We start from the raw sequence: 1,153,433 nt of genomic DNA, 5'->3' as shown, positions 1-1,153,433 counted from the left end.
CTTGCTTGTGGAACCATGTCCATCGTTTGGCCCACTCTTTGTTTCAAAGTCCCTCTGCATCACGGGACAGCGCATATCTGCCCAGACCTCCTCCGAAAGGGCAGCCTCAGAGGTAATTCCACAGCCAGGTCCCGACCACGGGAGTTCCCTTTAACCGTGGGATACCTCATCTGAGGATGAAGGAGTGAGCCGGCCATATTACCAAACGTGTATTTGGAGAACTCGTGATGGTCAGAGCCGCCAATTTCGGTGCAGAGAACTCCATCCATAATAGCCACCGACATCACTGCAAACCAGGGCCTTGCAGGTCAATGGTCACCCCGTGATAATGGGAATGGACACTGGATTTGCTGTCTCCATCCCGGACCATCGCCCATTCCGATGACTCCACGCAGAGATCATGCTGCTGATATTGTGCGACACCAAAGCGAGGTTAGCGACCTATACCAGTGAGCATTTGGATATCATGGGGAACACCATGATTGCTGTAATGCACGGGGAGCAATCGGTCCTACTTCCCTTGGTTGTGCTGCAGGGACCAGGGCCCAATTTGTTGGGCCAAGGTTGGTTGCGAGTCCTCCGTTTCAACTGAAAACAGGTTTTTCAGATGGGCACCGGGAATCTGTACAACAAGCTGGACAAATACTCCCAAGTGTTTCAGAAGGGCCTGGGCAGGATAAAGGGGGCCAATGCCCATATCTACATAGATTCTGATGCTCAGCTCTGGTATTTTAGGGAGAGACCTGTCCTTTACACATTGCTTGCCAAGATTGACGCGGAGCTTCAGCACCTGCAGGATCTGGGAGTCATATGCCCGGTGCAGCTTGCAGAATGGGCCTTACCTGTGGCGCCGTTAATGAAGCACAACATACTGTCCAAATCTGCGGGATTCTAAGCTTAATGTGAACATAGCTTCTCGCCTGGACCGGTGCCCAATGCCAAGGGTGGAGGATTTGTACACAAAACTGGCTGGAGGATGTTCCTTCGCAGAGCTTGACATGAGCCATGTTCATTTACAGGTGGAGCTAGACCCAGAGTCCAGGAAATTTGCAACCATAAGCATTCCATTGGTGTTGCTTGAATACACCCACCTCCTGTCCGGGGTGTCATCAGCCCTGGCAATTTTTCAGCGGGCATTGGAGAATATCTTGCCGAGGGCCAGCCGAGGGTGGCTGTCTATCTAAACGACCGTGCTCATCACAGACACCACAGAGGAGCATATGGACTATCTTCGAGAAGGGAGGGAATACCTGACAGAAGAGGCGGTTTTCCCAAGTAGACACCCAACTAAAGAGGAACAAGTGCGTTTTCCACACTAGAGTGGTGACCTATTTAGGCTACAGGATGGGCAGGGATGGTCTACACCTGGTGGAAGATAAGGTTTGGGCTGTAAAAGGAGCCCAAAGCCCAAAGAACGCCACTGAGCTCTGGTCGTTCCTAGGCCTGTTTAACTATTATGGGAAGTTCATTGCAAACCTGGCCACTTTGTTAGCTCCACTCCACATACTATTGAGGAAGAACCAGGAGTGGTTCTGTGGTTCTTTACAGGACAAAGCATTTGCTGGAGTAAAAAAGCGCCTGTCGTCCATGCGGCTCCTCATGCACCATGATCCGACTTGACCTCTAATCTTAACATGTGATGCCTCCCCCTGAGGCATTTGGGCGGTGCTGGCACACAGATGGGACAAAAGCATGGAAAGCCCCATTTTGTTCACTTCACGGACCCTGGCAGACGCAGAGTGATGTTACGCTCAAATCGAGAAGGAGGGCTTGGCGGTAACCTTTGGTGTTAAGAAGTTCCACCAGTATGTTTATAGGTAGTGCTTCTCCCTGCTCGGCCTTTTTAGCGAGGAAAAGGGAATCGCACATATCGCAACGGCTCGAATTCAGTGTTGGACCCTTCTGCTCGCCGCAGATGAATACTCATTTCAACACCGCCCGAACGCAGATTGCCCATGCCGATGCCCTCAGTTATCTACCGCTGCCCGTGAGTGCCCCGTCCAACCAGCGGCGGATGAAGTGATTGCAACTCTCAACTTTATGGATAGTTTTCCAGTGACGGCTACTCAGGGGACAGGACGCAGAGGGATCTGGGACTGGGGAAACGTCACCTCATGCTGTTGTGCAGAGGAGATAAGGGAGACCGTCATGTAGCTCTCCGGCTTTTTACCCAGAGGTTCTCAGAACAGCATAAAAGGCGGCATCATATTGTGGGGAGCTTCCGTGGTCATCCCGCTGCAGGGTCAGGAATTCCTGCTACAGGACCTGCATAGTGGCCACCCGGGCGCTTCTAAGATGAAGATTTTGACCCGTAGCCATGTCTGGTGGCCCGGCATCAATGGGGCCATTGAGAGAGTTGTGCACAGCTGCCCGAAGTGCCAGGAGCATCAGAAGCTCCGGCCTCCAGCCTCCCTTCATCCTTGGAATGGCCAGGGTGCCCATGGGTGCCTCTACATGCAGATTTCACAGGAGCATTCATGTGGTCCATGTTTCTCATTATCGTGGATGCCCACTCAAAGTGGCTAGAGGTGTACAGGGTGACCTCAACTTGTCCAGGGCCATGATTGTTTAGCACCCATGGGATCCCTGAGGTCCTGGTAACAGATGATGGGATGCCATTCACTAGGGAAGAATTTACTGGGTTCACGAAGTGAAACGTCATTCGGCATTTTAAAATCACCCCCTATCATCCCCGTTCTAACGGCCTGGCGGAAAGGGCAGTCCAGTCCTTCAAAAGGGGCATAAAAAACAAACCATGTGTACCATGGGCACGCAGCTGGCTCAGTCCTTTTTTAATTATCACACATCACATGTGACGATGGGAATTGCCCCTGCGGAACTATTGATGGGCCAATGCTTCAAACCCAGTTGAGTCTCACATTTCCGAGCCTCAGCAGAAAAGTGGAGGTGCAGCAGGAGGCTCGAAAAGGCACCACGGCTTGAGGACACCATGGTGGCAATTTCACGCAGGGGAAGCAATTTATGCCCGCAATAATGGTGATGGGGCACTTTGGCTCCGAGGCATGGTGCGGGAGAGAACGGGTCCAGTCTCGTACAAAGACCAGGTTCAGGGGAAGAGTTCAGCGAAAGCACTTGGACTGCACCTGAAGAAGCGAGAACCCGCACTTCACGATGCAGTATTGGCATCTCCTCCGTGCCAGGAACCACCATTCAGCATGGGGACCCAGCAGTCTGGATCGCAGCACCCAGTCCAGCAGGAGGAGGATAACTCCGGATCAGAGATGGACACCGAAGCGGACGCATTGTGTCCAGGACTGAGGTCCCGGCAATAACTCTTCAGGGGTCGGCGAGGAAACGGCGGTTAACCAACCGATACACTCTGCCCAAGCCAGGGCCCCCGCAGGCGGAAGCATGGCCACGGGCAAAGCAGCACAGAAGGCCCCCACCATTGGCGGCTGAAGGGAGACTTTTGAACTTTGGGGGGAGGAATATTATAACCTCCGTGAGGACCAGGGGGAAACCATTGTTGATCTCCCCGTCGGACCCATGGAGTGTGAGTTTCCCAGATAAGGGACAGAGGCCATCCAGATGGAGCTTGTTATGAACGAACGTAAAAACCGGCCCAAAGCAGGGCCTGATGTGGTTAGTTCTCCCAGTAAGGACTGTATTTGGAGTGAGATGCTGCCTTGAGCAGAAAATTGTAGATGGTTAAATAAACCTCTGTTCTCTAACTGCTGTCTTCCTCGGGTTATTAAAGGAGCACAATGTAAGGGGTCTTGTATCACATACAGGCATCAAGTGGAAGCACAACGGTAAGACGTTGGAAGTGCTTTCAGCTTTGGGGGTTACTTTAAAGTATTGGTCACACTATATGCACGTTATGTGTACTATGCCCAAAGACAAGTCCCTGGTTCATTGGCTGCTGGTGCTTCGTACTGTGCTGTTCCCTTGCCACATTTTATCAGAGGTGGTCTGCCATTGCCTCCCACTCTTAAGGACAGGATGAGTAGACAGGTCCCACATCTACTTCAATTGTCAGCCGGAATGGAGAACCCACGGTGTTGCCATCATTCGGAATCACATGCTAACCATCTAGCCAGCTGGTCCCCCACATCATATTACCCCTGTAAAACTTGGAAGACACTTTCACCTCATAGGATGAGTGGGCACTTTGCGACTTCTTACACGGTTCTGTAAATTATAGTCGTCAGCCGATTGTTAAAAAAAGATCCCCTGTGTCACCCTGGCATGAACGCATTTTGCAGTTAACAAAGAATTTTCCTATACATTCTCAGTAGGCAGTTTCTACAGCTCCTTGGGCAAACCAAGATGGGAATATCTCCAGCTTGTACCACTGGTGGTGCTGGGAAAGGGGTTTTACTAGCTGGCAATGTGTCATGTATCCGCGGGTAATAGGTCATCCCCGCTGCTGACTATCCATCCACAGGATCCCCACCCCCCACCATCCCCCACAACTCCTTCAACTCCCGACCCCACACAGGAGACCCCCATTAACGCCCTGACTAGCCTCCCCGAAACGCAACCCACCATCTCCCCCTCCAGGCCTGAACCGACCCAACCCGGCCCGACCTCCGCCCACCATCCCGAGACCAACCCCTACCCCAACACCCAACCCCACCCAAAGGCTCAACCGGATATCCCCCACCCCACCTAGAATCATAGTCATAGATGTTTACAGCATGGAAACAGGCCCTTCGGTCCATCTTGTCCATATCGTCCAGTTTCTATCACTATGCTAGTCCCACTTGCCCGCATTTGGCCCATATCCCTCGGGCCTACCCTGTCCCTGGAACTGTCTAACTGCTTTTTAAAGGAAAAAAATTGTACCCGCCTCTACCACTGCCTCTGGCAGCCCATTCCAGATGCTCACAACCCTTTGTGTGAAGAAATTTCTCCTCTGGTCTCTGTTGTATCTATCCCCTCTCACCTTAAACCTGTGCTCTCTAGTTCTAGACTCTTCTACTTTGGAAAAGATGTTTACTATCTACCTCCAACCAAAGAGAAAATGCTGGAAAATCTCAGCAGATCTGGCAACAGCTGCAGGGAGAGAAAAGAGCTAATGTTTTGAATCCAGATGACCCTTTGTCAAAGTTACTGTCATAATATACACATCAGTATATGATGGTGCAGAGACACACACTGACTGACACACTGCAAGACCAATCAACACACACAACACAGCAGCCAATCACCAGTTAGGGCACGGTCACTATAAAGACAGAGGGCACTAGTTTTCCCGTTGATTCGGGATGCAGCCTCTGAGACAGACAGAGCCCGCAGTCAGTAGCACAAACATCCACCATGTGCTAGCAGTATAGGCTGGTCAGGTTAGGCATAGGTCTTCAGTCAATCTAACATAGTGTCAACCCACAGTGCAAGTATGTTTAACAGCTCTTAGTTAAATAAAATAGAGTTGTACTATTACAAGTGTTGGTAGCCTGTCTATGTTACTGCTAAGGTAAACGCAGTCTCCACAGATCCAGAGTACGCAACACATCAGTTACCTTTGACTATCTACCTTATCTATGTTCCTCAGGCTCAACCTGACACCCTCCCATGCCCCACACCCCTCCCTACCCAAAGGTTCGACCTCACCGCCCCCACACCTGGCCTGACCCAAGACATGACCCAGGCCTGACCCGGCCCCACCAAATCCTCCCTATTTACCTCACACAATTACCTTCGCCCTGGCTTGTCAAAGTGGCTGCACCTTTAAACTTACCAGTTTGCAGTAGTCATTGCCATAAAAAAGGGGTGATTCCTATACCTCTGGTGCTGCAGACCTGGACAGAAGGCCTCGAGCACCCGTTGCACGACACAGATCTCGCCCTGCCTGAGTCGGAGGCTCAGGAGAGATAGGAATGGTTGGATTTCATTGTAAGTAACTTTGAGCGGAATGGCAAACCCACTCTATTGCCACTCTACCGGAGGTTATGAGCCACGGAGTCTGCAAAACTTAAGAATATCTGTCCCTGGCTCTATAAGTTAACTTCTGCCTTTTCACCAACACTTAATTGGCTACTTTATACCGATGTGATTGTTGTGGAGCCCAAATAAAACAAAAATGACATAAGCTAGGACAGATGGCGTCAATGTGGCTCATTACTTTTGAACTTTCACTCTTTGATGAAATAAGACAACGTGGAAAGATTAGAAATCTTGCGATGTAAATTATGCAAAGGGAGTTTTGTGCGAATACAATAAATTCCATTGTTTGACAATGTTCCATTATCTTGTACGTCAATAAGCATGAGTACAAAGGAAAGAAAACATGACAGAACACAATTTTTTACTCCTTCGCAGGGTCACCCTGCATAGCAGTCTGGCTTGATCTCAATCATGCACATAAAACTAACTAATGAGTGAAATGGACTGGTAACTTCCACTGGGGTGACTGTTAACACTTGGTTGCCGTGTCAGTGAGTTCCAGCCAGGCTTGAAAAAGAATGCGGACAAAATTATTCTGTGCACTTTTAAGATGGAACCTGTTGAGGCAAGCAGGGAAAAGAAATGTAGTTGAGAACATCAGAATACGGTATAAAATCCCATTGAACCACTCTTTTTGATGGAATGGCATATAGTCTGTGTGGTATTATCAGGTATTGCAGTACCCGAGAGGCTGAAGACCATTGGTTAAACCTAGGAGTTTACCATTGGCTGTTTGGTATGTAGCTCCGCCCTGACAGGCAGGGTATAAGAACCGGTGCCGTCCCAGCAGCCCTCATTCTGTACCAAAGCTGCTGGGGAACAGTTCTAGTCTATTAATGCCTTCAGTTATGTTACTACCTCGTCTTTAATTGTAATTGATCGTGCATCAATTTAATAGACTACACTTAAGCTGAAAGGATGGACCTCCGAATCAAGCCGGAGTGTCTACAACTCAGCCCCCACGCGGAGAACTCGGCGGCGATATTTAAGCACTGGCTGGCGTGCTTTAAAGGCTACCTCGAGACGGCCGAAGGCACCCCCTCAGGAGAACAGAAACTGCATCTCCTGCACTCAAGGGTAAGCCCTGGGATCTACACCCTCATCGAGGAGGCGGAGGACTTCGATGCTGCGATCGGACTGTTAAAAGGACATTATTTCCGCCCTGTAAATCAGGCCTACGCACGTCACCTGCTTGCAACTAGACAGCAAAGCCCCGGGGAATCGTTGGAGGAGTTCTACCGTGCGCTACTGGTGCTGGGCAGAAACTGTGACTGCCCGCAAGTTTCGGGGAGCGAGCACATGGAACTCCTAATCCGGGATGCCTTCGTAGCAGGTATGAGCTCCTCAGAGATCCGCCAAAGACTCTTAGAAAAAGACACCCTGGGACTTAGAGAGGCACGGGCCCTGGCAGGATCCATGGACGTTGCCTCCAGAAACGCGCAGTCATATGCGCCTGACCGCGCGGTGGCCCCCCTGGGCAGCCTGGCATCCCGCAGCGGCAGCCCCACAGACCTTCCCCGTGTCCTCGCAGGCCTGCACTGTAAGACGGCCTGCTAACTCCGTCGGGCCCCGCTGTTTCTTCTGCGGGCAGGCGAAGCACCCCCACCAGCGCTGCACGGCCCACACCTCCACCTGCAAAGGTTGTGGCAAGAAGGGCCATTTTGTGGTGGTCTGCCAGGCACAAGCTGTGGCCGTGGTCTCCAGCGGCTCCAGAACGCCACGGCAATCTTCACTTCCGGCCCCAGATGGCCAGCACTCACCGCCACCCCCTATCCTAGGGCCACGTGCGACCCAGGGGCGCGGCCATCTTGCCCCTCGGACACCACGCTGGACGGATGAGCACTGCCATTTTGTCCATCCCGCCGCCATTTTGTCCATCCCCGACCACCATGTGCGACCCCTGGGAGACGCCATCTTGGATGGGGCCCCAGGCCCCCAGCACGGCCGACTACATGCTGCCCTATCAAAACCTGCAACTACTTCATCTGGCCTCGGTGACTCTGGACCAAAATCGACCTCGGACACTCGCAAAAGCAACGGCGACGGTCTTCATCAACGGCCACGAGACGTCCTGCCGGATCGACTCTGGGAGCTCAGAAACCTTTATACACCCCGACTCGGTAAGGCGCTGTTCACTTGTTACCCACCCTGTAAACCAAAGAATCTCCCTGACCTTCGGGTCACACTCGGTGGAAATAAAGGGGTTCTGCCTAGCAAACCTCACTGTCCAAGGCAGGAAATTCAACAAGTTCCGCCTTTATGTCCTGCCGCACCTCTGCGCGGCTACACTCCTGGGGTTGGACTTCCAATGTAATTTGCAAAGCCTGACCTTCAAATTTGGCGGCCCTATACCCCCCCTTACTGTCTGCGGCCTCGCGGCCTCGCGGCCCTTAAGGTCGACCCGCCTTCCCTGTTTGCGAACCTCACCCCGGATTGCAAACCCGTCGCCACCAGGAGCAGACGGTACAGTGCCCAGGACCGGACCTTCATCAGGTCAGAGATCCAAAGGCTACTGAGGGAAGGGGTCATTGAAGCGACCAACAGCCCCTGGAGAGTTCATGTAGTGGTGGTAAAGACCGGGGAGAAACATAGGATGGTCATTGACTACAGTCAGACCATCAACAGGTTTACGAAGCTGGAGGCGTACCCTCTCCCCCGCATATCCAACCTGGTGAACAGGATCGCGCAATATAAGGTCTTCTCCACTGTGGATCTCAAGCCCGCCTACCATCAGCTACCCCACCGTACTAGCGACCGAAAATTTCTCCAGACCGCGAAAATCCTTACCTTAACGTATAATAAGGATAAATGCGTATTTAGCACCGACCGTCTAGCCATCCTCTGCTACGTAGTGCGAAATGGAGTTATAGGCCCCGACCCTGAACGCATGCGCCCCCTGATGGAGTTCCCCCTCCCTCACTGCCCCAAGGCCCTGAAGCGCTGCCTCGGGTTTTTCAGTTATTACGCCCAGTTGGTCCCTAACTACGCAGAGAAAGCCCGACCCCTAATCCAGTCCACAACCTTCCCCCTGTCGACGGAGGCCTGCCAGGCCTTCAGCCGCATCAAAGCAGACAATGCAAAGGCTACGATGCGCGCCATCGACGAGTCCCTCCCCTTCCAGGTCGAGAGCGATGTGTCTGACGTAGCTCTGGCCGCCACCCTCAACCAAGCGGGCAGACCCGTGGCCTTCTTCTCCCGTACCCTCCATGCTTCCGAAATTGGCCATTCCTCGGCCGAAAAAGAGGCACAAGCCATAGTAGAAGCTGTGCGACATTGGAGGCATTACCTGGCCGGCAGGAGATTCACTCTCCTCACTGACCAACGGTCGGTTGCTTTTATGTTAGATAATGCACAGCGGGGCAAGGTAAAAAACGACAAGATCTTGCGGTGGAGGATCGAACTCTCTACCTACAACTACGAGATCTTGTATCGTCCCGGGAAGCTAAACGAGCCTCCTGATGCCCTGTCCCGCGGCACATGTGCCACCGCACAAGTGGGCCGCCTCCGAGCCCTCCACGAGGACCTCTGCCACCCGGGGGTCACTCATTTTTTCCACTTCATTAAGACCCGCAACCTGCCCTACTCCATCGGGGAGGTCAGGACAGTAACGAGGGACTGCCAAATCTGCGCGGAGTGCAAACCGCACTTCTACCGGCCAGAGAGGGCGCACCTGATAAAGGCTTCCCGTCCCTTTGAACACCTCAGCATGGATTTCAAAGGCCCCCTCCCCTCCACCGACCGCAACACGTACTTCCTGAACGTGATTGACGAGTACTCCCGGTTCCCATTCGCCATCCCCTGCCCAGACATGACCGCGACCACCGTCATCAAGGCTCTCCAGGGTATCTTTACACTGTTCGGTTTCCCCGCGTACATACACAGTGATAGGGGGTCCTCCTTTATGAGCGACGAACTGCGTCAATTCCTGCTCAACAGGGGCATTGCCTCAAGCAGGACGACAAGTTACAACCCCCGGGGAAATGGGCAGGTAGAGAGGGAGAACGGAACGGTCTGGAAGACCGTCCTACTGGCCCTACGATCCAGGAATCTCCCAGTCTCCCGCTGGCAAGAAGTCCTCCCAGAGGCCCTCCACGCCATCCGGTCTCTGCTCTGTACAACTACCAAGCAGACACCTCATGAACGTCTCCTTGTCTTCCCCAGGAAGTCCTCTTCCGGGCCCTCGCTCCCAACCTGGCTAGCAACACCCGGACCCATCCTGCTTCGGAAGAACGTGCGGGCGCACAAATCGGACCCGTTGGTTGAGAGGGTCCACCTGCTGCACGCTAACCCCCAGTACGCCTACGTGGCGTTCCCTGACGGCCGGCAAGATACAATCTCCCTTCGGGACCTGGCGCCCCCCGGAACCCCACGTGCACCCGAACCATTACCACCCCCCCCCCCCTCCACAGCACCTCACAGGAGGGTCAGTCCTCCCGCCGGCCCTGCCTCGGCCCTTCCACCCACCGACGCCCCCGAAAGGCGCCCCCCTCTCGTGTCAGCTGTTTGCCCCACCAGCGCCGTCTAGGGGTGACGAAGCTGCCATGGAGGCCGAAGCCATGCTCCCGGAGTCGCAGACGCCCGGACCCCCACCAGAATCACCACCGAAGCTCAGACAATCCAGGAGGACGACGAGGCCAGCCGACCGACTGATTGCTTCACTGTAACTGTAAACGAATACTGAATGTATATATCTTCCACGCTTGTAAATATTCTCGACAACCCTGTAAGGCGGTATCACGGTACCTCCATATCTGATCATACCATGTTAGATGCAATTGTAACCACTGGCCACCACCCCCACCGAACTCTTTTTTTAAGCAGGGGGTGAATGTGGTATTATCAGGTAATGCAGTACCCGAGAGGCTGAAGACCATTGGTTAAACCTGGGAGTTTACCATTGGCTGTTTGGTATGTAGCTCCGCCCTGACAGGCGGGGTATAAGAACCGGTGCCGTCCCAGCAGCCCTCATTCTGTACCGAAGCTGCTGGGGAACAGTTCTAGTCAATTAAAGCCCTCAGTTATGTTACTACCTCATCTTTAATTGTAATTGATCGTGCATCAGTCTGCACTGCTGAAGACACATTGAATCTGAAGGAAGTAGGGTTGAGTTTTACAAGGAGGGCAGTGGTCTCAACACCCGATGTAAAAAATGGGGTTAACCCTGCCTACATTTAGTCAGCTCGCCCTGCAGCCATATCATGGCTGTCTGGCCTTAATTGGTTTGAGGTGGGCCTTCTGCCTCTATCAGAGAGGAATTCCCACGTCCGAGGGTGGGCTGCTCACCAGTCAAATTGTTGGAAGTTCTCTTGTGCCAGCAGCACCACTGGAGAGGTGGCCACATTCAGGACTATGGACGAGCAGCATGGACTTTCAGGTTAGTTTAGGGTCACGGCACCAGACTAGCAGGTCCTGGTGAGAGGATGGGATCCAGGATCAACAGGCCAGGGGGTGAGAGGCAATGGGAAATGTTGGAGGGGAATACACAGGGGAGGATTCTTGTGGCCAAACAGGAGGCACCCACCTTGACCCGGTCACTTGACAGCCTGGACAATTAGTACCAACCTCCCGCACCATGGGTGAAATCCCAGCGGCAGTGGAAAGAACCCTTTAATTGGTCATTAATTGACAATGTGAGGGCCTCTATTAACGTACAGTCAAGCAGACCAGCTGCACCTCCCCCGCCATGGGTAAACTACCCAAGGGGGCGGCCGGGGAGCAGGCAAACAACAACCAGTGAAATATTACCATGATGGCAACTATACCCCCACCCCTCCCCCACACCCTCCTGCCATCCTGCTGCTGGTGTAACATCAACACATGTGGACAAAAGCATCTTGGGCGGGATTGTCCATTGGCCGATGCCAGAATCGGGAAACGTGATTGGGCGGAGAATCGGTTCTGATGCCAAAATCGTGGCGGGCACCGGTTTCACGCCAAATCACAATTCATCATCACCTCGACAGCGGCTTCAATGCATTCCAGAACACACATACAGTAAACACCCTTGGCATATCATTAGGGGCCCGACCCAGTTTTCACTGGGGCCTCTGCGATTCTCCGCCTCCATTGCGGTGAATTCCTGACAGTGAATTGCTGCTGGTGCTCACCCCTCCACGGTCACTGAATCGGTCCAGAGGTGGCGCCAGTTTTGCTGTTGTGGAAATCCACGGATCCTGACCCGGCGTCAACACCTAGTCTCAGGAAGGAGAATCCAGCCGCCTGTCTTTGATCCCTGACTACAGGAGCCACAGTGGGACATTACATTTGGGTCTTTCTGAGAATAAACTGCCAAGCCTAATTTTCATGAGGCTACATTTAGACTTTCATGGCTTTTGGGGACTCCTTTTCCATTCTCACTAACACCTTTATTGGGTGATGCAGTCTCATTTTGACTTTACCTTATGTATTTGTGTTAATTTTCTTTTAGGGCTTCCTTCTTTATATAGATAAGATAACAAAAATAGCAAACAGTAAGTCTCTACATACAGGCAAATGTTTCACAAAATGACCATTTTCAGCACAAAATCAAGAGAAATCTCACATACGGACAAAATTGCAATTATACAGCACTTGTCTCAATCTCAGGAAGCCCCCAAACACATTGGCTGGGATTCTCTGAAAATGGAGCTAAGTCCCCATGCCCGCTGGAAAACGAGCGCGAATCACTCCAGACTTTTTTCAAAAAGTCCGGAGTGATTCTCCGACTTCAAGAGGGATAGCAGGGCCCCGGCGTGCACCGCGCAGCTCCTGCTGCCGATATGGGGTGCTGCAATTCCAGCCGTGGGTCCGTTTTTGCGCCGGCCCCCGCGCAACATGGCGGAGCCACAAAAAGGGCCGGCTTGGAAGAAGATAGGCCTCCCCTGGATCGCGCGCGCCCGTCGATCAGTAGCCCCCAATCGCGGGCCTGGCCGTGGTGGAGGCCCCCCCCCGGAATCTAATTCCCCCGTCCCCCCACCAGGATGGCCACCGCGGCTGCGAGTCCGAGCTCCCGCTGGGTGAAACCATACGGGAACCACGCCGGTGGAACTTGCCGGGAACGCGGCCGGTCGACCGCAGTGAATCGCCGCGGGGGCCTCTTTCAACAGCCCCCGACCGGCCCTCGTCGACCGCGCGCGATTGCCGCCAATTTTCCGGTCGCCAGAAAATCGCATCCCGGCGGCGGAGCCGATTGCGGATCTGAGACCCCATTCTCCGTCCCCGCGCCGAGCACAATTTTGGCACAGAGGCTCGGAGAATCCCGGCCATTATATCCAATGCAGTGCTTTTAAATTGGAGTCACTATTGTAACACATCAGCCAATTTGATGTTGCTCCTCTGAGTGTGATGGTAAGGAGGAGGGAGGCAAGGGAATAAAATTTAGCAGGAAATTAGTGATGACACTGCCCTTTGCCACTGTGGCGCACAAAGACTCCGTGAGACGAATAGAGTGAAGTCGATGAGGCTTTATTAAGCGTGTCTGTTCCCCAGCAGCCCGATAGTAAACTGGCCTGCGGGGGAAGGCACCGGCTTCTGATACTTCGCCTTCAGGGCGGAGTATGAGGTCAATGGCCAACCAGGACCCGGGATCTGTCAGCCAATGACATTAGGGCTTCCAGTCCCACATGACCCCCAATACATACTACCACAGCCACTTTCACCTTATAAACTATGTTTAAACCCAGCCATGGCTAATGGGAGAGATGCTCTCCATTCCTTCCTTGAAAGAGACTGCATTGTACAATTTTTGAACAATCTTAAACCAATATCTCATTGAGCTTGGGTAGTACCAGGCCTACAAATATACCCTCAGATTGCCAACTTCAATCTGATAGGTTACGTGAAATGCTGGTGTGGGAAATGGAAAGGTCTCAAAATGCCAATAGTTATCTCAATTTGGGACAGGAAAAATGGCGTTTAGTTGCTTGTTGCACCTTCATACCAGCCTGAAATGAGAAAAGGTTCCATTCACTTAATACTGAAACACTTACAATGGACACAGCAAAGAAGTGTCAGAAATTTTCTTTGGAAAATTTCTCTTCAAATAAAAATTGTGAAGTCAAGCATGACTTTTGGGAGCTTTAGTTCCTTCATAGATATGGAAAGGTAAGAATCGCATTCACAGAGGAAAGTTTTCTGAGGAGCTTTTGACTGAGGGGGTCGCGATCGACTGGTCAGTAACTGATTGTGTTCTCTGAGCCTCAATACTGAGATTCCGGTTGCCTCCTGATGGTGCAGCCGAAGATCTCCTACATGGCAGTGGCTTCAAGACGCCTTTTCCCCCTGAGCAGTCGAGGATAACTGCTCCTCAACGTCCAAGCACAGGTTCCCTCCTTTAATAAGGACACGGGGAATCCACACCGAGTAAAATAAAGAACTTTGATTTATTTTCAATTACAGTATGTACACTTCCCGGTAGATTCCTACCAGGTCTCTCTCTGGTTGGTGCCTTACTCGCCGACATTTTATACAATGCTAAATGGAGTTCCCCTGCCCTTCAGTGGGGAAGCCCGTACTCCGCGCGAACCACGTTAGTCCCGTGCAGGAGATTACACCTCTCTCCTGCACCTGCCTCTCCTCCATTCATAGAAGCTGGGTCTGGAGGAACAGCACGAGCAGGAGGGAGAGGGCCTGTGGATGGAGGAGCTGGAGCAGCCAGCAGAGGTGAAATTGAATCTCCAAGAGGAGATTTACCTTGGCAGCAACGTCCACATCCATTGTCTGGTTCCCATGATGTAATGATATCGATTACATGGATTATATAGTCTGTGCAAAACTATTTAGTTGTTGGACAAGGGATCATAATTCATTTATGGAAAAGCAGCCAAGCACTAAAGTCTTTTTTGTGGTAAAGGTGCCAAGAAAAGCTTTGCGAGTTTCTAAACACAGGCATGAAGAACAGTCCTGTTGGCGAGGTAATGGACTGCTGTTGACACCCCCAATAGACTTTGCTCCAGTTCAGGTGGAAAGGAGAAATTGGGAGAAACAAAAGTATCTGGAACAACAGTGTGGTGTGCTACTCACTGATAGCCCCACTTGCTGAATGAGAGATAGACTGTGGGCCCTGGTCTCAGCAAAGCCACTCAAAGAAACAGTAGCAGGTAATACAAATTGCCTATTAGGATCAAAGGTAAATAATAATGACTGGCAGAGAATTACCTACAGAGACCTGGGGCGAAGGTGAGCTCCTCAACCTCTCAGTGCAAGACTGAAAAATGGAATCTAAACAGATTTAGAATGTGAAGAAATTTATTAAATCTAGATAAGCCTTATTAAATTTATCCAATTTTGCTGATATGATTTTCTGTCAGTGTAGCTGAGACTTTAGTGTACTTGCTGCGCAAAATTCAACACAAAGTCAAATATAGCAGCCATTTTCCCGCTTGTTCGACAATCTAACACATGTGGTAAGATCATCAGACAGAAAATGTTCCTGTAAAAAGTCTCCACACAACCCATGACCCAAAATAGCCCCATGTCTGCAGAACATATTAACCACCTAGAACACACTGTACAGTTAAACAAAATCATTACTTCCCATTTTACACACCATAAACCAAAATGGTAAGAAAAACAACTGCAAATAAAAGTCACAGATCAGCGCACCTCAGCTGCCCTCATTAACCGACACAGGTTGACAAATAACAGTTTTAAAGGCTTTGTATATTTGGCCATTTCTTATACTGTTCAAATGTCGATATAAGTGGAGTGCATCTCCATTATCACGACTTGATTTGCCTCATCACGGTTAGAGACCTGTGCCTGTGCTGAGTACTTTCAAAATCGTTGTGAAATCAGTTGAGATTTTAGGTGAATGATTTTCATTTGCATTATTCCCATTGAAGTAGCCAGTTACAGTTCAACTCACTGGAATTGAGAATCATAAACTCACCAGCTTGTAAGATCTCGGGTGCGATCTAACCAAGTTCGTTCTAAGTGTGGTAGCGAGTGGGAAATGTCGGGTGTTTCCCGACAGCCAACCTGGCGAGGCCGTCACCTGTATCCAACGTTATTTGGTCCACTAATGAGGCCCCAGGATGTTCACTCCACAAATGACTGTCCTGCCGGCTGATTCGCCAGGACCGTTGATAGTTCCCACCTAACGAGGGGGAGCAGCACTTAAACCGATTCCGCATATTTAGATTTAGATTTTTAGTCACGGTACAGTGGATGTACTGTTCATAGAATAGAATAGAATCACGACAGTGCAGAAGGAGGCCATTCGGCCCATTTCTGCTTACAGGTAGATCATTCCATACATGAAAAAACATAGGACACACAATAAGTGCACACTGTAAATACATAGACATAGACATTGGGTGAAGCATATGGAATGCAGTACTATTCAGTAGAGAACATGCATGGAGAGATCAGTTCAGCCATAAGAGGGTCATTCAGGAGTCTGATAGCAGCGGGGAAGAAGCTGTTTTTATTATTAATAATAATAATAATAATCTTTATTGTCACAAGTAGGCTTACATTAACACGACAATGAAGTTACCGTGAAAAGCCCCTAGTCGCCACATTCTGGCGCCTGTTCGGGTACACAGAGGGAGAATTCAGAGGGTCCAAATGATCTAACAGCACACCTTTCGGGCTTGTGGGAGGAAACCGGAGTACCCGGAGGAAACCCACGCTGACACGGGGAGAACGTGCAGACTCTGCACAGACAGTGACCCAGCGGGGAATCGAACCTTGGACCCTGGCGCTGTGAAGCAACAGTGCGAACCACTGTGCTATCGTGCCGCCCAGAATCTGTTTTGAATCTGTTAGTGCGTGATCTCAGACTTTAGTATCTCCTGCCCGATGGAAGAGGTTGGAAGAGAGACTAACCCGAGTGGGAGGGGTCTTTGACTATGCTGCGTACTTTCCCAGGGCAGCGGGAGGTGTGGACAGAGTCAATGGATGGGAGGCGGGTTTGTGTGATGGACTCCATGCAGCCATGCCGCCGCGTAGACCAACTCCAAGACTCGGAGATGCCGACCAGGCCAGACTGATGGACTTGGTGAAACCCAGACTGGATGCCATGCCTTCCCCGAGGGGCTCAGAGGGTTATCCCCAGGATAGCCAGTGCTGCCTGGAACGATGTGGCAGCAGCCGTCAGCTCAGGGAGAGTCACCAGGAGGACTGCCACCCAGTGCTGTAAGAGGCTTTACGACCTCCACCGGGTTGCTCGAGTGAGTTGGCATCGGCCCCCTGGCACTGGTCACTCCTGTCACCCCCCTCCCGGGATGACCATGCGCCTGGCACTGCCCTGCCCAGCACCATACCCACCCATGCCCAGAAGTGGTGCCCACACCTGTCCACCCTCATTGCCCATCCTCCTGCGATGCATGAGGCATACTGCTCACGATGCCGTCTCTGTGTCCCTGCAGGAGAAGTCGGCCACAACAGACAGGAGACTCCTCAGGCAGGCGGCAGGGTCCTCAAGAGTCCTCACCCCCAATGAGGAACAAGCCCTGGAGGTTGCGGGGGTGGCTGAGGACAGATAGGTCACCGACGGCCGAGTTCGGCCTCGTGCCAGCTCATCTGGGATGGTTCCCCCCACTGTCTCCCATTCGAACACCTCGGAGGTGAGCTCCGAGGATGCCACCATAATCACGTCACAGCTGTCATCACCACCCTCCACCAGTGCAGAGACACACACCTCGGTGGACTATAGTGGACAGGCTTCTGGGGCACAATCTGGTGAGCACCACACAGTTGCTGATGCACATCAGATGGAGGCGGGAATTTCCAGGCAAGATAGCAGTCAGAGGTCAGCCGCCTCCCAGGACCCAGCTAAGTCCCAATCTGATGCTGAGTCTCTGGACCAGCTTTACCCGGAGTTGATAGGTCATGGCCGAGAGATCCAGAGGGGAATGTCAGCGACACTCCAGCACGTCAATAGCCAATTGGAGGAGTTCTAAATGCTGCGGGTGCAGGAGATGGCGGCAGCAATGCGTGGCATCGAGGCCAACACTGCTAGGGTGGCGACCACAGTGGAGAGCCTGGAGCATGACGTCAGCAGCATGATTGGAGATGTCCAGGTTTTCCTCAGTCAGTGGCGGTCGTAGCTGAGCACCTCAGCAACATGTCCCAATCTCAGGTGGACCTTTACGAGACACTGCGGAGCATGTCCCAGTTGCTGGGTGATGTGTCCCAGTCTCAGGTGGACCTTGCTGGGTCGCTGTGGAGAATGTCCCAGTCTCAGATGGGCATTGCTGAGAGCATGTCCCAGAGCATGTCCCTGTCACTGAGGGCTATGTCCCAGGTGCAGGTGGACATTGGCGAGGCACTGTATCATTGAATTTACAGTGCAGAAGGAGGCCATTCGGCCCATTGAGTCTGCACTGGCCCTTACAAAGAGCACCTTACTCAAGCCCACATCTCTACCCTATCCCCGTAACCTAGTAACCCCCACTTAACCTTTTTGGACACTAAGGGCAATTTACCATGACCAATCCACCTAACCTGCACATCTTTGGACTGTGGGACGAAAGCGGAGCACCCGCAGGAAACCCACGCACACACGGGGAGAATGTGCAGACTCCGCACAGACAGTGACCCAAGCCTGGAATCAAACCTGGGACCCTGGAGCTGTGAAGCAACTGTGCTAACCACTATGCTACCGTACTGCCCATTGCCTGCTCACAGTGGGGCATCACTGAGGGCATCAACATGATGGTGCAGACAAAGCCGCCAGGGCTGGCAGAGCCAGGTGACACAGGAGCATCCGGAGCTGAATTCATCTGCATCTCCATCCCAAGGAGACCTCCCAGGGCCCTACAGGCAAGATGGGACCTCTCCACAGGGTGGCGGCAGCTGCCAGCTCCCCGGAGTCGCCCCGGCGCCCAACAATCGCGCGTCTTGGAGATAGAGTCCAGAACATGGTGGTACAGCAAAGCATGTGCCGCCACCAAGTGGGCCGAGACCCTCTGGCCCCAAACCCTGCAGAGGATGCCCGCCAGGGGCATCAAAGGCCACGGGACATGGTAAGCAACAGGCTGCCTCCACCGCTGATGTGCTTTCTGGGGACACACCGAGATGTAGCAATAGATCACAAAGGGCTAAGCAGATAGAGGATCACTGAGAGGGTACTGGGGTGGAGTGAGGGAAGGGTGCGGAGAAGGGGGTGGGCAGGAGGGGTGGGGAAGGGAGTGGCACCACCAGGCACTAGGGGCAATTGGGGTCACAATTTTACAACAATAAAATACGTTGCAACCAAGCTATATGAAACCCTGGCACGTTATTCCGCAATGCGGGTCAACCTCTAAACCTCTACCCTCGCCCCCGACCATGGTGGTCCTGGATTTGCCTCCCACCCCTACCCAAGGCATACCACATGCATGCAGTTAGCAGACAGACAGGAGTCAGACTATGACATTGATTCAAGAGCACCAGAGCTCAGCTCAGTAATCATCACCCTGCTGCCTTTGACACAGGCCCATCACCCTGGAGTGATGCACTCAGACCCTGGGAGGATGGAACAGGGTGTTTGGGGGGGGGATGGGTTTGGGTTGGGGTGGCAGGGGAAAGGTGAGGTGGTCTGGGTGAAGTCTAGGGGCACAAGTGTAATGTGATGGTGGGTGGAAAGGGGGGGAGAGGGTTAGATGATAGACTTAGCCATGTCTTATGTGAAGCGGGCAAGGATGAGGGACTTCCTGGCCTTCCGGGCATGCCGGACCCTCTGCTGCCTGTCCTCCTGGTCCGGTGCTCCCCGTCCTCGGTAGCTGCATATTCCTCCCCCTCCTCCACCTCCAGCACGTCGCCCCGCTGCTGTACCAGGTTGTGGAGGGCACAGCAGGCCACCACAAAGCATGCAACCCTCCTGGGGGGTGCACCATCAGAGCGGTCGAGGCATCTGAACCACATCTTCAGCAGTCTGATGCATCGTTCAATGACAGCTTGGGTGGCCACATGGGCCTACTTATATCAGGTCTTCGCGACAGTCTCCAGCCTCTGTACTGGCATCATTAGCCAGGTCCTAAGCGGGTACCCCTTATCCCCCAAGAGCCAACCGGTCACACTGGGGGTGTCCCTTGAAGAGTCTGGAGATGTCCGACTGTCCCAGGATGTAGCTGTCATGCACACTCCTGGGGAAGAGAGCATAAACATGCATGATCTTCATGCGATAGTCACACACAAGTTCAACATTCAGGGAGTGGAACCCTTTCCTGTTCATGAAGGGCATTCCCTTATGCCCTGGTGCGTGCAAGGCAACATACGTGCCATCTATTACCTCCCTGGACCGGAGACAAGCCAGTGATAGCGAAGAATGCTTCTGCCCGGGATTCTTGCTGGGCTTGGTCCAGGTCAAAGTTTATATAGTTAGCTGCCTGGGCAAATAGGGCACCCGTGACTTCACAGATGCGCTTGTGGCTGTTGGTTGGAATACGCCACACAAGTACCCACTCGAGCCCTGGAATGACCCTGAGGGTTAAAGTTCAGGGCTGCGGTGATCTTGACAGCCACCGCGAGCAGGTATCCTCCTCTTCCACTTTGTGCCATGCCCACAAGGACATGGCACAGGGTCCGCACCGTCGCCTTCTTTTTATGTTTTTTTGATAAATTTAGAGTACCCAATTCATTTTTTCCAATTAAGGGGCAATTTTAGCATGGCCAATCCATCTACCCTGCACATCTTTAGGTTATGGGGGCGAAACCCAAGCAAACACGGGGAGAATGTGCAAACTCCACACGGACAGTGACCCAGAGCCAGGATCGAGCCTGGGACCTTGGCGCCGTGAGGTAGCGGTGCTAAACACTGCGCCACCGTGCTGCCCTCCTTGTTGAGGTGGAACCTCCTGCGGCACATGCTGTCCGTCATCTGTTCGAACGACCAGTGACCCCTGTACACCTTGAACCAACTCCGGCCTCCCCCTCTGGGTCCCTCCCTGGCCTGATGGGTGGCCGGGTCCTCAGGGTGTGGGGCGGGGCTCTGCACATGGACCGATGCCTCAAGCGTCTGCCAACACTGCTGTGACCACCTTCTCTGGTATCTGCCCACCTGGCCAGCCGCCAGCACCAGGAGGGAGGCTTCTGTGGGGTCCAAGATATCATCCATCTCCTGTCATATCTGTAAGGAATTGACATGGGTGAGGGATAGCCAATCAGCTGTGGCTTACAACACGGTACCCTCCAGTCCCCCATTGCTCCCCCTGCCCCCCCTCCCTTCACATCCTCTGCCATCACTCAGGATGCTATCCAACATGCCCTGCACACGTACCCCGACCACAGTGTGAGCCCCTGGGCACTGGAACCCGGACCCCAGACATCCACTAGTGACGTTACCTGGACAGGGTGCTTGTTCCCTCCCTGGTCCACACGCGCACCCTCTGGTTCTGCAGAGTCACACCGGTCGCATGGTTGCTCCCACCCCGCACCTCAGCCCCCACTCTCCCACCCCACCACCCCCGTACCCCAACCTACGCCATACCCCCCACTCTACAGGCCACTCTATACAAACCGAAAGATGATCCACTCGATGAAAATGCAGCTGCTGTGTGACCATCAGCTGCACAACATGCTCTTCTCCACCTGATACCAGGGCGGTGTGCACAACGCCTTCATCCTGGCACACTCAATGAATCCCAGCCTCTTTAAGGCGCACCCCCCATTCTGGGGGGTTGGCTCTTGGACAACAGGGATTATTCGCTGGGGTCGTGGCTGATGATGCCTATCCAGAGACCACAGACTTATGTGGAAACCTGCCACAATGAAGCCAATGCAGCGACTAGGAGCGTGATCGAGCGTTTCAGGTGCCTCGATTGCTCTGAAGGGTCCCTGCAGTATGACGTTGGGAGGCACGCCCGCATCGTGGCGGCCTGCTGCGTCCTCCACAGCATCGTGCAGCAGAGGGGAGACGTGCTGGAGGAGGAGGATGAACACCAGTCCTCATCTAGGGAGGGTGCAGGGATGGCGAGGATGGGCAGGATATGAGGCCCGGGAAGGCACAGGTCGCTCTGATTGGCTCCAGGTTCACCGGAGTGGTGAGCGCTGGCTGAACTGCAATCCCTGAGCCAACAAGCCCACCCATAACACCCGCCCATTCCCCCCCCCCGCCCCCCCCCCCCCCCGCCCCCCCACATCCCCTCTGCAGCCAGCCAAGACCAGCCCACCTCTCACACCCACCTGACAGAACACCGAGGCAGGTTGTAACATTGTGCACAGCTGTTTATTGTGAAAACATATGTACAGATACGTGACCTAGCCCCTATAACTAAACTGTGCCCTGCACCCGTGCCAACTTAACTGGGGTTAAACTTTCTGGCCTTACGGGCCTTAAAGTTACGTCTAGATGGATCGCCAGACGGTACATCAGGAGTGGACGTTGCCTGCTGTGATTCCCTGGGTCCCCGTTGGCGGGCGTCTTCTCGGTCAACTGGGTATGGATGGTCCCGGCTGCTGCTTGGGTGTCCCAAGTGACGTGGTGCTGCCCTGGTCTGCCCGCTGCCCACCAGATATGCTTGGGGGGTGGGGTTTGCAAAGCTGTGGTGAGAAATCCGTGTCATCCCCGGACTCGAGCTCTGGGTGTCCTGAGTCTTGGGTACATGGCTCCCGTCCGTGTCTGTGCCGTCGCCAATTCTTGGAACAGCAAGTTCAACACAGTAAAAAAACTCCAACATAGTTGTGGTTGTGTGATATAGCCTGAACTATAATTGCAGAGATGATTGGCGAAATTCTCCGTTCCTGAGACTAAGTGTTGACACCGGGGTAGGATTTGTCGACTTCCACGACAATGAAAACCGGCGTCGTACCTGAACAAATTCAGCTATTCCCATCAAGGTGATCAGCATTCCTGCCATTTCCGTGAACACCAGCATGATGCTACCATGAAACATATCTTTCCCTCACCCCCTCCCCTGTCAGCATTCCACAGGGAACCCCCCCCCCCCCCCCCCGTGACACTCTGGTCCACTCCTCCATCACACCCAGCTCCCCATCCCCTTCTCACGGCACTTTCCAATCGCAGAAGGTGCAACAGTTGCCCCTTTACCTCCTCCCTCCTCACCATTCAAGGCCTCAAACACTCCTTTCACATTGCACAGCATTTCACTTGCACCTCCTTCAATTCGGTCTGTTGTATTCGCTGTTCCCAATGCGGTCTGTTTTACACTGGGGAGACTAAACACAGACTGGGTGACTGCTTTGCAGAACACCTCTGGTCAGTCCGCAAACATTTAAAAAAAAAAAATTTAGAGTACCCAATTATTTTTTTCACCAATTAAGGGGCAATTTAGCGTAGCCAATCCACCTAGCCTGCACATCTTTGGGTTGTGGGGGTAAAACCCACGCAGACACGGGAAGAATGTGTAAACTCCACACGGACAGTGACCCAGGGCCGGGATTCGAACACGGGTCCTCACCGCTAACACACTCTCCCTCTCTTGACGAAGGATTTGAAATGTTAACTCTGTTTCTCGCCTAGATGCTGGCAGACTTGCTGAGGTTTTCTTCTCTTCTTGCTTCAGATTCCAGCATCCGCAGTATTTTGCTTATTTTAAGCTGATCAGCATTATTGGCACCATTATTGGTATCATTTCCCTACATTTGTCACACGGAGTAAATGATTCTTCCTCCAATAATGTTATAGGCCCAACTGCAGGAAAATCCCCACTGCAGCAACATTGTATTTTCCTTTCCAAACCAGTCAGATTTACAGCCACATCTTTTAGACATCAGCCAAGGTAACACTACCACCTCTGGATCTTAACAAAATTCCAGGCTGACATTTCAATGCAGTATTGAGGGAGTGCTGCACTGTGGGAGTGATTGAGGCATTAAACCAAGACCCCATCTAACCAATGTAGCTCATGCATAGTAAGGATTTTCAAGAGGAAAGATTTAAAGAAAACTCAAGAATCTTTTTGATATGCCATATCAATAGGGTGTTAGATAACAATGTTAACAGGATGGTGGATTATATTGTAAAATCAGTCGAGTTTAAATCTCGTGAAGCCAGGTTGAATCTACACAAGGCGGGAAATACCTGGAATAATAGTACAATTCTCAGTCCTGCAACTGAAAAGGTCACGCAGGTCCCCGAGAAAGTACAGACAAAAACAGGAAAGATTGGTAACAAATGAGCTATGAGAAAAGACTTGGGAAGCTGTCCTCTTCAGCCTTGAAAAGGGGTGGCCTTGGATACCTTATGAAATTATATAAGGGATTTAACTGGTGATGCACCGTCAATTACCACGAGACGAGAATGGTGGAACAATCGAGGCTTTATTGAACAAGATGTTGTGCCTCCTGTAGCTGGAACCAGAATGGCTGCAGCGCAGGAGAGCACGCACTTTTATACGCCGCCTGCTGGGGTGGAGCCAGCAGGCAGGGATTTACCATTGTACCTCTAATATATGGGCAGTGCCGTAATACATATAATATACCAGTAGTGGTGACTACCACAACTGGATTGAGAAAGTAAGTCAGAAACAATACTTTCTAAAATGCCAAAACTGCAGGATAAGAGGGCACAGGTTCAGAGATGTGAATGGCCAAGGTTAACACGGTAAGTGTTATCTTATTAATAGAAGAATCGGCAGCTGGAATGGTTTGTCAGAAGCTGTGACATGTGTCAGTACATTGGGCTCACTTAAGAAAAGTACTGGGAAGGCGATACGGTTGGTAATGGGGAAATAGAATAAATTGTTCATTGTAAAATATCGTCAAATGAAAGAAAGTGAGATATTTTGAGTCCACACTGTCTGCTGACTGCATAAAGTCTGCAATTTCAAAAACATGTTTAAAAAGAATTCAGCCAAATAACAATTTCTTTCATTATCTTGCTTCATTGCAGAAAGTACTGTTCGTTTTTAAAATAGACCTCACATAAACAGTAATCCAAAATAACCCTTGAGAATTGCCTGGAAAAAATGTTCCATCGTTCATAAACTAAAATATAGACAAGTACCCTGGGGGGGTCAGGGTGAGGCTAAAACGTCCTCCAGTTCAGCTAGTTCTGAGAATTTCCAAGCCTGGGATGAAGATTACACGACTGCTTGATTGTGGCAATGGTGTGATCAAGGAGTGAGATTTACATGCCCCCTTAACAGGGGAGAATACAGCAATGCAAGATGAAAGTGATTTCTTTATATTTTAAATCCCTTTACGTCTTTACGAACATTCAATAAAATCTGGAACAGAACTCGTAGCCAATTAGTAAGGTGCAGGATGGTCTTTTTGAAAATGCATAGATTAATTGTGTGCAGGTTCTGGCAGTAAGAAATATGAGCAGGATGAGGCCATTCAGCCCACCGAGCCTGCTCTGTCATTCAATAAGATTGTGGCTGACCTGTCGTGATCTTAACTCCATTTTCCGCCTGTACCCAATAACCCTGGACTCCCTTGTCAATCAAAAATCTGTCTAATTCGGCCTTCAATTACCCAGCTTCCATCGCTCTCTGTGAGAGAGAATTCCAAAGATTAATGAGAGAATAAATTCCTCCTCATCCCAGTCGTAAATGGTGATTTGTTATGTTGTAGGTGTAACATAAGCGGCTTCCTTGTGGTACACTTGACAAAGGAAGGTTCAGACGTGGAGGTAACTTCAACACGTTTATTAAACTATTTACACTTCTATTACTCGGGTTCGACACTACTGTTAATCCTACTATAGCTACCCAGACTGACTAACCAGTTGCTGCAATCCACGTGGTGGGTGTAATATTGAATCAACCCTGTGTCTCTACTCACTGACTGTCTCCACTGGAAAGAGGCAGATCATGTGTGTGGTGTCCTTTATATGAAATGAAATGAAAATGAAAAATGAAATGAAATGAAAATCGCTTATTGTCACAAGTAGGCTTCAAATGAAGTTACTGTGAAAAGCCCCTAGTCGCCACATTCCGGCGCCTGTTCGGGGAGGCTGTTATGGGAATTGAACCGTGCTGCTGGCCTGCCTTGGTCTGCTTTCAAAGCCAGCGATTTAGCCCTGTGCTAAACAGCCCCTATGAAAATCGCTTATTGTCACAAGTAGCTTCAAATGTAGTGACTGTGAAAAGCCCCTAGTCGCCACATTCCGAACGCCGCTGTCAACCCTCTCCCGCCAGCGTGGATTCAACCACCTTTTGAACGGCGGGAGCAGGCGGCGCGGGTGGGCTCTGGGGTCCTGGGGGGGGGCGCGGGGTGATATGGCCACAGGGGATGCCCCCACGGTGGCCTGGCCCACGATCGGGGCCCACCGATCCATGGGCGGGCCTGTGCCGTGGGGGCACTCTTTTTCTTCCGCCTACGCCATGGTCTTCACTATGGCGGAGGCGGAAGAGACCCCCTCCCCTGCGCATGCGCGGGGATGCCGTGAGTGGCCGCTGACGCTCCCGCGCATGCGTCGCCTGGCGAAGACCTTTCGGCGCCGGCTGGCGTGGCGCCAAAGGCCTTTCCCGCCAGCCGGCGGGGCGGAAATCACTCTGGCGCGGGCCTAGCCCGTCAAGGTGAGGGCTTGGCCCCTAAAGGTGCGGAGAATTCCACACCTTTGTGGCGGCCCGACGCCGGAGTGGTTCCTGCCACTCCATTACGTCGGAACCCCCCGCCCCGCCGGGTAGGGGAGAATCGCGCCCCTTATTCACAACAAGAAACCACATTACCCTCATCAATCATTTCTGTTACCTTACCAAAAAATTCAATCAAGTCGTTCCAACGTAATAAGCTTTTAATAAATCCAAGCAGATTTTCCATAATTAATCCACATTTGTCCCGAGTTTTCCGTTCTAAAAGCTCTTCCGCCTCAGAAGTTAAGCTGAATGGCCTATATTTGTTGGGTTTATCCTTGCACCCTTTCCTGGACAAGGGTGTAACACGTGCAGTTCTTAGTCCTCAAGCACCACTCTGTATCTAAGGAGGATTGGCAGAGACCTGGTTGAGGGAAGGACAGGATTAGCAGCTAAACATTCCAGGATTTATATGTTTCAGGCTGGATAGAGGGGAAGGTAAAAGGGGCGGAGGAGTTGCGCTACTGGTTAGGGAGAATATCACAGCTGTCCTGCGGAAGGACACCTCAGAGGGCAGCGAGGCTATATGGGTGGAGATCAGGAATAAGAAAGGTGCAGTCACAATGTTGGGGATTTACGACAGGCCACCCAACAGCCAGCGGGAGATAGAGAAACAGATAGTTAGACAGATTTTGGAAAGGAGTAAAGGTAACAGGGTTGTTGTGATGGGAGACCTTAACTTCCCCAATATTGACTGGGACTTACTTAGTTCTAGGGGCTTGGACGGGGCAAAGTTTGTGAGGAGGGCTTCTTAAAACAATACGTATGTAATCCAACTAGGGAAGGGGCGGTACTGGACCTGGTATTGGGGAATGAGCCCGGCCAGATGGTAGAAGTTTCAGTAGGGGAGCATTTCTGGAACAGTGACCACAATTCAGTAAGTTTTAAAGTGCTGGTGGACAAGGATAAGAGTGGTCCTCGGGTGAATGTGCTAAATTGGGGGAAGGCTAATTATAACAATATCAGGCGGGAACTGAAGAACGTAGATTGGGGGCGGATGTTTGAGGGTAAATGTGGGAGGCTTTCAAATGTCAGTTGAAAGGAATTCAGGAGCGGCATGTTTCTGTGAGGAAGAAGGATAAATATGGCAAATTTCGCAATCCTTGGATAACGAGAGATATTGTAGGCCTCGTCAAAAAGAAAAAGGAGGCATTTGTCAGGGCTAGAAGGCTGGAAACAGACGAAGCCTATGTGGAATATAAGGAAAGTAGGAAGGAACTTAAGCAAGGAATCAGGAGAGCTAAAAGGGGTCACGAAACGTCATTGGCAAATAGGGTTAAGGAAAATCTCAAGGCTTTTTACACGTACATAAAAAGCAAGAGGGTAGCCAGGAAAAGGGTTGGCCCACTGAAGGACAGGGGAGGGAATCTATGTGTGGAGCCGGAGGAAGTGGGCGAGGTACTAAATGAATACTTTGCATCAGTATTCACCAAAGAGAAGGAATTGGTGGATGTTGAGTTTGACGAAGGGTGTGTAGATAGCCTGGGTCACATTCAGATCCAAAAAGACGAGGTGTTGGGCGTCTTGAAAAATATTAAGGTGGATAAGTCCCCAGGGCCTGATGGATCTACCCCAGAATACTGAAGGAGGCAAGAGAGGAAATTGCTGAGGCCTTGACAGAAATCTTTGGATCCTCACTGTCTTCAGGTGATGTCCCGGAGGACTGGAGAATAGCCAATGTTGTTCCTTTGTTTAAGAAGGGTAGCAAGGATAACCCAGGGAACTACAGGCCAATGAGCCTTACTTCAGTGGTAGGGAAATTACTGGAGAGAATTCTTCGAGACAGGATCTACTCCCATTTGGAAGCAAGGGGTCGTATTAGCGAGAGGCAGCACGGTTTTGTGAAGGGGAGGTCATGTCTCACTAACTTGATAGAGTTTTTCGAGGAGATCACAAAGATGATTGATGCAGGTAGGGCAGTGGATGTTGTCTATATGGACTTCAGTAAGGCCTTTGACAAGGTCCCTCATGGCAGACTGGTACAAAAGGTGAAGTCACATGGGATCAGAGGTGAGCTGGCAAGATGGATACAGAACTGGTTAGGTCATAGAAGGCAGAGAGTAGCAATGGAAGGGTGTTTTTCTGATTGGAGGGCTGTGACTAGTGGTGTTCCACAGGGATCAGTGCTGGGACCTTTGCTGTTCGTAGTATATATAAATGCTTTGGAGGAAAATGTAACTGGTCTGATTAGTAAGTTTGCGGACGACACAAAGGTTGGTGGAATTGCGGATAGCGATGAGGACTGTCAGAAGATACAGCAGGATTTAGATTGTTTGGAGACTTGGGCGGCGAGATGGCAGATAGAGTTTAATTCGGACAAATGTGAGGTAATGCATTTTGGAAGGTCTAATGCAGGTAGGGAATATACAGTGAATGGTAGAACCGTCAAGAGTAGTGACAGTCAGAGAGATCTTGGTGTACAGGTCCACAGGTCATTGAAAGGGGCAACACAAGTGGAGAAGGTAGTCAGTAAGGCTAGTGGGCAGCACGATAGCACAAGTGGCTAGCACTGTGGCTTCACAGCGCCATGGTCCCAGGTTCGACTCACGGCTTGGGTCACTGTCTGTGCGGAGTCCGCATGTTCTGCCCGTGTCTGCGTGGGTTTCCTCCGAGTGCTCTGGTTTCCTCCCAGTGTCCAAAAATGTGCAGGTTAGGTGGATTGGCCATGTTAAGTTGTCCTTAGGATCCAAAAAGGTTAGAAGGGGTTATTGGATTACCGGAATGGGGTGGAAGTGAGGGCTGAAGTGGGTCGGTCCAACTTGATGGGCCGAATGGCCTACTTCTACACTGCATGTTCTATGTTCTAAAAAGTTTGAAGGCGGATGTTTTTTTCTAGCGGGAAACACGTCTGAGAGTTCGGGTGTGGGTGGGGTAGGTGTTTCATTTGAGTTATGATGCAAGCACGAGGGGGGCTGCCGTGCTGATTAATAGGAGGGCATCTTTCTCAGTGGGTAATATAATGATGGATTCAGGGGGGAGATATGTGATCGTGGGTAGGGTTTTGGCTGGCGCCTAGGTGGTCTTGGTAAATGTATACGTGCCGCACTGGGAGGATACAGATCTCGAGGGTGCTGGTGGCCATCCCCGACCTGAACTCACATCAGCTGATCATGGGTGCAGATTTTTTTTTAAATAAATATTTTTATTCTCCATTTTCACATTTTCTTCAGAATTTACACCCCACCAACAAACAGTAAACGGTAACAAATGCAATGTCAATCCCCTTATTAACAACAACAATCCCATCCTCCCACATACCCCCCAAACAACGGCCCACCTGACAATATAAGCATCAAATGAAACAAACCCTCCCAAGGTGGAAAAATAAAGAAAAAAGAAAAAGGAATCGGGATTCGCCTATGGTCACCATTGACACTTACGGTCCACCACCCAACCACCCCCCCTAATATTCAACGCCATCCAATCCCCGAAAGAGTACCGTGAATGACACCCATGAATTGTAGATCCCCCCACCCCCCTCCCAGACTCCTCCCCTCCACTTCCTCTTGTAAACTCCTCCCCCCAACCTCGGTTCCTTCCCCCAACTTTTCACCCCGGCTAGACTTACCGAAACCTGTTCTGCCAGGCTCCGATGGCCGCAGCCCCTCCCCCCACCTCACTCCCATTCACTGGCCGGCTTAAAACAGCCAGCATGGAGGCAACCGCCCGGGTCTCCTTTCCCTTTGCCTGGTCCCAGGAAAACCAAGAAATCCCCTTTAGCACACAAACTCAACATGCACACCCAAGCCCCAAAGAACCATCATTGCAAATGAAAGTCCCATCTCTTCCCTTGTCCAAATATATACAGCGTCGATTAATTTAGTACATACACCCGCCGCAGTGAAAAAATACAGTTACATGAGGCTCCATTGGGCACACGACCATTTCTCAATTCTGCCAGTCCTTCCGCCTTCGCAAACTCCTCTGCTGCTTCCGCCGTCCCAAAATAAAGTCCTTGGATTTGTAGGTCACCCTCAACTTAGCTGGATATACTATGCCGCACTGCACCTTGCTGATGTACAGTGCCTTCTTCACCCGGCTGAAGGCAGCCCGCCTCCTCGCCAGCTCCACCGTAAAGTCCTGGTATATGCATATACAAGCTCCAGCTACTGCACCACCCGCTTCTGCTTTGCCCAGCACAGGACCTTCTCCTTCACACTGTACCTACGGAAACACACAGTTACTACTCTTGGCGGCTCACTCTCCTTTGGTATAGGCCTCCATGACTGATAAGCCGGATCCACTTCATATCAGGAGGGATTGTCCCCCTCCCCCAATAGCTTCGCCAACATCATGGCAAAATACTCCGTCGGCCTCGGGCCTTCCATCCCTTCGGGTAGACCCACAATCCTCAGATTCTGTCGCCTGGATCTGTTTTCCAGGTCTTCCATTTTGGCTCGCAGACCCTTGTTGGTCTCTATCACCCTCTGCAACTCCTTCTCCATCGAGGTGAGTTGATCACTGCGCTGCGATAATGCCTCTTTCACTTCCTTCAGTGTCTCACCGTGCTCCCGCACTCCGCCGCTGCGCTTGATACCGCCGCCCTCACCGGGGCAATCGCCTCCTCCACCAGCATTTTCAATACCACCCCCATCTCCTTCTTCATCGCTTCCATGTGTTTCGTGAACTGTTTTTCAAGTTCCACGACCATCACCTTGATCATTTTTTCTGCTGTGAGCGATGCGGCCTCCCCTGGTGCCCCAGCCTCCACTTTCCTTACAGTTCCTGCGCTGACTTTTTCACTCCCCGGCACACTTCCGTTAACCCCCTTTTTCACGGCATTTTCTCTCCCAAACTTGGACATTTTGCCTCCCTGTGCCTTCTTACAGCTTTTTCAGCCTCCGTTGCCCCTGGGACCGGGCGTTAAAACTCCGAAGTTCCTATTTCCCGAGTGGGAGCCCTCCAGTGTGCGGCTGCCTCCCGCCCGCTGTCACCGTAAGTCCCATGGGTGGAGACTTTAATTGTGTGCTGGATCCCAAATCCCTTCAGTCATCGGGGGTGGGGACAGAGCGGCTAGTGTTTATGGAGTAGATGGGGGGAGCAGATCCATGTAGATTCAGAAACCCGAGGAAGAAGGAATTTTCCTTCTTTTCACATGTGGTCTACTCCCATATTGACTTCTTTGTAGTGGGTAAGCCGTTACTTCCCGGGGTGGTGGGGATGGGTACTCGCCGATTGTCGTATCTGACCATGCTGCGCATTATGTGGATTTGTGTTTGGAGGAGGGCGGCGCTCAGCGACCCCCGTGGAAGTTGTATACGGTGTTGCTCGCGGACAAGAGGGGGTGTGAGCGAAGATAGGTTCCGCTATAGGGAGCTATGTGGAGTTTAAGAAGAACGAGGAGGTCTCACCTCCACATTCTGGGAGGCATTAAAGCTGGTCATCGGGGGGAGTTAATTTCGATTAAATCGCACTGAGATAAGTCTGGTAGGGTGGAGAGGCAGAGGTTGGTGGAGTCAATCCTTGCAATGGGCCGTCAATACTCTGCTGCCCAGCAACAGAGTTGTTAGCGGAGAGGTAGAGGCCCCAGATGGAGTTTGAGTTAGTGTTGACGGGGAAAGCGGTTAGACAGCTTTGTCGTGCGAGAGGAATGTTTCATGAGTATGGGAAGAAGGCCAGTCGTTTGTTGGCTCAACAGCTGAGGTGGCAGGCGGCCTCTCGGAAGGTAGTGCAGGTTAAGGGCTTGGGGGGGATGGCTGGATTCCGATTTGGAAAAGGTCAACTTGAGACCTTTTACCAGGGGCTATACGGGTCAGAGCCTCTGGAGGAAGACTCAACAATAGTACAGTTTCTGGATGAGTTGGTATTCCCTGTGGTTGAGAGGGAAAGAAGGCAGGAGCTGGAGACTCCACCACTGGAGGAAATTATGAAATGTATCTGGTCTATGCAGTCAGGGAAGGCACCAGGCCCCGAAGGATTCCATGTGGAATTTTATAAAAGATTTGCGACAGAGTTCGGGTCACACCTTTTGGACATTTTAATGATTCTCTGTCCTGGTGGGTGTTGCCGGCTACACTGGCTCATGCATCCAATTCCTTAATCCTGAAGGAGGATTAAGATCCCTTGGAGTGTGAGTCATATTGGCCCATTTACCTGAACTTAGAACTGAAGCCAAACTGCCCCTGTACCTCAAAAAGGTACCCCACTCCATCCAGTTGAATACTGATCCAAAGCTGTTGGCGAAGGTGTTGGCAACTCATTTCGAAGGGTGCCTGCTGCGTACAGTTTCCAAGGATCAGATGGAATTTTTCAAGGGCTGGCAATTATCGGCCAAATATTAGGAAACATCTGAATGTGGTTCTGTCGCCCTCATTGGGGGTCGAACCAGAGGTAATCAGCTCCATGAACACAGAGAAAGCTTTCAATCGTGTGGAGTGGAGGTACTTTTCTGAGGTACTGGGCCAGTTTGGCTTCGGGCCTTGTGTGTGTTTCAGTGTCTTCCAATCTTTCTGTCTAAATCGTTTTTTTCAGTTGGATTAACAAGATAATCTCGACCTTTGTGTGGGTGGGTAAGACTCCCCAGGTTCGGAGGGTGTTCCTGCAGAGGGATAGACAGTCGGTGGGTTTGGCATTACCAAATTTGATGAATTATTACTGGATGACAAACATCGAGAAAGTGCGGGGTGGTTTGTGGGCTCGGGGTTGGTTTGAGGGCTAATGGAGGAGGCTTATTGTACAGGTTCAAGTTTGAGGGCACATGTTACTACTCCTCTTCTGGTCTTGCTGGCAAGGACTCTACGAGCCCAGTGGTAACAGCCAACCAATTTGGACAGCACTTTATACTGGGATCTTTGTCACTAATCGCGCCTATCTGTAGGAACCATAAATTCATACTGGCTGGGAAGGATTCTTGTCACAAGATCTGGGAGAGCGAAGGGTCGAGAAGTTTGGGGATTTCTTTGTGGAGGGTAGGTTCACTAGACTGGAGGAGCTGGTGTAGAAGTTCCAGCTCCCGGGGGGGGGGGGGGGGGGGGGGGGGGGGGTGTATGTTTAGATATTTACAAGGAATATTGTCCGCAAGGAACTTTCTACATTTCCTTAGTGCCGGCCCCCTCCCTTATGGACAAGGTGCTGTCCCTGGATGAGATGTTATTTTTAAATTTTAGTGTACCCAATTCATTTTTTCCAATTCAGGGACAATTTAGCGTGGCCAATCCACCTAGCCTGCACATCTTTTGGGTTGTGGGGGCGAAACCCACAGAAACACGGGGAGAATGTGCAAACTCCACGCTGTGAGGCAGCAATGCTAATCACTGCACAACCGTGCTTCCCTGGATGAGATAAGGGAAGGGCGGCTATCAGTTATTTATGGGCAGTTGATGGAAAGGCTTTGCTGGAGGAAGTAAAGGGAAAATGTGAGGAAGAGTTGGGTTGAGCTTTTGAGGTGGGGGGAGTGTGGAGTGAGGTTCTGCCCAGGGTTAATTCTATCTCCTTGTGCACACGACCGAGTCTGGTTCAGTTTAAAGTGGGCGCACATGACCACGGTGCGGACGTGCGGGTTCTTTCCAGGGGTGGAGGATAGATGCGAGCGTTGTTCAACGGGGCCAGCGAATCACTCGCGTATGTTTTGGTCCTGCCTGAAGTTGGTCAAGTTCCGGGCTTCCTTCTTCAAAACTATGCCGGAGATTTGGGGGGTGAAAGTGGAGCCGTGCCCATGGGTGATGATCTTTGGGGTGACGGACTTGGCGGGGCGGCAGGACGGGGTTAAGGCTGATGTCCTGGCCTTCACTTCTCTGATAGCCTGGAGGCGGGTTTTGCTCAGGTGGAGGACATCGGCTCTGCCTAAAGCAAAGGCATAGGTGGGGGCCTGTCCGAGTCCTTGCAATTGGAAAAAGTCAAATCCGCCATCAGAGGGTCGGAGGAGGGGTTCTATTCGAGGTAGGTGCCATTTATTACCTTCTTTAAGGATCTGGTTGTCGTCAGCAAATAGGGTGGTGGATAGGTGCGGGAGGGGGGGTGGAAGGGGGGGGGATTGGGGGCTTGGATTAATAAGGGAAATGTGGGACTGGGTTGAGGGGAAGGTTTTTTAAAATTGTATAACTTTGTTTGTCTTTTATGTAGGTTGTATAATTGAAAAGTTCCTGAATAATAATATTCTTTTTTTAATGAATTTAGAGAACCCAATTATTTTTTTCCAGTTAAGGGCAATATAGTGTGGCCGATCTACGTACGCTGCACATCTTTGGGTTTGTGGGGGTGAGACCCTCGCAGACATGGGGAGAATGTGCAAACTCCATATGGACAGTGAGCCGGGGTCGGGATCAAACCCGTCAGGCAGTAGTGCTAACCACTGCGCCTCTGTGTCGCCCCAAATAAAAATATTCTTAATTTTAAAAAGATGTATCCGACCTGGTCCTGGTGACTTTAAGTACTGCCAGCCTTTCTAATGCCTTCGCTTTCTAAATGTTCAGATCATCCAGTATCTCAACTATCCCTCTTCCACTCTGACTTTGACATCATTTTCTTCCTTGGTAAAGAAAGATACAGATTACTGATTTGGTCCCTCAGCCCTGCTGTCAGCCTCCATGTAAAGATCCTCTTTGGAAGACTGGCCCCACTGCTCCTATGGATACCCTTTTACTATTTATATGGTTATGGAAGACTTCTGGGTTCCCGTTTGTGTTAGCTGCCTGTCTCTTCTCATACTCTCACTTGTTGCCTCTGATTTCCTTTTTCACTTCCCCTCTGAAATTTGTAAACTCAGCCTATCTGTCAGTTGTATTTTCAACCCGATATTGACCAGGTCAGCAACAGTTCAAGAGAGTCCATCACCATCTACTCAGGGCAGTGGAGAGTGTGAAATCACTGTGACTGTATCAGGGTCGCTCACGTCTAATGACCACATGGAAAGAGAAAAGGTGACGGGGGAGCCTAGGTAAATGTTCAAATTGCTTTTGGTCATTATGTTGCCAGACTAATTTAGAGCAGTGCTGCAGGCAGTGGTTACGCCCCTCTGTCTGTCATCTTCATGCATAGATTTATAGGCTGAAAACCAGTTTAAATAAATAATCCAAACACTGTATCTAAATCTGAGGCAAATTCTCACCCATATAACTGGGAGGGCCTGGGTTTGAATTCACCCCTGGCGGATAATCTCCTCTTGTTAAAAAAAACCTGAAAATGTTCAGCAGGTCGGGCAGTATTTGAGGAGAGAAAAGACAAAGCTAACCTTTCAGGTTAGTTCCCCATCGTCAGAACCAAATCACTTTTTAAAATTCCTTTCATGGGATGATAGCATCCCTAGCAAGGCTGGCCTTGGTTGTCCGTCTCTAATTGCCCCCAAGTGGCAGTTAAGAGCCAACCACATTGCTGTGGGTCTGGAGTCACATGTCGGCCAGACTAGATAACGATCTTCTTCCCTAAAGGCTATTCGTGAACCAGATGTTTTTTTTTTACTACAATTGACAATGGTTTCATGGTCATCACTTGACTTCTAATTCCAGGCTTTTTACTGAATTTACCATCTGCCGCAGTGGGATTCGAACCCGGGTCCCCAGAGCAGTATGCAGGGTTTCTGGATTACTAGTCCTGTGATCCATAGAATAGAAATCCTGCAGTGCAGAAGGGGGCAATTCGGCCCATTGAGTCAATGCTGACCCTCTGAAAGAGCACCAGAACTAGACCCACTCCCCAGTCCTAGCCCCGTAACCCACCTAACCTGCGCATCCCTGGACACTGAGGGGCAATTTAGCTTGGCCAACCCATGTAACCCGCACATCTTTGGACTGTGGGAGGAAACCACAGGCAGGGTGAATCTGTGTAACTCTTTGCCGCTGAAGGCTGTGGAGGCCAAATCACTGTCTCGTTAAGACAGAAATAGATAGGCTCTTGGTCAATAAGGGAATCAGGGGTTCTGGGGAGAAGGCAGGAGAATGAAGATGAGAAAAATATCAGCCATGATTGAATGGCGGAGCAGACTCAATGGGCCGAGTGGCCTAAATTCTGCTCCTATGTCTTGTGCTCTTATGGTCTAAACCGGAGCACCCGGAGGAAACCTACACAGACACTGGGAGAAAGTGCAAACTCCACACAGACAGTCACCCAGGGCCGGAATTGAACCCGGGTCCCTAGCGCTGTGAGGCAGCAGTGCTAACCACTGTGCCACTGTGCCGTCCCGTACCTGCTGAAAACCTTTACCTGAGTATGTATTGTTCCAAATCAAATCAAGCAATATAAATTCAGTGCAAAGACTCTGAGTAGTCAAACTGTAAACTATTCAGTTGCTCTCCCTCCACCTGATACTCAGCCACGTGAATGTCAGTGCAAATGGTTCAGTATCAGTTCCAATCCAAGTGCCAAAGTATTCAAAGCCACTGGTTGTTATGGTGCAGAGTGAAAGCAGCCTGCAAACTGACCTTTAGGTTGCTAGGCTGTATTGTTAAGCGTGTGACATAAAGTGAAAAAAGATCCTGAGTGACTGACATTCCTAGCATTAATGGGCGTCTAAACCTCACATGAATCCCTCATGCACATATTAAGCTTATGAACACATGAAGCCCCATGTGTTTAGGAACAGCACATGGAGCTTGTGTTATTTATGAACACGTGAAGTTGCGTGTTTAGGAATAGTGCACGAGGCTCAGTATGCGTTAAGGGATTATGACTGCTTAGGAACACCATGCAAATTTCTGTGGGTTGATTCTCATTAATTCCACAAAAGATTTAAATTCTACACGGATGCTATTTGCATCAAAACAGCTTTGTTTTGTAATCTCCCAGTCTAGCCTCAGCATAAAGAGTAAACAATGTGCACATGTACAAACTGCATGCAAGCCGTTTCAATGTGCACACTGAGGGGCTGGTGGAAACAGTTGATAATCTATAAAGAAGCCCTATTAAGACTGGGTGAGAATGGGGAGAGTAAACAGAAAGCTGGGAGTGGGGTTCATAATTGGGATGGTGCAGGTCCAGAATGGTAGCTCCAACTCCTTCAGAGCACACAATAATCATTCGGCACATACTTTGTGGAGATTCTTTGGTTCCATCACCCATGCACTGCGTAACTCTGACCTGGTACAGCCCCAAATGGTAATTGGGATACCATTTACATCACAGGTCCCAAATTAGGAAACAATCTTGACACCCAGCAGTTGGCCCCTTTCAAAATGGAGCCATTCGCATTGCCAGTGTTGATGGGGTTAACCGCGAATGCTAACCCCATCTGCGGCAAAGGGCGGCGCTGAAAATGAACCCTCCTGCCGTGGAATCTTTGGGTGCAGTTTAGCCCCAGCCAAGCAGAAAGAGATAGGTCCCCCATGGGGAAAGTTGGAGCCAGCGGCCAAACCAGCTCAGGCTGCTTTCCGCACTTGTCCTTGAAACTGGTTCGAAAATAACATGGGCAAAGACCCAAGATTGGGTTCCTGCTTCTACCGTCAACTGAGTAGGCCATTAATTACATTGAGGCCAGGGAAGGGGCCATTTTTAGTTGAATATTAAACTGTACTTAAAATTGGCTCTAAAGGAGACAGACTATAGGGGAGTGAAAACACTTTGAGTATTATTTCTCCTCATTTGCAAAGCAGTAAAATATCGTGCAAAGGTTGCCCTCCTCAGGTGAACTACCTTTATTTATTTCGAATTATCTGACATCTTCCCTGGGGAAGATGTGGCACTTGATTTGCATCAGGAAGTTGATTGAGAAATCAATCCCAAAGACATCAGGAATCGCTGAATGTTTTAAGGATTACACTGATTGAAAGGATTCACTGCCTTCTCGATCGGCTATTTCTTAACAGGAATTAATACAAAGTGGGACTTCCGGTGGTGGTGGTGTGCAGAACAGTTACATGAAAGGGGGCAACACGGTAGCATAGTGGTTAGCACAATTGCTTCACAGCTCCAGGGTCCCAGGTTCGATTCCGGCTTGGGTCACTGTCTGTGTGGAGTCTGCATGTTCTCCCCGTGTGTGCATGGGTTTCCTCCGGGTGCTCCGGTTTCCTCCCACAGTCCAAAGATGTGCAGGTTAGGTGGATTGGCCATGCTAAATTGCCCTTAGTGTCCAAAATTGCCCTTAGTGTTGGGTGGGGTTACTGGGTTATGGGGATAAGGTGGAAGTGTGGGCTTGGGTAGGGTGCTCTTTCCAAGAGCCGGTGCAGACTCGATGGGCCGAATGGCCTCCTTCTGCACTGTAAATTCTTTGAAAGGTGGCTCTCCCCCAGAAACTGCAACTTCGGATCTTTAACTTGAAAAGCGGCCACTAAACCAACATTAAACCTCTCCACATTGCCCCAAAACGAACCACCACCTGAGGAAATGCCCTGAAGCCAGCAGAAAAGCCAAAAGGACAACAAAAGCAGCAAGAGCCAGGAAAGGGAAGCCCAAACCTCGGACATGAGTGAAGCAGGGCAGGACATTGTGGATCAAGAGGAAGCGCCAACACAAGCAGGGGCAGCACGGTAGCATTGTGGTTAGCACAATTGCGTCACAGCTCCAGGGTCCCAGGTTCGATTCCGGCTTGCGTCACTGTCTGTGCGGAGTCTGCACATCCTCTCCATGTGTGCGTGGGTTTCCTCCGGGTGCTCCGGTTTCCTCCCACAGTCCAAAGTTATGCGGGTTAGGTGGATTGGCCATGATAAATTACCCTTAGTGTCCAAAATTGCCCTTAGTGTTGGGTGGAGTTACTGGGTTAGGGTGGAGGCGTGGACCTTGGGTGGGGAGCTCTTTCTAAGAGCCCGTGCAGACTCGATGGGCCGAATGGCCTACTTCTGCACTGTAAATTCTATGATAAGCGTCTGCCCATCCACTGGCAGGACAGCTGATGGAGCTCAGAACACAAGAGTTCCTGAAGCATAAGGGCACCATCAAGGAGGACCTCATGATAACTGTGCAGGCAGCCATGGTGATTGCGATTGCCCCCATCAAGGAGGCACTGGAGAGGAGGAATGGCGATTGGAGGCCCAAGAAGCGACGGTCCGGGAACTGGAGAAAGTGGCCACTGATTGGAGTGACAGGATCGACTCGTTCGAGACATAAGTGTCAAAGTTGGTAGCGGCCCAGGGAGTGCTCAAGGGGAAGGTAGAAGACAACAGGTCCCGCTCCAAAATCTCAGGCTAGTCGGGTTACCGGAGGGTGTGGAGGGCACAAACCCAACAGTGTAGGCAGCACAGATTCTGGTGAAGCTGATTGGGGGAGAAAACTTCCCCAAGCCCCCAGAGGCAGACAGGGCCCACAGGTCACTTCACCAGAGGCCCAAAGCAGGAGAACCACCAAGTGCGATCATTGCGAAGCTCCACAGGTTCCAGGATAAGGAGCGAATCCTGACTTGGGCGAGGAACACATGGTCCTGCACATGGGAAAGGCACATGATCAGATTTATCAGGACATTGGGGCCGGCCTGGCCAAGCGCCGTGCCGAGTTCAACGGGGCCAAAGCAGCCTTATTTTAGAACAAGGTACGATTCAAGATGCTGTACCCGGCAAAACTTTGGATGACACATGCCAACAAAGAACACTAATGGGATGGGGCGGTTGTGGGGGCAGGGGGTGTGGGGGGGGGGGGTGGAGCCACCGTGTTGGTACGTGAAAGCAAGAGGAAGGGGGGGGTCGTGATGCTGCTCCAGAAAGGGAGGGACCACCTGGCAAAAGGGGGGACAGGACAACTGTCCAAGGGGAACGGGGTGGGAGAGGGGCAAGGGGGTGCATGGCGGAAGAACCCATAGGAACACAGGCAGAGGGTGTGGCAAGAGCAGGTGAGTGCTTGGGGGGGAATCGGATAATAGGTGGGGGGGGGGAGGGGGGGAGAGGAGGGAGGGTGGAATTTTTGTTGCAAAGGTCGCACATGGAGGTGGCTGGGACAAAGAAGGCAACGGCAGCCATCTTGGATGGTCCCCAAACAAAGGGAAACCCCGCAATGCAGGGGCACATCCAAAGGGTAAGTATGGCTGATCCCACATGAAGGGGGGGACAAAAGCCCCCCAACAGATTAGTCACCTGGAATGTCAGGGGACACAACGGCTGGTGAAAAGATCCAGAGTCTTCGCCCATTTGAAAAGCCTGAGGGCTGACATAATCTTCCTCCAAGAGACACTTCTCCTGAGGGAGAAGGACAAACTGAGGGTAAGAAAATGTTGGATAGGACAGAACTGCCAGGCAAGCTCTGGGGTGAGGGCAAGGGGATGGCCAAACTGTTTAATAAGACGACAACCTTTATGGCGGCCACTAAGGTGGTAGACCCATGGGGATGGGACACGGATCCACAAATGGAACCTGTCGAGTCTGATGGAGGAGAGAAAGAGAGACTCACAGATGTGGGACTCACTCCCATTCTCCCTGGAGGGGAGAGTGCAGACGATCAAGATGAACATGCTGCCCCGATTTTTCTTCCTATTCAGATCCCTCCCGATCTTCATCCCCAAGACCTTCTTCACTAAACTAGACAAACTGATCATGGCGTTCGTGTGTTTGCGTATTGTGTGTGGGGAGGCTGGGGGCGGGGGGAGAGGAAGAGCCCTGGGATCTGAAGAGCGTACTGGAAAAAAGAAGTTATGATACAGCTAAGGAACTTCTTCCATTAGGAGACAACACCTTCCTCGACTACCAGGACACACCCTACTGGACAGACTCCTGACCGCGGGCATACTAGGGGACAACAACTGCGCGGACAAGTGCAGATGACTACTGGAAGAACTGCGCTCACCACTGGTCAAAACACGGGAGAAATAAGTGGAAGAGTTAGGCATAGAGATAGGGGAAGACTCTGGAGTGAAGCACAGCACAGGGTGAACTCCACCACCTCATGCGCAGGGCTGAGCCTAGCGCAGCTGAAAATAGTGCACAGGGCACACTTCATGAGAACACGCATGAGTGGGTTCTTTCAGGAGGTGGAGGATAAATGTGAAAGGTACCAAGGAGGCCCGGCCAACCACACTCACATGCTCTGGTCCTGTCCCAGACTGTTCGGGTACTGGACATGTCCAAGATTGTGGGAGTAAGAGCTGTGCCCACTAGTGGCGGCTTTCAAGGTCTCAGAACAGCCAGAATTGTTCTCGGGGAGGGCAGGCGCCCTAGCCATTGCCTCCCTGATCAGCCGCCGGAACCTCCTGCTCAGTTGGAAATCAGCAGTGCCACCCATGGCCGCAGGCTGGCTTTCCAACTCAGCAGAATTCCTTGAATTTGAAAAAATAAAATTCACAATACAAGGGGGGTGATCAATTACGACGAGACAAGAGTAGAATGTAATGGAGGCTTTTTTACACTGAGATGTGTGGCCTCCTACAGCAGCTTGCAAAATGCTGCTGTTCGGAGAGCACACACATTTATACTCCACCTCCTGGGCGGAGCCAGCAGGCAGGGATCTATCCCCGTACCTGTAGTACAGGGGCCTTACCGTAATACCCATATATACAATATAATACAATAGTGGTGACTACCACATTCACCCCCTGTTAAAAATGAGTCCAGCGGGGGGGGTGGAAAACTATATACATACAGATTAGTTTTAAAATTACAGAGAAGGTTACAAATTTAGACGATCAGGCGCCTTGATCTTTCGTTGAGAGCGCCGCAGTGCTGGTGGCAACTCAGGCGTTGGCTTGGTCTTCGGTGACTCCGGGAGCGTGTCAAAATTCTCTTCATCCCTGGGTGGGAGCAAGGGGAGGACGGATTGTCCTGGAGCGGGGGCTGCGGTGGGTGTACCGGGGGAGGGGAGGATGGTGCCGGGGCAGGGGGTGCGGAGGATAATGGGTCCTGGAGCTGCCAGCCACGTTGGGAGTGAAACCCCGGAGGTGGACTTCCTGGGGAAGGCAAAGAGATGTTCATGGGGGGTTTCATTGGTCGTGGTGCACAGGAGCGACCGAATGGCGTGAAGTGCGTCGGAGAGGACCTCCTGCCAAGGGAGGCCGGGAGATTTCTGGACCGTAGGGCCAGCTGGACGGCCCTCCAGACCGTCCCAGTCTCACGCTCCACCTGCCCATTTCCCCTGGGGTTGTAGCTGGTTGTCCTGCTCGAGGCAATGCCCCTGTTGAGCAGGTTCTGGCGCAGCTCCTCGCTCTTAAATGAGGATCCTGGGTCGCTGTGGACATAGGCGGGGAAACCGAACAGAGCGAAGATGGTGTTGAGGGCTTTGATGACGGTGGCAGACGTCATATCGGGGCATGGGACAGCAAAGGGGAATCTGGAGTACTCATCGACCACATTAAGAAAGTATGTGTTGCAGTAGGTGGTGGGGAGGGACCTTTGAAGTCCACGCTGAGGCGTTCAAAGGGGCGGGAGGCCTTCACCAGGCGCGCACAGCCTGGCCAGTAGAAGTGTGGTTTACACTCCGCGCAGACATGGCAGTCTCTGGTGATAGCCCTGACTTCCTCGATGGGGTAGGGCAGATTGCGGGTCTTAATTAAGTGGTAAAAGCGGGTGACTCCCGGGTGACAGAGATCATCGTGCAGGGTCCGGAGTCGGTCCACTTGTGCGCTGGCACATGTATCTCGGGACAGGCCTTCGGGGGGGGGGGGTCGTTGAGTTTGCCGGGGCGATACAAAATCTCGTAATTGTAGGTGGAGAGCTCGATCCTCCACTTCAAGATTTTTTCATTTTTGATCTTACCCCGCTGTGTGTTGTTAAACATGAAGGCAACCGACCATTGGTCAGTGAGGAGAGTGAATCTCCTGCTGGCCAGGTAATGCCTCCAATGCCGCACAGCTTCAACGATCGCTTGGGCCTCCTTTTCGACGGAGGAGTGCCGAATTTCGGAGGCATGGAGGGTGCGGGAAAAGAATGCCATGGGCCTGCCTGGTTGAGGGTGGCGGCCAGAGCGACGTCTGATGCATCGCTCTCGACTTGGAAGGGGAGCGTCTTGTCGACTGGATGCATCGAGGCCTTGTCGATGTCGGCCTTGATACGATTGAAAGCCTGGTGAGCCTCGGCCATCAGCGGGAAAGTGGTGGATTGAATTAGTGGGCGGGCCTTGTCTACATAGCTAGGGACCCACTGGGCGGAATACGAAAAGAACCCCAGGCATCGTCTGAGGGCCTTGGGGCAGTGGGGGAGGGGGAGTTCCATGAGGGGGCGCATGCAATCGGGGTCGGGCCCTAGAACTTCGTTCTGAACCACATAGCCGAGGATGGCTAATCAGTTTGTGCTAAACACACACTTCTCCTTGTTGTAAGTTAGGTTAAGGAGTGTGGCGGTGTGGTGAAATTTGGAAAGGTTAGCGTCGTGGTCCTGCTGGTTGTGGCCGCAGATGGTTGTCCAGTTACGGGAAAGTGTCCCGCAGCCTGTACCGGTCAACCATTCGGTCCATCTCCCGTTGGAAGACCGAGACCCCGTTGGTGACGACGAAGGGAACCCTAAAGAAATGGTAAAGGCGGCCGTCTGCTTCAGACGCAGTGTATGAGCGGTCCGCCTTAATGATGGGGAGCTGGTGGTAGTCAAATTTCAGATCCACTATCGAGAAGACCCGGTACTGTGCAATCTGATTGACCATATCAGGTATGCGTGGGAGGGGGTACGCGTCGAGCTGCATGTACTGATTTTTGGTCTGACTGTAGTCAACGACCATCCTGTTTTTCGCCCCGGTTTTCACCACTACCACTTGGGCTCTCCAGGGGCTGTTGCTGGCATCGATGATACCTTCCCGTAGCAGCATCTGGACCTCAGACCTGATGAAGGTCCTGGGCGCTGTACCGTCTGCCCCTGGTGGCGACCAAACAGTATGGGGTGGTAGGGGCCCACCAAATTTCAGGGTTAGGCTCTGGAGGTTGCACTGGAAGTCCAGGCCGAGTAGCAAGGCAGCGCAGAGGTTGGGGAGGACGTAGAGCCGGAAGCCGCTAAACTCTACGCCCTGGATGGTGAGGGTGGCGATGCAGAACCCCCGGATCGCCACTGAGTGGGATCCGGAGGCCAGGGAGATTCTTTGGTTAATGGGGTATACCGCGAGGGAGCAGCGCCTTAACGTATCGGGGTGGATGAAGCTCTGTGCTCCCGGAGTCCAGAAGGCAGGATATCTCGTGCCCGTCGACTTTCACCTTTGCCGAAGCGGTCGCGAAGTTGTGCGGTCGAGTCTGGTCAATCGTGACAGAGGCGAGACGCGGCTGGTTGTCGGCGGTTGCAGGCAATGAGCGGCCCGATGAGGTGCCCGACGGGCTGGGGTTATGAGGTGAGTAAGATGGCTGTGCCCATTGGTTCTGAGGCAAGCAAGATGGCGGCGCCCTCTGGCCGCACGTGTCGTGGGGCAGGCAAGATGGCTGTGCCCATTGGTTCTGAGGCAAGCAAGATGGCGGCGCCCACGGGCCGCACGTGTTGTGAGTGGAGCAAGATGGCGGCCCCCACGGGCCGCACGTGGGGGTGCCGGGGCAATAGCGGCAATTGAGCGGGCCTGGCACACTGCAGCGAAATGTCCCTTCTTGCCACAGGCCTTGCAGAGCGCGCTCCGCGCCAGGCAGCGCTGCCAGGGGTGTTTTGTCTGTCCGCGGAAGTAGCACCTGGGTCCCTTGCGGTTGGTTGGCTGAAGGCGGTCACTGATGGGGTCCGCGATGGGGTGGCCGCTGGCGGGGTCCATGATGCACAGGGTGAGGGGGGGGCCGTGCAGTCAGGGACATAAGCCTGTATGTTGCGTGAGGCGACCGTGAGCGAGAGCGCTAGTTTCTTGGTCACCGCGAGATCAAGCGTGGCCCCTTCTAAGAGGCGCTGGTGGATGTACTCAGACTCTATGCGCGTAACGAACGATTCTCTCATTAGCAGATTCGAATGTTCAGTGGCTGAAACGGCCTGGCAGTCACAGTCTCTCACCAGGACGAGCAGGGCACGCCAGAAATCTTCCACAGACTCGCCGGGAAGTTGGTGCCACGTGGATAGGAGGTGCCTGGCGTAGATCTTGTTGGTCTGCTGAGCGCAATTCTCCTTCAGTAGCGCCATGGCTTCTGCGTCGGTACGCGCGTCCTGGACGAGGGGAAAAACGTTGGAGCTCAGCCGCGTGTACAGAATCTGGAGCTTCTGTGCTTCTGAGATTGTGTCTGGCGCAGACCCGATGTAAGCTTCAAAACAGGCTAGGCAATGTTCGAAGTCCTTTTTGGCGTTGTCTGCTTGAGGATGCAGCTGCAGGAGATCCGGCTTGATGCGGAGGTCCATCTTTGTAAAATCTCTGTGTAATAAATTGATGCACTATCAATTACGATGAGACGAGAGTAGAATGTAATGGAGGCATTTTTACACAGAGATGTGTGGTCTCCTACAGCAGCTTACAAAATGGCTGCTGTTCGGAGAGCACACACATTTATACTCCACCTCCTGGGAGGAGCCAGCAGGCAGGGATCTACCCCCGTACCTGTAGTACAGGGGCCTTACCGTAATACCCATATATACAATATAATACAACAGTGGTGACTACCACAGGGGGGTGAACAGAAGAAAAAGAAGGGGGTAGGAAGATGGGGGCGGGGGATAAAAGGCAGGGGGCATGCCGTTGAATACTCCAGCTGAGCAGAGAGATAGTCCGACATATCTGCCAGATGATCGCATACCTGGCACCGCGGGGGTATGGGGGAGGACACCAGGTCACTGTGGCCATCACGGTGACAGTTGCCCTGAACCTTTACGCAACGGGGTCCTTCCAGGCGCCAAGTGGGGACCCGCGCGCAATCTCACAGACCTCAGTGCACTGATGCATCCGCGCAGTCACGGAGGCCCTGGACTGGATTCTCGGATTTTGCGGCTAAGTGCCAACGTCGGCATGGGAACTTCGGCGTTTTACAACACCAAACCCGGCGCCGAACCCTCACCGATTCCGGGACCAGTGAGGGGCTAGCAGTGGCGCCGGATAAAGCTCCTGGCTCCAGCACCAAAACCAGCTGGAGAGTGGCCAGGCCTGTGGCCATGCATGCCGACGGCCTGCAGCGGTCGGACCGTCCAATATGGCACCGACCGCGCCCGGACCCGACCAGCCAGATAGTGCTCCCCTGGAACCTCCCTCGCCACCCCGGAACACCCTCCACCAGTCCCATCAGCCTTCACTGAAGCCACCCCGGCCAGCGTCACGGCTCCCCTCCTGCCCCCCGACTGTGGCGGCGCCATACACAGTCCGCAGCCGCCCCGCGAGGTCTATGAAAACTGAGAGCACAAGTGATCCACGCCGTCGTGAGCTTGGCCCATCGGGGGGGGATGCATCGGGGGAGGGCCTTCAGGTGATGCCCTGAGGCGTCCCAACGACGTGCGGCGTACTCCCCCATTATGATATTGCGTCTGGCAACGGAGAATTCCGCCCCCTATATGCCCAGGAAGATCAATACATCCACTTCAATGTGGACCGACCCCACCAAGATGCCCAGGCAGCAGGGTTCACCGCCATTGATGGGATGCCCCGGATCCAGGGGCTGATCGATGGGATGCATATCCCCCAACGAGCACTGGCTGATGACAGGCTGCTCTAATCCAGCCGAAAGGGGTACCACTCGATGAACGTGGAGCTGATATGTGACCATCAGCTGCGCATCATACAGGTATGTGCCCGGTACCAGGGCAGTGTGCAAAACCCCTTCATCCTGGCATACTCGACGATTCCTGACATTTTCAAGCGCCCCCCCCCCACCCACCGGCTGAGGGGTTGGCTCCCTCGTAACAAGGGTTATCCGCTGCGGTCGTGGCTGATGACACCTATCCAGAGGCCACAGACCGAGGCAGAGGCCCGCTACAACGATGTCCATGCAGTGACCAGGGGCATGACACCGCATCCCAACACCCCCACCCCGGCCACCCCCGCCTGCAACCCCCTCCGTGATACATACCTGTCCCAATACAGGTTATGGGCCCTGGGTTGGCAGTAACAGCGGTTCTGGTCCATGGGATGGAGGATGATGACAACACGCTCTGCGATGAGCTCTGGTGCTCCGCATCGTACAACAACATCTGACTCCTGCCCACGGAGCACTTTCCACCGTCCACCTAAGTGATCCCTGTATGCGAGCTGGTCATTCCATCACACGGTCCCAACGGATCCCTGGGGTGGCGGTGGTGGGGACGGCTGAGGGGAGGAGGGGAAGCATGGGCCACCCACAGGATCGGCCCATTTCCCCGCCCACCCTGATCAAGCCAGACCCATCAGACTGAGCACCAAAGCTGACTGCAACACTGGTAACAGGTGTTTAATGTGAACAAATATGTACAGGTTTGTGCCCTTGCCCCTATAACCCATAAACTGTACCCTGCACCCATGATGACTTAACTGGTGTCTACTTTTCTGGCCTTACGGACAAATGGTTAATCTAGGTCGATCCCCAGGCGGTACAGCAGGAGTGGAGGTGACCTGTGGTGCCACACTGTTCTGCCCACTGCCCACCAAATCTGCCAGGGACAGGAAGGGGGGGGGGGAGTCCGAGGTGCTACGGTGTTCTGGTGTTCCGGCACCTCCCCTGCGTGAGTCACCGGCACGGGCCCCATCACCTCCTCCACCCTCTGGATGCCCGATGGTCCCCGGGCTACTCCATGGGACAGGGTGCGAGCGGAGCTATCCCCTGAGGCTCCCACGGCGCCTGGTGCGGCCTGTCCTGGAGGCCCACACTGGTCTCGACCAGGGTCTGCACGCTCGCATAGGGAGTGGACCATCACCGGCCGGGGTTGCACCACATCACCCAATGACTATGTCACCACCGTTTGGGCCTGTGTCACATCAGCCAGTGACTACGCCAGCTCCCTCTGAGACTGGGTCACCTCCTCTGTGTCTGCCTCACATTGGCCAGAGCCTGGTCAATGCCGCTGACGTTCCCAGCCAGGGCCTGCTGTGACTGGGCCACGCTCAGAAGCGCCGCTGCGATTTCCAGGTGGCTCCGGGACATCGTCGCCTGTGAGGCGGTAACCCTGTCCTGGGCCTCGGTCAGCATCTGCACAGAATGCCCCAGGCCTTGGACTTGCTGATCCATAACCAAAGTCATCCCCCCAATGTCTCCACCATGGATGCCACCCGTGAGGTGTTGGCCTAGGTGGCTCGCATGGTCAGCACAACCTCCTGCTGCTGCCAACCGCACCTGCAGGTGCTGGATTCTCGCCGACAACCCCTCGTGTAGGCCCTGGCTCTCCGACTGCATCTCCACTATAGATGGGACTGTACGTTCCAGAAGCCCGCGAACGGTCTGGACGGAAGCTAGTTCCTCGGGTCAACCTGCCCTCGACTGTCCGCCCCCTCGGGTGTTCCCACCTCCACCTGCTGTACCGGAGCAGATGTGTGGTGCGGACAAGAGAGTGTCCCAGGAGTCGCTTCACTAAAGTGCCCAACCGAGGTGAGCGTCTCTGGGATGGTGAAGGGTGTTGGTGACAGCTGTGATGGGCAGTCAGTGTCATCCTTCGGCCCGAGCTCCGGGGTGTCCTGAGTTTCGGTCAGATTGCTGGGTGTCCGACTTGCTCTCGTCGTCAGTGTTCGGCTCACCGGGGCGGTGGGGGGGGGGGGGGGGCTCCGGCTGTGGCACTGGCTGGGGGCAGGGGATGCCAGCTGGACTGGATCCGCCCCATCTCCAACAGGTCTTGCAAGACAAGATGCATGATTAGACCGCCGGCCGAAGGTGGGGGTTGGCATGGGGGTGGCTGGTGGTTGTGTGGGGGTGGTTAAGGGGTGAGGATCATATGGGGGGTGGTGTTGGGTCGGGGGGAGGGGTTGACACACGTGTCACAGGAAACCACACCTCAGCAGTGTCTCACTTCCTCAGCACGGCCAAACTCCACCTTGGCGACCTCCCTTCCCTCCGGGCTGCCAACCATGTCCAGGACACTCTGCTTGCCACGGTGAGGGCCCACAGGTCCGGCGGCCTCCCCTCCTGTCCTCATGCACTCCCGGTGGTTGTGCGTGGCCTTCTCCTGGGTGGTGGGGGGGCGGGGGGGGGGGGGGGATGGAGTGAACATACAAAACGACAGTGTTAGACAATCCGACGCATGCAGCCCAGGGGGTGGGTAGGCCATGGCAGCCTGTATGTGTACCCGAATGTTGTTCAGTATGGGGGTTTGGCCGCCCTCGGGGGGGGGAGGGGGGGGGGCTGGTGTTAGTGCCAGGGGCACACTGCTGCCTACTCACCCTGGCCGCCCTGAGGAGGTTGTGCAGTTTTATCCAGCACTGCTGGCCTCTCCGGATGGTGTTGCCCATGGCGTTCATGGCCTCTGCCACCTGCGCCCAGGCACAGCCAACTTCGGTGGCTGGCAGCCTCCATCCTGGGCCGGGGCGCGGGGCACCCTCCTCTCCGCCACCACGTCCAAGAGCGTCTCCAGCTTGCCGTCCGTGAATCTCGGGGTTGATCTCCTTGCTGCCATCTTATTGGCTGGGATAGTGTGTGTGGGGGGAGAATTGTTTATATGCAGCTGCAGCTCGTCAGTCTTTGGGTGCCAATTGCGAAACTGGCACCGTTTCTCATTGGAATCGATTGTGTTCCACATGGCGCCAGTGCTAGCCCCTTAACAGTAGTGAAATTGGTCCAGGTACAGCGCCAGTTTTTCTGTCGTGAAAGTCCACGAATTCTGCGTTGGCCTCAACACTTATCCTCATAAACAGAGATCCCGCCCATTGACTATTGTACATGTTGAACTTGTTTTGAACATGTTGAGGATGTTCAATTTAAGGGGAGAAGAAATTTGTATTAATTCTTCTTAGCTCCAGTGAAGCGCTGTTGTATTAATGTATTCACTGGAAGTGACGTTAGAAGTCCTAGCGCGGGAAGCAGAGAGAGAAGATCACACACTGTAAATAAATCTCCACTGATTTAAAATTGACAAGCTCCCCAGTATCACACCTCCAAAACACAGCAGTGTTTAAAGGCCTTAAGATCTGTGCGTGAAGCACCTGCCATCTGGTGGCTACTTCACTTCATTACATGTAAAGTCAGAAGGTTGTACCACTTTTGAATAAAAATTCCGTCTTGGAAAGTAGAACTGAAAGATTCCATAAATAGTTTGCCTCAGCTTTGTGTTTGTTCTTTTGTAAAATGATTTTCACGCGAACGAATGCTGAAAAGTACAACACTAGACATGTCTCCATGTTTGAGAATAACTATAAAGATCCAGGAGGCCGAGAAGGTAAATTAACTGAATTTTTATTTGAGCTTAAGAAAATGGCCGCTACACCGCATGCAACATAATAGGTCCTGGTTGGGACAATCAGAATTGCCAGTCCCAGTATAGACCGGCTTTTAAAATCTAAGGTAACGGGCTCCAGCTGGGCGGGCCTCCGCCCACTGGCGGGGAAGCTCGTATTCTGCGAGCCCCACATGGAGATTGATTAGTGTATTCCCGTGGGCCTTGTAAGTGTTATTACATCCCCTACTGCCTTCCTATAAGTCCGAAGGTTCCCCTCTAGTGGCCAGCTGAGGAGGCCTTCTTTGCCGCTTCGCATGTGGCTGCGCCTCTCCCAGTGGTGGGGCTGGGTCGTATATCGAGTCAGTGATCGCCTCTTCCATGTAGAATGACAGAGGGTTACTGCCGAGGGCTCGGCTCTAGTTGCGACATTGTCCAGAAGTACTGGTTGTCCATGTCCAAAGCCGAGTAATCATCGTACTGCTGGCCCGGACCCTGGTCCATGGTGGGCTTTGCCTCCAGACTGTAGGGCAGCATGAAAGGCGATCAAGATAGATATATCCATCGTGGTTTCCTCCGAGGCGGGTTCCCTGCCCTTGAAGTGGTCCACATACATCTGTACGGTCTTCTCCTTGGTTCCGACCTTGTATGAAACCAGCCCCATATTCTCCATCATGGCACCTAGGACCCACTGGGCACCATCCCTGAAACTGCGGACATGTACGGCGTCCCCTGGTTTGAAATGTCTGCCAGATGTCAAGTGGCACAGGTATTTTCTCTGGAGGTCTTGCTTCATCTCTACTTTCCCGCCAAGACACTGGAATGTTTGGCTCAGGTGGGTCCAGAGCCCCGGCCTATCCTCCGTTGTGACATGTGGCAAGATAGTAGAATAGGAACCGCGCAGCTTTGTTTTGAGGGAGCCCGTATTTCATTAAATTTAGATTTATTGTCACGTGTACCGAGGTACAGGAAAAAGTATTGTTCTGCGTACAGTCCAGGCAGATCCATACATGAAAAACATCGAGCATACGATAAACACACAATGTAAATACATAGGCACAGACATTGGGGGAAGCATACGGAGTATAGTACTCGTCAGTAGAGAAGATGTGTGGAGAAATCAGTTCAGGTCATAAGAAGGCCCCTCAGGAGCCTGGTAACAGCGGGGAAGAAGCTGGTTTTGAATCTGTTTGTGCGTGTTCTCAGACTTTTGTATCACCTACCTGATGGAAGAGACTGGAAGAGGGAATAACCCTGGTGGGAGGGGTCTTTGATTATGCTGTTCCCTTTCCCAAGGCAGTGGGAAGTATAGACAGAGTCAATGGATGGGAAGGGGGTTTACGTGATGGAGTGGGCTGTTTATGCCTCTGTAGTTTCTTTTCAAAAAAATTATTTTTATTCAGATTTTTGTCAAAAACATAATTTTTTTGCATAACCGTTCGCAACAATTAACATAACAAAGTAAATGTTAACCATATATACAGAGGAAAGAACAATACTACGTAATGATTCCCCCCCTCCCCCACCGCCCCCCAGGATGCTGCTGCTGCTGACCTTTACTGCTCTCCTAGAAAGTCGAGGAACGGCTGCCACCTCCGAGAGAACCCCGTCATGGACTCTCTCAAGGCAAACTTTATTTTCTCGAGACTGAGAAAACCAGCCACGTCACTAACCCAGGTCTCTACACTCGGGGGCTTCGAGTCCGTCCACATTAACAGGATCCGTCTCCGGGCTACCAGAGAGGCAAAGGCCAATACATCGGCCTCTTTCGCTTCCTGAACTCCCGGATCGTCTGACACACCAAAGATCGCTATCTCTGGACTCGGCACCATCCGCGTGTCTAAGATCTTGGACATTGCCTGAGCAAATCCCTGCCAGAATCCCTTAAGAGCCGGGCATGCCCAGAACATATGGACATGATCTGCAGGGCTTCCCGCTCACTCGCACATTTATCCTCAACCCCAAAGAGCTTGCTCATCCTGGTTGCCGTCATGTGTGCCCGGTGGACCACCTTAAACTGGATTAAGCTAAACCTGGCACATGATGAAGAGGAGTTGACCCTGTTTAGGGCGTCCGCCCACAGGCCTGCATCCAGCTCCCCACCTAGCTCCTCCTCCCATTTTCCCTTAAGTTCCTCCACTGGGGCTTCCTCCGCCTCCTGAAGTTCCTGGTAGATGTCCAATACCTTCCCCTCCCCTACCCAGGTGCCGGAGACCACCCTATCCTGTATCCTGCGTGGGGGTAGCAACAGAAATGATACCACCTGTTTTTTGAGAAAGGCGCGTACCTGAAGGTATCTGAAAGCATTTCCAGGGAGCAAACCAAATTTCTCCTCCAGCGCTTTCAGGCTGGGAAAGGTCCCGTTTATGAACAGGTCCCCCATCCTTTTAATGCCTGCCCTGTGCCAGCTTTGAAACCCTCTGTCAATCTTGCCCGGGACAAATCTGTGATTGTTGCGTATCGGGGTACAGACTGAGGCTCCCTCCACCCCTCTGTGCCTTCTCCACTGACCCCAGATCTTTAATGCTGCCACCACCAACGGACTGGAGGAGTAGAGGGCCAGCAAGAACAGCAGAGGTGCCGTTACAAGTGCCCCTAGGCTGGTACCTTTGCATGAGGCCGCTTCTAACCGCTCTCACGTCGACCCCTCCCCCAATACCCATTTCCTAATCATGGCTATGTTACCCACCCAATAGTAGCTGCAAAAGTTCAGCAGCGCCAACCCCCCCGCTGACTGCGCTCCAGGTACAGTCTCTTTACTCGCAGGGTCTAATTTGCCCATACGAATCCCGAGATGATCTTGTTCACCCGCTGAAAGAAGGACTTAGGGATGAAGATGGGAAGGCACTGGAAGATGAACAGGAATCTGTGGAGAACCGTCATCTTAAAGGTCTGCACCCTCCCCGCTAAAGATAGCGGGAGCACATCCCACCTTTTGAAGTCCCCCTCCATCTCCTTTACCAGCCGAGATAAATTAAGCTTGTGGAGGGCATCCCAATTTTGAGCCACCTGTATCCCTAGGTACCGAAAGCTCTTCTCAACCATCTTCAGCGGAAGCTCTCCCAGTCTCTTTTCCTGCCCCTTAGCTTGGATCACGAACATCTCGCTTTTCTTCTCGTTCAATTTGTACCCCGAGAAATTGCCAAAGTCCCTCAAAATCTGCATGACCTCCCCCATCCCCTCTAGTGGGTCCGCGATGTACAGGAGCAGATCATCCGCATAATGCGAGACCCGATGTTCCTCCCCCCCCAACCAACCCCTGCCAGTTCTTAGAGGTCCGCAGCGCTATAGCCAGCAGCTCTATCACAAGGGTGAATAATAACGGGGAGAAGGGCACCCCTGCCTCATCCCCCGGTGGAGCCTAAAGTATTCCAACCTCACCCTGTTCGTGCACGCACTTGCCACGGGGGCCTGGTAGAGTAGCTGGACCCAACCTATGAACTCCTCACCGAATCCGAACCTTCTTAGAGCTTCCCACAGGTACACCCATTCTACCCGATCACAGGCTTTCTCTGCGTCCATCATGAACATCTCGCTTTTCTTCTCGTTCAATTTGTACCCCGAGAAATTGTACCCCGCCACTACCTCTGCCTCCTCTCCCACTGAGGGCATCATGATGATGTTTAAGAGCCTCCGTACATTGGAGTTCAATTGCCTACCCTTGACGAAGCCTGTCTGATCCTCCCCTATCACCCCAGGGACACAGTCCTCAATTCTAGCAGCCAATATCTTGGCCAGCAGTTTGGCGTCTACGTTCAAGAGCGATATCGGTCTATAAGATCCACACTGTCGCGGATCTTTCTCTCGTTTGAGGATGAGTGAAATTGAAGCCTGTGACATTGTTGGGGGAGGGTCCCTCTCTCTTTGGCCTCATTATAGGTCCTTAGTAGGAGTGGGCACAGCAGTTCCGAAAATTCCTTGTAGAATTCTATAGGGTAGCCGTCCGGCCCCGGGGCTTTGCGTAACTGCATGTTCCCTAGACCCTTTACCATCTCCTCCAGCTCTATCTGGGTCCCCAGTCCCTCCACCAGATCCTCTTCCACCTTTGGAAACCTCAGTTGGTCCATGAATTGCTTCATCCCCTCCCCTCCCGGCGGGGGCTCTGACTCATACAATTTACCGTAAAATGCCCTAAAGACTTTATTCACCCCCTCTGGGTCTATGACTGTGTTGCCCTCCTTATCCCGTACTTCCCCAATTTCCCTGGCTGCCTCCCTCTTGCGAAGTTGGTGCACCAGCATTCTACTCGCTTTCTCCCCGTATTCGTAGACAGCCCCTTTGGCCTTCCTCAGCTGTGAAACCGCCTTCCCAGTGGTCAGCAGATCGAATTCCACCTGTAGCCTCCGGTGCTCTTTCAGTAGCCCCATCTCGAGGGTCTCCGCGTAGGTCCTGTCTACTCTGAGTATCTCATCGACTAATCTTTCTCTCTCCGCTCTTTCTTTCTTCTCTCTATGGGATCTGATAGAGATTAACTCCCCTCTGATAACTGCCTTCAGGGCCTCCTACACCGTGGACGCCGCTCCCTCCCCGTATTGTTAGTATCCAGGTAATTTTTTATGTTCCTTCTTATCCGCCCACAAACCTCATCGTCTGCTAGCAGCCCCATATCTAGCCTCCATAGTGGGGGCTGACCTCTCTCCTCCCCAAGACACAAATCCACCCAGTGTGGAGCATGATCGGAGACTGCAATGTCCAAGTATTCTGTCCCCTCCATTGTAGCCACTTAAAATGGCCAACTCCCGATTCAAAATGGCGAACGGCAAAGTCTGATGGGAAAGTCAGCCAACAAGACAAAAACCAGCAGCTGCAGGCTGGCTGTGTACTTACCTCTGGAAAGGCCAGACAATATTGATACCAGCAACCATCAGCGTAACAAAACACCAGCCATCTGCATACTAATGAGCAATCCCCGGGAACAATAAGCAACATTTAGACACACAAAGCAAAACCAGACTCTTCGGCGCCAGCAGGAGCCTACACAAAAGGAGGTGAACGAGCACCTCAAGACCGCCCATCGATCAGGGAACCGCTCCAGCATTGGAGAAAATCGAACCAAGTGATTGGGACAAAGTCCAATCACTTGGGACCAGGTACAGGGTCCGCTCCGAAAGGCGGGAAGCCCCTGGGGACTATAAGAATTGAGCCCCAAGTTCAAATCGCTCTCTTCTCTTCCTCTCCACCACTTCGCGCACTTCGTCCTGCCGGGGTCACCCAGCAACAACGAACCAATATTGACCGTGACCGGTGCAGTGACTCCAGTGAAGATCAAACTCGTAAGTCTTAATTCAACGCTCGCTACGAGATAGGCGCTCCTAGCTACCAATCCGTACCAACTTCGAATCCCGCAGGCTCAGAACCCGAACGAAAGGCCATTTGTTTCCCTGACCTGGTGGGCCAGTTCTAAGTTAAGTATAGGCCTGTTAGTTGTAGAAGTAGCTTAGACGTAGAATTTGTGCATGAGTAGCGATTACTGTGTATAATAAATGTGCTTTGATTTAAACCTTACTAATCGGTGTATTGGATTATTGATCATTACTCGGACTTGAACCTCGTGGCGGTATCATAAAGATACCTGGCGACTCAAGAGCAAAGGTAATAAACAGAGCAATTGAACTAAGGCAAAGTCAGCAACATTATTTGGCGACTGTGGTGGGACCTGATCTAGAAGTGGAAAACCACTCCGGGAGAACCCAGAATTTGAATTAGAGATCCAATTGGAAACAGAAAACCACAAGTGTTCAAGCAGTTCTGAACAATACTCATAATTCGGAAGTGTGTGTATGCATGCGTAACTAACAGGGCGATAACGTAAAACTGATAGATTTTTTGTTGCGACAAAACTGTCGGAAGTTTGTATATCGGAAAGTAGCGAAAGCCGTACCCGTATTTACAGCACCACCTTAATACCCCTGTCCCAAATTTGAAGAGCAGCATTCGGATTAATACCCCTGTCCCAAAATTTGAAGAGCAGCATTCGGGATAGGAAAGATGGCAATGCAGGCAATGCAGCGCCTCATGAACCCAGAGGAATTTGCGGTTGCAATGACCAGCAGCAGTAGAGTGGGACAATGTCCCATTTGGGAGGAAGAGATCAGGAAATATCTCAAAGGGAAAGGATGGCCCCTTTGGAATGAATTCTGTGACAACGAGGAATCAGGCCCCGGGAGTATAGGACATACTTGGTGGGAGAACCTGAGCGAGGAAACATGTGCGCAGGGAAAGCCACAAAAAAGGAAAGCGCCCCAACCCCCCACAGAGCAGATGGTCACGCTCCAATGAACCCAGTAACCACCCGCCGCACAGCCATAGTGGACGATGCGGAATTTCTATACTCCACCCCCTTAACAGTGACCCAATTACGGGACGCGTGTGATAAGATCACACCGTTCCTCCCCACCTCAGACCCCCACCATTTCTTTGCCACAGTAAAACATCAGGCAACCATGTACGGCCTGGATGAGCGAGAGCATGTAAAGCTCACAGATTTAAGTTTAGATCCTTCAGTAGCAGCAGCCCTTCCCGACCCACAGAATGTAGGAGGAGGCACCCTTGCAGAAATGCATACCGCGATCCTGGATGCGATCGGGTATAACCGGGGTGACCCCATAGATGACCTCAACAAATGTAGGCAAAAAGAAATCCGAGCACCCCACAGCGTTTGCTGGACGCCTGTGGATCCACTTTGCAGCAGTCTTTGGAGACATAGACCGCGCCCATTTGTCCCCAGACAACATGACCAAATGGACCCGCACCCTTATCTCCCATGCCACAGAAACAGGACAGAAAGCTTGCGCGAGTTATGATCCCTCAGAGGAGGCCCATAACGAGAAGTGGGTAGTGAAAAGATTGTCCCGCACTTGGGAGCAATCTATACAAAGTAAACCCGCAGTCAAGAATCTCGAGGAAAAGCAGGCCGGAGCAGATATGCAGGCAGTAAAAACACACCAGAACCCCGCATGGGTGAATGAGGGAAAGAACAGCCCCCCACCCAAGTCACAGGAGTGTTACAACTGCGGACAGTTGGGACACTTCGCAAGAGAGTGCAATGCCCCTAAAAAGCACAGTGAGCCCAGCAGACGGGCACTCTCAGTAAGAAGACAGAGCCCATTCATAGCGTTAGCGCCCATTCAGATCAGACGGACTTGACCGGAACGGACTGACGGTGTACGGGCTCCCCCAGTTGGGTCTGCGACACCCTTTGGGATAGGTCCGGACGACCGGTAGTTGCAGCAAAAATATGGGGACAGCCCATCGAGTTTCTCTGGGACACAGGAGGGTCCCGCACCACAATAAATTCCTCCACCATGTTCCAAAAGGACACGTGGCACACTACAGCCACTATCACCCTCAGCGGCTTTACAGGCCACTCACAGCAGGGACACATCACAGCCCCTGTACCCATTCAAATCGGCAACATCACCACCAAGCACCCCATAGTTTTAGTTGACCTGCCCCACATAGCAGAACACATTCTGGGAATCGATTTCATGAATTCCCATAATCTTTCATTCGATCCAGTCAACCAGTGTGTCTGGAAAATGGCAAAATCCGCAAGAGCCCCCGCAATGCTCAACATAGGAGAGTACGCGAACAAAATTAGCGCCGTAGGCGAATTTTGGTTCAACCCGACCACGCTTAGTACGGACAAGCAGGTTAGGGCAGTTCTGCAAAAGAACAGGGCAGCATTCGCGACCCACAAGCACGACTGTGGACGGATGACTGGCTCCGTACAAATAACAGGACCTGACCCTAGACCCCAAAAACAGTATGGATTTCCCCAAGAGGCAGAGGGAGAAATCTCAAAGGTAACAGGAAGCTTATTAGAGCAGGGCGTACTTAGATCAATAAGTAGCCTCCACTAATAATGCCCCGATTTGGCCAGTGAGAAAGCCCGATGGATCATGGCGACTGACCATCGATTACCGGGAACTCAACAAAGTCACCTCCGCAGCAGCCCCCACAGTAGCAACAAGTCCCGAGACAATGCTCAGGCAGGGACTCAATTCCCGATTCTTTACAGTTTTGGACATCAGTAATGGATTCTGGTCCATTCCATTGGCGAAGGCGTGCCAGTACAAATTTGCCTTCACCTTTAAAGCACAGCAGTACACGGGGACATGCCTGCCACAAGGCTTCCACAACTCCCCCTCCATTTTCCACCGACAGCTGGCAAATGGTTTAGCCAAATTCTCTCGCCCCGAATGTCTGGTTCAGTATGTAGACGACCTACTACTGCAGACAGACACCAAGGAAGAGCACATTGAGCTTCTGTCCGAACTCCTGGAACTCTTACACTCAATCGGTTGTAAAGTCAACCCCATAAAGGCCCAGATTTTGGAAGATAAGGTGATATATTTGGGAACAATTAATTATCACACATGGTAAACGCGAGATCGAGCATAAAAGGATTGACTCGATTGCTAAATTGCCCCTTCCCCAGAACGTTTCAGCCCTCCGGTCGTTTTTAGGACTGGTTGGCTACTGCCGAAACCACATTGACGGTTTCACCAGCAAGGCAGCACCCCTCTCAGACCTTCTAAAGAAAGGAGCCCCCTGGGAATGGCTTCCGCAGCATATGGATGCTGTGGACTCTTTAAAACAGGCACTCATAGCAGCCCCCGCACTACAAGTTCCAGACCCGCTTTCCCCTTACGCCATAGAGGTAGCGACCACAGACCACACCCTTCCGGCCGTGCTCCTCCAGGAACGGCATGACCAGTTAAGGCCCGTAGCTTACGCCTCCAGAATTTTAGATGCTGTGGAGCAGGGATTTTCAGCCTGTGAGAGGCACCTGCTCGCAATATTTTGGGCAGTTCAGTACTTTTCGTATATTACCGGACTGAACCCCATCACAATTCTCACCGAACACACCCCCACCCAACTTTTACTGGACGGATGACTCAACGACGCTACAGTAAGCCAGATTAGAGCATCTAGATGGACCCTTCTCTTACAGGGACGGGAGATCACTGTTAAACGGACAAAGACGCACAACTTTTTAGCACATCTTTTTAGCCGACAACTTACGGTACCCCAGAAACCCCGTGAATGTGAGATTATCTCTCCACACCACAACACAAGCCCCTTTACTGCTAAAACATCCCCCAGAAAGATAGGTAGTTCAACCCAGAGCCCCCAGCACACAGACACGTGTGAGCCCATAAAGATCTATGTGGATGGATCTTCCACAGTCTTGGATGGGAAGCGCATAACAGTTTGCGGTATCTATGTCGAGGACGTGCAGGGACACGCCCTTGAGGAAATATCGTTAAAACTTCAAGGCCACTGAGGCGTGCAGGCAGCAAAACTTGCGGCCATCGCATATATAGTGGAAAACCCAGATTCCTTCCCCAGCCCAGCAGACATATATTCGGACAGCCTCTATGTCTGCAACAGCCTCACGGAATTTCTGCCCCTGTGGAAAGCAAGAGGATTTGTTTCCGCAGACGGAAAACCCCTCCCCTCAGCCCCATTGCTCCATCATATTTTACAGAGAGCCCAGAACAGGACTTATGGGATAAACAAAGTCTGCAGCCACCATCGTTCCTCCCCCCCTGGAAATGTGAAAGCCGACGCAAAGCAGGTTCCAGACACAGATATTTTTGGACACCCCCCGAAAGCGCACCAGTGAGTGCAGTTCAGGTCTCACAAACAAAGATCAAGGATCTAGTGGAGGCCCAGAAGCAGGACAGCAATCTCAGGGAGATTGGAAAAGGAAAATATCCAGCACCCTATGAGAGATTTTAAAATGACCACACATGACGGTGTGGTGTAAAAAGACACCCTTTATGTGGTTCCTGAACAGGACAGGAATCAACTGATTTGTTTGTTCCATGACGGTCATGGACATCAGGGAATCCATCCCACTACAGCCCACCTCAAGCAGCTTTGTTGGTGGCCGAATTTAAAGGAAGATGTAAACCACTACATCGAGAATTGTCTTATCTGCGCCCAGAATAATCCGGACAGATATGCCAAAAAGGCTCAACTCAGCCACACCCGACCCGTTAACGGCCCCTGGACTAACCTCCAGATTGATTTTATAGGACCATTGCCCCCTTGCAGGAATGGCTCTAAATATGTACTTGTGGTAATTGACACATTTACAAAATGGGTGGAAGCATTCCAAGCCCACACAAACACGGCAAAAACCACAGCCAAGATTTTGACCCACCACATCTTTACAAGATGGGGACTCCCCGCAGCATTGAATCTGACCAAGGCTCCCATTTTACAGGACGTGTCATGCAGAACGTCCTCACGATATTTGGCATCACTCAAAAATTCCATATAGCATACCACCCACAGTCGAGTGGTATCGTGGAGCGCATGAATCGGACCCTAAAATCCACCCTCAGAAAAATGGTCCAGCAGAACAACACCACTTGGGACTCAGTCCTCCCTTTTGCGCTGATGTTTTTGCGTAACACAATTTCTACTTCCACAGGTTACACCCCACACACTCTCATGACCGGACGCCCCATGACAGGCACAGAATTTTTATTAGGTTTAGACTTGACCAGCCCCGAGGTGACGGCCCTCACACACGAGAAAGCAGTAGAGCAATTAGTTGCAAATGTTAAAACGGCTCAGCTAGCAGCCGCAGTAAAATTGGGCACCAAAAAGAAACAGAGCAAGGCTTGTTTCGACAAGACAGTGCATGCGACTGAGTACAGTATAGGACAGCAAGTCATGCTCTCCGTATATAACCCCAGCTCATTCCTGTCACCAAAATACTCGGGTCCGTACTCCATTGCGGACAAAGTAAGCCCTTCCGTATATAAAATAAAGTATCCCAACGGTAAGACTGCGTGGTTCCATATCAACCAGCTGAAGGCATATGGAACACAGTCTAACCACGCACACCACATCATGCTCGACACAGCACACCGCGCCCCGCCCACAGCCAACGTAACCCTGCCATCCCCCAACACGTCTAGCCCAGCCACGGACTCGACCTCGACTCGACCGCCAAAATATACACTCCGCCCCGGAACGCCCACCGACTGCAGCAGCAGAGACAGTGACTGTGACTCGGACGATAGCCACAGCACGCCTCCCTACTATCCCCATGCACCAGGACGCACACCCAGCGAATCGGACTACGATCCACGTGATCCCTTCATGATCACTTTCCTAAACAAACCCCACCACCGACCACCGAACTACACTGACGATCCCGATTCCGTCCCCACACAGCTAGACACCCACTATTGGCACCGAGATAACTCGTTCCGACTCATCCGCAATGATGAGAGCGACCCCACCTCACACCATGCAGCCCTTTCAGCCTTGATACACTCAAGAGTTTGGCACCCGGGAGAAGATGACGACCTTGGGTCTGACTCCCAAACCGAGAACCCCTTTGCGACCCTGTTCGCCACCGAGAACTGAGGTGTCCAGATGATGTTTTAAAAGGAGCCGCTTGGGAGAAGTGGTATCCTTTCTGATGGAACCTGCCCCACGCCTTTTCGGCCGAAACCTCTGTGGACTTGCCCACAGAGACTCACTATTGCCAGACACTAGTTCAGCGGAACTAGCTTGTCTGCAGAGACTGGTTAAGGTACCAGACGCCCGTTCGTAACTGCCCTTCTGTTTCAAAGGAAAGAACCACTACGGCAGCCCCACCACGATGACTACATTTCTTGCCCATTCTTGTCGGTTGCTCAGGCAGTGGAGAAATGCCTTGGGACCCGCCCTGCCTGGGGACCCCCCCTCTGGTCAACTACGCTCGAGTAGGAGAGACACGGCATTGGTAGCCATCCTACCCGGGGACTCCACCCAACTCTTACCCGTCGCGGCCCATACGCACCTCATTTTGGCACTTTTAGTTCAAAAAGTTTTGTTTTGTTTCAGGTAACCCTTAGGTTGCCAACCACATGCTATTTACATCCTGAAACATTTGGATGGTAAATTGCGCAGTCTGCGAGACGGCTCGCGCTGGTTCATTATTTGGAAGTGTGTCTTGTCCTAAAATTCGGTTTTTGGAAATAAAAAAAAAAACGAGGGAGTCACACATAGTGACCAATTATAAAGGGAGTAATTGGCACTAAAGGACAGACGGACTATCGTACGAGATGTTAAACAAAGATAGTTACAGACACTATGCTTGTTTCCACAGAACTCCAGAAGCTCCAGGACCGGAGAAGAAAAGAAAAGAGAAGAGCCATGAGGACTTCCTCCACATGGATCAGCATCATACTAATGGACATTTGGTTGCGAGTGAACGCGAACCCCATGACCTCAGCCCCCCAGCCGTTAATGTTTCACTTCCCCACAGTACCCAGAGCCCAGTCACCAGCGACACCGCGCCATCTTGGTGTGCCAGGTTTATAACCTGGTACTCTCTGTCATATGTAATAGAAACCTTACTGGTATTGGCGATACTCTGCTGCATCGTGCAGACTATGCGTCTAAGAAAATGGAGAAGGAGAGCCCACCGCGCTCGAACCCCGGTGTATAGGATCAGATCCCCTATTTTCTAATACGACCAGACCCCCGCGATCTATAATAAAGAGCATTCATTTGCGGTTTTATTGTAAATAAAGAAATGTAAAGAACTGTTCATGAGCAAATTATACGATCCTGTGCTTGACTGCCAAGCCAGGAAAAATGTGTATAAACTGCTATGATTTTGTTGTATGGTTGAGGAAGGTAGAATGATGAAATGTTTAAGTGAGTGTAGTGTATTAAGAATAGTTAGAGGTTCCCAGTTTATTGTTTTGTAATGCATGTCCCTGTTTGCCATAGCGCCCTTAGAATTGTCATTTAAAAAATGTTTTTGCATAGTTATGGCCAGTGCAGCGGCCATGAAGGAAGTGCCCCCCCCCCCCCCCCCAGGTCAGGGAATGGAAAGCAACATAGTTATGTGATCCTTCACGCTTCGCGTTAGGATGCCAAGGAGGGCGTATAGCCACTTAAAATGGCCAACTCCCGATTCAAAATGGCAAATGGCAAAAGGTGATGGGAAAGTCAGCCAACAAGACAAAAACCAGCAGCTGCAGGTTGGCTGTGTACTTACCTCTGGAAAGGCCAGAATATATCGATACCAGCAAACATCAGCATAACAAAACAACAGCCATCTGCATACTAATGAGCAATCCCCGGGAACAATAAGCAACATTTAGACACACAAAGCAAAACCAGACTCTTCTGCGCCAGCAGAAGCCTACGCAAAAGGAGGTGAACAAGCACCTCAAGACCGCCCATCGATCAGGGAATCGCTCCAGCATTGGAGAAAATCGAACCAAGCGATTGGGACAAAGTCCAATCACTTGGGATCAGGTACAGGGTCCGCCCCAAAATGTGGGAAGCCCCTGGGGACTATAAGAATTGAGCCCCAAGTTCAAATCGCTCTCTTCTCTTCCTCTCCACCACTTTGCGCTCTTCGTCCTGCCCGGGTCACCCAGCAACAACGAACCAACATTGACCGTGACCGGTGCAGTGACTCCAGTGAAGATCGAACTTGTAAATCTTAATTCAACGCTCGCTACGAGATAGGCGCTCCTAGCTACCAATCTGCACCAACTTCGAATCCCGTAGGCTCAGAACCCGAATGAAAGGCCATTTGTTTCCCTGACCTGGTGGGCCAGTTCCAAGTTAAGTATAGGCCTGTTAGTTGAAGAAGTAGCTTAGATGTAGAATTTGTGCATGAGTAGTGATTACTGTGTATAATAAATGTGCCTTGATTTAAAACTTACTAATCGGTGTATTGGATTATTGATCATTACTCGGACTTGAACCTCGTGGCGGTATCATAAAGATACCTGACGACTCAAGAGCAAAGGTAATAAACAGAGCAATTGAACTGAAGCAAAGTTAGCAACACCATCCTAGGTATTAACGCCCTGCTCATCACAAAGAAATCTGCCGGGAGTAAACTTTGTGGACATGGGAAAAGAAAGAGAACTCCTTCGCCCTCAGTCCTCTCTGTAGTTTCTTATGGTCTTGGGCCAAACAGTTGCCATACCAGGCTGTGATGCAGCTAAATAGGATGCTTTCTATGGTGCATCTGTAAAAGTTTGCGAGTTTATGTGGATCTGCCGAATTTCCTTGGTTTCCTGAGGAAGTATAGGCGCTGTTATACTTTCTTGGTGGTAGCGTCGACATGGGTGGACCAGGACAGATTGTTAGTGATGTGCACACCTAGGAATTTGAACTTGTCAACTATCTCCACCTCGGCACCATTGATGCAGACAGGGGTGTGTACAATACTTAGCTTCCAGAAGTCAATGACCAGCTTCTTAGTTTTGTTGACATAGAGGGAGAGATTTTTGTCGCTACACCATGCCACTAGGTTCTCTATCTCTCTCCTGCACTCTAAGTATCGTTTTTTGAGAACTGGCCGACTACGGCCGTGTCTTCAGCAAACTTGTAGATGGAGTTGGAGCCATATTTTGCCACACAGTCTTGTGTGTATAGAGAGTATATTAGGGGGCTAAGTACACAGGCTTGCAGGGACTCGGTATTGAGGACTATCGTGGAGAAGGTGTTGTTGTTTATCCTTACTGATTACGGTCTATGGGTCAGGAAGTCGCGGATCAAGTTGCAGAGGGAGGAGCCAAGTCCTAGGTTTTGGAGTTTTTATATGAGCTTGGCTGGGATTATGGTGTTGAAGGCAGAGCTATAGTCAATGAATAGGTGTCTGACATTTGAGTCCTTGTTGTCGAGATGCTCCAGGGATGAGTGTAGGGCCAGGGAGATAGCGTCTGATGTGGAATGGTTGTGGTGGTACGTGAATTGCAGTGGATCAAGGCATTCTGGGACTTTGGAGTTGATATGTCTCGTGACCAACTCCTCGAAGCACTTCATAATTATAGATGCCAAGGTCACCAGATGGTAGTTGTTGAAACACGTTGCCTGGTTCTTCTTTGGCACCAGTATGGTGATGGCCTTCTCGAAGCAGGTGGGTACCTTGGAATGGAGAAGGGAGAGGTTGAAGATGTCTGCGAACACATCGGCCAGTTGGTCCATGCAGGATCTGAGTGCACAGCCAGGGACTCCATCAGGACCCGTTGCTTTCCGAGGGTTCACTTACAAGAAGGCCGGTCTGACTTCAGAGCTGTGACGGCAGGCAGGGTGTGCCCATTCATAAGAGGGTCAACAGTTTATAGTTTCCTTTCTTTATTTTTATTAGAATTTTCTAATTTTAATAATTTAACAATTAGACATATAAAACACATAATATTTACAGCATAATAGGGCGACACAGTGGTTAGCACGGCTGCCTTAAGGCACCGAGGACCCGAGTTCTATCCTGGCCCCAAGTCACTGTCCATGTGTAGTTTGCACATTCTCCCCGTGTCTGATTGGGTCCCACTCCGACAACCCAAAGATGTGCAGGGTAGATGAATTGGTCATGCTAAATTGCCCCTTAATTGGATAAAAAAGAATTGGGTGCTCTAAATTTATTTGAAAAAAGGCTGCTGAGTTCTTGAATATGGACCAGTCCACTGACTCCAAGCAGTCGTGTCGTAGCTCTTCTGTTGCCTTGGATCAGCTTTGCACGACCTTCTTAGCCGGGTCCTCCCGCTTAAGTTTCTGCTTGAATGCTGGGAGAAGGAGCACCGTCTTGTGATCCGATTTTTATGAAATGCAGTTGGGGAATGGATCGGTAGACGCCTTTGATTTTTGTGTAGCAGTGGTCAAGGATATTGGGTCCCCTGGTGGGACAGGAGATGTGCTGGTGGAATTTTGGCAGAACACTCTTTGAGGTTGACCTGGTTGAAGTCCCCAGCCACGATGTACAAGGCCTCCGGGTGTTCTGTTTCATTGTTATTTATAGTGGTGTACAATTCATCAAGCGCCTTCACTTCCGCCTGGGATGGGATGTAGACCACACGCAGAAGTGAACTCCCGCGGAAGGTAGTATGGTCGGCACTTCACAGTCAGGTATTCCAGGTCCGGGGAACAGTAGTTCGCCAGGGTCGTCACGTCCGATTCTCCAACCTCATGCCTTGCTTTCATGCTTGAACCACCCGCTCTGCCAACCCATTTGAGGACGGATGGTATGGAGCAGTTCGGAGGTGCTTTACCACATTGGGAAGCATGAACGTCTGGAACTAATTCACTGGTGTATGGTGTCCCACTGTCTGTGACAAGTACGTCTGGCATACCATGGCTGCTAAATGATTGGCGTAGTTTCTCCATGGTGACCCCCAAAGTAGTAGTGGGCATCTGGTGTACGTCCAGCCATTTTGGGTGGGTGCCCACGAGGACCAGAAACATCGACCCTATAAAATGCCCAGGGGTGGAGTGAGATCGATGAAAGGAGCTTCTGGTGTTCCTGCCATGCCGAGCACTGTTTTACCACACTCTCGATTCCAGGCCACCACTACACATGTCCTCGCAAGCACTTTCATCTTCGAGATACCAGGGTGTCCACTAAGTTGATCCTTCAGGATCGTGTGTCGGCCCAGCTGCGGATGATCATGTGGGCTCTCCACAGGAGGATACCATCCTCCATGCTTAGCTCCTGTTACTTTGTGAGATAAGGCTGCAGCTTCTCTGGAGCGTTTCCTTGCAACCCGCCATGCAGCACAATGTGGTGTAGTTTTGTCAGTGTGGTGTCTCTCTGAATCCATGTGTGGATCTGCTCAGCTGTCATGGGCAGAGTGTCCATAAAGTTCAGAGCTGCCATGACTTCCTCTGTTACTGAAAAGGGGGGACTCACAAGCAGTGGGAGTCGACAGGGCATCTGCATTTGCTATCTGTACTCCCGTGCATCGCTGGAGCGTATACTCGTAAACCGCTAATAGAAATGCCCAATATTGGATCCGGGGCGAGACGATCGGAAGAATCCCCTTGTCCTCCTTGAGAGACCCAGTCGGGGCTTCTGAGCAGTGATAATTTTAAAATGGCGCTTGTGGATGAACTGGTGGAACTTTTTTACCACGTACATATCGGCCAATCCTTCTTTCTCTGTTTGGGCACAACGGTCATTGGCCAGGGTCCTGGATGTTCCATGCTGTCGTCCCACCAGTGGGACAACGCTGCCCCAATGCCACATGGGAGGCATCGCATGTGAGGACAAGCAATCATGAAGGGTCATAAGGTGTTAACAGCTGAGAGGACAGCAGCTGCCTCTTTACTCTGGCAAATGCTTCCTCTTGTAGTGCTCCCCTTGCCCATTTTTGGTTTGTTTTCAGCAGCCCATACAGGGGTGCCAATAGAGTGTCAGGTTTGGGATGAACTTCCCATAGCAGTTCATGAGCCCCCAAAACATCTTCAGCTCAGTTCTGCTTACAGGTGTCGGAGCTCCCTTTATGGCCTGAACCTTTGCGTCTACTGGGTCTAAGTCATCCTTATCCATGCGGTATCTCAGGTATGTAACCTTTGGAGAACCACCTGAGGACCTCTTCCAGGTTGTCCAGGTGTTCCTTCTCAGTGTCTCCTGAAATAAGCACATCGCTCAGTTATACCGCTACTCGGGTCAGTCCCTGGAGGATGCCTTACATTACTGTCTGAAAAATCACACATGCGGATGAAACCCTGAAAGGGAACTGAGTATATTCATACAAACCCCTGTGGGTATTGATGGTAACGTACTTCCACAATGTTGTGTCCAGCTCCAGTTGAAGGTACTGCATTGCTCATGTTGAGCTCTGTGAATGAGTGGCCCCCGGCTAGCTTCACATACAGGTCTTCCACATGCGGCATGGGATACCGGTCCAGGCAAAAGGCCCTGTTCGCTGTCAACTTGTAGTCACCGCAATGATGGACCGACTTATCCGGCTTTGCCACCGGGACCACTGGTGCTGCCCATTCTACACATTGTATGATACCCAAACTTTCCAGACATTGTTTCTACCATCACAAGTAGGGCATAAGGAACCGATCATGCCCAGAGATATTTAGGCGGGGCCTCCTGGTCGACGTAGATTTTCATCCTCGCCCCTTTTATTTTTCCTAGGCCCTCCTGGAAAACCTCCAGATATTTCCCGAAGACCTCATGCAGACTGCCGGTGCCCATCGGAAGATTTGCTGCCAGTCCGGATGAGTGTCTGTAGCCAATCGCGGCCTAACAGGTTGAGTCTGGCTCTTGTACTATTATCTGCGGAAGCCTGACTGTCTGTTGTCCATAAATGACCAGAGTCACGGTGGTGACTCTGATGTTCAACAGCTCTGCTCCCTCTACATATTGCCAGCCAGGCTTTGGTTTCTTATGAGCCCAAGAGCAGAATGCCCATGTGGAGCTGATGAAAGGTTTGTGACCGATGGTGGATAAAGCAGCCCCCGTGTCAAATTCCATTACCAGGGGGTGACTGGTAATTTGGAGACCAATGTGAATCAGGGCCACTTTACGGGCCGTGATGCAATGCGGCTGCATCAGGTCGTCCTTCTTGGGTTGGGCAACGTGCAAAGACCTAGAATCAGGGGATTTGGCCAGGGGTGAGGTCTCTGGTGCTTATGGCGGCCTTTGCTGCCATGCATTCTGCGACAACAAATGCAGCAACGTGAAGTGTACTCCCCACAATCCTCCGGGGAGGTATCCTGTTGGTCAGTAGTGGCCCTCAGCCACTGAGTCCGGACACGATGCTGTGAAGTTGGCCTTTGCTTTGGTGGCAATCGGGTTACATGAGCACTGTCCTTAGAGGGCACTGTTACCAGGGCTGTGCAGCACTATGGACGCTCTAATCAATGGAATCCGAGAGCTCCTGGATCCCCTTCTCAGCATTCTCGCTTGATAGGGCCAATTCAATGGCTCTTTTCAGGTCCAAGGCTGGCTCTGCCAATAACTTCCTCTGGGTGGCCTACTTGTTGATCCTGCACTCCAAAAGGTCCAAAAGCATCTTGGCGAGAGATGGACCAACTCTAAATGTTATGCCAGCTTTTGGAGTCACATCAAGAAATCTGTCATCAACTCTCCGGACGTCCCTGTCGTCGTGTTTAACCAATACTTTTCCATTATCACTGACAGTTTTGGGTCACTGTGATTCGTCACGAACTCCACGAGTTCACCGAAGGATTTCAAGTCCGGGGCTACCGGGTAAGTAAGACTCTTGATTATGTCGGTCAGGAGAATTACTTTTCATCAGTCTTCTCCACTGATACCATTTACCTGAAAGATATATCGCGTCCGCTCGGTATTTTGGGGCCAATCTTCCCAACCTGCACTAAAGGCCACTAATTTCCCAAAAAGCAGCATTTTTAAAATTCCTTTGAACTTGTTCCAGTGCGGGATTATTCCAGTGTGGCCAAGACATCCAGAATCGCAGGCGTCATTTTTACCTCATCATCATAAAGATCCAATGGCCGAGAAGGTAAGTTGGCTGGAGTTTTATTTGAGTTTAAGGGAATGGCCGCTATGGTGGCATACAACACAATAGTTCCTGGTTGGGACTAAGGGAAGTACTGGTCCTAGTCCGGCATTTAAAGTGTCAGGTAACAAGCCCCAGCTGGGCAGGCCTCTGCCCAATAGCGGGGACATTCGTATTCTATGAGGCCCACGGGAGATCAATTAGTGTATCTCCGTATGTCTCGTAAGGGTGATTACAATAACCATTGTCTGTTGCTGAAAAGATGTATGTTGCTGAAGCCATTCATCTTGGACTTATTAAGACAAACAGAAGATTGCCAATTTTCAAACAATTATGACCAGTCAACTCTGATCAGCTGAGGCTTTGCCATGGAGACAGCAATAGGAAACTGTCGGCTTCCTGTGTTTCCAAATAATTCCAAAAAAGGCACAAGACCTGGTCATATTCCTTTTGTTTGCAGAGAATTGGTCCTGTGTATGAATGTATGTCATTTCCAGCAAGCTTGTATGAGCTTATATTAGCACACTCAGGGTTGTTTGGCAAGTTCAGTCCAATTGCAGAATCACATCTAACAGTAGATGTTTTGTTTTGGGCTTTGCAAATATGGGCTGGTTCAGTGCGGTCTGTACTCTACCTATCACAAAAAGTGGTTTGAATCCATCAGCTGCTATTGTGTTATATTTCTGGGGGGGGGATTTTAAAGATGCATTGGGGAATTCCCTTCGTTTGACAGCAATTGGCCACACGTGCAAACTTCTCCTGTAGGAACCATCTGGAAAACACAATTTAAATAATGGTTTTGACCGGGTTACACCAATAGTTAACCAGAAAAGGTTAGAAGAATGAAAATCACTTCTCACTTCTGGGTAACTATTGCATAAACCCACAGATCCACAACCCTGTCCCCATAGGGCTATCCCCTACTCCCAAGGGACTCTTCTCACAGAATGTCCCCATCCTCACGACATCCCCTGGGCTTCCCCCTCCTCATCCCCCCCCCCCCCCCCCCCCCCCCCACAATCATCTCAAAACTCCACACCCCAACTACCCCAGCTGCCCCATTGGGCTCCAACCATCCCCAAGGGATTACATTAGCTGACAGGAACTCTCCTTCTGCACTGTAAAACAAATTCTAAGTTCGTTCAGAACTGGTCACTGAGGAATCTGGTTGAGGGCTGTGGGGTTGACGGTAGATGGTCTGTTCACCATGCTGCTGAAGTGTTCTGCCCATCTGTCTCTTATTTCATAGAATCACAACAGTGTAGAAGGAGGCCATTCAGCCCATCAAGTCAGCACCGACCCTCTGAAAGAGCACCCTACTTATCCCCATTAGAGATAGGAGAATTATTGCACAGGAGCAATCCCGCTCTCAGCAGTAGAAGCCGGAGTACAGTGACAGAGAAAACTGTTATGACTAAAAACCTCATCATAGAATCCCCACAGGACCTTCAGCATTCCACCCAAGCCTACTCACCTGCCCTATCCGCATAACCCGGATCTCTGATGCTGTAAGGCAGCAGTGCTAACCACTCTACCATCCCCTTCTTTGGCTGCAGTGGATGACCATTACATCTTTAGTGTCTTGTCACGCTGCACAGCACGATGCTGGACCACTTTTTTGACCTCTGAACAAGTCAAGTGATTTCTTTTGCCCAGTCTGCCGGAACAGTCTTTACATGCTGGAGATAGACAAATCCCAAACTCACCTGGTTTCGTCCGCCTGTCAAAGTGGTTGCTTTTGGTGTGGTCGTTTACCACATGCAAGCACCTTCTAGGAACCAAAGCGGGCAAACTAATCAGGTACTCTGAGACAAGTATTGCCATCAGAGATACCAACCCTCCCTGGGAGCTGGTTCGTGATGCTCAGCAAGACCAGCAGTGCAGGTTAAATTCCCGCACCGGCTGAGGTTATTCATGAAGGCCCCACCTTGCCTCTCGCCTGAGGTGTGGTGATCGTCAGCTCTCTCCCTCAAAGGGGAAAGCAGCCTATGGTCATCTGTCACTATGGCGACTTTACCTTTACCAACCCTCCGTGAGCATCCCATACACCAACAGGGGATGTTTAGGAACCTGAGAATACACTGCCATGACAACTGAACTCTCAGGCCATCGCTAAGAAGGAGTAAAATCCAACTGCGTTTAAAGGAAATGCTTATGATGAAGGCGTGGAAGACGGGTGACAGGAGCCAAAATTGCCAACTGCTTCCACCACGCTGGTTTCAAACAGGTTACAGTTGTACAAAATGTCAAAAAAGAGGAGTGACAGAGTGAGTTCAACCAACACTATATGACAAAGCACTTCTTGTCCGTCATGGAAAGTTTGGCAGAGACAATTAACCATGGAAACATAGGCAGAGGCGAACAATGCCATACTTTGTATGACTGAGTTGCAGTGCGTTCTTCAACCAAGGAGGCTGATGCCCCTGAACAATTTGTTGAATGACCTCCCGTTTCCCTAGCTGATGGCACAAGGGTGTAGCAGTGCTCTGAGATTTCACACAGCATGGAAACAGCAAAAACATGTTTGACTGCATTGATGACATGGTGGCACTGTATTACATAGGTCCGAAAACAGCAAACCAACCAGGGGGATGTTACGAAATTGTTCCAGAGCTAACGCCTGACATTTTTCAATGCAAAGCTCCGGTTTTTACAAGCTTGGCCATTGAATAAAGGCTTTTTCACACGTTTGCTATCTTACCATGTTTTCATTTAGTATTGGAATCTGTTGTTTTTGACATAGTTCTTGTTGGCAAGCATACTGGGTGATATAGTTTGATTCATGTGGAAATAGAGCCACCTCAGACTCACAAAGTTCCACTTTACTCGGAATCTATGGGCGGATCACCTGGTACCTGACTCGTCAGGATATTACTGCAGTTCCTTTTCTCGAGCTTATGACTCGTCTCCATGGTAGTGCCAATAATTTTTGTATTAAGCAACCAGAACTCCCCCATCAAATACTGGGAGATGTTATTGGTCCTCTGCCCCAATCACCACCCCATGCAATTCAATACAGCTCAAAGCACAACTGGGCAGAGAGGACTCAACAATGGTTTTGTCCCTTGGTGATCAACACAACACTCCACAATCTCAAGATTTGCAACGGTTTTCTAAACAGAAAAAAAATCTACGGTGCTGATTGGAAAAATTGCCTTTTGTTATCATTGAGAATCATAAATGTCACAATAATATTTCTTACACATGACAACAATAAATTATAGCAAAGTGGAAGAAAAAAATTAAATATTCCTGAATGACAAAATCTTTTTTTTAAACTTAGAGTACCCAATTCATTTTTTCCAATTAAGGGGCAATTTAGCGTCGCCAATCCACCTACCCTGCACATCTTTAGGTTGTGGGGGCGAAACCCACGCAAACACGGGGAGAATGTGCAAACTCCACACAGACTGTGACCCAGGGCCAGGATTGAACCTGGGATCTCGGCGCCATGAGGCAGCAGCACTTACCACTGCGCCACCATGCTGCCCCGACAAAATGAGATAATGCAGATTACAAATTTTAAGGAAATGATACGGAGAAAAAAAAAGTAGATTAATCACCCATTATGCATGTGTCTGGTGCTTTTTAAGAATCTTCTCATTTTATGTAAATAGTCCATTTTATGCCCAAAAAACAGGAAACCGGGTCACGATTTCACCTCCAGATGCCTGAAACACAAAACTGCACGACTTCTTAGCATTTTACGATTCCCGTAGGGCAACCATAACCCAAAATAACATTTACCAAATGAACCACAAAGAAGAAAATACCAACAAGATCTGACTTGTAACTTTTACTTTAATACAAATCCAAGTCACCACAAATTAACAAGCAAATTACTCTTCAGATAAAGAGCTAAAATTCATTTTAAATAATCAATATAACAAAGATACATCTTATACAAATATTTGCATCAGTCCCCACACAAATATGGCAATACAAAGTGTTGCCTTTTTTACCTACTGTAAATAGGGCAATCAATAAGGTTGCCCTTCTTTCTTTGGATATGGATATTATATTGCTCAGAGTCGCCAGGTATCAAATGATACCATCACAAGGTTCAACCGGTTATCGATCAAAGAGCCAAACACCAGTTAGTTAGTTCAAGGTCAAGGGTACTTTATTTACACACACAATTAACCATGCAACATAGACACTACTAGTTAAACTACACCTATCGACTAAGACAACCTGTAATTAACTTCAGGCTTAGGTCAGAGGAACAGTGGCCTTTGTTCGAATCTGGATCTACTGTGTCTGGAGGAGTAACTGCTGCTCAGCTGGGCTCATCCGTCTGGTAGCGGGTGTTGAACTTGAACTTGCTTCTGGTGGTGCTGCACTTGGGAGGTGGACGTTGCCGGAGCGCCAGGTCCAAGAGAGAGCGAACGCATGGTGGACTCTCTCTTTATCCTTGGCGAGTTTCGCGCTCTTTTGGGCAGTCCTTCAGTTTGGACCCCACTAATTGGGTCATTCTTGATCACTGTGTTCGATTTGAGCCAATAAAGGGGCGGGTGCCTTGATGGCCGGGCGTGTCCTAGGCGGTCATTGACCCTGTTGTTTACGCTTTCTGAGTCCAGGGAGTGGCGCCGAAATGTCTGGTATTGTATCGGTCCCTCAAGTATCAGTCTTTTGTCTGACGGAGATGGGCCATCAAAATGCTAATCGGTTGGGGGTTTAGATACCGTCTGGATTCTTCGCTCACAAATACATTCAGGCTCTGAGCCTGCCTGAACCTTGCATTGTCCATTTTTCCTGTTATGCTTTGCGACTGTCCATGTTCCTTATTGTAAGTGGCTATCCCAGATGGCTACAAAAGGTACACAGTTCCAAGATGAACTGCTTTTTATTCTCTCTGGATAGATCAGGAGTCCTATCTGACAACAACTTTTACCTTCGAGTTTCACAGATACAATCACCAGCAATCCCTCTCCCTCTCAGGTCACAAACATCCTGATGGTTTTCCAGTGTTCCCTTTCAACTCACCTACCAACCACCCAGCTCTTTACAGTCTTCAAAGTTATTCTCAGGGCTTTCCAGGTTTTAGACCTTTTTGACCAACTCGCGCAGTATCTCCAAGAGCACCAGTCTCCTTTGCTGCTGAACCAGGAAAATTGACCTCTTCATAAACTCAAAAGATATAGGAGCAGAATTAGGCCATTTGACCCATCCAGTCTGCTCCGCCATTCGATCATGGCCGATCTCATCCTGGCCTCAACTCCACTGTCCTGACTGTTCTCCATAACCCTTCAACCCATTACCAATTAAAAATCTAACTCCTCCTTAAATTTACTCATTGTCCCAGCATCCACCACTCTCTGGGGTAGCGAATTCCAGATTCACAACCCAGTCTCTCCACAACCCTTTTAAATTTGCTGCCTCTTATCTGAAGACTATGGCCTCTCATTCTAGAATGCCCAAGAGGAAGCATCCGCTCCACGTGTAGTTTATCATACCTTTTATCATCTTATGTACCTCAATTTGATCTCCCATTCTTATAGGCCTAAACTGTTCAATCTCTCTTCAAAAAACTAACTCCATATCTCTGGAATCAACCTAGCGAACCTCTTCCCGAGTGATTTGTTTCCCCTTCCAGGAATTCTATGCTCCTCTTTGGCGCTGTCTGCTTTCTCATTGTGTCTGCATCCATACCTTTACCCTTCCGCTCCTTTGTTTGTAGCTCTCCTTCATGCCTGCAGCTCTTCTTTGCAAGAGATGCTCTGAGAATTGCAAACTTAGTCCTTTTCAAACAATTTTTAAAAACGATTCCAGATTCTATGGACATTTTAAAGAATTTACAAAATTTCCTTCCTGTCCTGCCCCCCACCCAACTGACAAAATAATTCCTTGACCTTTGCTGAAATATTGTGGTCAAATAATGTACATGAGAACAGGTGACCCAGAGTATTTGTAATTGTGCTCAATCAGTACACTCACAGAGCCCGAACATGCTTTGTGACAGCGTCAAGTTGCAGATTCCTCCTCCTCCTGTTTCCTATAGTGAGCTTCTAGTCGCAGCCAGGCTAATGAGCAAAACACACTTTCCCAGAGAAAGGATAATCAGATGACAGTTTAACATGTGCATGCACAATTGCCGCTTTCTGTGCTGTATCATTTCATGAATCCAATTTGCACTACACTCCTGGAGCTCAGCAGAAGAGCAAGAATGCTGATTATTGGAAAAAATTAGCTACCCAATCACTGTAAGGGAATCTCATTGGATGCATAATGACAGCATTTTCCAGCCTTCTCTCAGTCCATAGAGCAATACTCCCATCTCAGAGGGAGAAGGTTGTATGGTAAAGAGGCCAGGAAAGGTGGAAATAAACAAGAGGCGAGGCCACGTTGGATTTGGTTTTGGGTAATGAACCAGGCCAGGTGTTGGATTTGGAGGTAGGAGAGCACTTTGGGGACAGTGACCACAATTCGGTGACGTTTACGTTAATGATGGAAAGGGATAAGTATACACCGCAGGGCAAGAGTTATAGCTGGGGGAAGGGCAATTATGATGCCATTAGACGTGACTTGGGGGGGATAAGGTGGAGAAGTAGGCTGCAAGTGTTGGGCACACTGGATAAGTGGGGCTTGTTCAAGGATCAGCTACTGCGTGTTCTTGATAAGTATGTACCGGTCAGACAGGGAGGAAGGCGTCGAGCGAGGGAACCGTGGTTTACCAAGGAAGTGGAATCTCTTGTTAAGAGGAAGAAGGAGGCCTATGTGAAGATGAAGTGTGAAGTTTCGGTTGGGGCGATGGATAGTTACAAGGTAGCGAGGAAGGATCTAAAGAGAGAGCTAAGACGAGCAAGGAGGGGACATGAGAAGTATTTGGCAGGAAGGATCAAGGAAAACCCAAAAGCTTTCTATAGGTATGTCAGGAATAAGCGAATGACTAGGGAAAGAGTAGGACCAGTCAAGGACAGGGATGGGAAATTGTGTGTGGAGTCTGAAGAGATAGGCGAGATACTAAATGAATATTTTTCGTCAGTATTCACTCAGGAAAAAGATAATGTTGTGGAGGAGAATGCTGAGTCCCAGGCTAATAGAATAGATGGCATTGAGGTACGTAGGGAAGAGGTGTTGGCAATTCTGGACAGGCTGAAAATAGATAAGTCCCCGGGACCTGATGGGATTTATCCTAGGATTCTATGGGAGGCCAGGGAAGAGATTGCTGGACCTTTGGCTTTGATTTTTATGTCATCATTGGCTACAGGAATAGTGCCAGAGGACTGGAGGACAGCAAATGTGGTCCCTTTGTTCAAAAAGGGGAGCAGAGACAACCCCGGCAACTATAGGCCGGTGAGCCTCACGTCTGTAGTGGGTAAAGTCTTGGAGGGGATTATAAGAGACAAGATTTATAATCATCTAGATAGGAATAATATGATCAGGGATAGTCAGCATGGCTTTGTGAAGGGGAGGTCATGCCTCACAAACCTTATTGAGTTCTTTGAGAAGGTGACTGAACAGGTAGACGAGGGTAGAGCAGTTGATGTGGTGTATATGGATTTCAGCAAAGCGTTTGATAAGGTTCCCCACGGTAGGCTATTGCAAAAAATACGGAGGCTGGGGATTGAGGGTGATTTAGAGATGTGGATCAGAAATTGGCTAGCTGAAAGAAGACAGAGGGTGGTGGTTGATGGGAAATGTTCAGAATGGAGTACAGTCACAAGTGGAGTACCACAAGGATCTGTTCTGGGGCCGTTGCTGTTTGTCATTTTTATCAATGACCTAGAGGAAGGCGCAGAAGGGTGGGTGAGTAAATTTGCAGGCGATACTAAAGTCGGTGGTGTTGTCGATAGTGTGGAAGGATGTAGCAGATTACAGAGGGATATAGATAAGCTGCAGAGCTGGGCCGAGAGGTGGCAAATGGAGTTTAATGTAGAGAAGTGTGAGGTGATTCACTTTGGAAGGAATAACAGGAATGCGGAATATTTGGCTAATGGTAAAGTTCTTGAAAGTGTGGATGAGCAGAGGGATCTAGGTGTCCATGTACATAGATCCCTGAAAGTTGCCACCCAGGTTGATAGGGTTGTGAAGAAGGCCTATGGAGTGTTGGCCTTTATTGGTAGAGGGATTGAGTTCCGGAGTCGGGAGGTCATGTTGCAGCTGTACAGAACTCTGGTACGGCCGCATTTGGAGTATTGCGTACAGTTCTGGTCACCGCATTATAGGAAGGACGTGGAGGCTTTGGAGCGGGTGCAGAGGAGATTTACCAGGATGTTGCCTGGTATGGAGGGAAAATCTTATGAGGAAAGGCTGATGGACTTGAGGTTGTTTTCGTTGGAGAGAAGAAGGTTAAGAGGAGACTTAATAGAGGCATACAAAATGATCAGGGGGTTGGATAGGGTGGACAGTGAGAGCCTTCTCCCGCGGATGGATATGGCTGGCACGAGGGGACATAACTTTAAACTGAGGGGTAATAGATATAGGACAGAGGTCAGAGGTAGGTTCTTTACGCAAAGAGTAGTGAGGCCGTGGAATGCCCTACCTGCTACAGTGGTGAACTCGCCAACATTGAGGGCATTTAAAAGTTTATTGGATAAACATATGGATGATAATGGCATAGTGTAGGTTGGATGGCTTTTGTTTCGGTGCAACATCGTGGGCCGAAGGGCCTGTACTGCGCTGTATTGTTCTATGTTCTATAATCTTCCTTCTACATGGTGAGCACATAAAAACCATAAATCATTCACTCGATCCTAACTTTGTCTGTATGCACGTGGTCTGAATTTGATGGATTTAAAACGGCAAATACAGAACCACCACGTTGATTCAGATACATCCAGCACAAAAGCATTGTATAATCATATTAAATTTTCTGGGCTGCTAGGCAGGGATGTAGAATGAGCAAAACAATTGTTTTACAAGAGGTTTTGGTCAGTTTTGATAGTGTACTTTCAATAATACAACAACCAATGTCCTGAGGAGCAAAAGTAATCCAAATTCCAGATTTCTGAAACCATGTCCCCTACCCCCCACCTATCGCATGGATAGAAGTCTCCCCATCTGGGCACAAGAAACAGAGGCACGGTAAACTTTAAGTCAGATAGATTGTTTCATCTCATTGCTGCTATTCCTGAAAATGCGGGTGGCAATTTGTTGCTTACAAAAAAATAATTTCTACCACTAGAATCAAACTTCTGCTTTTCCCCAGGGTATTGTGCACTCACAGGATTCAAACTTGTAATCGCCAAGCTTAACTTGACGTGTAGAATGAACAAAATCAAATAGTGACAAGCAGCAAATAATTTTTTTTAAATAATTTTATTTAGCATTTATTACCTTATCATGCACCTAGTTAATTCCATTACTCAACACAAGACAGAGAAATCTTTTGAAGTTGGGACTGTAAAGTGTCAGCAGCACTTGAACAACTTTTATGGGGAGAAAACGATATATTTAAAAACAAACTTTTTGTATTAAACATGGTACATAGTGCATGCATGTGATGCAAATAGGGAACATTTAACAATCTTGTATGTGATGTATAATTACAAATGAGAGTGCTTTGCACTCGTTAGCTATCTGAAAAGTCCACTGGTTATAGGTCAGATTTCACTTCTTAAAACAGAATTATCAGCAGCAAATGGTCACAAAGTTATTGGTGGGAGTTTCACTTGGCTTCTTGAACTTTCTTGGCGTTCTGCTTTTCTTTAGCCTGTGTTGAAGAGTAAATACATTAGTCATGTGAATCCAGCAAAATGTAGTCAACTTTATTTTCTTTCTCCATAATTTTGAATGGGATTCTGTAATTGAGTAGAGTTGGTATATGAGGAATCCGGGAATGATCCATCCTCCCAATGTTCAACAGTTTCCAGCCTAAGACCTATTGCATGGGGCATTATTGGGATTTATGCAGAAGAAAATCACACAAATTTGGTTCTTCACTATGCTGTCAAAACTCTAATCGCACACATTCTTTGAAATTCCTAATGGTGCTCATCAGGTGGGCCGAGCTACAAACTTTTCAATCTCAATCTGTATTTAAATTGCTTTTAACTTTGTTGAAATTTTGCATTATATAAAATATATATGCACATATACTCTTAAACATACAAATACACTAATCACATATATACTTCCCTGAACTTGGCCTGCTGTCACATGGTCGAAGCTGCTGGCAGACGGAGAACATACTCTGTCAAGATAGAATTCTTTGGTCTGATCATTTGTGATGAGATTTGTGGGAGCTTGTCTACACTTGTTTCTGTCTAAAATAAACTCTCATCCCTTTCCACAATGCCTTTTACTTCCCACAAATTCTAAACCTCCATTGCTACCTAATGTTGGGATGTGTTGACCATATCAAACCCTGTAACAAAGTACAGGGCAGTGGGCTACACTTCTCATAGCATAAATGCACAATTCCAGGTTACCAGATTCACAGAGATAGAATCTGGCTATTGTGCAGATCAACAATTTTTAGTCTGACATTTTTCTTTTGCCTCCTTAAGTTCTTCCGAATAAGGGCAACTCTCCCACCCAAGTGTGCACAGGAGACCTGCTCCCAGATCTACACACATCTGACTCTTCGAACAGGCAGTTGAAAGAGCATACTCATAATATAGTTGGCTTTGCTTTTCCTTTCTAACCACTCCACCCCAGCTAAGTAGTTCACTGGTACTTCAGAATTCCTTAATCAACTCTCATCAAATCACCAAATCGGAATGTAGAATTCACGTCCTACCATGCAATTAAAACACATTCGCAAAGTCGCCATAGTCCCAGGGGCTGCTATCCCCTTCGAGGGGCAGAGCTGACTGGTGGTGACTTAACCGGAGGATCACCACACCTCAGGCGAGGGACAAGGTTGAGAAGGCGGGGCCTTCACAAATACCTCAGCCAGTATGGGAATTAAACCCACGGTGTTGGCCACGCTCTGCATCATGAGCCAGCTGTCCAGCCAACTGAGTTAAACCAACACCCAAAAATACATTACGCCCTTGGTCATCACTTACTTCACATCTCCAACACAACAGCTGGGCACAAAATCTACAATCATTTAATTATTTAAGCTGACCACTTTAATAAAATTGGATAGAGAGGAAGCATGTTGCTTTACCTCCAATATCAATAAGTCAATAATGTGTGACTAAGTTACTGAGAAACCTGACTGCACTGTGGGTATATCCAGACTACAAGCACTGCAGCAGTTGAAGGGGGCTCATATTCTCAAAATCAATTAGGGATGGGCACTAAATGCTTGTTGCCAGCAACACTTACACCCTTTGAATGAATTATAAATAAAGATACACTTGCCTTCTCTACCAGTGGTATTAACTGCTGGTGCTCTGCCAGAGTCTTCAAAAGTTCCATAATAAAGGGCAAATAATTGTGTTTTCTTCTGACGTTTTCAATCTGAAACAAGACCAACAGAATAAAGTTAACACATATACTGTAATATACATATTATATATATATAAAAACATACCGTCTAACATATCTAACACAGCCACCCAACAGACTTATCTATAATTTGCAGGTTCCACGTCTTGGGGATCTCAGATTCAGGAGCCGAACTCTCAATATTCAAAACTTGCATTCCTATAGATTTTTTTTTAAATATGGAAAAAAGCTACAGCGGCAGTCAGCAAAAATGTGATGAGTTAAAGAATGAGGTATTATATATAGATTCTCCGTTCCTGCCTCTAAGTACTGACGCCAACAGAGGATCCGTGGAATTCCACGACGGGAAAATCGGCGGCACACCCGCACCGATTCAGCTTGCGGTGAGGGGCTAGCACCGGCGCACTTGGAACACCCGCAGAACACGCGGAAAACAGTGGGGGAAATCGGCGGATCCGTGATGGACACGCGCAGGGCTGACAAGCTGCAGCCGCATGTACACTATAAACGCCCCACACTCACACCGATGGCACCTGTTGTGCTCGACCGCGTATGTGTCTGCCCCGACCCCACAGCCCACCTTCTGGCCACCCCCCACTACTCCCCCCGGTACTGGCAGAAGCCCCCCGGCCAGCGGCACGGCTGTCAGCGAAGTATGGCGGTGCGGGACACGGTCCGCATGCCCTCTCGATAATGAGATGTGATTGTGGTTGCAACTGTGCACGTCACAATGATGCCGATTTGGGGGGGGGGGGGGGGTGAGCATCGCGATCCGGCGTAAAACTGCCACGATTTCGACGTCGGGAGCTATTCTCCGCCCGATCGTCGTACCCGATTTCAGCGTCGGACAACGGAGAATCCCGCCCAGGGTAACCAAAAGCTTGGTCAAAGAAATTGGCTTTAAAGAAGATCTTACAGCATGGGATGGAGATAATAATAATAATCTTTATTGTCACAAGTAGGCTTACATTAACACTGCAATGAAGTTACTGTGAAAATCCCCTAGTCGCCACACTCCGGTGCCTGTTCGGGTACACTGAGGGAGAACTCAGAATGCCCAATTCACCCGAAAAGCACGTCTTTTGGGACTTTGCAGGAGGAAACCAGAGCACCCGGAGGAAACCCACGCAGACACAGGGAGAACATGACATGCAGACTCCGCACAGACAGTGACCCAAGCAGGAATTGAACCTCGGCACCTGGTGCTGTGAAGCAACAGTGCTAACCACTGTGCTAGGAAAGATGGGGAAGTTTCGGGCGAGAATTCCAGAGCATGGGTTCTAGGTGTTTGAAGACACAACTGCCAATGGCAGGACGAAGGAACGGAAAGGCCCACAAGAGGCCAGAGTCAGAGTAAACACAGAGCTCTGGCGGTGGTGGTGGTGGGAGGGGGGATTGTGGGAAGAAGAGGTTCAACCAATAAATCTGACTAAAATGTACACATGTGCATAGTACTTCTACTGGATGTTTCTTTCTTCCAAATTACACCTGCCTTTCCAACAGCTTATGGTTTTATTTTGCTTTCTTATTGATACAAGCTAAAATGGTTTGAATAGAGAAGTGCACTATACAACAATCCATTTCTGTACAACCCACCTTATACCGTTTTAATTTCTGATTTTCTTCTTCAATCAGCATCTGATATTTAGCTACTTCTGACTGAATAGAGTTTATGATACTGCTGTTCTGATCTGTATCCATGGGTTCTTCCTGCACAAAGAAAACATAGATAGAAAGAACCTTTTCAGTATGTTTTCAGTATGCGATCTCCTTCTCAGCATCAAAACGCACAGCCATTTTTAAATCATCAATGATTTCTTAGGTTTACAGTTTTCTAGCATTTTCAGATAGGAACACAAGGTATTTTGAAATTAAGTTAAAATAATTAAAAGGTTAAATAATAAAAGGAGCAAATGGTTGCTGCTCCACTTGGTGCCCCCCCACTTTCTCTGACTGTGTCTTATAATGGAATTCAGTCAACTACTTTAAATCCAATTGTTGCTTAATTTAAATAAACTAATCATTTACACACTTTTAAGACTAAATTCCAATTTTCTCTGGACTTACGTTATTTAATTCAGATTATTAATAGTTCACTTTATTTTTAAGCACAAAATTGACAGTTATCAATGGCGGCCAGTGTGTGGGAGCTGTGTCAGGAAATTCTACGACAGCCAAGCGCTCAGTTTAAAACTGTTAGTAAAGAGGGCAGAGGAGATTCAAGAGAAATAGGCTAAAAGTTAACATAGGATAGAGCTTGAACAAACAAACTGAAACTAACTGAAAAAGGGGTACAGAAAAAAAGAGGAAACTGGAAGGCAGAAATAAGGGCGGCATGGTGTCTAGCACTGCTACCTCACTGCGCCATGTTTTCTGCCCTTGGGTGACTGTGTGGAGTTTGCTCTTTCTCCCCGTGCCTGAGTCGGTTTTTTCCGGGTGCTCCGGTTTCCTCCCACGGTCCAAAGACGTGCAGGTTAGGTGGAATGGCCATGATAAAATTGCCCCATGGTGTCCAGGGATGTGCAGGTTAGGTGGGGCTATGGGGATAGAGCGGGGGAGTGGGGCTAGGATGGGTGCTCACTCAATGCATTGTAGGGATTCTATGATTCTATTTTTTAAAAAAGACAAGTGGCTTGTTAATGCAGTACATTGAAGAGTTTGTGGAGAGGAGCAACATGTACATTTACTTCAAAGATTAGTCACACAACAAATGGTTTAGTCATTCTGAAAAGGCACAGGCCAGACACATCTACAAGGGGAGGAAAAAAGGAAAATACTTCTGGTCGCTTGTGCACACACCTTCAGTAGTTATGAGTTTAAATCCAGACAGTTTTATTATGCAGCAATGAAGACAGATAAAATGAAAAGGAAATAAAAGTACATCACCAAAGGAGAAAAAGGTCCATACAAAAAGATAACATTAAAAAACACAAATTGAAAGAACAAATATAAAATATAAGTTCCAACTGAGTCGCAAATACACAGCAGACAAATGGCCATGATTCCAAAGAATCTAACAAAATGTGTAACAGAAATCAAAAAGGGTACAACTTTCAGCTTGTGCCCATGTTAGCTACCCATGTTACAAAGAGGAACTGAAAACATGTGGAAGTTTAGTGTACATCCACTTTTTGAACTTTAGATAGTTTTATAAGAGTTCAGTACCAAATTATTCAGAAGGCCGAGAAATGCTTTTATCATGCAGCCTGGTATGAATCCTGGAACCTAAAGATCTTTATTTTTGGACTTGATACAGGTTTTGATTTTTAAAAATAAAAACATTGTCATTACTCAGCATTAGACAGTGTATCGCTATGAGTTATAATTGAAATGTGTGCGTTTGTTTGGGTTTATAGTTGGGGACTCATTTTAGACATGGATTATATCCTCCCTGAGCATACCCTCTGGTTTTCCTCCTAATGAAACAATTTCACTGAATACTACTGACCAAAGTGCACACGGTAGCAGTACAAAGTCTGCCAATGCTTCATTCTGCCATTCCAGAGCACTGAATTGACAACTTTTCCTTCCAAGCTCACTCCTAGTTTCTAATGCTCATTTAAAACCAGCGACAACCCATTTGTGTAGTCAGGGAGAAAGATTTAAAATCAGCAGTAGCTAGGAACTTAAGATTGAAATGAAAAAGAATAGAAAGAAAAATCATTCATGAAGGTCAGTTGATAAGAAATTGAGAATTTTGTAGGCAGAATTTGCAACGTTATCAGTGCCTTATAAGAGTCATAATCTTTCCGAATGGATGTCAAGGGAAGGGGAAAAGACATTGCTTTACATGTGAGTATATAAAATATATTAAAAAGAGTATCGAAGGGGACAATGCTGAAAGCAGCTTTTCAAGCATAGCCAACAGCAACACAGGGAAAGCTAACCAAGACATGGAAAATATAGTGATGAATGTCAAGAATATCAATCAAGTTGGAGACACTCAAATGAAGACTGATTGCAAAGACTGACATTCCAACAAAGTGGTCAACAAGTAGATGAAGCAATATGAATCCGAGATAATCAGCACCAAACTTTCACAGGAAAGATTTGAACAATTAAGGATAACTAAGCTGAAGATATAGTAAATCAAGCAGCAGTTAAAATCAGGTGACAGCTAACCTATTAAATGTTACAAATCTCCACAGCCAGAGGCAACAAAATGGCCCAGAAGTTGGGAGGTTAGAGGGAAAGATGGATCAAACAGTAAGGCACAGAAGATCAGGGAAAACAGGAAGCCGATGAAGTAGATGTGATCTAATCAGTAACATTGCAACTGTCAGGATGTGGAGACCCATCTCCACAAATAAATCATCACCAGAGCTTACCCATAAACGTGAGAAGGAACCAGTGGCACCCAGCAGTCCATAGAAGATGACCAAACTCAACGTCACCTTCCCTGGAAATATCACAGAGACAGAAGGGAAGCCACTGTTTAAGTTTACTTTTCCAATGTATTGAGGCCCAAAGGATGACCAAGATACCATTACATTTGTCCCCCAGTGCAAAGTTCACTTTGTCTTACATTCTTTAGGTAATAGAATTCTCCTTGTCCTCCAAAATATGCTAGATGCTATTGAAAACTTGCTTCACAGCCAGTAGAGCTGGGTTCCAGAAGAAATTTCATTCTGCAATCCTGTTAAGGGGAGGCAAAACTAACCAACAAACGGATAATAAGCCCAAAACAGCAACATACCTCAACAAATGAGTTCATTTTCAAAAGGCTGACTCTGCTGAAAACGGTCCTCAAAAAAGCTGATCAGCGAGTGGGCAAAGGGAGCACCCAGAAGATCCTAGAAATAATATATGTATTCTGTCCAGAATTAATTGACATGAGGCAGAGCAGCAATTGAGGTGCTTCGATTGGCTAGTTTCACATTTTCTCCTCTTCCAAAGGTCTGGAGTCAATGGGTTTCTTCCTGTCCTTCATTCAAATGGCCATTCTTCATATTAAGCCCTGTGCTACCAAGATATGCTCCAATTGAATCATCATAGTAGAATCCCATGCTGTCTTTCATCTAATGTTTACTTTTTCGACAATGGGAGCATTATCCATTTTTTCCTTCGCTAAGTCAGGGATGCTGTGGCCAACAAAGATATACCAGCTGCCACCTAAACTGGAGTCAGCTCAAGCACAGACCAGGAATTGAACAAGGGACCTTCTGGCCTGTTTGACCCTGTTGCAGCTTTTATACCAATCGAACCTGTGCCAGTCTCAGATTTCCCATAAATTAGATGGTCAAAACAACAACTGGAGCCAGGGAATCCACACCACTAAATTGTGTCTTAAGAGTTAGCAATGCTTATTTAGAGTACAAGTGACTGGGGAAGGGACGGGCACCAAAGACCCAAACCTTTGCCAAAAAATCTTGACTTCACTAGGTGAGACTTTATGAACTGGGATGCATTGCAAACAAAGGCTTCCCTTTCAAATTACAAAGAGAGAAAGAATATAGGACATATCCGTAAAATCTCAGTATTACTCACTTATCATCTAGAGTTTAAAAACTGAAGAAACGTCTACTGATGCCAACATTTCAGGAAAATTCTTCAATGCAGGCAATGTTTTAATCTCTCTATCAGCATGATAAAATATGTCAAGCAAGAGTGCGAACTGCAGTTTTTAATATTTCATCATCAAGTTGCTTCAAAACTACATTCAGCTGAAGTGGATGATAATACCTTACAAAAAAGTAGTTCCCACTTACCAACTGCCCAAGTTACTTTGCCTACATTACATACTTCTTTTATACCATTTAGTTAGAGGATATTCTCCACATTTAATACAGATCAAAACAATGATCCACAGACTCCACAAGTAAATTGAGAACACTCTAATATTATGACTTTATTTAGTTAATACCAACAGTAAATAGTTGAAGCATCTCCAAAGGCTGCACGTTAAATTAAATCTTGAAAACTGGATATCCAGAGAAGACAAAGCTCATGTTAACCATGAAAAAATGAAAGCAACCTATTAGACATGCAGAAAACTTCAATGGCAGGACTACATATTCCAAAAGTGAACTGGACATACATGAAAAGGAGGAAATTGTGGTGCCAAGGGGGAAGGAACAAGGGATTGGGAATAATTGGATAGCTTACAAATCCTGGAAATGGCACAATCGGTTAAGTGACTTCTTTGTGTTCAGGGAATCCTTACAGTGCAGAATGATGCCATTCGGCCCATCGAGTCTGCATCGACCCTCTGAACGAGCACCCTACCTTGGCCCAAACCCCCCCCCCCCCCCCACCTAACTGTTGGACACCAAGTGGCGATTTAGCATGCCCAATGCACCTAATCTTTGGGCTGTGGGAGGAAACCAGAGCTCCCGGAGAAAACTCACGCCGACACAGGGAGAATGTGCAAATCTAGTCACTCGAGGTCGGAATCGGACCAGGTCCCTGGCAACGTGAGGCAGCAGTGCTAACCATTGTGCCACCTTGCCATGTTGTATGATTATAGAAATATTCTGCAAATTAACCAAATGCTGACTCAGTTCCTTTTCAGTGGCCAAGAATTGCAGTTTCCTAAAGTCGCAGCAATATGTGAAGGCGAGAACTGTATTGGCAACAGAAAAGACAACAAATTAACACATATATACGAAAAAAGTAGTAAACGAAAGCAAAGGCAAGTATCAGAATGTGAGTTGGGTTGGGTAGCACGGTGGTGGTGGTTAGCACTGCTGCCTCATGGCAGACGAGGACCCAGGTTCGATCGTGGCTCTGGGTCACTGTCTCTGTGGAGTTTGCACATTCTCCCTGTGTTTGCATGGGTTTCGCCCCCACAATCCAAAGGTGTGCAGGGTAGGTGGATTAGCCATGCTAAATTGACCCTTAATTGGAAAAAATGAATTGGGTACTCAAAATTTAAAAAAGGAATGGGAGTTGGGAAAAATAAAAATCAGCAAAGATCAAGCTGACTGAAGATAGCAAAAAGATGAACACAAAAAATGAAGAAATAAAAATCAGGAAAATAAGGAATCCTTAAAACACAAGACAATAAGTGGCATTTTTTTAAAAAGCAAGCTAACTGGGGCAGCAAGGTGGTGCAGTGGGTAACACTGCTGCCTCACAGCGCCGAGGTCCCAGGTTCGATTCCGGCTCTGGGTCACTGTCCGTGCGGCATTTGCACATTCTCCCCATGTTTGCGTGGGTTTTGCCCCCACAAGCCAAGGATGTGCAGGCTAGGTGGACTGGCCATGCTAAATTGCCCCTTAATTGGAAAAAATAATTGGGTACTTAAAAAAAGCAAGCTAATAATAATAACAGCATCTGAAGCTGCTGACTACCATATAAATCTAACCCAGTAAAAGGGAGCCTGAACTGCCCAGGATTGCTAATTATCTTTTGACATATTAAACGCACATTATCTAAATAGAATAGACAGAAGACCAAGAGGTCTCACCTTGGACAGGAATGATGTCCTTAGTTACCCAGGCAACCTGTCACTGAAAAACAAGTCAGCGACTCAAAGTACATATTGCGAAGTTGGTAATACTACACATTATCACCAGTAGATTTCTTCTCGACTAAGTAATTTTTTGCTCTCATCATTAGATATATTTTGTGAGGTTATTGATCCTGGTAAGTAAAACTAGGCTAATGTGAGCGGCACGGCGGCGCAGTGGTTAATAGCACTGTTGCCAATGGCACTGAGGACCCGGGTTCGATCCTGGCCCCAGGTCACTGTCCGTGTGGGGTTTGCATTATCCCCGTGCCTGCGTGGGTTTCACCCCCACAACCCAAAGGTGTGCAGGGTAGGTGGATTGACCATGCTAAATTGCCCCTTAATTGGAAAAAAAATGATTGGGTACTCTAAATTTATTTTTTAAAAACACGGCTAATGTAGTGCCATAAATGCAGTTCAGGGACTTCCAGTGGCGGCTATGAAGGAGTACGTCGCACATTTGGTGGCTCCCGCTCGGGTCGGACTTTTGGGCCATTCCCCCCCCCCCCTTTTTCTACCGGACTTGAACTGTAAAACTGAAGACAGAGGTGATTGTGTACTGAATTCCCACATCAGTGCATGGAGAGGAGGACGAGAAGTGCTCGTAAAGGCAGAAACAGAAAGACAGAGAAGGCTTGGGCTAAAGCTGCAGCGGGAGACAGCATGGCGGAAGACCGGACCTCTGGTTTGTCGACCCAGCAGTCAACGGAGCAGCTGATGCAAGTTATTCAGGAAGGCTTTGCTCTGCAGAAACGGGACTGCTTGGACCGATAAGAGTCGATTGAGCGGCTGGAGCTTAGATTGGACGCCCAAGATCGGGCGATCCAGAAGGTGGAGAAGGCGCTGGCTGAGCAGGAAGAACATCAAACTGCGGTGGAGTTGGAGATGGGGGTGCTGAGAGACCAGCAGAAGAAGCTCCTGGAGAAGGCGGAGGACCTAGAGAATAGATCCCGCTGGCAGAACTTGAGAATCGTTGGGCTCCCGGAGGGTTCCGAAAGAGCGGACGCTGGGGCATACATCGCAGATATGTTTGAGAAGCTGCTGGGGGATGGGGCATTCTCCCGCGAACGGGAGACCCCCCCCCCCCCCCCGAGGCAATGGTGGTGAGATTACACAGGTGCTTGGATAAGGAGCGCATTCTACAGTGGGCCAAGCAGACATGGAGCTGTAAGTGGGACAATAGTATCCTGCGGGTCAACCAAGACCTGAGTGTGGAGGTGGCCAGAAGAGCAGGCTTCAACCAAATTAAGTCGATCCTTTTTAAGAAAAAGGTGAAGTTCGGACTGTTGTATCCGGCCCGTCTCTGGGTCACGTACGAGGAACAGCTCTTTTATTTTGAGTCACCTGAGGACACGCTGGACTTCGTGAAAAGGAAAGGACTGGTGGTGGACTGCAAACTTTTGAACTTTGCTGCAACGTTCATGTTTTTTTTTCTTTTTGTTTCTCTGTTCTTTAAAAAAAAGTTTCTTGTTTTTCGTTTTGTGGAAGCTGTTTGTAATGCCTTCTGTATTGAATTGGGACCAGTGGCAGAGCTGAGTGAGTTAAGGTTTTCATTTGCACTGTTGGGGGATTGAGGTGTGCTTGTTTAGATTTTGGTGTTTTACTGTCGGGCAATTGTGTGGGGATTGTTTGATGCTGGAGTTTGTTTGCATGAGTGGGGGAGGGGGAGGGTGGGGAGGGAACAATAGGTGGGAGACTATCCGGCGCCAGGGATGGGGGCCACCAAGCTAGCTGGGTGGGCTAGCTCATGGAAGCGCAGTGGGGGGTGTGCATATATTTGGTTTATCAAAGGGGTTGGGTTACAGAGTGTTGTTACTGGGGGGGGGGGGGGGGGGGATGTTTTGCTGACGAGGGAGGGACCTGGGCCAAGGGACAGAGAGGAGGTTGGGGGCGGAGGCTGTTGGGGGCGGAGGCTGCCTGGGGCGGGCTGGTGGAGGCGCAGAGCATGGGCTGGAGGCGGGCCCAAAAAAGGGGATGGCTGATCGTCGGAGGGGAGGGCAATGAGCCCCCCCAACTAGACTGATCACCTGGAATGTTCGAGGATTAAATGGGCCGGTCAAGAGAGCACATGTGTTCGCGCATCCTAGGGGACTGAAGGCGGACGTGGTAATGTTGCAGGAGATGCACCTTAGAGTAATTGATCAGATTAGATTGAGGAAAGGCTGGGTCGTCAGGTCTTTCACTCGGGACTGGATTCAAAGACTAGAGGGGTCGCGATCCTGATCAATAAGCGGGTGGTGTTTGAGGCGGGTAGAATAGTTTCGGATGTGGGAGGTCGGTACATTAAGGTCAATGGGAAACTGGAGGGGGTGCAAGTGGTATTATTAATTGTATATGCACCAAATTGGGATGATGTGGAGTTTATAAAGAGGATGCTGGGGAAGATACCAGACCTGGACTCGCACAGGTTGGTCACGGGAGGGGACTTTAACACAGTTATTGGCCCTGGCTTGGACCGGTCAAGCTCGAAAACGGGCAAGGTGCCAGCAGTGGCAAGGGAACTAGGGGGTTCATGGAGCAGATGGGGGAGGTGGATCCATGGAGATTTGGGCGGCTGAGGGTGAAGGAGTTCTCCTTCTACTCACACGTGCATAAAGTGTACTCCCGGATAGATTTCTTCATTTTGAGCAGGGCCTTCCTGGAAGGGGTGGTGGACACGGGTTACTCGCCGATCACAATCTCAGACCATGCTCCGCACTGGGTTGACCTGCAGGTTAGTAAAGACAGTAACCAACACCCGCACTGGAGGTTAGATGTTGTACTTTTGGCTGACGAAGGGGTGTGCAAGCGGCTGAGGAAATGTATTCAGAACTACCTGCAGGTCAACGACATGGGGGAAATTTCAGCAGCGATGGTCTGGGAAGCACTGAAGGCAGTGGTCCGAGTGGAGCTGATCTCGATACGGGCCCATAGGCAGAAGGTGGACAGGGCAGAGACGGACCGACTGGTTAAGGAGATACTACAGATCGATAGGAGGTATGCAGAGACCCCAGAGGCAGGACTTGTAAGGGAATGGTGGAGGCTACAGGCGGAGTTTGGTTTGTTAAACACAGGGAGGGTGGTGGAGCAGCTGAGAAAGGCGAGGGGGGGCGATCTAGGAGTATGGAGAGAAGGCCAGCAAAATGTTTGCACAGCAGCTTAGAAAGAGGGAGGCAGCCAGGGAGATAGGGAAAGTAAATGACGGAGATGGGAACCTGGTTGGAGATTCAGCAGGGGTGAATAAGGTGTTTAGGGATTTCTACAGTAGGCTGTATAGGTTGGAACCCCCGACAGGGCCGGAGGGAATGAGGCACTTGGGGGGCTGAATTTCCCAAAGGTGGACGGGGAGCTGGTAGAAGGACTGGGGGCCCCCATCGGGTCGGAAGAGATAGTGGAGAGTCTGAAGGCCATGCAGGCAGGTAAAGCCCCGGGGCTGGACGGGTACCCAGTGGAGTTTTATAAAAGGTTCTCTGGGATATTGAGGCCTGTGTTGATGAGGATGTTCAATGAGGCAAGGTAAAGAGGGGTGCTGCCCCCGACGATGTCACAGGCCATGATTTCGCTGATTCTGAAACGGGACAGGAACCCGGAGCTGTGTGGGTCTTACAGGCTGATATCCCTGTTGAATGTGGATGCCAAACTGCTGGCCAAAATTTTGTCCTCCAGGGTTGAGGATTGTGTTCCGGACGTTATTGGGGAGAACCATTGGGTTTGTTAAGGGTAGGCAGTTGGCGGTCAATGTGAGAAGGTTGTTAAATGTGATCATGATGCCCCCGGAAGGTAGGGAGGTGAAGGTAGTGATCAAAATGGACGCAGAAAAGGCTTTTTATCGGGTAGAATGGGATTATCTGTGGGAGGTACAGGGACGGTTCAGATTTGGGCGGGACTTTATTGACTGGGTCAGGTTGCTGTATCAGGCTCCTGTGGCAAGTGTACGGACGAATAGGACTACATTGGACTATTTTAGACTGCACCGGGGGACGAGACAGGGATGCCCCCTTTCTCCACTGTTGTTCGCACTAGCTATAGAGCCGTTGGCAATTGCTCTGACAGCCTCAAGGGGCTGGTCCCGGGGGGGGGGGGGGGGGGGGGGGGGGGGGGGGGGGGGGGGGGCGGCGGCACAGAGTCTCGCTCTATGCAGACGACCTGCTTCTGTATGTATCGGACCCAGAGGGGATGGAAGAAATCATGAGGATTCTAGGGGAATTTGGCCGGTTTTCGGGGTATAAGCTAAATATGGGGAAAAGTGAGATGTTTCCGGTCCAGGCGAGGGGACAGGAGAGGCGATTGGGGGAGCTGCCATTTAGATTAGTAGGGGGAAGCTTTAGGTCCCTAGGCATTCAAGTGGCACGGGAATGGGACCAGCTGCATAAATTAAATCTGGCCCGGCCAGTAGACCAAATGAAGGACGATTTTCGGAGATGGTATGCGCTCCCGTTGTCATTAGCTGGGAGGGTACAGACGGTGAAGATGACGGTCCTCACAAGATTCCTGTTCGTGTTTCAATGTCTCCCCATCTTTATTCCGCGGTCCTTTTTTAAACGGGTCAACAAAGTGATCTCTGGCTTTGTTTGGACGGGCATCACCCCACGGGTAAGGAAAGTAATGCTTGAGTGGAGTCGGGGAGAGGGCGGGCTGGCGCTGTCAAATTTTAGTAACTATTACTGGGCGGCGAATATAGCCATGATCAGGAAGTGGGTGGTGGGGAGGGGTCGGCATGGGAGCGTATGGAGGCGGCTTCATGCAAGAGCACCAGTTTGGGGGCGTTGGTAACTGCGCCTCTGCCGTTCCCGCCGGCACGGTATTCCACCAGCCCCGTGGTGGTGGCAGCCCTGAGAGTCTGGGGGCAATGGAGGAGACATGTGGGAGCGGAGGGAGCATCGATCTGGTCCCCAATCTGTAATAATCACCGGTTTGCCCCGGGAAGTATGGATGGGGGGTTCTGGATATGGCGGAGAGCAGGGATTGAGAGGATGGGGGATATGTCTATAGAGGGGAGCTTTCCGATTTTGAGGGCGCTGGAGGAGAAGTTTGGGTTTGGCGAGGGGAAACAAATTCAGGTATCTGCAGGTGCGGGACTTCCTACATAAACAGGTGTCAACCTTCCCGCCCCTACCGCTAAGGGGGATTCAGGACAGGGTAGTTTCCAGAGGGTGGGTGGGTGGGAGAAGGGAGCGTCTCGGACATTTACAAGGAACTTATAGGGTCAGAGGAGACACAGACCGAGGAGCTGAAGAGCACGTGGGAGGAGGAGCTGGGAGGAGAGATAGAGGATGGTCTATGGGTGGACGCATTGAGTAGAGTCAACGCGTCCGCAACATGTGCCAGGCTCAGCCTGATACAATTTAAGGTCGTTCACCAGGCTCACATGACAGCGGCCCGCACGAGCAGATGCTTTGGGGTGGAAGACAGTGTGCAAAATGTGCAGGAGGACCAGCGAGCCATGTCCACATGTTCTGGGCATGTCCGAAGCTTAGGGGATTTTGGCAGGGGTTTGCAGATGTCATGTCCACGGTGTTAAAAACAAGGGTGGCGCTGAGTCCAGAGGTGGCGATTTTTGGGGTGTCGGAAGACCCGGAAATCCAGGAGGAGAAAGAGGCAGACGTTCTGGCCTTTGCTTCCCTGGTAGCCCGGAGATGGATACGATTAGCTTGGAGGGACTCAAAGCCCCCGAAGTCGGAGACCTGGCTATCGGACATGGCTAGCTTTCTCTGTTTGGAGAAAATCAAGTTCGCCTTGAGAGGGTCACTGTTAGGGTTTGCCTGAAGGTGGCAACCGTTCGTCGACTTCTTCGCGGAAAATTAATTGCCAGCAGAAGGTTAGTTTAGCTTAGAGCAGGGGGTTAATAAAGGTGGGACCTGTAAAAGAGGGAGAAGGCTTTTGAATTATGTTTATAGTTTCATGTACATTGTTTGTGTTGTTATAATACCTTAATAAAATACCTCAATAAAATTTTTTTTTTAAATGCCGTTCAGTATTATTTCTGTTTTCAGATTTGAAATTTTGTTGGCAGTTTTAAAATTCAATCATTTTCCTCGTCAATATTTTTGCTGCAAGCAAAGATTCAATAGTGTGATGCCTAGATACTAGCTCAGACAACATTTGCTACTGGCTGAGTAGGTGATGAAAAAAAAACTGGCACACATATTAGCATTTTGGGAACTTTTATACTTACTTTCTGCTGTGATCCTGAGATATTGCAACAGTAGTAATAATGTACACTATTGCATAACAACAATGGCAACACCAAGTGCAGATTTTAGAATATAGAGTAAAATACAAGCCGTTTTTCATATAGTTACACCATAGGATTAATTGTCACATTTTTGAAGCACGAGTTTCTGTGCAAAAGTTCCATTCTGGCACAAAGAAGCTGTATTCCAGGTAGCACAGTCTACCTCCAATATATCAATGTCATATTCTGCGGTAAAGAAACATGAATAAACCATGTGTGCAGTCAATAAATTAATCTAGAAGTTCTCTCAAATACAAGTGGAGAACTGAAATTTCCTAATACTAGCAGGTCTCTTGTGGTATTGCTCAGTGAATTGGATGATGCATTTTGTTGAAAGGAAAAGAGCAATGCTTCATGTGCAAGGTATTATTCTGCTAAAGTGAGGTTTGAATGAACATACTAATTAGGAAGGCGGCCACTTGGCCACTTGCTCTGCTATTCAATTAGATCATGGTTGATCTGACTGTAACCCCCATCATACATTCCTACTGACACACGATGATGTTTCACCCCTTGTTAATGAAGAATCTCCCTAACCCTTGGATTCCCGTACTGATTAAAAATCTGTTTATCTCAGCCTTGAACATATTTAGCGACCCAGCCTCCGCACTCACTGCGATAAAGGATTCCACAGATTCACTACCCTGTGTTGAATGTAGGAATTTCAGATCTATTGCATTTGATGTAGTTGGTGCTGTAAGGGTCAAAAGCCTGGGTTAGCATGAGACTGCTACAAAAGTTCCTCCACAAGGAGACAACATCATACCCACAGACATCAATGATAGAGGAATTGTTAGACACAGGTGACCTAGGTGTGTGTGTGTGTGTGTGTGGGGGGGGGGGGGGGGGGGGGGGGGGGAGAGAGAGAGAGAGAGAGAGAGAGAGAGGGGGAGAGAGAGAGAGAGAGAGAGAGAGAGAGAGAGAGAGAGAGAGAGAGAGAGAGAGAGAGAAGAGAGCTGTGGGGGCCTGTATGAGCGACTGTTACAGGGGACACACTTCCAGCTGGACGAGACATGGGAAAAATAAGAGTAAGAACTAGGGACATAAATATAAATAGGGGCCGGCTAAACAGCTGGCTTGTAGTGCAGAGCAAGACCAGCAGCGCGGGTTCAATTCCCGTACCGGCCTCCCCGGACAGGCGCCAGAATGTGGCGATTAGGGGCTTTTCACAGTAACTTCATTGAAGCCTACTTGTGACAATAAGCGAATGTTATTACTATTATTATTAAATAGGGTGGGGGCTCTGGAGCGATGCAATGAACAGGGCCAACTCCACCACCACATGCCTAATGCAACTGAAAGTGGTGCACAGAGCGCACCTAACTAGAAACTGAATGAGCAAGTCTTCCCAAAGGTGGAGGACAAATGTGAACGGTGTCAGGGAGGCCCGACCAACCACACCCACATGTCTTGGTCATGCCTCAGACTTGTTGGGTTCTGGACAGCCTTCTTTGAAGCAATGACCCAGGTTGTGGGGGTGAGGGTGGAGCCAAGCCTGTAAGTGGCAGTCTTTGGGGTATCAGACCAGCCAGATCTATGTATGGGGAGAGGGGCTGACGCTCTTGCCTTTGCCTCCCTAATCGGCCGAAGGATTTTCCTCGGCTGGCGATCAGCAGCACCACCCAAAGCTGCCAGTCTGGCCGACCTGTCAGAATTTCCCCACCTGGAGAAAATCAAATTCCCCTTCCGTTGTTGGAAGAGAGCTTCCACAAGACGTGGAAGCCATTCACCAACTTGTTCCTGGGCTTGTTTGAAGCCAACAGCCAAGCGAGCTGGAGGCTGGGGGGGGAAGAACAGAAACTGCCGAAGCACATGACAGGGGGGGGGGGGCGCGGCAAGGGGAAGGCCACAAAGAGAGAAAACGCAGCAGCAGGGTGGAGGGGTCCCAGGTCAGAACGGGGGAAAGCACATGCTGAACTAACCCTTGCATGCAGGGGGGCACCCCCCCCGCCCGCCCTGATGGAAACGTAAATAAAACCGGCGGACACGATGAGCCAATGTACATCTAAAAGAGGGACAGGGATAGAGGTGTGGCTATCTGTACCACCTCCCTCTCCCATTTCCAGATGGTGCTGTCACATGTAAATAACTAAAAATAACTAAAAACGCTAAAAATATGTAACATAAAATGCGAAACCAATAAAATACTTCGGGAAGGGGGTTATTCCCATTACTATGTTATTGTATGATTTATCTTTTTTCTTGTAAACTTCGTAAAAAATAGTTAAAATTTCAATAAAAATAATATATTTTTTAAAGTGAATGTTACTCAACCATACAGGCCAGAAATGTCCTCGGGTCAATCACAGGTAAGTGCTCATTACCCTTTGCGTATGCTTGTATCAACATTGGTTGAAGATATGATGAACTATGATGCTTCCATAACAGAATTGACATGCACGTGGAGAACAACCATGCACACAAAGCATCAGAGAGTCTAGCAGTTGTGGAGTTATACAACAGCAAAAGCAAAATACTGCAGATGATGCAAATTTTAAATAAAAACAGAAAATGTTGGAAACACTCAGGTCAGGGAGTAAGGAGTGAGAACCAGAGCCAATGTTTCAGGTTAATGTGATGAAAGGTCATCAACCCGAAATATTGACTTGGTTTCTCTCCCCACGTGCGTGTTTACAGCATTTTTGTTTTTATACAGGAGCAATTGCCAGCACCATCAATATAAGGTAGATGTAGAACAAATCTAGTGAGGGCACACTATATTTATATATCTTGCCAGTGGAATTATTAACCACAATAGATGAGGAGATCCTCTTGGTGATAACTGAGGAGCCCCAAAATGTGGTCTTGCATATGATATTGCAGAGCGCCATACATAGAAATAAAGACAGTACTCCACAAATAACAAGAAGAGCCTCGCATAGATTTAATTGTCGAGATGGGTTGAAATGTAAATAGCAAAATGAATTTCAACTGGATGCGCAATGAAGGAAGCTGCAGCTCCAAGTTTTGCCATGTAACATTCCGATTGTTTAATTAGAACGCAGTCATCTGAATGTCTGAAGGTTATGTTTAGAATTTTAGTGATACAAGTAAACACGCAGACACTACTGTCTATGCAGAGTGGTTTCAGACTATAGACTATTTGATTACAGTGCCAGTCAAATTGACATGTAGCTAGACTCATGGGAGATGAAGCAGTTATATACTCTTTTAAAGTACAACAGTGAGAAATAAAAGTCTGCCTCACATACTATTTTGCTTAAAGATGGTATAAAGAGTTGTATGTAAATTAAATTCATAAAATACTTTGCTAAACCAGAAGGCTGGCTACATAATTGGTTACGAGTCCCACAGTGTTTTCGGTTATGTATTTTACAGAAAAAGATTAAATCTGCAAAGTATTTTGCAAAAACAAACGATTAAATCTACCAGAAAACATGAAAGAACCAAAAATCAAACAGCAACAGATATATGTTGATACATTTCGTGCCATTAAATAACTCACCTCCGACAGCTGTCTCTGTAGGTCCCTAATCTTTCTTTCATATATCATCTTCCTGTCTGACACGATTGCCATAAGGTTAAACCTTATCTCTCCCTCACTGTACCTAGAGCAAAACAACAACACCAGGTTTGTATCATGACGACTAAAACAAACAATGACATTTAGAGAATAAAACAAAACAAGTAATCTTCATTTCCAACATGGTAAAACGAATCCAATACGTTTCTGGCGTGCTGCATCTGTTCTTGGCATTCCCAAAATGCTCCACAACAAGTGCCAAATAGGACATTTAAAATGGGCATTGCCAGGTCCCTCAAATTGTAAATCAAAAGAAGAGTAAATTTGATTAGTGGAGGACATCCCCAAATAACTCAGGCTCTATTATGAGAAATGCCAATGGGACCATTACGTCCAACTGAAAACACATATCTCCGTTTTACTACAATCTCCAACAATACAACACTCCTTCAGGACTATAATGCAAGATCACTAACTTTCAGCCAAATCTATCAATATACATATTCATACTGTGTGTGTTTAACGGTTTAACATGGAAACCAACCACAGCCAACAAAGACTTTAAAATGGTCTGGTCATTGATTTTAATTTTGAAGAGCAGAGACCAGAATGGGAAAAGGCTGTTCAGTCTGCCAGTCTGTGTACAATTATGTTAACGTGGAGTTGGTCCTTAGTGCAAGGTGTGGATCCTTGACTTTGTAAGAAAAACAAATTCCAAACCTCCTTGGAAAAAATTTAATGAAGCAGTTCTAAAATCAACATCTCTATAGCCCTCAATTCTTTCTCTAACCTTGCTCAAGATTTGTGAATGTTGTGCCTGCCTCCTCTACCTCGATGTTCATTACCAAAGAGATTGCTTACATCAAATTTATTAGTGCCAGTCATTTTAAAGACATGCTGCCCATATTTTCTATCACTCGCAAAAAGCAGTTTAGTTGTTTGATCACTTTGCCATAACATTGTACCATTTTTGTCATTATTTTCTGAAGTCTTTCTAGTGCATCCATTCATTTTGCTATACAACCACCAAAATCACATGCCATACCTCAGAAATGAATCATTTAGGATGCGCAGTATTACCATGTTTTATTCCAATACCCACCAAGCACAATAAGAACAATTTGAAATGACAAAATGCCTCAGCACCCAATCGCTGCTTCAACGACTGATCAGATGCTTTCAGGGTATGATCATTTGTCTCCCCCAATCTTTTGCAGCTTCGTCAGTAGAAACCTCTCCGCTTTACTTTCAGTGATTCATGGTGCTAAGGATTATTGGCCAACATTATTCTGACGGCTTTTGCCCAAGTTTCAAGCAATTGCTTATATGCAATTGTGTCATACGATGTCTATCTTCATCTATTTGCATAATCAATGTATGGCTGAAGATGATAAGCACCTAACTATTATTCAGTTGTCCACATGGCTTCACTTGATCAACAAATTTATTGCCTTAATCCTCAGACTTTGTGTGATCCTGGGAGCGGGGTTAGGCTCCAGCATCAAGGCGGGAGGGGGTGTGCTCAAATTAGTGGGAACTGAAGGTTTTTTGTTTTTTTGCTTTTTTGAATCGAGCACCTCCATTTTCGCAGTTTTTTGCTGCTGCAGCAAACAGGCTGCAAAGGTTTGTTGGACTACGCTCACCAATAAGAAAACGCGAGACTTGAAGCTGTTTGCATTCAGCTGAACTCCACGGCAGCCATCGATGCCTTGGTGCTCGTGACCTCAAAATCCCATCTCACGACGCCCAGCCCACAGTCTAGGAAGCCTTAATCTATGTGCTTAGCTTTCCCAACTGCTTTACATGAGAAACTCTGTTGAACATGCTTTGAAAATTCAAGTGAACTACAGTTAAAGAATTAACCTTGTCCATGAATACAGAATACACACCAAAATTATTTCCAGTTTTGCATTTTCGTTCCCCTTTTCCTGAAGGAGATAACTCTCAAATGGCTCACAGTTCTACAGGTTACAAAGGTCCTTCAGTATTATTCTCAAGTGATCATTTTCCATATGTTGGGTAGTGTCAGGTTAGTTTAACCACGTTTTCACCTCATGTCTACACATACAAACTCCCTCTCTAGAAAGTGGTTGGTAAGCAGGAACGAGAACCATGTTTGCTTTACCCCTAGTCCAGGGTGTTGAAGCTAACCTTTGCATTCTTATCACCATCCTGGTCAAATCACAGTATAAAAGAAATATAAAAGGCCAGGCATTCAATTGGGGCTATTCCTCACGGATCCAAATTTCCCCATCATAATGTTCAATGGTATTTTCAATAACAGCGAGGAACCACTTTCAGCATTCTAAACTTTTAGCTACGTGCAGAGAATTGTCAAGAATATTTTTATCTTAAGTCACAATGTGCCTGTGCAACAAAGTAGCTGTAGAATATGTATTTACACACGGAATGAAAAGGGAAGGTCAGACTTACTTTTGTATTCGCTTCTCTATGACTGGTCGCACTGCACTGACCCAGTCATCTTGATTGCACGTCCCTGAGAAAAGGGAAGCACATTGCAGATATGGAAGTAATACGATACAAAGGACATTTATAAATAGAAACATTTGTTGAAAACCGAAAGATTTCCCACAGTGTTCCTCTGGGAGAATATATTGTTTTACAATAATGATGTTCCACCATGGCAGGGCATCATAATAGAATCACAGAACATGACAGCAGAGAAGGCCATTCAGCCTATCACGTCCACCCAGGAAGACATAGGAACAGGAGTGTGCCATTCAGCCCCTCGAGCCTGTCCTGCCATTCAATGAGATCATGGCTGATGTGTGGCCTAACTCCATATACCTGCTTTTGGCCCATATCCCTTTTATTCTGCTTAACAAAAACCTATCTATCTCAGATTTAAAATTAACAACTGTTGTAGTTTCAACTGCTATTCGTAGGAGAGAGTCCCAAACCTCTACCACCCTTTTCGTGAAGAAGTGCTTCCTAACATCTCTCCTGAATGGTCTAGCCCTAATTTCTTGGCTGTGCACCCTAGTTTTTGAATCTCCAACCAGTGGAAACCATTTATCTTTCTAAACCCTGTCTTTTCCTGTTAATATCTTGAAGACTGCGATCAGATCACCCCATAACCTTATAAATTCTAGTGAAAACAGGCCTAATTTGTCTTCCAACTTATTTACACTTCCCAGCTCTTGGTCTGTAGCCCTGCAGATCATGCCATTTCCAGTCCATATCGAAGTGCATTTCAAATGTTGAGAGTTTCTGCCTCCAGCACCCTTTTAGGCAGTGAGTTCCAAAATGTCACCATTCTTGGGCAATAGGATTTTCCCTCAAATCCCATCTTAACTTCCTATTTATTGCACTATGCCCCCTCGTTATGGATCTCTCAACCAAGGAGAGTTGGGCCTTACGATCCACTCTAGCTAAATCCATCATAATTTTATACACTTCAATTAGGTCCAAAACAATCTTAGTCAATCCAATCTTCCCTCATGCTCCAGTTCAGCAACATCCTCATAAATCTCCTCTGTTCCCTCTCTAGCCTATTTAAGCTCATTAGGAAAGGCTCATCTGGATACAAACAAACCCTTCATTATAATATAACACATTGCGTGTACATAGCAAATGCATATAGTAAAAAGCTTTTATGATTCGAACACAATGGGCTGCAACTTTCTCAGAGTGGCAAGCAGTGCCCATTCACTTTTGCCGAATTCCTTCTGTGCCAATCTCACCCGACCTTCCAACTCCAGCTGGGTGAGATTCAGGCAGAACAGCTGTATCCAAAGTGGAGCTTCACTGTCCAGTGGACTTGGATTGAAGGAGAACATGTCCCCTTTTCTACAGCTGTTGTAAGCCAGATAAGTTTACAGGTCCCATTGAAATCGACGGGCCGAGAAAGCAAGTGCCTAAGGACCAGAGGTGACCAATGTCAAGTTGGGCCTGCTTTGGGGGGGTGGGGGGGGGAAAGAGACAGGTGGTCCAAGAAGTTAGTATCAGCCTGCAGGGTAAGATGGGTGTTGTCTGCTGCAATCAGCACTCTACCCTCCCCCCCACCTTCCATTTCTCCCCCCCCTACCCTTGTGATCCCCCCCCATTGCTCCTTGGCTTTACCCCCTTCTCTACCTCCCCCAATCCTCCCTTCTTTTTGTCCTTTGTTTCCCCCTGATGTTCTGTTTTTCCTTTCACCTCTGCCAGGCGCTCCCTCCCTCCTGGGAGGCATGCCGTGGCTTCCGTACACCAGGCTGCTTGCTACTGTAGTCGCTCCCCTAACAGTCGATTCCCCTATTTGACCCCCTTCTCCCTCTGCCACCTTTCCCCCTCTCTCTGCACCTCTGCCTGTGGTCACCCCTGCCCTTCGCGAATTCTTACAGCCCACGTTCTAGCCATTGCACTCTATCATTGATCACCCAGTCCATTTTTCTGGCAAACTTGTTGGTTTCCTCCGGGGCATGAAAGTAGTGTTCGTCACCCTGGTACATGCCCCACAGCTTGGCAGGGTAGAGCATGCCAAACCGCACCCCACTTTTGTACAGTGCGGATTTGGCACCGATGAATTCTGCCTGACGCTTGGCCAGGTCGGCACCAATGTCCTGGTACAGGTAGATGGAACGCCCTTCCCACTTACACCCTCTCGCATTCTTCACGCACCTCAGGATCCACTCTTTGTCCTGGTACCTGTACCACCTCACGATTATCGGCCGCAGTGGTTCCCCAGTCCTGGGCCGCTGCCAAAGCAACCTCGGGTTTGGCGAAGTTCTCCTCGCCGCGCAGCTTCCCGAGCATCGCTGCTACGTATTCTGTGGGATTTCTCCCCTCCGTTCCCTCCGGTAGCCCCACGATTCTCAGGTTTTGCTGAGACGATCGGTTCTTCTGGTCATCGACTTTATCCTTAAAGCCCTTCTGGTACTTTACCAGGCTCGCCACCTCGGCCTCGGCTGCCGCAATCCGGTTCCCTTGGTTTGTGGCGGCTTTTTCGAGGTCCCTCGTCGTCGTCTCCTAGGCCTCTGCTCCATATTGTCCATTGCCTCGCTCATGGAGGCCGTCATTTGAATTTCCAAAATGCACTAGGTAAGGTGCCACACAAAAGGTTAAGATGCACGATATCGGCATATGAGGTCAGGGGTTAGCATGGGTGGAAGATTAAATAATGGACAGGGAGCCGAGGATAGGAGTAAACGGAGCACTTTCACTATGTGCCTGGTTATAATTTTACATCATGACTACATAATCATAGACGCTGTGAAAGGAACTGGTTGATCATTTCTGTAATCCAGCAAGCAAAACCACAGGAAAAATAATGGAGATGTGCAATTTTACTATCAATACAGTGGACAATGAAATTATGGAATGAATACAGAAAAAACATTACGATGTGAAGTATCTTTTGCATTTCATGGAGTACAAGTAAATGTCAGCAATGAGTTTACATCATCAAACCTATCCTGGGTAATTTAGCAAAATAACTCCTGTAAAAATGAAAAATTTGCATCTAGCACTTATCATTGCTTTTCTAGTTTCTTTTCTAGGGTGGCACAAACAGGATGCAGTTTGTGACAATGTGGGATACAATCTTCATTGCAATCAGGATGCTAAGTAGTACACACTTGTGAATTTGTTGAGGAGTATGAGGGGCATAGACAGGTGGATAGTCAGAGACTTTTTCCCGTGGTAGAGGGGTCAATTACTAGGGGGCATAGGTTTAAGGTGCGAGGGGCAAGGTTTAGAGGAGATGTACGAGGCAAGTGGTTTTTACACAGAGGGTAGTGGATGCCTGGAACTCGCTGCCGGAGGAGGTGGTGGAAGCAGAGACGATCGTGACGTTTAAGGGGCATCTTGACAAATACATGAATAGGATGGGAATAGAGGGATACGGACCCCGGAAATGTAGAAGATTTTAGCTTCAACGGGCAGCATGGTCGGCGCAGGCTTGGAGGGCCGAAGGGCCTGTTCCTGTGCTGTACTTTTCTTTGTTCTTTGTTCCTTTTCAGTCCAACAGTATGATACAAATCCTATTCCAGAGTATCTTCTATATCCCGCATTATTCATTCTGATTCAACACCGCTCACCAGTACCACCAACTGCAGGAAATATTATGTATATAAGCCACTCATTCAATCAATTTAGAATTTATTTTTAAATTTCATTAGCAAACTGCTTGGTTAGAGGAAAGAAATAGGTTACTACTTGCTAAGAAATGATGGAAAACAAGTTTCATCCACTTTGCAAGGATCATCTCAACCATGCTGTGATTGAGGGTGGAAGGAGGGTGGTGACGAAAGAGGGTGTTACAAAACAAAAACCAAGAAGCTCCACTAGCTCACTGTCACATGTTGCCCTTGCGCCAGCGATAGGCCAAGAGCAAGCTATCTGATTAGTTGATCTCAGTCAGGTTGTGGTTGAGGCCAAAACAGATTTGTTTCTTTATATTTGAGGTACAAACAAAAAAAGCAGACAATACTCCCACAACAAATTGCTACCAGGTAATTCTGCTGGAAAACACTATTATTGACATGAGATGACAATAGAATTGGGTTCAACTGCACTGATATTTACAACCCATTCCGGAGACAAACACACAACCTGGGCTGACTCCAGTGCAATACTGCAGGAGTGCTGCATTGTTGGAGTTGTGTCTTTTGGATGAGAGGTTAAATTGACATCTGTATCTGCTCAGGTGGGCGGAAAATACCCCATAGCACCAGCAGTAGAAGAGCTGATGCATTATGCCGATGTTTTGGGCAACATCTGTCCCTCAACCAACACCATTAAACCGCTCACCTGGTCATTTTACCTTGTTGCTACAAAAGAGACTGTACTTCAGAAGTAATGAATTTACAAAGAGCACTTTAGGTCATGAAAGTAATACAAAAATCCAAGTCTTTTCTTTCTAAGCTGGCACATGAGGAATGGCTCACAAAATGGCTAACAGGGCTGTCAAATCATCACCGAATGAACATCACCCCCTTCAGGTGGGAAGGAAGGTGGGAACAGACAATTAAATAAGCCGATTTTGAAAGCTAAATTGCCTCAAAGGAACAAACTTGATTATGCACAAGAACAAAAAAAAACGTCTTACATGAAGGTTTTCTGAGAAGTGGTCCTCATTGTTCTAACAAAGTTAATTACCCAAGTCCTATTTAGCTTGAATTGAGCTACTGGTGTACAAAACACGACAAAGGTGGTAAACAGTTCATGTTAAATATCGGAATCATCATTACCCAAGTCAATCGGTCCTTCTCTTAATCCATCTAGCTCATACAATCTTCCATGGACGGGAAAGTAACTAACAAAATGGAATGCATCTTCTTCCTTTCCTGCAGTCTTGGCATCAAACTCAAACATCTGCTGCCTGGTAAGGAAAGTGGCAGATTAGGTTAAGAGCAACTTTGGAGAAAGCTGGTTTGTAATTCAAGGATATGGTATAGGTTTCCTCATACCTGGCAAAGCCATTGTGAACTTGTCGAATGACTTCGGAGTTGCTCAATGCCAAGCCTTTCATCTGTTTTAATGATCAAAGACAGTCAGTACAAGAGTACTTTATTCTTATGTTATAAAAAAGTTAATGTTAAACATTTGTTTCATGTGACTTGGAATTAAATAGAGTGATGATTTGCACTCTGATGTCTACTCAGGTGGAATAAGTTAGAAAAATGTCACATCAGGAATTCAAAAATTGAGCAAAATGGCTATTTTTAAAGTGTATTTAAAAAGTATTAATACAATTTTTCTTTTGCTTTCTCCCTCTCTCTCTCTTCAGTTCTACGGGAACTGAAGAGTTTCCCAATGAAATGAGTCAGTCGAATCCTTATTTCAAGGTCTATGTCTGAATGTCAAGAGATGCAAAAATGGCTGGACAATTCATTCCTTCTCTCGCATTCAGAAAAGCATGCTCTGCAGTCATCCAGTGTCGCAACTAAGAAACGGAACTTGCTGTGCGGGAACTACAGCTGTGAATCTACATCCAATGGTTCTAAAATGCATAACTTCCAAAAGATCTGAGAGAAACAACTGCGTCATGAGATCTGGTTTAAGAGCCAATATGAAGATGAAAATGTCCCTTTTTGCGAGGTCATATAATTTATATATATATTTTTATTTTTTTTTAAATCTGCAGTACACACGTTACCAGCTCAGATTAGCTTTACTGCAAAGTTTCTCATCTAAAAGAAAAAAGGTTGCATTTTTAATCTGAAGTGTAGTAATATTTTAGCATACAATTACAGAAGAAATGCACCTGTTACTTTGGTACATCAGTCCACATGTAAGGAAATAAGCAATGTCAGGTTATACTTACAGCCGCATCAAAGCTTTGTGAAAATTCTTTAAATTCTCCAAGAGTTTCCCCTAGTTCTATATCTGGATGGACACAGTTCAGCAACACACTAATAATGGCTTGGGTGGCACAGGCATTATTGATTACCTCAAGAGAAAGAGGAATAATGGAAAAGTCAGACAATGAGGAGATACCTTCCTACATTTGCATCAAAATGAATTTTTTACCAAATGGAATAAAAATACAAAAAATATTGTATTCGTATCGACGCAAATACTTGGGTAAGGAAAAGGAGAAAAAAAAAACCATATCAGCCAGGGTAGTCCATTCTTGATTATCCAGAAACGTATAAAGTACTCACAGCACAGAAACAGGTCATTTGGCGTAACAGCTCTATGCCAGTGTTTATGCTCCACATAAACCTCCTCCTCCGCTAACCCTACTACATCTAAACTCATCAACACATCCTTCAATGGATTTCTCCATCGTACGAATCTAACATACTCTGAAACGTATTGATGCTATTTGCCTCAACTCATGGTGATGGGCAAAGAAGCTTCTCCTGAATTCCTTATTAGATTTATTAGAGGATTCACCCGAGGAAGGAGCTGTGCTCCGAAAGCTAGTGATTCCAAATAAACCTGCTGGACTTTAACTTGGTGTTGTAAGACTTCTTACTGTGCCCAACCCAGTCCAATGCCGGCATCTCCACATCAGATTTATTAGAGACCATCTTATATTTGTAGGGCCCAGTTCTGGTTTTGCCCGCAGGTGGAATTATTTTCCTACACATATACCCAAACCGAACTATTTCACAATCTTAAAAAGATTTTTGCTGGCAAGTACATGTCTAGAATCATAGAATTTACAGTGCAGAAGGAGGCCCTTTGGCCCATCGAGTCTGCACCAGCCCTTGGAAAGAGCACCTCACTTAAGCATATTCCATCCCTGTAACCCAGTCACCCCACCTAACATTTTTTGGACAATGTCATGGCTATTCCACCTAACCTGCACATCTTTGGACTGTGGGAGGAATCCAGAGCACCCGGAGGAAACCCACGCAGACACGGGGAGAATGTGCAGACTCCACACAGACAGTGACCGAAGCCGGGAATCGAATCAGAAGACATAGGAGCAGAATTAGGCCACTCGGCCCATCAAATCTGCTCCGCCATTCAATCATGGCTGATATTTTTCTCATCTCCATTGTCCTGCCTTCTCCCCATAACCCCTGAACCCCTTATTGATCAAAAACCTATCTATCTGTTTTAAAGAACCAGGAACCCTGGAGCTGTGAAGCAACTGTGCTAACCACAGTGCTGCCCTAGAGAAAATAAGGCTCAGCTATTAATAATAATAATCTTTATTAGTGTCACAAGTAGGTTTACATTAACACTATAAAACAAAGTTACTGCGAACATCCACTGGTCACCACATTCCGGCGCCTGTTCGGGTACACTGAGGGAGAATTCAGAATGTCCAATTCACCTATCCGCACGTCTTTCAGGACTTGTGGGAGGAAACCGGAGCACCCAGAGGAAACCCACGCAGACACGGGGAGAACGTGACAGTGACCCCAAGCTGTGAACCGACGCGGGTCCCTGGCGCTGTGAAGCAGCAGTGCTAATCACTGTGCTACTGTGCCGCCCTCATTATTACATCCTCAGTCAAACAAACTGATGCCTGTGCTCTCATTCGCGAAAGTATTCCTATGTAGGCATAGTAAAACTACAGATACAGATCCTTTATCAGTCACAACAACTGCAATTTCTATTCTACGGTGTCAGACATCCATCAGAGATCAGAATTCATCTAATCTTATGCATCAGTGAAATGTGCAATCCTTTCTTACAAAATTATTTGGTTTATATTCACAACTTAAAGCAAAAATCAGCAGAAAACGTCAAAAGAAAAGGTCCTACAACCTGTCAAAATTTGATTGCTCTGAATTAATATTTTGGTGACAAGATTGTACTGTTGAGCAATCTTAACTCAATAGCACACAGCCTGCGTTGTGTTACTAGATGCCATGGGTACTAAACTCTGTATGGTACCCATAAAAACTGTTAGGCATCATCCAGCGGCATTACTTTAAACTATTCATATGTGTAGAAAAGAAAATTACATGTAAAGACAATCCCTCACTCTATAGAAAGGGAAAATGATGATTGTGTTAATATTTACATTAAAGCAACACAATATAAAAGAGAAGGGCTCATATCCAATATCCCATTGTTTGGTGTTCCTGGTCTCATGCTACTGGGGGAGAAACCACAACAAAGATTTGGGATCTTCCCACATTGGAGGGAAAATTGGAGATTAATCTCCAAGCAAAAGTCCATGTGGAAATCCTACATATTCATCTAAAATGGCACTGGTGGACAATTAATTGACTACCTAGTGAGAAAAAGTCTAAATAAATTATACATAATTTAGAACTCTCAGTGAACCAGTAGCCAAGCAACTGATATGCAGTTTTCATAGAAAAATGCGCAAGACGTCAGAATATGATACTCAAAACACTGGCAAAAATCTCACAATCCAATAAAAGGGGCTGGTTTAGCTGGCTTGCAATGCAGAACAATGCCAGCAGCGCGGGTTCAATTCCCGTATCAGCCTCCCCGAACAGGCGCCGGAATGTGGCGACTCAGGGCTTTTCACAGTAACTTCATTGAAGCCTACTTGTGACAATAAGCGATTATTATTATTAAAAGTGTACTTATTTGATTTATTATACCACCATAAACTCGTGGAAATCAGTAAAAGCCATAAAGATCAACCTTTTATGCAGACATCAGTTTTGCCAATCTCTATTCTCAAAGGAGGCAGGAAGTCTACCATTTCCTGCCTGCACGTATGCACTCAGTAACATCTGACGGTACTCACCTGTTCACATAGGCTTGGGAATAAACAAAAGTTTTCTGTCAAATACTCACGTGGACACAACTACACCACTTCAGCCTTAGCACCAAGCTACTTTTTCTTTGCGCACTATGGATACTTCAAAATCAAGGGCATAGATTTGGAGCTCCAGCATCACCGGGAACAGCTGGAAAGTTGCCAAACATCAGGCTGTATGATTTTTTTTCTCTATCCAATTATAGTACTGGGGACATACAATGAAAATTAAAACCTCAGCTTCATTCATGGGAGTTTCTGACTTTTGCAGTAAGGATTTCATGAACTGCCAACTGAAGAATAAGCCTTCATTCAGGACTATGAAATGAAGCAGGACAAGAGGACCCTCAGAGATTGCATACATTCTATTTTTGGCTTATTCCTATATCTATGTGAACATGCGAGTACCTTCAGCTGTTGCAGAGTGCATACGTATAGCCCAGAAAACAACAGACTACTCGGAGCCTACACAAACAGCCCAGACAAGTACTTCAATCGGTATGTTTTTGGACAAATAGTGGACAGGTCGGCATTAAACGAAAGTGAGATTAATCATGCAGCGAAAGCATAGTGAAGAACCAACGCTTTCCATATGGGCAATCAGCATTTCTAGCTCTCGCTTTCACTGACGGCCAGAAAACTATAGGGATAAAAGCCTATTGCCATGGATATTATCCAATCATCAGGGAAAATGGCAGAAAACCATCAATCCATTTTCCATTGAGATGTCAGTATTCTATGCTATTTATTCCCAGTTTCATGCTCGCTGACTGACCACTGGCTCCCAACTAAGTGTGACTTTGATTTAAAAATTCTCATCCTTGTTTTCAAATCCCATCACATCCTTGTCCCCACCTCCCACTTCTGTAGCCTTCACCAACCGTACAAAATATCTCCATTCCTCCAATTCTGGCCTCTTAAGCATCCAGATTCAGATTTGCCTTCAGCCACTTAGGTCCTAGGCTCTGGAATTCCCTCTGCCTCTCATTGCTCCTTTAAGATGACCAAGCTTTTTATCATTCGCCCTAACACCTCAAGTGATTCAATGCCAAATATTGCTTGATAACCCTCCTATAAAGCATTATAAGATATTGCATTACATTAAAAGCAAAATGAAAGTTGTCCTTGCTGTTGAGAGGATGCTCATTCAGATTATTTTTACAAAGCTAAACCCGCTCATCACTGGTATCTGCGGGAGCAATGAATTCAATCCAGCCACACGCTTTATTGTGTAAATTAATTTTCCTTTCAGCCTCTACAAGTTTTCCTCAAATTCTTTTGTCCCTCGTGAAGCTCCTTTATTCCCAGTAATTGAAAATGCCATTGCAAAATACTTCTGGTTTCCTGTTTTAGGAATGAATTTATAGCATTTTCCACCTAAATTGTAATTGTCTTTTGTTTCAGACTTATTAATATCTGTTTTTCAGGCTTACCTGTTTCGCAAAGAAGATCTTCTCAAGTCTTGAATCTTGGACAATGGACCCTGCTGGTTCTTCTCCTGGCTGCCACTTGAATAGGAATATTAGGCCATGAACTGGTCTAGAAAGAAAGAGGACTACTGAAGCTACCACAGTTAGTTTTGTAGATCTTCATTACATGACCCGCCATTACATACACTAATAGAAAATATGCACCTATCTACCTCTGTTACAACATTGTTGTGAACACTACGATCATACACAATGGTTATTTGTGGATTGTCTACTAGATTGAACAAATTATTGTTTGAGGACAATGAAATTGTTTGAGGACTTTGTAATATCTAATATCTGAAAAATGCAAGCTCCTTTTACTAGTAGAAGCATGTTTGAAGAATTGAAGCGAATACCAGGACTGAGCAGCAAGACATATAATTTTAATTTCTGTAACTCTTTAGCACCGGTAAATTGATAAAGTACTACTTTCCTCTCCATTAAAACTTTGAGAATCTGAATGCATTTCTGTCCCATCATCTTAAACGTTGAATCAAGACAAACAGTGGGCGAGATTCTCTGGCCTCCCCATGGCACGTTTCTTGGTCCACCGCTGGCTAGTGGCGGGATCTTCTGGTCCCAACATGGTGAGCGAGATTTCCCATTGAATCCGCCAGATGTTGCCGCAAAACTTGCGGCGAGGATGCGCCACCGGCATGAACGTCCGGAAGACTTTGCCCAGTATGCTTCCTATTTAAGTCCTATACTGTTGTAACACGTCATTTTTAAGTACCATTTGGCATCACATAGTAATTCTCATACACAGGCATTTGTAGAAGTTATTTTTGTCATAAGGTTTTTGTAGACTGAGTTCAAAAGATTGGATCTTTCTATTGTTTCATACACAAATCACATTTTTGTCAGCTACTTTCAAAATATTCAACTGTTTCAAAAATGGGTACTCCGGTCCTTAAATAATATCTGTGACCTTTCAGATTTCTCCCCCATCACTGAACAGGGTTGACAAATTGGATGTCTTGAAATGTTTATTTAAGATCTATTTTTAACAATTGACAATAAAGACAGCACAAGCCAGTTATACATCATGACTTCCTGCATCACTGTTGTATCCAATTTAAGGTGACAACACTAAGCTGCATTTTATAAGTTTAAATTACTATATGTGATTAAGAACATTGGTGAATTCGGAGAGCTATAGCCCTCTGCTGGCTGAGCCACTTCTTTCAGGAATGATAAAGGTAAGCTCTGGGAATGGAATAAAGTCAAGCCCAGGAATTCGAGCATATAACGGGTGGGATTCTCCAGTTCCCCAGCTGCGTGTTTCTCAGCAGCACGCCGCTTGCTGGTGGCGAAAATCTGATGTGCTTCCTAGAATGTGCACCTCTTATGTTTAAGATCCTAAGTTTTAGAAGATTTTCCTATCTAGTCTGAATTGCTTGCCTTTCCTGGAAGCCATTTTCCACCATTCAAGCAGGTGGGTGCAGTCAGAAATTATAGTGCAAGATGTCACTGGCTGCGGCAAGGCAAACCCAAGCTGGAGCCCACAACAGGGTGCCGCTGGTCAGGCTCAAGACCCGGCCGCCCACCAGGCCGAGGAGTGGGCCAGGAGACAGCGGAGAAGGCAACCTCGGGTGTACAGGACTTGTGTCTACAATGTGGTGTCGGACACCATATGCTGCCGAAGACTTTGCCTCACCAGGGAGACAGTGCTGCATTGTGCCACGTCCTCGCAGACCTGGCACCACATGGAGAACACCCGCTCCCACTGGCCTTGAAGGTCACGGCAAACCTGATCTTTTTCGCCACCGTGTCATTCCAGGGCTCGAGCGGGGACTAGTGCGGCATTTCACAATCATCAGCCCATAAATGCACCCGGGAGGTCATGGATGCGCTGCATGCCCGTGTATTCCACTACATTGGAAGCACGGTAGCACAGTGGTTCGTACAGTTACTTCACAGTTCCAGGGTCCCAGGTTTGATTCCCGGCTTGGGTCACAGTCTGTGCGGAGTCTGCACGTTCTCCCCGTGTCTGCGTGGGATTCCTCTGGGTGCTCCAGTTTCCTCCCACAGTCCAAAGATGTGCGGGTTAGGTGGATTGGCCATAATAAATTGCCCTTAAGTGTCCAAAAGGGTTGGGTGGTGTTACTGGGTTACGGAGATAGGGTGGAGGCGTGGCCTTAAGTGGGGTGCTCTTTCCGGGGGCTGGTGCAGACTTGATGGGCCAGATGGCTTCCTTCTGCACTGTAAATTCTATGATTCACTTTGACCTGGACCAGGCTGACCAAGATGACCAGGCTGCAGGATTTGCCATCATCGCCAGGATGCCTCGGGACCAAGGGGCATGTCGCCATGAGAGTACCATGGCATCAAGACATGCCCTTCATCAATCGGAAGAGGTTCCACTCCCTGGATGTACTAATAGTGTGCGACCACTGCCTCAACATCATGCACGGCTGTGGACGCTACCAAGGGGGGTGCATGATAGCTACACCCTGGGACACTCGAAGATCCTAGAGGTCTTCAAGAACCACCCAGGCTGATGGATTGGCTCGTGGGGGTACATGGGTTACTGGCTGTGGTCATGGCTGATGACGGTAGTGTGGAGGCCTCAGACTGAGACAAAGTCCCATTATAAAGAGGCCCACGCGGCCACCCGGACTGTCATGAGTGGTGCACAGGATTACTAAATATGCAATTTTACTGCCTCAGCCGCACTGGCGGTGCTCTGCAGAACACCCCTCAGAGGGTCGCACACATTGCTACGGTCTGCTGTGTCCTCCACAACCTGGCACAGCAGCAGGGTGACATTCTGGAGGAAGAGGAACATGCAGCTTCCTCTGAGGAGGCAGACAGGCAGTAGCAAAGGCCCAACATGCCCCCCCCGAGAATATGTTTTTCCCCACCCTTCTTTCCGGCTCCCAGAAAACCCCTTTCCACCCTCTTTCCCCGCTCCCAGAACCATCTCCTGCACCTAAAGGTTTTTGGACTCCTCCAATCGGCCTTGCAGTTGCTGGAACGTCGCTGATACCCCCTCAGGAATTTCCCGGCTCGGCCGTTGCATCTCCAGCAGCTCAGGGAGAATCTTTTCCAGAGGCCCGGCATCTGGCTGGGGGCCAACTATGTCCTGGGGTCCAGCAGACCTCCAGCTGCCCCATCTCTTGAAATTTCCTGCCTCCTCCTGATGTGCACCAGCAGCTGTGTGGTGCTCACCAGATAGTGACCCAGTAGCCAAGGGAGGGAGAGAGAGAGAGAGAGAGAGAGAGAGAGAGAGAGAGAGAGAGAGAGAGAAAGAGAAAGAGGCCCTTTGGCCCATCGTGTTCCCGCCGACCCATCAAGTACCTAACTATTCTAATCCTATTTTCCAGCACTTGGCCCGTAACCTTGTATGCAATGGCATCTCAAGTGCTGATCAAAATACTTCTTAAATGTTGAGGGTTTCTGGCTCCACCACCTTTTCAGTCAGTGAGTTTCACATTCCAACCACCCTTTGGGTGAAAAAGTTTTTCCTCACATCTCCTGCCCATTACCTTAAATTTATGCCCCCTGGTTATTGACCCCTCCACTAAGGGGAAAAGGGACCTTCCTGTCCACCCCATCAATGCCGTCATAATATTATACATCTCAATCATGTCTCCCAAAGCCTTCTCTGCTCTAGGGAAAACAATGCCAGCCTATCCAGTCTCTCTCTTCATAGCTGAAATGATCCAGCCCTGGCAACATCCTGGTGAATCTCCTCTGCACCCTCTTCAGTGCAATCACTTCTTTTCTAAAGTGTGGGTGACCAAAACTGCACACAGCACTCCAGCTGGGGCCTAACCAGTGTTTTATACAGCTCCAGCTTGCTTTGATATTCACTGCCTCGATTAATAAAGACAAGAATCCCATAGGCCTTCTTTACCACCTTATCAACCTGCCCGGTCTTCAGAGATCTGTGGACATGCACACCAAGGTCCTTTTGATCCTCAGCACTTCCTAGGGTCCGACCATTCATTGTATATTACCTTGCTTTGTTAGTACTCACAAAATGCATTACCTCACACTTTTCATGGTTAAATTTTATTTGCCAGTCTTTTGCCCATCGAACCAGCCCGTTTATATTGTTCTGTAATCTAAGGCCTCACTCCTCATTATTTACCACATCATCGATTTTTGTGGCATCTGCAAACTTACTTATCATATCTCCTATATTCACATCCAGATCATTAATGTACACAACAAACTAAAAGGGACCCAGCACCGATCACCACTGGAAACAGGCTTCCAGTCACCAAAACAACCTTCAACAATCACCCTCTGCCTCGCACCATTAAGTTAGTTTTGTATTCAGTTTGCGAAATTGTTCTGGATCCCATGGGCTCTTACCGTCTTCATCTGCCTCTCATGTGGGACCTTGTCAAAAGCCTTATTAGAGTCCATGAAGATTATATCAACCACATTACCCTCATCTACACACCTAATCACCTCCTCAAAAAATTTAATCCACCGACCAGGGCGAGCAGATTGCCTCACTCGAGGCAGCAAGGTTGGTACAACCCAGAAAGCACACAAGAAGAAAGTCAACGATCAGGAGACTAGGTCCCACTGGCAGAACAGAGAATTGTCGGGCTACCAGAGGGCAGGAACCCAAAAGAATACGTTGCGAGGATGCTCGGGAAACAGGTCAGAGAGGAGGACTTTGCCAAACCCTCAAAGGTAGACCGGGCCCACAGGTCATTCCATCAAAGGCCCACGCCAGGAGAGCCGCCATGGGCAATAAATCGCAAAACTGCCAAGTTTCAAGATAGAGTGGGCGCTCAACAGGGCGAGAAGCATGCGGTTGTGTAGGTGTGAATGACAAACAATCCCCATCTACTAAGACATTGGAGCTGACATGGCCAAGCAGCGAGCAGAGTTTAACGAGGCCAAAGCTGCTATATTTAAAAGTAAGGTGCAGTTTAGAATGTTGTTGGAGCGACTATGGGTCACGTTCAACAGTACAGAACATTACTTTAGTACTCTGGAGGAAGCAACCAAGTTCATCCAAAAGAACGGGTTCTGAAGGGAATAAGGGACAATCAGGAGCTTTGTTTTTAAATTGAGAGTACGCAATTATTTTTTTCCAATTAAGGGCCAATTTAACATGCAGTTGTTAATATGGCTGTTATAGCCAACCACTCGGGAGGTCACTGTTAATATGCCTCAGGTTTATGCATGTTTCTTGCGTGTTCTTACCTTTTTTGTCCTGTTATAAATACAAACAAAAATCAATAATTTTTTTTCAAATTAAATTTGTAAGACATGATCTCCCTTTGACAAAACCATACTGACGGTCCTTGATTAATTATTGCCTCTCCAAGTGGAGATTAATTCTGTTCCTCAGAAGTTTTTCCAGTAGATTCCCTACCACTGAAGCCAGACTCACTGGCTATCCTGGTTCGTCCCTATTTCCCTTCTTGAATAATGGCACCACATAAGCTGTCCTCAGGCACCTTTCCTGTGGCCAGAGATTTGAAATTTTTTGTCAGAGCCACTGCAATCTCCTCCCTTAGTTCCCACAGCATCCTGGGATGCATCTCATCTGGCCACGCGGATTTATCCATTTATAGGACAGTTAAAACTGTTAATACCTTCGCCCTCTCAATGTTAAGTCCTTCAAGTAAATCATAATGCGCCGCCCTGATTTCTATACCTCCATCATCATTCCCCTTAGTGAATACAGATGCAAAGTACTCATTTAAAATCTCACCTCGATCTTCCGGTTCCACGCATATATTGCCACGTTGGTCCCTAATGGGCCCTACTCTCTCTTTGGTCAACTTCCTGCCCATAATATATGGGATAGAACACCTTTGGAAATTCCCTTATTTTACCCACCAGTGCTTTTTCATGCCCCCTGTTGCTAACTTTGGTTGGTTCTTAATTTGTTGCCCGTTGTATCTTTACTTAATTTGCTGTTTCTATAACCTTTGCTCTAGAGTCGCCAGCTATCTTTACGATACCATCACGAGGTTCAAGTTCAAGTAATGATCAATAACTCAACACACCAATTAGTAAGATTCAAATCAAAACACATTTATTATACAGTAAATCACTACTCATGCATAAACTCTACTTTCTAGACTATTCTCTATCACTAAAAGGCCTATACTTAGCTTTGGACTGGCCCACCAGGTCAGGGGAACAAATGGCCTTTCGTTCGATCGGAGTCTGCAGGATTCAAAAGCTGGTATGGACTGGTAGCTAGGAGCGCCTGTCTCGTAGCGTGCGTTGACTGGAGACTTACTTGGTTGATGCGGCAGCTTAGGCAGTTCACTCTCAAGGGTTGATTCGAGTTGCTGAGTGACCCTGCCAAGAAGAACAAATTGAACTTGGGGACTCTATTTTATAGCCCCCAGGGGCTTCACGCCCCTTTGGGCATACCCCGTATCTGGTTCCAAGTGATTGGACTACGTTCCGATCATTTGGATCGATTTCTCCAATACTGGAGTTGTTCCCTGATCGCTGGGCGGTCCCTAAGCGTCCGTTGGCCTTCCTTTGTCTTGGCTCCTGCTGGAGCCAAGGAGTCTGGCTTGGCCTTAATCACTTTACATGTTTCGATTGTTCCCGTGGATCGCTCATTAGTATGCAGATGGCTGTGAGTTTCAGTGCTGTCTGGGCTTTTGCAAGTTCTAATACACAGGATTTCTGCACTTGATAGTTTTTGCCTGTGTTGGCTGAATTTCCCTGTAGACTTTGCGGACCTCCATTTTAAGTCAGGAAGTGGCCAACACAGGTGGCTACACTCCCTCCTTGTGATCCCTAACGCGAAGCGTGAAGGATCACATAACTGCGTTGTCTTCACTTCCTGACCCAGCGAGCACTCTTCCATGGCCTCTACACTGACCATAACTATGTATGAAAATTTTTAACTAACAATTCTAAGTGGCGCTATGTCACAACAGGGACATGCATTACAACAGAACAAAGAAACGGTACCTCTAACTATCCTCAATAAACTATCCTCACTCAAACAATCAAAAAGAATCAACAACACTTTAAATGTACAAATAGCAGCAACACAAGTTTGTCTGGTTTGGCAGTCAAGCACAGAGGTTTACATGCTTTATTGAACAAAATGACGCCGAAGGAATGTCCTTTATTGTAGACCGAAAATAGGGGATTCATCCTGTATACCAGGGTGCTAAATCGGTAGGCTCTCCTTCGCCATTTTCTCATGCAGATAGTCTGCACGATGCTGCAGAATATTGCCAATACTAGGAGGGATTCAATTACGTATGATAGTGAATACCAGGTTATAAACGTATCACACCATGATGGTATGTTACTTGTCACTGGGCTCTGGCTGCTATGGGGAAGTGAATCATTGACGGCCGGGGGTTTGGAGTCAGGGGGTTCGCATTCGCGCGGAACCGGATACAAATTACAATAACGACAGAAAACACGTATGACGTCTTCATTGTTGTCTTCTTTTCCTTTCTTGTCTTCCTCGCGAGTTCCTGAGGTTCCAGAGTTCTATGGACACAAGCATAGCATCTGTTACTATCTTGTGTAATATCTTGAATGTTAGCATGTCTGTCTTTTAGTGCCAATTTACCTTTATAATTGGTCACCATGTGTGACTCCCTCATTTAAAAAAAAACGAAAATTTGGACAAGACATCTAAGAACATACTGCCGTACTGCGAGCCATCTCGCAGCCCGTGTCATTTACCATCCTAGTGTTTGAGGATGTAAATAGCAGAGGGAAGCAACCATAGGTTGCCAAAAGCAAACAAAAAGAATTTTGAAATGAGCCACAAATGGGGTGCGTACAGGCCGCGGCGGGTAAGAATGTGGTTGTCGTGGGGGCTGCCTCTCGTGATTACCTTCAAATCAGGAGAGTAGTTATGATTGTTGTCTGCCGACAGACTAGTTCCTCTGCTATTGTCTGGGACAAACTTGCACCTATAACAGCCGGGGGGCGTTAAAGGAGTGGTGACGTAGGGTCGTGAAAACTTTCGAGTTTACACACAACACTTAACGATAACATTAACGAACAAACATGCTGCACGTTTCATCAGAAAGGACATCGTAAATCACATTTGGACTGGGGTGTAACTAGCATATGGAGGCAGTGTAGTGTGGCCGAAGAAGAGAGAAAGGAGGAGTGAAACAAAAATGAAGTGGCCTTGCTGAGGTGTCCCTGCCAGGAGAAGTGGTGGGTAAGCGCTCACAGTTTGCATGGGGCAGCTGGGACCTTGTAGCTGCAGTGGGTGGTGTTCTCTTTCATATCTGGGGGCTAGTCTAGCTGGTGGGGGTCTCCTGCAATCTCGGGCGAAGTGTCCTGACTGCCAACAGTTGTAACATGACCCCTGGGGCACATAAGGTGGAGCAGGCTCTCTGGTGCATTGTTCCCTTGGGTATGGTTCCCTGGGTGGAGGGTCGGGGCTGTTGGTGTCTTTGCTGGTTCGGGGGCATTTGTGGGCTGATTCCGTTGCTGTTTCAGGGGGGGGCTTCACATTCTCGTGCGTAATGTCCTAATTGTCCACAATTGTAACATTCTTGAGCTTTGGGCTGGGGTTGGCTGTTCCTGCCCTCATTTACCTATGCGGGGTTCTGGTGTGCTTTAACTGGGTTCATTTCTACCTGCACTTCATCGGGTGCTGTAAATGCGGTTTTGTTTTGGACAGATTGCTCTCAGGTGCGGGACAATCTTTTTAAAGCCCACTTTTCGTTTGTGCGCCTCTTCCGAGGGGTCATAATTGGTACAGGCTTTTTGTACTGCCTCTGTGGCATGGGAGATAAGGGTGCGGGTCCATTTGACCATGTTGCCTTGGGACAAATGGGCGCGGTCTAAATTGCCGAAAACGGCTGTGAAATGGATCAACAGGCGTCCAGCAAACGCTGTGGGGTGTTCTGTCTTTTTCTGCCTGCACTTATTCAGGCCTTCTACTGGGTCACCTGTTGTAACCGATCGCGTCTAGGATCGCTGTGTGCATCTCTGCAAGGGTGCCTCCTCCTACATTCTGTGGGTCGGGAGGGGCTGCTACAACCGAAGGGTCTAAACTCAAAACTGTGAGCTTCACTTGCTCACGCTCATCCAGGCCGTACATGGTTGCCTGCTGCTTCACTCTAGCAAAGAAGTGGTGGGGGTCTGAGGTGGGGAGGAACGGTGTGATCTTTTCGCACTCGTCCCGTAATTGGGTCACGGTTAGTGGGGTGGTGTACAGGAATTCTGCTTCTCCTTCCGATGTGACTGTGCGGTGGGTGGTTACTGGATTCATGGGTGCCTGATCTATCTACTCTGTGGGGGATTGGGGTGCTTTTCTCTTTTGGGGCTTTCCTTGCGCACATGTTCCCTGAACATACCTATGCACAGTTTTGTTTATTCTTGCCAATCAGGGCCGTCTTCCTCGTCTAATTGGGATCCAAAGGTGCTCTGAAACCCATTTTGCACTGAAAGCAAAGACTGCAGTTCTGCAATCTGCTTCCTGCATTTCGCATGATCTAATGAGCTTTGTCTGTGCTCCGTGGTAGCAGCATGGAGTGCTCTTAAATCGCTGACTGCCTTTGCAATGCCTCTACCTGTTTCTGTCTCTTCTCTTACCAGGACTGCATGTTGCGTGTCCTGATAGGCCTTCTCATATTGAGTTTGGAAGCTACTCAGATGCGCTAGACAAGACTGGTGTGCCCACTTGGCATCATCCACCTCTCCGTCCTTTGCTGCCAACTTCCTTCTTAAATCTATATTCTCTCTCTCGTTCTCACTAACATCGACCTTGCTCATTCGATGTCTCTCTTCTATCTCTTTGTGGAGCGTCCGAGCGACCTCCTCTGTGCCTCGCAATTGTGCCAGACAGGACACGATTGCCATCGGCTTGCGAGCTTTCCCCAAGCTTTTCTTATGGATCTCTGACAGGTTCTCCCACCAAGAATGTCCTATACTCCCGGGTCCTGTTTCCTCATTATCACAGAATTAACTCCAAAGGGGCCATCCTTTCCCTTTGAGATATTTTCTGATCTCTTCTTCCCAAACGGGACACTGTCCTACTCTGCTGCTGGTCACTGCGACCTCGAATTCCTGGGGGTTCATAAGGCGTTCCATTGCCTTCAATGCCATTTTCCCTATCTGAATGCTCTTTTAAAATTTGGAACAAGGGGTGCTAAGGCGGTGCTGTAATCACGGGTACGCCGTTCGCTAGTTTCCGGAATACAAACACCCGACAGTTTTTCGCAACAAAAATCTATCAGTTTTACCTTATAGCCCTGTTAGTTACGCATGCATTAACACGCTTCCGAATTATGAGGATTGATCAGAACTGCTTGAACACTTGTGGTTTTTCTGTTCCCAATTGGATTCTAATTCAAATTTTGGGTTCTCCCGGAGTGGTTAGGCCACTTCTAAGTCGGGTCCCACCAGAGTTGCCACTAAATGTTGCTAAGTTTGGTTGGCTCTTAATTCGTTGCCCGTTGTATCTTTACTTAATTTGCTCTATTTCTATAACCTTTGCTCTAGAGTCACCAAGTATCTTTATGATACCGCCACAAGGTTCAAATTCAAGTACTGATCAATAACTCAACACACCAATTAGTAAGATTCAAATCAAAACACATTTATTATACACAGTAAATCACTACTCATGCATAAACTCTACTTTCTAGACTATTCTCTATCACTAAAAGGCCTATACTTAGCTTCGGAATTGGCCCACCAGGTCAGGGGAACAAATGGCCTTTCGTTCGATCTGAGTCTGCAGGATTCAAAAGCTGGTATGGACTGGTAGCTAGGAGCGCCTGTCTCGTAGCGTGCGTTGACTGGAGACTTACTTGGTTGATGCGGTAGCTTAGGCAGTTCACTCTGAAGGGTTGATTCGAGTTGCTGAGTGACCTTGCCAAGAAGAATGAATTGAACTTGGGGACTTTATTTTATAGCCCCCAGGGGCTTCACGCCCCTTTGGGCGGACATCATATCTGGTTCCAAGTGATTGGACTACATTTCGATCCAAGTGATTGGACTACGTTCCGATCACTTGGATCAATTTCTACAATACTGGAGTTATTCCCTGATCGCTGGGCGGTCCCTAAGCGTCCGTTGGCCTTCCTTTGTCTTGGCTCCTGCTGGCACCGAGGAGTCTGGCTTGGCCTTATTCACCTTACATGTTTCGATTGTTCCCGGGGATCGCTCATTAGTATGCAGATGGCTGTGAGTTTCAGTGCTGTCTGGGCTTTTGCAAGTTCTAATTAATACACAGGATTTCTGCACTTGCTAGTTTTTGCCTGTGTTGGCTGAATTTCCCTGTAGTCTTTGCGGATCTCCATTTTAAGTCGGGAAGTGGCCAACACAGGTGGCTACACCCCTCTTTGCTCTCCAAATGTTTTTCTTAAGTAACCCCTGCACTTTCTACATTCCTCTCGGACTTCTGCTGTTTTGAACCCTTTGTATCTGCCATAAGCCTTTTTTCCTTATCCAACTTGGAATATCCCTTGACATCCAGGGTTCTCAAGATTATTGCTCCCCCCTTCACTATCCTGGGAACATGTTGGCCTTGTACTCTCTCCATTTACTTTTTGAATGAATCCCACTGCTCTAATGTAGATTTTCCGACAAGTAGCTGCTCCCAGTTAATTTTGGACAGATCCAGGGTGGCATGGTGGCGCAGTGGTTAGCATGGCTGCCTCACGCGGCTGAGGTCCCGGGTTCGATCCCAGACCTGGGTCACTGTCCGTGTTTAGTTTGCACATTCTCCCAGTGTCTGCGGGGGTCTCACCCCCACAAACCAAAGATGTGCAGGATAGGTGGATTGGCCACACTAAATTGCTCCTTAATTGGAAAATAAAATTTAAAAAAATAATTTTGGACAGATCTTGTCTTATTTTATTAAAAGTGGGACTTCCAGTTGCGGCTATGCCGAGATAGGTCGCACGTTCGGCAGCTCCCGCCAGGAATGGACTTTTGGGCTCTTTAGAGGGGCCCCAACGGCAATTGTTCGACAGCTCCCAGTGTGAGGAGACAGTAAGGTTCCCCCGGCACTGTATGGATTGGACCAGGAGTGGAGCGGTTAAGAAAGTGATTATGGTGCAGCGGAAAGTGCGAGGGAGGAGAAGCAAGATGGCGGCGGGTGAAGACCAGGCAGCGTGGGCGCAGTGGTCACAGGAGCAGCCGGAGTTCCTCAAACGCTGCTTTGCGGAGCTGAAGGCAGAAATGCTGGCGCCAATTAAGGCGTCGATTGAGAAGCTTGTAGAGACCCAGAAGGCCCAAGGGGCGGCAAAGGCGTTCCAGGACGTGCGGCAAAAAGCCTCAGAGAATGAGGACAAGATCTTGGGCCTGGCGGTGAAGGTGGAGGCGCACGAGGCACTGCACAAGAGGTGGCAGGAAACATTTGAGGACCTGGAGAATAGGTCGAGGAGGAAGAATCTTCGGATTCTGGGTCTCCCTGAAGGAGTGGAGGGGCCCGATGTCGGGGCATATGTGGTCACGATGCTCAATTCGCTGATGGGTGCGGGAGCTTTCCCGAGGCCCATCGGGTCCTGGCAAGGAGACCAAAAACCAACAAGCCGCCAAGGGCTGTAGTGGTGAGGTTCCACCGCTTTATGGACAGAGAGTGCGTCCTGAGATGGGCCAAAAAAGAACGGAGCAGCAGGTGGGAGAACATGGAGATCTGAATCGACCAGGACTGGAGTGTGGAGGTGGCTAAGAAGAGGGCTGGTTTCAATCGGGCTAAGGCGGTTCTCCATCGGAAGGGGGTGAAGCTCGGGATGCTGCAGCCAGCGCGATTGTGGGTCACGTTCCAAAATCGGCACCACTATTTTGAGATGCCTGATGAGACGTGGAACTTTATCCAGTCTGAAAAGTTGGACTCGAACTGAGGGTTTGTCGCGGGGGGAGATGTTTGCTGTGTTTACTGCGTTTTGGGAATGTTCTTTTTGTTTTGATGCTGGGTGGGGATGGGTGCATGGATTTGATGTGGGGGCTGTGGGAGAGTGTGGGCATCGGTGTTGAAGGGGCAGGGCCCCGCGGAGGAAGAGGGCGGGTGGAGGCCCAGGGATGGGGAGTTGGGGTAAGGCCGCAAAAAGGAGCTGTGCCAGAGGGGGCGGGGCCGGCTCAGATGGAAAGCGTGGGCTTTTTCCCGCGCTAGGGATGGGGGCGGGGCCAGATGGGGGGGGGGGGGGAGAAGAGCGGAGCTGGAGATGTGCACACACTGATTGCCTAGGGGAGGTGGGGGGATTCTCACACTGGGGGGATCGATGGAATGGCGGGAGAGGCTGGGGTCAGCTGACTTACAGGAGTGTCATGGGAGGAGCAAAATGGCTAGATGAGGATCTAGCGGGGGGAACTGGGTTCCTGCTCCATTGGCCAAAGGGGAGCTGGAGGTAGGAGAGGTAGTCGGGGCGGGGGTCCGCCGCCTGGGGGACTGGAGGGTGCGGGCACGTGGCTGGACTAAAAAAGGAGATGGATAGCCGGCCCGGGGGGGGGGGGGGGGGGGGCGCCGCGGCAAGTAGCCCCCGATCCGGCTGATAACTTGCAATGCGAGAGGCCTGAACGGGCCGGTCAAGAGGGCCCGGGTATTCACGCACTCAAAGGGACTGAAGGCAGACGTGGTTATGCTCCAGGAGACGCATCTGAAGGTGGCAGATCAGATTAAGCTGAGAAAGGGATAGGTAGGGCAGGACTTTCATTCAGGGCTGGATGCGAAGAACAGAGGGGTTGCAATACTGGTGGGGAAGCAGGTGTCATTCGAGGCGCTGAATATTGTGGCGGATAATGGAGGTCGATATGTGATGGTGAGTGGTAGGTTGCAGGGGATGCGGGTGGGTCGTTTGTGCCCCGAATTGGGATGATGCCGGATTTATGAAACGCATGCTGGGTCGGATTCCGGATCTGGAGGTAGGAAGCTTGATAATGGGGGGGGGGGGGGGGGGGGGGGGGGGGGGGGGGGTCCACAAAGCCTACTCCCGGATGGATTTTTTCATCTTGAGTAGGGCGCTAATCCCGAAAGTGGAGGGAACGGAATATTCGGCCATAGCCATCTCGGATCATGCCCCGCATTGGGTGGAGCTGGAGTTGGGGGAGGAGGGACCAGTGCCCGTTGTGGCGCCTCGATGTGGGACTGTTGGCAGATGAGGTGTGCGGGTGGGTTCGGGGGTGTATTGAAAGATACTCGGAGGCCAACGACAATGGGGCGGTGCACGTGGGGGTAGTCTGGGAGGAGTTGAAGGCGGTGGTCAGGGGAGAGGGAGAGGTTGGTGGGGGGGATTTTAAGGGTGGACAGGAGCTATGCAGAGGCCCCTGAGGAGGGGCTACTTAGGGAGCGACGGAACCTCCAGATGGAATTCGACCTGATGACTACAGGGAAAGCAGAGGCACAGTGGAAGAAAGCGCAAGGGGCGGCGTATGAGTATGGGGAGAAGGCGAGTCGGATGCTGGCACATCAGCTTCGTAAGAGGGAGGCAGCGAGGGAGATTGGTGGAGTTAGGGATAGAGGGGGGAATACGGTGCGGAGTGCGGTGAGAACAAACAGGGTATTTAGGGACTTCTATGGGGATCTGTACAGGTCTGAGCCCCCGGCGGGGGAGAAGGGGATGCAACGATTCCTAGATCAGCTGAGGTACCCGAGGGTGGAAGAGGAGCAGGTGGTTGGGCTGGGGCGCCGATTGGGCTGGAGGAGCTGCTTAAAGGATTGGGGAGCATGCAGGCGGGGGGTTCTTTTGGGATTGCGTTTGGGTTAAGTTGGGTTGTTTCCCCATTTGTGTTTTCTACAGTTATATGGGGGTTATTGTATCTGGGGGAAATCCTATGTATAATTTCTGCTTGTTGTGTTTTTGTTTCTTTTTCTTGTTGGGGGGGGGGGGGGGGGGGGTTTGTTGAAAAATTTGAATAAATATATATATTTTTTTTAATGTTTATTAAAAGTAGCCCTCCCTCAATTAAGAACCTTAATTTCCCATCTATCTTTGTCCCTTTCCATAACTAATTTAAAGTCTACTGAGTTATGGTCACGGTTTCCAAAATGCTCCCTAACTGAAACTTCATCCACTTGCCCAGCTTCATTTCCTAAAACTAGATCCAGCACCAGCACCGCCCCCTCCCTTGTCGGACCTTCTACATACTGGCATAAAAAGCTCTCCTGGATGCATTTTAAGAATTCCACGCCCTCTAAGACTTTCACCCCTTGACTAACCCAGTTATTGTTGGGGAAGTTGAAATACCCTACTATTACCCAATTTTTCTTATAATTCTCAGAGTTTTGCCTACACATCTGCCCTTCTATCTCTCCCTGGCTGTTTGGGGGCCTATAATATACCCCAGAAATGTGATCGCCCTCTTTTGGTTTCTAAGTTCTACCCATATGGATTCATTTGAGGAACCTGCTAAGATATTGTCCCCAAGCACTGTCATAATGTTCTTCCTGATTAATAAGGCAATTCCTCCCCCTCTTTTACCTCCCCTTCTATCACACCTGAAACTTCTATCCCCTGGAGCCTTCGGCTGCCAATCCTGCCCTTTCAACCAAGTTTCTGTGATTCCAATAATGTTATAATTCCATGTGTTAATCAATACTCGGAATTCATCAGTCTTACCCATCAGGCTTCTTGCATTGAAATAAATGCAGATTAACCTACCAATCCTCCCATGTGCCTCATCATACCCCTATCTGCTCTGCCCCGGGTCACTGTCTGTGTGGAGTTTGCACATTCTCCCCGTGTCTGCGTGGGTCTCACCCCACAACACTGCCACCAGATATAGTGTAGCACCTCCTGCTCCGCTCGTCGAACTCTTGAATCTCGATCAATTGCATGCCATTTTAGATCTTTCCCACTATAGTAAATTTATGCTATGTTTCTACTGTCAATCACATTGACTTTTTGGGGGTAGATTTTGTTGCATATCTATTCAATTTTCATGCCTCTTGTTCTCGCCTCCACTAGTTTGCCAGCTGACTGCACTCGAGGATTTATGTACTTCCAAAGCCACATAATTTTAGCCACACATATTAATACTGGCCCTGTCTGCTTTACTGGCCTCACTGCCCTTCCCTCACTTTTTCTGAGCTTGATTGAAGTACTACACTGATTCTGCTGTTACCACTATCACCTTGGAAACAGAGCCTTATCCCCTCACCTACAATCTAAATTGGTTACTACTACCCTCAAACATAGTCTGTGCCAGAACACACATTAAGAACTGCAACAACAATTCCAGCTGTGCAATAAACTCTCCCTCGTTAAGGGGTTTTATGAGTTGCAAAATTAAAATTGAAGGTCAATGGTACAACAAATGAAAGAGCAGCCACAGGCTTGGTCATAACGACATTAATTATTTTCATAGATGGAATCCACTCCATCTCAGAAACTCTGTAACAAATATTCAAAAAACAGCAAAGCCCTCTAAGTAGGACCACTGTTTCCCCAGACATCGGTCACCTACCACCAAATGTCAAAAAGAACAGAAAAGGCATTTATACAAATTTGATGAATGTCAAAGCTCATATTAGGAACAGGTGAGGCTGAAGCAAACAGTCAAGCTTACTTTATTCATAACACTGATAATTCATTACCATTAGATTATTCAGGTTCACAATCCTGCATTCATCTAATCAAAAATGAATTTTCACAAAAACTATTCATGCTATCAAGAGTAGGAGTTGGAGAAAAGTTAAATGTTCAATTACTGACGTCAGGAAATCAATTCTGACAAGTACACCAACAATTTAATTCCTGTAGCTGGTAATGTCATACAATGACACAGCGTCATAGCACTGTGCCTTTGAAAGGGTTATCCAATTAGTCCCATTCTCCTACCCCTTCCCCACAGTCCCACACATTTTTCCACTTCCATCTTTATCCAATTATCTTTTTAAAAATTGTTGAATCTGCTTCCACCAGTCTGTCAAACAGTGCATTTCAGATCATAAAATTCAACTCTGTTGTTTTGCCAATTTCCTTAAACTTGTGTCTTCTGCTTACTGGTCTTTTTGTCACTGGGAACATTTGCTCCATTTAATCTATCAAAAATCTTCATGCGTTTGAAGATCTCTATGAACTCACCCTTTAACCTTTTGTGTTCAAAGGAGAATAAGATTCTATTTCTCCATGCAACTGAAATCCCTCGTCCATTCTAGTTCAATCTCCTCTCCATCCTTTTCAAGGCTTCCCATCCTTCCTGAGATGTGTGGTGAAATTGGCACAATGCTCCAGCTCCAATGAACCAGTACTTCAGAAGGGTTTAGCATAGCTTCCATGCTTATGTAGTCTATTCCTCTGAATAAAGTAAAGAATCCCATTTCTTTAAATCAGTCTTAACTTGTTCTGCCACCTTCACAAAGATTTGTATACATACACCACCAGGTCACTCTGTTCCTGCACCCCATTAGAATTGTACCACTTAATATCGATTGTCTCTCCTCAATCTTGCTACCAAAACACACGCTTCACTCTTCTCTATGTTAATCTGCATCTGCAATGTGTCTGCCGATTTCCTATCTGTCCATGTCTTCATGGCGTCTGTTGCTATCCTCCATGCTGTTTACCATGAATACTAGTAATACTGACCATCTCTTAACCCAATGTGTTGATTTCGTTTTTGCATGTGAAGATAAAACCAGAACTGAAAAATTACCAAGTTTTTCAACTTAATACTGCAGTTTTACAGGCTGCATTTTACTCAGAACTGGTTACTTACTTTAATTTATCAAAGTGTTCTGGTTCTAGGCTCCATATTTCTTCCACCTGAACACCTTTACACCCTGGAAAAAAAAAGTATTGAGGTTGAATGCTGGTACACTTTCAGACTACTCCGAGGTTTATTTTATGCATGCCATACTATTTGCTTCATGTTCCATGTGAAAATGATAGGCAGGAAGAGATCGACTAGTCCATCAAGACTGTTCCACATTCATGATGCCTGAACATACCTGCCCTTAATGCAAGCTTTACCAGACAGGTTCATGGAATGAGGGGATGGACCCATGAGGAGAGAACGAGTAGACTAGGCCTATATTGACTGGAGTTCAGAAGAATGAGAGATGATCTAATTAAACATGTTAAAAATCCTGAAGGCCTTGGCACGGGAGATGCTGAGAAGATTCTTCCCTCGATTGGGATATCAAAAACAGAATAAGTGGCTGGTCCTTTAGAACTAAGAGAAGGATAAACGTCTTCACTCAAAAGGTTGCAAATCTTTTGAATTTTTACCCCAAAGAGCTGTTGATGCTCAGTTGTTCGATATGTACATGTTAATAGGTACACCCATAGTGCAGTTCGGGAGGAAGTTCAAGAACTTTGTCCCAGTGACAGTGAAGGAGCATGGATAGACCTCCAATTCAGGATTGTGTGTGTGATTTCTCGTCATGGCCTGCTCTGGCATTCACCCGGTTTTTAAATGGCTGGTCTGGTCAATGGCATACTGAGGATGTTGATGGTGGGGGAGTCAGTGATGGTGATGCCATGTTGATTGGTCCCCTACTTAATGGCAATGATTGAGTGAGAAATTTGTAGGCCATGAGGTTACAAATTGTGATTGATTACAATTCTGCTGCTGCTGCCAACACATCATGGTTACCCAGTTTTGAACTGCCTAATCAATCCTGATTCTATCCCAAATAGCATAGTAATAGAGCCAAGCACCAAACAGCATGGTGGAGGGTGCATTTTGTGCGAAGGCAGGACTTTGTCTCCAAACGGACTATGCAGTGATTATTCCTACCAACACTGTCATAGGCAAATGCATCTGCGACAGGTAGGAGCAAGACCAAGGAGGTTTTCTTCTTGTTAGCTCTCAACACGTCTCGTGGATTCTTGACTTTCTGTTGCATACAGTAAAAACATAATTTGTCTATATACCAATAACTGCACTAAAAAAGTGATTCACTGCGTGAAGCACCAGAACATTTCACCAGACTAAGACACTATGTCATTACATATAGTACAGCATGTTTAACGATGCTGGCTTAATGATAAATCAACTGGCTATTTATTTATTTTTCAACTAAAAGTTTCAATCAATCAATTCATCTGGGTAACACTTAAAATTGTTTGCACTTTCAGTCAAAATATACAAAACACAAAAACTTATCAAACTTTGTCTTACTGTGGCCTTGAAGTCGCAGTGGGATATTACAATATTAAAGTCCAGTGCATCCCAGAAAAAATGTCTGCTATCTCCAAAGCTTACTGTCGAGAAAAAGATTAATATTTGGCCTACCCTGATGTGTTCCAACGCTAGCAACTGCAAAGAAGGGCAAACAAATGACAATCAAAAGAAGCAAATGACCCAGGAGGAAAGATAAAATCAGGATGCTGCTGTCACTAGATTGAATATTCAAGCGATGGCCACTTATTTTCCTCTGACAGGTTGCAATAGCAACGAGCATGAGTGGACCTCCAGCCAGCAACCAAAGCTCCTCACAGCCTGGCTGCAGCCAGTCCCAGGCTCAGGGGCTGCAGCAAGCAGGGCCAAAGGCGGCGGCTGTAGCAGCTCCGTCCTCAACGGCCCGCCACAGCAAAAGCACACGAAGAGAGGGGAAAGTTTTTGGCCGTACCGAAGCCCTTGATCAGCTCTGTAAAAACTCCGGGATCACTTTCCATCAGGCACCATTCCCCGGCGCTCCCCGCCATTTCTGCAGTAGCGTGCGCTTCTGACTGGCACAGCCGTGGAGTGCGGGAGGACCACGCACCCTTCCCGGCAGACCCCGCGCCTCGACCGGGCCGTCTGCGCATGCGCGCGCTGTTTCCCGGGCAACCGGCAGAAAGCTGTGTCTGCGGAGGGAGATGAGGTGAAGGGTGCTGGAGACCTGATGAACAACATCCCATCCAATCCCATAATTATCAACCCTCCAGGATCGAATTAAAGAGTAATCTCCTGGACATTGCTGTGAGCCACCCAGGAGATAAGGGGGGTTTACAAAAAATATGTTTAATTCTCTTTGAGCGTCATCATTAATTCCTTTTTAAAATATTGGAGATGGGAAGAGAGGGTCTGTCGAGACTTTTAGTTCATAAATATATTCAACACTGAATTGCCAAAAATACTTCGAACAATGTTGTTGCATGCTTGTTTATGTTTTGAGATAATTGATCAATCTCTTATGTAAAATGTGCAATTAAGTAAATGTCTTATCAAAAACTAATTTTATTTTGTCAATAAATCATAATTATAACAAGGAGGATTTCCTGAGTAATGAGTCTATGCAACGAAAAAATCTCTTCACAATGCTTGTTTCCAAATTTGTCAATACGATTCTTATTTTAAACAGCCATTGGCTAGGGAGGTACAGTAGCACAGTGGTTAGCACTGTTGCTTCAAAACGCCAGGGGCCCGGGTTTGATTCCCGGCTTGGGTCACTGTCTGGGCAGAGTCTGCATCTTCTTCCTGTGACTGCATGGGTTCATTCCGGGTGCTCCGGTTTCCTCCCACAAGTCCTGAAAGACATGCTTGTTAGATGAATAGGACATAGAACATCTACTGTAATCCATGTACCTATCCAATAGCTGCTTGAAGGTCCCCAATGTTTCCGACTCAACTACTTCCATAGGCAGTGCATTCCATGCCCCCACTACTCTCTGGGTAAAGAACTTACCTCTGACATCCCCCTATATCTTCCACCAGGCATTCAGTGTATCCAAACAGGCGCTGGAGTGTGATGGCAAGGGGACTTTCACAGTAACTTCATTGAAGTGTTAATGTAAGCCTACTTTTGACACTAATAAAGATAATTATTATTTTTTTTTTTAAATAATTTTTATTAAAGGTTTTCATAAAATATCAATAACAAAATGAGAAAGAAAAAAAGATCCCAACAGGGTTAAGTACAAAACACAATCTAAAAAAGCAACCCCCCAAACCCCTTCCCCCCCCCCCCGTACCTAAATAATAAATTAACATTAACACCCCGACTTAAGACAACAGGTGTATACACCCCCTCAGACCCTTCCAGTGTAAAGGATAATTATTATTAACACACGTGGTTACATAGTAAAAAATATCTTGGGGTATTTCCAACTATAGGTCCTGGACCTTTGAACGTGCTGCGGGATCCATCGGTGACATTGAATTTTGTGACCAACTACATAGTTATGTTATTTGAGTCTCGGTTCTGATACCCAGAGACCTAATTTTCTAAAGACTCTCAAGCAACATTTTATCATTAGCTTTTTAGAAGTTTAGATACACCGTGCAATATGGCTTTCCATGGACAATTTGGGATGAACTTCTAAAAATATTGGGTTTGGCCAAGAAAAATGCAGCTCCTCTGTTGATGAAGGTGTGGTTATGTTGTTCCTTGCTAGTTTCTAGTCTGTCATAACCACCCTAATATTCATTTATTCCTTCTGTTACATTCAGGAATTCAGACATTGCCACTGCTGGGAGAATCTGAGTGCAGTACATTTTAAAAATGCTATTATTGAACTAAATGTGGATCTCAAGGGGCTAACTTCACATGATGTTTGGTCTGTTAGCCATAGATTAGAATTCGAATGGTAGCTTCTGGACCAGCCTCCTGAAAACAATAAACGATGATTTTTCATTCTAGTCATCATTCAGACCCATGGCTGTTGTGATAATCTTATCAATTTCAACCCAGCAAAAGTTATGTCAAGTTAAAGTGGTGGATTTTTTGGATTGGGAAAATAGTCACTTTGGACCAAAAGACAAGCTTTGTAAAAAGAAAAGCTACTTGTTGGGGGTTATGCCCTGGACTGCAAGACAGAATCCAGAGGTTAAGTAAGATGGCCGACATAAGTGGGGAAATGTGGCGTGTCTGCTATTTTTATATTGTTACTGAAGATAATTTTTACAAATGGAACAAAACAAATTTCATAAATACTGTTTCATAATAACTAATTAACCTATCAGAGCAGAGGCTAGACTAGTAAAATAAGCCAACATAGGAAGGTAGGACCAGCAATGATAGGTCAGTATCACATCAGAACAGTATCCAAAGATGGAGACAAAAGGTTCCATTAGCAATGCAGAGAACAGTTGTTCTTGGCAGATCACACATAAACCAAGTTGGTAAATGTGAAAAATTGGCCACTTTCCACAAGGGAGAGAAGAAGCAGAAGCTCGAAGACCGCATGACATGATAGAAAGGAGGAACTAAGGGATAAAGGTGGGGTTTTAAAATAGATTTTATGTATGAAAAATGTATTTTTAGTTTCCTTTCTGGACTCTTAATTCTCTAATTGCTTTAACTTTTAGTTAATGCAGCAGGACATCTTAATATATAGGATAGAATCCAACAAAGCTGAGCTAAATTGATGCATTGAGAAGGGGTTGGTGTGGCCTGAGTGTAGAGTTGGCATCAGGGAAAATAAACCAGCCGAGAGCAGCTGATGTCAGAGCAGAGCCTAGCTTACAGAATTCATATGCAGTATTGGAGACAGCTGCATTAGGTCGAAAAGAGCCGATTGCACTTTTAAGAGCTGGCAATGTAAAGGAGAGGCTTTGAGCATTTAGAGGTAAGATTTATTTTGAGGTTGGGATGAGCAATAGTAGAAACAAACTCACTTCTCTCTGCTTCCTGCAGTCTCACAATCACACACACATACCTCCATCGTAGATGTTAAAGTCCAGCCAGTTGTGTTCGTTCCAAATGAAATTAAGAAGCAGATTGTTGTCTTGGAGAAAATGGAGGCTATAATTAGACAACATTCCAGTGGTCATGAAAGAAATCTCTGCATCTGCCATAGCCAGCACTCCAACCTAGCCAGTGCAGAAAAGATAGTCATCTACCAAGCAATGTTGAAAATTAATAAGTACTTCTTATTCTCAGAAAGAAAAACAATCAAATCATGGTTGGATAGATCTACCAAAGAACATTGAAAGCAAAAGGTTAATGTCACAGAAAGGTGCAAATATTAAGGCTGCATTTAGCTTAATATGGCACAGGGCAATGTTAGAAAAAATGTGGTAAATGACAGATAGTGTGAAGGCCCACCAGAGGCTGGGGATACACATGACACACAGAAAGACGGTCATGGTTGTCAGGGGCAATTATCACCAAACAAAAAACAGCACAAGTGGTCTTTTATACATAGAACATTACAGCACAGTACAGGCCCTTCAGCCCACGATGTTGTGCCGACCATTTATCCTAATCTAAGATCAACCTATCCTACACCCCTTCAATTTACTGCTGTCCATGTGCCTGTCTAAGAGCCGCTTAAATGTCGCTAATGACTCTGACTCCACCACCTCTGCTGGCAGTGCATTCCACACACCCACCATTCTCTGTGTAAAGAACCTACCTCTGACATCTCCCCATACCTTCCTCCAATCACCTTAAAATTATGTCCCCTCGTGACAGCCATTTCCACCCTGGGGAAAAGCTATCCACTCTACCCATGCCTCTCATCACCTTGTACACCTCTATCAAGTCACCTCTCTGCCTTCTTCGTTCCAGTGAGAAAAGCCCCAGCTCCCTCAACCTTTCTTCATAAGACATGCCCTCCAGTCCAGGCAGCATCCTGGTAAATCTCCTCTGTACCCTCTCCAAAGCATCCACATCCTTCCTATAATGAGGCGACCAGAACTGGACAAAATATTCCAAGTGTGATCTAACAAGAGTTTTATGAAGCTGCAACAAAACCTCGCAGCTCTTAAACTCAATCCCCTGTTAATGAAAGCCAACACACCAGACACCTTCTGAACAACCCTATCAACCTGGGTGGCAACTTTGAGGGATCTATGTCCGTGGACCCCAAGATTCCTCTGTTCCTCCACACTTCCAAGAATCCTGCCTTCAACCCTCTATTCAGCATTCAAATTTGACATTCCAAAATGAATCACTTCACATTTATCAAGGTGGAACTCCATCTGCCACTTCTCAGCCCAGCTCTGCATCCTGTCAATGTCCTGTTGTAACCAGCAATAACCCTCAACACTATCTACCACTCCACCAACCTTCGTGTCATCGGCAAACTTACTAACCCACCCTTCCACTTCCTCATCCAAGTCATTTATGAAAACCACAAAGAGCAGAGGTCCCAGAATAGATCCTTGCAGGACACTACTGGTCACCAACCTCCAGGCGGAATACTTTCCATCCACTACCACTCGCTGTCTTCTTTTGGCCAGCCAATTCTGTATCCAGACAGACAAATGTCCCTGTATCTCATGCCCCCTAACTTTCTGAATGAGCCTACCATGAGGAAGCTTATCAAATTCCTTACTGAAATTATCCCGTCAGGCCCAGGGGACTTATCCTGATGCTTTTCAAAATTTCCAGCACATCCTCCTTCTTAACATCAACCTGTTCGAGTCTATTAACCTGGTTCACACTGTTCTCATGGGCAACAAGGTCCCTCTCTCTAGTGAATACTGAAGCAAAGTATTCATTTAGGGCCTCCCCATCTCTTCAGACTCTAGGCACAAGTTCCCTCCACTACCCCTGATCGTCCCTACTCTCACTCTGATCATCCTCTTATTTCTCACATAAGTGTAGAACGCCTTGGGGTTTTGCCTAATCCTTCCCGCCAGGGCTTTTTCATGCCCCCTTCCAGCTCTCCTCAGACCATTTTTGAGTTCCTTCCTGGCTACCTTGTAACCCTCTAGAGCAGAGTCAGATTCTTGCTTCCTCAACCTTACGTAAGCTTCCTTCTTCCTCTTGACTAGAAGCTCCACTTCTCTTGTCATCCCAGGTTCCTTCACCTTACCATTCCTTCCTCGTCTCAGTGGGACAAAACTATTTAGCACTTGCAGCAAGTGCTCCTTTAACAATCCCCACATTACTTCTGTGGATTTCCCCAAGAACAATTATTCCCACTTTATGCTCCTCAGCTCCTGTCTAACAGCAAACAGCAGTATAATATCCCCTCCCCCAATTAAATACCTTCCCATAATGTGTGTTCCAATCCCTCTCCATGACTATGGTAAAGGTCAAGGAGTTGTGGTCACTGTCACCGAAATGCTCTCCCACCGAGACATCTGACACCTGGCCTGGTTTGTTGCTGAGCACCAAGTCCAATATGGCCTCCCCCCTAGTCGGCCTATCTACATATTGAGTCAGGAATCCTTCCTGTACACACCTGACAAAATCTGCTCCATCCAAACCATTTGCACTAAGGAGGTTCCAGTCAATATTAGGAAAGTTGAAGTCACCCATGACATTAACTCTGTTACTTCTTCACTTTTCCAAGATCTGCCACCCAATCTGTTCCTCTAACTCTCTGCTGCTATTGGGGGGTCTATAGAAAACTCCCAATAAAGTGACTGCTTCTTTCTTGTTCCTGACTTCCACCCACACTGATTCAGTAGACAAACCCTCCTCAACTACCTCCTTTTCTGCAGCTGTCGTGCACTCCCTAAATAACAGTGCCACCCCCCCCCCCTCCTCTTTTACCTCCCTCCCTATTCTTCTGAAAACATCTAAACCCCAGAACATCTAACAACCATTCCGGCCCCTGTGAAATCCATGTCTCCGTAACTGCCACAACATCGTAGTTCCAAGTACTGATCCATGCTCTAAGTTCATCTCCCTTATTCCTGACACTCCTTGCATTGAAACAGACATACTTTAACCCATTCCACTGAGTGCAACTTTGCCCTATCAACAGCTACTCTATCCTCTGATCCATTGCTCTGGTTCCCATCCCCCTGCCAAACTAGTTTAACCCCTCCCGAAGAGCTCTAGCAAACCTCCCACCCAGGATATTGGTGCCCCTCCAGTTTAGGTGCAATCCGTCCTTCATGTACAGGTCCCACCTTTCCCAGAAGATATCCCAATGAGCCACATATCTGAAGCATTCCCCCCTGCACCAGTCCTGTAGCCATGTGTTCAGCTGCACTCGCTCTCTGTTCCTTGCCTCACTTCCACGTGGCACTGGTAGCAATCCTGAGATCACTACTCTGCTTGTCCTGCTCTTTAGTTTCCAACCTAACTCCCTAAAATCACTTTTTAGATCCTCATCCCTTTTCTTAGCTATGTTGTTGGTGCCTATGTGCACCATGACTTCTGGTTGCTCCCCCTCCCCCTTAAGAATCCTGTAGACTCGATCCGAGACATCCCTGGCCCTGGCACCCGGGAGGCAGCATACCTTCTGAGAGTCTCGCTCACGGCCACAGAATCTCCTATCTATTCCCCTAACTATTGAGTCTCCTATCACTATTGCTTTTCTATTCTCCCCCCTTCCCTTCTGAGCCACAGAGCCAGACTCAGTGGCAGAGACCTGGCCGCTAGGGCCTTCCCCCAGTAGGTCACCACCCCCCCCCCCCCCCAACAACATCCACAACGGTATACTTGTTTTGAAGGGGAATGACCACGAGGGATCCCTGCACTGTTTGCCCATTCGTTTTCCTTCCCCTGACTGTAACCCAGCTACTCTTGTCCTGTACCTTGGGTGTGGCTACCTCCCTGTAACTCTTCTCTATTACCCCCTCTGCCTCCCGGATGATCCGAAGTTCATCCAGCTCCAGTTCCCTAACACGGTCTCTGAGGAGCTGGAGTTGGGTGCACTTCCCGCAGGTATAGTCAACGGGAACACCGGTGGTATCCCTCACCATCCACATCCTACAGGAGGAGCATGCAACTGCCCTCGCCTCCATCCCCTCTTACCTTACAGAATATAGCTGCCCTGTGGACCAACTGGAACTCCGCCCTCCGACTCTGCTCCCAGTCAGCTGCACTCTCTGTAAACTCCCGGTTCCCTTCACGCTCTTTGAGGAAATGTAGGAAACGAAATGAATGGGGAGGAGCACCTTGCTCCCTCCTCACCTAACTCCCTCAGTCACCAAACTCTCATGATAGCACTCAAATGTACCCAAATGGTCACCACTAATATAAGCAAAGGGTCAAATTAAACTAAGATGCTTAAAATTCAAGTGATGAAGGAGCTGCACTCCGAAAGCTAGTGATTCAAAACAAACCTGTTGGACTTTAACCTGGTGTTGTAACGGTGCTCTTACAGAGAAATGAAGGCAGCCAGGAAAACCCTCCTCCATGGACCAAACCCATTCTGAACCTGCAAAATACAGTCTCGGTTGGACCATGATGTATTTGGGGAACTGCTGTGAATGTGAAAAGTACAAACGCTGGTTTCATTTAAAATCCAGGACTTGGGGGTGAGGGGGGGACGGATATATATGCCCTGCCTCAGAGGGGTGATGGAGAGGCACATAAACTCTTTCTGGATGAATAAGTCAATGTGAGCCCTGTGGTCTCTTTCACTGCATTGATCCTGCTGCGCCCACTGGGAGACGTGTGGAAGGCGAAGCCTGCGGCCGTTCCCACAGTGGCCGCGGGAGGCGCTGCGGTGCCTCCCCCCCTCCCCTCCCTGGCCCCCGAGAGCGAAGAAGTTGATTGGTTGGCGATGACGTCAGCGAGGCGATGGAAGCCCGGATGTTGCTGTGGCAACGGGTGGCTGTGGGAGTGGAGAGTCTGAGTGAGGGTAACAAGGGAGAAGAGCGAGGAGGTCACCGGGAGCTGTGTATGCACCATACCCGTGGCATGTCCAATGATAGGGATTGCAGCATGGAGGTAATCCGTATATCTTGTTTTCTGGGTGTCACTGGGAATACGCGGTCTGTTTAACCGGGGGTTTAAACTGCCCCCGCCCAGGACCAGGACGACCCAAGTGGTTGTCGTGATTCATTCGCTGCTGACCGGGAGCAGACAGGCCTCTGGCGCTCCAGGGGACTGAACGATGTTAACGTTTTCTTATCACCTTTATCTAGGCGCTGTATCATATATCAAATATTCACCATAAACGGTAATGATGAGACTTAATGCTTGAAACTTTTGTTAAGGTCAGGAACCCGGCAACCTCCCCCGGGTTTTCAGAGAGCGAAATCTCCCCACTGCCCCCTTCGCCTGGCAATAGCGATCAGAACATTGGACCATTTACATCGCTGCTTGCTTCGTATATCCATCAAATATGCCATCAAGCTGTGTGTTTTAATTTTCATTAATGTTGTGCATTTTATAACCCTATTAGCATTAGGGTTAGGGCAGCACAATAGCACAAGTGGATAGCACTGTGGCTTCACAGCGCCAGGGTCCCAGGTTTGATTCCCCGCTGGGTCACTGTCGGTGCAGAGTCTGCACGTTCTCCCCGTGTGTGCGTGGGTTTCCTCCGGGTGCTCTGGTTTCCTCCCACAGTCCAAAGACGTGCAGGGTAGGCGGATTGGCCATGATAAATTGCCCTCAGTGACCAAAAAGGTTAGGAAGGGTTATTGGATTACAGGGGATAGGGTGGAAGTGGGCCGGTGCAGACTCGATGGGCCAAACAGCCTCCTTGCATTGTATGTTCTATGTTCTAAATACAGAGCAAGTTTTCCAGTTGATTTGACCAAATAATTTTCCAGTTGATTTGACCAAATAATTTTACACCCCAGTTTCAAAAGTGTTCTTGGTGTGTGCAGTTTGCTTATTATGTTACTGTAAATCTTTTATCATCCTTCAGTTGTTTATGTATGAAAGGTATATACAGATTATTCTGCACGCTGAATCATTCATAATGTAATGCAAATTACATTATTTTATATTGAAGACAAACATTTCCAAGTGCAAAAAATAAAGACTTGCAATTATATAGCACCTTTCATGACAATTGGACGTCTTAAAGTGCTTTATAGTCAATGAAGTACTTTTGAAGTGTACTCACTGTTGCAATATAGGAAACATGGATGGCAAGTTCCCACAAACAACAATGTGATAATGACTAGATAATCTGCTTTTTTGGTGCTGCTCATCGAGGGATAATCATGGTCAAGATAACAGGGATGACCTCCTGTTCATCTTTGAAATAGTGCAACAGGATTTTTTACATCCATCAGAGAGGGTCTCAGTTTAACATTTCATCTGAAAGGCAGCAGATCCTATCTTCAGTGTCAGCCCAAATTTGTGTGCTCCTATCCTAAAGAAGCTTTGATTCAGAAGTGAGGGTGCCAACAACTGTACCATGGCTGACACAATAGAAAGTGTCCTTATGGGGGACTCCTAGTCATTTTGTGAATCTACTGGAAATCTAGTCATAAAAATGGGGCTGACAAGAAATGAAGAACTGGTAATATTGGCGGGAATGCGGCAACAATGGTAGTGACTACAATAGCTGTCGGCTTGAAAATGTATCACCAAATTCTTATTACGGGGAATCCCCGTAAACAAAAGTGTTGAACAATATTTGGTACTCTGTGGGACCCATGTATATAATTAGTCCTTATTGTTTTTCTTGGATAGCCAAGAAATATTTCTCATTGTGACAAAGTGACAACAGAAGGCAATCTCAATTGTTCTTGGGCATCTTATTTAGTTAAAATTATTTTGGTTAAACTGAAGAATTACATTTTTTTGGGATCTTATAGCATCAAACTTGAAATTGCTTCGTAGTGCATTAACAAGTAAATCAGTTAATCTTTGCGGTAATGCATTTGAGGTAGACATGTTGGCCAGAACCTGCCTGGCTCTTCTCGTGCACAACCAAAGCATGAGAACCTGCCAATGGGGGTCAGTTCAACAATTTACCTGGAGAAGGGAGTATTCATAATCCACAATACTGTTGCAATGTACTGTTAGTCCAGAATAGATGATGCAGTCAGGTGCTGGGTCGTGAACCCACAGTCTCCGTGATTCTGATGTGATTGTTGCAAACTGTCACATTGGCATTGCATTTATTGTAAGCAGTGGTGTTGAAAAGGAAATTGTTCTTGTAACACATGCTTTTCTTTGTTGGAGCTCTTGGAATATAATTTTGTTTAGTAGAAGAGCTAAACAAATAACAGTTTGTGTGTACTATCTGATCTTTATATATTTCTGATTCTCAGAAGGATAATAAATGTAACATTTATACTATTACTCTTGCATCAGATTTGGACATCTATCAACATAAGTTTAGTGAACTTACTCAGAGCCAGATCCTGTTCCGAATCACCAGTGCATCAATTTTGAGCAGTGTGAGACCACATTCGGAGACCAGTTCTCACTGGCCTGAGCGTATACATGGTGTAGCCTATTCTTTTGTAGTACCTCCTGGAATCTCTCTCAACTGTGCGTGAACACTCTTTAATATTATTAGAAAGCAGACCTTCCCAACATTAAAAACAAATTGCTCAGTAGGTAATGCTCCATAATGCATGAACACTGACATGAGCAAAGCACAGTTGGCATTGCAGTTTTGCTCTTAATGCCCTTGCCACTCCATGAATGTAATTTGAGGCTGGTAACTTCAGTATAGTTACAACTTACTTTCCTCGGGGATCCTCCATAATTAAGGATTCAACTTTAAATTTTGTGCAAAACTCTAATGTTATCAATTAATTACCCTTAGTAATTTTGCAATGAATCAAAGAGAGAAATGAAACCCCACGTTAATCCGCTAATCCTACAGAAATCCTGGTTTATCTTCTTGGAATCTGTCACAGTTTTTCAGGGACAGTTTTGTTTTTTTAAAGGGGATTTCAGCATCAATTGTTTTGATTTGTTCTTAGCACTGTATTTTTAGTGCTCAAGTTTAGATGGCCAGATAACCAAATAATGGTTTACATAAAGTCATGCATGCTACAATGAAGGCAAATAGCATGTGCTTTGGAAGGGAACTGAGATACGTACATGAAGGAGATGAGAATATACTGATTAGTTTAGATGGTTGCATGGGAGGCGAAATGTGTGATTATAGACCAGTTAAGGATAATGTCTGTTACTGTCCTGTAAATTTTACGTTACTTGCTCCAACAATAGAAAAATAAATAAATGTTTTTTTTTAAAGGTATTGGTATTCATAAAGTATATATTTTTCCATTTAACAGTGTATCACAGATGGACTCAAAGTTGTTCGAATGTCATCAGAGTCCGAAGTGCACGAAACTGAGCTATTGAATGACCAGCATGCACAAAAGTCTGAAGGTGGTTCTGTGTGGCAAGTGACTGACATGGTCCGCCTGCGCCGGTTTCTCTGTTTTGGTTCTGAGGGTGGGACATACTATATCAATGAGGAAAAGCTTAAGAAAGAAAATGCTGAAGCCATATTGAGATTGATAGAAGAAGGTAAAGGGGCTGAAGTTGTCCAGGAAATAAAGACATTCGGTGTTGAAGGAAGAGCGGCCACACAAGATCCTACTTTGTTCGCTTTGGCTCTTTGCACACAGTGCTCAGATACTTCCACAAAACAAGCTGCATACAAAGTTCTGGCTGAAGTCTGTCACATACCGACTCACCTATTTACATATATACAGTTTCGAAAGGATCTCAGCGGAGGGATGAAATGTGGTATATGGGGAAGAGCGCTGAGGAAAGCAGTGACAAACTGGTACAACAGTAAAGATGGGATGGCTATTGCAATGGCAGTTACAAAGTACAAGCGAAGAGCAGGATGGTCGCACAAAGATTTGCTTCGGTTGTCACATCTGAAGCCAGCTAATGAAGGTGAATAACAAAATATTGCGTAGCACTGATTTTTAACCCCCCCCCCCCCCCCTAACATTTTCAGCACCTCTTGTGAAACTGAGAATTCTCACTGGGGTACAGTTCCATGGGTATCAGCAAGTTATTCTGTGGTAAACTTGAGGCCAGTCTTATTCCCATCTAATGTTCATTTATCACCATTTTCCAGATGCAATGTTTAGACCGCTGTCCTAGCTGAGACCAGTTAACTTGGTATAAGCTGGGTATTGCGTTTGAGTCTTTGATATCAGTGTTACACTTAACAAACGCTGTCTCGGTCTCTGAGAGACTTTGGGTGAATGTGATTGAAGTATTTTCCAAAATAATTATTTATGCTTAAGATATTGCAGTGTAAGCTGATTTGGGAGATAAAGGTCTGGCAAAAGCTACCTGTTCATTAAATCAGTGGTCCTTAATGACCTTCTGCATGCTACAATATTTAGATTCATCTTATTGAAAGTGCATGCTTGCGAGTTGGGACCTTGCCATTTCCTGTAGTCTTAATTGTTCTAGCAGTATCAGATGTTGTCAAGTTCAGTTTTCCTCCCATGTGTCTATGACAGGTGTTCTTTTAAAATGACTTGCTTTGTACTTTTCTGCTATTTTTTAATACATGTTAACTTTCTATAAATATTGTGGAGTTGTGTTTGCTGTTTCCATTTTTACCTTTGTAAGTTCTGATTCATTGTGCTTTCAACTTCTACACGTCTTTGATTTTTTTTTTCTTCCCTTTTTCATTAAAAGCAGTAGTTTTTACTCCATGAATTTAAATTTGATGTTCACTTTCCCACCTTTTTTTTTCAATCTTTGTGTTCCAGCCATTTTCTGGTTAAAGATATCCAAGTAGTGTGTCCTTATGTTTTTTAATGAATTGTTCTCTTCAATATCTCAAATTGGCTAGGGTGACTGACCAACTAATAATTAAAATGTTCTTCCCTTTTGCAATTGTGCCGTAGATGGGCAAAATCGTGGATTTTCAAATTGCAGTGGGTCCTATCATTCATTGATCGAGGAGTTGAATGACTGTATTCTTACCTTGCAAATGAAAATTGATATATGGAGGAGGGCAGACACAAACTCTTGTATCTTGTGTTTCAGTTTGTTAATTGACTAGTTTGCAATAAGCTTGTTTTTGTTATTTGAATATGCCTTTGGCGCCACAATTAAATAACCATGAAAATAACTTTAAAAGTTTTAAATAAAACTTGATGGTTCTGGTACTCAAGTACTCTTTTGGACCATGCAACTATGACTGATGCTAGGGGGGGGAGGGGAAACAAACAATTGCAGACTCTTTGCAACCTCAGCCAATACAGTTACTTCTGTCATGGTTAAATTGTTAGATTTTCTGAGACACGATCTACAGGCATTTAGACAGGCGAGGGCTAATTAGGGAAATTCAGCATGGCTTTGTAAGGAGAAAGTCATGTCTCACGAATTTGATTTGAGTTTTTTGAAGGGATAACCAAGAAGGTAGATGAGGGCAGTGCAGTCGACATTGTCTACATGGACTTTAGCAAGGCCTTTGACAAGGTACCGCATGATAGGTTGTTGCAAAAGGTTAAATCTCACGGAATCCAGGGTGAGGTAGCCAATTGGATACAAAATTAGCTTGGCGACCGAAGCCAAAGGGTGGTTGTGGAGGGTTGTTTTTCAAACTGAAGGCCTGTGACCAACGGTATGCCTCAGGGATCGGTGCTGTGTCCACTGTTATTTGTTATATTATTAATGATTTTGATGAGAATGTAGAGGCATGGTTAGCAAGTTTGTAGATGATACCAAGATTGGTGGCATAGTGGATAGTGAAGAAGGTGATATAAGATTGCAACAGGATCTTGACCAATTGGGCCAGTGGACCAATGAATGGCAGATGGAGTTTAATTTGGATAAATGTAAGGTGATGTATTTTGGCAGATCAAGTCAGAGCAGGACTTACTCAATTAATGGTAGTGAGTTGGGGAGAGTTACAGAACAAAGAGATCTAGGAGTACAGGTTCATAGCTACTTGAAGGCAGAGTCACAGGTGGACAGGGTGGTGAAGAAGGCATTCAGCATGCCAGGTTTTATTGGTCAGAATATTGAATTCAAGAATTGGGACATCTTGTTAAAGTTGTACAAGACATTGGTAAGACCACACATGGAATACTGTGTTCAGTTCTGGTTACCTTATTATAGGAAGGATATTGTTAAATTAGAAAGAGTGCAGAAGAATTTTACGAGGATGCTACCAGGACTTGATTGTCTGAGTTATAAGGAGAGGCTGGATAGGTTGGAACTTTTTTCCCTGGAGCGTAGGAGGCTTATGGGTGATCTTATAGAGGTCTATAAAATAATGAGAGCATAGATAAGATAGACAGTCAACATCTTTTCCCAAAGTTAGAGGAGTCTAGATCTGGAGGGCATAGGTTTAAGGTGAGAGGGGAGAGATACAAAAGAGACCAGAGGGGAAATGTTTTCACACACAGGGTGGTGAGCATCAGGAATGAGCTGCCAGAAGCACTGGTAGAGGTGGGTACAATTTTTTCCTTTAAAAAAGTTAGACAGTTACATGGACAGGGTGGGCATAGAGGGATGTGGGCCAAATGCAGCCAAGTGGGACTATTTAGTGATAGAAACTGGGCGGCATGGGCAAGCTGGGCCGAAGGGCCTGTTTTTATGCTGTAAACATCCAGAACATCTATGAGTTGTGTGACTAGACTGCATACATAAGACCTAAGGCCTGCATTTGTCCTTCTTATTGGAGTGCATGAACTGATCAGGATCGCATCAGTTTATCATCCAGGAGAAGTCAAGGCTGTGTACCTTTAAACCGAAGTGTGTGACAATTGGAACATTTTGGGAATATTGACTTCTAAATATGGACACTATTTAAGGGTTAAAAGCCTGGGGTTAGAATGTGCTTGTTTGCAGTGGTCGAGGTTTAAAATATAATACTGATCTGCAGGATCTGGATCATTTGTAGCAGCCAGCAGGAGCAATTGACGAAGGAATATGTTTTTAAGTCTGAGCTAATGCATAGTAGTTTGCCTGGGGAGGTCCCTGGAGAATTAGAGTGCTTTGCAGCCTGCAGAGAGAATTTGTTTTTTAAGCTTGGAGAGATGAAGCCATTATTGGATGGAGCCAGGGATTGCAGGTAGACATTTTGAGAAGCTGTGGAGAGAGGCAGTTTTGGAGAAAATTGTGGAGAGAGACAGGGTTTTGGAGAAAAGGCTTTTGGAAATGAAGTCTGATCTGGCAGCCCTTGTGTTTTTAGACCACAGATAAAGGCGGTTTTCTTTCTCAGTAGGATAAGGGGAAAATGTAATGATTTGAAAGTTGAAGGCAAGGAAGAGGCTGAAATTACTAAGTTGAAGCAGCTATTTGAAGATATTCAGCCAGAGTCTGAAAGGGTTCTAACAAGAGCCTGAATCTGTTCTGTACCACAAGAATTACTCTACGCCCTGATAATTTCAAACTGGATTAAGAGGTGTATGATTCTTTTCTTGTTGTTTAATGGAAAATTGTATAGTTGTGTTAAGGGGCAATTGGAAGCTGTTCTTTTTTGGGTTTGAAGTTAAAAGTTTAATATTATATTTATAATAAAGGTTTTGTTTTAGAAATACCAAAGCCCGATCTTCTTTTTTTTTTTTTTTTTTTTTTTTGTTCATGCATTCTCTCCTGGAGCAAATTTGCACAGTCTTAAAAAATAATAATCTTGTGCGAGGTGTGCGGGAAGCCCAGCAAACCATGTCCACATGTTTTGGGCATGCCCGAACCTTAAAGGGTTTTGGCAGGGTTTTGCTAAAGCAATGTCCAGAGTGCTAGACATGCGGGTGGTGCCGAGTCCGGAGGTAGCAATCTTTGGAGTGCCAGAAGATCTGGCAGTTCAGGGAGTGAAAGAGGCCGACGTCCTGGCCTTTGCCTCCCTGGTAGCCCGGAGGTGGATCCTTTTAATGTGGAGGGACTCGAAGCCCTCGAGTGTGGAGACTTGGATCAGGGACATGGCTGGGTTTCTCAGGCTGTAGAAAATAAAGTTTGCCTTGAGAGGGTCAATGCTGGGGTTCTCTCGCAGGTGGCAGCCATTCGTCGACTTTCTCGAGGAAAATTAAAATGTCGGCAGAAGCAGCATCCCGGGGCAGGTAGGTGCAATATGGTTGAGGGATGTATAGAAGGGGTAGGGTGGGAAATGTCTTTTTTTACCATGTTGATGTTTATGTTATTATTATTGCGTTTGTTATTGTTATAAACATTTTGCAAATAATTCAATAATATATATATTTTTTAAATAATAATCTTTATTAATGTCACAAGTATGCTTACAATAAAACTGCAATGAAGCCACTGTGAAAATCCCCTGGTCACCACACCACAGCGCCTGTTCGGATACACTGAGGGAGAATTCAGAATGTCTAATTCAATTAACAAGCACGTCTTTTGGGACTTTGCGGGACGCATCCGGAGGTAACCCACGCAGACACTGGGAGAACGTGCAGACTCCACACAGACGGTGACCAAAGCCGGGAATCGAACCCAAGTCCCTGGCAATGTGAAGCAACAGTGCTAACCACTGTGCTATTGTGCCAACTAAAATATTGTGATTTTGATCCAGCATCCTAGCCACTGTTGTGGTCTGGTCTGGGATCCTATTACACGTGGGGGCTCGCTACCGGATTCTTAAATATAATTATTTGTTTGGCTTGGGGTTATTGAACTTAAAGACAATGAGTGTGTGTGGTGATGTGTTGGGTAGGCTGGGTCGATGTGGACTGCACTTGATGCAATGTAGCGAGAGACAGACCTCCAACACTTGATAAGATGCAACACTATTTTATTTAACATCTAAACTATTATACATGTTCAACTGTGGGTTGACACTATGCTGACTTGACTGGAGACCTGATACTAGCCTAACCAGACTTACTAGCTACCACATGGTGTTTGCACTGGCCAGCTCACTAACTCTGACTGTCTCAGAGGCTAGGTCCCGAGAGAGCGGGAAAACTGGTGCCCTCTGGCTTTATAGTGGCCGTGTCCTGTCTGGTGATTGGCTGCTCTGTTCTGTGTGCTTACTGGTCATCCTGTGTGTCAATCACTGCCTGTCTGTACTCCATTATATACATAGATGTATATTATGACATCTCGCCCCCCTTTTTTTTGTATCGTGTGTGTTGAGATAATAAATATTAAGGTGCATGTGCGTGTGGATGTGTATATGTGCGTGACTATATACAGAATATGCTAAAATGACCTTATGTACACAGGAAGGTGTCGCTAGTGCAGATATAGGGCAGATGAAACAGTAAAAAATGATATTTACAGAGGTCCAAACGATAAGGTAACACAGTTGTGCAAAAGTTCAGTCTATAAGTTTAGTCTCTGCGGCGCGCGATGAATTCTGGTTGACTGCCTCAAGGGTGGATCAGGGGCCGCCTGCACCTGGATTAGGTGGGACCGCCGCCAATGCGGTGGTCGCAGAGGTCGGCAGGATTGCTGGTAGATTGGTGACCTCGTGGTAGGGCACATCCGGAGGAGGCATTGTGTGAGGCGGGACATCATGGTTAGGTGGCGGGCGTGGAACTCTGCGCAGCGCCCATCTGTTGCGTCGAAGGAAGGAGCCACCAGCCATGCGGACGAGGCACGATCCCGGGGCCACCTGCTTGACCACCACAGCTGTGGCGGACCAGCCGCCGTCAGGCAACTGCACACGAATATGATCAGTTGGGACCAGCTCGGGGAGATCCGTGGCATGAGCGTTGTATGCTGATTTCTGTTGGGCCCGAGACTGCTGCATCTTTTGTATGACCATGAGGTGGTCAAGGTCTGGAACATGGATGGCTGGAACCGTGGTTTGCAGAGGGCGATTCATGAGCATCTGCGCGGGAGACAACCCAGTGGACAGCGGGGATGCTCTGTATGCCAGCAACGCCAAGTTGAAGTCGGAGCCGGAGCCTGAGTCTGCAGCCTTGCATAGTAATCTCTTGACGATATGGACCCCTTTTTCGGCCTTCCCATTTGACTGCGGGTAGTGAGGGCTGGAGGTTACGTGACGAAAGTTGTATCGGCGGGCAAAATCGGACCATTCCTGGCTGTAAAAACAGGGACCGTTGTCACTCATCACCGTGAGCGGTATCCCATGTCTGGCAAACGTTTCTTTGCATGCTTTAATCACCGCCTTTGACGTGAGGTCGGACAGTTTCTCCACCTCTGGGTAATTGGAGAAGTAGCCGACCAGGAGGGCATAGTCACGCCCCTTGGCGTGGAAAAGGTCGACACCGATTTTGGACCATGGGGAGGTCACTAACTCATGTTGCTACAGAGTTTCTTTGGGTTGAGCTGGCGGGAAATTCTGACATGTGGGGCAGTTGAGGACCGTGTTGGCAACGTCCTGGCTATGCCCGGCCAATAGACTGCCTCTCGAGCTCTGCGTCGACATTTCGCGACCCCCAGGTGACCCTCATGGAGTTGGCCGAGCACCATGGCTCGCAGGCTCTGTGGAATCACAATCCTATCGAGCTTCATGAGGATGCCGTCCACCACCGTCAGGTCGTCCTTGACGTTGTAAAACTGGGGACACTGTCCCTTCTGCAAGCCATTCGTGAGGTGCTGCATCACTCGCTGTAGCAGAGGATCCTTGGCCGTTTCCTCACGAGTTTGGATGACTCTCATCAGGGGCCGGAAGGTTGGAGGCACACAATTGCACCTGCGCATCGATTTGGCACACAAAGTCAGTTTGTTCACACGGTGTGGTGATAGACCTGGAAAGGGGATCTGCAACAATGAGTTCTATGCCTGGCGTGTAGACCAGTTCAAAGTCATAGTGGCGTAGCTTGAGAAGGATGCGTTGTGACCGAGGCGTCATGTCATTCAAATCCTTCTGGATTATGTAGACCAATGGCCTGTGGTCCGTCTCAACCGTGAATTTTGGGAGGCCGTACACATAGTCGTGAAATTTGTCGATTCCCATTAGGAGGCCCAGGCATTCCTTCTCAATCTGAGTGTACCGTTGCTCAGTGGGCGTCATGGCTCTGGAGGCGTACGCAACTGGGGCCCATGAAGAGGAGTCATCCCATTGGAGGAGCACCACCCCAATACCGTCCTGGCTCGCGTCAGTGGATATTTTGGTCTCTTTGGTAGAGTTGAAGAACGCCAGAACCAGGGCTGTGGTGAGTTTTGCCCTCCGCTCACGCCATTCGTTCTCATGAGCGGGCAGCCATTGGAATTCCGTCAACTTTTTGAGGAGATGGCAGGGGGCTGTGGTATGTGCCGCCATGTTGGGAATGAACTTCCCGAGGAAGTTGACCATCCCTAGAAAGCGGAGGACGCCTTCTTGTCCTCTGGGGTCTTCATGGCGTTGATCGCCGAGACCTTGTCAGCATCTGGCCACACGCCTTGCTGCAAGATGTGGTCACCAAGGAATTTGATTTCTGATTGACCGAACGAGCACTTGGCTCTGTTGAGTCGGAGGCCATGCTCATGGATTCTGTGGAATACCGGCTTGAGGCGATCGATGTGTTCTTGAGGAGTTGTGGACCAGATTATGACATCGTCAACATGCATGCGCACCCCCTCGATACCCTCCATCATCTGTTCCATGATGCGGTGAAATACCTCTGAGGCAGAGATGGTGCCAAAAGGCATCCGGTTGTAGCAGTAGCGACCGAATGGGGTATTGAATGTGCACAGCTTGCGACTGGATGCATCCAGCTGTATTTGCCAGAACCCCTTTGAGGCGTCCAGCTTCATAAAGTGTTTGGCATGAGCCATCTCGCTGGTCAACTCTTCTCGTTTTGGTACCGGGTAATGTTCCCTCATGATGTTGCGGTTTAAATCCTTGGGGTCAATGCAGATTCGAAGCTCCCCTGACGGCTTCTTGACGCAGACCATGGAGCTGACCCAGTCCGTGGGTTCTATGACCTTTGATATGATGCTCTGGTCCTGGAGGTCCTGTAACTGCTGCTGGAGGTCCTGTAACTGCTGCTTGAGGCGGTCCTTGAGGGGTGCCGGCACCCGACGTGGTGCGTGGATCACAGGGGTGGCGTTTGGTTTGAGCAGGATTTTGTATCGATATGGGAGTGTGCCCATTCTGTCGAACACGCTGTGGTACTGTGTGATGATGTCATCAATTTCAGCCTGGAAATTCTCATCAGGTGAGGCCGTCGCCGGTGATGATGACATGGTGTGGACTCGCTGAACCAGGTTCAGGAGTTTGCAGGCCCGAGCAGGGACGCTCTGTCAGGTCCCACGATCTCAAATCGCAGTGTCGCTTTAAATGACTTATTGGAAACTCCGAGTTGGCATGAGCCACTGGCAGCTATGGCATTGCCATTGGAGTCAAGGAGCTGGCAGGCCGGTGGAAGAATGCTTGGTCTGACGCGGATGGTGTCGAGATCGGATTTGGAGATGAGGTTCGCCGATGCGCCAGTGTCCAGTTTGAACCGGATGCGAGCCTTGTTGACTGTGAGGACAGCACACCACTCATCGTCGGGATCCACGCTGAGGATCAGGAGGTGCTTCGCTGTCTTGGGGAAAGGCAGCGCATGCTTCGTAATGATGCCCACCCGGTATGGAGATGTGAGGCACGCAGCATCAGGATCTGTTGGGCTGTCGGGGTCGGAGTCTGGCATGGCCTGCTGTATTGAACGGATGCTTCTGCGCCGCGGCTGGGATCGCTGGATGCTGGGCAGTGGAACAGATCCGCAAAGGGCTGTGTAATGGCCAAGCTTGCCACACTGTAGACATCGTCGTGATTCTGCAGGACATTGACGCTTTAAATGGGCGGAGCCACAATTCGGACACGTCATGACGCCAACGTCAGCGCGTTCCGTGCACCATCGCGCATGCGCAGTGCGGTCGAACGACGTACGCACCTGCGCAGTCAGGTCGTCGGTCTCGCCGTCCCCTCGGTCATGGCGTGCATGCGCAGGAGCCCGGGGAAAGCGCGCGGAATGGCCACTCTCGTCGATACTTAGGTCCTGCATTTGTGCGATAGCCTGCACCCGTTCCGCCTCGTGGGAGGTTAGCTTTGCCATTTCTGCCGCCATGATGTGGGAGTACCGATTGTTAGCATGTTCGTGGAGAACGCACGTTTCGATGGCGATGGTGAGGGTGAGCTGCTTGACTTTCAGGAGCTGCTGGTGAAGGGAATCGGAGTGGACCCCAAAAACGATCTGATCCCGGATCATGGAATCAGTGGTCGAGTCATAGTTAGATGACTGCGCGAGGATGGGAGATGGGTCAGAAAGGATTGAAAAGGTTCATCCTTACCCTGAAGCCTCTGCTGGAAAAGGTACCGTTCAAAGCTCTCATTCACCCCAATGTCTCAGTTGCTGTCGAACGTCAGTCGGACTGTTTTAAATTTTGTCTTGTCTTCGCCTTCAGCGAATGTAAGGGAGTTGTAGATGTGAATGGCGTGGTCCCCGGCTGTGGAGAGGAATAGTGCGATCTTCCTGGCGTCCGATGCGGCCTCGAGGTCGGTGGCTTCTAGATAGAGTTGGAACTTTTGTTTGAAGATCTTGCAATTTGCACCGAGGTTGCTGGCGCTGCGGATGAGGGCGGATGTTTTCCATGCCACCGGATGGGTGTTTGCTGGTCAACGCTGATTCACTCAAGGTAGGTCTGTCAATTTTCAGCATCACTCACTGGTACCATGATGTGTTGGGTAGGCTGGGTCGATGTGGACTGCATTTGATGCAGTGTAGCGAGAGACAGACCTCCAATACTTGATAAGATGCAACACGATTTTATTTAACATCTAAACTATTATACATGTTCAACTGTGGGTTGACACTATGCTGACTTGACTGGAGACCTGATACTAGCCTAACCAGACTTACTAGCTACCACATGGTGTTTGCACTGGCCAGCTCACTAACTCTGACTGTCTCAGAGGCTAGGTCCCGAGAGAGCAGGAAAACTGGTGCCCTCTGGCTTTATAGTGGTCGTGTCCTGTATGGTGATTGGCTGCTCAGTTCAGTGTGCTTACCGGTCATCCTGTGTGTCAATCACTGCCTGTTTGCACTCCCATATATACATAGATGTATATTATGACATGTGGAATGATTGCATTCTTGAAATTTAAAGAGGGAGTGACTTGGGATGGTTCTTTCAGTTGTAAAAATGTTCCTGGTGTGCAAGCTATTACTTGGAACGGTTTGCAAAGGGAGACTAAAGCAAAACTATTGGGTTTGGTGGAGAAGCTGTAGCTAATCTTATCAAAAGGGGTGAGTCAGGTCGTGATAAATAAGAAGTCTTACAACACCAGGTTAAAGACCAACAGGTTTGTTTCGATGTCACTAGCTTTCGGAGCGCTGCTCCTTCCTCAGGTGACTGAAGAGGTATGTTCCAGAAACATATATAGACAGATTCACAGATGCCAGACAATGCTTGGAATGCGAGCATTATCAGGTGATTAAATCTTTACAGATCCAGAGATGGGGTAACCCCAGGTTAAAGAGGTGTTAATTGTGTCAAGCCAGGACAGTTGGTAGGATTTTGCAGGCCAGATGGTGGGGGATGAATGTAATGCGACATGAATCCCAGGTCCCGGTTGAGGCCGCACTCATGTGTGCGGATCTTGGCTATAAGCTTCTGCTTGGCGATTCTGCGTTGTCGCGCGTCCTGAAGGCCGCCTTGGAGAACGCTTACCCGGAGATCAGAGGCTGAATGCCCTTGACTGCTGAAGTGTTCCCCGACTGGACGGGAACATTCCTGCCTGGTGATTGTCGTGCGATGTCCGTTCATTCGTTGTCGTAGCGTCTGCATGGTCTCGCCAATGTACCACGCTTCGGGGCCTCCTTTCCTGCAGCGTATGAGGTAGACAACATTGGCCGAGTCGCACGAGTATGTACCGCGTACCTGGTGGGTGGTGTTCTCACGTGTAATGGTGGTATCCATGTCGATGATCTGGCACGTCTTGCAGAGATTGCTATGGCAGGGTTGTGTGGTCTCGTGGTCAATGTTCTGAAGGCTGGGTTGTTTGCAGCAAACTTGTATGTATATATGGGAGTGCAAACAATCCTTTCATCAACAGAGAAAGCTTCTCTCTACCCTGCCTCGATAGCTCATTATTTTAAACAACTCAATCAAATTTCTCTTCTCCAAGGGAAATAGTCCTAACTTCTCCAGTCTTATTCATTTTAACTAAGGTACCTCATCACTGGAAGCATTCTCCTTTCTGCACAATCTCTAACATCTTCACATCATTCCTAAAGTGTGGTGCCCAGAATTGAACATAATTTTACCACCGACTTCGAGACACTTGCTTCAGGGCAAAAGACATCCCGATTCTGTACTTGTTGGCAGTGGAATTGACTTGGTAATTTTACTGGAGGCAGCCTCCTACGTGACTGCCTCTGGGTCCACCATCCAGTCAAGGAGAGGTTGCCAATGCCCCCCGTCCAAACAGAAGATCGGCAGCTCTAAAACTCAGCAACATTACCAGAAGAGAGAACTCAGGCAAGTAAGTCAAAACTGAAGTTCAGGATGGCCGAGGGTTGTAGGCATCCATAGGGCAACATTCTCATGATGATTGTTCGGTCTGCAGGGGCAGCCTTTTCTGCCCGCAAATCCCTCTTTGGACCATGGAGGTTTCAATAGCCCCTTCGGCCGCTGCAATGAGGCAGCATCCCCCAACCGGTGGGGTGGGGGGGGGGGGGCGGTCCTGGGTCCTGTAAAATGTCCCTTAATTATGAAGATTGACTATTTTTCCAGGGACCCGGGTTTGAGTCCTGGCTTGGGTCCCTGTACTGCGCTGTAATGTTCTATGTTCTGTCTGTGCGGAGTCTGCACGTTCTCCCCGTGTCTATGTGGGTTTCTTCCGGGCGCTCCTGTTTCATCCCACAAGACCCGAAAGACGTGCTTTTTAGGTGAATTGAACATTCTGAATTGTCCCTTGGTGTACCCGAACAGGTGCCGTAGTGTGGCGACTAGGGGATTTTCCCAGTAACATCATTGCAGTGTTAATGTAAGCCTACTTGTGACAGTAATAAAGATTATTAGTGATACACTAGGGATGAAGTCAACAAAATCAATATAGGGATGAAGTCAACAAAATCAATATATAGTTAGATATGCCCTGTTTTAAACTTAGGCAAAAATATGGGTTTTATTTTCCTTGATTGTTGGAAACTTTGGCTTGAAGAAAATAAAGTGACTAGAATTTAATGTGACTATAGTACTGTTTTATTTCAGAATACATAAGTGTATATTGAATAAATCCGAAAGCATTGTCTCGCATTAGATTTGGAGAATGGTATTTTGAGTCAATTTGTTTTGTCTTTTCTAGATCTCACTTTGGTCACCAAGTATATTATGAAAGGTTGGAAGGAGGTTGAAGAAGCCTACAAGGATAAAGACAACTCTGATGGAATCCAGAGGCTATTGAAGTACTTTGAAGCTCTGGAGAGAGTGAAAATCACCCGAGATGAACATGAGGTTGCTCAGCTTATTGAGGAGTACAGGCTGGTCAAGGAACACCTATTGACTAATCACCTGAAATCACAAGAGGTGAGTGAATAAATGCATTGACCGTTGTTCACGAGATAGTGCATAAAACTATTGAAACCAACATATTATTTATTAACCATTGCTACTTGAACAGCATCTAATAAAGTATTTGTGGATCAAACTAGGAGGAGAAAAAAAACTTATTTCCATTCCACCAAATGGGCATTTTCTAATTGACCAAAAAGAAACCCACTACACTGCCATTGAGCTGGTTGCCAACATGTATGATAATATCCCAAATCATAGAATCATAGAATTTGCAGTGCAGAAGAAGGCCATTTGGCCCATCGAGCCTGCACCGGCCCTTGGAAAGAGCGCCCGACCTATACCCACACCTCCACCCTATCCCCGTAACCCCACCTAACTTTTTTGGACACTATGGTCAAGTTAGCATGGCCAATTGACCTAACCTGCACATCTTTGGACTGTGGGAGGAAACCGGAGCACCCGGAGGAAACCCACGCACACTGGGAGAACGTGCAGACTCCGAACAGGCAGTGACCCAAGCTGGGAATCGAACCTGGGACCCTGGAGCTGTGAAGCAATTGTGCTAACCACTATGCTACCGTGCTGCCCCACTCATAAACACTCATGCTGATCTTTACTTGCCCCATACCTTCGCCTACTTCACCTATATTTGAATCTTGCTAATTTGCTAACTTTCAACAAATACTGAAAACAGCCCTTAACCATGATTGTTTCTGAACTCAATTTAACTGTGATTACTTTGACACAAATGTTACTCTAGGATGCTGCTCGGATGGTGTTATTAGAAAAAAATCGGATGGTATATTTGTTCTCTTAAAAAGAATGCATTATTGAAAAATGCTTTCTCTCATTTAGTTATTAGATGGATTTTGACAGTGACTTTCTGAGATGCCTTCGTACTGGTTATATAGATGAGGTTCTGTTTTTAAACTTTTCATGGGATATACATGTCTCTAGTTAGGCCAGCATTTATTGCCCAATCCTAATTACTGTTGCGAAGATGATGGTGAGCCACCTTCTTGAACCGCTACATTCCACGTGGTGTAGGTACAAGCACAGTGCTGTTAAGAAGGAATTTTGACTCCGCGACAGGGAAGGAATGAATGCAAGTCAGGATGTTGTGTAGCTTGAAGGGGACCTTGCCGGGGTTGGTATTCCCGTGCGTCTTCTACCCTTGTCCTTTTAGGTGGTTGAGGTCGGAAATGTAGAAAGCGCTGGTGAGGAGACTTGATGAATTGCTGCAGTGCATCTTGAAGGTGGTACACATTGCTGCCACTGTGCATCAGTGATGAAGGAAGTGAATGTTGAAGGTGGTGGATTGTGCACCAATCAAGCAAGCTGCTTTGTCCTGGATGGTGTGGAGCTTATTGACTTTTGGAGCTCCACTCATCCAGGCAAGTGGAGAGTATTCCATCGCACTTCTGGCTTGTGTCTTGTAGATGGTGGAAGATTTTGGGGAGTCAAGAGGTAAATTAGTCACCACAGAATTTCCAGTCTCTGACCTGCTCTTGTAGCCACAGTATTTATATGGCTAGTACAGTTCAGTTTCTGATGCATGGTAACCCCCAGGATGTTGATAGTGGGGAACTCCGCAATGGTAATCTCATTGAATGTCATGGGGCAATTGTTGGATTCTTTCTTGTTGGAAATGGCCATTGCCTGGCACTTGCATGGTGTGAATGATACTTTCACTTGTCAGCCGAGATCTGAATGTTATTGCGGTCTTGCTGCATATGGGCATAGACTGCTTCAGTGTGTGAAGAGTCACTATTGGTGCTGAAAGTAACATGTGTGTTATCACTGAAGGTTCAGCATGTTGTCAATAATTTTCTGTTGAAAAATCATACATAAAACAATGATTTTTCACTGCCATGTAATATTGTTCTTGTGCGACACTCTCAATTCATCATCTCAAACTGCAACGGATCTGTCCCACCAGAACATCAAAATGGTGTAAAATTGCTTCCAGTTCAGACAAACTCAATAATTTCCGAATTAAAGTGGATATTGTATGAAAAATAACATTAGGCTTTACTGAACTAGAGAACCTTTGTGATCATCTCTCCTCTTTTGCCTTTACTTTCCTCTCTTGCCTTTACTATCCTCTCTTGCCTTCACTCTTGTTCATGGTATATTACTTGTACTTGATCTTATGCAGATGGCTGGCTTTAACAGGGGATACAATTATGCCCTTATAAAGAGTAATAGACAAACTGTGGTGGTTTGGGTAAGGAGGTGCACGATTGTAATACGTATCTCTATAATGTCATGTGAGAGTACCTTTAAGAAATGGGTGTTTATAAATGGGTATGTATATACATATCTGTAGTGAGAATACCTTTAAGAAATGGGTGTTTACTACTGCAGTGATGTCACAGTCTGGGTGGAGCTGGGCTGTCTGTCAGCTTTTTACTTTCGTTTTAGGCTGTTTGCGGCAGGGTGTGTTTTAGTTTCGTTTTCAGAGCTGGATAGCTGCAGTCACAGACAGAAAGTGCATGAGTCTCTCTCTCTGTAATCTAAAGACTGTAAATCGATCCTTTGGTGATTTAAAACTAATAACTGCTCTCAGTAGTGACTTTAACCTGATGTGCTTCTGTTTAAAGGTTTTTTTTCAGTCTTATGGATGTTAAAAGGACAGCTTAAGGATTACTTAGTGTTGTATTCTTTGGGGGTTATATTTGAATTGATGGTTGCTAACATGGTCACTGTATATTTTTAAAAGGTTAACTTGAGTTCATAGAATAAACATTGTTTTGCTTTCAAAAATACTTTTCCATTTCTGCTGTACCACGCCTGTAGAGTGGGCCGTGTGCTCCCCATACCACAATCTATTAAACGTTGTGGGTCAGGTTAATTCCATAATACATTTTGGGGTTCTCTAAACCCTGGCCCATAACAAATTGGGGGCTCATCCGGGATAAAAGTCTATCTATTGGATTGGCTTGGTGAACTTAAAGACAGTGAGGGGTGAGCATATTGTGGTTGCTTTTCAGGTATGGTATTCTAGTTTAAGTAGGGAGTGTGTTGTGGACAATGGCTCTTTCAGAGGCTCTGAAATTTCTGGGGGTGGAGACGGTCACACGCAGTACTTATGGACAGAGACTAAAAGCAGACTGTTAGATTTGGCAAAACCATTGCAGTTAACATTACCTGACAAAATGCGAAAAGATGAGGTAATTATGGCGGTGGCTACGCACGTAAAGTTGCCTGAGATACAGTTTGACTCATTGGAAATGGCAAAAATTCAGTTACAAATTCAACAAATGGAACATGAAAAAGAATTAAAGCAGCTAGAATACAAAAGAGAGGAAAAAGAAAGAGAGAGAGCGGAAAAAGAAAGAGAGAGAGAGGAAAAAGAAAAGGAGAGAGAAGAAAGGAGAAAAGAAAGAATAGCCCGAGCAGAACAAAAAGAAAGAGAATGGGAGATACAGATCAGGGAAAAAGATAAAGAGGGAGAGTTTGAACTTCAGAAAATGGCCATGAAACATGACAGTCAGTTAAAATTGGCAGGCGTAAAGGGAAACTTACAGTTGGATTATAGTGATGAGGATAGTGAGAAAGAGCGTCAAAGTCGAAGGCTTGCTGGCGATCTATTTAAGTATGTCCAAGCATTGCCAAGGTTTGATGAGAAGAAGGTAGAAGCCTTTTTTATTTAATTTGAGAAGGTAGCTAAACAAATGAAATGGCCAAAGGACATGTGGGTATTACTGATTCAAACAAAGCTGATCGGTCGGGCTAGTGAAGTGCTTGCATCACTACCGGTGGAGGTTTCTGGGACGTATGAGGAGGTGAAGAAATCCATCTTAGGTGCATATGAACTGGTGCCTGAAGCCTACAGACAAAGGTTTAGAAATTTAAGGAAAGAATTTGGTCAAACATACATGGAGTTTGAAAAGCTCAAACAGAGTAATTTTGATAGGTGGATAAGGGCTTTGAAAATAGACCAAACGTATGAAGCTCTCGGAGAAATTATACTTTTGGAGGAGTTTAAAAATTCAATTCCTGATGTAGTGAGAGCTCATGTGGAAGAGCAGAGGGTTAAAACTGCGAGATTAGCAGCAAAAATGGCAGATGATTATGAATTAGTTCATAAATCAAAGCTTAGTTTCCGACATCAGTTTCCGCCTGTGAGGGATAGAAACTGGGGACATGAGAAATATTCAAGTGGTAAAGGTAAAGGTGATCTGATGGGAGATAATAAGGAGAGTGTACCTCAGATTAAGAAAGAAATCCAGGAGGGTGCAAAAGAAATGAAAAGTTTCAAATGTTTTCACTGTAATAAACTAGGCCATGTAAAGTCACAGTGTTGGTGGTTGAAGAAAAGCACTGGGAAGGCTGATGTGAGAAAGCAGGATAAGACAGTGGAGTTTGTTAAAGTGGAAAAACGAAGGAGGGGCAAAAGATTGTACAGCCTGATCAAGAGGTGATTGACAAGAAGGTGCCAGATCTCTTTAAAGAATTTAGTTGTATGGGTAAAGTTCACTCGTGTATCAGGAGGAACAGGTAAAGAAGTCACAATTTTAAGAGATACGGGAGCTAGTCAATCTTTAATGGTAAGAGATGAGGAGTTATGTAGTTTGGGAAGAATGTTGCGAGAAAAGGCGGTAATATGTGGAATTCAGGGTGAGAGGAGTAGTATTCCATTATATAAGGTAAGGTTGGAAAGTGAAGAGTGGCGAAGTGGTAGTAGGAGTAATAGGGAAACTATCTTGTCCAGGAATACAGTTTATCTTCGGTAATGATATAGCTGAATCACAGGTGGGAGTGATGCCTTCTGTGCTTGATAAGCCAGACAACTGAAGTGTTGAAGGACGAATATCCTGGGATTTTTCCGGATTGTGTAGTAACAAGGACGCAAAGTCACAGGTTAAGAAAGGAGGAGAAATGAAAGACAGGAGGAGAGATGAAGTTGAAGAGCAATTATCAGAAACTATTTTTGATCAGACGGTTGAAAAAGAACAAGAAAAGGTGGAGGATGGGGGCGGATATTTTTAGTTAACGAAAATTGGCGGAGTTACAACAGAAAGATGTAGAAATAAAACAAATGTATCAGAAAGCATACACGGAAGAGGGATCTGAGTGTATACCAGAGTGTTATTACCGTAAAAGTAATGACTTGATGAGAAAATGAAGATCTGTACGTATGCAGGTGGATGAAAGGTGGGCAGACATTCATCAAGTAGTATTGCCGGTCGGGTACAGAAAGGAGGTGTTGCGAGTTGCACATGAGGTACCAGTGGGAGATCATTTGGGAATAAGGAAAACTCAAGCTAAAATCCAGAAACATTTTTATTGGCCTGGACTACATAAAGATGTAGTTAAATTTTGTCAATCATGTCACCCATGTCAAGTGATAGGGAAACCCCAAGCAGTGATAAAACCAGCACCCTTAATACCCATTCCAGCATTTGAGGAACCTTTTACAAGGGTCCTAATTGATTGCATCGGACCACTTCCTAAAACAAAAAGTGGGAATCAATATCTTTTGACGATAATGGATGTGTCTACTAGAACATAAAACATTAGAACATTGCAGCGCAGTACAGGCCCTTCGGTCCTCGATGTTGCGCCGACCCGTGAAACCAATTTAAAGCCCATCTACACTATTCCCTTATCATTCATATGTTTATCCAATGACCATTTAAATGCCTTTAATGTTGGTGAGTCCACTACTATTGCAGGCAGGGCATTCCACGCCCTTCCTACTCTCTGAGTAAATAACCTACCCCTGACATCTGTCCTATATCTATCTCCCCTCAATTTAAAGTTATGTCCCCTCGTGCTAGCCATCACCATCCGAGGAAAAAGTCTATCACCGTCCACCCGATCTAATCCTCTGATCATCTTGTATGCCTCAATTAAGTCAGCTGTTAACCTTCTTCTCTCCAACGAAAACAGCCTCAAGTCCCTCCGCCTTTCCTCATAAGATCTTCCCTCCATACCAGGCAACATCCTGGTAAATCTGTTCTGCACTCTTTCCAATGCTTCCACATCCTTCCTATAATGCGGCAACCAGAACTGCACGCAATACTCCAAATGCGGCCGCACCAGAGTTTTGTACAGCTGTAACATGACCTCATGGCTCTGAAACTTAATCCCTCTACCAATAAAAGCTAACACACTGTATGCCTTCTTAACAACCCTATCAACCTGGGTGGCATCTTTCAGGGATCTATGTACATGGACACCGAGATCTCTCTGCTCATCCACACTACCAAGAATCTTACCATTAGCCCATAACTCTGTATCCCTGTTACTCCTTCCAAAATGAATCACCTCACACTTTTCTGCATTAAACTCCATTTGCCACCTCTCAGACCAGCTCTGCAGCTTATCTATGTCCCTCTTTAACCTGCAACATCCTTCCGCACTGTCCACAACTCCACCAACTTTAGTGTCATCTACAAATTTACTCACCCATCCTTCTACACCCTCCTCCAGGTCATTTATAAAAATGACAAAAAGCAGTGGCCCCAAAACAGAATCTTGTGGTACACCACTAGTAACTGAACTCCAGGCTGAATATTTCCCATCAACCAGCACCCTTTGTCTTCTTCCAGCTAGCCAATTTCTGATCCAAACTGCTAAATCACCCTGAATCCCATGCCTTCGTATTTTCTGCAATAGCCTACTGTGGGGAACCTTATCAAACACTTTACTGAAATCCATATATACCACATCAACTGCTTTACCCTCGTCCACCTTTTTGGTCACCTTCTCAAAGAACTCAATAAGGGTAGGCACGACCACCTAGGCAAAACCGTGTTGACTATCCCTAATTAAATTATTCCTTTCTAGATGATTATAAATCCTATCTCTTATAAACCTTTCCAAGACTTTGCCCATGAAGTAAGGCTCACTGGTCTATAGTTACTGGGGTTGTCTCCACTCCCCTTCTTGAACAAGGGGACAACGTTTGCTATCCTCCAGTCTTCTGGCGCTATTCCTGTAGACAATTACGACATAAAGATCAAAGCCAAAGGCTCAGCAATCTCCTCCCTAGCTTCCCAGAGAATCCTGGGATAAATCCCATCCGGAATAGGGGACTTATCTATTTTCACACTTTCCAGAATTGCTAACACCTCCTCCTTATGAACCTCAAGCCCTTCTTGTCTTGTAGCCTGTATCTCAGTGTACTCCTCGACAACATTGTCTTTTTCCTGTGTGAATACTGATGAACAATATTCATTTAGCACCTCTCCTATCTCCTCGGACTCCACGCACAACTTCCCACTACTGTCCTTGACTGGCCCTACTTTTGCCCTAGTCATTCTTTTATTCCTGACACACCTATAGAAAGCTTTTGGGCTATCCTTGATCATACCTGCCAAAGATTTCTCATGTCCCCGCATGGCTCTTCTTAGCTCTCTAGGTCCTTCCGAGCTGACTTGTAACTCTCGAGCGCCCTAACTGAACCTTCACATCTCATCTTTACATAAGCCTCCTTCTTCCTCTTGACAAGTGATTCAACTACTTGAGTAAACCACCGTTCCCTCGCTCGACCATTTCCTCCCTGCCTGATAGGTACATACTTACCAAGGACACGCAGTAGCTGTTCCTTGAACAAGCTCCACATTTCAATTGTGCCTATCCCCTGCAGTTTCCTTCCCCATCCTATGCATCCTAAGTCTTGCCTCATCGCATCATAATTGCCTTTCCCCCAGCTATAACTCTTGCCCTGTGGTTTCAAAGAATTTACAGTGTAGAAGGAGGCCATTCGGCCCATCGAGTCTGCACCGGCTCTTGGAAAGAGCACCCTACCCAAGGTCAACACCTCCACCCTATCCCCATAACCCTGTAACCCCACCCAACACTAAGGGCAATTTTGGACACTAAGGGCAATTTATCACGGCCAATCCACCTAACCTGCACATCTTTGGACTGTGGGAGGAAACCGGAGCACCCGGAGGAAACCCACGCACACACGGGGAGAACGTGCAGACTCCGCACAGACAGTGACCCAAGCCGGAATCGAACCTGGGACCCTGGAGCTGTGAAGCAATTGTGCTATCCACAGTGCTACCGTGCTGCCCGTGGTATATACCTATCCCTTTCCAGCATTATAGTAAACGTAACCAAATTGTGGTAACTATCACCAAAGTGCTTACCTACCTCCAAATCTAATACCTTTCCTGGTTCATTACCCAGTACCAAATCCAATGTTGCCTCGCCTCTTGTTGGCCCATCTACATACTGTGTCAGGAAACCCTCCTGCACACATTGGACAAAAACTGACCCATCTAAAGTACTCTAACTATAGCGTTTCCAGTCAATATTTGGAAAGTTAAAGTCCCCCATAACAACTACCCTGTTACTTTCGCTCCTATCCAGAATCACCTTTGCAATCCTTTCCTCTATATCTCTGGAAATTTTTGGAGACCTATAGAAAACTCCCAACAGGGTGACCTCTCCTTTCCTGTTTCTAACCTCGGCCCATACTACCTCAGTAGACGGGTCCTCATCAAACGTACTTTCTGCCACCGTAATACTGTCCTTGACTAACAATGCCACCCCTCCCCCTCTTTTCCCACCTTCCCTGAGCTTACTGAAATATCTAAACCCCGGAACCTGCAACAACCATTCCTGTCCCTGCGCTATCCATATCTCCGAAATGGCCACAACATCGAAGTCCCAGGTACGAACCCATGCTGCAAGTACACCCACCTTATTCCGGATGCTCCTAGCGTTGAAGTAGACACACTTTAAACCACCCTGCCTGCCTACGGTACACTCCTGCAAACTTGAAACCTTAACTCATGACCTCATGACTAGGTTTCCAGAGGCCATTCCAGTACGTAACATTATAGCTAAAAAGATTGTTGAGGAGTTACTTCAATTCTTTACGAGATATGGACTAACCACAGAAATACAATCGGATCAAGGATCAAATTTTACCTCTAGGCTATTCAAAGAAGTTATGGATAGCTTAGGAATAAAACAATTTAAATCAACTGCGCACCATCCAGAATCACAGGGTGCGTTAGAAAGGTGGCATCAGACATAAAAGACAATGTTGAGGGCTTATTGTCAAGATTACCCAGAGGATTACGATAAAGGAATTCTCTTCATACTTTTTGCAATTAGGGATGCACCCAATGAGTCAACCAAATTTAGTCCTTTTGAACAAATTTTTGGTCATGAGGTAAGAGGACCACTTAAATTGGTTAAGGAAAAATTAGTGAGTGAGAAATCAGAAATTACATTATTGGATTACATGTCAAATTTTAGGGAACAATTAAATAGAGCAGGTGAATTGGCTAGACAACATTTAAAAGTTGCACAAAATGTGATGAAACGGGTAGCGGACAAGAAATCCAAAGTTCGTAGTTTTGCCAGTGGAGATAAAGTTTCAGTATTGTTACCAGTGGTAGGTGAACCTTTAAAAGCAAGGTTTTGTGGACCTTATCAGATTGAAAGGAAATTAAATGAGGTGAATTACGTGGTAAAAACACCAGATAGAAGTAAGACTCACTGAGTGTGTCATGCGAATATGCTTAAAAGGTACTTTGAAAGGGAAGGAGAGAAAAAGGAGGAGGTTTTAGTGATTCTAACTTAATGTGACAAACCAAATCCAGATGATTGAATTTGACATACCTCAAACTAAATTGGAAAATGAGGATGTTCTTAAAAATTGGGGCAAATTGTTGAGTTATCTTCCAGAGGAAAAACAAACTGATCTGAAAGAGTTATTGATATCACGTGGGAAAGTTTGTAGAGATAAATTGGGAAGTACTAAAATGGCTATACATGATGTAAATGTGGGAATTGCTGTTCCAATCAAACAACATCCATATAGACTTAACCCTTTAAAATTGGCACAGGTTAACAAAGAGATTGAGAGTATGCTTAAAAATGGCATAATTGAAGTCGGTTGAAGCCAATGGAGCTCACCCATAGTGATGGTACCAAAACCAGACGGTACCCAACAGTTGTGTGTGGACTATAGAAAGATTAATGCAGGTACAAGACCGGCTCTTATCCTATCCCACGTTTGGAGGATTGCATTGAGAAAGTGGGACAATCAGCTATTAGGGGATTGGAGAGTGGCGAATGTCGTGCCCCTGTTCAAAAAAGGGACTAGGGAAAACCCTGGGAATTACAGGCCAGTTAGTCTTACTTCGGTGGTAGGCAAAGTAATGGAAAGGGTACTGAAGGATAGGATTTCTGAGCATCTGGAAAGACACTGCTTGATTAGGGATAGTCAGCACGGATTTGTGAGGGGTAGGTCTTGCCTTACAAGTCTTATTGAATTCTTTGAGGAGGTGACCAAGCATGTGGATGAAGGTAAAGCAGTGGATGTAGTGTACATGGATTTTAGTAAGGCATTTGATAAGGTTCCCCATTGTAGGCTTATGCAGAAAGTAAGGAGGCATGGGATAGTGGGAAATTTGGCCAGTTGGATAACGAACTGGCTAACCGATAGAAGTCAGAGAGTGGTGGTGGATGGCAAATATTCAGCCTGGATCCCAGTTACCAATGGCGTACCGCAGGGATCAGTTCTGGGTCCTCTGCTGTCTGTGATTTTCATTAATGACTTGGATCAGGGAGTTGAAGGGTGGGTCAGTAAATTTGCAGACGATACGAAGATTGGTGGAGTTGTGGATAGTGAGGAGGGCTGTTGTCGGCTGCAAAGAGACCTAGATAGGGTGCAGAGCTGGGCTGAGAAGTGGCAGATGGAGTTTAACCCTGAAAAGTGTGAGGTTGTCCATTTTGGAAGGACAAATATGAATGCGGAATACAGGGTTAACGGTAGAGTTCTTGGCAATGTGGAGGAACAGAGAGATCTTGGGGTCTATGTTCATACATCTTTGAAAGTTGCCACTCAAGTGGATAGAGCTGTGAAGAAGGCCTATGGTGTGCTAGCGTTCATTAACAGAGGGATTGAATTTCAGAGCCGTGAGGTGATCATGTAGCTGTACAAAACTTTGGTAAGGCCACGTTTGGAGTACTGTGTACAGTTCTGGTCGCCTCATTTTAGGAAGGATGTGGAAGCTTTGGAAAAGGTGAAAAGGAGATTTACCAGGATGTTGCCTGGAATGGAGAGTAGGTCATACGAGGAAAGGTTGAGGGTGCTAGGCCTTTTCTCATTAGAACGGAGAAGGATGAGGGGCGACTTGATAGAGGATTATAAGATGATCAGGGGAATAGATAGAGTAGACAGTCAGAGACTTTTTCCCCCAAGTGGAACAAACCATTACAAGGGGACATAAATTTAAGGTGAATGGTGGAAGATATAGGGGGGTTGTCAGAGGTAGGTTCTTTACCCAGAGAGTAGTGGGGGCATGGAATGCACTGCCTGTGGAAGTAGTTGAGTCGGAAACATTAGGGACCTTCAAGCAGCTATTGGATAGGTACATGGATTACGGTAAAATGATATAGTGTAGATTTATTTGTTCTTAAGGGCAGCACGGTAGCGTTGCGGATAGCACAATTGCTTCACAGCTCCAGGGTCCCAGGTTCGATTCCGGCTTGGGTCACTGTCTGTGCGGAGTCTGCACATCCTCCCTGTGTCTGCATGGGTTTCCTCCGGGTGCTCCGGTTTCCACCCACAGTCCAAAGATGTGTAGGTTAGGTGGATTGGCCATGATAAATTGCCCTTAGTGACCAAAATTGCCCTTAGTGTTGGGTGGAGGTGTTGACTTTGGGTAGGGTGCTCTTTCCAAGAGCCGGTGCAGACTCAATGGGCCGAATGGTCTCCTTCTGCACTGTAAATTCAATGATAATCTATGATTAATCTAGGACAAAGCTTCGGCACAACATCGTGGGCCGAAGGGCCTGTTCTGTGCTGTATTTTTCTATGTTCTATGTTCTAAAGTTATGCCATTTGTCATGAAAACGCCCCAGCTACATTTCACCAGTTAACTAACAAAGTCGTTTCAGGATTACCCAATTGTGCGGTATACATCGTCAATCTGGTAATTTTCAGCCACACGTGGAAAGAACATTAAAAATATCTGATGGACTTATTCGATCGACTTCAGGGGCGGGTTTGGTGATAAACCTAGCCAAAAGTGAATTTGGAAAAGCCCAAGTCACTTTCCTTGGCCAAACAATTGGACAGGGTCGAATGGTCACACGGGATGTGAAACCAATAGTTATTGAGGAGTTTCCGACACCCTCAAGACAAAGGGAAATAATGCGATTAATTGGCATGAGTGGTTTTGATTGAACATTTGTGCAAAGGTTTTGTAACGTGATTGCTCCACTGATGGACTTGCTGAAGAAACGTCAAAAATTTCAGTGGACAGTGGACTTTCAACAGGCATTTGACGGCCTGTAAGCTGTGATAACCAATGCTCCCGTGTTGGAGAATTACAAGGACCCTGTGATCAGATTGAACTGAAGTATCTGACTTTAAAGAGAAATGCCGAGGCACAGAGAAATGGACGGATCGTGCAGAGACCCTCTTGTTCAAAGAGACTTTCAGTCGAGAAGGAGTCCAGCTGGAGGAAAAACAAAAAATGGACTATATTGTTGTACCTGTTTGCGTGTGTTGTTTTTTGAAACGGAACAGTATATTTACTGTGTGCATCTCTTTAACGGATGGTGAAAAATGAAACCATCTTGAAGTTGATGGTTTCTTTTTTTTTTCTTGGGTGGAGGTGTCATGTGAGAGTACCTTTAAGAAATGGGTGTTTAAGAAATGTACCTTTTGCGAAATGGGTGTTTATCAGTGATGTCAGAGTGTGGGTGGAGCTGGGCTGTCTGTCAACTTTTTACTTTTGTTTTAGGCTGTTTGTTGCAGGGTGTGTTTTAGTTTCATTTTCAGTGTTGGAGCTGAAGCCAGACCAAGCAGGTGTACTGCTGTTCGCTCTGCCATCAAAAGACTATCTCTTGATGATTTGGTGAATTCAGAATTATAAGTGTTCTCAGTAGTGAATGTAAACCTAATGCGCTTCTGTTGAAAGGTGTTTCTTCTGTCTTGATGTTGTTTGGGAAGTTATTAAGGATTACTTTAGTGTTGTATTCTTTGGGGGTTGTATTTGAATTAATGGTTGCTAAGATGTTCACTATGTTTCAAAAAGGTTAACTTGAGTTCATAGAATAAACATTGTTTTGCTTTAAGAAATACTTTTCCATTTCTGCTGTACCACACCTGTAGAGTGGGCCGTGTGCTCCCCATACCACAATCTATTAAAAGTTGTGGGTCAGGTGAACTCCATGATACACTTTGGGGTTCTCTAAACCCTGGCCCATAACAAGTGTCATAATGTGGTGAACTCACCAAAGCGAAGAGGTGGGATCTTCAAAATGACACGACTCAGAAACTCCTGCGGAAGAGGATGAAGATAATGTTGAATCTGAACACATTATACTGGTCACCAGTTGCAGAAACTCTGCAGTACTCGACAGTACTTGTACTTAAATAGTGTTTGGCACTGATGGGCTAAAATGTCATCTTGATTTACTAAGTAGTGAATGTCGACTCGAGATCAAGGAATATAAAAGTGCTACTTGCTTTAGGTTTAGTGATGGCAATACATTGAAGTAATCAAAGGCAGCTGTAATTCCATGGAAAGTAGTTAATAAGCAGTTTTATAAATACCAATGTAATCTCTTAGAAGGTGGTGAAAAAGGACAAAATGAAACTCGACATGGAACATGATAAGACAATTATTTTTGGAACGTCAACCAATCTGCAGTTTATGCAGTCAGGTCATTATTGTAAGTAAAGTAATGTATCTTCTTAACAAAATCTGATATTTCTCATTAGGTTGTCAGGCAAGTATTCGTGACATTAGATGGTAAGAATAGAAGAGGAAAAAATCTAATCGTCTTAAAAGTATATAGACCATTTGGTCACCCTATTTGTCAGAGATCAGGAATCCCACCAAATGATGCAAGAGGTGTCGATGAAGGAAAGAAAAGGAAGCAAATCCAGCACTCCAGATCCCTGAACTTGTGCAATACCCGACCCCATGTGCCCCAAGATCTGTGGGTCGAGAATCAGCCTGTTTGATTACATGAAGATCCACAATAGAACCTCAGAACCATGAGTGAATGTCATCCTCGAATTGAGGAACTGCCGACAATGGCTATGTTTGATGAAAAGTATATAAGGCTATTAGAAGAGATTAGAAGTGTTAAATCTGTGAAAAGAATTGGAGGAAGCCTCCACATTCTTTAATCCTTCTGTTGAAAAATTACTTCAATAAGTTGTTCTATTGACCTGGGAGATATGGGACAAAAACATAAATATTTTCTTTCTATATTTTACAAACCTGGTGACTAAATTTAGTCTGCTTATGTAGAAAATCTTAATGACAAAAAGGTCATTTGAGACAGAATAATGGAGAAATGGATGGGACCTAGATTTGCGACAGCAGCAAAGTTTCTGACTGATAATGATGAGGAATTTGCCGTCAAAGGTATTGGCGAAAAAGTGAACTTCATGCTCATGACTACAACAGCAGAAAGTCCATTCAAAAATGGACTTTGTGAAACAGTGATTGATGAAATGCTGCATAAAATGTTATTTGATCAACCAGACTTCAAATTGACACCTACTCCGGTATGGGCAGTTCATTCAGAAAATTACTTCAGATCAGGGCAGCACGGTGGCACAGTGGTTAGCACTGCTGCCTCATGGCGCCGAGGTCCCAGGTTCGATCCCGGCTCTGGGTCACTGTCTGTGTGGAGTTTGCATATTCTCCCCATGTCTGCGTGGGTTTCTCCCCCACAACCCAAAAATTTGCAGGCGAGGTGGATTGAACACGCTAGAATTGCCCATTAATTGGAAAAAATTAATTGGGTACTCTAAATTTATTTTTAAAAGCAACAAAAAAAAAGAAAATTACTTCATGTGGCTGAAGGGTCCTTATCAGTTAGTCTATAGGTGAAATTCAGATGCCATTCATCGAGCCACAGATCGCAAGTATCGTATAAGACTACCTGAGGGAGATTTAATATATTATAAAAGAGAGGGTCCTGGGACTGAAAAAGCCCTGGTATGGTAATAAGTCATGATAAGATAATACTTATCAAACAGGGCAAAAGGGTAATTCTTCATGACTAATCAGAATTAATTACAAAATCTCAGATTCTGAACAGCTGATCAAAGTAAATGTGGCTCTTCACACTTCAAATGCTGGTGTGTTTTGTGTTAAAAGTCCTAAGGAACAAAATGCACATACATACAAACATGCATACAAATTTGGAGCAGGAGTAGACATTTGATCCCTTAAACCCACTCTGCCATTTTGTTGGACTTGATTGTGGCCTCATCTCCACATTCCTGGTTGCCCCTTATACCCTTTGACTCTCTTGTCAGTCAATCATTTATCTAATTCAGCCTTTAAAATATTCAATGACTCTGTCTCCACAGAATTCCATAGACTAATGACCCTCCAAGAAAAAAGTTCTCTCCATCTCTGTCTTTCATGGGTGAGCCCTTATTTTTAAACTGTCCCATAGTTCTAGTCTTTCCACTAAGGCCCAACCTGTTCAACCTTTTTCGTAAGACAAGCTTTCATCCCAGGAATCATTCAAGTAAACCTTCTCAGAGATGCTTCTAATGCTATTATATCCTTTCTTAAGTAAGCAGACCGTACTTTAGATGTGGTCTCACCAACACTCTACACAACTAGATCAAAACTCTCCTACCTTTCATATTCCACTCCCTTTGCAATAAGTGACAACATTCCATTTGCTTTCCTAATCACTTTCTGCACCTGTGTATTAACATTTTGTACCAGGACCTCTAGATCCCTCTATATCAGAGAGTTTCCTGTTCGCTGATCAATCATCTATCCATGCTAATTTGTTATCCACTACACCTTCAAAAAATGTTTTATTAGTTTTTCATTTTATACACAACAAAAGTAAAAATAAGCAAGTCTGTACAATCCACTTTACCAAAACCCCGCATTGGAGTTAGCCTCCAACACCCCACTCGCCTTGCTCTCCCAACCACACCCTCCCATTCCTTTTTATTTAAAAAAAAACATTTTTTATACTCCTTTTTCGCATTTTCTCCCATATTTACACCAAACAATAAGCAGTAACGAATATAATGTCAATCACCATATCAATAACAACAATCCCATCCTCCCACCATCCCCCAAACAGTAGCCTGCATGTTAACATAAATAAATAACAAAAAGGAATCAGGAATCACCCATAGTCACCATTAACACATACATTCCCCCCCTGCCCCACACGCAGTAATGTTCGATGTTATCCAATTCTTGAAAGCGCATAATGAATAACACCCATGAATTGTAGAACCCCTTCATCCTTCCCCTCAGTTCAAACTTAACCTTCTCAAGAGTCAAGAATTCCAACAGGCCCCCCCGCCACGCCAGGGCACAGGGTGTGACAAAATACAAATTTCTTTACCCGTCAGTCTGGCCTCAATAAAAGTCGAGATGGATTTGCAGGTACAGCATTAGTTATTTTATTTGGCTTGCAAGCCTGATTCATTTCACAGAGGCATAGGACACATCCAGTCTCCTACACTCCGGAAAGCGAATGAACAAAGAGACAAAGGGATTTCTACAAATAAATTCAAATGGTATCAAGTTTCACATACACGATTCCCATAGGTCATCCTATACCCCTCCTGACCTGGTCATACATTCTGATTAGCTCACTTGTCATCCCTTCCTCTGGACCCCTTATTACCCAGCATCCTTTTCTCCTCCTTTGGTGGACACACCTCCTCCTTGCTTTGCCATGCGGTCTGAAATCCTATGTCTGTGAACTCACCAGAATGAGACTGGCCTATCTCTACATTACAGTAACTAATATCTCTAAAGTAACTATTTTATATCACATTCGTCATTCCCTCCTTTTATCATTCCATGATAACCGAACTATCCAATCCATAGCTACGGTCCCTCATCGAAAAAGATCCGTCGCTGCATTTCCAATTCCTGGCGTAGCCCCCCTTCATCTGCTGCACCCTCGTGGATTTTGACAGCCAAGATTTTAGGGGCGTTGATCTGTTCCAGTGTACCCCGCATTCTACCCATCACACATTTAAGGATGGCTGGGCCCACAAAGATGCAGCCAATAGCCACTGCTAAATACATGGCAATATTTATCAGCCAGTCCTTCCAACCTCCAAATCCCCAGTTACCCCAAGAGCCAGGATCCTGCATTCCGTCCAGGTGATCCCGTATGCGATCCATAAATTTAGTGATGTTAGCGGTTAAGTCTTGAACTCCCATGATATACTTGCCCTGTACTATGGCGCATACCCCACCCTCACGGGCCAGAAGATAGTCAAGAGCATACCGGTTCTGCATTGCAAACAACCGCAGCTGAGACAATTCCTTGGTTATTGCCCCGAGGGCTCCCAAGGTTTCATTTCCCAAGATGGTAAGGCCACAAATAAAATAATTCCTATCACTGACAGCCAAGGAACCCCCCACACCTCCCAGTGTCAAGACGCTCCGAATTCCCCACCGGGCTGAGGGGCCCCGGTTGGGTGCGAGAACCTGAGGTTTTTTCCAGTTCTCGCAGAATTCAGCTGAGACTGCCCGGCGTGCTAACTGATTATGCAGCATCCACGCCGAGGGGCAGGGGACTGTGGTAGGGACTAGAGTCCCAATAGCAATTTGGCGGGGAAATGGGGGTGACAAAACATTAGTTGCTGTACCATTTGTTTTTTAAAAAAGTAGTATCCTTGTTCCGTGTACAGGTGAGCATCACTATCAGTAAATCGGTTGCGTAGGGATCCCCCAGTAGCCCAGTTTATCCAGCTTTGGAACGCCCATTCGGGCCGCCTAGCAATGCGGAAAGCCCTAGTCCCAACAGTGATATGAGAAACATTCGCCCAGCCACAAAGGAGCTGGAGGCTGGCGTTCAATAGAACGCCAGTGGTGTTGTAACAAACGCATTGGCCAGACGCCTGGGTGATATGACACCTCCTGTCCATACAGGTGGGGAACAGACCTGTTATATTCGTTTCCACCTCAACCAGCAAACAGCCGTTTCCTTCACTGCTGAAACAATTCTCGTACGACCGGGAATCCCTATTGGGAGTGAAGTGGCTAGGTATATACGCCCTCCACCGTTGCAGCCTATCATACTGTGAGTGGGAATTATCCCGAGGAAGGGGAAGGCAAATAGCCGGTGGTGCTGAACCCAGATCGTAAGGAAGAGTGACTTGCTCGGGCGGTGACTTGGAACGCTGACAATGAACCACCGTTTGGGGAGTGCCCCAAAGCGGTGAAACAGAAAATAACCTAGACACCGCTGCGGGGTTCGGGTAGCAGACAACCCGTCCGTGGCCATACAAGCGGTGGTAAATCTGGTAGAAGAGATTCATACTACCCGGGTTTTCCTCAGTGTGGCCTTTAACTAAATAAAGTGTATCTCCTGATAACCTACGTTCTAGCTGTACTCCCCTTCTCACACGCTCCGTCCTCTCTCTAGTCCCCCTATCTCTCTCACAACCTCTTCCTACCTTCTGACGGTCTGATGTTACCTTTATCGCACCAATCTTAACACATCCCAAATCAAATTTACATGTACTCCAAAAACAAGGCAATGTCCATATAATGTTTCCTTCCCATCGCCGGGACCGGTGCAATTGCTTCATGAGTCCTGCATTTTCCTTTAATTTGGTGACCTTCCATGAGTCGATACTATGTCCTCGTATATGGGGGCAGCGAAGAACATCACCTTTGCATAAATGAAATGTCCTTGTAGCTTGGTTGGGGTTACAAATGTAGATAATATTTCCCTTTTCCATGTCCGTCGCCAATAACACTCCAAGCGAGGTGAGGCCGAATATCACACAGACGGTGCGTAGCCACCCCATCATGCTCCACACCTGTAAAATAGCACTGGGGAAGGGAGGCAGGTTAATCTGTCCAAGAAAATGAGGCCCGTTATCAGAACTCAACTGAGCTGGTATACTGTACCGGGGAATGATTTCCCGCATCAGAACTTTAACCACAGTAGCAGCTTTATTATCGGTAGTCGGATACGCCTCAACCCATCTGCTGAACACATCCACAATGACCAAAACATATTTATAACATTGACACCTTTCCAACTCAATGTAATCCATTTGGAGCGTCTCAAAGGGACCACTGGGCAACGGGGTTTGCCCCATCCCACAAGGGATACCTTTGCCGGTGTTATATTGCTGACAAATCAAACACCGATTACTGATACTCTGGGCCAACTCCTGCATTTCAGGGTGCCACCAAGTGTCCAGCAACATATCACTAGTCCCTCGAGCCCCACAATGAGTTGCAAAGTGTACACATTCAGTGACCCATAAAGCCAGTACATCAGACATACAAGTCTGATGTGCTGGCGTGGTCCATAAAGAGGAAACAGAATCATATGTACAACCTAACCTTTTCCACATTTGTTTATCACTCTCAGGAGCATCTCCTGTAACCTTATGACGTCTTGGATGGTTGGCATTGACTTGTCAGAAGCAGACATATTTATAGTAGATCGTTTAGTCTGACTTAACATCTTAGGCACCATCTCTTGCTGAATTTGCGCGGCTGTCCGCGCTGCACAATCTGCTTGTTCATTACCAACGTCAACTGGGGTCTTACCATTTCTGTGGGCAGCGCATTTAATGACGAAAATCTGCGTGGGCATAAGGAGGGCCTGCAGTAAGTCATTAAGTAAACCCCGGTGGGATATTTGACCACACATAATCATGTCAGGTTGTTCTGACGAAATATCACTCAAATCGTCCCTTATTGTGGTAGTTTCCTGAATCAAGGCTAAACAGTCGTGGCCAGGTGCGTCTTCATGGACAGGGGGACCACTAAGAAAACAGGCTGGATTGATAGTGGTACAGTGTTTAAATGTCAGACATGGATTGTTCAAAAGGTATATCTCATACCTATTCTGACGAGCTGCGGTAAGATGCTGAGTCATCTGCAGTTGCCTCAGTAGTGCGATGACCGAGTGGAAGCTATACACCGTAATATCCTGTTGGAGAGTGAGAGCATGTAACGGCTGTGCGATGGCATTGACTGAACGTAAATCCTGTACTAATCAGTACTGGTCTGGCTTGGCTGGTTTAGGCACAGCAAGTATGGGGGTGTTACATTCTGATTGGTAAGGGACCAAAATACCCTGTTGCAACAGCTCTCGGATTAATTTGTCCATAGACGGGGCTGCAGCCGAGTGTTAATCGTTTCAGGGACCTCAAAATAGTTTATGGCAATGCCGTCTGGCGTGACTTGAAGTGCGTACTCTGTGCGTACTCAGATCCCTGGCATGGTACTGGTCGTGGACCTGACGTGTAATATGAGGGCTTACCGAAGCTGACTGTGGCCATAAATGTGTTGGTATTGTAACAAAATCGGCTGTACCTTCTTTTCCCGTGACTGTGGCTGTAACTTTGACTGGCCATTCGGTCCCAATTAATGGCCGGTATTTGTCCTCCAACTCCCTGTTTTGTCCGGTTCTGTCATAGGCCAGGGTAACGTGATGCAGTGAATGTTCAATGTCTAACGTCCACCACTGGGGGATGATAAAAATATAGCACTGTTGTCTCATCCTCCATGATTTAACCGTTACCCCCTCGTATCCGCACTCTAGCTGTAGCTGGAAGATACACAGTAAATCTCGGGCCAACAGGTTACAGTCCAATCCAGTAGTCACTACAAACTGATGATCTGCAGACTTATTCTCGTAAGTGACTGTCACAGGTTCAGAAATAGGATACTCATACACCTGTCCTTGGAACCCCGGCAAATGCTGGGTGTGGTCAGATAGTGGTAGGCGAAGTTCTGATTGCAGAGAAGACATGGCTGCTCCAGTGTCGATTACAAATGGGTGATGTTCATCTCCTATCTGCAGAGAGATAATAGGTTCCCTGTCCGATTGGAGAGTCCTTATGACTAAATTAGCTAGTCAATCCTGTGTTGGGAAAGGGTTTGCCTAGGAGAAGTCAGTGTATCTCGTCTGTCCTCCCCTTGGTGGGTACCCCCTCCTTCTGCTGCCTGTCTTTTAAAGGGGCATTCCTGTTGCCAGTGATCTGCACGGCCGCAATTAAAACATGCATTGCTCCCTCTATATCTGCCCCGTCCTCTTCTCCCAGTAGACCAATGGCCCCTCAGAGGGGGCGGCGGTTGTAAAGCTGTTGGTGCATACGGTGGGCCATAAAAAGGAGCTGAGGGTCCCTTTGGGTGGGTTTGATATCCTCCCCCTCGCTGATCCACCCACCCAAAGTCACAATATTGGGGCTCCAGCTGGTAAGCTACCATTTCTGCCGCTTGTTGGGGTCGCAGATCATCCTTTTTCATTACATACTCAGTCTTAATCTTTGTAACTGAGCCTCCTTCCTGGCCTACACCCTCCTTCCAATAAAATCTGACTGCCCTTGCCATCTGGGAAGGGTCGTTCTCTGTCCACTTCATGTTATTACATTTCACAGCAGCAGCCACGGAAGGTGGTAGGCAATGCATTAACATAGCACAATATTGAGGGGAATTCTGACCATTTTGATATGGCAAGTCGCCTGACTGCCCACGGTAGATTTCATTAAAACGTTCCAGAAATTCATCTGGCTCTTCAATCTTCTTAGGTTTTAGGTCTAAGATAGCAGAAATATTTATGGGCTTTTGAAATGTGCTATTCAACGCATTCAGGATTTGTGTCCCTCTATCGTAGTCTAACGCATAGGCTTGCTGAAGTGCGGCGTGGCTAGCATAATTCAAGTGATTAAGATGATTGCGGTACTCTGCTGGGGTTAAAACCTGCTGGACTAGGGCCCAGAGGTCCCTAGAATCAGCTTGATAAATTGAGATGGTAGTTCTCAGGGAATCCACGAAAGCAGCAGGAGATTTTTTTCTATCTGGGATTGTAGCCATAATAGCCATCATCTCACTGGGTGTCCATGGGAAATAAACGTCTATCGTGGGCTGGGCCCCGGCAGTCACTGCGTCAAGGTTTGGTATCTTCCTAATCGGCAACTGTCTCCGAGTCTCACCAGGGGGCACTCTAGCTATTTCCTCTGGTTCTTCCAAGACTTCGACGTCCCTCCCTGTCACTAGAGGGAGTTCTTTCTCTTTCAATCCTGGCATCTCCCTTTATTCTCGAAATTTGCTGTTTCCCCTTGGTCTGAAGGGATTTAGGTGGTTTGCTTAATTGTTTCTGGTTAGGATCAAGCCCTTCTCTCGCTGTCCGAGATCGGGTCCTAGAGCTAACTGGGCTTGTGGAACAGAGCTCCTCCTCCCCCACTGATCGTGAAGATGGCAAATCGGGACCCACTCTATCAACCAAAAGGGCTGGAGTGACTGGCATGATTGGGATCTGGGGAGCAGTGACTGGATATAAATTATTATACTCTGGTGGTTCTGGAATTAGTGCAGACAATGCTACAGGTGCAGTCAAAATCCTTTGCTGACATTTTCAAATTATCGAATTGGTCATTTTCTGTCAATTCAAGGCCAGCCATTGAACTACGTAGCCCATCTTTTGTTTGACCCGAGCCTTTCCTGTCTTTACTTGCGCGTTTTTTTTTGAATGCACATTCCTTTTTCAAGACCTGTAATGTTTATTTTGGTTACCCTGTTCACTAATTGGAATTCCCATTTTAAGGGCATTGTCCTGACAACTGGATAACATGATCCTATCTCTTTCCTCTTGACAATATTGTCTCCATAATCTAATTAACTCTTTAGCTTTCATACTTCGGCTCGCTCTTTTTTTTTATTATATATATTTTTTTTTTTGCTTATTTATAACCAATGGCAATTTTTGCTCCTTGGCAAAATGATTGAAAAGGTTCTAACAGTGTTCTTTTAAAACTTAAAATGTTTGAAAATTCAAATTGAATTACTGCAACTTGCAAGCTTAGCTCTGATCTCAACTCAGAACTAAATTTACGATTTGCTTAACACAAACTTGTATAACATTTACAACTTAATTAATTCTTTATCTTAACAATTTTTCTTTTAACAAGTTTTTCTTACATTCTCAAAAATGTTGGCTGCTGTCAATGAGGGAGCAGTTAGCTGCGGTGATGTATACCGGAGCAAAGTCAACCGTCATCTCCAGATTTACACTTTTTAAAATGGTGTCAGTGAGTTTCTTTAAGTTTCTATTAATTCACAAATAAAATGAGATAAACATTATTTCAAGTAAGTAAAACTTAAGATTCTGGCAATATCAATCAATTGCTTTCGAAAATAATAACTTTTATCAAAGAGGTGGAGAAACCCACTGGTTTCCTTTAATTAATTCAAAACGTAACTTTGCTGGAGTTCACTGACTCAAAGGAAAGGTATCCGATTACACTACAGGCTGCTGCTGTTATCTCAAGGCCTGAGTGAGAAGCACTGTCTGTCGTCTTTAACTTTGGCTGCTGCTGTTAACCCTTTGAGAGACTTCTGCTTCAAACAACATGCAGCATCCAGCTCTATGGATGTTCTTTGTCTTGAAATTTATCCAAGCAATGCCCCACAATCTCAACTAGTCCTCAGAACTGCGCCCTTCGCCACCACAGTCCAAGGGTACAATTTTAGCTTAATCAACTATAGATTTAAAACACTCACACATGGAATTGAATCATCTGTTTTAGATGTCGCATCAACCCATAACCTAACCCAAGCCGAATCAGAACTCACACATGGAGTTGGACCATCTGTTTTAGATGTCGCATCAACCCATAACCTAACCCAAGCCGAATCAGAACTCACACATGGAGTTGAACCACCTTCAGATTTAAAAACACTTATTTAACTGAACCTTCATCTGCTGAAGTCACATCAGTTCATCAACAACACAATTAACCCAAAACTGAACTATCAATTATGATATCCCATCAGTTTAATTTTCTAATCCCCAGACTGACCTTTGATTTCGTCGAGACGATCTTTCCGTACCAACCGCGAGTGACCAGACTAATCAGACGATAAGAAGAGGGGGAAAAGCAATGCGCGGTCATTTTCCAGCTATACATTGTGGGCCCCTTCTTCCCACTCTCCCTGTTCATAATCAGTCCAATTCTGATTTCGCGGTTGGTCAGAACCGTCTTGAGAAATCCCGGGTTTCGGCACCAAATGACAAAATACAAATTTCTTTACCCATCAGTCTGGCCTCAATAAAAGTCGAGATGGATTTGCAGGTACAGCATTAGTTATTTTATTTGGCTTCCAAGCCTGATTCATTTCACAGAGGCATAGGACACATCCAGTCTCCTACACCCCGGAAAGCGAATGAACAAAGAGACAAAGGGATTTCTGCAAATAAATTCAAATGGTATCAAGTTTCACATACACGATTCCCATAGGTCATCCTATACCCCTCCTGACCTGGTCATACATCCTGATTGGCTCACTTCACATCCCTTCCTCTGGCCCCCTTATTACCCAGCATCCTTTTCTCCACCTTTGGTGGACACGCGTCCTCCTTGTTTTGCCATGCAGTCTGAAATCTTTGTCTGTGAACTCACCAGAATGAGACTGGCCTATCTCTATATTACAGTAACTAATATCTCTAAAGTAACTATTTTATATCACATTCGTCAGGTGGAGAGGTGGCTGTCCAACCTATCAGATCCGCCTTCGGGCGATCAACGAGGCGGAGGCTACAACATCTGCCTCCGCACCTATTTCCAACCCAGGCTGGTCCGACACCCCGAATATGGCCTCCCGAGGGCCCGGGTCCAGTTTCCCGTGCACCACTTTAGCAATTACCCTAAAACCCTCCTTCCAGTAATCCTCCAGCTTTGGACAGGACCAAAACATATGAATATGATTGCGGGGTCTCCCCCGCAATGTTCACACACATCTTCTACCCCCTCAAAGAGCCGGCTCATCCTCGTCCTCATGAGGTGTGCTCTGTATACCACCTTCAGCTGTATCAGCCCCAACCTCGCGCCCGAGGTGGAGGCGTTCACTCTCCGGAGCACCTCGCACCTGAACCCCTCCTCCATACCCTCTCCCAACTCTTCCTCCCACTTTGCTGTGATCCCTTCCAGTGGTGCCTTCTCCTCTTCCAAAATGGCCCTGTAAACAGCCAACATGACCCCCTTCTCCAATCCCCCTGTCGTCAGCACCTCCAGCAATGTGGGGGCAAGCTCCACCGGGATGCTCTGTATCTCCTTCCTGGCAAAATCTCGAACCTGCACATATCTAAACATTTCCCCCTGCTCCAGCCCATACTTCGCTCCCACCGGCTTCAATCCTGCAAACTGACCCCCAAGAAACAAATCTTTTTGATCCCTTTTTATTATATAGTATGTTTTTCTTTATTGCTTTTCATTTGCACACATAATACGGTCGTATAGTAGCACAGATATTACGTCATGATAGGTTTCCTGTCTTTACGAACTTTCGGTCCGAGGTGGGGGGGGAATCGACATATGTGCCTCCTTATTCTCTTTCTCCCCTCCCCTCCCTCCCTTTTCGTTGATGTTTGTGGTCCCTCTGTGGGCCCCCTCTTCCCTTTGCTCTATTGGCTGTTGGCTACAAACATCTCCTGGAACAGGTTGAAGAATGACCTCCACGTCTTGTGAAAGCCCTCTTCCGATCCCTGGATGGTGAATTAGATTTTCTCCAGTTGGAGAAATTCCGAAAGGTCTGCCAGCCAGTTTGCAGCTTTGGGTGGTGCTGCCGATCGCCATCCAAGCAGGATTCTTCGGCAGACGTTAGGGCATTGCCCCTCCTCCCCATAAAGAGTTCTGGCTGGTCCGATACCCCGAAGACTGCCACTTTTCGACACTAATCCACCCTCACCCCTACAACCTTGGACATTGCCTCGAAGAAAGCTGTCCAGAACCCGACTAGTCTGGTGAAGGCCCAGAACATGTGGGTGTGGTTGGATGGGCCTCCCTAGCAGAGTTCATATTTGTCCTCCACCTCCGGGAAGAACCTGCTCATTCGGGTTCTGGTTCAGTGTGCTTTTATACCACTTTCAGCTCCATTAGGCTTAGCCTTGCACATGTGGAGGTGGAGTTGACCTTGTTCAGTGCTTCGCTCTAGAATCCCCACCCTATTTCAATCCCTAGCTCTTCCTCCTATTTTTCTCTAGTCTCTGGTGGGGAGCGTGCTTTTCCCAACAGTCACCTGTACAAGTCTCTGCAGTTCCCCTCCCTAAGTTGCCCGCGTCTAATAGTTCTTCTAGTAGTGATTTTCCTGGCGCCTGTGGGTATGCCATTGTTTCCCTATGGAGGAAGTTTTTGACTTGCATGTGTTGTAACCCATTCCCCCTCGTCAGTTCTTCTAGCGTCATCATGCTGTTGTCTGTGGAGAAGTCACTAACTGTCAATGTCTCCCCATCCTGTCTCCACCTTTTGAAGGTGGCAGCCATTTTGGCTGGCGAGAGCATGTGATTGTGACATTCCGGTCAGGCCGAAGTGTTGGTCCCATGTCGGGAGCGTGGCTACTACCACTGGGCTTGTAGAGTGCTTGACTGGTGGGGATCAGAATGTTGCTGTGGCCAGGGCACAAGGGACATTTCTGAACAGGACGTTGTCTCCATTTTTACCCATTCAGTTTCTGTTCCGCTGTGGCTGCCCAGTGGTAGTATTGCAGGTTTGGGAGGGCTAGGCCCCCCATGCTTGTTGTTCTTTGCAAGACGTTTTGGGGGAATTCTTGGATTCCCTCCCCGTCGCCCTCTTCTGTCACCCGTCACACAAACAGCATCATTTTTTTCTACAGTGTGTAAGAAAGCCTTGGGGATGCAGATCGTAATGGATCTGAAGGGTAAGAGGAACCTGGGAAGGTTATCCGCTACATTGAGTGCTTCTTTTATGTAGTAAATTTGATGTGAAATCTTATCAAATGCCTTTTGAAAATCCAAGTACACCACAACTACAGGTTTCCCTCTTATCCATGTTGCTTGTTACCTCCTCAAAGAACTCCGATAAATTAGTCAAACACTATTTCCCTTTCACCAAACCATGTTGACTCTACCTGATTATATTAAGATTTTCTAAGTGCCTTGCTATAACCTCCTCAATCGATCCTCTCATTTTTCCGATGACAGAGGTTAAGCAAACTACCCTGTAGTTTCCTGTGTTCTGTCTCCCTCATTTTCTTAAATAGAAGCATTACCGTTGCTATTTTCCAATCTAAAGGGATCTTTCCAGAATCAAGGGCTGGACAGTGATAATATCAGTGTTGGCAGAGCTATCACAGCCCCAGGCCTATGGCCCAGAGTGGACACTCGGGTGGTATACCTACCAGAAATGTCTATTAAATGTAAAGATGACAATAATTGTGGAACAGAAAGCTTAAGTATTCATTGAATATTCAGCATTATGGACAAGAATTGCGATCCATAGACTAGCAGAATGAGATGAAACAATGGAAAGCAAGAAAGGGCAGTGCAAATACTGATAGTGGACTGGGAAGTGACTTTTGCATCATAAAACGAACCAAACCTTCAACAGTGCAAAAGGGAGATCTCACAGTTCTGATAGACATAAATGTGTAAATTGAGGCAAGAATATGGAGCTCTTCATTAGCATCGATACTTCTGATGCTAATCTTCCTGATGGCTATTCTAGTGCAGCTGGTTTCATAATATTTCTGATGGATAAGAATGGCAAATGTTGTCCTTTAACTTGGGAAGTGAAGAAAATAAAGGGGATTCTTAAAGGTACTTTGGCTTCCAAAACACTACCTCTTGTGCAGACATTGATATGGGTTCTATTTGTCAAATATTTAAGTGATATTCTGCACAATGGGCATACAGAAGATTATAGACTAATTGAATGTAATATAAATAACCAGTCTTTTTGAGATCGCGTACACTCTCCAAACAGTCTGATTGAGAAAAGGTTACATGCCTTGCTAGCTTGAAACAAATACTTGAAAGAAAGGACTTACTAACATTAATTGGGTGGACACGAGCAATCAACTTTACGCAAAGAAATGCATGTGCAGATTAATTTTTATTCAGTCGGTCCTGGAGCAACTGTATCTCAATGTAATGCTTTTGCCGAATGTGGAGGTCTCTGATTTAATTCATTTTGAAATTTTGGTTGTAAAATATAACCTAATTTTTATTTAAACCACTAAGTCAATCTGTTACTTTTACACTAATTGTATTTCATTTTATGCAAGTTGTAGGCATTAGCTCAGGATTCACCTGTGTCCCTATAAATAAGAACAGACTGAAACTGTGGTTATTGGGTGAGGAGGTCCATGCTAGTAATGTGTCCATGCTAGTAATGTGTACCTTGTTGTTGAAACCTCACCACTATTCTTAGAAGTCCCCCTATACCAAAAAGGGCCAGCATTCTAAATGGTGAACAGGGATTCTCACTCCCTGACTCCGAGGCTTCGGTGGGTGCTATTCAGGTCAAACTATGTTTTCAAGTTATCCCCCGGTATAACCCATACCGTCACAGAAGATTTCATCTACTTACCACTTAGTAGCATCGATCCTGGGTCCCGCATTGCTAAGTAAGTAAAGTAGACTTTTGTAATAACCACTGTTTCAGGTTAAACTTTTAAGTTATTTTATTATTTTATATATATATATATATATATTTTTTTTTTTTAAAGATGCAATCACTGTCTTTACAGAAAGGTAAAAAGATCTTGCCTCTGGATCCTTCTGGTTGGTTGAAGGGACCTACAGGCCCACCTTGTCAATCAAACTTCTTTAAATTCTTTTGGTCTTCCTCAGATGTATTCGCTGTTCTGCTCGGTTGCTGTGCTCTATCTTTCCCATGTATCGAGCTGTGAGAGCTGGCTCTGCTGGCTGACTCTGAGCTGATTCTGCCTCCTCTTTAAATTCTGGTCTTCCTTAGATGTATTAGCTGTTTTAGCTCGGCTGCTTTGCTTTGTCCCTTTCCCATGGCCGAGCTGACTGTAAGCTGACTTCTTGCTTCTCTTGTTCCTTCTCTGCTTCTCTACCTCTCTGCTTCTCTGCCCCTTTATCAGGGTTTACATATTTTTCAAACAGTTATTACGTTTTTATGACTTTATTGTAAAGTAACATTTATTTCACTTGGATTGTAAAAGGTACCTTTAATCTGAATTTTTCTAACACGACTAAGTATTCCTTTTGGGCATGACCTCAGCCCATAGATCTGATTACATTGTGTCCTTTGTGATGTTCAAAATGCTTTGATTTCAAGAGGGATGTGAATTTTGATTCCTGTCATTTCTATAGTTTTATTATCGAATTTTGTCCCCAGCTCATAATTTTGACTTCGATTTGGGTCTAATTTGTGTTCTTGTGGACAGGTTGTCTCCAGTTTTCTTTAATTTACCTGATTTCAGCAGAGCTTCACACCTATATATTTGACCCCCTAGTCATTCTTTTCTATCTGCTGATTTTACTTCAATGAAGGTGTCAATCATTGCTTTTAGCGTAATGCTAAAAATCCACTTGGTTATAACTTGAAAGGTTTACATTTATCACCTAACTCAACTGAAACCCTCATCCATGCTTTTCCAGATGCTTACTAAGATGGTTAATTTCAATGAAGGTGTGAGCCATTGTTTTTAGCTTCATACAAAAATCCTGTTTGTTTGTTACGCCTATTTGGAAGAAGGAATCTGCATTTTATAATCCTGCTCTTTGCAGCTGCTGTTAACCCTTTGTGGGATCTTTCCCCTATATTCTCTCATGTTTCTCTTAAATCAGATATTGCCAGACTTCCATGTTTCAAATGACACATCTTTCCATATTATCAATTACAACCTCTGTAAATAAATGCTTATAAAAGTGTGTAAGGGTTGGCTCCTGTTCTCTCCTCCACCTGGAATAATGCCTCCCTTGCCTTGCCTCCCTCTTATCTCTCTTTTACCCGCCCCCACTGACATCGCTGAATATTATACTTTAATGTTAAATCATTGCATTTGCTGTATTGCATCTCAATGGCCAATTATACAATGCTGCAATGGAGATATGTATTCCTTTACTGACTTGAAACATTAACTCTATTTGCTGAGTATTTCCAGCATTTTCTGTCGTTATAACACATTTGTTTTATTTTATTAGGTGTGGAAAGCATTACTGAAGGATATGCCTGTTATTACAATGCTTAGAAATTTGGGGAAAATGACTACAGATTCCATTCTTAAACCGGGAAGTGAAGAGGTTACCATGGTGTGTGAAAGATTGAATCACGAGACTGTCTTAAAAAAGGTACTGTTTTGTGCCTACGTATTTGTACTCTTTCAAATGCAGATGGTAAAGGCAGCATACCTGTTAATGACCAGTATCTATTGAAAAACAAATTGGAGCAAAGTTAACTTTCTCATGAACAACATACATATGAGCCTTTTTGCTTGTGGAAATGTGTACATTTATTTTACAGTTTGTGCTGATTTGCATATTCTATTAAAGCGAATTTAATCTACTCTTGCAGATGTGTAATGTTTCTCACAAGCCGTTTTATAATGAAGAAAATCACAGCTGAATATTGGTAGCATTGAGAGAGCAGTTGACATGTTAAGGCTCTATCTGGTCTCTCAAGCAGGCATGAAGATTCCATGGCTTTATTCAAAGTTCTGTCAATCCCCCAACCAATGTAACTAAAAGAGATTACCTAGTCATTTAGCATTAAGAGTAAAGGTGAGGCAAATGGACAGCAACTTCTGGAATCTAAACACTTATTGTTAAATCAATTCAGAAGTTTCTGTCCAATTTTCTATTTTGCTCCACAAGCTGTCTCCTCTCTCTCTCTCTTTCCTCCCCCCCCCACCCCCCAGTACTTTTCTTGTAGGTGTGGCATTCAAATCTATGCAAGCTACTACTTTTGCCCAACAAATCTGGAAGCAAAAGCTAGGGCTAGTGCATCCAAATGTAATTGTAATTTTACTGGTGTGATGAACCTTAAGCTCTGTCATTCTCTGGCATTGCTCTGGAATTTGTTTACTGCTGGAGAATTTTTAAAACTTGGCATTTTTTTCAACTTTTTCTTTGTCTCTTATCACGTTTAATTCCTTATACACAATTTCAAAATCATTAAATGTGCTTGCAAAAATTATCTCAATGGAGTAGTTATGTAAATTTTTTAAAAATATAATTTAAAAGTGTTTGCTTGGCAGCATAATTACCAGCATGGTGCAGAACAAGCCATGTAGATGATGATTGTGTCTGATGCTTGGTGTGTATCCAGCCAATCTCAGTTAGAACAATACTAGAGCATTACGGTTATTCTCAAAGTATCTTCGCTAGACCAGTAGAAGTTGCTAATATTCTTGCTGCCTGCTGCTATCCAATACCAATGTTCGTTACTTAAAAAGACCATTCACTGATCGTCCTTGCTTCAGGGCGACATGGTGGCACAGTGGTTAGCACTGCTGCCTCATGGCGCTGAGGACTTGGGTTCAATCCTGGCCCGGGTCACTGTCCGTGTGGAATTTGCACGTTCTCCCCGTGCCTCATCCCCACAACCCAAAGATGTGCAGGGTATTTGGATTGGCCACGCTAAATTGCTCCTTAAATGGAAAAAAAAATTAATTGGGTACTTTAAATTTTCAAAAAATTGTCCTTGCTTCAGCATGACCCACCTGCCCCCCCCCTTCCTGATCCTCTTTTCGTATAATCACCTTGAGCTAGGTTTCATGGGTTAACATCCTGTAAATCCAAGCTAATATTCTCAAGAATTGTTGATGTGCTGCATGAATGTGGAATCGGGTGTGGGTGGAGCTCAGAATGGTCCTGAAAATCAAATAACTTCGTGATGCTCACTGTTTCAGAGCAGATAGAAACAATGGTCATTTGGATGAAATATTGGGAGCTACTCTGAAACCTTACTTAAATATAAGTGACCACCTACAGGAGAAGAACGATGAGGGAGTAATATTGGGCAAGGGAAAAATGCGCTGACTGTTTTGTACCATGAATATATTGTTTTGTACCATGAACATATTGTTTTGTACCATGAATATATTGTATCGTGCTGTGTCAGTAACACATTACTGTTTGACCTCCAGGCTCAAATCCATCCATTTCACATTTTGGTCGCTCTAGAAACTTATAAAGGAGGAAAAGGAAACAGAGGAAAGCTAAAGTGGACCCCTGATCCAGAAATTTTAGTAGCACTTGATCAGGCATTTTATAAAGCTTTCAAGGTAATGCATTATTATTTTACAACATTGTAATATCTATGTTTTGTTCAAAGTAAATCAATTGAATTATTTTGGTTTATTCTGTTGCAGAATGTAGAACCAACTGGGAAACACTTTGTATTGGCCTTGGATGTCAGCTCTTCCATGTGCAGCCAGGTTCTGGGATGTAGAGCACTTTGTGCTTACAGTGTTGCTGCAGCTATGGCAATGGTATGACACTTCCACAAACTACTTCTTGCTTTAAGTTCCCTTGCATGTTGTTGCATAAATTGATATAGTATTTGCATTAAAACCAACAATTTTGTGGGGTCGAGACGGGGGTATGTCGCTGTGGGGAACGGGCCGAGTGTGGGGTGCGGGCGCGTGGCTGGCCAAGGAGGGGTCATGGCTAGTCGGCGGGGGAGAGGGGCAGGTAGCCCTCTGATCCGGCTGATAACCTGGAATGTAAGGGGACTGAATGGGCCGGTTAAGCGGGCCCGCATGTTCGCGCACCTGAAGGGGCTCAAGGCGGATGTGGTTATGCTCCAGGAGAGACACCTGAAGGTGGCAGACCAGGTAAGACTGAGGAAAGGGTGGGTAGGTCAGGTGTTTCACTCGGGGCTAGATGCCAAAAATCGAGGGGTGGCGATCTTGGTGGGAAAGAAGGTGTCATTCGAGGCGTCAAGCATTGTGGCAGATAATGGCGGTAGGTACATAATGGTAAGTTGCAGGGAGAGAGGGTGGTACCGGTCAATGTATATGCTCCGAACTGGGACGATGCGGGTTTTATGCGGCATATGTTGGGTCGGATCCCAGACTTGGAAGTGGGGGGCCTGATAATGGGGGGAGACTTTAACACGGTGTTGGATCTGGCACTGGATCGCTCCAGGTCTAGGACGGGTAGGAATCCGGCGGCGGCTAGAGTGTTGAGGGGACTTATGGGCCAAATGGGAGGGGTGGACCCTTGGAGATTTGCAAGGCCGGGGGCTAGGGATTTTTCATTCTTCTCACATATCCATAAGGCTTATTCTCGAATCGACTTTTTCATTTTGAGTAGGGCGCTGATAGCGAGAGTAGAGGATACCGAGTATTCGGCAATAGCCATTTCGGACCACGCCCTGCATTGGGTGGACTTGGAGATGGGGGAGGAGAGGGACCAGTGCCCGCTGTGGCGCTTGGAGGTGGGGCTGTTGGCGGACGTGGAGGTGAGTGAGCGGGTCCGAGGAAGTATAGAGAGGTACTTGGAGACCAACGGCAACGGGGAGATCCGAGTGGGGATGGTATGGGAGGCACTGTATGGGTGGTGAGAGGAGAGCTGATCTCCATTAGGGCCCATAAGGAGCGGAGGGAGCGGGGGGAGAGGGAGAGGCTGGTGGGGGAGATGGTGAGGGTAGACAGGAGGTATGCGGAAGAGCCTGAGGAAGGATTGTTGAGGAAGAGGCGCAGCCTCCAGGCCGAATTTGACCTGGTGACCACCAGGAAGGTGGAGGTGCAGTGGAGGAAGGCCCAGGGGGCGGTCTATGAGTATGGGGAAAAGGCAAGCTGGTGCATCAGCTTCGGAAGCAGGACGCAGCTAGGGAGATCGGGGGAGTTAAGGACAGGGGAGGGAGCGTGGTGCGGAGTAGGGTTGGCATCAATGGGGTCTTCAGGGACTTCTACGAGGAAATGTACCGATCCGAGCCCCCACGGGAGGAGGGAGGGATGGGCCGTTTCCTGGACCAATTGAGGTTTCCAAAGGTGGAAGAGGGACTGGTGGCGGGACTGGGGGCCCCGATTGGGCTGGAGGAGCTGATCAAAGGGATAGGAAGCATGCAGGCGGGGAAGGCACCGGGGCCGGACGGTTTCCCGGTCGAGTTCTATAAAAAATATATGGACCTGTTGGGCCCGCTGTTAGTTAGGAACTTTAATGAGGCAAGGGAGGGGGGGGGGGCTTTACCCCTGACGATGTCCCGGGCACTGATCTCCTTGACCCTGAAGCGGGACAAGGATCCCCTGCAATGTGGGTCTTACAGACCGATTTCCTTGCTAAATGTAGATGCCAAGGTGCTGGCGAAAGTCTTACCCACGAGGATTGAGGATTGTGTGCCGCAGATCATACATGAAGACCAGACGGGGTTTGTGAAGGGGAGACAGTTGAACACGAATGTGCGGAGGCTTTTGAACGTTATCAAAATGCCGGCGGGGGAGGCGGAGGCGGAGATAGTGGTGGTGATGGACGCTGAGAAAGCCTTCGATGGGGTAGAGTGGGGGTACCCGTGGGAGCTGCTGAAGAGGTTCAGGTTTGGGGAGGGGTTTGTTAGGTGGGTTAGGCTGTTGTATGAGGTCCCGATGGCGAGTGTGGCCACAAATAGGAGGAGGTCCGAGTACTTTAGGTTGCACCGAGGGACGAGGCCCCTGTCACCCCCTGCTCTTCGCACTGGCGATTGAACCCCTGGCTATGGCACTGAGTCGAAGAACTGGAGGGGGTTGGTGCGGGGTGGGGAGGAGCATAGGGTGTCGCTTTATGCGGACGACCTGCTGCTGTATGTGGCGGACCCGGTGGGAGGACTGCCAGAGGTAATGAGGATCCTTGGGGAATTTGGGGACTTTTCGGCGTACAAGCTCAATATGGGGAAGAGCGAGCTGTTCGTAGTTCAGCTCGGGGACCAGGAAAGGGGGATTGGTGAGCTCCCACTAAAAAGGGCGGAGAGGAGCTTCAGATATTTGGGGGTCCAGGTGGCCAGGAGCTGGGGGGCCCTGCATAGGCTTAACTTTACAAGGCTGGTGGAGCAAATGGAGGAGGAGTTCAAGAGGTGGGACGCGTTGCCGCTGTCCTTGGCGGGTAGGGTGCAGTCAATCAAAATGACGGTGCTCCCAAGGTTTTTGTTCCTGTTCCAGTGCCTCCCCGTGTTTATCCCGAAGGCTTTTTTCAGGCGGGTTAACAGGAGTATAATGGGGTTTGTGTGGGCGCGAGGGACTCAGAGGGTGAGAAGGGTGTTCCTGGAGCGGAGTAGAGATAGGGGGGGACTGGCGCTGTCCAACCTCTGTGGGCCGCCAATGCGATGATGGTGCGCAAGTGGGTGATGGAAGGGGAGGGGGCTGCATGGAAGTGCTGGAGACTGCGTCCTGTGTGGGTACGAATCTGGGGGCGCTGGCAACTGCGCCGCTGCCGCTCCCTCCAAGGAGGTATACCACGAGCCCGGTGGTGGTGGCGGCCCTCAAAATTTGGGGGCAGTGGAGGCAGCATAGGGGGGAGGTTGGGGCCTTGGCATGGACCCCATTACGGGGGAACCACCGGTTTGCCCCAGGAAGAACAGGTGGAGGGTTTTCGGGGTGGCACAGGGCAGGGATACAAAAGTTGGAGGACCTGTTTGTGGACGGGAAGTTCACGAGCTTGGGTGAGCTGGAGGAGAAGTACGGGCTCCCCCCGGGGAACACCTTCAGGTACTTACAGATAAGGGCGTTTGCCAGACGGCAGGTGGTGGAATTCCCGCGGCTACTGCCACACACAGTACAGGACAGGGTGCTCTCGGGGGGGGGGGGGGGGGGGGGGGGGGGGGGGAAGATCTCGGAAACTTACCAGGTGATGCAGGAGGAGGAGGCCTCGGTGGTGGAGTTGAAAGGTAAGTGGGAGGAGGAGTTGGGAGAGGAGATCGAAGAGGGGACATGGGCAGATGCCCTAGGGAGGGTGAATTCTTCCTCTTCGTGCGTGAGGCTCGGCCTCATACAGTTTAAGGTGCTGCACAGGGTACACATGACCGGGACAAGGATGAGCCGGTTATTTGGGGGTGAGGACAGGTGTGTTAGGTGCTCTGGGAGCCCAGCAAATCACACCCATATGTTCTGGGCATGCCCAGCGCTGGAGGAATTTTGGAAGGGCGTAGCGAGGACGGTGTCGAGGGTGGTAGAATCCAGGGTCAGACCGGGCTGGGGGCTCGCAATATTTGGGGTGGCAGAGGAGCCGGGAGTGCAGGAGGCGAAAGAGGCCGGAATTCTGGCCTTTGCGTCCCTGGTAGCCTGGCAAAGGATTCTCCTTCAGTGGAAAGATGCGAGGCCCCCAAGCGTGGAATCCTGGATCAGCGATATGGCAGGGTTCATCAAATTGGAGAGGGTGAAATTCGCCTTGAGAGGGTCGGTACAAGGGTTCTTTAGGCGGTGGCAACCGTTCTTAGACTTTCTGGCAGAACGATAGACATTGGTCAATGGCAGCAGCAGTCCGGGGGGGGTGGGGGGTTTACTTTATTTTTGTTTATGTTATTTACACTGGAGGGTCTGAGGGGGTGTATACACCTGTTGTGTTAAGTCGAGATGTTCATGTTAATTTATTATTTATGAGGGAGGGGTTTGGGGGGTTGCTTTTTTAGATTGTGTTTTGTACTTAACCCTGTTGGGTTCTTTTTTCTTTCTCATTTTGTTATTGATATTTTATGAAAACCTTTAATAAAAAAATTTTTTTTTTTTTTAAACAACAATTTTTTGTTGTATCATGTAAAAAATTTCAACTGGCATAACAGATAATGGTATCTGCAAGGTTTCCAAATTAATCCATTGTTTGATAGTTACCTCTTGAACAGAAAATACTCGTTCCATTTTTCTTTTGCTTTTACGTTTGTTTTCTATTTTCCTCTAAACCAGTAAATGGGTGGGCTTAGCAAGGAATGTTGGGCGCGATTCTCCACTACCACGCCGAAGTGGCCGCGCCGTCGTGAACGCCGTCAAGGTTCACGACGGCGCGGAACGGCCCTGGTCCCGACCGATTCAGGCCCTGACAATGGACCAGTATCGGGGCCGCGTCATCTACCAGGCCTTGTCGCCCGCGTAAAAGCGGCGCCGCATAGATGACGCGGCCGGCGCTGCATAACGGACGTCAGCCGCGCATGCGCGGGTTGGCCGGCGCCAATCTGCGCATGCGTGGTTGCCGTCCTGTCCAAATCCGCCCCGCAAGAAGATGGGGGACGGATCTTGCGGGGCCGCGGAAGGAAGGAGGTCCTCCTTCAGAGAGGACGGCCCGACGATCGGTGGGCACCGATCGCGGGCCACCCCACATTCCAGGTGAAGCCCGGTGCAGGTTCCCCCCTCGGACCCCCACAGGCCGCCCCCCCCCAGCGTTCACGCACGGCCCACGACTTCAGCGACCAGGTTTGGACGGCGCCGGGGGGAACCCGCCATTTTGGCATGGCCGCTCGGCCCATCCGGGCCTCAGAATAGCGGGGGTGCCGGAGAATCGCCATTTTGGGTGTCTCTGGCAATTCTCCGGCCTGCGGCCTGCGAAACTCGACCGGGCCGTTCCCGCCGCTTGGGAGAATCACGGGAGGGCGTTGGACCGGCGTCCCCGGAAATTTTGGCGGCCCAGGCGATTCTCCCAACCGGCGTGGGAGTGGAGAATCACGCCTGTTGTCTTTCTCAAGCTTCTGCTGTTATATAACCAACCACCAGGTGGCACTTGAAAGTTGGCCTTGTTAAATCATTGCTTTCCCTTTGTTGAGAAGCCCATTGGTTCAATCTGTTAAATCTAGAGAGTTGAAGTGATTAACTGGAACCATTTATTGATAATCTACCAGTTGCTTCCCAGGAAGCATGCAGTAGCACCTAGCTGGAATTAAGTTTTACCCATTTCCTCACTATTGCACCCAAGCTGATTTAAAATGTTGGATACTATTGAAAGTACAAAAGTAACTTGGATCTATATGGTGCCTTCAGAACCCAAGATACTTCACAGGAGCATTATCAAACAAGTATTACTACAGTAATTGTTTCTCCCTCATCCAAATGTGTATAGAAACCTCCCAAGTCCCATCACACCAACATGTGTCTATTTATTTGTTAAATGTAATATTGCTAACTGTACAGAGTTGCTGTTTTTGAGCTGGTGTACAATATCCTACCAGTTTTTTAAAATCTACTTCATTCTGTGTACATAACTGTAAATATACTATGTTCAAAAACCCAATAAAAAACATTTTATAGAAAAAAAAATCAAACGAGTATTAGCATTGAGTCACAAAAGGGAAGGACAGGGAAATGAGTTTTAAGAAGAGCCTCAAAGGATGATGGAAAGGCAGAGAGGGATGCCAAAGTTCATCCTCTGATGGTGACCAGGGGTAAGGATGGAATCTGGGGATGGAAAATGGAGTTGGTGACGTCCGTGCTGGAGGAAATTTCTGCTCATCCAGGACTTTGTCAAACGGGCAGCGGAGCAAATCAAAGAGCTTGGCGGAGTTGAGAGGGGTGATCGTGAGGCAGAGCTGGGCATTGTCAGCGTACATATGAAAACTAATGTTGTGCTCTTGGATGATGTCGCCGATGGACCAAGTTAATGAGAAATAGATGGGGGGGACAGCGAAACATCTTTGGGAGACTTCAGTGGCAATGGTGCATGAAGAGAAACTATTACCGATGATTTTCTGAATGCGACTGGATAGGTGAGAATGAAATCATGCACGGGCAATCCCACCCAGCTGGAGAAGGAAGGACGTGTCCCAGAGGATGATGGTGTGCTCAATAATGTCAATGGCCGGGCGGTGCAGTGGTTAGCACTGCTGCCTCATGGCGCCAAGGACCCAGTTTCGTTCCCAGCCTCGGGTCACTTTCCGTGTGGTGTTTGCACATTCTCCCTGTGTTTGCGTGGGTCTCACCCCCACAACCCAAAGATGTGCAGCAGAGGTGGATTGACCATGCAAAATTGCCCCTTAATTGGAATTTTTAAAATAAAAGCAACAATGTCAATGGCTACAGACAGGTGAAGGATCAGAAGGTCTGGTTTGTCTTTGTCACTATCACATAGGATCTCATCTCTGACTTTTGTAAGGATGAGTTTAAAGCAGTTGGGGAGGCAGTTTTATTCCTTTAAGGAATGTGGGCATCACTGGCCAGGCCAGCATTGATTACTATCCCTAATTGCTTTTGAGAAGGTGGTGGTGAGCTGCCTTCTTCAACATCTGAAGTCCATGTGGTGTAGGTACATCCACAGTGCCGTTAGGGAGGGAGTTCAAGGTTTTTGACTCGGCGACAGTGAAGGAAGGGCGCCATAGTTCCAAGTCAAGATGGTGAGTGGCAAGGGCAGCATGGTGGCTCAGTGGTTAGCATTGCTGCCTCACGGCGCCAAAGTCCCAGGTTCGATCCCAGCTCTGGGTCACTGTCCATGTGGAGTTTGCACATTCTCCCCGTATTTTCATGGGTTTCGCCCCCACAACCCAAAAGGTGTGCCAGGTAGGTGGATTGATCACACTAAATTGCCCTTTAATTGGAAAAAATTAATTGGGTACTCTAAATTTTTTTTAAAAGATGGTGAGTGGCTTGACGAGAAACCTCCAGGTGGTGGTGTTCCCAAGTACTTTGGTCAGCATGGTGGCACAGTGGTTAGCACTGTTGCTTCACAGCGCCAGACACCTGGGTTCGATTCCTGGCTTGGATCACTGTCTGTGTGGAATCTGCATGTTCTCCCCGCGTCTGCGTGGGTTTCCTCCGGATGCTCCGGTTTCCTCCCACAAGTCCCGAAAGACATGCTGTTAGGTGAATTGGACATTCTGAATTCTCCCTCAGTGTACCCAACAGGCGCCAGAGTGTGGTGACTCGGGAATTTTCACAGTAACTTCATTGCAGTGTTAATGTAAGCCTAGTTGTGACACTAATAAAGATTATTATTACCTGCTGCCCTTGCCCTGGTAGTGGTTGTCAGTTTGGAAGGATCTGTGTAAGGAATCTTGGTGAGTTCCTGCAGTGCATCTTGTATATGGTACACACTGCTGCCACTGTGCGTCAGTGGTGGGGACGGGGGTGGGGAGGGAGTGAATTTTTGTGAATGGAGTGCCAGTCGAGAGGGCTGCTTGATTGGTTGATCGGGCTTGAAACCTGATTAGTGTTCAAAGGAGTTGCAGGTGAAACGACCATGGATTTGGGAAGGAACAACCTGCTCCGGTACTTTGGAAAGGAAAAGGTTAGGAGGGGGGCGGGGGCTGGGAGATGGGAAGAGAGTCTTGGGAACGTTTGTCTTTGTGATCAAGGGCAGGGGTTCTAAACTGGGCACCAACAACCCAGCAGCACCTCTTGTTGCTGATCGGCAGAAATGCATTTTACATCCATATTTATCATGGGAGGGCAGAGCTTTGGGACAATAGCTCAGTGTAACCAATGAGGATTCAGGGTAAGGACCATAGTGCCTATCAGAAGTTATGAGTATCGCAATCTACTACAGTGTAGCTCATGTACCAGCTCTTTGTGCAGCCTGATCTCAGGCCTCGGTACAACCACAACATGTCAGTAAGGGGCAATTAAGCCAATCCACCTAGCCTGCTCATCTTTGGGTTGTGGGAGTGAGACCCACGTAGACAAGGGGTGAATGTGCAAACTCCAAACGGACAGTGACCCAGGTCTACGACGCTGTGAGCAGCAGTGCTAACCACTGCGCTAATGTGCCACCCAGACAATTAATATTAATAATATCCTGCCGTACCACATGGCTGTTGTAATTATTAAAACTGGATTTCAATGTAAAAACCATTGGAAAGCAAGCTGAATAAATGCTGAAATATTTCTTTAAATGACTGCAGTAAAAACAGCATTTATTTTCTGTTGGGGTATTTTGTCATCATCTTACACTGTGCCTGGGCCTTCTGCATGGTTTCATTCAACTGGTATCTGCAAACATCCCATTGATTTAAAAATGAGCAAATCCATTTGGGAATTTTGATGCTCCTTCCTAACTTAAAAAACGATGTTGAATAGTTCTTGAAATTTCTATGGTTATCTCTGCTTATGTTTAGTTCCGCAGAGGTTTAGATACTTGCAGCTCTTTGTGCTATATGTTATTTCTAGTTCTACGACGAAAATGGTGTCAAATGGACTTCCGGTGGCGGCCATGGTGGGAGTGGTCGCACATTTGGCAGCTCCTGCTTGTGGCGGTGCTTTTGGGCCTTTTCCCTGATTAACCGGGGGATGTTTTGATGGACAAAGGTTCAGGAGTGGTGGAGGAAGACTATACTCCACCAGTGGATGGATTCCTGGACCAGACGTGGTTTTAGGCGAAAGGAGTTGTCGGTGCACAAAACTTTCCCTGTGACACAGGGAAAGATGGCGGAGAGCAAGGGGTCGGCCCTACCATCTCAATGGTCTATGGAGCAGCTGGTGGACCTCTTGAGAAAGGAGTCTCTGGAGGACCTGGCGAAGACGGACCCGCTTAAAGCGGGGATTGACCGCTTGGACTGAGTCTGGAGACTCACAGCCAGGTGATCCAGAAGATAGTGGGGATGGTGGGGGAACATGAGGAACAGCTCACTTTGTTGGTGGCTGAAATGGGAGTTTTGAGAGATACCCAGAGGCGGTTTCAAGAGAAAGTGGAAGATCTTGAGAACCGCTCCCGGAGTAGAATCTGAGGATTGTGGGGTTGCCGGAGGGCATTGAGGGAGCGGACACTGGCTCTCATGTAACCAAAATGCTGGAGAAGTTGCTGCGGGAGGGGATCTTCGAATGGCCCCTGGAGGTGGATCGGGTACACAGGGCACTGATGAAGCCACAGGGTAACAAGCCGCCGAGGGCGATGGTGGTGCAGTTGCACGGGTTCCTTGATAAAGAACGGATCTTGAGGTGGGCCAGGGAGACGAGGCAATGTACCTGGGAGGGCAAGGAGCTTCGGGTGTACCAGGTGCAGAGCTGGCCAAGAGCACAGTGGGCTTTAATTGAGTGCAGGCTGCCCTCTTCTAGAAGGGGATGAAGTTTGGGTTGCTGCTGTACCCGGTCCATCTCTGGGTGACCGACAATGGTCGGGAATATTAATTTAGGACATCGGAGGAAGTGATGGAGTTTGTGAGAGACAATGGACTGGCAGGAGAAGGAGGACATTGAACTTTAGAGGATGTGTTTGGGGTGGTTGGTTTTCCCTGTCTCCCTTGCCGGGGAGGTCGGGGTTTGGGGATTTTTCTTTTTTTCCCTTGGGGGTGGGGGGGGGGGGGGGTGGGGGGGGGGGTGGAGAGGGGGGTTCTTAGTTGTATGTTATGGCTGTAACGTTTTTGTTGCCCGGTGGTGGGAGGGTGGGGAGGTTTGTTTGTTGGCTGCACTTGGGGCTGCTTTGAGGGGTGGGAGGGGTGGGGGGGGGGGGGGGGTGTCGTGTTGGGTCAGTCTATTGGGTTCTGTTTTTTTCCACTGGGGGCTATTGTCCTTTGTTCCTCTTTTTTTTTCTCTCTCTTTCTGTGATTGTTGATAATGCTGTTTGCACCAAGATAGTGTGTGATTGTGGGGGCCCAAGAATCAGTGGGGGGTAGAACGCTAGGCGCCATAGGCGGGGGCTAGCTGGACGGGCAAGTTCACGCAAGTTAGGGGTGAGCAGGTGGTTAGTGTGTTGATGGGGTTGGGATTGTTGCTCTGTGTGAGGGGGACTGCTGACAGAGGGGAGACGTTTAAAGTACAATATGAGAGGGGTTGATGATGTTAGACATCCGAGGGTGGGCCTGTTGGGTAGCGGGACGTGAGTTGGAAGCTGGCCTAGGAGGGGCTATGGTTGATTGATCAGAAAACGCAATCAAGATTTGTCATGCAAGCGAGCTAGCTGCACAGCAGTTTAGTACGCTCAACCTGAAACATTTTGCCGCCAATGTGGAAGAAGACGCCAGCGCCATAAGCTTAGTGACGCATTCCAATAAGAAACGTGGTCCCAGTGCGGGCAGCCATTTTAAACAGCCGACCGGTTCCACCATTTTTGTGCCAGCGATGCAGCAATTGACAGGGGCCTCGACAATGTCCAGCATTTGGGAAGCTGTGTTCCAAGTGTGGCAGGACAAAACATTTTGCGAGGCAATGTTTTTCACGTCCAACTGGGGACCAAACCGGATCAGTTAATGTGATTGATGAGATCCACTGGGGACCAAACAGGATCAGTTAACGTTGATTGATGAGATGTGCATCAAAGACCTGTTTTTCGGTGACCTAATTTTGACTGAGGACACGATGGGTCCGAATATGCAGCAGTAGTGATAGTGATCCTGACTCCATGGAAGACAGATGGGCGATTCCATTGATGATCAATGGCACTTTAACTAAATGCAAGTTGGACACTGGAGCGAGGGCCAACCTTATCAGTTTGTCAGATTTGAACAGGCTGAGCACCAAATCGACAGTTGTCAATCAGACAAGTCCGCTGAGAGACCATGGTAAGGAGATTGCGATGTTGGGCACATGTGAGCTCGAAGCATGGGTGCACAACAGAAGTCACACCATAACATTTTCCATTGTGGAAACGGAACGGGGGTCCATCATAGGAACAGAATCGTGTGAGGCACTGAACCTAGTTGAGTGGCTATACATTCCAGACAGCGCTACGATAGGATGATTGCAAATGGCAACAATATGAAGTGGCGCAGTTATCCGATGAGATAACAGCAAAAGTCAAGGTGGAGGAAGATAAACCAGGTGAAGTGATGGAGGAGCCAATAGGAATTCCAGAATTCTAGCTAACAGTCTTCAAGAATGTGAATGTGCTCCGTGACCATGATACAGGAGCATGATGATGTTACTAACTTTTGGTTGGTTCAATTTGCTCTGTTTTATAACCTTTGCTCTAGAGTCGCCAGGTATCTTTATGATACCGCCACGAGGTTCAAGTTGAAGTACTGATCAATAACTCAACACACCAATTAGTAAGATTCAAATTCAAACACATTTATTATACACAGTCAATCGCTACTCATGCATAAATTCTACTTAATATACGATCTCTGTAACTAACAGGCCTATACTTAGCTTTGGACTGGCCCACCAGGTCAGGGGAACAAATGGCCTTTCGTTCGGGTTCTGAAACTGCAGGATTCAAAAGCTGGTATGGACTGGTCGCTAGGAGCGCCTATCTTGTAACGTGCGTTGACTGGAGACTTACTTGGTTGATGCGGCAGCTTGGGCAGTTCACTCTCAAGGGTTGATTCGCTGCTGAGTGACCCTGCCAAGAAGGACGATTTGAACTTGGGGGCTCTACTTTATAGTCCCCAGGGGCTTCCCGCCCTTCGGGGCGGACCCCATACCTGGTTCCAAGTGATTGGACTGCATTCCGATCCCTTGGATCGATTTCTCCAATACTGGAGTTGTTCCCTGATCGCTGGGCAGTCCCTGAGTGTCCGTTGGCCTTCCTTTGTCTTGGCTTCTGCTGGCGCCGAGGAGTCTGGCTTGGCCTTATTCACCTGAAATGTTTCCATTGTACCTGGGGATCGCTCATTAGAATGCAGATGGCTGTGAGTTTCAGTGCTGTCTGGGCTTTTGCAAATTCTAATACACAGGATTTCTGCACTTGCTAGTTTTTGCCTGTGCTGGCTGAATTTCCCTGCAGCCTTTGTGGATCTCCATCTTAAGTCGGGAAGTGGCCAACCCAGGTGGCTACAATGAGCCCATCCTAAAGCATTCACAAGACTTAAAGGTGAAATTTTCAGGTCCAGGGTAGCAAATGAGTTTTACTCTGGAGTTTTAAGTTTGAGCCAAATGAGTATTTGACAAATGAAGCAGTGACAAAAACATACAAGATGGAGTCACAGCCTGATGGGTCAGACTTTTTCTTCTTTGATGAGCCAGAAATTATAGGATGCACAGAATGCAAAATCGACTGGAAGAAAGGAAGAAACATCATAATTAAGACCATTAGAATGAAGCAGAAGCATGACGGTCGGGGCACTGGTTGAACAGTTACGAAAACTGTACCAAACGACTCTTTCTTCAATTTTCTTTAGTCCTCCCGATGTTCCAGAGAATGGGAAACTGGATGAAGGTTCTGCGCAAGACTCGCTGCTGACTTTGAAATTGGTCACTTCTTACAGGAACACACAATTCCACGAGCAGTGTTATATCACAGGAGAAGCTATTGCAGATGATGATGATGATGATGATAACGATGAGGAAAGGGAAGAGTCCAATGATGAGTCAAAAGAGGAAGACCATGACGGTTTATTTTGTCTATTTGGCATTAATGACGAGATGATAAGTAGCTTCCAAATTGTGCAGGACAACGATAAGTGTGAAGGTTCTAAAATGGAGTGTGCCGAGGTTGAAAGCGAGATTGCAACAGCAGACAAATTAGCTGAGAGCAAATCAACTGTGAACAGCCAACTGGTATTTGAAGAAATAATCTACATTTTGCAGAAATGGGCTGCAGAGAAGCACAATGATTTATCCTATGCCCATGGAATAATTCCTGCAGTGGATTCCCAAGTACTCGAGGCCATTCCATCAAAAAAGCTTGCAGCAAGAACAGATCGATCCATTTTCATGCAGTTCTACAAGAACAGACGAAGCATGTATTGTTATATCAGATGAGGATGAGCCACTAATTGAGACACACATAGTGAAGAAGTAATGCCAAATGTTGAAGACATTGATCCAACTAAGATACCAGAATCCGAGGGTTTGCAGATCATTCCAGAAGTCGCAAACTTCATTCAACTGCAAAAGCATCAAAAAGTATGCCAACATTGCAAGTCTCGCCAGTCGATGGGCATGCACACAGCCCACTCTACAGGTGTGGTACAGCAGAAATGGAAAAGTATTTTTTAAAGCAAAACAATGTTTATTCTATGAACTCAAGTTAACCTTTTTAAAACATACAGTGAACATCTTAGCAACCATTAATTCAAATACAACCCCCAAAGACTACAACACGAAGTAATCCTTTAAGCTTTCCCTTAACATCCATAAGACTTAAAAACAAAACCTTTAACAGAAGCACCTCCGGTTTAACTTCACTACTGAGAACAGTTACCACGTTGAAATCAGCAAATGAACATTCATAAGCTTGCAGAGATTCACTCACATCCTGCTGTGATTGCAGCTTCTCCAAAACTAAAATGAAACCAAACCCACCCAGCAGCAAAAAGCCTAAAGCGAAAGTAAAAAGCTGACGGACAGCCCAGCTCCACCCACTCTCTGACATCACTGCAGTAATAAACACCCATTTCTTAAAGGTACTCTCACTACAGATATTTATATACACCCATTTCACCCATTTATAAACACCCATTTCTTAAAGGTACTCTCACCTGACAGTAGCTCCAGGAGAATTCAATTATTCCTTTCCGTTTGTATTATAGTTCATTAGTTATCTTTCCACGTGTTCAATTGGTTAATAAACTATCTTATTGGTCAAAGAAGTAGATGTGTGTGCATCTTTCCCACGGCCACAAAATAGGACATAAGTGAGTGAGTTACTTGTCTCAGAATTCCCAACCTCTGACCTGCACTTAGAGCCACAGTATTTATGTAGCTGGTCCAGTTACATTTCCAGTCAATGGTTACCTTTCAGGATGTTGATACTACATGAATATTTGAGTCCTGTCTTAAGAGATACGGCCATCATGAGTTCTCCTCTTTTTCAGGTAGTTGCACGCACAGAAACCAATTTTACAATAGTGGCTTTTTCCGATGAAATAGTTCCATTATGCATCTCTTCAGAAATGGCACTGGATGAAGTATTTACTGCCATGCATGCGGTAATGTGAAATGTTTACCTTTTTAATTTCAATTTTCATAGTGCCTGCTAGCTTCATTCACATTAATGCAGGGCTCATTAGTGTGTATATACAAATGTGTATTTTTCCCAATTTTGTTCCCAAATTCTCTAAATTAATAATAACTCCTGTGCTGAAAGATTATTTCAGAATTCATTTAAGGAGGTGCAGCATCAATCATGAGCCTTTCTTAAAACTGTTTAGTACTAGATTGTTACAAATTACCACTATATATTAGCATTAATTTACAAGCAAATTTCTTTAATTAGTGTCGCAGCTCATTTTTTTTCCACTTCGTTCAGTCTTAAATAGCTTCAGGTGCTTGTTACTTCTTTTGATAGAGGATTCTGGGTGCCAAAATCTAAGTGAAGAGATATGTTTTGCCCAGTCTTGCAAACATTGCACACATGTTGGTCCCAGTGCTCAAGTTACTGCATGAGGTTCCTCAAAAAACATTTCTTGAACTTTAAATACAGGATTGTGTTTTTCTTCACTAATTTTTTTTATTGACTTCATTCACTTAATTGGAATCTCTCTTCGGATTTCCGAAACAAATTCAACTTCTTTGTCCCATCTGAAAAATGTTAATAGACTTGAACTAAAATAAAATGAATATGCTTTTTTTTAATGTAAAGGCAATTATGAATGCTTTTCAACAGGTCCAATTTGGCGCCACTGACTGTGCACTCCCCATGTTGTGGGCTATTAAGACAAAAACTGTTGCAGATGTGTTTTTTGTCTTTACCGACAATGAGACGTATTATGGAAATATTCATCCTGTAGATGCCCTCAGAGAATACAGAAAGGTGAGAAAACACAAGGTAACCTTATAATGTGACAATTTTTACAGTGCATGTAAGCTTAATTTAGAGAATGTAAAAACAACTCAAACTTCTGTAGCCTGCAGAATTGTTAGAAATGTGGTGAGGCTCCTCTCTCTGGGTCAGAATAGTGCCATTTTCAATCCTTTTCAGGAGCCGATTTGCCTGGTCTTAGAGAAGGGGGAAGGTACTGATTGGGAACAGCGCTCCAGGATTAGAGAAGGACCAAGTGTCATTGTTCTTCTCATCATTAAATGGCAACTCCTGATGGGAATTCAGTCCCTGTAAAACTGTACTCCTAATTGCAGTGGGAAGAATGGGGAAATTGCCCTTTAAGGAAAACCTCTTATGAATTCCAATTTATCCAAGAATATAATTGAACATGCTATTTGACACTTAGAAGCTCACGATAGAATGAGCCAGCGTGATGGCTCTGTGGGAAACTTATAAACCTGTGTCCTACTGAGTCATCCTGACCTGTAGGATCTCTGGTTTGGTCCTCCATGGTGTCGGCAGACATTGGGAAAGTACAATTCTGCATTCCTGGCACCGTATTTAGCTGACAGCATTGGTGATTAGCATAAATTCCTTCCTTGAGAAGAGAGAAGAATGAGAATGAGGTGAATGAGACATCCCTCAGATATTCGCTGCTCTTTGAAAGGAATGTTTCAGCTATTCCACTTTGTCTGGACCTTTCAGCTGTTTACATTTGCTAATGTAAATTAAATTGAGTTTTCAGAGTGCAAATCCAGGTCCTAATTAAGGCTGCCTGTGAAATGTGATTGCGGCCCGCTTGATGTAAGACGTTGTATTAAGATTACCTATGACCCAAAGATAATGTAGCGAGCTGCCAGTAAATGTATAAATTAAGTTGAAGTATGATGTGGAGATGCCGGCGTTGGACTGGGGTGAGCACAGTAAGAAGTCTTACAACACCAGGTTAAAATCCAACAGGTTTGTTTCAACTCACTAGCTTTCGGAGCACTGCTCCTTCCTAAGGTGAATGAAGAGGTAGGTTCCAGAAACATATATATATAGACAAAGTCAAAGATGCAAGTCAATACTTTGAATGCGAGCATTTGCAGGTAATTAAGTCTTTACAGATCCAGAGATAGGGATAACCCCAGGTTAAAGAGATGTGAATTGTCTCAAGCCAGGACAGTTGGTCGGATTTTGCAAGCCCAGGGCAGATGGTGGGGGGGGTGAATGTAATGCGACATGAATCCAAGGTCCCGGTTGAGGCCGTACACATGTGTGCGGAACTTGGCTATAAGTTTCTGCTCGGCGACTTTGCGTTGTTGCGTGTCCTGAAGGCCGCCTTGGGGAACGCTTATCCGGAGATCAGAGGCTGAATGCCCTTGACTGCTGAAGTGTTCCCCGACTGGAAGGGAACATTCCTGCCGGGCGATTGTCGTGCGATGTCCATTCATCCGTTGTTACAGCGTCTGCATGGCCTCACCAATGTACCACGCTTCGGGACATCCTTTCCTGCAGCGTATGAGGTTGACAACGTTGGCCAAGTCGCACGAGTATGTACCGCGTACCTGGTGAGTGGTGTTCTCACGTGTAATGGTGGTACCCATGTCAATGATCTGGCACGTCTTGCAGAGATTGCCATGGCAGGGTTGTGTGGTGTTGTGGTCGCTGTTCTGAAAGCTGGGTAGTTTGCTGCAAACAATGGTTTATTTGAGGTTGCGCGGTTGTTTGAAGGCAAGTAGTGGGGGTGTGGGGATGACCTTGGCAAGATGTTCATCTTCATCGATGACGTGTTGAAGGCTGCGAAGAAGATGTCGTAGTTTCTCCGCTCCGGGGAAGTAACGACAGAAGGATACTCTGTCGGTTGTGTCCCGTGTTTGTTTTCTGAGGAGTTCGGTGCGGTTTTTTGCTGTGGCGCGTTGGAACTGTCGAACGATGAGTCGAGCACCATTTCCCGTTCGTATGAGGGCATCTTTCAGCGTCTGTAGATGTTTGTTACGCTCCTCCTCGTCTGAGCAGATCCTGTATATACAGAGGGCTTGTCCATAGGGAATGGCTTCTTTAATGTGTTTAGAGTGGAAGCTGAGACCATGTCCCGAAGTGTGGTACATTGGCGAGGCCATGCAGACGCTGCGGCAACGGATGAATGAACATCGCACGACAATCGCCAGGCAGGAATGTTCCCTTCCAGTCGGTGAGCACTTCAGCAGTCAAGGGCAATCAACTTCTGATCTCTGGGTAAACGTTCCCCAAGGCAGCCTTCAGGACACGCGACAACACAAAATCGCCGAGCAGAAACGTATAGCCAAGTTCCACACACATGAGTACGGCCTCAACCGGGACCTTGGTTTCGTGTTGCATTACATTCACCCCCCACCATCTGGCCTGGGTTTGCGAAATCCTACCAACTGTCCTGGCTTGAGACAATTCACACCTCTTTAACCTGGGGTTACCCCTGTCTCTGGATCTGTAAAGACTTAATTACCTGCAAATGCTTGCATTCAAAGCATTGTCTGGCATCTTTGACTTATATATGTTTCTGGAACATACCTCTTCATTCACCTGAGGAAGGAGCAGTGCTCCGAAAGCTAGTGATTTGAAACAAACCTGTTGGACTTTAACCTGATGTTGTAAGACTTCTTACTAAGTTGAAGTAAATGCAGCATTCACCGTTGGTATTTCCATCAGCATCAATCCTGGCTTTAGTGACATAGCAATTTGATCAATGAACCAGAACATTCCAGTAACGAATATCAGGGGTTATTTTCACTGATATCTCCAGAAACACTCCTAACAGAAGTACAGATGTTACTTCTAGAGGCACTGACCATCAAGAGTGAGCAGGTTTCTGACAAGTCTGAATAAACTTTCCCCAACCATCCAGGAAGTCTAATCGTAGAATAACTGTGACCTAACAAGTGTGTATGTATAATTGCTTGATATACCTGTACAGTAATTAAAGAAAAGGCCGTTACATGGCAGCAGTAGAAGCTTCATGCTGCAATTTAGTAACATTTCCCAAAGAGTCCTATAATCACAACTAAAGTAGAATGAATGATAGCCATACCTTGGTCCATCCAAATCATAAATATGTAAAACATTGCAGATGCTGGAAATCTGCAATCAGCCCAGAAGATATTGGAAATACACAGCCTCTGTAGAGAGAGGAACAGAGTTGGCCTTCCATCACAACATCAATTCAGATCATCTTCAATTGACAAAGTTTGTTAGCTTCTTTTTTTTTATTACAGAAAATGGGCCTTCCTGCCAAATTGATTGTCTGTGGATTGGCATCTAACGGCTTCACCATTGCTGACCCGGATGACAAAGGCATGCTGGATATCTGTGGTTTTGACTCTGGGGCTCTGGATGTCATTCAAAACTTTGCATTAGATTTGATTTAAATGTCGGAAGAAACCACTGAATTATTAGTTAAACAGTAATTACTCATCAGGTTTCTAGGACTGCGTAAATTGAAACTCACATTATGGATTGCTAGTTTCTTGGTAGAGTGCCTGTTTGAATTAACGACACACTATAAATGGCATGACTGTAAGTGGATTTTAAGAATGTTCTGTCACAGCGAATTGTTTTAATTATAGTGTGCGTTTTACTCTCAGTTGTGGAGACATTTGTAACCTTAACTAGAAACATCTAAGTAGACACAACAAATGTTGTGCTTTTTTTTTTGTTCAGTGAGTTTATCTGAGACCATTTTGACAGTAAATAGGTTAAATGTAATAGTGGAGAACACTTTAATTGTATTTCTTTGCTGTGAACAGGCTGACAAGAATTGAGATGATTCAATTGTGGAAATGGATAATGTTTTTGAGGAGGATTAGGTCACATAAATATTCTGAGACAACGTTTTCTAATACATTGTACCCTAGTTCTTTTAATACCAATTACATGAAAAGAGTTGAAAAAGGATGAAGTGGTCAATAGAGGTAGTGTGGGAATATAGTAAACTGGAGTTTATTATAGGTGGATTGTGCTGAATAAAGTAGTCTTTAAAAGGTAAATCGCTGTGTAAAGTATGCTGGGTTTAAAAAAAATCTATTGTTCAGCCGTCAGACATGCAAGAGTTGATTTTAAAAGACAGCTGTAAATGTCACAGCCACAAAAATAGATTCTACTTAATGGCCACCAACACTTTCTTTTGTTATAGATTTTGTAGTTACTGTCAATGGGGGTTTGGAAAAGAGTGAGTTGCAGATATATTGAAGATTAATATAACTTGGAGATTAGGTTAAAAATTAAATTTCATTTTGCAGAAGATAGTGCAGTATTAGCTTTGCTGATTGACAGGAACAATCAGTCATTCAAGTGCATTTATTAAACTGTCTCATGTATTGATAGTCAATCTCGATAGTTTTTAGAGTGGCATCCATACCAAACGTGTGCAAGCTTGTATACAAGGCAAGCCATTGGCGACTTAACTTTGCTGACCTGATCAGCGCTTTTTGGTCCTGAGTGCCTGATGCTACGCACTACATGTTCAAACTTGTCCTATTTGAAAAGAATATAAAAGAAGTTACAAATTATCCCCGTGATGACACTTTTTTTTTAAAAAGTATTTGCTTGGTGAACAATCCAATTTTGTTTCAGGAGAAATTATCTTCATGGTTAAAGAAAGTGTAAGCTGTTATGAGCGTGTTTTTGCAATGACTAAGAATTCCAAACCTCACGACAGCGTGTTTTTGGAAAAACAGATATTATAATATTAGCTATGTAAGACAAAGGCAATGAAATTTGAATGGAGATGCAAAAATTTCCATTTAGTAAAAATGGCATTGGAAAAGAAAGAACTGTATTCAGCATATTAAGCTTTGAACTTAGAACATAGAACATTACAACGCAGTACAGGCCCTTCGGCCCTCGATGTTGCGCCGACCTGTGAAACCACTCGAAAGCCCATCTACATTATTCCCTTATCGTCCATATGTCTATCCAATGACCATTTGAATGCCCTTAGTGTTGGCGAGTCCACTACTGTTGCAGGCAGGGCATTCCACGCTCCCCTTGCCTTCCTCAGTTGATCCAGGGCCTTCTCTGTAGATAGCAGCCCAAACTCCAACTGTACAAAGAACATAGAACATTACAGCGCAGTACAGGCCCTTCGGCCCTCGATGTTGCGCCGACCTGTGAAACCACTCTAAAGCCCATCTACACTATTCCCTTATTGTCCATATGTCAATCCAATGACCATTTGAATACCCTTAGTGTTGGCGAGTCCACTACTGTTGCAGGCAGGGCATTCCACACCCTTACTACTCTCTGAGTAAAGAACCTACCTCTGACATCTGTCCTATATCTATCTCCCCTCAATTTAAAGCTATGTCCCCTTGTGCTAGACATCACCATCCGAGGAAAAAGGCTTTCACTGTCCACCCTATCCAATCCTCTGATCATCTTGTATGCCTCAATTAAGTCACCTCTTAACCTCTCTAACGAAAACAACCTCAAGTCCCTCAGTCTTTCCTCATAAGATCTTCCCTCCATACCAGGCAACATTCTGATAAATCTCCTATGCACCCTTTCCAATGCTTCCACATCCTTCCTATAATGCGGCGACCAGAATTGCACGCAATACTCCAAATGCGGCCGCACCAGAGTTTTGTACAGCTGCAACATGACCTCATGGCTCCGAAACTCAATCCCTCTACCAATAAAAGCTAACACACCGTACGCCTTCTTAACAACCCTCTCAACCTGAGTGGCAACTTTCAGGGATCTATGTACATGGACACCGAGATCTCTCTGCTCATCCACACTGCCAAGAATCTTACCATTAGCCCAGTACTCTGTCTTCCTGTTATTCCTTCCAAAATGAACCGCCTCACACTTTTCTGCATTAAACTCCATTTGCCACCTCACAGCCCACCGCTGCAGCTTATCTATGTCCCTCTGTAACTTGTAACATCCTTCTGTACTGTCCACAACTCCACCGATTTTAGTGTCATCTGCAAATTTACTCACCCATCCTTCTACGCCCTCCTCCAGTTCATTTATAAAAATGACAAACAGCAGTGGCCCCAAAACAGATCCTTGTGGTACACCACTAGTAACTGGACTCCAGTCTGAGCATTTCCCATCAACCACCACCCTTTGTCTTCTTCCAGCTAGCCAATTTCTGATCCAAACTACTAAATCACCCTGAATCCCATGCCTCCGTATTTTCTGCAGTAGCCTACTGTGGGGAACCTTATCAAACGCTTTACTGAAATCCATATACACCACATCAACTGCTTTACCCTCATTCACCTGTTTGGTCACCTTCTCAAAGAACTCAATAAGGTCTGTGAGGCACGACCTACCCTTCACAAAACCTTGTTGACTATCTCTAATCAAATTATTCCTTTCCAGATGATTATACATCCTATCTCTTATAAACCTTTCCAAAATTTTGCCCACAACAGAAGTAAGGCTCACTGGTCTATAGTTACCGGGGTTGTCTCTACTCCCCTTCTTGAACAAGGGAACAACATTTGCCATCCTCCAGTCTTCTGGCACTATTGCTGTAGACAAAGATGACTTAAAGATCAAAGCCAAAGGCTCAGCAATCTCCTCCCTAGCTTCCCAGAGAATCCTAGGATAAATCCCATCCCAGGGGACTTATCTATTTTCACACTTTCCAGAATTGCTAACACTTCCTCCTTATGAACCTCAAGCTCATCTAGTCTAGTAGCCTGAATCTCAGTATTCTCCTCGACAACATTGTCTTTTTCCTGTGTGAATACTGACGCAAAATATTCATTTAGCACCTCTCCTATCTCCTCGGACTCCAAGCTCAACTTCCCACTACTGTCCTTGACTGGCCCTACTCTTACCCTAGTCATTCTTTTATTCCTGACATATCTATAGAAAGCTTTAGGGTTATCCTTGATCCTACCTGCCAAAGACTTCTCATGTCCCCCTCCTGGCTCTTCTTAGCTCTCTCTTTAGGTCCTTCCTAACTAACTTGTAACTCTCGAGCGCCATAACTGAACCTTCATGTCTCATCTTTACATAAGCCTCCTTCTTCCTCTTGACAAGTGTCTCAACTGCTTTAGTAAACCACGGTTCCCTTGCTCGACCACCTCCTCCCTGCCTGACAGGTACATACTTATCAAGGACATGCAGTAGCTGTTCCTTGAACAAGCGCCACATTTCCATTGTGCCCATCCCCTGCAGTTTTCCTCTCCATCTGATGCATCCCAAGTCTTGCCTCATCGCATCATAATTGCCTTTTCCCCAGATATAACTCTTGCCCTGCGGTATATACCTATCCCTTTCCATCACTAAAGTAAATGTAATCGAATTGTGGTCACTATCACCAAAGTGCTCACCTACCTCCAAATCTAACACCTGTCCTGGTTCATTACCCAGTACCAAATCCAATATGGCCTCGCCTCTCCTTGGCCTATCTACATACTGTGTCAGGAAACCCTCCCGCACACATTGGAAACAAACGGACCCATCTAAAGTACTCGAACTATAGCATTTCCAGTCAATATTTGGAAAGTTAAAGTCCCCCATAACAACTACCCTGTTGCTTTCGCTCCTATCCAGAATCATCTTTGCAATCCTTTCCTCTACATCTCTGGAACTTTTCGGAGGCCTATAGAAAACGCCCAACAGGGTGACCTCTCCTTTCCTGTTTCTAACCTCAGCCCATACTACCTCAGTAGACGAGTCCTCATCAAACGTCCTTTCTGCCACCGTAATACTGTCCTTGACTAACAATGCCATCCCTCCCCCTCTTTTACCACCTTCCCTGAGCTTACTGAAATATCTAAACCCCGGCACCTGCGTAGACCATTCCTGTCCCTGCTCTATCCATGTATCCGAAATGGCCACAACATCATCGAAGTCCCAGGTACCAACCCACGCCGCACGTTCACCCGCCTTATTTCGGATGCTCCTGGCATTGAAGAAGACACACTTTAAACCACCTTCCTGCCTGCCGGTACACTCCTGCAACTTTGAAACCTTACTCATGACCTCAGTACTCTCAACCTCCTGTATACTGGAGCTACAATTCAGGTTCCCAAGGCCCTGCTGAACTAGTTTAAACCCTCCCGAAGAGCATTAGCAAATTTTCCCCCCAGGATATTGGTACCCCTCTGGTCCAGGTGCAAAACAACACGTTTGTAGAGGTCCCACTGACCCCAGAGTGAGCCCCAATTATCCAGAAATCTGAAACCTTCCCTCCTGCACCATCCCTGTAGCCACGTGTTCAACTCCTCTCCCTATTCCTCGTCTCGCTCGCACGTTTGGGTAACTGAATCATCACAACTAGGAAATATTGATGATAAACAGTTCATTTTTAAACTCTAATCTTGTGCAATTATGTTGGGTCATAAGCACCATTTTGTTAACTTTTACAAGCATTTTCTTTTTCTTCTCTTCTAAAATCATTTCCTCCAGTTTGTCCCCCCTCCACTCTATTACCTGGCACAAGTGGACACTAATGTGCTTGATTGTTTGGGTGGGTGCTTTACAGGTAAGCTTGATCTTGTGCTGATCTGATGCCTCTATACATGTATAATTCTAGCAAAGGCTACCAAGTAGCACTTTTACAGTCGTCTTAGCTAACTGAAGAAGACCACAGACCAAGCCTAGGATCTTGCTGGTCTGCATAAAACTCACTGTGGTGTTGTTGCAGCCTCCCATGTGACTGCACAAGAAGCTATTAAACTGTAGATGGTATTAAACTAGTTGTCTTGTTTTATTTTGCTCTAAACAATTGAACTTTTACCTAATCTCCAGAAATGGAAAGGAATTGCAGCTCCTGCTATGAAATGCATGTAGTGTTAACTTGTTCCAGTAAAATTTCAAATGTTGATATCTCAATCTTGTTTAAATCACTTGACATGACAGTGGAGGTTGTTTGGATAGATGATCTGGAAGTTTTGTGCGGAGTCGGTCTTTTAGTAATCCACTTGTTAAACTGGTAGGATTAATTGCCAGTAGTTAATGACATAGGTGATTGCTGCTGATAGCTGAGGGATGGCTTGAAGCATCCTGTCTGTGTATATTTCTTCGCATGTTGCATGGTTGGTGTGAAACCACCTTGTTATGGGCATCATAGATTATCATAGAATTTACAGTGCAGAAGGAGGCCATTCGGCCCATCGGGTCTGCACCGGCTCTTGGAAAGAGCACCCTACCCAAGGTCAACACCGCCACCCTATCCCCATAACCCAGTAACCCCACCCAACACTAAGGGCAATTTTGGACACTAAGGGCAATTTATCATGGCCAATCCACCTAACCCGCACGTCTTTGGACTGTGGGAGGAAACCGGAGCACCCGGAGGAAACCCACGCACACACTGGGAGGATGTGCGGACTCCGCACAGACAGTGACCCAAGCCGGAATCGAACCTGGGACCCTGGAGCTGTGAAGCAATTGTGCTATCCACAAGGCTACCGTGCTGCCCCGAGGCATGATAACCTTTTCAGCTGACTGGTTGATTTAAAACCAATAGAATGAATGATACTGCTCTTATGTGATGTGAATGCAGAAACAGAACTTTAGCTGTCTGTGTCTGATATAATCAAGGTACATTCCTCCACCGAATAATGGGACAAAGACATGTTAAAATGTGATTTGACATGGGTGGCACAGTGGTGCAATGGTTAGCACTGCTGCCTCACAGCGCTGAGGTGCCAAGTTCGATCCTGGCTCTGGGTCACTGCCCGTGTGGAGTTTGCACATTCTCCCTGTGTTTGTATGGATTTCGCCCCCACAGCCCAAAGATGTGCAGGGTAGGTGGATTGGCCTCGCAAAATTGCCCTATAATTGAAAAAATTAATTGGGTACTCTAAATTTATAAAATATATTTTTTTTTTTAAATAAATAAAATGTAATTTGACAGATTGAATCTAATGCAATGTAACGCAGCAGATAGGCCCATGAAAATGTAGTAAAATTAAGGCTAGAAAGGACAACAATTTTAATGAGAGTGAATGTTGGAATAAAGAACTCTACAGTTTGGACCCTTGAAAGATTGGACCCTCGTAGGTGCAGGTTAATCCCATTTTAGCTGCTAGCGTGTTGAAATTAAGTTAAAACTAGCAAGCTTTGTCACTAAAATTCACACAAAAACTCCATTCCATAAAGGTAAAAGACACATACCTTAAAATCACATACATATAAAATCAAGCTAAATTACCTGGTTTAAGGTAAATATTCAGTTGTCCATAAAAAATTGTAAAATATCCAAGGTTAGCATGATTCTAAGTTTGCAGTTTCATAGTTATTAGTTTGTTAAACTCCTTAAGGGTATTTGTTTTTAATAAACATTTTATTGAGGTATTTTTGGTTTTACAACAATGACAAAATAAACAATATACATAAGTCTATAAACATAGTGCAAAAAGCCTGCTTCCTCCCTTTCAGGTCCCATCTTTATTAACCCACTATTCGAAACTAAACTAACCCCCCCTTCTGCTGACAATTTTCTGCAAACAAGTCGACGAACGGTTGCCACCTCAGGGCGAACCCTAACAAAGACCCTCGCAGGGCGAACTTGATTTTCTCCAAACAGAGAAAGCTAGCCATGTCAGTTAGCCAGGTCTCTGACTTCGGGGGCTTTGAGTCCCTCCAAGCTAATAATATCCATCTCCGGGCTACCAGGGAAGCAAAGGCCAGAAGGTCTGCTTCTTTCTCCTCCTGGATTCTCGGATCTTCCGACACCCTGTAAATCGCCACCCTTGTTTTTGACACCGTGGACATGACGTCTGCAAACCCCTGCCAGAATCCCCTGAGCTTTGGGCATGTCCAAAACATGTGGGACAAGGTTCGCTGGCCCCCCCACACACCTATCTTCTACACCAAAGAACTTGCTCATCCGGGCCACTGTCATGTGAGCCCGGTGAACGACCTTGTACTGTATCAGGCTGAACCTGGCGCATGTTGTGGACGCATTGACTCTACTCAACACATCCGCCCAGAGACCATCCTCTATCTCTCCTCCTAACTCCTCTTTCCTTAAGGGTATTATTGAGTCAAAGCCATTTTCCCCAAGTTCCAATGCTGAAACCAAAAGCTTGATGCTCACGCCTTGGGCCATATTGATAATAAGAGATTTCAGGTGTTCATATTTGTTGACTTTCTCTGACCAAGCTTTCTCCACTGATTTTGTTGTTGTCCTTAAACCTAATGGTTATATTGACTGCGCTACAACAAATATAATGTCTGACTATCAGATATCTAAACTTTGGTTCCAAGTAAGTCATGCAGGTGTATTTTATGATTTTGTTTTCTTTCAACAAATTAAGAATTTTATTATCTTTATGAATCCTTGTGTTCTTCACAAATTCACAACTCCCAGAAATATGAGAGATTATTTTGTTGTTGTGACCACCTCTTCTCTAATTCTTGGGTGTTCTGTCTACCAATTACATAGAACATACAAAGCATAAGGAGGCCATTCGGCCCATCGAGTCTGCACCGACCCTCTTAAGCCCTCACTTCCATCCTAGCCCCGTAACCCAATAACCTCTCCGAACCTTTTTTAGACACTCAGGGCAATTTAGCATGGTCAATTCAGCTAACCTGCACGTCTTTGAATTGTGGGAGGAAACCGGAGCACCCGGAGGAAACCGACGCAGACACGGGAAGAACGTGCAAACTCCGCACAGACAGTGACCCAGCAGGGAATCGAACCTGGGACCCTTGCGCTGTGAAGCCACAGTGCTATCCACTTGTGCTACCATGCCTTCAAAACTTCAGCTTTAGAAATTTAAATAATTTTACAATTTTTAATCATATCAATAACCATCAATATTTTGATCCACAAATTAAGAAATTTAGCGAGAATCATGGGATTCATACTATCAATTCTATCCCTGATTTCATTCTCAAATGATATTGTCCAAAAGCCCCGTAAACCTTTATTCTGCAAGGTGAAAGTTTCTCTATATCGGCTTTATTGTTAAGGATGGGCAATTCGATCTCTAATGCACACATGTCTAAAGGGTCAGGTCCTCCCATGATTCTTGCTAAACATTTCCTAACATTTTTAAAAGGTGTTTGTGTCTGTTTAAAAATGGATTTCCTACGAATTAATCTTCTCCTTGCACCGATATTTTTTAAAAATAAATTCACGAGTACCCAATTCTTTTTTTCCAATTGAGGAGCAATTTAGCATGGCCAATCCATCTACCTGCACCTCTTTGGGTCGTTGAGGTGAAACCCACGCAGACACAGGGAGAATGTGCAAACTCCACACAGACTTGCACCGATATTACTAAAAACATTTCTACAGTCCTTCCCTTTGTTTTTAACCTCAATTTTCCTTTCTTGCCCTTCTGTCATTCATGGCCAATTTCTTAACGAGATTCATCCTGTTAACTGAATAGTTACAAATATTTGTTCCATTAAGATGTTATATTGGCATTGTTCAATTCATTGTTTTCAGCCATAACTTCCTGATTGACAGTCCCCATAGCAACATAGGACATATTCTCTACTGGGTGTTCACAAATTCATTCCTGGAACTGGGCTCAACCCCCTCTGTGATAGTTGTTAGGGAAGGGTGCAAGATCATACTATTTCTGAGCTTAACAAATTCAGAAGATGGTCCTTTATCAGAAATTTAATAGTTTTAGCTGAAAAAATCCTTCTAATTATGACATTGTTACCTCGTTATTCCTTGTCTGCCTAGCAGACGAGAAACTTATTTTTTCTTCATTTAGATCTCTTGCTGATAACTTTGGAGGAGCCTTAATCTGATTAATTCTCTTATTGTTTCTCATTTCAGCACATCAGTGTCTTTTGTGTTCTCTAAACGGTCCTAAATTTCATCCCAGACTTCTCAATCTCCCCAGTACCTTCAAAGTGGCTAACTCATTTAACGTAATGAAGTGCTATTGAATGAACACTTCCTTCCTTTCCTGATCCGTTACAAATAGCTAAGATCTTCATTAGAAATGTTTATCTTTAAGATGCTTCTTAAAGAAACCAACTGAATTGTAAACTTCCTGACATGACATACAAGTGAGATGATTGCTAGTGTATTGCATCCTGATATTATTATCAGCCCTATCTTCCTTGGAGGCACCCGAGTGGCACTACACAGCTTCATTACAACTAACCACTTCAACCTCAGACCCCAGTAACATGAGTAAAATTAGTGTTTGTAGAATCTTTACCAATAACGTTATTCCTTAAATTAACATTACTATCAGATAAATGAAGCCATAACTGGATTTTGTTGCACAATTAGGTAGAATTAATTATAAAGAAAACAATTGAGAAATTAACAGGTTTGAAAGCCAACAAATTCCCTGGACCTAATGGTCTACATTCGAGGGTTTTAAAAGAGGTGGCAGAGCAGAAATGGTGATCGTTAAGTATGTTCAAGACTGAGATGGACAGATTTTTAATCAGTAAGAGAATCAAGGGCTATGGGTATAAGGCGAGAAAATGGATTTTGAGGATTATCGTATCAGATCAGCCATAATCTCGTTGAGTGGCAGAGCAGAATGGATGGGTCAAATGGCCTACTTCTGCTCCTACATCTTATGATTTTGATCTTCCAGAATGCCATAGATGCTAGAACAGTCCATGTGGATTGAAAGGTTGGAAATGTTCAAGAAAAGAAGAGTCAAAATATCAAATTATAGGCCAGTTAGCCTGACATCCATAGCAGGGAAAACGCTACAATCTGTTAGTAAAGATGTGGTAACCTGGCATTTTTAAAATCACAATATGACTCGACAGAGTAAAACACGATTTTATGAAAGGGAATTTTTTTTCTCCATTCTTTCATTGAATTTGGGTGCCATTGGCAAGATTGGCATTTGTTGCAATCCCTAATTGCCTTTGAACTGAGTGGTTTGCAAGGCCATTTCATCGGGTGATTAAGATCCCACATAATGCTTTGAGTCTGGAGTCACATTTGGCCAGACCAGATAAGAATGGCAGATTTTGTTGCCTGAAAACATTAGTGGACTGGATGTCATGGCCACCATTACTGAAGTGGTGGGATTTGTGCTCTGGTCCCCAGGGCCTCTGGATTACTAGTCAAGTGACATTTGTTTTAAATGTATTTTATTCCAAACTTATTCAAAAAGTTACAAAACATAAATAATCCGTTTTACAGTCTATACAAATTTCCCCCTTTTCCACTACGTGCCCCCCCTTCCACCGCGACGAACGACTCCTCAAACATGGCCATAAACAACCCCACCATGCCTCAAAGCCCTCCACTGAACCCCTCAGTTCAAACTTAATTTTCTCCAACCGGAGGAAGTCTTATAGATCCGCAAGCCAGGCCGTCACCCCCGGCGGCGTTGTCAACCGACATTCCAGTAAAATTCACCACAGGACAATCAGAGCGGCCAAGGCCACTACGTCGGCCTTTCCCCCCCTCCATCAGCTCCGGCTTTTCCAATATCCCAAAATTTGCCACCATAGGCTCTGGCCCGACCTCCACAATTTTGCTAGTGTCATAAACACTCCCACCCAGTATCTCTCTAGCTTCTCAGAGCCCAGAACATATGCGTGTGGTTTGCTGGTCCTCACCCACACTTCTCGCACGTTCCTGCAACTCCCTGGAAGAACCCACTAATTCTCGCCCGAGTCATGTCCACGCTGTGTACCACCTTAAACTGTATCAAACTCATCCTCACACACGCGGAGGTTAAATTCACCCTACCAGGGCAGCACGGTGACACAGTGGCTAGCATTGCTGCCTACGGTGCTGAGGACCTGGGTTCGAATCCCGGCCCTGGGTCACTGTCCGTGTGGAGTTTGCACATTCTCCCCATGTCTGCATGGGCTTCACCCCCACAACCCAAAGATGTGCAGGATAGGCGGATTGGCCACACTAAAAAATACCCCTTAATTGGAAAAAATAATTGGGTACTCTAAATTTATAATTTAAAAAAATTCACGCTACCCAGTGCCTCACTCCACACTCCCACCCAACTCCTCCTCCCATTTCTCATTGATCCTCATGACCTGCGCACCCCCCTGCTCTCCCAGCCACCCATATATGTCCCCAATCCTTTCCTCTCCTTCCACATCCGGAAGCAGTAACTGTTCCAAAAGAGCATATTTCAGCAACCTGGGAAACTCTTTCCACACCTTCCGTGCAAAGTCCCTTGTAAATACTAAATTCATTTTCCTTCGGGAGCTCTACCCTCTCCCTCAGCTCCTCTATGCTTCAGACACAAATCTCTCACCCTCACCAGCCCCACGTCTCTCCACACTATGTGCATACCGCCCGTCCCCCACCCAGCCAAACCCGTGGTTCTCACATAATGGCGTTAAGACTGATATCCCCTCATTCCTAAAATTTCTCCTCAACTGGTTCCACACCTGTATTGTGGACTGTATCACCAGGCTCTTCCTATATCTCCTTGGTGCCAGCGGCAGGGCCCTCGTCACCAGGGCCCTCAGGCTGGACCCCCTTCAGGACTCTCCCTCTATACTAATCCATTCTAAACCCTCTCCTTCCCACCACCACCTCACTTTCTCCACGTTCGCTAACCAATAGCAATGCAGAAAGTTCGGTAACACCAACCCCCCCTTTCTTCCTCTGCCTCTGCAGTAGGGCCCTCTTCACCCTTGGCACCTTTTCCGCCCAGACAAACTCGAAATGACTGCGTCCAACTTCCGAAAAAAGGCCTTTGGAATAAAAATGGGGGATCTGAAATATAAATAAGAACCTTGGCAGGACATTCATTTTCACCCTCCCTGCCAGTGTCGAATGCAGTCTTTCCCACCTCCTAAAGTCTTCCTTATCCCCTCCACTGACTTTGTTAAGTTCCGCTTATGTGGTGTCGCCCACTCTCCCGTCACCTGGATCCCCAAAGATCTAAATTTATCCCTGGCTGCATTAAATGGTTCCCCCCCCCCCCCCCCCGACCCGACTCATTCACCAGGAACACCTCACTTTTCCCCACATTCAACTTGTATCCTGAGAAAGCCCTAAACCTCTCTAATAGGCTCATAATTCTCCCCATACTCTCCAATGGACGCATATAATAGGTCGTACAGTGACACCCGATGCTCTCTCTCCTATTCTGCCACTCTGCTGACTCCCTAAGGGCCATCATCAAGGGCTCTTATCGCCAGTGCAAACAGTAGCGGCGACAGTGGGCACCTGTGATTCGTTCTCCTATGCAACCCGAAACTCTGAGCTCACCTCATTGGTCCGTAAACTCGCCACTGGAGCTATGTACAGCAGAAGCACCCATAAACCTTGGCCCAAACCTTCCCAGGACCTCGAACCGGTACTGCCACTCCACCTGATCAAATGCCTTCTCCACACCTATAGACATCACCACCTCCAGTACCCATCCTCTCAACGGGGTCATGATCACATTCAGTAATCGCCTTATGTTGATCGAGAGATGCCTGCTCTTACGAAGACCGGTTGGTCTTCTGCAACCACTCCCGGACTGCATACTTCCACACCCCCCCCCCCCCCCCCCCCCCCCGGCCACCAACTTAGCCAGCACTGTTATGTCCGTTTTTAACAGTGATATGTCTCTGGCAGATCCCCATTCTCCTGCACCTTGCTACATGTCCCCAGAAGGTGTGGTGCCAGTTCTCAAACTCCTTCTAAAATTCCGCCGGGTAACCGGCTGGCCCTGGGGCCTTCCCTGACCTCATCCCTCTTATACTTTCTATTACCTCCCTCAGCCCTAAAGGCACCTCTAGCACCTGTCTCCTCCTCATCCAGCTGTGGAAATACTTGCCTGTATAAGAACCTCCCCATATCCCCCTCTTCACCCCCGGCCTGTACAATTCCTCATAATATCCCTGAATGCCTCATTTATCTTCCCCGACTCCGACACTACATCCCCTGTCTCTGGCCGTACCCTCAGGATTTCCCTAGATGTGGCCTGCCTCCGTAGCTGATGGGCTAACATGCGGCTTGCCTTCTCCATATTCATACTGCACTCCCCCCGCCGTCTGTAGCTGCCCAACCGCCCTTCCCATTGTCAACCTGTTGAATTGTCCCTGTAACCTTTTCCTTTTCGGTAATCCCTCCGCGATGGGGACCCTCGAATACTCCCTATCCATCTCGACTATCTCTCCCATTAACCGTTCGTATTCCTCTCTCCTTTTACTATCTTCATGCGCCTTGAATGAGATAATATCCCCCGGACAACCGCCTTCAATGCCTCCCAGAATGTGTCCGCCGATACCTCCCCGTTTTAGTTCAACTCCACATAGTCCTTAATCACCGACTGCACCTTATCACAAAACGCTCTGTTCGCTAACAGCTCCGAATCTAACCTCTATCCCAGCCTCTGTTGCCATCCCGAACTAAGTTGAACCTCCAGCCAGTGTGGTGCGTGGTCCGAGATTACTATCCCCACGTACTCTGTCCCCACCAGCACCTCGCGGCTCACCACACAGAAATCAGTTTTGGAGGATACCTTATACACATGCGAGAAGAAGGAGTACTCCTTCCCACTCTGGGTTTTTAAATCTCCACGGGTCCACCATTCTCATCCTTCCCATAAACCCTCCTAGCTCCTTCGCCATCCGCAACCTTCCCATTGACCTGGGGCTCGACCTGTCCACCCTCTGTTCCAGTACACAATTAAAGTTTCCTTCCATAATCAACTGATGTGTGGCCAATTCCAGAATCGCTCCCAGCAAGCCCCTCACAAACCCCACGCCATCCCAATCCGGTGCGTATACATTCACTTGCACCACTGTCCTCCGCTCACCATCATATATCTCTCACCTGGGTCCCTCACTTCCTTCGCACTCACAAACCCCAACTTTTTGCTCCGCAAAATGGCTACCCCCGTGACTTTGTGTCAAACCCTGAGTGAAATACCTGACCCACCAATCCCTTTCTCAACCTGACCTGATCCCTCCTGCGGAGGTCCATCTCCTGCAGAAAGACGATCTTTGCCTTCAGACTCCTTAAGTGTGCAAAGACCCAAGATCTCTTCACCAGCCCATTCAGCCCCCCCCGCCTTCCATGTTATAATCCTTACTGGAGGCATGTGCCTCCATTCCCCTCTACTGGCTGCCATCCTCCTCTACTAACTCTGTTCCCTTTCATTTTGCCCTGTACTGGGCCCTCCCAATATGGCCCCCTTCTTTGCCCGTGACCACGCTTCTTCTTCAACACTGCTACGTCGCAACCGCCTCCACTCCCCCCGCCATCCCTCGTGGCCATCTCCTCCACCTCACTTCCATTTACCAGCATTACCTGCCCGTGTGGCAGCTCATACCCGAAGGCTCGTCCTCTCTATCCCCTCACTATCTCCTCCTCGATCTGTGTAAGCGGCTCCCTGTGGACCTCCCCCTCCCCCACCCAAAGACACATTCAAAACCACAGGTCACCTCCCGCAAAAAGTAAACACCACAGGCGGCAGGAGGGGGGTGGGAAGGTAGTTATCCCCTTACAAACCTATTCCCCCTTAACAAATAATCGTTGCAACGAAAGCCCTCCACCTAGGAAGAAACAAAAACACCCTCTAATCCCCACACTGCCCACATCCCCCGTACTATTGTGCCAACCCTTCTGTCTCCCATCAAAGTTCAGTTCTCCCCAGTTTATGCTCTTTAATAAAGTCATTGGCCGCCTCTGGAGTTTCAAAATAATACTCCCGGCCTTCGAAAGTCACCCACAGTTTCGCCGGGTACAGCACCCCAAACCAAATCTGCCATCCTTAAAGCAACGCTTTAGCCCTCTTGAATCCAGCATGTCTTTTTGCCAGTTCCACCCCAATGTCCTGGTATATTCGGACCTTGTTCCCCTCCCATTCACAGTTCCGTTTCTCCCTGGCCCACCACAGGATCTTTTCCTTCTCACAAACTTGTGGAGTATTAGGATCACCACCCGCGGCGATTTCCCCTCTTGGCTTCTGCCTTAGAGATCTGTGCACTCTATCTACCTCTGGGCACCTGTCCAGCACCCCCTCCGCCACCAGCCCTGCCAGCATCCGCAAGACATATCTCATGGCACTTGTGTCTTCCACATCTTCAGGCAGGCCGACGATATAAAGGTTCTGCCTTCTCGACCTGTTCTCCTGCTGCTCTACCTTTGCTCTTAATGACTTGCAAAGGTCCCCCAGGAGCCCCACCTCTGCCTCCAATGCCACGACACGATCACTGTGGTCCAACATCATACTCTCCATCTCCTGGATCTGCGACCCTCTATGTCTCCAAGCAGTTCTCAACCCTTTCCATCGAGCTTTTCAGGGGTGCAACCACCCCTTTGATGACTTTCAACCGGTCCTCCTGCATCTCTTTTCTTTATTGGTGGAACTCCTCTCTAATAAAAGCCACCAACTGCTCCATCTGGGATTTTCCATCCTGCACTGCCCTTCCCCGTCTGCCATCTTTCCAATTGCTGTTGCATTACAGGTCTCTTCCAGTTCCTTGGCCAGGTCTTTCACCTTCTTCAGCCGGGTCTGGTAACCAACAGACATGCCACTCCCAGTGGGAATTTCTCCTCCACACCTTCAACTGCACTTTCCCATCAAAGTTTCTCTCTTTTCGGGTGAAAAGAGCCTTTGAGCAGGAGCTGCACTTTGTGTTACCACTCACTCCATGGCGGCCACCGGAAGTCACTAATTTAGCAATATTACCACCATGCTGCACACTCTCCTTTTTGCATTTGACACATCTGCCAGAGACTTCGGAGGGTACAACAAGCTGCATAGATGAGGAGGAACCATGGATGTAGCATATTTGGATTTTCATGAGGTAGGTGCTGAGCTGCCACACGTGTGGTTATTAGACAGAATTATGATTCTCGGGATTGGGAGTAATTTGAGAGCATGGATTAATGATTGGTTAATGGACAGAAAATTGAGATGGTCATATTCAGAATGGCAGGATATATTGAGTGGAGTGCCAGAAGAATCAGTGCTTGGGCCTCAGCTTCTTAAAATCTACAATATTGACTTGGATTAAGGGATGAAGGGTAATATATCTAAGTTTGTTGATGGTACAAAGCTTAGCGGGGAAGTTAATTTCTACGATTTCTACTTAAACTGTGAAGAGATGCAAAAAGACTGCAAATGAATTTGGCCGGTTAAATGGGCAAGAATGGCGGGTGGAAGATAACGTGGCATGTGTGAAATTATCTACTTTGATAAGAATGGAGAAGCAACATGTTTTGTTTTTTAAAGTGAGATGTTCAGAGGGATTTGTATGTCCTTGTACATAGACCACAATGTTAACATGCAGGTACAGCAGGAAATTAGGAAGGCAGATAGTATACGGCACGGTAGCACAGTGGTCACATTGTTGCTTCACAACGCCAGGGTCTCTGGTTCGATTCCAGGCTTAGGTCACTGTCTGTGCGGAGTTGCACATTCTCCCCGTGTCTGCATGGGTTTTCACCAGGCATTCCGGTTTCCTCCCACAAGTCCCGACGTGCTTGTTAGGTGAATTGGACATTCCAAATTCTCCCTCAGTGAACCCGACCAGGCGCTGGAGTGTGGCAACTAGGGGAATTTCACAGTAACTTCATTGCAGTGTTAATGTAAGCCAACTTGTGACACTAATAAAGATTATTATTATTCTATTGCTGTAGTGTAAGAATAGTGAAATCTTGCAGCAATAACAAAGGACTTTCGTGAGACAATACCTAGAGTACTGGGTACAATTTTGGTCTTACCTAGGACAGATATACTTAGAGTGAGAGCAATGAAGGTATACCAGATTAATTTCTGGGATGAAGAACTGTCCTAGGGGATTGATTGAATAGAACAGGCTACATTCTCTGGAGTTTAGAAGAATGAGAGGTGACTGAGTTGAACAGCTCAAAATCTTTAGAGGGCTAGACATGGTAGATGTTGAGAGGCTGTTTCCCTCACTGGAAGGTCTGGAACTAAGGGTCATAGTTTCAGGATCAGTGGTTGGCCATTTAGGACTGAGATGAAGAGAAATTCCTTAATTCAGAGAGTTATGAATCTTTGGAATTGCCTACCCCAGAGAGCTGTCATGTGTGCAGTCAATTAATATTTTTAAGACTGAGAAGAATAGATTTTTGAGCACTCAGGGAATTGGGGGACGGGGTGAGAAAGTGGAGTTTATGTAACGGTTGAGCCATTATCTTATTGAATGGCAAAACAAGTTCAAGGGTCCATAGCTCTACTTCTTAGGTTCTTGCCAGAATTGTCATTAGTCAGGTTAAGATCTCTCTTGGGGTAAATAATTAGGGAGGAATGCAATGGAAGTCTTTGCATGCATGTTGAACAGGGCAAATGTCTAAACTTGGAGGGCTCCTGAAGATTGTCTTAAAATCAACTCCAGCCACACGATCACATTGTGTCGGCTACAGCTGCAACAACACAAGAGTGGACATCTTTATGTTCCAACAATTTGGTTCATTGGACTGAATAGTCACAAAGGCCAATGTTTAGTTAGTTAAAATTTTACACCACTGATTGTTGGCCTTGAACTATGTCCCAGGAGAAAGTTGTTGCTCAGATTTCACATAAAACTGAAGGACCAGCTGCATTAGGAAAAGATTAAAAACAAGAAAACAGCAGAGAATGGCAATCGTTCACAATATGGAAAGTTTGCTGTGACTGCATTGATTTTTGTAGCCTTCCAAAAGACCGTGAGAAAAATTGTTCTGGATTGCTATGTAAAGGTAGATGCTATGTTCTATGCAAATACTCAGGTACTTGTATGTTTAAAGCCTAAGACCACTCAGTCAAGATATTTAATTTCATCTACTTAAATTAAAATGTTGATATTTGGCGATTTGGTTGCCTCTGAATAAATGTGATAATTTTCAGTGTCATAATCTATGTTTGAATTTTGATTTGGCCGTAAATGGCAATTTGCATATATATCATATTTAATGTAGTAATAACATCTCAAGACATTTCACATGAACGTATCAGAATAGCAGAAGTTGCATCTACTCTCTTGAAAGTGAAAATTGAGCTTGTAGGCCTTGAACTCTGTTCACCTGTTCTACAATTCACTTTTGCAGTTGATACAAATCACTGGGTTTTCTCATCTGTTTTTAATGGTTACTCTGCTGTCTTTAGGGTAGTCAATGATCTATTTTATTTGCATAGACAAACACATTAGCTTTTACCTATTCTTCCTATTTGTTGTTCATAACTAGTTGCGTTTGTGCTCAATGGATTGTGTACGAACATTCCAGGCTTGCCTGCTTTTCTTTGTCTTGCAATTGGCTTTTTGTTTGCAGGTATCCCTGTGCTTCAGTTTGTAGTTTCAGCTTTTGGATTCTACACAATGTCTTGTTAGCTGCCTGATTTCTGCTGGAGAAAATTATACTGTGCAGGGGTGGTGATGTCTGTTTTCAAAATGATTGATAAAAGGCTTTTGGAATTGCAAATGTTATCTTGCGCTTTTTGAACCTGACCAAAGAAACAAGTAAAATATTAAAATTCTTATTTTGTGTTTGCCACATCTGAATAACCTAATATAAAATTGTCACCGTCTATGGGGAGTTATTATCCTTTGTGTAAAATACAAGTGCAAGTTCCTCAATGGTTCTACACTGACACATCCCTTCACCTATTTTTTTAACATACAAGTGTGTTAATTATACCTCATTTGTTACACTGTCTTGTGTAGACAATGTAGAAAACTCTGATATTGTGGTTTTCTCAAATCCGTTTAATGTTTGCAAGGAAAGTAATCTTTTTGTATTTCTAGCTGATTTAAAATGATCAATAGTTTAAATATAACTGATAAGTCATAAAAGTATTGTATTAAGGGCAGCACGGTGGTGTAGTGATTAGCATTGCTGCCTCACGGTGCCGAGGTCCCAGGTTCGATCCCGGCTCTGGGTCACTGTCCTTGTGGAGTTTGCACGTTCTCCCCGTGTATGCGTGGGTTTCGCCCCCACAACCCAAAGACATGCATGGTGGGTGGATTGGCCACACTAAATTGCCCCTTAATTGGAAAAAATTAATTGGGTACTCTTTTAAAAAAAAAAATTGTTTTAAATAAACGTATTGTATTAAATAAAGCTAGAGGACAAATTGATTTTGTATAGATTACAAATTTAGTTTTGTCACTTTTAAAATCTGTACTATGTGGGTTTATTAAAACAGTTGTTGCCACTGACAAGATTTTCTGAGCAAATATCTATGCATATTAAGCTAAAACATGTTAAAGTTAACTTATTCTTGTAATTGCAAATGTAATGTCACACCGAACTTTGGAGTTTTATCTGTCTCCATGTACTTAATGGCATAATTTACCAGGTAGCATTGGCAGGTTAAAACAGATTATTGCTGTGTCATTTCTAGAGCTGCTCTTTCCATGAAGCTTGGTGTTGCTACTTGAAAAGGCAATTAATCACTAACACCACATGTTAAACTAAATACGACGTGCTGCACAACTATGAATATTATTGTTAACTGCCTTTACATTAACTATACACAAACAATTGTTTTTTTATATTCTTTAATCCAGTTGAAATAAAGTGTTAGGAAAAATATTTAATGCTATGACATTTAATGCCTTTTTGTTCTTGTATATCTCTCCATAAAGCTACACCACCCAAGCAGCTGCACAGGCAGGTCAACAGCTTCCAAGCTTTTACTAGTACTTCTCTGTAACTTAGGAAGTCCACGAAAGTGATCATAGTGACTTTGAAGGGATCTAAACTCTTCGTTCAGCATGGACCAAATGGCCAACCTCCATAGTGAGGGCAGAAGCATGCGAAGTTGAATTTTCTTAATTCAAATTTGTTTATGATAAAATCACTTGGTTTTACAACAAATCTTGCTAATCAGTCTTAACAGGATGCATTTTAATTTGCCAGTTTATTCCATAAGTAACGATGAGCAAGGAATGATGCTTCTATTTGGCGTCAAAGAAGGATGCAAATTCCTTCTATGGCAGAGTTTGGACCACACTCATTCACCATGGCCAGTAGTCTACCCTTGGAATGGAGTAGAACAGTGTCTGAACCACCACCAATGCACGTCCCATTTATAAACACTTTTGGAACCTGTACAGGAAAATAAGAAGTGTTGAGTAATTTGGGTTGCAAGCTAATATTGTATATTTATTAAATTTCCATGTTTATATCCTCCATTCTCTAATATGAATTGCATCGCATACTTTAAAAGCTTGTGTGAATGTTGTTGATAACAAGTAAGATTATGCACAAATGGAAGGTCTCCAGTTTTCTCTCCCTCTTCCCAGGCTACAACTTTGCTAAAGTAGGAGTTAGTTCCTCAAACACACTCCTGCATATTTTCCCCTTTATTTTCAACTTTCTTTTGTTAACATTTTTCTCTCTGTTTCCACAATATTTTCCCCTTCCTTGACCCCACCTCCTCATCTCCTCCTGCAAGTGGTGTTGGGGGTGGCTGCAAGAGGCTAAAGATGTGCAGTGAGACAACAAGAGGGAGTGGGCCTCGGCAGTCTACTGCTAAGTACCTCTCGGAATTGTAATTCTTCCTGCCCGGGAAGACAGATAAACTTCAACAGACAGAGGAGGAATGGTTGTGCTGTGGCTTGCATATGTTTTTCTGCTAAATATAGCCCTCAGTGTCTCCTTGATTTGTAGTCCTGGAGATTTTTTTAGATTTGTATGTAACTTGCCCCAGTTGACATGGGAGTGTGTACACCAAAGATCCAAAACATTCTGATGGCTGAGTGCATTATGTTAAGAGAGGAGTAATTGTGAAGTTTGCAAGCTTGCAATAATGAACAACATTGTTTGAACAAACTTGTTCAAAAAAATTTAATAAACAACCGCTCTGATTAGATGCATGAGAGGTATTGTCTTTGGTGGAGGCTTACCACATCGTGGGTCAGTGTGTTCACAAAGAGTGGAAAATTGGAAGGGGGTGAGATATGTTCAAACATTTGGAAAACCATTATTCTAATATCAGAACTAAAGTGGATCCATATGATACATAGCATATCACACAATGATACAGGGCCCTGTAAAATAGATTTGTAAAGAAAGGATATATTCTAAGTTAAAATTACATCTACCTTTTCAACAACAGAAATCCTGGTTCAAGCAAAGAATTGAATGTGCAAGATTAAATAAATCTTGATGATCTTTTAGTATATTTACCTTTCAACTTCCTACCCCATATTTGAATCTTTAATTCCTCTGTCTTATCTCTTTACAGTATAATATAGAACTCTAATAGACTTACTGTCTTTATACCAGTCATTTCAGTAAGAATACACTGGAGATGCGCACCATCATTCCGGAGATCTAATTCAATTGCTTTGTAAGGAATGCCCAGGTCTGTAAATATGTTCTTCACAATATCACAGTAAGGGCATGTGGTTTTGGAAAAGATCACAACACGATTTTGTGTAATTGTGTCCTGAAAGAAATTAATTCAAGAGTTTTATTTTCAATTTCTGTTAATAAAATATTTTTCTCCTTTTGCTTCTTATTCGATTACTAAGTTGAAGTTTAACATATCTCACTAGATTTGTCTATCCTAATAATTTCGGTAAAGCATGTTGCTTATTCAGTTGCATATGTACACACATCTGTTCTGTGACTGGCTTTGTAATGAAAATGCTTCAGCCAGGAGGAAAGAGAAAGGCAACCTGGTCTAAAGTCTGTCCTATAATCACTGTCGATGCTTTTTCTTAAGAAGATCATCTTTTCCAAGACTTGCCGTTATTCTCTCAACACCTCCCTTGTCTCGGATTTGTCACTGTCCAACATTTTGAATTGGATGGACAGCAAATGCCTCCAACTAAATATCGGGACGGCCAACATTTGGTGCATGCTACAAACTCTGTTCCTTGACCACCATTTCTATCTCTCTTCTTGGTGACTGAAGCTGAGCCAGAGTATGAAGTGTTTGTGATGTGTTTGACTCCGAGATCATCTTCAAACCACAAAGCCACATCACCAAGATTGCCTCCTTCAATCTCCATAATATTGGCTGACTTATCACCCACTCTTTTTATTAATTTACGGGATATGGTCACCAGCAATTATTGCCCATCCCTATTTGCCCTTCAGAAGGTGATGGGTGTCGCCAGTTAGGCCAGCAATTATTGCCCATCCCTAGTTGCCCTTCAAAAGTTAGTGGTGAGTTACCTTCTTGAACCGCTGCAGTCCTTAAGGTGTAGGTACACCCATTGTGTTCTTAGGGAGGGATATCTAGGAGGTTGCCCCAGCGACTGAAGGAACGGTGATATATTTCCAAGTCAGGGTGGTGAGTAACTTGGAGGGGAACCTCCAGGTGGTGGGTTTCTCAGGTATCTGCTGTTCTTATCTTTCTAGATGGTAGTGGTCATAGGTTTGGAAGGTGCTTTCTGAGGAACCTTGGTGAGTGACTGCAGTGCATCTTGTAGATGGTACACATGGCTGCCACTGTTTGTCTGTAGTGGAGGGTTTAAATGTTTGTGGAAGGGGTAGCAATCAAGCAGGCTACTTTGTCCTGGATGGTGTTGAGCTTCTTGAGTGTTGTTAGAGCTGCACTCATCCAGGCAAATGGAGAGTATTCAATTACACTCCTGGCTTGTGCCTTGTAGATGGTGGACAGGCTTTGGGTGGGGGTCAGGAGGTGGGTTACTTGTCGTAAGATTCCAAGCCTTTGACCTGCCCTGGTAGCTACAGTATTAATATGGCTCGTCCTTTTCAGTTTCTGACCAATGGTAACCCCCAGGATGTTGCTTGTGGGGGATTCAGTGATGGTAATGCTATTGAATGTAAGGGGCGGTGGTTAGATCCTCTTTTGCAGGAAATGGTCTTTGCCTGGCACTTGTGTAGCACGAATGTAACTTACCACTTGTTAACCCAAGCCTGGATATTGACCAGATATTGCTGCATTTGGACACTGCCTGTTTCATTATCTGAGGAATGGCGATGGTGCTGAACATTGTGCAGTCATCCGCAAACATCCCCACTTCTGACCTTATGATGGAAGGGAGGTCATTGATGAAGCAGCTGAAGATAGTTGGGTCTAATCCACTACCCTGAGGAACTCCTGCAGTGCTGTCCTGGAGCTGAGATGATTGACCTCGAACCACCCCAAACATTTTCCTTTGTGCCAGGTATGACTCCAACCATTGGAGAGTTTCCCCCATTATTCCCAGTAACTCCAGTTTAGCTGGGACTCCTTGATGCCATACTCGGTAAAATGCTGCCTTGATGTCAAGGGCAGTCACTCTCACCTCACCCCAAGCATTCAGCTCTTTTGTCCATGTTGAACCAAGGCTGTAATGAGGTCAGGAGCTGAGTGACGGTGGCAAAACCCAAACTGAATGTCCGTGAGCAGGTTATTGCTGAGTAAGTGCTGCCTGACAGCACTGTTGATGACTCCTTCCATCACTTTGCTGAAGATAGAGAGTAGACTGATAGGCCAGTAATTTGCTGGGTTGGATTTGTCCTGTTGTCTATAGGACACACCTGGGCAACTTTCTGGGTAGATTATAGTGTTCTAGCTGTACTAGAACAGCTTGGCCAGGGGTTCGGCAAGTTCTGGAGCACAAGTCTTCAGTACTATTGCCGGGATATTGTCAGGGCCCAGAGCCTTTGCAGTATCCAGTGCTTTGAGCCATTTCTTGATATCACGTGGAGTGAATCGTATTGGCTGAAGACTGACATCTGTGATGCTGGAGACCTCCAGAGGAGATCGAGTTAGATCATCCACTCAGCACTTCCCGCTGAAAATTGTTGCGAATGCTTCAGCCTTTTCTTTTGCACAGATGTGCTGGGCTCCTCCATCATTGAGGATGGGGATATTTGTACAGCCTCCTCCTCCAGTGAGTTGTTTAATTGTCCACCACCATTCATGGCTGGATGTGGCAGGACTACAGAGCTTAGATCTGATGTGTTTGTTGTGGAATTGCTTAGCTCTGTCTGTTACTGCTTATGCTGTTTGGCACACAAGTAGTCCTGTGTTGTAGCTTCACCAGTTTGACACCTTATTTTTCGGTAAACATGATGTTGCTCCTGGCATGCTATCCTGTACTCTTCATTGAGCCAGGGTTGATCCCCTGGCTTGGGTAATGGTAGAGTGGGGGATATCCTGGGCCATGAGGTTGCAAATTGTGTTTGAATACAATTCTGCTGCTGATGGCACACAGCGCCTCATGGATGCCCAGACTTGAATTGCTAGATTTGTTTGAAGTTTATCTCATATGGTTTGGTGGTAGTGCCACACAACGCGATGTGTGCGGTGGTCACTTCCATCTGCAGCAGGCAGATTGGTGAGGTTGAAGGTCAAGTGTGTATTTCCCTCTTGTTGGTTCCCTCACCACCTGCTGCAGTCCCAGTGTAGCAGCTATGTCCTTTATGACCGGGCCAGCTTGGTCTGTGGTGGTACTACCGAGCCACTCTTGGTGATTACATTGAAGTCCCCTAACCAAAGCATTCCTCCAAGTGGTGTTCAATACGGAGGAATACTGATTCATCAGCTCATAGTGGCCGGTGTGGTAATCAGCAGGAGGTTTCCTTGCCCATGTTTAACCAGAAGCCATGGGACTTCATGGGGTCTAGAATTGATGTTGAGGACTCTTTTCTGCTGGGTCTGCCCTGCCGGTGAGACAGGTGTCCGGGACACTGACTATGTTAGGCTGTGCTTAACTAGTCAGTTAGACAGTTCTCCCAACTTTGGCACAAGCCCCCTGATGTTAGTAAGGAGAACTTTGCAGGGTCGACAGGGTTGGGGTTGCTGTTGTCATTGTGGGGTGGTCTGTCGGTTTCACTTCTGTTTTCATAGCGATTGAATACAACAGAATGGCTTGCTAGGCCATTTCAGAGGGCATTTAAGAGTCAACTACCTTGCTGTGGATCTGGAGGATGTCGGCCAGACTTCCTGAGTGAACTAGATGGGGGTTTTATGACAATCGACAGTGGTTTCATTCGACTTTTAGTTCCAGATATTTTATTGAGTTTTAAATTCCATCACCTGTCGTAGTGGGATTCGAACATTGGTCCAGATCATTATCGTGTGTCTCTGGATTACTAGTCCAGGGACACTACTACTATGCCACCGTCTCCCATGTACCGAACACTGGTGGTGCATTTATTACTTGTTCTGTCCGAAGCCTGAAATTAACAGGCATAAAATCTCTTGAAAGGGCAATCAAACTCATTTACCTCTTGCCTGGTCATCTTTAGCCCCATGCAAACTTGTGTTCAGCCAAAGCACTGATGATGGTTTCTCAACCACCAAGTCCCGTGCACCCATAACGTTTTTGCTGACCTATTCTAGCTCCCAACCTGACAGCACCTCAATTTTAAAATTCTGATCCATGTTTATAAATCCCTCCATGATCTCTATCTCTAACCCTCTGTGCACCGCTTCACTTGACCCTAAACCGGGGCCTACAGAATATATGCCGTCTCGCTCAAGCTATCCGTCTCCTCAGAACAAACAAATGATAAAAACAAGCAATTTTAGTCGGGCGTTTCAAATGGTTTCATTAGCAAACTCGTCCCTCCTAACTTCAAAAGTCACAAATGAGAAATGTTAGATATAATGTGTTCGCAAAATCGCACCTGAATTATCGGGAACTCACATGAATAATCTGGAAAGCAGTGGCGTCAGTATATGACTGGCATGTCTGTGGTCCGGAGAATATACCCCCCATCTTGTTAGTTCTGTCCAAGACCTGGAATTAACAGGCATAAGAATCTCTTTAAAAGGCAATCAAGCTCAATTACAATGTTATTTCGTTTGCAGCGTGAGGTGTTATTGTATCGTCCCCCCCCCCCCATTAAAATGATACATAACCTGTTGAATAGACGTTGAACTGGGGTAAAGACTTTCCCAGCTCGAACATCCCAGACGCTCAGGAACGGTGCTCTTTGAAGATCGATCTCAACGTGGCGTCCTGATTCTGGTCCAAAACAATGGGGTGTGTTGTAAACCAGTCACATCACGTAAGCCTTTGTGATGTGGGTATTAAACAGCTCACCTCGGGGGGCGGGGGTGGAGGGACGCTAAAATCCTGTTAAACGGTGAATTAAAAACAAAACGCAACCACTCAAAAGTAATATTAATAAACTAAAAGTGCAACGATTGTGACTTCAGGTTGGCATCTGAATGGCCGCGTTTTCCCGTAACTGGCTACACTGTTTGATCAACCGGCAGTATGGACCTTGCCATCCTTTGTCCTGTAGAGCGTTGAGCCTCAGGTCATTGAGTGGGTTAATATTCAAATTTAGCAAAAAAGCAACTTGTGAAGTTCATAATGGATATTATGGGTGGAGTGATGGTGGGAAACATAAGAAAGAAGTGCAGGGATAGACCTTCCATCTGACACACCATTCACGGGTCTTCAGCCTCAACTCCACCTTTCAGCGCTATTCTCATAACCCCGAGTACCTCAAACTCGTTTGATTCCTGCCTTAAATATGATCAAGAACTAAGGAACCACATCTCTCTGAAGTAGATAATGCCAAATTATTTTTCACCCAGAATGTGGTGGCAGTCTGGAACTCACTGCCTGAAAGGGTGGTGGAGGCAGACCCTCATAATGTTTAAGAATTATTAGATGTGCACCTGTATTGACAAGGCATAAATGCTATGGACCAAGTGCTGGAAATGGGATTAGAGTACTGAGGCTGAAGGGCCGTTTCTGTACTGTAGACCTCTATGAGGCAATGACTTACAACAGTGAAGATAATTATCTTTGAGAATTCTTAATATCCCAGAGGTGTATGCAAATCTACAATCTAATTTCAATGATCAGATAAAGGAGACCATAAATTGTGAAAGATAATCAGAACTCCTGATTTTAATCTAAATGGAAAAAATATTTGTTTTACAAATCTAGAAAGGTTCTTTGGTAATAGTTACAACCTAGTGTGCCATTCAAACCTAGTTACATCTAATTAACAAGATGTGACATTTTCGGGAACTTTGAACAGTGATGTTATGTTGGAAAAGGAAAAGTTAATCACTGAACAGAATCAAATTATGGCCATGTTTGCATTCACTGTTCTTCAATAATTCTAAATAGTTCATAAAGCAAAATGCCATGGACGCTTAAAAATCTGAACGAGAGCTAGAAAATGCTGAAAGTACTCAGAACCTCCAGTGGAAGGTCTTCAACATTAAATTGTTTCAGCATCCCAACCAATCCAGGTTTTGATCGAAACAGAAATCGAGGGAAGGGGATGAAATTAGGGAATGTTGCCAATTTGTTAGACGTACGAGTGACGGGGATGAAGTTGCTGAGGATTTTGACATGGTGAGTTGAAAGGGGGAATAGGAACACATAATAGGAGAGATGTAAGTGAGGACAATGAAACAATGGAGGCACCAGGCTGTGACGGGAATTTGCAGAGGAGGATAAAATTGGGAATTTAGGCACATTGAGGGATGGTGATGAGCAAATGAAATGTGACAAAGGCAAGATGATATATGAGTAGACTGTGCAGTTTGCTGAATGTAGGAATTTCAGATATATTGTATTATATGTAATTGGCGCAGTAAGGGTTAAAACCCTGGATTAGTGTGGGACTGCTGCAGTCTTGTTTTTACAGTTCTGGTTTGAAAGGCTTTTTGGAGGCAGAGGTGCAATTGAAGCATCAGAAGAGTTAAGGTCATGGAATGTTATTTATATAAATAGGGTTCCCTGGGAAGTAGATAATAGAGGCATTGTATTTAGCTTAGTAAGGTGATGTGGTTAGTGGGAGGAGCCAAGGGCTGAAGCAGTCCGGTGTTGAGTTTAGAGTTTTGAAATTCTGTTCAGATCTGACTGTGAACAGACCAGCAGTTTCTGGAGAAACAGTGAGTTTACATCTGTCCGTGAACAGACCAGCGTCTCTCAAAGCAGTTTAGTTAAAAAGATTTTGCCTGTGAACAGAAGAGTTTCTGAAAAGGCTGGTAGGGTAAATAGTGGTTTGACACAGGCAAGAACCTGCAGCAAGTTCCTGAAGGATCTCTCTTTCTCAAAGTGGTTTACCCAAGACATCTTTTTACAGCAAGTATTCGTCAGTCTAACTGTATTGAAAAGTGGAATTTGATCTGAGATGGGGTTTGCTTGAGTGGTGGAAAAAGATAGCAGTTAGGATTTAGTGTTTCATTATTAAGCATTGTTTAACTGGTAACTATAAGCTATTTTCTTTATGATGAAGTTAGTAATACTGTGTTGGTAATAAAGTTTGTTTTAATATATTATTTCCCTATTTGTGCATGGAATCACTCCTGGAGTGAAGTATCCTTTCCTGACATCTTAAAAATTAAATAAAATGTTGGTGTTACTGTCCAGTATCCTAGCAACTGCTGGAGTCTGGTCTGGGATCATGACAGGCGTTGAAGTTCCAAAATTAATTTGGATTCATATAAAAGGGTTTCTTTCCATCTTTACTAACTTTTCTAAAAAGTGGACCAAGTTTATTTTGCCTATCAGGAGATTGCATCACTATCTAGCAGGGGAACAAGAGGGGTGATGGGGCAGCCTGAATGGACTAGACTGTTTTGTTCCCTTACCATTATTGCTATGTGACTATGCTCTTTGGTCTGATTGTCTTTTATTGTCCAATGAAAAAATAATTTTTGATGGCTTTTGCTTTGATGTTGGTACATCTCCACATCAAGCTTGCTGACCAGCCATTGGCATGTTGGAAGGAGTTGCAGGTTGACATTCAACCTGTTAGCCAAGTTATGGACACACTGTCCTTAAGTCCTGGGGTGGGACAGAACCCAGAGATTCAGACTCCAAGGCAGGGATGCTACCCTCTTTGGCACAAGACCTCCTGAACACATTATTTAGGGGTTATATATATTTATTTTCTGTCGGATGTTGAATGGAAATGACAAGCTGACTTACCAATCTATGTTCTCCCCTTGATAACATACTTCAGGCTGGAAACGTACTATCTTTTAAGTCAAGGGTGCAAACCTTCATACTTGTAACCCTTGGAGCTGCTCTAGTATTTAATGACTTGAATTGTGCAATACTAAATATGGCAATGCTGTCAGTGTTTATTTACTGAAATTAACAGCAACTTCTGGGGTACATGCAAGATTAAATACAAAAGTCCAGAATTTGAAACCTACACAGACTACAATTAGAAATCATTGAACTAATTAGAACTCTTTCTTTTCTGCTATACTATCACTGCTAAAATGTTCCTTAAAAAGTTACACCTTGTTGGGCAGCAAATAAAGGCATGGTCAGGTCGTGGGGGAAGGGTTGCACTCGCTTAGGGACACTGTTGACAGCGCCTCTGACGTTCTCGCCAGCCAGGTACTCCACAAATCCGGTGGCGGTGGCGGCCCTGAGGGAGTGGGGAAGCACCTGAGGTTGGAGGGTGCCTCGGTTTGGGCTTCGATTTGCTGAAATCACAGGTTTGCTCCAGGGGAGCTGGACGCGGGGCCCTGGGGGTGGCGGCGGGCGGGGATTGAGTGCTTTTGAGACCTATTCATGGGGGGCAGCTTCCCGAGCTTGGAGGGACTGGCAGAGTAGAATGAGCTGCTCGGCGGGAATGGGTGCGAGTCTATGTGAGGAAACAGGTGTCGTCTTTTCCTGACCTGCCGCCCCCCGGGGTTGCAAGAGAAGGTGGTGTCGAAAGCAGGGGTTGGTGAGGACAGGGTGTCGGAGATCTACAAGGAATTAATGGACATGGACATTAATGGGCAGCACGGTAGCACAAGTGATTATCACTGTGGCTTCACAGCGCCAGGGTCCCAGGTTCGATTCCCCGCTGGGTCACTGTCTGTGCGGAGTTTGCACGTTCTCCCCGTGTCCGCGTGGGTTTCCTCCGGGTGCTCCGGTTTCCTCCTACAGTCCAAAGACGTGCAGGTTAGGTGGATTGGCCATGCTAAATTACCCGTAGTGTCCATAAAGGTTAGGAGGAGTTATTGGGTTACGGGGATAGGGTGGAAGTGAGGGCTTAAGTGGTCGGTGCAGACTCGATGGGCCGAATGGCCTCCTTCTGCACTGTATGTTCTATGTAATCTATGTAATCTATGGAGGGTGTCCCGATAGGGGAAGTTAAGCGGAAGTGGGAGGAAAAGCTGCAGGGGCTGTTGGGAGGCTGGGTTATGGGAGGAGGCTCTGAGGGGGGTGAATACATCCTCTTTGTGCGCTAGGTTTAGCCTCATTCAATTCAAAGTAGTCCACAGGGTGCATATGTCTACGGCCAGAATGAGCAGGTTTTTTGAGGGGGTGGAGGATAGGTGTGGGCGGTGCACGGGGGGACGGCCCGCGAACCATGTCCACATGGGTTCGCTGACATGAAGTCTGAGGTGCTGAGGGTGAAGGTGGTCATGAGCCCTGAAGTGGTGATTTTTGGAGTGTTGGAAGGCCCGGGAGTCCAGGAGGCAAGAGAGGCCGACATCTTGGCCCTTGCCTCCCTGGTAGACCGGAGACAAATCTTGTTGGATTGGTGGGACTGGAGCCGCCGAAACCGGGGGTGGGGGTGTGTGTTCGCCATGAGAGGGACTGTGGAGGGGTTTGCCTGGAGATTGAAACCGTTTATCGACTTCTTCAAGGATAGTTACAACATCAGCGGAGTGGGGGGAGGGGGAGGGAATCTTTGGGGTTAATAAAGGAGGCAGAGTGGGTGGAGGGTAACGGCAGGGTGGGTGGGGCACGGGGGTGTTTGTTATTTATTTGTTATGTGATTTGCTGTTTGTTCTCTTTCTGGTTTTGGTTGTGTTTGATGTGTATATATACAAATGCCTTCATAAAAACATTTCTGTCCAGGCCAGGGCTGAGGAGAACAAACGGGCAACAAACCAAAAAGAACAGTCTGACTTCCGATGACAGGAATATGCTGAGAGGTCGCACATCAGGTGGCTCTCCTCCCGCCAACCTGCAAAATAGGCACTTTCTGCCCGAAAAACAGCCACAAACGATACAAATCATCCCCACACCACTAACAAAATGAATAAAGAAGGAAAAATGCTGGACAACAGCCAGTCCAGAGGCTGAGTGGAGACCAGAAGTGGGAAAAGCCTGGACAAACAACAAGCGGCTGAACCGACCAGTGCACGAGGCAGTGAAACACTGATTTCGCCAGAGCGAGAGGAACCGACCCGCCGCACGAGAAGCGCCCCCCTCACCAGGGGATGGATGGAGGATGTTCCTCTCGAGAGTTGAAGGAACACTGAGAAGAGACAAAATTGGACATACAAGCTGCGGTGAAGTGTGCGGTGGCGAAGCTCTAGCAAACATGCAGGTGGCCCTGGACAAAGCCGAAAAATTACTGGAGGCCCAGGAGGCAACACTTAAAGATCTGGAGAGGGCTGCTACGGACCAGAGTGACTGGATCGGTGCCCCGGAGAGGAGGTGGCAAGTCTGGTCGCCACACAAGGCAACCTGAGAGGAAAGGCTGAGGATCAAGAGAACAAGGCGGCAGAACCTGCGAATCGAAGGCCTACCGGAGTGGATCGAAGGTAGGAACCTCACCTCAGACACTATGTGGCCCAAATGCTGGGTAACCTGGTAGGAAGGGACAACATCCCCAACCCACCAGTCACTCTGACTAAAGCCCAAAACTGGGGAACAGCCGAGGGTGATAATTGCAAAAATGCACCGGTACCAGGACTGGGAAAGAATCCTGCGCTGGGTCAGGCAGTCCAAAAACTGCAGCTGGGAAGGTCTGAAGATCCTTATCTATCAGGATATTGGGGCTGACCTGGCCAAACACCGAGCCAAATTTAACAAAGTGAAGGCCGACCTGTACAGAAATGGCGTGAGATTTGGAATGCTGTACCTAGCCAAGCTCTGGGTCACGTATCCAGGCAGGGAGCACATTTGCACGGTCCTGACACATTAGTCACAGAGAACGAACTGGAGAAGCGACAGCAGGGGCAACAATAAAGAGCCCACAGAATGAGACTCTGATAACACAATGTGTTAACGAAAAAAGGTTCTCTTCCTCTTACAGTCTGTACAGCTAACAGTGGACCATTGCCACAGTGACTGCGTTACGTGGGAGAGGACTGCCTCATTTAGGAGGCGAGAGTGGTAAGAGAGGGAAGGATGAGCAAGTACAGCTAAGTACGGGGAAAGGTGAGGGAAATGGCGGACAGGAAGCCCAGAGATCGGGCAACGGGAGGAAGTGCAACAAGCCCTGGGAGGGGGGGCCACCACACTAGCAAGGTAGCTAGCACCAGGATTCATGAAGAAGAAAGAGGCTGTGGCACGTCCCCCACAAGGGGGAAGGCACTTGGCAGGGGAGGGGCAGATAATGGGCACAGAGGGTTAACCAGGGGAAGGGGGGAGGGCGGTTAGCTATGGGATGGGGGGGGGTGGAGAAGACTGGGGGGGGGGGGGAGGGAAGACATCATAAGGGAGGGAAAGGTGAAGACAATAGGCCACATGTGGCGACTTGGAACAAAATGGTGCTGCAAGCAACCACTTTGGAAGGTCCCTGAACAAAGGGAAACTCCGGAGTCCAGGGGCGCGTCCACCATGTAAGTATGGTTGATCCCACAGGAGCGGGGGGGACAAAAAACCCCCCATCAGGATAGTTCTCTGGAATGTTAAGGGACTTAACGGCCCAGTGAAAAGATCTAGAGTCTTCGCCCACCTGAAAAGCATGAAAGCCGACATAGTCTTCCTCCAAGAGACACACCTGAGGGAGAAGGGCTGACTGTGGGTAAGGGAGGGCTGGTTGGGACAGACCTACCATTCCTGCTATGGGATGAGGGCCAAGTGGGGTAGTCATTTGCTAAATAAGAGGACCATGTTCATGGCGACAAAGACGGTTACGGACCCAGGGGTTCGGTACATCATGGTCAGCGGTGTACTGGACAGGGCACTGGTAGCCCTCGTTAACGTGTACGGTCCCAAATGGACGACATGGCGTTTATAAAGAAGACCATGGCGGAAATCCCTGACACAGATATGCACCGACTGATCATGGGGTGGGGGGACTTTAACTGTGTACTGGATCCACGGACATACAGGTCATACCCCAAGCGGGAAAGACCTCCAACATGGCGACGGAACTCAACGTATTCATGGAGCAGATGGGGGCCCATAGCGATTCACCCACCCAGGGGTGAAAGAGTTTTCCTTCTCCCAAATACATAATGTTTATTCACGGAACAACCTCCTTTATAGTGGGGAAATCGGTGCTTCCAGGGCTAGTAAGGGCATAATACTCCACGATTGTAATCTCCGACCACACTCCACGTTACATAATAATAATAATCTTTATTGTCACAAGTAGGTTTACATTAACACTGCAATGAAGTTACTATCAAAAGCCCCTAGTCACCACATTCCGGCACCTGTTTGGGTACACTGAGGGAGAATTCAGAATGTCAAAATTACCCAATAGCCGGAGCACCCGGAGGAAATCCACACAGACACGGGAAGAACGTGCAGACTCTGCACAGACAGTCACCCAAGCCAGAATCGAACTTGGGACACGAGAGCTGTGAAGCAACAGTGCTAACCATTGTGCTACCGTGCCGCCCAATATGGATGCGAGGTTGGAGATGTACCCAATGCCCCCTGTGGTGGTTGGACATGGCCCTCCTGGCCGATGTTGCCTTTTTTACCTACTGTAAATATGGCAGTCAGTGAGGTTGCCCTCCTCTCTTTGGATATCAATATTCTATTGCTCAGAGTCGCCAGGTATCAAATGACCTGCGGTCGTTCCCCTGAGAAACAAGTATACCGCTTTGGATACTTGTGGGGGGGACGACTTACCAGGGGTAAGCCATGGGGTACAGACCTCTGGCACAGAGTCTGTCCCTGTTGCTCAGAAGGGAAGGGGGGAGAGGAGCAGAGCATTAGTAATTGGGGACTCTATAGTCAGGGGCACAGATAGGAGATTTTGTGGGAGCGTCAGAGACTCACGTTTGGTATGTTGCCTCCCAGGTGCAAGGGTACGTGATGTCTCGGATCGTGTTTTCCGGGTCCTTAAGGGGGAGGGGGAGCAGCCCCAAGTCGTGGTCCACATTGGCACTAACGACATAGGTAGGAAAGGGGATAAGGATGTCAGGCAGGCTTTCAGGGAGCTAGGATGGAAGCTCAGAACTAGAACAAACAGAGTTGTTATCTCTGGGTTGTTGCCCGTGCCACGTGATAGTGAGATGAGGAATAGGGAGAGAGAGCAATTAAACACGTGGCTACAGGGATGGTGCAGGCGGGAGGGATTCAGATTTCTGGATAACTGGGGCGCTTTCTGGGGAAGGTGGGACCTCTACAGACAGGATGGTCTACATCTGAACCTGCGGGGCACAAATATCCTGGGGGGGAGATTTGTTAGTGCTCTTTGGGGGGGTTTAAACTAATGCAGCAGGGGCATGGGAACCTGGATTGTAGTTTTAGGGTAAGGGAGAATGAGAGTATAGAGGTCAGGAGCTCAGATTTGACGTCGGAGGAGGGGGCCAGTGTTCAGGTAGGTGGTTTGAAGTGTGTCTACTTCAATGCCAGGAGTATACGAAATAAGGTAGGGGAACTGGCAGCATGGGTTGGTACCTGGGACTTCGATGTTGTGGCCATTTCGGAGACGTGGATAGAGCAGGGACAGGAATGGATGTTGCAGGTTCCGGGGTTTAGGTGTTTTAGTAAGCTCAGGGAAGGAGGCAAAAGAGGGGGAGGTGTGGCGCTGCTAGTCAAGAGCAGTATTACGGTGGCGGAGAGGATGCTAGATGGGGACTCATCTTCCGAGGTAGTATGGGCTGAGGTTAGAAACAGGAAAGGAGAGGTCACCCTGTTGGGAGTTTTCTATAGGCCTCCAAATAGTTCTAGGGATGTAGAGGAAAGGATGGCGAAGATGATCCTGGATATGAGCGAAAGTAACAGGGTAGTTATTATGGGAGACTTTAACTTTCCAAATATTGACTGGAAAAGATATAGTTCGAGTACATTAGATGGGTCGTTTTTTGTTCAGTGTGTGCAGGAGGGTTTCCTGACACAGTTTGTTGACAGGCCAACAAGAGGTGAGGCCACATTGGATTTGGTTTTGGGTAATGAACCAGGCCAGGTGTTGGATTTGGAGGTAGGTGAGCACTTTGGGGACAGTGACCACAATTCGGTGACGTTTACGTTAAGGATGGAAAGGGATAAGTATACACCGCAGGGCAAGAGTTATAGCTGGGGGAAGGGAAATTATGATGCCATTAGACGTGACTTGGGGGTGATAAGGTGGAGAAGTAGGCTGCAAGTTTTGGACACACTGGATAAGTGGAGCTTGTTCAAGGATCAGCTATTGCGTGTTCTTGATAAGTATGTACCGGTCAGGCAGGGAGGAAGGTGCCGAGCGAGGGAACCGTGGTTTACCAAAGAAGTGGAATCTCTTGTTAAGAGGAAGAAGGAGGCCTATGTGAAGATGAGGTGTGAAGTTTCAGTTGGGGCGATGGATAGTTACAAGGTAGCGAGGAAGGATCTAAAGAGAGAGCTAAGACGAGCAAGGAGGGGACATGAGAAGTATTTGGCAGGAAGGATCAAGGAAAACCCAAAAGCTTTCTATAGGTATGTCAGGAATAAGCGAATGACTAGGGACAGAGTAGGACCAGTCAAGGACAGGGATGGGAAGTTGTGTGTAGAGTCTGAAGAGATAGGCGAGATACTAAATGAATATTTTTCGTCAGTATTCACTCAGGAAAAAGATAATGTTGTGGAGGAGAATGCTGAGCTCCAGGTAAATAGATTAGATGGCATTGAGGTAAGTAGGGAAGAGGTGTTGGCAATTCTGGACAGGCTGAAAATAGATAAGTCCCCGGGGCCTGATGGGATTTATCCTAGGATTCTCTGGGAGGCCAGGGAAGAGATTGCTGGACCATTGGCTTTGATTTTTATGTCATCATTGGATACAGGAATAGTGCCAGAGGACTGGAGGATAGCAAATGTGGTCCCTTTGTTCAAAAAGGGGAGCAGAGACAACCCCGGCAACTATAGACCGGTGAGCCTCACGTCTGTAGTGGGTAAAGTCTTGGAGGGCATTATAAGAGACAAGATTTATAATCATCTAGATAGGAATAATATGATCAGGGATAGTCAGCATGGCTTTGTGAAGGGTAGGTCATGCCTCACAAACCTTATCGAGTTCTTTGAGAAGGTGACTGAACAGGTAGACGAGGGTAGAGCAGTTGATGTGGTGTATATGGATTTCAGCAAAGCGTTTGATAAGGTTCCCCACGGTAGGCTATTGCAGAAAATACGGAGGCTGGGGATTGAGGGTGATTTAGAGATGTGGATCAGAAATTGGCTAGCTGAAAGAAGACAGAGGGTGGTGGTTGATGGGAAATGTTCAGAATGGAGTTCTGTCACAAGTGGAGTACCACAAGGATCTGTTCTGGGGCCGTTGCTGTTTGTCATTTTTATCAATGACCTAGAGGAAGGCGCAGAAGGGTGGGTGAGTAAATTTGCAGACGATACTAAAGTCGGTGGTGTTGTCGATAGTGAGGAAGGAAGTAGCAGGTTACAGAGGGATATAGATAAGCTGCAGTGCTGGGCTGAGAGGTGGCAAATGGAGTTTAATGTAGAGAAGTGTGAGGTGATTCACTTTGGAAGGAAAAACAGGAATGTGGAATATGTGGCTAATGGAAAAGTTCTTGAAAGTGTGGATGAGCAGAGGGATCTAGGTGTCCATGTACATAGATCCCTGAAAGTTGCCACCCAGGTTGATAGGGTGGTGAAGAAGGCCTATGGAGTGTTGGCCTTTATTGGTAGAGGGATTGAGTTCCGGAGTCAGGAGGTCATGTTGCAGCTGTACAGAACTCTGGTCCGGCCGCATTTGGAGTATTGCGTACAGTTCTGGTCACCGCATTATAGGAAGGACGTGGAGGCTTTGGAGCGGGTGCAGAGGAGATTTACCAGGATGTTGCCTGGTATGGAGGGAAAATCTTATGAGGAAAGGCTGATGGACTTGAGGTTGTTTTCGTTAGAGAGAAGAAGGTTAAGAGGAGACTTAATAGAGGCATACAAAATGATCAGAGGGTTAGATAGGGTGGACAGTGAGAGCCTTCTCCCGCGGATGGAAATGGCTAGCACGAGGGGACATAGCCTTAAACTGAGGGGTAATAGATATAGGACAGAGGTCAGGGGTAGGTTCTTTACGCAAAGAGTAGTGAGGCCGTGGAATGCCCTACCTGCTACAGTAGTGAACTCGCCAACATTAAGGGCATTTAAAAGTTTATTGGATAAACATATGGATGATAATGGTATAGTGTAGGTTAGATGGCTTTTGTTTCGGTGCAACATCGTGGGCCGAAGGGCCTGTACTGCGCTGTATTGTTCTATGTTCTATGTTCTATGTTCTATGATACCACCACAAGGTGCAACCGGCTATCGATCAAAGAGCCAAACACCAGTTAGTTAGTTCAAGGTCAAGGGTACTTTATTTACATCCACAATTAATCATGCAACACAGACACTACTAGTTAAACTACACCTATCGACTATGACAACCTGTACTTAACTTCAGGCACCTGGCTTAGGTCAGAGGAACAGTGGCCGTTGTTCGATTCTGGATCTATCGGGTCTGTAGAAGTAACTGCTGCTCAGCTGGGCTCATCCGTCTGGTAGCGGGCGTTGAACTTGCTTCTGGTGGTGCTGCAATTGGAGGTAGAGGTTGCCGGAGCGCCAGGTCCAAGAGAGGCCGAACACATGGGGGACTTTCTTTTTATTCTTGGGGGTCTTCGCCCTCTTTTGGGCGGTCCTTCAGTTTGGACCCTACTAATTGGGTGATTCCTGATCACTATGTTTGATTTGAACCAATAAAGGGGCGGGTACCTTGATGGTTGGGCGTGTCCCAAGCAGTCATTGACCCCGTTGTTTACGCTTCCCTAGTACAAGGAGTGGCGCCGAAATGTCTGGGGCTGTATCGGTCGCTCAAGTATCAGTCCTTTGTCTGACGGAGATGGGCTATCAAATGCTAATCGGTTTGGGGTTTCGATACCGTCTGGATTCCTCACTCGCAAATATACATTCAGGCTCTGAGCCTGCCTGAATCTCGCATTGTCCATTTTTCCGCTATGCTTTGCGACCTTCCCTGTTACTGGTTGTAAGTCATCGCAGAAGAAAATATTTGGAAGAAAATATCACAGGCCATAGACGAATATATTACTAATAACCAGAACGGGGAGATCTCACCTTCCACACTCTGGGAGGTACTGAATGCTGTGATCAGGAGTGAAGTTATCGCTTATAAAGCACAAAGAGATAGGGAAGAGAGGGCAGCTAGGCAACAGCTAGTAGACTCCATACTGTAAGTAGATTGGCCCCAACCGTAGAGCCCCTGGCGGAGAGGAGAAAGCTACAGATGGACGTGACCTGCTCTCCATGAGGAAAGCATGGTCATCATGCATCAACGCCGCCAAGCAAGGGGGACCCTGTACAAGCACGAAGACGAGGCTAGCCGTTTGCTGGCTCACCAGCTGAGAAAGCAGGCAGCCACAAGCGAAATAGCACAGATCAAGGATAGCAGAAGCAACTAAGTAACGGAACTGGACAAAGTCAACAAAGCGTTTGAGACCTTCGACCAGGGGCTGTACACCTCAGAGTCCCCAGCACTGGACTCTGGGATGAAGCAGTTCTTTGATGGACTGCACATGACAATTGTGGGGGAGGACAGGAAACAGGGCCTGGAAGCACCGCTAGAACTAGGAGAGATCATGAAGAGTATTAACTCAATGCAGGCAGGGAAGGCGCAGGGACCAGACGGTTTCCCGGCAGACTTCTACAAAAGACTCGCGCCAGCACTGGCCCCGCACCTGCGGGAGCTGTTCACAGACTCGCTGATGAGGCCATTAGACCAGATAGCCAGCAGCCAGCTGTTATGGGCCAGGGTTTAGAAAATACCAAAGTATATTATGAAGTTCATCAAGTTTGTTGAATTTGGCTGGGATGAGCCCAAGAGCCTGCCTTTCTGGTGTTATTCAACAGAGCTCTGAGGTGCTTTTAATAAAAAAGAAACGAGCTTTATTCTAAGAATTTAGTTAACATTTGTATAAACACACAAATTAAGAATTGTTATCAACTACAAACATAAAGACCCCTCACAGCTACAGTAATCTATGTATAACCCTTAATGAATTCCCCTTGACTGTTCCAATTCAATAACAAAATCCAAATAAAACCAGAAACCCCTTTTCAAAGATGTGGCCCAGCACACAGCATTCTTACTGGTATAAGACGTGTTACTGATGCTCTTGTTCCCCTTTTCAAACAGCAGGTTTGAATTCCTTCCAGAAAGCAATTATCTCGTTTACGTTATCAAGTAGTCTGAAAATAACTTTTAATTCGCCCTGTGCAGTTCAAACCCAGTCCAAAACTCAAAGCTAAAGTAAAACTCAGAATCACAGCCCAGCTCCACCCACACAATGGCATCACTGAAGCCATGTGATAAGACAAAAACATTTCTTAAAGGGACACTCCCATGACACAACCAGGAACACTTGCAGTCAGCAAGGGTTGTGGCTCGGCCATGCATGCAAGAGCTGAGAGGTGAGCAGAGCAGCAGTTGGGAGGTGCGAAGAACGCTAGGCAATGCCGGCTGTGTCTTGGGAATTGGAGAGCAGCGGCCTGTGATGATAGGTAGACTATCATCTGTAAATAATATGAGTAGATCATCATCTGTATGTGTATTATAAGTTATATGTTTTACCGTTGTAGTTCCAGCATATGACCAGCAGGTGGTGTGAGTATGCAGGCACTTGACCTGGATACACCATGTGTTCCAGGACAAGGTGTTAGTAAGGAGTTGATAGCAGTCGCATATTAGAGTAGCTCTGTAGTATCTTCGTGTAAATTAGTGTTAGACCATTATTTCCAACTGTATTAATCTTAGACATTATGGTGAACCTTTAGAGCAGTGTTAGTAATAAATAGTTTTGTTGTAAAACAAAGTCTCATGTTCTTTGTTAACACTACCACATCAAGATTCAATATCAGCATAATCAAAGTACATTACTCGGCCAGCGGAAACGGGCGGCTCGACCAGAGTCAGAGGCCAGCCAGACAGGACTGTGAGAGGGCAGGACTGTGCGACAACTAGACCAGGCAGCGAGGCAAAGAGAGAACAGAGGCCCGACAAAATAGTCAGCAGCCATGCAGCTATCTGGTCATCGAGGCTTGGCCACCCAAGCAAGAGTCGAGAGGTGAGCAGAACACCAAGGAGCAGGGCGATGACCAGAGCCAGAGGCCAGACGCCAGGCAGTAGGATTAAGAGTGAACAGGCTGGGTTCAGCAGCCATCAGACTGGGCAGCTGAGGGTGGGTGGGATCAGGAGGGCATTGAAGTCTTTCAGAGAGTGGCTCGACATCATTGTGGAGAGGGCTCAACGTCATTGGGATGGGACTCAACATCATAGGGGCGGACTGCCACGTCAAAAGAGGTTGGGGCGTGACGTGGGACCCTGCATAAAGGGAGAGGGCAGGGCCCCAAAAGTGTCAGTCCACCTCTGGATGTAATTACTCAGTGGATCCCATCGTGGCAGATGGGGTGATTCACGCCAGCCACAAGTCCATTGATTTTGGCAGGATCGACGACCCGCCTTAGGTTTTTAATGATGCACCAACTCATAACTACAGACAAAGAACGTCCCTCAATTTTAAAAACTAATTTTATTTTTATGTTTTTAAGTTTTTAATTTTTTAAAAATATAAATGTAGAGTACAAAATTCTTTTTTTCCATTTATGGAGTAATTTAGCATGTCCAATCCACCTATCCTGCTCATCTTTTTGGGTTGTGGGGCTGACTCCCACGCAGACACATGCAGAAAAATTCCACACAGTCCTAATTTAAGTTTTATAAGATGTGCGGTACATGAGCAGAATTAGGCAATTTAGCCCTTCGAGTCTGCTCTGCCATTTGATCATTGCTGATCTTATCTTGGCCTTAACCCCTCCCTCCTGCCTGTTCTCCATGACCCTTCAACCCATTACCAATTAAAAATCTATCTAACACCTCAAATTTACTTACTGTCCCAGCATCCATCACACTGGGGTAGCGAATTCCACAGATTCACACTTTGGGAGAAGTAGTTTCTCCTCAACTCCATTTTAAATTTGCTACCTCATCCTAAGACTATGACCTCTCATTCTAGAATGCCCCACAAGGGTGGCACGGTGGCGCAGTGGTGAGCACTGCTGCCTCACGGCACTGAGGACCTCCGTTCAATGTTGGCCCCTGGTCACTGTCGATGTGGAGTTTGCACATTCTCCCTGTGTCTGTGTGGGTCTTGCCCCACAACCCAAAGATGTGCAGGGTAGGTGGATTTGCCACGCTAAATTGACCCTTAATTGGAAAAAGGAATTGAGTACTCTAAAGTTAAAAACAAAAAGTGCCCCACAAGGGAAGCATCTTCTCCACGTGTACTTTAGCCATACCTTTTATCATCTTGTATACCTCAATTTGATCTCCCCTCATTCTTCTAAAGTTCAATCTCTCCTCATACGACAAACAGCTCATCTCTGGAATCAAGCCAGTGAACCTTCTCTAAACTGCCTCCAATGCCACTACATCTTTCCTCAATGTTTCCATTTTCAGATTAAAATTTCAAATTTTGTAATGTTTTATATTAAAATAAGTTTATATTATTGCTTCAAATGTGTATATCCCAAACATTTATTTCACTCTGCAATACTACATAAAAAGAATACTCAGTACACACAGTTCATGAGGTTCCTTCAATGTGATTGGCTGCTTGCTCTGCTTGATAACATCACTGTTGCTGGATGCTTGGAGACCCCTTTAACTTTGGCCAAATTCAAAATAACATTGGAAAAGGTGAAATCTATTCCAGAGTTTGCTCGGTCTTTGTGGGCAGCTTTGTTCAGGTCAGTGGCAACCACCATTGATTCACTGCTTGTTGAAATCTACCATGCAGTTCAGTATAGTCTCGTATACACTTTAACTCAGTAGAAATTTAAGCTACACGTCTCGGGTGCGAAGTGAAATATTTTATTGTGTATATTGATTATAATTGAGAGTTTGAAATCTTCTTGTGGTTACAAATCAAATGTTCGCAAGAAAGCCCCTGCAGAAGGCTTTAAGAGATATAATTAAACTTAGTGGTTTACAAACAAATTGACTTTCAAAATACAGTAATGAATTCTTGCTCAAAGCAAACAGCCTGCGCAGACTTAAGAGTTAGAGTGGAAATATGAAAATACGAAATAAGGCCAGCGAATAGTTAGGTAAAAGGTATAGAGTGATCCCAGAATGAAAATGGCTGCCTGGACCTCTATCTTTAAGGAAAATGTTATCAGTCTGACTCCATCAGTTCCTACCCCTGTAATGTGTTAGAATATAGAACATATTCTATATTCTATAGAATATAGAACAGCCCATGATGTTGTGCCGAACCTTTGTCCTAGATTAATCATAGATTATCATAGAATTTACAGTGCAGAAGGAGGCCATTCGGCCCATTGAGTCTCCACCGGCTCTTGGAAAGAGCACCCCACCCAAGGTCAACACCTCCACCCAACACTAAGGGCAATTTTGGACACTAAGGGCAATTTATCATGGCCAATCCACCTAACCTGCACATCTTTGGACTGTGGGAGGAAACCGGAGCACCCGGAGGAAACCCACGCACACAAGGGGAGGATGTGCAGACTCCGCACAGACAGTGACCCAAGCCGGATTCGAACCTGGGACCCTGGAGCTGTGAAGCAATTGTGCTATCCACAATGCAACCATGCTGCCCTTAAGAACAAATTAATCTACTCTATATCATTCTACCGTAATCCATGTACCTATCCAATAGCTGCTTGAAGGTCCCTAATGTTTATGACTCAACTACTTCCACAGGCAGAGCATTCCATGCCCCCACTACTCTCTGGGTAAAGAACCTACCTCTGACATCCCCCCTATATCTTCCACCGTTCACCTTAAATTTATGTCCCCTTGTAATGGTTTGTTCCACCTGGGGAAAAAGTCTCTGATTGTCTACTCTATCTATTCCCCTGATCATCTTATAAACCTCTATCAAGTCGCCCCTCATCCTTCTCCGTTCTAATGAGAAAAGGCCTAGCACCCTCAACCTTTCCTCGTAAGACCTACTCTCCATTCCAGGCAACATCCTGGTAAATCTCCTTTGCACCTTTTCCAAAGCTTCGACATCCTTTCTAAAATGAGGCAACCAGAACTGTACACAGTACTCCAAATGTGGCCTTACCAAAGTTTTGTACAGCTGCATCATCACCTCACCGCTCTTAAATGTAATCCCTCTGTTAATGAACGCTAGAACACCATAGGCCTTCTTCACAGCTCTATCCACTTGACTTTTAAAGGTGTATGAACATAGACCCCAAGATCTCTCTGCTCCTCCACATTGCCAAGAACTCTACCGTTAACCCTGTATTCCGCATTCATATTTGTCCTTCCAAAATGGACAACCTCACACTTTTCAGGGTTAAACTCCATCTGCCACTTCTCAGCCCAGCTCTGCATCCTATCTATGTCTCTTTGCAGCCGGCAACAGCCCTCCTCACTATCCACAACTCCACCAATCTTCATATCGTCTGCAAATTTACTGACCCACCCTTCAACTCCCTCATCCAAGACATTAATGAAAATCACAAACAGCAGAGGACCCAGAACTGATCCCTGCGGTACACCACTGGTAATTGGGCTCCAGGCTGAATATTTGCCATCCACCACCACTCTCTGACTTCTATCGGTTAGCCAGTTCGTTATCCAACTGGCCAAATTTCCCACTATCCCATGCCTCACTTTCTGCATAAGCCTACAATGGGGAACCTTATCAAATGCCTTACTAAAATTGATGTACACTACATCCACTGCTTTACCTTCATCCACATGCTTGGTCACCTCCTCAAAGATTTCAATAAGACTTGTAAGGCATGACCTACCCCTCACAAACCCGTGCTGACTATCCCTAATCAAGCAGTGTCTTTTCAGATGCTCAGAAATCCTATCCTTCAGTACCCTTTCCATTACTTTGCCTACCACCGAAGTAAGACTAACTGGCCTGTAATTCCCAGGTTATCCCCAGTCCCTTTTTTGAACAGGGGCACGACATTCGCCACTCTCCAATCCCCTGGTACCACCCCTGTTGACAGTGAGGACGAAAAGATCATTGCCAACGGCTCTGCAATTTCATCTCTTGCTTCCCATAGAATCCTTGGATATATCCCGTCAGGCCCGGGGGACTTGTCTATCCTCACGTTTTTCAAAATGCCCAACACATCTTCCTTCCTAACAAGTATTTCCTCGAGCTTACCAGTCTGTTTCACACTGTCCTCTCCAACAATATGGCCCCTCTCATTTGTAAATACAGAAGAAAAGTACTCGTTCAAGATCTCTCCTATCTCTTCAGACTCAATACACAATCTCCCGCTACTGTCCTTGATCGGACCGACCCTCGCTCTAGTCATTCTCATATTTCTCACATGTGTGTAAAAGGCCTTGGGGTTTTCCTTGATCCTACCCGCCAAAGTTTGTTCATGCCCTCTCTTTCCTCTCCTAATCCCTTTCTTCAGTTCCCTCTTGGCTATCTTGTATCCCTCCAGCGCCCTGTCTGAACCTTGTTTCCTCAGCCTTACATAAGTCTCCTTTTTCCTCTTAACAAGACATTCAACCTCTCTTGTCAACCATGGTTCCCTCACTCAACCATCTCTTCCCTGCCTGACAGGGACATACATAACTTTGAATTGGTATATACCATCTGGAGTCACAAAAGCTGAAATCTCCTTCGCCCTTTCGGATAAAGGTACCTGCCAGTAACCTTTAAGTAAATCCAGTTTGGGAATAAAAGCTGATTGTCCCACTTTCTCAACCATCTCTTCCCTGCCTGACAGGGGCATACATATCAAGGACATGTAGTACCTGTTCCTTGAACAAGTTCCACATTTCACTTGTGTCCTTCCCTGACAGCCTATGTTCCCAACTTATGCACTTCAATTCTTGTCTGACAACATCCTATTTACCCTTCCCCCAATTGTAAACCTTGCCCTGATGCACACACCTATCCCTCTCCGTTACTCAAGTGAAAGTCACAGAATTGTGGTCACTATTTCCAAAATGCTCCCCCACTAACAAATCTATCACTTGCCCTGGTTCATTACCAAGTACCAAATCCAATATTGCCTCCCCTCTCATCGGACAATCTACATACTGTGTTAGAAAAGCTTCCTGGACACACTGCACAAACATCACCCCATCCAAACTATTTGATCTAAAGAGTTTCCACTCAATGTTTGGGAAGTTGAAGTCACCCATGACTACTACCCTGTGACTTCTGCACCTTTCCAAAATCTGTTTCCCAATCTGTTCCTCCACATCTCTGCTACTATTGGGGGGCCTATAGAAAACTCCTAACAAGGTGACTGCTCCTTTCCTATTTCTGACTTCAACGCATACTACCTCAGTAGGCAGATACTCCTCGAACTGCCTTTCTGCAGCTGTTATACTATCTCTAATTAACAATGCCACCCACCCCCCCCCACCCACCTCTTTTACCATCCTCCCTAATCTTATTGAAACATCTATAACCAGGGACCTCCAACAACCATTTCTGCCCCTCTTCTATCCAAGTTTCCGTGATGGCCACCACATCGTAGTCCCAAGTACCGATCCATGCCTTAAGTTCACCCACCTTATTCCTGATGCTTCTTGCGTTGAAGTATACACACTTCAACCCATCTCCGTGCCTGCAAGTACTCTCCTTTGTCAGTGTTTCCTTCCCCACTGCCTCACTACACGCTTTGGCGTCCTGAATATCGGCTAACTTAGTTGCTGGACTACAAATCCGGTTTCCATTCCCCTGCCAAATTAGTTTAAACCCTCCCGAAGAGTACTAGAAAACCTCCCTCCCAGGATATTGGTGCCCCTCTGGTTCAGATGCAACCAGTCCTGCTTGTACAGGTCCCACCTTCCCCAGAATGCGCTCCAATTATCCAAATACCTGAAGCCCTCCCTCCTACACCATTCCTGCAGCCACGTGTTCAGCTGCACTTGCTCCCTCTTCCTAGCCTCGCTATCACGTGGCACCGGCAACAAACCAGAGATGACAACTCTGTCTGTCCTGGCTTTTAACTTCCAGCCTAACTCCCTAAACTTGTTTATTACCTCCACACCCCTTTTCCGACCTACGTCATTGGTACCAATGTGCACCACGACTTCTGGCTGCTCGCCCTCCCCCTTAAGGATCCTGAAGACACGATCTGAGACATCCCTGGCCCTGGCACCCGGGAGGCAACATACCTTTCGGGAGTCTCGCTCGCGACCACAGAATCTCCTATCTATTCCCTTAACCATTGAATCTCCTACTACTATTGCTTTTCTATTCTCCCCCCTTCCCTTCTGAGCCCCAGAGCCAGACTCAGTGCCAGTGACCTGGCCGCTAAGGCCTTCCCCGGTCGGTCATCCCTCCAACAGCATCCAAAACGGTATACTTGTTTTGAAGGGGAACGGCCACGAGGGATCACTGCACTGTCTGTCTGTTTGTTTTCTTTCCCCTGACTGTAACCCAGCTACTCTTGTCCTGTACCTTGGGTGTGGTTACCTCCCTGTAACTCTTCTCTATCACCCCCTCTGTCTCCCGGATGATCCGAAGTTCATCCAGCTTCAGCTCCAGTTCCCTAACACGGTCTTTGAGGAGCTGGAGTTGGGTGCACTTCCTGCAGGTATAGTCAGCGGGGACACCGGTGGTATCCCTCACCACCCACATCCTACAGGAGGAGCATGCAACTGGCCTAGCCTCCATCCCCTCTTACCTCACAGAATATAGCTGCCCTGTGGACCAACTGGACCTCCGCTCTCCGACTCTGCTCCCAGTCAGCTGCACTCCCTGTAAACTCCTGGCTCCCTTCTCGCTCTTTGCGGAAATGAAAGGAGCACCTTACTCCCTTCTCACCTAACTCCCTCAGTCACCAAACTCTCACTATAGCACTCAAATGCACCAAATGCAGCACTCCCTCAGTCACCAAACTCTCACTATAGCACACAAATGCACCAAATTCAGCACTCAGTGCAAACAAAGTCTGCACTGCAGGGGATCACTTTTATACTGTGAACCGAGCCTCTGAAAAACTGGCCTAATCCAATTAACTAATTAACAAGCTCCAGCTGCAAGTGCCTACAAGTAGAACCTTTGTTTCAAGCTGATTGAAAATTCACCTTCTTCTAAACCAAACAGCAACTTTTAAGTTAATTAACTAAATAAAAGAAAGACTAGACTTTAGATAAAAATGAAGCCTTATACTCCCTCAGTCACCAAACTCCCACTATAGCACTCAAATGCACCAAATTCAGCACTCAGTGCAAACAAAGTCTGCACTGTATGGGATCACTTTTATACTGTGAATCTAGCCTCTGAAAACTGGCCTAATCCAATTAACTAATTAACAAGCTCCAGCTGCAAGTGCCTACAAGTAGAACCTTTGTTTAAAGCTGATTGAAAATCCACCTTCTTCTGAACCAAACAGCAACTTTTAAGTGTTGATTGGCTTGGATGAGTCTCAAATGCATTTGATTGGATGGTTAGTTGTCAATCATCAATGTGCAACATAGATGTGAATATGTTGCATCTTTGGGTGTTTGCTGTGTATTGGAATGTGACTTACACTTTTAATCAGATCTGGTTTCTGCTGACTGCTATACTTATTCACATTTTGAACAATGGCAGATTCATTTTATTCATGTTAACTTATTGTGACCTTCATTGAATTGTTTCATTTACTTCTCGTTAGACTGTAGATGTTTCAAATCCATGCTTTCATTATTGCAAGCTATACACTTGGTAATCTGAAGTTAGACTGTATGCAGTCTTATGATGGAATTCATTTTAAAATGAATTTTGACATGGGCTTTAGTATTTACATCAAAATAGCTAAATCAATGGTCCTTTTACCTATCAGAAATAGCTGGTTCCCTTCCCTGCTGATGACAAAATCTGGACCACTATTACTTTTTCTTGTCTCTTGACATGATTTTCAGACTATCAATTTTAAAAGTGAATGAGAGACAATTTTCTGGTGCTAACGCCATTCAGATGGAGCTGGTTATCTCAGTTGACCAGATGGCTAGTGTGTGATTCAGATTAATGCCAACAGCATGAGTTTGATTTCCATTCTGGCTGAGGTAGACTTGGGACCTCCCTCCTTGCCCTGTAACCTGGGAATGGAAGGCAATGGCAAACCACCGCTGACAAGGACACTAACAAAAAAAACACAGCTTAGGATGAAGCATCAGCAGACAATGAGCCAAGGACATGCCTTCGGGCAGAGCGCATGTCAAGATGAAGGAACTCCACTCAGCTTGCAGAAAACCTATCTTTTGAGATGACAAACATCTGATGATTTCAATTGAATTAGAAGAACTTCATACTTGCGTTAGACCCCTGTGCACTCAGTATTTATTATGCGTTTTTTTGTGTCTTGCATGTTCCAGAATCCACTCTTGGGTGTTTATGTGTTTTCTTATAAAGAAAAGCTTGATCCAATTTTTAATGTACAACACGTGTAAAATATATCCTGAGTTGTGTGTTTTAAAAATGTTGACATTCATTGTGATGTTCTTCATGACACCTCAGAATGAATTACTTTAAGTGTGGATTTCCACAAGTTTACTGTGCAAAGTGGAGTCGTTTTCATTCCAGTGCTAAAATTGCAATGCAGAATATCACATAGCATTAATCTCAATGTTTTAAAACTATAATTCTCACTCAGGACAGATTTTCCATGGATTGGACATTAAATAATGGATCAAAGTTTTATTGACAAGAAGATACATCATCATACAAGTGAACTCAAGAACCTACAAAGCGCAAAAACCTCACAACCAGTATTCAGGAAGCTAAGACCAGGACAAGGTTCTTATAATTTCATTGCAATTATTAAATACTGTAATCTTCACCCTCTTAAACCTTTTAGCTCTGGTACCCCTTTTGTATCTTGTGCCATGTCTTGCTCACCCAGCGTTCTCACCCTTAATTATTGACATTATGTTGTTTCATCAACACATCAATTTAATGTTGTCATCTCATGTATAAAACCTTTCATACATTCTCCCCACCACATTCATATCGCTATAACTTTCTTCAGTTGTATAACTTCCTCCCATGAACTCTTTGTTCTGCTACCTTTGGCCGCCTGTCCATTGCTCCCTTTTTTTTCCCGTCATTAACCATTGGCATTACCTTTCAGCCACTTAGGTTTGGGCTGTGGAATTCCATTCCTAAACTCCTTTGCTCCTTGAAGACCATTTTTAAAACTCATTTTCCTGACCAGCTTTTGGTCATCCTCTCCTCACATTTACTTGTTTGGATTGGTGTCCATTTTGATTCCATTTTTTTTAGCCTGTTTTCCATGTTAATGACACTCGAATAAACTGACATTGGTATTGTTTAGAGACAACTTAATCTTTAACATTCTTTTTTTTGATAAACAATTTTATTAAGAGAATTTTTGGCACAGCCCCAGTCCCGCGCCACCTGTATCCCTAAGTATCTAAAGCTGTCCCCTACTAGCCTGAACGGCAGCCCCCTCAACCTACCCTCCTGGCCCCTCGCCTGGATTACAAACAACTCACTCTTTGCCATTTTCAGTTTATACCCTGAGAACCGGCCGAATTCCTTCAGGATTCCCATGATTTCATCCATCCCAGCCACTGGATCCGAGATGTATGGGAGCAGGTCGGCGGCGAACAAAGAAACTCTGTGTTTCCCCCCCATACCAGCCCCTTCCAACCCCGAGAAGCTCTCAGAGCAATTGCCTGCGGCTCTATTGCTAACGCAAAAGCAGTGGGGAGAAGGGACACCCCTGCCTTGTCCCTCAGTACAGTCTGAAATAGTCAGATGTCGTCCTGTTCGTCCTCACACTCGCCTCCGGAGCTAGGTACAACAGTCTGACCCAGCCGATAAAGCCCTCCCCGAACCCAAATCGTCTCAGCACCTCCCATAGATAGTCCCACTCAACCCGGTCGAAAGCCTTCTCGGCATCCATTGCCACAACTACCTCTACCTCCCTTCTCTCCGGGGGCATCATGATCACATTCAGCAGCCTTCTTAGGTTGGCTACCAACTGCCTGCCCTTGACGAACCCGGTTTGATCTTCCACAATAACGTCCGGCACACAGTCCTCAATCCTAGCAGCCAAGAGCTTGGCCAGTATTTTAGCATCTACGTTGAGCAGAGAGGTCGGCCTATAGGACCCACATGCCTCTGGGTCTTTGTCCCGTTTCAATATCAGGGAGATGGTGGCTTGTGACATCGTTGGGGGTAAAACCCCTCTGCCTCTTGCCTCATTAAAAACCCTAACCAGCACCGGCCCCACTATCTCAGAGAACATTTTGTAAAACTCCACCGGATACCCATCCAGCCCCGGGGCTTCACCCGATTGCATGGCCCTCAAGATTCCTTCGGCCCTGATCGGGGCCCCCAACCGTCCACCAATCCCCTGCCCACTTTTGGGAAGGTCAGTCCATCCAAAAGCGCCTCATCCCCTCCAGTCCGGAGGGGGTGAGGTTCCGAGGTATAAAGCTTACTATAGAAGTCCCTGAACACCTTGTTCAGCCCTGTCGGATCACCTACCAAGTCGTCGTCATCCACCTGGTTTTAGTGTCCAGCACCGAATGAAAGGCCTGGCTAATCCAGCCCTTCCTCACTCTGACCTGGTCAGCCACTTTCAGATGGGTCTCCTGAAGCATTATTATGTCCGCCTTCAACGCCCTCAGGTGCGCGAACACACGTGCCCTCTTTACCGGCCCGTTTAACCCTATAAGATTCCAGGTGATCAGCCTGGTTGAGGAGCACCGTGACCCCCGCCCCCCCCCCCCCCGCCAATCAGCCATCTCCTTTCTTGGGGCCACCCCCAGCCCCTGTGTCGCGCTTCCCCCGGCCCGCTTTCTGGCAGCCCCCACCTCCGACCTCCTCCATGATCCCGCACCTAAGTCCCTCCCTTGTCAGCAGAACAACTACCCCCTGTTGCTCTTATTAGCCTTAGTTTTATTAGCTCTAATTATGTCACCTTTGCTCACGAGTCGCCAGGTATCTTTCTGATACCGCCACGTGGTTCAAGCTCTAGTTATGATTAATAAGACAGCACACCGCTTAGTAAGATTAAAATCAACGGTCATTTATATTTACAGCAATAAATACTTACACAATAATCCTACTTTATATATCACTACCTACCACTACTAGCCAATACTTAACTTTTGGAAATGGCCCACCAGGTCAGGGAAACGAATGGCTTATCGAATTGGGTCTGGCCTGCGGGATTCAAAAGGCTGATACAGGTCGATGGCTAGGAGTCTCTATCGGGTAGCGATCGCTGGAGTCAAACTTATGGTTGCTGGTCGATGGTTCTTGCGAAGGTTGCGAGCAGGAGAAGAAGGGAGAGAAGGGTCGATCTGAACTTGGCCCCTATCTTTTATAGGTCCCAGGGGCTTCCCACCTCTCGGGGCGGACCTTGACCCTGGTCCCAAGTGATTGGACTTGTTCCCAATCACTGGGTTCGATATGCTCCAATAATGGGGCGATTCCTTGATCGGGGGGTGGTCGTTCACCTTTCTTTGTCTCGGCCACTGCTGGCGCCGAGAAGTCTGGATCGGCATTCAATTGCTAATATGTTGCAATTGTTCCCGGGGATAGCCGATTAAACTGCAGATGTTTGTGTTGATGTGCTGCTAATGGTCACAGGTATCGATCTGGGCCGACTTCCCCAGAGCCGAATACGCTGTTCTGTCTGCAGCTGTCCGTTTGTGCCCTGTTGGCTGCTTTTCCCATCAGCCTTTTCGGTTAGCCATTTTACATCAGGATTTGGCCAAATTAATCGGGAATCAGCCATTTTAGGTGGCTACATCCCCCACTTGTGATCCTAACGCGAAGCGTTAAGGATCACCTAAATTTTGTCCTTTCCGTTCCCTGACCGGGGGGGCACCTCCTACATGGCCACTCCTCTGACCCTAGCTATGCACAAAATTTTTTACCTAAACAATTCTAAGGGCGCTATGTTAGGCAGGGGCATGCATCTACAAAATAAAAACTTGGAACCTCTAATTTTACCTAAATACACTATACTCATCAAACATTGCATTATCCTATCTTCCTAAAACATACAACAACAATCATAACATTCAATATGCTCTTTCCTGGCTTGGCAGTCAAGCTCAGGATCATACATTTTTTGTATATGGAGGTTTTGTACATTTTTTTATTTACAAAAAAACGCAAGTGCATGTTCTTTATTATTATTGTATTATAGGTCGCGGGGGTCGGGGGTCTGGTCATACCCGAATATAGGGAATCGGATCTGATATACTGGGGTTCGAGCATGGTACGCTCTCCTTCTCCATTTGCAGAGGCGCATAGTCTGCACTGCACAGCAGAGTATCGCCAACGCTAACAGTGCTTCAATTACGTAAGACATGGAGTACCAGGTTATGAACCTGTCACACCAGGAAGATGCAGTGTCGCTGGTGACTGGGCTTTGGGTACTGCGGGGCAGTGAAACATTAACGGCAGGGAGGTTTGGAGTAATGGGGTCCACGTTCCCGCGCAACCAAGTGTTCGTAAAAAAGATGTTGAACATGATGAACGAAGTCCCCATGGCTGTCCTCTTTCTTTTTCTTTCTTTGTGTTCTCTGTTTTCTCCGGTCCTGCAGCTTTTGGAGTTCTGTAAAACAAGCATAGTATCTGTAACTACCTTGGTTTAGTCGGGCAGTATGGTCGGCACGGGCTTGGAGGGCCGAAGGGCCTGTTCCTGTGCTGTACATTTCTTTGTTCTTTGTTCTTTTTGGTATAATATCCGGGATGTTAGTGTGTCTGTCCTTTTTGGGGCCAATTATACCCTTATAATTGGTCACTATGTGTGACTCCCTCATTTTTTTTTTTCAAAACAAATTTTAGGACACGGCACACTTCCCAGTGAGGGACCAGTGCTGATTTACCATCCCAATGTTCTAGGATGTAAATAGCAGATGGCAGCAACCTAAAGGTCGTCAAAAAAAAAAACTTTTTGAAATGAAAATGTCAAATGAGGTGCGTATGGGCCGCGACGGGTAAGATTTGGATGGAGTCCCCAGGTAGGACGGCTACCAATGCCGTATTTCCCCTACCCGAGCATGTTTGACCAACGGGGGGGTCCCCAGGCAGGGTGGGTCTCATGCCGTTTCTCCACTGCCTGAGCAACCGACAAGAACGGGCAAAAATGTAGTCATCATGGTGAGGTTGCTGCTGTGATTCTAACCTCGAATCAGAACGGGCGTCTGCCGAGAAGCTAGTTCCTCTGAACGAGCGTGTGGTCTGGTGACCAGGTATCTGTAGATAAGCTAGTTCCGCTGAACAAGCATCTGGTCTGTTGACCAGGTATCTGTGGACAAGTTGGTACCGCTGAACAAGCGTCTGGAAAAAAATTCTCCTGTCGGACAAACAACACTAAACAAACGTACAAACAACATAAAACATCCTGCAGGTTCCATCAGGAAGGACACCACTTCTCCCAAGCATTTCCTTTAAACATCATGTGGACACCTCAGTTCTCTGTTGCGGACAGGGTTGCAAAGGGGTTGGCGAATTGGGAGTCAGACTCGAGGTCGTCCCCTTCTCCCAGGTGCCAAACTCTGGAGTGAATTAATGTTGAGAGGGCTGCGTGGTGTGAGTTGGGGTTGCTTTCGTCGTTTTGAACGAGTCTGCAGGAGTTGTCGCGGTGCCAATGAGTTTCGTCGAGTTGTGTGGGGATAAAGTCGGGGTCATCCGTGTGGTTCGGTGGTCGGTGGTGTGGTTTGTTTAGAAAAGTGATCATGAAGGGATCACTGGAGTCGAAATCGGAGTCGCTGGGTGTGGGTCCGGTTGTAAGGGGATAGTAGGGAGGCGAGCTGTGGCTATTGTCCGAATCACAGTCGCTGTCTCTGCTGCTGCAGTCTGTGGGCGTTCCGGGGCGGAGTGTATATTTTGGGGGTGGAGTCGGGGGCGAGTCCGTGTCTGGGCTGGACGTGGTGGGGGTTGGTCTGGTTACGTTGGCTGTGGGCGGGGTGTGGTCTGCTGCGTCAAGCATGACGTGGTGGGCGTGGTTTGACTGTGCTCCATAAACCTTTAACTGGTTAATATGAAACCAGGCAGTCTTACCATTTGGGTATTTGATTTTATATACCGATGGGCTTACTTTATCCGTAATGGAGTACGGACCCGAGTATTTTGGAGACAGAAATGTGCTGGTGTTATACACAGACAACACCACTTGTTGTCATATATCATACTCCGTTGCATGTACTGCCTTATCAAAACAGGCCTTGCTCTGTTTCTTTTTGGTGCCCAATTTAACTGCGGCTGCTAACCGAGCCGTTTTTACATTAGCGACTAATTGCTCAACGGCTTTCTCATGGGTGAGGGCCGTAACTTCAGGGCTGGTCAGGTCTAAACCTAACAAGTATTCTGTCCCTTTCATGGGGCGTCCGGTCATGAGGGTGTGTGGGGTGTATCCTGTGGAGGTGGAAACAGTGTTACGCAAAAACATCAGCGCAAAGGGGAGGACAGAATCCCAAGTGGTGTTGTTCTGCTGGACCATTTTTCTGAGGGTAGTTTTTAGGGTCCGATTCATGCGCTCCACTATACCACTCGACTGTGGGTGGTACGCAATGTGAAATTTTTGGGTTATGCCAAATATCGTGAGGACTTTCTGCATGACCCGTCCTGTAAAGTGAGAACCTTGGTCCGATTCAATACTGCGGGGGAGTCCCCATCTTGTAAAGATGTGGTGGGTTAGGATTTTGGCTGTGGTTTTCGCGGTGTTGGTGCGGGCTGGAAATGCTTCCACCCACTTTGTAACAGTGTCTATGACCACCAGAACATATTTATAGCCATTCCTGCAAGGGGGCAATGGACCTATAAAATCGATCTGGAGGTTAGTCCAGGGGCCGTTAACGGGTCGGGTGTGGCTGGGTTGTGTCTTTTTGGCATATCTATCTGGGTTGTTCTGTGTGCAGATGAGGCAATTCTCAATGTAATGGGATACATCTTCCTTGAGACTTGGCCACCAACAAAGCTGTTTGAGGTGGGCTGCGGTGGGATCGATTCCCTGGTGTCCATGGCCATCATGGAATAAACAGATTAATTGGTTCCTATCCTGCTCAGGAACTACATAAAGGGTGTCCTTTAACACCACACCGTCATGTGTGGTCATCGTATTTCTGTACCTCTCGTATGAGGCTGGAAACTTCCCTTTCACGATCTCAGTGAGAGCGCTATCCTGCTTCTGGGCCTCTACTAGATCTTCGATCCTAGTCTGCGTGACCTGAACTGCACTCACTGGCGCACTCACTGGCGCACTTTCGGGGGGCTTCCAAAAGTACCCATTTCTGGATCCTGCCTGAGCCAGTGCGTCGACTTTTACATTTCCAGGGGGGGAGGAGCGATGGTGGCTGCGGACTTTTATAATGCCAAAAGTCCTGTCCTTGGCTTTTTGCAAAATATGGCGGAGTAATGGGGCTGAGGGGAGGGGTTTTCCATCCGCAGAAACAAATCCTCTTGTTTCCCAAAGGGGCAGAAATTCTGTGAGGCTGTTGCAGACGTATAGGCTGTCTGAATATATGTCTGCTGGGCTGGGGAAGGAATCTGGGTGCTCTACAATGTACGCGATGGCCGCAAGCTCTGCTGCCTGCGCGCCTAAGTGTCCGGGTAATTTTAATGCGATTTCCTTGAGGGCGCGTCCCTGTGCGTCCTCCACATAAATCCCACAACCTGTTATGCGTTGCCCATCTAGGACTGTGGAAGATCCATCCACAAAGATCCTAATGGGGTCACACGTGTCCGGGTGAGGGGGGCTTTGAGATGGGGTGGCTAGTTTTCTAGGGAGTGTTTTAGCTATAAAGGGGCCTGTATTATGGTGGGGCGAGATGATTTCACACTCATGGGGGGTTCCGGGGTACTGTAAATTGTCCGTTAAGTATGTGCGAGTCTTGGTCCGTTTGACTGTGATGTCCCGTCCTTGTAAGAGAAGGGTCCACCGAGCAGCGCTTATCTGGCTGACGGTACCGTCTTTAAAGTCGTCCGTCTAGTAAAAGTTGGGTGGGGGTGTGCTCGGTCAGAATGGTGATGGGGTTCAGTCCGGTAATGTATGAAAAGTACTGGACTGCCCAGAAAACTGCGAGCAGGTGCCTCTCACAGGCTGAAAATCCCTGCTCCACAGCATCTAAAATTCGGGAGGCATAAGCCACGGGTCTTAGCTGGTCATGCCGTTCCTGTAGGAGCACGGCTGAAAGGGTGCGGTCTGTGGTCGCTACCTCTATGGCGTAAGGGGAAAGCGGGTCTGGAACTTGTAGTGCGGGGGCGGCTATGAGTGCCTGTTTTAATGATTCCACAGCATCCGTATGCTGCGGAAGCCATTCCCAGGGGGCTCCTTTCTTTAGGAGGTCTGAGAGGGGCGCTGCCTTGCTGGCGAAACCGTCAATATGGTTTCGGCAGTAGCCAACCAGTCCTAAAAACGACCAGAGGGCTGAAACGTGTTGGGGAAGGGGCAATTTAGCGATCGAGTCAATTCTTTTGTGCTCGATCTCGCGTTTGCCGAGTGTGATTATAGTACCCAAATATATCACTTTCTCTTCCAAAATCTGGGCCTTTTTGGGGTTGACTTTACATCCAATGGAATGTAGTAATTCCAGAAGTTCGGACAGAAGCTCAATGTGCTCTTCCTTTGTGTCTGTCTGCAGTAGTAGATCATCTACATACTGTACCAGACATTCGGGGCGAGAACATTTTGCTAGTCCATTTGCCAGCTGTCGGTGGAAAATGGAGGGGGAGTTGTGGAAGCCTTGTGGCAGGCATGTCCACGTGTACTGCTGCGCTCTGAAAGTGAAGGCAAATTTATACTGGCACGCCTTTGCCAATGGAATGGACCAGAATCCATTACTGACGTCCAAAACCGTGAAATATCGGGCATGGAGTCCCTGTTTGAGTATGGTCTCAGGACCTGTTGCTACGGTGGGGGCTGCTGCGGGGGTGACTTTATTGAGTTCCCGATAATCAATGGTCAAGCGCCATGATCCGTCGGGCTTTCTTACCGGCCAAATCGGCGCATTATTAGTAGAGGCTACCGATCTTAGGACGCCCTGCTCTAATAAGCTCTCTATAACCTTTAGGATTTCACCCTCTGCTTCTAGGGGGAATCCGTACTGCTTTTGGGGTCTAGGGTCTGGTCCTGTTACTTGTACGGAGCCAGTCATCCGTCCACAGTCGTGCTTGTGGGTCGCGAATGCTGCCCTGTTCTTTTGCAGGAGTGCCCTAACCTGGGGGAATCCGTACTGCTTTTGGGGTCTAGGGTCTGGTCCTGTTACTTATACGGAGCCAGTCATCCGTCCACAGTCGTGCTTGTGGGTCGCGAATGCTGCCCTGTTCTTTTGCAGGAGCGCCCTAACCTGTCGGTCCATGCTGAGTGTGGTGGGGTTGAACCAAAACTCGCCTCCTGCGCTAATTTTGTTCATGTAGTCCCCTATGGTGAGCGTTGCGGGGGCTCTAGCGGATTTCGCCATCTTCCAGACTCACTGGTTGACTGAATCGAAAGATAGGTGGTGGGAATTCATAAAGTCGATTCCCAAAATGTGTTCTGCTGTTTGGGGCAAGTCTACTAAAACTACGGGGTATTTTGTGCTAATGGTTCCGATTTGGATGGGTACAGGGGCTGTGATGTGTCCCTGCTGTGCGTGGCCTGTAAAGCCGCTGAGGGTGATGGTGGCCATAGTGGGCCACGTGTCCTGACCAAGGGTGGAGGAATTTAAGGTGGTGCGGGATCCTCCTGTGTCCCAGAGAAGCTCAATAGGCTGTCCCCGAATTTTTGCTGCAACTACGGGTCGTCCTGACCTATCCCAAAGGGTATCGCAGACCCAACTGGGGGAGCCTGTACACCGTCAGTCCGTTCCGGTCAAGTCTGTCTGATCCGACCGGGCGCTAACGCTATGTATGAGCTCTGCCTTTTTCTTACTGAGAGTGCCTGTCTGTTGGGCTCTCTGTGGATTTTTAGGGGCATTGCACTCTTTGGCAAAATGTCCCAACTGTCCGCAGTTGTAACATTCTTGCGGTTTTGCTGGGGGGCTGCTCTTTACCTCGTTTACCCAGGCGGGGTTGTGAGGTGTGGCTTTTACTGCCTGCACGTCTGCGGCGGCTTGTTTTTCCTCGGGGGTTTTAGCGGCAGGTTTACTGTGAGCCGACTGTTCCCAAACGCAGGACAATCTTTTTACCACCCACTTCTCATTATGAGCCTCCTCCGAGGGGTCATAATTACTACAGGCATTCTGTCCTGCTTCTGTGGCATGGGAGATAAGGGTGCGGGTCCATTTGGTCATATTGTCTGGGGACAAATGGGCAGGGTCTACGTTTCCGAAAACGGCTTCAAAGTGAATCCACAAGCGTCCTGCGAACGCTGTGGGGTGTTCAGGCTTCTTCTATCTGCACTTATTTAGGCCAGCCATGGGGTCACCCCGGTTAGACCCGATCGCATCTCGGATCGCGGTATGCATTTCTGCAAGGGTGCCTCCTCCTACGTTCTGTGGGTCGGGAAGGGCTGCTGCTACCGATGGGTCTAAGCTTAGGACCATGAGCTTTACCTGCTCTTTCTCATCCAGGCCGTACAAGGTCGTCTGGTGTTTGACGGTGGCAAAGAAATGGTGTGGGTCTGAAGCGGGGAGGAACGGTGTGATTTTCGCACACGCGTCTTGTAATTGGGTCACTGTGAGGGGGGTGGAATATAGGAATTCCGCTGTCTGCTGTGGCTGTGCGGTGGGTTGTTACAGGGTTCATGGGAGCCTGAACTACCTGCTGTGTGGGAGGTGGGGGTGCTTTCCTCCTTTGGGGCTTTCCCTGCGCATATCTCTGCGCTGTCTCCTGCAATTCTTCCCAATCAGGGCCGTCTTCCTGTTCTAAACTTTCCCCAAAGGTTTCTTGGAATCCCTTTTGGACAGAAAGCAGTGATTGCAGGTCTGCAATTTGCATCCGGCACTTCGCATGGTCTATGGTACTCTGCCTTTGTTCCGTGGTTGCAGCGTGGAGCGCTCTCAAGGCTGCCTTGAGATCATTACATTGCTTCTGTAGCGTCTCCACCTGCTTCTCTGTCTCGTTCTTCACCAGGACTGCTCGCTGTGTGTCCTAATAAGCCTTCTCATACTGGGACTGGAAACTATTCAAATGCGCCAGACAAGACTGGTGACCCCGTTTGGCGTCAGCCACCTCTTCGTCCTTTGCCGCTAATTTCCCTTTTAATTCCAGGTTCTCTTTCTCAACCTCACATACATCGATTTTACTCATATGATGTATGCCTTCTATTTCTTTCCGGAGTGTCCTGATGACCTCCTCTGTGCCTCTCAATTGTGCCAGACAGGACACAATTGCCATCGGCTTGCGAGCTTTTGCTAAATTCTTTTTGTGGATTTCACTCATGTTCTCCCACCAAGTATACCCTATACTTCCGGGACCTGAGTCGTCATTATTACAGAAATCATTCCACATGGGCCATCCTTTGCCCTGGAGAAATTTCTGAATTTCCACTTCCCAGATGGGACACTGTCCCACTTTAATGCTGCTGATCGCTGCGACCGCAAATTCCTCGGGGTTCATGAGGCGTTGCATTGCCTGCATGGCCATCTCTCTTACCTGCTCGCTTCGGTCGAATTTGGAACAGGGGGCTAAGGTGGTGTCGTAGATGCGGGTACGGCTTGCGCTAATTTCCGAAAATACCAACTTCCGACAGTTTTGACGCAACAAAATCTATCAGTTTTACCTTATAGCCCTGTTAGTTATGCATGCATACACACACTTCCAAATTGTGAATTATTAACCAGAACCACTTGAACACTTGTGGTTTTTTGTTTTTGTTTCCAATTGGATTCTATTCAAATTTCTTGGGTTCTCCCGGAGTGGTTTTCCACTTCTATATCGGGCCCCGGCGGAGTCACCAATTTGTTGCTCTTATTAGCCTTAGTTTTATTAGCTCTAATTATGTCACCTTTGCTCACGTGTCGCCAGGTATCTTTCTGATACCGCCACGTGGTTCAAGCTCTAGTTATGATTAATAAGACAGCACACCGCTTAGTAGGATTAAATTCAACGGTCATTTATTATGTCCAGCAATAAATACTTACACAATAATCCTACTTTCTATATCACTACCTACCACTACTGGCCAATACTTAACTTTTGGAAATGGCCCACCAGGTCAGGGAAACGAATGGCTTATCGAATTGGGTCTGGCCTGCGGTATTCAAAAGGCTGATACAGGTCGATGGCTAGGAGTCTCTATCGGGTAGCGATCGCTGGAGTCAAACTTATGGTTGCTGGTCGATGGTTCTTGCGAAGGTTGCGAGCAGGAGAAGAAGGGAGAGAAGGGTCGATCTGAACTTGGCCCCTATCTTTTATAGGTCCCAGGGGCTTCCCGCCTCTTGGGGCGGACCTTGACCCTGGTCCCAAGTGATTGGACTTGTTCCCAATCACTGGGTTCGATATGCTCCAATAATGGGGCGATTCCTTGATCGGGGGGGTGGTCGTTCACCTTTCTTTGTCTCGGCCACTGCTGGCGCCGAGAAGTCTGGATCGGCATTCAATTGCTAATATGTTGCAATTGTTCCCGGGGATAGCCGATTAAACTGCAGATGTCTGTGTTGTTGTGCTGCTAATGGTCACAGGTATCGATCTGGGCCGACTTCCCCAGAGCCGAATACGCTGTTCTGTCTGCAGCTGTCCATTTGTGCCCTGTTGGCTGCTTTTCCCATCAGCCTTTTCGGTTAGCCATTTTACATCGGGTTTTGGCCAAATTAATCGGGAATCAGCCATTTTAGGTGGCTCCCCCCCCCCCAGCAACAACACCTGCCCTTCTTCTGGCCATCTCCACGCTCAGGTCCTGGTAGATGCGCAAGATACTGTTATTCCAATGGCAGCTCCGCATGCACTTGGCCCATTGTAGCACCCCCTCCTGGTCCAGGAACATGTGAAACTGGCCCACCTTTTCCAGGAGCCTTTTTTGTTGATCCTTCAGCCTCTCCATCTCCGCCTCCACCATCGTTTGGTGATCCTCCTGCCCCTCCAGCGCCTTTTCCAGCTTCTTGATCGTCAGATCCTGGGCATCCAGCCTGTGCTCCAGGCGCTCGATAGATTTCTGAATCGTGTCGAAACTGTCCCGCTTCAACGCAGTAAAGCCCTCTTGGATGACCTTCAACAGATGCTTCGTTATTGGCTGGGCTGTCTGCACCGGGTCCGGACATCGGCCATATTGTCCTCAGCAGCAGCTTCTGCACTGCCCTTGTTTGCCCACTTCTTCAGCTGTTTGCGATTCTTTCCGCTTCTTAATTCCATACACCTGTGTCTGGAGTCAGTGCCTGAGTGCCTATGCTTTCCGATCCAGCACTCAAAAGTACAAAAAGGTCGGGGAAAAAGGTCCAAACGTCCGACCGGATTGAGAGCCACCAAATGTCCGACTTACTCCTCCATAGCCGCCACCGGAAGTCCCATCTTTAACATTCTTGACCTATGTGACATTATCAGACGGTGAACTCACTCCAAATGCACAAGATGTACCAGTTTTGTTTATTTGGTAAACACAGAAGTATGAAACTTGGTCATACACTGTACATTTGAGGGCAGCATGTGGCTCAGTGGTTAGCATTGGGACTGCGGCGCTGAGGACCCAGGTTCAAATCCCGGCCCTGTGTTACTGTCCGTGTCGAGTTTGCTCATTCTCCCCATGTCTGTGTAGGTTTCACCCCCACAAAGATGTGCAGGTTAGGTGGATTGGCCATGCTAAATTGTTCAATTGGAAAAAAAAATAATTGGGTACTCTAAATTTTAAAAAAAATACACTGTACAATTGTACAATCTGGCAGTGTATTAACTTGACACCAATATAATCTATTATTGTGAAAGGTTAACTATACATCAGCGTCTTATATAATGAGGATCTGCAGTTGGTGTGGGAAACAAAACCATTCTATTTTTAAAAATTTAGAGTACACAATTCTTTTTTTTCCGATTGAGGGGCAATTTAGCGTGGCCAATTCACCTACCCTGCACATCTTTTTGGGCTGTGGGGGTGAGATCCACTCAGGCACGGCGAGAATGTGCAAACTCCACTCGGACAGGAAAAGAATGCCATTCTCTTTTTCTCATTTGTTTCATTCAATTTTTCCAGTCATATGTTACTGTTCATTTTCCATAATACTTCTATCGGGTTTTGGAAATATGTAAATATCAAATATTGTGAAAATCAGGATAATAAATGCAAACTAGGTCCATTTATAAGCTGTCTTGTGCCAAGGGATGAATTGCACCTTAGTGTCGTCTTACACATTGAGAATTTATATGATGAAGTTAAATTGAGTGGACTCGATGTACTTTGAATCATTAACATACTTCCACTTTATGTAGTATATCCTTACTATGATTAACAAGATGGTGATTTCCCAACCGCAGCCAGACTGGGTACGTTAAAGCGTCCCCCCAAAGCCTGGAAAGAATCAACCCCAGTCATTATGAGTACAGTCCCAATAGCTTGTTTAAAACGGGTACTAAAGTCTGGAAACAGGCTGTCCGTCCAAGTGCTGTTTTTAAAAAGTCGTGCAGATGGCACAGGACATGGCAAGGTGGGATCAGTACTAAAAACAACTGTATCGAATCCATCAAAGAAATGAAGTTGCACTGTCCGTGTGGAGTTTGCATATTCTCCCCGTATTTGCGTGGGTTTCGCCTCCACAACACAAAGCTGTGCAAGGTAGGTGGATTGAACACGCTAAATTGCCCCTTAATTGCAAAAATGAAGTGGGTACTCTAAATTTTTTTATTTTTTTAAAAGAAATTAAGTCTGCATAATACAAATGCTGAGAGGTGCATTGGAAAACAAATAATGTGGTGACAATCACGTTACAAATGGCACAGGTATGCAGCTACAATTTATTCATCGTGTCCATAAGACATAGGAGCAGAATTAGGCCAGTTGACCCATCAAGTCTGCTCCGCCATTCAATCATGGCTGATATTTTTCTCATCCCCATTCTCCTGCCTTCTCCCCATAACCCCTGATCCCTTTACTGATCAAAAACCTATCTATCTCTGTTTTAAAGACACTCAATGATTTGGCCTCCACAGCTTTCTGTGGCAGAGTTCCACAGATTCACCACCCTCTGGCTGAAGAAATTCCTCCTCATCTCTGTTTTAAAGGATCGTCCATTTAGTCTGAGATTGTGTCCTCTTCTTCTATTTTTTCCTCCAAGTGGAAACAGTCTCTCCACTGTTGCTATATTTATTTGGTTACAAATATGGCGGTCAATATGGTCGCCTTTCTAAATCCTAATTATGAGTGTACTTTCAGAACCGCCACAAGGTTCAACCCGAATACCGATCAAAGAGCCAAAACATCACTTAGTCAGTTCAAAGTCAATACTATTTATTTACACGCAGTAAGATCTACTCCTGCACGATAATACTACAAACTAAACTATCTCCAATGCTAACACCTATACTTAACTTCAGGTGCCCACTTAGTCAGAGGAACAATGGCTGTTGTTCGGATCTGAGGCTGTTGTGTTCAAAGAGGTAATAGGAGTACAGCTAAGGTCGTCCGTCTGGTAGCGAGCGTTGACCTTGGACTTACTTGCTTCTGGTGATGCTGGCGGATGGGTCTCTCCGCTTGAGAGCCAAATGCAAGAGGCTGAACCTTTGGTGGGGGTTCCTTCTCATACTTGCGAGGGGCTTTGCGTGCTTTTAGGCAGGCCTTAAACTTGGTCCCAATTAATTGGGCAGCTTCTTGATCATTGTCATCGATCTAAACCAATAAAGGGGTGGGTGCCCTGCTGGCTGGGTGTGTCCTAGGTGGCCGTTGGCCTTGCTTTGTTTGTATCTTTCAGTTGGGGTACTGGCGCCGGGATGTCAGCGACAGTATTGGCTACCTGAGTATTGGTCCTTTGTTCCTCGGAGATGGGCCATCAATATGTTAATCGACCCAGAGTTTCGATTCCGTCTGCTGACTGCTTCCCAAATACACATTCAGGCTCTGTGCCTGCTTGTTGCTTAGTATTGTCCACATTTCCCTAGAGTCTCTGTGAACGTCCATTTTGTATTCTGAAAGTGGCCATCCCAGATGGCTACACCACGTCCACTCTATCCAGGCCACGCAGTAGCCTGTAAGTTTCAATAAGATCCTCCCTCATCCTTTTAAACTCCAAGGAGTACAGACCCAGAGTCCTCAACCGTTCCTCATACGACAAGCTCTTCATTCCAGGTATCATTCTTGTGAACCTCCTCTAGACTGTTTCCAAGGCCAGCACATCCTTCCTTAGATACGGGGCCCAAAACTGCTCACAATACTCCAAATGGGGTCTGACCAGAGCCTTATATAACCTCAGAAGTACAGCCCTGGTCTTGTATTCTAGCCCTCTCGACATGAATGCTAACATTTCATTTGCCTTCCTAACTGCCGACTGAACCTGCAAGTTAACCTTAAGAGAATCATGATCAAGGACTCCAAAGTCCCTTTGTGCTTCTGATTTCCTAAGCATCTTCCCATTTAGAAAATAGTCTATGCCTCCATTTCTCCTTCCAAAGTGCATAACCTCACACTTTTCCACATTGTATTTCATCTGCCACTTCTTTGCCCACTCTCCTAGCTTGTCCAAGTCCCTCTGCAGCCCCCTTGCTTCCTTAATACTACCTGTCCCTCGACAGATCTTTGTATCATCTGCAAAATTAGCAACCTTGCCTCCAGTTCCTTCCCCCAGATCATTAATGTATATTGTGTAAAGTTGTGGTCCCAGCACCGACCCCTGAGGCACACCACTAGTCACCGGCTGCCATCCTGACAAAAACTCCCTTTATCCCCACTCTCTGTCTTCTGTCAGTCAGCCAATCCTCTATCCATGCCAGGACCTTACCCTGAACACCATGGGCTCTTAACTTATTATCCATATTATCCATCGAATATACATGCAAAGCAATTGTTTTCTGGTGAGAGGAGGTGGGGCAAGGGAGGAATATAAGTAAATAAATCTAAAACTAGAATTCAAAGAACAAAACAACCCAAGTGAAATGATTAGTATACCATTAGTAATTTAAATATAAAGCCTGGATGTATGAACAGACACCATGTGCAGAGATTGTTAGCTGATGAATAGCATGGGGAGAATTGTAAATGTTAAAAGTATTGGAGATGGGGAAAGAAAATGCTTTGCACGACACTATGTGCTGAATCTTCCATGGAGTGACAATTAGCATCGTATTGCCACTCCACTTATATTTTCTTACCTTGGACTGGAGCTCCGCATTCCTCTCCAAACATGGCCTCCTGAGAAATGTGGAGAGTAGCTGCTGCTGGAATCCTTCAGTGCAATGCAAGATCGTCAGAGGAAAAGGTCCCCTTTTTACAGGACTAGCTGCTATATTGTGGTAAGTTAAAGGTCTCAGTCATTCTGCCAAGCTTGGAGAGAAGGTAAGTGAATGAGAGGATAGGGTGGGTCAGGGTGTTGAAAGGGAGTCGGGGATGGGGATCCGGGTGGTCAGGTGTTTGGGGGGTGTCAGGGATAGTCGGATGATGGGGAGGGGAGGGGGGGTCCAGTGTGGGGTTAGGGGATCAGTAGTGTAGTGCTCAGGAGTTAGAAATGCTTTTAATCCTTCTAACTTTTCATGTTAACTACGTCGGCTACATCCAAAGTGTCTGACTTTAAACCAGAGATTTGGAGTGTTCCAGATGTATTGGTAATTGCCAACGGAAGTTGTCAATCCCGAGGAAATTCCCAAGCAGGGAATGTCTGAAGGGCCCCCCAGCATAACTGCCAGAGTACCTCCGAGATACGACCATCCAGAGACTGCAAGATCTGGGCCTATGTGTATACGAGTAATCTGACACAACATTGAAATTTCATGATTTATTTCAAATGTAACAAGCAGTTAGAAAAATTCAGGAATTCTATATTAATGAGAACGAGGAAGAGAATAGCTGTCATCCCATTTGCAAGGCGGAGAACATCGTAACACTAAAGGAAGAAGTTTACCACTTGAATGGAGCTTATGTGTATCCGAAGCACCTCCAATGCATTTTCCATTCACAAATACTCTTGGAACCTGGCAAAATAATAAAATGTTGGAATGAAATTTGTCAAACCCTAATTTGACTCTTTTGAAAAAATTCCTCCTAAACAGGTTTACTTACGAAATGATATAGACTCCAAGTTCAGAATATTGCAGACAAAAAAAATCTGAATATATTTAGGAAATGGTGCAATAGGAGGACTATAGTGTACTACTGAATGGATTAATTAATTACAACTGAATGGTCTTCCTCATCCATAATAAATGTAAGCATGGGTTTAAATGGATTTGGTTGCCCAGTGCACTACCTTCCAATGTTATTTTACCAGATTTGAATGCAAGTCTGTGTGGAATGATTATTCAATGACCACTGCGTTACTGACCACATATGTTGTGGCAAGCATTTGCTCAGAAGAGATATTTTCCACTGCATGCCAACTGAGTTCTGCTTTCAGAACTTCTGGAAAATATACCTGTCCCTCACATTTCCCCACTGTGGGAAAATTGTCCCTTTCAAAGACCAGAATATTTGTGACTTTGACACAATATTGTTCCAGTGCCTGTGTGATTTCATTAACTATCCAATTCTATGAAAGTGGAAACAGTACCAGTCACATTACAGGTCCGGTGTTTGCATTAGTTGGTGTGTTGTTTATATATGTGAGTTACAGTTGTTGCATGTTCTGAAAAAAGCAAGATGCTTTTGATGAGATATTTGACCGGCTGTGTATGTGCCAATTCATTGAAATAGTTTTTAAAAATTAATTGACGGGTTGTGGGCGTCACTTATTAGGCCAGCATTTATTGCCTATCTCTAGTTGCCCTTCAGAAGGTGGTAGTGAGTTGCTTCTTGAACCGCTGCAATCCTTGAGATGTAGGTACACCCACAGTGCTGTTAGGGAGGGAGTTCCAGGATTTTGCACCAGTGAAGCAACGGCGATATATTTCCAAGTCAGGGTGATGAGCGACCTGCAGGGGAACCTCCAGGTGATGGGGTTCCCAGGTATCTGCTGCTCATGTCCTTCAAGATGGTAGTGGTTGTGAGTTTGGAAAGTGCTGCCTAAGGAACTTTGGCGAGTTGGCTGCTCTGTCTTGAATGGTGTTGAGTTTCCTGAGTGTTGTTGGAGCTGCACTCATCCAGGCAAAATGGAGAGTATTCCATTTCACTCCTGACTTGTGCCTTGTAGATGGCGGACAGGCTTTGTGGGGTCAGGAGGTGAGTTACTCGCAGTAGGATTCCAAGCCTTTGACTTGCTCTGGTAGCCACAGTATTAATGTGGCTAGTCCAGTTCAGTTTCTGATCAATGGTAACCCCCAGGATGTTGACGATGGGGGATTCAGCGATGGTCATGCCAGTGAATGTCAAGGGGTGATGGTTAGATCCTCTCTTGTAGGAGATGGTCATTGCTGGCACCTGTGCAATGTGAATGTAACTTACCACTTGTCATCCCAAGCCTGGTTATTGCTCAGGCCTTGCTGCATTTGGATGTGGACTACTTCATTATCTGAGGAGTTGTGAATGGTACTGAACATTGTGCAGTCATCGGCAAACATCCCCACTTCTGACCTTATGATGAAAGAGAGGTCATTGATGAAGCAGCTGAAGATGGTTGGGCCTAGGACACTACCCTGAGGAACTCCTGCAGTGATGTCCTGGAGCTGAGATGATTGACCTCCAACCACCACAACCATCTTCCGTTCTGCCAGGTACGACTCCTGACCAGCGGAGAGTTTTCCCCTGATTCCCATTGAATACAGTTCTGCCAAGCCTTCTTGATGCCATACTTGGTCAAATGCTGTCTTGATGTCAAGGTCAGTCACTCTCACCTTGCCTCTGCGATTCAGCTCTTCATTCATGGCTGAACCAAGGCTGTAATGAGTTCAGGAACTGAGTGACGGTGGCGAAACCCAAACTGAGCGTTCGTGAGCAGGTTATTGCTGAGTAAGCGCCACTTGGCTGGGTTGCATTTGTCCTGTTTCTTGTGTACAGGACACACCTGGTCAATTCTTTACATTGGCAAGTAGATGCCAGTGTTGCTGTACTAGAACAGCTTGCAGGATGTTCTGGAGCATAAGTCTTCAGTACTATTGTCGGAATATTGTCAAGGCCCAGAGCCTTTGCAGTATCCAGTGTCTTCAGCTGTTTCCTGGTATCACATAGAGTGAATCGTATTGGCTGAAGACCGATATATGTGATGCTGGGAGAAGATGACTACTTTGAGTCTGACTCCCCAAGCGAGAACCCCTTTGCGACCCTGTTCGCAACTGATAACTGAGGTGTCCAGATGATGTTTTAAAAAGGAACCGCTTGGGAGAAAACGGTGTCCTTTCTGATGGAATCTGCAGCATGTTGTTTAATGTTGTTTGTAGTGGTATTGTTAAATGTTGTTTGTAAGATCAGACATTTTTTTCCACGGCCACACGCCTTATTTTTTGGCCGAAACCTCTGAGAACTTGCCCGCACGCTCATCGGCAGAAACCGCTGAGAACTTGCCAGACCCCCGTTCGTAACTGCTCTTCTGGTTTAAAGGTAGAACCAATACGGCAACCCCCCACGATGACTACATTTTTGCCCGTTCTTGTCAGTTGCTCAGGCAGTGGAGAAACAGCATTGGTCTCCGCCCTGCCTGAGGACCCTCCCTCTGGTCAGCTACGTTCGGGTAGAGCACACATGGCATTGGTCGCCGTCCTACCCGGGGATTCCACCCAATTCTTACCCGTCGCGGCCCATACGCACCTCATTTCGGCACTTTTGGTTAAAAAAAAACGTTTTGGTTTGTTTTCAGGTGACCCCCTTAGGTTGCCAACCTATGCCATTTACATCCTCAAACATTTGGATAGTAAATCGCACAGCCTGCGAGACGGCTCGCACTGTTTCAGTATTTTTAAGTGTGTCTTGTCCCGAATATTCGGTTGTTTTTTTAAAATGAGAGAGTCACACATGGTGACAAATTGTAAAGGGAGAACTGGCACTAAAGGATAGACATACTAACAGACAAGATATTAAACCAAGATAGTAACAGACACTATGCTTGATCCCACAGAACTCCAGAAGCTCCAGCGAAGAGAAGAGAAGCGAAAGAATGAGAATCCCATGAGGACATCCTCCGTGTTGCTCATCACCCTAATGAACATTTGGTTGCGCGCGAACGCGAACCCCCTGACCCCAACCCCCCCCCCCCAGCCGTCAATGATTCACTTCCCCATAGCACACAGAACCCCGAGATAATCTCCGATCCACCATCATGGTGTGATAAGCTCATAACGTGGTACTCCCTTTCCTACGTAGTCGAATCTCTATTAGTGTCGGCGATACTCTGCAGCATTTGCAGACTATCCGCATGAGGAAATGGAGAAGGAGAGCCTACCGCGCTAGCAGCCCGGTATACAGAATAAGATCCCCTATTTTCGGTTTTCACCAGGCCCCCGAACCCCTCGATCTATAATAAAGGACATTTGTTTGCGTTCTTCTGTAAATAAAGAAATGGAAAGATTGTACAACCCTGTGCTTGACTGCCAAGACAGGAAAAATGTAAATACTGCTTTCATTTTGTATTGTTTAGGAAGTTAGTATGATTGAATGTTTGAGTGAGTGTAGTTTATTAAGGACAGTTAGAGGTACCGTTTTTTTAAAACTTTGTAATGCATGGCCCTGTTTTGACATAGCGCCACTTTGAAATTGTTAGTTTAAAAAAAATTTTTTTTTTTAAATTCTCCTTTTTCACGTTTTCTCCCACATTTACAGCCATCAACAATAAACAATAATCAACAAGATATGTCAATCCCCATAATAACAACGATCCCATCCGCCCACCAACCCCCAAACCTCAACCCGCATGTGTACATAAACAAATGACAAAAAGGAATCAGGGATTACCCGTAGTCACCCTTAATCTACACGCTCTCCACCCCCCCACCCCCAACCAACGCCACCCAGCCTCTAAGAGAGTACCGTACATGATACCCCAAAGTTGTACCCACCCCCCCCCCAAGTCTCCAGCTCCTCCCGTCCACTGCCTCTTGTAAAACTCCTCCTCCCAACCTCGGTTCCCTCCCCCAACCTCGGTTCCCTCCCCCCAACTTTCCACCCCGGCTAGACCACTCGGACCCTGTTCTCTCAGGCTCCGATGGCCGCAGCCCCAGCCCCACCTCACTCCTGTTCACTGGCCGGCTTAAACCGGCCAGCGTGGAGGCCCCCGCCCGGATCCCTTTCCCCCTTGCCTGGCCCTAGGAAAGCCCAAAGATCCCCTTTTAGCACACAAACCCCGCATATCCACCTACACCGCAAAGAGCCTTCCTTTCGAGTGAAAGTCCCGTCCCTTCCCTTGTCCAAATATATGCAACATTGGCTCCTTTAGCCTCTACCCCCGCGCGCAATGATACAAAAAAAAAGAAGAAAATACAGTCATGAGGTTACATCGGCACATGACCATTCCTCAATTTGTCAGTTCTGCCACAGACCTTCTGCCTTCGCAAACTCCTCCGTTGCTTCCGCCGTTCCAAAATAAAAGTCCCTGAGCTTGTAAATCACCCTCAGCTTCGCTGGATATACAATGCCGCACTGCACCTTGCCAATGTACAGTGCCCTCTTCACCCGGTTGAAGGCAGCCCGCCTCCTCGCCAGCTCCACCGTAAAGTCCTGGTATACACGTATCCCAGCTCCAGCCCACTGCACCACCCGCTTCTGCTTGGCCCAGCTCAGGACCTTCTCCTTCACACTATACCTACGGAAGCCCAGAGTCACTGCCCTTGGCGGCTCACTCGCCTTTGGTACAGGCCTCCACGACCGATGAGCCCGATCCAGTTCATATCAGATGGGGTCCTCCCCCTCCCCCAATAGTTTTGCCAGCATCGCGGCAAAATACACAGTCGGCTTCGGTCCTTCAACTCCTTCGGGCAGCCCCACGACCCTCAAAGTCTGTCGCCTGGATCTGTTTTCCAGATCTTCCATTTTTCCTCGCAGATTCTTAATGGTGACCATCACCTTCCGCATCTCCTTCCCCATCGAGGCAAGTTGATCACCGTGCTGCAATACCGTCTCCTCCACTTCCTTCAGCGCCTCCCCTTGCTCTCGCACCTCCGCCACTTCGCTCGCCACCGCCGTCTTCACCGGGGAAACCGCCTCCTCCACCAGCACATTCAAAACCTCCCTCATCTCCTTCCTCACCATCTCCATACATTTCTCAATCTGCACCAACTGCTTTTGGAATTCCGCAGCCATCACCTTAGTTAGTTCTTCAGCCGTACGCACTGCGGCCTCCCCTGGTGCTCCAGCATCCATTTTCTTTGTTGACCCCGCGGTGACCTTTCCCCTCACCAATGGACTTTCAGCCGCTTTTTTCCCGGCCGTTTTTTTGGTGTTTTTCGACATCCTTCTTCTCCTTGCGCTATCTCCCGACTTTTACTGCCGTCGCTGGCCCTAGGACCGGCCGTTACTCACCGAAAATGCCGTTCCCGAACGGGAGCCCTCCAATGTGCGGCTGCCTCCCGCCCGCCGTCACCGGAAGTCCTCCTAGAAATTGTTAGTTAAAAATGTTCTTGCATAGTTATGGTCAGTGTAGAGGCCATAGAAGAGTGCTCGCCGAGTCAGGGAATGAAGATAACGCAGTTATGTGGTCCTTCACGCTTCGCGTTAGGATCACAAGGAGGGTGTGTAGCCACCTGAGTTGGCCACTTCCCGACTTAAAATGGAGAACTGCAAAGGCTGAAGGGAAATTCAGCCAACACAGGCAAAGACTAGCAAATACAGAAATCATGTATATTGGAACCTGTAAGAAACCAGACAGCACTAAAACCAGCAGCCATTTACATAGTAATGTGCGATTCCCAGGCACAATGGCAACAGTTAAGGTAAACAAAGCCAAGCCAGACCCCTCGGCGCCAGCAGGAGCCAAGATAAGGAAGGGGAACTTAGGGACCGCCCAGCGATCAGGGAACTGCCCCAGCATTGGAGAAATCCATCCAAGTGATCGGAAAGTAGCCCAATCACTTGGAACCAGGTACGGGGTCCGCCCCGGGATTCCTGGGGACTATAAAGTAAAGCCCCCAAATTCAAATCGTTCTTCTTTGGCAGGGTCACTCAGCAACTTGAACCAACCCTTGACAGTGACCTGTCTTGTTGCCGCCAAGCAAGTATGTCTCAAGTCAACGCTCGCTACGAGATAGGCGCTCCTAGCTACCAGTCCATGCTAGCTTTTGAATCCTGCAGACTCAGGACCTGAACGAAAGGCCATTTGTTCCCCTGACCTGGTGGGCCAGTCCGAAGCTAAGTATAGGCCTTTTAGTGACAGGAATAGCCTAGAAAATAGAGTTTATGCATGAGTAGTGATTTACTGTGTATGATAAGTGTGCTTTGATTTGAATCTTACTAATTGGTGTGTTGAATTATTGATCATTACTTGAACTTGAACCTCGTGGCGGTATCATAAAGATACCTGGCGACTCTAGAGCAAAGGTTAAACAAACAGAGGAAATTATGATTTAACAGCCAACCAAAAGTTTGCAACACCTTGTCACCCTCAATTCTTCCTCCAAGAGATATTCAACATGGAAAAGTACTAATTCATCAGCTGATGGTGGACAGTACATGGTAATCAGCAGGAGGTTTCCTTGTTCATGTTTAACTTGAAGCCATGAGACTTCATGGGGTCCAGAGTCGATGTTGGGGACTCTCAGGCCAACTCCCTTCTGACTGTGCCATGACCTCTGCTGGGTCTGTCTTGCGGTAAGACAGGCCATACCCAGGAATTATTATTGTAGTGTCTGGGACATTGTCTGTAAGGTATGATTCTGTATGACTATGTCAGGCTCTTGCTTGACTAGTCTGTGAAACAGCTCTCCCAACCTTGGCACAAGCCCCCAGATGTAAGTAAGGAGGGGTTTGCACGATCAACAAGGCTCAGTTTGACTTTGTCGTTTCCTGTACCTGGCGCAATGCCGATTGGTTCATCCAGTTTCATTCCTTTTCCGTGTTTTTGTTGCAGTTGAATACAACTTAGTGACTTGCTAGAGAGTATTTAAGAGTCAACTACATTGCTTTGGGCCTGGAGTCGCATGTAGGCCAGACGAGGTAAAGATGGCAGATTTCCTTCCCTAAAGGACATTAGTTATCCATAGAGTTCTTTTCCTCCATACTCCTTTAAGACTAAAGTAAAGACAAAGTTTGGAAAGATTATTCGATGGGAATAGAGGGATACGGACCCCGGAAGTGCAGAAGGTTTTAGTTTGGACGGGCAGCATGGTCGACACAGGCTTGGAGGGCCGAAGGGCCTGTTTCTGTGCTGTACTTTTCTTTGTTCTTAAGAAGTCATGTGTTTTATCTAATGTCATCCATTTGAATCGTTTGAATGTTGATGATGGACGAGCGTTAGAATTAGAAATGTAAATTTTGAAATTATTTGTTTTCAGAACAAAACCTATATAATAGCTGCGACAGTAAATAAACACACAGTTTTTACAAGTTCAATGTAGTTTAAAAAAAAAAATTTAGAGTACCCAATTCATTTTTTCCAATTAAGGGGCAATTTAACGTGGCCAATCCACTTACCCTGCACATCTTTGGGTTGTGGGGGCGAAACCCACGCAAACACGGGGAGAATGTGAAAACTCCACACAGCAGTGTCCCAGAACCGGGATCGAACCTGGGACCTCGGTGCCGTGAGGCTGTGGTGCTAACCACTGCGCCACTGTGCTGCCCGACAAGTTCAATGTAATTTTACCTGTTACCATTAATATTTTACTGATAGGAAAGTAGCATATTTACAAATATTGAAATTTATAAAATAGCAATAAACACTGATAAATGGAGAATTATTCCATGACATTTTCCAAACTTTAGGTTTTCAGACTTTTCCAATATACTGTGTCACTTGCCATCTGAATGCCATGCATTCAAGTATTGTCCTTCAATAATTCATCAATTCTAATTATTATTTTGCTAACCATCATTCTCTCTTCCCCTTCTTTCCAGAATCATTGACTCCCTTCTTGGGTACAGCTCTGGCTGTCCCATGATACCTTAAGTGGCTACGCGTGGCTTAATTTTTGAGACATAGTAGTGAATAGGAGTAATCTATCAGCTTGCATGGTAGTTTCATGCTGAGCCAGACTTTCCTACATCCAATATCTACATATATTCATGTCCAAATAGATCTCTCAATCACAAACAAGAGCAGGCAGCCAGAGCCCTTGTAAAATTCCCTATCTTTAACCCAGGAGTATTAATGCCAACTGTGGAGATCACCTCCAAATAGGCTGAGTTAAGCTCACATTTTTTTTCTATTTAACTTTATTGTGTGTATTTTACCATAGAATTTACAGTGCAGAAGGAGGCCATTTGGCCCATCGAGTCTGCACCGGCCCTTGGAAAGAGCATCCTCCCCCCTGTCCCCATAATCCAGTAACCCCACCTAACCTTTCTTTGGACACTAAGGGCAATTTAGCATGGCCAATCCACCTAACCTGCACATCTTTGGACTGTGGGAGGAAACCGGAACACCCGGAGGAAACCCATGCAGACACGGGGATAACGTGCAGACTCTGCACAGACAGTGACCCAAGCCTGGGACCCTGGAGCTGTGAAGCAACTGTGCTAACTACTGTGCCACCGTGCTGCCCTTGATACAATACCCCAGTGTTTACAGCAAAACAAATACATTGAAATGTATCTTTGAGCGTGGAACTGTTAACTTTGCTCCTTGTATCTTATTTTTATTCCCCGGAGAACCTTATATTATGTAACTTTATTTAACTTGAGAAGATGGAGATAGGACAAATATTGGCGACTTACTGTTCTAGCACCAGTCAATTCCGCAAGAGTATTTTGAATGTGGTCACCATCCTTGCGTTGATCCAGTTCAATCGCTTTGAAATTAGCTCCTATTTCTTCAAAGATGCCCTTTGCCTTCGCACAATAAGGGCAATAGGTCTTGGAAAATATAACTACACAATTTTGTACAACTTGGTTCTGAAAAAGATACAATTCACAAGTAAGAAACAAATTAACTGCTTCATTTTGTTCATTACCTGTTTCATGATTTGTTTCTTTTAAAACCTGGTTTACAAGACCACTGTTACGACTACTTTTAAGAGCATGAATTCATGTAACAACCTCTACATGGTCAGGAAGCCCAAAAATGCTTCACATTCAATTAATTATTTGTTAAGTGTAGGTTCTGTGGTTTTGGAGGAAACATGGAAACATTTTCAGTAATAAGACTGATAAAAAATAGATACACTGCATTGGAATATCTTCAGCTCACGCTTTTTGCGAACCACATCTATCCATCTATGTCTCTTCTGGTTCCTACAGGCACTTGAGGCAGACAGAGCACAGACACATGCCTGTTCCCATAACTCGCATTTCTGGAACCGGTTGCTAGTCTGTCGCCAGAGCTTGAAGGACACCATACTGCATCAAGCATGGTTGACCAGGAGTCACTCTTGCTCTTAATACCTGCCATTGGCATGTATTGGAAGGATTTATAGATTAATATTCAATTTTTTGGCTGTGTTATGGACACACCTTTTGAGAACAACATAAGAGAGGAATATTAATGGTTTAATATTAATATTTAATATTAATTACATCCTGAAAGACGTGCTGTGAGGTGAATTGGGCATTCTGAATTTTCCCTCAGTGTACCCGAACAGGCGCTAGAGTGTGGCGACTGGGAGCTTTTCACAAAAACTTCATTGCAGTGTTAATGTAAGCCTACTTGTAACAATAAAGATTATTATTATTCACAGGAAAATACCCATAAATGCTAAGTTTATGAGAGTAAGCAAGTGCTTACTCATACACTTGCGTCAAAAAATACAAGAACAACATAACTAATAAAAATACTGTCAGACAGGTAAGTTCTTATGTGACAGGAAGGGGCTGACTGTACAAACAAACATAAGGCGCAACAGCAAATAAGGTCAGAGTAGGGAAAATGGTTACACTGGTTATAATTTTCCAAAGTTTTCTAGGTTCTGGAAAGGTCTCGGTGGATTGGAAAACCACATATGTAACAGCACTATTCAAGAACGTAGGTGGACAGAAAGCAGGAAACTATAGGCCGGTTAGTCTAACATTTATCATTGGGGAAAATGCTAGAATTCATTATTAAGGAGGTCGTAACAGTTCATTTAGAAAATCATTATAGAATCAGGCAGAGACAACATGGTTTTGAGAAAGGGAATCATGTTTGACAAATGTATTAGAGTTCTTTGAGGATGTAGCTAGCAGGGTGGATATAGGGGAACCAATAGATGTAGTATATTTTATTTCCAAAAAATATTCGATAAGGTGGCACATAAAAGGTCACTGCACAAGATGAGCGCTCATGATCTTGAGACATTAGCATTAGCACGGTCTTCCATTTAAGACAGAGATAAGAATTTTTGAGGGTCATTAGCCATGATCTTATGCAGTAACGGAGCTGGCTTGTTGGGCCAAATGACCTATTCCTTCTCCAATTTTTTTTCCATAAATATTTGCATTTAATTTTACATTTGTACGCTATGCAGGAGATGATTGAAACGGTTATTATTTACAATTTACATTTTTTTCTTTCTAAGGCACTCCATCTCTAACCCCCCCCCCCCCCCCCCCCCTTCCCTCTCCCCTTTTATATTATTTGGGCTCTGTCTTAGTACTCTTTCTCCTAATTCTTATGATCTTTTGATCTTAATTTATTTTGTACACTACATCGACTAGTCTTAACATTTTCTAAATCAGCAACTCCAAGCTTTGCTTTTCTCCTTTTCAGGTATTGACTCATGTTGTGATTTTGTCTTTTGGGCAACAATACACCATTGGTACTGCAATCGAACAGTTGTCCTTTGTATCTTAACTTATAAAATGACTGACGCCTGGCCACTTGACTGTGAAAGCTATCATAGTTGACCCCATTCCGTTTCTTGCTTGATTTCCATGCTTGAGTGCTATAAAGCAGAGATCACTGAACAATGATCAGAAGTTGAAAAGCTGAATCACCTTCTCCAGCACAGGGACATTGATATCAATTAAAGCATCCATTAAAATTCAGTACAGAAATCAACCTTTTATAAGTTCAAGATAATAACAGTGAACATTAGACCTGATGTGTCTATATCTCAATAATATGAAGTGAATAGGCACTTGCAAATGCAATGAATATCTAATGATTGTAAAAATAGGTCGCAAATTAAATAAAGCTCTCACAAAAATAAAACATTATATAACATATTATGAAATAGCATATGCCATGGAGTCATTACCAAGTGATCTGGTTATGAGTTTTGTGGTTCAGGTGATAGTGAAGCAGGTAAAAGCTTATCTTATAATAATTAATAGATGAGATTATTATTCTCTATAGAATACTTCTATTAATATTAATATTATGGATTATCAATTAAGTCCATTTTAGGATTTATTGTAAATTACTGCTCACGTGATTGTACTCATGGTTCTTTGTCCCTTCTCAACCTCTTTGCAGCATTGTGGACAGCTTGCTAACAAGATTAAGTAGTATGGCATGATTTGTTATCTTCCTATCAATATTTCAATATTTATTGAAAACTGTAGTCTGCTGTCTTACAAATTATATGCAAAATAAAGCAGCTTGGTGTTTTAGCATTGGTTTTGCTTTGCTAGAGTGTTTATCAATCTGCCATCCAGAAATTGGAGAATCCTGTGGGGCTATCTGCATGATGGCAGTATCCAGTATCCACGATGGATGGTTTCAAGTGTTACAATTGCAGGTCACATAAGTATGTGATTTTAGGGCAGGGAAGATAAATAAGCCTGGATTTTGCGGTCAGTGATGAAGCAACAGCACTTGCCACTAGCCTCAAAGAAAATTGTCCACTAAGATCTAGCAATCTCTGTGATGCAGCCTACCTCTTTCCCATTAGTTTAAATGTGGCATCAAGTTAAAGTAATCCTTGGGCATCTAGCAGCAGTCGTGGCAGCAAGCAGAGTAAGCATCCAGTTACAGAGATATATTCTCACAGACAGCAAACCAGTAAGTTAAAATGAATCCCTTCAATTATAAATTAAAGTTTCAGGCAGTGAAATAAATAGATTCTGATAGAAACTAAAATGATGAACCCAACAGAATAGCTTGTGCAGAAGAAAAAATTGTGTTGGTTTTATTGAGTTCTCCCAGTGAGCCAGGAGTTCTCCCAGTGAGCCAGAAAAAACACAGCCAGAGTGAGGCCCATTGAAGAATGAGTTTGGGAATTTGAAGCTAGGTGGGAATTCGAAGCTAGATGGGGAGGAGGTGCTTTTATCCCTGGTAGGTAGTTTTTCTTTTCATTTCTCTAATTTTTTTGTTTTTTTATTCTTTTGTTTTATTTTTTGGCATTGTAGTTGTATAAGTTAACCTAAGCTTTAAGACATGGCAGGAGATCCCAGACCTGTGCCCTGCTCCTAGTGGATGATGTGGGAGATCAGGGACATGTCCACTGACCCGAGCTTCTTCACGTGCAAGTGTGTCCAGCTGCAGTTCCTGTTAGACCGCTTGACCACTCTGGAGCTGCGGGTGGACTCACTTTGGAACATCCGCGATGCTGAGGACTTTGTGGATAGCACATTTGCTGAGTTGGTCACACCACAGGTGAAAGTTACTGAGGGAGATAGAAAATGGGTGATCAAAAGACAGAGCAAGAGTAGGAAGGCAGTGCAGGTGTCCCCTGTGGTCATCTCTCTGCAGAACAGATATACCATTTTGGATACTGTTGAGGGAGATGGCTTACCAGAGGAAGGCAGCAGCAGCCAGATTCATGGCACCATGGCTGGCTCTGCTGCGCAGGAGGGCAGGACGAAAAATGGCAGGGTTATAGTGATAGGGGACTCAATCGTAAACGGAATAGACAGGGAGTTCTGCGGACGCAATCGAGACTCAGGGTGGTATATTGCCTCCCTGGTGCAAGGGTCAAGGATGTCTCGGAGCAGCTGTCGGACATTCTGGGGAAGGGAAGGGTGAACAGCCCACTGCCGTGGTGCATATAGGCACCAACGCTATAGGTAACAAACGGGGTGAGATCCTACATGCTAAATTTAGGGAGTTAGGAGTTAAACTCAAAAGTAGGACCTCAAAGGTAGTAATGTCAGGATTGCTACCAGAGCCACGAGCTAGTCAGAGTAGGAATGTCAGGATAGATAGGATGAATGTGTGGCTCGAGAGATGGTGCAAGAGGGATTCAAATTCTTGGGGCATTGGAACCGGTTCTGGGGGAGGTGGGACTAGTATAGACCAGACGGTCTGCACCTGGGCAGGACTGGAACCAATGTCCAAGGGGGGGGGGGGTTGCTAGTGCTGATGGGGAGGATTTAAACTAATGTGGCAGAGGGATGGGAACCGATGCAGGAAGTCGGAGGGAAGTAAAATGGGGACAGAAACAAAAGGCAGTAAGGGGAAAGTGTAAGGCAGAGAAGCCATAGTCAAAAATTAAAAAGGGCCACAGGACAGGGTATAGTGACTGAGGAGAGCTCAGTGAATAGGCCCAGTAATATTAAAAGGACTAAAACGGGAAGTAAAAGCATAAATGGAAAGAGAAGCACAAGGTTATTACATGAAGATATGGGTTCAATGATAAGGAAAATTAGGAGAACAGTTAAAAAGAAAAATAACTTGGGAGAGATACTGATAGAGGTGTTAAGATTCAAATAGGAGGTATAAAAGCAAACATAAGGGTACTTTACCTGAATGCTCAAAGTATTCGGAGTAAGGTAAATGAGTTGATGGCACAAATTATCGTGAATGACTATGATTTAGTGGCCCTGACTGAAACATGGCTAAAGGATGGTAATGACTGGGAGTTAAATATCCAAGGATATCAAACTATTCGGAAGGACAGAGTGGATGGTAAGGGAGGTGGTGTAGCTCTGTTATTGAAGGATGCCATCTGGGCAGTAGTGAGGGATTACATCAGTGCTATGGAGGATAAAGTTGAATTCATTTGGGTGGAAATCAGGAATAGTAAGGCAAAATAGTCGCTGATAGGAATAGTCTATAGGCCACCAAGTAGTAACATTATGGTGGGCCGGGCAATAAACAAAGAAATAACTGATGCATGTAGAAATGGTACAGCAGTTCTCATGGGGGATTTTAATCTACATGTCAATTGGTTTAACCAGGTCGGTCAAGGCAGCCTAGAGGAGGAGTTTATAGAATGTATCCGTGATAGTTTCCTAGAACAGTATGTAATGGAACTTACGAGGGAACAAGCGGTCCTAGATCTGGTCCTGTGTAATGAGACAGGATTGATTAATGATCTCATAGTTAGGGATCCTCTCGGAAGGAACGATCACAATATGGTAGAATTTAAAATACAGATGGAGGGTGAGAAGGTAAAATCAAACACTAGTGTTTTAAAAAAAATAAATTTAGGGTGTCCAATTCACTTTTTCCAATTAAGGGGCAATTTAGCATGGCCACTCCACCTATCCTGCACATCTTTGGGTTGTGGGGGTGAAACCCACGCAAACACGGGGAGAATGTGCAAACTCCACACAGACAGTGACCCAAAGCCGGGATTGAACCTGGGGCCTCGGCGCTGTGAGGCAGCAGTGCTAGCCACTGCGCCACCGTGCTGCCCTCAAACACTAGTGTTTTGTGCTTAAACAAAGGAGATTACAATGGAATGAGAGAAGAGCTAGCTAAGGTGGACTGGGAACAAAGACTTTATGGTGAAACAGTTGAGGAACAGTGGAGAACCTTCCAAGTGATTTTTCACAGTGCTCAGCAAAAGTTTATACCAACAAAATGGAAGGACAGTAGAAAGAGGGGAAACCGACTGTGGATATTGAAGGAAATACGGGAGAGTATCAAATTGAAAGAAAAAGCATACAAAGTGGCAAAGATTAGTGGGAGACTAGAGGATTGGGAAATCTTTAGGGGGCAACAGAAAGCTACTAAAAAAGCTATAAAGAAGAGTAAGATAGATTATGAGATTAAACTTGCTCAGAATATAAAAACAGATAGTAAACGTTTCTACAAATATATAAAACAAAAAAGAGTGGCTAAGGTAAATATTGGTCCTTTAGAGGATGAGAAGGGAGATTTAATAATGGGAGATGAGGAAATGGCTGAGGAACTGAACAGGTTTTTGGGCTCGGTCTTCACAGTGGAAGACAAAATAACATGCCAATGACTGATGGAAATGAGGCTATGACAGGTCAGGACCATGAACAATTGTTATTACTAAGGAGGTAGTGATGGGCAAGCTAACGGCACTAAAGGTAGACAAGTCTCCTGGCCCTGATGGAATGCATCCCAGAGTACTAAAAGAGATGGCTTGTGTCATGTGAGAGTACCTTTAAGACATGGATGTTTAAGCGATGTACCTTTAGGAAAACACTGATGTCAGAGAGTGGGTGGAGCTGAGGTCAGGTCAGCCATTTTGCAGTTTAGTTTTGCAGTTTGAAAAGAGCTTGGGTGTGTTTGTGTTTGCAGTGAGCTGGATCTCTGCCACGAAAGACTATCTCTTGATCATTTGGGTGATTTAAACTCATAATAGTAAAGCCTTTAACCTGATGTGATTCTGTTTAAAGGTGTTAAGTCTCTTGGAAGTTTGAAGGAACATTTTGAGGAATTATTTACTGTTGCAATATTTTCGGCGTTATCTTTGAAGTAAGGGGTGTTAAGAGATCCAATGTTTATTTAAGATGTTAAGTTGAGTTCATGGAATAAACATTGTTTCGTGTTTAAAAACCCACGTGTCCATAATTGTAATCCCACACCTAGGGAACAAGCCGTGTGCTCGGAAAAGCAACAAATACATTAAAGGGAGAGGTTGGTTGAACTCCATGATACATTTTGGGATTCTGAAAATGCCTCGCCCATAACACTAGGGAAATTGCAAATGCACTAGTGGTAATTTACCGAAATTCACTGGACTCTGGGATGGTCCCGGCAGACTGGAAATTAGCAAACGTGACATCACTGTTTAAAAAAGGAGGTAGACAGAAAGCGGGTAATTATAGGCTTGTTAGTTTAACTTCGGTTGTAGGAAAGATGCTGGAATCTATCATCAAGGAAGAAATAGGGAGGCATCTGGATGGAAATTGTCACATTGGACAGTCGCAGCATGGGTTCATAAAGGGTAGGTCGTGCCTAACTAATTTAGTGGAATGTTTTGAGGACATTACCAGTGCGGTAGACAACGGGCAGCCAATGGATGTGGTATATCTGGATTTCCAGAAAGCTTTTGACAAGGTGCCACACAAAAGGTTGCTTCTTAAGATAAAGATGCATGGCGTTAAGGGTAAAGTAGTAGCATGGATAGAGGATTGGTTAATTAATGGAAAGAAAAGAGTGGGGATTAATGGGTGTTTCTCTGGTTGGCAATCAGTAGCTAGTGGTGTCCCTCTGGAATCAGTGTTGGGCCCACAATTGTTCACAATTTACATAGATGATATGGAGTTGGGGACCAAGTGCAATGTGTCCAAATTTGCAGACCACACTAAGATGAGTGGTGAAGCAAAAAGTGCAGAGGATACTGGACATCTGCAGAGTTTAATAGGATAGATTTGGATAGTTTAAGTGAATGGGCTGGGGTCTGGCAGATGGAATACAATGTTGATAAATGTGAGGTTATCCATTTTGGTGGGAATAACAGCAAAAGGGATTATGATTTAAATGATAAAATATTAAAACATGCTGCTGTGCAGAGGGACCTGGGTGTCCTAGTGCATGAGTCGCAAAAAGTTGGTTTACAGGTGCAGCAGGTGATTAAGAAGGCAAATGGAGTTTTGTCCTTCATTGCTCGAGGGATGGAGTTTAAGACTAGGGAGGTTATGCTGCAACTGTATAAGGTTTTAGTGAGGCCACACCTCAGTTATGGTTTCCTTACCTGAGAAAGGACGTACTTGGCACTGGAGGGTGTGCAGAGGAGATTCACTCGGTGAATCCCGGAGTTGAGGAGGTTGGAATGCAAGGAGAGGTTGAGTAGACTGGGACTGTACTAGTTAGAATTTAGAAGGATGCGGGGGGGGATCTTATAGAATATATAAAATTATGAAGGGAATAAATAGGATAGATGCGGGCAAGTTGTTTCCACTGGCAGGTGAAAGCAGAACTAGGGGGCATAGCCTCAACATCAGGGGAAGTAGATTTAGGACTGAGTTTAGGAGGAACTTCTTCACCCAAACGGTTGTGAATCTATGGAATTCCCTGCCCAGTGAAGCAGTTGAGGCTCCTTCATTAAATGTTTTTAAGATAAAGATCGATAGTTTTTTGAAGAATAAAGGGATTAAGTGTTATGGTGTTCGGGCCGGAAAGTGGAGCTGAGTCCACAAAAGATCAGCTATGATCTCATTGAATGGCGGAGCAGGCTCGAAGGGCCAGATGGCCGACTCCTGCTCCTCATTCTTATTTATGTTCTTATTCATGTGCCATCTCTCTTCCCTTAAGCCTATATCAGCCGCTTCCCTGGAACACAGCAGAATTTGATATCCTCATATCTCTGCAAATATCGCTATCCTATAGTCCACTGTGCCCCACCCCCCGCCATGTTCCTCCTGGTATTTCCTTCTTAGTTACTAGTCTCATCACACTGCTCTAAAATGATTCATCAAAATCCATTTAATTGATCAGGATATTGGTCATTCTTCTTCATATGCTCCCTTTCAGGCTTGGCATCCATTTTTTTTACTTTTGTTCATCTGTGAACAGTCATGAGAGAGAATCTCTATCTCAAAGGCACAGCACCAGTATGACTTGATAATTTGCTGTGCCTCTTCATGGTAATGGTTTCATTTGATTTTAAAATCCAACCCATGCCATAGCTTTACAGTTCTAAAGGTAAAATGGAATGGTAATATTTGAAAGCGTGCTGGCATATTCAATTCTGTAAGGTGTTTGTGAAACCTTTACTAGAATGTGTTATAACAGCATCGTCTTTCACTGTGGTTGATGTAGGAGGTGATGTAGAGCAGCTTCTTGAGATGAACCTCTACAAATACCACTGGATCTCTTTCCAAACCTTTGTTACGAAGGCCCTGAAGGAGGTGGGTGACAGTCTCATCTCTACTGCAATCACCACGGGGCCTATTTGCCGAAGCAATAAGATTCCTGTGTGCAGGAAATTGCAATGGAGGCCTGTTCGCATCAGCAATCAAGCCACAGCTTGCTGGTGCCTATTTGAAATTTGTGACAATGAGGCATTCTGTCAAATGATTTTGACAGTCTGCTGAGGGCCCACCATCTTCTCTACCCACAGGGCCAGGAGGACTTCGGCTGCTGTCCACTACCTGATGGACTTGTAGTCTGTAGCACAATCAATCACTCACGAGATGCGATAAGATGGAGTCAATCGATGGCTTTATTACGCAGACTTGTTCCCCAGCAGCACACTTCCAGAATGCGGCTGCTGGGAGAACCCGGGCTCTTATACTCCGCCTTACTGGGTGGAGCCAGTAGGTGGCTGATCCAATCAGGACCTGGCGTCTATCCACCAATAGCCTCTCGGCATCACAGGGTACCATAATACCCCTAATGCATACCACCACATTCACCCCTTGTTAAAGAAGAACCCGGCGGGGGTAGTGGGACTTATGGTAGTAGGGGTTTACAGAGTCGGTACCTGGGATGCCACTAACACAGCGGCTATGCTCCGATATCAAACTACCAGCACTATTTACAATGCCGCTTTTACTGGGCAACTGAATTATTTACAGAGGCATTTCTTGCTTTGTTATAAAGATTCGATGAGTCGAATGGGTGCCCTGGTCATCCTGGTCGTCCTCCACGATCATCTCAGCCCCGGTGGTGATGCAGGCGCTGGCTTGGGCACCGGCGTCTCTGGGAGCGTAGCGATGTCTCTTCCTGCTTCACTACCCCTAGGCGGGGCCGGGGGAAGGACCGATCCACCCGGGAAGGGGGCGGCTGTGGGGTGCACCGGTGGGCAGGGGGTGATTGGTGTTGGGGGTGGGGGGGGTGGAGTTCCGGCGGGCGCCAGGTTCCGCAGGAAGACCGTGTCCTGTCGGCCGTCGGGGTACGCCGCGTAGGCGTACTGAGGGTTCACGTGGAGGAGATGAACCCTCTCGACCAACGGGTCCGATTTGTGCGCCCGCACATGTTTTCGGAGCAGGATGGGTCCCGGGGCTGCCAGCCAGGTCGCGGGTGACGTTCCGGAGGAGGACTTCCTAGGGAAGACAAGGAGGCGTTCGTGAGGTGTTTGCTTTGTCGTGGTACAAAGCAGCGACCGGATGGAGTGGAGGGCGTCCGGGAAGACTTCCTGCCAGCGGGAGACTGGGGGAATTCTGGACCGTAGGGCCAGCAGGACGGTCTTCCAGACCCTTTCATTCTCCCTCTCTACCTGACCGTTTCACCGGGGGTTGTAACTGGTCATCCTGCTCGAGGCAATGCCTTTGCTGAGCAAGAATTGACTCAGTTCGTCGCTCATGAAGGAGGACCCCTATCGCTATGTATGTTGGCGGGAAACCGAACAGTGTAAAGATGGTGCAGAGGGCTTTAATGACCGTGGCCGCGGTCATGTCGGGGCAGGGGATGGCGAATGGGAACCGGGAGTACTCGTCAACCACGTTCAGGAAGTACGTGTTGTGGTCCGTGGAGGGGAGGGGCGCTTTGAAGTCCAGACTGAGGCGCTCAAAGGGACGTGAAGCCTTTATCAGGTGCGCTTTATCTGGCCTGTAGAAGTGCGGCTTGCACTCTGCGCAGATTTGGCAGTTCCTGGTGGCTGTTCTGACCTTCTCGATGGAGTAGGGCAGGTTGCCGGTCCTCATGAAGTGATAGAACCGAGTGACCCCTGGGTGGCAGAGGTCCTCGTGGAGGGTTCGGAGTCGGTCCACTTGTGCGTTGCCACATGTGCTGCGGGATAGGGCATCGGAAGGCTCGTTCAGCTTTCCGGGACGGTACAAGATCTCGTAGTTGTAGGTGGAGAGTTCGATCCTCCACCGCAAGATCTTGTCATTCTTGATCTTACCCCGCTGCGCATTATCGAACATGAAGGCAACCGACAGTTGGTCAGTGAGGAGAGTGAATCTCCTGCCGGCCAGGTAATACCTCCAATGTCGCACAGCTTCCACTATGGCCTGGGCCTCCTTTTCCACTGAGGAGTGGCGGATTTCTGAAGCGTGGAGGGTGCGTGAGAAAAAGGCCACGGGTCTCCCGCTTGGTTGAGGGTGGCCGCTAGAGCTACGTCGGATGCGTCGCTCTCGACTTGGAAGGGGAGGGATTCGTCGATGGCGTGCATCGTGGCCTTTGCGCTATCCGCTTTGATGCGGCTGAAGGCCTGGCGGGCCTCTGTCGACAGGGGAAAGACAGTGGACTGAATTAGCGGACGGGCCTTGTCCGCTTAGTTGGGGACCCACTGGGCGTAATAAGAGAAAAAGCCCAGGCAGCGCTTCATGGCCTTGGAGCAGTGAGAGAGGGGGAACTCCATGAGGGGGCGCATGTGTTCAGGGTCTGGGCCTATAACTCCATTTCGCACTACGTAGCCGAGGATGGGTAGACGGTCAGTGCTAAACACGCATTTCTCTCTGTTGTATGTGAGATTCAGGGCGTTTGCGGTCTGGAGGAATTTGCGGAGGTTGGCGTCGTGGTCCTGCTGGTCGTGGCCGCAGATGGTGACGTTATCGAGGTACAGAAATGTGGCCCGCAAAGCATACCGGTCAACCATTCGGTCCATCTCCCGTTGGAAGACCGAGACTCCATTAGGGACGCCGAATGGAACCCTTAAGAAGTTATAGAGCCGCCCATCTGCTTCAAAAGCAGTGTATTTGCGGTCGCTCGGGCGGATGGGGAGCTGGTGATAGGTGGACTTAAGGTCCACCGTGGAAAAGACCTTGTACTGTGCAATCCGATTGACCATGTCGGATATGCGGGGGAGAGGGTACGCATCCAGCTGCGTGTACCTATTGATGGTTTGACTATAGTCTATGACCATCCTTTGCTTCTCCCCGGTCTTTACAACTACCACCTGAGCTCTCCAGGGACTATTGCTGGGCTGGATTATGCCTTCCCTCTGCAGCCGCTAGACTTCTGACCGGATAAAAGTTCGGTCCTGGGCGCTGTACCGTCTGCTCCTAGTGGCAACGGGTTTGCAATCCGGGGTGAGGTTCGCAAACAGGGAAGGCGGGTCGACCTTGAGGGTCACGAGGCCGCAGATAGTGAGTGGGGGTATAGGACCGCCGAATTTAAACGTTAAACTCTGGGGGTTGCACTGAAAATCCAACCCCAGGAGTGTGGCAGCGCAGAGGTGGGGAAGGACGTAAAGCCGATAGTTCTTGAACTCCCTCCCCTGCACCTTGAGGTTCGCGGTGCAGAACCCTTTGATCTCTATAGAATGGGATCCTGCTGCCAGGAAAATCTTTTGATTACTCGGGTGGATCAGCAGGGAACAGCGTCTTACCGTATCGGGGTGTATAAAACTCTCCATGCTCCCAGAGTCGATCAGGCAGGGCGTCTCGTACCCGTTTATGAGTACCGTCGTTGATGCCGTTTGGAGCGTTCGGGGCCGCGACTGGTCCAGGGTCACCAAAGCCAGTCGCTGTTGCTGTATCGGGCGTTTTCCTCAGGCCCCGTGGGGCCGTCCATTCCGGAGTCCTTAGCCGTCAGCCAAGATGGCAGCGTCCACGGGTCGCACACGGTCAGGGGTGTACAAGATGGCGCCGCCCATTGATCGCATGTGGCCGGAGGAGCACAAAATGGCAGCGCCCAGCCCTCCCGCATGGAGTCCAGGACCCAAGATGGCGGCGCCCGTTGGCCGCACATGGATCGTTGGGGGGGGGGGTTGAGGTTGGGGTCCTGGTTCTCCCCCGGAGATTGCGGCGACCCCCCGGGCCTGGCACACCGCTGCAAAGTGCCCCATTTTGCCGCACCCTTTGCAGAAGGCTGAGCGGGGCCGGGCTGCGCAGTCGGGGGTGTTTCGTTTGCCCGCAAAAGTAGCAGCGGGGCCCCCCGGGTGGTCTGGTGCTCTGGCAGCACAGGCCTGCGATGGGGGATGCCGGGGGGTCGGTCGCGGCGGGGGTCCACGGTGCCCAATGGGCTGCCACGCGGTTGGGGACGTAGGCACGGGCGTTCTGTGATGCCACATCGAGCGAGGCAACGAGGGCCCGTGCCTCCTTGAGGCCTAGTGAGTCTCTTTCCAGCAATCGCTGGCGAATTTGGGACGAGAGCATATCTGCCACGAAAGCATCCCGAATTAGTAGCTCCGTATGTTCATTAGCCGAAACCGGTGGCCAGTTGCAATTTCTCCCCAGTATTAACAGCGCACTGTAGAATTCGTCCAGCGATTCCCCGGGGATTTGCCGTCTCGTCGCGAGCTGGTGGCGTGCGTAGACCTGGTTGACGGGCCGAACGTAGATTCCTCTCAGCATGGCGAGCGTCGCCTGGAAATCGTCCGCGTCTTCTATGAGAGTGTAGATTTCCGGGCTCACCCTGGAATGCAGGACCTGCATTTTCTGGTCTTCTGTAGGTACGCAGGTGGGCGTTAGGAGGTATCCTTCAAAACACACTAACCAGTGTTTAAAACTGGCCGCTGAGTTTGCCGCGTGGGGGCTGATTCGCAGACACTCCGGAGTGATTCGGAGCACCATGTTCTTTAAAATCTGCGTAATAAATTGGAGCACAATCAATCACTCACGAGACGAGATGAGATGGAGTCAATCGATGGCTTTATTACGCAGACTTGTTCCCCAGCAGCACAGTTACAGAATGCAGCTGCTGGGAGAACCCGGGCTCTTATACTCCACCTTACTGGGTGGAGCCAGTAGGCGGCTGATCCAATCGGGACCCGGCGTCTATCCACCAATCGCCTCTCGGCATCACAGGGTACCGTAATACCCCTAATGCATACCACCACATAGTCAAAAATGTTTTTCTGCACAACTTTTGCGCGAGGGACAAGTGCAATGTAATCACTTTACCTGCAGTCTGTGGAAAACAACATAACTGTGTCCCCTTTTCAAAGACGATAAGCAATTTGCCAAACACATTTTTGGGTAGTGCCTACCCAAAGGTTCGCTGGACTGTGAGTAAATGATGCAATCGAATAGCAACAAAATTCTGATAACAGTGAAGGAAACTCACGCGAATAAAATGCAAAGCAGCCTCACGCTGTGCTTCTGGCAATTTGGTAAATAATTGTCCCATTCTCACAGAAGGAAGACGTGTACTCACGTGTGTGCTAAAATGAATGAAACAGGAATAAAAGGAACAGATTAAGGCATTGAATACGTTTGATTTTTTTAAAGTACCGTCGCCAGTAAAGGAAATGTATGGTTTAATTCGCGACCCTTCTGTTTGGGGCTAATTTAGGGGAAATTATGTATTCTCCAAGTAGGATCTGGTACACAAAACACAATCACCTCCCCCTCCCAAGAAACGGTCAGTCTTTTTCCGATGCTGCCTGACTATTTCCAGCATTTCCTATTTTTACTTCCCATGTTAAACGTTGAGGATGCTGGTTAGATTCGACAGGCAAATTCGGCGAAGCACCAAACGTGGGTATGTTCCACGTCGTGAGGAAGGGGAGATCCGAAAGCAATCGCAGGACACCTAGCGCCAGAGGCCAACGCAGCACAGGCTAAATAAGCCAGCAAGTTTCGTGGGTGGAGTTTGAAACTTCTTACCACCACAAGCATGCCACCATACCAGGCAGCGGGCAGAGAGTTTAGTGGAAGGCGGTCCATCAAGTGCACAGCCTGCTGAATTCGGCTACAAGGCAGCGTCACAATGAGCTGTTGGTGTGTCAGCTTCACTGTGAGGCTGAGGTCTCAACCACGTGGGGGACAGTAAGGCAGACAGCAGCACGCCCTCGGAAGGCTAGACAGCAAAAATAAATCACATCAACCACAAGATGCAAATATCAACAGCGCTCTGATGTCATACAGAGGTCAACGTTTACAGGCACTTGTGCAGTGTGGATCTCCAACCTGAATGCTTATTATTTGTCATGTTTATTATTTTTCAGGTTTACATCAATGGAGTTCCCAGTCATTCAGCTGGAGAACTGGCACTGATCAGAGCTATTAAAGGAAATGTAACGGTTAGGTGTAAATATATATGTATATTTATATATATTTAATTATATACATTATGTATATTTCATTTGGAATAGAGCGATCAAACCACAAGGATTTGATCAAATAAAAATATTTCTTTAGTGTATTTATTGTCTATGAAATAAAAACAGAATGTGCTGGAAATAGCAGGTCTGGCAGCATCTGTGTACAGCAAAACAGTTGATGGCTTGAGTCGAATATTAAGAATAGTCACATTCAACTTGAAAGGTTGTAGTGAGTTTTACAATGGGACTCATTTCTCACTCTCCCTCCGGTAGAAATGTTGGATCCGAGCTCACCGATTTAAAAAAGGGATGCCCTGTGATAATATGTTGGGGGTGGCCATAACATGTTAAGTGTTGGACTTCTGTCCCCAAGAGAAATGAAGTCCTGGCTTTGGGAGCTGCTGGCTAATATGATTAATTGGCAGCAGAGTATGGCAAAAGATGATTTGTAGTGATGCCGAGACAACTAAATCAGAAGTGCTCCATCGATGGCAGTGATATTCACCAGCTAAGATACTAAACTGAAGCAGCCTTCACAAGTGGTTCAAGTGGATATTAAAGATTCATGGTACAATGGAAAGGGCAGAGTTGTTTTACTGCCTGAACAATCATAGGAGTAAACCAGGCAAACCCTCAAGCTTATATAAAAGCAAAACTGTGGATACTGGATATCTGAAATAAAAACAGACAATGCTGGAGAAACTCAGCAGGTGTGGCTGGCAACGTCTGTGGAAAGAGAAACAGAGTGAACAGAGGAATTCTCCAGCTATGGTTTAGTGCTAGTTCAACCAGGGCCGCTGAAATAGTCATGTTGATAATTAAAAATCATAAATGGAAATAATCTAAAATGGGTCTTGAAGATTTCAAATTGGGAGTTGGGCAGAGAGATTGGGGGGTACTGTGACTATTTCCTTTGGCAGCTTGTTCTATTGTAGAATTTTCCTTGGGAAGGAAGATTGTTGATACAGTATTGGAAACAAATAGTCCTTGTAGTTTATGGGGATGATTACCTTGTGTTCTGCCTTTGCTGGAGGGCACTAGGTACTTGATTCTATCAATTCTCACCAGTCCATTCCATATTTTACAGAACACGGTCAGTCGATTTTTCTCTTTCTTTTGGTTCAGTGATTCCCAATACAAATCTTTGATCAAGGATATGATACTGGTGTATTGTTCATACTGATTCATGCAGAATTGTGTAGCACATCTTTGGGTTGCTTCAATTTTATTTATATCAACACCATATTGTTCAACACCATAATCCCAGTCAAGCGCATATCTAAACTCCAAAACCTAGGATTTTGCTCCTCCCACTATAACTTAATCCTCGACTTCCTGACCTACATACCGCAAGCAGTAAGGATAAACAACGACACTTCCTCCCTGATAGTCCTCCATACCGGGGCCCCACAAGGCTGCGTACTTAGGCCCCTATTATACTCCTTATACACACGTGACTGTGTGGCAAAATTAATCTCTAACTCCATCTACAGCTTTGCTGATGACACGACCATAGTGAGTCAGATTTCAAACAACGCCAAGTCAGGGTACAGGAGGGAGATAGAGAACTTAGTGGCATGGGGCAACAACAACAATCTCTCCCTCAATGTCAGCAAAACTAAGGAGCTGGTCATCGACTTCAGGAAGCGAAGTATCATACACGCCCCTGTCTGTATCAATGGTGCCGAGGTGGAGATGGTTGACAGCTTCAAATTCCAAGGTGTAAACATCACCAACAACTTGTCCTGGTCCACCCATATCAACGCTATGACAAAGAAAGCACAACAGCATCTTTACTTCCTCAGAAAATTAAGGAAATTCGACATCTCCACAAAGACTCTTACCATTTTTTATAGTTGTACCATTAGAAAGCATCCTATCTGGCTGCCTCACAACTTGTTAAAGCACTGCTCAGCCCAAGACTGTAAGAAACTACAGAGAGTTGTGAGCACAACCCAGTCCATCATGCGAGCCCGCTTCCCATCCACCGACTCTGTCTACACCTCCCGCTGCTTGGAAAAGTGGGCAGCATAATCAAAGATCCCTCCCACTGGATTATTCCTCTCTTCAAACCTCTTACGTTAGGCAGAAGATACAAAAGTCTGAGAACGCGCACCAACAGATTCAAAAACAGCTTCTTTCCTGCTGTCACCAGACTCCTGAATGTCCTCTTATGGACTGAACTGATCTTTCTACACAACCTCTCTACATTTGTAGCACTATATTCCATTAGCTGCACTATGTTTATGTATTTACATTGTGTACCTCGGTACACGTAACAATAAATCTAAATCTAATTTAATCTCTCGCTACATAAGGATCCCACTCACAAATTCAGAATCCAGAGCTGGACAAACAAACTTTTGGTAAGCTATAACTCTGATATTTTAAAATTTAAAAAATAAATTTACAGAACCCAATTCTTTTTTTTTCCAATTAAGGGGCAGTTTAGCATGGCCAATCAACCTACCCTGCACATCTTTGGGTTGTGGGGGTGAGACCCATGCAGACACAGGGAGAATGTGCAAACTCGACATGGTAACTCTGATATCTTTTTTGCAATACCGAAAGTTCCTCCTCAGAAATCCAAGAACTATGCTTCCTATGGATATCTGCTCCACATGGAAACCCCATTGAAGATGAATGACCTACCACAAGGGTTATTTTGACTGATGTTACGTGCATGGGTTTTAGTATGAATGGAAATATAGAACTTTCTAATTTAGATCCTACTTTATGTACATTTTCTACTGTTAGCTGCTGAGATGTGTATACCAGCACAGCTTGTTGAAAACCTATTGCTGAAGATAGCTGGTCTCTGCTTTGTATCTCCCCCCCCCTCCCCCCCCCCCCCCCCCCTATCCAAGCATTGTTGCAATGAAGAACTTAGTAGGATAGAAGGTTGAACCTTTGTCACTCCACTGGACCATGATGTATTGACATACAAAAGCAGTGAGTTTCTCTTCCATAGTGCCATTAGTAAACAGAAATAGTATAAAATGTAAGAATGCAGGTTCATTATATGTAAAGTCAGCGCAAGGCGTTGACATAAAGATCACATCCTACATTAAGTAGGTAATCTGCAATATAAATCAATGTCAAAGTGACCTTCCAGATTAGTTTTGATTGCCTGAAGGGGTTGGAGATGTGATTTTCAGATTCTTTCTGAACTGGCCACAGTTTGTATCCTTTTGTTTTGCTTCTCCCAGATTACAAGACTGGAGGTGGGTCGGGAATGTTTGTATCCAGGAGAGTAGTTCCCTCAATTGGTGCTCCTGTTAATTTAATATTCATTTCTTGGTGCACTGTGGCCAGATTCTGTAGTAGCTACATTCAGCAACTGACCAAGGATAGCTCAACAGCATCTCCGTCTACTATAGCTTCAATCATGAGAAAAGCAAACGCTGCCTGGTAGCAACATTTGCCTTCAAAACTGCACACTATCCTGACTTCATCATAAAACACTTCCTTCCTCCATGGCTGCTATTCTGGAATTCTCTTCCTAGCACAATTTATAGCACCTTTACCAGAGAACTGCAGAAGTCCAACAAGGCGGCCCACCATGCAGCATCTTCTCTGGGTAGCTAGGGATGCTTATAAATATGTCCTTTCCAGCATCAACCATATCCTGACAAATTTAAAACACAAATTTCACCAGGCGTTGTCATGTGAGAGTACCTTTAAGAAATGGGTGTTTATAAATGGGTGTGTATATAAGTATCTGTAGTGACAGTACCTTTAAGAAATGGGTGTTTATTACGGTAGTGATGTGAGAGAGTGGGTGGAGCTGGGCTGTCTGTCAGCTTCTTACTTTTGTTTTAGGCTGTTTGCTGCAGGGTGTGTTTTAGTTTTGTTTTCAGAACTGGTTAGCTGCAGTCACAGCCAGAAGGTGTATTAGAGAATCTCTCTGCAATCTAAAGACTGTAAATCGACCCTGGTGATTTAAAACTGAAGATAGCTGGTGACTTGAACCTGATGTGCTTCTGGTAAAAGGTGTTTTAAGTCTTATGGATGTTAAAAGGAAAGCTGAATGGATTACTTTGTGTTGTATTCTTGGGGGTTGTATTTGAATTAATGGTTGCTAAGATGTTCACTATATGTTTTAAAAAGGTTAACTTGAGTTCATGGAAGAAACATTGTTTTGCTTTAAAAAATACTTTTCCATTTCTGCTGTGCCACACCTGTAGAGTGGGTCGTGTGCTCCCCATACCACAATCTATTCGAAGTTGAGGGTCTGGTTGACTCCATGCTACACTTTGGGGTTCTCTAAACCCCGGCCCATAACAAATTGGGGGCTCGTCCGGGATAAAAGTCTATCTATTGGATTGGCTTGGTGAACTTAAAGACAGTGAGGGGTGAGCATATTGTGGTTGCTTTTCAGGTGTGGTATTTCAGTTTGATTAGGGAGTGTGTTGTGGACAATGGCTCTTTCAGAGGCTCTGAAGTTTTTGGGGGTGAAGACAGTCACATGCAGTGCCTTACAGACAGAGACTAAACGCAGACTGTTATATTTGGCAAAAACATTGCAGTTAACATTACCTGACAAAATGCAAAAAGATGAGGTAATTAGGCGGTAGCTAAGCATTTAAAGTTGCCTGAGGTACAATTTGACTCATTGGAAATGGCAACAATTCAGTTACAAATTAAACAAAATGACCATGAGAAAGAATTAAAGCAGCTTGAATACAAAAGAGAGAGAGAAAGAGATAGAGAGGAAAAAGAAAGAGAGAGAGAGGAAAAAGAAAGAGAGAGGAAAAAGAAAAGGAGAGAGAAGAAAGGAGAAAAGAAAGAAGAGCCCTTGCAGAACAAAAAGAAAGAGAAAGGGAGCTAAAGATCAGGGAAAAAATAAAGAGAGTTTGAACTTCAGAAAATGGCCATGAAACATGACAGTCAGTTAAAATTGGCAGACGTAAAGGGAAACGTACGGTTGGATGATAGCGATGAGGATAGTGAGAAAGAGCATCATAGTCGAAGGCTTGGTGGGGATCTATTTAAATATGTCCAAGCATTGCCAAGGTTTGATGAAAAGGATGTAGAAGCCTTTTTCATTTCATTTGAGAAGGTGGCTAAACAAATGAAATGGCCACAGGACATGTGGGTATTATTGATTCAAACAAAGCTGGTAGGTAGGGCGAGTGAAGTGTTTGCATCACTACTGGAGGAGGCATCTGGGACGTATGAGGAGGTGAAAAAATCCATCTTAGGTGCATATGAACTAGGGCCTGAAGCTTACAGATAAAGGTTTAGAAATGTAAAGAAAGGATTTGGTCAAACATACATGGAGTTTGAAAGGCTAAGACAGAGTAATTTTGATAGGTGGATAAGGGCTTTGAAAATAGACCAAACGTATGAAGCTCTCAGAGAAATTATACTTTTGGAGGAGTTTAAAAAATCAATTCCTGATGCATGTGGAAGAGCAGAGGGTTAAAACTGCGAGATTAGCAGCAGAAATGGCAGATGATTATGAATTAGTTCATAAACCAAAGCTTGGTTTCCGACATCAGTTTCAGCCTGTGAGGGATAGAAACTGGAGACATGAGAAATACTCAAGTGGTAACGGTAAAGGTGATCTGATGGGAGATAATAAGGAGTGTGTAAGTGATGTCCCGGAGGACTGGAGAATAGCCAATGTTGTTCCTCTGTTTCAGAAGGGTAGCAAGGATAATCCAGGGAACTACAGGCCAGAGAGCCTTAGGTCAGTGGTAGGGGAATTACTGGAGAGAATTCTTCAAGACAGGATCTACTCCCATTTGGAAGCAAATGGACGTATTAGTGAGAGACAGCATTTTTTTGTGAAGGGGAGGTCGTGTTCACTAACTTGACAAAGTTTTTCAAAGAGGTCACAAAGATGATTGATGCAGGTAGGGCAGTGGATGTTGTCTATCTGGACTTCAGTAAGGCCTTTGACAAGGTCCCTCATTATAGACTGGTACAAAAGCTGAAGTCACACGGGATCAGAGGTGAGCTGGCAAGGTGGATACAGAACTGGTTAGGTCATAGAAGGCAGAGATTAGCAATGGAAGGATGCTTTTCTAATTGGAGGGCTGTGACTAGTGGTGTTTCGCAGGGATCAGTGCTGGGACCTTTGCTGTTTGTAGTATATATAAATAATTTGGAGGAAAATGTAACGGATCTGATTAGTAAGTTTGCAGACGACACAAAGGTTGGTGGAATTGCGGATAGCGATGAGGACTGTCAGAGGATACAGCAGGATTTAGATTGTTTGGAGACTTGGGCGGAGAGATGGCAGATGGAGTTTAATCCGGACAAATGTGAGGTAGTGCATTTTGGAAGGTTTAATACAGGTAGGGAATATACAGTGAATGGTAGAACCCTCAAAAGTATTGAAAGTCAGAGAGATCTAGGTGTACAGGTCCACAGGTCACTGAAAGGGGCAACACAGGTAGAGAAGGTAGTCAAGAAGGCATACGGCATGCTTGCCTTCATTGGCCGGGGCATTGAGTATACGAATTGGCAAGTCATGTTGCAGCTGTATAGAACCTTAGTTAGGCCACACTTAGTGTTCGATTATGGTCGCCACACTACCAGAAGGATGTGGAGGCTTTAGAGAGGGTGCAGAAGAGATTGACCAGAATGTTGCCTGGTATGGAGGGCATTAGCTATGAGGAGCGGTTGAGTAAACTCGGTTTGTTTTCACTGGAATGACGGAGGTTGAGGGGCGACCTGATAGAGGTCTACAAAATTATGGGGGGCATAGACAGAGTGGATAGTCAGAGGCTTTTCCCCAGGGTAGAGGGGTCAATTACTAGGGGCCATAGGTTTAAGGTGCGAGGGACAAGGTTTAGGTGCGAGGGGCAAGGTTTAGAGTAGATGTATGAGGCAAGTTTTTAACACAGAGGGTAGTGGGTGCCTGGAACTCGCTACCGGAGGAGGTGGTGAAAGCAGGGACGGTAGTGACATTTAAGGGGCATCTTGACAAATACATGAGTAGGATGGGAATAGAGGGATACGGACCCAGGAAGTGTAGAAGATTGTAGTTTAGTCGGGCAGCATGGTCGGCACAGGCTTGGAGGGCCGAAGGGCCTGTTCTTGTGCTGTACTTTTCTTTGTTCTTTGTATAAACTAGGCCATGTAAAGTCACAGTGTTGGTGGTTGAAGAAAAGCACTGGGAAGGCTGATGTGGTAAAACAGGATAACAGGGTTTGTTGAAGTGGTGAAGGAAAGCCCAAGTGAAGCGAAGAAGGTGCAAAAGATTGTACAGCCTGACCAAGAGGTGATTGATAAGAAGGTGCCAGATCTCTTTAAAGAATTTACTTGTGTGGTTAAAGTTTACTCATGTGTATCAGGAGGAACAGGTAAAGAAGTCACAATTTTAAGAGATACGGGAGCTAGTCAATCTTTAATGGTAAGAGATGAGGAGTTATGTAGTTTAGGAATAATGTTGCCAGAAAAGGTGGTAATATGTGGAAATTAGGGTGAGAGGAGTAGTGTTCAATTATATAAGGTAAGGTTGGAAAGTCCAGTGAAGAGTGGTGAAGTGGTAGTAGGAGTAATAGAGAAACTATCTTGTCCAAGAATACAGTTTATCTTGGGTAATGATATAGCTGGATCGCAGGTGGGAGTGATGCCTCCTGTGGTTGATAAGCCAGTGGAAAATAGGATGACTGAAGTGTTGAAGGACGAATATCCTGGGATTTTTCCGGATTGTGTAGTAACAAGGTCGCAAAGTCACAGGTTAAGACAGGAGGATAAATGAAAGAGTGAAGATGAAGTCGAATTGCAATTATCAGAAAGGATTTTTATCAGGTGGTTGAAAAAGAACAAGAACAGGTGGAGGATGAGGCGGATATTTTTAGTTCAGGAAAATTGGCAGAGTTACAACAGAAAGATATAGAAATAAAACGGATGTATCAGAAAGCATATACAAAAGAGGAATCCGAGTGTATACCAGAGTGTTATTACCGTAAAAGTGATGTCTTGATGAGAAAATGGAGACCTTTACATGTGCAGGTTGATGAAAAGTGGGCAGAAGTTCATCAAGTAGTATTGCCGGTAGGCTATAGAAAGGAGATGTTGTGAGTTGCACATGAGGTACCAGTGGGAGGTCATTTGGGAGTAAGGAAAACGCAAGCTAAAATCCAAAAACATTTTTATTGGCCTGGACTACATAAAGATGTAGTTAAATTTTGTCAATCATGTCACACATGTCAAGTGATAGGGAAACCGCAAGCAGTGATAAAACCAGCACCCTTAATACCCATTCCAGCATTTGAGGAACCTTTTACAAGGGTCCTAATTGATTGCGTAGGATTGCTTCCTAAAACAAAAAGTGAGAATCAATGTCTTTTGACTATAATGGATGTGTCTACTAGGTTTCCAGAGGCCATTCCAGTACATAATATTACAGCTAAAAAGATTGCGGAGGAGTTACTTCAATTCTTTACTAGATATGGACTAACCACAGAAATACAATCGGATCAAGGATAAAATTTTACCTCAAGGTTATTCAAAGGAATTATAGATAGCTTAGGAATAAAACAATTTAAATCAACTGCATACCATCCAGATCGCAGGGAGCGTTAGAAAGGTTGCATCAGTCATTAAAGACAATGTTGAGGGCTTATTGTCAAGATTATCCAGAGGAATGGGATAAAGGAATTCAATTCGTACTGTTTGCAATTAGGGATGCACCCAATGAACCAACCAAATTCAGTCCTTTTGAACTAATTTTTGGTCATGAGATAAGAGGACTACTTCAATTGATTAAGGAAAAATTGGTGAGTGAGAAAACAGAAATTACATTATTGGATTACCTGTCAAATTTTAGGGAACGATTAAATAGAGCAGGTGAATTGGCTCGACAACATTTAAAAGTTGCACAAAATGTGATGAAACAGGTAGTGGACAAGAAATCCCAAGTTCGTAGTTTGCCAGTGGAGATAAAGTTTAAGTATTGTTACCAGTGGTAGGTGAACCTTTAAAAGCAAGGTTTTGTGGACCTTATCAGATTGAAAGGAAATTAAGTGAGGTGTATTATGTGGTAAAAACACCAGATGGAAGGAAACCTCACCGTGTGTGTCATGTGAATATGCTTAAAAGGTACTTTGAAAGGGGAGAGAAAAAGGAGGAGGTTTTAATGATTCTAACTCAAAGTGACGAACCAAATCCAGATGACTGTGAATTTGACATACCTCAAATTAAATTGGAAAACGAGGATGTTCTTAAAAATTGGGATAAATTGTTGAGTTACGTTCCAGAGGAAAAACGGACTGACCTGAAAGAGTTATTGACATCACATGGGCAAGTTTGTGGAGATAAATTGGGAAGTACTAAAAATGGCTATACATGATGTTGTAGCCATCTGGGATGGCCATGTCCCAATTACAAAATGGACACTTTGCAAAGAATGTAGGAAAAATTGGACAATACCGAGAAAACAAGCAGGTGCAAGGTTTGTCTGTTGATTGGAGCTATAGCTCCCAGACAAGACCGAGACTGCAGAATCATCTGCATACTAATGAGCCATCCCCGGGAACAAAAAGGCAGCATTTAGGTAAACAATGCTAAGACAAGACACCCCAGCGCCAGAGGAGGCTAAAACAAAGCAAACCAACGGCCACCTAGGACACGCCCAGCAACCAGGGAACCCACTCCTCTATTGGAGGAAAATCGATAAGAATGATTGGGAAATGGCCCGTCTAATTAGGGCCAAGTTCAAGGCCTTCCCAAAAGCGCGTGAAGCCCTTTTGGGTATAAAAAGGATTCCCCAAGATAGAATCGCTCTCTTGGCCTTGGCTCTCAGCGAGGAGAGACCTGCCAAAGCTGCTCCAGACCAAGTAAGTTCCAAGTCAACGCACGCTACGAGATAGACGCTCCTAGTTGCTATTCTGTAAACAGCTCAACCCAGCAGCCTCAGAACTGATAGAGTTTTATGCATGAGTATATTTGACTGTGTGTGTAAATAAATGATCATTGATTTTGAATTTACTAATTGGTGTATCGAGTCTTTGATCAGTATTCGGGTTTGAACCTTGGGCCGGTATCGAAAGATACCTGGTGACTCTTGAGCAAACGTAATTAAACAGAGACAAATTAAGAAACAACAGCAATGAGCAACAATGTAGATGTGGGAAATGCTGTTCCAATCAAACAACATCCATATCGACATAACCCTTTAAAATTGGCACATGTTAACAAAGAGATTGAGAGTATGCTTAGAAATGGCATAATTGAAGTGGGTTGCAGCCAATGGAGCTCACCCATAGTGATGGTACCAAAACCAGACGGTACCCAACATTTGTGTGTGGACTATAGAAAGGTTAATGCAGTTACAAGAACGGACTCTTATCCTATCCCACGTATAGATTGCATTGAGAAAGTGGGACAATCAACTTTTATTTCCAAACTGGATTTACTTAAAGGTTACTGGCAAGTACCTTTATCCGAAAGGGTGAAGGAGATTTCAGCTTCTGTGACTCCAGATGGTACATACCAATTCAAAGTTATGCCATTTGGCATGAAAAACGCCCCAGCCACATTTCAACGGTTAAGTAACAAAGTTGTTTCAGGATTACCCAATTGTGCGGTATACATCGACGATCTGGTAATTTTCAGCCAGACATGGAACGAACATTTAAAACATCTGATGGAGTTATTCGATCGACTTCAGGAGGCGGGTCTAGTGATAAACCTAGCCAAAAGTGAATTTGGAAAAGCCCAAGTCACTTTCCTTGGCCATACAATCGGACAGGGTTGAATGGTCACACGGGATGTGAAAGAACAGTTATTGAGGAGTTTAAATACCCTCAAGACGATAGGAAATAATGCGATTTATTGGCATGAGTGGATTTGATTGAACATTTGTGCAAAAGCTTTGCAGCGTGATTGCTCCACTGATGGACATGCTGAAGAAACGTCGAAAATTTCAATTTACAGCGGAATTTCAACAGTCATTTGACGGCCTGAAAGCTGTGATAACCAATGCTCCTGTGTTGGAGAATTACAAGGGACTCTGTGATCAGATTGAACTAAAGTATCTGACTTTAAAGAGAAATGCCGATCGGATCGTGCAGAGACCTTCTTGTTCAAAGAGACTGTCAATCAGGAAGGATTTCAGTTGGAGGAAGAAAAACGAGAAAAAAAAGGACCATATTATTGTACCCGTTTGCGTGTTGTTTTTTGAAACAAAAAGTATATTTACTGTATGCATTTGTTAAAGGATAGTGAAAAGGTGAAAAATGAAACCATCTTGAAGTTAATGGTTTATTTTCTTTTCTTGGGGGGAGGTGTCATGTGAGAGTACCTTTAAGAAATGGGTGTTTATTACTGCTGTGATGTCAGAGAGTGGGTGGAGCTGGGTTGTCTGTCAGCTTTTTATTTTTGTTTTAGGCTGCTGCAGGGTGTGTTTTAGTTTCGTTTTCAGAGCTGGATAGCTGCAGTCACAGCCAGGTGTATGAGAGTCTCTCTCTATAATCTAAAGACTGTAAATCGATCCTGCTGATTTAAAACTAATAACAGTAATGACTTTAACCTGATGTGCTTCTGGTAAAAGGTGTTTTAAGTCTTATGGATGTTAAAAGGAACGCTGAAAGGATTACTTAATGTTGGATTCTTTGGGCGTTGTATTTGAATTAATGGTTGCTAAGATGTTCACTGTATGTTTTAAAAAGGTTAACTTGAGTTCATAGATGAAACATTGTTTTGCTTTAAAAAATACTTTCCCATTTCTGCTGTACCATACCTGTAGAGTGGGTTGCGTGCTCCCCATACCACAATCTATTAGAAGTTGTGGGTCAGGTGAACTCCATGCTACACTTTGGGTTCTCTGAACTCTGGCCCATAACAGCATGTATATTTAAACACTGTGCACCTAATCACAATTATTTTGAAATGGAAAATGCAAATGCCATAACTTTGCCACGTCGCATTTTGAAACAACAGCTTATGATTAGAAGAGCAAGAAAAGATCTCCGAACTTTACACGAAGAGGAAAATGAACAGCAAACTCAGCAGAGAAAAGGGCGTTGAAATAATCAGGGACAGGGACCAAAGATACATCGAGCTCTGCAGATCAGTCTTGATGAGGTTAACGAAGGTAGAGGTGGCACAATGCAGGGGGCTACCATATGGTTGAAGCAGCTCACTGGTCAATGAGTAGTCAACGTGGCGGAATGACAGGGAAAAGGGTGTGGGGTGAGGGTAAAAGAAAATCCAGCCTTGGGAAATAGAAAAGGTTTGTGGCAATACGGCTGGAGGAGGCCACTCATGTCGAGTGAGGCGAGGACATGGAAGGATTTTAAGGGAACGATGAGAAATGTGAAGTCAACTCAAGAGGGACACAAGGAGCCCGTGTAGCTCAGAGACTTGGCGTGTGAATGAAAAGAGGGATTCTGCAGCCATTGGGATTTGTTGAAGTCTGTGGAAGATTTGAGACAAATTGGGGGAAGAGTGTGATAAAGTTGCTGCCGCTCCAGTCTCCGCCTCCTTGTGGAAACCGTTGCCAGGGGAGATCCCGCGAGCTGTAAATACACGGCGGCGACTTTCCAGCCAATCTCACTCCGAATTGAGAGAGTGACCGCCGCATCACTGCCAGATGTGATTCCAGCGGATTTTTTTCCAGCCTCCGGTATTAGTCGGCATTTTCACTCGGTGCTTTATCTTTTTGGGGGGCTGCGTGCCGGCCGGTGCTGTCGCCCCGCCGGCTCAGGCGGTGTGCTCGGTCAGCTCCCTTACCCCCAGCCCGCGGAGGGTCCTCATTCCGGGACAGGCAGTGTAGTGGGGCAACCCCGGCTCTCAGGACCCGGTTGTTAGGAGCTCAGGCAAGATGGCGGACGTGCTGAGCGTACTGCGTCAATACAACATCCAGAAGAAGGTGATTGTGGTGAAAGGGGACGAGGTTATTTTCGGGGAGTTTTCTTGGCCGAAGAATGTGAAGACAAATTATGTGATTTGGGGGTGAGTGATGTCCGTGGTATTTTTTTGGCAGGGAGTGGGAGAGGGTTGGTCTTATGATATTGTGGGGCTGTTTTGGGGTAAGGAGTTGAGTGGAGTTTGAGCAGCATGTGCGGGGTGCTGCTGCCTGCCCCTGTCGGAACTGCTGCTGGCGGACTGTGGACACTGTTGCCACTTTCACCCGCAATAACACCAAGCAAGTAACTTTAGTTGTTGCATGAGAAGGGGAGAAGATTGTGTTTGTTTGTTTAATATGCTGGGCAATGTTTTGCGGAAACTGACACTTGTGTCGTTCCGTGCAAAAACGAATATTGACTGAAGTCCCTGCCATGAACAAGTCTGCGAAAAGACTTGCTCAAACTTATCCTGACTTTGTGCAATTATGCCTCAAGTTGTTTGCATGCTTTAGCCGATCATAGTCAGTCTTACATTTAAAAAAAACAAGCCGATTCTTTCCCGGTTTTTGCATTGAGACATTGTAGCCGAGTTTCCTGTTGTCTAAAAATTTTCAATCCGCGAGATTGAATGCTTTGTATATACATTTGATATAAGTCATCGGTGGTCCGATGAGATGTTAAACCGAGTTACGGTCTGCTGCTTCCGGTGGCCCAGTTTCAATTTAAGGGCCCTATGACATTATTGGAAGAACAGCGCGATTGCCATATCTTAGCAAAAACTGGTAAATGAGTGGTTGCTGTCTGTGTCTACATAATAGTAATTCCACTGCAAATTAATCACATCAAGTGCTCCTGAGACATTTTGAAATAAGATGATGCTTTCGTCGGCTAAATGTTTCACAGTTTAAAAGAAAATATAAACAGCTTGCCAAACCAACCTTCTGAAAAATTTTCAAAAGTCGGCCTTGTTTACTTGATGTATCGTGCACTTTCTCATCATAGGTTACATCCTGATTGCTAAAACCACAGGTCTAAGCAATATTGATGAGACTCCTGAGTGTTATGGCTATAGCTGAATTTTTAGTTATCTACAAAAGTAGCATATGATATTGACAAGCTCTCTGCTGCTTTGAAAGCTAGAACAACCTTCTTGGGGCACTACATTGATCTGGAGTCCTATGTAAAGAATTGCATGAGCAGCAACAATTTTATGTAGCCAGCAGCTGATGGTGAACCTAAAAGGTTAGGTGCAAGGACCCAGAGAGAAATTGGGCCAGTCATTAATCCTAGGACTGTATTGCTGCTGCTTCTGATCTTTGTGTTGTTATCTTGGTTTCAGTAATCTGAGGCCTGTATATTCAGCTAGGTCTTGCAAGAATGAAGTTTTGCTGGTGTCAGAAGTGGAAAGGGATGTTGCTGAATTGTAAAACTCTTGATTTTTATAGCAGCTGTTCAGTTCTAGAGCCTGTGCAGTCATAAAAACTTAGCAGTCTTTTTCATTGGTATTGTGTTGCTAAAAGCACATTAACACTGATTTTCTTACAAGAGATGCCTGATTTTTGTTTGGTGCATCTCCATATCAGATTGTGGGTGTGAACCTATGCATTCGTACTAGTTTGTTAGGGCTCCATTACAAAACCTTAGTGAGATGAGACCTCCTGAATAGTGTCAATGTGGTGAAACAGCAGTTCTTCATGGCAGATGGTGGATGATATCTTGGAGAATCAGTTGGTGGAAAGCCTTTGCTTTGGTAAAGTCTAACTATACAATAGAGCCTTTTGTTGGAAAATTATTTCTGGAATGTCAAATTTTGGAGGCAATAAAGGACTTGAGCATTTTAGATTTAAGACCTTTTCCATTCCCTTCCAAGACTTTTTTTCCAATTTGCTTATTTTCTTTGCCTAAAATGCTGATTCTTGGAAGGGTTTAAAGATCGTGCCCAACTGCCCATATATCACAAGGGATTGTGTAATTTAAAAAAACCTTTGAAGTCACACGGGAGGGTTTAAATTAGTATGGCAGGGGGGTGGGCACGGGAGCAATAGGTCAGAAGGTGAGAGCATTGAGGGAGAACTAGGGAATAGGGACAGTGGGGCCCTGAGGAAGAGCAGTCAGGGAGAAGTTGCTGAACACAGCGGGTCTGGTGGCCTGAAGTGCATATGTTTTAATGCAAGAAGTATTACGGGTAAGGCAGATGAACTTAGAGCTTGGATTAGTACTTGGAACTATGATGTTGTTGCCATTACAGAGACCTGGTTGAGGGAAGGGCAGGATTGGCAGCTAAACGTTCCAGGATTTAGATGTTTCAGGCGGGATAGAGGGGGATGTAAAAGGGGAGACGGAGTTGCGCTACTGGTTCGGGAGAATATCACAGCTGTACTGCGGGAGGACACTTCAGAGGGCAGTGAGGCTATATGGGTAGAGATCAGAAATAAGAAGGGTGCAGTCACAATGTTGGGGGTTTACTACAGGCCTCCCAACAGCCAGCGGGAGATCGAGGAGCAGATAGGTAGACAGATTTTGGAAAAGAGTAAAAACAACAGGGTTGTGGTGATGGGAGACTTCAACTTCCCCAATATTGACTGGGACTCACTTAGTGCCAGGGGCTTAGACGGGCCGGAGTTTGTAAGGAGCATCCCGGAGGGCTTCTTAAAACAATATGTAGACAGTCCAACTAGGGAAGGGGCGGTACTGGACCTGGTATTGGGGAATGAGCCCGGCCAGGTGGTAGATGTTTCAGTCGGGGAGCATTTCGGGAACAGTGACCACAATTCAGTAAGTTTTAAAGTGCTGGTGGACAAGGATAAGAGTGGTCCTAGGATGAATGTGCTAAATTGGGGGAAGGCTAATTATAACAATATTAGGCGGGAACTGAAGAACATAGATTGGGGGCAGATGTTTGAGGGCAAATCAACATCTGACATGTGGGAGGCTTTCAAGTGTCAGTTGAAAGGAATTCAGGACCGGCATGTTCCTGTGAGGAAGAAGGATAAATACGGCAATTTTCGGGAACCTTGGATAACGAGAGATATTGTAGGCCTCGTCAAAAAGAAAAAGGAGGCATTTGTCAGGGCTAAAAGGCTGGGAACAGACAAAGCCTGTGTGGAATATAAGGAAAGTAGGAAGGAACTTAAGCAAGGAGTCAGGAGGGCTAGAAGGGGTCACAATAAGTCATTGGCAAAAATAGGGTTAAGGAAAATCCCAAGGCTTTTTACATGTACATAAAAAGCAAGAGGGTAGCCAGGGAAAGGGTTGGCCCACTGAAGGATAGGCAAGGGAATCTATGTGTGGAGCCAGAGGAAATGGGCGAGGTACTAAATGAATACTTTGCATCAGTATTCACCAAAGAGAAGAAATTGGTAGATGTTGAGCCTGGAGAAGGGTGTGTAGATAGCCTGGGTCACATTGAGATCCAAAAAGACGAGGAGTTGGGTGTCTTAAAAAAAATTAAGGTAGATAAGTCCCCAGGGCCTGATGGGATCTACCCCAGAATACTGAAGGAGGCTGGAGAGGAAATTGCTGAGGCCTTGACAGAAATCTTTGGATCCTCACTGTCTTCAGGTGATGTCCCGGAGGACTGGAGAATAGCCAATGTTGTTCCTCAGTTTAAGTAGGGTAGCAAGGATAATCCAGGGATCTACAGGCCGGTGAGCCTTACTTCAGTGGTAGGGAAATTACTGGAGAGAATTCTTCGAGACAGGATCTACTCCCATTTGGAAGCAAATGGACGTATTAGTGAGAGGCAGCATGGTTTTGTGAAGGGGAGGTCGTGTCTCACTAACTTGATAGAGTTTTTCGAGGAGGTCACTAAGATGATTGATGCAGGTAGGGCAGTGGATGTTGTCTATATGGACTTCAGTAAGGCCTTTGACAAGGTCCCTCATGGTAGACTAGTACAAAAGGTGAAGTCACACGGGATCAGGGGTGAGCTGGCAAGGTGGATACAGAACTGGCTAGGTCATAGAAGGCAGAGAGTAGCAATGGAAGGATGCTTTTCTAATTGGAGGGCTGTGACCAGTGGTGTTCCACAGTGATCAGTGCTGGGACCTTTGCTGTTTGTAGTATATATAAATGATTTGGAGGAAAATGTAACTGGTCTGATTAAGTTTGCAGACGACACAAAGGCTGGTGGAATTGCGGATAGCGATGAGGACTGTCAGAGGATACAGCAGGATTTAGATTGTTTGGAGACTTGGGCGGAGAGATGGCAGATGGAGTTTAATCCGGACAAATGTGAGGTAATGCATTTTGGAAGGTCTAATGCAGGTAGGGAATATACAGTGAATGGTAGAACCCTCAAGAGTATTGAAAGTCAAAGAGATCTAGGAGTATAGGTCCACAGGTCACTGAAAGGGTCAACACAGGTGGAGAAGGTAGTCAAGAAGGCATACGGCATGCTTGCCTTCATTGGCCGGGGCATTGAGTATAAGAATTGGCAAGTCATGTTGCAGCTGTATAGAACCTTAGTTAGGCCACACTTGGAGTATAGTGTTCAATTCTGGTCGCCACACTACCAGAAGGATGTGGAGGCTTTAGAGAGGGTGCAGAAGAGATTTACCAGAATGTTGCCTGGTATGGAGGGCATTAGCTATGAGGAGCGGTTGAGTAAACTTGGTTTGTTCTCACTGGAACGAAGGAGGTTGAGGGGCGACCTGATAGAGGTCTACAAAATTATGAGGGGCATAGACAGAGTGGATAGTCAGAGGCTTTTCCCCGGGGTAGAGGGGTCAATTACTAGGGGGCATAGGTTTAAGGTGAGAGGGGCAAGGTTTAGAGTAGATGTACGAGGCAAGTTTTTTACGCAGAGGGTAGTGGGTGCCTGGAACTCGCTACCGGACCCAGGAATTGTAGAAGATTGTAGTTTAATCGAGCAGCATGGTCGGCACGGGTTTGGAGGGCCGAAGGGCCTGTTCCTGTGCTGTACATTTCTTTGTTTTGTTGTCGATGGTGAATATTGGCAGCTGAGTTGACCACTGAATCTAAGACCAATACTAAACATCCATGCATGCGCATTGTAACAGAGATCAGTTGTACAAAAATTCCACAATAGATCAATATATCATAATATGGAGAGGAAATCTTGGCAGAATTCATCAAATCCCCTCTAGCTGAGTCATAACAAGACCAGTTTCTCGTTCCTCAGCTAATAGCGTTCAGGGTCGGATAGCTAATGTTTAATTATGTTTACTGTATTTGAACAGTTTTTCCCCAATATAGTGACTTTAATAGGCAATCATAAGTGTATGCAGAGGTTATGTGGGCTTTTTGGCCACCCTTGTATGTCAACAGGTAACATACAGGCTTCATTCAAGGAATAAGAGATGTTTACCTGAAACATTTTGCTGCTTTTTTCAAGACAAACACCTTTGCTGGATTGTGGAATATCTACCAAAACACACCCTGGAAAATAATGACTACGAATCGTTCAAAAGTTGCACGAATGTTCATTATATTTTCTATGATATAAAATTAAACTGGGTCGTAGTACACTGTCTTTCTGATGTTTCAGTGCATCACTCCAAATAATAGCCAAAATTTGGTTAGAAATATGCTCTTGTAAGAGAAATTCTGTCGTGTCCTAATGATACTGTATGCAATACACCAAATCATTAAATCAGTTAACTGTGCTATCTTGTTTTTAGTTTCCCAATGGGGCTGGTTTAGCACACTGGGCTAAATCGCTGGCTTTGAAAGCAGACCAAGGCAGACCAGCAGCACGGTTCAATTCCTGTACCAGCCTTCCCGAACAGGCGCCGGAATGTGGTGACTAGGGGCTTTTCACAGTAACTTCATTTGAAGTCTACTTGTGACAATAAGCGATTTTCATTGCATTTCTATGTTTATCATCTAATCTAATTTTAATTAGAGAAAAAGTGGTGATGCAGTGGGTTAGTAAAATATCTCTGACGGGTCAGTAAAATATCTCTGACACTTAGATGGAAAGCCAGCCAGATTTTATGTAGACCTAAAAGTTTCTACCGGAAATGCTTGGAGCAGTCAGTGCCAGATCTTAATGGATTGAAACAAAAAAACCTCTTCCATAATTGGCATGAAATTAATGCTGCAAACTAAGGTCTCCTGTGGGAAATAGAGAAAAAAAAATCATAGTCCAGTATATATTCTGAGATTAGGTTGAAGGGATATTACATATTCCACAGTGGCACTGTGGTTAGCACTGCTGCCTCACAGTGCCAGGAACGGTTCTATTCTGACCTTGGGTGACTGTGTGGAGTTTACACATTCTCCCCGTGTCTGCGTGGTATTCCTCCGGGTGTTTCGGTTTCCTCCCACAGTCCAAAGATGTGCAGGTTAGTTGGATTGGCCATGATAATTTGCCCCTTAGGGTGAGGTTGCAGGGATTGGGCCTAGGTTAGGTGGTCTTATGAAGGGTCGCTGCAGACTCGATGGGCTGAATGGCCTCCTTCTGCACTGTAGGGATTCTACGATTATAACTGATCAGAAATAGCTTAATGTATGGTTCGTGATATATCTGCACTGTTGGTGATTTAATGCTCGGTATCAAAATTGTTAATTGTCAATATGGGCAGTTCTCATCCTGAATTGTAAAAGGCGCCAGTTATAATGTAAAGATAGAGTGTAAAATGCTAGCTTTGAAAGAAGCCTTTGTTATAAAAGTATTCTTGTCTTCATACTAGTGAGCAGTTCCAGGTGTGTTATTGCAAAAGTTGGAATATATTGTTGGACAAGTTTGCACCAAGTATCTTCTGTGAATTGGATTTTTCTAAAAACAGTTGTGGCATGCAAAAAATATATTCAAACAAACTTATTCTGAATTGTTGCAAATTGCAGCAGAACATAACAGCAATTTACATTAATGGAGCACCTGTGACATAGTAAAAATGTACAAGGTGTTTCACAGGAATGTTTTTAGACACAGTTGACTAAAGTTTACTCAACCTCTTATTTTGGATGAAGCCAATTGTCAACATGGGTATGTATAGATTAAAATAGGTACAATAATATGCACATATTTGTGTGCTTTGAAAGAGGATGGGTAGACAGTATTTTTGGTTCTGACAAGTGCCTGTTCACTGCAGGAAATTGTAAACAAAGTGAAAACCAGGAGAGAGGAACATGGATTAAGAATGAATATGAAGACCTCCAAGACAATGGCGATGAGCAGGGACCTGACCCCGAAATTGACATTTTAAGTTAATGGACAAGTCCTACAACAAATAGAAAGATTCACATACCTTGTGCACCACGGTAGCACAGTGGTTAGCATTGTTGCTTCACAGTGCCAAGGTCCCGGGTTTGATTCCCGCTTGGGTCACTGTCTGTGTGGGGTCTACACGTTTTCCCTGTGTCTGCGTGGGTTTCCTCCGGTTCCCTCCCACAAGTCCCGAAAGACGTGCTTGTTCGATGAATTGGGCATTCTGAATTCTCCCTCTGTGTACCCGAACAGGTGCTGGAGTGTAGCGACTAGGGGATTTTCACAGTAACTTCATTGCAGTATTAATGTAAGCCTACCTGTGACAATAATAAAGATTATTATTATTTATTAGATTATCACAGTTGGAGGGAGATGTGGTTTTGAGAAAGCCAAAACCAACTTTGTCAAAGTGGTGAAGATGTTGACATGAAAGAAACAACCTGAATCACTACCAAGGTGTGACAACGTGTCACAGAATCACATAAAAATACAGTGCAGAATAGGCCCTTCAGCCCATTGAGTCTGCACCGGCACATGAAAAACATCAGACCTACCTAATCCCATTTACCAGCACTCGGCCCATAACCTTGAATGATATAGAACATAGAACAGTACAGGCCCTTCAGCCCACGATGTTGTGCCCACCATTAATCCTAATCTAAGATCAACCTAACCTATACCCCTTCAACTTACTGCTGTCATGTGCCTGTCTAAGAGTCGCTTAAATGTCCCTAATGACTCTGACTCCACCACCTCTGCTGGCAGTGTATTCCACACACCCACCTACCTCTGACATCTCCCCTATACCTTCCTCCAATCACCTTAAAATTATGTCCCCTCGTGACAGCCATTTCCACCCTGAGGAAAAGTCGCTATCCACTCTTTCCATGCCTCTCATCACCTTGTACACTTCTATCAAGTCACCTCTCTGCCTTCTTCGCTCCAGAAAGAAAAGCCCTTGCACCCTCAACCTTTCTTTGTAAGACATGCCCTCCAGTCCAGGCAGCATCCTGGTAAATCCCCTCTGTACCCTCTCCAAAGCATCCACATCCTTCCCATAATGAGGCGACCAGAACTGGACACAATATTCCAAGTGTGGTCTAACTAGAGTTTTATAAAGCTGCAGCAAAACCTAGCGGTTCTTAAACTCAATCCCCCTGTTAATGAAAGCCAAGACACCATACGCCTTCTTAACAACCCTATCAACCTGGGTGGCAACTTTGAGGGATCTATGTATGTGGACCCCAAGATCCCTCTGTTCCTCCACACTTCCAAGAATCCTGCCTTTAACCCTGTATTCAGCATTCAAATTTGACCTTCCAAAATGAATTACTTCACATTTATCAAGGTGGAACTCCATCTTTCACTTCTCAGCCCAGCTCTGTATCCTGTCAATGTCCTGTTGTAACCTGCAACAACCTTCTACACTATCTACAACTCCACCAACCTTCGTGTCATCGGCAAACTTATTAACCCACCCTTCCTCATCCAAGTCATTTATAAAAACCACAAAGAGCAGAGGTCCCAGAACAGATCCTTGCGGGACACCACTGGTCACCGATCTCCAGGTGGAATGCTTTCCATCCACTATCACTCGCTGTCTTCTTTCGGCCAGCCAATTCTGTATCCAAATTTCCCTGTATCCCATGCCCTCTAACTTTCTGAATGAGCCTACCATGGGGAACCTTATCAAATGCCTCATTGAAATCCATATACACCACATCCACTGACGGACCTTCATCAATGTGTCTCGTCACATCCTCAAAGAATTCAGTGAGGCATGACCTGCCCCTCACAAAGCCATGCTGACTATCTTTAATCAAACTATGTTTTTCTAAATAATCATAAATCCTATCTCTCGGAATCCTTTCCAATATTTTGCTCACCACTGATGGATCTGTAATTCTCAGGGATTTCCCTATTCCCTTTCTTGAATAGGGGAACAACATTCGCCTCCCTTCAATCATCCGGTACTACTCCAGTGGAGAGTGAGGACGCAAAGATCATTGCCAACGGCGCAGCAATCTCCTCCCTCGCTTCCAGTAGTAACCTTGGGTATATCCCGTCAGGCCCAGGGGACTTATCTATCCTGATGCTTTTCAAAATTTACAGCAAATCCTCCTTCTAAATATTATCTGTTCGAATCTATTAACCTGGTTCACACTGTTCTCAAGGGCAACAAGGTCCCTCTCTCTAGTGAATACTGAAGCAAAGTATTCATTTAGGGCCTCCCCCACCTCTTCAGACTCTAGGCACAAGATCCCTCCACTATCCCTGATTGGCCCTACTCTCACTCTGATCATCCTCTTATTTCTCTCACGTGTAGAACGCCTTGGGGTTTTCCCTATTCCTTCCCGCCAGGGCTTTTTCATGCCACCTTCTAGTTCTCCTCAGTCCATTTTTGAGTTCCTTCCTGGCTACCTTGTAACCCTCTAGAGCCGAGTCAGATCCTTGCTTCCTCAACCTTACGTAAGCTTCCTTCTTCCTCTTGACTAGAAGCTCCACTTCTCTTGTCATCCCAGGTTCCTTCACCTTACCATCCCTTCCTCGTCTCAGTGGGACATAACTATTCAGTACTCGCAGTATGTGCTCCTTAAACAATCCCCACATTACTGTTGTGCATTTCCCCAAGAACAATTGTTCCCACTTTATGCTCTTCAGCCCCTGTCTAATAGCAGTATAATTTCCCCTTCCCCAATTACATACCTTCCCATACTGTGTGTTCCTATCCCTCTCCATGACTATGGTAAAGGTCAAGGAGTTATGGTCACTGTCACCAAAATGCTCTCCCACCGAGACAGACACCTGGCCTGGTTCGTTGCTGAGCACCAAGTCCAATTTCCCCCGCCCCCCAATCGGCCTATCTACGTATTGAGTCAGGAATCCTTCCTGTACACACCTGACAAAATCTGCTCCCTCCATCCAAACCATTTGCACTGAGGAGGTTCCAGTCAATATTAGGGAAGTTGAAGTCACCCATGACAACAACTCTGTTACTTCTGCACTTTTCCAAGATCTGCCGCCCAATCTGTTCCGCTATCTCTCTGCTGCTATTGGGGAGTCTACAGAAAACTCCCAATAAAGTGACTGCTCCTTTCTTGTTTCTGACTTCCACCCATACTGACTCAGTAGACAAACCCTCCTCAACAACCTCCTCTTCTGCAGCTGTGGTGTACTCCCTAATTAACAGTGGCACTCCCCCTCCTCTTTTACCTCCCTCCCTATTCTTCTTAAAACATCTAACAACCATTCCTGCCCCTGTGAAATCCATGTCTCCGTAATGGCCACCACAGCGAAGTTTCAAGTACTGATCCATGCTCTCAGTTCATCTCCCTTATTCCTGACACTCCTTGCTTTGAAACAGACACACTTTAACCCATTCCACTGAGTGCAACTTTGCCCAATTAACTGCCTATCTTTCCTCACAGACTTGCTGCATACTATTTCTGCCTGTTCAACAGCTACCCTATCCTCTGATCAATAGCTCTGGTTCCCATCCCCCTGCCAAACTAGTTTAAACCCTCCCAAAGAGCTCTAGCAAACATCCCACCCAGGATATTGGTGCCCCTCCAGTTTAGGTGAAATCCGTCCTTCATGTACAGGTCCCATGTTCCCCAGAAGATATCCCAATGATCCATGTACCTGAAGCCTTCCCTCCTGCACCAGCCCTGTAGCCACGTGTTCAGCTGCACTCGCTCTCTGTTCCTTGCCTCACTTGCACGTGATACGGTAGCAATCCTGAGATCACGACTCTGCTTGTCCTGCTCTTTCGCTTCCAACCTAACACCCTAAAATCACTTTTAAGATCCTCATCCCTTTTCTTAGCTATGTCGTTGGTGCCGATGTGCACCACGACTTCTGGTTGCTCCCCGTCCCCTTTAAGAATCCTGTAGACTCGATCCGTGAAATCCGTGGCACCCGGGAGGCAACACACCTTCCGGGAATCTCGCTCGCGACAACGGAATCTCCTATCTATTCCCCTAACCATTGAGTCTCCTATCACTGTTGTTTTTCTATTCACCCCCCCTTCCCTTCTGAGCCACAGCGCCAGACTCAGTGCCAGAGTAGGTCATCCCCCCCAAAAGCATCTAAAACAGTATACTTGTTTTGAAAGGGAACGGCCACGAGGGATCGCTGCACTGTCTGCCCGTTTGTTTTCTTTCCCCTGACTGTAACCCAGCTACTCTTGTCCTGTACCTTGGGTGTGGCTACCTCCCTGTAACTCTTCTCTATTATCCCCTCTGCCTCCCGATGATCCGAAGTTCCTCCAACTCTAGTTCCCTAACACGGTCTCTGAGGAGCTGGAGTTGGGTGCACTTCCCACAGGCATAGTCAGCGGGGACACCGGTGGTATCCCTCACCACCCACATCCAACAGGAGGAGCATGCAACTGCCCGAGCCTCCATCCCCTTTTACCTTACAGAATATAGCTGCCCTGTGGACCAACTGGAACTCCGCCCTCCGACTCTGCTCCCAGTCAGCTGCACTCTCTGTAAACTCCCGGCTCCCTTCTCGCTCTTTGAGGAAATGAAATGAATGGAGTGCTTTGCTCCCTCCTCACCTAACTCCCTCAGTCACCAAACTCTCACTATCGCACTCAAATGCATCCAAATTCAGCACTGAGTGCAAACAAAAGAGTCATTGGACTCAAAACGTTAGCTCTTTTCTCTCCCTACAGATGCTGCCAGACCTGCTGAGATTTTCCAGCATTTTCCCTTTTGTTTCAGATTCCAGCATCCGCAGTAATTTGCTTTTATCCAGTGGCCTCGCCAAAGTTGTGTACAACTCCAACATGACCTCCCTGTTTTTGTAATCTATGCCTCGATTGATAAAGTTCATGTCTTTTTTATCACCATATTAACCTGCCCTCCCGCCTTCAGAGAGCCACGGACAAGCATGCCAAGGTCCCTCGGAACTTCACAGTGTCATGCCGTTCATCCCTTGTCAAATTCTTCCAAAGAATATCCGCTAACTTCTCAAGGTTTAATTCCATCTGCCACTTATCTTCCCAATTGACCATCCCGTCTGTTTCTTTCTGAAATCCAAGACACTCAACCTCCTGTTAACTACCTGGCCAATCTGTGTCATTCTCAAATTTACTCATCCCACACCCACATAGTCATCTATGTTGTTTATATAAATTACGAACAATAGGAGTCCCAACACAAATACTTGTGATACGCCACTGGACACTGGCTTCCAGTCACTAAAGCATCCATCTTTCATCAACCTCTGTCTCCTAAACTAAGCCAATTGTTTTGTCATTTGTGTTATTTGCCTCCATACATGGAGAAAATACAAAGGGACAATTGATGGACATATCGGAGGCTCTAGCACATTTCCTACACAGAGTAATGTGGAAGTGACTGGCGGAAACGTCGATCACATCAAAGAGAGAAAGATGCAATATTTTGTTCACGAGAGCAGACTGTAGACAAACAATTATTGGATGGAAAAATCAGTGAAAAAAAAAAGGAGAGGGAAGCAGCGGAGGAAATGATTGACCAGTACAATGGACTGAATGCATTTGATCCATGGCAATGTGTAAAGGCAGCACTGGATGAACAGGTGGACATCCAAGGCAGTCAGTCAACCTTCTGGGAAGAAGGTGACACAAGCGAGTTAAGAAACTCTACCATAAAGGACTTGAACAAATATCGTTGTTTCTCAATTTCTGTCATCTTTTACTATCAAGGCACTTGACAATTTGAAAGAACTTTTGGGGTATTCACTGTATTTATCCTTCGCTGAAACCCACCACATATGTGGAATGCTCCCCATTATGCACAACATGTTGCAAGTCTTAGCCTGGATATTGATTTGGGTATTGATTTTTTTTTGCTGGAATTTGAAAGAAGTAGTTGGTTGGAGGTGATGTATTAATTATTCTGTCTCTGTCCTGGTAGATGAGAGGAAAAACTTCTCTTTATTATCCAAATGTGTCTGAATAATAATTGACAACATAGAATTCTGTTCAGGGAAAAACAAACCACCAGGTGATTTAATGGTGGATCTGTTACATACGTCTGGCTTCACATTGCCAAGACTCATGGCAATTTAATCAAAATAAACTTGTTCAAAAACATGACTGGCAAAGCACCTGAGCCCATGGAAAAAACTCGTGATTTGAAGCTGCCCGAAATTGGTTTCAGATAAAGCCCTATGGTAATTGATTCTTTAAAAAGAGCACATAGGGAGGGGTGGAACTTATATGTATGTTATTCTTATATGTATGTATTGCTACCAGTGCCTCGGGTGGAGGGCTGGAGTCCGAGCTGCTCCCATCACTGCTCGGCTCAAGGCGGGGCTCCGGCTGTGGCCCTGGCTGGGGGCGGGGATGCTAGATGGACCCATCCCATCTCCAGCAGGGGAGGGTGAACAGCCAGCTGTCGTGGTGCACATAGGCACCAACGATATAGGTAAAAAAACGGGACGAGGTCCTACAAGCTGAATTTAGGGAGCTAGGAGTTAAACTAAAAAGTAGGACCTCAAAGGTAGTAATCTCAGGATTGCTACCAGTGCCACGATCTAGTCAGAGTAGGAATGTCAGGATAGAGAGGATGAATACGTGGCTCGAGAGATGGTGCAAGAGGGAGGGATTGTGGGAGGGATGGTGCAAGAGGGAGCTGTTGGGGAGAGTTTAAACTAATGTGGCAGGGGGATGGGAACCGATGCAGGAAGTTGGAAGGTAGTAAAACAGGGACAGAAATAAAAGGCAGTAAGGGGGAAAGTGTAAGGCAGAGAAGCCATAGTCAAAAATCAAAAAGGGCGACAGTACAAGGTACAGTGACTGAGGGGAGCTCAGTGAATAGGACCAGGAATACTAAAAGAAATAAAACGGGAAGTGAAAACATTAATGGTAAGCGACGCGGCAGGTTGTTACAGGAAGATATGGCTTCCACGGCAAGGAAAATTAGGAGAAAGGTTAAGAGGAAATATAACTTAGGAGAGGTTACTGATCGAGGTGTTAAGATTACGAACAGAGGTAAAAAAGCCAACATAAGTGTACTTTATCTGAATGCTCGTAGTATTCGGAATAAGGTAAATGAGTTGATGGCGCAAATCATCGTGAATGACTATGATTTAGTGGCCATTACTGAAACATGGTTAAAGGATGGTCACGACTGGGAGTTAAATATCCGAGGGTATCAAACTTTTCGGAAGGACAGAGTGGATGGGAAGGGAGGTGGTGTAGCTCTGTTATTTAAGGATGACATCCGGGCAACAGTAAGGGATGACATCGGTGCTATGGAGGATAAGGTTGAATCCATTTGGGTGGAAATCAGGAATAGTAAGGCGAAAAAGTCACTGATAGGAGTAATCTATGGGCCACCAAATAGTAACATTATGGTGGGGCAAAGAAATAACAGATGCATGTAGAAATGGTACAGCAGTTATCATGGGGGATTTTAATCTACATGTTGATTGGTTTAACCAGGTCGGTCAAGGCAGCCTTGAGGAGGAGTTTATAGAATGTATCCGCGATAGTTTCCTCGAACAGTATGTAATGGAACCTACGAGGGAACAAGCGGTCCTAGATCTGGTCCTGTGTAATGAGACAGGATTGATTCAGGATCTCATAGTTAGGGATCCTCTCGGAAGGAGCAATCACAATATGGTGGAATTTAAAATACAGATGGAGGGTGAGAAGGTAAAATCAAGCACTAGTGTTTTGTGCTTAAACAAAGGAGATTACAATTGGATGAGAGAAGAACTAGCTAAGGTAGACTGGGAGCAAAGACTTTATGGTGAAACAGTGGAGAACCTTCCAAGTGATTTTTCACAGTGCCCAGCAAAGGTTTATACCAACAAAAAGGAAGGACGGTAAAAATCGACCGTGGATATCTAAGGAAATAAGGGAGAGTATCAAATTGAAGGAAAAAACATACAAAGTAGCAAATATCAGTGGGAGACTAGAGGACTGGGAAATCTTTAGGGAGCAACTGAAAGCTACTAAAAAAGCTATAAAGAAGAGTAAGATAGATTATGAGAGTAAACTTGCTCAGAATATAAAAACAGATAGTAAAAGTTTCTACAAATACATAAAACAAAAAAGAGTGGCTAAGGTAAATATTGGTCCTTTAGAGGATGAGAAGGGAGATTTAATAATGGGAGATGAGGAAATGGCTGAGGAACTGAACAGGTTTTTTGGGTCGGTCTTCACAGTGGAAGACACAAATAACATGCCAGTGACTGATGAAAATGAGGCTATGACAGGTGAGGACCTTGAGAGGATTGTTATCACTAAGGAAGTAGTGATAGGTAAGCTAATGGGGCTTATGGTCGACAGGTCTCCTGGCCCTGATGGAATGCATCCCAGAGTGCTAAAAGAGATGGCTAGGGAAATTGCAAATGCACTAGTGATAATTTACCAAAATTCACTAGACTCTGGGGTGGTCCCGGCGGATTGGAAATTAGCAAACGTGACACCACTGTTTAAAAAAGGAGGTAGGCAGAAAGCGGGTAATTATAGGCCAGTGAGCTTAACTTCGGTAGTAGGGAAGATGCTGGAATCTATCATCAAGGAAGAAATAGCGAGGCATCTGGATGGAAATTGTCCCATTGGACAGACGCAGCATGGGTTCATAAAGGGCAGGTCGTGCCTAACTAATTTAGTGGAATTTTTTGAGGACATTAACAGTGCGGTAGATAACGGGGAGCCAATGGATGTGGTATATCTGGATTTCCAGAAAGCCTTTGACAAGGTGCCACACAAAAGGTTGCTGCATAAGATAAAGATGCATGACATTAAGGGGAAAGTAGTCGCATGGAGAGAGGATTGGTTAATTAATAGAAAGCAAAGAGTGGGGATTAATGGGTGTTTCTCTGGTTGGCAATCAGTAGCTAGTGGTGTCCCTCAGGGATCAGTGTTGGGCCCACAACTGTTCACAATTTACATAGATGATTTGGAGTTGGGGACCAAGGGCAATGTGTCCAAGTTTGCAGACGACACTAAGATAAGTGGTAAAGCAAAAAGTGCAGAGGATACTGGAAGTCTGCAGAGGTATTTGGATCGGCTAAGTGAATGGGCTAGGGACTGGCAGATGGAATACAATGTTGACAAATGTGAGGTTATCCATTTTGGTAGGAATAACAGCAAAAGGGATTATTATTTAAATGATAAAATATTAAAACATGCTGCTGTGCAGAGAGACCTGGGTGTGCTAGTGCATGAGTCGCAGAAAGTTGGTTTTCAGGTGCAACAGGTGATTAAGAAGGCAAATGGAATTCTGTCCTTCATTGCTAGAGGGATGGAGTTTAAGACTAGGGAGGTTATGCTGCAATTATATAAGGTGTTAGTGAGGCCACACCTGGAGTATTGTGTTCAGTTTTGGTTTCCTTACTTGAGAAAGGACGTACTGGCACTGGAGGGTGTGCAGAGGAGATTCACTCGGTTAATCCCAGAGCTGAAGGGGTTGGATTACGAGGAGAGGTTGAGTAGACTGGGACTGTACTCGTTGGAATTTAGAAGGATGAGGGGGGATCTTATAGAAACATATAAGATTATGAAGGGAATAGATGGGATAGATGCAGGCAGGTTGTTTCCACTGGCGGGTGAAAGCAGAACTAGGGGGCATAGCCTCAAAATAAGGGGAAGTAGATTTAGTACTGAGTTTAGGAGGAACTTCTTTACCCAAAGGGTTGTGAATCTATGGAATTCCTTGCCCAGTGAAGCAGTAGAGGCTCCTTCATTAAATGTTTTTAAGATAAAGATAGATTTTTTTTGAAGAATAAAGGGATTAAGGGTTATGGTGTTCGGGCCGGAAAGTGGAGCTGAGTCCACAAAAGATCAGCCATGATCTCATTGAATGGTGGAGCAGGCTCGAGGGGCCAGATGGCCTACTCCTGCTCCCAGTTCTTATGTTCTTATGTTCTTATCTTCATACTCGGAGTTGTATGCTCCAACATCTGAAATAGAGAGTTGGAATAAGTTAATGCCTAAATGTGGGTTTGGAAAACTTCCTGCCCGTGCTACATGGTTACTCCACATAACAGCAGCTCCTTACAACTGGATCAGTAGTTTTCTGCTTCTGACTTGTTGGTCTTCTTGAGTATCAGTATGCTATTATCTGAGGTACAGTCATCAGGGACAATTCCTAATGCAAACAAATTATTTATAAATGAGCAAAGGGTTCATTCAGCATGTCTTCCATTTCTTTAAGCAATGTGGGCTAAGTGTCACCTGAAGCAGAATTCAAACTGACTTGAGACTCTGCCTTTAAGATCAAATCTGCATCTGCTGTAATGTGAACAACTCGAGTGTTGATTACACACTGCATTAATAGTAATTGAACATGGCCCACAGACAGATACAAACTAGTCATTTAAAAGTTCTGTTATGCTCGAGGGTCCATCTGAATCAGTCTTGGAGAATATTTATAAGCAGCACTTCATTCCCCTCTGATTGCTTATATTATCATGAAAGCATCCGTATTTCTATTTCAGGATTGACAGCGAGACTAGCTATTTAGTGTCCTACCACTTCCTGTTTGTATTACTGAAATACAAAACCTTTTTATTTTTTTTGCTTTATTTTCCTAAGTTTGGACATTGTGGTTGACGGTAAATCAACTTTTGTTGTGGGCAACTGAGGTTTACTCTACAGATATAGAGGAGAGTAGTTAAAAACCATGATTGAACTCTGTCTTAAACTTGTCCATCAAATCGGGTGCAGTTGATGGATTAAAAGTTGTGAAGCAGAACACTGGCTCCAAAGTGGGTCAGGCTTACACATAGTCAAATCTCTTGGAAAGATTTCCTGCACGCAGCATCAACACAAGACAACTTTTAAAAAATTTGTTGGGCTGCGGGCATCACTGGCGAGGCAAACATTTAGTGCCCATGCCTAATTGCTCTTGATAAGGTGGTGGTGAGTTGCTTTAAACGGCTGCAGTCTGTATTATAGAAACTGTTCGGAAGCAAGCTGACCCAGTGACATTGAAGGAATGGTGATGTTTACCATCTGTATAAACATATAATTAGATAATAATGTAATATATAATCTACATATATTCTGTCTCCATCCATCTATCTGCAACCTATATAAATGATCTGCAAGCAGGGACGGAGTGCAAGGTAGTAAAATTTGCAGATGATACTAACATAGGTGAGAAAACAGAAAATGAAGCAGAGATAGGCTGGGAGGATTGGCCAAATTTGGCAGATGGAGTTTAATGTAGGTAAGTGTGAGGTTATTCATTTTGGCCGAAAATTATTATCGAAATGAAAAGCAGATTCAAAATGCGCCTGGACAGATGGATGTGGGTGTCTGTTGAATTGCTGAAAGTCGGTAGGCGTGGAATAAAAAAGGCAAATGGAATTGTAGCGTTGATTGCAAAAGGACTGGAGTATAAAAGCAGAGACGTGTTTTTGCAATTATATAGGGTGTTGGTAAGACCACATCTGCAGTATTATGTCCAGTTTTGGTCTCTTTATTTGAGGAAGGATGTGGTGGCATTGGAGGCAGTTCAGAGGAGGTTCACCAGATTGATTCCAGGGTTGATGTATGAGGAGAGATTGTACAATTTGGGCTTATACTCATTGGAATTTAGAAGAATGAGAGGGGAGCTGATCGAGGTATATAAAATACGAAGAGGGATTCCCTCTGGAATCCAAAATGTTGCCGGAGCATGATGACTCTCTGCGAGTTCTCTCACCAAGACCCTTTTCTTTTATCTCTTATCACCGTTCATTGTTTGGCCCCTTGTAACCAATCACTGTTTCTCAATGTACCATTTATCAATGTACTCTTGTTGATTATTTTTTTTTGTCTACTATGTACATACTGTGTATGTTCCCTTGGCTGCAGAAAATACTTTTCACTGTACTTCGGTACACGTGACAATAAATCAAATCAAGTAAACATGGACCAAATGTTCCCCATGTGGGGCAATCTAGAACAAGAGGTCACAGATATAGGTTGAGAAGTAGTAGATTTAAAACTGAGAAGAGGAGGAACTACTTTTCCCAGAGGGTGGTGAATTTGTGGAACTCGCTGCCCCATAGTGCGGTGGAGTCTGAATCATTAAAACATTTCAAGAAGGAGATAGATATATTTCTGATTAAAAACAAAAGGGGTTAAAGGGATATGGGGAACAGGACGGAGGTGGATTTGAGACCAGGAAGAGATCAGCCGTAATCTGATTGAATGGCGGAGCAGGCTCGAATGGCTGAATTGCCTACTTCTGCTCCTAATTCCTATGATCTTGTATAGTTCCGAGTCAGGATGGTGTGTGACTTAGAGGGAAACTTGCAGGTGGTGGTGTTCTCATGCATCTGCTGTTCTTGTCCTTCTCGGTGGCAAAGGTTGTTTGTTTGAAGGTGATGTCGAATGATTCTTGGTGAGTTTCTGAGGTGCATCTTGTAGATGGTGAACACTGCTGCCACTCTGCATTGGTGGTGCAGGAGTGGATGTTGAAGGGGTGGATGGGGTCCAATGAAGTTGGCTGCTTTTCCTGGTTGGTGTTAAGCACCTTGGGTGTTGTTGGGAGTTGCATTCATCAAGGCAAGTGGAGAATATTCCAAACGTCCTGACTTGTGCCGTGGAGATAGGAGACAGGCTTTGAGGTCTCGGAAGGTGAGTTACTGGTTGTAGAATTCCTAGCCTCTGACCTGCTCTTGAAGCCATATTCTTTATATGGCTGATCCAGTTTAGTTTCTGGTCAATGGTTGCCCCCAACATGTTGATAGTTGGTGATTCAGCAATGGTAATGCCATTGAATGTTAAGGGGAGGTGGTCAGATTCTTGTTGCAGGTGGTCATTGCCTGTTATTTGGGATGTATAACACAAATGTTGCAATTCTCTTATCAGTCCAAACCTGCTATTTGTCCAAGTCTTGTTGCATATGGATACTGACTGCTTCAGTATCTGAGGAGTCACGAATGGTGTACACTGTGTAGTCATCTGCGAAAACCTCCACTTCTGACATGATGGGTGAAGCAGCTGAAAATGATTGGGCCTAGAGCCTGCCCTGAGGAACTCCTGCAGTGATGTCCTGAAGCTGAGACAATTGACCTCCTACAACCAGAACCATCTTCCTTTGTGTTAAGTATGACTCCAATCAGTGGAAAGTCTTTCCCCCAATTCCCATTAACTTCAGTTTTGCTTGGGTACATTGATGCTACATTTGCCCGTGATGCCAAGGGCAGTCACTCTCGCCTCCCCCCTGAAATTCAGCTCTTTTGTCCATGTTAGGCATGTGTCCGTTGGAATCTAGACGAGTAAGAGGTGACTTGATTGAAACATAGAAGATCTTGAGGGCTCTTAACAGGGTGGCTGTGGAGAGTATGTTCCCTCTTCTGCGAGAATCTAGAACCAGGGGACCCTTTAAAAATAAGTGGTCCCCAATTTAAAATGGAGAAGAGGCAAAATGTTTTCTGAGGGTCGTGAGTCTTTGGAACTCTCTTCCTGAAAAGGTGGCGGAAGTAGAGTCTGAATATTTTCGAGGCAGAGTGGAAAGATTCTTGGTGGGGGGGAGGGGGGAAATAAGTTACTGGGGGTAGGTAGGATGCAGATTTGAGTTCACTCAGATCAGCCATAATCTGATTAAATGGCAGAGCAGGCTCAAGAGCCTGAATAGTTTTCTGCTCTTTTTTCGTATGTTTGGACCAAGGAAGCAGTCCTTGTGTAGCAAGATCTGCTTTGTCCTTTAGGGCAGGAGGTCTGCCACCCTTACCTGGTCTAACCTACATGTGATTGCAGATCTGCAGCGATGTGCATGGCTCTTAACTGCCCTGTTAAGTGACCTCCTAAGCTATTTGATCAAGAGCAATTATAGATGGGGAATAAATGCTGGTCTTGTAAGCGTTACTCACATCCGATAAAATAATTTAAAAAGCTATTATTGAAGATGTCAATCTGCCAGTTTGGGTAACCGTGAAAGATTCGCCTTGCAACCAGACCATCTGATTCTCAAATCACAAACTTTGGATGGTTCTGAGTATCTTACGGACCCTGGAGCTGTGAAGCAATGTGCGAACCACTGCACTACCGTGCCGCCCTCAATGAACTGTTTCATCCCCGCTCCCCTGTCCGGGGGGCTCGGAGGTGCACAGCCCTCGGTAAAAGGTCTCAAATGCCTGGTTGACTTCTTTTGGCTCAGTTACCAGTCTGCCTCCACTGGTTTTATCTGCGCTATCTCCCTTGTGGCTGCCTGCTTTCTCAGGTGGTGAGCCAGTAGGCCACCAGCCTTTTCTCCGTGCTCATAGAAGGCTCCCCCCCCCCTCCCCTCCCTCCCCTACTGTCGACCCATTTAATTTTTGCTATCTCCCTTTACTTCAAACTTGCGATGTCTATCCTTAGCCTTTTCTCTTGACACTTTTTGTGGAGTGCATTTCTTCCCACAGGAATTTATTGTCAATGTGACACTCAATGGGTGTGTTACCCAAAACCCCTAATCCCAAATGTCTGTCAATATCTGAGATATATAAAAGGCCATATCCATAGCCTCTACAAGGCTTAAAGTCTCAGCAGCCAAAGTGCTTTCGACCACTCTCTTTATTTTCTTTGTTTCCCACACAAGAGGGCAACATTTACCATTGTTCCCCATGAGGAAAATTATAAAACATCCTGCGCTTGAAACCCCATCACATAAATTTGCATAGAACGCATCACTATAAACTATGAGTTCCTAAGATCACCTAAAACCGGGAACCTCAAAACTATTTTTAGTTTGACCAATGCTTTATTTGCCCTCATTATGTCTTCCACTTTAGGATCATTCATTTTTGTACTCAACTCTAAAACATCAAAACTAACGTCTGGTCTAGTCTGTCTATCTAACCAATTCAGTTGCCCAATTAAACTTCGTAGTTGCTCTTTTTCATCTTTGAAACCACTGCGTCTTTTTGTGAAACCCGACTACGACTAACTGCTATTGGGCTGATGCTTTCCAAATAAGATTGTTGACGTAAAGTTGCCCCTAACTTAGTCTGTCCGATTTCCAGTCCAATATATTTAAATGCACCGGAAGTCTGACTTCCAACCCTGAATTCTTTCCTCAACCCAGAGATTCCAATAGCTTTGAAATCACTAGTCCCATCCCACAAAAAAATCATCGACGTGCATCATAAAGATGCCAGAAAGATTTCCCTTGTGGTGCCAGTAAAACATTGCCGGATCTGCTTTCAACTGGCAACAGATTAACTTTTAACAAAACTGACCTTACCGAAAAATACCAGACCCTGGACGCATCATTTAATCCATATACACATTTGTTCAACTTCCAGAGTACCCCTTCTGTGTTAACTGCCTCTTTAGGAGGACGGAGAAAAATGTCTCTCTGAAGCTGCTGCCCCTGCAAAAAGGCAGCTATTATATCTATAGATTTGCATTCTTTGTGGCTAATAGAGCCAAGAAGATCTTGGGGCTGGTTTAGCTCACTGGGCTAAATCGCTGGCTTTTAAAGCAGACCAAGGCAGGCCAGCAACATGGTTCAATTCCCGTACCAACCTCCCCGAACAGGCACCGGAATGTGGCGACTAGGGGCTTTTCACAGTAACTTCATTGAAGCCTACTCGTGACAATAAGCGATTTTCATTTTTCATTTTCATTTAAATAATCTTTCCTGCCGTAGGTGAATCCACTCTTAAATCCTGATTTTCTAAGTTTTCTTCAAATCCCCTTTCCACAAGCCTGGCCTTTGCCTTATAAGTTCCATCTGGAAGAACCTTTTCCGTGCAAATCCATCTGTGGAATAGAGCTCTTTGTCCCCTATCCGGTACTTCCGTGTATACCCCAAATTCACTCCATCTGTGCAGTTCTTGTTGTTTGGCATCTTTGATAACATTTTCATCCAATTTGTTTGAGGCTACCAAAATCTCACGTGCATGTGGGCTTCTACTCCTAGTAGCATTCATAGTCTTACCCATGTTCCGAGACCTTGACAAACTACGTCCCCTATTCCGCCTGGTATCTCGTTCTGTACTGCTACTGCTTGATGTTTCCCTTCTGCTGTGGGATGTTCTTTCAATAGTTCTCTACCTTTTCCTGCGAACCTGTTCACTCCCCGATGTGCTATCTGAACTGGCACTGCGTTTCTGTGCACTCCATTTTTGAACTTCGTGTTACCAATCCATTGTCTTGACACCCTCCCCTGAATTGACTAGACCCTTCAGGCAAGTATGTTACTTTTGTACCAACTTTTGGCAGTTGTCCTTTTGGAAAAATGGCCTGTTCTAATTCATCAGAAGTATTGTGTTCCTCTACAGAAACCCTGTCGATATCAGTTAACTGGTCCTCATAGTTCTGTAACACGTGCGTACCAGATGACCCTGGTTCCTCACCACGTCTGTCTGCTCTGTCTAAACTTGAAAATTTGTAATCTGTACCCTAACAGTCTGATTGTCATGTTGCTAAATAATTGTTTTGCCATCTATGCCTGTGATCTTCCATGGGCCTTTCCATTCATTAAAATTGTCTCTCTTATAGTATACTGTGTCTCCTTGCTGAAAAACGGTATTTGATGGCCATACATTATGCCTTAAAGCTCTGTGAATTCTTTCGGAGATTTCTGCCTCCAAAAAAACTTTTCTACTGCTATGTAATGCATTTAAATGCTCAGCAAAGGCAGAGCTAATTGTAGTCCCCTCCCAAGCTGGAGGCTGGTCATCCAAAATGGATGAAATGTTAGGATTTCTACCAAACAGTAATTGATAGGGACTATAGCCCCTAACTATCTGCAACAAATTCTTTGCATGTACAGCCCATGCTAAGGCTGAATTTAACTTGCAATTTGGTCTATCTGCCAAAATTTCCGGAGCATGTCATCTATTACTGCATGGTTTCTTTCACGCACACCATTACTAAATGGGCTTTCTGCAGCAGGTATTCATAATTGATATTTAGGTTTTCGCACACATCCCTAAACTCATCATTAGCAAATTATCCCCCCGTTGTCTGTAAGAAATTTTGCCAGTGGGCCCATTCCTGTCCCTATCCACTTTTCCACAATCTGATCCCGGATTACTCTCTTTTCTTTACTTCGTACAATGGTTGATTGACTAAATCTGGTTGCTAAATCTACAAAATGCAAAATAAATATATTGCTGGCTTTATCCCAGATCTTGAGGTCCATGGCCACAATGTCGTTAAAATCCCTGGCCAAAGGTAGGGTTACTATCGGTCATGATGGTGTCATTCTTTACTTCCTACAAACCTCACAGCAATCACTAACCTGTTCTGTCAGCTTTGTATAGTCTTCATCCCTTACCCCTGCATCCTTTAATAAATTTTTCAGCCTCCGAGGAGACGGACGCGCAAATTGCCTCTGCAGTTTTAATACAACACGCTTTTTAATCAGTTAAAGTCCCATTTCCATCCTTAACAACTGCACCTGAAATATTATTTGTCAGTATTGGAATACAATAGTGTCCCGATTGTGTAAATTGGAAGTCCACCGTCTTTCCAAAATCTATTGCCGTATCCTATTCCATATCCAGTTTCATGTGTGCTTTTTTCAATGATGGTCTGCTCAGAAGCAAATGTACCTCACTTGATACAACATCCATTCTGATGAAATCATTCACTCCGGCAATATTGCAAAGGATCACTACTCTTTTCAGCGACTTCAGAAACTTGTGGAACTTTCAAATTCCTTAACTTCGTTATGATTTTCAGCATTCAAAGAGTCCATCCAGGTAACATTTTAACCAGTCAATTCCACACACAGTTGATGTGCAGCCGCTGTCCAATACAGCACAATTGAAGGATTCTGCAACCGACACTCTCATTACCGGAGTAAAACTGCTTCTTAAGAGGACAATGCCTTCTTTCTGGACACTATCTTTTTCCTCTTTCGACTCTTCCATGTCATGTGTAGCTTCAAACACTCTATTATAATGTGTTGGACAGTTGAAAGCATAATGGTATTGAGAATCACACTGAAAACATCGATTTATCATACCCCGGGCATTTCTGGGGTTCATTTTCTTATTTCCATTCTCCATGTCCCTCCTATTATAAGTTTTAAATGAGTTTCTGAGCTCAGAATTTCCAGGTCCCGATCTTCTTCCATATTCTCGTAACCTGTTCGTAGCCATACGATCTCGCCATCCTGTCAGTAGTGTATCTTCCATAGTCTGCTTTATTGCTGACTGACCCTTTTGTGACATGAGAGCCATAGGAAGTGAATGTTTCCCCAGGAACTTCTTTAAGGCCTCTATCATCTGATTGAATAAGGTATTATCCGCAAACTTAACTACTATTAAAACCAGAAGCCTATCCATATTGGACACTCTAGTACAGTCTCGCAACTTAAATGCCAACACAGATTGTGGAAATTCCAGGCGGTGTTTGTGTGCAGCCTTTTGTATCGCCTGCTGAATTCCACTATCTAGTCCTCAATAGAGATATCCTCTGTTTTCCAGAATCTATCGAATTCTGACCAGGCTTCATACACACTTAAGTCATCCTTTTGATAAATCTTATCCATAAACTGCAATAGAGTATCCAGACCTTCTTCTGAGTCTTAACACGTCCAATTCCAGTTCAGAAAATACTTTGATTTTACTCTCCTAAGGTAGAGAAAGAGCCAATGCCATATCTTGTTTCCTCTTTCCCAAGACAGTTACCTTAATCCACATAACAACTGCACTTCTCCATTGGTCGTACCATCCCCTTTCAGAAAATAATGGTGTATAGTCATATCCGGCATCCTAGGTTCAGCCATATTTTCTTTTTCCTTCCACACACCTCAAATTTTTTTTTCCTGAATATGTATCTTTCAACCGTTTACATTTATACAGCAACCATCCTCTGCTACCAATGTTAGCCTCAGGCTGCTGTTGAGCAAAGAGTCAAGAGTTCTGCTCCTTTCCCCAAACACCTTTATTTTTCCTTGAACACACTCAGCACCAAACTCTATCATCACATCACATGCTCCCAAGGCCACCTGTAGCCTCTTTACATATCAGTGCCAATTATTGGATCAATGAGACATCTAATTGGAATGTTTCTTTACCCTTTCCTTAACAGTGGGGGCCTCGGAGAACTTCCTGTTGACCTCCAGGATGGAGTTGATTAATTGTTGCCTGGCCGCCCTTTCTTCCCTGTCTCTACGAGCCTTATCGGCTATAATTTCTCCCCTGATCACAGCCTTCAGTGCCTCCCAGAATGTGGAAGGTGAGACTTCCCCGTTCTGGTTATTAGTAACCTACTTGCCTATGCATGTGATGTTTCCTGGCAGAGGGCCTTGGCGGCCAACAGGTCCATGTCCAGATTTCATGTGGGGCGCTGATCACAGCCCATCTCCAACCTCACATCCATGTAGTGTGGAGCGAGGTCGGAGATGACTATTCCTGGAAGCACGGATTTCCCCACTGCAAAGAAGTCGATCTGGGTGTACACTATGCGGACCGGTGAGAAGGATGAGAATTCCCCCTCACCGGGGTGCAGGAACTGCCATGTGTCCACCGCCCTCATCTGTTCCATGAATGATCCCAGCTCTCTAGCCATGCCTGTCTTTTTCCCCGGTCTGGGGTTTGATTGGTAGTCAGTGGGTCCTGTATGCAGTAGCACAGTGGTTAACACTGTTTCTTCACAGCGCCAGGGACCCGGGTTCGATTCCCGGCTTGGGTCACTGTCTGTTCGGAGTCTGCATGTTCTCCCCGTGTCTGCGTGGGTTTCTCCGGGTGCTCCAGTTTCCTCCCAAAGTTCAACGATGTGTAGGTTAGGTGGATTGGTCACACTAAATTGCCCCTAAATTAGTCTGCAAAAGTTAGGTGGCCAATTTGGAGTCTAAATTGTCCCTGGTACCACAATTATAATGAGTTTAATGATCTGATCAAAACAATCAAAAACACAAACCGCCTAGCCATTTTGAATCATCTATTTTCCTGAATCTTATTCATAAAATCCCTACAGTGCAGGAGGAGGTAATTCGGCCCATCGAGTCTGCACCGAACCTTTGAAAGAGCACTTCACCCAAGCTCATTCCCCCACCCAATCTCATTAACCCGTTAATCTAACCGTCATATCTTTTTGGGCACTAAGGGCAATTTAGCATAGCCAATCCACCGAACCTGCACATCTTTGGACTATAAGTTGTGCACTCCAAACCTGGGTCCATGAAGGAACAGTGTTAACCACTGCACCACGGTGCGGCCCCTATATCCTGATTCAGTACTCCACTTGAGCCTCATCACATCCTTCATCTAAGTCTATGAGCATGATCCTCCACGGGCAGTTCTTGTACTTCCTGGAAACGATGTCATAAGTTGAAGCTATTGTCAGAACTAATTTCTACATAGGAACAATGTTAAAAATAGGGGATTGGCTCTGTCAGCGAGGCTAGGCAGTGTTTGTACTGGCAAATTCCTACCTAATTTCCTGTGGATTTTAGAAATTCATCCTAATGCATTCAGATGTCTGCCAAAGGGTCATAGCGACCGTTCCCTGTAGCTGGCAGCTACAATAGATCCCATTATAATCAATGGAAGATCAGCCTGTGGGACAAGGCAGGATTTTTACCATCAGATTGCGGCCTTGTTTCCTGGTTTTCAAGAACGGGTTTTCCAGTTTCTGGTTCTAGCGAGGCCAGGCAGCGGCTTGCTGCTGATGGGCCACAGCATCAGTTCCCTGCAGTGACTTCTAGCCTGGAGTTTAAAGCCTGCAGGGGGCCTGGTGTTTTGGTGAGATTTTACAACTCACTGGCTTGTTCCAAATGTATCATATTTATAAAAATGCACAAGGTGGGCTGGTGTAGCATAATAAAGTCAAAGCCAACGTCGTTAATTCAAAACCGGGGATGTCAATTTTTAAACCAATGAAGTGCTAATCGCCGTACTTTGTTGTAAAGTCGAGGACTGCTTGTATTTCTTATCTCACATCCTCCTTAAATGCAACTCTGCCACTTGTCTCGACTGCTCCACGTGGTAACAAACCTACAGTATCACCAGTTGCTGGTTCAGGGAGTTTCCTTTAAATTCCCTATTTGATTTGAAGACATTTGATTTATTTTTCTCCATAGTGGAAATACTTTGTGGTTTTTTTGTCAAAACTATGTCAGAATTATGAAGCCCTCTATTAGGTCACCCCTCAGCCTTGGCTTTTCAACAGAAAAGAGGCACACAGTCTGTTATTACTTTCCTGATGGGTATAACCTCGCAGTTCTGACATCATCCATGTTGATCTTTTTTGCTCTCTTTCTGGTTCCTATACTATGGCACGAGAACTCCGCACACTTGTCCAAGTGTGGTTGTCCATGGTCATAAATTTGGGAGCGTAGATAGGGAGACTATTTCCTCTGGCGGGGGAATCAACAACAACGAGACACAATATTAAATTTCGAGATGACCATCCAGAAGCAAAAGCAGGAAGCACTTTTTCCCACGGAGATTATTCAAAATTTGGAATTCTTTCCCCAAGATATTGGAAAATGGAGTTGATGTGCAAATCAGTCACGATCTATTTGGGATGTGGAGCAGGCCTGAAGAGCTGAATAGCTTGCTCCTATTTGTAGATGTTCGAAGCAGTGTCTGACGACCACCTTCTCCTCCTCTAAAACTCTTCTTAAAACTCACCACTTTGACCAAGAGCAGCCTCAATGTCTACCTTTTTGGCTCAGTACCTATTATTTACTAATTTGACATTTATGACGCACTTGGAAATGTTGTTCTATATTGTCACTATAAACCAAGGTTCTTTAAGTAAAATAGAGTGAATATGGGAGCTCAAATAAAACTGGCCACTTCAGCCTTATTTCTCACTGCTGTGCTAGAGTTACTGAAGTACTTGGATTGAACGAGAACTTGGAGACCAACAGTAGGGTACAAATGTGCCAAGTTGTTCTATGACCTTTGGAAATGCAAAGCCACTTGTAAGTAATTTTGGCTACATCCTGCATCTTGAAATTGCATAAAAGCCTAAAGTAAGAAAATATAATATTGGATGAACTGTTCACAATTTATAATGGAGGCTGTTAACGTTGCAGTCTTGCCACAATGAAGTGCATGCTCCAGATCAGTGGTCTTCAAACATTTTTTTCTGGGGACCCATTTTTACCAACCGGCCAACCATCGTGACCCACGCCAGACGAACTTCGCGACCCGCGTCGGCCGACCCGCGCCGGCCGGCCTTCGCGACCCGCGCCGGCCGGCCTTCGCGGCCCGCGCCGGCCGACCTTCGCGGCCCGCGCCGGCCGACCTTCGCGACCCGCGCCGGCCGACCTGCGCGACCCGCGCCGGCCGACCTGCGCGACCCACCAATTTCTCTTACCTTGTTTGCTGCTGACAAAAATGGAGGAAATGGTTTGGGGTCTCTTTGGCCCTCGCACACGCTCCTCCAATGGAACCTGTTGGATGAAGGTGAAGCCTTCCAGTGTCGGAAAGTATGGAGTCTCCATCTGTCCAAAGTTCTGAATTTTGTTTGCAGTAAAAATTTATCAAATAAACACCTACCACCCGAACTTGTAAAAAATAAAATGAGTAAAATAAATGAAGAAAATGAATAAAACCCCCCCCAATCTTGTAAAAAAAAATTAATAAAATAATGGGAAAAAATGAATAAAACCCCCCTGAACTTGTAAAAAAAAATAAAATGAATAAAGTAAATGAAAAAAATAAAAATTAAATGAATAAAATAAATGAATAAAAACCACTACAGAACTTGTAAAACAAAAAGCTGCAACCGTTTAAAAACCTAGCGGCCGCACTGCGCATGCGTGCCTGATTATCGGCGCGTCATCGTGCGCACATGCGCAATGCGGCCGAATTTGTTTTTTAAAACATGTTCGCGGCCGCTTGCAGCCGGCGTTATGAAAAGCCGGCTGCTGCGCGGGGATTTGCGCGATCGGGGGCTCCGCGACCCTCCCGACACCCGCCCGAGATCCACCCGCGGGCCGCGCCCCCGACTTTGAAGAACACTGCTCTAGATAAATGAGAGCAGCTGTTACTATTGGGGAAAGCTCTGGTTATTATTTTTAATAAAACTGGTTTTGACTTGTTTGGGGTGGAAAAGTGTGCGTGTGTCCACTAGGTTATGTAAATAAACCTATGTTAAGGAATGACTGGCTCCAGATACCTCGTTTGCTCAGTAGATGAGCAGTGAATTAATTATAACAGAGTTAAGTGTAGAATGTTTTTTAATGTGTTTAAAAATAAAGCCCTCCCTGGTCTTCCGACACACCAAAGATCGGCACCTCTGAACTCTTTTTAGAAAATATTTTATTGAGGCATTTATAATTTAAACAATTTTCCACATCAAATTTCAACAAAAACACAATATAACCAACAACCCCCCAACCCGCCCACCCGAGGACAAACCCCAGCCAACATGGCTTACATAAACCGTGCCATCTTCCCTAGCCACCCCTCCGTTGGTTCTCCTGTCCTGACTCGCCTCACCCATGCCTCCCCTTCCCCCACCCCCCCCCCCCCCCCCCCAGCTGACAGCTTAATTTAATTTTTCTCAAAGAAGTTGATGAACGCTGCCACCTCCGAGCAAACCCCTGTAACGAACCCCTCAAGGCGAATTTAATTTTTTCAAGTCTGAGAAACCCGCAATGTCGCTAGCCCATACCCCCGACTTTGGAGGTTCCGAGTCCCTCCATCCTAGTAAGATCTGTCTCCGGGCCACCAGGGAGGCAAAAGCCAGGACATCGGCCTCTCACCCCCTGGGCTCCCCGGTCTTCCGACACACCAAAGATCGGCACCTCTGAACTCGGCACCACCCTCACTTGTAAGACCTCTGACATGATGTCCGCAAACCCCTGCCAGAAGCCCCTTGGCCTCGGACATGCCCAAAGCATATGGACATGGTTCGCAGGACCCCCCACACAGCGCCCACCTACTCTCCACCTCCTCAAAGAACCTGGGCATTCCCATTTTTATTGAAATACTCTCCAAAACTAGTAATGAACTGACCTTTTTCTCGTCATACAGTAATTGTGACATTTAGGTCACTGAATTCATCTTCATCCGAATGAAGTCAATCTTGTTTAAATGCGATTGGTGAGTTCTTGATTTTTGCAGATCGGTTTACCCCTGGTCCATGCAAACTATTTGTTGCCGATTTTTATTTGAACTGTTATATGGGTTAGCAGACCATGACCAGGCAGCATTAAGAGCCCTAAAAATGCTACACTTGACACTTGACCTCTGCATCTGTGAACGTGGAAAAAGGAAATAACATAAGCTAGGGCTCCTGCTCCTGATTACCTTTCAGTGGCTTCTCCTGGAATGTGTGTTGTATAAATCACTGGAAGAATGCGCAAATCAACAAATTACTGTAGCACTCTGGAGCTTAACCGTAACAAGAGTCACTGCCTTCAGGTGAGAAATGTATCATAGGGGAGAATATTGGGTGTGTAAGTACGACTAGAATGGTATTATGAAGTGTATTTTGCAATTCCGTACTGAAGAATTTTTCCCCTCTCAACTGTTCCCTTAGCTAAATCCAGTTTGTAATGCCAAAAGTTAAAATAAATGACTAGCGTTAAGTCAAATGTTTTTCAGATAAAATTGAATTTTGCGCTTCTCCTAGTCCTTCCTCTTTCACTCACAGTTTTTTTTGTCCCTTCCCCCAATAGTCATGTTGAACTAAATTATGATAGTTGTCGGTAGTCCTTTGGTACATGTCGAGATGACCAACCTATTTAAGCATTCGTAGTAACATCACAGTTTGAATATGATAGACACGCTTAGAAGAAATTGTATCTGTATGGATATGCGCTGAAGACACTTTTTAGTTTGAGTTTTGAAATAATCGCATTTCAACTCAAAACTCTTGCCAGTTTGTTCTCAGCAGAGCTCGGTTATAGATTCTGGTGGACTAAATTTGGCTGCTTATGATGGACCAATGCGCCTCATGGGTGTCTAATCTTGAGTGACTAGATCTTTTCTGAAGCTGTCAACATCAAATTTCGCATTGTCAGAACTGAAAAACTGCCTATAGTGCTGCCCTGGCTAATATGAGCTTTTACTGAATTAAATTCTACAATATTATGTATAATGTTAATCTGTTAACGGACTTTATCTTAAAATTATTGTTGAATACCTACGTAATTGCAGTTTAGCTTGGTTGCACAGAGGTTTATGTAAAAAGTGTGCATTTGTAACTGTTACATAGGAATAGCATTACTTTTAGTGAAAAAATATTAATTTAGGTTGAACAGAACCAGTTGCAGGAAATTTCTTGTGAAAATATTATTTAATGTAAGAGTGCTCCCCAAACAGGGAACCAATGGAGCCAAGACTCTTTAGTATTATTACAAAATAGGCTGTATATTGTACTAAAAAGCAAAGACAAAATACAGATCTTTGCACTGAGCACTTGATGGTCATGTAACTTATTTGCGCTTTGTTCACATTTGCACTTGAACAATGCAGGGTCAATATAACTTCAAGTGTTGGCACCATGAGGAGTAAGATCAATATTGTAAAAAAAAACCTGTGCATTGCTTGAAGCAGAATAGAATGATGAAGAACAGTACTTACTAAGGAACAATACTTCCTATGCCTTGTAGTTCAATCTTGTAAATGCTGTAAAATCAGGAGTGCATTTTTATTATTGGAGCTATTTGACATTATGCATATGTACACGCGTATACATTGAAAACAAAAGTTCAGGTAAAGCAGTCACAGATCGTTGTCAGTATTATATTGTTGCTCTTTTATCTTTATTAATAAGAACCACAAAATGCACGTATGTTCCTTATATTGGACAAATGACCACACAACCAGTATATTAGTTCAGTTATTGTTTATTATTAAACACAGGCTTGGTTCTATGCGTAATAATCTACACGCGGCTACACTTTAAACTATACCTAACGGCTTTATAACCTTTACTTAACTTTCAAATGACCGGCTCTGTGCAGGTTAAACAAGGTCTTTGTCTAAATCCCCACGTGTGGCGTCTGGAAGTCGTCACGTGCGTCTAGGCTGAGGCTCGTCCTCCAGGTAGCGATCGCGGGACCTTGAACTTGGCTGGTCGAGGTTCTGCAGTTGGTAGGGGCAGAGGCCGGTACCAAAAGAGACAGAATGTTGGTTGCGCAGTTCTTCTTACCCTCCGATCTTTCGCGCTTTTTTGGGCGGTCCCAACTCAGGATCCAATGGATCGATAGGATTTCGATCACCCTAATCGATTCTGGCCAATTAGGGGCGGGTACCTTGATAGCTGGGCGGGTCCTAGTTGTTATTCTCCAAGGTATGTAGGCATTCGCAAATAAGGTAAATAGGTGCCCCCGAGTCTGTTACTGCTGCTATGTTTCAATCTGTGTCCCATTGTCCTGGGGAAATCGGTGATTGACCTTTATCAGGTGTAAGTATCTGTTTTCCTATCACAATAAACACGGGCTGTGTATCATCTGTGTCCCAACCTGACGACAATTCCCATTATCCTTTGCGGGCGGCCATTTTAGATGGCCACATTATCCCCAACAGTGAAGGAATAGCACTCATCATGGATCTTGAGCGTCAACTTTCTATCATTAGGAGTCAGATCCAGCAGTGCAGCCTCTACTGGGATGTGTGAACAGGCAAGCAACATCATGGCTCTTAAACCAATCTTCACTGAACAGCCAAATCAAAAGCATCAATTGGAGAAATGAAAGGACATGGCAATGAAAGAAAAGAAGAAATTACCAAACCAAAGGAATCCAAGCTAAGTCCTCTGACTTCATGTCCATAAACCAATTCAAAGGGACTAAATCTTGTAGAATCATTTGGTGCATCCTTAATGGCAAGTAATAAAAATGGAATCACCTGGTCCCAATCATGAGGGTAATCTTTTTTTTTAATAACCATTTTATTGAGGTTTTATTTTGGCATTGTCACAGCAGTAATATAGACAATGTACATAAAAATATATACATGGTGCAAATACCACCTCCCTCCCCCACAGGTCCCACCATTACTTAACCCCCTAATCTACGCTAACCTACCCCCCCCCCTTTCTGTTCTGCTGACGGTTAATTCTCTGCGACAAAGTCGATGAATGATTACCACCTCCGGGTGAACCCTAACAGTGACCCTCTCATGGCGAACTTAATTTTCTCCAGGCAGAGAAAGCCAGCCATGTCCGATAGCCAGGTCTCCGACTTTGGGGGCTTTGAGTCCCTCCATGCCAGTAATATTCGCCTCCGGGCTTCCAGGAAGCAAAGGTCAGAGCATCTGCCTCTTTCTCCTCCTGGATTCCCGGATCCTGCAACACCCCGAAAATCGCCACCTCTGGACTCAATGCCACCCTTTTATTTAATACCTTGGACATGACGTCGGCAAACTCCTGCCAAAATCCCCTCAGCTTTGGAATGCCCAGAACATGTGGACATGGTTCGCTTGTCCTCCCGCACATTTTGCGCACCTATCCTCCACCTCAAAGAATCTGCTCATCCGGGCCGCCGTCATGTGAGCCCGGTGCACGACCTTGAATTGAGTCAGGCTGAGCCTGGCACATGTTGCGGTTGCGTTGACTCTACTCAATGCGTCTGCCCAAAGGCCCTCCTCTATCCTCCCAGCTCCTTCTCCCACTTTCGCTTCAGCCCCTCGGTCTGCGTCTCCTCCAATCCCATAAGCTCCTTATATGTCCGAAACGCTCCCCTCTCCTATCCATCATCTAGAAACCACCCTATCCTGAATCCCCCTTTGCGGCAGGAGTGGGAAGGTTGGTACCTGTCTACGCAGAAAGTCCCACACCTGCAGATATCAAAATTTGTTTTCCCCCACCAGTGCAAACGTCTCCTCCAGTGCCCTCATACTCGGAAAGCTCCCCTTTATAAACAAGTCCCCCATCCTCTCAATCCCCGCTCTATGCCAAATTCGGAACCCCCCCCTCCCCGTCCATCCACCAACTGGGTCAAGTTCAATTTATGTAGCCGGTCCCAATCCCTCACCACTTGGATACCTAGGTACCTGAAACTGTCCCCTACCACTCTAAACGGCAGTTCCCCCAGTCGCCTCTCCTGATCCCTCACCTGGACCACAAACATCTTGCTCTTCCCCATACTAAGCTTATACCCTGAAAACTGGCCGAATTCCCATAATTTCTTCCATCTCCTCCATTGGATCTGAAACATACAAAAGCAGGTAGTCCGCATACAACAAGACTCTGTGCTTCCTCCCCCCCCGGACCAGTCCTGACCAGCCCATTCAGGCCCTCAGCAAGTGCCAGCGGCTCTATAGCCAGCGTGCACCACAGTGGGGAGAGGGGGCATCCCTGTCTTGTCCCCCGGTACAGTCTAAAATAGTCTGAAGTTGTCCTGTTTGGCCGTACACTTGCCACAGGAGCCTGGTACAGCAACCTGACCCAGTCAGTAAAGCCCCTCCCAAATCCGAACCGCTCCAGAACCTCCCATAAATAATCCCACTCAACCCGGTCAAAAGCTTTCTCCGCATCCATCGCGACCACTACCTTCACCTCCCTACTCTCCGGGGGCATCATGATCCCGTTTAACAGCCTTCTTACATTGGCCACCAGCTGCCTGCCCTTAACGAACCCCGTCTGATCCTCCACAATAACGTCCGGTACATAATCCTCAATCCTGGAGGACAAAATTTTGGCCAGCAGTTTGGCATCTACGTTCAACAGGGAAATCGACCTGAAAGACCCACATAGCTCCGGGTCCTTGTCCCGTTTCAGGATAAGTGAAATCATGGCCTGTGACATCGTCTGGGGCAGAACCCCCCCCTTTCCCTTGCTCGTTAAACACCTTCATCAGCACAGGTCCCAATAGCCCAGAGAACTTTTTATAGAACTCTGCTGGGTACCTGTCCGGTCCCGGGGCCTTACCCGACTGCATGGCCTTCAAGCCCTCCACTATCTCTTCCAACCCGATCGGGGCCCCCAGCCCTTCTACCAGCTCCCCGTCCACCTTCGGGAAAGTCAGCCTCTCCAGGAAGTGCCTCATCCCCTCCGGTCCCGCAGGGGGTTCCGACCTGTACAACCTGATGTAAAAATCCCGAAACGCCTTACTCACCCCTCCCGAATCCCCAACTAAGTTCCCATCCCCGTCGATAACTTTCCCTATTTCTCTAGCTGCCTTCCTCTTTCTGAGCTGCTGTGCAAGCATCCTGCTGGTCTTCTCACCATGCTCGTATATCGCTCCCCTCGCCTTTCTGAGCTGTTCCACTGTCCTCCCTGTGGTTAACAAACCAAACTCCGCCTGTAGCCTCCGCCGTTCCCTGAAAAGCCCTGCCTCTGGAGTCTCCGCGTACCTCCTGTCGACTTGTAAAATCTCTTTTACCAGTCGGTCCGTCTCTGCCCTGTCTGTCCTGTCCCTGTGAGCCTGGATCGAGATCAGCTCTCCTCTCACCACTGCCTTCAGCGCTTCCCAGACCACCGCTTTGAGACCTCCCCCGTATCATTTACCTGCAGGTAATTCAGTATGCATTTCCTCAGCCTCTCGCACACTGCTTCGTCTGCCAGTAGCCCTACATCCAACCTCCATTGCGGGCGCTGATTGCTATCCGTACTAACCTGCAGGTCAACCCAGTGTGGAGCATGGTCCGAGATCGTAATCGACGAATACCCCGTGTCCACCACCCCTGCCAACAAGGCCTTGTCCAACACAAAGAAATCGATCCGAGAGTACACCTTATGTTCGTGGGAGTAAAAGGAAAACTCCTTCACCCTCGGCTGCCTTTCAGTTCTTTTGCCATTGCTGGCACCCTGCCCATTTTCGAGCATGACCGATCCAGGCCGGGATCAGTAACTGTATTAAAGTCCCCTCCCATGATCAACTTGTGCGAGTCTAGGTCCGGTATTTTCCCTCGCATCCTCTTTATAAATTCCCCGTCATCCCCATTTGGCGCATATACATTAACGAGCACTACCTTCATCCCCTGCAGCTTACCACTAACCATGATATATCGACCTCCCACATCCGAAACTATTCTCCCCCACCTCAAGTGTCACCCGCTTATTAATCAAGATTGCAACCCCCTCTAGTCTTTGTATCCAGCCCCGAGTGGAAAACCTGACTGACCCAGCCTTTCCTCAATCTAACCTGGTCCACTACTCGAAGGTGCGTCTCCTGCAACATTACCACATCCGCCTTCAGTCCCCTCAGGTGCGCAAACACACGTGCCCTCTTAACCGGCCCACTTAACCCTCAAACATTCCAGGTGATCAGCCTAGTTGGGGGGCAAAATGCCTCCCCCCCCCCCCCCCCCCCCACTTCCGATCAGCCATTCCCTTTCTTGGACCCGCCTCCAGCCCCTGCGCCGCACCTCCTCCGGCCCATCCCCCGCCACCAACCTCCTCACTGTCCCACCACCGAAGTCCCTCCCTCATCAGCAGAACCACTCATCCTCTTCCCCCCCCCCCCCCCCTCAAGCAATACTACTCTATAACCTAACCCATCTATTAAACTAAAAATGTGCACCCCCCCCCCCCCACTGCGCTTCCGTGGGCTAGCTCACCCAGCTAGCTTGGGGGCCCCCGGTGCCAAAAAGTCTCCCACCTATTGTTCCCTTGCTCCCCCCCCTCCCGCTTGTACAAACAAATTCCCTCATCTAACAATCCCCACGCAATCACCCAGCAGCAAGAAAAAAAATCACCACCTACCGAAACTCAAACAAGCACGTCTCCACCCCACAGAAGTGCACATCAACGAGAAAGATATTGCCAACATCCACCAAAAAGAGAACCCGAAAACGAAAAATAAACTTTCCGCCCCTCCCCCTCTTAAACAGAACTCAACAACAGAAACAAAACAATGAGAGGAGACAAAACCAGTTTAAAACAGATAAAAGGGCCCAATATAGGTTAACCAGTTGCCTCAAAGTTAAAGAGTTCTCACCCCCCCCCCCCCCCCACCAGTCCTTTTCTTTTATCAAAGTCTAGCGCATCTTCGGGTGACTCAAAATAATGATGCTGGTCCTCATATGTGACCCAAAGATGAGCCGCATATAGCAGTCCAAACTTCACCTGTTTCTTGAAGAAGATTGACTTAACTTGGTTGGAGCCTGCCCTCTTCCTAGCCACCTCTGTTGCTAACTTTTGGTTGGTTCAATTAGCTCTGTTTTATAACCTTTGCTCTAGAGTCGCCAGGTATCTTTATGATACCGCCACGAGGTTCAAGTTCAAGTAATGATCAATAACGCAACACACCAAATTAGTAAGATTCAAACCAAAACACATTTATTATACACAGTAAATCACTACTCATGCATAAACTCTACTTTCTAGGCAATTTCTATAACTAACAGGCCTATACTTAGCTTCGGACTGGCCCACCAGGTCAGGGGAACAAATGGCCTTTCGTCCCACCTACAGCTCTGTGTTTGCTTGGCCCACCGAAGAATACATTCCTTGTCCAGGAACCTTTGGAATCTCACCACCATTGTCCTTGGAGGGTCCCCCGCTTGCGGCTTCCTGGCAAGTGCTCTATACGTCCTGTCCACCTCCAAGGTCGGGAGAATGTCCCCTCCCCCAGCAGCTTTTCGAACATACCCGCTACGTATGCCCCAGCATCCGCTCCCTCCGGGAGCCCAACAATTCTTAAGTTCTGCCGGCGGGACCGATTCTCTAGGTCTTCCACCTTTTCCAGAAGCCTTTTCTGCTGGTCCCGCAGCATCCCCACCTCCAGCTCCACCGCTGTTTGATGCTCCTCCTGCTCAGCTAGCGCCTTCTCAACCTTCTGGATCGCCCTCATCCTGGGCGTCCAATCTGTGCTGCAGCCGATCAATCGATTCTTTAATCTGGTCCAGGCAGTCCCGTTTCTGCTTGGCAAAACCGTCCTGGATGACCTGCATCAACTGCTCCGTTGATCGCTGCGCCGCCACCCCAGGGGTCCGGTCCTCGGCCATGCTGTCTCCTGCTGCAGCTTCAGCACAGCTCTTGCCTATCTTTCTGTTTCTGCCTTTTTGTGCACTCCTGGTTCTTTTCTCCATACACTAATACGTGGAACCGGTGCCCAATTGCCTCAGCCTTTGAATTCACCGTTTAAAACCAGAAAAAAGTCGGGGGAAAGGTCCAAAAGTTCAACCAGAGCGGGAGCCACCAAATGTGCGACTTACTCCTTCATAGCCGCCACCGGAAGTCCATGAGGGTAATCTTTTTTTTTTTTTGTTCACAGAGATTTCATTTTATTTAGAACAAGATGTAAAAGGGTTTTATTATAATCGCTGCAGGACCCAACCTGAGACACATACAGTCAAAATCCCCTTTTTATTGGGACACCCCCAGCAACAAAGCCACATCTTCAAACCTTCGGGGCCACAGCACGACTTGGTCACAGGATCAGCAGCAAACAGGGAATGTTACAGAGGACAGAGTGAAGAGCAATAAGGCTTATGATAGAGTTTAACAAACAAGCGCCAACTGGGGGCAGCTCAGTTCGAGAACGATCCCGTTTCGAGGCGGTCAGGAACCTCCCCGTAATCGCCAGCCGTTACGTTACTGCAGGGCATGGACTCTTGCTGCAAACAGCAGAATTTGCTTCTCCAGCTCCTTGTTCAGCTGAGCATGAGGGTAATCTTGACGACACACTCTCATCACTCACTTTTCAAATATTGATGCCACTTCTCCAATGCTCCTTGTGACTGGATGATTCACCAATGATTTATACTGTTTTATTTCCAGGCTATTCATGACCTCTTAAATAATCCTGACATGAAATTTGACACTTGATCTGATTATATTCTCTTTCGGTAAACCATATCTAGTGAAGAACTTCATTAATTCTTCTACCACTCTTTTGGTTCTTAACGGTATGGAAATCTAGTGGATATATCCATCATAGTTAACAAGCATTGATTTCAACTTCATGTCTTGTGAATACTGCTAATTGGAACCTCTTCCTTCTTTATCCCACACCATTAGGAATTGACTTGCTACTGTATTTCTTAACATTTTTGTATCTTTTCCCATTCCATTTTGTAAACATAAAAATACAAAATCCTGAAACACATCGGCCACCTCCTCTTCACTCTGTTCCTCTACAAGTTCTGCACCCCTTTATTCACTCCTGTTGTTTGTTCTTCTGTGTACAAGCCCTACTAGCTTCTCTTGTTTTTAAGTCTTTGATTTAATATTTCCTTCTAACTACAACCGGCTTGCCATTTAATTCCCAGCTTAATGATTTGATATGGTCCAGTTTATTACAATGAAAGGATCTAACTTTCCTTTTTTCTTTGAGGTAAGGTCTCCTTGGAATTTTCAACCACTCCTTCTCTTCCATGACTGCCTTTTCTCGCACCTCCCCAGTATCTATCTTTCTTAGATTTAAAAGGGTGTAAAGTTTGATCTATGGTCAGTTCATAGTCATCAGCAAGCTTTGTGGCTTGCCTCGCAGATTCAACTCTTTGTTCTTCCACATGAGTTCTTATCACTGTAGGTGATCAAACTTTGAATTCTTCCAACAGAACTACTTCCAAAGAGTTTTCTTCCGATCCACTCTCAAAACATCCTCTACTAGCCTTGCGGTCTCCTCCTATTCTCCCCCCTACCTATGTGCCCAGATCGGATTACAATCGCCCCTAACTACCAACCTTAAGTGGCTCCCAAAGCGTGGAGGCCCTGACCTCCCCCTTGTCATTCCGCTCCACGTAACTTCGAATGACAGCACTCACCCTCACACACACCCATTTGTCCACCAACAACCCCACATCCATGCTCCACTACGGCTGTTGGACCTCCCCCTGTGCTACCTGCAAATGCAACCACGATTACTAAATACTCCGAGTCGGCCACACTGCCAGCAGCGCTCTATCCATCACAAAAAAATTGATCCGGGAATACACCTGGTGCACATGAGAGCAGTAAGCACACCCCTTCGCCCTCGGCCTCCTAAACCTCCATGCCCCGCGCCCCCCAACCACCACCACCACTAGCACCCAAAGGCTTTCTTCCTCTGCTGTTGAAATTTGCCGTTGAGGAATTCCACCAGCTGCTCCATTGGTCGTTGGGCAGGCATCGCTGCTCCCTTACTCTCCGCCATCCTCTCCTGTGTTGCACCACAAAACCTTTCTTGCTCCAGTTGCTGTCTCTTCCTCATGGCACTCCTCATCCGATGAGCCATACACCAGTCTCACCAGATGAGTATTATATTGCCTGGGCACTCATGCACCCGTTGCCCTGAAACACCACACAGTTCAGGTGGGGTAGGATTAAAAAAAAACACACCTCGAACTGGAGCAACCTCACTCCATGGCCACCACCGGAAGTCGTATGATCAATTAATAAAAAATATTTATTAAATTACATGGAAAGAAAACAAGAACAGGTATAATACACTACAACACTTTATTGCACTGATGGCTATATACATGCAATATTGCATGAAGTTACCCCATGGTTCCTAACTCACTACGTTTCCGAAACTCTGAGATACCCCGATGTTCCCAAACAACACCCAATATATACCAAGGTGGTGTCAGAGCGTGGCGATTCTCTGCGCGTCCTCTCCCACAGATCCTCTTCCTATAACAATACCAGTCTTTTAAAACTTAATTCGATGACTAACATGATCTCTATATGTTGTGTATTTATGCATGTCCTATGTTTTTTTCACTGTATGCAGAACAATACTTTTCACTGTACCTCGGGACACATGACAATAAATCAAATCATATTATATAACTCAGCGTTAAATCCAGTGGATAATTCCCACGCGCAGGTTATTTGGCCATGTTTGGGTAAACAAGTTTTCAGTTTCAACAAAGTCGTCTTGGTTTGAGTTTAAATCTTAACCCGTTTAGCAATAACTTGTTTTCGTGAGACTTTCTGCAGCTGGTTGTGACTGTAATGGTCGCTGCTACTGTGCCCTTTCTCCAACTATTGTGCTAAGGATATATAATTCTTGCCCGTTGGTGTTACTCACCCTGTGGATCCAACTTTTAGCATGTATATGTCAATTTCCTTATCTCTCTTGTTATGGGCCAGGGTTTAGAGAACCCCAAAGTGTATCATTGAGCTCACCTGACCCACAACTTTTAATAGATTGTGGTATGGGGAGCACACTGCTCACTCTACAGGTATGGTACAGCAGAAATGGACCGGTATATAACCTTTTTAAAACAAACAGTGAATATCTTAGCAACCATTAATTCAAAGATAACCCCCAAAGAATATAACACTAAGTAACCCATATGCTGGCCTTTTACACCCAAAAGACTTAACAAACCTTTAAACAGAAGCACATCAGAGTTTACATTCAATACTGACAACATTTATAATTCTGAATTCACCAAATAATTAAGAGATAGTCCTTCATGGCAGAGAACTCAACAATACAGCTGCTTTGGCTGACTTCAGCTGCAACACACTGCAACTCGAAAACCAAAAGGACAGACACACCCAAGCTTTTCTCAAAGTGAAACTGAAAAGCAGAACCAGAGCTCTGCTCCACCCACTCTCTGACGTCACTGCAGTAACATGAGCAGCCAAACATTTCTTAAAGCGACACTCTCATCACACTCCACTTTGAAGTTATCTCTTCTATACCCCATTGCTTCCCCTTAGTCACATAGATAAACACTTGCTTTTCTCGCTGATATGCTAATTCGCATATCAAACTCTTTTTAGACAGCTGTTCTCATCAACTCCCAACTTCATCTTATAACCTCCATCTTACTTGATTCTTAACAGATAGACTAAGTAGAAATGATTTAAGTTGAACTGAAGGGTAACAAGATTATTGGAATTGCATTACTGAGAAATAAATGTGTTTTGAACAATGTAAAGGAATTGAAAATTAAAATATTTTGGGTAGTTTGGAGAGGTGTATGTTAGTAACGGATTCATTGTAAAATATCTTAATTGTCTTAATTTTCATAGGCCAAAATAAAGAAATTTGTTGTGAGGAAGTTAGAGACTTTCGGTGTTTTTGTTTGCACCATCTTGAAGACCTTTTTTTGACAGTGAGCCAAATTTAGTGCAGAAAGGGAAATGATAAAGGAAGGGAAGATTAGATCAAGACTTAGAAGGGAAAAGTAAGAAATTTTAAACAATTCCCAACCATCTGTAGGAATGAGTTACCACAGTTGCAGTTGTTCCCTTTCTGGCCAATGGGGTTGAGTGGCATTGCAGAAACATAAATTTTGTCATTCAGAAGATATTTACATATTTAAATACCAGCTCTAACTTTCTGAATGAGTTTAATTAGTAGTGAATGTGCAAATATAGCTATTTCATGAAACTCGCAGGGGGGTTTCAGGCAAGCTGCCAACTTTGTTGCTTGGCCTAGCAGCACAAATTGCCCAGCAGTTTGTGATAATTTACAATTCGTGGGACTTTTTTTGCCACAAGTTTACAGGTTAAAGATGATGAACCTTGTTGTTTGGCAGCATGGTTGTACTGCTATTTCAACCAGGAAGGTCATGTCGTGGAATAAACAGGTGATCTTAAAGTAATGAAATGTTCGGGAAAACAGTGACCACCTTGTAACTCTAGTGTAAAAAGAGAAAAGGAAAATAAAAGTCAAGTCGGACCATGTTTGGCGAAGAAGTAAATTCTAATGAGAAAGGAACCTTTCCCAGATCAAATTGAAGAAAAATGTCAATTTGAATCATGGATCAGCCAAAGGAAATATTTAAGATGGATAAAAAACTTACAAATCAACTATATTACCGCATGAGCAATAGGTGTGTGTTTGATGCTAGGATCCACAAATGAATTGGGGATTAAAATAAAGAAGCATTTACCATTTAAAATACACAACGATATTGAAAATTTATGTGGCACCATAAAGTTACCCATTAACTAACAGCGATGCCTGTCATCAGAGATAGGCTCTTCTGTGACTTGTTAGTCTAGGGTTCACCGTGTACTAACTGGAAACTGCAAAAGTAAACCAAATCACAATGCTTTACTATAGAAATTAGTTTGTCACTCCACTTCCAGGTTCTTTGCATGTCAATTTTCAGGTTTGTGCTCCAAACTTCTAACTTTGTTGTCTTACCTCCTTGTGGGAGTTTTTTATTCAGTTTTTCATAAATTTGTCTCCTTTGGAGGTTGGAATTAAATTTTATTCACAAAATAGAATCATGTTGTGTAGAAAAATGCCATTTAGCCTTCTATGCAATTGCTCCAAATCTGTGCTCTGTCCATGTAGCCCTATAGATTTTTCTTTTTAATTATCCAATTACCCTCCTTTCAGTGGAAATAGTTTCTATATCATAACCCATCATAATTTTGAACCCCTCCATTAAATCACCTCTTAACTTTCTCTACTTCAGGCTAAATAATCCCATTTTCTCACTCCAAATAAGCCCTTCCTTGATTGTGCCATTCTGGTAAATCTTCTCTGCACCCACTCCAAAATCTTTAATGGCCCGTAACTTCTGGCTAGCAGCGGAAGCCACAGGCAGCTGATTTTAATAGAGAAATCTGCACACTTACCTGCGCTTGGATGATGCGATGAACCTTCCTTTCCCTTCGGCAGCCTCTGGTGTCCAGCACCCCAGTCTGCGCAGGCTCCTACGCGGGGCCGGAGTGCAGACCCGTCCCGTTTTGTCGTGGCCAGCATGGGAACATCCATTGTGGGCAGGCATTTGAACAGTAGATTTACACAGATGACAACAGGCCCTATCCCCATAACCCCACCTAACCTTTCAAAGCACCGGAGGAAGCGACGGTGTCACAGTGGTTAGCACTACTTCACAGGTTGGGTTCAATTCCAGCCTTGGGTGACTGCCTTTGTAGACTTTATACATTCTCCCATGACTGCCTGGATTTCCTCGGAGTGCTCTGGTTTCTTTCCACTGTCCAAAGATCTGCAGGTTAGGTGGTTTGGCCATGCTAAGTTGCCCCTTAGTGTCCAGGGATATACAGTTAGGTTCCGGTGATGGAGTGGGGGAGTGAACCTAGGTAGGGTGCTCTTTTTGAGAGTTGGTGCAGACTTGATGGGCTGACTAGCCACCTGTACTTTATGAATTCTATGGTTCAATTCCATGGTTCAAAGAAACCGATGCAGACATGGGGAGAATGTACAAATACCACGCAGTTACTCTAGGTCCGAATTGAGCACGGATCTCTGGTGTTGTGAGGCAGCAGTGCTAATTAGTGTGCCACCGTGTTAAATACGTCTTTGCCTTGTTTACTTCAATTATCATATTTATAATTATCTCATAATTAAATGTTGTATTCTGATGTTTCAGCAAGACATTTGTAGAAGCTTGTAAAGTTTAATGTAAAACATTTATTAACAAAAATAATTTCATAATTATGAAACTTGGAAACCAGTTTAACTTGACTTTTAACTTTATCAGCTGACAAATGGCATAAAACTACCTCAACTTTTACAAATTTCTTGCAATTAAATATATATTTCTCACTTAAATACAACTGTTTTGTCTATTGGTAATGGGGAGGAAGGAAAGAGGGGAGGAGGGAGGGAAGGGGATGGGGAAGGGGAGAGTTTTGACATTTCAGTTAATGTGACAAGCACAATGTCCGAAAGAAGCAGATGCTGAAACGCAGTGTCCTGGCACACCTCTCTTTTGATGTCATTTTGGGTTGTCCTTTGGTAGTACACTCCTAGAGGTGGGTGATTGATTCGCTGTAATACCTGTCAAAGCGATAGTTCACATTAGCTTACAACGGGCTTGCACATATCAACTAAGGCATAAAACTTTATTAAAGCATTTGAAGTTATCACTAAGGATGAACATTACGTCTGGGAGACTTGGAAGCAATTCAACATAACGTATATTGCAAATTCCAAATGTAAGTTAGCTCTGAATCAGCTGGGAGGATAGGCATGCGAACATTAGTGTCCTTGAAGGAGTCAATAGCACCAGTATTGGGGCCATGATCATATGAAACCAACTCCGCTGGGCCACCCATATGCTTAGGATATCAGTGTCCAGACTGCCAAAGTAAATCTTCTTCACCAGCTCAAGGAAGGATCCCGAACAAGAGGAGATCAAAGGAAGCTCTTCAAAGGCACCTTGTATGTAGGCTTACCTCAAAAAATAGAGCATAGACTCAATGCCTGGAAGATGTTTGCTCACAAGAGAGCTACTTGGAGAAGCCTCCTGATTGAAGGGTCACAATTCTTCGAGAACACCAGACGGCAAGAGAAGACATGGGAAAGGAGCCTGAGAAATAAATACCCGTAACCTAGCATCCAAGGACCGATCCCATCTTTTGGAAACTTTTGCCAAGTGAGTGATTGAAGAATCAGCTCTAGGACCGGGCTCATCAGCCGTGCAAGGACCCACAGAACCCCTGACCAGTAATACTGAGTATCTTACGTGGATAATCATCGCCGAGTATTCTGTATCCCTCACCCCCTCCAAAAAGTCCCTACTCATAATAAAGAAGTCAATACGAGAATAAACCTTGTGAACATGTGAATAGAACGGGAATTCCTTCCCCGTCGGCTGACTGAGTCTCCAGGGGTCTACCCCCGCCATTTGTTCCATGAACCCCCTCGGTTCCCTTGCCAATGCCGGGACCCTGCCCGTTCTACATAGATTACATAGAATTTACAGTGCAGAAGGAGGCCATTCGGCCCATCGAGTCTGCACTGGCTCTTGGAAAGAGCACCCTACCCAAGACCACACCTCCACCCTATTCCCATAACCCAGTAACCCCACCCAGCACTAAGGGCAATTTTGGACACTAAGGGCAATTTAGCATGGCCAATCCACCTAACCTGCACATCTTTGGACTGTGGGAGGAAACCGGAGCACCCGGAGGAAACCCACGCAGACACGGTGAGAACGTGCAAACTCCGCACAGACAGTGACCCAGCAGGGAATCTAACCTGGGACCCTGGAGCTGTGAAGCAATTGTGCTAACCACCATGCTACTGTTCTGGAGCACGACCGATCCAGGTCGGGATCAAGGACTGTATTGAAGTCCCCACCCATAATCAGCTTGTGCGAATCCCAAGTCGGGAATTTTCCCCAGCAGCCTTTTGATGAAATCTACATAATCCCAGTTTGGAGCGTAAACATTCACCAGGACCACCCTCACCCCCTCAAGCTTCCCCCGGACCATGAGAAATCTACCACCCCCATCCGCAACTGTGCTGTGCGCCTCAAATTGAACCCGTTTGTTAATCATGATCGTGACCCCTCTGGTCTTAGCGTCAAGCCCCGAATGGAAGACCTGGCTAACCCAGCCCTTCCGTAATCTAATCTGGTCCGCCACTCTCAAATGTGTCTCCTGCAGCAACATTACATCCGTCTTCAGAGCCCATAAGTGCGCGAACACACGTGCCCTCTTGACCGGACTGTTTAACCCTCGAACATTCCAGGTTCCCCCTGCCCCCCAGTGCCGATCATCCTGCCCCCCCCCCCCGCCGATCAGCCATCCCCCTTCTTGGGTCCACCTCCTGCCCATGTACCGCGCCCCCCTGGTCCGCCTCTTGGCAGCTCCCACCCCCGACCTCTTCCCTGTTACCTGGTTCAGTTCCCTCCCTCATCAGCAGATCATCTCCCCCCCCCCCCCCCCCCCCCCCCAAGCAACAACCCCCAGTAACCTAACCCCTCCCATATACCGGCTGTATACACCCCCCCCCCCCCACCTCGCTCCCGTTGACTAGCTCAAAGCAGCTAGCCTGGTGACTCTCAACTCCGGCGCCACCATGTCTCCCACCTATTGTCCCCCCCGCTCCCCTCACCCCTCAACACCCCTTCCCCAGAACAGCCCTGTTCGAGCAATTGCTCTGGGACCGAAACAGAGAGAAAACAAACAAAGAACAAAGCCCGCCCCCACAATAGTGCAATTCAAACTGTGTAATGAGGTGGGCGCTACCACCCACCTCCCTCCCAACCTTACCAGAAAAATAGCAAAAAGAACCCGTACCGCCCCCCAGCACCCAATAACTTAACCTTTAACTATGATTTTGGCTTTAACTTTAAAACTTTCAAACAGGCAAAAACAAACACAAGAACACCCCAAATTTTAAGTAAAATAACATGCCGAACGACATCGCTAACACGTAGGGCAATCCACAAACAAATGCAAACATCCCTTGAAACACTAACTTGAGTCCATGGATCTTCAGTTCGGCACCAGTCCATGCCCCTTAGCGAAGTCCATCGCTTCCTCCAGGTCGTCAAAATAATGCTGCTGTTCCCGGTATGTGACCCAAAGCCGTGCCGGAAAAGATAGCCTGAACTTGACCTTTCTAAACAGGATCTCTTTAATTTGTCTGTCGGCTGCCCTCCTTCTAGCCACCTCCTGGCTCAGATCCTGATAGATGTGCAGGACACTGTTGTTCCATAAGCAGCTCTTTGTGTTCTTGGCCCACTGTAGGACCCGCTCCTTGTCCACGAACCTATGGAACCTGACCACCATCGCCTGGCCCCCCCCCTTCGCGGCTGCCTCGCCTGCACTCTGTATGCCCTGTCCAGCTCCAGCGGACGCGGGAAGAAATCCTCCCCCACCAGCTTCTACAGCATGTCTGCCACATATGCTGTGGCATCCACTCCCTCGGCCCCCTCCGGGAGCCCAATGATTCTCAGATTCTGCCGGTGAGACCTATTTTCCAGGTCCTCCAGCCTGTCCATCAGCCTTGATTGTTGCTCCTTCAACTTTCTAATTTCCACGTCCGCCACCGTTTGGAAATCCGCCTGCTCCTCCACTGTCTTCTCCAATGCCTGGACCTTCTCATCCTGGGCGTCCAGCTTTTGGTCCAGTCGCTCCACCGCTTTCTGAAGCGGTTCCAAATTATCCCACTTCAGTGCTGCAAAGCTCTCCTTCATGACCTTCAGCATGTTGTCCAGTGCTGTCTGGACCGTCCGTTCCGTGGTCCGTTCATCGGCCATCTTTCCTCCCACTTGAACTTCCACACCATCTTTGTTCAGCCCCTTCTTTGCCTGTTTAGGCTCCCTTCTACTCCTTAAGTCCATACAACTCTATGGATTCAGATCTACAGTGCTGTTGTTTTCCCCTCCAGCACTCAAAAGTTCGAAAACGTCAGGGGAAAAGGTCTAAAAGTCTGACCGGAGCGAGAACCACCAGATGCGCGACTTACTCACTCATAGCCACCACCGGAAGTCTTATGTGGATGATCATACTTGTTAGTGAGTGATCACCGCATTCTATCCATTATAGTTCTTTTAATGGAATTAACATCCTCATGACAAACCAAAGTTTAAAAAAACAACAATTAGATTTTCCTTTCATTTTATTTTCATTCTAAATATGTTTAAAAACAATAAATATAAAACATTAACCGATCAAAAAATTGTCTCCCGATGTCCCTTGCCCCTGCCGACCAAAACATTTCAATACAAATAAAAAGGTCTAAAACTCTCCTAACATCGGGGTAAGTGGCCCAAGTTGGCGCTGAAGCTGCATTGTTCATTCAGCAACTCCAGCGCAGCGCTTGAAGCTGTCATAAAAAATGGTTGGAAGTGAATGGGTCATCGTGCCGTGCATGTGTGGTATCACTGTCCGGAGAGGAAGTTACAGGACAATATCTTTACTGAAGTGTGGCGCTCCGAATTGGATTCAGTGCTTCCAATTCCTTGGCCACCAAATAATCTGATAAACAACATTTGCTTTCTGCCTCCTGAGCCAATTTTGTATGCACATTTCTACCCCACGTTTCCTGTACCCTACACACCTAACCGAAGAGTACTGCATAGGCTGCTCGCAAGTTATTTCCTTCAAGATATCGCAGGTGACCTCACCTGACCTCACGCTCATCTTAGCCAAAAGGCTGAGAAGTGATCCAAAATGCTTTTAATAGTAATTTCACAGCCCAAATTCTAAATCACATCAAATTTTGCTCACTCATCACTGTTTTGGCCACTGACTTTCTGACTCCAGTCCAGCAATGCCTCAGATTTAAAATTCTCATCCTCATATTCACACCGCTCCATGACCCTGTCCCCCACAATTTTCATAATTTCCTCCAGGCTTACAACTGCTCGAGAACTGTGTTCCTCCAGCTCTGACCTCTTGTGCACTTTTATTTCCTATGCTCCATTCTTGGTGGCTGTGCCTTCAACTGTCTATGCCCTTGAGCACTGGAATCCCTCGCTAAATTTTCTTTCCTCCCCTCCTTTAAGATGTTCTTACAATGTACCCCAATGACCAAGTGTTTGGTAATCTTTCCTAAAGCCCCCTTCCTTTTGTGTGTCTGTGTGATTGTTGTAGCATGAAGAGGAATTAGCGGAGGCTGATGCCTTTAGTACTGTTACTCAATACAACTTGCTGACGTCAGAAAAGGCAAATATTTATAGAAGCTTTGTGTGTTGTCTTTGGTTCTAAAGCAGTTGCTTTTCAGTAGAAATTTAGGTGGAGCCAGTGTAAGTTGATTTGTAGATGATATGCCCTATTAACTATTTCTTTTTAATAACCACTAACAGCAACAGTTGTTATTGTTATGAACATGGCAGGGGATTAATTTAAATAGCCCTGGTTTTGAATTGTTTCTGCCTTTACAAATGGTGCTTCCCAACCCTCAGTTTTGGTATGATTCCCATCCCCTCTTAACCCCACAGCAAACTTGAGATAGGATGAACTCCGAGGGTAAGTTTATTTGCAAGTGCTCAACACAGTGAGGCGGGGGTGGGTGGGTACGTAACCCCCGTACATTCATAAAATTAAAGAGGGATAGAGAAAGAAAAATTTACCGCAGGAAAAATAATTGTTATTTCACTTGAGTCCACGATTCAGAATCAACGACAAATTGTGTATCCCTTTACATAGGGTGGCAGGTTGAAACCCAATGCTGGATAATTCCTGTTTCCAGTAGAGATGACTTCCATGATAGATAGGCATGCAGAGATGTATTAGTACTGTAGGTGATGGTGCCGAGGTTCCGATTAAAGCAGTGGAGATGGGGCCAGATATTCAGACCTGGACGGAGCCCCTTGGAGGTGGTAAAAATTGCTGACTGAGGTTTCTTAGTGCCACAAGACAATGTTACTAGTTTCACCAGCTAGGGGTCATGGCACATGACTCCCACCTCTCCACTTTGACTTTCACAAAGGGTGTGAATCCCTTTGTCTGGTTTCCTGAGATAGTTAATGCTCCAACTATTAAGTATTAAAGGGAGGTTGTGGGGTCCTTAGTCCTCCCAGATGAATCAGCCCAAGTTTGCTGTTAGTGAATGAAATGTAGACAGCCTTTGGACAGTTTCCTTTGAATTTGGTCTCTGCAGTCCTCAAGGGTCATTAGGATCGCTTCTGAGATAACGAGGTAACAGACAGACATAGCTTCAGCCAATTTGAAAAGTATTTTCGTCCAGTTTTTGAAATTTTGGAGATTAGCCATCACCATATCTCTTTATTTTATAAAAAATATAGTGTGAGGTCTTAGTCCCCTGACATTACGTTCTGCATCAGCATCATTGATATTCTAAGTGTTCAACATTGTAAATGATCAGGGTCCTTGTCTTGAATGGGAGGAGAATGGCAACAGGCATCTTCGTAGATGCTGATTACTTTTGCATTAACTCTCATTCACAGTGGCTGTTATTGTCTCTGGAAGTTGCCTCTTTTACTGAAATCATGTAGATTTGAATATACTTCTTCTATACACAGTGTCAAATCATAAGTATGTATATATCCGGAACCGTCTTACCCTGTGATATGTTAAAATTTTCACTTTGGAATGCACTTCTCCACTAATTTTAGTTTTTTCTTTGTAGGACTGGGAAGGAAGGTCAGCCGAGGGAGTATTATACTTTGGATTCCATATTGTTTCTGCTTAACAATGTGCACCTTTCCCATCCTGTATATGTGCGGCGTGCTGCAGTAAGTATCCTGAATTTGTTGTAAATTTGAAATGAGGTTTTGGATCAAAATATTAAACCAAAAGTGTGTATACACATATGTGGAATATGCAACAGTTCTAGTTAGGGGATTCAAATGAGGCTCAAAGATGAAAGAAATGTCTGCATGTATAGTCATTATTGATGGTGTCCAGATGAATGAACCCCAGAATGTTTGGAAGATTACATTTAAACTAATGTAATGTAATTGTCTGCCATCTTGCTAAAACTTAAAACCATCCAAACTCTGTTACCTGTGTCCTAACTCACTCCAATTCAATCATCACCCCGGTGCTTGCTGACCTACGTTGGCACCCGTTACGTGATTGCTCAATTTTATAATTCTCATTCTTGTTTCCAGATTATTCCATGGCCTTTCTCCTCACCTGGTTCTACCACACTGAAATTTCTGCGCTCTTGCAGTTCTGGCCACTTGAACATCCCCCAATTTTAATTGTTCCACAGTTGCTAGCTGTGGCTTCAGCTGCCAAGGCCTTAAATTCTGGATACCGGAGATGCTAGAAATCTGAAATAAAAGCAGAAAATGCTGGAAATACTCAAGTCAGTGGGGCAAAGCAGAGTTATGAAAGGTCATCAACCTGAAACATTAACCCTTTCCCCTGCACAGCTGCTGTATGACCCTAGTATTTCCAGCATATTCTGTTTTAATTCCTAAACTCTGGAATTTCCTCTGTAGATCACTCATTACTTCTCTCTTCTTTAGGATGCTCCTTTAAATCTATCTCTTTGACCAAGCTGTTGGTCATTTGCCGTAATACTTCCTCGTTGCATTGTTGTCAAATTTTGTTTGAACATGCTGCCCTATGAAATGCCTTGTGAATTTTACTACATTAATGGCGCAATATAAATGCAAGCTGCTTAAGTATATCCTTGATATTTCCCAATGTTTGGAAATTCTGGACCATCTTTTTCCAAAAGAAGCAGAGCATGTCAGCCCTAAACCGTGAAGTATTGCAAGGAATCATTTCTGGTGTTTGATGTGAAAAACGCTTGTACTTTATATGAATCCAAAGGGATAAAAAAATATGGCCTGGCATAGTATAGGGAACCAAAAGGGAATGAGAGAAAGGCAAAGCAAATGGGAAGGCTGTTAAACATTAGAACCGTTATCACATTGGGGTTGGGATTAGGTTAACATTGTGATTGCTGCCTGTTTCAAAGTAGCTTTATTCAATTGAAGAAATTCTGTTAGCGCTTTGTATGCAATTCTCTTTTTCCTATCCTGTTGCCAACTAATTTAATTCAAGTGGTTCGTTGGAACCTTTTGCCATTTTGTTCCTCCTTTGGTGGAGAAGGGAAAAGAATAAAAAGGAGATAGGAAAAGGAACCAAAGGATTTATGGATAATAATAACTATAAAGAAACAAATATTTGAAGTTCTTTTTCTTATGGATACTTGGGTCATTTATCCCCAAACATAAGGATAGAACAGTGTTAGAAAGAGAGGATGTGTGTTGGGAAAGGAATCACTGGTAAAGTCCTTCGAAACTGACAAATTAAGTCCAAATTTTCTTGAGCTGATTCATTGTTTTGTAGAACTTGCCAGTTTTCTTCCTCGCCACTTGAATGTTTTGATTCCTTCCTTGGGTAAGGCTTCATGCATCCTGGCCACCTTCTTCTTCTACTTTATCCCAATCATTGTTTTGCGTGAGCCTTGATCATGAATGTTGATGGAATGTTTGATTGAGGAAGCATTATCATTGAGGAAAGCTCTGTTCACAGATCCTCCCCTCTGGCTGGGATCGAATTCCTGGTCAATTTCCCCACCCTAACCAAGTGATGGTTTGGCCGATCTAGTCCCTAAGGTGCTACACTGCTTCTAACCTAGTACAGATCAGAGATTAATTGTTGATAGATCAAACAGAGGATTCATTTTAAAAATTAATTTATGGAATGTGGGCATCACTGGCTGGGCTAACATTTATTGCCCATCCCTAATTGCCCTTGAGAAGGTGGTGGTGAGCTGTCTTTATGAACTGCTGCAGTCCCTGTGGTGTAGGACACCCATAGTGCTGTTAAGGATTCTGACCCAGCGACAGTGAAGAGTAACCCAGAGTAACTGGTTCAGAGTTCAGAATTACTGGTACGAGAGAAATAATAATAATATAATTAATACAAATCACATCAGTAATTGGTCAACATCATAACCTCAATATCAAAAAAACGAATTTGTTTCTCAGTATTGTTCGACAATGTAATGTAGAAATATTGCATTTTGAACCTTGCGAAAAATACTTCCTTTGCTTTGAAGATTTCTGAAAACAAAGATTCATGACCAAAGATAAGAGGCAAATTTATGTAATTTTTCTTCCATCTTCTCTCCTCACTTGAATGTCACCAAACTGAACCAAAACGACATCCACACACTTTTTTTCAGCGCAGAGTACTGAATAAGAATAGGGTGCAGGGTACCCGGCCCTTGTTTCTTTCCTTCACCCCATTCATCAAGCCTGTCAATACTGAGGCCATATGTAAAGCTCCAACACAACCTTGGTTGAGATCAGTTAATTGTACTGATCAGGAGATTAGAGTGATGTAGGTTTGTATACCTTGTTACATTTACATATTGGACTGGGTTAGATGATTCATCTTCTCAAACCTGTTTTGCCATTCAGTTAAGATCATGGCTGATTTGTGTGTCCAATCATCTGCTTTAGCTCCACATCTTTTATATCCTTATGTATATTGATCTCAAATTTAAAATTATTAATTGAGATATAATTCCCTGGACTTTTGTGGAGTTCCAGAGTTCCACTCTTTTACCACCCTTTAGTTAAGAACCATAGAATTTCTACAGTGCAGAAGGTGGCCATTCGGCCCATTATCTACAACAGCCATCCAAAAATACACCCTACCTAGGGCCACTTCCCCACATCCCTGGACACTCGGGCAATTTAGCATGGCCAATCCATCTAACCTGCACATCTTTGGACTGTGGGAGGAAACCAGAGCATCTGTTTTTCCTACCTTATCTCCTGAATGACCTAATCAGCTCGCGTTTCTCAAAATGCTCCGTCACTGTTCTAATTTCCCCAGGACTGATGTTAGACAACCGGCCTATAATCTCCTCGCTTCTCTCATCTTATCAATTATTTGTTGTTTTCTAATCTGAAGGGAATGTTCCTGAATCAAGGAAGCTTGAAGATTGTGACTTAAAACATCTACAATTTGCAAATTATCCTTTTAAAAGCATATGTTGGAATCCATCAGGCCGTGGGGATTTGTCAGCCTTTGGTGCCATTATTTTTTCTAATATTGTTTTCTTGCTTGCATTAACTTCAATTAGTTCCAGTCCTTGGATTTATTATTAATTTCTTTGGGATATCTGGTATATTATCCTTTGTCAGTTACATGTACTACCTGGTAATGTATTATGAAATGCATTCAGTATAATGAAGTGGTTCGAGATAGTTTCAGATGCATAATTTTTCCCAGTTGCACAGTTATTAAGCTGAAGTGAAGGAATGAATGAACCTGCAATACTGTTGTGTATCTGGCAGATAGTACTGTCAAAGCCTTCATTCGTGATCTAGATTTTTATGTGGTATAGGAAAGGAAAAGAACAACCAAGTTTATTTTGAAGGGCATCTGCAAAACTGGGTCAATCAAAGTATTTGCTCTATTAATGCACGCAGTTGAATCTTTATTAAAGCAATACATTTTACTGTGGCATTTAAAAAAACAACATATTTCTGGATTTCAATTTTTTTTTAAATAGACCGAGAATATTCCTGTTGTTCGAAGACCAGACAGAAAGGACTTGCTTAGCTACTTAAATGGTGAAACATGTAAGTATGACATATTATAATTATGCTCCTCAAATATTTCATTCGGAAGGCTAAAATGTTATTTTTCCCCTGCAGAGTCTCTGACCTGACTGAATATTGGCAAACTCCAGTAATAGAAAGTGCATCTGGCTTAAAAGCAAGTGAGACCTCATCTATTGATAGTTTGGTTGAAAGAATCAATTTCTGAGAGCTACACTTCTGAACGGATCTTCAGGATTCAAAAATGATACTTTTATTCAGAACCTGTGGACCAGAGTTGTGTTGAGCATTAGAGTGTCGAGGTTGTTGCCCAATGGGGTTGTAGGATGCCTACCATCTGAACAGGAAAATGTAGTTGCTTTCCACTTGAAGTTTACTCCCTTGGTCTGTCATTCACACCCGCCCTCTTTACTCTGCGTGAAAACTGCTGAGCAATTATAAAAGAGAAGAACCTCTGCAAACACCTTCTTCTGGAGTATGGTTCAATTAGAACAATTGGTTCTCTAATAGATTGTTCAAGAGACTGTTATTGATGTGTGACTCCGTACGGTACACCCTGTATGTTTCTGTCAGTGGGTTATTCTGCTGCAGGAAAATCACAATGACTGGAGGCTCTATCCCCATCTTTTTAAGAAAAAAATATATATTTTATTGAAATTTTTTTCCCTGAGCAACATTTTTCCCGCTTACAAAACAAGCGAAACGATAACAGTAACAAAACAGAAATTTTAAAACTTTTTAACAATAATAATAATAATAGTAGTAATAATATACAAGCAACAAAACCTCGTACTCTATTGACCTATACTCAACTGCCTTCTCCCCCCCCCCCCCCCCCCCGGGTTGCTGCTGCTGGTCATCCGTCTTCCCTCTAATGTTCCCCTAGGTAGTCGAGAAATGGCTGCCACCACCTGGTGAACCCTTGAGCCGATCCTCTCAGGGCAAACTTTATCTGCTCCAGTTTAATAAACCCCGCCATATCGTTTACCCAGGCCTCCAGTCCGGGGGGTTTCGCCTCCTTCCACATGAGTAGGATCCTGCGCCGGGCTACTAGGGACGCAAAGGCCACGACATCGGCCTCTTTCGCCTCCTGCACTCCCGGCTCTTCCGCAACTCCAAATAGAGCTAACCCCCAGCCTGGTTTGACCCGGACCTTCACCACCTGCGAAATCACTCCCGTCACTCCCTTCCAATACCCTTCCAGTGCCGGGCACGCCCAAAACATGTGCATGGTTTGCCGGGCTCCCGCCACACCTCCCACATTTGTCCTCCACTCCAAAGAACCTGCTCAATCTTGCCCCCGTTATGTGTGCTCTATGTAGCACCTTAAATTGAATCAGGCTAAGCCTGGCGCACGAGGAAGAGGAATTTACCCTGCTTAGGGCATCAGCCCACATACCCTCCTCTATCTCCTCCCCTAATTCTTCTTCCCACTTTCTTTTTAGTTCGCCCACCAACTCCTCCCCCTCTTCCCTCATCTCTCTATAAATCTCTGACACCTTGCCCTCTCCGACCCACACCCCTGGAAGCACCCTGTCCTGTATCCCCTGTGTCGGGAGCCGCGGAAATTCCCTCACCTATTGTCTAGTAAACGCCCTCACCTGCATATATCTCAAGAAATTCCCCCGGGGTAACTTATACTTTTCCTCCAGTGCTTCCAAGCTCGCAAAAGTCCCATCTATGAATAAATCTCCCACCTTCCTAATTCCCAACTGGTACCAGCTCTGAAATCCTCCATCCATTCTTCCTGGGGCGAACCTATGGTTGTTCCTGATAGGGGACCCCACCAGGGCTCCCCGCACCCTTCTCTGTCGCCTCCACTGTCCCCATATGTTCAGTGTTGCCGCCACCACCGGGTTCGTGGTGTACTTTTTAGGTGAGAACGGTAGCGGCGCCGTCACCAGCGCCTCTAGACTCGTCCCTTTACAGGACCTTCTCTCCAGCCTTTTCCACGCCGCTCCCTCACCCTCCATCATCCATCTACGTATCATTGCCACATTGGCGGCCCAATAATAATCTCCCAAGTTCGGTAGTGCCAGTCCTCCTCTGTCCCTACTGCGCTGCAGGAACCCCCTCCTTACTCTCGGAACTTTCCCTGCCCACACAAAGCTCGTAATGCTCCTATCTATTTTATTAAAAAAGGTCCTGGTGATTAAAATAGGGAGACATTGAAATACAAATAAGAACCTCGGGAGGACCATCATCTTAATTGCCTGCACCCTGCCCGCCAGCGATAAAGGCTGCATGTCCCACCTCTTAAAGTCCTCCTCCATTTGTTCCACCAGCCGTGTCAGATTAAGCCTGTGCAAGGTTCCCCAGCTCCTAGCGATCTGAATCCCCAAGTATCGGAAGTTTCTTTCCACTTTCCTTAGAGGTAAGCCTTCTATCTCTCTACTCTAGTCCCCTGGATGTATCACATATAATTCACTCTTCCCCATGTTTAACCTATACCCCGAAAATTCCCCGAACCTCCTCAAGATTCGCATAACCTCTATCATCCCCCCCGCTGGGTCCGACACGTATAGCAATAGGTCATCCGCGTATAACGAGACTCGGTGTTCTTCTCCCCCTCTAGTCACCCCTCTCCATTTCCTGGAGTCTCTCAGCGCCATGGCCAGAGGTTCAATTGCCAGCGCAAACAACAATGGAGACAGCGGGCATCCCTGTCTTGTTCCCCTATATAATCGGAAATACTCCGATCTATGTCGACCTGTAACTACGCTTGCCGTTGGTGCCCCATAAAGTAGTCTAACCCAGCGAATAAATCCGTTCCTAAACCCAAACCTCCTTAACACTTCCCATAAATACTCCCACTCCACCCTATCAAATGCCTTCTCTGCGTCCATTGCCGCCACTATTTCTGCCTCCCCCTCCACTGAGGGCATCATTATCACCCCTAATAGCCGTCGCACGTTAACATTCAATTGTCTCCCTTTTACGAACCCTGTCTGGACTTCGTGCACCACCCCGGGACACAGTCCTCTATCCTCGATGCCGGCACCTTTGCTAGCAGTTTGGCGTCCACGTTCAATCGTGAAATAGGTCTATAGGACCCACACTGCATCGGATCTTTGTCCCTCTTCAAAATTAGCGATATCGTCGCCTCCGACATTGTCGGGGGCAGTGTCCCCCCTTCCCTGGCCTCATTGAACGTCCTCGCCAACAACGGGGCCAACAAGTCCACATATTTTCTGTAGAATTCCACCGGGAACCCGTCTGGCCCCTGGTATTCCCTGCTTGCATGCTTCCCAGTCCCTTAATAACCTCGTCCACCTCAATCGGCGCCCCCAGGCCTGCCACCGCCTGCTCCTCCACTTTCGGGAACCTCAACTGGTCCAGGAACTGCCGCATCCCCTCCTTTCCCTCTGGGGGCTGAGACCTATACAGTTCTTCATAAAAGGTCTTAAACACCTCATTTATCTTTCCTGCCCTTCGCACGGTGTCTCCCCTTTCATCCCTAATTCCTCCTATCTCCCTCTCTGCTGCCCTCTTTCGCAATTGGTGCGCCAACAGGCGACTAGCCTTTTCCCCATATTCATACCTCCTCCCCTGTGCCTTCCTCCACAGTACCTCCGCCTTTCTGGTGGTCAGAAGGTCAAACTCTATCTGGAATCGTCTCCTCTCCCTGTACAGTCCCTCCTCCGGGGTCGCTGCAAATTCCCTATCCACCCTTAAAATCTCCCCCAGTAATCTTTCCCTTTCCTTGGCCTCTGTTTTCCTTTTGTGGGCCCCAATAGAAATCAGCTCTCCTCTGACCACCGCTTTTAGTGCTTCCCAGACCACTCCCACAGGGACCTCGCCGTCGTCATTGACCTCCAGGTATCTCTCGATACACCCCCTCACTCTTGCACACACTCCCTCATCCGCCATCAGTCCCACATCTAATCGCCAGAGTGTTCTCTGCTCCCTGTCCTCTCCTACATCCAGGTCCACCCAATGTGGGGCATGATCCGAAACCGCTATGGCTGAGTATTCGGCTTCTTCCACCCTGGAGATCAACGACCTTCCTAGAACAAAAAAATCTATCCGGGAGTACACTTTATGGACGTGGGAGAAGAAGGAATACTCCCTAGCCCTGGGTCTAAGAAATCGCCATGGATCCACTCCCCCCATTTGGTCCATAAACCCCTTAAGTACCTTGGCCGCTGCCGGCCTTCTTCCAGTCCTTGAGCTGGATCTATCTAGCCCCGGGTCCAGCACCGTATTGAAGTCCCCTCCTAAAATCAAATTTCCTGCCTCCAGGTCCGGAATACGCCCCAGTATCCGTCTCATGAACCCCACATCGTCCCAATTTGGGGCATACACATTAACCAACACGACCTCCATTCCCTCCAGCCTACCACTCACCATTACATATCTACCTCCACTATCTGCTACGATGTTCTTTGCTTCAAATGCTACACGTTTCCCCACCAAAATGGCCACCCCTCTGTTCTTTGCGTCCAGTCCTGAGTGGAACACCTGTCCCACCCATCCTTTCCTTAGCCTAACTTGGTCCGCCACCTTTAGGTGCGCCTCGTGGAGCATAACCACGTCTGCCCTTAGTCCTTTCAAATGCGTGAGCGCTTGGGCCCTTTTTATCGGCCCATTCAGGCCTCTCACGTTCCACGTGATCAGCCTCACTGGGGGGCTACCTGCCCCCCTCCCGTGTCGACTCGCCATTACCTTCTCTAGGCCAGTCCCATATCCCGCCTCCGCGCTCCCGCTCGCTCCCCCAGCGTCGCATTCCGCCCCCGACCACCTTCTCTTTAGCCATTTCCTTTTGGATTTCCGCAGCAGCAACCCAGTTGTGCCCCCCCCCCCCCCCCCCCCCCCCCCCCGCTAGATCCCTATCTAGCTTGATTGCTCCCCCCATATCACTTCCGTAAGTCAGCTGACTTCAACTGACCCCGGCTACTCCTGCTCGCTCCTCGGCCCCCCCGGTGTGAGGGAACTCCCATCCGCCTTGTGCCTGTTTTCCCGCCTTATTCTTTCTGGCGCGGGAACATCCCTTTACCTGTCCCGCCTCTTATGGCGCAGCTCCCTTTCCCCTCCCCCTCTCCTTCCCCATTCTCTGACTATGTCCCGCCTCTCCCCCCTCACCGGCGCCCACATTTCCCCAGTGTCCCCCCCCCCTTCCCTGTTTACTTCTCGCTTAACTTTCACCATCCCATTAACAAAAACAATAATAACAACAATAACAGTTCCCTGCAGCATCAGTCCCTCCGTTCCGGTCCAGTTTCTCTTCATTGATGAAGGACCTTGCTTCCTCCGCTGTCTCGAAATAATATTGTCTCTCCTGATGCGTGACCCATAGTCTTGCCGGCTGCAGCATCCCAAACTTCACCTTCCTTTTGTGCAAAACCTCTTTGGCTCGGTTGAAGCTCGCCCTCCTTCTCGCCACCTCCGCACTCCAATCCTGGTAGATCCTTACTACCGCATTCTCCCATCTGCTACTCCGCACCTTTTTGGCCCATCTCAGGACCTCCTCTCTGTCCTTAAGGCAGTAGAATCGCACGATTATCGCCCTCGGTGGTTCTCCCGCTTTTGGTCTTCTCGCCGGGATCCGATTTGCCCACTCCACCTCCATGGGGCCCGCAGGGGCCTCAGCACCCATCAGTGAGCTCAGCATCTTACTTGCGTACGCTCCACAGTCCACTCCTTCCACACCCTCCGGGAGACCTAGTATCCTAAGGTTCTTCCTTCGCGCTCCATTTTCAAGGGCCTCAATCCTGTCAGCACACTTTTTATGAAATGCCTCGTGCGTCTGAGTCTTGACCGCCAGGCCCAGGACCTCGTCCTCAACTCTATCCCCATCTTGATGTTCACACATATACATGTCCACCAAGTCTTTTGTGAGTAAGCTGACTCATTTGTATGGGAACTGCAAACATTCAAGATTCATTCCTACTGCTTTACAGTTATTTAACGCATGGGAAGGATCACCGAGAACTTCCGGAATCTTGAATGTATTTATTCTCAGTGTTCAAAATCATGATACCCCAAGATTATCCCAATGTGACCAGGAACTAATTAGCATAATTAGCAGCAATCAACCTAAGACATGATGCTCAGTTTGGGTTCTAGACCTCGTTGCAGCTTTGGTCCCAACGTAAACTGACAGAAGGTAACTGATTTTTCTTGGTCTGATGAATTCTACGGTGATGTGAGAGTGACAGCCCTTCACATCAAGCTAACATTTGACTGAGATTAAGGAGCCCCAGTAAAATAAACGTTAGCGGGAAATATGATGTAGCTCGGTAGTGGGTGGAAGGATAGGGTATAGGTGGAAGTTTCTCCACAGGTTGGAGTCACGCGTGGCGAAACGGAAGATGATTCTGGTTGTTGGGGGCCAATCATCTTTCCCTAGGACATTGCTACAAGAGTTCTTCAGAGTAATGTTCTCGGCCCAGCTATCGTTACCTGCTTCATCATTGATTTTCCATCCATCATAAGATCAGAAGTGTGGTTGTTAATTGATAATTGCATATGTTCCACTTCCATTCACAACCCCGCAGATGCTGAAGCAGTCTGTGCCTGCATGCAGCATGACGGTGACAACATTTTGGGCATTGGCTGATAAGTGGCAAGTAACATTTGTGCCACACCCCCTGGGGGTTACCATTAACCAGAAACTTAACTGGATGAGCTTCATAATATCATTGCTACAAGAGCATGTCAGAGACTGTCAATTCTGGGACATGGTTCACCTGACTCTCCAATATCTGCCCACTATCTACAAGGCACAGGTATCTGGAATACTCTCCAATTGCCTGGTTGAATGCAGTTCCAACAACACTGGAAAACCTCATCTCCACCCAGGACAAAGTAATCCGCTTAAACATTCACTCCCTCCACCACAGGTGCACGGTAGCCACATTGTATACCCTGAGTAGGATAGGATATGCTGCAGCAACCCCCCAAGGCTCCTTCGACCACACTTTTCAAACACGTGACTGTTACCCATTAGAAGAACAAGGATCACAGACTATTGGGCACAGCACCGCCTGCATGTTTCTCTCCAAGTCTCTCACATCCTAACTTGGAAATGTATCGCCATTCCTTCACTGCTGTTGGATCAAAATCGTGGAACATCCTCCCTAACAGAACTGCAGGTGTAGCTGATTAGCTGAATTTCTAGTTGATGCTGAAATCTTCTAAGCTTTCCAGAATGGTTGGATTTGGTCCCGTGTTCTTTCAGACAGCCTGGTTTGAAAGGAATAGAAATGACACTGGATCTACTTAAATTTTATTTTATGTTCTGAGATGTGAAGGAATATACCCCATTGATATCAAAATTTATTATTTTCTTCTTGAAGACATGTTATATATACTTCCTCCCAAACCAATTTAATGTTAGTTTTGATATCTTTCTATCTTTTTTGGAGACATGGCATAGTTCAAAATGCTTTGTGAACACTTGGAAGGTATGACATTAGATCTTAAAACAAACACACTATACTGCTGCTGCTGGCCCTCAACATCAACACTATGATGGTGATGTGGAAACTATGTTGAACTGTATCCTTGTTTTTACAATTTTTGTTAAATTGCTTTTTGAATGTGTTTTGCTTGCACTTGTTTGAAGTTTAAGATAATGAAGGTATGATGGAGGGGGAAGAATTGGATATAAGTGGTCGTCAGTGATGTCGGACTTCTGAATGTGCAGTTCAAAATTCGTAGCATTGTTTTAGTAGTTACTACAATAAGAAAAGTGAATAGAACTAAAACATATTAAAGCCTTATTTCTTTTACTAATTTTTTTGAAATGTTTTGGTGCTGGAGAGGGTAAATGAGACAGTTGGTTTTATATGCACTCTCGTTAAGTTGATGCTAATTATAGTGTTGATCCAGTTTTGTGTCAGGCTTTTTGTCATTGCTCAGTTTGTAATAGTTGCAATCAGATCATTAATTAAGTAAATTTTTCAGATTACATCAATGCAGTTTAACTAGGGAGACAATTTCAATTTTACAGAATCGCTGTTGTGTATTTGTTGTGAGAGAGGTATTTGCTAACGTTTTTGGATTAATATATTTTGATGCCAATCTTTTATTTTCTCAGCAACATCTGCGAGTATAGACAGAAGTGCCCCTCTAGAAATTGGTTTGCAACGTTCAACGCAAGGTATCGATGGTTTATTTAATTGAACTTCTGAAAAAATTTGCAATCATAATCCACAAAACAAAATTCATTCTTTTGCATGTTTTTCTTGTGTTTGTTATAAACCACCAGTAAAACGAGCAGCTGAAGAAATATCATCAGAACTAAAGAAACCCAGGATAGAGGTAATTGGTTTGGACAATCTGGGACTGATTTAAATGTATAATTCAGAATATAATCTCCATGGATTAAGAAATTAATGAAAGATAGCCCACCTGTGATAATAAAATCATAAGAAATAGGAGCACACTATTCTTTTTAAAAAAATTTAAAGTACCCAATTCATTTTTTACAATTAAGGGGCAATTTAGCGTGGCCAATCCACCTACCCTGCACATCTTTTGGGTGTGGGGGTGAAACCCATGCAAACACTGGGAGAATGTGCAAAACTCCACACGGACAGTGACCCAGAGCTGGGATCGAACCTGGGGACCTCAGTGTCGTGAGGCAGCAGGGCTAACCACTGCGCCACTATGCTGCCCAGGCACAGATTGTTCTGCCACTTCAATCATCTCCATTATTCAATTTGATCATGGCTAATCGTCTCCATCAACTCTACTTTCCTGCCCTCTCTGCATATCCCTTGATTCCCTTAGTTTATTTAAGTTACTACAACCGCTTAAATGTTCATCTTGTTAATGCTGCTTCCCCTTCTTTCCACTTTTTACCTATTGAATGGCGAGACCAATAGTAATTGCCCATATCCTCTAAATTCTATTCTCGTCGGGTTGGCTATCCCAAAGCCTGGTCTGTCACAGTGGCATGCCAAAAATTTCTATCCATCAAACCTGATGATTAGAATGAGTTCTGTTGGCCACTTAGATTTTTGCCTTTATAAACAGGATTCATAATTAATACCAGATGGGTGACCAGTTGCCTCTTCATATACAAGATATGTTTTGGGACTGGGTAGGTTGTATTTATAAAGCTAGTAAGCATGTATTGAAATGACAGAAAATGAGGTGGCAAGAGTAAATCCATCCATGGGAAACTGCAAGTAAATGGTTGAGATAACAGCACATCTGCTGAAAATTGCAGTTCTGCCTTGTTGGTATTTAATGCAACTTGTCATCATTCACTTTCATTTATTCAGGATCTTTAATATAGCAAACATATTTGGATGTTTTATGGTGAACAACAGCGGAATAAATAAGGGCAGGAGTAGGCCATACAGTCTGCTTCACGATTCAATAAGATTGTGGTGATCTAATCTTGGACTCAATTCTACTTATCCTGCCTCTTCCCCTATTGACCAAAAATCAGCCTTGAATAAATTAAATGACACCGCCTCCACAGCTTTCTGAAGTACAGAATTCAATGATTGATGAAACTCCGATATGAATTCCTCGTCATTTTCTTCAAATGTGTGACCTCTAATTCTGAAACTATGCTACCTAGTTTGAGATTCCCCTACGTGGAGAAACATCCTTTCAGCATCAAAGCGCCTTAGAATCTTGATTTTCAATAAGATCACCTTTCATTCTTCAACTCCAAAAAGTATAGGCCCAACCTTTCCTCATAAGACAACCTTTCATCCTAGGAATCAACCTAATAACCTGCTCAAAATGACAAGTATATCCCTCCTTCGATCAGGAGATCAAAACTATACATGTTACACTAGCTGTGGCTTCATCAATGTCCTGTAGTCATAGTAAGACTTTTATACTTAACTCCCCTTGCAGTGTAGGCCAAATTCCATTTCCTTTCCTAATTGCTTGCTGGGTCTACATGATTTTGTGATTCATGTACCAGGGCGTCCACATATACTGCAGAATTCTGCAGTCTCTCTTCACTGAAATCATGTATTTTTCTCTTCTTCCTACCACAGCGGATAACCACGCATTTTCCCACACCGTACACCATCAGCCAAATTTCTGCCCCTCACTTAACCTTTGCTTATTCTTTATTTCCTCTTCTCCACTGGCTACAGTACGCATTGCCCCTCAATGCAAGTCATTAATGTAGATTGCAAATAATTGAGACCTTGGGACTGATCCCTGTGGCACCCCACTAGTTACAGTTGGTCAATCTGAAAATGACCCAATTATCATGACTCTGTTTTCTGTGAGCCAATTCTCTGCACTAATATATCACGCACAACATCATGAGCCCCTAATTTGTGTAGTACCTTTCTATGTGGCACCTTAACGAATGCCTTTTGGAAATTAAAATGTGCTACATCAACTTGTTCCCTCCATCCACTCTTATTTGTTACATACTCAAAGAATTCAAATATATTTGTCAAATGTGATTTTGATTTTATAAAGCCATGTTGACTTTATTTCATTGTTTTATAATTTTCTAAATGTCCTGTTACCATTTCTTTAATAATGAATTCTTAATAAATTTCCTAATGGCTAATGTTACGGTAACTGACCTATAAATTCCTGCTTTTAGTCTCCCTCCCTTTCTTGAATGGAGAGAGACTATTTGTGGTACTCTAATGGTAGGGTGCTCTTTCCAAGAGCCGGTGCAGACTCGATGGGCTGAATGGCCTCCTTCTGCACTTTAAATTCTATGTAAATGTCATAATTAGTTGGAAATGCTGATGTGAAAAAAAAACTAACAAGGTGGTGTATTGAAATTAGGATGAAGAACGTGTACGACTTGACAAAGAGCGTTTGGCAGCTCGATTGGAAGGCCACAAAGAAGGCATTGTACAGACTGAGCAGATTAGGTGAAGTATGAATCTTGCAAACATTCCTGTACAGTGAATTTGGCAAATGAGTGATTGCACACCAAATTATGCCCATTTGATGAAGGTAGTTTTCAGATTGAAGAAAACCTCTGTCGTAATTTTAAAAAGTTTTGCCTTGATTTTGAAAATTTAGTTTTTCTGTTTTTCCATAATCCCATCCAGGTCGAAGAAAGTATCTTGACTCTCTTTCCTCCTTGAAGCAGTTATTGAGGATTATTGCAACTGCTTCACTAATAATCATCAAGGAAGAGAACTTGCCACAAAGTTATTCAATTTGACCTACACACGACCCCAGTACCACACTATATGGTGGCCATTTAATGTCCTATTAAATACAGCAAGTCACTCCGTTACACAAAAATGAGTACAAATATCACCGTTTCTCAGCAACTAATGGCGGCAATTAGCATGGCCTTGCTAGTGCTCCCTCTGCTCAACTACCGAGTGTCAAAAAAAAAAATTCCGTTTCAATTTGCAACCAGTGGGTAGTTTACCATTCAGTTTAGGTTTAAAATCTGTGCTGAATTTAATCAAACAATAGTGATTTTCGAATAATACTAATTTACTATGTAGGATCATTGAATAGTGTGCTTTCTATGCCACCTTGTGGCAGTTTTGACTTAATGCTGCACGGATCCTGATTCTTCACCGTTTTGCTACTTTCAGCTTTAATATCTTTCTCCGCCTTCACCACATTCTCTTGTCATTTTCTTCTGCACCAGACTTACAGATAAGGGTTTGCAAGCACCTGTCTAGCATATCTATGTACATTACTTTTCATTTTTCTCCTGCTCAACCTTGTCTTCAAAATAAATTATCAGTGCAGGCACCTTTGCAGCTTTCCAGTTTATTATTTTTGTTTGATTTTCAGGACTGTGTTGGTTCACAACTTGTGAGGTCTTTGGATTTGTTAGAATCAAGGAGAATGAAGATGGGAATTTTCTGGCTTTTGTTCCTTTAGAATGAATGGAGGCTTTTTTCAGATTGCACTGGGTACAAAGATAGAACGGGTAATAGAAGCTATGCGGAAATAAAAACATTAATAGGACTTTGATTGTTGGACGGGGTGGAAGAAAATAAAGTAGGACCGAATTGTTGATGAGGCGGTGGTATAAATTGTTGGACCGGATTAGCACGTTTTGGTGTATTTTTTGATTGTAACAGAGATAAACAGCTTTGCGGTCACAAAGGTGCTTTACTTCAGCAGAAGTGTGAGATTAAAACATTTAGATATCAGTGCTGTATGTGGCTATTCTTCTCTATCAGCTGCTAGTCCAAGGATTATTGCTTAAATATTCAATTTTCGGAACCCTTTATTTCCATGGCATTTTAGATTAAGGTCCATTCCTGGACTGAGGGTAACATACCTCCTGAACTTTCTCGCTCACCCCATCTGTGGTGTAGGCCATTACTGGCTACTGATTTCCTATTTCCCCTGTTTTTGATCTAAACATTTGTAAAATTTAAAGATGTCACATTCTCAAAGTTATGGGCCTAAATCCCAGACCAAAAGCATAGCTGGTTCAAGAAGAATTGTGATTAGATTCTGCTTGCCAAATGACCCTGTTTTAAAATTTAGCAATTCTACTTCGCTACAGAATGAAAAGGCAAACATTAGATCAGGGAAAAGTAAACCTTTTCATTACTATCATTTCTAATTGAGAGAACTTTGAAATGTCCTGGCTATCGTTCTCAGTTTTTCAAATTTCCAGGACCAGTTCAAACTGTAGAATTAGACACATGACATGTCCTTAAAATGTGAGCTTGGATTACTGGACTCTAATTTGCCTTCTGAGTGAAAGGTGTTTAACGTTTAATCTCACTCCCAATTCTGGTGCACAACTTGAGGCTGATGTTTCACTGTAATACAGAGGAAGTGCTATATTCTATTGGATAAATGTCGAGCAGGAGCTCCCCTGCCTATTTGGATGGATGCAATGTGCGAGATCCCTTGGCACAATGCAAAGAACAGGCAAATTATCCTTGCGTCTTGACCAACATTCACCTCTCAACCAGTGCTTATTAAAAACTAGTTCATGGAATCTTTATGTACACAAATTAGTTGTTTGCTACAGAACAGAAGTGGATGCCTCTCAATAAAGTAATGCAGTGACTGTGAAGTGGTTTGGTGTAACCCAAAGACATAAATAGCGCTATGCAAATACATTTGTTCTATTACTCTTGTTGGGGGGGGGGGGGGAGAGGAGAAAGTTACAAAAATTCTGGTTATTTGTGCTCATTCCAAAAATTAATTTTGCATTTGTCGCAAAGATGTATTTTCAAATTGATTGTTGCATTAAAGTGATTCTGGCAGTAAAAGTTTCATATCCCTTAATGAAATGTAAAAATACAACTTTCAAATAGTCTACATTATTGATTTGCAGGAAAAATATTTTGCGTGCAAAAAATAATTTTATAGCTTTAATGTTTTGGGGTTACAGGTCATTGTCGGAGGCGATGTCTGTGGAAAAGATTGCAGCTATTAAAGCTAAGATTATGGCAAAAAAGCGATCCACTATCAAGACAGATCTGGATGATGACATCGCAGCGTTGAAGCAAAGAAGTTTTGTAGACTCTGAAGTAGATGTAACCAGAGATATTGTCAGCAGAGAGAGAGTATGGCGAACGAGAACTACCATTCTCCAAAGTACTGGCAAAGTGAGTTCAGCTGAACGAAGCTTCCTGGTTTCTTAGTATGTTTTCCTCCAACCTTCTCCACTATCTTCCAGCTGGGTGGGACTCTGCTCACCTGCTTTCATTCTGATCTATCTAACTGTAGCAAGATAATTACTTGCATTGTCTTCTCTTCCTGCAGTGTTACCTCTGCTGTGCATAAAGGGTCTATCCTTGACCTTCTATTTCTCAGTTTTGTGCTGCCCTTGGTGACATCATTCAAAGGCACAGCAATAGTTTTCAGATGTACACTGATGTCACCCAACTGCTTTACCACTTCTCCACTGTTGCTAAATTATCAGCCTGCCTACCTAGCATTCAGTACCTGAATGAGCAGAAATTTGCTTCAAATAAGTATTGGGAAGACTGAAGCTATTGTTTTGCGACCCCATTCAAACTCAGTTCCGTGGCTACGAAGTCCATCTTTCTATCTGGCTTAATCTACCCAATCGGCTGGCAATCTTGGTGTCACATTTCTCTCAAGATAAGCTTCCCACTCTATATTCATGCCATTTTTAAGCGGAGGCGGTGGTTTAGTAGTAATGTCTCAGGAATAGTAATCCAGAGGCCCAAGCTAATGCTCCGTGTTCATGTGTTCAAATCCCAACATGGCAACTGGTGGAATTTAAATTCAGTTAATAAAAGTCTGGAATTGAAATCTAGTCTCATAGATGGTGACCCAGTTAATAAAAGTCTGGAATTGAAAGCTAGTGACCATGAAACAATCATTGATTGTTGTAAAACCCATTTCGTTCATTAATCTCCTTTAGGGAAGAAAATCTGCTATGCTTGCCTGGCTTGGCAGACATGTGACTCCAGATCCACAGTAATGTGATTGACTCTTTAACTATTCTCTGAAATTGCCTAGCAATCCACTCAGTTCAAGGGCAATTAGCGATGGGCGAAAAATGCTGCCCTTGGCAGTGACACTCACATCCCACTAAAGAATTCAAAACAAACGCCTATTTCCAGCTCTGTGACTTTGCTCCTGTCTTAACTCGTATGTTGCATAGTTTCAACTATTCCAATGGACATCTGGTTGAACTCCCGTATGCTATCCCTCCACAAGATTCATCCGAATCTCTGCTGCTCTTGTCCTAACTTGCAGCATGTCCCAAGTCGTTGACTTATGTTGGCATCCGGTCAAGCAAAGTCTTGACTTTAAAATTTTCATCCTTGTTTTCAAATTCCTCCTGAGCCTTGCCCCTCCCTATCTTTGTAATCTCGTACAGCTGCACAACCCTCTTGAGATATCTGTCCCAATTCTGGCCTCCGGTCGACCCCCAGTTTTAATCGCTGCATCATTGGTGGATGTGTATTTGGTTGTGTCGGCCCCAAGCTCTGAAATACTCTCCCTGCACCTTTGGCTCTCTACTGCAATTTCTTCCTTTTCAGACACTCCTTGAAATCTACTTCTTTGACCAAGCTTTTGGTCATCTGGCCCATATCTCCTATGTGGCTTTGTGTCATAATTTGTTTTATAATGCTCCTACAAAGCTTTTTGGGACATTCTTTTGTTGAAGGCACTATATGAATATAGGCTGCTGCTGTTTTATGAGGTTACAAAGATCAACAATAAGGTTTTGATTCCCAATCTTTGCTGAGCTAGCTGAAGAAATTGCAATGCCACAATTGACTGCATCACCCAGATTCGTATATGAAAATGTTGCTTGGCAGTGAAAATATGTTTGAAGCTGTAACCCAGACAGAGTTGGTACTTTTAGACTTGGCTGGAATGAACATAAAACAATATGAAATGTGTGAAAGGTACAAGTATCTCCAAGAGCAAGACTGTCTAATGGGAGCAATTAAGATGAATTCAGTCAAGTTTGATTTATTCTCATTTTGCTTTTAAGATGGTGTCCAACTGGTGTGGATGTGCACTGTTAACTGTCACATAATTTTCACTGTTCCATAATGTTGATTGTATGCACCTTAGTTGAGAGGGGTCAAACAACGATTGTAACACTATGAATTGAGGGGGTGGGGATGGGAGGGTCAGTGCGTAATGGTAGTGTCACTGGACCAGTAACCCAGAGGCCCAGGCTAAAGCTTGAGCTATGGGTTCAAATCCGACCATGGTAGCTGGTGGAATTTAAATTCAATTAATAAATCTGGAATTCAAAGATAGTGTCTAGCAAGTCACTCAAGTTATATCAAACTGTTACAAAGTCTGAAAGGAATGAAACCGAATGGACCACCTGGCATCGATCTAGGCACTGGAAATAACACGATTACACCCAGCCCTGTCAACCCTGCGAAGTCTTCCTTACTAATACCCGGAGGCTTGTGTCAAACATGGAACGCTGTCCCAAGGCTAGACAAGCAACAAACTGACAAAGTCATACTCACAAAATCATACCTTACAGACAATGTGCCAAACACCACAATCGCTGGGTATGGCATTTCCTACCAACAGGACTGACCTACCAGATGTGGTGGCACAGTGGTGTACAGTCAGGAGGGAGTTGCCCTTGGAGTTCACAACATTGACTCGGACCCCTTGAGGTTTTATGGCTTCAGGTCAAACATGGACAAGTAAACCTGCTGATTATCACCTCATGCCCTGCCAACCCCTTTAGATAATGAATCCATGTTCCAGGTTGAACCTCACTTGGAAGAAACATTGAGGGTAGCAAGAGCACAGTATGTACTCAGGGTGGGGGACTTCAATGTCCATCTCAAAGAGTAGCTTGGTAGCATCACTACTGCCCGATCTGGCAGCATGATGGCACAGTGGTTAGCAGTGCTATTTCTGGCATGGGTAGAGTTGCTGTATGTGGCACCAAGGACTAGGGCGAGGACGAATGATATGAGCTCACAAAGCTTTGACTTACACAGGAGTACGAGGCGGGGGTGCCCGCTGTTATCGCTTCTGTTTGCACAGGCTATAGGGCCATTGGCAATGGCACTCGGGGGGTCGGCAGAGTGGCGGGGGATTATGAGGGGACAGAGGGAGCATTGGGTGTCTCTCTATGCCGATGACCTCTTGCTATATGTTTCGGATCCATTGGAGAGTATGGGAAGAATTATGGGCCTTCTGGGGAGGTTTGGAGGGTTCACAAGCTGAATGAAGGGAAAAGCGAGGTATTCCTGGTGATTTAGGGGCATGCCATTTACAATAGCGAGGGATAGGTTTAGGTATTTGGGGATTCCGGTAACGAGGGAATGGGTGGGGCTCCACAAGTGGAAATTAACGAAGCTGTGGAGGAGGCTAGGGAGGATCTTAAGAGGTGGGATACACTGCACTTAACGCTGGCAGGGAGGGTCCAAGTTGGGAAAATGAATATTCTGCCGAGGTTCTTGTTTATCTTTCAAACTCTCCCGACCTTTATACCAAAGGCCTTTTTTCGGAAAGTGGGCATGATCATTTCTGACTTTGTATGGGTGGGGAAGGTGCCGAGGGTGGAGAGTACCCTGTTGCAGAGGCAACGGGGGGGGGGGGGGATTGGTGTTGCCGAACTTGCTTCATTATTATTGGGCAGCAAATGTGGACAAGGTGCGCCGGTGGTGGGAAGGAGAAGGGGTAGAGTGGGTTAGGATGGAGGAGGAATCTTGTAAGGGGTCTAGTTTGAGGGCTATGATGATGGCAGCGTTGCCAATGGCTCCGAGGTGGTATTCAAGGAGCCTGGTGGTGCAGTCCACAGTGAAGATATGGAATTGAGGCATTTTAGGGTGGAAGGGATGTCGGTGCTAACGCCGCTGTGAAAGAATCATGGGTTTGAGCCGGGGGGCGGGGGACAGTGTATACAGGAGGTGGGGGGGGGGGGCAGTGTATACAGGAGGTGGAGGGAAGTGGGGCTGGCAAGGTGAGGGATCTGTATTTGGATGAAGGGTTCGCCAGTCTGGAGGAACTAAGGGAGAGGATAGAGCTGCCGAGGGGGAGTGAGTTCAGGTATCTGCATGTTAGGGACTTTGCACGAAAATTCTGGAGGGGGTTCCCTAGGCTGCTGGGATACACCCTGCTGGTGCGACTGGTGCTCTTGGATGTGTAAGGGGGGGGAAGAATTGGGGATGTATACATGTGGCTGGGGGGGGTGAATATCAATGAGAAATAGGAAGCCGAATTGGGAGGGGAGATCAATTGGGGAGCATAGAGTGAGGCACTGCGTTGGGTAAACGGGACCTCCTCATGTGCACGGATGAGCCTGATACAGTTTAAGGTGGTGCACAGAGTACATATGACTCGGGTGAGAATGAGTGGGTTCTTTCAGGGGGTAGCAGATGAGTGAGAAAGGTGTGGGCGGGGGCCAGCGAATCACGTGCACATGTTTTGGGGTTGCAAAAAATTGGGAAGATCCTGGGTGGGAGTGTTCGTGGTCTTAGCCAGGATAGTGGGGAGAAAGGTGGACCCGGACCCTTTGGGGGCGATATTTGGGGTTTCTGAGAAGCAGAAGCTCATGGAGATGTCATGGCCTTCGCCTCTCTGATTGCACGGCGGCGAATTTTACTGGAGTGGCGGTCGGCATCATCACCGGGGATAGCGGCTTGGTTGGGTGACCTGTACGACTTCCTGCGATTAGAGAAGACAAAGTATGAGTTAAGGAGCTCTTCAGGGGGGTTTGAGGAAAGGTGGGGGTGTTTGTGACTGTGTTTGAGGAGCTGTTAGTCTTGGAAGAAGGGGGGTGAGAAAGAGGAAAAATCTGTACAGACTGTATAGTTGATTGAAGGGAAGCATGTTTCTCGGGGTGTTTGTTCGCCGTAACCTGTTCTGATACATGTAATGAAATACATTTTTTAAAAAAGCATTGCTGCCTCACCATGCCAGGGGCCTGGGTTCGATTCCGACCTTGGGTGACTGGAGTTTGCACTTTCTTCCCGGGTCTGCATGGGTTTCCTCCGGGTGCTCCTGTTTCCTCCCACAGTCCAAAGATATGCAGGTTAGGTGGATTGACCATGCTAAAATTGTTCCTTGGTTTCCAGAGATGTGCAGGTTATGTGGGGTTACAAGGTTCTGGGGCTAGGATGGGGGAGTGGAGCCAGGTAAGGCGCTCTTTAAGAGGGCATGCCAGGAATAGCCTAAAAATGAAGTGTCAGCCTGGTGAGGGAACAACATGACTACTTGAATGCGAAACAGTGGAGTAGCATGCAGTAGACAGAACTGAGTGATCCCACAACCAACGGATGAGACCAAAACCGTGCAGTCCTTCCACATCCAGTGGATAATTAACAGCTTCTGCAGGAGGAGGCTCTGCAAATATTCCCATCCCCAATGGTGGGGGAGCCTAGCTCATCAGTGCAAAAGATAAGGCTTGAAGCATTTGCAACTGTTTTCAACTCTAAATTGCCGAGTGGATGATCCAATTCATCCTGAGTCCCCAGCATCACACACTAGTCTTCAAACAATTTGACTCTACGTGATATCAAGAAATACCTGAAAGCACTGGATACTGCAACAACTATGGGCCCTGCAAAATTCTAAAAGTAGCACTGAAAACATGCTCTCCAGAACTAGCCAGTTGTCCAATTTGCGCACAGCGAGATCCCATAAGCACCAATATTGTAATGACCAAATACATTTTTGTGATTTCATTGAGGAATGATTATTTCAATCTTGACCAGGACACCTTTGGCCTATTGGAAATATTGCCATGGGATCTTTAGTATTCATGTCTGAGGGTAGATGAGACTTTGGTTTCACATCTCATCCATAGGACTAGGATGGTGTAGAGCTGCTTCCATACTGCGCCAGAGTTACGGTCTAGGTTTATGTGCTCAATGCTCTGGCAAGGGACTTGAACCCACAGCATACTGACTCAGACGGGAATGATATTCAGTATACCATGGCAGACAATTATTTAAGTAGGAACATTTAATGACTCTTCATTTTTTTAGTTTCACAGACACTGGCGTTACTGGCTGGGCCAGCATTTATTGTCCATCCCCAATTGCCCTTGAGAAGTTGTTGGTGAACTGTCTTCTTGAAACTTTTCAAATTTTATTTATCATAAATGTTGTCGAGTATTACAAAATGACTGATGTGGAAAATTGATTTTTTTCTTACCTCTGGGGTAGGAATTCATAACACAAACCTTGGTTAAATGCTTGAAGTCAAAAATTAAATGCTCATGGTACTTGACCTCTTTGGCATGCACCCCTGAATGGGCAAGGAAATCTGAGGAAGTTTATGAAGGATAGCTTAATATCTTTATGAAGGTACACACTGGTTGTACTCGAGGCCTGAGAGACGATAACTGCTATCTGATCTAAAAAATAAATTTGAATCTAGAAAATGCTCAAGAATTTCGCAGGATGCTGTTCAGTGTTCTTGGAGACTATAGTGATTAGTTATTATAAGAATGGTTTGAGGCAGTAGCTCTTATTTATTGGGTTAATGGCTTTTCCAGATGATGTAATTTTAGTTTTCAGAGGCATTTGCTATTGTACTGATATTGAATGGTGGTGTAGGCTTGAGTTGAAAACCTGGCCCAGCTCCTAACTTTTGTATTTAGTTTAGAGGAATGTCTTGACAAATTCTGAACTTTTGACTTTAGATACCTAATTGCATTCTCATTGTAGTTTCCGGCACAATATGTCGAATAATTTTGCATAATGTGAACCGTGCATATAGTTTTCAAAAAAATGTTAATTGTTTTGCTTTCTTCATTATCTGTTGTGAAATCTCAACAGAGATATAAAAGCTGGAAGTATGCTGGATGAATGCAACTTTGCAACTACTGGCTACTGATTTTACCAAGTTAATTTGCAAAGAGTAATGGAACTTCATTGATTGTTATGGAAATAAATTGGAAAAGCTATTGGCACATTTTAGTCTGAAGATATTGATTTTCTCATCTTTTTCAAGGCTTTATTTGTTGCTGATAGGTAGCAAATTGCAGTTGAGAGAGATCTGCTTGGAAAGAAATTAAGACAAAAGATACAATCTTTACTCAATTGCGTTTTTTCCTCCGAAGTCCTTGTACTTGGATCAAGAGAATTCAGTCAAGGCAATTAGTGAATTTAGTGAAAAGTGATGACATTTTTATCCAGTTGTTAATAATAATAATAATAATAATAATCTTTATTGTCACAAGGAGGCTGACATTAACAGTGCAATGAAGTCACTGTGAAATAGCCCCAAGTTGCCACATTCTGGCGCCTGTCCGGGTACACGGAGAGAGAATTCAGAATGTCCAAATTACGTAACAGCGCTTCTTTCGGAACTGGTGGGAGGAAACCGGTGCACCCGGAGAGAACCACGCAGACACTGGGAGAACGTGCAGACTCCGTGCAGACAGTGACCCAAGCCGGGAATTGAACCTGGGACCCTGGTTTTGTGAAGCAACAGTGCTAACCACTGTGCTACCGTTTGCCTGTTCTAAGAGTTCTGTTATACAAAGGTTGATGTCAGCTTTGAATTTCCTGGAAAGCTTATGTTTAATAAGACAATTTTACACAAATGCAATTATCCCCACTTTTCCTTGATTGTTAATGCTGCTTCAGAGGTCCATTCACAAAACTCTCTGCTACTTACTTAATAACTCCAGCCCATGTAGGTTTTTTTGATTAATGTGAATAATGCACTAAACTAGATCTGCATCCAGAGAGAGTTAGGTGCAGTAGTGGCCACATAATTGTCTTTATTGTCACAAGTAGGCTTGCATTAATACTGCAGTGAAGTTACTGTGAAAAGCCCCTAGTCGCCACATTCCGCCGCCTGTTCGGGTACACAGAGGGAGAATTTAGAATGTCCAATTCACCTAACAGCACTTGTAGGAGAGAACTGGAGCACCCGGAGGAAACCCATGCAGACACTGGGAGAACGTGCAGACTCCTAACACACATACCTCATTGAAGTAACTAAGATTTCTGAAATTTGATCGCGATTTTCTTGATTTGAAAAAAATCTTACTGGGGAAACTGCAGAATTTGTTCAAGAGTGCTGACAGTATCAGATGAGGAGAAGCAGTTGAAACTGAGAAGATAGCTTGGGAAGTGCAAAATGAGTTGAATAGAAAAGTAAGTGTGGAACAATAGACGTCAATGCAAAGCACTGAATGATCAAGTTCGACGAAATGGTGATTCAGGCATGCCAAGTATACAATTTTTTAAAAACCTGGAACTTTCCACTTTCTGACGTTTTTAAAAATAAATTTAGAATACCCAATTATTTTTTTTTCCAATTAAGGGGCAATTTAGCGTGGCCAGTCCACCTAGCCTGCACATCTTTGGGTTGTGGGGGTGAGACCCACGCAAACAACGGGAGAATGTGCAAACTCCACATGGACAGTGACCCAGAGCTGGGATCGAATCTGGGACCTCGGCACCGTGAGGCTGCAGTGCTACCCACTGCATCACTGCTGCCCTCGTTTTGCTGTTTTTAATGAGGTTCAAAATCCAATGTGTTTTAGACCACAAAACAAAGGCTCATGCAATTTGATTAAAATGATCCCTCTTTCTCTCTCTCGACTTGATTTCAAAAGAGTTCTAATCATTTTGTGCAATCAAATAATTGTACCCCCTTATTTTAAAAGCGAAGCAATTGTATGGCTTGTTGCAGTGCCACCTGCAGGCATTGATGTTACTGTGTACTTAATGTATTGGATTTTCTATATAATGGATACAGCAGCTGAAATATCTGCAATCATTTTTTTTAGTTCTTCTGCCTGGGTTCCATTACCTCGAGCTTCCAGCTTCTCCCCACTTTTTTCTTTTTTAAAAAAAAATTTAGAGTACCCAATTAATTTTTTCCAATTGAGGGGCAATTTAACGTGGCCAATTCACCTACTCTGCACATCTTTGGGTTGTGGGGGCAAACCCATGCAAACACAGGGAAAACGTGCAAACTCCACACGGAAAGTGACCCAGTGCCGGGATCGGACCTGGGACCTCAGCGCCGTAAGGCAGCAGCACTAGCCACTGTGCTGCCCTTCTCCCCACTTTAACAAATTTGGAAGCACTCTAATATGATTACATAGGTTTAGGAATTTGAAGACCAACATTTTCCTGTTCCTGTGTTGATAACATTGGAAAATATAAATAGCAGCTGCTGGCTGCTCAAATGTATAAAATATCTTGGAGAGGTAGCATAGGTGATACTTCAAATGCTTATTCTCCTTCATTCTGTTGGGAATTTATACTTTTGTTGTTCTATTGCTTTCCTGATATTTTCCAGATGTCACTGCTGGCCTCACCAAGTAACTAAATACTGCACCACCACTCGAATTATGGGCTGCTCAATCCATAGTTTAAAATAAAGGAAATTGGGGATAAATGTTTTCCCATTTTTGTTCTGTTGGGAATTAACATTTAGATACAATATTTTTCCAAAGCTTTCTTACTCAAATGTTTTTTTTTGCGGGGGGGCGTTGGAATTCAGGGTGAGAAAGAAGAGATTAAATAGCATGCTGTCATTTGAACTGTTATCTCCTCAAAGTGAACATAATTAGGAGCAGGCGTCGGCCGCTCCACCTTTTGAGCCTGCTCTGCCATTTAAAAAGATCATGCTGATCTGATTGTAATCTCAACTCCACATTCCTGCCTATCCCCGATGACCTTTCACCCCCTTATCAAGAATATGTACCTCTGCTTAAAAATATTCTAAAAGATCCTGTCTTCACTGCCTTTTGAGGAAGAGTTCCATAGACGCATGACCATCTGAGAGAAAAACATTTCTCTCATCTATGTACTAATAGGGCGACCCCTTATTTTTAAACAGTCACCCAGTTCTAGATCCTCCCAGAAGAGGAAATATCCTCTCCACATTAAATCTGTCAAATTAAATCCCCTCAGGATTTTGTGTTCAATCAAGCTGTGTCTCACTCTTATTTATAGTGGATATAAACTAGTCTGTGCAGCCTTTTCTCATAAGACAACTCGCCCATTCCAGGTATTAGTCTAGTAAACCACCTCTGAACTGCTTCCAGTGCGTTGTATAACCGAAGCATCACCACCCCACTCTTGCATTCAATTCCCCTCAAAATAAGCGCTAACATTCTATTTGCTTTCCTAATAACTGGCTGTACCTGCACACAAACCTGCGATTCATGCACTAGGACACCTAGATCCCTCTGCATTTTAGAGCCCTGCAGGGTCTCACTGTTTTGATAATATGCTTTTTTTGCATCATAATCAACAACTTGGAAATGTCTCTGTTGTGCAATTCTGTGGTAAGCTTGAAATGAGCACAGCTGGTTGCTTGCTAGTGTTGTCTGTTTCCTGTGAGATAATGGCAGGGATTAACAAATCACTTTGTCTGGATTAGATTTTCTTGCCAATATTTCCCAGCAATAAAAGTAATAAAATTACATATTGCTCAATTATTCAAGTTGCCTTGTTCATGCAGTTTGGTTTTCATGTTATCTTCCTTTTCAGAGAATCATAGAACACAGAGCCTATTCAGCCTGTAGGGATATTCAATTAGTCCCACTCCTCTGCTCTTTCTGCATAACCTTGCAAATTAATTTTTTTTCAAGTATTTATCCAATTTTCTTTTGAGGTTTATTGAATGTGCTTTCACTGCCCTTTGAGACAGTGCATTCCAAATCATTGTAACTCGCTGCATAATTTTCTTGTCGCTCCTGGTTCTTTGGTCAATTAACTTAAATCTAAGTCCTATGGAAATAGTTTAGATAGGGTAAATAAGGAGAAACTGTTAAACTTCAGTTAAGTTGCTCCTTAACCGTCTCTGTTCCAAGGTGAACAATCCTAGTTTCTCCATCTCTCTATGTAACTGAAGGTTTTCATCCCCGATTTCATTCTAGTAAATCTGCAAGTCTTGACACCCCCACCGTGTGATGTCGGGAGTTTTAGTGGTCTTTTTGTTTCCGCTGTTTTAAGGTGGATTGTTGTGGATTATGAAGAGGTTTCAATACTGTTACAGATCTTTGCTTCATGTGTGCAGGACCATGTCCGATCTGTTGAAAGGTGGGAAGATTTCTTCTCTCCTCCAATTACTTCTTTTGAAGTCTGAGCTAGTGCAGTTTGGTGGAGCTAACTGGCGAGTTGTTTTCTCTTTGCTATCTTCAGGCAGATGCCAAGCAATTTGTTGCATAGCACCACCCTGTGTCAGAATTTGCATACTACTTTGTAATTTGTTTTGATGGAGATATATTGCAGTGACTCTGTCTCCTTTGTCAACACCAAAATGCTACTTCAAAGTAACAACATATCTTGGGGTGTAGATGCAGAGTTGATGCTGCAGTGTAATAAAAAGCAGGAGGCTCAAAATTATGGACTAGAAAAAATAGTACTTTGTTTCTGTTGACGTATCCTTCGGTAGCTTTTTTGTGGGTATTGGATGTTTTTAGCATGGCAGATTGATATTCCTCACTTGTCTCACTGGCTCTAACCCATAACACATCCTATTGTGAGTTTGTTCTTGGATATACTTTCTTTTGCATTTGCCTTGCTTGGCCACTCGAAGCACCCGATGGGATCATTTTCGATTTTCATCTGAGATTTCTACTTGGTGTGATGGTTCTCTAGTTTGGTTGATGTTTTTAACTATACTAGTCAAATACGAGCAAAACAACACCTCATTTTAATTGTTATCACAACTCCATGGTACTGAAGCTGAAAGGCTACATGTAACATATATATGTGTGCACATATTTATATTTTCTTGCTTACCAAAGTACATGCTGTATACAAAACATTTATATTTTAGCAGGATTATCATGGCTTTGCTCACCGGGTTAGAGGATGTATTGTTTATAAGAATATGTATTGCGCCATGCATCACAATGTTGGCTACTGATTTATGTTGACTGGACGTGGTGGTACTCAAACAGGGACCTGCCTTTCGTTTTCACAGCGATTAGGGTGAATCTGGTGTGAGATGGGTATTAGGAGCTTTACACTGCATGGGATGGAGGTTCAGGAGTTTGATAGCACTGTGGAGTCTTGGGTTTCAGAGGGATGAACTTGTGTTTTGACACAATTGGGATAGTGGACCTATTCTTTGGCTGCACTATGGTGGGAAATATTAACATTTGTCTGTGGAGTTGGGTTCCAGTGGCTTTGGGAATGTCACCTGGAAATGCCAAAGAACATAAGAACTAGGAGCAGGAGTAGGCCACCTGGCCCCTGGAGCCTGCTCTGCCATTCAACGAGACCATGGCGACTCAGCTCCACTTTCCGGCCCGAACACCATAACCCTTAATTCCTTTATTCTGAAAAAAACGATCTATCTTTATCTTAAAAACATTTAATGAAGGAGCCTCTACTGCTTCACTGGGCAAGGAATTCCATAGATTCACAACCCTTTGGGTGAAGAAGTTCCTCCTAAGCTCAGTCCTAAATTTACTTCCCCTTATTTTGAGGCTATGCCCCCTAGTTCTGCTTTCACCCACCAGTGGAAGCAACCTGCCCGCATCTATCCTATCTATTCCCTTCATAATTTTATATGTTTCTATAAGATCCCCCCGCATCCTTCTAAATTCCAACGAGTACAGTCCCAGTCTACTCAACCTCTCCTCGTAATCAAACCCCTTCAGCTCTGGGGTTAACCTAGTGAATCTCCTCTGCACACCCTCCAGTGCCAGTACGTCCTTTCTCAGGTAAGGAGACCAAAACTGAACACAATATTCCAGGTGTGGCCTCACTAACACCTTATACAATTGCAGCATAACCTCCCTAGTCTTAAACTCCATCCCTCCAGCAATGAAGGACAAAACTCCATTTGCCTTCTTAATCACCTGTTGCACCTGTAAACTAACTTTTTGCGACTCATGCAGTAGCATAATGTTGCTAACTTTGCCTTAGTTCAATTGCTCTGTTTTATTACCTTTGCTCTTGAGTCGCCAGGTATCTTTATGATACCGCCACGAGGTTCAAGTCCGAGTAATGATCAATAATCCAATACACCAATTAGTAAGGTTTAAATCAAAGCACATTTATTATACACAGTAATCGCTACTCATGCATAAATTCTACGTCTAAGCTACTTCTACAACTAACAGGCCTATACTTAACTTGGAACTGGCCCACCAGGTCAGGGAAACAAATGGCCTTTCGTTCGGGTTCTGAGCCTGCGGGATTCGAAGTTGGTACAGATTGGTAGCTAGGAGCGCCCATCTCGTAGCGAGCGTTGAATTAAGACTTACGGTTTCGACCTTCACTGCTCCGGTCACGGTCAATGTTGGTTCGTTGTTGCTGGGTGACCCGGGCAGGAAGGAGAGCTGAAGAGGAGCTGCTGAAGAGCTGAAGAAGAGGGGCGATTTGAACTTGGGGCTCAATTCTTATAGTCCCCAGGGGCTTCCAGCCTTTCGGGGTGGACCCTGTACCTGGTCCCAAGTGATTGGACTTTGTCCCAATCGCTTGGTTCGATTTTCTCCAATGCTGGAGCGATTCCCTGATCGATGGGCGGTCTTGAGGTGCTCGTTCACCTCCTTTTGCGTAGGCTCCTGCTGGCGCCGAATAGTCTGGTTTTGCTTTGTGTGTCTAAATGTTGCTTATTGTTCCCGAGGATTGTTCATTAGTATGCAGATGGCTGTTGTTTTGTTATGCTGATGGTTGCTGGTATCGATAGTGTCTGGCCTTTCCACAGGTAAATACACAGCCAACCTGCAGCTGCTCGTTTTTGTCTTGTTGGCTGACTTTCCCATCAGCCTTTGCCGTTTGCCATTTTGAATCGGGAGTTGGCCATTTTAAGTGGCTACAACACCCAGGTCTCTCTGCACAGCAGCATGTTTTAATATTTTATAATTTAAATAATAATCCCTTTTACTGTTATTCCTACCAAAAATGGATAACCTCACATTTGTCAACATTGTATTCCATCTGCCAGACTCTAGCCCATTCACTTAGCCTATCCAAATCCCTCTGCAGACTTCCAGTATCCTCTGCACTTTTTGCTTTACCACTTATCTTAGTGTCGTCTGCAAACTTGGACACATTGCCCTTGGTCCCCAACTCCAAATCATCTATGTAAATTGTGAACAATTGTGGGACCAACACTGATCCCTGAGGGACACCACTAGCTACTGATTGCCAACCAGAGAAATACCCATTAATCCCCACTCTTTGCTTTCTATTAATTAACCAATCCTCTATCCATGCTACTACTTTACCCTGAATGCCATGCATCTTTATCTTATGCAGCAACCATTTGTGTGGCGCCTTGTCAAAAGCTTTCTGGAATTCGAGATATGCCACATCCATTGGCTGCCCGTTGTCTACCGCACTGGTAATGTCCTCAAAAAAATTCCACTAAATTAGTTAGGCACGACCTGCCCTTTATGAACCCATGCTGCGTCTGCCCAATGGGACAATTTCCATCCAGATGCCTCGCTATTTCTTCCTTGATGATAGATTCCAGCATCTTCCCTACTATCGAAGTTAAGCTAACTGGCCTATAATTACCCGCTTTCTGCCTACCTCCTTTTTTAAACAATGGTGTCATGTTTGCTAATTTCCAATCCACCGGGACCACCCCAGAGTCTGATGAATTTTGGTAAATTAGCACTAGTGCATTTGCAATTTCCCTAGCCATCTCTTTTAGCACTCTGGGATGCATTCCATCAGGGCCAGGAGACTTGTCGTCTACCTTTAGCCCCATTAGCTTCCCCGTCACTACCTCCTGAGTGATAACAATCATCTCAAAGTCCTGACCTGTCATAGCCTCATTTCCATCAACCCATCAATTGACAACATTGTGACTTTCTTTGATCTACTGCAGCTACATAAAAAATGTAGCTGTAAAGTAAATCGCAAATGTTGGAAATCTAAAATAAAACCAGATGCAGAGTAGGGCTTCAGCATCTAAAAAGGAAAAAGATGAGTGGACATTCCAGGTGTCATCTAAAAGTAGCAATGGCAGTTAATAAGGTCTTGCTTCCAGAGAAGTAGAATTGAAAGCAGTAGTGGTGATGTCACTACACTTGCAATCCTGAGGCCCAGTTAATGCTCTGGAGATAAAAACAGAAAATGCGGAAAAAACTCAGCAGGCCCTACGGATCTGTCAAGAGAGAAACCGTTTTTTTTCTATAAATTTAGAGTACCCAATTCATTTTTTCCAATTAAGGATCAATTTAGTGTGGCCAGTCCACCTAGCCTGCACATCTTTGGGTTGTGGGGGTGAAACCCACGCAAGCATGGGAAAAATGTGCAAACTTCACACCGGACAGTGACCCAGAGTCGGGATCGAACCTGGGACTTCGGCGCGTGACGCAGCAGTGCTAACCACTGTGCCACCGTGCTTCCCTGAGAGAAACAGAGTTAACATTTCCTGTCTGATATTACTCTTCTTCAGAGCTAGTTCAGATGCTGCCAGACCTGCTGAGTTTTTCCAGCACTTTCCATTTTAATTTCAGGTCTCCAACATCCACAGTATTTTGCTTTTGTTTTAATGCTCTGGAGACCTGTGAATCACATGGAAGCTGGTGGAATTTAAATTCAATTAATTAATATTTGAGGAATTCAAAGCTAATCTCAGTAATAGAACAAAGAACAAAGACAGTACAGCACAGGAACAGGCCCTTCCGTCCTCCAAACCTGCGCCAACCATGGTACCTGCCTAAACGAAAACTGTCTGCACTTGCGGAGTCCGTATCCTTCCATTCCCACCCTGAACATATATTTGTCCAGATGTCCCTTAAATGCCACTATCCCACCATCTCCCCAGACAGCGCGTTCCATATATTTATCACCCTCTGTGTAAAAATAAAACTTGCCTCACATATTGGTTCTAAATTTTTCCCCATGCATTTAAACCTATGTCCCCATGTACTTGAATCTCCTATCCTAGGAAACAGCATCTGACTATCCACTCTGTCCATGCCACTCATAATCTTGTAGACCTCTATCAGGTCACCTCTCAAACTCCGTTGTTCCTGTGAGAACAGACCGAGTTTATCGAACCTCTCCTCGTAGCTAATGCCCTCCATACCAGGCAACATCCTAGAAAACCGCTTCTGTACCCTCTCCAAAGCACCCAAATCTGTCTGGTAGTGTGACGACCAGAATTGTACATAATATTCCAAATGAGGTCTAACTTAAGGTCCTGTGCAGCTGCAACATGACTTGCCAATTTTTATATTCAATGCTCCGACCGATGAAGGCCAGCATGCCGTATGCCTTCTTGACCACCTTATCCATATGCATTGCCACTTTCAGTGATCGGTGGACATGCATGCCCAGATCTCTCTGCCTGTCAGTACTCGCAAGAGTTCTACCATTTATTGTGTAATTTCTACATGCATTGGACCTTCCAAAGTGCATTTCCTCACACTTGTCCGGATTAACTCCATCTGCCATTTCTCCACCCAAAACTCCAACCAGTTTATATCCTGCTGTATCCTCTGACAATCCTCTTCACTATCCGCAACTCCACCAATTTTTGTGTGGTCTGTGAACTTACTAAGCAGACCAGCTACATTTTCTTCCAACTCCTTTATATACACCACGAACAACAAAGGCCCCAGAACTGATCCCTGTGGAATGCCGCTAGTCACAGCCTTCCATGGTGATCATAAAGACCCACCTGTATATATAAAAGATAGAGAATTTGGGACAAGACATAGCATAAAAGCTTTTAATGCAAAATTGGATAAACAAATGAGGGAGAAATTTGTGTAGCATATTTCATGGGGTCAGATAAAGATAGTTGGGGGGAGACTCCTGTGTAGCATAAATGCCAATGGAGTTGAGCAAAAGGGAAAGTAAAGGTGAAAGGAGATGATGAGTTTGAAAGTGGTAAATTATGTACAGAGATCATCTTGGCAAGGAAATTAAAAGAACAAAAGTTCATGAAAATGGCCAAGTCCATGAAAAGATGTGGGAAGGAAAAGGGGCAAATGAACAAAAAACTATAGTAAGTATGAAAAAAAAACCGTGCTGGAAGCGTAGGGAAGCTCACTCAGCAGCATAATTAAAGGTTATTTTGAAAATATTACTGAGGAAAGTTTGTGGTGGTGTTCCATGTTATTCCAGTGTAGCTGATCTCTGAAACTTTACCACAGAATCTTTGTTCCAATTAAATGGTTAAACGAATTGAGAGCGCATAGCAAACTAATAAGGAAAAACCTTTCATAGAATCATAGAAGTTTACAGCATGGAAACAGGCCCTTTGGCCCAACCAGTCCATGCCGCCTAGTTTTTACCATTAAGCTAGTCCCAGTTGCCCGCACTTGGCCCATAACCCTCTATACCCATCTTACCCATGTAACTATCTAAATGCTTTTTAAAAGACACAATTGTACCCGCCTCTACTACTACCTCTGGCAGCCCATTCCAGACACTCACTACCCTCTGAGTGAAGAAATTGCCCCTCTGGGCCCTTCTGAATCTCTCCCCTCTCACCTTAAACCTATGCCCTCTAGTTTTAGACTCCCCTACCTTTGGGAAAAGATGTTGACTATCTACCTTATCTATGCCCCTCATTATTTTATAGACCTCTATAAGATCACCCCTAAGCCACCTACGCTCCAGGGAAAAAAGTCCCAGTCTATCCAGCCTCTCCTTATAACTCGAACCATCAAGTCCCGGTAACATCCTAGTAAATCTTTTCTGCACTCTTTCTAGTTTAATAATATCCTTTCTATAATAGGGTGACCAGAACTGCACACAGTATTCCAAGTGTGGCCGTACCAATGTCTTGTACAACTTCAACAATACGTCCCAACTCCTGTATTCAATGTTCTGACCAATGAAACCAAGCATGCCGAATGCCTTCTTCACCACCCTGTCCACCTGCGACTCCACCTTCAAGGAGCTATGAACCTGTACTCCTAGATCTCTTTGTTCTATAACTCTCCCCAACGCCATACCATTAACTGAGTAGGTCCTGGCCTGATTCGATCTGCCAAAATGCATCACCTCACATTTATCTAAATTAAACTCCATCTGCCATTCGTCGGCCCACTGGCCTAATTGATCAAGATCCCGTTGCAATCCTAGATAACCTTCTTCACTATCCACTGTGCCACCAATCTTGGTGTCATCTGCAAACTTACTAACCATGCCTCCTAAATTCTCATCCAAATCATTAATATAAATCACAAATAACAGTGGACCCAGCACCGATCCCTGAGAAACACCACTGGTCACAGGCCTCCAGTTTGAAAAACAACCCTCTACAACCACCCTCTGCCTTCTGTCGTCCAGCCAATTTTGAATCCAATTGGCAACCTCACCCTGGATCCCGTGAGCTTTAACCTTCTGCAACAACCTACCATGCGGTACCTTGTCAAAGGCTTTGCTAAAGTCCATGTAGACAACGTCTACTGCACTGCCCTCATCTACCTTCTTGGTCACCCCCTCAAAAAACTCATTTTGTGAGACATGATTTTCCACGCACAAAGCCATGCTGACTGCCCCGAATCAGTCCTTGCCTCTCTAAATGCTTGTAGATCCTGTCTCTCAGAATACCTTCTACAACGTACCTACTACAGACGTTAGGCTCACCGGTCTGTAGTTCCCAGGCTTTTCCCTGCTGCCCTTCTTAAACAAGGGCACAACATTCGCCACTCTCCAATCTTCAGGCACCTCACCTGTGGCTGCCGATGATTCAAATATCTCTGTTAGGGGACCCGCAATTTCCTCCCTAGCCTCCCACAACATCCTGGGATACATTTCATCAGGTCCCGGGGATTTATCTACCTTGATGCGCTTTAAGACTTCCAGCACCTCCTCCTCTGTAATATGCACACTTCTCAAGACATCACTCTTTATTTCCCTTAGTTTCCTAGCATCCATGCCTTTCTTCACCGTGAATACCGATGAGAAATATTCATTCAGGATCTCACCCAACTCTTGTGGCTCTGCACATAGATGTCCTTGTTGATCCTTAAGAGGCCCTACTCTGTCCCTAGTTACTCTTTTCCCCTTTATGTATCTGTAGAATCTCTTTGGATTCTCCCTTGCATTATTTGCCAAAGCAATTTCATGTTCCCTTTTTGCCCTCCTGATTTCCCTCTTAACTCTATTTCGACAATCTCTATACTCTCCAAGGGATCCACTTGATCCCAGTTGCTTATGTACGTCATATGCCTCCCACAGTTTGCTCTGAAAAATTGTTCCTACAAGCAGTTCTGAAATCTGTTCTCTGAAAATAAGAATTAATGAGCCAAATTTTACCTTTTGTCCGAACGTCTTATACCTGGTACGGTTTTTAGAATTCTTTGAAATCGTTTGGACAAACAGACAAATGGATAAATAACTGTCCAGACTTTGGATGACATGTTTGCTGTTGGACGCAGAGACGATCATGCAGATGTAAGACGTGATACCTTCTACACCACTTGCTCAGTCTGTGTATTCTGAAAATTACTGGCACAGGTTAGCTGTTAACTTGTGTGTGAAACCAGTCAGAGCAAGAATGTAACGAGGACAGGAGGCGATAATATCAGGGGAAGTAAAACAACGCAGTGGAACTGTAGAGCATAGCACTAACTGTTTTAGCTACATAGTTCAGCATTATACATTCTTTGTTGTTTGCTGCACTGTGGTAATTAGACTGCAGTGTATCAAAGCTAGAAAACCTGATGGTGGAAATACTCAGCATGCCAGGAAATATCTGTGGCAAGAAATGTTTCAGGTTGATGACTTTCCCTCACTTCTCCACAGACCCTGCCTGACCTAAGTGTTTCCAGCATTTTCTGTTTTTAATACTCGATCATTTCAATTGTGCTGGTAATGATTTTGATACAAGTCATGGAGTACGCCAGTCATAGTCTGCCCTCTTGTTATGGGCAACATTTGTGCTCTGCTTTATATTTAATCTGCTATTATCCTCCACCTCTGATTTTGTTGCTTTTGTTATGAGTTTTTGTGATCTGGTATTAATTTCCTGAAAAGATGACAGAAGCAGATTCAGTAATCAAAACATAAGAAATAGGAACAGAAATAGAACAGTCAGCCCTCTAAGCCTGCTGTGCCAATCAGTAAATTAATTCTTGGCTGATCATCTATACTCTGTGATTCCTTCCTTGCTGCACTAAAGAGCAGGATTGTAGCACAGTTGTCAGCACAGTTGCTTCACAGCTCCAGAGTCCCAGGTTCAGTTCCCACCTTGGGCCATTGTGAGGAGTCTGCACGTTCTCCTTGTGTCTGCGTGGGTTTCCTCCGGGTGCGCCGGTTTCCTCCCACAAGTCCCGAAAGAAGTGCTGTTAGGTGAATTGGACATTCTAAATTCTCCTTGTCTACCCGAACAGGTGCCGGAATGTGGCGACGAGGGGCTTTTCACAGTAACTTCATTGCAGTGTTAATGTAAGCCTATTTGAGACAATAAAGATTATTATTATTATCTCCATAGCCCTTGCTTCCCTCAGTATCCCAAAATCTGTGAATCCCTGACTTGACTGGGTATGCACAGCTCAGTGATAGCAAATTCCACAGATTCGCAGCCCTTTAAGTGAAGAAATTCACTTAAGCTCAATGCATTCCATGCTCGGCTCGAGCAGGAAACCAACAATCCGCCGCCCAGTGCCCCAACAGTCCATAACTCACCCATACCCACCATCACAGCTTCCAAAGTCAGATCGGGCTTCCAGAAAGTGAACCCTTGGAAGGCGACGGGGATCCCTGGTTGTGCACTCGGAGCCTGCGCAGAACAGCTGGCAGAGGTGTTCGCGGACATCTATAACCTGTCCCTACTCCACTCCGAGGTCCCCACCTGCTTCAAGAAGACCACCATCATACCGGTGCCAACGAAGAACCAGGCAAAGTGCCTCAATGACTATTGTCCGGTGGCCCTGACTTCAGTCGTAATGAAGTGCTTTGAGAGGTTGGTCATGAAGCGCATCACCTCCATACTCCCAGAACGCCTTGACCCACTGCAATTCGCATACCGCTGCAACTGGTCCACAGCAGATGCCATTTCCCTGACCCTACACTCATCCCTAGAGCATCTTGACAACAAGGACTCCTACATCAGACTCCTATTTATTGACTACAGCTCCGCCTTCAACACCATAATGCCAGCCAAGCTCCTATCAAAGCTCCAAAACCTAGGACTTGGCTCCCCACTCGGCAACTGGATCCTCGCCTTTCTGACCCACAGATCACAATCAGTAAGAATGAACAACATCATCTCCTCCACAATAGTCCTCAATACCGGGGCCCCACAAGTCTGCTTACTTAGCCCCCTACTCTACTCCCTGTACACGCGCGACTGCGTGGTAAAATTTGGTTCCAACTCCATCTACAAGTTTGCTGACGATACGACCATAGTGGGCCGGATCTTGAATAACGACGAGTCCGAATACAGGAGGGAGATAGAGAACCTAGTGGAGTGGTGCAGTGACAACCATCTCTCCCTCAATGCCAGCAAAACTAAAGAGCTGGTCATTGACTTCAGGAAGCAAAGTACTGTACACACCCCTGTCAGCATCAACGGGGCTGAGGTGGAGATGGTTCGCAGTTTCAAATTCCTAGGGTTGCACATCTCCAAAAATCTGTCCTGGTCCACCCACGTCGACGCTACCACCAAGAAAGAACAACAGCGCCTATACTTCCTCAGGAAACCATTCAGGATGTCCACATTAACTCTTATCAACTTTTACAGATGCACCACAGATCGCATCCTATCTGGCTGCATCACAGCCTGGTATGGCAACTGCTCGGCCCAGGACCAGGTAAGAAACTTCAGAGAGTCGTGAACACAGCCCAGTCCATCACATAAACCTGCCTCCCATCCATTGACTCCATCTACACCTCCTGCTGCCTGTGGAAAGCGGGCAGCATAATCAAAGACCCCTCCCACCCGGCTTACTCTTCCAACTTCTTCCATCGGGCAGGAGATACAGAAGTCTGAGAACACACACGTACAGACTCAAAAACAGCTTCTTCCCCGCTGTTACCAGACTCCTAAATGACCCTCTTATGGACTGACCTCATTAGCACTACACCCCTGTATGCTTCATCCGATGCCGGTGCTTATTAGTTACATTGTATACCTTGCGTTGTCCTATTATGTATTTTCTTTTATTCCCTTTTCTTTCCATGTATCTCGCAGAAAAATACTTTTTACTGTACCTCGGCACTCGTGACAATAAACAAATCCAATACAATCCAATCCAAGTGTTCTTTATCTCAATCCTAAATGATTGATTCCTTATTTTGAGTCTGTGACCCATTAGTTCTAGCCTTCACCACTCTGGAGCATCCTGTTAGTTATTTGCCTTTAGATACAACTTCAAAATTTTATATATTTCAGTGATATTGCCACTCATTCATCTGAACTTGGGGTTTATTATGTTATGGCCGAATGAGGAGGGATAAAATAGAACTCTCCTGCCCTACCTTCCCAAGTGTGTCTCTTACAGTTCTTTTTGTGAATAAAGGAATTTTCTGAATGTCTATGTTTAACCATTTGTACTGGTTACAGAAAAGCCAGTCTGGCAGGCTTTCTTGATGTTGAAAACAAACAGGGGTTTGTTTGCTTTTGTTCAACACCCACCCAGGTAAAGATAGCAAAATACTTAAAAGAGCACTTCTCGAAATTTGATGACCCATATTTAGACATGCATGTAAAAATACAAGATATACCATAGGCAGTTACTTGCTTCGATAAATTGAGGTTCAATGTTGAAAGATAAAGAAATTGAGAGTTAACAATTTCAACCTTTGGCTGCTTCACTGTGGCTGCAGCAGATTTCTTCCCAAGTTTGTTTAGATTCCAGGAGGTGAGTTGAAGCCCACATAACTGCAATTGCTTGAGATTTCTTTTAAATCCTTAATCCGCCTCTTCCAAATGTCCCTTAGTTTCACATCTGAGGTTCCTTTTGATGGAAAATTCACCATGTCAGTGCTAAATTTTAAAACTGTGATAGGGTCTCAATTTGGTGGCGTGGGGGGGGGGTGGGTGGGACGGAGAGGAAGAACAAGGAGTTCCTATGATTTATTGACATCTTTTGCAGCTTGTGTTAGAAATATTAAAATGGTCGTTTCACTCTCTCCCAATAACAGTTTTTAAAAAAGGGGTTGTTTATCTGAACCGACAGCTGCTTTTATTTCATAGTTGACGGATTAGACTCTGTAATGTCCCAACCATTAACCCCCTGAATGAGTCTTTATCCATCTTGATGAACTAGGAAGTCATATCTCCATATAACCATAGTTCTTTCCGGCTTTCTGTCTCTGCTGGGAAGGTATTGTTATGGAAATGCAAATGCTATTCCTCTACATTTCAGTAAGTTGCTTTGAAGTGGTTCTTGATATCCTTGGGTGTGAAATTCCAGACAGGTATGTTGTGGCATGTCTGAATTTTGTTCCTTACTGGAACTTTAAAGAAACTGATCACCCGCAATACCAAATGTCGGATGAACTAAGCAGCCATCTTTGCTCAGTGTCTTTTCTTGCCATGAAAATAGTTAAACAGTTCAGTATGCGATTGGTCAGCTGGTGAAATCACAGGTTAATATCACTTGTGCACAAATCATTTAATCGCAGCATTAGATCCAGTCTCCACAATCTCTCCTCAAGGGACAATCTTCTCATGTAAATCAGTCTGAACCTGCTTTGCATTTTTTCTAAGGCAACTATATCCGTCCTTAAGTTAGCGCTTCAGTTAAAGCCCCAGCAAAGTTCTATGCAATTGTCAAGACTGTCGTAATACTATTTAAAAGAATAGGGAAAATACTTTTCAGGAAATCATTTCGAAGACTCGAGAGGCGAATGGCCTAATTCTGCTCCTATGTTTTATGGTCTTATGCAAATGGACAGACAGTTGGCTTGAGTGGATTACTCTATTAAAGATTCAACACAGACTTGATTGTCTCACTGACCCCTTGTGCTGCATCATCTATGATTCTATAGTGGAGTCCACTGAGATGTCACTTGTTCAAATTCAAAAAAGGCTGACATCTGACCAATATCTTTGACATTTCTACGTTGATTGTGATTTATGAGGTCATCATTGTGCAGGCAATCCTGAAGAAGGTTCCTCTTAATAGATTCCCCTATTTTAGACAAAGTTGAAGAGCTGTTAGAATTTGTTTTGTTGTCTTGTTTGAAAACATACACCATGAAGCCTCTATCCACCTACTGGGACTTCCCTAGTATTCGACTGCTTCATAATGATCACACGCACTCCATATATCTCCTTCCTCCTATCTCAATATTCTGGGATGGATATCATCTCTGGAGATTTGTTTGTTTCCAGCCTGTTTAATATTTCCATCTCATTTGTATCAATGTTGCTACCTATTTGGATTATTATTATCTAAGGAGGACATGTCACTCATGTGAATACTTGGGAGAAATAACCATTTTATTTTGTTTGATCTGTTTGTTCGAAATCGTACCAGATACGTATTGTAATTTCTTTAAGGGGAGGGACTTTGTATATTCTCTAACTGTTGGCCACTCAACATAATTATTGTTTGCTGACAAGAAACTGCATGCACATATAGCTGAAATGCACATTGGTTCAACTTTAACCAGTTTGTTTGAATACACCTCGACCTGTGCAAGCACCAGAAGCATGATTGAAGCACCTTTTTGTCCTCTCCTCTCCTCCACCTGCCAAATAATGCACGTTCACGACTGTACCTTTCCAATGCTAAGTTGTTGATGCACAAGGGTGTCATCAATCTTGTCTTCGGTTGGTAAACCTTGTCCGCTATAATCCATTGAGAGCAAATGTCTAAAGAAATAAACCTGACTCAACATATGGAGAGGAGTTCTTTTAAAAAAAAAATATATATATTTATTAAAGTTTTTTAACACAATATTTCTCCCTTACAAACAATAACCCCCCCCCCTCGTAACAAAAAGAAAACGTGAAATCGCGCAGAGCAAGATATATACATGGCAAAATGATATATTTACACAGCTTTGTACACTGGCCCTCACCCATACGTGCCAGTTTCCCCAACCCTTCATGTTATCTCTTGCTCATCCACCCTCCCAGGCAGTCTCCCCACCCCACCACCACCACCAAGGTTGTTGCTGCTGCTGACCGACCTTCCTCTAACGCTCCGCGAGATAGTCTAGGAACGGTTGCCACCGCCTGTAGACCCCCTGCGCAGACCCTCTCAAGGCGAACTTAATCCTCTCCAACTTTATGAACCCAGCTATATCATTTATCCAGGCCTCCAGGCTGGGGGGCTTTGCCTCCTTCCACATTAGCAAGATCCTTCGCCGGGCTACTAGGGACGCAAAGGCCAGAATGCCGGCCTCTTTCGCCTCCTGCACTCCCGGTTCGTCCACTACTCCAAATATTGCTAGCCCCCAGCGTGGCTTGACCTGGACTTTCACCACCTGAGATATTGCTCCCGCCACTCCTCTCCAGAACCCCTCCAGTGCCGGGCATGACCAAAACATATGGACATGGTTCGCCGGGCTCCCTGAGCACCTTCCACATCTGTCCTCTACCCCAAACAACCTACTCAACCTCGCCCCTGTCAAGTACGCTCTGTGGACTACCTTAAATTGTATCAGGCTGAGCCTGGCACATGAGGAGGAATTAACCCTACCTAGGGCATCAGCCCACAGACCTTCCTCGATCTCCTCCCCCAGCTCCTCCTCCCATTTACCCTTCAACTCTTCTACCAGCGCCTCCCCCTCTTTCAACCCCTGGTGTATTTCCGACACCTTGCCCTCCCCGACCCATACACCCGAGATCACCCTAGCTTGAACTTCTTGTGCCGGGAGCAACGGGAATTCCCTCACCTGTCGCCTCACAAAAGCCCTCACCTGCATATATCTAAAGGCATTTCCCGGGGGTAACTCTAACTTCTCCTCCAGTGCCCCTAGGCTCGCAAACGTCCCGTTGATGAACAGGTCCCCCATTCTTCCAATCCCCGCCTGATGCCAGCTCTGAAACCCCCCGTCCATCTTCCCCGGGCTGGAGTGGAGTTCTGTTAGATGGTTGGCATTTCCCTCCAGCGAACACCTTCCGACAACTGCAAATGATTCTGCCCCAAGTGTATGGGGTTTTGTCTTTGGGATACCAGTCTACGAGGTCAAGAGGAGGCTACAAATGTTGGACGTCTGCTCCTGAAACCATGCATAGGCGGCGCAGCAAACAGAAGAATATAGATTTGTTTGTTGCATGCCCATTATCTCTTATTACATGAAAGGATCTGGATGGCGCCATGTGCTGAAGTTTCAAAACGTTGATGAGTCAGTTCTGTTGAGTGGTTAATTTAAGGCAAATTAGTTACTAAGTTCACACAGATAGCAATGCAAATGTTGATTACCTGGCTGTGGGAAAGAGCTAATTGTTTGGAAACCTGAACCCAAAGGGGAGGAAAATTGCTGTAATGCTGTGAGTTTGAATATTATGGAAAACCTGTCCAACCAACTGATGCCTTTGAATTGCAACTGTTTATCACTGCATTTAATTGTAAAACACCTCCTTAAATTTCTGGCACCCTGCCTGGGTTTTAAAATGAGGAAGTAGAGTTTTATGTCAAGGTTTCAGTAATGAATGTTTGCATTACTGAACAACTCAATATCTGAGTTGTGTATAAACAATTTATAAACACTTACTTGCAGGCTTTACTCCAAGTAATCAAATTATCAAATTTTCACTGTTGCTTGTCCAACAGTCAAGAGACCAGGAGATGCAGGCACTTTGTATTGCTTTCAGTAGGTTAATGGTTTATTCATCACCCCCTGAATTATTTTATATGTTGTCATGGGAGTTTCCCTTTAAGAAAGGGTTTTGTCTTATCACATGGCTTCAGTGATGTCATTTTGTGGGTGAAGCTGAGCTGTGGCTGTGAAGTTTGTTTTACTTTCGCTTTCAGTTTTGACTGCTGTGGATTACAGACAGAGAAAATAAGTGTTTTGGCCTGCCTCTCTCTATCTTCATTTTAAATATCTGTTCCAGTAAAAAAACATTGATTCTCGCAACCTGCTTTGATAACTTAAAAGATACAGTTTGCTTTCCGAAAGGGTTTAAACCTGTTGGTGAGACAGGGCCAGAATATCAGGAAAGGCCAGTCTTGTTCAAGTGAGAATGCAGAGTCCTTGGCCACACCCTTGAAAAAAGGTTTTTGGTTTATGGGATTTTGTTTTTGAATTGGAACAGTTAAGGGGGAAATTCATTAACTGTTATCCATAGATTACTGTAGCTGAGGGGTGTCTTTATGTTTGTAATTGATAAAAATTCTTGCTGTGTGTTAACTAAGTTCTTAGAATAAAGCTTGTTTTGGTTAAAGTGTCTGGGAAGACTAATGAATCACACCTGAAGGAAAGACTCTTATGCTCATCCAAGTCAAATTCAGCATAAAAGTTGTAAGTCTGGTGGACTTCATAATATACTTCGAAGTTTCTAAGCCCTGGCCCATAATAATGTAAAGACACATTTCAGTTGATGAATCATAGGCTCGTTCATGGATGTAACCTTTCATATTTGGCAGGAGATAATAATATGAAGAATACTCAATTTGTGTCAGTGATCATTAAGTATATTAATTTGTCCTGACTTTGAACTCAGTTGGCAACTTTTAGACTTTTCTAAAGTCTGCTGTTAAAATACTGAGAATGTTTGACCTGTTTTACTTAGTTTTATTGCAATGTTTCCTTTGCATTTTCATCTTTACTCCTCTAGTCATATTTTAATATGTTTTTATATGTTCATATATTTATCAAGTGCATTTCACCTTAATTCCCAGCAGGATTTGTAGTGATTGCTCTTCATGTTTTGTGCTTTCGGTTTTAAGTTGTTAATCTATTTAGGATTAGGGTTATATTTGTCTGCTGCTGATCCTGAATGTATTAATCATCATACTCTGCATTCTATCTTTAAAAGCATTCTACTTGCCAACTGCTGAAATGCTGTTTAACACCCAAATATTTGCTTGCTATGTTCCCACATTGTCTTTGTTAGCCGCTTAAAATGACATACTTTGCTCTTAGCCTTCACTTTTTTTGAATCTTGGATCATAAGTTTGATCATTCCAGTGCTGCTATCCCCTCAATGATACCATTTATTATCTTATCGTGATCACTTTCCAGATCAGATAGTGCACTATATCTGGTTTTGCTGATTTGCTAGGTTGAAATAAAGTTAAATATTAAGTTTACTAATTGTGATTATGAAGCACTTAAGTATTTTCCAGTTTCTGTTGAATGTAATTGATAAACTTACCTTACCTTAAATTTGAATCGGATTGTTGAACAAGGATAATTGTAGATTATGTGTGAAGGCTTGCATTAAGCATTTTCCCAGTTGAATTCTCTAATTACACTCATTGATTTTGATTCTACCAAATCATTGATATACTAAAGAAAATAGTGATTGGCTGTGAGCCATTGAGATCCGTGAACACATAATATTGACATCAATAATTCCACTGTTATGAAACCATGTATTAAACATAATCCAGTGCTAAGTAAACAATATGAATTATATATCACAGTCTTAGCAGTTGGCTAGTTGTACTATAGAAATTGATCAACAGACATTTTTGGCATGTAGCTGCTGAGATATTCCTGTAAAAATATAATGTCAGTCTCTGTTTCCACACTTGCCCACTGAGTGTCTTTAAGACAGAGATAGATAGGTTCTTGATTATTAAGGGGATCAGGGGTTCTAGGGAGAAGGCAGGAGAATGAGGATGAGAACAATATCAGCCATGATTGAATGGCGGAGCAGACTTGATTGTCCGAGTGGCCTAATTCTGCTCCTAGGTCTTATGGTCCAGTTTTTATAAGCAGCATGATTGTTGTGCTTCTGGTGAGTAAAATCCAAGCTGACTAAAAACCGTGGCTTTTTACAAGCTCAACACAATTTGACTCTTGAGGCTAAATGGTGTAACCATTGTTGCTCGTTTTAGCCTTAGTTTACTTATTCTTATTCTGTCACCTTTGCTCATGAGTCGCCAGGTATCTTTCCGATACCGCCACGTGGTTCAAGTCCAAGTAATGATTAATAATGCAACACACCGCTTAGTAAGAGTTAAATCAACGCTCATTTATTATATACAGTAATTAATACTTATACAATAATTCTACTTCTAAACTACTACCTACCACTAAAAGGCCAATACTTAACTTTGGAAATGGCCCACCAGGTCAGGGAAACGAATGGTCTTTCGAATGGGTTCTGAGTCTGTGGCATTCAAAAGCTGGTACAGGTCGATAGTCAGGAGTGTCTATCTGGTAGCGATCGTTGGAATAAAACTTACGGTCTTCTTGCAGCAAGGGTCTCGAAGGCTGCGGAGTGGGGAAGAAGGGTCGAGTTGAACTTGGCCCCTATTCTTATAGTCCCCAGGGGCTTCCCGCCTCTCGGGGCGGATCTTGTACCTGGTTCCAAGTGATTGGACTTGGTCCCAATCACTTGGTTCGGTATGCTCCAATACTGGAGCGATTCCTTGATCGAGGGGTGGTCGTTTACCTTTCTTTGTGTCAGCTCCTGCTGGCACCGAACGGTCTGCGTCGGCTTTGAGTTGCTAATTTGTAGCAATTGTTCCCGGGGATGGCTGCTTATTATGCAGATGGCTGGGTTGTTGTGATGTTGATGGCTGCAGGTATCGGTCTGGACTGACTTCCTGAGAGGCAAATACACTGTTTTACCTGCAGCTGTCTGTCTGAGTCCTGTTGGCTGATTTTCCCATCAGCCTCTTCCGTTCGCCATTTTAAATCGGGGTTTGACCATTCTAATCGGGAGTCAGCCATTTTACATGGCTACACCATTAAATATTCTCAGTGATCTTGAAAATTCCTGAAGTATTTATACATAGAATGGCGGCACAGTGGTTAGCACTGCTGCCTCACAGCTCCAAAGACCCGCATTCGTTCCTGGCCCTGGGTCACTGTCCGTGTGGAGTTTGTACATTCTCCACATGTCTGCATGGGTCTCACCCAAAGATATGCAGAGTAGTTGGATCAGCCATGCTAAATTGCCCCTTAATTGGAAAAAAGAATGAATTGGGTAAATTTATACTAAAAAAAAAAAATTGTTCGTAGAAAATAGAAGCTAGAGGAGGCCATCGGCCCTTCGAGACTGCTCCACCATTCATTATGATCATGGCTGATCATCAAGTTCAATACCCTGATTCCCCCCCCCCCCAATATCCCTTTAGTCCCAAGAGCTATCGGCCCTTCGAGACTGCTCCAACATTCATTATGATCATGGCTGATCATCAAGTTCAATACCCTGATCCTGCCTCTCTCTCTCTCTCTCTCTCTCTCTCTCTCTCTCTCTCTCTCTCTCTCTCTATACCCCCCCCCCCCCCCCACCCACCCAATATCCCTTTAGTCCCAAGAGCTATATCTAATTCCTTCTTGAAATTACACACTGTTTTTGCCTCAACTGCTTTTTGTGGTAGTGAATTCCACAGATTCCCCACTCTCTGGGTGAAGCAATTTCTTCTCACCTCCCTCCTAAAGGGTTTACCCCTTATTCTCAAACTATGACCCCTAGTTCTGGACTCCCTCAATCACCATCATCATCGGGGACATTCTGTCTGAATCTACCCTGTCGAATCCTGTTAGAATTTAATCAGTTTTTGATCCTCCCTCACTCTTCAAAACTCCAATGAATATAATCTTAACTAACTTAGTCACTCCTCATATGACAGTCCTGCCATTCCAGGAAGTAACCTGGTAAACCTTTGCTGCACTCCCAGAACATCCTTCCTCAGATAAGGACACCAAAGCTGCACAAAATACTCTAGGATTGGCATCATCAATGCCCTATATAATTGCAATAAAACATCTCTATTCCTATACTCAAATCCTCTCGCTATGAAGGCCAACGTACGATTTGCCTTCTTTACTGCCTGCTGTACCTGAGCACTTACTTTCACCAACTGCCGCACAAGGACACCAAGGTCTCGCTGAGTATCCACCTCTCTCAATTTACACCCATTCAAGTAATAATCTGCCTTCCTATTTTTGCGACTGAAGTGGATAACCTCACATTTATCCACATTATACTGCATCTGCCATGCATGTGCCCACTCACTCAGCCTGTCCAAATCCCGCTGAAGCATCTCTGCATCGTCCTCACAGCTCACCCTCACACCCAACTTTATATCATCTGCCAATGTGGAAATATTACATTTATTTTCCTTGTCTAAATCATTAATATATAATGTGAACAGTTGGGGTCCTAGCACAGGTCCATGCGGTACCTCACTAGTCACTGTCTGCCAACCGGAAAAAGACCCATTTATTCTAACATTTTGCCTCCTGCCTGTAACCAGCTTTCTACTCATCGCGAGACACTACACGCAATCCCAATTTGGTTTAACTTTACATATTAGTCTGCTATGTGAGACGTTATCAAAAGCATTCTTGAACCACATCATAGCCACCGGTTCTCCCTGGTCAACTCTGCTAGTTACATCTTCAGAGAATTTTAGTAGATCTGTCAGCGTGATTTCCCTTTCGTAAATCCATGCTGACTTTGTCTGATTATACCACTACTTTCCAAATGCTGTGCTATGAAACTGGACTCCAGCAACTTCCCTACTGCCAACGTCCGGCTCACTGGTCTCTGTTCCCTGTTTTCTCTCTATCTACCTTTTTAAAAAATATATATATTTTATTGAAATTTTTTTCCAAACAATTTTTTCCCTCTTACAAAGCAAACGTAACAGTAAAGAATTTTTTTAACAATACACAAATAACTAAACCCCATAATCTTTTGACATAAACTAAACTAAAACCCCGGGGCAACTTATACTTTTCCTCCAATGCTCCCAAGCTCGCAAAGGTCCCATCTATAAATAAATCTCCCACCCTCCTAATTCCCAACTGGTGCCAGCTCTGAAATCCTCCATCCATTCTTCCTGGGGCGAACCTATGGTTGTTCCTAATTGGGAACCCCACCAGGGCACCCCGCACCCCTCTCTGTCGCCTCCATTGTCCCCAGATATTCAATGTTGCCGCCACCACCGGGTTCGTGGTAAACCTTTTTGGCGAGAACGGTAGCGGCGCCGTCACCAGCGCCTCTAAACTCGCCCCTTTACAGGACTTTCTCTCCAGTCTTTTCCACGCCGCTCCCTCACCCTCCATCATCCATTTAAGTATCATTGCCACATTGGCGGCCCAATAGTAATCGCCCAAGTTCGGTAATGCCAATCCTCCTCTGTCCCTACTACGCTGAAGGAACCCCCCTCCTCACTCTCGGAACTTTCCCTGCCCACACGAAGCTCGTGATGCTCCTGTCTATTTTATTAAAAAAGGTCTTAGTGATTAGCATAGGGAGACATTGAAATACAAATAAGAACCTCGGGAGGACCATCATCTTAATTGCTTGCACCCTGCCCGCCAGCGACAGAGGCTGCATGTCCCACCTCTTGAAGTCCTCCTCCATTTGTTCTACCAGCCGTGTCAGATTAAGTCTGTGCAAGGTTCCTCAGCTCCTAGCGATCTGAATCCCCAGGTATCGGAAGTTTCTTTCCACTTTCCTTAGAGGCAGGCCTTCTATCTCTCTACTCTGGTCCCCTGGATGTATCACAAATAATTCGCTCTTCCCCATGTTTAGCCTATACCCTGAGAAATCCCCGAACTCCCTCAACATTCGCATAACCTCTATCATCCCCCCCGCTGGGTCCGACACGTATAACAATAGGTCATCTGCGTATAACGAGACTCGGTGTTCTTCTCCCCCTCTAATCACCCCTCTCCATTTCCTAGAGTCTCTCAACGCCATGGCCAGAGGTTCAATTGCCAACGCGGACAACAATGGAGACAGCGGGCATCCCTGTCTTGTTCCCCTATATAGTCGGAAATACTCCGATCTTTGTCGCCCCGTAACTACACTTGCCGTTGGAGCCCCATAAAGAAGTTTAACCCAGCTAATAAACCCGTTCCCGAACCCAAACCTCCTTAACACTTCCCATAAATACTCCCACTCCACCCTATCAAATGCCTTCTCTGCATCCATTGCTGCCACTATCTCTGCCTCCCCCTCCACTGAGGGCATCATTATCACCCCTAATAGTCGTCGCACGTTAATATTCAGTTGTCTCCCTTTTACAAACCCTGTCTGGTCTTCGTGCACCACCCCCGGGACACAGTCCTCTATCCTCGATGTCAGTACCTTTGCCAACAATTTGGCGTCCACGTTCAATAATGAAATAGGTCTATAGGACCCGCACTGCAGCGGATCTTTATCCCTCTTCAAAATTAGCGATATCGTCGCCTCCGACATCGTCGGGGGTAAAGTCCCTCCTTCCCTGGCCTCATTGAACGTCCTCACCATCAACGGGGCCAACAAGTCCACACATTTTCTGTAATATTCCACCGGGAACCCGTCTGGTCCCGGAGCCTTCCCTGCTTGCATGCTTCCCAGTCCCTTAACCTCGTCCACCCCAATCGGTGCCCCCAGGCCTGCCACCTCCTGCTCCTCCACTTTCGGGAACCTCAATTGGTCCAGGAACTGCCACATCCCCTCCTCTCCCTCTGGGGGTTGAGACCTATACAGTCCCTCATAGAAGGTCTTTTTTTTTTTTTTAAATATATTTTATTGAAATTTTTTTCCAAACAACAATTTTTCCCTCTTACAAAGCAAACGAAACAATAACAAAACAGAAATTTTTAACAATACACGGGTAACAAAACCCCATTGTCTATTGACCTAAACTAAACTAACCCCCCCCCCCCCCCCCCCCCCCCCCCCCACTCCCCCTGGGTTGCTGCTGCTGGTCATCTGTCTTCCCTCTAACGTTCCCCTAGGTAGTCGAGAAATGGCTGCCACCGCCTGGTGAACCCTTGAGCCGATCCTCTCAGGGCAAACTTTATCTGCTCCAGTTTAATGAACCCCGCCATATCATTTACCCAAGCTTCCAGTCCGGGGGGTTTCGCCTCCTTCCACATGAGTAGGATCCTGCGCCGGGCTACTAGGGACGCACTCCTGGCTCTTCCGCAACTCCAAATAGAGCTAACCCCCAGCCTGGATTGACCCGGGCCTTCACCACCTTCGAAATCACTCCCGTCACTCCCTTCCAATACCCTTTCAGTGCCGGACACGCCCAAAACATATGTGCGTGGTTTGCCGGGCTCCCGCCACACCTCCCACATTTGTCCTCCACTCCAAAGAACCTGCTCAATCTTGCCCCCGTTATGTGTGCTCTATGTAGCACCTTAAATTGAATCGGGCTAAGCCTGGCGCATGAGGAAGAGGAATTTACCCTGCTTAGGGCATCAGCCCACATACCCTCCTCTATCTCCTCCCCTAATTCTTCTTCCCACTTTCCTTTTAGTTCGCCCACCGACTCCTCCCCCTCTTCCCTCATCTCTCTATAAATCTCTGACACCTTGCCCTCTCCGACCCACACACCTGAAAGCATCCTGTCCTGTATCCCCTGTGTCGGGAGCAACGGAAATTCCCTCACCTGTTGTCTAGTAAACGCCCTCACCTGCATATATCGCAAGAAATTTCCCCGGGGCAACTTATACTTTTCCTCCAATGCTCCCAAGCTCGCAAAAGTCCCATCTATAAATAAATCTCCCACTTTCCTAATTCCCAAACTGGTACCAGCTCTGAAATCCTCCAACCATTCTTCCTGGGGCGAACCTATGGTTGTTCCTGGTAGGGGACCCCACCAGGACTCCCCGCACCCCTCTCTGTCGCCTCCACTGTCCCCAGATATTCAGTGTTGCCGCCACCACCGGGTTCGTGGTAAACTTTTTAGGTGAGAACGGTAGCGGCGCCTCTAAACTCGTCCCTTTACAGGACTTTCTCTCCAGTCTTTTCCACGCCGCTCCCTCACCCTCCATCATCCATCTACGTATCATTGCCACATTGGCGGCCCAATAGTAATCACCCAAGTTCGGTAGTGCCAGTCCTCCTCTGTCCCTACTACGCTGAAGGAACCCCCTCCTTACTCTCGGAACTTTCCCTGCCCACACGAAGCTCGTGATGCTCCTATCTATTTTATTGAAAAAGGTCTTGGTGATTAGTATAGGGAGACATTGAAATACAAATAAGAACCTCGGGAGGACCATCATCTTAATTGCTTGCACCCTGCCCGCCAGCGATAGAGGCTGCATGTCCCACCTCTTGAAGTCCTCCTCCATTTGTTCTACCACTCATAGAAGGTCTTGAACACCTCATTTATCTTTCCTGCTCTTCGCACCGTGTCTCCCTTTTCGTCTCTAATTCCTCCTATCTCCCTCGCTGCTGTCCTCTTTCGCAATTGATGAGCCAACAGGCGACTAGCCTTTTCCCCAAATTCATACCTCCTCCCCTGTGCCTTCCTCCACAGTACCTCCGCCTTTCTGGTGGTCAGAAGGTCAAACTCTGTCTGGAGTCGTCTCCTCTCCCTGTACAGTCCCTCCTCCGGGGTCGCTGCAAATTCCCTATCCACCCTTAAAATCTCCCCCAGTAATCTTTCCCTTTCCTTGGCCTCTGTTTTCCTTTTGTGGGCCCCAATGGAGATCAGCTCTCCTCTGACCACCGCTTTTAGTGCTTCCCATACCACTCCCACAGGGACCTCGCCGTCGTCATTGACCTTCAGGTATCTCTCAATACACCCCCGCACTCTTGCACACACTCCCTCATCCGCCATCAATCCCACATCTAATCGCCAGAGTGCTCTCTGCTCCCTTTCCTCTCCTAATTCCAGGTCCACCCAATGTGGGGGATGGTCCGAAACCGCTATGGCTGAATACTCAGCTTCTTCCACCCGAGAGATCAACGACCTTCCCAAAACAAAAAAATCTATCCGGGAGCACACTTTATAGACATGGGAGAAGAAGGAGAACTCCCTAGCCCTAGGTCTAAGAAATCGCCATGGATCCACTCCCCCCATTTGGTCCATAAACCCCTTAAGTACCTTGGCCGCTGCCGGCCTTCTTCCGGTCCTTGAGCTGGATTTATCTAGGCCCGGGTCCAGCACAGTATTAAAGTCCCCTCCTAAAATCAAGTTTCCTACCTCCAGGTCCGGAATACGCCCCAGCATCCGTCTCATGAACCCCACATCGTCCCAATTTGGGGCATACACATTAACCAACACGACCTCCATTCCCTCCAGCCTGCCACTCAGCATTACATATCTACCTCCGCTATCTGCTACGATGTTCTTTGCTTCAAATGCTACCCGTTTCCCCACCAAAATGGCCACCCCTCTGTTCTTTGCGTCTAGTCCTGAGTGGAACACCTGTCCCACCCATCCTTTCCTTAACCTAACTTGGTCCGCCACCTTTAGGTGCGTCTCTTGGAGCATAGCCACGTCTGCCCTGAGTCCGTTCAAATGCGCGAGCACTCGGGCCCTTTTTATCGGTCCGTTCAGGCCTCTCACGTTCCACGTGATCAGCCTCACTAGGGGGCTACCTGCCTCCCTCCCGTGTCGACTAGCCATTACCTTCTCTAGGCCAGTCCCATATCCTGCCTCCGTGCTCCCACTCGCTCCCCCAGCGTCGCATACCATCCCCGTCCACCCACTCTTTAGCCATTTCCTTTTGGATTTCCGCAGCAGCAACCCAGTTGTCCCCCCCCCCCCCCCCCTCCGCTAGATCTCTTTCTAGCGTGATTGCTCCCCCCATATTACTTCCGTAAGTCAGCTGACTTCAACTGACCCCGGCCACTCCTCTCTCCTCTTTCCTCCCGTGTGGGGAACTCCCATCCACCTTGCGCCTGTCTTCCCGCCATATTCTTACTGGCGCGGGAACATCCCTTTACCTGACCCGCCTCTTATGGCACAGCTCCCTTTCCCCTCCCCCTCCCCTTCCCCATTCTCCAACTATGTCCCGTCTTTCCTCCCTCACCGGCGCCCACATTTCCCAATGTCTCCCCCCTTCCCAATTTACTTCTCAATTAATTTCAACCATAACATTAACAATAACATTTCCTGCGGCATCAGTCCCTCAGTTCCGATCCAATTACTCCTCTTTGATAAAGGTCCATGCTTCCTCCGCCGTCTCGAAATAATGGTGTCTCTCTTGATACGTGACCCATAGTCTTGCCGGCTGCAGCATCCCGAACTTCACCTTCCTTTTATGCAACACCTCTTTGGCTCGGTTAAAGCTCGCCCTCCTTCTCGCCACCTCCGCACTACAATCCTGGTACACCCGTACCACTGCATTCTCCCATCTGCTACTCCGCACCTTTTTAGCCCATCTCAGGACCTCTTCTCTATCCTGAAGGCGGTGAAATCGCACGATTATCGCCCTGGGTGGTTCTCCCGCTTTTGGTCTTCTCGCCAGGATCCGATGTGCCCACTCCACCTCCAAGGGGCCCGTAGGGGCCTCAGCACCCATCAGTGAGCTCAGCATCGTACTTGCATAAGCTCCACAGTCCACTCCTTCCACACCCTCAGGGAGACCCAGTATCCGAAGGTTCTTCCTTCGCGCTCCGTTTTCTAGGGCCTCGATCCTTTCAGTACACTTTTTATGAAGTGCCTCGTGCGTCTGTGTCTTAACCGCCAGGCCCAGGATCTCGTCCTCATTATCTGTCACCTTCTGCTCCACCACGCTGAGCTCTGTCTCCTGGGTCTTTTGTGTCTCCTTGAGCCCCTCAATTGCCTGTAGCATTGGGGTCAGCACCTCCCTCTTCAGCAGCTCCACTCACCGTCTCAAAAATTCATCCTGCTCAGGCCCCCATGTCGCCTGCGCTTTCTCCGCCGCCATCTTGTGCTTCTCCCATTCTGACCCTTTGGTCGACGATTCCTCGCGCTGCAGCCGCCGCCGCCAGTTTTTTCCTCCTTCGTTGGGGGGAGACTCCCTTCTCACTCACCCCACACCGGGTTGCGTTGTCAAAAAATTTCCCGTTGGGGCTCTTAAAAGAGCCCGAAGGTCCGTCGGAGCTGGTGCCGCCGAAACGTGCGGCTAGCAAGGCATCACCGCAACCGGAAGTGATCTCTATCTACCTTTTTGAATAACGGGGCTATATCAGCTACCCTCCAATCTGTAGGGACCATTCTAGAGTCCAAAGAATTTTGGAAAATGAACACCAATTCATCTACTATTTCTTTTTAAAAAATATATATATTTTATTAAATTTTTCAAACAAAATTTTTCCGTTTTTACAAATCAACATAAAAATAATACAATAACTAGTAAATAACATTATTTAAATAATATAGTGAACTAACAAAATAACAAAAAAATAGTGTTCCCCCCCACCCCGGGTTGCTGCTGCTGTCACTATCTTCCCTTAACGTTCCGCGAGATAGTCAAGGAACGGTTGCCACCGCCTGGAGAACCCCTGAGCTGATCCCCTCAACGCAAATTTTATTAGTTCCAGCTTTATGAACCCTGCCATGTCGTTTATCCAGGCCTCCACGCCGGGGGGTTTCGCTTCCTTCCACACGAGTAAAATCCTATGCCGGGCTACTAGGGACGCAAAGGCCAGAATATCAGCCTGTTCCGCTACACCAAATATCGCTAACCCCCAGCCTGGCTTGACCCGGACCTTCACCACCTTTGAAATCACCCTTGCCACGCCCCCCCGTACTCATCCAATGCCGGACACGACCAGAACATGTGTGTGTGGTTCGCCGGGCTTCCTGAGCACCTCCCACACCTGTCCTCCATTCCGAAGAACCTGCTCAGTCTTGCTCCCGTCATATGTGCTCTGTGTAGAACCTTAAATTGAATCAGGCTAAGCCTGGCACATGAAGACGAGGAATTTACCCTGCTTAGGGCATCAGCTCATAGCCCCTCCTCAATCTCCTCCCCCAGCTCTTCTTCCCATTTTCCCTTCAGCTCCTCTATCATCGCCTCCCCCTCGTCTCTCATCTCCTCCCCCTCGTCTCTCATCTCCTGATATATTCCGGACACTTTGCCCTCCCCGACCCATACCCTGGAAATCACTCTATCTTGGATCCCCTGTGTCGGGAGCAGCGGAAATTCCCTCACCTGTTGCCTCGTAAACGCCCTCACTTGCATATATCTGAAGATATTCCCCGGGGGCAACTCATATTTTTCCTCCAGCGCTCCCAGACTTGCAAACGTCCCGTCTACAAACAGGTCCCTCAGTTTCCTAATTCCTACTCGTTGCCAACTCTGGAACCCCCCCTCCATCCTTCCTGGGACAAACCTGTGGTTATTCCTAATCGGGGACCACACCGAGGCACCCGTCACCCCCCTGTGTCGCCTCCACTGCCCCCAGATCCTCAAGGTTGCCACCACCACTGGGTTTGTGGTATACCTTTTCGGGGAGAATGGCAGCGGCGCCATCACCAGCACCTTTAGGCTCGTTCCTTTACAGGACGCCATCTCCAGCCTCTTCCACGCTGCCCCCTCTCCCTCCGTCATCCACTTACAAGCCATCGCCACATTGGCGGCCCAGTAGTAGTCGTTCAGGCTCGGCAGCGCCAGTCCCCCTCTATCCCGACTGCGCTGCAGGAACCCCCTCTTTACCCTCGGGGTCTTCCCTGCCCACACAAAGCTCATAATGCTCCTGTCTATTTTTTTGAAAAAGGCCTTTGTGATCAGAATGGGGAGACACTGAAACACGAAAAGAAACCTCGGGAGGACCATCATTTTTACCGCCTGCACTCTGCCCGCCAATGAGTGACTATCCCACCACTTGAAGTCCTCCTCCATCTGCTCCACCGGTCGCCTGTCCCCAGATATCGGAAGCTCCTTTCCACTCTCCTTAACGGCAGAGCGTCTATTCCTCTTCCCTGGTCCCCGGGGTGTATTACAAAAAGCTCGCTCTTCCCCATATTTAGCCTGTATCCCGAGAAATCTCCAAACTCCCTCAGTATCTGCATAACCTCTGGCATCCCCTCTATAGGGTCCGCAACGTATAGCAGTAAGTCATCAGCGTAGAGCGACACTCTATGCTCCTCTCCCCCTCTAACCACCCCCCTCCACTTCTTAGAGTCTCTCAACGCTATGGCCAGTGGTTCAATTGCCAACACGAACAGTAACGGGGACAGGGGACACCCCTGTCTTGTTCCCCTGTGTAGCCGAAAATACCCTGATCTTTGCCGGTTTGTGACTACATTTGCCACTGGGGCCCCATATAGGAGTCTGACCCATCTAACAAACCCCTCCCTGAACCCAAACCTCCTCAGCACCTACCACAAATAGTCTCACTATGCCTTCTCCGCATCCATCGCCGCCACTATCTCTGCCTCCCCCTCCGGTGGGGGTGTCACCATCACCCCCAGCAGCCGTCGAACGTTAACATTCAGTTGTCTCCCCTTTACAAACCCTGTCTGGTCTTCATGCACCACCCCCGGGACGCAATCCTCTATCCTCGTCGCTAGCACTTTTGCCAGCAGTTTGGTGTCTGCATTTAGGAGTGAGATAGGCTTGTATGACCCGCATTGCAGCGGATCTTTATCCCGCTTCAGAATTAATGATATCGTCGCCTCCGACATTGTCGGGGGTAGTATCCCCCCTACCCTGGCCTCGTTAAAGGCTCTCGCCAGCAGCGGGGCCAACAGGTCCACATATTTCCTGTAGAATTCCACCGGAAACCCGTCTGGTCCCGGGGCCTTCCCTGCCTGCATGTTCCCCAGTGCCTTAGTCACCTCGTCCACCTCGATTGGTGCCCCCAGACCTACCACCTCCTGCTCCTCCACCCTCGGGAACCTTAGTTGGCCCAGAAAATGTAGCATTCCCTCTTTTCCTCCCGGGGGTTGGGACTTATCTAGCCTCTAATAAAAGGTCTTAAACACCTCATTTACCTTCCCTGCTCTCTGCTCCTTAGTTCCCGTTTCGTCCCTAACTCCCCCAATCTCTCTCGCCGCTATCCTCTTACGAAGTTGATGGGCCAGCAGCCGTCTCGCCTTTTCCCCATACTCGTATCGCATCCGCTGTGTCTTCCTCCACTGTGCCTCTGCATTTCCTGTGGTCAGCAGGTCAAACTCCGTCTGAAGTCTTCGCCTTTCTCTATATAGTCCTTCGTCTGGGGCCTCCGCATATCTTTTATCCACCCTCAAAATCTCCCCCACTAATCTCTCCCTTTCTTTGCCCTCTTGTTTCTCCTTGTGGGCTCTAATGGAGATCAGCTCTCCTTTAACCACCGCCTTCAGCGCTTCCCATACTACCCCCACCTGAACCTCACCATCGTCGTTGACCTCCAGGTATCTCTCAATACACCCCCGCACCCTTCCACAGACCCCCTCATCCGCCAATAGTCCCACGTCCAGTCGCCAGAGTGGGTGCTGCTCCCTCTCCTCTCCTAGTTCCAGATCCACCCAATGCGGGGCGTGGTCTGAAACGGCTATGGCCGAATACGCCGTTCCTGCCACCTTCGAGATCAGTGCCCTACTCATAACAAAGAAGTCTATTCGGGAATATACCTTGTGGACGTGGGAGAAAAAGGAAAACCCTTTAGCCAACGGCCTAGGAAACCTCCACGGATCCGCTCCCCCCATTTGTTCCATAAATCCCCTAAGCACCTTGGCCGCTGCCGGCCTTCCCCCGATCCTGGATCTAGACCGGTCTAGCCCGGATCCAGCACAGTGTTAAGTTCGGGGCATATACATTCACCAGCACGACCGCCTCTCCCTGCAATCTACCACTCACCATCACATATCTGCCCTCGTTATCCACCACTATATTCTTAGCCTCGAACGACACCCGTTTCCCCACCAGTATCGCCATCCCCTTTTTTTGCGTCCAACCCTGAGTGGAATACCTGTCCCACCCATCCTTTTCTTAACCTAACCTGATCCGCCACCTTCAGGTGCGTCTCCTGGAGCATGACAACGTCTGCCTTCAGTATCTTTAAGTGCGCGAACACCCGGGCCCTCTTAATCGGCCCATTTAGGCCTCTCACATTCCACGTGATCAGCCGGATTGCCCCCCCCCCCCCCCCCCCCCCCCCCGCCCCCCAAGGTCCCGCGCACCCATCTGTCCCCCAGGCGGCGCCTTCCCGTCCCGACCACCTCTTCTCTTGCCAGCTCCCCCTTGCACTCAGCAGCAACCCAGTTAGTCCCCCCGCCCCACCCCCCTAGATCCTCCTCTAGCATGGTTACTCCCCCCATAATGCTTCCGAAAGTCAGCTAACTCTAGCTGACCGCAGCTTCCCCCGTTCTCTCTTTGACCTCCCCTGCGTGTGGGGCTCTCTTCCTTCCTGCGCCTATCTTCCCGCCATCATCTCCATAGCGCGGGAAAACCCCGTGCTTTCCTATCGGCCCCGCCCCCTGTGGCGCAGCTCCCTCATTCCCCCTCCCTGTCCCTTTTTCCCACCGGCGCCCACATTTCTTCGTGTCCCCCCATCAGGGGGAGAGAAATTCCCCATCCAACATTGTTGTATAATAAACCTCCCCTTTTCCCACTTTACATTCCTGTACCACCACCTCGTTGCTTCCCCCCCCAACATCAAACTCTCAGATCTAGTCCAGTTTCTCTTCTTGAATGAAGGTCCATGCCTCATCAGCCGTTTCGAAGTAGTAGTGCTTGCCCTGATGCGTGGCCCACAATCGCGCCGGCTGCAGCATCCCGAATTTTATTTTCTTCCTGTGAAGCACCGCCTTGGCCCGATTAAAACTCGCCCTCCTTCCCGCCACCTCCGCACTCCAGTCCTGATACAATCGTATCACCGCATTCTCCCACTTGCTACTCCGTACCTTCTTGGCCCAGCTCAGGACCGCCTCTCTGTCCATGAAGCGGTGGAATCTCACCACTATCGCCCTTGGTATTTCACCCGCCTTTGGTCTTCTCAGAAGGACCGGGTACGCTCCTTCCAACTCCAGGGGGTCCGTTGGGGCCTCCGCTCCCATTAGCGTGTGGAGCATCGTGCTCACACAAGCCCCAACATCAGCTCCCTCTGCTCCTTCGGGGAGACCTAAAATCCGTAGGTTCTTCCTCCTCGAGCTGTTCTCCAGGGCTTCCAGCCTTTCGATGGAGGCGCCTCATGCGTCTCCGTTTTTACCACCAGGCCCTGTATCTCATTCACAGCTGCCTTTGCCTTCACTCCACGGAGCTCTATCGCCTGGACCTTTTGTGTTTCCTTCAGTCCCTCGATTGCCAATAACATCGGTGCCAGCACCTCTTTCTTTAGTTCCTCCACACATCATTGGAGGAATTCCTGCTGGTCCGGGCCCCATGCCATCTGGGCTCCATCCGCCGCCACCTTGCTTCTCCCTTCTCTTCTCTGCCGCTGCTCCAAAGGATCCTTCGCAATCTGGCCACGACCACTGGTCCTTTCCATACACACATGGGGGGGATCTTCCTTCGTCACCCCACACTGGGCTTGGTCTAAAAAAAATTCCGTTGGGGCTCCCGAAAAGAGCCCAAAAGTCCGTTAGAACGGGAGCTGCCGAAACGTGCGGCTTAGCAGTGCATCGCCGCAACCGGAAGTCGTCGATCTACTATTTCTAAGGCAACTTAAGTTCTTTGGGATGAAGATTAACAGGACCTGGAGATTTATTCCCCTTCAATCCCATTAATTTCCCCCAAACCATTTCTCTACTAATATTAATTTCCTTCAGCTTCTCATTAAACACTGTGTTTCTCACACATTCTGGTACATTATTTATATCTTCCTTTGTGAAGAGAGAAGCAAAGTACGAATTTCGTTCCTTAGCCATTTCTTTGTTCCTCGTTATGAATTCTCCCGTCTTTGACTGTAAGGGGCCTACATTTGTTTTTATTGATTTTTTCTCTTTACATACATATAGAAACTTTTTATGTTTCCCACTGGCTTACTTTCATATTGTATTTATGTATATATTGCTATTCTTTTCTCTGACTTAATCTAAATAACATTGATACAATGGACTGTTGTATCCAACCCATTCAATTTAGTCTAGTTTTATTTTGAGGCTACCGTTACCCTCATAGGAGCAATTGTAACATGTTCCCTTGCTTCCACTATCCTCCTTTAAACTCACTTCTGATGACACTATCTTTACATTCAAATATAACTATGATGATTATCAAGATTCATGATTCCTTTGGAATTTCTTGCTCTTATTAATGCAATTATTTACCAGCAGCTGTAATATTAGTTTTGTGGTTTTGATTAAGTTTAAAATTGGTCTTAAGGAAGCACCATCCAAATTCTTTCATAGAAACAAAGCATGGGAAAACTTAGGACTAGCAAAATTTGCGGAGAGAGAAACAAAGTTGACATTTTGAGTTGAATGACTCTTCAAAACTGAAGGGAGGTAGAAATGTTTTAAACCTTTTGGAAGGGGAGGGAGAGCAGAAAAAGAGTCTCCCTTTGGAATGCTGATGGGGGAGGGGAGATCATCTGTTGGTGGTATAATCCTTTGAATGCGGAGGTTTGTGGGGTGGAAAGTGTGGACAAAGAGAACCCAGTCGTGCTCTGGGAGGGAGGGAAAGAGATGAGAGTATTAGGTGCATGAAATAGGTCGAACATGGTTGAGGGCCCCTTCGTGGAAAGTGTGGGGAGCACTTGGTTGACGAAAAAGGAAGTTGTGTCAGACCACTTGTGTAAGATAGCATCATCAGAACAAATGCATCGGAAATGGAGAACTTGGGGAATAGAAAGAGTCCTCACATAATGCAGGGTGTAAAGACGTATAGTTTAGTTAGCTGTGAGAGTTAGTGGGCTTATGAAGGTTAGTGGATAGTTTGTCCCAGAAATGGAGACAGAGACGTTGAGAAAGGAAATGTTGGAGATAGATCATGTGAAGGTGAGAAAAGGGTGGAAATTAAAAGCAGTTCTGAGCAGGAAGTGGCACTGATATAGTCATTGATGAACTGGCAAAAGAATTGGGGACGGGGGCCTAAGTAACACTGGAAGAAGAAATGTTCCACATACCCCACAAAAAGACCTGCATAACTGGGGCCCATGCAAGTGCCCATCACAACACCTTTTGGAGGAAATGAGATACAGGAAAAATTGTTCAATGAGCGAATCAGTTCAGCCAGATCAGGAGTAGCATGGCAGTGATAGGGGACTCTTTGAGCATCTGTTCAAGGAAGAATTAAAGAGCCCTCAGACTATCCTGGTGGGGGATGGAGGTGAAGTGAGATTTGGCAGTTGTATTGAAGAAGTGGTTATGACAGGGAAATTGGAAATTGTCGGAATAATGTAGGAGAAGTCATGGATGTAAGTGGGAAGAGACTGAATAAGGGGAGAAAAAAATAGAGGAATAAATAAATTCAGTGGCACAGGAACAGGCTGAAACGATGGTTTTCAGGGCAGTCCTGTTTGTGGATTTTGGGAAGGAGGAAGAAGTAGACTATTCTGGATCAGTGGGCGATGAGGTGGGAGACAGTGGAGGGACGATCTCTGAAGGAGACGAGGTCAGGGACAGTCCTGGAAACAATAGCTTGATATTCATTGGTGGGGTCATGGTCTCTGGCAGGTAGGAAGAAATATCTGAGAGTTGGTGCTTGGCTAAATTCTGGCATTCCTTACTTTTGCACAAAAGATGGCAGTACGTAGCTTGAAAGATGATGAAGTTCAGATTAATTCTTAATTGTGCAGAATTTGAACCATTGTTTCTGTCGCTCATTCTTCTGCATTCACAGGTATCAGTTTTGTATGAACAAAACATGTCATGCGACTGTATTCCACATATTAAAAATTTCCAGTGCTGACTTTTTTTTCCACCCCTCAGAATTTTTCGAAGAACATATTTGCCATTTTACAATCGGTAAAAGCTAGGGAAGAAGGACGAGCACCAGAACAGAGACCCCCACAGAATGTAATACAACCGGTAAGAAGAATTATTTCTCTCTCCTTTAAGGAGGAGTAAAATATATTGTGCTTGACTTATTGAACTGATGTTTCTTGGAACTTTTGTTAAGAGATTGCATACTCCTCACCTGAACCCTTTCTCCTCACACCCAAATTTAGAAAATTAAAATCAAAATTACAGATAAGTACAAAAGACCTTCATTTGAAAAACATTAAAAATAGGCTTAAGTAGGAATTTTCAGCATGATTTACAGAATTACGTACAGTATTACTCTGATTAAATTGTAATTTGTATAGAACACTTTTATTCGGCAATATATAGTGCAAACAACAGTTCGTGATAATAAAACCTTTTTCATGTAATATTTTAAACAGCATACTTTTCCTTGAACTCTAGTACAGGAATGTCATATTTAACTTTCATTGTGAGCCAGATCTGATATCCTGGCACTTGATCTGCATCATCTTCAGGAGAATAGTAGTACTCTGGAGTCTTGAGTCAGAAGGTTGAGAGTTCAAGCTCTGCTCCAGGACTTGAGTATAATAATCAAGGCTGCGAGGGCTGTATTGCATTGTCAGAGCTGCTGTTTATTTGATGACACAGTAAACTGAAGTCCTGCCTGCCCACTTGAATAGATGTAAAAGGTCCTATGGCACTATTTTGATGAAGAGCAGGGGAATTATCCCCGGTGTGATAACCAGTATGTATCCCTCAATCAACAAAACAGATTATCTGTTTTTTATCACACTGCTGTTGTGAGAGCTTGCTATGCACAAATTGGCTGCTGTGTTCCCTAATCCAACGGTGACTGCACTGCAAAAAGTGTTTAATTGGCTGTAAAGTGCTTTTGAGATCTTGTGGTCGTAGAAGGACGTAGCAATTGTTTCGTTCACAGATGCTTACTAATTTGTGAAGTGTTTCCATTAATTGTACAAATCACTTAGCCATCTCAATCATACTTTAAGATACTAAACTCCATGTCTGGGGTGTTTCTTCTCTACGTGTTTGAATTCTGCTGGAAGTGCACCTGCTCAGTGTAGTACTCAGTGCTTCAAATAGTTCAGTTAAGACCTGGGAGAGGGTAGAGAGGAGCTTTTTGGGCAACATAATGGCACAGTGGTTAGCACTGCTGCATCATAGCACCAGGGACCCGGGTTCGATTCTTACTCTGTTTGCTGTCTGTGTGAAGTTTTCACATTCTCCGAGTGTCTGCGTGGGTTTCCTCCTGGTGCTCCGGTATCCTCCAACAGTGCAAAGATATGCAAGTTGGGTGGATTGGCCATTCTAAATTGCCCCTTTGTGTCCAAAGGTTAGGCGGGGATAGAGCTGGGGATTGGGCCCAGGTAGGATGTTCTTTTGGATGGTCGGTGCAGACCCGATGGGCTGAATGGCCTCCTTCTGCCCTGTAGGGCTTCTTTCCCAGTTTGATATTTCGAGTGAGGTACTTGTTTTACTGGAGAGATTGGAGAAGCTGGATTGTCCTTCTCAGAACAGAGAAAATTAAAGGGGGACTGAAAAGAGATATTCCAAATTATGAGAAGTTTTGATTTAGTAAGTAGGGAGAAACTATTTCCTCTAGGTAATTGGCTGCTGTGTTCCCAACAGCATTGTGGCTACTAGGTAAGTGGGTCTGCAATGAATGGCCACAGATTTTAAAATGATTGTCAGAGGAACTAGACCGAAAATGAGAAATTTCTTCCCACAGGTTAATTTCAGTAATGCACTAGCTGTAAGAGTAGTGGAATCAGATTCTGTAGTAACTTTGGACATAGAGTTGAAGAGGACTTGCAGGGTTCTGAAAAAAATGTGGGTCCAATTTGGACAGTTCTTCCAAAGAGTTGACAGTCACAAAGGGTTTAATGGCCTCCTTCCCATGTTGTAAGGTTCTATGATTTCAGTTGTAATAATAATGTATCTGTTGGATGCAATCTATGTCTCAGCTGTAATAGTACTGAGAGACTTTGTTGCTATTGGCAATTTCCCATTTGAGATACTGTAACCCAGCTTGATAGAAAATAAAAGATAAATGCAGCGCTATATTTTTATAGAATAAACATTGGAAGTAAATTAATCAAATTACTCATTTGACCTAGGAAACACATGAACTATTCTGGTAATGATTTTTGCATTCACAAAGATTAGCTAATTCCTTTATATCCTATATAACACTGTACCATCACTGTCTCTTGCAATCTATTGTTCATCATGTCAGATAGTTAAGTTTTAAAAATGCAGTTCATATTTAATACCCAAATCACCACCTGTACATTTCTTGAGTGGATCCTTGCTTATCTCTATTGCAGCCAGTTGTTAAATGACTTCCACTTCTGTTTTTTTTCCCAAGTGTATTTTGCATTTCAGAAAGAAGTAATTTTACAATTCATGCTTCACAGTAAATCTAATTTTATATGTTGCAGGACCCAGCACTGCGAAATAAACAGCCTATTCCAGCAGCGTACAACAGATATGATCAGGAAAGATTTGCAAAGAAAGAAGGTAAATATGCATTATCCCTAAATGTATGCCACATCCCATTCCAGATCCCCCTGAAAAGAAAAAGCTGAGTGATCTTTTAGATTTTTCTTTGCAACATAGAAATACTTGGCCTCTCAGTTGAGTAGATCAGCAGTTCATCAGGTGATGGTCAAATAAATGCCATTTGTGGTTATGTGAAATTTATTTAGCTGAGAGGCTAAAACCAAAACAAAATAGTAATTTAAAAAAATATAAATTTGCAAATCAGAACGTTTTAGTATTCAATAGTTTGTTTACAGTGCAGACAAATAATGTATTTTACTCTCATTGTCTAAAAGGTGCAAGAATCTTTCCGCTTGACATTCCTAATCCAAGATATTTTTAATGCAAATTTTGACTAGGAAATTCAATCTTAGTTTTTTTCTGATAAATCATGTACTTAATGTATAGAAAGGTTTAATGAATCCATCGAAAACAGGTCTGTGACCAGGTGTAGCCAGTCATATCTGTTTTATAGAATGTTTTTTTTTTAATGTGCAGCAAATGAGGAAGAAAAAATCACTTTTAAATTTTCTGATGTTATATCTGCTTTATTTGGTCTAAATAAAACTCTGGTACAGTTGTGGATGTTGCTGTAAACTATATTGTGTATACTAGAATGTTCAACATTTGCTGCAGAAGAAATCTTGCATTAATATTTCCACATTGGTTTTTCAAAATTTGAACCTTTTCCCCAATGTAGAATAATTATGTAGAGACTATTAATTATAGAAAACTGATTCTGCTTAAGAAATTGAATACAGTCTAGTCTCTTATTTACAGGAGTAGCTATTTGATTGCAGTGATATTCAGTGTAGCATGTCCTATTTCTAGCTGTTATACTTGACCCCTGTAAGTGGTGTAATAGGGACAGAAAAGACTTTGCATTGATTCTGCAACTCTGAAGTAACAAATTAAAAGTCTACATGGGTTTCCTTCGGTTGCCTCCCAGAAGTCCCGAAAGACGTGTTTGTTAGGTGAATTGGACATTCTGAATGCTCCCTCGGTGTACCCGAACAGGCGGCATGTGGCGACTAGGGGATTTTCACAGTATCTTCATGACAGTGTTCATGTTAGCCTATTTGTGACACTAATAAAGATTATTATTGTAAAACAGTTACAGAATTATGTAGAAATTAGCATCAAACACATACACGCATTGATTAGAAAGACTTCATGCTTAAAATGGTTTGCAAAGTTTACAATCAGGGAGTTTGAACATATCTGACATGGTAGGAAAAATGAGGAGAGGCTACATGTAGTAAATAGTCCAATTTTAAAGTGCGGCAGAAAGAACAGACATACTTTGGGTGCTTTTGCACCAATTCTTTTATGTGGCAAGACAGGTTAATAAAGCATATGGGATCTTGGGCTTTATAAATAAAGGCATAGTACAAAAGCCAGGAAATTATGCTAAAATGACATAAAACTTATATTTCAAAAACAAAATAATATTGAAAATGTGAAAAACGGCAGAAAAGGTTTTAAGTGCAGGAGATTCACTAGATTGATTTCAGAGATGAGGAGCTTGTCTTATGAAGAGAGATTGAGCGGTTTATGCCTGCCTACACACTCCAGTTTAGAAGAATGAGAGGAGATCTAATTGAGGTATATAAGGTGATAAAAGGTATTGACAAAGTATAAGTAGAATGGATGCATCCTCTTGTGGGGTAATCTAGAACGAGAGGTCATAGCTTTAGTATAATAGGTAGCAGGTTTAAACCCACGAAGAGGGAAAATGACTTCTCGCAAAGGTGTTGCATTGTGCACATTTTTACAGCCCACATCAACTAAAGACCTCTGTTATGATGGTTCTCAATTCTTTCAGATTTGTCCCTTAAAGTCAATGGATAGGATTTTATTTTCATTCTTTTATATCAAAAAAAGTTTTAATTTGCTACATCCCCTCTCATTTCTCATTATCCATATATTTGTTTCTCTTCCGTTTCTCAACAAATACTCAGTAAACAGCCTCATAGCTTTTGCACAATGTTTTAATGTTGGCTTTTAATATTTAAAAAAAAACTAAAGCAGAGGTATCTATCTCCCAAATACAAGTTTAGGACTGACCCTAATCCTGTTTTGAATGGATGGATGATCCCAAACAGCTCCAGTACTCTGATGGTATAAGTGAGGCTAGCTTTGAGCGCCTAAATTACATCGTATTATTTTGAAATAGTGAGGTAAATTCCCATCTTGTGCTCGATTAGCGAAGATATTTGGGCAACCTAATTCCTTCATTCTTCCATTCAGTTTGTACCGATTACTTATGGAGTAGTCCCAAATATTCCACAGTAGAAACTGGAGATCTGCAATGGAACAAGTAACCTCTCCATTGAGCCATAATGCCCTCCTTCTATTTCTTTGATTTTTTTAATGGTAGAAAATGTGGAAGGGTTGATAAATACCGGGGATCCGGTATTGGGTTAGTCCTAAACACCATTTACTTTCTCTCTCTCTGTCTCTCTGTCTCTCTCTCTCTCTCTCTCTCTCTCTCTCTCTCTCTCTCTGCATCTCTGTCTCTCTACCCCTCTCTCTCTGCCCCCCTGCTCTCTCTCTCTCTCTGCCCCCCCTCTCTCTCTCTCTCTCTCTGCCCCCCTCTCTCTCTCTCTCTGCCCCCCCTCTCTCTCTCTCTCCCTCCCTCCCCCACCCTCTCTCTCTCTCTCTCTCTCTCTCTCTCTCTCTCTCTCTCTGCCTCTGCCCCCCCCCCCCCCCCCACCCATCTCGCCCTGTAATCGACTAATAGCCTGTCGGACAGGAGTGTCCCAAAAGATAATGGATCTTGAATCATCCTTGCTGAACCGGGCCATCCTATGTATTCCCACTGACAGTTTAAGTCTCAATGGGACAATGTAACTCGGCCAGGTGTGGGTGTATCCCTCTGACTGGAAATCTTTTCCAATTAAGGGGCAATTTACGTGGCTAATCCACCTCGCCTGCTCACCTTTGAGTTGTGGGGGCGAGACCCACATAGACACGTGGTGAATGTGCAAACTCCACACGGACAGTGATCTGGGGCTGGGATCGAACCTGGGCCCTCAGTGCCGTGATGCAGCAGCGCTAACCACTGCCGCCCCCTTGGGGTAATTTTTAATTTTCTCTATTCATTTTTAAAATTTCAATTTGAGGTTGCAAGGGTAACAATATATTCACCATTCATTGGTTTTCAGATTTCACCCTGCGAGTCAGATTTGTAGTGCAAACTGGGAAATAGGCATTAAAATTTTGAACGGTGTTTCATTTTTTTGCAACTTTGGCTTCAGTGGAAAGCTTTTAGCACCGTTGACCAAATTTTACAGCTCTATGTTCCCTTGTGTGCAAGATTGTGAACTTCTTACAGGATTTGATGCCACCCATATTGCTTATAGTTGACTTTCAGAATATTCAAAATTCTTTTATGGCGCACTGCAGAAGTTGACTGTTTAAATCTACATGTACTAACTAGAGTAGAATTTAGCATGCCATTGTAATTTAGACTCGTAGTCTCTCCGGTCAGAGAACTCGTTTAAGATAGTTATAAAAAAGGTATTGGATTTCACCAGTGCAGCATGGTTAATTTTTTTTAACCAAAATGGATGCCATCTCTATCCTTTTAAGCTAGATGCTGTTTTAATGTGCAATCCAGGGGTAAAATGCTTGGTAAAGAGCAACCTTATGATGATTTAACTTGTTTCACAACCTGAATTATCATACACGTATGTAAAATGACAACGAGGTTATGAGTCCTTTCAATCGTTATCTGTTGTAAAATGAGATTGTTTATTTTGGTATCCCTATATTTTTACTTTTATAGTGTCAACACAATGTTTCACACCATCCTTCAAATGCATTTTTATGCTTTCTATTTGTTCTCATTGTCAGTGAAGAATGGTATTTAAGAATGGTCCCTTGAATTTTAGGTAGCACAGATGCTATTTTAATTTAATTACTTTTAGATTTCATTTGCCAGAATTTTTTTAATGGCTTGCCTGTTAGACAAGCATTGAGTGTATTGCATTTTAATGGCATGATTTCAGAATTCCTTATTGAAGACCATATCTGTGAATTAATTGTTGGGCATCATTGTAGGACTTAAAGCCATAAAATGGTAATTCAACTATAATTAGCAGAGAAAGAATGTTGTAAAGGCAATCTAACATTGTGTTGCAGACAGGAAGGGGATTCATTTAAACAGCCCTGATTTCTCCTTTCACTACCTGTCCATAAACAGAAAGGTGTTTTTGATTTTCCCTTTATAAGTAGTGGTGTATTTTACCCAACTTTTCAGTTTGCAGTGATCCTTTATAATCCCATAGCAAACTTGAGGTCAGGTAAAATAAGAGGGTTGGGTTATTTTACACACACACAACGTGGAAGGGGTTTTGCAATGCCTGCCCTTTTGCACTCATACAATAAAAGAGGGATAAGGGAAACAATGGGCAAGACCACAATACAAATAAGAGTTATGGTTTAATGTGAGTCCAGAGTCAAAAGTCAAATGGTGTATTCTTTCAGAGGTTAGCAGGCTGAAACTGTTTGCAGGGTGATCTGTCATCCAGAGGCGAGCAGATAGATGATGGAAGAATGCACGCAGAGATGAATTATAGGCTCTGATACAGGAGTTCAAGTAGTACACCGTGTAGGAGGGCTAGGCAATTTACCTGGATAGAATTCTTTCTGCTGCTATCTGTTGGTTGATAGACTGCTTGGTTCAGTTGCACATGGCAATATTACAGGTTGTGGCAGCTTGGAGGAGGTCATGTGATGTACCTTCCACTTCATATGGATTTTAGATAAAGAATGTATTTTTCCAGGTCAGACATCTTGAGGGATTTAGTAGAGGAGTCAGGGTTCCTGTTGACCTTGCATGTATAAGTGGGGTGGCATGATGGCACAGTGGTTAGCACTGCTGCCTCAAAGCACCAGGGACCCAACCTCTGGTGACTGCCTGTGTGGAATTTGTGCGTTCTCCCCGGGTCTGCCTGAGTTTCCTCCGGGTATTCCAGTTTCCTCCCACAGTGCAAAGATGTGCAAGTTATGTGGATTGGCCATGCTAAATTGCCCCTTCGTGTCCAAAGGTTAGGTTGGGTTCCAAGGATACGATGGAGGATTGGGCCTAGACAGGGTGCTCTTTCGGAGGGTCGTTGCAGACACGATGGGTCAAATGGCCTTCTGCCCTATAGGAATTCTATGATTCTCAGTCTCCGTTGGCCAGGGCTCTGCCTTAGAAATGTATTCAACTGAACAATACTGATACATGTTAGGAAATTAAATGCGTCATAAATGTTGAAACTGTACAATCTTAATTGAGCTAAGTTAGTGGTTTTAATTAACAATATCAGGACCAAAGCCAAATTTTTTTGGCGAGCTGGAGGTCATCATTTGAAATTTAATGAAAGTATTATTCAATAGATAGACCATGTTACAGAATATATAATATTTTAACTTTTAACTTTGTTTAAATTGTGCATAAAGTCATATTTAAACATTGTCAATTAGTTACTGCAGAAAGTGTTTAAATGAAATTTTTAGAAGTAAAATCTTGTTCATACAGGAGCAGATATCTGATGACCTATGTTCATTAAGGAAGTAATGGCGAGGGTTGATGAGATTTGTACAGTTGATGTGTATGAACTTTCAAGAGGTGTTTGATTAAGTACTATCGAATTGTGAGCAAAATTGTAGTTTATAGGACCGTGCTTCCCAAACCGTTTTCCAGTGTGACCTTATTTTAATGCCACGGACTTGTCTGACCCCAAAGTGAAAATTTGGGGGATGGGGTGGTTGATGGCCCTCTACTGCTGACAGAAGGGGAGAGGTGAGGTTGAGCATAGTAGGTAATGTTTAAAGTATAGGTCGTTCTTTAAAGCACACACCTTGCCATAGAATTAAAGTGGTAATAGCTGAGTAGTGGTGAATGGTGTTTTTTGAGTCTGCAGCAAGTGTGCAATGCTGCCTGCCAATTTGCTGTTGGGTCACTGCTCTATTTTATCTATCTTAATGACCCGAACCTGGGTATACAGAACATACCGTCCAAGTTTACAACAGGAAACTCAGAAATGCAGTAGACAGTGAGGAGGATAGCAATAGACTCCCAAGAGGCAAAAAAGTGTTAAGGCATAACAGAGTGTTTGGTTCAAAGCAATGAGGAGAGATGAGTTTCTATTGCAGAAAAAGTTGAAGGAAGAAACTGTGTGTGTCCTTTGGACCCTACCGGGCCCCCATGCGCCCCTCCGGGCCCCTGTGTGCACCCCCACACACATGCACTCGGGCCCTGTGCACCCCTTGGGCGTCCCCGGACCCTGTACGCTGTGCCGAACTTGCACTGAAGTATTGGGATCCAACTGGTGGCAGATGTTGGTGATTGCACATAATAAGGTCTTCAGCAGCTACCTATAATGACAACATTCTGCCACTAGGTTGAGCCAGTCAATCTAAAAGAATTATTAAGTATTGTAGGTAAATGTATTGTAATTCTTCTAAAGCATTTTATATTGTGCAATATTGTATTACTTTCATATTTAGTGATATATTTGATTTGCAAGTTATTTTAGTTAGGAATGCACAGTGCTGACCGTGTTTGGTACAGTATTTCAACTTGTACATAGGGTTTTCCGTGCAAGAAATGTCCAAAGGAATCTAACTCTGGCTATACCATTGATTTCTATGGCAACCTATGGTTCTTCTAAAGTTGTTGAATTTAAAGTTGTGGTTTTCAGGAATGCAACCAAACCTTTTATATGCCAAAACAGTCTTGCTTTAATTTTTTTGTCATCTGTTTCGTATGAGAGGGTTTCTTCCCATTACTTCCGTGATGGTCCTGAAATGCTGTAGAATAGGTGTAAGACCATAGAAAATTACTGAAATGCTACCATCAGGTCTATTACTTCTTATAACTAATTTTCCAACAGATACTGCTTGCCAAATTGCTTGATTTGTATACTGTCTCAAGCTACTTTATGCCTAATTTTAAAACATGCAACCATGCACTTAACTGCTTGCTGATTTTTCAAGGTGAGCAATCCTTTCCTGATCAGTGAGTTTCATGACTGTTCCATTCAACATATATCTTCTTGCCCCCCCTGTTTATTGTTTGACATTCATCTATACTGATCTGCATTTCAAGCTGTTATCCAGATTTCCCAAAGGTCTGAAAATCTTGTAATTGTACTGTTTGTTGTTATTTGTTCTGCCTGCAATTTTTGCATTCCTGTAAATGTTGTTTTTGAGACCCTCTGCTAATTCAAAGTGAGGCTCCCCAGTCACAACTGTATTGTAGTTTTATGGCTTGTTTCTTTATTGTTTTCCTTTCCTATCTCTTTCAAAAGCAACTTAAAATTATCATTCAATAACAGAAATGAATGATTAAGTAGAAATATCTGTTGCATTTCACTTGCCTGTCATTGCTAGAAAGAGTCGCTGCATGCATGACCTCTCCTAGTGCCCATGATGATTATCAAGCTCTACTTTTCCAGATCCATTTCCTGTGGCAAAAGTCAAAATTGTTTGACCCTTGAACACTAATGTCTAAATGTCTTGAACCGGATTGGTTTGTTTTATGATGTGGTTTATTTGTATAACAAAAGATCTAGTTTATTATATTGTGGCAGTTTGTCGGTTTAGATGCTCAGGGTTCATAGCACAGTCTGCAGTTTCTAAATTGACCTTTCTTTTGTGAAGATTTGTTTTTCTAAATTAAATATCTGATTATTTAATTTGTTATGGTTATTTACGATTAGTTGAGCACTCGATTCAAATAGTGTTTGATTTTAACAGGGCAAAAACAATATTGGGGACTCCAGGAAATGAAGCTCTTGACATGGCAGGAGTTCAAAATATAGATTTTGGAAAATCCTGCAAATTGATTTAAATGCTCCTGTACAGCCCCTTGGGTATTTTAGAGTTTGGGAAATGGAATAGCCTTTAACTAGATCTTTTTAAGGCCAATTCTCAGTACTACTTGTGAGAATGCAAACAGTTGGAGCTGCTTGTAAATTCCATGGACATGTTGAACTCAAGTTTGAGGCTCTGGCATGAAGTATCCTAAATTGTTTGACATCTGCTTAAAAAAAAACTGATGTACCAGATGCTAACTATTTGATATAGGGGATGCCCTGGTTGCTAAGGTTTGATCAAACCATTCAGTTGCACTGTGTAGATTAATGATGTGCCATCATTTATTGTCCTTTTAGTATTTTAAGTTTCTTGTATATATGTATTCAATGTTTTCATAAGGTGGGTTATGGTTTTAGGCTTTGAAGATCTGATTTGTTGTGTGTGCAATTCTGTAAGCAGAGCTTTACAAATTGAGTTATTGGATTGGGTACAGAGAAGTTATACTTTAATTTTATTTTTGATATATGTGGGTACGTTTCCTGCATGAGCGGAGGTGGAGTTCACTTAAACCATCAATGAAAGAATAATAACCTTTATTCGTGTCACAAGTAGGCTTACATTATCACGGCAATGAAGTTACTTTGAAAATCCCCTTGTAGCTGCACTTCGATGCCTGTTCGGGTGCATTGAGGATGAATTCAGAATGTCCAATTCACCTAACAGCATGTCTTCCAGGACTTGTGGGAGGAAACCGGAGCACCTGGAGAAGATCCACACAGACACGGGGAAGAAGTGCAGACTCCGCACAGACAGTGACCCAAGCCGGGGGCTGTGAAGCAACAGTGCTTGCCACCATGCTGCCCATAACTGCATGTAAAACCTAAAATATAACCTCGCTACGAGATTCTGTTTGGAAAAATTCCTGTACAAGTTAAAATGACTGGCTTAGTTTCTGGGTATCATATATGACTTTTATTTTCCTTCCTTTCAATCCCCTGGAAGCTTTCAAATATCTAATGAAGTTCTTTAAAAATATTTAATGTTTATTTAATTTCAGTCATCATTTCCTTTGAAAACTTTCAAGTAGTTAAAGTTTGGACAAGATCCACTTTAAAAGTTGAAAATATCCAACCACTTCTTCTTTGAAGACAAATTCAAAACAACTCCTGATTCAATTTGCATTGTATTAGTAGTACTCATCTGTATGTCTTAAAAGCATACTGTATCTATTTAGTATTTCAGTTTTAGAAATAAGTCAGTGAAGGAAATTTATCATACTGGCAGTACATTTGAGTTGAGGTCATAAATTGTGATGTTAAAAGCAGAGCAGTGTTCCTGAGTATTGAATTTTGTGTGTTTCCATTATGCAGCTTGTAACAGTGTTAAATAATTGTGAATCCTACCAATGACCAGTATTTGCCATTGAAATGGAGCTGGATATGTGTTGCTTGCTGTGTTGTTACAATAAGTGGAAGGTCATACATTCAGCATGTTCTCTGCTCATTGGCACTTCCGTTCAAAATCATTTTTTAAACCATTAATGGGCTGAATACTGACTTGTAAGACTAGCTGTTTACTACATTGGCTACCAATTGTCACTTTAAAACAGCCTATTGATTCAAAATTAAAATTAGATTTGAGCAACAAAACCATCTGGGGAAGAAATTGGAAATTTATCATGGGAGGGATAAAGCTGTTGGCTCGTAAGGCATCTGCTGTCTACCATAATGTGAAGCTATCATCATTAAGTTCTGACAATTTTATAGGTTTTGATTTTCTCCTTCCTCCTCTTTTCTAGGAGGTTCAGAAGATTCTCCTGAAATCACTGTTTCCTTTAATGCTCATACCAATTGTAACTTGCGTATCTCTGCCAAAAACGCATTAATATCTCAAAAAAATACTTTTTTCTTCATCTATATTGATATTTCTTTTGTTTTGTTCCAACTTTCCCTTTTATAAACTTTTGATTATTCTGTCAATGCCATTTGTTATACCAGTTGCATTGCACTTTTTTCTCAATGTTTATGTTTCCAATTTCATTATTTCTTATCCTGCTAGTATCTATATTAAAATGTATTTAGATCCCATATATTTTATTTTGTTTTTATTTCTTTATTTTGCATCATCCTTAGCCAACCATTCTCACTTTTTCCTATAGCTTTTCTCTTCTTCTTAGGCAGTCCCCCAGGGTTGAGGATGACTTTTTCCACTCTGGTTCAATGGGTTCCGAGATAACTGATAAGTCCAAAGCTTGATCTGCAGGCTCTGCCACAAGTGGGGAAGGTTGGTACCTGAAGGGTCAGCTAGATGAATTGTTTGGAGGGTTGTGCGCTGTCTTTGATGACTCAAACTTTGCCTCTACGTGTTCCTTACAAAGTCTCTGTGTTCAGTGCCTTCCCGAATGAACCTTCTCCATTTTGGTCAGTCACAGGCTATGGATTTCCATATGTAGGCAGGGATTTTTGATCTCTTCAAGGATGCTTTGCATTTCCTCTGTCCTCTTGGGAGCCTACTGCTGTGACCAAGTACCGTGCAGATCAGTTGCCTTGGGAGCCTGGTGTCAGCGGTAGAGATGATATGTCCTGACCAGCGGAGCTGGTTATGAGTGATTAGTGCTTTGATGTTGGGTTGGGTTAGGTTGCTGTCAGACCCACTTTTCCATTGGACTTGGAGGATCGGGTGAAGGCAACACTGGAGGCACTTCTCTAGTGCTTTGAAGCGCCTGCAGTAGGTTGAGCAAGGTTGACCAATTCTCCAAAGCATAAAAGAGTGCAGAGATCACTGCTGCCTGGTAAACCATGACCTTGGTTTTGGGTTTGAGACCTGGGTTTCAAATACTCTTTTCCAAAGTTAGAGTGGCACTTCGGAGACAGTGATTTTGTTGTCTATATTTGCTTTTGCCTAGAGGCTCCCATGATGTGGAAAATGGTCCACGTTTTTCAGGATCTCGCCATTGATCTTATTCAATGGGGGAGGTGTTGTTCCGTGGGAGCTGGTTAGAAGAGAATCTTTGTTTTCCGGATGTTTAGTGAAAGACTTATTTTCAAATATGCTTTACTGAAGCAGTAGACAGTGACTTGCCGCTCATTTTCTCACCACATAAGTGTGATCTGTATACTGAAGCTCAATAACTTTTTGATTTTGGTTTTGGTTGAAGGTGGCATAGGTTGAACATTTTCATGTATGTTCTGTGAATTGTCTCTATGTCTGTAGGTGGCTTGCTGGGAGTGAGGTGTCAAATTGCTGCAAAGGAAGATAGAAGGGATGCTGTGATGACATGGCCTTGTTTGACCCTGTAATATAAAAAGCAAGTGGTAGGGAGAATGAGGTAGTGAGATTCAACAACTTGTGGGCACCAGTGGCATGCATAGTTTCTTCAGCATCATCAAGACACTCAAGGACCCACTGAGCTGAGAACTAAGCATTGAGGGAGCTCATCAAAGACCGGGTACGGTGCTCGCTAGAGAGAACAGTTTGAAAAATACCTCAACTGAGATTCCGTCTTTGACTTAAAGGCTTTCAACTCCATTCCTCCAATCTCCGTCCGGTTTGGCCTTAGCGCCACCCTTTTCTGGAGCGAAGTCGAGAAAACCATTCAACAGTTGAAAAGCAACAAAACCTCTAGAACAGTTGGAAGGCTCACAAAAATTTTGAAACATGACAGAAATGCACAATTTCATATCTCTCATCTGGGAAGAGGACTACGTGGGGTCTAGAGCCAATGTTGAGGGAACCCAGGGCATCTCCTTCCTGACTGTGCTGGTAGGACATGACGTACCCATTATCTGTAAAGTATGATTTAATGTGTAAGACTATGTTGGCTTGACTAATCTGAGAGATAGCTCTCCCAAATTTAGGGCAACCCTCCAAATGTTAGTAAGGAGGACTTTACAGGGCTTCTTCTGCTCAGGTCGATGCTGGATAGTCTGCCCAGTTTCTTTCCTTGTGCCATTTTCTGTAGTGAATTTATACAACTGAGTGGCTTACTGGGCTATTTCAGAGAGCATTTAAGAGTCACATTTACGGCAGACTAGGTATGTACAGCAGATTTACTACCCTGAAAGACATTTGTGATCAAGATGGGTTTTTGTGATAATTGTCAGATTTGAATATCATATTTTTACTGAATTCAACCTCCACTATCTATCATGGTGGGATTCAACCATGGGTCTGCACAGTGTTACTCTGGGTTACTAGACCAGTGACAGTTACTACTATGCCACCGTCTCCCCGAATATATTTACTGTGGTGCTCTCTCAAATGTGTGGCAAAATGTTAAATACAAAATTGGTCTTGGCAGTAACTAATGGGAAGCATGTAAAGTTTTAGTAATTCTAATTATGGCATATAGCTCCAATTTGATACGAGTGCTTTAAATTTTCACTTCTGCATTTAAGGTACTGTATCCAATTGTTAACTGTTTGAAATTGTTTTCATATATCAGTTTTCTGGCAGCTTAAAACATTTTTTTGATTATAATATATTGACATTTACATTTTTGTTACATCAGAGCATTGTTGAAACTAATAAACTGAATTTCTCAATTGTTACTATATTAATAATGCACTGGGCTGCTCGGTGGTACAGTGGTTAACACTGCTGCCTCACAGCACCAGGGACCCGGGTGACTGTGTACACACATTCTCACCGTGCTGCGTGAGTTTCCTCCGGTGCTCTGGTTTCCTCCCACAATCCAAAGATGTGCAGGTTAGCTGAGGTTATTGGGAAATGGCAGGGCAGTGTGCCTAGGTGGGGTGCTCTTTTACAGGGTCAGTGCAGGCACGCTGAGCTGAATGGCCTCCTGCACTGTAGGGACTCTACGATTGTATGCATCCTGGTCATCTTTTCCCCTTAAATTCCAGTGTCCACATTTGTACTGGAAACTACCCATTTAAATTTATCAGAGTAAGATATACACCTCTGCCAGTGGTGGTGTCTGCAAGACTGCTATGAGACAGTTTCTTTAATTAAGTTAATTAATTTTCTCGTAAAATATAATACATTCATTCTGATAATGGAAGCATTTATTTTGAGTACATTTTTTCTTAACTCGACTGGGTTGTGACCCCGTGGAACCCCATTTCAAAATGTGTGAATATATTTACTTTATGCCATAAAATGACTTTGAGCTTTACTTCTAATTACTTAATTCCTTTGAATAATGCTTAGCATCCTCACCACCCACTATTATTCAAGACCAATGTCTGAGGGTGAGCCAGACCCTGTTTCTAACCGTGGCAACGTGTTTGTCTCTGAGCTCAACTTCCATTCCATATCCTTTCCATCACAAAGATTGCCTACTCCCACCTCTGGAACATTGACTGTCTTTGTCTATGCCTCAGCTTCTCTTCTGTTGAAACTCTCAGCCATGGTTTTGTTACCTTCAGACCAGATTACTCCAGTGCTCTCCTGGTTGGCCTAATGCCTTTTTTTTACAAACATGTATCAAAAGAGGTTACAACAAATGAACACCCCGGGAAACATACTCCCCAGAAATCAACTATGCAGTCTGCACAAATGCTCCCCCACCCCCCAACGATCCGGCGACAAACAGCTCCTCAAACACTGTCACAAATATCCCCCACCTTTTCTCAAGCCCCTCTGCAGAGCCCCTTAATTCATACTTTATCTTCTCCAACCGCAGGAAGTTGTACAGGTCACCCAACCAAGCCGCTACCCCAGGTGGTGATGCTGACCGCCACTCCAGCAAAATTCGCCGCCGTGCAATCAGAGAGGCAAAGGCATGGCATCGGCCTTCCTCCTCTCCAGGCGCTCCGGCTTCTCTGAAACCCGAAATATCGCGACCAAAGGGTCCAGGCCCACCTCCTCCTCCTCTATCTTGGCTAAGATCGTTGAAACTCCCGTCCTAATGGCTTCTAAGCTCTATAAACCTGAGCTTGTGCAAAACTCCACTGTTAATATCCTAAATTGCATGACTTCCTTTGCATTCTTCACTACTGTGCTTGTTGACCTACATTGGCTCTTGGTCCAGTCTTGATGAGAGAATTCTTGTCCTTGTTCTCAAACCACTTCAATGCCTTCCTGTGTCTAATCGTTTTCAACCCTACTACCCTTCCACATATCTGCGCTCCTCTCATTTTGTCCATTTGTGTATTCCTATTTCTTGTCACTCCCAACGCTGGCAACCTTGACTTCAGTTGCCTCGGCCCTTACTCTTTAATTTGATCCTTAAATTTGTCACTTCCTTCCACTTTGAAAACATAGCTCTTTGAGCAAGCTGTCACCTGTCCTATTATCTCGTGCTCAGTGTCAAATTTTTCATTAATCCCAGGGAGCAACTTGGATGTTTTAATATGTTAAAGTTGTTACGTAAATGCAGTTGTTGATGTAATGATAAAGGAAAGCAGTGAAAACCAAATTGCATCACAGAATTAAATATACTTTCACTACTATTTAGTATTTGGTCACTGGACAAAGGTTACAGTAATCACTGTAGGTTTTTAATTGAATTAAGTCTCTTTTATTCCTTTGAAGAAATACATCTTTCTGTTAAGTTATCAATGCAGTGTTCCCCGTGTCACCCCCACAACCCAAGGATGTGCAGGTTGGGTGGATTGGCCACGCTAAATTGCCCCTTAATTGGAAAAACAAATAATTGGGTAATCTAAATTTATTTTAAAAAAATTATCAATGCAATGTATTAGGTGTCAATTGTGGTTTGGTGATAGCTAACTAACTTATGAGCTGAACTGTCCTGGACCCGAGCACCACTCTTGAGCATGTAATCCAGAGGGGTACTTTAATGCAGTCAACGGTGTATTGAGAGTGTACTGTCCTGAAATAGTCTCTTGATTGGGACGTTGAACAAGACATTAAAAGATTCCATGGCATTATTTGAAAATGAATGGGAGGGCAGTGAGTTCTCCAGGTGTCGGTTAACATTTATCTTTCGTTTTAAAAAAAAAAAAATGTTTATTCAGAATTTTTCAACAAAACTTTTCAACCATTTAAACATCCTCCCCCGTAACAAAAAAGAAAAGAAAAGTAACAGAACAAAATCTAAACATATCAATCCAACATAATACAGAACTTGTACAATGGGTTCCTCCCGCACATAGTGACTTTCCCATATGTTTATGTTTTTCCTTTCTCAAGTGCCCCTAGGAAAAACCCCTTTCCCCGCCCACCCTTATACCCCCCCCCTGAAAGAGAGACCCTCCCTCCCTGGGTTGCTGCTGCTGCTGACCGACCTCCATCTAACACTCCGCGAGATAGTCTAGGAACGGTTGCCACCGCCTGAAGAACCCCTGCGCAGACCCTCTCAAGGCAAACTTTATCCTCTCCAGTTTGATGAACCCTGCCATGTCATTTATCCAGGCTTCCACACTGGGGGGCTTTGCGTCTTTCCACAATAGCAAGATCCTCTGTCGGGCTACCAGGGACGCATAGGCCAGGATACCGGCCTCTTTCGCCTCCTGCACTCCCGGCTCGTCCGTCACTCCAAATAGTGCCAGCCCCCAACGTGGCTTGACCTGGACTTTCGCCACCTTAGACATAGTCCTCGCAACCTTAGACATAGTCCTCGCAACACCCCTCCAGAACCCATCCACTGCCGGGCACGACCAGAACATATGGGCGTGATTCGCCGGGCTTCCTGAGCACCTCCCACATCTGTCCTCCACCCCAAAGAACCTACTTAGCCTCGCCCCTGTCATATGCACTCTGTAACCTTAAACTGTATCAGGCTAAGCCTGGCACACGAGGAAGAGGAATTAACCCTACTTAGGGCATCAGCCCCCAGACCCTCATCAATCTCCTCCCCCAACTCCTCCTCCCATTTGCCCTTCAGCTCCTCTACCAAAGCCTCCTCCTCCTCTTTCACCTCCTGATATATCGGCGACACCTTGCCCTCTCAGACCCATACACCCGAAATCACCCTGTCCTGAATCCCCTGTGCCGGGAGCAACGGAAATTCCCTCACCTGCCGCCTCACAAACGCCCTCACTTGCATGTACCTGAAAGCGTTTCCCGGGGGTAGCCCAAACCACTCCTCCAGCGCCCCATGGCTCGCAAATGTCCCATCGATGAACAGGCCCCCCATTCTTCTAATCCCTGCCCGATGCCAGCTCTGAAACCCCCCGTCCATCCTTCCTGGGACAAACCGATGGTTATCTCTGATCGGGGACCACACCAAGGCTCCCATCGCACCCCTGTGCCGTCTCCACTGCCCCCAGATCTTTAGTGTTGCCGCCACCACCGGACTCGTGGTGTACCTTGTCGGTGAGAGTGGCAGCGGTGCCGTCACCAGCGCCCCCAGGCTCGTTCCTTTGCAGGACGCCATCTCCAACCTCTTCCATGCCTCCCCCTCTCCCTCCATCACCCACTTACGGATCATCGCCACGTTGGCTGCCCAATAGTAGCCACCCAGATTCGGCAACGCCAGCCTTCCTCTATCCCTACTACGCTCCAGAAACCCCCTCCTTGTGCTCGGAGTCTTGTTTGCCACACAAAACCCATGATGCTCCTGCCTACCCTCTTAAAAAAGGCCTTGGTGATCATAATAGGAAGGCACTGGAACACAAAAAGAAACCTCGGGAGGACCATCATTTTAATCGACTGTACCCTGCCCGCTAGCAAGAATGGCAACATATCCCATCGTTTGAAGTCCTCCTCCATCTGCTCCACCAGCCGTGTCAAATTAAGTTTATGCAGGGCCCCCCCAACTCCTAGCTACTTGGATCCCCAAGTACCGAAAGCTCCTTTCCGCCCTCCTCAACGGTAGGTCGTCTATCCCTCTTCCCTGGTCCCCTGGGTGCACCACGAAGAGCTCACTTTTCCCTACATTGAGCTTATAGCCCGAGAAGTCCCCAAACTCCCTTAGGATCTGCATGACCTCCACCATCCCCTCCACTGGATCCGCCACATACAGCAACAGGTTGTCTGCATACAGCGACACTCGATGCTCCTCTCCCCCTCGGACCACCCCCCTCCATTTCCTGGACTCCCTTAATGCCATGGCCGAAGGCTCAATTGCTAATGCAAACAACAGGGGGGACAGGGGGCACCCCTGCCTCGTCCCTCGATACAGCCGAAAGTACTGCGACCTCCGCCGATTCGTATCCACACTCGCCACCGGGGCTCTATATAGGAGCTTAACCCAACTGATAAACCCCTCCCCAAACCCAAACCTCCGCAACACTTCCCAGAGATACTCCCACTCTACTCGGTCAAAGGCCTTCTCCGCGTCCATAGCTGCCACCATCTCCGCCTCACCCTCCACCGATGGCATCATAATCACGTTTAGGAGCCTCCGCACATTGGTGTTCAGCTGCTTGCCCTTTACAAATCCCGTCTGGTCCTCATGAATCACCCCCGGGACACGGTCCTCAATCCTCGTAGCCAGCACTTTTGCCAGCAACTTAGCATCCACATTAAGGAACAAAATCTGCCTATAATTCCCACATTGCAGTGGGTCCTTATCCCACTTCAGGATCAAAGAGATCATCGCCCCGGACATTGTCGGGGGCAGGGTCCCCCCCTCCCTTGCCTCATTGAAAGTCCTCACCAGCAACGGGGCTAACAGGTCCGCATACCTCCCGTAAAACTCAACCGGGAACCCATTTGGTCCCGGGGCCTTCCCCGCCTGCATGCTCCCCAGTCCTTTAATCAGCTCCTCCAACCCAATTGGCGCCCCCAAACCAGCCACCTCCTGCTCCTCCACCCTCGGGAACCTCAGTTGGTCCAGAAATCGTCGCATCCCCTCTTCCCCCACTGGGGGCTGAGATCTGTACAGCTCCTCATAAAAGGCCTTAAATGCCTCATTTACTTTCACCGCACCGTAGTTCCCCTGCCATCCTTGAATCCACCTATCTCCCTCGTTGCCATCCTCTTACGGAGCTGATGTGCCAGCATCCGGCTCGCCTTCTCCCCATACTCATACGTCGCCCCCTGTTCTTTCCTCCACTGTGCCTCTGCCTTCCCTGTGGTCAACAGGTCGAATTCCGTCTGGAGACTTTGCCTCTCCCTAAGTAGCCCCTCTTCAGGGGCCTCTGCATATCTCCTGTCCACCCTTAAAATCTCCCCCACTAACCTCTCCCTTTCCCTGCCCTCTCTCTTCTCCCTGTGAGCCCTGATGGAGGTTAACTCTCCCCTGACCACCGCCTTCAGCGCCTCCCATACCACCCCCACCTGCACCTCCCCGTTGTCGTTGGCCTCCAAAAACCTTTCAATGCACCCCCGTACCCTCCCGCACACCACCTCATCTGCCAGTAATCCCACATCCAAACGCCACAGCGGGCGTTGGTCCCTCTCCTCTCCCAACTCCAGTTCTACCCAGTGCGGGGCGTGGTCTGAGATGGCTATGGCCGAATACTCCGTTCCCTCCACTTTCGGGATCAGCGCCCTGCTCAGAACAAAAAAATCTATCTTAGAGTAGGCTTTGTGTACGTGGGAGAAAAAAGAAAATTCCCTGGCCAGGGGCCTGGCAAATCTCCACGGATCCACTCCCTCCATCTGGCCCATAAACCCCCTAAGCACCTTGGCCGCAGCCGGCCTCTTCCCCGTCCTAGATCTGGAACGACCTAATGCTGGGTCCAACACCGTGTTGAAATCTCCCCCCATTATCAAGCTTCCTACCTCCAGGTCCGGAATGCGCCCCAACATACGCTTCATAAATCCAGCATCGTCCCAGTTCGGGGCGTATACGTTTACCAATACCACCCACTCCCCTTGCAGCCTACCGCTCACCATCACGTAGCGACCTCCATTGTCCACTACTATATTCTTGACCTCAAACGACACCCGCTTCCCCACCAGTATTGCCACCCCTCTATTCTTCGCATCCAGCCCCGAATGGAATACCTGTCCTACCGATCCCTTTCATAACCTGACCTGGTCTGCCACCTTCAAATGTGTCTCCATAAGCATGACCACGTCTGCTTTCAGTCCCTTTAAGTGCGCGAACACTCGGGCCCTCTTAACCGGCCCATTCAGGCCCCTCACATTCCACGTTGTCAGCCGGATTGGGGGATATCCCCCCCGCCCTGCTGACTAGCCATCTCCTGTTCTCGGCCAGTCCCGCGCCTCCCGCACCCTCCAGTCCCCCAGACGGGGGACCACCGCCCCGACCACCTCTTCTGTTTTCAGTTCCCCCTCGGCCAATGCAGCAGCAACCCTATTTCTCCCCCCCCCCCCTCCCCCCGCTAGATCCATATCTAGCTCTTTTGCTTCCCCATAACACTCCCGTAAGTCAGCTGACACCTGCTGACCCCGGCTTCCCCCGCCTTCCCGTTGACCCCCCCGTGTGGAAATCCCCCCTCCTCCTCCCCAGCAATCGGAGTGCGCTCCTCCATTCCCCCCCTCCGTCCTTCCCTCACGCGGGAAAAAGCCCGCGGTTTCCTAAGCAAGCCGCGCCCCCTCTGGCGCAGCTCCTGTTGCGGCCTTATCCCAATACCCCATCCCCGGGCCTCCCCTCCCTACAGCACCGGCGCCCACATTCCCCACAGTCTCCCCATCAGATCTCTTCCCCCATCCCCATCCATCGCCCCACCCGTGGAACATTCCTTACGCATAGTTAAAACCCTGTATACAACCGACATTCCCCCCCACAACCACAGACCCTCAGTTTGAGTCCAACTTTACAGTTTGTATAAAGGTCCTAGCCTCTTCAGGCGTTTCAAAGTAGTGGTGTCGATCCTGAAATGTGACCCACAACCGCGCTGGCTGTAGCATTCCGAATCTCACTCCCTTCCTATGCAGCACTGCCTTGGCCCGATTAAAACCAGCTCTCTTCTTTGCCACCTCCGTACTCCAGTCCTGATAGATTCGGATCACCGCATTCTCCCACCTGCTGTTCCGCTCCTTCTTGGCCCATCGCAGGACACACTATCTGTCCACGAAACAATGAAACCTCACCACTACCGCCCTTGGCGGCTCGTTGGCCTTGGGTCTCCTCGCCAGGACCCGATAAGCCCCATCTAGCTCCAGGGGACTCGGAGAGACCTCTGCGCCCATCAGCGAATGGAGCATCGTGCTCACGTATGCCCCAGCATCGGCCCCCTCCACCCCTTCATGGAGACCCAAAATCCGAAGGTTCTTCCTCCTCGACCTGTTCTCCAGGTCCTCGAATCTTTCGGCCCACCTCTTGTGCAGCGCCTCATGCGCCTCCATCCTCACCGCCAGGCCCAAGATCTCGTCCTCGTTCTCGATGGCTTTTTCCCGCATCTCTCGGATCTCTACCCCTTGGGCCTTCTGGGTCTCCTTCAGCCCCTTGATCGCCGTCAGCAGTGGCGCCAGCACCTCTTTCTTAAGCTCCTCCACGCAGCGCCTGAGAAACTCCTGCTGCTCCGGCCCCCATGCCGCTCGATCTCCGCCCTCCGCCATCTTGTTTTTTCTCCCTCGTTTCTTTCGTTGCTCCAAAGCCCCTTTTTTGACTGCTCCACTTCTGGTCCACTCCATATACTATGGAAGGGGGACCTTACTCTCACCTTCCCACACGGGAAGTCGTCGAAAAATTTCCGTTGGGGCTCCTCTGGAGAGCCCAAAAGTCTGTTCTAGCGGGAGCCGCCGAAATGTGCGGCTTAGCTCCGCATCGCTGCAACTGGAAGTGTCAACATTTATGTTTCAACTTGCATTTCTATAACATTATCTGGTCATTTATCTTGCTGTTGTGTGACTCATTGCACATAATTTGGCTGCTTCAATTTCCTACAACCTTGACTACATTTTACATTTACAAAATTGACTATTTTGGTTGTTACATGCTTTGGAAAGTTTTGAAATCATGATGAGTGTTTTTGAAATGCGAGGTCTTTCTCATCGAATAATGTTGTTGAAGTCATACTCCGAATTGACTATATTTAGGAAGAAAATGCTCATTTCCAAAATTTATGCTGTAATATTTGAGATCTTTATCGCGTCAACAGATTATCAAATCATTCTACTTGTTTAAAAGCAAATTACTGTGGATGCTGGAATCTGAAACCAAAAGAGAAAACGCTGGAAAACCTCAGCAGGTCTGGCAGCATCTGTAGGGAGAGAAAAAAGCTAATGTTTAAGGTCCAGATGACCCTTTGTCAAAGCTAAAAGGCATAGAAAGTGGGAGATATTTATACTGTGCGGTGTGGGAATGAAAGATGAGTCAAAGCCACAGAAACCAAGGGAAAAGAGTGCTAATGGCAGTCCCCAGAGAGAATGAGAGGTTTAAACGCTATGTCTGAGGATCCTCCAATCTGGTTGAAGAGCCTACTGTTTCTTGCCCTTCTCAAACTCACAGATCCCCTGTATAGTGGCTATGATTGGAGCAAAACTCTGCTCAAAAGACCGCAAGAACATTTGAGCAGCTGTCAGTTTATGTATTGTTGAGCCCTGGTCGTTTGTCATTGGTTGCAAAATCTGGGTTGTGAATGGAACCAGGGAAACTTTGGCTCTGGAATTAACTATTTTGACAAGTTTTCCACAATGTTTACCGTGTGTATATATTCAATGTATGTACAGTGTAATGCTATAAAAAATGAACCAACTACCTATGAAAAGACTTGGAAATGTGAACTGCTAATAACGTGAATGAACGATAACCATTGGTTGCGAATGGCAAGTCAGCTCTCAACAGTGGCAAAAAGACTGGACCATAAGACATAGGAGCAGAATTAGGACACTCAGCCCATCGAGTCTGCTCCACCATTCAATCATGGCTGATATTTTTCTCATCCCCATTCTCCTGCCTTCTCCCCATAATGATCTCCTTATTAATCAAGAACCTATCTATCTCAAAGAACTCTTAACAGATTTGTCAGACATGACCTCCCTTTGACAAAGCCGTACTGACTCAATCCTATTTTACCACGCACTTCCAAGTACCCCGCGATTACATCTTTCAAAATGGACTTTAAAATCTTACCAATGACTGAAGTCTTAAAGACACTCCGTGATTTGGCCTGCACAGCCTTCTGCGGCAAAGTGTTCCACAGATTCACCACCCTCTGGCTGAAGAAATTCCTCCTCATCTTTGTTTTAAAGAATCGCCCCTTTAGCTTGAGATAGTGTCCTTTGGTTCTAGTTTTTCCTACAAGTGGAAACATCCTCTCCATGTCCACTCTATCCAGGCCTCGCAGTATCTTGTAAGTTTCAATAGGATCCCCTCTCATCCTTCTAAACTCCAACGAGTACAGACCCAGAGTCCTCAAACATTCCTCATACGACAAGTTCTTCATTCCAGGGATCATTCTTGTGAATCTCCTCTGGACCCTTTCCAAGGCCAGCACATCCTTCCTTAGATACGGGGCCCAAAACTGCTCACGATACTCCAAATGGAGTCTGACCAGAGCCCAATACAGCCTCAGAAGTACATCCCTGGTCTTATATTCTAGCCCTCTCGATATGAATGCTGACATTGCATTTGCCTTCTGAACCTGTACGTTAACCTTAAAGAGAATCATGAATAAGTACTCCCAAGTCCCTTTGTGCGTTTGATTTCCTAAGCATTTCTCCATTTAGAAAATAATCTGTGCCTAAATTTCTCCTTCCAAAGTGCATAACCTCACTCTTTTCCACATTGTATTTCATTTGTCACTTCATTGCCCACTCTCATAGCCAGTCCAAATCCTTCTGCAGCCCCCTTGCAGCCTCAATACTACCTGTCATTCTACAGATCTTTGTATCATCTGCAAACTTAGCAACAGTGCCTTCAGTTCCATCTTCCAGATCATTAATGTATATTGTGAAAAGTTGTGGTCCCAGCACAGACCCCTGAGGCACACCACTAGTCACGGGCTGCCATCCTGAAAAAGACCCCTTTATCCACACTCTCTGCCTTCTGCCAGTCAGCCAATCCTCTATCCATGCCTGGATTTTACCCTTAACACCATGGGCTCTTAACTTATTTAACAATCTCGTATGCGGCACCTTGTCAAAGGCCTTCTGGAAATCTAAATAAATCACGTCGACTGGTTCTCCTTTGTCTAACTTCCTTGTTACCTCCTCAAATAACTCTAACAGATTTGTCAGACATGACCTCCCATTGACAAAGCCATGCTGACTCAATCCTATTTTACCACTTACTTCTAAGTACTCCGCGATCTTATCTTTAATAATGGACTCTAAAATCTTACCAATGACTGAAATCAGGCTAACCAGCCTATAATTTCCCGTCTTCTGCCTCCCTCCCTTCTTAAACAGTGGTGTTACATTAGCTACTTTCCAGTCCTCTGGGACCCTTCCTGCCTCCAGTGATTCCTGAAAGATCACCAATGCCTCCACAATCTCCTCAGCTATCTCTTTTAGGACCCTGGGATGTCATCCATCTGATTCAGCTGACTTATCCACCTTCAGTTTCCCCAGAACCTTCTCCTTAGTGATGGCCATTGCACTCACCTCTGCCCCTTGATTATCTTGGAGCTCTGGCATCCCACTGGTGTCTTCCACCATGAAGACTGATGCAAAGTAACTATTCAATTCATCTGCCATTTCTTTGTGTCCTATTATTACTTCTTCAGCCATGTTTTCCAGTGGTCCAATGTCTATTTTTGCCTCTCTCTTATCTTTTATATATTGAAAGAAACTCTTTCTAGCTTCTTTTATATTGAGCACACTGGGCTAAATCGCTGGCTTTTAAAGCAGACCAAGGCAGGCCAGCAGCATGGTTCGATTCCCGTACCAGCCTCCCTGAACAGGCTCCGGAATGTGGCGACTAGGGGCTTTTCACAGTAACTTCATTTGAAGCTGACTTGTGACAATAAGCAATTTTCATTTTTTCATTTCACTAGCACTCATATTTCATCTTCTCTCTCCCTTATTGTTTTTTTTAGTTGTCCTCTGCTCGCTTTTAAAGGATTCACGATCCTCTGGCTTCCCACTAATTCTTGCCACTTTGTATGCTTTTTTAAAAGCTTTTATGCCGTCCTTGACTTCCCTCGTCAGCCATGGATGTCTTGTCTTGCCCTCAGCATGTTTCCTCCTCCTGGTATGAATTTCTGCTGTGCGTCCTGAATAACCCCCCCCCCCCCCAAACTCCTGCCATTGCTGTTCCACTGTCTTCCCTGCTAGGCTGCTTTTACAATCAACTCTGGCCAGCTTCTCCCTCATGTCTTTGTAGTTACCCTTATTTAATTGTCATACCGTTACATCTGACTCCAGCTTCTCCCTTTCAAACTGCAGGGTAAATTCTATCATATTGTGGTCACTGCTCCCTCGGGGTTAGAACAAAGAAATGTACTGCACAGGAACAGGCCCTTCGGCTCTCCAAGCCCGTGCCGACCATGCTGCCCGACTAAACTACAATCTTCTACACTTCCTGGGTCCGTATCCCTCTATTCCCATCCTATTCATGTATTTGTCAAGATGCCCCTTAAATGTCACTATCGTCCCTGCTTCCACCACCACCTCCGGTAGCGAGTTCCAGGCACCCACTACCCTCTGTGTTAAAAACTTGCCTCGTACATCTACTCTAAACCTTGCCCCTCTCTCCTTAAACCTATGCCCCCTAGTAATTGACCCCTCTGCCCTGGGGAAAAGCCTCTGGTTATCCACTCTGTCTATGCCCCTCATAATTTTGCAGACCTCTATCAGGTCGCCCCTCAACCTCCGTCGTTCCAGTGAGAACAAACCAAGTTTATGCAACCGCTCCTCATAGCTAATGCCCTCCATACCAGGCATCATTCTGGTAAATCTCTTCTGCACCCTCTCTAAAGCCTCCACATCCTTCTGGTAGTGTGGCGACCAGAATTGAACCAGAATAGGCCAAGTGTGGCCTAACTAAGGTTCTATACAGCTGCAACATGACTTGCCAATTCTTATACTCAATGCCCTGGCCAATGAAGGCAAGCATGCCGTATGCCGTCTTGACTACCTTCTCCACCTGTGTTGGCCCTTTCAGTGACCTGTGGACCTGTACACCTCGATATCTGTGACTTTCAATACTTTTGAGGGTTCTACCATTCACTGTATATTCCCTACCTGTATTAGACCTTCCAAAATGCATTACCTCACATTGTGTCCGGATTAAACTCCATCTGCCATCTCTCCGCCCAAGTCTCCAAACAATCTAAATCCTGCTGTATCCTCTGACAGTCCTCATCGCTATCCGCAATTCCACTAACCTTTGTGTCGTCTGCAAACTTACTAATCAGACCAGTTACATTTTCCCCCAAATCATTTATGTATACTACAAGGAGCAAAGGTCCCAGCACTGATCCCTGTGGAACACCACTGGTCACAGCCCTCCAATTAGAAAAACATCCTTTCATTGCTACTCTCTGCCTTCTATGACCTAGCCAGTTCTGTATCCACCTTGCCAGCTCACCCCTGATTCCGTGTGACTTCACCTTTTGTACTAGTCTACCAAATGCCTTACTGAAGTCCATAAAGACAACATCCACTGCCCTACCTGCGTCAATCATCTTTGTGACCTCCTTGAAAAACTCTATCAAGTTAGTGAGACACGACCTCCCCTTCACAAAACCATGCTGCCTCTCACTAATCCGTCCATTTGCTTCCAAATGGGAGTAGATCCTGTCTCGAAGAATTCTCTCCAGTAATTTCCCTACCACTGAAGTAAAGCTCACCGGCTTGTAGTTCCCTGGATTATCCTTGCTACCCTTCTTAAACAGATGAACAACATTGGCTATTCTCCAGTCTTCCGGGACATCACCTGAAGACAGTGAGGATCAAAAGATTTCTGTCAAGGCCTCAGCAATTTCCTCTCCAGCTTCCTTCAGTATTCTGGGGTAGGTCCCATCAGGCCCTGGGGACTTATCTACCGTAATATTTTTTAAGACGCCCAACACCTCGTCTTTTTGGATCTCAATGTGACCCAGGCTATCTACACACCCTTCTCCAGACTCAACATCTACCAATTTCTTCTCTTTGGTGAATACTGATGCAAAGTATTCATTTAGTACCTCGCCCATTTCCTCTGGCTCCACACATAGATTCCCTTGCCTATCCTTCAGTGGGCCAACCCTTTCCCTGGCTACCCTCTTGCTTTTTATGTACGTGTAAAAAGCCGTGGGATTTTCCTTAACCCTATTTTTGCCAATGACTTATTGTGACTCCTTCTAGCACTCCTGACTCCTTGCTTAAGTTCCTTCTTACTTTCCTTATATTCCACACAGGCTTCGTCTGTTCCCAGCCTGTTAGCCCTGACAAATGCCTCCTTTTTCTTTTTGACGAGGCCTACAATATCTCTCGTTATCCAAGGTTCCCGAAAATTGCCGTATTTATCCTTCTTCCTCACAGGAACATGCCGGTCCTGAATTCCTTTCAACTGACACTTGAAAGCCTCCCACATGTCAGATGTTGATTTGCCCTCAAACATCCGCCCCCAATCTAGGTTCTTCAGTTCCCGCCTAATATTGTTATAATTAGCCTTCCCCCAATTTAGCACATTCACCCTCGGACCACTCTTATCCTTGTCCACCAGCACTTTAAAACTTACTGAATTGTGGTCACTGTTCCCGAAATGCTCCCCTACTGAAATTTCTTTTTAAAAAAAATATATTTTATTCAAAATTTTTGGCCAACCATAACAGTACATTGTGTATCTTTTACACAGTAATATAACAATATAAATAACAATGGCCAGTTTTTTAAACAAGAAATAAATAATATATAAACAACATCAAAATTAAAAAACAAAACTAAATGGCAAATGCCTTGTCCCAAATAAATACTCTCCAAAAATACAATTCAGCAGTCCAATATACAATTACCTATAACAACAACCTATACATATTATACTTATACCCTAACATCCCTGAGAGTCCTTCTGGCTCTCTCTCTTCCCCCCCCCCCCCCCCCCCCCGGGTTGCTGCTGCTGTCTTCTTCTTTTCCATTCCCTCTATCGTTCTGTGAGGTATTCGACGAACGGTTGCCACCGCCTGGTGAACCCTTGAGCCTATCCCCTTAGGACAAACTTAATCCGTTCCAGCTTTATAAACCCTGCCATGTCATTTATCCAGGTCTCCACACCCGGGGGCTTGGCTTGGCTTCCACATCAACAGTATCCTGCGCCGGGCTACTAGGGACGCAAAGGCCAAAACATCAGCCTCTTTCGCCTCCTGCACTCCCGGCTCTTCTGCAACCCCGAATATAGCCAACCCCCAGCTTGGTTCGACCTGGACCCCCACCACCTTCGAAAGCACCTTTGTCACCCCCACCCAAAACCCCTGTAGTGCCGGACATGACCAGAACATGTGGGTGTGATTCGCTGGGCTTCTCGAGCATCTCGCACACCTATCCTCTACTCCAAAAAATTTACTGAGCCGTGCTCCAGTCATATGCGCCCTGTGTAACACCTTAAATTGTATCAGGCTTAGCTTGGCACACGAGGACGATGAGTTTACCCTACTTAGGGCATCAGCCCACAGCCCCTCCTCAATCTCCTCCCCCAGCTCTTCTTCCCATTTCCCTTTCAGCTCATCTACCATAATCTCCCCCTCGTCCCTCATTTCCCTATATATGTCTGATACCTTACCGTCCCCCACCCATGTCTTTGAGATCACTCTGTCCTGCACCTCCTGCGTCGGGAGCTGCGGGAATTCCCTCACCTGTTGCCTCACAAAAGCCCTCAGTTGCATATACCGGAATGCATTCCGTTGCGGCAACCCATATTTTTCGGTCAGCGCTCCCAGACTTGCAAACGTCCCATCTACAAACAGATCTCTCAATTGTGTTACTCCTGCTCTTTGCCATGTTCCAAATCCCCCATCCATTCTCCCCGGAGCAAACCTATGGTTATTTCTTATCGGGGACCACACCGAGGCTCCCGTCTTTCCCCTATGCCGTCTCCACTGCCCCCAAATTTTCAGAGTAGCCACCACCACTGGGCTTGTGGTGTATTTCTTCGGTGAGAACGGCAACGGCGCCGTCACCATAGCTTGCAGGCTAGTCCCCCTGCAGGACGCCCTCTCCAATCTCTTCCACGCCGCTCCCTCCTCTTCTCCCATCCACTTACATACCATTGAGATATTGGCGGCCCAGTAGTACTCACTTAGGCTCGGTAGTGCCAGCCCCCCCCTATCCCTACTACGCTGCAAAAATCCCTTCCTCACTCTCGGGGTCTTCCCGGCCCACACAAAACTCATGATACTCTTCTCAATCCTTTTGAAAAAAGCCTTCGTGATCACCACCGGGAGGCACTGAAACACAAAGAGGAATCTCGGGAGGACCACCATTTTAACCGCCTGCACCCTCCCTGCCAGTGACAGGGATACCATGTCCCATCTCTTGAAGTCCTCCTCCATCTGTTTCACCAACCGCGTTAAATTTAACCTATGCAATGTACCCCAATTCTTGGCTATCTGGATCCCCAAGTAGCGAAAGTCCCTTGTTACCTTCCTCAGCGGTAAGTCCTCTATTTCTCTGCTCTGCTGCCCTGGATGCACCACAAACAACTCACTTTTCCCCATGTTCAGTTTATATCCTGAAAATTCTCCAAACTCCCCAAGTATCCGCATTATCTCTGGCATCCCTCCGCCGGGTCCGCCACATACAACAACAAATCGTCCGCATACAGAGATACCCGGTGTTCTTCTCCTCCCCTGAGTACTCCCCTCCACTTCCTGGAACCCCTCAATGCTATTGCCAGGGGCTCAATCGCCAGTGCAAACAATAATGGGGACAGAGGACATCCCTGCCTCGTCCCTCTATGGAGCCGAAAATACGCAGACCCCCGTCCATTCGTGACCACGTTCGCCATCGGGGCCCTATACAGCAGCTGTACCCATCTGATACACTCATCTCCAAAGCCAAATCTCCTCAACACCTCCCACAAATAATCCCACTCCACTCTATCAAATGCTTTCTCGGCATCCATCGCCACCACTATCTCCGCTTCCCCCTCTGGTGGGGGCATCATCATTACCCCTAGCAGCCTCCGTATATTCGTATTCAGCTGTCTTCCCTTCACAAACCCAGTTTGGTCCTCATGTACCACCCCCGGGACACAATCCTCTATCATCATTGCCATTACCTTGGCCAGAATCTTAGCGTCTACGTTCAGGAGGGAAATAGGCCTATAGGACCCGCATTGCAGCGGGTCTTTTTCCTTCTTTAGGAGAAGCGATATCGTTGCCTCTGACATAGTCGGGGGCAGCTGTCCCCTTTCCCTCGCCTCATTAAAGGTTCTCATCAGTAGCGGGGTGAGCAAGTCCACATATTTCCTGTAAAATTCAACTGGGATTCCATCCGGTCCCGGGGCCTTCCCCGCCTGCATGCTCCTAATTCCTTTCACTACTTCCTCCATTTCGATCTGTGCTCCCAGTCCCACCCTCTCCTGCTCCTCCACCTTAGGTAATTCCAGCTGGTCCAGAAAACACATCATTCTCTCCTTCCCATCCGGGGGCTGAGCTTCATATAATCTTTCATAGAATGCCTTGAACACTCCATTCACTCTCTCCGCTCCCCGCTCCATCTCTCCCTCCTCATCCCTCACTCCCCCTATTTCCCTCGCTGCTCCCCTTTTCCTCAATTGGTGGGCCAGCAACCTGCTCGCCTTCTCCCCATATTCGTACTGTACACCCTGTGCCTTCCTCCACTGTGCCTCTGCAGTACCCGTTGTCAGCAAATCAAATTCTACGTGTAGCCTTTGCCTTTCCCTGTACAGTCCCTCCTCCGGTGCTTCCGCATATTGCCTGTCCACCCTCAGAAGTTCTTGCAGCAACCGCTCCCGTTCCCTACTTTCCTGCTTTCCTTTATGTGCCCTGATTGATATCAGCTCCCCTCTAACCACTGCCTTCAGCGCCTCCCAGACCACTCCCACCTGGACCTCCCCATTATCATTGAGTTCCAAGTACTTTTCAATACACCCCCTCACCCTTAGACACACACCCTCATTCGCCATTAGTCCCATGTCCATTCTCCAGGGTGGACGCCGTTCTTTTTCCTCCCCTATCTCCAAGTCCACCCAGTGTGGAGCGTGATCCGAAATAGCTATAGCCGTATACTCCGTCCCCCTCACCTTCGGGATCAACGCCCTTCCCAAAACAAAAAAGTCTATTCGCGAATAAACTTTGTGGACATAGGAGAAAAACAAAAACTCCTTACTCCTAGGTCTGCTAAATCTCCATGGGTCTACTCCTCCCATCTGCTCCATAAAGTATTTAAGCACCTTGGCTGTTGCCGGCCTCCTTCCAGTCCTGGAACTCGATCTGTCCAGCCCTGGTTCCTGCACCGTCCTACTGAAACTTCTACCACCTGGCCGGGCTCATTCCCCAATACCAGGTCCAGTACCGCCCCTTCCCTAGTTGGACTGTCTACATAATGTTTTAAGAAGCCCTCCTGGATGCTCCTTACAAACTCTGCCCCGTCTAAGCCCCTGGCACTAAGTGAGTCCCAGTCAATATTGGGGAAGTTGAAGTCTCCCATCACCACAACCCTGTTGTTTTTACTCTTTTCCATAATCTGTCTACCTATCTGCTCCTCTATCTCCCGCTGGCTGTTGGGAGGCCTGTAGTAAACCCCCAACATTGTGACTGCACCCTTCTTATTCCTGATCTCTACCCATATAGCCTCACTGCCCTCTGAGGTGTCCTCCCGCAGTACAGCTGTAATATTCTCCCGAACCAGTAGCGCAACTCCGTCTCCCCTTTTACATCCCCCTCTATCCCGCCTGAAACATCTAAATCCTGGAACGTTTAGCTGCCAATCCTGCCCTTCCCTCAACCAGGTCTCTGTAATGGCAACAACATCATAGTTCCAAGTACTAATCCAAGCTCGAAGTTCATCTGTCTTACCCGTAATACTTCTTGCATTAAAACATATGCACTTCAGGCCACCAGACCCGCTGTGTTCAGCAACTTCTCCCTGTCTGCTCTGCCTCAGAGCCACACTGTCCCTATTCCCTAGTTCTCCCTCAATGCTCTCACCTTCTGACCTATTGCTCCCGTGCCCACCCCCCTGCCATACTAGTTTAAACCCTCCCTTGTGACACTAGCAAACCTCACGGCCAGGATATTTATGCCTCTCCAGTTTAGACTCTCATTATCTGGACACCTCAAGATTCCATTTCAGAAAGATTTGCAAAGGGGTTACCATGATGGGAGTCAGACTCGTATCTGGCACCATCTCCCGGGTGCCAAACTCTTTCATGGAGTTTGCGTGCTAACGCGGCGTGTGCCGATGCGGGGTCCATTTTGTCATTTCTCATCAAGCGTCAGCAATTGTCACGGTGCCTGTGCTTCATTGTCCGTAGGGAGATTGTCAGGGGGGTGTCGCTATCTTCGGGTGCGGGTCAGGTACCGGAGTGGGCAGATAAATTGTTTCAAAGGGCCTGAGTGTATCGTCGTCGGGGTGTTTGGGCCTGTAGTGGCTGGGGCCTGGTTCGAGGGATCTTTGTTCGGGTCTCTCAGGGGTTTTGGTAGTGCTGTCGCTGTAGCCGAATCAAGCGTCGGGGTGAAATTTGATCCTGGGGGCGTGGTCAAGGTCTTGTCTGTGGACGTGCTGCTGTTGCTGAAGGAGGGGGAACTTGGGATGTCAGTGGTCGGGTCCTCATTGTCTGCCATCGCCAATGAGAGATGGTGCGAGTGGCTGCACTGCGTTCCATAATCCTTAAGCTGGTTTACATGGAACCACCCTGATTTTGTGTTTGGAAACGTGATTTTATAAACCGAGGGGCTTGCTTTGTCTGAAATTGAATCCTGCAAATTTAGGGGAGAGGAACGATCTAGGGTTGTACAAGTTGATCATTACTTGCTGTCCGACTGTATACTCCGTCGGGTGTACTGTTTTATCAAAGCAGGCCTTACTCTGCTTTCGTTTAGAGCCTAGTCGAACAGCTGCAGCGAGCTGTGCTGCTTTAATATTTTCTACCATGTGCTGGACTGCTTTCTCATGGGTCAGGGTGGTGACTGCGGGGCTGGCCAAATCAAGTCCGAATAAGTATTCGGTACCCCTCATGGATCGTCCGGTCATGAGGGCATGGGGAGTATATCCTGTAGAGCTCGACACAGTGTTCCTAATATACATCGGTGCGAATGGGAGCACCGTGTCCCATGTTGTATTGTGCTGCTGCACCATTTTCCTAAAGGTGGCTTTTAGCCTACGGTTCATGCGCCCCACTATGCCGCTGGATTGAGGTGATAGGCAATGTGGAACTTTTGTTTCATTCCAAATATTGTCATAACATTTTTCATGACTCTGTCCGCAAAGTGGCGACTCTACACTATGGGGGAGTCCCCATCTTGTAAAAATCTGTTCTGTTAAGACCTTTGCGGTGGTTGTGGCTGTGTTTGTTCTCAATGGGAACGCTTCAACCCATTTCGTAAATGTGTCTATTACTGCTAACACATACTTGTAACCATTTTTGCAGGGGGGAAGGGGGCCAATATAATCTAATTGGAGGTTTGTCCACGGGCCATTTACAGGGCGGGTGTGTTGGAGCTGGGCTTTTCTCGCATACCTATTGGGGTTGTTTTGAGCACAAATTAAACAATTCTCAACGTAGTGAGACACGTTGGTTTTCAACTCGGGCCACCAGCAGAGGGGTGTGAGGTGGGCAAGGGTGGATTCAATTCCTTGGTGTCCATGTCTGTCATGGAACTTGCAAATTATCTTGTTCCTGTTCTGGGTGGGGACTCCATAAACTTCATCTTTTAAAACGATTCCCTCATGGACCGTCAAAGAATTTCTAAACGTTTCATAGGGAGCTGGGAAGTTTCCTTTTAAAATCTCCTTTAATGATGCATCTTCTTTTTGTGCCTGGGCTAGGTCTTGGATGAGACCTGAAATGCTAAAAGTGGCCAAGTTGTGAGCCTGCCTTCACTAGGGCGTCAGCTTTCACATTACCGGGTGGGGAGGAGCGATGGTGACTTCTACTTTGATGATGCCGTATTGTCTGCCTTTAGCTGTCTGAAGGATATGTTTGAGTAGTGGGGCTGAGGGTAGAGCTTTTCCATCCGCAGAAATAAATCCTCTTGATTCCCACAGGTAGGAATTCCGTAAGGCTGTTGCAGACGTACAAACTGTCCCCATATATGTTTGCAGGGGTCGGGAATGAATCGGGATGCTGGACAATGTAAGCAATGGCCGCTAACTCGGCTGCCTGCGAACCCAAGTGTCCAGGCAACTTTAAAGCTATCTCTTCTAAAGCGTGTCCCTGCGCGTCCTCTACATAAATGCTACAGCCTGTTATCCTTTTTCCCTCGAGGACTGTGGAGGATCCGTCTACATAAATTCCTTTTTAAAAAAAATATTTTTTTAATTAAAGTTTTGCAAAGTTTTTCATAATAAATAGTAATAATCCTAACACAGCAAAATAGAGTGAACATTAACATAGTGCAAAAAGAGAATATATAATCGCAATTGACTAGACGTGACCCCACGCGCCTCAGTCTTCCCACACGCTCCCAACGGGGCACTCGCCCCCACTCCCCTACGGGTCGCTGCTGCTGCTGACGTTTTAATTTTCCCTGAGAACCCATCGGACGGTATTATGCCCCCGCTCAAAAGCAGCAGCTCTGTGCACTTGGCAAAATTATTTACACACATAGGCATCTGTTCGTGGTGCTGTCGTCCCTTGCTTCTCCCAGACGGAGTTCGCTGCCGTTATTGTCTCGTTCCGCTTCTGCGCACTTCCGCTTCTGCGGCCCTCCCGCTTTGCCTCCCCCCTCCCTGGTTCACCTCCATTGTTCCGTCTCTTCCCTCTACCCCCCCCCCCAAGGCAAGGGCGTCCGCCCTCCCCAGGAATAGACCTGGCTGGTCTGAAATCCCGAAGACTGCCACTTTCGGGCATGGCTCCACCCTCACCCCCACCACCTTGGACATTGCCTCGATGAAGGCTGTCCAGTACACCACAAGTCTGGGGCAGGACCAGAACATGTGGGCGTGGTTGGCTGGGCCTCCTTGGCACCACTCACATCTGTCCTCCACCTCCGGGAATAACCTACTCATACGGGTTCTTGTTAAGTGGGCTCTATGTACCACTTTTAGTTGCGTCAGGCTGAACCTTGCGCACGTGGAGGTGGAGTTGACCCTATGCAGTGCTTCGCTCCAGAGTCCCCACCCTATTTCGATCCCCAGGTCCTCCTCCCACTTCATACTTGTTGCGTCCAATATGGTGTAGGCCCCTTCTACCATGTCACTACAGTTTCCTTTATCTAGTATGCTTGCGTCCAGTAACTCTTCCAGTAGTGTCTGTCGTGGTGGTTGTGGGTATGTCCCTGTCTCCTTTCGTAGGAAGTTTTTTAGTTGCAGATACCTTAGCTCGTTCCCCCTGGCTAGCTGGAATGTCTCTGTCAGTTCGCCCAGTGTTGCGATCCTGCCGTCCGTGTATAGGTCCCTGACTGTCAGTGTCCCTCCGTCCTGTCCCCACCTTTTGAAGGTGGCGTCAGTCAGCGCTGGCGTGAACCTGTGGTTGTTGCAGATGGGAGCTGTACCCGATATCCTGGTCAGGCCAAATTGTTGCCGTAGTTGGTTCCAGGACTGGAGGGTGGCTATTACCACCGGGCTGCTGGAGTGTTTTTTGGGTGAGGATGGGGATGAGAGTGCCACCGTGGCGAGGGCCCGTAGGGAGGTCTCCATGCAGGAGGCCTCTTCCGCGCGCACCCACTCGGCTTCTGGCTCCTTGATCCATCCCCTTATTTGCTCGGCCATCGCCGCCCAGTGGTAAAGTTGTAGGTTTGGGAGGGCAAGCCCCCCCTGGATTTTGTTTTTTGTAACCCCCCCCCCCCCCCCCCCCCCCCCCCCCCGCCCTCAAACGAACGCCATGATTAGTTTGTCTAGTGCTTTGAAAAAGGCCTTGGGGATGTAGATCAGGATGGATCTGAATAGGAAGAGGTACCTGGGCAGCAGGTTCATTTTGATCGTCTGGACTCTCCCCGCGAGGGAGAGTGGGAGTGTGTTCCATCTTTGCAGGTCCTTTTTTACTTCCTCTGTCAGACTTGTGAGGTTCCATTTGTGGATCCCTTTCCAGTCATGGGCTATTTGGATCCCCAGGTAGCGGAATTTGTGTCGGGCTTGTTTAAACGGCAGTCCAGTTAGGGCTGCCCCACCTACTTGTGGGTGTACCGGGAAGATCTCGCTTTTGCTCATGTTGAGTTTGTAGCCCGAGAAGGCGCCAAACTCTTTTCAGGAGCGCGATGATTCCGACCATGCTGCTTTGTGGGTCCGAGATGTAGAGGAGCAGGTCATCTGCATAGAGTGAGACTCTGTGCTCTCTGCCTCCCCCTTCGGATCCCCCTCCAGCTTTCTGCTGCTCTGAGCGCGTTTGCTAGTGGTTCGATCGCTAGAGCAAACAGCAGCGGGGACAGTGGGCATCCCTGCCTGGTGCCCCGTGCAGCGGGAAGTATCGGGGGATGGTATTGTTGGTCCGTACACTCGCCATGGGAGCGTTGTGTAGGAGCTTTACCCAGGAGGTGAACCCAGTTCCAAACCCTAACCGCTCCAGTACCTCTGAGGTATTTCCATTTGACTCTGTCGAAGGCCTTTTCTGCATCTAGGGAGACGATCACCTCTGGTGTTCTCTCCCTGGAGGGGGTCATTATCACGTTCAGCAGGCGCCTGATGTTCGAGGTAAGCTGTCTACCTTTGACAAAGCCCGTCTGGTCCTCTGCGACCACCTCTGGCACGCAGTCTTCTAACCTTTTGGCTAGGATTTTGGCCAGTATTTTGGCGTCTGCATTCAGCAGTGGAATGAGTCTGTATGACCCACATTCCGTTGGGTCTTTGTCTTTCTTAGGTATCAGTGAGATTGAGGCCTGTGCTAGCGTGGGCGGCAGTGTGCCCCTCGCTAACGAGTCTGTAAACATCTTCCGCAGGTGCGGGGCCAGTGCTGTCGCAAATGTTTTGTAGAAGTCCGCCAGGAACCCGTTGCGTCCCGGCGCCATCCCCGCCTGCATGGAGCTAATGCTGTCCATCATCTCTCCCAGTGCTAGTGGTGCTTCCAAGCCCCATTTTTTTGCCCTCCCCCACAACTGGAATGTCCAGTCCATCAAGGAACCGTTTCATCCCAGACTCCCCAATTGGGGGCTCTGAGGTGTACAACCCTTGGTAGAAGGCCATGAAGATTTTGTTGATCTTTTCTGGTTCTGTTTCTAGCGTGCCTCTGGTATCGCTGATTTGTGCAATTTCTCTGGTGGCTGCCTGCTTTCTTAGCTGGTGTGCCAACAGGCGGCTGGCTTTGTCTCCGTGTTCGTATAGGTTCCCACGTGCCTGGCGGAGTTGGTGCACTGCTTTCCTGGCGGAGAGCAGGTCAAAGTTCCTTTGTAGCTCTTTCCTGTCCGCCAGCAGCTCTATGGTCGGGGCCTCGGAGTATTTACGGTCTACCCCCAGTATGGAGTCGACCAGCTGCTGCCTCGCCACCCTTTCCTCCCTCTGCGCTTTGAAAGCGATGATTTCCCCTCTTAGTACGGCCTTTAGTGCTTCCCAGAACGTGGAGGGTGAGACCCCCCAGTTCTGGTTGTTCTGTGTACTCTGCAATGGCCCGTGATAACTTTTTGTTGAAGGCCTTGTCTGCTAGTAGGGCGACGTCCAGCTTCCATGTGGGGCGTTGGGACCTGCCCGTCTCTAGCCTCATGTCCTCCCCCCCCCATGATTAGTCGATGCGTTGCTATGTCAGGGCTTTCTGCCATGGTTTCTTGATGAAGCTCGTGTCGTCCCAGTTGGGTGCGTACACGTTAACTAGTACTACCGGTGCCCCATCCAGGGCCCCGCTAACCATGATATACCGTCCCCCTGGGTCCGTAACCGTCTTTGTCGCCCTAAACATCGTACTCTTGCCGATCAATATCGCCACCTCCCTGGCCCTTGTTCCATAGCAGGAATGGTAGGTTTGTCCCGGTCCTGCTCTCTCCGGTGTGTCTCTTGGAGGAACGCTATGTCGGCCCTCATATTTCTTAGGTGGGTGAGGACTTTGGATCTCTTCACTGGGCTGTTGAGTCCCCTTACATTCCAGGTGACTATCCTAGTGGGGGGGCTTCTGCTCCCTCGCACCTGTGGGATTAACCATACTTACCTGGTGGACGGCCCCTGCCCTCCGGGGCTTCCCTTTGTTAGGGGGCCGTACAGGATGGCTGCTGTCACTACTCTCTACATGCGGTCGGGTCCTTGCGCTCCAGGGTTTCCCTTTGTCCCGGGCGTACCCGACATGACCGCCCACTGTGCGTCCGCCATGCGGGTAGTCCCCTGCACTCTGGGGTCTCCCGTTGCCCAGAGACCGTACTGGGTGGGTGCTTGCAGCGATTCCTTGTTTCGAGCCCTTGGTTGTGGCACTTTGTAGCCCAATTCCTTTTCTAGCCTTGTTTGTCCCTCCTTCCCTGTGTCGCGCCTCCCCGGTCTCTCCTTCCCTGTGCGCCCCCCCCGGTCCCAGTCTCTCCCCTTTTCCCCCTCTCCCTTGTACCCCTCCTTTGTCCCTCTTTCCCCTGTTCCTGTCCCAGTTTGCTCTCCCGTCTCTGTTGAGTGGTCCCCCTTCACCTCCAGCCTGGCGCCTTCCCCCCCTGTTGGGGGCACGCTGCGGCCCTGCTTTGTTGCATGCCCCCGGCGCTAGCTTTCCCGCTAGTACGGTGGCCCCCCTCTCGGGAGTTACTGTCTCGCTTCTCCCCTGCCCGGCCTCTACGGTTTTCTGCCCGCTCTTCCCCTATCCTACCCTGCACTCCTCTTGCTTGCTCGCCCTTCTCCGCTACTCTCGTTCCCCCGTGCTGGGGCCTGGCCTCACACCTGAAGCGGTCCCTCGGGCAGTGGTCTGTTCTTAGTTCAGGGTGCACTCTCCCTGACGGGGGGGGGGGGGGGGGGGTGCCTGCCGTTGCCCCCCCCCCCTTGGCGTGTTGTTGCTCCCTGCCAGGGGCCCCTCATTTCTACCTTCGCTGGTGGTTTTCCAGCCCATGTTCCTCGACAAACTTGTTTGCTTCGGCAGAGGCTGTAAAGAAGTATTCTCTTTCTTGGTATGTGACCCAGAGTTTCACTGGGTACAGCATACCAAAACGCACGTTGCTCTTGTGAAGAGCTGCTTTCGCTCTATTAAACTCTGCCCGTCTCCTGGCTGGGTCTGTCCCAATGTCCTCGTAAATTCTAATGGCATGTCCTTCCCATTTGCAGGTTCTGTTTTTCCTGGCCCAGCGTAGGATTGTTTCCCTATCTTGGTACCGGTGCAGTTTAGCTATAATTGCTCTCGGGTGTTCCCCTGCTTTGGGCTTCGGGCGCAGCGACCGGTATGCTCTGTCCATTTCTGGTGGGCTGGGAAAGGTTTTCTTCCCCACTAAGTTGCCCAGCATCTCGGCCACGTATGCCGTGGGGTTTCTACCCTCGATCCCCTCTGGTAAGCCCACGACATTTCGCCTCCTCGAGCGTTTTCCTGCCCTTCAGGCTTCCCTGTGTTGTGCCCAGTCTTGCCACCTCCCTCTCCAGGGCTGTAATCCGGTCGCTCACGTCAGTCGCTGCTTTCTCTAGCTCCTTGATGGTTGCCTCTTGGGCTTCCAGTTTCTTCCCTTGGGCGCCCAATTTCTCCTCTGCTCTGCCAGGGCCTGCTGCACCTCCGCCAGGGCCTTGGCCATTGCTGCCTGCACTGCAGCCTCTATTTCTGCCCTAGCCTCTGCCTTGTTTACCTGCTGATGTTCCCTCAGCGCATCGGCAAAGGCTGCCTTCCAGTTCCAGCTCCCCCCTGGCCCCAGGGGAGACTGCACCTGTCTGCCCAGCTCTTTTTGATGCGGCCATACTGTCGTCTGAACTGGCTTGCCCATTGCCCCGTCTGCCTTTGGTGCCCCTTCTCCCTCTGCTTTGGCTCCCTTCTGGCCTTTCTCCCCCCCCCCCCCCCCCCCCAACCTTTTATTTATTTATTTATTTACTACCCCCCCCCCCCCCCCCCCCCCCTCCCTTTTTCTTCTCCCCTCCCTTCTCTCCTTTACCACTTTATTTTTCCCTCTTTTATAAAATTCTACTCAGGTGAACTTGTTTTGGGTGAGAACAAGAAAAGTGCAAAAATAATGTATTTTTTATTTTAAAATTTTAAAAAAAGTTTTAAAGTTTTCTTTGCAGAGTTTTGTTTTTGCAAAAGTTCTTTTTTCCTTCCTTTTCCCTCACTCACCCAGGTCGAGAGAGAGAGAGCGAGTGGCTTCTGGTCTTGAGTCCCTCTTTGTTCCTGTCTCGTGGTGGTCGCCGCCGGGGAGGGGAGGGGGGATCGGTCGAACGGTCCACGCTTCGTTCCCCGCTGCTCGGTCCGGGCCGCCGCTCGTCGCACCCTGCGCTCTCCTGCTGGGCGGAGGGGGGGGTCGGTCGCTCCTCCGTTCCTGCCTCCCTGCAGGTTTGGCCCCCGCTTCGGTCCTGGCCACCACTTGTCCTGCCCTGTGCTCTGCTGCCGTGCGTGGGTGGGGGTGGGGGGGGGGTGGGGGGGGGGGTGCCGCCGGATCGCTCCTCTCCCCACTGCAATGATGACCCCACTGCAATCTGTGTACATAAATTCTTAGGGCTTTGTCTGTGGGCCGGGGTCCGATACCTGTCTTTCTTGGTACCGACTTTGGAACAAAGGGTCCTGTGGTGTGTTGTGGGGCTATGATCTCACACTCATGTCGGGCCCCTGAATAATGCAAGTTATCGGCCAGAAACATATGCGTTTTGGTCCGTTTTACCGTGATGTCGCGTCCCTGTCGGAGTAGGGTCCATCGCGCTGCTCGAATTCGCCTTACTGTGCTATCTTTTAGTCTGCCGTCCAATAAAAGTTGGGGTGTGCTTGGTCAAAATGGTTACTGGGTTGAGTCCGGTTATGTACGAGAAGTACTGTATCCCCCAGAAAACTGCTAATAGGTGCCTCTTGCAGGCTGAAAATCCTTGTTCGACTGGATCTAAGACTCACGAGGTGTAAGCCACGGGTCCCAGACGATCGTGCCTTTCCTGCAGGAGTACGGCCGAAAGGGTGCGATCTGTGGTTGCTATCTCTATCGCGTATGGGGATTGGGGATCGGGGGCTTGCAAAGCGGGGTGTGTGCTCGGGGTGCGTTTCAATGCACCCACTGCATCCATGTGCTGTGGAAGCCATTTCCATGATGCCTTTTTCTTTAGTAAATCAGAGTGTGGTGCTGCCTTCGTGGCGAATCCGTCGATATGGTTCCGAAAATAGCCAACCAGTCCTAAAAATGACCGGAGGCTGTAACGTTTTGGGGCAAGGGCAAATTTACGGTGGAATCAATCCGTTTGAGTTCTATTTCACGCTTCCCATGCGTGTTGACTGTACCTAAATACGTGACCTTTTCCTGAAGAATTTGGGCTTTCTTGGGGTTAATCGTTGTAAGGAGTTCCAATAATTCTGAAAGAAGCGAGATGTGCTCTTCCTTGGTGTCAGTCTGTAGGAGCAAGTCGTCCACATACTGAACAAGGCATTCAGGGTGGGAAAATTTAGATAATCCGTTTGCCAATTGTCTGTGGAAAATGGAGGGGGAGTTGTGGAAGCCTTATGGAAGCCACGTCCACGTGTACTGCTGTCCCTGGAAGGTGAACGCAAATTTATACTGGCATGCTTTGTCCAGTGGAATGGACCAAAAGCCATTACTGATGTCTAACACCGAAAAAAAATTCCGACTGGAGTCCCTGTCTGAACATGGTCTCAGGACTTGTGGCATCGGTGGGGGCTGCTAGGGGAGTTATTTTGTTCAATTCGCTGTAGTTGATGGTCAGTCGCCATGATCCATCGGGTTTTCTTACGGGCCAAATCGGGGCATTATTTGTCGATGCAATGGGTCGAATCACGCCTTGCATCAATAAGCTTTGAATTACCGTGGCTATCTCTCCCTCGGCTTGCTGGGGGAAGCCATACTGTTTCTGGGGCTTGGGATCAGGACCTGTAATGTTTACAACACCTGGGATTTTACCGCAGTTGTGCTTGTGCTGGGCAAATGCTGTCTTATCTCTTTTCAAGACCTCTCTAACTGCTTTGTCTATGGTAATGGTTTGTGGATCAAACCAATACTCTCCTCCTGGGCTGATTCTATGGGCATAACCTCCTACTGTGAGCGTGGCGGGGGCTCTTGCTGCTCTAGCCACTTTCCAGATGCATCGGTTAACTGGGTCAAATGAGAGGTTGTGTACACTCATGAAATCGATAACTAGAATATGTTCTGCTGCCTGGGGCAAGTCTACTAAAACAACTGAATGTTTTGTCCTAATATTATCGAGCTGTACGTCTACAGGGGCTGTGATGTGTCCCTGCTGGAGGTGACCTGTAAAGCCACTAAGGGTAATGGTATCCGTAGTGGGCCATACCTTTTTCTGGAACATGATGGAAGGGTTTAACGTGGTTCGGGACCCTCCTGTGTCCCAAAGGAACTCTACAGGGTGTCCCCGGACTGTGCCTGCGACTACCGGTCTTCCGGGCTTATCCCAAAGGGCATCGCAGACCCAAGTTGGGGAGCCCGAACACCGTCAATCAGTGCCACTCGTGGCCGAATTATCTGGTCGGGTGCTAACGCTGTGAATGGGTCGGGAATTGTTTCTGGGGGGGGGGGGGGGGGGTGCGTTTGGGTGGTGATTCCTTTGCTGCTTCGGGGGGCTTGACATTCTCGGGCGTAATGTCCTTTCTGTCCGCAATTATAGCATTCCTGTGTCTTGGGGTGCTGCGCTGTACCTCTGCCTTCATTTACCCATGCAGGGTCTTGGTGGGCCTTTACTGGGTTCATGATGACGTCTACTCTGTCAGGTTCTGTCTTTTTCTGTACCGACTGTTCCCAAGCTCTGGACAATCGTTTCAGAACCCACACTTCATTGTGCGCTGGGTCTGAGAGGTCATAATTGGTGCAAGCCTTCTGTTCTGCCTCTGTGGCGTGGGACATTAACGCTCGGGTCCATTTGGCCGTATTGTCTGCTGATAAATGGGCGCGGGCTAACTCGCCGAATACCGCAGTGAAATGGATCCAAAGACGTCCAGCAAACGCTGTTGGATGCTCTCCCTTTTTCTGCCTGCACCGGTTGAGTCCTTCTACCGGATCTCCTCTGTTATAGCCTATGGCGTCTAAGATGGCCATTTTCATTTCTTGGAGGCTACCTCCTCCTACATTTTGTGGGTCAGGAAGGACTGAACTTACTAAGAGGTGTAAGCACATAACTATGAGGTTAACCTGCTCCGGCTCTTCCAAACCATACGTGAGGGTTTGTTGTTTTACTAACTCGAAAAAGTGATGTGGGTCCGATGTGGGGTGGAACGTATCTATCTTCTCTCGGGCGTCTTGTAACTGGGTGATCGATAATGGGGTGGTGTACACTAAATCGGGTTGGTCTTCCGTGGCCACCCTGCGCTGTGTGGTGATGGGGTTCATTGGGTTGGGTGCTGCCTGTGCAGTCGCTGGTGCGGATGCCTTTGCCTTCGGGGCCTGGGAGGCTCTATTTTGATTTTCTTTCTCGTTTACGTACCGTTGGGCTGTTTCACTGAGTTCCTGCCAATCGGGGCCGTCTTCCTGGTCTAGCTGTGGCCAAAGGTATGTCTAAACCCATTCTGAAACGATAGCAGGGATTGCAACCTTGCAATTTGCTGCCTGCATTTGGCATGGTCTACCGAACTCTGCCTCTGTTCCGTGGTGGAACTGTGGAGTGCTCGGAGGGCTGCTTTTAAATCATCGCATTGCTTCTTTAGGATCTGCACCTGATTCCCTCTCTCTTCTCTTACCAGTACAGCACGCTGTGTGTCCTGGTAGGCCTTATCATATTGGATTTGGAAGCTGCTAAGGTGGGCGAGACAGGATTGATGTGCCCTCTTGACATCATCCATTTCCTTGTCCTTCACTGCTAACTGCTCCCAGAGCTGTACATTTAATTTCTCGCATTCACTTAAATCTCCCTCTTTACTTATCTCTTTCTCCTCTAGCTGCTTGCGGAGCGTCTTCACAAACTCCTCTGTGCCTCGCAATTGTGCCAGACAGGATACGATTGCCATCGGCTTACGAACCTTAGACACACTTTTCTTATGGATCTCGGTCAGGCTGTCCCACCAAGTCTGTCCTATGCTGCCAGGACCTGTCTCTTAATTCGCGCAAAACTCAGACCACAGGGGTCATCCTTTCCCCTTTAGATACTTCCTGATCTCTTCTTCCCATACGGGACACTGTTCTGATCTATTGGTCGCTGCGACCTCGGGCTCTTGAGGATGCATAAGGCATTCCATTGCCTTCATGGCCATCCCTACAAATACTCTTCATTTGTGTTTTGAGAAGGCTACGGTGTCGAGAATAAAAAGGTATTTTGCCGTATTTTGCAACTGGGGCCCTGTAAGATAGAGAGAAGCTTTTTAGTTTTAGTTGAGCTAGTTTATTGACAGTTGCAGAAAGGACTTTTGGAGTGAACATGTCTCAACACGGCCAGCAGAAAGAAGGGATCGAATGGGAGCTGTAAAGAAGCAGTCTTCCTAAAGTACAAATTATAGTCCAGATAACCAAGGAGCTGGGACAGAAGAAAAGTTTAAAATGACTGAAGTTAAGTCAACAGAGACAAAGGTATTGGTCAAAAGAATTCAAGGAAGTGTTCTATTTTAAAGAGACGTTTGCAGTAACCAGGTTTTTAAAAATATATTTAGAGTACCCAATTTTTTTTTCCCAATTAAGGGACAATTTAATGTGGTCAATCCACCTACCTTGCACATCTTTGGGTTGTGGGGGTGACACCCATGCAGATAAGGGGAGAATGTGCAAACTCCACACGGATAGTGACCCGGGGCTGAATTGAACCCAAGTCCTCGGTACTGTGGGGCAGCAGTGCTAACCACGGCGTCATCATGCTGCCCTCACAGTAACCAGGTTTAAACTTTGGGGGCAGCACGGTAGCCTTGTGGATAGCACAATTGCTTCTCAGCTCCAGGGTCCCAGGTTCGATTCCGGCTTGGGTCACTGTCTGTGCGGAGTCTGCACATCCTCCCCGTGTGTGCGTGGGTTTCCTCCGCGTGCTCCGGTTTCCTCCCACAGTCCAAAGATGTGCAGGTTAGGTGGATCGGCCATGCTAAATTGCACTTAGTGTCCAAAATTGCCCTTAGTGTTGGGTGGGGTTGCTGGGTTATGGGGATAGGGTGGCGGTGTTGACCTTGGGTAGGGTGCTCTTTCCAAGAGCCGGTGCGGACTCGATGGGCCGAATGGCCTCCTTCTGCACTGTAAATTCTATGTAAAAAAAAAAACCTGAAACTGGCTTAAACTTTATAGCTAGCAGGGTGTATGCTCAAAGAACAAAGAGCAACCAAAACCCAACCCTCTTAAATAAACTTCCTCAGGGGACCATATACTCCTCATTCCGGAGACATGACCCTGACAACCATAGCTCCCTCAATCCCAGGCATATGACAGATACAAACTACAATTCCTCTCAAATCAACCTCTCCCAACCGTCCCTATTAAAGTCCCAAATAAATCCATTTAATCAAGTCCAAGTGCCTGCTCCTTGACAAAAGCCTCTGCTTTCAACCAAAAAGTAACTCTCAACCTCGCCGGGTACAACACTCCGAACCTGACTCCATTCATGAATAGTGTTGACTTTGCCTTATTAAATGCCGCACGCCGCTTTACCAACTCCACTCTTGACAACTCTAACCTTATGATGCTTTCTTCCCACCTCGAATCCTGATTCACTTTGGCACGTTGAAGAACCCACTCCCTTTCCTGGAAATTGTGGAATCCAATAATCACGCCCTTGGCGGCTCCTTTATTCGAGGCTTCTGCCGGAGTACTCGGTGGGCCTGATCCAACTCTGGAGGAGTCAATCGCCCGTCCCCCTCCGTACCTTTACCCCAAAGACCTTGGCAAACATCTGAGAAAAGTACTTAGTCGGCTCTGGGACCTCCATCTCCTCCGGCAACCCCACGATTTTGAGATTCTTTTGAGCTGCGTTTCCATTCTGGGATCTTTCCGTCCAATTATAACATCAACTGGGATCGTAACACCATTAATAGCTGAGATAGATTTTGGTCTGTCGTGATACTTAGCAATATGGGGAGTTGGCATTATTTGAACGAAAAATGTGATGCATCATCTTGATGCTTACATGCATATTTTCATTTGAGCAACATAATAGAATTTCAGCTGTAGAGATGCGAGACAGTACAACTGGGTTGTTACATTACTCTGCCTGTACAATTAATCAGACAGGTTTACAGCACTGGCTTTTCAAATAAATTCAGTGGTTGATGCTTTTGTTTTGAGATTCTCCCTGCAAAAATGTTTTCTTCATGCTGCTGATCATTCATGACTAAAATGGTGTTGTCTTTATTGGATATTTTTGTGTTTGTCTGGAGAATTATTTTTGATTGCCTTCGGATTTTCTCCTTATCCATGCAATTTGTTTGCATTAGTCTGCTTTTGAGCAATTTGAGGAGTACTTGAGTAATTCAGCTTGGGCTTTTTTTGGTTGGTCTTTGTATATAATACTGTTGTAACGTAATGAACAAGAACGAATTGGAAAATTTCCAACTGCAACAGTAAGGTCTTGTATGGTGAATTCAACATGTAGTTGAACTGTGCAAACCAGAATGTTGCAGTTTGAATTCAACTCTTCTGTGTGTAGGCTGATCTCAAGTGGAATGGTGGCGCAGTGATTCAATTGACCTCCATGCTATGATGTTAAGTAGGGGCATCCCAGTAGGAATTCATACGTTTGTTTGCTGTTCATGTTGTTCAGTTCTCTGCCTTGTCTTTAAATATATGTTGATTTCATGTGATTGAGAATGACGTCAGGGGAAACCTTGTTTATACGGGCAGATCTGTAGCTATGTATTTATTGCACACTGCTCATTATTTGTATTGACACTATTTTGTCTGTTCTCTTTTTTTTGCGTTCTGTCCTGATTAGTGCAATTTCCTATCCACATACGATGTGCTTCTGGATAAATGAACTGTAAGGTGATCCTGTTTTGTATTGATTTATCTGCTAAAGCTGTGCGTGGTGATGAGCTGTTAAATTTGCTGAATATTTGTAAAGTTGTACTACTGTATTATAAATATATAACAAATATTTTCCATTTCTTTTTGCAGAGACGGAAGGCTTCAAGATTGATACAATGGGCACCTACCATGGTATGACACTGAAGTCTGTAACGGTAAGTGGTGTTTCCCATTATTATGGATGGAAATTGAGCAAATTTTTAGGATTTAAAATGCAAACTTGCAAATGTATTTATTGTGGTCAGATGAAATAAACTGGGCGAAGAGAAATAGCAAATTGCTATTTTAAGAATTCATTCATTCAGTGGATGTATGTGTTGCTGGCAAAACCAGCATTTGTTGCCCATTCCCAAATTGTCAATCTGGTGGCATAATTTCGACCATAATCAATGCTAGGTTTTTATTCTAAACATTATTGAAAAATTACATTTTTATTTCTTTTTTCAAAATAAATTTGGAGTACCCAATTATTTTTTTCCATTTAAGGGGCAATTTAGTGTGTCAATCCACCTAGCCTGCACATATTTTGGGTTGTGGTTGTGAGACCCACGCAAACACTGGGAGAATGTGCAAATTCCACATGGACAGTGACCTGGGGCCAGGATCTAACCCGGGTCCTTAGCGCTGTGAGGCAGCAGTGCTAACCATTGTGCCACTGTGCTGCCCGTCACATTTTTATTCATATTTTAAGCAATTGAAATAAGATCCTTGATTAGGTTGATTCCATTCTTTCTCTGAAAGGCTGGGCTACTAAGGGGCTGGTTTAGCACAGGGCTAAATCGCTGACTTTGAAAGCAGACCAAGGCAGGCCAGTAGCACGGTTCAATTCCCGTACCAGCCTCCCCGAACCGGCGCCGGAATGTGGCGACTAGGGGCTTTTCACAGTAACTTCATTTGAAGCCTACTTGTGACAATAAGCGATTTTCATTTCACTTTTAAAATAAAAACGTATTTCTTTGAGGGAAATGCTACTGTTTCTCTGCAGTTAATTTTTAAAAATGGATTAATTTTGCATGCTTCCTTGGGTAAGTAATTGCATCCCATTGCCATGCCTTTTACTCTTACTTTCCACAACTCTGGGGTAACTGAGTTAAGTTGCAGTTATTTATGTGGGAAATGGAGTCCATGGACGCCGAAATAGGAGGTCATAAATAAACATGTGAAATAAACATTGGTAAGTTAGACAAATAGCAGTACAATATTACATTTTATAATTTATATTAACGGTTTTGGTTACACAGCTCCAGTACCACATGACAATTTTCAGTCTTAAGTGATAGCAGTATGAAAATTAGGATAAATGCAAGAAACGTATGATACATGGTTGATTTCTCTGGGGCCAGAGCTATGAATTTTGCAGTCTCACTGTTGGTGAGGGAATAATCTGCCAAGAAGATATTGAATGACATAGCGAATGGTATAAATGAATCAAAATGTTTAAACTGAATAAGATCAATAATGACTAGGTACATGGACATAGTTGGATGCAGTTTGAGGGCAGGTCTTAAATTTATTATTTTTGTTGATTGCTTAATATATATACAAGTGTGCGATGAAGGCAGAATTACTGTAATCAATAATATTTTGTCCAGTAAATCATCTGATCGAGTATTTCAAAGGTACTGTGGTGCATCATTTTTCAAATAATAGTAGTATATTGTTTAATATTAGTCCCTGAAAAGCTAGGATGTAGAAATGCAGTTTTTAATTATCCCTTGAATTAATTTTTAAAGTAGATTTCCGGCAAAAGTATAGACTTCTGTACTTGCCAAGGTTTGCTGCTACTGACTTTCTAATTTATATGGTTTTCACTGACGTATTTTGTTTTCTCTGGACAGCAGATCATGTTGTTGAGTTGTGATCATGTTGGACACTGTTTTTCTGTCTGATATTAAACCACCACATTTCATGTGTGACTTGTCGGCTGACGCATAGACGACAGTGCCACAACTTGATCTTGCCAGTCACTAATCACATGTGTTTCATCTGTCAATTGTGTTCTAAAAGCATTATATAGAAGATGCCCAGTCTTAGGGGACTGATCTACAATTATGCTGTTTCTTCTTTCTTTCTTTTACAACTACAGAAGGATTTTTCAATTAGTTCGCCATAGCCTCTGAACAGAGAAACCCTGTCAGTCTCATTGTGATTATGTTGCTGGAAGCATGAGTGAAACTAAAGAAGCTTCCTGTGGCATGTTTGATCAACACTGAGTTTCTTTGTTCACACTGCAACCAGATGCTCAAGGGGGAAAGGGATCCAGTCTTTCTAGCAGAGCCAGTAAAATGATGGTATGGATAGTTTTCTTGAATTCCATAACTGGCCATTTTGGTTGATATTCTCCAAACACAGAACTGGCGAATCTCAATTTATATAAATGGACCAAGTGACATATCCGTTTATCAGAAAGTAAGTGTAGCATTAGTTTCTGGGAAAGTCTTCAGAATAATTTTGAGTGAATGGTCGAAGGCCACTAATTCAGGGAATTGTTTAACTTTCTAGATTGCACTTGACTTTATTCTTAGATTTTCAAAAGGTTTTAAAAGATTCGCTTTGAGAATAAATCACTGAAGTAAAAGTTCATGAATAGTTAGTTTAAAGTTAAGAAGCAGGTAGCTCGTTATGTAAATGTTTTCCAGTTGATAATTTATGAATAGGACCCTGAGTTGACTTTGGGTTATTGCTACTTTTAATATTTATTAGTGACCTTGAAGATGTTATAAACTCTCCAGATCTGCATATGACTTAAAGGGGTACAGAGCAACTAATGAGGAACCACAAGTATTTTCAGAGGACTTTTTTTGGTAACTAGGCTAATGATGAAGAATGTAGCTTTTTTCTAATTAACGGGTAATTTATTGTGGCCAACCCACCTACCCTGCACATCTTTAGGTTGTGGGGGTGAGAATATAGTTTCTAGAATGTACAGTATGGTGACACAGTAGTTAGCACTGATGCTGGAAAGATGTTATTTATCAAGTGATACTAAAGTGAACAATGAAGAAAACCAAGTATAGTATGAGAAATTTGAGTCGTGATTTAAAAGTTATATTTTCTTTTCTTTGAAAATGTGAAACCTCTGGATGATCTAATTGAAAGTTTCAGGGTTAGGAAGGGAATTGAAAAAAATAAGTCAAACATATTGTTCTAAATTGTCCACTAAGACAAAATCTTCAAATGCTGGTTGGCACAGGTTATAAACATTGGATGTTAACAGTTAGTCAAGAATTTGGAGCTTTTATAATCAATGGATAACAGTTGGAGAATAAATTACTAGGAAAGATAATTGAGATGAAAGGATTCAATAGCTTACAAGCTATGGTACTGTTAAATCCACCAAAGGAAATCGTGAAATTGAATTCAATAAATGTGGTAATTTGTGGTTCAGCAACAGACTAAATGATCATGAAAGCTGCCAAGTTTTCTGGCTTACTGCAGTTCTTGGGAAAGAGATTTATTTTGCCTTTCCCATGAATGGTTCCAGTCCCATGCTACATGGTTCATTCTTAATATACTCAGGACAATGAATATGTAGCCTTACCAGTGTTGTCCTTATCCTAAAGGCAAACAGGAAATGTTTGAACCTATCAGATATTTTTGTACATGAGAATATCAGAAGAAGGTGAGCATTTGGATTGGATCTGCTTTAAAAAAAATCCTTATGGGATCAAACTTGTATTTTTACAAAAACGATTCTTTAGTGTAGTAAAGTGATAATTGCAGTTTCTTTCTTGAAAATAGGCATTGAGGTAAAAGTGTTCTGTATTTCTTTTTTAGTGAATCTTGCATAAATACTGGATAATTTCCCCCATTTATTCTCATTGATCAATTCTGACATGGTTGAGTAACTGGATTTTCCTGAGATGGGAGTCATCTCATTGTAATTTGGAGTTGCATCCATCAGTTATATACATTATTATCAGGTTATATTAAAGGGATATGAAAGAAGCATGACCTTGAAGAGTCTGATGAGCTGCAACGCAGGACTACATGCATTCTAAACAGCGGAAGTCACATAGGATGGAATAAAGTAATCCTTCAGTGAACCAATCAAATGCTAGATCTATAGTCCTGCCACATCTATTTGTGAGTGGTGATGGACAATTAAACAACCAACTGGGGGAGGACACTCCACAAATATTCCCCTCCTAGAAGGTCCAACACGTCTGTTAAGGACGGGGTTGAAACATTTGCAACCATTTGCAGCCAGAATTGGTGACTGGATAATTTATCCCTGCCTCGTGAGGTCCCCAGCATTGTAGATAACAATTTTCAGCCAATTTGATTTACTCCATGTGATATCAAGAAATGGCAGAATGCACTGTGATCAAAGGATGTGAACCCTGACAACATTCCAACTGTTGCACTCCATGTCAAGCTGTCCCACTTTGGTTGCATTATTAGCATCTAGCCAACAATGTGAAAATTTCTCTATGTTCTGTCCACAGAAAGCAGGACAAATCCATTCTGGCCAGTTACCACCCCGCCAGACTATTCTCTATCAGTGAACTGACAGAAGGTGTCATTGACAGTGCTTAAGTGGCACTTACTCAGCAACAGTCTGCACACTCATGCTTATTTGAAGTCCGTCGTGCACTGGGCTCCAGGTCTTGTTACAGCCTCAGTCCATGTATGGGCAACCATCTTTGGCTGCTTCATTAATGATCTTTGTCCATTGTAAAGCCAGAAGTGGGTATTTTTGATGATTGCACAATGCTCACTCCATTTCCAAACCCAAGACACTGAAGCAGTCAGTGTCGTCATGCAGCAAAACGTAGACAGCATTCAGCTGGTGCTGATATGTCACAAGTAACATTTGTGTCCCACAAAAGCCAGGTTTCCATTGACAGAAAACTGAACCGGACCCACCATATAAATACTGCAGCTGCAAGCACAGGTTAGAAGTTGGAAATTCTGTGGGGAGTAATTCTATTCCTGACTCCCTGAAAAGCCTGTCCAGCAATAATGAGGCACAAGTTATGACTTTTAATACTGAACAGGATGGAAATGTGCTTGATTGCTCTTGGAAGTTGAAAAAGTAATTAATTTGCCTACTCTCTGGTTGAACTAAGAGATGAAACCTAAGTTGAAGTTGCAATTTAATCAAAATCAGTTACAAATGCAAATAGCCGAACTTGAAAATGCACAATAGAACAAGTTAGGAAAGTTCCAGGAAAAAAGATTATATGCTTGCATAAGTCACTTAGTTCACATCCTTGATGTCACATTTGATTTCATCATCTGACTGTGCCCCTGTGTCAGCCCATCTGCTGAAACCCTCATCCATGTTTTGTTAATTCACAAGTTCGATTATTTTAATACGCTCTTGGTCAGGATCTCCGATTTTATCCTCCATAAATTTGAAGTAATTCAAAACTCTGCTGCTGTGACTTGAATCCCAACAAGCCCCATTCCCCGATCATCTTTTTGTTCTCTGATCCACAGTGGCTCCAAATTGAGCTCCGCCGTTTCAAATCCCACCAAGGCCTTGCCCCTCCCTATCTCTGATCTCCTTCAGCCCCATAACTGTCAGAAATATCTGTGTTCCACTAATTTAGGCATCTTGAGAATCTCGTTTTAGTTGCTCCACCCTTGGTGGCTGTGCCTTCAGTTGTCCAGGCCCTAAGTTCTGCAGTACCCTCCCTCTGTCTCACTTTCCTCCTTTAAGATGCTCTTTCAAGCTTGGTTAAAAAAGTTAGTTTCTGGTAATCTGACCTAACATCTCCTTATGTGACTCAGTGCCCTAGTTGTTTTATAATACTCTTGTGGAGCACCTTGAGACATTTCATTGCACGAAAGTTGCGATGTAAATACGTTGAACATTTCTAATTCAGTGATAGCTTCCAGTCTGTAACACTTCGGCATTTGACAGAGATTGCATTTGTAGTTCCAGGTGAAAGGCCATTTGTTTGAAGCCAATTTTGAAGGTTATGTACTTGACAAAGATATTCAAGGGAGTTGTATGCGTAGGATAGTCAAATACTTAGTAAATGTAGCAGAATGCTTCTTTGCATCCCCAGTATTTTATTCAATTTTAGTTGGTCTTTTGACCCTGCATCCTCTGGATCACGAAGACTTCTAGTTCCATAGCATTGTCCATGCTCATCTTTCATCTGCTATTAAACCCACATCCATGTTTTTGCCACAAATGGATTTGACTGTTCAAATCTTCTTCTGACCGACTTTCCAAACTGTAGTTTGCCTGATAGCATGCTATCTCATAAATACCTTTCACCCCTCACCCTTATTCTCTCTGATACCTGTTGGTTCCTGATCCCTCACTTCAAATTTAAACATGCTAAACTGTTGCTTTTGTTAGCCAGGAGGGGGGAAAAGCTCTGTCATCCATTATGATCATGGCTGAACATCCAACTCAATAGCCAAATTCCATCTCCTCCTCTCCCCACCATATATCCTTTGATCCCGTTCACTCCAAGTGTTATATCTGACTGCATCTTGAAAACATACAATGTTTTGGTCCCAACTACTTGAGGTAACGAATTTCACAGGATCACTCTGGGTGAAGTAATTTCTCCTCATCTCTATCCTAAATGGTCTATCCCGTATCCTCAGATTGTAACTCCTGGTTCTGGACACCCCCACCATCGAGAACATGGTTCTTGCGTCTAGCCTGTCTAGTCCTATTAGAATTTTATAGGTATCTATGAGATCTCTCTTCTCTCTTCTCTCTCTCTTCCCCCCCCCCCCCCCCAACCCAGTCAACTCAATCTCTCCTCATACTCTGTCCTGCCATCCCAGGAATCAGTCTGGTAAACCTTTGTTCCACTCCCTCTATAGCAAGAACTTCCTCAGATAAGGAGGCCAAAACTACTACACACTATTCCAGGTGTGACCTCGCCAAGGCCTGTACAATTGCAGCAAGACCTCCCTTCTCCTGTACTCTAATCTCCTCGCAATGAAGGCCAGCATACCATTTGCCTTCTTTACCACCTTCAGTGACTGGTGTGCAAGGATACCAAGGTCACACTGCACATTCCCCTCCGAATTTATGGCCATTCAGATAATAGTCTGCTGCCTTGTTTTTGCTACCAGAAGTGGATAATTTCTCATTTATACAAATTACACTGCACCTACCATTCATTTGCCCACTCACTCAACTTGTCCAAATCACACTGAAGGATCTCTGCAAGCTCTTCACAGCTCACCCTCCCACCCAACTTTGTGTCATCTGCAAATTTGGAGATTTTACATTTTATTCCCTCATATAAATCATTAATATATATTGTGAATAGCTGGGGTCCTAGTACTGATCCCTGTTGTACCCCACAACTCACTGCCTGCTCATTTGATAAAGACCCGTTAATTCCTACCCTTTATTTCCTGTCTGCCAATCAGTGTTTTATGCATTTCAATCCATTATTCCTAATCCCATGTGCTTTAATTTTACACACTAATCTCTTATGCTAGACTTTGTCAAAAGCCTTCTGAAAGTCCAAATAAACCACATCCACTGGCTCCCTTTCATTAAATCTAATAGTTAATCCTTGAAGAATTCCAGTAGATTTGTCAAGCATGATTTCCCCTTCGTAAATCCATGCTGACTGTGTCCGATTCTGCCATTGTTTTTCAAGTGCTCGGTTATAACACCTTCATTAATGGATTCTAGAATAATTTCCACTACCGACATCAGGCTTATTGGTCTATAATTCCCTGTTTTCTCTCTACCTCCCTTTTTAAATAGTGGAGTTACATTAATTACCCTCCAATTTGTAGGAACTGTTCCAGAGTCGATAGAATCCTGGAAGATGACCAGCAATGTATCCACTATTTCTAGAGCCACTTCCTTAAGTACCCTTGGATGTAGATTATCAGGCCCTGGGGATTTATCAGCCTTCAATCCCATCAATTTCCCCAACACCATTTCACTACTAATCTTGATCCCCTTCAGTTCTTCCTTCTCACTAAAACCCGCATTTCCCCAACATTTCTGGTATCTTATTTGTGTCCTCATTAGTGAAGGGAAGTATCATAGAATCATAGAATTTGCAGTGCAGAAGGAGGCCATTCGGCCCATCGAGTCTGCACCGACTCTTGGAAAGAGCACCCTACCCAAGGTCAACACCTCCACCCTATCCCCATAACCCAGTAACCCCACCCAACACTAAGGGCAACTTTGGACACGAAGGGCAATTTTATCATGGCCAATCCACCTAACCTGCACATCTTTGGACTGTGGGAGGAAACCGGAGCACCCAGAGGAAACCCACGCACACACGGGGAGGATGTGCAGACTCCGCACAGACTGTGACCCAAGCCAGAATCGAACCTGGGACCCTGGAGCAATTGTGCTATCCACAATGCTACCGTGCTGCCCTATATATTTAGTTGCTCAGCCGTTCCTTTCTCCCCATCCTAGATTCCCCTATTCCTAACTGTACTGTCTTCACCAATTTTTTTCAGGAACCTATGAAAGTTTTACAGTCAGTATTTATGTTCCCTGCAATCTTACTCTCGTACTCTATTTTCCCCTCCTTAATCAATCCCTTGGCCCTTGTTTGCTGAATTGTAAACTGCTCCCAATCCTCAGACCTGTTGTTTTTCTTAGCCAGTTTGTATGCTTCTTCCTTAGATTGAATACTATCTCTAATTTCCCTTGTAAGCCATGGATTAGCCACCTTTCCAGTGTTAATTTTGTGCAAGACAGGAATAAAAGCGGATGCTGGAATGAAATAGAAAATACTGGACAATCTCAGCAGATCTGACAGCATCTGTGGAGAGAAAAGGGAGCTAACGTTTTGAGTCTGGATGACTCTTTGTCAAAGCTTTGACAAAGAATAATCAATTACTGCAGTTCCCCCATGCACTCCTTGAATGTTTGCCATTGCCTGTCTCCAGTCATCCCTTTAAGTAATATTTCTCAATCAATCATAGCCAATTCGTGCCTCATTGTCGTAGTTTTCTTTATTGAGATTCAGGATCCTAATCTCAGAATCAACAACTTAACTCTCTATCGTATTATGGTCGCTTATCCCCAAGGGGTCTTGCCAATGATTCCGGTTTCATTGCACAGTACCCAGCCTAGGATAACCTGTTCTCTAGTTTGTTCCACAACATAATGGTCCAGAAAACCTTCCCGTATATGCTCCAGGAATTCTTCCTCTACGGTGTTATGACTAATTTGATTTGCCCAATCTATATGCAGATTAAAATCACCCATAATTACAGATGTTCCTTTATCGCATGCCTGTTTAATGCCATTCCCAACATCACCAATAATGTTTGGGGGTCTATGTACAACATCCACTAATATTTTTTTACCCCTTGGTGTTTCTTAGCTGGACCCATACAGGTTTCACATTATCAAAGCTAATACCCTTCCTCACTAATGTGTTAATTTCCTCTATAACCAGCAATGCTACTCCACAGCCTTTTCCTTTTTATCTGTCCTTCCTAAATACTGAATAGCCCATGATGTTCAGTCCCCATCCCTGGTCACCTTGCAGCCAAGTCTCCGTAATCCCGATTATATCATACCGTTTACATCTATTTGCGCGATTAGTTCATCTGTATTGTGAATGATCCATGCGTTAAGGCACAAGCATTTAAGCTTGTCTTTTTAACATTACTTGTTCCACTCCCAATATTTTTCATTGGGGCCCTGTTTGAATCTGGTTCTTGGTTTCTCTGCTTATCACTTGTCTTATTCCCCTTTCTGTCTTTCGTTTTTATTACAATTATTTTTTTCCAATTAAGGGCAATGTAGTGTGTCCGTTCCACCTACCCTGCACATCGTTTGGGTTGTGGGATGAGACCCACGCAGAATCGGGAAGAATATGCAAACTCCATAAAATATAAAGAATATACAAACTCCCAGGGCCGGGATCGAAGTCGGGACCTCGACATCGTGAGGCAACAGTGCTAATCACTGTGCCACCATGCCGCCCTTTCTTTTATTTTTGTCCGTGTTTCCCCCTACTCTGACTCCTTGCATAGGTTCCCATCCCTCTGCCCTTTTAGTTTAGACTCTCCTCAGCCACTCTCGCACATACTGCCCCCAGGCCATCAGTCCCGATCCTCCCTCTTAAACAGTTCACCTCTGCCCCAGAAAAGATCCCAATGATCTAAGAATCTGAATCCCTGCCCCCTTCGTCAATTCTTTAGCCACACATTAATCTGCCATAGTCTCCTCCTCTTACCCTCAGTTGCACATGGCACTGGAAGTATTCCAGAGATTACCACCCTTGAAGTCCTGCCTCTTAACCTTTTTCCTAGCTCTCTATTATCATTCGTCAGGACCTCATCCCTATTTCTATTTACATCATTTGTACCAGCCTGCACAGTGACTTCTGGCTGTCCCCCCTTGAGAATGTTCTACAGCCGCTCGGAGATATCTTTGACCCTGGCACCGGGGAGGCAACACACCATCCTGGACTCCTGCTTGCAGCCACAGAATCTCCTGTCTGTCCCCATAATATTGAGTCTTCTTTCATTATGGTCATGTTTACCTTTCCCCTTTCCCGCTGTGCCCCACAGCCAACTGTAGTGCCACAGATCTGGCTACTGCTGCTTTCACCTGACCGGTCATTCCCCCCCCCTGCCAACAGTATCCAAAACGGTATACTTGTTTATGAGGGGAATGGCTACATGGGATTCTTGCATTCGTTGCCTGCTCCCTTTGCCTTTCCTGGTGTTCACCCAGCTACTCTCTGTCTGCACCTTGGGTGTGACCGCCTCACTAAAACTCTTATCTATAAAGTGCATCCAGCTCCTAACTCTGTTTCCCAGGAGCTGCAGCCGGGTGCTCCTCCCACAGGTGTAGTCATCAGGGACAATGGAATTCTCCCTGAGCTCCCACATCCTGCAGGAGGAGCATATCACTGTCCTCATTGCCATCCCAACTGCACCAAGATTAAAGAGGAAACTTAAGAGGACATTACTTGAGATTACCTGTACTCTGCTGAGACGCCACTCGCCGAAGAGCCTCAAGCCAAAGCCTCACCACTCAAGCACTCTGCTGCAAATTTTCTAATGGCGCACCCCTCTCTCTCCCTCCCTTTTTCTTTCTCTTGCTTGTGGTCCTCACAGTGACTTGTCTTTTGTTTTGGTTCGAGGAGGCGGGAGGGAGGGAAACACTGAAGTACTATTTCAGGTTTAACTGACCCCTGACAACAGCTCCTCCACAAACCACTTTCTGGAAGAGCACTGACTGCCTGATGCAAATCTTCTCTGCAACAGCCAAGCAGCATCGCCACTCTGCTGAATGCTTGCCTGACCTCGAACATGGAGCGTGTCTTGCTGACCCCACTTTCTGGAAGCACTGACCGCCCGATGCAAATCTTTCCCGCAACAGTCAGCCAGCATTGCCGCTCTGCTGGACCCTTGCCTTCACTCTAACACGGAGGGTGTCTTGCTGAGGTCCACTTTCTGGATGCACTGACCGTCCAATGCAAATCTTTCCCACAACAGCCAATCGCGTTGCTGCTCTGCTGGATGGGTGATGCCAATTATAATTCAGCTACCTTGAATCCCTACAGTGTAGGAGGCTGCCATTTAGTCCATCGAATCTGCAACGGCCATCCAAAGGAGCACCCTAATTTGGCCTACTGCCCTGCCCCATCCCCGTAATCCCGCCTAACCGTTGGACACTAAGGGGCCATTTAGCATAGCCAATCCACCTAACTGTGGGAGGAAACCGGGACACCCGGTGGAAATCCATCAGACGCGGGGGGAATGTGCAAACTCCACACATTCACCGAAGGTCAGAATCGAACCGAGGTTCCTGCCGCTCGGAGACAGCAGTGCTAGCCACTGTGGTGCCCTTCCTAGTTGTGGCTCAGTTGGCAAAGCTACAGTGTAACTGACCATGCAGATCAAGAGATCAAATTTGATTCCCATTACTAATACACTTGGGTTCAGGTCCATGTCCAGGTAGTAAATACTGATAAGTACCTGCCCATATAATGGTGTCCTTTAGAATGACCAAAATGACTACTTTCAAAATTCTACACAGGCCCCACCAGCAATTCTTGAATTTGTAAAGAGACAGGGCTTCTGAGAAAATATCTTTGCTCCCTCAATGCCATCATATTGCTTCAGAATCCTGCAGCTTGATTGATGTAGGGGCTGACACTGGGAAGTTGTTTGCTTGATATGAACGCTATGTGGTCAGTTGTACTGTGCCCACCTCAGTAATAAAACAAATCATTCATGGGATTTGGGCGTCGCAGGTTGGATCTGCATTATTACCTATCCTTAATTGCCCTTGAACTGAGTGGCTGGCTTGCCAGGCCGTTTCGGAGGGAATTTAAGAATCAACCACATTCCTGGTGGCTCTGGAGTCACGAAGACCAGATCATGCAAGGAGTGCAGATCTCCTTCACTAAAGGGCATTAGTGAACCATATGTCATGAACTCACATTGACCAATTTACAATAGAGTTGAGTTGGCTGATTTCGTTCGTAGGATATTCTGTAGCTGTAAACTATTGTCTTTGCTCTCTGCCATAACTCCTAGCCACCAACTCCATCATTCTTCCTGGTTACAGTCCAGGCTGAACCAGACTGTTCTCAACATCAGTGCCTATTTGAGCATGAGATGAGCTTTCAAGTATATCATCAAAATGCATAATTCCACCTCCATGACATCGCTTGATTCCTCCCTATCTCATTTGTTGCTGAAACCTTCATCTTGCCTTTAGACTTCACACTTAGCATACCCCTGACCAACATTCCATGTTCTACCCTGTGTAAAGTTTAGGTTGCCCAAAACATGACTGCCTGAGTCTTAACTTGCACCAAGCGCTGTTCACTTCTCACTCCTGTACCTTCTGACCTTTGTTGGCATCTGGTTAAAGCATAATTTTGATGATAAAGTTGCCATCCTGGTTATCATACGTCCCGTGCCTCCCCCCACCCCCTTCTTTCTGTGCTCACCTCTGATCCCCAAACCCTCTGAGATAATCATGTCCCTCTAACTCTGCCCAATTTTAATTGCTCTAACATTGGCTGTACCTTCAGCTGCTCTTGACCCTAAGCTCTAAATCTCGTCACAACCCCTCTTCACATATCCTGCCTCACTTTCTTCCTTTCAGACATCCTTTAGCAAAACCTGCAATCTTCCCGACAAGGGGAACCATCCTGCAGGTATCCATCCTGTCCAGTCCCATAGGATCTTGTACGTTTCAATAAGGTCACCTCTTATTCTTCTAAACTCCAATGGGTGTACATCTAACCTGTTCAACCTTTCTTCATAAGGAAACGCCTCCATTCCAGGAATGAGCACAGTAAATCTTCTCTGAACTGCTTCTTAAGCAGTTGTAATTTTTTAAAATAAAGGGAGCAAAACCGAATACAGTACTCCAGATGTGGTCTTGTCAAGGCCGTGGACAGCTGTAGTAGAACGTTTTAACTTTATATTCCATTCCTCCAGTAAAATATGGCAACATTGTATTTACATTCCTAATCACCTTCATACTACCTTTATGACTGTACAAGGATGCCTGTACCATTGAATTATGCAATCTTCCTCCATTTAATTTTCCATTATTGATTCCCCAGACTCAGAACCACCACTTTATTTACTCTTCCTATTCAAGCACTTGTAGAAACTTTTACTATCCATTTTAATATTACTAGCTGGCTTACTTTCATTCTCTGCTCTTGGCCTCTTTATTGTCTTTTTAGTCATTCTTGATGGTTCTTAAAATCTGCCCAATCCTCTGACCTATCCTTACCTTTGCAGTTTTGTAGTATTTCTTTCAATTTAATACTGTCCTTTTTAAAAGAAAAATACTGTCCACCCAACAGTAAACAATAATCAGTAATGAATGTAATGTCAATCCCCATATCCATAACAACGATCCCATCCTCCCACCAAACCCCAGACATTAGCCCGCATGTTAGCATAAACAAATGACAAAAAGGAATCCGGAATCACCCATTGACACATACAGTCCCTCTCTTCCCAACCCTCCCAGCCCCCTGCACCTGGTGTTCGATGTGATCCAATTCTCGAAAGTGCATAATGAATAACGCCCATGAACCCCTCCATCCTTCCCCTCAGTTCAAATTTGACCTTTTCAACATCAAGAATTCCAGCAGGTCCCCCTGCCACGCCAGGGCACAGGGTGGAGAGGTTGATCTCCACCCTAACAGGATCTGCCTTCGGGCGATCAACGAGATGAAGGCTTCAGCATCTGCCTCCGCGCCCATTTCCAACCCCGGCTGGTCCGACACCCCGAATATGGCCTCCCGAGGGCCCGGGTCCAGTTTCCCGTGCACCACTTTAGAGATTATCCTAAACCCCTTCCAGTAATCCCCCACCTTTGGACAGGACCAAGACATATGACGTATGCTCTGTTAGGAAAGTTAATGTTCCCCAGTGCTGAAATTATAATTGGAAATTTAATTGGTTAATAGACCACACTTATTGTTTGATAGGCTGCACACATATATAAAAGGGATACAGGACCAAAACATATAAAAGGGATACAGGTGACACTGATGTCTTGATGGCGAATTTATTGTTGGGCACAATAAAATTTTAATAATTAATAACTTTTATTGTCACAAAACAGCTTATATTGCAATGAAGTTACTGTGAAAAGCCCCTAGTCGCCAAATTCCGGCGCCTGTTTGGGTACACAGATGGAGAATTTAGAATGTTCAAATTACCTAACAGCACGTCTTTTTGGGACTAGTGGGAGGAAACCGGAGCACCCGGAGGAAACCCGTGCAGACAGTGACCCAGCTGGGAATCAAACTGGGACCATTGCGCTGTGAAGCCACAGTGCTAACCACTGTGCTAACTTCCTGCCCCTTCAACTTGAAGTTAAGATTTGTTTTCTAGTTATTGCAGTGTTACCTTCGGGACCTTACACACTCTACTCTTGGAAGGAATATGACCTACTCCCACAAGTGATCCCTTACCGTTCCTACTGCTTATCTCTACCCAAACCTTACTCTTTCAAGCTGCTTCAGTATTTAACTAATGCCATGCTCAAATAACAGCTACCCTGCCACATTTCTTGCTTCCTGTTGTTCCAATATGTCAAGTACCATTCCACATTCAGGTCCTACCCTTGGTCACCTTTCAACCACGTCTCTGTATTGCCAATCAGGTCATACACATTTATCTCTACCTGTGTTAACAATTCATCCCTTTTGTTGCAAATGCTGCACATATTTAGATACCAGATCTTAATTTTTTAATAACCATTTGACTTCATCTTCTGGTGCACTCATATGATTGTAGTTCTGCTCCCTCCTGTCACACCTTGGAACTTCGTACCCAACATGTTGCTCTGCGCAATTACTTTGTTTCCCTTTGCTATATCTCCTCTCACACGATTCTTTCCCCCCCCAACTATTTAGTTTAAACTCTCTCTACTGATTCGCTAGAACACTGGTCTCAGCATTGATTTGGCATAGACTATGCTAACAGCACAGCTCCCACCCCAGTACTGGTGCCAGTACCCTATGAATTGAAAGCAATTTCTACCATGTTAGATTTTGAACCATGTATTCATTTCTCTAATCTTATTTACCATACAACAATTTTTTTTGTGGCTGAATAATAATAGCCCCAAGCTGCTCATTCTCCCTATATGGACTCTTTTTTTTCTAGTCGTTGTTGGTACCTACATAGACCATGACCACTGGATCCCCTGCCTACCGCTGCAAGTTCCTTCCCAGGCGAGGGTAGATGTCCTTCATTCTATCACCAGGCAGACAACACAGCCGCCTGGAGACTCTGTTGTCTCTGGATTCTCTGTTTGAGAGGGTATCTATTGTTGCTCTTATTAGCCTTAGTTTTATTAGCTCTAATTCTGTCACCTTTGCTCACGAGTCGCCAGGTATCTTTCGGATACCGCCACGTGGTTCAAGCTCGAGTTATTATTACTAAGACAGCACACCGCTTAGTAAGATTGAAATCAACGGTCATTTATTATGTACAGCAATAAATACTTACACAATAATCCTACTTTCTACATCACTACCTACCACTACTGGCCAATACTTAACTTTTGGGGATGGCCCACCAGGTCGGGGAAACGAATGGCTTATCGAATTGGGTCTGGCCTGCGGGATTCAAAAGGCTGATACAGGTCGATGGCTAGGAGTCTTTATCGGGTAGTGATCGCTGGAGTCAAACTTACGGTCGCTGGTCGATGGTTCTTGCGAAGGTTGCGAGCAGGAGAAGAAGGGAGAGAGGGGTCGATCTGAACTTGGCCCCTATTTTTATAGGGCTCAGGGGCTTCCCGCCTCTCGGAGCGGACCTTGACCCTGAGTCCCAAGTGATTGGACTTGTTCCCAATCACTGGATTCGATATGCTCCAATAATGGGGCGATTCCTTGATCGGGGGGTGGTCGTTCCCCTGTCTTTGTCTCGGCCACTGCAGGCGCCGAGAGGTCTGGCCCGGCATTCAATTGCTAATATGTTGCAATTGTTCCCGGGGATAGCCGATTAAACTGCAGATGTCTGGGTTGATGTGCTACTAATGGTCGCAGGTATCGATCTGGGCCGACTTCCCCAGAGTCAAATACGCTATTCTGTCTGCAGCTGTCCGTTTGTGCCCTGTTGGCTGCTTTTCCCATCAGCCTTTTCGGTTAGCCCTTTTATATCGGGTTTTGGCCAAATTAATCGGGAATCAGCCATTTTAGGTGGCTACATCCCCCACTTGTGATCCTAACGCGAAACGTGAAGGATCACCTAAATTTTGTCCTTTTCATTCCCTGACCGGGGGGGGACACCTCCTATATGGCCACTACTCTGACCCTAGCTATGCACAAAAATTTTACCAAAACAATTCTAAGGGCGCTAGGTCAGGCAGGGGCATGCATCTACAAAATAAAACTTGGAACGTCTAATTTTACCTAAATACTATACTCATCAAACATTGCATCATCCTATCTTTCTAAAACATACAACAACAATCATAACATTCAATATACTCTTTCCTGGCTTGGCAGTCAAGCTCAGGATCATACATTTTTTTGTTTATGGGGTTTTGTACATTTTTTTATTGACAGAAAAACGCAAGTGCATGTTCTTTATTATTGTTTTATAGGTCGCGGGGGTCGGGGGTCTGGTCATACCCGAATATAGGGGATCGGATCCGATATACCGGGGTTTGTGCGCGGTACGCTCTCCTTCTCCATTTGCAGAGGCGCATAGTCTGCACTGCACAGCAGAGTATCGCCAACGCTAACAGTGTTTCAATTACGTAAGACATGGAGTACCAGGTTATGAACCTGTCACACCAGGAAGATGCAGTGTCGCTGGTGACTGGGCTTTGGGTACTGCGAGGCATTGAAACATTAACGGCAGGGGGGTTTGGAGTAATGGGGTCCGCGTTCCCGCGCAACCAAAGGTCCATAAAGAAGATGTTGAGCGCAATGAACAAAGTCCTCATGGCTTCCTCTTTCTTTGTTCTCTGTCTTCCCCGGTTCTGGAGCTTCTGGAGTTCTGTAAAGCAAGCATAGTATCTGTAACTACCTTGGTATAATATCCGATATGTTAGTGTGTCTGTCCTTTCTGGGGCCAATTATACCCTTATAATTGGTCATTATGTGTGACTCCCTCATTTTTTTTTCAAAACAAATTTTAGGACACGGCACACTTCCCAATGAGGGGCCAGTGCTGATTTACCATCCAAATGTTCTAGGATGTAAATAGCAGATGGCAGCAACCTAAAGGTCGCCAAAAAAAAAAAAACTTTTTGAAATGAAAATGTCAAATGAGGTGCGTATGGGCTGCGACGGGTAAGATTTGGATGCAGTCCCCGGGTAGGACGGCTAACAATGCCGTATCTCCCCTACCCGAGCGTGTTTGACCAACGGGGGGTCCCCAGGCAGGGCGGGTCTCACGCCGTTTCTCCACTGCCTGAGCAACCGACAAGAACGGGCAAAAATGTAGTCGTCATGGTGAGGTTGCTGCTGTGATTCTACCCTCGAATCAGAACGGGCGTCTGATACTCGAACCAGTACCAGCTGAAAAGCTAGTTCCTCTGAACGAGCGTGTGGTCTGGTGACCAGGTATCTGCAGATAAGCTAGTTCCGCTGAACAAGCGTCTGGTCTGTTCACCAGGTATCTGTGGACATGTTGGTACCGCTGAACAAGCGTCTGGCCGCGGTGGGTGTCTGTGGGAAAGAGCTAAAAAGTTTCAGGTGAATGGGTGTGTGACAGTGAGAAATATTCTCCTGTTGGACGAACAACACTTGAACAAAACCTACGAACAACACAAAACATCCTGCAGGTTCCATCAGGAAGGACAACACTTTTCCCAAGTGTCTCCTATAAATCATCATGTGGACACCTCAGTTCTCTGTTGCGAACAGGGGTTGGCGGATTGGGGGTCCGACTCGAGGTCGTCCCCTTCTCCCGAGTGCCAAACTCTGGAGTGAAGTAATGTTGAGAAGGCTGCGTGGTGTGAGTTGGGGTTGCTTTCGTCATTTCGGACGAGTCTGTAGGAGTTGTCGCGGTGCCAATGAGTTTCGTCGAGTTGTGTGGGGACAAAGTCGGGGTCGTCCGTGTGGTTTGGTGGTCGGTGGTGTGGTTTGTTTAGGAAAGTGATCATGAAGGGGTCACTGGAGTCAAAATCGGAGTCGCTGGGTGTGGGTCCGGTTGTATGGGGATAGTAGGGAGGCATGCTGTGGCTATCGTCAGAGTCACAGTCGCTGTCTCTGCTGCTGCAGTCTGTGGGCGTTCCGGGGCGGAGTGTAGATTTTGGGGGTGGAGTCGGGGGCGAGTCCGTGTCTGGGCTGGACGTTCCCCTGTCTTTGTCTCGGCCACTGCTGGCGCCGAGAGGTCTGGCCCGGCATTCAATTGCTAATATGTTGCAATTGTTCCCGGGGATAGCCGATTAAACTGCAGATGTCTGGGTTGATGTGCTGCTAATGGTCGCAGGTATCGATCTGGGCCGACTTCCCCAGAGCCGAATACGCTATTCTGTCTGCAGCTGTCCGTTTGTGCCCTGTTGGCTTCTTTTCCCATCAGCCTTTTCGGTTAGCCCTTTTATATCGGGTTTTGGCCAAATTAATCGGGAATCAGCCATTTTAGGTGGCTACACTATCCCCCTGACTATCACTATCCTCTGTCACCATCTCATTCCTCTTCACTCCTCCTACTTGAATGCCATCTTTTACCATGTTGCCATGGTCTGTCTGCTTATTCACCTTGCAGTTCTTCTCATCCACACAGTGACAAGCCTCTCATACCTTTTGGACAAGGTCAAAGGCTGAGGCTCCTCCATCACTACATGCTGGTTCTCCTTAACTGCCTCACTCGTAAAAATACTCTCTTGCCCCTATTCGTTCACCAACTCTTAACTTTTCCCTAACCTAAAGGGAATGACGGCCTCCTGGAACCAAGTGTTCAGGTAACTCTCACCCTCTCTGATGCCCCACAGTGTCCGCAACTCAGACTCCAGTTCAGCAACTCGGAGCCAAAGTTGCCTCAGTTGAGACACTTTTTGCAGCTTTGGCTGTTCTGGATTGCTGTGCATATCACAGGTTCCCGAATGTTTCAGTCAAGGCACGCCACTAACCCTGCCATTTCCATCCAACCTTATTTATTTAAGTAGTCAGCTAGTTAATAATTAACACAGAGAAAGTTGCACTCACCTAGCTTGGAGACAAAGAAGGAAACTCAACAATTACTGGAGATTGAAAAAAAGGAGCATTTTGCCCCTCTGTCCATATCCCCACCTGAACTAAATTGCCAATTCCTCATTAAATCTACGTCTCACTTCAGTGTAGTCTCATGCCCGCGTGTGCCTTTCTGCATAATACTTCTGGAGCACCTTGGCACATTTACTATGTTAAAGGTGCCATAAGTTATTTTATCAGGTGAAGATTTGATTGAGTATTAACGTTCTAGGATATTATTCACCAGTGAATGAAATGAAAATCGCTTATTGTCACAAGTAGGCTTCAAATGAAGTTACTGTGAAAAGCCCCTAGTCGCCACATTCCGGCGCCTGTTCGGGGAGGCTGTTACGGGAATCGAACCATGCTGTGGGCTTGCCTTGGTCTGCTTTCAAAGCCAGCGATTTAGCCCTGTGCTAAACAGCCCGGTGAATAGTCTCTGCTACCAATAGCCTTTTAAATTCCCTGCTTATTGTCCAGATCCACTTTGGTGCTCAATTCAGCCTATGAAGATCTATGATTTGTAACTGAACAGATGTCTTCATAATGGTGCTGTTTAACGTAATACCTCCTATTGCTCTTTCATTTACTAGCTTTCCTTTTCACTCCACACTACATCTTTGTTAATTGTGTTAATGATGCTCATTTGGCAGTTGATCTTCATTTTCAATCATATTGTTTACAGACAAAATGACAAAAATAGAAACTAGCCGTTAGAATTTTCCATCAAATGAATATTATAAGTAGATTGATGTAGGTGTAGATACTGACACATGAAGGGTTTTGGATAATGTAACATGAAACTATGTGTTCAGCACCTATTTCCCTCACATAGAAAGTAGAGGAAGTGGGAGGAAAATTGCTGTGGTCATTCTTTATGAGTTAAAGTTGTCATCTGATGTGTGCAAGGACTACTTTCATTCTAGATTAATGTAGATGGACTGAAAATCTTTCAGAACATATTACATTTTTATTTATGTGCAAATAAGAAAATTGCAGGTACTGTTTTCCAAACAGTGAGGATTTGATTAGTGTTCCTGATAGTAAACCGACATTTATATGTACAATATAAAATCGCAGACAATTGATTATCAATGATTTGTGTGGATGATTTTTGATCTGAGTATTTTCTTTCCCAATATCTACACACTTCCACTTCTGATCATCTGTAGCAGCTTGATTAATTATTTTCTTTGTGGACTTGAGCTTCTATTGTTTTGCGCTTAAAATCATAAAATGGCAGACATCTGGGACGGGATTCTCAGCCCGATGCCGGGCCGGAGAATCCCTGCGACCGGCGAGAATCGCACCGTGCCGCCCCGACGCCGGCATGCGATTCTCCGCAGAGTGGAGATTCGGCGTGGTTGGCGCGTGCCTGTCAGGGGGTGCTCTCCACGGCCGGCCGATTCTCGGCCCAGGATGGGTCAAGCGGCCGTCATGAAAATGCCAAGTCCCGCCGGTTCCGTCCGCACCTGCTCTCAGCCGGCGGGAACTCGGTGTGGAAGGGTCGGGGGGGCGGTCTGTGAGGGGGGGTGGGGGGGCCGTGATCGGGGCCCATCGATCAGCGGCCGGCCTCTCGGGTTGGGGGCCTCGTTTCCTCCGCGCCGGCCCCTGTAGTCCTGCGCCATGTTGCGTTGGGGCCGGCCTGTGCCACTGTGCATGCGTGGATCGCGCGGCGCGCAGTTCATGCCGGGACCAGCACCTGGAGCGCGTGAACCGCTCCAGTGCCGTGCTGGCCCCTTTTGCGGGCCAGAATTAGTCATCGGGTCAGCCCGTTCACGCCAACTCAAGGTTCGACGTTTACGACGGCGTGGGCACTCTGCCGCGTGCGGCATTAGAGAATCCCGCCCCTGTTGTGTTGAATCTTATTGTTGCACTTTTTGAGAAATTCATTGAGTAAGCCTTTTGCCATGCACTGGAATCCATATAAACTTGTCCCTGAGCCAGAAAATAATAGAAGCATCGTGTTAAAATGACGCAAGCTGTTTCTGCTTCCCCACAATGACTCCACTTCACAAATAAAAGTACTTAAGTGGCTGTAAACTATTTTGGGATTCCCTGACATTGTAAAAAGCATTCTATAAATGCATGTCTGTTTGTTTCTTTCATCCTATTCTTTCCCATAATTATAGAATTCCTTAATCCGGGTACATCATGTTCCAGAAAAAAAAAGTGCTGCTTTATTTATTCATTGCAGTAGCAATGAGATGGACACTGCTCAGATATTTGCCCATTTGGTCCGTACTGGGAGATTTAAACAATTCACAGGTGGTTGTCAGCAAAGAAAAGAAGCCAGCTGCTGTTTCACTAATGTGACTCATTCGCAACAATGATGGAATTTCTTGGCAGAGAAGAACAGCGGATGATTTTCAGGCATTTGGGTCAACATGATAATGCCTAGGTGGTAAGTAAGGCCCTTTCCTATGTCTACCGCATTGATTCTATCAAACGCAGCAGCTTTGTTCTCCATAATGTAAGAGAGTTGTTTTTGGAATGAATAGCATTGTGTAAAGTCATCCGTTTTCAAAACTAACCAACATGGTTCCATGGATTTTTCAGAAATCCACCCAATGTCAGTGAAGGCTGAGTCAACCAATCTTGGTGAAACTTGGTCTCCCTCACGAGGGGCCCCAAACGTTTTACTTTCCAGGAACAAGCCTCTGAATGCTCACTGAATACGTTTTAACTCTTTAAAACAAATCAATCCTCTGGGTTACATTTCTTTGTAAGCAATTCAGATACTTTGTCTCCAATTCTCCAGCTAAGCAAGCCCACCTGCTGTTTTCTGATCTTGCTGTTAACCCCTTAGTCAACATGCACCAAATCTTTTAAGTGTAATATTCTTCAAACTGCTTTAGTTGCATTTATTTCATTTTCTACAGCTAAGCTTCAATCTTCCCAGTACTTCGTTACCTCTAAAATATTACTATGAACTAGCTATTTGTAACACTTCTGATTGTTCCCCTTGGCATGACTCGCACATCCATAGGTTCCAGACTGACGCCCAGCGAGTCATTTATCATCACCAGTTCCAGTTGGACAACTGCTGACCACCCAACTTCCCTCCATGATATTTGACACTGCAAGTGGTTCCCTCTTCTCAGATTGTGTCCTACTCCCTTTCAGATTTATCATGTCCATTCCACTAAAAGAAACAGGGTGATTAACCTTGTGTTATTGTAAACCATCTCCCTTTTTTTCTCAAGTCTTTCTCCATACCAAATCCATGCATCTTTTCAAACTTTCTATTCAACTTTCTGCCCCTGCCACAATATTGAATCAGTCGTACCAAAATCATGAATCACAAGAACCTTATTCTCCTCTGACTCCAAACCAGATCAGAATTATCCTTTAAATAAAGGATAAAGGAAATAGAGGAAATATAACTTTGGTTATTTTTCTCCACATCTCTTGGAACAAATTATTTCTGTCTCCTCCACCCTCACCAACAGCAGGTGTGAAGAGTCATGAACTTCTTTTCACCAAAATTGAGACCATCCATTCAGCAGTTTCTACTGCTTCCTTTTCCATCAAGCCAAGATTTCCCCATGTATCCTCCTACCCTTGGCCTGAATTAATGTTTCTCTAGTTTTTCTCCCGTCCCTTTTCTTGTTCTTTCTCCTAGCTCATCTTGTCCGTGTGACTGGCTTCTTGCTAAACTAAGCTGCTAACCACCCAGCTTCCTTTTTGGCTCCCATGCGTGCTGTCAATAAAAATGATTTCCTTGTTTCAGATAATGTCCTGCTTCCTTTCATCATTTTGCTTAAAAAAAACCCTTTCCTATACTACTGCAAACTACCTCTCATTTCTCAAAATTTTTGAACATGCTGGGTGCCTTGTCAAATCAATGGCAATCTTTCCTGCCTGCCTCTTGAAATATTCTATTCAGGTTTCTGCACTTTTCAAGGTACCAGAACAACTTCAACCAACATCACAAATTACATCCTCTGTGACTGACACCGGTACGTTTTCTCTCAGAAGAACACAGGAGCAGGATTAGACTATTTAACCGTCATTCAATACAGTATGCCTAACTCCATATCCCTTAATATCTTTGCTTAACACAAAAACATCAAGCTCAGATTTAAATTGAGCAGTTAACCCTACATCAGGGGCTTCAAATACTTAACACCTTTTGCCTGCAGAAGAGTTTATTAACTTTTGTCTTGAAAAGTGTGGTTCTAATTTTTAGACTGTGGTCTCTGGTTTCTATCTACCCATCTGTTTCTCTTTAATAACTTGCAATCAAATCAGCCTTAATCTTCAGAATTTTTGGGAATCATAGTTTGTGCAACTTATTCCTGAAATCTAACCAAGATACAATTCAAGTAAATTAATTCTGCTCTTCTAGCTAGTATGGTGGCTGGAACTGCTCAAAGTACACGGGAGGGTTTAAACTAGTATGGCAGGGGGGTGGGCACGGGAGCAATAGGTCAGAAGGTGAGAGCATTGAGGGAGAACTAGGGAATAGAGACAGTGTGGCTCTGAGGCAGAGCAGACGGGGAGGAGTTGCTGAACACAGCGGGTCTGGTGGCCTGAAGTGCATATGTTTTAATGCAAGGAGCATTCCGGGTAAGGCAGATGAACTTAGAGCTTGGATTACTACTTGGAACTATGATGTTGTTGCCATTTCAGAGACCTGGTTGAGGGAAGGGCAGGATTGGCAGCTAAACGTTCCAGGATTTAGATGTTTCAGGCGGGATAGAGGGGGATGTAAAAGGGGAGGCGGAGTTGCGCTACTTGTTCGGGAGAATATCACAGCTATACTGCGAGAGGACACCTCAGAGGGCAGTGAGGCTATATGGGTAGAGATCAGGAATAAGAAGGGTGCAGTCACAATGTTGGGGGTATACTACAGGCCTCCCAACAGCCAGCGGGAGATAGAGGAGCAGATAGGTAGACAGATTTTGGAAAAGAGTAAAAACAACAGGGTTGTGGTGATGGGAGACTTCAACTTCCCCAATATTGACTGGGACTCACTTAGTGCCAGGGGCTTAGACGGGGCGGAGTTTGTAAGGAGCATCCAGGAGGGCTTCTTAAAACAATATGTAAACAGTCCAACTAGGGAATGGGCGGTACTGGACCTGGTATTGGGGAATGAGCCCAGCCAGGTGGTAGATGTTTCAGTAGGGGAGCATTTCGGTAACAGTGACCACAATTCAGTAAGTTTTAAAGTACTGGTGGACAAGGATAAGAGTGGTCCGAGGATGAATGTGCTAAATTGAGGGAAGGCTAATTATAACAATATTAGGCGGGAACTGAAGAACATAGATTGGGGGCGGATGTTTGAGGGCAAATCAACATCTGACATGTGGGAGGCTTTCAAGTGTCAGTTGAAAGGAATACAGGACAGGCACGTTCCTGTGAGGAAGAAAGATAAATACGGCAATTTTCGGGAACCTTGGATGACGAGTGATATTGTAGGCCTCGTCAGAAAGAAAAAGGAGGCATTTGTCAGGGCTAAAAGGCTGGGAACAGACGAAGCCTGTGTGGCATATAAGGAAAGTAGGAAGGAACTTAAGCAAGGAGTCAGGAGGGCTAGAAGGGGTCATGAAAAGTCATTGGCAAATAGGGTTAAGGAAAATCCCAAGGCTTTTTACACGTACATAAAAAGCAAGAGGGTAGCCAGGGAAAGGGTTGGCCCACTGAAGGATAGGCAAGGGAATCTATGTGTGGAGCCAGAGGAAATGGGCGAGGTACTAAATGAATACTTTGCATCAGTATTCACCAAAGAGAAGGAATTGGTAGATGTTGAGTCTGGAGAAGGGGGTGTAGATAGCCTGGGTCACATTGTGATCCAAAAAGACGAGGTGTTGGGTGTCTTAAAAAATATTAAGGTAGATAAGTCCCCAGGGCCTGATGGGATCTACCCCAGAATACTGAAGGAGGCTGGAGAGGAAATTGCTGAGGCCTTGACAGAAATCTTTGGATCCTCGCTGTCTTCAGGGGATGTCCCGGAGGACTGGAGAATAGCCAATGTTGTTCCTCTGTTTAAGAAGGGTAGCAAGGATAATCCCGGGAACTACAGGCCGGTGAGCCTTACTTCAGTGGTAGGGAAATTACTGGAGAGAATTCTTCGAGACAGGATCTAATCCCATTTGGAAGCAAATGGACGTATTAGTGAGAGGCAGCACGGTTTTGTGAAGGGGAGGTCGTGTCTCACTAACTTGATAGAGTTTTTCGAGGAGGTCACTAAGATGATTGATGCAGGTAGGGCAGTAGATGTTGTCTATATGGACTTCAGTAAGGCCTTTGACAAGGTCCCTCATGGTAGACTAGTACAAAAGGTGAAGTCACACGGGATCAGGGGTGAACTGGCAAGGTGGATACAGAACTGGCTAGGCCATAGAAGGCAGAGGGTAGCAATGGAGGGATGCTTTTCTAATTGGAGGGCTGTGACCAGTGGTGTTCCACAGGGATCAGTGCTGGGACCTTTGCTGTTTGTAGTATATATAAATGATTTGGAGGAAAATGTAACTGGTCTGATTAGTAAGTTTGCAGACGACACAAAGGTTGGTGGAATTGCGGATAGCGATGAGGACTGTCTGAGGATACAGCAGGATTTAGATTGTCTGGAGACTTGGGCGGAGAGATGGCAGATGGAGTTTAATCCGGACAAATGTGAGGTAATGCATTTTGGAAGAGCTAATGCAGGTAGGGAATATACAGTGAATGGTAGAACCCTCGAGTATTGAAAGTCAAAGAGATCTAGGAGTACAGGTCCACAGGTCATTGAAAGGGGCAACACAGGTGGAGAAGGTAGTCAAGAAGGCATACGGCATGCTTGCCTTCATTGGCCGGGGCATTGAGTATAAGAATTGGCAAGTCATGTTGCAGCTGTATAGAACCTTAGTTAGACCACACTTGGAGTATAGTGTTCAATTCTGGTCGCCACACTACCAGAAGGATGTGGAGGCTTTAGAGAGGGTGCAGAAGAGATTTACCAGAATGTTGCCTGGTATGGAGGGCATAAGCTATGAGGAGCGATTGAATAAACTCGGTTTGTTCTCACTGGAACGAAGGAGGTTGAGGGGCGACCTGATAGAGGTATACAAAATTATGAGGGGCATAGACAGAGTGGATAGTCAGAGGCTTTTCCCCGGGGTAGAGGGGTCAATTACTAGGGGGCATAGGTTCAAGGTGAGAGGGGCAAGGTTTAGAGTAGATGTACGAGGCAAGTTTTTTACGCAGAGGGTAGTGGGTGCCTGGAACTCACTACCGGAGGAGGTAGTGGAAGCAGGGACGATAGGGACATTTAAGGGGCATCTTGACAAATATATGAATAGGATGGGAATAGAAGGATACGGACCCAGGAAGTGTAGAAGATTGTAGTTTAGTCGGGCAGTATGGTCGGCACGGGCTTGGAGGGCCGAAGGGCCTGTTCCTGTGCTGTACATTTCTTTGTTCTTTGTTCTTTGTGTGATTTAACCAGGACTTTATATAGCTGCAGCATGACTTCTCCTTGCATTTTAACTCTTTAAATATAAAGGCCTTTGAATCATTGGCAGATTTGATTTTTTTCTGTCAATGACATTTTAACCTATGTACATGGAACATAGTCCCTTTGAACTTCTTCTAGCTTTTCATCGCTGAGAATCATTCTGATTTAACCATTTTAGGTTCAAATCACTGTTTTTGCATTTGCCTATGTTGGAATCCACATTCACGTTCACTTAATTGGCTTTTATTGGTAGAGGGATTGAGTTTCGGAGCCATGAGGTCATGTTGCAGCTGTACAAATCTCTGGTGTGGCCGCATTTGGAGTATTGCGTGCAATTCTGGTCGCCGCATTATAGGAAGGATGTGGAAGCATTGGAAAGGGTGCAGAGGAGATTTACCAGAATGTTGCATGGTATGGAGGGAAGATCTTATGAGGAAAGGCTGAGGGACTTGAGGCTGTTTTCGTTAGAGAGAAGAAGGTTAAGAGGTGACTTAATTGAGGCATACAAGATGATCAGAGGATTGGATAGGGTGGACAGTGACAGCCTTTTTCCTCGGATGGTGATGTCTAGCATGAGGGGACACAGCTTTAAATTGAGGGGAGATAGATATAGGACAGATGTCAGAGGTAGGTTCTTTACTCGGAGAGAATAAGGGCGTGGAATGCCCTGCCTGCAACAGTAGTGGACTTGCCAACACTAAGGGCATTCAAATGGTCATTGGATAGACATATGGATGATAAGGGAATAGTGTAGATGAGCTTTAGAGATGTTTCACAGGTCGGCGCAACATCGAGGGCCGAAGGGCCTGTACTGCGCTGTTATGTTCTATGTTAATCTGTTATAATCTCCTTGTAATTTTATGCTTCCATCCATACTGCTTACGATGTTGCCTTCTCTTGTGTCATTGTGAAAGTTGAATACGAGGCCCTTCAAACTGTTCTCAGTTTTTAATAAGTACAGTGAATAATTGAGGCTCTGATGCAAATCCCTGTAGGATGCCACTATTCAGATCCTGTTGATTAGTGTACCAGCCCATTACCCCTAATCTCACTGCTCAACTGATTTCCTAACCTGGTCAATCAATTGCCCTTGACTAAAGATGAAACTCATGCAATTAACATAGTCGTGGGGAAGACTTAATGAATGACTTCTGCAGGTCCATAAACATAACATTAACAACCATTATCTACTTGTCCACTGTATTTTTTTGATGAATCACATGACCTACTCCTTCAAGTCCATGCTGGTGCTCTCTGATCAAGTGAACGTTTTTAAGATGTTCAGCCGCTCTATAAGCTGAAGCAAATTTTCAACAATAGATTTTCAGCTGACTGATTATCATTCTCTGGTTTCCCATCTGAGTAATTTGAAAGATTATGGGCAGGATTCTCCGACCCCCCGCCGGGTCAGAGAATCGCCGGGGGCTGGCGTGAATCATGCCGGTTGCCGAATTCTCCGGCACCGGATATTTGACGGGGGCGGGAATCGCGCCGCACTGGTTGGCCCCCCCCCGACGATTCTCTGGCCTGCGATGGGCCAAAGTCCCGCCGCTGTCAACCCACGCCAGCCGGCATGGATTGAACCACCTTTGGGACGGCGGGACACGGTGGCGCGGGCGGGCTCCGAGGTCCTTGGGGGGGGGGGGGGGGGGGGGGGTGGTGGTGCGCGGGGCGATCTGGCCCCGGGGGGGTGCCCCCAGGGTGGCCTGGCCCGCGATCGGGGCCCACTGATCCGTGGGCGGGCCTGTGCCGTGGGGGCACTCTTTTCCTTCCGCCTTCGCCATGGTCTCCACCATGGCGGAGGCGGAAGAGACCCCCTCCACTGTGCATGAGCAGGGATGCCATGAGCGGCTGCTGACGCTCCCGTGCATGCACCGCCCGGCAAAGTCAGTTTCGCGCCAGCTGGCGGGGCACCAAAGGCCCTTCCCGCCAGCTGGCGGGACGGAAATCAGTCCGGCACGGGCCTAGCCCCTCAAGATGAGGGCTCAGCCGCTCAAGATGCCGAGACTTCTGCACCTTTGGGGTGGCACGATGCCGGACTGATTCGTGCCGTTTTTGGAGCCGGTCGGCGGACATCGTGCTGATATCGGAGAATCCCGCCCTATATTTCAGGTGTCTACAATATTCTCACCTACTTCCTTAAAAACACTGGGATGGAAAGCATCTGGTGCTGAGAGATTGTTACACTTTATTGCCATTGTTTACTGCTTTTCTGATAACATGCTTCTGTTAATTTTTTCCAAACGTACAAATAAGGGGCAATTTAACGTGGCCAATCCACCTACCCTGCATATCTTTTTGGGTTGTGTGGGCGAAACCCACGCAAACACGGGGAATGACCCAGAGCGGGGTGGAACCTGGGACCTCAGCGCCGCGAGGCAGCAATGCTAACCACTGCACCACCGTGCTTGTGTCCCCAATTCTGATTCAATATTAATTTCCTTGGAAAATTCTTCCTCTTCTGTCAATACTGATGTCAAGTAAAGTGAGTAGTCGTCACACAAAACGCCATAACCCCCAAGCCAGCTCCCACCCTTGGAGAAGGAACCAAAAGGCACTCGCTCTTTTCTAAATTCATTTTATATTCCGAAAAATCCCCAAATCACTTGAGCAGCCCCATTCTACCCCCCCCCCACCATGGGAATCGGGTTAGAAATTTACAGCATAAGGTTGTTGGCATACAGAGGCACCTTATGCTTTCTCTTTCACCCCCCCCTCCCCCAACTATCCTCCTCCATTTATCTGAGCACCTCAGTGCAATGACCAAGGGCTCTATCACCAGCAGAAACAAAATGGCCCCCTCTCAAGGACCACATCCACCGAATGTGGAGCATGATCCGAAATGACAATCGCCGAGTATTCTGCTTTCCTTACCCTCAACAGCACATTCGAGGACAACTGCCTACCCTTTACATACCTCATCTGATCTTCCCCAATCACCTGCAGAAGGCACTCTTCCAACCTAAGCGCCAACATCTTGGCAAGGATCTTGGCAACCGCATTTAGCAAGGATATTGGCCGAAATGATCCACACTCCACCGGGTCCTTATTCTTTATTAAAAACAGTGAAATAGATGCCAGTCCCATCGTCTCCGGGAACGCCCCCTTCGCCACTGCATCCTCAAACATCTCCACCAACAGCGGTGTCAACCTATCTAAAAACTTAAAGAATTCCACTGGAACCACCCGGTCCCGGTGCTTTTTGCACGTTTGCATCTTCCATATCGCTGTCTGAGCCTCCTCCCATCCCCACTGGCTCTTCCAACCCTACCCTCTCCTACTTTAGGAACCCTACCCTCTCCTACTTTAGGGCATTCCAGGGCCCCCCTCCCCAGAAACAACTCCTATCTGACTCATCCGCTGGGGGCTCCGATCTAGACAACCTTGTATGAAACCCCTCAAATGCCCTATACATCACCTACTGTGCCACCATCAGTCCCCTCGCCCATCAAGGACCTGAAGGGCAGCACGGTAGCACAAGTGGATAGCACTGTGGCTTCACAGCGCCAGGGTCCCAGGTTTGTTTCCCTGCTGGGTCACTGTCTGTGCGGAGTCTGCACATTCTCCCCGTGTCGGCGTGGGTTTCCTCCGGGTGCTCCGGTTTCCTCCCACAGTCCAAAGACGTGCAGGTTAGGTGGATTGGCCATGATAAATTTCCCTTAGTGACCAAAAGGATTAGGAGGAGTTATTGGGTTACAGGGATAGTGTGGAAGTGAGGGCTTAAGTGGGTCGGTGCAGGCTCGATGGGCCGAATGGCCACCTTCTGCACTGTATATTCTATGTTCTATGAATGATCTCTCGCGAGGCTGGTACCGGTGGAGCTGCTCTGCCAACAAGCGACTAACCTTTCCCCAGTACTCGTATACTACCCCCTTCGCCCACCTCAACAGAGGTACCGCATTCCCTGTAGCCAAAAGGTAAAACCGTGCCTGCAGTTTCTTTCTACTGACCAAAAGCTCCGGATTTCATCGACCAGCCGCTCCTCCTTTGCTTCCCCATCCACCTGAGCCTTATACGAGATGATCCCGAACCACCGACGGTGAGATCTCCCATTCTTATTGAACCCCACATAATCATCAATCACCTTCCATCCTGATACAAAAACTTGGATCCACAGGCAGTCCTACGTCCATCTGCCACGCCAGCCTCTATAAAGGCCCCTTCTCAAGGACCACATCCACCGAATGCGGAGCATGATCCGAAATGACAATCGCCGATTATTCTGCTTTCCTTACCCTTGATAGCAACGACCTCCCCATAATAAAGACGTCAATCCTTGAGTACACCTTATGCATTGGCAAAAAAAAAAGGAATATTCTCTACCCCCCCAGAATGAAGAACCACCATGGGTCTGTTATCCTCCACCTCTTTCATTAGCGCCACCAACATCTTTGCGCACCCCCGAAGGGGTCAATGAACACAGCTTAGACGGAACCATCTTCGGATACAATACTGTATTTAAATCCCTACCTAAAATTAATTGATGCATATCCAGACTTGGTTTGGCAGTCAACATTCTTTTCATAAACCCTCCATCCCAATTCGGGGCATACACACCAACCAACACCACCAACCTCCGCACCAAAGCACCTGTTACTATAACGTATCTGCCCACCTGATCCTCCGCCACCATCTGAAATCTAATGCTTTTACCCATTAGTACTACTTGTCCAGGGTCCTGTCTGCTACCAAAGCCTGAGTGGAATACCTGACTCACCCAATCCTTCCGAAGCCTAACCTGATCCTTCACCCTCAAGTGGGTCTCCTGCAAAAGCACTACATTGATTCTCAAGCTTTCAAATGTGAGAAACGTCTCGCCTGCTTCACCGGTCCACCCAATCACAGCACGTTCCACATTCAGTCGGACTAGGGGTCTCTCAACTCCCCCTCCTATCCATCATAACCAAGGCCCCCGGCCTGCCTCTCGAATGGGACCAGGCCCTACCACTCGTCACCGTTAGCCAGCTCCCCCTCCATCCCCCCGTTCCAGAAACCCCCAACTGCTTCCCCTCAAAAGTGCTCCTCTCTGCATACTCTGTATCCTCTTTTTGTTCACACCTCTCAGGCCCATTGAACCTCGGCCCCTCCCCAACCTCGCTCCCATGCACTAGCCAACTCTAGTTTGCTAGCGAGGTGGCCCCCCCGCCAGAGCCCCCTCCCTCCACATACCTAATACAAAAAAAAACAACAAAAAGACCCCCCACACCCAGCCTTTCTAAACAACCAAACATGATAAATCCCAAACAAAAGGGGGAAAGAACCCCAATGACCCCAAACGCTACCCTTCCAACCACAACATATGAAAACAAAGTCCAAACTCCGTTCAGTCTCAATCCTTCATCCCTCAGGAACGCCTCTGCCTCCTCCGCCATCTCAAGTAATAAAGTGCTTGGAGTTATGTGTAACTTTCAACTTTGTCGGGTAAACCACCGGAAAACGCACATTACACTTGTAAAGTGCTGCCTTCGCCCTATTAAAGGCTGCCCACCGGCTTGCCAGCTTCACCCTGACGTCTTGGTAAATTTGAATACCACTGCCTTCCCACCACACCTCTTGATTCTGCTTGGCCCATCTCAGCATCTTCTTCATCAGATAGCTGTGGGAACAGACTATCACAGCTCTTGCTGACTTTGGCTTCAGCCGGAGCGACTGATAAGCCTATGCAGCTCAAAGAGGGAGGTATTCTTCTTCTCCCCAACAACTTGGTGGCCCATCTCTGAAAAGTACACTGTGGGCCTCCGGCCCTCCAGCCCCTTGGGCAGACCCATAACCCGCAGATTCTGCCGCCATGACCTGTTCTCCAGGTCCACCACTTTGGCTCTCAGCCCTTTATTACTCTCCTTCATGTTCCGCAGCTCCTCTCTCATTGGGGGCGGGCTGGATGCTGTGCCATAACAGTGCCTCCTCCACCCCCTTCAGCACCTCTCCTTGCCCCCCGCACTGTTGTCAACATCTTTCCAGGAGCCTCCTTTATCAGGATAAATGTATCGCCGACCAACTGTTTGAGCACTCCCGTCATCTCCTTTCCATGCCGCTCAAGATGCTTGGCAAACTGCTGCTCAAACTCCACCGCCATCACCTCAGCCAGCGTGTCCAACGTAATGGATGCAGTCCCACCCGGCGACCTTGCTCCCGCCATCTTTCCTCCGACAGAATTCCCTACCAAACGTGAGCACTCGGGCAGATTAGCGCTCATACCCTTTCATCCCGTATTCTTCCGTTGAGTTTTCAATATCCTGTAATTACCACAACTTTTCTGAAGACTGATCATATAAAATTTCCCCCCAAATCTGGATGAAGTGGCCCAAAAGACGAAAGCTCTAGCAGGAGCCACCCAATGTGTGACCTCTCTCTACATATCGCCACCGGAAATCTCTGCTATCCTGTTTGTTTAAACTAACTATTCATGAGCCTTTACTGCAGTCATTTATTCTCCTTTTGGAAAATCTAAGTATAAATTCAAGTGTAATCTAGAAGGTTAAACAATTCCCTGAATTAGTGCCCTTAAAGACTACTTACCCCAAATTGTTCTAAAGGCTTTCCAAAAACTAATGCTACAATTACTGGCTGATATTCGGACATGTCACTTGGCCCATTTATATAAATTGAGACTCATCACTTCTGTATTTGGAGAATAAACCAAAATGTCCTTTCTGCTTGTTTTTCCTAATATTGCTATACTCCTTCAATGCCTCGCCCATTCTAATTTGGATTTTTAAATTTCCCTCACTCTCCCTTGCAGTTCTTCTCTCCATCTATACAAATAACAAGCACCTCGTACCTGTTGGTCAAAGTCAAGGGCTGAGGTTCCTGCAATCATACCCTCCTGTCCCTGACCACTAAAGAGCTACCCAACCTAAGAGGTGTGACCACGTCTTGGTACAAAGTGCTGCGCCACAGTATATGTAGTCCTGTCTCCCACTCAGTGACACTAAGCTCAAGCTTGCAAGATTTTAAGGTTTTGAGATACAAAATCCTTCTAATTGAAAAATCTAAGGTATGAATTCTTAGTTTATAACACGCGGGACCTCACTTGTGCTTGACTTAACCAGGTACACATAACTAGTATGGAAGAGTCGAGTAGAATTTACTAAGCAAGCTTTTACATAACAATTAACACAAAACAGTGAAGACAGCAAAGAAGTTCCTCATCTCTCAAGTTCCTTTCAGTCTTTGAGAGATGTCAGCACAGGTGAAGTGTCTCCTCTGCGTTTGAAATGAAATGAAATGCGCTTATTGTCACAAGTAGGCTTCAAGTTAAGTTACTGTGAAAAGCCCCTAGTCGCCACATTCCGGCGCCTGTTTGAGAAGGCTGGTACGGGAAATGGTTCGGGAAGGCTGGTACAGGCGTTTGAAATGATGTCGAACTGCGCCCACAGTCATATCCCAGAAGTAATGGTAACACGGTGCCAACAAAGATTACCATGTCCCAGTCTTTATTCCTACTTCTCATTATTTATCTTCCATTGTTTGGAAATAGTCCAAATTCACCTCTCCCATTGTCATCCTATGTCACCCCATCTCTGCACATGGAGCCATATAGACTAAAGACAAATGTTTATCCCTTTTTTCCTGGGCCCCTCAGAGTTTAGATTCCACTGCAAATAAATAATACATTTCCTCTAGATACAATATTTACAAACAAAGTCACATCCTCTTGTCAACATCTTTTAACCCACTCCCACAAATGCTAAAAACATAAAGAACATAACATGCAGAAAATAACTGTTTCCGTCTGGTGCAATACAATGCATGTTTTAAAAAATTCATTCATGGGACATGGCTGTTGCAGGCCGGACCAGCATTTAGTGCCCACCTCTCATTGTCCTTTAGGGGCAGTTAGGAGTCAACGATGTTGCTGTGGATCTGGAGTCACATGTGGGCCATACCAGGTAAGGATAGCAGATTTCCTTCCCTGAGGGTCATTAGTGAACCAGATGGGTTTTTACGACAATTGACTTTTAATTCAAGATTTTTATTGAATTCAAATTTCACCATCTGCAGTAGGGGAATTTGAACTGGGTCCCCAGAGCATTACTCTGGATCTCTGGTTTACTAGTCCAGTGACAATACCACTATGCCACTGCCTCCCTCTCATTCTAAGTGCCAACTACTTTTAACCATTTTTTCATACAGATTTGCTGAATAAGACTCTTAGGCAACTTATTTATTTATTTTAATTTTAATTTTTAAAAAATATAAATTTCCAGAGTAGCCAATTCATTGTTTCCAATTAAGGGGCAATTTAGTATGGCAATCCACTTAGCCTGCACATCTTTGGGTTGTGGGGGCGAAACCCACGCAAACACAGGGAGAATGTGCAAACTCCACACGGACAGTGACCCAGAATCGAACCTGGGACCTCGGCACCGTGAGGCATCGGGGCTAACCCACTGTGCCACCGTGCTGTCAGTCTCTTAGGCAACTTAAAATGTGAAACAATTAAATATTGTTTCTGACGGACACAACAGCAGCCTTCCTGTAAAGAATCCCCACTGCCTTGACTATTATTTTCAGAATTTCAACCTAAACCATTTAAAATGTGGATAAGGAATAACATTCATATGTCACCGGCCAACAACAAACCCTAATTAATGGTATAATTATCAAAATCTTACAAGCGCCTCAAGCCACAGTGCACACTGCTGCCATTATTAGTCGGTGGTGGAGGAAGTGAATGTTTGTGGGAGAGGCACCAATCAAGCGGGTTGCTCCTCCCTGATGACCTGTGAGGAGCAGCCCCTCCAATCACAGGTTGTTTCGCTCCTGTTGGTGCAGATCAGCTCAGCCTGAGGTGCACAAGCCCGAGCACCAGAGTGGAGAGTGGTGGAGAGAGAGAGACTGAGGGTCAATGAGGGAAGGGCGGACTGTGGGAGTTGTAAAGTAGGGCTGTTGAGGCGGGGGGGGGGGGGGGGGGGTATTGTGAACTTGGACAGCTTGGGTCCTCCCTCTGCTCCTGACTAATATTTTCCAATTTTGCCTCTTTTAGAAGCTGAGGTTATATTGTATTGGCTTGGTGAATTGACATCAATTATTAACTTATCAAAATGATTCTTAACCACTTTATTTTCTGGGTCATTGTGCATTATGTTGTAATTAATGGTGATCTTGATGTTACCTTTTTTGCAATGTTGTGTTGAATCGCTCTCTCAAAATGTTCAACTTGATATGTCTGAGAATCTTTTTTTTGTAATGCAGTAAAAACTGCCTGGTTACCATTTGTTCTCACTGGAACGAAGGAGGTTGAGGGGCGACCTGATAGAGGTATACAAAATTATGAGGGGCATAGACAGAGTGGATAGTCAGAGGCTTTTCCCCAGGGTAGAGGGGTCAATTACTAGGGGGCATAGGTTTAAGGTGAGAGGGGCAAAGTTTAGAGTAGATGTACGAGGCAAGTTTTTTACGCAGAGGGTAGTGGGTGCCTGGAACTCACTACCGGAGGAGGTAGTGGAGGCAGGGACGATAGGGACATTTAAGGGGCATCTTGACAAATATATGAATAGGATGGGAATAGAAGGATACGGACCCAGGAAGTGTAGAAGATTGTAGTTTAGTCGGGCAGTATGGTCGGCACGGGCTTGGAGGGCCGAAGGGCCTGTTCCTGTGCTGTACATTTCTTTGTTCTTTGTTTGTTTGTTAAACCTTCCAGCTTTTGTATATGCAAGAATACCTTAGCTGTGACCTCACCAGTCCACCAAAAGTGTGTTTAGGATGATGGCTTTTAGTGTGGAGAAGTGTGTCAGTTATTTTGGAAAGAAAATATTTTCTAGCGTATGCCTGTTACTTGTGCCAATTTAAATATTGTGGTATTGAGGAAAATAGCACTTTTTCTTGTGTGTCTTGTGTGTTGTGACTGGAAGTTTAGTGGGAAGTTGGAGATTATTGAGGATCTTGATGAATTCTTCCAGTTCTCCTTCTTTGTCAACCCAAACATTCAATATGACATGCAAATATCTGTAGTAACACAAGGGGAGACTGGGATACTTTATAAATACGCTCCCTTCCCATTCTGCCAAGTATATATATGTTTGCATAGGCTGGAGCAAATTTCTTACCCATACGATGCCTTTTGTTTGAAGCTGGAGTTCATTGTTGAATTCAAAGTTATTTCTTTATTAAACCTAGTGTAATAATAGGATTATAGCTTCATATGGTGTCACGACACCCTGGGCTAGTGCATGGTCAATTCCAGCCTCACTTGACCCCCGAGTCGAAACAAGTGAAATTAGATTTAATTTTGAAATATCCAAGGTCCTTGGCTGAGACCAAGAAACTGCAGTCACCAGGTTTGTAACTCCAACACAAGTTACCTTTAATTATGTGCAGTATTATAATTAAACTGACAGAAAGTGTAAGTATCTAATGCACCTTTCCGGTTAGCCTGACATGGGTGGTGGGGAAAATGCTGGAGTCAGTTATTAAAGATGAAATAACTTGAGCATTTGGAAAGTGGGGACAGGATCGGTCCAAGTCAGCATGGATTCACTAAAGGGAAATCATGTTTGACAAATTTGCTGGAATTTTTTGAGGATGTGACCAGTAGAGTGGACAAGGGTGAACCAGTGGATGTTGTGTATCTGGACTTTCAAAAGACTTTTGACAAGGTCCCACACGAGATTAGTGAGTAAAATTAAAGCTCATGGTAATGCATTGATGTGGATAGAGAACTGGTTGGCAGACAGGAAGCAAAGAGTGGGAATAAACAGGTCCTGTTCAGAGTGGCAGACGAGTGGGGTACTACAGGGTTCAGTGCTGGGACCCCAGCTGTTCACAATATACATGAATGATTTGGACAAAGGAATTGCATGCAGTATCACCAAATTTGCAGACGACATTAAGCTGGGTGATAGAGTGTGCTGTGAGGAGAATGCAAAGAGGCTGCAGGGTGACTTGGATAGGCTGGCTGGGTGGGAAAATACTTGCCAAATGCAATATAATGTGGGTAAATGTGAGGTTGACCACTTTGGTAAAAACAGGAAGGCGTATTGTCTGAATGGTGGCAGTATAGGAAAAGGGGAATCATAGAATCATTGAATTTACAGTACAGAAGGAGGCCATTCGGCCCATCGAGTCTGCACTGGCTCTTTGAAAGAGCACCCTACCCAAGCCCACACCTCCACCCTATCCTCATAACCCAGTAGCCCCATCCAACACTAAGGGCAATTTTGGACACACAGGGCAATTTAGCATGGCCAATCCACCTAACCTGCACATCTTTGGACTGTGGAGGAAACCGGAGCACCCAGAGGAAACCCACGCACACACGGGGAGGATGTGCAGACTCCGCACAGACAGTGACCCAAGCCGGAATCGAACCTGGGACTCTAGAGCTGTGAAGCAATTGTGCTATCATGCTGCAGAATACGAAGGTAAACTAGTCCGGAAAATAAAAACAGCTCACAGGAGCTTTGACAAGTATATCAAAAGTCGAGAAGTGCGCATTGGGCCTTTTGGAGGCAGAGACAGGGGACATGTTCATGGGCAATGTGAAAATTTGGCAGCATTGAACAAATATTTTGCTTGTTTTCACAGCAGAAAACACAAATTATGTACCAGGAATGGGGGGGGGGGGGGGGGGGGGGGGGGGGGGGGGGGGGGGGGAGCAGCCAAGAGACTAATCAGAATCGGGAACTTAATGTAATTAATGTCAGCAGAGAAAAAGTATGGAGATATTTAAGGGACTGAAAGTTGACATCTCCAGCCACCCAATGGCCAACATACCAGGTGAAAAACAAAAACTGCAGAGAACATGGATGTGCTGTGGTTTTTCAAAACTCTAGATATTTGAACAGTTCCAGCTGATCAGAAGTTAGCAAATGTAAAACCAGTATTCAAGAAGAGGGAAAGAGAAAACTTCGAACTTAATGCCATTTCGTGCTATTTAAAAAAATAATTCGTTGGATGTGGGAGTTGCAGTCTATGCCAGCATTTATTGCCCATCCCTAATTGCCCTAGGGAAGATGGTGGTGAGCTGCCTTCTTTGTGGTGGTGAGCGCCTTCTTCTTGAACTGAAAGCAGTCTGTGTGGTTACACCCACAGTGCTCTTGGGAACGTAGTTCCATGATTTTAGCTCGACAACAATGAAGGAATGGTGATATATTTCCAAGTCAGGATGGTGAGTGGTTTGGAGGGGAAGTTGCAGGTGATGGTATTCCCATGAGTCCTTCCAGGTGGTAGTGGTAATGGGTTTGGATGGTGCTGCCTAAGGAGCGTTGCTGAGTTTCTGCAGTACAGCCGCTGTGCATCGATGGTGGAGGGAGTGAATATTTGTGGAAGGGCTGCCAATCGAGTGGGCTGCTTTGCCCTGGATGGTGTCAAGCTTCTCGAGTGTTGTTGGAGCTGCACCCATCAGTCAAGTGGAGAATATTCCATTAAGCCTCCTGATTTGTGCCTTGTAAGTGGTGGGCAGGTTTTGAGGAGTCGGGTGGTGAGTTACTCGCTGCAGTATTCCACGCCTCTGACATGCTCTTGTCGTCACAGTATTGATATGGCTGAAATCCAGTTGAGTTTCTAGTCAGTGGTAACCCCAGGGTGGCGTTAGTGAAGAATTCAGCGATGATAATGCCATTGAATGTCAGGGGGTGTTGGTTAGAATTTCTCTTGTTGGAGAGTGGGAAAGATTGGAATCTGTTATTAAGGTAGTATTAACAATGCATTTGGAAAATTATAATATGATCAGACAAAGCCAACATGGTTTTACTAAAGGAAACTGTTGGTCAAATACATTGGCATTGTTTGAAGATAAATCTAGTGGAGTAGCCAAAGGAAAACCAGCAGATGCAACGTACTTGGATTTCTAAAAGGAATATGATAAGCTGCCACACAGCCGGTTAATAGGCAAGAAAAAGGCTCATGGGATTAGAATTAATATATTTGCCTGAACGGAGGATTGGGCAGAAGGAAGGGAGGAGGGGTAAACGGGCATTTTTAAGTTGGCAGTCTGTAACTTGTGGATTGAGGCAAGTATCAGTACCTGGGTCTGAGCTACTGATTGGCATTAATTACTTAGACAAAGAGACCAAAAGTAATGCATATACGTTTGCTGATAATACAAAGCTAGGTGAGCAGATGGGAAAGTGGAATTAAGGCAGAAGATTGGGCATGAACATATTGAATGGCAGAACAAGCTCAATGGCCACATAGTCTACTTCAATTTATTGTGTTCTTAAACTCCGAGTTCCTTTGTGGTCTGATAGTTGTTATTTTCACTTTGTTGCTGAACAATGCCTTGGACCAATCATAATCCTGTATATTTTGGACTACCACAGAGTTTTGCTGTTTAAACCAATATTACCAGTAAAATAAAATTAGTATTGGGAACACCAACTTCCCTGAAGCTGTTTTTAATGTAATGCTCAAAGCAATGTATCATTTGCCTCCTTTTTAAATGAAGTGTTCTTCGCTGTTTCATTTTGCAACTTGTGTAGAGGTTGCTGGCTATCTCTGCAAGCCATTACATTGATTTCTTAAATGGTGGTAATTTAGAAGGCTTGATAACTGATAAATTGAGGAAAATAATTTAGATTCTATCTGACTCCTTGTGTTGAACAGGGTGCAATTATATTGACCCTGTGCTGAATAGGAGATTGCACGCACTTTATAAATAAAGGTGAAGACAAATGTAAAGACACTTTCCCCATCTCTTTTGATCATATTTGTTAATAAGAATTAATAAGAAATAGTTAAACAACAGTCCAACTATCTAAAATAAGAACAGAAAATGCTGGATAAACTCAGGTCTGGCAGCATCTATAGAGAAATTGTTTCGGATCTAAATGACCGTTCTACAGAACTGAACCAGGTTAGAAATGTACAGAATTATATAGTTAGAAAGGAGGCGAAGGTTGGGCAGAATAGAAGGCCAGGGCAAAGGAAATACGGACAAATTTGACATGGACATGAGACAGAGGAGAGTGTTAATGGTGCCATTAAGGGATGAAGAGTGCTAACAGTAGTAAAAGGTGAGATAGCAGGATGTGTTAATGGGAGAAACCAGGAACAGGTGGCCAAGTGGGGGATTTATGATAAGATGGAGCAAGAAATTACTGTCTAAAGTTGTTGAACTCAATATTGAGTCCAGAATGCTATAATGTGCCTAATCGGAAGATGAGGTTTCATTCTTCCAGTTTGCATTGGGTCTCGCTGGAACATTACAGCAAGCTAGGATGGACATGTGGGATGAGAGCATGGTGCTTAGTTGAAATGGCAAGCAACCGGAAGGTTAGGGTCATGCATGTAAATGGAGCAAAGATGTTTAAGTTGCTATTTTTGGAGAATTCATAGTTTGCAAAACTTTGATCCTTCCTAACAGCATGCTTTCGTGAAATCATACTTTTGCTACAAGTAACAACCGATGCTTAATAAAAAATAATTACTTATTTAATGCAGTCTTAGCTAGTTGGAGACCTTGGATGCATATTTTTTGAAGTACCAGTTGATGCTACGCAGTGCCAGGGACCCGGGTTCAATTCCGGTCTTGGGTCACTGTCTGTGCAGAGTCTACTTTCTCCCCGCGTCTGTGTGGGTTTCCTCTGGGTGCATGTCCCAAAACACGTGCTTGTTAGATAAATTGGACATTCTGAATTCCCCCTCAGTGTACCTGAACAGGCGCCGGATGTGGCGACTAGGAGATTTTCACCGTAACTTCATTGCAATGTTAATGTCACTAATATGACACTAATAAAGATTATTATCATTGATGATGAAAGGTACAAATGTGTCTTGTGTTCAGTGTTTTTAAACTTGTAGCTATAAGTATATTATGAATTTTCAGCCTTCAGTCATAGGGAAATGTTACACTTTGAGAGCAAGAAAGTGGAGACTTGACAAAGCAAAGACATTAACTAAATTGGACGATTACAGGTTTCAAATGTGAAAGCTTTCTGTTTGCAATTGATACATTATAACTTGATGACCCTGACAGTTGCACTCCCGCGTTAATTTTCCTTGACTGACTCAGTTATGTTTCTTTTTCACACTTAACAAAATGTTTTTTTTGTGAGTGAAGGACACTTTCAGTCGGAGAATAGAAACACATTGTAGCCAAGGTGAAAACTGAATATTTTTCACAAAAGAGTCAATATTTTGGGTTATAAGTGCACGCTTTCTGGGTTAAGCAAAGGACACTACAACACAGGAACAGGCCCTTTGGCCCTCCAAGCTTGTATCGGTCATGATACCACCCTTGGCCAAACCCCTCAGCATTTCCTTGTGCCGTATCCTCTATACCCATCCTATTTGAATGCTGTAATGTATCTGCTTCCACAACCTCCCCAGGCAACGCAGTCCAGGTACTCATCACCCTCTGTATAAAAAAAAAACCTGCTTCGCACATCCCCTCTCAACTTTGCCCCACGGACCTTAAATCTGTGCCGCCTGGTGACTGACCCCTCCACTCTGGGAAAGAGTGCCTCCCCATCCACTCTATCCACGCCCGTCATAATCGTTTAGACCTCTATCAGGTCACCCCTCAACCTCCGTCATTCTAATGAAAACAGTCCGAGTCTATTCAGCCTTTCTGCACAGCAAACACCCTCCAGATCAGACAACATCCTGGTAAACCTCCTCTGCACCCTCTCCAAAGCTTCTGCATCCTTCTGGTAGTGTTGAAAAAATGAAATTAAATGAAAATCGCTTATTGTCACATGTAGGCTTCAAATGAAGTTACTGTGAAAAGCCCCGAGTCGCCACATTCCGGCGCCTGTTCAGGGAGGCTGGTACAGGAATTGAACCGTGCTGCTGGCCTGCCTTGGTCTACTTTCAAAGCCAGCGATTTAGCCATGTGCTAAACCAGCCCCATGTTGACCAGAATTGTGCGCAATATTCCAAATCCGGCCTCACCAAGGTTCTATAAAAGTGTAACATGACTTGCCAGTTTTTAAACTTGATGCTCCATCCAAAGAAGGCAAGCATTCCATATACTTTCTTAACTACCTTGTCCACTTGTGTTGCCACTTTCAAAGATCTGTGGACCTGCGCGCCCAGGTCTCTCTGACTTTCTATATTCCTCAGAATTCTGCCATTTACGGTATATTTCCCCAATATATTCGTCCTACCAAAATGCATGACCTCTGTCTGGATTAAACTCCATTTGCCATTTATATGCCCAAGTCTCCAACCGGTGGTTGTCACAGATCGGTGACCACACTGATGACCCCTCCAATCACATGTGCTGCCTCCATTGTCCCCACACCCTTAGGGCTGCCACCACCACAGGGCTTGTAGAGTACCGAGCGTGCGAGAACGGCAGAGGTGCCGTTAGTAAAGCCTCCAAACTCGTACCCTGCAGGATGCCCCTTTCACTCGCTCCCAAACCGACCACCCCCAACCACTACCCACTTCCTGACCATCGATATGCTGGCCGCCCAGTAATAGTTAATAAAGCTCGGGAGGGCCAAACCCCCTCTCTGCAAGCCCGTTCCAGGAGTGCCTTCTTTACTCTTGGGGGTTTTACCTGCCTACACAAAATCCGACATCGCCGCGGCCATATTCCTGAAAAAGTCACTGGGACAAAAATCGGAAGACATTGAAAAAAGCAGAGCAGTCTCGGAAGGACCGTCATCTTCATCGTCTAGACCCTTCCCGCCAGCGTCAGCGGGAGCATGTCCCATCTACGGAAGTCCCTTTTCATTCGATCGACCGCTTTGCCCAGATTTAACTTATGAAGCTGCCCCCAATCCGTAGCCACTTGAATCCCCAGATATCTAAAACTCCTCTCAGCCACTTTAAAAGGTAACTCCTTCAGTCTCCTTTCCTGCCCCCCGTGCCTGGATCACTAACACCTTGCTCTTTCCCATATTTAAGTTGGAGCCTGAAAATCGCCCAAATTCTCCTAGTATCTCCATGATTTCAGCCCCCCCCCCCCCCCCCCCCCCCCCCCCAAACACAAAAAAAACCCCGGGTCTGTGACATAGAGCAGCAAGTTGTCCGAATAGAGAGAGACCATGTGCCCCCCAACCACCACCACTATTCCCCGCCAGGCATTCGATGACTAAGGGCCATTGCTAAGGGTTCTATGGCCAATGCAAACAGTAATGGGGAGAGCGGGCATCCCTGACTTGTCCCCCGACAGAGACTAAAGTATTCTGACCGGACTTGGTTGGTTCTTACATTTGCCACCGGAGCCTGATATAACAGCTGGACCCAATCCACAAATCCCTGCCCGAACCCATACCTGCCTAAAAAAATCCCGTAGGTACTTCCACTCCACCCGGTCGAAAGCCTTCTCTACGTCCATGGCTACTGCCACCTGAACATCGTGCCGTCCGCTGGCATTATTATAACATTAAGAAGCCGTCTAATATTGGACGATCCACAGCTCTCTGGGTCCTTGTCTCGCTTCAGGATGAGAGAGATTGATGCCTGTGATAGCATTGGGGAAAGCACTCCCAGCTCCGTGGACTCATTAAAAGCCTTGACCAGAAGAGGCCCAGAAAACCCTTCATAAAATTCCACTGTGAATCCATCAGGTCCTGGTCCCTTACCCGATTGTATCGCCCCCAATCCGTCTATCACTTCCCTGAGTCCAATTGGGATCCCCAGGACTTCCACCAGCTCCTCATCTACCTTCGGAAACTCTAGCTTCTCCAGGAATTGATTCGTATCCACCTCCCCGACCGGGGGTTCCAACTCATATAGTCGACTATAGAATTCATGGAACACGTCATTGACCGCCCCCGGGTCCATCACTACCTTCTCCCCCATCTCCTTTATTTTCCCTATTTCTCTCACCGCCTCCTGCTTCCTCAGCTGATGTGCCAGCATCCTGCTAGCTTTCTCCCCATATTCATATATTGCCCTTTTTATCCTCCTCCGCTGTCCCTCCGCCTTACCTGTGGAAAGGAGCCTAAATTCCATTTGGAGTCTCTGACGCTCCTTTAGGAGCTCCTCATTCGGAGATTCCGCATATCTCCTGTCCACCTGCAAGATTTCTCCTACCAACCTGTCCAGCTCCGCCCGTTCAGTCTTCTCCCTATGGTCCTGAATCAAAATGCATTCCCCTCTAATAACTGCCTTCAATGCCTCCCACACCACAACAGCCTCGGTCTCTCCCGTGTAGTTTTTCTTTATATATATATATATATATATATATATATATACCCACGAATGGCCTCCCTGACTCGCTCACAGATCTCGTCATTCGCTAACAGCCCTGCATCTAATCTCCACTGCAGGCGCTGGGACTTTCCTGTGCTTACCCGTAGGTCTATCCAATGTGGCACGTGGTCTGACACCACAATTGCTGAATACTCGGTGTACTCCACCCCCGCTAACAGTGTTTCATCCAGTAGAAAGAAATCTATCCTGGAGTATGCCTTGTGCACATGAGAGTTGAATGAATATTCCTTGCTCTGTGGCCTCTCAAATCTCCACGGATCAACCCCTCCCATTAGCTCCATGAACTACTGCAATTCTTTCGCCATTGCTGATACCTTCCCTGACCTAGAAGTCGACCGGTCCATTCTCGGATCTAGGACCGTGTTGAAGTCACCCCCATAACCGTCCGGGATCTTTCCCAGCACCTTCCTGACAAACGTGACATCATCCCAGTTTGGGGCATATATATTTACCAACACCACTGCCATTCCCTCCAGTTTCCCGCTAACCATAATAAATCTGCCTCCCGCGTCTGCCTCTATCTTCCCTCCCTCAAACACCACCCTTTTATTAATCAGGATGGCCACCCGCCTTGTTTTAAAGTGGAATACCTGTCTGACCCATCCCTCCTTCCAGCTTCAAGTGTGTCTCCTGTCGCATGGCAACGTCCGCTTTTAGCTGTCTCAAGTGTGCGAACACACGGGCCCTTTTGACCGGCCCATTCAGTCCACGAACGTTCCACATAACCAGTCTGGCCGTGGGGGGGCTCTTGCCCCCCTCCCCTGTCGATCAGCCGTGACTTTCCTAGGCCAGCCCTTAGCTCATGTCCCGCACCTCCCCATGGCAGCCATCGCCATCTGGTTCCATCTTCAACCTCCTAATAGTCCCCTAGTCGTCAGCAGTCCCTTTCCTGCCCCCTCTCCCCTCCCCACTACCCTGCCTCACTTCAGCTCTCCCCCCACTTTGCTCCCAAGAACCAGCTCTCCCAGCTAGCCTAGCAGCTCCCGCCCCTGGTGCCTAGCATCCAACTACCTGCTGGATTCTCACCCCCTCACTCTTAACGCAAGATCTCAAAACAATAGCAACAAACAGAGAAAGCAACTGGGTGCAGAGGTCGACCCCTCCTCCCTTTACAGCATCTTATCGGTCCTATCACCTTTGAACAGACCCCAAAACAATAGAAGAAAAATCAAACAGGATAAGAAAAAATTTATGCATGCAAAAACTCATCTTTTCATTTTTTCCCCCCCCCCCAGAACATAGCAACTTAAAAACTTTTTTTTTACTGTCCCTTGGTACATACAGCTGCAGATCAAAATCAAATCAATTCGAGAGATCCTTCTTTTCCCGATCACCGCAACTTAAGTTACAGTGAAAGGCTGAGATTTTTTAAATATAAAGCAACACAAAACTTTTAACTCCGACCACTACCGTCTAGATTTTAAAGCCATTATGCCTCTACCAGATTATTGCCCTTCATGAAGACCGCCACTTCTTCCGGCGAGCCAAAATATAGTTCCCGGTTCTCGTAGGTCACCCAAAGACGGGGCGGGTAGAGCTGTCCAAATTTTTTCCCCTTCGCATACAGGGCCGCCTGAACCTTATTGAAACTCGCCCTCCTCTTTGTGAGTTCTGCTCCCAAGTCTTGATACACCCGGATCTCAGTCTCTTCCCACATGAACCGTTTTGTCTGCCTGGCCCACCTCATAATGCATTGCTTGTTCAGGAACCAATGCAGCCTCCCCACCATTGCCCTCTGTGGCTCACAACCCTGGGGCTTACACGCATGAGCACCCTGTCTAACAGCCTGTCAAACGCATCTTCCCCGAGCATCTTCCCCACACATGGAGCGCTATCCGATCCCTCCTTTCCCTCTGGCAGACTGATGATCTAGATATTCTGCCTGCGAGAACGATTCTCCAGGGCCTCCACCTTCTCCAACAGCCGTTTCTGCCGATCCTGTAAGATATTAATTTCCATTGCCATCGCAGTGGACTGCTCCTCTTGTTCTGCCGCCAGCTCCTGCAACTTTTAGATCGCCTGTCCCTGGGTAGTCACTTTCTCCCCCACCCGGTCGACCACCTCCTTAATCGAGGCCACCGCCTGGGTCAGGTCCTCAGCGCACTCCTTACGATGCCGGGCGAACTTCTCATCCAAGTATTTAACCCACTGATCCATCGTCCATTGCGCTGGCGTGGTCGAACTTTGCTTCTCTACCATTGCATCCACCAAACTCTGAACCTTACTTCCAACCAACTTTTGATTTCTTCTTTTACGATTATTTCATGGGCACAGCTCCATAAACTAGGGGTTGTCTTCTTCTCCTCTCGCTTTTATCCACTTCTGTTGAAAAATTCCCACGGAAATCCAGCTTAAAAGCCATTCAAAGACCACTGAGTGGGAGCTGCTAAATGTGCGACTGTTCACTCCATGGTCGCCACCGGAAGACAACCCATACGTATGAAAACTAACCGTGTCTTTGGATGACCTTGCCGAGGGGCAGCGGGTAGTGAGAATTAGGAGCGGGCCAAGGACAGATCTTTGATGGCACCAGAGGTAATGGTGCAGGGACAGCAAGGGAACCATTGCAAATGATTCCTTGACTATGATCAGAAAATTAACAATGGAATCAGGTGAGAGCTGGGTGACAGGTGTTGGAGGAGGATGGCATGGTCAACTGTGCTAAATGCTGCAGACATGCTGAGAGGGATAAGGAGGGAAAGTTTACCTTTGCCACATTTATATTGGATGTCATTTGTGACTTTGATTAGAGCTGTTTTGGTACTGTAGCAATGTGAAACCTGTTGGGAGCGATTCAAATATGGAGCTTTGGGAAAAATTGGGAACTGATTTCGGAGGTGACAATGCATTCAAAGAGAGGAACGTGGGGGTGGATTTGTGGAGAAACGATGGGTAATTTGCAAGGATTGTAGATTTCAAAGAGACGGGACAAATCTAAAGACAGAGAACCATTTACAGTATCGGCTAACATGAGGGTCAGGAGAGGAAGTTGAGTGATCAACAGTTAATAGAATTACCACACTTTAAAAGAGAAAATAAAGCATAGTATAGAGTTTAAATCTTATCCATTTAATTGCAGTGGTTTTGTTTGTTTGCCTTTAATGTGACCAGACATTTTCATAATATTCAAGGTAATTTATCAGAGGAAACTCAAGCCAGTTATAAAATGGCTTAACTTAAAAGTAATGAAAATTGTATTGGACATCAGCTGGTATGCTGTTAATGAATAAGATGTTGTTTATTTTTTCCAATTTTAAAAACTGCCAGGTTTATTTAAGCTTTCATTTCTTTTCTTTGCACTTTGTACAGGATTTAATGGAAATCTGACACAATCCGTTATTTGGCAGTATCAATCATCAGAATTAATTTCATGCTGCAACTGAGAAGTCTGACTACCTTCTAGGGACACCAAATTTAGCTGACTGCCAAGAGCCAGGGGACAAAGCAGTGCCTAGGAAAATGGTTAAAACTTTTCCATCTGACTTCATCTACCTGCTTTGTACCAAGATCTACTAGTTACGATAGTCAATACCTAAAAACAAAGAGTACAATTATACAGTTCTTGGATCTTGCTGGATTACTTAGTCTTAAATGGTTTAGATTCAAGACGTTACAATCCAAAATGCAGAAGTCCCTTTTACAAGCTTTGTTCAACAGATAGAAACCAGAGTGCACATATTGACATGAGAGACACCAATCGTCTTGTACCCCAAATCTTATGCACTTTTGTGTATCTACTAATCCACAATCTTGAAGTTTAAATGCTAAAAGTACTCACCTGACCTCCTGTTTTATGATTTAACTCCACACAAGGCAAATCTAGTAAGTTTAGGGTAGGAGCTGAGCTGTTGAATTAAGGGTCAACACCAGAAGCACTCATTGATGCTGGTGTATTAATGATCATATGACATATGACTGAGAAGTGAGAGAGATCTGAAAGGAGGAAGAAACTATGAACTCATGTCAAAGTCTAAATGGGTAAAATCTTGCTATGAATAAGGAGTAATGGTCTTTAGAAACTACAGACTTGAGCAGCATGTGTTGCGAGAATAGACGATCCCCAAAACCCTGTCTGGACCACACAACGAAACACAAGCTCAGTCTATATTTGTACATAGAATGGCAATTAAGAGAAGCAGATAGCAAATGTTAATGTTGCGAAGTCTTTTTTTCCCCAGCTAGCTTATCTGAGCTTGGGGAAATAGGAGAATAGAACATGATGGAACAAAGTGCAGCAAAATATTGGCTGGCAATATTTGTAGACCAGGAAGTACACACAAGTTTCTGAAAGAATTTCAATAATTTTAAAATCTAATTTTTTCAATCTAACAGCTCTCATTCATATTCTGCCATTAATATAAAAACATACTGAAAGATGCTTTACCAAGAAAACAAGTGCGACGTGATGAGAGAATGAGAAATTTGGTCAAAAAGATGGGTTTCAATTAGGCCTCTGAAGATGGGAAAAGAAGTGAAGTACCAGAAATTTTTAATAAGGAAACTCCAACTTTCATGAAATAGCTGCTTTTTATGGACTTTGGAATTTGTGAACTCATTCCGTTCTGCTGCCCCTTCACCACTACATCGTCCATATTTACATGGTCATTCTGATTGAGGGATGGATTTTATAGCCCACCCCCCCTTCTTGCATGCATGTTTCTGGCATGGGCGTTGGTAGCCCATCACCACCCTGTCCACCTCTGACAGGTAGGCAGGTGGGGTATATGTTGGCAGCCTATCTGACCTCTTAAAAATGAATCATGAATGGGCACTTGAGCTTTTTAGCAATCCAATTGAAATAAATGTTGCACTGCCCATGCCACTTTTTCAACATCTGGGGTGAAACAGCGAAGAGCCTGTGCTTATTGGGGGCAACTGCCAAAATGATCGTCCCTCTCTGTACCTACCTGCCTGCCCTCCAGATTGATCAACCGCTCTTGTGGGCAGGACTTCATCCTATTGAAGGTCAGACTTGCCAATCTGTTCAATTAGACAGCTTGTTATCACTGCAGGATGGCATTTTTAAAGTCCATTGTTTTGGATCCAACGTTTCTAACGTGGTGGATGGGGTGTAAGCAAAATTCCTCTCTGTATGTTTCAGCCTTACATCTGCAAATATTGGGCCAGTTTTTGAATGTTTATGAGATGCTGCACAAACTCTCCTCCAATTTCCTCACACTTATTTCTGGAGCTCCCAGACAATATCTTTCTTTCTTGTCCCATCTTCAAAAGCATGCTTAAACCTCACCTTTTTAAAAAAAAAAAAAAAGTATTTTTATTCTAAAATGATTTTCATTATAACAAAATAGCAACTACACAGCACACCCCAATACAATACAAACTACACCCAACCGAATACCAGTCCACCTGCCAGCCACCTGTAAATATAGCAAAACCTCAACAAAAAGACAAACCCGCCCCAACAACTGACTCTAACTAGTTCCCTGAAGAAGGAGATAAAAGGCTGTCACTCCTCCCAACCCCATATGATATCCTTGATCTTCTCAAAGTGCAAACCACACCTTTTTGACCAAATGTTGACCAGTTGGCATGATAGCATAGTGGTTAGCATTGCTGTCTCACAGCGCCAGGGACCCAGGTTCAGTTCTGGCCTTTGGTCTGTGGGGAGTTTGCACATTTTCCCTGTGTCTGCATGGTTTCCTCCGGGTGCTCCGGTTTCCTCCTACATCGATGTGCAAGTTGGGTGGGGTTACTGGGATAGGCCTAAGTAGGGCTCACTTTCAGAGGGTCGGTGCAGACACGATGGGCCAAATGGCCTCCTTCTGCACTCGGGATTCTATGGATTCTAATACTCCCTCCATCCCCATTTGCTGTAAAGACTCTGTTCCATTCTCTCAGTTTCTCTTGTCTCCATCACAGTTCTGACAGTGCCACCTTACACACCACCGCTTCTGACATGTCTTCCGACCACTGTGGCTGACACAGCCATCAACTGTGCCAATCCCATTTTCTGCATTTCTCTCCACCTCTTCTCCCTCCCAGAATGACTGTAGTGACACCTTATCCTCACTCTCCACCTCAACAGCCTTAATCCATTGGATTATTTCCACCGACACTGGTGTAATGCAAAACATTTTCCATTTTCTCATCAGCATTCAAAAGAGCCTGTTGCCATGTAACACCCTGGTCCACTCTTCCATCATCCACAACATCCATTATGGTATCATAGCAACTTCATGTGCAATCAGAGATAATGAAACATTTGCCCTTTTATCTCCTCTTTTCCACCATCCAAGGCCTCAAGTGCTCTTTCAAGGTGATGTAGTGACTTGTTCTTTTAATTTAGCGTACTGTGCACTGCTCACAATGCAGTCTCCTCTAACTTGGGGTAGACCAAACGCAGATTCAGTGGTTGCTTTGCTCAACACCTCAGTTTAGAGTGTGACTCCAGGTTTCTGGCCATCTGCTGTTTTAGTTCTCCTTTCTGCTCTCACTTTGACCCTTCTTTCTTTACCTCTGTTGTTGTTCCAAATAACCTCAACAAAACTCAAGGAATGATACTGCACTTTTTGACTGAAATGTTTACAGCCTTCAGGACTTAGCGTTTAGATCATCAACCTCAGATTGTAGCCACCACTACTTTTTCATGATGGTAATGGTTCAGCTGCTGCCATTAGCAGCCCCTCTAAACTCAACAGTTGTTTCTTTACTTGTCCTATTGCCACCCTATTTTGCCTTAATCATCATCCGCTTTGTCATTTAATCCCCCCTTTGTTCTTTCCTTCCCGTACTACCCATCCCTTTTTGTAGATCCGGTGCAGTTCAATATCTTAATTACTTCCAGTTCTCAGTAACGTCACTGACATTAACCCTTAGTTGTACGAGATTTAAAGATCAGAAAATAAATTTTGGATGGCTGTCACTGCCGGGCAGGCGCAGTTGATTCTGTTGCTACTTTTCGCCATAGCAAGTGATGGATTCAGTCTGCAGAGGCCAGGATTGAAAATTCAAATAATCACAGCTGTGTTGTGTTTGATTCATTGGGCACATCTGTTACATTTACCCCTACATCTGCACTTTGTATTTAAAGACAATATTTCCACGCATCACCCTTTGTCCATGTCAATTTAATCTGTTATAGTCAAATAAGTAAATAGTAATGCTTTGCTCAGGCACTGCAATCACACCAACGCATATATGGACGGCATGGATGCACAGTGATTAGCACTGTTGTTTCACAGCGCCAGTGACCCAGGTTTGATTCTGGCCTTGAGTTACTGTTTGTGCGGTGTCTATACGTTCTTCCCGTGTCTGTGTGGGTTTCCTCTGGGTGCTTCGGTCTCCTCAAGTCCCGAAAGATGTGCTTGTGAGGTGAATTGGACATTCTGAATTCCCCCTCAGTGTTCCCGAACAGGCGTGGAGTGTGGCGACTAGGGGATTTTCACAGTAACTTCATTACAGTGTTAATGTAAGCCTACTTGTGACACTAATAAAGATTATTATTATTATTATACATCAGAAGTATAAGAAGTTGCAGTCACAATCATTCCATATAATTAGAATGTCCTACTTGTCACTCTGTACTACAACTTTTCAGAAAAATTTGAGAGATTGAAACTTGTTGAATAAATTGCAAATTCACAGCATGAAATGAGGCAATCCCACCCATAGAGGCTGCTCTCACCAAAACCAACTCCAGCTTAATAACTCTTGGCCCATTGCTCTGTGGGTTGTGACACTTCCAAATAAATTTCTTACACCCACATGAGCTTGACCACATCCTTCCTGTAATGTGCCCAGGCTGCACGCATTGTTTTGGCCATGATCAATTTCGTGTTTTATAATGCTCTCGTATAATCTCTCTGTTCTTACGTTTTGTGCATTGACTAAGAGAGGAAAGCATCCCCATATGTCTTCTAAACCACTTTACCTACCTGCCTTGCAGGCACTTTACTTTTCCTTTAATTGCCTAAGTTTCTCAGTTTAGCACCATTGATTTTGTAATTCCTTGCCTTGTTTGCCTTTCCCATGTGCATAATTCTCCATCAGTTTCTACCCCCAATCCTGTCTCAGCCCTCCCTTCATCATCTCTCTGTGTGCTGCCCCTCTGAAGCAACATGCACCCCCAGAAGACCAATAGTTTGCCAAACTATGGCCCTCATCAAACCTCCCTTCTGCCTCTCTGAGCGGGTAACGAACAGGTTTCAACAGCCAGTTCTGCAGAAGGAAGTGCTTGTCGCCGCTGATCCATCTTTAAATTGAGACAGGCAATCAACAGTGACCAGAATGAAGCTGAGTACGTTTGCTGAACTGTCGCTGTTGAAAGATATATTGAGGGACGAGGATGCAATGGCTCCCTGGGCTATCACCCTCTCGGACCTGGGGTGTCTACTGCATCATGGGGGATGAGGTGGAACAAAGGGTCAGGCACAACATCAAGCTTGTACTAACATGGCATCCTTAACGTTAGCGGACATGCCAAGGGGTTTCTTGGAGCTAACTGATGAGCAAGATTGGATGATGAAGTACAGAAAGGGTTATTGGGAAAGAGTTCAACAGAAATGTGCGAATGTCCAGTGTTGTTCCTAATGGAACACAAGGAAGCCTTGGATGCTGATGCAATAGTTATCTTCCTGCCATTGATGGCTTCTGTGCACATGAATAAAGCTCCATTCAGTGATTCCAATGACGCCCTCAGCAGGTCCCAGGTCACCTCCCGAACCAACTTGACCCTGCATGCTGGGAGAACAGACTGTTCAGATCAACAAGTCAAATAGCCAGTGCCTGGTTCGGGAGGTGAATGATGCATTTAAAAAAAACCTCATTGACGGGATGTGGGTGTCGCTGGCTAGGCCAACATTCATTGCCCATCTCTAATTGCCCTTCAGAAGGTGGTGGTGAGCAGTCTTTGGAACCCATGCAGTCCCTGAAGTGTAAATACACCTACAGTGCCTGTTGGGAGGGAATTACAGGATTTGGCATCCTTCCCGGAATGCCAACCTCCAAAAGCCTCCCAGGGTAGATAAAGCATAATGCACAGTGAAATGCATACTATTCATTCAGTCGATGCAGCGCAGAATGTGTGTCAGATATGGGGGGTTCCACCTAAGACTGGTAAGATAAGGATAAAGGTAAGGGAGTGTAGCCACATGCAGTTACAAAGGTAAAGTGACGATGTTGTGGTTGAAATGGATGAGAAGGGGAATACCTGACCATGGATGCTCTCTAATGGCCATGAGGCTAATGTATTAATCTCGCGTACATCACTTGGCACTCTATTAGACACAAGGTGAAAGCACTTAAACGAACAACGGCAGCTGACAATAAATAAGCTTGAAAAGGCTCTGTACGGTTGTTTCATAAACTGGACTGCTGATTGTTTAGAAAAGGGCTCCAATGGGAGGGAAATGGAGTGCCGGGCAGAAGTGGCATACGAGTGACCCATTAGTACGCCTGGCGTAGGACCCTGTGACAGATAGCACCTTAGACCCAGGGATGCAGATGCGAAGCTGATGTCACCCTGACACTCAGCGACTGTGCAGAGTAACTTGCAGCTTGTGGAAGTTCAGACTCATCTCCATTCAAAGGTGCCTTCTGCTAACTGGTGTTGCGTCAATTGGCCCAGCATCTTCATCAAGGCATTCCATGCCACTTGGCAGTCCCTGTTGCCAGCAGTGACCCTGCTGATCAATCCAGTCTGAGGAATGCAGGAAATTCATTGTCCCCCCTCTACATAATGATGTGTGTGAAACATTACCATTGGTTTTCAAGTAAAAGGAGCACACGGTTGGGGGGAATGGGCAAACCTCGAAAGACAATGCAAAATCGAAGTGTGTGTGCGTGTGTGCGTGAGTGCGTCCCCGTCCCCTGGTGACTAGTCAATTTAACTCCACCAACGCCACAGGTATTAATACAAATCTAATTTGATTTATCGTCCCATGTACTGAAGTACAGTGAAAAGTATTTTTCTGCGGCCGAGAAACGTACATATAGTAGACAAACGAATAATCAACAGAGAACATTGACAAATGGTACATCAACAAATAAGTGATTGGTTACAGTGCACAACAAAGGGCTAAACAAATACATGAGCAAGAGCAGCATAGGGCGTCGTGAATAGTGTTCTTACACGGAACAGATCCGTCCGAGGGGGAGTCATTGAGGAGCCTTGTAGCTATGGGGAAGAAGCTGTTCCTACGTCTGGATGTGGGAGTCTTCAGACTTCTGTACCTTCTACCTGATGGAAGGGTCTGGAAGAAGGCAATGCCTGGGCGGGAGGGGTCTCTGATAATGCTGTCTGCCTTCCTGAGGCAGCGAGAGGTGTATAGAGAATCAATCAATGTGGGGGTGGCAAGTTTGTGTGATGCGTTGGGCTGAGTTCACCACAGTCTGCAGTTTCTTGCGATCTTGGACCAAGCAGTTGCCATATCAGATTATGAGACAGTCGGATAGGATGCTCTATATCTGTTCAAACCCATTCTATTTATCCTCTGTTATCTATCTGTCAATGCTTAGATTACCTCATCAATCATGATCAGGATCCATGGTCACAACCCAAACCCTCTGTGGATTGGATTGGATTGGATATATTGTCACGTGTACCAAGGTACAGTGAAAAGTATTGTTCTGCGTACAGTCCATTCCATACATGAAAAAAAACCATAGGGCATGCATAAATACGCAATGTAAATACATATACACAGGCATCGGGTGAAGCATACAGGAGTGCAGTATACTCAGTAGAGAAGATGTGTGAAGAGCTCAGATCAGTCCATAAGAGGGTCATTCAGGAGTCAGGTAACAGCGGGGAAGAAGCTGTTTTTGAATCTGTTAGTGTGTGTTATCAGACTTTTGTATCTCCTGCCTGATGGAAGAAGTTGGAAGAGTGAATAAGTTGGGTGAGAGGGGTCTTTGATAATGCTGTCCGCTTTCCCCAGGCAGCGGGAGGTGTAGATAGAGTCAATGGATGGGAGGCAGGTTTGCATGATGGACTGGTCTGTGTTCACGACTGTCTGTAGTTTTATACAGTCTTGGGCTGAGCAGTTGCCAAACCAGGCTGTGAAGCAACCAGATAGGATGCTTTCTATGGTGCATCTGTAAAAATTGGTAAGAGTCAATGTGGACATGCCGAATTCTTTTAGTTTCCTGAGGAAGTATAGGCGCTGTTGTGCTTTCTTGGTTGCAGCGTCGGCGTGGGTGGACCAGGACAGAATGTCGGTGATGTGCACACCTAGGAATTTGAAGCTGTCAACCATCTCCACCTCGGCACCATTGATACAGACAGGGGTTTGTGCGATACTTTGCTTCCTGAAGTCAATGACCAGCTCTTTAGTTTTGCTGACATTGAGAGAGAGATTGTTGTCGTTACACCACTCCACTAGGTTTTCTGTCTCCCTCTTGTTCCTTAACACATAAACAAATCCACATGTTGTTCTGGTTAACTCAAACCATGTGACAGCACTTTAGTGGAGCGCGCACGCAAATTTAACTCTTCACTTACCATAACCACACAAAGTATAAAAAGTTTTAAATGTTTCACGTTTACTACTTTATCTGTCCACAGATGGTTTCTGACCTGTTGAGGAAATGCAGCATTTTTTAAGTCCTGCCCTGCTATTTCACTTGAGTTTTCTTTCTTCTTCCATTAATTAAGCCTTTCTGAATCCTAGCTTGCCTAAATTCCGTCTCCTCTTCTTGGAGAAAAGTCTTATATATATATCCACATGACATGTCTATGATGCCTGCCTGTATCTGGCTTGTAGAGCTTGCTACTCTTTTAAACTTCTGCAGCTTTCTCTTATCCTTGCTATCTCACACTGCTGCCCATTCAGTGAGGTTGAACTAATTGCCATGGAGTGCACTTTCTGCCCGTTTTACAAAGTCATATTTACAATACAACTTAAGCATTCTATTTTCTAATTAACAAATATTATCCTAGCACCTTCTTAAATTACCTTGCTTCTCAAATAAATTTTCTTAACTTTGTTTTCAACCAATTGGAGCAAAACATGTACTTGCAACTGTGTACCACCTTTGGTATCGATCATCTAAAACAGACACGGTAAAGAAAAGAATTGTAATGACTTCAATTCAAGAATCGTGGAATAATACACCACAGGGAGAAGTAATTTACCTGGAGTCTGTGCCGGCTCTTTCAAACACAAATTCAGTTAGCTCCACTCATTTCTTTGCTCACATCCCTGCAATTTCTTTCCTCCTTCAGGTAAAAGTTTGAAAGTTATGATTTAATCTATCTATTTCACTATCAGACAGTGTCGCGTTGCGTAAAAATAGTTTTACTTGTCCCTGGCTCGTTTGCCAGTCACCTTAAAATGTACCCTCTGATTAAACCATTGTCATTGAAAGGTTTCTCTTTATTTGCTCTATATGGCTCTTCATGGTTTTAAATACCTTAATGGAATCTTCTCTCAGCATCTGCTCGCAGGAGGGCAACACAGATTCTTCAGTCTATCCACATTGAAATCCTTCATTCCTGGAACCACCCTAGCAAATCTTTTTTGTACCCTCGCTAAAATCTCCCTGTGCTCCTCAAAATGTAGTGGCCAAAATTGGCCGTAACACTGCAGCTGTGGTCAAACTCTTGTTTTATATTTTTCTCCTCTTAATCCTTCAAGATCAAGGATTACTTGTCTCCAAAGCAGTTCAATGGATTCTGAGATGGCTGATAAATCCGATCCTTGATCTGTAGACTCTGCCACATGTGGGTCAGATGGTGCTTGAAGTGTCAGGTTGATGGGCATTTTAAGGATTGTGTGCACTCTTCGATGCCTTGACTTTGCTTCTGTGTGCTCCCGACAAGCCTCCGTGTTTAGTGCCAATCGAATGAACCTTCTACATTTTGATTGCTGTTTTATGTAGGTTTAGTATAATGCTTAGCTCTTGTACTCCTTGCTTCTATGTTATAAAGCCCACAATCCTATATACTTTATTAATTGTTTTGTTAATCTATTCTCTTCTATTTGTTTTCAAACATCCCGAAGTATCTCTTTGCTTGTACCTCCTTTAAAAGTGTAACAGCAATGCGGTTGACTCTTAAATGCCCTATGAAATGGCTAGCAAACCACTTCAATTACATCAAACTGCTACAAAAAGTCAACAAGTTACTAAGCCGAACGGACCAACTGGCATCAACCTAGGCACCAGAAACAACAATGGCATACTCAGCCCGGTTGATGCTGCAAAGTCTTCCTCACTAACATTTGGGGGCTTGTACCAAAATTAGGTGATCTCTCACAAACTAGTCAAGCAACAGCCTGATATAGTCATGTTCACGGAATCATGTCTTACGGACACCAAAATTGCCATCCTTGGGTATGTCCTCCTGTCCTACCTATAGAGGTAGCATGATGGTCTACAGTTCTATATGATGGCATATGGAGTTGCTACAAGAGTCCTCAATTTTAACACTGTCTCATGGCATCATAGAATTTACAGTGCTGAAGGAGGCCAATCGGCCCATCGGGTCAGCAACCAGCCCTTGGAAAGAGCACCCTACCCAAGCCCACACCTCCACCCTATCCCCGTAACTTAGTAACCCCACTTAACCTTTTTGGACACTAAGGGCAATTTAGCATGGCCAATCCACTTAACCCACACACCTTTGGACTGTGGGAGGAAACCGGAGCACCCGGAGGAAACCTACGCACACACTGGGAGAATGTGCAGACACAGACAGTGACCCAAGCTGGGAATCGAACCTGGGACCCTGGAGCTGAGAAGCAACTGTGCTAACCACTATGCTACTGTGCTGCCCCTGCTCATCAAGCCGACTGTGGGCAAGGAAACCTCTACCTCCAGTTGATATCCACCTACTGCATCTTCCCCGCGCCCCAGCTGATAGATTAGCACTCCACCATGCTGAACATGAGTTTGAAGAAACACTGAGTATGGTAAGGGCGCACAATATAATCTGGGTGGGGGACTTCACTGTCCAATAGCAGAGTGGATTGGTAGCATCACTGGTGCCCCAGTTAAAGGATGTAGCTGCTAGACTGGGGGTGACGGAGCCAAGTGGAGGGAAAGAACAACTTGATCTCGTCCTCTTCGATCTCGTCCTCTTCAATCTATCTATCACAGATGCATCAGTCCATGACAGTAATTGTAGGAGTGGCAACCGCTCAGCCACTGTGGAGACCAGGTCCTGTCTTCACATTGAGGATAGTCTCTGTTGTGTGGCACTACTGCTGTGCTAAATGAGAGAGTTTTTGAATAGATCTTGCAACTGAAAACCGGGTGCCTGTGACAGTGCTGCCACATAAAGTTGTGAATGGTGTAGTCAGTTAAACCACTCACTGGAGGAAGAGGCACAAATATCCACATCCTCATGTGATGGGGAGTCCAGCTCAACAGTGCAAAAGGTAATGTTGAAGAATTTGCAACCATCTTCAGCCAGAAGTGTTGAGTCGATTATCCATCTCAGTCTCCTACTGAGACCCCCAGCATCACAGATGCCAGTTTTCAGCCAATTTGATTCACTCCACGTGACAGCAAAACATGCTACAGGCATGGGATACTGTGAAGGCTATGGGCCCCTGGCAATATTCTGGAAATAGTACTGAAGACTTGTGCTTCGGAACTAAGTGCTCTGTTCACATACCTCCCGACCACAAAACGGCTATTTGTCCCAACTCTGCTTTCTATTCCTTAGCTAATTTTGTTTTCAAGTTTCTGCTGTTAGTTTTATCCTCTGGATTCAATTTTGCAAGCAAGTCTGCTATTATGCTTCACTGACTACCCTTTTCAACCTACAGGCTTGCCTTTTTTGGGAGTCGCCATTGTTTTTCTCATGCAGTCTCTCTGACCCTTTTATTTCCTTTTTCACTTGTCCTCTATACTTATATTTAGCTTGATTCACCTTTTTGTTATCCATCTACCTTGTACCCTTTTCTGTCTCATTATACTCTCAACTCTTTTGTCACTCAGAGAGATCTAACTTTGGTTGCCTTCCCTTTCCCCCTTGTGGGAATGTACCAAGACTATACATTAACAGCCACCTCTGGCCTTTAGTCAGCCATTGCTCCATTTCTGTTTACCAGTATTTACTCCAATTTATGCTATATTAGCTTATGAAGCAAAAACTCAAATGTCACGAGATAGTTATAGCTGCTGAACTTCTCAGCCTACCTTTAAAAGAAGATTGGCTTGTGGTATTTCTCTTAGTCTCCTGACATCTATATATAAGTTGTGATATTGCAGTTTGGCCACCCTTGTGAAAGATTTTGACTTCTCTTTACCAGATTTCAACCTGATGAAAGAATAAGCAATTGTATAGAATTATAGAATCTCCACAGTGTGAAAGGAGGCCATTGGGTCTGCACCGACCCTCTGAAAGAGCACCTTACCTCGGCCCATTCCCCTGCCCTATCCCCATAACCCCACCCAAGGGGCAATTTTAGCATTGCCAATCCAGCTAACCTGCGCATCTTTGGTCTGTGGGAGGAAACCGGAGCACCCAGAGGAAATCCACGCAGACGGGGAGCAAGTGCAAACTCCACACAGTCACCCAAGGTCGGAATTGAACCTGAGTCCCTGGCGCTGTGAGGCAGCAGTACTCTATTTAGACTATTTTCACAATGTTCACATGCAAACCCTTCCTGGTGGGAATCTATCAATGGTCTTTAGCTCAGGAGATGAAGTTGATTTCAAATAGTTTGGTGGTGCAGAACTTGAATGTGGCTGAAAAAAGCGACATATCAAAGTTTTTCGACTTGCGTTCATCAGGGCACTTCACAAGAATACCAATATTAGGAGAAAACTGCAACTTATACTGTATGAGAAGAGAGTGCTAATTGGTTGGCAAATGGACTCTGGTTAGTAGAGATTTTGCCATGGAAAGTGTACCGTTGTGATGAGTGACCATTAACTGCCGAGCATTGTTTGAAGTTTAGGCCAGACAGGTTGACCCTGATGGCATTGCCCTGAGGAATGCTTCTGCAAACAGCCATCACTTATTTTGTTTAGCTGAAACAGACGCAATGTGTGTACATGTTCTTTCTTCTGCAAAGAACAGGTCCATTTGTGCTCAAATATGTTGTGTCCAGAACACACACGTGAGTCACACTGCAGCCCGACTGTTAAATTGGTTGTCAGCGTAATTCTAACACAATTAAGGTTTTTATTAAATGTCGTCCAATCGCAGAATCATATTTAATGTTGGAAACTCTGTTTTGAGTTTTGCAAGTACAGGCTTGTATCTTATCCATTGAGAACAGTGGCTGGGACATGCTGTTTGATATGATCTGCCAATCTTTGGGATGTATGGCCTTGCACTAGCCTCACACTGGTACTGAAATTCATATACAATATTACTCATTGGTGTGGTAGGTAAAACATCTCTTTGCTTGACAGCAGCATTCTGTTAGTGGTAAGTTGAAATTGTGTTGCTGCTGCATAGCTGACATGAAAGTTCATGCGACAGATATATGCCTGTACTCCATTGGTAAATGAAACTCTGTTGATCAGTACCATCCATTTCCTGCGCATGCCTGATAAAAGGTTTTTTTTTTCTGTACTTTGAATTCTCTATCACTATTTATTGGCAGCAAAAAAATCTTGTGCTTATTTACCAGTCACAAAACACATTGAGTTATTGGAACAGATGTCATTTTATCTGTTGAATCCTTCTGAAACACTTGTGGGATTTGATGGGATTACTTGGAACAGTGGTGGGTCGCGGGCGCGTGTTGGGAGGGTCGCGGAGCCGTTGTCCGCGGCGCTCCCGATTGCGCAAATCCCCGCGCAGCAGCCGGCTCTTCATAACGCCGGATGCAAGCGGCCGCGAACATGTGTTTTAATTTTTTTTGGGCTGCATTGCGCATGCGCGCACGATGATCGGCGCGATAATCGGGCACGCATGCGCAGTGAGGCCGCTATTTTTTTGAAACGGTTGCAGCTTTTTGTTTTACAAGTTCTGTAGTGGTTTTTATTCATTTCTTTTATTCATTTAATTTTTATTTTTTTCATTTATTTTTTATTTTTTTGCAAGTTCGGTTTATTCATTTTTTTCATTTATTTTATTCATTTTTTTTACAAGTACGGGGGTTTTATTAATTTTTTTCATTTATTTTATTCATTTAAAACACATTTTTTTTTTTACAAGTTTGGGGGGGGGGGGGTTTATTTGATAAAATTTTACAGGAAAAAAATTCAGAACTTTGGACAGATTGAGACTCCATACTTTCCGACACAGGAAGGCTTCACCTTCATCCAACAGGTTCCATTGGAGGAGCGTGTATGAGGGCAAAAGGGATCCCAAACCATTTACTCCATTTTTGTCAGCAGCAAAAAGCTGTTTGAAGAACACTGACTTAGAATATCCTCCTGCAGGATATTTGCACCTTGTGACATTTAGAAAAATGGGCCAGCTCGATCATGATTTGGTAATGTTACAATTTATAACTAAGGAACATTGTCAATTAATTGTGATATCTGTGGTTTCATTGGGTATGGCTCATGTACATCTATGTCCCTTGACTATTAACATCTTTAAATAATAGAGTTGTTGCATCAATAAAAATAAAAGCCATTAACAGGGAAATTAGAATCTGATAAACACTGTGAAATATTAGTTAGAAAAGTTAATAATTTGCTTTGAGACTTGTTCTGGACAGTTGTTTCTCTCCCCTTTTCTTAACCCCAGCCTTTCTGACTTGAGATTTTACTTGTCTGGTACTGAATATGAGGGAATAGAGCGATGAATTCTCTTTTCTCCCCCCCCCCCCCACCCAGGATTATGCTATGTGAACATTAAGCTTCTGTCGTTTGTGTAGCTGACATTGTGTGCCTCAAGTACGGTGCTTCGTGAACTCTATTCTATTTTTTCAAGATTTTTTGCTCGTTACTAGCACATTGTATCTGTTGCAGTTTGCTCAGAGAGAATTTTCTACAGTTACACCATTTTTAAAAAAACTGTTAGAGAGGAGGTTAACATTTGCAGTGCAGCGATGCTCCACATAAAATTGCAAATGTGTGCTCTGGAGGATTAGTGGCACTCAAGACAATATCTGTTGATATCTGCAAACTCAGCACAGACTAGGCAGTCGCTGTCTGAATCACTTACTGCAGTGTTTTTCAAACTATGTTTCCCGAAACCCATTTATACCAACCGGCCGACCCTTCACGGCCCACGCTGGTCGACCGTTCGGGACCCACGCCAGCTGACCTTCGCAACACACCGTTATTGCTTACCATTAATGCGACAGATGAGCCTGCTTGGCCCTCACAATCTCACCTGCTTTGGCATTCAATGTTACATTTCTGCTAAGGACTTCAGATAAGTTCTCGCTACATCCTTAGAAACAAATCACGAGGTTTGTCGTCAAACATTCCATGCTTCGTCTTGCCTGGCTTCCCTCTCACTGTCCAGTAGCTGTTACTGTTGTCAAATGCATCCACCCCAGTTACAGACTGCTGACCACTTTCTGACCCGTACTTCACATCATGGGAGTGCAAGCGAACGTTGTGTTGGCTATTGAACAGCTTGACCACGGAGCAGGTCATGTACTGCCGATCGGTGGTAGGGAACGGTCTGAGCACCGCGCAGAGGGCGAGCACCAGAGAGGAGCTCCAAGCTGGCGCCTCGCTGTTAGCATTGTGTGCCCACCTGGATGCCCATCAGCCCCTGTCCCCTCAACCAGCACGGTGACCACCCCACCACACCCTTTCGAATGCCACAGCCAGTCGGGGACTACCCCGCAGCTGGCATTCTTAAAAGTCGATCGAGGCCGTTGAGTACGTCTTCCTGCGATCGGGAATGCATCGACCGATTGCTCCGCGACCCTCCCGATACCCGCCTGCAGGTCGGCCCTGAGTTTGAAAAACCCTGACTTAGTGCCATCCCATATATTTAGCCTTTGGAAAGTACGTTATTTGTGAAGAAAAGCTAACCTACTGATGGAATTATTAAACAGGTGTTCTTTCTTTAGCTTAACCGTAGCCTAGGTTAGATTTCAGAGCCGACTTATGTTATTTACGTCTTCTATCCTAATTTAGCATTTTGTCGTTGTGACAATTGTGTAGTTAAACTGAGTAACCGACTTGCATTTTGCTGCACTTTTAACTTACAAAGGCACTTCGTGTATGGGAAAATAAAGTCAAAGAAATATTAGGAACATAAGAGCAGGAGTAGACCATTTAGCCTTCCGGGCCTGCTGCACTATTCAGTAAGATCATGGCTGATCTGGTTGTGGTCTCAACTCCACTTTCCTGTCTTTCTCTCATGATTTTTCACTCCATTGCCTAACCGAAACCTGTTTAACTCTGCCTTCAAAGACCCAGTCTCCACCACTTTCTGGGGAAGAGAGGCAAGTGTCAGAAGCTTGGCCATGCCGGTGGATTTTAAGTACTGTATCAAAAGAGGAGAGTGGCGCACAAGTTGAGAGCTTGAGGGAGTGAATTCTCGAACAAGTAGTTTTGGTGACGGAAGGCGTGGCCACCAAGATTAGGGTGGGGGAGCTATGTTGTATTAGACCACCATTGTTGAGGTGCAGAAAGCTGTAGGAGATTGGTGCCGTTAGCGGAGGTTACTGGATTCGGAAGGAGTGAGGCCAGAAAGGATTTTGAAGACAAAGATACCATTTTTTGCTTTGCGTGGTGTGGAATAAGAGCCAAATGGGTTACTGTTTACATGGGTAGAGGGCAACTTTGACTTTAGGAAAGCAAAAGGACAGGAGAATTAAGGAGGAGCTAAAGTTCATTGATAGATATGAAACTCAGTTCTGTACAAACTGGGATAATGTGGTCTTGTGTTGGACTGTCACACCCCATTGGTGAGTTGAGCTGATAAAAGTACACTTTAGATTATATTATTTGGGCATTTTTCAAGCATTTCTAAATAACACTATAAACGTACCATTGCTTAGGTTGTGTTGGATTTATTCAAAGATCATTCCATTTCGGATTTTGCAAAAATTGAATTAAATGTTCCAAGACACTAAAACAAACTGGTGATATTCATGTTATATACTACAGAATTTCTTTCACTTTGTTTTTTCTTAATGAATAGAAAGTCTTCTAAGTAGTGAATATATGAAATGAATAAGGCCAACCACACAGCCATCAATTTATGTTTCAATTATGAGAAATTGGGTTTGCATATTGTATAAAGATATATCCAAGATGTGCATGATGTGCTTCAGTTTATGACACAAAACATTTCAGTTGCATTCCAGAATTACTTTAATACTATCATCAAACACATGTTATCAGTCGTGATTTAATAATGGGTTTCCAAGCTTTAAATTTATCTTTTCCTTTTTTGGAGCTGTACATTGATTTTGATGAATTTACAGCAGAAAGCAATATTGCACAATGGAACTTTCAATACAAAAAGGAAACAAAGTACCATGGTTGATAGCAAGATAGGAACATTGGAAGGAAAATAGATTTTTAGACTTGTACCCTCTTTCAGCTGTCAATTAAGTTACAGCCGAATTATTTAACAATTGCAGCAATAAAGCTTTATTGACATCTTCACAAAATCTTTGCCTAACTGGAGTGTGCAAGAGAAGTGGAGGAAAATTAAATGTTTCAATAAATAGACAAGTTTTAAAAAGTAGTTTTCCACTTCTTCCTGTAAGCAAAGTGTACCACAAAAAGATGGTCAGTAATGTGAACATAAATATGAATGGGTGCGTGGAGGAACATTCAATTGAAGTCAATAATCCAGGAAAGTAAACAAGTTCCCCTCAAAAAAAGTTGGTGAACTCGCATTTTAGATTTAGATAAAAGTTACATCATTATACCCCAGCTATATTGCTCTGTTCAGGCCTGAATGTGTGCCTTTATGTATTCTGGAAAGAATTGACATTCCATGCACAAATCAACCTTTCATATGCGCTATTCTGAGGTTTTATTTTGATTCCTTGAACAGCCTACCTTTCTAACTGAAATATTGTAATTTGGAAAACAATTTTGCATGTCTGCAATTAATGAAAGGTGCTGATCTTTGAAATTTTCAATGTTTATTCTAAACGATGTAATTTTTATAAAATTCTAATTTACCTGAAATGATGCTCCTTAAATAACTTCTATCAACAAGATTGAACAAAACATGACACAGATTAACTTGTACAGCTACCAACAAAATTTGGAACCACATTCTATTTCAAGATTATGTATTGCTGCTGCAGTTAAACAGTAAGAATTGCTAAAATAAATTTAAGTTTGGTATACACAGACATTCAGTCAACTAAGAACTCCAAAAGCAGATAAATCACAACATTATATGCTCACAACTTTTTCTGAGAGGTTAACTTTTAAATTAAGCATTTAAAAAGTGCAAACCCTGGTAATGGCTTTGTAAGCGCTGGAATGTTGCATTGGCTTCATACATAGTCTTTCTACATGCTTGGGTAATTCATTTACAATACAGTGAAGATTGGGTATCTTGGATTCAGAATTGTCATCAGTGTACTTTCTTTACACGATACTTGCCATGTCCTCTGTAGCCTTTCTCTTTTGCCATGCTGGCGCAGGCATTGTGCTTGTTTTGCTGCAAGTGGTTCCAGTATTTGATTAATTCACTGGGCTGGAACTGATGGGAGGTAATTAGATGGCTATATTTACAGCTGGAATAAGAAACTCGCCAGTGATTGAAGAGGAACTCATTGGGTGGTGGCACTGGGTCAATTCTCAGTTTGGCAAGACAGATTCCAACATAGACATCCTCCAAGTGCAAACGTCGGATGCTCAAAGATACTTTAAAAATCTTGTCTGCTAAGTCCCCAGAGAAAACATAACCGGTGCCAGAACAGAAAACTGGATAGCGCTCACTGGGGTAGAGCTCTGGAGGCATATACCATTTGCTATCCTTGTTTCGGTTCGGGGAATAACCACGCATCAGATATCCAGTGAAATAGTTGTGACGTGGAGGATGCACAGGCTTTAACAGTTTGTTTATTAAATACTCCGTGTTCACAAACATGTCACTGTCAGTCTTCATAACATACCAGGCATGGGGGCAGTATGTTGCGACCCAGTTCATTCCCATTAGAGTTTTAATAGTCAGATTATAATATGTATCCAGAAAGTCTTGTTGAATAATATCATGATACTGTCTGCTTTCTTCCAGTAAAATCTGCTGAAAGTTTCCACTAGCCTTTCTAAAACCTAGGAGAAAGAGATGTACCATATGTAATCCAGGGGCAATGCTTTCATTTCCCCAGGTTTGTCTAATGGCATGTCGAGCTTCAATTTGGTCAGGTTCGGCTGCAATCAACATAATTAAGAATGGGTTTTGTCCTTCACATTTGTTTGGTTCATTAATTATGTATTTATATTGGTGATGGGGTATATACCCTGTTCTCTTTTCACTGTACATGGTTCCATTAGCATTCAATACATCCCCTAATCCAGTTACATCTGGAGGAGAAAGTGCGGTGCTTGAATTCACTGTATGAATCTTGGATACTTGAGCAGCCTCTTTCCAAATGTTCCTCATTGTGCTCTGATTGGTAGCACTTTTTGGTGACCTGAATCCTCTCATTGTATGAGAAACAGAATAACCACTTTCTCTTGACCAGGTTTTGCTAGTTACCCTGTCATGCTGATTAATGAACAGAAACATTGCAAATAAAAACACAAGGCATATAAGTGCAATAATATGAGTACGAAACAGAGAACGTTTAACATTCCAGGTCATCTTCATTAGGCAGCAGTACCGTCTTCTCCACTGAAGCATGTTGCAGCAGGGCTGTTTGCAATGCCTTAATGCCTTTTTTGTGCTCACATTGGCTGTGTTTTAACACACAGCTAATCCTTTAAGGCTATATCCCTTATTAAACTGCTTTAGGAACTTGATTTTTATTAAGTGTGTTTCTTCAGAAGTAGTATTAGGCCTATTGCAGATTTTTTTGCATTTACTATCTCTTTCAAGTGCAATCAGTAAGTAAATAATCCATATTTACGTACGAGTATTTGTTGATTTAGAAGTTCCAATGAAGCAACATATTTATTTAAATAAACGTGGATGGTACTTAATACGCAAACTTCTGGAGTCGTCGTTCATGATATTCCGTAGAAGGAAACTGCAACATAATTCAGTAATCATAAATTGTAGCACATGATTCAAATTTATACACATTGCATTAAATTCAGATTATTGACACTGCAGAAATTACCCATTACAATTGTGTATATTTTAAATATCAAAGTCCTTCTGTTCAAATATCCATTGTTACAGACTCTTGGACCTAATACTTTTTATTACACATCTACACTGTTACGGGCTTGAGAGTTTCTATTTTATCGAATGAAAGTGAAAAATTGCACTTTTTTTGCCATGCAGAGAAAGCTTTGGTCCCTGTTGTGGATTATTTTAGTAAAATTCAAAACTGCTTCCTTTCTATGTTACTTATTGTAATCTTTTTAAAATGTATACGTTTTTACTTTTATAGCACTAAAGTAAGCAGTTCCTCCTTCAACATTAGTTAATCAGTCAGAGGCCCATGTCTCGAATAGGACAAACTGGAGGGGAGATTTGTAAAAGAATTGTGTCAGTTACCGTACACTGCTTAACTTGTTTCTGCCAACCTGTGTTGTATCATAAAAGTCATCGAGGAGAAGCACCTGCCATTAATTTTCAGTCTTTAGTTGCTTCAGCTCCGAAACTTTGAACATTAGCACATGATAAGCATCTCTACTTGTCATTCACCGTTAAACATGTAGTTAGAACTTTGAAGTTGAAAAGAGTAGTTTTGTTGTGTTGTGTTAAGTTTTAGATTCATATTTATGATGTGTTGCATCTTGCCTCATCGTGTATCAAGCATTGGATTGGCATTTTCCATTTGTGTTTTAGATTTGTGCAATAAAGGTGTAAAGCTATATTTCAGATTGGTAGGCATTTTCCTTAGAAATTAAAATCTGGATTTTACTGCCAAAGTACTGATTTTTGGTATCTGGAATATTGATTTCGATTGGGAAAGGTTGGCAGCTCTGCTCATGCTACAAAACTAGATTCAATATTGCTTCTAATGAAATGAAACATGGGTGTGCCTCAAATCGTACAAAAACAAAATTGCCTAATATCTGTAGAATTTAGCTTTAATTGGATGCCTGATGGAGATTGGCACCTACAATGCAGACCAATGATGTTGATAACATTGAACAGATCAAGCAGTGAATTTCAATCATTGATGACAATGTTTAATATTTTCCCGAATAAACTTTTGTGTGTTAAAGCACTTGCTCCAGTTGATATAATTTCAACAGTCCAATTCCCATACATGGTTATGAATGTATTCAAATATTTCATTTTAGACTAAATCCTTGGCCATATTAATCAACACAAACTTACTTATACTTTCAGTATACATGGCTTAACATAGTTAGAATAAGTAAGAATCATTTATTCTTCATACGTATCAGGATTGTGCAGTTAGATAAATGACTTAAGAGTCAAGATACAAATATGGCTCATTTTTCGTGCTATTATGAAATTTTAGTGAGAGATTCCAGACACACAGATTTTGTTCAAGAGCATGCAGGTTCAGTCTTAAGTTGCATTTATATATTTGCCTATAATACAGATTGTATAAAGCTTGGTTAGCAGCTGATATTTGAGATTAAGTTTTTAAGGCCTTATGAAACAATGAACAGTGTTGTTAAATGCTGGTTTTATGTACAGTAAAATTTTAGTTAGAATTAACATTTGGCTGATTCGTTTAATATTTATCAGAAAGTTGTTGCAAGAGGAGTAGAGTCATTAAGTGCTCAGGATTTAAAAAAAGTAATTAATCTTCATAAATGAAAAAAGGGATTGAGGTGCTTAAATTATATTTGTATGAGGTGATTTAAAAAATATTTGGTTCCAATATTAATGTAAATGGATCGACAGCATGAAATAAATCATGATACATGATCACCTTTGGTAAATAGTATTTGTTCAATAGTTTTGTAATCCAAAACTATGAGATCAGCATTGGCTATAAATTATAGTTGAATGGGAGCAGAAATTAGATATATTTGTGGGAATATAGTGAAAAGAAAACACTGACTCCAAATAGCTTTGAATATAAATTACTTTTGTTATTTTTGAAATATCAAACACATTAGTTTTTAGTTCCAATTCATTTGTTAAAATATTCCTAAGGTTGAGTTTCAATGTGATATTTTTCACTGATTGAAGACAGCCATTTGCTGCCGTATAGAATTATTGATAGCCTTATACCTTTAAATTGGGATGCCTTTGTTTCAAACTGACAGAAATTACATGGAAATTCCCAGATCCCCATGGTTTAAGTTCAGCTTAGCTTACTTCAGCTTTTAACACTGTAGAATGACTGAGTGCTCACAAGTTTCTTTTGATTAATCAATAGTCAAAATCGTTTTTTATAAAACTTCCAATTGAACAAAAACTTGCCAATGTTTTGAAGTTTTACTAATGTACTTTCGGTAGCAGTGACAAATAATGACATTTTCCTTCGGATATAGGTCTTTAGCAATCTCTTTCAAACAAATAAATGGTTGCAGTGAATATCAGCAACTGGATAATGAAACAATCATTAAGTTTCTTAAAAGTAGCCAGTTGAAGTCTGGCTGGCTTCAGTACCATTACAGCTATAAGCCAAAGCTCAATGAAAACTTAGAGAATATCTGAAATATCCAGTCACAACAGAAAACGGTGCCTAGATTAATGACTTTAATCTCCTCTTATTTAAAATACAGTGACATAATTAAAGACATGCCAAGTTAATGGATTATTCCTGTTGGGTTGCTTTCATGTCCGGCATGCTGTGAATGAGTATCGTAATAAGTAAAGTGGGAGGAATGGGGGTGACCTGGAATCATTTTGTTTCAATGGTGCTCCATTCAGAATTTATTGATAACAAAAGACTGAGAAATGATTGAAAGATGATCGTTGATTTGGCCTTTTTAAAGTCCGTGTAGATTCTGTTACATTTTGAACAGTTATGGATGGTACAGCATGCCTATACCATGAGTGGTTGGAGGTGGATTTTTACTTGGATGTAGTTCCCGTGTCTAGAGATGCATGAGACAGACAAAGCACTGCATTTTCTCCTGGTCCACATCCAATGTTCTTATGTCACTCCAGTGTTTGTTGACCAACTGGAGATCTCTACTGACATTCTTGATGCCAGTATTTTTCATACTTCCTTAAATAGCTTTGCCATTTTATGTTTGCAAATATGTGCTTTGTCTTTTGGGATGATATAAGGTGCCTAGCATGTTAAACCAGTCCCGTGCTCCTTATTGTGCTCAACCCTCTACCAATTGTTCCCGTAATTTATTAAGCTTGGGAAGAAATAGTTGCATTCCATAGATGAAGTCTTGTGTGGGGAGACAGGCATGTGAGAAAATACATAGCTGCGAGTTTGAGAAAGAATTATTAAAATGCTGAAGCAATTTTAATAACTTTAGCAGATGATGGTGGCCATATTGGTGTAATTTTAAAAGATCACATTTGACAAGTATTGACCCTTCAGGAGCAGAAGTATATGTGATGTGTCAATACCACTTGCTTTTGCAGTCAACTAAAATAACTACGAACAACTAGAAATGATGTAAAGATTAACTTATCAAGTGAAAGGTAAATATTGTATGCTCGAGGAAATCACTTAAGGGATTAAGAACACTTTAATTCAGTTGACATGTTCTGTCACCAGAAAGCGGGTTGATGTAGCAGCACTTTAAAATTGAAAGAGTTAACTGCTCAGATAAACTATTTATTGGAAATAGCATTGGCCTTCTTGATTTTAATGCAGCAGTTGTTAGTGAATTATTGAACCGTTTATAATGTTTGCCATAAGGCACTTAATTGTTTACCTGGGAGTTTACCCTGTTTACCTGAGAATTTGTGGGCAGCACGGTAGCATTGTGGATAGCACAATTGCTTCACAGCTCCAGGGTCCCAGTTCGATTCCGGCTTGGGTCACTGTCTGTGCGGAGTCTGCACATCCTCCCCGTGTGTGCGTGGGTTTCCTCCGGGTGCTCGGGTTTCATCCACAGTCCAAAGATGTGCAGGTTAGGTGGATTGTCCATGATAAATTGCCCTTAGTGTCCAAAATTGCCCTTAGTGTCAGGTGGGGTTACTGGGTTATGGGGATAGGGTGGAGGTGTTGACCTTGGGTAGGGTGCTCTATCCAAGAGCCGGTGCAGACTCGATGGGCCGAATGGCCTCCTTCTGCACTGTAAATTCTATGATAATCTATGAATTTACCTGGGCGTGTGCTGCAAGATACAGACATAACAAAAGAATTGTTTTCATATCATTGACCAAGAATATGTAAGTATAGCGGTCTATTTCACAAAATCTTTTGATTGCTTTACAGATGTAAAATACAAATGTCTATTATATATCAAGCTCGATGATTAACATCTGTTAGTATGTTGTGATTTTAATGAAAATTCTTAGAAAAAGACAAATGCATAACATGATAGACAGGTTAGGAAGAAGAAAGTGCACTTGCATCATATGCAGTGTATTGAATGGTAAGAAGGTAGTGATGCAAGAACATTTTTTGTATTGTTTGAATGTGTTTTTTGCTATTGGACATGCAGTAAAAAAAAAAATGACTGGGAACGAGCCACTTTGGTAATACTTTGGAAAAAATTCTGTTTTGTTAAGTATTCCTGCAAAGATAATCTCTCCATTTTAATACACTCACTGTTTACAGAATTTATGGTCTTTAGGATGTCTATTTTAGTTGCATGATTTTGCAGCTCTTGAATTTCATAGAATTTACAGTGCAGAAGGAGGCCATTCGGCCCATCGAGTCTACACCGGCCCCTGAAAGAGGCACCCTGCCTAAGCCCACACCCTACCATCTTAATCCAGCAACCCCATCTAATGCTTGGACACTACAGGGCAATTTAGCGTGACCAATCCGCCTAACCTGCAAATCTTTGGGAGGAAACCGGAGCACCCGGAGGAAGCCCATGCAGACACGGGGAGAATGTACAGACTCCGCACAGTGACCCAAACCGGCAATCGAACCTGGGTCCCTGGTGCTGTGAAACAACAGTGCTAACCACTGTGATAGCGTGTCGCACACCTTTGGACTGTGGGAGGTGACTTGAGCAACCGGAGGAAACCCACACAGGCACGGGGAGGAAGTGCAAATTCCACACAGTCACCCAAGGCCGCAATTGAACCCGGGTCCCTGGCGCTGTGAGGCAGCAGTGCTAACTGCTGCAACCATGTCGCCCCAAATGATTTTGAATTTTAAAAACTTTAATTACCCTTTGCTGTCTGCAGGGCAGATAGCCTGATTCTGTGAACAGCAGGTACAGGAAATTGAGAACAAATCAAATACATTATTGAACCGTTGTACTTGTGAGAAAATCTCCAAACTGCAGCAGGATGTAGTGTTTTTACTTGCATTGCTTGCTTTCGGATTTTTAATTCTAATTTAAACTGGAAGTTGAACAGATGCATTTGGAATTTAATTTACGATAGTAATGTGTAAGTTTTAACAGTGTGTAATGTTTGGCAATTCAATAGTTTTTTATTTCTGATCTATTGCATTCAATAGATTGCAGTCACATTGGTTTGCTGGTTAAAATTTGGATTCTTGACACCTTCAGCATACAAAGATTGGATTTTTTTTGTACAGAGTAGTATACACACATTACCTTTTAATTAAAAAATTATTGTAAATTATTTTGCCAATAATTTCAGATCTCTGGGTAACGTATGTTGATGTCTTCTTTATTCAAGGGATATACTGACTCAACTGATATAACTGAACAGCTTTTTGCTTGCACTTATGATTAGGGCTGTAAGACATTGCAGTTGCTTTAATATATAGTAGATGATGAACGGTTAATTTCCAATTTTGAGGATATTTTCCTGATTCTGCCCCGGAGAACTTCAAGTTTTCAAGTTCAGTGGGTCATTGAAGTAACTTTTTGATTAACGTTCCAAAATGTGCAAGTGATTTAAAATCTTTCGACATTTTTGAGGTAAAAATGTTACTTATAGTGGTCCTAATTATTGCAACACCATAATCTATTCCCTTCATTGTGTTTCTCTGCAATATTGCAGTTTCAAATAATTAGTCTTGTTTAGTTGTAGGTTAATTAGTTACTACTTAATAGTACTTTTATGTACTGAGAATGTATTACATACTGAAAATCTATTGCACTGGTTGTCACTAGGTGGTAGTGCTCAGCATACATGAGCTCTATTTCACTGTAACTATCCCAGTAACGTTTATTTAAAGTGTTTTATCTCAGTTCAGAAAACACCTACAAAGCTGCAATTTAATTTTTAAAATATCCCATCGATTCCAGCATGTTAATATAGAATGTTGCATGCACGTTTTTATTAAAATTTAGACTAAGTGTGACCAGCCATGAATCTACATAAAGTCAGTAAAGCTCAGGAGTTAGTTATTAAATGTCATTACACTTTTACTTAGAGGCATATTCATTTGTATCGTGATGTTATTAAAAAGTAACGCTGCTGCGGGCATAGCAACTGCTTTTTTATTTAAAACTGTTTAATGATTCATTGCAGTCTGCTGATTGATGTCTGAGCCAAACACTGACTGCAGTACAACATTTTTTTGAATAAGATTTAGCAGTTTGCAAGTCTGGCATGTTTAAAATGAAGCTGCTCGCGTAACATTTGTTGTTTGTTCTTGATATCAAGAGAAATATCACGAGGAATATAAGCTATTTATCTAGTCTGTGATAGATACAAACTATGCACTGTCACAGATGACGCAGGGATATATAAGGATTTAGACTAAGTTTTTCTACTCTGGAGAATGGGCTTATGTCGTAAACAAATCATTGTTCGATGTTTGTCGGATGATTTTAGCTTTGATATCTTCAAGCAGATTGGCCTTACAGGATGTGATAATTAAGCCTTGAATAAAACAACTGTACCTAGACATTTTAAGCAATGAAATAACAAAGCAGCATTGTGCTCCTCACTTGTGCTGTTGAACAAATATAATTTGACTTATTGTTGTTTCGTCTTTTGTTTTGAAAGCTCAGTGCTCACAGCATGTGGCAGAGTAAAACCATTTAACTGGGCTTTCAACCTGTTTATATTTTGGAAATTGCTGTTAAATATATTACTAAGATTATTCCTTGGCAATACTTTAAATCAAAAAATCTTTTTGTTTTTTGAAGCTGTTGTCATCCATTTTCTTTATACGGTAGTCTATAATAAACAGTGAATTTAATCTGTTCTGTTGTGCTTCACTGCTGAAACATGTATAGGGAACAATTGGTCTCTTGTTCTCGATGCAACTCTAAAGCATAAGAATAATACAAGTAAGCTTTAACATACCTTCTTTGTCGGGCCCCTTATGGGTAACGATGCATACGCCGGCTGGAAACATGTTTTTGGTTAGCCATCATACCAGCAAGAGGCTGCCGCTGAACATGCGCAAATCTGGAGTAATTCAGCCTACGCTTAATTTTTACTTTTGTCTGCCCATCTGCCTGTCCATTTCAGAGAATTGCCTCATTAAAAACACTGAGGATCTTCGTTCACTTTTGAAGACGCTTGCTTACCATGGTAGCCACATTGGAGCACAGTGTATCAGCTCTTTAGTTAAATGATGCAGTTCTGTGATCCTCAGCTGTATTTCTGGTCGATCAGTGTTTATAGACATCAGCAATAGAAGGCAACTGCTCTGTGCATGGACTGATTCTTCAGTTGTGAACGGCATATTAGGGGAGCTACGTCCAGTCTTTTGGGTTGCTAGGCAGCTGAGGCATGACTATGAGCAGTGTTGATGCCGCGTAGGCTGGTCTGTTAAGCTTACTCCTTTTCCATAAAATAAGAACAGGATCTGCTTTTGACTGACTCTGTCCTCTGATAGCAGAAGGAAACGTCAGTGTACAGGAGACTCCCACGTGATCATTACTGTATTAATGTCCTTCCTGTCTTCGATAACAGTGCTGCTGCAGAACTCCTGGTGTTAGATGAAGGAATACGTGATTTTGTCAATGGGTTTTGCTTCAGTGGAATCTTAAACATAAAATGCTGGTAGCAAGCTTAAAAAGAGGAGCAAGTATTTTATTTGCAGAACTGTCCCTTTTCAGCCTTTTTGGTAAAAATGAAAAATAATAGCTTGTACTCCTTTTTCTTTTTGCATACTTCAGGAGAGATTTTATCCTGCCTATCTCCTGGTATACCAAATGAAATGCAAATTGGATGATTGAAAAGTACTGCTTACTTTAAAAAGAAAGTACACATTTTTCATATAATTTACAGTTCAGAAGCAGGCCATTCAGCCCATTGAGTCTGCACCGGTGCCCTTGGTTTTGTCCAGTAAATATTTCAATGAAAAATTTACTCCTACCCAGTTCCTTTTCTTGGTAACTCCTTCATAGAACATAGAATATACAGTGCAGAAGGAGGCCATTCGGCCCATCGAGTCTGCACCGACCCACTTAAGCCCTCACTTCCACACTATCCCCGTAACCCAATAATCCCTCCTAACCTTTTCTTGGTCACTAAGGGCAATTTATCATGGCCAATCCACCTAACCTGCACGTCTTTGGACTGTGGGAGGAAACCGGAGCACCCGGAGGAAACCCACGCAGACACGGGGAGAACGTGCAGACTCCGCACAGACAGTGACCCAGCGGGGAATCGAACCTGGGATCCTGGTGCTGTGAAGCTACAGTGCTATCCACTTGTGCTACCGTGCTGCCCAAAGGTCCTTCGAAAGGTAAAAGATTTCAAAATATATTGCTTTTATTGGCAGGCAGCAGTTGGTTATTTATTTTATTGTTTGCATGTATTAGTATTGATTCAAATTAGATTGAAAGGAGAGAGAAAAAGCAAGTCTTGTAAGCATTTTAAATTACAGCCAATATCACTATAAAATACATTGAAATTAAAAATATTCACTGCCCCCTTTGTTATTCCCTGAACGAGAGGAATGTAGAAAAGGTCAGTACTTACCTAGAGTCAGGCTGTACACCGGACGAACCCTGGCTGTTATTTCTTTATCTGGATGTATATCACCTTCACTTACTGGCTTAACCAAACAGCCTAAATGAAATTGGAGAGTTTCTGAATTGTAAATTGTATACAACCTTTCTTTTTAAAACTTAGGTTGTCAGGAGTGTCCTGATGCTTACAGAAATTGGATTTTAATAGCCTTCATAGCCCAGGAGGAAAATTGTAAGGGCATTTTAAAAGAAATTTCAACTCCTTTGTTGATTAGTTATAAAAATGTTTTTGACAGTCAAGACACCTCAATTGGAGTCTGTTTGCTTTCTGTTTGGCATGGATACTGTGAATGGAAATTTGGGATGACCAATGATGATGGGACAGTGATGAAACTTATAAGGAATGCATTTAACCAAAGTTGACAACACTCTGTGTTTAGCATGATCTACAGTGCCTAAAATGCACCATTGCTCTTTTCCAAATGGGCACTTCAAGTGAGTTCAGTTACATCATTATAGGTTTCCAAGATTGTTTGCAGGATTAAAAAAGCGTGATCATCCGCCCAGTTTATTCACCAAGTGAGTGACCATTACTTGATCTGCTCGAGCTGCGACAGAAAGTTTCATGTATCTGGTCATAGCGGCAGCAAATGAGACTAACATTGTTCTCACCAGATGCCCAGGTTCTTGCAATTTCAGTGGGAGCCATATGAACGTACAAAATAGGTGCAAAAGAAGACAATTTGCCCCTTGAGTCTGTTCATCCATTCAATAAAAGCATGAGGGATCTGTTTGTGTTGAGTTCCATATTCCCCATCTTCCTCCAAATAACCTTTGATTCTCTTGCCTCGCAAGAACCCTTGTTTACCTCCACCGTAAAAGATATTCAGTAACAGCGCTTCTGCTGTCATCTGAGGCAGAGCTCCAAAGTCGCACAAACCTCTGAGAAAACAATTCTCCTAACTCTGTCCCAGAAGTGTGACCCCTAATTTTAAAACAGTATGTTGTTTGCAATATAATATCCTATTTAATCCCAAGCTGAGCTTAAAACCACATATCCACGCGATTCTGGCTGGCCTACCATATTTTAGCCTCTAAACTTGGGGTGGTTATGAACTCCGCTGCCTGTGTCTCATCAAGTCCTGTTGACCTATTATCCCTGTGCTCACTGACCTATATTAGCTCATTGTTAATCAACGCTTTTGATTTTAAACTAAAACAGAAAATGCGCAGCAGGTCGGACAGCATATGTGGGGAGAGAGAGGTAGAGTTACCATTTCAGGTCAATGACCTTTAATCAGTGCATCCAGCATCTCTCAACAGCATCTTCTAAATCCGTGAACGCTTATCACCTCAGAAGGACAAGGGCAGCAGATGCATGGGAGCACCATCGTTTTCATGTTCCCCTCCAAGCCACACAGCATCCTAACTTGGAACTAAATTGCTGTTCGTTCACTGTCACAAGGTCAGAATCCGAGCACTCCCCATCTAACAGCACTGTGGTGGACCTATATCACAAGGCGTGCAGCAGTTCAAGAAGTGGTTCACTAGTACCTTCTTGGGGGCAATTAGGGATGGACAATAAATGCTGGCCTTGCCAGTAATTCCCACACCCCATGAAAGAATAAAAACAATTCTTACAAGTTTCCAGAATTTGCAGCATTTTGTTTGTCCTTTGACTTTATAGTTATCCTCCTTGTTTTCAAAACCTTCTTTTGTCTCTCCCCCCCCCCCCCCCCCCCCCCAAACCTCTACAACCTTTCAAGATTTGTGCCCTTCTAATTCTGGGATCTTTAAGCATCACAATTTTAGTTGCTGTACCATTGTTAGCGTGCCTTCAGCCTCTCTGCCTCTATTTCCTCTTTGAGGATGCTCTTTAGAATCTAAGTCTTTGACCAAGCTTTTGCTTTTGCTCATCTGCCTTGACGGCTCCTCAAGAACATAACATGATAAATAAGAGGAGTAGACCATTCAAGCCTAATCAACGAGTTCATAGCTGATCTTAATTCTACCTCAGCTGTTACCTTTCTGCACTTTGCCTATTATCCCTTGATTCCCTTAGTATCTAAAGTCCATTGATCTATGATTTGAACATACTAACATGGACATTACATTTCCATACCCTTTCTTCCTTTGATTTAAAAAAAACCTAAACCAGCAATTAGAAATATTCCGAACTAAAATAATGGCTTCATACAATTGATACTGTTTTGCTTTTCATTTATTCCCTTGTCTTTTCTTTCCCACATATATGGTGCTTGTGGAAAGTACTTAACTTCTTCCATAAGAAATGAATAATCTTTAATAAACATGTCAGCTGACTCAAAAGTGAATTGGTAAATTTAATCAGCTTTAATCCCACCAGAGTTGTACAATTTAATCATTTTGTTGCAGGTAGCCGAATAGCTCAAAACAAAACTGAAAGATCAGCCATGTCATCTTTGATTGAATGAAGGCATCGCCAAATGACAGGTATCAGCAGCACTTACTCAATGTGCTCAATTTATAGGATGATGATATGTAGCCATTTTATACACCGAGGCATTAAAATGAGCTCCTGCCAAACCAGGCACATTGAATCCTACAATAGCCGATGAACATGTAAGGCACTGTATCAAGACATGGAAATAATTGTGCTTCAAAGATGAGAATGCCTTTGAAATTAAATCCCATCACGTTAGATAAGAGAAAAAACTAATTTCCAAGTTTCCCTTGCTACTTTTCAATAGCTTCAATTAAGTTTACGCAGTTGACACTATAGGAAACCTGAACAACGAAGTGACACATAGTGAAGGGGACCAAATCATTCTCTTCAGTTGGTTTATAGATTAAGCTCATTTGAAGCATACAGTCAACCAATATATATCCAATTCCTGCTTAAAAGCGCTACCACATGAGGGGAGTTGGGCGGTAAATCTGGCTTTAAGGCCTGCATATGTACATAATGTTGTTTAGAGCTGGATCTCAAATATAATCAATAATTTGGTGGGGGAGAAAAACAAACCCTTTGAGAAAGTTAATGCTACAACAAATCAAACCAATAAATTTCTGCCTGCCACTCTTGCCAAAAGTATTGACGGAGTGAAATTGTTTAATCGCTTAATAGCTCATCCAAAACTCATGGCCTAACTCACAGCAAGCCCCATATACCTATTATTCATGTGTCAGCTGATCTTTATTGACTCCCAGTTCAGCAATTCCTCAATTTAAAAATTTACATCCTTGCTTTCAAATTCTTCCATAGCTTTGTTACTGTTTCTCTGTGATGTCCTCAGCCACTATCAGCTTCCGGTATCTTTGCACTCCTCTGCTTCTGGCGTTTTGGGCATCCTTGAGGCTCGGTGTGCTCTCACTCCCAAAACCTCTGGCTCAGTGTGAAGTTTTGTTTGATAATGTAGCATAAGGGTCTGCAACATAAGAGGTTAATGTGTAACTGCGTACAGTACAGTCCACATGGTGATGGAAGAGAGCACATGACCAGCATCAGTCATGTTGCACAGAGCCATGTGTACCAGCAAATATGGAGACAGCTCCTAGCTTGTACCCTTTACTGTATGTTTGTGAATAGTTCTGAGTCAATTACGACTTACATAACCGATGTAGGACCACAAAAACTTCTTCAGACCTTCCAAACTCTAACCAACACCCTACAATGGTTAACACTCCTGTGAAGCTTCTTGAGAAATTATTACATTAATAAGTCTCCGTCAATGTAAGTCATTGGCTGTAGTAACTTGCCATCTCAAACTTTAAAGAAACTTAACATTAATTAAACCTACCAATTATGTCTTCTCGTCTATTATTTTTTTAATTGCACAGATTAACAAGGCTGAGTTTACAGTATTAACCTTTGTCCTAAAAATAACTTAATGAGAATCACATCACAAATACAATATTTTTCAAAATGGGATCCATTTACAAATTTCTGACTTTTTCATAAACTCCTGAAAACATTTTCAATATATTTCACATCAACATCATGTAGGGTGTTGGTTAGAGTTTGGAAGGTCTGAAGAAGTTTTTGTGGTCCTACATAGGTTATGTAAGTCGTAATTTCACATCTTCCATATTCTATATCGGATGAAATAACAATGAATTGCTGTAAATATTCGGCAGGTCTAGCAGCTTCTGTGAGGAAAGGAACAGTTCAAGTTCAATAAGACTCTTCTTCAGAACTGAAGGTAGAAATATGATTGGTTTCATGCTGTTAAGAGTGAGGAGGGGGAGGAAGAACAAAGGGTAAGGTCTGAGATGGGGTTAGTTTGGGAAAAATCTATAGTATTCTACATCGCGCATTTGTGGGTGTAAATACTTCTATTAAATGTTAATGTTTATTTTAAATGCTGCGTATAATGCAAGTTTATGTGAAAACAATTGCAGAGGCAGTTTTTCTTTTCAAGATGTTACTGGGATTTGCCCCCCTTTCCAGATATTATGTCTTACTCCCTCGACCTCCCTTCCTCGGCGAGATTTACGTCACTCATTTCTGGGATGAAGGGCTTATCTCATGAAGAAAGGTTGAATAGGTTGTGCCTTTAGCCTACTGGAGTTTAGAAGAATGAGAGGTGATCTTATTTAAACAGATATAATCTTGAGGTGACTTGATATGCTGGATATGGGGAGGGTGTGGAGGAGACTAGAACCAAGGACGCAGTTTAAAAATAAGATGTCTCCCTTTTCAAATGGGGATGAGAATTTATTTTAAGAGTTTGTTGGTCTGTAAAATATCTTCAGAAAGCAGTGGAGGCTGCATTTAATCTATGCAAGGCTGAGTTAGATAGACTTTTGATAAACAACAGAGTCGAGGGTTACTGGGGCAGACAGGAAAATGGAGTTGAGACCAAAATCCAATCAGCCGTGATCTTATCAAATGGTGGAGCAAGCTCAAAAGGCCTGATGGCCACTCCTACTCCTAAGTCTCATGCTCCTCCCTTCCACCTTCAGTTTCAAACTATAGTCCTTAATCAAACCTATCATGAACCTATCATAAACCACCCTCTGCTTTATCCAAACATATTTACAATCTTTCTTTCTTTTCCAAAATTCTAGACTGTTTTGTTAACACCTGACTCTATATTCCTCATGCTCACTTACCTGTTTTAATTTCTTCATTCTGGTTTGTGTAGCGTCAAGAATAACCTGATCAAAGTGACCAGTTGTGACTGGGCTATAGGTGTAACACTTTACCTTCCCTTGCCTATTTTGCTTTCTACTCCGGCCGAATTGATATAACTGGCATAGTGTCTGTATGGCTTTTAATATCAGACCATCTCTGCTATGTTACAGGGTTCCATCTTTGGTCTATTCCTATTCCTCCCTTGTAAGCTCCCCTGATAACATTCTTATTAAGCAGCATATTAGCTTTTTTATATGTGGCTATGGACCTAAAGCTTTTCGGGTACAACATTGAAATGCATGACTTGCATTGCTGCCTGACTAGTTTAATGATACCTTGGCTGGAATTTTGTGCTCCCTCGGAGTGTGCTTGGAGGCAGGTTGGAGATGAGTCACCTAAAATGTAGGGGGATAATGCCTAAGGCCATGCCTTTCTGCCTCCTCTGGTATTTTAGCAGCAGTGGCTTAGGTGGTGGGCAGCTTGCCCATCTTTTGGCCAGTTAAGGGCCTCTTCCTGCTATTTTCTGTGGCAGATGGACACCTGCCACCTCTGGAGGCCATCCTGGGAGCCTCCCTGTGGGTGCAGTGGGAACCCTCTTGATTAGGAACCCTGTGGTCCACGCCAGCTGTCGTCACCAGGGGAAACACCCCATCCTTGTAATTTCCTCCCCAACCTGCCTCAATGGATACTGCTTGATTGATCCTGATGAACCATGGCCTCACGTGGCTTTGCTCCAGATCTCATCGCTGGTTTGGGGCCTGCTGCAGTCCTAGGAGTGATCACTGCTCCTGGTGGTACTGCTGGGACTGAAGCACTGCTGGCTCTCTAATTGGTTAGCAGCTCTTGGAGGTAGGACATCCTGCCTGAGAAGGGTGGAAGCCATGACTGCAGACAACTAATTTCCTGCATATTGTAAACTTGTATTGTGGCTTCCAATGCTGCCAGAGGTGAGCTTTTACCCGGACTTTCTGGCCAGTGAGTTGTACTACGTCAAATGCCAAAGTGATAGATGATCCAGAACTTAGTTGACCTTAATGTTAACCCCTGAAATTATCTGAGAAGAGCAGGAATTCCAGGCCAGATTGAGTCCTGTGCCGGCCACTGCACATATTCCTAGGAATGAATTAAAGCTATGATGAAATTCTGCATGTTTGTTTTTATGAAGTTGGATGTTCCTACAATCAGTATTTTCTGTAATTTCTGCTTGAAACTCCATGGATGCCAGCAGTGAAATCTGTTACTGATAATTTCGCCGTGCGCTGGATGACTATTGGAACTGTTGCAATACTTGGACCAATCGGAATCCAGCTGACTGGTTTAAATTTCAACTGGCTCATTCTCCATGGCAGTGCCTCTACTAACCAGAGTCCATTAATCAACACTCTCTTCTCATATAGTATGACTTTGTTGTTTCCCTTGACATTTACATTCTTAAGAATTTTCCCAATGTGATGGAAAACTTCAAACGAGTTTCTCCTTTTTCCAGTTATACCAATTATACCAAAATGATCAACCAGGATACTGTTGTTGACAGAATCAACCGTTTTCCTGGATGCACTAAAATCAGTAGAATGCAGGTAATGCTAATTTCTGAGCTGAATGCTTCGACATAATTTCAAAAAGAAAGTTGTATAAAAATTACTATTTGAAGTAGAACAGTTTTAATTCACGATTGTAGCAATAACTGCCAACTCCCAGTGATTTCTTCCTACTTTTTCTCCTTGGATAACTGCATTAGTACGGAGTGTGTACAGAGAACCCAATTAAAATGTAAGCATTGGATTCCTGTTTTCTTTTCACTTTCTTCCACAAAAGCAGATAGTTAAAGGAAAGGGAATGACATTGTAATTTGGAAAACTAGAGAATAGTGGATTGCAGTTAGTAGTATCATATTCAGCATGTGTACCATCTTTGTGTAAAAGTCCTCCTTTCTGTGAAGTGTTTGGCCATATTAGAGAGACGTTAAGAGTCAATCGCACTCCCTGGGTCTGGACTCGTATGTAGGCCTGATCAAGTAAGGTTGGATTAATGTTCTTTGTTCACCAAATGACATTTTATAACAATTGATAATTGTCATGGTTACCATTCCTGAGATTAGCTTTACCTTTCAGATTTACTCTGTTGTGGAATTTTAGCCCATGCCCTGAGAGCATTACCTTTGGACTGCTGGTCGAGTGATATTATCACTATACTCTACCAGAGGTGAAAAACTCAGTGTTTTGTCTTCACAATCAAAAATGTTTTTAGCAACAATATATACCCAATGAATGCAGACAAGTGTGCTTCAAACATCATTTACATATTAACAAGGATATCACAATTTAAAATCCTCCTCCAAAAGAGTGTTTGTTCAGAATTTTGGTTGTGTTGCAACTGTTTTTGTTTTTGAAAACCTCTCATGGCCAAAAACACCGGTTTATTGTTTCCAGCATTGTTTTCTTGATAATATATTAGTGTTGCTAGCCTTGTTTGAAGGGAGTGATTGAGATGTTTTCCATTTCAGGCTGCTTGGTTAAAGGAAGCTTTGGTTACATTTTGATGGGAAACAAGAGGCATTTATTGTGTTGTTTTTCTAGCTTTCCTACATGAAAGCACAGATCAAGTGGCACCAATAAACTACTTTATTCACGTTTGTTACTTTCTTGGCATTGAATTCTGAACACCGGGATCAGTGAGACAGGAGTGTGATATCACATCCAAAAGTATATAGAAGGTGCGTTAATATGCAGTTATTTGCTGAAGGAAGAACATTGCAGGTTAAATCACTGATAAACTGATTTAAGCTGATTTGCGGGGTGGGAGGAGAGAAGTCTAATTTATTGCTTTGTTTTTCTTACTCATACATAAGGAACCGTTCCACGTTTGCAGTCAACAACTGCATTGCAAAGATTTATAAATATTTGGCTTTATTTTCACTGAATCCATTTGATGCAAGATCAGTTTTGTGCTGGAGTTCACTAATAAAGCTGCCTTTAGCTTTAATCCTTGTACTGCCGGTGGCAGTTTTGTGTTCAAAAAATAGTTATTTGCATGTTAACAATTTACAAAGCTTAAATAAGGCCAGAATATAGCTGGAGCTACTCTCAGAGACGCTTCATGTTCATCTCTGGGACATAACTGTGATATAGCTCAGTTATGTCCCAGAGATGAACATGAAGCATCTCTGAGAGTGGCTCCAGCTATATTCTGGCCTTATTTAAGCTTTGTAAATTGTTAACATGCAAAGAACTATTTTTTGAACAAAAAACTGCCACCGGCAGTTGGGTTAAGAAGCCAGCAAATCCTGGGATAAACCTACAATAACTGCAAAACACAGGTCACAGAATGGAGGGTGTAAAGGCAACCTGTTCCTGGCTTAAAATCTCAAGTTATGGAAGACATGAGCAGTTTGAATGTAGCCAATTATATAACTCCAAACATGACTCCAAAGCTGAAATTATGAAATACAAAATGATCAAACTTTGAAACAAAGTTAGGATAAATTATTTTTCTCACAAAATACGAGAGATGTGGAATAGACTTCATCAAAGCAATGTATATTGAAACAAAACAGGATTGAACAATGGATTGAGGTTAAATTTAACTTTGTCACAGTAAATCTAGGGCTTGAGTGATCAAATACTTTATGGAATATGGAAATTACATCCATTGAGTATAGCTGGTTAGGGTTGAATAATGTATACTGCAAAGTTAACTTGATATCAAACAAAATTCTGAACTCACATTTAGGAATCTGGGATAAATTTTAAAGTTCCTTCTTAAGAAACTTTAGAAGGAAGGAACAATTTATTGCATTTTCTTCATGCAAAAAAGAAGTGCCATAAATTATTTTTTGGAGTTTGGTGACTTTTTTTAAGTGGACAAAGAAGTACCTGAAATACAGTAAGATGATTTAGTTTTTGTTGTGTTGGCTAAGGTCCAAACTTTGGACTGGAAATTGGGAGAAATCGCTTCCGCTTTTTCAAACAGTACCATGAGATCTTACACATCGGATCCTGAGTTCAGCTTCTCATCGAAAGTCTACACCTTCGACAATTCTACACTGGAGTGTCGGCCTAGATTGTGTTGAAGTCTTTGGACTTGAGCTAGAGCCCAGAACCTCGTGATTCAGTTCTGGATGTGCCAACCTCACTGCCCCAATAAGAAAGATACAAACTATTATGAATCAAGAGATTTGGTGTTTTTAAATGGACCCAGCATTGCTTTTTCAAGCATAAACCGAACACATTGACAACTGGTTTCTAAACCTCATTAGTGTTTTTATTCTCTAATTGGTCAGACTCTTTACAAAATCTATATTGCTTTATCTGAAAATGCTTTTCAAAAACCTTTTAAAAATCCTACCTGTTCTCCCCAAATGTCTTCCCCACTATTTCCACACCAATGAAGGGAGTTAAATTGCTAATTAATGACTGTCTTGTAATGAGAGTCCAGCCTTGCAGGAACCTAGATTTGCCCAACAACCATTATATCTAGGCTGGATTAAAGCCCAAGTTCCAACAGTAGATGAATAATGCCAAACCCATTGCATAGAGCAGCTTTTCACAAGCATTTCAAGATTTGTGCTGTCCGAGCAGATCCAAGCGCCCAAACCTGCATTTAAAATATCAGAGGGACTCACTTATGGCGAGGTCCCATCATACTAACTAGGTCATAAGGCAATTCAATAATAACTTTCAAAAATTAATTAAAAATATTTTAAACTCTGTGGGAAAGAGCAAGGTAGTTGGATTAATTGGGAGATCAATGTCAGTACATGATGGCTGAATGGTCTCATATCGTGATTCAATCTGACAGTAATTTTGATGCAGTGGCAACAACATAAACCAATAGTATTACTATGTTACTCACTTTATTTGGTTAGCTGTGCTTTGAATTAATTTGCTTTTTAGTCTTAATAATTAACTTAGTCTGCCGTAAAAATAAAAAAAAACAGCTACACCTTATTAATGGGTTAACTTTTACTGGGGTCTTTCAACAGTGATGTTAAAGCAGACATTTCCAACCTTCATGCTCCGTGGGCCACGCTTGCTTATTTTTCTAACCAAAGGGCCAATGAACATATTTCAGAATGATAATATTTGGCAAAACAATGAACTCAATTAAAGTTTTAAGGGAAGAAACAATTTCCGAACAAATGCAAAGCAATGTCATAACAAATTGTTGAGCTAAAAAGGAGTAGGCAATAAAACTTACCAAAATGTTTTGGCATGTGCAGAAGAGTCTGTGGGTGGGACTTCCGGGTGCGGCGATGACCAGCTAAGTCGCACGTTTCGGCAGCTCCCGGTGGAACGGACTTTTGGGCTCTTAATAGGAGCCCCATCGGCAATTTTAACGGCAAATAACACTGTGCGGTAATCCAGAAGGGAACCCCCCCCTGGACACGGATGGAAAAAAGAGAGGAAAGTAGCCGGATTGCGGTGGATCCTCAAGAGCAGCGGCCAGGAAGGCAGGCACAAAGCAAGATGGCGTCGGAAAGAGGCAGTTTAATATGGGGCCCTGACCAACAAGAGTTCCTGCGGCGTTGCGTAGATGAACTCAAAAAGGAGATGAAGAAGGAGCTGTTGGCCCCGATATTACAAGCGATTGAGGGGCTAAAGGAGGAGCAAAAGACCCAGGAACAGGAGCTTCGGGTCGTGAAGGCAAAGGCTGCTGAGAATGAGGACGACATATAGGGTCTGGTGGTGAAAACGGAGATCCACGAGGCACAACACAAAAGATGTGTGGAAAGGCTGGAGGTGCTGGAGAACAATGCGAGGAGGAAGAACTTAAGGATTCTTGGTCTTCCCGAAGGTGCAGAAGGGGCGGACGTCGGGGCATATGTGAGCACGATGCTGCATTCGTTAATGGGATCGGAGGCCCCGACGGGTCCGCTGGAGGTGGAGGGAGCCTATCGAGTTATGGCGCGAAGACCGAGGGCTGGAGAAATTCTTCGAGCAATAGTGGTGAGATTTCTCCGATACAAGGACAGAGAGATGGTCCTCAGATGGGCCAAGAAAACTTGGAACAGTAGGTGGGAGAATGCGGTGATCCGCGTGTTTCAAGATTGGAGTGCGGAGGTGGCGAGAAGGAGGGCAAGCTTTAATCGGGCCAAGGCGGTGTTGCATAAAAGGAAGGTCAAATTCGGAATGTTGCAACCGGCAAGACTGTGGGTCACACATCTAGGGAAACACCACTATTTTGAAACGGCAGACGAGGCGTGGACATTTGTTGTCGAGGAGAAGCTGGAGTGAGCGGGCCAGAAGGAGAACGTTTGGGACAAAAGTGAGGGGGGGGGGGGTGAACTTGTGGGTTGAAGGGGGGAAAAGGGGGAAGAGAAGACTTCCCAGATTGTTAAACCTGCGACCCTGTAACTTCTCTCTCTTCCCCATGTCGTGGGGGAGGGGGTGAGGGAGGATGAGGAGCTGTGGGTGCCGGCCATTGGGGGCGGGGCCAAAAGGGGAAGCGCGGGCTTTGTTCCCACGCTCTGGTAATCATGGCGGGAACAGGGAAGCAGGAAGGAGGGGGCCTCGCACAGTGTGAGCCGAGGTCACGGGGGGAAGCCGAGGTCGGCCAGAGTTTGCTGACTTCTGGGAGCAACATGGGGGGTGCAATTACGCTAGCTTGGGATCGAGCGGGGGGGGGGGGGGGGGGTTAACTGGGTTGCTGCTGCTGGGGAGAAGGGGGAGCTGGTATGGGAGGGGGGGGGGGTCGGGGCGGGGGGGGCGCCGCCTGGGGGGGATACAGCTACATGGGAACCGGGTAAGGAGCTGGATTGAAAAAGGGGATGGCTAGTCGTCAAGGGGGAGGGGGGGGGGGGGGGGGGGGGGGTAGTAAAGAGCCCCCCAATTCGGTTGATCACGTGGAATGTGAGAGGGCTGAACGGGCCGATTAAGAGGGCATGGGTACTCGAACACCTAAAGAAACTTAAGGCAGATGTGGTTATGCTTCAGGAGACGCATCTGAAGCTGACAGACCAGGTTAGACTACGCAAAGGATGGGTGGGGCAGGTGTTTAATTCGGGGCTAGATGCAAAAAACAGGGGGGTGGCCATACTAGTGGGGAAGCGAGTAATGTTTGAGGCAAAGACTATAGTGGCAGATAGTGGGGGCAGATACGTGATGGTGAGTGGCAAACTGCAAGGGGAGGCGGTGGTATTAGTGAACGTGTATGCCCCGAACTGGGATGATGCCAATTTTATGAGGCGTATGTTAGGACGAATCCCGGACCTAGAAGTGGGGAAGTTGGTAATGGGTGGAGACTTTAATATGGTGCTGGACCCAGGGCTGGACAGATCGAGGTCCAGGACCGGAAGGAGGCCGGCTGCAGCTAGGGTGCTTAAGGATTTTATGGTGCAGATGGGAGGAGTAGATCCCTGGAGATTTAGTAGACCTAGGAGTAAGGAGTTTTCGTTTTTCTCCTATGTACATAAAGTATTTTCACGAACAGATTTTTTTGTTTTGGGAAGGGCACTGATCCCAAAGGTGACGGGGACGGAGTACACGGCTATAGTCATCTCGGATCATGCTCCACACTGGGTGGACCTGGAGATAGGGGAAGAAAAACAACAGCTTCCACCCTGGAGAATGGACATGGGATTATTGGCAGATGAGGGGGTGTGTTTAAGGGTGAGGGGGTGTATTGAAAGGTACTTGGAAATTAATGATAATGGGGAGGTACAGGTGGGAGTGGTCTGGGAGGCACTGAAGGCAGTGGTTAGAGGGGAGCTGATATCTATTAGCGCACAGAAAGGAAAGCAGGAGGGTAGGGAAAGGGAGCGGTTGTTGAAAGAACTGCTGAGGGTGGACAGGCAATACGCGGAGGCACCGGAGGAGGGACTATACAGGGAAAGGCAAAGGCTACATATAGAATTTGACTTGTTGACTACGGGCAAGGCAGAGGCACAATGGAGGAAGGCACAGGGTGTACAGTATGAATATGGGGAGAAGGCGAGTAGGTTGTTGGCCCACCAACTGAGGAAAAGGGGAGCAGCGAGGGAGATGGGGGGGGTGAGAGATGAGGAGGGGGAGATGGAGCGGGGAGCGGAGAGAGTGAATGGAGTGTTCAAGGCATTTTATGAAAGATTATATGAAGCGCAGCCCCCGGACGGGAAGGAGAGAATGATGTGCTTTCTGGATCAGCTGGAATTTCCTAAGGTGGAGGAACAGGAGAGAGTGGGGCTGGGAGCACAGATTGAGACGGAGGAAGTAGTGAGAGGGATTGGAGGCATGCAGGCGGGGTAGGCCCCGGGACCAGACGGATTCCCAGTTGAATTCTATAAGAAATATTTGGACTTGCTGGCCCCGCTACTGATGAGAACCTTTAATGAGGCGAGGGAAAGGGGGCAGCTGCCCCCGACTATGTCAGAGGCAACGATATCGCTCCTCCTAAAGAAGGAAAAAGACCCGCTGCAATGCGGGTCATACAGGCCCATTTCCCTCCTGAATGTGGATGCTAAGATTCTGGCCAAGGTAATGGCAATGAGGATAGAGGATTGTGTCCCGGGGGTGGTACATGAGGACCAAACTGGGTTTGTGAAGGGGAGACAGCTAAATACAAATATACGGAGGCTGCTAGGGGTAATGATGATGCCCCCACCAGAGGGGGAAGCGGAGATAGTAGTGGCGATGGATGCCGAGAAAGCATTTGATAGAGTGGAGTGGGATTATTTGTGGGCGGTGTTGAGGAGATTTGGCTTTGGGGACGGGTATATCAGGTGGGTACAGTTGCTGTATAGGGCCCCGATGGCGAGCGTGGTCACGAATGGACGGGGGTCTGACTATTTTCGGCTCCATAGAGGGACGAGGCAGGGATGTCCTCTGTCCCCGTTATTGTTTGCACTGGCGATTGAACCCCTGGCCATGGCACTGAGGGGTTCCAGGAAGTGGAGGGGAGTACTTAGGGGGGTAGAAGAACACCGGGTATCTCTGTATGCGGATGATTTGTTGCTATATGTGGCGGACCCGGTGGAGGGGATGCCAGAGATAATGCGGATACTTGGGGAGTTTGGGGATTTTTCAGGGTATAAACTGAACATGGGGAAAAGCGAGCTATTTGTGGTGCATCCAGGGGAGCAGAGCAGAGAGATAGAGGATTTACCGTTGAGGAAGGTAACAAGGGACTTCCGGTACCTGGGGATGCAGATAGCCAAGAATTGGGGTACATTACATAGGCTTAATTTAACACGGTTAGTGGAACAGATGGAGGAGGATTTCAAGAGATGGGACATGGTGTCCCTGTCATTGGCAGGTAGGGTGCAGGCGGTTAAAATGGTGGTCCTCCCGAGATTCCTTTTTGTGTTCCACTGCCTCCCGGTGGTGATCACGAAGGCTTTTTTCAAAAGAATTGAGAAGAGCGTTATGAGTTTTGTGTGGGCTGGGAAGACCCCGAGAGTGAGGCGGGGATTCTTGCAGCGTAGTAGGGACAGGGGGGGGCTGGCACTACCGAGCCTATGTGAGTACTACTGGGCCGCCAATGTTTCAATGGTGTGTAAGTGGATGGGAGAAGGGGAGGGAGCGGCATGGAAGAGATTGGAGAGGGCGTCCTGCAGGGGGACTAGCCTGCAAGCAATGGTGACGGCGCCGTTGCCGTTCTCACCAAAAAAATACACCACAAGCCCGGTGGTGGTGGCTATATTGAAAATTTGGGGGCAGTGGAGACGGCATAGGGGAGGGATGGGAGCTTCGATGCGGTCCCCGATAAGAAACAATCATTGGTTCGTTCCGGGGAGAATGGATGGGGGATTTGGAGCATGGCAAAGAGCTGGGGTAGTACAATTAAGAGATCTATTTGTAGATGGGACGTTTGCGAGTCTGGGAGCGCTGACGGAGAAATATGGGTTGCCCCAAGGGAATGCATTTCGGTATATGCAATTGAGGGCTTTTGCGAGGCAACAGGTGAGGGAATTCCCGCAGCTCCCGACGCAGGAAGTGCAGGATAGAGTGATCTCAGAGACATGGGTGGGGGACGGTAAGGTGGCGGACATATACAGGGAGATGAGGGACGAGGGGGAGATCATAGTAGATGAGCTGAAAGGGAAATGGGAAGAAGAACTGGGGGAGGAGATTGAGGAGGGGCTGTGGGCTGATGCCCTACGTAGGGTCAACTCATCGTCCTCGTGTGCCAGGCTAAACCTGATACAATTGAAGGTGCTACACAGGGCGCATATGACTGGAGCACGGCTTAGTAAATTTTTTGGGGTAGAGGATAGGTGTGTGAGATGCTCGAGAGGCCCAGCGAATCACACCCACATGTTCTGGTCATGCCCGGCACTACAGGGGTTCTGGGTGGGGGTGGCAAAGGTGCTTTCGAAGGTGGTGGGGGTCCGGGTCGAACCAAGCTGGGGGTTGGCTATATTTGGGGTTGCAGAAGAGCCGGGAGTGCAGGAGGCGAGAGAGGCTGACGTGTTGGCCTTTGCGTCCCTTGTAGCCCGGCGCAGGATATTGTTAATGTGGAAGGAAGCCTAACCCCCGGGGGTGGAGACCTGGATAAACGATATGGCAGGGTTCATAAAGTTAGAACGGATTAAGTTTGTGTTAAGGGGTTCGGCTCAGGGGTTCACCAGGCGGTGGCAACCGTTCGTCGACTACCTCACAGAAAGATAGAGGGAATGGAAAAGAAGTAGATAACAGCAGCAACCCGGGGGGGGGGGGGGGGGGGGGAGGAATCGGATGGACTCTCAGGGATGTTATTGTATATGTAATTGTATATTGGATTGTTGGATTGTATTTTTGGAGAGTATTTATTTTGGACAAGGCAGTTGCCATTTAGTTTAGTTTTTTGTTTATATATTACTTATTTATTTGTTTAAAACAGGCCACGGTTATTTATATTGCTTTATTGTTGTGTAAAAGAAACACTACGTATTGTTATGTTTGGCCAAAAAACATGAATAAAATATATTTTTTAAAAAAGAGTCTGTGGGTGGCGTGTGTGTGTATGTGTTGGGGTGTGGTGGTGTGTGTGAGTGAGAAAGCTTTTACTGCGCGTAAGGCAGGCTCGCAATAACCCCCACTCACTCACTCCACACCAGCACCTCTCGCTTGCCAGCCTGCGCGTGCACACCACTCAGACGCCACCCCCTCCTTAGTCCCACCAAAATCATGAAACTTCAATTCAAACTCAATGGACCCAAGGTGACTTTTCTATCCCTGGTCCGCCAAGATCTTAGTCTCCCCAGTCAGATGTCCATGTCTCACTGGCTCCATTCCCAATGTTGCTTGGCTCCCTGGAATCTGACACCGCCATTGCTCCATGGGCTCTGGCCTGGACACCTTTGCTTCTCTCGCCCACCAGTCTTCAGCACCCTATTAGCTGTGCCACCACTCATTTGCTGCTGATAGACTCACTGGTCATCCTTTTAGCATCAACCTGTAGTTGGAGGAGCAGCTCCAAGTTTAATCTTGAAACTCAACTGGTTGACAGGAATTTCAAAAACTACCTCAGAGGGGCTGCGTGGAGGGGCATCACGGGTCTCATCGGGCCCCTGGGCTGTACTTTGGTCAAGCCTGTGTTCGAGCATGAAAGGAGAAGATCACATGAGGTATAATAGTTACTAATTGATTGCACTATGCTTGGTCTTCATTTAATGGAGATAGTAGAATCACTGACAGCAAATTAGTGATGCAAGCAGCTGAAGTGAGACTCTTCCCCTCAATGCCCCACTTTCTGATCATCATCTGTAAACTGTTCCATCAGCGATCACTCAATATATTCAGGCTTCTGCTTGTTTCAGACATTGTAGTCTCTGTCGAACCAAGACACTGGGTTGAATCTGACACTGAACCCAAGAAGTAGTGAATGACATTTTCTTTCTGGGTTGGTTCTGTCCAAGGACGCCCTCCTCTTTCATCTCCTTGCCCTCAAAATAAAAGTAACTAATTGGAACTGGTAGTTGCGAATAATTTTGAAAATGGGTATTTGTGATGTCTCAATGTGACAAAGCTGAAGGTTCACTAAAGTTAAGACTGGCTAACCTTCCAGAAGATGGTAACTAAAATATATGTTGTACAGACATTTGGAAAGTACAAAATGTATTGGAAGAAGTAGCAACTTCCTGTTTTTGTTCATTAATTCATTTCATGCCGAATGTTTCTCAAGTAATAATCTGGCAGTTGTAGATTTTCTGTGAAAGACATTTTAGTATTGTGCCCCAGATTTTGAAGTCAGTGGTGAAAAGATTGCATTGCCTCTGACCTCCAAAGATCTTGCAATCCTTGTAGCCTGGATTTCACCTTTTCCGAGGTTAGTTTAAATCTGGTGCTAAGTTGAGAGGATCTTCAGATATCAAAGAGCAGTGATGTAATGAAGCAAGGCAAGCAGATAGCTAACCATGAAGTAAAATTCAGAGATTATCCTTTACTTTTTATTAAATTTTACAGTGGTTGAAATAAATGAGACGTGCACAATAGAATCTAAAATATCACAAATTGACTTTAAAAATAATTCATTATGTTAAAAAAATTGGAATTTTTATCAAAATGGAAGAAAAATGCAAATATAAATTATAGTTTTCCAGGAGCAAAGGTTTTTCAGCACCAGTAATGATTTGGCATGCTGTATTTTTTTGAAAGCTACACGTTATCAACAGGGTATAACTTTTTTAGATCTTTTAACGTGATAATCGAGCACTAAAGGAGAAGTTTGTGTCTGTTCAATGATTTCTAATTAATTACAATACTTGTGGGCATAAGTTCATGGAGAAGCATAAAATCCCTGTCAGCATATCGGGATTGCTATGTTTAACTGATTTTGTAGACTCACAAAATTTTCATTCAATATCAGAGGAGTAATGATAGTGAACTCTTGACAGTTTTGCTGCCATTATTATTGCAAAATCCAACTCTTTAAGTTGCAGTATTTTAATTTGAAGTCTAAGGTGGGATCTTAAATTAGCTCTTTGTACGACCTGTTATAGAAGTTAATTAGATCTGGATTGGCAGCTCAGGCTGCTGTTTACTTTATGCGTTGATGAAGGGTTATTGCAATTTGAATTTTGTTGTCCTGTATGGTACTTCAGACATGTCAACTGGGAAAATTGCAAGTAATAACAGTCTATTAAACACTACCAATTATAAATTAATGACTCTTCTGTGCCCAACATGAGGTTCCACAGTGAGAGAAGCCATTCATTTTCTTCTCTTGCCACCCTTTGAAATTGAGAGATGACACGTCACAATAGTTCCTTCTATTTTTAATCCTGTCGGCCTGAAAATTTTGTTAGAGCAAGTTTAGAATTTGACTTTTCACCAAAATATTTGACTTTTGTCAAATGTTGGTTTTAGACTTGCTGAAACCATTAGACAGTTCTTTGTTGGAACACTTGGAGTTGACAGGTTTGTTGGTTGAGGAGAAAGCACTTTATGTTGAAGCAACAGAAATCCTTTTTCAACAGGAGATTTGGATGTGAACAGCTTTTTTAAAATAAATTTTTTTTTGTTTAGTATGTGCTGTAATTTAGCATCAGAATTTTAGCTCCAAAAGTCTTTACCCACCATATCTGAGATTAAATGTAGGTGTTAATTTGTTTGATGGTCAGTTTTTGACATTCATCGAATCATAGAATCCCGACAGTGCAGAAGGAGGCCATTTGGCCCATTGGGTCAGCACCAACCCTTTGAAAGAGCATCCTACCTCGGCCAACTCTTCTCTACCCCCCCAAATCCCTGTAATTCCAGCTAACCTTTGGACACAAGGATCAGTTAACATAGCCAATCCACCTAACCTGCATATCTTTGGACCGGGAGAGGAAAACAAAGCACCCGGAGGAAATCCATGCAGACATGGGAAGAAAGTACAAACTCCACACAGTCACCTAAAGTCAGAGTTGAATCCGGGTCCATGACGTTGTTGAGCAGCAGTGCAAACCACTGTTCTGCCAGCCATGCCACCCCTATCTGCAAACCGCCCAATCATGCCTGCCTCATCTAAGTCCAAATCATGAAAAGATACACAAAAAACAGAAAGGGACCCAACACAGTCCTGTGAACCCCACTGCAAACAGTTTTCCATTTACAAAAACATCCATCCGCCATTAATTACCTTCTATTTCCTTTTACTGGGCCAATTTTGGATCCAACTCACCACATTCCCTTGTGCTCCTTGGGCTCTTTCTTTTCTGATTAGTCTGCTATGTGAGATCTTGTCAAGTGCCTCGATAAAATGCATGTAGACAATATCCACTGCACCACCCTCATTAATCCTATTTGTTACTGCCTCAAATAATTTGATTCAATTAGTAGGACACAACCTCCCCTTAATAAACCACTCCAATGTCTCTGATAATCCATTCATTGCATACTATTTCAGAATTGATTTAAAAATGTAAAATTTAAAACCCATTCATAGAACCAAGTGAGGATTGTTACAGACAGAAGGGGGCTAATTTTAAACTGCCCTGATTTCTCCTTTTATACCTGGCTGTAAGTGGTCTTTTTTGACTTTTGATTTCCTCCTTTATAAGTGGTGACATTTTTTCCAACCCTTATATTTGGAGTGTTCCAATCCTCTTATGAATAACTTGTTTTAATATAAATTTAGAGTACCCAATTCAATTTTTTTTCCAATTAAGGGACAATTTTGCATGTCCAATCCACCTACCCTAGGTTGTGGGGCTGAGACCTACGTAGACACGGGGAGAATCTGCAAATTCCACACGGACAGTGACCCAGGTCCGAGATCGAACCCGGGTCCTCATCACCATGAGGCATCAATGCTAACCACTGCGCCACCGTGCTGCCCTGCTCAACGAATAACTTGCACAGCAAACCTGAGTAAGATAAAATAAAAGGTGGTTGGCTTATTTTTGCGCACACACTGGAGAGGAGTTTTGCATCCTGCAAACTTTGACACATTACACTTGGTCCCCAACTTATAAATTGTAAACAATTGCAGTCCCAAAACTGATCCCTGAGCCACACCACTAGCCACTGATTGCCAACTAGAAAAACATCCATTTATCCCCAATCTTTACTTTCTGTTAGTTAACCAATCCTCTGTCTATGTTAATTCATTACCCGTAATACCGTGCACCCTTTTCTTACGCAACAGCCTTTTGTGCGGCACCTTATCGAATACCTTCTGGAAATCCAGATACTATAAGATCCAACGACTTATTAATGAAAGGAGTTCATACAGCGCATGCCTTGGTTCATATGGCAGAAACGTCTTGGGTAACTAACAAAGCCAGGAACAGGTAACATTTAGACCATTGGCACCAGATTGGAGACTGGGGCCGGGATTCTCAAAAACATGGGTAACTGTTGATGCCGGTGTAAACACCGGAATGCTTCATGTCGGCGTCAACGGGCCTCTTGGCCCAGTGATTCTGAAGCCCAAAGGGGGCCAGCACGGCGCCGGAATGCTTCACGCAGCTCCGACGCCAATACGTGGCCCTTCACTGCCGGCCGTTGGTCCGTTCATGCACGCGGCGGCCTCTTCCACGCTGGGCCCGTGCAACATGGCGGAGCCACACAGCGGGCCGGTGTGGAAGAAGGTAGACCCCCCCCCCCCCGGATCGCGCACACCCGCCGATCAGTAGACCCCGATCGCGGGCCTGGCCGTCGTGGAGGCCCCCCCCCCCCCACGGAGTCTAGACGCCCCCCCACCAGGACGGCCACCGCGACCGGGTGGGACCATGTTGGAACCACGCCGGCGGGAACTCGGCCGGTCAACCATGGAGAATCGTCGGAGTGGGGTGGGGGGCTCCTTCAACGGCGTTGGATCTGATCGCGGGCCTGGGGCCCCATTCTCTGCCCCCGCGCCGAGCGCGATTCTGGCGCGGAGGCTCGGAGAATCCCGTCCTAGGGGTTGCAAACAATCGCCCTTGTTCATAGCTAACTGGGGCAGACCTAAGTGAGACCATTGTGTCGGCTTGGCTTGTTTAAGCGATGCAAGGTGTGTTGCATTCCAGAAGGTGTGAGGTATTCGCCTTTGTTCCTTTTGAAACTGATCAGAAACTTCTAGAAGCTACCATGTGATCAGCTGGAGCCATTTTGTCATCCCAGCAATGCTCATTTTGAAAAACAAGGAAAAAATAATTTTGTAAGTACGTCTGGCTGATTGAGATATCTAGACATATTTTCTGTTGGATCTCAACTGGGACAGAATGCAAACCCGTCTAGTTGCTTGATTATATATTGCAAGAGAGAAGGCCATTTGGCCTGTCGTATGCGAGAGCAAATCGACTAGTATTATTTCCCTGCTCTTTCCCTGTTGACTTCCTCATTTTTTCTTTTTAGGTGCTTATCCAATTCTTTCTGAAATAGGTAATTACATTTTTCATGAGCTGTGTGGCAAGGGTACCAGATACCATAATGGCACCTTTTTAGTTGCACAGTGGTGACCTCATGAACTAACATGAAATGGTAATATTGCTGAGTCTGGATATGAGACTTTTACGAATAATTTACAATATTTTCAAACCCTTTGTGCATAACTTTTTTCTCCTTTCCTTGTGATTTTGTGTGATATCACTGAGCTTCCAGAGATCCTGACACCTCAACATTTTCTTTTTAGTAAAGATCCTGTGAAGCTGTAAGGCCATATTCAATTTGACTTGTTTACTCTTACTACTGAGCTGTATGATTCTAAACAATTAAGTGAAGCTATTATAAAAATCTACAAATTCTAAACTGGATAATGAAGGCCAATCCAGCTCGTCTACTTGCAGACAAACCATATTGAAGGCTGACCAATATAAGGTGAGAACAACTATGACTTACATTTATATTGCACCTGAAATTAGTAAAACTAACACAATTATGAGGATGTGGAATCATTGTGGGTCGAGCTGAGAAACATCAAGGGGCAAAAACCGTTAGTAGGGATTGTATACGGACCCACAAACTGTAGTGCTGATGTTGGGGATGACATTAAACAGGAAATTAGAGATACATGCAATAAAGGAACCTCTGTAATTATGGGTGACTTTCATCTGCATGTGGATTGAGCAGATCAAATTAGTAACAATATTGTAGAGGAGTGTGTACAGGATAGTTGAGGAACCAACTTGAGGACAGACCATCCTCGATTGGGTCTTATCTAACGAGAAAGGAATAATGGGCAATCTAGTTGTGCAAGGCCCCTTGGGGATGTGCGACCAGAGTATGATTGAATTCTTCATGCAGATGGAGAGTGATGTAGTTGATTCGGATACAAGGGTCCTGAATTGACTACCTGTCTTATCCCTCACGTAGACAGACAAACATCCCATGGGACTGAGGAATCTTAGCCACATTAATCATTGAACCGCAATCACTGAAGCAGATTGCAGTTTGTGGGATCTTGCAGTGTGCACTATGGCTGTCTCATTTCCCTGCATTGAAACAGCCGTTATACTTCAGATGTACTTTATTAGCTATCTAGCACTTTGGGACATCGTTGGTGTATGAAATATACTTTATAAAGACAAGTTATTTCTTGGTACCTGGACAAGGCAAGAAGGAAATAAAAAATCAGCCAATGCTTCTGCTCTTAATTGCTACTAATTGACGACCTTCTTTTTTTGCCTAACCGGTTCTGGATCATTGGCTGAATTTTCATTTGGCTGCGAATGGAAGACCAGAGGTGGGCATCATTGAGTAATATGGCAGCTTTCGAATGTGCTTCCACCTCCCAGTGATTTTGGATAGTGAGTTTGTATAGTACTACCCCACCTGCATTGCAACAACAAGCTACTCATGGAGGGTCGATTAAGTTTCAGTGTATAAAAGGAGGAAGACAGAGTTACTTATGATACTCATACACAGTGGCCATTGGGTGTGCAGAAGTCCCACAGAATTAGTTTTGAATGCACTGGATTAATTTTGGGGGAAATGACCTCCAGGGGTTAATGGGTATAGCCGGGGGGGGGGGTTGTTATCTGGGTAGCTGTCATAGTAGAGCATGATGTGGAGATGCCGGCGTTGGACTGGGGTGAGCACAGTACGAAGTCTTACAACACCAGGTTAAAGTCCAACAGGTTTGTTTCGATGTCACTAGCTTTCGGAGCGCTGCTCCTTCCTCAGGTGAATGAAGAGGTCTGTTCCAGAAACACATATATAGACAAATTCAAAGATGCCAAACAATGCTTGGAATGCGAGCATTAGCAGGTGATTAAATCTTTACAGATCCAGAGATGGGGTAACCCCAGGTTAAAGAGGTGTGAATTGTACCAAGCCAGGACAGTTGGTAGGATTTCGCAGGCCAGATGGTGGGGGATGAATGTAATGCGACATGAATCCCAGGTCCCGGTTGAGGCCGCACTCATGTGTGCGGAACTTGGCTATAAGTTTCTGCTCGGCGATTCTGCGTTGTCGCGGGTCCTGAAGGCCGCCTTGGAGAACGCTTACCCGGAGATCAGAGGCTGAATGCCCTTGACTGCTGAAGTGTTCCCCGACTGGAAGGGAACATTCCTGCCTGGTGATTGAACAATCACCAGGCAGGAATGTTCCCTTCCAGTCGGGGAACACTTCAGTAGTCAAGGGCATTCAGCCTCTGATCTCCGGGTAAGCGTTCTCCAAGGCGGCCTTCAGGACCCGCGACAACGCAGAATCGCCGAGCAGAAACTTATAGCCAAGTTCCGCACACATGAGTGCGGCCTCAACCGGGACCTGGGATTCATGTCGCATTACATTCATCCCCCACCATCTGGCCTGCGAAATCCTACCAACTGTCCTGGCTTGGTACAATTCACACCTCTTTAACCTGGGGTTACCCCATCTCTGGATCTGTAAAGATTTAATCACCTGCTAATGCTCGCATTCCAAGCATTGTTTGGCATCTTTGAATTTGTCTATATATGTGTTTCTGGAACAGACCTCTTCATTCACCTGAGGAAGGAGCAGTGCTCCGAAAGCTAGTGACATCGAAACAAACCTGTTGGACTTTAACCTGGTGTTGTAAGACTTCGTATAGTAGAGCATGTCATGGCTTGGCTCTCCCATTTTCGTCCCATGACTCCACACTGCTTCAGGGATCTCCAACACTTGCGAACCTGTCTCCTGCCACTGCTCCAAAAAGAGACACCTTGACTGAGTCGAGGTGAACAAACCTGTGTCTGTCCTCCATCCTCTGACGGGACTGTCTACCATTGACTCTGCCTCCCTCACCTCTTCTGTGATGTACTGCTCATGCGCCTGTTCTAAATGTGCATGAGATCGCATTGATGCAAGTGTTTCTACTTTCGTAGAAGGTGTGTTTGACTGATATGTTGCTGCTTCCTCTGCTGAACACTACAATTATGACATTTGTTTCTGTCTTGGCCGCTCCTCCACAACTGGCTCACCAGGAGATGTAAGCTGGTCAAGAAAATATGCCTCTTTCATCAGCTGCTTGTGCTGAGATGCAGCATTCCATTACATCTTGGGAATGGAGGAAAGGGAGGTGAAGGGAGTTCCATTCCCAACACCCGGAGATGGTAAAGCCATTTTACCCTCTTTTGTACAAACTCACATCTCGCCGTTGCCAACTTCCTGATGGGTTGTCATCCTGACCCACTTGCTCCATTGGCATTAGGATTGCAAGCAGAGGTGCTCCACCACTTGAATGAACCCTTTCTGTGGAGTTATAAACAAGTTTCCCCTGCAAGAGCAGGAGTTACCCTCCATCAATAACTTGTGTTACCCTCCTTCATTTCCAGTGGGTCCAATGCATCTGACTTGAGTGTTGTCTCATCCTCAAGTATGAGATTTGCCACTGGTTCAATCGTGCTCTGGAGCATCGTACTCCAGACATGATGTTCTATGCGCACCTGGACTGCTCAGCTCATGGGTGAGGTGGTCACTGCAGATGTGAAGTAATGTCACCTGGCTGTTGTATTGCACTCACTTTATCAGCCCTCAGAAGGCCATTGAAGCACTGGAAGCACTGTACCTGTATCTTGGTAGCAGTGCTGCAGTTGCTCACTTTTTGAACCACCTCCAGCCAAACCTGTTTCATCTGGTTGGCTAGCTTTCTCCTTTACTCCATCTGGAAAAAAGGACACCATGCCATTCAGCCAGCATCTCCAATAGAATGCCATGGGTGGCTTCTGGCAATCATGAGGATGCTCTTGCTTGGGAGCCTACCCAACTGCTGGTCCACTGCTCGCCTCCCTCTTCTGTTCTTTACTAGCTCTGTGTCTATAATCATGGCTGCTGTTAGCCCTTCAAATCTGACCCGCCAACACATCCAGCTCCCATCCCCTCACCCCGCCCACCGGCCCTAACTGGATAGCAAGAGTGCCACTTGGCCATCTCATTGAAGTTGCATTGGAGTTTGGTGCCGATATGGATGAGATTGGAATCCTGACCCTAAAACGGAAATTTAGTCAACTGTGCACCCAGTTTTTGCAGATGGAAAGCTTTTTGAGGGAGCTTGGATGAATGTGGTTTTTATTCTCTATCAGTTACAGGGAATTTCATTTTACATTTCTAATGGAGTTTAGATTTTTCTCCTTGAGAAATGTATTTATGGAGCTCATTTATTTTAATTTAAATTAAAATACTGAAGGACAGCATAGCTTAAATACAGTAATTAAAAGTAATTTAATTGCTGTAGCTTTTTATTGGACATTTCTACGGTATTCACTCCCAAGCAATCTCTTAGATTTTGGTAAATAATGCAGGTATTTAAATAGCTTGTTTTGTGGCTACTTTCTATACAAATTTTAGTTTTCAAAAAGTAAATTCTCCTTAACGTTCATTTTAGTTCTCTTTTTTCTTGTGGGCTTTTGTGTTTTCTTTTTTCTTTACCTTCAGTTTCTCGTGCTCCTTCCCTTCCATAAAACACAGTTATATCTAGTGTTTACAAACAATGATTGTACATGGTGTGAGACCACTTCCAAGACAACTGTTATACCCTGTGCATCGAACTGGAGTAGCAGCAATCATTTCAGATCAGAAGTGCCAGTAAGTTATTTCAGCCAAATGATAATTTTTTAGGACTTCCAGTTTTTAGGCACAAATATGATGGTAGAACTGATCAAATCTTATTATAAGTTCTAAGTCAATAGCAAGTGGCCTCATCAATGTGATATAATTTAATACGGAAAGGTTGTCATTTAGCTGATTTAGTGAGGTAGTGGATGCAAGATCCTTTGATTCATTAAAGTTAAATTCCCTCCATCACAATATCTAATAAAATGTATGTTTACATTTGAGATGGATGAGGTGAGGTGGGCTAAATGGCCATCTTCATTTATTTTTTGACATTGCAAAGTCTTTAAAACAACTAGTTGCAGAATTTGAGAGAAATAAAATGCAATTTTGTATTTCTCTTGTGATTAAATGTTATTTATTTCTATATTTCACAAAAGGTTGGTGGCACTGTAAAAACTTTTTGTTCTTGGCGGCCGTACCCATTTTCTGACAATTACTTGATGACGGCTGGAATTTTCCGTCCGGTTTCACCAGTGGGATCCTCCAGCCCCACTGCTGAACCCATGCTGTGGGTTTCCAGGTGCTGGGGGTACAAAGAAAGGGAAACCCCGTTGACAGTGACAGGATCAGAGGATCCTGCTGCTAGCCAATGGTGGGCTCCCTCCCTCCGCCGTAAACACAGGGGGGGGGGGGGGGGGGGAATTCTGCCCAATGTATTCATGTACTGATAACAACAGATTACATCAAAAATAATTTGCTTCTATAGGAAGAAATCATTTATAATGTGTGACAATCACCACAGTAAAGAGTCATTCTCTGTCCGTGATAGTTTGGCATTTTTAAGCTCTAAAATGGATGGAATTTTCCATAGTTAAGGTATTGCCATTGTTGATGTTCAACCTCTCCTTCACTTGCTTAAATATCTAAATGAACATACATGGCCTATAGTTGTAAAAATATGGCAACGCTAGATAGCATTTATGTAGCATATTACATTTATCTAGTCGCAGTGAAACTGCTTGCAACTCATGAAATGAGATGCATGCCTGTAATTCTGACATTTAAAATTATTTTGTAACTTTTCAAGGATGTTTGGTGACAATATATTTGCAAAATTCCTCATGTAATGTTGCCTGAAGGGATTTTGGTTATATAAAATACTCCTTTTATGTTTCTGAGTACTGAGGAATTATAAGGATTGCCTGCAGGCCAAAACCCATGATGCTTCAACCTTGATGGATACAAAAATTGCACTCCATGTGCAAAATAATTGTGAAGTATGTTGAGTTATTTTCTGGTACTTGAGGATATCGCTGGGCCAGTTATCAATGATAAATTGTTGCTTATTTCTAATGAGGAACAAAATATCATGCCTGCCTCAGAAATAAGGGAAAGGAAAAATATTTGTCTGCTTCAACTAAATTCTTCTATCCCAGCACCAACTGAAAAGTAAATTCTACAAATGACTGAGAATATAGCAGTTGGTGAATTACAAACCAACTGATGTCTGTAATGTGGTCGTCATTGACTGACCTGGTGGTGAAATGTTTACTCAAAGAAACAATATTCTGGACAGTTCTTGAGGATTTATAGAGAAGATTTCCTGGAACCTTGCATGCCATTTAAAAAAAACATTACTATGTAGATAACATACCAATGGTACATAGGCATCAATACAGTGAGGTCCTTCATTAGTCTGCTTCACCGATTAAAAATCTATTTGTGTCCTTAGCAGGTGGTGTGAGAGCAGCGACCCAGATACAATATCAGCCCTTGAATTTGAGCTTTACGTGGAACTGAGTTGTTGAGAGACATTAGGCATGAAAAGAAAACTATTGCTTGAAGTAATCTTTAACAGCAGTAAAGGTTTGAGAATTCTATAGGGTATAACAGAATATAGAGTACCAAGCAATCCCCCTCCACTGATGCCAGGTCAGGATTGCAAGGCAATTACCGGGGAGTGCAAACCTCCTTTGGACTAGTGCCGTTTTAAAAAAAATAAGGAGGCATGGCTTCCTTACCTGTGACTGAGCTGACATTTGATGGTAGGCTCCAGGAACGCACTGCAAGTATAAACAGATTTCATCCTGTCTGAGGCGGAAGGTCAGGCAAGACAGGATTGCCTGGATTTCCGGGTAATTACTTTGGAGTGGAGTAGCAATCTGACCCAATTGCCACTCACTCGGAATTTATGGCTCATCATCTTGGAAGAAACCGAATAGACAATAAATGGCATCCAGGTGTGCTTCAGCCATGGCACTGAGAGGAAAGTTGATTATTTGCATTGATGACTTAGGATCAATAGGAAGCTGATACTTTTTGCATAATCATCAGCATTTTTGGGTAAGGCTTTTCGAGGTAGAGATCATTAATATGTAGGACCAGAGTAAGACAAAGGATAGCTGTGGGGAACCCTGAGGGATCTGAGGAAAAACAATGTGAAAATAACATAATTTTAGTGGAAAAATATATAATTATCTGTTTAAACCTACACAATGCGAGACCCAAAGGCTTTTGAAATGTGCAAAACAATGACCGATAGTTCCCTAAATATTAGCATTGCAGTGGTGAATAACATAGTTCAGAAGATCATTAATGGAATGGCTGTTGTGAAAACATATATTAGTAGTCAGGGATTAGGCCAGAACTTTCAATGTGATGGATAGAAGAATATTTTCAGTAACTTTGGAAAGTGTCAATGTTAATACAGTAAAAGGTATAATCTTTAAGTGCAAACTGAAAGATACTTTGAAAAACTGAAGAGACTGAATAGCACAATATACATTTGGAGGTGCATATCTGGCGAATCAGTGATGTTATCAGGATCAGAGTGCAGTGGATCTAGCAAACAATAGAAAAATGAGCCAAACAAATGTACTTTGCATTTGTGAGACCTGGCCATGAGCTAATGGGATAGAGGAGACATGGAAAGAAATCTTCAGCTTTTTGAGACAGCATTGACAAAACACTAGGTGGAAGGGGTCGGAAAATATTCTTTCTGAAGTAAATTCTACTTCGTTGTACTCATTGTGCAATCACAAAATATATCGCAGAGTGAGTTGTCTTGAGATGCTTGGGTGACTAAATACAATAGGCTGAACTAACTGAACAGCACCTTATTTAAGCAAGATGTTGGCCCATTGTTAGGATTCCAGAAGAGAAACCCAACGATTTGAAATTTTAGATATACATGTGTATGTATGTGTGTATATATATATATATATATATAATATATGGCTTTTCTCTAAGAAGACCTTGGGGAGAACCTTCCAGGAACTTGGTCTTGTCAGACTAAAATTCTAAGGCAAATTGCAAAACTATAGATAGACATGGCCCCACCCTTGATTTCATCATTAGGCATTCTTCGGTCCCCTTCCATTAATAAGTCCCGGACTTGTTTATCCAGGACTAAGCAACATCCCTCATAAATTATCTACACTCCAGGGATCCTCAAATCAAAACAGTGTTCCATTAGCCATCTATCTGTAAACAAGCAAATGGTAAAAACCAATGATTCTGTTTTACAACCCCTTAAATCACAGATTTAGCAAACATATTGCCTGTATGTATTTAAAAGCAGGGTTTTTAATGACATTACTGTAACAAATATAATTTTTTAACATCCTTGCATTCACCACACCATAACTTCCTAGTTGTCCCAGTGCTGCATTTAGGGGGTACCCCAACTGTGTGCAGGTGGGTTATCCCTCTAGGACGCTCCCACCTAAGTGTTTATCAGGCAATTGCCCAATAGCGCTACCTTCCTCTAGATAATTGCTTTGGGCTGGGAACCATCCGACAGAAGCATTTAAATTACTAACTTTGCATGGTTCTGCCAGTTTTACCCTGATAGTTACTCTGAAAGTGTTGGAGGGAAACATCTAAAAAAAACTCCGATCCAGCCTTTCATGATACAGCCCTCTCCCACCCTATACACACAGACACACATTTGCTCATTCTGTGGCAATTCAGAAATCTGACGAGCTGTCTTATATTTGATTTTGTCTCCGTATTTATAATCCAATAGAACATATTTGTTAACTTTTGTTAAAATCTGTTAACTTTTGTATACATGCTTTGGAATAGCAATACTTTTGAAAAAACCTTTCTTTGAAAAATATTTTCTCCATTGGAATGTTGTCCATTTTTGGAACATTCACATTTTTTACTCCATTTGAAAGTTTATGTCAGAGTTGTAGCACCCTTCTTTGCTTGAAGAGCTTGTGTTCCAGCCCGACTCTAGGAACTGAGCACATAATCATGGCTGACACTCCAGTGAAGGGTTGTTTTAAATGAGGCGATAGACCGAAGACTTGCCAGTTCTCTCAGGTGGATGATGTAAAAAAATCTAATGGCACTATTTGAAGAGCAGTAAAGTTCAGGTGTATCTCCTCCTGACACCCGAAACCTGTTTAATTCATCACTTCTTGCATTGCACTTTCTGGGATTTGGATGTGTGCCGACTGGCTGCTGCATTTTCCCACATTACAACATTGACTACATTTCAGAAGTAATGTGTTGGTTTTGCAGTGGGCAAGGTCTTGCAAGTCCTTTCTTTCCAAAACTTAAAATTAAATGGCCTAAGTTTGGCTTCATCCTTTGGATTGACCGATCATTTTTTATTCCAGCTGTTGCCCTTCCATTAGCCCAAATATTTTGTATAAATTAGAAATTCATTTAAGTACCTTCTTTGTGGCAATGCAAAACATACAGAATCTAAAATTGATTTTATTGAAATCAGCGGCTTTCTGCATGATCATTAGAAATTCTGAAAAGATTGATAGTGGGCATAATTTTTTTTTTTTATTGCATCCAATTAAATTGTGAAAGGAGCAATAGAATTGCAAGTTTTGTTCTTGCAAACTTAGATGTTGTCTGGAGAGAGAACCCTGAGCTATATAACCGTAAAATAAAATGTTGGTTATAGTTCTCTCACCAGTGGTGGGAGCAGTATGATTTGAAGTATATTTTCCAAATCCAATTATACTATTGCCTATTAAGCTTAATTTCCTTTAATGCCATTTGTATTAATTTTCTCAACACCTCAAGTGTTCGGACTAGGAAATGAAATAAGCCTAGTGATATCATGAGTTCGATGTGCATTTCCTGCTCGCCTTTCTAATTGCATAAAGCTAATTTAGCCTTACTTGACAATTCTGAGACCCAGTAATCTCATTGATTGGGGAAACACAGGACTTTGGCTAGACTATTGTAATATTTCACAATGTCTTCCACAAATTCAGTTCATTGTTTTGCTTTCATAATCAATGCTCCAATCTCTAAAACCAGAACTTTTATCTCTTGAATGCGTTTTTAAACATTGTTAAAGATCTATGCATTGATATCCTAACTCTCTTTGTTCCGAGATTCCATGAGTCTTGCTGTTTAGCGCGCTTTTTCTCTTTACATTTTTGTTCTTATAATGTACCACTGAGCATTTATTTATGTTGAGGTATAAATGTCTACATCTCCATTCGTTTACAGTTTGTCATGCGGCCTAATATATTATTGGTCAACTTTGCTCAGTTTTCTTTTCTATCTATCCAAATCATTTACATAAATAGAACACAAAAGTGGTGTTAATATACATCCATGTCTAAAAAAGATGCATTTACTCTTTCTCTATTATTTTCCAGATCCAACTATACTATTACCTAATAATCTACATTTCCTTTAATACCATTTATGTTAATTTTCTCAACAGCTCAAAACCTTAAATCCCTTCTGAAAACCATATCAAAAACATCCATTTATCTGAATGCTCCGAGATTAGAACCATAGATTGCCGACAGTGCAGAAGGAGGTCATTTGACCCATCAGGTCTTCACCGACTCTCGGAAAGAGCACCCTACCTAAGCCCACTCCCCACGTCCTATTCCTGTAACCCTGCAACCCCACCTGACCTGCACTTCAGACCCTAAGGGGCAACTTAGCATGGCCAATCCACCTAACCTGCCCATCTTTGGACTGAGGGGGGAATTTGGAGCACCTGGAGGAAACCCATGCAGACGGGAGAACATGCAAATTCCACACAGTCATCCAAGACCGGAATTGAACCTGGGTCCCTGGTGATGTGAGGCAGATTATTTTGGAACACTTAAATTAGTTGAGCATTCCCTATCCTCGACAAATCAATTCTAACTGTCCACATTCAAATTTTCAGTAATATCATCTCATGTTATGGACAGACATCATTGACTTATTTGTTGCATGTGGAGGTGAGCTACATTCCTTCTTTGACCAGTCGGAATTAGGTGTCAGAAATAAATCTTGGCTAATGCTTTCAGAAACTCATCTTGGTGAAATTATATTGCCCAACAATTATGGAGTTTACCTATACTTCCTAGTTAGAATAAACTGCAGTAATTTATGAATCTGTCTTTTAGCCTGCAGAAGTAGATGAGAGAACTAAAGCAAGCACGATTTTTTTTTTTTTTGCAAAATGAAATAAAACAAAGTGGAAAAGAAGGGGCAAGTATATTCTTCACACGCCTCTATCGTGTTGATACCTATTTTACCATAATATGTTATTGAAACACTGCTGCCAGTCCTGGATGACTTGTGTGAGAAATTGCAGCTTGCCTTTTCATATAAAGAACAAAGAAAATTACAGCACAGGAACAGGCCCTCCGGCCCTCCAAGCCTGCACTGACCATGCTGCCCATCTGCACTAAAACCCCCCTACCCTTCCGGGGACCATATCCCTCTATTCCCATCCTATTCATGTATTTGTCAAAACGGCCATTAAATAGCTCTTATCTGCTTCCACTATCCCCCCGGCAGCGAGTTCCGGCTCCCACCACCGTCTGTGTAAAAAAAAAAAAAATCTTGCCTCGTACATCTCCTTTAAACCTTGCCCCTCGCACCTTAAACCTATGCCCCCTAGTAATTAACTCTTCCATCCTGGGAAAAAGCTGCTGACTATCCATTCTGTCCATGCCCCTTAGAAACTTGTAGACTTCCATCAGTTCCAGTACAAACCAAGTTTCTCCAACCTCTCCTCATAGCTAATGCCCTCCAAAGCAGGTAAATCTTTTCTGTACCCTCTCCAAAGCTGCCACGTCCTTCTGATAGTGTGAAGACCAGAAGTGAACACTATATTCCCGTATCAGCCTCCCCGAACAGGCGCCGGAATGTGGCGACTAGGGGCTTTTCACAGTAACTTCATTTGAAGCCTACTTGTGACAATAAGCGATTTGCATTTCATTTCATATTCCAAGTGCAGCCTAATTAAGGTTCTATAAAACTCCAACATGATTTGCCAATTTTTAAACTTAGTGCCCCAGCCAATGAAGGCAAGCATGCCGTATGCCTTTTTGATTACCTTCTCCAACTGAATTGCCACTTTCAGTGACCTGTGTACCTGTACACCCAGATCCTTTTGCCTATCAATACTCTTAAGGGTTCTGCCATTTACTGTATATTTCCCACCCTGTATTAGACCTTCCAAAATGCATTTCCTCACATTTGTCCGGATTAAACTCCATCTGCCAGTCTCCAACTAATCTATATCCTGATGTATCCTCTGACGGTCCTTATCGCTATCTGCCATTCCACCAACCTTTATGTCGTTCCCAAACTTACTAATCAAACACAGTTACGTTTTCTTCCAAATCATTTATATTTATTACAAACAGCAAAGATCCCAGCATTGATCCCTGAGGAATGCCATTACTTACAGCCCTCCATTCAAAAATCCATCCTTCCACAGCTACCCTGTGTCTTCTATGACCGAGCCAGTTTTGTATCCATCTTGCCAGCTCAACCCATGCGACTTCACCTTCTCTACCAGTCTGCCACGAGGGACCTTCCCAAAGGCCTTACTGAAGTTCGTGAAGACAACATCCACTGCCCTACCCTCATCATTCATCTTCGTCAGTTCCTCGAAAAACTCGATCAAGTTAGTGAGAACGACCTACCTTCACAAAACCATATTGCCTCTCGCTAATGCGTCCACTTATTTCCAAGTGGGAGTAAATCCTGCATCGAAGAATCCTCTCCAATAATTTCCCTGCCACTGACGTAAGGCCCACTGGCCTGTAATTACCTGGATTATCCTTGCTACCTTTCTTAAACAAAGGTACAACATTGGCTATTCTCCAATCCTCTGGGATCTTCCCTGTAACCAGTGAGGATATAACATTTTTCTCAAGGCCCCAGCAATTTCCTCCCTTGCCTTTCTCAGTATTCTGGGGACTAATTCATCAGGCCCTGGGGTCTTGTCTACCTTCATATTTTTCCATACCCCCAATACCACCACCTTTTTGATCTCAACATGACCCAAACTATCTACACACTCTTCTCCAGACTCAATCATTCACCAAGTCCTTCTCTTTTGGTGAATACTGATGCAAAGTACTCATTTAATACCTTGCCCATTTCCTCTTGCTCCACGCATAGATTCCCTTCCCTTTCCTTGAGTGGGTCAACCCTCTCTCTGGCTACCCTCTTGCTCTTGGGATATATAAAAAGCCTTGGTATTTTCCTTAATCCTACTGGCCAATGACTTTTCGTGACCCCTTTTAGACCTCCTGACTCCTTGCTTATGTTTCTTTCTACTTTCCTTGTATTCCACACTTGCTTTGTGTGTTCCCAGCCTCCTAGCCTCGAAAAATGCTTCCTTTTTCTTTTTGACAAGGCTCACATTATATCTTGTTATCCAAGGTTCCCGAAACTTGCCATATTTATCCTTCATCCGTACAGGAATGTGCCGGTCCTGAATTCTTATCAACTTAAAACTTGAAAGCCTCCCACATGCCAGATGTTGATCAGCCCTCAAACATCTGCCCCCAATCTGCATTCTTCAATTCCTGCCTAATATTGTTGTAATTAGCCTTCTCCCAATTAACACCTTCACCTGAGGACTACATTTATCTTTATCCGTCAGTACCTTAAAAGCTTACTGAATTGTGGTCACTATTCCCAAACTACTCCCCTACTGAAACGTCGACCACCTGTCCGGGCTCATTCCCCAATACCAGGTCCTGCACGGCCCCTTCCCTAGTTGGACTATCTACATACTGTTTTTATTTATCAATGGGAGTCTGTGCAATTGTTTTATAATCACCATTTCATGAATTTGTTGCCTGATGCATACTCTTGTAATATTATGTAATAAATTATCTGACTAGCTGTTATGTCAGGATCATAATACCGTTATTGTTAAATGGGAAGGCCGTTTAATTTTTGAATCTTTTTTGCATGCTGAGGGGTTGGATTGTATGTGTCAAGTTTTCTGTGACTAGCTATTAATACTGGTTGATACCACATTTCCTGTGATACAGCTGGCTTTAATTCATGTAATGTGTTAAGAGGTTTGATGATTGAACTCTGGATGGACTGCAGACAATATTTATAGCACAGTGGTCTGAAAGTCGAGATGTGTGCAATATATAAGTGGAAAACACCATAGTGTTGAAAATAACACTCCGTGTGCAATCAAATATGGTTTGCAAGTATTCTGAGCATTGAAAGATGCATTATTGTCGGTGAATAAACATTTAAAGTTGAGACGGGTGGCGTTTTAGCTAAAGGATTAAAACAGGTGCTGAAAACTGCCAGTGACATGCGCCTGTTTCAAAGTCTGGTTTGTGTACTGCATTCCGTCTTTGATCAGTCTGAATAAGGTGTCAGAAATAAATCTTGGTTAATGCTTTCATAGATTCAAACTATATCGCCCAACTGTTATGGAGTTTACCTGTACTTCCCAGCTAGAGTAATTGCCCTAATTTGTCCCAATTGCCGATTACCTAATTGCACTTGTCTGGGTGCTAAACTAGACACCTGCAGGTTTAACAATCAAATGCTGATGAGACAAAATGTTTGCGGAGCAGCATATATAGGTCCTTTGCACCCACTTAAGGTGAGGAATGCATTGTCTGCCGCACTGCAACACATTACAGGATGGCTCGGGGACTTAGAAAGCTGGTGTACAGGCTCTCAGACATACAGTGGAGGTCCTGGCAGAGGAGCTCCAGGGGTGAAGGGATGTTCTGTCCTGCAGAGGGGGAAGAATATCACACCCCCTTCAGTCTCTTTCTCCTGCTGTGTCTGGCCTTGTATCGTCCTCCCATTTCTTGTCCTGACCAAGGGGACTTGCTCGTAATATACCCATGACAAAGCTCAGTGACTCCTTATGAGTTTTCCAATAAGTTAAAGTAGTATAGCACTTTTTTTTTTTTTGGAGAAAGCCATTAGAAAATTTGCAGAATAAGTGTTGCTAGATTAGTGGTGAAGTCTTGACAAGGTGTCCCAGCAAATATCTCTATGTTTACAGTCAAGGGAACATAAAATGGTGAGTAGCAATTGAAATTCACATCAATGTCTTGTTCATTCCCTATTAACTAGTTGCTGTTCAAAAGTGGACATGCTGACAACTGCTAGCTGGCAAACTGCTGTGCTGTTTCATTAATGAGCATTGGCAGCATGAAGTCAACCTCATAACCTGCATTGAAGTGGTCGCTCTTATTGTACGTTTTCAGTCCCTTTGCTAAGATGCCATATCAATTGGGCCAGTGGGCCGATAAATAGCATATGGAGTTTAATTTAGATAATTGTGAGATGAAGCATTTTGGTAGATCGAATCAGGGCAGGACCTACTCAGTTAATGGTGAGGCGTTGGGGAGAATTACAGAAAAAATTAGATCTAGGAATACAAGTTCATCGTCCTTGAAAGTGGAGTCACGGGTGGACAGGCGTGGTGAAGGAGGCATTCGGCATGCTTGGTTTCATTGGTCAGAACATTGAATACAGGAGTTGGGACGTCTTGTTGAAGTTGTACAAGATATTAGTAAGGCCACAATTGGAATACTGTGTACAGTTCTGGTCACCCTATTGTAGAAAGGATATTATTAAACTAGAAAGAGTGCAGAAAAGATTTACGAGGATGCTACCATGACTTGGTAGTTTGAGTTATAGGGAGAGGCTGGATAAACTGGGACCTTTTCCCTGGAGCTTAGGAGGCTCAGGGGTGAACTTATAGAGGTCTATAAAATAATGAGGGGCATAGATAAGGTAGATAGTCAACATCTTTTCCAAAGGTAGGGCGGTCTAAACTAGAGGGCATTGGTTTGAGGGGAGAGATACCAAAGGGTCCAGAGGTTTTCACACAAGTGTCTGGAACGAGCTGCCAGAGGCAGTAGTAGAGGTGGGTACAATTTTGTCTTTTAAAAAGCATTTAGACAGTTATATAGGTAAGATGGGTATAGAGGGATATGGGCCAAATGCGGGCTTTAGGACTAGCTCAGTGGTAAGAACTGGGCGGAATGGACAAGGTGGGCCGAAGGGCCTGTTTCCATGCTATAAATCTCTATGACTCTATATAGTGCTAAACTGGCGCTTCTGGTCAAGACCCAATCTTGGCCTGTAGTTCAATAAGGACCAAGAGCAGTTTGTTTGAATCCATTCCCTGTGTCTCCTTCCATGAGGTAGCTGTTTCTCTAATATTGCTGGATTCCCAACAGCTACCAGGCTTTAGGTCCAAGAATGCTGTAGGTTTCCCCACATCCCGCCACTCCACCAATGAGTAAGGACAAAAGAGAGAAACATTGAAGTACATCTAAGATGAGTACCTACAATCTCTTTAAAAAAAACTGATCTATCGTAAATGCATCAGGGTCGACAGGAGTAGTATTGATCAAGTAGTGGGGCAAAAGAGCATAGGAAAAGCTGCAGTATGATAACTGTAGGAAATAAATTGCTGTCATTAATTATAACGACAGGTGGCTAGATAGGAATAGGAACAAAATGGAGTAGGCAAGCAGAATGGTTGAAATGGTGAAATAAATATTATTAAACTTCTTTCCTTGGCTGTCCCTTGGGATAGAGGATGACTTGCTTCTATTCTGATCCATTGGATCTGATATAGTTAAGAAGTCCAGTGTGTCATCTGCAGACTCTGCCAAAAAACAGAGTATATAGTGCGTGGGTCAGGTAGATGAGTTATTTGGAGGTTTGTGTGCTCACCCTGATGTCATGATTCCACCTCTGCGTGTTCATGACAAAGTCAGTCAATGTGCCCGATGCATTCCTGAATGAACATTCTCCATTTTGGCTGGTTACAGACTAAGCCCTCCCATGAGTTAGCAGCGATGTTTGATCTCTTAAAGTTTGCTTTGAGACGATACCTAAAGCAGGGTTCCCAAATTGTAGACAACATTCTGGGGCCATGAGCTCTGCAGCAGCAATGGCTGCTGGATGTGGAATCCGACTGAAGGTTAACAGCTGTGAGTTCTATTTAAATCCTTGCTTCTTTAAATGCTGAGTGTGGCCTCAATGGCTGATGCTCGCGATTTGATTCCTTGCTCCAAAAAAAGCTAAGGTTTTAAAAATACATGCGAAGCTCTGTGGAAAACTGTGCACCATCCACCTCATCCCACTCTCTTGGGTCTCTTCCTTGGCCCCCCACTCTCAGGGGTCTCTGAGGGGTGACTGCAATTTCAAAGCCTTTTAATGGAGTGTCGATGGGAAAGGGTTTTGAAGCACCGTACTAAAATACTGAGGGTTGGTGCAAATGACACAGCCTTGTTTGACAATACCATCGGAGAGAATAAAAGTCATCAAAAATAATAAAATGCAGCAAAAATATTTTTAAAACTTGAAGTGATGGAAGGGGCAGCAGGCTACGTATGTCAAGATTAGATGTGTGATGTTGAGAAGGACAATGTCTGATTCACTGCAGCCAAAGGAAACCAAAACAACAAAAAATTCACACAATGAACGGAAACTGCAACTGTAGGCAGCTATTTGCATTTGTGACTTTTTTGTTTTAACTATTGCCCAAAGGCAATTTCAATATTAAGTGCTGACAAAAAGCATGAGAAACGATTGTGCCAACGGGTTTGAGGATATGTTTAAGTTGTTTTTGTCCAGTGGTAATTTCAGTTTCAACTAACATTACTTGGGCACTGTGGATCCTTCATTTTATTACTGTGTGATATTGCTGTTTGTAAATTGGTTGCTGTGTTTGCCAATATATTAACATTCATTGCATGTGAAGCACATCAGGATGTTTCTGAGAAATGAAAGTGCCAAAAAAAAGTTTTCTTTTGTTCTCGGGTTGTGCAGTCAATACATTATTCACATATGTTCTTGTCTACAATGAAATGCTGCAAGCAGAGCACATTTTTTGTAATGTGCTTGAATATTTTTAGGTTATAATAAATTGAGTAATATCACACCTGACAGTTTGTAGCGAAGCAACACAAAACTTTTCTGTAATTACAGTTTGCAGCACAATACTCATTAGTCTTTTACTGAGACAATTCCCTGGTGATTTGGAATTTGACACTGAATGTAAGTTATGTGTTAACTATATAGGAAGCTGCATTACCAATTGACAACTTTATTATTAGTCATCGTTCTTGAGATTTGAAAGCTATGTGTCTGTCTGACTAAAATGCATGCAAATTAACTGAAACTATAAAAACAATATTAGAACAATTTTTATTATATTCATATTTTAATTGCAACGCTACCTACTTCTTTCGGAGTACTACTCTGGCAATAATTCCTTCTACAGATCTTTCCTTTTGCCCTAGAGTGTTAACACATTATTATCTTGCAAGTTCTTCAATGCATGCCCTTGATGTTCACTTAATCATCTCTGACTTTCTTCTCTTCCCATCTCTGGCATCCGCTTATAAATTTTAAATTAAAGTATGTCTCCTAACCTTGATCAATATAAAACAGTACTTGCAGTCCTATATTCAAAGATCTGGGAAGCATAGCTATAACAAACTATCTACCAGAAAGGGGAAGTACTGCCTTACGGAAATGAAAACAGCGACTAGCGAATAGGGCATCAAATGATAACTGATAAAGGAGGGAATTTGTGTTTAACCATGCTGGCATTTAGATATTCAATTTGCTGTAGTGCCTCTATTGTAATCTTGCAGATTTGTATGTATTTTATACTTTTACAAAAACAAAATTATCACAAAATACTGTATTTTGAACAAAAGTCATGAAATTTGATAAATAGCTCCTATTAATTTTTACAGTACCAAATACAGATTCCACTATTGTATGGGATATTTTCATATGACGTATAATGGCCACATTGGTACTTTTCAGGGAGATAGTTACTATAAAACAGGTTACGAATTGTGATCTACATCAATCAGATGACTGACATATTTAGGAAACATGAGGGAGGGACGTTTTTTCCCCCATCACAAATAACAAAAATCCTTTTGCACATGGGAATCAAATTGCAGTTCGGAACTTTGTTTCTTAGGGGTTGTAAAAAAAAAAAAAAAAATTCTACAGTTCTATCTTTCTGTTTATGTGCCACAAGAGTGGCTGCACTTTCTTCCCCCATCACCCTCTCCTAGACCACTGCCAATGGCCTTGCTGCCCAGTTCCCTCCCCAAGCTACGCACCAAGGATTTAAAAAATATATATTTTTATTCTCCTTTTTCACATTTTCTCCAACATTTACACCCAACAATAAACAATAATCAATAACAAATGCAAAGTCAATTCTCATATCAATAACAACGATATCCCATCCTCCCACCAAACCCCCAAACATTAGCCCGCATGTTAACGTAAACAAATGACAAAAAGGAATCCGGAATCGCCCATAGTTATCATTAACACATACAGTCTCCCCCCCCCCCAACAATGTTCGATGTAATCCAATTCTCAAAAGTGCATAATGAATAACGGCCATGAATTGTAGAACCCCTCCATCCTTCCCCTCAGTTCAAATTTGACCTTCTCAAGAGTCAAGAATTCCAGCAGGTCCCCCTGCCACGCCAGGGCACAGGGTGCAGAGGTTGATGTCCACCCTAACAGGATCTGCCTTTGGGCGATCAACGAGGCGAAGGCCACAACATCTGCCTCTGCACCTATTTCCAACGCCGGCCGGTCCGACACCCCCGAATATGGCCTCCCAAGGGCCCGGGTCCAGTTTCACGTGCACCACTTTAGCAATTACCCTAAAACCCTCCTTCCAGTAATCCTCCAGCTTTGGACAGGACCAAAACATATGAGCGTGGTTTGCGCCCCCCACCCGACCTTCACACACATCTTCTACCCCCTCAAAGAGCCGGCCCTCGAAGGACTTTATATTTTAATTCCACCAACCATCACCAGAAGGTAAATGCCACAGTCTCTGTTTGATACCTTCCCAGACAATGCAATTTAGTTTGGAAACTGAGTATACTGGAAATTAAAGCCCATTCTTTGCTCCAAGCATTTTTGATTTTGATGCTTCGTGTCATAGAACCAATTGGTGAATTTTGGTATGAATGGCATTTTCAACGTAGACCTTTGAATGTGTTTTCCTTAATTGAAACATCTTATGTAAGTATAGAATAAATAGGATGCTGAATTATATTTGTTATGTCGTATACTTTTCTAATGCTGTGGTCATAAATTTGCCTGCAAAAAAAATCAAGCTGACCTGCCCCAAGGGCTGTTCCTGAATGTCCAGAGAATTGTTTGTTTCTGCCCTTATTTGCACATAAAATGTAGACGTGTGGGTGTGCATGTGCTTAAAGTGTGATTGTGCTTATAAAGTACAATTGTTAGGATAGAGGGTTGGTGGAGATATTTTGGCATACAGTGCCAGCATAGAGCAGTTTGACTGATTGGCCTGTTGCAGTTCGGCTACTCCTATGTAATCAAATACTAATATGCTGGACAAGCATATTTGAAATGTTAAATTTTGATTTTCTGTTGTAAGTTCAGATCTACAACTTTTAAAATAAAAATTAATTTTAGGATTGAAGAATAATATGCAGGAATTATATAATCATGACCTTTTGAGCTGGTGGTGTGTCTTTGTGGCTGTTTTTGAGTTTTGGGCCTGCTGTTGATATTCTTTCAGGCAAACTGTTTCAATTCTCGCCATGTACAGCCTGTCTTGCATACAGCAGTGTGCTCATACTGGTCAATATCTAACTGTACAGTAGCATAACCTGGAAAACAAACCGAGAATGCTTGAAAAACTCCCAAGTTTGGCAACATCTGAAGGGAGAGAGAACAGAGTTAGCATTTCGAGTCTTGTTTGGCTCTTCTTCAGAACTGAGAGGGAGGAAAATTTATTAGATATTATACTGTAGTTGGAACAAAAGTGTAGCAAACTTAAGAACAAGAGATAGATGGCCAGGGGTGGGAAATGGGGAAAGGAGTGTTTTTGCATTGAGACAAAAATGTATAGGATATAAAAAAGGGGGTAAGATGATGGAGAAAGGTCACAGTCTAAAGTTGTTAAACTCAATGTTGAGTCCTGAGGGCTGAGACATGCCTAATCGGAAGATGAGATGCTGTTCCTCCGGCTTACACTGGGCTTCACTGGAGAATTGCAACAGGTCACGTCAAGGATAAACATTTGAGCATGAGAACAAGTTGCTGAGTTAAAATGGCAAGCAACAGGAAAGCTGGGGGCATGTTTGCAACCTGAACGAAGGTCTTCTGCAAGGCAGTCACCCAGACTACATTTAGTCTCCCATATGTAGAAAAGACCACATTGGGAGCAACAAATACAATAAACCAAATTAAAGGAAGTGCAACTGGAATGCTGCTTTACATGAAAAGTGTGTTTGGGACCTTGAATGGTGAGGAAGGAGTAGGTATTGCACCTTCTGTGATTGCAAGTGAAGATACTGTTGGAAGGGGATGGGGATTTGGGTGTAATGAAAGCGCATGACCAGGGTGTCATGAAGGGAGTGGTTCCTGTAGAATGCTGACAGGTGGGATAAGGGGACGATCTGTTTTGTGGTGGCATCATTCTGGAATTGGTGGAAATCGTGGAAGATGATCCTTTGAATGCAGAGGCTGGTGGAGTGAAAAGTGAAGCCAAAAAGCATGGTCATGATTCTGGCAGGGAGGAGAAGGGTTGAGGGCGGAGGTGCGGGAAATGGGTCAAACCTGCTTGAGTGCCCTGTCAATCACTTGACGGTGAGGGGGGAGCAGAAACCTTGTTTAAGAAGGTGGCATCATCAGAACAGTTGTGATGGAGGTGAGAAAAGGGAGAATGGGATGGAATCCTAAATGGAAGCAGGGTGAAGGCAAACTGAAACATTCAGTGAGACAACCTTTAATTTTTGACATAAATTACTATATACCATAACACAAATCTATATATATAGTTTTTCCTGCAATAAATGCAGCCTCCCCCCCCCCCCCCACCCCCACCCTCCTTATTTCACTCACACATCTCTTCCTTATAGGAAAATACTTCCCTCTTTAATAATTTCTTCAGTAACTTTTTCGAGCTAGCCTTCTTTTCATCAAACAGTCATTTAATTGGTAACTGATATCAACCCACTTGATCTTATGAACCTCCCTGATCTCTAGCATCTATTTTAGGCTCGCTCTTTTAATTGAAGCATTTTGTCGAGCAGACATTCTCCCAAAGGAGCTTATTGCCTGTGTGACACTCTATAGGTACTGTTCCCGAATAACCTGTTCCATTTCAAATTTCAGTTTATATTGATATATAAGGGCAAGTGTCCCCAAAGCCAATGTACTTTTTACCACTCTTAATTTTTTTTAGTTTCCCATGCCAAAGCACAACATTTACCTTTCCCTCCCAGGAGAAAAATTATAAATCCTCCTGCACTTGGAAAAACCATCACCGAGATTAGCATAAGATGCGTCATTATAAACAATCAGTTTCAGTTGCTGAATATCATTTAAGGATGGGAATTTCAAAATGCAATTCTCCAATATTTTGTTTGCTCTAACGATTACTTCAACCTTAGGGCCACTCATTTTAGTGTTAACTCTAAAACATCATCAGACCATAAGACATAGGAGCAGAATCGGGCCATTCGGCCCATCGCGTCTGTCCGCCATTCGACTATGGCTAATATGTTCCTCGTCCCTATTCTCCTGCCTTCACACTCGGCTAAAGCGCTGGCTTTTAAAGCAGACCAAGGCAGGCCAGCAGCACGGTTCGATTCCCGTACCAGCCTCCCCGAACAGGCGCCGGAATGTGGCAACTAGGGGCTTTTCACAGTAACTTCATTGAAGCCTACTTGTGACAATAAGCGATTTTCATTTCATTTTTCATTTTCATTTCATTACTCTTGATTCCCTTTTTAATCAAGAAAACCCCATATTATTCAAGAACACCAGATTTGTGCTCGAGGTGCTGTTACTTACAGGTCTACAGACCAAGAGCTGGAAGCTAAAATTAGACACATTCGTTATTTCTTAGAACGTAAGAACTAGGAGCAGGAGTAGGCAATTTAGCCGCTCAAGTCTGCTCCACTGTTCAGAAAGATCATGGCTGACCTCTTCATGGCCTCAACTCTACTGTCCTGCCCATTCTTCCTTCAACCCATTACTAATTAATAATCTGTCCAACTCCTCAAATTTATTCACTGTTCCAGCGACCACTGTGCTCTGGGGTAGTGAATTCCACAGATTCACGACCCTTTGGGAGAAATAGTTTCCCCTAATCTCTGTTTTAATTTGCTATCCTTATCCTGAGACTATGACCTCTCGTTCAAAAATGCCCCACAAGAGGAAGCAACCGCTCCCTGTCGACTTTATTTATACCATTTATCATGTTATATACCTCCATTTGATCTCCACTCCTTCTAACCCATAAGACCTAGGAGCAGAATTCGGCCCATCAAGTCTGCTCCGTCATTTAATCATGGCTGATATGTTTCTCGCCCCATTGTCCGGCCTTCTCCCCATAACCCCATATTAATCAAGAACCCATCTATCTCTGTCTTAAAGACACTCAATGATTTGGCCTCCACAGCCTTCTGCGGCAATGAATTCCACAGATTCACTACCCTCTGGCAGAAGAATCTCCTCCTCATCTGTTTTAAAGGATTGTCTCTTCAGTCTGAGGCTGTGACTCTGGAATCAATCTAGTGAACCTCCTCTGAACTGCCTCCAATGCCACTACATGTTTCCTCAAATAAGGGGGGCAAAACTGTGCACAATACTCCAGGTGTGGTCTCACCAATGCCTTGTACAGTTGTAACAATACTTCCTTACCTTGATACTTTATTTCTTTAGCTAAAATGCCAACATTCCAGTTGCTTTCTTTATTACCTGCATGCTAGTTTTCTGCGACTCATGCATGAGGTATCCAGATCACTCTGCACCGGAGCACCCCAAAGTCTTTCCCCATTGAGATAATAAGTTGCCTTTCCATTGTCCTGACCAAAATGGATGGCCTCACACTTATACCAGCACGGTAGCCCAAGTGGCTAGCACTGTGGCTTCACAGCGCCAGGGTCCCAGGTTCGTTTCTCCGCTGGGTCACTGTCTGTGCGGAGTCTGCACGTTCTCCCGGTGTCTGCGTGGGTTTCCTCCGGGTGCTCCGGTTTCCTCCCACAGTCCAAAGACGTGCAGGTTAGGTGGATTGGCCATGCTAAATTGCCCTTCGTATCCAAAAAGGTTAGGAGGGGTTATTGGGTTACGGGGATAGGATGGAAGTGAGGGCTTAAGTGGGTCGGTGCAGACCCGATGGGTCGAATGGCCTCCTTCTGCACTGTATGTTCTTATCCACGTTAAACTCCATCTGCCACGCTTTGGCCCACTCACCTACCTGATCTACGCCCATTTGGAAGGTTCTTATTTCCTTATTGGAACTTACTGTCCCACCGTTTGTAGTGTCATCTGCAAATTTGCCAATAGAACCATCTATCCCTGTATCCAAGTCGTTAATATAGCTTGTGAATAGTTGGTACCCAAGGAACGAACCCTGTGGCACCTGACTAGATACATCTTCACATCCAGGAAAAGAACAATTTATCCCGACTCTCCTGTTCATCACCCATCTTCTATCCAAACTAATAAATTACCTCAAACCCTACATGATCTAACCTTGTGCACTAACCTTCAGTGAGGCACCTTATCAAATGGTAGTCCAGATGTACCACAGTTACAAGATCCCCATTATCCACTTGGCTTGTCACATCTTCAAAGGACTCTAGCAAATTAATCAAACATGATTTACCCTTCATAAAACCATGCTGACTCTGATTGATTCAGTTTTGACTTTTCAAATGTCCTGATATTACTTCCTTAATAATGGATTCTAACAATTTCCCAACAACAGATTTTAAACTACCTTCTGTAATTTTGTACAGTGTCTATTCCTTTATGAATAAGGGCATCGCATTAGCATATTTCCAATCTACTGGAGCCTTTCCTGTGTCCAGGGAATCTTTGAATATTATAGCCGATAGATCCGCCATAATTTCTTTTAACACCCTTGAATGTAAGCCATTGGCCCGAGGGACTTGTCTGCAATCGCAATAGTTTATTGAGTGCTGTTTACCTATTGATGCTGATGGTTCTAAGTTCCACCCTTTCTATTACCTCTGAATTACCCATTCTGAAAGGGATGTTACTTGTGTTCTCTACCGTGAAAACTGAGGTGAAATATTGATTTAGCTTCTCCGTCATTACTATTTCCAAGGGACCAACATTACTTTAGTGACTCTCTTCCCTTTTATGTACTTACAGAAGCTTTTGCTATCCTTTTTGATATTTTGTGCTAGCTTTCTTTTGTAATTTACCTCAACTCTTTTTATTACTTTTTTAGTAAACCTTTATTTATGTTTGAAAGTTCCCAATCTTCCAGCCTGCCATTGGCCTTTGCAACATGGTATACCTTAGTTTTTGTCTTTGTATTGTATCGTCCTTAGCCTCCTTGCTCAGCCATGGATTTTTTTTTAACCCTCTTACTGTTCCTTCCTCTCTTGACAGCTATGAAGAATTGAGTATCTCCTTAAACAACTGCCATTGTCATCATCTGTCCTACTTGTTCGCCTTCCTGCCCACTCTACTCTGACTAATCTGTCCTCATGCCTACAGAACATAGAACAGTACAGCACAGTACAGGCCCTTCAGCTCACGATGTGCCGACCATTTACCCTAATCTAAGATCAATCTAAACTACGCTCCTTCAATTTACTGCTGTCCATGTGCCTGTCCAAGAGTCGCTTAAATGTCCCTGACTCCACCACCTCTGCTGGCAGTGCATTCCACGCACCCACCACTCTCTGTGTAAGGAACCTACCTCTGACATCGCCCCTATACCTTCCTCCAATCACTTTAAAATTATGTCCCCTCGTGACAGCCATTTCCACCCTGGGAAAAAGTCTCTGGCTATCCACTCTATCCATGCCTCTCTTCACCTTGTACACCTCTATCAAGTCACCGCTCTTCCTTCTTCACTCCAATGAGAAAAGCCCTAGCTCCCTGAACCTTTCTTCATAAGACATGCTCTCCAGTCCAGGCAGCATTCTGGTAAATCTCCTCTGCACCCTCTTCAAAGCATCCACATCCTTCCTATAATGAGGCGACCAGAACTGGACACAATATTCCAAGTGTGGTCAAATCAGGGTTTTATAAAGCTGCAGCAAATCCTCGCGGCTCTTGAACTCAATCACCATGTTAATGAAAGCCACCACACCATCTGTCTTCTTAACAATCCTATCAACCTGGGTGGCAACTTTGAGAGATCTATGTACGTGGACCCCAAGATCCCTCTGTTCCTCCACGTTTCCAAGAATCCTGCCTTTAACCCTGTATTCAGCATTTAAATTCGACCTGCCAAAATGAATCACTTCACATTTATCTAGGTTGAACTCCTAGGTTGAACTCCATCTGCCACTTCTCAGCCCATCATGTTAATGTCCTGTTGTAACCTGCAACAGCCGTCAACACTATCTACAACTCCACCAACCTTCGTGTCATCGGCAAATTTACTAACCCACCCTTCCACTTCCTCATCCAAGTCATTTATAAAAACCACAAAGAGCAGAGGTGCCAAAACAGATCCCTGCTGGACACCACAGATCACCGACTTTCAGGTGGAATACTTTCCATCCACTGTGTCATGTGAGAGTACCAATAAGAAATGGGTGTTTATAAATGGGTGTGTATATAAATATCTGCAGTGAGAGTACCTTTAAGAAATGTGTGTTTACTACTGCAGTGATGTCAGAGAGTGGGTGGAGCTGGGCTGTCTGTCAGCTTTTTACTTTCGTTTTTGAGCAGGCTGCAGGGTGTGTTTTAGTTTCATTTTCAGTGTTGGAGCTGAATCGAGACCAAGCAGGTGTACTGCTGTTCTCTCTGCCTTCAAAAGACTATCTCTTGATCATTTGGTGAATTCAGAATTCTAAATGTTTTCAGTAGTGACTTTAACCTGATGTGCTTCTGTTAAACATTTTGTTTCTAAGTCGTATTGATGTTAAAAGGAAAGCTTAAAGGATTACTTAGTGTTGTAGTCTTTGGGGGTTGTATTTGAATTAATGGTTGCAAAGATGTTCACTATGTTTCAAAAAGATTAACTTGAGTTCATAGAATAAACATTGTTTTGCTTTTAGAAATACTTTTCCATTTCTGCTGTACAACCCCTGTAGAGTGGGCATGTGCTCCCCATACCACAATCTATTAAAAGTTGTGGGTCAGGTGAACTCCATGATACACTTTGGGGTTCTCTAAATCCTGGCCCATAACAAATTGGGGGCTTGTCCGGGATAAAAGTCTATCTATTGGATTGGCTTAGTGAACATAAAGACAGTGCAGTAAGAAGTCTTACAACACCAGGTAAGTCCAACAGGTTTGTTTCAAACACTAGCTTTCGGAGCACTGCTCCTTCCTCAGGTGAATGAAGAGGTATGTCCCAGAAACATATATATAGACAAATTCAAAGTTGCAAGACAATGCTTAGAATGCGAGCATTTGCAGTTAATTACGTGTTTACATATCCAGAGATAGGGGTAACCCCAGGTTAAAGAGGTGTGAATTGTCTCAAGCCAGCACAGTTGGTAGGATTTCACAAGCCCAGGCCAGATGGTGGGGGGTGAATGTAATGCGACATGAATCCCAGGTCCTCGCCAAAGTTTCACGTGGTACATTGGGAGACCATGCAGACGCTGCGACAACGAATGAACGGACATCGCGCAACAATCACCAGGCAGGAATGTTCCCTTCCAGTCAGGGAACACTTCAGCAGTCCAGGGCATTCAGCCTCTGATCTCCGGGTAAGCGTTGTCCAAGGCGGTCTTCAGGACGCGCGACACCGCAGAACTGCCGAGCAGAAACTTGTAGCCAAGTTCCACACACATGAGTGCGGCCTCAACCGGGACCTGGGATTCATGTCGCATTACATTCACCCCCCACCATCTGGCTTGGGCTTGCGAAATCCTACCAACTGTGCTGGCTTGAGACAATTCAACCTCTTTAACCTGGGGTTACCCCTATCTCTGGATATGTAAACACTTAATTAACTGCAAATGCTCGCATTCTAAGCATTGTCTTGCATCTTTGAATTTGTCTATATATATATGTTCCTGGGCCATACCTCTTCATTCACCTGAGGAAGGAGCAGTGCTCCGAAAGCTAGTGTTTGAAACAAACCTGTTGGACTTTAACCTGGTGTTGTAAGACTACTTACTGTGCTCACCCCAGTCCAACGCCGGCATCTCCACATCATAAAGACAGCGAGGAGTGAGCATATTGTGGTTGCCTTTCAGGTGTGGTATTCTAGCTTAAGTGGGGAGTATGCTGTGGACAATGGCTCTTTCAGAGGCTCTGAAGTTTTTGGGGGTGGAGACGGTCACACGCCGTACCTTCCGGACAGAGACTAAAAGCAGACTGTTAGATTTGGCAAAAACATTGCAGTTAACATTACCTGACAAAATGCGAAAAGATGAGGTAATTATGGCGGTGGCTAAGCATTTAAAGTTGCCTGAGATACAGTCTGACTCATTAGAAATGGCAAAGATCCAGTTGCAGATTAAGCAACTTGAACATGAAAAAGAATTAAAGCTGCTTGAATATGCAATGAGAGAAAAAGAAAGAGAAAGGGAGATACAGATCGGGGGAAAAGAAAAGGAGAGAGAAGAAAGAAACAAAGAAAGACTTGCCCTAGCAGAACAAAAAGAAAGAGATAGAGAGGAAAGGGAAAAAGAGAGAGTTTGAACTTCAGAAAATGGCTATGAAACATAAGTCAGTTAAAATTGGCAGACGTAAATGGAAATGTACAGTTGGAGAATAGTGAGAAAGGGCGTCATAATCGAAGGCTTGGTGCGGATCTATTTAAATATGTCCAAGCATTGCCAAGTTTTGACGAGAAGGAAGTGGAAACCTTTTTCATTTCATTTGAGAAGGTAGCTAAACAAATGAAATGGCCACAGGACATGTGGGTATTACTGATTCAAACAAAGCTGATACGTAGGGCTGGTGAAGTGTTTGCATCACTATCGGAGGAGGTATCTGGGACGTATGAGGAGGTAAAAAAATCCATCTTAGTTGCATATGAACTAGTGCCTGAATCTTACAGACAAAGGTTTAGAAATTTAAGGAAAGAATTCGGTCAAACATACGTGGAGCTTGAAAGGATCAAACAGAGTAATTTTGATAGGTGGATAAGGGCTTTGAAATAGACCAAACGTATGAAGCTCTCAGAGAAATTATGCTTTTGGAGGAGTTTAAAAATTCAATTCCTGACGTAGTGAGAACTCGTGTGGAAGAGCAGAGGGCTAAAACTGCGAGATTAGCAGCAGAAATGGCGGATGATTATGAATTAGTTCATAAATCAAAACTTGATTTCAGACATTAGTTTCAGCCTATGCGGATAGAAACTGGGGACATGAGAAATACTCAAGTGGTAAAGGTAAAGGTGATCTGATGGGAGATAATAAAGAGAGTGTACCTCAGATTAAAAAAGAAATCCAGGAGGGTGGAAGAGACATGAAAAGTTTCACATGTTTTCACTGTAATAAACTAGGCCATGTAAAGTCACAGTGTTGGTGGTTGAAGAAAAGCATTGGGAAGGCTGATGTGGTAAAACAGGATAAGACAGTGGGGTTTATTAAAGGGGTAAAGGAAAGCCCAAGTGAAGCGAAGGAGGTGCAAAAGATTATACAGCCTGATCAAGAGGTGATTGATAAGAAGGTGCCAGACCTCTTTGAAGAATTTACTTGTGTGGGTAAAGTTTACTCGTGTAGCAGGAGGAGCAGTTAAAGAAGTCACAATTTTAAGAGATACGGGAGGTAGTCAATCTTTAATGGTAAGAGATGAGGAATTATGTAGTTTGGGAAGAATGTTGCCAGAAAAGGTGGTAATATATGGAATTCAGGGTGAGGAGAGTAGTGTTCCATTATATAAGGTAAGGTCGGAAAGTCCAGTGAAGAGTGGTGAAGTGGTAGTAGCAGTAATAGAGAAATTATCTTGTCCAGGAATACAGTTTATCTTGGGTAATGATATAGCCGGATCGCAGGTGGGAGTGATGCCTTCTGTGCTTGATAAGCCAGACAACTGAAGTGTTGAAGGACGAATATCCTGGGATTTTTCCAGATTGTGTAGTAACAAGGTCGCAAAGTCACAGGTTAAGACAGGAGGAGAAATGAAAGAGTGAAGATGAAGTGCAATTATCAGAAACGATTTTTGATCAGATGGTTGAACAAGAACAGGTGAAGGATGAGGCGGATATTTTTAGTTCAGGAAAATTGGCGGAGTTACAACAGAAAGATATAGAAATAAAACGGATGTATCAGAAAGCATATACGGAAGAGGAATCTGAGTGTATACCAGAGTGTTATTACCGTAAAAGTGGGGTCTTGATGAGAAAATGGAGACCTTTACATATGCAGGCGGATGAAAAGTGGGCAGAAGTTCATCAAGTAGTATTGCCGATAGGGTGTAGAAAGGAGGTGTTGCGAGTTGCACATGAGGTGCCAGTGGGAGGTCATTTGGGAATAAGGAAAACTCAAGCTTAAATACAAAAACATTTTTATTGGCCTGGACTACATAAAGATGTGGTTAGAATTTGTCAATCATGTCACACATGTCAAGTGATAGGGAAACCTCAAGCAGTGATAAAACCAGCACCCTTAATACCCATTCCAGCATTTGAGGAACCTTTTACAAGGGTCCTAATTGATTGCGTAGGACCGTTTCCTAAAACAAAAAGTGGGAATCAATGTCTTTTGACGATAATGGATGTGTCTACTAGGTTTCCAGAGGCCATTTCAATACGTAATATTACAGCTAAAAAGATTGTGGCGGAGTTACTTAAATTCTTTACTAGATATGGACTACCCACAGAAATACAATCGGATCAAGGATCGAATTTTACCTCAAGGTTATTCAAATAAATTATGGATAGCTTTGGAATAAAACAATTTAAATCAACTGCGTACCATCCAGAATCGCAGGGAGCCTTAGAAAGGTGGCATCAGACATGAAAGACAATGTTGAGGGCTTATTGTCAAGATTATCCAGAGGATTGGGATAAAGGAATTCCATTCGTACTGTTTGCAATTGAGGATGCATCTAATGAGTCAACCAAATTTAGTCCTTTTGAACTAATGTTTGGTCTTGAGGTAAGAGGACCACTGAAATTGATTAAGGAAATATTGGTGAGTGAGCAACCGGAAATTACATTATTGGATGTCAAACTTTAGGGAACGATTAAATAGAGCAGGTGAATTGGCTAGACATTTAAAAGTTGCACAACATGTGATGAAACGGGTGGCGGACAAGAAATCCCAAGTTCGTAGTTTGCCAGTGGAGATAAAGTTTTAGTGTTGTTACCAGTGGTAGGTGAACCTTTAAAAGCAAGGTTTTGTGGATCGTATCAGATTGAAAGGAAATTAATTGTGGTTAAAAACACCAGATTGAAGGAAGAATCACCGAGTGTGTCATGTGAATATGCTTAAAAGGTACTTTGAAAGGGAAGGACAGAAAAAGGAGGAGGTTTTAATGATTCTAAGTCGTATCGATGTGAAAAGAAAAGCTTAAAGGATTATTTAGTGTTGTAGTCTTTGGGGGTTGTATTTGAATTAATGGTTGCTAAGATGTTCACTATGTTTTAAAAAGGTTAACTTGAGTTCATAGAATAAACATTGTCTTGCTTTAAAAAATACTTTTCCATTTCTGCTGTATCACACCTGTAGAGTGGGCCTTGTGCTCCCCATACCACACACTGGATGTTAAAAGATGTGGGTCAGGTGAACTCCATGAAACACTTTGGGGTTCTCTAAACCCTGGCCCATAACAACTGCCTCTGGCTGTCTTTCGGCCGGCCAATTCTGTATCAAGACATCCAAAATTCCCTGTATCCCATGCCCCCTAACTTTCTGAATGAGCCTACCATTGGGAATCTTATCAAATGCCTTACTGAAATCCATATACACCACATCCACTGCCCGACCTTCATCAATGTGTCTTGTCACGTCCTCAAAGAATTCAATGAGGCTTGTGAGGCATGACCTGCCCATCACAGAGCCATGCTGACTATCTTAAATCAAACTATTAAAAAAAAAAATCATAGATCCTATCTCTCAGAATCCTTTCCAGTATTTTGCTTACCACAGACGTAAGACTGAATGGTCTGTAATTCCCAAGGATTTCCCTGTTCCCTTTCTGAAACAGGGGAACAACATTTGCCTCCTTCCAATCATCCGGTACTACTCCAGTGCAGAGTGAGGACGCAAACATCATCACCAACAGCGCAGCAATCCCCTCCCTCGCTTCCCATAGTAACCTTGGGTATATCCTGTCTGGCCCAGGGGACTTATCCATCCTGATGGTTTTCAAAATTTCCAGCATACCCTCCTCCTTAATATCAACCTGTTCAAGCCTATTAACCTGCTTCACGCTGTTCTCCTGAGCAACAAGGTCCCTCTCTCTTGTGAATATTGAAGCAAAATATTCATTTAGGGCGTCCTCTACCTCCTGAGACTCTAGGCACAAGTTCCCTCCATTATCCCTGATCGGCCCTACTCTCTCTCTCGCATCATCCTCTTATTTCTCATATAAGTGTAGAACGCCTTGGGTTTTCCCTAATCTTTCCCACCAGGGCTTTATCATGCCCCCTTCTAGCTTTCCTAAATCCATTTTTGAGTTCCTTCCTGGCTACCTTGTAACCCTCTAGAGCCATGTCAGATCGATCCTTACTTCCTCAACCTTAAGTATGCTTCCTTCTTCCTCCTGACTAGAATCTCTACTCTTTTCCTCCAAGGCTCCTTCACTTTACCATTCCTTCCTTGTCTGAGTGCCTTCCTTCCTTGTCAAATCCAATATGCCCCCCCCCCCCCCTCCCCCCCCCCCCCCCCCCCCCCCCCTAATCGGCCTATCGATATATTGAGTCAGGAAACTTTCCTGGACACGCCTGACAAAATCTGCTCCATCCAAACCATTGCACTATGGGCCAGGGTTTAGAAAACTCCAAAATATATCATGGAGTTCTTCTGACCTACAACTGATTATTGATTTTGGTTGCGATGAACACAAGAGCCTGCCTTTCAGGTGTTATTCAACAGATGCTTTAAGCATTTTTAATCCAAAACAAGCTTTATTCTACGAATTTAGTTTAAAATTTTTATAAACACACAGTAAGCATTTTTATCAACTACAAAAATAAATACCCCACACAGCTACAGTAATCTATGTATCACCCTTAATAAATTCCCCCTTAAGCTGTTCCAATTTCATAACAGGATCCCAGAAACCAGAAACCCCTTTTCAAAGATGTGGCCCGGCACACAGCACTCAAGACCTGGTATGGATATTCTTGTTTCCTTTCCATAACAGTAGGTTTGAATTCCTTCCAGAAAGCAAATATTTATTTTAAGTTATTAAGTAATCTGGAAACAGCTTTTAAACTGAAGATAGAGAGACAAGCCAAAATACTTTTCTTTCTGAGTACAGCAGCCAAATGTGAAAAACAAAAGCAAAAGCTCAGAGCCACAAACAAGCCTCAAAGCAAAAGTAAAACCATCTCCCAGAGCCACAGACCAGATCCACCCACACAATGACATCATTGAAGCCATGTGATAAGACAAAAACATTTTTAAAATAAATAAATTTAGAGTACTCAATTCATTTTTTCCAATTGAAAATGAAATGAAAATCGCTTATTGTCACAAGTAGGCTTCAAATGAATTTACTGCGAAAAGCCCCTAGTCGCCACATTCCGGCGCCTGTTCAGGGATGCTGGTACGGGAATTGAACCCTGCTGCTGGCCTGCCTTGGTCTGCTTTGAAAGCCAGCTATTTAGCCCATTGTGCATCTAGTGTGTCCAATCCAGCTACCTTGCAAATCTGTCGGTTGTGGGGGCGAAACCCACGCAAACACGAGGAGAATGTGCAAACTCCACACGGACAGTGACCCAGAGCCGGGATCGAAACTGGGACCTCGGTGCTGTGAGACTGCAGTGCTGCCAATGTGCTGCCCCACAAGAACATTTCTTAAAGGCACACTCCCATGACACACTAAGGAGGTTCCAGTCAATATTAGGAAAGTTGAAGTCACCCATGACAACAACTTTGTTACTTCTGCACCTTTCCAAGATCTGCCACCCAATCTGTACCTCCAGCTCCCTGCTGCTATTGGTGGGTCTATAGAAAACTCCCAATGAAGTGACTGCTCCTTACTTGTTTCTGACTTCCACCATACTGACTCCGTAGACAAACGCTCCTCGGCTACCTCGTTTTCTGCAGCTGTGATGCATTCTCTAACTAACAGTGCCACTCCTCCTCCTCTTTTACCTCCCTCCCTATTCTTCTTAAAACATATAAACCCTGAAACATCTAACAACCATTCCTTCCCTGTGAAATCCATGTCTCCGTAATGGCCAAAACATCATAGTTCCAAGTACTGATCCATGCTCTAAGTTCATCTCCCTTATTCATGACACTCCTTGCATTGAAACAAACACACTTTAACTCATCCCACTGAGTGCAACTTTGCCCTATCAACTGTCTATCCTTCCTCGCAGACTTGCTGCACACTATTTCTGCCCGTTCAACAGCTACCCTATCCTCTGATCCGTAGCTCTAGTTCCCATCCCCCTGCAAAACTAGTTTAAATGCTCCCGAAGAACTCTCGCAAACCTCCTGCCCTGGATATTGGTGTCCCTCCAGTTTTGGTGCAGCCCATCCTTCATGTACAGGTCCCACCTTCCCCAGAAGCTATCCCAATGATCTACATATCTGAAACCTTCCCTCGTGCACCAGCCCTGTAACCACGTCTTCAGCTGCACTTGCTCTCTGTTCCTTGCCTCACTAGCACGTGGCACCGATCGTAATCCTGAGATTACTTTCCTGCGCTTTAACTTCCAACTTATCTCCCTAAAATCACTTTTTAGATCCTCATCCCTTTTCTTAGCTATGTCGGTGGTGCCTATGTGCACCACAACTTCTGGTTGCTCCCCCTCCCCCTTAAGAATCCTGTAGACTCAATGAATTGCCTTTGTTTAAATCCAGAACGCCAGTGTGGGACTCCACTTTCTTGTCCCCAAACTGAATTTTGAATTCTACCATATTATGGTCATTATTCCCTAGAGGATCCTTAACTATGAGGTCATCAATTAATTCCTCATTGCACAATACCAAAACCAGAGTAGCCTGTTCCCTGGTTCGTTCCACAAACTATTGTTCAAAAAAACATTCTCTAATACATTCAATGAACTTTCTCGAGGCTGCCCATGCCAATTTGATTCTTCCAGTCTATGTGCATATTAAAACCACCCATGATTATTGCTGTACCTTTCTTCCAAGTCCCCAGCATTTCCTGATTTATACCATGCTCCACTGTGAAACTACTTTGTGTGGAGCTGTAGATTACCCCTACCAGGGACTACTTCCCTTTTGCTTTGTCTTATTTCTACATAGACTGTTTGCGCATCTTGATCTCCAGTGCTTGTACCATTTCTCATTACAGCACTGATCCCTTTCTTCACCAGCAAAGCAGCACCACCTCCTTTTCCTTTCAATCTGTCTTTCTGAAACTGCCGTTCAGTTATGTTTGTCGAGCTAACCAATTCAGTTGTCCAATTAAATTTTTGAGCTCCTCTTTTTTTCCATTTTAGAAGCCACCGTATCCTTTTGCAAGACCCTACCACGAGCATTTGCTGTGGGGTTGATATTCTCCAAGTAAGGCTGCTGATGTAGCGTGACATGTGAACTGCTCTGTCCAATTTCTAACCCAATGTACTTGATTGCTCTCGAGGCCTGACTTCTAATCTTGAACTCCGTTCTAAGCCCGTTAGTAACAGTATTTTCAAATTCACTGCAGTCAACCCACAAAAAAAATCACCTACATGAATCATGAAAATGCCCGAACGTTTCTCTCCATGGTGCCAATAAAACATCACAGGGTCCTCTTTCAGCTGAAGACAGCCCAACTTTAACCAGACCGACCTCTGAGAAATAACAAACTCTGGAGATGTCATTCAACCCATATACACATTTATTTAACTTCCAAAGCTCTGTTTGTGTTTGCCGCCTCTCTCGGAGGATGAAAAAACGCCTTGCATCACCCCCTGGAAAAAAAAAGTCTCTCCCTACATTTTCTGGTTTCCTCTCCCTTTGCTTCGTCACAAACAGGCGTTGCAACAGGCTGGCGATTATCCCCCGCGTGCTGTGAAAACCTTCCTCCAATCCCCGAATGGCGTATTTTATTTCTCCGAATTTGAGAAACTCTAGAAGGTGGGGCAGACAGTCCGTGGCCTTGGCTGGCACTGCTAATCGCTAATCGAGCAGGAGTGTTTGGCGGGAGATAAGGGATGCAAAGGCTAGGGTGCTTGCCCCCCATCTCTGCTCCGAAACCCCGAAGACCGCCACTAGCAGGCATGGCTACACCCTCACCTCCACAACCTTGGACATTGCCTCGGAAAATGTTGTCCAGTATCTGACGAATCTGGGGCAAGACCAGAACATGAGTGTGGTTGGCCGGGCCTCCCTGTCACCATTCGTATTAGTCGTCCGCCCCTGGGAAGAACCCGCTCATTTGTGTCCTGATCAGGTGTGCCCTGTGCACCACCTTTAGCTGAGTATGGCTCAGCCTGGCGCTTGACAAGGTGGAGTGCGCCCTGTGCAGTGATTCGATCCTCGTAGATCCCTTCCCCATGTTCATCTGTGGTCAGACATCTGTCCAGTAGGGAGTGTCCTGGTCACTGGGGAAACATTGTAGTTTCCTTTGAGAGGCAGTTCCTTATTTGTATGTATCGCAGCTTGTTCCCTTTCGGAAGCTGGAGCTTATCCGTGAGTTCCCCATGGTCATTACTCTACCGTCTGTGTATAAGCCCACTACTGTCAGTACCACTTCATCCTGTCTCCAAGTCTTAAAGGTGGCGTCCATAGTCACGGGGGAAACTTATGGTTCTTGCTTATGGGGACCATGGTGACAGTGCAATTCGACCGAAGTGGTGTCTCAGTTGGTTCCACATTCTCAGTGTGACCACTGCCAATAGGCTTCTTGAATATGTGGATGGGGGAAATGGGAGTGGGGCCGTGGCCAGTGGTCGGAGGGATGTCCCCATGCAGGAATTCTCCTCCATTTTGACCCACTCCGTTCCTGCTACTTTACACATCCCCGTACTCATTCTGCAGTAGCTGCCCAGTGGTAGAATAGGAGATTCGGGAGGGGCAGGTTTCCCATGTTCCTCCCTCCTCCTTTCTAGTACATTCTATCTGTTACTTGGGATCTTCTCCCCCCCCCCCCCCCCCCACACACACACACACACAAGCACTAAGATTAGTTTGTCTACCGATGTGAAGAAGGCCTTGAGGATATAGATAGGGAGGGATCTGAACGGAAAGAGGCATCTCGGCAATATATTCATTTTGATCGTCCATACTCTTCTCCGCCAGGGAGAGCGGGAGCGCGACCCACCTCCAGAGGACTCTCTACCTCTTCTACTGGACTCGATAGGTTCCACTTGTGGATCCGTGTTCAGTCATGGGCTCTTTGGATCCCCAGGTATTGGAATTTGGCTTGGTCCTGCTCGAACGGCAGCTTCCCCAGCTCTGATTTCTGGTCTTCCTGTGTTCCTGGTCTTCTGCCTTCCCTTGAGCGCTCCCTGAGCTGTCACCAAACTCACCATCACTGCATCGAGTGAGGTGATCTGCTCACTCTGGTCTGTGGCCACCTTCTCTCGTTTCTGTACCATCACCTCCTGCTTCTCCAGTTGCTGTTCCATCCTCTCCAGCGCCTCATTTAAGGTGCCGTCTTTATTGCTGGCTTCACCATTGCCGTGGCGTCCTTCTTAATGGAGCCCCGAAAGCTCCATCCATTGCCCTGGTGCAAGGGCCGGCGGTTGCGTCAGTGACTCCGCCTGCCCCGCCATGTCCTGTTCTGCCTCGCTCTTCATGTCTGTGGCCTCGGCATTCCTCTCCTGGGTCTGTTTTTGTTCTCCTTTCCACCTCTTTGCTGGTTTGAGTTCATTTCTTCTGATGTTTTATGTTTCAGGGTGATGGGTTTTGTTTGCTTAGTGACTGATTTTTGGGTCAAACGTACCTAGGTTGGATTCTCTAGGGGAGAGCCACCTTTCATGCGACTGCTCAGCACATCCCCGCCACCAGAAGCCTCCCCCTTCTTATTATGAGATGTTATTTCAACGGTTCTTGATCTTTTCCTCTGAGCATGTTCACTGCCAAACCTATTATCCAAACTGACACAACATTTCTGTGCTCTCTGTTTCTGTACTTCATGTTCCCATTCCATGGGCCTAACCTTCTTCCCTTTATCTTGGTTGCATCCTTCCACTGACTCTCTCCTTCTGGCAAGCATGTCACTTTAGTGCTAACTTTTGACAGTTGACCTTTGGGACAAATAGCCTAATCCGGTTAATCAGTATTACTATGTCCCTCTTCAGATACCCTGTCAATTTTTGCAATCTGGTCCTTCTAATTCTGTAACATATGTGTATGAGAAGTTCCTGGTTCCTCAGTACGTTTAATAACCCCTTTAAAATCGACAAACTTGTAATCTGTGACCACTAATCTTGATGAGTCTACCCGAACAACCTAGCTTCCATGCTGCAAAATTATTGTTTTACCATCTGTATCTATAACCTTTCCTAGACTTTTCCACTCTCTAAATCCATCTCTTTTATAGTATGCCATGTCTCCCTTTTTGAAAATTGTTTCTGATGGCTGTACATTGTGCCTCAACGCTCTTCGAATTCTTTCTGAGATTTCTGCTTTAACGAATGCTCTTCTGCCCGCATGCTGTGCATTCAAATGCTCAGAAATGGTGGAGATAATCATAGTCTCCTCCCAAGCAGGAGGATGATCAGTCATGACTCAAGGAATTATGGGATTTCTCCCCAAAACCAATTGATATGGACTGTAGCCCCCACCGTAGTGAATTCTCTGCATCGATGGCCGAAGCTAAAGCTGAAGTTAATTTAAATTTGGCCTATCTGCCAAAGTTTTACGAAGCATTTCATCTATCACAGCATGATTTCTCTAGCACACCTCATTACTAAATGGGCTTTCTGCAACCATTATGTTTGCGTTCTTACACATATCCCGAAATTCATCATGAGCACCCGCCCCCCCATTATCAGTGAGAAACTGTGCCGGTGGTCCCAGTCCTGCCCCTATCCGTTTTTCGCACAATAAAACAGTGCCACCCATATCTCCTTTATATATTTGTACAATCTATTAAATAAGAAGTAAAATCTATTCAACAATTAAAATCCCAATTCCATTTTGAAGCACTAGGGAACATTTCCTAACAGAGAGCAGCTACACAGAAACTGCTGGAACTGTCAGGACATGAAGGGAGACTGCAGCGAGCAGATTCCAAACTCAAGAACATAAAGGTCCCAAAACCAAGGAGAAGAACAGAAGGAAGCTCCACAAGACCTCTCTTCAAAGGCAAAGAACAGAAATCTGGGAAAAGGTTCTGTTAAGTGAAGTTAAGAGTGAAGAGCAAAGGCTCCAGGATAAAAGACAGGGCTGCAAGATGAAGACCTGGAATAATGTGGGTTTGCGAGAAGCCAGGGATCCAAGGAGACCTACAGGTTGGTGACTCCTTACTATTGGCCTGTGAAGCAGCGGTGTTCTGTGACATGACTGGGTATCTGAGAAATTGCACGGGATGTGAAGCTTGCATGCACATGATGCTCCAGAGCAAAGGAACATTGGAAGGAGAGGTTGAAACCCTGGAGGTGGATCCTTGATGAAGACATTTGAGAGAAAGTATCATTTGGAAGAAGATTCCAAAGCCTGTTCTTTGAGTGTGGAGGTAGGAAACCTTCATGTGGAAGAAAGAGTTCCAGTGAGACCAGTTGGCTCTCAGTGTGACGAGCATCTGGGAGGAATTGATCAGATATCGGTAGAAGTTGTTTTGCGTGAGATCTGGCACTTGGTTTCAGAGTATGGTATAGCTGACCACTGTTCGCCCCTTGGTCTACATGGACTGTGTACTTAGAACATTAGAGTATAAGATAGATTTTGTAATTTGTGCTATCCTTACAAATCTGTGTATATCTGTAAAGGTTTAGTTGGGGTGAAGGAGTAGTGTATTATAGTTAATCTTTTCTTATTTAATGTTATAATTCTTTTGTTAAAAGTACACCAGTTTCTGACTGTACATCATGCTCTGTTCAGTAGCCGCCCTCCATGTATCTCAACAAAAAATAAAACTTGGGGTCTAACAAGTCATCTTCCACCCTGGGAGTAGCATCATCTTGGATCATAACCACCATCATTTAGATTACCATGTACTAAATAAACTAATCACAAATGAGAAACTAGTATGTGCAATATAGCACTACCCATTGGCCAGGGTGGGAGAATGCAACCTTAGTTCACAGGTCGGCAATCTGGGACAATGTTGAAAGTATGTGAATGTTGGAGACAATCGAGTTATATGATTTAGGTGCACGAGTAGGCCATTGAGCCCTTCAAGCCTCCTGCACCATTTGATAAGATCATGGCTGACCTGATTGCGACCTCAACTCCACTTTGCTGCTTGTCCCACCATAATCTTTGACTCCCTTGTCAATAATAACTAGCCTTGAATAAATTCAATGACCTAGCCTCCACTGCTCGAGAGAGAATTCCACAGACTAACGGCCGCCTGAGAGAGAAAAAAATTCCTCCTCACTGTCTTAAAAGAGAGACCTCTAATTAAACTATATCCTCCAATTCTATTCTCCCAGTATCAAATCTCCTTGGGATCTTTAATCTTCAATACGATTGCCCCTCACTCTTAACTCCCAACGGGCATAGGCCCAACGTGTTCAATTTTATCACACTATGATTACCTCAGTTAATGCTGGAGAAGTTGAAATCCCCCACTATCACTACCCTATTACTTTTATACTTCTGAAATTTGCCTACATATCTGCCCTTCTATTTCTCTCTGATTGTTAGGGGGCCTATAGAACACTTCCAGCAATGTGATTGCTCCTTTTTAATTTTTATGTTCTACCCATATGGCTTCATTTGAAGAGCCTAAAATGTTGTCCATCCTTACTGCTGTAATTGATTCACTGATCAAAATTGTAACACCCCCTCTTTTACCTCAACCCCAGTCTCGCCTGAAGATCCTGGAATATTGACCTCCCAATCCTACCGCTCTCTCAACCATGTCTCAGTGACAGCAATTACATCATACTCCCAGGTTTTAATTTCTGCCCTCAACTCATCTACCTTATTTGTCAGACTCCTTGCATTAAAATAAATACCATCCAATTTTGCCAAACTCCCTGTGACTTAACTGGCCTGTACCTCTATGTCTTCCTGTCTCACTTGCTGTCTCTTCTGATTTTGACTGAGGTCCTAATGGCCCAGAAAACTGAAGCCCTCCCTCCAGCAGCAGCATCTCTCCAGCCTGGACTAACCTCCTATTTCTATACTCATGAGCACCTGGCATCAAAATTAATCCGGAGATTACTACCTTCTGGGTCCTGCTTTTAATCTGCTTCCGAGCTCCCTAAATTCTGCTTGCAGGACCTCATCCCATTTTCTACCTATGTCGTTGGCACCAATGTGTACCACACTATCTGCCTGTTTGCCCTCCCCCTTCATCTCTCTTGAAATAAATGTTAACATTCCAACAAACACTTTGTTAATTGGAAATTTTCGTTTTAATGTTGTCTTTCTATTTTCATTGCAATAGACAAATCAGATTGCTTTGCAAGTATACATTTTTTTGACTTAGCAGTTTGTTGCATATTTGCAGTCAGTGTAATGAAAAAGATTTTACCAAAGAGGTAACCTAAGATGCTGTGGCTGCACATTTGTGGTGAGAGGCTGCATATTTGTGATGAGAGGGGCAAAAGTTAATTTTTTGATAATGGGTATGCAGGTGCAGAATACTCACTGATTTTATTTGTTGGTTTTATAGTCTGAGTCGGAAGTTAAAATTGATATAACACCTTAAACTAATGGCCAGGAAAGCCTGTTTTCCTTTGGTCTTGTCACCAGTTGTTGTTGTAACTGAAAGCAAAAGCATTGCACTGAAGGTAGTGCAGCCGAGGACCACCCGTTTGACAATGTCATCATGTCGAAGGCTTTGTGTAAAACTAGTTAATAATGCTATTATTCAATTATGTTGCATATGTACAGTGAGCTGACTTTTGGAACTTGAACTTACCATTTGGCACTTGTTCTTGGAGAAATTGTCATCCAATTTAAACATCAATCTAGTGTTGTATTGTACAAAGATCTGATTTTTGGTATAAAAGGTATTGTACACCTTTTGCCGAGACCACATTTCCATATAATAGCCAATGTTTGTCCTTCCTGTACTCTTCTCACCTATCTGTTTAGACAAGTGTAATTTTCAATAGCATTGAGAATTTTTAGTCCCTTGTCTATCTAAAGGACATTACTCCCTTGAATCCAAATTGATCTCAGAGAATTTATGTACGGAATGTGAATTTTAGATCATCTATTTATAAGTTTCTCAAAAACAGTCATACTGAAATTATTAATTAATATTTGAAACGCTGAACTGGTAAATGAGTGTTAATCATGTTGTTCTTTCCTATGATTTTTTTTTGGCAACTGAACAAAAATACTTTTGCTTTTTGAAATTATTTTAAGGTTGCCATCAATGGGCAATTTCAAATGATGTGAACTATTATATCTTTTAGGAAGGTGCTTCTGCTAGAAAGGCTCAAACTCCTGCTGTCCAGCCTGTTCCAAGGCCAGGTAAAAGATATTCAACATTTGTGTTTCGACGAGTGTGCGCTAAGGTGTTGTCATCACTGCTGGTTGATACCTTTTCCAGTCTGTTTCTCTTCATAGATGCTATTGATGTAAATGAGAATTTAAAATATAAGGTTTAAAGAATGTTTTGTGGTTATTAGAAAGAGAAAATAGCATGGTACCTGTACAAAATGCAAATAAACTGCATTCAGCGAAAACCACTTTGAATTTAATGACACAACAACAGGACATTGCAGCACTGAAATTTGAATTTAACAAATCAGCAATGACGATGCACTGCTGTTATATTCCCCCTTAGACTGCCATCAATGCTTCCAGTTCAACACACATTTAAATTAAAAAAGCAAACGTAAAATATTTAAAGAATGTAACTATTTGAGGACATTACTCCCTTGAATCCAAATTGATCTCAGAGAATTTATGTACGGAATGTGAATTTTTTCAGAAAAAAGCCTTTTGATTTATGTTTTTTCACCTTGATAATATAATCATCTAAAAAAAATGTTATCCTGTAGTACAGACAATATCTCATTTTGGGGTTCATCTAACCCTTGGCTTGCTGAGTGTTTCCAAAAAGATGCAAGGAGGAATGAAGCAGGTCCAATTTTAAGACGTTGTAGAGTTTTCCCAACACGACATTTGTTATGAATAGACTGCTTTCTGTCAATCTGTTTTACAGAAATGCCCTATGCAGGTTTGAAGAATACTGCAATAGCTGGATCGCCCACAGTTTTTACCTCAAGTTTAAAAAAAAAACTCCCATAAGCTGTATGGAGGCTAATTCTAATTTAGTAGATCTTGCCCCGTGAGACCAGTCCTACCAGTCATGATCAGAGGTCTCTCACAATACAACCATATTTAATTTTCATGTGGTGTGTGCATAAGATGAGAGGTCATGTGTTTCTCAACTCGAATCTACATGGTTTCTTAGCCTCAGCCATATCTTAGTGTAGATTTTTGGGAAATAATTTTAACGTATCAGAATACTTGTGTTAAAATCAGCAGAGTATATAGTACCTATATAGAAACTAGGAGCATGAGTAGGCCCTTCGAGCCTGCTCCACCATTCAATACTATCATGGCTGATACTCTATCTCTATGCCATATTTCTGCTTTCTTCCCATACCCCTTTGCGATTAAAATGTAAAGGTTTATCCATCTTTTTCTTAAGTACATTCAGTGACTTGGCCTTGTATAACTGCAGAAAAATATCCCTACTTCTGAACTCAAATCCTCTTGCGGTGAAGGCCAACATACCAGGAGAGGCAGTGGCGTAGTGGTATTGTCACTGGGCTAGTAATCCAGAGACTCAGGGTAATGTGGTGGGATCGCAGGCCGAATCCCACCATGGAATTAAAAGGTGACCATGATTGTCATAAAAACCTATCTGGTTCACTAATGTCCCTCTGAAGGAAATCTGCCATCCTTGCCCGGTCTGGCCTACATGTGACTCCAGATCCACACGGTTGACTCTTAACTGCCCCCACTGAAAGGGCCTAGCAAGCCACTCAGTTTAAGGGCAATTAGGGATGACCCAGCCAGAAATGTCCGCATCCCAAGAATGAATATTTAAAAAAATTGGCTTTCCTAATTGCTTGCCTCTCCACTTTCATTGACTGGTGTACAAGGACACCCAGATCTCTTTTTGCATCCACACTTTAGCCACGTTGTACTGCATCAGCTTTGTGTTTGCCATCTTGCCATAATCATCTCAAAGCCTCCTTGCATCCTCCTCAAAGTTCACAATTCCACCCAGTTTTGAGTCATACAAGGAGGTCACACTTTGTTTAATTTTCCTTTTCATTCTCCGCCTAATAATGATATTAGTAAAACTGATCTGACAAGCTCGTACTAATTATCATGAACCTTAAGATAGGTCAGTAAAAAGTTTAACAGCAACTCCACGCTCTTTTGATTGTGTTTTATTCAGGTTCTTGCAGGCGAATATTTGCTTGGTGAATTCATAATTTTAAATGCACTAAATCACAATTGAGAGTAAAAAAAAAAGGTTTGCTCATTATATACAAATGCAGTGGGCTGGAGTTTTATTTCCGAGGCAAGTTGCAAGAATCGGAAATTTCCCAGCTCAGCGCATCCACCGTTATTGCATATTAATGATCTGGACTTGTATATACAGGTCATACTTTGAGTTTCCAGATAGTGCAAAGAACAGAAATTAACCTTTCCGGGTGATTGTATTAGATATCAGAAGGACAGACTGATTAAATAAAGATTCAGGTGACAGATTATTTTGGGAGGAAGAATGAGCAGTGGCAATATAAACTAAATGGTACAATTTTAAAGGAGGCCTGAGGCCAACGTATAAAATTATTTGAAGGTGGCAGACCACATTGAGAAGGCTTTAAAAATGCAAATGAAGTCCTTGGTGCAGAACATCATGTTAATTATTTGAAAAGCACTGGTTTGGATTGGATTTGTTTATTGTTATGTGTACCGAGTTACAGTGAAAAGTATTGTTCTGCATACAGTTCAGACAGATTATTCCATACATGAGAAAGATACATAGGGCAAACATAAATACACAATGTAAATACATAGACACTCGCATTGGGTGAAGCATACAGGAGTATAGTACTACTCAGTAGAGAAGGTGTGTGACGAGATCAGATCAGTCCATAAGAGGGTCGTTTAGGCCTCCCCGAACAGACTCTGGAATGTGGCGAGTAGGGGCTTTTCACAGTAACTTCACTGAAGCCTACTTGTGACAATAAGCGATTGTTATATTTTATTAAGGAGTATGGTAACAGCGGGGAAGAAGCTGTTTTTGAATCTGTTGGTGCATGTTCTCAGACTTTTGTATCTCCTGCCCGATGGAAGAAGTTGGAAGACTGAATAAGCTGGGTCTTTGATTATGTTGCCCGCTTTCCCAAAGCAGCGGGAGGTGTAGACCGAGTCAATGGATGGGAGATGAGTTTGCATGATGGACTGGGCTGTGTTCCCGATTCTCTGTAGTTTCTTACGGTCTTGGGCTGTGCAGTTGCCATACCAGGCTGCGATGCAGTCAGATATGATGCTTTCTATGGCGCATCAGTAAAAGTTGGTAAGAGTCAATGTGGACATGTCGAATTTCCTTAGTTTCTTGAGGAAGTATAGGCGCTGTTGTGTTTTCTTGGTCGTAGCGTGTTACCACAGCTACAATTTAGGCAAGATATCACAGTCTTAAGAGTCTGTGGAACAGATTTACCAAAATAAAGGGAGTTCAGTTATGTGATAATTCTGGAGAAGATGGTTTTCTTTACAGTATAGAGGTTAAGGGGATATCAAATGGAGCTACTTAAAATCATGAATGGTTTTAATAAAGAAAATAGGACAAACTATTTCCAGAATGGTGGAAAGTCAGTAACCAGGAGGCACAGAGTTAAGGTGATAGTGAAAGAGCTAGAGGTAGCAAGAGGATTGCTTTTTTGCATGAGTTGTTGTGATCTAGAATACAATTCCTGAAAGGGTAATAGAAACAGATTGCATTGTAACTTTAAAAGGAAAATTGGATAAAAACTTGAATGAAAAAGATTTACAGGGTTCTGCGCTGAGATGATGAGTGGGTCTTTCTGGATGGACCGTTCAAATGTGATGTGCTGAATGGCCTCCTATGTACCATCATTCTGTGATGAGCATTTCCACCTTTGTACCTCTCTTCCTTGAAGACACTCTTAAAGCCTATCTTTTTTGATCCAAGTAGAATTGCGTCCTAATTGTGTCTCCGTGTCAAATTGTGTTTGATGGCTGTCCAGTGAAATGCCTCGGGATGTTTCACTACGTTAAATGTGCTACATGAATCAAGTTATTTAAATAAACAATTGAGCCATATATACAGACTTTTTACATAATGTTAAAAATTAGCTGTTCATTTTGGCACAATCCTTTTAAAATTTCAGTTAAGTCAATGCTGGAGTTGTCATGTGTACAGATTAACATGAAAAATCTTTTAGATTATATACTTCAATATATTAAATGCAAAATATTTTAGTAAAAGCTACCAAATGGTTTAGAAGGATGAATTTTATTTTCCTTATTCTTTATTGAGTCTTATCGTAGCTTTAGTTAGAATCGCTTTCAAGAATGCAGGATTGTCATGTTTTGCTTAGAAAGCCTGTAGAGAATCAGTGGACAACCAGGAATCTTAGCTGGGTAAAAAAGAGCGAACACTAAAATCCAACTGGATAAAAACCAGTCACAAATGGTATTATGCTGTTGAGACTTTTGTTCAGTTAGCTGAGACTCCACGCTAAAAAGCAACTGACAGGCTTGTAGTATTTTTGTCGAGAAAGATGAGAGGGATTGTTGTTTGAACAGGCCCTACCAACTGGAATGTAATTGATAACAACTTTTTTTTTGTTTAAAGTATTTTTATTAAGGTTTTGCCGAATTTTTCATGATAAAACAGTAGTTACAATAATAACAAAACAAACTAGAGTGAACATTAACATAGTGCAAAAAGAGAATATACAATAACAATTAAATAGACATTACCCCACGTGACTCAGTCTTCCCACACCATCCCAATGAAGCACTCACTCCCCCCGCCCCTACGGATTGCTGCTGCTGCTGACATTTTAATTTTCCCCAAGAAAGTTGACGAACGGCTGCCACCTCCGAGAGAACCATAGCGTAGACCCTCTTAAGGCAAACTTTATTTTCTCGAGGCTGAGAAACCCAGCCATGTCGTTAACCCAAGTCTCTACACTTGGGGGGCTTCGAGTCCCTCCACATTAATAAAATCCATCTCCGGGCTACTAGGGAGGCAAAGGCCAAGACGTCGGCCTCTTTCGCCCCCTGAACCCCTGGGTCTTCTGACACTCCAAAGATCGCTATCTCTGGACTTGGCACCACCTGTGTGTTAAGCACCTTGGACATTGCCCTCGCGAACCCTTGCCAGAACTCTCTAAGCTCCGGGCATGCCCTAAACATGTGGACATGGTTTGCAGGGCTGCCCTTGCACCTCATACAACTCTCTTCTACCTCAAAAAACTTGCTCATTCTCACTGCCGTCATGTGTACCCGGTGGACCACCTTAAATTGAATTAGACTGAGCCTGGTACATGATGAGGAGGAATTAACCCTGCCCAGGACCTCTGCCCACAGACCCGCTTCCAACTCCTCACCTAGCTCCTCCTCCACTTGCCCTTGAGCTCCTCCACCGGGGTTTCCTCCATTCCTGTAGTTCCTGGTAGATATCCGACACCTTCCCCTCCCCCACCCAGGTGCCGGAGACCATCCTGTCCTTATCCTCAGTGGCGGCAGCGTCGGAAAGGCCACTCCCTGTTTTTTCAGGAAGGCTCGTACTTGCAGCTATATAATTGTTAAAAACGTAACTGCTGCAGATATCATGTATGGATGGGGGTGGGGTGGGGGGGGTGGGAGAATCAGTTTTATTTTTGTTTAGTTGGTGTGAAATTATACCGCTGATATTTGGAGAAAACAAGCTAATCTTTGCTACATCCTGTAGTATTTCCTTTAGTTGGTTTCTGTTTATAACAAGTTAATTTAAGCTGTTAGTGTAATGTTAGTATAATGGTCCAAAAGGTTCGAGCTCATAGGACCCAAGTCAAGTTGGCTTGTCAATAGGAGGCAAAGGATTGCTTTTGTGATTGGAAGCCTGTGACCAGTGGTGTACCACAGGCATCGGTGCTGGGACCCTTTCTGTGTGTTATTTACATGACCGACTTGGATGTGCATGTAGAAGGTATGTTTAGTAAGTTTGAAGATGACATGAAAATTGGTGTTGTTGATAGTCAGGAGGATAATCTTAGACTGCAGACAGATAGTGATAAGCTGGTAAATTGGGCAGAGCAATGGCAGATGGAATTTAATCCTGATAAGTGTGAGGTGATGCATTTTGGGAGATCTGATGAGGGTAGGATATACATTATGAACGATAGGTCCCATGGGAGTATTAAGGAGCAAAGTGACCTTGGTGTACAAGTTCCCTGAAGGTAACAGCACAGGTAGATAGGATGGTGAAGAAGGCATATGGAATGCTGGTCTTCATTAGCTGGGGCAGTGCATTTCGGAGCAGGGAGGCCTTGGTACAACTTAATAAAGCAGTGGTTAGGCCACAGATGGAATACTGTGTGCAGTTCTGATTGCCACACCATCGGAAGGGTGTGATTGCACTGAGGGGGTGCAGAGGAGATTCACCAGCATGTTGCCTGGGATGGAAAGTTTCAGCTATGAGGAGAGCCTAGGCTGGGTTTGTTTTCCCTGGAGCAGAGGAGGTTGAGGGGGATCTGATAGAGGTATACAAAATTATGAGAGATATAGATAGGGTGGATCATCAGAATCTTTTCCCCATAGCATAGGTGTCTAAGACCAGAGGGCATAGGTTTAAAGTGAGGAGTAAGTGACTTAGAGGGGACCTGGGGAAACATTTTTTCACCCAGAGGGTGGTGGAAATATGGATCACACTGCCTGAGAGGGTGATGGAGGCAGATACTCTCGCAACATTTAAGAAGCATCTGGACAAGCACTTAAATCGTCACGGCATAGTGGAAACAGTTGAGGCTTCAGTGTTGTGGTTTGAGGCAAATTATGAAGATATCTTGGACAAGTCATACTATCAATGAAGAGATGTGAGTAAAATCTGAGAACCAAAGAACTCTACTGGTCAAATTAGGAGACAGTTGGAATTTCTTGGCCATGTAATAAAAAACATGATTTAGAAAGTCTGATGCTAATGGGAACGATCGATGATAAAAGAGATCAAGGTCGACAAAAAATGATCTTTCTAATGAGTCTCATAAACTGGATGAAACTACCACCAATAGAGGATCCACACTTCCAGAGCGAGATGAACAACATAGACTGCATACAGTGCAGAAGGAGGTCCATCGTACCTGCACCCACCGTTCAAAAGAACACCCAACCTAGGCCCAATCCCCCACCCTATCCCCGTAACCACACCGACCTTTGGACACTAAGGGGCAATTTAACATGGCCAATCCACCTAATCTGCAGATCCTTGGATTGTGGGAGGAAACGGGAGCACCCGGAGGAAACCCACGCAGACATTGGGAAAATGTGTAAACTTTACACAGTCCCCCGAGGTCGGGATCAAACCCAGGTCCCTGGTGTTGTGAGACAGCAGTGCTAAATGAAGATCCATGGTCACCATCGCCTTCTTAGCACATGGTTCCTGAAGAGAGAAGAGGGGACAAGAATGACGTGTTCACTTCTCTTAATTTATGCATTTCCTTTCACTTTATTCCACCATCGGTGGTTTGAGTTAAGCTGTCTAGGCAGCATATTCTGAGATTCCCTCCCTAAACCATTCACTCCCATTCTCTCTCGTTTTTTAAGTTCATCCTTAAAATCGCCTTTTTGACCAAGATTTTGGTTACCCCTCTGAAAAAGCTCTCCTTTGAGTTGGTGTCCCTTTTATTGATTATCCCTCTGAAGTAACCTGAAATATTTTACTTAATTAAAATAGCTGTATAAATGCAAGTTGTTGAACATGTTTGTGAGAAATCTGGAGTGTGTACTTTGACAGGCTAGCTTACCAATGAAAAGTCACAAATCATGCCTCAGACCACAAGATAAATACGGATGTGGAAGGCTCTTACATTTATCCATCCAGAAAGACCCCATAGTCACTCTCATCATGGCATCCAATTGATTCATAAATGATCCCAATGTTTTTACTTCCATTACTGGAACCTAATAAGAACATTCAAATGTTGATTGATTTGCGTAGTCCTTTTACACTAGTTCATATCGGTGCTTGCTTTTCTACACTCTTGTTTACGTTAAAGTCTTTTTTGTTTTGTATATTTTCCATTGCATTTGGAATCTTTTGTAGGTCTAAAAGATTGCCCTAAGGTTTTATGACATTTGCTCGACCCTCAGTGTTCCAGTGGATCAGACTCATAAACCGTGCCTTGAAATGTTCCAAGTCTTTTGTGTTGATGATTAGAACAGGACAGATCAAAGTGCAGTCTGGCCACAACATTATACAGTTTGAGCATGTCTTCCTTTGTCTTGTTGTTTGCTATTATAGCTGTGTAGTTCAGCATTATTTTTCTCTCCCAGCATAACTAATTAAGCAAGCTATATGAATGTTAGCCTATATCTCAAAGGGAGTTGCAATTAAGTAAGGAGGAAGTTGTGCCGCATATCACACCTCAGAAGGATATATTGATCTTGAGGAAGATGAGGTTCACCAGAATGTTACTAGAACTAAAAGCTTTACATTTTGAGGACAGGTTGCATAGACTTAATCTGTACTGAAGGGAATATAGATGTGATTTAATTGAGGCGTCGCTGTTGAATAATTGATTTGATAGCATTGGTAGATAGAAAAATTTTACTCTGGAAGGGGAGACGACAACGAGGAGGCGTAACTTAAAAATTTAAGCTAGACTATTCAGGGTGATGTCAAGAAGCATTTTTTTCCACACAAAGGGTTGAGGAAATTTAGAACTTTAACTCCAAAATAAAGCTTTTCATGCCAGATCAATTAAAAATTTTGAAACTGAGATTGGCAGATCTTTGTTACTACAGGTAGTAAGGGATATGGAACCAAGGCAGGTGAATGAATGTAGGGTATAGATCAGTGATCATTTAATTCCATGGCGGAACAGATTTGAGGAGCTGAATGAGCGACTGTTATCATGAGCAACGTCAGAGGAAGTCGCTTGGTATTTTTTTCCCAAATAGCTTGTCTGTGCTATATGACTTCTCATAATTAAACCACGTTTCTGAAGCACCATCGTGCAGAAGCATGGACTGCAGGTACACAATTTGAGTGCCCAATCTGCCAGGGCTTAAAAACATCAGTTAGATTTTAGATATGTTACTGCAATAGTTATTGGGAATTATAGTGTTCAAAAGACCTCATCTGAATGCTACGGTATACACACCACCTCAGCATATTAACAGCTAACATCCGGGATTGAAATTCACTTAATAGGGGTAAAAATAATAATTGGCTGCATATCTTATTTTATTAATTCATGATGTGTGTTCGAACACCATAGCCATCAGTGGTGAGTGAGGTTTTGGAATAATAATCATGGAAAAAAATTAACAAATACTTAGAGAGGTTTGAGTTAATTAATAAAAGCCAGCACAGATTTATAAAAGACAGAATTTTTGATGAAGGAACAGAGAAATTTGATCAAAGAAATGTGGTGGATGTTGTTGATATGTATTTTAAGAAAGCATTTGACAAAGTACTGCATAAGGTTGGTTAAAAAAATTGATGCTCATAAAATAGGAAGGCAAGTGTCAGCTTGGATACAAATATTGGCTTAAGGTCAGAGATCAGCGAGTTGTAATAAATGGTTGTTTTTCAGACTGGAGAATGATGAACACTGATGTCCCTCAAGGGTCCATGCTAGCGCCACTGCTTTTCTTGGTGCATATAATGTATATAAATAAATTGGATATTTGAATACAGAGAGAATACCAAACTTAGCGGTATGGCAAACAATAGGAACGATAATCTACTGCAACAGGACACAGCCTAGCAGAATGGGCAGACAGTGACAAATGGAATTTCATACAGAGGTTCAAGGTGATACAGTTGGTAAATGGGATAGGGAGAGGCAATACATACATAATGGTACAGTTCGAAAGGGTGCTCAGGGAGAAAGTGACTTGGAGGTTCATGTGTATAGATTTTGAAGGTGGGAGGATGTATTTAAAGAGTAGTTAGCAAAGCATGTGGCTTCATAAATGGATGTATTGAATGCAAAGGCAGGAATCTATACTGAAACATAAGATGTAAGGCACTTTACCCACTGAGTCTGCTCCATCATTCAACAAAACCATGACTGGTCCATTATGACCATCCTCAACTCCATTTTCCTGCCTTGTCCCCATAACCCCTGATTCCCTTACTGATTAAAAATCTGTCTATCTCAGTCTTGAACAAACTTGATGACACAGCCTCTACGGCACTCTGCAGTAAAGAATTCCACAGATTAACTACCCTCTGAGAGAACAGATTCCTCCTTATCTCTTTCTTAAATGGGTGACCCCTTACTCTGAGATTATGCTCTCTGATCCTAGACTGTCTCACAAGAGGAAACAACCTCTCCGCATCTATCCTGTCATTCCCCTTGAGAAACCTATATGTCTCAATAAGGTCATCTGAAATGAAAAATGAAATGAAATGAATATCGCTTATCGTCACAAGTAGGCTTCAAATGAAGTTACTGTGAAAAGCCCCAAGTCGCCATATTCCGGCGCCTGTTCGGGGAGGCTGGTACGGGAATCTGGTACCTCTCAATCTTCTAAGCTCCAATGAGTACAGGTCCAATGTACTCAACTTCCCCTCATTAGAAAAAAATCCCTCCATACCTGGGATCAACCTCCTGAACTCTTCTGGACTGCCTCCAATGCCAGTATATCTTTCCATAGATAAGGGACCAAAACTATTTACGATATTCCAGATGCAGCCTAACTAGTGCCGTATATAGATTTAGCAGTACTTCACTATTCATTCCAATTGAATCTGCCTTCTCGGCTGAACTTGTATGCTAGGTTTTTGTGATTTATGTACGAGGACCCCCCGCCCCCAATTTCTCTGTGCTGTAGCTTTCTGAAGTCTTTCTCCATTGAAGTGATTTTCAATTATTCACAGTGCATAGCGTCACATTTTTCTACATTATATTCCATCTGCCAGTTTTTGCCCACTCACCTAACCTGTCAATATCCCTCGAGATTCTTTGTGTCGTCCGCACCACTCGTCTCCCCACCTATTTCTGTGTCATCCGTAAACTTGGTAATAATACATTCATGTCCCTCATCATAGTTATTAATATAGATTGTCAAGAATTGTGGCCCCAGCACTGATTCCTGTGGTACTCCACTAGTTACAGATTGCTATCCTGAAAATACCCCTCTGGTCTCAACTCTCTCTCTTCTATTAGTGCTAAAATACTACCCCCAACACCATGGGCTCTTAGCTTATTAAGTAGCCTTTTGTGCAGTAACTTGTTGAATGCTTTTTGGATAGCCAAGTATATTACATCGCCTTGTTCCCCTTTATCTATTTTGCTAATTACCACTTCGATGAATTCTAATAAATTTGTCAGACATGATTTTCCCTCCATAAAGCCATGCTAACTCTGCTTGATTATATTATGTATTTCTAAATGCTCAGCTATTGCATCCTTTATAAAAGTCACCAGCATTTTCCCAGTGACAGCTGTTAAGCTAACTGGCCTAGAGTTATCTGTTTTTGTTGTGTGTCTTCCTTTTTGAGTAAGGTTGTTCGTTACATTTTTTTCAGTTTTTCTATCCTCTGGAACTTCTCCAGAATTTAAAGGTTCTTGGGAGATTACGACCAGCACGTTCACTATCTCTGTAGCTACTTCCTTGAATATCCGAGGATGCAACCCATCAGGGCCAGGGGACTTATTGGCCTTCAGCCCCACTAGTTCCCCTAGTACTTTTCTCCAGTGATAGTCATTGTATTTACTCTCTTCCCCCAAATCTCACCTTTTGCCCCTTGATTATTCAGTACTTTTGGAAAGTTATTCATGTCTTCCACCGTGAAGACTGATGCAAAGTATTTATTTAACTCTTCTGCCATTTCCTGGTTCCCCATTATTTGTTTCCCTGTCTCATTCTCTCAGGTGCCTATGTTCACTTCGTCTCTCTCTTCCTTTTTACATATTTAAAGAAACTCTTCCTGTTAATTTTTATATTACATCCTAGTTTACCCTCAGTTTATCTTCCCCGACTTCTGGTTGCGGCTATGCGGAGCTAAGCCGCACGATTCGGCAGCTCCCGCGAACACGGACTTTCGGGCTCGATAGAAGAGCCCCAACGGAACTTTTTTCACAGCCAACCCGTGGGGAAGAGAGGAGAGAGGTCCCCTACTAACTTGTATGGACCGGACCCGCAGTGAAACGGCCAAAAAAGTGGCATTGGAGCAGCGGGAGAAGGGAGGGAAAACGAGCAAAATGGCGGCGGCCGGGGACAAAGAGGAGATGCAGGAATTCATCAAGCGCTGCTTCGAGGAGCTGCGTAAGGAGATGGTGGCGCCTATGTTGGCAATAATTGAAGGACTGGGGGCAACCCAGAAAGCCCACGAGGTGAAGATCCAGGACAAAGTGAGTGAGAATGAGGACGAGCTCTTGGGCCTGGCGGTGAAAGTGGAGCGGCACGAGGCGCTACACAAGACGTGGGCGGGAAGACTCGGAAGACCTGGAGAACAGGTCGAGGAGGAATAATCTGAGGATCCTGGGTCTCCCAGAAGGAGTGGAGGGGGCTGACGCCGCGGCATACGCGGGCACAATGATCGTGGCGCTGATGGGCGCGGAGGCCCCCCCGAGATTGCTGGAGCTGGAAGGGGGGCACCGAGTGCTGACGAGGAAGCCCAAGGCAAATGAGCCGACAAGGGCGATGGTGGTGAGATTTCACCGGTTTACGGACAGAGAGAGGGTCCTGAAATGGGCCAAGAAGGAGCGGAGCAGCAAGTGGGACAACGCAGAGATCAGAATATACCCGGACTGGAGCACGGAGGTCGCTAAGCGGAGAGCGGGTTTCAACCGGGCCAAAGCGGTGCTGCATCGGAAAGGAGTGAAATTTGGAATGTTGCAGCCAGCGCGACTGTGGGTTACACATAATGGCCAACACCAATACTTCGAAACGCCCGAAGAGGCGTGGACCTTTATACTAACTGAAACGTTGGACTCTACTTGAGGGTTTGTGAGGGTGGGGGGTGTTTGAGGGTTGAAGTATGATGGTTGTTGTATATAGGGGGTCAATCACGCGCAGGGAATGTTATATGGGCTGGGGGAGAGAGAGAGACAAGGCCGCGACAGGAGCTGCGCCAGAGGGGGCGGGGCAGGCTTTTGAAAGCGCGGGGTTCTTTTCCCCCGCGCGGGAAGAAAGGCGGGAAGGGGAACGAAGGAACATATATTGATGGGGAGACTCCCACACGGTGGGGTCAAAGGGATGGAGGGGGAAGCCGGGGTCAGCAGGTGTCAGCTGACTTACGGGAGTGATATGGGGGGAGCAAAAAAGTTAGACAGGGATCTAGCAGAGGGGAGGAAGGGGGTGGGGCGGGGAAGGGTTGCTGCTGCACTGGCCGAAATGGACTGGGACACAGAAGAGGTGGTCGGGACGGTGGTCCCCCAGCTGCGGGACTGGAGGGTGAGGGAGACGCGGACACGGGACTGGCCCAGAAAAGGAGATGGCTAGTTGGCATGGGGGGGGGAGAGAGAGAGAGAGAGCCCCTCCAATCCGGCTGATAACCCCTCCAATCCGGCTGATGACGTGGAACGTGAGCTGCCTGAATGGGCCGGTGAAGAGGGCTCGAGTGTTCGCGCACTTGAAGGGACTGAAGGCAGACGTGGATATGCTCCAAGAGAGACACCTGACGGTGGCGGACCAGGTTAGGTTAAGAAGGGGATGGGTAGGACAGGTATTTCACTCGGGACTGGACGCGAAAAATAGAGGGGTGTCAATTCTGGTGGGAAATCATGTGTCATTTGAGGCCAAGACTATCGTAGTGGATAATGGAGGGAGATATGTGATGGTGAGTGGTAGGTTGCAAGGGACGTGGGTGGTGTTGGTAAATGTATACGCCCTGAACTGGGATGATGCTGGATTCATGAAGCGCATGTTGGGGTGCATTCCAGACCTGGAGGTAGGAGGACTGATAATGGGAGGGGACGTCAATACAGTGTTGGATCCAGCACTGGACCGCTCCTGATCAAGGACGGGAAAGAGGCTGGCGGCGGCCAAGGTGCTCAGGGGGTTTATGGATCAGATGGGGGGAGTGGACCCATGGAGGTTTGCAAGACCGCAGGCCAGGGAATTTTCTTTCTTTTCCCACGTGCACAAGGCCTACTCCCGGACAGATTTCTTTGTTCTGGGCAGGGCGCTCATCCCGAGGGTGGAGGGGACGGAGCATTGGGCCATAGCCGTTTCGGACCATGCCCCGCACTGGGTGGAAATGGGGCTGGGAGAGGAGAGGGACCAACGCCCACTGTGGCGGGTGGACGTGGGACTGCTGGCAGATGAGGTGGTGTGGGGGAAGGTGAGGGGGGGTAACGAAAGGTACTTGGAGGCCAACGACAACGGGGAGGTGCGAGTGGGGGTGGTATGGGAGGCGTTGAAGGCGGTGATCAGGGGAGAGCTAATCTCCATCAGGGCTCATAGGGAGAAGACAGAGGGCAGGGAAAGGGAGAAGTTAGTAGGGGAGATTTTGCGAGTGGACAGGAGATACGCAGAGGCCCCGGAGGAGAGATTACTTGGGGAAAGGCGACGGCTCCAGACGGAGTTTGACCTGTTGACCACGGGGAAGGCGGGGGCACAGTGGAGGAAGGCGCAGGGGGCGACCTATGAGTACGGGGAAAAGGTCAGTCGGATGCTGGCACACCAGCTCCGTAAGAGGACGGCAGCGAGGGAAATAGGGGGAATCAAAGATGGAAGGGGAGCCACGGTTCAGAGTGCAACGAAAATAAACAAGGTATTCAAGGCCTTCTATGAAGAGCTGTACAGATCCCAGCCCCCAGGGGGGGGGGGGGGAGGAAGACGCAATGAGACGATTCCTAGACCAACTGCGGTTCCCGAGGGTGGAGGAGCAAGAGGCGGCTGGTTTGGGGGCACCAATCGGGTTGGAGGAGCTGAGTAAGGGTCTGGGGAGTATGCAGGCGGGGAAGGCCCCGGGGCCGGACCGGTTCCCGGTGGAGTTCTATTGAAAGTATGTGGACCTACTGGCCCCGCTACTAGTGAGGACCTTTAACGAGGCAAGAGAGGAGGGGACCCTGCCATCGACCATGTCGAAGGCGACAATTTCCTTGATTCTGAAGCGAGACAAGGACCCACTGCAATGTGGATCGTACAGGCCGATTTCGCTCCTCAATGTGGACGCTAAGTTATTGGCAAAAGTGCTGGCCACGAGGATTGAGGACTGTGTCACGGGGGTGAGACATGAAGACCAGACGGGATTCGGAAAGGGCAGGCAATTAAACACTAACGTGCGGCGGCTCTTAAACGTGATAATGATGACGTCGGAGGAGATAGAGGCGGAGATAGTGGCAGCCATGGACGCGGAGAAGGCCTTTGACCGAGTAGAGTGGGAGTACCTCTGGGAGGTGTTGCGTAGGTTTGGGTTTGGGGGAGGGTTTATTAGCTGGGTTAAGCTCCTTTACAGTGCCCCGGTGGCGAGTGTGGTGACGAACCGGCGGAGGTCGGAGTACAATCGGCTGTACCGAGGAACGAGGCAGGGGTGTCCCCTGTCCCCCCTGTTGTTTGCATTGGCGATCGAACCCTTGGCCATAGCACTGAAGGAGTCTAATAAATGGAGGGGGGTGGTCCGCGGGGGAGAAGAGCATTGGGTGTCGCTATACGCGGATGATCTGCTGCTGTACGTGGCGGACCCAATGGAGGGGATGGTGGAGGTCACGCAGACTCTGAGGGAGTTTGGGGAGTTCTCAGGCTATAGCTCAATGTAGGGAAGAGTGAGCTTTTTGTATTACAGGCAGGGGACCAAGAAAGAGGGATAGGGGACCTACCACTGAGGAGGGCGACGGGGAGTTTTCGGTATCTGGGGATCCAGATAGCCAGGAGTTGGTGGGGCCCTACACAAATTGAATCTGATGAGGTTGGTGGACCAAATGGAGGTGGACTTCAAAAGATGGGACATGTTGCCGCTTTCGATGGCAGGTAGAGTGCAGTCGGTCAAAATGGTGGTCCTTCCGAGGTTTCTGTTTGTGTTTCAGTGCCTTCCCATCGTGATCACCAAGGGCTTTTTCAAGAGAGTAGGTAGGAGTATTATGGGGTTTGTGTGGGCGAATAAGACCCCAAGGGTAAGGAGAGGGTTCCTGGAACGCAGTAGGGACCAAGGAGGGCTGGCGCTGCCAAACCTAGGGAGCTACTACTGGGCAGCAAATGTGGCGATGATCCGCAAGTGGGTTATGGAGGGAGAGGGGGCGGCATGGAAGAGGATGGAGATGGCGTTCTGTAAAGGAACGAGCTTGGGGGCGTTGGTGACGGCACCGCTGCCGTTCTCGCCATCAAAGTATACTACGAGCCCGGTGGTGGCGGCAACGTTAAGGATCTGGGGCCAGTGGAGACGGCACAGGGGTGCAGTGGGAGCCTCGGTGTGGTCCCCGATCAGGGCTAACTACCGGCTTGTCCCGGGGAAGATGGACGGGGGGGTTCCAGGGCTGGCATCGGGCGGAGATTAGAAGAAGAATGGGGGACCTGTTCATTGACGGGACATTTGCGAGCCTAGGGGCACTGGAGGAGAAGTTCGAGTTACCCCCGGGAAATGCCTTTAGATATATGCAGGTGAGGGCTTTTGTGAGGCGACAGGTGAGGGAATTCCCGTTGCTTCCGGCACAAGAAGTTCAGGATAGGGTGATCTCGGGTGTATGGGTCGGGGAGGGCAAGGTGTCGGAAATAGACCAGGAGTTGAAAGAAGAGGGGGAAGCGCTAGCAGAAGAGTTGAAGGGTAAATGGGAGGAGGAGCTGGGGGAGGAGATCGAGGAAGGTCTGTGGGCTGATGCCCTAGGTAGGGTTATTTCCTCCTCCTCGTGTGCCAGGCTCAGCCTGATACAATTTAAGGTGGTCCACAGAGCGCACTTGACGGGGGCAAGGTTGAGTAGGTTCTTTGGGGTAGAGGACAGATGTGGAAGGTGTTCAGGGAGTCCGGCGAAACATGTCCACATGTTTTGGTCATGCCCGGCACTGGAGGGGTTCTGGAGAGGAGTGTCAGGAGCAATATCTCAGGTGCTGAAAGTCCGGGTCAAGCCAGGCTGGGGGCTAGCAATATTCGAAGTAGTCGATGAGCCGAGAGTGCAGGAGGCAAAAGAGGCCGGAATTCTGGCCTTTGCGTCCCTAGTAGCGAAGGATCTTGCTATTGTGGAAGGAGGCGAAGCCCCCTAGCCTGGAGGCCTGATAAACGACATGGCCGGGTTCATTAAGTTGGAGAGGATTCAGTTCGCCTTGAGAGGGTCTGCGCAGGGGTTCTACAGGCGGTGGCAACCGTTCCTAGACTACCTTGCGGAGCGTTAGAGGAAGGCCGGTCAGCAGCAGCAGCAACCCTGGCGGGAGGGGGGAGGGAGGGGGGAATGAGAGATTGTTTGAGGGGACGGATGAGCGGGAGATAACATGGAGGGTGGGGGAAAGTGGCACGTGCGGGCGAGAGCCAGTGTATAAAGCCATGTAAATATACCATTTTGCCATGTATATATCTTGCTCAGTGCGATTTTGTGTTATTTTGTTACGGGGGTGGGGGGGGTTATTTGTAAGGGGAAAAAATGGTGTTGTTAAAAAAATGTTAATAAATATACTTTTTTTTAAAAAAGGTTTATCTTCCTCCTCTTTATTATTTTTTGATCACCTTTTATTTGTTTTTGAAACTTTCTCAATCCTCTAGTTTGCTACTAATCTTGCCTGCATTGCATGTTTTTTTCCAGTTTAATGCTATCCTTAACTTCCTTGGTAAACCATGGTTGATTTATCCCCTTCCTCGGCTCATTCTTCCTCACTGGGGTATATCTTTGATGTGAGTCATGAACTATTTTCATAAACATTTGCCATTGCTGATCAACCACCCTTTCTACTAAACTCCTTTCCCAGTCCACTCAGCCAAATCTGCTCTCATTCCTTTGTAATTACCCTTATTTAAATTCAGCGCAGTTGTTTCTGACCCATGTTTCTCACTCTCAAACTGAATGCTAAATTCTTCCATGTTATGGTTACTATTTCCTACGGGATCTTTAACTCTGAGATTGTTTATTAAACCTGCCTCATTGCACATTACCTGATTCAAAACAGCCTGATCCCTGGTTGGATCCACAGCATATTGTTAGAGCGAACTATCCCAAATACACTCAATGAATTCTTCCTTGTGGCTACCTTTGCCAATTTAATTTTACAAATCCCCATGAGGATTAAAGTGACCCATGATTAATGTGCCACCTTTTTTTACATGCCCTCATTATCTCCTGATATATTCTTCATCCTACAGTATGGCTACTGTTAGAGGGCCTCGAGACTAATCACGCCACTGTCTTCTTTCCCTTGTTACTTTTTGCCTCCGCCCATATGGATTGTATATCTTGCGATTCAAAATCATTTCTTGCTGTCGTACTTATTCCATCCCATTCTCACAAAGTTACCCCATTGCCTTTTCCTTCCTGCCTGTCATTACGAAAAGACACACATCCTTGAATATTTAGTTCCCGGCTTTGATATTCTTGTAACTATGTGTCTGTAATGGCGGTAAGATCATAGTCATTAACATCAATTTGTGCCGTTAATTCATTATCTTTGTGCAGCATACTACTTGCATTAAAGTAAAGTGCCATTAATTTTGCTTTTTTACCATTCCCCCCCCCCCCCTTTCACTTTATTTGCAGTTTTTTTTAATGCACCTTGTCACTTGCACACTGAGCATTATTACCTAAATTGTTGCCTTACAATACTGCCATATCCTTTTGCATTGTAAGCCTACATATCCCCTCTCCAGAACCATCCTCCTCCCCCCATGTTGTTTAAAGCCCTCTCTACTTAAGTTATGCGGGTTGCAAGAGCACTGGTTCCAGCACAATTCAGATGCAGGCTGGCCAAACAGTACAGCCCTCACTTTCCCCAATACTGATGCCAGTGCCCCACAAACCAAAATCTGCTTCTCTCTCACCATTCTTTGAGCCACATCATCTCTCTAATTTTGTGTATCCTATGCCAATTTACACGCAGCTCAGGTAATAATCCAGAGATTATAACCTTGGAAGTTCTGTTGTTTAATTTAGTGCCCAGCTCCTCAAACTCTATGCAGAACCTCATTCTACCTATGTCGTTGGTACCTACCTGGACCATGACATAACGATCCACACCCTCCCACTGCAGATGTCCTGAGCCCTGGCAGTGGGTAGGCAAAGCAGCTGTCTGAATTCTGGCTCTTGCTGCAGAGAATAATGTAAATTCCCTTCACTTTATGGCCCATTAATACCACTACATTTTTATGTGCTGCCCCCCATTTGGATGACTTCCTGTACCACGGTGCCATGGCCAGTCAGCTCAACCACGCTGCAGCCCCACTCTCATGCAAACAAGCTGAGAGAACCTCAAACCTGCTGGACAATTGCAGAGGCTGATTCTCCTGCTCTCTGGGTCCCCTTCCTGGCCTCAGTTGCAGTCATTGTCCCTTTCCAATTTCCAAACTAGAAGACCGGATCCGAAGAGATGTGAACGCCTCCTGAAACAAAGCGTCCAGATAACTCTCCCTCTCTGATGTGTCACAGTATCCACAGCTCAACCTCTAGCTCAATGATTCAGCAGAAAGTCCCCAAGCCAGGAACACTTACTTGCAGCCATGTTTACCGTGTATTGCAATGTTATCCAGGAGCTCCAAACATCGTGCAGCCCTGACACATCACCTGTCCTGCCATTCTTTATAAAGCTCTGGTTCAACATGACTGGAATTTTACATCCAGTACTGGTCTCCACAATTTTGGAAGGAAGTAGACCCTTGAGAAGGTGCAGAGCAGGTTTACTAGAATGGTTGCAGGAATGAGGGAATTTAACTGCAGGGTGAGATTGGAGAAGCTGGGGTTGTTCTTGGAGCAAAGGAGATTGAGGGTAGATTTGTTAGAGGTGCACAAGATAATGGCAGGTGTAGGTAAGGCAGACAAAGAAAAGCTGTGTACCCATTAGCTTGTGGTACATGACCTAGGAAACAGAGATTTAAGATCTTGGGCCAGAAATGTGGGAGGATGTGAGAGAAACCTTTTTTTACGCAGTGTGTATTGAAGGCCTGCAACTCATTGCCTGTGCAATGGTGGAAGATGATCAATGATTTCAAGAGGAAATTGGATAGGCACTTGAGGGAGGTTTGAGGTTCTCTCAGCTTGTTTGCATGAGAGTGGGGCTGCAGGGTGGTTGAGCTGACTGGCCATGGCACCGTGGTACAGGAAGTCATCCAAATGGGGGGCAGCACATAAAAATGTAGTGGTATTAGTGGGCCATAAAGTGAAGGGAATTGACATTATTCTCTGCAGCAAGAGCCAGAATTCAGACAGCTGCTTTGCCTACCCACTGCCAGGGCTCAGGACATCTGCAGTGGGAGGGTGTGGATCGGTATGTCATGGTCCAGGTAGGTACCAACTAAATAGGTAGAATGAGGTTCTGCATAGAGTTTGAGGAGGGAAAAATACACTTGCATGGTAACGGGGATAGCATGGGGGAAGGGACCTGACTGGATTGCTCTGCAGAGAACCAACATGGACTCCAAGGGCTGAATGGTCTCCTGTACCATTATGTCTGTGTGACCACTTGTTGCTGGTGCTTGCACTAGAATGGAGACGCAAAGTATTTTGAAAGTGCTTTTGTTATAGTTCCCCTTTTAAATAATTCTGTCACTGACCAAAGTGAAAATTATTGTGAATGGATCACTAAGTTTTGCAGATGACCTCCAAGTGATGTATCTAACACTTAAATTATTATTGTGATGCATATATCACTAATGCAGAGCATGAAAGATAATTAGACCTTAATATTCCAGGGTTCTACTGCTTTGTTAAAGCTGAGTTAATAATTAATGAGTTACAGATGTGATATTCAATTGAAGTATCTGAGCAACGTCTGTTGAATGGTTGCTTCTGTTCAGGACTGCTTGAATGTAACAGTAACACACTGATAAGTAGCATGTTATAATCTGCAATCTCTTCCATTCATTAGTTTCTACACACTATATGATCTACAGTTAATTTGAATAGAAGTAGGGTTGGCAGAATGATCTCTTGGAGACATCATCGAAGAAATATATGCACACTCTGTTGCCATTTTGACCCCCTCACAGACCCTAAAGCATCTCTCTGAACTGTGCTTTTATTTTTCTTCCCCATTAATATTGCCTTTTAATTATAGTCCTATTCCAGGGAAGGAGCACAAAATTAAGGTGGACACTCCTGTGCAGTACAAAGAAACATAGAAGCATGAGGAGGCCATTCGGTCCTTCGAGCCTGCTCCGCCATTCATTATGATCGTGACTGAGTGTTGCACTTTGGGATGAGAGTTTGCCACAGGTGGGCATAAAATATCCCATGATGCCATTTCAAAGAAGAGCGGGGAGGTTCTACCTGGTGTCCTAGACAACATTATCCTTCAAGCAATTTATTACAAGCAGGTTATCTGGTCATTATGATATTGCTGTTTGTGGGTCTATGCTGTGTGCAAATTTGCGACTGCTTTCCTACCTTACAGCAGTTACTACTCTTCAATAAAAGTACTTAATGGCTGTAAACACTGCCCAAAAATGTTGACATTTTGCTTTCAATGCTCTCGATTGCAATTTGACATCATATATTTTATGGCATGTTGGCATCGCAGATGAGGCTTACATTTATTGCCCATCCCTAGTTACCTTTAGAAGGTGGTGGTGAGCTGCCTTCTTGAACTGCTGCAATTCCTGGTACACCCATAGTGCTGTTAGGGAGGGAATTCCAGGATTTGACTCAGGGACAGTGAAGGAACGGGGATATATTTTCAAGTCAGGTTGGAGGGGAACCTCCAGATGTTTCTAGCTGCTCTTATCCTCCTAGATGGTAGTAAGGGTCTAGAAGGTGCTGCCTGTGGAACCTTGGTGAGTTCCTGCAGTGAATCTTGCAGATGGTACACACTGTTGCCACTGTTCATCGGTGGTGGAGGGATTGAATGTTTGTAGAAGGCATAGCAATCAAGCAGGCTGCTTTGTCCTGGATGCTGCCAAGCTTCTTGAGGGTTGTTGGAGCTGCACTCATCCACGCAAGTGGAGAGTATTCCATCACACTCCTGACTTACACTGTATAGATGATGGGCAGGATTTGGGGGATCAGGAGGTGAGTTACTCGCCAGATGATTCCTAGCCTTTTACCTACTCTGGTAACCACAGCATTTATATGGCTAGTCCAGTTCAGTTTCTGGTTAGTCCCTGAGGTGTAGATACACCCGTAGCGCTGGTAGGGAGGAAATTCCAAGATTTTTTCCCACGATTGTGAAGGAACGGCGATATATTTCCAAGTCTGCGTGGTAAGTGACTTGGAGTGAGCTTCGAGAGTGTTGATGGAGCTGTACTCATTCAGGCAAGTGGAGAGCATTCCATTACAATCTTGACTTATGTCGTATAGGTGGTGGGCAGGCTTTGGGGAGTCAGGCTGTTGGTAATGGAATATTCAGCGGTGGTAATGCCATTGAGTGTCATGGGATGATGGGTGGATCCTCTCTTGTTGGAGATGATCATTGTCTGGCACTTGTGTGGCACAAATGTAACTTGCCACTTGTCAGCCCAAGCCTAGATATTGTCCAGGTCTTGCAGCATTTGGACATGGACTGCTTCATTATCTGAGGAGTCACGAGTGGTGCTGAACATTGTGCAGACACCTGCAAACATCCCCACTTCTGACCTTATGATGGAAGGGAGGTCATTGATGAAGCAGCTGAAGATGGTTGGGCCTAGGACACTACCACAAGGAAGTCGTGGCGAGATCTCTTGGAGCTGAGATGATTGATCTCCAACCACCACATCCATCTTCCTTTGTGCCAGGTATGATTCTAACCAGTGGAGAGTTTACCCCTGATTCCCATTGGCTCCAGTTTTGCTCGGGTTCCTTGAAACCATACTCGATCAAATGCTACCTTAATGCCAAAGGCCGTCACTCTCCTCTCACCTCTGGCATTCAGCTCTTTTTGTCAATGTTTGAACCAAGGCTGTAATGTGGCCAGGAGCAGAGTAACCTTGGCAGAACCCAAACTGAGCATCTGTGAGCAGATTATTGCTGAGTAAGTGCTGCTGGATAGTAGTGTTGATTACCCCTTCTATCACTTTGATGATGACTGAGAGTAGACTGATGGGGTGGTAATTGGCTGGATTGGATTTGACCTTGTGTGCAGGACACACCTGGGAAATGTTCCACATTGTCGGGTAGATCCCAGTGTTGTAGCTGTACTGGAACTAAAGCTTAGCTAGAGATGGGGCAAGTTCTGGAACACAAGTCGTCAGTACTATTGCAGGAAAATTGTCAGGGCCCATAGCCTTTGCAGTATCCAGTGCATTCAGCCATTTCTTGATGTCACATGGAGTGAATTAAATTGGCTGAAGACTGCTACCTGTGATGTTGGGGAGTTCCGGAGGAAGCCGAGATGGATCATCCACTCAGCAATTCTGACTGAAGATTGTTGCGGATGCTTCGTCTCGTTTTTTGTACAGATGTGCTGGGCTCCTCCATCATTGGAGATGGGGGTATTTGTGGCGCCTCTTCCTCCAGTGAGTTGTTGAATTGTCTACCACCATTCACGGCTGAATGTGACAGGGCTGCAGAGCTTAGAACTGATCCGTTGGTTATAGAGTTGCTTTGCTCTGTCCAATACTTTCTGCTTATGTTATTTGGCATGCAAGTAACCCTGTGTTGTAGCTTCACCAGGTTGTCACCTCATTTATTTTCGATATGACTGGTGTTGCTTCTGGCATACCCTTCTGCACTCTTAATTGAACCAGGGTTAGTCCCCTGGCTTTGTGGTAATGGTAGAGTGGGGGATATGCCAGACCGTGAGGTTACAGATTGATTCTACTGCTGCTGCTGATGGCCTCATGGATGCCCAGTTTTTAGTTGCTAGATCTGCTCAAAGTCTATCCCATTTAGCACTGTGGTCTGTTGTTGAAAACTCACCACTATTCTTAGAAATCCCCCTATACCAAAAAGGGCTGACATTCTAAATGGTGAACAGGGATTCTCACTCGCTGACTCCGATGCAGGCTTCAGTGGGTGCTATTCAGGTCAAACTATGTTTTCAAGTTATCCCCTGGTATAACCCATACCTTCACCGAAGATTTCATCTACTTACCACTTAGTAGCATCGATCCTGGGTCCCGCATTGCTAAGTAAGTAAAGTAGACTTTGGAATAACCACTGTTTCAGGTAAAAAAAAAATTATTATATTTTTTCTTTTCTTTTTAAAAGATGCAATCATGTTTTTTCAGAAAAGTAAAAAGATCTTGCTTCTGGATCCTTCTGGTTGGTTGAAGGGACCTTCAGGCCCAACTTGACAATCAATCTTCTTTTTAAATTCTAGTCTTCCTGAGATGTATTGGCTATTTTAGCTCGGCTGCTATGCCCTGTCCCTTTTCCATGGCCGAGCTGACTAATCTGACTCTGAGCTGCTTGTTCCTTCTCTGCTTCCCCGCCTCTCTCCGCCTGAGTTCTGGTTCTGGTAATTCCTGCTCTGGTCTCTAGGTTTATATTCTCTTTCTAACAGTTAAGTTTTTATGACTTTATTGTAAAGTAATTCTTATTTCACTTTGATTGTAAAAAGTATCTTTGATCTAAACATTTTAATACAACTAAATATTCATTTTGACATAACCTCAGGTCTCTGATTACATTGTTTCCTTTGTGATGTTCAAAGTTCCTTTGTGATATTCAAAAATGCTTTGGTTTCAAGAGGTGTGAATTTTGGTTTGGTTCCTGTCATTTCTTTAGTTTTATTTTCCAATTGTGTCCTCAGCTCATAATTTTGACTTTGATTTTGGCTTTGAATTATGTTTCTTGTAGACTGATAGTCTCCAGTTTTCTTTAATTTACCTGGTATTAGCAAAATATCACCTAGAATTGTCACCAAATTCAACTGAACCTCATCCTTTCCTTTCCAGCTGCTTACTAAGATAGTTACTTTCAATGTAGGTGTGAACCATTGTTTTTGGCTTCATTCAAAATCCTGTGTGTTTGCTATGCCTGCTTGATCAAGGATATCTGCATTTTACAATCCTGCTCTTTGCAGCTGCTGTTAACCCTTTGTGGGATCTTTCCCTGTATTCTCTCAAGTTTCTCTCAGACCAGATATTGCCAGACTTCCATGTTTCAAATGACACATCTTTCCATATTTTCAATAACACCCCGTCTTGACATTTGAATCATTACTATATCGTTTGGTCAATTATCCCCCCATCTAATTGTACTGACTAACATTTATCCCCAATCTTTCTCATTTGTATATACATGTTGAGATTTTAAATTGTACACCAAAATCAATTCGTAAATGTATCCATATCACAGTCTTTTTTTGCTCTTTCCTCAAGTCCAATTACCATGAACCATAGCTGCAGCCGCTCAGGAAGGTAACACAATACCTATATCCTTGTATTCCACTACCTCCAAAGCATTTTACTACTTTGGGGTAGCAGCACCGAAGTAGCTTCCTCATGTCCCTTGAAACAGCACACAACTCAGTTCACCAGTAACCAAAAAAGGTCTTTTGTCCATCACTGGCTGTTAAGTGTCCCAATTTTCTGTCATCCAAATTGCTTTCCGTTTCTCATCGGAATGGTAAATTATGATATCATGTACCACCCACTGATTCCCTTGCTTTATTAATTTAAAAGGTTCAATCGATCCTGTTTCTATCCCGGACTTCCCCACATTAATGTCTAACATCGTCCTGAACCATGTATGTCTGCCAGCCCCTGGTGTACATGAGAGAATATCTTTATGACAAATTTCCTTCAAATCCCTTTTGTCTGTTAATATTTCCCTTACAACATGAAAGTATATATTTTCCATTACAACATTTGCAATATAATATGCCCACAGTATTCGCAAAACCACATCGAACTATCACTTTTCCCCCCAAATAAATTCTCCCTATTGTTAAATACACAGTTTAAAAAAAATAAAAATAATTAAGTCTTATCTTAATACATTACTCATTACCTAACCACACAAAAAGACTGTTTGTCACAACTTTACATATTTGCAACTGTTATCACAATTTCAGTACTAAAAATAAAGTACAATATCGACACATCCCTTTGTGGCTTTGGGACTAATAGTCATTACATACTAAATATGGCGTGTAAACAACATCAATATTATTTGTGATGTTCTATGCAGTTAAATCAAGACAACACTCTAAACTACCACTATTCCCCCTCTACTAAAACATTCACACAGTTTAGAAATGCTGATCGAGTTCTCGAACGGCACACATACCCCCATTATCATAGCATAACAGTCCCTACCAATTTACATGACATTTCTTCCTTAATAATGTTTACAGCTCGTCAATGCAATATTGTTTGCTGCATTGGTAACAATTTTTCCACCGTGGCATCAAGCTAAAAAAATTCTTAAACTATTATCATTTATCATATTGGAGTTCCTCGTCAGACGCTGATGTCTGCCGAGACCCTTAATAACTCCATCGCGTAGTACATACCCCGTGGAAACCGCAGATCATCCATCAGCTGATGTCCAATTAGAGATGTCTGACCAAAGGTTTCTTTGCTCAGTAATAATTTGATATTTTGATTTGTTTCTAACCCGTAAAGTTTTCCTCCAGGTTCTGTCATTTAATTCCCTCAAATATGTAGCCAATTGTATCATTGTTTCCCCCCAATCCTGTCTAAAACATTCTTTTCTGGAGTGTTGTTCACTTCCTTCTTGTGAACTGGTTTGTCTGTTATTTATTTTTTCCATCTGAAAAATCAAATGAACAGGTCAAGGGTGGAGAGGACCCTATTCTTTAATTTGTACTTTCTATCTTTGTTTGAACACTCCAGAAGTGCCCCCTCCAGGACTTCTGGATTTCTTTTGCCACCATTTCTTTCCTTTTTCTTTTTGAACTGGTTTATTTTCCTTATCATTGATATACATCATACAATTAAGGCCTGTTAAGCCTCCTCCTTCTGTCATTGCACTCCTGAGTGAGATTCAAAGAATCTCAAACTCCTCCTCTTTTGCTCACTCAGTGATCCAATCTGATTGAAACCTCACCCTGATACATTCCTGATATTGCTACTGCATTTACTTTAATTACTTTATTTTGATTACGGCCGGATTTTTATGAAGGTAAGTTCCAAACATGACATTGTAACTTGATCATCTGTCCAATCAATGCTGCTAACGGGTTTTAATTCACTGTCTTCCCACCAATTGGGTCATGTGTTTTAATTGTGATACAATTTCTTTTGCTCCAGGCGCCATGCTTCTCTAAGTCAACTGTATGTTTACCCAGATTCTGAACAATCTTGTTTTTACATTTTACAGCTTCACTGATTATTTTTCCTGCAGTCTTAGTTGGTAGCTTCACCCAAATTTCCTCTGTGTTATCAATTGTTTTTAATATAAATTTTCATGCATCAATTCTTGTTAAATCTTTTCCTGCCATCAGATTCTCATTTCCTGATACTGCTAGTAATGCTCTTAATCTAACTTTTGATCCAATATCTTTATTCTCTAAAGCTCCTTCTTCAATGTATTTAACAATCTAAACATCATTATTTTTGCTAGTGACATTTGGTGATCGTCGGGCTCTAGGACCCTGCGGAGCTATGTAGTTTCAATTTCAACGCTCAGTTTCAAAGCCTGCAAGCAGCTGACTTCTGCCCAGTACAAACTCTTTATCTGTTTATTCTGAGACCAATTTAGCTCTGAACATACTGATTTACTACCTCATAATACTGATCACATTTCTACCTGCCATTTATAACTTCCAATTGTTGTGAGATTCGGCTTTGCAAAATACAACATTTAAAAAAAAATAGAAACACCAAAGGAAATTCACAACCCCTTATTAAACATACACACACTCATTCATCCACTCACATCTTGGATCTCTACTTTGTAGGGTTTCACAAATCCTTATTAAACACACACACACACACATTTATCCACTGAGATCTTGGACCTCTATTCTGTAGGGTTCTAGTTACTCTTAACAAAAATTGAGACCCCTCCGTGCTGATAAGTCTCACTGATGAAGGAGTTTTTTGCCTCTGTTAAACTTTTCCACTCTTGTTTCATTGCTTCAACTCTCTTGACCATGTTTCAGAGCAAGAGGATTATTCTAATTGCCATTTTTCAGAATTCTAAGTTCTGTTCCTGGTTGTCCCTTTCAGTTGCACTCTGAAATTAAGGATAAGTACCCTTTCTGGGCCCTATCCAAGGCTAACTAAGGCACTATGTTCCTGTTTTAGTTAAGGGTCGATTGGTTATTGGTCTCTAAAGATTCTAGGCGTCCCCATTTCTCTAGGATGTCTCCTCACAATCTGCCTTACTCTAAGGATGATTTATTTTTTGGCCTATTTTTACCAGTAATGGATGCAAGATATTTAGTGCTGTCACCAAGATGTCTTGCAAACCTTTTCTCAGGGTCAGCATCTTCTATTCTGCTGATTTCACACCCAACCTGAGTTTTATGCCCCTTCGATCCACAGAATATCCTTACAAAGTCAATCTCACATGACTTTCCAGACTAAACTCGGCAGGTAAAGTCTGACTCACACACAGACCAGAAACTTCTAATATTCTAGCCTTTGTGCCGGTTAGAAACTTCTAATATTCCAACCGTTTCTTGGGAACTAGAAACTTCTAATATTCTAGCCCCCATTCTGCCCAGCTAGAAACTTCGAATATTCAAGCCTCGCTTTACCTGGAAACTTCTCATATTCCAGGTCTCCACGCTGGGTGCCATGGAGAAAGCAAAACAACAGGCTGGGCGTAATTAACACAGTGTTAACACGATGGGTGCCATGTAGAAAATAAAGCAACCCACTAGGTGTAATTAACAGGGTTTTAATTAAACGTTGGGTGCCATGTTGTTGAAAACTCACCACTATTCTTAGAAGTCCCCCTATACCAAAAAGGGCCGACATTCTAAATGGTGAGCAGGGATTCTCAATCCCTGCCTCCGAATGCAGGCTTCAGTGGGTGCTATTCAGGTCAAACTATGTTTCCAAGTTATCCCCCGGTATAACCCATACCTTCACCGAAGGTTTCATCTACTTACCACTAAGTAGCATCGATCCTGGGTCCCGCATTGCTAAGTAAGTAAAGTAGACTTTGGAATAACCACTATTTGAGGTTAAATTAAGTTATTTTATTATTATATATTTTCTTTTCTTTTTAAAAGATGCAATCACTGTTTTTACAGAAAAGTAAAAAGATCTTGCTTCTGGATCCTTCTGGTTGGTTGAAGGGACCTTCAGGCCCAACTTGACAATCAATCTTTTTAAATTCTAGTCTTCCTTAGATGTATTAGCTATTTTAGCTCGGCTGCTATGCCCTGTCTCTTTTCCATGGCCGAGCTGACTGGAATCTGACTCTGAGCTGCCTGTTCCTTCTCTGCTTCTCTGCCTCTCCCCCTCTGAGTTCTGGTTCTGGTAATTCCTGCTCTGGTCTCTGGGTTTATATTCTCTTTCTAACAGTTAAGTTTTTGTGACTTTATTGTAAAGTAACTCTTATTTCACTTTGTAAAAAGTATCTTTGATCTAAACATTCTAATACAACTAAATATTCATTTTGACATAACCTCACCTCTCAGGTCTCTGATTACATTGTTTCCTTTGTGATGTTCAAAGTTCCTTTGTGATATTCAAAAATGCTTTGGTTTCAAGAGGTGTGAATTTTGGTTTGGTTCCTGTCATTTCTTTAGTTTCATTTTCCAATTGTGTCCTCAGCTCATAATTGTGACTTTGATTTTGGCTTTGAATTATGTTTCTCGTAGACTGATAGTCTCCAGTTTTCTTTAATTTACCTGGTATTAGCAAAATATCACCTAGAATTGTCACCAAATTCAACTGAACCTCATCCTTTCCTTTCCAGCTGCTGACTAAAATAGTTACTTTCAATGAAGGTGTGAACCATTGTTTTTGGCTTCATTCAAAATCCTGTGTGTTTGCTATGCCTGCTTGACCAAGGATATCTGCATTTTATAATCCTGCTCTTTGCAGCTGCTGTTAACCCTTTGTGGGAGCTTTCCCTGTATCCTCTCCTGTTTCTCTCAGACCAGATATTGCCAGACTTCCATGTTTCAAATGACGCATCTGTCCATATTTTCAATAACAGGTCGTGCTACATGACATTTACAATGGCCACCATTAGACTTTTTTAAATTCCCGATGCTTTATTGAGTTTAAATTCCACCACATGCCATGGTGTGATTCGAACCTGGGTCCCAGAGGATTACTCTGGGTCTCTGGATTACTAGTCCAGCGACAATACCACTGCGCCGCTATCTCCACTGATATCGGGATCAAAAATTGAAGCTGTAGCTTCAAGTTAGTCAGATATTTACTGATCAAAGACAAACGACTTGAAAGCTTCAAAAGTACCAACAAAACATGAAATCAATCCCTTTGAAAATGCTGTGAGCTCAATATTTTAGACATCCTTGTCTCATGCCAGAGGTGACTTCATGCAGAGATTGGATTCTCATCCATTTGGGATACACAGTGAAGAACTTGCAATCTGCCATTGCGCTCAGTGTGCCAACATGCTGCATCATTGACTGCATCCAACGATCTGCAATTTTTTCTCTCAAACTCCTTTTGCAAGGAGATTTTTTATTGGCATTATAGATATTTCCTTTCCTAACACATTTCGAGAGCTTCAGTTTACTTGCAACATTTTACAACTAGTATAATCATTAGTTCAGAGTTAACTGTTAAAGTGATACAGGAATAAAAATGTGCCAAACCAGGCAAATTTAATTATCAAAATAAATCACCCATGTGATACCCAGTATGAGAATCCCAATTTATGTATTCTGCTAAATCAGTGATGGTCTTCCGCTAAAAGAATTCTGCTCAAATTTCATTTTGCAATTTGAGCATTGAAGACTAATGTCACCGAGTGATCTGCATTTGAACATATTTTACATTTTCAATTTCCTCTCTATTTTAATTAGTTGCAGCCATAAAACCTTCTCTAGTTAACTTATTTCAATCAGTTACAATTATAGAGAACACAATAATGGTAAAGCAGCATATATTGTCCATCCCTGGGTCTATTTTTAAAAATTGTATGCCAAGTTGCTGTAAAGGTTCTTTCAAGTCAGCCACATGATCTGGGAGTGGAGCTACATTTTGGTCACAGCAGCTTGAGGTCAATGATGTTGCTGATGATCAGCATTTTATCTCTGCTCTTACAATTTACTGTCATGGGATTTGAACCCATGTGAGTGCCCAGTGTTATCACACTCCATGTCCATATCCTGGTGTGTTCTGTAAAATAGAGGCAAAGTTTTTTTGACTAAATGATCTTTCTAGTATCAGGGAAGAATAATAGTGCAATTAATCAATAGAATTATCTGAACATCCCTTTGTTTCTGAGACACCTTATTTTAGTATGGCTCATGCAGTTGGCATTCAGGAAATTGTAGAATCAAAATTAAATTTTATTTGGTAGAATATAAATCCTGATCTAAGAAAATGTATTTACTGATATTCTTAAAGTTTGTAAATAATAAAGAAAGTCTTGGAGCTAAGCAAACTGCACTATTGGACCATTAAAGGCTTCCTTGGTCAGCAAGGTGCAAAGTCCTAGTTTTGAAGACTAAGTTGAAAGATGTGGATTCTTCCCAGTGGCTAACAGACATAAATCCTTGCTTTGCCAACTTGCATTGCAGCATAACATTTTGAAGTGCAAAACTTGTCTAAAGTTAAGAACAAATTTTGACGTCGCTACTTGTGCTCACATCAGTGGAAGTTTATTGTGGTTGAAAAGGTGATCATGCTTAGTTTCTTAACAGCTTCAATATTTGCTAACTTTATTAAAATGACAGAATATTTGGAATAGATCATTTGGTCAATGGTGTTGGATGTAGCTGATACCAATGCAGAATATTATGGCAAGTGTTTAGGAGGGAACAAAACAAATGGTAGCCATGTACATGTGTCCCCAAATTCAAAGGAAGGCCATGTTGTAAGAAAGAATCAAAGTAACTGTTCACGCATGAAACCAAATAAGGCAAGAGCATTTTTAAAATATAATTTAAAAGTATATAATGCACCGATTAAAAGCATAAAATCAATTAAAAACACACAGGCTGCTATCAAGTCAACTAAGAAAACCACTACTAACAGTGGAGAAAACATTTTCAGCTACACAATGCGTCAAAGGAGTCTGTATTGGGCTGCTGAAAAATGGTCAAGAGCAGGTCTAAAAAGACTTTGAATGTGGCAATGATATTTATTGCGTAAGCAAGTTGTTACTTTTGTAGATTATGCGTAATTGGCCTCATTAAATATCACTGATAATAAAACGGTCAACAAAATGGATGACCGTATTGTTTTAGAATAAGGAGCTTTAAAATACATTGGACACCCAAGCCAGGTGACTTCCCCTGATTCTCTTTTAAGGAGCTGAGACATAAGCTATGCAAACCCATTCTTTGTTGCCTGTATCTTTAATAAAATGCTGGAATTGAGGACTTTCACCACACATTGCTGGAATGCTAACTTAGTGCCATTCTCGCCCGAGTCATATGCACCCTGTGTACCACCTTGAATTGTATCAGACTCATCCTCGCACAGAGGAAGTCGCATTTACCCTACGTAGCACCTCACTCCACACGCCCCAATTTATCTTCCCTCCCAGCTCCCCCTCCCATTTTTCCTTATTCTTCACCACCTGCTCACCCCCCCCCCTGTTCCCCCAGCCATCGATATATGTCTCTGATCCTGCCCTCCCCTTCCACATCCAGGAGCAGCAACCGCGCCAGTAGAGCATACTTTGGCAGCTTGGGAAACTCTTTCCAGATCTTCTGTGCAATGTTCCTTACCTGTAAATATCTAAACTCACTTCCTCTCGGGAGCTCTACCCTCTCCTTCAGTTCCTCTATACTAGCAAACTTCTCTTCCAGGTACAGATCCTTCACCCTCACCACTTCCTAGACATACCGTCTGTTACCCCCGGCTCAAATCTGTGGTTTTCACACAACGGCATTAACACCGATATCTGTTCGATTCTAAAATACCTCCTCAGCTGATTCCACATCTTCACTGTGGATTGCAGAACTGGGCTCTCCATATATCTCTTGGCGCCAGTAGCAACGGCGCCGTCACCATAACCCTCAGACTGGGCCCCTACTGGACTCTTCCTCCACTCTAACCCATTCTGCCCCCTCTCCTTCCCAGCACCGCCTCACCTTCTTCACATTCGCTGCCCAATAAGAATGTAATAAGTTTGGCAATGACAACCACCTCCCTTCTGCCGCTGTAACAGGGCCCTCTTTACCCGTGGCACTTACCCCACCCAGATCAACTCTGAAATAATTGTTTCCAACCTATGACATTCTTTGTTAAGTGTTTATCAGAGTGTTGATTCCTGATATGTAACTGGACAGATTCCAACTTTCGCATTGATTTGGACAAGTTAACGGAAAAATCTTGTACCGTGTCTATAATAGTGTAGGATAATGTCTAGGTAGAGCTGAGTTTTTTTTAATCATGGGTAGAGTTCACTTTTTGAGCACTTAAAAATCCAAAGACCTTGAGTTACAAAATCCTTTTGGCCATTATTTTAGTACCTATCTTAATTTAGAAATATCTTTAACAGAATTAACTTTCTTGATTAAAAGTCTAATATTTGACAAATGTACTTTAATGCCAGTCAACCATGTTAATCGATCAAGATTTTCCAGATTTAAATTTTCCTTCACTAATATAGACTTGAATATGAAACTTGGTTGGGAGAACTGATAAGCTACCACTGTAGGTTTGATATGACGTACATTTTGCAGAGCCCTTGTAATATACATCTGAGTTTAGAGTTGATTTGCCATTAGCTATTACAACAGTAAACATGCAGTGGAATAATTTGCCATTTGTAATGCAATGTGCAAAATTCGAAATAAAGATGAATTTAAAATTCCTCTCTTTGAAAGCAACAAATTCGAAAATCAAATCTAATTTTCCAAAGATAAAGCACTGGAATCTATTAGTGACCTTTTCTTACTGTAGCAGACTCTGATTGTGTGTAGTCCCAGTCTTCCTTTTGCCCCCACTGCGACCATTCAACAACACAAATTGACTTGACAAAGTCGGCGTATCTATGATTGGGAATCATTTGTTGTTATTGACTGACATTTACGCACTGAAAACTCAAGAATACCAGTACTTGTATTGTATTTAACAGATTTACAACTATTCCCACATAGTACAGCTAGAGATGGAGAATATGTTAAGCTATAATGTATAGTATAATCGACTACATCTGCTCTACTAATTATGAAACAATTTTGGAAGCCTGATTTTAATGTTGGTAGTTCTGTAGAAGCAAAGGCATATCCCCAAATAACTGATAATAATTCTCCAATGTAGTTAGCGTCAAAGGACAAAGCCATTGTATGAAATGTTTCTCGACCTTGGGGTTACCAATTTTAATTTGCTTTCTTTATACATTACATTTGAGACATGATTTGGAAAATATGTTACAGCATAACTAAGTACTTGTAATACAGCACATTCGGCAAAAGAAGCAGGAAACAATTTCATCTCCGAGAGAAAGGTGCAGTTATTAACAACAGATTTCCACAATTTAAGACCTAAAAATTTTATGATCTATAAACAAACTAGAAAACAAACTAGAGCCATGCTGACTGATATTTTGAACATTTTTCTTTGATTAGTTAAGAGCAGCAATGTTCCAAAACACTGTAACCATGCAGCCTGATGTTGAGCTAGTGGGGTCTTCCAGTTTTGATAAATGGTCAATTTGGCAGTTAAAAAAGACCATACATAATAATCTGACGATAACTCTGAAATCCAGTTTAAATTGTTGATAGTTGCTGAAGTTAGAGAGAAAGAAGGAAGAAATTTGCTTACAGTCTCAAGGCTGACCCCATAATCTCCTTTCCAGTTCCAGCTTAAGACCTTATATTGACGCATTCATTCAATTTGGTACTCTTTTGAGAAAAAATCATTAACTAATTTCTCAGTTTTACCATCTGAGACAAGAATAACACAGTTCTAGCACCATGATTGAGCTCTAACGGACCATCATTCACAGTGACTGATATTGCTTGTGTGTGCAGTGTCGATGCCCAAAGCAAGGTTAATTCCAATAATTGTTTAATAACGTAGTAAATTGTACTATATTAGAGCTTAATATATTCTCCATCTCCAACTGTACTGTGTGGGAATAGTTGTATTGTAGCATTGTGGTTCAGGGGTTCAATCACGGGATTAATTTTCACATATTACACCTGTGAACAGTTGTGCCATTTATTGTTCAGAATCTATTTCATGAATCCTTTCTCAATATTTTAAATGCTAGTTCTTTGACCTACATAACCACACAACTTCTTTTCAGCCATAAAACCTCTACATATGACATGAATGGACCTCATAATCAATATCATTAAGTGAGATTAAAAGAGAACCACTCAGTTATTGTATGGTAGTGCAGTTTTAATGTTCTCACTGATCTTCACTACTATTCTGATAGATACATTTGTTAGACTGAACTTAGAAATGGTGAGTAGAAAGAAGTACAATAGTGTTTCACTTTACCTTCTACAACATAACACTTGTTAAAAGATGTTAGTTCTATTGTTAACAAAATAAGAATATTATTTAAGCAGATGTTGGAATACCAGACCCCAATGTATGTTGGGAAACTGGACAAGAAACCCCAACAATTCTGCAATTTATAAACTGTGAGGAAGGAACACTTCATCCCCAGGAGAAATTCCACTGGCAAATAGAAATTTAAAAAAATATTCAAATGAGCTTTATTCTTAACACAGGACCAACTATATTAACATCACAGAAATAGCTTACAATTAACAGTTACACAATTCTTAATAAAAGGAAACACTAACGTCTAACTTATGCCTTCTCCAATTAAGCAAATCCCTTCACAGGTCAAAAGCCACTTGTAAATAAAGTTAGCAAACACAGAGATACTTGTCCTCTGTGTGTGGAGATTTGCATTCAACAAAGGAGAGACCCTTTCAGGCACAAGCTGCAAGTTTGTCTGTCGTTGGCAGAATACAAGCTAAACTACCTGCTGCAGACCTGACTTCTCTCATTAATTACATCATCGTTATTCCACTAACTGAATTATGACCATCTTATAAAGATTAAACACAACCGCTCAAGAAACCTCTAAACCTCCAAGAACCTTATTTCTATAAACAAACGTCCATTAGCCCTATATAGATAAACAATTAAATGGTTATAATCAATGATTATTCATTCTTTTATGACATCTTAATTGCATCTTTTGCATACACACTGCCTGCCTGTATGTTAAACCAGGATTTATAAAAATATTACTGCAACAGATAAATAATACAACATACATAACAATTTCCTACATTCGTCACACAGTATTACTTTAAAAAGTGCTGTCAAGTAGTAGTGAAAAATGTGATGAACAAAGTATTCCTGCTAATAGTTTCAGACTCTGCTTGTGCTTATAAAAACTACAAAGAAATGAATATTTTCCGCTGCGATCTGCTTGATTATTTGAGATCAGAATGTGCAAATCAAAGGCTCAAACTCTCAAAAGTTTTGGATGGAGCCTTATGGGGGAGGGAATCATGTCGGGAGAAGAAGCGGGGTCTAAAATTCATTGTAGTTGAAACTGTGATTGGATCAGTTGTAATGCGTGTTGGAATATTCTTTCTCTTGCACTTATCCACATATTGTGTCAGAATGTCCTTTTTTTAATCCGTGTTTTTCTTCACCAACAGTTTCACAGGCAAGGCCACCACCAAATCAAAAGAAGGGTAAGAACCATTATTCAGCACATAACTTTTCTTTTAACTATTAGATTCTAGGCAAATACACACTTCTGAAGCCATAAAATACGATAATATTGTTTCACTAAATATTCTTATCAAAACAATCGGTGTTGTGGCATTTAATATAAAATACTCGGCAGAGATGTTTGCATTGGGGCAGCACGGTAGCCTTGTGGATAGCACAATTGCTTCACAGCTCCAGGGTCCCAGGTTCGATTCCGGCTTGGGTCACTGTCTGTGTGGAGTCTGCACATCCTCCCCGTGTGTGCGTGGGTTTCCTCCGGGTGCTCCGGTTTCCTCCCACAGTCCAAAGATGTGCAGGTTAGGTGGATTGGCCATGATAAATTGCCCTTAGTGTTGGCTGGGGTTACTGGGTATGGTGATAGGGTGGCGGTGTTGACCTTGGGTGGGGTGCTCTTTCCAAGAGCCGGTGCAGACTTGATGGGCCGAATGGCCTCCTTCTGCACTGTAAATTCTATGATGATTTATAAACTGCATAAATCAGGATTGGATTAATGATGGCATTTCTTGTGATCTAAAGAGGAAACTATTTTTAGCCCAAGACTTTTTTGGCGAATCGAAAACGTCAAAGAACTGTCTCTTGCTTCTAGGTTCTCGGACTCCTATCATTATTATTCCAGCAGCTACCACTTCTTTAATTACCATGCTGAATGCAAAAGATCTCTTGCAGGACTTAAAGTAAGTAGTTGAATACATTTTATGTCTCAGAAAATGCTTCATGCTGGTTTTTAAATAAAGGGTGGAAGTTTTGGAGAATTGATTGCCAAGACTATAAATAGCAAACATTTTCTGTTATCAATACACTGCACTGAAATTGAGCCATGAAAAGTTTCTTAAGTCCTGTAAACTCTAACCTGTAAAAGCTAAAAGAGCTATTAATTTTTGGAAGCTACAGTTTCCATACTAGTTGCATATCTTTTCCTTGTTTAACTTTGTAATAAGCAAAGCATTTTCTACATATTTGCATAAAATCAAAATACTGTGAATGCTGGAAATCTGAAATAAAAACAGAAAATGCTGAATAAGCTCAGCAGGTATGGCAATGTCCGTGGTGAGAGAAACTGATTTAATGTTTCGGATGTAAATGATCCTTCTACAGAACTGAATCAAGGTATAAGTAGATAGAATTATATTGTTTTAATGGGGTCGGAGGAGGTTGGGCAGAATAGAAGACTAGGGATAGGTTGGGGCAAAGGAGATGAGGACAAACCTGTCCTGGACCTAAAACAAAGGAGTGTTAATGGTGCCATTAAGGGATGAATGAAGAGTGCTAATGGTGGCAAAAGGAGAGATAGCAGAATGTGTTAACTGCACAGTCAGGGAGAGGGGTGGGGTTGTATTGGGGCAGGCCAGGAAGCTGTAAAGCAACAGACAACCAACTACAGAAGGGTTAAGATGGAGTGGGAAGTTTACTGTCTAAAGTTGTTACTCAATATTGAGTCCAGAAGGATGAGAATCAGAAGATGAGGCATTGTTCTTCGAGTTCTACCCACCTCCGTCCCCTTTACAACTGTATACATCGGTATACTTCTACCTTCAATTCTTTAGAAGGATCATTCAGGTCTGAAACGTTAACTCTGTTTCTCTTCACAGATGCTGCCAGACTTGCTGAGTTTACCCAGTATTTACTGTTATTCTATATATTTATGCTGGTTTTCTCACTGTTCAAATAAGTCAGACCATTGCCTCGCTTGTACTGCGATAGGAATTTTGGGTTGCCGACATCCTAGCCATTGGCAGCTTTGTTTTGTAATTAGAAAGTAAAAGATGAAATGAGGTCCGTCAGCTAGATTTGTTCTTCCTTGGGAGCTGAGATACCTCTATATGGAGCCCTGAAACTTCAAACAGGTTGTAATCCTGTAGCATATTTTTAGGTCACAGACTGTTGTTGCTGGAGATTGTAAATAATTTCACACAGGCGATAACTAGATGCCATTCCTATAAAGGAATGGAATTAAGCAAAGACGAGATAAACCCGATGCTTATGGATCACCCAACGAGTTACTTTTAGACAATGCATGGTGCACTGCTCCCTTAACAGAATGCAATAAATGTGCCAGGCATAATCATCTGCTTTCTGATATTTTGTAGCATACCCTTGTGGCTACATACTCTCTGTTCCTCACTTTTTAATGTCAGTACTAGCATTCATTCAAATCCGTTCAGTCCATTTGTAGGCTAATTTCTTCTCATTTTAAAAAGTTTAATTATGCAAATGTAAAAAAAAAGGTTGCGATTTTCCTGTACAAATTGCAGGCGGTTTCCTGTGGAGACTAATTTAAATGTGGTCATGTGCTTCAAAAGAAATAGCATGACATATGGTTGCTATTTATTATGAGTGGAGGTTACCTTACCTTATGGGAGTATATCTGTGAAAAATGTCAATCAAGTAAAAGACCTGCTTGTCATATTGACTTGTGGACACATTTACAGAATCCACATGATCTCTGCTGAATATGCACATAGTGAACTAACATAATTTTAAAGCAATTCAGCCATAAATTATCAATAAAAATTTAAGGTGCAAGTTCAGATTAACACAATTACCTATGATTCTAGTTAGTTCATATTTTGGGCAAAGCTTTGAATATATTGTAATCTTAAGTAAATCTAATGTTGGATGAAATTATTTAAGAATATACTTAAACCAGGAAAGGGGCTGTTTGTAATTTTCAGTTACAAACAAATTGTATGTTGAAGTTATTTCCCTGAAATTGATCTTCTGCGTAGCAGAAAAACGTGATATCCTTGTCATAATGTAAAATGGGAATGTATTGCAGGCAAGTTTCTAAATCACCTTTGAGCGTGTAGTTGAGGGCCAAAAACAAAATTGCCACTTTAGAGAAAACAAAGAAAATGAACCCTTGAAAAACCAATATGACCAGGAAAATGGGCACGATGGCACAGTTGTTAATACCACTGCCTTACAGCAAACTGAAGGACAAATGAAAAGAAGTACTTTTTTCTTTCTTTATAAATTTAGAGTACCCAATTCATTTTTTCCAATTAAGGGGCAATTTAGCGATTTCAATCCACCTATCCTGCACATCTTTGGGCTGTGGGGGCGAAACCCACGCAAACACGGGGAGAATGTGCAAACTCCACACGGACAGTGACCCAGAGCTGGGATCGAACTTGGGACCTCGGCGCCGTGAGACTGCAGTGCTACCACTGCGCCACCGTGCTGCCCCTGAAAAGAAATACTTAATTACCGCTTAAATAAAATGATAGAACTGTCAAGATTGTCAAGGTATTTTTATCTGAGTGAAAATGTTCATTTTAAAATGGCACTTAAGATTTTGACCGCTTGTATTCTAATTAAGGGGCAATTTAGCGAGGCCAATCCACCTCTCCTGAACATCTTTGGGTTGAGGGGGTGAGACCCACACAGACACGGGGAGAATGTGCAAACTCCACACGGACAGTGACCCGGGGCCGGGATCGAACCTGGATCCTCGACGCCATGAGGCAGCAATGCTCACCACTGCGTCACCATGCCGCCCTTATATTTAAACTTAATTATTAGGGAATCATTTATACTATCAGCTAACATGAGACATGAAAGGAAGTTGGGTAGTCAGAGCTGGGCTTGGGGTTTGAGAAAACAGGTACTAAGCACGATCGATGAGTTGAGCTGGAGGAAGGCAGGAAGGCTGTACGCGAATCTAGAGAGGCTGATTCAGGTTTACAGTAGGAGAGGCCCTGTTGAGAGGTGGGAGGAGAGTTCCTGATTAAGTTCACAAATTGACTGCCATGCTTTGGTGACCTTGATTTGGAGGCTGGGCACCTCCAATTCAATGGAGCACAACATATCCTGTCTTTGAGGCCAGAGGTCAGTTGGTCCTATATCGTCCTATTCTCCTATGCTTGTTGTGAGGGGTTGGAGGTGGCTGAGTGGGTTGAGTTATTCTCCCTGGTTAAGGCCTAGGATGTGGACTGCCTGGGCATCGGAGAGATGGCATAGTGAAAGTGATGGTGTGTCGTGTTTTGATCCCTAGGATCCTTGAGAGATCCTGAAGAGTGATCGTTGATCCTGCTTTATTCCTTGCCTTCTGGTGCAATGTGGAATATGTCTTTATCCTGTTGTTTACCCTGCGGTTCTTCGATAATCCTGAACCTTACTCCCTGTTGATCATGTTGTTCATTATTTGTTGCTGTCTTTTTCCCTGCAGGGGAGTGTGAAATTTGCGCGTGATGGCCTGTGTTGTTACTTATCGTGTTAGAGCAAAATCATATTGAGTCAATTATCGGAAGTGTGATTTGTGCACAGTTTTTCTCTTTCTCGTTACTGTGTCTTATAATCCTTGTGGTTGGGGGAGGGAAGTGTTTTTTTTATCCCCCATCTTATTTATGAAGAAGGTGAGTGGAGCCGGGGCAGGTTGAAGGGTGGGTTGATAGGATTAGCTTAGTCCTCACTGAGATTGAGGATAGCCCCCCATTTCGAGCTCATCCATTTCAGGGTTTCTTTAAACATTCTTTTGGAATTGTATTTAATGTTATTTGAATTTAAGAATCCGTGCCTTTATCCTTCGATGGCCTGGGCGGATTTTGTATCCATGAGAAGACTTGGTTCCTTCTGACTCTTCCGTGAGGTTGAGTGACTCCTCCGTGAGGTTCAGTTCATCTTTTCCTCCGCTTGGGTATCTCTCTTTACTCCTCCCTTGAGCTATGAGAACGTGGTGATTAGTTTTGCCGCATGCTGAGATGGGACTGATAATTGTCGTTGGTTGGAAGGAGGTTTCTCTAGGTATCTTTTCTCCGACGATGGTTGCTTTGAGCTAGGTTGGGCGTCGCTTCCTTTAGGATTTTTCCTCCTCCTTTTTGTCCGGGTGAAAATTGTGTTGGTTCTTATCCTGATCTGGCCAGTTGTTTGGGGTGGGTGGGGGATTCAGATTGTGTTGGGAAGGAGGGAATTGGCCCTCCTTCCCAAGGCGTCCAGTTGTTGGGTGCCTTGACAGTTCTTCCCTGGCTGGGACTGGAATAATTATTCCCTTTCTATTAATATGTTTGGGGATGGTGCGTTACCCTGGATGCGGTTGGAAAGATACTGGTTTGGCGGGGGTGTAGGTTATTGGGGTGTGGTAGGTCCTGGGGCTATAGTTTCTTGTATGTCGGTTGATGCTGGGCTAGGCCAGGCTCAATGCTGTGGCTATTATCCTGTTGCCCTTAGGGACACAGGAAGTCCATCTTTGAAGGTGTTTGGGAGGGGCATCCTGAGAAGCTGGGTTTTGCTTGTCTGGTGTATGGGGGCCTTTTGTTTTTGTCAGTGTGGGTATGACAAATCAGTTCTTGGCTCCTACATGGATGCTGATAAGTCTGATATCTGGAAAGGGGAGGCTGTGATGGTTTGTTGGTGCTGTTGGCCCTGCTGGAGTTGAGGGGAATGTATGTTAGTGCACGCCCGATCATGAAAGAGTATGTTTATCCTGATTTCTTGTCATGATAGCAGGCTTGTGCCACATGGAAGGGTGTGCACCATTTTGTCATGTCTTCATGATCTCATTCTGTTTCTCTCTCGGTCTCTGGTGGGGTTATCTAGTTTGGTCTGATGATTGAATTGAACTAGTTGTGATGTATGTTAAGCTGTTTTGTTTCTCTATGCTTATGGTGGTGTATTATTTTGTAACTTTGTTGTGTTATTCTCTAAAATGTACAATGTACTTAGTTTTTAAAAAAGTAAAAGGAGCTTGTAGCTCTTTCTGCCGCTCAGTAAGCTCCTAAAGTAGTGGGCTATTTTTGTATATTTAACAAAAGCTTTAAATTTATTTGATATGAATACCTAACTGTCCTAAATACAGTTCAATTGACAACTTAGTAATTGCAGTTCAGTAAAGAACAGTCCCAGATTTGTTTGTAATTCATGTGTTGTATGAGCTCATTTCAACTGGGGTTGATAATTAACTGTAGTACACGTGAGATAAGGAGAATGCAATCTGTATTCCTGACCCTAATTGTATTCAATAATTCTGTGAGCATTTGTTGAGTTTGGGCTCAATGCTCTTCATTGTTGGATAGCCCTCAGATTACTGTGTGAAGGATTGCCAGTCAACCAAGGTGCCAAAAGGTTGTTAATGCCCATGCTTACAGCAATAATTAATGCCTTCGGTGCAGAGGAGGGAATCTAGAAATAGAGGAAAAACTTCAGCAGCAAAAAAAATCATATATAAGAATCTTCATTAGTGTCACAAGTAGGCTTACATTAACACAGAAATGAAGTTACTGTGAAAAACCCCTAGTCGCCACACTCCGGTGCCTGTTCAGATACACTGAGGGAGAATTTAGAATGTCCAAATTATCTAATAACATGTCTTTCGGGACTTGTGGGAGGAAACCTGAGCACCGAGAGGAAATCCACATCGACACGGGGAGAACGTGCAGACACCGCACAGACAGTGACCCAAGCCGGGAATCGAACCCGGGTCCCTGGTACTGTGAAGCAACAGTGCTAACCATTGCTACCATTGTGTATTCCGTTAAACACTTTATATCAGCATGCCTGTGTGGCAAGGTGCACGATATTCACTCAGTCCTTCAGAATGTATACATTTCATATCCTGTGAATGCAAGTATTTTCTGTAAATATTTATGTTGAATGCTTTGAAATGAAATTATGTGGGATGGGAAATTCTGGAACATTTTTATTTCTATAACGCAGTTAGAAATACGATTAACATATAAAAAAGCAGATATAGTTGCCAACTGTAAAGTACAGCACTCGCCAAATTTTTAATTAAATCAGATGAATTCTGGAAAGCTGTTTGTTTCCCTTTCTAATATGGACTGTAACTGAAACATGCAGTAAGATTGTTTAAATGGGCTGAAAATGAGATAAGTGAGATTTAGGGAAAAAAATGGTACATCACGTGTAATGTGTGCAATTTGCAGATGATGGGCAGATTTTTACAGTCAATTTGTGAGTCACATAGCACTACATATGATGAAAGAGAATCAGTGCAATATTAAAGAGGATGTACAACATTGAAGGGAGCCATGCGCAATGTAATTTTTGTTAACAATGCAAAAATGTATTTGCTCATCAGTTACTACCCTAAATTTTGATTTTAAAACATAATCTGAATTATTCATAATTGTAAGTGGTTCACATTACTGTTAGTTTTTGACTGATAAACACATTTTAAATCTAATATTTATGGAAACTTCAGTAAAGAACAAAAGTAATCTCCTGTTGGAGGTTATATTATGGGGCCAGTTATTCAAAGTAGCGAAAACCTGGCTTTTAAAGTGAGCAACCTGTTCATAATTAGGAAGTGTTGGAGATTTAAGTTGAAAATTGTTATCTGCAGCATTTGGGAAAATCCTGTTACTTTTTTTTCTGTTGGCGATGCGCCCTTTTCTTACCAGCTTGCCAACTTTTTCGATTTGATTACACTCAATCTTCCAAGTAAATTCCTCACTCAGTTAGCTACCAGGAATTGTGAAATGAAATTTTGTACATTTAACGTGTGTAGGCATAAATATGTTTCCGCAATGCTGGCCTATCTTTAGCTTTGTAGTATGGAATATGTTGTTGGGATTTTAGTTTGTATACTTAGATTTTGTGGACTCAACGTTTGAATTAAAATTCATGTTCCTATAAGTCAATAACTATTTCTAAAGTTGGACCTCCCCACCCCACCACGACAATCCTTCCAATCTTGCTGTCAATTCCCTCCCTCATCCCCACCTTTCTCCCCACCTGTGTCAAGTAATGCTGACTGTAAAAAATAGTTTAGACTGGAAAATAGCACCATTATTAGCCATTTCCTTTATAAATGCAAATTGTTTAAGTTCTTTATTTTTATATCATGTCTTTCATACCACAGACTGCTCCAAAACGCTATACAGGCAAGGAAGCACTTTTTAAGAAGCCTAGATGCTGTTGGAAACATGGTAGCCAGTTTCTACACAGCAAAGTTCCAAACCAGGAATGAGTTAATGATCAGACAGTCTTCTTACTTCATGATATTGGTTGAGGAATTAGTATTGGTCAGAACATTGAGGAGATCTCTGATGCTCCGCTTCAATTAGTACAGTGGGGTCTTTTAGGTCCACTTGAGGCAGCACCTAGCACATTGGTTTAAAGTCTCACCCAATAGGTAGCATTTCTGATAGTGTAACAGTCCCTCGGTTCTACGCAGAAATGTAATCTTAATTCCTGTAGATGCTGGTGTTGGACTGGGGTGGGCACAGTAAGAAGTCTTATTGTGCCCATCTCAACCTGGTGTTGTAAGATTTCTTACTGTACTTAATTCCTGGAGTGGGTGTTATGAATGTTGAAATTAATGAGACTTGCAATATTTTAACGTATCCCTTAACTTGAAATAAAATAGTTATGAAAAGGGGGGAATGGGAAATTCCTGATAGACACCTCAGTTTGGAGAAATGTCTATGTGATCTCAGGTTGTCATGGCAAGAGATACTCCAATCGAAACCAGTTGAGGTGTTGAGCAGCTGTTTTAACACCTTACACAGCATCTCACAGAACAAAGAAATGCTACTGCTGAAATTCAAAGAGGAAAGGCTACTGCTGTGGAAAAGCAGGAACAACTGTATGCTAACGGTGAAGCAGGAAAATTTTACAGCTTCTGTTTCTGTTCAAAAGAAAGAGGGCAGAACAGATGGGGCTCTTGAAGATTTAGGGAACAGGGAACCGTCGAGTTGTTGATGGTGATTGAATCCAGAAAACTGAGGAAAAACAATTGTTGAATATGACTGGAGGTTTTGACGTTGCCGACTGGGGAAGGGTAAACATCTGCTGGAGAACTGGGAGTAACTTTGAGACTGTACCTTTAATGCTACATATCTGCCAGAAGAATGACGCAAAGTAAAAGGTTTTCAGAAGGCAGATTTCAGTTGAGCTAGTTGTGAACAAAAAATATTTATTTTCCGTTGGTTTGATTTATTTGTTGCCTGTTAATGATTTATATTGATTTTAGTTTTTTTGTCACAGTAAAAGTCTTAAAAAGTGAAATCTTGCCCTTTGATTATATCCTTTTGTGCTTTGGGAAATTTGTCTCTTAAAATCATTATTAATCTCCATGGGAATTGTAACATGCTAAGAATCCTTCCTATTTATTTTCTTTGTTCCCATTTTTCTTTTCTTACGTTATTTTTGGTCCATGGACCCATAATTAAAATGCGCCTTTAGGCAGGAAACTCCAGCTGAAGCAACCTGCTTGTCAGGACGTTCTATTCCTAGGTTTTGTATTTTGGAGAGGAGAAAGAGACTCCTTGGCGCTGAGTGAATCTTACAAACCAGCTTTCGAGGAAGTCAGTTCGATTGGTTGGTTGGCAACCTGTAGGTTGGCCAGTGGCAGTATTCAATCACTGACGCCAGTCAGTGATTGGTTCCTGCATGATGCTTTCTGAGAGAGCTTGGCAGAAGTAATGAGAGCAGAAGGAGAAGGAATAGTCTCTCGCTATCTTGCTGAAAAAAATGCTTTATTGTTCTGAAACCAGTGAGTGCCTGGCAGATTTTTGCTTTAAGCTTGAAATGATTGTGAATCTGCAGAAAAAGTACTCAACCTTACTTGAAGCCTATAGGGCATCCAAAGGAAGAGCTGTGTTTTCTCCCTCTCTCTACTACTGCGTGTCCACTGTCTCCATGAGTCTGCAATGAAGATCATTCCAAGCTGAAGGAAAAGAAAGTACCCAACTGAAGGCCTAGCCTTCAAAAAGACATTAACTAGAAGCCATCCTAGTCCATCAAAGATCCTTTTATTTTATTAATATTTTCTTTATCTCTCAATCTCACTTTCCCCCCCTGTTGTTTGTCAATGTGTGGAAAGAGGGTCAGGGGGGACTTGTAGGAAAGGGTACATTTTTCTGTCAGTTTAATTATAATACTATACATAAATAAAAGGTTACTTGTGTTAAAGTTACAATCCTGATGACTACAGTTTATTGGGCTCAGCCAAGGTCCTCCGGTATTTTAAAATAACATCTAACCTCACTTGTGTTGCAACGCGAGGTCAAGTGGGACTGGACTTGACTGTGCACTAGCCCAGGGTGTTGTGACACATATTGCTTGAACCTACAACCATCTGGCTCGAGTAAGGCTAGCATTTTTAAGAGGAACCTTCTCAAAAGATAACAAAGCCTAAATTAGCTAGTTCAGCAATCCTGACATCGTTGTTGGTATTATGCTCTTGCCAACTAATTCGTGATCTATATGCTTTGGAGTTCCAAATAACAACTGGCTCACATGGAATATTTGGCGAACTCGATACTAGTCTGTTTCCCAGGATATCTCTGCTCTTGGATAAAGACATAAACTAGTCCAATAGAATTTTGGAACTTATAGATCTGGCTGTATTGAAGAGAGACTTTGGAGTTTTAAGCACATAGGGTATTAAACTCGTACAAGTTAAAGATGAAGCAGCAAATCGGCTGCTGTGTAACATTTGCACTTCATTTCAGAAAGATTATTAAACCATAGAGAATCTAAATTCACCAGGGTAACACTAGAAAATGAGATATTGGAAACAAATTCTCGTGCTGGTTACCTGGATTATTTGTACTGGAGCAAAGGAGGCACAATAAAAAAACAGAAACTTTTTTAAGGTTACACTGAATAGGAAAATCAATTTAAAATGCCAGGAATTTTGTCAGATGTTCTGTCACTATATTTGATGGAAACCCATTTTACCCACTTGAGTAATATTTCCACCAACATTATGTTGACAGCATAAACCCTGAGGAAATACCTGGTGTTACGAGAATGGGTTGAGAAGTGAGAAGAAAATATGAAATGTTTTGCCACAGGGTAGTTGAAGCAGGCACCAATGCATCTTTGAGTGCATTTGAAGCAAAGGGAGGTACAAGACTATGAGGAAGGACAGAGCTTGGGATTAGTTTTGGATTGCTCCAACATTGAATGAATGCTCTCTATAGTTGTCCCACAAAATTAAGAGTGAAAACATTGTATAATATGGTATTATGTTTTGTTTTGATTTGATTTATTGTTACATGTACCGAAGTACAGTGAAAAATATTTTTCTGCGGCCGAGGGAACGTACACAGTACGTACATAGTAGACAAAAAGAATAATCAACAGAGAACGTTGACAAATGGTACATCAACACGCAGCAATTGGTTACAGTGCGGAACAAGGGACCAAAACAAATGTTTTGGCTTAATCTAAGGCAGGGGAAGTTTGTGCTTATTCTGCTCAGGAGTGATAACCTCTTGAGCTTAAATTGCCAGAGTTTCTTTCAAAGTAGCAACTTTAATTGTGTTTTCAACAAGCATTGCTTCTTGGTCACCAAGCTAGTAGAATTTGTAATTTGGCCTGTAGTGTCCCCGGTGATTTGAAAACCCAGGTAATTGAAACTTAATGTTTTTTTCTTTGTCAATTTGCAAGATTCCTAAATTTATGAGGAAAATAATTAGCTTCAGTGACATTGCTTTTTTACCATTCTTGAAAGCTCCATTCACTAAGGTATTTCTCGTTCATCCTTGCTGACTTGTCGCTGCTTGGAGATATTAACATGCGTTGGTTGTGTTTTTCACTGCCTCTTCTGCTTTAAAAAAAATTGTATTCAAAGTGAGGTCCTATCTTAAACTTGATCGACCAAAGTGGTTGCACATAGGCTCAAATTTCTTAACTGGCAGAGCTAATAGATAATTTTCACTTGCTCCTGGTTAAAGATGGCATACTCTGCTTATATGGTGAATGTAGAAACACCATGTCTACAGTAAGTAATCTGGTATTTACTATGAGAAGAATGATCATACTGTAACTTTTTTAATAAAGATTTATTTTGCATCTATATAAGTTGGGATATGGAAACTTTTCTTCAACAGTTTCAAGTAAAAGTAGCGTATTGTAAAAGAAAAAACTTCCTCTTGGGAGGTGCTGCAACATAAATGAGTGAGAATAGACAAGGGTCTAGGCTAGGAATAGATTTTTAGAAAATGGAAATGGATTGGGAGATGAGGGCAAGAGCTACCCAACATGTATGTCATAATCAGATTTTGATATAATAAATGTTGTTGATAGATTGGGGTGCCACAGCTTAGATTGTAGAGTACTAGTGGGAAGGGAATACTTGGAGCTTTAGCAGATATCTATCCGAGCATTGCTCAAAAAAAGTGAAATGCTGTCAAAGCTTTTTGTTTTACATTCTTCAAGACATTGTTCAAGAACACCAAATCTCAAAGGGAACAATTTATACTCCATGAGAAAATGTTGATACCAGGCAAGTAGACTGTGATTGGTAGAGGGGCTGCCATGAAGAAGGTGCCAGGGAACAGTTAACTTCCAATCATTTATTTAAATTCAAATCAGGCAGGGCAACTGTGATCGTCAAAGCATTACCAAGGGGAATGAGCCAAGGAAAGGCTATCCCCCAAGTTTTGAGCGTGAGGTCAGGTGTAATGCCTTGGTCTGGTATGTCTCTTGTGTGGCCCATGAATTGGATTCAATTTGAATTGTTTTTTGGAGCAGACAAGGAGCTGGATTAGGGGTTTGCCCCTGTCCACACTCTGAGCTCTGGGTTTGTAACTCTGATAAAGTAATAAAATAATTTTTAAAAATAGTGCAATGCGTGCACATGCTCTTACTGTTTGCAAAAGACCGGGCTCTGTATGTGAATATTTGTATCTGCTAGCAATGGTAAGTGAATCACTCTGTTTCTCAAGTGTTTATCTGAAATTGGTTGTCAGTGTAATTCTTAGCACAGTTAGGGTTGTTTTGCAAATGTTGCCCAATCGCGCCGAGATATCTATTCCATCCTTGCTTTTGTTTGCTTATGTCCTGGTCTCTTTCTACATTTTTCTTTTACCACAGACTTGAAAATGCTGTTCTTTGGTTTGTACATTAGGCGTCCTTTAAGCATTGTCACCAGGTGATGAGAGAACTAATTATTGCAAAACAAATGCTTACCTAACCAGGACAAAACCTGGGCTCTCCGCAATCGAAATCTTAATTTTTGATCTGATCCCTCTTCTTTGCAAGGGACCTATTTTTCTGTGAATGAATTGAAGACTGGGGATAGAGGAAAATAGGTGTATCCCAGCCATTCATAGAAAGGAATCAGCTGTAATTAAACTGACAGAGATGTTGCAGTTGGCAGCAACATAACACTTGCATTGACCTTGAAGAAAGCTGCCCACAAAGACCTAAGGACTCCATGACATAGATTTCACCTTTCATGGTGTTAACTTAATTCTTAATATTTAAAGCAAATCTCTAGTGTCAAATATCAATCACATAATCAAGTCGGCTGAGCAGCCAATTCCATTGAAGAATTCGTACTGACAATAAACCAGGAAGTAACAAACACATTTTCTAAATTTTTAAAATAATTTTAAAACTTCTTTGTGGCAGAGCTTTATAAGCGTTAGTCCAGAGCCCATTCGATCATAAAATTACAACTCTTGAGAGGCCACAGAGTCCATTGAGCAGTCGGATATGTACAAAGCAATGGTCATGTAATTAACTATTGGCCAATAAACTGGCTCCAAAACTTTTTTATTGATTGCATAATTAAGCCGCAACACTTGGTATTAGGTAATAGCCGTGTGTAACAAACATTTATATAGTTACGTTTGAGAATATGTACATTTATATGTGAGATGTTAACAATATATATTGAAGAACAGTGAATTCTTGACACTGCTTGGAAGTGCAACCTTCATAACCAGCCAACCGGTACTAATTGTTTTATGTATTTGGGATGTGAAGTATTCATATTTATTTGACCATGAACAGCAATCAGTAAATCCATGCTTGGTGCGCAGGAAAGTGGCTGTAGAATCAGTAACAAAGCAACATTTTATAAATTATAGCAGTACTAATGAGTCAGTTATTAGAGTAACAAACAATCTGTATGACAGTTTGAGGTCAGCAACTAAGTATGTATCAATAAATGTAATTGTGTAACTGGCTCTTGTGGATGTTCGGAATGCAAATAGCTGCAAAATTAATTTATATGGCATTGATGAATGGAACCAATGTCCTAGTATCAGTTTGAGAGGTAGTTAAGATTGATGTCACGTTTGTATCAGATGTTTCATTTAGATAAAAATGCAAAATATGCAGCGGCTTCTCAATTTCTATTTTTTAATCAATGCACTATCTGAGGTGTGTTATATGATTTGAAATTCAAATCAACATTTTTTTTCAAAACCAGTGTAAATTCTGCCTCTGCTGTTGCTAATGTCTATGGCTTTGAACCATGCTTGAACATTTAACAAGCTGATTTTAAAAACAAAATTGGAAGTGCATTTGTGCTAATTGGGGTGATTTCTCTCCCCCCTGTACCAAATGACACTAAAATATGCAACAAAGTCTTTTGTGACCTTTTGAAGTAGAGGATCGTAATTTTAGGATGCATAGTGCATGCAGTGGAAAACAATGTCGCAAAATTCCTTTCTTGGAACAAAAGATGGTCAGATCTTCTAAATGTGAATTCAAAATGTTGTTATGGAGGCAAGAAGACATTTGAATCAAATGTTTTAAAGTTTAAGGTGTTGTTGTGTTATGTAACTTGGAATAACACAAGCTGCCACGTGATGCAGTTTTGAGTAAAAGATGCTCCAGACTTTGAAGTGAGTTCAATGTGTTTTATTGAACTATTAGCACAGTTCTCAATGAGTTCGACTCTCTGCTGATCTAAATGTAGTAACTCAGTCTAACTGAACCAGCCTTGCTCTAAGCCACGTGCTGGGGTGTGATGCTGAGGATACACCCTGTCCCCTGTCTCACTCTGTAGATGTTGGTCTGTGGAAAGAGGCGGGGTGTGAGTGCCTCATCCCTTTTATAGTGAGATACCACCCATGAGTGTCCTGACTGCTCATTGGTTGTGTCCTATTCTATGTGTTCATTAGCTGCATATTTGCATATCTCCCCTTTTTTTTAATGTTTCGTTGGCGTATGTGAATGTATTTACATGTGAATGAGTCTGTCTAACATGACTGATGGAGGACAATTGAACAGAGCAAACAAAATAAACGTTCATAAGTCCAGTCTCTGAGGCTTGCGTCTGATCCTGGTCGACCGCCGGAGAGGTGCCGGAGGGGATGACGGCGCCTTGACAGGCGGGATGGAAGCCTGATTGCTGGCCTCGTGGTGCGAGGTATCAGGAGATGGCAATTCAACATGTGCAAATGGAAGAGAAAGTGGTTGCGGTCAGGCAACTTTGCGCAGTGCCCGTCGATTCCTTCGCACGATGGAGCCATCAGCTATACGTACAACATAAGAGTGGGGCGCAGCCTGTCGAACAAGGACAGCCAGGGCAGACCATCCACCCATCCGGTATCTTGATCTTGACAGTGTCTGCCGGGGATAGCATGGCCAGATCGGTGGCATGGGCATCATAGCCCTGCTTTTGATGGGCTCTGAGCTGCTGCATATTCTGCAGCACCAGGAGGTGATCCAGGTTGGGCAGGTGTATGACTGGAAGCGTCGTCTGCAGGTCCCTGTTGATCAGGAGTTGAGCCGGCGACATGTCAGTGGACAATGGATTCGCCCTGTAAGTGCAAGGTGTATGTCGGAAGCAGAGTCTGCGGCCTTGCAGATGAGCTGTTTCACAATGTGCACCCCTTTCTCAACTATTCCATTGGACTGCGGATAGTGTGGACTGGAGGTGACATGCTGGAAATTGTAATACGTGGCAAACGTGGACCAATCTCGACTGTTAACGCACGGGCCATTGTCGCTCATGACGGTGATTGGGATCCTGTGCCTTGAGAACGTCTCCTTACAGGCTTTGATGACTGTCCGAGAGGTGAGGTCCAGGAGCTTCAGCACCTCCGGGTAATTCGAGAAATAGTCGATGATCAAAACATAGTCGCGACCATTCGCATGAAAGAGGTCGATGCCAATCTTTGACCACGGAGAGGTCACTGTGTCATGCTGTTGGAGCGTCTCCTTGCTCTGCGCTGGCTGGCACCGCTGACAGGTAGCACAGTTCAGGACCATGTTCGTGATGTCCTGGCTGATGCCGGGCCAGTAGACAGCTTGCCGGGCTCTGCGTCTGCACTTCTCAAAGCCCAGGTGTCCCTCATGAATCTGGCGCAGCACCAAGCTCTGGAGACTGAGCGGAATGACAATCCTGTCCAGCTTGAGGAGGATACCATCAATCACCGTCAGGTCGTCCTTCACATTGTAAAATTGTGGGCACTGCCCTTTCTGCCAGCCATTGGTGAGGTTGTGGATGACGTGCTGCAAGAGGGGGTCTTTGGCTGTCTCATCACTGAGAATTACCTTCTCATCTGTCGCCGGGAGAGTGCTAGCACACAGCTGCACCTGCGATCCGATGTGCTAGATGATCTCCAGCGGTTCACTGGGCGAGGTGACAGAGCGGGACAATGTATCAATGATGATGAGCTCCTTGCCAGGTGTGTACACCAAGTTGAAGTCATACCTCCTAAGTTTAAGCAGGATTCTCTGCAACCGAGGCGTCATGTCGTTCAGGTGCTTGTGCATGATGTGGACCAGAGGCCTATGATCCGTCTCGACAGTGAATGTCGGCAGGACGTAGACATAATCATAAAATTTGAGGATGCCGGTTGGAAGACCCAAGCACTCCTACTCAATCTGTGCATATCTGGTTTCAGTGGGCGTCATCGCCCTTGATGCGTAGGCTACTGGTGCCCAGGATGATGTGTCATCTCGTTGAAGCAACACCGCACCGATGCCATCCTGACTCGCATCTGTGGATATCTTTGTCTCCCGGTCCAGGTCGAAGAATGCCAGGACTGGTGCAGTGATGAGCTTGGCTTCAGCTCAAGCCACTCTGCCTGGTGTGCCGCCTTCCACTCAAAGGCACTTGACTTTTTCACCAGGTTGCATAGGGCCGTGGTGTGTGTGGCCATGTTTGGAATGAGCTTGCCCAGAAAATTGTCCATATCCAAGAAGCGCAGCACCGCCTTTTGTCCTCCGGGGCCTTCATCGCCTCGATGGCCTTAATTTTGTCTGTGTCTGGGCGAACACCATGCTGTGAGATCTGGTCGCCGAGGAACTTGAGCGTCGATGTGCCAAAACAACATTTGGACCCTTTTAACTTTAGGCCGTTGGCATGTACAAGGCAGAATACCTTCAGGAGCTGGGACACATGTTCTTCAAGGGTCGTGGACCATATAATGATGTCGTCCAAGTACACACAAACCCCTTCAATGCCTTCCATCATTTCCATGATGCGATGGAATATCTCCGATGCCGAGATGATGCCAAATGGCATGCAATTGTAGCAGGATCTGCCAAAAGGGGTGTTGAAGGTGCAGAGTCTTCTGCTGGACTCTTCCAGCTGGATTTACCAAAATCCCTGTGATCTATCCAATTTGGTGAAGAAGCGCGCATGTGCCATCTCACTCGTGAATTCTGACCGCTTTGGGATGGGGTAGTGTTCCAGCATAATATTCTTATTGAGATCCTTGGGATCAATGCAGATTGCAGGTCCCAGTGCCGTGATGGCAATCCCGCTGTAATCCAGGAGCTTGCAGGCAGCTGGAAGGACCGTGGGGGCTTCTTAATGCATCTGAAGTCTGCCTGTGAGAGGAGGTTGGCAGAGTCACCTGTGACCAGCTTGAACTGGATGGGGCAGTGGTTGACCTTCATCACTGCTCGCCATTAGTCCTCGGAATCCACAGCTAGGATCGATTGGACTTGTGATGTGTCTCGTGTGGCATATTCACATGTTGTAATAATGCCCACATGGTAGGCGTTGTCCAGGCATTCAGCATCTGGATCCGTTACACTGCCGTGATCAGAATCCTGTAGGCGTTGTTGCACATTCCGGATGCGCCGTCATCGGAATTGGGAGAGATGGCCTGCACACTCTCCGCCTCGCGGGAGGCTAGTTTATCATTTTCTGCCGCTTTGCACTGGGAATAGCGATTTTTAGCGTGCTCACGCACTGTGCATGTTTCAATCGCGACTAGCAGGGTCATATGCTTGATCTTCAGTAACTGCTCTCTCAGAGGATCAGGGTGAACTCCAAAAACGATTTGGTCTCTGATCATGGAGCCAGTGATATCACCGAAGTTGCAGGATTGTACTAGCAGTCTAAGGTTAGTTAAATATGAGTGGAAGGATTCGTGTTTTCCTTGCAATCGCCGCTTGAATATGTATCGCTCCAAGATTTCGTTGGTGTCCACCTCACAGTCCACCTCACACCTCAAACTTGTCCAGGATGGTCTGAAACTTTGTCTTGTCCTGGTCTTCGGCGAAGTGAAAGGAGTTGAAAATTTCCAAGGCGTGATCATCCGCTGTGGTGAGGAAAAGAGCTATCTTCCGTGCATCAGGCGCACCATTGAGGTCTGATGCTTCGACGTAAAGCTGAAATTTCTGCTTGAATGTCCGCCAGTTGGCACTGAGATTGCCAGAGGTCCTGAGCTGGTGAGGAGCCTGAATCTTTTCCATTGTGTTGGTATACATTCGCTGGTCGTCACGGATCTTGCTGAGTTGAACTAACTAGATTGAACAGACTCCTGGTATCATGTTGTGCTATGTAACTTGGAATAACACAAGCTGCCACTTGATGCAGTCTTGAGTAAAAGATGCTCCAGACTTTGAAGTGAGTTCAATGTGTTTTATTGAACTATTAGCACAGTTCTCAATGAGTTTGACTCTCTGCTAATCTAAATGTAGTAACTAAGTCTAACTGAACCAGCCTTGCTCTAAGCCACGTGTTGGGGTGTGATGCTGAGGATACACCCTGTCTCACTCTGTAGATGTTGGTCTGTGGAAAGAGACGGGATTAGAGTGCCTCATCCCTTTTATAGTGAGCTACCACCCCTGAGTGTCCTGACTGCTCATTGGTCGTGTCCTATTCTATGTGTTCATTAGCTACATGTTTGCATATCATGACAGGTATAATAGATGAAGAATGGAGCTGTTGAAGTATAAAGCCTAATTTTGTATGCACTCTTGTTAGTCTCCTTTTTAGATGCTGTTGTGCCACATTAAAAGTGGTAAAAAGTGGGCAGCATGGTGCTGCAGGGGGTTAGCCCTGCTGCCTCACGGCGCCAAGGTCCCAGGTTCGATCCAGGCTCTGGTTCACTTTGTGTGGAATTTGCACATTCTCCCCGTGTTTGCGTGAGTTTCGCCCCCACAACCCAAAGATGTGCAGGCTAGGTGGATTGGCCACGCTAAATTGCCCCTTAATTGGAAAAAATGAATTGGGTATTCTAAATTTATAAAACAAAAAAAAATAGTAATGAGCGAATGGCCGAATACTATAATTTACTTTTTGTAATCTAGATTTTTTTAAATACAAGGAAATGTGTTTTAATTTTTAAAAACTCATACTATTTGTTAGTACATCCAGACTTCCTGTGAGACCAGATTGCATTGTTGCTTCTTAAATGTGTCATGTCATACCCTAGTGTCTCAGATTTGTATCAAAGTATATATGGTCTGGCTGTGAAAGAAATTGTGGCTTGTTGATCGAAACAAAATACATCTTATTTGTAAACATTTTAAATTTAGAGTACCCAATTCTTTTTTTCCCAATTAAGGGGCAATTTAGCATGGCCAATTCACCTACCTGCACATCTTTGGGTTGTGGGGGTGAGACCCTCGCAGACATGGCATTGATGTGGTTATTGCAGCAACTGAGGTTAAAATTTGCAGACAAATTAGTGTGATGTGTATTGACAATAGAATTCTAATTGTGTGGTATTTTAATAATCCCAAAATATTTGGGAATAGTGTCAATGATTAAGTGAAAAAGGGGAATGTAGCATCTTCGATCAATTTGTTGGGAAAAAAGCACCACTTTACCTGTTTTTACAGCAAAATAATTATCACAATATAGCAAAGCACAGGGTAAGAACAGAAAGGTGAGCACAGAAAGCAATTGAGATGAGCCCAGAGAGACTGGTTCCACATGGGCATTCCACATGAGATTTAAATAAAATTTAACACTTACAATATACATAAATGATCAGGGACTAGGAATTGAGTGTTCAATATCAACGTTTGTTGATGACACTTAATTTGGATGATCTGAAAAATGAAAATCGCTTATTTTCACAAGTAGGCTTCAAATGAATTTACTGTCAAAAGCCCCTAGTCGCCACATGCCGGCGCCTGTTCAGGGAGGCTGGTACAGGAATTGAACCCGCGCTGCTGGCTTGCCCTGGTCTGCTTTAAAAGCTAGCTATTTAGCCCTGTGCTAAACCAGCCCCATCTGGTAAATGGCAGCTGTGAAAGGCTGGAAATATAAAGGAATATGTTCTATAAGTAAAAATAGGCAAAACAAATAGATCTTAAATGGTAAGATTTTAAATGGGTAAATATATTCACACCTCAGAAATAGAACATATGTTTAATATCTTGTGAGATCAATGAGAAAATATTGATCAGTGTGTAGTAATTTTACAAAAAGGATCAAGTCTTGTGTGCAGATTGCTTGGAGATAACTTCATGAAAGACAGAATTGTAGTTGGTTTAACTGGATGTGGAAGTGTTATGCGACGTCGTGCATACCAGTCATTTACAAGAAGGTAAATACAAAGCCCGTGCAAAATTGATGTGTTCTGGCAACCATATCAAACTAATAGGAAATTGTAACATGGGATGCCAACACAAAGACAATTACCAATGTCTGAAATTTTAAATTCTGGAATGACTACTGTTAACTTTTAGATGTTGAGCGTTCTAGCTGCTAACGTCAATCAAAATAATTGATGTTGGTCGTCCTTTCAATGACCAAAATGGCGCTAATATAGTTGAAGACTAGATGTCTAATTGGAAAGCAGAGTATATAACTGCAACTCAAAATTAAATTCTTCTTGCATGCACCAAATTCCACTTTAACTTCATGATGACCCTCAAAATCAACTAGGGGGAATAAAGAAATATGGTAAGATAATGTCAAAGAAGCAAACCAATTGGTGAATGAGATGGTGACAATAGTCAAATCGAACACTGAGTGAAAATATTCCTTGAGATTTAAAAAAGATTATAGCAAGAGAAAATTATCTAATGAAGATCACAAATTAAGTGTTTGCAGGTTATCAAATTTTAAAATTTGATACGAGTTGTGATTACCGGCAAGGACAATATTGGAAAGCCCAAAGCCCTTTGGAATCAATTTTAGCTCCAGAAACTTGCAGCAGACAATGTCACATATGCTAGATAATAAATGAGTGGGATTATTGTTGATACCCTGATTTTGGAGGGAACAGGCACAGACACACAATCAAAGGCTGGGGGAAATCTTACAATAAATGAAGCAAACTGAATATGAAAATGCATGTTCAAAATAGAAATGTATTATTTAGAGCATGCAGTCATTGCTGCTGAACGTGAGGTAGATGGGGTAAAAGAAAGGTGAAAACAATGAAATGCACAAAATATAATAAAGACCTGCACCAGCAGGGGCAGCATGGAGACACAATGGTTAGCACTGCTGCCTCACAGCCCCAGAGATCCTGGTTCAATTCTGGCCTTGGGTGGCTGCCTTGTGAAGTTTGCACTTTCTGTCTGTCTCTGTGTGGGTTTCCCCTGGGTGCTCTGGTTTCCTCCCACAGTCCAAAGATGTGCACGTTAGGCGGATTGTCCATGTTAAATTGCCCCTTATTGTGTCCAATAGTTGTGTAGGTTAGGTGGCAGCAATCTGTACTACCGACAAGATGCACTTCAGCAATTTACCAAAGCTCCTTCAACAGCAGCTTCCAAAGGCACAACCTGTACCACCTAAAAGGACATGGGTTGCAGATGTATGGGAACACCCCACTTGCAGGTTTTCCTGCAGGCCAAAGTCAGACCATCCTGACTTTGAAGTATAGACATGTTTCTTCACTGTTGAAGGGTCAAAACCCTGGAACTCCCTTCCTAACAGCACTGTAAGTGTATCTGCATCACATGGGCTGCAATGATTCAAGAAAACAGCTCACCAGCACCTTTCAAAGGCTATTAGCAGTGGGCAACAGGTACCAGTGGAAACTTGATGGGCTGAATCGTTTTTGTGTGTGCTCTTAATGCTATTTTTTGGGCAACAAGCATTCAATGGAAAATTCCATATGGTCTCGACATTTTTATTAAGTTTCTGGTTTGATTGTTATGGAGGTGAAAGAAACCTTTAATAGTGAGTAATTTTATTCCGGATAATAGAGCTGCTTTATTGCCGATTTAAGTAAAGAAAAGGCATTTCTGCTTGTCCTTGCTTTATTCTCTGCTATTTTCTCATAATTTTAACTTGAGCGTTGCTTTCCTTTTACTTCAGCCAGTCTGCGCAGCATGGTAGCACGGTGGCTTCACAGTGCCAGGGTCCCAGGTTTGATTCCCGGCTGGGTCACTGCCTGTGCGGTGTCTGCACGTTCTCCCCGTGTCTGCATGAGTTTCTTCTGGGTGCTCCGGTTTCCCCTCACTAGTCTCGAAAGACGTGCTGTAGGTAATTTGGACATTCTGAATTCTTCCTCTGTGTACCCAAACATGCGCCGGACTGTGGTGACTAGGGGCTTTTCACAGTAACTTCATTGCAGTGCAAGCCTACTTGCGACAATAAAGATGATTATTATTATCAACCTGAAGTATTTACCTGCTAATGTTACAAAATCTTATCCCCTTTTTTTGAAGCTATTGCCACTTATTGGTATGCAGTTCCAAGGGGTAGACGGTGGCACAGTGGTTAGCACTGCTGCCTCACAGCGCCAGGGACCCGGGTTCAATTCTGGCCTTGGGACACTGTGTGGAGTTTGCACTTTCTCTACGTATCCAGGTTTCCTCTGGGTGCTCCAGTTTCCTCCCACAGTCCAACGATGTGCAGGTTAGGTGGATTGGCTATGATAAATTGTCCCTATGAATTCCATGGGCACAAGCAGTCTAATACCTCACTCAGGTGGCTGTTCTTATTGTGCAAGACTGGACAGCAAAGATTTCCAAGCTATTCTATCATACAGAGTATCGGAATGAAGCCTAGTCACATTTCAACTCAACATCCACAGTCGGCAGAAAGGAACCGGCTGAACTCTGCATCTGATATACGCATCACACAACCTGATTGGAGTGAGAACATGAGAGCCAAGCAGGCTCACCTTTGCGTTAAAGGTAAGCGAAAATGGTGTGCTGCAAAGGTCCGCCGGTGTGGGTCGTGAAGACAGGCCGGTGTGGGTCGTGAAGACAGGCCGGTGTGGGTCGTGAAGACAGGCCGGTGTGGGTCGTGAAGACAGGCCGGTGTGGGTCGTGAAGACAGGCCGGTGTGGGTCGTGAAGACAGGCCGGTGTGGGTCGTGAAGACAGGCCGGTGTGGGTCGTGAAGACAGGCCGGTGTGGGTCGTGAAGACAGGCCGGTGTGGGTCGTGAAGACAGGCCGGTGTGGGTCGTGAAGACAGGCCGGTGTGGGTCGTGAAGACAGGCCGGTGTGGGTCGTGAAGACAGGCCGGTGTGGGTCGTGAAGACAGGCCGGTGTGGGTCGTGAAGACAGGCCGGTGTGGGTCGTGGACGTCGGCCGGCGTGGGCCGTGGAAGTCGGCCGGCGTGGGCCGTGGAAGTCGGCCGGCGTGGGCCGTGGAAGTCGGCCGGCGTGGGCCGTGGAAGTCGGCCGGCGTGGGCCGTGGAAGTCGGCCGGCGTGGATCCCGAAGTTCTAATTTTTTGTATTTATGTGCTCCTTTGTAATATGAAGGGCAGAGCTCCGCACTTTATTAAAAATAGCTAGTGTATTAAGCTACCTCAACAAAGCATTTGTGCATTTATAATCTACTATTTTGGCTATGTATCACTTTTAAATGTTCTTGCCACAATTTTGCAGTACTACCAAACGTGAGGCTGCAGTGCATGTTGTTACTACTGTGTAAAACTGACAGCAGCTATTGGTGTTGCACAAGTTTTTTATTTTACTACATTTAGCTGGGGGGAGTTGATTTTCGTCAGAAATGGCTATATCATCAGTAAGACTCTACTATTAACCTTTAAGAAAGTTGTGACCGAGTTTGCGCATCCATATTTAATGAGAAGGTAGCCTTTTGCCTTGTTTTTCTTTTCTGATATTTAGTTCTTTCATGTTTAAATTTGTTTTTGTCTTTTTCCTTTTATGTATCTTTTTTCCTCCGTTTTAAGTTGCCCATTTATTGTTTAATTTGACATTTTTCTCTCTGTTCAATTTTTTCCAATGGGATATTAATTTCTTTAATGAGATGCTCAAGTAATGAAGAAAGTGGAAAAAGGAGAAGGACTAAAAGCTAGATAAGTTTTAAGAAAAGTCAGATACTTATTTGGTTGTTATAAGAGGAACCTGATGAGGCTATCTAACAGACCTGAAACTGAGATACGAGGGAAAAAACTCAGTACATTATTATGATCCTGTTCAGGACCATTAACGTTTGAAGAAGAAACCCAAAAATTCATCAGTTAACCAACAGAACTACTCTACAAATTTCCAATGTTTTTGACCAGAAACAAATTTTATTGCACAACGAGTAATTGAACAAGATATTGTCCCAGCCAGAGTATCGGAAGGGAAATATCTATCTACGTCAACCGAGCCACTCGATAAAAGTATTATTGCTTTTTTTAAAAATGGATCAAGACTTTACTCTGACCAACCATGACTCCTATGAAAAGCACTTCTAACCTTCAGGCAAACATCAGAGATTCCTTATCTCTTTTTTTTTAAAAAGCACGATTGCTTCATCCTGGATCTGCACAAAGCCTCTTAATATTTCTCAAGAGGACTTCTGGCCACCGGAGACTATGTCTGCGATGGCCGAAGGGACCCTGACTCCTCTTAAGCACTCATCAAGATTCCATACCTGAGAAAATTCACCCTTTGTCAGACACCCAGGAGAAATGGAGTATGATGCATGTTCCCCCAAGCTGCTAGAATCTGTAATATTGTTGCGTGCCACTGAACTCCAGTAGTCACTGTTTGCCAGCAGAAGAGAAGCAGAACTCCAGGAAAGCAGCCTGTCGCTGGCTACCATTTTACTATCGAGCAAGTGGCAGCAGAAAGAGCTCTGTCCAGGAAAATTTGCCTGGCCCTCATCTGCATTATGAATTGCTGGAACGTTGGAAAGTCATATTTGTGCCTTACAGACTCATTCAAATTTACATGCATTCTCCAACTGTGGATGTCCTCGCATCCGGAAAGACTGATTATTCTGAAAAGGTAAGACTACTATTCCCGAATGGAATATACCATTGGACTTTTAAATCTGGACTCATGTAAAATCATAATTGTTACTTTCCTCATGGCCTTGCCTTGTACCCTTTCTTTCCCTTATTCTTCGAATGTGTGTGAGAGAATGTGAAAAATCCCAAACCCATCATTTTTTCATATCTCGAGTTTGCGGTGGGATTGCTCATAGTTGTTTGGAACACTCCAAACTAAGGGAAAATATGCCACCGATTTTAAAAAGGGGGAAATCGGAAATCTGTTTATGGACAGGTAGTGAAATCAGGGTTTCGTAAATTAATCCCTCGCCTGTCCATAACAGTAAGAACTATTAACACTATATTTTACCATGACATATATTGTGAACTGTTTTACTTTTAACACCTCCCCCCCCAACTCCGCCCTCGAGCTCCCTTATCTTAAATCTTGAAAGTTCATTAACTTCCCTGAGGCCAACGTAAAGGTATGCCACAGCCCTTTGGAATTTACTTTAATTCTGCATCACATTGCATCTAGTCTTCGAGGCACAAATATAATAGGGACCCTTCCATTGCTTTTTGACTAAGCAATCTTTGAATCTAAAGTCCTCATGACTGTTGATTCTGCAGTCACTTGTCGTGGCCTTGGGCAAGCATAGACTGTCTTTCCCCAGTCTGGTCCCACAATGTCTCAAAAGGTCTTTCTAAGCTAATTATTTAAGCTGAGAGCTTTCTGCCATCAGGCTATGTTAGGATCACTGTGGATTTCATCCACTGGCTGCAATCGAGTAGATCTTCCAGCCCCCTTTCCCTCATAAGACCCAAACTGTCAGCAAACCGACCATGATAAATTAAACAAAAGAACCTTCTTAACAAGACCCAACCGAAATCACAAAAATATAAGCAAAATACCACGAATGCTGGAGATCTGAAATAAAAACAAAGTGCTGGAAAATCTCAGCTAGTCTGGTGTCACATTTGTTAGCTCCAGCGACCTGGGTTCAATTCCAGCCTTGTGTGTTTGTCTGTTTGTACTTTCTCCCCATGTCTGAGTGGGTTTCCTCCAAGTGCTCCGTTCCTCCCACAGTCCAAAGATGTGTCGGTTAAGTGGATTGACCATGCTAAATTGTCCCTTAGTGTCCAAACGATGTACAGGTTAGGAGGAGAGTAAGCCGAGATGGGGTGTTCTTTCAGAGGGTAAGTGCAGATTCAATGGGTCAAATGGCCTCTGTGTTGTAGGAATTCTATGGTTATATCTGTGGAGAGAAAATGATGAACCTTTGAAGTCCAGTGTAACTTTTTCGGAGTGAATGTCATTTTCCATCGCAATGTGGCATACTTTGGAATGATTCAAACAGAAATTCACACAAATTATTCTACCTTCAAACAACTCTTTGATTCTGCAACCCATAAGAGTAATTTATGTTGCTAATGAAGTTTTATGACTTTCTCCAGATTTCCTTCACTGTCAAATCTGACCTTCCAAGACAAACGCAGGTTACCTTAATTTCATGTGACAAACCTTCCACTTCTATCTACTCCTGGATCTTAGACAAAACATATATTTTCTCAGGTCTGGAATTTTGAGATGTTTCATTGAGTAGTCAGGGTACTTTTTTGTCCTGTGCAGAGATATTGGGGGGATTCTCAGTTGGCTGACGGCAAAATTGTGAAACGCGATTGGGCAGATAATAGGTTCCGACAGTAAAATTACAGCGGGCGGCGATTTGATGCCAAATCGCAATTCTCCATCACCTCGACTGATGTGTCAATGCATTCCGGGATGCACCTACAGTAAACACCGTTTGCATGTCTTTAGCAGGCTAAACTCTGCATTCTCTGGGGCCTCAGCGATGCTCTGCCTCTGATGGGCCGAGTTCCCGACGGTGCGGATCACTTGTGCTTTTAAAAATCGTGAAACTGCCGTTGTGGCTAATGAGGGAGCGAGAAGGGATATGGAAAGTGTCCACATCGCCATAGTTTGCTGACAGTTATGCTGCTGCTGGGGGGGGGGGGGGGCCTTCTGCCAGGGCTGGGGGGGGAGGAGCAGGGGGTGCCCCCCCCCCCCCCCCCCCTCCCAGCTGCCCACTGTCCCAGCCGACCCATCAGCTGTATGGGCGCGCCCCTGCATAACCAGCACCATCTTCTGGGCTGGGATGAATGTGTGTGGGATTGTAATGTGTATATGCGGCTACAGCTTGCCAGCCTCCCGAGTGTCAATCACATACCCGACGAATCCCACACACGTTTTTCATTGGAATCCATCGTGTTGCATGTGGCGCCGGTGCTAGCCCCTCCACAGTTGCTGAATCGATCCAGGTTTTGCTCTTGTGAAAGTCCATAAATCCTGCGTTGGCCTCCACTTATCTCAAAGACCAAAGAAAAGTACAACACAGGAACAGGTCCTTCAGCCCTCCAGGCCTGCCCCGACCATGGTGCTCGTCTAAACTAAAATCTTCTACACTTCCAGGATCCATATCTCTCTCTTCCCATCCTATTCATGTATTTGTCAAGATGCCCCTGAAACGTCACTATAATCCCTGCTTCCACCACCACCTCCGGCAGCGAGTTCCAGGCACCCACAACCCTCTGTGTAAAAAAAAAACTTGCCCCTCGCATCTTAAACCTATGCCCTCTAGTAATTTACCCCTCCACCCTGGGAAAAAGTCTCTGACCATCCACTCTGTCTATGCCCGTCATAATTTTGTAGACCTCTATCAGGTCGCCCCTCAACCTCCGTCGTTCCAGTGAGAACAAACCGAGTTTATTCAACCTATCATCATAGCCAATGCCCTCCATATCAGGCAACATACTGGTAAATCTCTTCTGCACACTCTCTAAAGCCTCCACATCTTTCTGGTAGTATGGCGACCAGAATTGAATACTATACTCGCAAGTGTGGTCTAACTAAGGTTCTATACAGCTGCAACATGACGTACCAATTTTTATACTCAATGCCCCGGCCAATGAAGGTAAGCATGCCGTATGCCTTCTTGACTACCTTCTCCACCTGTGTTGTCCCTTTCAGTGACCTGTGGACCTGTACACCTAGATCCCTCTGACTGTCAATGCTCTTGAGGGTTCTGCCATTCACTGTATATTCCCTACCTGTATTAGACCTTTCAAAATGCATTACCTCACATTTATCTGGATTAAACTCCATCTGCCATCTCTCCGCCCAAGTGCCCAAACAATCTAAATCCTGCTGTATCCTCTGACAGTCCTCATCACTATCCGCAATTCCACCAACCTTTTGTGTCATCTGCAAACTTACGAATCAGACCAGTTACATTTTCCCCCAAATCATTTATATATACTATGAACAGCAAAGGTCCCAGCACTGATCCCTGCGGAACACCACGAGTCACAGCCCTCCAATTAGAAAAGCACACGTCCATTGCTACTCTCTGCCTGCTATGACCTAGCTAGTTCTGTATCCATCATGCCAGCTCACCTCAGATCCCGTGTGACTTCACCTTTTGTACCAGTCTGCCATGAGGGACCTTGTCAAAGGTCTTATCGAAGTCCATATAGACAACATCCACTGCCCTACCTGCATCAATCACCTTTGTGACCTCCTCGAAAAACTCTGTCAAGTTAGTGAGAAACGACTTCCCCTTCACAAAACCGTTCTGCCTCTCGCTAATATGCCCAGTTGCTTCCAAATGGGAGTAGATCCTGTCTCGAAGAATTCTCTCCAATAATTTCCCTATCACTGACGTAAGGCTCACACCGGCCTGTAGTTCCCTGGATTAACCTTGCTACCCTTCTTAAACAAAGGAACATCATTGGCTATTCTCCAGTCCTCCGGGATGTCACCTGAAGACAGTGAGGATCCAAAGATTTCTGTCAAGGTCTCAGCAATTTCCTCTCTTGCCTCCTTCAGTATTCTGGGGTAGATCCCATCAGGCCTTGTAAACTTGTCCACGTTAATATTTTTCAAGACGCCCAAACCTCCTCTTTTTGGATCTCAATGTGACCCAGGCTACCTAGACACCCTTCTCCAGACTCAACATCCACCAATTCCTTCTCTTTGGTGAATACTGATGCAAAGTATTCATTTAGTACCTCGCCCATTTCCTCTGGCTCCACACATAGATCCCTCCCCTGTCCTTCAGTGGGCCAACCCTTTCCCTGGCTACCCTATGGCTTTTTATGTATGTGTAAAAAGCCTTGGGATTTTCCTTAACTTTATTTGCCAATTACTTTTCGTGACCCTTTTAGCCCTCCTGACTCCTTGCTTAAGTTCCTTAGTACTTTCCTTATATTCCACACAGGCTTCGTCTGTTCCCAGCCTTCTAGCCCTGACAAATGCCTCCTTTTTCTTTTTGGCGAGACCTACAATATCTCTCGTTATCCAAGGTTCCCAAAATTTGCCATATTTATCCTTCTTCCTCACAGGAACATGCCGGCCCTGAATTCCTTTCAACTGATTTTTAGAAACGGAGAAACCCACCCACTGTCTGGTGGACAGGTTATCTTTAAATCCAATAAATCTAAGCTTGAGTTACATTGACACCAGAGTTTTTACCAGTTTCTCAATCAGATTCTCCACCATATTCTACAATGAAAACTTTAATTCCTAAAACTACAAGTAATAACCTATAACATATGAATTATTAACTCGATCTGCAGCACTTTTGCTGCCATGTCAAAAGGTTATGGGTTCAAACTGCCACTCCAGGATTTGACCACATAATCTAGATTGCCAATTCAGTACAATATTGACGGTGTGCTCCATTATTAAATGACGTGTTAAACAAAGTCCTGCTGGCAATAAAATAGTTGTATAGCCATTCATTTCATTTACTCTTTGTGTGACCTTGCCTTCTGCAAATTCGCAGTTGTGTCTGTCTACGTAACGGTAACTTCACTTCAAAAGTATTCCTTTGGTTCTAATGGAAAGTGCTCAGGGTGTGATGAATTTTCAAAGCACACCGTTTGTAAATTAGCAGTCTATTCAGAGAGGCCTTCAAGGTAACTGACTTCAGAATTTGAAATGTCACATTCATACAATTGAAAATGAAAATCGCTTATTGTCACAAGTAGGCTTCAAATGAAGTTACTGTGAAAAGCCCCTAGTCACCACATTCCGGCGCCTATTCGGGGAGGCTGGTATGGGAATTGAACCGTGCTGCTGGCCTGCCTTAGTCTGCTTTCAAAGCCAGCAATTTAGCCCTGTGCTAAACCAGCGCTCTTCTGAGATTGTGATTCAGGGATCTTATTGAGAAGTTGTTGTGGAGTGACAGTCTGCATCTAAACCTATTTTACAATTGACCTGGGCTTGTTCATTGCTGAAAATTGGTGCAAAAAGAATGAACAGTGATTCATGCTCTTCTTTAGCTACTCCACTTTAATATGCTGTAAAAAAAAAAAAAAAAAAAAAAAAATTAAAAAAAAATTTAAAATTTTTTTTTTAAATGCCAGACAAAAGGAATTAAAGTAGGAAAAAATGACTTAACAGATTTGGTCATCTAACCCTTTAAGAGACCTATGTTAAGGGCAATCTTCACAAAGTCAGAGCATGTGATAGCACCCCAAATTTATTTTATTGATTTTGTTTTCTCTCAGCAAATGGGCACTCATTCCTCGGTTTGGAGTACTGGACTTCTTTATGCTGCAAGCATATCAGTAATGTATGAATGACAATTCAGACTTTGGTGGCAGCCATAAGCTGAGAAGTCGCATGAAAGGTGGCTCTCTCCTAGGACCTTCTGATTAGACCTTCTAACCCCACCAAACGGGCACCAAAAGTGCCAGAAGTTCCACAGCTTAACCCCCCATCCACCACTTTTTTTTTAAAAAAAAAATTTTATTGAGGATTTCACAAAATATCAACAACAAAATGAAAAAAGAACCCAATAAAATGAAATACTGAACAAAATAAATCAACCCCCGTCCTCCCCACCCCCATACATAAAACACCTCGAATTAACACAAAGCAAACATAGCAAATATATACACCCCCTCCGATCCCCCAGTGTAAACAAACAAAAATAAAATAGAACCCCCCCCGGGTTGCTGCTGCTGCTGACCAATGTCTACCGTTCTGCCAGGAAGTCCAAGAACGGTTGCCACCGCCTGAAGAACCCTTGTACCGATCCCCTTAAGGCGAATTTCACCCTCTCCAATTTAATAAACCCCGCCATATCATTAATCCAGGATTCCACGCTTGGGGGGCCTCGCATCCTTCCGCTGAAGAAGAATCCTTCGCCGGGCTACCAGGGATGCAAAGGCCAGAATACCGGCCTCTTTCGCCTCCTGCACTCCCGGCTCCCCTGCAACCTCAAATATTGCGAGCCCCCAGCCCGGTTTGACCCGGGATCCTACCACCCCTGACACCTTCCTCGCTACGCCCTTCCAAAATTCCTCCAGCACTGGGCATGCCCAGAACATATGGGTGTGATTTGCTGGGCTCCCTGAGCACCTAACACCTAAGGCCTCCTCCTCCTCCTCCTGCATCACCTGGTAAGTTGCCGAGATCTTCCCCTCTCCAACCCCCCCCCCCCCCCCCCCCCCCGAGAGCACCCTGTCCTGTACTGTGCGTGGCAGCAGCCGCGGGAATTCCACCACTTGCTGCCTGGCAAATGCCCTTACCTGTAAATACCTAAAGGTGTTCCCCGGGGGGGAGCCCATACTTCTCCTCCAGCTCACCCAGGCTCGCGAACTTCCCATCCACAAACAGGTCCTCCAACCTTATCCCTGCCCTGTGCCACCCTGAAAACCCTCCATCTATTCTCCCTGCGACAAACCGGTGGTTCCCCCGTATTGGGATCCACAATGAGGCCTCCACTTCCCCCCTGTGCCGCCTCCACTGCCCCCAGATTTTGAGGGTAGCCGCCACTACCGGACTCGTGGTATACCTCATTGGAGGGAGCGGCAGCGGCGCCGTTGCCAGCGCCTCCAGACTCGTACCCTCACAAGACGCCGTCTCCAGCCACTTCCATGCAGCCCCCTCCATCACCCACTTGCGCACCATCGCCACATTGGCAGCCCAGTAGTACCCACAGAGGTTGGGCAGTGCCAGCCCCCCCTATCCCTACTCCGTTCCAGGAACACCCTTCTCACCCTCGGAGTCCCTCACGCCCATGCAAACCTCGTTATGCTCCTGTTGACCCGCCTAAAGAAGGCCTTTGGGATAAGAATGGGGAGGCACTGGAACAGAAAAAAAAATCCTTGGGAGCACCGTCATCTTAACTGACTGCACCCTACCCGCCTGGGACGGCGGCAACGCGTCCCACCTCTTGAACTCCTCCTCCATTTGCTCCACTAGCCTCTTTAAATTAAGTCTATGCAGGGCCCCCCAGCTACTGGCCACCTGGACCACCAAATGCCTGAAGCTCCTCTCTGCCCTTTTTACTGGGAGCTCGCCAATCCCCCTCTCCTGGTCCCTGGGTGAACCACGAATAACTCGCTCTTCCCCATGTTGAGCTTGTACCCTGAGAAATACCCGAACTCCCTGAGGATCCTCATTACCTCCGGCATTCCCCCCACCGGGTCCACCACATATAGCAGCAAGTCGTCCGCATAGAGCGACACCCTACTCTCCTCCCCACCCCGCACCAACCCCCTCCAGTTCCTCGACTCCCTCAGTGCCATAGCCAGGGGTTCAATCGCCAGTGCGAAGAGAAGGGGGAACAGGGGACACCCCTGCCTCGTCCTTCGATGCAACCAAATGTACTCAGACCTCCTTGTTCGTGGCCACACTCTCCATCGGGACCTCGTACAACAGCCTAGCCCACCTGACAAACCCCTCCCCAAACCCGAACCTCTTCAGCACCTCCCACAAGTACCCCCACTCTACTCTATCGAAGGCCTTCTCAGCGTCTATCGCCACCACTATCTCCGCCTCCCCCTCCCGCGCCGGCATCATAATAACGTTCAGGAGCCTGCGCACATTCGCGTTCAACTGTCTCCCCTTCACGAACCCCGTCTGGTCTTCGTGGATCACCTGCGGCACACAATCCTCAATTCTCGTGGCTTAGACCTTCGCCAGCACCTTGGCATCTACATTTAGCAATGAAATCGGCCAGTAAGACCCACACTGCAGGGGATCCTTGTCCCGCTTCAGGATCAAGGAGATCAGTGCCCGGGACATCGTCAGGGGCAAAGCCCCCCCCTCCCTTGTCTCATTGAAGGTCCTAACTAGCAACGGGCCCAACAGGTCCACATATTCTTTGTAGGATTCGACCGTAAACCGTCTGGCCCCGGTGCCTTCCCCGCCTGCATGCTCCCTATCCCTTTGACCAGCTCCTCCAGCCCAATCAGGGCCCCCAATCCCGCCACCAGCCCCTCCTCCACCTTCGGAAACCTCAATTGGTCCAGAAAGCGGCCCATCCCTCCCTCCTCTAGTGGGGGCTCGGACCGATACAGTTCCTCATTAAAGTCCCTGAAGACCCCATTGATGCCAACCCCACTCCCCACCACACTCCCTCCCCTATCCTTAACTCCCTCGATCCCAAGCTGGTCCCGCTTCCGAAGCTGATGCGCCAGCATCCGGCTTCCCTTTTCCCCATACTCATAAATCGCCCCCTGGGCCTTCCTCCGCTGTGCCTCCGCCTTTCTGGTGGTCAACAGATCGAAATCAGCCTGGAGGCTACGCCACTCCCTCAACAGTCCCTCCTCAGGCACCTCCGCATACCTCCTGTCTACCCTCACCATCTCCCCCACCAGCCTCTCCCTCTGCTCTCTCCTCTCCTTGTGGGCCGTAATGGAGATCAGCTCTCCCCTTCAGCGCCTCCCATACCATCCCCATTCTGACCTCCCTGTTATCATTGGCCTCCAGGTATCTCTCTATGCTTCCTCGGACCCGCTCACTCACCTCCTCGTCTGCCAACAGCCCCACCTCCAAGCGCCACAACGGGCGCTGGTCCCTCTCCTCCCCCAGCTCTAGGTCTACCCAATGCAGGGCGTGATCCGAAATGGCTATCGCCGAGTACTCTGTATCCTCTACTCTCGCTATCAGCGCCCTACTCATAATAAGAAAGTAGATCCGGGAATAAGCCTTATGAACATGCGAGAAGAATGAAAATTCCCCAGCCCCCGGCCTTGCAAATCTCCAAGGGACCACCCCTCCCATCTGGTCCATAAACCCCCTCAGCACTTTGGCCGCTGCCGGCTTCCTACCAGTCCTAGACCTGGAGCGATCCAGTGGCGGATCCAACACCGTGTTAAAGTCCCCCCCCCCCCCCATTATTAGGCCCCCCACTTCCAAGTCCGGGATCCGACCCAGTATGCGCCGCATAAAATCCGCATCGTCCCAGTTCGGGGCGTACACGTTGACCAGCACCACCCACTCCCCTTGCAGCTTACCACTTACCATTACGTACCTGCCGCCATTGTCTGTCACAATGCTCGACGCCTCGAACGACACCCTCTTTCCCACCAAGATCGCCCCCCCCCCCCCCCCCGATTTTTGGCATCCAGCCCTGAATGAAACATCTGACCTACCCACCCCTTCCTCAATCTTACCTAGCCTGCCACCTTCAGGTGCGTCTCCTGGAGCATGACCACATCCGCCTTCAGCCCCTTCAGGTGCGCGAACAACCGGGCCCGCTTGACCGGCCAGTTCAGTCCCCTTACATTCCAGGTTATCAGCCGGATCAGGGGGCTGCCCGCCCCCCTCCCCCACCGACTAGCCATAACCCCTCCTCGGCCAGCCACGCGCCCGCACCCCACGCCCGGCCCGTTCCCCACTGCAGCAGACCCTCGTCCCAACCCCCTCTACTCACTCCAGCTCCCCCTTGACCACACGAGCAGCAACCCGGTTCCCCCCCACCCCCCCACAGCTAGGACCCCACCTAGCTGCTTTACTCCCCCCATTGCACTCCTGCAGGTCAGCTGACTCCTGCTGACCCCGGCCACTCCCGCCTCTCCTTCAACTCCTCCCATTGTGGGACATAACCTTCTCCTCCATTACCCATCAGCAGGCTCTCCGCCTCCCCCTTCCATCCCAAGCGCGGGAAACAACCCTCGCTTCCCGGCCCCACCCCCTCTAGCCTTCAGCGCGGGAAAAAGCCCGTGCTTTCCACCTGCCCGGCCCCGCCACCTCTGACGCAGCTCCTTTTACAGGCCCAGTCCCCACACCCCTGACTCGGGCCCCCCCCTCCCCCGCGGGGCCCCATACCCCCTACCGGCCATCCGCCCCTATTCCATTTACTTACCCCCCTCCAAGAGCCCACCCGACAGACCCAACCAAAACAGTGCCCAACCCACCCTAACCACCCACACTGAACCAAAAAGAAACAAGAGCAAAGAACCCCCTCAAAATGTAACACACCAACAGCAATCCCCGAACACCCATCCCGACCCTCAGTTTGTGTCCAGCTTCTCGGCCTGAACAAAGGCCTACGCCTCCGGGGACTCAAAATAATGGTGCCGGTCCTTGTAGGTGACCCACAGTCGCGCCGGCTGCAGTATGCCAAACTTCACCCCCTACCTGTGCAGCACCGCCTTCGCCCGGTTGTACGCGGCCCACTTCTTCGCCACCTCCGCACTCCAGTCCTGATATATTCGAACCTCTGCGTTCTCCCACCTGCTGCTCCTCTCTTTCTTGGCCCACCAGAGCACACACTCCCGATCAGCAAACTGATGAAACCGCACCAGCACCGCCTGCGGTGGCTCGTTAGCCTTGGGCCTCCTCGCCAACACTCTATGGGCCCCTTCCAGCTCCAGGGGCCCCTGGATGGACCCCGCTCCCATCAGCGAGTTTAACATGGTGACCACATGGGCCCCCACGTCCGACCCCACCAGCCCCTCCGGGAGGCTCAGGATCTGCAAATTCCTCCGCCTCGACCGATTCTCCATCTCCTCGAACCGTTCCTGCCATTTCTTGTGGAGCGCCTCGGGCGCCTCCATGTTTACTGCAAGGCCTAAGATCTTGTCCTCGTTGTCGGAGATCTTTTGTCGGACCTCGCGGATCACCACCCCCTGGGCCGTCTGGGTCTCCAGCAGCTTGTCGATTGAAGCCTTCATCGGCTCCAGCAGGCCTGCTTTGATCTCCCTGAAGCAGCGCTGGATAGCCTCCTGCTGCTCCTGCGCCCACTGCATCCACGCTGCCTGGTGGTCCCCGCCCGCCGCCAATTTGCTCTTCTTCCCTCGCACTTTCTTTGGCTTCACTAGCACTTTTTTAGTCGCCCCGCTCCTGGTCCAAACCATACACTGTCGGGGGAATATTACAATCTTCTTCCCACACCGGGAAATGTCGAAAAAATGCCATTGGGGGCCCTGAAAAGAGCCCAAAAGTCCGTTCCAAGCGGGCGCTGCTGAATGTGCGACTTAGCTCTGCATAGCCGCAACCGGAAGTCCCCCCGCCATCCACCACTTAAACAACCACGATGCCGGCGAGCCAGAAATCAGGCCAGAAAAACAAAGAGCAGGGAGAGGAAATCCCCGACCCCTGAACAGGGAGAGCCATGTGGCAGCCAAGAACTGAACATGGCTGACCCTCCGGGATCGCTAATGCCGACCCACGCGATGGTGGAGTTCATCACAACATAACTCCAGAGGCACAGAGATGCGATGAAAGAGGACCCCATGATGGTGGTGGGGGTCACTGAAGTGACCGCTTTGGCCCCCATAAAGGAGACAATGGACAGAGCAGAGACCCAAGAAGTAACGGTGCAGGACCTAGAAAATACTGCCCTGGGCCAGGGAGAGTGGATCTTCTTCCTCGAAGCCAAGGTGGCAAGGTTGGTCACGACTGTCATATGAGAGTACCTTGAAGAAATGGGGGGGTTATAAAATAGCTGTAGTGGCTGTACCTTTAAGAAATGGATGTTTATCAGTGATGTCAGAGTGTGGTGGAGCTGGGCTGTCAGTCTTCTTTTACTTTCACTTTGGGCTCACAGCTACAGGGTGTGTTTTAGTTTAGTTTTAGATTTGGAGAAGCTGCAGTCACAGCAAGATGTGTATGCATCTCTGCAAGCTGATGAAATTTCATTTGGTGATTTCAAAGTGGTAACTGTTCTCCATAGTGAAGCTAAACCTGATGTCTTTCTGTTAAAAGGGTTCTTTTTGTCTTATGAATGTTGCAAAGGAAGATTAAGAGTTACTTAGAGAGTACTGTATTCTTTGGGGGATTTATTGGTGTTGATAGTTGTTAATATGTTTACTGTGGGTTTATTAATGTTAACTGATTTCATAAATAAACATTGTTTTAATTTAAAAGTACTGTAGATTTCTGTTGCATCACACCTATAAAGTAGGCCCGTGTGTTCCCCATAACCACAATCTATTAAAAGTTGTGGGGCAGATGAACTCCATGATACACATTGAGGCTCTCTAAACCCTGGCCTATAACAGTGACCCAGTAGGCACTCAAGGGAAAGGTCGGAAACAGGTACTCCACGCCTCCAACTGTGGGGCTGCTGGCAGAGAGGAAGAAGTTACAGGTGGAATTTGACCTCTCCACAGGGAAAGCAGTGAACCAGCTCTGCCAGACACTGGGGCCTTTGATGAGCATGGAGATGAGGCCAGCCACCTGCTGGCACACTAGCTAAGGAAACAGGCTGTCGCAAGGGAGATAGTGCAGGTAAGGGACAGGAGCGGTAGGAAAGTCATGGCCCCAGACAAGATAAATGGAGCCGTTGCAAACTTTCTACCGAGGGCTATACACCTACAACGGGACTCGAAGATGAAATAATTTCTTGATGGCTGGACATACCAGTTGTGGGAAAAGAAAGGAGACAGTGACTGAATGTACTGTTAGGACTGGAAGAGATCATTGAATGCATTAATTCCATGCAGGGAAGGCACCTGGACCAGACAGGTTCTCAGTGGACTTCTGCAAGAAATTCACAGAAGAACTTGCGGGAAATGTTCAATGACTCGCTGTCACGTGGGGTCTTGCGGCTCATGCTGGCACAGGCCTCAATCTCACTGATCCCCAAAAAACAGAGAGAACCAGCGGAGTGCGGGTCATATAGACCCATCTCAGTCTGAACACTGACACCAAAGTCCTGACGAAAGCTCTGGCGAGGCAGTTGGTGGGCCACTTGCCAGAAGTGATCGTGGAAGATCAGACCAGGTTTGTCAAGGGCAGACAATTAACAGCGAACATCAGGCGTCTGCTGAACGTGATTGTAGCCCCACCCTGTGAGGGAACACCAGAAGTGATTGTTTCTCTGGATGCTGAGAAAGACTTTGATCGACTCGAATGGAGGTGCTTGAACAGCTTGGGTTTGGGCCAGGGTTCACCTCACGGATGAAATCTCAGTACAGATCTCCCATGGCGAGCTTACGGATGAATACCACCAGCTCTGAATATTCTGAATATTTCCCGCTGCACAAGGACACAAGGCAGGGGTGCCCATTGTCACCTCTGCTGTTCGCACTGGCAATTAAGCCACTGGCAATTGCTCTTAGAGCAGCTCAGGGGTGGATGGGCATTCAGAGAGGAGGCAGGGAGCACAGAATTTAACTCTATGTGGATGACCTGCTGCTCCAGGTGTCGAACCCCTGACCAGCACGGGTAAGATATGACTGTTAGAAGAGGTGAGAGCCTCACTAGACAAGACGCAGAAAAATTAGAGGAGAAGCTGGGCATGGAGATAAGGGGAGGACTCTGGGTCGAAGCTGTACACAGGGTCAACTCCTCCTCCTCATGTAGGGCTGAGCCCAACGCAGCTAAAGGTGGTGCACATGGCACATTTAACCAGGGTACGCATGAGCGACTTCTTCCCGGAAGTGGAGGATAAGTGCGAGCGGTGTCGGGATCTGACCAACCAACCCACATGTTCTGGTCCTGCCATAAACTCAAGGTCATGCCGGGAGTGTTGGGGGTAAAGATGGAGCCACGCCCACAGTAGCGATCTTCAGGGTATCAGACAATCCGGAGCTCTTTATTGGAAGAGGGGCCACCAACACCCTGGCTTTCGCATCCCTGATTGCCCGGCGGAGACTTCTGCTTCAGTGGAGGCTGGCAGAACCGCCCAAGCGTCAGACTGAATCTGACCTAGCAAAGTTTCTAAAGTTGGAAAAAATAAAATTTGCAATTAGTGGATCAGATGAAGGATTTCACCAGACGTGAAAACAATTTGCCAGCCTCGTGAAAGACCTGTTCGTGACCAGCAACCACGGGGGAGGGAGGGAGGAAGGACGGGGGGGGGGGGAAGGAGGAACAACCAGAGAATGGGAGGGAAGGGTGGGGGGGGTGCCAAGATGGGAGCGGGAACACCCACACCACAGAGAGAAAAAGGAGAAATCGGCAGTACGCACTGAGGGGTGCACAGAAGTCCCGAATAAAATGTAAATTGTATGTAGTCAGAAGAAGTGCAAAGAAGCAAAAGGGGCTCAGACAATGAAGCCATCAGTCTACGTTTATACTAATGCCAGTGAATGCAATGGAAATAGGCCATCTGTATTTTTGCTGTAGTATTTTTGATTTATCTCGTTAGTTTATTCCATCTGTTTTCTCTCTTATTTATCTTTTATGTTTTTCCATTGTTCTCCGTATATGCTTGATAACACTAATGTAAATTTTGACCACTTGTATAGCAAGAAATGTAAATTATTTCTAACCTTGGTTATAAAAAAAATGGTTAGTTGGGGTTACGGGGATAGGGTGGAGGCATGGGCTTAAGTCGTGTGCTCTTTCCCAGGGCTGGTGCAGACTCAATGGGCTGAATGGCCTCCTGCACTGTAAATTCTATGGTTCAATGAACAATATGAATCAAGGACACACCTGTAATAAATTAAACTCCAATAAAAACATTTTTAAAAAATGAATGAACAGAGCCACGGAAAATGCAGCCAAATTCAGTAAATTCTAATTGAAGTCCGCCCGTCATGATCTACTTTACCACAAAGTGTGTAACAATCTGATGACAAACCCCCTTGAATCCCTCGACCTTCTTTGCTATCTATATTGTAGACCTGCTGGATAGATTTTTATCCTTTCTGTATTCAATTGGAAACCATAATTAAAATATGATGAAGTTTGGAACCAAAGCAAATTATACATTCAAATAAATCATTTACTAATTTGTTTATGGTAATTATTAAAGAAAAATATTTGTGAAAATGGATATTAATTTTAATTTTATGCAAGCTTTATGCTTGGACCAGAGAGCTGATCTGTAATCCACTTTTGTTCACTTTACATTATCTAATGAATCCAATTATTGTAGTTTAATGTCTATATGACACTAATGTAATAGTGAAATTTAGAGCTGCATTTAGAAATGTTGATTTAAGAATGGTGAAACAATTTGGGTCTGATTAATGCTGTAAACCATTTTGAAGTGGGATTCAACCTATAAGGCAAACTGCATATGTTCAACATTTGACAAAATGCAGACATTCTGATCTCTTGACTTTTCTTACCATCCTTATGCATGTATTATTATGTTGGAAAGTTGATAATTATCCCCAAATTTAAGTGAAATAGTCTTCATATTTGACCATGGGATTTAATTTGAGGCAGTTTGGCCCAGAGCTTTAAATCTCTCCTTCATTATAGCCACTTGCCTTCAACTGTACAGTGTAGAAATTGTGAGCGTGCAGCCCAAATATAGGTAATTCAGCCCACCAGAACCACACCATCACCTTGGCAGAGTAATCAAGATTAATCCCACTTATGCCTTTTGCCCAAGCTTATTTATTTTTCACCTTAAAAGATACAGTGATCCCAAAATGTAGCAATTCTCAGTGTAACAGTTTGATACAGGCATAAGGTTGATTTCCCCAAAATTCCAAACTGATGACAGAATTGGTTGGAGAGGGCCATTAAATGTTATTGCTAAAAGGGCAATGTTACTGAAAGATCAGCATTTCAGTTAGCCTTACAAATGGGAATACTCTTAAGGGACATTAAAACATTGCATACCTCTACTAGAAAATTAATGGCCCATATCTTTATTTTTCTATTAATTCATGGGATGTGGGTGTCACTGGCATTCAAATCCCTTGAGACGGTCTCTAGATTGTCAGAAACTGGATACACGACACAAGAAATTGTCCCGACATGCTGACCACAGTGGGCATTGTCCAGCAAGGTTAAACTTTCAATGGGCAATTTCTCTGCTTCCCAGCATCCTCCCTGAATGTCTCAGACTCTGAGGTCGGGTCAGAGACTAGATAGTTCCATGGGGCTTAGCTGAATAGATATCCAGAAAATATTAATCAGATTAAAACCTAGTTCAACACTGCGGTTGCGACAGAACTGACATCCAGTTTGCTTTCCCGTTTCAACAATGATCTCTTGACACTTCGTGATAGGTTCCATATGGCCTATAGCTCTAATGCAAACTTGCCACGAGTTCCTCCATGCACCATTCATATTGGATGAAGTAACCTCATTCCATGGCATAGAGATTTTATCAATGGCCTTGATGTTGTCGTCCAAAATTCCTTCAGAGTCGAAGCAACATCTCCTTCGCTTTCCCTGAAGGCTCATGCAAAACTTATAGATGGCCTTGAAGATTGCAATAACTCCTCGCTCCATAGGTAAAAATGGATGTGGTGTTCGGTGGTAGAAAGATCTCATTCTTGTCATGAAGGTGATTGAGAGTCATGGGGTGGTCAGGAGCATTGCCCAGGAGGAGCAATACTTTGTTGGCAAGATTATTTGCTGAAAAATAATCCTTAACAGCTGGGCAAAAGTAGGGTATAAACCAGCCCTCAAAAATTGCCTCATGCCTTCTTGCTTGTCCCCCACACGACTGGTAGCCTGTTTTTTGAATAGCCCTTCAGTGTCTCAGGTTTTGGGAATGGTGAACAAAATTTGGTTTCACTTTAAAATCACATGCTACATTTTCACCAAGCAGCAATGTCAGACAATCCTTTGCTGCTTTAAAGTCTGGCATACACTTTTCTCATAATGTACCTTTCCAGATTAAACTAGTCTCAACATTCAAAACTTGTTGAGTGCATTCACCCTCCTCAGCAATTTCACTTGGTGTTTTAATGAAGGATTCAGCTGCTTTAGCATTGGCACTGGCAGCTTCCCCACTTGCAATCATGTCATGCACATTTATTTTGTACCTTGCAAACACCCACAACTAGCATTAAATTGTTCTATTTTTGAACTTTCACAATGGCCCTACAGATCATCATACAAACTTCTTGCCTTTTCTTGTATGAGCATCAAACTAAGGCATGTGTTGCTGAGTTTGATGACCAATCCAAATTGTTAAGTCTTTCCATGTTTATTATGACTCCACTCTGATTTTCTTTCTACTTCTCCAGCCAAGAGCTGTTGCCATCCCAAACTTTTTAACTCTGTTAAAAATTCAGCTAAAACAATTCTGGTTATTGCTGGCAAGCCAAGATCTCAAGCGACATCCACTGCACACTCACCTGTTTTGGAGCGCTTTATAATATTTAATTTCACTTGAAGCGTTACATTTATTCATTGACTTTTCTCAGCGGCTGTTTTATCTGATTATAAACAAATTAACAAATAATACCACAATTCAAGAGAGTTAAGATGACAACTGGAGAAAACACTGTATTGTCCGCCTTGCAAAGTGGCACACGCTCTCCTGTCTACAAAATGGTGACTGCTTAACCAGTGATTTTCAACAGGACCACTGTGGACCACTACAGTGCACTGCAACCAGGGAACAGCACAAAGTACCTAATAATTCTCTCAAGCCTCCCAACACTGTTACTGTATTGCCTGCACGTCACCTCACCTGAAACCCAGCTCCACAGCCTCATGGGAGTTAGACAGGAACGTCCTGGTGCCTGGTGACGTTAACGTGATCAGCAATGCGAGTCCGGTATTATTTTAAGAATGAGACTGTAATACAGAACAACGGTGCACAGGATGACATTAAGCAAGGGCATTCTGCATCGCTGACTTATTTTTCTTATTAATTTAGTACCTCACCTCACCTCCTCTTCTCCCAGTTCGCAAAAAACCCTTACCAGTTGTCCCTGAAGCCAACATCCTAGTATACCCACATCGAAAAATCCCTTTTCCCAGTGCTCTCAGATCCCACCACCTGTTGGCGGCACCTAAGCTATCCCAGATGTTTTACATTGGTATTTGAATCACCAACCCCAGTTCTTCTAGTCATCTCTCCTGCATCTCCTCCACTTCCTGCCCTCCCCCACCACAATACTTCCACATACCCTAAACACCATTGTCACAACTTTCAGACCCTAGAGTTTCTTCCCATTATCTTTGAACTCAAAAATCATCTCAATACCCAAGACCCCATTCTCCATCATTCAGCAATTCTACCAAATTATATCTTCTACAACGCCACTCCTATTGCTAAGTGGCATCCAGCCCTGTGTCTTGGACTTTTTGTTTCTTTTTGGTCTCACTAAATTTAGCTATTAGAAAATCAATAGAGAATTTTTGTTTGATATTAAATAGTCATGCCTAACTAAATATTAAATTAAAAACTTTTTGTGGCTCACTTAAAACGATTCAAGATATGAGAGGCTGTGATGTAGGTTGGCGAGATATGTGATTGAAAGATACAATTTGTCAATTTGTTTTTATTGATCAGAAGTTGTTGAGTTTCAGCTATTAAGAGAGTGCTCTGAAAAGGTGCAATTGTGATTCACACAATGCTCTTGAACCGAAATACAAAACCTTGGTCAGTTAGGTGAAACACAGTTAAGACTAAGCTGAGTTTTCTTCTCTTGGAATGTAAGTAGAAATGGGATTATTTGCTCAACTGTCATAAAATGTTCAAATGTATTATTTGTTTAGACAGAGAATTTGAGATTGTTGTTTTCAGACATGCGGTTTAGGACTTTGGGTGAGGTGGTTCATCAAGATTAATTAGGCAAATAAGTAATTACATAGGCACAGAGGGCGTGATTCTCCGACCCCCCCGCCGTATTCTCTGGCGGCGGTTTTCGGGCGGGGGCGGGGTTTGCGCCATGCTAGTCAGGGCCATTGGCAGTAGCCTCCCCCGCAATTCTCCGGGCCCCGGTGGGCCGAGCGGCCGTCAGTCCCTGGCCAGTCCTGCCGGCGTGGATTGGCCATGGTCTCTCACAGTGGGACCTGGCTGGTAGGCCGTCTAGTGGAGCCCTCGGTGGGGGGGGGAGATCTGGCCCCGGGTGTGGGGGCCCCCACGGTGGCCTGGCCTGCGATCGGGGCCCAATCTGCGGCCGGGCCTTCCTTCCGCGTGGCCTCTGTAGGGCTCCGCCATGGCCAGCGCGGAGAAGAACCCGCCTGCGCATGCGCACGAACACGCCGGCCGGTCTGCGCATGCGCGCAACCAGGCTGGTGGTTCTGTGCATGCGCCGGCCCTGCGGCGCCGCCCTAGCCCCCCGGAAGTGCGGAGGATTCCGCAACTTCCGGTTGGCCCGACGCCGGAGTGGTTCGCGCCGTTCTTGGCGTTGGGCCATCCCGCCAATTGCGGGAGAATCCCGCCCAGAATCTAAACTAATTTTATGTAAGGTGGATGGATGAGTGACGAAGAAACAGAAGAAAAATAGAATACAATTTTAGAATGGAAAGCATTGACAGAATACGTTTAGCACTCTATTAGTTATTTGATGTGATCGTTATTAAATATTGGTGAAGCAGAGCCATAACTTTTAAATAATCAAATGTCATTTTAAAAGGTTTATCTAACTAATGGTACAGTGCATGGGGTCAATTTTCAGTGATGCAGATTAGGTTATAGGCGTACAAAGAATAAATTACGAAGATATGGTTCTTTGTAGCAGAGAATCTATTGTCAAAGGAATTATATTAATTCCAGTTGGGTACAGATGAGGTGGAAGGGTTATGGGTTGAAATAAATTATATAAAGAAATAACAGCCTAATGATCGGAATTTGTTATAAAATGGAATGACAAATTAATTTGAACATTTTCTCGCGTGTATATTTAGGGAACTCTTGGAGAAGGGGATCAAACCAGAGACCTAGTGAAAAGGAAATGTGATGCCAGTCAATTAAAAAGGAGCAGAGATAAGGCAGAATAGTACAGGTCAGGCAGCACTTGGCATCCATTGCAAAGGGAGCATCAGAGGGCATGCTAAAGAAATAAATGCTGTGGCAGTGCAAGAATTTGGGGAGTTTTCATGATGGATTGGCAGGGGAACTCAAGCAGATGTTGCTGAATTAGATTTCAGCAAGGCTTTTGAAACAGTGCAGCAGAGGAAGGAGATTGGTCTGCAAGTTGCAACATATAGTGCAGATATATGTTTCTGCAAGAATTTGAAAATGGATTGAAAGCTGAGAAAGTGAAGGGTGCTTGTACAGAACAAAGAGCTGGATCAGGATGGAAAAAACTGATTGGTTGAGGAAGGGTTGGCATTAAATTGGGTGATGTGGAGATGCCGGCGTTGGACTGGGGTGAGCACAGTACAAAGTCTTACAACACCAGGTTAAAGTCCAACAGGTTTGTTTTGATGTCACTAGCTTTCAGAGCGCTGCTCCTTCCTCAGGTGAATGAAGAGGTATGTTCCAGAAACAAAGCCAGATTCAAAGATGCCAAACAATGCTTGGAATGCGACCATTAGCAGGTGATTAAATCTTTACAGATCCAGAGATGGGGTAACCCCAGGTTAAAGAGGTGTGAATTGTGTCAAGCCAGGACAGTTGGTAGGATTTCGCAGGCCAGATGGTGGGGAATGAATGTAATGCGACATGAATCCCAGGTCCCGGTTGAGGCCGCACTCATGTGTGCGGAACTTGGCTATAAGTTTCTGCTCGGCGATTCTGCGTTGTCGCGCGTCCTGAAGGCCGCCTTGGAGAACGCTTACCCGGAGATCAGAGGCTGAATGCCCTTGACTGCTGAAGTGTTCACTGGAAGGGAACATTCCTGCCTGGTGATTAAATTGGGTATTAGAGCTAAGCTTGTTCCTGTTTACAATATGTATAAACGGACTTGGAAAGGGGAACAGGAACAAACCCAACATGTTTGAAGAAGATGTCAACTGGTAGGGACTGCACACAACAGGGACAGACTAATCAAATAGAGAAGAAGCTGAATAGATTGACCAGCTGGACTATCGATTTGTAGATATTGTTAATTGTGAACAAATGAAAAGTCATGAGATTATTGAAGGAAAATAAACAATGGTAAATAAATAATAATGTCAATTAAATTGCAAGAGTAGAGCAAGAGGTCACCGATTCAAACGAGTCAGCGGTTAATTTAGAATCAATATTGAAAAGTTCTTCACATTTGTTGGGGGTTATCCTGCATTTTTAAATGAGCACAAGACAAATGGTTGCCTTCATCTTTAATGTCATGTATGGGTAATAAACACTTGAGAGGGATCTGGGGTTAAAATATTTTCCTTTAATGTGAATGAGGAGCACAGGGGAGTGTTGCTTCTTGTTCCACATAAAAATTGTAGGCTGCGCCAGAAAATATAGTGCCAGAATCTGCAGTTTTTTTAAGATTCATTCATGGGGTGTGAGTCTCACTGACCAGGACAGCATTTATTGCTCATCTCTGATTGCCTTTGCGAAGGTAGTGATGAGCTGCGTTCTTGAACCACTGCAGTCTATGCGCTGGAAGGAGTGACTGTGGATGGGGTGTCAATCAAACAGGTTTCTTTGGCCTTGATGGTGTTGAGCTTCTTGAGTGTTATTCGAACTACACTCGGTCAGGCAAGTGGAGAGTATTAATTTGGCATTTTGCACCTTTGCGACATGACACATCAGCAAAGTCTACTTTCTATTTTTATCAGAGGTAACAGTGTGTAGAAGTCTCCATTAATTCAATTGGTCTGCATTTAAAAAGACTAATTTTTGTTATTTCTGCCATTAGTGGTGGGAGATGGGTGAGGAAATTAGATTCTATATGTTTGATGTATCAACATTTATTCTTTGAATGTTGCTTTATCTTGACTTACCTTTCTCTTCCTACTGATTATAAACTTACTCTGATCCTGGTTGCAGTGATACAATGCTGGTGAGTTTAGAACATGGTTTTCTCATAATTTTAAACTAACCTACTTCTGACAAAATCAAATCTTCTCTCATGCAGCATGCAATCAGATTATATGCCTTAATTTATGATATGAAGAAGACTATCCAGAGGTTAAATTATATTTGCTGCATGTTTTGCTAAGAAAACACAAAAAAAGAATGAAACCAGAAGGACCACCCGGCATCAACCCAGTCACCAGAAAAGGCAAAGGTAAACCTAGCCCTGTCAACCCTGCAAAATCCTCCTTGCTAACATCGGGGGATTTGTGCCAAAGTTCAGAGAGCTGTTTCAAAGACGAGTCAAGCAAGAGCCTGACATAATCATATTCGCAGAATCATACCTTGCAGACAATGTCCCAGACACCACTATTACCATTCCTGAATATGTCCTGTCTCACCGGCAAGATAGACCCAGCAGAGGTGGTGGCACAGTGGTATATAGTCGGGAGGGAGTTGTCCTGGGAGTCCTCAACATCGACTCTGGACCCAATAGTCTCATGGCTTCAGGTTAAACATGGACAAGGAAACCTCCTCCTCCTGATTGCCACGTACCATCCTCCATCAGCTGATGAATCAGTACTCCTATATGTTGAACACTACTTGGAGGAAACACTGAGGGTGGCAGGGGCGCAGAATATATTCTGGGTGGGGGACTTCAATGTCCATCATCAAGAATGGTTTGATACTATCACAACAGACAGAGCTGGCCGAGCCCAAAAGGACATAGCTGCTAGACTGGGACTGCAGCACGTGGTGAGGGAACCAACAAGAGAGAAAAGCATACTTAGTCATTGGATTTACAGTGCAGAAGGAGGCCATTCGGCCCATCGAGTCTGCACCGGTCCTTGGAAATAGCATCCCACTTAAGCCCACACCCGTCACCCAGTAACCCCACCTAACCTTTTTGGATACTAAGGGCAATTTAGCATGGCCAATCCACCGAACCTGCACATCTTAACCTCATCTTCACCAGTCTGCCTGCTGCAGGTACATCTGTCCATGGCAGTATCGGTAGAAGTGACCACCGCACAGTTCTTGTGGAGACAAAGTTTCGACTTCATATTGAGGATACCCGCCATCATGCTATGTGGCACTATCACTGTGATAAATGGGATAGACTTTGAACAGATTTAGCAACTCAAGACTTATAAACACACAGTAAACATCTTATCAACTACCAACACTGATACCCCCGCCCCCAAGATACAGTACTCGATAGGTAACCTTCCTAACAATATTCATAAGTCAAAGACCCTTTTTAACAAAGACAGTAGGTTTGCATTCCTTACAGGAACAGGTATTTCTTCAGCATGCAGAGGGAGACCAAAATAGACCTCGTTGGTTTGAATGCATCTCTTCAACTGAAAACGAAACTAAAACTCGAGTCACAAACAGCTCCAGCTCAAACCGAAAGTCAAAAGCAGAGCCGGAGCCCAGCTCCACCCACACAATGACATCACTGCAGCCACTTGAGAAACAAACATTTCTTAAAGTGACATTCCCTTGATACCCCCCCCCCCAAAGAAAAAAATAAACCATCAACTTTGAGATGGTTTCATTTTTCACCTTTTCATTTTCTTTTAAACAACATTGACAGTAAATATACTTTTATGTTTAACAAAACAAAGCACGCAAACATTTATAATAACATAGTCCATTTTAGTTCCTCTTCCTCCACCGAACCTGCTTCTCTTCATCACATTCGTGACAAAGCATCGGCTATCACGTTTTCTCGTCCTGCCACATGTATTATTTTTAAATGAAATGGCTGCAACAATAAACTCCATCGAAGCAGTCTTGCATTGTTATTCCGGAATCGCTCCAAAAACGTTGATGGATTATGATCAGTATATATAATTGTTTCAGACGAATTGCTGGGAATATAAATTTGAACATTTTGCAAAGCCAGCACCAAGCTCAAAGTTTCCTTCTCAATCATTGAATGCTTCTTCTGGTGCGTATTTAATTTCTTAGAAAAATAACCAATAGGCCGCTCTAGTCCTTCGTCGTCTTCTTGTAAAAGCACAGCACCTACGCCCACATCACTCGCATCAACAACCACTTTGAATGGTTTTGTATCATTTGGGAGGGCCAACACAGGAGCAGTGGTTAACACAGCCTTCAGGCCATCAAATGCCTGTTGACACTCTGCTGTCCACTGAAATTTGCTACGCTTCTTTATTAAGTCCGTCAGTGGAGCCACCACACTGCTAAAGGTCGGCATAAATTTCCGGTAAAATCCACTCATGCCAAGAAATCGCATTATTTCCCTTCATATCGAGGGTATTGGAAACTCCCCAATAACTTTTGTTTTCACATCCCGTGGGACCATTCAACCCTGTCCGATTGTATGGCTGAGGAAAGTGACTTGGGCGTTTCCAAATTCACTTTTGTTTAGGTTTACCATCAAACCCGCCTCCTGAAGTCGATCGAATAAGTCCATCAGATGCTTCAAATGTTTTTTCCATGTCTGAATAAAAATTACCACATCGTTGATGTATACCGCACAATTGGGTAATCCTGAAACAACTTTTTTAGTTAACCGTGGCTGGACCATTTTTCATGTCAAATGGCATAACTTTGAATTGGTACATACCATCTGGAGTCACAAAAGCTGAAACCTCCTTCGCCCTTTCAGATAAAGGTACCTGTCAGTAACCTTTTACGTAAATCCAGTTTGGAAATAAAAGCTGATTGTCCCACCTTCTCAATGCAATCCTCCAAATGTAGGATAGGATAAGAGTCTGTTCTTATAACTGCATTAACCTTTATATAGTCCACACACAACTGTGTTGTATCGTCTGGTTTTGGTACCATCACTATGGGTGAGCTCCATTGGCTGCAACCCACTTTAATTATGCCATTTTTAAACATACTCTCAATTTCTTTGTTAACCTGTGCCAATTTTAATGGGTTAAGTCTGTATGGATGTTGTTTAATTGGAACAGCATTTCCCACATCTACATCATGTACAGCCATTTTAGTGTTTCCCAATTTATCTCCACAAACTTGCCAACGTGATATCAATAACTTTCAGGTCAGTTCGTTTTTCCTCTGGAAGGTAATTCAACAGTTTATCCCAATTTTTAAGAACATCATTGTTTTACAATTTAATTTGAGGGATGTCAAATTCAAAGTCATCTGGATTTGAATTAGAACTTTGAGTTAGAATCATTAAAACCTCCTCCATTTGCTCTCCTTCCCTTTCAAAGTAGAACATAGAAAAATACAGCACAGAACAAGCCCTACGGCCCACGATGTGCCCAACCTTTGTCCTAGATTAATCATCGATTATCACAGAATCTACAGTGCAGAAGGAGGCCACTCGGCCCACCGAGTCCGCACCGGCCCTTGGAAAGAACACCCTACCCAAGGTCAACACCTCCACCCAACACTAAGGGCAATTTATCATGGCCAATCCACCTAACCTGCACATCTTTGGACTGTGGGCGGAAACCGGAACACCCGGAGGAAACACACGCACACACGGGGAGGATGTGCAGACTCCACACAGACGGTGACCCAAGCCGGAATCGAACTTGGGACCCTGGAGCTGTGAAGCAATTGTGCTATCCACAATGCTACCGTGCTGCCCTTAAAAACAAATTAATCTATACTATATCATTCTACCGTAATCCATGTATCTATCCAATAGCTGCTTGAAGGTCCCTAATGTTTCCGACTCAACTACTTCCACAGGCAGTGCATTCCATGCCCCCACTACTCTCTGGGTAAATAACCTACCTCTGACATCCCCCCTATATCTTCCACCGTTCACCTTAAATTTATGTCCCCTTGTAATGGTTTGTTCCACCCGGGGAAAAAGTCTCTGACTGTCTATCTATTCCCCTGATCATCTTTTAAACCTCTATCAAGTCGCCCCTCATCCTTCTCCGTTCTAATAAGAAAAGGCCTAGCACCCTCAACCTTTCCTCGTAAGACCTACTCTCCATTCCAGGCAACATCCTGGTAAATCTCCTTTGCACTTTTTCCATAGCTTCCACATCCTTCCTAAAATGAGACGACCAGAACTGTACACAGTACTCCAAATGTGGCCTTACCAAAGTTTTGTACAGCTGTATCATCACCTCACGGCTCTTAAATTCAATCCCTCTGTTAATGAACGCTAGCACACCATAGGCCTTCTTTACAGCTCTATCCACTTGAGTGGCAACTTTCAAAGATGTATGAACATAGACCCCAAGATCTCTCTGCTCCTCCACATTGCCAAGAACTCTACCGCTAACCCTGTATTCCGCATTCATATTTGTCCTTCCAAAATGGACAACCTCACACTTTTCAGGGTTAAACTCCATCTGCCACTTCTCCGCCCAGCTCTGCATCCTATCTATGTCTCTTTGCAGCCGACAACAGCCCTCCTCACTATCCACAACTCCACCAATCTTCGTATCGTCTGCAAATTTACTGACCCACCCTTCAACTCCCTCATCCAAGTCATTAATGAAAATCACAAACAGCAGAGGACCCAGAACTGATCCCTGCGGTACGCCACTGGTAACTGGGATCCAGGCTGAATATTTGCCATCCACCACCACTCTCTGACTTCTATTGGTTAGCCAGTTCGTTATCCAACTGGCCAAATTTCCCACTATCCCATGCCTCCTTACTTTCTGCATAAGCCTACCATGGGGAACCTTATCAAATGCCTTACTAAAATCCATGTACACTACATCCACTGCTTTACCTTCATCCACATGCTTGGTCACATCCTCAAAGAATTCAACAAGACTTGTAAGACCAGACCTACCCCTCACAAATCCGTGCTGACTATTCCTAATCAAGCAGTGTCTTTCCAGATGCTCAGAAATCCTATCCTTCAGTACCCTTTCCATTACTTTGCCTACCGCCGAAGTAAGACTAACTGGCCTGTATTTCCCAGGGTTATCCTAGTCCCTTTTCTGAACAGGGACACGACATTTGCCACTCTCCAATCCCCTGGTACCACCCCTGTTGACGGTGAGGCCAAAAAGATCATTGCCAACGGCTCTGCAATTTCATCTCTTGCTTCCCATAGAATCCTTTGATATATCCCGTCAGGCCCGGAGGATTTGTCTATCCTCACGTTTTTCAAAATGGCCAACACATCTTCCTTCCTAACAAGTATTTCCTCGAGCTTACCAGTCTGTTTCACACTGTCCTTTCCAACAATATGGCCCCTCTCATTTGTAAATACGGAAGAAAAGTACTCGTTCAAGACCTCTCCTATCTCTTCAGACTCAATACACAATCTCCCGCTACTGTCCTTGATCGGACCTACCCTCGCTCTAGTCATTCTCATATTTCTCACATATGTGTCAAAGGCCTTGGGATTTTCCTTGATCCTACCCGCCAAAGATTGCTCATGCCCTCTCTTAGCTCTCCTAATCCCTTTCTTCAGTTCCCTCCTGGCTATCTTGTATCCCTCCAGCGCCCTGTCTGAACCTTGTTTCCTCAGCCTTGCATAAGTCTCCTTTTTCCTCTTAACAAGACATTCAACCTCTCTTGTCAACCATGGTTCCCTCACTCGACCATCTCTTCCCTGCCTGACAGGGACATACATATCAAGGACACGTAGTACCTGTTCCTTGAACAATTTCCACATTTCACTTGTGTCCTTCCCTGACAGCCTATGTTCCCAACTTATGCAGTTCAATTCTTGTCTGACAACATCCTGTTTACCCTTCCCCCAATTATAAACCTTGCCCTGTTGCACGCACCTATCCCTCTCCATTGCTAAAGTGAAAGTCACAGAATTGTGGTCACTATCTCCAAAATGCTCCCCCATTAACAAATCTATCACTTGCCCTGGTTCATTACCAAGTACCAAATCCAATATTGCCTCCCCTCTGGTCGGACAATCTATATACTGTGTTAGAAAAGCTTCCTGGACACACTGCACAAACACCACCCCATCCAAACTATTTGATCTAAAGAGTTTCCACTCAATGTTTGGGAAGTTAAAGTCACCCATGACTAGTACCCTGTGACTTCTGCACCTTTCCAAAATCTGCTCCCAATCTGTTCCTCCACATCTCTGGTACTATTGGGGGGCCTATAGAAAACTCCTAACAAGGTGACTGCTCCTTTCCTATTTCTGACTTCAACTTATACTACCTCAGTAGGCTGATACTCCTCGAACTCCCTTTCTGCAGCTGTTATACTATCTCTAATTAACAATGCCACCCCCCACCTCTTTTACCACCCTCCATAATCTTATTGAAACATCTATAACAACCATTTCTGCCCCTCTTCTATCCAAGTTTCCGTGATGGCCACCACATCGTAGTCCCAAGTACCAATCCATGCCTTAAGCTCACCCACCTTATTCCTGATGCTTCTTGCATTGAAGTATACACACTTCAACCCATCTCCGTGCCTGCAAGTACTCTCCTTTGTCAGTGTTCCCTTCCCCACTGCCTCACGACACGCTTTGGCGTCCTGAATAACGGCTAGCTTAGTTGCTGGACTACAAATCCGGTTCCCATTCCCCTGCCAAATTAGTTTAAACCCTCCCGAAGAGTACTAGAAAACCTCCCTCCCAGGATATTGGTGCCCCTCTAGTTCAGATGCAACCCGTCCTGCTTGTACAGGTCCCACCTTCCCCAGAATGCGCTCCAATTATCCAAATACCTGAAGCCCTCCCTCCTACACCATTCCTGCAGCCACGTGTTCAGCTGCACTCTCTCCCTATTCCTAGCCTCGCTATCACGTGGCACCGGCAACAAACCAGAGATGACAACTCTGTCTGTCCTGGCTTTTAACTTCCAGCCTAACTCCCTAACCTCGTTTATTACCTCCACACCCCTTTTCCTACCTACGTCGTTGGTACCAATGTGCACCACGATTTCTGGCTGCTCGCCCTCCCCCTTAAGGACCCTGAAGATACGATCCGAGGCATCCCTGGCCCTGGCACCCGGGAGGCAACATACCTTCCGGGAGTCTCGCTTGCGACCACAGAATCTCCTATCTATTCCCCTAACCATTGAATCCCCTACTACTATTGCTTTTCTATTCTCTCCCCCTTCCCTTCTGAGCCCCAGAGCCAGACTCAGTGCCAGAGACCTGGCCGCTAGGGCCTTCCCCCGGTAGGTCATCCCCCCCCCCCCCCCCCCCCCCCCCCCCCCAACAACATCCAAAACGATATATTTGTTTTTAAGGGGAACGGCCACGACGGATCCCTGCACTGTCTGCCTGTTTGTTTTCTTTCCCCTGACTGTAACCCAGCTACTCTTGTCCTGTACCTTGGGTGTGGTTAGCTCCCTGTAACTCTTCTCTATCACCCCCTCTGCCTCCCAGATGATCCGGAGTTCATCCAGCTTCAGCTCCAGTTCCCTAACACGGTCTTTGAGGAGCTGGAGTTGGGTGCACTTCCCGCAGGTATAGTCAGCGGAGACACCGGTGGTATCCCTCACCACCCACATCCTACAGGAGGAGCATGCAACTGGCCTAGCCTCCATCCCCTCTTACCTTACAGAATATAGCTGCACTGTGGACCAACTGGAACTCCGCCCTCCGACTCTGCTCCCAGTCAGCTACACTCTCTGTAAACTCCTGGCTCCCTTCTCGCTCTTTGCGGAAATGTAGGAAACGAAATGAAAGGAGCACCTTACTCCCTCCTCACCTAACTCCCTCAGTCACCAAACTCTCACTATCGCACTCAAATGCACCAAATTCAGCACTCAGCATATTCACATGACACACTCGGTGAGTTTTCCTTCTATCTGGCGTTCTTACCACATAATTCAACTCACTTAATTTCCTTTCAATCTGATATGGTCCACAAAACCGGGGAGCATGGTAACATAGTGGTTAGCACAGTTGCTTCAACGCTCCAGGGTCCCAGGTTCTATTCCCGGCTTGGGTCACTGTCTGTGTGGAGTTTGCACGTTCTCCCCGTGTGTGGATGTGTTTCCTCCAGGTGCTCCAGTTTCCTCCCACAGTCCAAAGATGTGCAGGTTAGGTGGATTGGCCATGATAAATTGCCCTTAGTGTCCAAAAAGGTTAAGTTGGGTTACAGGGATAAAGCGGGCGTGGGGCTTAAGTAGGGTGCTCTTTCCAAGGCCTGGTGCAGACTCGATGGGCTGAATGGTCTCCTTCTGCACTGTAAATTCTATGAAATCTATGAAAACCTTGCTTTTAACGGTTCACCTACCACTGGTAACATTACTAAAACTTTATCTCCACTGACAAAACTACAAAATTTTGCTTTCTTGTCCGCTGCCTGTTTCATCACATGGTGTGCAACCTTTAAAAGTTGTCTGGCCAATTCCCCTGCTCTATTTAATCATTCCCAAAATTTGACACGTAATCCAATAATGTAAGTTCCGACTGCTCACTCACCAATTTTTCCTTAATCAATTTAAGTGGTCCTCTTCCCTCATGACCAAAACTTAGTTCAAAAGGACTGAATTTGGTTGACTCATTAGGTGCATCCCTATTTGCAGACATTACGAATGGAATTCCTTTATCCCAATCCTCTGGATAATCTTGACAATAAGCCCTCAACATTGTCTTTAAAGTTTGATGCCACGTTTCTAACGCTCCCTGCGATTCTGGATGGTACACAGTTGATTTAAATTGTTTTATTCCTAAACTGTCCATAACCTCTTTGAATAACCTTGAGGTAAAATTTGATCCTTGATCCGATTGTATTTCTGTGGGTAGTCCATATCTAGTAAAGCATTTAAGTAACTCCTCCACAATCTTTCTAGCTGTAATATTCCGTACTGGAATGGCCCCTGGAAACCTAGTAGACACATCCATTATAGTCAAAAGGTATTGATTCCCACTTTTCATTTTAAGAAGTGGTCCTACGCAATCAATTAAGACCCTTGTAAAAAGTATCCTCAAATGCTGGAATGTGTATTGAGGTACTGGTTTTATTACTGCTTGAGGTTTCCCTATCACTTGACCTGTGTGACATGATCGACAAAATTTAACGACATCTTTATGTAGTCCAGGCCAATAAAAATGCTTTGGTATTTTAGCTTGAGTTTTCCTTACTCCCAAATGACCTCCCACTGGTACCTCGTGCTACTCGCAACACCTCCTTTCTATACCCTATCGGCAATACGACTTGATGAACTTCTGCCCACTTTTCATCCGCCTGCATATGTAAAGGTTTCCATTTTCTCAAGACATTATTTTTACGGTAATAATATTCTGGTATACACTCAGATTCCTCTTCCATGTATGCTTTCTGATGCATCCGTTTTAGTTCTATATCTTTCTGTTGTAACTACGCCAATTTTCCTGAACTAAAAATATCCGCCTCATCCTCCACCTGTTCTTGTTTTTTTCCAACCATCTGATCAAAAATCGTTTCTGATAATTGAACTTCAACTTTATCTTCACTCTTTGATTTCTCATCTTGCCTTAAACGCGACCTTGTTACTACATAATCCGGAAAAATCACAGGATATTCGTCCTTCAACACTTCAGTTGTCTGATTTTCTCTAAGAGTAGCTTCATACATTTGGTCTATCTTCCAAGCCCTTGTCCACCTATTAAAATTACTCTGTTTGATCCTAGCAAACTATACAATGTTTGACCAGGTTCTTTCCTTAAATTTCTAAACCTTTATCTGTAGGCTTCAGGCACTTGTTGATATGCATCTAACATGGATTTTTTTCACCTCTTCATACGTCCCAGCTACCTCCTCTGATAGTGATGCAAAGACTTCATTAGCCCTACCTACCAGCTTTGTTTGAATCAGTAATACCCACATGTCCTGTGGCCATTTCATTTGTTTAGCTACCTTCTCAAGTGAAATGAAGAAGGCTTCTACCTCCTTCTCATCAAACCTTGGCAATGCTTGGGCGTATTTAAGTAGATCCCTACCAAACCTTCAACTATGATGCTCTTTCTCTTTATCCTCATCACTATCCCCAAACTGTACGTTTCCCTTTACATCTGCCAATTTTAACTGACTGTCATGTTTCATGGCCATTTTCTGAAGTTCAAACTCTCTCTCTCTTTTCCCTGTCCTCTCTCTCTTTTTCCCTTTCCTCTCTCTTTCTTTCTTTTTTCGTTTTCCTCTCGATCTCATTCTCTCTCTTTTTCTTTTCCTCTCTTTCTCCCTGATCTGTACCTCCCTTTCTCCTGTTGTTCTGCTAGGGCTAGTCTTTCTTTTTTTCTTCCTTTTCTTTTCCCCTCATTGCGTATTCAAGCTGCTTTAATTCTTTTTCATGTTCAAGTTGTTTAATCTGTAACTGAATTTTTGCCATTTCTAATGAGTCAGACTGTATCTCAGGCAATTTTAAATGCTTAGCTACCGCCGTAAGTACCTCTTTTCGTATGCGGTCAGGTAACGTTAGCTGCAATGTTTTTGCCAAATCTGTAAGCCTTTTTTTAGTCGCTGTTCGTAAGGTACTGCATGTGACCCTCTCCACCCCCAAAAACTTCCGAACCTCTGAAAGAGCCATTGTCCACAACGCACTCCCTACGTAAACTTGAAAACAGCACCTGAAAAGCAAACACAAATATGCTCACCCCTCACTGTCTTTAAGTTCACTCAGCCAACCCAATCACGAAAGATAGACTTTTACCCCACGAGCCCCCAATTTATTATGGGCCAAGGTTTAGAAAACACCAAAGTATATCATGTACTTTACCTGACCCACAACTTTGTTAATAGGTTTTGGTTATGGGGAGCACACGGGCCCACTTTACAGGTGTGCTGCAACAGAGATCTAAAGTATTTTCAAACAAAACAATGTTTATTCTATGAATCCAGTTAACATTTTATAAACACACAGTAAACATCTGATCAACTACCAACACTGATACCCTCCCCAAAGATACAGTACTCTCGGTAACCCTTAGTAACTTTCCTAACAACATCCATGAGTCAAAGACCCATTTTAACAAAGACAGTAGGTTTGCATTCCTTCTAGAAACAGGTATTACTTTGAAATCATCAAGTGATCTGGAGACATTCTTTAGCATGCAGAGAGAGACCAAAATACACCTCCTTGGTTTGAATGCATCTCTCCAACTAAAACTAAAACTCAGAGCCAAAAACAGCTTCCAGCTCTAAACCAAAGTAAAAAGCAGAGCCAGAGCCCAGCTCCATCCACACAATGACATCACTGCAGCCACTTGAGAAGAGAAACATTTCCTAAAGTGACATTCCCATGACACTGCAGTTTAAAAAAATGTATTGAATTGCTTTCAAATTGTCTGTCAGGTCTTGACAATGTAGAAGTATTTTTATGTAAAAATACAAATCCCTATACTTTTTAACAACGTTGATTATTTCAGACGGTAGCTTGAGAGCTCATAGTATCTAAAGCACTTTATGTGAACATTGGAACAAGATAACGTTGTGAGACTAAATTATACAATCCTCTGTTCTGTGCTATAAAGAGTATTTTGTGGTTCAAGTGCAAACTAGTTTCTTAATCAACAAAAGCAATAATAATGGAATTGTTTAACTCAAAGAGTTTGTACAGCCTCTGGTTTCTTTGTTCTGAAAACCTGCATGTTAAAATATGACGAGCAAACTATACAATGAATACTTATTATCGATTATCATGGATAAATGACATTAACCATACAAAAAGGTTGTAACATATGGAAGTTAGTTTGTACTAATAGTTAGTACTATATAGCAGATGGTTTAGATTGACCTGTGCTGCGAAGAAATGTTTTTACTCATCCGTGAGATGAGTAAAAACGCAAGCTGCCCCTTGAACCGATGAGGTCCTTGTGGTGTAGATACATCAGTACTTTATAAGTCTTATGATCTTATAAGGCAGGATAATGGGGATGAGAAACATATTAACCATGATTGAATGGCGGAACAGACTTGATGGGCCGAATGGCCTAATTCTGCTCCTATGTCTTATGGTTTTTTTGTGAGTGTTCCAGGAATTTGACCCAATAATGATTAAGGAGTGGCATTATATTTCCACGTCAGAATGGTGTGTGACTTGGAGGGTAACTTGTAGGTTGTGGTGTTTTCATGTGTCTGCTGTCCTGGTCCATCGAGGTAGTGGAATGCAGATTTGGAAGATGCTGTCAAAGGAGCCTTGGCAGGTTACTGCAATCCATCTTTGCAGATGGTATGCACTATTGTCACAGTACACCAGTGATGGGCAAGTGAATATTTGTGGATGGGGTACCAATCAAGCAGGCTCCTTTCCCCTTGATGGTGTTGATATCCTTCAGTGGTGTTGCATTCTTGCATCTGTCCTTATGAGCACAAAATGAAGTCTAGGCAGAATGCAATGACTTCATAAGCTAAGCACTCAATAGATGCAAATTGCATATTTGGGTGTATAATCTCCAAATTCCTGCATGACTGTCTCCTTATTGTACAATGATGTCCTGATATATTTACAAACCTATATACAGAATTGTTTCATGGAATTTTTATAGATGCACACCGGTGTGTAAAATTAATTCCTAAACTTATATTGCATATTCAGAAAAATCCAACAAGCAAAATATAAGTTAAACAAGTAATGGTATTTTCCCTCCTCTTTTAAACAAACTCATGCCAACTGGGACTGTTTGGTAAAGATGAGGGGCAGAGAAAGGCCTATCCAATTTATAATCTGAAAAATCGAGTTGCGGGGAATTTTCACTGCTAAATGTTTCAGATAAACACATGGAATGAAAATATAATATTTCAAATTTTAAATCTGTATCTGATGTTGGTCCATACGTGCCACTCTGCTCCTCAATAAATTGATATGGTCTGCCATCATGTGAAATAATTCTGGCAAGTGGGCACTCAATATCTCTATAAACACACCAGGACTTCAATTTATTCATAATAAAAAATATATATCCTCTAGATTCAGTTTTGAGTAAGTGAGTATCAGAGTGAATCTCTTACAAAATGATCAGAGATAACACCAGTGCTTTCAAGTTATTAAGCTGACAAGTAAGCTAGCTATTATTGTCAAGCCACAAATCATTCATTTAATACATAAAATAGATTATTTTAGCTGAATTTGCATTCAAAATGTATTGTCTACATATCAGTTAAATGGTGCACAGGCACATTCCAAATCAACCTGTTTCAAATATTCAAAATAAAATTGTGAAGTGCCACATGAAAGCTATGGAGTAGCATTGACTTTTTTTCCAGACCTTCGTTAAGCCTGCAGTTAGAATGTTCTTGATTTTTGGGCATCCATTTACATAAAAGAACATAAAATTAATAGAAGCAGTCAGCACGGTGGCACAGTGCGTTAGCACTGTGGCCTCAAGGCGCCGAGGTCCCAGGTTCGATTCCGACTCTGGGTCACTGTCCGTGTGGCGTTTGCACATTCTCTGCGTGTTTGTGTGGGTTTCGCCCCCACAGCCCAAAACGATGTGCAAGCTAGGTGGATTGGCCACGCTAAATTGCCTCTTAATTGGAAAAAAATGAATTGGGTACTCTTAAAAAAAAATTTTTAATTAATAGAAAAGGGGCAGCATATATTCATTCAGCTGTGATCAGGGATGAGGGATTGGTTTTATCAAGAACTTTACTGTTCGGTATTTATATACTATTTTGAACCTGGCAAAAGGGTTCTTGGATTATGGTAGGGTAAAATAGTGGCAATCTGTTTACACTGGGTCGCAAAATGGAAGGGAGCAAACATTTAAAATGGGAAAGTTTACTTTGCAAAGTGGATGGTTAGAATGTGGCACATTTGCTACTAACCATTGATGCAACAAGAGACTAGAAGTTTAGTTTAAAGGGAATTGAACAGTTTCCTGAAAATCATAAATATTCAGAGTAAGGAGGAAAGGGAGGTGATACCAAGCTCTTGCTGAAAAGAATGAGTTCAAAGAAATTTCAAATTAGATTATAAGCACAATAAATATTATAGACCAATGTTTCCAAAGTAAAAGGAACATTTATGTTATGGTTCAAAGCTATTATACAATAAAACTATGCGAACACTTATAAAAGATCTCCAGCTCACCAAACAAACGAGCCTGACCTGTGGTTCTCAATATGCCATCAGCATATCTTTCCAATAAAACTCACCTGTGCATTTTTCCGTCCTAACACTGCAAATGTATTAAATTTGGGAACTTAATAAATACAACATCGACTTAATGTTCACACTTGCAAACACGTTACGTACAAATAATCATCTTCCTTGAAAATAAATTCTAGGTACAATATTTAAAATATTGTGTTAAATGGATGCAAGCCAGGTGGTAAAGTGCAAAGCAGGACATAAATTTTTTCCTGTTTAGTAGGTTTATTCCACAGGATGCAGCATTACAGATGTCTGCCCCTAGCTACTAGCCCAGTGTTCTGAATAGCTCTTTATACTGATTAAAAATCAAATAAACTAATTAACAAAAACAAATTGACAATTCCTTAAAAGGGCACGTCTCTCTGTATATGTGCTCTAAATCATTCATCGAACAATGCCCACCACCCATGCATCTTTAACAGCATAATCAACCAACCATTAGCAGGTACCCCTTTCTTTCTTTAAACAAAAACTTAACATATCTAAATAATTACAAAGCAGTCCAAGAGAAAAAAAAATTGGTTTTCTACGTTTCTGGTAACACATCATAACAAAAGGTTCTCTTCAAGGATCTCCAGCAATTTATTGGAGCAAGCGTTCCTTTTTGTAGAAACAGTCTGATAATTTGTAAATTCCATTGACCCATTTTACCTTGGAGATCTCGTTCCTTGCCCACATTCCCTTTATACTAGCAAGGCCAATTCTCAACCTTTTCTCGAAAGCACTCATTGTTGAATGAACATATCCCGAAGAGAAGAGACATCCACATAGAATTCAATGGGAACACTTTTCACAGAATGCCCCTTGTATACGATTTTCAGAATGTTTGTTTGAAAAGTACATTTCCATGTCTATCGCTTCCACTGGCACCACTTTCTGCAGCTCAGGTACTTTTGTTTGAAAGATAACTTATTGAAGGTATATCCAAAGTATACAGAGAATACAGAAACAGGAACAGTCCATATCACAAAACAACATCGAACACTGCATAACATATTTAACAATGCACATAACACTAATAATACAACAGGAATTCCCATATATACAAGTACACTCCCCAAATAATTTTTTTAAATAAAACAAAATAAAGTACCCCCCACCTCTTAATAGTCAATAATTAATGTACCCTATTGCCATCCCCTATTCCCCTCCCTCCCGCTACATTCTAGTAGTTATTGAAAAAGTCGCTGAACAGCTTCCACCTCATGGAGAACCCCTTATCCGAACCTCTAATGGCGAACTTGATTATCTCCAAATGAAGAAACCCAGCAAGGTCCCGTACCCGGGACCCAGTGCTCGGCAGTTCTGCAGTCCACCAACTAAGTAAAATTCTCCTTCGTGCTAGTAGGGAGGCGAAAGCCATGTCATCGGCTCCCTTTTGCACCATGACATACCAAGGTTTCTAGCCACCAAAACCTCCTTGTCATAAGGGCTTCTTCTTGTGATGTTCCTTGATTGTTCTCGGCACATTTTGGCCTCTACTTGTTCTATTTCTTTCTGGACTGCCGCTACATGACCTTTTCCTTCCATGATCAGAGATTCTTTTATCAGTATGTCATTGTTTTCTTGGGCCAGAATCACTTCCAGATCCGCTACAGAAACTCACACTATGTTTTCAAGCTTTCCACGGTTTCACCTCATCTTGCCAGTCCTTAGATCTCACGTCTTGTTCATCATCATCGACATTTGGTCAATGTTCAAATTTGCCAGTGGTTTTCCCCACTCTTTCTACAATGGTTGCATGCTTCCATTCACTGGGCATTCCTGATATTTATGTTACCTTAGTACCAACGTCGACAGTTTTGCTTTGGGAAAAATAATCCCTATCCTGCGCATCAGTATCCGTCCCTTTATCTATCGTATTCTTCTCATAACTATCAAACATATGAGCATGTGATGTACCGGAAACCTCATCACCTTCTTCGAAGTACAGATTCTGCAAATATATAATCAGTCCCAATTAACCTAAATGAATGAATCCTACTAGTTTGATTACCATGTTTGAGAATTACTGTCTTCCCGTCATACTCATTACTTTTCCTGGATCTTCACACTCTTTCTGACCCTCTCTTTTATCGAATATTAATTCTCAGATTAAAATTTATCTCAGATAGTGTTATGCGATGCCGTAAGACTCGCCTACTTTGATCTAAGACTTCTGCCTTGATGAATGCCCTCTTCTCTGTGTACAGAAAGGTGGGATAATTGTGGCCCCGCCGAGGGATGATCACGCATCACAGAAGGTATTTTTGCATTTCTCCCGTAGGCCAACTGAAGCATAGTTCCCAATCATTTGAAATGCGTTCTCCACATGGACTGTCCATGGCAGGCCTCCTTCTCTCTCTTTCGCCCTACCCCCCCAATTGTTGGTTAGAAATATAGCTGGTGCTCCCAGAACTGACCCTATCAATATTTTCATGGCTTTAACCACATTGTTGTGCCTGTCCATCCATTACTGTAGAAACACCAAATCGTGTTGTCATGTTTATGAAATGTTTCTAATCTTGTCCCATACCTTGTGCTAATGGGAGACTTACTTTTAAAAATTAATTTTTCCAATTAAGGGCCAGGCCACCTACCCTGCAAATCGTTGGGTTGAGACCCACGCAAACACGAGGAGAATGTGCAAACCACACAGACAATGACCTGGAGGTGTAATTGGCCCTGGGTCCTCAGCACCGTGAGACAGCTGTACTTATCACTGCATCACCGTGCCTCCCATTCTATTAAATGAAAATCGCTTATTGTCACAAGGAGGCTTCAAATGAAGTTACTGTGAAAAGCTCCGAGTCGCCACATTCCGACGCCTGTTCGGGGAGGCTGGTATGGGAATTGAACCGTGCTGCTGGCCTGCCTTGGTCTGCTTTAAAAGCCAGCTATTTAGCCCAGTGTGCTAAACCAGCCCCTAATGGGGGAATTGCAAGAGGCAGTAATGGTGTCCTCCAATTGCCTTTTTGCATTTTCACATTTTTCACTAATCTCTTCAAAACGCATTATGTACTCATCATCAACTTCACCTGTATCCTTTCAAAGGACTCTTAATCTATAATAAAAGGGATGACAAATTGTTGATGTAAATTTAAGATAAATTGTTTTTAGGGCAGAATGTGGCGCAGTGGTTAGCACTGGGACTGCGCCGCTGAGGACCAGTGTTCGAATCCCGGTCCTGGGTCACTATCCGTGTGGAGTTTGCACATTCTCCCCATGTCTGCGTGGGTTTCACCCCCACAACCCAAACATGTGCAGATTAGGTGGATTGGACACATTAAATTGCCCCTTAATTGGAAAAAAATAATTGGGTACTCTAAATTTATAAATAAAAAAGATAAATTGTCTTTTCCCTCTCCAATTCATATCACCCGATTAAAGAGGCTAGGTTTTGTTAAAGGGATTATAATAATATCTTGACTGAGTAAATTGCTAATCTACTGACTTTCCAATGACAACTGCTACATCGTGTTCCATGTCTAATTTAATCTCTGCTTTTTCACTGATGGCTTGCACAGCAGCAAGGGTATCTAACCAGATACATTTGTGCTAATAAAGTGGCTTACCCCAGCTATTCCACACCGCTCTGTTCAGCGACTTTAGTGTGTTGTCACCTCCAAACCTGAAGTAAGTAGAACCATCATACTGCATGACCTTATTTTGCTCCTATCACTGAGTGAATCCAAATGACATTTCAACTAATCCATTCCACATACCTGTGGATATGCAACCATTGTCCAACATGGTGCAATTCAATTAATCTGCAACTCGTTTGCTCATTATCAGACTGAGGAAACCAGTACAATTCCCTCTCATTGATCAATATCGTTATCTTCTGCTTCCTAACCTGCCCTGTCATACCTTATCTCAAATCCCTGTTATTCCATATTGGACAATTTACCACATGATATTTCAAATCATATCTGAAACATCTGATAATTTCCTGGCAGTTTATTTCTTTATTATTACCCATTCCAGTCGTTTTTCAGATTTGCCATAAAGGTCTCCAGTCTCATTTCAGTTCTGTGATTCCTCTGTTGTTTTGGTGTCTGTGCCTCATATCTCAATGCTCTTGAATTGCTCCAAGCATTGAATCCTCCATCTTTTGTGACACTGCCAAATGTCCCTTTAATGCCATGAAAGCCGCTGGAATTAACTGGCTACCCATGAATTTTTAAACATACTTTACAGTGCAGAATTCAGCCCAGTGAGTCCTCACAGGTCCCTGAAAGAGCACACTACCTAAACCCACACCTTCACCCTACCCCCGTAACCCAGCAGCCCACCTAATCTTTGGACACTACAGGGCAATTTAGCGTGACCAATCCACCTAAACCGCACATCTTTGGACTGTGGGAAGAAACCGAAGCACCCGGAGGAAACCATGCAGACACGGGGAGAACGTGCAGAATCTGTACAGAGAGTGACCCAAGCCGGGAATCGAACCTGGGACCCTGGCGGAGTAAAGCAACACTGTGTTACCACTGTGCTACTGTGCTGCTATATTCTTCTATGGAATCCACCTTCCTAAATTGATCAAAGGCTGGTCATGTCATGTATACATTTAATAGGTCATCTTGCGCTCTGATTTTATCCAGCAATATAGTAGATCATCCAAATCTTCCTCAACGTCCAACTGTCGCACTGAAAAGACTTCACCTGATCCTGTTTTTGTTCGAAAGCGACAGTACCAAGTCCATACCTTGTTTTCTTTTCATAAGGGCATAACTTGTGACCATCTACTTCAACTTTCCAATGATAATATGGTTCAGATTCGGAGAACATTGGTGGGAAATCATTCCCTGACACCTTATACTTCAGGTTAAGCTATAACTCCAATTACAATCTTTCATTTGAAAAAATAATTCTTAGTTTCCAATCTTCACTTTTATGCAGCCATCCTCTGTTACCATCTTAAATCGATCCAAGCCAGATCAAGTGCAAAACAGAACATATATGTTTTTCTTTGTTAGTCGGTTTATTCACAGGATGCAGCATTACAGACCTTTGCCTCTAACTCTGTTCCAGCTGACTTTCTTTTTATGTGCACTCAGTCTTTAATCAAATAATGACAATCACCTTTGTATCTTTGCCAACATAATCAACCAATAATTGACACTATGGCTGTAAAAGTAGAAGTAAAGTGTTTACCTTGCAAATGATAACTGTAAGAAAGGGACTAAGGAAATGACAGAAACTAAACAATAATAATCTTTATTGTCACAAGTAGGCTTACATTAACACTGCAATTAAGTTACTGTGAAAAGTCCCAAGTCGCCACATTCCGGCGCCTGTTCGGGTACACAGAGGGAGAATTCAGAATGTCCAAATTAGCTAGCAGCACTTCTTTCAGAACTTGTGGGAGGAAACCTGAGCACCCGGAGGAAACTCACGCAGACACTGGGAGAACGTGCAGTCTACACACACAGTGACCCAAGCCTGGAATCGAACCTGGGACCCTGGAGCTGTGAAGCAACAGTGCTACCCACTGTGCTACCGTGCTGCCCATAATACTATGGGCTGCATTCTCTGATTTTCGGGCTATGTCCTGACACCAGCATGGGAATGGTGGCGTTTTATGACCGAAAGCTCGGCACAAAACGGCCACCGATCCTCCATTTGGGGGGGGCTAGCAGGCAGGCAGCATAGAGCACCCGGCTCCAGCTGCCAGTATGGCCCGGAGAATTGCCGGGTCCGTGGCCACGCATGTGCACAGCGGCGGCCTGCTGCACCGTCCAACATGGCTCCGGCCACACGCTGACCCTGCCAGCCAAATAATGCCCCTCTTTGGCCAGGCTTGTCATCCCCGGACCACCCCCCCCCACCAATGCCCCCAGCCCTTGCCAAAGTTCTCCCTGCCCGCGGATCGGCTCTCCCTCGACTGTGGCGCCGCTGGACTGAGTCCAGAGCCCCCCACGCCAAGTTCCCAACAAAAAATAGCACACAAGACCGACACTGTCGGGAACCCGGCCGGCCGGTGGTGGAGCATCGGGAGGTGGGCCTCGGGTAACGTCAATACGGCATGCGGCATACCCCTAGAGTACGCTGCTTTGGAGGGGGCAGAGCATCGCAAAGCGATGCCACTGACGATTTTGTCGCAAGCGGCGATTCTCCGGCCGATCGCGAGTTTGCCGTCAGAGACTGGAGAATCCCGCCCTGTGTGTCTGTCTTCACAGAGGAAGATACAAAAACCCTCCCATGAATACTGGAGAGCCAAAGGACAAGTGAAAATGAGGACTTGAAAAAAATTGGTGAGAGTAAAATTTGGCAGAAATTCATGGGACTGATGTTGATAAATTCCTTGGACCTAATGATGTATATCCCAGAGTGTTGAAAGTGGTTTGTGGAAATAGTGGATATGTTGATGGCCACCTTCTAAAATTCTACAGATGCTGGAATAGTTTCTGCAGATTGAAAGGTAGCAAATATAACCCCACTAATTAAGAAAGGGAGAGAGTAAATGAGAACTACAGACCTGTTAGTCGGACACGAACAGAAGGGAAAATGCTAGAATGTTATGCAGGATGTGATAACTGGACACTTCAAAACTAATGGTAGGATTGGGCACAGTCAACATGGATTTATAAAATTTGACAAACCTGATGTATCCAACAGAATAGCTATGGGGGAACCAATGGGTGTGTATTTCGATTATCAGAACGCTCTTGATTAGGACCCACACAGAAGGCTCATAAAGAAAATTAGAGCACATGGGTTTGGACGCAGAATACTGGCATGGCATATTTGATAATAGAGTCATTCTCAGTGCTTGGGCTCCAGTGATTCCATAGTCTATACCAACAATGTGGATGTCGGGACCAAATGCAATATTTCAAAGTTGGCTGATGACAAAACTAGATGGAAATGTGAGCTATGGTTTCAAAGAGGTTTCAGGCGGATTTAGACAAGCAACCGGAGTGGTCATAAACACAGCAGATGAAATATAATGTGGAAAAATGTGAGGTTATTCACTTTGGTAGAGGAAACAGAAATGCAGAGTATTTCCAAAATGGTGAGGTTGGGAAATGCTGATGGCCAAAGGGACCTGGATGTCCTTGTTCATGGGTCACTGAAAACCAAGATGCAGCAGTTTCAGCAAGCAATTGAGAAGGCAAATGGTATGCTGCTTTTATTACAAGAGGATTTGAGTACAGGAGTAAAGAAGTCTTGCTGCAATTGTAAACAGCATTAGAGAGATCTCACCTGGCATATTGTGCACAGTTTTGCTCTCCTTGCCCAAGGAAGGATATGCTTCCCATACAAAGGTTAACCAGCTTGAAGAATAGGATGGTGGTATTGTCCTATGAGGAGAGATTGAGGAGACTGGACCTATATTCTCTAGAGTTTAGACAGAAGACTGAGAGGTGATCCACTTGAACTATAAAAAATTCTTACCGTGCTCAACAGAAAGATGGAAGAAGGATTTTTCCCGTGACTGGGATGTCTAGAACTAGAGAACACTGCCTCAGAATAAAGGGCAGGCCATGAGGAGACATTTCTTCACTGAGGGGGTGAATATTTGGAGTTCTCATGGAATCATAGAATTTACAGTTCAGAAGGAGGCCATTCAGCCAATTGAGTCTGCACCAGCCCTTTGAAAGAGCACCCTACTTAAGCCCACGTCTCCACCCTATCCCTGTAACCCAGCAACATAACCTAACCTTTTGGACACTAAGGGGCAATTTAACATGGCCAATCCACCTAACCTGCACATATTTGGACTGGGGGAGGAAACCTGAGCACCCGGAGGAAACCCACGCAGACACAGGGAGAAAGTGCAAACACCATACAGCCAGTCACCCGAGGCCGAAATTGAACCTGGGACCCTGGAGCTGTGAGGCAGCTGTGGAGGTTCAGTCCTTGAGTATATTCAAGGCAGAGATCAATAGATTTCTAGATATTAAAGATATGAAGAGATATGGGGATGGTGTAGGAAAATGGCAGTGAGGTAGATGATCAGCCATGATCTAGTTGAATGGCAGAGCAGGCTCGTGGGGCTGGATTGTCTACTCCTTCTCCTGTCCCAATATATCTTCAGTCCGAGTCAGACCCGGTATTGCAATAGAGTACACACATACCACAATCAGCAATTGCCTCCCAAACACTCATACAGGGGAGGAATATACTGGCATTGAAACATTTCAGAGAAGGTACACTAGGCTGGTTTCCAGGATGAACGGCTGTCCTATGAGAAGGTTGGGCCTATATTCATTAGAGTTTTCATGAATGAAAAGTGATCTTACTGAAACATAAGATTCTGTAGGGGATTGGCAGGGTAGATGTTGAGAGAATGGATTCCCTCATGGGGAAATTTAGAACCAGTGGGCACAGTTAAAAATAAAAGGTCTCCAATTTAAGATGGATGTCTTGAAAATTATCTTCCCCAGAGAGCAGTGGCGGCAGAGTCATGGATTACATTCAAGGCTTAGTTGGACAGTTGTTTGATCTACAAGGGAGTACAATGTTATGTGCGATAGTCAGCAAAGTGGAGTTAAAGCTGCAATCCGATCAGTCACAATTTTATTGAATGGTGAAGCAGGATAGATGAACTGAACTACCTACTCGTGATCCCATTTCTTATGATTCTTATAATATATCTTCACAATGTTATGCTTCTTTCTACATTTACGATATCGCCCATCTTTTTGTCATTGGCAAACTTGATTATGTGATTCGCTATTCTGTCACTTAAGTCATTAATAAATACACTGATTAATTGGGGTCATAATGTACATCCTACTGGGACATCACTAGCCAAATCCTGCTAAGTAGGGTACCTGTTCATTATCCCTACTTTATGCCTCACATTGCTGTGTGCGTGTCAATGTGTGAACTTTTGAGTGTGTGTGCATGAAATTGGCACGTGTTTTATTATTTTTACTTAGACCAGATTTAAACTCAAGAAAACTTGCAGAATTTTTTTTTTATGATCACAGTGCATGAATGTTTAATATCCTTTCTACAAAAACCTTGTCACTTTCAAACAAGGAATGGGCAAAGAAAGGAGCAATACCCCATCTCAGTCGATTGAAACAGAGTCTGGCATGCTGTAAATGCTAATACAGAAATGAATGCCTGTCATCTCTTTATTTTTCTTTATAATATCAGTCTTTTAAGGGCTCACATTGCTCTTGACAGCCCACTTAATAGAATTGTTAAAATAGTGTTGATTTTGATATCCGTTGCAAGTTAATTTTAATATCTGATCTTGAGTTGGCTCAATTGTTCTGAAGAATTAGGTATTTCTGATCACTAGTTTTTGTTTTATTTTTAAGTGAAAATGAATTCTGTCACCCCAGCATGCAAATTCCATCAATTTATTTCATTTTTCGTGACTGGAATGAATCCAGAATGCTATCTTTAATTATTTTCGCACCTAAATTTTTAGGTTTTCATTACAGAAAACAAAGTATAAAAAGAATTCATTGTTGACAAAAATGACAAAGCCTTGTAATATATGCCCTCACCAAATGAAAACGTAACCATATGCCAAAAAATAGGAATAGAACATGGGCCCATCAAACCTGCTCTGCTATTCAATACGATCATGGCTGATCATCTGCGTCAACTCCACTTTCCTACTCACTCAGCATACCTGAATGCAGAACCATGCTCCTCCCAAATCAGGCAAGATGGAGCACTTCTGTGCAGGCATAGACATAATGTTCGACTGTTACTGGCCACTGGTTTCTGCCAAGCTCTTCAGATTTTCCGGTCACCGAAGACTCCGTGAAGTCTCACTTTCTTATCCCTTACACACCATGTAATCAGCCCCATTTCCCTTCCCTGCAGCAGTCATTGCAATGGGCCCCTATCCCCTTCTTTTGGTTTAGTTGCCAGTGGCTGTGAAACAGAGCTGCCAGCCCAGGGCAAGGGAACCTATATATTAGGCAGATGGGCGCAGAAACGCTGCAAAGTTTGAAGCTGCCACTCACCTTCCTGGCTCAGCCACACAACCTTCCAGTTTTTCCCGTACCCCAGACCCAGGCAGTCAGTCACAGGGTTACACTTACCTGTCTCTGCCTGCACCACATCGGTGCACAAACATCCCAGGCCTGCTCAGCACTTGCTGCTAAACATGTTGAATAAAGTAGAGCACTTTAAGCTCACCATTTGCACCTTGCTGATTGGCATATTCAATTCAGCAGGCCCAGTGCTGCCCCACCAGTACCTCCAAACTGGATAGTCTCTTCCCCTTGGTCTCTGTTGCTACCAGGGAGAAGGTGGAACATTTGACTCCAGAATCTATTTCTGCAACCCCCATTGGCCGGCATGACACACAGTTTGGGAACTATTGTGATATAAAGAAAAACCTAATTTGTTATCTTGCATCAATGTCCTAATATTGTGATTTCAAAACAAAAATCTGAATTCAATAGTTACTAACAGCTCGCATGTATCCTACACTGACCCCCTTAGGAAAAGCAAGCCAAGGAAAAATAAGCTGTTCTCTTCAGCTTTATATAATTACAACAACATTTCTGTGATCATTTAGAGCACAAATAAAGTAAGTAGAAGTGAAAAACAGCAGAATACATGGGGTGAGCATACAAATTGGAATGTTATATTTAACACAGAGGGTACAATGCTTTTGGACGGTGGTGATCGGTTACAACCTCTAGCAGTAACCTATCCGGATATTCTGTATGAAAAACAAATTAAGCACATCCGGAGGTAATCCAATTGCCTGCCTAAATAATTGTTTCCCAATCATTGAGGATTGCTTGGCCCTCAAACGTTAGGCTAAAAATCACAAAATACCAATATAGTATATTTTTCTCCTCAGTTTATAATGTAACAGACATATTCTGTGGCATTAAATGGTGCTTACATGCAACAACATTGAACTTAAGGCCAAATGATGATGTAGCAATCCATTTAACCATCAAATAACAGAGCAAAGCTACCTCCAAAAGAGGTCTTAGTCCGGATTGACCCAAATCTGGCTAAGTTAATGTCTTAAAACCCATTTGTGTTATCTGTTGTTACAGCTCTGATATTGATAGCAACATCTAGAGTCCACAATGCCTACATAAATGTGGAAATCAGCAATGTTGCTGTCAGTGATTCTGTGCTTTTCTGTAAGGTATGCTGTTGAGGTCGCCACAAGTTACATAGATTTGGAAATCATTTAACTGACAATTTTCCCTTTCAGGTTATTATTCTCGCTGTAAAAGCAATTGGTAAAGTTGCACTTTGTTGAACGAGGTGTAACTAGGTTTTAACAGTTTACTCAGTTCATAATTGCTGCCGATAAATCTCTCTCACTCTGAAAAATTAATTTTATTTATGTGGAATGTCAAATTTCTCCATTAGGATAAAACATATGCATTTTAAAGTTTTTTAATATTCTCATATGTTTGTCCCAAACATTTATTTTTCTCTCTGTGACATGATATCAAAACGTGATGAATAATATTTCATTGTTGTGGCCGTCTTCTGAGAATATTTAAATATGATTGGCTGCTACCCAGCGTGATACATTACTGTTATGATACACCTGGAGACCTCCTTGACTTGACACCAGATTCAAACAAGCATCGGGGAAAGGGGAAATCCACGCCATAGATTTTGTTGAGTCTTTGTTGACAGATGTTTGGGGGGGTCATTGACAAATGATGTTGCTCCCCCATTGACCACCGTATCTGGGCCAGTTTGTGCATGGTCAGAAACCACTTTGACTGACTAAATCAACAGATAAATGTGGATTATTTTGAAACATGATCCTACGTGGGTGTCATGGTAGCATGGTGGTTATCACTATTGCTTCACAGCGCCAGGTCCCAGGTTTGATTCCCGGCTTGTGTCATTGTCTATGCGGAGTCTGCACGTTCTCCCTGTATCTGAGTGGGTTTCCTCTGGGTGCTCCGGTTTCCTCCCACAAGTCCCAAAAGACGTGCTGTTAGGTCATTTGGACATTCTGAATTCTCCCCTCAGTGTACCCGAACAGGCGCCAGAATGTCGCGACTAGAGGCTTTTCACAGTAACTTCATTGCAGTGTTAATGTAAGCCTACTTGTGACAATAAAGATTATTATTACCAATATGTTTGAATCAATAGATATTCTCTTTGCTCAAATGAGCTAGGGTAGACCAAATACATCCTCAGTTCACTCTTGTATATGGAGTATCTGCACAGAAGTAATTTGAGACATTTTCAGTTTGGGTCACCAAGAGATGGGCCTGTCTTCCCCTCTGGACTACCATTATTTTACCTTTTTACGTTTAAGAATAAAGGCTACACTGGCTTGGAACCTGGATGGTTGCTCCTGTTCCTGGACAAAAATATTTTTTTAATATGCATTTTCTCTGTCCCTCTTAAAATACAGTGTCTAAAAGGTACAAGCAGAAAATTACACTACTAACCTCTATTGACTTTGTTCTCTGCCATGACAATAAACAGAGGCAGGATCTCACTGCCTTTGAACATGAATTTCGCCTTTAGCTGGGGAGAGGCCAGATTACTCAAATTGTGCATTTAAGACTGGGTATGTACCAATGAATGGCCTGGTTATTGAAAATCAGCAAGCATTTGTTCAGTGGGAAATTCCTTAGTTAGTTCCTCCAGGGATTTTGCTAATGGAATTTGCAAAGTCAAATAAAAGAAAGATAAATTTTATGCAATGATATTCCAATTTGTTCCACGTATTCTGCCGTTTATCCTGCTTATGCTCAAAACTTATCTAAAGCTTAGTTCTGGTTAATGTTGCACTAATTTCAATCCTTCATGATCCATTTGCGTTTGCATCGTTAGGGTCACCTGTTGATGTCAAGCTTAATGTAAGTTGTTTGTGCCCAATTAGACTTGTAATGGTTTCACAGTTAGGTCCCTAATTTAGTTCTTTATAAGTTAATGTGTCGACTGCTGAGACATCTGCTGTCAGCACACACCTCTACTGGAGAATAAATCAGAGAGTAACTTTTGCGAGCATGCACATACAAAGTTAAATGCAGAATTCTAGAAGTTCAGGTCTGAGTTAACTTTCCCGTCTAAGGCCCTGTCATAACTTTGCCTGTGTCTTGACATTGAAATACTCAATATCTTGAAGCTTTGGAGTATTTGCCCACTGAATTCACCAGAAAAAGTTAGGCTTTGTGGATTCAGGTGTCAGTGAAATCTAAATGGCTCAAAAACTAATTACTGCCAAACAACTCTTCTGGACCAGAAAATTAAATTTTACAATCGTAGAGTCTCATTTCTTCAGAAGTGAATTATTGTTGAGGATTTCACTTCTTTGTATTCTGCCTCTTTAATCTCTCCCACATTCTCTATCTTAACGTTCTTTGTCTTTTTTGATCATTATTTTGCTTTTGGCACATGATTTAAATCCGATTCAATCTTGCTTCATGGTCCTGCTTTAGACTTTGCATGTCTCAATGAAGATTCTTTAAACTAATTGGTTGAAGAGCCTCACTGTTACTTGCATGGCTTACACGCTGCATGGGTACCCTGGAGAGGGTACATCATTGGATCACACTCAGGATTGGAGCAGGATTCAACTCATAAAATCCAGGCCGTTACAAAGAACAAAGAAAAGTACAGCACAGGAACAGGCCCTTCGGCCCTCCAAGACTGTGCCGACCATGCTGCCTGTCTAAACTAAAGTCTTCTACACTTCCTGGGTCCGTATCCCTCTATTCACATCCTATTCATGTATTTGTCGAGATGCCCCATAAATGTCACTATCGTCCCTGCTTCCACCACCTCCTCCGGCAGCGAGTTCCAGGCACCCACTACCCTCTGTGTAAAAGGCTTGCCTCGTACATCTCCTCTAAACCTTGCCCCTCGCACCTTAAACCTATGCCCCCTAGTAATTGACCCCTCTACCCTGGGAAAAAGCCTCTGACTGTCGACTCTGTCTATGCCCCTCATACTTTTGTAGACCTCTATCAGGTCGCCCCTCAACCTCCGTCGGTCCAGTGAGAACAAACCAAGTTTATTCAACCGCTCCTCATAGCTAATGCCCTCCATACCAGGCAGCATCCTGGTAAATCTCTTCTGCACCCTCTCTAAAGCCTCCACATCCTTCTGGTAGTGTGGCAAAATTCTTATACTCAATGCCCCGGCCAATGAAGGCAAGCATGCCGTATGCCTTCTTGACTACCTTCTCCACCTGTGTTGCCCCTTTCAGTGACCTGTGGACCTGTACACCTAGATTTCTCAGACTGTCAATACTCTTGAGGGTTCTACCATTCACTGTATATTACCTACCTGCATTAGACCTTCCGAAATGCATTACCTCACATTTATCCGGATTAAACTCCATCTGCCATCTCTCCGCCCAAGTCTCCAAATGATCTAAATCCTGCTGTAACCTCTGACAGTCCTCATCGCTATCTGCAATTCCACCAAACTTTGTCGTCTGCAAACTTACTCATCAGACCAGTTACATTTTCCTCCAAATGATTTATATATACTACGAACAGCAAAGGTCCCAGCACTGATCCCTGCGGAACACCATTAGTCACAGCCCTCCAATCAGAAAATCACCCTTCCATTGCTACTCTCTGCCTTCTATGACCTAGCCAGTTCTGTGTCCATCTTGCCAGCTCACCCCTGATCCCATGTGACTTCACCTTTTGTACCAGTCTGCCATGAGGGACCTTATCAAAGGCCTTACTGAAGTCCATATAGACAACATCCACTGCCCTACCTGCATCAATCATCTTTGTGACCTCTTCGAAAAACTCTATCAAGTTAGTGAGACACGACCTCCCTTTCACAAAACCATGCTGCCTCTCACTAATACGTCCATTTGCTTCCAAATGGGAGTAGATCCTGTCTCGAAGAAATCTCTCCAGTAATTTCCCTACCACTGACGTAAGGCTCACCGGCCTGTAGTTCCCTGGATTATCCTTGCTGCCCTTCTTAAACAAATGAACAACATTGGCTATTCTCCAGTCCTCCGGGACATCACCTGAAGACAGTGAGGATCCAAAGATTTCTGTCAAGGCCTCAGCAATTTCCTCTCCAGCCTCCTTCAGTATTCTGGGGTAGATCCCATCAGGCCCTGGGGACTTATCTACCTGAAGATTTTTCAAGACGCCCAACACCTCGTCTTTTTGGAGCTCAATGTGACCCAGGCTATCTACACACCCTTCTCCAGACTCAACATCCATCAATTCCTTCTCTTTGGTTAATACTGATGCAAAGTATTCATTTAGTACCTCGCCCATTTCCTCTGACTCCACACATAGATTCCCTTGCCTATCCTTCAGTGGGCCAACCCTTTCCCTGGCTACCCTCTTGCTTTTTATGTACGTGTAAAAAGCTTTGGGATTTTCCTTAACCCTATTTGCCAATGACTTTTCGTGACCCCTTTTAGGCCTCCTGACTCCTTGCTCAAGTTCTTTCCTACTTTCCTTATATTCCACACAGGCTTAGTCTGTTCCCAGCCTTCTCGCCCTGACAAATGCCTCCTTTTTCTTTTTGACGAGGCCGACAATATCTCTCGTTATCCAAGGTTCCCGAAATTTGCCGTATTTATCCTTCTTCCGCATAGGAACATGCCGGTCCTGAATTCCTTTCAATTGGCATTTGAAAGCCTCCCACATGTCAGATGTTAATTTACCCTCAAACATCCGCTCCCAATCTAGGTTCTTCAGTTCCCACCTAATATTGTTATAATTAGCCTTCCCCCAATTTAACACATTCACCCTAGACCACTTTTATCTTTGTCCACCAGCACTTTAAAACTTACTGAATTGTGGTCACTGTTCACGAAATGCTCCCCTACTGAAACTTCTACCACCCGGCCAGGCTCATTCCCCAATACCAGGTTCAGTACAGCCCCTTCCCTAGTTGGACTATCTACATATTATTTTAAGAAACCCTCCTGGATGCTCCTTCCAAACGCTGCCCCGTCCAGGCCCCTAGCACTAAGTGAGTCCCAGTCAATATTGGGAAAGTTGAAGTTTCTCATCACAACACTGTTGTTTTTACTCGTTTCCAAAATCTGTCTACCTATCTTCTCACTTCTCCCGCTGGCTGTTGGGAGGCCTCTAGTAAACACCCAACATTGTGACTGCACCCTTCTTATTCCTGATCTCTACCCATATATAGCCTTTCTGCCCTCTGAGGTGTCCTCCCGTAGTACAGCTGTGATATTCTCCCTAACCAGTAGCGCAACTCCGCCACCCCTTTTGCATCCCCCTCTATCCCGCCTGAAACATCTAAATCCTGGAACGTTCAGCTGCCAATCCTGTCCTTCCCTCAACCACGTCTCTGTCATGGCAACAACATCATAGTTCCAAGTACTAATCCAAGCTCTAAGTTAATCTGCCTTACCCGTAATACTTCTTGCATTAAAACATATGCACTTCAGGCCACCAGACCCGCTGTTTTCAGCAACATCTCCCTGTCTGCTGTTCCTCAGAACCATACTGGCCCTATTCCCTAGTTCTCCCTCAATGCTTTCACCTTCTGACCTATTGCTCAGGTACCCACCCCCCTGCCTTACTAATTTAAACCCTCCCGTGTGACACTAGCAAACCTCGTGGCCAGGATATTTTATGCCTCTCCAGTTTAGATGCAACCTGTCCTTCTTATACAGGTCACACCTGCCCCGGAAGAGCTCCTAGTGGTCCAGATAACGGAAACCCTCCCTCCTACACCAGCTGTGTAGCCACGTGTTTAGCTGCTCTATCTTCCTATTTCTAGCCTCACTGGCACGTGGCACAGGGAGTAATCCCGAGATTACAACCCTAGAGGTCCTGTCTTTTAACTTTCTGCCTAGCTCCCTGAACTCCTGCTGCAGGACCTCATGCCCCTTCCTGCCTATGTCGTTAGTACCAATATGTACAACGACCTCTGCCTGTTTGCCCTCCCCCTTCAGGATGCCCGCTACCCATTCTGAGACATCCAGGACCCTGGCATCAGGGAGGCAACATACCATCCTGGAGTCTCTTTCACGTCCACAGAAACGCCTATCTGTGCCCCTGACTACAGAGTCCCCTATGACTTTTGCTCTTCTGCGCTTTGACCCTCCCTGCTGAACATCAGAGCCAGCCGTGGTGCCACTGCTCTGGCTGCTGCTGTTTTCCCCTGATAGGCTATCCCCCCGACAGTATCCAAAGGGGTATACCTGTTCTAGAGGGGGACAACCACAGGGGATTCCTGCACTGACTGCCTGCCCCTTCTGGTGGTCACCCATTTCTCTGCCTGCACCTTGGGTGTGACCACATTTATATAACTGCTATCTCTGACGTTTTCCGCCACCTGCATGCTCCTAAGTGCATCCAATTGCTGCTCCAACTGAACCATGCGGTCTGTGAGGAGCTCCAGCTGGGTGCACTTTCTGCAGATGAAGCCATCCGGGATGCCGGATGCCCCCCGGACCTGCCACATCTCACAGTCAGAGCACTGTACCCCTCTAATTGACATTGTGTTAATTAATTAGAAAATTTAATTTAAATTTTTTTTTAAAAAAAAGTTACTGTTAACTATATGTTTCCTAGCACCAAATTTCTACTATAAATGTGAAAGCTAAATACAGTACTCTCCGATCTCTGGCTTAAATACCCCTCTAAATTATAATTAAGTAATTAATTAATTATGTTTAATTAGTTTAACAATGTTTAATTTTTAAATTTAGTGCAGATTCCCAACCAGCCAATCAGGTCACAGCTTTACTGTGAAGTCACTTCAGTTTTCCCCCCACACAATTTGGAAAGGTAATAAAAAAATCAAAATCAAAATCACTACAGATGAGCTTTATTTAATCACTGTCTATTGACACCACTGTGTCAGCCAATGAGCTAGAGGCAGAACAGGAACTCCAGCAAAGTTAACAAAGCTTATTTACTCAGCAAATAGCAAAGCAATCAAAGTCTATTTATGGCCTTTGCAATAATGGTCTCTACAACTGCAGCAAATAGAATTGAGGTGTATAAAATCAATCTCACTCAAAGCAGTAATTGACTGGGGAATTGCCCAATTAACTCATTTCTGGCCAGGAACAGTTGTGTCGCTGTATGCATTCTCCAAATTACTCTGTACAAGACAAGAGTTGTACTCTGAAATCAGTGACGTGATGGAAATGCTCCCAGTTGTGACATTTGTGGGGTTAGCTAAAATGACGGACAATTAGTTCTTGACCAGAAGTACACTGGGAAGCAAAGTAAATAAACTCTTAAGGACAGTAGGTACATATAATGACACCATGATATGCCCAATGTTGCTTCCCATTTGCTTTAAGAACTAGTTGTTCCATTGTTCTGCCTTTCTCCACACAAGTAGAAACTTGAAACTATGATTGTGGAGAGAAGGTTTTGACTTGTACACATCGATTTAGACAGTTTTGCTAATTATGTGAAGGATGACCGAAGGCAAACAAATGAAGTAACAGTGGCCAGCTAATTGCTGAGTATGTCCCATATTATTAACATCTTGTAGGGTGGAAGCTCAGAGCACAGGTTCAAGATTATTGATTTGTTACGATCCTATTGTAGGCCGTTGATGTTTATAAAAGAAAACCGAACCCAATTAACCAGATGCAGAACTACACAAGATTTCACAGTTTAAACAAAAACAAATTCTATTGTATATCAAGAAGAATTAAAACAAAGTTAGCAGTACCAATTTAATACTATAGTTTACAACTATGTATATTGTGTACTCGGTTCTACGTCTAACTTCCCCTAACCCCCAAGAATTCCCTTGTATATTCGACCAATCTTGAAGGTACCTTCACTTCTTTAGGGACCGACCCAAATATGTGCTTTGCTCCATAGAATTCACTTTAATTCTCCTCCCTGTTCCAAGATAAAATCCTGTTGGGTCCTCCCATTAGCTTTTTGGCTACGTGATCCTTTCTTCACAGACACTGTGGATGTTTTACCTCCTTGTTCAGGTTGTCAGCAGATACCCAGCTGCCTTCTCTCAGCTTTCCAAGCTAACTCTGCCACCAGGCCCTGTGAGGATCACTGTTTAAAAAAAACAATGCAGCACAGGAACATGCCCATCTGCCCTATAGATTTTCTTTTCCCACTAACTGCTAGTCAGAGCTAATCTTCCAACTGTCTTTCCCTATTTTCACTGTTTTCAAAATCCAAACTGAGATTGAATACTATCCTCATTCCGCACAGTGAATGATGAAGTTAGTTTTTTCTCTGTAAGAAGAGTAAGAAGTCTTACAACACCACGTTAAAGTCCAGCAGGTTTGTTTCGAATCACTAGCTTTCGAAGCACTGCTCCTTCCTCGGGTGAGAAGGGTAGGCCTAACTGATCATCTCTTCTGGGCTTTCTCAAAATAGTGTGATGTCGTCTACATCACAGCAAAACTGCAACTGCCTCTGTCTATTTCCAAACTGAACTCTGCACCCATCAGCAAGCACACCATGATAAACTAAACAAAGGAACCTTCCACCCTCACACCCTGTCTCCATCACAACATGTCACACTTTGGGAAGTTCTCAGACAGCAATATAAACAGATTATCTTATCTTCCATTCTACTGTTTGATTCTGTAAACCATATGAATCATTTACATTTCTGATGGGAGTCTTACAACTCCATCTCCTAGAATTGTGGCCTTGTCCAGGGACTCTCTTGTTTCCAACCTAGTAGTTGGTAATTACATGCATAAATTAAATATTTTATTGAAGTAAGGCCAGACCTTAATGACTCTAATTAACTAAGATAGAAAACACCTGGTTGTTTATTTAGTTCGCACTGTTAACTATGATCTTGAAGATAAACCCAAGTTACCTGTGTCATATGTAAACATGCAGATAATGATATACAGACAGGCAGCTAATGAACACCGAGAACAAGACATGACCAATGAGCAGGAAGGACACTCGGGTGGTATCTCACTATAAAAGGCACGAGGTGACTTCCGGTGGCGGCTATGAGGGAGTAGGTCGCACATTTGGTGGCTCCCATTTCGGTTGGACTTTTGGACCTTTTCCCCCGACTTTTTTGCGCTTTTGAGCACGGAACTGGAAAGCAATAGTCCTCAGGCACAGGACCCATGCAGAATTGTATGGACCTAAGAAGCCGGAGGGACCGTAAACAGCAGAAGAAGTGGTCGAGTAAGGGCACAGTGGAGGCTGTGAGAGGGACCAGCATGGCTGGTGTGCAGAACAAGGTGTCGACAGCCCAGCCCACAATGGAGCAGCTGCTGCAGACTCTGCAGGAGGGCTGTTTGGCTCTGAAGCGTGACAACTTGGAGCTGTTACAGAAGTCGATTGACCAGATGGAAAAAAGGCTGGATGATCAGGCTGAGAAGCTCCAGCAGTTGGAGAAGTCAGTGGAGGAGCAGGCTGACTTTCAAACGGTGGCGGATGTGGAGATTCTGAGGTTGAGGGACCTGCAAAAAGTGCTTCTGGAAAGGCTGGAGGACCTGGACAACAGATCTTGTCGGCACAACGTGAGAATCGTGGGCCTCCCGGAGGGGGCAGAGGGGCTGGACGCTGCCGCGTTTGTGGAGGGTGTGTTTCAGAAGTTGCTGGGGAACGAGGTGTCCCCGCGCCCGCCGTTGGTGGACAGGGCACACAGTGTGCAGGTGAGGCATCCGCGACGAGGGGGTCCCCCACGAGCGATGGTGGTACGCTTTCACAGGTACCCAGACAAGGAACGGGTGCTGCAATGGGCAAAGAGCACACAAAACTGTACTTGGGACAATACCACTCTGCGGGTTTACCAAGATTTGAGCGCAGAGGTGGCCAGGAGGAGGGGAGGCTACAGGCAGGTGAAGGAGATACTGTATAAAAACAAGGTGAAATTTGGGCTGCTTTTTCCGGCGCGACTGTGGGTTACGTATGAGGGTCAGCACCACTATTTTGAGGAACCCGAAGAGGCGATGGACTTCGTTAGGAAGCAGGGGCTGGCCCTAAGCTGAGGACGTTTGGACTTATGTTAGAACTTTTAAGTATATGTGGTGTCTCTCCTGTTTTGAAAATTGCCTGCATGTTTGGGTCCGTTTTTGTCGTTCTTTTTCTCGACCACTTTAGGGTGTTGGAAGGTGGTACAGATGTGTTTTTTTTGCGTGCTTTTTGTGTGGTTTACCTGAATGTTTCCTTTTTGGGCTCTTTGATTAGTTGGAGTTTGGCTGGGGGGAAAATAATAAAGAAAACAGTTAAAGGGGTTGGGTTAAGATGGATGATTCAGGGGAACTTTGTGCAATCTTTTTCTGTGTCTGCATGGGAAGAACTGAGAGTGCCTGTTATTTCTTAGCTCTTTTTCTTTCTTATTTAACTTGAATTGGGCTATTGTGGGGGTTGTTTATGACCTGTATAGAGTGTTTGTTTAAGTAGGGCTGATCTGGGGGAGTGGTATGGATGGGTCAGGGGAGGGGTGACTGGGAACAATGGGTGGGAGACGCGCTGGGGCCGAGGCTGGGAGCCCCAGGCTAGCTGAGTGGGGCTAGTCAATGGTAGCCGAGGTGCGTGGTGTGCATATAGTTAGATTAGAGCAGGGGTTAGGTGATAGGATGGTGTCGCTAGGGAGGGAAGCGGGGGGTGGGGGGGGGGAGTTGTTCTGCTGACTGGGATGGAAACTGGGCATGGCAACAGTGAGGTTGGAACCGGTCAGGAGGTGGGCCAGATGAAGCGCGACACATGGTTGGGGGGCTGGCCAAGGAAAAGTGATGGCTGATCGACAAAGGGGGGGGGGGCGAAGTGCCTCCCAACCAGGCTGATCATCTGGAATGTTAGAGGGTTAAACGGGCCAGTGAAGAGGGCGCGTGTGTTTGCGCATCTGCGGGTTCAGAAGGCGGACATAGTCATGCTACAGGAGACGCTCCTGGAAGTGGCAGACCAGGGTAGGTTAAGAAAGGGCTGGGTCAGTCAGGTCTTTCATTTGGGGCTTGATTCTAAAACGAGGGGGGCTGCAACCCTGGTACAATTTGAGGCGGAGGGCACAGTCGTGGATGGGGGGGCAGGTTTGTTATGGTGAGGGGTAAGCTCAAAGGGGTGAGAGTAGTCCTGGTTAGTGTGTATGCCCCTAATTGGGACGATGTGAATTTTATTAGGAGGATGCTAGGGAAGATCCTCGACTTGGATTCGCGTAAGTTGATCATGGGCGGGGACTTTAATACGGTCCTGGACCCGAGCCTGGACCGGTCATGTTCAAGAACGGGCAGGTTGACAGCGATGGCAAAGGAACTGAGAGGGTTCCTGGAGCAAATGGGGGGTGCAGATCCGTGGAGATTTAGCCAGCCGGCTCGAACTACTCCCACATCCACAAGGTGTATTCCCGAATCGACTACTTTGTTGTGAGTAGGGACCTGCTAGCTGGAATGGTGGGGGCAGAATATTCGGCAATTGGCATATCGGACCATGCTCCGCACTGGATAGACCTGCAGTTTTGTAAGGACAGCTTTCAGCGCCCACCTTGGAGGCTGGAAGTTGGACTACTCACGGATGAGGCAGTGTGCGAGAGGCTGAGGAAGTGGATGCAGAATTACCTGCAGGTGAACGATACTGGAGAAGTCTCGGCAGCGAAGCTCTGGGTGGCACTGAAGGCAGTGGTGAGAAGGGAGCTGATTTCAATCCGGACGTACAGGGGCAGGACAGACAGGGCAGAGACGGAACGACTGATTAAAGAAATTCTGTGGACGGACAGGAGCTACGCGGAATCTCCGAGGCCAGAGTTACTCATGAAATGACAGAGGCTGCAAGCCGAATTTGGCATGCTGACTACAGGCAAGGCTGTAGAGCAGCTTAGAAAGGTAAAAGGCGCGATTTATGAGCATGGGGAGAAGGCCAGTAGAATGCTTGCGCAGCAACGAAGGAAGAGGGAAGCGGCTAGGGAAATAGGGCGGGTAGTGGATGGGGAAGGTAATCTAGTGAGTGACCCGGCAGGGCTGAACAAGGTCTTGAGGGACTTTTATAGGAAGCTGAACACTTCGGAACCCCCCGGGTGGGGGGGGGGGATGTGACAATTCCTGGACGGACTGACCTTCCCAAGAGTGGGGAGGGGGTTGGTGGACGGACTGGGGGCCCTGGTCAGGATCGAAGAGGTATTGGGGGGTCTGAAGGGCATGCAGTCGGGTAAAGCCCCGGGGCCAGACGGGTATCCGGTGGAGTTTTACATAAAATTTGCCGGGATAGTGGGGCCGGTGCTGGTCAGGGTCTTTAACGAGGCAAGGGACAGAGGGAGTTTACTCCCGCCGATGTCGCAGGCCACCATCTCGCTTATTCTGAAACGGGATAAGGACCCGAAGGCTTGTAGGTCCAACAGGCTGATCTCTTTGATCAACATAGACGCCAAGTTACTGGCCAAGATCTTGGCGACTATAATTGAGGACTGTGTACCAGATGTAATTGGGGAGGACCAAACCGGGTTTGTTAGGGGGAGGCAGCTGGTGGCCAACCTAAGAAGGCTGCTCAACGTGATTATGATGCCCCCGGAGAATAGGGAGGTAGAGATAGTGGTAGCCATGGATGCTGAAAAGGCTTTTGACCGGGTCGAGTGGGATTATCTGTGGGAGGTACTAGGACGGTTCGGGTTTGGGGCGGGGTTCATCGACTGGGTTAGGCTATTATATCAGGCCCCGGAGGCGAGTGTAAGGACGAACAGTACGACATCGGACTACTTTCGACTGCACTGTGGGACAAGACAGGGCTGCCCTCTCTCCCCACTGCTGTTTGCGCTGGCCATAGAGCCACTGGCAATTGCACTGAGAGCTTCTAGGGGCTGAAAAGGGCTGGTCCGGGGGGGAGTGGAACATAGAGTCTCGTTATATGCAGACGATCTGCTGTTATATGTATCGGACCCAATGGTGGGGATGGACGGTATCATGGCAACCCTGAGGGAATATGGCCGGTTCTCCGGATACAAACTGAACATGGTTAACAGCGAGTTGTTTGTAATTCAGGCGAGGGGACAGGAGAGTAGGCTGAAGGGGTTACCGTTCAGGCTGGTGGGGGAGAGTTTCCGATATTTGGGGATTCAGGTGGCACGGGACTGGGGCAAGTTGCATAAACTCAACCTGTCCCGACTGGTGGAACAAGTGAGGGAGGAGGTCCGGAGGTGGGATGCGCTCCCGCTGTCATTGGCGCGGAGGGTGTTAAGATGACAATTCTCCCGCGGTTCTTGTTTGTTTGTCAATGTCTCCCCATCTTTATCCCGCGGTCCTTCTTTAAGAGGCTGAATAAAATTATTCTGGGATTTGTATGGGCGGGGAAGTCCCCGCGGGTGAAGAAGGTGATGCTTGAAAGGAACAGAGGAGAAGGGTTGGCATTGCCGAACTTCAACTATTACTGGGTGGTCAACATAGCGATGATAAGGAAATGGATGGTGGGTGCGGGGTCGGCTTGGGAGCGGATGGAGGCTGCTTCGTGCAGGGGCGTTAGCTTAGCAGCCCTGGTCACGGCACCTCTGCCGCTTCCGTCGGCATGGTACTCCACCAACCCGATAGTGGTGGCGGCTCTTTGGATCTGAGGCCAGTGGAGGAGGCATGTAGGGGAGGTAAGAGCATCGGTGTGGGCACAATCTGCGGCAACCACCGATTTGCCCCGGGGAACATGGACAGGGGGTATCGACTGTGGAGGAGGGCAGGTACCCATGGTCCTAGGTTGGCATCGACCTCTTTCAAGCGAATGATCGTGACTACGTGTTGATTATTGACTTTTTCTCCAATTACCCTGAAGTCGTGAAGCTCTCAGACCTCCCATCTCGGACCGTCATCAAGGCCTGTAAGGAGACGTTCTCCAGGCATGGTATCCCAGTCACTGTTATGAGTGACAATGGCCCGTGCTTCAACAGCCACAAGTGGTCTGTGTTTGCCAAGTCATACCATTTCAAACATGTCACTTCCAGCCCACTCTATCTGCAGTCCAATGGGAAGGTTGAAAAAGGGGTGCACATTGTGAAACAGCTCACCTGCAAGGCCGCGGATTCTGCTTCTGACATCTACCTCGCGCTGCATGCGTACAGGGCGACCCCACTGTCCACTGGCATGTCGCTGGCTCAACTCCTGATGAACAGGGACCTGCGAACGACACTTCCAGCCACACATTTGCCCAACCTGGATCACCTCCTGGTGCTGCAGAAGGTGCAGCAGCTCCAAAACCAGCAAAAGCAGGGCTATGATGCTCATGCCACCGATTTGCCCGTGTTATCCCCGGCAGACTCTGTCAGGTTCAAGATACCGGATGGTGGCTGGTCTGTTCCAGCTGTCGTTGTTCGACAGGCTGCGCCCCGCTCATATGTTGTACGTATGGCTGACGGTTCTGTTGTGCGACGAAACAGACGGGCACTGCGCAAAGTTGCCTGCCCACAACGGCTTTCTTCTCCGTTTCCGTCAGTTGTTTTGCCACCTCCTGATACCTCTAACTACGAGGCCACCAGTCAGGCTTCCATCCCGCCTGTCAAGGCGCCGTTGTCCCCAGCACCACCACTCCGGCGGTCGACAAGGATCAGACACAAGCCCCAGAGACTGGACTTATGAACATTTGTTTTGTTTGCTATGTTCTATTTTCTCACATTAGACAGCTGTCTTCACATGTAAATACGTTCACATATGCCACCACTTGTAAATATGTTAATATATGCCACCACATGTAAGTACCTTTTCATGATATGCAGACATGTAGATAATGATATACAGACAGGCACAGACAAGCAGCTAATGAACACAGAGAACAGGACATGACCAATGAGCAGACACGACACTTGGGTAGTATCTCACTATAAAAGGCACGAGGCACTCACACTCCGCCTCTTTCCACTGATGAACATCTACAGAGTGAGTCAGAGTGTATGTACAGTATCACACCTCCAGCACGTGGCTAAGAGCTAGTCTGGTTCAGTCAGACAGAGTAACCACACTTCGCTTAGCAGAGAGTCGAACTCATAGAGAACTGTGCTATTGGTTCAATAAATCAGATTGAACTAACTTCAAGGTCTGAAGTATCTTTCGGTAAAAGCTGCATCTAGTTGCAGCCTGTGTTATCCCAGAGTACATAAAACAACAACCTGTTCAGTGAAATCAATTCTAAGCTTCTATTATATGAATTGTCTTTGGATAATAGTAGTTATAGTTCCTCGAAAAGGATTTTCCATTTATCTTACATTTCACATTTTAATTCCTAAAACTGAAAGTTATATTCTAAAACATTTATTCCATGAAGCAGATTTTCACAACATCACTCATTGCTTGACTGCTTTGCAACTGGTGCAGTCCAGGAAGACTGTGATCTCTGCTGAACTGATTTGTCATTGCTATTCTGGCATATGGGTAATGCCAAATGAACTTTGTTCAGTTAATATGTGTTTATTACACACTGCAATCCTGTGAAATTGGTTGGATAGGACCTATAATAGGAGGTCGGCTAGAGATTACTACAATGTGATGAATTACAAGTTTTGGTTTAATCTTGGATCAAAACAGACATATACTAATAAGCAAATAAAGAGCAAGCAGTGTAGATCATTCAGCCCCTCGAGTCTGCCCTGCACTCTGCTTCCACCACCTTTTTGGGAAGAAGACTCATGACCATCTGAGAGAAAACAATTTGCCTTATCTCGGTTTTAAATAGACTACCCCTTATTTTTAAACAGTGACTCCGAGTTCTAAATTCTCCCATAGGATTAAACATCCTTTCCACATCCACTCTGTCAAGACCCGTCAGCATCTTTTATGTTTCAATCACGTCACCTCTTACTCTTCTAAACTCCAGTGAATATAAACCTAGCCTGTCTAACCTTTTCTCATTCGACAACCCACCCATTCCAGGAATTAGACTGGTAAACCTTCTCTGAACTGTTTCCAACCCATTTACACCCTTCCTTTGAGAAAGAGGGCCAATACTGTACACAGTACCCCAGATGTGGTCTCACTAGTGGCCTGATCAACTAAAGCATAACTTCCCTACTTTTGGATTCAGTTCTTCTCGCAATAAATGTTAACATTCTATTAACTTTCCTTTAGATATAGATAATTTGCTATGCCATTTATCTTTAAGACCATGATGTACTTTCAGATATGTATTCACCCACTAAAATCTGAAATGACTTGTTGATACTGCACTTATCTTTGTGGTATGGAAGTTTGGGACTCAACCCATGTTGCCCCAGATCTATTCTATGCCACAGCGAAATGTATAAAGGGAAGGGCAATGTATAGTTTCTCCTTTGCAGTGAAAACTGGGTAATAAGTCACCTTGAGCCACTCTCATCTACCTTCTGCTGGCCAAATTATTGGACACCTGAGTGTATGAAAGTGGCTTTCTCTCTAAAAGAGACAAAACACATTGAAAGCTAGAAATGTTAAATGAGGGAAACAAAGGAAATGCATTTCAGTCCCATTCTAAATGCTATGCAGCACAATGTGATCTTTAATTGAGAAGTTTTGTGTCTAATGTACTGTGTTTACTACTGTTTGGTTTTGATAGCTAACAAAACATATTAGTTCTGTCATTTGGGGACAGTCCAGTAACTCACTGGCCCTAGACAAGTAATTGCCCCAAATAGCAGTATTTAACATTTGGTTTAGCATCTCAAAACGAGCGATGTTTCAATTTGTAAGATTTGACTTTTACATACACTACTGGTTTTCTAAAATTCATTCACTTTAAAGAGATTTGAGCGATGAGACAGACAGCTCAGCAAATATGTCCCTGAGCCTTTGTTGCTATGGCTACTGTGCTTGAGTTGGAGTGAGTCAGAGGCATTCTTTACTTCTAGAAATATGTTAAGAAACTGAATGACATTAGCAGCAAAGCTACAAAGTATTAAATGAAATGATATTGCTAATTTTTGTTTCTGCAAAGTAATAAATATTATTTTGAAAATGAATATTCATTTGGCTGTGTCCACATTTTTGGGAATACGGGTTGAAAATCCCTTATCCGAAATGCTTAGGGCCGAATGTGTATTGGATTTCAGAATTTTTCGGATTTCTGAATATACTGCATACGTGTGGCACATGTTGGGAACTGCGAACATACGGCACGCGTTGGGAAATGCGCATGGCCTGGGAACCTTGTGGGATTTTCTGATAAGGGATGCTCAACCCTGTATTCAAATTGGTGCTTATCACTTACAGGCCATTGTGTACATAGTACTGTACATACATTACATGAATGTGGTCGACAGTCTATTTCACAAGTTCATGAACAAACCGAAGTTGCATCTGCGTTATAAAACTTTACAAATCAATGTATTGTGTGTTCAGCTTCTATGCTAAGGTACTTTTTCTGGTCTTGAAATAGCCTCATTTAGAAATTAAATGGTTAAAGAATGTCTATAAATAATTTCAATTTTACTAACTTTTTTGAAGCTAAAAGGGAAAATCGAATGGAATACCGTGTCTTGCTGCTTTTTTGCAATTTTTATCACTGTGGCAAAGCTGAAGCTACCCATATTCTAACACTTCAGCTCAGGAGAACTGACACCCACCTTCCATCTGTTAACCTTGCAAGCCACGAAAACAGCTCTCACTTGCTGTCTCTCTCACTCTTCACAGACTTGAAATACGTAAATGAAGTGTTTGGTTGTTTGTTCCTCCTTTGTTGACATTCCTTAGAAATGATCAAAAGAAATAGTTCCTGTTCAAAAATGAAGAACTCCAGGTCAAAACCATGCAGTTGTTAATTCTTTATTAAAAAATGTATTTTATTACAAACATGTAATAAAATGTATTTTATTACAAACAGGAAACATACTTCCCTACAATCAACTGTACAATCTGTACACATTTTTCCTCTTTTTTTTTACCCCCCCCCCCCCCCCCGACGACCAGCCTGTCAAACATGGTCACAAACATCCCCCATCTTTCCTCAAACCCCCTTGAAAAGCCCCTTAACTCATACTTTATCTCCTCTAATCATAGGAAGTCGTACAGGTCACCCAACCAAGCCGCTACCCCCAGTGGCGATGCCGACAGCCACTCCAGCAAAATTTGCCGCTGTGTAATCAGAGACGCGAAGGCCAAGACATCAGCCTTCCTCCTCTCCATGAGCTCCAGCTTCACTGAGACCCCAAATATCGCCACCAAAGGGTCCGGGTCCACCTCCTCCTCCACTATCCTGGCGAAGACTGCAAACACTCCTGCCCAGAACCTTCCCAATTTTCCGCAACCCCAAAACATATGTGTGTGATTCACTGACCCCCGCCCACACCTCCCACACTCATCTGCTACCCCTTGAAAGAACCCATTCATTTTTGCCCGAGTCATATGCACCCTGTGCACCACTTAAACTGTATCAGGCTCATCCTTGCACAAGAGGAGGTCCCGATAACCCTACACAGTGTCTCACTCCATGCTCCCCAGTTGATCTTCCCTCCCAACTCCGCTTCACATTTCTCCTTGATCTTCACCACCCGCTCTCCTCCCTGCTCTCCCTGCCACTTGTACATATCCCCAATGCTTACCTCCCTTTCCACATCCGGAAGCATCAGTCGCTCCAGCCGGGTGTATCCCGGCAACCTAAAGAACCCCCTCCAGACCTTTCAAAATCCCTAACCTGCAGCCTGCAGATACCTGAACTCACTCCCCCTCGGCAGCTCTACCCTCTCCCTTAGGTCATCCAGACTGGCGAACCCTTCCTCCAAATACAGATCCCTCACCTTGATCAGCCCCACTTCCCTCCACCTCCTGTATATACTATCCATCCCCTCCCCAGCTCAAACTCCTGATTCTCGCACAGCGGCGTTAGCACCGACATCCCTTTCACCTAAAATGCCTCCTCAACTGATTCCATATCTGCACAGGGCTGCTTGAATACCCACTTGGAGCCATTGGCAATGCTGCCAGCACCATAGCGCTCAAACTAGACCCCTTATAAGATTCCTCCTCCATCCTAACCCACTCTACCCCTTCTCCTTCCCACCACCGCCTCACCTTGTCCACATTCGCCACCCAATAATAATGAAGCAAGTTCAGCAACGCCAATCTCCCCCTGCTGCCTCTGCATCTGTAACAGGGTCCTCCCCACCCGCGGCACCTTCCCCACCCATACAAAGTCAGAAATGATTGTGTCCACTTTCCGAAAAAAGGCCTTTGATATAAAGATCGGGAGAGCTTGAACGATAAACAAGAACCTCGGCAGAATATTCATTTTCACCACTTTGACCTCCCTGCCAGCTTTAAGTGCAGTGTATCCCACCTCTTAAGTTCCTCCCTAGCCTCCTCCATCAGTTTCGTTAAGTTTGACTTGTGGAGCCCGTCCATTCCCTCACTACCTGAATCCCCAAATCTATCCCTCACTACCGTAAATGGCATCCACCCTAAATTAGCCTGCTGTGCCACTTCATTCACTGGGAATACCTCGCTTTTCCCTACATTTAGCTTGTATCCTGAGAACACTCCAAACCTCTCCAGCAGGCCCACAATCCTTTCCATACTCTCCAACGGATTCGAAACATACAGCAAGAGGTCATCGGCATAGAGCGACACCCGATGCAGTTAATAATTCTGACCAGATGCACCCACTGGATCGGTCAGAAACATCAAATAATTAAAAAGATTTTGTACAGTAACTATTTGCTTTGTAGCCAGGGAAGAGGATAAAATCTCAGTTTAACTGCAAAATGGCAGGATGAGACATGGATTGCATTTTGTAAAACCTAAAGAGGGTGGGTATCCGAGGATGTCTGCGTGGGTTTCCTCCGGGTCCTCTGGTTTCCTCCCAGAGTCCAAAGATGTGCAGGATAGGTGGATTGGCCATGTTAAATTGCCCCTTAGTGTTAAAAAGGTTCGGTGGGGTTATTGGTTTATGGGGATAGCATGGAGATGTGAGCTTAAGTAGGATGCTCATTGGAAGGGCGAGTGCTGACTCGATGGGCCAAATGGTCTCCTGCACTGTTAATTCTATGAAAGTGCACGAGATCCAGCAGTTATCCAACTACCATGATGGTATTTTTAAGCATGTTCCAGACCACCTATGACCCAAACACCCAGGCCCCCACCCCACTGCTGACCAAGAATGGAATGTTGCTCATCAAGAACAGAGGCAGACTGCACCTGCTGGATGGAGCACTTCAAAGACCTCCTTAACAGAGACTGCCTTCAATGCGGGTGTGCTTAACTCCATCCTACAGCATTCTACCCACCGCTATCTCAGCACAACCACAAATTGGCATGACACACAAAAGGCCATCAACAGCTCAAGAACAGCTAAGTATCAGGGGCAGATGAAATCCCTGACAAAGCACTAAAACGTGGCAAAGAAACACTATTGGCGCAAATACATGACCTGATTTCCCTTATCAGGAAGGAAGAGAACATGCCAGGAGATATCAGAGATGCCATAATCGTGACCATCTTCAAGAATGGTTACATGTCTAACTGCAGCAGCTGCAGAGGAATTTCCCTGTTGTCAGCCACAAAAAAGAGTCCTCCTTAATCGCCTTCTCCTTGTGAGCTCTTCCCAGAGTCCCAATGTGGATTCCACCTTCTAAGAGACACAGCGGGCATGATCTTCACCGGACGGCAACTACACAAATGCAGGGAACAGCACCACTCCGTGTACATTGCTTTCTGTGACCTCACACAAAGGCCTTTGACATTGTCAACTCCTCCTCCATTTTGCTTGCCCCCAAAATTTGTCACCATCCTCTATCTTCTCCATGATGATATGCAAGCCATGATCCTGACCAAGGAATCCCCAACTGACCCAATTCACGTTTGGAATGAGGCCAAGCCAGGCTGTGTCATCGCACCAATGCTCTTGATCTTTTTTGCTGCAATGCTCCACTTCACCCTCAACAGCCAACAGAGCTAAATTACAGAACAAATGGGAATCTATTCAACTACCACTGCCAGGCTCGATCCAAGGTTGTCCCATCTTCCTTCATTTAATGACAGTATTCAGAAGATGCTTATCTCTATGTGCACCCTGAGGCCAAGCTCCAAGCGATCGTCAGCATCTTAACTGAAGCATACGAAAGCATGACTAACATCTGTAATTAAAGCAAAGGCCATCTACCAACCTGCTCACACTACACAGCTATTGCACCCCAATTTTTGGGAGCCTACTGTCAACAATGATGATGAGGTTCAACACTGCCTTTAGTGTGCCAGAACAGCCTTCGGTCACATGGGGACGAGAGTGTTTGAAGACCAGGACACCAGATCCAGCTCATGGTCTATAGAGCAGTAATGATTCCCACCCTCCTATATTGCCCAGAGCCGTGGATAATGTACAGTAAGTACCTCAAAACCCTGGTGAAGTACCACCAGCGCTGCCTGCACAAGATCCTGAAAATCCATTGGCAGGATAGGCATACCAATGTCAGTGTTCACGCTCAGGCCAACATCCCCAGCATCGAAGCATTGACCATATTCGAGCAGCTCCACGGGGTGGGCCACATTGCCTGAAACAGAGACTTCTGAAACAAGCGTTCTATTCAGCAAGCGAACCCTAGTAGGGCAGAGGAAATGCTTCAAGGATGCTGTCAACCTCCATTAAAAAAAGTGCAACATCCCCATCGTCACCTGACAGTGCCTCGCACAAGACCAGCCAAAGTGGAGAAAAAGCATCCTGAAAGGAGCTGAACACCTCCAGTTTCATCGCTGAGAGCAAGCTGAAGCCAAGCGTTGACACCAAAAGAAATGCCTGGCAACCCAGGCACCCCACCCACCTGCTCCTCCAAACATTGTCTGCTCCACCTGAGACACAGCTGGAGTGCACACATTGGACTCCTCCGTCACCTGCAAACTCATTTTTACGATGGAAGAAAGTCATCCTCAACTCCAGGAGGTTGCATTTTTATATTAATTTTTTAAAATATAAATTTAGAGTACCCAATTCATTTTTTCCAATTAAGATGCACTTTAGCGTGGCCAATTCACCTACCCTGCACATCTTTGGGTTGTGGGGGCAAAACCCACGCAAACACGGGGCGAATATGCCAACTCCACACGGTGAGTGACCCAGAGCTGGGATCGAACCTGGAACCTCGGCGCCGTGAGGTTGCAGTGCTAACCACTGCGTCACCGTGCTGCCCCCATTTTTATATTAATGTCCTTCAAAAATATATAAGTACAAATCTGTTCCAGTTCTCAAAAATATGTAAGCACAAGTCTGTCCCCGTTCTAATTTTGAATGTTTTTGTGTTTGAACTGTCTTGTTTCATTAACTGTAGGCTCAAAAGGAGGATTTGCTTGCCACCTTCGTTTTTGCGTTCTCTTGATATGTGCCACTTTGATCACCGATTTGACCACAGTGACATAAATAAAGCAGCCTCATATATGCAGACTCAAGTTTTCTTTCATCCACCTTGACCATTCTGTTACCTGCAATGACATTTACTACATTTAATGATGGTACACAATGTTCTCTCCCACTTCACATACACAAAGATGAGCTGGACATTTTCAGTTCAGCTCAACTTATGGGAAGTATACTTGAGTGTTCGCTTCCTATTAGTGCTTGTATCCGTCCCCAGAAAGATCATGATCGTGTAGACAGGGAATTGTTAATTTTATTGAAGAATAACTTCAGCCTCTGCTATCCAATTCATACCAATCCAGTATCCTACTACTGTATGTCAGTAAGGTAGTTTGATACAAACATTCCACATCTGCAATCCTTCCTGATTACTGCTAAAATGAGAGCAACACACTTCTGTGTTATCACCTACTGCAATTGGGTCACTGGAAAGGCGAATCTCATTCTCATGCATAAACATTTGTCTGTAGAGCATGAATTGCTCTAGTTCTGACCTCATTGCAACACCAGAATTGGATGAAACCAACCAATAAAAAGTTAGATTGGTACTATAAATTTGTTTAAAATTATTAAATAGTATAAAATGTTTATTTAACTGAAGCTCCATGCAGCATGAATGTTTGCAACTGAAGCTCATTTAGCAGTTTACTCTGACCCTTCAAATACAGCTGCAAAAGTAATTCATCTTTGAGGAAGCAGGATTGTTTAGCAATAAACATAACTCTGTGCTCATGGTGACTGAGAAACTGAGCGCGAAGATGTTATAAAGTTATGGTTTTCGCATTAATTTTTATCCATTTGTTTTCTCTGATAAGTGAACTGTGTTTCAAATCTAATGCTTGAAACCAGTATAAAATATAATAAATATTTGTAACTGTTCATAACTCGACAATTACAGGCAGCAAGGGTGTTTTAGTTCTGATCCAGTTGAAGAGAGGTGCGTATTATACTTCTGATCCAAACCTTGGCTGATAAAGAGCACTTTTCATTCTTCTCATGAACTATTACTCTTTGAGGTTATGATCTTTATAAATGAGAAGGTTTATTTATCTAGTGGGATTTTTAATTCAGGAAACACATTATCAAGCACAACAGAAAGATGCTGTATTGTTTAGACTTTCATTGTAAGAGGATTGAAGCTCTGTTTATTATCCAGAGCTTGATGTGAGCAGGTAACCAGTCATCTCATTTGTTATTGTTATTTGTGAGTACGTGGAGAGCGTGATTCAACAAAGGGAATTTCTTCCCCAGACAAGCCCTGTAGCTCGGCTCAATAGTGATATTCTCCCACCCTTCTTTTGGTTCTTTCTGAAGTTAGTTGTTACAGACAGATGATTTCTCTCTTTTCCCACCTCTCAACTGGCCACAACAAGATGTACTTTAATGGAAGGATGTTTTAACCATGTGTGAGGAACTTCTAGTAAGGCTTTCTCGCAAATTTACATCAAAACAAAGGATAAATGTTTATTGTCAAAACATCAGACATTTATTCGCAATTCTCAGTCTTACACAAGGTGTGCACGTGCGCACACATTAAAGATGAACTCTAAAGATGTAACATGCACTTAAACGAAAGGCCGTTTTGATTATTAGTCCTCAAGATGGTGGTTGAAACATTGCAGGCCTGAAAGATTCTGCCTTGTGTAGGAGCGTTTTCAAGGACTAAGTATTGAGCTGGCTTTTACGTGGGGTTCCTCCCTCTTTCTTACAGCTCAGCTAAACACAAAGACCTGTTGGCACATCAACTGTAGTTAAGACAGCTTTATTGTCCAAGCTTGGTCAACATACAAGTTGAAGTTGTGGCTGAGCTCAAGTAGGTTTGAGATATTTTTCTGCAGGCAAACCAAATTAGCCCTACTTTTCTGCCTGTGGGTGTGTTTTCTAGGCAAGGTACTCCCTTTTCCTCTGCGAAAATGGTCTTTGTCCAGACTCCCTGCACTGGGCTGTTCTTGGAATAATAATGTTCAGATTCCCTGCACAGGACTGTTCTTGGATAAGTAAGAAATCTACTATGTCACACCAATTTCAGTCATATGACCACAGATTAATATTCCTGTTTTCCGCATAAATGTTACTCTGGCATGAACCATTGTCGCATAATGGAGAATGAATGATGGCCATTTGCAATCTCTTGTAATAAATGGTTTCCCTTGCCGGGTTTTCAAGTTTGCAGACAGCAAGTCTTCAGAGACCATTTATTTCAATTTCTAGAAACATCTAGATATTAGCAACTGTAAATTCCACAACTGACCTGTTGCATCCTAATATTCCTTCAATTGTAGGTCGGCCAAAAAGTTATTTACATTCCAATGATATTCCAGAGACATGTCCAGACTTACATTAATTTTTGTCCATGCAGTAACCTCCCGATATCCTCTCCCCGAGTCCATTGTCTCAAGGTATGTTGCCATATTCCACGTTGGTTTTTAGAAGTAAAAATTTCCATTATCTTCATATATTCACGGGCATAGGATGCTCGGATAACATGATATCCCATTATCCTCCGGGCAAGTTGAAGAGTTCAGTTTAATTTTTTTTTGAGTTGATTAATTCTTGCAGTGTGATGCAGGTAGAGCAGCCACATAAAGTGTAAGTACTGACTTGGTGGTGTTGTTGAGCCTCTTAGCCTCTAATCTTATAAGAGTTCAACAGTTATGTATCAAAAATCTCTAAACTGCAACTTATGATTTTATTAACCAAACTGCAATCAAATACACTCAGCATGCAACCCTTACGCTTTACAAATAATCACAATTGTCCTAAAAACTCTCCACTTTAGACTCAGGTAGATATTACCCAATTAGAACTGTCCAGGTTCTTTCTATTCCGGAGGTAGTTTTGTTCGCTGAGTTTACTCTGGGTGTTGAATGTGCAATGTGGGTCCCCAAGGGCTACACTAAAGAAAATTCCCCAAGTTCTGTATTTATTCTCTTCTGTCCTTGTATTCCATGGAAGAGGTCATTTCTCTTTGTTAAGCTCCAAGAGAGTAAGAATGACCTAGTTTTTCCCGCCGCATTGCCGTCCTTGTTTCAATACATGCCATATGCTTCGACCTTGTGGTTGTCAAATTTTGAAAACACTATTCCCATAACCTTTATCACGGGCAATCCATCTAATTTGCACATCTTTGGACTGGGAGGAAACCCACACAGGCACTGGCAGAGCGTGCACAGTCCACACACAGACCCCCATGGCCAGAATCAAACCCGGGTCCCTGGTGCTGTGAGATGGCAGTGCTAGCCACCGTGCCTCCCCTTGTCTTTCCAGTTAACGTTGGCTGCAATAATAGTGATGTTAATTCAGCAAGGAGAATTAGCACAAGTTCAAGAAAAGTGACATTGTAAATAACAATTTAGCTGTTTCAAACATTACCTATTATCGAAAGGATATTAATAAATTAGAAAGAATGCAGAAAATATTTACTAGGATGCTACCAGGACTTGGTGGTTTGAGTTATGAGAGGATGGATAGACTGGGATTTCTTTCCCTGGAGCTTAGGAAGTTCAGGGGTGATCTTATAGAGGTCTACAAAATAATGAGGGGTGTAGATAAGGTAGATAGTCAACATCTTTTCCAAAGGTGGGGGGGGGGGGGGGGGGTCTAAAACTAGAGGGCATAGGTTTAAGGTGAGAGGGGGGAGATACACAAATGTCCAGAGGGGCAATTTTTTCACACTAAATGGAGAGAGTCTGGAACGAGCTGCCAGAGGCAGTAGTAGAGGTGGGTACAATTTTGCCTTTTAAAAAGCATTTAGACAGTTATATAAGTAAGATGGGTATAGAGGAATATGGACCAAATGCAGGCAATTGAGACTAGCTTAAGTGGTTAAAAATTGGGTGGCATGGACAAGTTGCACCGAAGGGCCTGTTTCTATGCTGTAAACCTCCACGACTCTCTGACTCTAATTAACATTGGTGCAGCAGCAAATTTGACTTGAAGCTGGATGCATTGAAGGATGAGCAGCAGGAGGAAAATGGGGAACTCTCCGGGTGGGTCCTGTTGCTAGTGACGATCCTGATTTGACCATAGCAAGGAACGGCATGCTTCATTAAAGAATCTGTCAATTGTTCTGGCATCTCCTGAAGCATCATGGGTATTGAGGACAGTGGCAATAAAATGTTTCTTCTGGCAATGATAGAAAACATGAAGTGGTTATTTTGCGTTTCATCATTTCTATATCTGGGATGTACACTCTGTTTTGCATGCTGGTAAGAATATTTGAATCAGATCTAGCGTATATTGGGAGGCATTGTCCTACTGTTTTGAAAGATATAGCATTTCCAGGGTAGGAAATTCATGTGCTCATTCAAACATCTTTGTAACTACTCATGGTGTACCTTCACGGAAAGGGATATCACTTTGGTGGTACAGTGGGTAGCACCGCTACCTCACGGCACCGAGGACCCGGGTTCAATCCCGGCCCAAAGTCACTGTCCATGTGGAGTTTGCACATTCTCCTCATGTCTGCGTGGGTATCACCCCCACAGTCCAAAAGATGTGCAGGATAGGTGGATTGGCCACACTAAATTGCCCCTTAATTTTTAAAAGAGAAGAGGCTATCACTCGGTGAAAGCCCAGGTTCGATTCCTGGCTTGGGTCACTGTCTGTGCGGAGTCTGCACGTTCTCCCCGTGTGTGCGTGGGTTTCCTCCGGGTGCTCCGGTTTCCTCCCACAGTCCAAAGATGTGCAGGTTAGGTGGATTGGCCATGCTAAATTGCCCTTAGTGTCCAAAATTGCCCTTAGTGTTGGGTGGGGTTACTGGGTTACGGGGATAGGGTGGAGGTGAGGGCTTGTGTAGGGTGCTCTTTCAAAGAGCCTGTGCAGACTCAATGGGCCGAATGGCCTCCTTCTGCACTGTAAATTCTATGATAAATGGTGCAGAACTACTTAAGAATAATGCATAATTATGAGTTATGAAATATTTTCTACAGAACATCAGAGTGGTCTTATGCATCGCCTAAGTGAATGCAAAGTACTGTGTTTACAGAACATTTGAGTATTCCAGATTCACTTGAATACTCTAGAATTGTCAACTGTCGGCAAATCATTACAGTTAGTCTTCAGCCCTTCTCATCTATGTTATTTTTAACTGTTTGGCCATTTCACAACCATGCTCATTATTTATTTTCAGTGTTAAATTTATAGGAGATTAAATAAGTTTGCCTGGCACCTATAATTTGCTTTGATATTGATTACGGCTACCTTTTACTTTTGATGGGCAGCATTTATTCAAACTTATTTTTTGCAATTGAATTTAAGATATTTTATATATTACTAAACCTTAAAAAGCAGCTCTGAATGAAGAGTTGGCAATTGATCAAAGATGCAGTGGTGGGTGTTGTTTGTATTCTATGGTAAGGGACAAGTATTTATATCTTTCATGACTGATGATGCTGACTAAAAAATTTTTTTTAATAAACAATTTTATTGAGGTATTTTTGGCATTGTAAACTGTTACGGTGTACAGTAATGTGCAAATATCAACACAAAGCAGAAACATAGTGCAAAAGACCACTCCTCTCTCATAACCAGTACCCGCCTATTTATCCCTCCTATTCTACTCTAATCTACGCCCCCCCTGCTGACATTTAATTCCCCACGAAGAAGTCGATAAATGGTTGTTACCTTCGGCGAACCCTAATACAGATCCTCTTAAGGCGAACTTAATTTTTTCCAGCCCTAAAAAGCTCAACATGTCCGAGAGCCATGCTTCGGTCTTTGGGGGCTTTGAGTCCCTCCATGCCAGCAGTATACGTAGCCGGGCTACCAGGGAAGCAAAGGCCAAGACATCGGCCTCCCTCTCCTCCTGGATCCCTGGTTCTTCCGAGACCCCAAAAATTGCCTCCACTGGACTCATCACCACCCTAGTTTTCAGTACCTGAATCCCTCCTCAGTCCGCAAATCCCTCCCAGTATCGCCTAAGTTTTGGGTATGCCCAGAACATGTGGACATGACTCGCTGGCCCTCCCGCACACCTAGTGCATTTGTCCTCCACCCCAAGACATTTACTCATCCGGGCCACTGTCATGTGGGCCCGGTGAACGACTTTGAACTGAATCAGGCTCAGCCTAGCACATGTTGCAGTTGAATTTACCCTACTCGTGGCTTCTGCCCATACTCCCTCCTCCATCTCCTCGCCGAGTTCCTCCTCCTACTTGAGCTTCAGTTCCTCTGTCTGGGACTCCTCCCCTTTCATAAGTTCACGGTAAATATCCGAGACTTTTCCCCACTCCCCTAGACACTACTCTGTCCTGGATCCCATTTGGCGGGAGGCGTGGGAAGGATGGGACCTGTCTACGTATGAAGTCGCGCACTTGCAAGTACCGAAAGTCATTCCCTCTTACTAGTTTGGCTTTCTCCTCCAAGGCCCTCGTCCTCGAGAAGCTCCCCGCCAAAGAACATATCGCCCATCCTTCCCACCGCCGCCACGCTTGGAATCCACCGTCCATGCTCCCAGGGGCGAATCAGTGGTTGTCGCAGACCAGACCGATGCTCCCACCTCCCCTACCTGCTTTCTCCACTGGCCCCAGATCCGCAGGGCTGCCACCACTACCGGGCTGGTGGAGTACCTGGCCGGCGGGAGCGGTAAGGGCCGTGACCAGGGCTGCCAAACTGGTGCCTCTGCACGAAGCCGCCTCCACTTGCCCCCAAATAGAGCCCGTACCCACCATCCAACTCCTTACCATGGCTATGTTGGCCACCCAGTAGTAGTTGCTGAGGTTCGACAGCGCCAGCCCCCCCTTACTAGGGTTCCTCTCATGCACCGCTTTCTTCACCCGCGGGGTCTTCCCCGCTCAGACAAAACCCATAATAATCTTGTTGACCCTTTTGAAGAAGGACCGTGGGATGAAAATCGGGAGGCACTGAAAAATAAACCGGAATCTTGGGAGGATTGTCATCTTTACCGTCTGCACTCCCCCCGCAAGTGATAGCGGGAGTGCGTCCCATCTCCTGAACTCGCTCTTCAATTGTTCCACCACTCTAGTCAAATTTAGCTTATGCAGCCTGCCCCAGTCTCGTGCCACCCTAATCCCTAAGTATCGGAAACTTTCTCCGACCAGCCTGTTCTCCTGGCCCCTCGTCTGCACTAAAAATATCTCACTCTTCGCCATGTTCAGTTTGTACCCTGAAAACCTGCCAAATTTTCTCAATATTCCTAGTATACTGTCCATCCCAGGCAGCGGGTCCGATACGTACAGGAGCAGGTCGTCCGCATACAGCGATACCCTGTGTTCCACCCCTCCCCTAATCATTCCCTTCCACCACCTTGCAGCTCTCAGGGCAATCGCCAGTGGCTCTATGGCCATTGCAAACAGCAACGGGGAGAGTGGGCACCCCTGTCTGGTCTCCTGGTGTAGTCTAAAGTATTCTGATGTTGTCCTATTCGTCCTCACGCTAGCTTTTAGAGCCTGGTACAATAGTCTAACCCAGTCAACAAGCCCTCCCCGAACCCAAACCGCCCGAGTACCTCCCACAAATAGTCCCACTCCACACTGTCAAAGGCCTTCTCGGCATCCATTGCCACCACTGCCTCTATTTCTCTGCCCTCCGGGGGCATCATGATCACATTGAGTAGTCTTCTCAAGTTGGCTACCAGCTGTCTGCCTTTCACAAACCCTGTTTGGTCTTCCCCGATCACCTCCAGGACACAATCCTCAATTCCAAGCACCGAGACCTTAGCCAGGAGCTTGGCGTCGATGTTGATCAGGGAGATAGGTCTGTATGACCCACACGCTTCCAGGTCTTTAACCCGTTTTAATATCAGCGAAATGGTAGCCTGTGACAGCGTCGGGAGTAGCGTCCCTCTGTTCCTCGTCCCGTTAAATACCCTAGTCCGCACCGGCCCCACTATCTCAGAGAACTTTTTGTAGAACTCCACTGGGTATCCATCAGGCCCCGGGGATTTACCCAACTGCATGGCCTTCAAGCCCCCCAGTACTTCCTCAGCTCTGATCGGGGCCCCCAGTCCGTCTACCAGCCCCCTACCCACTTTTGGCAAGGTCAGTCCGTCTAAGAAATGCTTCATCCCCTCGGCTCCCAAGGGGGTTCCGAGTTATAGAGCTTGCTGTAAAACTCCCGAAACACCCTGTTCAGTCCTGAGTGGTCATCCACTCTGTTCCCCATACCATCCACTACCCTGCCTATTCCTCTGCCCAGTTCCTTTCTCCTGAGTTGCTGCACAAGAATTCTACTAGCTTTCTCCCCATGCTCATAGACCACAACGTTTGCCTTCCTGAGTTGTTCCACTGCCTTGCTCGTGGACAACACTCCCAGCTCAGCCTGCAGTCTCCGTCTATCTCTAAGTAGGTCCTCCCTCGGGGCCTCTGCGTATTCCCTATCCAGTGGATCTTGTGAACATGCGAGTAGAACGAATATTCCCTTCCCGTCGGCTGTCTGGCTCTCCATGGGTCTACCCCCCATCTGCTCCATGAACCCCCTCAGTTTCCTTGCCATCACTGGGATACTACCCGTTCTGGAGCATGGCCTATCTAGTCTGTGGTCAAAGACCGTGTTGCAGTCCCCACTGCCATTGTCCCATTGTTGAACTGCCATTCTCCCATTTCTCCCAAAACTGCTGGATATCTTTGACACCCAAGGACTATTTGATTCCACATGCAGGTAGTCCTTTAAATGGGCATCCAACACTCTTGTCCGTAGAAGATTGGAGAATCCTTAGCTGATTGTCGGACCCCGCTTGCCATTTTTGGGTATAAATGGGTGGAACATATATCATGCACTAGGGATTTATTCACCTCACTGATGATCAATAAATGAATCACAGAAGCCTGCTCCAAAATGTTTTGGAGATTCTTGACAAATTATTGTTGTGTGGTCTGAAGGAACAGGAGAGCTGCTGCCCTCTCTAAATCCTTACTGCATTTATGATTTTTGACTTTGGCTCTTGGCAGCTGCAGCTCACAAGTTGATTTCAAATAAGGTGAGAATGTGAACATTTCCCAACTGTAGTTTAACACGGGTGCCAGTGCTACCCTCCCATATACATGCCTTTTCTAAACCAAAATTAAATAACAATTTTTAAAGAAAATTTATCTTCAAGAATTCCTCACAAATCTTGATGCATAGTCTTCAAATAAGTAATGATAGCCAACACTACTTAAAGTTGTGTGCCTCATGACCAACATAAAAATTCAGCACCAAATATCAAAATAGTGATTACTGGTTAATGATCAATGGGTGCCGAAAACTGTGTTATAAACCCATCTTGCAAGATTTAATGTTCCCTGAAGTCGCTGATGAAATTAATGCTTATAATTATCCCTTGCCTGCTATTTTCCATGCAGTGGGATATATTTCAACTCTGATTTGGCCTGTAATTAAATTCAGAAGATTTCTTTAGTAACTTTAGGTGCAGTGTAGATTAACATTTTTAATTATCAGAAAATTACATATTGATTTTATGTAATTAAGCTGAGGAGAATGGGAACAGTGCAGGACTGCAGAAAGATTTGATTTTGTGATTTGGTTTATTTTCTACAGAAGATTCCTAAGGACAATAGCTATGCAAGTGCTGAACCCAATTGTGTTTATCAGTTTATTACGTAACAGTAGGTATATATTGGTGAGAGTTCATTCATTATAGCTGCAGAAATTTGTTGTGTAAATAACTCACTATACATGTGGTATGCACATCAGATGATATGGAAATGTTGGTCATTTTGATTCTTGACAAGATTTCTTGTGCCAGTGGAAAATAATCAGAACTGCACGTTGTATAAATTGTAGACTCTTGCTGCTTTCAGGGCATAATTTATGCAAAAATATTTCATACTCAAAAATACTTCATTGTTTGATAACTGTTTACATTCCTTTTCATATAACTGCCAGAATCATTATTAGTGCACTTTATAAAAGTAAAATTACAGATCTAAGTAATGGAATATATGAAATGTAGAAAAACCACACTTTTGTGTTCTCTTTTTTTTCTTTTTTACTCGTCCATGGGTCATGGGTGTCGCTGGCTATGCCAGCATTTATTACGTGTCCCTAATTGCCCTTGTGGGGGCAGTTAAGAGTCAACCACATTGTTGTGGATCTAGAGTCACTTGTAGGCCAGACCATGTAAGGAAAGCAGAGTTCCAGATTAGTGAACCAGGTGGATTTTTACGACAACCGAAAGTGGTTTATGGTCTTCATCGGACTTTTTAATTCCAGATGTTTTTATTGAATTCAAGTTTCACCATCTGCAGTGGCGGGATTTAAACCACGGTCCACTGAGCATTTCTCTGGGTCTCTGGTTTACTAGTCCAGTGACAATACCATTACGCCACCACCTCCCTTATGTCTTTGACACATAAGCTCTGCTACAATCCTTTAACGGTTAATGTACAAACTGAGCAATGGTAATATTTTGTAATATTAAGCAGCCATTTAACTTGTAGTTCAAATTACTATTACTGTTTCACCTGTTTGATGCTATCTCTATCTTGGTACTAGAGTGAAGAATATGGGAAAAATCATTAGATGAACAGTACTAAGAATGAATGTAATATGTAAATTACAATTTAACTAACCTACATTTTTATTCTAAAGGATCAAAACCAGTTTAAGATTAAGAGTTATACTGTAATTGAAATGAACTACTTCAGTGTTTAAATCTCAGGGAAAAGATGTTGGTTGCCCAAATAACAATTTTCCTAATGTGTTTCTTACCTTGAAATCATACAGTTCACATTATCAATGAGAACATTTCTAATGCTTTAATTACATCTGTTCTTTTTGGTAATGCATTTGTATAAGTTGAGATGATATATTGCAAACAATTTGAGATTAGCATTTTCCAAAGCATTTTTTTGCTTTTGTGAATCATAAAAAGGAAAGATGAAGAATTATTTTAATTGTAGCCTTGGATAAAACAAGAAGTTCCCATAGACATAGAACATACACTGCAGAAGGAGGCCATTCGGCCCATCGAGTCTGCTCCGACCCACTTAAGCCCTCATTTCCACCCTATCCCCGTAACCCAATAACACCTCCTAACCTTTTTGGCCACTAAGGGCAATTTATCATGGCCAATCCACCTAACCTGCATGTCTTTGGACAGTGGGAGGAAACCGGAGCATCCGGAGGAAACCCACGCAGACACGGGGAAAATGTGCAGACTCCGCACAGACAGTAACCCAGCGGGGACCCTGGCGCTGTGAAGCCACAGTGCTAGCCACTTGTGCTACCGTGCTGCCCAAAGATGCATCCATTTGGTTAATAGTTCTGGTTTTATAGCCTATGTACAGATAACCATAGTTGGGCTGTTACACTGATTTGGTCTCTTAAGAACGCCCATTAAATGTTACCTTGAATGTCAGCTAATTCAAAATGTGGGATGATTTTTTGCCAAAGTTTAGCAATGCTAAGATTTGAAGTTTAATAAATTTGTGCATCATTAACACATGCTCAGTATGGCATAATAATCAAAGTCCATCACTGATAAATCATCCAAAAGAATGATTATTGTGTTTTTACATCTTGAAACTTAAGTGAAGTGGCCGGAATTTATATTTTATGCCAAACAACAATTTTACACCTGTAACTTTGAAAGATTTACCAAATTTTGAACAAATTATATAAAAGCCCTGTCTTCAGATGTTGGTTTACTGATTTAGCACAAGGCTAAATCGCTGGCTTTTAAAGCAGACCAAGGCGGGCCCCGAACAGGCGCCGGAATGTGGCGACTAGGGGCTTTTCACAGTAACTTCATTTGAAGCCTACTTGTGACAATAAGCGATTTTCATTTCATTTCATCCGTTTGACATGTGTCAGCTTGTTTATTTGCTATGCCTCTTCTAGAAATCCTGTCCAGATTCCTGCTGCCTCATTCCAGTCTCACTACTTTCAGATGCCACCTAAGAATCCTCCGTTAACAGGACTATTATGCCTTAGCATTTTCACTTTTACTATCATGTTAGCAAATCACTTTCCTGTAAACCCCACTCTAAGGTAGTTTGAAATGCCTTTCAGTATGTTGATGCACAACTGAAATACGAATGAAGAGGGCACTCAAAATGCATATCTATTCCATGTTGTGTTATCTCAACATTATTACAATTGTGCAGTTCTTCCTTGAGGCTTTACCCTGACTGGTTGATGCTTTGTAGCTACAAAGCCAAAAAATACATTTTTAAGAGCTTCAATCTCAATGAAGAGGCTTCAGGCCAGTCCACATCCAACATTTTTATTGTTGACATCCTTCTATCTACGAGAGATGATGGACACACAGCATATAGTCCAACAACATGCTCTGAAATATTTTCTTTTGTTTTTTAAATTTAGAGTAGCCAATTATTTTTAGTTTCCATTTAAGGGGGTTGGGCACCGGAGCAATAGGTCAGAAGGTGAAAACATTGAGGGAGAACTAGGGAATAGGGTCAATATGGCTCTGAGGAAGAGCAGGCGGGGAGATGTAGCTGAAAACAGCGGGACTGGTGGCCTGAAGTGCAGATGTTTTAAGCAAGAAGTATAACAGGTAAGGCAGATGAACTTAGAGCTTGGATTAGTACTTAGAACTATGATGTTGTTGCCATTACAGAGACCTGGTTGAGGGAAGGACAGGATTGGCAGCTAAACGTTCCAGGATTCAGATGTTTCAGGCGGGATAGAGGGGGAGGTAAAAGGGGTGGAGGAGTTGCACTACTGGTTAGGGAGAGCATCACAGCTGTTCTGTGGGAGGACAGCGGGCAGCGAGGCTATATGGGTGGAGATCAGGAATAAGAAGGGTGCAGTCACAATGTTGGGGGTTTACTACAGGTCTCCCAACAGCCAGCTGGAGATAGAGGAACAGACAGGTAGACCGATTTTGGAAAGGAGTAAAAGCAACAGGGTGTTCTGATGGGAGACTTTAACTTCCCCAATATTGACTGGGACTCACTTAGTGCTAGGGGCTTGGATGGGGCAAAGTTTGTAAGGAGCATCCAGGCGGGCTTCTTAAAACAATATGTAGATAGTCCAACTAGGGAAGGGGCTATACTGGTCCTGTTATTGGGCAATGAGCCCGGCTAGGTGGTAGAAGTTTCAGTAGGGGAGCATTTCGGGAACAGTGACCACAATTAAGTAAGTTTTAAAGTGTTGGTGGACAAGGATAAGAGTGGACCTAGGGTGAATGTGCTAAATTGGGGGAAGGCTAATTATAACAATATTAGGCGGGAACTAAAGAACCTACATTGGGGGCGGATGTTTGAGGGTAAATCAACATCTGACACGTGGGAGGTTTTCAAATGTCAGTTGAAAGGAATTCAGGACCGGCATGTTCCTGTGCGGAAGAAGTATAAACATAGCAAATTTCAGGAACCTTGGATAACAAAAGATATTGTAGGTCTCGTCAAAAATAAAAAGGAGGCATTTGTCAGGGCTAGAAGGCTGGGAACAGACTAAGCCTATGTGGAATATAAGGAAAGTAGGAAGGAACTTAAGCAAGGAGTCAGGAGGGCTAAAAGGGGTCACGAAAAGTCATTGGCAAATAGGGTTAAGGAAAATCCCAAAGCTTTTTACATAAAAAACAAGAGGGTAGCCAGGGAAAGGGTTGGGCCACTGAAGGACAGGGGAGGGAATCTCTGTGTGGAGCCAGAGGAAATAGGCGAGGTGCACAATGAATACCTTGCATCTGTATTCACCAAAGAGAAGGAATTGGTGGCTGTTGAGTCTGGAGAAGGGTGTGTAGATAGCCTGGGTCACATTGAGATCCAAAAAGATGAGGTGTTGGGCATCTTGAAAAATATTACGGTGGATAAGTCCTCCGGACCTGATGGGATCTATCCCAGAATACTGAAGGAGGCAAGAGAGAAAATTGCTGAGGCCTTAACAGAAAGCTTTGCATCCTCACTGTCTTCAGGCGATGTCCTGGAGGACTGGAGAATAGCCAGTGTTGTTCCTTTGTTTAAGAAGTGTAGCAAGGATAATCCAGGGAACTACAGGCCGGTGAGCCTTACATCAGTGGTAGGGAAATTACTGGGAGAATTCTTCAAGACAGGATTTACTCCCATTTGGAAGCATGTGGACGTATTAATGAGAGGCAGCACGGTTTTCTGAAGGGGAGGTCGTGTCTCACTAACTTGATAGAGTTTTTCGAGGAGGTCACGAAGATGATTGATGCAGGTAGGGCAGTGGATGTTGTCTATATGAACTTCTTCAGTAAGGCCTTTTTAAAAATATATATATATTTATTAAAGTTTTTCAACAAAACAATTTTTTTTCCCCCTTACAAACAATAAACCCCCCCCCCCCCGCCCCCCCGTAACAAAATAACACAAAATCGCCCTGAGCAAGGTATATACATGGTTTTATATTTACATAGCTTTATACACTGGCTCTCGCCCATTCGTGCCAGTTTCCCCTACCCTCCATGTTATCCCCCGCTCCTCCGTCCCCTCAAGCAATCTCTCGTTCCCCCCTCCCCCCAGGGTTGCTGCTGCTGCTGACCGACCTTCCTCTAACGCTCCGCGAGGTAGTCTAGGAACGGTTGCCACCGCCTGTAGAACCCCTGCGCAGACTCCCTTGAGGCAAACATAATCCTCTCCAACTTTATGAACCCAGCCATATCGTTTGTCCAGGCCTCCACGCTAGGGGGCTTTGCCTCCTTTCACATTAGCAAGATCCTTCGCCGGGCTACCAGGGACGCAAAGGCCAGAATGCCGGCCTCTTTCGCTTCCTGCACTCCCGGCTTGTCCACTACTCCAAATATTGCTAGCCCCCAGCTTGGCTTGACCCGGACTTTCACCACCTGAGATATTGCTCCCGCCACTCCTCTCCAGAACCCCTCCAGTGCCGGACATGTCCAGAACATGTGGACATGGTTCGCCGGGCTCCCTGAACATCTTCCGCATCTGTCCTCTACCCCAAAGAACCTACTCAACCTCGCCCCCGTCAGGTGCGCTCTGTGAACCACCTTAAATTGTATCAGGCTGAGCCTGGTACATGAGGAGGAGGAATTAACCCTACCCAGGGCGTCAGCCCACAAACCTTCCTCGATCACCTCCCCCAGCTCCTCCTCCCATTTACCCTTCAACTCTTCTGCTAGCACTTCCCCCTCTCCTTTCATCTCTTGGTGTATTGCCGAAACCTTGCCCTCCCCGATCCATACACCCGAGATCACCCTGTCTTGAATTTCTTGTGTCGGGAGCAGCGGGAATTCCCTGACCTGTCGCCTCACAAAAGCCCTCATCTGCATATATCTGAATGCATTTCCCAGGGGTAGCTCAAACTTCTCCTCCAGTGCCCCTAGGCTCGCAAATGTCCTGTTGATGAACAGGTCCCCCATTCTTCTAATCCCCGCCCGGTGCTAGCCCTGGAACCCCCCGTCCATCTTCCCCGGGACAAACCGGTGGTTACCCCTGATCGGGGACCACACCGAGGCTCCCACTGCACCCCTATGCCGTCTCCACTGGCCCCAGATCCTTAACGTTGCCGCCACCACCGGGCTCGTGGTGTACTTTGATGGCGAGAGCGGCAGCGGTGCCGTCACCAGTGCCCCCAAGCTCGTTCCTTTGCAGGACGCCATCTCCATCCTCTTCCATGCCGCCCCCTCTCCCTCCATAACTCACTTACGGATCATCGCCACGTTTGCTGCCCAGTAGTAGCTCCCTAGATTTGGCAGTGCCAGCCCTCCTCGGTCCCTACTGCGTTCCAGGAACCCTCTCCTTACCCTCGGGGTTTTGTTTGCCCACACAAACCCCATAATACTCCTACCTACTCTCTTGAAAAAGCCCTTGGTAATCACGATGGGGAGGCACTGGAACACAAACAAAAAGCTCGGAAGGACCACCATTTTTACCGACTGCACTCTACCCGCCAACGAGAGCGGCAACATGTCCCATCTTTTGAAGTCCACCTCCATTTGGTCCACCAATCTCGTCAGATTCAATTTGTGTAGGGCCCCCCAGCTCCTGGCTATCTGGATCCCTAGATACCGAAAAAAAACCTCCGCCCTCCTCAGCGGTAGGTCCCCTATCCCTCTTTCTTGGTCCCCTGCCTGTAGTACAAAAAGCTCGCTCTTCCCTACATTGAGCTTATAGCCCGAGAACTCCCCAAACTCCCTCAAAGTCTGCATGACCTCCACCATCCCCTCCATTGGGTCCGCCACGTACAGCAGCAGGTCGTCCGCGTATAGTGACACCCGATGCTCTTCTCCCCCGCGGACCACCCCCCTCCATTTATTAGACTCCCTCAGTGATATGGCCAAGGGTTCGATCGCCAATGCAAACAACAGGGGGGGACAGAGGGCACCCCTGCCTCGTTCCTCGGTACAGCCAAAAGTACTCCGACCTCCGCCAGTTCGTCACCACACTCGCCACCGGGGCGCTGTAAAGGAGCTTAACCCAGCTAATAAACCCACCCCCGAACCCAAACCTACGCAACACCTCCCAGAGGTACTCCCACTCTACTCGGTCAAAGGCCTTTTCCGCGTCCATGGCTGCCACTATCTCCGCCTCTCTCTCCTCCGATGGCATCATTATCACGTTTAAGAGCCGTCGCACATTCGTATTTAATTGCCTACCCTTTACAAATCCCGTCTGGTCCTCATGTATCACCCCCGGGACACAGTCCTCAATCCTCGTGGCCAGCACTTTTGCCAATAGCTTAGCGTCCACATTAAGGAGCGAAATCGGCCTGTACGATCCACATTGCAGTGGGTCCTTGTCTCGCTTCAGAATCAAGGAAATTGTCGCCTCCGACATCGTCCCCTCCTCTTTTGCCTCGTTAAAGGTCCTCACTAGTAGCGGGGCCAACAGGTCCGCATACTTTCTATAGAACTCCACCTGGAAGCCGTCCGGCCCCGGGGCCTTCCCCGCCTGCATGCTCTCCAATCCCTTACTCAGCTCATCCAACCCGATTGGTGCCCCCAAACCAGCCACCTCTTGCTCCTCCACCCTCGGGAACCGCAGTTGGTCGAGGAATCGTCTCATCCCCTCTTCCCCCACTGGGGGCTGGGATCTGTACAGCTCTTCGTAGAAGGCCTTGAATACCTTGTTTATTTCCGTTGCACTCTGGGCCATGGCTCCCCCACCATCTTTGACTCGCCCTATTTCCCTCGCCGCCCTCTTACGGAGCTGGTGTGCCAGCATCCGACTGGCCTTTTCCCCATACTCGTAGGTCGCCCCCTGCGCCTTCCTCCACTGTGCCTCCGCTTTCCCCGTGGTTAACAGGTCAAACTCATTCTGGAGCCGTCGCCTTTCCCCAAGTAATCTTTCCTCCGGGGCTTCTGCGTATCTCCTGTCCACTCACAAAATCACCCCCACTAACCTCTCCCTTTCCCTGCCCTCTGTCTTCTCCCTCTGAGCCCTGATGGAGATTAGCTCTCCCCTGATCACTGCCTTCAACGCCTCCCATACCACCCCCACTCGCACCTCCCCGTTGTCGTTGGCCTCCAGGTACCTTTCAATACACCCCCTTACCTTCCCACACACCACCTCATCTGCCAGCAGTCCCACATCCAACCGCCACAGCGGGCGTTGGTCCCTCTCCTCTCCCAGCCCCACTTCCACCCAGTGCGGGGCATGGTCCGAAACGGCTATGGCTGAATACTCCGTCCCCTCCACCCTCTGGATGAGCGCCCTGCCCAACACAAAGAAGTCTATCCGGGAGTATGCCTTGTGCACGTGGGAGAAGAAAGAAAATTCCCTGGCCTGCGGTCTTGCAAACCTCCATGGGTCCACTCCCCCCATCTGGTCCATAAATCCCCTGAGCACCCTGGCCGCCGCCGGCCTCTTTCCTGTCCTTGATCTGGAGCGGTCTAGTGCTGGATCCAGCACTGTATTAAAGTCCCCTCCCATTATCAGTCCTCCTACCTCCAGGTCCGGGATGCGCCCCAACATGCGCTTCATGAATCCAGCATCATCCCAGTTCGGGGCGTATACATTTACCAACACCACCCACGCCCCTTGCAACCTACCACTCACCATCACGTATCTCCCTCCATTGTCCGCTACGATAGTCTTGGCCTCAAATGACACATGTTTTCCCACCAGAATTACCACCCCTCTATTTTTCGCATCCAGTCCCGAGTGAAATACCTGTCCTATCCATCCCCTTCTTAACCTAACCTGGTCCGCCACCTTCAGGTGTGTCTCTTGGAGCATAGCCACGTCTACCTTCAGTCCCTTCAAGTGCGCGAACACTCGAGCCCTCTTCACCGGTCCGTTCAGGCCCCTCACGTTCCACGTTATCAGCCGGACTGGAGGGCTCTCATCCCCCGCCGACTAGCCATCTCCTTTTCTGGGCCAGTCCCGTGTCCGCGTCTCCCTCACCCTCCTGGCCCCCAACCGGGGTACCTCCGTCCCGGCCACCTCTTCTGTGTCCCATTCCCTTTCGGCCAGTGCAGCAGCAACCCTGTTTTGCCCCCCCCCCCCCCACCCCCCCCAGATCCCTGTCTAGCTTTTTTGCTCCCGCCATATCACTCCCGTAAGTCAGCTGACGCCTGCTGACCCCGGCTTCCCCCGCCATCCCTTTGACCCCCCGTGTGGGAATCTCCCCATCAGTAGACGTTCCTACGTTCCCCCTCTCACCTTTCTTCCCGTGCGCGGGAGAGAAACCCCGCGCTTTCCAGAGCCTGCCCCGCCCCCCCGACGCAGCTTCTGTTGCGGCCTTGTCTCTCGTCCCCAGCCCATATAACATTCCCTGCGCGTGCTTGCCCCCCCTATATACAACCGCCATCATACTTAAACCCTCAAATACCCCCCACCCTCACAAACCCTCAATTAGAGTCCAACTTTTCAGTTAGTATAAAGGTCCACGCTTCTTTGGGCGTTTCGAAGTAGTGGTGTTGGCCGTTATATGTGACCCACAGTCGCGCTGGCTGCAACATTCCAAATTTCACTCCTTTCCGATGCAGCACCGCTTTGGCCCGGTTGAAACCCGCTCTCCGCTTCGTGACCTCCGTGCTCCAGTCCGGGTATATTCTAATCTCAGCGTTGTCCCACTTGCTGCTCCGCTCCTTCTTGGCCCATTTCAGGACCCTCTCTCTGTTTGTGAACCGGTGAAATCTCACCACCATCGCCCTTGGCGGCTCGTTTGCCTTGGGCTTCCTCGCCAGCACCCGGTGCGCCCCTTCCAGCTCCAGCAACCCCGGGGGAGCCTCCGCGCCCCGATCATTGTGCCCGCATATGCCGCGGCGTCGGCCCCCTCCACTCCTTCAGGGAGACCCAGGATCCGCAGATTCTTTCTCCTCGACCTGTTCTCCAGGTCTTCGAGTCTTCCCGCCCACCTCTTGTGTAGCGCCTCGTGCTGCTCCACTCTCACCGCCAGGCCCAAGAGCTCGTCCTCGTTCTGGCTGACTCTTTTCTCTACCTCCTGGATCTTAACCTCGTGGGCCTTCTGGGTGATCCCGAGTCCTTCAGTTACTGAAAGCATAGGCGCCAGCATGTCCTTGCGCATCTCCTCGCGCTGCTCTTCGAAGCAGCGCTTGAAGAACTCCTGCAGCTCCCCTTTGTCCCTGGCCGCCGCTATTTTTTATTTTTTTTTACCCTGCTTCTCCCGTTGCTCCAGTGCCACTTTTCTGGCCGTTGCACTTCGGGTCTGTTTCATAGGCGTTGGAGGGGGGCCTTTCCTACGGGTTTTTGTCGAAAAGAGTTCTGTTGGGGCTCCTCTAACGAGCCCGAAAGTCCGTGGTAGCGGGAGCTGCCGACTCGTGCGGCTTAGCTCCGCATCGCCGCACCCGGAAGCCTAGTAAAGCCTTTGACTAGGTCCCTCATGGCAGACTGGTACAAAAGATGAAGTCATTGGGGATCAGAGGTGACCTGGCAAGGTGGATACAGAACTGGCTAGGTCATAGCAGGCAGAGAGTAGCAATGGAAGGGTGCTTTTCTGATTGGAGGGCTGTAAATAGTGGTGTTCTGCAGGGATCAGTGCTGGGACCTTTGCTGTTCGTAGTATATATAAATGATTTGGAGGAAAATGTAACTGGTCTGATTAGTAAGTTTACGGACGACACAAAGGTTGGTGGAATTGCAGATAGCGATGAGGACTGTCAGAGGATACAGCAGGATTTAGATCGTTTGGACACTTGGGCGGAGAGATGGCAGATGGAATTTAATCCGGACAAATGAGAGGTAATGCATTTTGGAAGGTCTAATACAGGTAGGGAATATACAGTGAATGGTAGAACCCTCAAGAGTATTGACAGTCAGAGAGAACTAGGTGTACAGGTCCACAGGTTACCAAAAGGGGCAACACAGGTGGAGAAGGTAGTCAAGAAGGCATATGGCATGCTTGCCTTCATTGGCCGGGGCATTAGGTATAAAAATTGGCAAGTCATGTTGCAGCTGTATTGAACCTTAGTCAGGCCACATTTGGAGCATATTGTTCAATTCTGGTCGCCACACTACCAGGAGGATGTGGAGGCTTCAGTGAGGGTGCAGAAGAGATTTACCAGGATGCTGCCTGGTATGGAGGGCATAAGCTATGAGGAGAGGTTGAATAAACTCGGTTTGTTCTCACTGGAACGACGGAGGTTGAGGGGCAACCTGATAGAAGTCTACAAAATTATGATGGTCAGAGACATTTTCCCGGGGTGGAGGGGTCAATTACTAGGGGGCATAGGTTTAAGATGCGAGGGGCAAGGTTCCGAGGAGATGTACAAGGCAAGTTTTTTGCACAGATGGTAGTGGGTGCCTGGAACCCGCTGCAGGAGGAGGTGGTGGAAGCAGGGACGATATTGACGTTTAATGGGCATCTTGACAAATACATGAATTGGATGGGAATAGAGGAATACGGACCCTGGAAGTGTAGAAGATTTTAGTTTAGACGGGCAGCATGGTCGGTGCAAGCTTGTAGGGCCGAAGGGCCTATTCCTGTGCTGTACTTTTCTTTGTTCTTTGTTCTAAGGGGCAATTTAGTGTGGCCAATCCATCTAACCAGCACATCTTTGGGTTGTGGGGGTGAAACCCACGCAGACATGGGGAGAATATGCAAACTCACACGGACAGTGACCCAGGGCCGGAATTCGAACCCGGGTCCTCAGTGCTGCAGTCCCAGTGCTAACCACTGCATCACTCTGCTCATATTTTGACAGCAGTGGGCAGTTTCTACTACGGCAGCAGAAGTCCACAACATTGTAAACAACTATATTTTGGTGGAGACGAGAACTGTGTTTGTTCATTTTTAAATCTGAAAACCCAGGTATTTACTAAAAGAAAGAAACCATGAGATTTATAGTTTTAACCAAAATAAGTTGACCGAGCAAAAATCAAAACATCAGTGTTCATAACTACACTATCTTAAATGTTTAGTTATGTTAAAGGTATTAAAATACAATGAACAAAATTAGTTATTTTCTAAACCATCCTTCCGAACTCAGATTTCTCCCTACATCCATTTGACTTAACATCTCTAAAGCTCAAGTCAAATTATTTATCAAAATTTCAAGGATTAACTGCGTGAATGACATGGTGGCACAGTGGCACTATTGCCTCACAGCTCCAGGGACCAGGGTTCAATTCCAGCCTCGGGTGACTGTGTGGAGTTTGCCCTTTGTCCCTGTGTCTATGTGGATTTCCTCTGGGTCCTCCGGTCTCCTCCCACAGTCCAAAGGATTGGCCATGCTAAATTGCCCCTTGGTGTCCAAAAGGTTAGGTGGAGGAGTGGGCTTAAGTAAGATGCTCTGTTCAAAGGCTGGTACAGACTTAATGGGCCAAACGGCCTCCTGCACTGTAAATTCTATGATTCTGAACACTGCTTCAAAGATTCCTTTAAGGGTTGAGATTTCTTGGGCCTTCCACTTATATCTGATCATGTGTTCCCTTTGAATCTCCTCCAACTTTTCCAGATTTGTTGACCTGCCGGGTCAACAAAGAAATAGGTAATTTCTATCTGTAATGGTCCATTGTGTGAAAGGTAATAAAAGTACAATTAACACAGTTACACAGACATGAGTAGCTTCTGAAGCATAGCCACCTTGCGGAACTCTGCTGGTTCTAATATTCTTTAACTTTGGGGTCTTGTATCTAGATCAGCTTGGCTCTCTCAGAAGTTTAATTTGTTGTGTGAAACCCTTCACTGAACAAGAGGCGTAACCTCTTTTAGCCAGTGCATGGATTTCAAATGGACCTTGCTGGAAAGAGACATTCCTTGCTCAGATTGTTCTAAACTCAAAAGAAAACCTCTGCTATGCTTTTTTCTTCCCGAAAGCTTGGTCACACGGTGCTTTATCAGAAGACCTCTCAGAGAAACCTTGTCCGAAAAAGGACCAGCTCTCCAAAATAAAATATCGGGATTTTTTTTCCCCAAAAGGACTTGGCCGGTCACAATCCATATCATTCTAAGTAAAACACCCGCAACATTTTTAAAGTCAATTCACCTTGTCTTCCATTGTTAACGGATCTTTAAAAAAATGTCATAATCCAGATCCGCATCTTCACAAAATGTTATCAGTTCTTCTTGGACCATATGATATCTATGTACAAAGCTTTGTTGACATCTATCCATTGGTTTTTGAGATATATTGTTTACATACAAACAGGCTAACCACAGGCAAAACGGCAGAGGCAGAAAGCTGTTAGGTGATGTTTTTTTGTTGTCGATCTGTTCAGTCATCCTCTCCTCCCCCACCACCTCTGCCTTTGATTCCCTGGTCTGCAGTAAAACCCTTGCTCTCTTCCACCCTGTTGAGCTGAACAAACTGTTTGGGGGCTGGTTTAGCACAGGGCTAAATCGCTGGCTTTAGGCCAGCAGCACGGTTCAATTCCTGTACCAGCCTCCCCGAACAGGCGCCGGAATGTGGCGACTAGGGGCGTTTCACAGTAACTTCATTTGAAGCCTACTTGTGACAATAAGGTTTTCCTTTCATTTCATTTCAAGAGTAGGCTAGGGAACACTGAGCTAATGGTTGGAACACACATTCTGCAACTGCACTGGCATCGGCCCTCAAACTCTTCAATTGAGAGAAAATTCTGGCACGTTTCACCGGGCCCCTCAATCACCACATACACCACGTAACCAATCTCTTCTCTCTCTCCCCCCCCCCCCCCCCCCCCCCACTTCATGTCAGCCATTTCCACCGCAAGGGATTAACCCCTCCCCCCACCAAACTCCTGAAACCGGAGCCCATTCAAGATGGTCCCCAGCCCCACCCAGCGGATGGAACATAGACCAACCACCAGTCACCGTCAGAAAAACTACCCCTCCGCCATCCCATAAACCCTCTGACAGCTGCCTCGTGAAACAGCCCCTCGATCCACTATCCCCATCCCCCCACCATTCGCACCTTCTAGGCTCACCAAAACCGGCCTAAGCTGGCTCAGCAGGCCGCAGACCTCCCCCACCTCGCTTCGGTTCACTGACCAACTTCAGTTTGCAAGCAAAGTATTCCCCCTCAGGTGAACAACAAAGAAAGACAAAACTCCCCACCCCCAAACCGTCCACCTCAAGTACCGAAACTCCCCCACCCCTCACTCCAACCCGGAAATTACTAATCTCCCCTTCTCAGCATCCATGTACTCTCACAGACCCCGCAAAGGACAAGAAGGAGAGAAGAAAAAGACCCGTTCCCACCATCACCAAATATTAATCTCAAGTAACAGTAGCTATGTACAAAAACTAAGGGCCACATGATAATTAAACAAAGAAGACACACAATTTGCCACAAAAATGGGCCCAAACAAACCCATCCCAACAAGAAATTCCACCACTTTCAGTTCACTCCAAATCCTTGAGCCTTCATGAACGCCTCCACTTCCTTCACCGTCTTGAAGAAGTGATCTCTGAGGTTATGCGTAATCCTCCACCTAGCCATTACACCGAAACCCACTCCACTCTTGTACAGTGCTGACTTCACCCTATTGAAGGTCGCTCGTCTCCTTGCCAGGTCTGCCATGACATCTTGGCATATACGAATACCACAGTCTTAAACTTCACCTTGGTCCATCTCAGGACCTTCTCCTTCACCTGATAGTGGTGAAAACAGACTATCACTGCCTATGGTTGCTCTTTTACCCAAAACGACCGGTGGGCCATATCCAACTCATTGTCTTCCTCTCCCAACAACTTTGCGAATGTCATCAGAAAATACCCTGTTGGGCCTGGGCCCTCCACCCCATCAGACAACCCCATAATCCTGAAGTTTTGCCTCCGCGACCTATTCTCCAGGCCCTTGATCTTAACCCTCAGGCCCTTATTCTGACCCTCTGCCTTCAGTAACTATGCTTCCAATGAGGCCAGCTGGTCATTGTGACGCGACATTGCTGTCTCCACCCCCTTAAACACCTCACCATGCTCCACTACAGTCTCCGACGTTTTTCCAAGAGCCTCCTTTATCAGGGCAGTGCTTCCTCAACCGACTGCTTGAGGGTCTGCAGGAACTCCCTCCCTTGCCGTTCCAAATGTTTATTTAACTGACTTTCGAATTCAGCTGCTATCACCTCCGGTTGATCCACCATAATAGGTGCGGCCCCACCTTACGAGCCTACCTCCGCCATCTTTCCTCCCAATGGACTCTGCACCTTATTTGACTCTGTCGGAGGGACTAGCATTCACCCGCTTCTTCCCAATATTCCATTTTAGGCTTTTTGACATCCTTTTGCAAATAGCTCTCCACCGGGATGAGTCTGTACACAAATTATCCCCAGAAACTGTAAAAAGGGCCAATAACTGAGGACTCTAGCGGGAGCTATCTTGTGTGCGACCTCCTCCTATATGTCGCCACCAGAAGTCCTCCAGGTACTTTTTAAAGGGTATGAGGCAACCCACCTACCATCCCCCCCAGGCACTGCATTCCAGACCGTCACCACCCTCTGGGTAAAAAGGTTTTTCATCACATCCCCTCCCCAAACATCCTGCCCTTCACCTTGAAGGGTGTATGACCCTTAAACTAAGGGGAACAGTTGCTCCCTATCCACCATGTTCATGCCCCTCATAATCCTTTACATTTTTTAATCTGAGGAAACCCCACGGGTGACATTGTCGATGAAGGGAGTGAATGTTTAAAGTGCCCCTTGGCTCCATCATCCAAAGATATATGTTGTCAACTTGCTTTTCTATGTCTCATCCTGGATAAGCCATAATTCCCTCCAGTGAAGCATTGAGAGGACTACTGCCATTATTTTCAGTTCCCATTCTTTTTGACCTTGGCATCCAATTTTTACTCTGAGCTGAGCTTCTAACCTCAGCCTCATCATTACAAAAATGATTTGCTTTTACCTCGATCAACTATCTCAACCCATCTGCGGCTGAAACCCTAAAGGACAGTCTTTGTTACCTCCAGACTCAACCATTCCATTGCTCTTGTCACAGACAGAGTTTATGTCTTTAATTACTGCCCGTGATCAGGGTGTTTATATGTGAAGGGTGTATGTTTTCTTATCCTTGCGGAGTGTTGTCCCAGTAATTCCAGTAGCAAGCTGCTTGTGAATTTAAAAATACAGAAGGTTGTTTATTATGACACACTTGAACTGGAGGTTTAAAAATACAATGTCTGTCACTCGACTCACCCACATTATCACACAAAGATCAGGGGCTGGATTCTCCGCCCCGCCACACCACATTTCTGCCTCGTCCCGCCGGCGGGATTCTCCGTTAGCCAGCCGGTCAGTGGTGTTTCCCATTGTGGGTCAGCTCCACACCGTCGGGAAACCTCCCCCGGGCGCCAGCAAAACGGAGAATCCCGCTCGTGGAGAATCCTGCCCCAGACAGAGATGAGGAAAAAAACACAACTGCATTTTATGATTTCTTAGTTTCTTTTGTTGAAGGCTGTAATTTTGTAGATGCGTTGGTGCTAAAGTTGAAGTGAAGATCGTGTAAAGCAGAGGATATTCAGTAAGCAGTGAAGCCTCTTGTGGTTGAAATTGCAGGAGGATGGTTCTCAGATGAACTTGAAGTTGGAGCAGGTTGGGGAGAATCCTCACTTTCATGTTATTGCTGTTTATTACCTTGGCTGCTTGGGTGTCTTGCAGTTGGTTTATGGCTTTTGGTGGAATCTGTCTACAGAACAACTTCTGGCTATTTTGAAAGCAGGCAGCGAACATGGCTATTTCCCCTGCTGTCGAGTTACAAGTCCAAGTATCCATTTCCAAATAAAGTGGGTGGCTCAGTTGAATGTACACTCTGTGTGATGACTTTCACACTGAGAGTTTAAGACAGTTAGCGTATTTGTACCTGAATGGCCCATTTGATTTTAAATAATCCTTTTGAATTAGTTTCAGGAAAAGGCAAGACCAATACCAGTTTGCAAAGTTCCTTTTAACATAAGAACTAGGAGCAGGAGTAGGCCATCTGGCCCCTCGAGCCTGCTCCGCCATTCAACAAGATCATTGCTGATCTTTTGTGGACTCAGCTCCACTTTCCGGCCTGAACACCATAACCCTTAATCCCTTTATTCTTCAAAAAACTATCTATCTTTATCTTAAAAACATTTAATGAAGGAGCCTTCATTGGGCAAGGAATTCCATAGATTCACAACCCTTTGGGTGAAGAAGTTCCTCCAAATCTCAGCCCTAAATCTACTTCCTCTTATTTTGAGGCTATGCCCCCTAGTTCTGCTTTCACCCACCAGTGGAAACAACCTGCCCGCATCTATCCCATCTATTCCCTTCATAATTTTTTATGTTTCTATAAGATCCCCCCTCACCCTTCTAAATTCCAACGAGTACAGTCCCAGTCTACTCAATCTCTCCTCGTAATCCAACCCCTTCAGCTCTGGGATTAACCTAGTGAATCTCCTCTGCACACCCTCCAGTGCCAGTATGTCCTTTCTCAAGTAAGGAGACCAAAACTGAACACAATACTCCAGGTGTGGCCTCACTAACACCTTATACAATTGCAGCATAACCTCCCTAGTCTTAAACTCCATCCCTCTAGCAATGAAGGACAAAATTCCATTTGCCTTCTTAATCACCTGTTGCACTGCAAACCAACTTTTTGCGACTGATGCACTAGCACACCCAGGTCTCTCTGCAGAGCAGCATGTTTTAATATTTTATCATTTAAATAATAATCCCTTTTGCTGTTATTCCTACCAAAATGGATAACCTCACATTTATCAACATTGTATTCCATCTGCCAGATCCTAGCCCATTCGCTTAGCCTATCCAAATCCCTCTGCAGACTTCCAGTATCCTCTGGACGTTTTGCTTTACCACTCATCTTAATGTTGTCTGCAAATTTGGACACATTGCCCTTGGTCCCCAACTCCAAATCATCTATGTAAATTGTGAACAATTGTGTGCCCAACACTGATCTCTGAGGGACACCACTAGCTACTGATTGCCAACCAGAGAAACACCCATTAATCCCCACTCTTTGCTTTCTATTAATTAACCAATCCTCTATCCATGCTACTACTTTCCCCTTAATGCCATGCATCTTTATCTTATGCAGCAACCTTTTGTGTGGCACCTTGTTTCAAAGGCTTTCTGGAAATCCAGATATACCACATCAATTGGCTCCCCGTTATTTACCGCATTGGTAATGTCCTCAAAAAATTCCACTAAATTAGTTAGGCACGACCTGCCCTTTATGAACCCATGCTGCGTCTGCCCAATGGGACAATTTCCATCCAGATGCCTCACTATTTCTTCCTTGATGATAGATTCCAGCATCTTCCCTACTACCGAAGTTAAGCTCACTGGCCTATAATTACCCGTTTTCTGCCTACCTCCTTTTTTAAACAGTGGTGTCACGTTTGCTAATTTCCAATCCGCCGTGACCACCCCAGAGTCTAGTGAATTTTGGTAAATTATCACTAGTGCATTTGCAATTTCTTGAGCCATCTCTTTTAGCACTCTGGGATGTATTTCATCAGGGCCAGGAGACTGGTCTACCTTTAGCCCCATTAGCTTGCCCATCACTACCTCCTTAGTAATAACAATCCTCTCAAGGTCCTCACCTGTCATAGCCTCATTTCCATCAGTCACTGACATGCTATTTGTGTCTTCCACTGTGAAGACCAACCCAAAAAACCTGTTCAGTTCCTCAGCCATTTCCTCATCTCCCATTATTAAATCTCCCTTCTCATCCTCGAAAGGACCAATATTTACCTCAGCCAATCTTTTTTGTTTTATATATTTGTAGAAACTTTTACTATCTGTTTTTATATTCTGAGCAAGTTTACTCTCATAATCTATCTTACTCTTCTTCATAGCTTTTTTAGTAGCTTTCTGTTGCCCCCTAAAGATTTCCCAGTCCTCTAGTCTCCCACTAATCTTTGCTACTTTGTATGCTTTTTCCTTCAATTTGATACTCTCCCTTATTTCCTTAGATATCTACGATCGATTTTCCCTCTTTCTACCATCCTTCCTTTTTGGTGGTATAAACCTTTGCTGAGCACTGTGAAAAATCGCTTGGAAGGTTTTCCACTGTTCCTCAACTGTTTCACCATAAAGTCTTTGCTCCCAGTCTACCTTAGCAAGTTCTTCTCTCATCCCATTGTAATCTCCTTTGTTTAAGCACAAAACACTAGTGTTTGATTTTACCTTCTCACCCTCCATCTGTATTTTAAATTCCACCATATTGTGATTGCTCCTTCCGAGAGGATCCCTAACTATGAGATCATTAATCAATCCTGTCTCATTACACAGGACCAGATCTAGGACTGCTTGTTCCCTCGTAGGTTCCATGACATACTGTTCTGGGAAACTATCGCGGATACACTCTATAAACTCCTCCTCAGGCTGCCTTGACCGATCTGGTTAAACCAATCGACATGTAGATTAAAATCCCCCATGATAACTGCTGTACCATTTCTACATGCATCCGTTATTTCTTTGTTTATTGCCTGCCCCACCATAATGTTACTATTTGGTGGCCTATAGACTACTCCTATCAGTGACTTTTTTGCCTTACTATTCCTGATTTCCACCCAAATGGATTCAACCTTCATAGCACCGATGTCATCCCTTACTATTGCCCGGATGTCATCCTTAAATACCAGAGCTACACCACCTAACTTACCATCCAGTCTGTCCTTCCGAATAGTTTGATACCCTCGGGTATTTAACTCCCAGTCGTGACCATCCTTTAACCATGTTTCAGTAATGGCCACTAAATCATAGTCATTCACGATGATTTGCACCATCAACTCATTTACCTTATTCCAAATACGACGAGCATTCAGATAAAGTACACTTATGTTGGCTTTTTTACCTCTGTTCGTAATCTTAACACCTCGATCAGTAACCTCTCCCAAGTTATATTTCCTCTTAACTTTTCTCCTAATTTTCCTTGTCGTTGAACCCATATCTTCATGTAACAATCTGCCGTATCGCTTACCATTAATGTTTTTACTTCCCGTTTTATTCCTTTTAGTATTACTGGTCCTATTTACTGAGCTCCCCTCAGTCACTGTACCTTGTACTGTCGCCCTTTTTGATTTTTGACTCTGGCTTCTCTGCCTTACACTTTCCCCCATACTGCCTTTTGTTTCTGCCCCTGTTTTACTACCTTCCAACTTCCTGCATCGGTTCCCACCCCCTGCCACATTAGTCTAAACTCTCGCAAACAGCTCTAGCAAACACACCCCCCCCCCCCCCCCCGGGACATCGGTTCCAGTCCTGCCCAGGTGCAGACCGTCCGGTTTGTACTGGTCCCACCAACCAGAACCGGTTCCAATGCCTCAGGAATTTGAATCCCTCCCTCTTGCACCATCTCTCGAGCCAAGCATTCATCCTAACTATCCTGACATTCCTACTCTGACTAACTCGTGGCACTGGTAGCAATCCTGAGATTACTATCTTTGAGGTCCTACTTTTTAGTTTAACTCCTAACTCCCTGAATTCAGCTTGTAGGACCTCGTCCCGTTTTTTACCTATATCATTGGTGCCTATGTGCACCACGACAGCTGGCTGTTCACCCCCCCCCCCCCACACCCAGAATGTCCTGCAGCCGCTCCGAGACATCCTTGACCCTTGCACCAGGGAGGCAACATACCATCCTGGATTGCGTCCATAGAACCGCCTGTCTATTCCCCTTACGATTGAGTCCCCTATCGCTCTAGCCCTGCTATTCTTCTTCCTGCCCAGCTGCGCAGCAGAGCCAGCCATGGTGCCATGAATCTGGCTGCTGCTGCCTTCCCCAGATGAGCCATCTCCCTCAACAGTATCCAAAGCGGTATATCTGTTTTGCAGGGAGATGACCGCAGGGGACACTGCCTTCCTACTCTTGCTCTGTCTTTTGGTCACCCATTTTCTATCTCCCTCAGTACCTTTCACCTGCGGTGTGACCAACTCGCTAAATGTGCTATCCACGACATCCTCAGCATCGCGGACTCTCCAAAGTGAGTCCATCCGCAGCTCCAGAGCCGTCAAGCCGTCTAACAGGAGCTGCAACTGGACACACTTCCTGCAGGAGCCAGGGACAGTGGACGTGTCCCTGAGGTCTCACATCGCACACAAGGAGCATGACACAGGTCTGAGATCTCCTGCCATGTCTTATATCTTCGGTTCACTTCAACAACTACAATTTCCACAAAAAAAAACAACGAAGAAAAAATAAATAAATCTGCCAATGAAAAGAAAAAGAAAACAAAAACTACTTACCAGTCACTTACCAGGGATAAAAAGCCCCCCGCCCTTGTTAACCTACGCTGCACAAGTCTAGAATAATTTAAATTAAGTTAAACTCCTGAAATTTAAAAGGAGCTGCCTTACCGATTTGATTGGATTCAATTCCCACCTAGATTCAAATTCCCAAACTCACTCTTTGCTGTCTCACTCTGGCTGTGTCTTTTGTTCCTTCCTTGAGACGGGAGCATTTCAGTCCACAAGACAAGTCAGATGATCCTCAGGCAAATATCTTGTAGCCTTTTGTGGTTTTTAAAAATATAAAATATTGACTGAAAATGCAAAATATACTGGAACAAGACACTCTTCTGCCCAGTCTCCCATCTTAGACTCTCACAAAACCTCAACTCATCCAAAGCTCTGCCAGTACTATAGCCTGCATGAAGTCAGGCACAATCCATCATCGCATCCATCATCCTTGTGTTCCCCGACTTGTATAGGCTCATGGTCTTCCAGTGTTTCTGACTTGGAATTCTCATAATTATTTTCAAATCCCTTTATGACCTCGCCTCTCCCTATCTCTGTAACATCATTGAATCCTTCCCCCATGATAATGTTCCCCCAACTTTTGCCATTTCTGTATTCCACATTTGTTTTGTCTCAACATTGACAACCGAACCTTCAACCATCTGAACCTTAAGCTCTTGGATTCTCTTCCAAAACCCTTCTGTCTCTCCAACTCTGATGTCCTTAAGGCTCTCTTTAGAATCTGGTTCCAACCATAGTTTTAACTAATCCTCCAAATGCCTCCTCCTTGGGCTCATCCCAGCTTTTGCCTAATTATATTTCTGTGAAGAGCCTTGGGTCATGTTTTCATGTTGCAGACCTTCTATAACTGCAAGTTGCTGTAATTGGATCTGCTGCAACAGTGTACATCCTACTGCCACAATAAGCAAAAATAAATAGGCTTTATTTTACAAGGTTAGCAAGTGATGTTTTCTTGTCAGCCTGAGTTATTTTTCAAAATTGTTCTAGGAACTGCCTGTTTCAAACTATACTTGAACATGCCACCCTCATAACTTAAAATAAATGTGGCTGTTTTCACCAATGCAGTTAACTGCCACAGCATTAAGCCGTTGATTCTTTGGATTTTAAGTAATCCACAAATCATACCTCCAATTTTATTGCTAGGCTTTTGTTCGGTTCCATCATAAATACAACATGATCAGAAGTGGACGGATATAAATAACTCTATTGAGGGTGCCTAGATAACTCAGAAGTGACTGTCATGAATGAGTTATTATCTGTCTTATGAGTGCCGATGTTTATCATCTCACTGTTAGAAATAGCCTCTTTTATTTCTTGTGCTTGCACTATGATTTCAGCTGTACATTTTGAAGTACCTGAACATCTGATGAAACCATCTGATTTCTTTTATACTGTTGGTGCAGATTAATATTTTGTTTCTAAAATCTCTGGCTGTATTTGTTCATGAGTGGTAAAGGTATATCATGATTAAAGCTTTGGTAGCCACGTACTTGTGGTCAAGTTGGATTCATCAAAGTATAGTGATCTATCCAGTTTACCTTTGGTATTAATATATTTTTGCACTGCCTATTTAAAGGATTTTTAAAAAAAATATTCATTCATGGAATGTGGGCGTCACCGGCTGAACCGGCATTTATTGAGTGGGGATTAAGAGTCAAATACATTGCTGTGGATCTGGAGTCACATGTAGGCCAGATCAGGTAAGCACTACAGACTTTCTTCCCTAAAGGATATTAGTGAACCATATGGGTTTTTACGACAATCGACAATGATTTCATGGTCATCTTTAGACTTTAAATTCCAGATTTATTTATTGAATTCTGATTTCACCATCTGCCAGGGCGGGATTTGAACCCGGGTCCCCAGAGAATGACTCTGGGTCTCTGGATTACTAGTCCAGCAACAACCACTAAACCACTGCCTCACCTAAGCCAATACAATGGTTTGAAAGAAAATCAGATAATTATAATTAGAAAGAGTCAACATTCTTCGCTCGCTCACTCACTCACTCGCTCTCTCCTCCAGTTTTAGCTCCCACAATATTGTACGAAACAGATGACTAATTTTAAATTTATCATGTGCAATTCTGAGTAAGTACTTCTCAAAGTGCGGTATCCCAAATGCCCCATTTATTGCAAAGTTATTGTAATTTAGATCTTTTATAAGAGCTTATAGAATCATAGAATTTACAGTGCAGAAGGAGATCATTAGGCCCATCAAGTCTGTACCGGCCCTTGGAAAGAGCCTACTTAAGCCCACGCCTCCACCCAGTAAACCCAGTAACCCACCTTTTGTACACTAAGGGGCAATTTAGCATGGCCAATCCACCTAACCACATCTTTGGGAGGAAACCGGAGCACCCGGAGGAAACCCACACAGACATGGAGAGGAAGTGCAAACTCCACATGGACAGTCAGCCGAGGCCGGAATTGAGCCCGTGTCCGGGAGCTGTGAGGCAGCAGTGCTAACCAGTGTGCTGCTGTCCAAAAGATTCCAAGAAGTGGGGAAAGAAAGAAGTGAATATGATAAAATAAATGCCGCTTATGGTCATTCATTTTCTCCTGTATGAATTGAGTAAGTTAAATCTGTAATTTGATTTATTTTTCTTTACAGCGACATTGGACTTTGATTTAATGACCACACGAAGAACTTGCGCATGCTTGATTACTAACTCATTCTTTTAAATATTCAGCTTAGTCTGCACTGCGCCAAACACTATAGTACTGTATGACGCACATTTAAAATGGCATTCAAGAACTAAAGCAATCAAAACTGATTTGTACCAAATTTTTTCAAGATGTAGTCTTTTTATCATATTCACTTCTTTCTTTCCCCACTTCTTGGAATCTTTTGGACAGTAGTTTGGAACTTTCCAGTAACAAAATAATGAGCAGTGACTACTTTTACTTTCATTAATTGAATAATGGTGATAGACTGCATTGGAATTTTTAATGCATTTACTATTATTTTGATTCCACTCTTTTCCATCATTAAACAAGTTCAGATCCTTCTGTTTTAGCCATGTAGCATAGTAGCTCTGTAGGTGGTTTCTGCCTTTGCTGTGTACTTTCTCTGGTGTTCAAGATTACTCTGCTTATTTTCCTCTTGCCTACTCAATGTATAGTCATGGTTTGAAGTGGAATATTATCTTTGTTATTCGGGGCACAATTCCAAAGTATTTTAGCCTTTCCTTCAGGAAACATTTGTATGATTGCATGTTCTCCTACCTTCAGATGACTGTACCATGTATGTGCACAGTACCTTCCCCATGTAAAGCTGATGCCTGCCTGTCTCACCTAGGCAGGTGAGAAAGCACTTTCCTATATCTGATCTGAGATTCCAGAACAGATTCATAGAATTCATACAGTGCAGAAGAAGGCCATTAGGCCCATCGAGTCAGCACTGACCCTCTGAAAGAGGACCGTACCCATGTTCACACCCCCCTCCAACCCCTGTAGCCTAACTTGCACATCCCTGGACAATAAGGGGCAATTTAGCATGGCTAATCCACCCAACCTGTACATCTTTGGGCTCTGGGAAGAAACCGGAGGAAACCCACGTAGACATGAGGAGAACGTACATACTCCACACAGACAGTCCAGTCACCCAAGGCTGGAATTGAACCTGGGTCCTGGCGCTGTGAGGCAGCAGTGTCACCATGTCACCCTTAAAAGGTTAGGTGGATTGGCCCTTGTTGCTAAATTGGCCCTTATTGGCCAGGGATGTGCAGGTTAGGTTACGGGGATTGGATGGGGGAATGGACATGGGATAGGTGCTCTTTCATAGGGTAGGTGCAGACTCAATGGGCCTAAAGGCCTCCTCCTTTACTGCATGGATTCCACAATTCTATTCTATGATTCCAAAAGGTGAAATCTTTTGCCTGGTAATTTCTTCAATCAGGTGTTAGGAAGTTTTTTTTTGCTTTACAGATCTGTATTGGAATTGTAACAGTCTAATTGTCATCTTGTGTTTATTTTGGCTTTTGGTTGCATCCAAATGTGTGTAGGTGACAATTGTTGTGTTTCCTTCCCTTTAGTTTTACTTAGACTTGTGTTTGACTTTTTCTTGAATCCTATTACAATACCCTGCTGTACCCAATTGAATACATGTATGTAGTTCAATATTGTAACTAATCGAAAACAACAGGAGCATAGTACTTAAAATGCATTTTTATTACCTTTTGGAGCTATTTCAATGCTCATTTAAGGGTGGTTGTTGTATTTAATGTTAAATTGTAGAAATTATTCTCAGTTACTATAAATACATCAGTGAAAGGTTTGCATTAACTTGTTTTAGAAGCTATATCATTTATATAGATAGATAAACTGTCAATACCGATGGTACATTGCTCTTTCCAAGATTTAAATTGAAATTGAGCCATGGCTGATTCAATGGAAGTGTCCCCCAGCTCTAATCGCCGTACTAACATTGATAGGTCCATTGCCCCCAATTATGCAGAATTGTTTATTCCATTCAGGGAAAACATAAAGAGGATTGAAATTTTTATTTTTTATTTTTAAAGTCATTGATGTATTAAAGGTATTCTTATGTTTGGAGTTCAAACCCATTAGATCAAAAAGAATCATGGGGGGCTTTACTTTGCTTCTCCCTAGAGCTAAACAGTACCGTCAGTAATATTTGCACTGCCATTATGGGACAAATGTAAGTGCTTTATTCCCAGAAACTGGTATCCTTCACTGTGATTTGAAAAGTGGTGCAACACCCCATCCACGACCCCCCCCAAAAATTCAGTGCTTCTGAATTGGTCGAAAAGAGTTTTACTGGTATATAGGTCTAGAAATATTTAAAAACTCCTGTTGTTTAAAAGCCTTTATAGCACTATTAGTTATTTTTTATGAAATAAGATCTGATTTCTTCACTGACCCCTGCTCTAAACCTGCAAGTTTTGGCAATGATTTATTATCAGGAATTAAGGAGGGTGAAGATTGGAGATGAAGGACATAAATACATAAACTGTGTCTTCTTTGAATTAACCTCAGCTATACAAAAATTGATTATGTTTAAAATCGATTGCGCTACAAAGCAAGTACTTAACAGGTAGATTTCCTCAGCTTGTACATCCACCAGGGAAAATGTTTTTGGATAGCTCTGGGCAATGCACCTTCAAAATACTGATAAATGTCTCTGTGTTTCACCTTGTTGATCTATTAATCATTTTACCTAACTGGGTCAATGAAACATCTCATTTGCCATGAATCTACCCAGTATAACTGTCATACCTTACATTTTAAGGTATGATAAACTGTCCTATTTTAAATATAAATGTTTTTTACTTGTAATTCATTCTATACTTGGAGTGTGAGGAATCACCTGCGTCTCTTCCCACTCTTGCATCGTTATCGCTGGTGTCTCCAAAGGATCTAACCATGGTCCCACCCTATTTCTCCTCAACATGCTGCCCTTAAGCTGCATCTCCCAAAAATGGTGTCAGGTTTCATGAATACTGACAGCATTCAACTCAACACCACCTCTCTTGATCTCTCCACTGTCAATAAATTATCAAACTGAAAGTCCATGCAGCCACGCCCACGATCGGCCAGGCTATTCCCAATGATGCAGGGATGCGGCCAGCGGGAGCATCTGGTGTTCTTGACGAGCAGAGCATTGCTAGACCATCGTCTCGATGTCCACGTTGAGGTTTGGCCACCATGCGTGCCAGCATTTTCATCTTGGATACACCTGGATGACTGTTATGGAGGCCATTCAGAATTAACTCCTGCCTCTTGTCCAGGATGATTTTGCATGTACTCCATAGCTGGATACCATACTCTGCACTAAATTTAAACAATTTAGAGAAAAATGCTTTCAACTCACACTCCCAAGCGAGTTGTCGGTGCTTACCCCCCCCCCCCCCCCCCGTATAAGACTATGTGCCGAACGTTGGAAAGGATAGGGTTCATCTGGGTCCATTCACGGATCCGCGATGCCGTGACAGGCAAAGTGGCCATAAAGTTCAGGGTCATGGCCACCTCGACCATTGTGGGGGTCGGCAAGGGGCCTACCGATAAAGGAAACTGACTCAGCATCTGAATTTGCAATTTGATTCTGCCAATCTATGCTCAAAGAATACTCATAAGCGGCACGTAATCGGGCCGAGCACTGGATGCGTGCGGAAGAAAAGGGCTGGATCGCTTTACCATCTATGAAAACCAAGTATAGGTTTATGATCTGAAACTAGTGTAAAATGGTGGCCGTAGACCTACTGATGAAAGAGATTCACGGCTCTTTCATCAGAGAACACCACTGCCAGGGAGAATGTGCAAACTCCACATGGATAGTGACCCAAGGTTTGGATCAAACCCGGGTCCTCAGCGCCATGAGGCAGCAGTGCTAACTACTGCCGCCCTTGAACTTCCACCTTAATGCGGTCAAACGTCCACTGACCAATCACTGAGACCGCTGCACCGGTGTCCAACTTCATGTCGCGCAGGTGTCCCTTCACACATACCGCAACCTTAATGGGACTACGGGGGAGGGGGGGGGGGCGGTGGGGGGGGGTGGGGAGGGTGGAGACACTCCTCCTCTGGCTCATCCAAGTGAAAAGTGCGGGACCTGGGCTGGCAACGACCTCTCTCCAGGTGTCTGAACCTTTGCTTCACCCATGGCCTGGGCTCATGCCGGGATCGGTGACCTCAAGCCCCCCCCCCTCAAAGACCTGGCTCCCCCTCTATGCACTCCAGGGAAGGCTTCCGCTTTTTTGGCCTTTTTGCAGGAGAGCGCAATCTGGACGGCTTGTTGCAAAGTTAGGGAAAGTTTGGCCAGCAACTTCGTCTGCAAGAGGCCACATTGTTTATTCCACAAACCAAGCAGCCACATAGTATTTCAGATTAGGCGACTCCATATGCGCAGAACTCAGCGATTCTTTTGTAGCCTCGATAGTGGACTCACTAGCGGTTCTTTCAGTGGTATTAAACCGGTCCCGCTGTACTATTACCGGCGGGGTCAGTTTGAAATGTTTCCCCATTAACTCCACAAGCTCATCGAAAGTTTTAGTGTCCAGGGCCGCTGGGTAGACAAAGCTCCATATCACTCCGAACGTATGTGCGCCAAAGGCAGTAATCAAAAATAGCTACCTGGTGGTTGTTCTCCATGATATTATTGGCCCTGAAAAGGTACCGCATCCTCTGTGCATACTGATTCCATCTTCCAGTCCGGCACCGAACAGGTCCAAACATCCAAAAAGAGGCTTGATGTAAAAAATATTTCCAACTTGTATCCAAGAGATATGGGGAGATGGCTCAGCATTGTTGATAGTGAACCAATCCCATCCTCGCCACCAATTTTAAGGGGCAACGAAAGGAATCCACACCGAGTTGTGGAGTAAAGCGAAACTTGTTTTTATTTAACACGTTAACTGTATACACAGCGCCAGTAGTTCCTCACTGGGCCTTCTCTAGTCAGTGCCCGATTGGCCGACTCTGTTTATACAAAGGCACAAAGACTTAGTTCAGGGTCCCCTGCTCCCTTACCGGCGGAGCTCGTATTCTGCAAGCTCCACAGTGTTGTGGATCATCCCCACCCCATAAGACCCTGCGAGTTATGACAGTAGGAAGTAAAGAGTGGTGTGATCAGTGCTGGGGTCTCAGTTTTATACAATTTATACAAAACAATTGAATGAATGGACTAAAGGTGTGATTGTTGAATTTGCTCATGATACAAAGACAGGTTGAAAAGTAAGTTGCGAAGAGAACGTAAGGAAACTGCAAAGGAACATAGATTGGTTAAGTGAGTGGGTAAAGATCTGGCAAATGGAGTATAATGTGGGGAAATGTGAAATTGTCCATTTTTGCATTAAGTATAAAGAAATAAGCATATTATAGATGGTGAAAGATTGCAGAGTTCAGAGATTCAGAGGGATCTTGTGGGGCCTAGTGCATGGATCACAAAAGGCTGATATGCAGGTACAGTGTGGAAAGAGCCAAGGAGGTGAATAAAGGTTCACTTAAGTTGGCATTGTTGGCATGGGGGCTATAAGGGGCCATGGTGATGTGAAGGCATGAGTTGACATTGAAGCTATGAGGGGCTATTGGGTGTGTGGGTATCGGTGGGAGGGTACAGGTTGGCATGAAGGACATGTGGGGCCATTGGTTTTACATAGGGTGGTATGTAGACATGAGTTGGCATGGAGGGTAAAAGGGATCATTGAGGTGGGTGAGGTCGGGGACATGGATTGGTGTGAGTTGACACAGATGAAGGGTAAGAGTGGTGAGGGCTAGTAGGGCTAATGCTGAAACTACTGGGCCAAAGTCCTAGCGAACTGAGGTGGGCCTCTTGTGTAGCTCGCTTCGACACTCAACAGCCCCTGTGACTGTGTGTAGCGGTCCTAACTCCATCCAACCCCCATACCCATCTCCCGGACCAAAAATAATGCCATGTGGGGTGCTTTTTCCCAGGGAGGATGTGCAGAGCCAGGAAATTTCTCGACTAGAGTTATCTACCTTGGGAATTAAAGTCTAGCCCAGATTAATATTTTGGCTCAATGACTTATTGGATTTATTTTATTGCTGTCAGGCTTTAGTTAGTTTGGCAGGCTGTGGCACAACATCTTTCAAACATTACAGGTAACATGGTCATGGCCACGTATAGAAAACAGAAAGCGAGACACACCTGTTTACTCTGCTTTAAGCCCTGCAAAGTGGACAGTAGTTCTATGAATGCCTTGCTGAGATCTCCAAACCTCTTTCCAGGGCACAGAATTGTCATTGAAGTGACAAGATCTGGATAGTAGATTCTTCACAATAACTTCAAAACTTGGGCTTCTTAACAGTGGATCTCAGAGAGTTTTCAGAAAAAGTTACTAAAATGTCACTGCTGGGACAGATGTGCAGCATCACTTGGCAGTCCTGTTTTATTGGAACAGGTTTTTGCACGTATTTTCCTATTTCCTTTAATTGTCAAGATTCTTCTTGTGATCAGAGCAGTGTGGGATTTGATAGAGTAAATTTTTTTTAAAGAATTTCCATTGGTAGGAGAGTCCGTAATCAGGGGACACATGTATAACCTAATTGACAAAACAATCTGTTGTGGGAAAAATCAACCACTTCAAGAGTCAGACTTGCTGTGTTCAAATAAGTGCAGTTTTATTGTTACACGAAGCTTCGGGAGAAAGCGTACGTACCCCGCGGTACAGTAGCCAGCCTTTCTCCCGGTTTGAATGGCAGTCATTCATTTTATACTTTGGGTTCACAATGAGCCCAGATACAAAACAATTATCACCTTGTTATCTTTAAACAGCCACTTCGGATTCACAATGAGCCCAGATACAAAACAATTATTACCATGTTATCTTTAAACATTTTATAGATTGTACATCGCTATTTGTAAGCATTTTGCCATTTACACATGGCCACAGTTAAAGAGGTTTTACAGGTTACAGGCAGCAGCAGGAAAGTAGTATCGATTGTCCCTTTGTTTTAGGAAATGGCCCAAGACATTCGTATTCGCATATCATTGTGTACACCTTGGCTGAAGTCCGCTTTATTCAAGTGGTGTCCCGCATTTATGTATTTCTTAATCTTCCTGTCTGGCTCCCTTTGTCCTGGATCTGTCCCTATCTGTCCCACTGGCACCCCACTGGACTCCAGGCATCAGTTATGTCTGTTTTATTCTCTGTGTCTCCATCTTGTGTGTCAGGCAGCCATCTTCTGTGCCAAGTGCCCTTCTGAACCATTTCCCACTTCAAATCAAAGGGGAAATTGGATTTTTTTTTTTTACACATCAAATTGTTGCAACCTGGAATAGACTGCTTGGAAGGATGGTGAAATTAGATTCAGTGGTAACTTTCAAAAGGGAATTGGATACGTGAAAGGGGGTAAAATTGCATTTCTATTGGGAAAAGGCAGCGGAGTGAGCTAATTGAATATCTCCTTTGAAGTATTGAAATGAGGGGTTGCATCGCCACTTGTGATGCAAGATTCTATAAACACCTTGCCATTCTTACCTCTCAATACCTGACTGCAGAAGACCAGATTCTTTGGTCCATTTTTTCTCTACTCTTTAGCAGATCCCCCACTACTGCAGAGATTCTTGTTTCACCCTGGAGAGTGGGATACCCTGGTGATTTTGTCGTCAAATATATTTCTTCTCTTTTTGAATTAATGTACATTTTACAATTGACATCTGTCTTTGAAATCTGATGGTGCCCAGGTTTTGGAATTTCAATAAGGTTCTGAAAAGGTATTTAAGAGCGAATGTTTCGAGTCCAATGACTCTTTGTCAAAGCTAACAGATAGAGAAAGTGGGAAATATTTATACTGTGGAGTGAGAATGAAAGACGAGTCATAGCCACAGAAAACCAGGGAAACCGGTTGCTAATGGCCATAGAAACCAAGGGGAAAGAGTGTTCCTAATGTGGTCTTCTCTATATCGGAGAGACCAAACGCAGACTCAGTGATCGTTTTGCTGAGCATCTTCGGTCTGTGCGCATTCAGGACCCTGACACACGTTGCTTGCCATTTTAACAAAAGACCTTGCTCCCATGCCCACATGTCTGTCCTTGGCCTGCTGCAATGTTCCAATGAAGCTCAACGCAAACTGGAGGAACAACATCTCATCTTCCGGTTAGGCACGCTACAGCCTTCCGGTCTCAACATCGAATTCAACAACTTCAGATGATTAGCTCTACCCCACCTCGACCCATTTGTTTTCATCCCATTTCATTTTAACTGTCTTTTACCATTTCTTTCTCTCTTGTCTTTCTTAATATATATTTAAACCTCTTTTCCCCCCCCCCCCCCCCCCATCTTATCCATGTTTCCTTATCCTTTCTCCTCTTTGCTTCTCCCTTCCCCTTCCCCCACATCTACATCTATCACAATTCACCCTCTGATGTTAGTTTCACTGCTGTTTGGTCTTTCACATCTTTTGGTCTCTCTGGTGACTGCCATTAGCACTCTTTCCCCCTGGTTTCTGTGGCCATTAGCACCCGGTTTCCCTGGGTTTCTGTGGCTATGACTCATCTTTCATTCTCACTCCACGGCATAAATATTTCCCACTTTCTCCTGTCTGTTAGCTTTGACAAAGAGTCATTGACTCGAAATGTTAGCTCTTTTCTCTCCCTACAGATGCTGCCAGACCTGCTGAGATTTTCCAGCATTTTCTCTTTCGATATAGAAAAATAACCTTTATTTCCAATCCAATCCTATTTAAATGATTGATTGATTGATGTGACCAGGAATACCACATGAAACACCAGGTGGTTAAAAGTTACAAAAGTTGAGTACTTTTTCTCATAAATCAAATCCAAATCTAGACAAAATATTTATGTTAAAAAGAAATACCACCATGTCGCGCTCATGTGTGTAGGAATGTACTTTAAAAATATTTTCTTGTTAATATCCAATATTCAAAATTTTGTATCTGTACCTTAATATTTTTTAAATTATCTTCCCCTGCTGTTCAGTGTGTTCTCTGTTTTGCTTTTCCTGGATGTCTTCTCTAACCAGTCAGAATCAATTGTACCACAAGAAACTGTCATAATGCCTGGTTGTATAAGTCAAATTGTTAGTCCAACGTTTACGAGATGCGGGCGGGGGATGGGAACCATCACCTAAATTTGGCAGGATAACTGAAGAATTTCAATTGTAATTTACTAAAATTGGGATTTGAAGCAATTCAAAGTCCCTTTTTTATGCACATTTTAACAGTAAAGTCATTAGTTGAATGCTTAGGGTTTTATTTTTAAATGCAGTTGGTAAAATACTGATAGTTCCACAGCTTCATCTAAATGATGACGTGCAGGAATGACTTTCAGGCAGCAATATTTCTTGGCTTGCCTGTCATGCATGTCACAAATTACATTAACTGTGATTTATTTTCTGACACAAAATATGCTTTGCATTGCGATGTTGTTAATTGAAGGCCACGTTGCAGTTCCACACCTCAGCAAGGAGGTTTCAGTTGAAGATTACGTATTTTGCAAAAATTTTATTTAGGAGAATTGTTGAGCTCATTTACCCAGCAGCAACAATACATAGTCTGCGACTCATTCCTTTGAAGCTTCAGTGAGAAATGCAGGTTAGGATTGAAGTGACATGTGGTAGAAATACTGTGGATTAATACCACAGGGTAGTATAATAATTAGGACATAAAGGAATTTTTACATTATTAATCAGACCTCTATTATATAGGTACCACAACATAATTCTTTTTGAAATCTTGAAAGAAAAATTGTATATTTCTTCATTTGTTCAAATTCTACAGGAATCAATAAGGATTTTTTAATGCCACCCACAGGAAACCCCATTTTGTGACAATCATTCACAGAAACTCACGGCTGAACATTCTTTTTTCCCCCACCCAATCAACCTTATCACTTCCCTGTATATAAAACCCTGTTCTGGATCATGTCTTCAGATTGTGTTTCCCATTTTCAGAAATAGACTTTGTTGTCTCTTGCCAGTAATAGTTGGAGTCGCAATTATTGGTCAATAAGTGTTTACTTGGGTTTGATAAAAAGTATTCTTGGAGCCCAGTTCAACATTAATCTGTTTAGCTTCCTTGGTGATCTAGCGTAATCGTGCAATGTTTCTCATGCAACTTCAAGATGCGAGTAATTGGAAATGACCCCAAAAGCATTTACGAGAGAGTGTTAAACCATGAATTATGATACTTCATTAGTGATGACATTCAGTACTGCAATAAATTGGTTGTACACAATGTTGATGAGTACTGTATAGCGAATCCTTTAAGCAATAGCAAGCTGTCAAATGCCATGTATAATCATCGTGAAGTAACTAGACTTTCTAATCTGAAGAAGCGCACTTTACTTGACACCTTTTGGCTCCTACTAATAATCCTGATTCTTTACAGAGATTTTGTTTTTTATTTTTAAGCAAAATATAGTTAAGTCGCTTTCGCCCAATGTTGTAAATCTGCCCAGTTTCAGTTCTGTTTTTGTTAAATGTTCTGAGAAGCACAGTAGGCAAGGGAAGGTAGTTTTACAAGTGTTTTGAATATTCAGTTTGAATGAAGACTGACATGTTCTAAGGCAGATGGCCTCAGACTAAATTTCTTGCTCTGTGATGTTTTGACAGTTATTGCACTGCATGCAGAATAAGCTTACACTACAGATAGACTGAGTATGCTAAACCTGTTAAAGCTAAACCAGTGAGATCAGTTTGCAAATAGCTACTTTACAACAAGGAAGGGATGGGGAAAAATTACATGTCATTTTCCATTTTATATATATATATATATATATTTATATATAGATGTGTGTATGTGTGTTAAAGTTTATTCAACATTTACAATTTTTCTCTTTTTTTTCCCGTGAGTGTTCTTTTTGCCATTACAGTTATTAGACTTCTAACTATCACTGATCTTTTTCGGTAAAATCGGTGGCTAGCATGTCAAATTTAATTACCTGTGCAATATTTCAGATAGCTTAAATGCTTTGTTTCTTTTAGCACTTTTAAACTGAAATAATTTAACATCTGTCGGAATGTTGATACACAATGAGTCATAGTAAATTATTCTCCATTTTATGCCTTAGTTATGGAGACTGAGAAATAATGTTCAGCATGTGCAACTGTAGATAACCTAGATTTAAATGGTAACTGTCATCTATGCAACTGCTTTGTTCCTGGAACTGTAATAATTTGTTTCAGCATTGAAGTACAAGGGATGACAATTCCTTTCAACCACCTCATTTATGAAATTTGAAAAATCTTTAACTAGTGTTCTGACAGCCCTATGCTTTGATGTACTGGAACATTTCCCCACAGAACTGAGGTGTTTGGAATCTGCTTTGGAATTATTTAGAATCATGAGTTTCAAATATCAGCTTAACCATCTGGCAGAGAAAGAAAGCCAAAATAAAGTGGGGAAAGTTGGTCATTATGATGACCTTTTCTGCTCCCAAAATGGGAGAGATATGTTATGGTGAGAATTGCCATGGGAATTAAACTTAATACTTTGGGAACTCAGTATAAACACCAGACTCAACTGAATGGACTGAACATATAGATTAGATGCACTTAACACACTCTACATTGTCAGTGTTCTGAGCTTTACACCTTATACTGTACCAGCATGATTTTCCTTCCCCTTTCTTGCAACTTTTCTGATTGAGTTTGAGATTTATGTTGCAACCAATTAAAAAGCTAGAGCTTGCTCAGGCTCATTTCACGTGGAGCACTTACATCTGGCACAGAAAGAGATGGAATGCCTGCTAACTAAACCCAGCACTCTGTCCGATACCCTGTAGGATTTTGAATATCGACGGCGACTGAACAGGGAGTAGTTTATGATTTTGAGACTGATTTGATACCTGTGAGCATTGTTAATTACTTACAGCATATAATATAACGTGTGCGGGCCTGGATCACTGAGTGTGGAGTTTGCACCTTCTTCCCATGTCTGTGGGCCTCACCCCCCACAACCCAAAGATGTGCAGGGTAGGTGGATTGACCATGATAAATTGCCCCTTAATTGGAAAAAAAAAGTAAATTTGGTGTATTTTATGTGCCCAATACCGACAGCAGTTGGTGTTTAAAAGCAGAGGAAGCAATGTTTAACGGTAGATTGAGTATTTGCGGCCTAATGAGAAAAATGGCATCTGAAATCCCACAAAGAACGCTGTTTATTGTTTTTCTTAAAAAGGGATTTTGGATTACTTGTTTTTCCTGGTATACAATACTTTTTAAGGTGCATGGAAAAAAAGCAATCCCAAGTGTGAACTGTTATGGGGTAAAAGTTTAATTTTGAAGTCATTTTCCTTTGTATATGATTTATATTAATAACTCATTATTATTGATAAACTACAACCTACATTTTAAAAGGAGTTTGAAAATTACATCAGTCACACGTTATGAAGTCCTCTTACCTCACTGCATTTTTTGAGTTGTAAAGTATGAATAACTCAGTGGTGTCTTGCACTTCATACTGGCTCCATCTGTTACTTTCTTTTGGTATGTTGCTTCAAAGTGTAACTGAAAATAAAAGACATAAAAATGGATTGGAACCATGATGATCTGCCACAATGGGGTAGGGGTCCTGTTTCTTTCTATTAGTTGATAATGAGAGGGTAAAAGGAAAGTAGGTTTTTTTTGTTCAAAAAGACTGAATTTGGGTCCTCTTAATCCTACTGGTCCATTTGAAAGGATCTTCTCTTCACACAGTAAATAAATCAAGTGTAACCCAGTGCCATATTGTGTCTTTACAAGAACAAGCCAAAGATCCTTTTCTGAGGGATGATTAAATTGTTAAAGCCTGAGGTACCCACAAGCACGCATGCTGTTGGGGCTAAATTTTGCAGGGTTTCTTGAGTTCAAGATTAACTCTGTAAATTCAATAGCAGCAGAGGCTGTGTTCTTGCAAGAGTTGCAGGCAGCCTTGAGCTCACGGTGTGACTCTCTCAATTGTATTGTGGATAATGGAGAATCTGGATAATCGGGGCAGAGATCATGAAGACCCATACAATGCCTCTTATTTACAATCTAAAAGTTTGAAATACCACAATTATAGCATATTCGGAAATGAGAAGTATTGGAAAAATAAATTCATACGTTTAACATTGTACTTGCAGTAGTGCTTTAATAAGTGCTCTTGAGGTTTAGTTTTTAAAAATAATAAAATTATTGTCACCTACAATGTTCTTAAAGCCTCCGAAATATATAGAAGAACAAAGAAATGTACAGCACAGGAACAGGCCCTTCGGCCCTCCAAGCCCGTGCCGACCATGCTGCCCGACTAAACTACAATCCTCTACACTTCCTGGGTCCGTATCCCTCTATTCCCATCCTATTCATGTATTTGTCAAGATGCCCCTTAAATGTCACTATCGTCCCTGCTTCCACCACCTCCTCCGGTAGCGAGTTCCAGACACCCACTACTCTCTGTGTATAAAAAAAAAACTTGCCTCGTACATCTACTCTAAACCTTGCCCCTCTCACCTTAAACCTATGCCTCCTAGTAATTGACCCCTTTACCCTGGGGAAAAGCCTCTGACTCTCCACTCTGTCTATGCCCCTCATAGTTTTGTAGACCTCTATCAGGTCGCCCCTCAACCTCCGTCGTTCCAGTGAGAACAAACCGAGTTTATTTAACCGCTCCTCATAGCTAATGCCCTCCATACCAGGCAACATTCTGGTCAATCTCTTCTGCACCCTCTCTAAAGCCTCCACATCCTTCTGGTAGTGTGGCGACCAGAATTGAACACTATACTCCAAGTGTGGCCTAACTAAGGTTCTATACAGCTGCAACATGACTTGCCAATTCTTATACTCAATGCCCCGGCCGATGAAGGCAAGCATGCCGTATGCCTTCTTGACTACCTTCTCCACCTGTGTTGCCCCTTTCAGTGACCTGTGGACCTGTACTCCTAGATCTCTCTGACTTTCAATACTCTTGAGGGTTATATTATATTACTATGTAATAGATTAAGTCAGAGAGCAGCAATTATACCAATTTGTGAAATCTCATGATATTTGCACTGACTGCTCTGTAATCATTAAATGTTTATAATGTTCATATATGTTTGGGCATTTTATCACTCAAAATTGTGGTAACTGATAAATGCAAGCATGCAGAATATTTTGTTCATTTCCTTAATAAGCTGTTCATGACTTTGAAAATGTACTGCAGTTTCTTGGGAGATGTTTCTTCTCTCACTGCTTTTCTTCACTCATCTCCTGTCCTGAAGGCTGCAATGTGATTCTGCAGGCACTGTGCACCCAAAGATACCTCATCCAAGGGACATTTTTTGTATGTATTTTGACTGAGTATTGCCAGGCTATTAAATTGCCAGAGTGATGAACAAGGGAGAACATCACATCTCAATTTGATTTCCTAAGCAAGGGTCCATAGAATCCCTACAGAGCAGAAGGAGGCTATTCAGCCTATCAAGTCTGCACGACTCTCCGAAACTACTTAGGCCCACTGTCCTGCCCTATCTCCGTAACCTCGCACATTGATCATGGCCAGTCCACCTAATCTGCAAATCTTTGGACACCTAAGGGACAATTTAACATGGCCAATCCACTCCATCTGCACATCTTTGGACTGTGGGAGGAAAACAGAGCACCTGGCAGAAACCCACGCAGCCTTGGGGAGAACGTGCAAACTCCATCCAGTCACCCAAGGCAGGAATCGAACCTGTGCCCATGGCACTGTAAGGCAGCAGTGCAAACCACTGTGACACGTGCCGTCATAGGATAGACGAAAATGTCTAACATTATTTTCCTCTCCCCAAGATCTACAGGAGTGTGCATCCTGTTCACTTTAAAAATCTGGCAACATTAACTTGCACTGCAAAATTTTCCCCATTTTAAAGTTCAAACCTTTTCTTGCACAGCAACTTTCTCCTATGTTTTAAATCTACCCAGCAGCAGTTTAAGTTGAATGGGCCCAAAGAATGGACAGGACAAATGTTAATTTTGAACATTTATAACAAAACATCGAGATCAAAAGGAATACAATATCAAAATATATTTTTCAAGTGCAAATGATCTAAAAAGGTCGAAGAAAGGTATCAAATCAGGTTCTGCAATATTTCCATTTACCATAAACGTGATTTTGAAATGGCAGATTTATATTTGACCCTCCATTTCATCCTGCTCAACTTATTTTAACACCTCCCGCTTAACTTATTTTAACACCCTACTATCAGTGACTTTTATTCAGAACTCAGGCCTGCTGTACCATAATCTTGCTTGTTCTCTGGCCACTAGCTTTTGATGAGCTTTGAAGTTTGGTTGGACAATGGGAGTAAAGCCATGAACCCACTTCAGGGCTACTTTACTACTTACAACAGAGTAGACAAGTAACATTTGTACAATTACTCATGGAATATCAACACATGCTGGTAGGGCCAAACACCCTGTATGATGTTGTAATGGCTGTGATTTTATTTGTATATTTTGCTTTGGTTGTTGTTTTATATCTATATTCTAATTGGTGATAATCTAACCACCTATGGACGGGTATTATTAGCTTGGATAACTGACTTAATGGTTTTTGATGGCATGCGATATATATATATATATATCCTTGCTACTATTTTCATTCAAAATTAACCTAAATTACATGAAGAATCTTGACCATCATCCAGTGTACAACTTCTGAATTAATTTTACCCTTTATGCCCCATGTAATTTGATAGAACAGTCCTAAACACCTTAGTGAGTTGAATTGTCTTTTCCTGCACTTAATGCTGTCTTAAAACTCTAAACAGATTTAGTTTTTCCCCAGAGAATGAGTGAACAATAAAAATAGCTGACAGTGTAATATGTATTTTATGATTCTGAGGCTTGTGCGTGCATTAGAAAAGAAACGTTGTCAAACTGTTTATAGTCCTATTGTACTCAGTGGGCCATAAAAACAATTTATCTAAATGATGTGATTCTTAGAAATTGTTATGGGAAGGATTCGCTCTTACTGAACTAGGTATGTTTATCTTTAAACATTTATCGGTGAGTCTTAAATTATGGTAACACATTTAATAAAAGAGCTAAGTTAAGTTTCATTGAGCAGGCAGATTTGTAAATTGTGAATATATTTTGCAAGTTGTAGATCAGCCTCTCTTTTATAACAGCACGTCAGGTGATGAGTTGTTACAGATCAAAAGGCATATCACCAAGTGCAGCAGGATTTTTATGAGGAGATTGCGGGTTGTGGTTACCTGTTACTTTAACACAGCTGATCAGTTCAGTCACAGGCAGTATAGGCATACAGAAAATTTAATCTTTTCAGTTAAGCCAAGTAGCTGAGTATAGGAGGATGATTAAGGGAAGATGTAACAACTGTAGCGCTGTGCCCAAAGTGGGTACAGACGTAACAGTAAACTCTTTATTTTGTTCCTATTCTCGTGAAAATTTCCCTGCAACCTTGCTATTTATTAGAATATATTGGGTGGTACAACATTAAGATGTAGTCAAGGACTGCAATAATCAGGACAGATGTCTCATTTGGAGGGTCGGGGTAGATCTGATAGGCCGAATGGCCTCCTTCTGCACTGCAGGGATTCTATGGATTGGATGCCTCTGATGTGGCACTGGTGAATGCTATGGGCACAAAAGCCCCATTGCATGCCAGTCATGTAATCTCTTGTTGCCTTTGCATAGTGATGTAGAGATTACAGTATATTCAATGACTCATATAACAATCTTATTGTTTAAATAACTCAATTGAGTAAATGCCATATCTGCAAGGCTTTGGAACTCAGGCATTACTGTGTAATTTAAAATTTCAACCAGATTCATTCTTGAATCAAAAAGTGATCTTGTTGATGTCTGGGGTAATTTTACTGAATTTATGGAAATAATTTTTAATTAACAATGGTTACACATGCAAACATTTATTTAAAATTACAATATTAAGCAGCAACTTGTTCACTCCTTACGGAATACACTTTTGAGTAGTACAGTGCATGCCAACTTGGCTGAAGCATTCAGGAGAGAACTGTACAGATGCTAATTTACAGCAGAGTTGCAGCCATGCAATATTGTTGATGTAGGTGCAGAAATACAATTATCTGCATTGCCTCTGAGTGCAGCTCCAACAACACTCAAGAAGCTCGACACCATCCAGGACAAAGCAGCCTGCTTGATTGCTCCCCCTTCCACATTGTTCAAGAAGGCAACTCACCACCATCTTCTGAAGGGCAACTAGGGATGGGCAATAAATGCTGGGCTAACCAGTGACACCCATATACCGTAAATGAATTTTTTTCAAATTGTCATTTTTCTCCTCTAGCTTTTCCTTTCATCAAAAGTTTGTTTACTTCTAGACATCTTTGATTTTTTTTTAAGTTCCAAAATCCACCTTTTAATAATTGTAATACTTCGAAGTGTATGTCGATATTATTTTGTAGGTAAATGTAGTTGTTGATTTGCATATAGCAAGGTCTGGCAAAGAATACATGAGATAAATAACCAGTTAATCTATTTTAGTACTGTCAGTTGGAGAAGAAATCTTGCCAGGACACATCAAATACCATTGCTCCTCTTCGAAGATTGTCATTGGAATTTTTTTACATTCACTTGAATGGACAGGTAGACACAATCTAATGTCCTGAGGCAAGAGTGCTGTTCCAATCTGACACCTGTAATGAGGAACTAACTTTAACAGAGAATAGCTCATTCTGCTGCCTTCCAGTTTGTTGTTGTGACGTGTTATGAAAAATTCTGTTGTGCTTTTTAATCAGGTTTTTTCCATCTGATGAGAAGAAAAAGCAGGGGTGTCAAAGGGAAAACGAAATCCTGATCCAACGGCGAAAGGACCAGGTCCAACCAGGAGGAACTGCCATCAGTGTAACAGTGCCTTATCGAGTGATAGACCAACCTCTTAAACTTTTGCCACAAGACTGGTATGTGTATTTTCAGACAATGGACTGAATAATATTTTGCTTCAAACTTTTGGTTAACTGTTTCGATACCATTAACAATGGTAGCACTTATGTTTCTGTGTAATTCGTGCAGATCAGGATCACTGTTATTGAGAATTAAGTAACAAAGAATAGAAGAAGAGCTTGTTTTTAAGAAATTAAAGCTTCAAAATTTGTGAACTGTTTTGCGGAGGTTAAAATATTGAAAGCTAATTAGCTGCATCCTGGTGATATTGTAGTCAAAGGCTCTTTTTTTGTAATAAGTACAAACCTTTGTACAATAGCCTACAAAAAATTAATATATTTATTGTTGATATTCCTGAAAATCACATGATTATTGGGGGGAGTGCAAAATAATATATTTCAGCGGTTCCATTTTTATGGGGAGTAGGTCTCTTAAGGATATAATCTGGGACAAACAACATGGGCAAGACTAGGAAAAGAGGATCTGTTTGGGGAATATTAGGAACTAGGAACAAAATTGAATAACCAGTCCTCGAGGGTTATAATCTCTGGATTATTCCCCGAGCCACATGCAAATAGGCATAAGGATGAGAAGGAAATTAGGGAAGTAAACACCTGGTGAAAGGAGTGCTGCAGGAAAGATGGGTTCCATTTCATGGGTACTGACATCAATATTGGTACAGGAAGGAACTGCCATTGGGATGGTCTTCCCCCGAACCGACCTGGGGCCAGTGCCTTAGCGGAAAGGATAAATTGTGTGGTTGCAAGGACTTTAAATTAGCATATGTGTGTGTGTGTGGACGGGACTGAATATACCTGGCTATAAAATTTACAGGAGGGACAGGAAAAATGGCAGAGGGGGTGGAGTAGCCGTACAGATTAGAAATACTATCACCTCAAAGGTGAGGGAGGATATAATGGGGGGAAAGTATCCAGTGGAGACCATATGCGTGGAATTTAGGAACAAAAAAGGATCTAAAACTGTAATGTATGTTGTGTATCAACCCTCTGGTGGCAGTTCTGAGGCGTTAGATTGTATAAATACAGAAATTAAGCAAGTGTGTAACAAAGGCAGTGTAGTCTTAATGGAGGATTTTACCTTCTCATAGATTGGGAGAGGCAGACAAGCACCTGTCAGAAAGGTAGTGAATTTCTAGACTATCTGGGATAGTTTCCTGAAGCAATATATTCTAGATGTAACAATGGGACAGGCAAAATTAGATTTAGTTATGAGTAATGAGTCAAATGTAGTTACTAGCCTAACTGCGTGAACATTTAACAAATAGTGATCACAGCATGATTGAATTCAATGTATCATTCGAAAGTGAAAGCACAATTCAGATACCAGATTTTAGACAGAGACTATCCATGGTAATCTGGGTCAAATGACTGAAGATCAGTGGAGAATATTTAAAGAAATATTTAATGGGATACAGAGCAAATATGTACCCCTGAGAGGAAAGGCTCCACTTCACAGAAAGAACAGCCATGAACAACTGAAGAGGTTAGGGACAGCATAAAACTAAAAGAAAAGACTTACAAAAATGCAAGGAATAGCACAGATCCGAATGAATGGGGTAGATACAAAGACCAGCAAAGGGTCACAAAGCAGCTTATAAGAGCTACTAAAAGGTGTTATGAAAGGAAACTTGCAAGGGACATCAGAATCAATAAGAAGACATTTTATAGTTCTATAAAGGGAAGAGGGTGGTCAAGAACAATGGGGAAATGGCAAATGTGTTGAAAAGTTACTTTACCTCAATATTTACAGTTGAAAAGGAGGATAACTTGCTGGAAGTCCTGAAAAAATTAATAGTCGATAGAGAACAGGGACTTAATACAATTAATGTAAGTACAGCATGAGTGACTAGAAAATTAGTGAAACTAAAGTGCAACAGATACCCAGAACCTGCCGGTTTCCATCCGAGGGTGTTAAAGGGAGTAAGGGAACACATTGTAGATGCCCTAACTATAATCTTTCAGAGTTCTCTAGATTCAGGAATAGTCCCTCTGGATTGGAAAATTGCATGTCACTCCACTTTTTAAGAAACCAGGGAATTACAGACCGGTTATCTGTGGTGGAGAAATTGCTGGAGCCTATAATCAGGGATGGAGTAACTGAACACCTCAAAAAGACAGAGCCAGCATGAATTCATAAAGGGAACGTCATGCCTGACTAATCTTATCAAAGTTTATGAAGAGGTGACTAAGGTAGTGGACAGGGACATGTCTATGTATGTTACTTGTATGGACTTCCAGAAAACATTTGATAAAGTCTCACATAGGAGCCTGTTAACTAAGGTGGAAACCATGGAGTTGACGGCAGATTATTGACATGGTTAGGAAATTGGTTGAGTGGCAGCCGACATAGTGGGGATAATGGGTAAGTACCCTAATCGGTAGGATGTGACTAGTGGTGTACCATAGAGATCTGTGTTGGGGCTTCAATTATTCACATTCATTAATGACTTGATGATGGCATAGGAAGCCATATATTCAAATTTGCTGATGATACAAAGATAGGTGGCATTGCCGATAGTCTAAATGATAGCATAAAATTGCAAGGAGATATTGACAGACTAGTTGAATGGGCAAAATTGTGGCAGATGGAATTCAATTTAAGCAAGTGTGAGGTTATCCATTTTGGATCCAAAACAATAGAGCAGAGCACTTTCTAAATGTAAAGAGGTTAAGTACAGTGGATGTCCAAAGACATTTGGCGGTTCAGTTGCAGAGATCCAAAGTACAATGAACAAGTACAGAAAATAATCAAAAAGGCTAATGGAATGCTAGCCTTGGAGGATGGGAGTATAAAGACAAAAGGTTATGTTGCAGCTATACAAAATCCGGGTTAGACCCCATTTGGAGTGCTGCGAGCAGTTCTGGGCACCACACCTTAGGAAAGATATTTTGGCTTTGGAGGGAGTGCAACGTAGGTTTACAAAAATGATACGTGGACAAGGCGGTTAAGTAACAAGGAGGGATTATGCAAAATATGCCTGTTTTCTCTAGAATTTAGAAGATTAAGGGGTGATCTGTTCAAAGGTTTCAAGATGTTAACAGGAAAAGACAGGGTAGATAAAGAGAAACTATTTCCACTGGTTGGCGATTCTAAAATTAGGGGGCATAGTCTAAACATTAGGGCTAGACCATTCAGGAGAGAAATTAGGAAGAACCTCTTCATGCAAAGGGTGGTAGAGGTTTGGAACTCTCTCCCACAAACAGTAGTTGAAGCTAGAACAGTTGTTAATTCTAAATCTGATGTAGATTTTTGTAAAGCAAAGATATTAAGGGAAATGGGCCAAAGGCCAGTATATGGAGTTGGGCCACAGATCAGCCATGATCTCATTAAATGGCGGGACAGGCTCAAGTGGCTGAATGGCCTCCTCCTGTTCCTATGATTCGCTTTTCTCCTAAGATTTGGTTTCTGCACAGTATGTGTCATATATAGCACAGGAAACCCACCTTCCTAGATTTTAGTATTCCTAGGTGGTATGCTGGGACAGCCTGTGTATCTTTAGGACTTGACTCTACATCTTCCCACAGCAAAGTAACTTGAGATTAGAAATCTGATTGTAAGTAAAGTCAAGATGTAGAATCCTCCATTTACCATTCTGTGTTCAATAACTAGTTACATTATCTGTCAGCAACAAACACTGGGTTAATTTCTAGCTGACTAGGAGATGCAGTGCTGTAATTTTGAACTCTAATTAGGAACTGGGTCTGAATAATAATACTACTAATATTCTGCTCTGCTCACCATGCTAAGAAATGCATTATTAAAAATACAAACAATTCAATTAGAAAGCTCCCGGTTTATCCAGCTGGCCTTGGCATCTAGCTACCTTAACAGGCTAGGGACTGAAATTATTTTTTAAATTTAGTATATGCTATTTATATGGTATATATGAATGAATTGGAAAAAATCCTTTTTTCCAATAAAGGGGCAATTTAGCATGGCCAATCCACCAACCCTGCACATATTTGGGTTGTGGGGGCGAAACCCACGCAAACAAGGGGGGAAAGTGTAAACTCCAACGACTGAATTTCAAAAAAAGACTCCATTGACTAAATGTTGATTGGCAGTTATTTTTCTTTTTTAATATATTTTTATTGAGCTTTTTAATATTTGGCAATTATTTTTCTTAACAGCACATGATGACACAGGTTGGATACAGTAAACTGACTTTAAACAACTAAATATGCCAGATTTTTCCAAAACGAAACCGTGTTTACACACTATTTTAAAATATGGCCACTCTAACTTCCCATAAAAGCAGTTTACTCTCCTGATAACTTGAACCTCGTCAAAAAGAAAAAGGAAGCATTCATAAGGTCTAGAAGGCTGAGAAGAGACAATGCCCTTGGAGAATATAAAGAAGGAAAGACTTAGGATGGCTAAAAGGGATCATGAAAAGTTCTTGGAAAGCAGTATCGGGGCGAATCCCAAGGCAATTTATATGTGTATAAATAGATTAGAGGGTAGCCAGGGAAAGGTTTGGCCCACTCAAGAACCGAGGAGGGAGTTAATGCGTGGAGCCAGAGTAAATGGCCGAGGTACTGAATGAGTACTTTCACCTGTATTCACCAAAGACAAAGGCTTGGTGGATGATGAGCCGAGGAAGGGTGTGTATATTTTCGGGGTCATGTCGATATCAAAAAGGAAGAGGTGTTGGGCGTCTTAAAAAGCATTACGGTAGATTAGGGCAGCATGGTAGCACAGTGGTTAGCACAGTTGCTTCACAGTTCCAGGGTACCAGGTCCGATTCCCGGCTTGGGTCACTGTCTGTGCGGAGTCTGCAAGTTCTCCCCGTGTCTGCATGGGTTTCCTCCGGGTGCTCCGGTTTCCTCCCACAGTCCAAAGATGTACAGGTTAGGTGGATTGGCCATGATAAATTGCCCTTCGCATCCAAAAAAGGTGAGCTGGGGTTACTGGGTTACGGGGATAGGGTGGAGGTGTGTGCTTAAGTTGGGTGCTCTTTCCAAGAGCCGGTGCAGACTCGATGGGCTGAATCGCCTCCTTCTGCACTGTAAATTCTATGAGCCCCCAGGGTTTGATGGGATCTACCCCAGAATACTGATAGAGTCGAGAGAGAAAATTGTTGGGGCCTGGACAGAAATCTTTGTATCCTCATTGGCCAAAGGTGAGGTCCCAGAGGTCTAGAGAATAGCCATTGTTGTTCTTTTGTTTAAGAAGGGATAATTCAGGAAATTATAGGCCAGTTATATCAGTGGTAGGGAAATTATTGAAAAAGATTCTTAGGGACAGGATTTACTCACATTTGGAAACAAATTGGCTTATTAGTGATAGGCAGCATGGTTTTGTGAAGGGGAGGTTTTGCCTCACTAACTTAATCGAGTTTTATGAGGAAGTGACGAAGATGATTGATGAAGGAAGGGCAATGGACGTTGTCTACATGGACTTCAGTAAAACTTTTGACCAGATCCCTCATGGCACACTGGTCCAAAAGGTGAAGTCTCACGGGATCAGAGGTAATAGCTCGGTAATAGAAGACAGAAGGAAACAGTGGAAGGGTGCTTTTCTGAATGGAGGGGTGTGACTAGTGGTGTTCCGCAGGGATCAGTGCTGGGACCTTTGTTGTTCGTAATATATACAAATGATTTGGAGGCAAATGTAGCTGGTCTGATTAGTAAATTTGTGGACGACTCAAAAATTGGAGTTGCGGGTGGTGAACAGGATTGTCAGAGCGTACAACAGGATATAGATCGGTTGAAGGCTTGGGCGGAGAAATGGCAGATGCAGTTTAATCCGGACAAATGTGATGCATTTGGAAGGTCTAATATAGGTGGGCATTATACAATAAATGGCAGAACCCTTGGGAGTATTGACAGGAAGAGAGATCTGGGCGTACAGATTCACAGATCACTGAAAGTGGCAACGCAAGTGGAGAAGGTAGTCAAGAAGGCATACGACCTTCGTCGGTCGGGGCATTTGAGCATAAAAATTGGCAAGTCGTGCTGCAGTTGTACAAAACCTTAGTTCGGCCATATTTTGAATATTGCGTACAATTCTGGTCGCCACATTACCAGAAGGATGTGGATGCTTTGGAGAGGATACAGAAGAGGTGTACCAGGATGTTGCCTGGTCTGAGGCGTATTAACTTTGAGGAAACATTGGATAAACTTGGATTGTTTTCACTGGAACGACAGAGGTTGAGTGACGACTTGTTAGAAGCTTACAAAATTATGAGTGGCATGGACAGAGTGGATAGTCAGATGCTTTTTCCCAGGGTGGAAAGTCAATTACATGGGGACATAGTTTAAGCTGTGAAGGGGGTAAGTTTAGAGGAGATGTGCGAGGTAGGTGTTTTACACCGAGGGTGGTGAGTGCCTGGAACGCGCAGCCAGGGAAAGTGGTGGAAACAGATACGATGGCAGTGTTGAGGCACCTTGACGAATACATGAATAGGATGGGAATAGAGGGATATGGACCCCGGAACTGTAGACAGTTTTAGTTTAGACGTGCATTATGATAAGCCTAGGCTTGGATGTTCAAAGGGCCTGTTCCTGTCTGTGCTGTACTGTTCTTTGTACACAAAGCAAATGAAGAGTATTCAAAGCAAACAATGAAAGTACAGATGGATAATGATAAATCAACATCAAATTTAGATTTTTCCTTTGAGAGATAACAGTAAAATGCAAATTAAATTCAACAAAGCCTGGATAATATTTGGTATGTTTTATGAAGACATTTTTAAAGAAACATAGAATCATAGAATTTACAGTGCAGAAGGAAACCATTTGGTCAATTGAGTCTGCACCAGCCCTTGGAAAGAGCTCCCTACCCAAGCTCATGCCTCCACCCTATCCTGGCAACCCCACCTAACCCCTTGGACACTAAGGGGCAATTTATTATGGACAATCCACATAACCTGCACATCTTTGAACTGTGGGAGGAAACGCACCCGGAGGAAACCCAAGCAGACACGGAGAAAGTGCAAACTCCACACCGACGGTCACCCGAGGCCAGAATTGAACCCAGGTCCCTGGAGCTGTGAGGAAGCAGTGCTAACCACTGTGCCTCATGTTTATAATTTCGATATAAATAGCACATGGCGAAAATTACCCTCCTTAAAAACCATCCATAGTGGGTGGGGCTGGCGAGGGAAGATTGAATACGGTTTTGGGAATGGTCAGCAAAAATGTATACCCACTCAACAATAATAACCAGCTCCTTCTGTCAGGAATCTTTCCATCATAATTCTCATTATTCGGAAACAGTCCATGTGCATTGGTCGACATGAATTGTTGTAAAAAGCATCATAGTTTACCATACAATTTTCAGCAGATTTACAAGTTGGACAGCAGCAATTCACACCCTACTGCCCGTTCAGCAAACTGTTTAGGAATTTCTTTAATATAGCCAAGGTACTGCTTGAGACCATGTGCTTTCTTTTAAGTTCTATGCATATTTCTAACCCCAGTTCTTAAATAAAAATAAGTATGATTTAGAGCAAGGTGGGGGAGAGAAAGTAAGTTTCAGAGAATACAAAAAACATTTATAAGGCGAATAAAAGAAATCAAACAATATTGGAAGATGATTGAGGCAGTACAGTACTGAGGCAGGCTGGTAAAGGATACAAAAATGTAGTATATTGTTTACTTTTGCAGTAACCATATTTATGCAAGATTGAGTGAGAATGTACGTGAAAAGCACTACGAAATACACACAAGTTACAACACCGAAACAGGTAGTTCAGCCCAACCATCCCTGTCGGTTTTCAACCTCCCCACAAGTAAATATTTCTAATTACCTGTTTTGAATTCAATGTAACGCCCCATTTTATTGTTCTGGGCGTTGGGGAAAAGGTCTCGTGTTTTGTCATAGAATCCCTACAGTGCATAAGGAGGCTATTTGGCCCATCGGCTCTGCACCGATCCTTTGAAAAAACACCCAATCTTCCACCCTATCCCAGAACACCACCTAACCTTTGGACACTAGGGGCAATTTATCATGGCCAATCCACCCAACCTGCACTTCTTTGGACTTTTAACAACCTTCCTTCAGAATACTACCCAATGACCCTTTGTATAAGGTGGTTCAATACACTTATTGTTGGGTGCGGTTACTGGGTTATGGGGATAGGGTGGAGGTGTGGACCTTGGGTAGGGTGCTCTTTCCAAGAGCCGTTGCAGACTCGATGGGCTGAATGGCCTCCTTCTGCACCGTAAATTCTATGATAATCTATGACATCTGTCTTAAGAAATCAGTGACCATGGGAAGCAGGAAGAACTTCTGTGGATTTCAAAGGCCACCTTTCTGATATACTGGCAGAACTTTTAATATCTGTCTAGTGTTGCATCAAGCCACCAGGAAGGCCTAAAGGTGAATCCATGCTGAATTAGCTGATCTTATCAAGGGTAGTAATGCACTATTACACTTGGTCTGTGACCCCAGGCTAAGATTGCGAAAAATGAGCCAGTGTTGCTGTTCTTGCCCTACTGGAATGTGTGTGGTGGAATTTGGCCAAGGACAAGTTCAAGCTGTGGGTTCCACAAGAGTTAATTAACCTGGTGTCACTCATTGCTCAAATGGCCTTTCTTCACCGTTATACAAGGTAAAGTACGCGAGGATCATTACCTGAAAAACCATTCCCTAAAATTAAATACCATTTACAAGAAAAGAATGAAGAAGGGACTGCACATTTCCCAATAAAATACTAGACATCCCACTTCAACGATATCTTAATATTCTCTCATAGGATATTAATTGTAAGTTAAAACTCTTTATAGATTTCTAATTCTCTCTAATCATGAAACAAAGCTGAAGCCAGATCTCTGCAAATACTGCACATGTTTATTAGTACACTTAAAAGTCTTGCATGTGGACTTGCTGTGGCAGCCATGGTGTAATTGGTCGCATATCAGGTAGCTCCTGCTTGAAATGGAATTGTTTTCAGTCTTTATGCCCGTTTCGGGAGGCGCTATGCATTTGGAAAGTATTTAAGTATAAGGGACTAAGAATTCTCCTTCGCTAGGGCATGTCTGGAGCCTATCAAACGAGAGAGTGCAACAATTATGGGGCAACTGTCAGACCAGGAGATCTCTTGAACTGCAACAGAAGGAAAGAGGGAGAGCGCTGTGGTGTCGTTGCCCGCTCACTGGTCCACGGAACAGTTGGTAGAGTTCCTGACGGCTAAATTTGAGCAGCAGAGAAAGGAGGTCTCAGAGGATCTGGCTAGGGTGGCTGGGCTGATCCGGGCAGCCATAGAGAGAGTGGAACAAAGGCTGAAGGCACAGCACGCATTGCTCCAGAAGGTGGAGGACTCTGGCTGACCACGAGGATCGGTTGGTTACATTGGAGGTGAAAATCGTGCTGGTGGCGGAGGGCCAGAAGAAATTAAGAGAGAAGGTGGATGACTTGGAGAATCATTCAAGGAGGCAGCATCTATGAATTGTGGGTCTTCCTGAGAGGATTGAGGGAACACAGGCCACACAATATGTGGCAAAAATGTTTGAGAAGTTGGTGGAGAAGGGGGTCTTTGACCAGCTCCAGATGTGAATCAAGCCCACAGGTCACTAAGGAGGAAGCTGAAAGCAGGTGAGCCACCAAGGGCAATCGTAGCACCTTTATTTGGATTGGACAAAGAGAAGATTCTGCAGTGGCCGAAGGAAACAAGAGGGTGCATATGGTGTATTTATCAGAACTTGGGAGTGGAGTTGGCCAAGCGTCGAACCAGATTTAATAGGGTCAAAGGAACCCAATTCAGGGTTTGGGTGCTGGATCCTGCTTGTTTGTGGATCACGGAATCAGGAGTTTTATTTTGACACGCCAGAAGAGGCAAATAGGTTTATGATAGACCATGGACTGGAGGACTTGGGTAAACATTGGACTTGGGAAATACCTGCATTTATGCCGGGTTGTTAGTTTCCTGTTGCTGTTTTCCCACTGTGTTTAATGTATTATTGGTATGGGTGTTAAATTGATTATGCTGTGTCTCTGCTCACCCGCTGATGCTTGGGATTTGGAATCGGTGTGTTGTGAGGAAACAGGCAGTGGGTGGGGTAGGTGAGGGAGAGGGTAGAGGAGCCAGGGTGAGCAGGAGGTATATGGGTTGGGGGGCGGGGGGGGGGGGGGGGGGGGGGGGACAAAAGGACATTATGGGGGGGGGATGGTGGTTACTTTGGGTGGGGGTCACTCTGCTTGTATGTAAGCTTGTTAACTCGAGTGAAGTGGGGGGTAGATGTGTGGAGGTGGGGTGGTTGGGTGGAGATGGTTTTCTTTGTGGTAGGAGAGGGGTAGGAGGGTGTGGGGGGGGGGGAAGGGGAAGAGTTGCTGATGTGGGTGGAGTTAGTGTGACTCAGTTGGTTGTGGGGGGAAAGGTGGCATCACCTTGAGGGGGCCCTGGATGTGAGCAAGGCATGGGCCTGGAGGAGCCCATTTAAAGGGATCGGAGTGGTGGTGGTGGGGAGGGGTGGGGAATCTTGTAGCCCCTGACCCATCTAATCTCTTGGAATATTCAGGGATTAAATGGGCCAATTAAGAGGTCGCTTCTTTGCGCATTTGAGGAGTTTGAAAGCGGATGTTGCATTTCTAAAAGAGACACATTTGAAGGTGGTGGATCAGATGAGGCTGAAGAAAGGCTGGGTGGGGCAGGTTTTCCACTGGGTTGGATGTGAAGACGAGAGTGGTGGCTGTGTTGGTGCATAAGAGGGTGGCCTTTACAGTGGGAAATGTAATGGCAGACTCTGGGGGCAGATTTGTGATGGTAAGCAGGAGGCCGGAGGGGGTGCTGGTAGTGCTGTTGAACATATGTGCCCCAAATTAGGACGATATAGAATTCATGAAGTGGATTTTAGCAAAGGTTCCGGACTTGGACACCAGCAGGCTGATTATGGGGGTCAAGGGAGAGGGGAGAGTAACTTTAATACAATGTTGGATCCTAGGTTTGACTAGTCGTGCCCCAGGTCTTAGAAGGTATCGGCAATGGCGAAGGAGTTGCGGTGGTTTATGGAGTGGATGGGTGGGGTGGACACGTGGAGGTTTGAGAGACCGAGGGCAAAATAATTTTCCTTCTTTACGCATGTCCACCGGATTTATTGCTGGATAGATATTTTTGTACTGGACAAGGCGTCGTTAGCGGGGGTGGTCAGGTCGAAATATTTGGCGATTGTGATGTCCAACCACACGCTGCACTGGGTGGACATACACATGGAAGGGGGGGTGCTCCCAGCAGCCGCAGTGAAGATTAGATGTGGGAAGATTAGATTCCCTTAATCATGTGATTTGTCACACCCTATTGTGGCTTTGTTGTTATGGCTTTGCACCTTCTGGAGCACCAGTCCCCCTTCGCACTGATATCTAGCCCCACAAACCTAAGCTCTGGTCCCTGTGCAAACAGTCATTCAGAATTCACAGAGTGAAAATTGATTTGAAGTTGTTGCAGCACTTTTTTTTAAAAAACTTTATGGACAAGTGATGGGGAGTTGTAAATAGTTTGATCATGGAGGAGAGGGGAATTTGGGGATTTGGCTTTTTTTTTTTGATGAAGGGGTGTTTTTTCCTATAGGGCTTTCCCAATATGTGAGAAACCTCGTTTTATTGTTTGCTGTTTTAATTAAGCAATACATCATGGAATAGTTCTGTAAGTTTCATATTTTAGAGGAGGGTGAATTAAGAATCTTCATCCTTTTCAACATTTTCTTCCAAGCGACCAGTACTTCCCCTGTTCCATCCTACTGGCTATTGTATGTATTTGGCCCAAATGCCTAATCCTTCAAGAGAACATAAACAGGCTGGTACAACATGTGCCAGGTGAAAATTAATACAGAGAAATACGAAACGATATATTTTGGGAGGAACAATGAGGAGAGGCAATATAAAATAAAGAATATAGCCCTAAAGGGGCTGCAGGAGCAGATGGATCTGGGGATGCATATGCACAAATCGTTGAAGGTGGCAGTGCAAGTTGAAAAAGAGGTTAATGAGGCTTACAAAATCCTTGGCTTTTTAAATAAAGGCATTGAGTCAAAAAGTAATGATCACATGGTGAACATTCCGAACACAAAAACAAAATTGGGGCTGTTCTCCTTAGGGAAGAGAAGATTGAGAGGAGATTTGGTAGAAATACTCAAAATTATGAGGGTTATGGACAGAGCAGATAGGGAGAAACTCTTCCCATTAGAGGTAGAATTGAGCACCTGAGGACACCCTTTTGAAGGTGGTTGGCAAAAGAACCAGAGGCAACATGAAGAAAAATACGCTTTACACAATGGATGGTTAGCATCTGGGATGCATTGCCTTAGAGTGTGGTGGAGGCAGATTCACTTGTGACTTCCAAAAGGGAATTGGGTAATTATCTGAAGAAGAAAAATTGCAAGGCTACAATGGAAAGACGGTAGTTGAGTTGATCTCTCAGAGAGATGGCAAGATGGGTTCAATGACTATCTCCTGTACTACACCTATTCTATAATTCTTACTCCTTCCATGCTGCCTTCTCTTTTTTTTAAGAAAATATTTTATTAAGGCATTTATAATTTTAACATTTTAAACAACAAAAAGGATCCATGCTGCCTTCTCAGCTTATCATCCGTGCCCCATCAAGCCACCTTCCTCACTTTTGATTATCCAAATATGCATCAGTTTCTGTCATGGATTTTTCAATATCCTGACTCCCTTTCCAGCTCACACCTCCTCCAATCAATCGCCTTTGAGAGCACCATTTTTTCACGAAACGCAGTCAGCCGCAACTTCACCAATGTCTTCATTCCCTAACATTTCATGTCTGTTGAACATGCAACACAAGCCCTGACTTGCCATCATCAACGTGACTACTGCTAACCTCTACACAGCTCCTTTCTTTTTTTCTCATTTCTTGACTGTCAACTTTATATCTGCCTAACACTCAATCCAACCTCCTCAACCATCCTACACCACCTGCGCACGTAGGAAATTGCGCAATTATAATGTAATCCAACATGATCCCATCTGCTGCAAGAACAAAGCTTTTCCTTCAAACTCTGTACCTTAACTTTCTGCCTCATGACACTCTACTGTTCGGCCTCCACCAACGTAAATGCAACCTGACTGAAGAGCATAACATTTTATGACTTTTGTTATGTCTATATATATATGAAGTCGATCACTCAAACTTTATTGAATGCACAGGTTATATAAAACCAATTACTCCCAAGTAGGTTAAACATGTGTATGTTTATAGATATAGGGCGGCACGGTGGTTAGCACTGCTGCTTCACAGCTCCAGGGTCCCAGGTTCGATTCCCGCTTGGGTCACTGTCTGTGCGGGGCCTGGACGTTCTCCCCGTGTCTGCATGGGTTTCCTCCGGGTGCTCCGTTTTCTTCCCACAGTCACCAAGATGTGCAGGTTAGGTGGATTGGCCATGCAAAAATTGCCCTTGGTGTCCAAAAAGGTTAGGTTAGGTGAGGTTATTGAGTTACAGGGATAGGTTGGAGGTTTGGGCTTAGGTAGAGTGCTCTTTCCAAGGACCGGTGCAAACCCAATTTGCTGAATGGCCTCGTGCGCTGTAAATCCTATGATTCTATGTGTCCACATATATATATATATATATATATTCACAATTTTATATTTCACATTAATTTATTCTAATTCCATTCCCTTTATTCATAAAGCTCAAATATGAAACCTTCCAAAATACAATCTCTTTTTCAGTTCATTGAATTAATTTGAATTTCTGTAGTTTCTTTTCAGCATTTCCTCTCCTTAATGTTCAATTCTTTATCCTAATGAGTATTCCCTTTAATTTTCAAAAACGTCTTAAGATAGGCCAACACAATAACCTCTATTACAGAATATAATCTTCCTCTCCTTATAAAATAGCACATTGAGAAAATATGTACTCATGGAATATAAGCCTAAAGGTAGGACTAATATATCTACAATAACCTTAAAAATCCAATTATTCATCAGCATAAGTCAGTAGCCCTGGTTTTATTGTACAGAATAAAACATCATATTCTCTGACCCATTTGGAACAGCACTATGAGAGATCTATTATTAAAATAAATTTGGTATCAAATAACTAACTACATGAAAGGTAGTTATAGTTTGGATTAAAGTTGTATTTTGAAGGTGCGCAGACAGGACATCGCAGCTTTAATAGCAAATTTGAAAACCAAGGCACAGTGATGGAAAAAAATGAAATGAAATCCCCAAAAGATATGTTTAAAAATTGTCTCGATTGGAATTGCAGTTTTTGAAATATTAGTCTTCTCCCTCCCTTTGCGGGTCATTAAAAAAATTTTAATTACTTGTAGCAAAAGAAATTCCATCAAGTCTTTCATTTTTCATTTCTCTTTCAGGGATCGCGTTGTGGCAGTTTTTGTACAAGGAGCTGCTTGGCAGTTCAAAGGATGGCCATGGTTGTTACCTGATGGATCACCTGTGGATATTTTCGCAAAAAGTAATTTTTCTGCTTTTATGTAATAATATGAGAAATAGGTGCAGCAGTAAGCCATTTTGCCCCTCGAGCCACTTTGTTGTTCAATACGATCGTGGCTGATCTTCTATTTCAACTCAACTGCCTGATCACCATATCCCTTGATCAGTCCAAAATCCATACATCTCTGTCTTGAGTATATTCAATGCCTGAGCACCAAAGATTCACAACCTTGTGACTGAAGACATTTATCCTTATGTCAGCCCAAAATGGCCAACCTCCAAACTTGAGACTATGGCCCCTAGTCCTAGATTCTTCAGCCAGTGGAAACAATATCTCAGAATTGACTTTAACAGTACCTTGCAGAATGTTATGTTGCAATTAAATTACCTCCATTCTCGCAAAGTTCAGAGTCAATAGCCTTTCCTACTCATCTTTCGTAGGACAGCCCATCTTATGAAACTGAATTTTTTGTTGTACTCCTGCTAAGACAAACATTTACCTTCCTTACACAAGAAGGCCAAAACTGTGCATGGTACGCCAGGTGTGGTTTCACCAAGGTTCTGCAAGTATGCAGCAAGCATCCATCACTCTTATAATCTAACATGCTTGCAATAAAGATTAACATACCATTTGCCTTCCTAATTGTTGCTCCAACAGCATGCTTACTTCCTGTGATTCATGTACAATGATCTCTAAATCCCTCTGCATTCCAGCATTGTTTTTTATGTGTTGGGGGGGGGGGGGCATCAGGCAGGGCTGCTTTTCCTGGGTGCTGTCTAGCTTCTTGAGTGTTGTTGGAGCTGCACTCATCCACACAAGTGGAGAGTATTCCATTACACTCTTGACTTACACTGTCTAGATGGTGGGCAGGCTTTGGGGGATCAGGAGGTGAGTTACTCGCTGGATGATTCCTAGCCTTTGACCTGCTCTGGTAACCACAGTATTTATATGGTTAGTCCAGTTCACCTTATCCAAGCAAGTGGAGAGTAGTTCCTTGTACACACAGTAAACACAGGTGGACACACAGTATTTATATGGCTACGGGCAGCACGGTGGGGCAGTGGGTTAGCCCTGCCGCCTCACGGCGCCGAGGTCCCAGGTTCGATCCCGGCTCTGGGTCACTGTCCGTGTGGAGTTTGCACATTATCCCTGTGTTTGCTTGGGTTTCGCCCCCACAACCCAAAGATGTGCAAGCTAGGTGGATTGGCCATGCTAAATTGCCCCTTAATTGGAAAAAATGAATTGGGTACTCAAAATTTTTTTATTTTTTTTTAAAGTATTTATATGGCTAGTCCATCACATTACTGATGATTGAGAGTAGACTAATGGGGCGGTAATTAGCCAGGTTGGATTTGTCCTACTTTGTGCACAGGACATACCTGGGAAATTTTCCACATTGCTGGGTAGATGCCAGCATTGTGGCTGTACTGGAACAGTTTAGCTAGGGACACGGCAAGTTCTGGAGCACAAGTCTTCAGTACTATTGCTGGAATTTGTCAGGACCTATAGTCTTTGCAGTATCCAATGCCTTCTGCCGTTCCTCGATATCACATGGAGTGAATCAGATTGGCTGTAGACTGGCATCTGTGATGCTGAGGATCTCTCGAGGAGGCCGAGGTGGATCTTCCGCTTGGCACTTCTTACTAAAGATTTTTGCAAATGCTTCAGCCTTATCTTTTGCACTGATTTTCTGAGCTGCTCCATCACTGAGGATTGGGATATTTGTGGTACCTTCTCCTTCAGTGAGTTTAATTGTCCACCACCATTCACGACTGGATGTGGCAGGACTGCAGAGCTTCAATCTGATTCGTTGGTTGTGGAAACACTTAGGTCTGTCTATTGCTTGTTGCTTATGCTGTTTGGTATGCAAATAGTCCTCTGCTGTACCTCCACTAGGTTGACAACTCATTTTGTAGGCATGTCTGGTGCTGCTCCTGGCATGGCCTGTACTTTTCAGTGCACCAGGTTTGATTCCCTGCCTTGATGGTAATGGTAGAGGGGGATATGAAGGGCCAAGATTACAGATTATCATCGAGCATAATTCAGATGCTGCTGGTAATCCACAGTTGGTTGCTCAACTTTGTGTTACTGGATCTAGCTAGATTGCTAGACCTAGCATGGTGGTAATGCCAATGGAGGGTGTCCTTAATGTGAAGATGGGACTTTGTCTCCACAAGGACTGTGCAGTGGTCACTCCTAACAATAATCTCATGGACAGATGCATCTGCGGCAGGCAGGCTGGTGAAGATGAGGTCAAGTATGTTTTTTCTCTTTGGTTCCCTCGTCATCGTTGTTTCGGATGCCTGGGTCGATGCCGGATGGTCTGTCCAGTTTTATTCCTTTTATACTTTTAGATAATTTAATACAACTGAGTGGTTTACTAGGCCATTTCAGAGGGCATTTAAGAGTAACATGTAGGCGAGACCAGGTAAGGACGGCAGATTTCCCTCGCTAAAGGACACTATTGAATCAGATAAATTTTTAATAATAATTAACAATGGTTTCATGATCATCTTTAAACTTTCAATTCCAGATTTTTTTATTAATTTTAAATTCTGCCATCTGCTTGTGGTCCCCAGAGCATTCATCTGGGTCTCTGGATTACTAGTGTTATGGGCCAGGGTTTAGAAAACTCCAAAGTTTATCATGGAGTTCACCTGACTCACAACTATTTATCGATTTTGGTTATGAGGAGCATAAGGGCCTATCTTTCGGGTGTTATTCAACAAGAGGCCTTAAGCACTCTTAAACAAAACAAAATTTATTCTACGACTTCAGTTCACCTTTTATAAACACACAGTAAGCATTTTTTATCAACTACAAACATAAATTACACACACAGCTACAGTTCTCTCTCTATGTATATAACCTTTAATAACTTCCCTTTCTGCTGTTTCAACTTGATAACAACATCCAACAAAACCAGGAAAACCCTTTTAACAAAACAGTAGGTTAACAAAACAGTTATCACTTTTAAATTATCAAGTGATCTGGACACCTTTTAACATACAGAGAGAGAGAGAAGAAGCCTTCTTTTTCTGAATCCAGCTTCCAACTGTGTAAACCGAAAGTAAAACTCAGAGCCACAGCCCAGCTCCAGCTCAAAACGAAAGTAAAACCCCAGTGCCACAGCCCAGCTCCACCCACACAATGGCATCACTGAAGCCATTTGATAATACAGACATTTCTTAAAGGGACACTACCATGACACCTCCCCCCAAGAAAAGAAAAAAAACCATCAACTTCAAAGATGGTTTCATTTTTCACCTTTTCACTTTCCTTTAAGAAAAATTGACTAATGTGCTTTTTTTTTAAACAAAACTAACCACACAAACATTTATAATAACATAATCCATTTTACTTCTTCTTCCACCATCGAACCTACTTCTCTTCACATTCATGACAAAGCATCAGCTATCACGTTTCCTTGTCCTGCCACATGTATTATTTTTAAATGAAATGGCTGTAACAATAAACTCCATCGAAACAGTGTTATTCCCGAATCGCTCCAAAAACGTCAATGGATTATGATCAGTATATATAATTGTTTCAGACGAATTGCTGGTGACATAAATATGGAAATGTTGCAAAGTCAGCACCAAGCTCAAAGTCTTCTTCTCAATCGTTGAATACTTCCTCTGGTGATTATTCAATTTCTTTGAAAAATAACCAGTAGGCCGCTCTATTCCTTCGTCGTCTTCTTGCAAGAGGACAGCATCTATGCCCACATCACTCGCATCGACAGCCACTTTGAATGGTTTTGTGTAATTTGGGGTGGCCAACACAGAAGCAGTGGTTAACACAGGCTTCAGGCCGTCAAGTGCCTGTTGACACTCCGCCGTCCACTGAAATTTGCAACGTTTCTTCAACAAGTCCATCAATGGAGCAACTACGCTGCTAAAATTGGCACAAAGTTTCGGTTAAATCCACTCATGCCAGAAATTCACATTATTTCCCTTTGTGCCGAAGGTATTGGAAACTCCCCAATAACTTTTGTTTTCACATCCCGTGGGACCATTCGATCCTGTCCAATTGTATGGCCAAGGAACGTAACTTGGCTTTTCCAAATTCACTTTTGGCTAGGTTTACCACCAAACCCACCTCCTGAAGTCGATTGAATAACTCCATCAGATGCTTCAAATATTCCTTCCATGTCTGACTAAAAATTACCAGATCATCGATGTATACTGACAATTGGGTAATCCTGTAACGACATTGTTAGTTAACCGTTGAAGTGTGGCAGGGGCGTTTTTCGTGCCAAAAGGCACAACTTTGAATTGGCATATACCATCTGGAGTCACAAAAGCTGAAATCTCCATCGCCCTTTCGGATAAAGGTAACCACAAGCCAGTAAATCCTTTACCTTTAAGTAAATCCAGTTTGGAAATAAAAGCTGATTGTCCCACCTTCTCAATGCAGTATTCCAAGCGTGGGATCGGATAAGTGTTTGTCCTTATAACAGCATTAACCTTTCTATAGTCCACACACAATCGTTGGGCACCGTCCGGTTTCGGTACCGTCACTATGGGTGAGCTCCATTGGTTGCAACCCAGTTCAATTATGCCATTTTTATGCATTTTTTCAATTTCTTTGTTAACCTGTGCCAATTTTAACGGGTTAAGTCTATATGGATGTTGTTTAATTGGAACAGCATTTCCCACATCTACATCATGCATAGCCATTTTAGTACTTCCCAATTTATCTCCACAAACTTGCCCATGTGATATCAATAACTCTTTCAGGTCAGTTTGTTTTTCCTCTGGAAGGTAATTCACCAATTTGTCCCAATTTTTAAGAACATCCTTGTTATCCAATTTAATTTGAGCAATGTCAAGTTCAGAGTCACCTGGATTCGGTTTTTCACTTTGAGTTCGGATCACTAAAACCTCCTCCTGTTCCTCTCCTTCCCTTTCGAAGTACCTTTTAAGCATATTCACATGACACACTCAGTAAGTTTTCCTTATATCTGGCATTCTTACCACTTAATTTCCTTTCAATGTGATAAAGTCCACAAAACCTTGCTTTAAAGATTCACCTACCACTGGTAACAATACTAAAACTTCATCTCCACTTGCAAAACTACAAACTTTTGCTTTCTTGTCTGCTACCCGTTTCATCACATGTGCAGCTTTTACATGTTGTGTAGCCAATTCACCTGCTCTATTTAATCGATTCCTAAAATTTGACACGTAACCCAATAATGTAAATTCCGACTGCTCACTCACCAATTGCTCCTTAATCAGTTTAAGTGGTCCTCTTACCTCATGACCAAAAATTAATTCAAAAGGTCTGAATGTGGTTGACTCATTAGGTGCATCCCTAATTGCAAACAGTACAAATGGAATTGCTTTATCCCAATCCTTTTGATAATCTTGACAATAAGCCCTCAACATTGTCTTTAATGCCTGATGCCACCTTTCTAATGCTCCCTGCGATTCTGGATGGTACGCACTTGATTTAAATTGTTTTACTCCTAAGCTATCCATAACTTCTTTGAACAACCTTGAGGAAAAATTTGATCCGATTGTATTTCTGTGGGTAGTCCATATCTAGTAAAGAATTTAAGTAACTCCTCCACAATCTTTTTAGCTGTAATATTACGTACTGGAATGGCCTCTGGAAACCTAGTAGACACATCCATTATAGTCAAAAGATATTGATTCCCAATATGTCAGTAATTGTGACCTTGACCGGTGCCATCTTGTTCACTTATGTCCTTTATGGAAGGATATCTGCCATCCTTACCTGGTCAGTCCTGCACGTGACTCTCGACCCACTACAATGTAGTTGGCTCTTAACTGCCCTCTGAAATGGCATAGCAAGTCAGCCAGCTCAAGGCCAGTGACACCCACACCCCATGAAAGAGTGAAGAAAAAAATATGAACAATCCTGATCTCTTTGCATTCTCTTTCAGCTCACTTTCCACCTACTTTTATATTATCAGCAAACTTGAATATTTTGAACTTGACCCCCTCATTTAAGTCATGGAGATAGATATAGCTGAGGCCCAAGCAGTGATCCTTTCACTATTCCACTAGTTACAATTAGTGAATCCAAAAACATTACCTGTTTATTTCTACTGTTTTCAGCTTATTAACAATCCTCATTCTAAGCTAACATATTATCCCAACTCCATGACCCCTAATCTTATGTAACATTCTCTTGCTTGACTTGTTAAACAGTGCCTTTTGAAAATCCGGATAAACGACATCCATTGGTTTTCCCTTATCTAGCATAGCTAATTGCATCCTGAAAACATAATAGACTTGCCAAACAATATTTACCTTTCTTAAAAGTGTGTGGCCCCTCTGTTAATCGTATTATAGTTTAAGCAACAAGCCTCCAAACATCCACATTATTAACCTTATCAAACTTCAGCATTTATTTGTAACTTGTATTTAAGATTGTCCATTGAGCCAATATTAATTGAACTAATGTTGTAAATTACAATTGATTGCAGATCATTGGTAAACAGCAAAAAAAAAATAGCTGATGAATCCAGGTCAGGTCCATTTGCACAGCTTTCTAACTGTTTATATTACTCATTTTTTACGCAATGATGCTTAGCCTTTTATTTAAAATGCACATTTATTTTTCAACCCGTTGAACCTGTTTCACTGGATCATGGCTAGTATGTATCTCGATTTTTAAAAATTTAATGGGTATCACTGACAGTCATTGCTAACTGCCCTTGAGAAAGTAGTAATGAACTGCCTTCTTGAATGCAACTAAGTTGCTTGCTAGTCTACTTCAGAGCGAAGTCATTCGCATTGCTGTAGGTATTCATTCACATAAGAGGCCAGCTGGTTGCCATTACTGAAACTAACCTTTTACTCCCATCTTTATTAATTCATTGAATTTAAAATCCCCAGTTGCTGTGGTAAGATTTGAACTGATAAATCTCAGCCCTTGACTTTTAGCATAAATGAGAGAGATGTGAGATACTTCCAACCTGTGTGGATGCAAGCAAGGACGGCAAAGTGGATGGGCAAACTAATAATACCATGGTGCAATAAACCATTGAATTTGGTTTGGGGGGGTGGGGGGAGGTGAAAAGGAATTTGGTAGTGATTGGGGACAGTATAGTCAGGGGAAAGATGCTGTTCTCCGCAGCCACAACAAAGAGTTCTGAAGGTTATTTTGTCTGCCCAGTGCTGGGGCTAAAGGCATCTCCTTGCAACTGAAGAAAACCTTAGGGGGAAGGTGATTGATCCAGTTGTTGTGGTCCACGTAGGAACAAACAACACGAGTAGAACTAAGAATTATGTTCTGCTTCGAGAAATTGAGAAGTCTGGAGCCAAATTAAACCACTGAATTTCAAAAGGAATAATCTCTATTATTGCCTGAGTCAAGTACCCATGATGTAAGGTCAGTGAGGCCCAAGCACACAAGAGAATTAAACATCTGGCCCAGAGAGTGGCGTGGGAAGAAAGTGCTTGATTCATGGGACTGACAACAGTACTGGGGAAAAGAGGGAGCCAATGAAACACACAGTGCTGCAGCGTGGGACCCCGGCTAATGGGGCAACCCATACTGAGTGGTAGCTGTGTGTCCCCCCAAAAATGTACGTCCGCCTCTGCTGTGAAACCTTCAGTGAAGAGAGGAAGAGGCGCTGGCCAACGGTTGTTGAGGGGAGTAGCGGGTCAATTCTCGACCTCCAGACCAGGACTGAGGAGGACAGCGGGCAACCAACCAAAATGAATATAGGCCAGATGGCCAGCAGCCAGGTAGCCAACCAGGAGCACAAGCAGCCATCAAGGATCAAGGCCTTGCCACCCGAGCGAAGATGTGAGCAGCGCAGCAGTCGGGCAGTGCAAAGAAGGCCGGCGTGAGCGGGGTGACTCGACCAGAGGCCAGCCAGTTGGGGCTGAGAGTGAGGGGGCTGGACTGGGCAGCGAGAGAGCAGAGGCCTGGCCAGATAGCCAGCAGCAGGCAGGCAGCCAGGAGCCCACATGCTCGTCGAGGCTCAAGGTCCGACTACCCAAGCGAGAGCCGAGAGGTGAGCAGGGCAGCAGCCGGGAGGTGCGAAAAAGACCAGGCAAGCGCTGGCATTGTAAATTGGGGACAGTGGCCAGCGGGAACGGAGCGATTCGACCAGAGCCAGAGGCTAGTCAGCCAGGAGGGCTGAGAGTCAGAGGGCTGGGCAAGGCAGCAACCGGACTGGGCAGCAAGGGCGAAGTTTTGGGTTTCTGTGCCTTGCATTGTGTGAGCTGAGGGTGGCTATGGTCAGGAGGCCATTGACGTAATTGGAGTGGGGCTTGACATCATTTTGTGTGGGGGCGGGGCTTGAAGTCATTGGGGGAAGGCTGCCACGCCACCAGAGGGCATGGCGTGATGTGGGAACCCACAAAGAAGGAGAGCGTGGGGCCCCCCCCAGGGCATGGCGTGATGTGGGAACCCACAAAGAAGGAGAGCGCGGGGCCCCCAAAGGTGTAAGTCTGCTGCTGCCTGACATAACACATAATTAGGGCTGCGAGGGAGGTGTCAGGTCAAAGGGAATTTAGAAATATAAAAGGAAAAGTTGAGGCACTGGAGTAGCATAATGATTTGTTAAAGCAGAGTGTGACAGGAGAGGATAGTGTTTAACGATAATAGTGCATCAGTGAATAAGGCACATGTACAGAGTGATAGCTCAACTAAATAAAAGGTCCTTTATTTGAATGAACAAAACATTCTTCGTAAGACAGATGAACTAACCAGCACAGCAAAAGATAAATGGTTTTGGCCTAATCACCATTACATAGACATGGTTAGAAGATGACTAGGATTAGAAAAATGAAGGTTCCAGCATATATATCATTCTGAAAAATCAGACATAATAAAAACTGCAAAAGCATTTTCCTGGTAGTAAACATAACATAAGGACAGAAGTGAACAAGACATTTAGCTCATAAGATAATAATCTTTATTAGTGTCACAAATAGGCTTACATTAACACTGCAATAAAGCTACTAGCTGCCACACTCCACCGCCTATTCGGGTACACTGAGGGAGTATTCAGAATGTCCAATTCACCTAACTTGTGAGAGGAACCTGGAGCACCCGGAGGAAACTCACAGGCACGGGGAGAACGTGCAAACTCCACACAGACTGTGACCCAAGCTAGGAATTAAACCTGGGATCCAGGTGCTGTGAAACAACAGTGCTAACCACTATGCTATCAGGAAATAGAATCAGTATGGATGGATGTTAGGAATAACCAGGATCAGAAAATGCAGCTAGGAGTAGTTTATAGGCCTTCTAGCAGTAGTTATACCATTGGAAAAACATAAAAGCGAAAATAATTGGAGCTCATAATAAAGACAATGGGTGCGATTCTCCGACCCCCCACCGGGTCGGAGAATCGCTGGGGGCTGGCGTGAATCCCGCCCCCGCCGTGTCCCGAAGTCTCCGCCACCAGAGATTAGGCGGGGGCGGGAATCGCGCCGCGCCAGTTGGCAGGTCCACCCCCGGCGATTCTCCGGCCCGCGATGGGCCGAAGTCCCGCCGCTGTCAACCCTCTTCTGCCGGCGTGGATTAAACTACCATTTGAACGGCGGGACAAGGAAGTCTTTACAGATCCAGAGAGAGGAGTAATCCCAGGTTAAAGAGGTGTGAATTGTCTCAGGCCAGGACAGTTGATAGGATTTCGCAAGCCCAGGTCAGATGGTGGGAGGTGAATGTCATGCAACATGAATCCAAGGTCCCGGTTGAGGCCATAGTCGTGTACGGAACTTGGCTATAAGTTTCTGCTCGGCGATTCTGCGTTGTCGCGCGTCCTGAAGGCCGCCTTGGAGAATGCTTACCCGAAGATCAGAGGCTGAATGCCCTTGACTGCTCAAGTGTTCCCCGACTGGAAGGGAACATTCCTGCCTGGCGATTGTCGCGCGATGTCCGTTCATGCGTTGTCACAGCGTCTGCATGGTCTCACCAATGTACCATGCTTCGGGACATCGTTCCTGCAGCGTATGAGGTAGACAACGTTGGCCGAGTACCTAGTGGGTGTTGTTGTCACGTGTAATGGTGGTACCCATGTCGATGATCTGGCACATCTTGCAGAGATTGCCATGGCAGGGTTGTGTGGTGTCGTGGTCGCTGTTCTGAAGCTGGGTAGTTTGCTGCAAACAATGGTTTGTTTGAGGTTGCGCAGTTGTTTGAAGGCAAGTAGTGGGTGTGTGGGGATGACCTTGACAAGATGTTCGTCTTCATCGATGACGTGTTGAAGGCTGCGAAGAAGATAGTGCAGTCCACTATGAGACTCACCATGGACTACTCTCCAAAATCGGTTGCATTCTTGGACACACTCATCTCCATCAAGGACGGTCACCTCAGCACTTCCCTTTACCACAAGCCCACGGATAACCTGCTCCACTTCTCCAGCTTCCACCCTAAACACATTAAAGAAGCCATCCCCTATGGACAAGCCCTCCGAATACACAGGATCTGCTCAGACGAGGAGGAGCATAACAGACCTCTACAGATGCTGAAAGATGTCCTTGTACGAACAGGGTATGGCGCTCGACTCATCGATCGACAGTTCCAACGCCCCACTGCAAAAAACCGCACCGACCTCCTCAGAAGACAAACACTGTACACAACTGACAGAATACCCTTCGTCGTCCAGTACTTCCCCGGAGCAGAGAAACGAGGACATCATCTTCGCAGCCTTCAACATGTCATCGATGAAGACGAACATCTTGTCAAGGTCATCCCCACACCCCTAAGACTTGAAACAAACCTGTTGGACTTTAACCTGGTATTGTAAGACTTCTTACTGTTCAAGAAAGAAGGAAGAGAGAAAATACACAACTGCAGGCTAGTTAGCATAACATCAGTCATTGGGAAATGCTGAAATCTATTATTACAGAAGCCTTCACAATTCACCCAGAAAAACATAATAGATCAGACAAAGACAACATGGTTTTACAAAAGCAAAATCCTGTTTGACAAATTCATTAGAGTTTTAGACAAAGGGGGATTAACAGATGTAGTGTATTTGGATTTCAAAAAGGCATTCAATATGGTGACACACATAAGGTTAATACCCAATACAAGGCCTCATGGTGTCCGGGGTAATGTATATTGGCATGAAGAGAGGATTAATTATGAGAGAGGGTCGAAGAGTTGGAATAAACACAGAAAGTTTCAACTTGGCAGTCAATGCCGACTGGAATGCAACAAGGAACTGCTGGGACCTCGGCTATTTACAACCTATATTGACTTAGACAACAGGACTGAATCAATGCATCCAAGTTGCCTGAAGCTACAAAGCTAGCCAGGAATATAAGCTGTGAGGAGTACACAGGCTGCAAAAAGATGTATATAGATATATTAAGTGAGTGGGCATCAAGGAGGCAGATGAAGTATAATATGGCGAATGTAAGAGCGAATAGCTGAGCTCCAATTTTTAGTGGTGACAAAACAGAATATTTTTAAATGGCGTGCAACTTGTAAGTGTTCATGTTGGGAGAGATGGAGCGTACTCACAAAAAGAACAAGAAAGTTAGCATGAAGATACGGCAAGGAATTAAGAAGGCAAATGGCATGTTCTTTGTTGCAAGGGGATTGGAAACAAAACTAAAGGCGTCTTGCCACAGTTGTGCAGGGCTTTGATGAGACCACACATGGAATACCAAGCACAATTTTGGTCTCCATATTTAAGGAAGGATGTACTTGCATTGAAGGCAGTGCAGTGAAGGTTCACTAGATTGGTTCTTAGGACACGACAGTTGTCCAATGATGAGTGCTGAATGTAATAGGCCTGTACTCAGCAGTTTAGAAGAATGAGAGGTAATCTCATTGGAATATACAAGATTCTAAAGGAACTTGACAGGGCAAAAATTGGGGGCATTTCCCCTTGCCGGGGAGTTTGGAGCAAGTGCACTGATAAGGAGTTAGTTATTTAAGATTGAGATGAGGATGAATCTCTTCACTCGAAGGTTCGCTCCACCATTGAATAGATTTGAAGCTGAGATGGACAGACTTTTGGGTATCTCAGGGAATTAAGGTATATGGAGAATGGGTGGGAAAGTTGAGGCAGAAGATCAGCCATGATCATATTAATCGAGGGATTGGCTCGAGAGAATATCTAGCCTACTCCTCCTATTTCTTACATTCTTATGAAATTTGAAGCTGATACTGTTAAAGTAAAAGTAATACTATTAGAGACCCACTTCTTAAATTATAATATGGATTGGGCAGAGCCCGTACTGTTTTTTGAAAGAGAATTCATAGTTTCTAATAGATTCATTGACTTTTTCCAATTGATCCAGCCTCAGTAACTTTTTGGGGGAAGAGAGTTCTAGACTTCCACAGCCCTTTTTATAAAGAAATGCATCTTCACTTCACCCCTGAGTAGCTGAGCTCCAATTTTTGAGGGTATGCCTCTTTGTTCTGCATTTCCCCAAAAGAAGAAACATTTTCTCTCTATCTACCCTAGTAAATTCTTCAATCAATTCAAAAACCTTCAAGATTTTTTTCATTTTGTCTTATGTCGCTGTTAGGGTTCTGCTTTCTGTCTAGTTAATGGTGCATCTATATTGGAAGTTTGGAGTCAATGCAAGTTGATTTTGGCTTCACACCAGCACAACATTTGCATTGAAGCACATGCATAAAGATCAAGAAGGTTTCCCAAACCACTATCTCAACTTAACTTGGAGTAGGCAATAAATGTGGCCTTGCCCACCATTGTACATCTCCTAAGAAGTTTTTTTTTGTGTTTTTTCTATTTAGGAAAATATAAAAGTGGGATTAAAACAGACGTGTTGACACACATTCAAATGCCACATTCATAATTTCACAAGAAACTCACTCTGATTTGTTCAAACGTTTCTCATTCCATGCAGCAGTTCAAGAAAAAGGCTGTATACCTTCCTCTTGGAGGAAGCCACTAAAATTTGCTCTTACTAGCATCGCCGACCATTTTAAAATTTTAAACACTGCTACTTTATTACTGCAATTCCCATTTACATCTCCTCCAGACTCATCTTTTTCTTTACTTGCCCCATTGCCATCTCCTTTTGTCATGACCTATTGCCCTTTTTGTCATTTAATCTCCAGCCCTTCAGAGCTTTACATTTGTTCTAGTCACCACCGCCTACCCAACATTTTTCTGTCTCTATACTTAATACCGATTAAATCACTAACTTTTTTCAGTTCTGACAAATGGCCATGGATCTAGATCGTTAACTCCGCTGTTCTTTCTTCTTAGATGCTCCCTGATCCCATTGAATATTTTAAACATTTTCTGGGGGGTTTTAAACGCATTGTTTCCAGTTGCTCTGTAGCACAGTATGTTAATGCAATGATGTCTAATGTGTGCCATATGGCCCTGAAATCTGGCAATCTGACCCTAGGATCCCAAGCAGCTAAAATCTATTTGTAATTGTATTTCTTGTTCAATGTTGTGTCGCATCTGAACTTTTTGAGCATGGAGTGTAAAAAGAGCTGTTGTTTCTAGTTCAGTTGTCAGTAGCTGATCTATTATTTTTGGTGGCAAAAGTCAATAACTTCAGATTTTTGCAAATTATTGGGAGCATGAATTTTAAAAATAAATAACTATCATAGCATCTATGCATCTCACAAAGATGAAACATAGAACACCCGTTTAGAGAGCAAACTTACCACCAAGCTAGCAAATCTTCAATTTCATATTTTAATGTTTTAAAATTTAATAATGGATTTTAAAAACATTTCAAAAACCTGTAACATTTAAAATGAATAATTTGAAATGTACTCATTGTTTTTTTTTTGAGTATTCTATTGTTAAACTTTCTTTGAAGGGAGATTACTGTAAATCTCACATGAATGATGTAGTACGGCTTTAATGTGCAATGATACAGTTATTTTTCAGAAGGTACAAATGTGCATACTGTCTTGTGATTCTTGATGTGACCTTTTTAGGTCTGGTATGCAATCAAATTTTAACCAATTGAAGCGCATAACTTTATTCAAATGTATCCCAAAGCACTTAGTCCAATCTATTTAAATTACATTGCTAAAACACATCATGAAAAGATGACTATTACATGAGACACAGCATTATATTTTGTTTTACAGTTCCCAGTCCAAATAAACTTGACCTACTCCAAATTTAAGCTCGTGGAAAACCAGGGTTGCTGCAAAATTAAATTTAATCTATTTTTGACCTTTGCATAATATTAAGATTTCTTCCTGTAGTGCTTTGAAATTTGCTAGATTTGTGTGCTTAGATCAATGAGTAAAATATAACATTCAAACTGAACAGTTAAGAGGTAGTCCGGAACTTATTTATGTTGTGAAATATATATCTTCATGGCACTCACCTGAGCTAATACACAGTTCTGTTGTACGATTGAGGCAACAATGATTTGGTAATGCCTGGATTGTGTAGCTCTAACTTAAATGCATCTTCCTGACATATTTCATTGAATAGAATGTGTGCCAACCAGCAGCAAAATATCATAAATATCTTTAGGAGTGAAACTAAGCAAAAATTTCATAAGTGATTTAAAAAATCCTAATTGTGTTATGATCAGCATCATAAGTAGAGATATTTACCATATCATGTTGCTGGACATCTATTTACAGGTCAAAAATCCTTTACCCGATATACTTGGGGCCCATGCTGCTTCAGATTTCAGATAATTTTGGTTTTCAGATACTTCACTTAGGACTAAACCTACTTAAATTGCAATAGCCTAAGCCTGGTCCAGCTGTAGTCTAAAATAAATAAAATGGCTAGAAAAGTAAGATGTATCAGTGAATAATAAATGCTGGGTACCTGTAATAAATTCAACCTGTGGCATTATCTGCAATTCTGCTTGTAGGGGAGGGTTCAGAGTGTCGACAAGGATCATGCCGAGTGCAGACAAACATTTCAACTTCCTACACTAAACATCAGGTATGGCCGGCAAAGTTTATGCCGGTTTCGGTTATGTTGGCTCAGTCACGGACTTCCCGCATTAAAGTTAGATGAGGCTTAAAAAGAGTGAGGGTTTTTGGATATATTTGGTTTTCGGGTTTATGGATGAATGATCCTCAACCTGGAAAATACATTTACTGATTTAAACAATGCCACAAATTGAATGTTTTATACAAACTTAAACCTTTAGAGATGATACAAAGGACATCTCCTTGGACCACATTGTATTACGTATTTAATATGAACAGGAATAGGCTACTCAGTCCCTCAGGCATGTTCCATTATTCAGTTAGGTCATGCTGATCTGTGCCACAATTTAATTTGCCTTTTCTTTGCATTTCTCAATATCGGTACCTAACCCAAATCTACCTCCATTTTGACATTTTCAGTTGATGTTACCCGCACTCCTGCCTCTGGCACCATAATCCATGCCAATTGTGAAACCAGGGATCTGCATGAGTTATTTCCTTTCCACTTTCCTGGATTCATGCCTGCGGAAGCAGCTGGATTATCGATTAGATTTGACTACAAGCAGCTGTCAGAAAAATGATGCCTCAATTTTGTTGGTGATTAACCTGGGGGAATTTTTTTTTTAATAAGACCATAATTTCTCTGTGGAGTAATTTGACTGGAGGCTGAAGAAATTAAGTATTTGACTTCCAACCAAATGGTCATGTGGTACATACAAGGAGCTTACCCTTGCACTCGCTCATTCTTATGCACTATTTTGCACACGTTCTCACTTGTTCTCTCACTCACACACACACACACACTAAATCTTGTCATTTTAAATGAACCACAATGGTAGCTAGATGATGCAGAAAGAACATGTTCATTTTGGGTACTTCCATGGATTTGGTATTTTTTTAAAAAATTATATATGGTTATGGTACGGTACATTTGTGCAGTACCTAAAAATTCACATACAAGGGGATCAGCAGTTATGTGGAGAAGGCAGGAGAATGGGGATGAGAAAAATATCGGCCATGATTGAATGGCTGAGCAGCTCGATGTTCCAAGTGGCCGAATTCTGCTCCTCTGTCTTAAGGTTTATTCTTTGGATGACTGGGACCAGATGTTCTGAAATGAGGCTTAATGTGAATTAAAGACTGTTGACTGATTAGTTATGTCAAATATATTGTCTTCATCTTATCGATATAAAGCACTTTGGGTCAACCTGAAAAGTGTGAAATAAATGTAAGTTATTTCTTTAAGTTTTGCCTTATACTCCTTTGTTACACCTGGATTAATAGTTGCACGTGTCATTCTCTCCCAGTAAAAGCATTCCATCTCAAGTATGATGAAATGCGTCTGGATCCAAATGTTCAGAAGTGGGATGTGACTGTGCTGGAACTAAGCCACCACAAGCGCCATCTTGACAGAGCTGTTTTGCTACGTTTCTGGGAGACTTTGGATAGGTGAGTAGCAAATAAATTATATCTGCAGTATTATCCATAGATTTATAGGAATAAACAGAATCCACAGTACCACTTGCATTGAGGCCCCAAGTAAATATATACTATATTTAATCTACATATTAAATTTGCATAACACACTTATCATGCCTTTCAGAAATTAATTAGCGTTTTTTCTGTAATTTATTTTATCATGACGTATTGTATAGGCAAACCTGGCAGCCATTATAGGCCAAGCAAAATCCGAGAGGCAGCAATGACTGATTTGGTAATAATAATCTTTATTAGTGTCACAAGTAGGCTTACATTAACACTGCAATGAACGGTAGCACAGTGGTTAGCTTCACACCTCCAGGATCACAGGTTCGATTCCTGGCTTGGGTCACTATGTGTGGAGTCTGCACGTTCTCCCCGTGTCTGTGTGGGTTTCCTCGGGGTGCTCCAGTTTGCCCCCACGAGTCCCGAAAAACGTGCTGTTAGGTCATTTGGACATTCTGATTTCTCCCTCTGTGTACCCGAACAGGCGCCGGAATGCCGCGGGGGCTTTTCACAGTAACGTCATTGCAGTGTTAATGTAAGGGTACTTGTGACAATAAAGATTATTATTGTGAAGTTACTGTGAATGGGCAGCACAGGAGCACAGTGGTTAGCACTGCTGGCTCACAGCGCCGAGGACCCGGGTTCGATCACGACCCCGGGTCACTGTCCGTGTGGAGTTTACACATTTTGCCCGTGTCTGCGTGGGTCTCACCCCCACAACCCAAAGATGTACAGGGTAGGTGGATTGGCCACGTTAAATTGCCCCTTAATTGGAAAAAAAAGAATTGGATACTCTAAATTTATAAAAAGAAAAAAAAAGCTACTGTGAAAATCCCCTAGTCGCCACTCTACAGTGCCTGTTTGGGTATCCTGAGACAGAATTCAGAGTGTCCAATTCACCTAACAAGCACATCTTTCGGGACTTGTGGGAGGACACCGGAGCACCTGAAGGGGAAGCACGCAGACACGGGAAGAACATGCAGACTCTGCACAGACAGGGACCCAAGCCGGGAATTGAATCTGGGTCCCTGGCACTGTGAAGCAACAGTGCTAACTACTGCTATCGTGCTGCCCAAAAGCATTGATTTTAGATGGAACATTGACCATGAATTCCCTGTGCTCCTTTAAATTGGATGGCCTGGATTTTCCTTTGAATTACTGTAAATTTTGGGGGTGACAAAGTAACGAAAATGCCTTCAATTCCTTCGCAAAAAGAACTGCACCTGAATTTTCTTCCCAATTAATCACCAGTTTCCTCTACTGTTTCTTGTCGGCCTATTTTTTTTTATTGTTTTAAGATAAATTTAGAGTACCCAATTCTTTTTTTTCCACAGTTAAGGGGAAATTTAGCGTGGCCAATTCACCTACCCTGCACATCTTTTTGGGTTGTGGGGGTGAGACAAATGGGATTGTAACTTCCAGGTTTGCCAAAGTTGGATGTGGGGGGTGGGAGGGTTCCCCAAAGATGTGCTGGGGAATCCCTGTCGGAACTTCCCATGTAGGCATTTGCACAGCAATTGTCCAGAAGCCCTAACTTCCCCCAGACAATTGTGCTGGGAACCATCTGAAAAAGTGGTTTAAATTGCTAACTTCGGATAGTTCCGCCAGGATTATGTGAATAGTTGCTCCAAAAAAATCAAAAGAATTAAAACCACTTCCCCACTAACTATCCATCCCCACCCCTATGTGGACCGACCCCTGACCTCGCTGGACCACCCTGACCCGCCTTGACATCCCCAATCTGGACCATCCCTCTCGCCTTAATCTGACCTGAACCGACCCAACTTGGCTGGCCTCCCATGGCTGAGCAACCACCTCTGACCAAATCCGATCCCCCGACCTGACGAGACCACCAACCCGGCCCAATCCCCAACCCAGCTAGAGCACACCCCAACCTGACCTGACTCTCTTTGCCCTCTCCCGATGTCCTGGTGTGGCGGTTGCAGTGACCAGTAATACCAACATCTGAATCTCTCTTTAAGTGTTGAAATGAACTCTCTGCCACCATTTGCAAGGACAATGAAATCCACACTAACTAATTTCAGTCCAAAGGTGTGGGCAAAGACACGGAACAAAACTAATTGATGTTATTAGAGACCAAATGATCCCTCAACGTCTTGGAATCCGAGTGAAGCTGTGGTGTTCAAAGCAGCTATTGAAGCATTGGTAGCTTCCACTTCAGAAGCCACCTTAGAAGTTCTCCTTAGCACGTCATTCCCTAGGTTGTCATGATTTCTAGGATATTATGCACTTCATCAGAAATGTATAGCAAATATGGTAATACTAAACAATCCCATTTGTCCATTATTTTAATCAAATAGAGAGGGAATGTCTCCACCAAATGCATACAAAGCCATTGCTCCAAAATCATTGTTCTCTGGAAGATTCGGATTCCAAGGTTACTCAGACAATGTTGGCAGTTTCCACCTCTTCCCCTGCCCTCAACACCTTTTGGTAGATTAAATCAGGGCAGAACCAACTCAGTTAATGGTAGGGAGTTGGGGAGAGTTACAGAAGAAAGAGATCATGGGGTAAGGGTTCATAGCTCTTTGAAGGTGGAGTCGCAGGTGGACAGGATGGTGAAGAAGGCATTCAGCATGCCAGGTTTTATTGGTCAGAATATTGAATACAGGAGTTGGGACATCTTGTTGAAGTTATACAAGACATTGTTAAGACCACACATGGGATACTATGTTCAGTTCTGGTCACCCTATTAATAATAATAATAATCGCTTATTGTCACAAGTAGCTTCAATGACGTTACTGTGAAAAGTCCCTAGTTGCCACATGCCGCCACCTGTTCGGGGAGGCTGGTACGGGAAATGAACCCGCGCTGCTGCCTTGTTCTGCATTACTAGCCAGCTGTTTAGACCACTGTGCTAAACCAGCCCCTATTGTAGGAAGGATATTGTTAAACTAGAAAGAGTGCAGAAGAGATTTACGAGGATGCTACCAGGACTTGATGGTCTGAGTTACAAGGATAGGCTGGGACTTTTTTCCCTGGAGCATAGGAGGCATAGGGGTGATCTTATGGAGGTCTATAAAATAATGAGAGCATAGGTAAGGTAGATAGTCAGCATCTTTTCCCAAAGTTATATGAGTCTAGAACTAGGGCATAGGTTTACGGTGAGAGGGGAGAGATATAAAAGAGACCAGAGGGGAATTGTTTTCGCACAGGGTAGTAAACATCTGGAACGGGCTGCTAGAGGCAGTGGTAGTGGCAGGTACAATGTTTTCCTTTAATAAGGAGTTAGACTGTTACATGCGCAGGGTGTGGAGGTATATGGGCCAAATGCGGGCAATTGGGACTAGCTTAGTGATAGAAACTGGGCGGCACGGACAAGCTGGGCCAAAGGGCCTGTTTCTATGCTGTAAACATCTATGACTCTATATCTTTAAGATCTTTATATCTATTTAATGTCACCAGTTCTGTCTATATTGTAGTTTTAGTTTTTAAGTGCAGCTTTTATAGGCTGGACAAAATAATAACTTATTCAATTTAAAATGTCGAGGAAAGTTTGGCTAGGCGCCGCAGTGGAGAACAACTGCCAACATGTAAACTGCAGTTATACAGTGAGGTATAGATACATTTCATTTGTCTATCTTAGATGGAATATTTAACGACCAAATGTTTTACTTCTAATCACTTTCACACTCCATTATTAGAAGGTGTGCAAGAATACTGAAAGTTTTCATGGCTAACATTTCTGCGTCTGTTATAATTACAAGTCATGAGCTGAGTCTTTTGTGATAAGGCTGATGTATTCACACACAATGATTTCCTGCTGGTGTGCTTATCTCCTCTGCTCCATTTCTGGAGGTACAATTCATTGTTCTACACAGAAGGTTGTATAACACATTTTGCATGCATGTCATTGTCCAGATTCAGCCCTTGGTGCCGTACCATAAAACATTCAGCTTGGACTTCAAGGACATGTCAATATGTAGAAAACTGCAATGCACCATCATTTATATCTAAAGGTTGTGTCTATTTCTCGAGGGAGAAAGCATGATGTGCAAATTGTCAGCATTGGATTCTTTTACTCAATTCACCAGAGCCCATTTTCTTTCTGCAACTACAAACATCTTTGCAGCTATTAATTCTAATTCAGTGAGTTTTTGTAACTTTCAACAATTTTTTTTTTTTTTTTACACACAACAGGTACCTGGTGAAGCACAAATCCCATTTGAGATTCTAAGTTGTCTGAAGCTCTGTGGTTGCTGCCATTCATTTCTGGGAGATTGGAGGAGATCTACAAGAGACACGTATATCTTGGGACTAAACTATTTCATTGGCATGTCTGCGTTTGTCAAGAGCAGTGACAGTATAGTGTGGGTCAACCTGACATGTCTTGTATGCGATACTTGTTTGAAAATTTTTATTGCATTAGGGAATTGATGTCTGAAACAATTAGACATAAACAATTGTGCTTATACTACCAGTTTTCCAATGGTAGATTGACTTCTAGTCTGCAAACTCAAATTTGTATTTTATTCTATTGTGAGTGTTTATATTTCATTTTTATTTTTCAGGCAGCACTTTTTTAATTTTACCCCATCCTTTTTCTTTTCCAACTTTCTTTTTACAATTGTTTAATGTAAGCTGCAAATTGTATATCATCACTGCTGTGGGGTAGGGATTTCTTCAAACCGTTCTCAGGTAGAATAAGTGGTAAAACAGCCATAGATGACATAGGTTGACTAATTTCTCTCTTGTTTTTGTAAAATATTATTACAAAATTATACATGTATGTGCAGCTGCCTTGAGCTGTGATGGGGCTTGAACAATCACTTGGTTATTGTCAAGAATTTAGGCATGCAGGGACAAAAAAACATAAGGTCCATTATTCCTATTATGAAAAAAATAATTGGAAGCCCTGAGCTTTAGAGCATTGATTGAAAGGTAGGTAATAATGGTTTGCAACTTTGATACCTATCATATGTACTTGGCTTTCTAAGCACGAATGTGAAACGCTGATACGTTCAAGTTCTGTACTACAAACCTCTTCAAAGTCCATCAAGTCCCGACATAGAAATGATTAAGAATCCAGTTGTGCTGCTTGCTGACATGAGATAAATATATTACGTAAAGTACCATTTTGTTGCTGTTTTCATTACACTTCCATCAGTGTGCTGAAAGACTTCACATTTATTTCACTCTTTAGGGAAAAAGAGAGGGATTTTTTTTTTTTTTTTGAAGGCTCAGAAATGCAAGCAGTACCAGTAAAACCTTTATAAAGCTGTCGGCAATGAGAATTTTTAAAATTAGTAGTGAGGGTATAGTGCTTTCGAAATGTAATGTAGCAAAGTTTTGCTCATTGTGATACTTAGCAGGAGTTGCACTGATGCAATGTATTTATTTAAATAGTGATCATAAATAAAAATTAAAAAAGCAACAGATATAGCAAACTAATAGTTGAGCTGAAAAATTTCATAATGAGAAATGGAAGTGCTTTAAAGTAATGCCTACCACAGCATGGGATAGTGCCAAAATGAACAACTCAAGTCTATTTTCCGAATGTAAAATTCAGTAGCTTAAAAAAAACTTGAGCACAGCATCTGATTTAGCAAAAATATCTATTTGAAGCTGTTTGGTCCAGGGTCAAAATAAATTAACTCCCTCATGCCACCTTACTCTATACTGTTCTCTGGTTTGAACTGGAAAGTAGTGTTGCACATTCTACCCTACAATATATTCTACAGAGATCCTGCAGTTTAAGTGGTTGAAACCCAGTTGGATAGATGGATTTTTAGATTTAACTGCTGGGTTGAATGACCAAAAATAAAGTGGCAATGGCACTGAAGCTAGAAAAAAAAAATCAAAGTTGAAGTAGGATAATGATACTTATTTATTGAGTGCTATGCTCTAAAACTTAAGAATATCTTTGTGTTGAGTAAGTGTAACAGTATCCAAGGTCAAATGCCAATCGTGATATAGTTTGCCGAACAGTGAATAAGTGTTATGTCAATGATGCTTTATTTTCAGTGAAGCTTGTAGGAACTAAATATTACACTTCTCTTATCCATTACTGAACAAAAAATAGATGAGAACAAATCCCAACCACAGAGGTGGAAGGAAAAATCCAGTTCATATCCAAACAATTCTATTTTCAACAATAGTCTAAAATTAAACATTAAAATTGTCCATTTAAATTGAAATTTGATAGCCGCTATTATGTCACCAGGTAAAAGCAAATTAAGAACAAAGTTGAATGACTGTGTTCATTTCATTATTAAATTACCTACTGTGATGCCTTTGATGTAGCCACAGTGAATGACCCATTGTCATTTGGGTGAGCAATTGTACAAGCTTCATGAGAAAACAGATGCCAGAACAGTTTGCATAAAATTGCTGACCGAGAGTGGTGGGCTTGGTGGAAGAAAATCACAGCAATATTGGGAAGATGTAGCTGTTCTGCACCATCTTGAAGAATAAATAGGTTGTAAGCTTCCAGGCGTCACTAGTTGTGTGTGATTTTCAGTGTCTCACCTGCCTCAATTTGCTAATTCACTTTATATTTCATGGTGAAATTTACTGGTATATGATGCAATGTTAAGTCCACACATTCACAATTTAAAAACATTGACAGTTTCACTCACAGGTGATTTGACATCAACATTACTTCCACACTGTAAGGTAACCAACTGAAAATAACAAACTGTACCTCAAATCATAAGTCATACACATTGAAGTTGATCTAAATCTTCATTGCTTTCATCAATATTGATCATACAATCTAAACCTATGGTGTTTCTGTTTATTCAACAAAAAAAGTTGATGTCTGCCTTTTTGTAAAGTGTCTGCCAAAAAAATGAGGTTGTTGTATGCGTGTTCATTATTTAATGTAGCTGCTGTAATGGATTAGTGAAATTAAGCTCTTTGGATCTTATTACTATTAATGTCAACAATATTAATCTGTTTGCTTTCAACTGTCCCACACAATAATTCAAGGAATGTGAAGTCATGGCTGTAACGTCAGGCAGTGAGGTGAGCAGCTCCTGCTCGGTGGCACATTGTCTCCTTCTCCCAGTTTTTAAATTTAAAAAATGTGTATATTTTTTTGCTTTATTTTGTAGTGAGAGATATACAACAAAAGGCTCTATTTTCACAAGTAGGGTTTTTTGTACCAAATGTTACACGTGGGAAACTATCCGTAGCTTTCACAGAAATGCATAAAACTGCAATATGTTAAAGCTTTTGTGCAGATTTATAAAATGCCATCCATTGAAAAAGACTTATTGGTTACAGTTAAATCTGTAACAAGGTGACACTTGTGCTATTGTGGTTTAACCCAAATGGAGTCAAAAGCACAAATTAAATGCGACCAGAAAATGGAACAAACTAAACACACATGCATCCTTTGGGGAAGGGAAAGGTTTTAAAAGAAATTGGTTTTTATTATATGACAAATAAAATGATGTAAAATTTACAGTAGTTTTCATTTTGCAGTTTATTTGTGTCATTTCAATGGTAATGTATTGCTGCTATTCAATATTTTTAACCAGTACGTGCTTTTTAAAATGTGGAAGGCTTTAACCAATCTCAAGTTCTTTTTATGTGGCTCTGTGCTGCTTAAAATGGTGCAAAGGCATTGCACTTTCACACAGTGACTAATTGTAATTGCTACACAACCACAAGTTTGGAGATGCTGTGGATTAGTTGCATCAAAAGCAGGATAGAACTTGTGTGTGTTTCAGGAAGCGGAAATAGCATAATTTTCATTGCACTGAAAAGTGAAGAGCTAGCAGTGTTGAGCCAAGAAATTTGGCTCCGTTGTGTCGCTGGAGGCCCTCAATCAGGTGCGCAGCTGACTTTGCCTGCACTGTACCCTGTGTTGGGAAGGCCTTGGGCGTGCCACGTGTGTTCTGAGAGATTCGCGACTGACCAGATTGTGAAGTTAAACAACTGTTCTGGATGATTTGCTGTGCCATTTACAAACTTGGACCACAGAGGCGCATGTAACATATGTGCTTATGATTAATCCCAGAAGGTGGTGGAATGAGTCTCGCTGGAATAGTAATCCAGAGACCTGGGGAAATGCTCTGGGATCCCTGGTTCGAATCCCACCATGGCAGATGGTGAAATTTGAATTCATAAAATATCTGGAATCCTCGGGTGCCACAGTGGTTAGCACTGCTGCCTCACGGCGCTTCGGACCCAAGTCCGATCCCGGCCCTGGGTCACTGTCCATATGGAGTTTGTACATTCTCCCCGTGTCTGCATAGGTCTCACCCCCACAACCCAAAAAGATGTGCAGGGTAGGTGAATTGGCCATGCTAAATTGGCCCTTAATTGGAAAAAAAAATTGGATACTTTTTTTTTAAATTTAAATTTGGAATCACCATTGTCGATTGCTGTCAAAACCCATCTGGTTCACTAATATCGAGAACATAGAGCATAGACTATACAGTGCAGAAGGAGGCCATTTGCCCCATCGAGTCTGTACCGACCCACATAAGCCCTCACTTCCATCCTATCCCCGTAACCCAATAACCCCTCCTAAACTTTTTGGACACTAAGGGCAATTTAGCATGGCCAATCCATCTAATCCTTTAGGAAAGGAAATTACCACCATTACCTGGTCTGGCCTATATGACTCCAGACCCACAGCAGTGTGGTTGACTCTTGAATGCCTCTGAAACTCAGTTCAAGAGCAATTAGGGATGGGCAATAAATGCTGGCCCAGGCAGCAATGCTCACATCCCATGAATGAATTTTTTAAAAGAACATTAGTCCAGCTGAGGGAGCAACGCACCACATACTTTATTTAAAGGGGCAAATATTCAACTTATTTAGGTTAACTTATGCTCGAGTGAAATTTCTGGAAATGCCGTAGGGTGTTTTTTTTTTTTTTTTTTGGAGGTTTGTGGTCTGTTGCTGGATTTTGTCACCTGTCCACAGAAAAATTGCAGCAAGTCGGGCTGGAGTTGCAGTGCCTCTGGGTCAGCAGTGTGATGGGGAATTGCAGCAGGGATTGCACCGAGCGGATGCTCTGTACAATGCCCTCTACTTGTTGGAGCCAGACTTCTGCATGCTCTTTGATAGTGATAAGAGGTGTCTGGCAGGCAGTCAATGCACCCAGTACCTGGTGTGCATGCCCAACGGCACTCTCCTCAATGCTGCCCTATTGAAGTCTTCAGTTAAGTCCTCTCAAGCAGAACTCATTGTGTGATTTCATTATCTGACTTCATTGTCTGGTGTGCTAAAATATAGACTATCCTTTTTCCCTAGCCTGGTCACAGCCCATTGTTGCCCACCATGAGCTGAGCCCAACACCTGGTGCAGGTGGTGCAATATGAATAACTAAGCTGGTGACTGTGATTACCGGATCAAGTGATGGGATCTCTCGTCAGTGCAGTGATGATACCTCCTCCTGGGGCTGCTGTGGCAGTTTTGGGAAGTCTGGAAGAAAAATATCAGGAAGGGAAAGTTGAGGTATGGGAAGGATGGTATATGTTGGAAAGCAAGATATAGATGCCACAAAATCAGCAGCTTGCATATCTTTTTTTAAATTAGTTTATGGGATGTAGGCGTCACTGATTAGGCTAGCATTTATTGCCCATCCCTAGTTGCCCTTCTAGTTGTGGTGGTGAGTTGCCTTCTTGACCTGCTGCAGTCCTTGAGGTGTAGCTACACCCACTGTGCTGTTAGGGAGTGAGTTCCAGTATGTTGCCCCAACGACAGTGAAGGAGCAGCGATATATTTCCAAGTCAGGTGACTTGAAGGAGAAGCTCTAGGTGGTGGGGCCCCAGGTATCTGCTGCTCTTGTCCTTCTAGGTGGTAGTGGTCGTGGGTTTGGAAGGTGTTGTCTAAGGAACCTTGGTGAGTTACTGCAGTGCAGCTTGTAGATGCTACACATGGCTGCCACTGTTCATCAGTGGTGGAGGATTTGAAAGTTTGTGGAAGTGGGAACAATCAAGCGGGTTGCTTTGTCCTGGATGGTGTCGAGATTCTTGAGTGTTGTTGGAGCTGCACTCATCCAGGCAAGTGGAGAGTATTCTATTACACTCCTGACTTGTGCCTTGTAGATGGTAGACAGGCTTTGGGTGGGGGTCAGGAGGTGAGTTACTCGCCATAGGATTCTTAGACTTTGACCTGCCGTGGTAGCCACAGTATTAATGAGGCTAGTCCAGTTAAGTTTCTGATCAATGGTAACCCCAGAATGTTGATAGTGGGGGATTCAGCGATGGTGATGTCATTGAATGTCAAGGGACAGTGGTTAGATCCTCTCTTGTAGGAGATGGCCATTGCCTCGCACTTGTGTGGGGCGAATATAACTTGCCACTTGTCAGCCCAAGCCTGGATATTGTCCAGGTCTTGCTGGATTTGGACGTGGACTGCTTCATTATCTGAGGAGTCACGAATGGTGCTGAACATTGTGCAGTCATCCGCAAACATCCCCACTTTTGACCTTATGATGGAAGGGAGGTCATTGATGAAGCAGCTGAAGATGGCTGGGCCAAGGAGACTACCCTGAGGAAGTCCTGCAGTGACGTCCTGGAGTTGAGATGATTGACCTCCAACCACCACAACCATCTTCCTTTGTGCCAGGTAGCTGTAATGACCCAAGGCTGTAATGAGATCAGGAGCTGAGTGACCCTGGCGGAACCCAAACTGAGCGTCCTTGCGCAGGTTTTTGCTGAGTAAGTGCTGCTTGATAGCACTGTTGAAGACTCCTTCCATCATTTTGCTGATGTGGAGAGTAGACTGATAGACGGTAATTGGTTGGGTTGGATTTGTCCTGTTTCCTGTGTACAGGACACAACTGGGCAACTTTCCACATTGCTGGGTAGATGCCAGTGTTGTAGCTATGCTGTAACAGCTTGGCTAGGGTTGTGGCAAGTTCCGGAGTTACAAATCTTCAGTACTATTGCTGGGATATTGTCAGGGCCCATAGCCTTTGCAGTATCCAGTGTCTTCAACTGTTTTTTTGGTATCACGTGGTGTGAATCTTATTGGCTGAAGACTGACATCTGTGATGCTGAGGACCTCTGGAGGAGACCAAGATGGATTATCCATTCAGCACTTCTGGCTGAAGATTGTTGCGAATGCCTCAGCCTTGTCTTTTGCACATATATGCTGGACTCCTCCATCACTGAGGGTGGGATATTTGTGGAGCCTCCTCCTCTCGTGAGTTGTTTAATTGTCCACCACCATTCACAGCTGGATGTAGCAGGACTACAGAGCTTAGATCTGATGCATTTGTTGTGGAAACGCTTAGCTCTGTCTATTGCTGCTTATGCTGTTTGGCACACAAGTAGTCCTGTGTTGTAGCTTCACCAGGTCAACGCCTCATTTTTCGGTATGCCTGATGTTGCTCCTGGCATGCACTCCTGCACTCATCATTGGACTAGGGCTGATCCCGTGGCTTGATGATAATGGTAGAGTGGGGGATATGCCAGGCCATGAGGTTGCACATTGTGGTTGAATACAATTCTGCTGCTGCTGATGGTCCACAGTGCCTCATGGCTGCCTAGTCTTGAGTTGCTAAGATCTGTTCAAAGTCTATCCCATTTAACACGGTGATGGTGCCACACAACACTGTACCATGTCTGATAGTAGGATAAGGGTGAGCTGAGAACAAGCAAAACCATACTTTTAAAATTCTCAGCGATTTCCCAGGTGCCTTGGACCCTGTTCAGTTGTCCCCTTGATGCGGAAATCCCTCCCCCATGGGGTTCAGTAGATGTAGGTATCCTTGTTACCCCAGTTCTGTTCTCCGCAGTTATGGCCAACCTTTTCCTGCAAGATGTGCCTGCCACACCTGAATAGCTGGAAGATATCGAAACTGGGGGAACCAAGTGTGAGGCTGGAATCATAATCTTTATTAGTGTCACAAGTAGGCATACATTAGCACTGCAATTAAGTTACTGTGAAAATCTCCTGGTTGCCACACTCCAGAACCTGTTCGGGTACACTGAGGGAGAATTCAGAATGTCCAATTCATCTAACCACGTCTTTCGGGACTTGTGGGAGGAAACCCACGCAGACACGGGGAGAACGTGCAGACTCCACACAGATAGTGACCCCAGCCGGGAATCGAACCTGGGACCCTGGCGCTGTGAAGCGACAGTGCTATTGGAAGATGTGTGAGGGTAAGGTAGAGTACCTGGATTTTATTATGACCAGGTGAAAAGGAGTGAATGGCTCTCTCTTATTGAGTCTCCTCGGTTGGTCACAACTCAGATTTAAGTTTCTTTTTCACAAGGGCAAGCCTTTTCCAAATTAAAATGTGCTTAAACTGTTTAACCTATGAGCAATCAAGAGCCAATCAAACACTGTTTTCTTAAATCACAGAGCAAATTTATGAGCCACTAAACCCGAGAGGAAAAAAATAATTAAAATGCTACATCGCGCACACACAGGATTAGAAATAACGGAAGTTTGAGTCTTTAAGCTTTGCAGCTGATTTGGATTAACTGGTTTAAGGGTGTGGTCAGATGTAGAAGGTGTTGTAATTATGAGATAACATTGTCTTCCGAATTGGGCAATTGTTCCGGAAGAGAGACAGACCAGCTTTCAGTCTGTTTCTTTGGCTGAAAACTTTCATGCAATCTCTGCAGTGGCTGCAGCCTGGCCTGTTAGACTTCACCCATTGTGTATTCCCATGTAGTTTCTGGTGGGTCTGTCATTGTTCCAATATCAAACCCTTTGCATTTTAATGTCTCTTTCTTAGACAATGATGATTTTCGATAAACCTCCGAATGATGGGAGAAAATGTCCCTCCTTCACACTTCCCTGAGGATGACTTGTTTTACTTCCACTTTGGAAGGTCGCCTTGCATTTTTAAGTAGTTTGTCTCATTTCAAATTGCAAAATTTCCAGTCAGTTGAAAGTGATAATATTAGGTGTAAGCCCTCATTGCCAGGAATTGGTGATGAATGAATGATGGGTTACGCATCGACCAACATGATAGGTTGCTAGTGTTGTGGGGATGGCCATCACTGGCTCATGGGGTTACTAAACTTCTTGTGACACTGCTGTCAGATCCTGTGGGGCTTGTCTTGACGAGTTAGCTACGTGCTCCCTTTTCCTCCAGAGGGTGATCATTGAATAGCCTCCTGGTCGAGCACTGAGTCAGTGAACGTAGGGGACCTGTTTCTTCCCTGGTACTCTATTTGTGCAATACTGGCATGCAGCCAGTGTCTCTACTGGCAGACAGCAACAGCTGAAGGCAGCTACCCTTTAGACCAGTGTTTTTCAAACTTTCTTTCCCCGGGACCCACTTTTACCAACCAGGTGACCTTCGGGACCCTCATCAGCTGACCTTGACGACCCATGCTTGCCAACCTTCGTGACCCCCAATTTTCACTTTCCTTTAATGCGACAGGTGAGTCTGCTCGCTCCTCACGATCTCCCTTGCTTTGCCATTCAATGTAACATTTCTGTTAAGGACGTCAGCTGATGTTTTGAGTTCTCGCTGCATCCTTTGAAAAAGAAAATCAAGAGATCTGTCCTCTAACTTGCCACGCTTAGTCTTCAAATGCCTTTGAAGTTTTGAGGGTTTTAAACTCATTCGCCAATGCTTCACTGCATATAACATACTTGGGCTTTGCATCCTGTTTTTCATTGGCACAATTAATGAAACCATACCTCAAGAAATTAACTTTATACTGCTTTGTTCTTGATTTGAGTTTTTTCTTTGTTTAAAACGATCCTAGTTCAGCTCTTCACACTCCTCTTGCCTTGCTTGTTTGCAGCTAGAAAATGGAGGAATCTCTCCTCCTGATTTTGCGCCAATACCACGGACGTACAGAACGTGTGTCATTAGTGTATGTGGCAGGCACATGATCTGCTCTCTGGCCCTGCCTCTGACCGAAAGACTGCATCATTCCATTTGCAAGCTGGTTGTGTGGCAGCATTCTCAAATCAAAAGCCGGTTGCGGCTGATGGGTGCTTCTCCTGCGATCGGGAATGCTACGACAGATCACCTGCCCGCGACCCACCTGGGGGTTATGACCCACAGTTTGAAAAACCTTACTTTAGATTGCCTTAAAGATCAGCAGGCAGGCTACACTTAGTGAGATCAATGCACACTGTTTGGCCCCTGGCTGAGTGTCAAGAGCCAGGAGGACAGGCCTTACTTAGACCAGCATTACAATTGGATAAATGAGGAGACTACACTAAATTTGTATCCTGCTTGCCCCTTGCCTAAACAGCAGCACATGTATGTAGGTCATGAACTGAGAGCCAAAATTAAATTTTAACCCTCTTTGCTGTGTTATTAGCACTGAATTTCAAGCAAACGTCAGCATATATCTCTATCAATAAAACACATGATGTCTGCGATCTAAAGTAGGGCTCCATCAAAATATTCAGAATGAACTAGTTTAATGACACTATCTCATCATTTGATGACAGTGCAAGCATCCCTAATATTTAGATGTTTACCATCATGATTGCTGTGAAGAATCATGGTGTTTTCAATTTGTGTGCTAAGTAGGCAGTGCATAATGGTAATAAGGGAAATTACAACACTAAGGAAACATCAGGCAAAGAAAACTGCGTCTTGACATTCATTCACCCAATCTTGTTTCTTTTCATGATTATAATTCCTTGTATTCTCACAGCTGAGTATACTTGTCCTAAAAACTAGACACCTCTATTAACTCTTCTCCGATATTCAAAAGAGCTGTTTTTTTCACAGAATGTGACAAGCCAGTGAATTGGGCAAATTATTATTTTCCCAGACAAGAAGAGCAACAAGTTCTACTCTCATTACAGTTACAACACTGGAAACTTTCAACCTTTCCCAGATCTAAGGCTTCTTCACCTTTGTTTGGAAAAGAAATGTCATTATAATAATTTTTATTGTCGCAAGTAGGCTTACATTAACACTGCAACAAAGTCACTGTGAAAAGCCCCTAGTCGCCACACTCCAGTGCCTGTTTGGGTACACAGAGGGAGAATTCAGAATGTCCAAATTATCTAACAGCACGTCTTTCGACACTTGTGGGAGGAAACCGGAGCACCCGGCGGAAACCCACGCAGACACGTGCAGACTCTGTATAGTGACCCAAGCCAGGAAGCAAACCTGGGCCCCTGGCGCTGTGAAGCAACTGTGCTAATTACTGTGCTACCATGCCGCCCAATTAACACAAATAATTTAGGCAATGTACCCAGGAAACATTGGCTGGGAGCCATGATCTCAAATTTATGGATTTAGTGAAACTATTACAGGTTCAGTGCAAGGTGTACAACCTTTTGGCTGAGATTAACCAGCAAGCATTTTAGCAATTATCTGCCCATGTGACTCCAGTCTTGCCGATTAAGCTATCTCAACTAAATTGGATAGCCCGTGAAATTGGTTGCAAGAATTGAGATGTACAATTAATTTGCACCTATTCAATATAATGCAGGCAGCATACAAACTTTGTGCTGCCTGTTAATTATAACCATAGTATTGTTATGGGTCCAGGTTTACAGAACCCCAAAGTGTTTCATGGAGTTCAACCGACCCACAACTTTTAATAGATTGTGGTGTGGGAAGCACACGGCCCACTCTACAGGTGTGATACAGCAGAAATGGACAAGTGGTTTTTAAACCAAAACAGTGTTTATTCTATGAACTTAATTTAACCTTTTAAAAACAAACATTGAATATCTTAACACCCATTATTTCAAAGATAACCCCAAAAGACTACAACACTAAATAATCCTTCAAACTATTCCTTTAAACATACAAAAGACTTCAAACCTTCAGAAATAGGAGCACATTAGGTTACATTCAATATATTTAGAGTCTTTGGATTGCAGAAATCAACAGACCAGCTCTGTGTTTCTTCATGTAGCTCACAGCAAAACACATACACACTCCCAGCTGCCTTCTCAAACTGAAACTCAAAAAACAGAAGTGAGCTCAGCTCCCCCCACTCTTCAGTAATATGATCAGCTCCATTTCTTTAAAGGTACATTGCTTAAACATCCATTTCTTAAAGGTACTCTCACATGACAGTATGCAGCCCAGTGCTGAATGCCCCCTTCAGATTGGATAACTCATAGAATCCCCACAGTGCAGAAGGAGGCCATTCGGCACATCAAGTCTGCACTGACCCTCCAAAAGAGTACCCTACCTAGATCCATTCCCCGTAACCCCAGCTAACCTTTAGACACAAGGGACAATTAAGCATAGCCAATTCACCTAACCTGCACATCTTTGGACTGGGAGGAAACCGGAGCACCCAGAGGAAACCTACGCAGACACGGAGAATGTGCAAACTCCACACAGTCGCCCGAGGTTGGAATCAAACCCAGATCCCTGGCACTGTGAGATAGCAGTGCTAACCATTGTGCCGCCCTCATCAGAGGGCCAGCATCAAGCCAACCTAGTGCACTTAAAACCACACTGCACTTTTTAAAAGCTATGTTCGTTCTGGAAGTGGTGAAAGAGGGGTTGAGAGCATGCCTCGAAGTTCTTTGATGCAATGCTGTGGGAGTTTTGGTTGGAAAAAGCCCAAAGGAGAGAGGTCCTCAACCGTCAGAGGGTGGGAGACCCTCAATGCAGATACAAAGAAGGCAGTAGAAACCACCAGCCAATGTCAGCAGGCTAACCCAGGATGCAGTGCCACAAGAAGTTTAATAATCTGGTGGGTGGCCAAGGTCAGTGATGGCAAATACACATGCCATAATCTTGCCAACTACCCCACTTGCCTCACATGCTACTTCAATTACTCCTCCAAAGAGAAAATGCTGGAAAATCCCAGCAGGTCTGGTCGCATCTGTAGGGAGAGAACGGAGCGAATGCTTCGAGTCCAGATGACTTTCTGTCAAAGCTAAAAGACTTAGTGGGAAATATTTATACTGTGGTGTGAAAGAATGAAAGATGAGTCATAGCCACAGAAACCAAGGGAACAGAGTGCTAATAGCCACAGAAACCAAGGGAACAGAGTACTAATGGCAATCCCCAGAGAGAACAAAAGGCCAAACAGCAGAGAAACTAACATCAGAGGGTAAACTGTGACAGATGTAGATGTGGGGGGAGGGGAAGGGAAGAAAAGGTAAGGAAAGGGGGATAAGATAGGAGGGGAAATATATATAAAGGAAAGAAAGAAATGGTAAAAGACAGTTAATATGGGATGGGTAGTGTCGGTGGTTTACAGGGCTATTTTGGAAGTGGAGAAGTCACCACTGGAAGGGATCAAAGCAAAGTGGGAGGAAGAGTTTGGGTAGGGTATGGAGGAGGGGTTCTGGTGTGAGGTGCTCCGGCGAGGGAACGCCACCACCTTGTGCCTTCTTTATAAGTCTCCCATGTGGAATCTTGTCAAATGCTTTGCTGAAATCCATGTGAACTACATCAATTGCACTACCATCATCTACACACTTAGTCACGTGCTCAACAAATTCAATGAAATTTGTTAGGCATGACCTCCCTCTGACAAAGCCATGCTGCCAACTCCTGATCAAACCTTGCCTCTCCAAGTAGAGATAGATTCTCTCCTTCAGAATTTTCTCCATTAGTTTCCCTACCACTGACATGAGATTCACTGGCTTGTAGTTCCCTGGCTTATCCCTACAGCCTTTCCTAAATAGTGGAACCACATTTGTGGTTCTCCAGTCCCTTGGCACCTCTCCCGTGGCCAGAGAAGAATTAAAAATTTGAATCAGGGACCCTGCATTCTCCTCCGTCGACTCCCACAGCAACCAGGGACACAATTCGTCCAGACCTGGAGATTTCCCCACTTTAAGCCTGCCAATACCTTCAATACTTGTCCCTCCCCAAGACAACATGCTCAATAACCTCACAGTCTCTCTTCCCGAGTTCCATTTCTGCCTCCTCACTCTCTTGGTTGAAGACAGATGTGAAATATTCATTTAACACCCTACCAATGTCCTCTGGCTCTACCCACAGATTCCCCACCTTCATCTTAATGGGCCCAACTTTTTCCCTAGTTATCCTCTTCGCACTTGGGATTTTCCCTACTTTTACCAGCCAGAGATTTCTCATATCCCCTCCTTGTTCTCCTAATTGCTTTCTTAAGCCCCATCCTGCACTTTTTGTACTCCACTAATGCCTCTGTTGATTTGCTCCTCTTGTACTTATTAGAAGCCTCTCTCTTCCTTCTCATTGTATCCTGAATATCTCTGGTCATCCCTAGGCTTGTTACTCCTTCCTATTACTTAGAGGGAACATGTTGAACCTGTACCCTCCCCATTTCCTCTTCTGTAGATCTCCCACCAGTAACCTGTTCCAATCTACCTTGGCCAAATCCTGCCTTATTTTTCTAAAGTCTGTTCTCCCCCAATCCAAGACCTCTTTATGCAATTTATCTATTTTCTTGTTCATAACAAACTTAAATTGCACCACGCTGTGGTTGCTATCACTAAAATGCTCCCCCACCAACACATCAACTACCTGTCCGGCTTCGTTCCCCAGAATTAGGTCCAGCACTGCATCATCCCTTGTTGGACCCTCCACATGTTGAGCTAAAAAGGTTTCTTGTATACATCTTACAAACTCTGCTCCATCTAAGCCCTTAACACAATGGCTATCCCAGTTAATGTCGGGAAAGTTGAAATCACCCACTATAATTACCCTCGTATTATTTCTACAGACAAATTGCGCATATATTTGCTCCTCAATTTCCGCTGATTGGGAGTTTATAATAAACACCTAGCAATGTGGCTGTCACTTTTTTTATTCCGAAGCTCTACCCACCAAGCTTAATTTGACGCCACCCCCAAGATGATATCTCTCCTTATTGCAGTAATTGACTCCTTAACTAATAGTGCAATGCCTCCCCCTCTTTTGCACCCTCCCTGTCCCTCCTGAAGATTCTGTATCCTGGGATGTTAAGCTGCCAATCCTGCCCTTCCCTCAACTAGACCTCCATGATGGCTACTATATCATAATTCCACGTGTCAACCCTCGCCCTTAACTCATCCGGTTTACATGTAATACTCAGGGCCTTAAAATAGAGGCCATTCAGCCTTGTCTTCCTCTCCTGAAACTTACTACCGCTGTATTTCCTCTGACCTGATTGTTTTTCTATGTTACACTCTGTCCCTATTCTGCTCACAGTCTGCATCCTCTTGCCCTGTCAAATCAATTTCAGCTGCAGAGAACTCAGATGAGGACTTAGGGCAGCGTATAGAAATACGGATGGTGGGCACAAAAATGCTCGATGCATTTGCTGGCCTGCTGTTTCTGTCAAGTGGCATGCAGAAGTCCGCCTGTAACTCAACTTGGCACAGGTGTTTGCACAGAGCATGGAGCTTTGGACTCAGGCTAAGGTCAAAAAATCTCAACAATATGCAGGTTCAGGCATTCCAGCTGTGGGGCTTTCACACCAGCCCAACAACGTATCCTCCAGCAGATTATTAATCTTTATTATTGTCACACATAGGCTTACATTAACACTCGTAAATGAAAATGGGAAAGATGTAATTTGGAACAAAATACACAAAATAAAAGAAACATAGAAAATAGGTAAAGTAACATACAAGTGGAAATGTCAGGACGCTTTTAAAAGCTTGAAACTAGCAAACACAGAAGAGGTCAAAAGTTTGAGAAAAAACAACAGGCATCAGAAAGGATCATTAGGAAAACCATGAGGGTTTGAGATAGACAGGATATAGCTTTATTTTGGGAAGAGTAATGACTTCTAAAAAAAATAGCAGCGTTGAGAAAAAAGGGAACTAGTGGTTAAGGAAACATGGCAAGTTTGAACAAGATGCTACAAGACGTGGAAGCTGGCATGTACAGGGACAGATGTGTTATAAAACTGCTAGTATTTTAAGTGGACAGGATATAGCTATAGATTAGTTTACGAAGTGTAACAGTCATAAAAACCTCTGAGAAAAAGGGAACAAATGGGATTATGCAAATGTGACAATCTTGTACAGGACATGTATATTTTGGGAAAGAGGAAACGAGTGGTTTTAAAATGTTTATCAGCCTTGAGCCAGGTGCAGGACAAGAAGGTTTTTTTGAAATGTGACATTTCTATAAGGGAAATTATGAGAAAATGCTTTGTGATTGAAATAGCACCAGTGGCAAAATCAGACATCTTGAGTTCTCAGAGAACTGACAACCTAAGAGCATTAGGTTCTGTTGTGTTGGGTGTTCTGGATCCGTGGAACACATACAGGTCACCAACACTTGAAATAGTGCAACACTATTTTATTGAATCATTAACTGTTTAACATACTCTGACTGTGGGTTAACACGATACTAGCTTTAACTAAAGACCTTTGCCGTGTCCTAACCAGTCGATGCACTCAGCACATGGTGAATGTCTGTGCTGCAGGCTGCGAGCTCTGTCCTCCTAGCTAGCTGCAGCACGAATGAGCGGGAACTCTAATGCCCCCTGTCTTTATAGTGCATGTGCTCTAACTGGTGATTGGCTGTGGTGTGTGTGTTGATTGGTCCCACTGTGTGTCCATCAGTGTGTGTCTGCACCATAATATACTGGTGTATATTATGACAGGTTCGAATTCGACTCAGCATATCGGTCCATGGGAAACAGAAGAAGCTGGAAGAATAAGAACAGCCATCAGCTATCAGGACAGAAGAATCATTAAAGAGAGCTCTTGAAGTCTGATCAACTAAAAGAGATCTTTAAATACGAAGTAATTTGTTAAGATTTTGTAAAAGCAAATAAATACAAGTTTTATTTTAGTTCTCAACCTGAAATAGTGGTTTATTTTAAATCTAAACCTGAAACAGGGTTTATTTTAAATCTAAACCTGAAACAGGGTTTATTTTAAATCTAAACCTGAAACAGTGGTTTATTTTACATCGGAACCTGAAATAGCGGTTCACCCAAAAGACTCACCTATACATTCTCAACAGATCCAGACCCTTAATTCTTCCTTGTAGATTTGGGACCCTATAATGATTTGAAATATAATTTGAAATAGATTAGTTCCCATCTGGTATCAGCAACGGAATCTAAGGGATAGAAGACCTTAGGGTGGCCAACTAGTTAAGAAGTTATAGGATATAATAACTCAGAAAGGATTAATATCTTTATTCTTAACAAAAGTTGAGCACAAGAATTCACACTGGAATGGAGGTACTGTGAAAAGCCCCAAGTCGCTACATTTCGGTACCTGTTCGGGTACACAGAGAGAGAATTCAGAATATCCAAATTATCTATCAGCACATCTTTCGGGACATGTGGGAGGAAACCGGAGCACCCGGAGGAAACCCACACAGACACGGGGAGAACGTGCAGACTCCGCACAGATAGTGACCCAAGCCAGGAATCAAACCTGGGACCCTGAAGCTGTGAAGCAACAGTACTAACCACTGTGCTACCGTGCCACCCTAAGCTACTGCCCTCTCCTAAGGTGACAACATCTGTGCTCCCACCACTGCCATTCCACCCTGGCTGTCACCAGTCAGCCAGACCCTATTCGTATTGCCCATGAAAAGTGGTGTAGTTCAAGGGCGGGCCTTTTAATCTCCAAGTTGTTCAGGTTTAGTCTCCAGGGCTATCTGCAATCTCCTCCACTGACGGTCTGCACGCCTCCACCAGCCTTGCTGCAGCAGCTCGGGTAGCACTGCATTGGGGCGCTTAAACAATCAAAACCTGCAGCAAGACAAGTATTCAGAGGATGCACAAGGATGATATGTGTGCATTGTATTTTTTTTTTTTACAGGCACCTGGTCAGCCCTCAACAATGGCAAAGACATTGAATCAGACACAAAACATTTTTTAAGTTTTGAGACTGCGCAGAAAGATCAATTTGTTCCAGGAGTGGTAATGTAAGATATAGGGCTTGGTTATTTTACAAACAAACTTTACTAAAATGAGAGAAAAGAAAACAATATTTAAACTTTTACTTCAGCTAACACTAACCGGCTGCCTGCAGTTTCTTAACCTTAACACACGAGTTCACATTAAACCACACTGTACATGAAAATACAATATGTTTTTCAAGTCTGCCTTGGTGGCAACTTTCATGACCTTCCTGGTCGATTCCTCAGCTTTCTCTGTCACTATTCAAACAGCATTTGCTCTCACTCTCGCTCTCTGTCTCTAAGCTCTGCCCATCCCCTCCAACAAAGGTTCTCCCCTGAGGTGGTCAGACTTGAATCTATTCTTATTACCTTGGCTGATTGCCCACTCCTGTTTATTATAAGAACAGAGCTATGCCATTTATATGCAACTAACCTTCCATTGACAAATATGCCATCAGACTCTGTGATGGGATTATGTCTGGTCAAACAAACTTGTCCCGAATGACAATAGATCTTGAGTGCATCATCCTGTGTATTCCCACTAATGAGGTTAAGGCTGAATGAGGCAAGGTAACTGAGGCTGTGGGTGTATCCCCCTTGAATCTGCTGTTAGCAGTCTTTTTAACTGCTAAATTGCCGACTACATCTTGGACTGCATTTCTGGTCCCAAGTTCCTATTATCTCCCTATCATAACACCTCCCTTCCTAGAAAAACAATGACTCATCAATATACACAAATGGTGACATTTTCTGAACTCTTTTCAATTCTAAACATTTCTTAAGATTGCGTACAGTTTATATACTATAAGATAGATATTTATTTTTCATTTAAAACCCGCAAACATCACATGAATATAGTCCATTGTAGTTTTTCCCCATGTCACAACGGTGACAGAGCATCAGCAATCACCTTTTCTTTTGGATACTTTTGCATTAGTTCTGTCCAAATAGTTCTGGTATTATCAAACTTGAAAATGGTCTCGGTGAAAGTCTCCATACTTTTACAGAACACTCCTTCATCAATAACTCAGTTGCATGCAGTTGTCTGGCTTTACCAGCTGAGTTTTCCACGTGATCGCATGACAAATTTTTGATCATTGTTGCAGCATTCATCATCAGTTTGTCATATTTAACAATGGTTTTGTATCCTGCTTCTTTTGCTGCCTGTTGAGGATAACCAAAAATAATTGTTTATAGCTGGACAGTGTCAAACACCAATCATTGCATATTAAAAAGTTTGCTGACTATTCTGGCTACATTTATACCTGGAGCTGTTCAGCCTCCAGGTTCCATATTCTACCATGGACGATGCTTTCTGTGAAATGGTGAGACAGCTTTAGTCCTTCCCAATCCCCACCCTCACACACACACACATACATAACACACACACTGAACCACATTACAAAGATAAGCAGAGGGACCGGTAGTATTGAGGAAGCAAGGGGGCTGCAGAAGGATTTGGACAAGCTAGGGGAGTGGGCAAAGAAGTGGCAGATACAAAACAATGTGGAAAAGTGTGAGGTTCTGCACTCTGGAAGGAGGAATGGAGACAGCCTATTTTCTAAATGGGGAAATGCTTAGGAAATCAGAAGCACAAAGGGACTTGGGAGCCCTTGTTCAAGATTCTCTTAAGGTTAACGTGCAGGTTCAGTCGGCAGTTAGGAAGGCAATTGCAATGTTAGCATTCATGTCGAGAGGGCTAGAATTCAAGAGCAGGGATGTACTTCTGAGGCTGCATCAGGCTCTGGTCAGGCCCATTTGGAGTATGTGAGCAGTTTTGGGCCCCGTATCTAAGGAAGGATGTGCTGGTCTTGGAAAGGATCCAGAGGAGGTTCACAAGAATGAGAGAGATTGTCATGATGAGGAGTGGTTGAGGACTCTGGGTCTGTACTCGTTGGGAGTTTAGAAGGATGAGGGGGGATCTGATTGAAAATTACAGGATACTGTAAGGCCTGGATAGAGTGGACACGGAGCAGATGTTTCCACTTGTAGGAATAACTAGAACCAGAGGAAACAATCTCAGACTAAAGGGACGATCCTTCAAACAGAGATGAGGAATTTCTTCAGCCAGAGGCTGGTGAATCTGTGGAGCTCTTTGCCGCAGGGGCTGGCCTGACAGGGCTCAATCGCTGGCTTTGAAAGCAGACCAAGGCAGGCCAGCATCCTAGTGACATCCCCTCCTGTGTCACCATCACTGATATCTCCTGCTGGGTGAAGTTCCCTTGCCAGTTCCTTCCAAGCCTTCAGTTCTCCATTCACTCTGTCAAGGAGTTCTATTTTTTGTTTATGTACATCAGCCATCTCCGTTGGTATCTGTGCAATCATTAGTAGATTGAGCTTGCATGGGTGTTGTTTAATGGGAACATCATTTCTGGTAGCTATGTCCTGCTTAATTACTTAGTACGTCCCAAGCTCTCCCCCCAACTTAGCTCTATGTGACTGTAATGGCTCTTTCAGGTCATTTTGATTTTCCTCTGGAAAGTAACTCAATATTTTATCCCAAATTTTGAATGTTTCCTCTTCGCCCAATTTAATTTGAGGAATGCCAAATTCAAAATTGTTTGGATTTATCTCTTCTGCCCAAGCTACAATGGCTAACACTTTCTCCTCCTTTCCTTTTCTGTCAAAATAACTTTTTAGCATATTAACCTGACACACTTTGTGAGTTCTCCTTCTGTCTGGCGTTACTATCAAACCGTTTACCTCATTCAGTTTCCTTTCAATCTGATTAGGCCCACTAAATCTTGCTTTTAATGATTCCTCAAATGTGGGGATGGGTATTGAAGGTGCTGGTTTGATTACCACCTGCTCTTTGTCTTAACTATCCATCTGATCAAACTTGGTTTCGGACAATTCAATCTCAGCCTCTATCAGCACTCCTCAAGTTCTCTTCCTCCTGTCTCAGCTTGTGGTTTTGTAATCAGGTTACCACACAATCAGGAAACACTCCCTGATATGCTTCTTGCAACATCTCTATTGTTTGCCTTTCCACTGGCTTGTCAACTGCAGTAGGCTGCACTCCCACCTGTGATCCAGCTATATCATTCCCCAGCAAACATTGTACCTCTGGCAATTGTATTTCTTCTATTATTCCTCCTAACACTTCACCACGTTTCAATGGACTATCTAACCTTACTTTACATAGTGGTACATCACTGCTCTCTCCACTAATTCCGCATATTACCACCTTTTCCAACAATGTACCTTCCAAAGCACATATCTCCTTATCTCTCACCATTAAAGACTGATTTTCTCACGTATCCCATAAGATCTCAATCTCCTTGCCTACTCCACTTTGTGCACATGATTAAACTCACAAAAAAAAACCCTTAAATTCTGATATCTGCTAATCCACCAGCCTCTGGTCAGTCTGTACACTCTGTGGCACCTCTTCCACTGGATCAATGGTTATTCTTCCCACTTTAATAAACCTTACTGGCTTATCATGTTTTGCCGAATCTGTCTTCCCATCCCTTTTCGAAAGCCACCAACACTGCAACTTCATATGTCCAGCTTTAATAAACAAAAACATTTGAGTATTCTTGCCTCTCTACCACTATCATTGGTTTCCTTTTTACTCTGAGACACATTCTTCTTAGCATCACCAAATACATCTCTGCATGAACCCCCGTGTCCCCAGTTTCTACCCCTCACAGATTGAAATTGATGTCGGACATCAAACTTCGCTTTGTGTACCAATTCAAAATCGTTAGCTATTTCTGTGACCTGTCCAGCTGTTTTAACTCTCTGCTCTTGCACGCATGTTCTCACTACTGCAAGAAGTGAATCTTTAAATTCCTCTAAAATGATTATCTTCCAAAGCGCCTCATACGTTTGTTATTTGTAGTGCCTTTATCCACCTTTCAAAGTTAGCTTCAAATTTTATACAAGTCTGACCTGGTTCTTTTCTTACATTTTTAAACTTCTGTCTGTAAACTTCTGGTATTAATTCTTTGGCACTTAATATGGCTTTCCTCACCTCATCATAATCCCCAGATACCTGCTCTGATGGTGAGGCACACACCACGAGCTCTACCTACCAACCTTGTTTGCACCAACACCACCCACATGGTCTTTGGCCAATTCAATTGTTTAGCTACTTTCTCAAAGAATATGAATAATGATAATCTTTATTAGTGTCACAAGTAGGCTTACATTAACACTGCAATGAAGTTACTGTGAAGTACGCTTCAACATCATTCTGATCGAATCATGGCAAGGCTTGCGTATATTTAAACATGTCCCAACTAAAACTTTGACTCGGGGGTATTTCTTCTTCCCCTAAAACTTTCTCAGCTCCTGCCTTTTCCTCCAACACCTTACGTTGCTGCTATCTGTGCACTGCCAGTTTCCGAAGTTCAAATTCTCTTTCTCTCTTTCCTTTGCTTCTGCCACTGCCACTCCCCCCTCCTTGACTAATCTTTCCCTTTAAATTGCCTTTGAAAAACCTTCTCTTTGACTTCAGTTGCCACCTCCATTTCTCTCAGTTTTTGCTGCATTTCCAATTCTTTCATTTTTAATCGGATTTGAGCTAATTCTAATGGGTTAGATTGTGTTACTGGTAAGTTTAAATATTGAACCATGGTTTGTGTTATCTCAGCCTTCATTGGCAGACCTAACTGCAGTTTCTCTGCCAAACTCAACAACTTTGCTTTCGATTCCCCTTTTAAATCCTCCCGAGTAATTTCCTCCACCCCAGTACATATTTTGCAACTGTACGACTCATTTTCAGTCACTCCCTATTTAATGTTTCAAACTCAGAAAGAATGCAATCGATCCACACACATTCACTGTCTTTATGTTTGATAACCCCCAAGCCAAACAAGGAATTATACGTAAGAATCCCGGCCACAAGCCCCCAATTTGTTATGGACGCCTGGTCAGCCCTGGCCAAGGCACTGAAACAGACGTGTAACATTTTTTAAAGTTTTAAGACTGTGCAGAAAGATCAATTCATTCCGGATGTCATGATGTACGAAATGGGACTTAGTTATTTTATGAACAAACTTTATTTTTAAAAAATGAAAATAAAATAATATTTAAACTTTTACTTTACTGTTCTAACGCTAATAAATTGCATGCAGTTTCTTGACCTTAATACGAAACTTTGCATGAAAATACAGGTCTTGTTGCACTTACACATTGTGATGAATGATATCTGTATACACATGTACCTTTAATGCGTAGGCCCCTTTAAGACCGGGTTTGGAACCCTGGGAGACTCCACCCCGAGGGAACTGTATATAAGGTTACGTTCAGTGGGCAGCGTGCAGTGAGCACACCTCTCAGCAGCTGTCTGGCTCTCTGGTAATTAAAGCCTTTGAATTATCAATCTTCTCTCCTGAGTCATAATTGAGGGTATCTCACACATGCAGGCAAAGGCAACGCTTGCATTCAGGAAGCAATCTTTCTTGTTAGGGACATTCATTCAGTACGCTTTTCCATGCATTCTCTCTCTTTTCATACCTTCTCTCTTTTTTCATGCCCTCTTCGATAACTGCTTACATCCTTTTTCCTTTGCCTATTCCAAATTGATTCCCTCTCTCTCAGTCTAAGCTCAGACCAGCCCTTCAAACAAAGGTCTTCCTCTGGAATGTCCAGACTGGAACTTATCAACTGTAATTGGGCTGCTTGATTGCCCACTCCTGTTTACACAAACGTCCAGAGATTTGCCATTCATATGCAACTAATCTTCCATTGATGGAGAAATGGGTTATCAGACACTCTAATAGTGGAATGTCCCGAAAGACAAAGGATATTTAGGTGATTCATTCCCTAACGAGTTTAAGTTTGAATGGGACCATGTGTCTCAGCCAGCTATGGACATATCCCTTTGAGTCTGAGCTAACAGTATTTTCCTTCAGTCTGTTTCACCCCTAAATTGCATGCTGCACCTTGGACCCCCATTTCTGGACCCAAGTTCCTAATATCTCCCATATCGTGACATATGGAATAGTGGATGTTTTGTTGGTATGTGATGGTTAGTTTCTAGTGGCTTTTATTTTTGTAATGTGGCCAAGACATTGTGATGGTCTATGATAGAGAGATGGTAAGGGTGACAGTATTGTATGAGGCACATCTAGGGTTATGTCCGTGAGAATTGGGGCTGAATTAGATGTGCAAGTTCAGATTGACCGGAATGTGAATGTGTGCAGCTTCTTCCTCTTCCTCCTCATCCTGCGGTGATCATAGAATATTTGGTGAGGAGGCCTTTGCCCTCCATGATGGCCAGGATTTGGAGGATTTTTAAAAAGTTTGTTCAAGGAATGAGGCCGTTGCTGGCTAGGCTAGCATTTATTGCCCAGCATTAATTGCCCTTGATAAGGTGATGGCGAGCTGCCTTCTTCAAACACTGCAGCACGTGGTGTATGAACACCTACAGTGCTGTTAGGAAGGGAGTGCCAGGAGTTTGACCCAACAACAGTGAAGAAATGATTTTTGGTGTGTTCTCTGATATCATGGAGGGTGTATGTGTTCCCTCATCTTGTCATTTGGAGGTAAATACATTGATGGAATGGGATAGCAGCTTTTCACGACAGCTGGCTCCTGGGCTGTGACTCTTACCATGACCTGAATGTAAAGGCAGAGAGAGAGAATCAAGGAAAAACTGAACAAGGAGAGAACCCTCCAGGACTCAATAATCATAACTCCTTGAACAGAAAGACAACTGAAATTTTCTCTGTGTTTGTAATAAAGTCCCATCACCAGAATTCCTTTTATTTACAAACCCAACAGCTGAACAACCATGACCATTCAGTCTGCTGTCTACACCGGGAGTGCAGAGGATCTGACTCTCCCTGTTATATACACAGAAAGGAGTTCCCTGATTGGGTCACTAATCAGGGATCTCGTATTCTAATTGGCCAATCTCAAAGGCCTGGCCTAAGTCTTTACAGTGTTATCTTCTGATGTGTGCAGACTGAGTCATGGGGTAAGAAACCCACTGTGCTAGGAAGGGAGTTCCAAGATTTTGACTCAGCTACAGTGAAGGAACAGCGATATAGTTCAGTCAGGCTGGTATGTGACCTGGAGGGACACTTGCGGGCAGTGGTGTTCGCATGCATCTGCTGCCCTTCTCCTTTGAGGTGGTTGGGGTTGCAAGTTTGGAAGGTGCTGTTAAACGAGCCTTGGTGTGTTTCTGCAGTGAATTTTGTGGGTGGTACACACTGCTGCTACTGTGCAGGGTCACTCAGCTCCTGAACGCATTAGAGTGGTGGAGGGAGTGAATGTTGATGATGGATGGGGTGTCAATTAAGCGGGCTGCTTTGCCTAGATGGTATCAAGCTTCCTGAGTGTTGTTGGAGCTGCACTCATCCAGTGGAGAGTATTCCATCACACTCCTGACTTGTGCCTTGTGGATGGTGGACAGGCTTTGTGGGATTCAGGAGGTGAGTTAGTCCTGCAGATTTGCCACCTGCTCTTGTGGCCATGGTATTTATAAAACTAATTCAGTTTCTGGATAAGCCCCAGGATGTTGATGATGGGGAATTTAGTGATGGCAATAACATTGAATGTCAAGGGAGATGGTTGAATTCTCGCCTGCTGGAGATGGCCATTGCCTGGCACTTGTGGTGCCGATGTTACTTGCCACTTATAAGCCCAAGCATGAATATTGTCCAGGTCTTTGTGCATTTGGACATGGACTGCTTCAGTATGAGGAGTCAGAAATAGTTTTGTACATTGTACAGCCATCTGCAAACAACCCCATCTCTGACCTTATGATGGAGAGAAGGCCATTGATGAAACAACTAAAGATGATTGGGCCTAAGGCACTAAACTGAGGAACTCCTGCAGTGATGCCCTGGAACTGAAATTATTGACCTCAAACAAACACAACCATTTTCCTTTGTGCCAGTTATGACTTCAACCAGTGAAGAGTTTCCCCCCTGATTCCCATTAACTCCAGTTTTGCCAGGGTTCCTTCATGCCACACTTGGCCAAATGCTGACTCATGTCAAGGGCAGTCAGCCTCACTTCACCTTTGGTGTTCAGCTTTAGTGTCCATGTTTGGACCATGGCTCTAATGAGTGACCCTGGCAGAATCCAAACTGAGAATCAATGTGCAGGTTATTGCTAAGTAATCAATGTTTGATCGCGCTGTTGTTGACCCCTTCCATCACTTTACTGATGATTAAGGGTAGGCTGATGCGTCGGTAATTGCTGGTTTTGGATTTGTCCTGCTTTTTGTCCACAATGCCGGGTAGATGCCAGTGTTGTAGCTGTACTGGAACAGCTTGGCTGGGGGCCCAGCAAGTTCTGGAGCACATCTTGCCAGATTCTGGCACACTATTGCCAGAATGTTGTCCAGTGCCTTCAGTCATTTCTTGATATCAAGTGGAGTAGGTCAAATTGGCTGAAGACTGACACCTGTGATGCTGGGGACCTCTGGAGGAGGCCGAGATGACTCAGCACTTCTGGCTGAAGATAGTTGCAAATAATTCAGCCTCGTCTTTGCAGCAGACCATCACGAGTTGAAACAGCCTCTGTAGTGAGTACGGAAGAGCTCCTACCGAGCAGCCAAGGTTAACATCTCACTCTCTCCTTGAAGATATTCCTTGTGGCAGAATATGCAGGTTAGGTGGTTTGGCCATTCTAAATTGCCCCTTAGTGTCCAAAAGGTTAGGTGGGTTACTAGGTGGGGTACCCATTCAGAGGGTCAGTGAACACTTGATGGGCCAAATGGCCTCCTTCTCCACTGTAGGAATTCTATGACAATCTCTCTCACTCCAGCCAAAGTCGTGTTCCCCTCTTGCAGATCCTCCTTAAATGGACCCTGCTGGGTTGTCTTTGGCCGGCACCATCGTCTTCTTCAATCTGGTGGTGTCATTCTACATCCCCATGTTTTCAAAGAAAGACATTAAAAAAAACACAGCGCATTGTCAGTAACTGTTTTACGATACGTTAAAAGTGCAAAGGAAACTAATGTTCCCATTTTTGCTTGGGAGGCTTTTCTGTTCAATTCCATAATAAATCAATTCAATTATGTATTGGAAGCTTTGCTGTTCAAGGCAGTAATACATCAATTACAGTGGCTGCTCATTAAGGTAATGGCCTTGGCTCAATAATAGCAAGATTGCCTCTGAGTCAGAAGAATGTGGGTTCAGGCCTCACCTTGGAACGTAAGCACATAATCTCTGGCAAGATTCACAGAAGAGAGTGCTGCACGGTCTATGATGTTGTCTTCATAATGAGAGGTTAAACTGGGGATTCATCAGCCTCCTTTGGTAGGTGCAAAGATCCCCTGGCATTATTTGAAGAAAAGCAGTGGCATTGTCTTTGTGTCCTGACTGAAGTTTATTCGGTACCACTTTAAACAAATTAATTGGTCATTTGTAGTTTGTGAGGCACTATTATGCACAATTTGGTTGTCACATTTCTCTGTATTGCAAGATTGACTGTGCTTCAAAGCAATTCATTGGTGATCAAAATCTTTGCGGCTTGGATACGCACGGTAGCACAGTGGTTAGCATGGTTGCTTCACAGCTCCAGGGTCCGAGGTTCGATTCCCGGCTTGGGTAATTGTCTGTGCGGAGTCTGTACATTCTCCCTGTGTCTGCGTGGGTTTCCTCCCACAGTCCAAAGATGTGCAGGTTCGGTGGATTGGCCATGCTAAATTGTCCTTAGTATCCAAAAAGGTTAGGTGGGGCGACTGGGTTATGGGGATAGGGTGGAGATGTGGGCTTAAGTAGAGTGCTCTTTCCAAGGATCGGTGCAGACTCGATAGGCCAAATGGCCTCCTTCTGCACTGTAAATTCTTTGATTCTGTGATACCTGAATTCACGAGAGGTACATTCCATCAATGCAAGCTTGCTCCTTCACGTCTAAGAACATGATTTTCACAGTTTCCAGTTCTGATTATTGATCAACACTTGAAATCATAGTAAGCTATATAGTGATGTTGCACAGAACATCTATTTGACAATGGATCACAATAAGACTGTCTGACCAAACGGCTTTTCAGCATCTTTGATTGCAAACAATGCAAAACAAATACAGTTTACTGGTGCCAAGACTGCCATAGTAGCAAATCTACTATTGGGAAAGACATGTTGTATTTATTCATCAAAGTAAGAAGGACAACCATTTATCCATTAGTTAATGACCACCTTAGCAAGGTGCCTTGAGATTAATTTGAACATTTAGTTTGTATGATGAGTTTCTTGAAACTTAGCTTGATATTCATGTTAGATGTAACAGGTTTCAGTATGCTATCTTGTTTAGGAGTTGAACAGGGCAGTCAAATCATAGAATCATAGAATCCCTATAGTGAAGAAGGAGGCCATTTGACCCATCGAATCTGCACTGATCCTTCGAAAGAGAATCCTACCTAGGCCCAATCCCTACTCTAGCCCTGTATCCCCACCCAACCTTTGGACACTAAGGACAATTTACCATGGCTAATCCACGTAACCTGCACATCTTTGGACTGTGGGAGGAAACCGGAGCGTCCGGAGAAAACCAATGCAGACGCAGGGAGAACATGCAAACTCCACACAGTCACCCGAGGTTGGAATCAAACCCAGGTCCCTGGCACTGTGAGGCAGCAATACCACTGTGCCATCCCAAATTCTAATTGTAGAAATTCAGCTTCTGAGTGACAAGGCCCTGACATTTGAAGGATTAACTTGCATTCAATGCTTATAAATTTCATTTTTTTAAAGATGGGCTACTGACTGACTCATAGCTGACCCTCCAAGAAATGTAGCTATTTTCAAACAATTGCAAAATGTGGCGAAATAGACAAAACAAATAGCTTTGAGATCAATTTTATATCTTGAAACATAGCTTGGGTTTTTCAGTGTTATGTTTGAACCTATCATTCCACTTATTTATAGAAAAAGTTTAAATCGCTCATCCTTTAATATGTTAATATAAAAGCAAAGCACTGCGGATGCTGGAAAGCTGAAATAAAAACTGAAAATGCTGGAAACACCTCAGCAGGCCTGTCAGTATCTGTGGAGAGAGAACCATGCGTCTCTTCAGAGTGGAATTTGTATCTAATTTGAAAGCCGCAAATACTATGTAATATGCAACGTACATTTAATTTAACGCCTGGAATATAGAACATTCATTTTTCAAAGCTGAAATAATTCCCACGACAGAATTGAAGATGTTTGGAAATGTAGTGAACTCCTCCGTGGTAATGTTAAAAATTGGTCAAGGCCCATTATTGGAAACGCTTTCTAAATTTGCTGTTGAAAATTTGGAGGGACGAAGCCTAGGCTATGAAATTTTACTGCAGGGTATTTGGGGGCACTGGTCAGAAATTTCTCTCAGAATTTTAGCGGAGGCATTAATCTATAAAATGAGTCAGCAGCACGGCAGCATAGTGGTTAGCACACTTGCTTTACAGCTCCAGGGTCCCAGGTTCGATTCCCAGCTTGGGTCACTGTCTGTGCGGAGTCTGCACGTTCTCCCCGTGTGTGCATGGGTTTTCTCCGGGTGCTCCGGTTTCCTCCCACAGTCCAAAGATGTGCGGGTTAGGTGGATTGGCCATGATAAATTGTCCTGAGGGTCCAAAAAGGTTAATTGGGGTTACTGGGTTAAGGGGATGGGGTGGAGAAGGTGTGTGCTTGAGTGGGCTGCTCTTTCCAAGGGCCGGTGCAGACTCGATGTGCCGAATGGCCTCCTTCTGCACTGTAAATTCTATGATTCTATGAGTGGATCAATAAATATATCTGCTGGAATAATGGACGAGGGAATATTAAATGAATGAATGAAAAGTTTGTATGCTAGGAGGCCACGCCGTAATTTTGTGGCTGCAGTTTTTAATCTTTCTCTTAGACCTTTAAAGAAATAAGATTCTGTCTCCGGATTTATTGGGAAAATAACAGCGATTTCACATAATGTTAAACCATAATGTTTCATTACGAAAATAATAGTGCATGTGGTGAGGTACGGATGCAGCGTGAGTTAAGAATCAGCACGTTTGCTGGACGAGTAGCACGGCTCAGCCATTAGCCTTTAAAAAATAAGAACTCTGCCTCAAAGTCACTGTGAGTTTCAAGAAATTGCTGTAAATGTGAATTACTGGCTGCACAGAAATTTCGAGCTGATATTTCCAAATGAATGGATTCTTTTAATGATGAGGTAAATGTTCACGAGCAACACCTCATATTTGTTTGGTCTTTAATGATAAAGTCCCAAGTCGCTTCACATGAGCATCAAGCCCCATAAGGAGGCATTAGATCAGATCAATAAAAGCTTGACCAAAGAGGTGCATTTTAAGGAGTGTCTTAAAGGAAAGAAAAGAGGCAGAGAGATGCACAGAGAGGGAATTCCAAAGCGTTAGGTGAGGTAGCTGAAGGCACGGCCATAATTCGTAGAGGAATTAACATTGCAGTTGCACAAGCGGCCAGAAGTCAAGGAGTGCAAATATCCTGGACGTTATTGAGCTGGAAGAGATAGGGAGGAGCAAGACCATGGGAGGATTTGAAAACAAAGGTGGGGATTTTAAAATCAAAATGTTGCTTGCTCGGGAGCTAACATAGGTCAGCATGCATAGGGGTGACAGGATTGGGGTTTGCAGCAATGGTAATCAATCCGGGGCCCCGGAAATGGAACAATTGAAACTGCGGTATCTCGCTCCTGCGGGTTGTAAATTGTTTCAAGATTTTTAAAAAAAGTTTCTTTCTTTCTCAACCTCTCTAATAACCCACTCTCCCATCGTTAATTCCTTTGTGATGTATCTAATTTAACTTAGATTCATCACATTTCCTCCTCCGACTTTCACACTGTTGGTCATTCACCAAGATCCCAGATGTTCCATTAACCATGCAATCAATCTCCCCTCGCAGCCAGAAGAATTCGAGCTGACAGGTAGGAAGAAATATCCTAACTCCTGGTGCCAACTCTGCCCCAGCAGATTATACACCAATAAATGTTGCAATTTACATATAATACAAACAAAGCCTTGAATTGGCATTTTCATACACAAGAAAAAATTAGAAGTCACTTGTTTTTTTGCTACATGTATTCGAACATGAGGTACCCTGCTATTAGGGTGCATGTGAAAATAGCTGGAAATGAGACAAATGTAAATAAAAAGAACCTTAATTAAGAGACACAAGCAGAAGATAAGTAAGAAGTCAGTGAGTCTCTATGTTTATTTAAGTGATGATGGTTATTGTATTCCTAAAGTTTACATTAGAATGGTCAGTGATGGTGAAGACCCTGGAGCTCAATGAGTGAATGAGTGGGAAGCTAAGCTACAGACACTGCAGTGCATCAGGGTGGGGGAAAGTTACCTGGGCACATTGTTCCAGGAGGCAGCCTGTTCCTGGAGAACTTTAGGATAGAGTGCTCTGATTTGGTCAGTGGTCAGATTTGGTGGTGGTGGGGGGGGGTTGTGTGACTGTGAGTAAGACGGGTACAGGGATTGAGAAGGCAGAAGTGGAGGAGCCTCCGCCTTGCCATTGTCTGAACAGGTTAGAGTTTCTTTAAGCTTTTATGGATGAGAGCAGGGACCGCAGAGTGGATTAGCAAACTGATCATGGCACCGTGGTACATGGAGTCATTCAAGTGGGGGGAGTAATAGCAATGTAGCAGTTGTATGGGACAGTATTATCTGGGGGTTAGACACGGTTCTCCATAGTTGCGAGTGAAAGTTCAGGTGAGGTAGCTGAAGGCACGGCCATAATTCATAGAGGAATTAACATTGCAGTTGCACAAGCGGCCAGAAGTCAAGGAGTGCAAATATCCTGGACGTTATTGAGCTGGAAGAGATTGCAAAGATAGGGAGGAGCAAGACCATGGGAGGATTTGAAAACAAAGGTGGGGATTTTAAAATCAAAATTGGGTGAATCAGATTGGCAAAGGTCGTCTTGAAAATGACTCCATAGAGTGTAGTTGGGACAATTTCTTCGAGAAGTATGATTAATAGCCAAGCAGGGGGCAGGCTTATTCTAAACTTGGTAATTTGCAATGAGACAGTAATCATAACATGTTAGATTGCCATGGTTGGACTTCCGGTGGCTGCCATGGACTGAGTGGTCGCACATCTTGCCTGTTTTACGGGGTGATGCAGGTGTAAAAGTGGTAATATTGAAGAACTTGGATTTCTCCTGCAGTGGTGAAGTTGAAGAGTTACCAGATGAGGAGTGTGTCGAGCAAGGGGCATTCTTCCGACCTGGAGGACATGTGTGGTGCAGGAGGGGGGATAAGATGGTGGAGGTATCTGTAGCATCGTTGCCCGTACAGTGGTTGATGAAGAAGTTGGTCGAGTTCCTATCGGCCAAATTCAAAAAGCAAAGGCTGGCGGTCACTGAAGCCTTGGCGAGAGTTCAGGCTGCCCTGGAGAAGGTGGAACTGCAGCTGGAGATGCAGAATGCGTCAATCCAGATGGTGGAGGAGACGGTTGCTGACTAGGAGGATTGGATTGCCTCTTTGGAGGTAGAGTTGCTGATGTCGGAGGAGCAAAATAATCTGAAGGCAACGATCGACTATCTGGAGAACTGCTGAAGGAGGCAGAACTTGAGTATGGTGAGGCTGCCCGAAGGTATTGAGGGGACGTGAAACATGGAATATGTGGCTGATGTTTGAGCAGTTGATGGGGGATGGGGTCTTTGACCGCCTCCTGAAGTGGACCAGGCCCACGGGTCATTGAGGCAGAAGCCGAGAGCTGGGGAACTGCCATGGGCGATTATCTTCCGGCTCCATCGGTATTTGGGCACGGAAAAAATCCTGAGGTGGGCAAAGGAGACCTGTGAATGTAACTGGGGCGTCCATACGGTCCGAACTTAGCAGGTCTTGGGAGCCAAGCTGGCAAAGAAAAAGACCCGGTCCAACAAGGCTCTTTTCTGGAGCAAGGCGCGATTTGGCATGATAGACCAAAAGAGGTTGAGGAATGGATGGGTGGAACAAGCATTCCATTTGGGGTTGGATACGAAGACGAGGGGGGGCTGCCATGGTTATCAACTTTTTCGGTGAGTAATATAGTGGGGTATCGGGGGAGGATGGTGAGTGGAAGGTTGGAGGGGACTCCTGTGGTGTTAGTGAATATGTACACTCCTAACTGGGATGATGTGGAATTTACCAAGAAGGTGCTGGTGAGTGTTCCAGATTTGGATGCGCATTGATTGATTATGGGAGGGGATTGTAATTCTGCAGCTTGACCCTAAGCTGGACTAGTCGTGCCCCAAAACCCTGAAGGTGTCACGGGTGGGGAAGGAATTACTTGGGTTCATGGAGCGGATGGGTGGGGGAGGTGGATCTGTGGCGGTTTGGGCACCCGAGGGCGAAGGAAGTTTCTTTCTTTTCGCTTGTACACCGAGTGTACTCCTGTATCGACTTTTTTGATATGGATAAGGTGCTGCTTCCAGGGGTGATAGGATCAGAACATTCGCTGATTGTTGTATCAGATCACGCACCGTACTTTGTGGATCTGTGCGTAGTGAAACCCAGCAACCGCCATGGAGGTTAGATGTGGCATTTTTGGATAAGAGTACACGGGAGGATTGTGGCAGCTGCAGGGGCATATGGCGAGTTAAATAAAATCAAGGAGGTCTCTCCCTCCACGTTTTGGGAGGCGTTGAAGGCGATAATTAGGGGGGAGCTATCGCGATTAAGGTGGAGAGGGGGAAGTTGGTGAGGATGGAAAGACAGAGGTTGGTGGAGACCATTTTGTCAGTGGATCGGCAGTATTCAGCCACACCAGAGGAAGAGTTGTTGAAGGAGAGGAAGAAGCTCCAGATGGAGTTTGAACTGTTGTCGTCGGGAAAGGTGGTTGGCCAATTGCAGTGGGTTTGGGGAGTTATATTATCAACATGGGAAGAAGGCCGGTAGGTTGCTGGCACACCAGCTCAGATGGCTTAGAGGGAGCTGGGAAAAGAAAAGACCCCGGTGTCGCTGACCCAGGTAAGGTAAGCCCCCAACTTCTACCGCGGGCTGTACTGGTTGGAGCCCCCGGGGTGGGACTTGGACATGAAACAATTTTTGCATGGCTTGGACTTCCCGGTGGTAGAGGAGGGGAAAGCATAGGGGTTGGGGCCCCACTTAGGTTGGAGGAGGTGATGAGTTGCATTGGCTCAATGCAGTCTGGGAAGGCCCCAGGCCCAGACCGATTCCCAGTGGAATTTTATTAAACCTTTACGACGGAGTTGGGGCCTCATTTAGTGGAAATGTTCAATGATTCGTTCACCGGGAAGAGCTCACACCCACGATAGCACAAGCTTCGAGTTCGCTCATTTTGAAAAAGGATAAGGATCTAGAAGAGTGTGGTTTTTATCGACCGATATCATTGCTAAATACAGATACAAGGTTTCTGGCCAAGGTGTTGGCAACACGCATGGAGGATTCTGTGTCGGGGGTGATAACTGAGAACCCAACTGGGTTTGGGAAGGGGTGATGTTTGCCGTCCAATATTAGAGTGCTATTGAATGTGGTGACGACGCCCCCCAATGGGCCAGGAAACAAAGGTAATAATATCCATGGACGTGGAGACTGGGTTGAATGGGAGTATCTTTTCGAGGATTTGGGCCCATTTGGTTTTGGACTGGGGTTTATTGGCTGGATTAAGTTGCTGTACAGGGCCTCCATGGCTAGTAATCGCACTAATGCAACTGGTTTGGGGTATTTTCATTTACACAGAAGTACAAGATAAGGATGTCGACTTTCCCCATTGCTTTTTGTGTTGGCAATTGAGTCATTGGCGATGGTGCCTCAGGTGTTGACGGAGTGGAGTGGAATAGAAAGGGGGGGTGAAACGTCGAGCGTCCCTTATATGTGGACAACTTGTTATATATGACGCACCCGATCGCTAGTATGAGTAGGATTATGGGGATGCTGACTAAATTTGGCTAGTTTTCGGGGTACAAACTAAATTTAGGGAAAAGTGAGGTGTTCCCGGTTAGTTCCCAGGTAAAAGGTAAGGGCCAGGAGAAATTGCTGTTTTGGTTGGTCAGGTCGAGTTTTCGGTATCTGGGAACACAAGTTCTTCTTTATTATTATTGTCACAAGTAGACTTACATTAATCAATGCAGGAAGTCAGAGGGTAGTAAAGAGGGGATAGAATCAAAAGTCAGTCAGGAGAAAAGTGGAAGGCGGAGAAACAGATTGAACTGCATTTATTTCAATGCAAAAGGCCTAATGGGCAAGGCAGATGAACCCGGGCATGGGTAGGCACATGGGACTGGAATATTAGAGCTATTACTGAAACATGGTGAAAGGAGGGGCAGAACTGGCAGCTGAATGTTCCGAGGTGCAGATGCTCTCGGGAATATAGACCAGGAGATAGGAGAGGAGGGGGATTGCGTTTTTGATTAGGGCAGTACTGAGAGAGGTTATATCCGAGGGTTTGCCCACTGAGTCTATATGGGTTAAACTGAAAAATAACAAGGCTGAGACCACTTTGATAGGACTGTGCTATAGGCCCCCAAATAGTCAGCGGGAAATCGAGAAGCAAATATGTAAGGATATTACAGATAGCTATCGGAAAAATAGGGTGGTAATAGTAGGAAATTTTAACTTTCCCAAAATTAACTGGGACAGTCATAGCACTAGGGGTTTGGATGGAGAGAAATTTGTTGAGTGTATTCAGGAAGAATTCTTCATTCAATATGTGGATAGCCCGACTAGAGAGGGAGCAAAACTTGACCTCCTCTTGGGGATTAAGGAAAGGGAGGTGACGGAAGTGTTAGTGAAGGATCACTTTGGGACCAGTGACCATAATTCCATTAGTTTTAAGATAGCTATGGAGAATGATAGTTCTATCCAGAAGTTAAAATTCTAAATTGGGGCAAGGCCAATTTTGATGGTATGAGGCGGGAACTTTCAAAAGGTGATTGGGAAAGTCTGTTTATAGGCAAGGAGACAGCTGGTAAGTGGGAGTCTTTCAAAAGGGTATTAATTAGCGTTCAGGGTGAGCACATTCCTCTTAATAATAATAATGATAATCTTTATTGTCACAAGCAGGCTTACATTAACACTGCAATGAAGTTACTGTGAAAAGCCCTTAGTCGTCACATTCCGGCACCTGTTCGGATACACTGAGGGGGAATTCAGAATGTCCAAATGACCTGCTAGCACGTCTTTCGGGACTTGTGGGAGGAAACTGAAACTCGTAGAGTGAAGGGTAAGGCTGGTAGAAGTAGGGAACCCTGGATGACTGGGGATATTGAGGCCATGGTGAAATAGAAGAAGGAGGCATATGACATGCATAGGCAGCTGGGATCAAATGGATCCCTTGAAGAGTATAGGGCTTGTCAGAGTAGAATTAAAAGAGAAATCAGGAAGGCAGATAACGCAAAGGAAAATCCAAAGAGCTTTTACAGATACATAAAGGGTAAAAGCGTGACCAGGGAGAGGGTAGGGCCTCTTAAGGATAAACAAGGGCATCGATGTGCGGATCCACAAGGAATGGGAGAGGTCCTAAATGAATATTTCTCATCAGTATTTACTGTTGAGAAAGGCACGAATGTTAGGGAAATTGTGGAAATAAAAGGTGATGTCTTGAGGAGTGTACAGAGAAGGAGGTGCTGGAGGTATTAAAGCGCATCAAGATAGATAAATTCCCAGGACCTGATGAAATGTATCCCAGGACGTTGTGGTAGGCTAGAGAGAAATTGCAGGTCCCCCAGCAGAGATATTTGAATCAACGTCAGTCACGGGAGAGGTGCCTGAAGATTGGAGGGTAGCAAATCTTGTGCCCTTGTTTATGAAGAGCTGTAGGGATAAGCCTGGGAACTACAGACCGGTGAGTCTTACTTCCGTAGTGGGTAAATTATTAGAAGGTATTCTGAGGGACAGGATCTACAAGCGTTTAGACAGGCAAGGGCTAATTAGGGAAAGTCAGCATAGCTTTGTAAGGGACAGTCATGTTTCACGAATTTGATTGAGTTTTTTGAAGCGGTAACCAAGAAGGAGATGAAGGCAATGCAGTCGATGTTCTCTACGTGGCCCTTAGTAAGGCCTTTGACAAGGTAGGTTGACAAGGACATGGTAGGTTGTTGCAAAAGGTTAAATCTCACGGAACCCAGGGTGAGGTAGCCAATTGGATACAAAATTAGCTTGGCGACCGAAGCCAAAGGGTGGTTGTGGAGGGTTGTTTTCCAGACTGGAGGCCTGTGACCAGCGGTGTGCCTCGGGGATCGGTGCTGGGTCCACTGTTATTTGTTCTATATCTTCATGATTTGGATGAGCATGTAGGAGGCATGGTTAGTAAGTTTGCCGATGACACCAAGATTGGTGGCATAGTGGATAGTGAAGAAGGTTATATAAGATTGCAACAGGATCTTGACCAATTGGGCCAGTGGGCCGGTGAATGGCAGATGGAGTTTAATTTGGATAAATGTGAGGTGATGCATTTTGATAGATCAAATCAGGGCAGGACCTACTCAGTTAATAGTAGGGAGTTGGGGAGAGTTACAGAACAAAGAGATCTAGGGGTACAGGTTCATAGCTCCTTGAAAGTGGAGTTGCAGATGGACAGGGTGGTGAAGAAGGCATTCAGCATGCTAGGTTTTATTGGTCAGAATATTGAATACAGGAGTTGGGACATCTTGTTGAAGTTGTACAAGAATTGGTAAGACCACACATGGAATATTGTGTTCAGTTCTGGTCACAACAGACTTAATTTATGAAAAAAAGAACAAAACAATTGTTGACTACTGGGCAATAACATAGTGAAAACCATGTATAGCCTTAACAAGTATCATGTACTGTAAATATGTTTCAATGCATAGCCAAACAACTTCAAAGAAAGGGGGATGTGACAATATGTATATTGTAAGAATAGTGAAGGGTTAACAATTTATTGTAACAACTGAATCTAACCACTAGATGGCGCTCAAGCGCATACACGTGGATGGCGTGATACTCTTTATTCGGGGAGAAGGTTGTTAGGCGAGATAGAGAACAGTGGTGTTATCAGGGGCTCTGTAATTAGAATCATAGTTTTAGTCAATCTGCAATCTTTTATATCTTACCAAGCAAGTTGAATCTATTTAGTTGTAGTGTAAATAAATTAGCTTTGTTTAAAACTTAGCTTGATGTTCTTTGTGAGACACTACACTTCAAAGCCATCCTTATTCAGAAAGCAAAAAACATCACATGATACCAGGAGTGGAAATTATAAGGTACCAGGTGTGCATGCGAAAAATAAGTAGAAAGGCTCAGCAAGAGAAGAGAAGCTCCAAATGGCAACCATTATACGCATGACACATCATGATGTGTAAACGGCGTGGTAACGCACATCAGATCAAAAAATGCCCTTCATATGGAAAAACCTATGTGAAATGTCACAAGCTTAACCACGACACATCTCAATGTAGATCGGGAACAAATTTGCAGTAGTTTAAAAAGCTTAGTACAGTGAACAAAGGAAGAGCTGTGCAAGGAGTAAGAATTTAAAAAAATGTTAAACAAGCGATCAAACTCGACTCAGAGAGAGATGAATTTGACTTCGAGGATTCCTCCTTTGTTGAAATAGTGGAAAGCATTGAGAAAGCATAACAAAATATTACATGGGGCTGGTTTAGCACACTGGGCTAAATCGCTGGCTTTGAAAGCAGACCAAGGCAGACCAGCAGCACTGTTCAATTCCCGTACCAGCCTCCCCGAACAGACGCCGGAATGTGGTGACTAGGGGCTTTTCACAGTAACTTCATTTGAAGCCTGTTTGTGACAATAAGCCATTTTCATTTCATTTAATTTTCATTTCAATTCATAAACTTTAAAACAGATTTCCATTGTTCAAAATACTGATGATTGGACGATTCCTTTAATAATTAAATGGAACCAACATAAAGATGAAATTGATGTTCTTTGTGAGCCACTACACTTCGAAGCCATCCTCAGTCAGAAAGCAAAGAACATCACAGTAGGGGTTGGGGGAGGGTGAGGGTGGTATGAGGGTGGAGGTGAGGTTAAGGGCGGTGTGGGGGTTAGGGTGGTGTTAAGGGGGGCTTGATGCACGTGGCATGGGGATCCGTAACTAAGCGGGGCCTCACTTTCTCGCTCGTGGCCAGACTCCCCTTTCCTCCGGGCCCCCAACTATGTCCAGGGCCCTCTGCTCGGCTGTTGTGAGGGGCCTCAGGACTGGCGGTCTCCCTCCAGTTTTCTCCCACTACCGGCAGTTATGGGTGGCCTTCTCCTGGAGGGGAGTGGGACGGGGCAGGCCGGGGCAGAAAATACACAGTGGTTGACAGCCTGACGCATACGGCCCAGGGGGTGAGTTGCTGGTATCCTCAGTAGCTAGGGCACCCGGCCATGGCGGCAGGTATGGGTGCCGGCATATGTTGCAGGGTGGAGGTTTGCCTGCCCTCTGGTTGAGGGGATGGTTGGTCGGGCTATGAGTGTGTGGGACGGGGTTAGTGCGAGGGGCACAGTGATACCTACTTACCTGGCCACCCTGAGGAGGTTGTGCTGTTTTTTACGGCACTGCAGGCCGATCCAGATGACGTTGCCCATGGCGCTGACCGCCTCTGCCACCTGCACCGAGGCAAGGCGAATGGTGGCGGCTGGCAACCTCTTTCCTGGGCCGGGGTACAGGGTGGCCTGCCTCTCCTTCACGTTGTCCAGGAGGGTCTTGAGTTTGGCATCAGTGAATCTTGGCACCGCTCTCCTTGCTGCCATTTTGTTGGCTGGGATGGTGTGTGTGGAGTGATGTGTGTAAACGCGGCTTCAGCTTGTCAGCCTCCTGTCAGCCATTGCGTTGAGGTTTCCCGGTAAGTGGAAGGGGATAAGAGTGGGGGGGGGGGGGGGGGTGGGGGGGTGGGGGGGGGTGGGGGGGGGAGGGTGGAGGGTGGAGGGAGCCTAGGGTGTTAGGGTGTCTTTGCATGCAGACGGTCTGCTGCTTTATATTGGATCCAGTCTCCACAATGGATGAAATAAAGAAGCTAGTGAGCAACTTTGGCTCTTTCTTAGGCTACAAGTTGAATCTGGAGAAGAGCGAGTACTCTCCAGGTTAAACCCATGGGGAAGGGCGCCAATCTGGGGATGTTAGCTTTTCATCTTGCCAGCCCTATCTTTTGTTATCTGGGTATCTAAAAAGTTAGGTGGGTTACTGGGTTTACGGGGATAGGAGCAAAAAATTTAAATATATAATATGATTTCTCTATCTACACGAGCACAATTGTGGGCAAGGCAGAATCATCGCCTGAGGCATACTAGGCTGGAGTGTATGCATATACACTACGAGTTATCATAGAATCATAGAATTGACAGTGCAGAAGGAGGCCCTTTTGGCCCATCGACTCTGCACTGGCCCCTTGAAAGAACAAGAATTAAAAATGTAGCTTGTGTAGATAGAGAAATTGTTTTATATATTTCAATTTTTTGTTTCCTTATAGAAACTGTGGCATCTACAATGTAGCCTTATTTGTACCACTTTTACGCAAGTAAGAAATATTACATAGAACATAGAAAAATACAGCACAGAACAGGCCCTTCGGCCCACGATGTTGTGCCGAACCTTTGTCCTAGATTAATCATAGATTAACATTGAATTTACAGTGCAGAAGGAGGCCATTCGGCCCTTTGAGTCTGCACCGGCTCTTGGAAAGAGCACCCTATCCAAACTCAACACTTCCACCCAACACCAAGGGCAATTTGGACATTAAGGGCAATTTATCATTGGCCAATTCACCTAACCCGCACATCTTTGGACTGTGGGAGGAAACCGGAGCACCCGGAGGAAACCCACGCAGACACGGGGAGGACGTGCAGACTCCGCACAGACAGTGACCCAAGCCGGAATCGAACCTGGGACCCTGGAGCTGTGAAGCAATTGTGCTATCCACAATGCTACCGTGCTGGCCTTGAGAACAAATAAATCTACACTATCATTTTACTGTAATCCATATACCTATCCAATAGCTGCTTGAAGGTCCCTAATGTTTCCGACTCAACTACTTCCACAGGCAGTGCATTCCATGCCCCCACTACTCTCTGGGTAAAGAACCTACCTCTGATATCCCTCCTATATCTTCCACCTTTCACCTTAAATTTATGTCCCCTTGTAATGGTTTGTTCCACCCGGGGAAAAAGTCTCTGACTGTCTACTCTATCTATTCCCCTGATCATCTTATAAACCTCGATCAAGTCGCCCCTCATCCTTCTCCGTTCTAATGAGAAAAGGCCTAGCACCCTCAACCTTTCCTCGTAAGACCTACTCTCCATTCCAGGCAACATCCTGGTAAATCTTCTTTGCACCTTTTCCAAAGCGTCCACATCCTTCCTAAAATGAGGCGACCAGAACTGTACACAGTACTCCAAATGTGGCCGTACCAAAGTTTTGTACAGCTGCATCATCACCTCACGGCTCTTAAATTCAATCCCTCTGTTAATGAACGCGAGCACACCATAGGCCTTCTTCACAGCTCTATCCACTTGAGTGGCAACTTTCAAAGATGTATGAACATAGACCCCAAGATCTCTCTGCTCCTCCACATTGCCAAGAACTCTACCGTTAACCCTGTATTCCGCATTCATATTTGTCCTTCCAAAATGGACAACCTCACACTTTTCAGGGTTAAACTCCATCTGCCACTTCTCAGCCCAGCTCTGCATCCTATCTATGTCTCTTTGCAGCCGACAACAGCCCTCCTTACTATCCACAACTCCACCAATCTTCGTATCGTCTGCAAATTTACTGACCCACCCTTCAACTCCCTCATCCAAGTCATTAATGAAAATCACAAACAGCAGAGGACCCAGAACTGATCCCTGCAGTACGCCACTGGTAACTGGGATCCAGGCTGAATATTTGCCATCCACCACCACTCTCTGACTTCTATCGGTTAGCCAGTTCGTTATCCAACTGGCCAAATTTCCCACTATCCCATACCTCCTTACTTTCTGCATAAGCCTACCATGGGGAACTTTATCAAATGCCTTACTAAAATCCATGTACACTACATCCACTGCTTTACCTTCATCCACATGCTTGGTCACCTCCTCAAAGAATTCAATAAGATTTGTAAGGCAAGACCTACCCCTCACAAATCCGTGCTGACTATCCCTAATCAAGCAGTGTCTTTCCAGATGCTCAGAAATCCTATCCTTCAGTACCCTTTCCATTACTTTGCCTACCACCGAAGTAAGACTAACTGGCCTGTAATTCCCAGGGTTATCCCTAGTCCCTTTTTTGAACAGGGGCACGACATTCGCCACTCTCCAATCCCCTGGTACCACCCCTGTTGACAGTGAGGACGAAAAGATCATTGCCAACGGCTCTGCAATTTCATCTCTTGCTTCCCATAGAATCCTTGGATATATCCCGTCAGGCCCGGGGGACTTGTCTATCCTCAAGTTTTTCAAAATGCCCAACACATCTTCCTTCCTAACAAGTATTTCCTCGAGCTTACCAATCTGTTTCACACTGTCCTCTCCAACAATATCGCCCCTCTCATTTGTGAATACAGAAGAAAAGTACTCGTTCAAGACCTCTCCTATCTCTTCAGACTCAATACACAATCTCCCGCTACTGTCCTTGATCGGAACTACCCTCGCTCTAGTCATTCTCATATTTCTCACATATGTGTAAAAGGCCTTGGGGTTTTCCTTGATCCTACCCGCCAAAGATTGTTCATGCCCTCTCTTAGCTCTCCTAATCCCTTTCTTCAGTTCCCTCCTGGCTATCTTGTATCCCTCCAATGCCCTGTCTGAACCTTGTTTCCTCAGCCTTACATAAGTCACCTTTTTCCTCTTAACAAGACATTCAACCTCTCTTGTCAACCATGGTTCCCTCACTCGACCATCTCTTCCCTGCCTGACAGGGACATACATATCAAGGACACGTAGCACCTGTTCCTTGAACAAGTTCCACATTTCACTTGTGTCCTTCCCTGCCAGCCTATGTTCCCAACTTATGCACTTCAATTCTTGTCTGACAACATCGTATTTACCCTTCCCCCAATTGTAAACCTTGCCCTGTTGCACGTACCTATCCCTCTCCATTACTAAAGTGAAAGTCACAGAATTGTGGTCACTATCTCCAAAATGCTCCCCCACTAACAAATCTATCACTTGCCCTGGCTCATTACCCAGTACTAAATCCAATATTGCCCCTCCTCTGGTCGGACAATCTACATACTGTGTTAGAAAAGCTTCCTGGACACACTGCACAAACACCACCCCATCCAAACTATTTGATCTGAAGAGTTTCCACTCAATATTTGGGAAGTTAAAGTCGCCCATGACTACTACCCTATGACTTCTGCACCTTTCCAAAATCTGTTTCCCAATCTGTTCCTCCACATCTCTGCTACTATTGGGGGGCCTATAGAAAACTCCTAACAAGGTGACTGCTCCTTTCCTATTTCTGACTTCAACCCATACTACCTCAATAGGGTGATACTCCTCGAACTGCCTTTCTGCAGCTGTTATACTATCTCTAATTAATAATGCCACCCCCCACCTCTTTTACCACCCTCCCTAATCTTATTGAAACATCTATATCCAGGGACCTCCAACAACCATTTCTGCCCCTCTTCTATCCAAGTTTCCGTGATGGTCACCACATCGTAGTCCCAAGTACCGATCCATGCCTTAAGTTCACCCACCTTATTCCTGATGCTTCTTGCGTTGAAGTATACACACTTCAACCCATCTCCGTGCCTGCAAGTACTCTCCTTTGTCAGTGTTCCCTTCCCCACTGCCTCATTACACGCTTTGGCGTCCTGAATATCGGCTACCTTAGTTGCTGGACTACAAATCCGGTTCCCATTCCCCTGCCAAATTAGTTAAAACCCTCCCGAAGAGTACTAGAAAACCTCCCTCCCAGGATATTGGTGCCTCTCTGGTTCAGATGCAACCCGTCCTGCTTGTACAGGTCCCACCTTCCCCAGAATGCGCTCCAATTATCCAAATACCTGAAGCCCTCCCTCCTACACCATTCCTGCAGCCACGTGTTCAACTGCACTCTCTCCCTATTCCTAGCCTCGTTATCACGTGGCACCGGCAACAAACCAGAGATGACAACTCTGTCTGTCCTGGCTTTTAACTTCCAGCCTAACTCCCTAAACTTGTTTATTACCTCCACACCCCTTTTCCTACCTATGTCATTGGTACCAATGTGCACCACGACTTCTGGCTGCTCCCCCTCCCCCTTAAGGATCCTGAAGACACGATCCGAGACATCCCTGGCCCTGGCACCCGGGAGGCAACATACCTTCCGGGAGTCTCGCTCGCGACCACAGAATCTCCTATCTATTCCCCTAACCATTGAATCTCCTACAACTATTGCTTTTCTATTCTCCCCCCTTCCCTTCTGAGCCCCAGAGCCAGACTCAGTGCCAGAGACCTGGCCGCTAGGGCCTTCCCCCGGTAGTTCATCCCCCCCCAACAGCATCCAAAACGGTATACTTGTTTTGAAGGGGAACGGCCACGAGGGATCCCTGCACTTTCTGCCTGTTTGTTTTTTCCCCCTGACTGTAACCCAGCTATTCTTGTCCTGTACCTTGGGTGTGGTTACCTCCTTGTAACTCTTCTCAATCACCCCCTCTGCCTCCCGGATGATCCGAAGTTCATCCAGCTTCAGCTCCAGTTCCCTAACACGGTCTTTGAGGAGCTGAGGTTGGGTGCACTTCCCGCAGGTATAGTCAGTGGGGACACCGGTGGTATCCCTCACCACCCACATCCTACAGGAGGAGCATGTAACTGGCCTAGCCTCCATCCCCTCTTACCTGACAGAATATAGCTGCCCTGTGGACTAACTAGATCTCCGCCCTCCGACCCTGCTCCCAGTCAGCTACACTTTCTGTAAACTCCTGGCTCTCTTTGCACTCTTTGCGGAAATGTCGGAAACAAAATGAAAGGAGCACCTTACTCCCTCCTCACCTAACTCCCTCGGTCACCAAACTCTCACTATCGCACTCAAATGCACCAAATTCAGCACTCCCTCGGTCACCAAACTCTCACTATCGCACTCAAATGCACCAAATTCAGCACTCAGTGCAAACAAAGTCTGCATGGTAGGGGATCACTTTTATACTGTGAATCTAGCCTCTGAAAACTGGCCTAATCCAATTAACAAGCTCCAGCTGAAAGGGGGGAAAGGGCATTTGACTTTTCTTTCCAATACTCACTCTTGGATACTCCCCATTCCAAATCTTTATAAACAATTCCCCACAATTCTCAGCGTACTTTCGCCATAAGAAATGCTCCCAATTTCTTTTAAAGGTGTGAATTAATGACTGAGTACGTTTTTCCTTGTTTTTTTTGCTCTGCCTTGTTTTTAAACTTGAAGACACAAATTCCATGCTTTCTTAAATAGTTCAGAAGCAATTTACAAAACAACGATTAATGAAGCCACTTCGGGCTTATGTAAACAAAAAGCTCAGGGTTTGAATTTATGCAGATCCGCACACGTCTGAATCTCAACGGGCAGGTTTTCTGTGTATTCGTATCAATATATGTAAAACCCAGGCCAACCTGAAAAGCAAACGCCTACATCATTACCGAGATATGAAGCAGGGTGCATTCAGCTGTTTTGTGTTAAAGATGGAGTGTTTTAATAAATAAACAATAGTAACTGCTCTTCTAGGAGAGATGTTCCAAAACCAGTTTATTCTCCTGGTCACAAACAACCTGTTCAGATGATTTATCCTGCTGATCCAGCTCTGATGTAGAGCAATTACATTAAGGGGAAATCAACTTCTTAGCTACTGCTGGTGTCAGACCCGCTGAGAGAAGCCATATATATATAATATATTAGAGGTATATTTAAAATATCTGTACCAGTAAGGTCACTTTTTTATTTATTCAGCCATGGGGTGCACGCATCACTGGCAAGGCTTCAATTTATTGCCGAAGCCTAATTGTGAAGGAAGAAGGGTCAAACGATATGGAATTAATAGAGAAATATTAGTGTGAACTCACAACAAAGCATATTTTAACAAGAGTCAAGTGTAGCTTGCAAACACACTTCCTTCACAGTAAGGGTTACTGGGTTACTTCAGCGTGGGCTGAAGTAGGGTGCTCTTTCCAAGAGCCGGTGCAGACTTGATGGGCTGAATGGCCTCCTTCTGCACTGTAAATTCTATGATGATTCCATGAATGTAAATTCACTGATAGAAAACTGTTTTAGAACATAAGAACATAAGAACTAGCAACAGGAGTAGGCCACCTGGCCCTTGAGCCTGCTCTGCCATTTAATGAGATCATGGTTGATCTTTGTGGACTCAGCTCCACTCTCCGGCCCGTACACCATATCCCCGAATCCCTTTATTCTTTAGAAAGGTATCTATCTTTTTCTTAAAAACGTTTAAAGAAGGAGCCTCAACTGCTTCACTGGGCAAGGAATTCCAGAGATTCACAACCCTTTGGGTGAAGAAGTTCCTCCTACACTCCGTCCTAAATCTACCTCCCCTTATTTTGAGGCTATGCCCCCTAGTTCTGCTTTCCCCGACCGGTGGAAACAACCTGCCCGCATCTATCCTATCTATTCCCTTCATAATTTTACATGTTTCAATAAGATCCCCCCGCATCCTTCTAAACTCCAATGAGCACAGTCCCAGTCTACTCAACCTCTCGTTTAAATTATGTTCTATGGTTCTTGCCATTCCATTTGCACACAAAATGCCATCTCTGATAATTATGACTACAATCAGATAAAATCAGATAGGCCCTCAGTATTATTATCTTTATTATCTTGCTGGACACCATCCCTTGGCTAAGTAACTTTGACCAACATGATTGTTATGTAAAGTCTAGTTTTCAGGAATAAATTCAAAATTACGGGCGTGATTCACCCTCCAAAAAAGGACTAGGAGTGAGATTTACCGGCCATTGATGCTGGAGGGATATTCCGATCCGACGCTGGCGCACGGGTTACTCGGTGACGAGGGGTGCTGTCAACGGGACGCAGGTGGGCTGCCTCCTCTGCCGAAAAACACATGGCGGGGTGTGATGTGTTAGGCTGACTGGTTCGATGTGGACTGCACTTGATGCAGGGAAGCTAGAAGCAGACGTCTAACACTGGAGAAAATCACACACTGTTTTATTCAACGATAGAACTGATATACATGTTTAGCTGTGGGTCGACACTATACTGAACTGACTGGAGACCTTGTAGTAGCCTGACTAGACTTACTAGCTACCGCATGGAGTTCGCACTTGCTAGCTCGTGGACTCTGACTGTCTCAGTGGCTGGGTCCCGAGAGAGCGGGAAACCTAGTGCCCTCTGGCTTTATAGTTGTAGTGTCCTGTCTGGTGATTGGCTGCACTGTGTTGTATGCTTACTGGTGGTGTGTTGTGTGCTTATTGGTCGTCCTGTATGTCAATCACTACCTGTCTGCACTTCAGTATATACATGAGTGGATATTATGACATCTCCGTCCCACTTTAAAAAAAAAAATACTCGGGTGTGTGAGCGTGTGTATATATATATATGTGCCTGACTATATACAAAAGGTGTCTAGATGAACATAGATACATAGGAAGGTGTCGATAGTGCAGATACATGGCAAACAAAACAATATTTACAGAGGTTAAAGCGATGAAGTCACAAAATGTACAAGAGTTCAGTCTATAGATTCAGTCTTTGTGGTGGGCGACGAATTCTTGTCGATCGCAGCAGAGATGGATCAGGATCCGCCTGCACTTGGATAGATGGGATCGCTGCCATCGCGGTGGTCGCGTGGGCCGGCAGGATTGCTGGTAGATGGGTGGCCTCGTGGTAGGGTACGTCTGGAGGAAGCATCGTAGGCGGCGGGGCACTTCGGTCAGGTAGCGGGCGTGGAACTCTTCGCAGTGCCCGTCTGTGGCGCCGTAGCAGGGAGCCATCAGCCATGCAGACAAGGAATGATCTTGGGGCCACTTGTTTGATTAGAACAGCTGTGGCTGACCAGCCGCCCTCAGGCAACTGGACACGACATGATCAGTTGGGGCCAGCTCGGATAGATCCGCGGCATGAGCATCGTATGTGGCTTTTTGTTGGGCCCGTGACTGCTGCATTTTTTGTAAGACCATGAGGTGGTCAAGGTCTGGAACATGGATGGCTGGAACTGTGGTCCTCAGAGTGCGATTCATGAGCATCTGCGCTGGAGACAATCCAGTGAACAGTGGGGTTGCCCTGTATGCCAGCAATGCAAGGTTGAAGCCGGAGCCTGAGTCTGCAGCTTTGCACAGCAACCGCATTACAATATGGACCCCTTTCTCGGCCTTCCCGTTGGACTGCGGGTAGTGGGGACTGGAGGTTATGTGACGGAAGTTGTAGGACTGTGCAAAATCAGACCATTCCTGGCTGTAAAAGCAAGGACCGTTGTCGCTCATTACCGTGAGCGGTATCCCATGCCTGGCGAACGTTTCTTGGCAGGCTTTGATTACTGTCTTCGACGTGAGGTCGGACAGTTTCACCACCTCTGGATAACTGGAGAGGTAGTCGACCAGGAGTACGTAGTCACGCCCCTTGGCGTGGAAAAGGTCTACACCTACTTTGGACGATGGAGAGGTCACGGTCTCGTGCTGCTGCAGCGTTTCCTTGGGTTGAGCTGGTTGAAACTTCTGACAGGTAGGGCAGTTGAGGACTGTGTCGGCAATGTCCTGGCTGATGCCCGGCCAATAGACCACCTCTTCATGCGTGGGCAGCCAGTGGAATTCCGTCTTGATGAGATGGCGGAGGGCCCTGGTGTGGGATGCCATATTGGGAATGAATTTCCCCAGACAGTTGACCATGCCGAGGAAGTGGCAGACCGCCTTCTTGTCCTCCGGGGTCTTCATGGCATTGATCGCCAAGACCTTGTCGGCATCAGGACGCACACCCTGCCGCGAGATGTGGTCACCTAGGAACTTAATATCCGATTGACCAAATGAGCACTTGGCCCTGTTGAGCTGGAGATCATGTTCATGAATTCTCTGGAAAACCTTCTTGAGGCGAGCGATGTGTTCCTGGGGCGTTGTGGACCAGATAATTACGTCGTCAACATATACTCGCACCCCTCGATGCCCTCCTTCATCTGCTCCATGATGCGGTGAAATACTCCGGAGGCAGATATGATACCAAAGGGCATCCGGTTGTAGCAGTAGCGACCGAATGGGGTGTTGACGTGCACAGCTTGCGACTGGACGCGTCCAGCTGTATTTGCCAAAAACCCTTGGAGGCGTCCAGCTGAGTAAAGAATTTGGCATGAGCCACCTCACTGGTCAACTCTTCACGTTTTGGTATCGGGTAACGCTCCCGCATGATGTTGCGGTTTAGATCCTTCGGGTCAATGCAAATGCGAAGCTCCCCTGACAGCTTCTTTACGCAGACCATGGAGCTGACCCAGTCTGTTGGCTCTGTGACCTTCGATATGATGCCCTGGTCTTGGAGGTCCTGTAATTGCTTCTTCAGCTGATCCTTGAGGGGTGCCGGCACCCGGCGTGGTGCATGAATTACAGGGGTGGCGTTCGGCTTGAGCAGGATTTTATATCTGTATGGGAGCGTGCCCATCCCATCGAATACGCTGTGGTACTACATGACAATGTCATCTATGTCGGCTTGCAAGTTACCATCAGGCGAGGCCGTCGTCGGTGCTGATGACATGGTGTGGACTCGCTGCACCAGGTTCAGATGCTTGCAGGCACCAGCACCGAGCAAGGATGCTCTGTCAGGTCCGACTATTTCAAACCACAGCGTCGCCTTTATCGCCTTGTTGGATACCCCTAGTTGACCCGAGCCACTAGCAGCTACGGCATTGTCATTGTAGTCAAGGAGCTGGCAGGCCGGTGGAAGAATGCTTGGTCTGGCGCAGATGGTGTCTAGGTCGGATTTTGAGATGAGGTTCGCCGATGCGCTGGTGTCCAGTTTGAACCGGATGCGAGCCTTGTTAACTGTGAGGAGAGCACACCACTCATCGTCGGGATCCACACTGAGGATGGATCGGCTTTGCGCCGTTGTGGTGGAAGGCAGCGCATGTATAGTTATGATGCCCACCGGGTATGGGGACTTGAGGCACTCAGCATCAGGGTCTGTTGGGCTGTCGGGATCAGAATCTGGCATGCCTTGTTGTATTGAGCGGACACTTCTGCGTCGCAGCTGGGATCGCTGGCTGCTGAGCGGTGGAGCGGATCTGCAAAGGGCTGTGTATTGGCCAAGCTTGCCACACTCTAGACACCGGCGTCCTTTTGCCAGACATTGCCGCTTTAAATGGGCGGAGCCACAATTCGGACACGTCATGACGCCGACGTCAGCGCGTTCCATGCGCCATTGCGCATGCGCAGTGCGGTCGGTCGACGTACGCACCTGCGCAGTCGGGTTGTCGGCCTCGTCGTCCACTCGGTCGTGGCGCGCATGCGCAGGGACCCGGGAAAAGCACGCGAAACGGCCACTCTCCTCGATGCTCAGGCCTGCATCTGTGCAATGGCCTGCACCTGTTCCGCCTCGTGGGAGGCCAGCTTTGCAGTTTCTGCCGCCCTGATGTGGGAGTAACGATTCTTAGCATGCTCATGGACAACGCACGTCTCGATAGCGACAGAGAGGGTCAACTGTTTGACTTTCAGGAGCTGCTGCCGAAGGGAATCGGAGTTTACCCCGAAAACAATCTGACCCCGTATCATGGGATCAGCCGTCGAGTCATAGTTACATGACTGCGCTAGGATGCGGAGATGGGTCAAGAAGGACTGAAAAAGTTCATCCTTACCCTGATGCCTCTGCTGGAAAACGTACCGTTCAAAGCTCTCATTCACCTCAATGTCGCTGTGGCTGTCAAACTTCAGCAGGACTGTTTTGAATTTCGTTTTGTCTTCGCCTTCAGCGAACGTAAGGGAGTTGTAGATGTGGATGGCGTGGTCCCCCGCTGTTGAGAGAAATAGAGCGATCTTTCTGGCATCTGATGCGGCTTCGAGGTCGGAGGCCTCGATGTACAAGAGGAACTTTTGCTTGAAGATCTTCCAATTGGCGCCGAGGTTGCCGGAGCTGCGGAGGAGGCTGGGTGTTTTCCATTTCACCGGATGGCTGCTTACTGGTCAATGCTGATTCACTCAAGGTAGGTCCGTCAATATCAGTATCACTCCTGTACCATGATGTGTTAGGCTGACTGGTTCGATGTGGACTGCACTTGATGCAGGGAAGCTAGAAGCAGACGTCTAACACTGGAGAAAATCCAACACGGTTTTATTGAACGATAGAACTAACATACACATTTAACTGTGGGTCGACACTATACTGAACTGACTGGAGACCTTGTATTAGCCTGACCAGACGTACTAGCTACCGCATGGTGTTTGCACTGTGCTAGCTCGTGGACTCTGACTGTCTCAGTAGCTGGGTCCAGAGAGAGCGGGAAACCCAGTGCCCTCTGGCTTTACAGTGATAGTGTCCTGTCTGGTGATTGGCTGCACTGTGTTGTGTGCTTATTGGTCATCCTGTGTGTCAATCACTGTCTGTCTGCACTTCAGTATATACATGAGTGGATATTATGACAGGGTGGGCGGTAGATCCTGCATTAAGTGTCATTTTGGGCGAGTTTGCCGGGTTGTTATCCGCTGGCTTTTTGGTCGAGATCCAGACCTGGATTCCCCCCCACTTAATCATTTTTTGGGGCTTGGGGAGTGTTTCTCCCCAGTCTAGCCCACACTTCAAAATGTTTTCAGCAGTGGGGAGCTGAACTCGCTGGCGAGACTGGCTCCTCAAAGATCAGCCTGCCATTTTGAAAGGGTGTCGTGATCTCTAAGTGAGCTTGAGGGCCCGCCACACACCCTGCCCATGGACAATGCCACTCCCTGCAGACATGGACATTACCCACCCAAGTGAGCCTTGGCAGTGCCAACCTGACAAACTGTCACTGCCAGCCTGGCACCCGGGTAGTGCCCATGTTACCCCGGCCCTACCCTGTATCCGCCCACCCAGGGGCTCCAATAGGTTCCAAGATCCATGGTGTGACTGTCATAAGTGTAGACCAGTACTAAACGGCACCTGGATGAGGCGTCACCGGTGCGGCTGATGATTCCTGGGAGAATGCGGCCTCAAATAGGCTGTGCATATGTAAATGAGCCTAAATATTATCATATAGATCACGCTGATAGATTACAGATTCATTGATTTAGTGATTGCTTCATTGATTTATTTGGAACATTTAAGAATTCATGCAGTACATTTTATAATTCAGTGCATGGACAGAATCAACAAGGTCAATGTGGGAAGATTTTCAAATAAAAAAAATAGGTTTTGCTGTTCAGGAATTTAACATATGAAGGAATCTAACATTGTTTTATGAAAATTTGAATAAAAGTCCCTTGTAATGTTTAAAATGTATCATAGCCTAGCCATAGCCTAGCAACAGAAACGTTTAGTCATAAAAGTGTATCAACAGCAAGGTTAATGCAAGCATCTTATCTTTGTAGGATTGACATACGTGGCGGGTGCACATAGACATTTAATTAATTTGATGGGCATTAGTGAATTTTAAGTAATGACCAATGCTTACAAATCATGTTCTATGTGACAGACAGTTGTTTGAATAAATCAGGAAGCCTCAGCTGAGAATTAGAAACCAATGAGAGTGAAAGGGGGATTAAACCGTTGATAAGAATTTCCTGAAGAATAAGGCTTCATGATTACATTTTTTGTTCTGAATCTATGCTTCAAGAAATTCTGAACCATCTTCTGATTTTCTAATATTTTCTTATGTTTTCATTTAACTCTTTATTATGTTTTGAAGTATTATTTGATCTGTGTTTTGATTTATTTTTACGTAAGAGTATCAAGGTGAATAATTAACAATAAAGTTGTATTTTTTGGTTACCTCCAATCAACCGGGCCTGTGACTCTTATTTTGAAGATAAGTCCGATTTTGGTCTTTTCCATGGTGCTCCCAGTGCAACGAGATCGGTGCCAGGTGCAATGGGGTGGTAAAATTGTGCCCAACATTTCCTAGAAATTGAACAGTCACCCTCATTATAATATTCACCAAATATACATTCTCCTCGTGTCTGCGTGGGTTTCACCCCCCACGCCCCAAAAATGTGCATGGTAGGTGGATTGGCCTCGCTAAATTGCCCCTTAATTGGAAAACAAAATTGGGTACCTTAAATTAATTGAAAAAAACAATAATATTCACCAAACATAAGATAGTAATTAGGGGTAGTCTATTATTTATCAAATGAACATCTAACAACCACAAAATTCATATCTGAACCTAAACTCGAATCTTTAGATTTGTTAGATCCTCGTAGATTGATTTCAGACCTGTCCTGAGTCTAGTGAATGTCACATGCTCAGGCATTTAAGGTAACGTTACTTTAATGTTTGATGAGTATCTTTATATATTTTTTTAATGCTACATCTGTAACTGGTAACGCCTACATTTAGGGTTCTCTTACAGAAATAAGAGCTAGCTATAATTTATTTTGGGGATTTATCTTGCTTGCAATTTATATCTTTTGTATAATCACCACAACTGTGTGCTTGCTTATTACAATAAATTTGTGTGTGCTCAATACTCCAATCATCTCATTTAGACTGCTGAATCAAAGACTCATGAACGCTCCAGTTCTCTTGTGGTGAGAAAACGTTTACTGAGGAGATTCACCTGGACCTTATACAGGAAATTAAAATCTACTTAAGAACATAGAACATTACAGCGCAGTACAGGCCCTTCGGCCCTCGATGTTGCGCCGACCTGTGAAACCACTCTAAAGCCTAGCGACACTATTCCATTACCATCCATCTGTCTATCCAATGACCATTTGAATGCCCTTAATGTTGGCGAGTCCACTACTGTTGCAGGCAGGGCATTCCACGCCCTTACTCCTCTCTGAGTAAAGAACCTACCTTTGACATCTGTCCTATATCTATCTCCCCTCAATTTAAAGCTATGTCCCCTCGTGCTAGACATCACCATCCAAGGAAAAAGACTCTCACTGTCCACCCTATCTAATCCTCTGATCATCTTGTACGCCTCAATTAAGTCACCTCTTAACCTTCTTCTCTCTAATGAAAACAGCCTCAAGTCCCTCAGCCTTCCCCCATAAGATCTTCCCTCCATCCCAGGCAACATTCTGATAAATCTCCTCTGCACCCTTTCCAATGCTTCCACATCCTTCCTATAATGCGGCGACCAGAATTGCACGCAATACTCCAAATGCGGCCGCCCCAGAGTTTTGTACAGCTGCAACATGACCTCATGGCTCCGAAACTCAATCCCTCTACCAATAAAAGCTAACACACCGTACGCCTTCTTAACAACCCTCTCAACCTGGGTGTCAACTTTCAGGGATCTATGTACATGGACACCGAGATCTCTCTGCTCATCCACACTACCGAGAATCTCACCATTAGCCCAGTACTCTGTCTTCCTGTTATTCCTTCCAAAATGAATAACCTCACACTTTTCTACATTAAACTCCATTTGCCACGTCTCAGCCCAGCTCTACAGCTTATCTGTAACTTGTAACATCCTTCCGCACTGTCCACAACTCCACCGACTTTAGTGTCATCTGCAAATTTACTCATCCATCCTTCTACTCCCTCCTCCAGGTCATTTATAAAACTGACAAACAGTAGTGTCCCCAAAACAGATCCTTGTGGTACACCACTAGTAACTGGACTCCATTTCCCATCAACCACCACCCTTTGTCTTCTTCCAGCTAGCCAATTTCTGATCCAAACTGCTAAGTCACCCTGAATCCCATGCCTCCGTATTTTCTGCAATAGCCTACCATAGGGAACCTTATCAAACGCGATAAGGTGACAGTTGTAAAAAGTTGGAAAGAAACAGTTGTAAAAGGTCTATTGAGTAGGAATAATAATTCCAGTTGATTTCAATCTTCCTTCATTCAGACAACAAGCAGGGTTCATAGAACATAGAACATACAGTGCAGAAGGAGGCCATTTGGCCCATCAAGTCTGCACCGACCCACATAAGCCCTCACTTCCACCCTATCCCTATAACCCAATACCCCCTCATAACCCTGTTACATGCCCTTGTGTCTAAGTCCCTCTGAGGTTGAGGGGAATTAAATAGAAGGTACTTCGGACCTTGAATAAACTTTAGATATGAATAAAGGTTGTAACGCCACATAATTGTCCTTGAGAAGATGGTGCTGAGCTCTTTTCTTGCACTGCGCAGTCCACCTGGTGTCTGGAGAGAGTTTCAGGAGTTCTAGTGATAATGAATGAATGAACCTATCGTGCCAAGTTAAGATGGGGCTCCAACACACTTGTTGCCGTTGTTCTTCTAGGCAGTAGAAGTTGCACTTTTGGGAGGTGCTGCCGAAGGAACCCTGAGGTAAGTTGCGGCAGTGCCTCTTGCAGATAGTACAAGCTGCAGATACATAATACCATTAGCGGGGAGAGTAAATGTTTAATGTGACAGTTGGAGTGCCACTCAAATGGGCTGCTTGTTTTTCTGTTGGTATGGTATCAAAATTCTTGAGTGTTGTTGGAGCTGCTCGTGTTCAGACAAGTCTTACGCGATCACTCGAATATGATTGTCCACCTAAGAAATTCCGTGTTACTGGTCATGGGTTCTGTGGGTCCTTGAGTAGCTGATGAGCCCAATCCTAGAGCCACATCTTCAACCACACACTTAGCAGGTGTTCCTTGGAAGTGGGATCAGTCCTTGCATTCTAGAGCATGGGTATACCTTTCTCGGGATCCTTTTAAAGGCCTCCTCTTGCCATCAGGTGTCCTCGAAGAATTGTGTCCCTTCAATCATGAGGCTCCTCCAGGTAGGTCTCTTCTGAGCAAGGTTCTCCCAGAGGTTGACATCTATGTTACATTTCTTGAGGGAAGCCTTCAGGGTGTCTTCAAAGTGCTTCCTTTGTCCTCCTCTTTTTCGGGAGCCTTCCTTGAGCTGGGTGAAGAAGATTTGCTTTGGCCATCGGGACTCTGACATCCTAAGCACATGGTTGGCCCAGCGGAGTTGGTTTTGGATTATCATGGCCTCGTGCTCGTGCTCCTGGCTCTGTCAAGGGTGCTGATATTAGTACGCCTGTCCTCACAGCTGATGCAAAGAATCCATCTCAAACAGCATTGATGGTACCTCTCTCGTGTCTTGAGGTGGCATCTGTTTCTGAGTCATATAGAAGTCAAAGACTCTCATCCTTAGGCGTCCGAAGGAGGCGCTCCAGATCAGATACGATGTTGGCTCTCCACATCGATGTCAGCCTTAGATGAGAGATAACTCCCCAGGTGGGGGAAATATTCCACATTTGGTAGGGCTTCTCCATTGATCTTTATGGAGGGAGAAACCGAGTCTTGCTCTGGGGCAGATAGGTAAAAGATTCAAGCCTTAAGGTTGAGACTGGGACCAATTCTTTGGTATGCTTCCGCAAAGGTGTCAATCATGGTTTGGAGATTCTAGAGATTATCCCATCACATCCTGACTTGTGCCTTATTAGTAGCAGAAAGTCTTCAAAGAGTTATAAGGTGCGTCACCTGCCACAGAACCTCCTGACCTACAGTTGCACCCATGGCATTAACCTAGTTGATCCAGTTAAGTTTCTGGCCAATGGTGATCCCCAGAAAATTAGTGATGGATGATTCAATGAGGGTAATGCTGCTGAATGTCATGAGAAGATGGTTAGATTTTCTCTCATTGTCTGGCTCATGTGTCATGCAAATGTTCCTTGCCAGAATATGGTCCAGATCTTGCTGCATGTGGGCACATACTGCTTTTTTACCTGACAAGCTGCAAATGGAACTGATCATTGTGTAATCACCGGGGATCATCTCCACTTCTGCCCTTATGATGGAGGGAAGGTCATTATTAATGATTGGACTTGAGACAGTACCTTGAGGAACTCCTGCAGCAGCATCCTCGGGCTCAAATGATGGCCTCCAACAACCACAACCATCTTAATTTATGCTAGCTATGACTCTAACCAATGAGTATTGTCCCCCTGATTCCCATTGACTTCAATTTTGTGAGAGATCCTTAATTGTAACTGTACTGGGACAGCTTGGCTTGAGGTCCGGCTGATTCTGGAGCGCAAGTCTTCAGTACTAAAGCCAAAATGTTATTGGGGCCCTTTGCTGTAGCCAGTGTGTTGGTTCATTTCTTAGTATCATAAGGTGCAAGCTGAATCAGCTGAAGATTGTCACCTGTGATAGTGGGAAGCTCCGGAGGAGACGAAGCTGGTCTAGTAGGTGTTCTCATCGCCCCTTCTGGCAATTATGTCCTTCAGGACATGACCAGCTCAGACAATATTGGTGCTATTAAGCCACTCTTAGTGATGGGTATTGAAACCCCCACCCAGGGTAAATTCTGTGCCTTTGCTACCCTCGGTACACCTTCCAAGCAGTGCTTAACCTCAAGGAGCAATTATTGATCAGTAAAGGCAGTGGGTAGGTGATAATCAAACAGGTGATTTCCTTGTCCTTGTTTGACTTGATGCTATGAGATTTCATGGGGTTCCCAGTCAATGTTGAGGATTCCCAGCGTCATTACCCCTTGACTATATAACACAGAGCTGTTAGCACTGATTCTGGTGAAGCAGGTGATGGAGGGGTATGGTATGCTGGCTGAAAAGTATAACAGGCTATTGCTTGACTTGTCTTTGGTTCAGCTCTTCTAGCTTTGGCACAAGTCTTGATGTTAGTGCGGAGAATGCATTGTTGTCTGTACCTTAGTCCTGGTCAAACCTTGTGCCGAGTTCAATACCAAGTGGCCAATCTAGCTTTATTATATATTTTTTGTGATAGTGTGTGAGTAACTTGCATGTCAATTCAGAGGGAAATTGAGAGTTAGCCACATTACTGTGGATCTGGAGTTGCATATAATCCAGAAAGGGTAGGATGACAATTGTTCTTCACTAAAGGGCATTAATGAAACATTTGGGTTTTCATAGCAATCCTGTAGTCCCAGAGGAACCTTAATATGAGCTTTTTATTCCAGATTTATTGACATAAACTGAATTCAGTATCACATTCAGCAGCCGTCTGATGTTCGCAGTTAGCTGTGTACCCTTGACAAAGTCTGTCTGGCCCTCTGCGACCACCTCTGGTACGCAGTTTCCTGGCGAGGACTTTTGAGAGTATTTGTGCGTCCACATTTAGCAGCGAAATGGGTCTGTGTGAGCGACATGGTGGCCTATGTTAGCGTTGGAGGCAAGGTGTTCCTCGCTAGCGACTCTGCGAACATTTCCCATAGGTGCGGTGCGAGAGCTGGTGCAAACGTTTTGTAGAAGTCCGCCGGGAGCCCGTCCAGTCCCGGCGCTTTCCCCTTCTTCATGGAGTTGGTGCTCTCCATTACCTCTCCCAGTTTTATTGGTGCTTCCAGCATTCCCCCGTCTGTCGTCCCCACGACTGCCATGTCCAGCCCGTCGAGGAACTATTTCATCCCCGAGTCCCCATCAGAGGGCTCCGAGGTGTACAGTCCCCAGTAGAAGGCCTCAAATGCTTTGGTGACCTTTTTTTGGTTTGGCTACCAGTCAGCCTTTGCTGTCCTTTACGTGGACTATTTCACTCTTGGCTGCCTGCTTTCTCAGTTGGTGAGCCAGTAGGCAGCTAGCCTTCTCTCTATATTCATAAAAGTTCATCCATGCCTGGCGGAGGTGGTGCACTGCCTTCCTGGTGGATAGCAGGTTAAAGTCCATTTGTAGCTTTTTCCTCTCCGCCAGAAGCTCTATGGCCAGGGCCTTGGAGTACCGTCTGTCGACCTCTAGGATGGAGTCGATCAGTTGCTGCCCTCTTTTCCCGGTCCCTACAAGCCTTGTAGGCTATAATTTCTCCCCTAATCATCGCCTTCAGTGCCTCGCAGATGTGGAAGGTGAGACTTCCCCGTTCCAGTTTTTTGTAACATACTTGCCTATGGCCAGTAATGTTTTTTGGCAGAAGACCTTGTCGGCCAAGAGAGCCATTTCCAAACTCAATGGTGGGTATTGGGCATGGCCCGTCTCCAACCTCACATCCACATAATGTGGAGCATGGTCAGAGATTACGATTGCGGAGTATTCCGCCCTGACCCTGATTATTTCTGGAAGCTCCGATTTCCTCACTACAAAGAAGTCGATGCGGGTGTAGACCTTATATACTGGTGAGAAGAACAAAAATTACTTCTCATCTGGGTGCAGGAACCACCTTGGGTCCACTGCCCCCATCTGCTCCATGAACGTTCCCAGTTCCTTAGCCATAAATGTCATTTTTACCATTCTGTGGTTTGATATGTCCGTCAATGGGTCCTGTACACAGTTAAAGACCCCCCCCCGTGATCAGTCAGTGCGTATCTATGTCGAGGATTTCTTCTGTGGTCTTCTTTATAAATTCCACTTCATCCCAGTTGAGCGCGTACATGTTTACCAGGACTACTGGTGCTCTGTCTAGGACACCGCTAACCATGACGTACATGGTCCATGACCGTCTTTGTCGCCATGAACACCATCCTCTTACTTATCAGTTTCGCTCCCGGATAATTCATGAAAAGCACCAGGCTTGAACATATTCCTTTTGTTTGCAGAGAATGGGTCCCTGCAGATGAATACATGTCACTTCTAGTGAGCATAGATGAGCCATGTTAGGAACTTGAACAATTTCAGTGCCAGTGCGATGGCGATTATGCAGATTGAATGTTGCAGCATTGACTGACTGAATCAAATGGCATGTTCCTTTAGTTATTCGTAATAGGCGGAATATAGTTTGTACTTGACCAGTGTTTGAAAAATCCAAAACAAAATGTCTAGTGTTAGATATGATTCCACGATTGGGCAGCACCTGTTGAGCAATCCTGAATGCGCCACACTACACTAACAGCCAAATTAAGCTAATCAGTGGAGCTTGGATCGTGGCTCATTTATGCAAAAAATTAGATATATTCATACACCAAGACCCGTGTGCTACAAAAAAGGAATATGTTTAAGTGTTGTCGCTTTTTGAATGACCTGGGAACTTGGGAAGCCTATAGTTGCCCATAACACAGCCAATCAGAAGCACCTTGCTAACCATCAGCACCCTTTTGTTCCTGTTGTATAAGTTGTTGTGATTGTTTGAAATTTAGTATTCATGCATTTGTCCTGATAGTTCATATTGTAAAAAGGGATTGTGCATGAAGAAATTAATTTGTTTGTTCTTTGAACTGCATTGAATACTATTTTATGTATTTTACGTGCAGATTCTGCACAGACAGTGATTCAAGCCGGGAATCGAACCTGGGGCCCTGGAGATGTGAAGCAACTGTGCTACCCAACTGTGCTAGGCACTGTTATATGGGACAGCACCGTCGCACAAGTGGATAGCACTGTGGCTTCACAGTGCCAGAGTCCCAGGTTCGATACCCCGCTGGGTCACTGTCTGTGCGGAGTCTGCACGTTCTCCCCGTATCTGCGTGGGTTTCCTCCGGGTGTTCCGGTTTCCTCCCACAGTCCAAAGATGTGCAGGTTAGGTGGATTGGCCATGCTAAATTGCCCTTAGTGTCCAAAAAAGTTAGGAGGAGTTATTGGGTTACGGGGATAGGGTGGAAGTGAGGCCTTAAGTGGGGTCGGTGCAGACTCGATGGGCCAAATGGCCTCCTTCTGCACTGTATGTTCTATGTTTATTTATTGTCAGATGATAGAAATTCTCATTTTTAGCAATGTTCTGTTGAGCTGCACACATTACTTGCCACAGCATGCCACCAGTATTATTTAATTTCTTTTCAAGCTTACTGAAAATTTCAATTTGTTAACTTATGTCGATCTCGAAAATAATTGATCAGTTATATTTAGTTGCAATCTGAAGCATGCACTGTTCTGAACAATGACATTCTGGGCAGCCCAGAATGTGAGCGACATGTGTCAACATTCCCGTTACATTCAGCCATTCAAAGAGTTTTCGTCTTTCAGTACATTTTACTCCACCTCCACAACACACAGCACTCATAAAACAGCAGGGGAGGCATTGCGGAGTGGTATTGTCGCTGGGCTAGTAATCCAGTGACCCAGGATAATGGGGAATCCAGCTTCAATCCCACCATGGCAGGTGATGGAATTTAAAATCACATTTTTTTAAAAATTGGAATTAAAAGTCGAATGACATGAAACCATTGTTGATTGTTGTAAAATCCCATCCGTTCACTAATGTTTATGAGGGAAGGAAATCTGCCATCCTTACCTGGTCTGGCCTACATGTGACTCTAGATCCACAGCAATGTGGTTGACACTTAAATGCCCTCGGAAATGGCCTAGCAAGCCACTCAGTTGTATTCAACTGCTATAAAAGCACAAAAAAGGGAATGAAACCGGACGGACCACCCGGCATTGACCCAGGCAGGATGGTTCCACAGTGGCTAGCACAGTTGCTCCATATCTCCAGGGTCCCATGTTCGATTCCCAGCTTGAATCACTGTCTGTGCAGAGTCTGCACGTTCTCCCCGTGTCTCCGTGGATTTCCTCTGGAAGCTCCGGTTTCCTCCCACAAGTCCCGAAAGAAGTGCCTGTTAGGTGAATTGGACATTCTGAACTCTCCCTCTGTGTACCCGAACAGGCGCTGGAGTGTGGCGGCTAGGAGATTTTCACAGTAACTTCATTGCAGTGTGAATGTAAGCCTACTTGTGACATTAATAAAGAATATTATTATTGGTAGAGCTGATGAGGGGAGCCAGTAGATGTGGTTTATTTGGATTTCCGGAAGGTCCCAGGTAAGGGATCAGCGCGTAAAATTAAAGCTCATGGGATTGGGGATAATGCATTGAGATGGATAGAAAACTGGTTGGCAGCCAGGAAATGAAGAGTAGGAATAAACTGGTCTTTTTCCAAGTTTTAGGCAGTGACTAGTGGGGTGTCACAGGGATCAGGTCGAGGACCCCAACTATTCACAATGTATATTAATGATTTAGATGAGGGAGCTAAATGTAATATCTCAAAATTTGGAGTTGACAAAACTGTCTGGGAGAGTGAGCTGTGAGGAGAATGCAGCAATGCTTCAGTGTGATTTGGACAAGTTGAGTGAGTGGGCAAATGCATGGCAGATTCAATATAATATGGATAAATGTGAGGTTATCCACTTTGGTTGCAAAAAAAGGAAGGCAGATTATTATCTAAATGCCTATAGATTAGGAGAAGGGGATGTGTAATGAGACCTGGGTGTCCTTATACACCAGTCACTGAAAGTAAGCATGCAGGTGCAGCAGGTGGTGAAGAAGGCAAATGGTATGTTGACCTTCATTGTGAGAGGATTCGAGTGCAGGAACAGGAATGTCTTGCTGCAATTATACAAGGTGAGGCCACAGATGGAATATTGTGTGCAGTTTTGGTATCCTTATCTGAGGAAGGATATTCTTGCTGTAGAGGGAGTGCAGCGAAGGCTTATCAGACTGATTCCTGGGATGGCAGGACTGACGTCTGAGGAGAGAGTCGGTTAGGATTATCTTTGCCGAAGTTGAGAAGAATGAGGGGGGAATCCCAAAGCAACCTATAAAATTCTAACAGGACTAGACAGGGTAGATGCAGGAAGGATCTTCCCGGTTGTGAAAGTGTACAAACTCAGCAATAGCATGATGGGAAAAATAGCCAACTTATGTAACCATGTATAAGAAAGCTGTGTCAGCTATTACCAAGACCAGACCCTGGCAAACTAGACAAAGCTAAGAATCCACATAATCGTATCATACAAGGCCAGAAGAGGGAAAATAGTGCCTGACCTTAGTAAAACCTGATAACAAAGTCACGACCTAGGAATGTCCTAATAACACAACCTCCTCATGACCTAGGACCATCTGCGTCAAGGCATCATGAGGGCAGAGGTGAAAGCAAAATAGGACCACGTCTTAATCCCTCAAAAGATAAGATACTGCGAATAAGCCAAGTCAGGGTCTTTCCATGACAACATGGTTGTTCAGACTTTATGACTGTATAGATGTCCTTACTACTGATTACATTTTTGAACAATGTCTGTTTTTGTAAACTGATACAGCTTTTGTATAAATATTGAACGGTTTCTCCATGTCTTTGCGAGCTTGAGGAAGAACCAGCAGTTTTGCATTAACTGCTCTCTGACTTCAAACTGTAGCCGTACTGCATGCAGACTTTGGTCAATAAAGACTCAATTATTTTATCGAAACAGAGTTGTAAAGTTGTTTTCTCCACAGTCTCGAAATAGGAAAGATTTCCAATTCAACACGGTGGCAGAGCAGTCTAGAACCAGAGGTCACAGTCTCAGGGTACAGGGTAAATCATTTGGGACAGAGATGAGGAGAAACATCTTCGCCAGGGAGTGGTGAGCCTGTGGAATCCTTTGCCACAGAAAGCAGTTGAGGCCAAAACATTGTATGTTTTCAAGAAGGAGGCAGGTATAGCATTTTGGGCTACATGGATAAAGGATACAGGGAGAAAGTGGGAAGAGGTTACTGAATTGGATCATCAACCATGATCATAATGAATGGTGGAGCAGGTTTGAAGGGCCGAATGGCCTCCTCCTGCTCCTATTCTCTAGTTTTCTATGAAAATTATTTAGGAAGCCCAAGGAAATGATTTGAAACTACTGTTGGTTTTGTTTCAATGGATTCTTCCCCTTTTGTGATGTTACACCGTTTTATTGCTTTTCATACCAACAGAAATTACATATTCATTCCCACTGTTGCTTCTCCACAATGCTGTAACATGCAAAAGCTACTTGTCAAAATCTTTTTACAAGTTTGTATGCATAAGCCTTAATGAGGTCTACAAAATAAAAAGCACTTGCTAATGCCTGCTCTAAAAATAATTAAAGCTTTTTATTCTAGATCTCATCTGAAGGAAAGTACAACCCAACACATTTTGCTGTCACTCCTAATTAATTTTTCTGAATGCACATGTTTTTTGAGATTGGAAATTAAAAGGTTGGTTCCATTGGTTTGGCAGATCCGTAAATAGGGAATATTTATTCCAGGTCATTAGTGAAATGGCAAGGCTGGGAGTGAGATGAATCTTTTCGCACAAGGGGATTCATAGTGTCATGTTCTGTATGGCCGGTATGAATGATGCACTACCGAACATTTCGTTTTTGACTAGTTAAGATAATTTATTATAATGGGTTTGGTAAAGATAACTGGAACAAATATAATACAAACTACTAACACTAACTAATTAATCTAGAGCTACTGCAAAATACATCTATCCCCCAACACAACTTACTCCCAACTCCCTGAGGCAGAGTCACATGGTAGGTTTACACTGCCACCTGGGGGTCGGAGGTCGTGTACATTATTATACACAAGATTACTTATGCATATCATCACACATAGGATCTGGAATACTTTACCACAGGTTAGCCTCTGAAGCAGAGAAAGGGGATTTGGATAAATATTTGAAAATTAAGAAAGGAGGCAAAGGGCAGGTAATGGAATTAAATCACTCCAGCTGCAAAGAACCATCGACACAACGGGCCAGACTGCTGTGGTTTTTGTGAAAATTTCTCCATGCTGGTCACCAGACCTCAGTCTTCAAAATGTCTTGGTACCTTTTTATCCTCTGTGGCTCTCCTTATTTCTCCCTTTTGTCATTCTTGTCTCTGTGCTTTAAAAACAAAATCTTCCGTGGTGGATACTTCCTTGATACATTTCTGTCATGTGTATGACCAGTAACTTCCGCCCTTATTGTGCACTCGAATCTTGCAAACACACCAGGAGGCCATTCAGCCTGGTGTGCCTGTGCTGGTTCTTTGATAGCTGCCCCATCACTGCCACTCCCCTGCCCATTCCTCGCCACGTTTTGTATTGTGCTTTCAGCTGTGGAAAAGAGAATTGGAAGCGTTCATTCACACCTGAATCCCAACAAACCCTGCAGCAATAATCCGTATATGTCAAGAGGTTGACAAGAGGTATTGATCGTGGAAATAATGGTGAAGGCATTTAACTATATACCTGTTGCAGTGAGAGGGAGAAGTCTGTCAGCGACTCTACAAAACAGTCGATGTGATCCGTTTGAAACAATATTATGCTATTTAGTAGTACCAATGCTAAGCGTCAGTTTGGGTTTCTGACTCGCGTGCTGTTTAAAAAGAGATGATTTTTAAGCGAAATGAATTCAACACGTAACCCTTTTTTGGAGATTGGGCAGTGTATCAGTATTCAGCTGTTCTTTTGAACAATGTAGGGATCCGTTTTATGATTCTGCCAAATGTACAAAAGTGATTCATTATCTATACTTAATATTCTACAGACCTGCTTGTGTCTTAGACGTCTGAGAGAGAGGAAAAAGTAACATGTATATTCATAGATTTATTAATATTCGTTTCAGGGTTAGTTTGAAGAGAAAGTCTAAGCTTTCCCTTTGAGGGCAATACCCCGACAGTGACCATGTTTTTAAAAACATTCCTGCAGATAGAAATATGGAGCAATTTGAAGGCAACGTTATACTGTCGGTACAATTTTTAAGATGGAAACTCTGTAAGTCTTAATAAAATAACATTTAGATTCCCCATTTTATGTTGAGAAATCTCCACTTTTTATAATTCATTTGCATTTCGTCCCGTGAAGTTCGATCTGTTCCATGTCTCCAACTCCCAGAGCTCACTCCATTTTCATGATAAAATGCCAGGTGAGAATTTCAGGATCTGGTGAAGTGTGAGAACAGTTTCCCAATAAATGAACATTGATTATGAGATTATACCTGGGGGAATAAAAGTAGGTTTTTAAAAAACTGAATAATTCAAAGACAAGTTCAACCCATGTCTTATGTCACGTGCTGAGTGCATGTTACAAGTTGCTTCAAATATTATTTTTCACCCAACCATTTTTCCATGATGGTTTGTTCAGAATAGGACCCTTTCTAAGTCTCACAACTATCCTCCAGAGTTCAGGTCACCAGTGAACAATAATAATAATGTTTTATTGCCACAAGTATTAAGTTACTGTGAAAAGCTGGTACGGGAATTGAACCCGCGCTGCTGGCCTGGTTCTGCATCACAAACCAGCTGTCTAGCCCACTGAGCCAAACCAGCCCTATTCTCAGGAGATCAGATAATTACTTTAAAGCTACGAATTACTTAGGAGCAAGAATTGGTCATTCAGCTCCTTGCCTCTTTATTGCCATTCAAGTAGATCATCGCTAACCTGTATCGTAACTCCATCTACCCACCTTGGTTCCTTAACCCTTAATACCCTTGCCGAACAAAAAATCCATCAGTCACCCTTTTGAAATGGTGAATTGACTGAGCCTCCTCAGCAGCTGAATGGGAAAGAGAATTCCATGTTTCAGCTTCCCTTTTTTGTGAGCAAGCTTTTTCTGACATCACCCCTGAAGAGCCAACTCTAATTTTAAGAATCACCCCCTTATTCAGGACTCCAACACCGGAGGAATTAGTTGCTCTCTATTTATCCTTTTATCCTAAACATCAATCAGATCACCCCTCAATCTTCCATACTCACAGAGATCCAAAACTTACCCTTATCATTTAACCCTTTTATCTCTCGTATTTTGTTGAGTTTGCATTGGATCCTCTCCAAAGCCAAGATGTCCTGTCTGAGGTGTGGTGTCGATACTTGATTGTCAGAATTCCTTCTGAAAATTTATGTAAACAACATCCATATGTATTCCCTATTTACAGTTACCTCCTTAGGATTTCAGCCATGTTTGTTTGACATGACGTATCCATCACAAATCCATGATGATTTTCTTAGATCAGCTCATATCTGTCCAAGTGTTCAATCACTCTGTCCCAATTAAAATATTCTAGTAACTCCTCACAACTGATGCTTGGTTAATAGGTCTACAATGCCTAGTTTATCTCCCTATTCTACCATATACCCTTTTGAACGCTTCTCTCTGTCCATCTGCAGTTTTATCAGTTCGTAGTTCAGCCACGTCCACTTGGTTCAACCTTCAAAATCAGCCTTAACTAAATTTAAAACCTTGATTTCTTATTTAGGCTGGATCCTCTCAAATCTAACATGGAATACTTCCGGTGGTGGCGATGGGCTGAGCGGTCGCTAGAAAGGTGTATCTCTCTCTAGGGAACTTTAGGCCTTTTTGATCTGTAAATCGTAAACCAAAGTAACAAACCCCCCCCTCACCCCAAGCTAACAACCATCCAAGGAAATGCCTTTGAACCAGCCACAGAGCCGGAAAAATAATAAAAGTCGTGAGAGGAAGATCCGGACCTAAGAGCAAGGAGTCACCTGGAGCAGAGCAGAGCAGAGCATGGCGGACCGAGCAGGATCGCCAATGCAAACACTAGCCCACCGACCTACGGAGCAGTGGATAGAGCTTCTTTCAGTAGAGCTCCAAAAACACAGACTCTATAAAGGAGGTCCTCATGTTGGCCATGAGGTCAGCCATGGAAACCGCTCTCGCCCCCATCAAAGAGGCGTTGGAAAGAACGGAGTGTAGATGGAGAGCCAGGATGCGATGGTGCAGGACCTGGAGAAAGTGGCCACCGACCAGAGCGATTGGATCACTTCTTTTGAAGCTGATGTTGCAAGGTTGTTAACAACCCAGAGAGTGCTCCGAGGAAAGGTGGAAGAGTAGGAGAACAGGTCCTGTCGCCAGAACGTTAGGATTGTCGGGCTACCTGAGGGTACAGAGGCAGAAACGTTACAGAGTATGTCGTGAAGATGCTCGAGAAGCTGGTTGGAGGGGAAGGCTTCGCCAAACCCACAAAGGTAGACCGGGCCCACAGGTCGCTCTGGCTAAGGCTGAAATCAGGAGAACCACCGCAGACGATAATAGTGAAACTACATATGTTTCAAGATAAAGAAAGGGTGCTGAACTGGGCGAGGAGCACGTGGTTGTGTGGATGGGAGGGACATACAATCTGCATCGATCAGGACTTTGAAGCCAACCTGGTCAAGCACCGTGTGGACTTTAATGGGCCAAGGTGGCTATAGTTAAAAACAAGGTGGGGTTTGGCATGCTGTACCCAGTGGGACTTTGGCTAACCTATGGCAACAAAGAGTACTATTTCACGTGCCAATGTTTGCAATTGTGCACATCTGGAAACATGTGCTGGGTAAACAGCAATAATGGACAACTAAAATTTCTTAAACAAGACTTTCTCTTTTTCTGGGCTGAATGCATACATGGCCCGGGGGCGGGAGGGGGGGGGGGGTGCGGTGAAGAAAGCAGAGGTAGAGGTACATCCAAAATAAAAAGTGGGGAGAGGAGTTAAAACGGGCTGAGGGCAGAGGGAGCTGCTGCCAGGGGGGAACCACCACATTGGCGAGTATTCTAGTGCACAGATGTAAGAGGAGGGGGGGCCGCGGCGCAGCTCCTGAAAGGGAGGGAGTACCTGACAGAATTGGGGGACAAAATAAATGGGGGGGGGGCGAAGGAGAAGGGGGGAAAGCAACAGGGTTATGGGGAGCGGGAAGAAGGGATAGCAAGGTGGATGGCTTCGCCGGGAGGGTGGTCGGTAATCAGGTGTGGGGAGGGGAGAATACTGGTCACAACAGGTCACACATGGGGATGGCTGGAACGGCTTGGATGGCCCACAAACCAAGGGAAACCCCGATGTGCAGGATCACATCCACGTAAGTGTGGCTGACCCTGCAGGAGGGGAGGGGTGGGGAGACAGAAATCCCTCCAGCAGAATAGTCACCTGGAACATCAAGGGACTCAGTGGCCCAGTGAAAAGATCCAGAGTCTTCGTCCACCTAAAAAGCCTGAGGGCCGACATAGTCTTCCTCCAAGAGACACATTTGAGGGAGAAGAACACACTGAGATAAGGAAGAACTGGTTAAGACAGACTTACCTAGCCATGGAGGTTCAACCATCCAAGGGCAAAGGAGTTTTCCTCCTCCTCTCAAATCCACAAAGTATATTCCCTTATCGACTTCTTTGCCGTTGAGAAATTGGTGCTTCCATCGGTAGTCGGGGCTTCAACCCAGTAGTAATCTCCTACCGCGCACCACACTTCATGGATATGAGGTTGGAGATTGGCCGGGCCCAGCAACTCCCATGGAGGCTGAACACAGGACCTGTCATGTGAGAGTACCTTTATGAAATGGATGGTTAAGCAATGTACCTTTAAGAAATGGAGCTGATCATATTACTGAAGTGATGTCAGAGGGTGGGGGGAGCTGAGCTCACTTCTTCTTTTTTGTGATTCAGTTTGAGAAGGCAACTGGGAGTGTCTGTGTGTTTTGCTGGGAGCGGCAGGAAGAAACACAGAGCTGGTCTGTTGATTTCTGAAATCCAATGACTATAAATATATTGAATGTAACCTAATGTGTTATTATTTTTGAAGGTTTGAAGTCTTTTGGATGTTTAAAGGAACAGTTTGAAGGATTATTTAGTGTTGTAGTATTTTGGGGTTATCTTTGAAGTAATGGGTGTTAAGATATTCAATGTTTGTTTTAAAAAGGTTAACTTGAGTTCATAGAATAAAGATTGTTTTGTTTTCAAAACCATTTGTCCATTTCTGCTATCTCACAGCTGGAGAGCATGCTGTGAGCTTCCCACACCACAATCTATTAAAAGTTGTCGGTCGGTTGAACCCCATGAAACACTTTGGGGTTCTGTAAACCCAGACCCATAACAATTGGGCGCTCGTCTGGGATAAAGGTCTATCGATTGGATTGGCTGAACGAACTTAAAAGCAGTGAGGGGTGAGCATGTAGTGTGGTTTCCTTTCATGTGTGGTATTTTAGTTTAAGTGGGGAGTGTGTTGTGGACAATGGCTCTTTCAGAGGCTCAGAAGTTTTCGGGGGTGGACACGGTAACAGGCAATACCTTACGGACAGAGACTAAAAGCAGACTGTTAGATCTGGCAAAAGCATTGCAGTTAACATTGCCTGGCAAAATGCAAAAAGATGAGGTACTTACAGCGGTAGCTGAGCATTTACATTTGCCTGAGATACATTCTGACTAATTAGAAATAGCAAAGCTCCAGTTACAGATCAAGCAATTTGAACATGAAAAAGAATTAAAGCAGCTTGAATATGCAATGAGAGAAAAAGAAAGAGAAAGGGAGATACAGATCGGGGAAAATGAAAAGGAGAGAGAAGAAAGAAACAAAGAAAAAGAAAGAGATAGAGAAGAAAGCGAAAAAGAGAGAGAGATTGAATTTCATAAAATAACTATGAAACATGAAAATCAGTTAAAATTGGCAGACGCAAAGGGAAACATACAGTTGGATGAGATTGATGAGGATTGTGAGATAGAGCGCCATAGTCGAAGACGTGGTGGGAATCTATTTAAATATGTCCAAGCATTGCCAAGGTTTTACGAGAAGGAGGTAGAAGCCTTTTTCATTTCATTTGAGAAGATAGCTAAACAAATGAAATGGCCACAGGACATGTGGGTATTACAGATTCAAACAAAGCTGGTAGGTAGAGCTAGTGAAGTGTTTGCATCACTATCGGAGGAGGTATCTGGAACGTATGAGGAGGCGAAAAAATCCATCTTGGGTGCATATGAGCTAGTGGCTGAAGCTTACAGACAAAGGTTTAGAAATTTAAGGAAAGAATTTGGTCAAACATACATGGAGTTTGAAAGGCTCAAACAGAGTAATTTTGATAGGTGGATAAGGGCTTTGAAAATAGACCAAACGTATGAAGCTCTCAGAGAAATTATACTTTTGGAGGAGTTTAAAAATTCAATTCCTGATCTAGTGAGAACTCATGTGGAAGAGCAGAGGGTTAAAATTGCGAGATTAGCAGCAGAAATGACAGATGATTATGAATTAGTTCATAAATCAAGGCTTGGTTTCCGACATCAGTTCCAGCCGGTGAGGGATAGAAACTGGGGACATGAGAAATACTCAAGTGGTAAAGGTAAAGGTGATCTGATGGGAGATAATAAAGAGAGTGTACCTCAGATTAAAAAGGAAATCCAGGAGGGTGGAAGAGAAATTAAAAGTTTCAAATGTTTTCACTGTAATAAACTAGGCCATGTGAAGTCACAGTGTTGGTGATTGAAGAAAAGCACTGGGGAGGCTGATGTGGTAAAACAGGATAAGACAGTGGGGTTTGTTAGAGTGGTAAAGGAAAGCCCAAGGGAAGCGAAGGAGTTGCAAACAATTGTAAAGCCTGTTCAAGATGTAATTGATTAGAAGGTGCCAAATGTCTTTAAGGAATTTACTTGTGTGGGTAAAGTTTACTCGTGTATCAGGAGGAGCAGGTAAAGAAGTCACAATTTTAAGAGATACAGAAGCTAGTCAATCTTTAATGGTAAGAGATGAGGAATTATGCAGTTTGGGAAGAATGTTGCCAGAAAAGGTGGTAATATGTGGAATTCAGGGTGAGAGGAGTAGTGTTCCATTATATAAGGTAAGGTTGGAAAGTCCAGTGAAGAGTGGTGAAGTGGAGTAGGAGTAATAGAGAAACTATCTTGTCCAGGAATACAGTTTATCTTGGGTAATGATATAGCTGGATCGCAGGTGGCAGTGATGCCTACTGTGGTTGATAAGCCAGTGGAAAATCAGACAACTGAAGGGTTGAAGGACGAATATCCTGGGATATTTCCGGATTGTGTACTAACAAGATCGCAAAGTCACTGGTTAAGACAAGAGGAGAAATCAAAGAGTGAAGATGAAGTGGAAGTGCAATTATCAGAAATGATTTTTGATCAAATAGTTGAAAAAGAACAAGAACAGGTGGAGGATGAGGCGGATATTTTTAGTTCAGGAGAATTGGCGGAGTTACAACAGAAAGATGTAGAAATAAAATGGATATATCAGAAAGCATATACGGAAGAGGAATCTGAGAGTATACCAGAGTGTTATTACCGTAAAAGTGATGTCTTGATGAAAAAATGGAGACCTGTACATATGAGGTGGATGAAAAGTGGGCAGAAGTTCATCAAGTAGTATTGCCGGGTAGGGTATAGAAAGGAGGTGTTTTGAGTGGCACATGAGGTACCAGTGGGAGGTCATTTGGGGATAAGGAAAACTCCAGCTAAAATCCAGAAACATTTTTATTGGCCTGTCAATCACGTCACACATGTCAAGTGATAGGGAAACCTCAAGCAGTGATTAAACCAGTGCCCTTAATACCCATTCCAACATTTGAGGAACCTTTTACATGGGTCCTAATTGATTGTGTAGGACCGCTTCCTAAAACAAAAAGTGGGAATCAATATCTTTTGACTATAATGGATGTCTACGCTAGGTTTCCAGAGGCCATTCCAGTACGTAATATTACAGCTAAAAAGATTGTGGAGGAGTTAATTAAATTCTTTACTAGATATGGACTACCCACAGAAATTCAATCAGATCAAGGAATGAATTTTACTTCAAAGTTATTCAAAGGAGTTATGGATAGCTTAGGAATAAAACAATTTAAAACAACTGCGTACCATCCAGAATCGCAGGGAGCGTTAGAAAGGTAGCATCAGACACTTAAGACAATGTTGAGGGCTTATTGTCAAGATTATCCAGAGGATTGGGATAAAGGAATTCCATTTGTACTGTTTGCAATTAGGGATGCACCTAATGAGTCAACCAAATTTAGTCCTTTTGAACTAATTTGTGGTCATGAGGTAAGAGGACCACTTAAATTGATTAAAGAAAAATTGGTGGGTGAGAAATCGGAAGTTACACTATTGGATTACGTGTCAAATCTTAGGGAACGATTAAATAGAGCAGGTTAATTGGCAAGACAACATTTGAAAGTTGCACAAAATGTCATGAAACGGGTAGCGGACAACAACTCCAAAGTTCGTAGTTTTGTCAGTGGAGTTAAAGTTTTAATGTTGTTACCAGTGGTAGGTGAACCTTTAAAAGCAAAGTTTAGTGGACCATATCAGATTGAAAGGAAATTAAGTGAGGTGAATTATGTGGTAAAAACACCAGATAGAAGGAAGACTCACCGAGTGTGTCATGTGAATATGCTTAAAAGGTACTTTGAAAGGGAAGGAGAGAAAAAGGAGGTTTTAATGATTCTAACTCAAAGTGACAAACCAAATCCAAATGGCTGTGAATTTGACATACCTCAAATTAAATTGGAAAATGAGGATGTTCTTAAAAATTGGGATGAATTGTTGAGTTATCTTCCAGAGGAAAAATGAACTGACCTGAAAGAGTTATTGGTATCACATGGGCAAGTTTGTAGAGATAAATTGGGAAGTACTAAAATGGCTATACATGATATAGATGTGGGAAATGCTGTTCCTATCAAACAACATCCATATAGACTTAATCCTTTAAAATTGGCACAGGTTAACAAAGAAATTGAGAGTATGCTTAAAAATGGCATAATTGAAGAGGGTTACAGCCAATGGAGCTTACCCATAGTGATGGTACCTAAACCAGATGGTACCCAATGGTTGTGTGTGGACTATAGAAAGGTGAATGCAGTTACAAGAACGGACTCTTATCCTAGCCCACATTTAGAGGATTGCATTGAGAAAGTGGGACAATCCGCTTTTATTTCCAAATTGGATTTACTTAAAGGTTACTGGCAGGTACCTTTATCCGAAAGGGCGAAGGAGATTTCAGCTTTTGTGACTACAGATGGTATATACCAATTCAAAGTTATGCCATTTGGCATGAAAAACGCCCCAGCCACATTTCAACGGTTAACTAATACAGTTGTTTCAGGATTACCCAATTGTGCGGTATATATCGACGATCTGGTAGTTTTCAGCCAGACATGGAAAGAACATTTAAAACATCTCATGGAGTTATTCGATCGACTTCAGGAGGCGGGTTTGGTGATAAATCTAGCCAAAAGTGAATTTGGAAAAGCCAAAGTCACTTTCCTTTGCCATACAATCGGACAGGGTCGATTGGTCCCACAGGATGTGAAAACAAACGTTATTAGGGAGTTTCCGATACCCTCGACATGACGGGAAATAATTCGATTTTGTGGCATGAGTGCATTTGATCGAACATTTGTGCAAGAGTTTTGTAGTGTGATTGCTCCACGGATGGACTTGCTGAAGAAACGGATAAAACATTTCAATGGACAGTGGACTTTCAACATGCATTTGACTGCCTGAAAGTTGTGATAACTGATGCTCCTGTATTGGAGAATTGCAAGGGACTCTGTGATCCGATTGAACTGAAGTATCTAACTTTAAAGAGAAATGCCGAGGCGTAGAGGAATGGATGGATCGTGCAGAGACTTTCTTGTTCAAAGAGACTGTCAATCAAGAAGGATTTAGGTTGGAGGAAGAAGAACCGGGGGAAAAAAATGGACTATATTATTATACCTGTTTTTTTTTTGAAGCGATAAAGTGTTTTTACTGTGTGCATTTCTAAATTGATGGTGCAAACGTGAAAAGTGAAACCATCTTGAAGTTGATAGTTTTTTTCTTCTTGGGAGGAGATGTCATGTGAGAGTACCTTTAAGAAATGGATGTTTAAGCAATGTACCTTTAAGAAATGGAGCTGATCATATTACTGAAGTGACGTCAGAGGGTGGGGGAGCTGAGCTCACTTCTGCTTTTTTGAGTTTCAGTTTGAGAAGGCAACTGGGAGTGTCTGTGTGTTTTGCTGAGAGCTGCAGGAAGAAACAGAGCTGGTCTGTTGATTTCTGAAATCCAAAGACAATAAATATATTGAATGTAACCTAATGTGTTATTATTTTTGAAGGTTTGAAGTCTTTTGGATGTTTAAAGGAACAGTTTGAAGAATTATTTAGTGTTGTAGTCTTTTGGGGTTATCTTTGAAGTAATGGGTGTTAAGATATTCAATGTTTGTTTTTAAAAGGTTAACTTGAGTTCATCGAATAAACATTGTTTTGTTTTAAAAACCATTTGTCCACCTCTGCTGTATCACACCTGGAGAGCATGCCGTGCGCTTCCCACACCACAATCTATTAAAAGTTGTGGGTTGGTTGAACCCCATGAAACACTTTGGGGTTCTGTAAACCAGGCCGATAAGTCCTCTGTGAACAGATATCACAGGCCATGGATAGATATGTTACCAACAACCAGAATGGAGAAGTGTCACCCTCCATGTTCTTGGAGGCACTGTCGGTGGTGATAAGGGGTTAAATGATTGTGCTCAAGGCATGCAAAGATAGGAAGGAGAGGGGGGCTAGACAACAGCTGGTCGACTCCATACTGGAGGTGGATCGGCGGGACTCCTCGACCCGGCCATGGAACTACTGGAATGGATTGGATTTGTTTATTGTCACGTATACCGAGGTACAGTGAAAAGTATTTTCCTGCGAGCAGCTCAACAGATCATTAAAGACATGAAAAGGAAATAAAAGAAAATACATAATGGGGCAACACAACATATACAATGTAACTACATAAGCACTGGCATCGGATGAAGCATACAGGGTGTAGTGTTAATGAGGTCAGTCCATAAGAGGGTCATTTAGGAGTCTGGTGACAGTGGGTAAGAAGCTGTTTTTGAGTCTGTTCGTGCGTGTTCTCAGACTTCTGTATCTCCTGCCCGATGGAAGAAGTTGGAAGAGTGAGTAAGCCGGGTGGGAGGGATCTTTGATTATGCTGCCCGCTTTCCCCAGGCAGCGGGAGGTGTAGATGGAGTCAATGGATGGGAGGCAGGTTTGTGTGATGGACTGGGCGGTGTTCTCGACTCTCTGAAGTTTCTTGCGGTCCTGGGCCGAGCAGTTGCCATACCAGGCTGTGATGCAGCCCGATAGAAAAGCTACACATGGACTTTGACTTCCTCTCCACTGGGAGAGCAATGCACCAGATCTGCCAGACACAGGGGACCTTTCATGAACAAGGAGACAAAGCAAGCCGCCTGCTGGCTGACCAGCTGAGACAACAGGGAAATAACTCGGGTCAAAGACCGAAGAGGCAGGCTATTCGCTGTGCCAGAAAAGACTAACAAAGCCTTTGCAACCTTCTGCCAAGGGCTGTACACCTCCGAATCCCTCGAGGGGGACTCGAAGATGAAGCTGTTCCTCGACGGACTGGACATGACAGTTGTGGGGGGAAGAAAAGAGATGAGGCCTGTAACACCATTAGAACTGAGGCAAGTCATGGAGAGTATCAACTCCATGCAGGCGGGTGCACGGTAGAATTCCTGGCGGACCTCTGCAAAGAATTTGCTCCAGCATTGGCCCTGCACTTGTGGGAGATGTTCGCAGACTCGCTAGAAAGGGGCATCCTGCCACCAACACTGGCACGAGTCTCAATATCGCTGATACACAAAAAGGACAAAGACCCAACAGATTGTGGGTCCTACAGGTCCATCTCACTACTTAACATAGACACAAAGATCCTGGCGAAGGCCGTGGTGAGGCGACTGGCGAGCTGTGTGCCAGAGGTAGTCACGGAGGGCCAGACAGAACACCGTGTGTTCGTCATTGCCTCATTGTTCCTCTCCAGGCTTTCACTGATTCTGCCGTCCATTCGGCTCCTCAAATTGTGCCTGGCATGTCTCGTCCATTGTGGTGATGTTGGGGGGGGGGGGGGGGGGTCTCTGGTCTCCAGATTTAGCAGCCTATTTTGGGGTAAAAGTTCCTAATTTCAAATTTTCAGGAGGAGTGCCGCCTGAAAGAACTGAAGGAAGTCATGGAGAACATCCAATCCATGCAGTCCGGGAAGGCTCTGGATCTGGACGGATTCCCAGTGGACTTCTATAAAACATTTGCGGCAGCACTGGCCCCACACCCGTGGGAGATGTTCAATGACTCACTGCCGCTCACACTGGCACAGGCCTCAATATCATTGATCCCAAAAAAGACTAAGACCCAATGGAGTGCGGGTCATACAGACCCATCTCACTCCTAACCACTGACGCCAAAGTCCTAGCTAAGGCCCCGGCGAGGCGACTGGAGAGTTGCGTGCCAGAAGTAGTCACAGAGGATCAGACCCGCTCTGTCAAGGGCAGCCAGTTAACAGATCTGGTGAATGTGACTATGACCACACCCAGGGAAGCGACACCAGAGGTGATCATCCCACCAGAGGCGGAGAAGGCCTTCGACAGAGTCGAATGGGGGTACCCACGGCGAGCGTACGGAAAAATGTCAGCAGCTCTGAATATTTTGTGCTGCACAGTGGCACAAGTCAGGGATGTCCATTTTTCCCGCTGCTATTTACCCTGACAATCAAGCCAATGGCTATAACCCTTAGAGCAGCAAAGGGATGGAGACACATCCAGAGGGGAGACAGAGAGCATAGAGTCCCACTCTACACTGATGACTTGCTTCCCTACATCCATTGAGTCTGCACCGACCCTTCAAAAGACGACCCTGTTTAGGCCCAATCCCCGCCCTATTCCTGCAACCCCACCCTAAGGAACAATTTAGCATGGCCAATCCACCTGACCTGCACATCTTTGGATTGTGGGTCATGGAGAGGAAGAACCCTAGGATATGGAAAAGTGTCCTGCAAAGAAGCCGGAACAAGGGGGGTCTTAGCCATTCCAAACCTACAATTCTACCACTGGGCAGCCAACGCAGTTAGGGTACGGGTGGACCAAGAAGCCGGAGGAGGAATGGATGAGAACTGAGAAGTCCTCCTGCACGGGGACATCCCTTTGAACAGTGTCCATGGCCCTACTCTCATTTCCCCCAGCCAATTACTCAAGGAGCCTGGTGGTTTTGGCTACTCTGAGGATGTGGTTTCAACTCAGGCACCATTTCCATCTGGGTGCAATGTCCACTATGGCCCCCATCTGCAAAAAGCATGAATTCACCCCTGCAACAATAGACACCTCCTTTGAAAGGTGGAAGCAGGACGAAGGGGCACCAACAGTAGGGGACCTACATGTAGATGGCAGAGTAGCGATCCAGTGGGAACTAACGGGCAAGCTCCTTTTCCGAGGCCATGTCCAAGGTTGTGGGGGTGAGGGTGGAGACATGCCCACTAGTGGTGGTCTTCTTGATATCGGACCAGCCAGAGCTCTTTGTGAGGAGAGGCCCTAGCCTTTGACTCCCTGATGGCCCGCTGAAGAATCCTGCTTAGCTGGAGATCAGCAGTGCCATTCAAAGCCGACTGGCTGTTCGATTTAGCGGAATTCCTCAAATTGGAAAAGATAAAATTCACCATCAGAGGATCGGAGGAGGATTCCCGCAATACATGGAAGCAATTTACCAACTGGTTTGAGGACCTGTTCGTGACCAGGAACCAATAAGGTGGTGGGGGGGGGGCAGGGAGGTAGGACCGAAATAGATAAAGGAAGAAGGGAGGGGGCGATGGGAGATGGGAAGGAGGGAAGATACCACCCAGAGTACATGGGAAGGAGGGCAGAGGAACCAAAGCGCACCGAAGGAAAGAGAACCCATTGATGCTACCCCAACAGCAACAACAGGGTATGCCTTGATGGCGGCAAACACGCCCCAGGTATGTTTTAGTACCACAGAGCCACATAGTCAAACAATATAACAATATGGTTGCGGTAACCGATTAACGGGAGCCCAACGTTCCAATGTTTATTTTTAAATTTAGTGTACTCAATTCATTTTTTCCAATTAAGGGGCAATTTAGCGTGTTCAATCCACCTACCCTGCACATCTTTGGGTTGTGGGGGCAAAACCCACGCAAACACGGGGAGAATGTGCAAACTCCACACGGACAGTGACCCAGAGCCGGGATCGAACCTGGGACCTGCTAACCCACTGCGCCACCATGCTACCCTAACATTCCAATGTTAACATGCCCCGTAGCTATGTATATATGTTTCCTATGTATTTGTACCTAATTATTTTGTTTTCCTGGGCATCGTTTTATTTTTCTGTATGTATTTCTTAATCTTTTGTTTTTTGCAATGATGTCACAATCTAATGCAAAAAACAACAAAAACATCTTTTAAAAACCTAACATGGAATTCCTGACATATTATACTTGCTGTTAGCTAGATTTCCCCTCACTGTTAGAGCAATGACTCATTCAGGCTCATTACACATTATTAAATCAATGTTTTTGTTGATTCAAGAACATATTGTCCCAGTAAATGTCCCAAGTGCACTCAAAATTTGCAGCCCTTGGGACTCCCAAATGTTTCTCCCAATCTATATGAAAATTAAAAGTCTCCCATTATAGCCACCATGCTTTGCAATTTAGCCCAACGCTGTTCTACTTGGGCAGTTAGTCAGAATTACTCTCAACGGATGTATAAATATGCCATGGCCAAGTTACTACATTTCCTCTATTAACAGATCATTGAATATTTATGTAGCCACAAAGGTACCAGATGGGTATCTGTAATGACATCTCTGTAACTAATCCTCTGTGTTTTCTTTCAGTTTCACAATCATCGAGCTACTTGAGATTTATTTTAAAAAGTTACAGAAAATCCATTTTAGCGAATTCACTATTCTTGAAAGTGCTTTCTGCTCAATTTTCCCCTGAAGGTATATTTATCGCTTGCTACAACCAAGGTTTTCGCCCTGAAGGTATATTTATCGCTTGCTACATCCAAGGTTTTAAAAATGGCAAGTAGCTTTCGGATTCCTGTTTTAATTCTCGCTATGTTAAAAGGTTATTCCACACTGTTGATATAATTTGCTGTGTAATGTCAAAATTTCATTTTAATCAGCTCCAAAACATTGGAGAAAATAATCAGACTCGTAACGTCAAGGAAGCAATTCCAATTAACATTTAACTTGTTTTTAAATTTCTAGAATCTTCCGCAATACCGAGTTGAGCAGCTATGAATATTTATTCGTAACGCCGCTAGTTTGTTGTTTGTTTCGAGGCTTGTTAATCATTGCTCACTTCTTCACAATTTGCTCAAATTTATTTAGAGTTTGATGACTAAACAAACCAGGAGAATAAGTCGCAGGTCAGAGAGATCAACATTTGGAATTGATTTTCCCCTGCAGGGTACTGCAGGCAAAAACCTTACATGGTTCATTCAAAGTCCAGCTGGATGATGTGAGTCTGTTCCCTGGATGGATGAGCCAAGGTTGACCGAATTGCTTTCCCTCATCTGTTTTTATCTTGTGATCTGATGAGTACTCCAGGACAATAGAATTTTCTTCGCAGCATGCACCTAGCTGCACTGGTTTGGACAGGTCAGTAAATCTACACAGGCAGTCTGCTCAGTTACTGCACTGCTGGATTCATTGCTGTGTGTTATTTTATCTCCTGTTTATAGTTACCAGTCAAACTTTACAACTGAGGTTAAAGCAAATATTGATTCTGGGTCTGGATTAGCTTGCCATGGGTCGCGTGGAAGCAGAGAAAAACCTTCCTTAATGAATCATTATTTATCATGAGGTAGCAATTAATATGATGCTGCTTTTTAAAAAAGAGAGTTTTTAGACAAGGAATTGTCTTTCCTGAAATGAGCAAGTGGCCCTTGTGTTATTCTTTATTACCTTTTTCCAAGTTGTTGGCTTTGGCATGTTTTTGTGCTGTGCATACAGATACGAAAGGACCATCTTTACAACACTGTATCCTTTTCTGATGTGTGGCCTTTTCCCTGTGTTTGCTGTTTAGTGAATGCACCCAGGGCACAGGTGGGCATTGGAGGTTAATGCTGGCAAATCTTAATACTTTTTGTACTCCATGTTGGCACTAAGTAGCAACCTCATCCCTCTCCTAGCTCAGGTGTGAAACAGATGTGCAAACTCTTGTGAATTTGTCAAGAGGTACATGATTTCAAAGTAAAATTGAGCTTCATTCACCATTGTGCCAGGACTCGAAAAATCTTGCCACCGTTGTTGGCGATTCCAACCCGCCCTGTCAGGGCAGGGGGTAGAGACCTGGAGTGGCACAAGTGAAGTGCATAGGTAACAATTCTGTCATGGTGGGTGCGGGGACCTGGATCGGCGCTGTCTGTGACTGCATGGTAGAGGTTCCTCCTCTTTGATTGGTCTCTGAGCCACAATGACGGTAATGACAGGGTCAGCATGGGGCCTGTTCCTGGGCCTCTATTCCAAGGGCCTTGGAAAGCCTCCCTTTAATTCTCTTTCTCTTTAAAACACTTCCTTCTTCCCATTTTTGTCCCTTTGCATCCATCCTAGATTTGCCAGCGTATTAACATCGGACATCAGCAAAGATCTGCAGCTACAGGGTTGATGGATCTCTGTGTCTATTCGGAACCCTGGATATCCGTTATCCCTTCTTAGTTCCCAAATAACAGAGATCAAGTCTGTGCTTTTTGGCAAAGTCCACTGGAACTTTATTTGTCAGCTTGTGGTGCCCACTGGTAACTTTATTTTCAATACAACATTAAGAGAATTCCGACTAGCCCTTTAGCAAGATAGTCAGATTGATTGTCTTTAGCGAATACAATGGTTGAGTTTAAAATACAAATCGTGGAATTCTTCAAATCATAATACACAGTATAAAAAGACTGAGTGATTTGAGCAAAAGAAAGATGTCGATTTAGCAACGGCAAGCCAAGAAAATAGGTTTCAGAAAGAGATAGATTGATTCCGGAATGGATTTTGCCTTCTTTACAGCTGTGATTGGCTTTAACTAATTTATAATTCACTCAATTCGGCCAAAGTTTCTGTCCATCAATTTAAGAGAGATATGTATTTAAATATATCGCTGTGAATTTCCCATACTATTGCTTGTTAATTTCCCAAATTATCGACACTTGCATCTCAACATAGACTGGCTGTTACTATAGAAACGGAACTGCCCGTACTGGGCAGTCGCCCAGTTTTTACCAAACAATAGGGTCTTTTAGCTAGTTGCGTCACTGACCTTGCAGGCCTCAAGCAACTTATGAAATGTGAAAATACAGAGCCTTATCTGATTAATTCCCAGCTTTGGTTGCACTATAATGCTTAATATGATTTCAGTTAATTATTCTTAATGAGTTCTCAATTAAACCTTTTACCTATATCATCTAAAGCTAACTAGAATAGCTAATTTCTATCAAGGATTTAAGGTCACCATTGAGAAGCAGGACAATACACGTAAGTGAGAAAAGAAGAAAGGAACCTGAGCTGGTGGTTACCCACCGTATCTAACCTGAGGGAGTCCCTGCAAGGTAAAAAAGTAGAAAAAACATTGACATGCAAACCATAGAATCCCTGCAGTGCAGAAGGAGGCCCATCGAGCCTGTACCAACCCTCTGAAAGAGCACCCTATCTAGGCCCACTCCCCAACCTATCCCCATAACGCCATCTAACCTGCACATCTTTGGACTGTGGAAGAAACTGGAGCACCCAGAGAAAACCCACACAGACATGGGGAGAATATGCAAATTCCACACAGACAGTCACGCAAGGCTGGAATTGAACCTGGGCCTCTGGTGTTGTCCGGCAGCAGTGCTTACCACAATGCCACCGTGCCACCTGGGCACAGTAACGAGGGACTTTAATGTCTCACCTGTCCTCCACATTTCAATTATCTTTCCCCTAAGGGCTGTTCTTTTGTTGAGAAAGAAATTGTTGAAAGAGGCTACTGCCTGTGAAATGCCTATCTTTTGTCAGCAAGGCATATGGGGAGATGGTAATAATATCACTGAGGCCCGGGTTAATGATCTGGGGGCATGGGTCCAAATCCCATCAAGGTGGAATTTAAATTTAATTAATAAATCTAGAATATGAAGCCAGTCTCGGTAATGGTGACTGTGAAATTATAACAAATGTCCGTTAGGGAAGGAAATCTGCTGAACTTACCTGGTCTGGCCTACATGTAACTCCATATCCACAGTTGACTCTTTACTGTCCTCTGAAATACATTGGAAAGCCCCTCAGGTCAAAGGGAAATTCGGGATGGGTAACAAATGCTGGCCTTGGCAGTGATGCCTGTATCCAATAAAGAAAAAAATCCATTGCCCATCTTGGTCAGAACAACAGTGAAAAAAAAGGCTTAAAAAAGGATAAGCAGGGGTGAAGAGGGGGTGAGCTGGGTGGGGGGGGGGCGTGGCCTGGGCTGAGTGGGAAAAGCGGGCAGGGGCTGGGGGGGAGTGGAGTGGGAGGGCATGTGGGTGAGTGGATTGGGCGGGGCTTGTGGGGGAGGGGAGTGGGTGGGGGAATGGGGGGGGAGTGAAGTGGGAAGGGGAATGGGGGAGTGGAGTGGAGTGGGTGGGGGGTGGAGTGAGCGGGGGGTAGGGGGTGGAATGGGTGGGAGAATGGGGGCGGAGTGGTGTTGGCGGGGGAATGGGGGAGTGGAATGGACGGGGATTGTGGGGAGTGGGCGGGGGGATGGGGGGAGTGGAGTGGACAAGGGAATGGGAGGGCGGGGAATGGAGAGTGGAGTGGGCAGGGGATGGAGCGGGAGTTGAGTGGGCTGGGGGAGTGGGCAGGGTATGGGGGGCGCAGAGTAGGTGGGGGATGGGGGTGTGGAGTGGGTGGGGATGGGGGAGTGGAGTGGGCTGGGGATGGGGGAGTGGGTGTGGATGGGGGGTGTAGAGTGGGCGGGCAATGGGGGAAGCGGTGGGGGATGGGGGAGTGGAGTGGGCGGGGATGGGGGAGTGGAGTGGGCTGGGGGAGCAGAGTGGGTGGGGGAGGGGGGAGTGGAGTGGGTGGGGGATGGGGGAGCGGAGTGGGTGGGGGATGGGGAGTGCAGTGGGTGGGGGATGGGGAGTGGAGTGGGTGGGGGATAGGGGGAGTGGAGTGGGTGGGGGATGGGGGGAATGGAATGGGTGGGGGATGGGGGAGTGGAGTGGGTGGGGGATGGGGGTGTGGAGTGGGTGGGGGATGGGGAGTGGAGTGGGTGGGGGATGGGGCATGGGTGGGGGAATGGGGGAGTGGGTGGGGGATGGGGGGAGTGGAGTGGGTGGGGGATGGGGGGAGTGGAGTGGGTGGGGGATGGGGGGAGTGGAGTGGGTGGGGGTTGGGGGAGTGGAGTGGGTGGGGGAATGGGGGAGTGGAGTGAGTGGGGATGGGGGGGGGAGTGGAGTGGGTGGGGGATGGGGGGGGAGTGGAGTGGATGGGGGGAGTGGAGTGGGTGGGGGATGGGGGAGTGGAGTGGGTGGGGGATGGGGGAGTGGAGTGGGTGGGGGATGGGGGAGTGGAGTGGGTGGGGGATGGGGAGTGCAGTGGGTGGGGGATGGGGAAGTGGAGTGGGGGGGATGGGGGAGTGGAGTGGGTGGGGGATGGGGGAGTGGAGTGGGTGGGGGATGGGGGAGTGGAGTGGGTGGGGGATGGGGGAGTGGAGTGGGTGGGGGTTGGGGGAGTGGAGTGGGTGGGGGTTGGGGGAGTGGAGTGGGTGGGGGATGGGGGAGTGGAGTGGGCGGGGGATGGGGGAGTGGAGTGGGTGGGGGATGGGGGGTGCGGAGTGGGGGGGATGGGGGAGTGGAGTGGGTGGGGGATGGGGAGAAGTGGAGTGGGGGGAAGAGGAGAGGATGGGGATGGGGGAGTCGAGTGAGTGATGAATGGAGTTGGGGGTTAGGGGGGAGTGGAGTGGGTGGGGGATGGGGGGAGTGGAGTGGGCAGAAGATGCGGGGGGGAGTGGAGTGGGTGGGGTGTTGGAGGAGGGGAGTGGACGGGAATGGGGGGGGAGTGGAGTGAGTGGGGGGAATGGGGGGGGGGGAGTGGAGTGGGTGGGGGGATGTTGGGGAGTGGAGTGGGCAGAAGATGGGGGGAGTGGAGTGGGCGGGGGATGGGGGGGAGTGGAGTGGGCGCGGGGATTGGGGGAGTGGAATGGGTGGGGGGTGTGGAGTGGGTGGGGGGATGGGGGAGTGGGGTGGGCAGAAGATGGGGGGGAGTGGAGTGGGTTGGGGGGAGTGGAGTGGGTGGGGCGATGGGGGGGAGTGGAATGGGTGGGGGGAGTGGAGTGGGCGGGGGGATGGGAGGGGGAGTGGAGTGGGCGGGGGGATGGGAGGGGGAGTGGAGTGGGTGGGGGGGATGGGAGGGGGAGTGGAGTGGGCGGGGGGATGGGAGAGGGAGTGGAGTGGGCGGGGGGATGGGAGAGGGAGTGGAGTGTGTGGGGGGATGGGAAGGGGAGTGGAGTGGGCGGGGGGGATGGGTGAGGGAGTGGAGTGGGCGGGGGGTGGGTGAGGGAGTGTAGTGAGTGAAGATGGGGGGGAGTGGAGTGGGTGGGGGGGAGTGGAGTGGGTGGGGCGATGGGGGGGAGTGGAATGGGTGGGGGGAGTGGAGTGGGCGGGGGGATGGGAGGGGGAGTGGAGTGGGCGGGGGATGGAGGAGGGGAGTGGATGTTGACGGGGCTGGGGAGGGGAGTGGAGTGAGCGTGGGGAATGGGGGGGGAGTGGAGTGGGCGGGGGGGATGGGGGGATTGGAATGGGGGGGAGTGGAGTGGGTGGGGGGGGAGTGGAGTGGGTGGGGGATGGGGGATTGGAGTGGGCAGAAGATGGGGGGAGTGGAGGGGGTGGGGTGTTGGAGGAGGGGAGTGGACGGGGATGGGGGTGGAGTGGAGTGAGCGGGGAGAATGGGGGGGAGTGGAGTGGGTGGGGGGATGTGGGGGAGTGGAATGGGTGGGGGGGGGAGTGGAGTGGGTGGGGGGGGAGTGGGGTGGGTGGGGGGAAGGGGTGAGTGGAGTGGGCAGAAGATGGGGGGGAGTGGAGTGGGCGGGGGGGATGGGGGGGAGTGGAGTAGGCGGGGGATGGGGGAGTGGAGTGGGTGGGGGGATGGGGGAGTGGAGTGGGTGGAGTGGATGGGGGAGTGGAGTGGGTGGGTGGATGGGGGAGTGGAGTGGGTGGGGGGATGGGGGGGAGTGGAGTGGGTATGGGGATGGGGGAGTGGAGTGGGTGGGGGGATGGGGGGAGTGGAGTGGGTGGGGGGATGGGGGGAGTGGAGTGGGTGGGGGGATGGGGGGAGTGGAGTGGGCGGGGGATGGAGGAGAGGAGTGGACGTTGACGGGGATGGGGGGAGTGGAGTGAGCGTGGGGAATGGGGGGGGAGTGGAGTGGGCGGGGGGATGGGGGGATTGGAATGGGGGGGAGTGGAGTGGGTGGGGGGATGGGGGGGATTGTAATGGGTGGGGGGAGTGGAATGGGTGGGGGGGAGTGCAGTGGGTGGGGGATGGGGGAGTGGAGTGGGCAGAAGATGGGGGGGAGTGGAGGGGGTGGGGTGTTGGAGGAGGGGAGTGGACGGGGATGGGGGGGTGGAGTGGGTGGGGGGGAGTGGAGTGGGTGGGGGGATGGGTGGAGTGGAGTGGGTGGGGGGATGGGGGGATTGTAATGGGTGGGGGGATGGGGGGAGTGGAGTGGGTGGGCGGAGTGGAGTGGGTGGGGGGTGGGGGAGTGGAGTGAGCAGAAGATGGGGGGGAGTGGAGGGGGTGGGGTGTTGGAGGAGGGGAGTGGACGGGGATGGGGGGGTGGAGTGGGTGGGGGGGTGGAGTGGGTGGGGGGGTGGGGGGAGTGGAGTGGGTGGGGGGATGGGGGGTGTGGAATGGGTGGGGGGATGGGGGGAGTGGAGTGGGTGGGGGGATGGGGGGGTGGAGTGGATGGGGGAGTGGAGTGGGTGGGGGGATGGGGGGAGTGGAGTGGGTATGGGGATGGTGGAGTGGAGTGGGTGGGGGGATGGGGGGGGAGTGGGTGGGGGGATGGGGGGAGTGGAGTGGGTGGGGGGATGGGGGGAGTGGAGTGGGTGGGGGAATGGGGGGTGTGGAATGGGTAGGGGGATGGGGGGAGTGGAGTGGGTGGGGGGATGGGGGAGTGGAGTGGGTATGGGGATGGTGGAGTGGAGTGGGTGGGGGGATGGGGGGAGTGGAGTGGGTGGGGGGATGGGGGGAGTGGAGTGGGCGGGGGAGTGGACGTTGACGGGGATGGGGGGGAGTGGAGTGAGCGTGGGGAATGGGGGGGAGCGGAGTGGGCGGGGGGATGGGGGGATTGGAATGGGGGGGAGTGGAGTGGGTGAGGGGGAGTGGAGTGGGTGGGGGTTGGGGGAGTGGAATGGGTGGGGGGGAGTGGAGTGGGTGGGGGATGGGGGAGTGGAGTGGGCAGAAGATGGGGGGGAGTGGAGTGGGCGGGGGGGGGGTGGGGGGGAGTGGAGTAGGCGGGGGGATGGGGGGGGAATGGAGTGGGCGGGGGGATGGGGGGGGAGTGGAGTTGGTGGGGGGATGGGGGAGTGGAGTGGGTGGGGGGGAGTGGAGTGGTTGGGGGAATGGGGGGGTGAAGTGGAGTGGGCAGAAGATGGGGGGGGGGGTGGAGTGGGCGGGGGGAACGGAAGCCTCTGCTCAGAAACCGTGTCTCATTTCAGCCTTTGATGTATTTGAAAAGCATCATGAGCTCTAAAGGCTCAATCGAACACCTGTTCACAAAAACTATTTTCCGTTTTCTGGAAATGGTCAAAATCTTTGTATTTTGATTTGAAGTACTTTGAAGCTGGTTGTGTTTTTCTTGTGTTTATTTAGGAATCCATTCCATCCATCCTTTCTTTGAAAGGTGAACATTTCACAAAGATGAAAGTTTGTATTACTTGGACATGCTCCTAACCTCTGGTTCTGTGCGACATCTGCATTATTGTTTTGTAAATTTAAGGCGTTGGATTCTCCGTTATTGGGACTATGACCTCACGCCGGTGTCAAAACAGTGGAGTTTCACGCCAGAGAAACTGCTGTGAAAGGGCCACATATTCCTAGCCCTGCAGGATGCTAGCAGGGACCCGGCGTAGATCTCGCAGCTTTTGCTGCAGATACGGGCCCCTACACTTCCGGGTCGGAGGCCGCCCTGTGCTCCATTGCGGACTTGGACCGCAGAGCTGGCCCCAAAAAAAGAAACCCCCCGATCGGCCGCAGCCCCGACCCTCAACGGCCGAACAACATTCCCCAGCCTCCGATTGGCCCGCCCCCGACCAGGGCGGCCGCGGATTGAGTCCACAACCACCATGCGAGTATCCCGACCGGCTGGAGCACATTAGTTCCACGCCGTCAGGACTTCAGCCGGTCGGGGGCAGAGAATGGTGGAGCGGGCCTCTGGCAATGGCCCCAGGTAGGTCCAAGGCGGCGCGACGTACTCCCCCAGTACGTGCTTTTCGGGGCCCGCCGAATCGGGGAACCGACACCGATCCCGAATCATTGCGGGAAAATAGATTCTCTGCCCCCGCATCGGCCGCGATTTTGGCATTGGGGTCTGGAGAATCCCGCGCAAGATTACTTGTTCAAAGAAATAGGAGTAGATGAAAGACAATGATGCACTTGTTCCTCTTGGTTGAGAAAATTTTCCTGAGGAATTACTAAGCCTCAAAGAGAGGGAATGTCTCTTGTGGCCTCGCCCGACCCCAACTCCGTGACTGCCTCCTTCACCCCTCTGAGATCCCAACATGTCTCCAATTCTGCCCACTTGCACACCCCTGATTCAAATGCTCCACAGTTAGAAAGCCCTACAGTGTAAAAGAGGCCATTCAGCCCATCGATTCTGCACTGACCATCTGTAAGAGCACCCTACCTAGGCCCACTCCCCTGCCCTATCCCTATAACCCCACCTAACCTGTACATCTTTGGACTGTGGGAGGAAACCGGAGCACATACACAGAGAGAACGTGCAAACTCCCACGGACTGTCACCCGGGCCCCTGGTGCAATGAGGCAACAGTGCTAACCACTGTGCCGCCCTTTGCAACTGCGTAGCCCTTTGCCCCCACGCAGCCCTTTGCCACCATGTCTTCAGTTGCCTGGGCCTCGACCTCTGAAATTCCCTCCCTAAACCACCACATCTCCATCTCCTTTCTCTTTTCCTCTGTTAAGACGCTCCTTAAAGCTTACCACTTTGATTAAGGTTTTTGTCACCTGTTCCAATATTTCCTTCGGTGTTTTTTATTTCTTCATGGGATGTGACGTTGTTGCCAAGGTCAATATGTACTGCCCATCCTAATTGACCTCGAAGATATGGGCGAGCCACCCTCTTCAATCACTGCTGCATGTGAAGAATAGGTTCACCCAAGGTGCGATTAGGAAGGGAGTTTAAAGAATTCTGAGCCAGCCACAGTAATGGAATAACATTTGTTGTAAATCCCATTCATTCTGCATGCTATGGTACGTTCACCATCTGTGCACTTAGTACATTTTAAGGTACAGCAAGTTTCAATGCTGGTACTGTAGTTTCTGCGAGTGAAGACGTTCGGACCTGCCATTGATGTGTTGATAAATTCCCCAGCTCAATTCAAGGGTCAACAAGAGCAGTTTAGGAGTCGGTCAGTTTTAATTTGAAGATAAATGTCCCAGGCACAAGACAAAGGACAGGGACAAAGAGACGTTCCAAAAGGAGGTCCCAAGTAAGGGACAAAGATAGGGGACAGAAAAAGGTCCCGGTTAAGGTAAGAAAAAACAAGTCAGCGAAGGGATTCTAAGCAGCAAGTGCAATCTGGGCTGTCTGTGCAACCTGAACACGGGAGAAGACCCAGGAGCTGTTTCGTGGTTCCATGCTATGGAAAACTCCTGGAGCCTCTAACAGTTAGTGTGTGTAGACCAGAAAGTGGAGGCAGGTGGTCTTACCTTTCCAATAAGAAATCTCGCAAAAACCCTTGATGAGGAACAGGGTTTAAGGAACTGTGTATTTACTCTGAAGTTAAAGCAACAGTGAGTTTAGATTTCAGTTTGTTTGGGTATCTCAGAGAGAGACCCCAACTGAAGAAAGCATCAGTTGAAATGCTCAGAAGTCTGCCAGAAGAAAACCGTTTGAAGCTGAGTTAACACAAGAAACCTTGGTGTTGCGACAGTGGTAAATCTTCACTGGGGTTTTGTGTCTGTAAGGGCTGCTGGGATAAAAGGAATGACATGAGTTTGAATAATTTTCTGGTATCTATATCAACATTTTTCCAAGCATCTTGGCATGCTTTTATTTAACAAATGTTTTATTCTTTTGTTAAAAGTTTATCGACAGACTCCTTTGAATCCATTCAATAACTGCCCTCCATGGTTTAAAAAATAAATAAAAGTTAAGATCTATCAAACCAGGTTCCGTATTGGGATCTGACTTGTCCGGTATTAGCAGCAGCTTTGATTACAACACAATGTGGGCACGGTCCTCCGACCTTGTTGCGCTCTCGCTCGAGTGAGAGAGGCTGGAAACGAGAACTGCGCCAGGCGCCAACAGCAACCGGCCTGCTCCCATAGGCGAAATCGGGATCTCGCTGTGGTGAGAAACCAATTACCACCACTTAATTTTTAAAAACAAATTAAGCCCTATTTCGCTACATGAATGAGAGCCATCCCATACCCAGAAGCCTCCTGTCATTCATTGGCCTTCCCAGCAAGTGGTCACACCAATTAGTGCTCCTTTTGAAAAACATGAACCTGGCAGAAGGGCTTCTGTGGGGAGACGAGGAGATGAGTAGCCATCTTTCCTCACAGGCAAAGGGTCCTGGGGCGGTGGGCTTGCCACCCCAGTGCTTGGCAGGGGCTGGGGGACCCTCGTCTGGGTGGAGGAGAGCACTCTCCCGAGGGGATGGCCGCCATGGGAAAAGGGGGAGGGGGGAGGCTCTGGGGAGCAACCACGCATAGCACCAGAATGCCAACCCTGGATCGTGTGTACCCGTTCTGGGGGCAACCCTAGCTGCCTGTCTGTCGCACCGGCTACCCATAAACCCCATTGACTGCCGAGGCCTCTGGCTGTACAGCTGAAGGCTATGGCCTCCAGAGAATTGACAATCGTGGTTACTTGAGCGCTTCGCACAACCCAAGTGGATTCCCATGGGTGGGTGGGCCATGTAGCATGTGGGATCCATTGCCTAGTATCCCAATCACACCCTGATGCCTGGACACCATGCTTGAACTCTGCAGGAGGCAACAACACACATGCAGCAGCCAACATCTGAACACCTAGGGGATGGGACACAGCTCCGGGGACATGTCCACAGACGGAGAGTGTGTGAGTGCCACGGAGAGGGGGAGATGCCTGGAGAGATGGGGCCAAGGGGTCGGAGGTCGGGTTGCATTGTGGAAGAAGGTGACACAGGCGTCATACATGGTTAGCACTGTTGCTTCTCAGCACCAGGGGCCCGGGTTCGATTCCCGGCTTGGGTCACTGTCTGTGCGGAGTCTGCACGTTCTCCCCGTGTCTGCGTGGGTTTCCTCCGGGTTCTCCGCTTTCCTCCCACAAGTCCCGGAAGATGTGCTGTTAGGTGATTTGGATATTCTGAATTCTCCCTCAGTGCACCCAAACAGGAGCCGGAATGTGGCGACTAGGGGTTTTTCACAGTAACTTCATTGCAGTGTTAATGTAAACCTACTTGTGACAATGATAAAGATTATTATTAGTACTGCTTGTGTTCAAGGGTGTTTATTGTGTTTTACAATTCCCCACTCCCCACTCTCCTGATAGTGCCGCTCGGTGCCCGTAGGGTCCTGGGGTTCACCTGGTTCGAGCCCTGGCTGCCCCTACAGCATCTGGTGCTGCCAGCCCTAGTGGCTTCCCAATGACTGCCCATAGTGTCAACGCCCTCGGCGATGCTCCTCAGCGACTGGGACAGACTCCGCAGCACCTTGGCCATTGCCACTTGAGAGCGGGACATGTCATCAAGATCAGCCTGATACTTGGTAACATCCCCCAGCGAGTCGAACATTCTGCTGAGACCCTCAAGCATGGCATCACTGATTGCAACAACGACTTGAGCGCCTTCATTGATGCCGACATCGTGCACCAGGCTGTGTTGGCCTCGGTGCCACACATTGCTGGCGACATCTCCTGCTCCCGTAGCCTCTGCGACTCCTCCAATTGGCTATGGATATTCAGGTTTGATAGGTCTTCTGGGTGGAGCCCGGTGGTTCCTCACCTCTGCGGCATCCGCCATTCTCTGCGTGGGTGACTGCCTTGCCCTCGCCATCCCAGTCATCTCCAGGGCCCCCTTCCCGAAGGAAGTGAAGATTCTTACGTCCGGCACCCTACTGCTAGTCTGGGCCCTCGTCGGGCGATTGTGGGAGAGCTTTTCCTGAGGTGACACAGAGAGAGCATCATTAGCCACATGCGTGGTTCACAATGGTGGAGGAGGGTTTGAAGGAAGGGTTGGGGGGAATTTTAAGAGAGGTGGTATGAAGGCACTGTTGGGGGTCTGATGCGACCATCAATTCACGCGAGACCGGAGTAGAAGTAAACTGTGGCTTTAATCAACTTAGAACATTGCCTGCCTGCGACTGATCCAATACTGAGAACTGCCTACAGGTTGACTGCTCTTTATACCTCACTTTAAGGGGAGGAGCCATGGGCGGAGCCCATACAGGCCCCAACATGTTCCCCTATGGATAATGCCACATAATGGCCCATAGGAGGAGCCCACAAGAGCAACAGCATAGCACAGATACAAAGGCAACAGCACAGATACAAATACAATGGTGGATTATTGGTATAATACATTCACCCCCTGTTATAAAAATGAAGTCCGGCGGGGGTGACGGGTTCATACGTTCAGCCGGTCCGGCGCACGGATTGTGCGCTGTGATTGCCGAAGTTCTGGTGTTGTTGTTGGCCCGGGTGTCAAACTCGTCCGTGCTGGCATCGGTAGTGAGGGCGCCGGTGCGGGTACAGACGTGGACTCCGGGAGCGTCTCTTCTGGAGCTTCATTTCTGTGGATCGGTGCAGGGGGGATGGCGTGCGGGAGGGAGCGTGGGAGCCATATCGGGGCGGGGGCGCTGGTCATGGTAGATTGGGCGGGATACGGTGGAGGGGCAGTGGTGGTGGTGGTAGTAGTGGAACCGGCGGGCGCCAGGTCCCGGAGGGAGACCGTATCCTGTCGGCCATCGGGTGTTCGATATAAGCGTACTTGGGGTTGGAGTGTAGCTGGACCCTCTCTACCAGAGGATCGGACTTATGGCTCCTGACGTGTTTTCTGAGTAGGACTGGCCCCCGTGTCTTCAGCCAGGACGGAAGCGAGGCCCCTGAGGTGGATCTCCAAGGGAAAACAAATAGGCAGTTATGAGGGGTCTTGTTTGTGGATGTACAAAGTAGGGACCTAATAGAGTGGAGCGCATTGGGGAGGACCTCCTGCCAGTGAGAAACTGGGAGATTCCTGGACCGCAGGGACAGTAGGACGGTCTTCCAGACCATTGTGTTCTCCCTCTCCACCTGCCCATTTCCCCTGGGGTTATAACTGGTAGTCCTGCTCGAGGCGATGCCCTTACCGAGCAGGTACTGACGCAGTTCGTCACTCATGAACGACGAGCCCCGGTCACTGTGGCCATAATTGGGGAAACCAAACAGGGTGAAGACACTATGTAGGGCTTTAATGACTGTGGACGTGGTCATGTCGGGGCAAGGGATTGCAAAGGGGAAGCGGGAGAACTCATCAATAAGTTGAGGAAATATGTATTGCGGTTATTGGAGGGGAGGGGCCCTTTGAAATTGATACTGAGGCGCTCAAAGGGCCGGGATGCCTTCACCAGGTGGGCCTTATCTGGTCGATAGAAATGCGGTTTACACTCCGCTCAGATCTGGCAGTCCCTGGTCATATCTCTGACCTCCTCGGTGGAGTAGGGCAGGTTGCGGGCCTTGATATAGTGGATAAGCCGGGTGACCCCCAGGTGGCAGAGGTCATTGTGGATACCCCGTAGTCGGTCATCTTGTGCGCTGGTGCATGTGCGGCGGGACAGGGCATCTGGGGGCTCGTTGAGCTTCCCAGGATGATTTACTATATCGTACTTATAGGTGGAGAGTTTGATCCTCCACCTCAAGATCTTATCATTCTTGATCTTGCCCCGCTGCGTATTGTCAAACATGAAGGCTACTGATCGTTGGTCGGTGACGAGGGTAAACATCCTACCAGCGGGGTAGTGCCTCCAGTGCCGTACGGCTTCCACGATGGCTTGGGCCTCTTTTTCGACTGAGGAGTGCCGAATTTCGGAGGTGGTGAGGGTGCGTGAAAAGAACGCTACCGGTCTGCCTGCTTGGTTGAGGGTGGCAGCGAGAGCGACCTCTGATGCGTCGCTCTCCACATGGAAGGGGACGGACTCGTCCACCGCGCGCATCGTGGCTTTGGCGATGTCCGCCTTGATGTAGCTGAAGGCCTGGCGGGCCTCAGTTGCCAGTGGGAAGATGGTGGCCTTGATTAGTAGGCGGGCTTTGTCCGCATAGTTGGGGACCCACTGGGCATAATATGAAAAGAACCCGAGGCACCTCTTCAGGGCCTTGGGGCAGTGGGGGAGGGGGAGTTGCAGGAGGGGGCGCATACGGTCAGCGTCGGGTCCTAGAACCCCGTTTTCCACAACGTAACCGAGGATCGCTCGTCTGGTTGTGCGGAAAACGCATTTCTCCTTGTTGTACGTGAGTTTTAGGGTTTGGGCGGTTTGGAGAAATCTGTGGATGTTGGCGTCGTGGTCCTGCTGATCATGGCCGCAGATGGTGACATTGTCCAAGTACAGAAATGTGGCCAGCAGCCCCTACCGGTCCACCATTCGGTCCATTGTTCTTTGGAACACCGAGACCCCGTTCGTGACGCCATAGGGGACCTGGAGGAAATGGAAAAGGTGGCCGTCTGCCTCAAAAGCCATGTAATGGCGGTCCTCCGATTGGATTGAGAGCTGGTGGTATGCAGACTTCAGATCCACCGTGGAGATCACCCAGTAGTGTGCAATCTGGTTTACCATGTCTACAATCTGGGGAAGGGGATACGCATCGAGTTGCGTGTACCGGTTTATGGTTTGGCTGTAATCTACAACCATCCGGTTCTTTTCCCCGGTCTTGACGACCACCATCTGAGCTCTCCAGGGGCTATTGCTGGCCTCGATGACTCCCTCCCGCAAGCATCGCTGGACCTCGCACCTGATAAAAGTCCTGTCCTGTATGCTATACCGCCTGCTTCTGGTGGCGACTGGTTTGCAGTCAGCGGTGAGGTTTGTGAAGTGTGGGGAAGGGTCGACTTTTAGGGTCGCGAGACTGCATATGGTGAGTGGGGGTAGGGGACCTCCGAACTTCAGGGTTAGGCTCCCGAGGTTGCATTGGAAATCTAGTCCCTATAGGAGAGGAGCGCAGAGGTCTGGGAGCACATATAATTTAAAATTGGCGTACTCGGCGCCCTGTATTGCTAGGGTTGAGGTAGTGCACCCTCGGATTTGCACCGAGTGCGATCCAGAGGCGAGGGAGATGGTTTGGTGCACCGGGAAAATTGGGAGCGAGTAGCGTCTTACCATGTCCGGGTGAATGAAGCTCTCTGTGCTCCTGGAGTCGAAAAGGCAAGGCGTCTCGTGCCCGTTTACACGGACGGTCATCATGGAGCTCCGGAGGTGCTTGGGTCGCGACTGGTGCAGGGTGACCGCGCTGAGTTGCGGGTAGCCGGCGTGGTTGGAGGTGCTGGGAGGTTCCGCGATGGCTGCCCTTGTTGATCATACGCGTCGAGCAGCGTAGCAGATGGCGGCCAGGATGGTGGCCCCCGTTGGTCGAGCGTGGCGGGCGGTGAGGAAGATGCCGTCCAAAATGGCGGCCCCCATGGATCGCACATGGCTGACCGCGTGGGGGAGGATGGCCAAGATGGCAGCCCCCGTGAGTCGCATGTGCTGTCAGGGCTGGAAGATGGCTGCCCCCACAGATAGCACGAGGCTGATGTCGGGTCTACCGGGGCGGAGTCGGCAGACACGCTGCCACACTGCGGGGTCTGCGGGCCTGTGAGTCTGAGGATTGGGCCTGTGAGTTAGAGTTCTTGGACCTGACCAGGCAAACTTTGGCGAAATGTCCTTTTCTCCCGCAGCTGCGGCAGTTCGTGTTATGGGCCGGGCAGTGCTGCCGGGGGTGTTGGGACTGGCCGCAGAAATAGCAGGATAGCCCCCCATGGTGGGCGGGCAGCCTCGCGGCACAGGCCTGGGGTAGTCTTTGGTCGGGGGTCCACGAGGGGGTCGCGTGGTCAGCCGGGAATGCGCTAAGGCTCTGGAATGCTACTTCCAGAGAGGAGGCGAACTTTACCGTCGGTTCCAGGTCCTGGGCCCCCTTTTCGAGTAGGCGCTGTCTCACGTAGTTGGACCGGACTCACGCCACGTAGACGTCTCGGACGGCGAGTTCCATATGTTGAGTGGTCGTAACGGCCTGGTAGTTGCAGCTGTGAGGGCTTTGAGGTCGCGTAGGTAGACTTCTATCGATTCTTCGGGGGGCTGGCGGCGAGCGGTGAGGATGTGTCGCACGTAGACCTCGTTCACTGGCCGTACATAGAGGCGTTTGAGCATCGCGAGGGCATCTGCATAGGAGGAGGCCTCGTTGAGTTGAACAGCGATTCGATGGTTCACCCGTGCGTGGAGGAGGCTCGGCTTCTGTTCGTCGGTGATGGCAGGCGTGGAGGAGGCGGCGAGAAAGGTCTTGAAACAGCGGTGCCAGTGCGAAAAAATTTCTTTCGCCTCCGCGGCCTGCGGATCGAGTTCCAGTCGGTCAGGTTTGAGGGCCCATTCCATGGTTGCGTTTAAGTTGATGAAATTGATGCGACCATCAATTCACTCGAGACGGGAGTAGAAGTAAACTGTGGCTTTAATCAACTTAGAACAGTGCCTGCCTGTGACTGATCCAATACTGAGAACCGCCTACAGGTCGACTGCTCTTTATACCTCCCTTCAAGGGGAGGAGCCATGGGCGGAGCCCATACAGGCCCCAACATGTTCCCCTATGGATAATGCCATACAATGGCCCATAGGAGGAGCCCACAAGGACAACAGCATAGCACAGATACAAATACAAAGGCAACAGCACAGATACAAATACAATGGTGGATTATTGGCATAATACATTCACCACAGGGTCGTACTGTTGGGAGGTGTAGATGCTCGTGTGGGGGTGGAAAGGTTTCGGGGGTGGGGAGGGGTGGTGGGGGTATTGGTCTCCACTCACTCATGCTGCCTGGTGTAGGCCGTTGACCTTTTTTCAGCACTGGCGGCCAGTCCTCCTGGTCAGATTCCCAGAGCCGCCGCCACCTCGTCCCAGGCAGCACTGATTGCCCAGTGACTGACTCTCCAGGACCCTCGGGGGAATGTGACATCGCTACTGTCCTTCACTGAATTTAGGAGCCTCCCCAGATCTGCATCCCTGAATCGTGGGGCCGACCTCCTGGGCACCATTGTTACAAGCTGGCTGGGGTTGGCTTGGGAGGGGAGGGGGGTGGGGGTGGCTGTCGAGCACGGTGGGGCCTCGTTAAGTGGACCAATTTGAGGTGTTGGGTGCTCTGAGGTACAGACGAACCAACACGGTTGCGATTGGTACAACGCAGTTTTATTCCAACTAACTATTTACACATCTGACTTGATACTCAGCACGTTGTGACAGTGTGAGTGTCTTGCTAATGAGGTCCTGGCCCTGTGCTGTCTCCAGATGGACTGGCCAGGAAGTGTCGTGTTTCCTGTCTTATACTGTGTCTGCTCTTGTCTGTGATTGGCTGTCGTGTTATGTGTGCTAATTGGTCTGTTGGTCTGTCTATCGTTGTGTATGTGTTATGATGTATGTTTGAATATCATGACACAATTAACATTGCATAGCGTTGCGAGCCTGGCCGGGCGCCGGGAAGCTCGCAGCAGTTCCCACAATCCACCCTATATTTTGAGTCAGGATTGTCTATGACTTGAGAGGAACTTTCAGGCGGTGGTGTTTCCATTCAGCTTCTCCCCTTGTTCTTCTAGGTGGTAGTGGTTATGTTCGGCGCACGCTGTCAAAGGAGTCTTGTTGCATTTTGTAGATGGCACACACTGCTGCAACTGTGTGTCAGTGCTGGAGAAGGGAGTGACTTTTCCGATGGTGGGTCGGTGGAAATCAACTGACCTGCTTTGCCTCCGATGGCGTTGAGCCTGTCGAATGTTGTTCGAGCTGCATCCAGGCATTGAGGGGTATTCCTTCACACTCCTGATTTATGCCTTGCACTTGGTAAAAAGGCTTCGAGTAATCAGGAAGTGGTTTATTGGTTGCGGAATTCCCAGTCACTGACGTGCTCTTGTAGCCGCAGTATTTACATACATAGATATATAGATACATAGAACATACAGTGCAGAAGGAGGCCATTCGGCCCATCGAGTCTGCACCGACCCACTTAAGCCCTTACTTCCACCACATCCCCAGAACGCAATAACCCCTCCTAACCTTTTTGGACACAAAGGGCAATTTATCATGGCCAATCCACCTAACCTGCACGTCTTTGGACTTTGGGAGGAAACCGGAGTGCCGGTGGAAACCCACGCCGACACAGGGAGAACGTGCAGACTGCGCACAGACTGTGACCAAGCGGTGAATCGAACCTGGGATCCTGGCACTGTGAAGCCACAGTGCTAGCCATGTGTGTTACCGTGCTGACCCACATGTTTGGTCCAGTTCAGTTTCTGGTTAATGGTAAACCCCAGGTTGTTGATCATGAGGATTCAGCGATAGTAATGCCACTGAATGTCAAAGATGGTAGATACCCTCTTGTTGGAAATGGTCACTGCCTGGCACTCATCTGGTGTGAATTCCTCCCCCAACTGAATCCTGGGATTGTCTTTGGTCTCTGCCTAGAACTCTGTAATTAATTAACTTTTCCATCCCTGTCCCCGGCGATTGTTTTGAAGCTGAACCAGACCATTTACAATCTTGTCGCCTATTTAACCCAGCGTGACCTTCTGACCATATCCGCTCGATCACAAGACCACTTTCTGTAGATACTGCCCTATTCCAATGCTGCCCCTGTTAATCTGCTGCTGAAACCCTCTTTCAAACCTCTTGTTACCTCGAGGCTTGACTATTCCAGTGCTTGCCTGACTGGTCTCTCATCTTCCACCCTCCATAAACCTGTGCTTAGCCAAAACTCTGCTGCCCGTATCTTAAATTGCCACAAGTCCAGTTCACCCATTACCCCTGTGCTTGCTGACCTACACTGGCCTGTTAATTTTAACATCTTCATTTTATTTTTAAATTCCTACAATTCTCTCCTTATCTCTGTAACCTCCTCTAACCCTAAAGGCCTTTCAATCACTGCGCTCCTCCAATTCTCACCTCTTGCTCCTTAACCTTTTCCACCTTTCGACCTCACTTTGCTCCTTAAAGCCGACCAAGCTTTTGATCTTCTATAATGCCGTCCCCTTCTGTGGCTCCGTGTCATTCTTTTATTGATACATGTAAAAGCTCTGTTGAAGTGATGACATTTGATCAGTAGAAGCCCCAATGAAATTTCCATGTTGTGCGACTTCTTTTGACCTTATTCGTACAAAGGATTTACATTTAATGAGTTAATGTTGGTCTTTTAAAAAATATAGTGAATTTGCACAGTGTATTTGCACAATTTCAAATAAGGCCTAATACAATCGATAGTTAAGATAAAAATGACCTGCGTTTAATGTTGTTTCTTCATGTATTATAAATGACCAGTTTGTCCGAACAATCCTCAAATCCTCACACTCATAATAAAAACAATTTTTGATCTATTTTTCTGGTGAGCAGTAAGGTATTAAAGCGTGGAAACAGGGACATGGGTCAACAAATCCAATGTTTGGAACAGGGGGCGAAATTCTCCGGTATCGGCGCGATGTCCGCCGACTGGCGCCCAAAACGGCGCAAATCAATCGGGCAGTGCGCCGCCCCAAAGGTGTGGAATGCTCTGCACCTTTGGGGGCCGAGCACCAACCTTGAGGGGCTAGGCCGGCACCGGACGAATCTCCGCCCCGCCAGCTGGCGCGGAAATGACATTGCCAGGCGGCGCATGCGCGGGAACGTTAGCGGCCGCTGACGGCATTCCCGCGCATGCGCAATAGAGGGAGTCTCTTCTGCCTCCGCCATGGTGGAGACCGTGATGAAGGCGGAAGGGAAAGAGTGCCCCCATGGCACAGGCCCGCCCGCGGATCGGTGGGCCCCGATTGCGGGCCAGGCCACCGTGGGGGCACCCCCCGGGACCAGATCGCCCCGCGCCCCCCCCCCCCCCCAGGACCCCACCCGCGCCACCTTGTCCCGCCGGTAAGGTAGGTGGTTTAATCGACGCCGGCGGGACAGGCATTTTAGCGGCGGGACTTCGGCCCATCCGGGCTGGAGAATCGTGGGGGGGGGGGGGGCCCGCCAACCGGCGCGGCGCGATTTCCGCTCCCGCCAAATATCCGGTGCCGGAGAATTCGGCAAACGGCGGGGGCAGGACTCACGCCAGCCGCCGGTGATACTCTGACCCGGCGGGGGGTCGGAGAATCTCGCCCAGGATGCTGCACTGGTGATCAAGTTTGTAAAGAGGTAGTTGAATGGGTTTCCTTCAAGACTGAGGCTGGAAATGCTAGAGGAACACTTGCAGTGAAATGAAGCAGCTTAATGATTTGTATTAGACTTTGTATGTCACACCCATTGTTTGCTTGATCCACCTTCTGAGAGATTGAAGAATCACAAAAACATCTGGGGCGAGATTCTCCGACCCTCCGCCGGGTCGGAGAATCCCCGGGGGCTGGCGTGAATCCCGCCCCCGCCGAATATCCGGTGCCGGAGACTTCGGCAATGCTTTCAACTCCCTTGGTAGCCGTTGCCATTGCCTGTCGTACAACACTAGCTGACACACCTTAGACTGCGCAGGGCCGGTCTGTGTCCACTTGCGGACACAGGAGGATGTCACAGGCAAAGAGTCCATGAAGTTAAGAACCATGATGATTTTGTCCATCTTGGGTGGGTTTGCTGCCACAACCGGCAGGGGAAGACGACTCGATGAGTCTGCATTTATAATTTGTGTCCTTGGGCGGTGTTCAAAAGAGCACTCATGTGGCTAACAGCAAAGCCCAGCACTGGATCCGCAAGGATACCATCGGCAGGACTGCTTTTGTCCTCACGAAAGAGACTGAATAGCAGCTTATGGTCAGTTATGATGGAAAAATGGTGACCGTCGACATATTGGTGGAAATGTTTGACGCCAAAACTCACTGCCAGGCCCTCTTTTTTGATGTGCACGTAGTTCCATTCAGCTGCCATCAGCATACAGGAGTCAAATGCGATCGGACGGTCACTGCTGTTTCCTATCCGATGGGACAGGGCAGCCCCTATGCTGTACGGCAGGCATCACACGTCATGTACATTTCATTGCGTCGCATTGAAATGAGTCAGCACCCCTGAAATTGATAATCGTCGCTTTACTATCTTAAAAGCCGTCTCCTGGACCGCACCCCAAACACGGGGCCAAAGCTTCTTCAAAAGCAAATGGATGGGGTGCCACGATGGTAGCCAGATTCAGAGTGAACCCTGATTGTAGTTTAGCAGCCCCAAAAAGGAACAGAGCTCCATGGCGTCACATAGGGCCGGGACCATCTTTATCGCCTGGCCCTTATCCGCTACCGGATGTATCCCCTCACGATTTACTCGGAGCCCAAATACACAACCTCCTTTGTGTGAAAGATGCATTTCACCCTGCACGGGGTCTATATTTGGAAAACCTCTCTAGCACCACCTCAAGGTTCCCCCAGATGCCCCTTCTCCACGGCCTCTGTGATCAGGATGTCATCTAAAAAGTCAGCTACGTGCGGCCATCCGGGGAAGATGCCTTCCATCATGCACTGAAACACTGCACACACTGAGGACACACCAAACGGAAGCTGTAAAGTCAGGGTACTTTCTCCCAAAAGTTTCATCTGAGTGTCATTGTTGTTTATCCCACAGGCCAGACGGTTGCGGAGCATATCTGCCAATATAGCACCGTACTCTCAACATTCGGCGATTTTCCCTAGCCTTGATACATACTCTGCAACGGACTCCCCAGTGGATCTCTCTTCTGTATTGAACCTGTATCGCTGAATGATAATAAGCGGGGTCAGTTGAAATGCTGTCCCACCAATGTGACAAACTGGTCAAATGATACTATGTTGGGCGCCGTGGAACCATGAGGCCCCGGATAACTCCAAACGTGTGCACTCCACAGGCCATCAGCAGAATTATGGTCTGACCCTCGTTTTCCCTGATGTTACTGGCTCTGCAAACTGAATCCAGGTCTCCATACTGGGGTCAACAGCATCCAAACACCTGAATAAAGGCATCATGAATTACCCAACTCCACACCGTGGTCCAAGATGAATGAATGCGGGGAGGTGGCTCAGCTAGATAGGTTGCACATCAACAACTCCAGGTTTACCCTTGTCGCCAGTTTAATAAGGCATGGGGAGTCCGCACTGAGCAAAAGTAAAAGACATTTATTTAAACAACAACTATATGCACAAGCCCTGGTTAAAACTCATTGAATACTCTCTCTCTCTCTCTCTCTAGGTCGGTTCCAGACCGGTCGGGCGTTTATACACGTACGGGTAAGCTACCCTGCCCCTACCGAGGGAGCTTGTACTCTTCAAGCAGCACGGGGAAAACAATCACCCCCACACCGTATGTCCCGTGCTAGTTATTACAAAATCCACTGGCATCATTTGAGGCCGAGGAGTTATTTATGGCAAACTTGAATTTGCAACAGTGCATAAAAATGCCAATGAGAATATCTGTTTGCGGTACCATGAACAATGCTTATGTAACAAGTGTCCAGAATAGACCGGCTGTAAGAATTTCTATTTTAGTGCTTAGATAGCAGTGGCCCTTGCTTGTCAGGTTTTGATCTCCAGTGCACAGTATTGATGATAGGCGTTTAATGCAGCCTCACTGTTACAATGGAGCAGCTTTGTCACTGTCCAGTAGAAATCACTGAAAAATACTCAGGCATTTAGGTTATCTTCGAATCAAGGAAATCATCAGCTGGAGCCAAGTGAGCACAGCAGAGTGTGTTGAGGCCACATTGTGAATAGCCACTTACCTTGAAATAAGATCCACGAACAATAGTGAAGGGTTTCAGATAATAATCACAGAGGTTTATGTTATTTGATCAGCCTCCCCCTTGTGCAAAACAAAACAGAAAATAGTATTTTGCCTGCTAAATATTTTGATTAAAACAACATTAGATAAGACCTTGGTGTTGATGTGTTTTAAGGGCATCATTTGTCAACATCTGTTACTCTGATGGGTCTATCATGGTGGATAAAATGATGTTGAAGTCTCGAGTGCGAAATGTCTGGTACAAACCTCAGGCAGGACGCTTCTGTAGCATGTGCTTTTATTTACTGTTTTCTCTATTAAGTTTGGTTTAAAATGCATACTCTATTTCTGAGAGTTGCTGGAAGGAAATAATATTGTCTCACAAGCAAAAGAATTTGATTTGAGCACATTGATTTATTTTATCACACCTTTGTCTGAGCAATTGTTTTTACAACTGAATGACCTGCTAGGTCATTTTGAAGGATATCAGCATGAACTGCATTGGATGAACTGAAGTGGGTTGGTGGAAAGACCTGTTAAGGACCACCATTCAAGTGAAATGTTAAAGCCAGGTTCCACCTGTCCCCTCAGTTAGATAGAACTGTTCAAAGAAGGGTGAGAAAGTTCGGTGTTCTGGCCGATATTTACCCCTCACTTAACATCAGTAGAACTAATTACCAAAATGAATGCCACATCTGGTCTGGAGAGCTGGCAGTCCAATGATTCAGAACTGGATACCGGAGCTGAGGGTCACAGCCTTATCGGAAAAACCGGATTGGCTTCACGACTGGCTTTAGGGAGGACAAATCCAGCCATATAAAATAAAGCTACAGAGGCCAGGACACACAGGCCTCAAAATGAAGGATCAGTTCACTACAACCCTTCCACATGAAGATAAAGAAGTTAATGAAACTCTTTGCATCTTACAGAAACGGCAAATTTATCTGCCGAGCAGGCAGCGTGTGCAAGACTTGATTTTCTACACAAGGTCGAGGAAGTAACAATAGATGACAGACGTGCAATATTCAGGAAATATAGCTGTTCCAAGGGCTGGGAATCTCAAAGCTGCAGCAGTAATGGAAGTTGACTCATTTCGCTGTGAGCCAGCCTTTATTAAGGAAACACCAGCCATGGGCTCACGGGAGGAGATGGTTATAGGTTTCTCACTTTCCTTTCAAGGCAGGCTCCAAGAGACGGAAACAAGATACACTAACAAAGAAACTGACAATCCCCGAGATGGGCTTCTAGAACTTGGCTTATTCTTTTGGGGACAGAGTTTAAGAGAGGTGGTGACATAGTGGTATTGGCGCAGGACTAGCAATCTAGAGACCCAGGTTAATGTTTTGGGGACCCGGGTTTGAATCCTACCACAGCAGAAGGTGAAATTTGAATTCAGTAAAAAATCTGGAATTAAAAAAGTCTAACAACAATCATGAAACCATTGCTGATTGTTGTAAAGACTCACCTAGTGCACTGACATCTTTCAGGGAAGGAAACCTGCCATCCTTACCTGGTCTGGTTTATATGTGAGGCCGGACACACAGCAGTGTGATTGATTCTTAAAATAAGCCCCCCTGAAATGCAATTAGTTCAAGGGCAATTAGGAATGGGCAATGAATGCTGGCCTAGCCAGCACCACCCACATCCCATGAATGAATAGTAAAACAGAATAAAGCCACCACACAGGGAGAGGATCTGTTGGAGAAGAAGACATAGACCCATTTGACTCCACTGCCAATGATTGTAAAGCCTTTGTTGTGTTTTTTGAGGAGAATCATCCTTTAGTTGAAAAAAGTAGTAAAGAGCTGAATTATTCCACTGGGCCCTCAACAATTGCAAGCAGCCAGCAGAAAGCTATCCAGGGCGAATGAGCTCCTTAACTCCAAACTGGACTAAACCAATAGTGAATGTTCAGAGTTTGACCCTGAGATTTATTCCACTGTTGATGATGGCATAAGCCTACTTGCTCCTGTTGACCCTGAGATTGCATAGTCTGCAGAGGAGCAGCCTCACGTCGAAGAAAGCGTGGCAGTGACACCACTACACATAAGAAGATAAATTTCTATCATAAGAGTAGTAGTGAAGTCCTCCATTTCTCGTATCCAGCAGTGTCTTTAAGATGTTCTTCTTTCTTCATTTTGTCTACCAGCTTCAGTGTGCAATGCAGAAGAAGATACCATGGAGAATTGCAGTTCCTTGTCTTTCTTTTCAAAGGGTTCTAATCATTTGAGTCCTGGAGGGATCTCTCTTCAATCAGTTTTTCCTTGATTGTTTTTCACTGTCTTTAAACTCGGGTCATTGTAAAGGTCAAAGCCCAGGAGCCAGCTGTCGTGAAAAGCTACTATTCCATTCCGTCAACGTGTTTACCTTCAAATGAGAAGATAAGGAATTACGTCCATCCTACACATCCTCCAAGACATCTGTCAATGCTAAAAATGTATTCCTTCAATGGCGCTTCAGGTCAAAATCCTGAACTCCCTTCCTAACAGCATGGTGGGTGTTCCTGCAGCATATGGACTACAACAATTCAAGAAGGTAGCTCACCACCACCTTCTCACGGGCAATTAGGGATGGGCAATAAATGTTAGCCTCGCTAGTGATATCCACATCTCATGAACAAATATTTTAAAAACCCTCCAGCCCTAACCCCCTACGCCCTCTCCTTATGCCTCACCCATACAATGTCATGCCCCCAACCCCATAGTCCCTCATACCACAGTGCCAACTTTGTGCTAACTCATGTCAACCTATATCCCCTACCCACCAGCCTTTCACTTACTCCTACATGGCAACTCACTTAGTATCCTTTAACAGCTCATTGATAATTTCATGACATGTTGACAGTTCTTTGACAGCCTGACAGTTCTAATTAAGTTGGTGTGTATACGGTGCATCATCATGCTCACTTTTAGCAACCCCAAAGGGTGCCTTACTTCCCCCAAAGTTTGCCTTACCTCCTGCAAAGGTGTCCTGGGACCATTTCCTAGGAGATACCTTCCTTCCCCAAAGGTATCACGCTCTTGGCCTTCCAAAATTCCACCTCAGTGGAAGCAGCTGGGGATTTAAACTGCTTCATAAACAGCACATGCGTGTGAACCCCTGCCCCTCTCCACTCGTTCCTTTGTGAAAATGGAGCATGCCATGTTTGGGCCGGGGGGGACGGGGGGGGGGGGGACTGAAAGTTCTCAGCCATTTCTGGGAGTTTTGCCACAACAGAGAAAATATCTGGGCCATATTGAAAAAGGTTTGTTTAATGCTCGGAGCTCCAAATCCTGTGCCCCAGTGACCATTTTCAGGAACTTTACTCATAGAGGGAACATGCCTCTCTTCAACTGTACTTGAAAGAGGTTATACTTAAAGCCAAACACACTGCGAGGTTGAGCGTCAACTTCATATATCCTTACAATTCCAGAGATAACTTGTGCAGATATAACAATGTGTCTGTTAGAAAGAACAAACATAAAACACACAGCCTTTGAATTCAGGATGAGCTTCATCTTTTCCTCCTTTGAATACTCTCACTGGGTTGTGCAATTTACAGACATATTGAACGATCATTTAAACTCTAGGATGCCAGTGCTAAAGCACAGAGAAGGCTGAGGTCTGGGGAGAGATTGGTTCCTCTGTCAGATTATTGAACTGCGGGTTTGCAATGTCATTCACAATTTCCAACACTATCTTCACAATGCCTTTTAGATTCGGATATCTTGACCCCAGATGCTCTCAATGAATGAATCGATTAAATATCCAGAACTCTGGAAAGCTGTCTCACTAACCTGCTTTGCGACATCTCTGACGTCCCAATCGCAGTAATGCCATTAAGATTTTCTACAGGTGGGGGTGGGGTGGGGTGTGGACCACAGTTCGATCCAGGCCCCGGGTCACTGTCCGTGTGGAGTTTGCACATTCTCCCCGTGTCTGCGTGGGTCTCACCCCCACAACCCAAAGATGTGCAGGGTAGGTGGATTGGCCACGCTAAATTGCCCCTCAATTGGGAAAAAAAAAGAATTGGGCACTTTACATTTAAAAAAAAGTTTCTCGACAGGAGGATACGCCTTCCTTTTCAACCTTACTTTAGAGCCACACCTGTTCTTGATCTGCGAGTGACAGGATGCTGAGGAATCTTGCTTTTGCAGTGCAGTTAAGAGGCATAATCTGCACAAAGACTTCTGCCTTGATGACATGTGACATGTCCACTTCAAGACTTCCAGACTGCAGGATGTCTGAATGCTGTTCGAATTCAATGTCACTCTTTCAATCTGAAATACAATGGCTGGGATTCTCCTTCTGGGGACTAAGTCCCCAGGCCGGCGGGAGGACCGGCCCCAACCGCTCCGGCGTCAACAGCCCCCGAAAGCGCAAGTTTGTCCATGTGCCGAAGGGCCGGCGTGATCTCGCGCATGCGCGGAACCGCCGGCGTGGTTCTGCGCATGCGCAGACCGGCTTCCGCATTTTGGCGGATGTGCGGGTGGTTCTCTTCTCTGTGCTGGCCATGGCGGAGCCCTATAGGGGCCGGCGTGGAAGAACGGAGTGCCCCATGGAACAAGCCCGCCCGCAGATCGGTGGGCCCCAATCGCGAACCAGGCCACCGTGGGGGCCCCCCCCGGTTGGATCCCCCCGCACCCCCCCGAGGATCGTCCCCACCGACTTACCTGCCAGGTCCCGCCGTGCGTGAGGTGAGTGATTCATGCCAGTGGGACTGGTCAAAAACGGATGGACACTTGGCCCATCGGGGCCCAGAGAATCGCGGGGGGGGGGGGGGGGGGGGGGGGGGGGCGGGGGGGGGGAGTGTGCTACCAATGGCCCCCAACCAACGTGGCGCGAATCCCACCCCCGCCTGAAAAATGGCCCCGGAGAATACGGCAGCCGGCGTCGGGGCAGCAGGGCGGGAATCGCGCCGCCCCCCACGGATTCTCTGACCTGGTGTGGGGGGTTGGAGAATTCCGCTTAATGCTCCACTTGGTGATACTACATCAAAGGATCATAAACTCACTTTGATAATTGCTTTCTTTTCTAGACATTGGAAACTTAACATCTCATTGACACATTTCCACAGGATCACCCTTAAGTTAAGGTTGATATTCAACGTGACTTAATAAGCTAGAATCATAGGAATCCATTTTAGAAGAGATTTTAACTCTATCCAACTGGCAGAAAGCAGGGAGGGGGCCAATTTACCTCCTCTGATTCTGAACATATCAATTATTAACATGCTAGGATCCACAACTGGAGGCAGCCTCATACATTAAACTCAAACTGTGAATTATTATATGTTAACTGGGACTCAGTGCTGTTTTAACCAAGGTAATTGTGAGGCCACCCCCACATATCCTGTCAGATAAAAAGTTGTCTGAAGATGAAAAAACAGGCCTTTTGTGAAATATTCCACCAGGCTTTAGAAGGACAGTTACGGCTTGTCCTGGACTCCCCATAGCTGTTGCTAGGCAAGTGCTGCATGGTCCTTTCCTGCCAACAGCTGTGCTTCACTTTCATGATGCCTATAATAATTTGAAGATTTGTGAATTTGAACCGAGGCTGCTCTTGGATCCTCTCAGCTGCCGGATTCCCACCTCCTGTTCTTTCCACAGATTTGAATGTCATTGTGTACTGTGCTGGGACACCTGATAATGTGAGAATTCCCACCTTATGAAGGACTGGCTTTTGAAATCAAAACGGTAGCAGGAGATAAAATGGTGTTATGGAGGAAAACGGGCCTCGTGTTTATTTCTGTCCCTGTACCTGTTAAAATGCAGAATTTACAAAATGTAATTGGTTGACATGCGTGATCTATCACAGAAAGCTGCAAAATAATGAGACCTTGGACTCCAAATAAGGTCATGAGATATAGGAGCAGAATTAGGCCATGTGGGCAGATGGAATACAATGTGGAAAAGTGTGAGGTTATGCACTTTGGAAGAAGGAATTTAGGCATAGACTATTTTCTGAATGGGGAAATGCTTCGGAAATCAGAAGCACAAAGGGACTTGGGAGTCCTTGTTCATGATTCTCTTAAGGTTAACGTGTAGGTTCAGTCGGTAGTTAGGAAGGCAATTGCAGTAGTAGCATTCATGTCGAGAGGGCTAGAATACAAGACCAGAGATGTAGTTCTGAGGCTGTATAAGGCTCTGGTCAGACCCCATTTGGAGTATTGTGAGCAGTTTTGGGCCCCTCATCTAAGGAAGGATGTGCTGGCCTTGGAAAGGGTCCAGAGGAGGCTCACAAGAATAATCTTTGGAATGAACAGCTAGTTCTGTGAGGAATGGTTGAGGACTCTGGGTCTGTACTCATTGGAGTTTAGAAGGATGAGAGGGGATCTTATTGAAACTTATAGGATACTGCAAAGCCTGGATAGAGTGGACGTGGAGAGGATGTTTCCACTTGTAGGAAAACCTAGAACCAGAGGACACAATCTCAAACTAAAAGGACGATCCTTTAAAACAGAGATGAGGAGGAATTTCTTCAGTCAGAGGCTGGTGAATCTGTGGAACTCTTTGCCGCAGAAAGCATTGGAGGCTAAATCACTGAGTGTCTTTAAGACAGAGATAGATAGCTTCTAGATTAATAAGGGGATCAGGGGTTATGGGGAGAAGGCAGGAGAATGGGGATGAGAAAAATATCAGCCATGATTGAACGGCGGAGCAGACTTGGTGGGCCGAGTGGCCTAATTCTGCTCCTTTGTCTTATGGTCTTATGGCCATAAGGTGTCAGCCAGTGATTAGTGGGTTGTATTGGGAATTCTGGCAGGAAGAACCTATGCCAGGTGGTAACTTACTCGGTGGAGCTCGCTGGTCTTCTTCAATCATTGGACGGTGGACCTCCTGGTCACGCTGCTCGCACCAACAGCCACTGCCACTGCCTCCCAGGTGGCATTGGTGGCACTGCTGCTAGCCCTCTAGCCCCCTCGGGGGAACAGGATGTCCCACTTTGCATCCACAGTGTTAAGAAGTCTGGCCAGGTTGGCACTGTTGCTCTATTTATTTATCTCGGTGAACCACAAGCCTTTCCCTTATATCGATCAAATGAGCATACCAGTTAGTTAGTTCAAAAGATGGTTTATTTACATACACAAGAGTTATCTCGACATGCAAACACAATATCTACTACGAGTTAAGCTACACCTATCAGCTACAATAACCTATACTTAACTTCAGGGCGACCGGCAGTGTGCAAATGGATAAAGGCCTTTATCTGGATTTCACTTGGCTAGTTCGAAGAAAATGGCTCTGTTTCTGCTAGGCTCATCCGTCAGGTAGCGATCGTTGGTCTTGAACTTAGCTGGCTGTTCCTGCTGCAATTGGGTTGTCACAGGCCAGATCCAAAAGAGACAGAACACATGGCTGTGTCCTCTTTTATCCCTCTGGGATTTCGCACTCTTTGGGGTGGTCCTTAACCTTGGACCCAATAGTTCGACAGGGCTCTGATCACTCTCTTCAATTTCGGCCAATAAAGGGGCGGGTGCCTTGGTAGCTGGGTGGGTCCTTAGCGGTCATTGACCTTGGCAGTTGTGCTTTCTGAGCAAGGGGAGTGGCGCCGATCACTCTGTGGCTGTACCGGTTGCTTGATTGGAGTTCTATTGTCCTGGGAAAATGGACCATTGAAATGTAAACGAGCGAGTGTTTCGGTCAGGTCTGGTTATCTGTGTTTTAGATACACATAGGCTGTGTATCTGTCTGAGTCCTGGGTTGTCCATAATTCCCATGGTCCTTTACAGGTGGCCATCTTAGATGGCTACAGCACCCCCAAAGTGAGGAGCAGATCTCCGCAATGCTATGCTTGTGCGTTGACTGGGAGTGAATAGCGAGGGAGCGTTTAGAAGCAGCTCCCTCTTGTTAGCGCTGAGACGCTGAGGCGTGAGTCAGATGGTGAGACAGATGGCGAGACAGCCGACAATGGTGAGAAGCTCTTGAGGACTCATTTCTTCCACCATGTGCCGTTAAATACAGACCGTGATTTTGCCAATGCAGCCGTCGAGAAACACACCATCAATCGCGCCCATAATGACATTTAGAATTGTTTCTTTTATGTATGCAAATGAGGGACTTTGCGTGAAAGGAATCGAGGGAGTTTCCCAAGCTACCAGAATATACCTCATTGGAACGGTTGATGCTCCCGGATGTGGAAGGAGAAGATAGGATGGGGATATATACAGGTGGCTGAGGGAGCAGAGGGCAGCGCTGATAGTGAGGATTAAGGAGAAATGAGATGAGGAGCTGGGGGTGAGATAGAACAAAGGAAGAAGAACAAAGAAAAATTACAGCACAGGAACAGGCCCTTCGGCCCTCCAAGCCTGCGCCGATCCAGATCCTCTATCTAAAACTGTCGCCTATTTTCTAAGGATCTGTATCCCTCTGCTCCCTGCCCATTCATGTATCTGTCTAGATATATCTTAAATGCCGCTATCGTGCCCGCCTCTACCACCTTCGCCGGCAATGCAAGGCACCCACCACCCACTGCGTAAAGAATATTTCAAACATATCTCCCTTAAACTTTTCCCCTCTCACTTTGAACTCGTGACCCCTAGTAATTGAATCCCCCACTCTGGGAAGAAGCTTCTTGCTATCCATCCTGTCTATACCTCTCATGATTTTGTAGACCTGAATGAGGTCCCCCCTCAACCTCCGTCTTTCTAATGAAAATAATCTTAATCTACTCAACCTCTCTTCATAGCTAGCACCCTCCATACTAGGCAACATCCTGGTGAACCTCCTCTGCACCTTCTCCAAAGCATCCACATCCTTTTGGTAATGTGGCGACCAGAACTATACGCAGTATTCCAAATGTGGCCGAACCAAAGTCTTATACAACTGTAACATGACCTGCCAACTCTTGTACTCAATACCCCTTCCGATGAAGGCAAGCATGCTGTATGCCTTCTTGACCACTCTATCGACCTGCGCAGCCACCTTCAGGGTACAATGGACCTGAACACCCAGATCTCTCTGTACATCAATTTTCCCCAGGGCTTTTTCATTTACCGTATAGTTCGCTCTTGAATTGGATCTTCCAAAATGCATCACCTCGCATTTGCTCGGATTGAACTCCATCTGCCATTTCTCTGCCCAACTCTCCAATCTATCTATGTTCTGCTGTATTCTCTGACAGTCCCCTTCACTATCTGCTACTCCACCAATCTTAGTGTCATCTGCAAACTTGCTAATCAGACCACTTATACCTTCCTCCAGATCATTTATGTATATCACAAACAACAGTAGTCCCAGCACAGATCCCTGTGGAACACCGATGGTCACAGTTCTCCATTTTAAGAAACTCGCTTCCACTACTACTCTCTGTCTCTTGTTGCCCAGCCAGTTCTTTATCCATCTAGCTAGTACACCCTGGACACCATGAGACTTCACTTTCTCCAACAGTCTACCATGGGGAAATTATCAAATGCCTTACTGAAGTCCATGTATATGACATCTACAGCCCTTCCTTCATCAATCAACTTTGTCACTTCCTCAAAGAATTCTATTAAGTTGGTAAGACATGACCTTCCCTGCACAGAACCATGTTGCCTATCACTGATGAGCCCATTTTCTTTCAAATGGGAATAGACCCTATCCCTCAGTATCTTCTCCAGCAGCTTCCCTACCACTGACGCAGGCTCACTGGCCTATAATTACCTGGATTATCCCTGCTACCCTTCTTAAACAAGGGGACAACATTAGCAATTCTCCAGTCCTCCGGTACCTCACCCGTGTTCAAGGATGCTGCAAAGATATCTGTTAAGGCCCCAGCTATTTCCTCTCTCACTTCCCTCAGTAACCTGGGATAGATCCCATCCGGACCTGGGGACCTGTCCACCTTACTGCCTTTTAGAATACCCAACACATCCTCCCTCCTTATGCCGACTTGACCTGGAGTAATCAAACATCTGTCCCTAACCTCAACATCTGTCATGTCCCTCTCCTCGGTGAATACCGATGCAAAGTACTCGTTAAGAATCTCACCCATGGAGGACCCGTCAGGACTGAATAAGGTATTTTGGGACTTTTATAGTAAGCTTTACACTTCAGAACCCTCGGAGGAGCCGGAGGAGATGAAACGGTTCCTGGACGGAGTAACCTTCCCAAAAGTAGGCAGGGGACTAGTGGACGAGCTGGGGGCCCCGATTAGAGCGGAGGAGGTATTGGGGGGACGAAAGGCTATGCAGACGGGAAAAGCCCCGGGACCGGATGGATACCCAGTAGAGTTTTACAAAAAGTTCTCGGAGATAGTGGGACCGGTCCTGACTAGGGTTTTTAATGAGGAGAGGGACAGAGGGACCCTGCCTCCGACGATGTCGCAAGCCACCATCTCGCTGATATTAAAGCGGGACAAGGACCTGGAATCCTGCGGGTCATACAGGCCAATCTCCCTGATCAATGTGGACGCCAAGGTCCTGGCGATTAGAATTGAGGACTGCGTACCGGAGGTGATTGGGGATGACCAAACAGGGTTTGTGAAAGGCAGGCAGCTGACAGACAACTTGAGAAGATTGGTAATGTGATTATGATGCCCCCGATGGGCAAGGAGGTGGAGGGTGGAGGTAGTGGTGGCAATGGACGCTGAGAAGGCCTTCGACCGGGTGGAGTGGGACTATTTGTTGGAGGTACTCAGACGGTTTGGGTTCGGGGAGGGACTGGTTAATTGGGTCAGACTATTGTACCAGGCCCCAAAAGCTAGCATAAGGACGAACAGGATAATGTCAGATTACTTCAGACTACATCGCGGGACCAGACAGGGATGCCCACTCTCCCCGCTACTGTTCGCGCTGGCCATAGAACCGTTGGCGATTGCGCTGAGAGCTGCAAAGGGGTGGAAGGGAATGACTAGGGGGGGGTGGGGGGTTGGGTGGAGCACAGGGTTTCTTTCTATGCGGATGACCTGCTCCTGTACATGTCGGACCCACTGGCCGGGATGGAAAATATACTGGAAACATTGAGGAAGTTCGGCCGGTTCTCAGGGTACAAATTAAATATGGCCACGAGTGAGATGTTTGTAGTGCAGGCAAGGGGCCAAGAGAATAGGCTGAAGGAGCTGCCATTTAGGCTGGTGGAGGAAAGTTTCCGATACTTGGGGATACAGGTGGCACGAGACTGGGGCAGGTTGCATAAGTTAAATTTGACTAGGGTGGTGGAACAAATGAAGAGGGAGTTTCGGAGATGCGACGCACTCCCGCTGTCACTGGCGGGGAGGGTGCAGACTGTAAAGATGACAATCCTCCCTAGATTCCTGTTCATCTTCCAGTGCCTCCCGATCTTTATCCCACGATCCATCATCAAAAAGACCGGCAAAATCATCATGAGCTTTGTCTGGGCGGGAAAATCCCCGCGGGTGAGGAAGGCGAAGCTTGAAAGGAGCCACAGCGAGGGAGGACTGGCATTGCCGAATCCGATTCTACTACTACTGGGCAGCTAACATAGCCATGATAAGGAAGTGGATGGTGGGTACGGGGTCTATTTGGGAGTGGGTGGAGGCGGCTTCATGCAGGGGCACCAGTTTGGCAGCCCTGGTCACGGCTCCCCTACCGCTTGCTCCGGCCAGGTACTCCACCAGCCTGTAGTGGGGGTGGCCCTGCAGATTTGGGGCCTGTGGAGAAAGCGTGCAGGGGAGGTGGGTGCGTCGGTCTGGGCTCCAATTTGTGATGCTTATCGATTCGCCCCCGGAAACATGGATGGAGGGTTTCGAACATGGCGGCACGTGGGGGTGAGGAGGGTGGGCGGTATGTTCCTGGAGGGGAACTTTGCGAGTTTGAGGGAGTTGGAGGAGAAAGCTGGGCTGGACAGGGGAAATTACTTTAGGTACTTACAGGTGCGGGACTTTGTACACAGACAGGTCCCATCCTTCCCACGCCTCCCACCAATAGGGATCCAGGACAGAATAGTCTCTAGAGGAGAAGGAGGAGAGGGTAGAGTCTCGGATATTTACAAGATGCTCATTAAGGGGGAAGAGTCCTAGACGGAGGAACTGAAACTCAAATGGATGAGGAGCTTGGCGGGGAGATGGAGGACGGGGTATGGGCGGAAGCCCTGAGTAGGGTAAACTCAACTGCAACATGTGCCAGGCTCGGCCTGATTCAATTTAAGGTCGTTCACCGGGCCCACATGACGGTGGCTCGGATGAGCAAATTCTTGGGGTTGAGGACAAGTGCGCTAGATGCGCGGGAGGACCAGCGAACCATGTTCACATGTCTTGGGCATGCCCTAAGCTTAGGGGGTACTGGGAGAGATTTGCGGGGGTCATGTCCCGGGTGCTGAAAACAAGGGTGGTGATGAGTCCAGGGGTGGCAATTTTCAGGATTTCGGAAGACCTGGGAGTCCAGGGGGAGAAAGAGGCCAATGTTCTGGCCTTTGCTTCCCTGATAGCCCGGCGGCGAATACTGCTGGGTTATTTATTCAAGCAGCAACAAGGTAAAGCTAAATGCAGGCAATGCAATTACAATACAGGTATTTGCCCTCGACTCCTGGGCCCACACTCTGGGTCCCTTACTCCCCCATCCTGCATGATTCCTTGCCATTAGCTGAGGTTCGATTTCTCCCAAGGAATAGGCCCTGGCGGGTCACGTGACCTTGAACGATCGGCCCTTAAATGGGACACAATACCTCACCCCCCCCCCCCCCCCCCCCCCCCCCCCCCTCACTCCCTCAATATTACATACATAACAGGATAATAACAGGTAACCATTTGCAACGAGGGCAGAAACACAAATATGGGGTGATAAAGTACAGTCTTTTATAAGGTCAGTCCATCGGACAGCTTCTGAGGTCTGGTGGAAGGCATCAGTTCACCCACAGGTTCGTCCACCATCGAGGTAGTGGTGCCATTAGTAGCAGATGGTTGTTTAAAGGTCTCAGAAGATGTGTTGGAGAAGACGCCCATTCCAATTCCCTCTGAAGTAGCAAGAGGGGCCCTCATTTCTTGGCTCTGATGAAGAAACATTGGTAGTCACCCCTGGATCCACTTTGCTGACAGGGCTTCTTCTTAGGTGGTCCACATGCTTTTGCACCTTTCCCCCTTGCAGATCCATCAAATAAGACACAGGCCAAGACCTTACTACGATTCACCCAGGTAACTAAGTTTGTCCAACGCTGAAGTTTCTACCAAAACCTAGATCATCTGCTTTGAAAGATCTGTTACCTTTGGTTGAGTCATGCTATTTCTTTTGCATAGACCAGGTCCAGCTGAGTTCGGAGATGTCACCCATCAACAGTTCCGCTGGTGTTACCTTGGTGCTAATGTAGAGGTGGTGATGTAAGAAAGGGGGAGATTTGCTCGCTTGAATCATAATGACTCTATCTGGCAGCTTTTTCATTGCGGATTTGAAGGTTTGCACTGTTCTTTTTGCCAGGCCATGCGAAGCTGGCTGAAAGGGGGCTATGTGGATGTGCTGGATACCGTTGGTCTGTACAAAATGCTGGAATTCTTCCCCTGTAAAGGCAATGCCGTTATCTGAAACTATAACTTCTGGGAGGTCGTGTATCGCAAAAACCAGTCTTAACCTTTTGATGGAGGCTGCCAAAGTCGTTGTATGCATTTCTTAGATGTCTAACCACTTAGAGTGGCCGTCCACCCCTACTAAGAAAACTTTCCTCCGCAAAGTCTATATGCAATCTTGTCCAAGGGCAGCGGGGCCATTCCTAGGGATGTAGTTGAGCCGCAGACAGCAGGGCCTGTTGTGATTGACAAAAATCGCATTGGTGGACCACATTTTCGATGTCTTTATTGCTGTCCAGCCACCAAGTGTAGCTCCTGGCCAACATCTTCATTTGGTTTGTCCAGGATGCCTGCTATGTAGTTCTTGTCATTGTGGTTCTCTTGCTGGGGTGGACCCACCACCCAGGAACCCCAAAGCCATACCCCATTTTTGCAACTGAGTTTGTCTTTCCTCAGTGGATAGGGTTTGAGCTGCTCCGATTTATCATTATGCCAGCCATATAAAACCACCCGCTTAACTTTAGACAGGATCATGTCCCCCGGTGTTCAGTTCTTAATATGTTTCGATGATAGGGGCAAAGTATCCTTACGCCTCTGGTCCAGGAGTGAAGCCAGCAGCCTCTCAGCGCCATATCATTCTTAAATGACTCGAACATGTCTTGCTGGGCTGGGATGGTCCTGCTTGGACCTAGGACAAAATCTCATGGCCCACTTGGAAGGTGCTCATGTAAGTTATGGCAACTCTCCATCCGTGCCAGTTGGGGCAACATTGCTACAGAAATGGCAAGACTAACAGACATTTTAAAATAAGAAAGCTTTCCTGCAAAAAGCCTGCAACAAAATGGCTGGAAGCAGCTAGACAGAGACATCACTAGATTGTCCCCTTTATTCTTCTCTGGGATAATGAGCCAGGGCAGGGCCAACAGAAAAATTATGCCAGGTATGTGGATGGCTCAGAGTGAGCTGAGGAAGACGATGACTATGGAAATGAGTTTCTGCCCAAACCAGACAGAAAACTATTCCACTATGGCAAACTAATTCAAAATGTCCCAGTATCTCTTAGGAGCCATTTGCGAGCAATCAGGCAAGCTCCGGAGACGTCATCAGCTATTGTGAAGAAACTGTACAGGTTCACTTCTTCCTGAGGGTGATTAGCGCGCCTTTTGTCTTTGAAATTGATGAGTGGGAGGAGCCAGCCGGCTCCATTGAAACATGTGCGCTTAAAGATACAGGACACAGACAAGTGAGAGAGCGATCTTGGGTAGATTTTACTCAGAAGTTCCGATTGAGAAGTTTTGCACAGAAGTTTGGGCTGGAGGAGATTTGAGAACTAAGAAAAAGAAACTCTAAAAAACTACGAAGGGACCACCACAAGGTAGAATTACGGGCCCAACAGGAGAAGCAAGTCTCCACGAACCAGGTGCAGAGGCAGACCATAACAAACTAGGACCCAAGAAGCCAGAGAGGAGCCTGAAGATTTTGTGTGTTTTTAAACAGACCCATTCAGCTAGGAAGTGGTGAGTATATTTTGTCAGCTTACAGAAACCCCCAATTAGGCTAGGCTTGTTGAGGAGGGGTGGCAAGGGACAGTATATAACAACCTCTTGTAAAACATTGCTAAAACTATTTAAGGATTTTTCGTTGTGCCGTTAGTCCTAGTTCTCATAGACATAATTGCAAGTGTGTGTGTGTGTGTAGGTTTCAATTTGGGTTGTGGATTTCATAAACTAGACTTCCTTTTTCTTGAATAAATTACTTAATTTTAATTCACCTTGGTTGTGGTCTCGCTTGTTCCCTTATCGCTCGCCCTGGCCAAATCACACTCAAGTGCCAGGACATAATTCCGCAGTCAAGAATCTTTGAGGGGGTCTGGGCGCCTTAAAAAGCTCACCCAGGAGGAACCAGCTGGTTAGGGATAAACAGGGATTCCTCCTTCTCTCTCTCTTGTGAATCTGCCCTAGTGAGCCACTTACAGGGTGGTAGTTTTTGCTACCGACAAGAGAGAGAGTCACACAGGTGTAGGTGGCGGTCGGGATAGCTGGTGTGGCATAAGGACAGGTCACCAGTCGGGTATAAACGGTGAGCCTTGCTCACTCTCCCTTGCGAAGCGGTCCCAGTGTGACGCTTCCGGGTCTTTGATTTCAAAGCCTGCAGGGGGGGGACACACACAGCTATCTGTGACACCCAATTCCAGCCTGTTGTGGGGTAAAAAAGTACGCCCTTCTACACTTACGGCACACCGATTGAAAACTACTGCCATAGGGAGAGGCATCACATGCTAAGATTATTCTTTTGTATGGGTCAAAGTGAATTGCTGAATTGGATAATTGCAAAGCCAGCTTAACCTGTCCAAAGGCCTGTTTATGTGGGTCTTTCCAGTGCCTGCACTGATATTTTGTTAGGAGATGATATAAGGACACTAATGTTCTTGCTTTGTATATGTGAGACCCTCGTCAGCATAACATAAAGAGCTTCTATCCTAGGGATAGGTTAGCTGTTTAGTTGAGCTGATTGGTTTATGGTGAGTTTGTAATTGCCGCAGATCCCGACGGTGCAGTTAGGTTTTGCCACAGGAACAATAGGGGTTGCCCATTCGGAGAACTGTACTGGCCTTATGATTCCTAATTCCTCCAAATGTGTCAATTCATCCTGCACTTTCTGATGCAGAGCATGTGGAACGCACCAAGCTGTAAAGAATTTTGATGTGGATTCGGGGTTCACAAAAAGTTTGGCCTGACCCCAGCTCATTTTGAAAAACGTCTTTGTTCTTGCACAGAATCTCTTGCAAAGCATCATCCATTATTTTAAAACTTTCTAGCCAATTTAGCTTTATCTGATGTAGCCAGTCCTGCCCCATGAAGTTTGGCCTCTGACCGTCCATAATAATCATGGGTAATTGGGCAGATTGGTATTGATACACATCGGTGCAGTTGTGGTATTTAATATCTTTTGGATTTCTACTGTATTAGTTGCTGACTTGGCAGCTGTATTGCTTAACCTCAGGGGTTGAGCTCCTCTTCGTAGGTACTTGGAGGTCTGTTCTCCCACCGCAGTGGCAGAGGCACCTGTGACAACTTCATTCACCACAAGGAATATCTAAATAGGTGCAGTCTTGTTCAACATCCCTATGTCGAACTTATAAATCTCAGAATCTTCCTCTGCTTTATACACTGGAGCCAGGGTGTGTTTTTTCTGAACTGGCTGCACCCTGTCTGGCTTGGCACGGTGGTTGAATGTAACCCTTCCTCTTACAATTGAAGCAAACAAAACCTTTGCAATGGCACTTATCCTGAGAGTGATCTCCCCCACATCTGTAACACTCAACAAAATTCCTGGACTGACGTCCCTTTTATTCCTTTTGCTTCTGTCCATGATCCTGCTTCTATGATCTTAGTTCAGCCTCCTCTCTGCCTGCTACTCAGGCTCCTCATCTAGCATCCGTTCCCTTCCAGAAGCGATTCACCTTGCCTTCCTGCACACACTATAGTTCAGAAGTGCCCTTTTTGGTACATTTGGTGGCTTGAGCTATCTCTCTCATTTTATTTGGGGACATTTTTGTTTCTGCTAATAGTTTCCTTTGGATATTCAGACTGTTAGTGCTGCAAACCAAACAGTTACATAACATGTCAGTTAGTGAAGAGCCAAATTTACAGTTAGCCATTTGACAAAGTCTTGCTACAGATGTAGAAATTGCCTCCCCTGGGTCCCTGATGGGTGAATTGAAATTGGACCATTGCAATATGATGGAGTGTCTGGGGTGGTCATGCTCTTTCACTAACTGATCAAACGACTTGGTATCCCGAACCTTTGGAGACATTAATCCTCCAATGAGGTTATAAGTCTGAGGTCTACATACCGTATCCAAGTTGATATTTTGTTTGCTTTTCCCAGTAATATCATTAGCAGTGAAAAAGTACCGAAGCCTCTCAACGTTTTGGCCCCAGTCTTCAGTCCACTGGTCAAAAGAATCAAGTTTTCCTATTGGTGGCATTATATTTCACTCTCTGTTACTGCACAGATCACTTCTCTTTCCTTATCTGGGGATCTCGTTTGGTACCCTCTTCCCTCTCGAATGCTGAAGCTCGTGACCATAGTCTAATTTACTCTTGTTGCTAAGGTAGAACCGACGAGGACAGTGCTTTAATCACAGGGTGATTTATTCAAACAACAAGATAAATCCATACAGGCACAGCAACTACAATACAGGTCTTTACTCCTTGACTCTTGGGATCACACTCTGGCCCCCTTCCTCCCTGGACCGCGCTCTCAAGAAATAGACTCCGGGGCGAATCTCGTGACCTGCGAACAATCGCCCCATTTCGTGACTAAGCTACTACACAGGCATTCCAGAGCCCTTTCCAGTGCTTTGTTTGAAGTGAGTCAGCTTGCAAAGTCCAACACCCTCAAAGAAAGGACTCCAACCTATAACCTATTCTGCAGCTAGGCAGCACCACTACTCCAGGCTCAACCTGAGACCTGTGGAACATACGTCTGTATTTCTCCTTCAATTAAGAAATAAATTTTAACTACCCTCCTTCTGACAGTATCTTCTTAGAAAATGCTGCATGCAAAAACTGGAGCTGTATGAATTCAATTATTATTTCCGGAATGCCAGGCTGCATTAATATCAAAATATCCAAATATAAACCATGAATTCTGCAGCAGTCGATGCATTTAAATTTCAGCATATTTCAGACTTAAATAGCTCCCAGCTCCCCTCTCACTCTCAAAATTGTATTAACAGGTAAGTAAAACCTATTAATTTATGTGATTAAATGAATTAAATCTTGCGTGTGGAAGTTGTGGATAATTATGCCGAGAATTGAGCAAATATATTTAAGCAACTCTGACTGGCATAATAATGGGGTAGTTTGAAGGGCTGGAGAAAATGATGTCAAAAGCATTCGATAAGAAGTGAGAAATGTGCCAGGTTTTCTGTTGCAGCCCCACAGCCAATCCCTTCAACCTTCATGTCGGAAATGTATTGGCCGCACTCAAACACTTCATTCATTAGCCACTTCCTTCAAAAGCAGCTTGATTCATGTTGTGTTCAAGTATAGATCAAATTAAAAGAGCATTCTTAGTGGTGTCTAATAAATGGCACTTTCATTCATCAACGATCCTTAATCTGTTTTTGACAAAGCTCTTTATTGAGGATTCTGAATTATGTGACTCATTTGTCTGGTCTCATGGGTTGACAGCAAATCCTTAAACTCCAGCCGTAAATTAGATTGTGCGGATTGCTGACAAAGCCCTATGTTCACCCTTTCTTGCCCCTGCAACCCAAAATAACTATGCATTGATAAAAAGTATGTTGTAGAAAAATATCTGATTTATTAAAGAGGGACTTATGTTTCTAGTTTGTCTTAAACTATTCCTAGAAATCCTTTGGAAATATACGATAAAATATGAATCCCAATAAATGTTGGTAATCTAGATTAAAAAGTATAAAAAGAAAATAATAATTTCTGCATTTCTGAAAAAGAGACATGCTGTCAAAGTTTTTCATTCTGCACTCACCAGAACATCTTATTTGCTTTACAATTGATATTGTTGCATTTCTGACATGATAATGTCTATTTTCCAGCAATGTTCTGTACTATCAAGCAAGTAAAATATAATTTAACTTCTTCAAGCAGCTATTGGATAGGTACATGGATTACGGTAAAATGATATAGTGTAGATTTATTTGTTCTTAAGGGCAGCACAGTAGCATTGTGGATAGCACAATTGCTTCACAGCTCCAGGGTCCCAGGTTCGATTCCGGCTTGGGTCACTGTCTGTGCGGAGTCTGCACGTCTTCCCCGTGTCTGCGTGGGTTTCCTCCGGGTGCTCCGGTTTCCTCCCACAGTCCAAAGATGTGCAGGGTAGGTGGATTGGCCATGATAAATTGCCCTTAGTGTCCAAAATTGCCCTTGGTGTTGGGTGGAGGTGTTGAGTTTGGGTGGGGTGCTCTTTCCAAGAGCCGGTGCAGACTCAGGGGGCCGAATGGCCTCCTTCTGCACTGTAAATTCTATGATAATCTATGATTAATCTAGGACAAAGGTTCGGCACAACATCGTGGGCTGAAGGGCCTGTTCTGTGCTGTATTTTCTATGTTCTATGTTCAAGATCATGGCAGTCGTTTTCTGCTTCTCTGCTTGCCAGAACACGACTTACCGCCCATTAATTTCAACCCCTGATTTTCTGCTCATGGCTCAGGTATTGGATTCTGGAGTCTACTTCTGAGGGTTGAGGTGTTCTTGAGCTTCCATTGCCTGATGCGTTGCATTAGAATTACGTCAATCTCAAAAATCCTTTGCTTTTTCCCTCTCCTCCTCCATCTCCTCAAAGAGGATAATCTTTCGAGAGAAAAAAGATTATCTTCTAGATAATCTTGAAGATAGAGAACTGACAAATGTTGATTTGAGGCTTTGGTGGTAGATGGCAAGAACCAAGAGCTACTTATAAGTGAACTGACAAGTAACACAGCATATCATTAAATAAGAGTGCATTACCGCTACTCTCTGTACCACAACATAAATATGTGGTGCAACCAGTTAAAGATGCACAGCTTTAACCTACGTCTTTGTAATTCAATGACAGTAGGCATCGTCCTGGGTTTTTGAGCTTATCTTCTCATATCTGAAAGCAGGTGGCCTTTTCCAGCATCTATTATTGTGCTAAAATATTATCAGTTTCTTGAAAAGCTCATGTAGTTTTGGAAAGGCAACCCCTTCACTGTACTGGAGGGTAATGCACAGCAGCTTTTAATATGTTGGCCACCTCGACATTCTGGAAATACAAAGCCACATACTTGGGCTCAATTGTCACCAATTACTTCATCGAGATTTCATGTCAGGGATTTTAACGAATGAACAAGTATGCCACGAGACTACTGCAATTCCAAGGTATTCAGTGATGTGTGTAGGCCACAACTCACATTTCTCAAACTGTTACCCCTTAGATGTGGCATAGGGTCTGTAGAATGTCCTTCTGTTAAATTCCATTAAAGAGACAGTTCAGAGGCATTTTATGTATTGCAAGCTTGACTTACATTGGTACATTGCTTGCTAGAAAATTATGACAGAAAAGAGGCTTTTGTTCCCTTTCTCAATGTGGTAACAAAGATTGGGGCCAAGCCAAAATCATGGACCAAAGCCATCAGGTACAAATATGAATAAGAAATTGGGACAGATGTCTTGCAGTTCATACCTTAAGATACTCCACTGAACCATGAAAGCTGTTTACTGCAATGCTCAGTCAGGCAACTGTAGTATAACATGGCCAAAGACACTTGGCCTTATTGATACGACAAAACAATTTGAAATATTGTAATTACTTCATCAGCTAAATTTATATGAAAATACAAATTTTATGAGGTGTGTCAGAAAACTGTAGTGTTTTCTTCCTCCTTAAATAGTTCACGTAACTGGTTCACATTTTCATTAAATCCGATGACTCACCTCATCAGGCTCTCTTCACCGCACTTATTTTTCACTAACTTTGCTTCTTTTTCAGAAGAATGAACTGTTTAAAACCTTCACTGAATATATTGTACAGATTGAATGTGTAACTGTGAAGAACTTGTTGAGATCCAGACTGTGCCTGTGTTCTGAAGTCACAACTGGGAAATGGGGCTGCTCTTGAAGGATGAAAGAGCCTATCTGTACTATTGAAGAGATGTACAAGGCACAAAATACATTCACTCCAAGTTTTAGGCATGCGGTCTGTGATTTACACTCTGCTCGCAGATCAGCCGTACATATCCAGGCAGGCAAGAAACAAAACTCTTCTACCCACCTCATCAGAATGATTTCTCTGCAAGTTTCTGCATCTCCAGCGCTGTTCCCTTCTTCTCAATGCTATCAATGAGCTCTGCACTCAGCAGAGCTGGGCAGCATTGCTGAATAGCTGGAAGAATGTGGAAGCAGTAAGAGGTGAGTGTGAGACTGGCATAATTGATAGGTGTGTTAGGTGGAGTAAGTGAACGTCTGGTGATTCCCAAATGCCGGGAACTGCTGAGGGGTGAACGATGGGTGTCTGGTACATTGAGCAGTGGGAGAGTTGGGTGGTGTGGTCGGTAGGAGATATGATGTGATGTCACCGATCTTGACCATTTGCATGAGGTCATTAGAGTTCTTTTTGCGCTGCTGCCACTTTCTCAGATCCAGTTCCAGGAGCCGGCTCCCCTAGTCAACTGCTCCCATTCCCTTCGCAGGGTCATATTTGAGGGTCTCCTTTCGTAAGCAAACCCCCCCCCCCCCGCACCCATCCCCCCCCCCGCTGCCGACATCACATGGTCAGCAGCAATGATGCCATAGCAGGCACATCCTCTAAAATGAATGCGACACAACCACTGTCACTTCACCTTCTCTAATGCTGGACAACATGACCAATAACAGAAGAGAGTAGAATGGAGCGAGCATTGGATAAGGACACCTACATCTCCTGAGCATTACAGAGGAAATGGTTCTTAGTATCACGAGCTGGTTGTGACAATGTCTGCAGTATTCAATGTCACAGAGAATATTCAATGTGAAGGCACCTTCCCACCTCTTTTGCAAATCCCATCTCACACTTATCCTGCTTTCCGGCATGATGAGCAAGCTGCAACATTTGTGATCTTCGTAGAATTCCTAGCACCCTTTGTAAGCAGAATCGAGAGTCCCTCATGGTATGATGCCTGCCCGGTGCTAGAGTGAAAAACATCTCTGACCAGCTTGAAAGGATATTAGAGTGGGAGGGGGAGGATCCAATTGTTGTGATCCATGTTGGGTCAAACAACATAGGCAAGACTAGGAAGGATGACCTGTTGGGGATTATCAGGCACTAGGAACTAATTAAAAAAAAAATATAAATTTAAAATGCCCAATTCTTTTTTTCTCCAATTATGTGGAAATTTAGCATGGCCAATCCACCTAACCTGCACATCTTTGGGTTGTGGGGGAGAATGTGTAAACTCCACATGGACAGTCACCCAGGACCCATGACCTGGGGCCGGGATTTGAACCCGGGTCCTCAGCGCCGCAGTCCCAGTGCTAACTACTGCGCCACAAGCCGCCCCTACTGGGAACTAAATTAAAGAACAGGACCTCAAGCGTTATAATCTCAGGATCATTACCCAAACCACGAGCAAATTGGCGCAGGGATAAGAAAATTAGGGAAGTGAACACATGGCTAAAGGACTGGTGCAGGAAAGAGGGGTTCCATTTCATGGGGCACTGACATCAGTATTGGAACAGGAGGGAACTGTATCGTTGGGACGTTCTTCACCTGAACCGATCTGAGACCAATGTTCTCGCGGAAAGGATAAATAGGGTGGTCACAAGGACTTTAAACTACCAAGTGGAGGGAAGGGATGGGTGAAATTATGGGAAAACAAATGGTTAATGAGAAGCAAAGCAGCAGGTTAGCATGTGGGGAGGAGGGTTCAACTACAGGGAAAATGATTTAAAATGTTAAAGAGGTGAAGAACTCAGGTGATTTTATTAATGGGGGTGTTAGGATTCAAAAAGAAGGTTAAAATAACTAGCATAAGGGCACTTCACTTGAATGCTCATAGTATTCGAAACAAGGTAAATGGATTTAAGGCACAAATCACCGCAAATGAGTTTGATTTAGTGGCCATTACAGAGATATGGTTGCAGGCTGGTCACAACTGGGAGTTAAATATCCACGGGTAACAGACTATTCAGAAGGACAGACCGGAAGGTAAGGGAGGTGGTGTAGCTCTGATATGTAAGGATGACATTAGGGTGGTAGTGAGAGATGATATAGGTTCTATGGAGAAAAAGATTGAATCCATCTGGGTGGAAATTAGAAATAGTAAGGAGAAAAGGTCACTGATAGACGTAGTCTATAGGCCACCAAATAATAACTTCAGAGTTGGGCGGGCAATAAACAAAGAAATAACTGATGCATGTAATAATGGTACGGGAGTTGGCATGGGGATTTTAATCTACGTGTTGATTGGTCAAACCAGGTCGGTCAAGGCAGCCTTGAGGAGGAGTTCATAGAATGTATCCGCGATAGTTTCCTCGAACAGTATGTAATGGAATGTACGATGGAGCAAGCTATCCTTGATCTGGTCCTGTGGAATGAGACAGGAATAATTAATGATATTATAGTTGGGGATCCTCTCGGAAGAAGCGATCACTGTATGGTTGAATTTAAAATTTAGATGAACGGTGAGAAGGTAAAATCCAATACCAGTGTCTTGTGCTTAAACAAAGGAGATTAAACGGGATGAGGAAAGAGTTGGCTAAGTTAGACTGGGAGCAAGACTTTATGGTTGGACAATTGAGGAACAGTGGAGGACTTTTAAAGCGATTTTTCACAGTGCCCAGCAAATGTATATACCAGTGAAAAGGAAGGATAGTAGGAAAAGGGATAATCAGCAATGGATATCTAAGAAAATAAAGGAGGTACTATATTGAAAGAAAATGCATACAAAGTGACAACTAGAGGATTGTGAAATCTTTAAAGGCCAACAGAAAGCCACAAAAAAGTTATCAAGAAAAGCAAGATAGATTTTGAGAGTAACTAGTTCAGAATATAAAAACAGATAGCAAAAGTTTATATAAATATATGAAATATATATAAATATATAAAATGAAAAAGAGTGGCTGAGGTAAACATTGATCCTTTAGGGGATGAGAAGGGGGATTTAATAATAGGAAAAGAGGAAATGGTAGAGGCATTGGACAGGTATTTTGTGTCGGTATTCACAGTGGAAAACACAAATAACATGCCAAAAACTGTTGGCAAGGAGGCTATGGCAGGTGAGGGCCTAGAAATGATCATTATCACTAAGGAGGTCATGTTGGGCAAGCTAATGGGGCAAAAGGTAGACAAATTTCCTGGCCCTGATGGAATGCATGTCAGAGTACTAAAAGAGATGGTGGGGGAAATAGAAAATGGCTCTTGGTATTTACCAAAATTCGCTGGACTCTGGGGCGATTCCAACTGATTGGAAAACAGAAAGTGTGACCCTACTGTTTAAAAAAGGAGGTAGACAAAAGGCGGGTAATTATAGGCTGGTTAGCTTAACTTCTGTACTGGGGAAAATGCTTGAATCTATCATCAAGGAATAAATAGTGAGACATCTGGATAGAAATTGTCCCATTGGGCAGATGCAACATGGGTTCATGAAAGGCAGATCATGTTTAACTAATTTATTGAAATTCTTTGAGGACACTATGAATGCAATGGACAATAGGGAACCGATGGATCTGTTGTACCTGGATTTTCCAGGTAGGAAGGCATTTCCAGAAGGCATTCGACAAGGTGCCGCACAAAAGGCTGTTGCATAAGATAAAGGTGCACAGCTTTACAGGTAATGTATTAGCATGGATAGCGGATTGGTTAACTAAAAGAAAGCAAAGAGTGGGGATAAATGGGCGTTTTGCTGGTTGATGATTAGTGACTGATGGTGACCCCCAGGGATCAGTTTTGGGACCGCAATTGATTACAATTTACATTGATGATTAGGAGTTGAGAACCAAGTGTAATGTGTCAAAGTTGGCAGAGTAGTAAGATGAGAGGTAGAGTAAAGTGTGCAGAGGACACTGAAAGGCTGCAGAGGGATGTAGATAGTTTAAGTGTGTGGGCAAGGGTCTGGCAGATAGAGTAGAAGGTTGGTAGGAATAAAAGCAAAATGGACTATTATTTAAATGGTAACAAATTGCAGCATGCTGCTGTGCAGAGGGACCTGGGTGTCCAAGGGCAGCACGGTAGCACAGTGGTTAGCACTGTTGCTTCACAGCTCCAGGGTCCCAGGTTCGATTTGTGGCTTGGGTCATTGTCTGTGCGGAGTCTGCATGTTCTCCCTGTGTCTGCGTGGGATTCCTCCGGGTGCCCCAGTTTCCTCCCACAAGTCCTGAAAGACGTGCTGTCAGGTGAATTGGACATTCTGAATTCTCCCTCAGTGTACCGAACAGGCGCCGGAATGTGGCGACTAGGGCTTTTCACAGTAACTTCGCTGCAATGTTAATGTAAGCCTACTTGTGTCAATAAAGATTATTATTATTGTGCATAAATCGCAAAACGTTGGTTTGCAGTTGCAGCGGGGAATTAGGAAGGCAAATGGAATTTTGACCTTCATTGCTAGAAGGATGGAGTGTTAAAACAGGGATGTTATGTTGCAGTTGTATGGGGTGCTGGTGAGTCCACACCTGGAGTACTGTGTATAGTTTTGGTCTCCTTACTTGAGAAAGGATGTACTGGCACTGGAGGGGGTGCAGAGGAGATTCACTCGGCTGATTCCAGAGTTGAGAGAATTGGCTTATGGGGAGAGACTAATATTACGGGCCAGGGTTTAGAGAACCCCAAAGTGTATCATGAAGTTCACCTGTCCCATAACTTTTAATAGATTGTGGTTATGGGGAGCACAAAGGCCTACTTTACAAGTGTGATGCAACAGAGAACTAAAGTACTTTTAAAACAAAATCATGTTTATTTATGAATCCAGTTAACACTTTATAAACCCACAGTAAATATCTTAACAACTATCAACACCAATAATCCCCACAGATACAATATTCTATAAGTAACCCTTCATAACTTTCCTAACAACATCCATAAGTTCAAAATACCTTTTTTACAGAAAGACAGCAGGTTTAAATTCTCTACAGAAACCGATATTACTTTGAAATCCTCAAATGAGCTGAAGACAGTCTGTAGCTTGTAGAGAGAGATCATTACACAGCTGCTTGCTTTGCCTGCAGCTATCCAGCTCTGAAAACGAAACTAAAACACACTGTAGCTGCCTGCTCAAAATCGAAAGTAAAGCAGACAGACAGCCCAGCTCCACCCACACTCTGACATCACTGCAGCTATTTGATAAACACCTATTTCTTAAAGGTACATCCACTGCAGCTATTTGATAAACACCCATTTCTTAAAGGTACTCTCACATGACACTAAGTAGACTGAGACTATACTCATTGGTATTTAGAAGAATGAGGGGGGATCTGATAGAAACAGATAAAATTATGAAGGGAATAGTTAAGATATCATAGAATTTACAGTGAATAAGGAGGCCATTCGGCCCATCAGTACTGTACCGGCCCGTAGAAAGAGCACCCTACTTAAGCCCACGCCTCCACCCTATCCCTGTAACCCAACCTAACCTTTTGGACATTAAGGGGCAATTTAGCATGGTCAATCCACCTAACTGGCACATCTTTGGGCTGTGGGAGGAAACCTACGCAGACAAAGTACAAACTCCACACAGTCACCTGAGGCAGGAATTGAACAGAGGTCCCTGGAGTTGTGAGGCAGTAGTGCTAGCCACCGTGCCGGGAGGCTGTTCCTACTGGTGGGTAAAACTAAAACTAGGGGGCATGGCCTCAAAGTAAGGGGGAGCAGATTTAGGACTGAGTTGAGGAGGAACTCCTTCACCCAAAGGGTTGTAATTCTGTGGAATTCCCTGCCCACTGAAGCAGTTGAGGCTGCCTCGTTGAATGTTTTTCAGACAAAGATATCTAGGTTTTTGAACAGTGAAGGAATTAAAGGAATTAAGTGTTATGGTGAGCGAATGGGTAAGTGGAGCTGAGTCCACAAAGGGATCAGCCATGATCTTATTGAATGGTGAATTAGGCACGAGGGCCAGCTGACCTACTCCTACTCCTTGTTCTTATGTTCTTATGTTTTCCCTCAGGTTACCATTTCATCTTTTGCCAATCAAATCTGTGCCCTGTTGTTCTCGATCCTTCCACTAATGAGAACAGTTACTTTTTCCATCCCACACCACTTCCCTGACAATAGCATTCCCCTTCTGAGTTTCTACTTTCAGATGCCAAAGAGCTGCTGCCTTCCCCAGGAGGAGGTAAGAAGATAACAGCAGCATCCTACTGAAGAGGCCCACTCACAGCCACCAGCTCAGACTCTGGCATTGCTCTTACCTTGGAACTGGTGTGTAATGAGTTACTGGGGCATGTGTGGGCTGCAACCAGGCAAGGTGAAAGGGTGGGTTGTTTGCCAGCTCCTTGGAGGTTGAGATCGCAGATAGCTTCTGCTGCAGAGGCTTAAGAAGGGGGACCTCCATGGGACATCCTGCACGAGGACCCTTGAGCATGTGCAGACTGAGATGCTGGGAGTATAGGTTAGCTGACCATACACCACCCTCAGCATAGAGGTGTCCGGCTCTAACTTGGTGGAGGAGTCGATGAAGAGCTCACTCTCTCTTCAGCCTCCACTCCAATTCTCTGCTGTGCTGCAATTCTTGATGTACTGGCGCTGCCCCCATCCCTACACCCCCCACCCCCCCCCACTCTTCCCCTTGTTACCTATTTCAGCCTTCGAGTGGATGGGTCACCTACTCCTCAGCCACTCCCATGAGGATGTGGAAACACTTCCTGGTAAATGCAGGAACTCCGCAAAATACCTTCAAAAACACTTCAGAATATTTCCAGACACTTAACAATAGAAAATAAATTCTAGACATTTTACACACCTGTAAATTGCTCCACTGCAGGTCCCATTTTGCTGGTTTGTGCTTCTGTTTTTAAGACTGGACAACTAAGTTTTCTAATTTTGGTTTTCTAGGTTGGGCTACGAAATGCCAAATGGAGCTGTTTCATTGTGTTTTGATGCACTCGTTATTGAAGATTACATGTGTAGGCCTCCGGAGTAGCAACTGGTAGTGCTGCCTGGCCTTGGGAGAAGCAGAGTCAGCCTTCATCGTAGCGACACTGTGTAAGTTAATTTTGCACCAATGCTGTTTTTAAACGAGACAAGTGGTACTGTTAATAATCAAGATGCTCGCCAACAATCCAATTAAACTTTGACCTTCCTTTTATAGTCTCTAGTTTGCTGTCATATGTCACCCATCTTCGTGGGTCAAGAAGTATTGGCAAAATATTTTTCTGTATTGCTCTCTGTAATATATTGGTGGAGAGAGAGCCTTCCACGAACAGGCGCCGGAATGTGGCGACTAGGGGCTTTTCACAGTAACTTCATTTGAAGCCTACTTGTGACAATAAGCGATTTTCATTTCACTGTGGAGGGATCAAATTTATGGTAATTATTGTGCTATACCAGGGCCTCTCATTCATCTTGTACAAATTATTTTAGCAGCTCTACTTCCATGAGGTGTAATTGAATCGGCAGCGTGGACTCTGTATCAGCCTTCCGTGTTTGGTATTGAAATATTAAATTGTATGTTCTGTTCAACGAGATCTTGTGGAGCAGACTGGGTCATATCTTTGCCTCTGAGCCAGAAGCTGCAGGCTAAAGTCCCGTGCCAGCACTTGAAAGCCAAGGAAAGTGTGTTTATAACACAGCCAAACAGGCTGTGTGTCCAAATTGTGAATCCTTTCAACACATGACAATGGCAGGCAGTAAAACGTGGGAGAGATTCCTGGTCAGACATAGAGTAAAATAACCATAGAAAAATCACAATGGAGAAAGAGGCCATTCAGCCCCCCCCCCCCCCCCCCTCCCCCATGTTTGCGCTGGACAAGAAAAGAAACTAGCCCCTCATTTTAATCCCAATTTCCAGCACCTGGTCCTAAATCTAGCAGTTCCGATACAGGTAGCAATTAAATGAGTTGAACATTTCAGCTTCAACCACCAATTTAGGCAGTGAATTCCAAACGCCCACCACCTTCGAGTGGGACAGTCGTTCCTTGTGCCCCCGCTAGTCCTTCTATCAATCACCTTAAATCGATGTCCCCTGGTAATTGACCCTTCAGCTAGGTTTTCCTGTCTATGAGGCCCCTCATAGTTTTGACAACCTCAATTAGATCACACCCCTTAGCTTCTTCTGTTCTAAGGAAAATAGTCCTCGCTTATCCAATCTCTCTAGCTCTGGGATAGAAATAACTGAGCCCCTACCAGCACCATCCGTAGCTCCAGACTACAGCATGCATGTGAAGTTTCATGTTGCCATGGCAACCCAGACTTCTGGATTTGGAGTGGGGGGCGGGGTGGTCAGTTGGCTGGGTGGCTGGTATGAATCAGGTTGATGCCAACTTCATGGGGTTAGGTTGCTGTCCTGGCTGGGTTGGAATTGGGACCTACCTCCTTGCTCTACCCATGGTAGATGTTGTGGTGCTGTAGGTCAGAACTGCCTTCAGTCAGTTAACTCAAGAAGAAGTAGAAGAGGTATTTTGTTCACATGCCAGTGGCAGTACGCACCTTTGTGCCTTTTAAACATATTCAGAAAGAAAAAAGAGGCAGTACTGATCTAAATAACAGCATAATAACCTTCTGGTGTTCCAAATTGTAATTTAAAAGAAAAACAAAATTGTCATTGCAGAAGTTTTCATTGCGGTAAATACAGGCATTGTACGAGTTTGTTGTGACTGTCATTACCACCGAACAAGGTCTATTGGGAATCAGAGATGACTTCAAAGTAATGTGCATATCCTGAGAAATCCCATATTCTCCCTTCAAAAGAAACCCTTGATACTAATTCTAAAAATAAAACAGATTAGGACTGAGTAATCCTGGGAGCAGAAAGGCAACCTAGGCACAGATCCAGAAGATTTTAATGTGGATAATATATGAGGTGGGTTAGTGTCACAAAGGATATATTCGACTGATCGTAAACAGAAATTCTATGTAATTCACAATGAGGTTGGATTTTCATTCCCTCTTATCCTACTTGGATGACTTATTGAATGATTTCCAAAACCTTATCTGTCATCATTAAGATGGAATTTGTGTGAGCAGTGCTCTCATTTCTATTGTGCAAAAATACAGCCATCACAATAATTGGATCAGATATCAAAGCATTATGTACAGTCCACACTCTGTATCTCCTATTTCAGTAAAAGCAAAGCTCCTGGGTATGCTTTGTTTCTCTGTACTCTTGGGTAAGTGCATTATGAAATTCTGCAAAAGATGTATGAGATGTGCAATACATAAGAATGATCCTTTTCCTGATTTTTTTGAAACCCTAAGGCTTTTCGTTTCTTAATACTGTCTTTCAAATCATGTGGGCAACATTCAACTTCATCTGTGAACAAAGATAACAATGTCACTTAAGAGCACTGGTTCATTAATGGATTGTATTGATGATTGATGATGTGGATAATTGGCTGCCCAGTAGCAAAGCAATATGGCTCTGACCTTTCCCTTGCCCAGTTAACGGCTTAGATTCTGCCAGAAAGTGGGACTTCATTCGATCTGTCATAAGTGTGAGGCATTAACCTGTCCACCAGTGTGGGCATTTATACCATAAAAAGCCAATTCCGTTTTAGATGATCACATCTACCAAAGTTCCTGACTTTGAGCTGCCTGCAGCTAAGTCATTGGATCCCTCACTCCTGATTAGAACTTAAAGGCAACATATCAAACACAAAAGAACTGCATATTAGAAAAGTGAATGGAAAGATTGCTAATTAATATTCACAATTAATAACCACTCATTTAGTTCAAAAATATTGAACTTCTGAGAGTTTAAAAATGCCCTTGCAGCAAATCTAATTAAACATATTGATACTAGCCGCAACAACCATTTCCTACTCGTGCAGGCATTTCTACATGCTTTCCCACATGCGATCCCTGTTCAGTTTTACTGTTGGTTTCTCATACTTGTTTTGTTCCCTGAGCTCGCCCAGTTTACATTGTTGTTGTTATTTTTGGAATCGGCCACCATTCCAACATGCTTTCAATAGTAAAAAAATCTTGGCAATCGGGCTTTTTAGCTGTGGGAAAACATAGCGCGCTGACCTCATGTTATCATGATCTGTAATAGTCGGACTATAAATCTTTGCAGTTCTATGTACCATTTCCACAATGCAGCAACATTCCTGATGACCAGCACTTGATGCGCTGCAAGGCACTGAGCTCCAGGGTAAGGTTATAGGATTATGGGAATGTACAGCACAGAAGGAAGCCATTCGATCCATCATGGCTGCTCCGGCTCTTTGAAAGAACTTTCCAATTGGTGCCACCCATGCCTCCCGCTCTTTTCACACGTGCCTGTAAATGTTTCCTTTACAAACGTCCATCTCATTCCTTTATGATGTGCCAGCATCTACAAAGTGTTGATGGTTACCCTTATTACTGCCCTCTATCTGAAGGTGAGAAATGGCTGAAGCATGGTAATAAGGCAGGACAGCAGCATTCAAGAATACAGCTTTGGAGCTCTTTTAGAGAATGATGTATTTTTTTGGAGCTGAAGGTAATCCACTAATGAAGAGCCAGGGCAGAGAGCATGGGAGTTGCTGGAAAAGTAAATAATATCGTGCCTGCGGCTACATCGCATAATCAGGGCAGGAAGAAATTAATTGCTCTCCACAGGTTGCTCACCCTTTGACCAATTTTACAATCTGGTCCTACAATATATAACCTGTCCCCTTAAATGTGTCAAGCTACATTCACCAAGAATGCCGCAAGAACAAAGTTATCTGCTTGCTACAAGTTTCACGTCTCATTTAAGGTCATTGCTGGTACAGTGACATGCTTCATTCCAGGGCCAGTTTGTGAGACCTCCAACCACCATGCCAGGGATTTGAACCTCACCTGACATTCCCACCATTGCCATTTGACAGATCACCATCAGTATTTTGTGCAGTCATCGGAGAGTGTGTCGAGCAACTTGCCAAACTTGGGGCTTGGGTGTTCATAATTTTAATCGTAACTGTCTAATTCAACTAACTTGGTAGGGGTCTGGGATACTGGGTAAAGGTTCAGCAGGGATAGATGCACATCCAAAATTAGAGGAGACATCAAGTGTGCCAGGAAGGCATAGAATATCTGGACCAGTTAAGTCACAAGGGAGGTTGGCAAGTTTGGATGGTATTTATTTTAATGCGAGGAGTCTGACGAACAAGGCAGATAAATTAAGGGCACAAATTAAAGCATGGGAATATGATGTCATTGTTGTCACAGACATGGCTGAGAAAGGGTATGCAGCTCAATATTTCAGGATACAGAATCCTCAGGCAAGACAGGGAAGGGGATAAAAGATTAGGGGGATGTTCCAATTTTGATCAGGGAATCAATTACAGCTGTTGGAAGGGACAACATCTTAGAAGGCTCTTCAACTGAAGGAATTCATAAATTGCATCCAGGAGAGCTTTGTAAGCCAGTACATAGAAGGACCTACAAGAGAATGGGCGGTCTTGGACTTAATTTTTGGTATCAAAGCTGGGCAAATGGTTGAACTATCAATGGGGGAGAATTTTGCAGATGGTGATCATTTTTTAAAAATATATTGTTATTAAGGATTTTTCATATTATACAGAACAAAGGTAAGCATGAACGTACATCGAAAACATATATATACATCGGTCATCTATTATGTACATCAGTTGTCTTTATAGTGGTTACAGCTTGTTTTACTTTCTCCAGTAGGCGTTTGGTTCCAGCTGGGTCCCCAGCATTCGTCTCCTCTCCCCCTGCTCCTCCTGACCCCCCCCCTCTTCATCTAGTCATCTGACGTGCCCTCTTCCCTCATCAGTTCTTATATCCTGTTCCTGTTTGGTTGGCGTGATGCCATGTACTTTGTTATTTACTGGGCATGGTTGGGCTCCAGGCCTCTTTATCCCCCCCAACCACCCACCCCCTATTGTTTGCATTCGTTGTTGTACTGTAGCTACTCTCTCCCTTCCTCTAACTCATTGACCGTTGGCTACAAACAGGTCATGGAACAACTGTTTAGGTGAATGGCTCTCACGTTTTGTGGAAGCCTTTCTCAGGCCCCTGGATGGCGGATTTAATTTTCTCCATCTGGAGAAATTCCGATAGGTCGGACAACCAGTCTGCAGCTTTGGGTGGTGCTGCTGATCTCCAGCCGAGCAGGATTCTCCAGCGGTCGATTTGGGAGGCAAAGGCAGTGGCGTCGGCCCTCCTCCCCATGAAGAGATCTGGCTGTTCTGAGACCCCGTCTTCACACGTGTGAAGACTGCCACTCTTGGGTAAGGCTCCACCCTCACCCCCACAACCTTGGACATTGCCTCGAAGAAGACTAGTCTGGGGCAAGACCAGAACATGTGGGCATGGTTGGCCGGGCATCTTTGGCACTGATCGCATTTGTCCTCCAACCCAGGGAAGAACCTGCTCATTCAGGTTATGGTTAAGTGTGCAAGTGTGCTCTGTGTACCACTTTCAGCTGCATTAGGCTTAGCCTTGCACATGTCGAGTTGGAGTTGACCCTGTGCAGTGCTTCTCCCCAGAGTCCCCACCCTATTTCAAACCCTAGGTCGACCTCCCACTTTTTCTTTGTCTCATCCAGTGGTGTACGTGCCCTTTCTATTAGTCGCCCATTCCAGTCGCCGCAGTTCCTCCTCCCTAAGATATTGTTGCTGTGGTCGTGTTTTTGTTTCCCTCTGTAAGACGTTTTTGGCCTGCATGTATCTTAGCTTTGTCAGCTGGAACGTCACTGTTCGTTCCTCAAGTGTCTTTGTAAACTGTCAACGTCTAACTGTCTAACTGTCAACGTCCCCCCCATCCTGTCACCACCTTTTGAAGGTGGCGTCCATTACAGCTGGCGTGAACCTGTGGTTGTTGCAGGTGGGGGCCTTAACAGACATTTCAGTTAATCCGAAGTGATGTCGCAGACGGTTCCATGACCAGAGTGTTGCTAGCAGCACTGGACTTGTTGAGTGTTTGTTCGGTGGGGATGGGAGTGCAGCCGTGGCCAGGGCCCAGAGGGAGGTCTGGTAGGGTGCGGTGCCAGTCCAAGCAGAGGTGGTGCAGCCAATTGCGCCCCAGGAGGCTGGGGCCATTACCTTGAACCACAATTGGGGGAGTTGGATCGATTGATGACATAAATTGGGGCCCCACTGGCTGGGGCCCCATTGTCTGCCCGACCAACTGAGTGGGGGCAGGGGGGGGGTTCTCACGTGATGGTCTGCATCCCAAGGCATTGACCTCCATTCCCTGGATCTTTTGAATGTTGCGCTCCACGCTCTCCCGAATCTCGGCGATCTGGGAGTGCCTGCTGGAGCATCAAAGTGGGCTCGCCCAGGAACCATCACTGGGTCTCAGCATTGCCGAGGCCACAGACGAGGTGATCCCATAATGCATTTGAGAGTGAGGTTCCGTATTTGCAAAAATCTGTGAGCCTGCGTAGTCTGGTCATGAATTCTGTCATGGAATCACCCGTGGCACATTCTGTCGTGTGAAGACGGTATATCTGAACGATCACAGAGGGAGGCGGTCTAATATGTCACCCGATAAGTTCCACAAGCTGGGCAAAGGTGTGGGTGTCCGATGCATCCAGATATGTGAGGTCTTGGATAACCCCATAGGCCTGAACTCCGCACATCATCAGCAGGATCACTGTTTACCTTTCGTCTTCCACGATATTATTGGTGCGAAAATAGTAATGCATGCGCTCTGCAAATTGCGCCCAGTCTTCAACCCTGGCATCAAACTTGTCCTAGCAGCCAAACAGAGGCATCACAAGGGACTGCTGGTCCTGACCTGAATCTGGAGTCCCAGGAGGTGACTGAGCAGGAAGGCCTCAGCGTTAAGAGGGAACTGGTTTTCCTCCTCATCGCCAGTATTATGTCTGCCAAAAGGAAGGAGTCCCCACCGAGTTGTGAGGTCAAAGAGGAGGTTTATTTCAAAGTACAGCAGAGAGTCCAAGCAAGTGCTACCCAACTGAGTGAGTACCGACCAGTTCTAGGCCGGCCAGTTTTATACCGGAAGCCTTGGGTAGCTCCACCCATTTAGTGGGGGAGCGCGTATTTCCCTAGGGATTTTGGGAATACCAGATCTCCGTCGTTGTAGGTTCTGGCAGGGCCTAGGTTATGACAATGTGCCAGTGAGCTCTGTCATGTTACTGGAACAAATATGCCATTTAAAAAAATTGGAGCTCTTTAAGCAAAGTGCAAATGCGGTCAGTTGGCCTTCATACGCTTCCGAACCTCATGATATCATGCCACAGACATACCTCTGACCTTGTTGCTTGACGTTGCTTCCTAATAAGTGAGGCCAATGTCCTGGGTGTTGCCATTGACCTGAAACTTCACTGGATCAGTTACATAAATACAGTAACTACAAGAGCAGACCAGAGGCTGGGAACTCTATGTCCAGTGGCTCCTGACTCCCAAAGCCTGTCACACACTCTACAAGGTACAAGCCAGGAGTGTGATGTGATAACCTCCATTTGCCTGGATGAGTGCAGCGTTAACAACACTCAAGAAGCTTGAGACCATCCAAGAGAAAGAATCTTGTTTGATTGACACCCCATCCACCACCTTAAAGATTCACTCTCTCTCGGGCGGATAAACAGTGGCAGCAGTGTGTACCATCTACAAGGTGCACTGCAGCAGCGACTCAAGGCTGCTTTGACAGCATATTTATGACCTCTACCACCGAGAAGGACAGGTGCAGCAGATGCTTGGGAATGTCATTACCAGTAGGTTCCCCTCCAAGTCATACACCGTCCTGACATGAGAATCATACCTTAGAAGCCCTATGGCCCAGCGGTCTCCACCAACAAAACTACACTAAATCCAAACTAATCGCACTTTCCAGCTCTTGGCCCATAGCCTTGAATGTTATGACATTTCAAATGCTCGTCCAGGTACTTTTTAAAGGTTGTGAAGTTTCCTACCCTTCCAGGCAGTGCATTCCAGATTCCCACCGCCCTCTGAGTGGAAAAAACCTTTCCTCAAACCCCTTCTTATCCACCAGCCCCCTCACCTTAAACTTTTGACCCCTCATATTGACTCTTCAATCAAGAGGAACAGCTGCTTCCTATCCACATTGTCTATAGCCTTCATAATCTTATACACCGCAATCAAGTCCCCCCTCAGCCTTCTCTTCTCCAAAGAAAACAACCCGAGCCTATGCAGGATCTCTTCATAGCTCAAATGCTCCATCCCAGGCAATCTTGGTGATTCTCCTCTGCACCCTCGCAGTCACATCCTTCCTATAGTGAGGCGGTGTGAGGCAGCAGAGCTAACCACTGCGCCACCATGCTTCCCACCCGTATGCCTTCTTAGCTACCCTATTAACCTGTCCAGCAGCCTTCAGGAATCTGTGGACAAGCACCTCAAGACCCTTCTGTTATGTTCTGTGTTGTGGCCGTGGTACAGATGCACACAGAACATCTAGTTCCTTAACTAGTAAGATACTTTATTAACAGGATGAACACGTGAAAAGATAACTAGCGAACTATGATACAAATGGTAATGAATAAATGAATTCAGTGAATTCTCCTGGAGTTACTTCTAGTCCGACTGTCCTCTAGTACGACTTACTACCAACTGCCGGATATCTCGGGTCACATGGTAAATTTCTGGTTGGCGTTTGCATCAATAACTATATACATTAATCGACAACTATATACAAAACTGTGCACAGGCATATCACCATACCTTCCACTCCCCTGAACTTCCTACTTGTTGAATCCGCGGTAGGCAGAACGCATAGATGGAGTCACACAATAAATGGTAGAACTCTTGCGAGTACTGACAGGCAGAGAGATCTGGGCGTGCATGTCTACTGATCACTGGAAATGGCAACGCATGTGGATAAGGTGGACAAGAAGGCATACGGCATGCTGGCCTTCATCGGTCGGGGCATTGAATAGAAAAGTTGGCAAGTCAGGTTGCAGCTGTATAGGACCTTAGTTAGGCCTCATTTGGAATATTGTGTACAATTCTGGTCGCCAAACTACCAGAAGGATGTGGATGCTTTGGAGAGGGTACAGAAGCGGTTTACTAGGATGTTACCCGGTATGGAAGGCATTAGCTATGAGGAGAGGTTAGATAAACTCGGTCTGTTCTCACTGGAACGACGGAGGTTAAGAGGCGAGCTGATAGAGGTCTACAAGATTATGAGGGTCACAGACAGAGTGGATAGTCAGATGTTCTTTCCTAGGGTAAGAGATTCAAGTACTAGGGGACATAGGTTTTAAGTGTGTGGGGAAAAGTTTAGAACTGATGTGCGAGGCAAGTTTTTTTACACAGAGGGTGGTAAATATATGGAACGCGCTGCCTGGGGAGGTGGTGGGAGCAGGTACGATAGCGGCATTTAAGGGGCACCTAGACAAATATATGAATAAGGTAGGAATGGAAGGATACGGACTCCGTAAGTGAATAGTTTTAATTTAGGCAGGTACCATAGTCGCTGCAGGCTTGGAGGGCCGAAGGGCCTGTTCCTGTGCTGTACTTTGTTCTTTGTTTGTTTGGAAGTAGAAAATGCAGTTGCAGGCAGGTCTGCGATTTCAGGAATGATCCGAAAACCCTTGCATTCCGGTATCTTAGCTGGATCAATATCCTCAACATTAGATGTTGCTTCTTCACTTTGTACTTTAGCCTCAATTAGTGGCTCATCCTCATCTGATATAATGTATATGCTTCGTCTTTTGTTGGAGAACTGATTAGTGGCTCATTCTCATCTGATATGATGTATATGTTTTGTCTTTCATTATAGAACTGCACGCAGATGTATCCATCTTTTCTTCCTGCAAGTCTTTTGGTGGAGTGGCCTCGAGTATTGGGAAGTCTGCTGCCATTCTGTGGGCATAAAATGATTCATCGTACTGCTCTGGAGCCAATTTCTCCAAAATGGGGATTATTTCTTTAGTTACCAGTTGGCTGTTCACAGTTGATTTGCTTTCAGCTGATGTACCTGCTGCTGCAATCTCACTTTCAGTCTCTGCACACGCCATCTTAGAGCTTTCACACTTATCGTTGTCCTGCACAGATTGAGTGCGCCTTGTGATCATCTAGTCACGACCGCCAAAGCAACTGAATCACTTTTCATAGTCGTCCTCTTCTGGCTCATCATCTGAGTCTTCACATTCCTCATCGTAATCATGGTCATCGTAATTATCATTGTTGTAATCATCATCATCCGCAATGGCTTCTCCTGTAAAGTATGACATTGCACGTGGAATTATGTGTTCACACAAGAAGTGGTCAATGTCAAAGTCAGCAGCGAGTCTTGCTGCAGAACCTTCATCCAACTCTCCATGCTCTGGAACTTCAGGAGGACTGAAGAGATTGAAGAAAGAGTCATTTGGTACAGTTTTCATTACTGTTCTACCAGTGCCCCGGCCCATATGCTGCTGCTTCGTTTTAATGGTTTTCAATGTGATGTTTCGTCCTTTCTTCCAGTTGATCTGGCAGCCTGCGCATCCCGTGATTTCTGGTTCATCAAAGAAGAAAAGGTCTAACTCGTCAGGCTGCGACTCCATCTGGTATGTTTTAGTGACTACCTCATTTGTGAAATACTCATTTGGTTCAAACTTAAACTCCAGAGTAAAGCTCATTGGCTGTCCAGGCTCTGAATATTTTACGCTTACATCTTGTAGATGCCTTAAGATAGGCTCGTCATGCTCCTGTATCATGTCACTGAGCGAATCCACAGTTTTGAAGACTGTTAACCAGAATTCTGGAATTCCCTTTGGCTCCTCCATCTCTTCATCTGGTTTATCTTCCTCCACTTTAACTTTTGCTTGTATCTCATTGGATAACTGCGCCATTGTATCTCATTGCCAGTTGCAATGATCCTCTGTCGTAGCGCTGTCTGGAATGTATAGCCGCTCAACTAGGTTCAGGGCCTCACACGCGTCAGCTCTTGTGATGGACTCGCGTTCTGTGTCCACAATGGAAAATGGTACGATATGACTTCTATTGTGCCCATGCTTCGAGTTCACATGCAATCTCATTTCCATTATAGTCTTTCATTAGTCTCGTTTGATTGATGATCATAGGTTTAAGTCACAGCCCATTCAAATTGGACAGACTGAGAAGGTTGGCCCTCGCTCTGGTGTCAAGCTTGCATTTGATCAATGTGGCATTCAGCATCACTGGAATTGTCCATCTGTCTTTGATGGTATCAACATCACCATCACTATTGCCGCAGCTGGTCAGTAAGACTTCTTCACTCTGCATATTCGGACTCATGGTGTCCTAAGTCGAAATCAGTTCAACGAAAAACAGGTTTTCAATGGACATCTCATCAGTCGCGTTGACTGATCCTGTTTGGTTCACAGTTGGACGTGAAAAGCATTGCTTCACAAAGTGATTTGTTCTGCCATACTTGGAACACACTTTCCCAAATGCTGGACATTGCCATGGCCCCTGTCGATCATCACTAGCATAAAACGGTGGATCCAGTCGGCCACTTAAATTGGCCGCCCGCAGTCACAGTGCTGATGGCGCTGGTGTCTTCTTCCAGATTGTCCCCAAAATGTTTCCGGTTGAGCCTGCTGATCTGCTGTGCAGCTAGCTCACTTGCATGGCAAATATTGATAGGGTTTTCTAATTGAAGCTCTTCTTCCCTCAATAACCTCTCATGTACCTTACCATTCGATATCCGGAACACTATCTGATCGCGGATCATCGACAACTTTAACATACTAAAATTGCAGGACTGCACCTTAAACCGCAAGTCAGTTAGAAAACTATCAATAGATTCTCCTGCCTTCTGAGTATGTGTGCGAAAGATATGACGGTGAATGTTTCATTTCTCTTCGGGGAGCAATGTCGATCAAAGTATTTAATTACTTCATCAAAGGTTTTGCTTTCTGCTTCACTGTGGAATGCGAAGGTATTTTAAATTTTGATGGCTTTAGGACCTGCTGCCTTGAGCAGCAACGCAATACACCTCTCATCAGGCTGTGCCTCCAGGCCAAGAGCTGCAACATTGAATCTGAATTGCTGCTTAAAAATACGCCAATTCTCGTCAACATTACCGGTGACTTGAAGCTGGTGGGGTGCCTTCAGACCTTCCATCTCTAACTTCACAGTCATTCCGTGCGATGAGTTCCAGTTGCCGGTCGTTTATGAGGTAGGCGGAAGAATTTTCTTTTTTCTTTCTTCGGCCTATTTCGCCTCCATTGTTATCTTCAATTGTTCCACCCACTTGGTACCATGTTATGTTCTGTGTTGTAGCCATGGTACAGATGCACACAGAACATCTAGTTCCTTGATCGTAAGGCATATTGTACAGGCCGGGCGCGGAAACAGAGTGGTCGAGTCATGGGGACGCATTTATTTGGGCCACAGCTCCTTTTATGGTGCCCAAGCCATCCTGGAATACCGATGGAAACCTCTTCAGAACTCCCTCAGGGCCTTGTGGGTGCATGTGGCATATCCGCTGCCAATCTAACCGCAAGTGGCATAGCCAGTAACACCCCAACAAGCTCGGGCCGCTCCCGTGAACCACCACCAGAGGAAGACTTGTGGATTGCTGATTATACTGAACCGGAACCGTTGAAGTGCCTGCAATTGCCATGGGTTCCCCCAAATAAATGGGCAACCTTGCGTTGGTGTCCGACAGGGTCAGCAATTGAAGGCCAGACCAAATGCGGTCGAACGTATGACGACTGATTACCGACACTGCTGCTTCAGTGTCAAGTTCTATTCAGATTGGATATCCATTAATCCGCAGGGAGATCCGGATGGGTACTACTGCTGGTTGGTGCTGTTTGCATCTTCCATGTAGTACGCCCTGTCACGTGGGCGGTGGTCCCACCTAACGGGTCAGCGGGTGGGGCCTTCTGTCTCTCTGGTTTCTGCGGCCTGTTGTGGCCCATGCTGGCTGGTGGTCATTCTCCAGTTTCTCCTGGTTGGGGGGAGAATGTCCGGCGGCATCCCCGGCCTCTATTACGGCAGTCCATGTTCCTCCTGTAGGTGTCACGTTGTCGGGTCCCAGCCTCCTCGGGTCTAGCCGAGTGTGATAGGTGCTTGTGATTGTGTCCCAGACTGAGCGCTGTCAGTTCCTGGAGATCCTAGACCCCCTTGTTCGGTGCTTTCTCTGGAGATAACTATCCCGACTGCATGTTGCAGGTCCAGTGGGCCTCAGCTAATAATTTCCTTTGTGTGGCCGCTTCACAAAGACCACATACCAAACGATGCCTGAGTGTCTCAATCAGTGCCACTCCGAATTCACAAGTCTCAGCCAGTTTTTGGAGGCGGGCCAGGAAGTCACTCACTGACTCGGCTTGGGCCTAAGCAGCCGTTTGGAACCAGAAATGTTGTACAATGAGAGGTGGTTTCGGGTTGAGATGCTCCCCACCAGGGTCACCAGGGTGGCGAACGACCGGGAATCTGGGGCGTATGGGTGAGTCAACTCTTTATCATACTGTAGGTGGGCCCTCCGCAAGCCGTCAGCAATAAAATAGTTTTTGTGCATTGCAGTAATATCATTTGTTCGAAAGAAATATTCCATGTCTTCAACATCTGTCTGTGTCTGCTTCGAAAGGTTCCAGCTTTCCTATGAGTGGGAGTTTGGTGGTTAGAAGTGGGGCCTGCCGAAGCCTAGATGAGGTGGGCCGGGCACGTAGCAGCCGCTGTCGATGGCAGCTCCACTGAATCCTCACCTCCAGTGTTGAATCCGCGGGAGGCAGAATGCATAGACGGAAGTGGAAATTACAGAAAAAGGTTTATTTTGATACAATTTCAATACTCCTCCACTCCCAGTGAGCCAGAGAAGACACAGCCAAGAGTGAGACACAACCAAGAGTGAGTTTGGGAATTTGAATCTAGGTGGGAATTGAATCCTATCCAATCGGTAAATTTCAGGAGTTTAAATTAATTTAAATTAATCTAGTATTGTGCAGTGTAGGTTAACAAGGGCTGCCCCACCCAGTCACATAACTGCTTGGCAGTTTAGTGTCAGTCTCTTTAATCTACTTTGATCTAAAAGCAGGTGGGGGAGGCGAGTCAACTCAGGCCAATTTAAAAAGAGCAACTTGTAACTCACTCTCTCAGTGAGTTCTCCCAGTGAGCCAGAGAAGACAGAGCCAGGAGTGAGTTTGGGAAATTGAATCTAGGTGGGAATTCGAAGCTTGGGGGTGGGGGGGAGGAGGTGCTTTTTATCCCTGGTAAGTGAATGGTAAGTAGTTTTTCTTTTCATTGTCTAATTTATTTATTTTTTCTTTCTTTTTTTGGAATTGTAGTTGTATAGGTTTACCTAAGGTTTAAGACATGGCAGGAGAACCCAGACCCGTGCCATGCTCCTCATGTGCGGCGTGGGAGCTCAAGGACACGTCCACTGTCCCTGGCTCCTTCACGTGCAAGAAGTGTGTCCAGTTGCAGCTCCTGTTAGACCGCTTGACGGCTCTGGAGCTGCGGATGGACTCACTTTGGAGCATCCACGATGCTGAGGACGTCGTGGATAGCACGTTTAGCGAGTTAGAACATAGAACATTACAGCGCAGTACAGGCCCTTCAGCCCTCGATGTTGCACCGACCTGTGAAACCACTCTAAAGCCCATCTACACTATTCCCTTATCGTCCATATGTCTATCCAATGACCATTTTAATGCCCTTAGTGTTGGCGAATCCACTACTGTTGCAGGCAGGGCATTCCACGCCCTTACTACTCTCTGAGTAAAGAACCTACCTCTGACATCTGTCCTATATCTACCTCCCTTCAATTTAAAGTTATGTCCCCTCATGCTAGACATCACCATCCGAGGAAAAAGGCTCTCACTGCCACCCTATCTAATCCTCTGATCATCTTGTATGCCTCAATTAAGTCACCTCTTAACCTTCTTCTCTCTAACGAAAACAGCCTCAAGTTCCTCAGCCTTCCCTCATAAGATCTTCCCTCCATACCAGGCAACATTCTGGTAAATCTCCTCTGCACCCTTTCCAATGATTCCACATCCTTCCTATAATGCGGCGACCAGAATTGCACGCAATACTCCAAATGCGGCCGCACCAGAGTTTTGTACAGCTGCAACATGACCTCATGGCTCCGAAACTCAATCCCTCTACCAATCAAAGCTAACACACCGTACGCCTTCTTAACAACCCTCTCAACCAGGGTGGCAACTTTCAGGGATCTATGTACATGGACACCGAGATCTCTCTGCTCATCCACACTACCAAGAATCTTACCATTAGCCCAGTACTCTGCCTTCCTGTTATTCCTTACAAAATGAATTACATCACACTTTTCTGCATTAAACTCCATTTACCACCTCTCAGCCCAATGCTGCAGCTTATCTATGTCCCTCTGTAACTTGTAACATCCTTCCGCACTGTCCACAACTCCACCGACTTTAGTGTCATCTGAAAATTTACTCACCCATCCTTCTACGCCATCCTCCAGGTCATTTATAAAAATGACAAACAGCAGTGGCCCCCAAACAGATCCTTGTGGTACACCACCAGTAACTGGACTCCAGTTACTAGTGGTGCTATTCCGCGATGCTGAGGACGTCGTGGATAACACGTTTAGCGAGTTGGTCACACCACAGATGAAGGTTACTGAGGGAGATAGAAAATGGGTGACCAAAAGACAGAGCAAGAGTAGGAAGACAATGCAGGTGTCCCCTGCGGTCATCTCCCTGCAAAGCAGATATACCGCTTTGGATACTGTTGAGCGAGATGGCTCACCAGGGGAAGGCAGCAGCAGCCAGGTTCATGGCACCGTGGCTGGCTCTGTTGCACAGCTGTGCAGGAAGAAAATTGGCAGGGCTATAGTGATAGGGGATTCAATCATAAGGAGAATAGACTGGCGGTTCTGCGGACGCAATCGAGACTCCAGGATGGTATGTTGCCTCCCTGGTGCAAGGGTCAAGGATGTCTCGGAGCGGCTGCAGGACATTCTGGGGGGGGGGGGGTGAACAGCCAGCTGCCGTGGTGCACATAGGCACCAACGATACAGGTAAAAAATGGGATGAGATTCTACAAGCTGAATTCAGGGAATTAGGAGTTAAACTAAAAAGTAGGACCTCAAAGGTAGTAATCTCAGGATTGCTACCAGTGCCATGAACCAGTCAGAGTAGGACTGTCAAGATAGATAGGATGAATGCGTGGCTCGAGAGATGGTGCAGGAGGGAGGGATTCAAATTCCTGGGGCATTGGAACCGGTTCTGGGAGAGATGGGACCAGTACAAACCGGACGATCGGCACCTGGGCAGGACTGGAACCGATGTCCCAGTGGGGGTGTTTGCTAGAGCTGTTGGGGAAGGTTTAACCTAATGTGGCAGGGGGATGGGAACCGATGCAGGAAGTTGGAAGGTAGTAAAACAGGGACAGAAACAAAAGGCTGTAAGGGGGAAAGTGTAAGTCAAAAATCAAAAAGGGCGAGAGTACAAGGTACAGTGACTGAGGGGAGCTCAGTGAATAGGCCCAGTAATACTAAAAGGAATAAAATGGGAAGTAAAAACATTAATGGTAAGCGACGCGGCAGGTTGTTACATGAAGATATGGGTTCAACGACAAGGAAAATTAGGAGAAAAGTTAAGAGGAAATATAACTTAGGAGAGGTTACTGATCGAGGTGTTAAGATTCAAAACGGAGGTAAAAAAGCCAACATAAGTGTACTTTACCTGAATGCTCATAGTATTCGGAATAAGGTAAATGAGTTGATGGTGCAAGTCATCGTGAATAACTATGATTTTGTGGCCATTACTGAAACGTGGTTAAAGGATGGTCACAACTGGGGGTTAAATATCCGAGGGTATCAAACTATTCGGAAGGACAGAGTGGATGGTAAGGGAGGTGGTGTAGCTCTGTTATTTAAGAATGACATCCGGGCAATAGTAAGGGATGACATCGGTGCTATGGAGGATAAGGTTGAATCCATTTGGGTGGAAATCAAGAATAGTAAGGCAAAAAAGTCACTGATAGGAGTAGTCTATAGGCCACCAAATAGTAACATTATGGTGGGGCAGGCAATAAACAAAGAAATAACGGATGCATGTAGAAATGGTACAGCAGTTATCATGGGGGATTTTAATCTACATGTCGATTGGTTTAACCAGGTCGGTCAAGGCAGCCTTGAGGAGGAGTTTATAGAATGTATCCGCGATAGTTTCCTAGAACAGTATGTAATGGAACCTATGAGGGAACAAGCAGTCCTAGATCTGGTCCTGTGTAATGAGACAGGTTTGATTCATGATCTCATAGTTAGGATCCTCTCGGAAGGAGCGATCACAATATGGTGGAATTTAAAATAGAGATGGAGGGTGAGAAGGTAAAATCAAACACTCGTGTTTTGTGCTTAAACAAAGGAGATTACAATGGGATGGGAGAAGAACTAGCTAAGCTAGACTGGGAGCAAAGACTTTATGGTGAAACAGTTGAGGAACAGTGGAGAACCTTCCAAGCGATTTTTCACAGTGCTCAGTAAAGGTTTATACCAACAAAAAGGAAAGACGGTAGAAAGAGGGAAAATCAACCATGGATATAAGGGAAAGTATCAAATTGAAGGAAAAAGCATACAAAGTGGCAAATATTAGTGGGATACTAGAGGACTGGGAACTCTTTAGGGGGCAACAGAAAGCTACTAAAAAAGCTACAAAGAAGAGTAAGATAGATTCTGAGAGTAAACTTGCTCAGAATATTAATACGGATAGTAAAAGTTTCTACAAATATATAAAACAAAAAGAGTGGCTAAGGTAAATATTGGTCCTTTCGAGGATGAGAAGGGAGATTTAATAATGGGAGCTGAGGAAATGGCTGAGGAACTGAACAGGTTTTTTGGGTCGGTCTTCACAGTGGAAGACACAAATTACATGCCAGTGACTGATAGAAATGAGGCTATGACAGGTGAGGCTCTTGAGAGGATTGTTATCACTCAGGAGGTAGTGATGGGCAAGCTAATGGGGCTAAAGGTAGACAAGTCTCCTGGCCCTGATGGAATGTATCCCAGAGTGTTAAAAGAGATGGCTAGGGAAATTGCAAATGCACCAGTGATAACTTACCAAAATTCACTAGACTCTGGGTGGTCCCGGCGGGTTGGAAATTAGCAAACGTGACACCACTGTTTAAAAAAGGAGGGAGGCAGAAAGCGGGTAATTATAGGCCAGTGAGCTTAACTTCGGTAGTCGGGAAGGTGCTGGAATCTATCATCAAGGAAGAAATAGCGAGGCATCTGGATGGAAATTGTCCCATTGGGTGCAGCATTGATTCATAAAGGGCAGGGTGTGCCTAACTAATTTAGTGGAAATTTTTGAGGACATTACCAGTGCGGTAGATAACGGGGAGCTAATGGATGTGGTATATCTGGATTTCCGGAGAGTCTTTGACAAGGTGCCACACAAAAGGTTGCTGCATGAGATAAAGATGCATGGCATTAAGGGTAAAGTAGTAGCATGGATAGAGGATTGGTTAATTAATAGAAAGCAAAGAGTGGGGATTAATGGGTGTTTCTTTGGTTGGCAATCAGTAGCTAGTGGTGTCCCTCCAGGATAAGTGTTGGGCTCACAATTGTTCACAATTTACATGGATGATTTGGAGTTGGGGACCCAGGGCAATGTGTCCAAGTTTGCAGACGACACTAAGATGAGTGGGAAAGTAAAAAGTGCAGAGGATACTGGAAGTCTGCAGAGGGATTTGAATAGATAATCATAGAATTCACAGTGCAGAAGGAGGCCATTCAGCCCATCGAGTCTGCACCGGCTCTTGGAAAGAGCACCCTACCCAATGTCAATACCTCCACCCTATCCCCATAACCCAGTAACCCCACCCAACACTAAGGGCAATTTTGGACACTAAGGGCAATTTATCATGGCCAATCCCCCTAACCTGCACATCTATGGACTAAGTGAATGGGCTAGGGTCTGGCAGATGGAATACAATGTTGACAAATGTGAGGTTATCCATTTTGGTAGGAATAACAGCAAAATTAATTATTATTTAAATGATAAAATATTAAAACATGCTGCTGGGCAGAGAGACCTGGGTGTGCTAGACTAAATCTTCAACACTTCCTGGGTCCATATCCCTCTATTCCCATCCTATTCATGTATTTGTCAAGATGCCCCTTAAATGTCACTATCGTCCCTGCTTCCACCACCTCCTCCGGCAGTGATTTCCAGGCACCCACTAACATCTGTGTAAAAAAACTTGCCTCGTACATCAACTCTAGACCTTGCCCCTCGCACGTTAAACCTATGCCCCCTAGTAATTGACCCCTCTACCCTGGGGAAAAGCCTCTGACTATCCACTCTGTCTATGCCCCTCATAATTTTGTAGACCTCTATCAGGTCGCCCCTCAACCTCCATCGTTCCAGTGAGAACAAACCGAGTTTATTCAACCGCTCCTCATAGCTAATGCCCTCCATACCAGGCAACATTCTGGTCAATCTCTTCTGCACCCTCTCTAAAGCCTCCACATCCTTCTGGTAGTGTGGCGACCAGAATTGAACACTATACTCCAAGTGTGGCCTAACTAAGGTTCTATACAGCTGCAACATGACTTGCCAATTCTTATACTCAATGCCAATGAAGGCAAGCATGCCGTATGCCTTCTTGACTACCTTCTCTACCTGTGTTGCCCCTTTCAGTGACCTGTGGATCTGTACACCTAGATCTCTCTGACTTTCAATACTCTTGAGCGTTCTACCATTCACTGTATATTCCCTACCTGCATTAGACTTTTCAAAATGCATTACCTCACATTTGTCCGGATTAAACTCCATCTGCCATCTCTCTGCCCAAGTCTCCAAACAATCTAATCCTGCTGTATCTTCTGACAGTCCTCATCGCTATCCGCAATTCCACCAACCTTTGTGTCGTCTGCAAACTTACTAATCAGACCAGTTACATTTTCCTCCAAATCATTTATATATACTACAAACAGCAAAGGTCCCAGCACTGATCCCTGCGGAACACCACTAGTCACAGCCCTCCAATTAGGAAAGCTTCCTTCCATTGCTACTCTCTGCCTTCTATGACCTAGCCAGTTCTGTATCCACCTTGCCAGCTCGCCCCTGATCCCGTGTGACTTCACCATTTGCACTAGTCTACCATGAGGAACCTTGTCAAAGGCCTTACTGAAGTCCATGTAGACAACATCCACTGCCCTACCTGCATCAATCATCTTTGTGAACTCTTTGAAAAACTCTATCAAGTTAGTGAGACACGACTTCCCCTTCACAAAGCCATGCTGCCTCTCACGAATACGTCCATTTGCTTCCAAATGGGAGTAGATCCTGTCTTGAAGAATTCTCTCCAGTAATTTCCCTACCACTGATGTATGGCTCACCGGCCTGTAGTTCCCTGGATTATCCTTGCTACCCTTCTCAAACAGAGGAACAACATTGGCTATTCTCCAGTCCTCCGGGACATCTCCTGAAGACAGTGAGGATCAAAAGATTTCTGTCAAGGCCTCAGCAATTTCCTCTCCAGCCTCTTTCAGTGTTCCGGGGTAGATCCCATCAGGCCCTGGTGACATATCTACCTTAATATTTTTCAAGACGCCCAACACCTCATCTTTCTGGATCTCAATGTGACCCAGGCTATCTACACAAACTTCTCAGACTCAACATCTACCAATTCCTTCTCTTTGGTGAATACTGATGCAAAGTATTCATTTAGTACCTCGCTCCATTCATCTGGCTCCACACATAGATTCCCTTGCCTATCCTTCAGTGGGCCAACCCTTTCCCTGGCTACCCTCTTGCTTTTTATGTACGTGTAAAAAGCCTTGGGATTTTCCTTAACCCTATTTACCAGTCACCTTTCGTGATCCCTTCTAGCCCTCCTGACTCCTTGCTTAAGTTCCTTCCTACTTTCCTTACATTCCACAGTGGCTTTGTCTGTTCCCAGCCTTTTAGCCCTGACAAATGCCTCCTTTTTCTTTTTGACGAGGCCTACAATATCTCTTGTTATCCAAGGTTCCTGAAAATTGCCATATTTATCCTTCTTCCTCCCAGTAACATGCCGGTCCTGAATTCCTTTCAACTGACACTTGAAAGCCTCCCACATGTCAAATGTTGATATACCCTCAAACATCCGCCCCCAATCTAGGTTCTTCAGTTCCCGCCTAATATTGTTATAATTAGCCTTCCCCCGATTTAGCACATTCACCCTAGGACCACTCTTATCCTTGTCCACCAGCACTTTAAAACTTACTGAATTGTGGTCACTGTTCCCGAAATGCTCCGCTACTGAAACTTCTGCCACCTGGCTGGGTTCATTCCCCAATACCAGGTCCAGTACAGCCCCTTCCCTAGTTGGACTGTCTACATATTGTTTTAAGAAGCCCTCCTGGATGCTCCTTACAAACTCTGCCCCGTCTAAGCCCCTGGCACTAAGTGAGTTCCAGTCAATATTGGGGAAGTTGAAGTCTCCCATCACAACAACCCTGTTGTTTTTACTCTTTTCCAAAATCTGTCTACCTATCTGCTCCTCTATCTCCCGCTGGCTGTTGGGAGGCCTGTAGTAAACCCCCAACATTGTGACTGCACCCTTCTTATTCCTGATCTCTACCCATATAGCCTCACTGCCCTCTGAGGTGTCCTCCCGTAGTACAGCTGTGATATTCTCCCTAACCAGTAGCGCAACTCCTCCACCCCTTTTACATCCCCCTCTATCCCGCCTGAAACATCTAAATCCTGGAACGTTTAGCTGCCAATCCTGTCCTTCCCTCAACCAGGTCTCTGTAATGGCAACAACATCATAGTTCCAAGTACGAATCCAAGCTTTACGTTCATCTGCCTTACCCGTAATACTTCTTGCATTAAACATATGCACTTCAGGCCACCAGACCCGCTGTGTTCAGCAACTTCTCCCTGTCTGCTCTGTATCAGAGCCATACTGGCCCTATTCCCTAGTTCTCCCTCAATTCTCTCACCTTCTGACCTATTGCTTCCGTGCCCACCCCCCTGCCATACTAGTTTAAACCCTCCCGTGTGACACTAGCAAAGCTCATGGCCAGGATATTTATGCCTCTCCAGTTTAGATGCAACCTGTCCTTCTTATATAGGTCACTCCTGCCCCGGAAGAACTCCCAGTGGTCCAGATAACGGAAACCCTCCCTCCTACGCCAACTGTTTAGCCACGTGTTTAACTGCTCTATCTTCCTATTTCTAGCCCCACTGGCACGTGGCACAGGGAGTAATCCCGAGATTACAACCCTAGAGGTCGTGTCTTTTAACTTTCTGCCTAGCTCCCTGAACTCCTGCTGCAGGACCTCATGCCCCTTCCTGCCTATGTCGTTAGTACCAATATGTACAACGACCTCTGCCTGTTTGCCCTCCCCCTTCAGGATGCTCGCTACCCATTCGGAGACATCCTGGACCCTGGCACCAGGGAGGCAACATACCATCCTGGAGTCTCTTCCACGTCCACAGAAGCGCCTATCTGTGCCCCTGACTATCGAGTCCCCTATGACTATTGCTCTTCTGCGCTTTGACCCTCCCTTCCGAACAGCAGAGCCAGCCGTGGTGCCACTGCTCTGGCTGCTGCTGTTTTCCCCTGATAGGCTATCCCCTCCGACTGTATCCAAAGGGGTATACCTGTTCGAGAGGGGGACAACCACACGGGGGGTGGGGGTGGGTGGGGTGGGGGGGGGGGGGCAAGCACAGGGGGTGTACCTCCTGCAGATGGACTCCAACGGTTTAAGAAAACGGCTCGCCACCAGAGCCTAAGGCCAATTAGGAATGAGTAACAAATGCTGCCCGTGCCAGCAGCACTCCAATCTCAGGAAAGAATATATCATAGAACCTCTCTCACCTCGTTCCCAAATCCTCATTGTTTGTGGCCTGAAATGTTAATTAAAATGACAGTAGCATCACTGAATCATAGAACCTTACAGCACAGAAGGAGACGATTTGGTCCCATTGTGCTCTCTGGTTGAGCTATTCATTTAGCCCCGTTGCCCTGCTCGCTCCCTGTAGCGCTGCAATTTAATCCCACTTAAGTATTTATCCAATTCCTTTTGGAAGTTAGTAATGGGAACTGCTTCCATCATCCTTTTCGGCAGAGCATTCCAGGTCACAACAACTCAAGGACAAATCAATTAATTAAAGAGTTTGTGCTATGGCTGGCAAAACATCACTTCTGCCTCTGACGTCTTTCTGTGATGGCTAAAACCTGAAATTTAGAGGTGGCGTGTCTCTCCTGGAATCTTATTGCGTTTGAAAAGGATATTCATGGAATGTGGAAAAAATGGCATATCAAGCTGTAGCGATGATAAATGTCTGGTGGAAAGTGATCATTACTTGGTGCGGTGGCAAAGGGTCATGGACAGAAGCTGTAGAAACCACATTAAATCTGCATGAATATTAATATTTCTCTTAAGCTACAGCACCGACTGCAGAACCTTAGAAGCTGCATGCGTTCTGCAGGGTTTGAAGCACAGAATCGATGACGCGCTGCTTTAAAGCCTGAGGGTCTTGCCACATAAATATCATTAATCTGATGCTATGATTGAAGCATCCAGAAATCTAGGTCACCACTTTACTGTGTGTGCAGTTTACTTGCGTTACAATAAAGCCCACCCCACGAATTGGGTGCTAGCATTTCCAAAAAGGTTAATGGACTTACAGTATTGTATTTGGTCCTTTGACAACAGGAAACAACAACAAAAATTGAGTTTGTCTGAAATTATTTATTAATGTGCAATGGTTGCCAGGGGTCTTTTGACTCAAGTCCAGTGGCCAGCATTCATAAAACTGCCAATCCCCATGTCTGGAATTTCAACAGCTCTCAGGCATGCAATATTTTGCCTTAGGGGCTTCACAGCTTGCATAATTAGTGCCACTAAATTCCTGTTCTCTGCAGCATCACACCTGTTGTGTTGTGCTGCTTCATGTAGCATAAGCTGCTTCCTTGATGTATGCTTTAACAAAGGAAGCTCCAGACTATGAAATGAGTTCAACGTGTTTATTGAACTATTGACACAGTTCTTAAATGAGTTTGACTCTCTGCTAATCTAACTGTAGTAACTCAGTCTATCTTTACCAGCCTGCTCTAAGCCACGTGCTGGGTGTGATGCTATTGATCAACCCTGATGTACTCTCTAGATGTCTGTCTGTGGAAAGAGGCAGAGCATGTGTGCCCCTTTATATGGGTTGTGAAGTGCCCCCTTGTGGTAATCCCACCTCTGGGAGTCTTGATTACTCATTGGTTGTGTCCTGTTGTAATGACCCATTGGCTGTATGTCTGCATGTCATGACATCTCTGGTGCTCCCTTTAGTGGTTACTTATTTGTAGTGTATTTACATTAACCTCTTGTGTATACACAGTGATGCATATCACCACATCCCCCTTTTTTTCGTGTTACATATTTCCTGTACTTTGTTAAAGAAAATTGAACAAAGTAGGTAGATAAGTGATGACATGTGAAAAATCATGATGACAGTGATGATTATATAATACCAAATAATATTTATGAGTCCAAAGTTCATGAACTTATATGGTCGAGTGGCTTTCTTGTTTTGTTATTGAAGTGTCGATGTTGATGTTGTCATTTCCTTGTGAACGCCGTCAGTGTCCCTGTGCTTAAGGAACCAAGAAGTCATCAGGAGGTGTTCAAATGGTCAAATCACTTCGTTGTCTGATTTGGACTTTTAAAAAAATGTTTGTGGGAGTGATTCTTGATGTCATCTTTCCTGTCTGACCTGGACTGGCGTCTGTGTTTGTGGTATTGATGCCGTATGTCAGCTGCTTTGAAAGCTGGTTGTTTGTTTGTAGTGTAGCAAACGTGAATTTGTAAGATGCGTTATCATGCCATGGTATGTCTGTACTCTTGCCATTGTTCGGAGCTGGGCTGTCACATTGTCCTGCATTTTCAGAGTTGTACCATGTCGTACCAGTCGTTGTTCCATTGGCGTTGTTTTCGTCATGCATGGTGTTGACGTTGGTGCCTTTGTTTCGCTTCTTGTTGTTGTCCTTGTTGTTGTTTTTGTAGGTTTTGTTGTTGTACTTGTTGCGCTCAATGACCATTCCGAGTGGAGAATTCGAGTTGTAGGAGCCAGTCCACAGCCACTCCCTTCCCCCCATCTGCCAGCCCACAGGAAGAGTGCATGGCATCTACGTCAGCCGTGACTCAGTTGGTGACACATCGATCTTACTCAGGATGTTGTGTGCTCGAGTCTTACACCATGAGACTCGAGCTGCATAATCAAGGCTAACATGCCAGTGAGGTACTGAGGGAGTTCTGTATTGTGGGAGGTGCTATTTTTCTGACGAAACATGAAACCGAGACTTCCCGTTCTTCCAAAGAAGAACAGTGGGGTCCTCCATGGTGTCCTGTCCAATATTTATCCCTCAATCAACATCACTAAAAAAAACAATTATCTGGTCATTATCGCAATGCTGTTTAACTTTGTGCACATTTAGCTGCCAGCTTTCCTACACTTCAGAAGTGTTTCATTGGCTGTAAAGGGCTGGTTTTGTGATGAGCTGTAGAAATGGAAGTCTTTCTTTTGAAAAGCACACCGTTTGATTTTCAAACCAACTCTCCAACATGTGGTAAGTTTTGTCAACTTATCCGAACGTCCAGTTTGCAAACAATGAATTATTGTGTTATAATAAAGCTCACCCCACAAATTGGGTGCTACCATTTCCAAAAAGGTTAGTTTGTCACCGATTAGATTGTAACAGCTAGTCAAGAGAAAAGTGACCTGAACTTGAAATAGTCGACCATAATCTCCTCTGAGTGACAATCCGCGGATTGCTAAGTCTTTCCCAAAGATGGAAGATGTAACTCTGACAAGTTTACTGTAAGTAACCAGGAGTCGTGTAACTGAATTCACAGATGAATTGGAATTACCCAGGAGCCAGGAAGGCTGACAGTATTGAAAGTATCGCAAAGCATTTGAAATTGCAAGGGATACCTCAGGGACCGAGTTCTCCAAAGACTGGGGCAATTTAATTGGCCAAAGTTCAGTTACAAATGAAACAATTAGAAATAAGAAGAAAAAAAGAAATGAAGACGCTTAAAATGGAAGAAAAATAACAAAACAGGAAAGGGAATTAGAGATGCAGAAGTTAGCAAAGGAAGAAAGAAAGGGAGAGAAGCAGAGAAATTCAGCATAAAAGGTTGGCAGTTAAAAACAGGGACACCAAGGGAAGGTGAGGAAGGACTTGCTTCCAAATCAGAAGCCAGCTCAAATTCATACAAACTGTGGTAGTACCAGGTTTTGCGGTACCTAAGAGGTGGATGACCATTGGTCAGACCCAGAAATCTACCATTGGCTGTTGTACATAGCTCCGCCCTGAGAGGCGGAGTATAAGAACCAGTGCCGTCCCAGCAGCCTTCACTTTTCTGTATCGAAGCTGCTGGGGAAAGGTTCTAGCAGATTAAAGCCTTCAGTTATGGAATCACTTCATCTTGAGTGTAATTGATTGCGCATCAATTTAATCTGCTACAGCTTCAGTTGGAAGGATGGATCTCCGCATCAAACCGGAGTGCCTCCAGCTCAGCCTCCCACGCGGATAACTCTGCTGCTATTTTTAAACACTGGTTGGCGTGCTTTAAGGGCTACCTCGACACGGTCGTAGGCACCCCCACGGAAGGACAGACGATGCATCTCCTGCGCTCCCTGGTAAGCCCTGGGGTCTACCCCCTTATCGAGGAGGCGGAGAACTATGCCGCCGCTATCGAACTGCTGGAAGGACATTACATCCGCCCGGTAAACCAGGTCTACGTTCATCACCTGCTTGCGACTAGGCGGCAAAGCCCCGAGGAAACGTTGGAAGATTTCTACCGGGCGCTACTGGTGCTGGGCCGAAACTGTGGCTGCCCGCATGTTTCGGGAAGCGAGCACACGGAACTTTTAATCAGGGATGCTTTTATGGCAGGTATGACCTCCCCGATATCCGCCGAAGGCTCCTAGAAAGAGACACTCTGGGACTTACAGAGGCACGGGACATTGCCTATAAAACGCGCTGTCCTTTGCACCCGATCGCGTGGCGGCCCCCTGGGCTGCGTAGCACCCCACAGCAGCAGCCCCTCAGACCTTCCCCCTGACGCCGCAAGCCTGCGCGGTGAGACGGCCCGCTAACGCCGCCGGACCCCGCTGTTTCTTCTGCGGGCAGGCGAATCATCCCCGCCCGCGCTGCCCAGCCCGCAACGTTACCAGCAAAGGGTGCAGCAAGAAGGGCCACTATGTGGGGGTCTGCCAGGCCCGCGCTGTGGCCGCGTTCTCCAGCGACTATGGACCGCTGCGGCAACCCTCCCTTCAGGCCCCGACTGGCCAGCGCTCACCGTCCCCCCTATCCTAACGCCACGTGCGACCCACAGGCATGGCCATCTTGCCCCCCGGACCCCACGCTGGACGGGTGGGCGCCGCCATTTTGTCCATCGCCGATGCCATCTTTCTCCTCGGACACCATGTGCGACCCATGGGTGACGCCATCTTGGATGGGGCCCCAGGCCCCCAGCTCGGTCGACTACACGCTGCCCGACCACAACTCGTAGCTACTTCATCTGGCCTCGGTAACGTTGGACCAAAGTCGACCTCGGACACTCGCAACGGCTACAACGATGATCCTCATCAACGACCACGAGACGTCATGCCTGATTGACTCCGGGAGCACGGAAAGCTTTGTTCACCCCGACACGGTAAGGCGCTGTTCACTTGTAACCCGCCCTGTAAATCAAAGGATCTCCCTGGCCTCCGGGTCACACTCAGTGGAGATACAGGGGTTCTGCCTAGCAAACCTCACTGTCCAAGGTCGGAAATTCAACAATTTCCGCCTGTACGTCCTGCCGCACCTTTGCACGGCTACCCTCCTGGGGCTGGATTTCCAATGCCATTTGCAAAGCCTAACTTTTAAATTTGGCTGCCCTATACCTCCCCTTACGGTCTGCGGCCTCACGACCTTTAAGGTCGACTTGCCTTCCCTGTTTGCGAACCTCACCCCGGATTGCAAACCCATCGTCACCAGGAGCAGACAGTACAGTGCCCAGGACCGGACCTTCATCAGGTCCGAGGTCCAAAGGCTGCTGGGGGAAGGGGTCATCGAAGCGAGCAACAGTCCCTGGAGAGCTCCGGTAGTGGTGGTAAAGACCGGGGAGAAGCATAGGGTGGTCATCGACTACAGCCAGACCATCAACAGGTTTACGCAGCTGGATGCGTACCCTCTCCCCCGTATAGCCGACCTGGTAAACAGGATCGCACAATACAAGGTTTTCTCCATGGTGGACCTCCAGTCCACCTACCACCTGCTACACCTCCGCACTAGTGACCGCAAGTACACTGCCTTCGAAGCAGATGGGCGGCTCTATCAATTTTTAAGACTTCCCTTTGGTGTCACTAATGGGGTCTCGGTCTTCCAGCGAGGGATGGACCGAATGATTGACCGGTACGGCTTATGCGCAACGTTCCCGTATCTGGATAACGTCACCATCTGCGGCCATAACCAGCAGGACCACGACACCAACCTCTGCAAATTCCTCCAGACCGCGAAAATTCTTAATCTGACCTACAATAAGGATAAATGCGTGTTTAGCACCGACCGTCTAGCCATTCTAGGCTACGTAGTGCAAAGTGGAGTCATAGGCCCCGACCCTGAGCGCATGCGTCCCCTCATGGAGCTCCCCCTCCCTCACTGCCCCAAGGCCCTAAAGCGCTGCCTCGGGTTCTTCAGCTATTATGCACAGTGGGTCCCCAATTACGCAGACAAAGCCCGACCACTGATCCAGTCCACAACCTTCCCCCTGTCGACGGAGGCCCGCCAGGCCTTCTGCCGCATCAAAACAGACATTGCAAGGGCCACGATGCGCGCCATCAACGAGTCCCTCCCCTTCCAAGTCAAGAGCGATGCATCCGACGTGGCTCTGGCGGCCACTCTCAACCAAGCGGGCAGACCCGTGGCCTTCTTCTCCCGCACTCTCCATGCTTCCGAAATTCGCCACTCCTTGGTCGAAAAGGAGGCACAGGCCATAGTAGAAGCTGTGAGACATTGGAGGCATTATCTGGCCGGCAGGAGATTCACTCTCCTCACAGACCAACGGTCGGTTGCCTTCATGTTCGATAATGCACAGCGGGGCAAGATTAAGAACGACAAGATCTTGCGGTGGAGGATAGAACTCTCCACCTTCAATTACGGGATCTTGTATCGTCCCGGGAAGCTAAACGAGCCTCCTGATGCCCTTGCCCGCGGCACATGTGCCACTGCACAAGTGGACTGGCTCCGATCCCTCCACGAGGACCTCTGCGACCCGGGGGTCACTCGCTTTTTCCATTTTATCAAGGCCCACAACCTGCCCTACTCCATCGAGGAGGTCAGGACAGTCACCAGGGACTGCCAAATCTGCGCGGAGTGCAAACCGCACTTCTACCGGCCAGAGAGGGCACACCTGATAAAGGCTTCCCGTCCCTTTGAACGCCTCAGCATGGACTTCAAAGGCCCCCTCCCCTCCACCGACTGCAACACGTACTTCCTTAACGTGATTGACGAGTACTCCCGGTTCCCATTCGCCATCCCCTGCCCAGACATGACCGCAACCACCGTCATCAAGGCCCTCCAGGGTATCTTTACAGTGTTCGGTTCCCCCGCATATATACACAGTGATAGGGGGTCCTCCTTTATGAGCGACGAACTGCATCGCCTCGAGCAGGATGACAAGTTACAACCCCCGGGGAAACAGACAGGTAGAGAGGGAGAACGGAACAGTCTGGAAGACCGTCCTGCTGGCCCTACAGTCCAGGAATCTCCCAGTCTCCCGCTGGCAGAAAGTCCTCCCGGTGGCCCTCCACGGCATCTGGTCGCTGCTCTGTACAACCACAAATCAGACACCTCACGAACGTCTCCTGGTATTCCCCAGGAAGTCCTCCTCCGGGACCTCGCTCCCAACCTGGCTAGCGACACCCGGTCGCATCCTGCTTCGGAAACATGTGAGGGCGCACAAGTCGGACCCGTTGGTCGAGAGGGTCCACCTGCTGCACGCCAACCCCCAGTACACCTACGTAGCGTTCCCTGATGGCCGGCAGGACACAGTCTCCTTTTGGGACCTGGCGCCCGCTAGAGCCCCACGCGCACCTGAACCATTGCCCCCACCCTCCCCACAGCACCTAACTGGAGGGTCAGTACTCCCGCCGCTCCTGCCTAGGCCCGACCACATACCGACACCCCCTACAGGCGCTTCCCCCCCCCCTGTCAACCTTTTGCCCCAACAGCGCTGCCTAGGGGTGACGAAGCTGCCAGGGAGGACGACATCACGCTCCCGGAGTCGCAACCGCCGATACCCCCATCAGAATCACCGCCGAGGCCCAGACGCTCCAGAAGGACAACCAGGCCAACTGATCAACTGATTGCTGCACTATGAACACTTTGTAATTACCCTCGACATCACGGTACCTCCGTACCTGGTCATACCATGCGAAAGGCGACTATTAACGCTGGCCACTACCCCCGCCGGGCTCTTTTTTTAACAGGGGGTGAATGTGGTAGTACCAGGTATTGCTTCGTCTTGAGTGTAATTGATTGCACATCACAAACGTTTTCAAAGTTTGCGGAAAAGGATATGGATGCATTCTTTGTTTCTTTTGAAAAGGTAGCTAAACAAATGAAATGGCCAAAGGAATCTGGACAGTACTGACAGTACATTTACAGAGTAAATTGGTAGGTAGGGCTAATGAAGTGTATGCATCATTGTCAGAAAAGGTATCCATAGAATATGATGAGGGAAAGAAAGTCATCCTTCGTGTGTGAGTTGGTTCCTGAGGTGTACAGGCAAAAATTTCAGAATGCAAGAAAACAGCCTGAACAGAACTATGTTGAATTAGAGAGGGTAAAGTAACTTTGACTATTGGATATGGCATTGAAGGTAGAGGGAACATGCAAAGCCCATAGAGAAGCAATTCTTTTGGAAGAATTTAAAGATTCACTATCTCCCGTGGTAAGAACTCGTGTGGAGTAATAAAAAGTTAAAACTATTAGGCAGGCGACAGAGCTAGCAGATGACTAAGAACTGGTCTAATGAACCAAACCTTTTTTTCCACCGTCCTTTTAAACCTGAAAATAATAGAAGGTGGGAAGGTGAAAGGAAAACAAATAGTCAAGGAAGAGAAGGGACAGTTGGGAATCGTCAAGAAACTTCACCTCAGATCAGACAGGAGAGTGCTGAGGGTGGATGGATGTGACATTCGGAGGCCTAAATATATCCATTGTAACAAGGTGGCACATATTTGGGCAAATTGCTGGAGATCAAATGGGAGACCAATTGCAGTAGTAGGAAAGGTAGCCCCAGAAAAAGAAATGGCTATTAAAACTGTAGCAGGGGTTTGGTAGAACCTGCGCCCTCAAAATCTATGAGAAAGAGGGATAGACTCAAGATAGTAAGAATTCTTTGAGTACTGGTGAAGGAAGTCCGGCTATTAGAGGTTCTGGAGGTTTTGTTCCGAAAGGAGAAGTTTTCCCTTACTCGTCCAACAAAATAAGTACACAACTTTAAATTTTAAGAGATGCAGGGGCAGATCAATCACTGATGGTGCCTAATGATCCAATTCATGTTTCGGATAGTTTTGCAGAAGAAAATATATTAATAAGGGAAATCAATGGAAAGGATGAATTTAAGAAGTGACTTCGTAAATGGAATTGACACAGTGGGAATTATCCTGAAATCACCTATTGAAGGGATAGATTTCATTCTTGGTAATGATTTGGTTTGTGGGGCAGTAATGTAGCGACAACTGTATTACAACAGATACTTGATCCTGTTGATCTGAACCAACTTTGGAATGCTTCCTGAAAAGCTGGTAGAAGCAGAGTTTTTGAATATTTTAAGACAGAGCGAGATAGATACTCGATTAACAAGAGAATCAGAGGTTATCAAGGGTTGGTGGAATGCAGATTTGAAGTTACTATCAGATCAGCCATGGTGGTGCAGGCTTGAGGGGCTGAATGGCCTACTCCTCCTCCTCCTTATTCGTATGGACCTGAACTTACCTGGAGTGCCATGCAAAGTCAGATTGCCACTCCGCTCCTACTTTTTTACCTTAAAATCTTTCTGGTCCTTTCTCACCAACCTTCCTACTCGGGTCAGGTGAGAACTGTGCAAGGCAGCATGTTCTCATGGCCTTCTGTCGATGGTTTCAGAGTTGGATGCAAGGAGACAGCACCCCCTTTGGTTACAGCATCGTCAGCCATAAATCAGATGGGTTTAAAAGTCCAGCCAATTTCAAGGAATCGAGTCCATATTGTCAGGGGTTCCCTGGTGCGGTATTGGGGTGGGGTGTGTCGGTGGAATGTCTTTACCACAGTCACCCAGAAGCTAGAAGTGGTTTTAATCCTTCTAACTTGTTCTGGGTAACTATTGATGTAACATGCAGCACCATCTAGATTTTGTGATTTAAATTGCAAACTTCAGATGATTTCCAGTGCAGACATTGTCCATTGGAGGTTTTCAATTCCTGGGCAATTGTCATGGAATCCTTATCTGGGAACATCCAGCATATCTTCCGGTACCCCACAGTACACTGCCCTGAATCTCCATAGTTATGGCCCATTTTCTTTTGTAAAAACCATTCGGCCTGGATGTAATCATATAATATTTAAATTGTAACTACCTCTGCTCAATAAGCTTGTGGGTGCTGGGTCAATCAACATTTTCTTTTTTTTTAATATGTATTTTATTACAAACATGTGTCAAAGCAGGTTACAGCAAATAAACATCCCGGGAAACAGACTTCCCAACAATCAACTATGCAGTCTGTCCAGATTTTTCCCCTTTTTCACTCTTCCCCTCTCCTCCCCTCCTCCCCCACCCCCCTATGACGAACAGCTTCTCAAACACGGTCACAAACACCCATCACCTTTTCTCAAAGCTCCCTGAAGAGCCCCTTAACTCATACTTTATCTTCCCTAACCGCAGGAAGTCGTACAGGTCACCCAAACATGCAGCTACCCCCAGTGGCGATGCCGCGGGGTTTGCTAGTGTCACACGGGAGGGTTTAAACTAGTATGGCGGGGGGGGGGGGGGGGGGGGGGGGGGGGGGTACCGGAAAATAGGTCAGAAGATGAAAACATTTAAGGAGAATGAGGGAATAGGGCCAGTATGGCTCTGAGGAAGAGCAGACAGGGAGATATTGCTGAAAACAACGGTACTGGTGGCCTGAAGTGCATATGTTTTCATGCAAGAAGTATAACAGGTAAGGCAGATGAACTTCGAGCTTGGATTAGTACTTGGAACTATGATGTTGTTGCCATTACAGAGACCTGGTTGAGGGAAGGACAGGATTGGCAGCTAAACATTCCAGGATTTAGATGTTTCAGGCGGGATAGAGGGAGATGTAAAAGGGGTGGAGGAGTTGTGCTACTGGTTAGGGAGAATATCACAACTGTACTGTGGGAGGACACCTCAGAGAGCAGCGAGGCTATATGGGTAGAGATCAGGAATAAGAAGGGGGCAGTCACAATGTTGAGGGTTTACTACAGGTCTCCTAACAGCTAGTGGGAGATAGAGGAGCAGATAGGTAGACAGATTTTGGAAAGGAGTAAAAGCAACAGGGTTGTTGTGATGGGAGACTTTAACTTCCCCAATATTGACTGGGACTCACTTAGTGCTAGGGGCTTTGGCGGGGCAGAGTTTGTAAGGAGCATCCAGGAGGGCTTCTTAAAATAACATATAGATAGTCCAACTAGGGAAGGGGCTGTACTGGACCTGGTATTGGGGAATGAGCCCGGCCAGGTGGTAGACGTTTCAGTAGGGGAGCATTTCGGGAACAGTGACCACAATTCAGTTAGTTTTAAAGTGCTGGTGGACAAGGATAAGAGTGGTCCTAGGATGAATGTGCTAAATTCGGGGCAGGCTAATTATAACAATATTAGGTGGGAACTGAAGAACCTGGATTGGGGGCGGATGTTTGAGGGTAAATCAACATCTGACATGTGGGAGGCTTTCAAATGTCAGTTGAAAGGAATTCAGGACCGGCATGTTCCTGTAAGGAAGAAGGATAAATATGGTAAATTTCGGGAACCTTGGATAACAAGAGATATTGTAGGCCTCGTCAAAAAGCAAAAGGAGGCATTTGTCAGGGCTAGAAGGCTGGGAACAGACAAAGCCTGTGTGGAATATAAGGAAAGTAGGAAGGAACTTAAGCAAGGAGTCAGGAGGGCTAAAAGGGGTCACGAAAAGTCATTGGCAAATTTTACACGTACGTAAAAAGCAAGAGGGTAGCCAAGGACAGGGGAGGGAATCTATGTGTGGAGCTAGAGTAAATGGTTGAGGTACTAAATGAATACTTTGCATCAGTATTCACCAAAGAGAAGGAATTGGTAGATGTTGAGTCTGGAGAAGTTTGTGTAGATAGCCTGGGTCACATTGAGATCCAGGAAGATGAGGTGTTGGGCGTCTTGAAAAATATTAAGGTAGATAAGTCTCCAGGGCCTGATGGGATCTACCCCAGAATACTGAAGGGGGCAAGAGAGGAAACTGCTGAGACCTTGACAGAAATCTTTGGATCCTCACTGTCTTCAGGTGATGTCACGGAGGACTGGAGAATAGCCAATGTTATTCCTTTGTTTAAGAAGGGTAGCAAGGATAATCTGGGGATCTACAGGGCGGTGAGCCTTATGGTCAGTGGTAGGGAAATTACTGGAGAAAATTCTTTGGGACAGGATCTACTCCCATTTGGAAGCAAGTGGACGTATTAGCAAGAGGCAGCACGGTTTTGTGATGGGGCGGTCGTGTCTCACTAACTTAATAGAGTTTTTTGAGGAGGTCACAAAGATCATTGATGCAGGTAGGGCAGTGGATGTTGTCTATACGGACTTCAGTAAGGCCTTTGACTTTCATGGCAGACTGGTACAAAAGGTGAAGTCACACAGGATCAGAGGTGAACTGGCAGGATGGATACAGAACTGGCTAGGCATAGAAGGCAGAGAGTAGCAATGGAAGGGTGCTTTTCTGATTGGAGAGCTGTGACTCGTGGTCTTCCGCAGGGATCAGTGCTGGGATCTTTGCTGTTCGTTGTATATAATGATTTGGAGGAAAATGTAACTGGTCTGATTAGTAAGTTTGCGGACGACACAAAGGTTGGTGGAATTGCGGATAGCGCTGAGGACTGTCAGAGGATACAGCAGGATTTAGATCGTTTGGACACTTGGGCGGAGAGATGGCAGATGGAGGTTAATCCGGACAAATGTGAAGTAATGCATTTTGGAAGGTCTAATACAGGTAGGGAATATACAGTGAATGTAGAACCCTCAAGAGTATTGACAGTCAGAGAGATCTAGGTGTGCAGGTCCACAGGTCACTGAAAGGGGCAACACAGGTGGAGAAGGTAGTTAAGAAGGCATACGGCATGCTTACCTTCATTGGCCAGGGCATTGAGTATAAGAATTGGCACGTCATGTTGCAGCTGTATAGAATCTTAGTTAGGCCACACTTGGAGTCGAGTGTTCAATTCTGGTCGCCACACTAACAAAAGGATGTGGAGGCTTTAGAGAGGGTGCAGAAGAGATTTACCAGGATATTGCCTGGTATGGAGGGCATTAGCTATGAGGAGCTGTTGAATAAACTTGGTTTGTTCTCACTGGACCGACGGAGGTTGAGGGGCGACCTGATAGAGGTCTACAAAATTATGAGGGGCATAGACAGAGTCGACAGTCAGAGGCTTTTTCCCAGGGTAGAGGGGTCAATTACTAGGGGGCATAGGTTTAAGGTGCGAGGGGCAGGGTTTAGAGGAGATGTACGAGGCAAGTTTTTTACACAGAGGGTTATGGGTGCCTGGAACTCGCTTCCGGAGGAGGTTGAGGAAGCAGGGACGATAGTGACATTTAAGGGACATCTTGACAAATACATGAATAGGATGGGATAGAGGGATACGGTCCCTGGAAGTGTAGAACATTTTAGTTTAGACGGGCAGCCTGGTTGGCGCAGGCTTGGAGGGCCGAAGGGCCTGTTCCTGTGCTGTACTTTTCTTTGTTCTTTGTTCCAGCAAAATTCGCCGCTTTGCAATCAGAGAGGCGAAGGCCACGGCATCGACCTTCCTCCTCTTCATGAGCTGCGGCTTCTCTGAAATCCCAAATATCGTCACCAAAGGATCCGGGTCCACCTCCTCCACCACTACCCTGGCTAAGACCGCGAACACTCGCGCCCAGAATCGTCCCAATTTTTCGCAACTCCAAAACATGTGCGTGGGATTCGCTGACCCCCGCCCACACCTCTCACACTCATCTGCTACTCCACTGAAAGGACCCACACATTCTCGCCCGAGTCCTGTGCACCTTGTGCACCACCTGAAACTGTATCAGGCTCATCCTTGCACAAGAGGAAGTCCTGTTTACCCTTTGCAGTGCTTCAATCCATACTCCCCAATTGATCTCCCCTCCCAACTCTGCTTCCCATTTCTCCTTGATCTTCAGCACCCGCTCACCTCCCTGCTCCCTCAACCATTTGTATATATCCCCAATTCTTCACTCCTCTTCCACATCCGGAAGCAGCAGTCGCTCCAGTAATGTGTATCCTGGCAACCTAGGGAACCCCCTCCAGACCTTTTGCGCAAAGCCCCTAATCTGCAGATACCTGAACTCACTTCCCCTCGGCAGCTCTACCCTCTCCCTTAGATCCTCCAGACTGGCGAACCCTTCCTCCAAATACATATCCCTCACCTTGACCAGCCCCACTTCTCTCCACCTCCTGTATACATTTTCCATCGCCCCCGGCTCAAACCCATGATTCACGATCAGAGCGGCATTAGCACCAACATGCCTTCCATCCTAAAATGTCTCCTCAGCTGATCCCATATTTTCACAGTGGACTGCACCACTGGGCTCCCTGAACACCTACTTGGAGCCGTTAGCAACGCTGCTGCCACCATAGCCCTCAAACTGGACCCCTTACAAGATTCCTCAATCAACATTTTCAAGACAGTCATCAGGAGAAGATTGTTGGGTCAAATGGAAAATGGAGCCAAGGCAGGTAGACGGGGTCATGATACAAATCAGCCATAAGCTTACTAAATGGCAGAACGAGTTCACTGGACCGAATGGCACAGTCCACAGTTGAGCCGATCTTCTTTTGGTTTCCTTTTCACTGCTGGCTGGCATGATGTACGATTGTGTCTGTAGCCTGCCCATGCTCTGAGGCACAAAGTCAGCTTCGGAACTGCCTAAAAATTCAAATAAATGAGTGGTAGCACGGGCCAGAATTTCTGTCTGTGTGCATTCAAAGACAAATTAATCTCATCAAAATGCACAGTATAATTGTTTGTTAATGATGCTTCCTTCAGGGCTATCACTCATTCCAGAAAAGTGTAATGGTGGTTGGCATCACTTGTGGTGTAAATTGTTTTTTTCTCCCCCAAGTTATTGTTTACCTTTCACGTTTATCTGTGTTTTCAAGTTTCTTCACAGATTTAAGCTCAACCTCGTACGAAAGGCAAAGGAGTTTACTCGTGCTGTTCAGCAATTGTTTTATCATCTGCAGTGCATGCAAAACAATTCCACTCCAGCTAAGGAGAAAACTCCATTAATTAACTAAATGAAGGTGTCAGTGTAATACCCTGCCTCAGGGTATCACACCTGCTGGAGTCAGAAGGTTTTGGGTTCAAGTGCAACTCCAGAGAGTTGAGTGCAAAACCAAGGTTAACACTTCCTACAAAACTGAGGGAGTGGTGCACCATTTGAGATCTGGAATGAGGGGCGGAATTCTCCATCCCACCGCAACAGTTTTCTGGTGCGGCGCGCCCCCGCCGAATGCTGGATTCTCCATCTCGCCAGCCGGCTAATGGGGTTTCCCATTGTGGCCAGCCCCACGCCGTCAGGAAATCCCCGGGTGTGGGTGCGCTGCCGATGAAACGGAGAATCCCGACAGCAGAGAGTCCATGTTTAACCAATCTGCTGAATATAAAAGATCCTATGTAACTATATTTAAGAGCCGAGGAGCTCTCCTCACTGTCCTGGTCAATATTTATCCTTCAATTAAAGTCACTTAAATGGATTTATCTGGTCATTATCGCATTTGTGTGTGCAAATTTCCTGCACGACAACAAGATACATCTAAAGTATTTAATTGGCTGTTACGAGCTTTGGGATGCCCTGAGTTCATGCAAATAAATACAAGTCTTTATTTAAATAATTTCATGCATGAAATGCTAACTGAGGTATTTTGCTACCTTGCTCAGTTTGACACTCACCTGAATTGATCAAAGAAGCACCTTTCAGCAAAACATTCTCCGCTCCCACCTACATGTTCAAAGAAGTTTAAGACTTCCAAAAGTTTTTTTCTAAAGTGTCATGTGAGAGTACCTTTAAGAAATGGGTGTTTATACAAATATCTGTAGTGGATGTACCTTTAAGAAATGGGTGTTTATCAGTGATGTCAGAGTGTGAGTGGAGCTGGGCTGTCTTTTAGTTTCGTTTTGAGAGCTGGATAGCTGCAGGCAAAACAAGGAGCTGCATTAGGATCTCTCTGCAAACTAGAGACTGTATCCAAATCAGTTGGGTGATTTCAAAGTGCTGACTGCTGACAGTAGTGAATTAAAACCTGAAGCGGGATTTTCTGACCCCCCGCCGTATTCTCCGGTGCTGTTTTCGGGCGGGGGCAGAGTTCACGCCATGACGATTGGGGGCCATTGACAGCGGCCCCCCCAGCAATTCTCCAGGCCCCAATGGGCCGAGTGACCATTAGTGTTTGGCCAGTCACGCCGGCGTGTGTTACGCATGGTCGCACATGGCGGGACCTGGCAGGTAAATCGGCTGGGGCGGTCCTCAGGGGAACCGACCCTGGGGGGGGGGGGGCCATGGTGGCCTGGCCCTCAATCAGGGCCCACCGATCTGCGGGAGGGCCTGTGCCGTGGGGGTTCTCCTTCCTTCCGCGCCGAACCCTGTAGGGCTCCACCATGGCCGGCGCCAAGCCGAGAACCCCCCGCTCATGCACCAAAACATGCTGGTGGTTCCGCGCTTGCACGAGATCACGCCGGTCCTTTGCCGCATGCGCGAACTCGCGCAGTCCCTTCGCCGCCGGCTGGAGCGGCGCCAACCCCTCCGTTGTCCACTAAGCCCCCGAGACAGGTGAGAATTCCTGACCTTGGGGGCCTGTTGATGCCAGAGTCGTTGGTGCCGCTTTTCCCGCCGGCGTGGGGACTTAGACCCTGGAAAGGAGAATCCCGGCCCTGGTGCATCACACTTGTAAGGTAGGCCTGTGTGCTCCCCATAACCACAATCTATTAAAAGTTGTGGGTCAGGTGAACTCCATGATTCACTTTGGGGTTCTCTAAACCCTGGCCCAGAACAAAAAGGAATTAAAATCATTATATATTTCCATCTATCTGCAAGAAGTCTTGTATTACACAGGAAGTCCGTTGACATCTTCATCCAGCCTCTTTGCATTCAGTATGTCTCAATGTTTCATCTCCTACGATGTGGGACTGCTAAGTACCAGCTACTTCTGCTTCCATTGGTAACTTAATTGGTTGTTCCATTGCAATATGAGTAGATATTCCTCAAATTAGTGTTAAAATAGTGTTTTATGCTAATTGGATTTAAATATTTAGAAGAAGCTGCTTGACATTAGTAAAACTCACAGCTCCTGAGGAGATGGATTTTTAAACTGTACCACCCATAGCATCCAAAATGTAATTCACTTTTGTTGCAGTCATTATGATCAACTATACTTGCAAGAGCATATTTTATGTACCATCACTCCTTGTTGGGTTCATTAAGAACATAAGACATAGAAGCAGAAATAGGCTACTCAGCCCATCGAGTCTGCTCCACCATTCAATGAGATCATGGCTGCTCTAATATAATCCTCAACTCCACTTACCCGCCTTATCCCCATTACCCTTGTTTCCCTGTCTGATTAAAAATCTGCCTATCTCTGTCTTGAACATACTTATAATGCAGTCTCTGCAGCTCTCTGCAGTAAAGAATTCCACAGATTCACAACCCTATGAGAAAATAAATTCCTCCTCATCTGTGTCTTAAATGAGCGAACCCCTTACTCTTTGATTATGCACTCTGGTCCTGGACTCTCCCACAAACAGAAACAACCTCTCAGCATTTACCCTGTTAAGCCCCCTGAGAATCCTATCCAAGTTGGATTTATATCTTCTGATCTTATTTCTGTTGTTTCTTTATATGTCTGCAGCAGAGCTTTGTCCTTCATTTTGGTTACACTGTTCGCCATGCCTGTTTCTGCCAAACTCTTGACATGTTTCAGTTTTGTAGTTGTGCTATTCATGGCTTTACAACCCTGTCACGGCTTTGGGCCGTTCCATGGCTTTTCCTTTCAATGCCTCCTTGTTGTCATTCAGTTGGTTTGTCAGCTCTCCTGTCTTTTTCTTGTCGCTTTTAGCTTCTCCCTGGAATATGGAACATTGCTGAGTCTTCTCTGCCAACTGGTTCTTCAGCATGTTCAGAGTGACATTAAATTCATTCTGCTTCTCTTCGTAAATTTCCAGAGGCACAGACTTTGATCTGAGAGATCGTTGTAGCACGTGAAGGTCTTTCAATAGGTTTACCTTTTCTTTCCAAAGATCACTTGCTTCATCTTGCTTCTTACTGTAATTCAGCAGGGTCTTCTCGCATTTCTTCTATTTTTCCTCCATTCTGCTGTTTAAGACAGTCTTTATTTCTTCATTTAGCTGAATATATGCATACCTTTTACATTCGATCTTGAAAGACAATCAGCTGTTCTTTCAACTGTTTATTTATATCCGGTTGATTTCTCCCAATTCCCGCTTTGATTTGCCAACTATGGAATTGAGAATCTTTATTTCCTCTTTGTACCTTTATGTCCACTCTGAAAGGTGTGCGGTCAGACCTCAAAAGAGCCTGGTTCATTGAAGACTTCATTTTGTTGTGTGTTTTTAAAGGTATATACTCAGCTTGAATCTACCACTTCAAACCTTCCAGTTCAGCTCTGATCTGAACATTTTATTGTAGAACAGCTTCATTACTTTTTTTGCATATTTTACTTCTTTTGAGTTACCTCAGATAGCTTTCCTCCATTAAGAGCCATCTGCTCATTCCACACTTCCATCTGCTGTTACAGTTTGCGTGCTATGTCAGAACTTTCCATAAGCTCTATTTTTAAGCATTTCAGCTGCTTCTCATCCATTTATTTCTTCTGCACTAAACTCGCTGACTTATGCATTTTGTTGCACTGACATGGTCGGCAACCATCTTGTGGGTTAATTGAATATTGTTTCACTTGCTCTGGTCTTTTCTGTCAACCTGTCTTTGGAGTCCTATGTTGCACTCTATCTCTCTGGGGTCTTTGATTACCCATAATGCTTTATAGGGAATGTGCTAGAATTCTAGGATCTGCACTGTCCACAACTTGGAGTTTTAAATATCTATCAGTCTTTTAATATCAATCAAAGCCTTTTAATATTTCACCAAATGTTGTCAAATTTTGATTTATTCATTGGCTGTGGAGTACTTCACCTGCAAATGAACCAAACACAAATAAACATTTGTGAACTTGTAATTCTTCTGATTCCTGATGTATTCTTTTAATTCTCCAACAAATTACAAATGTTTTTTCCTTTACTACCACTCTTGGATCAGGTTTAGCCATTTCTTTTTCGAAAAACAGTTTGGCTCTTCTAATTTTCTATCCATGGCTGTTTTTAAAAAAAATTTGTTGCACATTTAAATATTGTTGCCCCTTTAAGGTCGTATTTTCAGTCAGGTTGTCTTCAGTCTTGTCAGTTTTGTTTTTAATTTTCATGTGCTTTTACAATTTTTGGTATGCACTTTGGCGATGGGCTGACTCATTCTCTTCTTTTTTCTGCAGGTATTCCCTTAACTTGCAGGCATCTTCCAGCTTCTGCAACCTGCTGAGCCCCTTGGAATGGGGCTTCTTCTACAATGAAGTATAGCTTCTTTTTTTGTAATTTTGCTCACCTGTCCTATGATCTGAAACGTGCCTTCACATTGCATCACTCAGGATCTTGCAATGGACCTCCATTCATTCTGGTGGATTCCTCAACTTCCAAGTCTGTAGTGAAGCTTCAACCTTTTTGTCAACTTGTCTTCTTCGGGGCATGTCTCTCTGGTAAGTCTCCAGCTGCTTTTTGTTTTTCACATCTTGAGATTTTGCTCTGGCTTCATTGTTTAAGTGCCAGATTTAAAAGCGCCCCTGACCACCAAGGGGTTCATTTGGTGTCTCATTGATGAAATCCTGAGGCTTGTATGTTTAAACTATTTGTATGTTTTGAACTATTTATTGGTAATCCTGGACCATGTACAGCGAACCATGTTATGGCCATACACGATGTTGCTCCATTGCAGGTTCCTTCCACATTGTTCTCTGAGTCTGTTACAATGTGACTCTATACATCATGCAGTAGGCAGTGCTATTCTATGGGCCCACGTTAATCTTTGCTCCAGCGAGCACATTTACATTACAATGGCATTCAGCATCACACAATAGATATGCATCAGTATTTGACGATAAAGATCGCTTTTTGTACACCAGCAAACACTTTCCTAATTAATGTAAGTTCCATTGTCTATGATTCTCTACTTGAACATCACTGTGTGTGTGAGTGGGTGTGTTAGTGTGCTGCTCCCACACAAACTACAGGGCCGCTGATTTGTGTCCATCCAATAAATTAATTTGGTGAGAAACAAGAAGCATTAACAAAATATAAGTGGCAAGATTCCTAATCTTGAAGTGGAGCTCATCGTTTTTTAAGGGTTTTTAAGGGTGGATGGGGAGGGGGTGGGGAATGAAAATTTGATGGTTGCCTTTCTGAAGATAAGCTTTTGTAATAGCGTGAACAGCAATTAGAGCTAAGTGCATTCCAAAAATTGGTGTCGTGTAATATTTTACTCACTCAGCTGGGAGACTAATTTTACACGCTTCAAGTATTCAAATTTTGGAATTGAAAATAAAGGTTGATTTAACTAATTTATTTAAAAATCACAATCTCGTAATCCTATTTACAGAAAATTAACATTGCTCAGATTTCTAAATGCAAATCTCCTTCGGTGGATGAATCAATGAGTATGGAATGCATTCTTTCTCAGCTCCTTTCAAATGCATGTTGCTACCTTAAAAAAAATCCCTTTTCTCCTTGCTGCTTCTATAAAGGTCAGTATTCACTATGTTTCAAATGTTGTGTGCCTAATCTTGTGCAGTAACCTCTAACTGGGATAAAGGATGATTTTTTTTATACCGAGGTTCCTGCAGGCAAGTACTAATATTGTCAACAAAACTGAAGTTTGGGTTTGCCTTTGAGGCAGGCAAGGGTATTTTCAATAATGGTTTCTTAATGTGTTCAATTGGTAAACTATATTAAAAGTGACAGTTCATGTATGCATATAATTAAAATAAATGATTACTAGAAACACAAGCAGATATGCACAGAAAGCACAATTTTTAAAAAAACTGGTGCATGTGTGGAATAATCTGTTTTACTCGGGTACAAAATTGGACATTACAAAATAGGCACTCCAAATTAAGATGCCTTTGTGTTCAATAAAGGCAGAGCTCCATCCATCTCCAAGCAATCAGTCTCTGTGAGATAATGTGCCATGAAAATGGCAAGTCTTTTAGACAAATACAATTTGTGATGTTTTTAAGATGCCAGGTTTTTTTTGAAGGTTGCTAGCTAAGGGATCTACTCATCTATAACCTGTTCCTTTATTATTAAATGACATATGCATTTGCAAACAGATGGATTTAGATCAGAGGTAAATGTACAATCGGTGGACAAGATCCAGGGGCGAAATTCTCCCGAAACGGCACGATGTCCGCTGACTGGCGCTCAAAACGGCGCCAATCAGACGGGCATCGCGCCACCCCAAAGGTGCGGAATGCTCCGCATCTTTGGGGGCCGAGCCCCAACATTGAAGGGCTAGGCCGACGCCGGAGGAATTTCCGCCCCGCCAACTGGCGGAAACGGCCTTTGTTGCCCCGCCAGCTGGCGCGGAAATGACATCCCCGCGCGGCGCATGCGCGGGAGCGTCAGCAGCCGCTGACAGTTTCCCATGCATGCGCAGTGGAGAGAGTCTCTTCCGCCTCCGCCATGGTGGAGACCGTGGCGGAGGCGGAAGGGAAAGAGTGCCCCCACGGCACAGGCCCGCCCGCGGATCAGTGGGCCCCAATCGTGGGCCAGGCCACCGTGGGGGCACCCCCCGGGGCCAGATCGCCCCGTGCCCCCCCCAGGACCCCGGAGCCCGCCCACGCCGCCTTGTCCCGCCGTTCAAAAGGTGGTTTAATCCACGCCGGCGGGACAGGCAATTTATCGGCGGGACTTCGGCCCATTCGAGCCGGAGAATCTAGCGGGAGGGCCCGCCAACCGGCGCGGCCCGATTCCCGCCCCCGCCGAATATCCGGTACCGGAGACTTCGGCAACCAGTGGGGGCGGGATTCACAGCAGCCCCCGGCGATTCTCCAACCCGGCGGGGGGGGTCGGAGAATGACGCCCCTGATCTTGAAAATGGGAAGTGCAGTTGGGAGGGGAGATCAATTGGGGAGTAGGAGTGAGGCACTGTGTAGGGTAAACGGGACCTCCTCTTGTGCAAAGGTGAGCCTGATACAGTTTAAGGTGGTGCGCAGGGTGCATATGACCCGGGCGAAAATGAGTGGGCTCTTTCAGGGGGTAGCAGATGAGTGTGAGAGGTGTGGGCGGGGGCCAGCGAATCACGCGCACATGTTTTGGCGTTGTGAAAAATTGGAAAGATTCTGGGCGGGAGTGTTCGTGGTCTTAGCCAGGAAGAGATGGACCCGGACCCTTTGGTGGCGATATTTGTGGTTTCAGTGAAGCCGGAGCTCATGGAGAGGGAGAAGGCCGATGTCGTGGCCTTCGCCTCTCTGATTGCACGGCGGCGAATTTTACTGGAGTGGCGGTCGGCATGGCCGCCGGGGGTAGCGGCTTGGTTGGGTGACCTGTACAACTTCCTGCGATTAGAGAAGATAAAGTATGAGTTGCGGGGCTCTGCAGGGGGGTTTGAGAAAAGGTGGGGGATGTTTGTGACCGTGTTTGAGGGGCTGTTCGTTGCAGGGGGATGGGGGGAGGAGGAGGGTGAAAAAGGGAAAAAAATCTGTACAGACTGTATAGTTGATTGTTGGGAAATAAGTTTCCTGAGTGTTTATTTGCTGTAACCTGTTTTGATACATGTTTGTAATAAAATACATTTAATTAAAAAATCCTGATCTTGATCTCATAATTAATTTTCAATGTTGCTGCTTATTCCACTTCTAATAAATATGAATATAAATATGAGTTAAAGACAAAAAAGGTGGATTTCTAGTGAAAAGCTTGTAGAATGAGAATGATCTTGCTATATTAGTTTCACAAGAAGGTTTCTCTTGTCATTGGAATTTATTTTGAGTCCCAAATAACCATGTTATAAATAGAACATGCCACATTCACCAAAACTATCATCTTTTCTGTGCACCCTTTAAATCTTTGTGTTTCCACATGTCGTCTCAACTTCAACAGCGAACTTTAAAAAATTTTAACCACACTGGTAGTGATGTGGTTTCTTCAGAGAACCTCTGTGCATCGATATATGTTAGCTGATTTAATAAGGTGGCACCAGTAGTAATCTGCACTTGTTTGTTAAAGGTTTCAAACAGCACAGTGCATTGATGCTTTGCAGAGCTATTTAAAGAGTGGAAAAGTGGGTGAGCGTGTTAAACGTTTGGGGAGTTTGGGGGAATCACGTGATGTGAGTACGGGAGTGCCTGCGTTTTGGCGAGCACTGGCTCTGCTCATCTTTTAATCTTTGTTTATATCCTTGTGCCCATCTTTTTTTTTATGCCCTTTTTTTGATTGACATGACCTTTACTATGTGCTGAGATTTGCTGTTCACTTTTTCAGCACTTTTGAATTGAGACAATATGCTTTAATCCTTGTTGATTTGTGGAGGCTGGAGGGTGTTGTCTTTGATGGCGCCGCTGACTTTGAAGGGTTTCTCACCCTGACCATACGGTGCACAACAACGGATGATGGCTGCTAGCGATGAAGGTGATCTGTCTGATAGTTTCGGCTCTGCAGCGCAGAACGCTAAAGCTCAATTTCAAATGTTGCGAGGTGTCGTTATGAGGATGATGGCGGCGTGTGAGGAGGTTCTTGTTGCAGAGAGAGCACTCCCTTGGTGGAAGCTCACCTCTGCATGGTTGAGTTCCTGTTGCATGGTCTGTTGCCCATCCTGAGGAATGCGGATGAGGACTAGGGGAAACCGGTCAAGCCTGGTGCCTCCAGTGGAGTGGTGGAGAAGGGCCCAGCTGAGTTTGAGAACTGGCTGCCATGTTTTGGGAATCTTGACCTGGAGGGCAAGCAGCTCAGATCTGAAGGAGCACATTTAAACCTATCTCTGAGGCCTGGGGTTGGGGTGGCCTTCCAACCTCTGGTTCTGTGTGATCCTGCTCCTGATATTGGTCGAGATGGGTGGGGTCACCTGAGCTGGCCAGGACATACCCCCTTGCTGGGGCCTAGGTAGTTGATCATCTGGGCTCAATTGATTTGGCATTTTGGAAGCAATGAGCCCGTGTTCTGATCGCTGGAATCCTTGGAAGATCCTGAAGAGTGCTCTACATTTCAGACTCTACTTTATCCTTGATGTCTACTTTCTTTGTGTGCCTTGTGGAATGGTCTTCATCCTGATGACTACCTCGCACCTCAGTTGTTATCCTGGACCTTACTCCCTGATAATCATGTTTTCTGTTAATGTTATCAATTTATCTGTTTGCAGGGTAGCAAATATTTCATGTGTGACATCCTGCACTGTTGGTTATCCTGATTGAAAAGGTTTTACCATGTCAGGTTGAATATTGATTGCGGGATTTATGTACAGTTTCTTTATCCGAATATATCCCTGGGGGAGGATGAGCAGAGCTGGAGCGGGAGGAGGAGTGGGGTGGGGGGGGGGAGTGGTAAGGTTAGTTCTGTCCTTGTTATGTTTGAGGAAGGTCCCCCATAGTCAGATTTATTTTAATTTTTGGCAGCGCCTTTTTCTTCTTCCGGTCCAGACAGGCTGTGTATTATCCTGTTGAAGACTGGGGTTTGTTGGGCCTCTCTTTAGCCGGGTGTTAGTATAATTTCTTGATTTGGGTCTCCCCCTTTGATTATTTTACCTGCCGTCAGAGCTCTTGTGTGCGATGCCTGTCTGAGTATCCTTTATTTGGTGATAGGTGGTGTGTCTAGTGGGATGGTCCCGTCAATGAGGGTTTCTTTTTTCTCTTCTCTTCTCCTGTTGGGCGTGGGGAATTGGTCCTGTTGTTGGTTTGTGTCTTGGATAGTCTTGGGGGAGGAGAGGTGCCGTGTCCAGTACAGGACCAACCTAGCTTAGCCTTGGAGGGTGTAGGGACTGGGGTGTCATGGGAGTCTTTGAGGCCAGTTCTTTAATCTTTCTTTTTTCTTTGTGATAGTACTGGGCTAGGCCAGGCTTGGCATCATAGTCGGTGTCCTGTTGCTCTTTGGATGGGGTTATCTCCCTTGGGGGCGCAGTGGAAGAGTCTAATGTGTGTAGGTCAATATTCGGAGAGAAGAAGGATCTGAAGGTTGTGTCCAATAATCATCCTTATTCTTTGGAGTTGGAAAGGGCCCATTTGGCAGTTGGTTGGCCGCTTCTCGTCTAGTCGTAATACCTTACTAGGTGGTTTGTGAGTCCGAAGGATCTTGTTCTCCTTCTTCACTCTTCTTCAGTCTTTGAGAGGTTTTGGGGGTGTTGCTTCTTCTTCTCTCTTAGTATTGGTGCCTGTCAGGCTGGCTGTGGTGGTGTTGGATGGTGGGCCTTGGTGTCATGGACACTCATATGGACCTACGGTGGCTTTTGGATAGTCTAATCCTTTCTTCTTTTGAGTGGTCCTGGTTGTGGGGGGGGGGGGGTGTCTCACAGTTACAGGAGGTGGTGGGTCAGCCCCTCCTCCCAGGGCGCTCCCCAATCTGGCAATCCCTCTGACAGCCCTCTTTTTTATAGGAGGCATTCTGTTTCCAAGCAGATTCACAGAACTTCCTTGAAGTGTACCTTATCTGCTCATTCCAGAAGGTGTTTTTTTTTTATTGATGTACAGCCACAGACCATATGGGACCATAGATATCTCTCTCTGTTATGGAGAGAGACAAGTGGTCATATAACTTGTGGGGCACCAAGCGTGGACCAAGGTAAGGGGGCTGGCCTTTGTAGCATTGTGTAAGCCAGGAGATCATAATTGTTCTTAATTTGCAGTAACCCTACTGGCCATAATAAAATCTTGTGTGAAGCAAACACTGTGTTCAGATTGAATATTAGAGTTGATGAAGAGTAGAACGGCTAAAAATAGTTATTTGTAATAAACCAGCAATATGAAGCTGAAAAATTGTGGCAAATAGAATTACATATGAATACTGACTGAACATACAAATTAATTATTCTTTTTAAGGAATGTTTTTTGATGACATGTGTCCTAAAATGACATTCTAAATTGCCAATAAATTATCTCTTAGGGCCTGAATTTTCACTCATGAGGCAGGAAGATCAAGTCAGATAAAAACTTTCCTAACTCAGTAGACCAATCCAAGCTCCTGGTACAGAGTGTCACAAAGAGAGAACGGCAAGAAGAGGCAGTCACAATGGATGCAGCCTGTGAGTACCGACGCTTGGGGTACTGTTCTGCAAGAGCTTCCATGACCTGCTGTGCTCCAGTGAGATGAGTTGCTTGACAGAGCACTTGGAAATCCCTGTGATGGATGTCAATAACTTGACATATCAGCTGGGGCACAGTTGCCGTGTATCCCTCCTCTAACATGGCCGAGTGTATGGTTACAGCACTTTAGTCGATTCAAGTAGTTATCAAGTAGGGAAATTGATGTTTAATGATTAGTTTTAGTTTTGTTGACAGACAATCGAGATATGGTTTTATGCTGAGTTCTGGGACCACAAACTCATCACACAACATGGTCTTAGCGTCACACTCAAACAGGCCCATATTTCTCGAAATGTAGACACCAAGATATTGGCAACGGTGCTGGCATTAAGGTTGGAAGTGTGCCTTCCCAGGATGATTGGGCAGGATCAGATGGGATTCATTAAGGGAATCGAATGTGCTGCGGTTGCTGAATGTGGCATTTACTACAGCAGAGGAAAGGGAGTTGGAGGTGGTGGTGGCATTAGGTGTTGAGAAGGCATTTGATCGGGTGGAATGGAGTTATCTGATTGCGGTGTTGGAGAAGTTTGGGATTGGGCCTATGTTTTGTGTGGGTGAAGTTGCTGTATAAGGAGCCGATTTTGAGCGTGTGCGTGAATGATATGAATTCAGGGTATTTTTTGTTGCATTTGGGGAATGAGGCAGTGGTCCCCAATGACCCCCTCCCTTCTGTCTGCATTAGCGATAGAGCCCTTGACTATTGTGCTGAGGAGCTCCGAGTTGTGGAAGGAGGATCGTGATGGTGGGGGGAGGGGGGGAGTGCAGCAAAGGGTGTCCTTGTACGCAGAGGATTTGTTACTATACATTTCGGAGCTTGGCTCCTCGTTGGGCACCATAATGGGTTTGACTCCAAGATTTGGGTAATTTTAGGGATATAAGCTGAACTTGGGGGGAAAGTGAGTATTTTCTAGTTTCCTCTCCAGGGACGGGGGTTGGGGCAGGGAGGTTGCCATTCCATGTGGCAGCGTCTCATTTAAAATATCTGGGGATGCAGGTGGCTCGAGACTGGGCAGGTCTTCAGAAGTTGTATTTTTCAGTCTGGTGGGGAGGGACAAGGCAGATTTGTTTCTCTGATAATCTTCCTCTGTCGTTGGCGGGCTGGGCGCAGGTGGTGAAGGTGAATGTTTTATTTTTGTTTTGTTTCAGTGTTTGTTTTTATTTCAGTGCCTGTCTGCCTTTTTGTCTCATATTTTTCAAGGGGGCGGACAGGCCAATTTCTTTGTTTGTCTGGACAGCGAAGGTGGCCAGGTTAGGAAGGTGGTTCTGCAGAGGGGGCGGTAATCGGGTGGGCTTGGCCTCCTGAACTTGGTGTATTATTACTGGGCGGCGAATGCGGAGAAGGAACGGGGTTGGAATAGGGAGGCGGAGGCTTTGTGGGTAAGGATGGAGGCAGTTTCATGTAGGGAGTCTGGGTTGCAGGCGCTGGCAACGGCGCTGCTCCTGTTGACTTCAAGGAAGTATTCGGGAAATCCAGTGGTTGTGGCCATACTGAAGAATTGGAGGCAGTTACGTCAGCACTTTAGTTTGGGAACGGGGTCAAGAGTGATGTCGATCAGGGGGATTCACAGGAGGATGGATGCGAGGTTCTGGGGATGGGAAGAGAAGGGAATCGGGGAGACGAAGGATCTGTTTCTGGGAGGGTGGTTTGTGGGAGCGTTGAGGGGTTGAATGAGAAGTCTGGACTATCTGACCTTCCCGATCGTGCCCGGGATCGTTATTGGAAGAGGTGCTGCCAGCGGGTGGGGGAGGGGGGGGGGGGGTGCTCGATCTTGTGTACGAGGCTGGGGATGATGATGCAGCTGAAGGTGGTGCATAGGGCCCGCCTGACGAAGTCACAGATGAGCCGGCTGTTTGAAAAGGTGTAGGACATCTGTGAGTGGTGTGGGAGGGGTCCTGCGAATCATCTGCATAGTCTCTGGCCTTGCCTGAAGCTGGAAAGGGCCTGGAGATCAGTTTTCAGCCCTGTCTTGATGGTTTTGTACGTAGATGTGCCTGAAGGGGAAGGGGGGGGGGGGGGAGAGGGTGTGTTTATTGAGTGGGGGTGTGATGTTTTTTGTGAAATGTGAAATGGTGAAAATTGGACTAAAAGTATTAAAAAAACACAGAACATATGGCCCTTGAAGCTACTGATGTAAGACGTCAAGGTTGAACAATTACTGGTACAGAGATATCCACTTACCTGGAAATTCAAATCATCAGTTGTCTCTCGAAATTCAACATCCTGTTGTGTAAAGAGAAACAAGTATTGTAATATTCACCTTTGTGGTTTGAATTAGTGCAGTTCAACTTCTGATGTTTAAAGGAAATCGCTTTATTTAACACAATGTAACCATCTTTGATTTTGTAAGTTGAGAATCAAGTTCTGTAATTAGCTTTTGTAACACTGTAGCTATTTTAAATGTTAATCTTCATTCTTTGGCGATCACTCGCTAACGAGTATGATTGTCCACCTAAGAAACTCCAGGAGACTGGTTATTGGTCCTGTGGGCCCTTGCGTGGCTGATGAGCCCTATCCTGGAGCCGCATCTCTGACTGCACACTTTGCATGTTTTTGCGGGAGGTGGGATTGGTCTTTGGTCTCCAGATCGCGGAGATTCCTTTCTCAGGCTTCTTTTCCGGACCTCCACTTGCCGTCAGGTGATCTTGAAAAATTGTGTCCTTTCACTCAGGAGGTTCCTCCAAGTACGTCTCTTCTGACCTAGGGTTTCCCAGGCATTGACGTCAATGTTGCATCTCTTGAGGTAAGTCTTCTGGGTGTCTTTGAAGCACTCAATTTGTCCTCAAATGCTTCAACCTTATCTTTTGCACAGATGTGTTGGGCTCCCCAATCATCGAGGATGGAGATATTTGTACAGCCTTCTCCTCCAGAGAACTCTTTAATTTTCCACCACCATTCATGACAGGATGTACTCCGTATTGAACCAGGGTTGATCCCCTGCCTTGCTGGTAATGGTAGACTGTAGCGTATATTGAGTCATGAGGCATCAGATTATGGTTGAATACAATTCTGCTGCTGCTGGTGGCCATAGGTGCATCATGGATGCCCAGTTTTGAGTTGCAAAGGCTATAGCTGCTCCCATCATCTCACTCCCATTGTCTAGCCTTGCTTATTGCTCGTGGGGCAGTCCCCGCACCCCCCCCCCCCCCGATAAATGAAAAAACAATAACATTATCCATTTTGGGGATAAAACATTCCCATGGTGCAGTCCCCATCTCAGCAAAATTTCTAACGGGAGCCCTATACCGAACCAACATCACTCCCAGCAGTCAGCCTCCCCCCCCCCCCCCCCCCCCCCCCAATAAATATTCCCCATACATCATAAAATATCTCCCATCAACTCCACAAACAGAAAAACAAATTTTATCAACAACTATATACAGGTAGCAGGATTCTCCCTTCTTTTTTTTTTAATGGTACAACTCAGTTTTATTGCTAACATTTATTTACAGTGGTAAACTGGCTACTGAGGTTCGATCATAACCCTAGAATCTGTGGACCTAATCCTAATACTATCTTGGAGTGGCACTCAGCACATGGTGGATGTCTGAGTGACTTACTGTGAGCTCTGTGCCCTGAGCTGTCTCCTGCTGGAATCCCCAGGAAGTGTCCTGTTCCCTGTTTTGTACTGTGTATGCTCTTGCCTGTGATTGGCTGTGGTGTTGTGTGTGTGTTGATTGGTCTGTTGATCTGTCCATCAGTATGTATGTATGTATGTGCTGTGATGTTTACCTAAATATCATGAAATCTCCCCTTTTTTACAAGACCATGTGCCTATGTGGTTACAAATAGAGATGTGTACTGAGTGCAGCTGGATGTGTGTGTGCAATATCTATAGCATGTACATGGGGCTAAACTATATACAAGGGGCGATGTCGGGTGTGACATAACAACGAGGTTGTACCATAAACAAAGAACGGGGAAATGTTGAACGACAAAAACGAACTCCTGTAACGACAAGGAAGAACAGAAACATATTAACACAGTGGTATTATGAGTTCAATGTACAAACAGGCTCATAAGTCCAGTCTAGTAGGTGGGCGACGAATTCGGGTTGACCGTTCATCACCCGGGTTGACAGTGTTAACTTGCAACGGCTGGTGGGTCCGGATTCTCCCTTCTGAGGACTAGGTCCCCATGCCGGCTGGAGAACCGGCACCAACCACTCTGGCGCCACCAGCCCCCGCAAGTGCGGAATTCTCCGCACTTTCGGGGGCTAGGTAGATGCCGGAGTGGTTGGCACTGCTCCAGCCGGCGCCGAAGGGATTGCGCGAGTTCGCGACCGCTCGGCCCATCGGGCCCGGAGAATTGCCGGGGCCCGCTGCCAACTGCCCCCCGACCGGTGTGGCGTGAACCCTGCCCCCACCTAAAAACCGGTGCTGGAGAATACGGCAGCCAGCGGCGGGGCGGGATTCGTGCCGCCCCCCCGGGGATTCTCTGACCCGGCAGGGGGTCACAGAATCCCACCCTATCCCAACACCCTTCCCAACCCACAGAAATCAAAGATCACCCACAACATATCAACTAGACCCAAGTCCGTGCATTTTAATGAAGGCGGCTGCTTCCTCTGGTGCCTCAAAGTAACAGTCCTTAGACACATATGTGACCTGTAATCTTGCCAGGTATACCACCCTGAGCCAAACACCTTATACAGAATGGCCTTAACCTTATTAAAGGCGGACCACTTCCTCGCAAGCTTGGTCCACACTTCCTGGTAAATCCTCATGAGGTTTCATTCACACTTCGAGTAACTATGTTCTTTGGCCCACTTCAGGACCTTCTCCGTGAAGCTGCAAAATTGAATAATGATCACTCGAGGTGGCTCGTTCGGTGGCGGCATCTGCCAAAATGTCTGATAGGCCCTCTCCAGCTCTGGGGGGAAACGCGAGACCACCCTCCCCCATCATTTTCCCAAGCATCTGTGTTCGAAATTAAGTGGGAGTCGGGCCCTTCACCCCCTCCAGTAGCCCTACGACTAGGAGGTTCTGCCTCCTTGACCTATTTTCAAGATCATCGGCCTCTGCCTTCAGCCTCTTATTCTCATTGCCCACTGCCGCCACCTTGGCTTCCAATGATGCAAGCTGCTCACATTACCTCATCAACACTTTCTCCACACCCTCTAGCACCTCGCCATGCTTCTTTACTGTCTCGGTGGTCTTATCAATGTTCACCCGGATGGGACCCTGTGCTTCCTCAATTCATTTTCGCAGACTCTCTGACACCAACTTCCATTGCTTGTCAAAGTGTTTGTTGAACTCCTTTGCAAGAACACACAAGAGCATGAATCTTTTATGTTTCAATGAGATCACCTGTCATTCTGAGTATTCGCCCAATCTGCTCAATCTTTCCTCATAAGAGCGGCGGCACAGTGGTTGGCACTACTGCCTCACAGCTCCAGGGTACTGGGTTCAATTCCGGCTTCGGGTGACTCTGTGTGGAGTTTGCACTTTTTCCCCGTGTCTGCGTGGGTTTCCTCCGGGTGCTCCGGTTTCTTTCCACAGTCCAAAGATCTGCAGGTTAGGTGGATTGACCATGCTAAATTGCCCCTTAGTGTCCAAAAGGTTGGTTGAGTTACTGGCTTATGGCTTAGGGTGGAGCCGTGGTCTTAAGTAGGATGCTCTTTCCAAGAGCCGGTGCAGACTCGATAGACTGAATGGTGTCTTTCGGCACTGTAAATTTTATGATTCTAAGACAATCCCTTCATCCCAGGAATCAACCTGGTGAATCTTCTCAGAACTCTTTCCACTCCTACCTCTGTGACAGGTATTTTGGTGAGGGAGAGGTCAAGTAGGCTTTCGCCCTCTTGTTGGTTCCCTCACCACCTCCCACAGGCCTAGTCTGGCATATATGTCCTCCAGGACTCTGCCAGCTCAGTCATTAGTGGAGTTAACGATCCATTCTTGGTGATGCCCATTGAAATCCCCAACCCCTTACATTCTGTATCCTTTTCACCCTCAGTCCTTCTTCTGGGTGGTGTAACATGGGGGAGAACGGCCAAGGGGGGCTGGAAGGTGGTAATTAACAGAATTCTCTCTTGCCCTTTTTTAAAAAATGTTTCCAATTAAGGGGCAATTTTAGTGTGGCCAATCATGGGCAGCACGGTAGCACTGTTGCTTCACAGCGCCAGGGTCTCGTGTTCAATTCCCGCTTGGGTCACTGTCTGTACGTTCTCCCCGTGTCTACATGAGTTTCCTCTGGGTGCTCCTGTTTCCTCCCACAAGTCCCGAAAGATGTGCTGTTAGGTGAATTAGATATTCTGAATTCTCCCTCAGTGCACCCGAACAGGTGACGGAGTGTGGCGACTAGGGGAGTTTCACAGTAACTTCATTGCAGTCTTAATGTAAGCCTACGTGTGACACTAATAAAAATTATTTTATTATTATTATTAACCTGCACATCTTTGGGTTGTGGGGTGAGACCGACACAAACATGGGAGAATGTGCAAACTCCACACAGGCAGTGACCTGGGGATCATCCTCGGTGCTGTGAGGCAGCAGTGCTGACCACTGCACCATCCTGCCGTCTCTTCCTTGCCCTTGTTTGATGTGATACTTAGGGAGTTCATGGGATTCGGAGTCACTGTTGAGGATTCCCAGTGCAACTCCCTCCTGGTTGTTTTAAAAAAATTCCAGGTTCATTACTTAATTAAATTTAAACTCCACCAATTGATCTGATCTCGAGTCCACAGCAGCCTTTTAGTCAGGGCCTATGGATCACCAGTCCAGTAAGATTGCCACCATGCCATCATCTCCCAGCTGAACGCAAGCTTGGGGAAAATCACCTTATCTTTTGATTTCACACTTTTCCAGCCTTTCTGACTAACTCTTGAGTTGAACAATTTCGGATTTTGTTTTCTTTTTGATGCTGTTTCTCTTGTATTTCTTTCATTTTGTTTTTGGGTGCCAACAGTTTGTAATGCTTCGTCTTGTTCAATTTACACCTTTGCGAGACTCAAATTATTTATCCCACTGGCATTCCATTGGCATTGTCTTGTGCTATCATTTATTTTATCATTAATTCTCTCCTGCCATCCGCCCTATCACAGAGCTTTCCTTTTGTTCTTTTACACCCTTTCCCTCGTTCCTTGCCTCTGTCCTTGCTTAGATCCTGTTTTGTGCCTAACTTTCCCCAATTCTGAATAAAGGCCATTACTGTGAAGCATTAACTTTGTTTCTCTCTCCACAGATGCTGACTGACCTACTCCATAATTTCAGCACTTTCTGATCTTGATAGCAGGGGCGTCATTCTCCGACCCCCCGCCGGGTCGGAGAATGGCCGTTAGCCGCCGTGAATCCCGCCCCTGCCCCTGCCGAAGTCTCCGGTGCCGGAGATTGGGCGGGGGCGGGAATCGGGCCGCGCTGGTTGGCGGGACCCCCCGCTCAATTCTCCGGCCCGGATGAACCGAAGTCCCGCCCAGAAATTGCCTGTCCCGCCGGCGTAAATCAAACCTGGTATTTACCGGTGGGACCAGGCGGCGTGGGCGGGCTCTGGGGTCCTGGGGGGGGGGCGCGGGGCGATATGACCCCGGGGGGTGCCCCCACGGTGGCCTGGCCCGCGATCGGGGCCCACCGATCCGCGGGCGGGCCTGTGCCGTGGGGGCACTCTTTCCCTTCCGCCTCCGCCACAGCCTCCACCATGGCGGAGGCGGAAGAGACTCTCCCCACTGCGCATGCGCGGGAAACTGTCGGCGCCCGCTGACGCTCCCGCGCATGCGCCGGGAAACTGTCAGCGGCCGCTGACGCTCCCGCGCATGCGCCGCATTTCCGCGCCAGCTGGCGGGGCAACAAACGCTATTTCCGCCAGCTGGCGGGGCGGAAATCCCTCCGGCGTCGGCCTAGCCCCTCAATGTTGGGGCTAGGCCGCCAAAGATGCGGAGCATTCCGCACCTTTGGGCCGGCGCGATGCCCGTCTGATTGGTGCCGTTTTTGGCGCCAGTTGGCGGACATCGCGCCGTTGGTGGAGAATTTCGCCCCAGATCTCCAGTATTCTGATTTGATTTTTGTTGCTTTTAGACTGTTGCTTTACTGCCAAGAGCAGGGTCTGGTGCCGGATATAAGGTGTCGCCCTGTGGGCGGCGCTCAGTGAGCACTCATCTCTCTGGCTGGCGAAGTTCTCCGTTTATTAAAGCCTTCATTTTACGAGTACACTCTCTCGTGTCATAATTGAGGGCATACCACCACACAATAGAAGCAAGGAGGGGTGGGAGCTGGTGCAAGTGCTGTGCACCACTGTAAGCAGAGTTGCAAATGAAGCTCACCATTCCAGGGTGCCCTGTGAAACCAATGCAAGTACATGGTGGACTTGGTACTGCAGGAGAAACTGATCTGCGCTGCCTTGTTAATGGGTGAGAGAAGTTGTTTATTTTGCAGTTGTGTAGATGGGGCTGGTTCATTGAGTTGGCTAGCACGTGGATCAGAATAATGCCAACAATGTGGGTTCAATTCCCGTTCCAGCCGAGGTAGACGAGGGACATCACCCTCCCCCTGCCGAAGACAAAGGAAAACAAAGCAACTACCACTGATAAATACTGCCAAGAAACTATTTCCGGATGTAGCAACAGAATTCATTGAACCTAGGATGTTCGTAGAAGCAAAGTACACATGAATTAATAAATGTTGTACAGGCCTTCTCCAGCCAATCATTTGTGGGCCCTAGCTTTAAATGAATAAAGTGTTTAGGTAATACAGAAAGCATTCTACAATGAAATTGTTTCTACAGTGTTGGTGTCTGGAGCTGCTATCATAAAAATACTTCTGCTTCGTATGTCAACTGGAAAGAGTGACATTCACAGAAGCCTGAGGGTCGGTTCCTTCTCTGTCATCTTGGTTAAGAAATAATGCAGGGTTTGGAAAGAGATAATCCTGAACGTCCATTGTTTGCTAAATCCACAAGCAATCGCTCCTTTTTCTTTTGTGGAGTGTGCCATGTTGACATGAACAAAATAAGCAAACTCCGTGTCTCTGTGTGTCAAAAACATTGAGGTGAATGTTGATGCCTGTCAAAGGTCTTTTTATGTGTAATCTGTAAGTATCTGCTCCTCTTGTGCTTCTCGAATTAGTTGTAAGTGGCACTATAATCATACTGACAGATTAATGCCCTTCTTTACTTCAGCTGAGAGTTCAGCGTCTTCATTTTTTTTTCTTTTCTTGTAAATAGACAGGCAATCAGAAATGTCATGGAGTTCAATGTCAGAGCTAGGAAATTAAATATGTTTCTATCTTTTGACACTTGACATTAACCAGCGTACCCACATCAGGTACAAAAAGGGTGACTTGATCCATCAAGTAATGAAGCCAAACCACAATTTTGTGCTGCACAGTCATACCAAATTTGTTTCATGTAGGACCTCTACATGCAATATTCAGAGAAGGTTTTCATATCATCATTCAGGGATCCGGGTCACAAAATGGAAGGACAATGCATGCATGAGGCATTAGAATACCTGAGCAAGAGACCCTAGCTGTTCAAGTGAAGACAAGCATTCAGCAGAGGGCAGTAGAGCGGAGTTGCTGATTGTTGCGGGGCCAATTTGCATACATCTGTTGTGCTCACCCTAACTTGAAGGTGGTTTGTGGAGGAGCTGTTGTCAAGTGACACTTAAACCCGAAACACTTCTTCAGTGTTTCCCTCCCTACTCCCTCCTCTAACCAAAAAAAAAACAACTGCTGTAAAGATCAAGAGGAAGGCTCGAGGGCAGGTAGAAGTAGAAAGAGGTTGAACCGTGAAGTCACAGCCTGCAGGTAAGGGATTGGCTGGTGACTGGTAAGTAGTTTTTCTTTTATTTTCCCTCCTGTGTTATCGTGTGGGGCAAGAGGTTGCTGAGTGTGTGCTTGCTGTGAAGGGGAGTGAATAACAGGTAAGCTCTTTCTTTCTTTTTCTTTTTTTATCGAGAGGGGATGGCAGGGAAGGTGGTGCAATGTTCCTCCTGCAGAATGTTTGAGGTGAGGGACGCCGTCAGTGTCCCTGCTGATTTCATCTGTGGGAAGTGCACCCATCTCCAGCTCCGCAGAAACCGCGTAAGGGAACTGGAGCTGGAGCTGGATGAACTTCGGATCATTCGGGAGGCAGAGGTGGTCATAGATAGAAGCTTCAGGGATGTAGTTACTCCGAAGAATAAAGATAGATGGGTGACGGTGAGAGGGGCTGGGAGGAATCAGTTAGTACAGGGATCCCCTGTGGTTGTTCCCCTTAGTTACATGTATACTGCTTTGGATACTGTTGGGGGGGGGGGGACTTACCAGAGGTAAGCCATGGGGTACAGGTCTGTGGCACAGAGTCTGCCTCTGTTGCTCAGAAGGGAAGGGGGGAGAGGAGTAGAGTATTAGTCATTGGAGACTCCATAGTTAGGGGGATAGATAGGAGGTTCTGTGGGAATGAGAGAGACTCGCGGTTGGTGTGTTGCCTCCCAGGTGCCAGGGTGCGTGATGTCTCGGATCGTGTTTTCGGGTTCCTTAAGGGGGAGGGAGAACAGCCCCAAGTCGTGGTCCACATAGGTACCAACGACATAGGTAGGAAAAGGGATAGGGATGTAAGGCAGGAATTCAGGGAGCTAGGGTGGAAACCTAGATCTAGGACAAACAGAGTTATTATCTCTGGGTTGTTACTCATGCCACGTTAAAGCGAGACAAGGAATAGGGAGGGAGAGGAGTTGAACACATGGCTACAGGGATGGTGCAGGAGGGAGGGTTTCAGATTTCTGGATAATTGGGACTCATTCTGGGGTCGGTGGGACCTCTACAAATGGGATGGTCTACACCTGGACCAGAGGGGTACCAATATCCTGGGGGGGAAATTTGCTAATGCTCTTCGGGAGGGTTTAAACTAGTTCAGCAGGGGCTTGGGAACCTGAATTGTAGCTCCAGTATACAGGAGGTTGAGAGTAGCGAGGTCATGAGTAAGGTTTCAAAGTTGCAGGAGTGTACCGGCAGGCAGGAAGGTGGTTTAAAGTGTGACTTCTTCAATGCCAGGAGCATCCGGAATAAGGTGGGTGAACTTGCGGCATGGGTTGGTACCTGGGACTTCGATATTGTGGCCATTTCGGAGACATGGATAGAGCAGGGACAGGAATGGTTGTTGCAGGTGCCGGGGTTTAGATATTTCAGTAAGCTCAGGGAAGGGGGAGGGGTGGCATTGTTAGTCAAAGACAGTATTACGGTGGCAGAAAGGACGTTTGATGAGGACTTGTCTACTGAGGTAGTATGGGCTGAGGTTAGAAACAGGAAAGGAGAGGTCACCCTGTTAGGGATTTTCTATAGGCCTCCGAAAAGTTCCAGAGATGTAGAGGAAAGGATTGCAAAGATAATTCTGGATGGGAGCGAAAGCAACAGGGTAGTTGGTATGGGGGACTTTAACTTTCCAAATATTGACTGGAAACGCTATAGTTCGAGAACTTTAGATGGGTCCATTTTTGTCCAATGTGAGCAGGAGGGTTTCCTGACACAGTATGTAGATAGGCCAACGAGATTTGGAGGTAGGTGAGCACTTTGGTGATAGTGACCACAATTCGATTACGTTTACTTTAGTGATGGAAATGGATAGGTATATACCGCAGGGCAAGAGTTATATCTGGAGGAAAGGCAATTATGATGCGATGAGGCAAAACTTAGGATGCATCGGATGGAGAGGAAAACTGCAGGGGATGGGCACAATGGAAATGAGGAGCTTGTTCAAGGAACAGCTACTGCGTGTCCTTGATAAGTATGTACCTGTCAGGCAGGGAGGAAGTGGTCGAGCAAGGGAACCGTGGTTTACTAAAGCAGTCGAAACACTTGTCAAGAGGAAGAAGGAGGCTTATGTAAAGGTGAGACATGAAGGTTCAGTTAGGGCGCTCGGGAGTTACAAGTTAGCTAGGAAGGACCTAAAGAGAGAGCTAAGAAGAGCCAGGAGGGGACATGAGAAGTCTTTGGCAGGTAGGATCAAGGATAACCCTAAAGCTTTCTATAGATATGTCAGGAATAAACGAATGACTAGGGTAAGTGTAGGGCCAGTCAAGGACAGTAGTGGGGAGTTGTGCTTGGGGTCTGAGGAGATAGGAGAGGTGCTAAATGAATATTTTTTGTCAGTATTCACACAGGAAAAAGGCAATGTTGTCGAGGAGAATACTGAGATTCGGGCTACTAGACTAGAAGGGCTTGAGGCTCATAAGGAGGAGGTGTTAGCAATTCTGGAAAGTGTGAAAATAGATAAACCCCCTGGTCCGGATGGGATTTATCCTAGGATTCTCTGGGAAGCTAGGGAGGAGATTGCTGAGCCTTTGGCTTTGATCTTTAAGTCATCTTTGTCTCCAGGAATAGTGCCAGAAGAATGGAGGAAAGCAAATGTTGTCCCCTTGTTCAAGAAGGGAAGTAGAGACAACCCAGGTAACTATAGACCAGTGAGCCTTACTTCTGCTGTGGGCAAAATCTTGGAAAGGTTTATAAGAGATAGGATGTATAATCATCTGGAAAGGAATAATTTGATCAGAGATAGTCAACACGGTTTAGTGAAGGGTAGGTTGTGCCTCACAAACTGTATTGAGTTCTTTGAAAAGGTGATCAAACAGGTGGATGAGGGTAAAGCAGTTGATGTGGTGTATATGGATTTCAGTAAAGCGTTTGATAAGGTTTCCCACGGTAGGCTACGACAGAAAATACGGAGGCATGGGATTCAGGGAGATTTAGCAGTTTGGATCAGAAATTGGCTAGCAGGAAAAAGACAAATGGTGGTGGTTGATGGGAAATGTTCAGACTGGAGTCCAGTTACTAGTGGTGTACCACAAGGATCTGTTTTGGGGCCACTGCTGTTTGTCATTTTTATAAATGACCCGGAGGAGGGCGTAGAAGGATAGGTGAGTAGATTTGCAGATGACACTAAAGTCGGTGGAGTTGTGGACAGTGCGGAAGGATGTTACAAGTTACAGAGGGACATAGATAATCTGCAGCACTGGGCTGAGAGGTGGAAAATGTAGTTTAATGCAGAAAAGTGTGAGGTGATTCATTTTGGAAGGAATAACAGGAAGACAGAGTACTGGGCTAATGGTAAGATTCTTGGCACTGTGGATGAGCAGAGAGATCTCGGTGTCCATGTACATGGATCCCTGAAAGTTGCCACCCAGGTTGAGAGGGTTATTAAGAAGGCGTATGGTGTGTTAACTTTGATTGGTAGAGGGATTGAGTTTTGGAGCCATGAGGTCATGTTGCAGCTGTACAAAACTCTGGTGTGACCGCATTTGGAGTATTGCGTGCAATTCTGGTCGCCGCATTATAGGAAGGATGTGGAAGCATTGGAAAGGGTGCAGAGGAGATTTACCAGAATGTTGCCTGGTATGGATGGAAGATCTTATGAGGAAAGGCTGAGGGACTTGAGGTTGTTTTCGTTAGAGAGAACAAAGTTAAGAGCGGACTTAATTTTTTATTTTTAAAATAAATTTAGTGTACCCAATTCATTTTTTCCAATTAAGGGGCAATTTAGTGTGACCAATCCACCTAGCCTGCACATCTTTGGGTTGTGGGGGTGAAACCCATGCAAACACGGGGAGAATGTGCAAACTCTACACAGACAGTGACCCAGAGCCGGGATCGAACCTGGGACCTCGGCGCTGTGAGGCTGCAGGGCTAACCCACTGTGCCACCGTGCTTCCCGCAAGAGGTGACTTAATTGAAGCATACAAGATGATCAGAGGATTGGATAGGGTGGACAGTGAGAGCCATTTTCCTCGGTTGGTGATGTCTAGCACGAGGGGACACAGCTTTAAATTGAGGGGAGATAGATATAGGACAGATGTCAGAGGTAGCTTCTTTACTCGGAGAGAATAAGAGCGTGGAATGCCCTGCCTGCAACAGTAGTGGACTCGCCAACACTAAGGGCATTCAAATGGTCATTGGATAGACATATGGACGATAAGGGAATAGTGTAGATAGGCTTTAGAGTGGTTTCACAGGTCGGCGCAACATCGAGGGCCGAAGGGCCTGTACTGCGCTGTAATGTTCTATGTTCTAGATCTTAAACTGCATGATTTAAAAGACAACTGTATTTCAGTGTTTAAACATGACTCAGTTAATTGTCTGAAGGCACCCAGTTTGTCTGGGGAGGAATACTCTCCGTCCCATTTAATGTGTCTCCAAACCATTTTGTGTTCCATATTTTGTGGCAGAAGAACAGCTATAACCAGTTATATGAATTAGCCCTGTGCAGAGTAAACTGGAGTATTTGTTTCAGGTGCTATGTCACAGATTTCCCTAACCTTGCTGCTTTGAGCCTGCGATCCTGGTTCAGTACTTTAATGCACAGGGACATCTTTATGGATGGGAGCGAACCTCGTTCACCTGAGCAGATCCTAACATTAGCTGGCTTAAGCATACGCATTGCTCCTGGTGTTACTCCATTCATAATATTGGGGATGAAGGTATTGCTGATGCTGTAGCGTGGATTGCTTCTGAAGATTTATGCCCTTGTTTTAATCACCTGCCCTCAAGGCCCAGAGTTCTGGGTCAGTGGTGAGAATTTCAACTCTACCGCCATGCAGAGTCATGAAGTCATAGAGTGACACAGCACAGAAAAGGCCCTTCAGCCCATCATGTCTGCGCCAGTCAAAAACAGCCACCTAACCATTCTAAACCCATTTTCCAGCACTTGGCCCAAGCCTTGTATGCCCTGGGATCGCAAGTGCACATCTAAATACTTCTTAAACTTTATGAGGATCTCTGCCTTCATCAGGTAGCGAGTTCCAAACACCCACCACCCTCTGGATAAAACGGTTATTCCTCTCATCTCCTCTAAACCTCCTGTCCCTTACAGTAAATCCATGCCCTCTGGTCATTGATCCCTCCATCAAGGGGAAAGGTTTGTTCGTATCTATGCCCCTCACATTTTTAAACATCTCAATCATGTCCTCCCTCAGTCTCCTCTGCTCCAAGGAAAACAACCCCAGTCTATATAGAATGATGTCATCAGACTGTCCAAGCACTCAATTACATTAACGGATGTTAATCAACCCACCCCCACTCCTCCTCATGATGAGAGCTCGCCCCGCCTGAGGGAAGATGCTCCCCTGGGCAAACTTGTATTTTCTTTTATTCATTCATGGGCATTTATTGTCCATCCCTAACTGCCCTTGGGCTGAGTGGCTGGTTAGGGGCAGTTAAGAGTCGATCACTTTGCTGTGGGTATGAAGTCACATGTCGGCCAGACCGGGTAAAGACGGCAGATTTCCTTCACATCGTGGGCTCCTCAAAGGACTCCCTGCTAGGCACACAGGCGTGCAAGCTCCTCAACCTCATGCAGCACGTACATTCCCTCGCTCCAGAGGACACGTCTGACTTCCAAGATGCGGACTTCAGGGCGCAACTAAGTGCCATCATCACTGAACACCGAGATGTCTTCGAAGGCATGGGCACACTTCCCTACACATACAAAATCCTGCTCAAACAGGACGCCACGCCTGTGGTTCATGCACCTCGCAGAGTCCCAGCACCCCTCAAGGACCGCCTCAAGCAGCAGCTGCAGGACCTCCAGGACCAAGGAGTGCTTTCCAGAGTGACGGAACCAACCGACTGGGTCAGTTCCATGGTGTGTGTCAAGAAGCCTTCCGGCGAGCTCCGGATCTGTATCGACCCGAAGGATTAAATCGTAAAATCATGCGGGAGCATTACCCTATCCCCAAGCGTGAGGAGATCACGTGCGAGATGGCTCGAGCCAACAAATTCACCAAGCTGGATGCATCAAAGGGCTTCTGGCAGATTCAATTGGACATGTCCAGCAGAAAGCTGTGTACTTTCAACACCCCATTTGGCAGGTACTGCTACAATAGAATGCCATTTGGAATCATATCAGCATCCGATGTTCCACCGCATCATGGAGCAGATGATTGAGGGCATCGCGGGTGTGCGCGTCTATGTGGACGGCATCATCATCTGGTCCACCATCCCGCAGGAGCATATCAGTCACCTCCAACGCGTTTTAAAGCGAATACGGGACCAAGGCCTGCGCCTCAACAGGGCCAAATGCTCTTTCAGCCAGACCGAACTCAAGTTTTTAGGAGACCACATCTCCCGGCTGGGTGTGCGGCCGGATGCAGACAAGGTGGCAGCCATCACGGCCATGCAGAAGCTGGCGGATAAGAAGGCAGTGCTCCGGTTCTTAGGAATGGTCAACTTCCTAGGAAAGTTCATCCCTAACCTCGCTTCCCACACCACGGCTCTCCGCAACCTAGTTAGGAAGACGACGGACTTCCAGTGGCTTCCGGCCCACCAGCGTGAATGGGAGGAGCTCAAGGTCAAGCTGACCACTGCCCCGGTATTGGCGTTTTTCGATCCTGCAAGGGAGACGAAAATATCAATGGACGCTAGCCAATCTGGCATAGGGGCGGTGCTCCTGCAACGAGATGACACCTCATCATGGACCCCTGTTGCCTATGCGTCACGGGACATGACCCCCACAGAGCAGCTGTATGCGCAAATCGAGAAGGAGTGCCTAGGCCTGTTGACCGGTGTCGACAAGTTCTATGACTACGTGTATGGCCTTCCCCAGTTCACTGTGGAGACCGACCATCGCCCGCTGGTCGGCATCATCCAAAAAGACCTCAATGACATGACCCCTCGCCTACAACGCATTCTGCTCAAGCTCCGGAGATACGATTTCCAGCTCGTGTACACACCGGGTAAGGATCTGATCATAGCCGACGCTCTGTCCAGGACAGTCACCACTCCATCCGACCCAGAGGGTTTCGTTTGCCAAGTCGACGCCCATGTGGCCTTCACGGCCGCCAATCTGCTGGCCACGGATGAACGCCTAACCCACATGCACCGTGAGACTGCGGATGACCCCCTGCTACTTCGTGTGATGCGCCACATGACTGACGGATGGCTCAAGGGACAATGCCCGCAGTTCTATAATATTCAAGACGATCTGGCAGTCGCTGATGGCGTCCTCCTGAAGCTGGACTGCATCGTGATCCCACACAACATGCATCACCTGGTTTTAGAGCAGCTGCACGACGGCCATCTCGGCGTAGAGAAGTGCCGACGGAGGGCCCGAGAGGCTGTCTACTGGCCTGGCATAAATGAGGACAGTGCTCAATTGCCCCACCTGTCAGCGGTTCCAGCCGGCCCAACCACGGGAGACCCTTCAGCCCCATGAGTTGGTCACGTCCCCTTGGTCTAAGGTAGGCATGGACCTGTTCCATGCGCTCGGCAGGGACTATGTTCTCATAGTTGATTATTTTTCCAGCTATCCCGAGGTTGTATGCCTGCACTACATCACGTCATCGGCTGTTATCTGTGCCTACAAAGAGACCTTTGCCCATCACGGCATCCCACTCACTGTGATGTCGGACAATGGCCCCTGCGTCGCGAGCCAGGAATGGTCTAACTTCGCCAGCAGGTACAACTTTGTACACGTGATGTCCAGTCCCCTGCACCCCCAGTCAAATGGCAAAGCAGAAAAAGGCATCCACATCGTAAAGAAGCTCCTCTGCAAGGCTGCTGATGCAGGATCCGACGACTTCTGCCTCGCCTTGCTGGCCTATCGCTCGGCTCCACTGTCCACGGGCCTGTCACCAGCCCAGCTGCTGATGGGTTGCACCCTCAGGACCACTGTACCATCCATTCACGTCCCAGACCTCGACCATGTTCCGGTCCTTCAACGAATGCAACAGTCTCGCGCGCAGCACAAGGCGGCGCATGACGCTCCAGTGACTGATCTTCCTGCTCTGGCACCAGGTGACAACGTCCGAATCCATCTTCTGGAGGGTGACTGGTCTGCGACTGCTGTGGTTCTTCGGCAGGTGTCTCCCCACTCATTCCTGGTTCGTCTGCCTGATGGCTCCATTCGCCGCCGCAATCGGCGTGCCCTTCGTCTGGTTCCACGCTCGCTATGCGATCCTCCACCAGTGCCATGCCCTCCTGTTGTCCCCGACCTGGACTTTGTAGCGCTTCCAGATACTCTGCACCCTCCTCACCTGGCCGTGGTCTGGCCCGATCCTCCGGTGGCTCCTGACCCACCCTTGAGGCAGTCAACCCGAATTCGTCACCCACCTCAGAGACTTGATTTATGAGCCTTACACTGTTGGGCTCAATGCTTCGTTCTTTCATCCTGTTTCAGCGTTTCACGAGTTTGTTTATAGCATTCGTTATTAGTTTTGTTGTTGGTGTAACACCTTGTTTTTCTCTTCTCTGCACCAGGCACCTTCCCGTGTATATAGACTAGCCTCATGTACATAGTTATGTAAATACTGCACACACATGGTCAGATACACTCATTACACGTTATTTATTCTCACATAGGCACATGTTCTTTGTAAAAAAGGGGGATGTCATAATATACATCAGTACATTATGGTGCAATCACATACATACACTGATAGACATGCAGTAGACCAACCAGCATACATAACACTACAGCCAATCACCAGTGAGAGCACAAGCACTATAAAGACAGGGGACAGGCGAGTTCCCGCTCATTCTAGCAGCAGCCAGCTCAGAGCACAGAGCTCACAGCCTGCATCACAGACATTCACCATGTGCTGAGTGCCTCATCATAGCTAGTGATAGGAAAGGGTCCACAGTTAAGCTGGTATTGCTTATACCCACGATTACAGTATGTTAGCATAGTTGTACCAGTTAATAAAATAACGTTACACCACTTCCAGCATTGTTGGCTTGTTTGTGAACCAGAACACCCAACACAACAATCGGTGACCCAGACAGGACGGAAGGCTAAGTACTGGCGCCAACGCAGAATCCGCAGGCGGTTCACGCGGGTTATAAAATTATAAAAATGTGTACAAAATGACATTTTAATGATTGCTGAAGGTAGAAGCTAAAAAATTCTAAGAAAACCAAAAAATATATATTAGTATAGGTTGAGTATCCTTGGAGCTGATAACGTTTTGTTTTTCAAATATTTTGGGGTTTTCAGATGTGCTCTGTAAACAGAAGACCTTGGCCTTATTTACATTACAATAGCTTAAGCCCAGGCTAGCTATAGTTTACAAGTATTAGGTTGTTTCTCCGTTTGACAACTCTCTCACACTCAATTTCGTACCTGTCAACACTTATTCGGTAGCACGATGATTAGCACTGTTGCTTCACAGCACCAGGGTCCCAAGTTCGATTCCCAGCTTGCGACACTCTGTGCGGAGTCTGCACGTTCTCCCCGTGTCTGCATGGGTTTCCTCCGGGTGCTCTGGTTTCCTCCCACAAGTCCCGAAAAACGTGCTTGTTAGCTGAATTGGACATTCTGAATTTTCGCTCTGTGTACCCGAATGTGGCGACTAGGGGATTTTCACAGTAACTTCATTGCAGCGTTAATGTAAGCCTACCTGTGACACTAATAAAGATTATTATTATTATTACATCTGTAACATATTATATTGCTTTATTGACATATCAAACAAATGTATAGCTGTTCAAGAAAACGTTCAGTTTTTGGATGTACCGATAAATGATATTTGACGTGTCATAAAAATAGCTTAAAAATCTACAAATTATTCATTTAACAGCATGCCACAATTATTTAAAAAAAATTTCAGGGCAAGTTCATCGAGTTTTCTAATTCATACAAGGTGTAACATTTTAAGGAGCTTTGAAGACAATTTAAATCACTAATTTCAGTGAAGGCTGGCTCAGAGTAGCCTGAGTTGAAGCCCTGAGTAACAGATGGCAATTTGAGAATTACTACACTCAACTCCACATTCTCAGCACCCTGAAGCTGTGGTCAGTATCTGAGGGATAATGATGGTGATGGTTGACTGTTGACCCCACAACCGCCACTACCCTCCCCCACACCCCTGGGACCCTGCACTAACTCCTTATGTGACTCGGTGTCACATTTTGTTTAGATAAATGTTCTATCTGTCACTAATAACAAGTAGCACAGACATGTATTGATAATTCTACCCTCCTCGTGTTTTGTTTCCCCTTTTGCTTTTTTGTTTTCTCCTATATAGATCAGATGCACTTGCTAATCCATGCAGCCATATTTTTGTAGCTGAAGTGGTCCACAGATTTTGTACAGTAAAGATGAGTGAGCAACTAGAATGTCAATCTTCCTCTACAAGAGTTATTGATTTGGCCTTCTTGGCACAAAGATAATGCACCACTTGTCAACCAAGTGTCCACTTCTGTCTGACTTACTATGTGTGAACATTAGTGTTCTCTTGTCTTTTAAATGTGTGGCTAGCACTCTGGTGCCAAGAGCCAGCAATAGCCGGGACTATCCTTGCAGCTCCTTCTGCCCTGCTATTGGACCTTTGCCGGATTTATTTAATTTAATAATCTTTATTGTCCCAAGTAGGCTTTCATTAACACTGCAATAAAGTTACTGTGAAAAGCCCCTAGTTGCCACACCCCGGCGCCTGTTCGGGTACAGAGAGGGAGAATTCAGAATGTCCAAATTACCTAATTGCACGTCTTTTGGAAACAGGAGCACCCGGAGGAAACCCAACGCAGACACGGGTGAATGTGCAGACTCCACACACACAGTGACCCAAGCCGGGAATCGAACCTGGGACCCTGGTGCTGTGAAGCCATAGTGCTAACCACTGTGCTACCATGCTGCCCCATGGTGGAATCGGTGTGAAATTTATGTCCAGTGCTGCATTTCCACGTTTTGGTAACAAGAGAAGCCTCAAAGTCATTTGTAGACTGTCATGGTGTTCAGGCGATGACTCCAATTCCACCTGTTAAGCTGTCACTCTTTTTCAAAATGCTGACTCATATCAATAGAATTGCATCAAGTTCACAGCACTGAAACATACCCAGCTGCTGTAAAAACAGAAAATGCTGGAAAAGCTCAGTAGGTCTGGCAGCATCTGTGGAGAGAGCAACAAGGGTTTTTTAATATAAATATAAAGTAACAATTCTCTTTTTTTCAAATACAGGGCAATTAGCGTGGCCAATCTACCTATATCTTTGGGGTGATACACATGCACATGGGTCAGCAATAACAAGCAGCGGCTACAGTCCAAGAGGAATACACCAATATTCACCACAGCTATATCCACACATTTTTTCCACACCAGCAGAGCAGCCAATGATAGCTCATGCTGGACAAAACCAGTATTCAGGCATGCAGCAGCCAGCAGTCTATGCAGCATATTCTCAAACAGGCCAGCACTACGGATTGCCCACTAATGGAGTCAAGACCGAAGGAGGACTACCGCAAGCGCAATCTGCACTACAGACTGTATGCCTTAGTTACAGCCCAGGATTTGCTGCACCCCAGCCTGGCCAGACGGCATATTCCAATCTGATGCAAGGTTCTAATTTCACACCATCACCAAGTATTTATACGAGCAGCAATTCTGTTTCCAATTCGACAAGCTTCAACGGTTCTCAGCAGGATCACCCTTCCAGCACAGCGTGTGGCCAGAACCAGTATGCACAGTCTTATCCAACTTCAACATATGGCACATCCATGACCTCGAATGATACTGTTGATGGTACCGCTTCAACATCAACACCTTATCAGCTACAAGATGCCATCCAACAGCACCATCACAAACATCAAAAAAAGAAAGGGACTCCAAATCAGACAGCGAAGTGATTTGACCACTTCTTGGTTCCTGTGGCACAGGGACGTTGATGGTGTTCATAACCAAGAGAGACATTTGACCATGATGATTGATGGTTTTTGGACTCACACGAATGATTTGGACTTATTGTTTAATCACTGTTCTCATGACTTGTATATACCTTTCCTTAGCTACCTGTTCTTTTTTCAATTTTCTTAAAGTGTACAGAAAATATGAACATATAAAAAAGGGGGGATGTGGTGATGTACATCAATGTAAATGCATGTAGGCTAGCTAGACACTAGAGGGAGCACCAGAAACATCACACCCACACTCAACCAAGAGATCAGATAGATAGGACACGACCAATGGACATTCACGATACACAAGGAGGTGACATGACCACAGGGGGGCATTACACCAACCCATATATAAAGGACACCACACACATGATCTGCCTCTTTCCAGTGGAGACAGTCAGTGAGTACAGCCACATGGTTGATTCAATATTACACCCACCACGTGGATTGCAGCAACTGGTTAGTCAGTCTAGGTAGCTATAGTAGGATTAGCAGTAGTGTCGAACCCGAGAAATAGAAGTGTAAATAGTTTAATAAACGTGTTGAAGTTATCTCCATGTCTGAACCTTCCTTTGTCAAGTGTACCACATAGAAGCCGCTTATTTTACACCTGCAACATAACAAATCAAGAGTGACAAGATGGCGGCACCCACGAGTCGCACGTGTCGGGCTGAGTTGAATATGGTGACCAAGATGGCCGCCCCATCAGTCGCACGTGTCGGTTGGTTTTGAAGATGGCGGCCAAGATGGCCGCCTCCATGAGTCGCACATGTCGGGCTGGGTTAAAGATGGCGGCCCCCACGAGTTGCATGAGGCGGATGACTCGTCTGAAGGGGGCGTTCCCGGCCAACACGCAGCCACATTGCGGGGTCTGTGGGCCTGTGAGTCCGTGGATCGGGCCTGGTACGCTTTAGACTTCGGGGCTTTATGTCGGACCAGGCAGACTCTGGCAAAATGTCCCTTTTTACCGCAGTTGCTGCATGTTGCGGTGTGGGCTGGGCAATGCTGCCGGGGGTGTTGGCCCTGACCTCAGAAGTAGCATGGCAGACCCCCGGTCTGGACAGGCAGCCGCACGGCACAAGCCTGTGACGTAGTCGGACCTGATAAGGACCGCGTTGGTGATGCCCACGTGGGGTTCGCTGGGTCTGCGGGAAACGCGCAAAGGCTTTGGTAGGCCACCTCTAATGAGGTGGCTAGTTTTACCGTGTCCTGCAGGTCCGAGGCCCCATTTTCCAGCAGTTGCTGCCTGACATAGTTAGACCGGGCCCCAGCCACGTAGGTGTCCCGGATCTGAAGCTTCATGTGCTCCTCGGCCTTCACATTCTGGTAGTTGCAGTTTCTGGCGAGTATGGTCAGGTTGTCCAGGTACTCTTCCAGCGATACCCCGGAGCGTTGACGGCAGGTAGTGAGAAAGTGCCGCGCGAACACCTCGTTTACGGGCTTCCGAAACACGCCTTTAGCATCGCGACAGCTGCACCCTACGTGTCGGCTTTCTCAATCATCACGGAGATTTGATGGCTCACCCGGGCAAGGAGGAGGCACAGCTAGAGGGAGTCGGAGGGAGGCGTTTCAGAGGAGTCGAGGTAGGCCTCGAAACAGCGGAGCCAGTGGGAGAAGATCTCCTGAGCTTCTGTTGCTCGTGCATCGACGTCGAGTTAATCAGGCTTTAGAGCGGCTTCCATAGTGATGTCTTTGGTTAATAAATTGTTGTACCAAATATTCACAGCAAGACGATGAGAACGAGTGAACAGAGGCTTTATTAAGCGAGAACTTGCCTGCCTGTGAGTTCAGTAACAATGAGTGCAGCCCACAGGTGGCCAGGTCTACATACAGCCCCGGGGGGGGGGGGGGGGGGGGGGGGGGCGGAGCCAGAGCCAGAGGGGGGGCCCACCAGGGCTCCTGTACAATACATGGTCGTAGATCGTATTACTATTTCCTGGTCATAGGCCACAGTACTAAACAGACAAGGTAGATCGTATTACCATTTCCTGGCCATAGGCCACAGTACTAAACAGACAGTTTATACTATGGTGAATACATTCACCACATATACGTTCAGGCTTTGAGCCTGCCTGAACCTTATATTGGTCATTTTTCCCGTTATGCTTTGCGACCGTCCATGTTTCTTATTGTAAGTGGCCATCCCAGATGGCTACACCTTAAAACCACCTGTTTGCCTCCATTGCTAGTTATGGTATTCTACCAATCTCGGGCTGATGAGGTTTCTCTTGTTTTCCCTTCTTAGCTTATTGGTGACCATATTGTATTTATCGTTTCTGGCTTTGCTCTTGCTCAAAGCCAATGAATAACAGCCTAGATTTCATGGCTGTAAACAAAGAAATGCCGTGGCCATTTGTTATGGTGAAAGATGCCAACAGTCCTTGTGGGCTTTTTGAGTATAAACCTATTGTTATCCAGTGCCATGTCGTTCATGGTGCCCTCCACAGGGGAGCTGTGGTGTCTGTGAGCAGGGCAAGAAACAGTGAAGCTCTTCAACTATTCAGATTGAAGAATCGTCACTGAGCCACATAGAATTTAAACCAGGAAAGTATAAATTAGGTTTAAATTGCTAAAAAAAGCTAAATGAAGACTAGGAAAGAAAGATAGGATAGAAAGAGGGAAAGAGAGGGATGAAAGAGACATAAAAAGTAAAATACACAGTTTGATATCTGTAACACCAATTCAATTCTGAAGGAATCAGACTCCAGACTTATAAAGTGAAGTTTTCAGTGCCGCAGAGATTGTTTCGGTAATAATGATCTCTTTCATGCCCTTAAATTTTCACTTACCCCTGAATACACCAACCCAAACCTTTTCCCGTGTTTTTGTTGGTAACTAGCGGGTAAATTCCAGAACTTCGTACCTTTTCATGGATTTCCCCGCAGAGTCCTATCAGTAAAGTCTGTTGTAGCATGCCACAGCAGCGTAATCTGTGGTCATAGGCCACAGTACTAAACAGACAAGGTAGATCGTATTACCATTTCCTGGCCATAGGCCACAGTACTAAACAGACAGTTTATACTATGGTGAATCTGTTCTTCTTTTCTGTTTTATTTGTTTTTATATAAGGCGGGAACCGGAAGTTCGACCCGCGGACCTCTGGGAAGTCCCCCCCCACAACCAATAAATTCTGGTGGAGAGGAAACCCGAGACACTACACGTGTAGTGTCTCCCACCCGCCCTCCTCCTCTAACCTAATAATAAGACCCATTGGTGTAAGGTAAGTGCCATATTATATTATTATTATATTATTAGCATTGTGCAGGTCAAGGTTCGGAGGTGGAGGAGCAGTCTCTGTCAGCGAGAGAACCTGAGAACATCTAAGACACTCAGAAGGTAAGAAGGTAAGTAAGTGATTATTACTTATTTTCACTTTTATACCTTTTTTCAAATTGTGTGTGTCGGGGGGAAACTGAAGTGACATCACAGAAAAGCTGTGGCCAGAGTGGCTGGTTGGGATTCTACCCTAAATTTAAAATATGTTTTGAGTATTTGGTAACTAATTAAACATAATAACTTAATTATAATTTAGAGGGATATCTAAGCCAGAGATCAGAGAGTATTATAGTTAGCTATCGCATTTCTATTAGAAATCTAGTGCTAGGAAACAGATAGTTGACAGTAACTTTGAAATTTAAAAAAAAATATTTAAAAAAAAAAGACAAATTTTAATTTTAATTTTAATTAATTGACGCAATGTCAGTTAGAGGGGTGCTGTGCTCTGACTGTGAGATGTGGCAGGTCCGGGAGGCTTCCAGCATCCCGGATGGCTTCATCTGCAGAAAGTGCACCCAACTGGAGCTCCTCACAGACCGCATGGTTCGGTTGGAGCAGCAATTGGATGCACTTAGGAGCATGCAGGTGGCGGAAAGCGTCAAAGATCACAGTTATGTAAATGTGGTCACACCCAAGGTGCAGGCAGAGAAATGGGTGACCACCAGAAAGGGCAGGCAGTCAGTGCAGGAATCCCCTGTGGTTGTCCCCCTCTCGAACAGATATACCCCTTTGGATACTGTCAGGGGGGATAGCCTATCAGGGGAAAACAGCAGCAGCCAGAGCAGTGGCACCACGGCTGGCTCTGATGTTCAGAAGGGAGGGTCAAAGCGCAGAAGAGTAATAGTAATAGGGGACTCTATAGTCAGGGGCACAGATAGGCGCTTCTGTGGATGTGAAAGAGACTCCAGGATGGTATGTTGCCTCCCTGGTGCCAGGGTCCAGGATGTCTCCGAACGGGTAGAGGGAATCCTGAAGGGGGAGGGCAAACAGGCAGAGGTCGTTGTACATATTGGTACTAACGACATAGGCAGGAAGGGGCATGAGGTCCTGCAGCAGGAGTTCAGGGATCTAGGCAGAAAGTTAAAAGACAGGACCTCGAGGGTTGTAATCTCGGGATTACTCCCTGTGCCACGTGCCAGTGAGGCTAGAAATAGGAAGATAGAGCAGATAAACACGTGGCTAAACAGCTGGTGTAGGAGGGAGGGTTTCCATTATCTGGACCACTGGGAGCTCTTCCAGGGCAGGTGTGACCTGTATAAGAAGGACGGGTTGCATCTAAACCGGAGAGGCATAAATATCCTGGCCGCGAGGTTTGCTAGTGTCACACGGGAGGGTTTAAACTAGTATGGCAGGGGGTGGGCACGGGAGCAATAGGTCAGAAGGTGAGAGCATTGAGGGAGAACTAGGGAATAGGGACAGTGTGGCTCTGAGGCAGAGCAGACGGGGAGAAGTTGCTGAACACAGCGGGTCTGGTGGCCTGAAGTGCATATGTTTTAATGCAAGGAGCATTACGGGTAAGGCAGATGAACTTAGAGCTTGGATTAGTACTTGGAACTATGATGTTGTTGCCATGACAGAGACGTGGTTGAGGGAAGGACAGGATTGGCAGCTGAACGTTCCAGGATTTAGATGTTTCAGGCGGGATAGAGGGGGATGTAAAAGGGGAGGCGGAGTTGCGCTACTTGTTCGGGAGAATATCACAGCTGTACTGCGAGAGGACACCTCAGAGGGCAGTGAGGCTATATGGGTAGAGATCAGGAATAAGAAGGGTGCAGTCACAATGTTGGGGGTATACTACAGGCCTCCCAACAGCCAGCGGGAGATAGAGGAGCAGATAGATAGACAGATTTTGGAAAAGAGTAAAAACAACAGGGTTGTGGTGATGGGAGACTTCAACTTCCCCAATATTGACTGGGACTCACTTAGTGCCAGGGGCTTAGACGGGGCGGAGTTTGTAAGGAGCATCCAGAAGGGCTTCTTAAAACAATATGTAGACAGTCCAACTAGGGAAGGGGTGGTACTGGACTTGGTATTGGGGAATGAGCCCGGCCAGGTGGTAGATGTTTCAGTAGGGGAGCATTTCGGTAACAGTGACCACAATTCAGTAAGTTTTAAAGTACTGGTGGACAAGGATAAGAGTGATCAGAGGATGAATGTGCTAAATTGGGGGAAGGCTAATTATAACAATATTAGGCGGGAACTGAAGAACATAGATTGGGGGCGGATGTTTGAGGGCAAATCAACATCTGACATGTGGGAGGCTTTCAAGTGGCAGTTGAAAGGAATACAGGACCGGCATGTTCCTGTGAGGAAGAAAGATAAATACGGCAATTTTCGGGAACCTTGGATGACGAGTGATATTGTAGGCCTCGTCAAAAAGAAAAAGGAGGCATTTGTCAGGGCGAAAAGGCTGGGAACAGACGAAGCCTGCGTGGAATATAAGGAAAGTAGGAAGGAACTTAAGCAAGGAGTCAGGAGGGCTAGAAGGGGTCACGAAAAGTCATTGGCAAATAGGGTTAAGGAAAATCCCAAGGCTTTTTACACGTACATAAAAAGCAAGAGGATAGCCAGGGAAAGGGTTGGCCCACTGAAGGATAGGCAAGGGGATCTATGTGTGGAGCCAGAGGAAATGGGCGAGGTACTAAATGAATACTTTGCATCAGTATTCACCAAAGAGAAGGAATTGGTAGATGTTGAGTCTGGAGAAGGGGGTGTAGATAGCCTGGGTCACATTGTGATCCAAAAAGACGAGGTGTTGGGTGTCTTAAAAAATATTAAGGTAGATAAGTCCCCAGGGCCTGATGGGATCTACCCCAGAATACTGAAGGAGGCTGGAGAGGAAATTGCTGAGGCCTTGACAGAAATCTTTGGATCCTCGCTGTCTTCAGGGGATGTCCCGGAGGACTGGAGAATAGCCAATGTTGTTCCTCTGTTTAAGAAGGGTAGCAAGGATAATCCCGGGAACTACAGGCCGGTGAGCCTTACTTCAGTGGTAGGGAAATTACTGGAGAGAATTCTTCGAGACAGGATCTACTCCCATTTGGAAGCAAATGGACGTATTAGTGAGAGGCAGCACGGTTTTGTAAAGGGGAGGTCGTGTCTCACTAACTTGATAGAGTTTTTCGAGGAGGTCACTAAGATGATTGATGCAGGTAGGGCAGTAGATGTTGTCTATATGGACTTCAGTAAGGCCTTTGACAAGGTCCCTCATGGTAGACTAGTACAAAAGGTGAAGTCACACGGGATCAGGGGTGAGCTGGCAAGGTGGATACAGAACTGGCTAGGCCATAGAAGGCAGAGAGTAGCAATGGAGGGATGCTTTTCTAATTGGAGGGCTGTGACCAGTGGTGTTCCACAGGGATCAGTGCTGGGACCTTTGCTCTTTGTAGTATATATAAATGATTTGGAGGAAAATGTAACTGGTCTGACTAGTAAGTTTGCAGACGACACAAAGGTTGGTGGAATTGCGGATAGCGATGAGGACTGTCGGAGGATACAGCAGGATTTAGATTGTCTGGAGACTTGGGCGGAGAGATGGCAGATGGAGTTTAATCCGGACAAATGTGAGGTAATGCATTTTGGAAGGTCTAATGCAGGTAGGGAATATATAGTGAATGGTAGAACCCTCAAGAGTATTGAAAGTCAAAGAGATCTAGGAGTACAGGTCCACAGGTCATTGAGAGGGGCAACACAGGTGGAGAAGGTAGTCAAGAAGGCATACGGCATGCTTGCCTTCATTGGCCGGGGCATTGAGTATAAGAATTAGCAAGTCATGTTGCAGCTGTATGGAACCTTAGTTAGGCCACACTTGGAGTATAGTGTTCAATTCTGGTCGCCACACTACCAGAAGGATGTGGAGGCTTTAGAGAGGGTGCAGAAGAGATTTACCAGAATGTTGCCTGGTATGGAGGGCATTAGCTATGCGGAGCGATTGAATAAACTCGGTTTGTTCTCACTGGAACGAATGAGGTTGAGGGGAGACCTGATAGAGGTATACAAAATTATGAGGTGCATAGACAGAGTGGATAGTCAGAGGCTTTTCCCCAGGGTAGACGGGTCAATTACTAGGGGGCATAGGTTTAAGGTGAGAGGGGCAAGGTTTAGAGTAGATGTACGAGGCAAGTTTTTTACGCAGAGGGTAGTGGGTGCCTGGAACTCGCTACCGGAGGAGGTAGTGGAAGCAGGGACGATAGGGACATTTAAGGGGCATCTTGACAAATATATGAATAGGATGGGAATAGAAGGATACGGACCCAGGAAGTGTAGAAGATTGTAGTTTAGTCGGGCAGCATGGTCGGCACGGGCTTGGAGGGCCGAAGGGCCTGTTCCTGTGCTGTACATTTCTTTGTTCTTTGTTTTTGTAATTCTAACAGCGACCTCCAGATTCTTGTGTTTAATTGCATATGTGCCGACTTCAGAAGTGGCTGTCTGATTTTCTCCACAACAATGGTGAGCGCTGTTAGTGTCACAATTATAGTCAACACAAAATTGAGCAACTTCTCTACCTTTACACTATTAAACCTTCCTATAATGACCTCAATATGATCACTCTCAGCCTTCACTTTTCTCGAGGGAAGAGCCACAGCCTGTGCGATCTCCCCTATAGACCTTCTGCATATTTCTAGAACCTTCTATATCAAATTCAGATTTTCTGCCTTCATGGATTTTCTCTTGATCTATACTGCAGGGATTGGAATGATTCATTAATAACCCACTGCCCTGTAAATACAGTCTGTGCTCAATCTCTTCTCTTTCGTTCTTTCTTCAGGATAACATATCTGATTATTCAAAACACGACAAAAGGAGAATGGTACGTTTTCCGGAGATTAATAGAAGAATCAGTTTCTGTGCTTAAAGAGTTAATGGAATGTAAAATCAGAAAAGTCATGAAAGAGTCACATTTCGACAAACACACAAACTAAAATGTAGATGTCTAAAGATTTGAGTTGCCTTGTCTTGACAGGTGCCTGCTGACTGAGGAAGTCACATGTGAAGCAAAAAATGTCAATTTGAGCTGCCGGTGCTAAATCTCTGACCGAAAGGAACTTCCAACTAGTGACTCTAGAGTGGAACTCATGCTGTTCTTGAAACGATTCTTAAAGTAGCTGAGGTGAAATGATAAGAGATTTGCAAAAGTATACACAATTGAATTCCTTATTCTACTCATTTTCCAATCTAAATCACACTTTGCAGTGAGTCACTGGGATTGAGATAGGTGGAAAATCTTATCGCCCCATGTCTCCTTGTCCAATAGCAATATCAGAAGATGACTGTGAACAAAACTCCTACGTTACTGCAGAGTAAAATTTTTCAACAATTTTCTGCCTAATGGGCTGTTATTGATTTAAAATGTTTTGGAATACAAAGGAAACCCTGGAAATTGATAGGAAATTGGCTGAATCTAAGACCAGAAGTAGGCCATTTAGTCCCTCAGGTCTGCATCATTCAGCCAAATTTTAGCTGACCTGCTAATGACCCATTTCAATCATAAATAGCCTCAGCCTAAGGCAGGAATTTCACCGTAGGCTGTTAGGTTCATCTGGGGGTCAGAAGCCTGCACTTGATGGGGAGCGGTTACCCATTGTGATTTTCGCCAATTAGTGTTGACAAATACGTGCCTTAATGGTGGGCTCACCATCCAATCAAGGATGGGAGGTGGGCTCTTCAAGTTGGAGGCCAATGGGAGGCCTTGAAAGCAGCAGCAGAATTCCATGTCACATAAGTAAGAGAGAATGCACTCCAAAATAGATGTGCTCTCTTCAGCTTTTTCTACTTTGTAGCCGTGCCTCCACATTGGGGAGAGGGAGGGAATCCCCTGCATAGGATGGCCTGTGGCTGCTGCTGCACCCAGGAAGCGAATAGCAAGATTAGTGGTTCCAAAATTGTGGGTTGCAATTGAAACAGTGAACGGGATCACAATCTTGCCGCTTTTCTGTTCTGCACCCCGCACCAAGGCCCAGCTATAAGATGCAAGAAATAGGAACAGGAGTAGGCCATTCAGCCCTCCAAGCCTGCTCCACTATTTAATAAGATCATGGCTGATCTAACACTAGGTCCACTTTCCTATCTTCTCGCTGTAACCCTTAATTACTGATTTAAAAACCTATCGATCTCAGCCTTGAAAATGGATTGGATTGGATTTGCTTATTGTCACGTGTACCGAGGTACAGTGAAAGTATTGTTCTGCGTACAGTTTCAGACAGATCATTCCATACATGGAAAACAATATAGGATAAACATAAATAAACAATGTAAATACATAGGCACAGGCATTGGGTGAAGCATACAGGAGTGTAGTTCTACTCAATAGAGAAGATGTGTGATGAGATCAGTCCAGTCCATAAGAGGGTCCTTTAAGAGTCTGGTAACAGTGGGTAAGAAGCTGTTTTTGAATCTGTTAGTGCGTATTCTCAGACTTTTGTATCTCCTGCCCGATGGAAAAAGTTGGAAGAGTGGATAAGCCGGATGGGAGGGGTCTTCTATTATGCTGCTCGCTTTCCCAAGGCGGTGTAGACAGACTCAATGGATGGGAGGCGGGTTAGCATGACGGACTGGGCTGTGTTCACGACTCTCTGTAGTTTCTTACCATCTTGGGCCGAGCAGTTGCCATACCAGGCTGTGATGCAGCTAGATAGGATGCTTTCTGGTGCAACAGTAAAAGTTTCTAAGAGTCAATGTGGACGTGCAAAGTTTCCTTAGTTTCCTGAGAAAGTTTCGGTGCTGTTGGGCTTTTTTGGTCATAGCATCAATGTGGGTGGACCAGGACAGATGTTTGGTTATGTGCACGCCTAGGAATTTGAAGCTGTCAACCATCTCCACCTCGGCCCCATTGATGCAGACAGGGGTGTGTGTGACACTCCGTGTCCTGAAGTCGATGAGCAGCTCTTTAGTTTTGCTGGCATTGAGGGAGAGATTGATGTTGTTACACAACTCCACTAGGTTCTCTATCTCCCTCCTGTATTCGGCTCATCGTTTTTTGAGATCCGACCCACTACGGTCGTGTTGTCAGCAAATGTGTAGATGGAGTTGGAGCCACATTTTGCCACGCAGTCATGTGTGTATAGGGAGTTTAGTAGGGGGTTAAGTACACAGTCTTACGGGGCCCCGGTGTTGAAGACTATCGTGGAGGAAGTGTTGTTGTTTAAGGATTCGGCCTCCACAGATCCTGGGATAAAGAATTCCAAAGATTCACCACTCTTGGAGAGGAGAAATTCTTCACCAAATCAGTCTTAAATGAGCACCCCCATATTCTGTGACCATGTCCTCTGGTCGTACACTCTCCCATGAGTGGAAACATCCTCCCAACATTTACACTGTCTAACCCCCTAAGAATCTTCTATGTTTTAATCATATCTCCTCTAATTCTTTTCAACTCCAAGGAGTACAGAACCAGTTTAGTGACCAAAGACAAGTTTGAGCTGGGTGGATAAAGAGAAACTAGTTTTATTACAAAGTAATAATATGTGCAATACTCTTCAGATCCCAGCTGGGTCTGAGGTATCAATTCCAAACCTGGCCGACTTTTATATCAAAGGTTATTAGTGTCCTTCTAGATGGTAGTGGTAGTGGGGTGGAACGTGCTGTTGAAGGAACCTTGGTGAGATACTGCAGTGCATCTTGTAGATCGTACACATGGCAGCCACTGTTCATCGGTGGTGGAGGGTTTGAATGTTTGTGGAAGGGGTGCCAATCAAGCGGGCTGCTCTGTCCTGGATGGTGTTGAGCTTCTTGAGTGTTGTTGGAGCTGCACTCATCCAGGCAAGTGGAGAGTATTCCATTACACTCTTGACTTGTGCCTTGTAGATGGTGGATAGGCTTTGGGGAGTCAGGAGGTGAGTTACTCGTCGCAGGATTCCTAGCCTTTGACCTGCCCTGGTAGCCACAGTATTAATGTGGCTAGTCCAGTTCAGTTTCTAATCAATGGTAACCCCCTGGATGTTGAGTGTGGGAGATTCAGCTATGGTAATACCATTGAATGTCAAGGGGTGGTGGTTAGATCCTCTCTTGAAGGAGATGGTCATTGCCTGGCACTTGTGTGGCACAAATGTAATTTGTCACTTTCCAGTCCAAGGCTGGATACTGTCCAAATCTTGCTACATTTGAACTTGGACTGCTTCATTATCTGAGAAGTTGGGAATGGTGTTGAACATTGTGCAGTCATCTGCAAACATCCCCACTTCTGACCTTATGATGGAAAGGAGGTCATTGATGAATCAGCTGAAATAGTTGGGCCTAGGACACTATCCTGAGGAACTCCTGCAGTGATGTTCTGGAGCTGAGATGATTGACCTACAAACACCACAACCATTGTCCTTTGTGCTACGTATGACTCCAGCCAACAGAGTGTTTTTCCATGATTCCCGTTGACTCAGTTTAGCTAGGGCTCCTTGATGCTATATGCGGTCAAATGCTGCCTTGATATCAAGAGCAGTCACTCTCACCTCACCTCTGGCATTCAGCGCTTTTGTCCATATTTGAACCAAGGCTGTAATGAGGTCAGGAGCTGAGTGATTCTGGCAGAACCCAAACTGAGCAATCGTGAACAGGTTATTGCTGAGGAAGTGCCGCTTGATAGCACTGTTGATGATTTCTTCCATCACTTAGTTGATGATGGACTGATAGGGTGATAATTGGCTGGGTTGTATTTGTCCTGTTTCTTGTGTACAGGACACACCTGGGCAATTTTCCACATTGCCGGGTAGATGCTAGTGTTATAGCTATACTTGAATAACTTGACTATGGGTGTGACAAGATCTGAAGCATAAGTCTTTAGTAGTATTGCCGGAATATTGTCACAGCCCATAGCCTTTGTAGTACCCAGTACCTTCAGCCATTTCTTGATATCACTTGGAGTGAATCGTATTGGCTGAAGACTTACATCTTTGATGCTGGGGACCTCTGGATGCGGCCGAGATGGATCACCCACTCGGTACTTCTGGCTGAAGATTGTTACGAATGCCTCAGCCTTGTCTTTTGCACATGTGTGCTAGTGTGCTCCATCATTGAGGATGGGGATATTTGTGGAGCCTCCTCCTTCAGTGAGTTGTTTAAATGTCCACCACCATTCACGGCTGGATATGGAGGACTGCAGAGCTTAGATCTGATGTGTTTTTTGTGGAATTGCTTAGCTCTGTTGTTGTAGCTTCACCAGGTTGACACCTCATTTTTCGGTATGCCTGGTGTTGCTCCTGGCATGCTCTCTTGCACTCGTCATTGAACCAGGGTTGATCCCCTGGCTTGGTGGTAATGGTAGAATGGGGGATATGCCGGACCATGAGGTTGCAGACTGTGGTTGAATACAATTCTGCTGCTGCTGGTGTCCCACAGCACCTCATAGATGCCAAGACTTGAGTTGCATGATCTATTTGAAATCTATCCAATTTAGCATGGTGGTAGTGCCACACAACACGATGGAGGGTATCCTGAATGTGAATATCCCTGGGATCTTCCAAGTAAATCTCCTCTGTACTGCCTCCAATGATAGTATGTCTTTCCTTAAATAAGAAGACAGAAACTGCACACAGTATTCTAAATGTGGGGCTGGTTAGCACACAGCTAAATTGCTGGCTTTGAAAGCAGACCAAGGCAGGCCAGCAGCACGGTTCAATTCCCGTACCAGCCTCGCCGGAATGTGGCGACTAGGGGCTTTTCACAGTGACTTCATTGAAGCCTACTTGTGACAATAAGCGGTTTTCATTTCATTTCATTTTTCATGTGGCCTCACTAATACCTTGTACAGTTGCAGCAACGTCTCTTTATTTTTATACTCCAGCCTCCTCAAAATGAAAGCCGGGGTTCCATCTGTATCCCCTTCTGCACCTGTATGCTAGCTTTGTGGGTCTCATGAACAAAGACCCCCAAGTCTCTTTGTGCTACAGCTTTCTGCAGTCTCTGCATTTAAATAACAATCCGCCTTCTCATCCCTTCTTCCAAAATGAACAATCTCACATTTTCCCACATTGAATTCCATCTGCCAATTTTCTGCCCATACACTTAACCTGCCAGTATCTCTCTGCAAACTATTTATATCGTCCTTACAACCTGCTTTCCCTCCCACCTTTGTATCATCTAAAAATGTGGCTACAGTATACTCTGTTCCTTCCTCCAAATCATTACTATGTATTGTGAAGAGTTGCAGTACCAGCACTGATCAATGTGGCACTCCACTGGTTACTGCCCTCCAAGCTGAGAAAGACCCCCTTATCAGTACTCGCTGCTTCCTGTTAGTTAGCTAACTATCCCTGCCAGAATATTACATCCAACACCATGAACTCCTATCTTGCGTAGTAGACTTTTGTGAGGCAACTTATCAAATGCCTTTTGAAAATCCAAATATACAACATCGACTGGTTCTCCTCTATCTACTCTGGCTGATACGTCCTCAAAGAACTCTAGAAAATTTGTCAGACATAGAACATAGAACATAGAACGATACAGCGCAGTACAGGCCCTTCGGCCCACGATGTTGCACCGAAACAAAAGCCATCTAACGTACACTATGCCATTATCATCCATATGTTTATCCAATAAACTTTTAAATGCCCTCAATGTTGGCGAGTTCACTACTGTAGCAGGTAGGGCATTCCACGGCCTCACTACTCTTTGCGTAAAGAACCTACCTCTGACCTCTGTCCTATATCTATTACCCCTCAGTTTAAAGCTATGTCCCCTCGTGCCAGCCATTTCCATCCGCGGGAGAAGGCTCTCACTGTCCACTCTATCCAACCCCCTGATCATTTTGTATGCCTCTATTAAGTCTCCTCTTAACCTTCTTCTCTCCAACGAAAACAACCTCAAGTCCATCAGCCTTTCCTCATAATATTTTCCCTCCATACCAGGCAACATCCTAGTAAATCTCCTCTGCACCCGCTCCAAAGCCTCCACGTCCTTCCTATAATGCGGTGACCAGAACTGTACACAATACTCCAAATGCGGCTGTACCAGAGTTCTGTACAGCTGCAACATGACCTCCTGACTCCGGAACTCAATCCCTCTACCAATAAAGGCCAACACTCCATAGGCCTTCTTCACAACCCTATCAACCTGCGTGGCAACTTTCAGGGATCTATGTACGTGGACACCTAGATCCCTCTGCTCATCCACACTTCCAAGAACTTTACCATTAGCCAAATATTCCGCATTCCTGTTATTCCTTCCAAAGTGAATCACCTCACACTTCTCTACATTAAACTCCATTTGCCACCTCTCAGCCCAGCTCTGCAGCTTATCTATATCCCTCTGTAACCTGCTACATCCTTCCACACTATCGACAACACCACCGACTTTAGTATCGTCTGCAAATTTACTCACCCACCCTTCTGCGCCTTCCTCTAGGTCATTGATAAAAATGACAAACAGCAACGGCCCCAGAACAGATCCTTGTGGTACTCCACTTGTAACTGAACTCCATTCTGAACATTTCCCATCAACCACCACCCTCTGTCTTCTTTCAGCTAGCCAATTTCTGATCCACATCTCTAAATCACCCTCAATCCCCAGCCTCCGTATTTTCTGCAATAGCCTACCGTGGGGAACCTTATCAAACGCTTTGCTGAAATCCATATACACCACATCAACTGCTCTACCCTCGTCTACCTGTTCAGTCACCTTCTCAAAGAACTCGATAAGGTTTGTGAGGCATGACCTACCCTTCACAAAGCCATGCTGACTATCCCTGATCATATTATTCCTATCTAGATGATTATAAATCTTGTCTCTTATAATCCCCTCCAAGACTTTACCCACTACAGACGTGAGGCTCACCGGTCTATAGTTGCCGGGGTTGTCTCTGCTCCCCTTTTTGAACAAAGGGACCACATTTGCTATCCTCTAGTCCCCTGGCACTATTCCTGTAGCCAATGATGACATAAAAATCAAAGCCAAAGGTCCAGCAATCTCTTCCCTGGCCTCCCAGAGAATCCTAGGATAAATCCCATCAGGACCCGGGGACTTATCTATTTTCAGCCTGTCCAGAATTGCCAACACCTCTTCCCTACGTACCTCAATGCCATCTATTCTATTAGCCTGGGTCTCAGCATTCTCCTCCACAACATTATCTTTTTCCTGAGTGAATACTGACGAAAAATATTCATTTAGTATCTCGCCTATCTCTTCAGACTCCACACACAACTTCCCATCCCTGTCCTTGACTGATCCTACTCTTTCCCTAGTCATTCGCTTATTCCTGACATAACTATAGAAAGCTTTTGGGTTTTCCTTGATCCTACCTGCCAAATACTTCTCATGTCCCCTCCTTGCTCGTCTTAGCTCTCTCTTTAGATCCTTCCTCGCTACCTTGTAACTATCCATCGCCCCAAATGAAACTTCACACCTCATCTTCACATAGGCCTCTTTCTTCCTTTTAACAAGAGATTCCACTTCTTTGGTAAACCACAGTTCCCTCGCTCGACGCCTTCCTCCCTGCCTGACCGGTACATACTTATCAAGAACACGCAGTAGCTGATCCTTGAACAAGCTCCACTTATCCAGTGTGCCCAACACTTGCAGCCTACTTCTCCACCTTATCCCCTTCAAGTCACGTCTAATGGCATCATAATTGCCCTTCCCCCAGCTATAACTCTTGCCCTGCGGTGTATACTTATCCCTTTCCATCATTAACGTAAACGTCACCGAATTGTGGTCACTGTCCCCAAAGTGCTCTCCTACCTCCAAATCCAACACCTGGCCTGGTTCATTACCCAAAACCAAATCCAACGTGGCCTCGCCTCTTGTTGGCCTGTCAACATATTGTGTCAGGAAACCCTCCTGCACACACTGTACAAAAAACGACCCATCTAATGTACTCGAACTATATCTTTTCCAGTCAATATTTGGAAAGTTAAAGTCTCCCATAATAACTACCCTGTTACTTTCGCTCTTATCCAGGATCATCCTCGCCATCCTTTCCTCTACATCCCTAGAACTATTTGGAGGCCTATAGAAGACTCCCAACAGTGTGACCTCTCCTTTCATGTTTCTAACCTCAGCCCATACTACCTCGGAAGATGAGTCCCCATCTAGCATCCTCTCCGCCACCGTAATACTGCTCTTGACTAGCAGCGCCACACCTCCCCCTCTTTTGCCTCCTTCTCTGAGCTTACTAAAATACCTAAACCCCGGAACCTGCAACATCCATTCCTGTCCCTGCTCTATCCATGTCTCCGAAATGGCCACAACATCGAAGTCCCAGGTACCAACCCATGCTGCCAGTTCCCCTACCTTATTTCGTATACTCCTGGCATTGAAGTAGACACACTTCAAACCACCTACCTGAACACTGGCCCCCTCCTGCGACGTCAAATCTGTGCTCCTGACCTCTATACTCTCATTCTCCCTTACCATAAAACTACAATCCAGGTTCCCATACCCCTGCTGCATTAGTTTAAACCCCCCCAAAGAGCACTAACAAATCTCCCCCCCAGGATATTTGTGCCCCTCAGGTTCAGATGTAGACCATCCTGTCTGTAGAGGTCCCACCTTCCCCAGAAAGAGCCCCAGTTATCCAGAAATCTGAATCCCTCCCGCCTGCACCATCCCTGTAGCCCCGTATTTAATTGCTCTCTCTCCCTATTCCTCATCTCACTATCACGTGGCACGGGCAACAACCCAGAGATAACAACTCTGTTTGTTCTAGTTCTGAGCTTCCATCCTAGCTCCCTGAAAGCCTGCCTGACATCCTTGTCCCCTTTCCTACCTATGACGTTAGTGCCAATGTGGATCACGACTTGGGGCTGCTCCCCCTCCCCCTAAGGACCCGGAAAACACGATCCGAGACATCACGCACCCTTGCACCTGGGAGGCAACATACCAAACGTGAGTCTCTCACGCTCCCACAAAATCTCCTATCTGTTCCCCTGACTATCGAGTCCCCAATTACTAATGCTCTGCTGCTCTCCCCCCTTCCCTTCTGAGCAACAGGGACAGACTCCGTGCCAGAGGCCCATACCCCATGGCTTACCCCTGGTAAGTCCCCCCCCCACAAGCATCCAAAGCGGTATACTTGTTTCTCAGGGGAACGACCGCAGGGGATCCCTGCACTGACTGCTTTTTCCCAGTCCCTCTTACAGTTACCCATCTATCTCCAATCTTTGGTGTAACTAATTCCCTGAAGCCTCTATCTATGAACCCCTCTGCCTCCCGAATGATCCGAAGTTCTTCCAACTCCAGCTCCAGTTCCCTAACTCGGTCTTGGAGGAGCTGGAGATGGCAGCACTTCCTGCAGGTAAAATCAGCAGGGACACTAACGGCATCCCTCACCTCAAACATCCTGCAGGAGGAACATTGCACTCCCTTCCCTGCCATCCCTCTAACTTTCTACCAAGATCTGGCTAACAGCTAAATTAAATTTAAAAAAAATATATAATAATAATAAAATATGGTACTTACCTCACATCAATGGGTTTTATTATTAGGTTAGAGGAGGAGGGCGGGTGGGAGACACTACACGTGTAGTGTCTCGGGTTTCCTCTCCACCAGAATTTATTGGTGAGGGTCTTCCCAGAAGTCCGCGGGTCGAACTTCCTGTTCTCGCCTTAAACACTAAAATTTAAAAAAAAAACAGCAAAGAGGGACTGAAAACGGGACCAGGTAAGTGTTTACCGCTGAAATTGACTAGCCTGCTCCTGTGAAGGTCTCCCAGAAATCACTAGCGCACCGCTCCCGCTGAAATTGACTAACCTGCTCCGCTCCCGCTGAAATCGACTGGCCTGCTCCTGCAAAGACAAGTGTTTTTAAAGGAGAGACTTACCTCCCAGAAATACTTCTGCACTGCTCCCGCTGAAATTGACTAACCTGCTCCGCTCCCGCTGAAACCGACTGGCCTGCTCCTGCAAAGACAAGTGTTTTTAAAGGAGAAACTTACCTCCCAGAAATCACTTCCGCACTGCTCCCGCTGAAATTGACTAACCTGCTCCGCTCTCGCTGAAATCGACATGATTTGCCCTTCCTGAAGCCATGCTGACTCTGCTCGATCAGATTATGACTTTCCAAATGCACTGCTATTCTCTCCTTAATAATCGTTTCTAAGATTTTTCCAATAACTGAAGTTAGACTAAATGACCAGTGTCTGGCCCAAACATTTCTCTCCTCAATTCTCAGTCTCGCTCTTCAAGTTACTCGCATTGAATCTTTCTACTGGTCCAATCTCAGCACTAGTAGCCACCTTATTGAATATTTAAAAATAGCCTGGGCTCAAGATTGGGACATCAGAGCTGCCGTGCCTTCCCACTAACTATCACTGCTTGATGTGTGTCACTGAAGGAAAGGATGATTGCAGTGTATATATGGGGGAGAGGTTGGTTATAGTGTGTTGGGGGGGGCGGGGGGGGAGGGATAAGAGATAATTACGTGTGTGTGTGTGGAGTGGGGGAGGGGCTGATTACTGTGTGTGAGGGCAAGGGAGGGGCACGCAGTGAATGTGGCGTGGGCAGGATGATTACAGTGTGTGTATGTGAACATAAATAGAAGCAACAGTAAGCGATTCAGCCCTTTAATCCCATTCCACCATTCAGTGAGGTCAAGGTTGATCTTCTACTTAAACACAATTTTCCTGCACTGCCCCCATATCCCATGATGTTTTTAATATGTAGAGATCTAACAATCACACTCAATGACTGAGCCTCCACACCTTTCTGAGGCAGAGAACCGAAAGATTCACCAGCCTCTGACTGAAGAAATTCCTCCTCATCTGAGCCAAAAATGGAATGCCCCTTATTCTGCAACTATGTCCTCTGGATCTAGATTACCATCAGTTGGGGGAAACATCCTTCCTGCATCTACCCTGTTGAGCCCTGTCAGAATTTTGTATCTTTGAATTCTTGTAAAGTTCAATCTTTTACCATAGTACAATCCCTCCATCCCAGTGAACCTTCATTGGACTCCCTCTGTAGCAAGAATATATTTCATTAGGTAAGCAAACCAAAACTGCACACGATTCTCCAGATGTGCTCTCACTAAAACTCTATATAATTACAGGAAGACATCTTTACTCCTATCGTCAAATCTTCTTGCAGTAAAGGCCAACATACCATTTGCTTCCTCAATTGCCTGCTGTACCTACATGTTAGCTTTCAGTAACTCATGAGCAAAGATGCCCAAGTCCCTTTGAAGTATAAAATGCCCCAGCCCCTCACCATTTAAGAAATACTCTGTGTTTCTGTTTTTTCCTACCAAAGTAGATAACCTCACATTTCTCCACATTGTATCCCATCTGCCAAATTGCTGTCCACTCGCTTCGCCTCTCCAAATCCCTTTGAAGCATTTTTGCATCCTCTTCACAACTCACATTTCCACCTAGTTTTGTATCATCTTCAAACTAGTCACGGCCTGTCGACCTAAGAGTGATCCATTTATTCCTCCTCTGTTTTTTGTCCATTAACCAATTCTCAATCTATGCCAGTATATTATCCCAACCCCATGTGCTCTAATTTTGTTTACTAACCTCTTGTGTGGGAGCTTATCAAAGGCTTTCTGAAAATCTCACTCAATCACATTCCCCTTATCACTTCTATTAGTTACATCCTCAAAGAATTCCAGCAGGTTTGTTTAACGTGATTTCCCTTTCATAAATCCATATTGCCTCTGTCCAATTCTACTGTTATTTTCCAAGTGTTCTGTTATCATGTCCTTTATTATAGATTCTAGCCTACTATTGATGTCAGGTTAACTGGTCTGTAGTTCCCCATTTTCTCTTCCCCCTCCTTTCTTAAATAGTGGAATTACATTTGCCACCTTCCAATCTGCAGGATGTATTCCATAGTCTACAGGATTTTGAAAGATGACCACCAATACGTCAACTATCTTTGCAGTCACCTCTTTCAACACTCTGATATAAATCATCAGGTCCATAGAATTTACCAACTTTCAGTCCCATTAATTTTTCCAATACTGTTTTTAACTGATCTTGTAGTTCCTCATTTACAAACATCCTTTGATTCTCCATTACTTCTGGAAGTTTTTTGTTTTACCCTCCATGAAGACAGACACAAAGTACCTGTTTAGTTTCTCTGCACTTCCTTATTCCCCCATTATATGTTCTCCTGAGTCCAGTTGCCATGAACACTCATTTGATTTTGCTAATCATTTCCCTTTTACATATCTATAGAAGCTTTTACAGTCTGTTTTTATATTTCTCACTAGTTTACTCTCACATTCAATTTTCCCTTTCCTAATCTTTTTCTTGGTCCTCCATTTCAGAATTCCAAAATGCTCTCAATTTTCAGGCTTAGCATTTCTTTGGGCAAATGTATACGTCTCTTCCTTTGATGTATTGAAATTCTTGATATCTTTTGCTAGCTATAATTAGAACACTTTCCTTGCTAGGTTTTTGTACATTGAAGAAATGTATTTTTGTTTTAAACTATGTATTAACTCTTCAAATGTTAGCCATTGCCTGTCTACTGTCGTACCTTTTATCATCGTTTCCCAATCTACCATAGCCAATTTGCCCTTCATACCTTCATAGTTTCCTTTGTTTAGTTTTAAGACATTATTCTTTGATTGTGTGACATCACTTTACAAACTTAATGTAAAATTCCATCATATTATGGTCACTCTTTCCTCAAGGCTCCTTTAATTAGTCCTTTATCATGCGAAATACTAGATGTAAAATAGCCCATTCCCTAGTTGGTTCCTCAATGTACTGCTCCAGTGCGTACATTCCAAAACTTTATCCTCTGCAACATTAGTTCTGCCCAGCCTATATGTAGTTTGAAATCACCCATAATTACTGTATTACTCTTGTTATTCACACCTCTAATTTCCAGAGGCAGAGACTGAAATCCTCAGTAATAAATTAAAAATTTACTTGACTAATCTCACACTAAAATCAATGGAGCCAAGATGGCCTTTAGGAAACCTTTGTGAGATGTTGCTAAATATCAGTAATGTTGACTGCACATATGAACATCAATAATCTCCACTGTGTTCTCCACTGACCAGTTCCATAAGCTGGACTGGCTCAGATGAAGTAGTGGATTGGCGAGTACATAAAATAATTATATTTTTGCCAAGTACTTTTCAGACACAGGTTTTCATATTTATATAATGTATTATTTGTTTACTTAGAAAGTTCAAACTTTAATGATGATTGTGTACTTTTGTTCATGCTCTGTTGTTGGATTTGCTGTTTTGGATTTATTGGTGTCTATGGTCACAATCATTTTGAAGTGTTAAAATGGAGTCACATTGGAAAATAGTTTTGGAAGTACTACTATAGACTAAGTATTATGATCTATGTAAATGGGCAAAGGAAATTAAATATGGACAAGGATATTGCTGAAACAAAAGAGAAACTTTATTATCAAATATTTTCATCTTGCATGCACTATCTTGCATGCACAAGAATGCAATGTATGTGAAACAACAAATTTATACTGTATGAGAAGAGAGTGCATATAATGAGAGGAACAAGTGTCATAAGCCTCCAAGAAATAATTGAGGCTGAAGTTGAAGTGATTTTGAGTTTTTTGTGGACTTGGTGCTTAAAATTCTAATCCCCGCAGAGCAGCAATGAATAGAGCGAGAACCAAGCTGAACAATGCTGATCCAAGCTGTCTATTTTTGTAAGAACTGAGCATATGCTTGAAAACCAAAACTGTGGAGTAAATGTCAAAGAGCACGGTGTTCTGGTTAACACACACTTTGATCATTATATCCAGTTCTTGTTACTCACACAATAAGTAGGCATGCAGACCCAGAAACTGCACATACAAGAGCCAGTGGACTGCTCTTTGTTGCCAAGAGAATGAGATATGAGAGAAAAGTGGACAAACTGGGACTGGTCACCCATGAAGGATGATGACCGAGAGAGAGAACACACAAAAGATCAGAGCAGATAAATCCAGAACACGACTTTAAATGAAACGAAGAGTCGGGCAGTAAACTGGTGGAAGGTAAATTCAGGATTTAAGTCAGGAAATTCTCTATATGGGCCAACATATGGAATGGACTTTCAGGATGGACTGCGGAGGCAAACACCCTGGAATTGTTTAGGTTAATGAAGGGATTGGTTATTTTTCTGGCTGCTCTGCCAAGATGGGTTGAATGATATTCTTTATCTAGCTTGTGATCAGTGCAGCCTGACAGAGTTAGGAAAGGACCTGAGAGAAGGATACACATGGAAAACCTGAGAAGCTTACCCTGCACCATAGGGATAAATAATCTTTTTAGAGTTTTGATGTTCTTTTCCCCTCATTCCTTATCCTAATCACCCACCACAGCCATTCCCCTTCTAACAGCTGTGCTCATTCGAGGTGGGGAGTCCAATCCATGGGCACTTCCACTTATGTGGTCAACGACATTCTTGATTAAGCTGTCTTGTCTGAGTGGGAGCCTTTGCTCCCTCATGCCCAATAAAAATTTCAAAACTAGTTCATAAGGGGAACTTTAAGGTTGGCACTATAGCAACTGGGGCAAATACTATAAACATTCCGGGTGCCTTTTCTCACCAAAACTGTCATTCACGAAGCATAGTCTTACTTTTAACACTGTGTGAGAGAGACAATGACAATTTAATTGCTTTTTTTTTCACTTTCACGTTAAATCTACGGGAGTTGATGACTATGAGTGACAGCAAGGCATCTTGTGGCCAGATAATATTCGGTGAGCTGGATTGTCACATCTCTGTGAGCAGCTTTGTTTGCCATATAGCGCATGCTCAGTTCTTACAAAAGAAAGACAATTTGGATCAGCAAAGGAATATTTGACTTCCAAATGTGTACCTTTATCCACGATCATTACTGTAGCAGTGTTCCTTTCATGTAAATAATTGGGTGGATTTGTAATGTTTTTAGACTAACCTTACCTTTGTCTCAAGAGTATATTCGTGAGACTCCCTCTTGTGTGGTACGACTGCAAGGTGTCAGAAGTAATGATGATTTATATCGTTTCTTAGATAATGCAGGTTCCTGAGGTCACATTATACTCTGTCATATTCTGCATTGTGCTCTGCAGTGCTGTTGTGGGGCAACATTCAATCAAAAGCACTGGTTTAAAATGAAGATGGTATGGGATAACTTACATTTTATAAATCTTTCATTAAATTTAAATTGACTTTGAAGAACAGGCATTTATCATGGGGTTTTGGTCTGGCATACAATTAAATCAAGTTAATAGTGCGCAAGGCCTCATGGCATTGCACATTCATGGGAGTTTTAACCTTCCTGTGATAAGTGCGTGAGGGTTTTGGAATGGGGGTGGCTGGTTAAATCAACTCATTTCTTAAACCTGACCCCCCCCCCCCCCCCCCCCCCCCCAATCAACTACGATTGGAATGGTGCTATTTCAATTGGAGGGTGGGAGTGGGGTGACTGGGTGTCTTGCTCTGGTCAGGTGGGTCTGTCATTGTCATATGTAAATGAGGCTCCAGTCATCAAGTTTTGGCAGGGATTTAGCACTGACCAACCGAGTTGGCCAGGATTTGAGGAACCCTGGCAGTTATACACAGGCAGCAGCAGGTGTTGTTATCATATACCTTTAAGGTTAGCAGCAGGCCATCACTGACCCAGTATGCTCTGCGCTGCCACGATTCTCCACACCTGCCAGGCGGAGGTCAGGTGGGCACAGTTCACTGCAGGTATTTACAAGCAGGGACTGGGCACCATGGCTGCTGAGGTGGAGAAAGAAGGTAAGAAAAGTTTTTAAACCTGTTTAGAAATTGTAGCGCTTGTTGGGGGGTGGAAGCCAAGGGGAGTAGCGGGGGAGTGACTTTCTGACAAATCAGTGGATTCGGGGTGTCCTCCTCGGGATTGGGGTGACCCGGCTCAGACCGCTATTGTTGCAGTATTTGTTTTAAAAGCATCCATTTGGTACAAGTTACAGGCTCTGTCATAATATACACATCAGTATATGATGGTGCAGAGACACACACTGACTGACACACTGCAAGACCAAACAACACACACAACACAGCAGCCAATCACCAGTTAGGGCACGGTCACTATAAAGACAGAGGGCATTAGTTTTCCCGCTCATTGGGGATGCAGGCTCTGAGTCAGACAGAGCCCGCAGCCAGTAGCACAAACATCTACCATGTGCTAGCAGTATAGGCTGGTCAGGTTAGGCATAGGTCTTCAGTCAATCTAACATAGTGTCGACCCACAGTGCAAGTATGTTTAACAGCTCTTAGTTAAATAAAATAGAGTTGCACTATTACAAGTGTTGGTAGCCTGTCCATGTTACTGCTAAGTTAAACGCAGTCTCCACAGATCCAGAGTGCCCAACATATCAGGCTCCTGGCTGTTCACTCTGCTGACTGCTCACTGTGTCATGTGAATGTTCATAGAGCATCTCATTATTTAGGAGCCCACCCAGACCACCCTTCTGTAAACCCTCAGACCCCAGCTGACCCCTTGACGGGATGGGCATGGCCAAGCTCAATCAGTGGCCCACCAGGTGCTTCCACTCCTCAGTGCATTCATCAGAAGCAAAGCCCCACTGCAGGGGAATAGCAGAGCTCACCCCAAACTTAGGACATATGCACATGGCCTTTGGCACCCTCCCTGACCCACAGCCTCTTTCAGGGCAGAGGTCTCACCAGTGACGCTATCAGCTAGCCCACTTTGAATCACCACCAACTGTCTCTGAGCCCTGCCTGCCCACAGCTCTCCTGCTCCGATCCATCCTTCCCCCGGTAAGGTTGTCACAATCTGTGTGTCACACCCAGGACCCACATCACACTGCAGCTCAGTTCCCAGCAGACGCCCACCCCCTCACTCACTCCCATCTGTGGGACTGACCACACGCAAGCCTCTCAGCATGGTGGCGATTGGAGGCCATGGTGACCCTCTCCCCGCACAACCAGGAGCCCCCCCCCCCCCCCCCCCCCGATTAAATTGGCCACGTGGAATGTTTGGGATTTGGGGTGCCCAGTGGAGCGAGCGAAGAATTTAAGGGCCGATTTGGTGCTTTTTCAGGAGATCCCGCCAGCGAGTGAGGGACCAGATTAGGTTTTGGAAGGGTTGGACGAGCCAGGTGTTCCACTCGGGCTTCGATAGCAGGGCCTGGGGGATAGCAATTTTAATTAATAAAAGAGTTTGGTTTCAGATGGGGAAGGGCTGTGGTGGATCAGGGAGGTATATACGTAATAACTACTGGGACGTTGAGGAGTATGTCAGTGGGGTTGGTAAATGTGTACACTCCAAACTGGGACGATGTATCATTTATGAAGAGGATGTTGACCGTCATACCAGACTTGGACATGCACCAGTTGATCTTGTCGGGGGCGGGGAATTTGAACTGTGTTTTGATTTCAAAGCTAGACCAATCTAAGCAGAAGTCATTGGCCTCTTTGGGGGTAGCAAAGATGTTGACAGCATTTATAAAGGAGATGGGAGGAGCGGATTCATGGTGGTTTCTGCACCTGGGGGGCAGAGATTTTCACAGTTACTTGATTGCAGTGTTAATGTAAGTCTACTTGTGAAAATAATAAAGATTATTATTATTAGGGAACTCTCCTTTTCTCCAGTGCATAAAGTATATTCGCGGATTGACCCCATGATGGGGAGGTCTCTGCTGCCAGGAATGAGGAAAGCGGAATATTCTGCGATAGTTATTTTGGATCATGTTCCACACCTGGTCGCTGTGGCATTGGAGATGGGGTGGGCTCAGAGGACGGCTTGGAGTTTGGATGTGGGGCTGTTGGCCGATCTGGGGTTTTGCGTAAGGATATTCAAGGGTGATTGATGTGTATGTGCGGTTCAATAAAAATGGGGAGGTTTCGCCCTCGGTTCTGTGTAGGGGTCTGGGTCGAGGGCACTAACGAAAGCCTTGCTCCCTTTCTCACCGGAGAAATTCGGTGGTTGTCTCCACCCCGAAGATATGGAGACCATTTGGGGAACATTTTCAGTTGGAATGGTATTGAAGCTGGCTCTGATCTGAGTGAATCATATGTTTGAACCTGTGAAGTTGGATGCCACGTTCGGGGGCTGGGAAGAGACGGGGTTGGAAGGAATGGGGGGTCTGCTCTTGGAGGGACAGTTTGCAAGTTTGGGGGATATGCCGAAGAAATCTGAGCTCTTGCAGTCTGACCCGTTCAGATACCTGCTAGTTCGCAACTTTTCAAAATGGATCTTTCCAACATTCCCTGTGGCGCCGCCAACCTCGTTGATGGAGAAGATTTTTCGCTCGCAGGGTCGGAGGAGGGGAGTACTGGCCGAAGACGCAGTATTGGTGGAGAGGGTTAAGACCAAGTGGGAGGAGGAGTTGGGGCTGGTGTTTGAGGATGGGGTATGGAGTGAGGCCCTACAGAGGGCGAAATCCACATCCTCGTGTGCGAGGCTTGACTTAATACAGCTTAAAGTAGTGTATAGGGCTGACCTGACTGGTCCGATATCTGGACCCCCACCCCTATGTCCAAAACCCCACTCCCACGAAGTCTGAACTCCCACGCCCCCCGATGTCTACACCCCCACCCCCAATGTCTGAACCCAGACCTCACCCGATGTCTGTACCCCCCCCACTGACTGAACCACCCCCAATGTTTAAACGGCCACCCTCCGATGACCGAAACCCACACCCCCACCCAATGACCAAACCCCCAACCCCTCCGCTGTCCGAACCCCCACTGCCCTGATGTCTGAACCCCCACCCCTCCGATGTTTGAACCTGAACACCCACCCACGATGTCTGAACCCCAATCCCCCCGAAGTCAGAACCCCCACTCCCACGATGTCAGAACCCCCACCACCCCGATGTCTGAACTCCCATTCCCCGATGTCTGAACCCCCAGCCCCCCGATGTCTGAACCCCCACCCCTCTGATGTTTGAACCTGAACACCCACCCACGATGTCTGAACCCCAATCCCCCCCGAAGTCAGAACCCCCACTCCCACGATGTCAGAACCCCCACCACCCCGATGTCTGAACTCCCATTCCCCAATGTCTGAACCCCCACCCCCCGATGTCTGAACCCCCACCCCCCGATGTTTGAACCCCCACACCCCAATGCCTGAACCCCCACCCCCCGATGTTTGAACCCCCACACCCCAATGTCTGAACCCCCACCCCCCGATGTCTGAACCCCCCCCTGATGTCTGAACCCCCAGCCCCCGATATCCGAACCCGTACTCCCCCAATGTCTGAACCCCCACTCCCTCAATGTCTGGACCCTCCCGATGTCCAAATCCCCACCCCCTGATGACTGAACCACCCCCCATGTTTGAACCCCCATTCCCCGATGCCTGAACCCTCACACCCGATGTCTGAACACCAACCCCCCCCGATGTCTGAACCCCCACCTCTGCGATGTCTGAACTCCATTCCCCGATATCCGAACCTGTACTCCCCCTATGTCTGAACCCCCACTCCCTTGATGTCTGGACCCGCCCGATGTCCAAACCCCCACCCCTGATGTCGGAACCCCCACCCGCCCGATGTCTGCACCCCCACCCCCCTATGTCTGCACCCAGATCCCCCAATGTCTGTACCCCCCTCCGATGGCTGAACCCCCACCTCCCGATGACTGAACTACCCCCGATGATTAAACCCCCACAACCCCCAATGACCAAACCCCCCCGATGTCCGAACCCACTGCCCTAATGTCTGAACCCCCACCCACCGATGTCTGAACCCCCACCCCCCCCGATGTCTGAACCCCCATGCCCCCAATGTCTGAACCCCCACCCCCAGATGTCTAAACCCCAACCCCCGATGTCTGAACCCCCACCCCCCGATGTCTGAAGCCCCACGCCCCCGATGTCTGAACCCCCACGCCCCCGATGTCTGAACCCCCACCCCCCGATGTCTACACCCCCACCCCCGATGTCTGAACCCAGACCCCCACCAATGTCTGTACCCCCCCACTACTGACTGAACCACCCCTGATGTTTAAACGCCCACCCTCCGATGTCCGAAACCCCCACCCCCCCAATGACCAAACCCCCAACCCCTCCGATGTCCGAACCCCACTGCCCTGATGTCTGAGCCCCCATTCCCCGATGTCTGAACCCCCACCCCCGATGTCTGAACCCCCACCCCCCGATATCTGCACCCCCACCACCCTATATCTGAACCCAGAACCCCCGATGTCTGTACCCCCCTCCGATGGCTGAACCCCCACCCCCCGATGTCTGAACCCCCACCCCCGATATCTGCAACCCCACCACCCTATATCTGAACCCAGAACCCCCGATGTCTGTACCCCCCTCCGATGGCTGAACCCACACCCTCCGATGGCTGAACCCCCATCCCCCGATGACTGAACCACCTCTGATGATTAAACCCCCACCCCCCCAATGACCAAACCCCCCCGATGTCCGAACCCCCACTGCCCTGGTGTCTGAACCCCCACCCACCTATGTCTGAACCCCCACCCCCCGATGTCTGAACCCTCACCCCCCCAATGTCTGAACCCCCACCCCCCAATGTCTGAACCCTCACACCCCCAATGTCTGAACCCCCACCCCCCGATGTCTGAACCCCACACCCCCAATGTCTGAACCCCCAACCCCCGATGTCTAAACCCCAACCCCCGATGTCTACACCCCCACCCCCCGATGTCTGAACCCAGACCCCCACCAATGTCTGTACCACCCCCCACTGACTGAACCACCCCGATGTTTAAACGCTCCCTCCGATGTCCGAAGTCCCGCCCCATGAACAAACCCCCAACCCCTCCGATGTCCGAACCTCCACTGCCCTGATGTCTGAGCCCCCATTCCCCGATGTCCGAACCTCCAGCCCTCCGATGTCCGAACCCCCACTCCCCGATGTCTGAACCCCCACTCCCCGATGTCTGAACACCCACCCCCCCGATGTCTGAAACCCCACCCCCCGATGTCTGAACCCCCACCTCCCGATGTCTGAACCCCCACCCCACGATGTCTGAACCCCCACCCCACCGATGTCTGAACCCCCACCCCCGATGCCTGAACCCCCATCCCACCGATGTCTGAACCCCCCACTCCCTGATGTCTGAATACCCATCCCCCCGATGTCTGAACACCCACCCCCCGATGTCTGAAACCCCACCCCCCGATGTCTGAGCCCCCACCTCCCGATGTCTGAACCCCCACCCCCCGATGTCTGAACCCCCACCCCCCGATGTCTGAACCCCCACCCCCCAATGTCTGAACCCCCACCCCACCGATGTCTGAACCCTCATTCTCCGATGTCTAAACCCCCACCCCCGATGTCTGAACCCCCACCCCCGATGTCTGAACACCCACCCCCCGATGTCTGAACCCCCACCCCCCGATGTCTGAACCCCCACCCCACCGATGTCTGACACCCCACCTTTCCGATGTCTCAACCCTCACCCCCTGATGTCTAAACCCGCACCTCCCGATGTCTGAACCCCCACCCCCCGATGTCTGAACCCCCACCCCCCGATGTCTGAACCCCCACCCCACCGATGTCTGACACCCCACCTTTCCGATGTCTCAACCCTCACCCCCTGATGTCTAAACCCGCACCTCCCGATGTTTGAACCCGCCCCCCGATGTCTGAACCCCCACCCCCCCGATGTCTGAACCCCCATTCCCCACCGATGTCTGAACCCGCCCCTGATGTCTGAACCCCCCCACCCGATGTCTGAACCCGCCCCCGATGTCTGAACCCCCCCATGTCCGAACTCCCACTCCCCCGATGTCTGAACCCCCCAATGTCCGAACCCCCACTCCCCTGATGTCTGACCCCTCCCCCCAATGTCTGAACCCTCCCCCCTAAACCTGAACCCGCCCCCCCGTTGTCTGAACCCAGAACCCCCCCCGATGTTGGAAAGCCCCCTCCGATGTTGGAAAGCCCACCCCCGATGTCCGAACCCCCACCCGTCCGATGTTTGAACCCTAACACCCACCTACGATGTCTGAACCCCAACCACCCCCGATGTCTGAACCCTCAGCCCTCCGATGTCTGAACCCTCACCCCCCGATGTCTGAACCCCCACCCCCGATGCCTGAACACCCACCCCCCCGATGACTGAACCCCCCCGATATCCGAACCCCCATGCCCCCATGTCCGAACCCCCATCCACTGACGTCAGAACCCCCACCCACTGACGTCTGAACCCCCACCCCCGATGTCCGATCCCCCACCACCTGATGTCCGAACCCCCACCCGCTGATGTCTGAACTCCAACGCCCCCCCCGATGTCTGAACCCCCATCCCCCTGATGTCCGGACTTCCTCAGCTCCTAATTTACACACCTTCCCTTCCCCATGTCCTGAACTAACCCACCCCCTTCCCATGTCCATATCTCCTCCCACCACATGTCCGGATCTCCCTTCCTTCTGTCTGAATTCCCCCACATGTTTCCTGATCCCTCCAAGTCTGGATGCCCCTCAGCCGATGTCAGAACCCCCACATCCCTTGCACTGACCCAAGAAATTTACCTCCTCCCTTTCAGTGTGACCTTTCAACTCACCTGCTTTAAGGCAACTTGTGCTGTAAAAATGGGGCATGTCCTCGCTCCTTTTGCACTTTGTCGCTGGAGCCGGGGATGTGCTATGCTTTTTCAGTTTCACCCTGTCTGAGTCAGGTAGGTCGGGCGCGAGACAGGCGTGTTCCATTTTAAGCACGGGTAAGTGGGAACCAAGTAGCAAACCCCTGCTGAATGCCACCCCAAGTTAGTTACAGGGCATTATCATTCCTTTACTGTCAATGGATCAAAAACCTGGAACTCCCTTCCTAACAGTACGGTGGGTGTGCCTACACCCCCCCCCCCCCATTTCCCCCTGCCACCCCCTCACCCCACGCCCAGTGGTTCAAGAAGATGGCTCACCACCACAAGGGCAATCAGGGATGGTTAATAAAAGCCCGTCTAGCCAGTGACACCTACAAATGAATGAAAAAGGTACATAATTAGTCTTAGAATAGGTTCAACAACTGCTTCAGACCTGAATTGTGACAGTGAGCAAATGCAGCTCTGCAATATCAGGCCACCGGCCACTCATGGCCTGTCTGACGTATTGATTCCATGAGCAGGTATTGCACCATGTCACAGACATTAAAAGGATGCATCACTGACACATTCAGCAATAGAATCACCGACACTTAATTATATATGTGTCACTTCATGCCTGGGTGACTGCTGAAAACATGATTGGGCCCCTTGCCCATTTACAACTGACAGCCAACCAACCATTTAAGAAGCCTTTGGGGAATGTAATTCTCATGACCAGGGCACATGCCAGGTCTGACGGGTTACAATGCTTCAGTTGCTGCTACTGCCTCCTTTGAAAGGTATTTTTAAAGATTTTGCTGCGGTCTTGTTACCACCACCACAACCCACTCCTCCCCAACCCCCAAAACTCTATTTTCCATCTCAAAATGCCACCCTAACGTTTAGAGACTTACTATCTTGCATTGCCAGTGAGGCAAATGCCCTGTGCTCATTATCTTCTTTTTTTTTTAGAAATATTTTTATTGAAAGCATTTTTTATATATACTAAAATACAAAGCCAAACCTCGGCAACAGGTAACAAAACTGCGATGATATGCATAAAGCAAGTTTGTACATAATGTCATGCACGACCTCCGACCACTAGATGGCAGTGTAAACCCACCATGTGACCTTGTAGTCTGGGAGTTGGGAGTAGGCCTTGCTGGGGGATTGATGTATTTTGCAGTAGCTCTACAATAGTTAATTAATGTTAGTAGTTTATTATTTTATTTATCCTAGTTATCTTATTACGCAGTTGTTCAATAATAAATTATTTAAACTAGATGTTCTGTAGTTCATCATTCAATTTGGCCAGTTTACAGAACATGACAAAAACTAACAACCCCCCCTCCCCCCCCCCCCCACCTTCCAACTCTCAACCCCCTGTCACTTCCAAGCATCTCATTTTTTTTTTCTTCTCTCCCAAACAAAACACCTATAACTACAACCCCCCCCCCCCCCGCCCCCCCCCCCCCCCCCGCACTCCCCGCCCGCTGATGCCTCAATTCACTTTAAAGAAACCAATAAACGGCTTCCACCTCAGTGTGAACCCCTTCCCCATGTATGGCGAACTTAAATTTTTTCATATGCAAACATTCTGCCAGGTCACTGACCCATACCCTCACCTTTGTCGGCTCCGGGTCCCGCCAACTCAACAAAATCCACCTCCGGGATATCAGGGAGGCAAAGGCCGAGACATCGGTCTCTCTCCCACCTGAACTCCCGGATCTTCTGACACACTGAATGTCTCCATCTCCGGACTCGGAGCCATCCCTACGCCCAGAATTTTGGACATTACATCCAAAAACCCTTTCCAGAACCCCCTCAACCTCAGACATGCCCACAACATATGTACATGGTTCGTCAACCTTCTGCACATCGCCCACACCTATCCCCCACCCCCAAAAAGAACTGGCTCATCCTCGAGACGGTCATGGACTCAACCTTAAATTGGATGAGGCTTAACCTCGCACACGACGAAGAAGCATCCACCTTCCGCAGGGCTTCCCTCCACAGCCTGGCCACCAACTCTGCCCCCAACTCTTCCTCCCACTTGTGTCTGAACTCCTCCACAGGAGCGCTCTCCCTATCCACCAGCTCTCCATATATATCGACCACTCTCCCCTCCCCCAATGTCATCCTCGGGCAACAACTTGTCTTGCAGCACTGGAGGTGGCAGCTCCAGAAAGGATGACACCTCTTTTCTGACAAAGCCCCTCACCTGCAGGTACCTGAACCTGTTTTCCTTAGGCGATTGATACATCTCTTCAAGCTCCTCCACACCTGCAAACTTTCCTCCCACAAACAAGTCCCTGAAGTACTCTATCACCACCTGCCGCCACCCTTGGAACCACCCTGCCGGCACACATCTTTGGTTATCGCATATTGGCACCCACAGTGACAAGCCTTCCAGTCCGAAGTGTTGCCTACACTGGTCCCAGACTCTCAACAGTGAGACCAGCACAGTGCGCCGAGTATCAGACTGGCGGGAATGGCAAGGGTGCCAACAACGGGCCCCTCAAACGGATCCCCAACAGTGTGCCGCCTCCATCCACCCCCAGACCCACCCCATCCCCACCGCCCATTTTCTAACCATCGCAATGTTTGCTGCCCAGTAGTAATTTAACAGGCTCGGCCCCCACAACACCCCCCTCGCCGATCTCTTTCCAGAAACCTCCTCCTCGCCCGCAGGGCCTTCCCCACCCACACAAACCTCAAAATCATCCCATTCACCTTTCTAAAAAAGGACTTATGAACAAAGATGGGGGGGTTCTGAAATATGAACAGAAACATGGGTAGCACCGTCATTTTCACCTACTGTGCACGCCCTGCCAAAGACAAGGGCAACACATCCCTACTTTTGAGGTCCACCTTCATATCCTCCACCAATCGCATCAAGTTCAACTTGTGCAGCTTGGGCCCAACGCTCTGCCGCATGTATCCCAAGATAATGGAAACTCACCCCAACCATCCATAATGGCAACTTCCCCAGCCTCCACGCTTGCCCCCGGCATTTATCGGGAACACTTCACTTTTCCCCATATTCAGTTTATATCCTGAGAAACGGCCAAGCTCCCCCAGGACCCTCATGATCCTATTGAAACTCCCCACAGGGTTGGAGCTGTACAACAGAAGGTCTGCATACAAAGAGACCCTGTGTTGACCCCTCCCCACCCAAGGGTTGTATCAACAGAGCAAACAGCAGCGGGGGAGAGCGGGCACCCCTGCCTCGCCCCCCGATGTAGTCCAAAGAACTCTGAACTGATCCTATTTGTCTGGACACTAGCCTTCTGCACCTTATACAACAGCCAAACCAAATCCCCAAACCCCTGCCCGAACCGACCCAACACCAACAACAGATATGCCCATTCATCCCGGTCAAACGCCTTCTCCGCATCCATAGTCACCACCACTCCACTTGCTGCCCCTCTGCGGGCATCATAATAACATTGAGAAGCCTGTGTACATTTGCTGACAGCTGCTGCCCCTTCACAAAACCCATCTGGTCCTCTCCTATCGCACCCCGCACACAACCCTCTATCCACGACACCAACGCCTTCGCCAACAACTTTGCATCCACATTTAACAGTGAAATCGGACAGTATGATCCACGCTGCTCCTGGTCTTTGTCCTCCTTTAAAATGAGTGATATGGATGCCTGTGACAATGGGGGTGGGGGGTGGGTGGCAGGGTAGAGGTGAGGGAGTGCCGCCCTTGCCATTGACTAACTATAAATCCCAACAAGCAGAGGTCCGGCTCTACCTAAACCTCTTATAAAACTCGGCTGGAAACCCATCTAGACCTGGAGCCAGCATCAAATTCACAGTCTATCACCTCCCTCAGCCCAATCGGGGCCCCTAATCCCTGCACCTTCTCCTTATCCACTCTCGAGAACTGCAGCCCGTTCAAGAACTGCCTCATACCCTCCTTACCGCTCGGAGGCTCCAATTCATACAGCCTCCAACAGAAGGCCTCAAAGAGCCCACTCACCCCCTCTGGCTCCAACACCACCTCCAACACCACCGTGCCTCTCTCAACCCTCACCCATTCAATCTCTCACACCACTGCCTGCTTCCTGAACTGATGCAATATCCTGCTCACTTTTTCCCTGTATTCATAAACCACCCCTCTGGCCCTCCGAAGCTGCCCTACCGCCTTGCCCTTGAACGCCAGCCCAAACGTCATCAGATGCCTCTGTCTCTCCTTTAGCAATGCCACCGAGTACCTCCGGTCCACAAAGGATATCCTCAACTAACCCCAGCCTCTCCTCCAGTTCCACTCTCTCCCAATGTGACTGAATGAAAATAAATTTCCCCCCTTACTATTGCCTTCAATGCCTCACACAACGTGGAGGCTGTGACCTCCCCTGTATTATTCAGCTCCACATAATTTCGAATGGCTATCCTCACCCTCTCACAGATCCCCTTGCCCGCCAGCGATCCCGCATCCAGCCCCAACTGCGGCTGCTGAACCTCCCTCTGCACCTCCTGCAAATCCACACAGTGCGGCGCGTGGTCCGAAACCACGATCGCCGAATACTCTGAACCAATCACCCTGGCAGCAACACATAATATAGTAACAAAGAAATCTATCCAGAAGTACGTTTGGAGCACATGTGAAAAGTACAAAAACTCCTTTGCCCTTGGCCTCCCAGATCTCCATGGGTCCGCCCCTCCCATACGTTTCATGAACCCATCAACTCTTTCACCTTTGCCAAAGCCTTGAGGGATCCAGCAGCTTGAAGAGATTTAAATCTCCCTCCCACAATCAGCCGATGCATGTCCAGGTCTGGGATGTTCCCTAAATCCCGCCTCAAAAAAATCCACATCCTCCTAGTTTGGGGCATAACTATTCAATAGCAACACAGGCACCCTCTCCAACTTCCCGCTATCCATCACGTACCTACTTCCGGGTCAGTTACGATACTGACGATCTCAAAGGCCACCCTCTTGTTGACCCAGCCCCGCCAAACCCCTCATCTTCATATCCATTCCTGAGTGGAACACCTGTCCCACCCACCACTTCCTCAGCCTCGTCTGATCCACCAGCTTCAGATCTGTGGAACACGACATCCATTTCAAACTCTTTAAGTGTGCGAAAACACGCAACTGTTTAACCGGCCTGTTCAGCCCCCGCACAGTCCACGTAATCAACCGGGTCCGGGGGCTTCCCACTCCCTTCCTTGCCGGTCAGCCATATCCCTTCTTTACCCAGCTTCCCTACCCCCCAACATAACCAAACAAAAAAAACACCCCATCTCCCCCTCCCCCACTCCCTCCTCCTGTCAACACCCCACTTCACTCCCATTGACTAGCCAACCAGCTAGCATGGTGGACCCCGCCTGAGGCCGCCATCTAAACCCCTTCCCAAATCCGCACTTCACCCCCCACACCTGGAAACCACAACATAAAAGAAAGCACACTCACCCTCTCCGCTCCCATTCTCATTAAATTCATCAATCCACCCATCCTGTGAACCCAAATTCCCCACATTTAACATCTCCAAAGTTCAGTGTCCTCACATTCCACCCAGTCCATGGTCTCTCATAAACTCACTTGTAATCCTCCGGTGTATCAGAATAAAACTCCCGATTCTGGTGCATGACCCACAGCTGAGCAGGGTACAGAATCCCAAACTTCACCCCCTCCGAGTAGACGGCAGCCTTGCTCCAATTGTAGACAGCCAGCCACTTGACCAACTCTGCACCCAAGTCCTGGTATATCCTCAGCTCGCTCCCCTCCCAGGTGCACTTCTTTGTCTGCCTTGCCCATTTCATGATTTTCTCCTTATCGAGAAAACGATGCAGCCTCGCCACTATCGCCCTCAGCAGCTCCCTGGCCTTCGGCTTCCTCCTTAGTGCCCTGTGCGCCCGATCCACCTCAAGAGGATGGTCAAAGACCCCTTCCCTCACCAGCCTCTCCACCATATTTGCCACATATTTAGCGGCCTGCACTCCTTCGACACCCTTAGGCATCTCCACGATCTGGAGATTCTCTCTGCTGGAACGATTCTCGAGGTCCTCCACCCTCTACCTCAACCTCTTTTGGCTGTCCATCACCAGCATCATCTTTGCCTCCAGCGAGGCCAGCCGGTCCTTGTGGTCCCCGATCGACTCTTCTTCTGGAGTGCCTGGTCCTGCACCACTAACCTCTGCTCCATTCTCTTGATAGCCGCCCTAAGTGGCTCCACCACCTGAGCCAGGTCCTCTGAGGCCTCCTCCTTCTGCTGCTGGAACTTGTCGTTCAAAAAGTTCACGAGCTGCTCTGTCGACCACTGGGCGGGCAACGATGCCCCAGTGCCTTCCGCCATCTTTTTCAGTGTCAAACCGCGACTATTCTCGCGGTCAAGCTGCTGCCTCTTCTTCTTTACACTCCAAGTCCGGAAAGCCATAAATCGGCCGCACCAGAGAAGTATTGCAATCCTTCAGTGCTGATTCACCAGGAAACACCCCTCAAATCAGTTGGGGAAGCACCAGAAAATTCCACCTCGAGCGGGAGCCACCAAATGTGTGACCACTCACTCCAGGCAGCAACTGGAAGTCCACCCATTATCTTCAATGTACAAGTTACTTTTGGAGGTGCAATTGTTTGCTTATAAAGTGTTACTGAGCCAGGTGGCCCAATTTTGGGTTAGTCTCATGTCTCCCAAATTTGGGAGCGCCTATGTGTCTTCAAACTCAAAAATCAATTTGTTTGTTAGCTCCTTTGATCTATTAACTTCCCTTTGTGACTTGGCACTCCTGCGGCGGGATTCTCTGTTTCAGAGTGTTGACACCGGACAGAATCGGTGGACTTCTACGACAGCTAAATTGGGCCGTCCCGGACCAATTCTGGAACCGTTAATGGGCTAGCACTGGTGCCACTTGGAACACGGGCGATTCTAATGAAAAACTGTGTCCAATTCGCTGGTGCCGGGATTGATACTCGAGGGGGTGACATGCAGCAGCTGCATATCAGCACACCACTCCCCCTCACACACTCGTTCCAGCCAACAAGATGGCAGTGGTTGCGCTGGAGCGCCCCATCCCATTGATGGGTCGGTCGGGGCCAGTGGATACCTAGAAGGGTGTCCTGTGGGGGGGACCCATATAACCCGTGGCACTAACGTCACAGTGGGCAGTCAGCGGTGTGCGCAGCGGCATGGTTGCTATGCAGGCTGCGGCAATGGTAATCCATGACCGTCAACCTCGACCCCACAGCCCACCTCCTGACCGGCCCCCCATTACTCCCCCGACCCTGGCAGAAGTCCCCCATCCAGCGGCACAACTGTAGTGATGTTGGGCACTTTTCGTACCCCCTCTCTCTCCCTCAGCAGCCACGGCGCCTGTTTCCGATTTTTAAAGCACAAGTGAACCTCACCATCGGTAATTCCTCCTGGTGGAGGCGGAGCATTGTGGTAGCCCCGGAGAACACACGGAGAGGCCGGTTAATAATATGCCAATGGCGATTACTGTACCTGTGGAGTAGAAGGCTGTTGTCGAGGCACCGGAGCATGGCATTCTGTTAGGTGCCGGGCACTGGCCACGATTTCCACTTCATGGATGAACTTCGCCCAATTGCATTTCCGGATTCCGGCGTGGCTGACGGAAAATCCCGCCCCTGATGTTCGTCTATTCATTTAGGGTAAAGTATTAACTACCACCATATTGTCGATGAAACACCATCCACAAACAATTCTCAAAATGCCAGTTTAGTGCATGCACTGATTTAGTAAGGAAAACATACTCACTGCTGTTAAGACAATCATAAAACAGTGTCACTTCCACCAGGGATTGTTATTAGGATGCTTACATGCGATGGTTGTGTCTACTTTCAAAATCATCATGTACGTGAAAGCTATTTGACAGAGCCCTGCCATTTAAAACTGGATGAATATCCATGGTGATAGCAAACATGTGGTTTCTGCAGTGCACACATTGTGCAGATGTGCTTCAGGCATTGTAATAAAATCGTACTCTGTCAGCAGAGCACAATGCAACTGAGTGGGGCAAAGTCAATGTGGAGTATCGCTGCCCTATTTAACTGTAGAGCAGTATCGTAGCAAGATAGTGGAAGACCGTGAATACATCATAGAATCATAGAGTGCCTACAGTGCAGAAGCAGGCCATTCGGCTTATCGAGTCTGCACCTACCCATGTCCAGTCTCTCTCATCCACCCCGCCCCACCACTGTAACCCCATGAGATAACCTGCACATCCCTGGACACTAAGGGGCAATTTAGCACAACCAATCCACCTAACCTGCATATCTTTGGACTGTGAGAGTAAACCAAGCACTCAAAGAAAATCCCCGCAGACACTGGGAGAACGTGCAAACTCCACACTGTCACTCAAGACCGGAATTGAACCTGGGGGTCCCTGGCACTGTGAGACGGTCGTGCTAACCACTGTACCACCGTGCCACTCAAAAATAAAATAATTTGACCTCTATGAAGCAACATCATTGATGAGCCACATAGAACCATAGGAAAATAACAGAACAGCAATAGGGAAGGAAAACAATGGGAAAGTGGTCTGTTTACTAATTAGAAGTGACCACTAGGACACAAACCTGTTGTCTGCCGAAGAAAAAAAACGGAGCACCAGGAGGGAATTCACAGAGACATGGGGAGGAAGTGCAAAGTCCACACAGGCAATCACCCAAGGCTGGAATTGAACTTGAGTTCCTGGGGCTGTGATGGAGCAGTGCTAACCACTGTGCCACCATGCCACCCTGGGATGCCTGTCACTGAGGCCATAGCCAGTAGCAGAGATGAAATAATCAAAGATGAAAGTATCCTTGTACCTCATTCTCCTTCTTGCATCCACTTTCCCCCCACTCCACACTCATTTCCAAGCTGCAGATGTGTACAGATACACAAAATCTCCAATGGGTCCTGGCAGTGGAAGGACACCAAGAAGAAATGGTGCTGAAAGATGCAGCAGAAAGACTTGATTCCGCACACACAGAGGTCTCAGATGTGCACTTTGGTGGGACAGTCTACAGAGAAATGTTTGAGGTTACGTACAATGAATTGTATTGGGAAGATATCCTGCAGCCACTGTCACGGCACCTGGAGCAGACCTGTGAGACCTCCACCAAATCTAAACAGACTTGGAACCCATCCTTTTCAGCATGGAAGTGGTGACCAACCATGATACAGCATGTCACAACTTTCATTGCAGCACAAGCATCCAATATCTGAGTGCTGTAGAGACCATTGTGAATGGGGAGACTGGATTCCATTTGCTGGGTCACAGCTGGTGAATTATTTACGGGCAGCCCAGGCAGAAAGGGGCTGTTTAAGTTGTCGCTTCCCTTCGTCATCTTCTTCTTCCTCCTTCTCAGTTGTGGGAAGGGCTGTCTCCTTAGATAATGTGGTGTGCAGCATGCAGCAAACTACCACAAACCTTGTCACCTGCTTTGGTGAGTACTGCAGGGTTTCTTCAGAGTGGTTCAGGCTGCAGAAGTGTAGTCTCAGCATATCAGTGTCTGTTCTATCACATTTCATGTGACCGTGTAGCTCTCGCCATATGCATGTTACACATGTATATGTATGTGCGTGATTTGCTTACCAGACTCATCAATCAATTTGTAAGTAGATAAGACTTATTACTCAGTGGAACGACGGAGGTTGAGGGGCGACCTGATAGAGGTCTACAAAATTATGAGGGGCATAGACAGCATGGATAGTCAGAGGCTTTTCCCCAGGGTAGAGGGGTCAATTACTAAGGGGCATAGGTTTAAGGTGCGAGGGGTAAGGTTTAGAGTAGATGTATGAGGCAAGTTTTTTACACAAAGGGTAGTGGGTGCCTGGAACTCGCTACCGGAGGAGGTGGTGGATGCAGGGACGATAGTGACATTTAAGGGGCATCTTGACAAATACATGAATAGGATGGGAATAGAGGGATACGGACCCAGGAAGTGTAGAAGATTGTAGTTTAGTCGGGCAGCATGGTCGGCATGGGCTTGGAGGGCCGAAGGGCCTGTTTCTGTGCTGTATTTTTCTTTGTTCTTTGTTGATGACTGCTGCTAGGATACTGGGCATTGACACACAGGATTCAATGTCTATGGGCACAGACACCGAGGGAGTGGAATACCATTTAGTTCTGGTATAGTGCAGAGCTAACATGTGGCACCCACAAAGCCACATGCGTGCAGTCAATGTCATGTTGCAATCCTAGAAAAACCATGTTCCCGCTCCACCTGCATGAGTCTGGCAAGAGACACTGAAATGTAATTAGCTCCATTGAACAGACCGCCTTGGTGACCTCCCTTATGCAACAGCATACATAAAATTGTAATGTGTTTCAAATGCCCTCAACAGCAGGGGGGCGGAGGGGGGGGGGGGGTACATTCTCAGAATAAGTGGTTGGCCTTTGAATTGTTATAAAGATAATTTTCTTCACTCAAACATAGGAGCATAGCAATTAGGAGCGGGAGTAGGCAATTTAGCCCTTCAAGCCTCCTCCGCCATTCAATCAGATCATGGCTGATCTCTTCCTGGTCACAAAGCCACTTCCCTTGCCTGTTCCCCATATCCTTTGAACTTTAAAAATCAGAAACATATCTATCTATCTCTTGAAACCATTTAATGACTCATACTCCACCGCACTATGGGGCAGCGAGTTCCACAAATTCACCTCTGGGAGACGTAGTGCCTCCTCATTTCATTTCTAAATCTACCACCTCTCGACCTATATCTGTGACCTCTCGTTCTAGGTTGCCCCGCAAGGGGAAACAAGTCTCACCAACATCTGATACAATTCCAACAATACTTCTCTACTTTTATACTCCATTCTTTTGCAATAAACGCAAATATTCCATTTGCCTTTTTAACTACATGCTGTACCTACTTTCTGCGATTCATGAACAAAGATACCCAGATCCCTCTGTCCAGACACATTTTGAATCTGCTTTCCATTTAGATATTAATTTATCTTTCTATTTTTCGGGCAAAATGGATAATGTCGCACTTATCCATATTAAACTCCATCTGCCAAATTTTGGCCCAATCTCTTGCCTATCCACATACGTCTGTAAAATCTGTATCATCGCCTCATTGCCTGCTTTCCCACCTATTTTAGTATAATTTACAAATCTTGTGATGTTACACTCTGTCCCTGCTTTACAATATAGATTGTAAACAATTGCAGTCCAAGGACTGAACCCTGCGGCACCCCACTAGTTACTGTTCACCAGCCAGAGAAGGACGCATTTGGCCCGACCCTCTGCTTTCTGTCAGTCAGCCAATCCTCAGTCCAATCTAGTACTCTACCCCCAACCCCCTCGATCTAACCTTCTGTATCAATCTTTTATGCGGCACCTTGTCAAACGCCTTCTGGAAGTCTAGATAGACCACATTCACAGGGTTGTAAATCATTGGAATTCGCTCTGCAGAGGGAGGTGGGTACTATTTTCAGTATATTCAAGACCGAGATTAATAGATTTTTGAATACTAACAGTATCAAAGAATATGGGAAGCTAGAAAATCAGCCATGACCAAAGTCAATGGTGGATCAGGCTTGAAGGGCTGAAAGGTATACTCATGTGCCTACCGCTTATGTTCTTATTTTGCAGTCGTGGCGGCGGGAGGTGGCAGATTTCAGTGACAATGTCCTTACTGACATGTGAATGATTCTGTTTGTGGATATCCTGCTGAGAAAGCGTCTCTTCCTTTTCCTCCCGCTTCCAGCGCCTAGTCTTGGTCTGTGTCACCACCTGTTCATTCTGGGACGACATTGCTGTGTGCAAATAGGCTGCTGCTTGTACAACCTACCTTCAGAAATAATTAATTGAATGTAAAGTTGTTTGCTGAGGTTATGAAAGGCCCTGCTTAAATACTTTCTGCAATCAGATAACCATTTGCAAAGACCAGACAGATAGCCAGATATCTGCCTATTTTCTTGGCTGGGAAGCATTAATTTCACATCTGCAGGGATTCAGCATTAAAAAAAAAAATCTATGCGTTTACTGTCGAGATTTTTACCTTGTTATCATTCCCAGTTTCCAAATGTGACCTGCACTTATAATTCACAAGGCCAATCCTGGCCAAAAGCAGAGAGAGAGAAATGAGAAGCACCATAGTGGGATGGGTTGGGGGGGAGGTGGGGGGGGTGACAGAAGAGGGAGCAGAAAATCAATACCCCCATGCAATTTGAAACAATCCCTCTTTTAAAGAATTAATCTATAATTTCATACCCTTAATTAATGTGCACCTGTGGGCACATAAAACCTTAAAAGTCCTTCAAGAATTCTCCCATCAATTCACAAAGCAAATATACAGCCGGTGGAAATCTTGTTCTGCATATATCCTTAACTCCGAGGATAATTTGTTATTTTGCTTAAAACATTAATTTTTCCCCCTTATTTCCCAAGGCATTGCACATGGGACATGTGAGATAAGAGAGATCAACTTTTCCTCATTAGAATGTACATAATGGATATAAATACTCCCATTCTACTGATTACAAATTCAAGAAAGCCGACAGCAACTTTTTAAAAGCCAAGATGCTCAGTATAAACTAAAAGTTCTATGGGAGTAAAGAAAATCATGCTGACAAACTGACGGATGCTAATGTGGAAGTGTTGTGGGCAACTAAAATGATAGCTCAGAAACCCACAATCAGTACTAAATATATTGCATTGAACAATGGGATGAGTAAAGCCAAAGGAAACTATGACAGGATGAGGGGATTGGAATTGAGCAATTGGAGAATGGTTTAATTAAACTGGCCAAAACTGTTGAGAAAGCAGTCGGCAGGTTTCTCTGTTTCTGAGACTGAGTGTTGACGCCGGCGCAGGATTCGCGAACTTTCACGACAGCAAAATTAACGCCACACCTGGACCGATTCTTCTACTATTAAGGGGCTAACACTGGCGCCACATGGAAAACAATTGATTCCAATGGAAAGCGGTGCGAGATTCGCCGGGTCTGTGATTGACATTCGAGAGGTTGACAAGCTGCAGCCGCATATACACATTACGATCCCCAAACACACTCATTCCACCCAACAAGATGGCACTGGTTGTGCTGGAGTGCGCCCATACAGCTGATAGGTCGGCTGGGCCAGAGGGCACCTGGGAGATGGCCTGGGGAGACACCTATATGACCCGTTCGCAGTGGGCTGTTAGCGGCCTATGCAGCTGCATGGCAGCCTTGCCGGCTGCGGCAATGGTGTTCCATGCCCATCCACCCCAACCCCACACCCCATCTCCTGGCAGACTCCCCCCGGCCCTGGCAGAAGCACTCCGACCAGCGGCACTACTGTCAGCAAATTATGGTGATGTTGGACACATTATGACCGCCCCCCCCCCCCCCCCCCCCCCGCCCCCCAGCAGCCACCACACTGGTTTCACGATTTTTGAAAGCACAAGTGAATCGCGCTGTCGGGAACTCAGCCCATGGGAGGCGGAGCATCGCGGAGGCCCCAGAGAATACCAGGTCAGGCCCGCTAATGATATGCAAACGGTGTCCACCATACTTGTGTCCCGGTAACGCATTGACACTGCTGTCGAGATGGCGGAGAATCGCGATTTGGCGTCAAATTATGCCTGCCGCGATTTTGGCGTTGGAACCTATTCTCCGCCCAATTGTGTTTCGTAATTTCGGCATCGGCAAACGGAGAATCCCACCCAGTATGCTGAAAACTAAACACATATGCAGCAACTGGGGCCCCATTGATAGACCATAAAACCACATTCAGTGCCACACGTTGCCATATTATTCTTACTTTTTTCAGATTAATTTATGTATTCTTAAACAAAGGATACAGTAATTAAAGTCAAAGCATTGTGGATGAATAACACTGATATAGATATTTTTTGCAGTAAAAGTTAATACATTTCCTGTGGCATTGCCATGCAAAGCCAAAGGTGAAGTGAATTTCCCTCGGAGCACATTAGAGATGCTGTGGCATAGGGTCCTGGTAGAAGAATGTAGCTGCAGGTGTCAAGTAACTTTTAAAGGGGCAAAGTCCTGTTAAAACTAGCATGACAAAATAGTGATCTCAAGTAAGGACTGTACAATCAATATAGCAAATTTAATAAATGCAGACGAACAAATTAGTAATGTCACATGGAAAGGGATCATAGAATGTACGTAGAATCATAGAATGTACAGTGCAGAAGGATGCCATTCAGCCCATCGAGTCTGCACCAGCCCTTGGAAAGAGCATTCCACTTAAGCCCACACTTCAAACCTATCCTCGTAACTCAGTAACCCCACCTCACCTTTTTGGACACTCAGGGCAATTTAGCATGGCCAATCCACCTAACCTGCACGTCTTTGGACTGTGGGAGGAAATCGGAGCACCCGGAGGAAACCCACGCAGACACGGGGAGAATTTGCAGACTCCACACAGACAGTGACCCAAGCCAGGAATCGAACCTGGGACCCTGGAGCTGTGAAGCATCTGTGCTAACCACTATGCTACCGAGATCAATATTTAATCATAAGCCATTAGCTGGTTAAGAGTTAATGGGGATAAGCAGAAATCAGTTTTGAACTACAAAAGTAAAGTAAATAATCCTGATGCACAATGGATTAACAAAATGCTTTTCACCACAGACCTTGTGTTGAAATGCAGCATGAATTAATAGCACAAACATCTTCTCCAGCTCTTGGCTGTAAGAGTTTCCTGTGAAATAAATTTGGGAAGCCTTAACCCAGTTTCCAGTTCGCATGGGCTCAAACTGCAAAATAGTCTATAGTACAAATGATCAAAAGACGGGCCATCCCAATCAGAGATGCCATGGAAGCTGCTGATTTGGAAAATCATGCTGGTGTATTAGGAGATCCACTCGACATTTGGGGATATTTTATAATACACGTTCAATAATCAGAGGGGCAAAAATAAAGTTGGAAAATCACAATGGAAATTCAGGGAAAACAGATTTTTACACATGTTTGTGACAGGTGAAGTAATTAAGAATAAAGAAGGCTTCTCACATTTCACCAATATCCTGGGTGGGAGGTTGGCTAGAGCTCTTTGGGAGGGTTTAAACTAGTTTGGCAGGGGGATGGGAACCAGAGCTATGGACCAGAGGATAAGGTAGCTGTTGAACGTGCAGAAATAGTATGCAGCGAGTCTGTAAGGAAGGATAGAGAGTTGATAGGGCAAAGTTTCACTCAGTGAAATGGGTTAAAGTGTGTCTGTTTCAATTCAAGGAGTGTCAGGAAAAAGGGAGATGAACTTAGAGCATAGTTCAGTAATTGGAACTATGATGTTGTGGCCATTACGGAGACATGGATTTCACAGGGGCAGGAATGGTTGTTAGATGTTCCGGGGTTTAGATGTTTTAAGAAGAATAGGGAGGGAGGTAAAAGAGGAGGGGAGTGGCACTGTTAATTAGGGAGTGCATCACAGTTACAGAAAAGGAGGTAGTCGAGGAGGGTTTGTCTACTGAGTCAGTATGGGTGGAAGTCAGAAACAAGAAAGGAGCAGTCACTTTATTGGGAGTTTTCTACAGACCCCCCAATAGCAGCAGAAAGATGGAGGGACAGATTGGGCGGCAGATCTTGGAAAGTTGCAGAAGTAACAGAGTTGTTGTCACGGGTGACTTCAACTTCCCTAATATTGACTGGAACCTCCTTGCTGCAAATGGTTTGGATGGAGCAAATTTTGCCAGGTCTGTACAGGAAGGTTTCCTGACTCAATATGTCGATAGGTCGACTAGGGGGGAGGCCATATTGGATTTGGTGCTTGGCAACGAACCAGGCCAGGTGTCAGATGTCTCGGTGGAAGAGCATTTCGGTGACAATGACCACAGCTCCTTGGCCTTTACCATACTCATGGAGAGGGATAGGAACAGACAGTATGGGAAGGTATTTAATTGGGGGAGGGGAAATTATACTGCTATTAGACAGGAGCTCAGGAGCATAAAGTGTGAACAGTTGTTCTTGGGGAAATGCACAACAGTAATGTGGGGGTTGTTTAAGGAGCCCTTGCTGCGAGTGTTGGATAGTTTTGTCCCACTGAGATGAGGAAGGAATGGTAAGGTGGAGGAGCCTTGGATGACAAGAGAAGTGGAGCTTCCAGTCAATAGGAAGAAGGGAGCTTATGTAAGGTTGAGGAAGCAAGGATCTGGCACGGCTCTAGAGGGTTACAGACAGCCAGGAAGGAACTCAAAACTGGACTTAGGAGAGCAAGAAGGGGGCTTGAAAAAGCCCTGGTTGGAAGGATTAGGGAAAACCCCAAGGTGTTCTACACTTACATGAGAAATAAGAGGATGATCAGAGTGAGAGTAGGGCCGATCAGGGATAGTGGAGGGAACTTGTGCCTAGAGTCTGAGGGGATAGGGGAGGCCCTAAAGGAATATTTTGCTTCAGTATTCACTAGAGAGAGGGACCTTGTTGCTCATGAGAACAGCGTGAACCAGGTTAATAGACTGGAACACGTTGATATTAAGGAGGATGTGCTGGAAATTTTGAAAAGCATCAGGATAGATAACTCCCCTGGGCCTGATGGGATATACCCAAGGTTACTTCGTGAAGTGAGGGAGGAGATTGCTGCGCTGTTGGCGATGATCTTTGCGTCTTCACTCTCCACTGGAGTAGTACCGGATGATTGGAGGGAGGCTAATGTTGTTCCCCTGTTAAAGAAAGGGAATAGTGAAATCCCTGGGAATTACAGACCAGTCTTACGTCAGTGATGAGCAAAATAGTGGAAAGGATTCAGAGACATAGGGGGCGGGATTCTCCAATAATGGGGCTATGCCCCAACGCCCGTGAAAAAACGCAGGCAAATCACTCTGGACTTACCTGGAGAAAGTCCAGAGTGATTCTCCTACCGGGAGGTGGCTAGCAGGACCCCGAAGTGCTCATCGCAGCTCCAGCTGCTGATACGGGGCCTGCATTTCCGGTCGGGGCCCGCGCATGTGCACGATGGCGGTCTGCATCGGCCGCTCCGCGCGACGTGGCCGACCCACACCGTGGACCGGCACCATGAAGATAGGCCCCCCCCAGATTGCGCCCGCCCATGGATCAGTGGCCCCCAATAGATAGCCTGGCCATCTTGGAGGACCCCCCCCCCCCGGTGAATGATCCCCCCCGCCCCCCGCCCCCCACCAGGACGGCCGCGGACTAAGTCTGCAGCCGCCATGCAGAGTGCCCCCGTGCGCGCCTGATTGGCAGCGATTCTCCGGGGACTGGAGAATAGCGGGAGCGGCCCAATGGGTTTGATGCCCATTCTCCGCCCCCGTGATGAGCGCAATTTTGGCGCGTAGGCTCGGAGAATCCCGCCCAGGATTTATGATTATATAGAAAAACCTAGTTTGACCTAAGATAGTCAGCATGGCTTTGTGAGGGGCAGGTCACGCCTCACAAGCCTCATTGAATTATTTGAGGATGGGACGAGACACATTGATGAAGGTAGGGCAGTGGATGTGGTGTATATGGATTTCAGTAAGGCATTTGATAAGGTTCCCCATGGTGGGCTCATTCAGAAAGTTAGGGGGCATGGGATACAGGGACATTTGGCTGTCTGAATACAGAATTGGCCGGCCAAAAGAAGACAGCGAGTGGTAGTGGATGGAAAGTATTCCGCCTGGAGGTCGGTGACCAGTGGTGTCCCATAGGGATCTGTTCTGGGATCTCTGCTCTTTGTGGTTTTTATAAATGACTTGGATGAGGAATGGAAGGGTGGGTTAGCAAGTTTGCCGATGACACGAAGGTTGGTGGAATTGTAGATAGTGTTGAGGGCTGTTGCAGGTTACAACAGGACATTGACAGGATGCAGAGCTGGGCTGAGAAGTGGCAGATGGAGTTCAACCTTGATAAATGTGAAGTGATTCATTTTGGAAGGTCGAATTTGAATGCTGAATACAGGGTTAAAGGCAGGATTCTTGGAAATGTGGAGGAACAGAGGGATCTTGGGGTCCACGTACATAGATCCCTCAAAGTTGCCACCCAATTTGATAGGGTTGTTAAGAAGGTGGATGGTGTGTTGGCTTTCATTAACAGAGGGATTGAGTTTAAGAGCCGCGAGTTTTGCTGCAGCTTTAGAAAACTCTAGTTAAACCACTCTTGGAATATTGTGTCCAGTTCTGGTCGCCTCATTATAGGAAGGATGTGGCTGCTTTGAAGAGGGTGCAGAGGAGATTTACCAGGATGCTGCCTGGATTGGAAGGCATGACTTATGAAGAAAGGTTGAGGGAGTGAGGGCTTTTCTCACTGCAACAAAGAAGGCAGAGAGGTGACCTGATAGAGGTGTACAAGGTGATGAGAGGCATGGATAGAATGGATAGCCAGAGACTTTTCCCCAGGGCGGAAATGGCTGTCATGAGGGGACATAATTTTAAGGTGATTGGAGGAAGGTATACAGGAGATGTCAGAGGTAGTTCTTTACACAGAGAATGGTGGATGTGTGGAATGCACTGCCAGCAGAGGTGGTGAAGTCAGAGTCATTAGGGACATTTAAGCGACTCTTGGACAGCAGTAAATTGAAGGGGTGTAGGTTAGGTTGATCTGAGGTTAGGATAAATGGTCAGCACAACATCATGGGCTGAAGGGCCTGTACTATGCTGTACTGTTCTATGTTCTATTACAACAGTGGATAGACATAGAAAAGTACTTCATTGGCACATTACAAATGCTTTGGGATGTCCTGAGGTTGTGGAAGCTGTTATATACATGCAGGTCTTTTCCTTTCGAAAAGGAAAGGCAGAGGTTGGCAGCTTAATTGCAGGATGTGGGATGAAATCACTATTTTTAAAATGTTCCGTCTCGGAGAGATTGGCTATGTTTAAAATCTGAGGGGCGAGATTCTCCGACCCCCCGCCGGGTCGGAGAATCCCCAGGGGCTGGCGTGAATCCCGCCCCCGCCGGTTGCCGAAGTCTCCGGCACCGGAGATTCGGCGGGGACGGGAATCGCGCTGCGCCGGTTGGCGGGCCCTCCCGCTGGATTCTCCGGCCCGGATGGGCCGAAGTCCCGCCGCTAAAATGCCTGTCCCGCCGGCGTAAATGAAACCACCTACCTTACTGGCGGGACAAGGTGGCGCGGGCGGGCTCCGGGGTCCTAGGGGGGCGCGGGGTGATCTGGCCCCGTGGGGTGCCCCCACGGTGGCCTGGCCCGTGATCGGGGCCCACCGATCCGCGGGCGGGCCTGTGCCATGGGGGCACTCTTTCCCTTCCACCTCCGCCACGGTCTCCACCATGGCGGAGGCAGAAGAGACTCCCTCCACTGCGCATGCATGGGAAGCTGTCAGCGGCCGCTGATGCTCCCGCGCCGCCCGGAGATGTCATTTCCGCGCCAGCTGGCGGGGCACCAAAGGCCTTTTCCGCCAGCTGGCGGGGCGGAAATTCGTCCGGTGCCGACCTAGCCCCTCAAGGTTGGGGCTCGGCCCCCAAAGATGCGGAGCATTCCGCACCTTTGGGGCGGCACGATGCCCGACTGATTTGTGCCGTTTTGGGCGCCAGTCGGTGGACATCGCGCCGTTTCCGGAGAATTTCACCCCAGGTGTCGACAGTGATGGGGAATGGCATGCAATATTAAGAAGGAAACATAAACATTAAGCTGGACAATAAAATGCTAATATTCAACGATTCATAAATCACCAAAGTCAGGTGGAATTCATCAAAGTGTTGGCGAGATGGTTGCTCAAATGTTGTGAATCTAGTTGTGCCAGCACTGAATGACAGCTGCTCTATGATACATGCAACAGGATTTGGATCTTTCAAAGAAAGGTTAGAAATTATGTCCTAAAGCAGTGAAATTACTGGGGCACATTATCTTCTTCAGCAAACACTTGCTAACGAGTGTGATTGCCCATCTAACAAACTCCGTGTTACTGGCCATGGCTTCTTTGGGTCCTTGCATGGCTAATGAGCCCGATCCTGGAGCCGCATCTTCGACCGCACACTTAGCAGGTGTTTTGGGAGGTGGGATCAGCCATAGGGCTCAATATGAAGGGTAACAATTCAATTTGTTACCAAAGGTGGTTAATACAATCCATGGTCTGTGAAATAGCTGCAGCACTATTTGCAGATGTAGCTGAGGCGATGGAGCTGAGGCGATGGAGCTGGGGAAATGGCCTGTTTAGCACAACCATTGAAGGAAACACTGAAGAACTAGCTTGCATTGGCACGAAGGTACAAATGTGATACGTCATGAAAGACCCAGTGGGCTGGAATTTCGAGTATGTGAAGAATGCACAATTATTAATGCACAAATCTTTTGGCAAGGAAGAAATACCCAGTTAGTTGCGACTTGCCAAAGTTGCTGGATCATTTGCTCTGTTCTGCCATTGTGAAGATGGTATTCCCCCTTCATCTCCCCATGAATTTCATTTAGTTGCTGCTATTTCCCCAGGGTAGTGTCCTAGGCACAACCATCTTCAGCTCCTTCATCAATGATCTTCCTTCCATCATAAGGCCAGAAGTGGGGATGTTTATGGATGACTGCACAATGTTCAGCACCATCCGCTACTCCTCAGATAATGAAACTGTCCATGACCAAATGCAGCGAGACCTGGACAATATCAAATCTTGGTCTGACAGATGACAAGTAACATCTACGCCACACAAGTGTCAGGTAATGACCATCTCCAACAAGAGAGGACCAAACTATCACCTCTTGGCATTTAATAGCATTACCATCACTGAATCCCCTACTGTCACCATCCTGGGAGTTACCATTGACCAGAAATTGACATGGACTAGCCATACAAAAACTGTGATTGCACAGTGAGAGGGGAGGCAATGGCATGGCGGTATTATTACTGAACTAGTAATCCAGAGACCTAGGAGTAATGCTCTGGGGACCCGGATTTAAATCTCACCATGGGAGATGGTGAAATTTGAATTTTAAAAAAATCTGGAATTAAAAGTGTAATGATGACCATGAAACCATTGTCGATTGTTGTAAAAACCCATCTGGTTCACTAATGTTGTTTCCTTCCTTTAGGGAAGGTAGGCTGAGGTCCTGGCCTACTTGTGACTTCAGATCCAAAATAATGTGGTTGACTCTTAAATGCCGTCTGGGATGGGAAATAAATGCTGGCCCACCGATGCCCACATCTCATGAACGAATAATTTTTTTAAAGAGCAGGTCAGAGGCTAGGAATCCTTCAGCTGGTTATTCATTTCCTGATGCCCCAAGGCTTGTCCACCATCTGCAAGGCACAAGTCAGGAGCATGATGGAATACTCTCCACTTGCCATGGTGAGCGCAATTCCAACAACACTCAAGAAGCTTGACCCCCATCTAGGACAATGTGGCCCGCTTGATTGGCACCCCTTCCACAAACATTCAAACCCTCCACCACCGATGAACAGCAGTGTGTGTCATCTACGAGATCAACTGCAGGAATTCACCAAAGCTCCTTAGGCAGCACCTTCCAAACCCATGACCGCTACCATCTAGAAGGACAAGGGCAGCAGATACATGGGAACACCACTACCTGGATGTTTCCCTCCAAGTCACTTACCACCATGACTTGGAAACATATCGTCATTCCTTCATTGTCGTTGGGTCAAAATTCTGGAATTCCTCCCTAACAGCACTGGGGGTGCACCTACACTGCAGAGACTGGCACAGTTCAAGAAGGCAGCTTACCACCACCTTCTCAAGGGCAATTGGGGATACGTAACAAATGCTGGCATAGTCAGTGGCACCAACATCCCGTAAATGAAATTTAAAAGAATTCAGATGAGCTTACTGTGGTGAGTTTAATTGGGCAGCACGGTAGCCTTGTGGATAGCACAATTGCTTCACAGCTCCAGGGTCCCTGGTTCGATTCTGGCTTGGGTCACTGTCTGTGCGGAGTCTGCACATCCTCCCCGTGTGCGCGTGGGTTTCCTCCGGGTGCTCCGGTTTCCTCCCACAGTCCAAAGATGTGCAGGTTAGGTGGATTGGCCATGATAAATTGCCCTTAGTGTTGGGTGGGGTTACTGGGTTATGGGGATAGGGTGGAGGTGTTGACCTTGGGTAGGGTGCTCTTTCCAAGAGCTGGTGCAGACTCGATGGGCCGAATGGCCTCCTTCTGCACTGTAAATTCTATGATAATTGGCAGCTAATCTAGTTGTCACTAATGTAAATACCGTTTAAATAATGTAACCATTATTACTAACTATCAACCAACCTCTCTAGCTTCGAAAGTGAACAATTAATAGTGTAGGACCTGATTTTCCCTTCGAGGTCATTAAAAAACTGATGTTGGGTCCATTTCTGGGTCTATATCTTGCTCTAGGGGTGTGAGGGAAGGCAGCCACAGCCCCCAGTTTTCTTGGAGGTGGCCTGCTGATTTGCTGTTGAAAGGCAGGTTGGGTGGCCAAGGGACAACCAATTGATGTACAGAGAGATCTGGGTGTTCAGGTCCATTGTACTCTGAAGGTGGCTGTGCAGGTCGATAGAGTGGTCAAGAAGGCATACGGCATGCTTGCCTTCATCGGGAGGGGTATTGAGTACAAGAGTTAGCAGGTCATGTTACAGTTGTATGAGACTTTGGTTTGGCCACATTTGGAATATTGCGTACAGTTCTGATCGCCACATTACTAAAAGGATGTGGATGCTTTGGAGAAGGTGCAGAGGAGATTCACCAGGGTGTTGCCTGGTATGGAGGGCACTAGCTATGAAGAGAGGTTGAATAGATTAGGATTATTTTCATTAGAAATACGGCGGTTGAGGGGGGACCTCATTGAGGTCTACAAAATCATGAGAGGTATAGACAGGGTGGATAGCAAGAAGCTTTTTCCCAGAGTGGGGGACTCAATTACTAGGGGTCACGAGTTAAAGGTGAGAGGGGAAAAGTTTCAGGAGATATATGTGGAAAGTTCTTTACGCAGAGGGTGGTGGGTGCCTGGAACGCATTGCCGGCGAAGGTGGTGGAGGCGGGCACGATAGCGTCATTTAAGATGTATCTAGACAGATACATGAATGGGCATGGAGCAGAGGGATACAGATCCTTAGAAAATAGGCGACAGTTTTAGATAGAGGATCTGGATCGGCGCAGGCTTGGAGGGCTGAGGGGCCTGTTCCTGTGCTGTAATCTTTCTTTGTTCTTTGTTCTTTGACCATGGGTGGGACTGGAAAGTGAATGCCTGACTTAAGGACACAGCACAACCGTCACGTTGGCTTTCGTTTGACTGAAGGAATTAAAGCATCAGTAATGGGAGAGGAAAGGCAGAAGGGCTGGAATTAGGGACGGGACTGACATTAGGGGAAGGGCTGGCCCTTTCTTCATAGAGGTCGACCGGGAGACAGGGTCGCACAGGCTGCATGCTGAGACAGGGGCACACCAGGCACATGGCGGTGAGTACACACAGCAGAGAGCCATCTACAAGATGAACTGCAGGCATCACGGACGCTTTGGCATAAATGGTGGGCGTATTGAAAGGAGAAGAGTTCAGAGGCCATTGGCACCCTTTGCCATTAAGTCAGGCTGTACTGCGGTGAGAAGGATCAGTGAGTGCTCGGGCAGTGCACGAGGTCAGCTGATTGCTGATGTCATGGGTACATGGGGGTAGGGGTGGGGGATTGGAACAAGCTTCCACACATAACTGGGAGGCCACTCGAGCACAGGGAAGGTAGAATCTGGCAATGGGAGCATGAATTACAGATTTTGGGACCGTTGATGGAGGGCATCACCCTGTGCAGGAAGGGCAAAGCCTCAGGCATGCGGAAGGCAAAGGAGAGGATCAAGGACAGGAAGGCAAAGGAGGTTGCAACCTCAGCCTGAAGCTGAAGCTGCTTAATGAGCAATAAAGGGAAGGAAACATTAGTGAGGCTTGTCTATTGGCCTCCAAACAGTAGTGTTAAAGTAAAGGATGGCATTAAACTGGAAAATAGGGATGCATGTAGCAAGGGTGCTACAGTAATCATGGGTTACTTTAATCTACATATAGACTTGGCAAACCAATAATACTATGGCGGATTAATTCCTGGAGTGTTTACGAGATTTTTTTTAGACTGTGCATTGAGGAACATCCTATCCTAGATTTGGTATTGTACAATAAGAATGGGTTAATTAATAATCTTGTGTAGGATTCTTTCATTAGGATGGATAGTGAAGTAGTCCAAACTGAAACTATGGTCTAAACAAAGGTAACTAGAAAGGTATGAGGGTTGAGTGGCTACAATAGATTGGGGAACTTCATTAAAAAGTGGATATAAAATGGTTAATATTTAAAGAATGAATGTGTGCATTGCCTTCTGGCACAAACACACAACAGGAAAAGGGGTCCAACCATGGCTAACAAAAGAAATTAAGCAGAGTATTTGATCCAAAGTGGAGTCATATCAATTTGCTTGGAAACGTAGCAAGCCCAAGCATTGTGATCAGTTTAGAATTCAGCAAAGGAGGACAAGGACGGCCAAGAGATTGATTAAGAGTGGAAAAACAGAGTATGAGTGAAACTTGCAAGGGGCATAAAAGTGGACTATCAAAGCTTCCATAAGCAGTAAAAAGAAAAAGATTAGTGAAGATTGTCATGATATACACCAGTATACAATGGTGCAGATACACACACACTGATGGACACACAGCAAGACCAATCAACACACACAACACCGCAGCCAATCACCAGTTAGAGCACACTCATTATAAAGACAGGGGGCATCAGAGTTCCCGCTCATTCGGGATGCAGCCTCCTACAAGGACAGAGCTTACAGCTTACAGCACAGATCCTCACCATGTGCTGAGTGCATAGACTGGTTCGGACAGGCATAGGTCTTTAGTTTAATCTAACATCGTGTTAACCCACAGTGAAAGTATGTTCAACAGTTTCTAACTTAATAAAATAGTGCAACACTATTTTATTAAGTGTTGGTGGCCTGTATGTGTTCCACAGATCCAGAACACACAACCCACAACAGGAGTTGAGGGATATTAGAACTTTTTAGACCAACCTGCAAGTGATCTGCCTTCCACCAGCATACAGCCATCCTGCAAAATGGACAGCGTCCACCCACCGCCGCCGCTCCGCATCACCGGTAAACTGGGGGCCAACTGGAAGATATTCAAACAACGCTTCCAGCTCTACCAGGAAACCACAGGCCGGGAAGATGCCTCGGACACCAGGAAGATCGGTCTCTTCCTATCCACGGCCGGGGAAAATGCCATCCACATTTTCAATTCTCTCACCTTTGCTGATGGTGAAGATAAATCAAAATTCAAGACGGTCCTCCTCAAGTTTGACACTCACTGCAACATAGAGCTGAATGAAAGTTTCGAGCACTATGTATTCCAACAGTGTTTACAGGGTAAGGATGAACCTTTCCAGTCCTTTCTCACCCACCTCCGCATCCTTGCGCAGTCCTGTAATTACGGGCCCACCTCCGTCTCCATGATACGCGACCAGATCGTTTTCGGTGTTCAGTCAGACCCCCTACACCAGCAGCTCCTCAAGGTACAGCAGCTCACCCTAGCGACCGCCATCGAGACCTGCGTGCTACACGAACTCACCACTAGTCGGTATTCCCACATCCAAGCGGTTGAAATGGCGCGGCAAGGTCCCCACGAGGCAGAACGGGTCCAAGCAATCGAGCAACTCCAGGGCCTCAGCCTGGATGAGGGCGGCCATTTTGTGCGCTTTTCGCAGACTCCAATGCTTGTGCGCACCGAACGAGGGGACGTCGACGTCGACGAACGTACTGTGCAGGCATCCACCACGTACGGCCACACAGCGCATGCACGGTGGCGCAGCGAATGTACTGACACTACAACGTGCGGCTCCGCCCATTTAAAGTGGCAATGTCCTGCCAAATCCCAACAATGCCTGAGATGTGGCAAACTTGGACACTATGCTGCTTTATGCAGATCAGCTCGGCCTGCCAATTCGTATCGCTCCGGCCAGACTTGCAGGAATGTCCGGGCCAGTCAACCCACAGTCATCGAGTCCGATGCGGACCTACTACCCGATATTGACACCGAGGACCCGAAGGCACCTTTTCGAATTGGTATCGTTACAAAAAACAGGGTGTCCCTGAAGCAAAGAATCCAGCTTCTATCGGTATGCAGCATCAATCCAGACGATGAGTGGTGTGCCACCCTGACCGTCAACCGGTCCCAAATACAATTCCGCCTGGACACTGGTGCCTCTGCCAATCTCATTGCGCGGTCTGACCTCCAAAGCCTTCGTGTCAAACCAGCCATCCTCCCATCAGCCTGCCAGCTATCAGATTATAATGGCAATACCATTGCTGCCAGCGGCTCGGGTCAGCTCAAAGTGACGCACAAGTCACGCAAAGCCATCCTTCCCTTTGCAATCGTGGGCTCCTCGAAAGCCTCCCTGCTTGGCGTGCAGGCATGCAAGCTGTTGAACCTAGTTCAGAGAGTTCACTCTCTCTCTCCTGCTGACGCGTCTGCCTTTCAGGGCGCTGACTTCAGGGCGCAGCTCGACGCCATTACCAACCAGTACCACGAAGTCTTCGAGGGCATGGGCACGCTCCCGTACACCTACAGGATTTTATTAAAGCCGAATGCCATGCCTGTAGTGCACGCACCTCGCAGGGTCCCAGCACCCCTTAAGGACCGCCTCAAGCAGCAGCTGCAGGACCTCCAGAACCAAGGAGTGATTTCCAAAGTCACGGAACCGACCGACTGGATCAGTTCCATGGTATGTGTAAAAAAGCCTTCCGGCGAATTGAGAATTTGCATTGATCCCAAGGATCTAAATCGCAATATCATGAGGGAGCATTATCCAATTCCCAAGCGCGAAGAGCTCACATGTGAGATGGCTCGCACCAAGCTCTTCACCAAACTCGACGCCTCAAAAGGATTCTGGCAAATCCAGCTCGATAAATCCAGCAAAAAACTTTGCACATTTAATACCCCCTTTGGCAGATATTGTTACAACAGGATGCCGTTTGGGATCATATCTGCAGCAGAAGTGTTCCATAGGATTATGGAACAAATGATGGAAGGCATTGAGGGTGTTCGCGTCTATGTCGACGACATAATCATTTGGTCCACCACCCCGCAGGAGCATGTTAGCCGTCTCCAGCGCGTATTCAGACGTATACATGAGCATGACCTCCGCCTCAACAGGGCTAAACGCTCTTTTGGTCAGACGGAACTCAAGTTCCTCGGGGACCACATCTCCCAATTGGGTGTGCAGCCGGATGCGGACAAGGTCGCTGCCATCACAGCGATGAAAACACCAGAGGACAAGAAGGCGGTCCTCCGATTTCTGGGCATGGTCAATTTTTTAGGGAAATTTATCCCCAACCTCGCCTCTCATACCACGGCTCTCAGGAACCTGGTTAGGAAGACTATAGACTTCCAATGGCTCCCTGCCCACGAGGGCGAATGGAGAGAACTCAAAGCAAAACTGACCACGGCCCCGCTCTTAGCTTTCTTTGATCCAGCAAAGGAGCAAAATTTCGACCGATGCCAGTCAATCCGGCATTGGGGCAGTGCTCCTTCAACGTGATGAGGCCTCATCATGGGCCCCCGTTGCATATGCGTCATGTGCGATGATCCCCACGGAGCAGCGCTACGCGCTGATAGAAAAGGAGTGCTTGGGCCTTCTGACCGGTGTGGTTAAGTTTCACGATTATGTTGACGGACTTCCTCAATTCACCGTCGAGACCGACCATCGCCCGCTGGTCAATATAATACAGAAAGACTTGAACGATATGACGCCTCGCCTCCAGCGTATTCTTCTCAAGCTCCGGTGATACGACTTCCAGCTGGTATACACCCCAGGCAAAGACCTCATCATTGCTGACGCTCTCTCCAGGGCAGTCAACTCTCCATGTGACCCAACGGGATTTGTCTGCCAGGTTGACGCCCATGTGGCATTCGCGGCCTCCAATCTACCTGCCACGGATGAACGCCTCGTCCAAATTTGCCGCGAGACGGCGGCTGACCCCTTGCTACAGCGTGTCATGCGCCACCTAACGGACGGGTGGCTCAAGGGCCAATGCCCTCAGTTCTATAATGTCAGAGATGATTTGGCGGTAGTAGATGGGGTTCTTCTAAAACTGGACCGCGCCAACTTGTTCTGGAACAACTACACGAGGGCCACCTTGGCGTGGAGAAGTGCCGCCGACGGGCCCGAGAGGCAGTGTACTGGCCCGGCATTAATGAGGACATAGCCAACACAGTGCTCAACCTCCCCACTTGTCAGCGCTTCCAGCCGGCCCAACCACGTGAGACCCTGCAGCCCCATGAGTTGGTCACGTCACCATGGATCAAGGTGGGCATCGACCTGTTCCATGCGCTAGGTAGAGACTATGTCCTGATCGTGGACTACTTTTCGAATTACCCGGAGGTGATACAGTTGCACGACATCACCTCGTCTGTCGTCATTCGTGCATGTAAAGAAACATTTGCTCGACACGGCATCCCGCTCACGGTTATGTTGGACAATGGCCCCTGCTTCGCCAGCCAAGAATGGTCCAACTTTGCCAGGTGATACAATTTTGCCCATGTGATATCCAGTCCCCTGTACCCCCAATCCAATGGCAAAGCGGAGAAGGGAGTACATATAGTCAAACGGCTCCTATGCAAGGCTGCCGATGCTGGGTCCGATTTCCACCTTGCCTTGCTGGCCTATCGTTCGGCCCCGCTGAACACTGGCCTGTCACCGGCCCAGTTACTCATGGGTCGTACCCTGAGGACGACGTGCTGTCCATATCCATGTCCTAGACCTCGACCACGTTCCAGTCCTTCGCCGGATGCAGCTGTCTCGTGCACAGCACAAGGTGGCTCATGACTCCCATGCAGCTGATCTCCCTGCTCTGGCTCCAGATGACAATGTCCGCATCCATCTTCCGGATGGGGGCTGGCCTGCGACCGCTGTTGTCCTTCAGCAGGTGGCCCCCCGCTCATTCCTGGCTCGTCTACCGGATGGCTCCATTCTGCACCGCAATCGACGCGCCCTTCGTCTCGTTCCACGTTCGCCACGTGATCCTCCACTGTCGCCTCGCCCTCCTGCTGACCCTGCCACGGACTATGCAGAGCGCCCTGTCACTCTGCCCCCCCTGCCTCTGATGCAGTCCAACCCGCTCCAGAACTGGCGGCTCTCGACCCACCCTTGAGGCGGTCAACCAGAATTCGTCGCCCACCTCAGAGACTTAATTTATGAACTTTGCGGACTTATAGACTCTGAATTGTTTCACTGCTTTGTTTGATTGTTTCCCTGGTTTGTATATAGTGTTGATCTCGCTATTCTTGTTGCATACTGCTTCTCTGCACCAGGCACCTTCCCATGTGAATAGCTTAGTTCTCATGGACGTAGTCCTGTAAATATATCTTCGCACCCCACACGTAGTTAGGAACATTTTCACCATACATTATTTATTGCCACACACATACATTCTTTTATAAAAGGGGGGATGTCATGATATACACCAGTATACCATGGTGCAGATACACACACACTGATGGACACACAGCAAGACCAATCAACACACACAACACCGCAGCCAATCACCAGTTAGAGCACACTCATTATAAAGACAGGGGGCATCAGAGTTCCCGCTCATTCGGGATGCAGCCTCCTACAAGGACAGAGCTTACAATTTACGGCACAGGTCCTCACCATGTGCTGAGTGCATAGACTGGTTCGGACAGGCATAGGTCTTTAGTTTAATCTAACATCGTGTTAACCCACAATGAAAGTATGTTCAACAGTTTCTAACTTAATAAAATAGTGTTGCACTATTTTAAGTGTTGGTGGCCTGTATGTGTTCCATGGATCCACAACACCCAACACATCAAAGACAAATGTAGGTCTCTCACAATCCAAAATGGGAGAATTTATAACAGAGAACAAGGAAATGTGTATTTCTGATTATGTAGTTTATGTAGATTATGTAGTTATGTAGTTATGTAGATGCTTATGTAGTTACATTATATACCTTGTGTTGCCCAATTATGTATTTTCTTTTATTTCCTTTTCTTCCCATGTACTTAATGATCTGTTGAGCTGCTCGCAGAAAAATACTTTTCACTGTACCTCGGTACACGTGACAATAAACAAATCCAATCCAATCCAATCCAAATGGCAAAACAATTAAACAACTACTTTAGTTCTCGCTTTGCGGACGAAGACACACATAGCTTCCCAGAAATGCTAAGGAACCAATCGTCTAATGAGATGGAGGAATCAAAGTAAATTGGTATTAGTAAAAGAAAAGTGCTGGAGAAATTAATGGGACAGAAAGCCAATTAATCCGAAGGGCCTGATAACTTAGATCCCATGGGGGGGCAGCACGGTGGTGCAATGGGTTAGCCCTGCTGTCTCACGGCGCCGAGGTCCCAGGTTCGATCCCGGCTCTGGGTCACTGTCTGTGTAGAGTTTGCACATTCTCCCCGTGTTTGCGTGGGTTTCGCCCCCACAACCCAAAGATGTGCAGGGTAGGTGGACACACTAAATTGCCCCTTAATTGGAAAAATTAATTGGGTACTCTAAATTAAAAAAAAAAACTTAGACCCCATGGTACTAAAGAATGAGGCTATGGAAATAGTTGATTTGTTGGTTGCCATCTTCCAAAATTCTGGAAGAGTGGAGATGGCTATTGTAACTTCATTATTTTAAAAAGGAGGGAGCGAGAATTAATGTTAGCCTGACACCAGTGTTTGGGAAAATGCTTGGATATTGTAAAGAATGTAAGAACAGGACACTTGGAAAATGTCAATGGGGATAGACAAAATCAAACTGGGTTTTTGAATAGGAAAACCAGGCTTGAGAGGGTAGATGCTGAATGGGTGTTTCTCCTTGTGAAGGAACCTAGAACTAGGGGGAACAGTTTCCAAATAAGAAGCCTACCATTTAAGATGGAGATTAGGAGGAATCTTTTCTCCCTGAAGGTTGTTCGTCTTTGGAATTCGCTTCCCCAGCAAGCAGTGGAGGCAAGGTCATTGAATGTATTCAAGGCTGAGTTAGACAGATTTTTGATTGACAGTGGAGTCAAAGATTATGAAGGAGCAGGAAAGTGGAGTTAAGGTCACATCAGGTCAACCATGATCATATTGACTAGCAGAGCAGATTTGAGGGATCAAAGTGCCTACTCATTGCTCCTATTTCTTTTGCTCTTTTGTTATTATGATTTGGGACTGTCTCTTTAATTCAAGGTACAATGAATTACTGAAAAGGGTCATGTGATTTGTCATGAATTCTGCCCGACAACAAGCCTGTATGGCTTGGTGCCATGAGGACAGGTGGACTCAGGGTGAGACTCACCAAAATGTGGAAGAGAAGAGATCATGAGAACCAACCTTGGAGAGCAGCAGCCTCTTGAGTGCTGAGATGCTGAATACAGCTGAGTCTTGACCATGTTGTTGGATGGACTGGAGTGAAATGCACCTCCTTATTATGTACATTCCAAGTTCACTTTTTCCACCAGGAATGCCCATCTCACTTTTCCCACTTGCTTGGGTCAGCAACATTGCTCCCTCTTCCATACTGCTAAAGGTATGTAAGATGGGAATCCTTCCTCTGGTCTGGGCAGCTTTGCAGATATTGTGAGCCTATTTCTCCTGCAAGGGCAAGAGAGTGTGTGCAAAAGAGAGGGACGGCACTGTGGCATTCATGGCCCATGTTAATGGTTCACATTGATTAAAAATTGCGTGTAACAGTACTGGCAGGTCCACAATGGCACTATAGCACTAAGGCTTTGTTGAAGGGTCAATAAATATCCTGAGAACACATCCATCCCATGTTCAAGAGCAATGGGCTGCTTTAGCACAGTGGGCTAAATTGCTGGCTTGTGATGCAGAACACAAAATTGCTGGCTTGTAATGCAGAACACAGCCAGCAGCGCGGGTTCAATTCCCGTACCAGCCTCCCCGAACAGACGCCGGAATGTGGCGACTAGGGGCTTTTCACAGTAACTTCAATGAAGCCTACTTGTGACAATAAGTGATTATTATTATTATAATTACTCCCAAAGGCCTTGCCTGATGGTTCTGTGTTCCACTTAGCTTGCAGGGGTGAATAATGTAATTGAACCTCTTCGTCTACTGGTCCCAGATGCTGATGGACCTCACTCTGCTTGCTGTCTCTGCCATTTTGTTTCAGACCTGCTTAGTCTGGGAGATGACCTTCTTCTGCCCCATCCGTTGTTTAAAGGATACTATAGATTTTGGAGCTGCTGCAGAGTGAGCAGAGTGCTTTCATTAAATGGGTAATGGGAAATGAGTTAAATCCCTAACAAAAATATTTGTATGAATCTTTCCTCGTCTTGTATATCCACCATTTTGTGTTTCCACTAATTACAAGGAACTGTTCACTGAATGCCAGCAGCAGAATTGAGCATCTCCATCAGAGTAATGGAGAGGAAATGTAGCAATTGGATCCCAAGCATTTTTGTCAAATATTTGGATGACAATGCCGATATTGCAATGAACCCTGGCTTTTATTTAACTTATCAACATAGAAACACAGAAAATAGAAGCAGGAGGAGGCCATTCGGCCCTTCGAGCCTGCTCCGCCATTCATTATGATCATGGCTGATCATCAAGTTCAATATCCTGATCCTGCCTTCTCCCCATATCCCTTGATCCCTTTAGCCCCAAGAGCTATATCTAATTCCTGCTTGAAATTACACAACATTTTGGCCACAACTACTTTCTGTGATAGCAAATTTCGTAGATTCACCACTCTCTGGGTGAAGAAATCTCTCCTCACCTCAGTCATAAAAGGATTACCCCTTATCTTTAAACTATGACCCCTAGTTCTGGACTAGCCTACTGTCATGAACATCCTTTCTGAATTTACCCTGTTTAATACTGTTAGAATTTTGTATGTTTCTATGAGATCCCCTCTCACTCCAATGAATATAATCCTAACCGACTTAGTCTCTCCATATTTGACAGCCCCACATCCCAGGAATCAGCCTGGTAAACCTTTGTTGCACTCCCTCCATAGCAAGAACATCCTTCCTCAGATAAGGACACCAAAATTGCACACAATACTCCAGGTGTGGCATCACCAATGCCCTGTACAATTGCAGTAAAACATCCCTATTCCTGTACTCAAATCCTCTCGCTATAAAGGTCAACGTACTATTCGCTTTCTTTACTGCCTGCTGTACCTGCATGCTTATTTTCAGCAACTGATGCACGAGGCCTCGTTGGGTATCCACATTTCCCAATTTATACCTATTCAAATAATAGTCTGCCTTCCTATTTTCTTTCTATGCCCGTTAATCCCGTTATTAGGCGCACTGGTCTATCGCTCCCTGTTTTCCCTCTACCTCCCTTTTTGAATAGCGGGGTTACATTTGCTACCCTCCAATCTGTAGGAACCATTCCAGAGTCCAAAAATTTGGAAAATGATTACCAATAGATCTACGATTTCTAGGGCGACTTCCTTAAGTATTCTGGGATGAAGATTATCAGGTCCTGGAGATTTGTCTGCCTTCAATCCCATTAATTTCTGCCAAACTATTTCTTTACTAATATTAATTTCCTTCAACTCCTCACTAAAACTTGTGTTTCACAGAACTTCCGGTCCATTATTCATGTCTTCCTTTGTGAAGACAGAAGCAAAGTACGAATTTAGTTCCTCAGCCATTTCTTTGTTCCCTGTTATGAATTTCCCCGTGTCTGACTGTAAGGGGCTGACATTTGTTTTTATTAATATTTTCCTCTTTACATACCTGTAGAAACTTTTGCAGTCAGTTTTTATGTTCCCCGCTAGTTCAGTTTCAAATTGCATTTTCCCCTTCTTTATCAATCCCTTGGTCTGCGTTTGCTGAATTTTAAACTGCTCCCATACCTCAGGTCTATTGCTTTTTCTTGCTAATTTGTATGCCTCTTCTCTGAATCTAATACTATCTATAATTTCCCTTACAGGCCATGGTTTGGCCACAGTCCACTTTCTACTCTTGCGCCAAATAGAAATAAACAACTTTTGGAGTTCACCTATTCATCTCTTGATTGCCTGCCATTGCCTGTCCACTGTCCTTCCTTTCACAAATGTTTCCCAGTCCACCATAGCCAGCTTATGCCTCATACCAGCATAGTTTCCATTATTGAGTTTCAGGACCCTGGTCGCAGAATCAACTACCTTACTATTCACCATGATGAAGAATTCTGCCATATTATGGTTACTCTGCCCCAAGGGTTCTGTCAAAACTAGATTGCTAATTAACCCTTTCTCATTGCACAACACCCAGTCCAAATTGGCCTGTTCCCTTGTTGGTTCCTCAACATACTGGTCCAGAAAACCATCCCGTATACACTGTAGTAATTCCGCCTCTATTGTACTGTGACTAATTTGAGTCACCAATCTATATGCAGATTAAAGTCACCCATAATCACAGATGTTCCTTTATCACATGCATCTCTGATTTCCTGTCTAATGCTATTCCCAACATTATCACTGCAGTTTGGTGGTCTGTATACCAGTCCCACGAATGATTTATGCCCCTTGATGTTTCTTAACTTGACCCAGACAAATTCCACATTATTTGTACTAATATCTGTCCTCAATATTGTATCAATATCTTCATTAATCAACAATGCAATTCCACCACCTTTTCCTTTCTGTCTGTCCTTCCTAAAAACTGAATAGCTCTCCATGTTTAGTTCCCATCCTTACTGAAAGTGATGCTTACGTAATGTGACTGTGAGCTCCTATTTTTTGAGTCATGGTCCAATAGGACGTAGGTGTAAATGAGATTAAATTTTCTTACACCGCCTCTTGACTTATCTTTTGTGTCTTCACATCCCACTAGCTGTCTCATATTGCCTTGCACCATCATTCCTTTTGTAATTTTATCTCTCCTGCCTCCCACCCTGTCACAGATCTTTACCTTTTTTTCTTATACCACCACCCCCATCTCTTTCATCGAAGTAATTTCTTTAAATTGGTTACATCTCAAGAACGTTTTCTATTCTGAAGATATCAACCTGAAGCATTGAGCATCACATGGGGAGGGGACGGAAATGAGGGCGATGTTAGTTGCCGATGGCTTGATTGCCCTTGGATGCAAAATCAGTGTGGAGCCAACTCATTCCATGGCAACCTGCCCTGCAGCTATAACACACTTAGGACAGGCTAACCTGGTGCAGGGTGAACCTCTGACCCTCACTGGGGAGGAAACCCTACCCTTGGGAGCTGCCCAGACAATCAGATCGGCCGGCAGCTCCTAGCAGTCCTGACAGCGCCAAGAGCGCATTAGTGGGCATTGCTGGGGTTGCAAGCAGGTCCAAGGCCCATGGATTTCAGAGCCATTTTAATCCGGGTATTAGGGGGGGAGGCTTTGGGCAATTTGGTGGTGGGGGGAGGGGGGGGGGGGGGTTACAGAGCAGACAGGTAGGAAGCAAAGGGGGTATTATATTAAGGGGGCTGCCCCCTGAAAACAGTATCCTCATTCCTTACCCCATTTTAAAAAGATTTCTTCAAACATTGCCGACCCACTGGTGCCTGACTACCCACGGCAATCATAATACGGTATGGGCAGCATAATATCGTGGCCAATTGACTTGTTAACATGCCCAATTGACCCTTGATTTTTTATTTAAATATGGTGGGCAGACTGCTGACTTTTGCAACCCCCCCCCCCCCCCCCCCCCATAGTATGGGAGTGCAGGGGCGAACTCAGGAGGCGCTGTCATTGGAAACAGAGGAATTAGGAGCGGGAGTAGGCAATTCAGCCCCTTGAGCATGCTCTGTCATTCAATCAGATCATGGCTGATCTCTTCCTGGTCTCAAAGCCACCTCCCTACTTGTTCCCCATATCCCTCTAACCCATTTTTCAAATCAGAAATATATCTACCTCCTTCTTGAAAGCATTTAATAACTCAGATTCCACCGCACTATGGGGCAGCGAGTTCCACAAATTCTCCACCCTCTGCGAGATGGAGTTCCTCCCAATTTCAGTTCTAAATTTACCATCTCTAACCTACATCTGTGACCTCTTGTTCTAGATTGCCCCATAGGGGGAACATTAGGTCTATGTTTACTTGAGGGGCTAGTTTAGCACACTGGGCTAAATAGCTGGCTTGTAATGCAGAATAAGGCAGCAGCAGCGCAGGTTCAATTCCCAGTAGTTTAGCACACTGGGCTAAATAGCTGGCTTGTAATGCAGAATAAGGTAGCAGCAGCGCAGGTTCAATTCCCGTACCAGCTTCCCTGAACAGGCGCTGGAATGTAGCGACTAGGGGCTTTTCACAGTAACTTCATTGAAGACTACTTATGACAATAAGCTATTATTATTATCAATCCCTTTTAGTATCTTATATACCTCAATCAGATTTCCTCTCATCCTTCTAAACTCCAGCGAGTATAAGCCCAAACTGTTTAATCGCTCCTCATACGTCAACTCTTTCATCCCGGAATCAATCTGGTGAACCTCCTCTGAACTGCCTCCAAAGCAACCACATCCTTCCTCAAATAAGGAGACCAAAACTGGACACAATACTCCGGACGTGATCTCACCGACATCCGATACAATTCCAACAATACTTCTCTACTTTTATACTCAGTTCTTTTGCAATAAACGTGACTATTCCATTTGCTTTTTTAATTACATGCTGTACCTACTTTCTGTGATTCATGAACAAAGATACCCAGATCCCTCTGTCCAGGCACATTTTGAATCTGCTTTTCATTGAGATAATAATTAGCCTGACTATTTTTTCGGCCTAAACAGATAACCTCACACATACTCATATTAAACTCCATCGCCAAATTTTGGCCAAATCTCCTAGCCTATCGATATCCGTCTGTAAAATCTTTATCTCCTCATCACTGCCTGCTTTCCCGCCTATCTTAGTAACCAAACACAGATTTTGCTATGTTACACTCTGTCCCTATTTGCAGATCACTCATATAGATTGTAAACAGTTGAGATCTGAGGACTGACCCCTGCAGTACCCCACCGGTTACAATTCGCCAGCCAGAGAAGGACCCATTTATCCCGACCCTCTGCTTTCTGTCAGTCAGCCAATCCTCAATCCATTCTGGTACTCTGCCCCCAATCCCCTGCGATCTTCTGGATCAGTCTTTTATGTGGCACATTGTCAAACGCATTCTGGAAGTCTCAGTATGCCACATCCACAGGTTCGCCATTTTCCAACTTGCTGGTTACATCCTCAAAGAACTTAAGCACGTTTGTCAAGCATGACTTACCCATCATAAAACCATGCTGACAATGGTGGATTGAACTTAGTCCAAATGTTCAGTTATCTTCTCCTTAATGATTGATTCCAGCAACTTTCCCACCACAGAGGTCAAGCTAACTGGCCTATAGTTTCCTACTTTTTGCCTCTCTCCCTTTCTGAATAGGGACGTCACATTAGCATGATTCAAATCCACTGGGATTCTTCCAGAATCCAGGAAATTCTGAAATATCATAACCAATGCATCCACTATCTCACTGCCATCTCCCTTTATACTCTAGGGTGCAAGCAATCAGGTCCTTTAGACTTATCTGCCTTTAATCGCAGTAATTTATTCAATACCGTATCCTTAGTGATGGTTAACGCATTAAGTTCCTTTGCATTAACTGCAGTTTTTGGAATTTTTTTATTATCCTCTACCATGAAGACAGAGGCAGAATATTAGTTCAGTGTCTCCGCCATCTCTGTGTCCTCCATTATTACCTCACCAGTATCGTCCTCTAAAGAGCCAAAATTTACTTCCTTTACTTCCTTGTTTAGCCATGGAACGTTTTTCTCCCTTTTACAATTCCACTTCCCCTGTCATACCCTCAATTATTTGAGCCCAGTTTACTTGGGCTGACTCTTTCCTCAGGCCTGTATAATTACCTCTGCCCAACACTAAAACTCTGGTATGGCGCTCTGTGACTTTTTGCTTAATCTGAATTTGAAGTTCTAGCATGCCACATCAATCCTTCCAAGAGGATCCTTAACGACAAGACTATTTATCAATCCTTCTTCATACCTAACACTAAATCTTAAACAGCCTGCTCCCTGGTTGGCTCCATAACATTTTCTCTAAGAAACAATCCCTCATACACTCTATGAAATCTCCCTCGAGGCTACCCTTGCCAATTTGATTAATCCAGCCAATATACATGTTAAAATCATCCATGATTACCATTGTGCCCTTCTCACAAGTCCTCATCATTTCTTTGTTTATACTATGCCCCACTTTAGGATTATTGTTTGGGGGCCTGTAAATTACTCCTACCAAGGGTTTTTTTACCCTCATTTGTATACCCATCCAGATCGATTCAACATTTTGGCTCTTAGTGCCAATACAATTTCTTCATACAGTCTTGGTGCCATCTTTAGCCAAGAAAGCAGCTCCACCTCCTGTTCCATCCTGAAATGAAATGAAATGAAAATGAAATATTGTCACAAGTGGGCTTCAATGAAGTTACTGTGAACAGCCCCTAGTCGCCACATTCCGGCGCCTGTTCGGGGAGGCTGTTACGGGAATTGAACCGTGCTGCTGGCTTGCCTTTGTCTGCTTTCAAAGCCAGCGATTTAGCCCTGTGCTAAACAGCCCCTGTATCCTGTCTATTCTTTTGGAATTCTGAGTACCCTTGGACATTTAACTCCCAATCCTGGTCCTCCTGCAACCATGTTTCAGTGGTCCCCACCAAATCCTATCCATTTGTCCTTATTTATGCCGTTAGCTCATTGACCTTATTCCGAATACTGCGTGCATTTGGTACAGGGTTTTTAAATTTGTCCTCCTGATTTGTCTTTCCCTTGCACCCTATCTTATGTGGCTGCCCTCCACCAATAACAGGCATGGTGGGGGGCATGGAAAGTGCCGCTCATTAACTCTGCTTCTCTCTCAACAGATGCTGCCAGACCTGCTGCACATTTCCAATCTTTTCTGTATTTATTTTGGATTTCTCCAAGCCGAGCTGAGTAATTTTCCTTTTGGAAGAAGTAGAGGCGATATGAGTTTGATGTGAGTGGAGGAGAATGGAAATTCCACTCAGAATTCAAAAGATGGAACAAACTAATTGGACAATTATATTTTTTCTCTGCCCTCTCTTATGTTTGAACAATAGTAATGAGATTAGAAAAAGTAGCCACATTCAACTTAATATCTCACCATTCAGCAAGAAAATCAAAGTGCTTTTTACAAGAGCCAGATGACCTTTCGATAGTAAGAAATCAAATAATACAAGTTGTTGGACATAATAGTCTACACGGTGCTAACTCTTGCTCTGAGTAAATTGAACATGCACAATAAAAGGCGTCCAACCTGCTGCCTTCAAACAGAACAAAGAAAGCTCATTCGCACCCACAATTGCCTCTCAAAGCTACAGGAACATTATCCAAATCAAATATAATGAGTCGAACAATTTCTCTTGTTACTTCTGAAATAACACCGACAAAAATCAGCGACCCTTCATTCACTGAGTGAGTGCTCATTTTCAAGACGTGCCCATCCTTTTTGTATGAGCTAAGCAAGAAAGAGAGCTCACATCCTTGAACCTGAGGGCAGGAATCAATAAGAACTCTAGCTCGCATGTTGTGGCAAATTGGACTTTCATCTCTTTCATTGATTCAGTGATTATGGAATTTATTTTCATGATGACAAGTTTGCAGGATAGCAAAGTAATTGTGGATGAGGAAGGCCATTCAGCCCATCTCACCCAGAATGACCCCATTGAAGCAGGTAATTGGCTTTTTAAAAATTCCAGGTTTTCTGATTGTTCCATTCCACCTGAGGGCCCATTCCATGTATTGATCACTTTGTGTGAAGGAGAACTTCCTGATCTTTGCCATCAATTTACTTTTCACTTGCTCAAGTCTGTGTTCCTTTGTTCTACTCTACTCTTGCTATTTAACTTAAAGTAGTACTCTGTAGTTACCCATTCCATTTCCTTAACTATTCTAGCATATCTCTATTTTGGATGCCTTTCGTCCAGGTCAAAGAGAATAAGGGATGAAACTTAACTCCTAAAAATGGATGGATTGACGTCCGGTGGCGGCCATGGGCTACACAGTCGCCCAAATGCTGGCTCTCGTCTAGGAACTTTGGTTTAGACCTTTCAACCCCACTAAACGGGCACCAAAAGGGCGAATCATTCCCCAAACTAATCCCCCATCCACCGCAGTGCCAGCTAAAATGCTGAAAAATCAGCAATCCAGCCATAAATCCTGTAAAAGTAGGGAGAGGGAAATCTCAATCTCGGAACAGGGAAGCTCGCATGGCTACACGGAGCCACCCATGGCTGACTCCATGGAATCACCAGTGCAGACCCAGTCGATGATGGAAAAGATGATGGAGTTCATCCGTATGGAGCTCCTGAGGCACAGGGCAGTGATGAAGGAGGACCTCTTGGCAGCAGTGTGGTCAGCAGCAGAGACCGCGATGGATGCAATGGGCAGAGTTGAGCAGAAGCTTGAGGCAACTCTGCCAGACCTAGAAAAATCCGCCATGGATCAGGGAGACCGGATTGCTGCGCTCGAAGCTGAGGTGAGGACGCTGGTCAAGACTCAGAAGGCACTGAGAGAAAAGGTCGATGACCAAGAAAACAGATCGCACCCGCAGAACCTGTGGGTCGTTGCGCAACCAGAGGGCGCAGAATGGAGGAATCCCACAGAGTACGTGGCGATATTCTCGGGAAGCTGTTCGGGGAGGAAGTTTTCGCCAAGCCTCCAGAGGTGGACAGTGCCCACAGGTCGCTCTGGCAGCGGCCCATGGCGGTGTACCACCATTGTTGATGACAGTGAGGCTCCACAGATTCCAGGGGAAAGAACGGATCCTGAGGTGGACAAAAAACATGAGGGCGTGCACATCATCTGCCTGTACCAGAACATTGGAGCAGACCTGGCCAAACACTGGGCAGAATTTAATGCCGCCAAATCTGCACTGTTTAAGAGCAAGGTTTGATTTGGTATGCACCACACTGCGACACTAAGGGTTACCTACCGGGGCAAGCAGTAGTACTTCAACTCCATGAAGGAGACCAACAAGTTCATTCGGAAGAACGAACTTGAGGAGCAACGGCAAAGGACAATAGCCTAAAGGCGGTCACTAATGACCCTGAAGGGACAGGGGTAACCATACATGGGGTAGAGGAGGTGGAGGGAATCAAACGGAGTTGTAAACATGAGAATCCGATCATTAGAGGAGCCGTTACACTAGCGAACAAGCTGGTGTACGGAAATAAAGAGAAGGGGGAGACCTTGGTGCACCTCCCGGGAGGGAGGGACTGCCCGGCAGGAGGGAGAGGAAAGCAACAACCTGGGGGGGGGACAGGGGGCAAAAGGCAAGGGGACAGAGGTGCTGGGAAGGGGAAAAAACAAAACAAAGGAGGAACGGGAAAAGGGAAGGGGATAGGTGGGGGAAGGGTGAAGGGGGAGGGTAGAGTGCTGGTTGCAACAGGTCGCACATGGAGATGGAGGAAAATAGGAAGGAGATGGTGGCCATTTTAAGTGGCCGTGAACAAGGCTGACCCAGACAAACAGGGCCAGGTTCACAGGGTGAGGATGGCTGACCTCACGGTAGCGGGGGCCAGAACCCCCCATTAGGAATAATTATGTGGAACGTGAGGTGTCTCAATGGGCCGGTGAAAGCATCCAGAGTCCTCGTCTATCTCAAAAGCCTGAGGGGGGAGGCGGTGGCGTAGTGCTCTTGTCACTGGACTAGTAAACCAGAGACCCAGAGTAATGCTCTGGGGACCCAGGCTCAAATCCCACCACTGCAGATGGCAAAATTTGAATTCAATAAAAATCTGGAATTACAAGTCTAATGATGACTATGAAACCAGGTCAATTGTCGTAAAAACCCATCTGCTTCACGAATGTCTTTTAGGGAAGGAGATATACCATCCTTACCTGGTCTGGCCTACATGTCGCTCAAAACCCACAGCAATGTTGTTGACTCTCAAGGACAAATAGGGTTGGGCAATAAAAGCTGGCACACCCTGAGACGCCATGAATTAATTTAAAAAAAGATTCCAAGTAGTCAGGGAAGGCACCGGGACCAGATGTGTTCCCGGTAAACTTTTACAAAACGTTTGCGGCAGCATTGGCTCCGCACCTGCTGGAGGTGTTACTCGCTGTCGAAATTGGCTGTGCCGGCAACGCTGGCACAGGCCTCAATCTCGTTGATCCCCAAAAAGGACCCGACGGAGTGTGAATCATACAGATCCATGTCACTCCTGAACACCTACATCAAAGTCCTGGCGAAAGCGCTGGCGAGGTGACTGGGGAATTGCTTGCCAGAAATGATTGTGGGAGATCAGACCGGGTTTGTCAAGTGCAGACAGCTAACAGCAAAAGTAATCATGATCCCACCCAGGGAGGAGACACAAGAAGTGATCGTCGCCCTGGATGCTGAGAAAGCCTTTGACCGAGTGAAATGGAGGTACCTCATAGAGATGCTTGAAGGTTTGGGTTTGGACCAGGGTTCACCACGTGGGTGAAACATCTGTACAGCACTCCCATGGTGAGCATGCGGACAAACTCCACTAACTCTGATTATTTCCGGCTACATAGGGGAATGAGGCAGGGTTTCCTGTTGTCTCTGCTGCTGTTCAGACTGGCAATTGAGCCACTGGCCATCGCTCTTAGGTCGGCGGAAGGGTGGACGGGCATCCAGAGAGAGGGCAGGGAGCATAGAGCTTCGCTCTATATGGATGATCAGCTCCTCTACATGTCGAACCCTCTGGTCAGCATGGGAAAGATAACTAACGGAACTCCTTAGGTAGTTCGGAGCCTACTCAGGTTACAAACTCAACCTGGGGAAGAGCAAAATCTTCCCAGTGAACGGCAAGGGGGAGGAGATGAGCTGGAGGAGCTACCGTTTAAACTGACCCAGATGCAGACCAAGAGCAAGTTCAAGTACCTGGGTTACAGATACTGCCCAGGTTCCTCTTCTTATTCAGAACACTCTTGATCTTTGTCCCCAAATCTTAATTACCAGGGTTGATAAGCTAATCATGAACAGTTCAGGCACTACTTTAAACTCAGTGGTATGTCTGTTGAAGTCCCCACCTGCAAGAACCATGCGTGGAATTCTCAGTTTCTGAGACTAAAGGCGGGTTTCTCCGTCCCGCTGCACCAAGTTTCTGGTTCAGCACGCCGTCGGGATTCTCCGTTTCGCTGGCTGGTCAATGGGGTTTTCCATCGTGGGGCAGCCCCACCCCGTCAGGAACCCCCCGGGCTGCCGGCAAAATGGCGAATCCCAACAGTGGAGAATTCAGCCCCAAGTGTAGACGTCAACGCAGAATTCGTCGACTTTCACAACAGGACAAACTGACGCTGCACCTGGACTGATTCTGCTACTGGTAAGGGGCTAGCACCGGCGCCACGTGGAACACAATCGATTCTAATGGGAAACGGGGCCGGATTCGCTGGTTTCACGATGGACACCAAAGGCTGACAAGCTGCAGCCGCATATACGCACTTCACTCCCCGCACACCCCATCCCAGGCAACAAGATGGCAGCGAGGAGAGCAGCCCCGAGGTTTACAGATTCCGAGCTGGAGATTCTCTGGGACACGGTGGAGGAGCGGCGGATGACCCTGCACCTTGGCCCGGGAAGGAGGCTGCCAGCTGCTGCTATTCTTCATGCCTGGGCGCAGATGGCAGAGGCGTGAGTGCTGTGGGCAACACCATCCGGATGGCCAGCAGTGCCGGGAAACCTGCACCACTTCCTCAGGGTGGCCAGGGTGAGTTTGCAGCAGTGTGCCCAAGGCACTAACCCTGTCCCACACACCCATAACACCCCCTCCCCCCACCAGAGGACGGCCGAACCCGCACACTGCACCACATGCGGGTACCCAAAGCGACTGCCATGGCCGGGTGACCTGGCTGGGCACAACCATCGGGCGCAGGAGAAGACAGGAGGGAGACCGGCGGATCTCTGGTCCCTCACCGTAACAGAGCAGAAGGCCCTGGACGTGGTCGGCGGCCCAGAGGAAAGAGAGGTCGCCGGGTTGGAGCTCGGCAGCGGGTGAGGAAGTGCGACTCTGCTGAGTTGCGGTTCCCTGCGACACGAGTGTCAACCCCTCTCATCATCATCCCACAACATCCTCACCCCCCACCACCGTCACACCAACACCGCCTTCACCCCCACACCATCCTCACCCACACCCTGACCCTACACCACCCCTACACCACCACCCTCCAATCCCAGCACCCCCCGGCCCACGGTCTAACCATGCATCTTGTCTCGAGTCTTGCAGGACCTGCTGGAGATGGGGTGGGTCCATCTGCCACCCCTAGCCAGTTCAACACCCGGAGCCCCCCCATGAGCTGAGCAGCGACGAGAGCAGCTCGGACACCAGCCCTCCTCCCAGAGCTCGGGCCAGAGGATGACACTGACATTCTGTGACAGCTGTCTCCAACACCCTCCACCATCCCAGAGACACTCACCTCGTCTGGACCGGGTCAGCTGTGTGGTGCGCACCATGGAATGTCCCTGGAGCCTCTTCACTAAAGTGTCCAATCGCGGTTTGCGCTTCCAGCGTCAGCTGACCGAAAATATCCCCCTCAGCATTCCCACCTGGTTCCTGGAAGGCCAGTAAAATTTTGCTTGGTCTATTATAAAATTGCACCATCGGCTAAAGTAGGAATTGATGACTTTGATGTTTTCTTGTTATTTAGCAGTTTCTTCATCAATCCCTCGTATTTTTAAAATGTCATTGGCATACCTGCCAACTGCATAAAGGAGCATGCAGACCAGTCCCTTATCTGGTTTCTGAGTAAGTCCAGAGGCAGTCTAAGATCAACTGAACTGGTAGTGCCAATTTCTCCAGTGCACAGCTTGGTCAAGACCCTCCATGATTTCCAAGGGTTTGGGTAGTGGTAAGACTTTCTCCACATCTCTGTGCATTTGTAGCTGGCAGAAATTAATTGCTCCGTTTGCTGCTATAGGCATTTCTCAAGTATGATGTGCTGGGTTGATGGTCACCGCTTTTCCTGCCTTTTTCAACTTTGACTGAGATCCTTAGTCAACGGTTCACAGAGCACTGTCACCATGCGTTAATGTCATGACTGAGGTAGGGCAACCTTTGCCAGAAGAGAGCTGGAAATGATGCTGTTACAAACTAGTGAACATTATATTGACTATTTACACTATTTACAGAAATGGACTTGGGCATGTTTCCTTTAGAAGCTTTTTCCCTCAGGTTCCAGTTACATTTGGTTGGACATCATCTGAAATCACTGATGATGCACTCTAACTCTTACCTTAATAGCTATTAACCTTTTATATCACAATAAGTTCTTCTCTGCGTCTGCTTTCCCTCACTAAACCCCGAGCTATCTGCTCTCCTCTATCACCCTCACATCCACCTTGGACAACCATCTTCTCTACGACTGCCTCATACCTCTACCTGCACGATTGGAAGCCCTGTTCCCAGCGATCCCTCCCACCTCTCCAGACTAACTTGCTCTCAGTCCAGCTTGCCCTGCTGCCTTGTGCTATGAATTGCCCACACAACAGGCCTTTCGCCTGTCTTTCAAGCTGGTCCAGAGAAGAATATCTACCAGAAATGTAGTAAAGCTGTCTAGCAGCTTAAAAACCTAGATTCCTAGGGTTCTAGCCTGCAACAGCAGCCAAAATGAAGGTGCCTCTGAGTTAAAATCCAGGCTTAAGTTTCTCCAGCTTTTCCTCATTCCTGTGACACTGGTGATCAGCCTCATGGCTCATCTCCAACCTGTTCCCATCACTTGAGCATTTCCCTCATGTCTAAAGATGGCCATGCTCAGTGGGGAGCTTTGATCAGAGAACTGTACAGTTTAATTACTTTTTCCTCTGACCGTATCCTATTGTTTTACAAGTGTCATCCAGCATTTTAGCGCCTTGATTCGACAAAGTCACTGAGGTCTCTTTTGCCTATATCAACACCATTCATGAGATATGACTGTGGATTGATTTTCTTCCTCCATGTGGTAGTTTACATTTATCTGAATTACTGTCCATTACTGCAAATTTTACATTGCTGTTGTGTAATCATTTTTGCTCATGGATTGCTTCATAATGGCATATAGTAAAACTATATCATATTTCAAATTTTATGAAGTGGAAATGTCACACTTACAGGAGGCTGTGTGAATATTAAGACATTCGATGGGCCCTTTTACTTTTAAAAAGCAGCATGGAATATGGACAATTTACCTTGACAATATGGACTCCAGGGTGGACAACTGACCTTATTCACATTTGTTTCTGTGCAGACAGGGACTAACTCATACCCGGCTTGTCTCTGGGAGGTCATTAAATGTAAATGACCGCTTGTCATCGAAGAAACATCAGAATACAACCAATCACTTGTGACGTTAACAGTGTCCATATTTACAGAAACTGAGATACAATCGTCTTGGTTGTTATTACAACCCCCACGAGGGATACGGGGAAACCATTGTTGATCTCCTGGTAGGACCCCTGGAAGTACGAGCCTCCAAAATAGGGGACAGAGGCCACCCAGCTGGAGCTCATCAGGAATTAACATAAAAACCGTTCCAAAGCAGGACCTGGTGTGGTTAGTTTTCCCAACCAGGATTGCATGGGAGCGAGATGCTGCCTTGAGCAGAATATTGTATATAGGTAAATAAACCTCTGTTCTCTGACCGCTGGCTTCCTCGAGTTGTTAAACTGGCGACAAGGGAAAACAAAACTCTGGACTCGCTTGTGGAACCGGCGAGCCGCCGGAAATTTGTTATCCCTGGAGGTACGGTCATAACAGTTCAGAATGCCGCAATTCGGGAATGTGGACGGCTTTGATGCAGACCTGGAAGACTGGAACCAGTATACGGAGTGCAAGACGTATTTTTTCCAGGCGAACTGGATTTTGGGAGAAAACAGTCGGAAAGGCCTCTTCCTGGCTGCCTGCGGTGCCCAGACATTTAGGATCATAAAGAATCTGACTTTTCTGGCTGCACTGGACTTCAAAAGGTATTTATTAATAAGGCCTTGCGGTCTCCTGGTGAATCGGTCACTAACTCCTTGACCCGCCTAAGACGTTTAGTTGAGCATTGTGAGTTTGGGCCCTCCACCTCAGAAATGTTGAGCGATAAGCTATTGTGTGGCATAAACAACAAGGCCACTCAGAGGAAGCTGTTGGCAGAGTCCTCCTTAGATTTGAAATGGCTCATCAAGGTTTCACTACCCCGAGACCACACAGAGAATGGAGTGCTGGAGCTACAGGGATCCATGGATTATGGCATCCATAGTTAGGCCTGCCCTTTGTTTCAAACTCCGTCTGCAACATGGGACAGTGCAAGTTTGACCAGACCGCCTCCAAAAGGGCAGCTCCAGAGGCAATTCAGTAGCCAGGTCAGGATCTCGGGAGCTACTGCTGACGGGTGGGACACCTCCCCCGAGGATGAAGGGGCGAGGCGGCAACATTGCCAATTATGTGGTTGGAGAACTTGTGATGGTGAGAACCGTTAATTTTGGTGCAGAGCATGCCGTCCACAACAGCTGCCAAGATCACTGCAAATCAGGGCTTTGCACATGGGCACCCTGGATGCGGAGGACTGTTTAATGCAGCTGAACTGTATCACGGTTCCGAAGGTAGCACCGATCTGGGTCACGTTACAGGTCAGTGGTCACCCCTTGTTAATAATTCCAGCAATATGATTATGTGTGACATTTGCCTATTGTAACAAACCACAAGCCACTGCTTGGTCTTTTAGGGAGGATAAGGGAACCTCACCCATCACATCGGGCTAGAATTTAGCATTGGCCGCTTCTGCTCATTGCGTATGAATATTCCTTCTGACACCGCCCAGGTACATAAATTGGCCATGCCGATGCCTTCAGCCATCTACCATTGCCCGTGAGTGCCCCGTCCCCACTAGCGGTGGATGAGATGATTGCAACACTCCACTTTATGTGAGAACCAGTGATGGCTGCTCAGGTGCGCACATGGACGCAGCGAGATCCGGGATTAACGAAGCTTCAACACATGCTGTTGAGCGGTGGCGAAAAGGGGCCCTTCCTGTAATACTCTGACCTTTGCTCAGAAGTTCTCGGAACTCTCTGCAGAAGGTGGGATCATGTTGTGGGGAGCTTGCGTGGTCATTCCACCAGAGGGTCAGAATTCCCTGCCACAGGCATCTTCACAGTGGCCATCCGGGTACTTCTCAGAGTAAGATGTTAGTTATGCCTGGTGGCCTGGCATCAATGAGGACATAGAGAGGGTCGTGCTCAACTGCCACTGTACCAGTAGCATTAGAAGCTCCCGCTGACGGCTTCCTTTTATCCTTAGGAATGGCCAAGATGCCCATGGCTGCGTCTGCATGCAGATTTCGCTGGACCTTTCTTGGGGTATACGTTCCTAGTTATCATGGATGCCCACGCGAAGTGGCTAGAGGTGTACAAGGTGGCTTCAACACCTCAACCCGATCCAGAGCTGCCACAGGCGGAAGCACAGCCACGGAAAATGTGACGCAGAAGACTCGCAGCATTGGCGGCTGAAGGGGGTCTTTTGGACTTCAGTCGGGAGGGGTGTTATAATTCCGCCCCCCCCTCCCCCCACCCCCTCCACCCCAAGGATCATAGGGAAATCATTATTGATCTCCCATAGGACCCATTGAGTATGAGCCTCCCAGATAGGGGGTGGAGGCCACCCAAGGGAGCTGGTTACGAACGAACATAAAAGCCGGCCCAATACAGGGCCTGGTGTGGTTAGTTCTCCCAGTAAGGACTGTATTGGGAACGAGATGCTGCCTTGAGCAGAATATTGTATATTGTTCTCTTACTGCTGGCTTCCTCAAGTTACTAGTCTACTCAACCACATCTTCAACTGGAAAGAACAGAAAGCTGCCGTTGCTTCGGGTAAGCCATTTTGAATTCACTGCCAGAAACCTCCAACCTCCATTTTCTTCAGTTGAACCAAGAGAGAAACATTAGGCCTGTAACAGTTTCAACCATCATCTTGAAGAGCCAGAGTAATAGTTTTTTCTGGACAGCCCAAAGACATTGGTGCATGCTACATCTGTTTTTCTGTTATCACCTATTCTTGGTCACGTGCATCTTGTGTGAATGAGGAGTGAGATTTGTTGTGATGACATTTTGGTCATTGAGAAACAAATGTGTACTCTTTTAATTAAAACACTGTGGTAGGCTATATTAGGGGTATCGCGGTACCTAGGTGGGATGTACCTTACACTGTAGTATGAGTGGTGGAACCTGCCTGCTGGTTCCGCCCAGCAGGCGGAGCATAAGAATCTGTGTTTCACCCACAGCAGTCATTCTGTACCGGAGCTGCTGGGGTAACTATTTGTTCATTAAAGCCTTCAATTGGACAACAATCTTGCTTCAGTAGTGATTGATCGTGCATCAATTTAATGAGCAAAATTGAAGAATGGCTGCTCTCTGCATCAAGCCAGAGTGTCTACAAATCAACCCCCATGCGGCAAAATCAGCAGCAACTTTTAAACATTGGCTAGCATGTTTCAACGTGTACATCAGGACGGCCCCGACTACCCCCATGGAGAAACAGAAAATGCAAGTCCTCCACTCAAGGGTGAGCCCAGAAATCTACATGCTTATTGAAGACGCGGACGGTTTCGAGGACGCAATGACTTTGTTAAAAGAACACTACGTCCGCACTGTGAATCAGGTATACGCTCGGCATCTTTTAGCTACCAGACGGCAGATCCCAGGGGAATCACTGGACTATTTTTACCGCGCATTGTTAGTGTTAGGTAGAAACTGTAACTGTCCACAAGTATCAGCTAATGACCACACCGAATACGGTGCTTTTGTTGCGGGCATGCTGTCCTCTAAAATCCACCAGCGACCGCTGGAAAACGACACGCCAGGGCTTAAAGAGGCACGGGAACTTGCGCATTCCCTAGATGTAGCCTCCCACAACGCCCAGGCCTACGTTCACGACTGCACGGTACCCGCAAGGACAGGGTGGACCCCGCCCGCGGACGATTCCAAAGCACCCCTAAATCCCCCACAAGCTTGTGCAGTGCGGCAGCCAGGAAATCCCGGGGGGGGGGGGGGGGGGGAGCGGTGGGGGGGGGGGGGGGGGGTGGATGCTATTTTTATGGGCAAAACAAACACGCTCGGCAATGCTGCCCGGCCCGATCCGCAATCTGCAAGGGCTGCGGGAAGAAGGGGCACCTTGTGGCAGTATGCCAGGTCCAGTCGGCCTGTGGTAAACCACTGTGTTCCTATATTAAGGGTTGTACGGTAGTACCTGCACTACAGGTTCACCTGGGCCCCTGCATGCTAGCTCCACCCAGGAGCCGGGTTATAAATATGAGTGGCCTTCAGCTCGCAGCCATTTTGTCAGCTGCTGTAGAAGTGTGGTGAATGGAACTACTGTTAATTCACCAGGGCACTGTGATATCATGTTACTGCTGTATCGTGTTACGTTACGTGTTTAACCCTGTGGACTCCACCTATGGGCCATTGTACGGCTTCACCCACAGGGGGATATGTCGGGGCATGTACGGGCTCGCCCATGGCTCCACCCCTTAGAGGAAGTATAAAGGCAGCTGACCTGCGGGGCCACATTCATTGTTGTACCAGTCACAGGCAGGCTCAGTTGTAAGCTGATTAAAACTACGGTTTACTTCTCAACGTGTCTCTCAGTGAATTGATGGTCGCATCAATTTAATCAACTTAAAATACTACGATGGAATCAGCCCTCAAACCTGATAGACTGGAACTCGATCCACAGGCCGCGGAGGCGAGAGAAATTTTTTCGCACTGTCTTCGATGCTTCAAGGCCTCTCTCGCCGCGTCGTCTACGCCATCCGTCACGGAACAGAAACTGAGTCTTCACCACGCATGGGTGAGTCATCGTATTTCTGTCCAGCTCGACGGCACCGCGTCCTATACAGAGGCCCTCGCACTACTCGAACGCATATATGTACGGCCCGTGAACGAGGTCTACACGCAACACATCTTCACCACACGCCGCCAGCGCCCCTGGGAGTCACTAGATGACTACCTACGCAACCTCAAAGCCTTCGTGCGCAACTGTAACTACCAGGCCATTACGGCCCCTCAGCATATGGAGCTCGCTATCCGAGATGTTTACGTGGCGGGGGTCCGATCGATCTATGTAAGACAGCGCCTGCTCGAAAAAGGGGCCCAGGACCTGGAGGACACGGTAACACTAGCTACCTCTCTGGAGGTCGCGTTTCAGAGCCTTACTGTGTTCCCCGCCGACCACGCCACCCCCTCATGGGCCCCCGACCAGAGTCTACCCCAGGCTTGTGCCGCCCGGCATCCCACCCATCATGGGGGGCTGTCCTGCTATTTTTGCGGCTAGTCCCAACACCCCCGACAGCACTGCAGAGGCCCGCAACGCAAACTGTAGTAACTGCGGGCGAAAAGGACACTTCGCCAAGGTCTGCCTGGCCAGGTCTAAAAACTCGAACTCACAGACCCGATCCACAGGCCCGCAGACCCCGCAAAGTGGCAGCGTGTTTGCCGACTCCGCCTCCGCACAGCACATGCGACTCATGGGGCTGCCATCTTGGCCATCCTCCCCCACGCGGCCGGCCATGTGCGATTCATGGGGGCCGCCATCTTGGGCACCATCATCCCCACCGCCCGCCACACTTGACCAACGAGGGCCGCCATCTTGGCCGCCATCTGCTACACCGCCCGAGATGTATGAACGACATGGACAGATGCCATCGCGGGGCCGCCCCAGCACCTCCAATCACACCGCCGGCTACCCCCAGCTCAGCGCGGTCACCCTGGACCAGTCGCGACCGAAGAACCTCCAGAGCTCCATGATGGCCGTCCGGGTAAAGAGGTACGAGACACCTTGCCTTTTCGACTCCGCGAGCACAGAGAGCTTCATTCACCCTGACATGGTAAGACGTTGTTCGCTCCCAATATTCCCGACGCGACAAACTATCTCCCTCGCCTCTGGGTCGCACTCAGTGCAAATCCAAGGGTGCATTACTGCAACCCTAGCGATCCAGGGAGCTGAGTATGCTAATTTTAAACTATATGTGCTCCCAGACCTCTGCGCTCCTCTCCTCTTAGGACTCGATTTTCAGTGCAACCGCAGGAGCCTAACTCTTAAATTCGGGGGGCCCCTGCCCCCGCTCACCATATGCAGCCTCGCGACCCAAAAAATCGCCCCGCCCCCTCTCTTTGCGAACCTCACCGCCGATTGTAAGCCAATAGCCACCAGAAGCAGGCGATATAGGATGCTGGACAGGACGTTCATTAACTCTGAGGTCCAGCGTCTCTTGCGGGAAGGGGGTCATAGAAGCCAGCAATAGCCCCTGGAGAACCCAGGTGGGTGTCGTCAAGACCGGGGAAAAGTTCCAGATGGTGGTTGATTACAGCCAGACCATTAACCGCTTTACGCAACTCGATGCGTACCCCTTTCCCCGGATTGCAGACATGGTAAATCAGATCACGCACTACCGCGTGTTCTCTACGGTAGATCTGAAGTCTGTATATCATCAGCTCCCAATCCGCCCGGAGGACCGCCACTACACGGCGTTTGAGGCAGATGGCCGCCTTTTCCATTTCCTCCGGGTCCCCTTTGGCGTCACAAATGCGGTTTCGGTGTTCCAACGAGCAATGGACCGAATGGTGGACCAGTACGGGCTGCAGGCCACATTTCCGTACTTGGACAATGTAACCATCTGCGGCCATGATCAGCAGGACCACGATGCCAACCTCCACCGATTTCTCCAAACCGCCCAAAAACTCAACCTCACCTACAACAAGGAGAAATGCGTTTTCCGCTCAACCAGGCTAGTCATCCTCGGCTACGTCGTGGAAAATGGGGTCCTAGGGCCCGACCCTGACCATATGCGCCCCCTCCTCCAATTCCCTCTCCCTCACTGCCCCAAGGCCCTGAAGAGGTGCCTTGGACTTTTCTCCTATTACGCCCAGTGGGTCCCCCAGTATGCGGACAAAGCCCGCCCACTATTTGAGGCCACCATTTTTCCACTGGCAACCGACTCTCGCCAGGCCTTCAACTGCATCAAGGCGGACATCGCCAAAGCTGCAATGCGCGGTGGACGAGTCCGCCCCCTTCCAGGTGGAGAGCGATGCCTCAGAGGTCGCTCTCGCCGCCACTCTCAACCAAGCAGGCAGACCGGTAGCGTTCTTTTCCCGCAACCGCACCCTCACCACCTCTGAAATTCGACACTCCTCGGTCGAAAAAGAAGCCCAAGACATCGTGGAAACCGTACGGCATTGGAGGCACTACCGCGCTGGTCGGAGGTTTACCCTCATCACCGACCAACGATCGGTTGCCTTTATGTTTGACAATACTCAGCGGGGCAAGATCAAGAATGGCAAGATCTTGAGGTGGAGGATCGAACTCTCCACCTATAACTACGATGTAGTATATCGGCCTGGGAAGCTCAACGAGCCCCCAGATGCCCTGTCCAGTGGCACGTGCGCCAGCGCGCAAGATGACCGATTACGTGCTATCCACGATGACCTCTGCTACCCGGGGGTCACCTGGCTCGCCCACTACATCAAGGCCCGCAACCTGCCCTACTCCATCGAGGAGGTCAAAGCTGTAACCAGAGACTGCCAAATCTGTGCGGAGTGTAAACCGCACTTCTATCGACGAGATAAGGCCCACCTGGTAAAGGCTTCCCGGCCCTTTGAACGCCTTAGTATCGATTTCAAAGGGCCCCTCCCCTCCAATAATCGCAACACGTACTTCCTGAACATCATAGATGAGTTCTCCCGTTTTCCATTCGCCTTCCCTGCCCCGATATGACCACTCCCACAGTCATCAAAGCCCTGCATAGTGTCTTCACCCTGTTCGGTTTCCCCAGCTATGTCCACAGCGACAGGGGCTTGTCGTTCATGAGCGACGAACTGCGTCAGTACCTGCTCAGTAAGGGCATCGCCTCGAGCAGGACTACCAGCTATAACCCCAGGGGAAACGGGCAGGTGGAGAGGGAGAACACGATGGTCTGGAAGAATGTCCTACTGACCCTACGGTCCAGGAACCTCCCGGTTTCTCACTGGCAGGAGGTCCTCCCCGATGCGCTCCACTCTATTAGGTCCCTTCTTTGTACGGCCACAAACCAGACCCCTCATGACCGCTTGTTTGTTTTCCCATGGGGAGCTACCTCAGGAGCCTCGCTTCCGCCCTGGCTGATGACACCGGGTCCAGTCCTCCTCCGAAAACATGTTCGGAGCCATAAGACCGACCCCCTGGTAGAGAGAGTTCAGCTCCTGCACTCCAACCCACACTATGCGTATATCAGACACCCCGATGGCCGGCAGGATACCGTCTCCCTCCGGGACCTGGCGCCCGCAGGCTCCGATACCACGACCACTACTGCATCCCCCACACTAGGTCCCGTCCAACCTCCCATGTTCAGCGCCCCTACCCCTATCCAACCTCCCATGTTCAGCGCCCCTACCCCGATATGGTTCTCGCGCTCCCTCCCACCCGCCGCACCGGTCCACAGGAATGAAGCTCCGGAAGTGCCGCTCCAGGAGTCCACACCTGTGCCTGCTCCGGGCCCAACTCCACAGCCACCCGAAACGGCTGCAACACCAGTGCTTCGACGGTCGCAACATACGATCCGGGCACCAGACCGACAGAATCTGTAAACCTGTCACCCCCGCTGGGCTTCATTTTTTAAACAGGGGGTGAATGTGGTGAATGGAACTACTGTTAATTCACCAGGGCACTGTGATATCATGTTACTGCTGTATCGTGTTACGTTATGTGTTTAACCCTGTGGGCTCCACTTATGGGCCATTGTACGGCTTCACCCACAGGGGGATATGTCGGAGTATGTATGGGCTCACCCATGGCTCCGCCCCACAGGAAGTATAAAGGCAGCTGACCTGCGGGGCCGCATTCATTGTTGTACCGGTCACAGGCAGGCTCAGTTGTAAGCTGATTAAAACCACGGTTTACTTCTCAACGTGTCTCTCAGTGAATTGATGGTCGCATCAAGGAGGCCACACTTCAGAGACTAATAAAGCCTCAGTTTGAATTCAACTTTGTCTCGAGCCAAATTGATCGTGCCTCACGGCCGCCGCTGTCTCCACAGGCGAACCGGGCCCGCTGCCATTTCGCTCCTCACAGGCCATGTGCGATTCATGGAGCAGCCATCTTGGATGACGTCTCAGGACCCCGACTCGGCTGTCCATGTATCGCCTGATGAGATCTCCCAGCCGGCCATGTGCGATTCATGGGGGCAGCCATCTTGGATGACATCTCAGGACCCCGACTCGGGTGGCCAGGTATCGCCCGACGAGATCTCTCAGCTTCTGCCACAACTTGCCTCAGTGACACTGGACCAGTCTCGGCCCCGAACGCTTTCAACCGCTACAACGTCGGTGTGGTAGTCGGTATTAGGGGTATTACAGTACCCTGAATAATGCTGTAAGACCGTTGGTGTGGGAGGTACCTGAGACTGCTATTCTCAGTGGTGAAACCTGCCTGCTGGTTCCGCCCAGTAAGGCAGAGTATAGGAGCCTGTGTCTCCCCAGCAGCTGCATTCTGTACCTGCGCTGCTGAGGGAAACTAGTGCAATAAAGCCTTCAATTGTCTCCAATCTCGTCTCCGGAGTTACTAATCGAGCATCAATTTATTGCACTAGATTTTAAAGAATGGAGCTCCGAATCAAGCGGGAGTGTCTGCATCTGAGCCCCCATGCGGCAAACTCAGCGGCAACCTTCAAACACTGGCTGGCGTGTTTCAAAGGGTACTTCAGGCCGGCCACGACTAAACCTACGGAGAACCAGAAGCTGCAGGTTCTCCACTCGAGGGTGAGCCCAGAGATCTACAACCTCATTGAGGATGCGGACGATTTCGAGGCCGCAATGACCCTGCTGAAATGACACTATAATAGCCTTGTAAACCAGGTCCACGCCCGACATCTGCTAGCGACGAGGTGACAGGTCCCCGGGGAATCGCTGGAGAGGTTCTACCGTGCGCTTCTGGTGTTAGGGAGGAACTGTGACTGCCCGCAAGTTTCGGCCAGCGACCACACACAACTTTTGATCCGGGATGCTTTCATAGAATTTACAGTGCAGAAGGAGGCCATTCGGCCCATCGAGTCTGCACCGGCTCTTGGAAAGAGCACCCTACCCAAGGTCCACACCTTCACCCTATCCCCATAACCCAGTAATCCCATCCAACACTAAGGGCAATTTTGGACACTAAGGGTAATTTATCATGGCCAATCCACCTAACCTGCACATCTTTGGACTGTGGGAGGAAACCGGAGCACCCGGAGGAAACCCACGCACACACGGGGAGGATGAGTTGCACGTATGCTGTCCTCCCAAATCCGCCAGCGATTGCTGGAGAAAAAGACACTAGGCTTCAAGGAGGCACGGGTCCTTGCTAGCTCCCTGGATGTGGCCGCCCGAAACGCCCGTGCTTATGTCCCTGACCGCGTGGCAGCCCCTTGGGCAGCATGGAACCCACCGCGGCCAACTCCGATGCATCCCCCATCCCCCCACAAGCTTGTGCTGCGAGACTGCCAGGCAACCCCAGGGAGCCCCGCTGCTATTTTTGCAGGCACGCCAAGAACCCCCGGCAGCGTTGCCCGGCCCGCTCATCCATCTGTAAAGGGTGCGGCAAAAAGGGCCATTTCGTGGCAGTATGCCAGGCCCGGGCGGTCGTCGCGGTCTCCGGGGCGAACCGGGATCGCCACCGCAACCCTCTCCACGAGCCACATGCGGCCAGCGGGCGCCGCCATATTCCTTCTCCAGGGCCACGTGTGGTCTACGGGCGCCGCCATCTTGTCCCCCGGGGACCACATGCGACGGCTGGGCGCCGCCATCTTGTACATCTACCTCCAGCCATGTGCGACCAGTGGGCGCCACCATCTTGGCTGGACTCTCAGGACCCCGACTCGGATGACCAAACACCGCCCGATGAAAACATTCAAATTTTGCCACGACTTGCCTCGGTAACTCTGGACCAGTCTCGGCCCCGAACACGCCTAATATTGCCTACCACAGTAAATAATTGTCTGTAAATATGTGTATTGCATGTAAAGGCACTGAAGGGTACCGCTATAACCTCTACCACTGCCTCTACCACCACCCCCGCCAGACTCTTTTTTAAACAGAGTGAATGTGGTAGGCTATATTAGGGGTATCGCGATACCTAGGTGGGATGTACCTTATGCTGTGGTATGAGTGGTGGAACCTGTCTGCTGGTTCCGCCCAGCAGGCGGAGCATAAGATTCTGTGTTTCACCCACAGCAGTCATTCTGTACCGGAGCTGCTGGGGTAACTATTTGTTCATTAAAGCCTTCAATTGGACTACAATCTCGCTTCAGTGGTGATTGATTGTGCATCAAACACCCTGTGAGAAAGACTGTTTTGTGTCTGTTCTTGAGAATCACTGCACTCAAGGAGTGAGCTCATTTCTTCCCCAGGGTACACCTTATTGCGATCAGTCGAGAGGTGGGGAAAGGGGGACATAATCTCACATCTCCCCCCTGTCACGAATGATGTTGAGAGGCTTCTGGGATCGCCTGTAAATGTAGATACTCTTCTAGCATCTCCTATAAATAAAGATACTCTTACAGAATCCACTGTAAATATAGATCTACTTTTAATTTTTCTGCTACAAATAGTCATGCACTTCCGATCCCCTGCCCTAATTTTCAGAAGGCAGTCAGTTAATTACTCAGGGGAAAGCAATGCAGATTAAAAGGATATTTGTTCACAGCACAAAGCAACGGGAACAATATGCTGGTAAATCAACAAACACAGGGAAACAGAGAAATCTGATAAGCTTGTGGACTCTCTGGGACTCTCTTTCAGAATGCCGAATGGCCGGGGGGGGGGGGGGGTTGCAATTTGTGAACCTCAGGTGTAAATACATGTGGAAATTCTGATACTGAGCTATGAGCATTTCGCATAGTTGGGGGATATAGGAACAGTTTCCCAGCAATGTTCTGTTCCCCGCAAAAACAGTTTGAGTACTTTAAACTTGCAGTGTATGCTTTTGCTTGCGTTTCAGGCAGCGTCGCTGCCGATTTGAGCAGCCGTTTTCCACTGTTCGCACACTGGGCTGGCACAGCTACAGCACAGATTAATGATCATCTCCAGATAGCAGCGTATCATCAATAAAGCTCATTATCATTTTACAGGGGAATTTTACATCAATCGGCGCGAGTCAGTGTTACGGTAACTGATGGCCTACCTCAGAGGTGCCAGCAGCTCGAGATTTAAGTCAGTCCCTTGTGTGCTTTAATTCAAAACAACCAAAGGTTTGTGATGAAAACGCAGTGTGAATTCTGAGATAAGAACACGTTAGCCGAGCCACGGTGCAGAGCAGAACGACTGAGCCGATCTCTTCACAGCAAGTTACCCCAAGGTAAATGTACTCTCAAAGATTGAACCAATCAATTTATCCAACTGGGGCTTTCCAGCTAGACTGTGATATCAGCATGATTTCAATAGTGGGATACTGAGAGGAATGACCAACCTGAACGATCTCATTCTTTTGATCATTTGCCTCTGCTAAGATGAACAACCCAAGGCACGAAAAAGGAAATACTGAATTATTGAACTTTTTCTTCTACTGAATGGAACACCAATAAAGAAAGTACTTGTACTAAATTCTGGCATGTTACTGCTCTTTTCTAACCCAGCAACAGTGCATTGCCTCCTGTTGATGGAATGGTTTTTGCAAGGTCAGGTCACATGAACTGATTTGACACCATTAGATGGCTATTGTACAATTACTGAAGGAACCTTCATGATCCAACGAGAGGAAGACTTGGTGTGCAGACCTGGTATGTGGGAGCAAAATTAGGTGTTCGTTCTTTAGGATGGACGAGGTGGTTTGAGAAATGAGTTGTGCCAAAGGGAGAGGCTGCATCTTTTTTACACCGAGGATAAGGTAATCTCCGATTAGAACTGCTACTTTAGCTGCTTTTTAATTAAAAAATAAATGTGACAAATACAAAGAACAAAGAAAAGTACAGCACAGGAACAGGCCCTTCGGCCCGCCAAGCCTGTGCCGACCATGCTGCCCGTCTAACCTAAAATCTCCCACTTCCTGGGTCCTTATCCCTCTATTCCCATCCTATTCATGTATTTGTCAAGATGCCCTTTAAATGTCACTATCGTCCCTGCTTCCTCAACCTCCTCCGGCATCGGGTTCCAGGCACCCACTACCCTCTGTGTAAAAAACTTGCCTCGTTCATCTCCTCTAAACCTTGCCCCTCGCACCTTAAACCTATGCCCCCTAGTAATTGACCCCTCTACCCTGGGGATAAGCCTCTGACTATCCATTCTGTCTATGCCCCTCATAATTTTGTAGACCTCTATCAGGTCACCTCTCAACCTTCGTCGTCCAGTGAGAACAAACCGAGTTTATTCAACCGCTCCTCATAGCTAATGCCCTCCATACCAGACAACATCCTGGTAAATCTCTTCTGCACCCTCTCTAAAGCCTCCACATCCTTCAGGTAGAGTGGCGACCAGAATTGAACACTATACTCCAAGTGTGCCTAACTGAGGTTCTATACAGCTGCAACATGACTTGCTAATTCTTATACTCAATGCCCCGGCCAATGAAGGCAAGCATGCCGTATGCCTTCTTGTCTACCTTCTCCACCTGTGTTGCCCCTTTCAGTGACCTGTGGACCTGTACACCTAGATCTTTCTGACTGTCAATACTCTTGAGGGTTCTACCATTCACTGTATATTCTCTACCTGTATTAGACCTTCCAAAATGCATTACCTCACATTTGTCTGGATTAAACTCCATCTGCCATCTCTCCGCCCAAGTCTCCAAACGATCTAAATCCTGCTGTATCCTCTGACAGTCCTCATCGCTATCCGCAATTCCACCAACCTTTGTGTCGTCTGCAAACTTACTAATCAGACGAGTTACATTTTCCTCCAAATCATTTGTTTATACTACGAACAGCAAAGGTCCCTGCACTGATCCCTGCGGAACACCACTAGTCACAGCCCTCCAATCAGAAAAGCACCCTTCCATTGCTACTCTCTGCCTTCTATGACCTAGCCAGTTCTGTATCCATCTTGCTAGTTCACCCCTGATCCTGTGTGACTTCACCTTTTGTACTAGTCTGCCATGAGGGACCTTGTCAAAGGCCTTACTGAAGTCCATATTGACAACATCCACTGCCCGACCTGCATCAATCATCTTTGGGACCTCTTCGAAAAACTCTATCAAGTTAGTGAGACACAACCTCACCTTCACAAAACCGTGCTGCCTCTCGCTAATACGTCCATTTGCTTCCAAATGGGAGTAGATCCTGTCTCGAAGAATTCTCTCCAGTAATTTCCCTACCACTGACGTAAGGCTCACCGGCCTGTAGTTTCCTGGATTATCCTTGCTACCCTTCTTAAACAAAGGAACAACATTGGCTAATCTCCAGTCCTCCGGGACATCACCTGAAGACAGTGAGGATCCAAAGATTTATGTCAAGGCCTCAGCAATTTTCTCTCCAGCCTCCTTCAGTATTCTGGGGTAGATCCCATCAGGCCCTGGGGACTTATCTACCTTAATATTTTTCAAGACGCCCAATACCTCGTCTTTTTGGATCTCAATGTGACCCAGGCTATCTACACACCCTTCTGCAGACTCAACATCCACCAATTCCTTCTCTTTGGTGAATACTGATGCAAAGTATTCATTTAGTACCTCGCCCATTTCCTCTGGCTCCACACATAGATACCCTTGCCTATCCTTCAGTGGGCCAACCCTATCCCTGGCTACCCTCTTGCTTTTTATGTACGTGTAAAAGCCATTGGATTTCCTTAACCCTATTTGTCAATGGCTTTTCGGGACCCCTTTTAGCCCTCCTGACTCCTTGCTTAAGTTCCTTCCTACTTTCCTTATATTCCGCACAGGCTTTATCTGTTCCCAGCCTTCTAGCCCTGACAAGTGCCTCCTTTTTCTATTTGACGAGGCCTACAATATCTCTCGTTAGCCAAGGTTCCCGAAATTTGCCGTATTTATCCTTCTCCCGCATGTGAACATGCCGGTCCTGAATTCCTTTCAACTGACATTTGAAAGCCTCCCACATGGCAGATGTTGATTTACCCTCAAACATCCACCTCCAATCTAGGTTCTTCAGTTCCCGCCTAATATTGTTATAATTAGCCTTCCCCTAATTTAGCACATTCACCCTAGGACCACTCTTATTCTGGTCCAGCAGCACTTTAAAACTTACTGAATTGTGCTCACTGTTCCTGAAATGCTCCCTTACTGAAACTTCTACCACCTGGCCGGGCTCATTCCCCAATACCAGGTCCAGTACAGCCCCTTCCCTAGTTGGACTATCTACATATTGTTTTAAGAAGCCCTCCTAAATGCTCCTTACAAACTCTGCCCCATCGAAGCCCCGAGCACGAAGTGAGTCCCAGTCAATATTGGGGAAGTTGAAGTCTCCCTTCACAACAACCCTGTTGCTTTTACTCCTTTCCAAAATCTGTCTAGCTATCTGCTCCTCTATCTCCTGCTGGCTGTTGGGAGGCCTGTCGTCAACCCCCAACATTGTGACTGCACCCTTCTTATTCCTGATCTCTACCCATATAGCCTCGTTGCCCTCTGAGGTGTCCTCCTGTAATGCAGCTGTGATATTCTCCCTAACCAGTAGCGCAACTCCGCCACCCCTTTTACATCCCCCTCTATCCCGCCTGAAACATCTAAATCCTGGAACGTTTAGCTGCCAATCCTGTCCTTCCCTCAACCAGGTCGCTGTAATGGCAACAACATCATAGTTCCAAGTACTAGTCCAAGCTCTAAGTTCATCTGCCTTACCCGTTATACTTGCATTAAAACATATGCACTTCAGGCCACCAGACCCACTGTTTTCAGCAACATCTCCCTGTCTGCTCTTCCTCAGAGCCATATACTGGCCCTATTCCCCAGTTCTCCCTCAATGTTTTCACCTTCTTACCTATTCTCCAGTACCACCCCCCCTGCCATACTAGTTTAAACCCTCCCGTGTGACATTAGCAAACCTCGCGGCCAGGATATTTATGCCTCTCCAGTTTAGATGCAACCTGTCCTTCTTATACAGGTCACATCTGCCCCAGAAGAGCTCCCAGTGGTCCAGATAATGGAAACCCTCCCTCCTACACCAGCTGTTTAGCCACGTTTTTAGCTGCTCTATCTTCCTATTTCTAGCCTCACTGGCACATGGCACAGAGAGTAATCCTGAGATTACAACTCTTGAGGTCCTGTCTTTTAACTTTCTGCCTAGCTCCCTGAACCCCTGCTGCAGGACCTCATGCCCCTTCTTGCCTAGGCCATTAGTACCAATATGTACAATGACCTCTGCCTGTTTGCCCTCCCCCTTCAGGATGCCCGTTACCTGTTCTGAGACATCCTGGACCCTGGCACCAGGGAGGCAACATACCATCCTGGAGTCTCTTTCACGTCCACAGAAGCGCCTATCTGTGCCCCTGACTATAGAGTCCCCTATGACTATTGCTCTTCTGCGCTTTGACCCTCCCTGCTGAACATCAGAGCCGGCCGTGGTGCCACTGCTCTGGCTGCTGCTGTTTTCCCCTGATAGGCTGTTCCCCCCGACAGTATCCAAAGCGGTATATCTGTTCGAGAGGGAGACAACCACAGGGGATTCCTGCACTGACTGCCTGCCTCTTCTGGTGGTCACCCATCTCTCTGCCTGCACCTTGGGTGTGACCACGTCTCTATAACTCCTATCTGTGACGCTTTCCGCCACCTGCATGCTCCTAAGTGCATCCAATTGCTGCTCCAACCAAACCGTCTGTGAGGAGCTGCCATTGGTTACACTTGCTGCAGATGTCGTCAACCGGAACGCTGGAAGCGTCACAGATCTGCCACATCTCACAGTTGGAGCACTGCACCCCGCTGAGTGACATTTAAGCACTAATAATTAATTTAAAATAAACACTTGATTTATTGTTAGAATGAGTTGCAATTAACTATACATTTGAGACTGAGGTTCAAAGATTAACTACAGTGAAGAAGGAGCCCATTGAGCCTATCGAGTCTGCATTGACCCTCTGAAAGAGCACCCTACCGAGGCCCACTCCTGCACCCTATCCCCGTAACCCACTAACCTCACCTAACTTTTATTGGACACTAAGGGGCAATTTAGCATGGCCAATCCACCTAACCGGCACATCTTTGGACTGTGGGAGGAAACCGGAGGACCCGGAGGAAACCAATGCAGACACAAGGTGACTGTACAAACTCCACACAGTCACCCAAGGTTGGAATCGAAGCTGGAGCCCTGGCGCTGTGAGGCAGCAGTGCTAATCACTGTGCCACCGTGCCCCAAATTATGAGGACAGGTTACACAGTGCAAACGTGCATTCCCATGAATAAAGAAGATTAAGAGCTGATGCAATTGAGACATTTAATATGATTAAAGGAGCTGAGAGGGTAGATTGAGACAAACCATTTCCTCCAATGTGGAGTCCAGAACAGGGAGGCATAACCTTAAAATTAGAATTAGGCTGTTCAGAGGTACGTCTTCTCACAAAGGGTACTGGAATTCTGGAAATAGGTCCTCTTGAAGGTTGTTGAGGCAAGTTAAATTGATTTTGCTTTGTTCGGCAATGCTATTAAAGGGTATGGAAGCAAAGAGGGTAGGTGGATTTACGATAAGATGAGCCCAATGGCAGAACAGGCTCAAGGACTGAATTGCCTACTCCCATTCCTTTGATGTACATTTGACATAGGAACATACGGCATAGGTGCAGAAGTAGGCCATTTGGCCCCTCGATCCTGCTCAGCCATTCACCAAGGTCATGGATGATCTGTTTGAGTTTCGAGTTTGACATTCTATCTTCCCCGATAACCTTTGATTCTCTTGCCTATCAGGAATCTATCTACCTCTGCCTTAAAAATATTCCGTGACCCCGGTTTCCATCGCCTTCTGAGGCAGAGAGTTCCAAAGTTGCACAACCCTCTGAGAGAAAAGAATTCCCCTCACCTCTGTCCTACAAGGGCGGCCCCTAATTTTAAGACAGTGCCTCCCCGTAGTTCTGGGCGCACCCACAAGGGGAAACATTCTTTCCATGTTCACCTTGTCAAGACCATTCAGGATCTTGTATGTTTCAATCAAGTCATGCCTCACTCTTCTAAACTCCAGTAGAAACAAACTCGGCCTATCCAACCTTTTCTCATAAGCTAATCCTCTCTTTCCAGGTATCAACCTAATAAACCTCCTCTGAACTACCTCCTATGCATTTTCATCCTTCCTTAAATAAGGAGACCAAACCAGGCCACATTCATTCATTTTCATGGAAGCAGGGTCGTTTGGATCGGATTTCCCCAGGCCAAGGTAAGGGTTACGAGCCATGGCCAATGGCGGAACCAATTAATTTTTAGTGGTGATGGCTGAAGAGCTAAAACTCCAAAGGCTACTTACAGGATAATTCGGGAAGGAGACTTGCATTTCCCTTATGCATGATTGAGGAGGACAACCGGCAACCACCTCATATACTCTTTTCTCTAATGATATTGCCCATTGAGATTGAAAATGGGAGACTCATAAGAGCAACTGAAGAGGAAAATGCAAGGCATGGAGAAATGAGCAGACGACCTGTTCTTCGGCAGATCAATTTTACAATTAGTGCATTTGTTTACCAGTATCTCTCAGCATAGTTTGGGCCTCTTATTTGCTTTATAACATCAGTGGAAATGTTGACTATACCACTGTTACTAATCGCCATCATTTTCTGTCATGTTAGTTCAAATTGCAATGCTCAGCGCTGCTTTGAAGAAATGTAATTAGTCAGGATCTTTGTTGACATGGTTCAGTCAGCAAATAATTATAAATGCCCATTTAAGAATATCAAACAGATTACACAAGCAATTTTCCTATGATGTACCTGCTCAAATTTCTCGCTTTTGGTGTCTTATCTGTAATGTGTGATTAATGCCATATGAATGATGCACTGAGCTGTTATTTGAGATAGACAGCATTAATTGATTTATGATTTTAGCTAAAAATTCCACCACACGGATTTATTGTTCAAATGCATTCACTGGCATCAATTTCTGTTGCATTCAGTACAGATAGGCATCACACCACCAAGTTGTATTAAAGTTTGCTATACTTAATCTATTAATTAATTTATTAGGCAGCACAGTTTAAAAATCTGAGGAAAAGTCACATGAATAAAATGGCAGTTTGAAGCCCTTGATACAGGCTGCACCCTCAGAAGCATAAGCATGTTCCAGATTGCAGTGCTGTTCTCCTCTTCCCTGAGTGGAAATAAATGGTTAATTTTAGGGGAAAAATCCTGCATTGAGTGTTTTTATTCTACTTTAGTTTCCATTTTTATTCGGGAAAGAATAGATAATTCTCAAAGTGGATCCTTGTATTGATGAGCATTTTGGAATGTTTACTCGCTTCATTTATCCTAAGCCACCAACTGTAAATTCTCTGAAAATGGTTGGAATGGTGAGATAAGAATACTCTACAATGGCTTCAGAATTTTGACCTATAGTGTTAGAGCCCCAGGTGATGTCAATACTGGACAAATCAGATCCCAGTGTGAAACCTAGATTGACAGATTCTCATTTTTCTTTGAAACCATGGAGGGACATTACTGAACAAATTTACAGGAATCTGCTGATAAACTTTTAACACAATTAATAAAATATTTGTTAGACAAGAAAAATGAACTATTACACCAGACAAAATGGTTTGAAATATCTCAAATTCAAACACAAGAAGTTGATTAAATTTCCCAATATTCCCTTAGCCAGCAATATATCTCCAGACACATCTTCCAGTGAAGAGTTGCCACTAACTTCACACAAAGGTTCCTTGACTGGAATTGGGTCACATGCAAACAATTTTCTTCTGGCAATATCTTGAGCATTCCATGTATTTTTCCTGTGTCTCTATGCCATCTAACCACTATCGCTAGGCAACAACCCAGTTTTTCTCTACTTTGGGTTTTTTCCCAAAATCATTAAACATCTAACCCCTTTCTAACACTCTTTAACTTCAGGAGTTGCAAGATCTCATTTAAATATATATAGACGTAGAACATAGAACATAGAAAAATACAGCACAGAACAGGCCCTTCGGCCCACGATGTTGTGCCGAACCTTTATCCTAGATTAATCATAGATTATCATAGAATTTACAGTGCAGAAGGCCATTCGGCCCATTGAGTCTGCACCGGCTCTTGGAAAGAGCACCCTACCCAAGGTCAACACCTCCACCTAACACTAAGGGCAATTTTGGACACTAAGGGCAATTTATCATGGCCAATCCACCCAACCTGCGCGTCTTTGGACTGTGGGAGGAAACCGGAGTACCCGGAGGAAACCCACGCACACACGGGGAGGATGTGCAGACTCTGCACAGACAGCGACCCAAGCCGGGAATCGAACCTGGAACCCTGGAGCCGTAAAGCAATTGTGTTATCCACAATGCTACCATGCTGCCCTTAAGAACAAATTAATCTATAGTATAGCATTCTACCTTAATCCATGTACCTATCCAATAGCTGCTTGAAGGTCCCTAATGTTCCCGACTCAACTACTTCCACAGGCAGTGCATTCCATGCCCCCACTACTCTCTGGGTAAAGAACCTACCTCTGACATCCCCCCTATATCTTCCACCATTCACCTTAAATTTATGTCCCCTTGTAATGGTTTGTTCCACCCAGGGAAAACATTTCTGGTTGTCCACTCTATCTATTCCCCTGATCATCTTATAAACCTCTATCAAGTCGCCCCTCATCCTTCTCCGTTCTAATGAGAAAAGTCCTAGCACCCTCAACCTTTCCTCGTAAGACCTACTCTCCATTCAAGGCAACATCCTGGTAAATCTCCTTTGCACCTTTTCCAAAGCTTTCACATCCTTCCTAAAATGAGGCGACCAGAACTGTACACAGTACTCCAAATGTGGCCTTACCAAAGTTTTGTACAGCTGCATCATCACCTCACGGCTCTTAAATTCAATCCCTCTGTTAATGAACGCTAGCACACCATAAGCCTTCTTCACAGCTCTATCCACTTCAGTGGCAACTTTCAAAGATGTATGAACATAGACCCCAAGATCTCTCTGCTCCTCCACATTGCCAGGAACTCTACTGTTAACCCTGTATTCTGCATTCATATTTGTCCTTCCAAAATGGACAACTTCACACTTTTCAGGGTTAAACTCCATCTGCCACTTCTCAGCCCAGCTCTGCATCCTCTCTATGTCTCTTTGCAGCTGACAACAGCCCTCCTTACTATCCACAAATCCACCAATCTTCGTATCGTCTGCAAATTTACTGACCCACCCTTCAACTCCCTCATCCAAGCCATTAATGAAAATCACAAACAGCAGAGGACCCAGAACTGATCCCTGCGGTATGCCACTGGTAACTGGGATCCAGGCTGAATATTTGCCATCCACCACCACTCTCTGACTTCTATCGGTTGGCCAGTTCGTTATCCAACTGGCCAAATTTCTCACTATCCCATGCCTCCTTACTTTCTGCAGAAGCCTACCATGGGGAACCTTATCAAATGCCTTACTAAAATCCATGTACATTACATCCACTGCTTTACCTTCATCCACATGTTTGGTCACCTCCTCAAAGAATTCAATAAGACGTGTAAGGCAAGACCTACCCCTCACAAATCCATGCTGACTATCGCTAATCAAGCAGTGTCTTTCCAGACGCTCCGAAATCCTATCCTTCAGTACCCTTTCCATTACTTTGCCTACCACCGAAGTAAGACTAACTGGCCTGTAATTCCCAGGGTTATCCCTCGTCCCTTTTTTTAAACAGGGGCATGACATTCGCCACTCTCCAATCCGCTGGTACCACCCCTGTTGACAGTGAGGACGAAAAGATCATTGCTAACGGCTCTGCAATTTCATCTCTTGCTTCCCATAGAATCCTTGGATATATCCCGTCAGGCCCGGGTGACTTGTCTATCCTCAGGTTTTTCAAAATGCCCAACACATCTTCCTTCCTAACAAGTATTTTCTCAAGTTTACCAGTCTGTTTCACACTGTCCTCTCCAACAATATGGCCCCTCTCATTTGTAAATACAGAAGAAAAGTACTCATTCAAGACCTCTCCTCTCTCTTCAGACTCAATACACAATCTCCCGCTACTGTCGTTGATCTGACCTAACCTTGCTCTAGTTATTCTCATATCTCTCACATATGTGTAAAAGGCCTTGGGGTTTTCCTTGATCCTACCCGCCAAAGATTGTTCATGCCCTCTCTTAGCTCTCCTAATCCCTTTCTTCAGTTCCCTCCTGACTATCTTGTATCCCTCCAGCGCCCTGTCTGAATCTTGTTTCCTCAGCCTTACCTAAGTCTCCTTTTTCCTCTTAACAAGACATTCAACCTCTCCTTGTCAACCATGGTTCCCTCACTCGACCATCTCTTCCCTGCCTGACAGGGACATACATATCAAGGACACGTAGTACCTGATCCTTGAACAAGTTCCACATTTCATTGGTGTCCTTCCCTGACAGCCTATGTTCCCAACTTATGCACTTCAATTCTTGTCTGCCAACATCGTATTTACCCTTCCCCCAATTGTAAACCTTGCCCTGTTGCACGCACCTATCCCTCTCCATTACTAAAGTGAAAGTCACAGAATTGTGGTCACTATCTCCAAAATGCTCCCCCATTAACAAATCTATTACTTGCCCTGGTTCATTACCAAGTACCAAATCCAATATTGCCTCCCCTCTGGTCGGACAATCTACATACTGTGTTACAAAAGCTTCCTGGACACATTGCACAAACACCACCCCATCCAAACTATTTGATCTAAAGAGTTTCCCCTCAATGTTTGGGAAGTTAAAGTCACCCATGACTACTACCCTGTGACTTCTGCACGTTTCCAAAATCTGTTTCCCAATCTGTTCCTCCACATCTCTGGTACTATTGGGGGGCCTATAGAAAACTCCTAACAAGGTGACTGCTCCTTTCCTATTTCTGACTTTAACCCATACTACCTCAGTAGGCAGATACTCCTCGAACTGCCTTTCTACAGCTGTGAAACTATCTCTAATTAACAATGCCACCCCACCCCCCACCTCTTTTACCGCCCTCCCTAATCTTATTGAAGCATCTATAAACCAGGGACCTCCAACAACCATTTCTGCCCCTCTTCTATCTAAGTTTCCGTGATGGCCACCACATCGTAGTCCCAAGAACTGATCCATGCCTTAAGTTCACCCACCTTATTTCTGATGCTTCTTGCGTTGAAGTATACACACTTCAACCCATTTCCGTGCCTGCAAGTACTCTCCTTTGTCAGTGTTCCCTTCCCCACTGCCTCACTACACGCTTTGGCGTCCTGAATATTGACTACCTTAGTTGCTGGACTACAAATCCGCTTCCCATTCCCCAGCCAAATTAGTTTAAACCCTCCCGAAGAGCACTAGAAAACCTCCCTCCCAGGATATTGGTGCCCTTCTGGTTCAGATGCAACCCGTCCTGCTTGTACAGGTCCCACCTTCCCCAGAATGCGCTCCTATTATCCAAATACCTGAAGCCCTCCCTCCTACACCATTCCTGCAGCCACGTGTTCAGCTGCACTCTCTCCCTATTCCTAGCCTCGCTATCACGTGGCACCGGCAACAAACCAGAGATGACAACTCTGTCTGTCCTGGCTTTTAACTTCCAGCCTAACTCCCTCAACTCGTTTATTACCTCCACACCCCTTTTCCTACCTACGTCGTTGGTACCAATGTGCACCACGACTTCTGGCTGCTCCCCCTCCCCCTTAAGGATCCTGAAGACATGATCCGAGACATCCCTGGCCCTGGCACCCGGGAGGCAACATACCTTTCGGGAGTCTCGCTCGCGACCACAGAATCTCCTATCTATTCCCTTAACCATTGAATCTCCTACTACTATTGCTTTTCTGTTCTCCCCCCTTCCCTTCTGAGCCCCAGAGCCAGACTCAGTGCCAGAGACCTGGCCGCTCGAGCCTTCCCCCGGTAGGTCATCCCCCCCAACAGCATCCAAAACGGTATACTTGTTTTGAAGGGGAAAGGCCACGAGGGATCCCTGCACTGTCTGCCTGTTTGTTTTCTTTCCCCTGACTGTAACCCAGCTACTCTTGTCCTGTACCTTGGGTGTGGTTACCTCCCTGTAACTCTTCTCTATCAACCCCTCTGCCTCCTGGGTGATTCGAAGTTCATCCAGCTTCAGCTCCAGTTCCCTAACACGGTCTTTGAGGAGCTGGAGTTGGGTGCACTTTCCACAGGTATAGTCAGCGGGGACACCGGTGGTATCCCTCACCACCCACTTCCTACAGGAGGAGCATGCAACTGGCCTAGCCTCCATCCCTTCTTACCTTACCGAATATAGCTGCCCTGTGGACCAACTGGATCTCCGCCCTCCGACTCTGCTCCCAGTCAGCTGCACTCTCTGTAAACTCCTGGCTCTCTTCTCGCTCTTTGCGGAAATGTAGGAAACAAAATGAAAGGAGCACCTTACTCCTTCCTCACCTAACTCCCTCAGTCACCAAACTCTCACTATAGCACTCAAATGCACCAAATTCAGCACTCCCTCAGTCACCAAACTCTCACTATAGCACTCAAATGCACCAAGTTCAGCATTCAGTGCAAACAAAGTCTACACTGTAGGGGATCACTTTTATACTGTGAATCTAGCCTCTGAAAACTGGCCTAATCCAATGAACTAATTAACAAGCTCCAGCTGCAAGTACCTGCAAGTAGAACCTTTGTTTCAAGCTGATTGAAAATTCACCTTCTTCTAAACCAAACAGCAACTTTTAGGTTAATTAACTAAATAAAAGAAAGACCAGACTTTAGATAAAAATGAAGCCTTATACTCCCTCAGTCACCAAACTCTCACTATAAAACTCACACTGTAAAACTCAAGTGCACCAAATTTAGCACTCAGTGCAAAAATATACATCTATGATATATCTATAAACAGACAAATAAACCCAAAAGACTAACCTTTTAGCCACAGTCCCACCCAGATTTCTGGGCACTAAGGTTCATAAAGAACCAAAAATGAAACTGAAACCATTTGATCTTTCTTGACACTTTTATATTCAGCACAAAGATTCTACACTGTTCCTAACAAGAGTAACCCTTAGTAACTTGAGGTGATGCAATTGCTGCTGCTTTTTTCTCAAACGGTTTGCTGAATCTTTTGATTGGGAATAAACTCTGTAATACACAGTAAAGACGTACTTGCATGTTCTACCTTTAAAGCTTCTGAATTAACCTGGTTCACCCATTCATTTGTTATGGGTTCCAGTTACACCACTGCCAGTACTTAGCATAGGCAGTTCTCTCAACTCTTACCATAAGTCTGGCAGAAGTGAAAAGTCCTTAAAGAAGCACAATCTTGCATTTCTGTTGTGTCTTCATTCATCCCAGCAGCATCAACAAATAACAATTCCCATAAACCATATCGAGAGAGATATTAAAGTGAGCATAAGCTTGACATGAGGTGGGATTATAAGAGTATTTTGAAGGAGGAGGAGGGAGATGAGGAGATTTAAAGGGGCGAGTTCCAGAATTTATGACCTCGGCAACAATAGTAAACAATGAAAGTCAGGGGTGCACAAGAAGCCGAATTGGATGTGTGCAGAAATCTTTTGGGCTGCAAAAATTTACAGAGGTAGATATGAACTGAAGCCATGGAGGAAACTAAAAACAAGGGTAAGATCTTGAAAATGGAAACCTATTTAGTGACATTTTTTCAGGAGAATCCACCAAAGTTACTGAGGGAGCCCAGGGACCCCTATGAAACCTATTCAGGTGACTGAGGGGTTGGTGCCAAACAAACTGGGCTGGATTCTCCGCTCCTTGATGCCAAAATCGCATTCGGCAACGGGGCGGAGAAACCGTTTTGGCGCCGAAATCGGGAGCGGCGTCGGTTTTTCAATTCATCGCCCCCTGAAAATCGAGTATGTGGCGCCGAGTATTCACCACTGCCGACCGGCCGAATTCCCGACGACGTGGGTTACGTGTGCTCACACCATCCGGGATCCTCGCGTGGTGGCTGCGGACTCAGTCTGGCACCACCACAGTCGGGGGAGGGCCGATCGGCGGGCAGGGCCTGGAGGCAATGTGGGCGGGCAGTCCGAGGTCTGCACATGGTCGGAGGGTGACACTACTTTGGCGGTCCAGGTCCGCGAATGAGATCGCCATGGAGCATGGCGCGGCCGCTGCTGTGCGCAAGCGCGGCCTCTGACCCGGAAGTGCTGAGGGCTGTATTGGCAGCTTTAGCTGCGAGTTCTACGCCAGCTCCCTGCTAGCCCCCAGCAAAACGGGGAATCGGTGGCCTTTTGACGCCAGTTTTCCTGGCGTAAAAGACCACCGTTTTCACAACGGCGTCAGCACTTTGTCTCAAAATCGGAGAATCCATCCCACAACCCAAAGATGTGCAGGTTAAGTGGATTGGTCTCGCTAAATTGCCCCTTAATTTGAAAAAAAAAATAATTGGGTACTCTAAACTTATAAAATAAAAAATCGGAGAATCCAGCCCACTGGTTTCCATTAATGGAATGTTACCAGCTAGATAAGCAGCAGGAAGTTTACTAACATTCAGCCAGTAACCCGCATGTTGGCAAGACACCTGATAGTAGCTATACTCAGACTTGAAGGTTCCTAAGTCTCAAGTTGTTCCAGACTCTGCCTTTGATTCATATAGATCTGATAATTTCTGAGTGCCTTCGCAGCACTTTAGATAAATGGGAGTACAATTTCCAATGTATTTGTGACCAAGGACATGTGTAAATTGCTGAAAGCAAACACCCAGCATAAAATATTAAAGAAACTCAGGCTCGGAAGAATGACACACATAATTATACTACAACTGACTTTCCTTGCCCATAACCATCTTTCAAATGGATGCACCCTAAGCCTAAATATCCATGGTCATCAATTCCTGCTAGAACTTGCCACACCCCTAGCCAAGCTGTTCCAGTCCAGCTACAACACTGGCGTCTATCTGGCAATGTGGAAAATGGCCCAGGTATGCCCCTGTACACAAAATGCAAGGAACCGATGCAGAAAGTCAGAGGGAAGTAAGGAGGGGACGAAACAAAAGGCAGGAAAAGGAAAAGTGGAAGGCAGCGAAACCAAAGACAAAAATCAAAAAGGCCACATTACATCATAATTCTACAAGGGCAATAAATGTTAAAAAAACAAGCATGAAGACTCTGAGACTCCATGCAAGGAACATCTGTAATAAGGCTGATGAAATAACTGCGCTGACAATCATTAATGGTTATGATATAATTGGGATCATGGAGATCTGGCTCCAGGGTGACCAAGGATGGGAACTCAACATCCAGGGTTATTCAATATTCCGGAAAGATAGAAGGAAAGGAAAGGGAGATGGGGTAGCGTTGCTGGTTGAAGAGGAGGTTAACATAATATTAAGAGGTGGACACGGTGGCGCAGTGGGTTAGCCCTGCTGCCTCATGATGCCGAGGTCCCAGGTTCGATCCCTGCTCCGGGTCACTGCCCATGTGGAGTTTGCACATTCTCCCTGTGTTTGCGTGGGTTTCGCCCCCACAACCCAAAGATGTTCAGGCTAGGTGGATTGGCCATGCTAAATTGCCCCTTAATTAGAAAAAATGAATTGGGTACTCTAAATTTATAAAAACAAATAAACATAATATTAAGGAAGAACATGAGCCTGGGCGATGTGGAATCTGTATGGATGGAGCTGCGGAATACCAATGGGAAAAAAACATTAGTGGGAGTTGTAAACAGACCACCAAACGGTAGCGGTGAGGTTGGGGATGGCATCAAACAGGAAATCAGAGATGCATGCAGTAAGGGTACTGCAGTTATTATGGGTGACTTCGATCTGCATATTGATTGGTCAAATCAAACTGGTAGCAATGCAATGGAGAAGGATTTCCTGGAATGTACAGGGATGGTTTTCTTAACCAATATGTCAAGGAACCAACTAGAAAGCAGGTCATCCTAGACTGGGCATTGTGCAATGAGAGAGGATTAATTCGCATCATTGTGGCAGGAGATTCTTTAGGGAAGAGTGACCATAATATGGTAGACTTCTTAATTAAGATGGAGAGTGACACAGTTAAGTCTGAGACGATGGTCCTAAAATGAAAGAAAGTTAACTTTGATGGTAAGAGTCGAGCATTGGCTAGGATAAGCTGGCAAAGGATACTTAAGGGGTTGATGGTGGATAGGCAATGGCAGACATTTAAAGAACCCATGGATGAACTTCACCAATTGTACATCCCTGTCTGGCGCAAGAGTAAGATGGGAAAAGTGGCTCAACCATGGTTAACAAGCGACATCAGGGCACATAAATTGGCCAGAAAAAGCAGCAAGTCTGACGACTGGGATAAATTTAAAATTCAGCAGAGGAGGACAAAGGGTTCAATTTGGAAGGGGAAAATAGAATATGAGAGTAAGTTTGCAGAAAAAATAAAAACTGACTGCAAAAGCATCTATAGATATGTGAAGAGAAAAAGTCTGGTGAAGACAAATGTGGATCCCTTAAAGCTAGAATCAGATGAATTCATTATGGGCAACAAAGAGATGGTGGACTAGTTGAACAATTACTTTGGATCTGTCTTCACTAGGAGAACACAAATAACCTTCCGGAAATACTAGAGGACAGAGGATCTAGCATGCAGGAGGAACTGAAGGAAATCCTTATTGGTCAGGAAAATGTATTGGGGAAATTTATGGGATTAAAACCTGATATGTCCCCAGGGTCTGATGCTCTGCATTCCAGAGTACTTAAGGAAGTGGCCCTAGAATTAGAGGACGCATTGGTGATCACTTTCCAACATTCTATAGACTCTGGAAGAGTTCCAATGGATTGGAGGGTAGCTAATGTAACCTCACTTTCTAAAAAAGGAGGGAGAGAAAATGCAGAATTATAGACTGGTCAACCTGACATTGGTGGCTGGCAAAATGCTGAAGTCAATTAATAAAGGATGAAATAACTGAGCATTTGGAAAGAGGACAGGATCGGCCCAAGTCAGCATGGATTCACTAAAGGGAAATCATGCTTGACAAATCTACTGGAATTTTTTTAGGATGTGACCAGTAGAGGGGACAAGGGTGAACCAGTGGATGTTGTGTATCCAAACATTCAAAAGGCTATTGACAAGGTCCCACACAAGAGATTAGTGAGCAAAATTAAAGATCATGGTATTGGGGGTAGTGTATTGACATGGATAGAGAACTGGTTGGCAAACAGGAAGCAGAGCGTGGGAATAAATGGGTCCTTTTCAGAGTGGCAGGCAGTGACTAGTGTGGTATGGTAGGTTCAGTGCTGGGACCCCAGCTGTTCACAATATACATTAATGATTTGGACAAAGGAATTGCATGCAATATCTCTAAATTTTCAGACGACACTGAGCTGGGTGGCAGTGTGTGCTGTGAGGAGGATGCAAAGAGGCTGCAGGGTGACTTGGACAGACTGACTGAGAGGACAAATACTTGGCAAATGCAATATAATGTGGGTAAATGTGAGGTTATCCACTTTGGAAAAAATAGTAGGGCAGTGTGGTATTATGAGGTATTGCGGTACCTAAGAGGCTGATGACCATTGGTTAAACCTAGGAGTTTATCATTGGCTGTTGATATGTAGCTCCGCCCTGACAGGCGGAGTATAAGAACCGGTGCTGTCCCAGCAGCCTTCACTTTCTGTACCGAAGCTACTGGGGAACAAGTTCTAGTCGTTTAAAGCCTTCAGTTATGAAATCACTTTGTCTTGAGTGTAATTGATCGTGCATCAATTTAATTGACTAGACTTAAGCTGGAAGGATGGATCTCCGAATCAAACCGGAGTGCCTACAACTCAGCCCCCATGCGGAGAACTCGGCTGCAATATTTAAACACTGGCTGGCGTGCTTTAAAGGCTACCTCGAGACGGCCGGAGGCACCTCCTCAGAAGGACAGAAAATGCATCTCCTGCGCTCAAGGGTCAGCCCTGGGATCTACACCCTTATTGAGGAGGCAGAGGACTATGATGCCACGATCGAACTGTTAAAAGAACATTATATCCACCCTGTAAATCAGGTCCACGCACGTCACCTGCTTGCAACTAGACGGCAAAGCCCCGGGGAATCGTTGGAGGAATTCTACCGGGCGCTACTGGTGCTGGGCCGAAACTGTGGCTGCCCGCAAGCTTCGGGAGCAAGCACACGGAACTTTTAATCAGGGATGCCTTCGTAGCAGGTATGACCTCCTCAGTGATCCGCCAAAGACTCCTAGAAAAGGACACCCTGGGACTTAGAAAGGCACGGGCCCTGGCAGGGTCCATGGACGTAGCCTCCCAAAACGCGCAGTCTTATGCGCCCGACCGCGCGGCGGCCCCCTGGGCAGCGTGGCACCCTGCAGCGGCAGCCCCACAGACCTCCCCCTGACCCTGCAGGCCTGCGCGGCGAGACGGCTAGCTAACGCTGCCGGGCCCCATTGTTTCTTCTGCGGGCAGGCGAATCATCCCCGCCCGCGCTGCCCGGCCCGCACCGCCACCTGCAAAGGGTACGGCAAGAAGGGCCACTTTGTGGGGGTCTGCCAGGCCCGCGCCGTGGCCGCGATCTCCAGCGACTCCGGACCGCCGTGGCAACCCCCCCTTCAGGCCCCGCCCAGCCAGCGCTCACCGCCACCCCCCTATCCTAGGGCCACGTGCGACCCACGGGCGTGGCCATCTTGCCCCCCGGACACCACGCTGGACGGGTGGGCGCCATTTTGTCCATCCCCGCCGCCATCTTGTCCATCCCCGGCCACCATGTGCAACCCATGGGAGACGCCATCTTGGATGGGGCCCCAGGCCCCCAGCACGGCCGACTACACGCTGCCCGATCAGAACTCGCAACTGCTTCATCTGGCCTCGGTGACACTGGATCAAAGTCGACCTCGGACACTCGCAACAGCAACAACAACGGTCTTCATCAACGGCTACGAGACGTCTTGCCTGATTGACTCTGGGAGCACGGAAAGCTTTGTTCACCCTGACACGGTAAGGCGCTGATCACTTTTTACCCACCCTGTAAACCAAAGGATCTCCCTGGCCTCCGTGTCACACTCAGTGGAGATAAAGAGGTTCTGCCTAGCGAACCACACTGTCCAAGGCAGGAGATTCAACAATTTCCACCTTTATGTCCTGCCGCACCTCTGCATGGCTACCCTCCTGGGGTTGGACTTCCAATGTAACTTGCAAAGCCTGACCTTTAAATTCGCGGCTCTATAGCCCCCTTACTGTCTGCGGCGTCACAACCCTTAAGGTCGACCCGCCTTCCCTGTTTGCGAACCTCACTCCGGATTGCAAACCCATCGCCACCAGGAGCAGACGGTACAGTGCCCAGGACCGGACCTTCATCAGGTCAGAGATCCAAAGGTGACTGAGGGAAGGGGTCATCGAAGCGAGCAACAGTCCCTGGAGAGCTCAAGTAGTGGTGGTAAAGACCGGGGAGAAACAGAGGATGGTCATTGACTACAGTCAGACCATCAACAGTTTTACGCAGCTGGACGCGAACCCTCTCCCCCGTATAGCCGACTTGGTAAACAGGATCGCGCTATACAAGGTTTTCTCCACGGTTGATCTCAAGTCCGCCTACCACCAGCTACCCCTCCGTAATAGTGACCGCAAGTACACTGCCTTCGAAGCAGATGGGCGGCTCTATCAATTTTTAAGAGTTCCCTTTGGTGTCACTAATGGGGTCTCGGTCTTCCAGCAAGAGATGGACCGAATGGTTGACCGGTACGGCTTACGCGCAACGTTCCCGTATCTGGATAACGTCACCATCTGCGGCCACGACCAGCAGGACCATGACACCAACCTCCTCAAATTTCTCCAGACCGCGAAAATCCTTAACGTAACGTACAATAAGGATAAATCCGTATTTAGCAGCGACCGTCTAGCCATTCTAGGCTACGTAGTGCGAAATGGAGTTATAGGCCCCGACCCTGAACGCATGCGCCCCCTTATGGAGATCCCCCTCCCTCACTGTCCCAAGGCCCTGAAGTGCTGCCTCGGGTTTTTCAGTTATTACACCCAGTGGGTCCCTAACTACGCAGACAAAGCCTGACCCCTAATCCAGTCCACAACTTTCCCCCTGTCGACGGAGGCTCGCTATGCCTTCAGCCGCATCAAAGCAGACATTGCAAAGGCCACAATGCGTGCCATCGACGAGTCCCTCCCCTTCCAGGTCGAGAGTGATGCATCCGACGTAGCTCTGGTGGCCACCCTCAACCAAGTGGGCAGGGGGTTGCCTTCTCCCGTTGCCTTCTCCCGTACCCTCCATGCTTCCGAAATTCGCCATTCCTCGGTCGAAAAAGAGGCACAAGCCATAGTTGAATCTGTGAGACATTGGAGGCATTACCTGGCCGGCAAGAGATTCACTCTCCTCACGGACCAACGGTCGGTTGCTTTCATGTTCGATAAGGCACAGCGGGGCAAGATTAAAAACGACAAGATCTTGCGGTGGAGGATAGAACTCTCCACCTTCAACTACGAGATCTTGTACCGTCCGGGGAAGCTAAACGAGCCTCCTGATGCCCTGTCCCGCGGCACTTGTGCCACTGCACAAATGGACTGCCTCCGAGCCCTCCATGAGGACCTCTGCCACCCGGGGGTCATTCGCTTTTTCCACTTCATTAAGGCCCGCAACCTGCCCTACTCCATCGAGGAGGTCAGGTCAGTCACCAGGGACTGCCAAATCTGCGCGGAGTGCAAGCGCACTTCTACCGGCCAGACAGGACGCACCTGATAAAGGCTTCCCGTCCCTTTGAACGCCTCAGCATGGATTTCAAAGGCCCCCTCCCCTCCACCGACCGCAGCACGTATTTCCTGAACGTGATTGATGAGTACTCCCGGTTTGCCATTCGCCATCCCCTGCCCATACATGACCACGACCACTGTCATGAAGGCCCTCCAGGGTATCTTTACAGTGTTCGGTTTCCCCACGTACATACACAGTGATAGGGGGTCCTCCTTTATGAGCGACAAACTGCGTCAATTCCTGCTCAGCAGGGGCATTGCCTCAAGCAGGATGACCAGATACAACCCCCGGGGAAATGGGCAGGTGGAGAGGGAAAACGGAACAGTCTGGAAGACTGTTCTACTGGCCCTACTGTCCAGGAATCTCCCTGTCTCCCGCTGGCAAGAAGTCCTCCCGGTGGCCCTCCACGCCACCCGGTCGCTGCTCTGTACAACTACCAATCAGACAACTCATGAACGTCTCCTTGTTTTCCCCAGGAAGTCCTCCTCCGGGACCTCGCTCCCAACCTGGCTAGCGACACCCGGACCCATCCTGCTTCGGAAGCACGTGCGGGCGCAGAAGTCGGACCCGTTGGTCGAGAGGGTCCACCTGCTTCCTGCTAACCACCAGTACGCCTATGTGGTGTTCCCTGACGGCCGGCAAGATATGGTCTCCCTACGGGACCTGGCGCCCGCCGGAACTCCACGTACACCTGAACCATTACCCCCCACCACCACAGCACCTCACTGGAGGGTCAGTACTCCCGCCGCTCCTGCCTAGGCCCGCCCGCCCACCGACGCCCCCCTACAGGCCCTCCCCCCCGCCGTTTCAACCGTTTGCCCCAACAGCGCCGCCTAGGGGCGACGAAGCTGCCAGGGAGGCCGAAACCACGCTCCCGGAGTCGCAACCACCTGGACCCCCACCAGAATCACCACCGAAGCCCAGACAATCCAGAAGGACGACCAGGCCACCCGATCGACTGATTGCTTCGCTGTGACTTTAACCGTGAACGAACACTTTGTAAATATTCTCGACAGCCCTGTAAGGAGGTATCACGGTACCTCCATAGCTGATCATACCATGTTAAAGGCGACTGTTACCACTGGCCACCACCCCCGCCGGACTCTTTTTTAACAGGGGGTGAATGTGGTATTATCAGGTATTGCGGTACCTAAGAGGCTGATGACCATTGGTTAAACCTAGGAGTTTACCATTGGCTGTTGATACGCAGCTCCGCCCTCACAGGCGGAGTATAAGAACCGGTGCCGTCCCAGCAGCCTTCACTTTCTGTACCGAAGCTGCTGGGGAACAAGTTCTAGTCGATTAAAGCCTTCAGTTATGAAATCACTTCGTCTTGAGTGTAATTGATCGTGCATTAGGCAGATTATTAGCTGAATGGTGGCAGTTTAGGAATAGGTGAAGTGCAATGAATCCTGGTGTCATGGTGGAACAGTTGCTGAAGGTTGGCATGCAGGTACTGCAGGCGGAGAGGAAAGCTAATGGCATGCTGGCCTTCATAGCGAGACCATTTGAGTATAGGGATGTCTTGCTGCAGTTATACAGGGCCTTGGTGAGGCCACACCTTGAATATTGCGTGGAGTTTTGGTCTCCTTGTTTGAGGAAGGACATTCTTGCTATTGAGGGTGTCAGGCGAAGGTTCACCAGACTAATTCCCGGGATGGCAGGACTAACATATGTAAAAAGACTGGATCGACTGGGCTTGTAGTCACTGGAGTTAAGAAGAATGAGAGGGGATCACATATAATCATATAAAATCCCGATGGGACAGGACAGGCTAGATGTGGGAAGAATGTTTCCAATGTTGGGGATGTGCAGAACTATGGATCATGGCCTAAGAATAGGGGGTAAGCCATTCAGGACTGAGATGAGGAAGGACCTCTTCTCCCAGAGTTGTGAATATGTGGAATTCTCTACCACAGAAAGTGGTTGGGGCCAGCTCATTGGATATATTCAAGAGGGAGCTGGACGTGGCCCTTGCAGCTAATGGGATCAAGGGGTATGGAGAGAAAGCGGGAGTGGGATACTGAATTTGCATGATTAGCCATGATCATATTGAATGGTGGTGCAGGCTTGAAGGGCCGAATGGCCTACTCCTGCATCTATTTTCTATGTTTCTATGTTTCTATTCAGGGCAAAGCAGCCCACTTGATTGGCACCCCATCCACAAACATTCACTCCCTCCGCCACTGGTGCATAGGGACAGCCACATGTACCATTTACAAAATGCACTGCAGGAACTCACCGAGGTTCCTTTGACAGCACCTTCCAAACCTACGACCGCTACCATCTGAAAGAACAAGGGCAGCACCACCTGGAAATTTGCTTCAAACTCACTCAGCATCTTGACTTGGAACCAAAGTTAAAATTGGGTCAAAATCCTGGAATTCCGTTCCTAAAAGCCCTATAGGTGCAACTACACCACATTGCCTGCAGTGTTTCAAGAAGGCAGCTCACCACCTCCCTCTCAAGGACAATTAGCGATGGGCAATAAATGCTGGCCGAGCCAGCGAAGCCCACATCCTTTGAATGAGTAACAAAGGGGAAGTTTGGCCTACGACCAGAACACAGCACAAACAGCTCTGCTGCTGATGGCTTTGAGCTTTCTACCTTTGTATAGTTGTTTTCATGTACCAGTCTTAATAAATGAACTCACAATGTGCTTACCCAATCCTTTATAGAACATAGAATATACAGAGCAGAAGGAGGCCATTCGGCCCATCGAGTCTGCACTGACCCACTTAAGCCCTCACTTCCACCCTATCCCCGTAACCCAATAACCCCTCCTAAACTTTTTGGTCACTAAAGGCAATTTATCATGGCCAATCCACCTAACCTGCATGTCTTTGGACTGTGGGAGGAAACAGGAGCACCCAGAGGAAACCCACGCAGACATGGGGAGAACGTGCAGACTCCGCACAGACAGTGACCCAGTGGGAAATCAAACCTGGGACCCTGGCGTTGTGAAGCCACAGTGCTATCCACTTGTGCTACCGTGGCTGTTATTGGTGTCTTAATATCATTATAAAAACGCAACATGGTGATCAAACAGCCTGGCAGCAATTACAGGGAATACATGTCGAACAATGTTAGATCATGCTACGTCGGATGAGACGACCCTCAATATTTTGGTCAGACAACTTTGAAGTCACAGCGTCAGAGAATGTTGGAAACGCAGCGTGGTGACTGCACTGAAAAGCTTTGAAGACGCAGGTCTGGATAGTGCTAAAATAAAGAGCTGGTAAGCAGATGGATCCCTTGTGTTGAGATTGTAGCGCATATCCCCGTGTCTGCGTTGGTTTCACCCCCACAACCCAAAGACGTGCAGATTAAGTGGATTGGCCACACTAAATTACCCCTTTGATGCACGATCAATAACTACTAAAACGAGGTTGCAGTACAACTGAAGGCTTTAATAAGCTAGAACTGTTCCCCAGCAGCTCAGGTACAGAATGAGGGCTGCTGGGACGGCACATGTTCTTATACCCCGCCTATCAAGGCGGAGCTACTATACTGTACAGCCAATGGTAAATCCCTAGGTTTAACCAATGGTACTTCAGCCTCTCAGGTACCGTAATACCTGATAATACCACATTCACCCCCTGTTAAAAAGAGTCCGGAGGGGGTGGTGGCCAGCAACAACAAAATGTAACAACATGGTATGATCAGATATGGAGGTACCGTGATACCTCCTTACAGCGAATATTTACAAGTATGGCGGGTATATACATTCATTAAAATGAAGCAATCAGTCGGTCGGGTGCCCTGGTCATCCTTTGGGATCGCCTGAGCCTCGGTGGTGATTCCGGAGGGGGCCCTGGCGTCTGCGGCTCCGGGAGCGCGGTTTCAGCCTCCATGGCAGCTTCGTCACCCCCTAGAAGGCGCTGGTGGGAAAAACGGTTGACCTGGGAAGGGGGCGCCTGTATGAGGCGTCGGTGGCTGGGGGGGCCTAGGCAGGGGTGGCGGGAGGACTGATCCTCCTGTAAGGTGCTGCGGTGAAGGGGAGGGTGGGACTGGTGGCTGGGATGTACGTGGGATTCCGGCGGGTGCCAGGTCCCATAGGGAGACCGCATCTTGTCGCCCATCACGGAACGCCACGTAGGCGTACTGGGGGCTAGCGTGCAGCAGATGGACTCTCTCGACCAACAGGTCCAACTTGTGCGCCCGCACGTGTTTTCGGAGCAGGATGGGTCCGGGTGCTGCCAGCCAGGTCAGGAGCGAGGTCCCAGAGGAGGACTTCCTGGGGAAGACAAGGAGACGTTCGTGAGGTGTCTGATTGGTGGTCGTACAAAGCAGTGACCGGATGGCGTGGAGGGTCTCCGGGAGGACTTCCTGCCAGCGGGAGACTGGGAGGTTCCTGGACCGTAGGGCCAGTAGAACGGTCTTCCAGACCGTTCCGTTTTTCCTCTCTACCTGTCCGTTTCCCCGGGGGTTGTAACTGGTCGTCCTGCTCGAGGCGATGCCCTTGCTGAGCAGGAAATGACGCAGTTTGTCGCTCATAAAGTAGGACCCCCTATCACTGTGTATGAACGCGGGGAAACCGAACAGTGCAAAAATGTTATGTAGGGCCTTGATGACGGTGGTTGCGGTCATGTCGGGGCAGGGGATGGCGAATGGGAACCGGAAGTACTCGTCAATCACGTTCAGGAAATACGTGTTGCGGTCGATGGAGGGGAGGGGGCCTTTGAAGTCCATGCTGAGGCATTCAAAGGGACGGGAAGCCTTAATCAGGTGCGCCTTCTCTGGTCGGTAGAAGTGCGGTTTGCACTCCGCGCAGATTTGGCAGTCCCTGGTGGCTGTCCTGACCTCCTCAGTGGAGTAGGGCAGGTTGCGGGTTTTAACAAAATGGAAAAAGCGAGTGACCCCCGGGTGGTAGAGGTCCTCGTGGAGGGCTCGGAGGCGATCCACTTGTGCAGTGGCACAAGTGCCGCGGGACAGGGCATCAGGAGGCTCGTTTAGCTTCCCGGGACGATGCAAGATCTCGTAGTTGTAGGTGGAGAGTTCGATCCTCCACCGCAAGATCTTGTCGTTTTTTACCTTGCCCCGCTGTGCATTATCTAACATGAAAGCAACCGACCGTTGGTCAGTGAGGAGAGTGAATCTCCTGCCGGCCAGGTAATGCCTCCAATGTCTCACAGCTTCTACTATGGACTGGGCCTCCTTTTCGACCGAGGAGTGGCGGATTTCGGAAGCATGGAGGGTATGGGAGAAGAAAACCACGGGTCTGCCCGCTTGGTTGAGGGTGGCCGCCAGAGCTACGTCGGAGGCATCGCTCTCAACCTGGAAGGGGAGGGACTCGTCGATGGCGTGCATCGTGGCCTTTGCAATGTCTGCTTTGATGCGGCTGAAGGCCTGGCGGGCCTCGATCGACAATGGGAAAGTTGTGGATTGGATCAGGGGATGGGCTTTGTCTGCGTAGTTGGGGACCCACTGGGCGTAGTAACTGAAAAACCCTAGGCAGCGCTTCAGGGCCTTGGGGTAGTGGGGGTGGGGGAACTCCATAAGGGGGCGCATGCGTTCAGGGTCGGGGCCTATAACTCCATTTCGCACGACGTAGCCGAGAATGGCTAGACGGTTGGTGCTAAACACGCATTTATCCTTATTGTATGTTAGGTTAAGGATTTTAGCGGTCTACAGAAATTTTTGGTGGTTGGTGTCGTGGTCCTGCTGGTCGTGGCCGCAGATGGTGACGTTATCGAGATACGGGAACGTTGCCCGTAAACCGTACCGGTCAACCATTCGGTCCATCTCGCGCTGGAAGACCAAGACCCCGTTAGTGACACCGAAGGGAACCCTTAAGAAGTGATAGAGCCGCCCGTCTGCCTCGAAGGCAGTGTATTTGCGCTCACTAGTACGGAAGGGTATCTGGTTGTAGGCGGACTTGAGGTCCACCGTGGAGAAGACCTTATAATGCACGATCCTGTTTACGAGGTCGGATATGCGGGGGAGAGGGTACACGTCCAGCTGCGTAAACATGTTGATGGTCTGACTGTAGTCGATGACCATCCTATGCTTCTCCCCGGTCTTTACCACCACTACTTGAGCTCTCCAGGGACTGTTGCTGGCTTCAATGACCCCTTCCCCCAGTAACCTTTGGACCTCCAACCTAATAACGATCCGGTCCTGGGCACTGTACCGTCTGCTCCTGGTGGCGACGGGTTTGCAATCCAGGGTGAGGTTCGCAAACAGGGAAGGCAGGTCGACCTTAAGGGTCGTGAGGCCCCAGACAGTAAGGGGGGGTATAGGGCTGCCGAATTGGAAGGTCAGAATTTGCAGGTTACACTGGACGTCTAAACCCAGGCGTGTAGCTGCGCAGAGGTGGGGAAGAACACAAAAGGCGGAGATTTTTGAATTCCCTTCCCTGGACTGTGAGGTTTGCTAAACAGAACCCCTTTATCTCTACAGAGTGAGAACCGGAGGCTCGGGAGATTATTTGATTAACAGGGTGGATAAAGAGAGAACAGCGCCTTACCGTGTCGGGGTGTGTAAAGCTCTCCGTGCTCCCAGAGTCGATCAGGCAGGACATCTCGTGGCCGTTGATGAAGACGGTCGTCGTTGCTGTTGAGAGTGTTCGAGGTCGAGTTTGGTCCAGGGTCACCGAGGCCAGACGCAGTAGTTGTGGATTTCGTTCAGGCAGTGCGTGGTCGGCCGAGCTGGGGTCCTGGGGCATCCAAGATGGTGTCTCCCATTGGTCGCACATGGTGGTCAGGGTTGGACAAAATGGCGGCGCCCATCCGTCCAGCGTGGTGTCCGAGGGACAAGATGGCGGTGCTCGGGTCCGCACGTGGGCCTGGTATACGGGGGTGGCGGCGACCACTGGCTGCTCGGGGCCCCTGGAGAAGTTCGCTGTGGTGGTCCGGTGTCGCCGCTGGAGACTGCGGCCATCGCTCGTGCCTGGCAGACCCCCACGAGGTGGCCCTTTTTGCCGCACCCCGTGCAGATGGATGTGCGGGCCGGGCAGCCCTGGCGGGGGTGTTTTTCCTGCCCGCAAAAGAAGCAGCGGGGTCCATCGGGGTTGGCAGGCCGCCTTACAGCACAGGCCTGCGGGGAAGGTCTCTGGGGCAGCCGCTGTGGGATTCCACGCTGCCCAGGGGGCCTCCCCGCGGTCGGGCATGTAGGATCGGGCGTTCTTGGAGGCAATATCCATGGACCCTGCAAGGGCCCGTGCCTCCCTAAGCCCAGGGTGTCTTTCTCGAAAAGACGCTGGCAGATTTCTGAAGAGCTCATACCTGCTACAAAGGCGTCCCGGACTAGGGGTTCCGTGTGCTCGCTCGCCAAAACTTGCGGGCAGCCACAGCTTCTGTCCAGCACCAATAGCGCGCGGTAGAATTCCTCCAATGATTCCCCGGGGTTTTGTCGTCTTGTTGCAAGCAGGTGACGAGCATAGACCTGATTTACTGGGCGAACATAGTGTCCTTTTAAAAGTTCGATTGCTGCATCAAAATCTTCCGCCTCCTCGATGAGGGTGTAGATCTCTGGCCTTACTCTTGAGTGCAGGACGTGCAGTTTCTGCTCCCCCAAGGGTGTGCCTCCAGCTGTCTCAAGGTAGCCTTTAAAACATGCCAGCCAGTGCTTAAAAATCGCCACTGTGTTTGTCGCGTGGGGACTGAGTTGCAGACACTCCGGCTTGATTCGGAGGTCCATTCTGTCTACTTAGTTCTAGCTTATTAAATTGATGCACGATCAATAACTACTAAAACGAGGTTGTAGTACAACTGAAGGCTTTAATAAGCTAGAACTGTTCCCCAGCAGTTCAGGTACAGAATGAGGGCTGCTGGGACGGCACGGGTTCTTATACCCCGCCTATCAGGGCGGAACTACTATACTATACAGCCAATGGTAAACCCCTAGTTTTAACCAATGGTACGTCAGCCTCTCAGGTACCGTAATACCTGATAATACCACACCCTTAATTGGGAAAAAAATAATAATTGGGTACTCTAAATTATTTTAAACAAAGAGATTGCAGCGCATAGCCTGTCAGTTCAGTGAGTTGGACAGTGTGTCAAGAGGGCCTGCATCAGCTCAGCTTAGTTGGGAAAGGTGAATGACCAGGATGTGGACTCGATTGACAGTAAGTGAGGGAGAGTCAAACAAAAATGAACAAAGCCATCATAAAAATCTGGCCATAGCAGATTGCCATTATAAAGGGGGGCTCCAAGAGTTTCTGAACCGTAAATTGAATAAAACAAGGAGGTAGGTGAAAGAGTTTCCTCAGTTTGAATTGGGATACAGCTGACCTACTATCCACATTCAAAATGTTTAGACAGCATACCGATGTTCAGGGTGTCTGAACCAGACAAGCAAGCCATAAAAACTCACCTAGCAATCGGGAATGAAGATCTACACAGACTCAACATGTCAGGATTAATTGCAGAAAAGCTCAAAGATCCTCAAAAGATATGTACTACATTGGAAGACTGGTTCAAAATCAGGTCAAACTTCCGGATTCATCAACTAGAGTTCATGTTATTTTGATAACACCCGACAGAATGTACAGACCGCTTCATCAGCAAATGCAGAGAAAAGTGATTTTTCAAATGTAGAGCGTGCAGCCAGAATTGTGAACTTGCTGATTGCATCCACTCCTATGGAAGAATTCCAACAAGGTCTGCTAGACAAGCCCAAAAAGTATAGCATCGAAGAACTACTCAAGGATGGACGCAAGTACAAATTGATCCCCACAGGTCGATGAAATGCACTCACTAGAAGACCCAAATCTAGCAGGACATGTGAAAGATGTGGACTATGGAAATGCTCAGCTTGCCAGCAATTTTGCAAGGCATGTGGCAGAAAGGGCCATTCGCAGCAGCAGTGCACAAGAGCAGTATTTTTCAAACCTTTTTTCCCCGGGACCCACTTTTGCCAACTGGCGGACTTTCTGGACCCAAGTTGGTGGCCGACCTTTGGGCTCATCTTATTCCAAAAGCTTTGTGCATTATGATACAAAGCCCTTAGGTTTGCCTTTTTGCCATTTTTAATCATCCTAACATTTCTTTGTCCTATGGCCCTATTTGTCCCTTGCCCCTGATTACCCTGTGTGTCGTTTTTGCATTTTACTGTTCTTTCGTTTCTCTTGGGCAGTCCCTCAGGGTCGAGGGTGACTTGCTTCCACTTCGGGGAGGGGGGGTTCTACGATGGCTGAATAGTCCAATCCTGGATCCGCAGACTCTGCCACCGGTTTGGCAAGTGGTGTTTGATGAGATGGGTGGGTGGGACGCTCTGCATTCTGCATTCTCTTTCCGCTGTTTAGACTTGGCTTCCTCATGCTCCACCCAAGGTGCTTGAGGTGATTGGCACCCTTCACGGATGCTTCTTTTTCAGTTTGTGCATTCTAAGCAAGAGATTCGCACGTACCGATGGGGATGTTGCATTAATTTAGGGAGGCTTTCAGAGTGTCCTTGTAGCGTTGCCTCTGCCCTACTCGTGATTGCTTGCCATTGAGGAGTTCAGAATGGAGCACTTCTTTCAGGAGTCTTGTGTTGGCAATGCCTCAGTGACTGCTTGGATGGTAGTTTGTAGCTTGGCCTCTGGGTGTGCGTACACAGAGGCGTCATCTGCGAACCGCTGCTCAAGGACAGAAGTTGGGGTGGTTTTGGTTATGGCATGGAGACGTTGGAGGTTGAACAGTTTCCCGCTTGCCCTGTAGGTTAGCTCCACTCCAGCGGGTGGCTTCAGTGTGATAGGGTGGGGTGGTGCTGCGAGGAAGATGGAGAAGAGCATTGGTGCGATGACGCAGCCTTGTTTGACCACAGTCTGCACACATATTGGGTCTGTGATGCTTCCGCTGGTGAGGATCGCAGTATGCATGTCATTGTGGAGCAGGCAGAGGATGGTGACAAATTTCTGCGGGCAGCCGAATTTGAGGGGGATGTTCCACGATCATAGAGGACCAGGAGAACCGGTCACAGCGCCAAAATCGAAGGATAGTGGGCCTGCTGGAAGGGATCAAAGGCAGGGGACCCACAGACTATGCGGCCCACATGCTGGGCAATCTGGTGGGAAGGGATAGCTTCCACAACCAGCCAGAAATAGACAGAGCCCACCGGTTGCTGCACTCCAGACCCAAGGCTTGGGAGCAGCCAAGGGTGATAATCGCCAAAATGCACCGGTACCAAGACCGGGAAAGAATCCTGCGCTAGGCATGACAGACAAGAAACTGTAACTGGGGAGGTCACCAGATCAGGATCTACCAGGACATTGGGGCTGACCTGGCAAAGTGCTGGGCAGAGTTCAAAAGCACAAAGGCAGCCCTGTACAAAAACGGTGTAAAATTTGGGATGCTGTACCTGGCCAAACTCCAGGGCAGGGAGCACTTCTTTGTGCCCCCTGCGGACGCAGACAAATTTGTCCTGGGGAACGGGCTGGAAAAACAGCAACAGGGACAGCGGTGAAAAGAACACCCGAAGAGGAGTACAGCTTTGTTAAAGAACAAAACTATTTATTAACTAACTAAACACTATAAAGATTTCTACGATGTGAACGTTAAGTACAGTTAGATACTATGACTATCTTTATTTATAGTTCGGTTGTTAAATTATACACAAATGATATTCTACACAATCATTACATCCTCCTTTTTTTCAAGATGATTGTTAAATGAATTACATGCACATATGAACTATTTACAAATACATGAATTTTTAAAATGGGTCAAATTGTACACATGCAAATTTTTTGAAAAGTGTGCGGTATTTCTAAAAGTCTGTATCGGTCTCTTGTCTGATTCTGCTGTTTCACCGTCTTCGATGTGTAGCGTGTTCTTTGTCTCGAGCTTGCTGGTGTTTAAATGTCTTACCGGCATTTGCTGCCAGCCGAACTTCCCGATTAAGTCTTGAAGGAAGTGGGTCCATTTTATTTGGCTTCAGGGATTACCTTGCTATACCAGGGCTCACCGTTGTGCTGTTCAATATCGGCTGGTATCCATGTGTTGCAAGGGCAGTTGAATTTTGAAGAGGGTACAAAAGAGCTGTGCATCCTGCAACCAGCAGAATTCATATCAGCATAAAGATCCGAACCACAGTGCTCAACTACAACTTCAGAGGGCATTGTGCCTGCGTGTGGCTCCTCGTGTCTGTGTGTCCTTGATGCTGTGCTGCAGGGCACAGTTTGCTGCTTTATGATCAGCTGATTATTTTCTATGATTCTTTGGTTTAGTTGTTCTTGCAGCTGCTGAGGAATGCGTTGCATTGTGTTTTTTAACTCATTTGACTCACGGTTTTGGTTGCTGTGTTGTTGCACACTCTCGGAGGCAACCGTGTCTTCCAGGCCCACCATGCTTTCGATAGCAGCTTGGCAGTGCTTCTTTCTGAGCAGAGCTGAGGCCTGAGCTTTGGGTTTGGGTTTGGTTGCACATGGCATCTATGGCTGCCGTGTGCACCATCTGTATGCAGTCGCTGTCTGTGTCTTCCTCGACGACATTGATGAAGAATGAATCTTCATCGCCATCTGTTGCGCTGGTGTACGCTTCTTGCCTAATCCGGACGGCATTTTGCAATACAGTAAAGTTGTTTCTCATTTAATTTGCGTACTTGATGCTCCTCAACACCTGTGTTCACTCCATTGACTGGCATTGCTCGGCAAAATGGTTGAGCTTTGAGCATCTGGCACACGTTTTGCCATCTGCAGGGCATGAGGGTGGAGCCATGCCCAAGAGTGGCAGTCTTCGGGGTATCAGAACAGCCAGATCTCTTTATGGGAAGGCGGGCCGACTCTCTTGCCGCCGGAGAATCCTGCTCGGATGGCGATCAGGAGCACCACCCAAAGCTGCAGGCTGGCTGCCCGACCTGTCAAAATGTCTCCAGATGGAGAAAATTAAATTTGCGATCCGGGGGTCGGAAGAAGGCTTCCATTAAACGTGAGAGCCATTCACCCAGTTGTTCCAAGATTTGTGTGTAGCCAATAGCCAATAAGCATGATGGAGGGAGGGGGAGGCCACAGTAAAACAAAGAGGGGGTGGGGGAGGGGGGAATAAAGAGGCATGGAGCCCAACCATGCCCAACACATAATAAGATACACAGCGTCACGCCACCCCAACAGAACAGAATAAAAGGCCTGACGAGGGAAGAGGGCATGCCAAATGACTAGAAGGGGATGGGGGTCGGGAAGAGAGGTGTGTGTGGGTGGGTGGGGGGGGGCTGGAGAGACGCAGGGGATCCAACTAAAACAAAGTGCCTGCTGAAAAATGATAAACAAGAAACTGTAACCTATATAAGTACCGAAAGACACCACTGCCCCACCCCACCTCTGCTCCCATGCGGCCCTGGGTCCGTCATGTCACTGAAACAAATCGACCCACTGAAAATGCCTGAGGACAGCCTGCTGGGGGAAAGATAAAGAAGACCTCAGAAATACCGTGGTCTCATAGGCTTTGAAATCGGACCCCCCCCCCATCGCCATAAGCGGGTGGGTATTGGACTTTACAACTTGTCCCATCAGGTATGTTTCCTCCCCCAATGAAAAGACTGTGGTGTGTCCTCCCTGAAAATTATCTTTCCACCCTCAAGAGTTTCCCAAGAGGAGGGTCACGCTGCCATAGTCATCCAAGCTGGGTGCCTCTGCTCATGGAATGGATGTGACCCTTGAAGGTATATCCCCTCATATGTCCGGCTGTGACCTGTAGGTGCCCACTAACCCTTCTGATGGCTGCTATGGCTCCCTATCCAGTGTATTGCTTAATGATGATGGCAAAGTGGAGGCACCCCTTGCCCCCTCCCCTACTAAAGTCCCACCTGAAGGTGATGATGCTCTCCACAATCAATGGCACTGTCCGTTCCAGAAGCCCAAAACCCATCTGGATGGCAGCTAGTCCCTGGTATCGACCAGCCTTCCGACCACTCGGGTGCTCCTCCCTCCACCTGCTCTACCAGATCAGCTGTATGGTGCGCACAGGAATGTTTTCACTGAAGTGCCCAACCGAGGTATCTCTGGATGTTGGAGGGTGTTGGAGACTGCTGTGACAGGATGTCAGTGTCATCCTCAGACTCGAGCTCCGGGGTGTCCTGCATCTCGGGTGGAGGGTTGGCGTGTGATCTGCTCTCAGCATCAGTGCTCGGCTCATGGAGGGGCTCCGGCTGTGGCACTGGCTGGGGGTGGGGGGCGTCAGATCGACCCGCCTCATCTCCAGCAGGCCCTGCAAGATACAAGACAAGATGCATGATTATTCCGTGAGCCAGAGGAAGTGCAGGTGGTGGGAGTGAGGGTGGTGTGGGGGTTGTGGTGACCAGAGGATTCTGAGAAAGAAAGATGAAAACTTTGCGAATCAGCCAGGGCTGATGATAGACTGCGGAACAAGGACTCTGGAGATCTTTGATGTTTGCGAACGGGAGTAGCACACTGGTTAGCACATTTGCTTCACAGCTCCAGGGTCCCAGGTTCGATTCCCGGCTTGGGTCACTGTCTGTGCGGAGTCTCCGCGTTCTCCCCGTGTTTGCGTGGATTTCCTCCGGGTGCTACGGTTTCCTCACACAGCCCAAAGATGTGCAGGTTAGGTGGATTGGCCATGCTAAATTGCCCCTTAGTGTCCATAAAATGTTTGATGGGGTTACGGGAACAGAGTGGTGGTGTGGGGATAGGGTGGAGGTATGGGCTTAGTTAGGGTGCTCTTTCCAAGGGCCAGTGCAGACTTGATGGGCCGAATGGCCTCCTTCTGCACTGTAAATTCTATGATTCTATGATTCTACTGATCTCAGTGGCAGGCATGAAGCACATAATACTCTTTGACATTGTAGACATGCATGAGGACTCAATACTTGGGATAAAATCATGTGAATCCTTGAATCTAGTCGAGTGGCTAAATATCCTAGTCACCGGAGCATATGTGAATCACTGCAAGGCACGGTGTATGAGGATTCAGAAGAAATTCTACTGGAGGTTGCCAAACAGACAAGGAGATGGAAGTGTTGGTGAGCAATCCGCAATTCTGGTTAACGATCTTGAAGAACATGCACAGGCTGAATGGCATGATACAAGAATATGATGATCCACATCAAAGCATCTGCGAGATGTGAGTGTTAAATGGACAGAGAATGGAAAGCTGTGGAGCTTCACTCTGGAGTTTACATTTGGGCCTAATGAATATTTCATGAATGAGGTGATCACTAAAGTGTATCAGTTGGACTCACGGCCGCTGAAATCGTTCTTTGCTGAACCACAAATCATCATGTGGAGATGCCGGTGTTGGACTGGGGTGAGCACAATAAGAAGTCTTTCAACACCAGGTTAAAGTCCACCAGGTTTGTTTCAAATCACTAGCTTTCGGAGCGCTGCTCCTTCCTCAGGTGAATGAAGAGGTAGGTTCCAGAAACATTTATATAGACAAAGTCAAAGATGCAAGACCATGGGTGGGATTCTCCCACCCCCCGCCGGGTCGGAGAATCGCCAGGGGGCGGCGTGAATCCCGCCCCACCGCTCTGATGCCGGCTGTCGAATACTGCGGCGACGGTTTTCGGGCAGGGGTGGGGTTCACGCCGCACCGGTCGGGGGCCGTTGGCAGCGGCCCCCCCGGCAATTCTCCGGGCCCCGATGGGCCGAGCAGTCGCCCGTTTTCGGCCAGTCCCGCCGGCGTGAAATGGACATGGTCCATCACGGCGGGACCTGGCTGGTAGGCCATCTACCGGAGTCTTCGGGGGGGGGGGCATAGGATGATCCGGCCCTGGGGGGGCCCCCATGGTGGCCTGGCCCGCGATCGGGGCCCACCGATCTGCGGGCGGGCCTGTGCCATGGGGGCACTCTTTCCCTCCGTGCCGGCCTCTGTAGGGCTCTGCCATGGCCGGCGCGGTTGGCGCTGCGCATGCGTAAGAACACGCCGGCGGATCTGCGCATGCATGGAACCATGGCGGCCCTTCAGCGCCGGTTGGCGCAGCGCCAACCCCTCCGGTGCTGGCCTAGTCCCGGAAGTGCGGAGGATTCCGCAACTTCCGGCTGGCCCGACGCCGGAGTGGTTCGCGCCGTTCTTGGCGCCAGCGTCAGGCCATCCCGCCGATTGCGGGAGTATCCCACCCAATACTTTGAATGCGAATCCTTGAATCTAGTTGAATCCTTGAATGCGAATCCTTGAGTCTAGTGTGGTAAGACTTCTTACTGCACAAATCATCGGCTGAACAGGCTGCACAATCGAATGGAGGGAGGGCAAAAATGTAACAGTGAGAACAATTCGAACAAAACCAGAGTACAAAGGTCCGGACACTCCAAGGACAGCGACAAGAACCATAGCAAACAAATCGTTTTTCAACTTCTTCAGTCCCACTGAAATTCCACAGGGTGGGATTTTAAGCCAAGCTTCGGCGGCCAAACTAAAAGCTGATTTTGAACTTGCCTCGATATTTCATGAACAAATAATAATTCCATATGCAAAATTATATTTTTCAGGTGAAAAGATTGCCGATGATGCATAAAGTGATGACATGGAAGGTGAGATGGATGATGAACACTATGAGCTGCTTGTACATCTCTTCTCCAGCAGCACAGATGCGGCTCCAGCGGCACGGTCTGCGAGGTGCTCACAGGGGACACCCAGACCGCGCTGGACTCTGTGCAGAGCGGGAGTTTGGAGATGGCTCATGTAGAAATTGAAGCTGCTGATACAACCGAAGATCAGCTATTGATTGAACCAGAGACGCAAGAAGTCATCCCAGTCTTGGAAAAACTGGCCTCAGAGGTATGTGGTGACCTGTTACAAGTCATTGAAATGGCTCCAGTAAGTTACTCGCAAGCAGTCGACGACATCGATGATGAATGGGAGGACATAGTTGAAGATGATGAATGGGAGGACATAGATGAAGATGCTGATTATAGCGATGTGGAGATTGCAATAGTAGGCAACTTTAACACTGCCTCTGAGGACAACCTAATGACTATCTCATTGCAGCTCCACAGGCCACTCGTACATTTGCGAGTTTGATCAAGACGACCCAGTGCCTGGATCAGCTCAGCCAGAAACCATAGTCATCTCCAGTGATGAACAGCAAGTCACCGGTGCTCCAGCACGCCAAGGAGAGGTGAAGTCGACAACCCCAGTTCCATCCTTCATGCCGGCTAGAAACCGAGGTGATCCATCATGTCGATGAGGCCACAAAGGTGGGCGTGGTCACACCTCCCAGAGATGATGCGATGCCTAAACCTCTACAAACATCTCAACACACAATGACTGCCAGTGCCACGCCAGAGGCTGCTACGAAATAAAAAACAAGAGACACGCCAAAATACATCACCGTGTCCGAAAAATTAAGAGAAAAAAGAGGAGAAGACTGGGTGAACTGTCTCATCCCACCAACCAACCAGCAACAAAACAGTCGCAAGTAGTAAGCAACAGCATGCAAAAACGCGGTTCAGAAAGCGACTGGTAACACAAGTATGGCAGTCTTGGACACAGGCACAGGGCAACGTGCAAGAGAAGCAAGACGTCAGCAAGTAAACCAGTCTCCGATGAGATGGGCAACAACTTGAAAGCATGAGAGCTGTATACAGGAAATGGACACTCGTCACAGCATGTTTATGAATACTTTAGTAAAACTTGTTCACTTTACCAGCTACATATAATGAATGTATAAAGTTTAATGTTTAATGTTGCCTGTAAAAAAAATCTTAATGTTTTGTGAGGAAGGGGGATGTGGTGATATGCCATTGGGCTTCATCACAGTTGGAAGGTGTGCGACCTCCAACCAGCAAGTGGCAGTACAGACACACCATGTGGTCTCTAATTCAAGGTCATGTGACGTATGACTCCAATACAAG

General features: G+C 45.7%; 6 protein-coding genes, 2 long non-coding RNA genes and 1 pseudogene across 15 annotated transcripts; 4 read left to right on the top strand and 5 right to left on the bottom strand.

Annotated features, from left to right (window-relative positions):
* Positions 1–78,830: 78,830 nt before the first annotated feature.
* On the bottom strand, positions 78,831–130,298 carry uchl5 (ubiquitin carboxyl-terminal hydrolase L5). Of its 2 annotated transcripts, XM_072511491.1 has the most exons (11): positions 130,151–130,298; positions 128,293–128,356; positions 110,656–110,761; positions 106,346–106,471; positions 105,489–105,550; positions 105,270–105,400; positions 100,513–100,576; positions 98,062–98,164; positions 82,528–82,641; positions 80,845–80,943; positions 78,831–79,243 (listed from the first exon to the last, which is right to left on the bottom strand). In XM_072511491.1, exons 1-11 carry the CDS (start codon positions 130,224–130,226, stop codon positions 79,199–79,201), a joined length of 990 nt encoding a protein of 329 aa, XP_072367592.1. In that variant the 5' UTR covers positions 130,227–130,298; the 3' UTR covers positions 78,831–79,198. The 2 variants fall into 2 exon arrangements, with proteins under 2 accessions (XP_072367592.1, XP_072367593.1); XM_072511492.1 differs by lacking the exon at positions 82,528–82,641.
* A 7,640-nt stretch (positions 130,299–137,938) lies between these two features.
* On the top strand, positions 137,939–210,351 carry ro60 (Ro60, Y RNA binding protein). Of its 3 annotated transcripts, XM_072511486.1 has the most exons (9): positions 137,939–138,085; positions 141,352–141,967; positions 154,248–154,468; positions 184,352–184,498; positions 186,295–186,432; positions 186,520–186,639; positions 200,727–200,840; positions 201,518–201,664; positions 204,907–210,351. In XM_072511486.1, the coding sequence occupies exons 1-9, from the start codon at positions 137,948–137,950 to the stop codon at positions 205,057–205,059; spliced, it is 1,794 nt and encodes a 597-aa protein (XP_072367587.1). In that variant the 5' UTR covers positions 137,939–137,947; the 3' UTR covers positions 205,060–210,351. The 3 variants fall into 3 exon arrangements, with proteins under 3 accessions (XP_072367587.1, XP_072367588.1, XP_072367589.1); XM_072511487.1 differs by lacking the exon at positions 200,727–200,840; XM_072511488.1 differs by lacking the exon at positions 141,352–141,967 and having other exon boundaries at positions 137,950–138,085.
* A 13,246-nt stretch (positions 210,352–223,597) lies between these two features.
* On the bottom strand, positions 223,598–231,529 carry LOC140426559 (uncharacterized). 3 transcript variants are annotated; one of them, XM_072511490.1, is made up of 4 exons: positions 231,310–231,529; positions 231,095–231,187; positions 226,753–226,929; positions 223,598–223,977 (listed from the first exon to the last, which is right to left on the bottom strand). In XM_072511490.1, the coding sequence occupies exons 2-4, from the start codon at positions 231,164–231,166 to the stop codon at positions 223,861–223,863; spliced, it is 366 nt and encodes a 121-aa protein (XP_072367591.1). In that variant the 5' UTR covers positions 231,167–231,187; positions 231,310–231,529; the 3' UTR covers positions 223,598–223,860. The 3 variants fall into 3 exon arrangements, 2 of the variants coding, with proteins under 2 accessions (XP_072367591.1, XP_072367590.1); XR_011948229.1 differs by lacking the exon at positions 223,598–223,977 and adding an exon at positions 224,879–225,584 and having other exon boundaries at positions 231,075–231,187; XM_072511489.1 differs by lacking the exon at positions 223,598–223,977 and adding an exon at positions 224,905–225,584.
* Positions 231,530–271,315: 39,786 nt separating this feature from the next.
* LOC140426557 (uncharacterized) lies at positions 271,316–315,596 on the bottom strand. Of its 2 annotated transcripts, none has more exons than XM_072511483.1 (4): positions 315,488–315,596; positions 294,486–294,582; positions 280,250–280,426; positions 271,316–271,494 (listed from the first exon to the last, which is right to left on the bottom strand). In XM_072511483.1, exons 1-4 carry the CDS (start codon positions 315,517–315,519, stop codon positions 271,345–271,347), a joined length of 456 nt encoding a protein of 151 aa, XP_072367584.1. In that variant the 5' UTR covers positions 315,520–315,596; the 3' UTR covers positions 271,316–271,344. The 2 variants fall into 2 exon arrangements, with proteins under 2 accessions (XP_072367584.1, XP_072367586.1); XM_072511485.1 differs by lacking the exon at positions 315,488–315,596 and adding an exon at positions 295,028–295,191.
* cdc73 (cell division cycle 73, Paf1/RNA polymerase II complex component, homolog (S. cerevisiae)) lies at positions 307,694–831,148 on the top strand. The gene is made up of 17 exons (XM_072511480.1): positions 307,694–308,379; positions 359,943–360,048; positions 363,804–363,873; positions 371,894–371,956; positions 372,065–372,117; positions 374,581–374,669; positions 377,132–377,348; positions 422,651–422,749; positions 425,149–425,227; positions 470,932–470,996; positions 611,636–611,693; positions 648,150–648,185; positions 648,812–648,899; positions 792,858–793,019; positions 807,304–807,404; positions 823,541–823,682; positions 827,881–831,148. Exons 1-17 carry the CDS (start codon positions 308,249–308,251, stop codon positions 827,915–827,917), a joined length of 1,596 nt encoding a protein of 531 aa, XP_072367581.1. The 5' UTR covers positions 307,694–308,248; the 3' UTR covers positions 827,918–831,148.
* LOC140426556 (beta-1,3-galactosyltransferase 2-like) lies at positions 536,146–546,794 on the bottom strand. 2 transcript variants are annotated; one of them, XM_072511481.1, is made up of 2 exons: positions 546,248–546,794; positions 536,146–539,012 (listed from the first exon to the last, which is right to left on the bottom strand). In XM_072511481.1, exon 2 carries the CDS (start codon positions 538,664–538,666, stop codon positions 537,392–537,394), a length of 1,275 nt encoding a protein of 424 aa, XP_072367582.1. In that variant the 5' UTR covers positions 538,667–539,012; positions 546,248–546,794; the 3' UTR covers positions 536,146–537,391. The 2 variants fall into 2 exon arrangements, with proteins under 2 accessions (XP_072367582.1, XP_072367583.1); XM_072511482.1 differs by lacking the exon at positions 546,248–546,794 and adding an exon at positions 542,791–543,128.
* A 126,289-nt stretch (positions 831,149–957,437) lies between the features above and the next one.
* Positions 957,438–1,097,719, top strand: LOC140427323 (uncharacterized). The gene is made up of 3 exons (XR_011948470.1): positions 957,438–957,582; positions 999,193–999,453; positions 1,096,908–1,097,719. It is a non-coding gene; the product is annotated as an uncharacterized lncRNA (long non-coding RNA).
* Positions 967,553–968,284, bottom strand: LOC140427221 (nucleosome assembly protein 1-like 1 pseudogene; annotated as a pseudogene).
* Positions 1,097,720–1,116,044: 18,325 nt separating the features above from the next.
* On the top strand, positions 1,116,045–1,153,224 carry LOC140427322 (uncharacterized). Its single transcript, XR_011948469.1, has 2 exons — positions 1,116,045–1,116,875; positions 1,152,069–1,153,224. It is a non-coding gene; the product is annotated as an uncharacterized lncRNA (long non-coding RNA).
* The last annotated feature ends 209 nt before the right edge of the window (positions 1,153,225–1,153,433 follow it).

Source organism: Scyliorhinus torazame, chromosome 7 (assembly GCF_047496885.1).
Source record: "Scyliorhinus torazame isolate Kashiwa2021f chromosome 7, sScyTor2.1, whole genome shotgun sequence".
Classification (NCBI taxonomy): Eukaryota; Metazoa; Chordata; class Chondrichthyes; order Carcharhiniformes; family Scyliorhinidae; genus Scyliorhinus; species Scyliorhinus torazame.
This window is presented reverse-complemented; position numbering and strand designations above follow the sequence as displayed.

Bases quoted from the DNA above. Each gene is read 5' to 3' on its own strand.
- LOC140426557 (XM_072511483.1), bottom strand. From the start codon at position 315,519: ATGCTAACCACTGTGCTACCGTGGTGCACAAG. The intron at 280,427-294,485 runs GTGAGTTTCCTT...TATCTTTTTCAG, and splicing joins CTGCTTTGCATTTTATTCGC to AACCAAGTTGTACAAAATTG. The intron at 271,495-280,249 runs GTAAGTCGCCAA...TTATTTTGCCAG, and splicing joins AATTGACTGGTGCTAGAACA to GTTCCAAGAGTATTTGTGAA.
- uchl5 (XM_072511491.1), bottom strand. From the start codon at position 130,226: ATGGCGGGGAGCGCCGGGGAATGGTGCCTGATGGAAAGTGATCCCGGA. The intron at 110,762-128,292 runs GTAAGTAACCAG...CTTTCTTTCTAG, and splicing joins GAACACTTTGATAAATTAAA to ACCAGTTCATGGCCTAATAT. The intron at 106,472-110,655 runs GTAAGCCTGAAA...CTTTCTCTTGAG, and splicing joins AGATCTTCTTTGCGAAACAG to GTAATCAATAATGCCTGTGC.
- ro60 (XM_072511486.1), top strand. From the start codon at position 137,948: ATGTTGCTGTGGCAACGGGTGGCTGTGGGAGTGGAGAGTCTGAGTGAG. The intron at 186,433-186,519 runs GTAATGCATTAT...ATTCTGTTGCAG, and splicing joins CATTTTATAAAGCTTTCAAG to AATGTAGAACCAACTGGGAA. The intron at 200,841-201,517 runs GTAATGTGAAAT...GCTTTTCAACAG, and splicing joins TATTTACTGCCATGCATGCG to GTCCAATTTGGCGCCACTGA.
- LOC140426559 (XM_072511489.1), bottom strand. From the start codon at position 231,166: ATGGGGGGTATATTCTCCGGACCACAGACATGCCAGTCATATACTGAC. The intron at 226,930-231,094 runs GTGAGTTCCCGA...AATTTCTTTCAG, and splicing joins CTGCTTTCCAGATTATTCAT to GACACAATTACACAAAATCG. The intron at 225,585-226,752 runs GTAAGTCTATTA...TTTCCTGTACAG, and splicing joins AAATGACTGGTATAAAGACA to GTTCCAAAAGTGTTTATAAA.
- LOC140426556 (XM_072511481.1), bottom strand. From the start codon at position 538,666: ATGCTTCAGTGGAGAAGACGGTACTGCTGCCTAATGAAGATGACCTGG.
- cdc73 (XM_072511480.1), top strand. From the start codon at position 308,249: ATGGCGGACGTGCTGAGCGTACTGCGTCAATACAACATCCAGAAGAAG. The intron at 371,957-372,064 runs GTATCGATGGTT...ATAAACCACCAG, and splicing joins TTTGCAACGTTCAACGCAAG to TAAAACGAGCAGCTGAAGAA. The intron at 422,750-425,148 runs GTAAGAAGAATT...TATATGTTGCAG, and splicing joins CACAGAATGTAATACAACCG to GACCCAGCACTGCGAAATAA.